Here is an 871,351-nt window from a genome sequence, read left to right as displayed (position 1 = left end):
TGAACAAAAAATAAATTATATTTTAAAAAACTATTATTTTAAGTTTTTATTTACTTGACAAGAAATTGTGTAGTAAAATGCTATCAAAACCTTTTGTGGTTTACATTTCATTTTGAGATTAAAACATAATAGGCACACCCTGACACCTGCAATGCTACTTCCATTGATACACCTTTCCAGGTAGTTCAACACTTTTGGTCACAACATTTAAAGTTTTGCTTATGAAAAGAAACAAAGATTTACCCCTGCTTTTGTTTAACCTTCTAAATTCTACAAGTAATTTGTCATTATATACTGTAGACATTCACAATATCCCCAGCTTCACATCAGGGATCCAAGCAAAACAGGCACATTCAGTACCAACATTAAAGGAGTATGTGATAGAACATGATGGTGTCAAAATCAAAAAGTACATTATACTGAAAAGACTGCAAGAAAAGACAGTTAAAGTTATTACATTTCAGTGGTAAAACTTTTATTTGTGAAGTGGTGCCTCCTAGTGTCCTTAGCTATACCAGCAGTTATTACCATAAACTCTATGCAAATGAAACCAGGCTACTGAATTTCATAACTTAGTAAAATCTACTAACAAAAAGCTTTCAAGGAAATGAATGAACACACTATACAGAGCACACAATGCAGAACAAAAATGCAATCTAACAATATTAGAAAATTTACAACTAAAAACCATAGAGATAAGTGAAATGAGCAATCCACATAAAACTAAAATGGTGACAGAGCAACCAAAAATTAACTGAACATGAAACAAATAGTAAAGAGACAGAATTTAGTGACTTAATACTAAAATCAATATCGTGCTAATAATTTATCCATCCATTTGCTTGTTCTGATTCAGGGTCATGGGGAAGCTGGAGCCTATCTGAAAAGCAACAGGAACAAGATAGGGGACATCCATTGTGAAAATAATATGCAAAACAACATGCAGTAGTAATGTGACATTTAAATACAACTCATATAGTTCCAAATGAAATAACTTTAAAAAGACAAAGCATTTGCTTTTAAAGCTTGACACAGTTTTTTATTCTTGATACAAAAATAAAACAGTGATGGATTTTTTGGTTTATTAAAACTGTATGTCCACAGCACAGACCCGATTCAATTATCTCACCATTGCTCAATCCAATATAAACCCAGCAATATGAAGATAAATATGGCTATATGTCTGTTTTGTTCTTCACATCTCCAGAAAGCCGGGGTTTCACTACTTTTCCCTACAAGGTACTTATGGTGAATGGGGGCTGCTCATAGTTTATAATTAGATAAATAATGGATTATTTACATTCCCTGGGGATGAGGTGTTAAGTCCCACAATCCCAAGTTATTTCCTTGTTTAAAGGTTGTGGAAAGCTGAGCTCCTCTCGGTCTTCAGAATCAGTGATGCTATGTGCCATAAACAGAATGAAGTATACCATGAACAAGGCTTGGTCTTTGAAGTCACAGGTACTTAATGAAAACCCATACTGTACAACTATGCTTGCAAACTGTTAATGTCCAATGTTGCCATCTTGTGGCGATTTCAACAGGTGTAACCATATAAATAAGCCAAATAAAAAACTATCTGAAACGTGTTTCAGAAATTTATTTCAATATATTTTGATGCTAGACAGTTAGGTATACATGAAACAGCTGCTTATAGTTTTTCTGTTCTTTAAAAATGTGAAGATAAATCATCTTTAAATCTTTTTCTAAACTATGTTTATTAACTTTACATCTTTCATAACAACAGATATACAAAATAAAATTGACAAAAACAAACAGAGAAATAGTTTTTTACAGATCCATGTAAGATGCATTTTACAGAATACATGGCCACAGGAGAATTACACATAATAAATACTGGTGAACATATTACATTTTGTAAATCCTCTCATCAGTATTGCTAAGGGGTCTGGACCATTATTTGCTGAAGTAAGTTTCCCACATGTTACAAAAGACTAAGTTTTGAGTGTAATAGTCAATTTAAGTGATCTAAAGGGACACACTCCAGTATAATCCTATGCCAACTTGCTATATTAGACATCTTATCTAAGATCCATAGAAGGTTTGGATAATGTAGAGTCTTTGGCTAGTTGGAAGGACAAGTAAGAGAGACACAGAGTCCATTTCAACCTCAATTGCTGAAATGTTCTGAATTTCCTGGAGGAGATATCAAACAAGTACGTTTGCAGCCTGACACAGGACTGTAGGTGATGACGAAGACTGCCTACAGTATGTCTTTTTTGCATAAAGGACACAGTGGAGAGAAACCTGTTCTGAATTTGCTTTGATGACTGGGAAATACAGTATATGTACTCTTTGTAGTATCTTAAGTTATATAGCTTATGTTCTGTTACAAACAAGAATTTTTTTTGGCATTCTCCCAGACCTCTTCCTCCTCTGTATTCCCTACATTCAACTCATTCTACCAGACTCTCCTCAGGGCCTGAGTACTGGTATTAGAGTAGTGCTTGAGTATATAATAAAAACACTAATAGATCTGTTCCCTTTTGTAAGAAAAAAATCTCTCTAAACAGATTTATTAGTATATATTATATTATTTTTCTTTTATATATTATCTTTTCTTGAAGTCCCTTATCTACAAGTACTGAAAAAATCTTGTCTGTACTTCTCGATAATCTGATTAAAGGAAATTAGTGTGAAATTTTCAGACAAATCAATAAGATTAACAATCTCTCCTGACACATACTGTATAGTGTAAAATAAGAATCCATAATGCTTGGTAAGAAGTCAGGGTTTTCAGCAACCGGAGGAAATACAGAAGATCACCCTAATCTCACCTCAATGGACCAAACAGCTCTCCACGCCTTGAGTGTATTGATGGATTCACAATGCTTTCTGCTTGATTTTAAATTCCTAAGAAGCAAAAAACATTGCATTGACACATCATGTTTTGGTAGAAGTAATAGAACATTTGATTGTGAGTTTACAATATCAATCCAAATTGAGGAAGGATCACTGAGTACCCAATCAGCCAAAGATCATAGGTGGACACTTAACTGGAATTTTTTAACATCTAGGAGATGTCAGCCCCCCTTTTCCTTTGGTAGGCACAACACTGCATCTTATGTTGGGGTCTCCACTTACACCATATAAAAGAACTGAACTAGCCAATTTTTTCAATATTTTGTGGGAAAATATAACAGGTATAATTTTAATATGATAAAGTAACCATTAGAGGGTATTCACTTTCAGAAGAGAAATATTGCCCAGCCAGGATTTGGGGAGTGTGTTTCACTATTCAGGGCCCTGCCTAGTACTGTCAAAGAGAGGAATTAAATTAACCTTAAACATCTGTCTAAATCTGGGTATGAAAAGTATATCTACTTTAAGTAAACAAATATTGAAGGTGACCAAGTAAAAGGGAATGGAGAGAGATTATTAAGGACACATTGCAGGCTACCTAGTGGCATTTATCTTTTAACCAAAGAAAGCATTACACAAAGAAATTAATTAAATTGGAAATTGACACAGCAGGTTTTGATAGAAACAGTAGAACATCATTCTGTGAATAATGTGATTCAAATGCTATTTCGGTTTATGTATAAACCAGATATACATGTAGTAGAGTCCCTCATGATTGCTTCAACTAATGGCTGTATTGGTGATGTAGATGAGAGTGGTCATAACTGAGAGTCCTGTCTTGTACCTCTCTGAGTGCCAAAACTGTCCAAACATAATTCATTGGTTGGAACTGCTGGTTGGAAGTGGATTATTTTATAAGACCTTGAAGGATGTTGTCACCCAAACCAAATTTGTGTAGAATACCGAAAAGGTAAGATTATTCAACACGGTCAAATGCCGTCTCGGCATCCAAAGAGAGCACATCACCATCTATTGCTCCTTTCTATATTACCTCAACAACATATAAATCCTTTGGGTATTGTTAGTTGAGTTTAATGAATTAACAGCCTGTTTGATCTTCCTTGATGTATAATGGCAGCAGCCCCTCAAGGTGTGTCACAAGTATTTTTGACTGAAGCTTGAGGTTCACATTTAACAATGTGAGTAAAACTGCCAGTTTTCAATAGGTGTGCTTGCACCTTGTTAAATCTTTTGCACTTCTGCAGTGGTGAACCTCAAAAGACCTGAAAAGTCATTACTTTCAAGCCCTCATACAATACAGATTTCCCATTTGCCCCACTGATCCTCAAAGCGTCTAGTGCTCTCAGCTTGTTATGTAACATAATAAGAACAGGTCGAGCCGTTGGTCCTGGCTTGGGGACCAACATGCAGTGGGCCCTCTCAATCTTAATGCAACCTGATTCGGTTTCAATGTTCAGCAACCTACAGATCCAATAATTCAGAATACTGGAAGCATAATGCACTATACCGTGAATAGCATATTTCATTACACATCCTTGTAAAGCAAAACACCTTTTTTTTCAAATCATCGAATGAAGGACTGCACTTCTTTGTAAAGCCACTAGGTGAAGCAGTTCATGCTTAAAATGGCGTTCAGAAGAATTCTGGGCTGTCACTTGATATACCGGGGTTCAAATCCCATGTAATGCCTAACATTCAAATGTGGGGGGAATCTTTGTCCTATCATAAAATTTAATTTATATACTATATTGACATTTTTTATTTATTTTATATATCAGGCTATGTTAAATATTAGATTCATATTTAACATTAAAGTAGGGCTGTTTCAAGAAGAAACATATTAAAATAATCTATATTTATATGCTAATTTAAGTAAAAAGTAATTAGGAAACAGATAATTTGATTTTAGAAATATACTATACATATATTGGCTTCAAAACCATACAGTAACAGACTATATTTAAGGATGAATTAACACAAACAGTACATCAAAAAACAAAACAGAGATTGGTTCTCCTGCAATGTTGTAGAGGAGCTGAAAAAAGTTACTTTATCTCAGGAACCAATGCTGTACAAATGTTACTTTCTACAGGATAAACAGAGCACATTTATACTTAGTTAAATAAAGTACTTATTTAGCTTAGAAGTACTTCTATAGCTGTTTATCATTTCCTGCATCAGTTTTGACTAGCTTTAGCCCACTATTCTTTACAAAACTGCTTTAACTTGGTGAAGGACAGTAAATTGGGGTCCTGTGCTGGACTGTCCCCATGAATGCTTGTGGCCTCATTGCTGATAAATTAACTCCCAAAGCAAAACTCAGCATTATAAATTAAACAAGAAACTTCTGTTGATAAATTTGGCCAATTAACTATCAGTCTAGTTACAGCAATAACCTAATGCACTCATGGATTTATAATCGTTTACTGGAAAAAAAATTCAAATTAAAGCTTGCTATTACTTTCCATTGCTTTCTATAGTGGTTTGGTCAAAGCTCGACTAACTTAGCAACAGTATCTAAGGAAGGGCGAGGTCCGGTTTAGGTCAATAGCAATTTTCTCATTTTCGTGGTTTACAATATATTGCACTCAAAACAGAGAGTGTGAAATCTTTCAGTTTCAAATTCTTCTCAATTGTAGCAAAGGTGTAAAAACTGTCATAAGGGGGTTAAAGAAACTTTAACCTGTCATTTGTTAAGAAACTTTAACCTGTCATGTGACCACCAGAGAATAATCTAGCAACTATATCACTCTTTCAACCTATTGTACATCTAGCAACCCACTGTGAAGCTAAGTGGGTGTGAGCCTGGTCAGTACAAAAGATTTTCAAATCACCACAAGTGACCAAGTTAAAGAATTAGATGCACTGTAGGTGTTTATGTAGGTGTTTATGTTTATTCTTGCTCAGTTTGTTTGTACCCCTACACATAACTAAGGAGACACCCGAGATTTAATCATTGCCAATGACTTTTGTCTCCCACTGCTCTTCCCTTGATCTAGGCCTCTCTGACCACTTAGCTATTCTTTTCAATCTGGAATTACCTGTTTCAAACACTTCCACCTTACGCTCTGTAAATTTCCGCAACTGGCGATCAATTGATCACCCAAGGTTTGCAAATTCTGTTCTGTCCTCCTTATCTTGTTTCTCTACCTCTGACCTTCTAGAGGACAAAATACAGTTACTTGACAGTGCTCTTTTATCTACCCTCGACACCTTTGCTCCTTTAAAAACTTGAACCAACTCCTTCTCTTGCCCTGCCCCCTGGAACGACCATCTGTGAGCTATGAAGACAGCCTCTCGCAAACTTGAGCATAGGTGGTGTATTTTTATCCTAAATGTACATTATCAGGCTTGGTGAGATTACTTGTCTGAATATAAGGTTACAATAGACCCTGCTAGATCCACCTACTTCTCTCACATAATTGAAAATCACCATAACAACCCCAGACATCTTTTCTCCCCCATCAAAAGCTTGCTAAAGCCAAACTGCCCCACCACATTACCTGCCTCATCGCAACTTTGCAACACATTCTTAGATTTCTTTAGCTCCAAGATCGACAACATCCGGCATCACATTCTCCCCACTACGCATATCATTTCCATACCTCTTCCCTCCTTATCCAACTTTTCTGGTTCCCTTCTCTCCAGCTTCTCTCTTCTTGACTCAGCATCCCTTAATATACTAGTTAAACACATGAAACCCACCACATCTATTTTAGATCCCATTCCCACCACTTTATTTCAGTCCTGTTTCTCTTCTCTCTGTCCCATTGTCCTCAATATTATAAATGAATCCTTGAGCACTGGCATTGTACCAGCTGTCCTCAAAACTGCTACTATTACTCCCATGCCAAAAAAGCCTAACATGGCTCTCGATAATCTTAACAATTTTTGCCCCATCTCCAACTTACCCTTTCTTGCAAAAATGCTGTCACATTTCAGTTACATAACCACATCATGACAAATAACCTTTTCGAACCCCTCCAATCTGGCTTCCGTCCACTTCACAGCACAGAAACTGCCCTGATAAAAGTCACTAATGACCTTCTAATAGCTTCTGATTCTGGTTCTCTTTCTATACTCATCCTTCTTGATCTCAGTGCTGCTTTTGACACTGTTGACCATGACATCTTACTTTCTCGTCTTGAGACTGTGTTTGGAGTTCTGACACTGCTCTAAATTGGTTCAAGTCTTACCTCACTGATCCCTGTCACTTTGTCTCTCTTAATGGATATAGGTCTGAAATTGGTTTCAGATTGGAAATCTTGTTAATGTTAGGAATCCCTGATGGAGAGAAATGAGGATCCTGTGCAGACGCAGGAGTGGGTAGTTGATAAGGCAGGCGAACAATCCAATACGATAGGCGAGTTCGTGGTCCAAAGTAAAAGGGTGTATCAGAATCCAGGAAGTACGATAGAAGTGAACAGTCCAAAGCGAGAGGCAAGATTGTGGTCAAAAGGAGTAAGGTAGGTCGGAATCCGGGGAGAACACAGGAGGCAAACAATCCGAGATGAGAGGCGAGGTCCAAAGTCGAAAAGGCAAAAGGGGAGTTCAGAATCCAGATAATACGAGGTACTGAAAAACGCCAGGTAGAGCTCTCAACTAGTAGACTCAATACCGAGCAGAGGGAAGCGGGTTAGGATGGTATAAATAGCGCAGCGTGCCCCACGGTAGAGTGTGTGAAGGTGGGTTAACACGTGCGGCAGCGCTTGTTATTATTAACCCACTGCTGGTGCTGATTAGTCCGCTTATGATCTCCGCTGGCTGGCGGTCTTGACAGTTAAGTCTGGTGTTCCTCAGGGCTCAATACTGGGCCCCTTGCTCTTCAGCGTTTTACATGTTTCCACTTGGTCAGCTTTTAGGATCACAGCCTCAGCTATCATTTCTATGTTGATGATACTCGAATATACATCCATACCAAACCTGACACTGATGTGGCTGTCTCTATTCTAATTGCACCTCTGACGTAAAACCTTGGATGACTCAAAATTTCCTTCAGCTTAATTGTGACAAGACTGAAGTCATGCTTATTGACACCCCCCATCAACTTCGTAAGGCCAATCCCGTAACCCTATTTGTAGATGGTTCTGTACTTGAGCTTCAGTCTAAATTGAAAAACCATGGGGTTATATTCGATTCTGGCTTAACATTCAACCCACATGTGAAGCACATTGTCAAAACATCTTTTTTTCACCTCAGAAATATCGCTAGACTACGCCCTATGCTATCACTAACTGTGGCTGAAAAGATGATCAACACATTTGTGTTCTCTTGTATTGACTACTGTAATGCTCTACTCACTGGGGTATCTAAATCTACTTTGAACAAACTGCAGTATGTCCAAAATTTAGCAGCCAGGATCCTGACCAGGTCTAGTGCAAGTGATCACATTACTCCTATCCTGGAGTCCTTGCACTGGCTTCCTGTCAAATTCCGTGTGGACTTTAAAATCCTCATGCTCACCTATAAGGCTCTGCATGGCATGGAACCTCAGTACCTGTCTGAACTATTATCGCCTTACTCCCCACCTCGCAACCTTCGCTCTTCTAATTCTGGTCTCCTAACTGCCCCCCAGGCCTGTCTACATTGAATGGGGTCCAGGACCTTCTCCTGTTATGCCCCCAAGCTCTGGAACTCTCTGCCCAAGGATATCAGAGAGTTATCTTCTCTAGACTCCTTCAAATCCAGATTCATAACCTTCTTATTTAGAAGAGCCTTTACTTACATTCCATTCTTCACCCCTCTGCTTTCCTAGTACCACCATCCACAGTCTCCTCTGTATATTGTAATTGTGTTTTATCTTGTGTATTATTTTTATTTATTGTTGTTCTCATTCTGTAAAGCGCTTTGAGAAGCCACCTTTAAAGGCGCTATATAAAATAAAGTTTTTTATTATCATTATTATTATTATTATTATGAAGAAAGCGGAATACCCTACCACAACCAGCTAAATAAATATGTTTTTGCTATTTTTAAAATTTCCTTTTAGTAACATGATTCCATATTAATATTCCATATTAAGTGGATTATCTATATACCTATTTGAAGATACTACATTTTGTTGTAAGAAACTCATGTTTTCTCTAACATCTAATGCATCACACATGGCACCTATTGATCGCCTTTGGTAAGTGAATCACCTAGCTGAACTAAACTGAGGTATAGTGAAGCAAAGCACAGCACATAGAAAGTTTCAATTCGTTTTAACATACATTCTGAGTGGCTCCGTCTGAATGGAGCCAGGTCTGGAAAAACTTCATTGGATGGTTTCCCTTTTTGTTCTCTGGGACCCGTTTTAACATGCGGTCCATGTGGGTCCTAATGCCCCAGTATAGTGACGGGGATACTATACTGTAAAACAGGCGCCGTCCTTCGGATGAGACGTAAAACCGAGGTCCTGACTCTCTGTGGTCATTAAAAATCCCAGGGCGTTTCTCGAAAAGAGTAGGGGTGTAACCCCGGCATCCTGGCCAAATTTCCCATTGGCCCTTACCAATCATGGCCTCCTAATAATCCCCCTCTATGAATTGGCTACATCACTCTGCTCTCCTCCCCACTGATAGCTGATGTGTGGTGAGCGTTCTGGCGCACTATGGCTGCCGTCGCATCATCCAGGTGGATGCTGCACATTGGTGGTGGTGAAGGGGAGTCCCCATTACCTGTAAAGCGCTTTGAGTGGAGTGTCCAGAAAAAGCGCTATAAAAGTGTAAGCAATTATTATTATTATTATTATTATTATTATTATTATTATTATTATTATTATTATTATTATTATATTCTTTCTTCTCCCCCTATTTTCCAGATTGTCAATATGATTGGCTATGTCCTGCATCTGTTTTTCCAGTGCTTGTAGCTGAGCTTCAGTTGATTCAGCAGCTTCTACCACACTATGTGCTCTGCTTCCATAGCCCACTTTTCATATATTTCAAGTTTTTCCACATTGGGTTAAAACACTTGTGATAACAGACTGAGATTTTCATCAATCACCTGGTATTATTGTCTTTAATCTCTCTAATTGCTTGAAGAAGCACAGGGTCAATCAGGCTGGTGCTTTCAGCATTGCTGGAAGTTGTTAGTTGAACAGCAGGCTGCCTGGCTAGGCTTTAAGCAGAGTTAGACTTGATCAACTTTTTTGCTTTTCTTTGCAACTGTAGCTGCAAGGCTTATTAAAATACAGGAATTAAGTTTGCTTCTCCCTTGCCAGTCCCTCTCCCCTTCATCTCAGTGGTGCTGGATACAAAGAGGCCATTCCATTTGGTTCACAATTAAGGTGTTTTTCTAGCTAATAGAGTGTCCTGATAAGGAACAACTCCCAAAGCTGAGACACATCAGCCACCCTAATGAATGGTCATCTCTGGCGCCTTACTGTCTGGGAGATTCCAAGGGAGAGTCTCATCCCAAGTTGTTTACAACCCTAAGGTCAGAGTGCATTGTTACTCATCCTCAGCCAATCAGGAACTGGTAGGGCAGGGTAACCCCACGTGGGTCTCGGATGCCCATGAAACTTTCAACCAATGAACGACCGTAGTTCCTCCAGGTAAAACAGGGAGCACAGGGCTCCCTCGGGGCTCCTCCTGGACTTTATTTGACTCAGCTCTGACCATCACGTAATGGCCAGTGTTTCCGAGTGCCAGGACTTTCCTTTGTTCTAAGAGTTGAGAACAGAGGTCGCCAGCACGTAACCAAAGGATCCACCCGAGGTTAGCCCAGCAACAAGCCTCGTGAACCCACTGCTAAAGCTCACCTGATCAACAAGTGAACTACGGTCAGAACTGTGGACAGCTGAATCTCAGGATTCAGGACTCACGCTACATCAGGAACAAACCGGTCTTCTTCCTGTCTAAAGAGTGTGACCTGCTTGGACCCACAATCATTTTTCTCATGTGCACAAACTCTGCTAGTAAGTCAGAACTAACTAGCCGGTTTTCAGAGAGCCCACTGCTAGAGCATCGAAGCAGAAATCTCTCCCACTCCTCTCCACTGCTTGGCACCTGGCCAGAGAGCGCAGATTGGACACAGCAACAAGCCTGCCACTGCTTCTTTGTGTCCTCAGGAGATCTGAATCCCCACAGATCAGATGACTATTCAACATTCTGCATCACAGCTCGAGAATTCAATTGTTACCTCAACCCTTGTTGATATCAATTTAATTCCTATGAGTGAGGTACTTGCTTTTGACTATCTGGTGTAGAAGTTGTAATCCAAGTTCATTCACGAAATGGTATAAATGAGTGGTATACTGAATGTATTTCCCTCTTGTTATTTGTAACTCTGTATTCTGCTAACCCTCACTATAATATCTGTTATGTTTATATGCACATTTTATGCATTAATAAATGTATTGTCATGTATTAGTATCCGTGTGTGTGTGTTGTTTGAGTTATCCCACAAGGTTGGTCTTCTAATAGCCATCAAAGAATCATTTTGTGACTTACTGCTACAATTAATAATTGTCCCAGTAAATGCACAAAACCCCTACATTTATTGGTGCCTCGTGAGAGGATGCCTACACAACATACTGTCACATACTGTATTTTTCAAGGCTCGTATCAATGTACCTCACATAAAAAATGGTGTAGAGCTTTATAGGAATTGATCATTCCCTAAGCTGCCATCTCGGATTCCCAGCTGCATCTTTCAATCTTAAATATGTAAGAGGTATACTGCTGAATACATAACATTTTTATTGGAAAAAAGCAGATCTGTAGTTTCCATGTATGCTTTTCATTTTTGTTCCAGCTTTTAAACTACAAAAAGCTTACAGCTGCAAACACACAAGACCAAGAAGATAACAAAATTTTAAAAACAATTTATTCTACTGCAAAGAAAAAAATACTGGTGCAAAACATGTTATTATCATGGAAAGCTGTTTTTTGAAGCAAATAGAAATAATAGACAAGACCAAAAGACATCGATATCAGTATTGTCATGCTGGTGCTGCACATACCATTCTGTGTGCTCATTTAGAACAATCCTTTCGAGCATGTCTAATGTTGTTTTAGTAAAGGACACTTTAGAGATGTAATTTTACATGTTGTTATTTTGCAGGGAAAAAAGTGAAGAAAACGAAAATGGTTTCTTGATCATTCAGACCAGGTAGTATTAGCCATGGTGAAATAAATGTTTTTAATTAGAAAGAATATTATGATATGATATTATGAATGTTATGATCATCTGTTACCATCGAGAACAGTATATGTTCCTCCATAATGTGTGGTTTACAAATAAAAACATTTGAAGTATTGGGAAGTTTTCATTACCTTATTTCCCATCATTTCCCAATAATTAACTTTTAAAGTGATATGCTTTACTTTTTTTAACATAGGGATATGAGCAAATAAGGATTTCCAGGATATGATACTAATAATCTTCTAATTGTCAATACTTGTAATTGTAGCCGTGTTATTACTACCAGATGTCTATCAGGAATATACTCAGAAACTCAAAATAAAATATCAAGGTGTGTGAAAATTACATACATAGTCAATTACATCTAAATATCATTATTCCTCCACTGGTGTTTTTTTTCCCAATCACATCAGAAACATTGATTAGCTGTTCACTTAGTCAGACCCATCTTGGGAAAAGCAAAACAGCTGATGCAATTGTCAGAGTAAGAACATTTGGGTGTGAAAGAACAGGGACTATGTTGACTGTAAGTTTGCATTGAATGGCTTGTGTGCACCTAAGGATTGAACTCTTTTTGTGGGGTAAGTATAATCTTGATAGGAAACCTAATCTTTATGTGTCCAGAAGAAAGTGTTTAACCAGTGCATGCTCACTGTGCAAACATGGATTTTATTATTTTTCTATTCCATTGTTTTTATGCAAAAAAAATGATGAAACCTATTTTGTTGCATCTTTAAACAGGTAAACACTAGTGATAATAAAGTGGGGCAAATAAACAGCCCAGTTGCTTTATTTATTTTACAGTTTTTCAAAACATGATTACAACAAAATAAATCCTATTCAGACTCAGCAGGTTTAGTGGAACTTCTTTGTTTGAAACTACAAGCTCTGAACAATATCCAAGTATGATAAAAGACTACTTGATAGAAGCGATTTAACCTGGTCGTGGGCCCTGGTGCTATGGGTCTACTTGTGGCACTTTTCCAAATCCGTAAAATCACCACAATTCAGTTCTCTCCCGACTGACATGACCAAATTACACAGGTTGAAAACCAAAGGGGTAGGCACTCCCAACATGGACTTGCGAGATAAACAATCAGCATAACGAATGGCTAAATGCATATTGAGTAAAACCAATGAACTTCACCAAAACAGCATATCCAGGTCTACATCAAGCTATAGCCTATCAACTGATTATTTCTCATTAACAATGCATGGGGAAAACACACTGCACTACTGTTCCAACATAGGCGACAATAAAGAATAGTAAAATGTCTTACCTTTAGAAATCTTTTTCTTCTACTTTTCTTGGCTGAAAAGTCTTTAATAATGTCCTTAAAATCCAAGCTTCTTAAAATGTCACTCGTAAGGTGGCTCACTCTTTCCTGAGTAGATTGCAGTCTATTTTTCACAATAGAGAATTTAGAAAAAGGCTGCTCTTCACTAGCATTGATCACTGGCAAAGTGGAGAAAAGACATAGCGCAACATTGAAGTGTCAACATTGGGGAAAACAGTCTGAAGTTGTCTTCCCCTTATATGTTTGAGGTGTTCAGTTGCAGATGGGTTCAGGCCCTCCTTAATGATTAAACACTTCCATCAGAGGGAAAGTAACAGAGCCACTCTCTGGTTTGATATTCACTGTTGTCTAGTTTGTGACTGAAGAAAGTTTTAGATAAAAATCGCCTCTGTTGCTTGTACTGGTGCTCTGAGGCACAGAAGTCAGCTTCTTTATTTTGACAGGATTCGGGTCCTTTTTTGGCCCAGTGCACACGCACGCTGTCGTCAGTCTTACTTCCCTACCGATCTGGGTCAGTGCTGTAAGGATCATCAGTGTTGATGCTGCCATCGGGGTGTTCAGCATTTAGTGGCTCCAGGGCGATGCCAATGCTGTCTTCTGTTGACCACATCACTGGGGCAGATGCAGCATTGGTGGATAGAAGCCTCATCGTAGTTGTTACTCCATCTCTGGTCTCATCAGATGCCACAGTATTAGTTGCTGACGAAGATATTAGCGGTTGGTCTAAGGCTAACAATACGTCTTGGTTAGAGCTAACTGGTGGGCTAACTGATGTGGCTAATAAATCAGACACTCACCCTTGTCTTGGTTAGATGGTGGTAGAGTTAAAAATCCTATTTTGGGGGGATCTTTTTTATCAACACCTGCTCTAGTATCTCTCTTTCTCCTTGCGATTTCCATTGTTGTGCACCGCTCTCATACCTCCAAAACTCTTATATCTTGCTAAATACCTCTATGGTAACGTTTCATAAACAGTCCAGAGTGTATCTAATACAGCGGCCAATTGGCATTAGGGTGGATCTTTTGAAGACAATCAATAGCCACGGATATGTGACATAAAAAAAGGTGTAAAGAAAAATTTGGTGGATTTTTTTTTAAATTTTAAACCTGGCCAATGAGTGGCCCTGGATCATTTGGGATACTTTATTATTATTATTATTATTATTATTATTATTATTATTATTATTATTATTACCTTGTAGCTTGATTTTGTCAGATCTCAGAAGCTTAATACTGAAAGCCTGTGCCTGGTTAGCTGCTGAAGTGGTACTAGTGAAACACTAGGTGACACTCTTCCTCAGGATCAGAATTTCCTGACTGAGCTTAAGACTGAAAGAACTAAGGTTCTTATTACTCTTTCATTAAAGATCTTATGGCACCGTTTATAAGACTTTATCCTGGCATCCTGGATATATTCCAATCTGGGACATAGTTATGCCTACCAAAATTTCCTCCTCTGTACAGTATATTACATCTGCTAGTTAATAATGGATACTGTGTCATCTAGATGGGTGCTGTACTTCAGTGCTGAATAAAGTGTATAGGAAGTATTCTGTATATAGTGTGCTTTGTTTTCCCTTTTGATAAAAAGCACTATATTTATGTTGTTTATTTATTGTTATCAGTTAATATTGCTGACAATAGTACTTACAGTTGTGAGTATTATATTTAAACCAATGTAGAAGGATAAAAAATATCAACATCTGTTAACATGCAAAAGATTAATTATGCAATACTTTAATTTCATGACATTCCTCATTCTGTGACTAGGCTATTTGATTATACTGACTATAAGTAGGTGCAAGAAAATGCTATCTAGTGTATTCTCTATGTAAGGTTCTGGCCTGTGTTAAACACTTAATAATACAACGTTTCTTCAATGTGTGAATGTTAAAGTGGTTTATTAGCTAGGTTAGTGCTTTTCAGTTATGTTTATCACAGGCCATTACCAGACAGATTTTGCCATTAAGTTTTCAATAGTGCATTTGCATGACTGCCAATGTTGATTAGGAATTAGAATGGACAGGAAGAGGTTGAAGTCCAATCTGTACAGTGTTTTCAAACAGCTGGGCCCACTAATGAAATAAGTGTAACAATGGCTGGAGAAGGATGGGATAGATCTACCAAAAATGACAGGCAAGTAATTCCCATGACCTCTTTCATTTCACTGGAATTCCACATTCATTCCAGTCTACTTTCTAACATCTACATGGAAAGTCACAACTCACCCCCACCTCTCCCTAGAGTCAACATTGCTCCCTTCCTAATATCACATTGAAAATGAATAATAATTAGCAGTGTGCATAAATGAGTTTAAATGCAATAAAATGATCTGCACATGCCAAATCATGCTCCTTGCACATTTTAATGGATTTTGGCTCATCACAACATATTTAAAATGCATACAGGAGAATCAAAATGTGTAAATGAGCTTGAATGTTAGGTTAAACTAATCCACCCATGATAGTAGAAAATACTCAATATAAGAAACTGACAAAGCTGAGGTATTTTGAATGTCAGGTGGTTTTACTTGATTGTTCTCCACTACAGAAATACAATTTTAACATTCAAATTGCATTTAAATTTAACAGATTATTGTACTTCAATTAAAATATGGTTCTATTTAAGCATTGAACATTTTGCTATATACAGTACTGTATTTTAGTAGAATAACATTTAGAACAAATTTCATTAAGCATTTTTAGTAAACAACGTGCATGAAGCTAAGAAAACTACTCAACCTAGTGTAGCAAAAAATGGATTTAAATAAGCATTTCAATACAGTTTAAATAATCTTAGAAAATGAGCAGATATTCCCATTTTTTCACATAAAGTTAAAAAGCTGCACAGTAGATTCACTTTTTAAATTGTTACGAGATACATAATTATACTTCAGTGTATTTTGAGTGAACATTTGAAGAATAATGCTGAGGTGGTACAGTAATACTGTGGTACTGTAGAGAGCTTAAAAAACACCATAAAGTTGGCAAATTGTATGACATGCCTCCACAGAAACAAAACATAATAATAATAATAATAATAATAATAATAAGAAGAAGAAGAAGAAGAAGAAGAAGAAGAAGAAGAAGAAGAAGAATGAAAGGTTTGTGTAATAGACATCTGGAATGAAAAATGAACAATATTTCTCAGAGAATAGCAAGAATTGAATCATAGACATCCACTTGCTATGGATAGCTATGATTATAAAGTGTAATTGACATTTTATGCAGTCACAGCTGGGTGGATCAGAGAATGTAGTGGCAACAGTGCTGCTACAAAATGACTGAAATCTCTGATAAAATTGATTGTGGATGATCAAATGGGAAGAAATAATGTAATTCATGTTCAGATATCAGCATGGCTTTGGGATTAATGGATAGATTCATATGTATATTGTCTGACAGCTGTGTCCCTGTTTATAGTAGTAGTTACCTGCTGTGCTGTAGGCCAAAAGGAATAGACTGCAGGGGTATGTACAGTATGTGTGGCAGAGAACAGGGTCTTGTTTACAACTTGACTTGATTGCTTTGTCTTGATCTTAAATGCACAATCATTGGTATTTTTAAGGTGATTGTGAAAATCAATGTGCATATTCAGATTCAGATTAATTTTTATCGAAACCCCAAAGAACTTGCAGGTATTATTAAGAAAACGCTATAGTATATCACAAAAAGATTGTCTATGCTGTATGGCTATTCAGAGAATACAGTATTTGGTGATGAATTTTGATTCTGAATTATTCTGAACTGAATGAATAATACTAAAATGTAATTAATGAGAATTTTTTGTTTTTCTTTTTGTTTTTATTCTGATTTGCAAAATCAATTAATTTGACAGTGATACCATTTTGGCCACACAATAATAAGTGATACTAAGGGTGCAAGGTATGATTTTTATATATGAAATGAAAGATTTAATATACCGAATTTCCAACACCTCATTATAAGTCCATCCATCCATTTTCATTAAATAATTCATTAAAAATGTAATGTCTAAAATATTTTTACACATTTTAGCCTGCATAAAATGAAAACAGTTCAAGTAGGTAGCTGTGTCAGCATGCGTAGGCTGCAAAGGAAGAAGTTAAAGGTTTGTTCAATGCTGAGAAGAGAAGAAAGGAAACACAACGTTTTGGCTGTGGAGCCTTCTTCGGGTGTGAGAAAGACAGGGAAGTCAGCAGAGATTATATAGCATGGGAGCACAAAAACTGGGGTATGGAGGAGACAGGAGTAGGGGGGAGACAGAGTGGGCACTCAGAAGGTGCAAAATCGAGAAAGTTGAAGAGAGGTGTGAAGACGAAACCTGCAAATGAATAGAGAGGATTAGAAGGAAACGAGTCTGTCGTTGAGAGAAGGGGGAAGGTGTGAACCATGTTTCAGGATAATTTTGGTCTTAGATGTCTTTTTGCTATAGCAGTTAAGAAAATATTCTTTGTGAACGCAGATGAAGATCAGAGTGTGATCATGGCCATTGGAAGTAAAATGAGAACCTATAGGCTTGGAGAAATCTTTGATTTTCACAGCCCTAACATGTTCTCTGAAGTGTCCCCGAGTCTCCTTCCTGTTTCCCCAATGGAGATATCTGGGCATTTTTTGCAAGAGATGTGGTCAATAAGGTTGCTCAAGGTACAAGATGTCATCTGAGTGATCTGGAATTGTCCTGAGGGGGCTTTAATGAGCGTGGTGTTAGATATGTATTTGGAGGTGATGTAGTGAGTTCTGTTACAGGGGAAAGTGCCTGGTGTGGATGATTGCTGAGGGCATTCAAGGGAGCTGATCCTAAGGTGTCTGTTGATGCCCATCCACTTTGTTTTCTTAGTGTTGACCTGGAATCCAATTTTCTCTGTGGCAGTGTTTAAACGGTTAGTCTTTAGTTTTGTTTGTTAAAACGTACATGATAGTAAACAGAGGTTATCAGCATGTGCAAGGTTGTGAGTGAAATCTGCACCCTTCATCTAGTCCCCACAGTTGCCACTGCCATTGCTCATCCTCCTGAGCTTTCCCTGAGCTCAGCGGATGGCTTGTAAATCTGCAAGTGGTTGGTCTTGTCACACAGACCTCTGTTTGTCCCTATCTTAAACACACCAATCTGCTAGCATCTCTCCCTGCACTCAAATTAATTTTTACTGCTGCACCTTTTCTCCAAACTAGATACACTTTTCACATGTCATGGGAAACAACCTGCTCACCAGAGTTCTCATGTCACCCATCCTGATGTGCCTCTCCACAGAGATCCAGCAAAATCAAAGCAAAATCAGGTGTGGGTATCTAGTTCACAGTTGGTACTGTCCCCTGTGCACACAGCGCATTTACCGCATTCTTGCAGGCATATCTTATCATTATCAGCTGTCCTGCAGTGACTCCAATTGAGATAACATCTCATCTGTATTTTTCAATCCGTATAGTTGCTTTTGTGGAGACTTTTTTTGGAGCCAGACTTCACATTACTCAAAACAATATTCTTCAAGCTAACCATCCCAAGCTCTCCACTATCACTGCTCAGCCCAGAAATGTTTCTTACCTCTTTTTAATTTGCTCTTCAATATGTATTCTCTTTCATATTCTATTTGAACTTCATAACCTTAGAATTCTGCTTTGGTTTTATGGGGTCACATTTGCTTATTCTCAGAGTTTTCTAGCCAGGCAAATTAAACCAATAAAATGAGCTAATTCCAATTACTCCTCTACTCTGCCTCAGTCAGGGTTTGTTCGAATTACTGAAACATGGTGGAGGCTAGTATTGGCTTGTTTTTCTTCTTGAAGTACTGTCACCTTGTTGTGTTTGCCAGTATTTTGTAAGGATTAAAGACTTCTGCAAAATATGAAGAAATGTGCCACTCTTATACATCATGTACAATAAACACTTTTAACTTATACATAAATTCACATAAAACGCTAGTCTACTGTATTTCCCCATTTTTGTATGACTTAAAAGACTCAACAAAATTGACAAAAGTGTTTAAGAAAAAAAGGTGAAAGGAATCTTCTAGTTTTCGTCCAAACACTCAGATACCCTCGAGACAACGATGTAAACTTATGTAAAGTCTTATGTAGACTTATGTAAAGGGCACTGTTGCAAGACATACAGTATATATCTTGCTTTTCTTTTAAACTAAACAGAAAAGGTTGACATCTGTAATTCAGAGAATGCAACATATGGCAAATCCACTTTATTGTAAACCAGATCAGCACCATGCACAGATATTATAATTCAACCATGTTTTTATTTCTCACAGACAGCTTCACCATAAGAATGGTAATTGTTTCTTTGAAGGAAGATGGTCTCCCTGAAGACAAGTGAACAAGTGGCTCATCACAGCACACACAGATGGTTGGGTTTATATCATCTGCTGAAGAGAATATATAAAAGGAAGTCTGGCCCCTTCAGAGGCCTAAGGGTTAGATTGGCACAAGTAGCCTATTGTCATGGCGGCCGACTACCATTGCTCATTGTAGGACAGAGAAAAGAGAGAAGTGTGCCTTGGGCCACAAACAGCCTCAGTGTGACATATTGAGCACCCCCATGGATACACTCAAACACAAGGCACAGAGAATACTGTAGGTCTCTGGATCTCACTTAGTCTCAGCAGTATCATCTTGATGTACCTTTGTGCCTTTGTTTTTAAACTGTGGTTGTTACAGCAATAGCATTATGGATACTAACCTGTTTGGATACTGATTCTAACTTCTTGCTTTCACATTCTTTGAGCCTTGTTTTGAGAAAGGATTGAATAAAAACATATTGATGACAAGGAGTGAGTATTTTCTCATATTCTTCTAATGTCTGTTTTGTCTTAAGGTTTTAATTAGAACCAATATACTGTATTGTTAAAGCTATTTACTTCAGACAAACCGAATTCTCTTGAAATGGAGTGCTAATGTTTAATTAGACAATGCAAGAGTTTTTTGTTTAAATAAATTTAACTTTAATTAACTTGAAATTTGATAAATCACTGTTGTTTTTACGGTTACAACATATTTAATATGTACATGTTACAGTATATACAGTATAATACAGACACAATGTCTCTTAATTTTACAACTACTTAACATACTGAATTAAAACAAAAGGTTTTCAGCTAAAAAAGCATAATGGATAAAAATGGATTATTACTTTTTAAAAGAAAATATTTACATTTATTTATACTGAAATTATAATATTTAAAATGACACCTGAAGAGGGTTCCACAGACGTGGCATGGAAAAAAACCTTTACTTGGTCCTTATTTACATTTATGACAGCTAAGGTTTACTCTTAGTACAAGTTCAAATATACAGGAATAGCAGAAGTCAATAGAACCCCATTCGGCAGTTTCAAATTGACGGTTGTAGGCAGAATAGCACTGCTAAAGTATTTATTGTTTCGGACTCCAACTTTGGACTATCATAATTCTACTTGTGATTCTACTTGTGACTTTAAAAACTAATTGAACAACAAATATTAAACTAATTAAACAACAAATATTAAACTTGGTCCCATGCCTGTTTCAATATGGATTTTTTAAAATATAAGATTCATAACTCTTTCCTTCTAGCATAATTAATAAATCACTTTTTTAATTGATCTAACTCAAGAATAGGTAGCTTGCTGCAGCGTTTTCTGGTCCTATTCTAGCTTTTAACTGCTTAATTTAACTTTTGGGATTATAAATCAAATCACCTGTTAATACTTCTTCCTTAATCAAATCCTAATTGACAACTACTTGTAAAACTTATAGGATTCTGAAGGTTGTTCTGATGTTTTGATAGAACACCAGAGTGGCCCATCCTTGCTCTACGTTTCTTGACAAGACTTCTTTCTAGGTTTGAAAGTCAGGTGGAGCTGCTAAACATTAGCTTAAGTTTTGTAAATCAACAACAGTTAGAAAACTGAATCTGTATTATACAATTTTATTTCTAGTCAAGCTTACGGTTCATTTATGTTAGCTGAATGTTTAAACTGGAATAAAAAAGCAGATTCTGCGATTGTGCAAGGATAACTGAAGAAATAATTTTTTAAGCTTTACTGGTACTACATCATGTAATTATATTAAACTTCTACTGTATGTCATCACTGGCACTCACCCTGTCCTTTGAGACATTCTTCCCTGTTGAGAATACCTTCCATGTTATGATACTGAAATTATAAAAGAGGCAATTATTGGGCAAAGACATTGTGTGCTGTAATTGTCCCACTTTAAACTGAGCTACAGTAGGAAAGCAGATGAAAGCTGGGGAAGAACATGAGAACATAAAAAACGTGACAGTTGAAAGTCAGTCATTTGGACTGGCATCCCATCCAGGGTGTTCCCTGCCTTTCCTCCAGTGCTTGCCAGGATAGGCTCTGGCTCCCCTGTGACTCTTTGATTTTTACTGTTAAGTGTTTTGATAATAACAAAACCAACAAGAAACAACAATGTTAACTATGTTTGTATTATTGAATAGCTTTGAATTGTTTGAAATATGGGAGGGGTATGAGTGTAAAGCTTCTTTCTCTGTAAACACTATGCAATACTTTGCTTCTTTTTGTATATTTTTCTCCTTATTGTGACATTTACTTAAAATAAAGGTGGATTTCTTCAAATTAAATCTATTTCCTCTCTGTACTGATTTATTCTCTGAAATATTGACAACCCCCTTAAACATGCATTGACCACTGGCAATTTAACACAAATATGTTAGCTTTCCAACACTACACAACACTCCTAGAAAGTTTGGTTCTGGAAAGGTGCAATTGCCTGTGCAAAAAGCAAGTTATTGAAAACTAAAAAAATATTTTTAAACCTTGTAATATAGCAACAACTTAACTTGAACTGTGATATGAGTATACAGAACTGAGACATAGCAAAAGAGGAAGTTTAAAGTGAAAAAAACAACATCTCTGTGACTAAAGTTTCCTAATGCTTTGTTTCTCAGAATCATGGGTTTATAAACTGAGACATGCTACGCTCCTTATTTTTAGCTCATATAAATCGAATCAGAGACAGTAGATTATTGTCCAGCTTTGACGGACATCCATTCTTTATAGCTGTGTCTGATGGATTAAGTAAGGAAAGCAAAAATGAGAGCTGTTTCATTTCACTAGAACGCAAATCATGTCTTGTGCTGAGGAGGTGCTTTTTGTTAATTCAGTCGTACACAGATCTTTGTTAAGATTACACACATTCAGCTCCACATGGATTAAAAGAGATTGAACAGAAACCAGGCCAAGTAAGTTACTTCTACAGAATCTATTTTCCTTTTGGTATGTAATGCATTTGAGAATGCTAGGACGTCACTGTAAACTATAACAGTGTAACTGTTACTGTAAGTGGTGTTAATTTGTACGTGTGGATTTGTTTGCTCTCAAATGTTTGAAGGGGAAGATTTGTCTTTGTTAAAAAAAATCTCTTCATTATTCATGCAAGTCAGATCATTTGGTAATGGTTTAATCTGATGAGTCCTTTATATTAGTATGTTTATTTAAGATTGGTCACTAAAGTACTAGGTGATGGATGAAAACATATCATTTGGTGCTATAGTAATTGATTCTCAAAATTAGCAAATTAAATCAAGTGTAAGGGTAGGACTAGAGACTAATAAATTACAATATATTCCTTATGGTTTCTGAATTTGTATTTACAGTAACAAGAAATATATCAGTAATGATTTTAAACAGTATGGATCTTCTTCTTATGTTATATAAAATGGCTTTTTAAAAAGTGCATTGCAAAATGCTTCTGAATAAAATGACTGTGTTGTTGTCTGGTATTAAACAATAGCACTTCTGTTTTACCAATGGCCTTATAAGGAAAATACCGTACTTTCTATTTTGTTGCTATCTGGCATTTAAGGATGTTGGCTTTTATATTTTTGTGCATATTTGGCCAGATGGTCAATTACATATTTGCTTATTTTAAACAATGCAGCACTTGTTCCTAAAACATAAATGTTTTCATCTACTGTAGCTGCTTTGCACCTGTGGCTCATAGTTTTAAAATCAGTTAAGTTGTTTTCATTCTTCTCTTGAAACCACAACTGTTCTTTGTTTTTGCTGTGCACGATCAGGTGTATCGCTTAAATTCAGCTAAATCTATTTCTACAGGGGTAGCCTGATATTTTCCTGGCTCTTTATTTCCCTGAGGAAATTTGAATTTCAAATGCATGCATTTGTAAACTTCCCAGGACATCAGCTGTCTAAGATGTTGGCAATTAATGGCTTTAAAGAGATTTCACTGACAGTCTCGCCAATGCTTGCCACCATTAATGCCCAAGGTGGGCATAGACAGAAAGTTAATTAGCTTGGGCTATGGCTAGCTTGCTGCATTCTTCCACATGTCATGAATTTAACAACCTCAAGCATCTGGGTGATTTGTGGTAGAATACCATCTGGTTTTCCCCAGTGACATTTATTTAGTTTCTGGAATAAAAAACAATAATAATTTGAATCTTTCTTATTGACATCCCATCCTTCCTTGTGCCCATTGCTTGCATTGTTAGCCTCCAGCTCCTTCACGACTCTGTACTGGATAAAGCAGTTTAGAAAATGGATGGATGAATCTTCCTTTCACACTTGAGAGTTCCGGTCTTCCAAACTGAAACTAATGTTTCTAATGTCTAAACTAGTGTCACAATAGTCACATTTTAGTCACAATAGTCACAATAGTCACATTTACTTTATACAACCAAACACCCTATGCATTGTTGTTACCACTATGAACACCAACAGACACCTTACAAGACTATTGTGACGCATTTTCAGTGTTGGATTCCAGCATATTCATTGCTAAGACATTTCATTGCCAGCAACTACTGCTGCATGCCGTATTGTTGTGCATTTGATAAATAAACTTTGACTTGACTTGATATTACAGTAGATTGCCTGATTAAGAAAATAGCACCAGAATCAATAATAAATCTCATTTAGTTTAATTTATTTTCAACAATGATATTTTAGATACTGCAGTTATAACTTTATAATTATTTAGTTCTAGAGTGTTTGCTACTGTACTGTATGTCCAGGTTTTCTAGCCTCAAAACCCAAAAATGTTTCCAGATATCACTGTATTGTATAGATATCATTAAAGCAGTCTTACTTTTAAGAAGCCTAGGTTTGGCTGCCGTTGTTGTTGCTCAGGACAAAGTTTTAGAAGGGAATGTTATCTCAGTCAGTTGGTTGATTCATAGGATGACCACCACCATGAATTTTAGGAGGTACATCAGATGAAAGAAGTTTGATAAAAGAAAATTAGAAATTAGAGAACATAAATGTACTACTCATTAATGGAATGCAAAACTTGAAATTGTAAGAACACTTAGTTAGTTAGTAGTTTATTAGTTTGTCCTTTTTATGTAATATTGTACTATTTACTTTAACATTGCACTATTTTACCTTCATGGGTTTTTCAGAAATCATTTCCATAAATGGCCAGTAGGGGCCAGTGTGATGCTATTCCTGCAGCAAATCCCAGTCACTGCAGTCTGGCAAGAGTGTTCAGTCTCTCCCAGACTCTGCAGATATTTTATACCGCACTGTGCAGGGATCTCCTTGCACATCCTGCGAATAATGATCTCAAACTACACTGCAGCCTTGTCATCGCATTCTCACAAAGCCTGTGCACATCACACCCTTTCCAGTGTGCTGAATTTTAATTTTATCATGCTCAGAAGATGGCTCTTGTGCTGCACTTTCTATCTGCAAGTCCTTTTTTTCTTCCCAAATAGACACCTTCAAATTCAGTCTGCCTTTATGGGATAAAAACAATTTAAAGATGAAGACATCCATAAACTTCAGACGTGTTGGATTCCAGCATATTCATATTTTCTACTTCTAAAAATAATGGTGTAATATATTTTAAAAACAAGTGATGGATGTGGTTTAAATGTACTGATTTATTAAAAATATAATGACTTAATTTCTCAGATTCAACTATGAACAGCCTTTCTGTGCTAAAGGGTCTTTATAAGGTTACCTGTTGGTTTGTTTACAAAGCTTTTCTGACAAGACACAATTCTGTCATTTAAAGTTGAACTGGATAGTGAAAGATACTTTATTTTCCCTGAAGGAAGAATAATAATATATTATTCACTTATGTGTGTTATAGTGTTTTCACATTTCTTACTGGGGTTATACCAATTTATTGCAATGATTTACTGTAATTTTTACATGCCTTCACTGTATTTGACTATGCTTGACCTTTAGCAAACCATGACTTACAATTGTGAACATTTCTTAGAAATATTCATTATTACTGCATTTATCATGGTATTCCCATGCATGCATTAAAGCACAGGAAAGGTATGTTAACATCATGGGAACCAATATAAACATCCATCCATTTCTAACTGCTTTATTCAATCTAGGGATTTTTCCCAGAATCCACTTAACCTACCGCTGTATCTTTTGGGTTTGGGATACTATACTGTAGTGAGAACATATAACTTCCACATAGGTAGGCCACAGGAATTGAACCCTGGGTCCCAGAACTAAAAGACAGTATTGCTGGCTACTGCACCACCATGCCACCCCATTGTAAACATATGGTTAACTCATTATGACAAAGATTCATAATGGTAAACTCCAAGCTGACAAAACAAGGCATACTCCTAGTGAGTAATCTCACTCTGAGCACTCTGGTCCTTATTTAATAAAGACGCCAATGTGTGTGGTCTATGTCATGTAGATCTTTATGTTGACACTACATAAGGTGTAATGTGTTTTGGTTATGCCCCACAGTGTCTGGAAAATAGGTTTTGACATCTTACGGTTGCCTCAGCAAGGTATTGCTGTAAGATGAAATTGGAATTGAAGAAGTTTCTGGAAGCTTCCTTTCTGAAATCAGCACACAAGCAGAGACTATTGTCATGCACATGAATATATAACATCTTTATCAACTCAGACCTTTAAAACAGGCTTTTCAGCTATAGTTTTTTTTTACTCAAACTAACATGCTTGGACATATTTTTCATTGCTTGTGAGTAATAACTGATCATGGTAGCACAAAAGTGAATAAATTCTGGTGGGTTAAGTGGCCGTGCAGTACATATTTTTTTATATTCACACATGCTAGTCAATAATGACATCAGTGATAAAATGACAACATTTCTACAACTAAAGATAGAATTATAGTTTTTAATGTTTAATTAGATGTTTATTTTAACATTTTACTCTGTATTTTAGTTTTATTTTTATTATGTGTTTTGTTATTATATTTTATAGAGCTGTTGTGTTTTTTTGAAAATTGTCAATAAATATATACAGTACTTATCAATTTTAAAACAACAAACATGTTTTAAAGCTAGTCTTAAAGGAATCTGAAAAAGAAATTGCCAGGTATCAAAGCTATTCACTGAACAGCAGACTTTACTTCTGTGCTTTAGTTAGTTTCTTGCTAATGCCCTAATTGTTTAAGCCAGAGCTCTAAAAATACCCTGTAGAGCTTTCTTGGGGTCATGGATCCCTGTATCTGTAGCAAACTCTTCCTCATTGCTCTCTTCCCCATTATTACAGTCATTTTAATTACTGCTCATTGCATCCATTTCCTCTCTTCCTTTCTCCTTAAGTCACAAGTACAAATACAGCTGTATGTCTGTAATTAGCTCTTGTAACAATTATTAAAACCCTTTCATTCTCATCTCTGGCATAGTACACTATGGTGACACACACTTATTTAGTTCATTTATTTGTACTTATCACGGATCATTTGTTTAACTTTCACCTTTATTTAAGTAGACATTGTATTTCTGGCTGCATAAAACAATGGGCTAAACCTATTCCTTTTATGTATTTAATAATAAATGCTAACAGATATAGCAAGTATCATAGAAAAACTGCTAAATGGTGTGGTGGAAGTTCCTTTGTTGACATACAGTACAAAGCACTGGATCTTAGCTTCATTTTATCTGACCAAATAAAGTGCTGCCTTTGACTTACACTCTGAGGCAAAAGGACATTCCAGCATTTCCAGTATTCACCTGAAAAGTTCTCAAGCTCTCCTTGGAAATCCTTCCCAATTCCCAAATTGGCATTAGTGCCATTATAACTCCAACCTTATCTCTTTGAGCTGGAATTTTCATTGTCATGATGTGTCTTGAAGTCAGTTCTTTTCCAAAGATTCTATATACTGAATGTAAACACATTCATCCATTTTCCAAACGCCTTTATCTAGTGCAGGGTCTTGAGGGAACAGGAGCCCAAACTGACAACAGTATGCACCCTGAATAGGACACAAGTCCATCTCAAGTCACACACAGACACAAATGCGCACACACCCACACCATAACCATTTTTTCCAGAAGCCAATTAATCGACAGTACCTGAATATTTCTGGACTATGGCAAGAAATCAGAGCACCCAAAGGAAACACATGCAAACACAAGGAGAACATATGAGCTCCCCAGGAATTGAACCTCCGGTGCTGCAAGGTAGTAATGCTATCCACTGCAGCACCATGCCACCCTACTGTGTAAATATACTAAATAAATATGTAATCAGTTGTAAATCTCTGTCCTGTTATAGCTTACATGACATAACCCATGACCTGGCACAAATATAACTCTAAACATCTTGAAGTAGACTATTCCAAAAGTTATTTACTTTAGATTTTTCATCTTTTTGTCTTTCATCTTTTCGATTGTCATTCACTACGTCTGAAGACATCCAAATATCTGATAAAAAAATACCTACAGGAACAAGGCAGTAATGAAAACTAAACAAGTAGTATATGTGACCTGGATACAGTTTGATTTTTAACACCAAGGGAAGATAGATAAGATAAAATCAGAGTCTTAAACCTGTTGACTTGGTTGCATGATTGTGTGTGAACTTGGCTACAATAAGCACCTTTGAAAAAGACACTGAGGATGTCAGATTGAGAAGCGCTTGGACATATTTTTCCTGCTAATGGCTCAGGTGTCCTAAAGTGTGACTAATGGCACATAATAGTTCTGCACTGTACTATGTGAGCCAGCAAGCCCCTTCCAGGCAGACAGAGATGATGTGTGAATAGACTGCGGCAGTAGAAGCAACGCAGAAGCTGAATGGATAACACAGAGGCAGAGCGGTCATACTTCCTCAGACAATTCTTCTATGTGTCAAAGTGGGAGAATTTTGCATTTGTCATGGTAAAAATCAATGATTTTGTTGTTTTTGTTGCTTTTGTGAGAATGTGGTTTCTGGTGAAGCAAGCATCATGGTGGTTGTGCTGAGTGCCTGCACATAAGTTCAGAACAAACCAGAGCGTAGAGGCTGCATTCCATATTACCATCTAATTTGCTGGTCTCAGCATTATTTATGATGCACCATTCAATACAGCACTTTAAAAGAACCTGAGCATGTGTCTAGTTTTAATAACCTACAGGCTAGCATTTTTTATTAATTTAGAAATATATGAAAAGTAAATTATGTGAAGGATCATTGATTATTTATTGACTTCTTCACTTCATCAGCTGTTTGTTTGTTTATGTATGTGGTTTGTTTCTTTTCCTTTATAAAGAGTATAAAATATATTATTCTTTTGCTGGAGGCTTGAGAAATAGCCTAGTTCATACCAGGCAAATTGGTTAAACTAAGAAGGGCCACTGACAGGAATCAGGATAGATAAAAAGAGTTTGTAAGACTGTGTGATCCATCTTTGTGTGTCTTCCTGTTTAAATTCCTTGTGAGAATTATCTTAAACTAAATATGAGACAGGTGCATGTATAGGTCTTAACTGTAAAGAGGACAAGCCATAAAAAGATGTTGTTAAACAATCAAGCCAGGGACAACTGAAATAGAAATGTATTATTCTTGTATTTTAAATTTTGAGGCTGAAAACAAGGACAATAACTTTTAGAAAGGCATGCAATCTGTTCTGTTTGCCAATTATTTTTAACAATTATTTTTCTTAGTTTACAGTAGACTTTTTTAGAGTTGAAGCCATAAGCTTCTCCTGCTTTTATCTCTTATGAGACCTCCAACAGTAGCCTTTAGGTGCTGCAGGTTTGGTCAAAAGGTTTAGGTGCTGTGCTCTGATGTTTCCTCACCACAATCAAACATATAGTACAGGCCATGTTTTCTGTGTACATGCTACTGAATCATGTATACTATTGTTTTATGCATTTACAAATAAAAGCTAGCTCTATACTGAAAAGTGGAAAGAAATTAAACACAGCTGTTTGTTCTAAATACTATATACTGTATGTTGCCTTGATACATACAGTACAATCCCTTTCTGCACCCAATGAGATATCAGAAATCCAACTTTTTGTCTGGTCTTATTTGGTTCTTTTTTAAATAGACAATGTGATACTGTGCAGCATGTAGTTTTGAGTCCAGTGGCTTTCCCTGCACCCTAACAGTGCCTCTGTCTGAGCGAAGATGTACACCTTCCTAAAGCAATTCCCTTTTGGGGCAAAAGGAAAAATTGTAAGCCTTTGTTTGCAGTAAGAAAAAAAAAGAAACCAAAACTGCTGACAACATGTTCAACTTTAAATGCAAAAAAGCTGCCTTACTTTATGACAGAGTGAGTGCAGTCTAATAATACATAATGATAACCTCTCAAAAATCCACTGATGGAGAGAGAAAGTAAACCATTTAGGAAAATCATGAGGTAATTTCGGGACCATCTGGAATTGACATTTCTCTAAGGGATGTCACGCTGCAGTCCTGTGATGTCTCCTCACAAGAAGGGGTGGGCTAATGGGGGTAAAAAAAAAACAGGAACATGCACAAAGAGAAAAAAGGACAAGGGTTGTCCAAGAGCTTGTCAGATTCAGCTGGGTATCATGTGGAGATCATGTGTGATGCCAACAAAAGAAAGGGAGCTAGTGTAAGCCACGGTACATTATCCTGTAGAACTAATTCTCTAATAAGCTGTCTGGCTCCGTGCTGATTTCAGCTCATTTAGGACTGTGAGTATAGAGAGGGCTGCTTGGTGTGAGAAAGCAATATTTGGTCATTTTTCTATTTTACTTAATGACTAAATAATGATTTTGCAGGATGAACAGTATGAACAGCACACAAAACCAACTGGCAGTAAACTGAAATAAAAAGGACATCACCTCAGTGGTCTACCTAGACTTGAAGACCTTTGTGAAGATGTTAGCATAAATTTTAATAAATTTAATGTTTAACCATAAAATAAAACAACAATAATGTTTTAATACTATTTGCGGTTCTTAGGTCTATACTAAAGCTACATTTTTTTCCGTAGTTCCTTTGCAGAATTAAAATATATAGTTTAGAACTATCCATTCAACCATTTTGTAACCGCTTCTTGGATTCTGGGGGAGCCAGAGCTAACAATATGTAAGAAAGGGTACTCCCTGACACCCTGACACAAACATACACACACTCAACAAGGCTAATTTTCCCAGAAACCACCACATCCCAGTGGAAAAACACACAAAAACAGGGAGAACATACAAATCCATACAGACATCAGGTCCAGTATTGAATCCCTAGCAGTGCAAGGCAGCAATACTACTATGCCATTGTGGATGCTGCACATTAGTGGTGGTGGAGGGGAGTCCCCATTACCTGTAAAGCGCTTTGAGTGGAGTGTCCAGAAAAGCGCTATATAAGTGTAAGCAATTATTATTATAATTATTATTGTGCCAAATTTCAGACCTAGATAAACAAAACTCTATTTTCACTGTGCAAATGTCTAAAACTGTTCTGTAGCCAGTGGAATTGGAATATACAGCACATTTTAAACAGGAAAACACAAAACACTACACCTTCAAGCACTAGTTGTAATGGTAAGATAAGAGCTTGAAAGAGACAATAATTTTAAATTTAAAATACATTAATAATAATAATAATAATAATAATAAACTTTATTTTATATAGTGCCTTTAAAGGTGGCTTCTCAAAGCGCTTTACAGGATGACAATAACAATAAATAAGAAGACTACAACAATAAATAAGAAAATTTCACAAGACAGGACACAATTATAATTACAACAATAAACAATAACAATAGAGGAGACCGTGGAAGATGGTATTAAGAAGAGCAGAGGGGTGAAGAATGGAACCAGTTAAGTAAAGGCTTTTCTGAAGAAGAAGGTTTTGAGTCTGGATTTGAAGGAGTTTAGAGAAGGTGACTCTCTAATATCCTTGGGCAAAGAGTTCCAGAGCTTGGGGGCATAGCAGGAGAAGGCCCTGTCACCCATACAATCTAGACGGGCTTGGGGGACAGTAAGGAGGGCAGAATTTGAAGAGCGGAGGTTGCGAGGTGGGGAGTAGGGCGATAAAAGTTCAGACAGGTATTGAGGTGCCAAGCCATGTAAAGCCTTGTAGGTGAGCATGAGGATTTTAAAGTCTACGCGGAATTTGACCGGAAGCCAGTGCAAGGACTCAAGTATAGGAGTAATGTGAACACTTGCACTAGACCTGGTCAGGATTCTGGCTGCTGAATTTTGGACATACTGCAGCTTGTTCAGAGTAGATTTAGATACCCCAGGGAGTAGAGCATTGCAGTAGTCAATTCGAGAGAATACAAATATGTTGATCAGCTTTTCAGCCACAGTTAATGATAGCATAGGGCGTAGTCTTGCGATATTTCTAAGGTGAAAAAAAGATGTTTTGACAGTATGCTGTACATGTGGGTCGAATGTTAAGCCAGAATCGAATATAACCCCAAGGTTTTTCAATTTTGATTGAAGCTCAAGTACAGAGCCATCTACAGACAGGGTTACAGGACTGGCTTTACGAAGTTGATGGGGAGTACCAATAAGCATGACTTCAGTCTTGTCACAGTTAAGATGAAGGAAGTTTTGAGTCATCCAAATTTTTATGTCAGAGATGCAATTAGATAGAATAGAGACAGCCACATCAGTGTCGGGTTTGGTATGGATGTATATTTGAGTATCGTCAGCGTAAAAATGAAAGCTGAGCCCATGTGATCTTAAAAGCTGACCAAGTGGGAACATGTAAATGCTGAAGAGCAAGGGGCCCAGTATTGAGCCCTGGGGGACACCAGACTTGACAAGACCAATTTCAGACCTGTACCCATTGAGAGAGACAAAGTGACAGCGATCAGTGAGGTAAGACTTAAACCATTTGAGGGCAGTGTCAGAGACTCCAAACACAGTCTCGAGACGAGAAAGCAAGATGTTATGGTCAACAGTGTCAAAGGCAGCACTGAGATCAAGAAGGATGAGTATGGAAAGAGAACCAGAATCAGAAGCTATTAGGAGATCGTTGGTGACTTTGACTAGGGCGGTTTCTGTGCTGTGAAGTTGACGGAAGCCAGATTGGAGGGGTTCGAAAAGGTTGTTTGTCATGAGGTGGTTATGTAACTGAAGTGTGACAGCACGTTCTAGAATTTTAGAGAGAAAGGGTAAGTTGGAGATGGGGCGAAAGTTGTTAAGATTGTCGAGAGCCATGTTAGGCTTCTTTGGCACTGGGGTAATAGCAGCAGTTTTGAGGACCGTTGGTACAATGCCAGTGCTCAAGGATTCATGTATTATATTGAGGACAATGGGACAGAGAGAAGAGAAACAGGACTGGAATAAAGTGGTGGGAATGGGATCTAAAATAGATGTGGTGGGTTTCATGCGCGGAACTAGTTTGTTTAGGGATGCTGAGTCAAGAAGAGAGAAGCTGGAGAGACGGGAACCAGAGAAGTTGGATGAGGAGGGAGGAGGTGTGGAAATTATATCCGTAGTGGAGAGAATGTGATGCCGGATGTTGTCAATCTTAGAACTAAAGAAATCTAAGAATGTGTTGCAAAGTTGTGATGAGGCAGGTAATGTGGTGGGGCAGTTTGGCTTGAGCAGTCTGTTGATGGTGGAGAAAAGATGTCTGTGTGACAATCTGTGTGACATATTACAATATGTGATCACAGAAGCTTACAGAAGAAGAATGTTTAAGCATACTTTATGTTTTTAAAGACAATTGGATAGATAGTACACACTGTGTGAGCTGTGAACTCCGAATATGTGTACAATTCTTGCTTCTCAGCTTGTTATACTTGTAGCTCATCAGAAGGTGTCACTCTAAAACAGATGTGAAATCATAAAACTCACCAAATGTCTTTGTTTATCAATGCTGTAACACATTACCGAAATACAAAATAATGAGTCCGAATTTCAAAACACTCCTCACCAGTTATTGTGAAAGCACCACTTAAGGGTAGCAGCACATGTACAGTACACTTATTCCAAAAGTATTCACACCCTTGCACAGTTTTCACTTTTTGTTTCTTTAAAGCTTGCAGTCATGACACATTGATATAGCGATTAATATCTCTTACATGCACAACCTACTGGACACATTCAACACACAAAAGAAAAAGAAAGGTAATAGATATTTAATGTAAGAGAGAAATGGAAAATTATGATTGCATAAATGCTCTATCCCTTTGCTGTGTCAAACCTAAATTAATTTACTGTAGGTGACCAAAATTAACTTAATTAGCCACACAATTACTTGATTGCCCTCTGTCTGTGTGTAATAATAGCGGATATATACTGTATTAATAGTGGTAATAATAGTAGACAGTGAATATAAACACCTGTCCCAGTAAGGTTCCTTGGTTATGCAGTGAATGTCAAGCAAAGACTCAATCATGATGACTAAGGGGCTTTCAAAGTAGGTAAGAGATAAAGTCTTAGAAAAGCACAGAAAAGGAGAACAATACAAAAAATATCAGTTTCAGAATATCTCTGTGAGCATAGTCTACTCAATCATCAAAGAATGGAAGATGCTTTGTACCACCTAAATCATGCTGCCCTTCCAAACTGAGGACTCTTTGCTGAGATAGGTCAAGATTTGCATCAGTCATAAATATCCAGAACACCTCACAAAACTCTCTTGTAAGGCAGGGTGTTAAGAACAAAGTCAATACTAAAAATAAACCATGTTAATATGGAGCTTGCAACTGCCAAGAGTCCTGTTTGGTTCAGACCCAACACACACATTCTCCACTCAACACTATCCCTACAGTTCAGTATGGTGGTGGCAGCATCATGCTTTGGAGATGTTTGTCTCGGCAGGGACTGGAAAGCTTGTTACAGTAAGACTGAATAAAAAATTGACAGAGCAATGTGTAGGCAAATACTAGAGGAAAACCTGTTTCAGTTTGCTAAAGACTACAATCTGTGGTGAAAATGAACAATTCAGTAGTGGTTTAACAATAAGAAAGGTAATATCGTTTAGTAGCTCAGTCAAAGACCTGGCTTGAATCCTATTGAGATTCTGTGGAAAGACTTGAACACGGCTGTACAGTACATAAGCAATGTACTGTAAGAGCCTGAGGAAACCTGTAAAGAAGATTGGGCACATATTTCAGCCAGATATTCCATCCAATATTGTGATCACAGGTCTGCATAATTGTACATTAAACATATTTCAGTTTTTTTCTCTTTAGTTTTTTTTCTGAAATTGTCTTATCTTACCCTTAGATATCTTCAGATGGAGCTTTCAGGTTTTATTTAAAATATTAAGTTTAGAATGTGTATGCATCATTGTACAATTTTACAAAATGGGATTCCATAGGGATGGTCTGAATACATTTGAAAAGCACTGTCTCTTGTCAGTCTCAATTTTGAATGTTGAGATTAATTACACAAATGATAATTGTTTTTTTAATATTACTAAGGTTCAGGATTGTAAGAAAAATCGGTTCAGGGACGCCAAATATGTAATGTAGTGGCTCTCTGAAGGCACCAGTTCTGTAGGGTTTGGGCATTTACTGAGACAATTATTAATTGTAGCAGTAAATCACAAAGTTGATTCTTTTGATGGCTTTAGAGTCCAACCATGCGACATAACTCATCCAATCTTTGGGGATTCAGATCTCCTGCGGGCACAAAGAAACTGTTGCAGGCTTGTTGCTGTCCAATCCGCGCTCTCTGGCTAGGTGCCAGGCTGTGCTGTGCGGCTTGCGACGGTGCGCTGCAGATGCTCACTGGCCTGCTAGTTAGTGTTGGTTTTAACTAGCACAGTTTGTGCACAGGAGAAAAGATGACTGTGGGTCCCAGCAAGTCAGGAAGAGGACCGGTTCGTTCCTGATGAAGAGCTAGTTCTGAATAGTGATTCAGCTGTCCACAGTTCCGACCTGTTCACCAGGCCTGCTGCTGGTTACTCTCTAGCAACCTCCACTCTAGACTCTTAGAACAAAGGAAAGTTCTGGCACTCGGACACACTGGCCATTCCGTGGTTGTCCGGGCTGAGTCTCAGGATGGTCAGGAGGCGCGCTGCGAGAATGTCCTGCCCTTGGGAGCCTTCTGCTCCTGGGCCGTCCTGCCCTTGAATTCTCCTTTGAATTCCCTTTAGAATTGTCCACAGAATTCTCCTGAATCCCTTCTGAATCTTACTGAATCTTGTTGAATCTCTCAGGCTCTCTGTGTTGCCTGTTTTTACCTGGAGGAACTTCAGCTCGTTGATTGGCTGAAAGTTCCATGGGCATCAGAGTCCCACGTGGGTTACTCGGCCCTACCAGTCCCTGATTGGTTGATCAAGGTGAGATATGAGTCACTTACTCCTGACACTTAGGAATGCAGTCCAGATGTCCATCTGGCACTCCCTAGACAGATAGGCGCCAATGGATGACCATTGATCATGATAGCCAGGCTTAGCTAAGTGCATCCCCCTTTGGGAGCTGTCCTTATCAAACCTTAAATCAGCTTGCATGAATAGTTTCTCTGTGGCTGCACCACAGAGATGAACAGAGAAATGGGGCCTCATTTGGGAAGGCTCAGAACACTTAATTCTTTCTTATTAATAAGCCTCACCACTACAGGATGAAGATTGTAAAAAATGATAAATCAAGTTTAACATAAATTGTGTTATGTCTTTCAATTATTTAAAACGTTTAGTTGCAGAAAAAAAAACTTGAATAACTGTGTTTAACAATTAAATGTATTACAGTGATTGGTAGTGGGAAAGAACACTAGTGTAGCATGTGGTAGTTTTTGTGTATATAATTAAAAACAGAGGTGGATTTTCTCCATTGTTTTTTTTAAAGGAATCCCTTACCTAAGAATTGTTTTAAGATTGTAGATAAGATTGCTACAAAATGTGAAATATTTATGTGCATTTTATAAGACATGTCTGGAAAATTTATTTAAACAACCCAGAAGGTTTGCATTTTTTTAATGACGTCTGATTATATGTTGTGTTGACAAAAATAGGAAACAGTGGCAGAAAGTCAACATGGTGGCTAAAATTACTGATTCACTTACTTTTAAAATATACGACCATTCTGGTTAGAGATTTCTTGGTGGTAGCCAAAAGAGAGATGATTCCACGTCTTGTATGATGCTAGTTTGCTTTTCTTCCAAAGAAGTCTGCATTTCATTATTTTAGAAAAAAGGCATGTTTAAGGGAAAAGTAGGATGGATAAAATACAATAAACCTTTTCCCCTGACATTTCTTAGAATTTACCATCTTAATGTAATATTAACCATAACATTGCTGCTAATGAGGAGTCACAAATACCTGGTAAATATTTGTAAATGACACCTTTTTGGTATACTTGTGTAAAAACACAGGTTTCTTCATACCCTGCTAAAACAAATGTAATCTTACCATACTTGTCTGATCACTGTATTCTTTTATCATATGGAAGTTAATGAAAACTATATATACTGTACATGGAAACATGGAAAACATGTTTACTATATAAACATGAAAAAATGAACATATCAGCCTTAATGTCTATTTCCTTTTGCATGTAAAAATTAATAACAGATTGTAGGAGAATGAAGTAGTAATACTTATTCATTCAAGAATACACTGAATTCCTGACCTTTTCCTTTATTCTCCTCTTATCACAGAATGTTTTTTTACCCATTCAAAAGTGACATTTCTGTTAGAAGTTGTTATTGTACTAGTAAGTTTGGTATGACAAAAGCAGCTCTTTCTCAACATGCCATCCCAACCATTTTTGTCCACATAGGTCAATAAATACATACTGTAGGTGTTCTTGGATTTATGCTGTGATTGTCTACTACTGCATTAAAACTTTGTTTTATATACTGAAGATAGTCAACAAAGTGTTTTGAAAAATGTATAATGGATCTTACAAGACTTGTTTCTCCTGTGTTGAATATTCACCCTTCTGATTACATATTCTTTACAGCTTATTATATAAGATATAAGTATACAATTTCTAACAAACATACAGTGTCCTTGGTGTCCTAATAATAAACTAATTAAAATCCTGAGCTGCAGTCTAGAAGTTGGAAAGACATTTTTTGTTTGTGGTCATAGTGTTTCATACATGTTCAGCAGCTTTGAAGGGACACCAAACTAATTGGTTATGTGGTAGCTTAGGCTAGCTAATTTGGTGTTTGGGAAAAAACCCAGAAATGAAAACCAGTAATTTTTTCTCATGTGAAAGCTAATTAAACACTGTGGCCAAGAACATTGAGTAATAATGGATTGTATATGCCCAAGCCTTAAATTATAATGTCCTTATCATTTTTCCTGTTGGAAAGGCATCCTGCAGTTCTATTAATAGTGGCTTCCACCATTATTCACCACAATGAAACTGTTAATATATGATATTAATTAATCCAATGCTATAAGAACAGACTATTAGACTCCATTACAGTATTATACTAGGGTGACCATATTTTGGTTCTAAAAAAGAGGACTGGGGGGGATAATCGACACTGGACACATGCCTCCAAAGTAATGAATCTTTATTACGTTTTCTAATTAAAAAAATCAATTTAAACTCTCTAGTTTTTACTTAACTTCTTAGTAAACTTTTAAATAGTTGTAGGTTTTGCTATTTCTCTTCTATAATGGCAAACAAGGAAAAAAATAAATATAGCCCTATTTTAAAGGTTTTTTTTTTTCATTTTAACACAACAAAAGTCTTAACATCTGAGGAAAAAATTAAGACATCATAACTTAGGAGAAGTCCTCATTGGTTGCAAAAATGATCAATTTTAATGGAACATTTTGAAACATAATGAAACAAGTTAAACATTTGTATTTCTCATGGCCATAAAAACAGCCACACACACACAAAACCCTTTTCAAGCGACACCGTGTACATTGCGTGTAACTTCAAAACATCTACCGGTAATGCATGTAACGAATGAAAATATATAGGCCTATGTTTGTTTACACAGTCTGAGTAATGAACAAAACAAAATCCTCGACAATTTTTGGAATTGTATAAATCGACCGATATTTTAGGTCTAGGAAAAATAGGATGTCTGGTCACCCTAATTATACTGTAGTATGTCAGAGAAAGACATGTAATTCCTGTTTTAGAAGTGTAATATTTATATCAGAAATTTGGAATTGCCAATTGCTTCCTAATCCAACTGTCTACTGCACAGCTGTGATTACATTGGAAAAAAAGCTACCATTTTCATTAATGTGTTTCATATAATTACTATATTTTTGTTATGTAAACTGTTACGTCCCAGTGTGTGTTCTGTGTGTGTTTTTTCTGTTATGTCCACACTGCTGACCCTTGAGTGTTCTCCCTCCCCCATTGGCCCACCATCACACCACTGTTTCAGTTGATGTCATCATCAATTAGCTCTCAGCCAATCAGAACACATCTTATTCAGCATATAACATGGAGGTTTTCAGCAAGGAGAGGCCTTTCATTTGACTTCGGTCCCGTTTGGTTCTGGTTATCGCTTCTGGTTATCGCTTCTGGTTATCGCTTCTGGTTATCGCTTCTGGTTATCGCTTCTGGTTATCGCTTCTGGTTATCGCTTCTGGTTATCGGTTTGGTTTGGTTTGCATCGTGTGTGTGTATTTTCGTATAGCTTCAGCTTTGTTGTTTTGTTGGTTTTCTGTTAGTTTCTTTGTACTTTCGTTTGTTTGTGTGTTTATCCTTGTTTTGCCATTTCCTGAACTTGCATGTTCAACCTTTGTGTTCTTTTGTACCCTGTTCCTGTTGATTACTCTTGTTTTCCCTTATTTGTATTCCTGGTTCACTTGTGTTTTTGTGTGAACTTTTGTATATAAGGTTAGTTTAGGTTGTTGGGCACACTTTACACACTTAGGTGACTTTGTATTAGTAATACTAGTTAGTACGGGTGACTGCCATTTGTCTTGTATGGTTTTGGGTAGTCGGTGGAGGTTAGTTAGGGTGTTGAAGACGCCAAAGACTGTGTGTTTCAGGTTTTCTTTTGCAGTCAGGTTAGCTTTCCCTCACCTTCCTATCCAGCTCCATTTTGTTTGTTATTGTCTTTTCTTTGGTACCACTTTAGTTCCTTACCCTTGTTATCACGCTTCCTAGTCCCTCACCAAAACCCACCTGCTTCCGAAAGAATTATCCTAAATGTTACACCCCGATACCCCTAGACATTTGGGGTCGTAACATAAACAAAGCAATGATACTAGACCAATCTAATCTTTCATTTAATATGAAATATCAAAGGTCGTTGCTTTTGTCACATAACACAGATATAGATTAATGAAGAGGGTATCTGAATTCACAATCAGATGAGACTGTGCCTTTTTGTGAAATAAGAATACTTTCCAGCTTCAACTTTGCACTTTGTAAGATAATTACAGTAGATCCCAATTGTAGGTCTCTATGAAAGATTAACATACAGTACATCATATTACATAAGCCATTTAGATTTTGTGTTTTCAGCAAGACAGCTTCTTTAAACAATTAAAGTTATGGCAATTTAATGTCACTTGCATATGGTAATAAATGCTTTTAAACCAAACCAAACCATAACTAAATCTATACAGATTTCTTTAAAATAATTCCCAACCCAAGACTGGGAAATATTGTATTCAGACTGCAATCCCAAGAAAAAAAATATTTGTTATGAGTATAGAGACAATGAAGCTCACCGTTTCCAAACCACTGTTTGTGGTTACACATGTATTATATTAGATATTGGCACTGCATAGGTGAATGTTGCTTTTTCATCTCCTGCTCTTGCAGTTATACGCCTTGGCTTTTTATATTATGTCCAATGGTTCTTAAGAACACCTGGTCTTTGTCAGCTTCTGCTGTCAATTGGTGAGATTCAAGTTTCACACTCTCTTGCGGGGCAAAGTTTAATCTCAGTTTGGTGAAAGTCATTTGCATTAAGCGCCTTGGGGCAACCTTGTGAAAGGTGCTATATAAAAATAAATTGAATTGAACTGAATTGAAAGTAGAATACAGCACATGGAATGAAACAACCTGTGAGAAATTACAGAGGAGTACAGTATGTAATTTCTATTAGAATGTTGGGGGAACTGATAATGCTTTGCAAATCGTAAAGACAAAATTGACAACAATTACTGTATGTTAACCGGAGAGTTTTATCTAGTCTGAACCAAGATGCTTCATAATGAGCTATTTCATTAACTTCTATTTATCCCTCTTCAGTTTGTTCTCTGGCAGTATTTTTCACCAATATGTTGTTGTTTTAAATACCACAAGTTTGTGTTTTGGCCAAGGCCAGAGCAATCAAATGCCATATTGTGGTAAACTCTAAACACTTTATAGTAAATTGCAGACTAAACAGCATTATGCGTTTGATTTATCTTGTTTGCTATGGGAATATAATAAGATGTTACCATAAAAATAGTGAACAGAAAATTATACTGTGGTGGACACCCTGTGACATATGGTAGAGAGACAATCTGGGCAGAAGTGGCTAAATCTGGAAGGGAGAAAAGGGCAACTGATCAATGAGCTGGGCATTTGCCTGTTAGTCTCTGGGTGCCCCCTCTCAGAGGCCTTTAAGGCAAGCAGTACAGCATTCATGCCAGATTGTCTCTGGACATTAGACTGTTTAACTTGCATTTGAGTCCTCAGTTCAGTTTGTTGCTTAGCCCTCTCTGAAAATAGATAAAGACATTAAAGTTCAGGTCTCTGATTAATGGTGTGTTGGTTAATGGTAAGTTTTTCAAATACCTCACACTACAATCCCGTCATTTTTCCACACAGTGTTGGAACTGGAGGGAATTAATTCATACAGTATATCACCCTTAGCTCAATGGATCCCTCACATCTAGAATCACATTGTGATCCTAACACTTCAACACTCAGTTACTTTCATGGATGTAATCCATGAATCAATTAGCTGCTAGTAACTAAATTCACAAAGTGGGCCAAATGGTCTTCTTGTACATGTAACATTTCTTATGTTCATAAACAGATTTTGTGATGTATAAGATTATGGAAAAGACATACAGTATAATTCTGAGTAAATATAATGAGAGATGAAAAATAAATGAATGGTACCTAATTTAGACAATGTATTGTACAGTATGACTTTTGATGGTGGCTCAAAAATACACGAGAATATAATCTCAGCCCATGTCAGAATGATACCAGAGTTCATAATCTTGTTTTGGAACATAACACAAGAAAATGCAGTTCTTCAATTGTTTATTTAGTGCTAAAATTAAGCTGTAGAAGTAAAAACAACAGTTGGGCAGTTTAGTTGTTGTACAGTATTTAACATTTCAAAGACTATCTCTATAACACATTTCTTCCTTAACCCAGTCTTGGAGTGTCCAAGTCCAGCAGAGCTTATACAGTAGGTTAGGGTTAATGTAAGGGTTAGGGTTTGGTTTACTACTTAAATCATAAATTCAGAATAATTTAACTGTGATTAGCTAAACCGGTTACTTGTTGTATGAAATAATTCAAAATAAACTCCATTCAGACATGAACAATCAGAATGCTTTTCAGTCTTTCCTGTTACTTTCTTAATACTTGCTTAATTGATTAAAAACTTCCAAGTTTTTCTAATTATTTAAAAATCTGGTGATCTGGAGACTTCTAATATTTGATGGACTTGGACAAGAACTTGTACTTGAGGAAGACATCTTCTGTGGCTCAGCAACCAGAAACAAAGGATTATTTTTTCTAGATTGGCATTGTAGCATTATATAGCTGTTTTAGACTGTACAAATACAGTACAGTATCTTACAATGATAAATTAGTTTTTGAACTGCAGTCTGGTATATTTCAAGTTTGATTATTTTATCTTAGATGAGCACTCTTTTCTCTTTGCTCAAAACAAATTGACCCACTGCCATGCTGTGGTATGCTGGAGCAAAACCAAAGACAATTTTGCTGTATGTATTGAGTTCATGATAAAACAGCACTGTGTAATTTACTCTTATGCAATTTTTAGAAAAGCATGGCAATGATTGTCTCAATGGCCTCTTTTTTTGGACTCTAGATCAAACCAAATGACAATACAATATTCTTTACAGCCTCTAGGCCACCAATTAAGGAACGCTACTGTTTTTAACAATAGTTAACAACACACTCTTAGTTTGGGTTCAAGGCACCATTTAACTTGAATCACTATTTCATTTCTCTACCTGATGGGTTGTGTAGTGGGGCTGCTGCCCAGGTGTGGTGGAACTTAAATGAGGGAAGAAGTGGTATCATCCTATTTGTGAGACATTTTGGGGTCTTTTGGGATGAAAAGCACTATATAAATGCAGCTGCTATTATTGTTATTTTTATTTTTACGAACACAAATCTTTATAAACTAAATTGCTCAAGTGGAAAAATAAATCATTTGTGTCAAAAAAAATATTTCTCAAGAGGATGTACCATAGCATACACTAAAAGGTACTGAAAGATAAAGAAACAAAGAAAGTAGTTCATTTGGGGATCAGTTTTATAGCTTGTACTGATAGTTAATTAGGTGAAAATAAACACAGGCTTAAGATAATAAATTGCCCTTTTACCCTTAATGCAGTTAAACATTTCCTATACAGCCAACCAAACCACAAACCTTGCCTGCTGTCACCATGAAAACAAGGCATATGCCACTTTAGTTTGGGGGACATTAACATATTGTAGTGGGGTTTAACAGACATTTATCCTTCTGTTCCAGTGGTGAAATGCCAATATCCAAGTTTAATGAAATTTAATATCAACCATACAGCATATTATTGTTGTTACCTGTTTTTGTGTCTGGAAATCTAAGTCTCTCAAAAAAATAAAAGACAGTAATACACAATTCTCTGTATTACACATAACAGAGATCATGTTAAGGTAGTCTGCTATTCTTAGATTTTTTAATAACAAAGTTAGTGATATAGATATAGTTTTTTTGGAGTTCAACTCCATATATGATTAAGATTATTCAGAAGCTCCACAGAAAGTTGCAATTCTGTACCATAAAATAGTATATCCATTCAAAACACGTAGGCATTAAATCTTTGTTGGAATTAACTGAAATTTAAAATTCGCAAGTGCTCTGAATGAATATAGCATTGTATCCTGCAGTGCTAGAGGATAAATAGTGTATTGTATACTGTACATACTGAAAACACTGCATATTTGTTTTTATCATTATTATTTTATTAAAGACATATACAGTATATTATAGAAATTAAAACGTTACGTTTTGATGCACAAAACAAAAAATGTTTTGTAGAAACATAGTAGTAGTTAAATCACCATGTTACAATGATTAAAGCACAAGAAGCTCTGCCAGTAAAATTGAAATGATAACCTTGGATTAAACTGAAAGAGAATGATCTGCAAAAGAAGACTGCCACATGGCAAAATGTTTATCTCTCTGACCAGGACACATTTGTCTGTATTTTGGTCAAATACATATTCCTCCATTTTAATACTACATCTTTGCAGACATATACTGTGTTTATTCACAAAAAACATACTGATTCAGTCAGCAGAGATTCAGTTACTTGAAATAAAGAATTGCTTTCAGATGTCATAAAGACAAACTGTCTCTGTCCATGAAATGTCCAGTCAGAAAGGTTAAAAGGTTAAGGCTTTGAATTCTTTTTTAGATTTTATATTCTTCATAGGAACAAAACCAATCATTATAGATCTCCTCTAATCTCATTTTTCTTTTTCTGTGGTTATATTGTCTTTTTCTTATGTTGCACTTACCATGAGGTTAAAATGATTCAAAAACTATTTTAATCAAAAATATTTTTTAAATTATTTTATGACTGACAGACCTCCTCCAGAAAAACAGATGATTTTGTCATGTGTACTGCAAAATATTTTTTTACAGACACAAATCCTGGTTTTCATAGTTTTTTTAAGTGTTCTGTGGGTTTTGTACAGTTTTGTGAAAGGAACATTTAATTATTTTAATTCTACAGACATGATATTTATGGGATGAATGTGGGCTTTTGAAACTGCTGAACTGAGTTTCTTAAGCAGGGCCAACTACATTTTGACTCAAAGCACTGAAGAAATAGGAGACCCAGTGAATTAATGCTGATATAGCCCAGGGTGAGAGTATAGTCAATTGTAAAACAGGTACATTTTATTGAGCAGATGTTTGTTTTAGAGACTGCAAAGGGAAAAATAAAGAGCTGGAAAATTGTCTCTAAGAGATAAGATCTAAGATCACTTTATTAGCCCTATAGAATTTCTTGCACTAGGAATGTGTCTTTTCTCTATTACCTACAGTACTGTATGTCCCATTCATTCATAAATAAAAAGTGCTCATTGAAAAGTAAATTAAGTAAATTATTAAAACACAGGGGGTGGCACAGTACTGCAGTGGTTTGCATTAGTGCTTCACAGCACTGGGGTGCTATCTGCATGGAGTTTGTGTAGGTTTCCTATGGGTGATTCAGTTTCCTCCAAAGATACTGATGTAGGTTAATTGGCTTCTGGGAAAATTGTCCCTGGTGTGTGTGTCTGTGTGTGCTCTGCGATGGACTGGTGTATACTGCATTGTGCCTGTTGGTTCCTGTGACCCTGCATTTCATAAAGCTGTTTGAATATATTCAAATGGATATATTCATTTTTACTGTTATAATTGTCTGATTAATAAAAAAAATGTTTATGAAGCTACTTTTAAAGGTGTCCTCTTGAACAAATGTATAGTATTGATAATATGTTGTTTAATCAAGAATTGGGAGCAATATATTAGTATCAATATTGTTGAAGTAATTAAGAACAAATTATTATTTTTAAATTCTTAAAATCTTACAATCCTTTAATGTCTCATTGTATCTTATTGTATGTATTGTATTTACAATGCAGCCATATAACCACCTATAGCTCCAATTTCAGCATCTATTGCTATGTTTTACTACAGGTTTTACTAAATTATTTAATAAATCCTACATCTACATCATATTCTCACAGATAAAAAAAAGACATGCTGGTAGATTAATTAGCTTCTGTGCTGGTGGGTTTTAATTTACCTTGCACCCATTTCTTGCCGGACTGGGCTCTGGTTCCCCTGTGATAAAGTGGTGAGAAGATGGATGGATGGATTAAAATACATTCACATAAATTCACGTAAGTACATGTGAATGTAGCAACCAAAATATATATATATATGTAAAAGACCCGCAAAAGTAAATGTGCAACACTCCTCATTTGAACCATGACACATTACAGAAATAATACATTTACATTTCACAAGAATATCCTGCTACAATGTAAGACCGAAAGTGTGTGGGAGCACATTATTCCAATCCCCTCATGCAGAAATCTCTATATTTCCCACCTTTCCAAACTCCCTGTTTATGCAAACCTGGCTTGATTATTGTTTTTTACCATGCTGTCTTTGCAGTAAAATGTTAAAGACACAGGCATTCCTTTCTGCAGAGAGCTGTGACTATAATTGTATTAGAATGTGTGGCGGATAGAAAAGGCTGTCTAGATTGTCCTAATGAATGGACCAACAATTAGATTAAGAGCTGCTGGCTCTGGGAAAGTAATTTCAACTCAGTTCTTCTCAGCACTTCTGCCAAAATTGCTTATCTGAATCAACCACCCCCATAAACCCATAGCTGATTTCAGCTGTTTCAAGGGGAGACCTCCAGATACACATTATTTCCACAGCAAATATTCAATCTTCTTTCTTAAAATCTTAGGTTAACATGACACAAATATTTCACATAAGATAGTGACTTATGTTATTGAGGTGCTAAAACTGCACCCCAATTACATTGCAACTGTTTTTTCAACCACTGCTACATGATGAAAGATAAAATCTAAAGAAAGAGATTAATACATGTCATCATGTAAATATTAAAATATATTTCTAAGGATTTGATTTATTATTTTGTTCAAGTTCAAGTTCACATTTATTGTAGTTATTATACTCATACACAGGTATATAATATAACAAAATGCTATTTAGCTAGCTCTCAGACGGTAATTAGTACAAGAAAAACAACAATAAAATTGTATAAGAAAAGAAAGACAGAGAAAACAGGCAATGTGCAAAACAACAACAGGTAACAGGTAATGTACAAAACAACATCAGTTGTGCAAAATCGTACTGTACATCAACAGAATTAAATAAACAATAGAAAATTATGAGGAGTGAACTTCTTGACATGTGAGGAGATTTCAATGTGTGTTTGAGTTTTGATAAAGAGAGAAGGCACTTGAGGGTTCAGATCGTAGGTGAGAGAGGCTGGAAGTTTAATAGTTTGATAGTGCAGGGGTAAAAACTGTCTCTGAGTCTGGTAGTCCGGGCCCGAATGCTCCGGTACCGTTTTCCAGATGGTAGAGGGTCAAACAGTCTATAGCTGGGGTGTGTGGGGTCTTTGATAATGCTTATTTCCTCAAGCACCGTCAGTCATAAATGTCCTGGATAGATGGGAGAGCGACCCCAGTGATGGACTGGGCAGTTTTCACCACCCGCTGAAGGGCTTTGCGGTTAGCAATACTGCAGTTGCCATACTGTGATGCAACCTGTCAGTGTGCTTTCTGAAGTGCATCTGTAAAGATTAGTGAGGAGATACCTTAGCCTTCTTCAACTGTCTTAGGAAGTACAGGTGCTGTTGCACTTTCTTAAATCTCAACTGGCGTTGAGAGACCATGTGAGGTCCTCTGTGATATGCATGCAAAGGAATTTGAAGTTACTGACCCTTCCCACTTCAGTCCTGTTGATGTGGATAGTGGCATGACCGTTTTGCAGTTTTCTGAAATCAACGATCAGCTCCTTGATTTTGCTGACATGGAGGGTGATGTTGTTGTCTTCACACATTCACCCGTTGTAAGGAGATTAACCTCCTCCCTGTAGGCCCTCTCATCCTTGTCTGTGATCAGACTTACAACTGTGGTGTCATCTGCAAACTTGATGATGGAGTTGGTGTTATGTTTGGCCTTACAGTCGTGGGTGTAATGGGAGTAAAGCATTGGACTAAGCACTCAACCCTGGGGAACCCCAGTGTCCAGAATTAGTGTGCCGAAGGTGTGGTTTCCAAGCCTGACAGCCAAGGGTCTGCCTGTCAGGATGTCCAGAATCCCATTGCAGAGGATGGTGTGAAGACCCAGTGCACTGAGTTTCTGAGTCTTGCGTATGTGTTTTTTTTATCCAGATGGGATAGGGCAGTGTTTATGGCAATGGAGATTGCATCATCTATGAATCTGTTTGGCCAGTATGCGAAATGGTACAGGTCCAGTGTGTTTGGAATGGTGTCCTTAATGTGCCCCATGAACATCCAATCGAAGCACTTCATGATAACATGGGTTAGTGCCACCGGGCGGTAGTCATTAAGGCATGACGCTTTGGTTTTCTTCGGTATTAGGATGATTTGGTGGATTTAGGATGTTATGTTTAAATTATGGACTAAGGAGTTTGAAGTTACATTTTCAGGAATTTCTTCGCAAAGTATTGGGCTCTCCTAAATTTTAAATACATTGGAAATTAGCTTTCAGTTAATCTTTGTAGGGGCAGTTTTACAATTATCAGGATGCATTTTTGTAACAGCATAGAGCATGCTGTGAGATACAGTTTGTATAAATTTTTGCTAGTGTATAAAGCACTTTCTCCTCAATAGGAATTAAAAAGAACTTGTTACCCTTTTTGGAATGAATTGTTGTTTAATGGCCAATGTTTTCTTCAGCAAAGTTTCACATAATTTCTATGTGTTTTCATGTCACACTACTGCTAAAAAAGATACATTTGAAAAAAAATGATGAGCACAATGTATACAGTGAGATTAAAAAAGTCACTCACTGGCTTGATGAAAAAGTAAGGCTTTGTGGTCCAAAATGATAGAAATGTTATTCTGGTTTTATATTCATGTAACTCCAGTTTTTTAACCAGTCATACCTGCTAACAGTCATATTTCAGAGCAAAGGCACCTTGGTGGTTAACTTCCAGGATCTCCAGATATGGTCTTTATAAAACATTGAAGCTTCAATTAACAGGCCAAAATCAAAGCCTTAACTATAAGGCAGGACCATACCTGTCTTCAGTGAACATTATGATAAACATTTAGTTTCAGAAACAGAATATGTCCTTATATCCCAAAGAAAAACAATATTTAATCTGGATCAAACAGAAGAATACGATCTTGAGAAATCACTGGACTTTAAAGTAAACACATTTAGTGTGATGTCATCTAAAAGATTAAGTTGTGGATTATATTTTCATTTAATAGAACAGTATAGGGCACTTGTGTCTTACCCATAGTTATCTGCATTAAAAATAAAAATAAATATATTTTTGCATGAGAATCTTATTTAGGCATAATTTAGTGGCAATAAAGCTAGTTACACTAATAGTGTTGAGAGGTGGCACACTTCCTAGTTTCTCATGTTTTCTATTATTCACACTTTGTTTGCAAATGATAAGAAATACAAAACAGGGGAGTTAAAGTTAATTACTATAGAGTCAGCTTGAAATATTCTATCATATAATTGTTTTTTTAAGGAAGCAGTGCAGACGACTGTAGTGTTAGCTTCATTTTATTTTAAAAGTAATTTCTATGGGAAGAAAAAAATAATTAGACTTAAAAGTGATTTTAGAATGAACTGGTCTAATCCAGTATTGTGTGGGCTTAAAATAATTTAATACATAAAATAAATCTCTAAAAGGAAAGGCTAAGAACAAGTCTGCTCCACTTCACAGTACACATTTTGTGTTGAGGAGTATTTTTTCTCTTTTTTATGTGAGACTCTCCCCACAGGCTGACTCACTCGCTCAATGACTTATCCTCCATGACCCTTCTTTAGTGCCCTGCACAATCTGAAAGCAGCACGTGGCTCTTAGAAATTGTATTAAATTGCATTATTGGTATTATCCCACTGCCATAGATAGCAGCTGGCACTACTAGCGCACAGACATGCACTGTACTGCTCAGCTAGGAACTCCCCCATTGTGCAGCGTTAAAATCCAGAAAGAGACTCCATTGACGGTGAGAATAACTACCTTTTGTTATCTTTCTTGTAAACCGTTGGTTAGTGATGATCACAACTTCCCCTTCTCAATAACCCTGCCTCCATCTCGGCATTTCAGACCACATAATCTAGGATTTCACTGTAAGCTTCTGTCTCTTTATGTGCAATAACAACTGCTAGTCATGTACAACTGTTTCTTATTGCTTGCTTGTGCTTTTTTGTTTTCAGTTCAGCAATGCACTTTATTTGCTAAGTCATCATGGCTAACAAGCAGCAGTGAAATAGGCCGTGAGAAGTCATCAATATCAGGTATGCCTGGAGATTTTAAAATTTAGCCATAAAATCAAGATTGTGACAGATTAGAACATCGTTTGGGTCCGTACCTTATATTTTGTTTAGCTGGTTATTCTCACTCACCAGATTTTTGTAATCTACACAGTTTCTCCAGTAGTATTTTTTGTATAGTATTTTAAAATATTTCTGTGGGCTTTCATAAATCAAAATGAATGTGGTATGTTCCTGCAATTATATTGAAAACTAAAAGAAGCTTCAAAGGTATTACTTGTAACATTATATAAGCAAGGAAAACGTAAGCGGTACATTTTAAATGAAATGCAGTTTAGTTTTTGTTAGCTTTTTTAATCAACAGCAGTATTTCTGAAAATCTCAATTGTTCTTTAATGATTTTCTATACAAATTGGGGGATCTCAATGTGATAAATTTCTGGAAAAGCCAGAAAATGTCGCAAGCCCTTGCTATGCAACAGGATACGAAGCATTATAGCAAGAACAATAGCTGCAGTTCAGTAAAAGTGCCAGCAAAGGGCAGAGACTACAGGAGATCAGAATTGTGGCAAATGGCCAGATATCATTTGTATAATTAGACTCTAAAACCCTTTTACTTAAATAAATGAACATGTTCTTTTTGTATTATTAAAGTATTGAATTAGAAATAGCTGCTGTATATACCAGTATATATTTGTTCAACTTTATATTATCTATTTGAAATAAATCTTGTGTCGCACAGGTAATATTAACATGTATAAATTAAAGAATGGGGAGCTGCATTAAAGTACAAAGCACAAAGAAACCTGAAAATATTAATTCCACACTGAAATGTAGAAATAATTAGGAAAAAAATCACAATGTTTCAGCTGTTGTTGCTTCTTCAGGTGTATGTATAAATTAATTGTACAAATAAAAAAAAATTACATAGTTTGAAATGAAACATTTAAAAATAGTATTATCATCAAGCAAAAAGGAGATATAATTTATTTCTAATTCAATTATTCAACTAGCTTCATATTGAAGTAATACTTAATATTGAAGTATTATAGGTTGAAGTATACTAAATTATGTTAATAAATTATTAATATCTATCAAGATAAATAAAACCTCAGCCGTGAATTGGCATTTTCAATATTGAAATATTATACAAATTCTGACCTTCAACTTATAGTTGAGTAATACAGAGAAAATCCCACAAATGATGACAAAATACCTTCATACATTTTTTTAGTATTGTTAGTATCAATAAAAGCATTATAAACATATTAAGACATTAACATGTTAGCAGGGAAGTAGGTTTTGTAGTTGTAGTTTTTTACTATAAGAACAGGAAACCTAACGGATTCAGAATATCAATTGTTAATTCAGCATCAAATTACAGTGTTGAAATGCAAAAGGGGAACTGTGGCTCTTCCCAATTAATAACAATAACCTAAAATCTGGTAGAGTTATCCTCCATTTCCACTACTGCCTGGCATGGAAGGAGTCCTGCGGGCTTTAGAAGGTGGCTTTACAACTATCAATCACACTCATAGCCATGCTAGTAGGCCAGCCAGGGAACATAGGAACTTCCTGCACTACCTTTACAGGAAAGAGTATACGTGAACACTAAACTGACATGAGAAGAGAGGAAATGGAATGGAAAATTATTGCTTAAGCTTTTAGGTTTTTAAATGTGAATGAAAAGGCACAAGCTAAAATTTAAATAAACTCAACCGTAGAACTGTAGTGAATGAAATCACTTTTGCTGTTGGCCCCAGAAAATACTGGTTACAAATGTACTGTATAGCTACAGTTTTTTTCTTTAATTCATAAATTGTTTACTTAATTATTTTAATTTTGGAGGGTACTTTTCATGTCTGCTGGCTGAATTGGGTGTTGAGTTAGATGTTTTGGTGTATTGGCATCAGGTCATGACAGTGTTAATGCTCATGTGAATTCTCCTCACAAAAGTCTCCCAGGGAGGCTTCCATAGGTAATGGCCATTTTGGCTCTTATGGAAATCAGGAGTAGTCATTCACTGACAGCCCTTAATTAAAGGGCAACGTTGATTAGTCTAGACTGATTTAAACTGGATGAAAATAGTGCAGGAGTGTTTCTTTGAACAGTTGAGATACAGAAAAGAAACAGAAAAAGCTACACGAGTAAAGGATTTGTATGTAAGCATTTTCTATTGTTTTGAGGTTAGGAATCAATCCTACTTGTTAGTGAGGATATTTATTACAAGTACAGGACTTCCATTAGGAATTAGGTTTTGATAGTAAAAATAAACAAGGACATTTTAGGAGACAGATACCGTGGGTTAAGAAAAGAAGGCATTGTCTAACTAATGGTAGATTACATATAAATTGTCACAGGACAAAAACCTTCAACTTTGGCCATGCTTGTAAAAAACTCTTATTTTGTAGCATGTCATTTTATTTTTTATTCATTTGGTTTGGACCAAAAACAGAAAAGAACACATATTTCCCTTCAACCACAGAATAAAATCATTTGTTCCAACAGTATCATTGGTTCAGTATCACCTCATATAGTTATTGATGAATCAAGGTTTTTTGTAGACTAACTTGATGGGTGTTAGCAAGGTTGGCAAGTGTTCTATAGATTATAGATTGAAACATTAATTATTATGTACAGTACAACAGACCAATTGATGGGGAAGTTCAGTGTGATGGTCTGAGCAGAAGTGATGGACAGCAGCCTGACTGCACAGTGCTACACTAATCAAGTCCTGGAATCTCATTTGCTGCCTTTCCCCAGGCTGATGTGACAATATTTCAGCAGGACAATGTACATGGTAGTGATGTCCATCTAAACAACAATTTTCTTTCAAGATCTTAATATGATAGTTATGATATACTGTAGATGCCCTACTCACCGGACTTGGGTCCCATATAACCTGAGGTGAGCAAGGATGACATGGGGCATCTATGGATCATAAACCAGTTAACAGACATATGCTTATCCAGGGTCTATGAGAGGAATAGGACAGAATCCAACAAGACTTCATAAGCCAGCATATACAAAATGTTCATAACAGATCTACAGTTCGTAGTGCTTCATATCGATTGCAAATATTAATCAGCGTGATTAATTTATTCTTCAACAAATGAAAGCAACATTGGAAATAATTACCTCTACAATATTCCCCAGAAAACACTGGGTTATGGCTTATTGCCTGTCATCACCTGACAAGTTGTAGGAAGACAAGGCACTGTAACAATATTAGAAAGGACGCAAATGCAGTCAGAACAAGAGGGTAGATCCCTTGAAATACACAGGATATTGAGAGAAAGGAAGCCATGGACTGACCTATAAAGGAAGAGAATTAGAGAAAGAGGATGGGATTAAACTTTTACTTTGGATAAAGGGAGCAAAACCTCCTTCAAGGGGAATGCACAATATGGGAGACCATAAGGAAGCTTGAGGTCAAGCCAGTGTAAGATGGCAGGCTACATCCTCAAATCGAAAGACATTTTGTTTACACTGTCAGAAAGCAGTTTAGCTGCCAAGTTCTTTGGTTAGAAAGAAATAACTGAATGAGTAGTTAGTTAAGCTCAGGAGGAGAGGTTATTTCTGTTCGAATTATTTCCAAGCACATTGAAAATAAAAGGCATATTTCTTGCACAAAATCACTCTCTCTGTGCATTTGTTGCCCACCTACTTTAAATAATTTGGTACCACGCCACACCAGCAATGTTACTTTTACCTACTGTATATATGTTCAGTAGAAAGTTAGTGCACTTGCGTTTTCCTGTTAGCTTTGTGAATTTGTGGCAGTTATAAGTGATAAGTTTCTTTTGAAGCTCAGTATACAGCACATATGTCTGAAAGTAATTTATATCTAAAGTAGCTAAAGGCTAAAAAAAATAAATTAAGCCATACCCTGACATGAAAACAGTGAAATGTGATATCATAATCCTCAAACAATTCTGGTACTACAAGGGTAAAGACATGCTCAACATAATGGCTCACAAACCTTAAAGTACCTCCTGAACTTAATAAATAAGTATTGAACTTAATAAATTGCCAAGCCCATATGGCTCTTAAAAAACAAACATATACTGTACATTAAGTGGAAATATATTTATCTGAAGTTAAAAAACTGGAGATTATAGCTGCATGACATGAGCTACTAACAGCCTAAACAAAAAGCCACTATTTTAAATCATGTAGATTTTACTCATTAAGATGCTGGCTTGATCCTACTTCAAGATGATAAACAGCAAGATAAATGATCCAGACAACTCAAGATATGACATTTCCAACTCAATATTTCTTTGGAAGTTTTTGTCAAAGTTGATCCAAGTGAAGGTCAGTGTCACAGCCGAAAATGATTGGTTGAATTATAACCAGCGCCAATTTTTCAAAATTATACTAAAATATGTTTGAAATATAGAGGAACGAGTAATAGGTTTATTCCATGCTGAAAAAAAGAAGAAAGAAAATACAATGTTTTGGCTGTGGAGCCTTCTTCAGGTGTGAGAAAGACAAGGCAGTAAGCAAAGGCTGGGAGAGAGGAGGAGCGAGAGGTGGGAGCAGGGGACAGAAAGAGAGGCAGATCAAGAGGTGTGAAGTCAGAATAGCTGTAGAGAGGTGTGAAATTAAACCTTCAATGAATGGAGAAAATTTAGAAGAAAAGTAGTCTGTCGTTATGAGAAGGGGGAAGGTGTGATCCTAGCTGCAGGATAATTTTGGTTTCTGTAGTCTTTCTGATGTTCAGAAAACCATCTTTGAGGACACAGACTGAGAAATTAGAGTGGTCATGACCGTCAGAGGTGAAATGAGAAACAATGGGCTTGGAAAGATCTTTAATCTTCACTGCCCTAACATGTTCTCTGAAGCGGTCTTCAAGTCTCCTTCCTGTTTCTCCAATGTAGATGGCTGGGCATTTACTGCAAAAGACACAGTAAATAAGGTTGCTGGAGGCACAAGGTGCCATCTGGGTGATCCGGAATTGTGCTGAGGGGCCTTGAATGAGTGTGGTGTTAGATGTGTACTTGCAGGTGGATACAGCAAACTCTGTTGCAAGGGAAAGTGCCTGGTGTGGATGGTCAAGGGAGCTGTTAACAAGGTTACGCAGATTAGGTGGTCAGCGATATGAGATGATGGGGCAGTCAGAAAAGAGGGCCCCAATGGAGGGATCATCCTGTAGGATGGAAAAGTTGTCGTTAATAGTCCTAGGGATAGGAAGTGTGTTAGGGTGGTAGGGAAGCACCAAAGGAATGTGGTTGTTACGACGGGAGTTCCTGATTGAGTTGATGGTCCGAGGGGTGTTTTTGGCTCGGGCAAGGGCCCTGTCAATAACATTGCTAGGGTATCCTCTGTTGGTGAAAAAGGAGTACATTTTGAGGGCTTCTGGAAATCGTCGTCGCTGCATAATTGTCGTAGCCAAAGGAACTGTGAAAAAGGGAGAGTTTTTAGTGTGTTTGTGGTGAAATGAGCTATACAGGAGATAGCTATGTGAATCCATGGGTTTGTAATAGACCGAAGTAGAGAGTTGGGGGTAGTTAATGGAGAAGTTGATATCTAGAAACAGAAGAGTAGCTGAAGAAATGTTAACTGTATATTTGAGGGATGGGTGAAAATCTAGGAATTACATCTAGGAAATACATCCAGGATTTGTATTTGTGTTTTATTTGTATCATGTTGTTCAGTATGTGTTCTAAACTGAGTACCATCTTCAAAAAACAATAAGATTGGTCGCGAAACTAGAAATCAAGCATTTGATGAATAACTAAGCATTGTTTCTTTCAGCATACACAAAAAATAGACTGAAAAAAAATAAAGAGGATTAACTTTTCATTACACTGAATTTTATTTCACTTTAGTGGGATGGCATTAAAACAATGTGGGATTCTACATACAGGGACAGGTCATTCAGATCCCTCTTCTGACACATTTCTATCTTTACTTTTTTTCTTTTCTAGGTTGCAGGGTTGGTGTGTTTCTGCCTTAGTTCAAAAGCTTAATCATCTGGGGGCTACTACAACCATACTGTATGTTGTAAGTATCTTGTGTGGATAAATAAGTTTTTATGATGTGAGAATTAGATTCATCTTGAATCTTTTGTTTAAACTTTTCATCACAAGAAAGATGGCACTGAATGTTTCAACAAAGGTATAGTTTTTCCCACTTGAGCAAGTTTTGACCCTTTTTTTGTCTTTTATAATTTACATAGGAACATAGGTAAGCTATCACACAACAGAAGATCAGTTGGCCCATCTATTTTGGATCCTAGTAGATTTTTATTTCAAGGATATCAGATGATGCCTCTGAGATCAATACCAGACATGGGTTGCTACTTCATCTACATGGAGTTTGTATCATGTCCCTGTGTTCACATGGGTTTTCTCCATGTGCTCTAGTTTCCTTCCACAGTCCAAAACATGCTGGTATGTTATCTGGCTTCTGGGAACACTGACCCTGGTAGGAGTGTGTTTATCTGTGTCTGTGCGTGCCCTGTGATGAACTGGCGCCCCGACGAAGGCATACCCTCCTTTCACCTGTTGCTTGCTGGGATGGGCTACAGGTTCCCTGTGACCCTGAACTGGATGAAGTGGTTAGAAAATACGTACATTTCAGTAGCTTGCAATAATTCTCATTTGACCATGCAGTCAATGAAAATCAGGTCCTGCACAGGTAACACTTTAAAAGGCTCCAGTGAAATCTGAGGAAGGAACTTCACTTGCTGATTGCTGTTCTGAGCCCAGTGCTACTACTGACTGTGACCAGGAACTCCTAATGAGTAGCACAGATCTGGCCAAACATTGCAAGAGGAATGAACTTGACTGGGGGGCCCTCATTGGACCTTGAACATTGCGACACTGTGGCATTTTTTGTGAATCAAGCTATTACATGAGGTGTACTTTTTGTCTGGGGCTGCATTAATCCTCCAATAAGCACTAAAAACCTGCTGGATTAGCTTCATTTTACCTGAATACTTTTCTAGTTCTACAGTGTACTGTATGTCGTTTTGAACACGTTGCATTTGACTAATCTTGGGCTTTGGCTATTGATTAAAGATAAATTCCCTTCCAACTAGACTTTAACTGCTGGATTGAATGAGTTCTAGTCAGTGAATAGTGAATAGTGCCATACAAGTGTACAGTATATGTTGAAAAACTAATAAATTGCTTCTGTACTATAGGAAAGCTATCAGTGGAGAGGAGAGCAGAGTAATGAAGCCAATTCATAGATGGGGATTATTAGGAGGCCATGACTGGTAAGGGCCAATGGGAAATTTGGCCAGGACGCCAGGGTTACACCCCTACTCTTTTCAAGAGACGCCCTGGGATTTTTAATGACCACAGAGAGTTAGGACCTCTGTTTTATATTTCATCCAAAGGACAGCGCCTTTTTACAGTATAGTGTCCCAGTCACTATACTGGGGCATTAGGACCCACATGGACCACAGGGTGAGCACCCCCTGCTGGCCCCACTACTACCTCTTCCAGCAGCAACCTTAGTTTTTCCCAGGAGGTCCCCCATCCAGGTACTGACCAGGCTCATACCTGCTTAGCTTCAGTTGTAGGGTGATATGGCTGCTGGGATTAGCTGTCCAAACTGGTTATTAAAGTGAACTAAATACTGGAGACTTTTAATATAAAATTATTAAATTAAGGTAAGAGAATACTGTATCAGAAAGTGGTAAAAAAACAGGTACAGTATGTTTAATTGCATTGAGCAGCAGAAATCAGCTTAGATGGGATATTTATGTCTGTGCAAAATAAACTAAAGTTGAAATTTTCACTCTCCTCTCCATGTTAGTATTCATCCCTAGTCTGCTATCACAGCCTAGTAAACATTATGCAAAACTCCCTGGTCTACTATTCCAGAATACAGATAAAAGTCTGCAAAGAGGGTCATTGTTTTTTTTCCTAGTGTTGTTTTATGCATTTTGAAGCCAGACAGTAGTAGTTAAGATATTCATTCAGTCCCACAATGTGCCAAGGTCCAAGGAAGTACTAATATATTAGCTGGCTGGCCATTTTGCTGCATGAAAAGTGCAAGTTGAGGTAATCTTTCAATGGCCACTTGGCTAAATGTGTGTGTTTTAACTTGGGAAAGTGGGGCTTCCTCCTGCATAATGCTAATGAGTCCTCATGTTGTCTATATGAAAAGGTGCTTGTTTTCTGTGACTTGTACTTGTGTTTGTAGTAAGAGCTTTGGGTTTCGTTTATTTTAAAAAACAATAAAAAACTTGAGAAATAAAGTATTCGATATTAAGAAATATAAGTTCAGGCGGGTAGCTGCGTCAGCATGCGTAGGCTGCAAAGGAACAAGTAATAGGTTTATTCCATGCTGAAAAAAAGAAGAAAGAGAACACAACGTTTCGGCCGTGGAGCCTTCTTCAGGTGTGAGGTGTGAAGAAATATAAGGCTACTGTTAAAAAAGCAACACTGTTAGGAAGAGGATGTTTATCTTCCTACCACAGGCTGTGAGATGTGATTTAGGAGGTAAACTTAAATCCAAAGGCTACAGTAGAAGATGTTTTACCTTTACTGGAATCTTTAGGATACAAATTGTATCTTGGATTTTTGATGTGAATAGATTTCTACCCTGCCCCTGCTGGGATACAGCTCTGCTGTGCCCTCTAAACACCTAGTCCTTAACCGCAAGTTCAGCAGCTGACTGAAAATGGGCGACAATGCTACATGACAACACCCAGTGTTCAATGATAAGATAGTCAAGAGAATTTGCCACAATATTTTCCAAGGCAGGAGAGGCAAAGCCTTTCTATTCCTCCAGTCTGTTACCTACCCATATACTTCATACAGGCTCCACCCCCCATAAGAGGCTGAAGATGGTTTCTTACGGATAAAACATATTTTTAAGCAAGTGACACAGTGGCTTTCTTGTTCCTCCGGGGCCCATTTTCTCTTTCGTTCTTGCATGAACAAAGAATGGGAAAGACACTGGATTGTAATGATTTATAAAGTTAGACATGTTAGTGATTAGGCAAAGGCATATAGTAGTTCTGTATTTATTTTAATAATAACAAAATCATTTTTGATTTTGTGATTATTGTCAAGAGGCATGCTGCCATGGCTGGGGGAACAGATGATTGTGCTGTAGACCAACTGTTGAAGATTATTTATGGATTTCAGAGACAGAGGACAAATTAAAATAGAGGCAAGATCTTCACTCAATCAAAATTAACAAGAACTGAAAAGATTGGACAGAGAAACAATGATTTACTGCTGATATGAAAGGGTACAGTAGTTATCAGGGAATAGTACTGCTAACTGCCTGTGTTGTTGGTCTTGCCTAGCGTTCAGACTGCAATCTGAAAAACATTAAAATGCCTTGGATTATAACCTTTGCTTGGATATTATTAAGCATTTTGCAACACAGGAGTGAAGGGCTGACTTTATGTTTCAAGTACATATACTTCTAATCAGGAGCTGAAGTATTTATCTGTAGCAAATATTTTCAATATGTTCAAAGATTCATCTGCTAATTTGAATGTTGTTAATCTGTAGGCAGTTTAAACTTGAATAAGATCAAAACTTTATTATAGTAAAAATGTGCAGACATAGACTTATTTTTTTTCTTGTTGGTTAACCAGAAAACAAAATAGACTTCTTACATACAGTAGATGATGATATTAACTGGCATTACCACTTTAAATGATTTCTTGTAAATTTATTTCAATTTGTTTATTGTGGTAGATTATAAAATGCAAGATAGAGGGAGACAGAAGACAGGTAGTCACATGCGAGAGTGGTATAAGGGATAGATGGAAAAGATGGAAAGAATAGGTTGTAGACAAGCACACACCAAATCTGAACACCCCTGTGAAGTCCATTTAAGCTTTGTCTACAGCCATGAAGCCCTGTGCATTCCAGTGGACTGGAAACAAAGACCTGTGAAGTAGATCACTGAGTCTTACCTGTCACTGTCACTTTGTCTCTCTTGGCAGATTTAGGACTGAAATTGGTTAAGTCTGGTGTTCCTCAGGGTTCAATACAGCATTTACTGTACATGCTTCCACTTGGTCAGCTTTTAAGATCACATGGTCTCAACTATCATTTCTATGCTGACAATACTCACATCGACATCCATACCAAACCTGACACCAATGTGGCTGTGTTTATTCTTTCTAATTGCATCTCTGACATAAAAACATGGATGATTCAAACTTTCCTTAATCTAAACTGTGACAAGACTGAAGTCATGCTTATTGGCACCGCCCATCAACTTTGTAAAGCCAATCCTGTAACCCTATCTGTGCATGGCACTGTACTTGAACTTCAGTTTAAATTGAAAAATGTGGGGGTGATATTTGATTCAGGCTTGACATTCAACCCACATGTGCAGCACATTGTCAAAACATCTTTCTTTCACCTCAGAAATATCGCTAGACTACACCCCATGTTTTCACTGTGGCTGAAAAGCTGATCAACACATTTTTCTTCTCCCAAATTGACTACTGTAACACTCTACTTGCTGGGATTTCTAAATCCACATTGAAAAAACTCCAGTATGTCCAAAATTCGGCAGGCAGAATCCTGACCAGGTCTAGTGCAAGTGATAATGTTAGTCCTATCCTGGAGTCCCTGTACTGGCTTCCTATCAAGTTTCGTGTCAACTTCAAAATCCTCATGCTCACCTATAAGGCTCTGCATGGCTTGGCACCTCAGTTCCTGTCTGAGCTACTATCGCTCTATTCACCACCTCGCAACCTTTGCTCTTCTGGTCTCCTATCTGTCCCCCAAGCCTGTCTTCACTCTGTGGGTGACAGGGCCTTCTCCTGTTATGCCCCAAAGCTCTGAAACTCTATCCCCAAGGATATCAGAAAGTCACCTTCTCTAAACTCTAAACTTCTTCTTTAGAAGAGCCTTTACTTAACTGGTTCTGTTCTTTACCCCTCTGCTCCTACTGTATTTAGTACTACCATCTACTGTCTCCTTTAAATGTGTATTGTCATTATTCATATGTTGTATATTTTTTATTGTTGTTGTCTATCTGTAGAGCACTGTGAGAAGCCACCTTTAAAGGTGCTATATAAAATAAAGTTTATTATTATTAATAATAATTATAGCTATTTTTGCAATACAGGAAAAAAACAGAAATAATCACACCTCAGAGAAAGGGGAATGCAGGTGGTGGGAGGAGTCAGAATAACTTCCTTCCAAACCTGTAAGTCTATTGTAACATCACCCTTCTGACCCACTGTATGACACAGCATGACATTTCTACAGTTATGCTGTGCCTGCCTTTTTACCTCTGATGAAGGGGCAGTTGTTAAGTAGTTTAGAAAATCTTTTTTTTTTAATTACTGATTTTTTACTGAGTTTTTAAAAGACATGAGAGAATAAATTGTATTCTTTATAATCTTATTGCTCACATAGATTAAGACTCTCCTTCAATGCATTAACGTCCACCCTCTTTGCACCTATGTAGTGTCAGAGGTCACCAACTGCCACTACAGTACATAGCAATCAATGCAAACCTTGGAGGCTCTGTGGCTAAGGATCTGCGCCTGTGGCTGGGAGGTTGCCAGTTTGTATCCCGTGGTTGGAGGAGGAATCCTACTACACTGTTGGGCCCCTGAGCAAGGTCCTTAACCCCAGGGGTACTGTGTAAATGGTTGACCCTGTGCTCTGACCCCAAGTTTCTCTCCCTGTCTGTGTGTCTCATTTGAAGCAAGTTGGGGTATGTGAAAAGACAAATTCCTAATACAAGAAATTGTATATGGAAAATAAAGAGATCTTTACACATCTTCTGAGTGGCTACACACTTCTTTCTAATTCCATTTGAGTATTCTTCATTTAATAACATTCCCACATGAAATGCCACAGTGCTACCTGAGCTTCCTGATTCTTAGCAAAGTGTTGGTGCTTCTTTTTCTTCTTTACATGGAGTTTCATGTAGCCAATCTTTGATAGTGGCAATTCCAAACTTAGCCACATCTAAAATAAAAATATTTTTGATGGTGGAATTTTATATAAAAAACATTTCCAAACTCCACACTCCCAGTTGAAAATCCCAGACGCAGAATCTATGGCAGACAGGAAGCTGAGCAAGAGCCCACAAATAAAAGCGAGAAAGGAGCATAGCGCTGGTGATGGTTACTAAATGATAGTGTCATCTGTAGTAAAGTCAATCTTAAAATAAGAAATAATTACTGAGTGAGATAAAGATAGATACTTTATTGATCCCGTGAGGGAAATTGCAGTGCAACAGCAGCTTAACACAGACAACTCAGACACAGTGTAACGAATTATATAATAATAGTACAATACATACAATACAATACAAGAGTTACTCACAGTCCGGACACACAAAGAACAAACTAGAACAGAACAGTACACAGAAAAATCGTATCACACATATGAATATAAATATAGATAGAATATAAAGATGCTACTGAAGGAACAACAGAGAAAGGGAAGAGTGAGAATTCACATTTCACAGGAGATCCCCACTGTACCAGCTGGACCTTCTGTCCTTGGCCTGACATCACACGGGAGGAACAGTGGATGGGCAGACAGGACAGCTACTTTCCCGTGAATAGCCAAGGTCATCAAAGTTGTCTACTGAATAAATGATGTCAGCACCATATGATAACAACATAGAAGTACACCCAGGCATGCTACTGACACATACTGTGAACTTTTCACAGTATAGATAGATAGATAAGACTTTATTAATCCCATAGGGAAATTGATGAAATTTGTATGTCACAGACTAAACAAAACAAAGCATTACATATTTACATGGAATAAGGTAAATACTTCATGTTATACAGGAAACAAAAGAAAGGCTATAGAGTAGCCAAGAGAGTAATACAATTCTAAGATTCTGGAACATAGTCATGCATAGAGTCAGTATCAGTAAATCTGTATATAGTGATTTCCACTAATGATTGATAAGATTAACAAGAAGTTATTAAAACAGATTAAATATAGTTTAACATTTAACCCGAACTCCAAAATTTCAATTTTGAACCACTGGGTCACTAAACAGGGACAGTTTTCAGTTCTTTTATTCACTTTCTTTATGAAGCACTCTCATGTTCTGCCCAGACAATATTTTAGAGAGTTTAACTCATAATAAGAAAACTGCACTTACTGAAAAAATACAATCAGTGATCGTCCTTAAAAGCAATCCTAAACCAATTTACCTACCATCTACAACTCACCATGAGTCAAATTTAGGTGGTCAAGTGAGCTTCATCATGGTGAGAGCTATCCTTTCTATGGTTGGAGTAATTTATATTTATTAAGCCCAGAGACTTCAAAGAGTGTAACCAAACCTGGGCATAATCTACGCATAAAAGCTGCTAAATGATTAAATATGTTATATTGTTTCTTCTCATCACATAAAGAAGCTGTGAATGTTTCCTGTGAATTTACTGTTTTGAAGTGATTTTAAAACTTCAAAATCTCTTTTAATCCAATTTTTTATTTTTACTTGTGATTTTATCAAATCAATGTTGACAGTTCTGTGCTGTACAGTAAATATGTGTATGAATACAATATATTAAGAGGGGCCTATTAAAATAAATTGAAGAAATCTGTTGAAGAAGGGGATGTGGATGTGGTACCTTCTCCCAGAGCATAGGAGAATATATTCTATGTTAGAGTGGATGAGACAGGTCATCTAAGATTTTATGTGAGAGATTAATAAAGATGTTGCTCCATTAGACATGTTATTAAATCCAAGAATGCGCCAGTTATTTTGCCGCCAATCCTGATCACTTTGTTCAACTTATTTTTGTTCTGCAAGGACAAGTACCTCTGAATACAAAAGGTTAGAATGCACTGAATAAAATCCTTATAAAAAAGTGTCAGCATTATGTTTTGTACATTAAAACTACTTAACTTCCTTAAGAAGCACGACCTTTGATCTGCCTTTCTCATCCTAGCATTAATCCTGCATCAGCAGGGTCCGCTTGTCGGCCTGCCGTCGGGGGGGAGGAGAACAAAGCAATGTAGCCAATTCGTAGAGGGGGATTATTAGGAGGCATAGGAAATTTGGCCAGGATGCTGGGGTTACACCCCTACTCTTTTCGAGAAACACCCTGGGATTTTTAATGACCACAGAGAGTCAGGTCCTCAGTTTTACGTCGCATCAGAAAGAGGGCGCTTGTTTACAGTATAGTGTCCCCGTTACTATACTGGGGCATTAGGACCCACATGGACAGCAAGGTGAGTGCCCCCTGCTGGCCCCACTAACACCTCTTCCAGCAGCAACCTTAGTTTTTCCCAGGAGGTCTGACCAGGCTCCCACCTGCTTAGCTTCTTAAGTAGCCATATCACCCTGCAACTCACAACTGGCAACCCACTGAAGCTAAGCAGGTGTGAGCCTGGTCAGTACCTGGATGGGAGACCTCCTGGGAAAAACTAAGGTTGCTGCTGGAAGAGGTGTTAGTGGGGCCAGCAGGGGGCGCTCACCCTGTGGTCCATGTGGGTCCTAATGCCCCAGTATAGTGATGGGGACACTATACTGTAAACAGGCGCCGTCCTTCGGATGAGACGTAAAACCGAGGTCCTGACTCTCTGTGGTCATTAAAAATCCCAGGGCGCTTCTCGAAAAGAGTAGGGGTGTAACCCCGGTGTCCTGGCCAAATTTCCAATTGGCCCTTACCAATCATGGCCTCCTAATAATCCCCTTCTATGAATTGGCTACATTACTCTGCTCTCCTCCCCACTGATAGCTGATGTGTGGTGAGCGTTCTGGCGCACTATGGCTGCCGTCGCATCATCCAGGTGGATGCTGCACATTGGTAGTGGTGGAGGGGAGTCCCCATTACCTGTAAAGCGCTTTGAGTGGAGTGTCCAGAAAAGCGCTATATAAGTGTAAGCAATTATTATTATTTTTATTATTATTATTAGCTTCAGTGGGCTGCCAATTGTAAGTTGCAGGGTGACATGGCTGCTGGCAACCTTTGATCTGCCTATTGAAGTCAATTTACAATTGATAATAGTGGTAAGGTGCTCATTTAGTGTATCAATTAGCTGGAGGGGTCTCAGGAATAGAACTGTTTTTCTAAAATCAATAATTAATTTATTTTGTTTTATGTTTAAAAACAACAAATTATCCTGACACCAATTAAAAAAATACATATATCTAAAAGACTTGTGTTTTTCTGAAATAAACATATACATCTTTACATATCATTAAGTCAGAGAAAGCAATGATAAGCAAATTAATTAGCTCCTTTAAAAAATGATTTCTTTGAACATGCAGTAGTAAGGTATGACTGTTAAGAGTGCACGTTTGTACATTTCTAATTATAATATCTATTCAGTGCAATTCCTCTCTTGATTGAGAACATTGTGTATAGCCAAAGACAACTTCATTCTGAAAACAAATGGTGTTGCATGGAAGAGTCACAGTGATTGACTCAGTCTTCCATTGACTAGCACAACAAAAAAGGCCTGGTGTAGTACAGCATCACAACATGATACAATCCACAGTAAGAGGTACCCTCCTTTGGTAGAGAGTAATAAAAAAGAATGTCAGTTTTTACCATCTCTTCACTCACATGCTATGTTAAACATATTATACTGACAGGGTTGAAGTCCTTATTAGGTCCTAAAAAGGCTTTCTAGTCTAAAGAAAAAAATCTCAACCAACAGGAGTGATTTGAAATCGTGTTAGAACATCATGTACTGTATGATTCTTGTGACCCTCAAGAAACGCACCTTAATGTGAAACAAATCAGCAGACACAGTGAGGATATGTTTTTCTCAGAACTTGCTGAATGTATTGCTACCTGTCTTAATGGATGATAAGTCCTTCAATTGATATGTAAGAAATGTATTTATTTTTTATTTTCCAATGAAAACTAGTAATTGCTTCTTTTCTGTCCTATCTCTCATTTCCGGTTCTTTGCTGTCCTTCCAGTGTTTCTCTCTCTCTGGGGCTATATATTTCCGGGTCTTTCATTCTGCCTTCGCTCAGCATTGACGTTCAGATGTCCTGTAACCCGCATAGCACATGGGTTGCCCCACATCCGCTACCTGAGGGCATATGTTTCTATACGGCATTTCCTGAACAGCTGAGCCCGGGCTAACCCCCGTCTCGTCGCCACGCATAGGGTCTTCGCTCTCCTGTCATCCCATGGTTCATCCCTTCCAACATCTGTGACAGTAATATGATGTTTTGTCTTACAGTAATCTACATTTGAACTCACTATGCTATACTATAGTTCCTCATGTGTCATCAAGAGTGTAGCAAAGAAGCATTGTTACAATTCTAGAATTTTAAAAATTATTTACATTAATGTGTTTCACACTGTATATATTTCACTCAAGTTTATGAAATTTTTCAAATATAAATTTTGAACTTTATTCCTCCTTCCTCCCACAACAACCCAACACTATTTCTAAGGAGCAAGTTTTTTGTTCAGATATGAATATTTATTTATTCCCCCAGTAAGATATGGAAATGTCTGAAGGTATTTTAATATTTTATTTTTTTTAAGATGCTGCAGTTGAGGTATTCTTAAGGAGAATTGAACTGGATATGTCTAATCTGGTTACCTCCTAATTACTGGGGTGATGCTGGCATTTCAATGTTTCTGTGAAAATAATCCATGTGATATATAAGATATACAAGTATATTTTATTAAATATAAGATTTACATTTAAGAAGTACTGTAATTTAAGGTGTCCTGACAACTTATTAAATAGAAACTAGATTAACCTGAAAAGTAGATTATTTGACACATTGAGAACAGCTGCAAACAAGAGAAGGCCTTTCAGTCCATCTAGCCATTTATGTGGAACATTGTTCCAATTGTTGTTTCTTAATCCACTTCTTTAGCACTGCGGCCCTGCCAACAACCTTCTCCACTATCTAAATCCCATGCATTCCACTTCTGTGCTTTTCCCCAAAAGCTACTATTGTTAAATAGCCATAATGCCCAAATTAATCTTCATGAAATCTGTTTGACATTTCAATCACAGGGTAACACATGCCCCCTAACACAAGACTAGTATGAGACATTACAGATTACCCCCAACACTAATGCAAAGCGGAAAATCCTATTTATATCCCCACTTTTAAAGATGGTTTGAGATCTGCCTGCAGTTACCTAAGCTTGTGTAATGCCTGGTTATGCCAAACTCAGGGGTCTGTCACTTCATATAGAAATTTTCATTACCTTTAATGTAATTTGAAATGCCTGAATAAGGGATAAAACTTGTCTTATCTTTGCTATAACTGCAGATGATAAAATAATATTTCAATTGATTGCCTGATGTTTTTTCCTAGTAACAACATCCTGTATTTCTTTAATGAACCAACATATTTAGGTAAAGTTTGCTAAGGCCATTCAGCTATTTTTGTCTATCAGATTTAGAAGGCTGCAGACAGGTGATTTATAAGAAAATCAATTTATTATTATAATGTTAGATCTTATTCATATTTATCTGTTTCTCACATGTCCTTTGAAAAATACTGTTGTCACGGAATCAATACGTGGAATAGGAGGATTCTTATGCGTGACCGGAATCCCACAGGACGCAGAGTAGCAAAGGGACAATCCAAAAGACAAAATCCAAAGGCTGGGTCGATTAGGGAGGCAGAGGGTCCGGTGACGGGAGATATTCAAAAAGAATTCAAAAAACAAAATCCAGAAGGCGAGGTCAAGAGGCGGAAGCAGAAGATTCATAACAGGAGATCAGTCAAAGGGGACGGACACACACACACACACACACACACACACACACACACACACACACACACACACACACACACACACACAAAAAAACATTTGTGCTCACAGCAGCCAAGCTTGACTTAAGTGATGTGTTTGAGTTTAAACTTTTTAACTGCAACATGATTAGAGCTGATTGTGGTGACCACTAACAGACGTCATCTTGTTCCTGCTCCCCTGCAAAATCTCTGGAATCCTCCAAGAGTTAAATGCTTTGATATGGAAGGGTGTTTAACACCGAAACTGTGTTTGGTAGCACACTCAAGAGACAAATGTAAATATTTTCAGGGTGTCTTCTCATGTATTTTTGTCCATTATTTAACAGATCTTTTCTGTTATGAATGTCTTTATGTTTGTGATTATTTCATTAAAGTGAGAAAAGATTTCAAAAATCATTCTTTGTGCTTAAACCAAATTATTTGCATATATAAAATTAAAATACTGTACATCTGTGCTTTGAGTTTCATGAAAAGTAAACATAACTAAAATTGTATTTTTTTTGCAGAATCAGTTGTTTTTGGTATTATTTTTGTGTGAGAGACTCAAGTAAAGTTATGGATATACTTTCTGATCCTGTTTTTCTAAAACAAATGCACTTGGACATGAGTTTTCTGAATGTCTCCTTTAGAAACATCTTGCCAGGACCTGAAGTCCGCAACCATGAGTGGAAGTGTCAACCTAAAGATTGCTCCAAGGACACAGCAGGGCTCAGGTATTCCTCTGCCTCAGAGCTTAATTACCTCATCCAAGCCGGTGGACAAAAACCAAGGGACTGGAGGGACAAGGCAAATGAAACAGTTGCCAGTGAGTGCCAAGGGTACAACATCCTCCAAAGAATTGCTAAGAGGAAGTACTCTCAGATCCTGGGAAAGGAATCAGCTTCTGTTCCAGAACACTGGCATGTCCAGAGCTTGTAGTTCATCTAAGGCTTCCTATGCTTCTGAAAGAGACAATGGGACGAGATCTGCATTCAGCAGCCCTCGGATCTCAAGAAAGGAGGCCCCCAGGTCAAAAGACACATTGGACGTCAACAAGAGCTCCCTAGCTTTTGGTGCTTTCAGGGATCAGAAGCAGAACAGAAACAAAGTCACACAACAGGGCAATTCAGGATTTTTGCAAAATGCCAATGAGGATTTGCAAGAGAACAAAAGCTGCACCAGGGAAGACAGTGCTCTTTCCCCATGCACAGCCAAAGAGAGGGTGCCTGCCACATTCAGCAATGACAATTTGCTGCCCAATTTAGCTCCTACTAGAACGAACAGCATTAGGACAGATAAAGGCCATCTAGATTTCAGCGTCCCTGGTGGGTTGGGGAGTTTCTCTGATGAAGAAATGGGCACTCCAGAAGACTCTTCTCCGACTAAACAAGAGCAACCTGTATCCCCTTCCGTGAGTGTTCAGGGAGACAGTGCTATAATGTTACCCAAAGGGAACCAGCCATCACAAGTCAATATGGCTGCAGTGGCACCTTTCAGGTACAGGTAAGTGCTCAGCTTTCTATTTCCTAAAACAACACTAAATGGTATTTTTCAGACATTGAGACTGCCTTCAAAAGCCATTTGTGGGTCACCTGTGCATGTTTACAAGTGGTCACTTGAGCAAGCAGTAGTAAGACCCTAGTCAGACACTAAATGCATCTCATCTGGCTTATATATACTGTAGCATAATGTGCCTGCTTTTGAAGTGTTATGAGTTTATGGAATTTATGGAATTAACTCATATCTTTGTCCCTAATGGCCTGTCATATCCATGTGTTTTTCATAAATCTGTCTATAGACAGTAGTAATTCTGCATCTCCATTACTGAAGGCACTTCAAAATCCTTAGTAACATATGTTTCACACATTTTCTCTTCTTTCTTTCAGTGGTTTCCCTCTTTATTGCTACTCTTAAAGAGGAACTGAAACACTATATTTATATTTTGTCCTTCGAAAGAATCAGCATTGATTCATGCATTTCATACCACAATAAAAGTAAAATGTATACAGTAACTTGTAAAACCTCCATGTTACATCACAAAACAGACAAAAGTTCCATACCACACAGCTCCATTTTCTGCAATTCAGAAAGAGGCAACAAAACAGTGAAGTGAAGCTGGCTTATTAAATTGTAACAAAGCAAGTTTGTAAATACATCTCTTTTACAGGTAAACCAATAGTAATACTGCTCTGGATTTCCAAATGGTTTTGCTAATAAATACTACTTATTTGTTAACTGTGCATGCAGATCACGTTTTAACATCTATGGTAAAATGTCTATTGCACAGCCTGTACTTATTCACTCATATATCACATTAGTCATTACAGTGACTAGTGAGCAGGAAGGGCCGCTTCACGTTGCAATTTGTGGGAGCTCTCGCTCTTCCTCACTCCCATGGCAAGACCAGGGGTTTGCAACAACATGGTGACTTACAGTACTTTCACAAAGTTCATGATTTTGTGCTTGATTTGGAATTGGTAAAATATTTCTATACCATCAATTAATTTATTTTATTACCGAGATTTAATAACTGGTCTGAGGAAATGGGACTGGAGTTCCCCTTTAATGCTTCTGTACTGTCTCTTGATTTCTCTTTTACTTCAGACTCTCTTCTGTTTCTCTACAGCATTTTTTTCAATTGCTTGCCTCCTTTTATTTTGATAGAGATAGTATAAATTAAACTGTATTTGTGCAAACACCTGGTTTCCTGCCATCTCAGTGTCATTAATCTGCTCTGATGGCTAAATGAATTAGGCTCACTGAATGAATCATTGGACTGGCTTTGGAAGAGTGCCTTGACATGGCTAGAGAGAAAAGCTGTATTTTTTCTCTTATTCTCATTTATTACGCAGTAAATAATTTGAAAAATTCCTGTTTCTACAAGAAAAACAAGTTCGAGGCCATATGTCAAGGAACATTATCAGAGATGTTATTCATAGACACGTAGCTAGAATACTTAAACTCTACTTAAAAGAAGAAGATTGGTAGATTGTCCTACATTTCTTAAATGATACTGTACAGTAGATGGAGCTAACTAAATACTTGGAAAACACTGAGATTTTAAGAGACAGACAACATGGATTTAAGAAAGTAAGGGTGTTTTCTAATGAACTTGCTAGAATTCTTCAAAAAGGAAAATGCTCGGGTATATAGTAAAAAGTTTGGAATTTAAATCCAGGGAAGTTATGCTTAAGATCTCAAATGTACAGTACTTGTAAGACCTCATTCAGAATCCTGTGTTCACTTTTGAATCACCATATCATCTAAAAGATATTACAGATATAGAAGAGCAACAGAAATGATTCCTGATTTCAGGTGGCATGAATAGATTGAGGGAACTGAATCATTTTATTCTAGAACAGAAGAGATTGAGATACTCAATATATTATAACATAGATATTATACTGCATACATTTTAATATGCTGTACATATATATTAACTTGACATCATAATATAACCAGATAATATGAGGGTATAGATTTGAACAACCCAGGGGATTGTCCACACCTAACCACACCTAGGGTACTAGTAGCTTATCGATCTGGGAATCTCTTCCAGTTGTTTGTTGAAGTGAGTAGGGAATCATCTTTGACAACTACAGTATATACGGTAGCTCTAGACTCCCACACCTCTTGAGCTAAGTTGTTTAAAAATCTAGTAAACCTACCTCAAAAAGTTATACTGTATGTAAAACTCTAACTTATGTAATTATAATGATCAGAATCTTTCCTTTATATTTAATTAAAATTCAATAAAATGAAAAGGTTAAATTAAGAAAAAACACACAGAGAAGAAATGTTTTGATAGTGACATACTGTACTATACAGTAAGATCACAAAAAGATCTCTTGTTGAACACAGGATAAGAATTCTGTATAGGAACTGTGTACATAACTAAGACAGAACTGGTATTATTGACTTAATTATTTTAGGCTCCAGATTGAGGACAATGATGTTTCTTCACTAGAGGACTTTAGTGACTGTTCCTCAGACTCCATGGAGCTGTCCTGCCCGAGCATAGGTGAGTGTTATTTTCCATTAGTGAACTTTGCATGTCCTTCTTTTGATTTATTTCTTATTCTCCCATGTTTTCATAAGTCAATGAACTGTTTTATGAACTTTAATGGAATCTGAGTAAATGCATGCATGAAAACCAATTTTCCTGTTCAAGAAAATACATCTTGTAAGAAAAATACTTAAATACAAAGTGAGAAATGACCTAGTAAAAGTAATAAAAAGTGTCATAAAAATATCTGCATATGCAAGTAGGCATTAGAGCAGCTTCAACTAATAATATAAATAAGACACTTTATGTCTTTCATGAGACATGAAGTATCCTTTGAGACTGATGTATTACAGGCATTATGTTAAGAGATAATTTTGTCCTTCAGTAAATTACTCAAATTAGTCAGTTCATCACTACACACTTGTTCAATTGATCTCTGCTGAAAAAAACTACTAAAGTTATAAGTAATAGGTTTATTCCATGCTGAAAAGAGAAGAAAGAAAACACAACGTTTTGGCCATGGAGCCTTCTTCAGGTGTGAGTGAATAAACCTATTACTTGTTCCTTTGCATCCTACGCATGCTGATGCTGCTACAGTACCCACATGAACTACTATAAAGTTATATACCAACAATATAAATGAGGTTCTGTAGGATCTTCTTTTATACATTTTCTTTACAATGCTGGAAAAAAAACATACAGTATAAAGACATTTCAAGCAGATTAGAATGTGGTTTTCATTGAAGAGCCAGTAAAACAGCAGGACACTAAAATATTCAGGACACCCAACAAAGAAATATATATCTAAAAAAGACAAAACATTCAAGAATTTCTAGCAGAATATTAAATAAGTAAGTTTTAATTTGTAGAGCTCCAATTTGATGCCACACGTTATTATAATGTTAAATGTCTGTGAATCCTGTTGTGACCATAAACATGCTTGTGGTCAAAAGATTTACTGTAGAAATAAAAGCACAGAACAGAATGCTAGATTAAGGCAGACGAGAGGCAAGCATACTAGCCAATCTTTTCAATCTCTTCCTTGGCTGCCGCAAAAGTGGGAAACCTCCTCCTATTTAAATTAAGCTCCTATTTTCTCTTATTTCTCCATGTGGGAGCTACAATTGTCCATGTGCCTGTGTTCAGAGAGTAATGTAAACCAGTTATAATAAGTCTTCAGATTCTGGGAACATTACACATTACACTACCTGCTTGCAATAACAGCTGGCCCCAGCTGAACTTACCCATCTGGAGTTGGCTTACAGCATGGAGCTCAGTCCAGTCTCAGATCTTGGTCTTGCACCTAAGTATAAGTTTTGTACTGCGGCGTCCTATGCCTTAGTCACATCTGCCAAGCCTGCACACAAAGTCCTAGTGCAAGTATCAAAGTTTCAGGCATGCAAGACTCAAATACCATCTCAGGATAGTAGACTGCAGGAGATGATATGCCTCCTCTTTTCCCCCCTGCTTGCCTATCTCCCCAGAACTTTCAGCGTCTCAGTCACTCACACAACACCTGTAACCATTCTCTCACAGTTTTTGCAGTCATTGGATTGAGGTAGGTATTTAGGCTTTTCTCCTTGGCTCTGGAGCCTGGTCATCACAGTTGCAGCTGAGTACAGTAGTTAGTTTATCTCCCTGGCCATTTTTCTGCATTCAGACCCCAGTGATTACGGCTTAGTTATGCTCAACTAAATAAAAGAATGCTAAGATTTCTAACATTATTTTTAAGTCTTTACTGCTAGCACTTTTTATTGTACCAGGAAAGACAGAAGAAATTGCACATTTGCATTATGGACAAAATCTTTAGAAAGTGCTTATCTATTAGGAGTTTTCATCACACCACCTGAATTTAAATTGCAAACTGTGTACTGTACGTCTTGGTTAACAGCTACGAATCTCAAAACCACACATAATGTATAGTAGGAGAGAAGGGGAAATCTTTGCTGAAGCCTCTGACCCACCCACCTTCAAATAATTTGACTTTTGACATTTTAGAGGCTAGAAGTCGGGGTTGGGGTGGGTTTCAGACATTGATTTTCAGCTTGCTATGTAATAGCATCCCCTGGACTTGTTGGGTGCCTATGAACTTGTAGTATTATGAGTGAGATCTGCATTACTCCTCTAATTGAGCACTAACTCTGCTTAAGTGCTGCAAGTCTCATAGTATGAAAATGCACATTTCATAGAAAAGCACTAAGCAGCCTTGGGCTGCTACAAGCAGTATATCCAAGGTAATAAACAATTTGGCATTACCTAATTAGGAGGAAATAAAAATATCCACTAATTGTAATTCTCATTTTTAAACAAATCCAGCTTGAATGGATGAGAATTTACTTTTTTTTACCACACTACATAAACGCTAGTTCTCACATTTATGAGCAGTGCATTTGCAAATTTAAGTTAAAAATGTCAATATTACTTTGTATAGCAGCAAAATAAAAAGAGTTATACTGTTATATGTGACAGGACAAATCAGCTGAGAAAGATTAATTTAGAATGAAAACCTGGCCAAAAAGGCTTAACCGATGTTACTCAGAAGACAACAATAAAAGAGCAGTTAAAATAACAATAGAGCATAACAGGATGTGTAAGTGTTAACATGTGCAAGGGTCAAGCAGAAAAATCTTCAGCTTTGTCTGCAGTGTGTTCAACTGTATGTGTTCAACTTTATGAGGTGTATCCCTCACATGATTCACCTCAGGATGTTGACTTTTCCTTGTGAAACCTGTTGAAGAAGGGTTAGAGAGCCATGTCACTGTTTTAAAGAGGTGTGCATTCACCCATCTGTATTTCTGAGTATGGGAATGTTAAGTGGAAATGGGTATTATGGTACACGTCAATTAGCAGGACTGGACTAGGGTGGAATAATTGCTTTAGTCTGGGATATAATTGATCACGTCTGTGTGATTGGGGAGAGGCTACATCCTCACATGTGACTTCCTTATTAAACTTAGTTGGTTTGTTAAAAAAAGGGTCTATCTGTTGACAGTGTGATTTTGTTGAAGTTTCTTTATTAGTTTTGTACTTTTCTCGCACTTGTCTCATATTGGCAAAAAAGCAATGCCTTTGAAGAAAATCTTTTAATAATTTTTATCTTTTGTTTCTGGGTTGGAAATCATTTTTATTCTTTAGCTGAACAGAATGAGTCCCATTTAACCTTGGCCATTACATGACATTCAATGATTTTTCTAAAGTTTGTAGCTGCTCATGGGAGGTCCTGTTTAATAAGTTCAATAAACCATATTATTGTTGTCCAAGACAAGCAGGATAAACATCTGAAGTAGTGTATGTGTAGAAAACATTTTGAATTTAAATACAAGCCAAGATCTACCCCATGAATGTAAAATAAATTGTCAATTTTAATGTGAACAGTATATATGTGTGTGTGTAACTCATGGCTATACAATAACTGTCAGTGCCTTGAAATCTGACAAGTTACGGCTGCTATTGGTAGATGGGTAACTGTGAATCATGTGCTATACAGTACTTTGACTATCGTTTGAGAGAATGCTGTGTCACCAAGGAATGTGGAACTAAAGTAAGCTTTCACCTTTAAAACACAGAATTATAGAAGTGGGTCCATTGATTTACCTTTCATCTCTTTATAATTCTTGCACAGTAATTATTTCAGTATCAGCTTCAGTGATTTGTAAATCGAACACCAGATGGAATTTAGTAGCCAACCCACAGATGTCTACTCAAGGAATGAATTTCCAGATTCCACAGTTAATTTGTCCAGGTGTGTACGTATTTTGGGTTGCAACTCTTTTTCTTTGATTTTTTCACTATTTTTTTCCGATCCCTTAATCACTTTAAATCCATCATCAGTCTGAATGCATCCACAGTACTGTCTATACAGTACAGTATGTGAAAAGTTTCTGTCCTTTCCCTGCAGTTCACAGATCATATTTAATGATATGCCGTAAGGAAGCTGAAGTCTTGCCACCACACATTTTCTGACAACTCACTGCAGAGCTCATTCCTAATTTTAGAAAGATGACAATTTTAAGCAATAGATCTAGAATTCTTTGTAGCACCCTTACTTCACTTAACCACCTCACATCAGCCTGGAGAGATATTTCACTCTTGGCAGGTTCAATGTGCTTGAATACGGATTTAAACACATAGTGCTAAAGGCCTCTTTCTCAAATCAATTTTACAATTTTTACAATTTTCCTCACGTGGGAGAAACCCATCTTTAACAATTTAATTCGCTGGTGGAATATATAGTGGCAATGTTTTTTAAAGAGATGAAATTGGGAAATTATTTCTGCAAAACCCAACAGCACCCATATTTGCACAAAGCATAACAGTTGCACAATCAGTTATGAAAGAAACTATTTTGATGACTGTGTTTTTTTCCCCAGCTAATACATTGTGAATTAGTTGTACATATCCTCACCACCTTTACTTTCTTTGAAGTGTGAGTGGATGAGAATACCCTATCTTATTAACGCCTAATAAACAATGTGCACTTAAACAATCAGCTGGGCTACAGTATGTCAGTCATGTTAACTGATTTATTGAATTGTAACAAGAGGTATTTGTAGTCCTTCAAGAGTTTCTGTAGTTGTTTTTTCACTCATCTTGCTACCAACAAAAAAGCAATCATGCTTTTTGAAAAACCTTTTGAATAAATCATCCAGTAACCAGAGACATTGTTTTTATTTTTTTTTGTTTTAACAAAAGTTGATAAAAATAAATGACGCTTTAGTACAGGATCCAACTGAGATCATGCCTTGGGGTAACAGATGTGTGCTACATTTGATAACCAATGCAAGTGATAACCAAAGGTAAAGATTTTAACAACAAAGACTTGCTGGCACAGACCGGTCACAAGGAATGAGGCACTTTCTATAATTTTACCTGTTGACATTGTCATCAGATAGATTAAAATCTGATATAAACTAATTCTAATTGGTATCATTAGGTGAGCACTAATGATATATCAAAGTTTTGTTGCCTTAAACTGATTGTACAAAATTGTAATTTTTTTTTTGCAACCGAGCATCAGTGCTGTCTTAAATGTACCTGTGTTTTAGAGAAAAATGTTTTATTTTTTTAAAAGGCTATTTTCCTTTGAATAATTTTACCTAACTGAGGTTAGATTTCTCTCCTATTTTCAGTGTAAGATCAAGCTGATAAACAACAAAGACGTGTTTTCATAACCTTTTTTGCTCATCTTTATCAAGGATGCCAATAACTGGAGGGCGCTGTATATGGATTAGCAGCATGTGGTTCATTGTTGTAGAGGTATGAATCTGTATGAGAATTGCCTAGTGCCTAAGCAATAGTAATATAGCTAGAAAAAAGCCCAGGATAAAATATCCTCCTATCACATTGTGCTTCTTTAGGAAGTGGAAGAGGTTAGAAATCATTCTTATACATCTTTTACAGTATTGTAAGATAAACTTAATTGTTTGTTAACATTCTATGATCTTAAAAGTAAAATAAAATTGATGTACTGTACTGTAGGTCAACAGCAGTCAGGATCTAACTTATCAGCCCTTCTTTCTTGGACAGAAGCAGAACAAGGTAGGCTTCAAGTCTGCTGGAATTGTAGTGCTTTTGGAGGAAAATGAGGAAAAGACTGGAAAGCGCAGTGCTTAGCATTGCTGCCTTGCAGCGCTGGGGTCTTCGGTTCAATGCCTAGTATGCTATCTGTGTACAGTTTGTATGTTCTCCCTGTATTCATGTGGGTTTCATCCAGGTGCTTTGGACAAAGTAGTAGGTTTGTGTCTGTGCGTGTCCTGTCAGGACCTGTTGCTTGTCAGGATTGGCTCTGCAACCTTGGATAAAGCAGTTATAAAATGGATGGCTGTATTAAAGAGATTAAATAAGTGGGTCAGAGGAGATTATATGAGATGAGTAGATATGTTTTTAAAAAATAGTTCAATATCATTATGGACATTATTAATTTTACAAAGCTCACTAGTACTCTTGATTCAGTTACTAGATGTGAAGGAACTCACCACCAGCAAAGGAAAGCACCAGACCAAATAAACATAGTTAAGCATCAAGCTATCAAACATAACCAAGATTTAAGACATTTTCATTGAATGAGTTTACCATTTTTTGTCAAATGTTTCATGAATAACTAAAACTGTTAAATGAAAAAAAATGATTTTTTCTTTTTAGTATTTTATCACGTTCAAGAATGTCAAAAATTAGGTTTGTGAATTGAAGGTTGTGGATCCTATCCCATTTTGAACTAATGGGTTTGGGTGCTTTAATTTCTAATTTACCAGATTCGAATCTGTGGGATTCTTAAAGGTCCTACGTTCATCAAATAGTACTCTTTTGCTTGGCTAAAACTGAAAGCACAAGGCTCAACCATGGGCTATTGTAATGTTTGACTCTTTCATGATCGCAACTTCTCCTCTTAAGGGCACTCCATGCTTTCCTTGTTAGTTTCATCTCCCGCACCTGTTCCCTGTTCCTGCCCCTTTTTAGTTCCCCCTTAGAAGCCAGACTCTGACGATATTCCGGGCTCTGCATTGGTTCCCACATCAAGCAAGCCTGGGACCTGGATGGGCCTGGCCCCGATAAGCTTTTAGTTTCTGTTCCTGTTCCCGTTCCCGTTTCCCCTGCCAGTTTCAACCCGGTTCTGTTTTTTTAAATAGTTTGTCTCGGATGGATCGCCTAGCCTTGGACTTTTGCTCTGTTTTGGATTTCTCTTTTGACTCATCCCTTTACTGCGAAACCATTTTTGAATGGAATCAAGGCTAGCCCAAAGGCTCTGACTGGACTTCATTGAAAAGGAGATACAGATGCAGCCATTCAAAATGCGCGGGCGATACCGCATTATTTTCCGGTGCGCTGTAAGCAGTCTACCGCGAGTTACCGGTAAATACCGCTAGTTACCGTAAATTCTCCTATAATACCGCAAGCAAAATAATAGTATCCGGAATTTCCGCATGGTAGAGCTAATAAAGCTCAACCTCTCATGTTTGAGCTGTCGCCATCAAAGTCTTTAACGAAGATATTACTAATAGTATTAATAATGAATGACCTTGGACAAGCTGTAAGTGTAAACTCAAAGTATTGCCCTGGTCCACATTCTTTTTTTCATTGACCGTCTTTGTAAAAGTAACACCACAGCATTTCGCAATCACGCGTTTGTTTCCAATCATGCAAAGTACAGTAATTTTTGAGAATCGATTCACCATGCCTTTCACATGCTCATAAAATAGATTGATTTAGGAACATAAACATATTACCGTATGCAAACTGTACTGTATACAGTATGTATATGTATATTTAATGTCTTAACTGTGCCCGTTTAAGTATTGAATATTTATATGGAATTTTACCACTGAAGGGAAATCTTAGTGCCTGAGCATAAAAAGAATAGGAGCATACTGCAACGCGTGTGAAGGCCATAAACAATATTAATTTTGGAACTTAAACATACAGTATATGGCTGGTCTCGGTACTTTAAAGAAAACATACACACCAGTATTCCATTTCTCCCTAAACATTTTAAGCATCGAAGTCTTTAACTAACGTGATACCGGAGTCAACAAGCATACTTTTAGAATTTGATTAAAAGGGAATATAATATGGAATCGCGTATCTAAAGAAATTAATAACGATATAATTATATTCATGTACCGCAACACAAGAATAGTACACGCTGTACATTGTCTGTTGATAATGTTTCTGTAGTGCTTTTTCAGCCCTCTGCATGTGACCTTGCCGGTGGCGCTGTGGGTTAGGTTCCTGACTCCCATGTCACATGGTCTGTGATCAAATCCCACTGTGAAACCATGACTTTTTTTTTAACAAACATTTCTTTGAAAAAATGAAACGTTTCCCTTGGTCAGAGATTAAATAAAACCTCACTCGCACCAAACAAATTTATATTTCTAAATATCACAACATGATCGAATTTAAGTCATTTTAATAACAATGAATAGTCACCTAGGCGTTACAATATAAACATTTATATTGATTTAAATCGCGTTTTGATTTAAATCGCAAACGCGTGTTTAAATATGTTTTTTGATTCACAATCAGACAAATGCAACATAAATTGATATCTTTGTCTTCTAAGTATCTTAATAAACTTTCAGCATAGCTTTCTCCCCGTTTAGATTTATTTTTCTTGGGATCTTGGGATCAAACGTGGAAAGATTAGATTGTAATCATTTTTATTTTTTAAATACATTGCGGAGTTAAAGCAAGTTAAAGCCTTGATTTTATAAATCACCTTTAAAAGTGGAATCTCAAAGCAAAGTAAATACCCCACACCGATTGTACCCATCTGTCATGCTAATAAAGCACCTTGAATTGAATTGAGGGAGAGAGGGGGGAGGGCGAGCGAGAGAGCCAGGACAGACATGCAAATAAGATACACTCCACAAACATTCACAACAGTGACATATCATAAAACGTTTGCACATATAGTTAAGTTAGTACTTGGTTTTCAAAGTGCAATGAAATATAATGTTGTTGTTGCTGTTATTGTTGTTTTTATCCTGTAAAGCATTTTGAGAAGCCACCTTTAAAGGCGATATATAAAAGCGCTGAATCTTATGGAATGTGTTCCGCCGGGGATCTAACCCCAGCGTCTAACCCCTCTGATTGGAGAAAAAAGACGTGCTGGTTTGCTATACTGTACATACTGTACCAGGAAGATGATTTCTTTCTATTCGAAACGTGTATTTTAAAAGTTTAAAAAAGTTTAAGAAGTAAAAACTTTACAGCGTACACAGATTTCTAAACTGATCAGGATCGTTATCTTTGTCTTATCCATAATAATGTTCACCGCTCTGTCCAGCAAATTAATAATAAACTTTATTTTATATAGCATTTTAAACAAATAAGTAATTAGATTACTCATAAACCTAATCGCTTTTTCTACATAAACACAGCGTTATTGCTCTCTGAAAATTATTTTTCTTTATATTTAAGCTCAGATTTCAACTATAGATCGTATTATTATAAACTTTTTTTTTAAAGGGGGTGAGAAGAGTGACAAACTAGTATACAGTACTTTAAAACATTAATAAAATAATAATAATAAAAACAATAATAAAAAACATTGCCACACCCGGATTGTTAAACCAACGCATTAGCACGTCAAAGCCCATTGAGGAGCCGGGCGCAATAACTGTTTTGTCCCTTGATTTACTGATCTGCATTAATTACAGAAATCGAGTTCCTGCTCTTTGCAGACGACCTGGTCCTGCTGTCGCCCACAAAACAGAGGCTGCGGCAGAAACTGGCACTGCTGGAGCAGCACTGTCAGACCTGAGCGCTGACAGTCAATCTGGACAAGACCAGAGTTATGGTTTTCCAGAAAAAAGGCCAGACCTCCAGTAGTCTTCCTGAAATTGTCGGATTATGAACGAATAAAAGCATCTTATTAAAAACACGTTTGCGTTTGTTTGGGAGCTATATTATGTATTTTTCATATGTAAGATATAATGATGTGTTCCCGCTTACACATCGCACGACTTTAAAAGCTAGAAAAACAGGTTTCAATTCACATTATCTGGTGAGCCTTGTTTTGTCAAAGGACAGCAAAAAACAAAACAGACATTGTGTGGTACAGAACGTAGCTCAGTCAATTCAAACAAGTTCAGTTTAAAAAAAACTGCAACGGACATAAAAACTCCCTTGCTTTTAACAGAGCGTTTCATAATTGCCAACTACGAAATTTATTTAAACTGCGACACTTATCATTCAACCAGAGCTCGAAATATCACAAGGATCCTCTAGAGCACAGCAAAGACTGTATTAAAAGTATACTAGTGACAAACTAGTACTTTAGATATTTTTTTCTGAACCGGGGAAAATCTGATCATGTTTCTCTATAACAATAATAAAAACATTATTTTACATATCACCTTTATGTGATATCACCTTAAGGACAGCACATACAAGGGTCAATTGCACAATGGACAAAATAGTCTTCTTTAGGTGTGAGGGTAGGAGTGGATCGCAGCAGGCATAATCGGCAAATTAGGAAAACAAAGAACAGGACAGGCGAGACGTTTATCCAGAGAGCGAGTGATCAGAAAAAGGAACAGCTGTTACGCCCAGGTTTTACGCTCTCTCTCTGCTGAATGAATAAAAGCATTTTATTAAAAACGCGTTTGCTTTTGTCTGGGTATTTATTTTGTAATCTGTGGTTTACATCTACTTTATTGTTTTGAGATGCCACTTTTAAAGGTGATATGTAAAATAAAGTTTTTATTATTGTTATAGAGAAACATGATCAGATTTTCCCTGGTTCAGAAAAACGACGATTAAAATCTGTTATCTTTCCACTTGTATGTCATCGGAAAATATAAGAAGTTTCTGCTTTGTGTAAGGATGGTATCAAAAAGTAATCTTAGTGGTGAGAAAGCTGTGCTCCCCAAAGCGCTTTACAGGATAAAAACTCTAACAGCAATAGTGGCTGGGCAAACGATTTTTTTAAAGAAATACAAAATGAGATATAATGATGTGTTCCGGCTAAGACATTAACGAGTACAACCCCCCTCTCTGCGGGAGTGCTGGCTGTGACGAATTAAACCAGTTTCACAGGTATTTTCAAAGTAGAAGGGGGCGAGATTTCCAGCTTAATTTTCGTGTTAAATAATTTTTTTAAATTAAAATTAATTCTATACAGCAATCGCACATTTGGGTACCGTTTCATAAAACTTTCATGCTTAAAATGTTTAGGGAGAAATGGAAGACTGATAATGGAATGGAATGGAATGAATGATAAGTGTCGCAGTTTAAATAATTTTCGTAGTTAGAAATTATGAAACGCTCTGTTAAAAGCAAGAGAGTTTTTATGTCTGTTGCAGTAAAAGAAAATGCCTGACAAAGTAGGGCTTGGACAGATTCCAAGTGCATTTTTGCAATTTACGTTGCATTGTCCAATGTGCTGCTGTAATGCAGTTTAAAATACAGTAAGTCTAAACTGTATCAGCTTTATTTATGGGTTGCAATTTAGAAAAAGTCAAAAACCGCACTCAAAATGCAATTTAGAGCTTTCTGGCAAGAGGAGACACCCAAATTAATAATGTTACATGCCACTGTTTGTGCATGAACAAAGTTATACTGCTATTTTCCTTAGATACGCGATTAAAAAAATATTTTTTTTGAATCCCCGGCGGAACACATTCCATAAGAATCAGCGCTTTTTTATATCGCCTTTAAAGGTGGCTTCTCAAAATGCTTTACAGGATAAAAACAACAATAACAGCAACAACAACAATATTGTATTTCATTGCACTTTGAAAACCAAGTAATAACTTAACTATATGTGCAAACGTTTTATGATATGTCGCTGTTGTGAATGTCTGTGGAGTGTATCTTATTTGCATGTCTGTCCTGGCTCTCTCTCTCGCTCGCCCTCCCCCCTCTCTCCCTCAATTCAATTCAATTCAAGGTGCTTTATTAGCATGACAATCAGTGTGGGGTATTTACTTTGCTTGAGATTCCACTTTTAAAGGTGATTTATAAAATCAAGGCTTTAACTTGCTTTAACTCCGCAAGTCTGAGTTCTCGTGTCTGTCCTATCCGAACCGAAAGTATTACAATATTTATCTTTATAGCAGGTGGTGTACAACTTTTTAGCATAGATTACACTTTTATAAAATGTGTTTAAAAAATAAAAATGATTACAATCTAATCTTTCCACGTTTGATCCCAAGATCCCAAGAAAAATAAATCTAAACGGGGAGAAAGCTATGCTGAAAGTTTATTAAGATACTTAGAAGACAAAGATATCAATTTATGTTGAATTTGTCTGATTGTGAATCAAAAAACATATATTTAAACACGCGTTTGCGATTTAAATCAAAACGCGATTTAAATCAATATAAATGTTTATTTTGTAACGCAAAGGTGACTATTCATTGTTATTAAAATGACTTAAATACGATCATGTTGTGATATTTAGAAATATAAATTTGTTTGGTGTGAGTGAGGTTTTATTTAATCTCTGACCAAGGGAAACGTTTCATTTTTTCAAAGAAATGTTTGTTAAAAAAAAGTTATGGCTCCACAGTGGGATTTGATCACAGACCATGTGACATGGGAGTCAGGAACCTAACCCACAGCGCCACCGGCAAGGTCACATGCAGAGGGCTGAAAAAGCACTACAGAAACATTATCAACAGACAATGTACAGCGTGTACTATTCTTGTGTTCCGGTACATGAATATTATTATATCGTTATTAATTTCTTTAGATACGCGATTCCATATTATATTCCCTTTTAATCAAATTCTAAAAGTATGCTTGTTGACTCCGGTATCACGTTAGTTAAGGACTTCGATGCTTAAAATGTTTAGGGAGAAATGGAATACTGGTGTGAATGTTTTCTTTAAAGTACCGAGACCAGCCATATACTGTATGTTTAAGTTCCAAAATTAATATCGTTTATGGCCTTCACATGCGTTACAATATGCTCCTATTCTTTTTATGCTCAGGTACTAAGATTTCCCTTCAATGGTAATATTCCATATAAATATTCAATACTACAACAGGCACAGTAAAGACGTTTACTGTAAATCTTTCTACGACAGACCAATGGACCATGAGTGCCCCTGTCGATCAACAAATCACGTACCGAGGTACTGCGCGTCATCGTGCGTCACAATGCGCGACGCCGTAGCCAATTACCTCCGGTACGTGTGTGTACCGCGCACTTTGAATGGCTGCATCTGTATACTCTTTAAAAAGCAGTCCATGGGGCAACAGGCAGAAATGGAGCTGCTGCAAACATGCATTTCTCCTAGTGCTCAGTGCTTTGTGCTGTGGGTGGCTGAAGTTATGAATTTAATTTTCAGATGAGGTGGGGGGGGAGGCAGGTCACTTAAATGAATAAACTCTGAGGAGCAGTATTGGTTGCCAAATGGGACTCTTAACTGTGGAGTTGTAGACTTTGTTGAGTCTGTGGTCTGGCAAGTCCCTAAATTTCCCAGGTCACTGATTACTCTTACCATTTATGATAGAATTTCAATCCAACTATCTAACCGACACCCTAATGTTTTCAAATTGGGGCAGGCACACCAGCTTAGCTGGATAGATCATGAGAGTATGCATACCTCACACACCACTTTGAGCTCTGTGGTCCATGGCTTGTTCTGTCAAGTTTGGGGATTTCTAATCTTTCCAGTTGCTTTCTGCAGAGTAGAAAAAATCTCACATGAATTAAATGTTCCTAAAATGTGCTGGGAGAGTGAGTGATTTGTTCAATGTGGCTGTGAAGATAAGCATGCAGTTTGTCTGTCTTTCTCAAGCAAAAATAATATATTAATCAAATTTCTTCATGATAAAGCAGAAAAAATATAATTTATATTAAATACATTTTCAAGTACTGTACGTTATACATTAAGTAAAATATTGTCAATAAAGAAGTCTCATCTATCGCTTTTCAATATTTTTTTCTTTTCATACCAGAACCAAAGTATAAAAATCTGCATTTTAGAATAATCCTGAATGTGTGCACAATACATTCAAAATTTGAGGCAGGGAAATTAGCAGCATTTAATATACTCAGGGAGATCAAAAAGTGGATTAATTGATTATTTAAAATATGTATTTATGATCTTGGAAAAATTCCCTTCACCCCTGCGTCTCCAAGTCTTTCTCTTGCTTTCTTACATTCCTGCTCTACAGCATATTCACAAGTCATTTACATGACTCTGACCACTATTCAATATCTGTTAGAACAATGTAAGAAAATAAATTAAAATTAAAAAGGATGTTGGAGTTCTTAACACAGACTGGTCTTCATCCTGCAGTTTTATAAAGCAAAAGGGTCTTTTATATACAGTATAACATAATGGTTATATTGTGCTTGCAGCACAAATACCTTGGGTGGAGACTGAGTCAAGCAATTCAATCCCATGTACACTATGTTTTTGAAAAGTAGTGCAATCGGTATGTTGAAATAAGCATTGTGAGTGTTGGGGGTCATAGGATTCTGTCATGCAGTTTAAACTTTTAAATATGTTTTTTTTTAGTGAGCTATATAAAATGAAACTGGAATGGTTCTTAGATCAATCTAAAACTTTTAATGAAAACTGAGATTTAATTTTAAGAGAGTTATTGAAAGTGCACAGTATTTATTTCATATCATCTAATAGTCTGAAGAGAATGGAAACAGATGTATATGACTGTTTCAGTAACCTGATCCACAAATCAACATCCACCTTCTGTCTGCATAAGTGGAGGTCAAGGGGTTATATTATGAGACAATAGGTCTGCTCAAAATTTAACAAATTTTCATTTCGGATTTTAATCTGTATCTGTTGCAAATTTTGCATTTTGCAGTTTTACTATGTGCCTGTTGTTAAGCTTTGAATAAATATTACCCTTAAGTAAATCTAACATTTAAAGGCAAAAAGAAAAGGAGGAGCATAATGAGATAACATTTGAGGGTTCTGAAAATAGCAGAATTGGATGTCTGAGAAGGCATACCATACAACAGTGCTGTCCAAATGTGATTCCAGAAAAAAAACATCACATTTATGAAGTCTCTGATGAGCTCTCCTCCACCTCTACAAAGTATACTCTCCTATAGTAGAGATTCAGCCATCCAGTCCATTTCTGGAAGAAAATAATATGGTGAAAAACAATTCAAAAAGTGAGAAATGTGTGATGCTGTTGTCTTAGCAAGATGACTCTTGAAAACATTGAATATAATGTAGAACATTAAATATAATCAATGCTTTTCTTTAATAGTTGCCACCCTTGAATAAACACCATAGCTATTAAAGGTAATTAAAAAGGTGCGGCATTAATACGTGATAAAACAATATTTAATAGCCTGTACTAGCATTCAAAAAACAATCTTAAGTACGCATTTTCTGGGTCATATCACTATATCTTTAAACATTACAAGAGTTGTGGACATATTTTTTTGCTAAACACCTCTTGTTCTTTTAAAAATACCAAATTTATTGTTATATTCATGCCAATGTTTTGGAAGTTTTGTGAAAATATACATAAATATACGATTTATACATTGTAATTGAATAAATTGTGATGAACAGACACTGTTTTTTTAATATAATGAATATTCATGAATATTTAAGAAATAGTTTGTTATAATGTCTTTATATAACACATTGGGAGCTACGGTACACTTGTGCCACATGATGTCAATTACCTTGTGTTCGAATTTATGCAAGTGGTGTGGGTACTTGTGGGAATAGACAATTTTCTATTTTGCTATAGTCTCTGTTTAAAAATCAAATTGGCAATGTCACAATAAGATGTAGCGCTTACACTAATACTTTGTAGTGAGCACAAAAATATGATAATTTAGGTCTCAAGCAAAACATCTTGAAGAATGTCCTTTCAGTTTACTGTCATTGTTTAGGAAATAACTTGAAACCATAGATTACATAGAGCAGTGGTTCTCAAACTTTTTGGACCAAGTACCACCCCTGATCAAACCAAAGCATCCAAGTACCACCTACAAGTCATCTTCTCATAGGAACCAGAGAAAATCTCAATGACCAATATGAGAGCACGTGTGTGCACACACTCACATAAACATATAATACATATTATAATAATAAACTTTATTTGATATAGCGCCTTTAAAGGTGGCTTCTCAAAGCGCTTTACAGAAAAAAAACAGGAACAACAACAAATAAAAATAAACAATAAAAAAGCACAATTTCAGTGAGAGAGGTGAGCCTGTTTAGTCGAGCAAAGCAGATGTGAAGTCATTTTTCGAGCCTTGATACAATTCACAACATAGTCTAACAGATTTTAAATCGTTAGGCTTTTTCTTGACAGCAAAGGTCTCGCGGTGGATATTGCAATGCGTCCATTCATTTCTGGAGCAACCTCTCTAATTCGTGCAAATACACCGCATATTCGACACGTCTTAAAATAGAAAATATGAAAACCTGTCCCAATTTTTCAGCGCACACAACAAAGTTCCAGGGTCATATGACGTACCAGCTGGCGGCGCTCCGTGTACCACTCCTGGTACGCATACCACAGTTTGAGAACCACTGAATAGAGTATATTTTCTGTATTTCTTTTATGAGTGACCACATAGTCCTTACCCAAGTGTCTAGCTTCTTTTAACAAGACTGAATCTGAAATCTGCTAGAGGACAGTTGCAATGGGATTTGACAGCTGTTCTGAACTGCCTAACAATGGACTGATGATTACTGCCATTGACCTGTCAGTAATTAAAGCCCCAACTTGAAAGATTCTCCACAATGTCAGAGGCTAGATGTCCTCTTCTGTGCCCTGTAAAGGGCCAATCTGAAACCAGCCAATGCTTGTAAGAAAAGTTCATCATCTCAAAAACACTCAACATTTTTGGGAAAATGTGTTAGAAAGAAAAGTTTAAAATGAAATAGAACTACAAATAAATGCAGTAAATGCAATAAATGCAAGTAATGTCAAAACACCTCTGGGTTTAATGTAGTTTTCATTTTTCCTTTTCAAAAGGAAAAAAACGGAAAGAGAGCAATTTAATTAGTTATATGCTTTCTGCTTATATTTATATATATATATTTACATATATTTGTCTATATATATTGTTAATTCTAAGAATAAAATCACAGATATTCCTATTCATCGGGTGATTAACAAAACACTTCCAGCAGGCTCTCAAGATAGGGATAAATTGCTAATGAAGCACATATCTAGAAAAAGGGTAACAAAATTAAACCAATAAATAACACACAAGCAAGTCTTACTTCTATTACATGTACAATTATAGAGACAATAAATAGAATTAAACTGGAGGATTGTCTTAATTGGGCATCATGGTAGTGCATAGTTTAGGATTGCTGTCTCACAGCATTGGGGCCCAGAGTTTAGTTTAGTACAGAGTTTAGTACAGTCCAAAAACAAACTAGTAAGTTAATTGGCTTCTTGGAAAATTGGGCCGCGTGTGCCCTGCAATAGACTGGCATCCTGTCCAATATATGTCCTGCCTTGCACCTATTGCTTTCCTGGGATAGGCAATTATTATTAGTCAGTAAAGAAGTCAATTTAACCCCTAATACCAAAATAGGAGGATTAGCATAAACAACCCCAAAAAGAATGCACAAGTGGTAATTTTTAAAGACACCTGGCAGATGACACATAATGTTAACAGGTGCAGAATATTATATGCAGGAAGTAGAAATCTAAGTTATAAATATGAGAAACACTGATCTTGGATTTACTTATGAAAAGGATTTATGTGTTTATGTTCATAGATCTTTATCATTTTCTAGATGTGGGGAAACTATAAAATGCTAACCTCTCTGCTCTCCTCCCCACTGATAGCTGATGTGTGGTGAGCATTCTAGCACACTATGGCTGCCGTCGCATCATCCAGGTGGTGGTGGAGGGAGTCCCCATTACCTGTAAAGCCCTTTGAGTGGAGTGTCCAGAAAAGTGCTATATAAGTGTAAGCAATTATTATTATTATATTATTATTATTATTATATATGTCACGACCACTAACCGGCTCAGACCAGCTCCTAAGAGGTCTAATCAGTCCCAGCAGCAGGGTGATAATTACAAACGCTGCCGCACGTGTTAATTCTCATCAGACGCCTTACCGTGCGGCAGGCTGCATTATTTAAGCCTCCCTTACCCGCATATCACTGCTCGGTATTGAGTTCACTACGTGTTGCTCTACCTAGCGTTTCTTTCCCTTTTGCCTTACTGGATTTTCTGACTTCACCTTTTGCCTTCGGACTTCGGTTCTTGTCTCGCCCCTTGGATTGTTTGCTACCAGTGACTATTTTTCGGTATTGACCCTGCAGCTCTTGTTTTGACCACGAACCTGTCTCTCGTTCTGGATTGTTCGCCACCAGTGCCTTTACCGGATCTTGACCTACCTTACGCCTTCGGACTACGACTCAGCTCCTGGATTTGCTCTGTCCGCCTACTCACCGCCCAAGGTTTCCTGCATCTGCATCGGATCCTTTTCACCACAACCTAACTTCGTTACAATATAGTTATATGTTTTCCATTTAAATCAAGAGATGTTATGTTAAAAATATACAAGGTACTAATAAGACCTCATTTAGAATACTGTGTACCATAGATGAACATACAAGCTCCCTGTCACGCCCAGTATACCTAGAGGGCACTCTACTTTTCTCCTGTTCCTAGTTTCCTGTTATTATTCATGTCTTTCTGGTGTGTCTTGTTGTGTAGCCTATTTACTTCCTGCTTCTGCTCTGCTACTCACTCAGCATTGAGGTTCAGATGTCCTGAGACCCGCCTAGCACCAGGTCACTCCTGTCCATGGCCTGAGGGCATATGTTTCTATTCGGCATTTCCTGAACTGCTGAGCCCAGGCTAACCCCCGTCACGCCGCTACGCATAGGGTCTATTTTCACTTTCCTGCCATTCTACAGTTCGTCCTTTCTGACATTTGTGACACTCCCCTGTCATATTGTTGGAGAAAAAACTAGGGTTTCTTTCAAGAAAAAGTTGGATGAGATCCTTGGATCAATTTGCTACTAGGAATTCAATTGGCTAGATGGCTCATTGGCCTCCTCTTTACAGAGCAGGCCAGTAGCCTTTCTATATTTTCTTAAATGAGAAAACGCAGAACACATTGGAAAAGTATAGACCTCAAGTATAAACCTTGTAGAGGCAATGAGAGAAAAGCTTTCAAGGGTGTGTTTGTGCTCCATAGATAAAGCAATTTAGCTTCCAGCATACTCTAAACACGCCAAAGCCTACATCAGTAACTGGAAACAGTTAAATAAATGAATATTTATTTATTTATTTTGGGCAATCAAACTAGAAAAAACAGGGAATTGCAAAGGCTAAAGCATCTGCCCTTGTTTACAGGTTTTCAGCAGATTATAACTGGCAGGATTAGACTAATATTAAGCATATGGTGGAGAAATGTGCAAAACGACGTCACTGTTAATGCTTTACAATGTTTTAAATCCTCTTTGTTTTTGGCATTTTGTCAGCTTAGTGAAATGGTTATGCTTTATTATTTTCCATTTTGCAATCAGATCTGCTGATTTCTCAGCATCCTGTCTTTCCCAAAGTCTACTCTCATGGTTGTCTCAAAAGTCAACCCACTCACCAATAAGACCATGAAATTGGTGCCCTGCATCTTCACATTTTCAGTGCTGCAATTTGCAGCAGCTGGTCATTCTCTATCTCAACAGGCACAGACATTATTTACCCTGCTGATATTCTGGGGGATTATCCTGAAATATTTTCTGCAGACAGCTGTTGGATCCCCACGAGCACTTAGTGGAAGGGGCTAGCAGTTAATTCCAGATGTGTGGGAAAAAGAAAGCGAATGGAATCAATTTCCCTCATAACATATCTGTTATCCATGTGAGAAAGGGTAAATATTTTTGTAATTCATTAATTTTAAATATTTGTCTTGTGTATGGCCATGTCTTCTCTTTTTAGAGAGTAAGGGTTTCTTACATGTTTAATCCAGATTCTGAAGCTGTATAGTGGTATAGGTACTGTACTTCTGCTGTGAGCTAGCAGACGTCTTGGTACTTTATCGCTTTTGGCGGGTGTAATTCATGTGACATTGTGTTTAATTTTCTGGACTTTTCTACAGTCACAGGGCACAGCTGCTCATACATTCCATAGGCCCACACATCAGTCCTATGCGAAACAAGTTTAAGTTTGTCCGATGCCAGTGGGAGAGGATGAATCCAGGCAGGAAGATAGTGTTTTGTCAAGGTGACTCTCAGAAATTTGGGAAACTGTACGTTGAAAACTTTCTTTGTAAGGAATATGACATTGGACAGGTTAATAGAAACACTGGCAATTAACTGTCACAAAGGCGTTCTTTCCGAACCCTATGCAGATGACACAATCCGGGGTAGAGTGAGGAAAACACAGGGAAAAAAGCATGCAGGAGTCGGGAATGTAAACAGGGGGCGTTTCCATAGTGTACAGGTGTTCAGGGGGGTGAGTCAGGGGCAAACAATCCAAACCAGAGTCCAAAGGGAAATCCAAGAGGGAGGCAAAAGGTCCAGAGCTGGGCGGTCCATCCGAGACGAGGACAAACAGGATTAAAAACCGGACCAGGATCCGGTGGAGGGTCGGGGGGAAAAGGGGGAACGGGACCAGATGCTCAGATCCCGGACTCGCTTGGTACGGGAACCAATGCAGAGCCCGGAACAGAGTGGGCGTCTGGCTTTTAAGGTGGGCTGGAAGGAGGCTGGAACAGGGGGCAAGTGCACAAAATCAAGTCCTAAGTGAAAGAGCCGGAGCGCCCTTAAGGGGGAGGGACTACAATCGTGACACTTAACAATGAATCTTAGGTCTAGTTATTTGGTCTAGGTCTTCAGTCACCCTACTCCTCTGTTAAATTTTCTTCCAGGTTTGGCCACCAAGCAATGCTCTTTACATCAGGGTTTTCATAGAGTGAGAAAGTATGCCATATACCACCATCTCCTGCCACTTTGCTGTTACCTATTGCTACCTGAGCTTTATTGCTCTATAGAGAAGGGGTGTTTTTCCAACCCTGGTCTTGCAGTAACAGTTGTTTTATGGTTTTCACTCCATGTACATTCTTGATCACATGCTAATTTTAGTTTCTGTTGGGGGTATATTGGTAAATTTCATTTTCAGTTCTTAAAAGGTCAAATGGGATTTGCATTTGGTATCACTCCTGTACCAATTTCTACGTTTCAGAAGCGCCCTCATTCAGGGGTTCTGCCTGAAATGCAATTAATTGGACATCTGCATAAGGAAAAGTTCCCACTGTGGGTGTGGGACACAGTGTTTTTCCCTCCAGTGTCTGGTCATTATTAATTGATCAACTAGTAAAGGCTATAAGGCCTAGTAATGATCAATTATGGCAAGTTTATTGAGATGAGGGTGTGAATGTTGTTGGAAACACTACCTAAAAATAGAGTAAATAATAGGATATGTTAGGGTAGGGAAGGAACACTCAGGAGTGACCAAAGATACAAGTAAAGTAAAAGATTAAAACAACCATGCATAATAATTAAGATGTAAATTAGTATTTTGAGTTTCAGAGCTCAGATGGAATGAAAACCAGCAGACAAAATATACTTCCAGGATGTGGGTTGAAAACAGCTTGTGTAGGGCATAGACAAATGGACAGAATGTTAAGCTATTACTTCTCAATTTTTCATTTGTGTTTAGGGTTTATTTTTTTACATCTACAAGAGGTGTTTTGTAGAGAAATCATTAGGGCAGTGGAATTGGTAATACTGATTCCAGGTTCTCTGAGTAATTACTGTGTTTTTTAACTGCTGTGTGTAAATGCAGTTGATTAGACAATCTTCTGCATTGCTTCAGGTGTTCAGGGTTGAGAGACTGTTACTGACAAGGTACCAACAAGCTTCGCAATGCAGTTACTGTGTGCTCCCTAAGAAAGGAGGTCGATGTGATTTACAAAAGTTCTTGTGTTTATTGAAAAAATAACCTGTACAGAGTGGTGAATGCCATTTGTAGGACTAAACAGTACAGTACCTTAGGTGACTCAAGTAATTTGAACACACAAGGAATCTCACAATAGACATCAAAGCAGGTACAGGAGGCCTTATTGCAAAGATCTGCCTATTCTGTTGAAAGGAAAACTCCAGAACTGCATCCCCAGACTGCAACCAAACACCCAAACACCAACTAGCACTGTGAGGCCCTCAACATACCAAATATTCCTATAATTTCACTATGAGAGTGTGACTTCTAAACCCTTCACCAATTATCTAGTTAATTTACTAATTACCACCCCTGAATTTATTTTAATAGATGCCCTTAACAGCCTCTAGTGGCAGGTCAGCTGTTAAGACTCCCCTCAAAGACTGGCCACAGATTGTTTTAGAAAATCATGAAATCAACTTTTTCTCCTCTTGTGTTTCTCATTTTGTCTAGGATTAAAATTGTTGATTGTTAAAGAGATAACATTGTGTTAGTGATGCAAACACAGAGTTGTGGATTCCACTGTCCCCAACTCACTAGCCTGCTTGAGCAGCCTGCTGAGTCACTGCTACATGTATTTACCTCTTTGAGGAGATCTTCACTGATATTATTATTGAAATAATTATTATTATTGAAATAATTAATTTCTTATATAATGTATTTAGATTAATTCTTGGTAATTCTTACACCATTAACTCAGACCAAAGCATGAAATGATTAAATATGTTGAACATAAACCACAGCAAACCACAGCCATTTAACCTTTAAACACCTACCAGATCTGTTGCAATATTAGGAGGTGATAGTTTTCATCAGAAAATAGCTTGTCCCAGATATTTCACTGGGTTAATGATATAGTGTTGATTTAAGAATGAGCACTATGACTCTCAAAAATAGAGGAATTATGATGGCAGTGGTGCTTCTGTGATAGTGAGTTGGTAGGTTAATTGGCTTCTAAGGAAGCTGATCCTGGGGTGAGTATGTGTCTGTATCTGTCTGCCATGGGATGGACTGGCATCCCATCCAGTGTGTTCCTCACCTTGAGCCATCTTTGGCATCTGTTTGCCAGGATAGGCTTCAGCTCCCCTGAGACCCTGAATTGCATGAAGCAGTTAGAAAATGGATGGATGTAGCGTGCACAGTAGTATGTTTATCTACTGTACATGTAAAACACCTGGTTTATGATAGCCATTAAAATATTATTTTACCTTGCATTATTATGCACTAAAATAAGAAGATGAAAAGAAAAAGAAAAAGTTGCATATTTAGACAATAAAATTATTATTACAACAGAAAAATTATAAGATAATAATAATAATAGCTTACACTTATATAGCGCTTTTCTGGACACTCCACTCAAAGCGCTTTACAGGTAATGGAGACTCCGCTACACCACCACCAATTTGCAGGATCCACCTGGATGATGCGACAGCAGCCATAGTGTGCCAGAATGCTCACCACACATCAGCTATCAGTGGGGAGGAGAACAGAGTTATGAAGCCAATTCATAGAGGGGGATTATTAGGAGGCCATGATTGGTAAGGGCCAATGGAAAATCTGGCCAGGACGCCAAGGTTATACCCCTACTCTTTTCCAGAAACACCCTGGGATTTGTAATGATGACAGGGAGTCAGGACCTCGGTTTTACATCTCATACGTAGGACGGCGCCTTTTTACAGTATAGTGTCCCAGTCACTATACTGGGGCATTACGACCCACACGGACTGCAGGGTGAGCGCCCCCGGCTGGCCCCACTAACACCTTTTCCAGCAGCAACCTTAGTTTTCCCTAGAAGGTCTCCCATTCAGGTACTGACCAGGCTCACACCTGCTTAGCTTCAGTGGGTTGCCAGTTGTGAATTGAAGGGTGATATGGCTGCTGGCATTAGATTGTAAGAACTTCTTATCCAACAGCTTTACTGAATTGTGAAAAAAAGTTTTTATTCTAAGTGTCTTTCCTTATGGATCTTCTGTGATCTGTGTTTATAATGTCATGTTTTTTAATACACACGTTCAGTACATTGTTTCACAGGACCTTTCACAGGTGTGATCTATTGTTTAAACTGATGGTATTTTTAAAGATATTAAGCTACAGATGATAAATGTTTCCAAATACCCGCAAATTATACAGACAGTTGTGCTAATACACATGCAGTATTTACCTATCTATATAATTGTATATTTTTTAGATACTATTGTGTGTCATACACTATTGCATACACTGGTGTATGGCTCTTGTAATAACACTGAAATTACTTTCTCATAATATAGATTATGACTGCTAAAAACACAAACTGTTCTGACTGACTCATCGGAGGTACGAGATAGGAGGTGGTGAACTATTTTCTGCCTGGAGCAGAAATTGACCATTCCCTGTCTTGCCTTGTATAACAAAAAGGAAGACAAGACAAACCATGTAATGCCCATTTCAGTCAAGATATATTGCTTAATTGGCTTCTGCAGAGCCAAACATCCATATCACATAAAGATCAACCCAACTGACTGTTAGTGCATGCTGAGATAGGGCGAGTGCAGACTAAGCTCTGTTGTCAGAAACTGTTCAGCCAGACCAAATAACTATGTATGTAAGAGTTTGACAAGAGATCCATAAACCTAATTGAATTATAGTCTAATATGATGCAGCAGACAGTATAGCTTCCATCTTTCACACACCAGTCTGCATGGAGATACAATTACATACACACCCTGAAATCACCATGCCAACCTTCTGAAATGGTATAATCCCCTTCTTACTAATCAAGCCTACCTTGAATTATACTGCAGAGATAGGATTGACCTATTTTTACATTACATATTGTAGGATTTTACCTCACATTTCATAATAAGATCACACATTCTTTAATAAAACACATAATTGATTATTTTATATTGTACTGAGAGACTCAGCTTTGGTGTTTAATTTTAACTCTTCAGCACTGCCAGCCAGGCTGTGCCGTTTCCATGCAACATGCTACTGCAGTGGAGGATTGTGGGATACTCCTGGGAGATGTGTGCAAGGAATATAAAAAGAGATGCTATGTTAAGGGGGCATCTATAAAAAACAAAGCCACACTTGATTAACTGCATTCAGTGAAGAGGCATCTTGTTATTTTGAGAAATATAGAATGAACAATTGTCAGCACATAGCCGTGTTTGCCTAATGATGATATAAAAATCAACAGTGCATTTGTTTCTTGTCCCATGAATTTAGATTATACAGAACTCTTCCTTTGCAGTTTAATACTGCAGAGAAATCCTTAGCTCAGGGTTTCACTAAATCAGCATCTCTCCTGCCCAAGTACTGTATGTGCATCAGAGATTGAAAAGCAATGAATTTTGTAGATCTTCCCTGTTTTTTTTTTCTTTTGCAACAAGTTCTGGAGCTTAGCAATTCTCCTCTAGGGTTACAAGGTTGCACAAACCCTTTTAAGAGATTCATTTTTTCCCTGCTTCTCCTTAAAATTCACATTTTGTCTTTAGGGACTGTCAACTTTTTACTCGATCATTTTTGAAAACTGAAAACAGAAAACTACTGGTGGACAGTTTATGCTAAATTAAATCATCCTTTAAAAGCATAAAATTATGGATAGTATAAAGTATTGAATTATTAGAGAGAATTAAAGCATGAATGTGCGTGTTAGTAATTATTGTATGGAGATCATTTTATTGTTACAATTTATAAAGGAAACCAGCCAACATTAAGTCATGAGAAAGTTTAATTAGATTCCTGATTCATTTATGTTGATGAATTATTTACAACATTATTTATGCTCTTATTTTCTAGAAACATTTAGTACTGTGCATTTCCTTTTAAGTCTATTTATTCTGTTGTACTCCTCATAGCAGTCAAAGAAGGGATTATGTCTAAAGGACACTAAAAAACTTTTGGATTCAAATTAGAAATGTAGCTATGAACTTTCATATTAAAGAATAATAACTGTTTGGGGTACTTTTTTCATTTAGCCAAGGCAGTATATTTGAAACCATAGAATATTCCAAACTGGTAACCATATTCTCACTGTATTTCAATTATGTTTTTTGCAAGTTAATATAATGTCAGATGTTTTGATATTGACAGTTTTTTCAGCATCAGCAGACATCAGTTCCATGTGCTTCCTTTTGTATCAAAGCATAGACACATTTCAAAGACAGAGTAGCAGCAGGAAGTCCGCTTTCGTACATCTATCCCAGTTATTCCCTCTCAAGGGCTAGTGTATTAATAGCTGGTAGAAAAGGGATGTGAGGCCAAATTTGATTTATACCAGGATATCCTGAAAATATAAAAGCAGTTTCCTTCTATTTTTCTGTGTTATATCCTATGTTTCTGCATGAATGTATGCTTTAGTTAATTATAGGAGCCATGCTTGTGTGTACTAGGTCTTACAAATAATCAGCATACTGTATGTGTTAGACTTCTGTTCAACCAAAAAAATGTTGAAAATGTTCAGAGGAGACCCAAAAAAATGTTAAAAGTGATGAAATGTGCAATGAGTATCATACAATTTGTCTTTCATTTTTGTTTATTTTTTTCACATTACAGTAAACAGGGTGGACAGGGTGGCATATTGGTTATAACTGCTGCCTCACAGCTGGGTTCTGGGTACAATTCTGACCAGGGTCTTCGGTCTGTATGGGATTTGCACATTCTTTTTTTTGTGCTCCTGTGGGTTTTTGTAAGGTGCTCTAGTTTCCTCCCAAAGACAGGCACATTATGTTTGATAGGTTATGCTGGTGTTTCTTCTACATGAGGAAATCTAATCTCCTTTGTTTATTATTTTCAGCCTTGTACAGAGCTGCCTCAGTGCCTGTCTCCCTTACACCCTGTGTATTCAGTAAAAGTTTTGATTCAGAATATACCTCAAGAAGTAGTAAAAAATACTTATTGATTTGACCAAGCTTAAAAATCAAGTAATACCGAAAATATTTCCAGAGAAGCTCTAGGCCTAATGAGCCAAAATAGTTATGGATATTTTTTTTTGTTTGTATGGGTGATATGTGATGTACTGATCTTTCTGTTTTTAGCTACACACAATGTAATTTCGCCATTTATTTTTATTATCATTTAGTATCATGATATTACATGAAAACAATGAGCTAAGAAAGTGTTTAAAATCATTTTTTTCAAGATTTTTTTAATTGAAGGATTATGAAAATGAACACACTTTTGAATGCTTTCCAACCTGTGACCGTTAAGATCAGTTCTGCTTTACAGTCTTGTCAATGCCATAAGTCATGAAAGTTTCCACTGTGATTATTGTGAGGCTCATAGTCTCCACTCTGCAGCCTGAAGTTCATATACTGTAGTTTGTGAATATTCAGTCTCCAAAGTTTAGACTCTAATCTTGTGAATAAACAAGCAACTGTTTACAGTAAGCAACCGAGTGAGAAGGTTGTTTTTGAAACAAATATGTCTTTGTATTTCCTGAAGTCACTAAAAAATGAATGTCTTTATGATAAAGTACACTGGCTCAACACATTTCCAGCCTCCTGGAGCCTTCAATCGTCTTGTCAATGTCTGAAAATTGCTGTATACTATAACTAGGAGGAGACAGGAGAAAGTGGCTCTGAAAGGATGCCCTGTTTGACTACAGCTGACTGAGCATATAGTTCATACACTATTCCACAATGTATTTAGTGACGTTCATTCAAATCCTGTCTGTATGACTATAGACTCGCCTCTCATGTGTATTTTTCAGTGTTATTATATTTGTATAAAGAGGGTCTTTTTAGAAGAGTGTACAGTGGCTTTCACACTATATATATCACAATTATAATGTTCATGTATCAAGAGTTATTCATAGCGATCCTGTCATTCAATTGGTTTTGTACAACCTTTTAAAAATAAGCTTGAAATAGATTTAATGGGAATATATTAAACACTAAGATGTTTTTGACAGTGAGATTTGAATTTTACATTGTAGTTATGTAAGATTTTGTTATACACCTTATGTGATATGCCTTGTCAATCACCTGCTAAAAAATGAATATATGATTTACAGTATAAGTATCATTCCAGAATGACAATTTTTGCATTCCTAAATAGGGGGGTTGCTTATATATAACCATTTTAGATTGAAAACACATAGACACTGATAAATTACCATTATAATTCTGTAACTGCAGAATATTGGAAGCAATTTTAATTCAATTTTGAACTAAAATATCAACCACAGTGTTTCTGGTCAATGTTAACAATGCAAAAGATAACAAATTCTGTTACAGAAATTTCCTGTACATTTCTGTACAAGTGTATAAAAATACATATTTGTGTCAAGGTGTTGTAGCACTTGTTTACATTCAGTTTTTAACTTGTTTGTTAATTTTCATTTTAGATTCTTTCTTTCATGTATCCAGTGATATCACAGACAAATACCCTCATTATCTGTCATTATCTGTCTTTCACTGTTAAACAGATGTGGTTAGCTGTGTTTAGGACTTAGGGAGATTTATGCAAATATACTCATTGAATGGCAAATTGTAACGTTCCACCAAGTACTGGTCATAACGTCTTTTCTCTTATACAGAAAAACAGTTGGAGAGCAACTTTCTCTACTAGAGGAGGTGGTTGCATTTTCATACAAAAAATAAATTAAGTTATTTAACAAAGACAATTGTGTTGGTAGGTCAGCTTGTGTGTGGCTTCTTTCTGTGTCTCTACGGAAAAAAAGGAACATCATCAGGGTCTGGTTTAAATTTTCAGTTCCCCAAATAATGAAGGGTAGCGTTTTGTAAAATATTTATATTGTTTTTTACTCGCTAGAATAGTCTAACTGCAATAAGCAACAGAGGAAAATTACTGCAGAGCTCTGAGATTAAGTATAAATTTGGGGTATGTTGAAGCCAGACTCATTTTATCTGTTTAAGCTTGTTGAGACTTATAGAAAATTATATACCAGTGCCTCCAAAGACAAAAAAAAGAAAAAGGCGAGAATATGGTTTTGGATTTATTTAGTTGTGTATTTTAGATTTGCATTCTTGTTTCCTCTTTTACTTTTTATCTTATAGACAATCAACATAGCTAAATTAAAAAAAATAACTACTAGCATAACAGCAGATTCAGTGAGAAGAATTTGTGCATTTACTTTAAGTTTCTGAGAACATGTGTTGATGAGTGTTAATGGTGTTTGGGATAATGTAGTATTTGTTTTTCAACTTATATAACAAACAAATATTATAATTCAGAGTTCAACAGTGTGCTGCTTCAAAAGCACTTGATGTCCATAATACAGTGCTCATATTCAATCAAACGTGTTGTTTTATAAATGGGAATATAATGTACTGTATGCACATTTGACTCTGAGCTCCTAATGCACTTACAGTACAAGAAAACAATAGTATCGATTGACTATGCCTTGGCACTGGGAGAACAGGGTACAATAATCTAAGCACCTCAGTTTATTTTCTGCTCTGTCTAAGAAATTTTATCTGTAATCTCTACATTTTTCTTTGTTGTGCTTCTATTATGCTCTTTTGATTTTTGTGATTGATATCTCATATTCATTTTATTTCTTATAGAAATGTAGTGTGGCAACATGTAGTGTGGAAAAGCAAACATCACTTCAGTCTTTAATGTTTATCACTTGTGCCAATAACAGCACTAATTCCTTTTCTTGCCAATATAACTAAGATTAAAATGATTTTCTTTTTAAAAATGAAGAATGTTGTATTATATTTATTTCCTGGAATTATGTTAGGTTTATTTCTTAAATATTTTTTTAATTAAAAAAGGCTTCCACATAAATTTTTGCTAAACTGTATTCAGGTAGACATGTGACTTCTTGAAAGATGAGTTTTTCTGATCAAATTGCAGACTTTTGAAGTTGTTTAAGATAAATTAAGAATTTAAAGTCTGCAGCTTAAAGCAGAATACAAATGTGAAATTTTAACTGACTGTCACAATACAACGATTGATAGAGTGCCCTAGATTTTTATTTTTTTTAGATCACATGGTTCCGAACCAAAATGAGTTTGAGGAGCAAAGTGGTATTATCATCACTGTCAGATTAATGTGACTTTTCCCTTTAAACATTGCAGGAATAGCAGCAGGGGGCATAGAGAGAACTGTCACCATTTTCACTCGCTCCTCTTTCTTCTCCTCATCACTGGGCCAGTACAAAACTGTGTTAAATTCACTTGTCCATAAAGTAGCTGATTTTTAATTGCCTATTCATTTGTCACATCAATTGAGAAATGCTGCAGTGTATTAATCTGAATGTCAGCCAAGGCAGATGTGAAGGGGTAAAGAAAGAGAAATTGATAGGAAATGCAAGCAAGGAGTGGAAAGTATTTATTTAGTCATTTATTAAATTTAAAATCACATATATATATACATATATTCATGTATGTGTATACTTTATATAATATGCATGATGTCAATTACATACTATACTATATTTGTATTATATATTATAATGTAGTATTTATTTTTTTCTCTTGTATTGTGTTAATAGTCTAGTTCACATTCTCACTGACCTCTTGTAGATCAGAAAGTGTATATTCCTCTTGCAATGTCTTGCTTATTTGACTACTGGATTTTGTAGTTCTACAAAATTTTGAATTTGAATATGAAATGGAAGGAAGTTTGAAGAGCCTTTTTTCCACCCTGAGCTGACTGCTATGGCCTCATTGGAAGTTTAGTGAATATGAATTGAAGTGGGGGAGGGACAGGAGGAGAAAAAGACAAAGGGATTAAAAAGACTGAAAGAGAATGGAAGAGCAGGAGACAGTAGGAAAGCAAGGGAAGCATTCACTTTTTTACAAAGCTTAGTAATTTATCTCTAGCCCCTTAGGTTTCACACTTTCTGCTGAGACACAGTGAAGAATCTTTAAAAGCGAGAGAGGGAGAGAGAGAGAGAACAGAGAGGTGTGGGTAGGGGAGAGAAAGGGGAGGGATCGTCTTTGCGTCTGTCTCCACTGTCATTCGACTGCTGTGCAATTCAGCAGCAGGAGGGTGTGCTGCTGAAAGGAGGGGAGAAAGGGAGAGAGAGGGAGAGAGAAAGAGAGTGACTGGTCACCACTGAAGCTGCAGCAGCAGCAAGCCAAAGACGGAGGGAGAGGGAGAGAGAGGAAGAAAGGACTGGATTTACAAACGGAGCAAATAAAATAAACGGATTAATTCAGCCTGAGTGGACTTCTTCTATCCCTCTTTTTTTGGGATATTTGCTCCCTGACAAGACAGGGATCACTGGTGGTGGATTTTGTTTTCTCCCTCACTGATGCTTTTAAATGGTTCCATGCAGGAGGGATGCTTGGGGCTAGTGTGAAAGGCAACGAAGTAGATATCAAGACAGACCTAGAGGAAAGTGCCAAGGCATACGTCCAACCAGAGGGAAAGGGGACAAGCATGGCATCCAAAAGGGGCAAAACTGGTGCCCCACAAGGTTCTTCCAGGGCAGAACTGAGGGTCTTTCGGGCAGGCAGCTCTGAAGGGCGCTTGCCTGTGTCATCTAACCTCCGCAAACAGAAATCCCTCACCAACCTCTCCGTCCTGACGGACACAGAGAAGAAGATGCATCTTTATGAGCCCAAGTGGTGTGATGACATGGCCAAGCCTGGAGCAGGGTATGTCAAAGGGAGTAAGTCCAAGGAAGGGAGTGGGGGTGCGCCTCTGACCCGCAACCTCTCCAAATCGGAACACTCACTCTTCCAGGGGAAACTGGCTCCTGGAACACCAACGGGTCCGCCAAAACCTTTCAGTCCTCTAGCAGCACCCTCCAATCTTGGCAAGCCCAGCCGTATACCCAGGGGTCCATATGCAGAAGTGAAGCCCATCAGCAAGGCCCCAGAGGCGGCAGAAGATAGCAAATCAGATGATGAGATTCTCTCCAGCAAAGCTAAGGCTAACAATAAGAAGCAGGCAGGCACCCCAGGTGCACCCACTGGCAAGGGGCACGGCGATGAGGAAAATAAACCTTACTTGAAGGTGGACCCTGAGTTGGTTGTGACAGTACTGGGAGATCTGGAGCAGCTGTTGTTCAGCCAAATGCTGGGTGAGTTGTCCTCTCATCTCTCCCCTGTTCTTCCAGCCTTTCTCAGCTACAGTATACTTGATCAGTGCTGGGTGCAGCCAAACAAACTGTATCTGGCTTGCAAACAGATTGAATCTTGCATGCATTGGATTTTCCATCACTAGAAGGAAATGTGCATAAACATCATCTGTTTTTTTAGCCATTATTAGAGCCAGCATGACATTGCATGCCATAAATCTTTTTCAGTGGATTTCTCTGATTCAGCTTTGGATTGGTAGAGGAAAACAGTTAATGTATTATTACTTATTCTAAAGTAGTTCTAAACCAATGGAAATTTAGAATACTGTCACAGCATTATGCTTGTTATTTTAATATGATATAGTCTACATATATTGTATGTATAGAAATTTGTGTATAATATCGACACATAAACATTTTTTATTTCAGGGAACTGGTCTAAACAAAGCTATGTATGAATCATTTGTGAAATAATTTGGAGATGTCCATTACATTTGGCTGAATTTAACAACCCAAAAGGACCATTAACCACCACATTCATTCATGTTCATTTCAATACAAAAATGACATATTTAGCTTTCCCTCCACCTATTCATCAATACTTTTAACAGATGGTGTATTCCCTGTTTATAACTGGAGATTTTTCACTAAACACATATTTAAGGAGGGGTTATTATGGTTTTGAGAATCTGACTGTTTTCATGTACTGTATTAAGGAAAAAGGTGACAAGAAACATGACAGATAAGATTATCAGTAGCACTCAGCAATGCTAAATGTCTCCTCAGGCCTTTTTACTAATCTTAATATAGCAAATGTGCTGCTATTTTTTAAATCATTTTCTGACTCCCTATGATTCCTTTTTCTTTACAAATGTAAAAAGCAGGAACATCAGGCAGAGAACAGTCCTTTCTTCATTTGAACAGATTAGCATTCATTTCCTATAAATCCAAATCATATCAAAATAATGAATAATGATTTTTTAGACTATTAAGTGAATATTAATATTGTAATTGTGATTAAGTGTTTCTTTAAGGTGCTGAGTTGGTAATAGTATGAGTATGTAGAACAACTTTTTTCAATTTGAATTGCGTTCAACGTCTAACTATTGAAATTGTCCAAATACTGTATATCCAGACACATCATTTTTAAGTGGAATCAACATCATTCTTGACCTACTAAATTACGTCACCATTTTTTTTTTCAAAACTACTAAGGCAAATGCGTCTCGTCAGTTATTGATGCTGAATGCAGGAAGCTCTTTCTGTTACAGATAATTTATTGCTGTTGCCTGGATTTGCTGAGGAGTCTGCATCCTAAATGTTCGCAGGTTAAGGGGTTAATGATGTTTTCACTGTCGGATTCTCTCCACAAAATGGACTACCAAACCAGGCTACCCACATCAGTACCACTGAAAGGAGGATGTTGATTATATAGTGCTCTTTGAATGCATGATTGTTTACCCAGCAGTTTGCCTGTGTCTGAACACATGAAAACCTTTACACTTTCTTACTTTTGCATCATATGTTGTATTAATGATCTTTTTTAACTTCTTTGACACATTCTTCGTTTCTATCATTGAGATCAAATCTTTGTAAGGAGGTTGTTATCCATGCGAATCAGATGAAAATCAAATACCACAGCCTAATAAATATTTATAAATGAAATGCATAAAATGTAGCTTAGTCATATGCTTTACAGCAGCTGTATTGGCACAAAGGGATGTAAAACATAACTAATTTCTAATTTTCTAATAGATACTGTATATGTTGATAAAAAAGAAATTAAACATGAAACACAATTAAATATGTACCCGGAAATTTTTAGAATGCTTTTCTGAAATGTTATAATAATTAAATTGTAAAGTAGAAGGAGAATCAATCTTATAATACTGTACTATTTGATACTACACATTTAGAGCTCCTCTTTTTATTCTTACAAAATTACTTCAAAAAAAGAATAGAAAGAACTGATAGATGGACTGAAGGAAGCATGCATATAATGCAATATTGCCAAGTCTTCTTTTGGACAGAAGCCCATAGTGCTTCATCTTCTCATAGTTTTAGAAAGGTATACTACTCTGCTGCAGGTACCCCCCTCAACTAAACAACCCCTGGATCTGTTCAGTCTCTTTAATTTGGGCCACCCAGTTGTCATTCACTTTTGTGAGAACCAAAGGAACAATTGCTCAGTCATTTAGATATCGGTCCTGTATTGTTGATCTTTAACTCCTTTCAGACCTCTATGCAATGTCTTGTATCATTAGTGTCTTGGGATATGGGATATTTCTTAATCATCTGATTTTGGATAATGTTTCATAACCTACAAGTACAGACCTTTGACACCAATAACTCCCCAAAATCTATTATAAGTTGTCCAGCTTTCTGTAACATTTCCAAACCCATCATAAGCCCCCTTATTATTTATTAAGACAAAATATACGAGATAATGTTTTCTTTGTGTGTCCTCTATTTTGTGCTCAATGTTGTGTACAGCTCATAATACCTTGATGTCAAACCATGCTTATTTTAATGTGACGAGACTCTAAGCATTAGGTATTGTCCCATCATCACCTCAAGTATCAATCATAGGAAATCTTTTCCAAAAGTTCTTTTTAGGATGAAAGTTAGCCTGAAGGAGGCTGTGTATTCCACAGAGGTCAACTGTATTGCATTTCTGACCAAGGTATTTAGCCAGTGTGGGCTGTAATGTTGTAGGAATAAGAGCCATGACAAATGAAGTGGTAGTAAAGTTGGACATGACTTTTACTTTAGTCATTCTGATGACATTTGTAGTTTGGGAGAATCAGAAGTCATAAAATGTAGGCGTATTGTGTCTATTCATTAATTTAATGGGAAATATATATTACTGGGAAGTAATGTGAAAAAAAACTAAAGACTAATCTCTTTCATCATTATTTAACATTTTTAGTTTTAAATGTTGTCAAATATTAATATTAGTTTGTATCATTTAAGCTCCATATAAAAATACAATTGTGTCAAAGAAAATGTATGAAATAATATAACCTTTCAAATTATTTTTAAAATATAATTTTCACTTCATTTTAAATACTTTTCCTGATTTTCAAAATATAAAATGGTTGCCTTATTGTCAGAAATTATATTCACTTAGACAAGTCCTGAAAGGTTTCTATCATACAGTACTGTATATATCTGTTGTATTTTTTATTGATGTCTGGTGCAGTATGTTCTATGTATTTCACCATCTTTGTGTTTATACTGAATTTTGTCAAGATATACTGTATATGGATCTAACAAATTCTAGGTCCTGAATGAACTTGCCTCATTCTCAATACTTTTCCTTACATTAACTTTGCAAGATTTTCAAAGTCATTAAACTTGTTCTTATCCCAAGTCAATGCTACTGTAGTGTGGTATGCACCATTGTATTCTTCTCAGTAATTGCCTGAGATTTTTCATTTCAACATGCTTTAATCATCACATGAAATACCAGAAATAAATAAATAATTTAGCTAAAAGCAAACAGCTGTTTGAACCAGTGTGAATGATGAAGTGGTGAAGTTTTTAAACATTGTATCTGTATTTTTATTGTGTGGCTAATAACTGCATTCAAAAAGAAAAATAATAAAATATTTCATAAAATAACCTGTGCTATTTAATTGATGCCATTTTGAAACAATTCATTCCATTAAGTCGTAGATTGGAGATATCTAAATAAAAGGAGAAAGTTTATGGTTTTGTATTGTAATATTAAGAAAATCAAACTGGTGTCTTTACTCCAGCCTCATAAGTGCAAAATTACTGTATTTACTGGGTTTTTGTGTCTTGTCAGCTCATATAAAGGCAACCTCCGCAAAACAAATTAACTTCTCATATACTGTAAGTAGGCAAGAAAGCAATGCATCAATAAATAATTACTAGTTGTGTATCGTCAAATCCATGAAACATATTCATAATCCTATAGCTTTTGTGTATGTGCATGTTTATACAGTATGTCTACATTTGCTTCCACTTTAATTATGAGGAATCAAAGACTGTTTTTTGTTGTTTTTTCTAAACTTACGTATGAGGAGTGGTTTATTTTACTTTTTTAAAATAAATAACGGAGGCCTGCTTTCACATGTTGTTGTTCTTAGCACATATTAAATCTCAGTTTACATACAAACTGGCATGGTAGTGTATTGTGTTTTTAGAACAGTTCCTAACCAGTTGATTACAATCTTGCAAGGTGGTCCTCATTTTTTGGCAACATAATATGAAGTTTTGCTTTCGTGTTAGGGGTCAAAATTAGATTGTCTTTCCTGATTACCCTCCCCTCCATTGCTTTGTTGGGTCCATAAGTGAGATGGACAGCATTCTTTTGCATGTTTGTATAGTGTATTTCAGGATTGTACAGTGGGGGACTGTAATATGCATGCTATCTGGTATAAGTTCAAGGAGTAGGAATCAAATAGCCAGGAGATCCAGGGATTTTGGAGTTGTAGTAATCATTTGCTTTGGATTCAGACACCTGCCTGCATCTCCAATGTCACAAAGCATTTATCTCGCTTTCTTAAACTGATGAGAAGAATATTTTCTAGTAGTTGATAAACAGTTGCAGAAAACAAAAGCACAAGGACACATATTTATGAAGATGTATGCAGCTGACAGAATCTAATGTCATACATTTGTATTTATAGATCATTTTTTTCCCTGCACATCATTCATTTCTGAGTGACTGTGTAATGCAATTAGGATCTTAACTAATGACATTGGGCTTGTGCATGAAATGCTAATGTAATTTAGGTTTCAATCTAATTCTGTGTGTACTATTTTAAAAAGGGTGGGGGATTCCCTTTCAATGACTGTAACATTCTGTTCAGGAGTAAGTTACTACAGGCTGAATGCACATGGAATATAATCATTTTTATGCAAATCAAGGGGCTTTGGCGGGACTGCTTGCAAACAGTATTGCCTTTTTAAAATATCAGATATTAATCTTCTTTGAATATATCAGCTATTATCTGTTTTGTAACTGTATTTCATACATTTTACTGGCTTGTTTAGAGATGTACAAACATATGCAAATGAATGCTAATAGAACTGAAGAAAATATTTTGTCAAAACAATTACACAATTAGTTTCAGACAATGCTGATTGAAACAGCCAAATTGATCATTCGGATTCTACTGTGATGTGTTCATCATTTTTGAATGAGGAGACTTTTCTATGTGGTAGCTGTCAAATTATTTGATTCTTGTAGTCAAGTAAAATCAACTATTTTAATTTCTAAAGGTTTTGTACATTATTAGTACAACTAAAAATGGTTAAAAAAATCCATTCTACTCTCATTTGATGTGTACAATTCTGTTATTTCCTCTCACTTCAGTGCTTAATTGAGGCAGACCTCTGCAGATGTTCTAACCCCCATTCAGAAAATAATAACAGAAAAATTGATTTTGTTGTTTCAAATGTTCACAAGGTGTACTTCCTTTGTAGTACAACTGTAGAAACAGGGATAATTTTTGTCTCTTGCTTGTCACAATATACTGATGGTTCCATTGGCTTGATTTCCAAGATACACATTGTGTTGTTTCACATGGTGGTTTTGCATAGACTTTGCTATTCCAAGAATGCAAGAGGCTGTCTTGAAGTACATTTTCCAACACCATACAGCCCCTGCTCTGGGAGAGAAGTTAGTTGCTAATTTTCATGCTCATTGCACAGTTTTGTTTCCCATAGCTATTGTTGAACAGTTGCACAAAATCTGTGTGCACTGAAACAGGTATAAAATGCAGTAAGTATAGCAAATAACATGTTCTATGTTTATATCTTCATGGTGGAGTGCTGATTAGGCTGCATAACATGACAACAGTATACAAAGTTGAATACAAACAAGGACATTTTCTCAAGTCATTGAAGCAGTGAGCTTACAAAAGGCAAAAGTTAAGTTACTAAAAATTTAAACATTACTCAGCTTGTGGTTTTCTTCAAGACGCCACCCAAAAACCTGAAAACCTTGAGTTTTGGAAACATCTGTGTAAATCAATGGGCTGATTTAAGATCAGATTGAGAAAACAGTCTGGAAACTTGGCAAAACTCCTGGGAATTTAAGGATACAAACTCCAAGTATGTTAAATAATTAAATAAACTGAAAGAGGCATGAAGGCTTCGACTGCTGACCTCTGACTTCAGTCTTTCAGGTCAGCAGATAAAGCACTTCTTTAACTAGGTTTAGTTAGGCTTATTTTGTTTCCTTTTTATACTGTATATTGTTTCTGTATTGTAAAAGAAAAATATGTTCTTCATTGTACGCAGTCCTCACACATGTTCAAGGAAATGTTCCATTTTTTTCTCACATGGTCTGCTTTCCAAAAAACTTAATGTAGCTGATGAGGCAACACTATGAATGAATACCCTCTGGTAAAGATCCATCTAGTCATATAATAGACAGCTTTGTTGGATATCAAGTTTATTCACTTGAGGAGTTTACATAATGAAACTCCCCACTAATTCAAAAGCTCCAGGCACTCCCTGAGATCATAAGATGGACTGAATGAGCAACCCACAGAGCCTGCTTGTTGTTCATTACTATACAAGCTCTATTGTGTAGCTTAAGCTCAAATTTAACACTGTTCATCTATCGCTCACACTGATCGCAGGCATGTGTGATGCCACTAAAGATGACTTACACAGCCTGGAATTAATGGCATAGAGTGTTTAGGACCTGCAGATGGTTTTTATAAGAGTCCATGGGGGTTTAACATCCCCAAGTAGAGTGATACATAAACAGTGCTGTGACAAAGTATGGGGTAAGATTGGTGAGGGGTGGAGTGTCTCGTTAGAGAGACATTTTCCTTAGTGAATATGGAAGGTCTTATTATCTACTGCGTACTAGCCTGAGTACCAAAATTCTGAGTGACATAACAGTCCAAGGGAAGCTGACAGATCATAGCTTTAAGTAGACAACACAGATGTTGGTACATCTGCCCTTCCACTTAATAAAAAGTGTTGCAAGCATTTGAAGTGTCTCCTGTTTGTAGATATGTGTGAAAGGGAAGTAGATTTAGAGCTGCTTAACCACACAGTTATGTTTATAGTGAGAATATGAAGAAGTCTAACTAGAATTTGAATGATTTTATTTATTTTGTTTCATTGCTTTTAATTGCAAAAGTTTACATTTAGAATGATTTTTACATCCATGTTGAAGTTACATGTTTTAATGTGTAAAGATCTCTGAGGTATGCTTTCAGAATCAAGGATTTACCACAATATATAATAATGAGAATTACTGATTAATTAACTGCCTCTTGTACATTGCTCCAACACTGGAGAGAAAAGGTCATTTGTATACATTCTCTGTCTCAAGCTCTGTTGTTTTCATACTGAAGCCCCAAAGAACAACAGCAAAGCTAAATCTTCAATCTGAGGATTAATGCAGCACTCACTAATAACACCACTTCCAGGTTCCTGGAAGGCCAAAAGAGTCATTGTTTCAGAGGAAATTGAAATCCAGACAGTTGCATGCCATCCTTTCGATTCCAGCCAGTCAAACAATAATAGCCATATAGCTGTTGCTCTGCTCAGATGCCAGGAAACATAGAAGTCTAAATTTTATGAAACACAGAAAAATAAAAAAGCCACATGATACTAGTTAGATACCCAAACTGACACCTTCAATGGAAGAAGCACTGTTTTATTCAGTGCACTGCCGTCTGTTGTTCTTTCTCAGCACAGCAGCAAAATCCAGTAAAATTATATACTGTGACCATAATGCCAAATAAAAGCATATGTACCCATATCTTAGAAGGATGAAAGAGAAAAAGAGTGCTTTTCTTTATCCATTTTTGATGACAAGGCAGATGTCCTCTGGCCTTCATTTATTGCAAATGAAGTTTTCTGTGGTAATCTGGATTAACATCCCAACTCAGTGTAATATGGCATTCCCCTTTGATCTCCAATTCCCCCAAAATAGCCTAGTCATCCAAGTGTGGAAGAAAAGGACTGGGTTTCTAAAACATCAGTACACCACATTGATGATTGACATAGGACCTTACTTCCACTAAGTAACAGTAAATTCCAGTTAGTTACAGTATGGGAATTGCTGTACGTCTTACACTAATATAAACCTTTTAATGTACTTCAAGTTCAAATATTCTTTTGTTCTTTTTGATGGAAAAATCTATTATTCATCCACATCCTTTTGCTTAGTAGGCTCCATCCTACAGTCTTTGGCCACAACTGTCTCAAACATTTTTCATGTACAAACATTTACAGGCAACAGGACTGAGTTTAAGATCATGTTACTTCAAGCATGAGACCCATTTCTTCAAAATGTGGTCATTGATCAATGAGTTTCATTACCTGTGTAAAACATCTCATGAAGTGGTGCAATAAGCAGTAAAACAAAAATGTAATGAAAGCTGTGGATGAAAGCTCTGATGTGTATTTCCTGGTGTTTGTCTTTTGTGGATTAGAAAATGTAGAGGTTGTAAACATTTAATTTCTAGCTTCATTATCTAACAATTTATATGACAACACTCAGATGGGGACATTCACAAAAGCTTAGCCATCCTAGGCGTACTGTGAGCTTATAAGCAGCAACTTGTCTCATTTGATGCATCCAGGTACTTACAGTATGTTGAACATGTAGGGAGACAATTAGGAGGCTTTTTTCAGCCTTCATCAGGTTGAGAGGAGTTTCTGTCATCCTCACCCCCTTTGTTTTTAAATACATTTTATCAGATTAATTAAAAGTTCTGTGATTTTCTGTTGAGCAGCCTGATGAGCTTTCTTTTTTAATGATTCTTCATCAACCTTCTTCATTTACTGTATTAAATATTTCAGAAATTAATTTGTAAATTAATTCATTTATTTAGTCTGATATTTTGAAATTATTATCAGATGGTGATTATATTTTATAAAACACTTATTTCCCTTACCACATATCAATATTAAATGCCTCATATTTAGAAATATACAGTTACTGTATTTTTTTTCCAAAATTAACAAATGTACTAAGTAGGCTTAGGAAGAACCAAACCTTAAATAAAGGTAGCAGTGGGCCTTCACACAAATACTTTCTGTTTTTATGCAGACTCTGATATCATCATACATATACTGTATGCACCTCAGAGAAAAATAATATTTTCAGAAAAAAAGTAATTTTGTTAAAAAATACCGTAACGTTATATTTCAGAGCTGTGGTTGTGCATAAATTTAGGTTGGTGTACATTTTAGCTATTAAATTTAATAGTGTAATGCCTACTGATATAAAATGATTTAAGTGCCACATAGTTCCATAATTGCAGAGAGGTTTTCTGCTCATTTCAGTATTGACTGTCTGCCTGAGCCTGTGTATAAAGAGCAAAGGTTGTTTATGTGATACATTACCTTTCTGTGTTATATTTTCAGTTTTCCAATTAATTCTACTTGCTTTCACACACCATTTTTGTTACATTTTAACAGAGATTAAATTTTGGCTGTTCTGTTTGCATTGTCTACCAGTTTCATAAGAAAACTAAGAAGAGTAGATACAGTATATCTGAGCATATTGTAATGACAACACCTTAAAACTGTAATCCAAATCCCAAGGCAATTATTTGAATTACCAAAAATGTACTTGTTGTTGAATGTAACACAATGAAACACATACTAGATTATTTTCCTCTTGTATTTTGCTGTCTGTATTACAGTATTTAGAAGGATGTTGACTACAGTATGTGTGATATCTATATATACAGCATGTGAACTGGATGCAAGGAGGTATGGTATACTGTGGGAGAATATTACAATCAACCAATGTTCATGTAAAATGTAAACATTTACCAAATTTACCAAAGGGAAGCCTGTACAATAGACACATGCTTGCTCCACATCATGTGCTGAATGTCAGCCTTGATGATTCTCTGAAGTAACACATTTTATTGGAATAGATTAATCTAGCAATAATATAAAAAGAAAAACATACTGTACAATCAAGAACACACAAAAGCCTGACAAATAATGAATAATAGTAATAGCAACTACTGTATATTGTTCTGATTCAGAGGACAAATAAAACTGTTTTTGGAAATTTATCATCATGTAGAACTTAATCCTCACAGAAGCAAGAAATATTATTCATAGTGCTGTACCCACAGACCAAATAACTGCAAATTAAATCTAACTCAAAAAGAGGATTACGAAATGGAACCAGGAAACTATAGACCAATGAGTCTTACTTCTGTTGCTTGTAAAGTTATGGAAACAACTGATAGAGTTCAACCAGAAGACTGTTTAAAACACAGTTGCATTTTAAAAGTAACAAGTTAAGCAAAACCTTCTATAGACAACATTGAAGGTTTTGTTAAACTTACTTGTTGAAATTTAAATCAAGAAGAGTTATGTTCAAGCTTTACAATGCACTACTAAGGCCCCATGTAGAATATTATGCTCATTTTGAATGATGCCTATTTTAGGAATTGTCAGATACAAGTTATGGATGCTAAATGTCTTCAGTCTAAAACAAAAGAGATAGGGTCAACTCAGGGGACCAATTCAAGCTAAGTATTGGAACTTATACAGAGTCACAATAGGAAACTACAAGAAAATTCATTTAAGATGAAGAATAGGAAATGCTTCCTTACATACCCCCAGCTGGGTGGATTAGGCCATTCTGAGTCATTTAGCTACTAAACTACCAAAAAATGGTCTGAATGAGAGAAACATTTCTTATGTTCATATTTATAGTGAGGCCATAGCTGTTTCCAGTTTTATTTTAATTTAAGCAAGTAAGAGGAGTGAAATTATCATTAATTACAGCTATCTGAGTGTTTAGGTAATCTGAGGAAGGTTTCTCTGTTTTGTGCCACAACAGGAGTAAAGAATCACTGAGTTCACAATAAATCTCAAATAGTTCTATAATCTCACTCTTACATAAGACTAACTCAGGCCACAGCTCTTTTTAGTTAAAACTGTACTCTGTATTGTAATAACATCTTTGTAGGAGGTGGAATTTTATAGCACTTTCTGTCTTACATTTGACTGCTGGCATTATGTGTATAAAATGGCCATTACAGGCAATGGGCTTACTTGCCTTGGACTTTCTCCAGAAGTAGTTGCAGCTGTAGCACTGCCGGCTTTTCAGAGCTACAATGAGTAATAAAGCCTCCAGTTGTCTGGGCTCCCTTCCCACTGCTTACAGGGGTATCAAAGTCATTCACTCCTTAATTCGCATTGTGAGGAGAATTAGATAGTGAAGCAAAGAGGTTTTAGAGTTTCAGAAACACAGACAAGGCGCATTTTAGGTCATCTTTCTTTTGGTTTTCAAAATTAGGCTTAGAGAACTTGAGAATACTGATTTGACCTCAGTGCCAGAGTCCCTTGGGATAGCACACAATCTAAAATTATTGAGCAAACTTGTCTGCCAGTTTTAATGCTCAGCTTTTTCTTTTTTCTTTTGCTTTCACAATAAGTTATGTTCTTTTCATTTACCCTTTTCTCATTTTTTCACTTCTCTCTCGAGCCAGTCCAGTAAAGTTGAATGATACAGTATCAATAAAAAATAGCAAAAAAAAAACCTCACTGAACAACATCTACTGTAAACATGATTTTTCCCAAAATGTCAATTACAGCTTTGGGCAAAAAAGCAATGAAAAACTCCATGTCAATGTCTGAAAATTGTGAAAACAGTATATTAATTGAGAGAATAGGAACAGTTACCCGTCTTATTTTCCCAAAAAAAAACATTTAATTTCCAATCTTTTGGTTTCACGTATAAGGAAACCAATTTTTAATAATACCATTACCAAGAAGGATCTTGATTGAAAAAAAACTTACACTGTAACTCTTTGTTGCAATATAATTCCTTTAAGCCCTATTTTTTTGCATTGTCTGTAAGCATGTTTATGCCTGCATTTATATTCCCTAGAAAAATATTTTTTTTAGAATAAGATTGTCATTGTTTTAGATTACATATTGCTGGATCAAAAAACATTTAATGTTATACCATTTCACACACTAAAATAAAGATGGATACAATGTAATTTAAAGTTGTTGATATTTGTCAAGTAAGACTCTGGGATGAGGACAGTTTGTCCCTCATAGGGATTGATTGACTGCCAGGATCAGTTATAAAGGTATAAAGATGGTGATTATAATCATGACTGGAGACATTGTAAATTACGCTTTGTGTCCTGAATTTTTATCTGCTGTTGTTTAATTTATAGGTATGCATATGTTTAAATATTAGGAAAGAAAACAAGTCTCATATTTGTTAATTTTTTCTGCCCTTTTTGTTTGTAAAAAAATGCTATCAATGGGTATTTTTGGTGGGTCACAAGAACACAAATAAAATTACAAAAATGAGGAGGCCATTGTATGGAGCCTGGGAGGAGCCATCAGTAGGAAAATTTACAATTTGTTCCTACGATTTACAGTCCATGCGCACGAAAATAACTAAATCGTTCCCTCGTTTTCTTTAATTCGTGAGCACAAAACAACGTTTTCCAACTCTTTCCTTTGTTTTCTTTGTGTCGCGGAAGTCTCATGCACATAAAATGCCAGCGTTTTCTTCGGCTCAAAGACCTACTGTCCTGGAAGTATCTTAATTTTATCAAACGCTAAATAACACATTGTTGCATCTTTATAGGCTATTATATGTATATCAAGATGTGGTAACGTGTTTACTAGAGTTTGATAGCTTTTGCTCAGAGCTGGGGATAATGCTGGCGTTTTAAAAACTTTCTTTGTGCCTGTGACTTCCATGACACAAAGAAAACTAAGGAAAACGTAGTTTCATGCTCACGAATTAAAGAAAATGAGACAACGGTTTAGTTATTTCATGCGTACGAACTGTAAATCGTAGGAACGGATTCATTATCTTGTGGGGACGATTTGTAAATCGTTCCCTTGATATAACTTATTTTTCCTACTGATGCCCCCTCCCGGGCTTCGTACCACTGCACCCATCTAAACAATATCGTACTTTGTAGTTAATTGATTCAAGAATCTAATCTAACCATTTTTGTGAATGAAGGCAGGGTATCATTTCAACTCATGTACATCATGGATGGAACATGGTTTAGTAGCTTCTTCTATACTGCCATTAAGGTAAAGAAGTGCCTCCTCTTCTCATTTTGAAATGCACTTCCAATATCAAATTAAAGGAAATTAAATTATGGAATAGGACTTACTGTAAACAAATGGTTCTTGTACGCATATAGTACTGTATATAAACATATAAATAATGACAAAAAGGCATTATTGAATATAAAGATACATGCATATAATTATGGATCCTGTTCTTTTCAAACAGTGAAGGTCACAAGTTCTTCCTAGCATCCGGGAAAAAGACAAAATTATTATGCAAATCTGAACTATGTTCCCTGATGACACAGCCTCTGAAGGTATTATTTCAGACTTACTTAAATATCAACTGCACTTGATTTTTTAACTCCATAATATATTGTCTTGCTTTTAGTGTTCAGTAATTTGCTCAATATTTGAATAGTTGCTTTAATGTTTAGTGCCCCCATTTCTAAAACTCTTCAACAAAATATGTTGGATATCTCGTAATTGTATTTTTGCATAGTTATAATTATAATGTATACCTTGTAATTTTGCTAATGTAAAATATATAGGTCATAGAGAAAAACATGTTTCCAAAGCACTGTGGTACCTTGTGTCACTTCCTGCCTCAGTATGAATGGAATCGTGTACCTAGGTTCATTATTCAATCATCTAGCACCAAATTCAGACAGCATCCTTTCATGTAGTTCTGGGAGTTGCAAACATGATGAGATGCCTAGAACTGCCATGAAAACAAATAAGACCACTAAGGCCTAAGAAGACTCCTAGTCTCTCGTCCTTTTGAACCTGTCTATGAGACATTTAGCACCTACTGTACTAGTGGATACATCAGATAAAAAAAATATATAATTGTTGCTACAGTTACAATTCTAAATATGGAAAATGGAGTTCAATAATTTGACACAGAACAAAAGAGAGATTGTGTCACTTGCTATGACAAATTATAACTATTGGAGAGAAACTTCAGCAAAGTTTGCCTTCAACAAAGGATCATCAGTTCATCATTTATACTTGTTCCATTTTATTTTGTTGTTTGCTATACTTGGAAAAGTTGAAAGTTCTAAAGTTTATCTCAATATCTTCTCAAACACTTCTCAGAGCATTCTTCATGTATTGATTTCTATAAATTAAATGATACCACGGACACGAGGGCCCTGTAAATAAAAAAATGGGTCATGGGTTTAAAATACCATCCTCTTCCAAAATGCAAAAAAATAATTTCCTTTCACCATTACTGCCATGTTGTTCTGCAAAATAAAATATCTTAAGTATTTTTTTCATTGAAAACACAGTATTTTTGTCTTGTGCATATTCAAAAATGTTGCATTTAGTATCTACAGGTACAACGTTTAATCAGTCTTTCCAGTCTTTCAATCCGATTTAAAGAACACTTTCTTAGTATCAGATCTTAGAAGGTAAGCAAGGCTGGGTCTGATTAGTGCTGGTATGGGAGACCTCTGAGGAGACACTATTTCTTCTGGTTCAGAATTCGCAGTCCAATGTGCCAGCATGGTGATTAGAGACACTGTGCTATAGTAGGTACTATTTTTTAGATGAGACATTAAACCCAGGTCCAGGTCCCAGGAATAATTTTTCATTAAAAATACATGTTTTAAGAGTGAGGTTATTAACCACGATTTACTCAGTGAATTCCATTTTGGGCATGCACAACCTTGCCTCCCTTAATTTCTCTCTTATTTCAATTTGGGAAGTGATGTATCAGTTCTTCATCTTACTGTTGCTTGTCACCTAGGTCGGGAGTGAAGTGAAAAAAATTGCTTCACAAATTGAAATAAGCTGAAAATGTACGGTGCACTTTTCAAGTCTAACTGCTCGTTATCTAATTTTAGCCCACATGAGGTCACTGGAATGATACAAGTATACAGTATACTGTTCGGGAAACCAGTTTACTGAAGAATGAGTGGTAGTTTTCAGGCAGCTAAAAGATTTTTCAGCCACTACTGGATGGTTTCAATACCAGTTAACCACTGACATAACCTATGGTATCTTATACCATCAACATCCAGTCAATGGGAGATTTTTGGTCTAGGTTCATCTTTAAATTTAGCTAACTCTTGACATTTTATAGTTTTTTTTTTTTTTCAAAACACTACTAAATTTAAAAACAAAGCTTGGAGAAATTTCCATTTTAAAACCTTGAAACAATTTTTATGCTTTGTTTTAATGACTCATATTTGCCATTAGATGGAATCTGTGTATGCCTTCAAAACTCAATAGGATTGCCGGCTGTCAGATCAAAGACTGCAAAACTTGCACTCCCCAAGGGACTGGATGAATTGAGTCCCTCCTTATATGTTAATTGCATGAGATCTATATAAAAATCTTCAAAATGTAAGGAATTATATTTTTTTTTCAAAGTTCATCAGCTACTTTAACATAATAAATTAGTCTGTCATATTTATTTATTAAGTACAGTGTTCCACACATTGCTTCCTGATTTAGTTAGAATGCTCTTTTATATTATTATAGTGTAATTACTATATTAAATATAATATTATGGTATTGTATCATATTATATTAAATGATATTATTTAAGTCCAGTAATATCAGCCAAAACCAATTGGGAGGGTTGAGGCTAAACATAAAAGTGTAATTTTATACAGATACCTTGGTCTTCCTTTCAAAAATAAGGAAGCCAGGTTTTCTTTAGCAGATAGTCCTCAAGACATCAGAGGTCCACTGAGTCTTTTTGCTCCACTTCACCATTCACAATTGAAATTCTAATGCTCAACTGATGCTCAGAGGTCCACTGAGTCTTTTTGCTCCACTTCACTATTCCCAATTGAGATCCTAATGCTTTACTCTTGTTTTCGAACATGCAAAAATGAATGAAATCATGCCACAGATATTGTAGTCATGGATAAGAGTACACCTTCTAAATTGCATTACTTCTCTCCAACTCTGTAAAAACAAACCCATTAACATTCAAAGCAGGGCAGCAGAATGCAGCAGGCTTTAAACAAATAGGAATACTTCTGAATAGGATAATGAGCATAACAAATTATTTGTTTGATATCTTTAACTCCCCCTGCTTGTTCGCTCACTTGATCCTAGCCCATCCTATCTCAGCTTAGTCCTTCTGATTAACTGGTTAATGTTAATTTTCAGTCTCTACAGGGAATCAGTTGTGGATGACAGGAAAATTTGCATCTAAAATTCAACATCTTTATTGCAGCTGGGTTTCACAGCCCCCAGAGATCAGAGGAATAAGGAAGCTTCTTATGGACTGAGGATGTAGAATTGACATCCCACCTGACTGAACTATGCTTCTTTCAATGTGGGAAACCCATGCAGTGCCATAAATAATTGTACAGAGTCGGGTCAGCTCCACATGTGCATTAGTTAAATCATAAAAAAGCTGCACAAAATATATTCAGTGTCTTGCAAAAGTAGTTACCCTTTCCAATAATGTCCTGTTTTGTTGAGTTATATATGATGTATAAATATTTTTAAATTAAGAATAGTAATCAAAATTTGAATGTTCAAACTAAACACTTTATACAGTAGGTGAAAAATGTTAAATATCAGCAAAAACTGCAAAAGAACACCCATCCCTCTTTGCTGTGATAAATATAAATTAGTTAAGATGCACAAAATGATTTTGACAAGTGACATAATTAGTGAAAATTACCTCTTTCACCAATTCTGTATTCTTTCCTTTCTCAATCTTTATCCTTGACAGCATTGTTAAGGAGGGAAAATGGTCAGCAAAGACCTAGGCATTATCCCTATTGTGCTGACTTGAGATTGCTCAAGTTTTGTTTGACAAAGTAGTTATTATTGAAAAATCAAAACAGCAAAAATAACATAAAAGACAAGCACAGTGATTATGATTGTTACAAGCCTGCAGACATTAAACAGTAGGTTTCTTTGAGCTTTTATTTTAACAAGATCTTTGGAGCTTTGACCTAGTAAAGTCAATGATTAAGACAATAACATAAGTGAAACCTTAGGTACGGAGAGACAGGTAAGGATCTGAGGTGGCTAGCTCTGATCAAAACAGTGGTACAGAACCCTTAGGAAAAGATAGCATTTTTACTATTTATGATTGGAATTCAACTCCCATTGATTATACTGTAAGTGACTAATTTATGTTAATGATGTTAATATTAGCACTGCTTTTCAGAGTTGGAAAGGTATGGCTATGTGGCAATGGTTTATGGTGAAGAGCATAAAATGGTTAATGGAATAACGATGTAGGACCAAAGACAAAAAAAACGTATTTATGCATCTGAAGGCTAGCTAAGATGCCTGTTACAGAACATATATTACACATATGAAAATAAAAAAGTAAAGGCAAACTAGAAAAACGCAATAGGATTTGAAGGCTTCCAGTGCCAAAGCACATACTTTAATAAGGTGATTGAAAATTTGAGTAAACTAAAGGGAATCTCGAATGATATCTTTCATATATACCGAGCAATTAATGACCCATTGTGGAAATAAAATGTGTTACTGCTACATGTGAGGTGCAAGTCAGAAGCAGTTTTTACTTTGTTTTTAGCGTGTTTAGTCCTGTCAAGTTGAATTTTCATCATTATAGCAATTCCTAAAACAGCAGCAGATTTAGCATTCAGAAGAAAATGGCGGTTAGGCAGCCATCTTGATTTAAATGGGAGCCCCATTTCTACATACAGTACATTAATCATATTGTCAGAAAAATTATACTAAGATTGGAGGTAATTGGCCAAATAGTTTTAAGCTCTTTATAATTATCTAATTGTTTAATCTAACCATTTAAGTTAACCCATAATTTAACCTTAGGGAAAACCTTGTTATTACATGTGAGGTGTAATTCTTAACAAGGTTTTATTGTCATGAATCAAATGGTGTAGCATATTCTCCTATTGGTTTCTAGAATTATACCAATAACGTTTAGAGTTAAGAAACCATACATTTTTTGAGACTGAGCAATGTTTGTATTGAGACCCTTTTCGCAAAATCCATATGACAAATAAAAATTATCATTTTTGATTAAATCAGCCATGTTTCAATTCAATTAATGTCCTTACAGCAGTTCATTCAGAACAAAATTTTGTATTGGTTAACAAATATTTGGATCTGATTTTTATGTAAGACCTCAGTTTTTGTTACAAATATAATGGCTTCTGTGTCCCGGTAAACCTGTCTAGTATGAGCTTGTGTTTTGCAGAAAAAGCCCAGGTTTTGAATTTGAGCAGTTTTATACAGTAATTCATCTTTACAATCTCTGCCTGATGGCCCTGGAAATGTTAATATTCCTTTAAAAAGTAAACTAAGGCAATTGTGCTGTTACTGGTATCGTTACTGGACACTTCCAGTAACATTTTTCCAAAATGTATAGGCAGAGACAATTCTGCCACCTAGTGTCTTGTGGCAACAAAGATGACCACCCTGGGCAAGACTCAGAATTTTGTAAGACATTAAAGTACAAAACAGTAAAAATCATGTGTCACCCAAAGTATGATGAAGTCAGACCTGACTTTTTAAAATGTTTCTCAAAGTTCCAACTGACTTTTCTTGATATTACTTTAGAGAAGGTCTTATTAGGTTTACATCTGGTTTGAAATTTTTTTTATAATTAAGTTTTATAGTATGCACTATAACTCATTTTGTCCATGTGAAAATCCTACTACATGTTAGTACATATAACACATCATATTTTTTGATTGGCATTGACAAATACCTAAAGTGACATCATCCTCTTATTAATATTTCTCAATCACCCAGCAACTCAACATAATAAATCTCTCATGACCATAAACTCTAGCATGAAGTATAAAAAAGCCAGCGCATTTGCTTTAGTTCTTATCTAGCAGACTGCAGCTGGTGGTGAGTGTGATATCACTAAAGGTCATGGCCTCACCTCAACAGAGCAGCTCATGTCTCCCTGGCCAGCTGGAGAGAGACTCATGGCCGGCAGGACAGGATTTTCTGAAACTCTGGTGTTCCGCCTGTCAGCATGCATTCGCCACACTCTTGCACAGCTGGGGCCAAGCACTGGGGCGCAGGGCACATTCTGTTCAGCTGCTAGTTGCAGCTTATCACATCAGGATCCGGCTGTGCACACTGACAACACAAGAAGGGCAAGGGAGGAGACTCCATTCTGCATGTCAAGGCCCATCTTCTTTTCTTCTGCAATGCTGTGAGCTGCATCTCCTGAAGACCCTTCAGAAAGAATCATTCTGACACCAAAAAGCAAAGAGAACATAAAATGCAGCCATGTTCTGAGGATTAGATTCATAGGTTTCATAGGATGCAGTGTGATATATCTACTGGCTATTGTAAATTAAAGAAGTAATACATAACATTAAGCTAAAAGAAAACACAAATGCTCTAAAGGATGACATACATCTGATGTGCTTGCACATAATGGATGTTCTTTCTCTAAACATAAAGAAGGAAACAGGTGATGGATTAAATTAGACTTTTATGGATTACCACTAGTGAAATGAAATGTAATTTGCCAGGCCTTACAATTAACCTTATTGTAATAGAAAATGTTGCCATATCCTTTAATCAATAGTTATATGCAATTGTTCATATTCATAAAGTTTCCAGTGAGGTTTTCTGGTTTTGGTTTAAATTCTGTGAGATTCAATCCTATGTACTTAGTGCTTGCAGATTTCATTTTTTAGCTTTTTTATGTTATCAATTGTTTTTACAGGGAGCTCATAATTTGTATGAGAATCAAGGACTAAGAATGTCTGCCTAGCGCAATAAAATGTTGCACAAAAAACATACTGTAAGAGCTTTTACCCACTGTTCACACTCTCCTTTGATTTACTGTAATTCTGGACTACACAGGAGGATATAGGACATTATTTAATATCAAATCACAGAGCAGTTCTATTAGCAATGCATTTTGATCTCCAATGGCATTAATTTCTCTTTAGTTTGGTATCTGAATTTGGTTCATTCTATTTTGCTGTTAAGCAGTGAAAAAAATCACTATCTAGAGCAAGCTCAGGATTGTAAAATTATTAGCTCAAGCAGCTCTGTGTCAAAGATGCTCCCATTCATGTTTATTCATCCCCAAATAGCTTATATGACTGTGTAGATTCTAAAAAATGTCCATCTGTATGAACTATGCAAGGAATTACAAATTATAATACAATTTATTAAATATATGAAAACCTTCCAGAGAAAGACCTAAGCTGGTTTAACATCTTGCTATATATTTTTTAATATTAAAAGTTGCTTTGCAGAAAATGTTAGCTGTGGTGCAAGGAATTGTATTTTTATGACTAGCAATAAAACAAAATCTGGGCTCCTGAGTGGATCTGCCAGTCTTGACCTAGCTTGAGCTCTGTGATCCAGACATTGTGAGTTCATGTCTTGGTTAAGTCACTACTAGCCAAGTGTACCCAAGAGTTCCATAGGATTACTGTAGCTGTCCAAGGTTTTCTAGGTTCCCAGACACCTGCAGGCTGCAAAGATATCAGTGAGAGATGTACTGCTTCTCCTCCTGATGCTAACTCTCCTTAGGCACTGTGAAAGTTATTGCATAGCAATACATTAATTATTTTGATTTGAGTCACTGGTGTGAGCCACATTTCTCAGAAAATGAAAAAATAGGGTCCTATTTCATAGTTGGAGTTCCACTTTGGTGGAATATAAAAATGGGAAAAAATAGAGACTGATCTGCATAGCAAAATCAAACAAAAGAAAGAGCATTGTTTATTCAAAAAATACAATGAAATTATTTAAGAAAAAAGTACAACTCTAGCCTTTCACTGTATAATTAATCATTGTTGCTGCCTGTCAATAAGGAACCATGTCATTTTTAAAAAAAATTACTTTCTCATAAAAGAAAATGTCATAAATGTCCACCACATAAGAAGAAGCATTTATTATCCTGTCTACAAATTACAAAATGACTATAGCTGGTGATATCTTTTCTCCTTTATGCACAGATTTTAAGTTAGTGTCAGTGGGTGATCCAGTTCCTTTAAAAGTGTAAACATAACTCACTCTTACTAAAATAATAATTAATCATTTAAATTAGATAGAAAATTTCTCAATTGGCACAGTGTTGATGGATTTTCACATAACCAAACTAATATATTTTGAGTAATGGTAACATTAAGTCAAGAGCCTCATTGTTACTGTTTATATTAAAAAAAAACATTTAAATTTTGTGATGGTTAATTGGGAATCACTTGAAAGTTGGGATATGATGAATATGTTACCAGCAAAGTATGAAATTAAGTTTTTTGTACAATTAATAGGCCTTCTATAAAATGTCTACAAATCCAGGCAAAGTATGAAAAAAAAATCTATAGATTACCTAGGCGTTTCATATAAAATGCATTTTTGGATGTGTGTGGAATGAGAGCTGTTTCTTGAGGAAGCACAGCATGACGCTTACCCATGTACTGTATGTACAGAGACAATGTTTTCACTACCCTTCAGTCAGTAACGTTAGAAATGGAGAAACATCGATGGTGTTGTCACAATGAAAGAACAGTTTCATACCAAATTATCAGAAAAAAATGTATCGTTGAGTCTAAGTACAGTGTTTTCCTTAAGGAAAAAAGTCATCAGTATTTAACTGCTGAAGTGGCAAACGCTAAAAGCACACTGAAGAAGGAACCCCTGCACTACTGATTGCTTAAAAGGGTTTGATGTAATAGTTGTACAACAGAAAAATATAATCTCATAAAGCCGATCGAGGAAAGAAGCAGTACTTTCCAGTATCATGTTTCCGACAGTGAATTGTTTGATGTACTTCAGATGACACATTTCCACATGGGCATGGTGTACATACCAATATGATCAATGAGCTCTCAGTTACTGTAGGTATAAAAATATTACTCCTCATGATATTGAACTGTTTATTCAGCTGTGCGAGTCTCGTCAGCAAAAGCAAGAAAAGGCTATAAAAAGGTTTTGTTGTTCTGAATTAAATTTTTGGTATCAAAACGATCTAATTGATTTTCAAACCCATCCAGATGGTGAATTCAAGTTTTTTTGTACTTTACCAGGACCACCTTACTCATTGAATGATTTCCCTTGGTCTTGCAGTCTGACAAAGGAAAAGAGTTTGCTAATATTGAAAATATGATCATGACATGGAAGCAGGAGGGGAAAAATGGACATTGAACTGAAGGTCTAAGATCTGTCTACTTAAGCAAATATAGTGCCTACCATGCTGCTATAAAGAGGTCAACTTATGAAGTTCTTTTTGGCTGTAAAATGAAAGTAGGTTTAATCTTGAATCTCCCACAAGAAATTTTATAAAATATTGAGAAGCAAGAAGAATTAGAAGAGATTGTTTACTCAACCGATAAATATATTAGTAACAATTTCCCAAGCTCATCTTAAGTTCAACATGACAACTGAAAAAACATTCTCAAAATGGCTTACATCATGGAAGTATGGAAGGAAGTATGTCATGTGATTTCATGTATCAGGTGTGTTCCAGACAAACTAGTGGAGGTTATCAGTGTCTTTACTGTGGGCGTCATACTCATGTTATCTGTGGAGATCATTTTAGTGAGGATGAGAAGGAAGAAGGATTTGGCTCACATGTTTTGTGCCCTCTTACTGTAAACAAACGAACGCTTTTAATGTATGCCAAAGTAAAACTTGAGGGACAAGCAAAGAAAATGAAAAGACAATCTGACATTCCCACCAATTCAGTGAGGTGCAACAGTTTGAATGTTCCTGAGGTTGATAGAGGAAGAGGAGATGCTAACAATGTTTTGCTGTCGTCGTGGATGTGAGAAATCAGTTTTATCAGCTAAGTACAAGACAAGAAAGTTTAAAACAATTGTATGCAAGATCACATTTTATAGAATTACAGAAAGGATACATAGGATTAGAAGACATTCCAGTAGAAATATCTCTCAAATCAGCTATCTACAGGAACTGGATTTGTTAAGTACGTGTGCAAAAGAAAGTACCAATGCATGACATTTTTTTTGTGTGAAAAAGTAGGTACTTTGCAGTTTCAAATGCCATTCTATTTCTGCTGGCTGCAATAAGTAAACTTTTTAAATGTTATAACATACTTTTGTAATCATTTAAATGTTTTAATACAGTTGAGTAAAATATCAGTTTATTTATATACTGACAGCAAATATATATTTTACATCCATCTTTTTTTATTATGAAAAAGTTGCACACTTTGTTTACTACAACTTTGCCTAAATTAATTTCAGTTTCATGGCCTGTACTGCTAAGTATCAGTTCTTTAATACGATGACAACAAACAGGATTATGTACATGTTTTTCATTCATACATGTCTTTAAATATGAATGTTATACATTTTGCTTACGTTAAGTATTTTATTTAATACCAAGTTCTCAATATAATATGAAAATACATTTTTTTCATACTTTACCAAAAACATCAGGATTGTATAGAATGCTTAGAAATTTCAGACATTGCTAGGATGTTATAGCTTACCCGTAACAAATATATTCAAATATGAAAGGGGTAAAAAATTAAATGCTACTACTGCTGGTACAGAAGCCCGAGTCACTATTACATTTCTGTGCAACTGCTAATTACAGCCGTGTCTGGAATTCCAGGCCCAGCTTGCTAATGGTAATGTACATTTCAAGCAGGCTTGTCCTTAGTAGGGGGAAACAACAGGCAGTGCCATTAATATGCTAGAAGTGAAGGGTGTAAATGTTGCTTTAGTGCTCATGATAAAAAAAATTGCCATGGAAAGGCATCAGGGTCTGCAGAGCTGTGTTTTTCAGCTAATGACCACTTGTGTGCACATCCCATTGATTTCCTTTACAACAGATGGTCTCCTGAAGTGGTCTTAGATACTGTGAGAATATGGTGGCTGACAGTCTCACATACAGTATGTACTGTATCTGGCTATTAAACTACTACACTATACCCTGCTACTAAAGATGATAATGCTTATTCATGAGGCTTAGGCCAGCAGCCATATCACCCTGCAACTCACAACTGGCAACCCACTGAAGCTAAGCAGGTGTGAGCCTGGTCAGTACCTGGATGGGAGACCTCCTGGGAAAAACTAAGGTTGCTGCTGGAAGAGGTGTTAGTGGGGCCAGCGGGGGGCGCTCACCCTGCGGTCCATGTGGGTCCTAATGCCCCAGTATAGTGACGGGGACACTATACTGTAAACAGGCGCCGTCCTTCGGATGAGACGTAAAACCGAGGTCCTGACTCTCTGTGGTCATTAAAAATCCCAGGGCGCTTCTCGAAAAGAGTAGGGGTGTAACCCCGGTGTCCTGGCCAAATTTCCAATTGGCCCTTACTAATCATGGCCTCCTAATAATCCCCCTCTATGAATTGGCTACATTACTCTGCTCTCCTCCCCACTGATAGCTGATGTGTGGTGAGTGTTCTGGCGCACTATGGCTGCCGTCGCATCATCCAGGTGGATGCTGCACATTGGTGGTGGTGGAGGGGAGTCCCCATTACCTGTAAAGCGCTTTGAGTGGAGTGTCCAGAAAAAGCGCTATATAAGTGTAAGCAATTATTATTATTATTATTAATAATTAATTATAGTCTAGTTGTAAGTGAACTGTGTTATGTGCTATGTTATTGGGGAATTCTAAGCTTACAGATCATCACTTCCCTTTCTGTTAATTTTTAAAATTATATTTATTTCCTATAATATCAAATACTGCTATGATGTGATTTTATTAGTAACAATGATGTTTACGGAGTTTCCATGCATACACTAAAAACATGCCAGTCCACAAACCAGTTCCTATATTCCATAATTATTAAAGATCCACACTAAGTATTATTCAGTTTTACTCTAGTGTTGGTGGCAGAGAGACCTCTCCAGTCACTAATACATTGTCGGACCTAGTTGGAAATTGGACCACATAGTGTGATTTTCATTACTCATGGTAGAGTCAAGTAGAGGGACAACATTTCAAACATTGCATGAAACTCTCTGTGAAAGAATAGTGATATTTAGAATTAGTCCAACAGCTATTCTTTCACCATGAAAATAAATACAAGAACTTCAAGATAAAGGGAAAATGTAGCCTTTTGTATTAATCACCTCTGCATATGCCCACTTGTTGTACTATTTTGAGATGAATTTGAGATGAAATTCTTGTGTTCATTTGGATTTTTTTGTAATATTTTGTAAATGTTTTTATCTTTGGTTAAAAAGAGGTGAATTGTTGTTTTTTGCATCAGAATTAAGTAATTTATTCAACTAAAATGTTATGTTGTTTATCATCCCTAATAAATCTGGAAAAAATACAACCATCAAAACCTAGAAAGTGAATATATTTCAGCCTTGTCATCAGTAAGGAAGGGATCCTTTTATTGTGGACTTTGAGTATCTGTGTAGAATTGTACAGAAACTATATTGTCATATCAACACTACAATTTTAGTCATCTAAATTTTTATTGTTTTGTTTTTTAAATGAAGAACAATTATATTTATGCAGAAAGGAACATTTCCATCACATAGTTTCAAGTCGTTTTTGGTGGCTGAGAGTGGGGGGCAAATTTGTTTCTCAATTTTCTTCTAATGCAAATGTATTTTGCGATTAGGGTGAACAAGTATCTGTAAGAACCTTTACCCAGCTGGCATAGTGATGCCTCCTTTAAAATCAATACAGTTAGTTACAGTACCATGCTGTTAAATTATTTGCTTCTTGACCATAAAGAGTAATAGCTTTCTTGGTAGTTCTACTATTTAACTTGACCAAGTTGTCTCCAAGTGGAGATTCCTCCTTTACCTTCTATTTGATGTTTTTTTTCTTTTACAAACTTTGCCATACCACAAAAGCCTGCACGGCTGAAAATGCTGGAGCTGTTATAATATAATTTCATGAACAATAGGTATGAGACTCCTCCTGGATGAAGTGCTGTATCAGTATAGGCTCACCCCTCAGCATTGCTTGTATACAGCAAATTATAGCATACAGTATGTACTGTATGTATTACCCAATGGGGTAAAGGTTCATAATGAAGGATAAAACAGGGGTGTCCACATTGGAAACATCTGTAAAATGTACTGTAATAAGGGGTCCAAGACCCCAGTTACTACAAATTACTCCCCCCTTCATTCCAGGCATCTCTTCAAAAATTACATCTTCAACTTGAAAGTTGTAATTTATTATATGAGGATTATCTTTATCTGTAATACCTTACAACATTGCTCCCAAGTCTTATTAGATGTGAAACTAATCTCAATAACATTGTTTTTTTGTAAGTACAGTTTATGATAGAAATCAAGTTATACTACAGAAATATTATTGATAAATAGTGTATTACAGTGTACAGTTTAATTAATATCTTTTATGGGATTTTATTGCACACATTCTTAACTCTCATGACATTACAGAAGCATCCATATGGAATTATAAAATCTTAAGAAGGATTTTTAACAGTTGGAATCATTAAACAAGTCTGAATTGTTTTTTACCATTAACTGTAAATGAGCTATAATACATATTTGACCCCACTAAGCAAACTTTCACTATTTGGTAATTCAAGATCTAGATATGATTAAATTCTATTCCCTTCACACTATCTGGCTGTGTGCTTCACTCGGATGGGTAGTAAAACGTTGGTATCCTCCGACATGCAAGTGGGGGATCATTTGAAAAACTATAGGAACATATTGGGACAGTGCGGGTTGGGAGTAGCTCAATGCCCCTTGTGAGGGGTGGAGGTACTGGTGCAGGGTTAGCAGGAACTAAAAAATAACACAAAAAGGGTGAAAAAATAAACAAAAAGCAAAAAGAAAAGTGTAATGCTGTGTTTTGTGACCTCCAGTCTTGGCTTACCCTATTTAACGGGGTACAACCAGGGAAAAAGAAGAACTGCTAGCACAGCGGTGACCAGACTGAACTTACCCTATGTAACTGGGCCCAGTCTGGTAGAGCAGGGAGCGTAAGGCAAAAATATGTATGAAAAAGGTGCGCCTGCCGTGGTGAGAATACTTGATAAAGAAAAAGAAAAGAACGCCTTACACAGGTGCAATCTCCTCCAGGACTGCCGGTATAAAAACTCCTCATTCCAGAGGTGTCCCTGCTGGTTCCTTCATGGAATTAAGTGGGTGAGAGTGTAACGCATATGGAGGACATTACAGGTTGTGCGAGATGGCTTGCTAGTGTGGTGACATCACCTCCCTTCCCTGTGAACAGCAGGGACCTCAGCTGCTGGGCTGAAGGGAGATCTCCCTTTAGCTCAACTGGCTTGTTCCCTCTTGAGTGATGCCAGAGGCCCAGGTTCGAGTTCCCAGCAGTGGGGGGCTGACCTGAGGCAGCACCAGTGAGGGCGCATACCCACGTGAGCCCAAAAGCGCTATAATATAAATCATTCTTTAAATGAAAGGGAATTGTTATTGTTATTATTATTAATTATTAATAATAATAATAATAATTATCAGTAAATTGTCTACGTTTAACCATGAAAATGTGCCCCACTCTTTTCATCTTCTGTCTGGTTTCTCCCACAGACCCGGAGTCCCAGAGGAAACGCACTGTACAGAATGTTCTGGATCTGAGACAAAACCTGGAAGATACCATGTCCAGTTTGCGGGGATCACAGCTAAGTCACAGGTTAGCAGAGAATTTTTACATTCCCTGTCAATTTGAGAAACTTGAAAATTTTCCTGAGCCTCCTTTTACAAGACCGTGTACTGTTTACAAAATGAAGGCTTTTTATTGCAATGCTTTGCTACAGTACATGTAGTAAAAAAGAAAGGAAAGTTTTGGCAGCTTGTATTTTTTAATAAATACAAATGAAAACAAGCAACTCAGGAACCATGGTGTTTGGTGAACGTCATTTTGTTTGCACTGAAAACAAACTTTTATTTTTTGGCCTGAACATGAGAGAGACTACATAGCGAATATAGCAGGGGTTACTCACACCTTTTGGTTTTCACTGCAGCTTGGCCTTTTACTTACAGTAAATGATCCAAAAGATTGCTTGGTTGGAGTTTTTGCTATTGTCTTTTTACTTAAAATTTGGTGAGTTTAAGCTAGTTAAGAAATGCAATAGTCACAATGCTACCTCCTACACCTTTAGGAAATGAAAACAATTAAAGCGTTCAAATTAAACCTATCAGTAGTTCTATCAAAGGTTCGATTATTTAGTTGGGTGCTCAGATGGAAGTTACAGCATGTGGGTCTCCAGGAAATAGCATAGGGAACCCCTGGACTGTTGGCATTGCTTTCTCTCAGCACTGGGACCCTGGGTTCTGTTCCAGACCTGGGGTTCCATCTGCATTAAGCTCTGGATGCATATGTTCACCCCATTTTAAGACATGTTTTCCGCCAGGTGCCCCCACATTCCAAAAACATACAGGTAGGTTAATTGACTTTTGTGAAAATTTGCCCTTAGTGAGTGTGTTTGTCTGTTCTGCAAAGTGACTAGTGTCCCATGCAGGGTGTACCTGCTTTGTGCCCAGTGCTTGTTGATATAGGTTCTGGCTCCCCTATGACCCTGAATTGGGAGAAGAGGATAGAAACTGGATGGATGGATACACAACACATACTATACATATCCTCTTCTTCATTTAACCTTGTTGGATATAGCCATATTTTTCATTTTCATCCAGGGGTTCCCTATGCTATTTCCTGGAGACCCACATTCCTCGGGGAAGCCAGATTGAAATAAATCTTACATTAAAAATGTATATTTAAGCAAAAATAAAAAAAAGATGAAAAGGCCTTATAGATCACATCACTTTCTTGATTTTAATTCCTTTCCTTTGGGAATTGTGCTTTCAACCACAACCAAATTGAATTTCTTGGTTGACAAAATTTCAGTAAAGTTTGAGTTGTACTGTATATTTCTGAAGATGCAATAGAGAGAGGACATGTTGAACACTCCATCATTTGTGTTCGATTAAGAATTTGAATGCTATCTTTCGGTTAGCTTTGTATCAGTAAGGATACAAAAGCTACAGTACAATAAAATGTCTGGTGCATAGGCTCCAACAAAGCAGGATCTAACAAAGTCAGAGGAAATTTTTAGCTCACTCATCACAGCTTTCAGTGGCAAAGTTTACACTGAAACCATATCACATTAATAAAGTCCTTCAGCAGTTAAGTGTTACTTCATGAGAATGAGGCAGCAATGTACACACCGTGACGGCTCCTTTTAACAGCCTGTTGCAGGGCCCCAGGCAAAGCCGAGAGAGAACTTAATGCTTTAGCTGGTCATTAGCTGAGTCATAAAGAACAGATCTAGTATACATCACTCACTAACTGCTTACATTTTATTGTGGTATTCTTCTGCAAATGATTTTCATGATAAATTACCCCCCTTCTTTTTTATTTGCTCCAAAATCCCAGTTGTAAAATGTTAAATAGGAACTTTACAAGTAAGACTTTATTTTACTTTTTTTTGGAAAATCCTTTAAGAAATAAATTAGTGCTTAGAAATGTACAACTGAAGTAAGGATTCTGTATGCTGAACCAAAATTGTCCCTACAAAGTTTTGTCTAAGATGGCAGTGTTATGTCTGGATCAGCATGTACAGTACAGTAATCAAAGCAGTGATTTACTGCCTTAATTTTCTTATTAGCATCGATACAGATAGCAGAATGCAGGATATATTGAGATAAATGTAATTTGATTTGTAAAGCCATTATAAATTGTTCATGGCCCAATTATGCTGTCTTCCCTGCTACACATTTCATGCACAGCCTAGAAATGCTTTCAGGGATGGCTGTTAACATTAAAATCTGTCCTGGAAGTCATCGGAGTCATCGTCTAGAGAGTTTCAAATTTGGAATATACATATTTAAAACATGTTCACCGGTGCCCTGCACATCCTCAGGCAGTGTATATCCAGGGGTTTAGGAACTAGCTTCATCTGATACTGGCAATGAGGGGTCAGACACTCTGAGAAGAAATTATAAATGTATCATTATATCATTTTATTAGATAATTTGGAGGCTGAATTTATATTATATCAAATGTTGTCCTAGAAATAGCTTCAGCAGCATGCCCATCTTCCAAACTAACTACTAATTAACAGCTTCCTATGAAGCATTTTTTTTAAAAAAAAATAAAGTGAGTAAGACAATTTTCTTTGTTGATCATTAGATTTCAAACATATTATGTATTGGGTCAACAACCTTGCTCCAATGATTCCACAGATCTTACTGCATTGCAGAACAGAGAATGACAAAAGAAAGATGTCCCAGGAAGCTCATATTGTGATTGGAAAATATTAGCTATTAAAGATATCTGCTACGATATTACTGTAGTTCATTTGTTACTACAATGGCAAAAACTGAAAGAATTACCTGTAAGAAGGATATGTTTACAGAAAATAAGAAAATAGGAATCACATGTTTTCTGTAAATATGTGAACTTTTCTTCTAACTGGCATATCATGATTACTTAACTGGCAGTAGGAATAATACTAATACTAAAACTTTACATGTCTGCTCTTGTAGCAACTGTTGTTGGGGAAATTCAATTCTCTTCTTCTGCTTAACCTTTGCCGAATCAAGTGATAAACTACATTCTAGTGATGAAATCATTCTGGAGCTGGAAGCATCACGTAGTAGATGAGAGTTGTCAATTTCATTTGTTTTATTTCAATTAGTTTGCCATTCTGGGTCAGTGCTCGGCTTCAGATTGAGTCACATCAATTTAAGTCCTGAATGATTTTGGCAAATTGCCTTCCTCAACATTCACAGTCTCCTTCACTTCACAAGCAAACTCTTCTTTCTTGGTTTGTGAGCCCATCTTAAGGCAATTTTCCCAGTTAAATTTAACCATTTCTTTCAGTATGTTGAAGACGTCAACTTTGCGGACGTTTTACATATTCAATGTATAGGAGATTTTATAACACTTTTTTGTCCTTTTGTTTAAAACAAAAATAGAATAAGCAAAATTTTTAATTAAAAAACGAATGCTTGCCAAACCATTTTCCAAAACTGAAAATAGCCTTCACATGCTGCGCAAAAGTATTAAAACAGAAATCTTGTTTAGCCCTAATAGCTCATGTGGATGTGTAGTGACATGGACGTCATTAAATAATCTGTGAGTGGTTTGAATTAATTTCATTGCAGGAAAGAAATCTCAGATTTCTCATTTACATCCTACAGTACATACCTAAAAACTGCCAAGTTATATGAAGTTATATTGCTAGAAATGATTGCTTTGAAGGGAAAAAGTTTGTTTCTACATTAAGCCTACTTTAGACAGAGTTAATGTTCCCTAATGGACAGGCCAAGTAATTCATTCACATGATTATTTTTTGTTTAGCAAAAAATGATACGGCATAGATTGCCATTTTAAATATTAAACTGAATTAAATCCATAAAGAAAGTCTTATATAGCCCTTGTTTAGAAATGTTCATCTATCCATTTTCTAAGCACTTCATCCAATTCATGGTTGCAGGGGAACAGATACAGACAAATACAGTACCAACATGTTTTTTTATAATATAATATATACACATTTTTTGGACTGTGGGAAGAAGCAGGGGCATCTGAAGGAAACCACTGCAGACAAAGGGAGAATATGGAAACTCCAAGCAGGTAGCATTCCAGGCCTGGAATTGAATCCAGAGCCCCAGGGCTCAATGCAAACCACTGCAACATTTACCAAAAATTCGATTAGAAATAACTTTTGATAAAATAATAGGATTTTAGTGACAATGATTACGTTTTTCTCGGAAATCAGTTTTACGATATAATGAAATAATTAAAATATTGAATGATGGTTTGTTTTACTAAAATTATTTAATTAGTTAGTGTTATCAAATCTACAGTAAATGTATTTTTAAAGATGTGCACTCAACAATCGTTTTCTTCCAAGTATGGAAAGCAGTTCTTAATGAGATCTGTAATTCTCACTGATAACATTGTAAGCTCACAGATGTGAAGAAAGCCACAAAGATTGTTCTTGCATGGTATGTCACACTTACTCTGCCCAATTTCACATCAACTCACTTCTTGGCTAAGTGTGTCCTACCCCAAGGACAATCCGAGACACATTTGGCTAATAACGCAGTCCATGTCTGAAACAACTATTCATTATTAAAAAAACAGAATAAAAGTATTTGAAGTTTAGGAAAAATCTTAAGATCTTGAATATGAAAACAGAACAAAATTACTGCCTGTTAAATATAAAGCCAAAAGGATATTACTACATGCAGATGTTTTAGACACAGGAGTAAAGCAGATGGACAGATGCAGTCCAAGGTTATTGGACTCCACAGCCAATTTCCTGCAGTGAGTTTGAAGTAAAGCATGAGGCAGTTCAGGGATGTCTTTGCTGTGCGACCTTGTTCGTATCCTGAAGCCAGTTTTTTTAAGCTATTTTCAGATGCATTTCATGGGAAAGCTTAACGGCAAAAGGAAATGAAACATTCATACATCCTGGTGATAAGCAGCAATCTTACACCTGCCAGCTCCCATTGAGCTCTGGAATCATTCATCTTGTCTGACAGCGGAACGGCTTACATGGAAGCCACATCATGTTAAACTTACTCCAGTGTTCACAATATTGTGTATACTGGAGCAGAACTGTGACAAATAACTAATAGCCGGATGCAATAGTCACTGTGCCTGAAGCGAAGCCAGCTAGTTCCAGCTAGTTCGGATACGGTGTCGTCAGCGCCCTCACTGTGCATAGCAGGGACCTCAGCTGCCTGGGCTGGGGGAGGTCTCCTTTCGCTTATGCGGCTGGTTCCCTGTTGCGTTACGCCGGAGACCCGGGTTCGCGCCCCAGGTGCTGCTGGATGGAATGGGTGGCGGAGAGCACGAGCCTGTGCGGAACCATGACGATCATACCAGGAGAACATAACAGTGTAGCTGTTCACTGATCAAGACATTCAGGACCTGTCTGGTACATAATGTTATACAAAACTGACCAAACTGATGGTAATGACCTAGAATTTAGCCTCATGTAGAACAAATTTACCATGCTAATGCTCTATATAGCATTCTTAGCCACTCTGGAATACACATCTGGATTATGGTTGTTCTCCAAAATTCAATAACAGCCTTCACTTTTTATGATGATATGCGTACAGTAATCTATAATGGATCGATTAGAAGGGCTTTTGTAATCCAGATGTAAATTAAACAAGATTATGTCATCACTCCTGCTCTATTTTCAATATTTTTGAGTGTCATAATATATTGCAGATAAGCTCCCTGCTGGAGTACAACTGACTTGCATGTTAAATCTACAAGACTCCTGACCAAAACTTAAACCATCCTGGCAGTTATTCTACCTTGCAGTTATTCGTTTATGCATAAATTGAAAGGACAGACACACCAACTTCAGTGTTGTAGCCTGGGCAGCCCAAACCACAAGAACTGGAGCTATAATCATCTGCCAGCAAATGTTGAAAATTTCAACAGCACACTTTCCAAAACAACTTGCAAACAAATTGAAGAACATTACCTTATACTGTATGTGTATATGACTTATCTTCTTTGCATTTTGCATTAGAATAAAGAGTAAAGGTTGTATTAACACCACAACCACAAATTAACAGTTAATGATCATAAAATGTATTTGATAGATAAAGATGGCATTTTTAAGATGATAAAGGCAAATAGCTGATATTAGAAATGTTCATGTCATTCATGTTGTTAACGAAGGTAGGAGCACAAGGCATGCCTCAGGCTGTGGCACGAGAAAGATCACTCTTCAATAATCTTCACTTAAGAGGTAGAACTGCTTCTTATACTAGAAATACTACCAAAAACACAAAAAGAACCAAGTAATTATAGTCTACTGTACCAAGTGATACCTTATACTACATGTTTTTGCTTTTACGGTCTTGTTTTGCTGGCTTATTGATTACCTTATCAACGCATTTTGGAAGTTTGGAAGGACATCATCAGATAAAAAGTGACTTTGGGATCGATTGTCTTGTTTTGTTTTTTTTTTAAGTTTTTTTAAAGCTCCGGTTGTCCTTTTTCGATTGATAACATGTTTTTTTTTTGTTGTTTTGTTGGTAAAAAACAATTAAATATGATGGAGGAATCAAAAGTAAATATTGATTTACACCGTGGACGCTTGCGACTACACAAAGCATGGGAGACGTTTGATTAAATTAATGTTTTTTTTTTCAGTGAAGCTTTAATTGAACCTTTTTTGATTGATAAAAGGTTTTCTGTAAAGGTTTTGTGGTTTTGGCGATGTAAAATGATGAAGTGAGATGCTCCTTTTAAGTCAAGTTTCTTAGACAGTAGCCACATGCAGCCACATTTGCACTAAAAGGTTAAAGCAGGCTGTTGCATGTAAAAAGTAAAACAAACTGGAAATATAAACAGGAAAAACATCAAAATTGAAGAAGCTACTAATGAGAAAGAAATAAACAGAAAGTTAGGTTATATAGTTGAAAGTATAAATTTTAAATTAAGAGTTGGCATGTTACCTAAACAATGTTAGAAATCATTTACAATTCTGTGTTCAGCTTTAGTCACCAAAATACAAGGAAGATATTGTTGCCCTGGATTTTTTAAGAGAAAAGCAATCACATTCCTGTGCTCAAAGTAATGCCCTAAAAGAATTCAAACTTTTTAAAAACTTAAACAAAGAAAACTACAAGACGACCTGATTCAAGTATTCAAAATCCTAAGAATAGCAACGTAATACAAAGGGTTGTATAAGGGAGTATGGAATATGGAATAAAGTCATGTTATTGAAGCTTATAACCAAAAGCCCCAAATGACATATTCTTGTTTATAATCTTTCTCATGTTCTAATATTGGGTGAGTTATGTCATCTAAATGTCAGACTCCAGGTTCCTAAGGTCCTTTTTATCTTGTTGAACCAAAGTCGTAAAATTGGTCAAAGCAAACATAAAGCAATATTAATTTCAATTCCTAGGAAATTATGGATCTCAATTAAACCTGGTGTAGAAAACAATATCAATACAATAAAATACGAGCAGAGTCTGGCACTTTGAGACTCAAAGTTATGGGATACATAAATCAAGGAAAGAGTAATGAAGAGAATTCACCATGGCTAGATTATGCAGTGCATTACCAGACAACACCCACTCAAACAACCAGAATGCGCAGATACTGTGCTGTTTTTATCACCTTGGATTCATTTTTGACAGTAGTAATTAGCAAATGTAGTACACCAAGAAAAATGTGTTTATATTTTAAATATCATAGAGTCCAGTGGCTTTAGATTTTTGACGTGGTTGATTTATGTTTCTTGCACTGGTTTTTAGTTTTCCAAAGTAAAATAAAAACATAAATAAAAATAATAACTCCCAAAACATTAACAAATAGGAAAAATAAGTTTCATTATAAATTGAACTGGAGAAACATTTTCTTGCTTCAGTAAATTCCCCTGTTGATGAAAGACCTTTGTCTCGATATAAAAATAGCTTTAACATCTACATACGATCACTTGGGATTATTAATTGGAGTTTATGCATCTGCTTATGTAATATTCAGACTGCACTTTAGCAAGAAGCCTAATGTAAGGAACAGGTTTGCTAACATTGGCAGATTGACTTTTCTACAAAAACGAACTCTTGTTAATCTGCTCTATCACACTAAAATTTGAAAGTCTCAATATTCTTTTTATAGCATCTAGCAGCCATATCACCCTGCAACTCACAACTGGCAACCCACAGAAGCTAAGCAGGTGTGAGCCTGGTCAGTACCTTGATGGGAGACCTCCTGGGAAAAACTAAGGTTGCTGCTGGAAGAGGCGTTAGTGGGGCCAGCAGGGGGCGCTCACCCTGCGGCTCATGTGGGTCCTAATGCCCCAGTGTAGTGATGGGGACACTATACTCACTATACTGTAAACGGGCGCCGTCCTTTGGATGAGACGTAAAACCGAGGTCCTGACTCTCTGTGGTCATTAAAAATCCCAGGGTGTTTCTCGAAAAGAGTAGGGGTGTAACCCCGGCATCCTGGCCAAATTTCCCCATCGGCTGTTATCAATCATGGCCTCCTAACAATCCCCCTCTGTGAATTGGCTTCATTACTCTGCTCTCCTCCCCACTGATAGCTGATGTGTGGTGAGTGTTCTGGCGCACTATGGCTGCCGTCGCATCATCCAGGTGGATGCTGCACATTGGTGGTGGTGGAGGGGAGTCCCCATTACCTGTAAAGCGCTTTGAGTGGAGTGTCCAGAAAAAAGCGCTATATAAGTGTAAGCAATTATTATCATATAGTTCGTGTAGAAAAGCAGAAAGAAGCAAAGTTAACTGAAGTTGGGTATATTGTACCTTTCAACTACACACTTGAACTATAAACAACACATAAATTCATTATACTGTTACGTGATGGGTTCAGCGAGGATGGAGACTCGAACTCAAGCTTTTTTAGTGCACACAGTCGGCACTTTATTAGTTGGATGGGTGTTCGGCTCAGCACCAACCACACAAGAACGAAGACCAGCCAAGCAGGTTACAACACACTAGGGTCATTTCAAGTACAGGTATGTGGGCATAGGGCGGTAAGTGGGCACAGGTATTAAAGGGGTGCAAAACTGGGGGATACATATTTTATAGTTATCGACCCCTTTTAAAAAGAATTTGCCCTTATCTTTCAAAAACAGTATTGTACAAATGCACCATTGTCTGAAACGTTCCCCCCCAAAAGACCTGTGCAGAATATGAACCTTTAACTTCTAGGTCAGCATGTATAACTATTAGCTGGTCTTCACGTGTAAGCAAATGACTTCATGCTGTACAGAGTAATAGTTCAACAGCACAATATTGAAGACATTTATTTAGCTTTTCTCACTAGTCATACAAAAGTTTTATTATTTGCACATTATTTAATTTAACATATTGACAAGCAGTGAAATGTCTTGGGTAAAGATAATTTGATTACAGTATCTTAGCTTTGGGGTTTGTTAGGTACAGGGCCATCTGGAATGATGGTTATCCGTTTTTCTTTAACCACTGCAGATTAACAATAAGAGCCATGAAGTATTTTTTCTATTTCTGATTTTTCCTGATTGACCTTGTCTTTGACATATGGGGACTTCTTATTCCTTTTAATGATATGAAAACCATTAAACCAAATGTATTATCATACAACAATGCCTCCAAACACAAAATCTATACATCTATAAATGTCTCTCAATTCAGGCTAGATATGACTGTTCATTCACCTGTTGAACAAACTTCAGAAAAACATCATATAGTGCATCTACTTATTGTAACGCTGCTCTGTAGAGGTGAAAAGGATCCGATGCAGATGCAGGAGTCGAAGGGAGGTAAGTAAGTGTACAGAGCACAACCAGGAGCTGAGTCGTAGTCCGAAGGCGAAGGTAGGTCGAGATCCGGTAAAGGCACTGGTGGCGAACAATCCAAAATGTGAGACAGAATCGTGGTCGAAAAGAGAGCTGCAGGGTCAAATCCGAAATAGGCACAGATAGCAAATTGATCTCTGCTGGCTGGTGGTCGTGACACTTATGTGCACAGATTGGTAATGTGTTGCTGTGGTTCTCATTGAATTGTTTACAATTGTATTGGTCATCATTAACAGAAACACAGTATTTCATATGCCAAAAACCTATTGTGGCATTGTGTTATAAATATCAAAATTGCAACTCAGGCAAGCTATACTTGCTTTAATTTTAGCAAGGAAGAAGCGACATCAGAAAGTTCTACTCTTTGTTTATAGTATATGCAGACTGAATACAAAATCTTAAGTTAAATGTATTTTTAGGCTGATATTAGTTATTAGTCATTTAAAATGCACAAGTTTGATTATGTTGGTATATTGGTAGCTGTTTCATATTGTGTTTCATAGTGTAACACTTCGCTTTGCCTTCAATTTCTTCATGATGCTTCGATGCTACACAGCAACCAGAGGAGTAGAATGCTGCAGCTATTTTCAACCAGCTTACCACATAACAGAGAGACCCTGGCAACTACCTTAAAGACAGGAAATGGAGTTTAGAATGATCAATCAGGACAGCAATACAATTGAACAGACCCCATTTGACTAGATTTGATTATATTTGGCCATATTACCTACAGGATGATAGAATGTTCATTCTGAATGAATATCACAGGATCTTTAACAGTCAAGACCAAGTTTTAGTATTTTTTGTATTAGCCCCACAGCAGAGAGCAAGAATAATCAGTAATCAGGTCTACCACTTTTGATTTTACTGGCCCTGAAGGAAGATAGTTCTTTCATTTAGCAATACCAGCCTGAAAGCAATACATTTCTTTAATAGTACTATGGTTAACTTGGGAACTTGGATCAAAGCTTTTTACCTTTTTGAGGCGATGAGTTATGATAAAATGCAGGCATGATCCCAGAGTTAACACTCCTGCAAATGGACAGCATAGAAGGACAGAATAGGGCAGAATGAAAGTTTACAAATGAAGCAACCATTCATATCATTTAGTTTTGAATAAGTAATCATTCCAAGCATTTCTACAAGGAAGCTAGGATATCAGCTTCAAGAGCATGGCTGGGTATATTTTATTGCAGTCTCCCACAAACCTTTGTCTAAAGAAGTGCCTCTTAGATGTCAATTTTAAAAACTCTCTCAGTTGACTCTGAAGAAATGCAATGAGCTGACTGTCTATGTTTTTGAGGGCTATGAATGCTTGATTCAGGTCTGTACAAGGCTGGTATATTCCTTTCATTGTCCATGTCCATGTCACTGAGGGACATTCCTTTAAGCTCAAGAATGCTTCTAATCTGTGTTCTCTGGACTGATTCTTGAGCAAATTCATTGTGCACTTTAAATATAACATCCCTTGATTTAATTTCATTCTTGCCATACTTTTGTTTTGTTGCCCAGCTGCCTGGAGAACAGCGTCTGCTATGACAGCGATGAGACCAACCCCCGCAGTGTGTCCAGTATGTCTAACCGGTCATCACCACTGTCATGGCGCTATGGTCAGTCCAGTCCGCGACTGCAAGCTGGGGATGCCCCCTCCTCAGCTGGGGGCTACCACAGTCAGAGCACACAGTATGCCTCACATACCATGCCCATGAGGAGCCCCAGTCGGCTGAGTCACATCTCCCGCATTGAGCTAATCGAAAGCCTAGACCCTGATGACTCAGACCTGAAATCTGGATACATGAGTGACAGTGACATCTTGAGCAAAAGTCTTCATGACGATGATGATGACGATGACCTCGCCAATGGGTAAGAGCAACAATCCCATCTTAAAAGTGTTCTGCTTTTAAAAAAAATGTGTAGACATTTCAGGAGCAGATTTTATAAAACTAAGAAATTCTATGCCACAGTATATAGGTAATCCCTGTATTTAACCTTTGAATATTTTACCTCATGATGCAGGTGACTAAGCAATGTGTCATTAATCAGTTCCTGTTAAAGGACATTCATCAATCCTTCCAAAATACAATAACTGTAGGGATATAGTTTCCCCTTCTAAAGTGAGTCCTAAACTGAGTATTTCCAATGCACAAAGTCCAGTAGTATTTTAAGTTCCATGGTTTAGTTTCATTAAGACAGAGACCAGTAATGTTGTCAGGTGTACTAAGGTTATCTTGCTCTTGTAGAGTTTTGGAGTTAGTAACTTTTTTGTAATTCCTGAAAAGTTCAAGGTACTGACATTTGAATATAAATCTTTCTGTTTGGTATTATTTGATTTGATTTGATTTGATTAGGAAGGCACAATTAACATTGCTGCTTATTTTAAATGCATCTCCTTATTCAAAATGTTTGTGCCAATAGTGCTCTGTTTAATGCTATGGTCATTTATCTGGCTGGTAGACAAACGTCTTCTTAAGTGTCAATGTAAAAAAGACAGATGTTGTGTTAGATTACTGGGCAGAAATTGATGGTTTCTGCTTGTTTCTGGATACACTGCTGTTACTGTGTTGGTCGAGATTAATGCTCCTCTTTAGAAACGTATATAAAATGAAGGGATATCACAGAATTAAGAGTAGAAAGAATGCCTCATAATGGGAAATTTTTCACATATTTACTGTCCTCAGGGCATGAGTTCAGAAAGTTGTTTGGTAAGCAGTTTCAGGGAAGAAGAAAGCAGAGCATGGTCTATCTGGATCTCCTTGAGATGTTTATGCTAGACTCACCCAGCAGTCTTCTCTTTCTTCTTCTGTACAGAACATTTTGGTATATTGGTTTTTGGGGTTTTTTCTTCACAAGAACGTTTGTAGGTCCTAATGCACTGATACCATTCCTCATTTTTCTCATTTTGCATTTTAAATGTGACCTTCTTTGGATGTCCACTGTTTATGTTTGATCCTTAGGTTTTCAGAATTGGAAATGTGTGTAATGCAGGTTGGTTAAACTACAGTAGATGTATTACATCAACATTTCAGTGGCCAGGACAATCTCTTCTGCCTTGGTGAAGAAGATTGAGGATAAAACTAAAACATGTTTTGTTTTATATACTGTATGTATGCTTTTCTGTACCATTGTACATTAAACCAGGTATTACCTAAGCCAAAAAGTATTTTAAAGACTTACCATTTACAGGTTAATGTGTGACAAGGAGTTTTTGTCTGTTAGGCATACTATTACATATAGTAGTTCAGGTGGGTAGCTGCGTCAGCATGCGTAGGCTGCAAAGGAACAAGTAATAGATTTATTCCATGCTGAAAAGAGAAGAAAGAAAACACAATGTTTTGGCTGTGAAGCCTTCTACAGGTGTGAGAAAGACAGGGCAGTAAGCAAAGGTAATGTAGCAGAGGAGAACAAAAGCTCTGAGAGAGGAGGAGCGGGAGGCAGGAGCAGGGGACAGAGTGGCCAATCAGGTAGTGTGAAGTCAGGATAGGTGAAGAGAGTTGTGAAATGAAACCTACAATGAATAGAGAGAATTTAGAAGAAAATTAGTCTGTCATTGAGAGAAGGGGGAAGGTGTGATCCTAGTATAACTGCAGGATAATTTTAGTTTTTGTAGTCTTTCTGATGTAGGAGTTAGGAAAACCATCTTTGAGAACATAGACGGAGATATCAGTGTGATCATGGCCATCAGAGGTGAAATGAGAAATGTTAGGCTTGGAGAAATCTTTAATATTTACAGCCCTCACACATTCTCTGAAGTGGTCTCCGAGTCTCAGTCCTGTTTCCCCAATGTAGATGGCTGGGCATTTACTGCAAGAGATACAGTTAATAAGGTTGCTGGAGGTACAAGATGTCATCTGAGTGATCCGGAATTGTCTTAAGGGGCCTTGAATGAGTGTGGTGTTAGATATGTACTTGCAGGTGATACAGTGAGCTCTGTTGCAAGGGAAAGTGCCTGGTGTGGATGGCTGCTGAGGGCGGTCAAGGGAGCTGTGAACAAGAAGGTTACGTGGATTAGGTGGTCGGCGATATGAGATGATGGGGTGGTCAGAAAAGAGGGCCCCAATGTAGGGATCATCATGTAGTGCCCTTAATAGTCCTGGGGATAGAAAGTGTGTTGGGTTGGTAGGGAAGCACCAAAGGAATGCGGTTGTTACGGCGGGAGTTCCTGATCAAGTTGATGGTCCGAGGGGTGTTTTTGGCACGGGCAAGGGACATGTCAATAACATTGACGACATAGATTTCCAGAACCAAGCCCTCAGAATGTACTCTTTTTTATCAACAGAGGATACCCTAGCAGTGTTATTGACAGGGTCCTTGCCCGAGCCAAAAACACCCCTTGGACCATCAACTCAATTAGGAACTCCCGCCATAACAACCACATTCCTTTGGTGCTGTTTTCTGTGCAAAATTATTAACCATCCAATGATGTCCCATTTTACTGAATTACAAATAATATGTGCCCATTTTAAAATTAAAATCAACATTTTAATCAAAGTAAAAAAAAGGTCACACTGAACTCTTTTATGAGTGACAGATGCTAAATGTCAGCAGAAACTGCTAAATGTCAGCAAAAACAAAGATCAAAACCTTAAATATGTTTATGCATAAGTAAAGTATTTACCCCTTTTGCTATGGCAAACGTAAAATAGTTCAGGTGTATATAATTACTTTGATAAGTCTTACAGTTAGTTGAATGGCCTATGTCTGTGTGCAATAATAGTGATTTACAAATTTATGGTAAATAAACTGTCTCTGCAGGGTACCTCAGTTAGGTAGTGAATTTCAAGTACCTCTGAGCATGGTGCAGTAGATAATTAAGGAATCAGAGGTATCTTGACTAAAGTCTTATTCTGATCTCTAATTTCTTCCAGCGGTACCTCCACCAAGTATTGATTAAGGGGTGAAAACTTATAGTATCAGTCATTTACCTTTTGATTTTGATTTGCTGGAATTTAATTTCTTATTTTTATCCATAAAAGTCTTTGAGCATTCAAGATTTCATTAAAATATTGACTTTCAAAAACGAAATACACATTAAGAATTCAACGGTCATTGGAAGGCGTGAAAGCTTGTAAGAAGTCTATTTTCTTTTGCTAGGCACTATATATAATAATAAACACACACACTTTTCAGCAACCACAAATTTTTTCGTTTGTTTCAGTTATCTTCCAAAAATGTACATTCCAAGGACATTTTGTCTTCCTCTTCCTGAAAGATTAAAGATATCATACTGTAGCACTCAGCCTTGTGACCTCTAGCACACATGCTCCCAATCTAAACGGCTGTTTGGAAAATATGTACGTTGAATGAACAAAACAATCAAGAACAACAAAGTCCCAGTCTGTACACATAACTAAATAGATTATATTAAAGATGTTGAAGATTTCTGATGTTTGGTTGACTGCTAAAGAGTTAAGAACAAAAACATATCTACATTTATATCATTTATAATTGTCAAGAAGTATGTATTTTTAGTCTTCATTTCACCGAATCATTTGGGGATCCTGACAAGTAAGAAAAGGTGTTATCTATATATATATAGTATACACAAGTTTATATAAGAAGGACCTTTTTAGAGGGACATCTTTTTGCCTTATCGAAGCACTTGGCACAAACCTTTTGTGACGATGTGTAGGTCAGGAACCTATGCAGGCGGTAAAATCCGGAAGAGACTGAAAAGGGGCAACAGGTAAACACGACAGGATCAGGATGGGATGACTGACAGGGGGGCAGTGACGGCAGTGCGCGGAGGGGCGTGGCACAGGCGAACAAGTCCAAAACTATCCAGAAGGGGAAATCAGGAAGCAGTCCAAATGTCCATAGCCGGGAGATCCTTCCAAAACAAAACAAAAAGGATAAAAACCGGAACGGGATCCGGTGCAACGAGAGGGATGACGGGGCCAGGCGCTCTGAGCTCCGGACTCAGCTCGGTCAAGCCCCAGACGTAGGGCGACTTGATGGTAGGCCAGCTTCCGGGTGTCCATCTTCCAATGCAGAGCCAGGAGTAGCGAGAGCGCCTGCCTTAAATGAAGTGTGGCAGGATTGGCGGCCTGTTCACATGATCAACTAAAATGTGAAAGAGCCGGAGCGCCCTTAAGAGGACGGATTACAATCGTGACACCTTTAAAGAGAATAGTTTTCTTACTGTGTTTGAAGAAGTATAGAAAATTTTGAAATCTGTAAGACAGGAAAGAATGAAAACCTTCCCTTTGTGTTACCTTGTAAGTGTTTCTATTGATCAGTGTTTCTGTTGTGCATGACATGAGAATTTCTATCTGTGATTATGCCCAAGGTGTATATATAGAGGACATTTTCCATGCATTTCATGCAGGAGCATGATCTTCTTACACAAGAAAGCTTACACCAAACACCATGGTCATCTGATGACAGGTATACAACACTAAATCATCGGAAATTCATAAATGTTCTGTTTTTTGGCAATAATGAAGATACATTTAAGTTTTATAGCTGCAGATTTTGTTTCAGAGTTATACATAACACCTGCTTATTTTTAAAATATATATTGTAGAATTGAATTTGGATATAGAGGAAAATGCTTACTTTCAAAGCCAAGCCATTTGTTTGCAATTATGCATTTTATGAAATAGTTGGGTCGTCTTTCATCTACATTTTCAGAAGTGCAGCCAAAGCACTTAAAATTTTGAAAACCATGAATCAGAAAATAAAATTAACTTTTGTCTACACCTGGATAAGAATAGTAACTTGGATCTGCACACATACCTGTATTGTATTTTATTTCTTGAGAACAATATTTTCAGTTTTGAATAACAAGTAGTGTATTAAATCATTCTGCAAGGCTATTTAAGAATTAGATTACAGATATTTCTGGATTACTGCATTTATGCTGTTTATTTATTTATTTCCTTTTGAAGCAATGCACTCCACTCAGGCACAGTATAAGCTTATATGTCATATCCTGCATGCTGCATTTATATGGCATTTACCTACTTTAAATGGTTGCTTTTTATGTGGGATGAAAGTGATGCCAAAGTTTCTTATTTTTCACATAGACACATAAGATGTATCAGACACTCAAAAATAATGACCAAGTGCTAAACCATGAAACTGGGTTTCTTGTATATTTGGAAACACAAAAGTATAACTTCAAAAACTTAAATACCTATTTCTGTTTTCTGATAATTAATATTATTTGCTCCCCTAAGGCTTTTGCTTTATCAAAGACAGCTGTCTCCCCCCCGGTGCTGAGCGGCTGTGGGTACTGTGGTATTAATTTGGCATCATTGAGAGTTGTCTGGCAGTGATTTCAGTGTTCAACATACAGTTACCCAGCAAGGGGTTTCCTCTGGAGAGTTCACAACCAATAAACCAGTTAAAGGAAAAACATCCATCATTCAGAGGAACGGCTGTGGGATGCTATTTTTAGAGCAGACCCTGTTTGTCAGACCCTCAGTCAGTGAATTTTATGCCCTAGAAAACTATGAGTTCTCCCCCAGCTTTGAAGGTTGCAGACATGACACCTGACAGTTTCCCTTTTATTCTCTTCTGTTTTTTAGTATATTAAGTCACAAGTCTCTTTCCTATGACATCCACAGAGGGACCCTTGCCTCTAAAGTGTCGGATCTGATGTCCTTTATCCATCATAAGAACATAAGGAGACCATTAGGACCTCTGTATCTTATTTGGTTCTTCTAGCTAATTGATCAGAGGATCCCATCTGGCTATTTCTTAAAAGGAGGAATTCATTTCAGCAAGTCGCTGGGTGGCTTGCTATCAAATTCTACAAACCTTTGGGTGCAGAAATACCTCCTCTTCTTCTGTTTTTGGTTTAAAATGCTCTTCCGTGTGGTTGTCCCTTGTGTACTCTGGTTGTTGTTTCATTAATGATTCTAAAGAAATTGTCAATGTCTTTAAGGATTTTAAATACTTAACTTTGGATCCCCTCAAAGTCATCTCCATTAAAGACTAAAAAGATTCTGTTCTTTTAGCCTGCCATAAAATATAAAAATATATACATACTGTACTGTATGTTTTGAGTCCAGAAAATGTACCAACTGTAACTAATTAATAGTGATTGAAATTGTTAGCAATATTCTAAAGGTCTTTTGAGGTCATACTACTGTACAATTTTAACATAACATCCCTTGATTTAAATGTAAATTCAATTAGGCTAACATTCAGTTTGCCTTTTTTTTTTGGTTCCCCACATTGTATACAAGAATAAAATGGTATCCTACACATCTACAGTACAGTATGTCTTTATCATAGATAGCTTCATCATGCTTAGTGTTTTCCATTTTATATTTTGTAGTTAATAGTTATGCTATCAACATTTAACACTTTGATCTTGTCTACTTTAAATGCTATGTGCAAGGTATTTGCCTAATCATTAACTTTAATTAAACCTTTGTGAATACCTTTTGTAGCTTATACAATGTTTGCTAATCCTCTGCACAGAACTATTTCCAGGATTTAAATAATTGTTTACAGGTAGGAAGACTGCTGGTCCTAATACAGATCCCTGTGGGACTACTCTAAATGCATCACCCCAGCTGGACCCCTTATGCACATTCTGTTTTCCATTAACCAATTCTTAATCCAAATACATGAATTTCTTTAACTGCCTACTACCTGCAATTTAGGAACTAATATTTTATGAAGAATGTTATTAAAACATCATCAGAAATTGTAAATAAAACATATCATATTCTATTTTCATACATTACTGGCTGTACAGTGTCAGTTAAGCTAGACATACCTTTTCGAGATTCCTCTAGTTTAGATCTTCTTGTTATTTCCATAAACATACATGTAATAGACATAAAACTTACAGTATTAGCCTATAATTAATTGGTTCGGTTTATCGATGGACACTGCATTGGAAATGTTTTAAGTCAGGGGATATACAGTATAATACCCATCTTAAATGTCTGTTTGAATAGTTTCATCAATGGCCTGTGAATAACATCTCTTGTTTCCTCAAGTACAATTGGAAGAATACCACTGGGCCCTGAAGATTTACTTGTTTCAGTAACCTGTACCATTTCTGCTTTTTCTATACTTAAAATAGACCTTTTTTAAAGCAAAATATTAATTTAGCACATCAACCATTTTACTTTCAATATCTAAATACTTTCATTAAAGTATGTCATAAGAAGCTCCATGTCTTTAACCAACATTATTTATTCTAATTTCATGATACAAAAAAATCCAGGCCAGTCCTCCAGAGGTGCAGGCATTCCTTTATCAACGCCCTGCATGTAATGAGGATTTAGATAAGGTACAAGGGATGCCAGGCCCCATTTGATAAGCTGTGTAGTCCTGTTCCATTTTAACAAAGCATTTGCAGCAGCAAGTGCCTTTCTGTACTTGTTGAACACTGATGGTGGAATGTGTTTGCTATTTATGCCACCTCAATTAACACATGGAGGGAAACAATTAAGGATTAAGTGGGACGAGCAGAAATGTTGGACTTAATCCAGGTTCATATGTGTTGAAATAACAATTCTACTAAATGTTTTGCTAAAACATTTTTTCAATCAGCTGTACATTCATGTTGCTCTTGGGATAGTTTTATTTTACTGTTCTTTCACACATTTTTCAACTAGAGTTGCATATTTGCTAACCCCAGGCAAGTCTACATTGCGTATTGATTGTGTCTGTATACAGTATACTGTAAATTGTGTATGGATCACAGCTAAAATAATTTGATGACCAATTTAATTTTCACACGTGGTCTGGAAAACATCTCTGATACTGGCCAAAGTTTCCCTAAATTTTCCTCAAAAAGCTTTTGATTTTGATGAAAACAGGCCTTTTTTTGCATCTGACAGGGCTACTACATTTTGGAAAGTTGTCAAACTAACACAGGAGTCTGACAGCAACAATGCCATCCTTCAGGAAGAGGCCAATTGGTCAGACTAAAGGCAGCAGTTTAAATGCCAGTTCACACTGGAGAATAATAGGGGTGATCAGGTCATGTGTCATCCATATATTGTATCTATATGGCAAGGTATCAGCTTTCTCCTTGATTTCATTTTTGAGCAGAAATCCCTGTCAGCAAGTATTTCCCTGAACATTGTGCCAAGAGAACTTGCTTTAAGACATTATCCCCAACACTATACCACAAGTACAGCATTGTCACTATGCAACAACATGAAGGAGCTATATTCTGACATTATATATATATATTTTATCTTTTTTAGACATTTCCATCTCTCTATAGAATAGGGATATATCACAGACAGAGGGATTATAATAATAATAATAATAATAAACTTTATTTTATATAGCGCCTTTAAAGGTGGCTTCTCAAAGCGCTTTACAGGATGACAATAACAATAAATAAGAAGATTTCACAAGATAAGACACAATTACAATTACAACAAAGAAGAATGGAACCAGTTAAGTAAAGGCTTTTTTGAAGAAGAAGGTTTTGAGTCTGGATTTGAAGGAGTTTAGAGAAGGTGACTCTCGGATATCCTTGGGCAAAGAGTTCCAGAGCTTGGGGGCATAGCAGGAGAAGGCCCTGTCACCCATACAATGTAGACGGGTTTGGGGGACAGTAAGGAGGGCAGAATTTGAAGAGCGGAGGTTGCGAGGTGGGGAGTAGGGCGATAAAAGTTCAGACAGGTATTGAGGTGCCAAGCCATGTAAAGCCTTATAGGTGAGCATGAGGATTTTAAAGTCTACGCGGAATTTGACCGGAAGCCAGTGCAAGGTATTATAGTGGTTAGTACAGTAGTAAGTTCTACTATGTTCTACTTGGTTAAACACATGAACTGATAGGTTTGACACAGTAATCTTTGCAATCATAATTTAACCCACAGAGCACACCTTTCACCTCTTTGGGATCATTAAAATGTAGCGATCCTTGGAAACAGAATCTATTCCTTACTGCTGTCTCCAAGCTTCTCTTGGGTTGCTATGGAAACATTTATTTCCTGAGGAGTTGGGAAAGGGAAGGATTCCATTTTCAAAGGTGTAAAATGCAAACATTTTCTTTTGTTCAGCCTTTGGCTGTCATTACTGGTCAGCTTGTAACAGATAAATGGAATTTAGATTAATCATATTTTTCTTAGAATAAGAAGGAATAAAGAACAAAATCAAGAGCATGTGTTATTCATGAACAGGTGGATTTGTCCTAGAAAAGGGTTGAAAAGCCATTTTCATTTTCTTTTTATCCAGCTAATGAATATAAAATATATTTTACAATATATTCAACTTAACTAGCATCCAAGGCAACAAACATATACACTGCTCATCACAGAGATAATTGTATTGCCACAAGTTGAGAGGGTGTGAATGTAACGAACAGTTCTTTCCGGACCCTATGCGGACGACACAATCCGAAGAAGTGGGGAAACACTAGGGAAACGTCATGCAGGAATACGAGGCTGAAGACAGGGGGGGGCGTGTCCAAGGTGCGCTGGTGCACGGGGGAGGTGTGGCCGAGGCGATCAATCCAAAAGAGTAGTCCTTAGAGAGTATCCAAAACACAAAGGTAAGTCCAAAACCAGGAGATCCATCAAAACACGGAATTAAAACCAGAGGCTGGGCCGGAACCGGCGGATAGGGAACAGGAACGGGAAGAGAGATTAAAACCTTAACGGGACCAGGCGCTTCCAGGTCCCGGACTCGCAAGATACGGAAATCAGATGCAGAGCCCAGATGAGTGTCAGCGCCTGGCTTTTAAGGTGGGCTGGGAATAGGAAACAGGTGCACAGAATAAAGTCTCAAGTGGAAGGGCTGGAGCACCCTTAAGGAGGGTGGACTATAATCGTGACAGTACGCCCCTCCTTTTCAGGGCGGCTCCGAAGCCCTAAGAAAAAAAAGGGGGAGAAAAAAACACCCGATGGAATCCAGGCTGCCAGGGTGCCGTCCGCGGGGTCCAGGTTTTGGCTCTGCATTCTGTAACGAACAGTTCTTTCCAGACTCTATGCGGACGACACAATCCGAAGAAGTGGGGAAACACTAGGAAAACGTCATGCAGGAATACTGGGCTGAAAACAGGGGGGGCGTGTCCAAGGTGCGCTAGTGCACGGGGAAGGTGTGGCCGAGGCAAACAATCCAAAAGAGTAATCCAAAGAGGATATCCAAAAACACAAGAGGAAGTCCATAGCCAGGAGATCCATCCAAACAGGGAATTAAAACCATGAACCGGGTCGGAACAGGAACAGGAACAGGAACAGGAACAGGAACAGGAACAGGAACAGGAACAGGAACGGAGGTTAAAACCTTAACGGGACCAGACGGTTCCAGGTCCCGGACTCGCATGGTACGGAAACCAGATGCAGAGCCAGGATGAGCGTCAGCGCCTGGCTTTTAAGGTGGGCTGGGTAAAAGGGATCAGGTGCACAGAATGAAGTCTAAAGTGAAAGGGCTGGAGCACCCTTAAGGAGGGGGGGAACTATAATCGTGACAGTGAATAATTGAATAAAGAAGGTCAGAATTATAAAGTAGAATGTAAAGTCCTGATTCTAGTTTGCTTGTCAAATTCTAAAAAATGCACGCCCCTTATTGTCAAGGAATTTACAAACACCAACTGTCAAGATCTAAGACTATTTTTACAGCTATTTACAAAATTGTGAGTACAAGGGTGGTGTATTTTACAGACAGATGTGACACAAATTAGGAAGAAGAGAGAACCTGTTTCTTAAAGATTCTACTGAAGACTAAGTTGCTCCCTAAACAGACGTTAAATAAGTGAGAACCCTTTTCACTAATCCAAACAGTGCATCATTAAGCAAATGAGAGGCTACTTTAGCCAGGTGGAGAACACAAATAGAAAAGAAATATTAAATATATATACAAATATATACTGTCTATATTTTCTTCATAAACACTTCATGATACAATATAACAATATCTTCCACAGCCATTTGTGCAAATGACACAATTATTGTTCATAATATATATTTTCAGCCCAAAACTAAAACAAAACTAGGACTTAAGGGCTGACAAGAAGAGTTTACAGCTTTTTGTAGCTTTTTGTAGCTGTAAATCAGTAACAGTGGTTATTGGTATGTTTGTGTGTAATAAAATTTGACTTTATTTCTGTTTTTTACAGCATGTATGTTTTATTGTTTTGTATAGTGGCTATGAAGGCATTATGACAGAGTTTTTAGTTTCATTCAAGTAAAGCATTAACTAAATTCTAGCTTTGTGCCATTTCAGGATTGTTTTCTAAGACTAACGTAATTGCTCTTCTTTCTCAATTAAAAAACATATTAGTCAATTTTCAAGGTTAGGGTTTCACTTAACTACCACCTAAGAGCATCCTCACTTTTCTATTCTTACCAAAGTTATATCATATTCATATACTGTATATGCATAATATACAGAAAAAATGTTTAAAACAAAAGAAAACTGGAAATAGAATCTTATTTCAGCTTATATCTTTTATTTATATTGCAAAATTCTACTTTTGTTTCCCACAGGAATTTTACACATAATAGAAAATATATCATTATGAGTATCGATAGGATTCCTATTTTTTTATAAGAGAAAATGGCTATTGTTCACAGCCCACATGACAAGCAACAAGACCACACAATCAAGTATAGAGATACATTGATTTCAGGTTGTCTCTCCACAAGGACTACTCTGGTACTTCTTAAGACACAGCAGGCTTGTCTTGATTAGTGTTTATCAATGTAAGACTTATCAGGATTTATTTGTGAGTGGCCTTTTGCAGATTAAGTTAAAAGTTACTGCAGAAAGCCAAAAATAAACAGTTTAATACATACAGATTTTATTATTGGGTAACATTCAGTGCTTGCAGTACCTATTTGGATATGTGATTCAAAGAACAAGATTTTAAACATTAATGTCAAGAAGTTCACTTGAACCACCAGTGCCATTGTACTTTTTCCATGATGGTTTCATATTTGACTTCCAGATTACTTTTAACGAACTTTTGAAACATTAGATATATTAGTATATGTCATTCTTTCTTGGATAAAAGCTAAAATGTTGATAATAATAGACAAACATACTTTTGTTTATGGTCTTTCTCAGCAATTTGAGCATTGTTTTAGCTTTTTAAATTCTTTATCTTTTATTTGTAGTTCACCAATCTGGCACCTAATCTTGTAGAATAATCTATTATTTGGACACCTTTCTCTATAACAGCCAGAAAGCAGGGTGTATTCTTTTCATTTGTCACTGCATACTGACTGACATGGCATGACATGTGAAGGTAGTGACTGGAAGGTACCCTTTGGAAGTACTTGACAGTAACCCCCACTCATCCATTGTTATAGTAGTTAGTAACAGATTTGTAATGCTTTTTCAATCTGCCATCACTACTCTGTTTGTCATATTTACCAGTTTTGTTGATTATATTTGGATAATTTCTTGCTTTCAAAGAATCAAACAGTATTAAAAAGCTAGGGTTTATAATTGTTGAGTTGGCTTTTTTTTAGCACACTTTCTTGACAATTGGGCACTTAGAAATACAGTTTGGGTTTCTTTGATGTATTCTGAGAAATCATCATGTGAAATACTGTATAATATGGTGAACTAACATAATGTATGTAATAAAAAGCTGTCTTATTAATTCTTACATATTTTCTGCCTTATTAATTCATGTATATTTTTCTCTTTTATAGAAAAAAACAATTTTATTTGTGTGAGATGTGTAGTAACTGTAGTTGTAAGGTTCTCATCAGGTGCTGCAAGAGCACGTGCAGACAGCCGTGCTCACTAGAGCAGAGGGGAGAATGCTGGCCAATTTACAGACATGGGGTTTGTTGTTATGGCAACACCATCCTCTGTATGATGTTAAGGCCGTGTGGAGCTTTCAAATCAGGCAGTGCTTTGTTTATAAATGGGGACTGTTCACTGAGTTATGTTTATTAATATTTACTTATGTGGTACAGTATGTGTAATGTATGTATTTTGACAATTGAAATACATGGAGTTGTACATTGAAGTGTTATTAGTGTTGTTCTCCATACTACTAAATGTAAAATATGTCTTTGTTCTATGGTTCCTTCTTCAGGAAATGGTTCAGAGTACAATCTCAGGTCTATTTCTTCACAATAATCAAAGTATGTAATAGTGAAATTATTTTTTAAGCTTTCACCCATATACTTCAGTACAAATATTATAATGCTTAGGATTCTATTTTAGATAATTTCTTAATCATTTTTTATTTTTTATAAAAAACTTTAACAAATGTCTCTTTGATGACTCTTTGATGACTTTTGGCAGCAAAACAACACATTTGAAATACGGTGATAAAGAAAATTAATTATGAATAATTCAGTGCTAAAATGGCAAATTGAGTATCTATTAATTAAGCCAAAGGCTCTGAAAGTTTGTGGTATTGAAATTGTAAGTAGTGTTTGAAATGAGAGTAAAGACTAATGTTTAGCACATAAGAATGCATTTTACTACAAAGCCTGTGTAAAGAAATATTGCAGAAAATAATGAAAGCTGTCTGCAATTAGTACTAGCTTTACCTTTTATTAAATTGGTAAATGTACAATAATATATTCTCATAAAGATTTCATAAATAGGGAATCTTTACATTCTTGGCACAAATAAACCATATAAACAGAAAATTATTTTTTGTATGTAAACCTCATTTAGTTTTCTTACTTCGGCTAATCAGTCATCATGTTCAGGCAATGTGACGGTTTGATGTACTGAGTATGTAAAGCTGTTTTAATCCTCACATCCACAATAAAGGACAAAAAAAACAGCTTAATATGTTCAGCTGGTTCCAGCCATGCCGTTTCTATGGCGACCACAACAAAACCTCCTCACTTGGAAATCAATCTGTTTCAAATCAAACCCCTGGGGACTTTCAGGGACAGAATATAATTAGACTGCACATTCTTTCAGTGTATGTAGGTGCTGGTGGTTGCTCTTCTTTACTATAATAGAGGGGTCAGTGTGTTACTGGATGGATTACATATACTGTACTCATGCCTTGTCTATTCTAGGCCCAAGTTCATCCCCAGTTTCAGTAGTGTAAAGGAAACTGTGAGAACATGACTCCACACTGGATGAGATGCTAGTCATCCCCTGCAATGCTGGTACCCATTCTAACAATTGAGTGGACTACAAAAACTGGGTAAAACACCTTGAACACAGATACATAGATATATATGTCTATAATTAAAAATTGATAGCCCAGATGCTTCACTACTACACTACCTTGGCCATATATTTATTATTCACTCTCATTTATATTGCATCCAATGTAATCTGTGTAAAATATCTTATTATCTTTTGTATCGATTCATGTACAACACCTCTTCTTCATTGTTCATTGAAAGTCCTGGCAAGTATTTGGGTAATTCAAAAATCAATATGATTTATAACTGTGAGTCATGCCTGTTGAGGTCTATATTTTAATGCAGTGCAGTGCTACGTATCTCTGGTATTGTCTGAGCTTTATGGATGGACCAAAACAATAATCAATCCTTTCATTTTCTAACTGCTTCATACAATTTAGGGTCATGGGAGACACAGAGCCTATCATGGAAAGCTGCAGGTACAGGAGTGCAGAATGCACCAAGCATGGGGCACCAAAGCACCCAAAGGAAACCCATATGAACACATTGAGAATACACAAGATAGAGCACCCCAGATCCACAATTGAACCCAGAACCCCAGTACTGCAAGGCAACAATGCTAACCATTGTAAAACCGTGACACCCTCAAAAACATGAATGCAATGCAAACGTTTTATCTAACATTTCCCCCCAGATATGATCACTCTAACTTTGTGTAGTTTATGGGAAATGTTCACAAACATTTTTCCTTCCAAAAGTCATTTCATCAGTCAGAAGCATGAACTGCATTTCTAGCCACTTGTAGACATAAGTTTGACTAGTCGTATTTCTAACAGATAGCATTCATCTCACTCCACCTCATTCTGCAACAAGATCACTGAAACACCTAGGTGATACAGTATATTTATACCTTTATACCTGCACCATTTTAAACCTTAATGCTTAAACCTGATACCATCATGAGAAAATATTTTCAAAATGATATGGAAGTAGACCAAATTAATCTAAGTACATCATTAGAAGTCAGAGTGTGTTGAAATCCTTTTGATCTGTACAACACAAACACTTTGCTGTGCCAGTTAGATGGTGTGAAGAAATAACTGATTGTTAATTGGCATTGTGCAGACTTCCATGGTGTCTTTACATCCTCAATCAAGAAACAGAGATGTTATAACTGTTTTGGCACTCTCTGCCCTTTGTTTTTTATTCATCAAAGAGCAACACTTTATCGTAGGAAACCTCTGTTTTCCACATTTGGTTCAAGTAACGATAAATAACTGGAATAGAAACAATTACAAAAGAAGGACACACACTCTTAACTCTATTATGATTTATTTGACTATTGTTAATATTTTGGCACAGAAGGGCTTTCATCAATACTTGAGTCAAGCTATATAACCTTAACTCCAAACTGACTGTTATACAAATAACTAGAAGGAAGTATCCTTGGGTTTACTTGGTGTGTGTTAAACACCCTCAATGTGTTCAACCATCTTTGAGCTTGAGGGTCTCCAATAAAGGGTATTGCATAACTAGCGGCCTACATATTAATTAGGAAACTCTCTTTTGGGAACAACCTACTGTATTAAAATCCCTATTAGCAAAAGGCTCTAGTGCCCTGAGGCAAGGAAGTCAACATGTGAGAGTTCAGTGATTTTTCCTTCTTAATAAAAACCATGTGTGTTAAAGTTGGTGTAGGGCCTTTGTGGTATGTTACTGCATAGAATGACATTAACCTTGAGGAGTATGTAGAAGCTAATTGACTAATACGATTCAGCATAATTTACATGACGTTTTGTCTACATTTAACAAATAAATACATCTGGCCTTTCTTTTCTATTTTAAATTAAAAGTTTAACCATTAAAAATGTTTTTGTGACAGATTTTTATTCACTTTTTTTAAAACTTCTGAAGAGTTAGAAAGATTTATTATTTAGGTACATAATGTTGCATTTTTTTGTTTTCATTTTATTTTGCTTTTTTTAACATAGTAATAACAGATCATTCAAGCCACTAATGAGAAATTTATCAAGAAACAAACACTGACGTTTATATAAGAGACAATTTAATGAGTGCAGTAGGGACCTTTGTTTCATGTATCAATCAGAATTAATTTTCAGATTGCACTGTAGCATGCTGATTTTGTTCATTTATTATATATTCCTGGTGTTTTTCTTTGGAAACAAGCCAAGAAACAGGAAAGGATTCCTTTTAAAATTTTGTTCGAAGTACAGTATACTGAATGGCAATGAGAAGCAATTCTGTGCACAAACTCGTTTTTTTTTTAATTCAGTGAAGGTTCATATAGCAAATGTATTGCTTGTTTCAGTGTATCAGTGCTCTGCCGTCTTTCGGATGAGACGTAAAACCGAGGACCTGACTCTCTGTGGTCATTAAAAATCCCAGGGTATTCTCGAAAAGAGTAGGGGTGTAACCCTGGCGTCCTGGCCAAATTTTCCATGCCTCCTAATAATCCCCCTCTATGAATTGGCTACATTACTTTGTTCTCCTCCCCCCCCCCCACCCCGACGGCAGGTTGAGAGACACGCCGGTTGGAAGAATTCTCGGTCACATTTAATGGCAACGTCAGCTCAAAGATTTGGTTCAAACCACCAAATAGAGACGGGAGTGCTGACGAGCAGACCCTGCTGATGCGGGATTACCGCTAGGAAAGAGAAAGAGAGTGTATCAGTGCTCTAAACTGAGTTCTTACAGGTGTGGATTTGCTGCGATGTAACTAATATGCTGGGGTCACTTAACAACAACTGAAAACACCTTGTGCCCATTGACTGACACAGATGTCTCTTATGTGTTAGTGCAATGATGTTACAAGGCAAGCAACAATCCTGCAAGGGTCTGTGGTTAAGGATCTTGCTGTCAAATGTGCTAAACAATCTCATTCCACAAGTGTTCATTTAGTTTCATATCATGTGATCATAAGAACATAAGAAATGTTACAAAGAAAGAGGATGTTTTTTGGACCAACTAGCCAATTTGGTACAGTAGTTATTAGCTCTTTGATCCAAGGATTTAATCCAGCTCTTTCTTGAAATACATTAGTGTATCAGCTTCAAAAACATTGCTGGATAACTTCTTTCATGCTTCCACAACCCTCTGAGTTAAAAGGTGCCTCCTGTTCTTGGTTCAAATGGCCTATTATGAAGTATCTACTTATGTTCCCTGCTTCATGTTTCACTGTTGATTGTGAAGAATCAGCACTGACTTTATTAACACTTTGAGGATTTCGATTACTTGTATTAGGTCCCTTTGTAGTCTTGTCTGTTCAGGACTAAAAAGGTTAAAAGTTTTTTAGATCTGTCAATGCAGGATAGTGCCTTTAGCCCAGTGAAGCCATTTAAACATTACATGCAAAAAGGACTACTAGTGTGACACCGCTGGGGCAAACATTGTCATGTTGCAACATAAGCTGTCTGTGTCTGCCAGGCTCCACTAAAACGGAAGGAAGATTGTTCTCAAAAATTTTGTTCACGTAGCATATGACAGAGGGATTACCCTAATAACAATAGGTTCTAGTTGGATGTAAATAGTGTGTTCTACACTTTCACTCCGCTAGCAACTAAATCTTGTTCAACAATTCAGTTCTGAACAAACAATTCTACCTAGCATTAATAGTCGGCTTCTGCAGCTGACTATCAGCAAAAATCTGATAGAACCTTGATTCATCACAGAACATGACAAAATTCAATTTTCTGCTAAAAGTTACTGTTGCTGTGGTTGTTGATGGGTAAGGATTTGGCCATGATAAGGTTTACAGCAGCACATACAGTACCTGTTTCAATGGCACACCTGAGCTAAGCTAGTGCTTAAGCTGTATGTGATCATGGTTGACCAGCATGAGTCCTGTACTAGCTTCTCAGAGAAAGACAATTTGAATCTTATGAGAAATATATTTAGTCCTAAATATAAATATACTTAGTCATAGTTCTTTTAATCTTGCTTTACTTTTTTCATAGCACTACTTCGGATTTTGGCTTATGGATATTTCTGTTAGTTCCATGTTAATTGAAAAGAAATGTGGAAATCTTCAGGCCATCTATATTTTATTAACTTCTGAACTTCTTCAACAAACCAAAAAGAAGAAAGCAGTGCTCATTCTTCTTCAATGAAAATGTGATCCTTACACAATGCAACCTGCTGGCAAATTTATCACTTACAGTCATACAGTATCAGCCATGTATCGCCCCTTCTGTAACAACCTTTATAAAGTTAATGGAACATTGCACTACTTCAATTGAACTGTTGAAACCAAGTACTGAGAGAACAAAGAGGTAAAGAAAACTAAAGTCTAACACATACAGTTGCAAGAAAAAGTTTGTGAACTTTCCAGATTTCTGCATTAATTACTCATACAAATGTGGTCTGATCTTCAACTAAGTCACAATAATAGACAAACACAATCTGCTTAAACTAATAACACAGAAACACAGACAATTGTACTTCTTGTCAGTACTGAACACATCGTTTAAACATTCACAGTCTAGGTTGGAAAAAGTATGTGAACCTCTAGGCTATTGAATTCCACCAAAGCTAATTGGAGTCAGGTGTTCCAATCAATAAGATGAGATGAGATTGGAGGTGTGGGTTGGAGGTGCCCTGCCCTATAAAAAAGGCACAAAAAGGTTGACTACTGACAGAGTCTGTTCTAGAAAGAACTGTTCATGTGAACCATGCCCTGATCAAAAGAAATATCACCATAGGACCATAGAAGAAGAATTGTAAAGATGCATAAAGCTGGAAAAGGCTACAAAAACATTACTAAAGGCCTGGGTGTTCATCAATCCACAGTTAGACAAATTGTCTACAAATGGAAGAAATTCAGTACTGCTGCTACTCTCCCTAGGAGTGGGTGTCCTGCAAAAATCACAGCAAGAGCGCAGCATGCAATGCTGAAGGAGGTGAAAAAAAACCCTAGGGTAACAGCAAAGGACCTGCAGAAATCTCTTGAATTTGAACATGTGTCCACTATAAGAAAAAACACTGAACAAGAATGGTGTTAATGGAAGGATACCACAGAGGAAACCACTGCTCTCCAAAAAAAACATTGCTGCATGTCTCAAGTTTGCAAAAGACCACCTGGATGCTCCACGACACTTCTGGGACAATGCTTTGTGGACAGATGAGACAAAAGTTGAACTCTTTGGCAGAAAGCGCAATGCTATTTGGGGCTTCTTTGCTGCCTCAGGGCCTGGACAACTTGCTATCATAGAGGAAACAATGAATTCAATATTGTATCAAGAAATTTTACAGGAGAATGTCAGGGTAGCAGTCTGTCACCTAAAGCTTAATAGAAGTTGGGTGATGCAACAAGACAATGACCTAAAACACAGGAGTAAATTAACAACAGAATAGCTTAAATGGAAGAAAATTCGTGCCAAGTCAGAGTCCAGACCTCACCCCAATTGAGATGCTGTGGCATGATCTGAAGAAAGCTGTTCACACAAGGAATCCCAGAAATCATTTAACTGAAACAGTTTTGTTAGGAGGAATGGTATAAAATTCCTCCTAACTGTTGTGCAAGTCTTATTAGCAGCTACAGGAAATGTTTGGTGGAGGTTATTGCTGCTAAAGGAGGTTCTACCAGTTTCTAGATACAAGGGTTCACATACTTTTTCCAGCCTGGATAGTGAATGTTTAAATGATGTGTTCAATATTGACAAGAAGTACAATTGTGGTTGTGTTATTAGTTTAAGCGGATTGTGTTTGTCTATTATGATGACTTAGTTGAAGATCAGACTACATTTCTATGAGTAATTAATGTAGAAATCCAGGTAATTCCAAAGGGTTTACAAACTTTTTCTTGCGTAGATCAGGCATCAATTAGTACCAGTAATTACTAGCATGAAAACTGTGACACCAGATTTCCTCAGGACCAGGGTTAGGAATTCTGTCTAGCAATTATCTGGCAAAGCAATCTAGCAGAGCAATCCTATTCCATGAAACAGATTCCAGGAAATGTCCAATGAAAGCAATGGTATGTTACATGACTATCAGCTCTTGAACATAAAGAGTTAAAAATGGAGCCTGGACTCCAAGATAAGTAATGCTGGAAGAAGTTTATGTATGTTACTGCTCAATTAAGTGTTTTCTGATTTGGTACTGAATTATAGTAGCAATTATTAAATTGTGACTTCCTTTTGAACATATAAATCTCTGGTCTAACTAGCTTATACATTTTTGGTACATATGTAAATTGGTAAGCAATAATTATTATGACTTCTAAAAATAATTAATTACATGGACATAGACCCAACTCAATCACTGAACTCTGTAAACCTTTTAAAGTTGAAGTTGACCTCACAATGGCATTCCTAAGCTGTTCCCTCCCTGCTCAGCTACTCAGTTTAGAGTGATAGACTGCTCTAGGCACAGTCTGAGTGCCTTCCATTTCAAAATGATTGACTTCACTATGGTCAAAAAGATATTAAGGGGCTTTGAAATGCTATATACACTGTTGTGCCTTTATTACAGGTTTGTTTTGATCTTCATGGTTGAATCCTTGATTAATTTTTGAATCTACCTGACTAAGGACCTTGTCTTTATTTCAAAATCATGTGAGCCACTATTATTGCAGTCAAACAGAGACTATTCAGCTAATTGTATGGCTCATTAAGGTAATTTTGTGGAGCAAATTAATTTAGTTATGCCACTGCAATGAGTTTGAAAATTTATGCAATCGTGCCTTTTTGATTTTGTCTTTTTTGTTTTTTTGCTTTAAATGGGCAGAGTTGTTTTTTTACAAACATTAATTCCCACTTAACTGCCATAACTGCAAGTTTTAAAGTAACAAAATGTGAAAACTCTGCAAGGATCTGAATACTTTTGGAAGGTAATGTAATTCTGTCTAAGGAAGCTAGAACAGGTGATATACACTTATGAATTTTAGTTGTGATAAAGATCTGAGCAACTGACAAGAACAGGAGAATTCTAGTTTCCCCAGAGATTTTCTTATACAGTATATTGTTATGGCTCTTAAAATCTGATTGTCCATTGTTTAGTTTAAAAAGAATTTGTATCAAATATGAGTTATCTGTTTATGGTGTAACTGCTGAAAACCCACACAATTACATCAACTCAACAGAAACAGATTTCTATTATTTATATTGCCAGCTAATTGACTCATGTAACAAGGACTGTAAGCGAGCTTCTTTCTCTTTTATGTGTTGACTAAAGCGTTAAGTGATAACTGAATTCATGGACCCCACTCCAGCCTGTTTACTACCAAGCCTGTATCTGTTGAAACTTCATAGGTTGGCTTTCACAAGGTTGACTAGAACCATACCATAGAGAGTCCTAATAAGTCTGGTGCACCATAAGACATTTAATTTAATGTGGAAAAGGAGTATAATTGATCTGTTTCACATTCCAGATACAGTACTAGCTCTGACCGTTTGAAACCAGTAGTAAAGAAGCTGAAGAAATTGCTGTTTATCCTATCTTGTAATAACATGAGGTACAGGAATGAAGATGATGACCCTACTATGTGCAGTAAATAGTGTTACAGTGCTTCTCAAAATCTATAATAATGCAGCACATTGGTGTTGGTAAAAGGATGCGGGTGAATAAAAAAAGTTTGTATGTAAAAAGTTTGGGTGAGGAGCTTTGTGTAGCTCTTTCTAACATTAAGCAAATATTCAACAGTTCTGTTCATTGAAACAAGTTCATTTCACATTCAAAATTCTAGTAAAAAAGTAAAGTTGAATATTTCTTGTTACAATTTTGTTCTATATTTCAGTTTGAAATAAATGTTATTTTATTGCAATATTAGTACACATTATTTTACCTTTTCTTTTTAAAGGAACAGGTAAAGGTTTTCTTTTCCTTTCAGCATGGAATAAAGAGACACAACGTTTTGGCTGTAGAGACTTCTTCAGGTGTTTCTTTTTCTTTCATCATGGGGAAAAAAAAAACTTTACCTTTTCCTTTGCAACTTCTACAGATTATTTTAAGATTATTGTGCTGCGAAAACATCTGGACATCAAATATATGCTGCTTGCTCAAAGATCTTAAGAAGCACTGTTCTCACAGGTCAGAAATGCTGCTGAGTGGACATAAAATCGATCTGCAGCCACCTGCTGCAACATTTAAGCATTTACCACCATCATTTAACTTCATTCATTAGTGATGTTATCTTTCAGGTGACTTGGAAATATCCTTAATGCATTGTCTGCATAGTGCTGGTTTTCACAGTGCACAATGCACATTTGTCATGACATCCTCACAACAAATGGCATTTCAGAAAATTCAGGCTCTGTTGCATTTTTTTGTTTCCAATGCCAAAACATCCCATTAGACTTTAGTTTCTCTGGAAAAGAGATCTAATCATTCATTGGGTCATTTTCTTTAAGAAGATGTCATTTTGTTTTTATTACCACTCTACAGTATATTTATATAGGCTACAAAGCAATTGACGTGTGGCACTCAACACAAATGTCTCACCACTTATCTTGTTTTACAGATTGTACAATGTACAGTACAGATTAAATTACTTTGTGTGCCTTATACAGTATACTGTATATTTAAAATTCTAGAACTATAAATCTCACCTTTTCTTGTCAGCACATTGCCTTTTTAAAACTCTCCCCATTGTATTTATTCTTTCCTCTTCACAGTTTTTTATGTTTGCTTTAACTGTAATTTGCATGCATTGGTTCATTTCATGTCCTATTTTGTGAGTGTTTTACTTTTAATCCTTTACTATACTTCTGTTTTTCAATATTGAATGATATGAAATATATTTAATGCATACATTCAAAATAATTTATTTAGGGTTATTAATTGAAGGGGTTACAGTACTTCTTGTAGAGTATGATATTTTCTGTCTGAGTGGGGGGTGTTATGTTCATTGGAGTTTCAGCTATGGGTCATCAGACAGCTGCACACAGCTATAGCATCACGTAGGGATACCTTACAGAACTCATGTGGAGAGCAGTGAGTCACACTGATAAACATTTAGAATAGGAGACTCAAAGTGTGTGTAAGAGGGAAGTTATGTCCTATTTCTGCTGTAACCTGAAAATATGAGTCAGTCTCTTCAAGGGGGTATTTTATGTCTTGTGGCTTATTCATTTAGCTCATCTCTTACTTGATTTCCTCTGAATTTGTATGTTCTGCTTCCCATGGAGCTTTTCATAGTCATTTTTTAGTGGTCTTGAAATTAAGCTCTTCCTTCGTATTTAGATATTGCAAAGGTTTCTCAGATCTTCAGGCTTTACAAGTTAGGGAATTAGTCTAGCACTTACATGCTTCCTCCTTGTCATGTCCTGCCATTCTACATTGACATCGCTATAATAATTATTCGGAACTTCACAAAAACACACAGAACCATATTTGTACAGCAATTGAATAAGGACAATAATGAAACATTTTGAAGAAATGTTTTACTAAACATAAAGAAAGTTTAATTCATTCTCATCCATAACTTTCATAAACCAGTTCTCCTGAACTTGGTGAAGCTGTTTGATTCATGGTTAACGAGTGCTTTAATGCTGAATAAAATCTTAGTGTGCAAGATAATGACTTTGAGAACAGGCCAAGGTGTCTGTATTAATCAAATGCAGTGATTGGAGGGGTGCTAAATTGGTTTATGTAATCCTTTGTCACCTCAAAAAAGCTTTAAATTATTAGATTTTACTTTACACTAGGAACACATTAATTTAACCGATTAATAAATTCAAAGTGAGATTGCTGTATTTCACTGAGATATGTCAATTTCATTTCAAACAGTGTTTTGCTGTCAATTATTGATAATGTGAAAACTGTGAAAAAGGAAATTATATATAATCTACAGATTATTTACATGATAATACTTTTTTTTCAAAACATGCCATCAAATTAATTCAACTATGCATTTATATTCTAAAGGAGATTAACTACAACTACAAGAAATGAATGAAGCTGTTAGAAAATGGATAGATGGATAGATTAACTACAGACAGAGATATTGCAACCCCACAAATATATGTGATCACACAACAGAATTTGTAGATTGCAAATTAAAGGTGTAAATATTTGAGATATCTTCTTGGAAGTAATGTTTTTTTTTTTTACATGATTCATCCATGTCATTTGATTTTTATTGGTGGAATGCTTTTTTTAATGAGAACAATAATCAGGACTCTTGATCTTAAGGATTAAAGGATTCTAAAATGACCCAAGCCTCCTCGTCTTCTAAAAAAGAACATTTTACTGTAAGTATTCTACTAAGTTTGAATAGCTCATTGGCATTGAATCTTGCCTTTTCACTTCTCTAAAGCACACCTATGTACTGAATCAGTGGCCTGAAACACATTTACTGGAGAAATACATTTTGGTTGATTGACTACATGGACTCATTTTCCGGCTCAATGGCAAGAGACGGTCTATTTACTGAGGAAGAGAGAGGCCACAGCCTGAGAGATACTCTCCAATGGCTTTTAATAATGTTAAAGTGTGGCCTTGTTGCCAGGACAATTGCATTTGTATTAGAATCATCAAGGTCAAAGAAATTGATAAAAAAATGCCTTTAGATGTTGTTTATCGAATCAGTGAGTTAAGGTGATGTGGCATTTTGAAAAGGTATGAAGCATTAATTGTGCTCTTTTCTATTCAGACAATGGTCCTAAAAGGCTATCATACTTGAATGATTTGATTTATAATGTCGTTCTATGCAGTCTTCCTTTTATATTTGCCCACTGTTATCTATAGGGCTTTAATAGTGCTTAACTTTGTCTAGACAGACAGAAAGACTGAGGCATTTGTTATGAGTGCATTAGTTATACTGTACTGTAATGTTTTGTGTATTTTTGCTTTTATTTTTCTTGATAATTACTGAAGATCCTTAAAACGTCATATTTTCTGATATGCTGATATGCATGGGTTGCATATTTCAGATGTAATATTTTCTTTTGATTTGAACTAAGAAGCTGTGCTTCTCTGACTATTTTTCCACTAAAGCTTCACCTACCCACTTTAACTCTGTTAATAAGACAGGTACGGCACCAGTCAGAACAGTGCCAGTGCACTCTTGAACCTTGAACTTTAAATACACAGTTCATATGGCAGTCTTGTTTGTGTGCCGTATTAGATTTGAGAAGGGTATCTATTTTCTTTCATGAAAGCTCTTATGGCCTGGATATCCTGAATCTCCAGACGATTTGTGTAAACTTTGGAACATGTGGAAGGCATCCAAAGTTCATGTCCATGTGTTACTGACACCCCCAAACACACAAAGCTTCAACCCTCCAGCCCCTGCACTCCTGAGAATGCTGTGTCAGACTGAGTTTAATAGATGACTTTGGGGAAGAATTTAGACTTAAAGAGAAGCCAGAGTAGGATCTAGATTGACCTGAATTTCTATTGAACATTTAAATATGAAAATCAAAAGTGTAAGAACTCTCTAAAAAAATCAAATCTTGTATGACACCATTTCAAAGTATTTGTTACTTTTTTAATATGATGTTTACTAGATCATATTTTTACACCATACCCTAATTCCTTTTTATGAATTTATTACATGAGTAGAGAAATGATAAAAAAAGATAGTTGTAATGACTAATGACATTCTGTCCAATCTGCTATTTATTTTTTTCAACATTTTATCCAAATCCATTTTCAGTATGAAAATTAACATATGCCTAGAAAATTTAAAAAATGTTATAATAGCCTTGTTTTCAAAGCACACTTCCAATACCCTGTATTAATGCAGCAAAGCCCTTTATAGTTAACAGCCATTTTTAGTAATGCAGTTCTATCAGTCCCTTTAAGCTGTAAGTGATGGTTACCTTTATGAAGGATCACAAAAGGTTCTTAGCTCTGCACACCACCTGCTGGACATATATTGCAACTACATTATTGTCTTCAGTAGATTGCTGAATGACCTTGCATCCTTCTGTCTCTATAGTATGTGTGTATCTGGTTATTTTTGTCAGAATTGATGTCTGGTGGCTAACTGATCCAAGGATCTTATCCAGCCTCTTCTTCAAAGAATTCTGTTTATACCTTCTATAACATTTCTGGGTAGCTTTTTACGCACTCCCATATATACTGTAGCATCAACATACTGTATATTTCACACTTATCCTCAAAGGCAACACATTTATAATATATGTATAATATAATGAGAATATTAAGGTCTTGGAATTTGTCAAACTGTTCTGATGGAAAAAAATAGGAGACCCTCAGGGAACAGGACATGTTCACCAATTATTTCTGAATAGAAATCTCAAGAAAACCTCACAGCACTGAATAAAAAGTTTAAAAAAGATACAAAGCAGTGGGAATTGCTTGTGTACATTTTAAATCAGGCACTGAGGTTGTCTTCAAGTCTCTTAGATTCTTGACAGCACTACTACCATGTACCCAGATACAGTACATGTACAGTTTACTATATTTACATATCCCAGCTCCAGTCCAAGCCTAAACACAATCAAACTGTACATATATTTTAAAATGAACCCACCACAAGTGTTTTTCAGTCTGCCGTTTTTATGTAAATCACAAGGTGGTCACCTCCTGTTGTGAAGATGATTGCAGAGTTGGTGATCAGTCCTGACCTAAGATTGTTTGTACTGATTCCTCCCCTTTTTTGCTCTTGCATTTTGGCTGGGACTGAAATTGTGAAAGGTTGTTTGTTATATTTCTGGCTCATTGAAGCATCACTAGTGTGTGTACAGTATACGCCAGGCACCTCTGATAGCTGCAAGCTGGGAGAGCTCTATGGAGGAGAGCCTCACTGGGAGGCATGACTAACATACTCCAGCATGTTTTAATGATTAACACATACGTACTGTACAAAAGCTTATATAGACCCAGGACCAGCAAAAAAACTAGCCTGACCTGGTCTTTGCTCTTCCTCTCTTTGCTTCGTCAAGCACCCCTCTTGCCTGGCAGCTGCATGCGTGGGTTTTTGTGTGGTGTCGTTGAAGTGGTTAAAAAAAAACATGGTTTTTCCAAGTTTGCCTTTTTCACTAAAAAGGACGATGAAAAACTAGGCCAGGTTTTGGCCTTTGCAGTCCAATGCAAATATCTGCGGATTTCTTGGGAGCTATCTGCTGTTAGCATGTTGTTCAAGTAAAAATGAATTTGAGTTAAATTGAGAAACCTTTCACGACAAAGGGTACACAGGATCCCACAAGATAGAGATAAATGTGAAATAGACTAACCTATGTCCACAGAGCTTTGAACATACATTTGCTATTACCAATGTCTTCTCTAAATAGAATAAAACACAAAAGTTAAATAAAATAGAATATAAGAGTTACAATGAAGAAGGCAACTGTGCATAAAGTTCATTTTCTAATACCATATGTAACTGTGCATTAATGTTAAAGCATACTGTATGTGGACATCTGTATATACCCTTAAAATAATGCTAACAATGAATGTAACATTATTTGGTATGAATTTAGTGGAAAATGTTTTGTGAATATAGGCCTCCACATGTTACATCATCTTTGAGTTCAAGCCCCATCTGAGATGATGGAGATGGGCCACTTATTTACATTGATGAACTGGATTCTGGTATAGTGATTAAATTAGTCAAGTTTGGGGATGATACAAAATTAGGAGGATCAGCAAACACTATAGAAGTGAAATTTAAAAAGATTTAGAACATGTGGGTAGGCAATAAGATTAAATTGAACAGATAATTTATTGAAATTGTCTAATGTACAAGTTACACCTTAGTCGAGTTATACTGTGTACAATTTTGATCACCAGAATATAAAAATGATTTTGTTGCTCTGGAATCAGTCAAGACAAGAGCAGCTAATAGTAATTCTTTAACTCAAATGAGTATCCGAGTCTGACAGGATATAAGACCTTAATATGTTTAAAAGCTAAATATATTTAATATGCAGAAATATGAACAAAGAAGACTCAAAGGAAACCTGACTCAAGTATTAAAAATCTTCAAAGGCATTGATAAAGTTAAACTTAGTGTATGTTCTTTTTCAAGATCAACAGTAAAATATTCTGATGGAAAAAAGAAATATCTAGGAGGTGTGAGAAGAGGACCTATGAAAGGTGTCTTGCTCTAAGGCCAGCAGCATGGAGCCTCAATGTCCTGTCACTGATGTGGGCATTGTGTCTGCCGGCAGTTTCAGCAGCAGTATGGGTGGCAAATCTGAAACGATCTTTCAGATGGACCAGTCTGATGTATCGGTCCTGCTCTGGTGTGGTCACTCGAGGGCAACCAGATCTTGGATGGTCATCTGTCCTGCCGGTTTGCCGAAACCTTCAGGACACTGTGGAGCAGCTTACTCCATAGTGTCTGGCAACGCTGGCACATGACATGCCTGCCTGCAGCATGCCAATGACCCTCTCCTTCTGGTGACATGCGTGGCGTTATGGATTGCACAGAAAACTGACGAAAAGTGTGGCCTTTTTCTTGCAGTGATGTAACCTTTGAATTAAGGCCTTTTTAAAGATGACCTGATCAGGCATTGTTCCACCTGGACCTCATTGGGTAAAAGTGCACCTAACAAGTTTTCGTATAATTGGCAAGTTGCAATGCCTCACTGCACAAGCTGTATTGCTGGTCAGAGGGCTTTAAACAAATTGACAACTTTTTGTGAAAGTACATATATTGTAACTATAGTATTCTCAATGTTGCGCTTTTTTTTTCCATCAGTATACAAACCAGAGGACACAAATGGAAACTAAAGAGGTTTTAAATTAGAAAACATGAGCAGCAATTGGACTTCAATGAAACATATACAAACATGTACAAATGGAAACTCAAAATGTCAACAGGGGGCACTTTGTATACAAAGTGTTGTGAGTGTCTGGAACAAGTACCCAACTATGTTCTGAAGCTATTGATACTTGAAGATAGCCATTACTTCTTTCAAGAAATGACTGTACTGCAATCATAGGTTAGATTAACCAAATTACCTCCTTACTCCCATGACCTTGTAGTGGCAGAAGTATGGACCACCTTTCTTTTGCAGACTTTCTTATATGTGTTTCTGATGTTTCATCTGATATCAGTATAGATAGCATTGAATTACTCATCAGTAAGAATTTTAAAACTATTTTAGAAAACTGGAGCACATTTGAAGACTGGTTACTTTAATCTTAGTTAAGTAGACTAGTTTACTTTAATCCTAATTTAAAAATAAAGGGAATAGATCATTGAGTTTATTTTTTCAGTCTTTCCTAGAATGCATTAAAATGGTACTGAAAACAAGTTCTTCTTCATACCTTAGTTTTTCAGTTGAGACAGCAAATTTCTTTTTTATCTGTAAAATATTTTGCACATGAGTATTTATTACTTGTTATAGGGTCATAGAAACATCAGAATCAAAATTTTAAGAGTCGCTATGTATGCGCATATGGCATTTCTTGCCCCAGAGATCTGTGGGGTTATCAAGTAAGCATTTGCAAAAGAATTACAGTAGATTTTTATGTCTTCTCTGGCCCATTCAGAGCCTGTCTTTGATTAAAATGTCAAACTAAATTATACTAAATCAACCATGCACTCAATAGTTTGGTTTAGCACTGAAGATTATGATTTTTCATGAATCATGAAAAGGGGCTTTTTATCTTCATTGCTGAACTATGCTTCATCAAATAAACCTACTGTAATTGCTAAAAAGTTTTCAGAAAATGTCTTACAAGAGGTAGAAAATAAATTTCAAAATAATGAAATGTAGGAATGAAACACAATGAAATTATGAACCTTTCATCAAATATGTTCTCAATCTCTTGCATGAAGTAATGACACGTGAAAAAATGCATTACCTTTTGAGACAAACGGGCTTCACCTGCAGTACCATCATTATACAACGTCTCCATTAAATAACCTGTATCACTATAATCCTGTTCTTTATCTGAAGTATATTTGGTAAAGTCTTTCTTATGTTTTCTCCTATGAAGATACAGGCCAACTTAGTTTTTCATCTTTTTTTATTCAGATTCTTAAGAATCGGGTCTCCAGTGTTAACTGCCCAATCTTTGTTTTTGTCCTGTGAAGGAATCAACATAAATTCTTAAGAACACCAGGGCATCAATTGCTTTCTTTTACCTTATTGACATGCAAATACCAAGTGGAAGAGAGGACACTTTTTTCCTGTTTTTTATTCAATCTACAAAGATCTCTTGAGAACATGAAACCAAACAGCTATATCTTCTTCTAATCTTGTCACGTACTGTAGAGCTTGCTTTTAATTCTCCCTTCAACCTGTGATTGAGAAGACTTGCCAAAAAGTGAAATAATTTAAATAATGAAGCTTCTAAGGATATGAGACCAGAAGCTCATCCACCCAAGGTAAAGGTGGTTATAATTAGCCATAAAATATAAAATCACATTCTCGGTTTTCACAACAGCTCAACACCAGCAGGCAAATTGAGTCATTTTAGTTGTCTGTTTTGATTAAGTCAAAGCCTAAGATTCTAATCTTCAATTCTAAAATAATCTGGTGATTCATTACTTTTACTTCCACTGTTCCATTGTGCAGCTATATTTTTGAATAGACGAGACAAAGTAATGTGTCTCGCTTAATACACAAGAATGGTTATATATTTTCATTCATACCATACAAAAACTTCATACAGTTATATAATAAATTCTGAGGAATTTACTCGCCTTCTGAGGAAAAAAATCATCATAGTGACAGACGCATTAACCTCTCTGAAATGACACCAAAATAGAAATGCCATTTCACCTAGTCAACATTCTGCCACTGTTTCCATTTAGAAGTTACCCTTGGTAAGGAAACCATCTCTGACATTTTGTTTTCTTAGGAGAACACACCCTAGTATTGAATAATTCCTCCACCACATGCATGTCAGAGAACATTTATATTAGTATTAGTATGGATGATAACATAGTAAAAAAAGTCAACCTTGCCAAACAAATTTTGCAGACAGCATTAGGTAAGTATTTTTTTATTAAATGTACATAACAATAAACCTGGAAATTGTGTATTCAAAAGTTAATAATTTCCTTTAAAGCTATATAAAGATGTGGCCAGGGCTAAAGAGAAGTATTTGCTCACCTTTGTAAGCAAAGGTCACCCCATCAAATAGAAGGCTTAATGGACTACAGGCATTTTTCAGACATTCATCCCAGACTGTCTAAAGCTCAGCTCAGTGGATACATCAGGCACTTATTAATATTTCAGTCCTGATTTCTGCTGAACTGCCTCATTGATTCTAATTAGGTGCAAGAGAAGGTTTAAATATTTAAATCTCATTGTCAGGAAGATTGTCAAAAGCTTTTCCCTCCTTTTTTCTATTTCAAGATACTCTGACATTTTCTCACATGCCACTGGCATGCATAAAGACTTCAAAATGGAAGTCAAATCTATAGCATCATTGTTGCTATGAAGTGAATATTCTTTAAACATCACCAGAGCGTTTGGGAAACAGCCTACAAAAATGATAAATGTCAGAATGTGTGCTGTATTTTATAGATGTAGAAAAATAAAGTCTGTATTTTTCCTGAAACTATAAATAAATTTTCTGATCATAGAAAATTATTAATATTATTAGGAAGTTATATATAAAAAAGCTGGCACATGATTAAATGCTATTTTTATAACATTGTACGGGTATGGAATTCAGGAACATTAAAATAAATACAGTACATGACTAAAGGCCCATCATGCATGTAAGACACAAGAACTCTGAAGTTCTTATACTCATTTACCCACCTTTCTTGTAACAAGACAGGCATGTTTACTTTGAAAATGCTAAAGGACAATAAAACAGGAACAACCAGTTCTTAAAAAGGAGAGGTATATTTGTCAGTCTTGTCATCTCACATTGTCTCTGTCGTGCCCTGACCTGTGTTAGGTAGCACAGCTTGAAGACTTGTGTCCACAAGCAATCATTAGACAAAGACTTGTGCAAAAGAAAACCTGTGGTAGAAAGCTTTAGCAGATTGAGAAGTGATGTCTTCCTGCCTTGGTACAGTATTTCCAAAACAGATTGCATTAATTTCCTAAAGTAAAAGAAAAATCTACACTGTGTGAAGTTTTAAATTTATAGCCATTTCATCTTCATTCAAGAATTTGTTTGTATTATTTTCACTACTCCCGCAGCTGTGCTCTACTAGCTGCATGATGACAGCTGGTATATACTTAAAACTCTGAACATTGGAAATTCTGTGTAATAACTAGAATATCATTTTATATTCTATCCTGTTGTTAACATTGTTCAGGCTCTGACATACTATAACTATAATTTACTGTCACTCAGCAGATCTATTCATTCTATATATACCACATACTGTAAAGAGTGTATGTTTTTTTCTTCTAAGTTGTCATACAGTACCAAGGAAATTAAGTGAAAGGGGTTGGAATTAGAAAATCAAACAATGACTGGTGATAGTGTCCTTCTTTTTATTAAATAAAACCTAAAGTTGTGAAAATTCTTTCTTTAGAGTTTAACTTTCAGTAACTCCCCAAATTCTTTTTCAGAAATGTGTTTTTTTTCTAGGTAAGAACAGGCAATCAAATTTGTAGGTTCAGCTTTTAAAGAAAGTCTCTGCACTGAGTGATTACTGTGACAAAGCCAAAATGTAGCATTTTCATTTTCATTTTCTAATAGCAGTGAGTAGTAGTTAAGATCCAAAGGAAATCCAAACTTAGAGTAGTGGAATGTAATTCATAGCATTTTAACAAGACACACTAAACCAGGCCAGGCCATCCTGCTATAAAAGCTGTTGATCTTCAAGAAGAATTAAATGTTGCCATGCTTAGCTTACCATAGCTGGATAAATGGTACAGCTTTTTTAATGTCTATTTTAAAATACCAGTGCTTAAATTAGAAACTTTGACCCTACTGACAATCAAAAATTGCAAAGCACAGCTAGAGAGGAAGCTCCCATTAAGTAGTGGATTTAGAATTTTGTAATTGGTGGGTACAGTAAAACCTATTTATTCTGGGCCCAAATTATGTTAAGGCTTGGTTGTGTTTCATAGGTGAAGTACTGTACTGTATATACGAGAAATTAGCAGAGATAATAATAAGACGAAGATAAAATAAGAAGGAGTCTTCGTGTAGACTTAAAGTTTAGTAATGCTGTTGCTGTTGGTACTCAAAAGTTTAAGGATTATAAATTAATTAATAAATGTATTATATATATTGAATCATATATTGAAGTTACTACTTTTCTCAAGACTTAACAGGCTTTTTCTTCAGTATTTTTTTTATCATATTTTAAAATATGTTTACAACATTGTCCATCTTTGAATGGAAGCATTGAGTTTTTAAAATTTGCATATTAATCTGAATTTTCGTCCTTTTTCTACTACAGACACATACTTCTTTGGAAAAAATACTTTAAAGAGTCCTGTGATTATCTTCAGTACACATTAACACCAGTATCCCAAGTTAATCTCCAGGGAGTTCCTTAACTCCCTCCTCAAATCTGAAGGTCAGATTGGGGGCACACAGCACTACTTTTGGTGTTGTTTTGAATGCTTCCATGGCTTCCAAAAGCCATGTAAATAAAATGTACTTATGGAAAGTAGGCCCAAAAATTGCATGCCAGCTTTCAACATTGCATGCCAGCACTGTACAACCAAAATGATGTTCCACTTAAGATTTTGCTTCAAAAGGCATAGGTCTGAATCTTGCAGCTGACTTTCTGGTAGTTCAATATGTCCTCCCATGTTTCATCAAAGGGCCCATATGGGTCAAGGGCCTGTTCTCATTTATAACTCTGCTTATGTTATTAGGATTATATTATTTCTTATTTTTTTTAGCATACAATGCATTTCAGTATACCTTACATAAAAAGCCTTGCTCTCTTTAATATTCAGTATGTTTTCTTCTTTCACAGATTCTTTGTACACTTTGAATTGTCTTCTTAAGGTTTGGGGCAGATATACAAGATTATAAGAAAGTACATAGCCAGCCTCTACAAGCACACTGTACAATGATGGTAAATTATGAAAGCATTATAACATCTAAAAAGGACTTTTTAGAAATCCAGTTAAGAATCGCATGTCTTTTTCCTTCTGTTCTCCTTGAATGCCAAGACACGCCTCACATTTTTACCTGTTTTTTTTGGTTTATGAGCCACCAAAGCTAAAACACAGCAGAGAAGTAAAAACCTTGATTCATCATCTTGGGTTTCACATGAAGTGTAGCTGAGCCAAGCTTACGAAAAAAGACTATGACTCTATAGATCTTGTGTAGCCAGATGATTTAAAGAACCCAAAGAATTTGCATAGAGGCTCGCATGTCAGTCAAAATTAGGGCTAGTTCCTAATAAGAGCATTGTAAAAGCACAAATTTCCCAAAATACAAAGATAAATTTGTATTTTGTATGTTTTTTTTCTTTTTCTTTAAATGGATGTTTTTAAATGGTAGAGTCAAGTATAATTGTGAGTGGATCACATTTTTTCTGAAAAGAATGAAATACAATCTGAGTAAATCATCCAAAAGATGCAGTTTGTTTTATAGTTGTTAATTATGAGTAGGGCATTCTTTATTCATTTTACATTTCTTGTACATTTATAGTTGAGCAAAACAATAATGCTAATAAAGAATTATGTGTAAATCTCTTGATTTGTGGTATTTGATATTAAGCTCAGCACTTTTTTATTCCAATTAAACATAACATACAATAGACTCTAATGCAATACAGTCTACATTTTCACAATTGCACCATCAAGTTGTCAAGACTAAATTATGAGATAATTACCAGAAAGGGAGACAAACATTTTTTTTTTAATGAAAAGTAGAATTACATAGTTTGCTTTATTTATATGAGATGTTTTGCTATTTTAGTCATTTTTTATGGAAAGGATTCATAAAGTTTTTAAAAAATAATAATTTTTAATATGAGGAGTGGAGTGTGCTGGTGGAGTTAAACATAGTATTGAAATGCCAAAAAACTGTTGATTTTTAAGCCAACAGCCTCTCCCTACTGGAGTGATGTGTGTGCATGTTATTCTTTATATAGTTCCTTTTGTATGTGCTGTGCTTCAAACGAGCAATATTTTTTACATATGAAACCTCAAACTGTAATGACTGTAACTGCTGATAGACCAGAAGAAACTAAAGCAAATGAAGAAGCTTCCTGATTTTACCGTTTATCTGAATCAGGGAATCACTAGTGTTGGACAGTAAATTGATGAAACACTCTACTTCAGTATGCGGTGTGAGTAGTCTACTGTCTTGAAGTGCTTTCTGGTTTCACAGTCTGAATTAAATCATGGTCACTTTATAAATGTAATATTTGTACAGTGTGCTAAATAGTTATTTTGGTTGGCATAAAATATTGTGTATCAGAATGATTCATGGTATTCCTTGTATTTCCTGAAATTTACTTTTTATATTTTTATTCTCCTCTTGCAATAATAGAAGTTGGGCACTGTTTTACTTTTGCAGGAGTGTCTCAGTGTGTCAGTGTAAAAATATGCATGGGAATATGGACGTATTTCTGTTTTTCTGTCCTTTCTACAATGGGATACTTTGTGTGCATTTGGAGACTGTTTGCCAGTAAGAAAAAGGTTAGCTCTCTCATTTTAAGGGTGGGGTGGCTGGTAGCAGGGACACATTGTATCAATTAACTAAGCAGCAGAATCTGAGTCTGCTCAGGAACCATCTTGCACCAGAGTGTCGCGGCATGGGATAGGGGCACCAACTCGTTTGATGTGAGCTGAGAAGAGCAAAGTAGCTTAATTTAAAAGTTGAAGGAGTATTGCAACAGATAAGACAGATATTTCCCAGCTTTTGTCAGAGACAAACCTTTCCCTTTCCTCATTAGTTCTTTTCAAGAGGTTAGATATAAGTCAAGTCTTAATTATCCCTGTTTTTAAAACTCGAGTTCATGAAAGTTCATAAATATACTGAGAGGCAATGAAACCACAAGTAGGGAGAATTGGAATTGACAGCACTTTTTGCATTTAGAAAGCGTCTGAGTATAGTGGTCCTTTAGCAAACATTGGGTCATAAAATATAAGAAAGCCTACAAAGGAAAGGAGGTGATTCAGCTCATCTAGCTCCTTTGGTTTGAATTCTTACCAGCGTGGCAGGGCAAAAACAACTTTCTTTTTTTAGTCTAAAGAAAAGCAGGAATTGGAAAGTAAATACAGTCAAGGCTGATAGTCTTCAATCCAGAAAAGTTAGTTTGAACGTAGGTAGGTATCAGACCTCCCACAAAAGTGGAGGACAGAAGTCCTGTGCTTTTAGTTACCAGTACAATATGCTGTTGTGTTTGTGTGGGTGCTGTGCACTGGAAGAGGTGGAAGTGTTTTGATTGATGTGGTTGTGAAGAGGTTAATGAATTCAAGGCTCCATCCTCAGCCCTACATCTCGATCTGCCCTTGAGGGTTTTGGTCTCTTAAGGTCATCGCAAAGACATACACTCCTGTGCTGAACAAGGGAGGAAAATGAGGACAGAGGGGAGGGCATTCTGCACTTACTGCAGCTCCACTGCTTTCAGCAGGGGAGCTAAGCGTTTTCACGCACAAAGAGGAAAGAATGGAAAGTCAGTGATTAAAACGAGAATTGCTCATTAACACTGTTATTGTATGTGCATAAGCCATCCAAAGAACAACATCCCTTTATCTTGATGGGGCCTCTTCAAATTGAATTGCCACTGAGGTGAGCATTCATATCCGAGCTGTCCTCTTCAGTTGTCCAAAGGCAGAATAGAAGCATACGTGCAGTGTACAGAAGCATTTCTAAAAGGAGATTGCAGAAGAACCTCTTGGTCAACAGGTCTCAGGATCACAGTACCAAGTTTAAATTAATTGTATCTGCACATTTTAAAAAGTTTAAATGTTTTAGTAGGCCTTTCATTTGAAAAAAGCCATTAATCTAAATTTCAGAACCCCAATGTTAGTCATGCAGTTGCAGTATGTTTGTTGTATCCAAGCATATTTACCTAGCCATGTTGTCATGTTATCAGAACTAATATACTGGCTCTTTTAATGAAACAGCTGGATGAGATCTTTGAATCAATTGGCAACTATCAATTCTAACCTTTATTAGTCATTAACAGTTCAAATATCACTGTTTTCTCTGAGATAAAGATCACACTTTCAGTATATGACTAATATTTGTATTCCTTTAGTTGTATTTTCCTGATCCCTGTTTATTTTTTTGTATTTTGAGTAATTGAAACCTAACAATTTTAAACTTTTTGTTTTGGCACTTCACCTTCGCCTGTATATAGACAGTTATGTATGAGAACAAATCACTTTGGCATGATTTAATTTTTACTGTCCAGGACAGAAAAACAGTAAAAAAAAAAGAATACTGGAGTTCTTCTTTTTCCTGAACAGTGAAATAATTAATTGAATGAACATAAACACCCCCATTTATACTGATAATAAACCTGGATGGTTAATTTTTAAAAGTAAAATATTTTAAAACGGTACATACACATTTGAAAGCCCCTGTCGGACATAGTTATGAATACGGGACAGTCTTCTTTTTATTAATTGAAGATTTCTTTCTGTTACTCTGGTTGAAAATATGATGACTCCGCGGTTGTATTTTGCGGGTTAGTTGCGGCAGCTTAGGGAGGTTGGAGAAGCACAGCTGGTTGCGATCAGAAAGAAGAAAAAGGGGGAGTGAATTTGGGGGGTGTTGCCTAACCCTGCCTTGTCTCTCCATGTGGGAAAAGGGGCTGCGGCTTTTTTCAGCCAGAAGCTTTGAATTTAAATGGATACTCGTTGCCTCGGCGCCTGTGTAGTATAATTTACTAACAAAACGAGAAACGTGGGATTGCAATTTTTATTATGAATTTTCAGTAATAAAGCGGCAAAAGGATGAGTGGTCGTGTTCTCAATGGCAAAATGCTGCAGCTGCCGGCGCAGCGAGTTGGGAGGACAATGCACTTTCATTCAAGGTAAGAGGAAATGATCAGCCACACTAGCCCGCTCGCTTCTGCCATCTGGGAAAGCATTTTCTGTTCCAAGGCATTGTTGTCCATTGCACCTATGTTTTCTGAGAGCCACCCAAACAAAAAGAGAAAAACGAGCAAAGACAAATTCAAGGACACCGCTTAAAATGAACAAAGCTTCGGTACAGCGTGAACTCTTTATAACCGTTAGAGCGTTCTTGCAAAGCAGCAATTTGGAATGTGTTCTAAAGAATGGTCTGTCAATTTTGTCAAACGCAACTCGAAGCTGACAATTCAAATAAATGAAATCGATTTACAGTGTTGCATATTAAAATATTTTTCGGCCCCGTGTTATTAGTTACATTCATATGGATTATACAACACTTGAATCATTGTAAGTAAATTTCATTTGAGAGGATTTTTTTTTTGTCTAATTCTGTAATATTTTGAGGAGTAAGCGAGTTGGAGTACTATCTTCTGTCGTGAGATTATTTTAATTTTATAACGTTTTAATTGTATTTCAGTTTATTGTTAATTTGATTGTTTCTGAATGTATAATCGAACATACGCGCTGGCGATTTTTTCTTTCGTTTTTACGTATATTAGTTTGAACGCATATTTTCCCTTGTTCTTAGAATGGATAACGTTCATTCTACAGCACGTTTAAGATTAACTGGTATTTTAATTATTTATACGTGTCAAATCTTCCGAATATTTACATAATTTGCTAGACCTTAAATCGGTGCATACCTGTAGGTAAAATAAGACTTTGCACTGAGAAGAAATCATTTCCATTGAAGGGCCAAGTGGATGTCTCCCATGCTGGCATTTGATTGCTTGACTGGTGTACAGTTTTTACAAGCACCTCCATAAAACTGCAAATCCAGTTATTTGTAGATCTATTAGATATGCCTTAAACTTTCAGTCATGAAGTACTTTCTTTTTTTGTCTTCTTTGGACATGCCTGAAATAAAATGTCCAGCTCACCTTTGCCCAAATGTGAAAGGAACAATTGATAGTTTCTTCTCATGTGGATCGGACATCATAAATTTAGCTTTTCTTTTCTTTCACATGCTGATACACTAGAATGTTGCCATAAATTGTTAGGCGATATGATAATTAGTCACATAAGCATCTTGTACTTGTGATTGTTCAGAAACAATGATGTATGACTGGATCGGCAAAGGCTAAGAAGTAACTTTAAAAATATATATATATACATATTAGTATGAAGACATATTAAATATTTAGTTGACTAAATGAAGTTCCACAATGGGCACAGTTTACATAATTGAAATGAGTAGGATTTTGTAATTGGAAATAATTTATGTATACAGTAGTAAGTATACAAACACTCAAGTCATCTGATAACCGATAAAGCGCAGAGCAGGATGAACTCATGTAGTCTGTGGTAGCTAAATTCTGTGCTGTACAGCCTGGATTGAATAAAGTGCCTAACCCCAAAATGTCTACTTCAACCCAATTTCTGCAGTTTTGTATGTTCCATTACATCTAATTATATCTTATGGATGACTTGTAAGGTCATCACAAAGAAAGACAGAGCCCACACACTTGGAGGAAGTTTGATTTTGACCTTGGAGTATGTGTATTTTTTTTATTCGGTGGATGGCTGACCTGAGACCGACCTTTATATACAAAATTAACATGGAGAGACTCAACCAAGCTATTAGCCACATAAAGAATAAGAATAAGGGTAGAAGGCAATACTAGAGGTGGCAGGGTTGATAGGCCAGCAGATAAATGGTCTTAAAGAAACTCTAAAAGCCAGCGCTGTTGCTCTTGATTATTTGGGAACCTAGCTTAAACAGTAAATAACTCAAATTATATTTTAGATTGTGGATAGGTGGAAAAACAAGTTCTGCGATCAAAATATTGGGGCCATTAATTAAAAATATTTTGTGTGTCTACTAGAAGCAAGCACTGCTTGAACAGGATGTCATATAAACTGTATTCCACAAGGTTCTGATATATTGGTAACTCTCTTTCAACCCATTCCTTTGGCAGAATTGCAGTTGTTGTTGTGAAAGTGTGAGACTGAACTAGACAATGCACCTGTCTAACTCAAACAGTTTATAGCAGGATTGAGATCTGGTAGTTATTTTGGCCAGAAAGATGATGAATGCTTGCTCTAAACTTGCCAGCCATGCTTGTCACTAAACAATTCAAGATTGAATTGACTAGGGACTTCTAATATTTATATATATATACACTGTATATTAGTGTAGTTAATGTCTGAATAGCTTTCATTGATAGTTCAATTTATTCAGTTTTGTCTTGTGTGTTTTTATCTCTCTGAGACCATTGACATACTGTAGGGGAGCACAGTTGCATTTTAAACCATAGAATTTATAGTGGGCTTTCTTGAGAATAAATTTAGAAGTGCAGCTGTGGAATAATGGAAGTGTAATTATGTTTAATTGGCAGTGAGAGATTCCTTCATTTCATAAGGTTTTATCAGGTTCATTTGAAAAGATGCTTTGTATTAATGTTGATAAAACCAAAGAACTGGCTACTTGTGACAGTAATGTTAGATTTTCAACCTCTGACCTTCATTAATAGTTGTTCAGTGTTTCAATTACCTAGGAACCAAGAGGGCTAGTTAGTGTATATTTTTGATCAGGAAGTTGAAAGTGTTTGGAGTGAGTCAAAATCTTTTAGAGGCTTTATAGAATGTTGGTCTTACTAATGGTATCATGGTGTGGTATGGTAGCCTGAGCAGTAAGAGTGAAGGGAAATGGACAGAACTGTTAATATTGCTCGTAAAATAATTGACAAAAGAAACAGATTAAAGAATTGTCATATTTCGGTTCAAAGGGCAGCTCAGTTTATCACTGACAACCTCTCCCACACTCTGCATTGCCATTTTCAATTGCTACCTTCAGGGAGGCATTTTAGAATTAATTTGACCAAGAAATCTTTTGTTCCCTGCGCGATTGGTATATTAAACACAGCCACCTGACTGTTTCCTGAATTAAGCTATAGGATTAGTGTTATGATAGGCACATCTCCATATTACACTATATGTATTGTAGAATGGTTAGGACTACTGTTTGTTTTTAACTTGTATTTATTTTATGTTGAGTGTGATTTTTTTGTAGTTTAGTATTGTGATGCCAAAGACACATTTCCACCCTTTTGGATGGACGATAAAGTTATATATGTTACATATTTTATATATACAGAGTATTTTTATATATACTGTAACCCCAGTAAAGCCTTCAGGTCCTTTTACAAATGTGTTTTAAGAGTGATGTGCAAATCCTGTGATAAAATAGAATTTGTCAGGGGAAATCCTAAAACACTTCAATCTTGTTGGTGGAGTGATGGTGAAGCATTTGAAATGAAGTTTTGTGTCAAGGTCTGCAGATGAAGAGTAGAAGATACATTTAGGGAGGCATATTACTAGGTTGTCCAAGGTGCATTGTTTTGTTTTTTATTCTGCCCAGGCTAAATAGAAGTGTCCCTTCTTCAAGGTCATTTGAAAGTTTAAGTGCAACCCCAGCTGCTAATTAAATACTTTTTATTACCCACAGAGAAGTATTTCTGTTAACTAAGGAAGTCTATATTTTTATTAGGTGACATCTCCTGCTGTTTATTAAACCCCTGTTTTGTCTTCAAAAGTCAGCTACCAGTTAAGGCAAAAAACTTCAAAGACTGAAACAACATTCCTCTAGCCATAAAGTGTTATATGTAAAAATATTATTCTTTGTTCCTTGGGAATTTAAACTTTTTTCTTTGATTCTCCAGAATACAAATATTGTTTCCTAATAAAACTCCATTGTATCACTAATGTCAATTTTTATTCCTAAATCATTTTAATCCTGACCTGTGATTAGCATGTATAAATTAGGGAGCCTCGGGTATTTGATTTTTTTGCTAAAGTATAAGACCCTTCATTTGTCATAAAAATCATAAAAATACCAGTCAAATGTTTTCTGTTCAGTGTATATATTTTGAATCAATATTTCATAACCGGAATTTGATTAAAGGCCTGAATACAGCAAGCCCTTTTCTACACACAAATAGAGAAGCAAACATTATACTATTTGAGGTTGAATAATTAAATATGGATTTTCACCTTTAGTATATACAATAAATAACATTTGTTGATGGGCTTTATCATGTGTGTATTATAACCTCACACTTTATGCACTATTAATAAACAAAATGTGATGTTAAGCAGGTTAATGTGTTAATTTATTTCCAACTTAGAAACAAATGTGGTGCTGTTTTTTTTCACTACTGAAGAAAGATAAAGTTAGACTGGTTTGATTTCTCCAATTCTGCTAGACTGTGACATTTGTAATTTATAAACGGAAGAGGTGGTATTTGTTCAGTACCTTATATGAGAGGCTTTTAATAGAATATTAAGTAAGGTGTTAAATGTAATGTGTTTAGTCATGGTGTAATGAGATATGTGTTTGTTGAAAGAAATATGGGCATGTCTAATTTGACATTTCCCTTTTTTGAATAATATAAACATCAGATCCGCCTTGTCACTGGCTATTTCTAATTTCCTAATTTAAAATTAGGATGGTAAATAACCCATTACAGATATCTGTGTGAGAGGTCTAAAATGTCCTGACTAATAACAATAAAATGGTATATGAACCAGAAACAAGTCATAGGTGATCTGATATTGCAGGAAGTAATGATTTCTCTAGATAAATAATCAAAATAGTACTACTCTTAAAAGTATAACTAGGATTTTATCCTGCTTTTACTCTTACTTTTTAAATAAATGAACCAATTACTTATGTAAATTGCACTGTGAAGCGTATCCCTCAATGTTCTTCAGTTCTGAGCTTTAAATGTTGAAAGACTTATTTAGTTAATGACACTTGAATTGAGTGACTTGTATTGTGATGAGCTAAAAGATAGAATCTCCTGAATGAGTTCAATTTGAAAATAATCTTTGGAATCAGCAGAACGTTCCATGTTACTATTTTATAGCATAAACAAAGTTTCAAAACAAGGACAACCTCCTTCAAGTAATATTCTATATTTTTCAAGTAAGAAGTTACATTCGGAATCCACAATGATGTACTGACCACTTGATCAGTGAAATCAATTTCAGTTGACCAATGTGAAAAGCTTCTGGGTGAATATAACATGTTTCATAGAGTAGTCATAACTGCTTTGTGACTCTAATTATAACAATTTTGACATCTTCTACTGATAGGTCTGTCATCCTTCCAGCAGGAAAAATTGAGTCTTTTAATATTGTGTGCATCTTGCTTTTCTCAAAAGAAAATGGATAGTTATCTATCTGTTATTAGTATTACCTGAATGTGGGTTCAAATGCACCATTACTACAGTAGGTTTATAGTGGAAATGCAAGAATATTCAGTTTATGGCCACTCTTGGCAACTTTACTAAGATTACTTTTTCATTTCACTGAGTACATTTACTACATATACCCCAGTAACAACAGATTCCTCTCCTGAAAATGATGATGACAGCATGAATGCATTCATCTCTTGATAAGAGAGAATATTGGTTGCTTTCTGAGTTTGTTGAAAGTCAAGCCTGTGGTTGATTTACACCAGGCATGACTTTCATCAGGTTACTTCACTTTAGTACTTCTGCTCAATTTTCTCACTAATAAGGTGAGAAAAGCACTGATGTAACACAACCACTTAAATGTATCATAGTCTGTCATGAGTGACTGTCTAAAATGTGCTTAAAATGATGTCAAAACCTTTTAATCAGTATTTCATTTTTTTAAAATTCTTTAAAAACTTACATTCAGAAATAATAAGTTGCTTTTGATGCTCAGTATATTAAAATGTGTAGCATACAATACACGCTAATTATTATCCAGACCTAATTAAACTTTTTTGTTTATTATTAATAAATATTCAAATATCACTAATTCAAAATCACTACATCCTCTTAAAAAGTCATCATAATCATGGAAAAAGCTCCTTGTAAGATTTGTTATATATATATAACCAAGTGTTTCAATAATCACAGTTAACTGTTATGCTGATGAGACATAGTAAGGAACAGTCATGCACACCTACCTACAGTAGCTCTGACTTTATACTGTAAATGGACAGAGTAAAATGATTTCCTAAATGTTTTAATTTAGCAAGAGCTAGTTAATAGTCTTGCATAATATTTTTATCTACACATAAAAGAAATATATATATATATTTTAACATAATAAAATCTATTAATTGACTGGAGTAATTGAGAATACATTTATACTGTTAAGCAATATATTTGTTTGAACTGAAGCCACTCTTTCCACATATGTAAAGTTTAATCTTTCAAGATTTTATTTCTAGATTTGTGCAAGGGAACATCATTTCATTTCTTATTCGTTGCACATAAACTTGTATCGTGTGTTTCTGTAGTGTTACTTCTGCCTAACTGATCTTGTGTGTTATGTAATACTTCTATCTAATTTCTAACCGCTAAATTCAATGCAGGGTTGTGGGGGAGCCAGAAACTATTCCAGCATGCAATGGGCACACGGCAGGGCACAACCTCTTGAGAGTGCCAGTCCATGGCAGGGCACCCAAAGGCACAAACATGCACATACTCACACCTGGCTAATTGTCCCTGAAGCCAGTTACCCTAGCAGTATATATTTGGACTGTGGGAGGAAACCCATGCGAACGTGGGATGAACATATGAACTCCATACAGATAGTACCCCAAGAATTGAACTCAGGGTCCTAGTGCTTCCACAGTGCTAACCACTGTGGAAGTAAATTTGTGTATACTACACCTTTTTGCCTGCTGATAAAGCATTGTGGTGTAAATGTGGTTTACTTTGTCAGATTGTTCTCATTCATTATTTTAGAAACATATTTTTCCAGTTGCAGTCATAGCCAATATCAGACTGTAGGAGCAGTAATGTGTATGAAGAGCACTGGAAAAGTACAAGACGATAGGAAAGTGATAATTAAATTATTTCCAATTAGCACACAAAAGAAAGGCTAAGTTACTATCCTCTCATCCTTAGGTGCTTTTGGAGAATTTGTTCCATTGTATTTTTTCAATTAGACTTTAAACATTGTAACCTGTTGTCTTCATAAATTAACATAATTAAGCATATTCTAAATTTCATCTGTAGTATTGGTGTGCTTTGAAGGTTATATTTTTTAATTGAACACAGTTCTTCTATATCTTTTAAAGCAATGTAAGCAATGCAATATGCTCACTTATACCAAAAGAATCAAGCTCTGGCTCTCTTGCAACCCTGAATTTGATGAAGCGATTAGAAAATTGAAGGATGAATGTGTTTGCGTACACTATCCTCAGGTTTAATAAAATTTAAAAATAAAGAATGAAAAATTGTGATTAGAAGAATATAGATTAGGATTCAATCTGAATCTCTTACCTGTTTGCCCTTTTGTTTGCTTCAGAATTTTTCCATAATTGATTTCTACTAATTCTTACTTTGTTCCCAGTGCTAATTTACTAGTACAGGAATGAAAAATGAAAAAAAACTGCCTGTCCTTTTAGGCATTTTATTCCTTCTTGACTAGTCTGTGCTGCTGATTGAGGCACCCAGCTGTTTGAAACAGCTGTAATGGGAGGCAGACGCTGGGAAAGGCCAGGGTAGAGGTAGAAAAGAGGCCAGAGATGGCTTACGGCACAGCTGCTTTCAGTTTAGTGAACTGGGGAGGTATTTAAAGATTTAAAGATTTATTTCCTTCTATATTTTTCAAACAAAAATATTCTCTCAATGTCAGAAATTCAAAATAATGCTGACGCATAAATCAACTGCCAGGCTTGGCTATTAGCCATGAAAAACAGGAACTATGCATTAGCTGAACTTGGTGGTAGGGTTTCTTTCAGTATTGTATGGCATAGTTCATAGTTAATGAAAAATGAGCTTGTCTTAAGACTAAAGACATAGCTAGACTGATGTCTGATGCTTACCCCACAAACTTTGTTCTGACATGCATATGTATTTAAATGGTGGGTAGCTGCGTCAGCATGCATAGGCTGCAAAGGAACAGGTAATATGTTTATTCCATGCTGAAAAAAAGAAGAAAGAGAACACAATGTTTCAGCCGTAGAGCCTTCTTCAGGTGTGAGAGAGACAGGAAAGTAGGCAAAGGTAAAGTAGTGGGAGAACAAAGGTTGGGAGGGAGGAGGAGTGAGAGGTGGGAGCAGGGGACAGAAAGAGAGGCCAATAAAGAGGTGTGAAGTCAGAATGAGTGCAGAGAGGTGTGAAATGAAACTTCCAATGAATGGAGAAAAGTTAAGAGAACAGTAGTCTGACGTTAAGAGAAGGGAGAATGTGTGATCCTAGCTGCAGAATAATTTTGGTTTCGGTGGTCTTTCTGATGTATGAGTTCGGAAAACTGTATTTGAGAACACAGACGGAGAGATTAGAGTGGTCGTGGTCGTCAGAGGTGAAATGAGAAACAATGGGCTTGGAGAGATCTTTAATCTCCACAGCCCTGATGTGTTCTCTGAAGCGGTCTCCGAGTCTCCTTCCTGTTTCTCCAATGTAGATGGCTGGGCATTTACTGCAAGAGATACAGTAAATAATGTTGCTGGAGGTACAAGATGCTGTCTGGGTGATCTGGAACTGTCCTGAGGGGCCTTGAATGAGTGTGGTGGTGGATGTGTACTTGCAGGTGATACAGCGAGCTCTGTTGCAAGGGAAAGTGCCTGGTGTGGATGGTTGTTGAGGGCGGTCAAGGGAGCTGTGAACAAGGAGGTTACGCAGATTAAGTGGTCGGTGATATGAGATGATAGGGCGATCAGAAAAGAGGGCCCTAATGGAGGGATCATCCTGTAGGATGGAAAAGTTGTGGTTAATGGTCCTGGGGATAGGAAGTGTGTTAGGGTGGTAAGGAAGCACCAAAGGAATGCGGTTGTTACGGCGGGAGTTCCTGATCGGATTGATGGTCTGGGGGGTGTTTTTTGGCTTGGGCAAGGGCCCTGTCAATCACACTGCTGGGGCATCCTCTGTTGATAGAAAAAGGAGTACATTTCGAGGGCTTGGTTCTCGAAGTCGATGTCGTCGCTGCATAATCGTCGTAGCCTAAGGAACTGTGAAAAAGGAAGAGAGTTTTTAGTGTGGTTGGGGTGAAATGAGCTCTACAGTAGGTAGCTGTGTGAATCTGTGGGTTTGTAATAAACTGAAGTGGACAGTCGGGGGTAGTTGATGGAGAAGTTGATATCTAGAAACGGAAGAGTAGTGGAAGATATGTTAACCATATATTTTAGGGACGGGTGGAAGTTGGTGAAATGGTGCAGGAAGAACTCAAGCTGATCGTTGGAGCATGTGGCGGCACCGACGCAGTCATCAATATATTGTTTGTAGAGGTCAGGGACATAGCCAGTGTAGGAAGCGAAGAAGCGTATTTAAATATTAACTTTCTATTAGTTTACAATTTGGAATACAGTTTTCTTTTACTGAGTCCTTGGCTCAAGATGAAAGCATGTTTAAGGCATAGGAGAGAGGCAAAGCCAGGGGACACTGAAAGAGCTAACCAGGTAAGACACTTGCTTACAGCTCAGGTTGAGGCCAGTGGTCCAGAAATCAACAGTTCAAGCCTGGACCACATCATTAGCTGACTGTTTCCTCTCAGACTGGTGCACAATTAATGGAGAGTCACTGGAATTGGGAGGGTACTATTGAGCCAAGCTTGTCTTTGCATATGGTACAACAGTGACTCCTGGGACCTACTGGCCATGTGCAAGCTTAGAATGATGTTAATGAGAGATGTACCAATTGGTGATTTTTTTAGTGCTTATAGTGTATACCTTCTCCACCTAAGAAAAAGATCTGTTAGGTGGACATGTTGGAGTAACCTGTTCATAGGTCCTCTTTCTTGCAATGCGGCACATGGTTTGTAAACGGTAAAGTTTGTGATTCCTAATTCATTACGAGAATGTGTGGTGAGCGTTCTGGCGCACTATAGCTGCCGTTGCATCATCCAGGTGGATGCTGCACATTGGTGGTAGTGGAAGGGAGTCCCCATTATCTGTAAAGCGCTTTGAGTGGAGTGTCCAGAAAAGCACTATATAGTAAGTGTAAAGAATAATTATCATCCTACATAATATTCTGTTTCCTCTTTCCAAGTCACAATGCAGAACTCCATTTTCCTAGACTCCCGAACACTCCTATGAGCTTTGCCACCAAAAAAACAACAATTTACATTCTAGGTACATTATTTCAGTCTTTTTTTCAGTCTAAAGGAAGGTTAAACCGTGCATGAAAAGTAAAAATGTTCCCCATTTTGTATAGACAATTCAGTAATGGTGATACTCTAATTATAAAAACAGTTGTCTTTTATCTGTTCAAGTGGTTGCTAAGGACAATTGTAATTATTCAGTAATGGATGTTTAATGAAGAAAACTGACCTTTGGATAGATATTGCTTTTACTTCTGTGTACATTACTTTTTTTTGCTGTATTCACTGTATCACTTTTATGATACTCTGAAGTTAAAGAAAAAAAATAGTAGACACTTGGTTACTGCTGAGCAAGAACCTGGTCACATTTCATTGCCTTTTTTGTAAGACTTTCCATAAGAAAAACATCTCAAGAATGTACCTCAGTGCTTAGGACAGAAAGCTTATGGAAATAACTGCTTCACTCTACTCTAAGGCCAGGCTATCATATGCCATATGCTGGTATTTTGGGGGAAAGGAAATAATTTTGACTGGAAAAAAAAATCTCACTTTAGTGGGCTTAAGTCATCTACAAAAATAAAATGAGATCCATAAAGAATAATACTTTGTCCCTCTTAAAGGATGAAGAATTATCCTTTGAAAAATCCTTGCATTGAGCTCCTTGCATTTGTGAATGTAAGGGTCTGTTATTATCCCAAATTTGACTAATTTATTATGCATCATGTTACATGTAACTGTAAAGAGACTAATGGAAATACCATACAACTTAAATTTACAAAGATGATTTATTAAAAAAATCTAATTGTAGATAATATTGCTGTTATTCCCACACCAATCCAATGTTTGTATTGATATGCATGTCTCTGCGTGTGGTTTTCTTAATACAATATCCATGTCATCTTGTTAATAACACCATAGTCTGGTCCGTAGAGAAAGAATATTAACTTTCTAACTATAGAAAGTTAGGAAAACCATTAACTGCACAAAGAGGAATTCAAAACTGTCTTGGCAGATGGTACCTATCAAAGGCCACAAAAGACTGAATGCTTGAAAAGATGAACACCAAGAAAAGGACCCTTAGTGGAACACATTGTAGATAAAAGGAAAGACATTTACCTGTGGCTTGTGGCTGAGTGACAGCAGCTGGCTGGAATGAGATCATTGCTATATACTGTAATAACTTGGGTGTGTCCCAGGTGGCTCAACCAAATGCACTCTCCCAAGCAGGGTGGAGACCTATGATTCAGACATCACAGGTTCGTGTTTGCGTTATCTTCTCATTAGCTGACTGTGAGTGGGATTTGCTAAGCAGTGGTACACTGACCACCGTTGAGGGTAGAGTGGTGATTTAACTTGGCAGAGCTGTCTAGGCTATCATCAACATGGTAGCTCCTGTCTCCCAGGTGCTTGCAGGTGTGCTGGGCTTCAGGTGAGGACTGTGCCTTTCCTTCAGTCAACATTGACGTTTTATGATATTGCCTGTGACATTTGAACCACTTGTGTTTTAAAAGATGGTCAGAGGAGTCTGCCTACACTTCGTGTGAATCTGATGGGTGTGACTAAAAATTTTTAAATACAAAAAAACACCTAAAGTTAATGAGGTCCTGTCCAATGAAAATCACTCAGAAAGTTGAAAATGCAGAACACTTACTCTAAATTCTGAAAGCAAACAAAAAGCTTTTATAGGAATGATTGAAACATTGGCAGTCATTAATGAAATAATGGAGTTGAGTCTGTGCGTTCTGATCTAACTTTCCATTTCTTAATTTATAAAAAAAATACCTATTGCCCTTTTCTGTTACATAGCTATTGTTCTCCCTTGTTTACTGTTTATGGTAATTGGCAGAGATTGGTTGTCACAAATACATTCTTGTAGACAGTCATCCCTTTGTGTTTTATGTGAAAAATAAACATTTTCATTAACTATTATTACTTAAAATTCATTGTAAGGACCATTAACCACGATTGTACTTTTTTGTAAATATTCAGTGGGTTTTTTGTTTGGTTTTCTTTCATCACTTAGTTTTCATTTGTGGCTGTGCTAATTTTTAAAAGGAAGTACACAAGATAGCTTTGTAACAACATAATGTTAAAACAGGTGCTTAATGTATAGGAATGTAAGAGTGTTTTAATCTCAAACTCCACTAAGATTCTTAGGGCACATCAAACTAAATACACCTGCTATGCAAAAATAATTCATCTGATCTTAATTCTGAGGAAGACCATGCTGAAATTCCTGGTAAGGGTATAGTTCCTGTGGTGACAAATGCCATGAGAGTAGTGCTTGCCATCAGGTTGCTCGTGCTTTATAAGAAATGTTTTATCAAGTTGTATTTTTCATTCTTTCCTTTGCCAGCTATAATCCTTCAAACAGATGGAATTACTAGCAATTACAGAGCCATTACTCCAAATTGGTCTATAATCCTTCATAATTCCCATTGTTCAGGATTACGTTGCACTGCAACAGGCTTGGAGGACAGGGATTTTTTTGAAACACCATCACTTATCTACAGAGCCAATTAATGATGAAAAGATAAAACAATATAAAGCTGAAATTTATATAAGAACATCAAAATAAGTCTACCATGGGTCAGCTCAAGTGTCATTGTAAATACAATGCTACAACTGTTCTTATTCAATCAACTTTTTGTTTTCAAGAATTTGAAAAAAAACAAAACAAAAAATGAAACAAGGATTTCAATGACAAACTGCTTCCAACCTCCAAATTTAGAGTGGTATAAATATTAAAGTCTGGGTTAACTAGAAAATTATTTTAGGGAATGTTCATCCTTAATGAAAAAGTGGTTCCCTTACCATCAGAAAAAAACTACTGTAGATTCTTCTATTTGTCTCTTTATAATAATTGTGTTTTAAGCAGATTTTGCCTTTTTATTACAATATAAGTACCATTTTAGAACCACACCTTTTACATATCCTAGAATCCCATGTGTGTTCTAAAGTTCCTAGATTTCTAAAATCTCAGATGTATGGACAAGCTGTTCACCAAAGATTAGCTTGTGAAGCTGTCTAGCACCACATATTGCTTCCCATCTGTGCTTTCAACCATTGTTTTTGCTTGTCTTTTGTATTGAACTGGTGGATTTGTAGGACTGTGATCACAAAAAAATAAGTGCTTTGAGTTTGTTGAAAAGTGCTAATATATTATTATTATTGTTGTTGTTAATAATAATGCAATTTTATATTAGCGTTATTATATTTGTTTTTTTATATTTAATTTATAGTTATATAAGTGTTATGAACTGCCTAAATAAATGTGAAAACTAACCTCAAAGCCTTTAGAAGGCTCTAGCGTCTAAGCCCTCTACATCTCCATTGGGCAATAAAAAATGTTTTGGTGATTTTCATGGTTCACAAATAAAAGGACTATGCTGTACTGTGGAAAAGAAAGAAAGAGTTTGGCTTGGCAAGGAATGAAGGGTGGAGGTATCCAGCTCATTCAGGCACATGTTGCTTTTTTGTGTTGTTTATATTCTGAGTAATTAGGTTTACAATTAAACAGGGAGCAAAAACTTTTTAAATTAATCGTTTTTGCTGAAATGCATATTTCAAAATCATTTAGACTTGGATGTCTGAAATTGAGGTTAGTTTGAAATTATTTGTGTTTTTGCATGCTGGATTTAGTTTATCTTGGAATAAGTTATCTTTACACAAAGATTTTGCATGTTCTTTGTTTTCACAGAAGCTTCACAATGATAGTCAGATTGTTCGTGCTTTTAAGACTATTGCAGGACACTGTACATCAAATCCATTCTTGATATGCAGGTTCCATCTTTGAAGAAGAATTTCTTAAGAGCCTACATTTTGTATTTTGGAATTAAGTGGTTTCTCTAGGATTACTATACACACCATATAATAAAAACATACAGCCTGCTCTCTGCAGAACTAAAAACAAAGTACGCTCAAAGTCATTTAAAAAAGTAACTAATCCTGTGTTTAAATTGGTGTGTATTAGGAAGAAAATAAAAAAAATCACATGGCAGCTGTTTCACATTTGGAAACTGTTTTCCATACTGTAAATAGATCTCGGCTTCTTTACTGTTTTTAGATGAGGCACCTGGAATATGTTCGTTGAGCCATCAGTAAGTAATCAGACCAGTTAATTAACTTAAATGAAATGAGGGCCAGATCTGAATCAGTTGAGGTTTTGTGATAATCTGAGCTTTCTGAGCCCAAAAGCAGATTTGCACTATAGTGAATTGTGTGTATGATGGATAGATTTAACTCTTAAATTGTCTAATCTTTGAAGACTTTTTTTTTATTCATGAGACTGTTGAAATACAAAATTAAGTATCTGTTTTGTTTGAATTGTAATAAAAAGGGCATAATTCTACAATTCATCATTGGTATTTTGAGCAATATTAACATATATAGGTTTCTGAAATTCAGTGCTGCTTTTTACATTACAAACAAAACATAAAATGGTTCTAGTTCATAGTGTTCTACTGATATGAATGGAATGCAGAACTAACATGTTTTGAAATACAAATAAAAAATGGAATGAGGGATTATCCATATGAAAAATATACAACATCAAATGCTATATACAGATCTTGCTCGACACTACAGATTTTCCAGTTGTATTTACTCCATAATTCATTATAAACATAACATAATTCATTATGGGTTTTTATAGCCACTTCAAAGGTATGCATGAAATCAGCTCGTGATATAGTGATACAGGCTTGACATAGGGGCTTCCAGTCCTGCAGAGCCACAATAGCTGGTTTCATATGATGCTCATTTTATAGGTCTTATAATAGCACAGTGACTAATTTACCCAGTTAAGTGTTGAGGTACATTACTAGTGGAGACCTTTTACTGATCCTGTAAAGCTTCATGGTATTTATACTATAATTGATTCCTAACAAAATTACCTTCTTGATTTCTAAATCACTAAATTCCAAAATTTAAAAAACTGAGCATTTGTGTGAGGGTGCCCTATAGAACCTGCTGAACAGTAGGTTTTTCCTAAACTGTACTTGAGATGGGGATTAAAAGGATTTTAGTCAGCCACCTGCTTTTAACATGACTTTGCACCTCTTGTTTGTGTTTTATGCAAGTTTGTCACTAATGCAATTTCCCTGTTGACATATGATCAGTTCATAAAATTAAACAATTTCTGTAAACTGTTAGAAAAGATATAGAACTGCATGAAAACACAGAGACCATGTTGCTGTCTTTTCCTAACCATCTGTAGTAAAAGAAAGCATTTGGAGGCTTTTTTAGGAAAACAATATACACGTCTTCTAGAGCTGTCATTTTAGTAGACCCAGAATCCTTAAGATATTGGAATTATTGTGACTAAAACATTTGTCCAGCTTTCTGAATCCTTTACTGTAAGACTTCTTCTGGACCTGTATCTGCTTCAGTCACCTCCAGAAGTTTATACTCTGTAGCCATTGCAGCTATTCAGAAGAGTATTATGAGTGTACTATTTTGTGTGTGTGTTGCAGTCTGCATTACCTGTATAAAAAGCTCGTGCTTTGTTATGCAAGAAAACATTCTTCTCCAATACAGGTTATTGAGAATTGTACTAAATGTGTTTTTCTGTTTTGATTAATCTTTGTCATTTAATAGATTATTTATTCAGTGTCAATTATCATCATAAGAATTTTTATTAAACAGCTTGTTTGAGACTGTTATGCCATGGGCTATGGTATAATCATGAATGCAGTTCATGCCGTGAATAAATGACTAGTCTTCTTTGATTTTTTTTTCTCCCATTAATGCATTGTTCCTCTTAAGTAGCTAATGCTCCTTTTTTCGAAAAGCTAAACTCTGCACCTTTTCTACCCCTCATCCCATATTATAAACTCTATTAGTATCTGAGGGCCATTTGGATTCAAAATCTCCTAAAATGTTTATTCTGTTATCGGATTCACGACTTCTTGGTTTGTATTTAAATTAGTCTTACCAGCTGTTGTTCTTGGGCAGATTTGGTTATTGCTTGTCTGTGCCAGGCAAAGCAAAGACTAGGTTCCAAAGCAAGAGGAGACTTATTCAATGCTCAGTGCCACACTTAGCCTTTTAACCTGTTTTAGGTGGTTCTCTGCTGAGCAATGAGCGGAAGCACTGGGCTCTGTAACAAGCGTGTGGCTGTAAAATACCCAGAGGCCTGCCTGCCATGTCCCGTGGTTGCAGTCCCAGTTGGAGAGCCTTCTGGGAGAGAGTCTGTTCCATATGTCTCCCCAAAGGTCTGGGATTACACACCCGACATCACAGAAGACCACATCTATCTTTTTCTCATTCTGAACTTCCTTTTTGCTTTTTCCACACTTGAGAGGGCTTCCTGAGGTCAGCATGCTTATTCTTTCATTACAAATTTACGAATGTTGTACCACCTTGCTGCATAACTGATGTCTATTACTTTGTAGTCCACAAAAGATCTCCCCACTGAATTAAAATATAGAGAGTATTACAGCTTGTAAAAACAAATTAATTAGAAGAGCTTCTTGGTGGTAACAATGTGTAAAATAAAACTGGCTCTGCATGGCACATTTATATTGGTAAAATATAGAGTCCTTCCAGATGAAATCATTCTTTTTAAGAGGCCCTTCACAGTAAAATGTACTCCTTTGCCTTAACAGAATTTTTCTGACACTTGCAAGACTTAATATCCAGCATACAGTATACTCCAAGAAAATATCTGTAGACAAACATTTCCCTAAAGATAAGAGAGAAAAAGTGAAACAAAAGGTACTAATTAGAAATCAGCACACTTAGAGTGACGGCAGAGTATGCTGCTTTACATCCAATACAATACTGGGTTCTACTTTCAGAAAAGGTCTTAGCTTTCAAGGCAATTCAAGGTTTAATCCTGAAATGTCTCAACTAGTTACAAATTGGCTTGTTGGTGTATATGTGCTGGGACACGTGTTCTCAAATGGGTAAACTCTCTCGTAAAATAAAACATAAGAACTTTACAAACAATTGGAGGCTGTTCAGCACATCTAGCCCATTTAGTAGTTAGCAGTTAATTGATCCAAGGATTCAGCTGCTTCTTGAAGGAAGATAGGGTTTCAGGGTAGCTTGTTCCATACTCCCACAACAAGAGGAAATTAATGTACACACTGACATTGACTGATATAAAAGTAGGGTAGTATTACTATGTTATTATGCAGACAAACCTCCTTTAAAAGAGTTAAATTTCCCTGATCCAAAAACAGAAGAGGGTGGTGTTTAACATGAGCTAAATTAACAGCTTCTCATGAATGGTTTGCTCTAAGGTCTGTGGTATGTTATAGACCACCAGAGTTGCTATACCTCTGGCGTCTATAGTGAACTCTTATTAGGTAACGCAACAGGGAGTCTGTTTATTCTGTGTCCTAAAAGACACATTAATCCCATGTGTGCTGAGATTAAAGCATTAGATGTTTCTGATTTCTCTTTAAGGTTATCTTTTCTTTTCTCCTTCACTGTCAGCTTTCCCCACTATACTTTGAAATAGATTATATCTCTCTTAACCTGTCCTGTGTTCTTCTTTCACGACCTGACTGTCTGGTAGGCTTTCTGAAGGAACATTACTAAGTGCCTGTAATGTTGGCTTCTCTCCTTCAAACTGAGGTTTGGGTTATGAGGATGTGTAATGTAGCATAACGCAATGCAAAAAAAAAAAGAAAATTATGCAAAAAATCAGTTTCCTCTTTAGCATTATGAGGTACTTCCTTATGTTGCCATTTTAATCCTTGTCTTTCACAAAGCTCTACATCCAAAATTTTTACAACTACAGTATTCTGCTGCATGGCAACACCATCTGTTCTCTACTCATTTTGTAGTTTTATAGTACAAATGACCCTATATTTTTTTTAATTGTCTAATTGCAGTGATTTTATTTTTTTCTCAAAAATTCACATCCTAGACAAGCATCACAAGCATAGACAAAAGGAGCATTTTAGGACCCTTTTTGCCAAAACATCCATTTGTCCATTTTCTAATCCACTTATCCAGTATTTGGTTGTGGGAAGAGCCTAATCCAGCAAGCAACAGGCACAAGGCAGGAAACACTGTGGACAGGATGTCAGTCCATTGCATTGCAAACACATAAGCATGCACACACTCAGACCAGGGCCAGTTTTACAGAAGCCAATTAACCTACCAGCTTGTCTTTAGATTATGGGAGGAAACCGAAGAACCCCATACAAACATGGGGAGACTATACAAGCTCCACACAGATGGTACCCCAGGAATTGAACCCAGGGCTCCAACACTCTTCCCCATTTCCCTATTAAATGCCTTATATTTAATAAGATTATATGTTCTTACACGAAATCTGCATTTCAAACATTCTTATAATGTTGCATATATAGTTCAGGTGGGTTGCATATATGAACATCTTTGCAAGGACAATGTTTTAATATGTAATCACTTGTACTATAAGTGATTGGGTTGAACATATTTTTTTAGGATTTGGCTGATAATTGTGTTGAATTCAGAATGTTGTATACATGTAATATGTGTGTGTGTAGAAAAACATAACAAATAGTGTCTGCCCTGTCTCATCAAAGCTAGAATTTTAATTTTATTTCATGTGTCTGTGTAGAGTTGTACACTATTTAAAATGTATTATTTTCAAATGGGCTAATGACTTAATAAAATAGGCTTTTCTATTATCCCTTCTTATCTCCTTCACCTTTTTATGCCCCTTCACATGTGCATAGATAATGGTAGAGAAACCATGAAAAAATTAAGATTCTGGCTTTAGTTCCCAAACTAAAATCACAAGGGTTTGACCAGTTTGATTCTTAGCATAATAGCTCTATTATTTGCTTGCCTGGTATCTACATAATTAAAGCTAATGTTTGGTGTTCAGAGTACACTTAATCTTTAAATGGATTCTTGAATTGTCAGGCTTTTCTAACAACAACTATACTGTTGGAAGGGACTAGCTACTGTAATTACAGAACACCAGTGGTACTGAAAAGGCACTGTATGACGTGTTCTAGGGAGGTAGTGGGGAGATCCTTTGTTATGGTGAAATGGGTGGACATGTAAAACAATTCAAGCTTAGCAGGGTGCACCACTCTTTTTTACAGTGTAAAGGGGATAAAGCAATTAGCCGAACTGCATGTTTTATTTTAATTGTAGTATAAAGCAAAATTAATGCAAGTTCCTGTGGTTTGGCTCCTTTGTCCTTTATTAGTCTCAAGTAAGCTGCCACTGGTGGCAGAATGGATGACCTAAATGGACTCTTTCTAAAGATTTGTACTATTAAAATAAAACTGAAAAACTTTCACATCCTGTGGCTGAAAGGTAAATTTGTCATGCAATTCACATGTAATGCCAACTGAGTTTGTATGTGAACTTTGTGACATCCAATTTATTGCTGTTTAAATCATTCCAAGTCATTCACAAAATCGATCAGTCACAAGCCAACTCTCTTAATGCCGGTGTCACACTACATGACTTTTCCTAGGGTTTTCAGTAGTAGTCCTGATTTACATAATGGTAAGAAAATCACAGCGAGATGTAGAGTTGAAGTGCACACCCGTTACCGTCAGTTGTGTAGTGTGACACCCCCAGTGACTCAGTCATAGCACTGTTAACTGCCCCCACAAGTTTCTCTTGATTTTCTCGTAGGGGTGGGCAGTGAGCCAGATGTGTACTTGTGAGATAATGTGCCCATTATATTACACGTTATAGTGCACAACTAATTTGTTTACAATATTAGTTTTAAAGGTGTTTTATATTTGTACATTTGTTCAATATTGATAAAGAAGAATTATATTTTAAGATGTTTATTTGTGGAAACCTGTGAATACCTGTGTACATTTTCCAAGATGTTTACATGCTTGTTCTCCATATTGGTTTACTTTCGTACGGTGCTCCTCTTATGCTCCACATTGATTGGCTGCCAAAATGAGGCGACCTCATGGTACTATCACTTTGTAATACGAGATTTGGAACCATGATGAAAAGTCAGGAGGGAATCTTGTAATTAGTCACCCCCTGTGATTCCTAGTTATAAAAGACAATTCCTTATTTTGCTAAGCCACCTAATTTTGCTGAGTGGCACTTAAAATATCCCACATATGAGACTGTACTGTGCTACTACTTAATATTCTCCAAATTAGTTTAGTAATTTCTGGGATATTAATGTTTCTGGGATATTACTGTTACTGGGATATTATGTAGTTACTCTGTAATTTTACAGTATTTACAGTATAAATCTAGCTAAGAATGCAATTACATTAACATTTGCATTAACAATGTGATTGTTCTCAGAATTGAGCCTAAATGTACTGCTGTATTCTCCTTTTGGAAACATGATTGTGATTGCCCCTCCTTGCATTGATGTGTTACCTGTCAAACTATGATTACAGAAATTGGACAATTATCCACTATTGACAGAATAGTGGAGCATACACTGATTATATTGATGTGGTAAAACACTTAAAAGCGTGCCTTACACATTTTATATTATTAGCTTTCTGAACCATCGTTATCAAACAAAGGTAGAAGGCATTAAAACATCCCGTCATGTGTCAGAATAATAACCAATGAATACTTTCACTATCAATTTCAGTGGGCAATTAGTGTGGCAAAAATAATAAAAACAGTGTTGATAAACTTGATAAAAATACTGAGCACATTTTCAAACGTTTTGGGCAAAAGCTTAAAAGCTACCTCTACTATATATAGCGGTGTCAAGAACGACTGTCTCTATATACTCCGATGAAGTAGATATTGGAGATGACCCTCGTATATTACATATAACATGTTAACAGATCACAGCTAATCAATGGAATTTAAAAGTAATCCTGTGGAATTATTTAAAACACCTCACTAAAGGGTGACCTTTTCAGACCTGTTTTTTTAATGCAGAACTAATACATTTATGGTCAGAATGACCAGTGGAAACTGAAAATCTGAGTGTACTAAATAGTAAGCAGTACATAATTTTCTAACATCCTGTATTAAATACCTTGTCTATGCAATATTTGAGCAAAGAGCACCCTTCTGTTTTTCACTAACCAGGTTGATCCTCCAGTAGTATTGTCTCAAATTAAGCAGTTCTATTTATTCGGAATTGGCCTATTCTTGATACCGTTCTGATAAGATACATTAGAATTCTTATATTGCATAGTTTTAGGCATTCTGTCAAATAGTGTTTTAACAAGTTATGAAGTGATTGATCAAATGTATGCTGTGTGAGAGTATTAATGATAATCCCCATTCTTGTAGTTAATCCCCTTTCTGTTTTTGTCTATACCATCATCAGACTTGAGGAGTTGTTAATTCTAGACAGCAGTGGTCATTTAGGAGACTTCCTTATAATGAGTTTAGTTATATATTTAATGATCTGCCCAGGGCATGCACTATCTTTAAGTATTTCTAATTTTCTGTGAAAATATGTGAAGGGAAAAGGGGGAGGTCCATATATAGGAATCTAATATGGACCTAATTGTGGCACTATTCGTTGACATAAGCCATAATTACATGAGCAATTCAATGGGCTTGCCTGATTAAGTTAATATTGTGTCCAAGTATTAAATTTAATCAAGACTTTAAAACAACCTTTCAGTCATGAATTCCAAAATAAATGCATTATGGCAGCTTTCCTTCTGGCAAAAAGTGAACTACTATCAAGTGAGACATTTCTATCTTACTATCGGGTGGTGGGATAAATTTTCTTTTAAATCCCGGCCTTGTCTGGAACATTGTGCAGGGAATAACACAAATTGTTGGTTCAAGCAGCTGCACGACTCATGGTTCTACAATGTCTCACTTGTCCCAGAACTCAATTACTTTTCTTTTTATTTTGGTTTATTTGCCTGCAATTTTTATCCAAAGCACTTTACATTTGTCCCCATTTATCCAGTTGGTTATTTTGCTGGAACAATTTGAGTGTGGTACCTTGTTGAAGAGTACAACAGCAGTGCCCTGGCTGAAACATCACCCCATATTTTTCCAGTTAAGATGTCCAGAGCTCGAACCACACTGCTGTCTGATCTCATTTGTTTTCATTTGTTTGCAGTTACTAATGGGCCAACTTCAAAGTATCAAGTTACCTAAGGGTCATGCTTGATTTTATACTGCCCAATTTAGTCATTTCTATTAGCTTGGAATAGTAAAAAAAAATGATTGTAGAGTTTGTTACTTTTAGTCACAGTTGAAATAAGGGCCTTATATAAACAAATACCTGTAACACCAGCCATTTCAGATTTTAGATCAGATTTCCAATATGATTTATGTCTCTTGTATCATACGTGACCCAGCCATTAAATGGATTCCCTGTTGTCATAAACTGAGCAGGCAGCCTGTGAAGGGTAAACATGGTGCAGTCTTATTGCAAAATAATTACATCTGCTTGTCATTCTTTTGTATATTAAAAATGTCAATGTCATGTTTTTTTTTTTAACAAGTAAGGTTTCACAAGCAAATTATTAAAAATATATGCAGGCAGTTATACTTATGTGTAATTTAGTATCTCAGTTTTCAAGTTCCTGTTACAACAGTTTTTTGTGCTTGAATTTCTACCACTTGATTTACATGGGCAATTTAATCAATTTCATGACAATTTAGCTAAATAACCTCCTTCACTCAGGTCTAGTCACTGCTTTGTTCTTCCTTTTTCTAAAGAACAACTAAAAAGTGTCTTGTGTTATCTTTTGAGTTTATTACATTCAAAAAGAGTAGGGGTGTTAACCCTGTTGTCCTGACCTTTACACTTATGGCCTCCCAATGGATTGGCTTCATTACTCTGTTCTTGTCCTCTTGTCCCTACTGATAGCTGATGTGTGGTGAGCATACTGTGCACACTTTGGATGCTTTTACATCCAGGTAGTTGATACACATTGTTGGCGTTGTCCCTATTACCTGTTGATCTCTTTGAGTGGATTCTTCCGAGAAGCACTATATAACTTAAGTATATAAGGATTATTGTTGTTGTTGTTGTTGTTGTTTTTCCTTCATATGGTCTTGGCTAATTTGTCCGTTCTTGATCATTGAGAAATAGTCGTTTTTCCTGTTAATCTAGGCAATAATCATGGCTAACCCCCAGGATATGTCTAAAGGCCACCAGAATAAAAGTCCTTATTCTGGCAAAATTGAGAGCTGTCAATCAGCATGAATGACAATTCTTATCGGAATGGGCCAGCAATGCGCAAAGATAAGAACGGTTAAATATCACATTGTGGACTGGGATTCTATCTTTTTCCCCAATAGACAATGTTTCTTTTTCTGATGCAGGATATCATCAGTTTACAAGATGAATTGGGTCACTTATAAAGCAGTTTACCATTGCAGTTTGATTTTAAAATCTAGCTCCTGACTCACATTTGTTACCACATTTGTTATTTGTAAGAAGCATATTTGCTGTTAAAATGAGAGTTCTTTACGTTGAGTTATGAAAGATATTTACTCATTCATTTTCTATCTATTTGTTCTCTTGAGAATCATGATACATATACACAATAATAATAATAATTGCTTACAATCTGGACACTCCACTCAAAGCACTTTACAGGTAATGGGGACTCCACCAATGTGCAGCATCCACCTGGATGATGCGACAGCAGCCATAGTGCGCCAGAACGCTCACCACACATCAGCTATCAGTGGGGAGGAGAGCAGAGTAATGTAGTCAATTCATAGAGGGGGATTATAAGGAGGCCATGATTGGTAAGGGCCAATGGGAAATTTGGCCAGGACGCCGGGGTTACACCCCTACTCTTTTCGAGAAACGCCCTGGGATTTTTAATGACCACAGAGGGTCAGGACCTCGGTTTTCCGTCTCATCCGAAGAACGGCGCCTGTTTACAGTATAGTGTCCCCGTCACTATACTGGGGCATTAGGACCCACATGGACCACAGGGTGAGCACCCCCTGCTGGCCCCACTAACACCTCTTCCAGCAGCAACCTTAGTTTTTCCCAGGAGGTCTCCCATCCAGGTACTGACCAGGCTCACACCTGCTTAGCTTCAGTAGGTTGCCAGTTGCGAGTTGCAGGGTGATATGGCTGCTGACAATGACAAAAACAAAGTTTGTGCGAGAGTCCAAAGAAGACAATCATGCAAGCACAATAAAATAATTTCATAAAAATACAATAAGGCCTTTTCAAAAGCTGGGAGTACACTGCGTGTGTCATGCAAACTAAAATGTCATTGTAAGAATTAAAAGAGAATATAGTTAGTGTGGTGATACAAACCCCCTATATTTATTCCTTACCCACAATTAATTAATTGAACTTTGTCATTATACTTACACGGGTGCATAATATAGTGAAAAGTGTTTCTCATTAGTCTCTCAGGTGCGGTATATAAATAGAACAGCAGACAAGACAATAGACAGAAATACAATAACAGTGTAAAAAACAGTATGATGCCAGTGCAGAATTGTCAAAAACTGTGCAAATCTGCAAACAGAGAAAAGTATACAAACAGGACAAAAACAGTGCAACGGTAATATGACGATTAATAAATAGTACAACTAGTACAGTTTTCGGCTTACATACAGTTGTGTATGTTGTGGTGTAGGAGTATAGTCATTGTGGGTACAGGAAGAAGTGAGGAGAGATCATAGTATAATGGGAGGAAGTGGGGGCTTCATCAGCTTGATGGCTCTGGGGAAGAAGCTATTTTGGAGTCTTGTTGTGTGCCACTGGAGCATCCGGAACCTTCTACCAGATGGTAGGGGAACAAACAAGTTATGACTGGGGTGAATGGGGTCAGACATAATTTTGGTGGCTTTTTTCAGACTCCTGGTGTTGTAGATTTCCTGGATGGATGGTAAGGCACTGCCGATGATGTGTTGAGCGGTTTTGACCACCTGCTGCAGTGCCTTACAGTCGGATGCGGTGCAGTTGCCGTACCAGATTGTGATGCAGCTGGTCAGTATGCTCTCCACCGTATATCTGTAGAAGTTGGTGAGGATCTGTGGATGCAGGTGTATTTTCTTCAGCCTTCTCAGAAAGTACAGCTGGTGTTGTGTCTTCTTGATGAGACTGGAGGTGTTGAGTGCCCATGTGAGGTCCTTAGAGATGTGAACATCTAGGAATTTGTTATTCACCATCTCCACCGCAGAACCTTCAGTGTAAATGGAGGAGTGGACTTTTCCTTGTCACCTGAAGTCAACGATCAGCTCTTTGGTTTTGCTGATGTTGAGACATAGGTTGATGGTTCGGTACCAGTGCAAGTTCTTTTATCTCCTCCCTGTAGGCAGTCTCATCGTTGTCAGTGATAAGACCCACAGCTGTTGTATGGTCAGCATACTTGATGATGGTGTTTGGGCTGAACTTGGCAGTACAGTCATGGGTGAACGGGGAGTAAACCAGTGGGCTGAGCACACAGCCTTGAGGGGCACTGGTGTAAAGGGTGAGCGTGTTGGAGGTGAGGTTGCCAATCCTGACAGTCTGGGGTCTGCTGGTGAGGAAGTCTAGGATCCAGCTACAGAGGGTGGTATTTAGACCCAGAGCCCTAAGTTTGGTAGCATGTTTTATGGATATGATGGTGTTAAATGCTGAACTGAAGTCAGCATTCTTGTATAGGTGTTCTTTTTATCCAGGTGGGTTAGTGTGGTATGTAAAACTATAGAGATTGCATCCTCCATGGAGTGGTTTGTGTAATAGGCAAACTGGAGAGGATCAAGTGCTTTTGGAATGCTGGTTTTAATGTGTGGTGTTAAGTAGTTTTTCAAAGCACTTTATTATGATGGGGGTGAATGCAATTGGGCGGTAGTCATTCAGGCATGTGGGTACTGATTTTTTTTGGTATTGGCACGATGGTGGTTGTCTTTAAACAGCTAGGTACAGTAGCCTGGGCCTAGGACAGGTTGAAGACATCAGCTATCTGCCAGGCACATGTTCTGAGTACCAGGCCAGTACTGGTAATTAAGGTAAACCAGTAATTAAGTGTAACACTTCGGATCCATACTGTCACATGTGGAGAGGCTTGAGTTATGGAATTACATTAAAACCGCAAGGAGGATGAATGATGAGGTGAACCAGCAGAAACCTGAAGTAGTTCAGGTGGGTAGCTGTGTTGGCATGCGTAGGCTGCAAAGGAACAATCATAGTCTTCAAGCTGAAAAGAGAAGAAAGGAAATGCAACGTTTCGGCTGTGGAGCCTTCTTCGGGTGTAAGAGAGATAGGGCAGTTAGCAAAGATAATATAGAATGGTATTTTGAGGTGAGGAGAGGTGTGAAACGAAACCTACAAATGAATAGAGAGAATTGGAAGAAAACGAGTCTGTAGTTAAGAGAAGGGGGAAGGTGTGAACCAGGTTTCAGGATAATTTTAATTTATGATGTCTTTCTGCTATAGGAGTTAAGAAACTCTGCTTTGAGAATGCAGTCGGAGAGATCAGTGTGATCATGGCTGTCAGAAGTGAAATGTGAAATTATGGGCTTGGAGAAATCTTCACAGCCCTAACAAGTTCTATGATGCAGTCTCTGAGTCTATACATTATAGTTTTTAACAGTGTCTTAATTTGAAAAACCCTGTTATTTGTAATGTTACTTTTTCTATGGTAATTTGCAATTATGGCTTTAAAAAAAATCTACAACCTTTTGTATTGGATTTTGGTGGATTTTGATTGAGTAAATTGGTATGAAAATGATCTATTACCCCAGGCATTTGGAATGTAGTTGAGAGATTGTTGCAGATAAGCATTTTATGTATTATGAAGCATTTTAGAAATACTCCTTAAGATTTAAGATAAGCATTACCTGCCGTAAAGTTAGGTTTATGTTTCGAGCTTTGGGTGTGCTATTATCTGTTAAAACAATTGATGAGAATGTTGTTAAAAAATGTGGGTAGGGCCTGGAGTTTTTCATTCCAGCACATGACCCTTGGGACTCCTAACCTGTAGTTCAATCAATATCCTCCAGGCATCCCTGTAGGCACCCTAAACTCAGGAATCATTTTTTAATCAGCATAGGAACTGGGTATAATTATAAAGTTAATATGATTTACGCTTATAAAAAAATGATGCAGTTAAACAAAAAAAAAATAGAAATGGACATCAACAAGCATATTATTGAGTGAATGAGTGTCACAATGTTAACCTGGTATATGTACATTGCTAGATCTACCTTATTTTCCAAAATCTACATTTTCTCATTGAACCATGTTTAAAAGATTACAATAGACTGATATTTAAATTAAACAAACAAATTGAAATAATAAGATTTACACTAATCAAAGGTGATTCACTGCAAGACTTGGAAAGCTAGGGTTACATTCCCCTAAAATAGTCTTAAGATATGTACATTTATTAACAAATGTAATTACATGTGATGCAATTCCTACATCAAGTCAACCGAGAAGTGAGTATTTATCACTGATTAAGTTAAAAATTATTCAATTAAATCTGAAGTGGACTAATACAAAAACAACCGCAGGATATGTTTGGATGAGTTTTGGAATTATTTATTTCTTAACAACCACAACAAGACGTACCAAAGACAAATGGATATGAAATGTATGCTGGAGTTTACAGGAGTGGTTGATGATGAAAAAACACAGACATGAAGTGCACATCAGGCTGCAAGAAACCAGTGAATTGGAGGAACAGATGGTAGATTTATGCCTTGTGAGAAAATCCCATATCTCCACAAACATCTGTGAACATCAAGGGAATTGATGCCACAATTTGTTGCATCCGTGATCATCACTGTAGTTGAACTCACCAACTATTAGTGTATCCTCTAATATTTTGGCAGGGTCATACAAATATGTGAGTATATACTGTATACTTTATATTAAGGAACAAGTAATATTTAGGTTTATTCCATGCTGAAAAGAGAAGAGAGAAAACACAATGTTTTGGCTGTGAAGCCTTCTTCAGGTGTCATGTTGGGGGAAAAAGGCCTCCTCCAAAGTTTTTTTACAAACACCTTTGTCTATTTTCATTCATCCTGCTTCTAAAAACATTGATATATTCAGATCCATACATATGGTCTTGAGTTTTCAGGTTATGTCTATCTGAATGTTGTTTTCCCTGGTAAAATGGTCTCTCTGCCTTAAAATCTGTAAGGAGTTTATGTGAGCAGCCTGATTGAGATGAGCTCTGACAGGCAAGCTGGTTGCCTACAGCCCTGCTACTTGCAGCACATCAAGGAAATGTGACTGGGTTGTTGAATCTTTCAGGGAAAATAAATTCTCTGTAGATTTACGCAAGAACTTTCAGTGTATTTTCTCAAGGAGACCCCTGACTACAGTGAAGAAAAAAAACTTCAGTAGCTACACTTCCCTTGTCTAACAGAGGGCTAGCCATTTCAGCTACTAACCCTCCCTTTATACGACATGTTTTGAGAGCTTGACATCTTGGCTGTATGTTTCAGTTTCAAAGCCATTTTCTCTGAAGTGAACATCTAATGCTATAATTTAATCTTTATTACATTCATAAAACTAACTTATTTTGTCACCATTGAAGTATACAGTGGCTATAAAAGGTCTATGTGTGCACACTTATGCAACCAGGGTATTGTAGGTTTTTTAATTTCAATTATTTTTCCTAATAATTATCTATTTGTTTTTCTCTTGAATTTTGTTTGGTTGCAAGGTTTCATTAAAGATGGAAAAATTTCTGACATGATTTAGCTTGAATCCTGGCTTCGTCACAAAAACCTGCAATTTCAATAAGGGTGTGTAGACTTTTTCATTGAAGTCTGAGCAATGCCAAAAATATCTTGTTGTCTTGAGGATATACAGTACCTAATGAAAAAAACATCACTTTATCTATTATAAGTGGAAAGGTGAACATTAAAGATGGCTAATGGAAGGTTGTGTAAGGTTAACACAACTAGCATATTTATATTACAATGCCCTGTAATACAGCAGGTGGAAAAGAAAAATGTATTGCAATGTAACACAATATTGAATCAGGATCTTAATCCAAGGAAAATATATAGCAATTGTACAGTATATTTGTCTTACAGTGGTATGCTTTTTATTAAACTGAAGAATGTATGTACTGTAGGCCCCACTTTTACATTTTAGTAATCAAAATTCTAAGAATTCTAAGAATTCCTTTAACGTTGATCTCATGTAGTTTTATTTTTGCTTTAAAGTAGATGTTAAAATGTGTGTAATTTAAATTTGAAAAAGTGTTCTGAAAACTGACTTAAAACAAGTCACAATTAATAATGCCCTTCCCCTATATTTTAATTCTAATTCTCCACACTCCAGGGACTTTTTCACATCCCTCTAAAATCTCCTTAGGCAGCGGTTTGACCTATACAACCAATTAATTGAAAACCTTCCTCATGTCCTTGGTCATGAGGCTGTACAGTAGCCTCTGTACTGGGAAAACACAGACTGGCTCAGAGGTGAACTGAGACCAGTCTGCCTTCAGTATAGTTGTGTGCTGTCGCCGTGATTTCCTTATACTTCCTGAAATCACAGTCCTACTTCCAGAATAGACAGTTTTCCCATACAACTGGCTATTTGTCAAGCATGACAAGCACCAATTTTAGCAAAAACAACTTGCGTTGATATTCTCAAAGGTGGTGAAAAACTTCAAGTTGGGAACTTGGGAATTGTGTAAGTGAATATAAGTCCTGTAGCTTAAACAATATATCAAAGTTACAGAAACACAGCAAAAGTTTTTCTTTTTTTGCCTTGATTTATCTGTGTATTTTAACATTAACTTTGAATGTCAGGAATTGTATTATTATTATTTTCCCCTGTACTGTCCCTTAAAAAATCTGCTAAACCCCACACTCAGCTTCTCCATCTTTTAAATACCAACAGTAAACTTATGTTTTTGATTTGAAATTGTAACAAGCCTGGGTGAAAGACCTGTAAGGCAACCAAGAATGAAGACAGAAATGTTTTAACTGATTTCACATTGGCTCCTGTATGGAAGCCCGTTTCCGCCAGGGAGTAAAAAAAACGCACAATGGAATCTCGCAATTGCGACTTAAAAACTCAGAATTCCGACTTTTTATCTCACATTTGCGACTTTGAGATAGCCCACATTTCATTGTTTGTCCTTTTGTTATTGTAACGGATTTGGGTTCTAGGGCTTGTGCTCTCGCCACTCCCACCCCAGTTTGTGCCTCACTGCATTGGCTTGAACCCAGGTCTTGCCAGCTGAGCTAAAGAAGACTTTCTTTAGCCCCGGCGGCCAGCATCCCTGTTATGCGCAGGGGAGGGCGGTGCCGTCACTACACTGCAACAAGATCGTGCAACCTGTATGTCGGCCGTTCCGTTACACTATATTCATAAGTCGTACAGGATCATAGGATCTATAGGCCTAAAGACTTCTCTTGTACACTGCCCTAATAAAAATCAATGACACTAGTTTTTATGGAATCCCATTTCCGCCAGGGAGGCTTCCATAGTACCTGGATGGAATAGTGGACATTGGGCTTTTTAAAAAAGTTTTTTATTTAAACACCAGAAATACAAAAAAGGAGACACAATATGAAAAAAGATACAGAAATATACACTTCACATCCAGAGGAATTCACAATTATAAAAGCTGAAACTTATACTTTTTACATATTTCCATTGTATGTCTTGCCTTTTGATTCTTTACATTTCTAATAGAAGTTAAGTAAAAAAGGAATTGTACTTTAAAAGCATTAATAGAGGGAGCAGTATTAGACCATTTACTTTTGTGGATGAAGTATTTCGCCAACATAATGAACAGATTAATAATAAGAACATATCCTTTATCCAAATCGGATCTAAATATAAAAATATCAAAATCTTTAAATTTAACATTTACCTTTAAATGTTTAACAATAACATTTTGGAAATCTATCCAAAACAATTTTAGTACAATTCCTTTTTTACTTAAAAAAAGAAGGTTTTAAGCTCAGCTGGCAAGACCTGGGTTCGAGCCAATGCATTTAGGCACGAACTAGGGTGGGAGCTGCGAGGGCACAAGCCCTAGAACCCGAATCCATTACACAAACAAAAGGACAGACAATGAAATGTGGACCATTTCGAAGTCGCAAATGTGAGATATAAAGTCGCAATTCTGAATTTTTAAGTCGGAATTCTGAGATCTAAAATCGCAATTGCGAGATACCATAGCGCATTTTTTTTTTTACTCCCTGGTGGAAACGGGCTTCCATACTCCTGAGAGTTAGATGGTTTGTGCTTGCAAAGTTGAAATAGTGAAGTTGGTAGAAAGACAGCCTACTACTCCTCATCTAACACAATTACTGTAAGTATTTTGAGACATGTATGTCTGTCAAGCTTTTGATTGTTATTAGTATTTACTTTTTTCTCATTACCTTAATTCCTTAAAAAATATTCAAATGCAATAATGCCTTATGGAACAGAAGTCAGAAATCACTCTTAAGTATAGCTTTAGAAAACGACCTATTATAACCATGTAGCTTCCCAAACACCCTCTGGTACGTGTGAATATGAGAAAAGTAAGAAATGAGAGGATGTTTTTTTTGTAGTGTGTAGTGTGTTCTGGTTTTAGTCTCAGTGATCAAAATCCACTTATAGTTGCTGGACAATTCCAGCTTTTATGAGAATCGGAGCTGTTGCTTGAAACTGAGGTCTTTACTTAATCTCAATTTAAGACGGGTCAGCAACAAATGTTTTCTCTAGGGAGATGTACATCTATAATCTACTACTTCTTTTTAGGCAAACATTTAGGGTCTGTTCTTTTATGATCTGGAGTCTGCTACATCAAATATTAAATATGATACCATTGCCACAGAAATAAAGCCTTTACTATTTGTGATTGAGCAATGATAATATGCTATGTTGTGTGCAAATTATATGAAGGAATAACCCTCAAAGCCTTTCCTGAGTGCATTCTTTGCCAACAGGGCTTTTCACTCAACAATTTCTCCTTCTGGCAGACATTCCAATCTGTTTTGGTGTTCAAACAGTACATATCGGGACTATATAATAGCTCAGCATCTTTGATGTTAGTATTTTAATGTATGAAAGTAAGGCTAGACGAGACTAAAAAATGTCAAGGCTGCCAGATCATATAGTCTTTGAGGAGTTTCAGACCACTTTTCCTCTTTTGTGAAAGCACTGCCAGTATGTCGTGTGATGGCATTTATATGACGGATCACACATGGTATTTTGTGACTTCTTAAAAATGTTATCTAAAAAAATATGTACTTTGTGTTTTACTTAAGTAAATATGCTGTAGTAATACTATACAGTACTGGAAAAGATAAAACGGACTATAGAGATTTGATCACAGTACAGAATATACAAAAACAAACCAGAATGTACAGTACACAGGAAGATATATTGCACATTATCCACAAGCTTATATCGCACACCAGTTGTAAACGGAAAACCACCTGTAAACAGAGAATTCATGTTTAGTCCTAAAACAGGTCAATGTTGCCCCTGCCCAGACACACAGTGGATGAGCTATAAAGTCTTATGGCAGAAGGCAAGAATTACCTTTGTAGCTCTCCCTGTCACACCGTGGTTGGATCAGCCTATTGCTGAAAGTTCTTATACAGATGCAGCCATTCAAAATGCATGGTACAACCCCGTACCGCGTGACATTACCCAGAGTTCACTACGTTGTACCGTGGTATGTGATGGGCTGGACAAAATGACAGACGGGGGCACTCGTTGTGCATTGGTCGTTAATGAAACTATTTAATAATTTAATCTCTTTACTGTGCATGTTTAATCAGCTTAGTATTGAATATTTATATTGAATTTTATAACTAAAGGGTAGCTGAGCATAAAAAAAGAAGAGGAGCATAACGTGTCTGAATGTCATAAATGATATTAATTTAGGAACATAAACATATTATGTAAACCGTATATGGCTGGTATTGGTAATTTTAAATAAAAAATACACACCAGTATTCCACTTTCTTCCTAAACATTTTAGGCATCAAAGTCTTCCATTTGGTTACATACTGTAGTTATTTTGGAAATGTTTTAATGTGCTCCTTCTGACTACAGTATATTAAGTTTATATACTTTTGTAAAAAGTTATAATGTTTCAACCTTTTCTGCGAATACCTACACTCATTATCGCAGTAAAAAAACGCATACTTTTTAGAACCTGATTAATAGGGAATATAATATGGAATCGCGTATGTAAAGAAATTAATAACGATATAATTATATTAATATACTGTAGCTCAAATTATGACCGTAGTACACTTTCTTTGGAAATGTCTAATCAGTTTCACTCCTTCCCATGCGATTACGTCTGTGGCGTAATGGGTTAGGCATGTGCTTTCCATGCTGGAAGTCGGGGCTTCAAACCTAGCTGTTGCCATGAGTTTTCTTTTAACAAATACAAATTTCTTTGAAAAACTAAAAAAGCAAATATTATGGACACTATATTGACATTTTTTATATTTCTAATTATCACAGCATGTTCGAAGCTAAGCGATTTATTAATAACTAATAATTTCAAACTTCCACTGCCACTACTGTCGTTATTACTGATGATAAATATTATCGATGCTATATTTGAATTTGTTGGAATTTCTAAATATCTCAAAAAGTTCACATCCTTGCGAAACAATCATGATGTTCTCATCTAATCTAAGGTTTGATGTTTTTTTTTATTTAGAACCGTGATCTTGACAAACTCGTTCAGCGTGTCCTACATTACAAACTTTCTTTGCAAAATTCTTTAAGTTAAACAAATGAACAAAGAAGGGTTATTTTTACAGTTGGCACTCTGAGATTCTGACTGATTTAATTCCCTTCATTTAGCTGAAACGGATAAAGAAATCATGCAGTAGTTACAGTAAGAGAACCAGTAATAGGTTTATTCCATGCTGAAAAGAGAAGAGATAAAACAACGTTTCGGCTTTGAAACCTTCTTCAGATATTAGCTCGTCAGTATAGTACACGAACAGGAAGTCACCAAGAGACAGCTTGTGAAAACTCCAGCTGAATCCCCAGATTTAAATCAAATAGAGATGGTATGGCATTCCCGACTCAAACAAGTGTTGTACTGTGATATAGACGTGGGTAATGTCACCCCCATTAAACAATGTGCTTATTGCGCAAATCCTGCTAAACTATCAGCAGCCATATCACCCTGCAACTCACAACTGGCAACCCACTGAAGCTAAGCAGGTGTGAGCCTGGTCAGTACCTGGATGGGAGACCTCCTGGGAAAAACTAAGGTTGCTGCTGGAAGAGGTGTTAGTGGGGCCAGCAGGGGGTGCTCACCCTGTGGTCCATGTGGGTCCTAATGCCCCAGTATAGTGACGGGGACACTATACTGTAAACAGGCGCCGTCCTTCGGATGAGACGTAAAACCGAGGTCCTGACTCTCTGTGGTCATTAAAAATCCCAGGGCGCTTCTCGAAAAGAGTAGGGGTGTAACCCCGGTGTCCTGGCCAAATTTCCAATTGGCCCTTACCAATCATGGCCTCCTAATACTCCCCCTCTATGAATTGGCTACATTACTCTGCTCTCCTCCCCACTGATAGCTGATGTGTGGTGAGCGTTCTGGCGCACTATGGCTGCCGTCGCATCATCCAGGTGGATGCTGCACATTGGTGGTGGTGGAGGGGAGTCCCCATTACCTGTAAAGCGCTTTGAGTGGAGTGTCCAGAAAAAGCGCTATATAAGTGTAAGCAATTATTATTATTATAAACTAAAAATTAGACACAAGAAGAGTATTATTGGACAATGTTGTGAGGCTCTGGCGGAATTTCTCTGTAAACTGAAGAGTTATAGAGGAGACACGATGTGTATCGCCTCTTTTTGCACTTGTAAAAAATAACATTCCAATGTTAATGCAACACGGCTCGCGCAATCTGTAATGTCGACCATATGCGTCTGTAACCTTTTAAATCTCAAGCTATTAAGTCTACTTCACACCTGCATGTCAAGATCACGGTTTCAAAATAAAAAAAATCAAACCTTGATTGGATGAGAACGTCATGATTGTTTCTGGTTAGAAAACCCGGGTGTTGTGATGTGCCACACCTACCATGTTTTACCGCAGCATACTCCATTCATTTTGAACAGATGGCTGCATCTGTAGATTGCTGAATGTATAAAAAAGCAAACAAGGAAATCAGGGTTGGTTAGTTGCATCTCTTTCTTTTGCAGTTTTGGGCTTTAATTTTGATAAATCTCACCAATAAAAAATTGTCATCTCATCTTAATAGCTCTCTAAAAGGAGATATGCAGCATTAAAATGTGAAAAAGCATTTTGGGAGGTTAATGTATTATTCACAACTGTGGTGTCACAAATGACCTGGCAGTTTTCTTAACTACGCATGTAATATGAGATTTAAAGGACATTACCTGAAAATAGTCTATTTTTGTTTCAAAGTCAAGAGATAATTTTCTTTCAAAAGTTTCATATAGATTGAGCTTTTTCATATTGTAACGCATACGGCTACCATTGGTTGTGAGAGCTGGCTTGCCTGCGCGGTGACTTTACCGCCCTTCCCTGTGAATAGCAGGGACCGCAGCTGCCGGGCTGACGGAACATTTCCCTTCTGCTCAAGTGGCTGGGTCCCTGTTCAGTGACGCTGGAGGCCCGGGTTCGAGTCCCTGATGGTGGAGGGCTGACCTGAGGCGGCAGCGGCGAGGGCGCATACCCATGTGAACCCCGGAGAGTTACAATATTCTCTGTTCTTTCTATTCTGGTTTTTCGGTTTCTCCTACTTATTCTTGGTGTCATGTGCTTGTATAAATAAGACAACCTCTTCTGTCTCTGCCTTTTTTCAGCTGGGATGAGAGCAGCTCTATAAGCAGTGGTCTCAGCGATGCATCAGATAACCTCAGCTCTGAAGAGTTCAATGCCAGCTCCTCTCTCAATTCCCTCCCAACCACTCCCATTGGTTCACGAAGAAACTCTGCCATTGTGGTGAGTACTCTGTGACATTGTTGCTATCTCAGGTCTGAATGTAGGCTCTTCACCCTCTTAATAGAATATTGGCTACCTACTATATGAACAGAACATCCTGGAGTTCTAGACTTTAAAAAATGTTTTCAGGCAACAATAAACATTATACTGTCTTGCCTTGATTTAGGAACTGATACAGATTTTTTTTTAAATCCTCTATTTTGTATTAATCCATGTTAACAGGTGTGGTGTCTCCGGGGGAATAGTTTATGTGAACGAAGGTCGTACTTACACCACACTTTACTGTCCTCCGATCCGTGGCGTTTCTTCCAACAACTGTCTTCCTAATACAGTCCGTAATCCGTTCCCTTAGTCCTGATTCGTTCCGAGTTCCAAAAGTTCGTAATAAAGACAATCCGCGATGTATCCTAAACCAGTGTCCGTAATCCAAAATCATAAACCTTTCTCCTTGCAGTCGTTCGTTAGCCCGATCTTTAACATCCACTTCTTTCAACTCTTTTCCTCCAAAACGCATTCACCTTACCGGCTTCCGCGCTGTTCACTGCCTCCGGGCCACTTATATCCCGGTTCCTGATGCGTCTCAGCTGTGTCTCGTTGTCTCTTAAGGTAGACCCTTTCCATCTACTGGTCAGCTGATTCTTTTTGTCCGCCATCTCGCTAAGGTCCATCTCTAGCATTTTCAGCGTTTCGTTTCGGAAGTACCTGTTAGAGATGACCCTTCCCCGTGTCCTCTTACATTCCCTCCCCCTGAGATCAGCCCCGACCCCGGGCGATCTAGAAAAAAATAAACAGTGCATTCGGGAGAGGGCGTCTACATTTCCTTGTTTCCTTCCGGGTCTATAGACCGTCTGAAATTGAAATCTTTGCAGACTAAGACCCCACCGCGTAATTCTATCGTTTTTATCCATATTTTGTAACATCCATGTTAATGGCGCATGATCTGTGTATAATATAAATTGTCTTCCCAATAAATAATACTTCAAATAGTCTAGGGCCCATTTGATTGCTAGACATTCTTTCTCTATCGTGGAATAGTGTTTTTCGGCCGGATTCAACTTACGGCTGATATACAGAATAGGATGCTCCAGTCCTTCAATCTCCTGCGACAGAATGGCTCCAATCCCAGTGTCTGAAGCATCAGTTTGTACCATGAAAGGCTTACTGAAGTCTGGTACCTGTAAGACGGGTTGAGAAGTGAGAGCTGCTTTTAAGTCTTGGAAAGCCCTCTCTTCCACGTCGGTCCATTTTATTTTCTCCGGACAGCTCATCTTCGTCAGATCGTGTAGAGGGGCGGCCATGGCTGCAAACCCTGGGATGAAACGCCGATAGTAACTTGCCAGTCCCACAAACGTTCGAATTTGCTTCTTGGTAGCTGGTTTGGGCCAGTTCTTGATTAATTGTACTTTCTGATCTTGGGGCATGATCAATCCTCTCCCGATCGTATAACCCAGGTAATTGGCTTCCCTAGCCCCCAGACAACATTTATTTGGGTTAGCCGTTAATCCTGCTGCTCGCAACGCTCCAGTCACTGCTTCCAGGTGATATAGATGTTGTTCCCAGGTCATGCTATGGATTACAACGTCATCCAAGTAGGCGGCTGCAAAATCCCGATACGGTCTCAGAATTCGGTCCATCAATCTTTGGAATGTTGCGGGAGCGCCATGCAAACCGAAGGGTAGGACCCTATACTGATATAGTCCTTCAGGTGTGGCAAAAGCGGTTTTGGCTTTATCTTCTTTGGCCAGCGGCACTTGCCAATATCCCTTTGTGAGATCAAGGGTGCTGATGTATCGAGCGTTACCTAATCGCTCGATTAGTTCATCTATACGGGGCATGGGGTATGCATCAAACCGCGAGATCTCATTTAACCTTTTGAAATTGTTGCAAAATCGAATAGTTCCATCCGGCTTGGGGATCAGAACTATCGGGCTAGCCCACTCACTATGGGATTCCTCGATTATTCCCATCTTCAGCATTTTACCCACCTCTTCTTTAATCAGTTTCCTTTTGGCTTCTGGTACTCGATACGGGGGTAGCCTTACCTTTTTCCCCGGTTCCGTGACGATCTTATGTTGTATAAGGTGGGTTCGACCAGGTGTCCGGGAAAAAACATCTTTGTTTTGGGACAGGAATTCTTGTAGTTCCTGTTTTTGTGCCGGAGCCAGGTCTCCCACGGCTACCGCACCTGTTTCTTCTTCCAGAGGGTCTGGGGAAAAGTGGGTGAGCAGAACTTCGGAGCCATGCCATTTTTTTAGCAAATTGACGTGGTAGATTTGATGCTGCCGTCTTCTGTCATGTTGCTTGACCTTATAGTTGACTGGCCCCACCTTTTCCACCACTTCATAAGGTCCCTGCCAGGATGCCAAGAATTTACACTCTGGGGTTGGAACTAGCACCAGTACTCTGTCCCCAATCTGAAATTCCCTCGCAACTGCTCCCCTATTATAAATTTGTTGTTGTTGAGCCTGTGCTTTCTCCAGGTTTTCTTTCACTAAGGGAACAATAACATTTATTCTTTCTCTCATCTGTTCCACATGCTCAATGATAGTTTGTAGAGGGGAAGGTTGATGTTCCCACGATTCTTTGACCACGTCCAATAGGCCCCGTGGTTTCCGAGAGTATAATAATTCAAAGGGGGAAAATCCAGTCGAAGCCTGCGGTACTTCTCGAACCGCAAACATGAGATACGGGAGCAGCTGATCCCAATTTTTTCCATCCTTTTGCATCGTCTTCCTAAGCATGCTTTTCAGGGTCTTATTAAAACGTTCTACTAGACCATCGGTTTGAGGGTGATAAACAGAGGTTCGGATCTGCTGTATACCCAGCAGCTTACATAAGTCTCGCATGACTTTCGACATAAAAGGTGTTCCTTGATCAGTTAGGATCTCTTTAGGAATTCCGACTCGAGCAAACAGTTGTACTAGCTCCCTAGCTATGTTTTTGGCGGTGGCAGCTCTCAACGGAATGGCTTCGGGGTACCTGGTAGAGATGACCCTTCCCCGTGTCCTCTTACACAGGGTACAGATGTCTTCAATGCTGTGACACATTTTGTTACCCTAAATGTTTTGTAATGTTTCTAATTCAAGAGCTAACCTAGGCAAACTACAATACCAAGCTACCATGCTTAATTGGTAATATTTTTCTGTGGGATAAATGGAAGGCAGTAAAAACAAAGAACTGGAGATTTAGATGAATACAGCACTATATCATTTCAATTACTGCAAAGGGAGTTGGCAGGTATTGTTTTTACTGGTAATCAATAGTTGACAGGGTCTAAAACTGAAATACAACATGAAGAAGATAATTCCCTACCACAGCAGATTATACCAAGAACTACAATCATTTGACTTAAAGCAGACCAGACTGAATGACCCATCATCATTGTTACAGTTCGGGCATGACCTGTAGATGCCTCCCACTGAGTGCTCACATAGTAAAGATGCTCTGTGCTGGTTAGGCTTTTTGAATTGAACATTTCGTTTCAAACCTGGGTCATGACACTAGCGCACTGTAATAATTCCTTACACTATATACTTTTCTGTACACTCCACTTCAAGTGAGTTCTGATTGTCCAAGAAGCTGATTGATGATGATGTATTATGGAAACAATGGTGTTATGATGGACCAATGGGGGAGGGAGAACAATCAAGGTCAGGAAGTGTAGAACATAGCAACAAAACACACATGGACCACACACTGGGACGTAACACCAATTCATAGATGTGAATCGTTAAGAGGCCATGACTGGTAAAGGCCAATGGGGTTACACCCCTACTCTTTTCGAGAAATGCCCTGGGATTTTTAATGACCACAGAGAGTCAGGACTTTGGTTTTATGTCTCATCTGAAGCAAGGTGCCTTTTTACAGTATAGAGTCTCCGTCACTATGCTGGGGCATTAAGACCCAGACAGACCGCAGTGTGAGTGCCCCCTGCTGTCCCTTCCTGCAGTAACCTTACTTTTTCCCAGGAGGTCTTCCATTCAGGTACTGACCAGTCTCACACCTGCTTAGCTTCAGTGGGTTGCCAGTTGTGAAATAGCTGCTGGCAACAATGTACAGTATATAATGTTGGGATTCCTGATACAGCGGCATACAATTGGCTGGATTAGGGCTGGGATTCGTCAGCTGGAGCCCTGCAGCTCCTCAGGAAACAGTGATCACGAAGTCATGATGATAATGTTAAGGGCGTTCGTCAGGGTCTCTCCTTCAGTTGGTGCAGAACCTGTTATGTTGCTGCAGGGCTGAGCCTGTGGTGTTTTAAAAAGATGGCTTGATGTGTAGGCAAATTGAAGGAATTGGTCACCACTTTTTCTCTCCAGTATGAGTTGAGACATACCTGCTAATTGGCAATTCCAAATTGGGTGGGGATATTATATAACATACCCATGGTTTTTAGGAATGTTTTTTTTCTAACAATTATATTGTGCAATGTGTAGATAAAATAGTTGTGTAATGCACCACGAGATTTTTACAATATTCATTAGTGGCTCCTTTAGTAGTGCTACACACAGTTGAAAACTGCAAAAATAGATATTGCCTTACATCAGTTCTATACAGTTATAGACATGTTCAAATTTTATTCTGTATAATATGTAATGGTGTACCTCTGTAGTTTGCAGTTGTTGCATGTAGATTTGTTGTCATGGAAACTTTCCATTTGGGTTTACCGGCAGCAAGGCAATGGTGTATTCAATCTAATATTCCTCTTTTATGTTTTTAGTAGTTTGTGGGATGTTGAAAACAGAATTCCATATTCTTTAGCCGAGACTTAATCGGAAAGTGTCAAACTGCATGATAATTAGAAGAAACAGGTGATCTTCCATCTTAAAACCAAAAGGAAATTACAGACAACAGGAAAAAAAGTTGATACTTGATATTCCTTGATTATAGTTTTAGAACTGTGGAGATTACAATGTGTAATCAGTCTGAAAAGGGTATTTTTGTAAAAGCAGCTCCTGGTTTTAAGACTTGTGCTGAGCCTTCTATTGTAAAAAAAGAGATTCTGGGTATTTGCAACTGGGTAGTTGAGTTGTTTTCTTTGGGATATTGTGCAATTTGGCCTCCTTTCCCTTGAAAGCCTGGGGCACTTTAAATGTATTTTATTAGGAAGCAGTAGTCCTATCTTTGCAAAATTAAAAATAATTATTGGGTCACTTAACTATAGTAACTCCACAAAGACATTACAACTGCCTATCTGGGTTGGAAAAAAACAGACATTCCTCATATGCCACATCTCTTCCTGTGATCTGTTGATTTTAAAAAGTATGTTTTTGCAGATAATGCATTGGTCCAGCTCTTTGAAAATAAACAGTAAAACTGAAAAGAAACAGAGTTCATTACACAATTTATACAAAACCGGTCTGTCATGCCCCTAGGGAAGGAGTACATCTTTTGCTATATTGTGCTGAACCCAAGACCAAGCCTGAAAGGACACATGGCTTTTTACATTTCTGTTTACTTATTGTTTGACTTCCTGCTCAAGTTGACTTTTATAATTTCATTACCTATTCTCTCTGGTGTATTTGTTTTGTTTTGAAAATATACAAGAGAACGGAATGTTATATTTTATTTTTCTGTTTTGTTTTTAGTTTATTGGATCTTAAAAATAGAATTCCATATTCTTTAGATGAGATGAGATCAGAAAAAAAATTATAGACAACAGATAAAGATGGTTCTTGATATTCCTTATAGTTTTATAACTGTGGAGGTTACAACGTGTTTATGAATATAATCAATCTAGAAGGTATTCCTGGTTTGAAGAAAATGTTATAGGTTCGATTTTTTTCCTTAGAAATACCCAGTTCTTGTAAACTGGGTAAAGTATACAAGCCATTGCCATTTGTAACACTTTTGAAACACATAGTGCTAATAAAACATTTGACTATAAAGTATTTTCCAAAGTCCATCTCCAAAGTAAGCTCCAAAGTCTTATGGAAAAACATGAGGAATATACAGTAACAGATGTTTGAAGTCATCGTGTAGCAACAGTTATACACTAAAAATTAGGTAAATACTGTCACAATTAGTGGGTTATGAAAATGGTGAAAATCAGGATTATTTTAATAAATAATTATTCATAACCCCCAACTTCTAAGTGATATCTAGCAACATACCCTAGCGGCTGGTATAATTAGAGGCACTTTAGTTCTTTGTTCTCCGGCACATCTCTGTTTAGAGGAGTAACAATCCAGGCACACTTGGTTAAACAAATATTTATTACTATGACTAGACACAAACTACGATACACACAACATAACCTACATTACACAAGTTACTCTATGTACAGTGTTTACAAACAAGACGTTTCAGAGGCCTAGCATTCTGGTCATCCAGAAAACCCCAGAGAGCCCAGGGAGGCAATATAAGAGATGAGCTGCCTTCTAACTAAATACAATGGAACCTGCAGTTAATAATAACAATTGCTTACACTTATATAGCACTTTTCTGGACACTCCACTCAAAGTGCTTTTACAGGTAATGGGATAATGCAACAGCAACCATAGTGCGCAGAACACTCACCACACATCAGCTATCAGTGGGGAGGAGAGCAGAGTAATGAAGCCAATTCATAGTCGGGGATTATTAGGAAGCCATGATTGGGAAGGGCCAATGGGAAATTTGGGCAGGATGCCGGGGTTACACCCCTACTCTTTTCGAGAAACACCCTGGGATTTTTAATGACCACAGAGAGTCAGGACCTCGATTTTACATCTCGCCTGAAGGACAGCGTCTGTTTACAGTATAGTGTCCCCGTCACTATACTGGGGCATTAGGACCCACATGGACCGCAGGGTGAGTGCCCCCTGCTGGCCCCACTAACACCTCTTCCAGCAGCAGCTCACACCTGCTTAGCTTCAGTGGATTGCCAGTTGTGAGTTGCAGAGTGATATGGCTGCTGGCCAGTTGAATCTCTCTGCACCCCAGTTACCACAAAATAAATGGGAGCCTATATCCCAATCCATAAAAATGTAAGAGACATTTCTCAGTCACCTAAAGCTGTAACAATACATATTTATCTATTAAGGAATGAGTAATAGGTTTATTCCATGCTGAAAAGAGAAGAGAGAAAAATGTTCTGACTACGCATGCTGACCCAGCTACCCACCTGAACACATTTATCTATTGCTGCCTTTACATTTTTCGATACTATAATTCATTGTGTTTTTTTTTCTGGTTTTAGCAGCAGAGGTAGAAATACAGATTCAGTTAATTCTGAATCATGCTTATTGAAAGCTATTATTTCTGAGGTGCAACTGTGAAAGATCAAATGTTAATTTCCACCTGTGAGTTAGGCATGTTGGGTTTTATATTAATGTGCATTTCTAATTGGTAAAATGAATTGTCATGTAGTACTTGAATATAAAAATGGAATGTAGCTATTTAAATTAGGTCATTAGTGTCCAGCTTTGAGAGGTGGACGCAAATGGAAATCCAGTTTCTTGTTCTATCTATCTTGGAGGGTCATAGACAACTTCTTTTTGAGCTGTTCATAACATCAATCACTTGCAAAAGAAACAAGTATTTTTCCAGCTTTTATGCAAGAACTGTGCAAATATCGATATAAACTACAACCACCGTTTTCACTATTTCACTTTGTTACGGACTCCTGATGTCTGATCTGACATGGGTGTTTTCTTTTTTTGTTCTTATTTTTTCTTTCACTTGAACAGCTGCGTACAGATGCTGAGAAGAGGTCCCTGGTGGAAAGTGGGCTGTCGTGGTATAGCGAGGATGGTAAACCACACCGGAAGATAGACAGTAGTGGTGGGTACGATACTGGCAGCCTCAAGACGGAATCATCCAGCAAGTGGAGGAAGGTGCGGCCAGAGACAAGCAGTGAGGAGATGGCCAAAGGGGAGCTGAAGAAGCCTCAGAGCTTGGGGCAGCCAAATGTCCTTAGGAAGGGCAAGAACCCTCCTGTGGGTGTCACCTCCCCTATCACACACACCTCACAGAGCATGCTCAAAGTGGCTGGTAAGTTTCAATACATAACAATACAATTCAATACATAACAATTCATACAAATGCTGCTTCTCAATTTGAAAACCAGGTCATTTTTACCTTGGTTGATCAAGGATGTCTGATAGACCTGGTTGAAAGTGTTTCAGAAAGTAATCCGTCAGCTGAAATTGTCTGTTTCATTGTGTAAAAGATTAACCTCTTTTCTGAAAGGAAAAAAAACAACACCAACGAACCTCTCTTTGTACAGACCTCTGCAGGTTCTGAAACTCCCAAATTTTGCAGAGGCATGACACAGTTACTGTACCAGGAAGGCCCCTGTAACACGTTCCTTCAGAGACAGCCAGAAAGACTATTTTTAGGACTTCTTCAGTGCCCTAGATATGTGCTTACAAATTTGTAATCTCTGCAGGCATTGGAGGGCAGTACCTTATTCTTCTTAAAGCAGATATAACTACGTAAAAATTCACACTAAGTATTTTGCTTTAAGCAGAAGTTCTATTCTTATTAAACTGGAAGGTGCCTTGCTGGGCAGAATAATTGCGTTCAGTTTTTGAATTGTGGTTGAAGCAGCTTTCCCATTTCTTTAGTTTTTGATAAGCAATGTGTGAGTGAAGTTAAAGGTGAGCTTTTGATCCTGTCACAGTTGGTAAATGATCTATGTTGGATTGGAACCTACAAACTGTAAACTTTAGGACCCATCTTGCACTCAGATTGGAAGCTTGTAGTAGCTCTCATAAGCTCCTTGAAAAACAAAAAACAAAATGAAGTGCTTTTAACAATGTTCTTTCAAACATTTCCAACGTTACCAATGTTTCCTTCAAATCTTTATAGTTGCCTCGCCTGGTGTCTCTGATGTCATAGAATATTCTGAGTATTTTGTCAGCCTTTTCAAACACTGACTTTAAAATGCCATTTAAATGTCATATGCATTCAAATACTCTTCAAGAGCAGTGAGTGATAGAAAGTGGTGTTTAATGGGCTTTTACCTTATGGCTAAGAATCCCATGAATGCAACCTGGTTTCAGGTTTGATTGCAGTTTCAATCAATAATGCAATATATAAAAATTAAACCAGCATCAGATTTCTGGGGAGCAATTTTTTATCTTTTTCTTTAAAGATAATTGCACAAATAGTGAAGCAGTAGAAGGCTGCTTTAGATAACATTCTCTCTGAAACATACATTGTTATTGCATAAAATGCTTAATATTGAGTTAGAAGGGTATAATATTAATGTAAGATTCCTAGCTTTAAATTCCCATTGAATGTTTGAAACATGAAATTATCAAAAACATGATAATTTAGTAACGTTTGCTTTTAGTTCAGTAATGTCTGAAATTAAGGTAAAATTTAGGTGAAACCTTCTGGATTATTCAACTATAGAGTTCGGTATCCTTGGAAACAAGTCTTCAAAAGCACATTTCTAGAACCAAAAAGGGCACAGTTAGATTTTTAATATGCTGGAAAACAACAGGAAACCAAAATTTAAAAGACACTGCAATTGTGCCTTTGGCAAAGACTGCAGAAACCTCAACTGTGCTTAAATAGGAACAAATAACTTAATTCCACCCTGGAAACAGCAGTGGCAGCAGGAGTTGTACATCTAGTCTAAGTGGCAGGCCCGGTTCCAATAGGGACGGATGCTGTGTCCCATTTTCCAGATACTTTGCTGCTAAAGCTTTGATTCTGATGAAGAAACCAGAAGGCTGGAAACTGCAGATGCCATGTGGAAAGGGAGACAACTAGAATATGGAACACTTTCAACTCAGTCAGTAAAACCAGAGCAGCAATGTTGCAAAACCAAAACTCCCTAAGATAACCTCTTTTTAAATATATATTTTATTAAATAGTATAAGGTTAATAATTCAGTATTACAATAGATAATAATAATAATAATAATTGCTTACACTTATATAGCGCTTTTTCTGGACACTCCACTCAGAGCGCTTTACAGGTAATGGGGACTCCCCTCCACCACCACCAATGTGCAGCATCCACCTGGATGATGCGACGGCAGCCATAGTGCGCCAGAACGCTCACCACACATCAGTTATCAGTGGGGAGGAGAGCAGAGTAATGAAGCCAATTCACAGAGGCCATGATTGATAACAGCCGATGGGGAAATTTGGCCACGATGCCGGGGTTACACCCCTACTCTTTTCGAGAAACACCCTGGGATTTTTAATGACCACAGAGAGTCAGGACCTCGGTTTTACGTCTCATCCGAAGGACGGCGCCTGTTTACAGTATAGTGTCCCCGTCACTACACTGGGGCATTAGGACCCACATGAGCCGCAGGGTGAGCGCCCCCTGCTGGCCCCACTAACGCCTCTTCCACCAGCAACCTTAGTTTTTCCCAGGAGGTCTCCCATCCAGGTAATGACCAGGCTCACACCTGCTTAGCTTCTGTGGGTTGCCAGTTGTGAGTTGCAGGGTGATATGGCTGCTGGCTAGATAAATTCTTGTGCAGCACATGGTCAAAATTGATCAGTTGTGGTACTTGGCACAGTGGTTGGCATTGCTGCCTTGTAGTGCTGGAGCCCTGGGTTCAATTCCAGACCTGGGCTGATATCTGTGTGGGGTCTGTATCTTCTTCATCTCTTCACATGGGTTACCTGTGGGTGCTCTGGTTTCCTACAGTCCAAAGACAGTGGTAGGTTAATTGACTTCTTTAAAAACTGACCCTGTTGTGAGTGTGTGTGTATGTGTTTGTGTCTGTCCTGAGATAGACTGGTACAGTAGGTATCACCTTTATTTGTACAATCCTGTGGATCTGCAAGGTTATTTACAGCACAGAAAATCCCAAGGCTTTACAGATAAGAAATTTCTTTTCTGTTCAGTAATATTTTACATAGATTAGAGTAGAAGATGAACAAGGAAGGAAAAAAAATCTTACTTTAGCAATCAACCTTACATGATCTGTGGTACAGTACTTGCGCTAAAATATTGTAATATTGTAAAAGCCTTGAAAAAGATTATCCAGTTTTCATTTGAAGTGTCTGTCTTCTATAATGCATCTTTAATATTTATAAATATTAATAATGCAGTTGTCATTTATTAAGTGATATCCAGTATTATTAAATATTGCTTATATATTAGAAAATATATTTGGAAACTTTGTCAGCAGTTTTACTGGAAAAGTGATCATGGTCTTATGCATAGAAGGGAATCCCTGTCAAATTTGCCATGTGGATATTGAGTCACCCTTGAAGAAAACACATCTGGGGCTCCTGAAAAGTAAAGGCACTTGAACAGAGCACAAAATTGTATGTATTCCCATACAATACTGAAACACTATTCCTTTAATTTTCCACATATTGGATATCTTGGCTCTGTCATGTCCTTGTCTAGATTTTATACTCAGCACTGGATTTTCAATAATTTAAGGTGCTGTCCAGCAGAGTCAAATACTGTAAAACGTCCGTGTTCATCAGTAAAACAATACGATTTTTTTGTCATTACAGTACTACTACAGTGTGCCACTTTACATTAAGATGCCGATTCTGTTTTTGTGCATTTTTCATATAGTGCTCCAAACCAGGAACATCATACATCCACAAGAAATACATATGTACTAATACGTTCCCAAAGAAACAGAACTATGCACACAGAAAATAAGTGTTCCTATTATCTTTGAGTATTATTTAAATTCAATTAAAAGAAAACTACTAAAACTAATCAAAGAAAATCATTATTATGTTTAAAATCATTACCATGCGTCACTAACAATTGTGTAATATGTGCTTATGAATAAGAAAATGTTTTATTGAATCAATATAATTTATTAATATTCTACATGAATTACTGATGGACAAAGCATATTAGCTGAATTGGATTGGGAATGAAACTGTGAAATTTACAATGACAGTCAAAAGTAGTTGCCCCCCTTGGAATTTCTTAAATTTAAATGTTACTATATGGTACCGTAATGTTTTTGCAATTGATTGACAGAAAACACTCTTTGATATCAAAGTGAAAACAAAATTCTACAGATCCTCTAAAACTCATTATACATTTAAAATGGAAAATAATTGACTGCATCATTAATCAAATCCTTTATTTATATTTGATAGAGGCACGTTTGGCAGAAATTACAGCTAAATTACATATGCCTTCTTGAATATGTTTGTACCAGATTTGCACATTTGGACACTGCATATTTCCCCTTGTTTACAAAATTGCTCAAACTGCCTAAGGTTGGATGGGAAAAGTTGGTGAACAGTAATTTTCAACTCCAGCCACAGGATTGGGTTGAGGTTGGCTTTGACTGGGCCACTACAGGACATTGGCTTCTTTTTTTAAAAAGAATTCCAGCATGGCTTTGGCTGTATGATTTGGGTCCTGCTGGAAGATGAATCTTCTCCCAAGTTCCATGTCTCTTGCAGACTGCAGCAGGTTTTCCTCCAGGATTACTCTGTACTTTGCTGCATCCTTTTTTTCCTTCTATCTTCACACTATTTAAAGCATTTTTGCTCATTATTATTTGTCTGACACTTGTTATGGATTTTCTACTCTTTATATTGCTTTTTGTTTTTCTTTATCCCTTTTTTTAAATAAAAAGTTTCAAGGAAGTCTTTAAAGGACATGGTAAAGCAACTGAAAAGACACAGAGGATGTGAGAGGATCACACTAATCTGCTCAAACCTAACAGCTTCTTCATGTCATGACCTGTTTTAAATGACACCATTGTTTTATTGAGTCGTTCACTGAAGTTAAAATGAGTTTTGACAGCAAAAGAGAATCATTGAATGCCATTTCTGACCATTTTTGCTCAAGTCCTTGGCTGAAGGACAGGAATTCATCTTTTATTTTGTAAAAAGCCCTGACATTCCAAGATATCAGACTGCTGTGCTCCTCAGCTTCCATTTTGTGCTTGTTGTTGTGTCACACTGGTATAACCTCTGTAAAGGATACTTATTATAATGGTCTGGTCTTCTGCTTTTTGTTTATTTTCACCCTGTCCTTAGCACCGGACCTGTTCACCAGCCGAATCTCTGTTACAGTGGTCTTTGTTACAAGATCCTTGAAAACGGCAGCATGCTGTTTTTTCTGGCATGCAGCCTGGTATAATCCTTGGCACAGTGATAGATATGACAATGTCTGTAGTAAAATGTGACAATGTGTCTTTTTGTTTCCTTCTCATGTGTAGAATGGATTTTTTTAGTGTGATTTTATAGGCGAGGTTGACATTAATAGTAACAGGTGCCAGCAGTAGTGGCACAATCATTTAAATATTCTGACAGTTTAGCAAATGATTCATGCTGTGTACCAGTGAAAGGAAATTGTTAGCTGGATGAAGCAAAATGGGCTCAAACTCATTAAGAGTTTAAAAATTAGTGTTTAACAGGAGTTTTTATCATAAATCTTAACTAAACACTGCAATGTTCTAATGAAGCCCAATAATGAAAGGCAAGAAGTTCGTACACTGACAGTTTTCTTTGGGATTAACTGAAATTAGACTTTTTCCCACATACTGTAAGTGTACTCTCTTGGCTTTTAGACATATTTATAAATCAGATATAAATCAGATGACTTCCTGGCTGCAGTTGGTCTACTTTGATTTAGTGTCACATAAAGTAACATTTATTATAACATAATTCTATAGTGAGTTTACAGTAAGCAAGTAAATCTTATAATTCTGCCCTGTCTGGTCAAACACACCCCAAGCTATTTAGCAATGGTTAATTGCTAATACCTTTAGCAAAGGTCTACCATGCTTGTTTATCCTAAAAGTCTGTCTCATTTAGTTAAATATTAGTTATTATAGATGTTTGACATCTCAAGTTCAGTCTCTTCTGATCATGTCCTTTCTTTTTATCTGTATAGGTAAGATTTGTTTTGCCATTCTCATGAAGCAAATCAATTACGAAAAATGATCAGGGGTTCCGCTTACAGTCATCACTATTTTTTCAACTTTCTGACCAAACAAATATCAGGCCTATGAATCTGTAAACGTAAAGACATGCCAGTCAGGTAATGAATATAGGGGTTTATGATAGAAAAAGCTCCCACTATAATAACCTTCCATCGTTTTTGAATTTGAAGAGTAGTATCTTTAAGGATACTTTTTTTTAGGTGTGTTACATTCTGATTTTTTTCCCATTTATTTTAAGAAAAAAGTATACATTAGTGTTGCAGAAAATGCTTAATGGATAAAGCCTGCATTTGCTTTAGGTTATGACTTAACTATGTTTTGTTTTGTGTTTCATTTTTGTAGCACCTAAGAGTGACCAGAAGGCAGTGGACAAGGCCAAGATGGCGGTGAAAGCTTCTGGCTTGCAAAGATCTTGCTCAGATGCAGGGAAAGATCGTGGTGAATCCCGAAAACCACCTTCAGGACTTGCCCGTCCCTCTGCAGGGACCTCATTTGGCTACAAAAAACCTCCTCTGGCCACAGGCACAGCTACTGTGATGACGGCTGGAGGAACTACCATCTCCAGTGGCTCAGCTACTGTTGGGAAGACGCCCAAGACCTCTGGTATCCCAGTGAAGCCAATGAGTGGTGGTGGTGGAGGAGGAGGGAGTGGGGGACGCAAGACTAGCCTCGATGTGTCAAACTGCACTGAAGGGTTTCTGTCTCCTAATGCCCGCACTAACATCCAGTATCGCAGCTTGCCTCGGCCTGCCAAGTCCAGTGCCATGAGCCTTACTGGCAGAGCTAGTTCACGCCCTGTCAGTAGCAGCATTGACTCCAGTTTGTTGAGCTTAAAGCCAAGTGGGGGCTCCTCTAGGCTGAAGGAGCCAGGCATCACCAAATCAAGTGGACGTGCCAGCATGGGGCCCGTCAACCAAACAGACAGGGAGAAAGAGAAGGCGAAGGCTAAGGCAGTGGCTTCAGACTCAGAATGTGGACCCATGAAATCGGGCCCCCCTGCCCCTCAGACTCCCCAGGAGCCCAGCTCCAAGCTTCAGGGCCTCCGTCAATCCAGTGGAAGCAAGTTCTCTGAGCTTTCTTCTCCTACCACACACAGGTACCATGAACGGCAGCCTGTTGTTCGTTTTCTGTGTTGAATCATTAAATGGGTCAGAGCTGAATTATAGCTTTTAAAAGTAGATTTATTACATAATGGTTCCTACATTTATGTCCTAAAAACCGTTATTTACAAAATGCATGGATTAATGTAAACTGAACATTCAAAGTGCAAAATGTACTATATAATATTTCCCATAATTAAATACAAGTATGTTAGATGAAATTGGTCTCTTCAGATGATTAAGTATATGTGGCTAATTCATGTCTTGAGGTTAAATTGCGCCTCTGATGCTTAAAGAATTATACATTTATTTTAAATCTAGGTTTTAGTTCTATTTAAGGGTTCCTGTTAAGTATATCTTAAGATAAGGAAAACTGGTTTATATTGTCAGGTTTATAGGATGCTATTCACATTAAAATAGCTGTCATTTCACTGGAATACTATTGCATATCTGGATGAGACTGGGAAATTGTTGTATCGTTATTTTATCATCACCCTGCTGAACTATTTCCACTCTTATAATATTTTTGCATTGATGAATTTTCCATTGATCTGCAAACTACTTCTGCATTATGAAAGCCATTCCTGTAGTATTCATGGAAAGACATAAAAGAACCACCATTTTGATGATTCAGTGCTTTGATTACTTTTGTATCACTTTCAAGATGTATGAAATTGTGAGTAGACCTTTGGCTGGAATACCAAATCAAATGATGCTAGATTTGATTCAGAAGTTTGTGAGGACATGCACATAGTAAAACAAAGCCTGCTTAATATATAGCCCTCAAGAGCATTGTGTTATTGCCTTTTCAGAGTTCCCCTGCTTCACAGGGGAATGCACACATTTTATGTCTGACTGGTTGTTTTATATCTGTCCCTCCTGGGAATACAATAAAAATGAAACAGTACTATATGTACGTTATTCAGCTGGTATTTCTTCTTCCACATGGTAAGGTAGCCTTTATCACAAAGGTCTGCATGTAGTCTTTTGCTTAAATGTATCACTGTTCTAGAATTTCCAAATTCTGGTTAGAATTTCCATATTCTGAGAATAAGGGAAGGGGCAGTTTATATAGGAGATTTGAAGTCCAGGCCATTGGTCTATCAGTATTCTGCAGTGTGTTGGTAGGATTGAACCTCCATAATGATGTAGTGAAAGGTTTCCTCTGAGACTTGAGACGTGTGCTGACTTGGCACTGCAGAGCAGGACGTGTGGTATTAACCCTCTAGCCCTAACTCGGGAGCTCTTGCTGTAAGTGAATAAATTGCTGCATTCAAGTGCTTAGCCTGGATTTTCAATATTGCTGTGCTGTCTCCTAAATAACACTACTGCACTGCTTTATTCTAGCAGCAGTGAGCTCTCGAGCAAGAGGTATGAATTCAGCTGTTGAAAATGAAGTTCTGAACAAAATAGGTCCTCAGCTATGGAACTTTAGGAATTCTGGGTTGAATTTAATAATTTCTCCAGCATTCACAATTACTTTATGAGATTGACTCAACTAGCATTCTGTTAGCCAAATAATTGCTCTTAATTCTTGTTAATCTAATGTCTAATATCTTAACAGCGCTAAAATGCATAGCATACTATAGTATAATACATAATACATAGCACAGTATAATATACTTTGGTGTGAACAGAAGATTATCATCATTGTTATTGTGACTAACACCATATAGTTTAATGATAAAAACAACACAGGCTCAAAATGATTAAAATACTAGGTTTTCAAGGTATAGCCTAGTATGAATTATAATTCATATCTAAAGGATAGGTCAATGTACAAGTTACTGATGTAGTAAGATCCTGTAGGTGTTGTGGTTAAAGATGTAATGATTTAAGGAGTCACACAAAACCTGCTGATAGAGCTGAGGAATCTTGTTTTTTTTCTCTTAAAATCTACAGTCTCAATGTTTTTGATTGTAACTCATGTACTAATGTCTTATTCATTGAACCTTCTGTTCTGCTTTTAAAGGCCAGTGAATATAGCATTTCATTTCTGATTGAACTGCCTTCAGTTTTTTTTTTAGTTTTGTGTGAACATTTCTTGATCTTTTTACTACTTTAGTATTTAAGCACATGTTGTTTTTTTCAAAATAATCAGTACTGTTTCTCTTATGTATATTATGGCCAGTATCAAAAAGTGGGTTCATCAGCAGAATTCTAATAGTTGTTTTTTATAAAGATATAGGGTAACACTTCTAAACTTCTAAACACTAAACATGTAATTGAGGCAGAAAGCAAATCCAAAAAATGAAGGAGAAAAACTATCTGTATTATTAATTATTTATATCCTGTCATTAATTGTAATTATGGATGTGTATTATTCACAGGGTGCTGAGCTCCAAGTCTCTTGGTAAGCCACCCTGCCTGGCTCATTTGGATAAGGTGAACTCCAACAGTCTGGATTCAGGGATGAGTGCCCAGGACCACCCTCCAACTGTGACCACTTTCTCCAAGATGCAGGAGAAACAGGGATCCAGGAGTCCCTGTCTTACTCCCAGCCCTGCTCCAGTCCTCAACATCAACTCTACTAGCTGTTTCTCTGACCAGGCCTTGAGCCTGAGTTCCTCGCCCCTGCTCTACCCCAAACTCTCAGGCCTACATCGTAGCATGGAGTCCTTGCCCCTGCACATGAGTGTTCCCTCTGGCACCAGCTTCAGTGAAACAGATTCCCGAGACAAGGAAGAGGACCGCAGTGCCACGGGCTGGAGTGGGAGCACAAGGGCCTCTCTCACAGAAAGGTGAGGCCCAATTCATATTTTTAATGTTTTTTTTATTTTCTGCCATAAATAAATAAATTTTTTTGATTAACTTCTCCTAACAGTGCAGATGTACTAACCTGCCAAAAAAAAAAACCAGTCAAATTAATAGACTGTTATTAGCAGGTATTGTGTGGCTGGTCGTGAAAACAGACTTGTATCACCTTCCCTGGTCAGAATTCTGATGAAAATGTGTGGAAGGTGCAGTGCAGTCCCATATACCATCCATCCATTTCCTAAAGACTTCATCCATTCAGGGTCATGAGGGAGCCAGAGCCTATTCCCCTAGACAGTGGGCACAAGACGGGAATACACACTGGAAGTTCCATCCTGTTCCAAAGCCTGATTAAGCAGCCCTACATAGAAACATCTGTCTGTTTGGGTTTAGTATTTGAAAAACCTGATGTCCCATGAGGCTTGGGTGGGACTGCTCTACTTTAGATGAAGCCTGTGACCGAGAGGATTGCTGCTTCTTTTAGCATAATTTATCTGATGTAGGCCCTGGTGGAGTTTCCATTACGGGCCTTCAAATGAAAGGCCTATCTGAAGCTCTGCCCTCTCTCTAGGGCTTGCTGCAGTCAGAACTGAAAGTGATCTTTTTCTACCAACTCCCAGTGAGAAATGACTCTGCTCTTTCCACACTGACTAGCCATTGTTCACAAACTGTGATAAATTAGTTTTTAATTATTTTTTCACTATTCCTTATGAAGTTTATCCATTTATTACTGAGTCCATGAACAGACTCAGTAATTTGTCATATAAACCACACCCATCCCTCAGTGATATAAACATAATACCATGGAGTTTTCTTGGACAGTTTCCCAGAAGTTAGGATGTAAGTTTGAGGGGGCAGTGAGAATTTGGTCTGATGTTAAAAGTGCTTATGGTGCCATCTAGAGGCTGGAGTAGAGGAAAACGGCAAATGATCATTTTAGAAAAGCAGGTCTTCTTAATCTCCCTTGTCGCAATCATGTGATTTTACAATGTCTTGTTGGATAGTACTCTTAATACAAGTAGCTCACACCTTTGCCCCAGACTGAGTGCTTCATTCAATCACTTATCTAATATATAGTTGTATAAAGCATGCATGTAATTGGCTATTATTCACATATATCTGTTTCAAATACACCTCACCTTCAAATCATTGCAAAACGTAGGTAATGAAAATGGCATTTCATTGCTCAATCCAAAGCCTTTAGTCCTTTTTTGACTGAATCAGCTAAAATGCAAACACACTGGAAAAGAAGAACAACATAATGGTTGCAGCCATTATATTATTGATCCAAGAATCACATCCATCTGTTCCTTGACAGCTGTGTTACATGTTTCCACAACACAGTATGTAAAGAACAGCCTGCTTTTCTCAGTTTTTAATGTACTGTACTTCTACTTAGTTTCCATTTGTGTCTTACAGTATGTTTTTCACTGTGTTGGCTTTGTCAGTACACGAATCAGGCCCTTCATAGTCTTCTCTGGTCATGAATAAAAGATTTGTTTTTTAGACGCTCCCAAACTAATATTGTTACGTAGATGTATTTTTAAGGTTATAACAATATGATATCCTACTCTTCTTTTCTTGTAATGTGGTGAACAAAATTGTACACTTTTACTGTATGTACACCATCTTACCTATATTGTCTAGAAAATGTCACCCCAAAAACATAGGTTATTTCTTCAAGCACAAAGTTTCCTGTCAGATTTTGTATTTTATGTTTTTGCTACATGTGTATAACACTTTTCATTTCTGTCAGATATTGCCCATTGTTGAATTGTATTGACTTTTTTCCATTTCCTTTGCACCTTCTACAGTGTTAGCTAATCCAATTACTATAATTTGGTGTCACTGCAAACATGTCTAGTTGACTGTATCACAACTTAAATATTTAATAGAAATTAAAAGACCAGTGGTCCCAATTTATTTCTTCTCATACAACTAGTGAAGTATCACCTTAATTAACCCCTATCTGTAATTTGTTCTATTAATCAGTTCTCCATCTCAATACATGCATTTACTTGAATGCCTAATTTTTAGAAAATAAGAATGAGTAGATTACTATAATCAATGCCTTGAATTGGACTGTTGATTTGTTTGCTGTTATTTGTTAGATATCATACTGTGTGTTCATATTTCAGAAAAAAAAATAGATTATCATTGCATTGTAGTTTTATGTATATTATTACAGTATATGTATAACAACAGGTAAAGGTTTATTCATTGTGAAAGAAAAAGAAAAGAGATGCAATGTTTCTTCTTCAGGTGTGCGAATCCACACACTTCCACACAGACTACACAAACGTCCACAAGAAGGCTCCACAATCAAAACCATTCATACAGTGTGGAAACATGTGAATGGTATGCAGAGGAGGCATTATTTCTTGCCCTGGACTGGTGTCTTATGGAGTAATGTCATTGTCTATAGAGGCAAGACATTTCCACAAGACAAGAAAAGAATCAGAACTGTCAGAGTGGCAGAAATGACTCTTGGAGGGGAAAACAGTTTGTTCTTGACAATTGATCGTGAGAGGTGGCATCTTTGTAACAGTTCTCTGTAATCCTGTCCTGTCTGTGAAGCATAGTGGGTGAGACTCTGCTACAGCAAAAGCTAGAGAGATGAATCATAGCGTGTGGAGTTTGGTATAGCATCAACAGTTCTGAAGAGGGGAGATGGCCTTCATTTTTATCCTAAATCCCTTCTTCGCCTTTGCATTCAAGCCAGGCTGATCCATAAACAGCTTTCCCATCATTACTGTAGTCAAGGTCATTTCAAGGGTATCTTAGTAAAGGTGTATATGGAGAGTGTATTGCTTTTCTTACATTAAGAATAATCTTCTGATTGGATTACTTAGCCCCCATGTGTGTTTTTTTATCATTTTCTGATCATGTTTTACATTTTATTAATCGGCAGACAATATTTCATATGAAGGTTCTGGATTGGTTTGATTTGGACAAGCATGTGCACAGCACACCAAGGCAAAAAATAAGAACAGTGGTCATAATCTTTTCATAGAAAAAACAACACAATTGTAATAGGACCTGAAAGATTTGGAGTTTTAAATGTGATGTTTTTATATTACACAGGAAAACGTATATATTATATTTATATATTTATGCTCTCCCCATGTTTGCATGGTTTTCCTCCTGGTGCTCCAGCTTTCTCCCACAGACCAATGGCGTCCTCTCCAGGGTATATCATGCCTTTCACCCGTTGCTATCTGGGATAGGCTATGGTTCTGGCTCCCCCACAAACCTGTACTGGGAATCGGTGTAAAATGTAGATGTAGATTTAACCTAGATTTTTGTTCTAAAGCTAGATTTATAGTGATCTTCTTGTTTAAATACCATTGCGTACCAACTGGACAACCTAATGCAGATTTACTAGAAAAAAGCATATATACTCAGTTTTGGACTCATGCTGTTTATGGGCTGTGAGGGCTGTAAAAACACTGAGAGCAATCACACGGTATGGAGGTGGTACACATTCACATGGAACAGATTCATGACAGTTTGTGAAACTCTTGAAAGGTACCTCTGGAGTCATTTTGTTAGGTGTTATGTCCCAGTGTGGTCCGTGTGTTCCCCATTGGTTCATTAATTCATCCATCTTTGCCGTTGTGACATCATCTTCAAACAACTCTTGACCAATCAGAACTCAGCTCATTCAGTATTTAACTTGGAGGTTTTCAGAATGAAGGGGCCTTTCTCTTGACTTTGTTTCTGCTCAGCTCAGCTTCTTTTTGCTTTCGTTTAGCTATAGCTTTGTTTCTCTCGTTCGTTTTGCTTCGTTTTGTGTATTGGGTTAGTTAAGGTTGTCGAGTACATTGTACACACGTAGTTGATCTTTGTATAAGTAACACTAGTTTAGAACGGGTGAGTGCCTTTTGTCTTGTATGTGCCTTTTGGGTAGTTAGTGAAGGTTAGCCAGGGTGTTAGAGGATGTCGAAGACCGAGTGTTTCGGGTTTTGTTTTTATAGTTAGGTCAGCTTCCCCTCGCTTTATTAGCCAGCTCCATTTTGCTTATTTTCTTTTCTTTGGCACTTCTCTAGTTCGCATTCCCTGTGAGTTATTGTATCCTTTATACGTACCAGTCAATTATTCACTTTAAAATAAATCCCTTTTGCACCAAAACTTGTCAGGCTTCCTAGGTCCCTTACCAGAAGCCCCTCTGCATCCAAAACCATTCTAAATATTACACCCCTTTACCCCTAGACGCCTGGGGTCGTAACACAATATAAGGTTTTATATTGCTTAAAAGCATGGGAAGCACTGAGTATACTGTATACAATTTAAAAAACCATTCGTTAGCACAAATAACTCACTTTTCCTCTGTCTTTATTTTTAAAAATAAATTTAGCTGATTTTAAATGCTTATGGCTAAAATAAATGTTATTCTGCTTAATTTGTCTTTGCTGATCTAATCATGCTTTTATGTGGTTGTTTCTATTTTAGCTCTCAACGGGATAGGAACACTCTGCCCAAGAAGGGCTTAAGGTAATTTTTTTTCTTAATCAAAAGATTTGGGTTCCCAGTGTGTCAGCACTCTGCTTTCAAAGTGACTTTCTAAAGAGAGTTGTTTCATGGTGTTTGATCTTCCACTTATGAATGTTGATATTTTTACCTGTGGACAAGATAGCAATGAGTTTGATTGTTGTCAGTAGTGTCACCTTCTTCCCACTGTGCCTCAGTAGCCGGTACAACTCGTGCCAACCCGAGGAAGATAGCAAAGAGCGTCGGCACTCACACACCATTGTGAGTCTGACCGAGTCCGAGTGCGCTCTGCAGCTGCCATCACCATCCTCTGTATCCCTGTCCTCTACTGGCAAAGCTTCCTTCACCAACGTTGGTGAGTGCCTGGCAATATCTGTGGTAGGGCCCCATTTGTTTCGTGTTTATGTTGAAGCTGATGGTAACTAGTTTGATATCATGCCAGTTTTACTACAGTGCAGAAGCATGACCAATAAGTCTCTATTTGTTTTTCTTTTAATGGAGTTGGTTAAATACTATTATAATAATGTTAAAATAGTATAGTTTTATAATATATCATTAATAATATATTTAACAGTAGATTATTTTTGGACAGTAACTCTTCACTTGAGCATAAATATTACAAAAGTAGATTAAACTGTATCACCAAAACTGAGAATTAAGTTAATTATATACTTATAAATATAAGCACTGCTTTTGAAGTCAAGACATAATATTTTTTTAGTTTTTTTGTCATTAACAATTTGTATTGATATTTACTAATATCCAAAACATTGGAACAAAATGAAATGTATTTTTACTTTTAATATAGTTTCATCATTTACTGTAAGATGTTTCGGATGTGATGACAACACAAGAAAAGGTGCAAATATGAGAAGAGGCCATTTGGTCAGTCTGTCCATTATCTTAACAATTCAAGGATCCCACAGACTTTGCTCCCAGGGGTGCATTAGGAAACTGCTAAATGAAAGTTCACAGTAAGATGCAAGTCATTAGATTCATGATTAGAGCACCTTGGTCATGATTCTGTAGCAATACTGATGTATCTGTCCTGTGTTGGCAGTGAGCCCCAGTCCTACAAGTGCACCTCGAATGACCCGCTCCAACAGCATCCCAACGCATGACGCTGCCTTCGAGCTGTATGGAGGCTCACAGATGGGCAGCACCCTCTCCCTGGCAGACAGACCCAAGGGCATGATCCGCTCTGGCTCCTTTCGGGACCCTGTGGATGACGGTGAGAGGAACTCATTGCAGTTCTGTTTCGCTTGTCTCCTGCACATCCATAATCTGTTTTTGTCCTTTTTGACCAGATCATTTGACATGCTAAAGATCATTTGACATGCTTATTAATGATTCTTAACACTTTGTAAAATACAGCTTGTTTGCTGTCAAATATGTAATATGTACAGAACAAGAATTATTTTTCAATTTATAAACTGAATATCATCAGATCATCATTGCAGAATCTACCATTCATTCCTATGTTTTTTTGATACACTTTCAAATGGCACTTGAATTATCTTAGTGTTGACTACCAATCACGTACAAGCAAAGTTATGACACTGATCTGAAATCTCTCATTACATGGAATTCAAACCTAAAAGACGCTCCTTTTCAAATTTGTAAATATGCAGAAAAGTACTGACTTGAATACCCTGTATTGTATGCTGTTTTTTTTAACTCAAAGCTATCTTCTCTCCTAAGTCCATGGTTCAGTTCTGTCTCTGGCATCCAGTGCTTCATCAAACTATTCTTCGGTGAGTTGTGCAGTATATGCAGCGTCATGCAGAGTTTCACTAGGAACATTTTCACATGTCATCATAAATGTGGGCAGTGTTATTGCTATAACTGCAAAGACTCAATAATGCTGTGCTGTGCAATTTGCATAGATGGAAATGCTGATCATGGATATGTAGTGTCCTTGAATTAATTAATACATTTACTGCAGTAATCTCCGAGTTACATTGGTAAACACAGTATTCACTTTGATCTTGCACTAAATGCCTGTAAATATCTGTGTGAGTGTTTTATTTTTTTTAGCTTAATTGTTTTGATAGCTCGGAAAAGTCATATCATAATATTTAAAGGGGGATTTTTGAACAAACTAATCCAATTAATATCTGAAATTTGGATTAGGACTAATTTAAACCAAATAATTGCTTTTTTGTGGCTGGTGTATCTACAGCTAAGACAGCTATTTTAAGTCTTTTTTTATATCTTAATTTTTCTGCATGATTCAGTTTTTTACCCTGTAAACAAGATAGTTTGCACTGTCTTTACTGTCTGTGATGTCACAAACTATACTAGAGCTATGCTTGATTTTGTCCTTTAGTTCTAGGACAACTGTTGGTTTTGGCACTATTGGTTCTTTAATCTCATTACTGTTCCCTGGAGACTGTCACGTCTTACTCTAGATCCTTATCCTTCCTTTCCTTTCTCAATCCTGCTTTTTCAGGCTGAAGAAAGGATGCAGGGGGAGGTATGTTTTCTCTTTCTGTCCATTCTGTCTGTCTTCTACTGTCTTTTTCACTCATTACTCATTCTCTAGAAATTCCTTGACATTTAATGTGAACCCTCCACTTGAAATGGAAAATAAGTTCTTAACACAAAGGTTTTCTAAAGGTTCCGATTTATATAAATGCAAAACCTTTAGAGGAGCTTTCCTGTGCTTTGTACAGTGCTTGTTCTTGGTAAGTTATTCATTTATTTTAACATGCTTGAACCCATGCATTAAGGGTATTCTTCCTCTTGTTTTATGTGTTTTTAATCATTCGTCAACATCTCATTTTTACTACTCTACAGCTAGTACTTAACCAGTGTTTATGCATTACATCTTCATGATGTTTATGTATCATTTTGTCAAAACATTTTATGACACATTTTTGAATCGTAGTTCATGAATTTAGATATTTTAGTTTGAGCGTTCCTTTTTCACCAATAACTTCATAAATGATACCTGAACACACCTTACCTTTCATGAGTTTGATTGAGTAGCTACAAAGTGCATAAGGCCTGTCAGATCTGAACAGAAGGTAGTTTCTGCCTTCACTTTTCGAATGGAATTCCCTCTTCTCAGTTTTTATACGCTATGTAACAACAAAAGTTTACTTTTTTGCAGTGGACCACACCATTTTGTAAATACAAAATATTTTTTAATTATCGTAATTATTTATTCTTTTCTGAAGCAAATCCGTAAGCTGCGAAGGGAGCTGGAGTCCTCTCAAGAGAAAGTGGCCAATTTGACTACTCAGTTATCAGCCAATGTGAGTATATCCACTGTGATCAATGTCTCATGATACAGTAGGAATATCTTTATCCAGGTTTGGGTTTTTTCTTTTTTCATGTCCTCCCCATTTGAGGCTTTAAAACTGCTGTTGGCTGTGTTTGTAAATGCATTTTTGAATAAGCTAAAATACTGAAATTGCTACTAAACATATTAGACATTGCTGCTTTTTTCTTAAAATGCATAGGATCATTTGAAGTTAAAAATAATCAACTCAAATAATTGTCTTAATTTAGTAAAATCCCACTCTATAATATAAATCTATTGACTTTTGGGTACAGTTTACATGATTCACTGTGATGAATGAAAGCTTTTTTAAGTTTGGCTAAAATCAAATGTCCACGCCTTATAGTTAATGGGTTCATTTTCTGTCAAGTATAATCTTCAGAATGATTAAAGTCACTACCCAGTCCATTATTGCAAAAATGTTTAGTTGCATAGAGAGGCAAACAAATATAACTGAGGTGAAAAAATCCTGAACTATGTACTGTACACTTTCTATGAAAGAAAAACATCTCGCTCCTAGTCATGAATAAAAAAACAAAAGTGCTTTTGATTGGGTGCACCAAAAAGTGATACGTTACAAGTATAACTTTGATTTTTGGCACTGAAACATTTTTTTATGTAGTATGTAGCTGTCATATGCTCTTGCCAGCTCTCTAAGCTTTATATAGTAAAAACGTAGAGATACTGTATAGTTAGAAGTATACAGTCCTCCCACCTTGTTTCAATTTGTCACTGTCATTATTTTAAACATTTTCAATTAAACCTTTAATTTTATTTATTTTTTGTGATTGTTTGCAATAGGTAAAGTTGCTATCTTTTTGCGTTCCTTATTTTTACAAAGAAAACATCATAAAGTAGCTGTTTTTTATATATGTATATACTGTAATATTACAAATCCAAAAATCATACCCTTGGGGAGGCAGGGATGACATTTTGGGGAAAAAAACTCATATTCAAAACAAATCCTACATAGCAGTAGTTACGTGTTTTGCTTTAAGAACCTAGCTGATTTCTTTTTTATAGTGGATTTCTTTTTCAGGGCTTTAGCCTACAATCATGGCTAAAAAGGATTTGGTATCACTCATGGGTGGAATGGAATAAATCATTTTATTTTGTTATTATATTTATTTCTGTAAGATTTTTTTGTTTTATTTATTTGCATCTTTATTATTGGGTAGGATGGAGGATTTAGGAGACAATGAAACTGACTGCTATCATTTTCTGCTATTCCTTTGAAATGAAAAAAAACAAAACAAACAAATGCAGCAGATTACGGTTTATTATGCCATCCCAACATTCCTTCATTATACATTCCTCCTCTCTCCTCTGGCCTAGTAACCTCACTTGCCTTCTCTTGTAGAAAACACATTTCTTTGAACATGGATGGGCAGCTTGGACCAAACTGCTGTCTTAACTAAGAGATGTTGCTAATTGATTTGAGCAGCTTAATTGAGAATGTTTGCCCGTCATCAACCCAGAGTACTATATAATGCCAAAATGGGGAAAAAATACAGACATTTTACTAAGTTAATTAAAAATTAATTAAAAATAAATGAATGCATTAGTATTCACCCCCACCCCGGAGTTAATGCACGGTAGGACCACCTTTGGCAATTATAGCTGTGAGTCTCTTTGGGAAAGTCTCTATCAGCGTTCCACATCCTGACAGTGGAATTTGTGTCCATTCTTCTTGGCAAAATTGCTCAAGTTCCATCAAGTTGGATGGGGACCGTTTGTGAACAGCAATTTTTAAGTCATTCCACAAGATGCTCAATTGGATTGAGGTCTGGGCTTTGACCGGGCCACTCCAGGACATTTACCTTTTGGGTTTTTAGCCACTCCAGTGTGGCTTTTGCTGTATGTTTCTGTATCAAGAGTCCCAGTGCTCTTGTGGATTTGCAGCTTGTTTTCCATCCAGGATTTTTCTGTACTATCTTTATGAGTTTTCCAGTCCCTGACACAGAGAAGTATCCCCAAAGCATGATGCTACCACCATAATGCTTCGCTGTAGGGATGGTGTTCTCAGTGTGATGTGCCGTGTTAGGTTTGCACCAAACTTAGTTAAATTTTGGTCTCATCAGACAATAGAATCTTTCTCCAAATTGTTGAGTCTCTCACATGCCTTTTTTGCAAACTCCAGCCGAGAGGTGATATAAGTTTTTTTTCAACAAAGGCTTTCTTCTTGCCACCCTTCCGTACAAGCCAGATTTATAAAGTCTGTGTGCTATTGTTGTCTCATGCACAGTTTCTCCCATCTCTGTCATGGAGGACTGTAACTCCTTTAGAGTTGCCGGTGGCCTCCTTTACTATGGCTTTTCTTGCCCTGACACTCAGTTTTGGAGGATGGCCAGTTCAGGGCAGATTCACAGTTGTTCTGTATTTTCTCACCTTTTTAATTATGGAAATTTTCTTATATCCTTGCCCTGACTGGTAGTTTTCAAAAACCGTGTCTCGGATCTGCTTGGAATGTTCCTTGGTCTTCATGGTGTAGTGTTTCCTTGGAAATGCACTAAGTGGGGAAGCTCCCAGACACAAGAGTATTTATTCTGAATGAGTGTTTATTGTGAAACACCTCAACTGCACACAGGTGGACTCCAGTCAAGTAATTATGTGACTTGCAGAAGAGAGTTGGTTACTTCAGAGGTAATTTAAATGTGTCAAAGCAAGGGGGTGAATTCTTATGCTTTCAATTATTTTCTGTTTTTTTATTTTTAATTAATTTAGTAAAATGTCTGGATTTTTTTCACTTTGACTTTATAGAGTACTTTGTGTTGATGAGTGGCACAAATTCTCAGTTAAATACATAATGGTTCCATGCTGTAACACAATAAAATGTGAAGAGGTCCAAGGGGGTGAATATTTTTGCGAGGCGCTGTAGTTCATTAAAATATTCATTATTATTCATGGTTTATCCTGCTCAGTTAATGAATGTATTTTGTTTGATTTTATATATATATTTCTTTAAAAATAGATATCCAAAGTGAGCTAGGATAAGTAACATACAGTAGACCATTGTGTTTTGTTTAAAAAAATGAAAAACGTTCATTTGAAGTAGAACATAAATTAAAACAATAAACATTATTGAATTTCAACATTATTTAAGCCACTGTACTAAGCTGAATTCTAGTTAAAGATGTTAACAAAACAATACTGTCTACACACTCAGTAGTGTAAGCTTTTTAATATCAATCATGCAGGACCTCTTTTCTATGTGGAATGAAGCCTCTTTTATATGTTAATTCTACTGCTTTTGTTAACATTCTGTGGGAAAGTCTTGGTTCAAGTTTAGTGGTTAGAAGTCTCGAAGTCTGCCGGCATGTTAACTAAGTCTCCCTACAGTCAATTCATGTCAATATTTATTTTATGGTCAAACGTTCACAGTCTTGTAGTCTTGCTCTGCTGATATAAATTAAGTTGTTCAAAACTGCATAATTAAAATCTTTTATCTAAGAGACATTTGTAATCATGGGCATTACTGATCTGTAATATTGTTATTGTGTGGAATCTTAGCTTCAGGATTTTTTTTTCTGCTGTCTTTCTTTGTTTTGCGTATTGTGCTTGAAGTTACTGGCCTCAAGCTCTGCTCTGAAGGGCCTCTGAAGGATACATAGATATAGCATACTGTATATATAGCAGTCAGATTTTTTGCATCTTACACAAAATAAAATTTCAGCAGATTCAGTGGGTCACTTAGAATTCAGAGTACTGTTGCATCAGGTCTTTAGTGTAAGTATCCACAAAATATGGTTTAATGGAAAACCATTAAAATGTCATTGTAATCACTTTTGCTTAATTAATATAATTATGTGCATATAATATGGTGTATTTTCTGGGTTGATTTCACTCTGTAGAATTATTTTTTTAATGCTTAATTGAAATAGAGGGTGTTTACTTCAGCTTCTTCTGAGGTAGATCCTTTTAGAATTTAAGGGAATGCTTTTGTTGAATTTCAGTCATCTGTATAGCACTGGATGTGCCCATTTCATATTTGAGACAACACATTAGCCAATTGACATTGACAGGTCCTCTGTTATCCACATCTCGAAAAAAGCCTTACATTTGTTTGAGAATTTGTTGAAGCTGGGTTTTCAAATGCTGGCAGAGGTCAGATAATTTCTTCCTGACCTACATAGAAATACTCAAGTGATAATTAAGACACAAACCAAGACTGACTTATTTTTCAGTTGAGCAGTTCTTTATACTATATTTAGATCTGACACTTCTTAAAATGTAGCGTATCTGATGTTTGAAATGGGGAGTTAAATCATATTATGAAACAGTTATAATGACAACATCAGTTATTTAAAAATGCTACAAAGGACGTCTGAACACTTGGGATATGAAATTGTAAAAAGCATTTTAGGAAGTCCAATAGATGTAGCCTAATGGAAATGTTCATGCTATCAATACATAACTCTCTATAAGGTTCTGATTCCAGTTCCATTACTGTTTAAAGAATAGAATTGAAGCCAATCATTTTAATGAAGACAATGAGATCCAAAAGCTCAGATTTAGTGGGTGAAATTTCTATGGAAACCAGTTAATACTTCAGTTGCACCTGATTTAGCAACTCAAGTCAAAACGTCTAAACTGAATCAGTAAAAACACACTTGAAAACCAAGAAAAATAATTATAATTCATGTGTTAATCTGAACTGTGTGGCTGGTAGGACTAAGCCATGCCAGAGGTGTAAAAGTGTAATATCACCATATTGGCAGCCTCCAAGAGATCAGTCTCTGCTAACAAGTTGCACTCCCCAAAAGAAAACGGCCATTCACAGCATCAGTCAACGACACAGGCAGCATGCCTCTTCATGCAGTCACTTCGGAAGCATGTGAAGTAATTGCTGTACTCAGAGGTTTATAGCTCCCTGTGGTGTGACACAGGAGTACATTACTCATTTCCAAGTAGAGTCTCCTTATAGCTGCCACTTGTCAGACACTTCATTAACACTTTGGTGTAATGTAGACAGTGCTAAGTAAGACTAGAAGACCCAGGTAAGGGAGACCCATGTATGTTATTTTTGGTTGATAAGAAATACCAATTCTGTTCTCTTTAATGTTTCTAACAGATTAATAATCATTCTTTTGTATTTGGTAAAATTTATAGGGGGTGTCAAATTATAGTGTTAATTAAAAATTGTTATATATCACTGATTTTAGTTTTTTCAGTGAGACGCTATGACAGTTTCATTGCAGTATTAAGAAATAATGCAAATCTATGCTGTAAATGATTGACATATATAATGCATCAATGATCAGGGACATTTTGGTTTGTTGTCATGAGTGTTTAAAAGGAAGATGTATGATAATTTGATCTTAGAACATGGTAATTGTCATTATTGTCATGAAAAAATACTCTTTATACTGTTATTGGGGTGCAAAAGTATTTTTTATCTTGAAGGACACACCAACAAAAACAACAATGGCAGAGAGAGGGTTTTATGGCTTTATGTCAGTTTTTAGATATACCAGATCTATCATCTATCTGTCCATCATCTAACCACAATATGGCTAAAGATTGTGACCCATTACATCAGAATTCAAATTAATCAACAATTGAAAAACATAAGAGAAGTCAGTTTTATGATTGTGGCCAGCCATCTGTAGAAAAGTCTGTAACTGCAGATGACCTGCCACTAGGGGCCGCCACATAGCCTCTAAAATGCTTATGCATTGTCGCAGTGAGGGTGATGTTGGGTATCTTTTTAAAAGATCTGATGTTTCACAGGGTCTTCTGGTTTTCATTATACTTGGGATCTTAATCACTTAAATTAGAAATTTAATTAATAGATCATAATTGGTCACATAGCTTTAGTAATTAAGACATTTGAATTGTATATAAAACATCACTTGTGTAGGGAATAAACATGTTTCAGGGTCCATTCTCTGAAATTCCATAATCTCCCCAGTGCCAAAATTACTACTCTACGAGCCATTCAGGATTTTAAATCTATGGAACTCTCATCATCTCCACAATTGGGTCTAATTGCCCTGTCTTCCCACCTTTTCAGCAACTAAAATGATCAGATTAGTAAAAGACATTATCTGGTACTTTTTATTTTAATGATTGATTATGGTTTCTCTCTCAGGCTAATCTGGTTGCTGCATTTGAGCAGAGCCTGGCGTTTATGACATCACGGCTGCAAAGCTTGTCTGTCAGTGCAGAACAGAAGGTGAGAAATTTGTGAAACACTGTGTATGGGGTTGATGCTAGCTAACGTATAGGAGAAAAGTGTGCACAATGTGTCCAAAAAGATGCCGGCTACATAAATGTGCACAAATAGCACATAACAGCATTCTTAAAATGCCATCCCCAATATCTTGCAAAGAATCAATAAAAAAAGCTTTTTTTTTCCTTTCTCACATTTTAAAGAGACTTCACCCAAAAATATGCAGCCAAGTCGTTTTTTCTGTGCATGAAAAACATTTTGCTAAATATTGTTGTGATTAAATTGATAATTATAAATAATGATTTATTGTACCATACTATGCTCCAAATATGGAAAATAAAATAAACTAGGAAATCTAGAATATAAAATCAAAGCACTGATAAAACACCATATCTCATGTCAATTAAAAATTTGTCAGATTGAGGCAGTGTTCCGTTTGACAGAGGTTTCTTAATTTTACCCATGGAACGAAAGTAACAACTATTGGTTTGAGAATTTTCCAATGGCAGATGTAATGTTTTGATTTAATCCACACTGTAGATAATCAATGTGTGATTAATCTCGCATTTTCTGGCAAGTGTTCAGTAATCTCTTAAAAGTAGAGACAAACCAAAACTACCCTTTAAGTATTGGATATTTCCTTTAAATTCCTTTGAAATAAAAAAGGAATTATGACAGGCTGCCCTATAAGAGTAAAGGGATATTACTGTTTCCTTCAGGGCAGAAGATTGTGGAGACTTAAGATACTTTACTTTTAACCTGTCGTCATTTGGGTTAACTGGCCTGGGGTCCCCTCTGATTGTTAACGCCTTAGGACGTTGCATCTCAGGAAAGGTCTGACAATTGTAGAAATCAGCCTCTGTGGTTGCAACTCGTATGTGGCAACCAGCAAACAATCAGCTACAGTAGCAAGGACACAGTATTTCCTGTCAATGTAGACAGGGCAAATGAGAATAAGTACATTAAAAACTACAATAAAGTTGTCATTTGGTTTGCATGATGTTTTGTTTTTCCTGCAGCTACATTTGCCTTTTAAATAAATGCATAGCAAATATGGCTGACCTGTGCCTTTTGACAAAGTGAATCATGACATTAGTGATTACAACACTATAAGATAGGAGATATTTCTCAACAGACTGCAAAGGTCACTGATATTTCCTTTTAAAATATGCTCTCTTTTCTTAAAAAATTAATAGTAACTGGATATATTTGACATACATGCACACCATTCATCCTTTGAAAAAGAAATCCCAATGTTGTCTCCTTAGGACACTGAACTCGTGGACTTGCGTGAGACAATTGAGATGTTAAAGACCAAAAACTCAGAGGCGCAAGCAGTAATCCATGGAGCCTTGAACAACCCAGACATCACACCAAAAGGTAACTTCTGCTGCTGATGATTCCAGAGGCTATTTGCCTCATTAGGTGGCCACCAAAAAACTACAGTATTTTCAGTTTGCCACCAGTAAATGCTACAATAGCCTCAAAGAAGTAATGCTATTTTTGCCATGATCAGCTTGTATAAACTGATCACAAATTAAAAGATGACTGGTTCTGCAAAAATCCTACTATTATACCAAAGCAAATCACTCTACTCCTAGGGTGAGCCCTTTGTAATGTGTTCCCAGGATACAGCATTTTCTTGTGTTGCTGCAGGGAATAGTAAAGGATGTACTTCTGTTTTTTTTCCCCCTAGAGCTGCGAATAAAGCGTCAAAACTCATCTGAAAGCATCTCCAGCCTCAACAGCATCACCAGCCACTCCAGCATTGGTAGCTGCAAGGATGCGGATGCCAAGAAGAAGAAGAAGAAAAGCTGGGTAAGCAAGAGCACACCTCACTGGCTGGCTGTGGGACGAAGGACAGGAAGTGATCATATACACTGAGAGCAAAACCCCATGCCATTCAAAACATTTTTATAGTTCTCTCTGAAAGTAGAAGTTAATATAAGCTTCCAGAACCTGTGATGTGTATATACTGTATATTGTTATGAGGATAAATGATAACCTGGGAATTGGAATTACTCTTGAGTATTTTCAATCACCTACTGTGGGAAGGAATCTCTCAGGCAGTGGTCAGGTAGTGAGTTCTGCCAGGATAACATGTGTTATCCTAACATAACATAACATAATGTTTGAGAACTTAAATGCTCAGATGATGAACGTTCACTAATTGTTTTCAAATCTGAAGCTTGTTTTTAGCCAACAGTGAAAAAAAAACAATGTAAATTTCACAGTCAAGGCTCATGTTAACTCAGAAGACTGTGCTGTACAGTCTAGTGACAACACAGATGAAGTTGAAGATCTAGTCCTTCCTGTTGTACCCCATTGTGTTTAAGATCTTCCTTGGCAGCAGACAGGATCAGTCCAGGAAGTGGAAAAGTTTGACAGATCTGAAGGGATTTTCTCACTTACATGGAAATATTGTTTTCTTACAAACATTTTTTTTTCCTCTCCCCTAGACCATTCTGATTTTTTTTTATTTTTTTTTCTCCCTTTTCTTTTTTTTCTTAAAGTTGTTGATTATTCCATCCTGTATATATATATATTATTCATTTTTATTGTATAGAAATCTTTTGATGTCTAAGGGCTGGATTGTGGGCTGGGAGTAATGATGTTGTGACATTGAATCATAACATCCTCAGTATCATAACAAAAACCTTCAAACCGTTCAGGGGTGAGTTTCCCAAAAACTATGAATCTTAGAGATTAACGAGCAACTTTACGATGTACGTAACGTATGTGCTACTTTTTACTGCGTTTCCCAAAACCCCTCTTTATCGGTCGTTTTACGAGCAAGTATAAAGTACTTCTTTGTTAACCCCGCCCCTGAATTAGATTAGCAAAAAGCATTAGAAGTCGATTGAAAAAAAATCAATTGACTACTGTCATTATATGGTGTCGGTTTTGGTCCTTCAGTGAGATTAAATAAAGTTGTGAAAAGGAATATGAGGTAAACATGACATCATAATTTAACAACCAATTAAGCGAAAGCCTATAGATAAGCACAAAACGGGACACCTATTGTTTCTAAGAGAAAATAATATAAATGACTGACATGCCGTAAAAGAAAACCAAGATTGACTGCATGGAAGCTGTATGTGTCCTGCAAGGCATCTTTGATTTAAAGCAATAATTTTTTGGCACGCTGCCATTGTTAAGAATCACAGTGTTTCATGAGAAAATACTGTTGTTATTTATAGGTATTGGGTGTATTGGAACTACATTTTAATTGGTCTTATTATCATGACATCTGGAAAAATTAACTTGCCATGTGTCACTCAACAAATACAGGACCTATAATCAAATTTAAAAACAAGTAGGTCTATGCTTTACCATCAACAATCACGACAGAACATAAAATGATATTTGAACTTTATAAATAAATATTTGGCCCAATGATTTAACTTTAAAAATGCATTACTGCATTTCATCATGAAAATCATATCATCTAGCCAAGTATAAAACTTGGCATTTTTTAAAAAATTAAACGTATTAGGGTTCTCTGGGCATGTGCCCTCGACCCTCCCACCCCAGTTCGTCCTGCCACCGCATGGGATCAAACCCAGCGTCACACAGCAGGGAACTTGCCAGCTCGGCAGGGGCGTATTCGTTACAATATAACAAATTTACAAATACAAGTAGAGGAGAAAATACAGATAAAAGAAAGAAAACATAAATGGGACAAAAAAACAATTAACTGCCAGGTAAATATTTATGTAACCAAGTTATATTTTTACATATATCAAATGTTTTCCTTACTTATTTTTCATGTTCTTTATGGAATTTAAATAACATTTCAACTCCACATTAGATTTACTAAAAGAGAGAGTATTATTGGACCATTTGACTTATGTATATGAAATTTACCCAGGATGACTAATAAATTAATTACTGTATAAATAAATGTTATTTTTCCACATTTCCTCTTACATAGTACAACAAAATATCAAAATCCTTAATATAAAATCTTAGTATTCTAAATTTCCAGAGAATTTTCATGACAAGAATTTAATGTGCTCTGTCTGGCGATCTCTGTCACTAAGGTTGGCGCAAGAGGTAGCCAGTTTAAGAAGCACTTATTGATTAACGAGTGTGTCGGGGAGCACATAGATTACGAAGGATTTAACGTGCTACTTTAGTTATGATGGATTTTGGGAAACACTCGTAAATTAACGATGGATCTTAAGATCGAGTTTACTATGTTCTTAGCGCTACGATGCTTTCAGGAAACTCACCCCAGATCATCATAATCCCTCAGATGTTCAAATGGTCATAATCCCTCAGATGATACCTTCCTACCATTGGCTCCTCCCACGGCTGCCAAATATTTCAACTATGATAGGGAATGAGATGGTGAAGGGCTCCACACTGGGGTTTAATTCTGTCACTTCCGTATTTGCACTTAGTCTGGTTTCACAACATAGACTTAAAAATACAATTTATGTTGAGTTTCTTCGTTTTCCTCTTTGTCCGTTATTCTAAACGTGAACAATTCTGGTTGATTTGTTTGCTGCTAAAAATAACCTGGCACTACACTGGAAACCTCTAATGGCTTTCCTCCTCTTGTTTCATCTTGGCCTGACCTGTTTTGATGTTCTATATAAGGAGTTTTCTACTGCTTGGGTCCATGGTGCTGATGAGAGAATGGTAGAGATTTTGAGCACTATTTCTAGAAGTATTGTAAACTGACTAATTTTCTTGATTAGAAACTCCACTGGGGAGTATTGTTGAAGATGATTGGGGAGTTTGTGGGGTGTTGAAAATATTTTTTATAATGTCATGTAATAAAACTTTGTTGATCAAAATGCAAAATGTAGGATCTAAAAATGTATTAAACTATAGCTACCTGAATATTATAGTGGAGATTTCCAAGTAGATATTGAAAGTGGCTATCTGTAAAAAGTTCTCTGAAGACTTATTCTGCTTTAGCAAGCTGCAATCTTCCAAAGAAACCAGGACAGTTTTGGTGAGGGACCAGCTCTCTGAAGGCACCAGTTCTGTAGGGTTTGGGCATTTACGGGGACAATTATTAATTGTAGCAGTAAATTACAAAATGATTCTTTTAATGGCTTTAGAATCCAACCTTGCGATATAACTCAAACAACGCGCACACACAGGTACTAATGCACAAGAATACATTTATTAATACATAAAATATGCATATAAACCTAACAGATCTTATCAAGAGGGTTATCAGAATACAAAAGGTATATATTCAATCAGTCATGAAGAGTTACCTATATCAAGAGGACATACGTTCAGTATATCATTCATTTAGACCGTTTCGTAAACAAACTTGGTTATAACTTCTACATTAGATACTCAAAACAATCTACATAACTCTTAGGAATTAAATTGATATCAACTGGGTGGGATAACAATTGAATTCTTAAGCTGTAATGCAGTGAAGTTGAATACTCATCCAATCTCTGGGGATTCAGATCTCCTGCGGGCACAGTTGCAGGCTTGTTGCTGTCCAATCCGCGCTCTCTGGCTCCGTGCCAGGCTGTGCTGTGCGGCTTGCGACGGTGCGCTGCTGATGCTCTCTGAAGACCGGCTAGTTAATTTTGGCCGAAACTAGCAAGAGTTTGTGCACAGGAGAAAAGATGACTGTGGGTCCCAGCAGGTCAGGAAGAGGACCGGTTCGTTCCTGATGAAGCGCTAGTTCTGAATACTGATTCAGCTGTCCACAGTTCCGACCTGTTCACGAGGCCTGCTGCTGATGCTAACCTCGGGTGGATCTTTTGGTTACTCGTGGCAACCTCTGCTCTCGACTCTTAGAACAAAGCAAAGTTCTGGCACTTGGACACACTGGCCGTTCTGTGGTTGTCCGGGGTGAGTCTCAGGATGGTCAGGAGGCGCGCTGGGAGAATGTCCTGCCCTTGGGAGCCTTTCTGCTCCTGGGTCGTCCTGCCCTGGAATTCTTTAGAATAGTCTCGCACCCCTGGAATTCTCCCTAGAATTTCTCCTACTGGAATAGTCCACCGGGAGCTCTGTGTTGTCTGTTTTTACCTTGAGGAACTTCAGCTCGTTCATTGGCTGAAAGTTTCATGGGCATCAGAGACCCACGTGGGTTACTCGGCCCTACCAGTCCCTGATTGGTTGATCAAGGTGAGATATGAGTCACTTACTCCTGACACTTAGGAATGCAGTTGAGATGTCCATCTGTCACTCCCTAGACAGATAGGCGCCAATGGATGACCATTGATCATGATAGCCAGGCTTAGCTAAGTGCAGCCCCATTTGGGAGCTGTCCCTTATCAAAAGAAAAACATCTTTAAATCAGCCTGCATGAATAGCTTCTCTGTGGCTGCACCACAGAGATGAAGAGAGAGATGGGGCCTCATTTAGGAAAGCACAGCAACACTTAATTCTGTCTTATTAACAAGCATTGCCGCTACACCTGTAAACTTTTAAACTGTTAATGTCTCAAGAAGAGGGAGTTCTTTTACAAGTAAATTTTTCTATTGACCTTTAAAATGTTCCAAAATGTTGATAGTCCTCTCATTGCCATATCCTTTCTGTTGCGGAACATTATTCCTCATTCAGTCTTTATTTCATTTGAAAAACTTTTGGACACCATTAACTCTTGTTCATTCATACCTGTTTTAAAGAGATTGATGTTAATGCATTGCATTTGACAAACATTCATATGCATAACCTTTCTGAGTATTTTTAGACTTTATAGATCGCTTTTGTTTCATTTGGCTTGTAGAATAACCCTTAATTCTTCAAATGTTTTCTTTCACTATGCCTAAATATTCAACACTCACGGCATTCTGTATATTGATCTAGCCCTGAATACTACCTCTGTTTATTGTAGATTTATCATTGTATATGTGCTTTTGGAAGCTAGTGAGTGTTAATATGGTTTGTATTTCAAGCAATATGCTATGTATAAAACCTGTAATTTAAACTATATCAATTTCTCCTATTACCTGGCCTTATACTATAGAATTTTACTATTTCACTAATAAAGTGCTGTTAGTATAATTCACAGTTAATGTCACATGTAAAAGAAAAAGCTTACTATTCTGCTTAAAAAGTCAAGTGGGCTACAGAAAATGGCAAATATTGCAATTGACTTTCAGCTTTAGTTTTAGAAGACAATAAGTGTGCTGAATCAGACTTTGATAGTTAAGCTCTTTTTCCCCATTTCGTGTTTAATGATTGTCTTGTTAAACAACATCTTTCAAAAGAAGTTGCTTTAATACCTAGTCTATTTTTAACCTTTAAATCTTTTTAATAGAATACATATTAAAAATTAAATATTTAAATACAAAAATAAATTATTAAAAATTATTATCCTAGCTTGCAGTAAAGAAAAACACTCCAATCAGCTCTCCAATTATGGTATTTTACTTTTTTTCTGCTGAATAACTTATATCAGAAATTCATTAATACTTCAATATGAGATTTCAGTTCACTTCAGTGCAGCTCTTTGGTAAATCTAGCTCCTTGATAATTGTAATTAGTAATTTTATAATTGTGTTGATCAACAATTAATCAAAAACAGCTGGGTGTGTTAAAACCTTGTAATGGACATTGAGTGACATACTGTAAATCTAGACAAATCATACTGGAAATGAAAGCTCTGGGATGGTGTTAATCATATAATAAATATATTTTGCTCAAAGTTAGTTTCTGCTTTGAGCAATGTAAGAACTAAAAACAAAATGAAAAAAATAGATATTTTTGATATTTTAGATATGCTCTAATGTGAATTCAACAGGGTTAATATTTATTACAGACAATAATGCAAGCCTCTAAGCTCCATAGAGGTTCGACTTGCACTATTGTTCATTACAAAAAATGACATTTTTCCAAAAACATAGTTTAATTGATGAGCCACTGTCTGTCTGCCTCTCCAATTGCAGCTGAGGACCTCCTTCAACAAGGCCTTCAGCATCAAGAAGGGACCCAAATCAGCCACATCATATTCAGACATAGAGGAAATTGCCACACCAGACTCTTCTGCCCCATCTTCCCCAAAACTGGTCCATGAAGGGGCAGAGAATACAGCCTTGTCCCACACATCATCCACATCCACTTCCTCCTCAGTGTAAGTTTGATTATACTTTTTGACCTTTTTGAATAGGTCATTATTTTCACTTAGAGTGTAGATAAAATAATTTATGCTCGCTGGACTTAAGTTCATCATTACCTGTTTTTATAGCACAACTTGTGATTGTTTGCAGTTAAATTGAAAACATTTTTTATGTTGTGTGATGATGGTATATACATATTTAAAAAACGAAAAGGTAGTGCATAATACAGTATATTTATTTAATACTCATTTAAATATTCCCACAGCTATAGCCCAACTATGCCTTTCCTACGTTCTAGGATCTGTTGCTTCAAAGCACAGATTAGTGTTAAACCAAGGGCAAACACAAGGCAATGGCAGTCTGGCATGTAAAAGATGTAAACCTACTCAACATGTTGCTTATTTGTCAAGTAGAGAGAGAAGACGTGGGATTGTCTTTATACTATATTAAGGGCCTGTAATGTTGTTCACAACAAGACTTGAGATTTTGAGATTTCTTTCAAATCTCTCAAAAGAAGAAGATTTAAAATTGTTTATGTACTACAAATAGGGTGGCATGGTGGTGCAAGGATTCTGGGTGAGTGCTGGGTTAAATTCTGGACACGGGGTGCTATCTGCATGGAGTTTGTATGTTCTCCCTGCGTTTGTGTGGGTTTAGTCTGAGCACTCCAGTTTCCTCTCATAGTCCCAAAACACACAGTTGCAAGAAAAAGTTTGTGAACCCTTTGGAATTACCTTGATTTCTGCATTAATTACTTATAAGTAATTAATTAACTAAAGTAACTAAATTTCCAATTGGCCCTTACCAATCATGGCCTCCTAATAATCCCCTTCTATGAATTGGCTACATTACTCTGCTCTCCTCCCCACTGATAGCTGATGTGTGGTGAGCGTTCTGGCGCACTATGGCTGCCGTCGCATCATCCAGGTGGATGCTGCACATTGGTGGTGGTGGAGGGGAGTCCCCATTACCTGTAAACCGCTTTGAGTGGAGTGTCCAGAAAAGCGCTATATAAGTGTAAGCAATTATTATTATTATTATTATTATTATTATAAGTATAAATTACCTGGATTTCTGCATTAATTACTTATAAGAGTAATTACTTATAATGCAGAAATCCAGGTAATTTATACTTATAAGTAATTAATGCAGAAATCAAGGTAATTCCAAAGGGTTCACAAACTTTTTCTTGCAACTGTGTGTTTTGGGACTATGAGAGGAAACTGGAGTGCTGAAATGTGGTCTGATCTTTAAGTCACCATGATAGACAAACACAATCTGCTTAACCTAATAACACAAACAATTGTACTTCTTCTTGTCAATATTGAACACATTGTTTAAACATTCACAGTCCACGCTGGACAAAGTATGTGAACCCTTGTATTTAGTAACGGGTAGAACCTCCAGCAATAACCTCCACCCAATGTTTCCTGTAGCTGCTGATGAGATTTGCACAACAGTTAGGAGGAATTGTAGACCATTCCTCCTTCCAAAACTGTTTCAGTTCATTGATTATTTCTGGGATTCCTTGCGTGAACAGCTCTCTTCAGTCATGCCACAGCATCTAAATTGGGTTGAGGTTTGTACTCTTAGCCATGACTTAGCCATTCCAGAACACGATTTTCTTCTGTTTAAGCCATTCTGTTGTTGATTTACACCTGTGTTTCGGGTCATTGTCTTGTTGCATCACCCAACTTCTATTAAGCTTCAGGTGACGGACCGCCACCCTGACATTCTCCTGTAAAATTTCTTGATACACTTTTGAATTCATTGGTCCCTCTATGATAGCAAGTTGCCCAGGCCTTGCGGCAGCAAAGCAACCCCAAACCATGATGCTCCCTCCACCATGCTACACGGTTGGGATGAGGTTTTGGTTTTGGTGTTGGTGTGCAGTGTTTTTTTCCCTCCAAGCAACGTTTCTGCCGAAGAGTTCAGCTTTTGTCTCATCCATCCAAAGAACATTGTCCCATTCGCATTGTGGAACATCCAGGTGGTCTTTTGAACACTTGAGATGTACAGCAAAGGTTTTTTTTGGAGAGCAGTGGTTTGCTCTGTGGTGTCCTTCCATTAACATCATTCTTGTTCAGTGTTTTTCTTATAATGTAGACATGAACAGAGACTTTGGCAAGTTCAAGGGATTTCTGCAGGTCCTTTGCTGTTACCCTAGGGTTCTTTTTCACCTCCTTCAGCATTGTATGCTGCGCTCTTGCTGTGATCTTTGCAGGACGCCCACTCCTAGGGAGAGTAGCAACAGTACTGAATATCCTCCATTTGTAGACAGTTTGTCTTACTGTGGATTGATGAACACCCAGGCCTTTAGAAATGCTTTTGTAGCTTTTTCCAGCTTTATGCATCTCTACAGTTCTTCTTCTAAGGTCCTCTGATATTTCTTTTTATCGGGGCATGGTTCACATGAACAGTTCTTTATAGAGCAGACTCTGTCAGTAGCCAAGCTTTGTGTGCCTTTTTTCATAGGACAGGGCACCTCCAACCCACATCTCCAATCTCATCTCATTGATTGGAACACCTGACTCCAATTAGTTTCGGGAGAAGTCAATAGCCTAGCGGTTCACATACTTTTTCCAACCAAGACTGTGAATGTTTAAACGATGTGTTCAGTACTGACAAGAAGAAGTACAATTGTTTGTGTGTTATTAGTTTAAGCAGATTGTGTTTGTCTATTGTTGTGACTTGAAGTTGAAGATCAGACCACATTTTTATGAGTAATTATTGCAGAAATCCAGGTGATTCCAAAGGGTTCACAAACTTCTTGCAACTGTATTTAATTGGCTTCAGGTAATTGCACCTGTTGATTGCTGGAATAGGCTTCAGCTCCTCTGCAAGCCTGAATTGGAAGAAGCGCTTCGAAAATGGATGAAGGAACTTACTAGAAATAAGTGGAAACATATCCTCTGTTTAGAAAAAAAGTAAAGGTTCTACTATGCAACCATAGTCATTAAGTAGTATTATGGATTGTTCATGAGAAAAATGCTTTTCATTTATTACCTGATTTCAATTTGTCTGTGAGGTCAAATCTGGAATTTTATGATGGTACTCGTAAAGGCAATTATTAATTGTAAACCCCCTCTTTTTTGTGATCAGAATTTTTGAGGGGAATGAGGAACCAGAGAATGAGGAGAAGGTGGTATCAGAGCTGCGCTCGGAATTATGGGAGAAGGAAATGAAACTGACCGATATCCGACTGGAGGCCCTTAGCTCTGCCCACCAGCTGGAGCAGCTCCGGGAAGCAATGAACAATATGCAGGTACCGTAAACTTTAAATTGGGTCATCATACTGTCTGTATTTCACCTTCTCACCTAAGCTGTCTCAAGTTCCTTTAAATACCTGTACCTCCATTTTGGATGGTACAGGCAATTTACAGTTTTTACTGTGCTACAGCACCCTCCTGTTTTTTTTAAATCTATACATCTTAAGTTTTGATGGAGAGAAAGCATTCCTCTTTCTAACTATAAGACTTACATGGATCTAATAGATTCAGGAGAAAACCTCATATTTTTCCATGCAGTTCATGATACGATATACAGTATATAATCAATGTCAGTTATCTTAGGTCACACTTGGAAGTGGAAAGACAAGTGGTTCTTTTAACAAAGGTTATTTTAGAAAGACAGACATTTCTGATGCAGATTTTGTTCGTAATGAAAGAAATTAAATCTGGGATTGAGAAAACTTGAGAAATTTAACTTGAAAGTAAGCTGAAAGTCTGATCTTGTTGCCTTGGTTGACTGCTGTGCTGTCATAGAGATAACTTCCTTTTTTGGCTTAGAAACCTGCGAATCTTGCTCCATAAGAGATACTACATATTTTGTCAAGATGTTTTTAGATGTGTAGTGAATGAGTAGGTACTACTAAACAGTTCTTATTAGCATTCCCTATAGTTTTACTTTACATTGTAAACTTACTGCTTGAAAGGAGGTATGAAAAGCTGTTTTAACTGCACAACCTGTCATTTACAAATCAGTGAAGGTCACGTAACACGATGTAAAGGTCTTTAATTTAAAAAAGTGTTGTGTCCAACAAAGGAGACGCGATTCGTGTGTGTATGAAGCAGGCATTACCTTTATTATGTGTGCACACAGGAGCCAAAACCGATGAAGCACTGACTCAACTTATTGGTACAAAAGGACGCTTTTTATACGACATCACAAACAGAAAACCCACCCAGAACAGTTTCAGTACAATTCCATGCCATATATGGTGTAAAGCCAAGGCTGCTAGCCTTGGTGCGTAATAAACTGTAAGAATATTCTTGGGTTTCTTTATTTATTTTTTAAGCAGACACTATGTACTTCTAGATTTTGTTAATTGTGTCTTAAAGCAGATATCAGGCGCTCTCAGTTCTGGTCAGGCTGCCCGAAGCTGGCTCTGCCCTTCACGTTCCAGGCGCGTAGCCAGCTCACACTTAAGTTGCAGTTAGTAATTTTCTGTTATTCTAGCAGGATAATTAGTAAATGATGTTAGTAAATTATTTACACAGTAAAAGCAAACTAGTGAAATAAGATATAAATAAATGTTTGATCCCTCAAAAGAGAATAAACATTGTATTTCTAACAATGTATCTGACATTTTATAAGACAAATTCTCTCACTAGTGACCATAATAAATATATCAATATTAAAAAACGTGTGAAATAAATCCCTAAGAATTGTATAATAATTGTAAGATGCTATACATTGCATGCAGAAAAAGATTTTTTAAATGTAATCTGTGTTAAATATAGAAGTATAAAGAGTTACTTTTTAGTATGGTTGGCAAGCACTGCCTTATAAATAGTTATTCTTTTGGGCTAGCACAGTAATGTGTGATATTTTGTTAGCTGTGTCAGTGTCCTTTAATGTCCCATTAATTTAGTGTTCTGCTTTGTGGTAGAATTTTGTTAGCATTTCTGTGCTGAGTTTGTATGTTCTCCCGTGTTTGTGTGCGTTTCCTTCAAGTGTGGTTTCTTCCCACAGGCCAAAGATAAATTTGATTCTGGGAGAACTGTCCCTGGTGTGAGTGTGTGCATGTTTGTGTTTGTGAGTACCCTGCCATAAACTGGTGTCCCATTCAGGATGTATTCTACCTTTTGCCCATTGCTTACTGGAATAGGCTTCAGGTCTCCCACGAGCCTGTATTGGAAAAAGCAGTTAGAAAATGGATGAATGGAACCCTTGGAGTATGTATTTTATCATGCATTTCTTGAAATGTGAACAAATTAAAGGTCACTATCATACAAATAAGTTTTCTGTTTTCTCATAGATGACAGTGGAGAATCTGAAGGCAGAGAATGATCAGCTAAAGACAGGGACAACTGCTCCCAGTTCTGCCCCTCCCTCATCCATCTCCCAACCACAGAGTTTGACCGCACTGCTTACCTCATCATCACCACGGCAATCTATGGCCATGTCCCTCACCCAGTCCTACAGCCTGAGCCTAAGCGAGTGCAATGAACCAGGTATGGTGGTTAATATCAACTCATACAATTGAGAAACTTTATATGCTATTTGAGTTACATTCCCCCAATAGTTTGGAAAAAAAATGATTCACAGGTACTGTAGGAGAGGTTCCTGAAAGGTTAAGCAGTTTGTATATTTGTGCATAGTGCATTTTGGATAACACCAATTTGATTCTGGGATTTGTCAAAAGTCTCCAACCTGGCACAAAGTTGGCCAAGTGCTGCCCATTTTAAATGTTCGTGATTCAGCCAGACATACTTGGCTTGCTGTGCCTCAAAAAATCATGTCATCTTACAGTGGCACTTGTGAGTTTGCAGTTTATATCTGTTTGCAGACAGAAGATGTGAAAGAAGATTAATAGCGTATGCATCCCTGCATACACTGTATATTACAAAGTGTTATGATCTTGCAGTTCTGTAATAAATCTGAAGTTACCTCTTTCAATGAATCATATTTACCCTGACCTATTCCACATTTAAAATTTACTGGAGTGGAGCCTGTCACTCATGGGCCTGAAAACCACAGTAGAGCAGGTTTTACAGATTAATCCTTAAATAGATGGGGAATAATTTCATTTTTATCTGTTGTACTAATCATTGCTCAATTCAGTAAGAGCATGAAATATTAGTCCTCTACACCCTTACAAGGCTGCTCCATGCTGTACTGAACAAATTATACTACTAGATAACATAATTAAAAACTGTTATCAGAAACTGTGTAGAATTAACCTTGATTGGGGCACTCTAGGGCAAGTCAGGACTATCCCTGTAGAAAAAGTATAATAAAAACCACAGAGATGACAGTACCTTTAGAAACAAAATCTGGACAGCTTTGATAGTTCAGAAGTGTAGTAAGGATTTAAGATGTTTCTCCTCAGAGACAAGACTATTTCTCAATCCCTCAAACTTCCTTTTCTCTTCAGATTTGTCTCCAATGGACGCGATGAGTACTTCCTCCCAGAAGGATGAGCATCGTCTTCGTGTGGTGGTCTGTGTGCCAGATCTGCAGATTTTCAAAGATGTATGTGCCTCTATTCAGCCCTGACTTCAGATAACGTTAAAAATGGATGGCGTTTATGTAGCACTTTTCTGCTCAAAGGATCCCAAAGCTGCCCTCATGCATAAGCTGGTTCAAGTCATGCTGAAGGTTGATGCAATTACCATGTGTGCAGAAGTATCTTGGCAGGGCTCTGTAATAAGACAGTTAAAACTAATGAAGAAGGTTTAGATTTTTTATTTTTGCATCTTTGCTCTCGAAGTTACTGCCATAATGCTGCTTTCCTATGAAGTTATAATATATTCTCTGTTTATAAAATAGATTTTGTAATCTAGTTTTGAAAATGAAATGAAAGTTAACCACAACAAATTGACATGACTGGCTGCTCTGCTCTTGTCCAGGATGTTAAACAGCAGGATTTCTTCATTGGCTCAGTGAAAATCAATGCAAAGACAGACTGGACCATGCTTGACAAAGCAGTCATTCAGGCCTTCAAGGTGACTTCTTAATGTGTTTTTATCGAACTTTAACACCCAATCACCATTTGTTATTTATTCACTTTTCAGATATTCTTTTAAAATTGTTTATTTAAGTTTGCATGAAAATGATGAATTAAGTGCAGTACATTCTAGTTCTTGTTGTAAAAAGCTGCTATTCTTAAAATAGGTATCTATTTCATAGCTATCTTTGAGTAGTGGCTACAAGTCTGAGTGACTGGAAAAATTCAATCATTTAATCAAATTTAAATAATTTTAAATTAAATAAAAATAATAGGATTAAACAAAAAGAAAAAAAAACTAACAGAATTCTGTCAATTTAAAGTTAACCTTTTAATGGGCTTACTGTGGTTCACAAAGTTTTAGACTATAAGTGTTTCAGTTGAAATCTACTTTCTATGTACAGTAATTTCTTCTTTCAGTTAAGCTCCTATTAAGCTTCTTGGGACCTATGGTTCATTGCCAAAGCCTAGGAGAATTGTAATCTTTGGTCTCCCAATATTTGGATATTTGGTCCCCTGATCCAAGTATTACTGTAGGCCTACTGATCTGACCGTGTGTTTTACAGCTTTTAATACTGACGTCCTTTTATGTGTAATTCTGTTTTATAAACAAAATTGAAATCAATTCTAACATATTAGAATTCAACACAAGATCCCGATCACAATAAAATGAAGAAAAACCGCAAAAAAGTGGAATAGTAAAGAAAGGGGACTGTTTAAATGTATTTACTGAACTGTGTGTACAGCCACAGCTTATTATAGGGAGTATTTCACAAATTCTCAACAACAAAAATGAAGGGTTATGGTTTAAAAGTGAGAAATAAAACTGCTGTATGAGGAGACAGGCTGATTAGATTGTGTGCACAGAGCTTCAAAACTTAGTTTAAACCAGACCCATTGTCACTCTTCCTCCCATCAGGACTACATTACAGTTGTGGACCCTGCCTCCAGTCTAGGATTATCTGTTGACTCCATCTTTAGCTACAGCATCAACAATGGCAAAAGGATCCTGGGTACAGAGACACCTGAAGTATTGCCATGCAGATGTATGAGCAAAGGAGTCAACAACATCTCTGTGACATTGAAAGGTCAGTTGTGTGAAGGGCACATGAGATATATGTATTTTTTGTGGTAAAGGTCAGTGATTGTTCCCTATTATGATGGTTTAAATGAGGAGTTATGTTAGCATGCAGTGGCATGTCCTTTTCAGATGTATCTTTCAATATCAAACTGCACTTCCCCTGCTTTGACATATTAAGGAACAGTAGGCTAGATGACTAATTTTATCATGTCTCTAACATCACGGATAATAACCTATTTGTTATCACTAGTGTTGGAAAACACAGCTAAAATAAGTCTCGTGGTCCTAAGGTTTAAAGTACACTTTGAACCTCATGAAAGAGAAATGCACTTGAAAACATTGTGTTTTATAAAAGCAAATCATCCAGAATCTTTTGTAGCCTGAGTGAAAATTAGAATCTTGAAAGTGTATGTTAGACTGTTGGGCTGTTAGACTGGTTACTGTTGTCAGACACAGCAGGGGGTCTTCAGAGTAAGACCTTGGGCACAAGTAAAGTCAAAACATTCTAAAAGTAAATGTCAAAATAAATTACTTTTAAGTCAGTACATTAAAGTGTTTTAGAACTAAGTGGTACTGATTTTTGGTCTCCCAAATCCTGCTAAGTTTATTTTCCACAGACTTTAAATTAACCACTGTGTTCCTAGGAACAGTGGAAATCTTATGAATTATAAGTTAAGAAGGATAATTTTCTTCAGTACTCAGAGCCATGTTCTTAAATCATTTTGCACCATTCCAAGTCTGCAGCTGTTCATTAAATCAAAGGAGCATAATGAAGTTATAGGGTGAGACATAAGTTTGTGGCTTCTCACATATAAGCATCTTAAATGTTTAGGTTTTAAAGCAGTAAGTAGTTTTTTTCTTTTCCAACACCAGACAATAACCTGACTATGAAAGAATAAAGCTTGGTTTTAGTGATTATAATGCTTTTGATGTCTACTCAGTTATAAGCAAATAAGAAAGGTTAGGAATGATAAATGATCAGAAACTGTTTGGTGCCTTTAACCTGTTTGGTAAATACCGTCCTCCTCATTCCTGCATGAAAAAGAACACCATACAGTACGTGAGTGTCCCCACAAATGTACTCCTTTTTCTTACTTTCACAGTGAACAGGGCCACAGAGCCCATTAATTGGTGGAAAGCCATGATTAGTCAAAGGATTGCTATTGTATGGCATATGAGAATTCCCTAACCTGCTCAAGCTCAGCAAACTTTGTCACTTGCCCATTTGTTGATAGCTGCTTGAAGAACCACAGTTTTAGTCAGTTCATGACAGCTCAGATTTCAACTGTTGAAGTCTGAAGTATACAATATAACAGTGAATGAGACATTCGGGAGACCCCATTAACTGTATTTTGTGACATGTCTTTCTTAAATTATTATAATTGGTTTTGCATTTAAAAAATATTTTGAATTTCATGATGACTGAGTATTCTCAAATTGGATAAAGATACTGCTCTAAAATAATTAATTAGTCATTAAACAAGGGCTTATATCTAAAGTGACTTAAAAAGACTGTTGAGAGAATGTTGTTCCGTTGCTGTTGTTGAGTTATTTATAAAAAAAAGACTCCATTTAAGAATGTTGTAACTTAGAATGTGTTCCTTTGTCATTTAGCTGGGTCTTTAACATCTTTACATTAAAAACAGAAACATGAAGCCTGATGTCAAGAGGTCTTGTTTCCCCCCAACCCCGCTTCCTTTCTATAGGTTTGAAGGAGAAGTGTGTGGACAGTCTGGTGTTTGAGACTCTGATTCCCAAGCCCATGATGCAACACTACATCAGCCTACTGCTAAAACATCGACGACTGATACTCTCGGGGCCCAGCGGTACAGGCAAGACCTACCTCACTTCACGTCTAGCGGAGTACTTGGTGGATCGCTCTGGGCGGGAAGTCACAGAAGGCATCACGGTCACATATAACATGCACCAGCAGTCCTGCAAGGTGAGCTCCATTGAGTGGCCTACAACAGCTCAAAATTACTATTGCAATACATTTTCTCAAGTTTTGTCATAACATGTTTTTATTTTCTCAAAATACTTAGTTACAAAATGTTAAACCCAATAATCAGTTAACACGTGTTTTATTCTTGTTACACTGAGTTATAGCTACCAATTTAATATGATTTTTTATTGTAAAAAAAATTCTCCTCAATCATTTCACATTTTTTACACATCTAAGTAAACAAAAAATAAACAATTAGAAAGGCTTGCCATTTTAAATTGAGAAACCCTCAATATAGCAAAATTATCTACTTTTCCCCCAATACTTTCAAGGCAGAATTGTGAAATAAATAAGAATTTGCTCATTAGATATGGCTGTAATTTGAACACATTTGTGTTATTTGTGTAACAGTACCACGTTGTAATATGGCATAACCCTGTATAAATGGTTCTTTATATTATAAAAGGACACAAACAAAATATCTTATATCTTATCTTATGTTATCTTAATATAATATAATATAATATAATATAATATAATATACACAGTATCTTGAACTACAGATATTTTCAATTGTAACAACAAAATTACAAAGTTACACTTGTAACCTTTCTTGAGTTCTAAAGTGATGTTAAGGAATGCAACACAACATCATGTAAATCTGTATAAGAGATATTAAATTATTAAAGCAGTGTATTAAGGCAAAGTATTTATCATCTTTCCATTTTGGTTTTCAGGACCTGCAGCTGTATCTTTCCAATCTGGCAAATCAAATTGATCGGGAGACTAGCATTGGAGATGTCCCATTGGTTATTATCCTGGATGACCTTAGTGATGCATGTTCTATCAGTGAGCTTGTTAATGGTGCTCTGACCTGCAAATATCACAAATGGTGAGTCAGGATTTTTGTAAGGCCTTCACTCTATTTCCTATCTTGTATTTATAATCTGTTTTTTCCTAACTGCATACAATATCCTGTACTTGTCTACATAAAACATCTTCTGACAAGTGTTTGCCCAGCCTAAACTTTTATCTTTTTGATTTCATTTGCTGCTTCTATAATACTATTGTCCATTCCTTTTGTCCAGGGCGACTTACAAAATGTATATATGTATATAAAAAGCAATTCACATGTAGCACTAATTTCCATTGGAATTCCATATGATTTGGATGGTTAAGTATAAAGTTAAGAGAAATTATCTTACATGTTTCTTCTTGTTTGCAGCCCCTATATTATTGGTACAACTAATCAGCCAGTCAAGATGACTCCAAATCACGGTTTGCATCTGAGCTTTAGGTATGTGCTGGAAAACTTTGTAGCTCTCCTAATTAGGGTGTGTGTATATATATAATAAGATTAAACTGTAATATACTGTGGAATGTACAGTAGCATATTTTTCCTGAGGGACTGCAGTGAAAACCCTGGGTCCAGAAATATGACATTGGGTCCTTCACTGTTCACTTTTATTACTGAACCTGAAAGCTCATGTACTTTGTATACCTCAAATCAGATGTTTGTTTGATTTTCTTTATCATAAAATAATTTTAAAATATGCACTTTCTAGTAGATCTTTTGAAACCTTTAAAACCTGCTTTTATGTTGCTGGGAACTTTTCAGGTTGTGTTTTCTTCAGAGATGCTATATCTCTATGCTGAATCTAAGTAAATTAAATGACCAATACAAAGCAGATCAAATTTACCTTTTCTTTTAAATACTCTGAGATGCAGCAGTTTAAAATTATTAGCAAAATATGAACAACCAAACAAACGTATTAAAAACACTTAAAACCACATGCTACAATTCATGAAAATAGTGTAAACTGCATTTCACCATCAATTTAAATATACTGCCATCAGTCACAAGCAGAAGTCTCTTCTTTCATATGATTTTTTGAATGATGATTGAGCCCAACCTCTGTCAGGTAACTCGTGATTCCTATCATCTGCAGAATGGTGACTTTTTCTAACAACGTGGAGCCAGCTAATGGCTTTTTAGTGCGTTACCTGCACAGGAAGCTGATGGAGTCGGAGAATGAGAGCAGCATTTGCAGTGAGGAGCTCATGCAGGTGCTGGACTGGGTGCCCAAGCTCTGGTACCACCTGCACACCTTCTTGGAGAAGCACAGCACCTCTGACTTTCTCATTGGTAGGACTGACACAGAATCCTGGGCAGAATTACTACAAATACCTGCTTTACAGATCCACTATATGAATAGGATTCTTTTCTCATAGGTTATTTCTTGCCAGGTTACCTGATATTAAAACTGAAATAAGCTGCCACTAGGCAACCTGCCCTAACAGTGTTTTTGACAGAAGGAGTTTAATTATTTTTGCAGTGGAACTTAGGCATGATATTTTATTCTTTCCATATTGCTTTTATTTAAAACTAATTAATTTTAATTAAAATTGTAGAATAGAATTGTAGAATTTAATTTTGTAATAGAAAATAACATCTAAATTAAATCAAATAAAATTAATTTAATTATTTTAATAGATTTTGTTTAATATGGTTAATATAATCTCTGTACACCTGGAACAGGTCTCTATTTTTGTGTACCTTTACACCTCTGATCTTAATAGATGTCAACCCTTATAGTATGTACACAAGAGTGGGCTTCATGAAATGCTTTTTTTTTTGTTTTTATTAAACTGAATAAAGTATTATTGAATACTGACTTAGCTTAACTGGCTAAGTCACAACCCAGAAATTCTGAAGTAAACGAATTTCCTCTAGAACGCACGTTCAAACAGTGTGGTTATTTGTCCGTTGTCCAGACATCCAACCGTTATAAACCTTGCCAATGAATAATCTTGAAATCAAATTCATGTAAAACTAAATTTTTTTAGACTGTAAAGTGATCATTGAAACAAATTTTAAGACAATCTTCCTATCAGTTCGGAAGTAAAAGGAGGGATGTGAGGTACTTTATCCTGGATTTTTTAGAAATGTTCCTATATATGGACTGTTGACATTAAACAGAAAGGTTTCTTCCCCATACTTAATTGAGGTGTTGTAATTACTGGTTGTTGGATGGACAAGTATGGAGTTAAGATTTTTGCTAAAGAGGAAGGCTGCTTATGAAGGTTGCATATGTCCCTTTGCTGAAAGACATCTGTCTCCTCAGGGCCCTGTTTCTTCCTGTCCTGCCCAGTCACAGTGGAGGAGTTCCGTTCATGGTTCATCGACCTTTGGAACCATTCCATCATACCCTACCTGCAAGAAGGTGCCAAGGATGGTATCAAGGTACAGTATCCTACCAAGCATCCTCTTTATAGAGGAATAAATTACCATTTCAATGTCTGTTATAGTTTAAGATTTAGCTGTGGACGTGAATCTTTAATTGCTTTGGATACAGATTGTAATAGTTTGATTGTACTCAGTAGTTTGTAGATCTTTGTTCTAAATTAATTTTCCACATCTTCACTCTCAAAATATTATGACTTAGTATTAGTATATGATACTTATCATTAGTATATTGAGCATTATGTAGAAGGGGAAATGGAACAGGTTTTGCTTTAAAATTTCAGTTTTCAACTTAAACTCTTTGTATACTCATATCTGTAAAGAACTTCTGCTATTTTAATAATGTCACTAAAATTCACATATGTTCCTGAAGGTAACTGAATGTGGAAATAGTGACCAATGTGACTGAACAATTCTGCCTATGTTGTTGCTAGTCATTTAAAAAAAGGACTTCTATTTGTTTCTTAAGGGATTCTTCACTGTCAACTTCAAGAAAGTGGTCAAAGAGTTCATCCCATTACACTGTATTTAAAGCAGTGTCTTGTGTTTTCTGTCTGAATATCTCTTGATTTAATTTTCATTCATGTTCAGTGGCTATTGATGTTGAAGTAGTACCCTGGGTGACTTGTTCACAGCCTTTCAAATACCTGCATCAAAATCCCCGACATAACCTTCTGTGTTCCAGACTAAGAATATCCTGTTCCTTTTGTCTTATATCCATTTCAGACCACAGATTAGTCTGTTTTCTTTCCTTGGTACTCTCTCTTTCCTGCAGCATGGTGACCAAAACTGAAACATGTTCTAAATGAAGTCTAATGGTCATATAATTTTAACATCTATCCTTTTGATTTAAATTCAGTACTTTTAACTACAATTTCATCATGACTGCATTCTGCTGACCATTATCAATGTTTTCCTACATTGACTATTGACTAGACTGTTGAAATCGCCATAAACCCATGTTGTCTGCATGCAATATGGTTATTTTACCTGTTAATTTTACATTTTTGTCTTTATTTTTTATCTGTACTGTTAGGTTTACATTCTCTTTTGTGGTGTTTTTAAGTTCTGGGCCCTAATATTTTAAGCGTGGTGACAGTTTTTCTTCTTTTTTCAGGTGCATGGCCATAAGGCTGTTTGGGAGGACCCAGTGGAGTGGGTGAGGGGTACTCTGCCCTGGCCCTCTGCTCAACAGGACCAGGCTAAGCTTTTCCACCTACCCCCCCCCAGCGTGGGGCCAGTTAGCACAGGGCAGGTTGCCGAAGAGCGGGTATCCAAGGAGACAACCCCCAGTTCCCTCGAATCAGACCCACTAGTGAGTAGGCACTAGAGATGCCATTTCTCTTTTTTTCTCAGTATCCTACTGTTTAAACCCTAGACAAATACTTAATTATCATCCAATCAAGCTTTGGTTGATGGATAATAATCCAACTGCTGACTTTCACATTCTGGTCGTCTTAAAGGAATCCCCATCATAATTGAAGCCCATCAGTTCAATAAATTGGTTAAGCACTTCCTTACACTGATCTGCCGTTTACTGAGGCTGTTGGTGGGAAACAGCTGCCATGCCTCACCCAGGTGGGGCTGCACTTCAGTGTTGGATTCTTTGCATAAAATTAAGTGTTAAATCCTTGGCACGTTTGTCTAATTTGTTGTCATACAAATGACAAAGTTCATGTGTCTGTGAAGCAGAAGTCTCTTTATTTCATATGCATATAAAAAAGTCTGGCTTGCAACCACCAGACTTAAAAAATAAGTAGCTGAAGATGGTCCTTTATACCTTAAAACACAAAGAGTTACTGTGACACATTCTAAACAAATGATAAGACAGCAACACATGCCAATTAATTATATCTACTGTAAGTTGCAGACTGGACAACAGTTAGTTTTTCATGTTCTGGGCATACAGCCAGCTTACCAAATACATGCCCTTTATCTTACTGACCAAAGACAGGCAGCATCTTTATATATTTGAGCGCACTGGACCGCATAGTTTGCAAAAATACAAAAACAAGAAATTATATTATCATCTCACTTCCCAGGTAGCTCTCTTATCTCTTCAAATCTTTCAAGAGTGTTCCTTTAAGAACTATCTTGGTTTACAGTACTAACTATATATAACCTCTATAAAATATTCGATTTTATATACATAAATCAATACAAATTGCTTCCAAAATGAAAAGGCAATCGAATAGAAAGAGAATACGCATAAATAAATTTAATTACATTACTAGTCAGAGGTACAGCAAAATATATTTTGATGGGCTAAAAACTAAAATAAGCCATTTTATTTCTAAAACCAGGTATTTTATATTTTTCCCCTTTCAAAAGCCTATTATTAGTAGTAGCAGTATAATATTTTGCATCTGCTGAAGTATATTCCTCACTTTAATTAAAGCAAAATCAAAATTATCTCAATGTTCAGGCCATGTTCCACATTATAAATATGTGCCTGTGTAATGTTACTGGATGACCTTTAAGCTTTTCACTCTGGTGATGGGATTACCTTAAAATGGCTGAAAAATTATGCTGAAACTACATAGCTAAGTGATAAAAAAGATCAAAAGAACTGTTGGAATAAGAAATGGGGGAACTATGGAAGAAAGAAGTGCCTCTGTTGGACCATCCTTGATATAAATGCACCATCGCATGATGTGAATCTGACATTCTTTCCTTTCCAGATGGCCATGCTGTTAAAACTTCAGGAGGCAGCCAATTACATTGAATCTCCTGATCATGAGACAGCAGTCGAGCCCAATCTCCAATCTACTCTTTGAAAACTACAAGGAGACTAAAGACTGAATACCTTTGGATGGCTAGTGCTGTTAAGAAGCTTTCTGCCATGTTTTTGATTCATCGGTGGGCCTGCAGGCTTTTAGAGTGTCTTTGTCTTGGTTGTGCTGAGTTACAGAAGGAACCTGCAGACACAGCATGTTCTATATCTAGTAGAACTAAAAACTAATACTATTAAAAAGAATTCAGTTGGATTTCACCTTTAATGTTAAGAGAAAATAACTGTTCGTACCGTACTTTTTTGTTTAAACTACAACTGCATGGCAATCATTGCAACAGGTTAAAAACAGAAATTACATTTTAGATTTTTTTAGTTATTTAGTTTTTCTCAAAGAAAAATAATCTTAACCTGTTATTAGAGGTTATATTTATTTTTACTCTAAAAAAACTCTCATTGGGAGGCATTACTGTTCCACTGCTGCCCCTTCACATCACTCAAGGAAACAGGTGCTCACTGGGAACATAACAGTATTTTCACACCTCTCTGGTCCTCACAGCTTGTGGGCAGAAATTGAAGCTCACAGAAAAGAAACAGAAACCATATCTTTGAATGCTTGGCATTATTTTGATATGTCTAGAGCATGTCAAAGTTGAACAGCTGGTTTATTGTCATGGAATTATCCACGCACATGGAAAAGATTTTAGTCTGTGCTTTGAAATTCTCTGATCCACGAACAACAGGTTTGTGCAGTAATTTTCTAAACGACAGTGTCTGTTTCCCCAGCCTCACATTTATTTTCTGGAAGAAACTTAAATTAAAATTTAACAATCAAAACTGAAACACTAACATAGTGTATTTTAAAAAGTCATCTGGTGTTCTCGATGAATATTCAACATGCAAGTAGGTAATTACATTCCTTTCCCTTATAATAAATAGTAATCGCATTTCCCTTATCTCTGTAGCTTGAAGAGCATTTTCCCGTGTTTCCATTCTGAACCTGGAAAACACACAGAAATGGACTGTCTTACAGGTGTATAGTTCTACATTTTGATTTCATTACTCCTAACCAATATAAATTATTGTGAGAACAGTTTAACTTTAGCTATAGTGTAACTGTGTTGATTCACAGAAAAGCAGCATCAAAATCAATACTTTTGTTGACATATTTGAAAGTGAACAAAGTTTCCATTAAAGTAAATCAATTCAATGGTCAATTTAATGTTCTTTGCTCATAGTGAAAACACCAGCATTCTTCAGCTACCATATATGTTGGTCCCTATTACAAGCAGATGGTTTTGGCAGGATGGACAAAACAATGGTTTCTTTAAATCTTGATCTCATTCAGCTGCCAACATCTTGTATTTGATGCTTTGTTAGAAGAAAAAACAACCTATGTTCTTGGATCATGGAATTCAGGTTTCAGTAAGGCAAGCTGTGACGACTAAGCCTCAGACACATATGCAATTTTCAATTAAAATAGATGTTAAAAATGGTGCTTAAAAGAACGCCTTAATATATGAACCTCCTTTAGTTATTACTAAGTCATCAAAAAATAATATGTTTCTTTCGTTAGTATCTAAACAAGATATATACCTGTACATACCATCAAAAAGTATAGTGTAGCATGCAGGGAGTCCACATTACCTTCTGTAGAATTCAGGATAGATCAGTTGGTGCTCTTCTCCAGTGTGCTATCTTATTAAAGAGACTACAGATTATAAATTCGGTCAGGAGTTTGAGTATCATGTCAGCAATGAAAGCAGTACTGCATAATCTGAGCCAGAGAAAATGTTGCAACAAGCTTGCAACTAGAGTTGCCCAGATTTGGAAATAGTAGCACCTGAATTTTTTTTTTTAATAAGCAGGGAATTTGAGAGAAACATTTGAGAGGAAACCTGCCTTGTGTTTGCACATATACCTAATTTATAATCTTTTGTTCAAAGAAAAAATAAATCTGCTTTTAATAGATCCTGATGTTCAGATTTTTTTTAACTCTAGGATCAATGATAATACAATAAAGTTAACCTTCAAGATGTTTTGGACTGAGGTTGTTGAAACAACCTACGATAAAAAATTGCACATGTTGCCCAACCTAAATGGCCTGATCTACGTTTATGTATTTAATCTTATGTCTCGGTTAAATTTGTCTATTGATTTAATCCTTGATGCACTTTGTTTATTTTACTTTTGAGGTAAACGTGTATCAGTAAGTATTGTTTTAGAATAGAAAGTACAATTATTGTCAGATCCCTTATCCATGTTGGAGGCTGGATTTTAAAGTGCAGTTCAAATGTGAAACTACAGGAGATTGTGGGCTCCCATAACTATATTTCTTAACTTATACATAGGTTATCCTGAAGTGCTTATTCTTACAGTAATGTAGTTTATGGATTCACTTGAATGATGGAAATGGCCATGAACAAAGCTGCCATGAACAAAGAGCTTTTTCGATAGAATGCTTTAGGCTCCATTCACTTTTGGTTAGGATTAGCTGTTGAGAAAATGCTGTTTTTTTCTGTTTTTTGTGTTGTAGATGGTCATTTTTATTTCCTGCTTTTAATTTCAAAGTCATATCTGTGATGAGAGAATGTTATTTCTTAATGAATATTATGCAGATGTAAGTTGTAGCACCAAAGATTTTTTCCTTCTACAGGATGAACATCTTTTTTAGCATTGTGGAAGATACAGTTCTAAAGCAGAGACATATCTTCAGTTAATCTGAAAGATAATGGTCAAAATGGTCTGCCAGTTTGACTCCCGCTGCAAATATTTTTTGCAGTTTTATCATTTTAAAGATGAAATAGGATATAGGACTGTATTGTTCTAATTGTCATTGACACTGGTTTTTGTACGTGTAATGTTTTTATTGTCTGGCTTTTAATTTGACAAACAGATTTCTGAGTCACATTTTTCTTTTGATTTTTTTTCAAAATTAATGTTAGGCTTAAGAATCTTTCAGCACCTGCAAAATGTTAAGGTACTTTAACTTCAAAGAAATAGAAAATAGATTTGGCAGTTATCTGAGATTTGTAACAATTATGGTCTGAATATAGGCATTGGAAAAAGATATTGCAGCAATGGCCACTGACCATCCAAGTGAACTTCTATACTTTACATTACTTCTACATAAACACCATTTGGCATTGATGGTTAGTACTTTAGTAATACGGTGCGAATATATTTGTATACTTAACCAAATACTTGAATTGTTTTCTAGAATAGTGACTGTAATGTTCACAGATGGAGTAGCTGAGAATTACAAGGAATGTAAGCTTAGTACCTGTTATAGTTCTGTGCTCTTATATTCGATGCATAGATGTGTCAGCCATAGAACAACGTAATGATATTGGTGCTATTATAACTGTCCCTTAGTTATGCTTTTAATTGCTTCTGAAAAGCTACAACCTTACCTTTTGGATGGCAGTTTATTTTTGATGATTGCCAGCATTTCTATGTTCATAGCATCAGGTTTAAAGTGGTGTTATAGATCACATTGTTTGGGAATAATATTGGCAGAGTCATTTTATTTGTTGGTTGGTATGCAGTGACAGAATGAGTGATTTATACAAAAACCTCAATAGATGTGGTGCTTTGGCATATCCTATCAAAGTATCAACCTGGTCAATGTCTTTCAGAGAGTTATATTTTAAAAGAATTATGCCAGTACATTTTAAGGAAAAACGTAAGGATCAAATTAAATGGTAAAATCTGAATGTCTTTTTCTGTTAGAGCAAAAGTGACTGCAACACTGTGTGTTTGAGTCTCCTTGGATTTGGTTTACCATCGAATTACATTAGCCAAGAGACAAAAGGCAGAGAAGTACCTGAAAATAAAACTTTAAAAAATGGAATGAAAAAAAAGGACTGCCCATAATTTCTGGAATATCAACATATACAATATCTAAGGATATTATCATTTGTGATTGCATGAGTGAATACTAAAAACAAACACCTCAAAATAGTTGACTAAGTGCCTTTGGAAATTTGGTGGTACAATGAATGCAGACTTCATAAACAGGAACTCTGCACTGGAGATGCCCTTGAGTTTTTTCATCGTTAAATACAAACATTGTGGTCTGAATGCATTATGCAAATTATGGCTATTTCTACATCTGCATTAGTACATTAGTAGCAGGGATGGTCCTTAAACATTCTTAGCCAAGTAGTGGTATGAATGAGAAGTAGCAACACCTGATTTGTTCTTGTCCAATTAAACACAAAAATGAAATCCACTCCAACAGCACTGGCTACCGGAGTGTCAAGGATCACTCCCCCACCCAATACTATTACCCTCTATGAAATCCAGCAAATCAAGGAGAATAAACATCTCTCTATCCACCAGAACCTCACAATGTTCCCTGCCATTGTTTGAAGTTGCACAAGACCTTCTGGAAACCTTTTACCTCTCTGAAGCTTGTCTAGCCAAATGGAACTCAGAATGTTGCAAACGTTGTGAAAGATCCAACTAATTAGGTCCCTGGCTTGATGTTCCATATAGGTCATGGGTATATCTGAACCTCATCTTTACAAATCATTGCAGATGGCAGATATGGATTCATGAACCATGAATGGAAAAGAAAAACTTGAGTGACTATGGTCACCAGAAATAGACTATAGAATACATCGTTCAGTGTCCAATCTGCAAACATTAAGGAACTTTTATAGTGATGCACTTTGTCACTCCTTATCTAATTATGTGGCTTATACACCCAAATCTAAATTTGTAGTTGCTGCTCTACAGCTACACATTATAACCATATGAAACAAGAAGAACTGGTTCCAATGCTGTTGTACTGGTTCCCTGTTGTCGAACTACTCCGCCTGAGCACTTCTTCTAAGCGTTAGGGAAAATAAAGTGAATTGGAGAGTTACCCAATGATCCTTACTTTTTGTCAAGGCAACAGCTGTTGAACCTAGGCTCCAGTTAACTAATGGTATAAGCTTTAGTGTTTCAGAGTGTGAAGAAGCAGTAATGAGTCTGCTATCTTCTATCCCTGGAGGACAGATGCATGTATCTTTGATTCTGGTATTAATTCAGGAATATGGCTCTGGGGGCAAAAATGAAAAGAGGGAGCCTTGGAACTGAGGTATTTAAAATGGGAAAAATAAATTGCCATTCCTGAATTCAGAACAAATAAACATGAAACGTGACCAACCGGCATAGAGGGAGACAGCTAGAAATTGATATGGTTGTGGTTTTTCAGAATGCAGAGTGTAGATTTACACTTATTCATCTCAGCATCTTGATCCTAATGGAATTGATGGAATCTTAATTGCATATCTCAGCATTAAGTGTTGTAGGGCACAAATGCACTTAATGTAACAAAGTACAAAAAGCTTTAGGCTTTAGCAGTTGTGGACCAGTAACTTCCCATTATGGATACGGAAAATGTTAAATTATGTCAAACTTAAACTGAAACTGCATGTTAGTTTTGTACAGTGGGAGGGTGGGAAACTATGTAACACAAGGTAAAAACCCATCTTGGTATTTTAAATGCATTTCTTATGAAAAGCTTGTTAGTTTTTTTATTGTTCTGAATTAGGTTATAAACTTGTGCAAAATTGAATACTATTCTTTTTTAGCAGTTATTGAAATGATAAGTTGTCTTTTTTCCTTAGGACTTTTAACTCAATGCATTCAGGTACCAGAAATCTCATAAATAAGTGAATACAACAGTGTTACTGAAAAACCTCAAATTAAGCCTTATAAAAGATGTATTTAAAAGAGGCTGTCCTATCCTGAATCTATCTTAATTTTAGCAGGGACAAAGTGTTAACTAAGTCATGTTCTTTACTTTCTATCATGTGTGACTCTGATCATTTCCTGTTTTAAAAGTAAGGTATGATTAACAATTTGTCCCAAAAAAAGTAGACTTGGGGCTTTTGCATAGTTAAGTAATTTTCAATCAACAAGACCATAATAATGATAATATTATTAATAATGATTTTTACAAACTAGATTTTTTTATTACTTGGGATTTTTGTGCATTGCTTTTTATTAAGCTGTGGAAAATAAGGTTTATTTTTTAATTGGTTTATTTTTTAAGAAAGGACAAAGCATTCATGGTTTCTATTGGCATGCTCAGAAAGTAGGCATTTTTGGAATGTAATTTATTTAAGACATTGGAGTATTACAAATGTATTCAGCGTTGGAAAATTTGAAAAAATAATTAAACTTTTAATTTTTGTATGTTTCTTATTCATAGCTCTGTAGGATTTTTATTATTTTTATTTTATCATCAAAACCTAAAAAAGTCTGGCACTTAAACAACTGAAAATGAAGGCTAATACAAAACAAAACACACAAATGAGGAAACACCTTTACTCTGCAAAGGGGCATATTCTTAGTACTGTCACACTAAAACATTTCAGTCTGTATGTATCTCTATCTTAAGTATGTTAACAGGGTATTGATAAAATGAAAATGTACTTAATAAAGGTTAATAATGCATGAAAATTGATTCTCCATCTGCAAAACAAAGCACCTGTATATATGTTGTCGGATTTAAAATAGATATAACCAACCTATGTAAAAACATTTAATAGTTCCAGATGTATAAGTTCTCTACTTTTAACATTCAAATCTCATTTGAAGATCACAAAAATAGGGAACATTTTCTTGCATAATAAAGATACGCTTCAAGATGTCTTCGTACAACTCGCTTAAAAATGACTTCAAAAAGCACTGTACTTTAAATAATACCCAGTTTTTGGGATAGTATTTACATCACCTTAGATATAAATAAATGCCTTCCAGACTTATTGTTGTTGGAATAAATAAGGATTAGAAAATTGGCTTCTGAACATCAAGGCCAACATATAAGATGCTGAAAAGAGAAGAAAGGAAACCAAACGTTTTGGCTATGGAGCCTTTTTCGGGTGTGACGTTTCCTTTCTTCTCTTTTCAGTATGGATTAACCTATTACTTGTTCCTTTGCAGCCTATGCATGCTGATGCAACTACCCACCTGAACAACATATAGTAAGATTGCACATTAGTATTTTTCTTACCTTTAAAACAAAGTGCAAGAATACAAATTTAATTTACAATCTATTGAGAAACCTACCTGAGCATGCCATACAACACCATTGTGATTCTGTCTTTCTAATTTTTTTTTACCCTGCCTTCTGTAAACTTCCTCTAATTGTTGTAACTGTTTCTCTTTGTGGGTTCATGTGCTGTGCTGAAGCAGTTATCCTGTGTAAGAGGACTATACAGCAACTTATACTGGCTTTGCCAAAGAATACGCATACAGGTTTGCGCCAAATAACAACAAAAAAAACAATAATAAATTGTCTTTATGCCAGTAAGGATGTATCAGTTTGTTTTAATCAAATTTGAGAAAGTTCACATGAAAAAGGAATTGAAATTTGTTCTCTCTTCAAATAGTGTGACTAGAACTACTTATTTAAGGCCTTATTCTATACAGTTTTAAATTCAGAGCTTGTGTGTGTGTGTAATTTTAGGACCTGCTGTGGCCTTTTTAGTTTTTTGAGGCCTTTTAGAATGTTTCAAAAGCTATTTCTTTGGAGTGGTGGTGTTTCACACTCATTTACTACAAATGTTGACTTCAAAAAATGGCCTTTGAATGGTTTTACCTGACAAGCCAAAGACATTAGTCCCTAAAGATACAGATAGGTAAGATTTTGTTGATACCCCAAATAATTAGTGATATTATGAATGTTATATTTGTAAGCTGATTTGGTTTCAAAAATATTTCAAGTGTCCAGTCAAGGAGCTCAACACTAACTTTTTATTTGTGTAAAGTATCCCATTCCCAGTTCTGATTGTTTCACCTGGATCTTTTTGTGCAAGTGACCAGTTTATAAAATCCAGGTATAATTAAAAATCCACTTTTTGAATTTATAATTTACCTGGCATAGTGCAGGTTAGGAATCAGAGGTGGTTTGGAGGAGAATTAAAAAAAAAAATTTAAGTCCTTGGCATAAGCTATCTGGCCTGGTTGAAAATATAGGTAATCAAGTTGTATTAATACTACAGTCTTTAAGGCACAATTAAATTCAATCTATATCTGGTTCGTTTATTACACAAACTAGACTAGAGCACATTCTGAATCATAGTAGGGAGTTTGATACTCTCTACAATATACATAGCCTGATGAGAAATGAGGAATGTATTTTTGCTGCTAGACAAAAGAAACTGGCATAATTATTGGCAAAAATCAAAATTACTGTTTGGTTTTTAGAGGTCATTTGACTTTAAAAAAAAAATCAACCTTTCCAAGATTCTTAAAGAATACAACTCAGTTTCCACCATGGGATTGTCCACTGCTATACAAGTTTTTCATTTTGAGGCCAATACAGGTTGCTGAATAGTCACACTTAAGTCTTAATCTTGCAAAGTTAGTTAATGACTTTTTTTTTTAAAAAAGGTGTTATGATGGTATCTTATGTAACTGACGTGCAACTTCGATGGATTCCTAAGTGTTGTAAATGCATGTCACCTTGGTGTGTTTGCAAAGCCTTTGAAAGGACCTGAGTTTGTTGAATTTTTTATATATTTGATTTAACTTTTTTTTTTTAAGAAACAGACATTTGTTTTTCCTAAGCAATCCTTTGTAAAACTTTCTCTCTATTTTGTACAGGATGTTATAATTGTAAACAGTGTAAATAAGTAGCGCATCCGCGACAACAATCATTTATCGAAAAATAAAATAAGAATAATTTGGCCATTGGAATCTAAGAGAAAAACTACCTTTTTTATTACTTAAGTGTCAAGGAACCTTGCAGAAATGGGTACATAAAAGGCATGTTTTTAAAAATACAAAACTATCCATCTGTCTAACATTGTCCGTTTGTTTCAATAAAGTCATGCCATATAGAATGTTGTAATCTTACTTCTTTTTTCTCCCCATTAATGAGCATTCTAAGTTCAAGTTTACAAATTGTGACAAAGCATCTTTTAATGCTCAGGACTATCTCAGGGCTGTTTACAATTAACTGCAGTTCAGTCAGCCAAGATTAAAGAAGAAGATCTGAACATTATACAAGAAATTAAGTTTACCTGTGGTATTTAATTCCATTGCAGGAATCGGCATAGCATCTGACACAGAAAATGAATTCCCAACATTTAAAATATGAATATAATAATAATAATAATTGCTTACACTTATATAGCGCTTTTCTGGACACTCCACTCCACTCCAAAAGCGCTTTACAGGTAATGGGGACTCCCCTCCACCACTACGATGTGCAGCATCCACCTGGATGATGCGATGGCAGCCATAGTACGCCAGAACGCTCACCACACATCAGCTATCAGTGGGGAGGAGAGCAGAGTAATGTAGCCCATTCATAGAGGGGGATTATTAGGAGGCCATGATTGGTAAGGGCCAATGGGAAATTTGGCCAGGACGCTGGGGTTACACCCCTAGTCTTTTCGAGAAACGCCCTGGGATTTTTAATGACCACAGAGAGTCAGGACCTCGGTTTTACGTCTCATCCGCAGGACGGCGCCTGTTTTACGGTATAGTGTCCCTGTCACTATACTGGGGCATTAGGAGCTACATGGACCGCAGGGTGAGTGCCCCCTGCTGGTCTCACTAATACCTCTTCCAGCAGCAACCTTAGTTTTTTTTTTCCCAGGAGGTCTCCCATCCAGATACTGACCAGGCTCACACCTGCTTAGCTTCAGTGGGTTGCCAGTTGTGAGTTGCAGGGTGATATGAAAAATAAGTGAAACATTTCACCTAAATCATTTTATTCAGTTGGAATTCAGTTAATTTCTGTGTTTTATTGTACCTGCTTGGAGCTCACTGCACTACCAGCAGTGGTAATATAAAAAAATGAGGAAGTGTTAGAGTAAATGGGTGGTAGCCCATGTTTAAAGGGAAATAGAATTTTGTAATACACTCTAAATGTCAGCATTAGAAATGGGTCCTGAGGGTTTCCGGTGATGTCATGTAAGCAATGGCTGCTTAATTTTTTCGCACTCTCGGTTCTTTAAAAAAAAAACCAACAACTTTGTTAAACTCGTGTTTTTAAATAATATAAAACAAACACTAAGTTTGGTTGACAATGGAAAAACAAGGAAGAGGACGTCAAAACACTCAAAACTACTCAAAAGGATTTTAAAAAAGGAACGGGGAGACTGAAGTGGGGCTCAAGGAGCCAGTCCAAAGATGCTGAAGATCGCGAATCCCCTGTGAGCATCGAAAAATGTTTTAACAAACTGAGAGATTTTAGAAGGGATATTAAGAAAACATTAATGCGGGGCAGAGCAGTGGCACTGTGGCTAAGGATCTGTGCCTGTGGCCTGAAGGTTGCCAGTTCAAAGCCCATGGCCGGCAGAAGAATCCTACTCCGTTGGGCCCCTGAGCAAGGCCCTATACCCAAACTGCTCCAGGGGCGCTGTACAATGGCTAACCTTGCGCTCTTACCCCAAGTTTCTCTCCCTGTCTGTGTGTCTGTTTCTCTTGGAGAAAAAGCTGGGATATGTGAAAAGACTAATTCCTAATGCAAGAAATTGTATATGGCTAATAAAGTGATCTTGTCTTATCTTAGATATTGAAAGAGCTCACAGAACTCTTGCCCCTAAACCAGTGAACCCCCAGTCCAGATCAAGATCTATTGTCCTCAGATTTCTAAGATTTAGAACCAAAGAGGTTTTAACGAAAGCCTGGGGGGAAAAAGGAGCTGTTCTATGAAAACAAAAAGGTGTACTTCGATCACGATTATGCACTTGATGTTTTTCAGAAATGGCTGGAGTACAAAGAAATTAAAGACACTGAAAGAAAAGAACATAAAATTTAAAACTTTTCCAGCCAAACTAAAGGATTTTTTCAACTCGGGTTTCCAAATGTATAACTGTGCCACGGAAGCTACTAAGGACTTGATACGCCGAGGTCTGATTACGACTGCGGGTGGAGCGATGGCTGCAGCGAGCGTCACGGAGGAACAAGTTAGACAGGGATCACGGCAGCGGGCACACAGCCGCAGGGGGAGACGCAAGGAGGAGGCACTGACAGAGGAGCAGTACAAGACACTCCAGGCTTTCCGCAGCCGAACTTCACCAGATGACTGAGACTGTATTATAATCCTCAGAACTAAAGCGCATGTTTATCTACTGGATTAGTGCTATAATTTACTGTAAGGTTACTCTTTCGATACCTTCCAGTTGTGAAGTAACTAAGATATTTATGGAGTTATTTGTGTTTTGTAATATAAATTTGGTTGATGTAGATAACTTAATCTTGCAAATTAAAATTCAATATAATGTTTTTTTTTAACGATAAAAATGTCCTCGTTAAATAAGGTAAAATAGATTAGAGACCAAGAGAAGTGAAGAAACATAGTAGTATATTTATTTAGGGTCCTCTTAGAAAATAAGAAGTTTTAAATTTTATTCTCGTTCCCTAATTCCCCGAAATTTTTACTGGGGCATAAAGGGTGGGGTTGTATTCTTGACCCCCCACATGAAGTAAAAAAAAAAGTTGTGGGTTTTTTTGTTTGTTTTTGTACAATAGTTTAGAATGCCAGCATGGTTGAGAGACTGGGAGGTTTCTATGCAAAATTCTTAATCTATATGATGTCTTCATAGAATCTAAAGTAATTTCTTTAAATGTTAATTGTCTACATAATCTGATAAAAGAAGTAGAACACTAATAAAAGTTAAACATGATAAGGTCCAGGTAGTGTTTCTCCAGGAGACTTATCTGACATAGAACATGCTAAATTGAAAAGTATGGCTTTTGATAATGTTCTATTCATCTCATAAAATGGGACGTAAAAGGGGAGTAACTATACTCATTCCATCAACAGTTAACTTTAAGTATTTATCATAGATCAAAGACAATGATGGTAGATTCACCGTTGTAAGAGGGAAGATAGAAGACTTTGTAATTACAATGTTTAATATCTATGCACCACCAGGAAGTGATAGGTCTTTTTTTTAAATGTTTGATTTAATAGCTGCAGAAACGGAGGGAGTGCTGATATTCGGAAGAGATTTTAATCTCAATTTAAATCCAAAATTACAAGAATTGTAAAAGGAAACTTACTACTTTAGAGAAGTACAGTATATGAATAGATCTATAGAAGATGTAGGCCTAGTTGAAGTATGGAGGGATCTTTACCCTACAGGAAGGGAAAAGACATTTTTCTGCACCTCATAATTCATACAGTAGAATAGACTACTTTTTAATGTATAAATTAAACAGATCAAGAACATTGGATTTGTCTGGCCCTGCACCAGGTTATCTAAATTTAGACTTAAATCTGGTCAAAAAGAATACTGCTTTGAAGATGAACTGTAGGGTATTGAATGATAATAATGTTAAAGAGCAAATTACGCATGAGTTTGAACAGTTTGAACAGACTAATGATATGGGAGAGGTTTCCCCAGCAATATTATGGGATACAGTTAAAGCTGTACTTAGAAGGAAATGTATTTCCATTTGTTTATGTAAAAAGAAAATAAAACAAGCCAAATTAAAATAATTACAATCTGAATTCAAAATTATAGAACAAAAACATAAAAAAACACCCACTTGTACAATACATAAGCAATTACTGAAAATTAGGAAAGAAATTACAAATTATAGAGTTAGAAACAAAACTAAAATTTCTAAAACAGTGTGAATCAGGAGCCATATCAATTAAAATATTAGCAAGAAGGTTATGCAAAAAAACATCTTAATCAATAATCTCCAAAATCGTTAATCCAATAACCAATCAAATACAATCCAAATTAAAATAAATACAATCAATCTTCACAGAATTACTATAAAAATGTATATTCCAGTTCTGAAACTCAAAATAAAAAAGATATAGTCCTTTTATTAGATTCACTTAACCTGCCAATTTTAAGTGAGGAACAAAATAACATTAACTAGAGTAATAAATTAGATGGAAATGAATAATATTATTTCAGATCTTAAATCTAAAAAAGCACCAGGGACAGATGGCTTTCCAAGTGAATTTTCAAAAAACAGTTGGCTCCCCTGCTCCTGTCTACTTGCAACTGGATAAAAGGTGGAGGGAATTTACCACCCTCTTGGAAAGTAGCTATAATTTCTGTTATCCCAAAAGAAATAAAAGATCAAACTAGATGTGGGTCTTTTAGCCCAATTTCCGTACTTAATGTAGACTATAAGATTTATGCTTCAATAATGGCTAAAAGATTAGAGAAAATATTACCACAAAAAATGTTAACAAATCAAACTGGTTTCATTCAGAACAGAGAAACACAAGACAATATCAGACGTACCCTTCATATTATGAAGCATATTAATGATCAAAGGAGGGAAGCACTTTTTGTCAGCCTAGATGCAGAAAAGGCCTTTGATCGATATCAGATTTATATTTTATATTATATATTGGAGAGATTTGGATTTTCTGATGAATTTATCAACATAATAAAAACAATTTATTGAAATCCTATAGTAAAAATCTATATCAACGGACATCTGTCTAAGAGATTTTGTTTAAAAAGAGTTACAGGACAGGTGTTCTCTGTCACCTCTTTTGTTTTCTCTATATATTTCTTAGCAGAGTGGATTAGACATGACCCAAAAATTAAAGATATAGAAATTAAAGGTGTAGTGTGCTCTCTGAAGGCACCAGTTCTGTAGGGTTTGGGCATTTACTGGGACAATTATTAATTGTAGCAGTAAATCACAAAATTGATTCTTTTGATGGCTTTAGAATCCAACCATGCGACATAACTCAAACAACGCACACACACAGGTACTAATACACGAGGATACATTTATTAATACATAGAATATGCATATAGACCTAACAGATCTTATCGAGAGGGTTATCAGAATACAAAAGGTATATATTCAGTCAGTTACAAAGAGTTACATATATCAAGAGGACATACGTTCAGTATATCATTCATTTAGACCGTTTCGTAAATGAACTTGGTTATAACTTCTACATTAGATACTCAAAACAAGTACATAACTCTTAGGAATTAAATTGATATCAACTAGTTGGGCTAACAATTGAATTCTCGAGCTGTAATGCATTGAAGTTGAATACTCATCCAATCTCTGGGGATTCAGATCTCCTGCGGGCACAAAGAAACAGTTGCAGGCTGTTGCTGTCCAATCCGCGCTCTCTGGCTAGGTGCCAGGCTGTGCTGTGCGGTTTGCGATGGTGCGCTGCAGATGCTCACTGACCGGCTAGTTAGTGTTGGCTTTAACTAGCAAAGTTTGCGCACAGGAGAAAAGATGACTGTGGGTCCCAGCAAGTCAGGAAGAGGACCGGTTCGTTCCTGATGAAGAGCTAGTTCTGAATAGTGATTCAGCTGTCCACAGTTCTGACCTGTTCACAAGGCCTGCTGCTGGTGCTAACCTCGGGTGGATCCTCTGGTTACTCTCTGGCAACCTCCGCTCTAGACTCTTAGAACAAAGGAAAGTTCTGGCACTCGGACACACTGGCCGTTCCGTGGTTGTCCGGGCTGAGTCTCAAGATGGTCAGGAGGCGTGCTGCGAGAATGTCCTGCCCTTGGGAGCCTTCTGCTCCTGGGCCGTCCTGCCCTGGAATTCTCCTTTGAATTCCCTTTAGAGAAGTCCACAGAATTCCCTCTGAATCTCACTACAGGCTCTCTGTGTTGCCTGTTTTTACCTGGAGGAACTTCAGCTCGTTGATTGGCTGAAAGTTCCATGGGCATCAGAGTCCCACGTGGGTTACTCGGCTCTACAAGTCCCTGATTGGTTGATCAAGGTGAGATATGAGTCACTTACTCCTGACACTTAGGAATGCAGTCCAGATGTCCATCTGGCACTCCCTAGACAGATAGGCGCCAATGGATGACCATTGATCATGATAGCCAGGCTTAGCTAAGTGCATTCCCCTTTGGGAGCTGTCCTAGGAAACCTTATCAAAGGAAACCTTAAATCAGCCTGCATGAATAGTTTCTCTGTGGCTGCACCACAGAGATGAACAGAGAGATGGGGCCTCCTTTGGGAAAGCTCAGAACACTTAATTCTTTCTTATTATTAAGCCTCGCCGCTACAAAGGTAAAGAACATAAGATTGCATTGTATGCAGATGATGTTCTGCTATATTTGGATGAACCCAATGAATCATTTATCAGAGTGATGGATCTTTTGGAAAAATTTGGTCAGCTATCAGAATACAAATGAAATATAGAAAAAACAGATGTTCCATGTTATAATTATAACCCTATAGATAATTTATCTATAGATATTGATATTTATCAAAATAATTCAATTCAAATTTCAGTCCTCTAATATGTTAAATAAAAGATGATCTGGCTGGCTGGAGTCTGCTACCTCTTTCATTGGGATCAAGAGTTAAAATTAAAACGGAATATTCTGCCGTGATTACTTTCAGTCTCTTCCAGTGGAAATTTCATCAGAACAGTTTAATGAATGAGATAAAATGATTTCAAAATTCATATGGAATGGAAAGAAATCAAGAATTATGTTTAAAACACTACAATCGTCCAGGGAGAAGGATGGATTAGCCCTACCATGTCTAAAGTCATACTACCAAGCAGCTCATCTTAGAACACTAATATGTTGATGCGATGGATATTATACTGCAAACTGGAAAGAGATGGAGTCTTTGATTATAGGTGAATTCCCAATACAGATGGTCCTGGGAGATAGATCTTTGGCAAAAATTATATATAAAATGGCTATACCTTGGATAACTTTACCAATTAAAATTTGGTTTAAGATAATAAAAACCTGTGACTTGGAGAAAGACGTAAAACTACTGTATTAAGATGGATAGTTTCTGATTCAGATTTCCTCTCTGGGAAATTTGACACACGGTTTAAGATGTGGGCTACAAAAGGGATTACGGCAATATGTACTATGATGAAACAAGACCATCTGAAAAACTTTGAAGATCTATCACAACAATATAATCTGGAAAAAGAAGATTTTTATAGATATCTTCAAATTAGACATGATATAAATAGCTGGAGAAAGCAGCCACGTATAAAGAAAAATAATAAATTGCTTGATAATTTTGTAGCTGCATATCAGCAAGGTAATTTGGAAAAAAAAATAATAATAACGCTGTACAGTAGTATTGAATATATAAAAAAAGAATCAACGGAATATATTAAAATAAAATGGGAAAAAGAAACCAACACAACAATTTCTATGGAGCAGTGGAATTATGTGTAGATTTCAACAGGGCTCTACAAATTCACAGACTTGGTGAGAGTTTTGTTGGAAGAATTTGACCCAGTTTTTATCAGCCCTAAAATTCAAGCCAAACAAAAAGGCACAATGTTGGAGATTATGTGGAGAGCAAGATGCGACTCATTCACAGAAATTTGGTCATGCCCAAAAATACAGCAATACTGGAAATCTATACATATAACTCTTAATAATTTAGCAAATGTGAACATACCATTTGAATTTTCTGTTATATTCTTGGGCAATTTTGACTGATGATATTGAAGTAAAGGATAGATATATATGAAGTATTCCTCTAGCAGCTAGTAAAAAAAGTAATTAAACAAAAACGGCTTATAAAAGAACCTCCAACACATCTATCTAATGGAAAAAATAACTTTTTCTCTCAGATTGCAGGCAGAGAGGTTTAGCAAATACTAGGTAACATGGATTCAATTTATTTCCCTACAGGGACCTGATTTTAGTTTATGAGAAAATATACAGTGATATCTGAGTGTTGACTTTTTTGTTGTTTTTTATGTTTCATATCAGACAACTGTATTTTTTTTGTATTGCCCTCCATACCAGCTAGCATAGTGTAAATAGTTTATTTTATATACTGTATATAAAATGTGGCAAAAATGTAAGATGAAGGCAAATGTTTATTCTGCTGTTTTGGTTATATTGTTTGTTAACCCTTTCATCACTAAATAAAAAGTTTTAAAAAAAGAAATGGGCCTTCAATAAATCGAAAAATAAAATGGATTTAAGACGCTGTAATGTTTGCTTCATAGAATGCTTGCTGTGTTTCTATTTTATGAAAAATGGCATAGAGGTATTACTGAAACCAAAGCTCAAGATGGAAATTCTTGGCTTTGAACATACCAGATGGCAGCAGTGGGTTGACTTAGTCCAGAATCCAGCATGTCAATGGCACAAATGCATTGTTCTGTTGATAAATGGATAATAGAAAAATATAGAATCATACCAGAAATCAAGACACAAAACACCTTAAAAGGAAGAGGGACGCTATTAAGCAAAAGAATCCTGCACAGTACTAATCTTCAGTCTAAAAGCTGATGCTAACAAAACAATGGGAACCAATTTTACTCTTCCAAGCAATGTATCACTAACCAAGGAGAAATGTCTTGTACCATATGGATTCCACAACAGAATTTCCACAGCAACTCTTTTTGTGAAGAGTAAGGTTATCTTCCATTCTTCAGATGACCATAACAGAATCTAACTTCTAGCCTACTTTGAAGGAGGACAGTTCTCTCACAGTTCAGTCTTTTTCTCTTCTTCTAATGAAGGTTCTTTCTTCTTCTGCTCTCCGCTCTTGTGCTTAAAATCTGTGCTTGTTCTATTTACTCCTGGAGGCCTTCTTTGTCCTGTGATCCATTCCCATGGTTCTATTAATGAAATATTTATACTGTATGTTCTAAGAAGGTTGACCTAAGAGTATTACTTAGGAGTGGATCACAAGTGGAGTACTGCAGAGATTAACAGTATACTAGGACAACAACTCTCCCTAAATTATACCAATGATCTACTCTATTAGTAAACTAGTCAGGGGTGAGTTTCCCGAAAACGATGAATCTTAGAGACTAACGAGCAACTTTACGATGTACGTACGTAACGTACGAGCTACTTTTTCATGGGTTTCCCCAAACCCCTCTTAATCGATCATTTAACGAGTGAGTACAAAGTACTTCTTTGTTAACCCCTCCCCTGAAGTCGCTTAGCAAAAAGCATCACAAGTCGATTGAAAAACAATCGATTGACAATACTTTCATTATATGGTGTCGGTTTTGGTCCTTCAGTGGGATGAAAGTTGTGAAAAGGAATATGAAGCAAACATGACATCATAATTTAACAACAATTTAAGCGAAAGCGTATAGATAGGCACAAAATGGGACCCTTATTGTTTCTAAGAGAAAAGAAAATAAATGACCGTAAAAGAAAATCGTGTGGACAGTGGATGCGTCCTGCACGACGTCTTTGATTTAAAGCCATATTTTTTGCTGCCATTGTTAAGAATCACAGTGTTTCATGAGAAAAAAATGTTGTTATTTTTTAACATAAAACGGTATTCGAACTTTAAATATTGTATCGACCGCGGGTTTCGGTACGGAATGGAGCAGGCGTGGGACTCAGGGAATGGGGCTGAACAACACATTAACTCGAATCGGGAAAGGTACACACACAGGGACAGGGGTTACAGCGCTGCACCTACACTAACACACACACACGAAGGGAAGAGACTGTATCCCAGACTCCGTCCCACTATATAGTCCGGTAGTCCCCAGGTGCTGTTCTCAGCCCGCCCTGCGTGGCGCTACATTGTAATACGTTACATGTTTCACGTTCTTTATGGAATTTAAATACATGTTAAACCCCACCCCAAAAGTACTAAAAGAGGGAGTATTATTAAAACATTAAACTTATGAATATGAAATTAACCCAAGATTACTAATAAATTCATTACTGTAGAAATAAATGTTATTTTTTCGAATTTCCTCTTACATAGTACAACAAAATATCAAAATCCTTAATATAAACTCTTAGTATTCTATATTTCCAGAGAATTCACATGACGTGAATTGAATGTGCTCTGTCTGGCGATCTCTGTCACTAAGGTTGGCGCAAGAGGTAGCCAGTTTATGAAGCACTTAGTAATTAACGAGTGGGTCGGGGAGCACGTAGATTACGAAGGATTTAACGTTCTACTTTAGTTACGATAGGTTTTGGGAAACACTCGTTAATTAACGATCTATCTTAAGAGCAAGTTTACGATGTTCTAAGCGCTACCATGCTTTCGGGAAACTCACCCCAGGTTTGCAGATAATATCAAATAAGGAGGGTTAGAAAATACTGTAGAAGCAGCAAATGAAATTATAATCAAATGCTGAGATGTGTTGCAAATGTATTCCATTGATATGAATGTCCTGATTTGTTTTACATGTTAGGGCTGTTAGGAATTGGATCCATCTTTGACACATCCAGCGATAAAATGGTGAATATTCAGTTCATCTAAACTACCTGCCACCCCAAGGGAATTCTCCCATGAACTGGTACCACAAGATGGAAATAGCAAGTTAGTCATACAGTTGTGACTAAATAGGGTGGGGAAGACCTCGACAGCTGATGACATCTCAACCAATCACCAACTGTGATTACCAGACTTTATATTGTAAGCCCAAAAACTTTACTCATACTCTGTCTCTCTCTCTCACACTTGAGACCTGATATACTGTACTCTAAAACAATCACATGATTGCTGCCACCATAGTCAGAACTTCAAGAAACACCAGTCTAATAATCTGTATCTTCTGACTTGCAATCCAATTACAATTTTTCCTGATGAATGAAATTAATATAGATAAAAAAAAAATTCCCTGCACCACAGGACATCCTTGGCACAGACAGCACAAGAACATTGGACATAGCTATGATAAACTCATGCAATCTGTCTCCATGCAATATTTTGAAATATTTTCTTAATACTAGGACACACCTGGCTAGTGTGTTGTTTGGATTATTATTATATGTTCACAGTAAAAATCCTAAGAATTAAACTATGTATTATAATAAACTTAGTTTATTACCATAACTCAATCTTTATATCTTTAACAATATGAATGTGATTCATTATATACTTTACATTACGATTGACAACAACAAATGTTGGAGTTGATATATTTTAACAATGATTTTGTTAATATATTTGTAATATATTGGATATTTGGAATTTCTGAGCTCATATTATTTTTGTGTCAAATTGATTCCTATTAGTTCTTTTATGGCTATCACAAGTTATTGTTCCAACTTCTAATTGTTCCAATATATTCAAACCTTAACATCACTCAATTGCTTCCTTTTCTGAGTTTTAAATGCACTTCCCTGTGTGCTCTAGTTCGTGTTTAACTGTTGAACCATTCCTTTACATCCCTTTTGTTCTTGTAATACTGATGAGCCTTTAATTATAATTATAGACCAGTCAGGGAAATGGGGATTCTCTTGTATATCCCTTGCAGAAATAGAAATTAATACTTTTTTAGTTTTTTTTTTCCCTCTGACAAATTACTTTGCTGAATAGCCTTCATCTGAGTAGCACTGTGATCCAAGATAAAGATAATTATTTTTGTTTTGTTTTCTTTAGAGTGCCATGGTGGCACAGTGGTTAACATTGTTGCCTTAGAATGGTAGGGCCCTAGGTTCAATTCTGGTCCTGGGGAACTATCTGTGTGGAGTTTGTATGTCCTGTGTTTGCATGGTTTTCCTCCTGTTGCTCTGGTTTCCTCTCACTGTTCAAAGACTGACTGGTAGATACAGTAAATTGGCCCTGGTGTGAGTATGTGGGTGTCTGTGTGTGCCCAGCAGAGGACTGGTCATATCCTCCCTTGAGCCTGTTGCTTGTCAACATGGGCACAAGCTCCCCTCTGAGCCTGTATTGGATTAAGCTGTTAGAAGATGGATGGTTTACATTTTTTTGTGCTTGCTTTTAGCTCTGCAAAGCAATCCCTGTACAGTATGTTTGTCTTCACTTCATCTCCAAGCTGTTTGTTTTGATCTTGTTTGAATTGAAGGTGATCAGTGTGTGTTATCTGTTTATATTATAATTGGTGAATTGCTAGTAATCTCCATGATATTGAGATAAATTGTATGGATTTAATTTTCTCTGGTTTTTAGCAGGGACGTGCAGAGTGTGGTGGCTACAGTGGCCCCTTTGCCCTCATTGGCCCAAGTGCCCTTTTTAGCTTGTAGAAAAAATGTCAAACCAAGTTCATTTTTTTCACCACTTGACGATTATGCTTCTGTATTTAGTACAGCTCTCCTGTTAGGAAAAAAAAATGTTGGACCTAATTGATCTCATCCAAGCACAAGTGCCCACCTCCTGTTCATTGTAAAAAAGCAGAGAAAAAAGCAGCGATAAGCAACTTAGACTACTACACCTGTGGAAGTCGTGTTAAACCTTTCTGAACAGTGAGAGGATACACAGATTTTTCAGAAGGACTGTACAAAAGTAACATGCCTAGGGTGTCGTATTGAGCACTTTTTATTTAAGAAAGACTATTTTCATTCACCTATTCTAGGTTTGCAAACTGACGAACTCACCACGTTACTGTCTGCATGGCTACTTAGCGAGCTAAATTAAAGATTTTCTTAAGAAACTTTAGTTCAACTGAGTAGACAAACCAGTCTTTCTATATTTAATATAAGCAGCTCACATGCATATTCTTTGTTGTATATATATGGTTCACTCACAAAAAACAGGAGAGCATGCCTTCAGAAAAAAGAAGAAAAAATAGAAAAATAATTTAGGGAAGCAGCTAAAGGGATTACAATAATAATAGAGATATCATGCTTTATAAGACAAATAAATGGTCTGTATCTTTTTATTTAGCTGACAGATGATCATTTCTAGCATCTTACTGAATCTTTGATTTGATGTGCTATCATGTGAACGTGTGCTCTTAAGATGGGAAGAGATTGCATTTGCTATTGCATGTAATTAGATTGTAATTCTTTTATTTGCTCTGTCCTCTTGTTAAGATGTGTTATATCAGGAAAATGAAGCATATGCTCAGTAGAGGGTGTGTAATATCTTGTCTGTTAATCATACAAAATCAGCAATTATGGACAACCATTTTTTGTGCCAAGGTTGTGAATATTATAATGCCTCTGAAGTCACATCCAAACTTCCTGTAAAATTAAAAAACACAGAAATACAAGCGGACACCGATTTGTCCAGGATACTCTAATGAAACAAATCCTGCCCCGAAAAGTGCCTTTTGAGCCACAGCCCACTAAAAGGTCTCTGCACGTCTCTGGGTTTTAGGGAAATCTTCTGTACTGTTGAAAATAAATAATGAGAAATGTTTAAATTAACAACAGCAACAAAAACCCGTTGTACTATGGAAACTTCTCTCAGATTATGAAACTGAGAGATTCGAGTCCTTTATAATACTAAGTGGCGCAGTCAGAATCATTCTATACATTTTATTACTTAAAAGCCATAGTGCAACCGTTACATTTGTCTTGTGTTATATACTCTTGTTCATATTGTATTTTTAATAATAATAATAATAATAATAATAATAATAATAATAATAATAATAATAATAAACGTTAGAAAATTATTGCGTTATTTCGTTTCAAATGTCCTCTAATTGGCTCATTTACAGCAATTATTGATGTTTTTAATATAATGATAAAATGTGCACACAATTTTTTTTGCTGTTTGCTAATTTGCTCATTTTACATATATATCTAAAAAGTATTTGTTCACAAACAAGAGTTCATATAATTTAATACGTATAGTATCATGCCAGTAAAAGATATTTTAAAGAAAACAGCGAGCGATGAAAAACTCATCAGTATGAGTTGTGACATTTTTTCAGACACAATCACTGTAGCCTGAAAGTAGATTATTTAAAATGTTTTTCATTGAGATACAGCTGTATCGCGACAGTTTGCACTGTCGTCTGGTTCCAAGAGTTTGCTGAAGCAAATTAAAGTCACACTTCATGCAAACCTATACGACTGCAACTATCCATAAAAGGCTGTAAACCAGACAGTCTTAGAATCCGGGTGGAATGTGGTAGAAGGAATGCAAACTACCAGGCTGGATACACGGATACAACAATTAAGCATTTTTTAGGTTTTGTTTTAGAGCAACCTGGTAACGATTTCAACTCCCCGATTCTATACCTGTTAGAATAGTCTTCTTCTGGGATTTCAATATATTTTATGCATAGATTATTTGATGTATTGATATTACTAACAGAAATAACTTGATATTTAAATATGACATAAATCCATTAATGCGGACAAAGTGATCATAGAGAAAAGGGTTGAAAATTACATTCTATAATGTTCTGTGTAATGTTCTCCTGCATCTACACCTTAGTTTCTATAAAATAACGTGGTGTGATACTGGTCAATATCAGCAGGTGGCGTACTAATGATAATTATACAGGGGGTAAAATCGCCAGACTAAAAATCCAAGAAGGGCAAAATAGTGTATTTCTATTGTATTGCTTATTTATCTTTAAGTGGCTTCTCACTCTAATTGAATTTTGTACAAATAAAATGAACATACCAATATAATGCAGCATTGCACCTCTTTATGAACTTTGAATGTTGTGATCTATAAACATCTACCTTCGTTTTCGCCATTTGAAATACTCTGAACGTAATATAAACATATGTAATGACACATCAATGTTTGTGAAATATTTAGAGAAAAATTAAATTGTATACAGTACCAATATTAAACCAAGTATACCAAGCTAAAAGTACAAGTACAGTTATAATTTATCCATATGTGTCTCAATTTATGCGCACCATTACTAGTCATCTCTGTCCAAAACGTAGCGTTCCGTGTAATGAAATTTGCCATTCTAGTGTACTTGGTCAAAGAGAGGTTAAGGATTGTGTCCTGCTATATATAGGCTAAAGCTGGCAAGGGGCGGAGTTAAGTAAAATCGTTTTCTTTAAAGTCACCTCCTATATAAAGATGACAAGCCCTCTAGGAGACTTTTATCCAAAGGACTGGCTGTCCCACAGGCTGCTCAAGCACCATGCCAGCCAAACCTGCCCCCATCAAGAAAGCACCCGCCAAGAAGGCAGCTCCAAAGGCAGCGGAGAAACCGGCGGCGCCTGCCCCTGCCCCCGCTCCTGCTCCTGAACCCGCCCCTGCTCCTGAACCCACACCTGCACCCGCAGAGCCCGCACCTGCGCCGGCTGCGGAAGCTCCAGCTGAAGCAGCCCCTCCTGCAGAAGGAGCTCCGGCCCCACCAGCGGAGGGCGAGGCAGCACCCGCTCCCCCGGCAGAGAAAAAGCCTGCAGAAGAACTCGCAGCTCCACCACCCCCACCTCCTGAGCAAGAAAAGCCAAAAGATGGTAAAAGCAGCCAGACCCCTCAGAAAAAAAAAAGTTTCACCCGCTGACTTGCAGCTCAAACTTTGCGTTAAAAGTTCAGCATTAAAGTGTAACGACACAATTTTTAACGGTTTCATAAATATTAAACTCACATTTTGCTGCTAGTCAAGAAAATGGATGTCTTTGTAAGGTAATATTATGAAATAAGGTATATTCTAATATTTTTTGTTGTTGTTGCTGGAAAACTAGAGCCCACCTCTGAGCCTCTAGGTTTGACTGTGGAGGATGTCAACGATACTTCCGCGACAATCAAATGGAGACCCCCGGAGAATATTGGTGCCTCGGGGCTTGATGGATATACAGTGGAATATTGCAAAGATGGAAGTAAGTTCAGATGTGCTATCTATTCTTTATATAACGTATTTACATCTGGAGTCACCAATACAACAACGATCACAAACCCTCGGATACGCAAATACAAGAAACAATACCCGCAATGACTTGACTATTCAATTTAATTTAATTAACATGTATATCATATAAGGAGGCCCACGTCTAAAGGATGTCTGTAGCTATTTACTATGTACATTTTGATTGGAGCTCACAGCAGTTAATTGCAGCAAACTGGAATGTTAAAACTTGCACAATTTAATGGTAATATCTTAATAGAAACTATTCTATTAAAATATTATTCATACCAGAATTAAAGTGTTGCCAGGGAGAAAATGTACCTAACATTCAACTTGAGATATTTTAATGACAATTAAAAATGTGACGTGTTGCATGAGTTAATACGGTTAGAAGTGGGAAGACCGTAGCGCAGCTTTTTGAGAACATTAAAAGATCGATTCACGGTGTACAATGAATACATGCCATATCTTGGCAGAGCAATGTTATTTGTTTTAGAAGGACTCTGCAGACTAATTAATTGCGCTACTATGAGGAAGTTATGTAAAGATTTTCCTTAAGGTTACTAGATAAACTAAAATTAGACTCGGGAAACGAATTCCAGAACCACCCACTCCATACCAAGACATTTTTAAACTGAAAGGCACTCAGCAGATTCTTTAGATGCACTGTAAGCACCTGTTAAGATTGTGGATACTGCACTTCAAACTTTGCAGCTCTCTGGACTCATTAAATTCCGTAATGTAGCGTGTTACAGTAGGTACTCTGCTCTCAATGAATGAATTTAAGACACCGAATAATGATAGGAATTTATTTTTTTTAAGTTTACTTAACGCTTTTAAAAAATTTATTTGGGAAATAAATTAGACGTTAATTGCAATCATAACAGTTAAGAATGTTCATACTAAAGTTTCACGTTTAATAGCAATATTATTTCATGTGTTAATTAATATCCAACCCAGAGCAAGGGCAAAATTTCGAAAGCCTTCAGATTTCAATGTATAGGCTCAATGAAAATAGCTGACTTAACACGTGTCGTTTCACTAAACCTTTTTTTAGATGTTAGCTAGCTTGACCAATGACCCCTCTGAATGCAGTTGTAAAATTAATGAAAAAATATAATTTTCTTAGCAGCGCAGCTTTATCGGTTGCACCTGTCTTGAATGTGTCACCAGCAGCTTGATTCCCGGCCGGATTTTTGTCCCTATTTGGAAGACTGTCTTAGAGCCGCTGTCACTGTATCTGAGAGACACGCACGCATTTAGAACTCAGAATAAACGCCAATAGAATAAGTAAAGTCTGAAATTGAACTAAATAAAATACACGAAAAACAAATCCATATAATAAGCTTTGACTTATGATTATTAAAGGGGAAAGTGATCATTTCTAAATTTTAAAACCATTTGATATATGATTCAAATCAATAACGCAAGTGCATCAGCAATAAGAACAAGTATAATACTGGGAAGTTAACTGCATGAGAGGAAGTAATTATTAAATGTAACCTGCATATACTGTACTTAGGGCATGTGTTTTTAACTCAAATATGTGATTTAATACATAGCCAAGTATATATAGGCAAAACCTTGTATTTATTGTAAATTTTGTTAAACCTCCAAAAAACAAGAAAAAAAGTTAAAACCCAAGCCTTGTGTTTTTTATATTTGTTTTAGAAAATAAAAGATGCCATACGCATGTATCATATATACAGTATGTTCTCTGTCTCCTAGTAGTGCCCTGAGTGAGTTAACCACTTTCTGATTTGAAAACTCTCATAATCAGTCCTCTAATATAAACTCTTATCTCATTCTCTAGCTCAAGACTGGGTGGTAGCTAACCAAGAAGTCATTGTTTCCAACCGCTATGTCATCAAAAACCTGACCGCTGGTGATAAACTGCACATCCGCGTAAAGGCTGTCAACCCCGGAGGAGCCAGCGCCCCTGCTGTCCTCGAACAGCCTGTTGTAATTCGGGAGATCATTGGTGAGTGTTGATTACAGCCCCAAGAGCTGTAAGGAGCACCTTCAGGTGCTTCAAGCTTCAAGCCTCCACGTTCCAGATTCATGCAAGTTTCATGCATACTGTATTTCACATAAGTTTATGCTTGTAGTTTCATGTAATGGGTGACTGCTAAAAAATTTGTATCTGCAGAATTGTGCTCAATTCTTACTCTTCTTATGTTAATGTATTGACTTTCACCCATTTTAAATATTTCTCTCTGCTGATGAGCTGTTCTTGCAAAAAGAGTTTTTGAAAAGATAAAAAGCTAAGTGTGAGAGATTGGCAAAGGAACAAATTTTAATAGTGTAGCAATACTTGATCTTGAGGCTATGCCATGATATTTTGGTTTCCTATCACATTGCTTAGTGTTTGAGAAAAAAGTGTTGTGTTTTTTAAGAAAAAACTTCTAGTGAAGTTTGCAAACAACAATCTAAAGCACATTTTTGGCACAGAATAACACTATGCTAAAACAGTAGTGTATGTTTCTCCAGGCATGGGAACAAAGTATGTTTCCTTAGGCATTTTGTCTAGGGGAACTGGTGTTTTAGTTGTCCATGTGACTGCATATGTTGTGTTAGATATGTACTATATTCAGGCTGCAATTTTGTCTCGACCTTTAATCGGTCATTTTGGCAGGGCCATGTTCTGGGCTCCTATATCATGCCAAATGCTCATTCACTTCCTAATCCATCTTCTTGCCTGACCTGTATGACCATTAGGAAGTTGTGACAAACCAAACACACAAACACACCCACTTGCTTCATACAAACATGTTATCTCCATACACAGTAATTCATAATAATAATAATAATAATAATAATAATAATAATAATAATAATAATTGCTTACACTTATATAGCGCTTTTCTGGACACTCCACTCAAAGCGCTTTACAGGTAATGGGGACTCCCCTCCACCACCATAAATGTGCAGCATCCACCTACATCCACAGTGAGTAATTTCCTTATATTTGTACAGTACAAACACCTCTACCCATATGCTACAACAGCGAATGTTAAAACAGTTAATATTAGTTGCATGTGATTTAAACAGCAAGAACATGTCACAATTTAAACATTAAAGAAGTAATTCAAGGAACATCAAGAAACATCAAGAAAGTAATTAAAAGCTGATGGTTATATGAAAATAAAAAAACTTGAAGTTTTAGTTTTGAAGAATATAAACGTAGTGGTTAGCATTCCTGACTTGCAGTGCTGGGTCCCTAAGCTCAGTTCCTGGGGTTCTATCTATATGGAGTCTGCATGTTCTCTCCAAGTTTGTGTGTTGCTTTATTTGCTCTGGTTTCCATGGTCCAGAGACATGCGGGTAGGTTAGTTGGCTTCTATGAAATTGTCCCTGGTGTGTGTGTCTGTGTGTTCCTTGCAATGGACTGAGTCCATTGAGTCCATCAAGAGTGTATCCCATCCTGTGTACAATAGTTCCCATTGGACAGCACTAAAGGAGACAGACAGAAGCATTAGAACAGGTGCACAATACTGTGATCTTTGAGTGCTACAATACATTTATTTCTGGTTCTCATTTCATGTCAGACCTCATTGATTTAATTGAACTACTTAACTGCTACATCAAGTCTAGAAATATTAAATAACTGATTTTTCCCAATGAAGAGCAGGTCTATCCAATTTTCAGTCCTTTCCAGTGTGCTTCATTTTAGAACATGTAAATCATTTATTTGCTATAACCAGATCCTTGATTATGCAACTAATATTCAGCAGAATATACATAGCTATTAAGGAGCTGGTTATATTAAAGTTCTGGAATGGAGTTGATTGGAATTAAATAAAATAAATTATACTGTTTTTTAAATTGTCCTCCAACTAGGAGTAGATTAAGACAATATCATTCTCACCCTGTTCCTGCAATTATACGCTCTCTATCTCCTCCACAAATCTCACTGAACCCTGAATTGCATTTGCCTTATTTAAATATATTTATTGCTGGGCCTACCTCCCTGAAAGGCACTGTTGAGCATGCAGCATGTTAATAGTTGAGATTTGTATTTAAGGGGCTAAAACTAAACCAGAAAAAATAAAAAAGATCACTAAGAAATTACACGAGTTGCTACAGTCCAGTAATGGGTAGAGCCCTTCCAAACGTTTGTGTAGTGCATGGCTGTGTGCAAACTTTTTTGCCTGGGCTAGTCTGAACATAGACACATTATGAATTGTTTCCCTGAAAAAAACAACTCTGAAAAGAATTTTACCAGAATTCTTGGAAGATAACTAGGAAGCATGGCTATTAACAAGGCTTAAGAAATAAAAGGTCTGCAAAACACCATATCCTTTGATGGAATGCACACTTAAGTGGGTTGGGTTTCAGTATTCCCATAAGAGTGATAGTGACAAGTGTTTGTAGGGGGTGAAATTCCAGGGGACTCCATATAGAGCAAATAGCGGACATGCAACCTCATGTATCACATAAGCCTCTTGAGCCTCCCTAGGATTTGCTGTTTATCTTTAAACATGCCAAGGTCTCTGCTCTACTTAAACTAGACACTAGAAACCATTCATACCTAAGGTGGAAAATTGTAAAACCTGTTATATATAGTATGTTCATCATAAATTTGCCAAGCAACCTCTCAAGTTTACCACAGTCTTCTTCTTTTACCTCATATTTTACCTTGCGTTCACAATGTTCTTTTGCAAACAACCTGTTTACAAGACCTTTGGGTAATAACAGTAAATGCAGCTTTATTTGGTTTGCACTTGTTTGTGGTTGGTTGATTAGCATGACAGGAACATTTATAGTTATAACAGATTTGCTTAATCACACAGTCCTCAAGCCACATTGTGCACAACTGTCACTAGGGCCTATAGTGATTTGATAGGTAGAACTACCTTTTCCATCAGATTGAAAATAGAGCCCTGTGTCTATGAGTAGAATGTTTGTCCTGTCCTGTATTTGTATTCTTTATTACTTTCGTGCTTGGAAGTTCTTTGGATCAATGGAAAGGTTTCAGATAACACATTTTATCAGACACATTTATCCGTTACATCACATAACATTTTAAATTAAATATTTTAAAATTTCATTATGTGACATTTATGTATTGATTTGGTATACTATACTTAGTAACACACTGTTTTATTTAAGCTAAGCAATAAATGAGGATGCATATCTGGATAATCGGTCTTCCTATATACACAAAATAATTTTAAAAATATATTCTCTTCCCCAAATCCACAGTTTTGTGTTTTAAATAAATTCAATATAACTCATGTTCCCCTGTGACGCTCTATTGAATAAATGGGTTAGAAAATGGATGGATAATATAACTCACTTTTTGTACCTTATTAAATATTAAAAAGTGGTCAGTGTCTTTTCTATAAGATGTATATGACTGCTAAATTTAATTTTAGTTTTTCAGCATGTGTTGCAAAGGGAACTGTCCAGTTATTTGTAGTATATATGACCTCTTAATATAGATATTGAACTTTCAAGATTTATATTCCTGTTTATACTGTAATTTTAAGGATCTTGGAAATGACTGTGTTGGGAGTCACAGGGTGTTGAACCCGTACTGATTGCACACTGAGTTGTGTCGAAGATCAATGGTTTGGATATATGTGTGTCTCTAGCTGTGGCTTGGATTCCCTTCCGACTGTGCAGAATTGTCTCAGTGCTGCTGGAGGGAGTGTTGGAACTCATTGAGCAGACTCTCTCACAACGCCATTGTTGAGAGATGCACCTCTCCTCTGTTCTCCACCTGTAAGAACAGGGGCCATAATTCAGATGTATAGAGACAGTTGGTGATTCCAAATTAGGTAGATGTATTTATTAAAAAAAACAGGTGGTTATTTTTAGACACAGAAGTGTCAGAAGACAGTGCCTGAATCACTATAGCAATTACATCTTCAATTTCTGCCAGGAAATAAGATTTAGCTATGTGATAAAAATAATAATTTAGTCACTGTATTTCAGTGGGTAATGACTTAATATTGCATTTTGTGCCATGTGCATCTTTAATACATTTCTTTTGTTTTCTGATTATGGTTTATGTTTGTTTAATTGAAATCATAACACTAAGAACCAGCTCCAGACAAATATGCTGTATCTTCTTGCAAGGTCCAGGAGAAGAGAAGGTGCAGAAGACAGAGAAGTGTGGGTTTAATTAACACCAGTGAAAACTGGCATCTGTTTAGCCTGAGTTTTTACTGAGTTTTCCTTTTAATTTAACTAACAGAGCTCTTAATATGTTCCATTGGCTGCTTAAAAGTTGTTTTTCTAGTCAATTTAATGTATTACTATTGCAAATAGTACAATTACTGTATGTCAATCAGATCTTAAAATGACAACAATCAAGATGAATTATTGTTGTCAGGGACCATTGTTCCTGCCCTCTCTGATAAGATAAGATGGTTTATTTTTAGATCATGTAAAGGTTAAATTAAAATAACCTTTGATTTGTAAACTATTTGTTTGGTTACCTTCCTTTTCTGATCTCAGATCGTCCCAAACTTCGCCTTCCACGCAACCTGAGAACGACCTTTGTCAAGAAAGTGGGCGAGCAGGTCAATCTTGTCATCCCTTTCCATGTAAGAATCTTGCTTAAGATCCACTTGGTTTCCATGCATAGAAACATCTGTAATATGTGTGCTATGAGGTCTCTGCTAAAAGCCACTGTACAAAGGGGCTTGCCTGCTCTTAGACTGTGCCAGTCTCCAGTTCTGGCTATGCATTCTTTGTGACAATACAGTGGTGCTCCATGATCATGACAAGGAACGTCTTTGCATACAGTAGTAACCCTGCCCATGTCTGTCTTTTGTTTGTGATACTAAATGTCATCGGTGGGAGGTGTATCTCTCCCAGGTGGTACTAAGATACTGTCATTGCACTGTTTGAGTTCCAAATTTGAGTCAGAGATGAAAAACAATTACATCTTACAAATACATTACTTTTATAAGATGGAATATTTTCATATTTACCTAATATGCACTTAAGTACAAGACCACTTAATTGAACTAAACAGTGGTATTCTGTGATATCAACCTGGTACATTTTATGTTCTTTATGAGTTCACAGACCTAGGTGATCAGCTTGCTGAGTGGAATCAGAGTCTTGAACCTTGCTGCTGTACCTACAGGGCAAACCAAAACCTCAGGTGATCTGGACAAAGGATGGCCAGCCCTTGGATCCTAAAAGGGCCAGTGTGCGCAACAGTGACACAGACACCATCTTGTTCATCCGTAAGAGTGAGAGGAAGGACTCTGGCAAGTACGAAGTAACAGTGAAGATTGAAAGCCTGGAGGACAAGGCTACCATTGCCATTCAGATTGTAGGTGAGTGACTCGGATCAGCCTGTTTCAGCAAACATATGATGGTAATGAAACCTAATAGGAATAGGAATAATAAATAAATAATAGGAAATCAAATAGGGGTCCTCTATAGCAGGACCAGTGTCCACAGAGCCAAATCAAGAAAATATGTTAATCGTACACATATTATTTGTTTCCATTATTCCAATGAACCTTGATTTGTTTAGTCTTGGAGTAAATATTTAAGAACATGCCTTACTATGGTCACGGATCCCTAATAGTTTTTTTGCCTGTTTGGAAGACTGGGTTAATATAGGCTTGCTCTCTTATAAGGAAGAATAGAGAATAAAGGCTGAATAAAGAAAGAATAAACTCTGTCCCTTATAGAGTCTGAGACACTTGATTTGTCTGAGACACTTGATTTATCTAGCATACATTCATATGCTTGAATGCTTTTGATGCTGCTACATCTCCACCTCTTCCACGTTTATTGTCTTTTCAGACTAGTATTGCATTCATTACATTGCATTGTGTTTCAGTGACTGCAATTACATTGTAACCCCCTGGTAATGTAGTAGATTATTTTTCTTGTATTGTGTTCCTAATATTCTTGGCATTTACTGTAGGTATAAAACATTCAGTTAACTGGTATATCAAGGTTTTGTCTTTCCCCGAGATTCTTTTTTGGCTCTACTTTCATTCCTTTCATGGACTCTGGACAACCATATGCCAGTTCATTTTCTGACTCTTCAGTGCCACGTATCATCCCAGCTTATCCTGTAGATGTTCAGTGGGAATCAAGTGTAACGATTGAGGCTTACACAGTATTCCTGTTAGAGAATGCCATTGTTACACACATTGTCCTGCTGGCATGTCAAGATGAATCCACTGAAAGGCCAGCTAGTGAGGTCCCAAAACATGATAAGTATTGCACTATGCAGTCAGTTTGAAATTAAGCATTAAAGGTCTGTAGCAATCAGACACTCCTACCCAGACAATCAACACCTCAACCTTCCCATCCAGTGGTCTCTTCTGCACAATCACATATTCTGTACCACACTCGCTGACATCCATCAAACTGGTGTAGTGTCGCCGGGGGAAAAGCAGGTGTAAAAGGGATATAACTCACACCACACTGATCATCTTTGTTCTTTGTCAGTACGTTTCCCAATTCCGTTCCATAATCTGTTGCCAGTATCCTTAAACGATCCAAAGTTCCAAGTCCGTATGTCCCTACCAATCCGCACCGTATCCAAGTCGTAATCCGTAAATCTTCGTCATAACCCATATCCCGTAGTCCGTTATTCTTTATTTCTTTCCAGCACAATCCTAAACCTCTCCTTCCTCCAAAACGCATTCACCTTATCAGCTTCCGCGCCGGCTTACTGTTTCTGGGGCATTTATATTCTGTTTCCTGACGCAGCTCACCTGTGTCTTATTGTTTTGCCGCATGGATCTTTTCCAACAGCGGGTCAGCTGTTTATCCTTGGCGGCCATCATGCTTAGGTCTATATCGAGTATATCCAGTGTTTCGTTACGGAAATACCGGTTATAAATGACCCTTCCCCTGGTATTCTTACACTGGGCAAAACAAAATCTTGATTTATTGCTGAACAGGAGTCCATCTTTGGTGTTCCAACATTCCAATGACACAAAGGCAGTATTCTCTTGATAAGTAGGGTATATTTAGTTTCCTCCTGTGTTCTTCTCTCTTGTTTTTCACTAGGCTTAAAATAAAAAAGTACTATATACTCATTACATCTACCCCCCTTTCTACTCAGATTATTTAGTGCTCGTGGTCAATTAATAATCAATCAATCAAAATGTACAAAATTTAATTTAATCAATATCCAAAATATTTTTACGGAAGCACACGTCATAAGTTGCTGCTCAGTATATATGCTCACATATTTGTCTATATAAACACAAATTTGTGTTAGTGGGTGATGAGATGTTCAAAGTACTTTTCTGTGCCTTTTTTTTCTATTAGTGTTCTTTGCTATACTGGGGAGTAACTTAAGTACTGAAATCTTGTCAGTCTCAATTATAAATCCACCTCTTGTTTTATTGTACATGTCATATTTAAGCAACTTTAAGCTTGAAAAAAGCAACTGACTCTACCTCACACTGTCCATACAACACACTTCTCTTTTAGCAAAAGGAATATGTGTGACATTTGTGCGCTACAGTATGTACACAAAGTACCTACTGTAGAGGTATGTACTGTAGAGGCATATAAAAGTATTTAGTTAACATGTACTAAGATATTTACAGCAGTAAATGTCATATTCTTCTAAACTACTGTTTTTTAACACTTTAAGCAAATATATTGAGACAAAGCTAATCTATCTCATTAAAAAATGAAAGGGAACCATGAGATAAGACTATACATATGGAAAATACTAGTTAAAAATATTTTCTCTTCTCAGTCGTTGAAAATTTTATGGGTTCTTCGGGAGCGAACAAAATATATAAAAATATCAGGATATCAAAAGCGAACAAAAGTTTGTCATCTTCAGAAAGTATTTGGAGCAGACTTTTTGGTCAGAAACAGAAAGCTGTAAAAAATCTCTGTGAATACCAACATAGTGGTTGCCTGTCATTCTGCAGAGAAGCCAGGTCCTCCCCAGAGCATCAAGCTGGTGGATGTGTGGGGCTTCAATGCCGCCCTGGAGTGGACCCCACCCAGGGATGATGGAAACACAGAAATCACTGGCTACACAGTCCAGAAAGCTGACAAAAAGACCGGAGTGAGTACTTTTTCTGTCCATACCCATTAAAAGATGATCCAAAGACCTAATTCAAAGCTTGAATTTAACAAGGACCTTTAAACAATAAGTAGCTTAGACTCTCTTTTAACAACAGTTTCATTCATTTCTGGTTTATGAGCTCCATGTCCTTGTGTAATCTGACAACAAGTTTAAAGTGAGTAATAAAGGTTATTACCCTTTTTTAAATATACATAGTTTATATATACAAAAGTTCTAATATCACCAGGACTAATTGTTAAAATTGTTAACATTGTTAAAATAATTCAAGTAGATAGCTGTGTCAGCATGTGTAGGCTACAAAGGAACAAGTAAAAGTTTATTCCATGCTGAAAGGAAAAGAAATACAACATTTCGGCTTTGGAGAAGAAGGCTCCACAGCCAAAATGTGTGTTTCTCAACAGCTGAAACACAGCCGAAAGTGTTTCTTTTCTTCTCTTTTCAGCATGGAATAATCTTTTATATTGTTAAAATAGGTGGAAAGAACAGAATGTATTTCCTTCTATTTTGAAGGAAAAAAAGGTTACTGTAAATTTATTACTGGGCACCTCTGAGACACTTTGAGAGAAGTGCAGTTTTACAATGCACATACAGTGAACAATGTGTAATGTGTAAAATCACTATATTTTTAATGATGTTTAATTTCTATTACATACTATTTTATTAAATGTAAAAAATAGTATTATCTACTATAATATTATCTAAATAGTAATATATATTTTAATATTCTCTTAAAGAATTGTATGTTAATTGCACTAAGTTGAGGACTAAGTCATAGGACTCCACGCACTTGTATGTAGACATCACTTTGAGTCCAAAAATAGATATTTCTGCACTACTTCCATTTAGTCTCAATTTACCTTAAATCTTTTCAGAAGATATTTTTAATAGAACAGTTATGAGAAACAACTTTATGAGCCATATGAAAATGCCCAAGAAATATTGATATGTTGTTTATTAACATTAATTAAAATGTAGTACTGAGGAATGCAGAGTCATTTACAGCAGTGAAATATAGATTTTCTCAGGGCTGTGACAGAGACCTGGCATGAAGGGTAGGAAAGCTTGGCAGGATTTACAGTGAATACCTCTCATGGTGGGGAGCAGGCAGCTGGCAGATAGGAAATGACATTAAGTGGACACCTTTTTACCTTTTAAGAGAGTGGGTTTTGAAATAAGGTACTGTAAAAACAAATTTGTTGTGAACCAAATCTGACATGAAATGAATCCTCGCCCTCTATATAAAGCAATTAAAGCCTTCACTGAGTTCATAGTGGCTGTTGTACTGTATGCTACTGCAGTAAAAACAGTGCTGACTGCTTCAGCTGGTAACAACACACAGAGTGAGAAAGTGAGAAAGACACTGGGAACAATTCACTTAACAAAATTTGTACGAGTAGCAGGAAAATTATCAAGAAAATCCAAATGTAAATAACATACTTTATTTTTTTGCTTTGGAATACTTAAATAGGAGGATCCTAAATTCTTTCTTGATGTCTAAGAAAACAAATATTGCATAGAAAATTGCACAAGAAATTTGCATATATTGTCTTTTTATATATAAAAGTGGCCCCTATATATGAATTTACTTATGAAGTGTGTAGTTTATTAATGTACAGTAATGTTTGTAGTTCATTACTTAATATACAATCTGATTGTGTATGTCAGATTACACAATCTGATTGATAAATGCATTTGTTCAAGACAGTTCTTCAAGGAATTCCAGAAATTAATATTTGTATTTATAGTCTGTATATCTTTGACATCTATATTTAGAATTACCAGGCTCAGGAGCTCATAATGTTTTTTTTCTGGTTTCAGGACTGGTTTACTGTCCTGGAGCACTATCACAGGCTAAACTGTACAGTTTCAGACCTCATCATGGGCAATTCCTACTCCTTCAGAGTCTTCTCCGAAAACCAGTGTGGCCTGAGTGAGGACGCAGCTGTAACAAAGACTCTGGCTTATGTTCAGAAAACAGGTGAGACAGGGCCTAGTACTAGTCTATCTATAGAACTGGTTTTTAGAGCTCTCAACATAATAATAATAATAATTGCTTACACTTATATAGCGCTTTTTCTGGACACTCCACTCAAAGCGCTTTACAGGTAATGGGGACTCCCCTCCACCACCACCAATGTGCAGCATCCACCTGGATGATGCGACGGCAGCCATAGTGCGCCAGAACGCTCACCACACATCAGCTATCAGTGGGGAGGAGAGCAGAGTAATGTAGCCAATTCATAGAAGGGGATTATTAGGAGGCCATGATTGGTAAGGGCCAATTGGAAATTTGGCCAGGACACCGGGGTTACACCCCTACTCTTTTCGAGAAGCGCCCTGGGATTTTTAATGACCACAGAGAGTCAGGACCTCGGTTTTACGTCTCATCCGAAGGACGGCGCCTGTTTACAGTATAGTGTCCCCATCACTATACTGGGGCATTAGGACCCACATGGACCACAGGGTGAGCACCCCCTGCTGGCCCCACTAACACCTCTTCCAGCAGCAACCTTAGTTTTTCCCAGGAGGTCTCCCATCCAGGTACTGACCAGGCTCACACCTGCTTAGCTTCAGTGGGTTGCCAGTTGTGAGTTGCAGGGTGATATGGCTGCTGGCTTTGGCATGGCAGCCTAGAAACTACTACAGGTACAGTGTTGAGGTATGATACTAGACATTCATGGAATTCCACAAGACGTTACCAGCAAATGGAGCCCCAGATCCCCCATTAGTGATTTTTTTTAGATTTAGTTTTTTACAGATGGGCTGTCATCTATGCATTTAAAACTGATAAGGAATATTTGGGAAAAAAAGTATTGCTACCATATATGATCTTGATTATAACATTGTTAGCTTACATTGCATTTACAGAAAAAACAAGCAATTTTAAAAACTTTCCAGGACTATGCACAAATGTCAATTAAAATAAATTTATGCTAGTGCAATGTATAACATGTAGATTGTAAGAATATGCATTATAAACATAAAATATATAGCAGTTAGCTTAGAGAAGGTGCTTTTTTTAAAAGGTGTTTATGTGGACTTCTCATTGTCCTCATTCTGATGTAAAGACCGTGTTATTGATTGTGAAAAGTGTTTAATTTAATTCTGCACTTGAAAGTTTGAAATTTTGTAGAATCCATGCCATTTGGATTTGGTCAACATATGACATAAAGGATACTATAGCTTCAACAATGCTTCATAGAAAAGAAACAGAAGTTATTTCTAGTCTCAGGGGATTGTCTAATAAAGACAAAGGAGATAAACTGTCATATACAGGCAAGGGAGTTAGGAGCATAATGGAATATGTTTGCCTCTCAGTGAAAACAGTAAGTGTGAAACTAATTATGAGAAAATTAATCTTCACTTTTAAAACTCTACACATTACGTTGACATTTGGCTATGAACTGTCTTTTATGAAGATGACAAGAAAAATGAAAATAAGTTAAATTATATGATAAGAAATGGCCATTGTACCCATCAGTGCTTTTCCACTCACAGCTCCAAGCTCACATCTGAAAGACATACTACAGACTGTTTTATACAGGACCTTTTCAATAGCTTCTTAGTTTCCTTTTGAATGAAAAAATGCAGCTAAATTTAACACACTGCTTGATATACCTCTACGTACACCATTCCTGTCTTCAGTCACAATGCTGCCTGTTGTATATTTTCTGCAGGCATTCTTTACAAACCATCAGAGCACAAGGAACATGACTTCAATGAACCTCCTAAGTTCACACAGCCACTGAATAACAGGTGTGCTACAATTGGCTACACCACCAAGCTGCTGTGTGCTGTGAGGGGAAATCCAAAGGTAAGGCTTTACACACTTAATTTTTCCTTTTTTAAAGAGGCACATTAGCCTTGGAATGCGACCAACAATTTGTGAAGTGTGGCTACAGAACAATATGACTATAAAACTCAAATAAGACTCAAATATGAAATAGAAAAATAAATACAATAAGATTGAAGCTTTTGAAGAAATAATAAATGCATTTCAAGAACTCAAAGTACTTTACTGTCAACAACAACACTGAAGTCATCAACTGTGAAGTGAAGGTTGCTCAGTCTTGGTTTATCTTAAAGTTGAATTTGAATTTGGTCCACATCTCAGCACCTAAAAGGCAACCGTAAAGTGCAGAACTCAATTGCAATTGAGTGTCATCTGCAGAGCAGTGAAACCAAAGCAAAATCTAGTCAATATTAAGTAAATTGATAAATCAATTCTTTGAGCTAAGGTCTGCTGGTCACAAATAAACGTTTCTAGGATTTCAGTAGTTTATCTGTAAAGAGCTAGACTTATTGAGCACTTCCCATATAGTCAGGGAAGGTAAAATGTAAGAAGAGATCAGAGTGTGCTGTTTAAAATGGTAGAAAGTAAAACTGATGGGAGCTGACACGTTATTAAAGCAAAACTAAACCATTCTATACAAGTATTTATGTACAAAGGCAAATTCATAAAATATACACAGCATTTCTATCTCATCCTCTGAGAATTATCATTCTTAAATAGCAGCATTGTGAATTACAGTACTTGAAATTCTTTTACATTTTTTGTGGGATTGTTTTTCTGTGCTTTTTGTAATTAAACAACTTTCAAAGATGTATAGCCATGCCTTTAAGAATACAGACACCCAACCAATTGCAAAAGTTTTTTTTTTAAAATAATTTCTTCTTTTTTATTTGGTTATATTGATCTACTACATTAACATCAGTCTATTCCAAGAAAAGGATGGTAAGTAAGAATAACCATGTTATTCAATTTTCAAGCTGGAACATATTCTAAAGCAACTGTGCGTTATTACATTTCATATTCCAGGGAACATAGGAGTCAGGTTTTCAGGCGGCTGAAGAGATACATTTGTTGCAGGCCGAATAAGTGTGATGACTTTACAGATAAAAAAAATAGCACTGCACAGATGAGCCATTTTCCATCCCTCGGTTCAGTAGAGCTTTATTAGGACCAATAGCTTTGCACATGTCGAATTACTCATACAGTTGTACTAGTTGCATAAGCAAACAAAGGTAACTGCCTCCAAAGACAAGCCAAGACAAGAAAGTTAGTTTGCCAGTTATAAATGTATCTATATCTGAAAAAAGCAGCAATTTGGATTTATTTAATTCCATTACTAATAACAGGAGACAATATTGTATATAATGAGACAATATTGTTTCTTTGTAAAAAAGAGATCCCAATGTATTTGCATTGAAACTAAAGTGGATCTACAAGTGCAAACAAATGCTTAAGTGAGTTTTTTTCCCTTTTTTATTTTTGTATCATTGGAAGTCAGGAAAAGAAGGCTAGAGGATTGGCATGCAGTCAGGAAGTTAGTACAGTTAGTACCAGAAATGTGAACTCTATGGATAAATGATTGTGCATTAACTTCCTAAAATATGAGATAAAATATAAACTGGCATTGCGAAGTGCAGTCCTTCATCTTCACCATGGAACCTAGGAAATGAGTAATTTCGGGTCAACATGGACAGCATGAAATGCAGAAGGATTCCTTCAGTAATGCACAGGCATCTGCCATTCCCAAGTTTTTCAAGTACTTTGGTTACCAAAAGCTGGACATGTAGACTACTTGAGATGTTAACTAATTCATGTTTCCTACAAATGCCGTGTGGGTCACCTGGCTAAACATCTGACCTGTAGCCCTTCGGATTGCAGTTACTCTCCCAGTTAAATTGGCAGGAGCAAAGAGAAGTTTTTCAAAACTCAAGCTGATTAAAACATACCTAAGGTCAACCATGGCACAAGACTGCCTCAGAGGACTGGCCATCCTGACCATCAGTCATGCATTGGGTCAACTACTATCGAATGAAGATGTAATTGATGATTTTCCTTCTCAAAATTCTATGTGAATTGTTTTATAGAATGTTTTTATAAACTTTATAAAAGTTTTCCATCGGCTCAGCCTTACTGATCTCACCTCCCTTGTTATTGGTTGCATGTATGATTTAATTACGTTAATATTGGATCAATTCCTTTCTACAAAGGTTTCAGTGCAATCATTTATAGGTTATAATTTGCTCTGATTTTGAAGTAACAGAGATCTTGTTAATTTATTGTTTTAAATGTTCTTATTTATTACTTGTTATTACATGTTACCTTACATGTAAAAAAATGTGCTTCTTGTTCTTGTTTGTGCAAATTGTGGACTGGAGGGGCCCCTTTTCAAGATCTTGCCTAGAGACCCCAAAAAGCTAGGAGTGGCCCTAAGTATAGTAATGCCTGGACACTGCAAGTCATGATCTGGATTGAATGTGGCTGTTACTGTAGGGTGTTCAAGAGCTTGGGTTAAGGCAGAAGTTCATTTCAGAGGCTGTAAATGACTGAGAAGCCCTTTGTAGGAACCACTCCTCTCACCCTTTTTAGTGAGGGGGCTAAAAACAAGTTTACAGTGGAAAGCTGTCTCCAGTGGAATCACATCTAGAATGACAAAGTAGTGTACCGGGGAATTCTTTTTGTGAGGATAAACAACATATGGGAAATTAGGAGTTTAAAGAAGAAACCTATTTAGATTTAATTTTATACACATTATTAAAAATGAAATGTATTGATTGGTATATCACACAACTGACTCTACATCATTCTTCCATAGTATTTTTATTAAAAGAGTATTCCGTGTATAATATCAGGAGAACCACTCTAACATAAATGGAATGCTTTGTTTATTATTCAAAACATTTATTAATACCATTTATTGTTTATATTTTAAAACATAAGAAAAATTACAAACTATTATAGGCTACTTCTAGTCCATTAGTTAGTAAATATTTCATCCAGAGATCTCATCTAGCTGTTTCTTGAAAGAAGCAAGGGTACTGGCTTTAACAAGGCTGGGTAGATTGTTCCCTTTTAATATGGTTTCAACCCTAAACTCCAGACAGTTCTATGTTTCTTGGAACGCATGTTGACACTTCTCTTGAGCTTCCCTTGTTAACTTATCGCAAAATTATAAACTAAAAATGTAAGTGTGAGGAATGTAAAGGATAAAAGCTTGAAATCAATGCATCTATCCCCGTTCTCTGATTCTTGTGTTATATTCCTGCTAATTGTCTACTGTATCCTTACTGTTGTCTTGTCTTTTTTACCATCATTAGCCCAAGATTGAGTGGATGAAAAACCAGATGGTGATTGGAGATGATCCCAAATACAGGCAGTTAACCACCCAGGGCCTGTGCACCTTGGAGATCCGAAAGCCCTCCACCTTTGATGGGGGTGTCTACACTTGCAAAGCTACCAATGCACTGGGGGAGGCTACTGTTGACTGCAAGCTTGATGTCAAAGGTAAAGTCAAATGAAAAGTCTTTTACAAATTAGTGGTTGTTGCCCGTGTTTCACAACAACTGTGACAATTAAAACAATTCACAATGGCTGAACTTCACAGTTTGTAGTAATTACATTTTAAATCTCATGGTGTTATGTCATATCATGGACATGAAATTAAAAATTGCAAAATATATTGGCCATCGTTGAACAGTGTCGCATTGTGTTGTGGTGACACACAACATTTGGAAGCAGTGTTTGAAAACACTGTTTACTAATAAATTAAAATCTTTGCTTTCTGAAATCAGTGAGCATTAAATGTAGAGTAGTGAGCAATCTGCCATAATGACATTCATCATTCCCTAGCTGTGCGTCGCAAATACCAGTCCATATTTAGACACAGCTCTCTCCGTATCTTCTAGTTAGCTAGACAGTTCCAAGCTAGCGTTGTGAGGTTTGGATTTTGCGCAGTTCTGACTTCCAAAACTATAGTATGTTTGACTGGCAAATCTATTTTTAGTAGTGTTTTACTAAAAACATAATCCTAATCATAATCATAATCATAATACAATACAATTTCTTTGAAAGAGTCTGACACCAGCAACGTGTAACAGGGTTTCTGAATTGATACAGTGTCCTCTAAATAAATAGGTTTAATTAGTAATTTTAGATTTGGTTTGGACACTTTAGAATTATTTTCACTCAAAATTACATACAAATTTAAATCCCTACATTATAGCCTCTACACTAGTCTTTGGTCAATCAAAAAACCCTCTTATGATGCTCAACAATGAGCTTTTGTAAAGTAAATAAACTTATGATCTTATAAAAATGGACTGGATTTCAACTCACCAGCAAAAACTAACTTCTTGGAGATGGTGAGAGTCCGTTTGTGCCACATTTCTCCTAGCAGTGAAATTGGTTGGACCTTGGCTATACAACAATCAGGAACACAAAGGTCAAAGGTCTGCATCAACCAGCTACAATGGTCCATCTCCAGTAACTGAAAGTATGAAAGTATATTTTTATGCCAACTAAAAGGTTGGCACTTAATATTTCCTGTGGTCAGACACACCTTATACATTTACCTGGTGAAATACCATGTTAAGAACATAAGAATGGTTACAAATGAGAGGAGAAGCCCATTTGAAGTGTTTACATTAATTAATCAATCTTGCATATTAGGAGTTTAAATGCCTACATTGAACAATGACAAATGTTTCTAATGGACCCTGTGTTGCACACATACAAATACATAAGCAGGTGGTTATTATTGACAGGTACAAGAATCAGATACACTTTAATTGGTATTACAACAAAACACATCTTTAGATTATGATTCTGAATCTCACATATTAGATTTTTAAAGAATTTAACTTCTACTGCAATACTACCTTAGACTAAAGATGAATCCTGAAGATGCTCTCTTTAAAGATGTTGCTTGTGTAAAAATACATCCAAAATTATACACATCTTAAAAAGGCTGCATAAAATGTGCACTTAGCATGTAATTCTGTTCATTGCATGTAAAGATATATAAATGAGCAATCTGACAATGCAAATAAAAATATTTTTCTTCCTATGAGGTGCTGGATTACTGGATTAATATTGTGTAATGTAGAATATAGTTCTGGGCTGAGACATTGATCTAATCCAGTTAACAGATATACTTTATCCCTGCTCACATTTCCTAAAAATAACTTAGATTTGATTTCTCATTGATTTATTGTTCTAAATATATTTAAACCTATCATACCAGGGTGACCTGAGATATTTTCCCCCAAATATCTCTAATTTATGTGCACTTGACTGTATTTGGAAATTTCTTAACAGCCCTCATTCATTCCTAATGTGTATTATTGTGCATGTTTGACCTTTTCTTAATGCTTATCGTGTCTAAGTTATAACTTTTATTGTGTTGAAGCCTAATAATCTGTGAATTTAATCCACTTTCCTCTACTAGCAGTCCAGCCGCCTGCAAGCAAATAGACTCCCATCGGAACATACACTATAAAGGTCAGTGAAAGAAACAGAGTGTGTCTCAAATGGTAAAGCAGATTGTCATGCTTGGAACGTGTTGTGCTATCCCACATACCTTTTACCCTCATCACTAATTCAGATGAACACAATCCCATGAGAGTATGGGTCTGGACTGGCTTTCACATTTTTCTACAACTTTTTTACCTCAAAAAGAATACAAACCATGTCCAGTTCAAGCTGGTAAATTATAAACATAAGGTACCTTCTTGTTTGTTTGGTAAAGCCAAAAACTGTGCAGAACCTCATTGGACCAGCCTTCACATAAAATAATTTTGTACAGTAGGTTTTCTCTTTCTGCTCCATACCAAAAAGAGCTACCTTTGGATTAATTAATATGCTTAGAAATTGTGGAATTGAATAGCGGGTCTAATGTATCTGCTAGTGTACGCAGGGTTACATTCGCCTAATAAGAATAATTAAAAATTAAAAATTGATCAGAATAGATTTCGGGTTTTTACATGGTCCTATAGTTCCAGGACCATCTTAGTGTTTTTAAAGTTGTCACTAAATCATCCATCATTCATACTGTACTTCATATGCTTCACATGTGTTGAGAAGTATACGTCTAGGGGCATTTTCTCTCCATTTGCTTGATCAGAAAATGTCAGGGAACTAAGTACAAAGATAGGAAGACACGTCGTGATGCATGCTTAGTGTTTAATGGTGTGAATGTGTGAAGCTATATTTGAATTCAGACCTTCACAAATGAAAGAAATGTTTCAGCTGCTTAACCTTTAACTTCCCTCCCCTTTAAGAGATAAGCAAATCAGTTTGATTAATATTGCTTTGATTTACATGCCACAACAACTTTAAAATTTCCATCACTGCTACATTGGAAAGCAACAAGTGAGAGTAACAGATTAGAAATATAGAAATATTTGAACTTCATAAAAGATGCTTACCAAAAATGAGTCAAATTAATTTGGCTACATGTATTTTTAAAAAGTTTAATACAAATGTATTAAATTTTTCAGCGTTCAACACTTATAAAATGCTTTTTCTCATCGTCTGTGCTGTGTTTTTTTTTTCATTTTTAACCTTTAAATAGCACTGTTTAGACTGTAGTATATAATTTATTTAATTTCTACAAGTCTCTGTGTGTAAAGAGAAGCAAGAATGCCCCCTGACTGGAAATTGTACATGATCATACACTAAATTGGAGAAAATGTGGCCTCTCCCATTGACAGGCCTGTGGCTTGAGTTATACTTGTAACTCTGCTCTGTATGATCTGTTGGGCAACTTCATCACATTTCCCTGACTCAGCAGCACTGGTCCTGTTATTTCTACAGCAGCAAGTCAGCAGTTTATTTCTGGGCTCCAAGTGTGGATGTAATAAAACTTTCCATTCACAGATGATTTAGTGATTAAGGATCTATGTCAAATCTTAATGTTTGATCAGAAAAGAACAGGTAAATCAAAGTAAGACCAGGAACTGAAATCTTTTATTTTTGTAAACTATAATTTTTCAATTCTTGATATGATGCTTTTGTTCAAAGCAAGTTACATTTTATACAGCAACAGTGCTCTACTCAGGTAAATCATCATTCCCAGTTACAAGGCCAAAGCTCTAACTACTATTCATAGTGCATAGTGCAGTTAGATATACAGTATTAGATATACAGTATTAGATGTTTTGGTTTGTTTTTGGTTTAATATCTCTTTTTGTTAGCTCTCTTTTTGTTAGCTGAAATTCATTTTGTTAGTGAAATTAGCTGACTGCATTTTATGTGGCTTACAAATACACAGACAGAAGTGAACAATTTTGAATGTAGTATACTGGTGACTTGAAGGCCACCTGAATTATTTAATTTGTCAGTGTTGTTTTGAGTTCCAAATTAAGACCAGTAGGAACATAAACCTGGAAAATACAGGATTTGAGGTACTATTATTATTTCCAGGCCAGTAGACAGGTAATGGATCAACAAAGTACTATATGAGCAATCAGACAAGGAAATAGGACCCAAATTACCATATTCCCTTTTTATATTCTGTATTTAAATACTAAAGGTAAGATAACATAATTTTTACATCAGTTAAAATTTCAGATTAGAATCTAGGGAAACAGGAAAAGCCCCTGAAGGATATTCAAGAGTTCAAAAGAAAAATCTGCAAGATTGAAATTGAATGCTTTTGCCTATATTGCCATTCAGCTACTGTATATGTTCACTGATATCTTAGAGGTCTTCATTTTAACCAGCACCTACAGTCATCTCTAAAGTAAACTTTAATGTAGATTTATTTCAGACTCATTTCAAACTTAAGTTCTGTCCTTAGTTTTTGCTGTGAAAAGGCTCTGTAAATAATACAAAAGAAAACTTACCGTAAATCTGTTGTACATATTCCTGTAAGCACTGTGCATGAAATGCATGAAAGGTACTATAAGAAAGATTGATTTGACAAGGTTGTACCCATGACAATGTTAAGTTGTCCTGTATAATCATAAAGCTAAAACAAAAACTATGTGTGTATACAGTATATCATGAAAGAAAAATATATTTTTAAGTTTGGTACATACTGTATAGGGAAGTTAGTCACAACTGATCTTTCCCTTTTTATCTTTTGGAAAGACTGTGAAGGTGTTTGAAAGCGGTTGCAGAAAGAAATAACAGAAGGACTGGATGGTCTACATTTATATCACATCTGTTTTGCATATTGATTAATAATCTCTGAAGTTCTGTTTTCTGAAGACTTGTCACTTCACTTAATAAACCACTTTACGATGGAATTTATTTTGAAAAGACACTTGTGAAGTAAAAAAAAAGAAATGGAAGTGAATTAAAATATAATTCCTGGCTGTGTCCTACATTCTCTGAGTGAATCTGTAAGCAATAAATGAATTTCAAAAGGAAATTATATTGCAGTGATTATAGTGAGAAAGTGTTGATCTTTTATGATTTATTAAAAATAATTTTTCTTTGCAGACTGGTTTAGGTGTTTATATATTTTTTGTTTTCTAAAACAGCATATTCTCCAAGTATTTACACAATTTACATAACACTTGGACTAATTTCTATACATCTTGCTTCTTGTTTTGTCAAACAATATGATACATATTTGCCTTATGCTCTCATCCCTAAAATAGCCACAATACATAAGCGACATTAGTCCAACACAGATACTGTTTTCTTTTAAAACTAAAACCCCCAACATAAAACGAAAACACATTTTTTTTAATAGATACTGTATCAAGATGTAAACATCTTAAGCATATTTTAACAGACCAGGGTTAGACAGCATAGGCTAATGTGCGATACAAATCAAAACAACTTTAAAAGTGACAAGCTTGTGATTTCACTTGGTGTAAATCTGAAGCACATCAGCATTGAAGTGCACTGATCGTGATACAAAGTTATTGTTACACAGACACTTAAATCAGTAAACTTCAAGATCTACAGGTATCCACTCTCTAGGTTGTATTAATATTTTTCAAACTAAAAATTCACTACAGACTTCAGATGATGCACATATAATAGATAAAGCACTGCTAATGTTATGGACTGTCATGGAATTAGAAAATGGACAAGAGGGAAGAACAAAACTTTTTGTTCTCCTTCTTTGGCCTACAACCATCTGAACAGTAATATGTTTTAACAGATAAACCAATCCAATATGTTTAATTCACCTTGAAGTGTTGTCATATATTTTTGTGCAGCATGATGGCATGAAAGCTATTGCCTCTGCCTCACCGTGTTTAAATCCTGGGTTTGATTCTGGACTAGGGCACCTTCCATGTGGAGTTTGCATGTTCTACCTGTGGCCTTGAGGATTTTATTTAGTTTCCTCACAGATCTAGATCTTAATGGGGAGATCTGCAAATCAAGAACTTGACTCAGATGTGCCCTAAATTCTTAATCTTACCCCCAGGAAATTTCAATTTGTGCATCAATGCTAAACAGCCAAGGAAATTTGTGCATGCTGCTGATACTGCCCTAGCTGCTGACAGTGAAGGAAAGTTGTAATTATTTAAATACTAATCCATTGCAGTGATTAAGTAACAATTTAAAAAAGATGTTAGAAAGGGCATTAGTTACAGTGGTCAACACTGCCCTCCAAATATAATAATACAGCAAATTAACCAAATAGGATTTTTTTGATTTTACAAAAATGCAATTTAAAATTATGATAATAAAATTAGTATGTACCCTACAATATAAAAGTACAATTTGTTTTATTTTTGAGTAATGATATCCCTATAATCACATGACAAAAAATTATATATTTAAAGTGACCAATATTATATGGGGACATTCATTTTAAGTAACATTCAAAGTGTTAAACTGTTTTTGATTTCATATCTCTTTTAGATGCACTGTTAAATTAGAAAATATATTCACTTAATGAACATTGCCTTCAGAAAGTATTCATCCCCTCAAATGACTGCAAATATTGTTACACTCAGAATACAGCCAGAGTGTATAATGCATTAAAATTATTTTCCCTTCATTTATACAACAGTATCCACAGAGAACAGACACTGTATTGTATCACAAAACATACAAAAATTGAAAAATCTTGTTTACTGAAGTATTTATCCCACTGAGTCACTTTGTAGAATCACCTTTATAGCAATTACAGCTTTTAGTCTTCTTGGGTAAATCTGTTTCAGTGCTGCACAGTAGGAATTTTGCCCATTCTTTTCTGCAGATTTGCTCAAACTCTGCCAAGTTTGTTGGGGGCTTCGGTATACTGCAATCCTCAATTCCTTCTCCAGATTCTCAGTGGGATTCAGGTCTGAGCTTTGGCTGGGTCACTCAAGAACATTCATATTCTTATTCTGAAACCATTGGAACATGAATCTCTTGCTTCAGTCTAGCCTTTTACTGAGAGGAACCGGTTCTGCTCAAACATTTCATTTTTGTTTCATCAGACCAGGGACTCTTCTGCCACACAGTCTAACATGCCTTCTTGCAAACTCCAGGTGTAAGATAAGATAAACTTTTATTGAATGTGAAAAGGATCTGATATTTTTTTTCCACCGGTCTAATAGTGGATTATTCAAAAATTGATTGAAGGAAGAGTGCTGCTCCACTCCAACACTCTTCATTGTTGTTTGGACAAGATGGGTTATTGTTTTTATCTTAATTAAACTGATTAAATACCAAACCACACTGATATATCAGATATCAATATCTACTGCAATAATGCTTTGAATTACAGAATGGTAAAAGAGGAGCATTTTTTCTGTCCAGCACCAAACACTCTTGATCTTTGTAAAAAATACAAAAGCTTCTGAACTCTGGAGCAAATACTGAGACTGAACAGTCCATTTCATGTAGCTATCTGCATTATGTACTGTATATTCCTAAATTTCTACATGAATTAACCTTGGTAATAGGTTCCTTATGAATCACCACATATGAATAGTCACCAACAGCTTTGGGATCGAACACCATTTCAATTCCAAGTTAGGTGTTGTTTGTTACGCCAATGCACAAACCTATGAATTTCTAACATATGCGTTGATAAAGTGCTTTCTCCATACATTAGGACATGCACATCTTTATCAGAAAATGTAACAACCTAGTAGTCGAGGCTATTGTTTATACCCCTGCGGGGTACCTCTGTTAGAAAATTATAACTCAGAGAGGCTTACTGGCTCTGATATACTGTGTGGAGTTTGTTAAAAATGAATGATACCATCTGATAATAATAGGTTTAACAGACATCTGCTTCAGCTTGCTAATCTGAAAATGGAGCTGCAGTTAAAATTCAGAGCTTAAGTCAGCAAACAGCAGTTGTACATAGACATTGAGGTCCTCTATGTGTCAGACCTCTAGGTGTTTCACAACCAAATGCACATGTCTTAATTGCATCACCGCTGCCCCCCTCTGTATTTATATTCAAACTAATATGGACCAAGCAGAGTATTCTGAGCAGAGTAATTCAAAGCATTCTATTATGATGGAAGTCAGTGCTAAAGGTACAGTATACAATCATTATTCTCTGAAGAACAGGCCTTTTAGGCACTGGTATAATGATTGCCTTTTCCTACAGCATTGGAACAGTGTATGAATCAATAGACTTCTGCAAGATATGGTTCCACACTGGTGTTATTTCCTCAGCACAATTTTTTTAAATAACAGTTGAGATGCTATTGGGATCAGTTGCCTTTTTTGGACATATGTGCTTCAAATATCATGTGATTGTCCACGGTCTAATTTCTGCTATTAGCTGTAATAGTATCCAATACACCTCTGTATGCATCAGACAAGTCCTGTGTCTCAAACCTCAGATAAAAATCATCCTTTGTATGCAAACATTTCCTTAAAGTATTAATGTTTTTGACTGCACTTGATCCCGTTTTCTTTGCTTGGATACACTGTTATGCTTTTTGGGGTATGGCACTGTCCACATAGCATTGAATATAGTTTATAACAGTCTCAGTTGCTTCATTAATGTCCAGCTGAAGGAATTTCCCAACCTGTGCAGAGAAAACAACCTTTCGGCATCTTTATACTATCGTCAGCCCATAAATTTAGTCTTGATGATGGGTTTTCTACTCTTGAGAGCTGTCTAGTAGGTAGGGTGAACAGTACGATGATCAGAGTTAGATATACCTGTAGGTGGTTTGACTCTCATACTGTTCAAACGCAGGCATGACATCTTTGACATCCGCTGAAGTTGCTCATGGACACAATTAGCAATCTGAGAAGTGGCAATTACTGCATTTCTACTGGGAAGTATTTAAATAGCAAAGAATATTTCCAAATTCTCTTGTAAGATAAAAAGGCTTGAGACTCAAGTATAAAAGGTCAACGTTTTGTTTTTGCAGATTGTCTCCTGCACTGTATAATTCCAGCACCATTTATTATTCACAAAATCACAGATGCCACCTCCTCTGGTTGTCACAGACATTTAATTTCTGTATGAATGTACAGGGGAAAAACCCTCATCTTCAACACGGGAGTTGGGGAAGTCTTGTTGGAACCAGGTCTTATTAAAGATCATCATGCATGACTCAAAGTACTCAAAGCATGCTTTTGTATTGATACAAAGCACGTCCATCTTATTCCTGCGTGTTGCTTAGGATCTTGGAGTCAACATGGTTTACTCCCTCTTCTTCTGAGTCGCCATCGATCACCTCCTCTCTTTCCTTACATGAACAGGAAATCGGAGATGGAGGAAACCATGATGCTCCTCCAGGTGGCCACAATGACATAAACACACACATATATATATAAAGCACTGTATGATGGTTTCCTATATGAGCTGGAGCAGATAGGCATGTTGTAAAAAACTCAGACAGGATCAGCATCGTATACAGAGGTACTGTGCAGTTAACTGTCATAGACATGCAGCTGTAACTTTGCTACAAAAAACATTCTCTCAGTAACACTTAAAAAAACTCCTTGGTTCTCATTCATGGTATAGTTTTAGCGCTGACACACATTAACTGATAAACCTTCTATAGACAGGTTTAGTTCTTTTGAAATCCATCCATCCATTCTCTAACCACTTCATCCAATACAGGGTTAAGGGGCAGCAATAACCTATTCTGACAAGAATGCAGGATACCAGTCCATCACAGAGCACAAACACAAACACACATATACCTCAGCCAGTTTTCTCAGAAGCCAATTAACCTACCAGTTTGTTTTTAGACTGTGGAAGGAAACTGGAGCACCCAGCAAAAGCCCACAAAAAACAGGGAAATAACATACATTCTATGCAGACACCCCACCACGTCTGGAATTGAACCGAGCAAAAGGGGTGAATATTTATAAAATCAACACATCTCCGTATTTTCATTTAAATTACATATATAATTCTAGAGCTTTTATTCCACTTTGACATTCTAAAATGATTTGTGTGGATCAGTGATATAGATCACACACATATTTCTATGTGTATGCAATATAAACTGCGCAAAAAAATGCAAGGAGGGTGAATACCTTCTGAAGGCACTAATGTATATGGCTTTAATCATTTATGGACTCAAGGCATTGAGTACTAATGGAATTAACAATTTAGTTTTATTTGATTAACTCTGCTGATATATATCCATGACCTTGAGTATTCAAATTCAAACATAATATTCACTTAAAAAACATTTACATAATTTGTAATTCAACATAATGGAATGTCTTTGGAAGGGAGTGAATACATTTGCAAGGGACTATAACTACAACGCATTGAGCTCACCAAACTTAAGTGTATAATTGCTATAACAGAGATGCTTTCTCAATCTTTTTAATTTTTTAAAAAGAAATTTAAATTTAAAAAGGTTTCAGCTTGCAAAATTCATGCTTAAGTGGATTGGATGTCATTTACAGAAACATTGTGACTGCCCATTAGAAGAAATTACTTCCATACTTAGAGCACAACAAACATCCAAAGCAACCAATGAGCTCATTGGAAGAATCTAAAAAGTAAGATCTTAGATTGGCTTTATCTATCTCCAAATTTCTATCCGAAGAAGATCGCATTTCAAATGCTGAAATAACATTTAGTTACTATATAAACTATATATAAACCAAAAATACTTTCATTCTTAAAAGCAAGTGACCACCTAAAATAATTATATACAGTATTAATGCAAGTTGGAGAACTCGAAACCTAAAGATGGACTATACAATTCTCCCCTTTTTCGCAGCAAAGAATTAACCTAATTATCCTTCAAGCACTGGTACATTTTCAGGTTTGATTATGGATGTTAACTATGGATGTGGATTATAATAAGTTTGTAGCTGTATAAACCCTCACCATAATCTCACAGGATGTAATGTCAGTCCTGGTACCTTTAAAATATCCATTGCACAACCTATGCCACACACTACCACATCTACACTGAGCAGTCATTACAATGTACTGCAGATTATAAGAAGAGTTACAAGTGACAGGAGGCCATTCACATAATCTAGCCCATTATGTAGTGAGATCAAAGTGTCCTCTAGATTTCCATTACATCTGAACTGTAACTGCTTTATCGTATGCTCATAGTTGATTGGTTTATATTAAAATGTATATCCTTGCTAGTTTGGGCTCAATTATTACATGTGGTTCTCCATTTCCATAGAACAGTACCAACAAGGGAGACAAACAATTCTATTAATAGAAAATTCGCCATAAAATCAATCACGAACAGCCATTACTATATATGATTACACTGACAAACTCCTATTAGTAACACTGTTATGGTTAAATCTTTATTGTTTTGACATTATATTTGCTCCTCCTTCATACATTACACAAACAATGGATACAAAGATTTACTTATACTTTCAATAACAGCAAGAGATAACATTTCTGAACATTTTCCTAAATGCAATCACACAAACTAGTACAAACTAATGCGGAATGTCATGCCTGTTGTAATTAACATTTACTTCTGGGCATCAGTATTATCTGGTGTTCATCTGGTATTGGAAAAAGGTGATTTCATCAGACACTGGAGCAAAACATTTGGGGCATCATCAGGTCCATATATATACCAGCTTTTGAAAATAGTACTTAAAAAGTGTTAATATTTTAACACTACAATTTGAATAGCATTAAAAATAGATATCAATAAAACCAGTGCACATTAATTCAAAAACACTTCAGGTGAACCAAAAATTCACAGGACCATCTTTTCAATTAGTAAAACTGTTGTGAATATACAGTATACTGATGGAAAAAAAACGCAACACCTCTTCTTCCACACTCTGGCCCTCCCTTCTGCCTGGAAAAGAGTGACTCGTCTGTGAAGAGGACCTGATGCCACTGCTGCCGAGTCCATCGCAGCCTCTGTCTGGCCCAAGCCAGTCAGGTGTGACGTCTAGGAGGTGTGAGCAGAGAGCCTCTGACAGGTCGCCTTGATCTAAGGTCAGCAGCATGGAGCCTTACTGTCCTGTTACTGATGTGGGCATTGTGTCTGTAGGCGGTTTCAGCAGCAGTATGGGTGGCAGATCTGAAACGATCTCTCAGATGGACTAGTCTGATGTGCTGGTCCCGCTCTGGTGTGGTCACTCGAGGGTGACCAGATCCTGGACAGTCATCTGTCCTGCCGGTCTGCTGAAACCTTCTCTGCAGTCGGGACACAGTGGAGCGGCTTACTCCATAGTGTCTGGCAACCCTGGCACATGATATGCCTGCCTGCAGCATGCCAATGACCCTCTCCCTTCTTCCTGGTGACATTTGAGGCATTATGGAATGCACAGAAAACTGACGAAAAGTGTGGCCTTTTTCTTGCAGTGACCAAAGCTTTCAATTAAGGCCTTTTTAAAGGTGACTTGATCAGGCATTGTTCCATCTGGACCCCGTTGGGTAAAAGTGCATCTAACATGCTTTCGTGTGATTGGCCAGTTGCAATGGCTCATTGCACAAACTGTATTGCTGGTCAGAAGACTTAAAATAAATTGACAACTTTTTGTGAAAGTACATAAACTATTACTATAGTATTTTGATTCCAGAAAATGTTGCACTTTTTCCATCAGCATATATTACTAGCATAGGGTAAAGGAAGAGAAAGTACAAATATGTCTGTTACTTTGACTGAGCTACTGATAATAATAGTAAACTCTGAACAATTCCACTTTAACATACATTTTTATGACAATTTCAAGTATATGTTGGCTCAGCCTGCTACTTAATTTAGTACAAAAGGTCTCCCAAGATACCTAAAATAACACAAAAAAGGTTAGTTTTGCATATTTGCAAACTTGACTGTATCGCACTGCATCACCTAAAGCTCATCAACTCTTCCAAGGCTAACAACTCAAGTTAACAATGTGACGGTAGTTAGCCAGAGCACGTGCTGTTTCTAAGATCAAGAGGAGCTAGAAACATTCAAATCGCATCTCTTAAACTCTCCTTTATTCCAAGGGATTCTTACAGGCTTAGTTTTTAATGGTTCTAATGTCACCGTCTCCACAGAATGGTAATCCTATTACACATGCTGGCAATCGTCCGTGCAACCCTGGCGACTAACAGAATTATTTTGTTCACTGAAATTGAAATTACTTATGGGTTCAAACATAGTCATTTTAACAATCTAAAACCCTTAATAACTCTTTTTAGAGGTCTTTTATTGAAGCTGAAAGGATTCAAGTTCTTTCAAAATGTCTCCATATCTCCAATAGCCTTGGAATCATCCTTGCTTCTCTTTTGTTAACTTCATTTTTTACCTTTTGTAATGTGAAGTAACCAAGTTTGGTAGTTTAGAAAAGACACTGCACAATCCCAGTCTACCCTTATACTTCTTGTAATCTATACTCTGCAATGTTGCAATGTATCCAAACATTGTATTTGTGCTTTATATTGCTTCTGTGCATTATTTACTGTAGATGCTGAGAGTGACGAATCAACTGTTATTCCAAAAGCCTTTTCCTCATTCTTCAGGATGAGAGAATAATACTTTGAAACAATAAGCACTAAAGAATAAGGGAATTCAACAATTTAAATTGATCCGTGTGAATAATAGCGTTCTTAAGCAATTTCAAGACTGTCCAGAGACAAATGCGAATACTGAAAAAAAACATACAACACTAAGAAGATAAATCTCACATTTCAGCAATAACTGAATACAAATCAGTCCTGCTAGATATTTAAATCCAGTTGGCACCATTCTAGCTGTTCAACCCTTCAAGACAGTGGTATAGTGGTCATTCTTTTCATTGAAATAAAATGGGCAGCACACACTAGACCATTTGTGGTACAGTAAGTCCAAATGAAAAGTTTTAAAGACAAAAGGCCTGTCCTGTAAACTATACGAGGATCTACCCCAGAGAAGGAACTGTTCACCACCGCCTTTGGAAATAACACGTCAGGACTGCTTTCAGGAGTCAGGGCTATCAGACACCCTTCTGGGCATATGTGGATGGAATAATGGGCGGCCCTGTAAGCACTCCTGCAGTCCTCCCATTGCCAGCCTCATCTGGTCCTCTGCTCCTTGCAGGGCTTTCACCTCTGTGGTGTAGAAGATGTACATCAACAGGGAGATCAGCAGCGTGGTAAAACACAGCGCCCCCAGGAGGTAGAAGGAGGCCCTGGGGAACGGGTGCTCCATACTGAGGGTCAGCCAAGGCACCAGTGCGATGGCTAACTCCAGCAGCAACAGCACTAGCCCCATAAACCCCACACGAGCAGTCGAGTACCGCATCCTCTCAGCGCAGTGCAGTCCCACCTTCACCTCCGTCCGCGCCTCCGTCATCATGTCCACCAGTGCACCCATCACGTCTGTTACTGGAGGAGGCAGGGGGGGAGAGACATGTCAGCTGTGATTATAAACGCCAAATTAAAGCCTGCCAAAAATTCCAGGTGTTGTACAGAAGGAACTGGTAACCTTCTTGTACAAAATAAAAAAATAAAATCTGGTCAGATGGTTTAGATGGACAAGACTGTGAATACATTATGGAAGTGAAGTGGTTACGGATCGAATCTCAGCTTCACACAATTTTTTCAGACAGAAAAGTCAAAGAGTTCCATATGATTCACGCATGACCATCTAAATTTTTCCTGAAATTCAGCACATACATTTCTGTAAAAGGATAACTATATTAATAGCTTAAACAGATATAGAAAGTTAACACATCCTTTCCAAAGTAACACATTTGGTGTCCCAGAAGCAAGACACATTAAATAAGATTTTTATTACCTTTGCTTACAAATTGTAACACAACCTCCAAGTGAAAAACAAATGCTCAAAAATTAAAATGTATGACATTTGGTTTTAACTAACTGATTGGGATTGAGAACTACATTCTAGATGTTTCATTTTGCTCAATGAGGACCCCACTCATACAGTATAACCGTTCATAACTGAAACAACTGGATGCCTCAGTGATTTTCTATTCACAGTTTACAGTAAATCATTCCAAAAACTGGTCTTTGAAAGATTCATTTTATTTATTTTTTAAATAAAAGGACAAAAAATTCACATTCCAAATTATCGACTAGGGCTTGTAAAGTGTTTTAAAAGTCACCAGAGCATATGTAAATCAGATGTTACCAATGTCCTCAAGTAAGTCTTGGTAGGAACAAAAATAACTTAAAATGACCATATTGCAAAAACTATATTAGTTTTTAATACTTTGAAATATTGCAGTTTAATTCTGCCTCAAGTCTTTCCTCTACAGTGCAAAGCCATGTGCCAAATGTTAAACAGACCACTCTGTATCAGAGTATTTTGAAAAAATTAAATTAAAATGCAAATATATAAAAACAGACAAAATGTCAGTTCTTGAATTTTTAAAGATTTGAATCAGGTGTCCTAGGTCTTCTCTGTTCCAAAAATTTCAGTTATTTTGGCCTGTTAGTGTAAGATATTCTTGTAAGCCCAAAGATTTATCTGGCAGCTCTTAGCCACGCAAATTCCAGAGCAGCATATATATTTTTAAAATGTGGTGATCTAAATTGTTATTCTAAAAAAGATATCAACAAATTGCACAATTCTAACAGTGTTCCTTGATTTACAGTCTACACTTAACTGTATTTCTTCACATTGTTTTTTACAATACTTCCATACACTGGCTAGAGGAAGAACAAATAATCACTTCATTCTTTTTTTAATTTTAATCTTTTTCATTAGTAGATTCTTCAAGCTCAAGTGTTCCATTTTATAGTTTAAGCTCATCTTGGTAGCTGCATATAACACTGTGCATATATGCTGTTATGGCCCTGGAGAGCCCTTATGTCTAAAGTTTTAAATTCTCACACAGCTCCTAATGATCTTAATCAGTTCATTATTGCTTTAATGGGAGCAATTTAACAACTTTTTCAATCTCATCAGGTGCTGGTGCAATGAAGACACCTAGAACACAGACACACCAAGCTTCCAGCCCTCCAGGATGAAAATTGCACATCCTGATCTAGAACACTGATATAAATTAGTAAGAAGAGTGATCCTAGTATGAATACATACAATACTTCTCTAATTACATTTCCTCCTTTGTCTGTAATAGATATTCTATCCATATTGAAAACCTTTCAATACCTTAAATGCCTACAGCCTGCAATTTACGAATTGATCTTTGTTACTGAACTTCATCAAAAGCCTTATGAAAATTTAAACACATTATATGCTCTGATCTCAAAAACACAACATACTCAATATAATTCTCATTCTTTCATGTCACTTAGCTGACACAGGAATTTGCTGTGGTCATGCAGTTTTATCCCCTTCGCAGGGTGCAGGTAAGGTCCCCAAGAACACTAATTTTTTTCCTGCTCTTTAGAGTGATAAGTATAAAATAAATTCCAATTACAAATACCTAAAAAGTTATGGTGGCAGATGTTACAGTATATCTGTTTTTTTACCTGATGTTATACTGGTTGGGATGAAAGTGAACTCATTCATTACCCACTTACCATTAGACCTTCAGCTCCTAGACTGCCCTACCACCATCTTTTTAAATTTCCATCTTGCTGTGCAAAGTTATTTCTCAAGTTAATCTTTTTTTATATCTTTCGGACAGGTATTTCTAATTGAACATGGGTAAAGTCTTTAATAAATAGCTCTTTATATATAGTAACTATGTAAATATATAAAGTATGTTTTACATATATTATAATCATATTTTAGCATAGTCATTCTAAAATTTAAGTCTTATGCCATGTCTCAATATGCACACTTGCGTTCTTGTGCACTTGGTATGCTCGTTCTCATCCAAATATGCAAGGGCTGAGGCTATCCCATTTCTAAATTTGTGGTCACAAGGGTGCTCACGAGCACCCCCAATGCACCGTTCTCTGAAGTCTGGATCTGAGCAGACTTTGCTCAAGGAATTTACCCCCACTTCTTTGCAGAATTGTGAAATTTCACTTTCTAACCTATCAAAGCAGAGAGTAGTTGCTGTGGATAATAATATATTCATGTATTAGTCAAATTTAACTAATGCTTTTTCCAATATTAAAACTCATTTTATGTAAATATAATATTATGAGGCTGCAGTACTTTAGATTCATACTGTATGTCTTTTGTCACCCCATTTCCCCCAAAAGTGCTTATGTAATCATCAAGAATAATAGTAAAAATAAGCTAAATAAGAAAAGGAATTTATTTGGTTGAAATCACCAATTCTGAGCAAATACCTGTTTTAGGGGGAGTATTAAATATATTAAAATTAACTATGCCGATTCCTGAGTTTCTTTCACTTCCTCCCTAAATGAATGATCTACCAACTCTCAGCACTAGTTCCACAAAAAATGAACAGCTCAGTTATCGTTTAAACATCAGGTCATGTAAAGGGTTCAAAAAGTTTCCACTTCCAGGCAAGAGGAGGAGAGACACAGTATCAATACTCAGGTGTCTCTCTACTGCTGGTTTCCCTTCTCCTGCACACCTTAAGAAGGGTCCACAGCCATAACACTGTGTCTCTATTCTTTTCAGCATGGAATAAACCCTACAATGTATTACTGGACTTTTACTTAAAACAAGGAAAAGGAAATATAACCATAGCATAACTGTTCCATCAAAAATCAGCAGTTGCATTAGCTCTTAAAGTAATGTTTTTTCACCTAGTTAATAATGTTCTTTCAACTAGTACACTGCCTCGCAATGAATGCCACGAGAAGGGACCCAGGGAGCCTTCTCCAAACGTTACCTTCTGAGCACCTGTCAGGCTCCCCAGGAGCCTCCTCCGTTTTCTGCAGGAGCAGCACAGCACTCAGGGCCTCATGGTCAGAGTATGGGAATGACTTTCCTGGGACAGAGCCCTTTGTGGTGGTGAGGGATTCGCACTTCACATGCACCCCCGGTGAGCCCTGAGAGACAGAACAGTATACAGGTCAACTCTGTGTTGCACCAGAATCATCACATCGGCATGAATATAAAGCATTTTTTAAGAAAATAAGATTGAAAAAAAGACTCATCCCATATTGGTGGATTATGTCAAGTCAAGGCTGTTAACCTTACTTGAATAAAAATGAATAAACCTACCTGAAATAATTATTTTAAAAAGTGAAGTAAGTTCAAAAGTAAGATCATGGGTATCATTGAAACTGAAGAAACAACTGTTGTGTTGGTGAAACATTGGCATTGCTTCCAGTGACTTCAAGACAATGGTATGTGCAAAAACAAATGCTTGTTGAGCACTGACTTTCATAGCATATGCTTTCATGAACAAACTCATTTGTGATTGACTTTGTCTTGTATGAATGATTTCCAATTATCTGACTAATAATTTTGTTTAGCGTATGAAGTACTGTAGCTATGAAGTAAAATATACCAACTGATTTTCCTCATGAGGTTTCTTTATGCAAAAAAAACAATGATATTATGAATCAAACAGCCAATGCTGATAGATGCCAGCTCTGATTTGTCTGTAAGAGTGAACAAAAAAGAGAGAAATATGTAACATTTAAGTCTACTGGAAATTGTGACGTGTTGACTGTATTGGCAGATGGAACTATGTTTCTATTAATTTACAACAAATTCAGAATGCAGCAGCTAGAATTGTTACTAGGAGCAGAAAGTACGACCATATAACCTCCATACTTATCTCTCTTCATTGGCTTCATGTCAGGTACAGGGCGGACTTCAAAATCCTTCTACTTACTTACAAGGCCCTCAGAGGTCAGGCACCTGTCTATCTAATGGAACTTATTAATAATAACCAGTTGCCTGCTTAGATCACAGAATGCAGGTCTTCTTCATATTCCACATATTAATAAAATAACAGTTGGCGGTAAAGCCTTTAGTTACAGGGCCCCTATCTTATGGAACAGTCTCCCACCCCATATTCAGGATGCTGAGTCATTCTCAGTATTCAAATCCAGACTGAAGACCTATTACTTCAGCCTAGCCTACTTACACCTTACATTATAGCCTGCTGCAACCATGGCTGCTGGTTCTGCTGTACATGCCATTGTGTGTCTCTATGTTGGCCCACCAGGTAGATAAATCTGTTTTGACCAAACTATCCTATTCTCCTCCCCAAATATCTGGATGGTGCCCAGGCTGGGCACCGTCTGAGTTGGATGCTGCATCATTGCCACGGATCCAAGAGGAACATCGTGGATATAGCTGTAATTAAGGAGGATTTTGCTGGTCTACAGAGATCTGCATGGAGAACTAACACATAGAAGACATGATGGATGGATGGATTAATAACTTCATTCATTTATTTCCTTTTTAATTACATTATGTAAGCATGCCCACAGGGGTTGGGCAACCAGTTGACCTTGGACCCCTAGAGGGTTTTTGGTTCCTCTCCTGTGTTGTCTTCTGGTCTTCTGTTCCGTATTGACAAAATGTATGGTCACTTGCATTGTTAAGTGCCTTGGGGCAACCTTGTTGTGAAAGGCACTATTTAAAAATAAACTGAATTGAATTTAAAGCACAGGACAGTACCCCAAAAAAACATTGTGATTGTGCAAGCTCAACTAGTGGGATGGATTGAGTTGGAACCTCTTTCATATTGGTTGAAAACTGTATGAGAAAGTAGGCAAAGAGTTCTTTTAAAAAAGGAGCATGTGACCTGAAAATGTATTTTAAAAGACATTTTATTAATTTGTTTTATTAAATTGTTTGGGACTTACATTTTTACCCTTTACTCACTAAAAAGCTTATGCTCTAAATAGCAAAATTGAGAAACCCCCCAATGATTTTACAGGATGGGCTCTTCTGATGATATCACTATCAGCTGCTTCAGGAACATCCTAGGTGTATGTGTAATTTTGCTTGAGAATCCCAGAGATCTCGTAGACTGCAATAATTACTTCATGCTATATTGTGCTGTGAAATTTCATAGTTATCTGCTGTCCTAGACAAACATCTTAATGTAAGGATTTGCATGCAGAATATTTGTCGCTCACCTTGAACAGAATGTAGTCAATTCTAATCCCTTTTTCAAAAGGGACCATTTCTTTCTTATTGACGAAAGGGTTCTGTGGAATGAGTGTCATGCCTTCTTCACAGCCCTATTGAAAAAATACCATAGCTTTTACCATCAGATCAATGAGGAAAGCATTCAAAAAGGTTTTCTTTATCAGAGGCTCTGACTACTTCAAGCACCCTGCTGAAACACTTATTGATCCTACAACCTATCCCTGCTTAGGGTCTTTAATCCATAATTCTAATAGATTTTCTCAACTGTACTGCATTATTATCCTTTGCCTCATTTGCTACAATCCCTGTATTGCATTGCTTTCCTTACTTTGAAACAACACTTTTCTGTGTATGTAAGTGAATTGTTGTATAGTAAAATGCCTTAGCCACTATATCACTTTACACTACTTATATTCTTATAATTCAGTAACTGATTGTAAGCTACATCAGATAAAGACCACGGACTTGAAAGAGGCAGAATTATTTTAAGTCATTGAATTAAACTACTTGTTCCTCAGCAGCTTGCATCCTGACACAGCTGCCTACTGTAACTTCTTTAGATAACATTATCTGTTAAATTAGTGTCTACTATACTATCCTATCCTTTAGTGCTCAAACATACTATAACTAATGTACATGTACAGTATGAATAAATCAGACACCCTGTTGAGGACTCACATCAAAAGTCTTGGCTTCAATGTAGCTGTCCCTGAGCCCCGTGTAGCTACAGAGCAGACGGCTGCCCAGGTCCTGGGGGTGTGTATTCAGATCCCCTCCCAAAATCACCACATCTGCATGGCCTGAAGTGTGCCTGCAGGGAAAGAAATCAGTTTTATTGTTTGCTCTCTTAAGTTGACTTTGGTATAATACACTTTGGACAGCAATGAAAAGCTTATTCCAGCTTCATTCTGAATCATGTATTCATTAAGAGTCATTCCAAATCACAAATAACAAGATAACTCTTAACAGTTAGAAATCTTAATATCTTAAAGGGAAAATGCATCACTATTTTTACATTTCAGGGTTAGAAAGCATCAACATTGATGAGCACATTCAAAACATAAAAAAAAACAAAAGCAAAATATACACATCTCCTAGGATACACAGTGCGATATTCTGCAATTCAGAATGAGGCAACCAAACTTCCGATGATGTGTGCAGCCCTATTATATTGTAAAAAAGCAAGCTTGTGAATACATCTGTTTTAATGCAACAGAAATATTGCTCTCAACTTCAAGACAGCTTTGGTGATTCAACTTACTTGTTAACTCTGCATGCAGATCATGTTGGAACATTTCTGTGGTGAAATGTCTGCTGCACAACCTGTACTTATTCACTCATACTTCGCATTGCATTACAGTGACAAGTGAGCAGGAAGGGCTACTCCACGTCACAATTCTGGGAAACTCTCGCTTTTGTCCGTGTCGAGACCAGGGATTTGCAAAAGATGGCGACTATACCGTACGTTCACGATTTTGTGCTTAATTCAGAATTAGTACAATTTTGATTGACGGTGTCACAATTAATTTTGTTACCGAGATTTAAGAACCAGTATGAGAAATTGGGACTGCAGCTGCTCTTTAATTAAATGCACATCAACAATTGCACAGCATCACACTTTGTAATGCTGTTTAAAGCATTGTTCTAAGATGGCATCACTCTTCAGCAAACAGCTTAAACTAATAATTGATTCTGAGTGTTACCTAAAAAATCAGGCAAATATTCAGCATGTGTTTTTCATGTGACTTGCTGATGAGTTAATGCATTTGGCCAATATTTAAAACTGGTTGTGCTGGGCCTACAATGACACACAATCTCTCTCCTACCTGATAAACTGAAGCAGCTCCCATGCCTGGACCACACGGTGAGGCAGGTAGGCATCTTTCTCCCTGCTGTATTCTGCATGCAGCTATAGCAGAGAAAGATCATGGCTGTAAGACCAACCAGTTACTTTATCTCCCCCTCCCCTCTATTAACTGCAAGTGTGATACCTTTGAGGGTAAGTGCAGTTTTCAGCATTAAGTTACTGACCTACAAATATAGTGCACTTCACAAGAGAATTAGAAAATGCTTTCCCCCTAATCTACCATCCAAATACCCTAGTAAGTTTATCCCAGCTGTGAATGATTATACAACTATGCCTCATAAGCAGTGATTCTCACATCCATGGAAATGTACCATCTTTATAAATTGATAAATGATGTAAATTTAAAGAAATTACATTTTAGTTTAAAACAAAGCTTGTGTAAAATATTTCCACTAAAACATTTCTTGACTAAATCATATTTAAAGGTCCAATATAAGTGGAAGACACTGTAAATTAACCTTGTTAAGAATACTAATACCTCCTAAAACACTTCTGTGCCACTGGGAAACTCAGGAAAAAAAAACACTTAACATTAACATTTTGTTTGGGAAAATTTAAATTCACACAAAACATGAAAAACTACTCAACAATTTAGGTAAGTCATACAGGAAATAACATTTTTGTGAACACTTCCATTTCAAAACTGAAAACATGTCAGGGACACTTTTCTTAGATAAATTACACCAGCGCATGCATTTTTCTTTCTCAAAATATGCCTTTTGATGTTTTCTCAGATGGGTTAAATACCTAGATTTAAAGTTTTGACAACTCTTCAGTTCCTGACTGATTTATATTTCAAGAGTACTCTTTTATGCATAATTCTTAAAAATAATTATTGTTAACAATGACTTAAATATTTACAAATACTTATTAAATACATATATAACATACTAAAGATATACGTACACTATAGATTGACCCTTTTGTCACCACAGTGAGCGGTCATATTTTTAGACATTTTGAAATTGACCACCCTAAGAATCTAACTTTGAAATAACAGTGTCAAAAGTATCCAAAATATAGGTGTCACTACAAACTTTTATTTAGGACAAATGTTATAAAAAGAAACAACTGTAATTTAAATGAAAGTGTTACTTCAATTTACACACAAAAACTTCAAGTCATCAAATAATTATTTAAATGTTTACGTAAAAACTTTAAACCTAAATCTTTATATGAAAAAGCTATAGCTCTATAAATGCAATTCACTTATCATTTATTCATAAAACATTTAAAAAAATATAATAAAAGTTCTCTTTCCATACCTAAAACTTTGTTACATGCCATCACAAGTCTGAGCACAGTCTACATTTCAGTATAAGGTCATTTGCCCTTTTAAATTTCCCTTTCAAACACATTAATTATCTATGAATCTTAAAACCCAGTTTTAAAAGTAATTAGGTGATAATGAATACAGTAATCCTGTTTAGTGTTGGTTTTAGTTAAACCATGCAAAGAGAAACCATTAAATTAAATTAATACAGTGACATGATATAATGTTGTACCATCTTAAATATGGGGGCAATTTACAGTATGGTACTTTCAACTACTGATAAACTTGATGCTGAGTACATGAGATTTAAACACATTTAATATCTATATAATAGGATGGACATACATGCAGGGCAAAAGCCCGGTAAAACAGTTGTATTTAAAATAAACACAATCAGAGATCGCTACTGTGTAATTATTAATTTCCCTAATGTAATGTCTATCAGATTCATTCATTTTCTGCACTTCCTGGCTGCTCTGGCACAATATACCTGATAGGGCAACACACACAGTAAGTCAAGTGTATTGCTCTCAAGCACAATGTTTCAAGTTAACCAATCAGGTGATCTTCAAAGAATTGAGCCTCCCCCTACCAATCACACATTCTTTATACTATACATGCAACATAAAACAAAGTTTCAACACAATAACCTACAGTTTACTTATCAAATTGTAAAATATCAATTAAACTATTAATTTAACGTCTGCCACATCCATCAGGATATCCAGAATCACTATTATTTTATGTCAAAACACCTGCCTTTGTGTCTTAATTCATATAACATAACTTATGCTTTATTTTCATTTATAAAAAAAAATCATTAACGGTATACAGACCAGATAGTGACTAGATAAATTTGTTCATGTCAACAACAGAGAGAACTGTAGATCACATTAAAACATGGGCTGTATCCAGGCAGAATTAACAGTTACACATGTAACAATTCACTAATGCTGCAGAATGCAGGTTACTGAGACTTGCCACTGAACTCTATTATAACACTCTCTTGACAGCATATCACAGCTAATTCTGTTAGCAAAACCTGAAAGGAAAGAAAAAAATATATCTAAATTCTCAAAAATGCTACACTTTTGAATAAATGTATAGATTGATAACCTTGATAATGGACCTTTAAAGACTGACAGGCAGACAACATATGCTCTGACTCACATGTGTCACGTAGACATGGATAGTCATTCCACAGATGTTTAAGATGACCATTCCCACAGCCTTCCCCCCAAACCAATCACCATGGTGTGCCTGACAGATGAAAAGATGATTAACAGACAACAACTCATACCTTAACATAAAACTTTTAAAACAAATGAACACTGAATAGAAAGACTAAGACTAAGGAGAAATGAATCTTTTAAAAACAAAACACAGATAAAAAATTCATATATTCATAGTATTGAAAGGAATTGAACATTTGAACCCAGGGAACATGATCAAAGTGAATTGGCCAAGAAGCAAGACGGAAAACAGGTGGCCCTTCTTTAAACAGAGTTGCTGGAGTGTGGATCAACCTCCGTAACCACACTGTTGATGCAGACATTTAGATACTGTTTCTAAACTTAACCCTCTGTGAACCATGTCTGTCCATACACTTAATAAAAGCAGAACCTGCAACTGCAAGTATCTGTTTAAGATTCTGATGTCCCTTTAAAAGGTTAGTAAAACATAGCCATGATATTATATATTTTAACCATTATATACATAAAACAAAAGAAACTTTACATAAGTTGACTATCCTTGCTTAGATATGTAAAGTTGTTCACCATCATCTGAATATCAAAATGTATGCAGGGTAGGCAACAAGTCAGTCTTCTCGAGCACATTCAGTTGTGTGATCGTGTACTCTCAAGTTGAGCTCCCATTTCGAATGTGAAAGTCAATAATTCTTTAAATGCACTATCAAATCAAATCGATATTCATTAACCTAAACAATCTAGTATGTAGATGATGGACACAATCCCTCCCACCAAAAATTTCAAGATGAACATTCTGCTAGAAAACATCTATATTACTGACTATAGGAGAGGTTCTATTAGAGGATAGTACCTGTACACATACTACCTATTCCACTACAAAAACTATAAAACACTTCTTTCAGCTACTACAAAAATATCTGGATGGTCAACAATTCATCATAAATGAAGATGGTAATATGTGCTTTAAAATGATTCAGGTGGGGTTTCATATTTGATAGGGTTTTTCAAATTTGAACAAGTCTATTTGATGTTGGTAAGGAAAAGTCCAGGAATGACATGAACAAATCACTAACCTTGTACAAATCATTAATCAAAGTGATTGTCCTGTTGCAAGGTTTAGGCAAACCAGTCTTAAATATACTGTTAATCATGATGTAGATGGTAATGTCAGGTGACAAACAAAAGGAAGTAAATGGAAGACACTGATCAGCTGCTAGATTCTAAAAAGATAATTTGCGCATTGTTAAGTTTACCAAGATTTGAAACGTCTAACTTTTCTAATACCTGATTCTTAAACTTTACTAATATTCCAATATCTATTCTAATGTCCTACAATAATTAAAGCATTAAAAGTGCCAGATCAAAGTGTAGGGTGTCAAAGTGGGTCATCTGCGACAGAGGCTCCGGCGGAGGAGGAATAAGCTCCTGCTGCCCACCGTCATCCTATTGAACGTGCGCTCATTGAGGAGTAACCTAGATGAACTGCATGCCAGCGTGCAGTTCCTGCACGGCTGGACAGAGATCCTGAAAGCACAGGTAAAAATCACGGCAAATCACTGCTTGATGATAAACAATCGCTGGTGCCAGAACATTACTGTCCAGGAGAGAGTGTGCACGCCTGACATTGAACTGCTCAGTGTTTCTCTGTGCCCCTTCTATCTCCCTTGAGAATTTCCACAGCTTTTTATTACACTTGTCTATATCAACCCTAAAGAGAATGCAGTAAAGATTTCCAATATAATTTCCCAATATAAAATTCCTATTCCTAAAACTGCCAAGCCTAGTGGCCTCAACAGCTACAGGCCAGTTGCTCTCATATCTCTCCCAGTGAAAAGTCTTGAGAGAATAGTGAAGCAACACATCACAAAGAGCATACAAGCCCTCAATGACCTCCTGCAGTTTGCATACAGGGAAAGGAGGGAAGTAGACGGTGCAATTCACACATTGTTATATCTGGTCTATCAACATCTGGACCAACCTGGGACCTTTGTAAGGATTTTATTTGTTGACTTCTCCTCCGCTTTCAATACAATACAACCACTGTTGCTTGCACAGAAACTCTCAAAGCACTTCAATCGGAATGGTAACTTGATAAGGTGAGAACCAGACTTCCTAACTAACAAGTTAAATTGGGGAAGTGCTACATTATCTACACATCAATTGGATCACCACACGGCTGTGTCTTGTCCCCTCTGCTGGACATTTTGTACACTAATGATTGCACAAGCAAACAAACCGACAGATATCTCATTAAGTTTGCTGATGACACAGCCCTGGTTAGTTTATTAAAGGACACATTTTAAATGATTTTACTAACTGGTGCAATGAGTTCTCCCTAAAGTTAAACGTTTCAAAAACAGAGGAACTGGTTATTGATTTTATGAAAAATACCACACCCCCTCAACCAACTATAATTGATGGTCAGCCTGTTGAAATTGTCGATGACTATAAGCACTTGGGACTGGTCATTGATACCTAAAATGGGACAAAATGGGACAAATGTTGTGACACTATAAAAAAGGCCAACAGAGACTCTTCTTTCTTAGGAAACTCAGCTACTTTAAGGTAGATAAAACTATTCTTACACTTTCCTAAAAATCATTCACTGAAAGTGTCTTAACACACTGCTTCAATTGCTGGTTTGGCAGCAGAAGTACCAGTAATTGTAATAGGCTGGGTAAATTAGTGAATATAAGTGGCAAAATAATTGGGAATAATCAAATCAACCTAAGTATCCTTTACAGAGGGTGACAAAGAAAGCCAAAAGCATCATGGAGTGTGTGCCCACCCCCTCCACAGTGAATTCACACTTCTCCCATCTGGGAGACACCTCTGTGCCCCCAGGTGTAAAACCAACAGACTCAGGAAATCTTTCATTCCCACTGTAATTACACTCTTAAACAATGCAAAGTAACTACCTGGTCTCTTGTTTCTTATCTCCTGTAACACTACTGTATTCTCTTCCCTTTTCGTGATGTTTATTTGTCAGTGTTGTGTTTGACTGTGCCCAACTTTTTTTTTTACCCTAGGGGACAATAAAGCTTGAGTTTAATTGAATAGCCCAGAGGTGGCAGGTTCAAAATTGGGCAATTGGTGAGTATTTTTCCCCAAGAAGCAGCACAAACCTGATCACAAATCTCAGTGGGCTACCTCCAAAGATGCTGCAGATATCTTCAAAATGTCACAGAACTACAATGGTTTGCCACTTTAAATATTTAGTGTTCACAAGAAGCTGCATCACAGCTTCTGCCAACATTTGTTTAGTGTATTTTAGTGTTTTAACTCTGCCAGTGATGCTACTAGCTTGCAGATTGAAAAAAAAAAATGATGCGAGTGAGATGAGAGATACACAGGCTTCCCCTCTTTCACACTATTACAAGAGTTGAGGAGACATGCGATTAAGAATTGATACCAAAATGGGAAGCATTATAAGAAAAAACAAAATTATGAAAAAATAAGTTTCTTGACTTGGTAAAACATTCGCAAAAACTCACCATGTAGGGATAACCATTCAAAGAATAGCGGTAGAGAAATGTGTCATGGATTTTATGCCTGGAGAACACAGCAAGCCCACTTCCTATTACTCCACTGAAATAAAAACGAACCAATCAATTATTATTGCTGTTCCTGCACGAAAACATGGATTTCTCAGATGACAGTTACACAATATTATTCTTTACTTCACTCTAGTACTGATTGAAAGAAAGCAATCTAGAAGTTTTTCTAAGAGTGTGTTCTGATGGTTGTCTGGCACTATTGTAGAATGCAATACCACAACAGAGTGCCAGAATACCAGAGTTCCTTATGTATACAATTAAAAAAAACATTAACTGTGTCATTATTACCATGGTTGTGTGTTTTTTATTTTAATTTTGTAATACAGTCCTGAAACCACAGATGTTTGTATAAGCATCAAGGTTCTACCTACCCAAATAATCTAATCGATTCATTAAATTGTTTGTCTGGATGATATCAACCTAATTACAAGGACAAATGACAGTTACAATCCCATAAAACTAAACATTTTCAACATTTAGTCATATCATGTGTGTTATTATTGATATGTCTTTTACATGAGAGTAGATCTGGAACTGACATTTATTGGTAATTTTTAGCATAAACCCGTTAGTGAAAATTTAACGGTTGGGAAAGGTGGATTCTTACAGTTTTGTCATTAAATACAACCACTGATTAAAAGGTTCAAAGAAATGCTGGCTTTTACCCAAACCCTCACTTTAGCCTGCTAGTAAGAAAATGCAGGGTCTGATACAGTAAGCTTGTTAAGCTGTACTTGTAAGCTGTGTCCTCCATACCTATAAGAATATTTCAGATAAAGAAATACTGATCACTGACACAATGCCTACACACTGCAGATCCCACAATAAGCACAGTTTGCTAAAACTTACCATGAAGTTTCTGAAAAATAACACATTAAATGCAAAAGATCCACACTGACAAATATTGGATTAATCAGCTTATAATACTTCAAATTAACAGCCAAGTACACTATGTATAGTTCTTAATTAAACATAATTAAGACAGGTTCCTAATGATCCTTTATATTTTTATCAGCTCACAACTTTCAGGATATTCAACACAAAATAAGTGTGCAGGTTGAATACAAATATGCTCCCATTTCTATTGTAGCTTTGTGGACAAATACAAATACTATGAAAAAGAAAATGGCAGTGTAATGAATGTAGGTTAATTATTTGAAAAAATATTTCCAAGCTTAAAGCAAACAGTTAAATGATATTGTCACCCATAGTCAATTGCATGGATGCTGTATTTTTTTTTTTCGGCACTGAAACACAGATCCACAAAAGAAGAATGGGTAAGACAATTCCATTTTACAGAAAAATGCAACAATAGACACTTTCTTTCACTGAACTGCACTGTTTACTGTATTTGCTCCTCGATACTTTTTTTCATTTCCCAGTTTTGTTTAATTTTCCAACATATATTTATTTGATGAATCTCGGCAAGTATAAATGTATATAATTTGTTAAAATAAGCAGAGAAATGTAGTATTATTTGAGTATTATTATAAACAGGTTTACAGTTCCTGGCTTTGTTCCTGAACAGAACATTTCAGAAAATAAAAAAATGCAACTGGGGCAATAGATAATTCTTAACACACAACATATGACTTTTGTCAGATTTATGGAATTATTCTGCAGCAGGACACCAATAGCCCCATCATGTTATACAGGTCTCAGAAAGCAGCTTAATAGGTAAGGTACAGTCTTTCTGTCTCTAAGATGCTCTCTAAAATATATATTTAATGTCATGTGATGTTTAAAACAAGCTTGTTTGCTTTTAGGATCTTACTTGTCCATACAGTGTGTTACTCACAAGGGCTACAATACGGGCATTACTTGTCACATACTAAATTTGAAAACAAGATGTAAAGCATGTCAATGAATTGTCCATTGATGCCTCGATTATATAATTAGCCTTAGATGGTTATTGGCATTGAGACACACTCAGTCACACTTTTTAAATCAAGGTCAAATGTCTTTAAACATTCCACAATGCCCTGTGCTACTGTAATCTGTAACCAACTGCATGCATGCTTTTGCAGAGAAACAGTTTCTGTTAGAATAACAGTTAGTCCACTGGTATATTATTGTCCTTGTAAAGCACACAACATGAGCAAAACAGTTATTTTTAACATCTGTAGATTTGCCAAAAGCTATGGATACGCTGTCTGATGTTTTGATAATGTCTTTGTTTTCATGAAAATCTGTAGCTTGCAGTAAATATTCCTGTGTTAGCTGACTTGCTGTTGGAAAGGCCCTCCGGTTTATCATGTTTGAAGAGAAATGCACATACAGTATCCTGGAATGATCATTGTGTTCAAGCAAATTTTAGTGCAATGTCTCTGTCAAATCATAAATTACAGCCTGTCAGATTTCCAAGTGCTCTTTAGCTTTGTATTTTTCTACAAAGAGCTCCCTCTCTGTTTCTGTCTTTCATTTAGTGCATTTGTTTTTTTGCTTCATTTTACATGTCAGCCTCATGTTATCTTTTAAGTATGGTTCAATGATAAATTACAGGTTACACAAATTAAGTTACCTGCTTCAATCAGGTGGATATTTTTGAACATATTCATACACCCAATTAATTTCTTCTTGATGTAATTTGTATGTGTGTGTTCATATGTTTCTTTACTTACGTAAATTAATTAATTGATAAACATACATTTAGTACTGCACTGCATCACAGATCCTGTGCTATTTACCTAACAATTTCTGAAATTAAACTGCCTAAGTTCTAAGCCTAATGCCTAAATTACAAATTAGGAGCACTAAAGGTCATGTGGGTAGGATAAACTCTAGGTCCTACCTATGGCACATGTGATTAGTACTATCTGTGGCATATGTATGTGGTTGTAATTATTCTGGGCTTCTGACTGGCACAGCTGGGAAAGTGGGCAGGCCTCTTTGACAGCCCTGCAATTAATAGGGGAGCAGGCTGCTAGATAAGAGGAGCCTGGGAATCTTTACTATTTATACCCAGCCTGTCAATGTCATTGAATCCCACTTTCAGTTTGGTCTCTTCTTCACCTTGCTTTACTCTGACACTAAAACTGTGGCCTTCCACGGTACATGAGCAAACCATTTCTTTTTTAACCCGAGATAAAGTAACACTGCTTTTAAACACTTTCCGGATTCAGCAGTATAAGGTTAAAAAAGCTCCTAGAGTATGTTGTATATGCTATAATATTTCACATGACTTATGGCTAGTCAGCCACTTACAGAATATGTATATGGTACCCTAAAAACCATAATACTTCAGCAACAGTTGTCACTATTAGTAGCAGTATGTCTGAGACTGAAATGGACTCTGAGGAAACATTTTTTTACATAAATCTAATGTTTCCAAAGCAAATTATTGGTTCTTAGGGGTGAGTAAAATTAAGTCATAAAATTGCATATGAGTTATTCATTAAGTTTCCTATTCCGTATATAGATTTACACTAATAATTAGTGATTTTTTAAAAAGAGGATAGAACCTTTTTTATGACCTCGCTGAATATTGTTAGCCCTGCTTTATGAAGCTTTGAATTATTCAAAAACAAATATGCTGTATTTAATATTTATACAGTATTTATGGGAATTCGTTCAGGTGGGTAGCTGCATCAGCATGCGTAGTCTGCAAAGGAACAAGTAATAGGTTTATTTCATGCTGAAAAGAGAAGAAAGAAAACACAACGTTTCGGCCATGGAGCAGTGTTTTCTTTCTTCTCTTTTCAGCATGGAATAAACCTATTACTTGTGTATTTATGGGAATGTTGGGTGAGTAGAAAAAGTTGTAGTGAGACTAGAAAAATGTCTTTTAATGATCTTTTTAATCATTACTTAATGACTCAATGGTATCACCCCTGAGAACCAATAATGTGCTTTGGAAACATTAGATTGCCGTCAATCAACAGCATATGCAACATTAAATCCATGATTTAACACTGGTACACAATGTCTCTGTACACATTTGGATGAAGGTCTTTAAAATATTTAAAAAACCCTGTTATCTTCCTGAAGGATTTGGACTGGGTTTTTCCTCCATGAGGAAGGCTTTGGGCATGGATAAATAATCCTTGGCTTGCACAGGCTCCAGTTACTTCTAGTTTCTCAAAATAACCAAGGTGCACCCTTGCTATGACAAGCGTGCTGAGCCTTGTTCAGTCACAGCAGTTCTAAAGTGTAATGAACTCAACATATTGTGTTGAAAGTATCTTCTTACAAACATCTCTAAAAGTAAAGAACCAACGTGGGTGTTAGGCCTTATTTTTTTCCCTGTAAGACTCTCCCTCCAAACTGTAACCTGCACTGTGTGATCCTCAAATGTATAGGTCTAACAACATAAGAACAGTATGGAATGAAAAAAGACCGTTTAGCCCTTTGGATCCTGTATTCTAACAGATTCTGGTAGTATGTGTTTCGACAAAATTTAACTACAGTTAATTAACAAATTAAAGTTTTCACAAATACATTTTAAAATGTTTCCATGCATTTTCATACCATCTAAATTAATCAAGTGAAGTAAACCATTTACAATTTCCATATAAAACATCAGTAGTTACAATTGCAGGTGTAGTGTACTGCATACACAGTCTATACACATTTATTCATATAAAATGTATATAGCTGTTTTACAACGAATGTTTGTTCATTTTTAACAATTTCATGTAAAATGGGTGGAGTTGTCTGCCCAAAGGTGCATTTAGACTGCACCGCTATCTTTAGCCCTCTTACTCAGAGAGCCTTTTAAAAACCACTTAAAGTTTTTAAAGCATTTTTAGCTGATTAATTGCATAATTATTTATAATAATTTTAATTTTTGAATGAAATGCTTGACAATTGTCATTGTTAAAAAAAAATAAGTTGAATTAAGTTTTATTTACAAATTCTTTGCAGTGAGGTTTGATTTTAAGTCAACTGTAGCTTACTTTGTTTTGGGTTTTTATTGATTTTACACCATATGAACAATGGACAAACTAAGACAAATATATTTTATAGATTTAATTAGTGTGAACCGTGGAAATGGAGACAGTTGGTGGCTGGAAGGACACCGGGACAAAGACTGTCCAGCAGCATATGTGTCACCCAAGCAAAGCAATTTTAATCCTGGGGCGTGGCAGGGGATACACAGAGTACCTTCATCAAGAGACTGTTACTGGCCGCACGCAAGCGTGTTAAATTGAGAACTTATATGTCCTAAATTAAGAAGTGGTACACATATATTTTAAGGCAAGTAAAACCAGAAACGTGCAAATTTAGAGGACTGGAAATTGAGAAATTTGTGCGAGCACAAAGCACACTAATAACACAAAGCTTTCTAGAGCAAGCTGAGAAAATTAGACTTAGCTGAAACAACCACAATCAATGAAAAGCAATACAAAACCTAATATTCAGCAAGTAAGAATTTCGAAATCCTTTAACAACTTTTTCAGTTGTATAAATTCAATAAACATATTTAAAAATAAAGCCTGGGCTGTAATTCTGAATTTCATAATCACCGATTATGAAATAACGGGTACATTTCGCCATCTAGTGGACATACACTGCAACTGTGGCTTTCTATTGCATCTGTGGTGATGCACAATACAATTGAATGAAAAACACTCAGAAGTGAACAACTCCAGGTTATTTACTGTAGTTACTGCTACTGTAGTTACAGTCTAGAGGTGTTTATTTGTCCATGTGGACGTTGTAGCAGATTACTTATTTAAAGTATTGAATTATAGTGTTCTTATTGAATTAAGAAGGAGCTTTGGGTAGCCCAGTACAAGGGCTACCCTCCAGGATATCAGGGATAAGACCTCTAATTTTATGGACAATGCCCTGGTAGTAGTAGTAGTAATAATAATAATAATAATAATAATAATAATAATAATAATAATAATAATAATAATAATTGCTTTCACTTATAAAGTGCTTTTCTGGACACTCTACTCAAAACGCATTAGAGGTAATGGGGACTCCGCTCCACCACCACCAATGTGCAGCATCCACCTGGATGATGCGACGGCAGCCATAGTGCGCCAGAACGCTCACCACACATCAGCTATCAGTGGGGAGGAGAGCAGAGTAATGAAGCCAATTCATAGGTGGGTATAATTGGTATGGGCCAATGGGAAATTTGGCCAGGATGCCGGGGTTACACCCCTACTCTTTTCGAGAAACACCCTGGAATTTTTAATGACCACAGAGAGTCAGGACCTCGGTTTTACATCTCATCCGAAGGACGGTGCCTGTTTACAGTATAGTGTCCCCAGAAGGTCTCCTATCCAGGTACTAACTAGGCTCACACCTGCTTAGCTTCAGTGGGTTGCCAGTTGTGAGTTGCAGGGTGATATGGCTGCTGGCTGTACTAGTGACTGTACTCAGGACCAGGTTTAATGGCTCTTCCAATGGATGGCAACTTCTACAACACGATGTCTCCTTTTTTGGAAATTCGTCCAGGAGGGTAGAGACCACCAACTGGTCCAATAATGCCACGTCCTGTAGCAACCTGGTCTTTCATAGAGTTCTCCCATCCCAATACTAACTAGACTAAGTGTTGCCAAACTTCTAAGATTGACAAGATCAGGCTTGTAGCTGGTAACACTTCTGTCATAGTTCACCTCACACTTAAAATCATAAAAAAATATCAGACTTCACTATAATACAGGTATGAGGTGTAAATACAAGAGGAGAATTACAGTGCTCCGGAATGCAGACTTTAAGAAGAACCAATATGTTGTATCTATATGTTATATTTTAATGACAGTTTTGTGTAAAGACAACAAAAACAGGTGAAGAAGAAAGGTTAAAAAATAAAGTAAACAGTGCTGGTGTAAGTGGGAAAGCTTTCATTCACCTTTTGAAGTAATGGGAGTGGGGATTGCTACATGTTAGTTTCTTTTTCAGGAACATATAGTCTTTCTCACTCCAGACCTAAGAAAACAGAGAAATTCCAAGTTAACGGTTCTTAACATCTAAATACACAATCCATCTCTAGTGGGTTTAGAACATTCTCCTGTTTAAACACGTGGCATCATTCAGATACTGAAAAGGGAGTTGGCAAAAGTTAGCCTTTGTTCTCATTCTTCAATAATAAAATTCTACATAAGATTATAATTACTGGTACACTTGTACAACAAGATCCTAGACAGACTAAATGTTGATATTGATTTACACTCAGTAAATCATACAGAGAGAGCAGCTATAAGGTGCTATAAAATTTACATCTTCAGACAATTTCCATTCTTCTGCCTTTATAATTCATATTGTTGAGCTAGGTGTACAACAAAAAAAATCTATATATCACTCAATAAAGACTTATGTATTAGATATTTACATAAATACATAAAGGAAGAGAAGGGGAACTTTTTAGTTTACTAAAAATGGCTACCTACAATGTTTATTCCCTTATAAATTTCAGTAATCTCAAAACTTAAACCAGATCCGAAATGCATCATCATAACTGAGAAGACGACATAACTGACATAAGTTTAGCTTTTCACAGAAATTAATAATAAGGCATAATTTTCTGTACAGATTATCAATATTATATGATGGCTACACACTGATGTGCTGTGCATGGATGGTCAAAGCACAAATGATAAAAAAAAAATGTTGAATATGCACATGAAATGGTGACTGAATAAATAAGAAAGCAGAAGCTAGGATTGGAAAAGCAGAATTAATGTCATTTTTTTTAACCAGCTTCCGTTTTGGATATCCAGGCATTTCACAGTGCATTTACTGAGATTTAAATATGGCTGAATCTACACTTTAACTTTGTGATAAGTGAGCATTTCCAACTTAGTCATTTACTAAATAACCCTGACATATTAACAGTAATGGTTTATTAATTTATTGCTGCGGGACTATCCTTAAATCATCCCCTTCTCTTCCATCAAGAGATTCACTTTAATACAAGTCCGTTTTAACTTAATACCACACTTTTAAACTAACAAAGGTACAATAAACTGCAGCTAATAAACAGATCCTGTTAGCAAGAAGCTTCTGTATATCAATATTTTAGTAACAACTGAAAGCGTATATGTATAACATTCACTGTAACACGAAACAATACAAATAAGAATGGCAAAGCTTGTAGCTCTTGGGACGAAAATATAATTTGCGCAATTCTGGTGCATTTCACATTCTGTCAAAGGTTATTTCTTTATAAAGCAACATGTAAATGGCAACCAATTACAAAAGCTGCCCAGTCAGTTTGCAAAGCGCAGTCACAAGTCTGCAGCAGGTGGTGACAGCTACAAGTGAGGTATGGACGGTGCAAGCTTTTAGAGAGCTGTCCCACCTTCGACAAATTCTAACCATGTAAACAGCTCAAGGGGCTTCTGCCTCCTACCCACCTCCTGCAGCAATGCAATGTCATACTCCTCCTTATTCAGTAACTCCCCTATCATTTCATAGCGCGCTGAGCAGTGCCGGCTGAGGTAACGGAGACCCCTGGAAGACAAACAAAGACAGCTGAGCTTTATCCGAATGTCGTCATGAATAACCCTTTGATTATCCGTAGAGATCTCACATAATGAGGGCAGGATGGCAAGGATATAATTAATTACACAGGCTGAAGCTGGTCTCCCAAAGAATTTCTCACTATTATCTGCAGCATGTAAAATATCCATGAGTATCAATCAGTAACTGCTAGATGTCGAGAAACTTCAATTGCTAGTAAATGAGAAAGAAGAACCGCACCGCAAAGCAGGAGAAAAGAGGACACAAGCAGCACTCTTGGATTTAGCAAAGAGAACAGGGATTGAATGCAAAAGTTACACAGTATTGTAGAGGAATTTGGAATGGTGTTAACTGTAGGCAAGGCTTGCACACCTTTTGAAAAAAACATTATATATGCAAAGATTTCACAGCACTGTAGCAAAAAGTAATATGATTACAAGGACTTACAAGTAAGCAGGTATTCTTTAATTTCACCTTATTGTACATTTCACATTTTATCATAAATCATCCATGTGACAGATTTATTCACACAATAATGTACTAACCACTTCCCTGAACTTGAGGAAGTTGGACTGCAGTGGGATGACTCATAAAATATGGTCTAGCAATTAACAGCAATAGCTTCACTTGAATGGTGCTGACTGAGCACGTTAAGAAAGGCTGTCCACAAACAATGTGATTTAAACACACAATGAGAGGTACGCTATCCTCATCTTCTGATTATGGTTTTCATCTTACAGATTTATCCACATGATTGTCAGCATGGTGAATGGAATCTGAAACTACCTTGTATGCCATAAAGTAGAGAAGTTAATGTAAGAAAAGTTTTTAAGAGTTTCAAATACTGTTTTGACTTACTAAAAATCCTTTTTCTGAGAAGTTGTCTTTAATCTATTCCTAAAGCAAAAAGAAATACTGAAAGAAATGCCACACCACTCCAACAGGATAATAGAAGAAAACAGACTGAATTAAATCAGTATCACTAATACAAATCCAAAATATTGTATTACTAGAAATAGTTTTTTTGTTTGCTCTTGTTCTCTGTAGCAAATCTAGACCAGTGATCTCAAACCCATTTCCGGGATGGCCTTGTCTGTACTAGTTTTGAGTCCAACCTCAGTATTCAATTAAACAACTAACTTAATTAGACATATATAGGACTTTCGTTAAGGTCTTTTACAGTTGAACTTCACAAGAAATTCATTTAATTAAAGGTACATTTAACTATACAGTACATAGCTTTGGAGCTTGGTGAAAACGTATTACAATTATGCAGCTTATTAAATATTTAGACTAATAACATAACTTAGAATGTGATTAGAACAAGAAACAGAAGGCACTAGGCCCCTTTAGGAACTGAATTTGATATCTCTGGTCTAGACTGAAGAGATACTTGATCCAAGTACTGAAACCACTGGCTGTGCCAGTACTGAACCAGAAATTACATATTCAGCAATGCAGAAACTTGACTGAGTTAAGTTGCTACTTAGGTTACCTAATAGTTATAATACCATTGCAAGCATAATATGTATTAAATACATATTCAAAAGAAATCTGATCGTACCAGCAGTTGAGGGAGAATACGCGTAGTCTAAGAGTTGGTCCAGTCGATGACATGGCAACAGCACAGGCAATGTGGCACTGAAAGCATGAAAAGATGTGATCGTGGTGTCAAAGTGCCAGCCCTTCCGCTTCAGACTGCTGACAAAGGTCAATGGGGGCACAGTCTACCAAGAAAGAATGAGAAACACAGCCCCTTTCATTAAATGCATAATTTTACTGCATTTAAAGATAAAACTGCTTATTCTTAAGAACCATGAAGTAGTGGGGAGGCTGGTGCAGAACGAATTCTTCACGGATGGTAGGTGGTGTAGATAGGTGCTACACTTCAGTGGCCCCCTCACAGATAAAGCAGATTGGTATGCTTTAGGACAGTAATTCCCTGGTCCTGGTGACCCACACACCTGCTGGTCTACATTTCAATCCATCTTAAATCGATAATTGAAGCTTTATTTCATCTAAGAAGTTGCCTCAATTTAATATTTATATTTTATTTCTAGTCACAAAGTTTTATTTCACTTTTTGTTTCACACATTTGTGAGCTGGGAACAAATAGTTAATAATAAGGAGATTAACTTGAAGTCAATGAAGAGTTTGATTGCGTAAGTGAAACAGTATCCAGAAAGTCCTGGAATGTAAACAACTACAGAAATATTTAAATTGTAACCGTTACTAATGGGGCGTACAGAAAATACTTCCATACCACCTTCCCAGACCTTGCTGTTCATGTAAATATAAATACCATCATTTTCACGTTTCAGAACTGCTTCAGAATTCTACATTCACATACACTTAACATCAACTGTCTTTTCAACATTTTTTGCAACTACTTTGAATAATTGCACAGTCTCTTTAAAGCACATTCCATGAGAGCCGCTGAAAATACAAAATAGTCAGCTAGTAAGCTTCAAATCACACGGCATTTGATCAATGTTTCAGCTGTACCTATAGCTGCTTTTACAGTCAGAACACTAAAAATGCATAATGGCACATGGGATTTTGCCTTCAGATATTCCAAACATTTTAATTAACATGTGAGGATTATAGATCTCTCAATTAAAACAATACATTTTTGTGTCACTATAAATAAGAAAATAGGGCCAAAGGGGAAAAAACACTTCTTGCAGCAAAATAGCTCAAAATTTAGATATGAATGGCTCCTCAAGGCCAGACCATTAGTAACCCCCAGTCAAAGCAAAAGACTGCCAGTGGTAGGCAATGTGCCACTGCCTTGAGGAGCAGAATAATGATTTTCCTGTCTAGAACAGCTCCCTGGTGCCAATCCTACCAAAAACCAGTAAAACAAGTAGAATTTGCTGTTCAATTCCACACAAGTGATCCAGCAAGAAGAATGTGATGGGATTGGGCTATAAATATTTCAAAACCTTCCAGAACACCTGCAGTGCTAGTTAAAGCTTACTGCTCACAGAGGCCCAATTTTATGCAGTGGGTTCCTAAAATTTTGGCTAATGAGTAAAGCAAGTATAATCAAACCAACAGAATGCACATTTTTAACACAATGCAGTAATTATAATCACTTGTTTTTCCAACAGTAAAACTAAAATGCAAACAAAGTTTAAAAACTCCACAAGCATATGTATTCACTAAATTACATATTATTCTTAAACCAGATATCTCTGGGTGCATGAGAAATGGGAGTATATACTGTATAAAACAGTTCACAAACATGCTTCACTCCTCCTTAATTATAAACTGTAAAACCCCTCTCTAGAAATAAGAACAATTGTTTCACAAGGTTTCCAACACTGGACATAAGTAAGGGCAAGATAGACAGCTGGCCCATGTAGAGTTTGAAGAGGAAATAAAATACAGAGGCTACTATGATATTTGAAAACTGCAATTAAAGAGGTAAAATGACAGGCTTAGATGATGCACTGCACATAATGCATTGCTGTTGGGCAAAAGTTGGAAACCTTAAATCTGAAAACATAATTTAATAATCAAAAGAATTGTTCTCTCCAGTTAATACCGATTCACGGTTGTGACAAAAAAAAAACACACCTTAAAATATGAAGCTTCTTCATTCCCGTCAACGGATCAGGGTTATTATAAAATACCATCCAAAAGAACTGAGATCCTGCTTAACACAGTCACGGGCGTTTCTTAGTGTTCAGGTATTTAATTCTCTCGTAAAGCATTGGTACTGCTTTTACCGTGAAATTAATGGTGGGTCAGGTACATCAACGAATACATCAGCAAGAAAACTAAGAAATAATAACACTTTTTAAAAAATCACTTAAGGATTAACGCCTTGGCTATGGAAAACATACTGTCGGGTGAGACGGGTACTTGTGAATCCTAACAATGGCAAACCATTGTTTTCTTTCTAGGACGCTACAGACCTTTCAACTATCTTCAATATGCGAATACTTAGGCAACTACCTTTCGTGTATATATAAGCAAAGTTTTGCAAAAGTGTCCTTCATGTCATTTGTATTATAATGATTAATTATAAAATATATGCGAAATGATTTTGTTTACAAAGCTTATGTCTAAAAAGATTGGATCTTTTCCCACCAGTCTGAATTCTGGTGCTTTTAAAAATACATAAGATTTCTGCAATATTATTATCTTTACGTACTTACCTTAGCTTTTTCCACAACATCACCTGCATTGCTAGACACAAACATTTAAGTTTACTTTAACATCCGCGTTGCATAAGTGAACTAAAACAAAAAACGCAAGTAAAATGTACATTAAATGTTAGGAAACTATACAGAGATAGCTACAGATTTACAATACGGAAGTACATCACCGTTACAATCGGGGAGCAATACCGGATTTTAATTAGCTTGTCTGCGAAGTCTGCCACTTTGGGACAACCTCATATCTACAATAAATTATACACCGCAAAGAGTCCGAACAACTTCTTTAAACGCGTTTACCGTAGGACTTCTCAGAACCAGACGATGTCAGTTGAATTCAGATGCCACTAACAGCCGTTTGATGGCTGTATTTTCGTCTTTATAAGACTATTCCATTCCGTTTCCTCTTTCTACAAAGGCCGGTTTTCCCATTTAACCTGCTGAACAGCTTGTACTACTGTATAAACCGAAACAGTTCTCATTAAAACTGTCGCGCTCAGCATGTTGGGACTTGCAGTATCATTCACAATGGAAGCTGCATTGCTTACACTTCAATATCCAGAATTCCCTGTACCACAGGCTCCTAGTAACAAATCGTTTTGGGAAATGTAGGCGGTAAATAGGCTTCATCTATTCAGGTGCAGCCTCACCTAATGGCTATACTTTTTTACAGAAAGCCCGTTGCTCAAGACGTGGAGCTGGTCTAGCATCCATCTTCAGCGAGTCTCTAAAAATTGAATTAAAAACTAAAAATGACTTTAACACATTTGAGGCAATGCTTCTTAAAATAGCATTCGAATCATCCACATAAATTCTTTAAGTATACAGACCCCCCAGGACCATGTAAATCGTTTCTAGCTGAATTTGGTTAACTGCTCTCTGACTTGGTTATTAATTTAAATTAAATTGTAATATTAGGCGACTTTAACATACACATTGACATAGAGACAGATTATTTCAGTAAAAACTTATTGTCCCTGCTTGACTCTGTAGGTTGTAATTAGCATATTACAGGACCAACACCTGTGTATAATCATACACTAGACTGTATTATCACTCAAAGAGCTGATATTCATCATATAGTAGACCATCCCATGGAGAACTCTTTTTCTGACCACTTTTTAATTACTTTTGAGATTCAGCTACCCTCTGTAGTTGCCAAGGAGATTATTACGACATGGCACATCAGTAGGGGTATGTCTTTAAAATTTTATGAACGCAATGAATAATGCTAACTTCACGTCCAGTTCTAATGTTGACTAAATCACACACAACTATAATACAGTGGTCAGACAGGCGCTCGATGAAATAGGCCTGTTAAAGACTAAGGTAGTCAGAACCATTAGACACTCTCCATGGTTTAATGATCACACACGATCTCTTAAATAGGAGTGCCACGAACAAGAGCACAAATGGAGGTCTATGGGTTTGCAGTATTCCAATGTATGTGAATATGGACTGACAGCCTGCAACAATATAAGAAAGCTCTATATAGAGCTCGTTTAGCCTACTACTCTGAACTTATAGAAAGCAATAAAAATAACCCTCGCTACCTATTTAGGACAATAGTGTAACGCTTCAGGGTTCTGGCAGGCGCCCTTGCCGTTGCTGCTTACAGTCGGTTCCGCACTATCAGGGACACGAACCCAGGCCTCCGGCGTCACTCAACAGGGACCCAGCTTGGTGAGCTAAAGAGAGATCTCTCCCCAGCCCAGTGGCTGTGGTCCTGCTATTACAGGGAAGGGCGGTGACGTCACTGCTCTGGTAAGCCGGCTCTTATGCGTTACAATTGTTAATCTAACAAATAAGGCCGATTCAACAGTACCAGTTAACTTCAGTAGTGACATTTTCATGGACCTCTTTAACAATACAATTAACAACATCAGACTTCAAATACAATCAAATAGGCCGCAAAGAAGTCTAGTAAAAAAACAATGTTTGCACCTTTTCAGTGTTTTTCAATTAGGTAATGAACATGAACTAAATAAATTAATTATTAAGACAAAATCAACCACCTGTCCGCTAGATCCTATCCCCACCCAACTATTTAAAGATTCCCTCGAAGTACTGGCGGGGCCTATAATTAGTTTGATGAACACATCCCTTGCATCAGGCGTTGTACCTGACCAATTTAAGGTAGCGGTTGTTAGACAGTTGCTTAAGAAACCAAATTTGGATCCACAAGTTCTTAACAACTATAGACCTATCTCAAATGTTCCATTTTTATCTACAATTCTTGAGAGAATAGTTGCGGCCCTACTTCAGTCTTATCTGAATTCAAAGAATATACTTGAGAAATTCCAGTCTGGTTTCCACCAAGGCCACAGCACTGAAACTGCATTAACAATTCAATTCAATTCAATTCAAGGTCAACTGGCTGCCCAACCCCTTTGGGCATGCTAACATTATACAATTAAAAAAAGGAATAAACGAATAAGGGTATTAATCCATCCATCATGTCTTGTGTATGTCAGTACTCCATGCAGATCTCTGTAGACCAGCAAAATCCTCCTAAACGATAGCTTTCCCCGCCGAACTAGTTAAAGATTCCCTCAAAGTACTGGCAGGGCCTATAATATCCACGATGGATCCATGGCAGTGATGCAGCAACCAACTCAGAGGGTGCCCAGCCCGGGTGCCATCCGGACATGTGGGGAGGAGAATAGGATAGTTTGGTCAAAACAGATATATATACCTGATGGGCCAACACAGGGACACCCAATGGCATGTACAGCAGCACCAGCAGCAATGGTTACAGCAGGCTATGATGTAAGGTGTGAGTAGGCTAGGCTGAAGTAATAGGTTTTCAGTCTGGATTTGAAAACTGAGATTGACGGCATCCCAAACATGGGGTGGGAAACTGTTCCGTAAACTAGAGGCCCTGTTACTAAAGGTTTTACTGTCAACTGTTTTTTTTAATAATGCGTGGAATATGAAGAAGACCTCCATTCTGTGATCTAAGGGGGTGACTTGGATTGTATAAAGGGCTGGGAGATATGGCCAAAAATATTATCACGATAAAAATTTTCATATCAGTTGATATCGATAATTATCACGATAAATGTCAAATCATTATTTCTTTCAAGTTTAAAGGCAGATTTTTTCTCCTGAGTGAAAGTTGAAGAAACCAGACAGTTAATTGGTAAATTAAACAACTCTTTATTTTAAGAACACAACAAACACTTGCCAAACAGCAGAAACATTATACAAATCTGAGCTAGAGAGTATTCAAGTATTTTTTATGTCAAAATTTGCATGAGTAAAATTTACAAAATAAATATCTTAATAGAAAAATTAAATACTGAAGTGTGATAAAACACACATAGAAGATTTTTTCTCCTTACAGAGGAGGTTTTTTGTTCCTCTCCTCCGTTGTCTTCTGTTTTTTTTTCTTTCTGTGTTGTAATGTCATGTATTGTCAGAGAAATGTTACTTTAGTAGAAATTAAAGTAAACAACTAATATACTGTATAAAGTATAAGCCAGCAAACATACACCATTAAACTTTCAGAGTTGGAGCTTGGTAATTGCTTCAATTGAAGCTTGGGGAGCTGAACACCAATAAGGTGTCTCTGCAACAGCTGCAATAAAAAGTTGAAGATCTTCCAGAGTCCTTTGCCCGAAGAGTCATTTCCACCACATCATACATCGACTGCTAATCCTCCTGTTTTGGCATTGTATGCAAACTTGACTACTTTAATAACTAGTCCAGAATCATTCATTGATATTAATTAGGAAAATCAGTGCTCTTGTCACAGAGTGACAAAAGTGGGTATAGGGTAGGAAGTTTAGGGAGTCACAGTATGTTGAGTTTAAGTATACAATAATTACTAGTTAACTCCGTCAGGGTTGGTGCATTTTTGTTTGTCCTTATGTCATCCTCCTCTCTTTAATCAAGGTCTCCAAGGCTTGAAATAGAGGATAGAGGCAAAATGAGTAAAATTTTCTTTTAATTACTACAGACTATTTATAGTAACAATAATTCCATACAAAAAGGAGACCATATTATTCTTTTTCCAATGTCTCATGCACAACTATTCCTTGATGTTATTTCTTATATCATTACATCATCCCTCCTTTGAGTCTTGTGAAGACTAAGCATAATTAAGTCAAACTACTCAATGGGCAAATTATGACTTTAGAAAGAACTTTCTATAAAGACTTTGTGCAGAAGATCATGGAGTTATGACAAATCAGAGTGGAACCACTTCCTTTCTATTTAACTTCCAAAGAGAAAATATTCTAAAATAAACTAAACTTGCTGGGTAGACTACTGGTTCAACTGGTTCAATTTCTGCCTCTTGTAGCTATTAATACTGCATGTTATAATTGTTTAAATGTCATAGTCTCTGTAGTTCACTTTTTTATTGCAGCCGTCTATAAAATTTAACAACTGCACTACAATTTCTGATGATTGACCTAGTGTTTTCAGTGGGTTCTGCACAGATCCTGATCCAGAAATAATTCATATGGTTAAAGACACATCACAGTTTTCATATCAAAATCCTTTAAATTTGGATTCAGTCCCATGTTATCTGATCCTGCAGAACATACCATATTTTGTTTGGATGTGATAGCCCAGTAGAGTAGTTATGGTTGAGCACTTGTACTTTTCATCCAGTTTCACTGCATGCCCATCTCTTTTCCAGCAGTGATGGCAATTTCTTAGCTAAATCATGTTAAATTGCCTTACTGAAATAAAAAGGTTAGACCTTTTTTAGACACAGACTAGTCTTCTTTGTAGGGTCCTGTACTGTCGGCCTAGTATGGGCTGCCCTGGGCTAATTCCTCTAGCTTCCGATGGAGTAGCTCTGACTTAACAAGGGCAAGAAAAGGTCATTTTGGCAGAGAATTTGCTTGGTCATATGCATCATTTGTTCTGCATCCCCATGAGATGAGAACATGTTGTTATATGCTGAAAATTGTACTGTCAGGGGGGAGTTCCTTCCAGACCCTATGCAGATGACACAATCTGGGGTAGAGTGAGGAAACATGGGGAAAAAGGCATGCAGGAGACGGGAATGAAAACAGGGGGGCGTGTCCATGGAGTGCTGGTGGTCAGGGTGTGGCCGAGGCAAACAATCCAGAGATGAGTCAACAAGGGAAATCCAAAACAGCGCGAAAGTCCAAAGCCAGGCGATCCATCAAAGATAGACGATTAAAACCAGATACGGGTCAGGACCGGCAGGGGAGCGGGAGCTGGAACAGGAACTAAAACCTTAACGGGGCCAGGCGCATCCAGGTCCTGGACTCACTTGGTAAGAGAACAAATGCAGAGCCTGGAATAGCGTCAGCTTTTAAGGGGGAACTGAAAAAGGGCTGGAACAGGGAGTAGGTGCGGGAGATGAATAACATTAAGAGGAGGGGTTTGCGATTGTGACATGTACTATCTTTCAAATGCTGCAAATACCTTTCCTTTAGTATAAGGCCCAGTTTTCTAGAGAGAAAATATATTTTTCAATCTGTTCAGTATTCACTTTCTTCCAATAATGTTCTGTTTTGCTGATTTTACAAAAGAAAGTAACGTAGTATATGCTTAGGTTGGGAGCTGCTTGTGTTCTGCCATTGCCAGGAGCAACCCGAATCTCTTACATCTAACCCTGTGCAAATGAGATTGGGATGTGTCTCTATTAGATCAGCTGCCTTCCAATTAGGCAGCTAATCTTCTTCTCAATTAACTCATTAAGCTGGCTATTTAAGGCAGCTTTCTTTAAAAGATCAGAGCTCCGACTAGACTAGACAGCGCTCTAGACTTGCCTATACTCCTGCAAGCTACTGTCAACCTTCTGAAGACATAATCCACTGATCCCCACCCTTTTCCAGCTGGTTCAGCTATCTCCCCGAGGTGCCTCCACTCCAGCATCTCCGCTGCCACTAGCCAGGCTAAACTTCCTGCCTTTTTTCCAGACAGTTCTCACACAGCTTTCTCATCACTCTGTTCCCCTTCAAACATTCAGCTTGCCTGTTTTGTCTCTCACAAACTGCAGCCATACTTCAATTGAGTCTCTCTAGAAAAACATAAAGAGCTTCTTAATCCTGCGCGTGGGCTTTGGCTTTGGCTTGTTACCCTGCTGCAGTACTGTTCTACAACATGGTTGCTATATACCACTGTATACATGACTTTTTAAGCAAAATCTTTAATCAAAACTTCAAAGCTCAAACCGAACAATTTTGTGAAAAAGCCAAATGTCAGCAAAAACTGCAAAGACAAAAAAACTAAAATGTATTGATTGCATAAATATTCACTCACTCAGCTATGGCAAATCTACATTAGTTCAGATGCATAAAAGTACTTTGACTAATCACACTATTTGTGGAATAATAGTGATTCACAAGATTTCAGAATAAATACACTTTTCTTTGTAAGGCCACGTAGGAACTCTGTAAGGAGCAAAAATTCAATTATGAAGACAAATGAGCTTTCAAAACAAGTCATGAGACACTGAATATCCTTTTGAGAAGAGGAAAGTGTATCGTGTGGCCCAGGCATTGCCTACATCAGAAGTGAACAATATCATGGTCACTTCACAAAGGTAGCCAGCAAGCCAGAATTGTAAATATATTTTATTCCAGCATGGAGTTTGCAACAAAGCATTTAAATGATAATTTACAACATGTGGCAAAATGTTTTGTGTTCAAACAATACTGGAACACTTTAATCTAAATACAAAGCATTGTGTCTGGTGCACCCAACACAACACATCATCCATTCAACCACATCCCTACTGTCTAATATGGTGGTGGCATCATTATTTTATTAGTAACTTTCCATCAGAAGGGATATGGAAACTTGTAAAGATTAGAAAATGTATGGTGTACAGGATAATCTTATAACTAAAACTAGATCAGAAACTCACCTTTCAACAAGGACAATGATCAACAGCTATACTGGAGTGGACGAATAAAAAGAAAGTGAATATCTTTGAATTACCTACAGTAGTTAAAGTCCTGATAGTAATTGCATCCAATAGTAAATTTGTGGTTAGACTTGAACATTGCTGATCCCCGTACAGCTTGAGATAGCTTATGCTAATTGAAGCAAATCTGCTAAGAAAACAGGCAACAATTGCACCAAGATAGTATAAAAAGGTGGTAGAGGCAAACCCATAAATATTTACTGCTGTAATTGTTACTCCAGTTAGACCATTCAGGTTCTGAATAAAATATTAAGTTTACTAAATGTCTATGCATCATTTTATAGTTTCACAACAGCATGGTAAGATTCTGAATGTATCTTTATTTTTTATTACTTTTGACAGTTCTGCAGTACTTGCATCATCTACAGAAGGGGTAGGGAACTCTGGCGTTTGAGAATTGATTTCCTCTAGGTTAGAAGCAACTTTCAATTAGTGCAAGTAGGTAGCTGTGTCAGCATGTGTAGGCTGCAAAGGATCAATTAAAGGTTTATTCCTTGCTAAAAAGAGAAGAAAAGAAACATGTTTGGCTGTGGAGCCTTCTTCATGTGTGGAGACACTTTTGCAACTTTCAATTAGTACCTGATTAAGACTTGGAAAACAGCTAATCTGACTTGACTTTTAACCACTCAGGTTTGAGATTAAATGAAAACCAGAAACAAGCACAGCACCCCAGGACCAGTGTTACCTTCCCCTTATTATATTTGTATCTGTTAATGTCGGGCATAACACATATGTTGATGTTAAGTCCCTCTTATCTTCTTAACAATGCTTTTAGATCACTGAATCCTGGATGAAGTAAACTTGTGTGAATATGATGGATACAGAGATAGCATGGTGGCAAAGTGGTTAATACTGTTTTTGGCCAGCAGCCATATCACTCTGCACTCACAACTGAAGATAAGCAGGTGTGAGCCTGGTCAGTATCTGGATGGGAGACCTCCTGGAAAAACTAAGGTTGCTGCTGGAAGAGGTGTTTGTGGGGCCAGCAGGGGGCGCTCACCCTGTGTTCCATGTGGGTCCTAATGCCCCAGTATAGTGACAAGGACACTATACTGTAAACAGGCACCGTCCTTCAGATGAGACGTAAAACCAAGGTCCTGACTCTCTGTGGTCATTAAAAATCCCAGGGCGTTTCTCAAAAAGAGTAAGGGTGTAACCCTGGCATCCTGGCCAAATTTCCCATTGGCCCATACCAATCATACCTACCTATGAATTGGCTTCATTACTCTGCTCTCCTCCCCACTGATAGCTGACGTGTGGTGAGCGTTCTGGCGCACTATGGCTGCCATCGCATCATCCAGGTGGATGCTGCACATTGGTGGTGGTGGAGGGGAGTCCCCATTACCTGTAAAGTGCTTTGAGTGGAGTGTCCAGAAAAGCGCAATATAAGTGTAAGCAATTATTATTATTTATGCTGCCTCACAGCATTGGGCGCTGGAATTCAATTCCAGACCTAAAGTGCTATCTGCATGGAGTTTGAATGTTCTCCCTGTATTTGCATGGTTTTCCTCCAACAGTCCAAAGACATACTGGCAGGTTAATAGACTTCTAGGAAAATTGTCTCTGGTCTGAGTGTGTGTTTGTGTGTGGATGGGTGTCCCATCCAAGGTGTATCCTGCCATGTACCCATTGCATGCCGGGTTAGGATCAGCTCCCCCATGACCCTGTATTGGACAGAAAATTAATGGATGAAAGATACATAAAATAACATGAACTTTGAACTTTCTGCTCTGTACCTTAAAAGATTAGGCATGTGGCAATTCACTCAATCTCCACTGCAGGAAAGCATAAACAATTAAAATAGTTCGAGTAGGTAGCTGCGTCAGCATGCGTAGGTTGCAAAGGAACAAGTAAAGGTTTATTCCATGCTGAAAAGAGAAGAAAAGAAACACAATGTTTTGGCTTTGGAGCCTTCTTCAGGTGTGTCAGAAAGAGTAATCGGTTGTTTGAGGGAGAAAATGGCAGGAAGCATTAGTTTCCTCGAAAAATTGTTGTAGAAGTCTCAGAGTGTTACTCTGGGTGGTGTCAGAGTCAAAGGAAAAAGTGTTAAATTTCAGACTAAATCTTCTAGGAATTATATTATAATGACATCTGTAAAGGAATAGGAAGTGGTTAGAAAGCCTGGTCTTGGAACAGATCGCTGTGAAGAGACGGAAGGGGGCAAGTAGCCCAGGGAGGAGGAGAAGGAATGATGAAGAGATCTAGAAAAAGATTTAGCGGAAGACATAGTGGGTCACAGCAGAAGTGGGCTGAAGTAATTCAAGTAGGTAGCTGTTTCAGCATGCGTAGGCTGCAAAGGAACAAGTAAAGGTTTATTCAATGCTAAAAAGAAGAAACAAAATCTGCAGAGCCTTCTTTGGGTGTCACACATATGTACAAATATGTGCTAACAGTAATTATCATCCAATATATAATTTATTATTAAAGTGTGCAAGGTTGCAGGAGAACTTCAAACATTTTTTGGGTTATTTAAAGTGCATGGAAAGAAAAAGGTTAATTCATTAGACCAGTGGTTCTTAAACTTTTTGGACCAAGTACCACCCCTAATCCAACCAAAGCATCCAAGTACCACCTACAATTCATCTTCTCATAGGAACCCCAGAAATTCTCAATGACCAACATGAGCGCGCGTGCACATACTCACACATACATATGATAAATATTATAATAATAAACTTTATTTGATATAGCGCCTTTAAAGGTGGCTTCTCAAAGTGTTTTACAGAAAAAAAAACATTAACAACAACTAATAAAAAAGCACCATTTCAGTTAGAGCGGTGAGCCTGTTTAGTTGAGCAAACCAGATGTGAATTAATTTTTCGAGCCTTGATACAATTCACAACCGAGTCTAACAGATATTAAATCGTCAGGCATTTTCTTGACGGCAAAGGTCTCGCGGTGGATGTTGTAATGCGTACATTAATTTCTGGAGCAACCTCTCTAATTCGTGCAACTACACCGTTATGTCGGCTTGTCATTGCTCTAGCACCGTCTGTACAAACTTTATCCATTTTATCCAGTCGAGGCCATTCTCTTCGATAAATTCATTTAGAAGCTGAAATATTTGCTCTCCTGTAGTTCCTGTTGGTAGCGGTTTACAGAACAGAAAGTCTTCATGGGACATGCCCTCAAACTCGTATCTAACGTAAACGAGCAAATTGGCCAAATCGACTACAGACTCATCTAATTGCAGTGAAAAACATCTGCTCATCTTAACGCGCTCTGTCAGCGTACTTTTGATATAATCCTTCATTTCAATAATTCTATGAATGACTGTGTCTTTCAGGGGGTAGCAGGTCGAGCTGTTTAGCAGCTTTTTCTCTACACATAATACGTGTCAGCTCTTTTGCCAACGGTAAATAAGGTTCTTCAAACATAGTGTAGCTTACCTGCTTTAGCAATCCGCAAGCTTGCATTTTTCCGCATTTCCGTTTTTATTTCCATATTTATTTAAAGTTTTTATTTCATGCGCATGGGAGCGAAACACAGAGACGCTCGGTGTATTTTTCTCAAATTAGAACAGTTCTTAAATATTTTTCTGTTATCACGCTTTCGTGTGCTCACAAGATTATCTGCGTTCGTAGCACATATTTCTATGCATTCCTGTGTTTACAACATTAGCATTGTTCCAAAATCACGCACATTCTCCTTTCTCCTTTGCTGGAGATACAGTAGCTTTTTTTAAATAAAATTGGTCACTTGCACATAGTACGCATTCCTATAGAGTGGTATAGAATTACAGAGTATCTCTTGTGTCCGCTGAAGTATTAGCGCGCACTGTATCGTAGTACGTAGGCTGCGTATTTGACACGTATTAAAATACAAAATATGAAAACCCTTCCCGATTTTTTCAGCGCACACGACACAGTTCCAGGGTCATTTGGCGTACCACTTGGCGGCACTCCACGTACCACTGCCGGTACGCGTACCACAGTTTGAGAACCACTGCATTAGACAAAGCTGTATTTTCGTAAATTGTAAATCAAACTTCATCTGACTAAAATATTATATTATGGTTTACATATACAGTATGGTTAAGTTCATACCTTTAACATATTAATATAAACCACATCTCACAAAAGTGTTTATTCAATCAAAAATTGTAACACTAAAATAATGTTACATGATAATGTGCCAATTCATGGTGAATTGACACTGAATGAGTTGATTGGTTTTCAGAAAACAAAAGAGTCATATTTATTCAAACCTGCCAGGAAGAGGACACAAGTTTATCTTTCCAGCAAGGGTTGTGAAGCAAGTAATTCTGGAGGCAATTGTTGGCGATCCTTCAATAACCCAGAATTTTTACGGTTCAAAAACTACCATTCACCTTTGTCAGCATGAATGTGTCATTTATGAACATATTTCTGAAAATAGCCTTTTCTGAGAGTGAGCCATAAAAAAGCAAATCAAATTTGCCAGGCAGCTGAATGATAATTAGTACCATGTCTTATGGTCAGATAACATGAAAACTGAATCTTTTTAACACGCTGATCAATGTTATTTTAGACATGTTACATGTTGTTGCTTGCGGTGGTGTAAGCAGCAGTCTGTTTTCATAAGGTGAACCCACACCCTGGCAGATACAGTTGAGAGAACCAGGGAAACAGTAGGAAGCACAATTACAGGGAGTCTCAGCAGTCAGTGCTCACACAGATGGCATGGTCCTGTAGTCTGTGGTCAGAAGCTACCAAGGATCAAAGCCACGAAGAAACTGTAGAAAAGCAGAATGGAATGTCCAAGAGACAAGGTCCAGAAACTGCCCAAGCAAGACCATAACTAGGTCCAGGAATCAAGGATGGGACAAAGTTTGGGTCTTGAGAATCCAAGAGATCTCTGAGCCAAGAATACAAAGCTAGAAAGCTAAGATTCAGACCACATGCTAGAGAGCAGACTCTATACCAGAGCCCCATGTACTCTGAGAGCATCCCTTAAATCTTCTACACCTGCGGAGAGTGAGGTGTGATTACCAACAGGGGATACAGGTTTCATGATGGAAAGAGTTGAAAGAGTGGTAATGAGCACTGAGTGGCAACTGAGTGGATGTACTGTATGCCTGGCTACCATAGAAAACCCTAGCATTCCAGCAAGAATGAGCTTGACAAGACATAAAGAAGTTAAAGTTGCCCACTTTCTGTGATGTTTTTTTGTTGTTTCAGATCTATGGAAGCCCTAGTTCAGATAAGGGGAATCATGAATTGTAATGTTTTTTGGCCACAAACACCTGGTTCCCTCTGGCAAGAAATTCAAACTTGGCTGAAAAGGGACATCCTTGCTTGACAGTAATCCAAGCACATGTGCAAATCAACCAAAACAGGTTTAACTGTTCATAAAATAAATGTTCTCATTTGGCCACCTCAATTTTCATGCTTCAATCAAATATTTGGAGTTGAATATTTTAGCTTATATTGGCTTGAATTCAATATGCCAGTTTACTAAAGGATCTGAAGGACCTAGAGTAACTTTGTTTGGAGGAATGGTGAACCGCCAGCAGCCATATCACCCTGCAACTCTCAAGTGGCAACCCACTGAAGTTAAGCAGGTGTGAGCCTGGTCAGTACCTGGATGAGAGACCGCCTGGGAAAAACTAAGGTTGCTGCTGGAAGAGGTGTTAGTGGGGCCAGCGGGGGGCGCTCACCCTGCGGTCTATGTGGGTCCTAATGCCCCAGTATAGTGACGGGGACACTATACTGTAAACAGGCGCTGTCCTTCGGATGAGACGTAAAACCGAGGTCCTGACTCTCTGTGGTCATAAAAAATCCCAGGGCGCTTCTCGAAAAGAGTAGGGGTGTAACCCCGGTGTCCTGGCCAAATTTCCAATTGGCCCTTACTAATCATGGCCTCCTAATAATCCCCCTCTATGAATTGGCTACATTACTCTGCTCTCCTCCCCACTGATAGCTGATGTGTGGTGAGCGTTCTGGCGCACTATGGCTGCCGTCGCATCAGCCAGGTGGATGCTGCACATTGGTGGTGGTGGAGCGGAGTCCCCATTACCTGTAAAGCGCTTTGAGTGGAGTGTCCAGAAAAGCGCTATATAAGTGTAAGCAATTATTATTATATTATAATGGTGAATACATCTGAAAGATACTGTAAGGGTTTAAGGTAATAGATAGGGGTAAGACTGGGCACTTCACACTGAGTAGCAAAACATGGATACAACTGGAAATTAATTTAGGATGCAAAATAGGAAATGTTTATTAAAACAAGTTGTATGTTTGTAAAACTACAAACCTGTTTTTTATGTAGTGAGTACCTGGAACAGGCCCTGCAATGTGGCTGAAGCCCAACACTGCACTTTTAAGAAATGTTCAGACTATATCCTGGTACTATCCTGGTGTTGAATAAGTAGTTCCAAGGGCAGAATGTTGCCAAATCTCAGGTAATCTATTGTCCAGAACAGGTATGCAGGCTTGTCTGGATTCATTACAACCTAGTGCAGTCAAAAGGCTGAAAGGACAGCTGGCTTGTTCAAATAAATTTCTTTGTTCCAAAGACTGGGCATCAGTGAATCCATGACAGGCTCATGGCGATACAGACATAATGTTTCGCTTTGTAAATGGCAATAAAAAAGACAGACTTTAAAGCTACAAGTCACACAACTATGAAAGCCAGTGGCTCAAGGTAGCTGTATTAAGGCTTATTGGTTGTGGGGTTTCTCTTATGAAGAGGTAAGCAGTGAGAGCCTATGGTTTTGTTGTTGATCCTGTCAAGGCAGGTTGATATTGGCACCTGGAAGACTTTTAGCAGTTTTTGGCATGTGGTTTTCCCTCATCAAGGTGCTGGATCTTCCATAGTTGCTGCGTGCACATCAGTACTAGTGCAGAAAACCATAAGTATTTAAAATGTTTTTTTTTTCAGTTAAACCCCTTTTGAGGGGATTCAAAGACCGTCGGGAGACAGAGGAGGGAGGGAGAGGTGAATGAATGTGGCAGAGGAAGTTTTATTTGCCAAGGTCACTATGAAACACAGCGGTAGCAGATGCACATCTAGAATTGTTCCTGTTATTTACTCATCCATCTAGGTATTCCATATACAGTATGCAATGGCATAAGACTATTGAAAATAAAAGAAAATAATACTGCAAATTGCAGAGACACCACACTACAGTGTTTTTGTACCTTTAGCAAGAAAAATTGCACACAGAATATTTCCTAAAGGTCTCAGATGTAGCACATATGCATCCAGAATAAAAATTACACACCCCTGGCCACTCTAAGCGTGATCTCTCTTTTTTCATCTTCACCCATTTTGATAAGCAGTGTGTTGAGACAAAGCCCTAGAATTATAGGGACATCCTGCAATTTCTTACTGTGCACATCGAGCCTAGCTGTCTTGCTGTTCCAATGCTCTGAACAGACCATAGGCTCAATGGTGGGGGTAGGGGAGTCATGTGCTTTACTGCAAGCAGAGTGCAAGGTCCTTAAGCAGAGACTAATTGTGCCAGTAGCGGGTGTCTGTGACCTGAGACTTGAAGGTGATTGTTATGTTTTGTTGGGCTACAGTACCAGTGTAATGCCATAGAGCTAGATAGTTTATAAGTGAGTTGATAGTTAAATTGGTTAATACCATCTTTATTTTTTTATTAATGTATGAAATGCATTACCAGGACTGGCAGTGGAGACATTAGATACTTGGAATCAAGGTTACAGGGATTCACTGAATGTATAAGAAAATAGCTGCTTTGGACAACTGAAATACATACTGTACATCATATCATCACTTTCAATAACTGCTTATCCCATTCATGATCATTATGGCCCAGAGCCTTTCCTGAGAAGCTCTGGGTACAAGTGGGGATACCCTGAATGGGAGGCCTGACCACAACAGGGCACACACACTCACATCATGGCTAATTTTCCCAGAAAACAATTAACCTACAGTACAAGCCTGTCTTTGGACTATTGGAAGAAACTGGTGCATCCAGGGAAAAAATCATGTTTTCTCTGGGGAGAAGGGAGAACTTCATAGAGGGGAGAACTCCATGCAGAAAGTACCCAAAGTCCAGAAGTTAAACCAGACCCGTAGTGCTGCGAGACAGCAATGTTAACTACTACGCCACTATGCTGCTCTCAAATACATGCAGTGCTGTACAGACGTATTCAAAACCATGCACAGTTGTTGTTTTAAACTTGAATTCATCACACTTTAAAATTGCAATTAATATTATTTGCACACCCTACTTCAACCATTCAAAGTAAAAAAAATGAATGGAGTTTGTTATGGACAACATTTGCAGCTGACATCTTCAGTGCACTCCTTAAAGCCTTGCTAAAAAAGCCTAAAACAAAAGGTATTGTTTGATGTTTCTGCCTTCCTGTAGGTGGACTAAGAGGCAAGTAATCTTAAATGATAAGAGGGGGTTTCTGGTGACTTTGGTTACTTAATTGACAATCATCAGTACCTTAGTACAGCCATAGAACAGCATACAGAGAAAGACGACACAGGGACAGTAAAATAGGAGAACACAGAAAGAAGAAGTAACATCATTAACACACTCCCTTTCCTTTAAAATTGTGTAATATGAGAAGATCTAGTTCTGATCAGTCTTGCAAACCAGATTTTGTCTAAGTAAACTGAACATTATTATTGACATCTTGCAGAACTTTTGAGGAATTTCTGATTACAGGGGTAGAATTCTGAATCAGCAGGACTTAGACCTCTGAAATGCATAGATTTGTACATACAGTGGTGTGAAAAAGTGTTTGCCCCCTTCCTGATTTCTTATTTTTTTGCGTGTTTGTCACACTGAAATGTTTCAGATTATCAAACAAATTGAAATATTAGACAAAGATAACACAAGTAAACACAAAAAGTTTTTAAATGAAGGTTTTTATTATTAAGGGAAAAAAGAAATCCAAACCTACATGGCCCTGTGTGAAGAAGTGATTGCCCCCTAAACCTAATAACTGGTTGGGCCACCCTTAGCAGCAACAACTGCAATCAAGCGTTTGCGATAACTGGCAATGAGTCTTTTACAGCGCTGTGGAGGAATTTGGCCCACTCATCTTTGCAGAATTGTTGTAATTCAGCCACATTGGAGGGTTTTCGAGCCTTAACCGCTTTTTTAAGGTCATGCCACAACATCTCAATCGGATTCAGGTCAGGACTTTGACTAGGCCACTCCAAAGTCTTCATTTTGTTTTTCTTAAGCCATTCAGAGGTGGACTTGCTGGTGTGTTTTGGATCATTGTCCTGCTGCAGAACCCAAGTGCGCTTCAGCTCGAGGTCACGAACAGATGGCCGGACATTCTCCTTCAGGATTTTTTGGTAGACAGCAGAATTCATGGTTCCATTTACCACAGCAAGTCTTCCAGGTCCTGAAGCAGCAAAACAGCCCCAGACCATCACACTACCAAAACCATATTTTACTGTTGGGATTATGTTCCTTTTCTGAAATGCTGTGTTACTTTTACACCAGATGTAATGGGACACACACCTTCCTAAAAGGTCAACTTTTGTCTCGTCAGTCCACAGAGTATTTTCCCAAAAGACGAGCCTTTATGTTCTTTTTGCTCAGCAGTGGTTTTCGTCTTGGAACTCTGCCATGCAGGCCATTTTTGCCCAGTCTCTTTCTTATGGTGGAGTCGTGAACACTGACCTTAACTGAGGCAAGTGAAGCCTGCAGTTCTTTGGATGTTGTTGTGGGGTTTTTTGTGACCTCTTGGATGAGTCGTCGCTGCGCTCTTGGGGTAATTTTGGTCAGCCGGCCACTCCTGGGAAGGTTCACCACTGTTCTATGTTTTCGCCATTTGTGGATAATGGCTCTCACTGTGGTTCGCTGGAGTCCCAAAGCTTTAGAAATGGCTTTATAACCTTTTCCAGACTGATAAATCTCAATTACTCTGTTTCTCATTTGTTCCTGCATTTCTTTGGATCGCAGCATGATGTCTAGCTTTTGAGGATCTTTTGGTCTACTTCACTTTGTCAGGCAGGTCCTATTTAAGTGATTTCTTGATTGAGAACAGGTGTGGCAGTAATCAGGCCTGGGTGTGGCTAGAAAAATTGAACTCAGCTTTCCAAAGATGTAATAAACCACAGTTGATTTATGTTTTAACAGGGGGGGCAATCACTTTTTCACACAGGGCCATGTAGGTTTGGATTTTTTTTTCCCTTAATAATAAAAACCTTCATTTAAAATCTGCATTTTGTGTTTACTTGTGTTATCTTTGTCTAATATTTCAATTTGTTTGATGATCTGAAACATTTCAGTGTGACAAACATGCAAAAAAATAAGAAATTAGGAAGGGGGCAAACACTTTTTCACACCACTGTATGTGTTATTATATAAATTTGTGTGGGGTGTAGTTGTGCTGTTACTAGGGGCCACAGTTAGCTTTGCCGCCTTGCACTGTTGCGCCCTGGGCTCAATTCCTGACCTGATATGCTGTTTGTAGTTTATACTGTATGTTCTCACCTTGTACACATGGGTCTCTTCTGGTTGCTCTGGATTCCACCCACAGTCAAAAGATATACTGGTAGGTTAATTGGCTTCTGCGTATATTGGGCCAGATGTGAATATGTGCATGTCTGTCTATTTGCCCTGGGATGGACTGGCATCCCATGCAGGGCATATCCTGCCTTGTGCCCTTTACTTGCCAGGATAGACTATGGCTCCCCTGTTAGAAAGGGTTAGAAAATGGATAGATAATAGTACATAATTACCTTATGTTAAATTCTGTTTTACAATCTGGAGTAATCATGGAGGCACTTGAAGTACTTAATAATTGATTCCACAGTCATGCTATTATTATTGATAAATGAAACATTTATAACATCTTCTTTTGAGTTTTCCATTTTCACTTCTCTTCAGAGGCCACCTTCTGAATCAGGTCACTTTTTTCATATGAATATACAGTATAAAGGGTTAGACAGCATAGATGCGAAAAAGACTCAACTTCACCAACCACTCAAACATGAGCACTCCTTCAAAAGAAAAGTACTGTAGGTGCAAAAATGTCCTCAGTCTGATCTAAAGGCAATAAATGTGCAATTAACAAATGCTTCCTGTGCTTCTAGAAGAAAATGGCTCCAGAGGCACCATGCGTTTTTATTGGTAGATTATACATAATACACTGATTATATGATACAACCCCTCACATTGTAGACAACAGAATATACAAGAATACACTGCACAATTGGGAACCAAGGCCAGACTGCATCACCACATTAGAAAAAGTTCCCCTCCTCCCCCATTTAAAATACATTAAACATACCTCATTTAATATCAAAAACATCAGCACACACCATTTCCAAAGGAAGCTTTAGCTTGTCAATACAGAAGCTCCCACTGAAAGTCTCCAAAAAAGGCTAAAAAAAATCAAATACAAAAAAGCCATCCAAGAAAGGCACTGCATCAGTAGGCACATGAAAATAAAAGTCCTAAGAACTGTGTTTCACAGACATTGTCAGTTATGTTCCCAGGCCCTTCAGATTGACTAGTGTCGTTATCATTCCAGCATCAGATCTTCAGTCCTCTGCTCAGGTCTTCCTCCACTATTTACGCAACACATGCAGGAAATGTAGTTTCCCTCTCTCACCAACTGCTGCTCAAAAAAGGTAACCTTATTCACCTCCCCCAATCTAACACCCACAACCCACCCCCTTAAATAACAATTAACAGTCACAATACAGCACAGTGACAACAGCGGAGACCAAAACAGGTAGCTAAGAGTTACAATTAATATTGCTACTTGACAACATCAGAAACTAAGGAAAGGAAAAGTACTGTGGTTTTAGGACACTCACAGTCTGGGCAATTCTAAGTCGTGTTTGATGCATTTTGTATTTCATTTACTTCACTACAAAGCACATTTACTTGCACCTAAATACAGATGTACTACAGAGACGCCAACTGTGATCCCATTTCTTTCTTTTATTGTGTGCATGGTCACAGTAAGCTTTCATTGCACACTTGTCCACTGTTAGGAAGAAAAAATCTATTTGGTCAAGGCAAAGGGCACCAAATGTTATATGAGCTGCTATAATTTACACACAGAAATTTAATTTAAATTACTTTTTTGGTTTACCAAACACTGGACACTGAACCTGGCACCACGTAATTCACAGATTCTCATTCAGAATGCACACATAATGTGTACAGATATTTTTACAGAAGCAAACACAGGAAACTTTCCCAGTTATGAGTTTTCAGTTCCTGAGTTGTACATTGTTGTTTGAATTGACTTAAGGAAAAGCCCAACTTACAATAAAGCAATGTATAAAACCTGGAAATCACTGACACTGTGAATCTAAAGATAGGATTTTCCACAGAAGCATCTACTACAGAACAATCTGTAAGAGTTGTATGTATTTAAAAAAATAAAGATCAAGTGAAGCCCAAAATGCTCTCTTATGCATTATATCACATTTTTGCACTGAAATAGCATCATATAGGGCTTTTTTAAATGCTATTTCTCAATGATGTCATTTTCTAAAATATAAATATATCTTAGAAACTGAAAAAGATTGATAAACATCAGTGCTTCTCCATGTACAAGCACTGATATTCCCACACACAAAAAAACAAACAAAAGCCATTGTCTCTGTGCTGTCTAGGCAATTTTGAGCATTTGATAAAAGATACAAAGATACCCACAGACTATTCCTATGTAACATGTCCTCCCACAGCTTACAAGCTTTATATTAAATTGATACGTCCATGTAATGGCAGCTTAAAAATATTTTACTTTAGTCTGGGTTGAAATATACAGTACCCCCTTCTATAAAGATAGAATTAAAAAAAAAACTTAATGTTTGAAAGTAAAAAATACACAAGGTAATGGTAACTGTGTTACAGTCTAAATGAAACCAATAAGTGCTGGGACTCTCTGGGTCAGAGGTTACAAATTCTACCCAATCCTAACTTTCCAAACTGCTCTCTAGCCTTTTTGAAAAAAGAATGCACCAGGAGGTAGAAATATTAGGCACAAATTTAATCTGCATTGTACTCATTAAAAAGAAATACAGCAAACAAACAATAATTAAAACCATATTGTAATGTTCTACAGCCAATTCCCAAAAAGGAAAGGCTGAACTATGTACAGAAGCCCATTTGCTTTACTGTGTTTCAGTTAAATTTGACAAAGGCTCATAATCTTCAGCTCCTGCTTTGTTTAAATGATGTGGCAGAAGAGAGCATTCAGAAATCCAGAATCTTAATACTAGGCAATTACTTGTATTAATCAAATTTCTGTTGTTTTGTTTTCTAAAACTAAATTTTAGCAGAGAAGAGGTAGTCATCAGTGTTGAAAGGTGCTCCAAAATGAGCATTCACAGAATATTTAGAAAAGGGTACTACTATACTGCTTCACCTATCCACATACCATTCCACACTTAAATTTGTGAGCCTTCTCTACTGAAGCTGAAGGCAAACAACATATATATCCCCTCTTTACATGCTCTTTTGAAGGCCATTCACTTTGCTTGAGCCTCTTCAACTTCTGCACCTGTTCTGTTTAACCACAGGCCTCTTGACTTGAGTGGCACTAGGTCCAATTTGTAAGGAAGGCTTTTGAAACTCCAACACATTCTTTAATTCTTATACCACCTTATTCTATCTTCCCTCAGCACAGAAAAAAAGATTAACAACATCCCTGAAAATATATATATTTTAAGGAAAATTACTGATGCAACCTGCTTATTAAAAAAAACAAACATTTAAATATAAAAAACAATTTGCCCTTACACAAAGTAGTGCATAGTTTTGTTTTTTTAAACTTCATAAATTCCTATTTTACAAAATTTGTTATGGTAATAGAAAATACCCACCGTGCTATAAAAGATTTTTTGTAAGTTTCACTTTTCTGTATTTTTTTTCTTTTTGGCTTTATAAATTTTTTGTCAGGCAGCACAAGAACAGCACCCATTTCTCACAAGGACCTCTTAGTCCTTGACAAGCCGGTAGACATGATATTGAGCCCCATGTTCGCTCGTTGAGACCTCAAACACAAATGCTATGCAAAGCAATGTTTCTTGGGTGTCCCTGTTTGTCACAACCTGAAGGAAAGAAAAACAATGAGGTTTGTAATTAAATGGCTTTATTTTGAGTCGTAATCCTTAAAGTGCAAAAAACTAAGCATCATTCTATAACCAAAATCAAAAAAAATATTCTTTGGTGTTCATTCTTTTACTTTTACATCTTCAAAGCAAACTACAGTACTGCAGTAAAGAATAAATATCTTTCACTTGCCACTTAAAAAGAAAGTGGTAAGTAAAAGACAAGTACTACAAAAGGCAAAAAAGGTTACGCAGGCTAAAAGTTGGCCGAGACCACTGCTGTGAATATATTTCCTGTATGGTACTGCTTTTTTCTTTTGAATTCAATTTCCAAGTCTGCCCTCCTCCTTTTTAATTTTTAATTAAAAGGCCAAAATCCCAGTGTCTACTCACAGCTGCAACCCACTCATAAATAAATAAGACTACTCAGTATAAGCAAATGATTTTCCTTCTATCTACAAAATTGAAGCCTACAGAGAGACTTCAGAACTAATGCCCCTGGGTTTACCTAAAAAATAATCTAATTTAAGTACACTTAAGGGGAATATTTTAAAAGAGCAGTATTTTCTGCTGAAATGGCAACCTAGTTTTCTTAGAATTACCTGTAAAATAGTGAAGTTTTCCAGCACACTGTTCATCATGTACTTTTCTGGCAGATGCTTGAGTTTGTGGATGAAGTTGATCATATATTCGCACATGGGAGAGCGATGAATTCGGTACACATATCTCCCACCTTCCATGCGGGCATACTCCGTCTGTAAGAAACATGCAAAGCCATTGTACACATATCATTTAATTTCTAAAGTGCCCAAAACTAAGTAACTATAAAATGGAGCTATGGTTCTATGAGTACAGAAAACAGTGAAGTTATATTTCAGAAAACTAAATCTTATTAATGGCTAGTGGGGTGAAAGGTTTATTATGTGTGATTAAACCTGATGCATTAATTTGTTACAGCTCTCTGCGCAAAGTGTGTTTTTTTACTAATGTCAATTATCACCTCATGACAATTAAGAAAATAACAGGCATGCAATATTTTTTTAAGTTGTCAGTTGTCTCAGTCATCTTCTTTAAATGTGGAATTTGTTGTGGGCTTTGATTAACTTCTGCCTTTTCATGAGTAGAGAAACCTCTGATTTGTTAACACCTTTGCTCAGACTTAGGTCTAAAGGAATTTAAAAAGAAGGGTGGTAACAAATGCAATGGACAGGTATAGTACAGGGGGAACAAAGAGTTTTCCTCAAGGACAAGCAGACTTACCTCGACCTTCTCAACGACCTGCTTGCCGAAGGAACAGACCTTAGTAGAGACGGTGATGGTCATGTTCTCTGCACTGCTGTACTGGCTGCTGACGCCATAGAAGGAGCCAGGGCCATCCTGCACACTGCTGTTCAAGTCCGCCTGCAGGAAACACACTCCGTCAGAACACCTGCTTTCCGGGTGTAATTCAATCTTCAACTTTACAATCCACTTCTGTCAATGTGTGAGAGCTGAGGACTGAACCGAAGTGCCCATCACTTTCAAAGCAAAAGGAGGTCCTGTGTTCACCGAGATAAGTGGTGGCCCTGCTGGACTGACTTCGGTTGGGCGCCCTGATGAGTTGGAACTACCATTGTGCAGTGAGTCAGCTTAAAATAGATTTCCAGAAAAGACCTCCTTCTCCTACATACTGTACATGGCTCACTTTAACTGATTTAGGAACAAGTAACAGGTTTATTCCTGAGAAAACACAACGTTTTGGCCGTGGAGCCTTCCACCTTTCACCATCCTTGACACCTGAAGAAGGCTCCACGGCTGAAACGGTGTGTCAGAGGTATTTGTATCATACAATGGTTCAAGAAAAGTCATTTTCCAAGGACTGCTCCTGGGACCAAGATGGGGTAAGGATTTTCAGTAGATGTATGATGTATGATGGTAATATACCAACTAACATTAAAGAAATAATCCATAGGTCATTAGCAAAACTCTTCCAGCAATATCTTAAGACAGGGGTAATACTCAATGACCCGAAAGTTGATAATGTAGCACCCATCCATTAAAGGGTTACAGAACTGTACAATATTATAGACAAACATGTCTTACTTATCATATGTTAGGGTATAGATAATTAGAACAAAACTAGATCATCTGCATGGCAATAGTATTCTAGGAGATAGTTAAAAGATTAAGAAAAGGAATGTCCTGTTTAAGTAACATACTATAGACAAAGCAAGTAGTGACAGATATAGCTCAGGTGTTGTGATATACTTTTCAGCAATTAGAACAATGATCACATTTTGTTGCTTTAAAGCTTGCAGTCATGACACTTTGAAGCAGCAATTAAAATCTGTTATTTATACTACCTACTCCACACATTCAAAGCAAAAACAAATACAAAATTACCTTAATGAGCCAATTATTTAAGTGGTCTATGTCTGTGAGTAATAACAATTGGTCACATGATTTCAGAATAAATACATCCGTCTCTGTAAGGTTCCTTACAGGTGTATTTACAGACTCTTTGTGAATTTCAAGCAAAGAGTCAACCACAAAGACCAAAAAGCTTTCAAAACAATTCAAGGATAAGGTTGTATAAAGGCACAGATCAGAATAAGGCTATGAAAAACATTCTAGATTCAGTGTGGTGAATCCAATGATTAAGATGTAGAAGGCACCCAGAAATTGCCTGGATCTGGCTGTCAATACAAACGGAGAAGCCAGGCAAGGAGGAATCTGGTTAAGGATGCCATCATGAAGCCAATGGCATATTTGAAAGTTACAGAGTTCTTTGGCTGAGAAAGAAGAAAATGTCCATAGATCAACAATATCCCAGCCACTTCTAAAGGTGACTTGTATAAACTGAAAATAAAGCATCTTACTTTTTTTGGTACAGTGTTACATCTAACACAAACTCAACATAGTGCATTACTCAGTCACCACCATCCCTGCTCAAAAATGATAGAAGGAGCAGTACTGCTGACCATTTGAAAATATTATCAATTTTCTAATCACTTCTACCAATTCAGGAAAACAGGGAGCCAGGGACTATCCCTGCAAATAACAGGCAAGATAAACCTTGGATGGGACGCCAGTCCATTCCAGGACAGACACACAGACACAGATTGAACACACACCTAGGGTCAATTTTCCCAGAAGCCAATTAACCTACCAGCATGTTTTTGGATTGTAGGAGGAAACCAGAGCACCAGGAGGAAACCCACACAAACAAGGGGACAATGTACAAACTACACGCAGGTAGCATCCCGGAGGTAGCATCCCGGGTCAGGAATTTAATTTGGGGCTCCAGCACTGCGAGGCAGCAATGCTAACCACTGCACCACCGTGTCACCTGAAAATATTATTTAGACTGAAATTGTTTTATATAACACAATGGCAACATTAGATTAAAGATTAAAAGATTAAAACTATAATATTATAATAAGAATGATAAATTAAAATTATATTGTTTTTAATGTGTCATGGTATTGCAAAATAAATGTGTTGGGAAGAGTTTTAAAATTATACAATTTGGACAAGGCAGCATACACCCTGGATGGGATGCCAGTCCACTGCAGGGCAAACACAGAGACAAATTCACACGCTCACACCAGAACCTATTTCTCCACAGCCAATTAACCTACCAATATGTCTTTGGACTGTGGGAAGAAGCTGGAGCACGCAGAGAAAACCCACAAGAACACAGGTTGTACGTACAAACTCCATGCAGATAGCAACCCAGGAAACGAACCCAGAGCCTCAGCACTGCAAGGCAGCAGGGCAAGCCACTAACCACAGCACGACCATGCTGCCCACATAAATTCCTGGATCTCAAATGAATTACAATGAATACTTTCACAACATGCAATTCTTCAATAAAAATAAAAAAAATACTTTGAATAAGCATTTAAAATGCTGAAAGACAAAATCAGAACCAAACATGGACTAATTCAGAATCCATTTTGAAATAGTGACTCGAGGACAAAAGTGGAAATTAAATTTAAATTTAATATGTAAGATGTAAAATAAGAGAAGTACTTTTCAACAGTAAGGATGTTATTCCTTCTGTAATCCACAAGGAAAAATAGAAGTTCCAAATAATCAGAAGACCATGATATATACAGAATGTTCTCACATTTGTATATGTTTATCTGATTCCTCTTACCCAGAACTTGACAAGGAAGAAGGCATTTTGTGGGCCTTTGTCATACAGCTCCTTCAGTCCTCCTTTCTTCTCGGGGAACTTGTCGTATATCTGTCGGATATCCACTGCCTCCAGCAGTGGATCGCTGTATGAGGGGTTAGTCTGCCCGATATGGACAAACAGGTGTTTGCTGTACTATAATGTGCAAAGAAAACACAATTGCATATAATTGGTTCAGCTTCTCCAACTGAATCCCACAAAAAAATAAAGGAACTAGTACATAATTGTGCCATAACAGAAAATATTAAAAGCAAGAAAGGGTACTGGTATCATAAGGTGGCTGGATTCCCTTCTGCCTATGGGGAAATGTGAAAGCTCAGATCTTGGGGTGTCCATTAGACCAGATTCAAACTAAGTACTGTATCTTGGTAATGTATTAATAGCAAGATCCTGTCTAAGAATATAAGAGATGACTGAATTCTAATAGTGTGTGGGAAGGCAATAGGCAGATGCAGCAAGACATGAATGACAATAATTAAGTTCTTGTCTAGCAAGGTTTATTCAAATTATATGCACGCTTTGTAACTCAATTTCAACCTTACTACAAGATAGTAGTTCAGGTGGATAGCTGCGTCAGCATGCGTAGGCTGCAAAGGAACAAGTAATAGGTTTATTCCATGCTGAAAAAAAGAAGAAAGAGAACACAACGTTTCGGCCGTGGAGGTGACACACCTGAAGAAGGCTCCACGGCCGAAACGTTGTGTTCTCTTTCTTCTTTTTTTCAGCATGGAATAAACCTATTACTTGTTCCTTTGCTTACTACAGGATTGCCTCTTACAAGTATCACAGATGTTTTGCAGACAACAGCCACATTAACTACTATTTGCTACCTAGGCTCATGACCTGACAGCTTGAAATTTGACTACGTTCATGAAACAGCTGCATCAGATACTTGGGATCAATGTAACTAGCCAAACCACTGTGTACTAGGAACGGGACACAGGGGGAAGAGCATGACCGAGGGAAGTTACCGTGTCAGGGTCTCTCTGCACCTCCATGAAAGCAGAGTACTCCAGCATACGCAGTTTGGAGGAGGCGATGGTGCGGTCCTGCCACACTGGCACCGCCGTGGCCGCGGGGGGAAGCGGAGGGGCCAGGGGCTCATAGGCTGGGGAGAAGGAAGACATGCACAGACATTCAAGAATCCACTGTAGTCTAAATGTCACAGTGTCAGCATCTCATTTTGCACACAAATGTGGAACTCATCTAGGAAGGACAGCAGGACTGACTTTAAATCTTAAATCTAAAGTGCTTATGTGGATATGGTAATTTACTGGAATATACAGTACCTGTAAACCTACCTAGGATTCCATCACTCAGAGACCAGAGTCCAATTCCTACAGTAGTATCTTACTTCTACTAATATAAATGTAGAAGTATTCATGCTGGTGCAACTCAAAGTGCTTAAATACAAATAAAAACGTGTAATATATAAAAAGCAACAAAACCGAAAACAACAATACAAATTAAAGATTAAAACTACTGGACTAAAAACTAATTTGATTAATAAATGTATTTATTCTAAAAAATTACTGTTTTCCAATGGGATTTAAACTGGCTAAAAGATGATAGGGAGTCAAAAACTCCACAATTTGATGACACTGTAACATGGGTAACAAAACCTCTCTTTTCCTTTTGCCATTCACCTCTGCTGTACAAAGCATGCTCCAATAAGCATATCTTACTGTATTTTCAGGCAGTAAGAAAGTGAAACGTTTGTGCCACCTGGCCAAACAAATACATAAATACTAATAAAATATATACACAAGAATCCATAGTGAAATACTGTTTAGTCGTTTAGGGACAAGGCCTATTTTTTTAGAATTAAGTTATATTAAGTATTTCTAGTGGTCCAGGCACAGTATGTGTGCCTGGACCAGCCTGTTGCCTGTCTCAGGAATGTACCCAAAGAGGCCTCTCTCTGTGATCTCAGCCACAGGCTGACCAAGTGGTCTTTGCATGTGAGCAAGTGAGGGAGATGAGCTTATCTTTTGCATAGAATCTTTTCCAGGACAGTCCAGACATCTGTGGGCTGTTCCCCCATTGTGCAAATTTACAGTCGTGGATTAGTGTAATTCAATATTTACCCACTCAAGAATAAAACTGTTATAATAATGTGTTAATATCTATTTAATTGATTTAAATACCCATAGTTAGAGCTCCTGAATGTTGATTATTTTAATGAGACTAATTAGGAATATCATTGTTTTTATGTATATTTTTTGTATACTCGCTACAAGCTTGATATTTTTAATGTTTTTATGTACACATTTATTTTATGTATCAATAAATGTATTCTGTGTGTCATAAATCCTTGTAAAGACTCCTTGTTGTTCTACTAACTGATTCCTAATAGGCAAAGTAAACTCATACAATCTACTGTTACAACTAAATATTGTGTCAGTAAATTCACACAAACTCCTACAATAGTAATAGACCGCAATATCTTTTATGTAATTGTATCTAACAAGCCTTGTACTATCAAGCCTCAAGCATTCTGACCAAATCTCATGGACTAACACCTCAGTCTGAAAATCTCATGCATTTCCATCAAGTCTAGGTTGATCAAAAAAATAATGAATGTAAAATTTTGAAATTGTTGTAGAGACGCACAATTCTATGAAATGTGTTTTTTGTATGCGACTAAAATAAACTATCAATACAAACAGCATGCAATCTCAATTTTTGGTTGAAATCTCATACATTAGGGTTCTGTACTCTTGAGTGCTATGTTAGTAATCAACATAGAAAAAAACAGTTTTCTTGCAGCTGAATCATCAGGTCACAGACAAATACTTTGTTCCTTCATTGCTTGCAAAAGTTTGTGAGAAACAATTTTGAAAGAATAAGAAGAATAACTTGACAGTCAGCTTTATATCAAGAAGATCATATGTTTGGAAAGCCGTGTCATTTCTACTTGTCATAGAAATGATGGAAATAACGTGTTTAACCTAGGAATGCTCACTTTCATGGTGTTGTACTTCATGTATATGAAAAACAGAACACATGCTCCTTTTTTTATCAAGTGTGACGATATTCTACTGTTGTTAAAGTCAATGCTACTTTGCACAGGACAATATTATTTAATATACAGTACAATGCAATATACAGTATTAAGATAGTGGGCAACATTGTTCACAAATTAACTATTGTGTTTAAATGGAATAATTTCCTCATATAAATGATATACTTTTCCCGTATAAAAATGATATAATCTCATATAAATTCATTTTTTTTCTCCGTGGCGCTAATAAACTTCTGTACAACTAAGTCTATAAGAAACATTTTAAATATTTTCAAAAGCTCATTTTCCTGAATCAATACAGTATTTGTACTTACTATTTTACTATTAACTGAACTATTTTATGAAAAGCAAATACATAAACATAGAAAAGTACCAGGAAATTTGATTATATGTTTTGTTACCAGCAATATGTACTAAGTAGTTAAAGAACTTTGGAAACACTACCATATCACACATACAGAGTGTAGTAATATTTGAAAACATTTGTATGTGTTAAGTAAACTAATTTTCAGGACAATATCTTGCATATTGTATTCTAATTGGAACATTTTTATAATGATAAATACACAAATCCATTTTCTAACTGCTTTTGAGCTGGAGCCTATCCAGGCAAGCAATGAACGCAAGGCAGGATACACCTTAGACACCAGTCAATTGCAAGGCACACACAGACACAAACACAAACAAGCTCACACTCACACAAGGTCTTTTCCCAGTAGCCAGTTAACCTACTGGAATGATTTTAGACTGTGGGATAAAAGCCACGCGAACACAGGGAGAACACCCAAACTCCACACAGATCGCAACCCAGGAATTGAGCTCCGTAAAGTTACCTTTTTTGGGATGTGACATCACTCTGTGACGTTTTTATACTATGAATGCGATATTATCATTATATTTTAAAGATAAAGTAATTAAAAAATATTTTAATGTAATAATAAACTTTATTTTATATAGTGATATAATTTGAATTTTAATTTAAATAGATTCTCCTATGTTCTAACTAGGAGAAAAAGAGTTTAATGTTTTCCCTGCACAGCCCTTGCCTTCTCTTGCAAATGCACTCATCTTTGCGACACTGCACCCTTTGTAATGACTGCATAATTAACGCCTCCAAATTGCTTTCTCGGTCTGACCGGGAGGTGGGAAGTGGGGCTGAAGTTACTGTCTCTTGCCCTTCTTCCTCAGTCTAATAACTGATATGTCCGAAGTACCTAGTAGCGTCTACGGGCTTAAGAGATCATGAATGTAAAGCGAATAGAATGTAACTTGCTCAGGAGCCCAATGGAGCAGGATTCCTCTGCCAGCTGTGGGATTTGAACCGGCAACCTTCCAGCCACAGGCGTAGATCCTTAACCACAGAGCCACCGCTCCGCCCCCTTTAAATTTTTCACATATAATTTATGAGATTTTATTAATAGAGAGTTTAAGATAATTAAAAAAAACATTAGACATGGTGGCTTTATAAAAACATGTAATAAAATTAACATGTACTGGAAAAAACAAAAAAGAGGCCAGATTAAAACAAAACTTTTGAGTAGTCATTTGAATTAATTTGTTGTGTACTGTAAAGTAACCAGGACATGTAGATGCCACTAGGAAGTCACCCAGTGGCTTTTATGGGAATTGGAATTCCTAAGCTAATGCAACATTAGAGAGTACTTAATACTGTACTAGTTGCACTGTTTAATAATCGCTGTATTATTTTGTACTGTTTTTGCCATGTTTGTATACAATTTCTGTGTATTTGTGCAGTTTTTTACAATTTTGCACTGACACCATACTGTTGTTTACACTGTTATTGTTATTGTATTTCTGTCTATTGTCTTGTCTGCTGTTCTATATATATATACTGCACTTGAGAAACTAATGAGAAATACTTTTCACTTGAATTGTGAAAGTTGAATTGAATTGAGTATATTGGGAATGTGTATTGGGGACATGTCAGATTAAAAAACAGTTATTTTCAGTTTATTAAATTTAACCTTTATAGCAGATCGTTTTATTGAACATTCGTTTCATGTTCTGTTATATTACTGCAAATTGATATACATGTAACTGGCTTTACAGCATAAAGACCTTTTCATATGTACTGCAAGGGAAGAAAGTGTGCAAATAAGAGTGCAGCCCACACCCAGTTTCCCCCACTGTGAGGAGACAATGCAACCACCAATGCATGCAACACCCCCTCCATTGTTACATGATTAAAGTTAAGTTGAAATTGGTGCTACAGGAGAAAGCTCTCTAACAACTTTGGTAAATGCAAATTATTATAAAAACCATAATTATATCAAGTACTAAAAAGAAAAAAGGGCAGTAGAAAACGTTACAGATTGTAAATTTTAAATTTTATCATTTAAAAATAAAGGACAATTTGTTGAAAGAACAACGTTTGTATTGACTAGGATTGAACCCTGCCACACAAAAAGGTGAAAAACAGTGTAACACTGTGTTGCGCCACATTGTTTCATTTTCCATTACAAGAAAAAAACCTAAAATACCCACAGCAAGGGACCAAGTTGAAGACTTTGCTGAAAAAAATGTTTTAAGCAGAGGGTGCAATACTATTGTGTACCTTATTTTTAGCTATCATTATCAGCTATATATGCAGATCATAATTTTCACTATTTATAATTCATAAAAAGAATAGCATTATTGACATTTAAAAATGTTATTATACTTCAGTTATATTTTTTTAGCAAAAAACTGTTTGTTTAGTTCCATCCATATCCATATTTAGTGGATTTAAAGAAATACAGAATTAAAACAGATTAAAGTATGCAATCAGTTCACTTACAGTGCTTTGTAAAACTATTCACTTCCCTTGGATGTTTTCACATTGTGTTCCAGCATGGAACCATGTTATATTTAACTGAGACTTTTTGCCACTCATCAACACAAAGTGTTCAGACATTTTACTAAGTAAAAATAAAAAACAGAAAATAATTGAATGCTCAAGCTTTCAGCCCCCCCCCCCCCAGTTAATACTTGGTAGGACAACCTTTGGCAACAATTACAGCTGTGTGTCACTTTGGGTAAGTCTCTATCAGTGTTGCACATCTTGACTGTGGAATTTATGCCCATTCTTCTTGGCAAAATTGCTTAAGCTCCATCAAGTTGGATGGGGATCGTTTGTCAATAGCAATTTTTAAGTCATTCCGTAGATGCACAATTGGATTGAGGTCTGAGTTTTGACTGGGCCACTCCAGGACATTAACATTTAGGGTTTTAAGCCATTCCAGTGTGGCTTTTGCTGTATGTTTTAGGTAATTGTCCTGTTGGAAGATGAATCGTCTTTCAAGTCCTAGTGCTCTTGCGGAAGTCAGCACATTTTCCTCCAGGATTTTTCAGTACTTAGCTCCATCCATTTTTCTTCTATCTTTATGAGTTTTCCAGTCCCTGCCGCAGAGAACCATCCCCAAAGCATGATGCTGACACCACCATGATTCACTGTAGGGATGGTGTTCTCAGTGTGACGTGCTGTGTTAGGTTTGGGCCAAACATAAAGTTCAATTTTGGTCTCATCAGACCATAGAATCTTTCTTCAAATTGTTGAGTCTCTCACATGTCTTTGGGCAAACTCCAGCTGAGATGTGATAAGAGTTTTTTTCAACAGCTTTCTTCTTGTCCCCCTTCCGTAAAAGCCAGATTTATAAAGTGTGCGTGTTATTGTTGTCTCCGCACCGTTTCTCCCATCTTCGTCAAGGTGGACTGTAACTCCTTTAGAGTTGCTGTAGGTCTCTTGGTGGCCTCCCTTACTATGGCCGGACACTCAGTTTTGGAGGACGGACAGTTCTGGGCAGATTCACAGTTGTTCCATATTTTCTCACTTTTTTAAGGATGGACTTCACTGGGCTTTGAGGTATATTCAATGCCTTGGAATTTTTCTTATATCCTTGCCCTGACTGGTATTTTTCAAGAACCTTGTCTCAGATCTGCTTAGAATGTTCCTTGGTCTTCATGGTGTAGTGTTTCCTTGGAAATGCACTAAGTGGACACAGGTGTACTCCAAGTAATTATGTGACTTGGAGGAGAGAGTTGGTTACTTCAGAGTTAATTTAGGTTTGTCAAAGCAAGGGGGCGAATACTTATGCATTCAACTATTTTCTGTTTTTATTTTTAATAATTTAGTAAAATGTCTGGATCTTTTTGTCACTTTTTATAGAGTACTCTGTGTTGATCAGTGGCCAAAATTCTCAGTTAAATACATCAAGTGCCACCTATTGGGCTATTCTTTGGTTAGTGAAAAGTTAAATTTGGTATGCTGAATGATATTTCGCTTGCACATCAGTAAGTTGTATGTTTGTGTTGTGGCATTATGAATAAATATTTGTTTAACCCAGCATGCCTTATTTTTTACTCTTTTCACCAAAACTGTGCCTGAGAACAAAGAACACAGGTACCTCTAATTATACCAACCACTGGGGTATGTTCTTGGCGAGATCTTTATAAGTTGGGGGTTATGATAATTTATTTTAATTACTGATTATCCTACTCTATTTATGGTATACTCTGTTTTAGCAACCAGCTATTTGTAACAATATTAGCATATATTAGTTTTAATTAATGCGGATCTGGATCACAATTAACCGTCCGCCAGTGACAGATTTTATCTTCCAAAAGGTCCTGGAGTTTCTCTTTCAGGAACCCAGGCTAATTGCTTGCTCTGACTCTAGTGGTGGTCTTTGCCACAAGTAATGCGTGGTTAAAGACTGAAAGAGTAAGTTCAGTGTTGGGTTATGGCTTTTTGAAGGAAAAAAAGGCTGTTATCCGTGTTCACAATGGACTTTAATAAATGTTTATGTTTGCTGTTTAAATAGTTACTTTGTGATTATTTTTTCTCCCGCAACAAACAACCCCTATTGCAAACCCCTATGTACACTTTCATGCCATGCCACTTTATGTCATTTGTGGGAGGTTACTGCAAGGCCTAAGCTAATTTCTTGCAGTTAACTCCTCTACTGATTTATGTGAAAGCATCATTCTGTGTTCAGATTTATAGTGAATATTTCAGATTTAGTGCACACAGGAGTAAAGCACAAATTGTCATCTCAGCCAAGGTGTAATGTTAAAGTTCAGCATCAAAGTCATTCTAATTTAAGGTATTTTTTTACCATCCGGTCTCAAAATGTCAAAATGTAATATGAGTCACATGATCTCATTATTATTTTCATTATGCTACTGTATAATGTCAACTGAAATCAAATGTGTTTTGTGTTTCTTATTTACTTACTTGATATAGGAGGTGGCACTGAGCTTTGAATAGGATATCCAGGCTGTGCAAATGGCTTGATGCTGAAAAAGAAGAATATTAATGGAATGATCATATCCTTTATCTCTTAACTATAGCTTATAACTTATAACCCAAAAATTAATGAGCTGAGAGAACGATGAGACCCAAGTTTTCCTCTGCTCAGTTGTGAAGGGGATTCTGTTTATTGTTTAACCACACCATGTTATTTACATTTATATTATCTTTAGCTTAAATGAAACATTTTAGATTTACAGCCCTAAGTCTATTTTTTTCAGAATAACTGAATCAAGAAAACACGTTAACTGTAAACACCGCTTGTCTCAGAATGTTTATGGTATCAACTGGGTTTGACAGTTAAAAGTATTGCTTCTGATAATGCTGCATGGCCAAAATGTTGTGTTTCCTTTCTTTTGGCATGGAATAAACCTGTTACCCATTCCTTTACAGCCTACGCATGCTGAGGCATCTACCTACTTGAACTTGTTTTATTATGATTAGAATCCTTTAATGTTTTCATTAAGAAAATACAGCAAAACAAATAAAGTACATATATAATCAAAATACTGTGTATTTGTTCACCCCATTATTATCTATTCCAGTACAGGAATGTGGGGGAGCCAGAACCTATGCCAGGAAGCAATGGGAGCAAGGTAGAATGCACACTAGATGTGATACTAGTCCATCACAGTATCACAATAAAATAATTTTAAAAATGCTTAAAAGATTAAGAGTCCTTAAAAGAGGACTCTTTTCTAAAGCACTAACTAAAACAAAAACTTGGAAAAAATATAGTGGATTTTAGAACTTAGTACTTTCACACACAGTATAAACCATAATACTAGATAAAAAGTAAAACATGAATTGAAACATTTTTGTTTTGCTTTTTTTTTCTGTCCATATATACATTTATGATGCAATAAAAGTCCACCCTGTACAGTAGAACCTTCACCAACATGGGATTGTCCAATGTGGATTTGATTGTACATCAATGGGAACAAATACCTACTGAACGTGATAACTTTTTGACTATGTATGGTACTGAAGTCTACAGTCAACAAACAAAGTTTTCAACATTCCAGCACTACAACACATCCTCTTCGCTTTGTATTTAATGTACTCTGTTATCTTAAGAAGTTAAGTGAAATCAAGATTTCATTTTTTGATGTCTTTTGTCAAATTAATACCCTTACAAAACACAATGTACCTGGAACTAGACGTGTGAAATAAAAAAAAACCCAAACGTTGTGATATAAGCATAAAATCTAAGAACAATTAGTCCCAAGCATCCTGAAGACACTATCCGATGCCTTTTGCTCTTCATCGTCACCATTCATTTAAGTTTAATCATTTACCACATGCAAATGATTTGTATTGCATAACACATTTATTATTATTTATATTTACAAACAGTTCAGTAAAGGCAGAGCTGTTTATTTGTAACACTATATGTATATAGGTAATTATGAGTGACTTTACACATCCATCCACGTTCATTTATCTTTATTTATTACATATATAAGTTTTAAGATTAAGATTTCACTCACTCCTGAGAAGGTCCCGGTTGTCCTGGGATTGGGGAAGGCCAGAACTATAGGGAAAAGATATAGAATATCAACTTGACTTCTGACAAAATCATTTTTAAACCTGAACTTAATTTAAACCTGAACTTAAATAACAAGAATTATTGAAATAGATTTAGAAATGTTTATATTTGACCTTAAATAAATAGCATTTTCTCAGTAATACCCGTGACTGTAATGTTAGAGACAATGCACAATGCCTAGCTTGTGTCAACATTTCCATCTTCAAAGCAAAGGGGATATTTGCTGAGATGCATGGGGTCCAGATTCAGTGATCAAAGCAATTGTAAAGTTAACCTTGGTTTACCTTACTTAATTAAGTTCTGGGTAAATGATTAAGTGACAACCAACAGTCCAGTAGTCACATTCCTACATCCAGTAATTAAAAGTATGTTGGTATCTTTAAACTTCCTTGAAGACAGTCACTTGATTACCCCCAAAAAATAGGCGCTATATCTCGGTAATGAACGCAGCACAAAAACTACTTTCAATGGCACAAATGGAGCACTAACGAATATGGTGGGTTTCCTGGGACATTACATTTCATATTGCAAAAGACACTATTTCAGCTGGGAGAAATATGACACCTTAACAAAGGCACTCATATCTTTGTCTTCAGAAATCACAGTGTGCCTTCACGCTGTATTCTACAGCGAGGATTCACCAGGAATACACAAATAAAAGGACTTTAACCCAATAAATAAATAATAATATTAATAATAATAATTGCTTACACTTATATAGTGCTTTTCTGGACACTTCACTCAAAGCGCTTTACAGGTAATGGGGACTCCCCTCCACCACCACCAATGTGCAGTATCCACCTGGATGATGTGATGGCAGCCATAGTGCGCCAGAACGCTCACCACACATCAGCTATCAGTGGGGAGGAGAGCAGAGTAATGAAGCCAATTCATACATGGGGATTATTAGGAGGCCATGATTGATAAGGACCAATGGGAAATTTGGCCAGGACGCCAGGGTTATACCCCTACTCTTTTCGAGAAACACCCCAGGATTATTAATCCACAGAGACCACAGAGAGTCAGGACCTCGGTTTTACGTCTCATAAGAAAAGTGGCGCCTGTTTACAGTATAGTGTCCCCGTCACTATACTGGGGCATTAGGACCCACATGGACAGCAGGGTGAGCACCTCCTGCTGGCCCCAGTAACACCTCTTCCAGCAGCTATGTTTGCACGTAAGTGCACTGTACATATAAAGACGTGGATAATCACTGATTTTAAGACCTTAGATATACAGTTATTTTACCTGAAAATAAAAATATTTTCCAATATTTCCGCCGTCTGCATGTGTTAGACGGCAGATTTTCCAATGTTGTTTTGCAGTTGAGTTATGAACTACCTGGGTCAACTTAGTACATAGGTCACCTTTCCAAAATCCTGGTACTTGTTCACATTTACAATTATGTATTACAAAATACATAATAATGGTATTATAATACAGGAAGTTGCAAATCCTAACCTTTTTAAATATGTGGCTTGAAATATGAGTTAAATCTGTAAACAGCCTTTGATTTGCATGTTATTAATAATAATAATAATAATAATAATAATAATAATAATAATAATAATAATAGCTTACACTTATATAGTGCTTTTCTGAACACTCCACTCAAAGCACTTTACAGGTAACGGGGACTCCCCTCCACCACCACCAATATGCAGCATCCACCTGGATGATGCGACGGCAGCCATAGTGCACCAGAACGCTCACCACACATCAGCTATCAGTGGGGAGGAGAGCAGAGTGATGAAGCCAATTCATAGACGGGGACTATTAGGAGGCCATGATTGGTAAGGGCCAATGGGAAATTTGGCCAGGATGCCGGGGTAACACCCCTACTCTTTTCAAGAAATGCCCTGGGATTTTTAATGACCACAGAGAGTCAGGACCTCGCTTTTACGTCTCATCCAAAGGACGGCGCCTGTTTACAGTTTAGTGTCCCTGTCACTATACTGGGGCATTAGGACCCACATGGAGCGCAGGGTGAGTGCCCCCTGCTGGCCCCAGTAACACCTCTTCCAGCAGCAACCTTAGTTTTTCCCAGGAGGTCTCTCATCCAGGTACTTACCAGGCTCACAGTTGTGACCAGTTGTGAGTTGCAGGGTGATATGGCTGCTGGCAGTAAATATTAATTTAAAAAGGACACAATGAGAAACTGAGTACTTCTTCAGATTTTAAAAAAGGGCACAGCTACTAAGTATTATGACGTGCTAATTAAAGCCCCTTTGTAGGAACATGCAGTTGGTTGCTAATGTTCACTTTTTAACATTGGGGCAGAGCAGTAGCACTGTGGCTAAGGATCTGCGCCTGTGGCTGGAAGGTTGCTGGTTCAAATCCCACGGCCAGCAGAGGAATCCTACTCCGCTGGGCCCCTGAGCAAGGCCCTTAACCCCAGCTGCTCCAGGGGTGCTGTATAAATGGCTGACCCCACTGGACTTCTCTCTCCCCATCTGTGTGCCTGTGTGTCTCATGGAGAGCAAGCTGGGGTATGTGAAAAGACAAATTCCTAATGCAAGAAATTGTATAGGGCTAATAAAGTGATCTTATCTTATGTCTATATTGGCGTTTTTATTAATTTTCTATTTAGTGATCTTTTTAGGGCTACATCTGGAATACTTCGGATTACTGTATTGATATTGGTGATAAATGTATCTGTTCATACAAACGCACGGAAGATACTGGTATTAAATACTAAATCAACTGCTACCCCCCATCTGGCAAACAGAGAACCAAAATTGTAGATATTGTTATCCTCGCACCCATCATAGAGTCCTTGAACTCAACACATGGGGTTACTGATGGTCATGTGATCACCTGAAAAAGAATGTGCTATATCTCAGGAACGAAAGAAGCTGGGAAGCTACTTTCAACTGTACAAATAGGCACAAATGCAGCACTAACGAATGAGACCGGTTCAGTTCACCTACACCATTGTAGGGGGGCTGGGTAAGGTCACCCCCTGAAAAAGAAGGCGTAATATCTCGGGAACAAAAGCACCCTGGGAAGCTACTTTCAACGGCACAGACTTAGCACTACAGAATGAGACCAGTTTGGTTCTCTAACAGGGGGGCTGAGTGACGTCACGACCCCGAAAAAACAAGGCGCTACATCTCGGAAACGAGTGATGAATGAGGTGGGCTTTATCGTTTGTGCTTTTTGTAGGGGGGCCAACTTCACAGAGCTCGTATTCATTCTGGTTTATTAGGCATTGAGAATTGAATACTATTATTCAGAGTCTGGAATTTTTCTTCGTAGTTAGGACATTAGACCCCTGGGATGCCTTGTCTGTAAACTTGTGACGCATATAGAGAAACTTGTGTGCTGTATGTTTATGTTGTGTGTAGTGTAGTGTGTGTCACTGTCTTTGTTAATACTGTAAATATTTGCTTAACCATGTGTGTCTGGATTATTACTCTTTTCAACAAAGCTTTGCCAGAGAACAAAGAATCCATGTGCCTCTAACTATACCAATTTAGTATTAATATAATTTAATATTATTTGAAACATAATTAAAAAGTTGGGGGTTATGATAATTCATTTTACTTATTTGCTAATCTGCTTGATCATTTCCTGTTATTCACCTTTTTTGTAACCCCTTATTTGTAACAGTGATATGTACTATAATTAATTTCCTTTATGTTTGTACCTACATTAGGCAAAACAGAGCATGAAAACTACTTCAAAATATTACACAAACTGCTATTTTGCTGCAAACTATCTTGGCCATAACAGGCATCCTAAACGTATCTAGTGTGAACACGTTTCTGTGATAATGTCCTGCATAGTAACTGTGTCACTGGTTACTGGCTGACTGTACTTATAATGCTGTGATGCCACCTTCCCTAACCTCCCAAGATTCATTAGAAAAAAAAAGATCCAGGACCTAATTAACAAGTCCCTGCTTGTTTTATCCTCACTTAAAAATGGCTGTGATTCATTGTTACCATAGGAGCTTCACACCTCAATGTTGCATCTTTTCCACAAAGGAAGAGTCAAGAAAAGCAAGCCTAACCTTTGACCTGAAACCTTTGACACTGTTTGCTCCTAAAGGGATTCAACCAACTCTAGGTAACAGAATGTAACCGAGTAAAACCATTTGTGAACTTAATACTTTTGGTATTATATATTAATACAGCTGGGGGTTTGACTTTTTAGCTTTAATCAGCTATGTGTTTCACCCTCAACCCAAAGACCACTTAAGGCAGAAACAAAGGGAAACTGTAAGGCAGTTGTGCAAATTAAAATTAGCCAACTACCCTCGAAGGTATACAGTTTAAGGGGGTTAAACAGCTCTCTCATCTGAACCCAGCTGTGGAGCAACATCCCCCTCAGTAAAGGTTTAGGTACTCCGGACACACAACGCAATGCTCACCCTGGTAGGCGGGGGGTAGGGAGGCTGTGGTAGAGGAGGAAGCTGGCTCTTCATCACGCTTGCTGACACAATCTGTGCAGAAGAAAGTGCAGCCATGTTCTGAAGGGCCTTGTCTTTCGATGCCTGATCCTGCAAAAAGACAGCTCAGCACAGTCACAACACAGAACGTCTCGAGGTACAAATGGTAAAAACCCTGCAAAACAAAATGAGTGCACTGTTCTGACTGTTTTTTACTCACAGCTTAATTCTTAACCATAATGCAAATCTGCATTTTTGCCTTTCGAAATCTGAAAGGACTTGTAAAAATCTCACCCAGAATGTGCTAAATGTTAAATTGGAAATTGTATGGTATTTTAACATCACAATTTGCAATACCTAAAGTACACTTTTGGTCTTTGTAATTAGGATTGAGGGTTAGTTGGACATTAAATCCTGATAAAGACATAAGAAAATGTATTTCAGGAAACACCAGGAAAAGAAAGAAAAAAGGTAATCAGGCATTTTCTTTAAAAGAACATTCCAGGACTTTTTTTTGTCTTGTTACTCTATTTATTAAAATTGAATTCATGTACACAGAAAAATAATTAAAAAATAAAATGCTGCTTAATTTTCTTTACCAGGATATGTTAAGTATCAATATGATTTGTAATATTAGTCTGCAATATTTAAGATAAGCCATTTATAAGACTGCATTTTTTCAGCCTGGAGTTTTCTTTCAGAAAATATGATGCAATGAAGTATGAGAAGTTACTTTTTACAGAAATAAATGAGCAGCTTAACACATGAGTGTTAGCTATGCTGGTACAGTGACAACAACTATAGACAGAAGAAGAAAGATGGAGCAGGTGCCATTTTGAAATGTATTATTTTTTACCACCATTAAAGATGCAGCAAAGAATCTGCTGAAGCACTTCCACTGATGCCCACCAGTTGATGGGCATTTACTAGAATCCAAATTAAAGAGCATGTGCATTTTTCAGAATGAAAATGGGGCATTTGTGCTTTACATCTGAGAGTCAACTATGACACATTACACCATAAAACCACTAAGTGTCATGGTTCTCAAACTCAAGCTCTGTCTTCATTCGTGTAGAACAGGTACACAAATGTTATCATAATTCCAAGAGAATTATGAAGCTTGTTCCATTCACTGACAGATCGATAAGATTTTAAAATCTAATTCCCACAATGTTCAAGTATTTTTTTAAAGCACTGCACACATTTATGTGAAGTGTTTCTCACAAAAATTCCTAAAATAATGATAATCAGAATTCCTAAAGATAGAGATTAGACCTAAGACAGGACGGGAGAGGTGAATATAACACACGAAACCGTAATTAATGGAAACGTATAATGAATGTATATGCCCATATGAATGTCTCCATGCACATGTTCTGAAGTGCAGCTGGGTGAAGTTGCAAAAGAGTTTTGCAGGATGTTTGTGGACAGCTAAATAAAACATAATATCACTCCAATAAAGGTACCTCTTCTAGTATATTAAGAAATGTATTTTCAGTTTGGTCTGTCTGCACTAAACAGATTTAAAACTGATCAGTGATAGTAATGCATGTTGCATTCACAGGGCAACATGCTGCATATAGAAACTAACTTATTGTACATATGAACATAGGCCTGAAATAACAAAAGGATTATTATTACTTGGCATATATACAAAGTATATGATGATCACTGAATGAAACATCCATGTACACAAAGACATCACAAAGATTGACATAAGCATGTATGGCCAGTGATAAATGAGCATAACTGCAGAAGAAGGCCAGAGGGACAGAAACCTGCTGTCACTCCAGAGATGAGCTGAAAAAAAAAGCACCAAGACACAGCAAGCAACTAGAAGCATGAACAGCCTGAGGGCTCCGGTTATCAAAGCAAACTGCAAAGTTCTGGATTCACACACAAGCATCAAAAAGCAGATTTTGTCTATTGAAAAGTTCAATCCCATTCCCATTTTAACCCATCAATTGCCTTAAGATAATGTTCAAACAGAATAACATACATCATACCTAAAGGGAACAATAAATTAAAAATGTATTTTGTAAAAACTGAAAACTCTTTACTTTTCTCTTTGAAGCAGGTATTAAAGTCAATACATATTTTCAGTCTTCGTTTTTGAAATATTTACACCTATGGCTAACTAGGTTGGTTAATTGGGACATATACTATGGTTTCTAAACATATGGAAAACCAAAAAGTCATAGAAAGCTGGGTGAAAGAGATATTCCTGAAGTCAAGGTTCACAAGGCTGAACATTTTGTATTTTATTTTTACATTTTTAATTAAAAACATTACCTATTCAAAATGAATGCTTCAAGATAATGCCATATCCGAGTACTATTAGGAGCCTATTTTGCATATGTATATGCACAATGTTGTATATTAACGTCTTAATGTAAGTCTCTTTTTTATTAGAATTTTTGGAACAGAGTACAATGCAAAGACTCACCCATTATCTTTTATTTTTAGACTAGAGTATAGCAGCTCTTTCTGTTCTTTTAATACCAGTTCCCAAATGTGTAGACTTCATGGTCTAACACAAAATTTGTACTGAAGCATTGCAGTTCATAAAAAAACTAAATTAACTAAAATACAAAGATGTCTCCCTTGATTCTCCACATCCCAACAACCTTGCCTTCTCCTTTTAAAGTTAAACTACAGGTTAGTGTGTATCCTGTATGTTTTTAGAGATTAAAATTAATCTCACTTGATGAAAGACTGAACAAAACAGCCTGCCCCAAGGGCAGCAGAAGAAATAATAACCTCCACAAACTCGGTAATTCCCAGTGTCACTTGAAATTTGTAACTCTTATAATAATTTCTTTTTTAATCAATGAAGTTGAAAATAAACTAAAATCTTTAATTACTTTAGTCTAAGGAGCTAAATTTGTACAAAGCTCTAAAACGTGTTGGAGATTCAAAGAGTAATGAATTATATGTATACAAAAATACTTGTTAACTTAGAACTCTGGTCACCTTGATTCAACTAAAAGGGCAGGCACAGTACTTCTTTTTGCTTAAGTGAAGATATTCAAAGACGATAATATAAGTAACAGTCTCAATCTCAGTGTATTATCTTTGAGATCTTTGTTCATACCTTATATACAGATGTTCATAACACTGAGTTAAAAAATTCGCGATATGTTTAGTCCATAGTTCCAATATCTGACGTAAGGAAACTATTGGCTATCAATTAAATGTTTCTCTGTAGCATATTAATGACAAACCTAGGACCACAATCATGTGTGTTCTGGTACAACTTAAAAAAAGAAAATAAAAACAACCTACTATAATCCACTATAAATAATCAACTCAAACTAAAAAAAATATAATAATTATCAAATCATTATAATAATTATTATAGTTATTAAAATAATAATGATAAGAACTTGAACTCAGAAATTATGATAATGAGTAATATTAAGCATTTTGTGAATCAAGAGCCTGAACTGCTGTAGAATTAGGCATTTGCACTGCAGAAGAAGCATATAATCACAAGAGGTCTAAGACATCTCCAAAGATGTTGAGGTTACAGGAAGCAAGCTGCTTTGTGATTCACCAATCCACATTAAATAAGCAAGCTATTATTGCCAAGTTGATCTCTGACTAGAAAGTGCTGAAATATATGTGGCTTAAGTGCATGAAAGACAGTGTAGCTTAACTTCAACTATAAGCAGCTGCAAGAATATTAGTGCACCTGCCAGAAAGGAACTTTGCCATGCTAAAACTGGTAAATTGCACAGTGGGACAGCTGTAATTCATTGCCATAGCTGAGCAGATATAGTATATTACAAGAGGGACAAATCAACACTTACCAAGTTCATGGCCTAAATAAAAAAAAGAAAACATTAGTTTTTTTATGATGCAAGAAATCGTAAATTAGTTATTCACAGCTACTTTTCTTTAAGTAAAGCCACAACTGACTATAGTCACTTAAGCATTAGAATATACTTTGAAATCCTATGCATGAGCATCAGTTTCAGTAAAACACCTCTGTATACTGACATCTCTCTAATCATATTGGAAAAATCTAAATTGACATTGAATGACATTTTGACAATTGACATTGTCACACAGAAGACAAATTAGCAGGAACTTCCTGTTTTCCTTTTGTCACATTGCAATACAAAATAAGACAGGACTGATTTTCTAAGTAGATGACTAAGTAGTTGACTGCAAAGAGCATTTATACTACAACACATAATTTGGGTTTCCAGTTTTCAGCATTTATTTGTGATCATGTTACCCCCTTTGAATTTATTGTGAACTAACAGTTTGTAAAGTGTGTGGTTGATTCATTTTACCTGTAAATCAGACATGGATCACATGACATGGATCAACCCCATTATCTATTCTTACTGAGTTCAGCCACCAGTGTATGCATTGTTTTATGTTCAAACTTTTATTTTCGCCACTCAATGAACAGGAGATCTGGTGTCAAATAATTCAATAAAAAATAGCTAAGGCACTTGCATAAACAATTACAACTGTAATCTCTAAAACCTTCAGTTTTACAAGGAATCCAAAACCCAGATAGAGCTGATAACTTTATTCTTAATAAAGAAGCAGATAGAATGCACTGCAGTTTAAAGGGTGGTAAGTAGTTGAAAAATAAAGGAGAACAACCAGAAACCTTAATTATGATCCAGTAAATGAAACTGTAAACATTAGTTTTAATTTGAATATTTTAAGATAAAAGTGTTGCTTCCTCCACATAAAATGTCGTATACATGTGCAACACCAATATGTATGCTCTAAATGAATGTTGTTTACAATTACTTTTACAATCAGTATTTCATTACATTACAGCAATAAACCTGCTCACAATATTTGTCCCATGGGAAAGTTTATTAAAAATATACTTATATATTTTAAAATATAGTTATAAAATATATAACTAAACCTGCTCCTTTGAAGAAGTATCAGAGTTTTAACAAAAAACAGATAATATTTCTACAGTGGATATAAAAAGTCTACACACCCTTATTGAAATTGCAGGCTCCTGTGATGTAAAGCCAGAAATCAAGATAAATCATGTCAAGACATTTTACTACCTTTAATGTGACCTTGCAACCAACAAAATTCAAGAGAAAAACAAATAGATAATTATTAGGAAAAATACTTGAAATTAAAAAACCTATAACATTCTGGTTGCATAAGTGTTTACACCATTTTATTATGGGGGCTGTGTTCAGAGTTAACCAATCACATTCAAAATCATGTCCAAAGGTAAGCAGCATACACCTGCCATCAATGAAAGTGATTCTGATTAACCCCAAATAAAAATCAGCTGTTCCTGTAGGATTTCCTTGGAATTTTCGTGGTTGCATCCTACTGGGATAGCCATGGTCTGCAAGGAGCTGACAAAACATCTATGGGATCTTATTGTTCAAAGGTACAGATCAGGAGAGGGGTATAAAAGAATATCAAAGGCATTGAATGTACCATGGGGCACTGTAAAGACTATTATCAATAAGTGGAGAAAATGTGGCACCACAAAGTTGATGACAGGACAAGGAGAAAACATTTCAGGGAGGCTACCAAGAGGCCTACAGCAACATTAAAGGAGCTGCAGGAATTTCTGGCAGGTACTGGTCACTCCTTGCATGTAACAACAGTCTCCCGTATTCTGCAAATGTCTGGGCAATGGGGTAGGGTGGCAAGACAAAGGACCAATTCTCACATAAAAGTTCATCCAAGCCCGTCTAAATTTTGCAAAAAAATACATTCGATCATCCTAAATCATGTAGGAAAATGTCTTATGGTCTGATGAGATAAAGGTTGAACTTTTTGGCCTTAATTCTAAAAGATATGTTTGGCGCAAAGACAACACAGCTCATCATCCAAAGAACGCCATACCTACTGTGAAGCATGGCAGCATCATGCTTTGAGGCTGCTTCTCTTCAGCTGGGACAGGGGCTCTAGTCAAGATAGATGGGATAATGACTAGCTCCAAATATCAAGATATTTTGGCACACAACCTGCAGGCCTCTGTCAGAAAGCTGAAGATGAAGAGGAATTTCACCTTCCAACATGATAACGACCCAAAGCACACACCCAAGTCAACCAGGGAAGATCAAAGTCTTGGAATGGCCCAGTCAGAGCCCAGACCTCAATCCCATAGAAAAAGTGTGGAATGACCTGAAGAGGGCTGGGCAAAGGAGATCCCCTGGCAATTTGAAGGTCTAGGTGTGCAAAGGTGATAGAGACTTATTCACAAAGACTTACTGCTGTAATAAATGCAAAAGGTGCTTCCACAATGTATTAGTTGGGGGGTGCTACTTATGCAAACAGGGTGTTGTAGGTTTTTTAATTTCAATTATTTTTCCTAATAATTATCTATTTGTTTTTCTCTTGAATTTTGTTGGTTGTAAGGTCACATTAAAGATGGAAAAATGTCTGATATGATTTATCTTGATTTCTGGCTTTACATCACAAAAGCCTGATATATCAATAAGGGTGTGTAGTCTTTTTTCCAGGCTACAAGCAGTTCAGCTTGATTTCCAAGATCAAACAGCTCAAAATGAGATGATCTTTATGAAATTTCTTTTATCATTTTATTATGATTTGTAATTAAGTGGTTCTTAGAAAACAGATCTAGACACAACACTCTATTGAAAAATAAAATAGATGATATACAAACAGGTACCCTTTAACTTCTGTATTCATGTAAGGAAGTGCCCAAATTATCCACACAAGAATCACTTAACTACAAATATACAAGAGCATTTACAAATATCATAAATAGCCAGGATTAGATCATAAGACTGCAACATAATTAAATGGTATTTGATGTGACAGTACTAAGATTTCAATTCTCAATTAATGTTGATCCTCTACCACACCAAAAAGATTTGCAGCCTGTTAAACTGGTGACTGAAACAGCACTGTCCGAAATGAGTCTCACTGCACAAATAATCTCAGTGTTTGGAAAGCACAGTATGAATAGAATGTACTGTTGCTAACTGGACAAGGATTTTAACCTATGAAACGTGTGAGGACCACACTGTTGGCAATAACTTATTTAATATCCCTATTACCAGATATCATACTTAATATAACACAAAATATTTAAATGTCTTTTACAAATATAACACGGTAAAAAAACTTTTTGCCCCCATCATATGTCATGAGTGTTAATTTAGCTTAATAAGCCTTAATGTAGTCTTTGTACTTATTACATTTTTTGTCACTGTTTATATGACTCATTTGATATGAATATTATTTATAGGACTATTATTTACACAATTAAGGTTAGTAAAAACCTAGAGTAACTTTACAAACACTTCCATAATTTATGGCACCCTAATTCATTATAGTAGATCAAATGTACTATAATCTATTTTGTATGCAAAAGTACAGTATAGTCTTGAGGCTACATTTTTTATCAATTGAAAATGTGCTGGAAACCAAAATATCAAACCTCAAAACTTATGTAGATTTGTGTGATAGCTTTGCCTAGTTTTACATCTACCAAATGCAGTATCTACATACTGTAATATTGTAAACTGCTCTCTGCTAAAATAGATTGTCTGCAGAAAAATGTGCTTCTCAGTTCAAACGTAGGTACAAGAATAACATCAGTAGTTATTGGAATTTATCCAAAGTTTATCTCTGCAAAGTGATAAGTTAAAACAAAAAAAGGTTTCTCTTATTTTAAAAGAACAAATTACAAAATGGACAATGAAAGTACTTTCATCTCTCTCTAAGCAAAAAAACAGCAACTGGCATGTTACTGAAATGTTTTTTGCTCTGGGCCAGATTTGGTATTTCATTTCTAAACCCCATAAAATTAAAAGGGAATTGCAGTTCTAATTTCTCACACTGGTTATTAAACTTCAGTAATAAAATAAACTCATTGATGGCATAGAAAACTTTCAAACTAAGCACAAACTTGTGAACTTTGTGAAAGTACTCTAAGTCGACATGTTGTTGCAAACCCACAGGTGTCACCAGGGGTGAGAGTGAGAGTATCCATGAATTATGACGTGATACAGACCTTCCTTCTCACTTAGTCACTGTAATGACTAATGTAATGCGATGTACGAGCGAATTAAGTAGAGGTTGTGCAGCAGATATTTTAGCACAGAAAGTTTCCTTCAGCAAAACTGTCTCAAAGTTGAGGGCAATATTTCTATTGGATTCAAATAGATGTATTTACAAGCCTGCTTGTTTACAATGTAATACAATGTAAGTTTGCCCTCACCAGAAGTTTTGTTGCCTCGTTCCAAATCACAGAATATGGCGCCACACATACCTGGATATTGTGATGTAAATTGGAAGTTTTACTGTTAATATGTACATTGTACTTTAAGTGTGGTTTGAAATACACTCATCAGTCCTGATTCTTCATAACCCCAAAAAATAAAAACAGCATTGCAGTTCCCCTTTAAGATATAGAGATAAACTTTGTTCTGTGTTACGCTGTTTTTTACCTCATCGCGGCCAGTCTAAGATTACCATTCCAATTAACACAGATAAAGGCTGGCAATTAGAATTGCCATTAGAACAGATAAAGGCTGGGAATGAGGTCGACAAATAATTAATGTCACAGAACATTACAGGAAATAATCTAATCTGAACAATAAACATCTACAAATAAGAACCCTTATATAGAGTGCCTTCCAACATTATTCAACTCCTTCTAAGTTTCTACATTTATTGTGGTATGATTGTATTAATAACGTTATTCAGACAGAATTTTATGTAAAAGAGGAATTTAAGGAAAATTAAGAAACTGTTAACTGCGTTAGTATTCAACCCCTTGCCTATAGTAAGATTAAATCGGTCACAAATTCAGTGTAATGGTTTCAGTATGTCTATAATCAAAGTGGTTTCATTTTACTTTTCAAAGTCAATGCATGTGTCTATGTTCCATTAGACAGATATTTAATTTTAAACTCGCACTCCTAGTTATCTAACGAATCAACCATAAGACCAAGAATTTTTGTAATCAAATCCAAGGAGTGGTTAAGAAAAGGTTATTTATCCCTTTGAGCGCAGTAAAGTATTTTAAAAAGTCAAAAGTGTACCCATACAATCCAGACACTACCTGGATCTGTCTCTCCTTCCAAACTGAGCAACAGGCAAATTAAATTAATTAGGGATGTCACTTTGTAGCCACTGTGTAGCAATGACTTTAAAACATCTGCAATGTTCTATGAGATTAGAGTCACTGTTCATAGAATCAATGACATCCCAGTTCTTATACAAAGTGGGCCTATATAGAAAAGCATCGGTTTACTTTAAGATGCTTACTTCAAAAATCATCTTAAATTTCAAATAAAATATACTGCAGACACATTGAAAACATTTTAGTTATCATGTTATGCATGTTGCAAACTGTAGGTCCCTAGAGCAAAAACATCTTCCAATTTTCCAAAACTGGGTAAAAAATTCACATTTCAGAAGGACAAGAACAGCAGGAGTTTTGATCCAAAGCTACAACCAAGTGGTCTGACAAGAAGAGAGTGAATGTCTTTGAGCAGCCCAGTAAAGAACCTGACTTGAATCCAAGAGAACATTTGCAGCAAGACTTCAAGATTGCAATCCATCAGATGTTTTAAACAGGCATGTCAGAACTGGAGCAGTTTTGCCAAGAGGAACATATTTGTACCTCCCCACTGTAAAAACCTGTTAGCGACCTATCCAGAACTAGTGACGGAAGTATTGCTGCCAAAGGATTCCACCAAGTGCTGACTTAGTGGGCTGAACACTTATGCAATCAGTACATTTTATATAAGTTTCTTTATTTTAGGTTTTGCTGACATTCAAGTTATTTCATATATGACATTATTCAGTTTGATCATTATAATTTTGACAAAATAAATTATTTAAAAAATATATATACAGTACTTGACTTATTTGTGAATATACAAAGTGATCTTATTGGCAGGGGTTGAATACTGTTGCTGTATAAATAATCAATATAAATAACAAAATTATGAATATAAAGTATTACTTTAGATTCATATATAAAGCAAGTGCTGGAATCAGGTTTTTCTTTCAATTTAAACTTATTTCATTACTTAAATACTCTGCAACAATTACCAATTTTCACCATTAATGCAAGTACCCATTTATTACTTATTATCACTGGGACAGAAGTACACAATCTTCAATAACCAAATAGTTTAATAAATTAATCCAATTTTTAATAGTTTAAGTGGCTAATGTTCCAAGCAATCAGACAAAATATAGATGTAAATGGTTTACATCACTTTTATATGAACACTTTTAAACACATTTAAAAACTTATCAGGAGACTGAATGGGACTGAAAACTACTAAACATCCAAAGTCCAATAACAGGTAAAAGGACTTTTAATGTCACATCAGAAGTACTACAAATTATGGTTCCAGATTATTTTTGTTATTGCCGCACTCAAGATGTAGCAGGTATCTACTACATCTACACACAATCTAGGAATGTTCTGTAATACCGCACTATTGTGTTATGTGCCTAATCTGCTTTTAGATTTGACTGGTGTGACTGAGCCAACTGCTCCTTTGCAATAACTACTCTCAAGATACTGTCAATCTTCAGGAACAATATGTTCACCTGCTGGCTTCTAACTGCAGCCAAAACCTTTTTTCTGCAAGACTGGTTGAACACTGAGATTACATTAAATTGCATTTGCTAGAATTCATTGACAAAAAATGTCATGGAAATAAGATAAAATTTACATTTTGTTAGAGCACAAATTGTGACAGTATGGTGACATTTTACCCATCTGCATAACATGTTTTATGAGCCGCTTCTCCTTTGTTTTGGTCTGTGAGTGCAGATATTCATGTAGGTTGCTTGCTTATGTTGATAACAGATTCAGAACAATGTTTTCGGTGAATACAGTCCAAAATGAGTAAGAGAAGTATCCAGACCAGCTGTACATTGAATGTTTCAGTCACCAATTTGAATAGACAGAATGGAAAATCCCACACACATGGGGAGAAAAGAGGAAAGGTGGATGTCAAAGCAGAGCACAGGAAAGCCTTCTTGCAGCAGCACTAGCGGGTTAGTCACAGCACCAGTGGTAAACCTGCTCGAATGTAGCATTAAGCAGCCCCAAGATCATAACTGGAAAGAATCTAAGTGCTATACAAATACAATACAGCCCACATAAGCTAAAGCATGCAAAAAGCACAAAATACACATTCTATAGGCTCCTAAATAACAGCAGTGTTTGTGATGTATTCTTCATTCAACTGTCTAGCAATTCTCTAGATTCTAAATTGAATTTGCTTTCATCAGATTTGTTTTTGAAGTAACGACGGATTTTGTATGTTACCTTTTTGGTTAAATTTTGAATTGAAATTTCACTTTTTCACTGTCAGGCCTACTTTTTAATGCCTGGCCAGATCATAACTAAGCTCCAGGGAATATATCTGTCAGTGCCAGACCTCATAGGTGACAGAAAAACATCAGCAAATATGCTGATATAGTTATTTTCTAGTCCTGTATGTTGTTCATGGTCTTTTGCAGCCTTTATTTCACTGATAATCCAGACCCACAGCAAATCATACAAAAATCCATCAGTGATCTTTGTTAAACAACTAAAGAAACCTTCACCAGTAAAGACAAATAAGAGTTCAAAAATGCTCACCAACTGCAATAATCATGGGTAAGCATGGGTATAATGTTCTCTAACTCTTAAGTCTTAAGTTTTCTTTATAGAAGACTATTTACAGAACAGCTAAGCCTCATACACAATTACATTATTGGAAGACCAGTACCTTCCAGGCCATTTAATGTCAAAAGTGAACATAAGATTTCTATAAATGCATTTTGGTATTTTAACTGAATTACAAAAATAAATAATACATAACCATTACCCTCTGCATGTAACACCTAACAAATTCTCCTCTGCATGTCACGCCTAAAAATATACAATTGTAATTCTTAACCTTAACAATACAAAAGCTATAGCTATTCCCAGGAATTAAAAAATTAAAAACTGTTTTCCAAAAACAGTTAGTTTTTTTTTCAGTTACATGCGGATCTTACTACTGTCTACTTTTTACTTTTATGTCTATATAATGACTCTGCAAGCCTAGACTAATGTCTGCAAAATATTTTAGGCCAAAGATGAAATCCCTACTTCTTTCAGTCGTTCTCTTGAGGAATACACCTTCATCAATTTGCACCTTAAATGTCAAAACATCACTTCGACACTATCTCCTAATTAACCATGCATCAAATTTAAACTAAAGGCATCTTTTGTCTGACTTTCCCTGAATCTGATCCAGACTTTATCATTTTAAAGGCTTCTTACATAACTGATTTCTTAGCAATACTGACAATCATAAACTATTCTCTGAACTGTTTGATTTGTCAACTTTGTGTTAATTCATAAGCAAAAGCTTCAAAATTAAAAAAACAAATACAATTAAGTGATTTTATTTTATACATAATCCATAGCTTATGCTACTTATGCTCCATGTAATACAATTCTATACTACTTCATTACCATACACCTTCTTATAATCCATCTTTTACTAAGGCACTTTAGTGCGGAGAGAACTGTCAGTGCTCACTGTGCATATTATATTCAATTTACAAAAAAATGTCTTAATATATAATTTAAATTTTTGAAATACTAAAAATGTCAACAGAAAAGTTGAATGTCAACAGAGAAGTTGAATGTCAATAGAAAAGTTTTCAAATCATTTTCAATATTCTCCAACATCTATTTCAAGATGGTCAACAAGATTTCAGTGAATCGTGTGCAGCTGATAATTTTTTTGAGACTCATAATTGTAGGTTAAAGGTTGCTTTATGAAGGTGCAAGAAAGCTGGCTTTGTTATCTAAACATTTTTGGATTTGATCTAAAATTGCATGCTTTATGATTCTCTCTCTCTATTGTCTTAAGGTATAATCCTCCAACTCAATAAAAATCTACTGCGATTTGACTCTTTCCCCTTTTGGTGCCACTGCTCAGGTGTTCTGCTGGAGCTCTGGTTGGTTAGCTCAAAGCCAAGCTTTTAGAAGCCCCGCCCAGCCCGCAAAAAAGCGCATACCTTCAGCTTTGACTGTATCTCGCGAGATTTTCTCCGGGCAAGAACCTGCAAATGGCTAGAAACCTGCAGAAAGAAGAGCAAAAGGGGAAGAAAACAAAAAGAAAGAAAAACAAAACAAAAAGAAAGAAAGAAAAGAGAAGCCGTAACCAAGGAGGAAAGAGACGCCCAACCACACCCTACCCATGGAACCGCGGGCGGAACCTACCTTGATGCCCGCTTGATATTCCCGAACTTTCTTCCGTGCTAACACCTGTATGTGACTAGACACCTGGGGGGCGTGAAACAATTTTAAACAAACACACTCACAGTGGCAAAGTGTTGCAGTACAGTTCTCCAGAGATTATCAGTTCTGCTGCAGAAGCCACTCATTGCCTAATGCTATTGTAGTCATGTATACATAGTGGGAGCTCACAGGGGAATATAAAATGTTGCACAGGGCAGAAACATCAGGAGCCACTGGTCTCTGTAAATACTGTGAGCTACAAAAAATAAGCACTCATTTAAAACTATACCTGGTAAAGAAAAAAATAATATTTTTTGGTATTTGTAGTGTGGGGATTCATGTAGAACAGCAGCTGTTATGCAGTATTTGACCAAAGTTAATTCTATTCTGATTAATCAGACCACAAAACAATAAAACTTAAAAACATTAAGATAAAATACATATGACGGTGTGAAAAAGCTGAACATATTAGAAATAAAACAACTTAACGTAAGATGTTATTGCCTTGATAATCACAATATGGCCTGCAATTTTTCCCAGCTCGCTCGGAAAGTATGATGCCAAAAACACAAAAAGCTACTGAATAATTTTATTTTCCCAATATATATACTTATTAATGAAATTACATTCTATGAAAAATGGCATAATTGCACATGGTTAAGATATTTGACTTGCAGGGACAGTTCTTTTTATCTTCATGAAGTGTTACGTTTAAGGTATTCCTCAATTCTCAGTTATAAGCATTGAAAGACCAGTGTTCAACACCAATACTATAATTGAAAGTCAGATATTATTCCACTGTGCATTTATTATTCACACTGTTTACAGCACCTTCTGTCATGACTGGCTCATTTAAAATAATTTTGTTTTTAATAAATTATTTTATATTTTATATTCTACTTAAAATATAAATATATATTTAGAATATTATAATACTACTTATTTTTATTTTAAAGACAGTAGATTAAAAGCATGTTTTAAAATTATTTTAGTATAAAGAATAAAGGTATAAATTAAAGCCTTAAAGTCTACAACCTGGTTTACATAATAATGGAACATACATAGCTTGTTTTATATAAAGCAAACTAATGATTCTGAGGTGTTTGATGTATAACTATTCACAACCCACCATGTGTATTTAGAGGCTGAATTGTAAACATAAGAAAAAAAAATAGAAATATGCTACCATATACACCAAACTGTCCCTGAGCCCTTGTAAGATGTCTTATACCATTTTACCATTACCTTTTTCAATTACAAATATATGCAATGTTTCTTGCAGACAACATAAGCTATACAAAAATGTAATAGGCTTTTCTTAGAGAGGAAGAGTTTGAAGAGTTGTGACAGACAAAAGGTAGGGACTTTCCAGTGAAAAACTACATTCCCAGAAGGCATTTTTCAAATGTTGACCTTTTCTGCTTTGCAGTTCAGCCTCATATCTTCGTAAGTAATGACAATAATATTCTAATAGCCTTCATATTGTATCTTAGACACTGAAGCTTTCTATATACATTTACAGTTATTGCAAAGTTCTTATTAAACAGAAAATGCTTCCCTGACTGCAAAATATTGCAGATTGGATCCTCAGATCCTCACTAGGTGGCACTATGCATCAAATCAGAGCACTATAACCAAAGTCAGCTAATTTTCCTTTGTGGGTAATATATATTTTTTTGCTATGAATCTGCTGGCTGTTACATGCTTAATCATGTGTGTATAATGTGATGGACTGACATTCCATACAGGATGTAGTGTCATTTTCTGCCCTGTGCTTCTGGGTTAGATCTCTGTCTCTTACCAGGGCTAGACAAACTTCTGATAAGGAATGGACAGGTATAAACTGCAGTTTATTGATTTGTGTATGTTTTTGAAAGAATTTACTTATAAAAAATATCCCCACTTATTCTTCTCAGAATCTTCGGTGTTAGCATTACAGTAGAAATTAAATATGTTATACTGTTTTATAAGTCTATATGTCAATTGTGGAAGACTAGGGCAGATGTATACTGATAAGCCAGGTAGGAAATGTTATTCTCTTTACCAAAAAGGGGTAGAGTAACAAAAAATTGCAAGTTAAGATCAATCCCTTGCTGCAAAGTAGATAGAAGAAATGCAATTTTTTGGCTGTTGAGCACTTTTCAGGTGAAACCTCCAGAAGACACCTCAGTCAAGACATGGCTGCTCTTTCTACTTTGCATCGTGGACTTAAGCTTTACTTGTTCCTTTGCAGCCAACGCACGCTTATGCAGCTCCCCCCTCAAATCCCCCCCAAAAGAGTTGTGGTTTTACCTGTTTTCTTGTGCGGGTTTTTCCTGTCCGCAACTTGATATACCTCGCTATCAACTCATTGCGACCTATACAACAGAAAGGAAAAGAAGTTTTGTTGTTTAGCATGAAAATTTCTTCCCACGTATTAACTGACCAACAGCATGTCTGTGGGATTTACTAGAAGAAATGCTATCAAATGTATTATTATATTTACTGATCATTAAGATGTAGTTTGAAAGAGTAAAGATCCTAACAAGTGAACAACAAAGAGCTTGTTTTTTGTGCTGAGAATAGGGAGAAAATCATCTGGCACTCATTAGCTGCACAATGACTTCTAAGAAGCCAAACTAAGGTCAACTGGGTTGAAATCCATTGAAAAAGCTTTATAGTTAAATTTTACTTCATGTAATCATTTAATTGACTTTTCCAAATTAGATAAATCAGGATTAGTTAGAATAACATTAAGTTATAAGACTTATAAGACTCAGGAAAAAACATTCAGGAAAATGCACACTATCTAAACATCTTTTAAAATGTTCTACAAAATAACCACAAGGTAGAACCCATAATGTACATACTTCACTTTTAGTTACTTAGCCCTCAGCGAGAAAACAAGACATGTTGAACTTAAGAGAAGGAAAACATGGATGGTGTGTTTTATTCTGAACTATGAATTTAAAAATGTCAATTAACACGTATATTCTACATAATCAGTAATAAAGGTAAAGCCCTATCATATTGCAGATATGCTTTTCAGAGGGAACTACTAGGAAGAGCCCTGAAACCTTCCAAGATTTACTATGTTTTAAGGCAGACAGAAAGTGTCAGTGAACTCAAAAGCTTTTTATGCATCATGTATGTAAGGTCAATTGTATATTTAGCAGCATTTAAGTACTCTGTCACTTCTTACACTTGTAAACAAAACAAAAAAAACATTACTGCATTATACAACTGATAAAAGACAAATTATCTCTTCAGGAGGAAACTTCCACATGCACAAATTCCAACAAATCAGTTTGAAATGTCAGCACCAAGAAGGAGGGGCTTTAGAAAAAAGCTTCAAAATGAAACTCATTCTTCTGGCATTCAAAGGAAAAAAAACTGCCTAAACTGGAAATACCAACTCCAGCACACAATACTTAGAAAATAAGTTAGAATCCTCTGGAACTAGTTCTATCAAACATTAATGAGGTTATGCTGCATTTGAAAATATTCAAAAAAGGCAGCTCTTAATCATCTGCATTTCAACAGATTGTGAAAGCAACTACACCTCCTTTGGTTAGATATGAGGTCAAATTGGGCTTAATGTATCTAAAGTCATAGTTTATTGCATATATGATCTTTTTATCATTATAACACATAACTCAATTTTGCATACTGGACTTCTTCAGTTTTTAAGCCCAGTACTAGATACTAGCACCATGGTACAAAAATTAATCCTTTATTTGTTCCCATGAATCTGACTATGTTGAAATATAATTTATAACTTCAACTTACTGTCCAATGTGTTCTCTGCCAGGTTTCCACATTATGAATATATATCTTATAATAAACTGTTAAGAAAAAGATTAAATACCACTGGGCTTGGAGAAATCACCAGCAGTCCAACTGCTGCTCTTTCAGTTCATACACACAATGCTGCAGGTGAAACAGCAGGCACAGATGCAAAGCAGCCAGTAGTAATAGAGGAGAAAAAGGACCTTTGGAAGCTAATATCATTAATCCCCTGGCTTTTACAAAGGAATAAGCAGTGAGACACAACCAGCTGAAAAAATAATGTAGAAAGTGGTTCAGGACCTCTATATAGATGGTGTTCATGAGATGTCAATGGAGTCTGGATGAGAATGAGAAACAAACTTGGGAGTGAATAGTAATAATAATAATTGCTTACATTTATATAGCCCTTTTCTAGACACTCCACTTAATCCCTGTTATAAGTAACAGGGACTCCCCTCCACCACCACCAATGTACAGCATCCACCTGGATAATGTGACGGCAGCCATAGTGCGCCAGAATGCTCACCACACATCAGCTATAAGCGGGGAGGAGAACAGAGTAATGAAGCCAGGTCATAGATGGGGATTATTAGGAGGCCATGATTGGTAAGGGTCAATGGGAAATTTGGCCAGGACACCGTGGTAACATCCCTACTCTTTTCGAGAAACACCCTGGGATTTTTAATGACCACAGAGAGTCAGGACCTCAGTTTTACATCTCATCCGAAGGATGGCGCCTTTTAACAGTATAGTGTCCCCGTCACTATACTGGGGCATTAGGACCCACAGACCGCAGGGTGAGTGCCCTCTGCTAGCCCCACTAAAGTACTAAAAGCGTACTTGGTTTTAAAGTGCCTGTGATTAGGGATGTTAAACGTGTTCAAGTAGCTTTATTAGAAAACTTTATATAAAATTAAACAAAGACACAACACTATGAAAACTTAATGTCATGGCAATAAGTTGGTTGGTTGGACTGCTGCTGCCCTTCCTACATGTAATTACTACTGACATACTATTACCTCTTCCCATCCTAGCGCTTATGGACCATGTTATGTTATGGACATGTTCATGTCCCTGCCACATTTCATGTTACTGATCTGCCCCTTTGTGGATTAACGTGCATGCCCCAATCCCTCAACATTCTTTACATTCCACAGAGCCCATCACATCTGTACAAACCAGTCTGATTGGTCGGAAAACCACAACTACTGTATGTACACAAAGTCACTCTCAATCACACACCTTCATGGAGAAACAGCAGCTGGAGCTTTAACTCTTTACAGACAAAGCACTCACTGTCTTTTCCAACTGCATTTGGGCATCACTGTAGCTACACTCCCTGCATGTTTCTCAGACAGCATTTTTTCCTCCCCACCTTATCAACCGTGAAGGAACACCTGCTGCAGTCCGTTCCAGAAACAGAAGATATTAATAAACATATCAAAAACACTCCAGAAAAAGAGAAGCTGAAGGGAAACCTTTGCATTGTCATTTTGACTGTCATTCAGCTTTAAAGATATTTCTTATTTCAGATGTTTAAACTATAGAATATCCCACATACAGCAACATGGTAGCTTAGAAGGATATTTTTCTTTACCAGATGTCACAACAAATCAAATATTGACAAGATTGCGTTTCTACTGCTAAAAGTTTTGTACAACTTTTATAAAGTTGAACCGATCTAAAATGCTCCTACAACATTTTCCAGTCTTTATAGCGGGAAGTTGGACGGCGAAGAGTTACTTGTCAAGTAATCCTACTTTACTACATTTAGACTGCTTAAAATATCAGTGACTATTGCTGTTTGGCTTAAGAAGAATAGACTGTTTCAAGTGGTCACAGGCTCTCATGCAGACCTTTACATGTCAAGTCTTATTTACTTTCCACTTCCATGACAAAAACAGGATTACTGCCGGACTGCTGATGCTAAAAAACAAGAAGAAACTATACAGCTAGACAGAACTTGTACACCAACATGTACAGTTATACACCCTTGTACACCAAGGGTAGACATTGCAACAGGCTGTTTGAATAAACAGTAAACACCCAATAAACCTGGGTTTCAAACATCCCTGTATTAAAAGCATGAAATCAGCATTGTTGGAAGTGCTTATTTTATCACAGGTTCTTATTAGGTTATTGGGCAGTATTCCCATTTCATTTTTGTGTTCAAAATCAGATGATCTGTTTGAAAATGGAACTGGAAGGTCATCCAAATTATTTTTTATTGTAATAGGTTATGGCTTCAAGAGGAAATACTCTCCCTGTCTCTTAAAGACAAATTAACTGCTGTTAACCACATTGTTAAAGAATAAGCACGTGAAGTTCAAACAATCCATGCCTGGAAAAGAAAAGGAGGAGCTGGTCACTGCTGAGACAGTGGACTTCGCAGAATGGAAAAGAAAGGAGGAAGGCCAATTTGAGTAAATCATATGAGCTCTGCTTTTCTGGTTTACAAGTCAGACAAAATAGTGTCTGTCGATGGACCAGCTTTAATTTAAAAAACTCACAACTCTTCCACTGCTTTACCGCTAATTTGAGATTGTGTGTCAGTGAACTCTGGCTCCACCGTTTTAACTGATGGCATGGATTGCCCATGTCTACTTTAGGTTATGAAAGAGGATGTGCTACTAAAGGAAGGTATGCTTCCTACAAGGTAAATTTCACTCATGAGAATTGAGAAGACAGATTTGAGAAAATCTACAATTCTGATGAAATAGGACCTTTTTGGAACAAATGCCCAAAAACATTCTTGGCAAAGGATGATGGTGCCTTTATTCAAACTTAGTGAAGTTTATATTTCCCTTTTGCTGCATGCCAATGCAACAAAGAAAAAACAGTTGATGCTGCTGGTTATTGCTGCAGCAAAACTTCACTTTTTAAAGAACACAAAGATAGCAAATCTTCCTGTTCAAAGGCCAGGATGGCTGTTGGATAATATGATAATTGGTTTCAGTGCTACTCAGGTAAATTCAGACATGAAAATGAAGAATTTGCAAGAACACACATTGTTACTACAATATTGCCACAGTGTAGAGTAAGATTAGACAAACTACTTCAATAGGGCACTTATGTGAAAATGTGGAGATCTCGAATGACGCTCTGGTTCAAAATGAGGATTAAGTTGCTGTTGAAAATGCAGACCTTGGTTTGTATGGGTTAAATCACAGTATGTTACTGAGCACTTAGAGGAATACCAATATGAGCTTACAACTCTATAGTGTTTTGAGCTTGTTAGTGAAAACCACGGATTGGATTTAAGCAACAACAATGTAGAATAATAACATATACAGCAGTGATTCTACACTTAGTGCCAGAAGTGACTTATTTAGGTGGTTTGGCAACTTGTTATAAACGTGTAAGAAGCAAGCAAACCTACAATACCATAGGAGTCTGAAAATGAGGTGTAGTTTAGGAACACTCAAGAACTATGTCAGTGACTTTCTTAAACCACCTGAAACAGGAACTCTAAATTCTGAATTATGTACAAGTTATGTATACGTTTATAACAATTGTTTTTTACTTACATGTAAGAAACAAAAATTACTTCTGTGATAATTTCTATTCCCGTTTTCTACTCCTGTACAGATTGATAAGGTTCAACTCTCACATATATTTTTTATTGATTAATGAAAATCAGTTTGAAATTTCAGTTTCACAAAATTAAAACCTGAAAAACTATTCTCTTAACACTAAAAGTATTTGTTTACACACTGTAAGAGGACACGGGGAAGGGTAATCTCTAACAGGTATTTCCGAAACGAAACGCTGAAAATGCTAGAGATTGACCTTAGCAAGATGGCGGACAAAAAGAATCAGCTGACCAGTAGATGGAAAGGGTCTACCTTAAGAAACAACGAGACACAGCTGAGACGCATCAGGAACCGGAATATAAGTGGCCCGGAGGCAGTGAACAGGGCGGAAGCCGGTAAGGTGAATGCGTTTTGGAGGAAAAGAGTGGAAAGAGGTGCTTGTTAAGGATCGGGCTAAGGAACAACGAACGACTGCAAGGAGAAAGGTTTATGATTTTGGATTACGGACACTGGTTTAGGATACATCGCGGATTGTCTTTATTACGAACTTTTGGAACTCGGAACGAATCAGGACTAAGGGAACGGATTACGGACTGTATTAGGAAGACAGTTGTTGGAAGAAACGCCACGGATCTGAGGACAGTAAAGTGTGGTGTAAGTACTACCTTCGTTTACATAAACTATCCCCCGGAGACACCACAATTGGTGGAGGATGCGGGCAGCTCCCGCTCGGGTTTGAGAATCAAAGAGAGCAAGTTTTTTTTTGTGTGTGTGCGGGTTCCGCTTTGCGCGTGTGAAGAAACGCTATGGAAGAATTAATACAGCAATTGTCCCAGGCCACCCTCGCCCAATTCCAGGCATTACAAGGACAACGAGAAGCTAACGAAGCACAACTGGAGGCGAACCAAATCCAAAAAGAAACCAACGAACGAATTATAGAGGAGCAAAAATTAATACGCGCAGAGTTGTGCAGGTTAAGGGAAGAAATCCGGCAGGCCCCGGTAGCGGGGAGAGGCACCGCTCAGGAAGAACGCATTACGCTAGAAAAGATGACTGAGCTTGATGATGTGGAAGCGTATTTAACCACCTTTGAAAGAACTGCAGCTCGAAATGCATGGCCCAAAGAGCAATGGGCTGGGAGAGTAGCCCCTTATTTAATTGGAGAAGCCCAAAAGGCATATTATGATTTAAAAGAAGAAGATGCAGAGAATTATGAGACTCTGAAAAATGAAATATTGGCAAGACTAGGGGTAACCATGGCGATACGAGCAGTCCGGTTCCACAATTGGAGCTACCAGATGAACAAGCCTACGAGGTCTCAGATGTTTGACCTGGTACATCTGGCAAAGAAATGGCTTCAGCCAGAAGAATTAAACCCAGGACAGGTGGTGTTGGATCATTTTGTGAGGAGTCTGCCTGTGCACCTGAAAAGGAAAGTAAGTGAAGGGGATCCCCAGACCCTAGATCAAGCCGTGGACTGGGTGGACAGACACCATGCCACAAAGGCCCTGATTAGGGAGAGAAAAGGGGACTTTCGGAGGGAGGAGAGAAGAAGCCCCAAGAGTCTGGAAACCGAAATAAAGTATCGGCCAATAAAGTATAGTGATTATCGGGAACCTATACAGTTAAAAAAAAACCTTTCGGGGGAAGTCTGACTCAAGGCCCCGGCCATGGGAAGAAACCCGGCGATGTTTTAATTGTCAGGAAGAAGGGCATTTAGCCAGCTATTGCCCCGGCCTGCCCGAACCCATGCAGGTAGACCCCAGAGATGAAGCCCTATGCAACTACCTTACAGCGGGGGTCCCGACCCGCGAGGATCCCCATCTTACGAAAATCGAGATAGAGGGAGAACCCATCGAGGCCTTATTGGACTCTGGCAGTGCGGTGACCCTGGTGACCCCTACAATACTTCCGGGAGGACTAGAGATTCCAAGAACAAAGGGAATACTTATTACTTGCATTCACGGGGACACCAAAGACTATCCGACGGTCGAATTGAGCATCTCTACAGAACAGGGGACCTACCGCTCAACGGTAGGAGTGGTTGAGCAGTTGCCATACCCTGTCATACTGGGACGAGACTGTCCCCATTTCCTCCAGATTTGGAACACGATCCAATCAGCTAGGCCAAGACCAATCCCCTGGCCGGAAGACAGTGGTGACGCCCCTACCGACGACCCTGATGAGACGGACCCACAAGAAAGCGGAACTGAACTTGGAGTTGAGTTTGGAAATATGGAACTACCGAACTGGGAACCCCCAGAACGTCAGGTAAGTTTGGGACGGCCCAACTAGAAGATGGGAACTTGAGACATGCGTGGGGACATGTCAGGAAAATTGATGGGGAGTGGTGTACTGATCCTAACACAGTGAGTTACCCATATTTTATGACAAAGAATAATCTCCTTTATCAAGTGCAGCAGAAGGGACAGGAAGAAGTGGAACAACTCCTTATTCCCCGGCCTTACCAGATGAAGCTCCTCAACTTGGCCCATAGCCACCTCCTGGGTGGGCACCTGGGGGTAAAGAAGACATCCGAGAGACTCCTCTCTAGGTTCTTTTGGCCAGGAATCTATAAGGCCATCGAGAAGTACTGTCGGGAATGCCCCGAGTGTCCGAAAAGTGCACCACAACCTTATTATAGGAACCCTTTGATTCCCCTCCCAATTATTGAAACCCCTTTCGAACGGATTGGGATGGATTTGGTGGGGCCCCTGATCAGAACCACCAAGGGTCACCAATATATTCTAGTAATAGTAGACTATGCTACCAGGTACCCCGAAGCCATTCCGTTGAGAGCTGCCACCGCCAAAAACATAGCTAGGGAGCTAGTACAACTGTTCGCTCGAGTCGGAATTCCTAAAGAGATCCTAACTGATCAAGGAACACCTTTTATGTCGAAAGTCATGCGACACTTATGTAAGCTGCTGGGTATACAGCAGATCCGAACCTCTGTTTATCACCCTCAAACCGATGGTCTAGTAGAACGTTTTAATAAGACCCTGAAAAGCATGCTTAGGAAGACGATGCAAAAGGATGGAAAAAATTGGGATCAGCTGCTCCCGTATCTCATGTTTGCGGTTCGAGAAGTACCGCAGGCTTCGACTGGATTTTCCCCCTTTGAATTATTATACTCTCGGAAACCACGGGGCCTATTGGACGTGGTCAAAGAATCGTGGGAACATCAACCTTCCCCTTTATAAACTATCATTGAGCATGTGGAACAGATGAGAGAAAGAATAAATGTTATTGTTCCCTTAGTGAAAGAAAACCTGGAGAAAGCCCAGGCTCAACAACAACAAATTTATATTAGGGGAGCAGTTGCGAGGGAATTTCAGATTGGGGACAGAGTACTGGTGCTAGTTCCAACCCCAGAGTGTAAATTCTTGGCATCCTGGCAGGGACCTTATGAAGTGGTGGAAAAGGTGGGGCCAGTCAACTATAAGGTCAAGCAACATGACAGAAGACGGCAGCATCAAATCTACCACGTCAATTTGCTGAAAAAATGGCATGGCTCCGAAGTTCTGCTCACCCACTTTTCCCCAGACCCTCTGGAAGAAGAAACGGGTGCGGTAGCCGTGGGAGACCTGGCTCCTGCACAAAAACAGGAACTACAAGAATTCCTGTCCCAAAACAAAGATGTTTTTTCCCGGACACCTGGTCGAACCCACCTTATACAACATAAGATCGTCACGGAACCGGGGAAAAAGGTAAGGCTACCCCCGTATCGAGTACCAGAAGCCAAAAGGAAACTGATTAAAGAAGAGGTGGGTAAAATGTTGGAGATGGGAATAATCGAGGAATCCCATAGTGAGTGGGCTAACCCGATAGTTCTGATCCCCAAGCCGGATGGAACTATCCGATTTTGCAACAATTTCAAAAGGTTAAATGAGATCTCGCGGTTTGATGCATACCCCATGCCCCGTATAGATGAACTAATCGAGCAATTAGGTAACGCTCGATACATCAGCACCCTTGATCTTACGAAGGGATATTGGCAAGTGCCGCTGGCCAAAGAAGATAAAGCCAAAACCGCTTTTGCCACACCTGAAGGACTATATCAGTATAGGGTCCTACCCTTCGGTTTGCATGGCGCTCCCGCAACATTCCAAAGATTGATGGACCGAATTCTGAGACAGTATCGGGATTTTGCAGCCGCCTACTTGGATGACGTTGTAATCCACAGCATGACCTGGGAACAACATCTACAACACCTGGAAGCAGTAACTGGAGCGTTGCGAGCAGCAGGATTAACGGCCAACCCAAATAAATGTTGTCTGGGGGCTAGGGAAGCCAATTACCTGGGTTATACGATCGGGAGAGGATTGATCATGCCCCAAGATCAGAAAGTACAATTAATCAAGAACTGGCCCAAACCAGCTACCAAGAAGCAAATTCGAACGTTTGTGGGACTGGCAAGTTACTATCGGCGTTTCATCCCAGGGTTTGCAGCCATGGCCGCCCCTCTACACGATCTGACGAAGATGAGCTGTCCGGAGAAAATAAAATGGACCGACTTGGAAGAGAGGGCTTTCCAAGACTTAAAAGCAGCTCTCACTTCTCAACCCGTCTTACAGGTACCAGACTTCAGTAAGCCTTTCATGGTACAAACTGATGCTTCAGACACTGTGATTGGAGCCATACTGTCGCAGGATATTGAAGGACTGGAGCATCCTATTCTGTATATCAGCCGTAAGTTGAGTCCGGCCGAAAAACACTATTCCACGATAGAAAAAGAATGTCTAGCAATCAAATGGGCCCTAGACTATTTGAAGTATTATTTATTGGGAAGACAATTTATATTATACACAGATCATGGGCCATTAACATGGATGTTACAAAATATGGATAAAAACGATAGAATTACACGGTGGGGTCTTAGTCTGCAAAGATTTCAATTTCAGACGGTCTATAGACCCGGAAGGAAACAAGGAAATGTAGACGCCCTCTCCCGAATGCACTGTTTGTTTTTTTCTAGATCGCCCGAGGTCGGGGCTGATCTCAGGGGGAGGGAATGTAAGAGGACACGGGGAAGGGTCATCTCTAACAGGTATTTCCGAAACGAAACACTGAAAATGCTAGAGATTGACCTTAGCAAGATGGCGGACAAAAAGAATCAGCTGACCAGTAGATGGAAAGGGTCTACCTTAAGAAACAACGAGACACAGCTGAGACGCATCAGGAACCGGAATATAAGTGGCCCGGAGGCAGTGAACAGGGCGGAAGCCGGTAAGGTGAATGTGTTTTGGAGGAAAAGAGTGGAAAGAGGTGCTTGTTAAGGATCGGGCTAAGGAACAACGAACGACTGCAAGGAGAAAGGCTTATGACTTTGGATTACGGACACTGGTTTAGGATACATCGCGGATTGTCTTTATTACGAACTTTTGGAACTCGGAACGAATCAGGACTAAGGGAACGGATTACGGACTGTATTAGGAAGACAATTGTTGGAAGAAACGCCACGGATCTGAGGACAGTAAAGTGTGGTGTAAGTACTACCTTCGTTTACATAAACTATCCCCCGGAGACACCACAACATACACAATTAAGATTCACAGAAAGTATGGTATTTTAAATTCAAAAACATTTCATGAGGAATTACACCTAAACAGAAAATGAGTTTTGAATGTTTATTTGAAAAGTTAAGCATAAGGTGTCTTGGATTAACCTACTTGGTTAAGGGCCACCACCTAGCCTTATGACAAGTTAGAGCCCTCTAAAGAAAAAAGTTGGACTCCAAATCACCAATGCAAAATTAAACAAATAAACCCCAGAGAACAACAGCACAAAGCTATTGTGAGATGGTTAATCTCTTAAATGCAGTTAGAAAGTTGGTGGTATGCCCCTTCTCAGGATCTCAGTATTGGTTTTAAGATGTCTCTGAAGAGCAATGGAAGTTGTTTGATGAGGTGATCAGGGATTCCTTGTTGGGCTGCTTAGGAGGGTGTGTCTATTTGAAAACAATGCCCAAAACATTGTTCAGGGGAGAAGCCAGATTTTATTAGAATTTCATTGTTAGATCATCAATAAATGAGGGAAAACCAACAACACATTTTTCATTAATAAAACAGGGTCAAGGAAAGAATGAAGCTAGCAGTAACTTAAGAGTGGTTCCTAGGACCTGATATGGTGAGAGTGCACTCAAAATGATATATACAGGAGCCTGGGCTGAATTGGTCAGTTCTGTTTTCTTGAGGCAGAATATTATAAATTTGAACATAACTATTTTGGAATATAGTTATATTTTTGAGAGACAAGATGCTTATATCAGATAGGAAGATGTGAGATGAAGTGAAGTGAATTCTCATAAATCCAAAGAAGGGATTCAATAAATGGTTTTAGAGTCCGAAGGAGCATGGTAACCAGATCCAATGGTATATTTATACAGGTAGAAAAGTTATTTTTTTTAAATAATTAAAAATAATTTTAAAAATAACATTGGGAGATAAAGGAAAGATTGGAAACACTTTCAGGCAATCCAGAATGAACTTGAGACAACTGCTCATGGCCAGCAGCCATATCACCCTGCAACTCACAACTGGCAACCCACTGAAACTAAGCAGGTGTGAGCCTCGTCAGTACCTGGATGGGAGACCTCCTGGGAAAACTAAGGTTGCTGCTGGAAGAGGTGTTTGTGGGGCCAGCAGGGGGCGCTCACCCTGTGTTCCATGTGGGTCCTAATGCCCCAGTATAGTGACAGGGACACTATACTGTAAACAGGCGCCGTCCTGCGGATGAGACGTAAAACCGAGGTCCTTAAAAAACCCAGGGCGTTTCTCGAAAAGAGTAGGGGTGTTACCCTGGCGTCCTGGCCAAATTTCCCATTGGCCCTTATGAATCATGGCCTCCTAATAATCCCCACCTATGAATTGGCTTCATTACTCTGCTCTCCTCCCCACTGATAGCTGATGTGGGGTGAGTGTTATGGCGCACTATGGCTGCCGTCGCATCATCCAGGTGGATGCTGCACATTGGTGGTGGTGGAGAGGAGTCCCCATTACCTGTAAAGCGCTTTGAGTGGAGTGTCCAGAAAAGCGCTTTATAAGTGTAAGCAATTATTATTATTATTATTATTATTTTGGGCAAATGGGAAGTATTGTCAGGATAATTTAGGGGAATATGAGCTCAGAATAAGGAGGTATAGGGCAAGGATCCAGACTGGCATATGGAGCCAAAATCTTGAAGTTCTGAAACTAGAAAAGTGAAAGAGATTGTTTAAGGCATCCTAGAATGTGAACAATTAGAACTAATTAAAGTTAAAGTGTGATTTGAAATTTCAGATTAATTTGATAATAAGATGGGAGGAATCTCTTCCTTTATTTATATGGATGATTGTTAAGATAATCTGAACAAATAAAAATTAATTTGATTTGTACTGTAGCCCTGAAAAAGGCCGTCACAGCAACTGGAAATCAGGGCTTTAATTGTGTGGAATAGAGAACTTGGAAATTGATGGACAGAGATGCATCAGGGAAAAGCTGAAGGGCTTTGGGAGATGGCTGAAACTCTTCATACAAGGTCAGCCTATTCATGTTTTCCCACAAAAAAGTGCAACAGTCAAAGCTCTGTTTTGCGTCTGAATTCATGGTTATGTGGTAATTCAAGGAAGAGATGAATAACGTGAGATATATAGGATATGCGATAAATGCCTGGCCCTGAGGGCTAATTATTAGCATGGCATAGTTGAGGTGGCCCACATGGCTAGTAAGATCCCCTTTAGTACAATAATTAGCTGACAAGTAAGTGGAGATATAACTGCCTCATCAGTCTAAAGTTTGTATCAATGCAAGAAGGCTACAATATCTTCCTAACTGAGAAAGATTACAAGAAGTTCTAGGGTTATAAAAAAACAAGAAGTCTTATTCTGGCAAGAAGGATGTCTAGTTTTTTTTTTTAATTGAGAACAACGCAGACAGGGCTCTTGCTGGGAGAAGGAGTGTTTGGAAAATCTATTGCAAGGAGTTCATTGAGGAGATTAAAAAAATGGAAGGTAAATTTACGATTTCAGATAGGGTGCTGAATATCTGTGGGCTGCTTCTGCGGTTCAAAGCTAAGCACCGTGCAAAGTTCAGTTTACCTGGTCAGTATACACCAAAGAGATGCCAAAGACTGGACTTAAAAAGGATGGTTTTGAAAGCCAAAGATGCTAGCTTTAGAAATCCAGAAGCCTGATCCTGCTAATGAGAAAAGAGTAGTGTGATAGATGGTGACTTTGTGGAGAGAAGAACCCTGTCCGGGAATCACAAAGTTAATGACTAGAATCGAAGAAATGGGGACTTATAAATCAATCATCAAACCTTTTTTTTCTGCTATAAATTAAACATATTATAGCTACTCCAGTAGATCTAATGTGGTACAAAGAGAAAAGAAAAAGGGACCAATCATAAAGCTGCTATGGACTTCAGCCATGAGTAAGAAGTATATTGACTCAGGTTTGGAAGAAGCAGATTGAAGAGTTTTACAGATGACATGAGAGGACAAGAGTGTAAACAACGAAGCAGAAAAACCAAAAGAAAGACCACCCAGCATAGTGAATAACGCTGGATCAAAATAGCAAAGTAATTCAGCAGCAAGTTCAGGACTATCACTTGTAGCAGAAAGATAAATCAACAGTCACTTAAGATCATGTGAAGCTGGAGAGCAGTGGTGGGACCACATAGAGCAGGCATTAGTTTTACCACAGTAGCTTCAGATGTTGAGACAAAGGCAGGAGGAGGTAAGGCAGGAAGAGGGACTTGAAGTTGCAAATGTTTGCTGTCTCATAGGGCAAGATACACCCTGGATGGGATGCCAGTCAATTGAAGAGTAAACACAGACATAAAACACAGGTGCACATACCAATTAACCTAGCAGTATGTCTCTGGACAGAGAGAGGAAATCGAAACTTCTGGTAAAAACCTATACAAACATGGGGAGGACATGAACTCCATGCAGATAGCACCCCTAGACCACAATTAAACCTAGTGCTCCAGCACTGAGGGTAGCAATGCCAACCAATCTGGCAGATGCAATAAATCGCCCCTAAAATGCTACACTAATTTCAATAACCATTGAAACATACACAATACAATCTCTCTAGGCGTGAATTGCTTGCTTTCAATAAATGCTACCTAGCTGTCTGTAATATGAATTTTGAAGGATTAGAGTTCAGAACTTGAGAATACATATAAGTTTAGTTTTGCCAGAGAAACCATCATCTTTGATATTAGTCTGATTTGGAGATTTAGTTGTTGCAAGAAAAGATATGGGCATGAGTAAAAAAACAAATTGTGTACTTATTGGTGACATCTCACCTCTTCTCATGAGAACCATTTCTTTATCAAGGACAGGTGCACACTGGTGAAGAGATTAGCAGATGAAAATACACCCACTCTTTCTGGCCCTGTCTTTCGGCTTACATTGAAACTGCACATTGCACAACTCCCACTCTGTATAATTTCCGGGAGCCTGCAGGCTTGGTCTGATTTTCAGCAATGGCTTGTTAACTCTTTTCTTTCTTTACAGCATGGTCAGTGGAATTTTCCACTCCCTTACACTATAATGCTGAGCAACTCAGCTTCTGTTAAAGGTGGACTGACATAAAAATAATAGTTTTTATTAAAATAACTTTTGTGTGAGTAAAAGCCACTCTTTAGGCACATAAAACAGAAAAATCTAGACTTTATTTATACCTAGGATTAAGAAGAAATCTTAGATTTTATTTTGATAAATGTTTTATGCCAACTACTTTCTTCAGACATTTTTTAACCAACTACAAAACTTTATTTGAAATCTGACAGTGCTCTGTCAGAAAGTTGTGTATAAATGACATGGGAGGATAAGTATTGTGGTAACAGCAGGGTCACATGGTCCAATTCACAAATGATTACAAAAGTATTTTATAAAATTATGGCCAGTATATTGATATTCTGAAATTAACAAAAAAGTGTAGTAATGCTTTTCAAATCTGGCTAAATAGTTTCACTGTTCAGTGTACATCAAAACCAGTAGCCCTGTTTGCTACTAACAAGACAACAACCCTACAAAACGACATTAGCAGCAAGATACATTTAAGGTCCCATTTAATTAAAGTTCAAATGTAAATAGTCAGCAAGTGATATTAAGTTGAAAGCAAGATAATGATAACTGATAATGTACCTTATCCTGTCACTATTAGGAACACTTCTGTGTTCACACATATGGGAATCATCAAATCCAAATACCAAACAGTCATCTTCACAACTGCATCAGATTGGCAGTTTCAAACAACAACCCAAAACTTCAAGAATCTGGCAGAGACTGGGCAGGAATGTTTTTACTTATAAATATTTTTACTTTAGAAATATGCAAAAATATTAAAAACACATGTATACAAACTTAGTTTTTTCAATTTTTAACAGTAGATATTTGGGTTTGGAAAACTAGAAATGATTGTGCTCTTTTACAGGTTGGAGATCAAAGCTCTACAAGACGTTTGACAAGTTGTAAGGATCAATAAGGATACTAGCAACTGGATGAGCAAGATGGGCTGGAAGGCCTTGTCTCGTTACCTTCCTTGTTCTGCTTTTGCAATATCTAGAGCATTCATTACATCATAATATAAAGCTGCAAAATTTAATATCAGACGCACATTTTTAAACAATGTGATTCCAACATTTTCCCCACTTTCACCTTGTGTTACTACACTTATTCTAACTGTAGTTGAAATTTTGGGGTAATGATTCCCCTCACATGACAAGCCTTTCTTGACAAGCTTAGATACCAGCACATCAGGCAAACATTTCAGACGCACCACCACAGAACTAGTCCAGTTGCATTTCTGTCAAGCTGGAATCTGCAAAACATCTCACAGCCACTGGGATAACTTTTACCTCTGTCACTGAGTCACCGTGCTATTGGGTGTAACGCAGCAGGATGCCCCGAAGACCATAAGGTTAATAAATGCCATTAAGCAGTTGATTTTTTTGCAGTTGTTCTTTTAATCACTTCTAACCCAAACTCCCTCTGAAATGCAAGAAAAAAAATGTTTTAATTTTTTTAAGGTAAAAAAAATGTTACTTTAGTCTGTACTTTTATTCCATCCAAATTTAAACTTTGCAAGATTGATGGGGAAAGTATTCCAACCACTGTTACGGAAAACTGTTAAACAACTTTTTAATCATTATGTAGAAATTAACCTTGCACATTTCAAGTAATTTTAACTCATAGTGGCATTTCATTCAACATCAGTTATCAGAAACCATATTTAGCACAGTTCTGTTTCTTATAGCATATAAATTTGGCTCAGACACCAGATTAATGTGAATGATACTGTGCAGCAGACACTAAAAAAAGTAACAGTTTTTTGCAGTGTGCTATGTCTATCCCTGCAGAAACACTGTGACACGATATTCAGAGCTTAATATATTTTTATGTGCCTTCTACAAACTATTTGTGCTTTCCTAAATATGTAATGCAGTGACAACAAAAAAAAGGAAAATCTTTGGACCTTGAAAAAAATGTAATTGTGTATAAAATGTAGAATAGCAAAGTAGTGCTCTTTTTGGAGACCTTAATTGTACTGGTAGCATTGGTACACTGTATAAAACTGTAGAAAATTAAAATACTGTTGTTGGAGCTATTTTGTTTGAGTTATTAATGCTCTTTTCAAAATAGCAAACATTTTATACCTCAACATCCACCTACCACATTTTTGAGGTAGCTAGTATGAGTTTGAACAATTGTTCCTGTGACCTGACCGTTGTGTTATGGATAGTTGGCTATTCATGAAAAATCCCCTTGGCAAGACTGGATTACCATTTCACACTTAGCAAATTCCTTAAAAAATAAAATATAAAATTAGTGTACATAAACAATTTAGAAATATTAATTAACTATAGACATTAGATTTTATTAAGTCTATGCTATATTGGTTTTGCCAGTGATAACACTGCATTACTTGTATGTACAGGAGGTCTGTGATGAGACAATACTTTCAATTCAGCTACCTCTGTGGAAGTGAGCAATACCTGGTGTGCCCACCACAAGCTCAAGTACGCAATCATAGACTGACATAGAATTCGTATACAGGCCATAGAGATGTTCTTAATTTCAATCTGTAATAAACAACCAGATCAGCAAATGGCAGTTAGCAATGGTTAAAGTGTATACATCTACCCAACATGTCTAACAAGTGACCAGTTGAACTGAGTGCAAGAAATAAAGATGCACTGTGATATTAAGCCAGGTTTTATTATGTCTATCTCACAGTCTGAGAGAGAGCACTATCCTGTCAAAAGATTAAGGAACTATCATTTTTTTTATAATTGCTTCAACTCCATTTGGATGTTGAACACTGTGATGGTAAAATCCCAAGAGACTAAAAATTCAGTTCATTCTTCATGGAAGAAAGACAATTCAAAAGGGTTGTCCACAAAAATTGCTCTCATTAAAACTTTACCACCAAGACAACCAAGTGCAGGAGAAGCTCCTATTGTTTGTAGCCCATTTCATTGCACACTCTTCTTAAAATTCAGTGGGTGATCTTTAATTAATGTAACTATTTTCAAGGAAACGTTCAGTACTGACAGGGGTTCTCCTGGCATACTTTTAGAGGTAAGGGCCTTTCTATGAATGCTACAGTGTTCATTCAGGATTCCAGTTGGACAATCTTCTTGATGGGAGCTACAACTCCTTTATGTTCCCTGCCATTAACATAGCCCCATCACTGCAAATTCCCACAAAGCACACCCTGTCAATTCCTCTGACTTTTGTGAAAATGTTTTTTTCCCGTTGTATGGGTGGGAACGGGAGGACAAAACAAAAACTCCACTCATACTGTACGCTCAAATAAGTAATGAAGATTAACCAAAAGATATGCTGGACTTGCTGTCAACTTGTAAATTGGCAGTAAGTAAAATTCACTTTTTTATGTCAATTTGTTAATTGTTAATTGCCATAGAATGTTTTCTGAAATGATGCAAATCTCCTGGGGCACAGTATTGTCACACATCAGTGGTGGTACAATTGGTGCTACAGTGTGTCAACAATTACTACACATTGGTGGTGGGGTAGGGGAGTCCCCATTACCCGTAAAGCACGTTCAACAAAGCTCTACATAAGTATAAGGATTATTTATTATTGTCAGAAAGAGGGATCATATCCAATTTTTTAGCTGCCCTTTTGCCAATAAGACAATTTACCATATCTTTTGCAACTGGTAAACAAAGATTTAATAATAGCTCTCACACCTGAAGAAGGCTCCACGGCCGAAACGTTGTTTTCTTTCTTCTTTTTTTCAGCATGGAATAAACCTATTAAAGATTTAATAATAATAATAATAATAATAATAATAATAATTGCTTACACTTATATAGCGCTTTTCTGGACACTCCATTCAAAGTGCTGTACAGGTAATGGGGACTCCCCTCCACCACCACCAATGTGCAGCATGCACCTGGATGATGCGACGGCAGCCATAGTGCGCCAGAACGCTCACCACACATCAGCTATCAGTGGGGAGGAGAGCAGAGTAATGAAGCCAATTCATACATGGGAATTATTAGGAGGCCATGATTGGTAAGGGCCAATGGGAAATTTGGCCAGGACGCCGGGGTAACATCCCTACTCTTTTCGAGAAACACCTGGGATTTTTAATGACCACGGAGTGTCAGGACCTCGGTTTTAAGCACACACAGCTCCTACGCCAAAGCTCAGCCAGGGCAAAGCACATGCAGGCAGAGCCTCAGACATGATGTGAATGAGAGAGATAAAAAAAAACTCTGACTCCACTGCCTGATTCATATCAGTTCATATTGCCGAGACAATCAGTATAAAGGCTGGGTTAGCCCAAAAACGATCCTCTGCCAAGAAGAAAAAGGAGACATGCAGAGGATACTGATGGTGCTTGCAGTTCACTTGTTCTTCTACATGAAGAATTGGCAATAAGAAAGATCAGACATTGGACCCAGCTGAGTGGAATGGACTAAATCAAGATAGAGTCAATAAATTCAGAAGGGCATTCAGCCACCAGGAAACCTTTAGCCAGAGGCCCCTAATAAATCATGTAGCTCCTGTAGACTCACCATGGCACGTCAACCAAATACAGTTGTCAAGTAATGTCCTATTTCTAAGGATATTATTGTACAGTAAAAAACACGTTCTAATAAGGCTTCTTAAGAATAAGAAAAGAAAGATACCAGAGATATGTCTGCTGTGAAAGAAGCAACTAAAAAGAAAACTACATGCAATGACTAAATAACTACCCTACTGATGAATTAGGTTGAAGAAGACGCATACTGTGTTCAGTAAAGTGGTGCTTTACTGAAGATAAATAATTTTATTTATGTTGTATTTCATGGTTAAATAACCACTGCGCCTGTAGCCGTAGACAGTTGACTTTTGCGGTGTGTGATCTAATGAGTAATCCACCTCATATGGAACAGCACAGAAGCAGAATGCTAGTTAACAATATTGTTAAACAGGCAATAGCAAAACCTTTTACATGTATGCTACTAAATGTATTTGTTGCACTGTTGTAAATTAAAAGATTAATAGTTCTAAAGAATATTCAAAACTTCTGTAGTTCTATTAAAAACACTAAACTGTGACTAAAACCAGCAGAAACAGGGTGAGGGATAGCTTGTTGCAAACTCTTTCCAAAACTGTTTAAACACGACACTGCTTTAAATGTGGTAAAGCTGGAAATATTTCTGTTGCCCAATTATCTTCTCCATCAAGCAGGACAGAGAGCATCAGAACTTTCCAGCACAAATAAATCAACACAGACAGCTGAAGCACAGCTGTTCACAACAGGCCTCTTAACCGTTGAGAACAAGTTGCTCTGTTTCCAAAGCAGCTGACATAAAGAACAGTGCACTTCTCACCCTCTTCCACCCCTAAGTCTCACACACACAAGATTTATGGCTATACAGGAAATCAAATAGCAAACATATACTCCAGCTATGTTATGTGTTACAGTATAACTAACCATTGTCCTTCAAACACTATAGCCCAGTGGTTCTCAAACTGTGATACGCATACCGTAACGCCCCCAGGTGGTATGCCAGATGACCCTGGAAATTAGTTGCGTGCACTGAAAAATTGGGAATTAAAAATTATGTAAATTTTTAATCTGTGATTTACTTTCAGAAAGCTTGAGACGGGTTTTCATATTTTCTATTTTAATCAAATTAGTTTGTGTCAAATACACAGCCTACATACTTCGTTTCATCGATACAGCACGCGCTAATGCTCGAGTATTCGTACTCCTCTCGAGCTTTCAGAGACACAGTTTAGTGCCACATTCGCCAACAGAACAAGTGATCAAAAATGAATACCTCGCAAAAATCAAGCATTATGTCATGGCTCAAAGGAATAGACGCCAAGAGTACTGAAGCCAGCTCCTGTAGATCACGCACACCCGAGGAGAATTATACATCGGCCACTAGGGTTACCATATTTGAACATCATAAAGAGAGGACACCCTGAGGAACTTTCCTATCGCCTTATCTGGGAAGGAGGGTCGGGATGGAGAGGGTTTTCAAAATATCCCACGTTTCTGTATGTTCATTAGTAAAGTAATTGTGATGATGTTTAACTGTGTGAAATGCATAACTCCCCTCTGCTGCAATAACAGCATCCTCTGTTTTGCTGCCAGATTTAACAAAATAATCTGTTAATCAGGTTGACAAATTCTCTCTTTGAAATGCCTTTTTGTGTTTATCAGAGTCATTCAGCATCCCAGTCTTTTCTGCCACTTTGAAAGCACAGAAATTTATTTTTTAGTTCTGCTGTGAATTTACACTTTCGCTTTGGCACTGAGTTTGAGGGTAGGAAAACGACAAAACAAAAAAGGGAGCCTTTCGAGGGAATGCTTCTGCACTGCACAGACTGAGTAAAGACACTGATATTGGCACCGGATTTCACACTTTCATGACATAATACATTTATATTTATGTTGTGCAATACAACTTTTTTATGGACTGTTCTGTTCTGGTTTGTTCTTTGTGTGTTCTGGACTATGAGTAACTCTTCTTAGTGCACTTCTCACTGTACTGATTGTATTGTATGTATTGTATTATTATTATTGTATCGTTTATTACACTGTTGCTGTGTTTTCTGTGTTAAGCTGCTGTTGCACTGCAATTTCCCTCACGAGATCAATAAAGTATCTATCTATAATCATACACGTACAGGATGAAAACTGAATGAAGACATAGATAGCGAAGCAAACTAGAGAAGTTAAAAAATTATCTCGCTCTCTTTCTAACCTCCTCATCTACTATCTTTAAAACTTTTGTTAATTATTCTTCACGGTGAAAATAAAGCAGTCAAAATCTCAGACATTTCTGGATATTTGAAAATTCCCCCCGGACGGAGATATAAGGATCAAAATAGAGGACATGTCCGCGAATATCCAGACGTATGGTAACCCTATCGGCCACCAAAACTAGCTCTGCTGATGAACCTGACACAGACAGCACTGCTAGTGTTAGCAAGCATTGGAAAATGGCTACAAGGTGGTACAATGCAAATTATCTAAGTGCTCAGTGCTGTTTTTATTACATGCGCGTGCGTTCATGTTGATCATTGACATTTTCTGTGGTTCCTATGAGAAGATGACTTGTAAGGTGTACTTGGATGCTTTGGTTTGATCAGGGGTGATACTTTGTCCAAAAAGTTTGAGAACCACTGCTATAAACAATACAGCCAATTCTGTACTCTTAATAGCTCAGCTGGTGTAGCTCAGGTTTAATAATACTGCTACCTCAGCACAGGGTATTCTATCGCCAGCAGCCATATCACCCTGCAACTCACACCTGGCAACCCACTGAAGCTAAGCAGGTGTGAGCCTGGTCAGTACCTGGATGGGAGACCTCCTGGGAAAAACTAAGGTTGCTGCTGGAAGAGGTGTTAGTGGGGCCAGCAGGGGGCGCTCACCCTGTGGTCCATGTGGGTCCTAATGCCCCAGTATAGTGATGGGGACACTATACTGTAAAACAGGCGCTGTCCTTCGGATGAGACGTAAAACCGAGGTCCTGACTCTCTGTGGTCATTAAAAATCCCAGGGCGCTTCTCGAAAAGAGTAGGGGTGTAACCCCGGTGTCCTGGCCAAATTTCCAATTGGCCCTTACCAATCATGGCCTCCTAATAATCCCCTTCTATGAATTGGCTACATTACTCTGCTCTCCTCCCCACTGATAGCTGATGTGTGGTGAGCGTTCTGGCGCACTATGGCTGCCGTCGCATCATCCAGGTGGATGCTGCACATTGGTGGTGGTGGAGGGGAGTCCCCATTACCTGTAAAGTGCTTTGAGTGGAGTGTCCAGAAAAGCGCTATATAAGTGTAAGCAATTATTATTATTATTATATTATTCTGTCACAAGTAAAAATTCTTAAACTGTCACCCTAATATGTAGGTCTACACAGTATCTCTCTTTAAGATTTAAGATGAGTTTCAGTCACAAGAATAACACTGATCCCTTGTCAATTCGCTGAAACAATAGCTTGCGTGCTAATTTTTTTCTCAAGTTTTCTGGGATTTCTATGTCTGAAATCCATTTTAAAAATATGTTCCATTGATGACCCCATACCATTATGAGAAAGCTTTCCATTTTCAATTTTCAGGGTTTTATTTGAAAATATATATATATATTTTGCCCCTTAAACCACCCAACCCACAAATCAATTCCCTGAATTCAGCCTGAATGTAAAGCAATATAAGCGTCTGTCTTTCTGCACAGCACACTGGCAAAATTCAGGATCCACAAAACAGATCCCCCATTTCCTTGAATCAGGCATTTCATAAAATGCAAAAAAAAACTTTTCCATCTAAAACTGCTGACTTGCTTCCGCAACTTTTCTATTCTCAAGCCAATGAGGGAAAAAAGTCACAAGGCTAAACCACTGGATTCAATTTCCTATGCAGTACATCCAAAAGAAAAAACAGAGAAAAACATTTCCTGTACCACTTCATACCAGTAAAGTTGCTCTCTTGTCCAATACATATAATAATGGAATAATAGTAAAGCTGTGAGGATAATTTCATACGATTCCCTTATTGTTAGTTTTTGCAATTCACTTTGTGATTATTTAAAAAAAATCCCAAACAGTAACCACCAAGCTTCCAATATAATAGACTGGATAGGCCATATGGGCTCAGTCAATATGTCTCTTGCCAAAACATTTTTCTGTGGCATCAAACCCAAACTAAGCTGGTATTATATCTGACTTGGGTTGTTGCCTCAACAAATCTGTACTGAATGAACCATGACAGAATGGCCCCAAACACCGGGTAGCATATGACTTAGCAACTTCAGGGATTATAGCCCTATGTACACATAAAGGTACAGTTTGCGTGGTGGAGAAAACAAAAAATGGAATATTTCCTCCTACAAAGATCTTGTTAGTGAACTGTGATTTTCTTCCATTAGCAACAACCTGTAACTTGCAAAAGAGGCTTATGTTTAGATAGTAATACTAAAAATATCCAAAAGAAAATTTACAACTTTTCTCTATGTTCTTTGAACATGACCTAAGTTACACATTAAACTGTGTGTGAGTGTTTACCTTCCCAATACACAGTTTGTTATTTTTACTGCTTTAATCAAGTTGATTGTTGACTTCATATTCATAAATGTCATATTTATTTTATATTGATATTCTCTTACTATTAATTACAGTATATGTTGGAGCTTCATGAAATGCCAATGCATACTGCAATGTTTTCAAATTATCTGAAAAGAAATTCCTGAAGCTTCTTCTATGTAATTACTTTATTACTTCGGTCCTCCTACCCTACACAGACCCACTTGCTACCTTGATTATTTTCAGTATGTGCACAACAAGGGTTATTTTGGAAGGGTTAAAAAGGAGATCCTTGATTTACTAATGTTTAAGAAACAGCACACTTGAACAAAACAGAGCATAAGTATACAGAAGGGGAAAAAAACATTAGAAATCAGCACAGGAATATTTTTCTCCATGATATAGGCTAGTTCACCAAAGAAAATAGATGACAACTTAGAGCAATTCTAAACCTTAACACAAATATAAAAAATTATGTAGTTCAGGTGGGTAGCTGCGTCAGCATGCGTAGGCTGCAAAGGAACAAGTAACAGGTTGATTCCATGCTGAAAAAAAGAAGAAAGAAAACACAACGTTTCGGCCATGGAGCCTTCTTCAGGTGTGTCTGATTTATAAATACCTATAACTACTTATTTCTAGGACATAAACATTAAATGTATTATGTTCAAGGAATTGAAAAGGAAATAAAGAATGTTTTGAAACCACAAAGCCCAATTGTGAAAACATTTTTTGTTAAATTCTCAACAGTCTCTCTCAAACTCGTATACTAAAATGGATGACAAAATTCAATATGGGGTGCTACCAGGACATTATATACAACATAACCTAAAAATAACCACTCCAGAATATTGTTAAGCAGTTTCCTATTTTTTTTCTTTTATAGGACAAAATCTGTTTTACATTTACAGAAAATTTGCCATTGTAATTCAAAACAGTACTTACTGTTCCTGGTATAATCAAAAGCTTTTATAAACTGGGGCCTGTACTGTTTTACTTTTAAAACTACTTTGGACAATTCTGAAATAAAATTTTTCTTAGTGATAATTCACATGGAAAAAATAAGTAAAAAAATAAGTATTGTTTTACAAAATGTAAACAGATCACAAGAACTAAGCTGTCTAAGGCAGCTACAGCTTAAAACTCTTAACTTTTAAAACCTTTGTGTAACTCTCTTTTTAAAAATACACCTAACTGAGAATTAGTATCACATAGATATTTGTTTCAAAGTTAGGGTGTCTGACATCATGGATGAACTTCAGAACAAAGACTTGTCTGTTTGCACACACTACAAAGAAAACCACACAAAGAGAAACAACTGCATTGATTTACCTAAGTAAAAATAAAAGTGTTTCACAACCTTCCCTGAATAAAACACAATTCATGTTTTAGAAGATCAATAAGCTGAGAGAAAGACTTAAGCCTAACAGTTTGAGATAACAGGTAAGAAAAGACTTGTTCTGAAACAAATAACACTGGAAGAATTGCAGGTTTCTGTCTGGTTTAAAGGGGATTCTCAAATATCTACTTCTAGGCAAAACAAAGTAACCATCTAAAAGGCCACTACACATATGTACATAATTCATATATATTTTATTCTATACATTCAGTAACACATTTAATATAAATTAAGAAAAAAGAGATTTAAGTCAATGTACTTAATAGAGCAACAACACCACACCTGTTTTCCTGTTTTCTCCCCAAGGAAATAGGTTTATGGCAAATTTTCTTGTATTTGAATAACAAGTAAAATGTTTCCAAAATTTGTACATTAAAGTTCTGTTTTTATTTAATTGTATCTAAAGCAACTTACTCATATACTGATTAATATGGCTGGTTTGTAGATTTGTAGATTTACTCTACAATCTTAGCAAAGTACCTTTCTTAAGGATATAAGAGGCCTCACTCACAACATTGCAGTTATTTTCCAAAACCAATTATCCACACAACAAAATACAGTACTAAGTAAAAAACGTCAAAATCATGTTAAATGTTTCAAATGTGACCATGACTATTTGATCAATCCTATTAAAAAAACTAAGTTTGCCAGAGAAGCACAGTTTTTTACTGTTATACCAGAAAAATATAACACTGTAAGAAAGGGAAACCATACAAAGGAAAAATATTTTTTGATTCCTGGGATAACCCTGATTTACATACAGCAAACCCAGCCAGAAGGTTTCTTCCCTCACAAAAAAAAGAGTTCTTTGCTTGGGGTGTGATGCAAATAATTTTGATTGCTTTGTTAACATAAACCAAAGCACACTATCAGCCAAGAGAAGTTGAAAGCACACATCCTGAGGCCCTCTCTTTGCCTTAGCACACAATCATGTGTGTTTGTATTTCTGAAGATCCTGTCTTGTGCTGGTTCAGGCACAAACCGGTAATCACTCTGACAGGCATGGGCTTGTTTGGAGACTCATCATGAAAAACAAGCACAGCTAAGTCTTAAAGAAAGAGGGGACTCTTTAACCAAGTGGTGGCCAGTTGTCACATTGACTACTGAAACACCAGCTTCATTTAAGCTTTGATTTTTAAAATTTAGCTCTTAATTACCTTAATTACCTTCCAACATGATTTTAACCAGAGATTTTAATAATAGATCTAATTATTTAATTAATAGAGAATTATTTCAAATACCCGAATGCTGGACTACAAGCATTTCATTCCTCACTTTATTGGTATTATAAAATAATCTCCATTTTCATAGATGAACTTCAACTGAAGCTTTTGTTGTCTCCACTGCAAAGGACCCCCTTTCAACACACTGTCCACATGTGAGAATTTAATGTGTAATTTTCAAATAGGTATAAATAGGTACTGGTGATGTATAACTTTGTTAAAATGCATCTAAAATCCCTTCACTATTAAGTCATTGCAACTGGTGGTGGGTTACCCCTACACTAAAGAATTCTATCTATAGACAAATTGAATATCCACTGCTATTAGCATAAGATAATAATACCTTTAAGGTGGGGTAGGCCAGTTCATGGCCTCCAAAAATATCTTGGCCTATTTAAATCAGAAATATTTCTCATCTTGCTAAAAAGGTTTTCTGTGCTCTAAAACCATGCCAACTTAAAACTTCTCTTCCCAGACTGCTCCTGAAGCAGAGTGCAAAAGGACTAAATTATATTAAATTACACTAAACAGAAGGAAAAAACATGCTTTTACCACATTGTTAAAAAACACCTAACTAAAGTCTTAGCAATTTGTATAAACCTGCAATCCAAATTTCTCCAGAATCTGTATTTTTTGTCTTTGAAGAAAAATAAATATAAATATTTTAGACTATCAACCCTTGCATTTAAAGTGTTCATTTATTTGGTTTATGTTTGCTGAATTCAGGAAACACAGCATGAGAAAAATGTAATAAATCTTAATGAATTTTGTAATATGCCAATAAGATGAGATAAGATCACTTTATTGGCCATATACAACTTCTTGTATTAGGATTTTGTCTTTTCACGTACCCCAACTTGCTCTCCATAAGTCACACAGACAGGGAGAGAAGCTTGGGGCCATGTTGGGGGCTTTTGCTTCTAAACACCGTGTCTTTTACAAAACCATTCTCGATGCATCAAACATTCAGCTGTACAACTGCCTGTTTAAAAATAAAGACTACTTTTTATACTAAAAGGTGTGTCAACACTTCTGCTCAAGCATAGATGACAAAATGCTTTTATAGCATTTTCATTTTCAACAGAGTGGTGGTGCTTTTTTATGCCAAAAACTGGTTTTCAATAAAACACTCAAAATCTACAATAGAAGACTTTGACAAAGCATGCTATATTACTCTTAAGACTTTTTTAATACAGACACATTTTAAACCGAAGTTAATTTAAAGTAAATTAAAAAAAAACTAGAAAACTCATAATCATGTACACAACTAAAGAAATTATGGTGGTGTACACAATAACAATAGCATGACGGATTGAATTGAATACGCTATGAAAGAAAAAATGTGGAGGCAGCAGGTGCTGGCTAGTGAGCCGACTGTGTCACGCTAGTTCCAGAGAGGTTAATGCCTCTGAACACTTGCCTGAACTCTTGGCAAGCTCCTGAGGCCTAGTGCTGCCTCACGCCACACCATCAGACCAGATGCCCCTTTCTGTCAGTCTGTTAAACATTTTGAACTGATGTTCCCCTGCTGCCCCAACTCCCCCCTTCTCTCCTACAGTGAAAGAAGATAAGTGAAAGAGACAGTGTTGAGTTTAAGGAGAGCACAGACTTCTCCCTGACAACACATTTTGAAAGAGTGCAGCTTCATGTCCTGCTCTCCCTAAGAAAACAACCCCAATGGCTGCCTACTGTAGCTATCACATACTGTACAACTACCTATATGTTACCAAATCAGGTGCTGACAAAGGTGGACAGGCAGCACAGCACACAATAAGGTCATACATGTCTTTTAGCATTTCCAGAATGCCTGTTTTTAAGCAGCATTTATTAAAATAATACAAAATGTTGCAGTGACTAAAGTACAAATTTGTTTTTTCTATAAAGCTATACAGAACTAAACTGAGGTAACTAATTTGCAATCTGCCTGAAACTCTTTATTTGGTATAACATTCAAGCTTGTGTCTTTCCTGCATCATCTGCCCCCTTCACCATAACCAATCAAAGTACCCACACTGGCAACTCATTCTATTCAGTTACACCTTCAAAAGCACACATGGTATCAAAGTTAAGACCAGTACAGGAATTGCCACGGTTGTAAAATGGCTGCAAATTAGTATAGCCATTTTAGTAATTTATTAGTTAAGTTACTGAGTGAATCTAAAATTTCTTCCAGCCACTTTTCAAAACAAGCCTCATCCACTTGACTGGGAATCATGTTCCAGATACTGCTAACTTTATGCAATGAAGTATTTCATATTTTTTAACTTATCTAAATTCACTTTTAGTTTTCATTTGTATTCCTGTGTCCTTGTTATATTTCTGAGTATGAACAAGTCCCCTGGATTGACCCTGTATATACCCTTTAGGATTGTATTTACTTAGAGGAGATCTAGACAGAAGAGATTTATCACTGTTAACCTACTCATACAGTATATGCTAAACCTCTGAGACCAAGAATCACTCCACATGCTCTTATTTGAAATCTTTCTGGGGTTGTAACATCCTTTTTTACGTGGTATAATGAACAAAACTGGAAGTAAAATTATAAAAGAAGTCTTATTTTTTACAGTAATGCTGCAAGTAAAGTGCCACCAATTTTACTTTACAACCAAGCATTCAGTTACCATTTTCTACATCTACAGTGCAGCTTCCTACAGCTCAGAACCACCCATGCAATATGGATAATTTTCCACTTGTAAATTTTAAATTTCAAATGCTTATCCAAAGAATCCGAAGAATTGCTTTTATAAATTTCAATTAAGTAAAAATGTTTTATACCGCATCCTAAAATTCTATAAATTTTAAGTATTCTTCTAGATTAAAGGAATTAATGTTTCCATAGCTTTGCCTAATAGTACCAGACTTAGACTGAAATGGTTATATATTTTCCTGGATCAGTTTTTTACCCCTTTTATAGACAGGTGTTACAGTTTCCCCTATAATCTGTTGGTATAGTCGCTAAAGGTCCCATTCTTTGTGAGAGTTGAAATAAGGGTCAATGAATTATCCTTCTCATTTTCTTTAGTACAACCAGGAAAGTACCATTCGCCTGCAGTGATCTCTTTGTTTTAAAGGGGAACTGCAATGCTATTCTTATATTTTGGGGTTATAAAGAATCGCCATTGATAGGTGCATTTCAAACCACAATGAAAGTAAAACGCACAGAGTTACGTGTAAAACCTCCAATTTACACCACAAAAAAAGATGAAATTTCCAGGTAAACATACCACCATATTGCCATAATTTTCTGTGGTTCAGAATAAGACAACAAAACACCCAGTGATCTGGCACTATTACATTGTAAGCAAGCACATCTTTGTGAATACATTCCTTTTAATGTGATAGGACTATTGCTCTTAGTTGTAAAATCATATGTATTGCACATCTTAACCTATTATGATAAAATTATTATTAAAAAATCAAAGTGATAAAAAATATAACTTACGTCAAGAAGATTTTTTTCTATTTTTCTAACAAGCACCGATATCAACCTCTCACTGTGTTCACTTTTCATCGGTTGCTTTTTAAGAGAAAAAATGGTAGGAATGGCACCTGATTTGAGGACAGGTTTTGGTATCTGAAATTCAGTACCCATGTTTGGTGCCCATCTCTTGGCAGCTCAATATTCCTTGAAAAATGAAACGGTATGACTTTCTGCTGATCCGATCTTCCGTTTTAAGTGAAATCACTATATTCTGAAAAGCCAAATACTCAACAGTGGGGCATTGTTTAAAATATATATGTGAGTTGAGAAAGGCAAAAAAGATTAATGTTGTTTTGGGACCATGTTTCCACTTTTGCTTATAGGAACTACTGAGCAGGCGGTTTTACATCATAATTTGTGCAAACCCCCAGTTTGCAACAACATGGCGATCATAAAGTACTTTCACAAACTTTTCTGTTTTATTTGAAATTTGTAAAATTTTTCTATACCGTCAATTAATTTATTTTGTTACCAAGATTTCATACCAAGTATGAGAAAGTTGGAACTGAAATTCCCCTTTAAGGCACCTTAGATCCTGTGGATTTGGTATACTAAAAATACCCAATACTGAAGGAGATCCTTGTAGAGCATGAAATATGTTACTGATTTAAGCTTTTGTCTCTTACGCACCTAAAGATTGACATTAATAATTTCACAATTTCCATTTTGCCTATAAGTGAGAAGACAACATGTAATAATCTAACATTCCTCAAATTGATAGCCATAGCGCTTCTGCAAGGTTTTACTGTGGTAGAAAATAGGAAGAATTAAAATTAAGGGATTTATGATTGAAAGGGAGCATGCCATTGTATTAGGCATGAATAGAGTAGATGAACTTTTAGCAGCTTAAATTATAAAAACATGGACTTCCATCTATATTGCTGAGTAGTTTTGCTCTCCTAAACAATATGCCATTCCCAGTATTAATATTTGTTATAAAAAACTACTAAAAGAATCTTGTGTTACTTGTAGCATTTTCATACTGCTCCTGACTTCACAGTGCACTGTGCTCCTTAATATTCTCATTAGTGATGCACACACTTAATACCAAGACTGAAAAGCATCACCACATTGGACCACATTCGATAGAGGAGGAGCATGTCCGGGTTTTAGCAAGGATTTTCTCAGCACTGAAAGCAGCACACAGATGAAAGAGGATAGTCGTTGTGGAGGCAAGGACGGGTGACGGCCTTGCTGGGAAGTACTTCCACAAAAGGAGAAAATGCCTGGCTGTTGAAACAAACCTTCCCTTTCTGTCACATCAGGATCATATTTCCTGTCACAGGGCTGCAGGCTGGGCCTGAGCGGCTGAGGAATGCCTGTCCCTTGCAAGCAGGAGAAAAATGACTGGAATGTGGGCCTCAGTCCAGGCCTATTCTACAGGAGGAGGAAAGGGTCAAAATACCACCCAGTGCAGTGGGAGCACTTGCATTCTCCAGCCTACACACTGGCAATTCTCTTACCATGACCAAAACAATGGTGTTATCTTTGGGATCACACTACACAATCTGACACAGCTTACTAAAAAAAAAAGACATCTGTCATATTTAAATTATACTAGTTAACTGAAGATATTATTACAGTTACAAATGTATGCTTATTGTTCTTAAGGTATCAATTCAGCAAATTCATACAGATATTCATAAAGATTTAAAATAAAAATTTTAATCTTAAAATTTTAAGGTTTTAGTTTAGCAATAAGCTTATACTGCTAGGAAGCTTTCAGAAGAAACTCCATTTTTTATTTTCCTGACAACTAAAATAAAGATACTTGCCATTTAAAAAAATGTCTTTCAAATAAATTCCATTGGAATTAATGCAATCTTGCTACTCCAGTGTGAAACTCAATCAGGTGAATTTTGTTATATGGATATACTTTAGCCTTGTGTTTATTTAATTACAGGGATTTGATAAAACATTCAGAACGTTATTCATTTCATTTGGAAATCGTCTCACCAGAGAACAAAGTTTACAACATCCATTCATCATCTGAGTCAGCATTGTTACATTTGTATTACAAATCAGAAAAAAATCTAAATAATGGTTAAATTCATAATGTGGGGGTGTGCCTAATATGACTTTTAAATGCTGTTTTACTTATTGCTAGGTTGGTGTTGGGAAAAAGAACCCAAATGTTCTCACCCCAGATAAACAGGTTAGGTTCCAAAGCACGGTGGATTAATCTATTCCAGGCCTTAGGCTTGCATGTGGCCATTTCAATATTAACACTATTTTTGAGTAAGTACAGACAAACTAAGATGCAGTTAAAATATTAAAATGTACTGCTTTTCTGAGTTACCAGACCATTATTGTGCAAAAACCTAGTTGGTCATAAGTCACAAAATGGATCAATGTGCCATATAAAATAAGCCTTATCCAATTGCTTACACTACATTTAGCAATCTCAGTAGTTTATACAGGAATACAAATGTTTGTTTCTAACTTTGAAGAGCCTCATCTGAACTTTACTATGTAATTTTATTTTTGTCCTTTGAAAGTTAAGCACTGTGCCACAATGTTTTTTCTGGTCTATTGTTGGTATTTAAGTAGCTATGAGGATTTTGGACAGATTAAATGCCTTCACCACATTTGTATGATTTAGATGTCATTTTCAGTTTCCTAATTTCTTCTATTGAGTTTTACCTGATAAAATCACCAAGACGTTAATTTATCAATCATGAAAATGCATACAATCCATGACACAGGTACACAAAGCTGGAAAATATGCCACACAGGGGCCAAAATATTGCTTTAAACAGGAAAATACCTATTTACTTTAGTACACACACCTTAGTCCTGATCATGGAGGATTAGATTGCCTACATCAGTGGTTCTCAAACTTTTTGGACCAAGTACCACCCCGGATCAAACCAAAGCATCCAAGTACCACCTACAAGTCATCTTCTCATAGGAACCCCAGAAAATCTCAATGACCAACATGAGCGTGCGTGCGCGCACACACACACTCACATACACGTATAATAAATATTATCATAATAAGCTTAATTTGATATAGCGCCTTTAAAGGTGGGTTCTCAAAGCATTGAACAGAATGACAAAAGGAACAACAACAACAACACTTTAAAATAAACAATAAAGAAGCTCCATTTCAGTGAGAGGGGTGAGTTTGTCTAGTCAAGCAAAGAAGATGTGAATTCATTAGTCGAGCCTTGATACAATTCACAACAGTCTAACAGATTTTAAATCGTCAGGTATTTTCTTGACGGCTAAGGCCTCGCGGTGGATGCTGCAGTGTGTCCACTTCTTTTCTGGAGCAACCTCTCTAATTCGTGCAACTACACCGCTGTGTTGGCTTGTCATCGCTCTAGCACCGTCTGTACAAACTCTGACGTATTTTATCCAGTCAATGTCATTCTCTTCGATAAATTAATTCATAAGCTCATATATCGTACCCTCAAACACATATATAACATAAATGAGCAAATTGGCCAAATTAACGATATCTACAGACTCATCTAATTGCAGTGAAAGGCATCTGCTCATCTGAACGCACTCTATCAGTGCACTTTTGATATCATCCGCCATTTCAATAATTCTATGAAAACTATGTGTTTCGGAGGGGGCAGCATGTCGAGCTGTTCAGTAGCTTTTTCTCCACACATAATACGTGTCAGCTCTTTTGTCAATGGTAAACAAAGTTCTTCAAAAATAGTATGGGGCTTACCTGCTTTAGCAATCTGCAAGCTTGCATTTTTTCCCGTTTCCGTTTCAGGAGTCTGTCTCAGAAGTTAAAAGGTTTTTATTTCATGTGCATGGGAGCGAAACACAGAGACGCTTGGTGTATTTTTCTCAAATTAACCAAGAACAGTTCTTAAATATTTTTCTGTTATCTATCATGCTTTCCTATGCTCACAAGATTGCCAACGTTCGTAGCACACATTTGTATGCATTCCTGTGCATTGTTCCAAAATCACACACATTCTCCTACCTCCCTATTTGCTGGAGATTGGTCACTTGAGTTCCTAGCACGCATTTCTATAGAATGGTATAGAATTACATAATAGCTCTTGTGTCCACTCAAGTATTAGTGCGCGCTGTATCGTAGTACACAGGCTGCATATTCGACACAAACTAATTTGATTAAAATTGAAAATATGAAAACCGGTCCCATATTTTCAGTGCACACAACAAAGTTCCAGGGTCATATGGCGTACCACCTGGCAGTGCTCTGTGTACCACAAGTGGTAAGTGTACTATAGTTTGAGAACCACAGGTCTACATCTTTTCCTGGTCTCTTAAAACCAGCAGCACCTGAAGACCTCGGAGAAACAGTTAAATTGGTCCTGTTAAGACAGTAACCAACTGGTTTATCTTGTTAAAAGCTGAGTTGGAAAGAACACCTGCAGACACACCAGCCCTCCAGGACAACTATTGGATACTTGTGCTTTAGGGGATCTAACTATTTTTAAGATGAAAAGTTAAGCAGATAACCTCATGATTCACTGAATGCAGCTCACTCACATGAGTCACTGTGAAGTTAAGTCTAACTATTTTAGTATCTCTGTCAAAGCTCACCTGACACCCTGCTTGACAACACACAAAACTTATATGTGGACAATCCAGCTTCCTGGGGTTCATAACCATCCATCATTTCAGTGTGGTGATGATTTTGTTTCTTTGATTCAATTGTTCTGTTATAAATTATTAGACAATCTGCAATATATACATGACCCATTATTTTCACAATAAATGTGTCAGATATTCTGTCGATGTTATTTAGCACTTCAGATGTTTTCTCTATATTTTGCAACTTGCTCTTTTCTGCATTGTATTTTAAGCACATTAGTTACTATATTTTTTAAAAAACATTGACTTCTGTTGGAATGTGGAATATTGCATCTTGTTCATTTGGCCAATTTTGGACTTTGCAGTGTGAAGATCCTTTTATATAGGCATAATGTAGATATTCAACAGACATTGAGGATCTGCACATCAGTAAGTGTTGCCTGCTGTACTTTGTCTCTAAAGAACAATAAAAACAATTCAACCAAAGAAATAATGATGTCTCTGTGTAGCAACACACAGCCAACTCCTCAGGCACCCTGTTGTTGCACAAGGATACTCCTTCCAGCTAAATCTCCACTGCCAAGACCAACCCACATCAGTACTCAGAGCCTTCACAATGAAGACAGCCTTCACAATGAAGACAGTTGGTTTCTATTCAACTAGGTCCAGAGGACACAAATTAAAATATAAGGTGTGGTCACAAACAAAATTTTGAGATGCTGACCAAGACCAAGCCTAGATCTTTCAGATATGAAACGAAAAACCTTAAAAAGGCAGCAATAAACAACATGTAAACAGCAATAAACTAGCCAAATGTATAAAATTAGGACTATTGTCTTTCTTCTGAGCACTAACTCTACTTTGAGAAGGTGTACAAAATCCATACAAAATTCATGTTGCACATTTTTCATAATAAAGGAGACAGACTGCAGTGACCAACTCCCTTTAAGGTTTTTATGTGTTCTTATGTAAGGCACTGTGTTAAAGGAACGCATTATCTTGAAATTTAAAAGCAAAGGTTTACCCAAAATCAACAAAAAGGATGAGACCAGATTTCTGTAGACTAATTTTCTTGCATAGTATGTATGCAGTTTCTTTACTAAATTATGAGAAACTGTCTTGCACATGCATGCATTATTTGATGCCTTAAAAAAAACAGACTAAAAGCAAAAAGCAATAAATTCTCACCAGATATACAGTACCAGTAAATAAGCATATCACTAGGCTGTTATATAAAAAGCATATAAACATTATTTTAATTAGCAAAGTTTTATTAATATATATTTTATTAATATTAATATTATTAATATTTTGAGCAGTTTCATTCTGCAAGCTGTGCTTAGCAATATCCATTAAATTCACAAGAATACTGACATTTGTTTCCAATGAATTGTGATTAAAAATTTACCTACCAGTCTTCAGTACTTGAAGTATTATTCTTTAGTTGTCACAATCAAAGTTATACACACTGTCATTGGATTTTACTATGTCTTTAATGGTAGTTTCAAAATGCTGTACATTAGTTCTTGTATATATGCATTTCTGAAAGCTTTGCAATGTACACAAGTTTGTGATCTACTTAAGAGATACAGGATAGGACTTTCTGATAACATTTACTTAACATTCTTAGTTTGTTAGTGAATGCTCACATTAGGGGGATTTTGGACTACTCTTTCCAAAACATTTTAACATGATGGAATAAAAACAGGAATTTACAATAGAAAAAGTGTATTGTATGCTCAATACACTGCAACAAGGGAACTGATTACAGAATGACATTCCCCATATTTCTTTTATTTTGAACCTAGGAGTTGTTTCAGTATTACTGGTAAAATGACAATCCAAAGAAATGTGATGACAAAGGAGTATCAGATTTATTTGCACTATGCCATACAGTGAACATTATAACATAACATGCTCAGAATAAAAAAATAAACAAATCAATCATAATGGCAACAAGTTAACAAAAGTGTATTTTTAGTAGGTGCACTGAAATTTCATTGAATAGACAATGGTATATTCATCATGCTGATTAAAACTTGTGATCAACAGTTTCTACACCTCGTAGCTTGTGTGACAACTGTGCATTGTTGTAAGCAATACACGTACTTCAGCAATGCATGCTTTGTACAAGGTAGCAGATGCAGTTGTGGAATTTTCTGTAATTCGTATTGTAAAGCCTGGACAAGTATGTGCTTCTTCACTTGGTCTCTGATCCCCAGATGCCACACATTATCCCAGCTCATTCCTCAGCTATTTAATGGGGTTTACATCTGGCAAGTACAGTGCCTTGCGAAAGTATTCGGCCCCCTTGAACTTTTCAACCTTTTGCCACATTTCAGGCTTCAAACATAAAGATATAAATTTTTTATTTTATGTGAAGAATCACCAACAAGTGGGACACAATTGTGAAGTGGAACGAAATCTATTGGATTTTTGAAACTTTTTTAACTAATAAAAAAATGAAAAGTGGGGCGTGCAAAATTATTCGGCCCCTTTACTTTCAGTGCAGCAAACTCACTCCAGAAGTTCAGCGAGGATCTCTGAATGATCCAATGTTGTCCTGACTGATGGTGATAAATAGAATCCACCTGTGTGTAATCAAGTCTCTGTATAAATGCACCTGCTCTGTGATAGTCTCAAGGTTCTGTTGAAAGCGCAGAGAGCATCATGAAGACCAAGGAACACACCAGGCAGGTCCGTAATACTGTTGTGGAGAAGTTTAAAGCCGGATTTGGATACAAAAAGATTTCCCAAGCTTCAAACATCCCAAGGAGCACTGTGCAAGCGATCATCTTGAAATGGAAGGAGTATCAGACCACTGCAAATCTACCAAGACCTGGCCGTCCCTCTAAACTTTCAGCTCAGACAAGGAGAAGACTGATCAGAGATGCAGCCAAGAGGCCCATGATCACTCTGGATGAACTGCAGAGAACTACAGCTGAGGTGGGAGAGTCTGTCCATAGGACAACAATCAGTCTTACACTGCACAAATCTGGCCTTTATGGAAGAGTGGCAAGAAGAAAGCCATTTCTCAAAGATATCCATAAAAAGTCTCGTCTAAAGTTTGCCACAAGCCACCTGGGAGACACCCCAAACATGTGGAAGAAGGTGCTCTGGTCAGATGAAACCAAAATCGAACTTTTTGGCCACAATGCAAAACGATATGTTTGGCGTAAAAGCAACACAGCTCATCACCCTCAACACACCATCCCCACTGTCAAACATGGTGGTGGCAGCATCATGGTTTGGGCCTGCTTTTCTTCAGCAGGGACAGGGAAGATGGTTAAAATTGAGGGGAAGATGGATGCAGCCAAATACAGGACCATTCTGGATGAAAACCTGTTGGAGTCTGCAAAAGACCTGAAACTGGGACGGAGATTTATCTTCCAACAAGACAATGATCCCAAACATACAGCAAAATCTACAAAGGAATGGTTCACAAATAAACGTATCCAGGTGTTTGAATGGCCAAGTCAAAGTCCAGACCTGAATCCAATCGAGAATCTGTGGAAAGAGCTGAAAACTGCTGTTCACAAACGCCCTCCATCCAACCTCACTGAGCTCGAGCTGTTTTGCAAGGAAGAATGGGCAAGAATTTCAGTCTCTCGATGTGCAAAACTGATAGAGACATACCCCAAGCGACTTGCAGCTGTAATCGCAGCAAAAGGTGGCTCTACAAAGTATTAACGCAAGGGGGCCGAATAATTTTGCACGCCCCACTTTTCATTTTTTTATTAGTTAAAAAAGTTTCAAAAATCCAATAGATTTCGTTCCACTTCACAATTGTGTCCCACTTGTTGGTGATTCTTCACATAAAATAAAAAATTTATATCTTTATGTTTGAAGCCTGAAATGTGGCAAAAGGTTGAAAAGTTCAAGGGGGCCGAATACTTTCGCAAGGCACTGTAGGGCATCTATGTCATAACTGCTCTCAGAGAAATCTGTTCTTACACGAATTACAGGAGCACGTGAGTCGTACTGCTGCGGTGTGGTCATATCAGGATGAAGGCCAGTAAATGAGGCAGAATTTGATCATGTAGTGAGGTTGTCGGTCAATAAATAACTACAAGTTCTGTAGCAACTGAACCCTCCTTTCTGTCTCTAAGGAGCCAGGAAGGAGACTTGGATCTCCCCAGTGACTGGTCTTTTGTATACACCAATTAGCATATCACTGTGCATGCTCTAGTCAAAACCTTGTGTGCACCCAAGGTGTTGTTCAAAATTACTGATGTCATAAAGATGTTCTTTTAATAATCATGATGTTTGGGTTCCTTTCTGTGTTTTTCCTTTATTTTTCTAAAAACACACATCATATATCAAAGAACATTTAATTCATGGCAGGTGTGAGTCAGTATATTGTGAAAGCTATTGCAATAATTTTATACTCGAGTCAGCACCTTGAAGCCAGATGACATCTTACAAATTTATGTTAAGTTTGTGTTAGGAAAGTTTGTTAGGAAAGTTAAGTTTGTGTTACTGTGAAAATAAGAATAAGTCAAGTGTGAATGTCTATGTAAGAAAGAAAACGGGGCACGTGAAAAAAAGAACTGGATGTTTGAAGCATGTTGCCGATGTTATCCTGAAACAAGAAAACCTTAAAATCATCTTCGGAACAAAGAGTTACTAGCAACCAAACAAGCAAAATGAATAATTCACAATAATTCATAATCTTGCAAGAACCCACGATTACAGAGATCTGCTGTATTAAAAGGAGCACTCCCCAAATACAATGGGCTGATTTACATTTCCCACAACAATCCACTATATGAATACCTGCACCAAACCTGCATGATGCACAAGCCCAGCTATAAAATGTGGGTGTCTACTCTGCTTTGTATTTGAGCTGTCATACATTTTCAGTCAATGCTGCCTATAGTCAATTGACCTGCATATGTGCAAACTCCAAAGACATGTATTTGAAAGAAATCAAGAGTACAATGTTAGATAGATAACTTATTCTCGGCCAGGGCCACTCACCATACATTTTTCCTTCGTCTGAGAGGATGATTTTACGGCGCCCACATGGGGGGTAGATGGCCAGAGCCTCCTGGAAGCTCTGCTCAATATCAGGGCTCCACACACCCTCTGCGTCACCGTCCATTGTTTTGTCCAGCCCATCACCACCATCCTCCCGCCCCTCCTCTGGGCTGCCGTTCGCGCTCCACTCGTTAGACGCAATGGTGGCGGCTCCTCCTGGGCCCAGTACTGAGCCCTGGACAGAGGACTGCAGAAAGAGAGAGAAAAATTGTTTGCTAGAGGAAAGATTCCACCTGGCTCCTTGATCTCAAAGGAACCTAGAAGCAAAGCAAGTCTGGGTGTGGGAGACCTCCAAGGACAATCAGTTTACAGCTGTAAGTGGACCCACTTAAGGAGCACTGTTCTTTCTGTACTATAATTTCCAAACCAATGCATTGGTCAGGTGACCTAAACTGTGGTGTAAAGTTTATAAAGGTGCCTTCTTCCAGATGAGAGGGTAAAAAGGGATTTTCAAAATTGGAAGATGTAAAGTGAAAGATTCCAAGCCATTGTCCATGCAGAGGTGTGGACATGTCACTTTAGACTTGGACAATCACGATACCATAAATTACTTAATTTAAGGTACTGTTTAATACTCTTTAATTCAACTGGTGAAGTACAGTCGACTTGTAACTTATATGCTCTCGACTTAAGCGGTCGCAGCTTTACGCTGTCAGCTCCGGAAAACAAAAAAAATATATATTTAAAAAATGCTTTATTCTCTGATAAATTCGGTAAGCACGCCTGCGTTAGGTAGGTAGTTAGCCCATGTGGTCGTCTTATACTTACATTTAATATCTTGAATAACTATAAGAGGTTAGTAGGAGGATTTTATCAGGCTTATAGGGTAAAATTTGACTATATGCAAATTTGGCTTTACGCGTTACTCAGAATCCCTACCCCCTGCAAGTAATGAGTTGACTGCAATTATCTTACTTCTTAAGCTCACCAGAAACATAATACCTGTCACACAGGTGGGGGCTACAGGAACCTTTGAGAATACACACATTATATAAATCAAACCATTATAATTATTATTAGCATGAGTTCTAAGGCCATTCCTATAACACTAAACAACTTATAAAATCTTTAATGATTTGTGACAAATAGAATTAATTTTTCATTAAGTCTAAGAAAGCTCATCTTAAAACAACCTCAAAGAGCACACTTCACTTAATGCTAAAAAATGCTGTAAAAAATGGATGTTGGGGTATTTACTGTACTTAATGCCCAAAGAAATCCAACAGGGAATAAAACTGATTTTCTTTCCAAAACGGTTTGGGTTAAAATTATTAAAACAACATGGACATTGGATGTATGAAGTGAAACATTAAAATTGCAAATATACTAAGAGGTATTAACTATACAACAAATTTATATTGGATTAATATTATAGTACTATAGTAGTATAGTATTTGTATTGTAAATCCACTCTTTATACATCCAAAATTGTTTTTTTGGTTGGTTTGGCTGACTTTAATCCCCTTTTCCCTCCTCATGATTACTTTTCTACAATACAGAAATAAAAATGAATATCTCTGTGTGGAGAACAAGTAACTATAAAGCTGATCTTCTGCAAATTTACAAGAAATGACCAATTAAATTAAACATTCCAGGTCAAAGGGGACTTAGTAAGTTGTGACTCACCGAGTTGGAGGAGTATGATACTGCCATTTGTGGTGATAACCATTGTGGCTGTGAACTATGATTCATTTCTCTAGAACTATGATGAAAATATTTGTTTCCACATGGGATTTGGAAGTACAAGTGTGTCTTCCTTTTAAATCACTTTTTGCATTACAAGCCTCATTCTTCTCAGCCACAACATCCACAGACCCCTATACACTTTACTTGGAAAATGTAAATCGAAGGTGTCAGGTTTGTGAACTGCAAGATATTAAAAAAGAGGTGGTCCCTGAAACAAATACTAATTGAACCCCCATTTGTCTCCAGCATACTTCCCGGCTGCATTAATAACAGACCAAAATGAGACTCCCTCTATCCTTTTAAACATCACTCTCAACTAAATAAGTTTGATAAAGTAGAACAAAATACATTTGGTTGTAATAACAGAAAGGATGCACAGTGTGGAAGAATTTTTTAATAAAGTATTCTTTTTCAAATTATTATATTTTCCAAACAGAATTCAACAAGTATTTAAACTTTTCCAGTATGCACAGAAGTAAATTTAGAGATAACTTTTTTTTTCATTATTTTGCTTTAACGCAGAGCTGGTACTCTTGAATTTAAATCTAAGCCTTTTCTTCGATCTTTCCCAAGAATAATTTCACACAAATTAAAGACAATAAGGCTCTGCATAAGAATGAAAATCTTGAACTCTTGTTTCATTTTATTTTTTTAAGTCCCTGAACTTGCCAGATGACAAATGAATCTTAAACATAATAAAATAAAGTTAAAAGAGCCAGCTAATGGGCACACACCACAGTGAATTTTTGTGGCTGTGGAAATTCTTCCCACTGTGGTTTTGTTACTGCACAGTCTAGTTAAGTTCTTAAACGTATTTTTCAAACTGCTTTATTGACATGGAGAAGTCTGAGTTACTTCCGAAATTAGAAGTTCAACCATAATCAGTGTTATGGGATATATAAAAACTTTTCCTTTACTTAAATTCAGTCAGTGCTAACCAATTTAAACAGAGAAGCTCTTAATTTGAATGTCTGTTGGTGCAACTGTAGCAGTTACTATGAAACCTCTGTTTCATAACGGAAGCAGAAAATGTGAAAACATTGAATTAATCCCAATAATAATTAATTCAATTTTACATTTGAAAGCCCTAATAACAGCCTTAAGAGATTGTACATTAATTCGTACTGTGATATATTATAGGCATTTGTTTTTTAGAGCTTGGTTTAAAGTGTAAAAAACAAGATGAAACCTATGAATAATTTAGCAAACATCCAATTAACATGCATACAGAAATAAGGTAAAAACCTGATAAATCTGTTAGTGGTACATAGTTTGTAGTGACTTCAGTCAAAGAAGCCTTTAATCTGGAACAAAACGTTGGATTTACTTTCGACCTTAATCTTCCATGAAAACAACAATAAACAATCAAATAATAACATTTTACAGCTATACTAGCACAGAAATTATCTGAAAAAATCTTAACATGGGAGCAGAATCTAAAAATTCAGAATGCATGTTAGTACAGAGTGATAATATTGGGATCTGCAACAAATCCACAGCAAATTAAGGGATCTTCCAAAGAGTCTGTTGTTAGGCATAGCAGAGCTGGGATTAGGAGGCTTCCAAACACCACTAGCTGTCTGGTTTACCGCTCGGCCTTATCAAAGCCAGCTACACTGGTGTTTGTGGCACATGGAAACTCACACCCAACACAGCCAAAGCCACAGAACATCGGAAGAGAAAGAGCATCCCACTGCAGCATCACCTATCTCTGACATACTGCTCCTAGGGACACCCAGAAAATGAGGCCTCATTCTCTGACAGTTTGGGGATCATTTTAGCAACATGTACATACTACAGCTTTACAATGCCTCCTACAATTACTTGTTAAACTGGATGAACATAGCTCAGACATTACAAGAAATTAAATAATGATATGACATATTTTACACTTATTAAGATGGTATTTAAACAGTGATGACACTGCACACGTTTTGACTGTTATTTGAATCATTTGCACTGCACAACATCTACTTTTGTAAATGCATATAACAGACAAAGCTTTGTTTTGCTTTTTGTCTTTACTTTACTTTCAACCTATATTTAGTGTGGAGAAAAAAAGGTTACATCGCTTCACTTGGATTTAGATACTAACCTGAAAGGTGCCCAGAAGAAACAGACTCGTTACCTGGCACATCTAAATGGACAATTCAAGTTTAGTCTTAAATGTTCAAAATTAAAAAAAAATGCATTTTAGCAAGGCATATTGGGCTTTGAAATCAAAAAAATAACAACAGTCAAGAGCTGCAATAAATCAACAACACTGAGAACAAGACTAAATTTCCAGACATCTCCTTATTAAGAAACTGTGGTGAGATTGCCTTTTCTCCTCTAGCCTCTGGGAGCTCCATAATGTCACCCAGACAGCCTCCTCCACTTCTCCCTCTCCTACTCCCCTCCCCCCTTCGTACAGAAAGCCTCTGCCCAAATAAGGACAGGAGTCCAGGGAAGTTGTATGGAGGGGGGGAGAAGGGGGTGGCTTGACCAATTTTGGAGTCCACCAGAAAACACTGGGCTTGTTCCTGGAGGAATGCAACGTCTGCTTCTAAAGCCAGACACGGCCATCCACACAACATACAAGAAAGGACAGACTGATCCACTTTTAGGAATTCACTTCACAATTAATCAAAGACATATTAATGAAAGCTTTTCCTGTTTCTTTAAAGTATGGACTCAATTTACTTTACTTCTTTATACCATGTAATACAATGTTATAAACCACTGATGATATTTCTTTATACCTTAATCACTTTATCACAGAGGTTTTATCAAACATATACAAACCAACAACACAAGGTGAAGAAATTTCTTCATTTAAAGAGATATTTTGGAATTATTTTTTATTTTTTAAAAAAAGAAGAGACATACAGCTAAATTAAACAGAACAGTTCTCACTGTTTTGTAAGCATGGCCCATTATTTGGACTTTTGCTGAAAGGGCAACATCAATTTTGAATATGGATAAGTTGATAACATTCACTACACAGTTCAAAACACACATCTAGCAGAAACCTCCTTCTAAATGTGTAAGCTAATGCTTGTAATAGAAGATGTACAGTGGTGTAGAAAAAGCCATGAGTATTCTATGATGAATATGATGCCATTAGGACAATTTTAAAAACGTAAAACCCTACAACTTGTATGTTAACAAAAAGCCAAAGTTCTACACTTAAAGCTTCCAAATACAGGTATCAACAGTGTTTCTGAATTGAAGTAGATCTTTATTTCCACTTATTTACAACTGTAGTTATTTACTCTAGTATGTTATCTGCTAGCTACTTGCACACATTTCTCTTATGCATCCTGTTCTATTCTCAAAATGGGAAGCTCCATTTCAGCAATCTGATGAGACTACATTATTAAATGCGCAGTCTTTATTATGTTTCTTTGCATTTACAAATCAAAGCCAGGATCCTTATTGTTTCAAGGAAACAAAGGGTAAAATTATTAAAACACCAACAAATCATGTTGACAGTCCAGTTTGCTAAACTCAACAGTGTACAACAGCCCTGTTTAATTTTACACTACAACAGACACCCTGGGTGTCTGTTTACGCTGCACTTCCTCCTTTCAGTCTTCACTGTCACCCAACCCAAGACAAACCCGCTCTTTATTTATGGCCTGACTTGTTGACATTTCCCAAAGGCTGTACTTGCCGGTTGGTACAGGGATCCTCCCCCACAACACAACACCTGAGAGTTTATACAAAGAGAATGAGTGCCAAATACTTGGTGGAAATAAACAAAAAATCAAATGTATCTTGTATGAAACTATACAGAAAGCACAGATGTGCAAGATGCTCTGCCATGACTCCATTCATTGCTGTCCAGTTTCACAAAACTCAATGTAACACAAAACATTTTCACATCACCTTTTTGTACTATGAAAGTGCAAGATTACAGGCTTAGAAAGAGTATATTTTTTCAGTTGTGATAAAATCATACACTTCAGTTTGAAATTGTGTGTAAAGACAATGGCAAGGGGACTCCATGAGCAATGATCAAGTGGACAGCCAACTGTAAACTTTAGTTTTTACGTACTTTTCTACCGTAAGGAGCTAAAAACTATTCAGTGTTTCAGATTGTACAGTGTGGTAAGTGTGCTTGCTAAATTGACCTGCTACATATTCAAGGGATGACATTCAGGTTTTACTGATCCTGTCAATGTTTTTTCTTAAGAAACAGAGATACTGCTACTAAGTAGCAGAGCCAGAAGAGTGGAATGTTCCTTAACACAGGACCCCCAAGCCTCATTAAAGAACAGGATATTCACTTGTGATCAGTATGAAATATGAAAAGCTTTACATGTTGTTAGCTCTTTAGAAGAAAAAACAATGCTAAGAGATCATTACTCATTGTATGCCTATAACCACTAACACAATATGGCACATTTTGTTGTTCTACCTTCTTTTCATTCAAAATGATAAAATAACACTTCTCTTATTTAAAGGGCGAAAATATTAATGTTTGAAAAGCTGACACACAAGTACCACAGTATAGGTCTGTTCCAGTAATTTTTATAGACAGAAAACTTTTACAAATGAAAGGGGGAGAGGGAAATAAAAAAAAAAGCTTCAGGAAAGCTCAGAAAGCCACCCATCAGCAAATGCCAAACAGAACTTTTCCTGGAGCCCAGTGTGCCAGTGGGTGTACTATTCTCTTTTCAAAGTTTTCTGCCTCTCAATCGGAAAGGGGTACACTCACTGGGCTGCCGGCCAGGAAGCTCTTCGCAAACTGCCCACTGGCAGTGCATTTACTGAACAGTTTCAGTTTACAAGACAAAAAAAAGTAGAAAACCAAAACTCAAAGTAAATAAGCAGAAAGAGATAGGGGCCACAACTCCAGGCCAGAACAGACTTAAACCACAGTTCTTTGTGAAATACGAGTACAGTAGTAGTGTATATCTTAAATAAAATTTACTCAGGTCTTATATAACTGTTCTGATCTATATACTGTACATATATCCAGCTACACCAACATTTTTCTTTCACAGAAAAAGCTTCAGTGTAAAACACTCAAATCAAAAGGTTATGACAACAGGAATATTTGCATAATGTATAGTAAATCTGTAGTGCAAAACAAAGATGTATAAGAGCCCATAAAGGCTGACACTAACCAACATTACAGGCTTTAAAGACAGTTTTTCCCTACAAAGACCTATGTATATGTACTGTACATATATTTGACACATATTTAAGTAATCTTAATCTTGTGTAATTAACAAGGCACAAATAATAATATGTTAATGTAAAACCATCATCATTGGTCAGTTATAAATACATGGGGTATAGAGACTTTAATTCATGAGAAATGTTTTGCTTTATTTTTTTAAGGTATTTAGAAGTAGTCGCTAGGCTTCAGGATTGGAGCTGGTCTAGTTTTATCACTGGCTGGTAGGAGACTAAGAATATTCCCTTGAGGTAGAACCCCCCACCCCACCCCCATGCAGACAAATGTGCACCCCCTAGAAAAAAAAAGAACAACAGACCACTAACTGGAGAGGCAGCTGCTGGCTTAGGTCAGATTACAGATAAGAAGGACATTTTAGGCCCAGTTGCCGTGACGGCACCACAGGGAAGGGTGTTCCCACCCTGCACTGACAGCTACAACAAGAACAGTAAAACTATGTCTCTACCAATCACTTTCAGAAAGATGTGTTAGCATCAGTATGAGTCACACTTGCACTACTGTTAAAGGTGAACCAAGGGAATTATAATATCTTTCTGCTGGCAGAAAAAAAAAATTTCCTTATTAAAGAGCTAAATGGTTCCCAACCCTTGTGTTATTCTTTCTCTCAAACATTTCTTTTAATCACTTTAGAACAACAAAAATTAGAAGAATGTGAAGTTTGGTGCTAAAGGATTATTTATGAATCTTGAAAAAAACCTGCGTATTCAACCTCACATATAATATTGGCATACTGAACACGGGTTTGGGAAAACAATGTCTGATTTTTTAAACTAAGCGGCCGACATATGGCTTCAGTTCAGATCGACTAGAAACCTCTTGACATGTTGCCCAAGAAGTCTGAGAACTGGGCCAAATGCCTTTCAGACTTGTTGGATAAAGACCGAAGATGTGATACAATTGTAAAGACATAGATTATTCCACATGACACCCTTAAAAAAACTCAAATTTGAAATTCAAAGATGATTTCACATTTTCAATCAGCATTAACTTACAACAGACTTGGCTGAGTTCTTTTGAAACATTTTCATAGCCTATGCAAAATGATAAATCACAGTTTTCACCTAAGTCTTTGGTCACTAAATATCTATGCAACTTCATGCAACAATCAGACAAATGTGAGAATGCATTCTTTGAGTTCAGAGAAGCTTCAACCAGCAATGAACAGCTTTTCTAATATCCATGTTATTATAAGGCTTTGCAATCTCTATTACAATCTGTACTGTAGTCATTTGTGATAAAGGCACCTTTTGCACACACTCCCCCCTTTAACTTGAAGAACCAGCCACTGAGATACAGCATTTGCCACACCTGAAAGCCGCATCTTCTGAAAGTTGCACTGCTACCTCCACTTCAAATTTCCTACCCTTGTAATCCTTCAGTAAAAAGGTTCGGAAGCCAGGCAAACTCCAAACACCTTATAGTTCAATTTAATTTTATATGGTTTCCAAACATAAATCATAAATCAACTACAAACATCAATTCCAAACATAATCAAAATTATGCAATTTATATGAAACAATTGGGAATTATACAATTCTGACAAAAAAATAATGTCCACTTTTCTACATACAGCTAATTTGAAGTTGTTACTAATTTCTATTAGATTGTTGAAATGAAAACAGTGAAAAAAACAAAGGCAGGATTTTACAGATTGCTTACTGTCAAATGCAAAGAAAATACAGAAAAAAAGTAGTACATTCTTGATGTTAAAGTGACTTAATCCTTGTGTTCTCTTCTCTTGGCATTGGAATGGCTTAACGTTTTACTTGTTAAATGAAACACGTTTTCAAGAAGCTGTTTAATACTAGTTCTGTAAATGCATTATATAGGAAGTACAGACAAGACTTATTTCTCTTAACTACAGAAATGTTCAACATTTTATGCATGTTTCCCTTAAGAATTCTTCATTATACATTTTTTAGTGTGTATGCACAAGCTTTTAAAGATTAAAGGTGAAACTTTACTGATGTTGAAAGGTGAAAGTGTGATGTTGCCTAGTGTTCTAAATATTTAGTATTGTTTAACTGTCAACCAAGGAGATGGCACTCCAGAATGTACTTAACTACCCCTGCGGTTCAAGGAAATAAAATCACACTGTATTTTGGCTCCATAGAACTGTAAGATCCTGGCAGTATTGCTTAAGCAAGCCCGTATCAGTCTCAAGTGCTCTATGCCTCCACCCCCTTCTACTCACATCCCTCCCAACTCATGTGCCCCCCCACCCACCCCACAAAAACACACCATTGCATACATCTCCCTTCCTGAGTCTGTGCTTGACTATAATAAATTCTCTCCAGCTCTTCCAATAACTTCCTCCTACTTCCGTTTTGGCACAGTGCTCAGGAAACAATCAAAGTCGAGAGCGAGTGCGCAGCCAGACAGCTGCACAAAGAGGCGCTCACATTCGGATGGGTTACTCCAGGCAGAGACTCAGGCACGGGCACGGTGTGTCTGTACACACAGACATATACAAATTAATAACAATAATAAACTTCTTAAAAAAAAACTTAAAATATTGTACAACCCAGATTGAAAACTCAGATTTCCCAATTTTATAAAAATATGAGTATTTCACAATAACTGCATAGGAGCAGAAGGCCTTGTCACCCAAAGTCCATAGCCATATTCAGGGAACAAATAAGAGACTGGCTTCAGAAGACACCAGGGCATAGCCAGTGTAATTTATCTGGAGGCCAGGTTTAGAGAGATATTCCTTTAAGTCTCAAAAAAAGAGAAATATCTTGAAGTCTAAGCAGAAAGTCAAGGAAAGTCAGCGCAGGGATTTCAAAGCACAGGTTACATGTTCTTCAGCATACAGGAGTTTTTGTAAGGTGTTCTTTGACAACTCAGCATATATGGTATTGCATTAGTGGCTATTATGGTCACCTTGTAATAAAATGGATATTGCTGCTCTGGGATCAATCCAAAGAAAACTAACCTGACAAATTATTGGGTAGAAAGGAATTACACTGACAAACTCAAGGAACCAATATTTTTTTAACCTGATGCAGCTATTGAAAAGCCTCAAAGGTACTGACAAAGTCAACAGATTTGAAAAGTTGATACCACACGGAGAACACAAATGAAAACAATGGGTAAATGCATTTAAAACTTATAACAGGAGATAATTCTTTATACAAAGGGTTGTGGAAGTCTGCAACAAGCTTACCCAGATCTTCTGCCAGAGAGATTAGGTATTTTGATCATTCTCCTACTATTAATTTAAAAAGCAGTCTTTGGTGAGGATGAATAAAAAGCATACAGTAGTTCATTTGCAGAGGGCATTTACTGAACAGAAAATTACTAAGAACACTAGACATTTTTAATTTTAGCACAAGACAAAGTGCATAATGTCAGTATAGATATGTGAAATGCAACAAGCACGTGACTGTGCAAGACTTACTCAAAGGCTTAGGTGTGACTTAGATATGATCCAGTTAAAAACAAAAATAATGCTTTCAATCACAGCAGATCAAAACAGAACATTTTTCCAGTACATTTTGTCCTACTGGACTGCATGCTATATAACCAAACACAATGCAGGATTAATCTATCCAAATGTATGATGGCTCCCATGGCCTTTAACCAAATTCAAGAATAATCCCCCCAAGGTTCTCAAACCTACAGCAAATCTTGGTAGGGCCATGTTCTGTACCACGACACAACTAAAACACAGATTTCATGTGAGTAAAAAACTGATATAATCAATGCCTTTAAAACATTTTTCACAGACTGAAAATGTCAGGGACTTGTTTAATTCATTTATTGGAATACCTGAAAGATTTAATTTACGTGATCGAATATAAGGCATGTATTCGTTCTTTTCTAATAACTGGCAAACGATTCATCACAAAATACTAGCACCAAATAGAAGCTCAACATAAAAAGCGTGTATTAATAACCCTGCAAATGCACACACTGATTATTCTTCAGCATTATCCAGGAAATCAACCTTTTGCTTTGCCATTTAAGTGCTCACCACACAGGAAAAACAACTGCATGTGTGCATGTGTGAATTCAGGTAACTAGTTAACTACAGAAGTGCTATGCTCAAATGAAAGCAGAGCAACACAAACCAATAAAAAAAACGATTTACTTTCAACATCTTCCCCTTTCCTCCTTTTAACTTTGCACATATAAATTGTCCACAACTGAACAACCTCATGCCCCAATACAGTATATTTATGATAGAAATCATCGTGATCTGTTGTGGGAGGCTAGAAAAACAAATGACATCACAAAACCAGGGCCCATCTGTTGGTCTACCTATCACTGACCAGGGCAGAAAAATATACAAATGTTTTCCCTGCCTTTAAGAACAAGAACCAGCCAGACACACCAGTATCAGCAATACACCAACATAAATTTCAACAAAATCCATTAAGTCTTGGAGAAACTCAGAAGCCTTAGAGAGGTGAGACAATAATCAATAATAAACAATAATCTTCTTAACAGCTACACACACACCATAAAATTGTACATTTGTTTGGTTAAGCTCCTTATGCTACCCGCACACTCATTTGCCCAGCCCAGTCTGTTCTGTCAAGGATAAACACTGCTGTTAGGGCAGTGGGTGAAAAGGGGTGGAATTTGGCTGAACACTGTTTCTACAGAGAGGAATCGGCCACACACATTCTCAGAAACAGAACCTCAGAGCCAATGTTATTCAACGCTTAAGTAGGCCTTTTTGAATGTTTCTAATTTCTTAAACTATATTAAGCCAATATTTCTTAATCTCGTCATTCATCTTTCCTGGGGAAATCTTACTGATGCACTTTTAAATTGTAGCCATATTACAAAAATAAAGAACAACTCAGTCTTCATAGTTAATATTTTTATTTGTTACAAAGTACTTTTCACAATTAGAGAGATTGTTTATAATGTTTCTCCTGATCTCTCTCCAACCATGAAGCTATTTCAAGGGGATTTCTTAACTAAGAACCACCAAGCAATAAAGTTTTGTAAATGTTGTAGTTGCACTCCAAGCATCCAGCACTACAAACCTGACCACTAGAGAGCTCCACGTAGATGATATTAAGATGGGCCAAAATCCAAAGATCACAGAGGAGGGAATGTGGAAGCACCCTGCTGTGATTAGAACAGCCAACCAGATACATTTCTCTTGCTCTGAGAGACCCAAATTCTAGTCATCATCTAACAGGAGTACCCAGTGAGTGTTGGGAACACCCATCTGGAATAATGAATAAAGAAAATTCTGTACAAGGGACTACATTGAAATGATACTGTCTACAATTCTGTGATCATGGATCATTCAATAATTAGTAATTTTGGAGGCAGGCAATTGACTTTACATTTTGAAAAATTTCCCAGGAAAAAGCTTCATCAGAACCATTCATAGTCACCACTGCTAAGATATGGTATGAAAAGCTGTAATAAAAAACATAAGAGAAAGGCAGTCTCATTTTGTCCCTAGTGGAAAAAAAAAGATTAGGCATTTGTTACATAGACAGCCTTGTAGTAGTGACACGTGCAGAAAGAGCATAGTATATCTCATACTGAGAACTGCAAGTTCTGGAACCAGTGAAGATCATCCTTATTAAAAATAGTTCAAATAGGTAGCCATGTCAGCTTGTGTATAAAAAGGAACAAGTTTAGATCACTTTATTAGCCCTATACAATTTCTTGCATTAGGAATTTGTCTTTTCACATACCCCAGCTTGCTCTCTATGAGACACACAGCCACAGATAAGGAGAGAGAAGCCTGGGGTCAGAGCGCAGGATCAGCCATTTATACGGTGCCCCTGGAGCAGTCAGGGTTAAGGGCCTTGCTGAGTAGCCCAACGGAGTAGGATTCCTCTCCCGGCCGCGGGATTTGAACCGGCAACCTTCCAGCCACAGGCGCAGATCCTTAGCCACAGAGCCACCGCTCTGCCCAAGTAAGGGTTTATTCCATGCTGAAAACAGAAGAAAATAAACTTCTGTTTCTTTTCTTCTGTTTTCAGCATCGAATAAACCTTTTTAATTGTTCCTCATTAAAAATATGTTGGAATGTGAATCCCTTTGTCACACCATTGTAAAAAAAGGAACTGCCTGTAAGGCATCGAGGGAAAACAGCTGAATGGACATGCAATGTCTTCTACAAAATCATAGATCTTTTTTTAATGAATGCCAGTTCTTAATTTTGTAATTAATGAGTTGAAAACAACCTAAAATCTCTAAGAGATAAATAACACAATGAACATGAAACTGCAGAAATACAAATTAATACTTGGCTTAGTCAGCTCTCACAGACATTTCCCAATGTAGAATGGAGAATTTAATATGCGATGGCTTCCTTTTCCATATACAATAAATTCCAAAATTCTAGAATGCAATCTATCAAAATACTCTAAGAGGTATGGGAAAGGAATCACAGAACCAAAAAAGCAGGGAAGATGATTAATTTTTAAGCTACAACTACCTTCAAGTTAGTTTGAAATAACATAAAGGCCTTCAAGGGTCAAAACCATTATAACTTCAGGAGCCTCTCAACGAAATTCTCTCAAATTACTCAACGAAACTGTTGGAAAAACACAAATTTACTGGTTGTTTCTATATAATATCTTCAGCTAAATGCCTCCCGTTTCTAGGAGTCCCTCCAAAATAACATCAGGAATGTTGTAGAGTCTTTTAAAATTGAATAACTTATTTTTTTAATGTAGTTTTGTATAACATCATTTAATTGGATTTCTATTTTTTATATTATGATTAAAGGTATTTAAAATTTTGTAGAGCTCCCTGGGATGCCTTGATATTAATGACGTTATATACAAATACAGTTGTAACATATTTACAGATTAAAAAAATCCAAATGCAAACTGAATTTAACGTTTCTTTTGAAGTCACATGTTAGCTGAAGGTGGCCACTAATGAAGCAACTCAATCTGTTCTTCTATGATCCATACTTTCTACCAGGTAGCAGATGTTTTCTTCTGTAACTCTCATTTCTCTTGTATAGCTGTGTATATATGTGCTGGTTTCTTGACCTCTGAGCCCTAGATGTCATGTTGTCACATCTCATCCAACAAATGTTCAGAGTTTCATACGCAGGTTATCTACAGCATAACTATCACATTGCCATATCATCAAAAAAAAATGTTGATACACAAGTTGAATAAGGATGCATACTATCCTGCTGCTATGTTGTCATGAAGTATGAACCTGCAGGAAAGGCAGCAAGTGACATTCCAGGATGTGATCAATTTAGATGTAGTCTGACTGCAAACAATTACCACAAGCAGAGTTCTAAAACTACAGACTCCCACCAAGACCACAACAGCTAGACCTACCCTCAATCTCAGCAATATGTTGACTTGTTCCATTGTATATTAAATTTAGTCTATTATTGAAATGGAAAGAATAATAACAGTTCCCTTCTAGAAATAATAAATAATAAATATATTTGTGGAAACTATGTAAAGATGATATAGAAACAAGTTCAATGGAAGCTCTGGGACTACTGCAGTACAGTAGTGTTATAGACTCCAAAATGTAGGTACTCCTCTGATAGGGAAGACCAATCATATTAATTTGTCTTGTTTATTCATTCCAATCCATTAGCTAGCTGTGAGACATCTTTAAATGTTTAACACCACAGTAGTTGCATGCTTTGATACTGTACTTTATAGTGCAGTCTTTTAAGTGAAAAATGAAATGTTTGTGAACCCAATAGGTTTGTCTGTATTCTCGTAATTGTTAGACCTAAAACATCTTAGACATAAATAGGTATTTAAATAAATCTAAAAAATTGGATAACAATTAAATACTGTATATAACCCAATACATATAAAAAGATACATTTGGATTAATTAACAAAATGATCCAACAGAAAATGTATTTCCATGAATACATATGTGAAGACTTAGGTTCAGTATCTGGTGGTACCTCCTTGAGCAACAATGACTTCAACTAGATGTTTCCTGTTGCTCCTGTTTCACTGTAGTATCAGTTTCTTGTATCACATTATTTGAATTTTGGCCTATTACAGAACTGCTTCAAGACTGTGACATTTATTCCCTGCTCCTGTTTTACTGTAATATCAGTTTCTTGTATCACATTGAGTTTTGGCCTATTGCAGAACTGCTTAGAGACTGTGACATATTCATTGCCTGAACAACTCACTTCAGGGCCTGCCACAACCTTTCAATGGGGTTTTGGTCCAGAATTTTAATTGTCAATCAATTCAGCCATTCTGTTGTACGTCTGAACCATTGTTTAGTTGCATGGCAAACTTTTGGCTCAGCTGACAAATGGATGTCCTTACATACTTTTCCAGAATTCGCAAAAACAAGCAAGCTGTCCAGGTCCTGAGCCAGCAAGGAGCCCCAAACAATGATACTCCCACCACTAGATACATTTCTAATAATGGCCAAAAAGTTTAACTGTCCAGAGGACATTCTTCCAGTAGTCTTGGGGATCATCCAGGTACTCTTTGGTGAACATGAGAGGATTGGCAATGATCTTTTTAGAAAGCAATGGTTGTTTCCTGGTTATTTTCCATGAAATCCATTCCTGTTTCATTTTTTCCTGACTTAGTGGTAATGTTACTCTTGGCTTTTTTCTGACATTCTGAATGATTTCCCATGTTACTCTTTGGGAGACCTTTGTAGAATTTCCTTAGTAAATTCACCATGGTCTTGAATATTTTTCATGTATAGACTGTCAGATGGTGGATGCAAGCCAAACATGCATAAAAATGCGTAAAACATTTAACCAACTCTCTTCTCCAAGTCACATAATTACTTGATTGGAGTCCACCCGTGTGCAGTTGAGGTGTTTCACATGATTTCAGAATAAATACGCCTGTGTCTGGGAGCTTCCCCACTTAGTGCATTTCCAAGGAAACATTACACCATGAAGACCAAGGAACATTCCAAGCAGATTCGAGACAAGGTTCTTGAAAAATACCAGCCACGGCAAGGATATAAGAAAATTTCCAAGGCACTGAATATACCCTGAAGCACAGTGAAGTCCATCATTAAAAAGGTCAGAAAACATGGAACAACTGTGAATCTGCTCAGAACTGGCTGTTCTCCAAAACTGACTGTCCAGGCAAGAAGAGCCGTAGTAACAGAGCCCACCTAGAGGCCTACTGCAACTCTAAAAGAGTTACAGTCAACCATGACAGAGATGGGAGAAACAGTGCATGAGACAACAAGAGCACGCACACTTCATAAATCTGGCTTGTACGGAAGGGTGGCAAGAAGAAACCCGTTGTTGAAAAAAACTCATATCTCACCTCGGCTGGAGTTTGATTAAGCTTTGGGCCTCAATGCTAAGAGCTATGTTTGGCACAAACCTAACACAGCACATCACACTGAGAACACTATCCCTGCAGTGAAGCATGGTGGTGGCAGCATCATGCTTTGGGGATGGTTCTCTGCTGCAGGGACTGGAAAACTCAAAGGTAGAAGGAAATTAATGGATGGAGCTAAGTACAGAAAAATCCTGGAGGAAAATGTGCTGCAATCCACAAGAGCACTGGGACTTGGAAGACGATTAATCTTCCAACAAGACAATGACCTGAAACATACAGCAAAAACCACACTGGAGTGGCTTTAAACCAAAAAGGTTAATGTCCTGGAGTGGCCCAGTCAAAGTCCGGACCTCAATCCAATTGAGCATTTGTGGAATGACTTAAAAATTTCTGTTCACAAACGGTCCCCATCCAACTTGATGGATAGCAAAACGCAAGCTGGGAAAGTTTGGAAACAAGCATCCAAATCCCTGTAGATATTAGTGTTCATGATATAACATACATTGTTTTTTGCTTATCAATGCAATGGAACCTTTAAAGTTTCTCTTTATGACAATTATTTTATTGTAATTCTTCAAACAGTAACAGTGGCTTCCCTATCTGTATCCAGCATACCAGATGTAAGTCACAATGCTTAAATCTTTAAATTTAGAATGCTTAATATTTGATTCAAGTAGCATTTTGGTTCTTTGAAAATATGCAATCTTCTTTTATTCCAAGCTTGTAATAGAACTTAAAAGATATTTCAAGTTATCCGCAAAATTCTTCATACCCAGGTATTAAAAAATAAATAAAACATCCAGTATTAAAGATGGGAAAATATTTCATCACTCAGTTTTAATCTGATTCATAAATACCGATTCCAATCCTGTGCTACACAGCAAAGCAAAAGTCTGTCTACATTGCTGTGGATCAAAGATGTTTTCTTTAAAACAATATAAGAAAAGATATCAACACCATGTTCAATGCTTAAGTTAAACATAAAATATCAAGAGGGAAATTGAATTTTGAATAAATAAAGTGGTCAGACAATGTGGGCATATTAAAAGTCATGCTACATCACAGGACTAGTATCCTGCAGAAACAAACATCACACAAATAACTTGCAACTATATAAAGCAATGACATCACAGGATATTGCAGCCATACTGGCAGTCTTCTTCAACGGTACACAGCCAAACCTTAGATATCTCAGTCCCTGACCAATTAATTCTACAAATATAAAAGCAAAAGTCAATGATGTTGTGCGATATCAAGAAGGCAAAAGTTTTAAAAACTTCTAGTGGCCTTGAAAAGCAGAAATTAAATTACTGAAAACTGATGCAATTTTGGAGGACTGCAGAAAATTTAAGTTTCTTTCAAGAAAGTTATTGTACTTTATAATGCATTTGAGAAGATGCCTTAAAATTATGTTATCACATAGATTCCTTACAGAGATTCCAGAGAAGAGCAGCAATACTCATTCCAGGGTTAAAGAAACTTTCAGTTTCAGTAAAATATGTCTAAGAGGAGATCTGATAGGTCTTTACAGTATCAAAGCTGTTTATGTTAAGTGTGGGCACATAACTGAAATCTTGTAAAAGCTAATTTCATACCATTACTCTAAACACCTTTCACACATACAATCATATATACAAAATTCTGATGTTTGTACAGTGAAATAACGTGTACTCATGGGCTGAATGGCCTGTTCCTATCATTAGCTTTCTTGTATTCTCATGTCATGTTTATTTGTGTCAATAATTATAATTTAGATGACAGAGGAAAGAGGAAAATTCAGTTGTGAAAAGCAAAATTCACCCAAGCAAAATTTCCTTAATAATTTTTTGGGATAAAGTGAACTGCTTTTCATCACTGAAACTCAAACATAAATCAGTCTGAACCAAAAAACCATGAAGAAATAATTTGCTTTGATTTTATGTTGTTTACTTTTGGAAGAATTGGCAGGCTAAAAAAATGAAAAGAAGTCCACAACCACAAGAAGGAGAATGTGATTGCTTAATTACACACTGCTGAGCTGCTGTGCACTATGTCTTCAGAAAAGCAGCAATGCAGATACACCATCAAGGTTGGAGTGGGTGGTAATCAACGAAACCGGAGCAGTCGATAAATAAATAACACTAATAAAAGAAGCAAAATCCCTGAGAAGCAGACAAACCACTCCAGGCTGTACAGTGAGTTTAGTAATCCATTTTCAGCTCAATCCAACATACCCTTGAGCTCACAAACCAAGGCCAGAACTAACAGTGGTCCTACTTCAGCTTTAAAGTGTTGGAATGGATATCTTAGCATAAAAACCTACCTTTATTTTATGTCCTTAGAAAAACGTGCTTACATCACAACATGCCTTCAGCCATCCCATACAAACAAATAGCTTTAATTAAATTAAGGTCCCCAGACCCCAACCTACCCCCTCTGTAAACAGTGGAGATTTCTTCATTCTTATTACTTAGTTGTCACAAACCTTCTTTTATTTAAAGATGAAGATGATAACTGCTGACTAATGTGCAAGCAGTGTTTATATTTTAACCCAATGAACAGATGTAGGCTTTCATGAATAACTGGTGAGTATTTTTTATTTTGATTTTTTCAACTAGAATTATCTGGTTTGCTTTCTAATTAATCAATCAAATATTGTCCAATTCAATGTCTAACATTTTTCTTTAGCAGTAGCATAATATGCAATTTTTCCATTTTTGTTAGTATACTGTTAAACCTTTTGTCAGAGACTGACAAAAAACAGGCAAGGTGAGAATTCCCATTTTACTGCTTGGTCTCTAAGAAGCATACATATATTAATAGACTTAAAGGTATCCTCACGAGTTTTATATAATACAGGCTTCTATAGTACAGCCTGTTCCCAAAATCATTAACAGTTTTTCAATTGTGATACAGTATTTTACAAAACCACAAGGCATTGCCTTTAAGTTTTCAAGGTAATGCAAATTACAAGGAGACAAACAATTTCTTTTCACTGTTAGAAACCTATTTGGAAACTGGAAATTCCTGTCTACTCTCGCTCAACACGTTTAACCAACAAGGCAGTTTTAATCTTAAAAAGCAAAGATGTGCTATTAAAATAAGAAGTATTTAGTGATTTATACATTATAAAGGAATGAAAAAAACATCTGAGTTTTTTTCCAGTTTGAGTTCATACATTCTGTTAGCAATTACTTCTGTACCCTTCTCAGAGTATCAGGAACAACTGGAGGGACATTGACTTAAAGGACTGTCAAAGACATATCTATCTTTTATAACAGACTATTACTCTTTTACATATGGTATACACAACTTAAACTCAGTGTAGAGGTCAGCAGTGAGATGGGCAGGCGGACACAGAATCAGGGTTATACACCAACTAAAACGCAATTCTAAGGGACAGCAGAAGCACACAGCTATGATGATGAAAGAGAAACTACAGTAGGAAAGCCATCAAATTACATACCTATCTAACTACAGGCCACAGCGCTTAAACCTAGAGCATAAGACATATTTTGTAATTCTCTGGACAAAAGAATAACAGTTATTCACATTTTAAGTTTTAAGAAAAATATGACAATTGTCTCAAAAGCATACAAAATCAGGAATAACCGTATTACAGTCCCCTGTGCTAACAGTCTAAGCAAGGTGTTTTTAAATTTCTAGATTATGCATTTGGTCAAATTTTAGCCATAATTGATATGAATAGATGGAACTCCTTAGTAATTTTTAACTTATCTATTAACATAACCAAAGATTGTTTATCTTATCCAACAGCAGTGCATAAAAGTTAAGGATAGACATTTTAATATCAGAATACTTCATAACTTAAAAAGAAATTAGTAATGTTGTATCTAATATACTGGGCATTGCTTTACAAGCTACAGCAATAGCTGGCAACTACACATTTATGAACATATGAATATCTGGTTTACAAAAACTATCATTGTTACAATATTATAATGTAATTTCAAAACATATTGATGTATCAATTTGAATATAATTGTAGAAATACAAATACTTCAGTTTCTATCAAGACAATTTCTTTCAGGTTTTATGATGTAAGAACATTTAACAGAAGGTTTGTGTTGTTTAAGAAGCTGTACTGCAAACTTGCTTATCTGAGCAGAAAGTAACTTTCACCACAAACTCCCTGAAACATCTTGTTCTGGAACTGAATAAAGCTGCTCTTTGTGAGCTGACAGTGTTTTACAGCTGCAATGTAGGACACTGCATTTGTGCGTTTGGAGAGATCAGTCACTGTGTTTATACTACACAGTGCCAAAGTTGGACAACACAAAGTTGTTGGATGCAATTCAGACAGAATAATTTGTATCTTATGAAAGCTTCTCCCTTACCCTGAAATAAAACTAAAAACCATCACTGGTTATCTTCACCTGTGAGATACAGCATTGCATGAATCCCTAAACTGTTTTAAAATCTATATTTTTCTGATATTGTCATTCTGACTGAATATCAGAATAACATTTACCCAGCATCCATCCATGTTTGAACCGCTTCGTCCCGTACAGGTCTCAGAGGAGTCAAAGCCTTACCTAGCTAGCAACAAGCACAAGAATAAGCCAAGCCAGTCTATCGCAGGGCACACACAAACACACACACTCACACTAGGACTTATTTTTCCAGAAGCCAATTAACCTACCAATATGTTTTTGGATTATGGGAGAAAACCCACACGAACACGGGAATAACATGCAAACTTCATATAGATAGCTCCCCAGGAATTTAACCCAGGGACCCAGCTTTGCAAGGCAGCAATGCTGACCAGTAAGCCAACATACCTGTTTTTCATGATTATTAACTTAAAATTTCACAGCACTAATTAAAAACATGGACAGAATAAAGAACAATTTTCAACCCATAACTCTCCTAAAAAAATATGTTTCATACACACCCACTATGTTGACCGCCCATTAAAAAAATAGACGTTTTAACCTGATTAACACTTTTGTATGAAATGGAACGACACCAAATAACAATCTGCATATTTATGTCATCGGAATATAGAACTGCTGACCTTTCAGTCTGTACTTATTGCTAAAACCTTTATTTGACATACCACTGTTTTACATAATTAATAAAAACACAAAGTAATACCAATAATACAGCAGGACAAATACAAAAAAGTTCTATCAAATGTATTCTCTCCACTACAGAACTCATATATAGCTCTGGTTGACTTTTCTGATAGTATGCTTTGTGTTATACAGTGAGATTTATTACAGCATTTTAAATAACCTTCTCAATTTTTTGTTGATTAGATATATTGATCATTACAAAACACGAGGAAGTTGTATCATGTAGTGACATAATAGGGGTGTAAAGGAGTTCTGTAATGGAGATACCACCGCACAAGAAACGACTGCCTATTGTTCAAAATAGACCTCCCTCTCACTCGAAGCTAGCTTCACAAATCCATACCGGGCACTTCCAAGATATTCTGTCAACATGACCAAATCATCTGGGATAATAATATCTTGGCTCTTTGTGTTACAATATACTAATACCATGGCATACAACACCACTACGCCTCAGCATCGGGGTGGCCCTGACTATTACTTTTATTCAAATTAAGACTTTTTTATCCCATCCTCGTCTTAAACATGTTGAATAGGCCCACGTATTTTTTCTATTTTAAGATACAGTTTCTCATGTGCAAGACTTTTTTTCCCCCTCAACAATACCCAGTTATCAGTATTAAGAAAGCTGCATCTGAAGTAGATATAAATCATGTGTGAGAGTGAACGGACTTCCAAGCGGAAAAAAGTCGCGTCCAACACGAAAAACCTATTGACTGATCCGGAGATTTGTATCTCTTTTTTCTGCAGAAAAGCTGGGCAAAAAAAAAAACGACAGCCTGAACGAGAGTTCTGTTTAACAAAGTTTCTTGAAAGAACCCGTTTTAACTTTGTTTATGAAACGTTTGAGGTTAATCAAATTCTGACCACATTATTATTATTATTATTACAATGTCACTGAAAACTTTTATTGCTTGTTACAATAAAAAACCTAGGCAGCAGAACAATGAGTCATCACAGATGCTGCGTTCAAAACAAGACTTCGGTCAACATGATTTTTAGTGCATATAAAACATCAAAGATTTATTTTGAAAGTATATCTGATAATGTAAGCTATTAGTTTATTGCAGGTATTTCTACATTTTCTTAACTTTGTGGTTTAGTATGAAGAAATGTGCTCTACTTAAACGCACGTTCTAATAAGGTGTCCTTACCTATAAAACAAACTGCAATTAAAATATTAGGTTTAGTGAAGTAATCCTCCTGCTGACTTCTTATTTTACGTTCTCCCTTTAGTCAATCCCGGGGTAAAAAAAATCAGATCCCCCACAAAAAGAAAGTTTGGAGAAGTCTGAAGAAAGTATGGATGCGCGTCCTGGAAGCTGCGCGAAAAAAGAAAGAAACATCATGTTCAACTTCTTAGCGGTTTCGACAAAGGAGGAAAAAATAAAACAAAGCACACGTAGAACCAAAGTTTATTTTAGAAGACTGCTAAGATGATTTCCTGCACACACTCAAACAGAAAGAGGCACACAAAAAATCAATCCTATTTATTTTCTTCCCTCCCCAACTTAGGGAGTTCCACGGAAAAATGCAAAAAATGACAAAGATCTGAAAACTTCACCAAGCGAGCAGCAACTCTGCGTGAAAACTTCAGTAAAACACTACGACAAAGGAAACATTTAATAAACTCACCTTGAAGGACTTTGCTTCTCCTAACTCCAACGTGAGTTTAAAGTTTATGAATATCGATTGTTTATTTTTCAGCCGCTTTTTGTTTTCAATAAATATTTCTCCGGGTTTGACAGTAAAGGTGGAATGTGAAGTATGACTTTGGTATGAAATCAACGCAGGACACTGGAAAACGAAGAAAAAAAACTTTTAGGGAGGAGCGATCTGTGAACGTCAATCAACAAAGTTGGGGGCAGATACTTTCTTGAAAACTCCACCCCTACAAGTTTCAAAATTATTCACAGGTATGGGCATAATTCTGTGTGTACGAAGTTAAAATATTACAGTAACAGGGTGTAAAGGCTTTTAAATGCGGCGTGTGGTGTACTTGCATTTCCATTAGAATCGATTTAATTACACATGGTTTTTCACATGATTATTTGCATGATTCACGCAGCTCCTTTGTTCCTCAAGACTTTGCTAGCCTACACTTAAGCCTGGATTGACCCCTTTTCGATATTGCTAAAAATTAAAGCAGAAACATCATAGTAAGGTTATCGACCTCTGATTATCCCTAACTAAATTATTTAATTTACCCTGGAAAACAACGATCTTGAGGCTTAACATGAATTCCAAAAGCTCCCAATAAAATAGTGGCAGCATTTAATGCAGGAACGACAGTACAAACTGAAAATAACTTCTCATTTGTAAATTAGTTTTTCCTCTTCCATTGAAACATTTTGAAGTGCTCTGAAGTTCTTAAACTGCACGAATAGACATGTATATATATTTTAACTTTGCTGAAAGGAAAGAAAAAGTTGCAAACCAGAGGACATTCGGCCCATCAAACGTCACATCCTTAACCTCATATATATCTATAGACTTTAGTCTTTATTGTCAAGCAAAACTGATTTTATTTCCCTTTCGTATAATTAGTTTTTGTCAGGTAGTATATATTATATAATGTCATATATACCACGTGAACAATTATCTATTGTAAGCGAAATACTACTTTTCTCCTAAGATTTCCTACACTTTTCCTTAATACAACTTATTGAAAATATCTCTCAATACACTGTGTGGCTTCATCTATTTTATTTTAACATATTTGCTGAAATTGAATAACTCAGTAACAGTCTTTTGTGTCTATTATATGCTTTCCTTGTATTTCAGAAAAGATAAGTAAACGCATTCATATTTTAAAATGCAATTTTTGCACCTGATTCTGATGGGTTATGGTTTGGTGTGTGACTGGAAGAACTATCTACCATATTATCAAAACATTTATTCAAATAGCTTGTCAAATTCAACAGATGGAAAACTGAATCAAAGAGTCCAATATTGTGGATTCTCTGTGTCTTTAGAAAAATTAGTAGTTATCAGTTGCCGTTAACCTGCTCTGCATTCCAATCGTTTCCAAAGTATCCCGGGTGTAAATGTCTGAGATTCTGAACTGTCAAAAACGTGCACAACTACTTTTTTAAATAAAGATCTGTCTGCTTCAAAGAACGCTTATATATAACGATATCCTCTTAGTGCGGAAATATATATCCTTGCTGACAACAGCTGTCGTAAAATATTGAAAACCTGGCACTAAATTTGGCGCAAAAAAAAACGTTGGGTCAAACGTGCTCAAATAAAAAGACACTTAATCTAGAATGCATACTGTATCTTTGAACTTACTTTATAGTTGTTGTTTTTTCCATTACACTTTCCGTATTGATATATTTTCCAATTCCACCGTTAGGGGAACAGTTTTATTTACTTTAAAATCACAGTGTATTTACATTTATTATTATTATTATTATTATTATTATTATTATTATTATTATTATTATTATTATATCCTCACTATTACTTAACGTGAACAGAACTGTGCTACAGGGATTCCACTGGCATAGAGTGCTTAAGGAATTGTGTTGAATTTCACAATGACGCGCAAAAGGTTAAACTGCCTTCCATTTGCAGAATCTCCAATGACCATAAAATCAAATACGATGATGTAAGACTTTGGAAACATGCCCAAGAGTTAGCGATCGTTCTGGAAAGTAAGCTAGTGTTCTTCACTCTCCTTAAATACGCCTTTAGCTCCAGCAACAGCTCCGTCTGGAGGGCAATGACTTTCACTGCAAATTGGGGCTGAATGAAGGAAACTCAATGAAAGGCAATTTTGCTAATTCTATGTTTAGAACTAGATATTAATTATTAATTCTAAATCAATTGGTACAATATAGATTTATATAATAATTTCATACAATGCTAATTTACTCTAAACTGAATTTGGTTTTTTTTTATCATTTTTGAACATTGTGTATACGTATAGTGTTTTACATGTTTTTTCATACCCCAATGACATAGGAACAAAAAGACATCATGTATTACAAATATTTCTGTATTGGATAATGTATTTTACTTTAAAAAATGTTAAATGCTAAATATGTTACACTGTCATCTTTATAATTTAGCATAGGACAAAGTGTTATTTATCCTATGTAATTTAAGCCCAGAAAACACAAGGGTCCCATTCATTTTTATCCCTGTAGTAAATATTTTAAAAATATTAATCTGCCATGGTCTACAGGTGACAGAGACACAGAGCCTTTAGTGTGCTATGATATTCTGGTACTTCTAGAGGGAAATTTTGGCCATTCTTCCAAACAGAATTTCTCCTTCAAATCCTTTTTATTTTTGTGTTCTTCAGCTCAAATCAATTGGATTGAGGTCTGGAAGTTGAGGTGGTCAGTGAAAACCATTTGCTTTGAGTGCAGTTAATAATTTCTGTATCAGTTTGGGTTTATGATATTGATAATTGTCGTGCTCAAATGTCCATATTTGGACAAGTGTCAGCTTGTTGGTAGGGGGAACCAGCAGTTTGGCCAAAAAGTTCAGATCACCCCCTATCTTAACAATGGCTCCAGGACCCAATTGGAGGTGGCAAAAAAACAACAACACCCCACCATATTTCTCAGAGGATATTCTCAACATAAAAGTTCAGTTTATTTCTTTTTATTGTTTAACCTTAAAAGAGGTTAAACAATTCTTCCCAACTCAGTCATGAATGCAACATTGTTGAATGGTAGCTTTTGACAATTTGTATCCTAAAAATCCCAGTTTGTATTTCAGATGTCCAACTGATGCATTTGGATTTACTTTTGTCTTCCTTTGCATACATACAATAAAAGTAAAATACCAATACTAATATGCATAAAGCCCCTTTACCCACACAAATACCTACCAAATGTTTTTGTACTATACATTTAGCTAAAAATAGTTATTTACACAAATATTTTGATTTATTGATAAATGATTAGTGACATCCAGAGGGTGCTGTGTAAGCAGACTGTTTGTGGCTGATCACCAAATTGTATATATTTCTGGTATTGACCGTGAACATAGGTTTACTTTATAGTGTATCTCTGAGTAAATTAACTGCAGCTTGTCATGATCATGCCGATATAGTGTCTCTTGGCTAGTGGTTGCCTTGGGAAACCATCATGTTCTCACGAGGGCTCACGGTATTCCGTGATTTGCTGCATAACCGAATCCTCTTCAGGATATCTGCACATAATTATCAATTATTCCATTCCCCAATTAATTACTCCATTACTCTATTTAAAGATGGAGCCCCGCTTTAACGGTGTTCTGTAATTGTTCTTTTCACCCCCTTTCAGTTATACGTCTGCACTTCTTCTCTGTTCCATTTTTATTTTTATTCTGCCCAGTCTTCTCGTCTGATCTCTGGTTCCCCAGGCAGATGCCTCAGCAGCCTCTCTGGGTGGTCAACTCACCCTGGATTCCGAAGCCTGTTTGCACCCCTGTCTGTAGTTCTCGATGCCAAGTTTCCACTCTGAAATCAAAATCCCCTTCTCCCTTGGGGCTTGGCATCTGGATCCTGTTCCAAGACCAAGAGACCTGAGTGTTCTCCTTTTTTCCCTAGGAACTTTGCACAGGATCTCGCTCTGTAGCTGAGGCTGCCCAATTACGTTGACGGACTGATTTGCCAGGGATGAGATCTCTGGGCTGGACCACTTACCTCTTGCTGCTGATGCAGTCTACTCAGACACCAGTCTAGATCCCTCCACTCATCACCGCATCTTCTGAACCAGACTGTAGAGAGGCTCCTGGACTCCTCCCTGGGATTCCTGGACTCTTCTCTACTGGCCTCCTTTCCCCGTGGTTCCGTCCCACATCAGGAGGCAGCTTATGTCAATCAGGACTCCAGGGTTCTCTGTAACAAATCCCAGTGATGAGGTATGAGGATCCTATGCAGACGAAGGAGAGGGAAGATAGTGAAACAGCCGTACAATCCAAAATGCTAGGCAAGTTCGTGGTCAAAAGGCAAAAGGAAGTTCAGTAGCTGGGAGAAGTATCGCAAGAGGCGTTCAAACAAAGGCAAGGTAAGAGCTCTCTAGGAGAGGAATGAATACCAAGGAGCGGGAAACAAGTTTAGATGGTTTAAACTGCCTGCCGCTCGGTAGAGCGTGTGCTGATGGATTAACACGTGCGGCGGTGGCACTTGTTATTATAAATCCGCTGCTGGCACTGGTTAGCTCATTTGTGGGTTGATCACTGCTGGCTGGCGGTCGTTACATTCTCCTGGTGTAGCTCTGCCTTTTGCTTTCCCCTTCCACTTCACTCCACACCTGGATGTCACTGCTCATCACAGCCTCTAACCTGCATGACCTGTGTCTCCTGGCCTCCGCCCTGGGATCCCTGGACATTTCCCTTCTGGCCTCCTTCTCCAGCAGTTCCATCCTGCATTCAGGAGGCAGCTTCCGTTGTCCAGGACTCTAGTGCTCTGTCCGTGCAGTTCCCTCACCTCTTGGCCTACAGCTCAATTTTGATCCTGTTTAGCCCTGTCCTTTGCACTCTTTCTTTTCTCTGTCTCCTTTCCGGGCCACCCTTCTAGCTCCTCTTTGGAGCGGCTTCCTCTATGGGTTCAGGGCTCTTTTCCCCTCACTCCTGTTTCTCAGGCTTTCTGGGTTTAGGGCTCTTTCTCCTTTTTTCTCAAGTCTCCTTTTAGTGTCCCAGCAGAGACTTCTGTTTCATCCTGGGGATCCAAGCATCCTTGTCCGCTCTGTCTGGAAAGCATTTCCTTGTTAGCCTGGTCACCCTGAGGATTCTTGGGGGCAAACACATCTGTGCTCTGAGGAGACTTCTTTTTCTGTCCCGCACATTGGTCTGTGGATTTGCTGGCCTGCACCCCTGGCTACTTGGAGTGTTGCCTCCCAGATCTGTGCGGCCCCCTTTCCTTCTGGGGACTTGGTAGCCAGTTGCGTCCCCAAGCCGAGAGTCCAAGATTCCGGTCGGTGGACTGGGATGAGCGGTCTAATTTGGGGCCTCTCTGTTTGGTCGCCAGGGATGCAGACAGCTAGTATCTCTCAGATCGTTGTGATACACTTCGTTTCTTTTCTTGCTGGCAGGCAGGGGTCTTCCATGCTCCTCCAGCCAGTTCTGTTCTTTCCCTTCTCATTACTGACTGACCTTGGCTGTTTAAGCCTTGCCAGCCAGTAATTAATTATTCTATTACTACCTGTGTGGTTAGGTCTGCTTAAGTGTTTACCTCTGCTGCATCACCACCCTTGCATCAGTAAATGACTGCGACATTGCACAGCATTGATAAACCAAAGAGAACTATCCTCTTTGCAAGTCCTGGCATACTGCTACAATGCATTAATGGATTATGCTTGGGGTCACCAACCTACAGCATATGTGCCACTATTGGCACACAAAATAATTTTTAATGGGACCTGTAATACAAGTCTAATATGCCACAAAGAAATTAAGTTAAAAATGTAAAGTCAAAACCTTTTAGACAAAATGGTCCAAATGGTTGCTAAGAAAGCAAAGTTAGATTTTTGCTCATTTTAGTCCATTCAGAGAGATGAATATGCCACCAACACAATGGTGTTTGTGCTCTATTTTGAGAGAGCGTCATTTGTTGCTTATCAAGTGAATTACACTTTCATATTAAACATAACAAACACTTCAAGGTTCCGATCAAACTGTTAGGGGTCTTTTCGAAAAATGGAAGGTATTTCTTGCAAACCTTTCTCTTGGGACATTGACACCTCAACGTACTGCAACTTCCAACATCTTAAAAAAAAAACCATAATGCAATCCCTGTTGCTGAGTTTGGAGTGTGCATAAGTGAACTGGCACATAATTGTCTGTCACATATCAGGATTTCTAACATGTTGGCCCAATAATTTATGTTCTGCTTTAACAGACAGCTTTGCTACCAACAACATGGATTTTCCAGTGTTTGAGTGAATGGGTGTTAAGGATTTTTAATTGCAGCTACAGTAATTGAATTACAGTGCTCATACATCTTAAACTCAAATTTCCAGTATCTGCAAAACACACTTGAGGCTACTGAAAGTGAACACAGTGTCTCTGTCTTTTAGAAGTCCCTGCCAGTGAAATGTGACTGTTTGAAGAAAGTGGCATTTTCACTCCACTCAGTATTTGATCATCCTACATCTGTTAATAGGTATGTTCACACATAAAGTCAGTTTATTGTCCCTAGAGTCCCTACAAAACACCAATGATTAAGTCAACAAGTGCTAGGATGCTGTTGATTAAATATTTGAACCACAATTTGCTCTGCAGTGGATGACCAGTTTCTGTGTAGATGCCCAATTACTGATTAGGATGTATATGTGAAACACTGTAATAATTTCTGAAATTCAGGAAAAAATGTCCTTGTCACTAGCTTCTACCAGAAACCAAACAAGATGCATTGAAATCAAATAGCGACTGCCCAGCTCACAGAAGCATTTCAAACTAATGTGCATCACCATTTGTATTGGAAATGTATCAGATCTTAAACTGATAAGAACATATTTTTTATTATACTTTATCAGATATCTTAAGTAAAATGCATTGCATGGAATGAACTGGTTTTAAAAAGACAGCAGAACATCCTAATTTGTGGCACAGCACACATGCACTCATACCAAGAAGCCAGAAAATTCAATTCAATTCATTTCAGTTCAATTCAATTCAATTCAATTTTATTTGTCATTATACTTAAACAGATGCATAATGGCGGAGGGGCGGAGCAGTGGCTCTGTGGCTAAGGATCTGCGTCTGTGACTGGAAGGTTCCCGGTTCAAATCTTGTGGCTGGCAGAGGAATCCTACTCCGTTGGGCCCCTGAGCAAGGCCCTTAACCCCAACTGCTCCAGGGGCGCCGTACAATGGCAGACCCTGCACTCTGACCCCAAGCTTCTCTCCCTGTCTGTGTCTCCTTGGAGAAAAGCTGGGGTATGCAAAAAGACGAATTCCTAATGCAAGAAATTGTATAGGGCTAATAAAGAAACATTATTATTATTAGTATAGTGAAAAGTGTTTCTCATTAGTCACTCAGGTGCAGTATATAAATAGAACAGAAGATAAGACAATAGACAGTAACACAATAACAATAACAGTGTAATAACATAACAGTGTAATCAAAACTGTGCAAATATGCAAACAGAGAAAAGAATACAACAGGACAAAAACAGTGCAAAAGTAATTTGGGGAACAGTGCAAAAATACTACGGTGATTAATAAATATTACAACTAATACAGTTTTAAGTACAATTTCAGCTTGCATTCAGTTGTTGTGTATGTAGTGGTGTTGGAGTAAAGTCATTGTGGGTACAGGAAGAAGTTAGGAGAGATCATAGTATGATGGGAGGGAATGGGGGCGTCACCAGCTTGACAGCTCTTGGGTCTGCTGGTGAGGAAGTCTAGGATCCAGCTACAGAGGGTGGTATCTAAACCTATCTAATTCGTATACGTATATTCATGGCGAAAATACGGCTATACGTTTATATACTGTACGTCGCCGCAACGTATAATCAACGTCGAATTGCAACCGTAAAATCGACGACATTAATAAACGCATATATAACGTCGGAAACACATCTAACACAGTGCCTGAGGCTTTTTACTGTATATATCGTGTGTGCCGCAACTAGGAGTATACGGCACTCTGCACAGTATACAAAGTAAATTATTTTCGCAGTAATTAATTTATTTATTATATTTATTACTATATTTATTATACACGTGTAAATAAATTAATAATAAATAAATTACGTTTTATTGACAATTAGTTTCATTTTCCAGCCGGCGTCACACTACACAACTCAACACGACTTCTAGTTGGAGAGCATGTCAAATTTATGACTGCAGTTGTTGAACCTCACTGCCTTTTCTGTCTTGGAGGGTGTCAAATTATACGACTAGGAATCGCAGGGGTATACACGATTACACGATTACACATATACACGATTCCCCTAACGACTTTTCATCATGGTTCCAAATCTCGTATTGTGCCACAAAAGTACCATGAGGTCGCCTCATTTTGGCAGCCAATCAACATGGAGCACACCTGGATAAGAGTTGGAGCACCGCATGAAGTAAACAAACAACATGGAGAAAAACCACGTAAACATCTTGAAAAATGTAACACTGACATTGTTTTACACAAATAAACATCTTCAAAAATATAATTCATCTTTATAAATATAGAACAAATTTACAAAAATAAAACAGTTAAAAATATAAACCACCTTTAAAACTAATATTGTAAGCCACTTAATATTGCGCTGTAATGTGTAACATAATGGGCACATTAAATCACAAGTACACATCTGGCTCACTTCCCGCCCCTACAACTTGAAAATCTACTACACTACAAGAAAATCAAACCAGTTTGATTTTATCGTAGCTAGTCGCAGAGAGTCATAGGGGTTGTTAAGAGTGCTATGACTGAGTCGCTGAGGGTGTCACACTACACAACTGATGGTAACGGGCGCGTGCTCTCTACAACTTGCTGTGATTTTCTTACAATTATGTAAATGAAGGCTACGACTGAAAATCCTAGGAAATGTTGTGTAGTGTGACGCCAACATTACCACTCAAAGTGGCATTATAAAGACAATGAACATGATATCAAACTGCTCCAAAGCCATAAAGCTGACTTTACAGAGAAAAAAACTGTGCTTCTTCACGCTTCAAGGATTCTAAAAGGGATGTAGACACCTGTAGAACCCCCCACTGCGAGGAGACAATGCAACCATCAAGGTGCAAGACACTCCTTTTTGCACTTTGTTGATGGTGATTTTTTGTTTGTTTTTTACAGCCTTAACTGAATGATTTTTAAACCTATTTATTTTTGAGACACTGTACACTGTACACTGCACTGTACTATCAATAACGTTGAAAGGAAAACACAGAACCTTCAAACCACTGATGTTTAAAATGTGTGTGAATTTTTACATTTTGGAATATTATTTAAATAATATCTATTATCTGATTGCATTTAAGAAACCCTTTTGTTTATGTATTACCCACAGGCTAGGATACCTGTGGCTAGTGGAACCACTGTGTACATAGCTTCATACTGCGAGAATTCCTGTTTAATAGGTATTTATGTGAAATACCTGCATATGAACTCATCGAGCAGACACTCAATACCACAAACTCAAAATAGGTTACAAGTATGCATCTTGTGTGAGTATTGGATTCAAAATTTCTATGATTAAAGAAAAACCCTTGATTTACTGTTTTAATTAAGAGATAAGATTCTTGTATTTCAAGTACATATGCTGTGGACAGTGGGATAGAAACAAGAGCTTTAAGCCTATCCTTAGAGAGCACCTCATTCTGCTAGACTCTGCTCTAGGGTTGATATTTAGCACCCTACCATGTACTAAATAAACACTTATCACCTATAAAATGGTAAATATAAGTATACATTATATATTACTGCATAAACATAAATATTTGAATATATAGATATTTTTATTTATTGTATATTGTTCTGTAGGCATATGCAGGCTGATTATTGTTTGTCATCTTTGAGAGCCACTCTGGCTGTGAATGGTGATATATTTGTTGAAGTGTGTTTGGACAGCCAAAGTCATTTAATTAGACAAACAGCACACAAACTCGGGGATATCTAACTAGATAACAGCTCCAGTGGAGTGGATAGTGGATTTTCCCTGGAAACTCCACAGTAGCTCAAACAGCAATGAACCAAGATAACATGGCAGGGGAGGAAAAACTCTACAGTATAGATAAAGATCATCTACTGTACATGTTCATCTTCAACACTGGGTTTCTTCTTGAAAAATAAAAATCTCAGGTTTGCACTGGGGCGCTGTAATGACTCAGACTAAATTTAGTTATTAGTCGAATAGGATTAGTTTTATATGAAAACAGTTTTACTCTTATAAACAGTTATATCTAGTGGATGCAAGGTGGTATGCAATATATTTGTAGTTTTGTGCAATGTTTTTTTTCCTTTAAATTATTGTCTATTTCTACTCTACTTAGTTGTTTATGAAAACAGTGGGGTAATTTTGGTCGGCCGGCCACTCCTGGGAAGGTTCACCACTGTTCCATGTTTTCGCCATTTGTGGATAATGGCTCTCACTGTGGTTCGCTGGAGTCCCAAAGCTTTAGAAATGGCTTTATAACCTTTTCCAGACTGATAAATCTCAATTACTCTGTTTCTCATTTGTTCCTGAATTTGTTTGGATTGCAGCATGATGTCTAGGTTTTGATGATCTTTTGGTCTACTTTACTTTGTCAGGCAGGTCCTATTTAAGTGTTTTCTTGATTGAGAACAGGTGTGGCAGTAATCAGGCCTGGGTGTGGCTAGAGAAATTGAACTCAGCTTTCCAAAGATGTGATAAACCACAGTTGATTTATGTTTTAACAGGGGGGGCAATCACTTTTTCACACAGGGCCATGTTTGGATTTTTTTTCCCCTTAATAATAAAAACCTTCATTTAAAAACTGCATTTTGTGTTTACTTGTGTTATCTTTGTCTAATATTTCAATTTGTTTGATGATCTGAAACATTTCAATGTGACAAACATGCAAAAAAAAAAAGAAATCAGGAAGGGGGCAAACACTTTTTCACACCACTTTATGTGCAGCACCTACCTGGATGATGTGATGGCATCCATAGTGTGCCAGTATGCTCACCACACATCAGCTTTCAGTGGAGAACAGTAGATGGGGATTATTAGGAGGCCATGATTGGTAAAGGCCAATGGGAAATCCAGGATTAATGGGCCTTCAAATTGAAAAGTATTCAGAGGGTCATAGATGGCAGGTTGCTGTGTGTGGATGTTGAATGGGGGACCGTTAACCTGCGTCTAATCAATGTGTATTGTCCAATTGACATGGGAGGAAGGGTGGAGCTACTCAAGGAACTCTCTCCCCTATTGTTATGTAGTACAGACATGATAGTTGGATGGAATTTTAATTATATCTTAAAGCACACAGACAAACAGTCTAGCTCTCTGAAAAAAATGGATTCCAGCTCAATGGCTCTGCAAAACTTAGTTAAAGACTTTAAATGCTCAGAGAAACATAAGAAGGTATCGTATGCATCTGTATGTATGTATGCATCTGCTATTATGTTATTACTGTTATTATGCTATAATGTATGCATCTGCTCACACCTGAAGAAGGCTCCACGGCCGAAACGTTGTGTTTTCTTTCTTCTTTTTTTTCAGCATGGAATAAACCTATTACTTGTTCCCTTGTTGAGGGATGTCTGTCTGTACTCAGAGTACCGCTCCCTCCCTCATGCATTTAAGGTGTAGACCTAGAAAAGACCTTTGATCGCCTAAACCGGCAGCACTTAACATCAGTACTTGAGCACATGAAGTTTGACCTCATCATGAGAAAATGGATTAACCTGCTGTACACAGGTAGCAACAGCAGAATAATGGTTAATGGCTATAGATCATGCCCCTTTGAAGTCTGTTCTGGTGGGTCAGGCAGGGCTGCCCATTATCCCCCTTGTTTTTCATTTTGGCTATGGAGCCCTTAGCCTGTGCCTTGCCTGGAAGTGGGGGAGGAGAGGTAAAGACATCTCTATACATGCATGACGTCACCCTGTTAATCAATGCCTAAGTTAGCAGAGCTTTGCAGTGCTGTGATCGGTTCTCTTTGCTTCCTCTGCATTAACAAATCCAAGAGTGAGATTTTTTATCAGAACTGGAGGGAGCCAAAAGAAGAACATGATCTCAGGCTGCAAGAGAAGAGAATTAAGGTCCTTGGGGTGTATTTTGGAGAAGAGATGGAAACAGTGAATTGGCAGAACAAACTGCCAATCTTAAATAAAAAACTGATGCAATGGAAGAACCGAGACCTCACCATGACAGGAAAGGTGCTGGTTATCAAAGTTGAGCTCTTCTAGCCTCTACCTTCCCAATCCCACACAGTGTTGCGGCAGTGCTGAGGAGATTGATGTTTCAATTTCTATGGGGTGGGAAGCAGGAAAGACTCAGGAGGGAATTAATGTACAGGCCGCCACCCTTATGGGGGAAGTCTGTCCCAGATATTGCTACGAAGCTGCTGTGCATTTTCCTGGCCGCTGTTCTGAGAGGCTTTGCGACAGCACCTGAAGCGCGTACCTGGACTTATTTTGCCAGGTTTTGGGTAGGTAGGGAGGTGTTCAGAGTGTCGGGTATCAGACCCAAGCTGGATGTTCCACTCTCTGACACATGCCCTGCAATTTATGGGACAGTTAAAAATGTTCTAAGATCTCACCCAATTGGCCATATTCTCTTCCGAGATGTCAGCATCCAAAAACTGGAAGACTCCGTTGCACCTCAGAATAATAGGCAGACCCCTGTGGGCATTTTAACATCAGCCCAAACAAGGAAGGTGTGGAAACACACATCCTCTAAGTTTCTGTGCAACATTGTCACAGAGACTTAGCCTGGAATGTTGTCCACCTGTGCTTACCGATGTGAACCTTCTTGTACTGCAGGGGTCTCACCTCCAGCCCTCGCTGTGTTAGGGTGGGCTGCGGTGAGGATGGGACTGTGACCCATCTCCTGTGGTCCTGCTTTTTTGCTGAGGGTTTCTGGGCCCAGTTTGAAGACTGGTTGCAAGCCCTTTCACCCCACTTTTCCCTGACCGCTGATTTCGTTATATACGGCATCACTCCTGTCAAACTTCCTTCTGACGTGTTTGACAGGATTCAGGCCATGGTGAACAGTGGGAAAGACGCCCTGTGGAGAGTGAGGAACATGGGGGTGTTCAAAGGGTTCAAGGTCCTAGTCAAGGTAGCAAGTAGCAGGTATCTGTGGAGAGAAGGGAGGGAGGAAGCAGAAAATCTGTGGAAAATAGAGGGCATAGGACTGTACCTTAAGAATCTGTGAAAAACATTATATATAAAAAAGTAAAAGTAAAGAATGGGATTTGCACCAGAACAAGATAAATTGTTGCTATGTAACTGTTACCGTGTCAAAACTTAATGAAATATGTTCATATATACTGTTTTAAGTATGTATATTAATGTAAAGCTTTCTATTTTGTGATTCTCTGTATTTATTTGTGAAAAGAAAAGAAAATTCTTAAAAAATCAGAAATCCGCAAGGGAGGTCAGAGTAACCAAGCAACACAGGATACACCCTGGACTGGAAGCACACACAGACACAAACATACACACTCACATGAGGACCAATTTTACAGAACATTTTTGAGTAGATAGCTGTATTAGTAGGAGGAGGCTACAAAGGAACAGATGAAAGTTAAAGATAAAGAAAAGAAACACAATGTTTCTGCTGCAGAGCCTTACTGCTATGCTTGAGACCTGAAGAAGGCTCCACAGCTGAAACATTTGTGTTTTTTCCTTTACCTTTCAGCATGGAATGAAAGTTTATCTGTTCCTTCAATTTTACAGAAGTCAGTTAACCTACCAGCATGGTTTTGGACTATGGGAGGAAATTGGAGTACCCAGAGGAAATCCACACAAATATAGGGAGAACATCCACAAGATAAGACCACAGGAATTGAATCCAGGGTCACATATATAAAATGAAAAATAAAACCAAAAATAGAGCATCAATTGTGAAAAACTGTATGTTTCATATTATTTTATTATAAACATTGTTTATTTTTAATACAGACTGTACTAGTATTTCTGTCTTAGATAGATAAATGTTAATAAATCAATATTGACAAAAGTAACTAGCAATACATATGAAAGACTTCAATTACACTAAATTATTTGAGAAGCATAGCAGGTATGCACACTTACCGATCCAACAAATTTTCCAAAAAGCTATCCAGATATCTTCATTAATGTATATGATGAATCAGAAATAAAGACTTATAACTACTGTATAAGATCCTTAATTGAAAATCAGTTATATAAGCACAGCTATAATATGCTTTACAGAGCTGATGAAAATGATGTGGGTTTTACTGCAATATTTCTATCATGGATTTATAATTTATATATGGTGAAATAGTGTGATGACTTTAAGAGTGTCAGCCTAGAGGGATGGTAAATTCCCTGACAAGTCTTAGAATTTTTAGATTCCTTTGCCTATACCAAGTTGACAGTGAGAGAAATCCAACACCTAAGATGGTGTATACGCATAGATACTGGAACAAGGAACAGCCCACCCTGCTCCAGACTATACTATGAGACATTAGGAGCACCTGCCATGGAGGAAGCTCTACATCTTCACGTAACAAGTGCTTTACTTTACAGTGGTCGCCAACCAGTCAATCGCAATTGACTAGTTGATCTTCCAGACACTGCCAGTCGATTGTGAAAAATCAGTCTACCGTTATGCTGCTTTTTTCATCATAGCTACTTCACTCTGAATCAGTGGTTTTTGGCTAGCTAAACAGGTAGCTATAAAAAAAGCTGTAACATTACACACTTCTAGCTAGATTATTATTTTTCCCAAACTCAGTGAAAAACAATGGCTGAGGAAGAGCCATCAAAAAAGGAGGCCAAGACTTTCAACTTTCACTTGGAATGGGAGGATGAGTTTTTATTCACCATGGTTAAGGACAAAAGTATATGCCTGATATTTCAAAAGAGGTAACTTGGAGCGCCATTACTCCACTATGGATCCAAAGTTTAAGGACACATATTCTCTGAAAAGTTCAATTCATTCAAAGAAAGTTGAGGAGATGAAAGCTTTGTTGAAGGCTCAGCAATTGTTTCTTACCAAACCGCAGGAACAGGGAAAAGCCAACGCCGAGGCATCCTTTCGTATTAGTTACCTTCTAGCAAAGCACCAAAAAAACATTTACGGATGGAGACTTGTTCAAAGAGGCGATGATGGTCACCGCCGATTCCTTATTCAGAGACTTTAAAAACAAAGATGAAATCAGAACAGCTATAAGTAATCACTCTGACACTCTGAGCTACAAATGTAGCAAGAAGAGTGGAGTCATTGTCGGAAGACATATCACAGCCGGTATTGAGAGATTTATCTCTTTGTGAATTCTTTTCTCTGCAATTTGACGAATCTGTGGATATGACTGACACGGCTCAACTTGTCTTGTTTGTTCGCATGGCGTTTATGGATGCGACTATTAATGAGGACTTTCTTACTCTTCTGCCTTTAAAGGAGAGGACAGGAGCTCTATACCGTGCATTCAAAACACAGAAAAATATCCCACTTCAGAAACTAGTGTCGATCACAACAGATGGAGCACTGGCAATGCGCAGTCTGAATGCTGGTTTCATTGCGCTTTGTAGGAAAGATCCAGCTTTCCCCTCTTTTGTCAATTATCACTGTGTCATTCATCAGAAAGTGCTAGCCAGCAAAGTACTGGATTTCTCACATGTGATGACTGTTGTAGTCAAAATTGTAAATTCGATTCGTGCAAAAGCTTTTCAGCACCGCCTGTTGAAGTCATTACTTGATGAGATTGACGCTGAATATGGAGATGTGATTCTAAATGCTGATGTGCACTGGTTAAGTCACGGGAAGGTGCTCCAGTGATTCATTGATTTGCTGCCGGAGATGATGACTTTTCAGAAGTCAAGGAATGAAAAATACAGGGAGTTGTCAGATGACACATGGCTGCTCGAGTTGGGATTTCTAACAGACTTAATTTCCAAACTGAATGTACTGAATTGTGAATTGCAGGGATAGGATAAGAGACGTGTTACACATGATCAGTGCTGTGAATACCTTCAAAGTAAAACTTGCACTGTGGACATCCCAGATAAACTGCCGGAATCTATCTCACTTCCAGAAATTTGCCAACATGCTGAGCAACATCTCAGACAAAGACTCGTTCCATCCTAAAGAATTCTGTATCCACCTGGACAGACTGGCAAAGGAGTTTAACAGGCGGTTTCAGGAGCTAAACCAGATAGAAGACATTGTCACGTTCATCTCAAACCCCTTTCTTGCCACTGAGATTGAGTATCTGTCAACAAAATTTAAACAGTGGAGTTGACATGGAAATAATTGACCTACAAAATGACCTTGAGATGAAAGCCAGGTCAAGAGACAAGGACTTTTGGGGGCTTGTGAGCAGTGAGAGGTATCCACTCCTTTCATCCTATGCACCTAAGGTAAAGGCCTTCTTCGGATCCAAAAATCTTTGTGAGATGCATCAAGTATCGCATTCGCCTAACTTGCCACTCGCACTCGCGTAACAGTTGATCACCTGACCGACTGCATTAGAATTGCTGTATCAAACTATACTCTGGACTACAAAGCACACTTGCGGATAGTGTACAGCTACAGGCATCTCACTGACTGTTAGTGCCATGATTGTCAGCACTTTGCAGCACCTTAATGAAGTAAGTAAACAGTGATATTTCATGTAATTGTAGCTATAATAAGGTGGGAATAAGCTAAATGCACTTTTTTATTCTGGATAGCCTAGGTCCGGCATATATGATGGTAGATCTTTTGATTTCAAAAGGTGATCTTATGCCTAAAAAGGTTGGTGACCGCTGCTTTAAAGCAGAAGCAACAAGTGGAGATAAGTTTCACATAACAAGCACTTTAAGTAAAAGGCTTTTACTTAAACTTTATTTTATATAGCGCCTTTAAAGGTGGCTTCTTGAAGCGCTTAATAAGAATAGGAAGAATAAGAAGCAGCTGAATCACAGAAGCACCTGAGCTAAGGAAATAGTATTGCGTGAGAGAAAGCTGATACATATTAAACACTGTGCTATTTAAAGCTTAAAGAAGGAAATGAACCGCTGCAAGATCTGAAGTTCTGAGATCAGAGAAACTAAGAACAGATCTGAGTTGGAAACAGTGGTGTATCTGAGAGCTTAAAATGGAGTCTTATTGTATTTTTGTTGTAAATTGCAAGACCACGAAAGGATTGAAACTAAATGCCAACATTTAACTGAAGGAGGATCCTGAGTATTAAACAAACCTGGAAAGGAATGCTAGAATGTTATTTTTCTTTCTGACTTTTGTTTGAAACAGCATTTTTGGAGAAAGAATCATACTGGTAGCTGCCTCTAGTATGTAAGTATGGAAATAAAGTCAGAAGCTCACACCAAGAGCTAGGTTTACTAGCTTATTTTATTTTTGCACATTTGATTATTCACTATAAACCATATGACTGTGTTTGGTGTGTCTATCGTGCCCTGTCTATAACTGGTGCCATTTAGATGTCCGCATCCCCCTGTGGCATCACAATAGATAGCCCAAAGTGTTGTAATTTACCAACACAACTCATTCATTTGATTTTCCATGCAATAATTTCTGTATCATGTATGATGAAAGGTCTGACAACAATATGTTTTCCATCACATATAGTAATATTCAGCTAGTTGCAGTAATGATCTTTTATTTTTTATTATGATTTCTCCATATTACTTTTTTGTAATAGAAGTAGAAAGGTATTTGTTTCTTTCTGTTACAACATCACCCCTTAAAGTCAGTAAATGTCCTAGGCTCACATTTATCAGAAACAAAGTTAGCTAAAGTATAAAAAGCAAATAAAATATTGTTTTAAACAATGGCAAATTTTAAAATTGTAACAAATTAATGCCAAAGTTGACATTTTCGAAAACATCTGACACAAAATTGAAGCATGTGAGGGTTTGCCATCATGGCTGGGAAGAGTGAACTCTGGATAATGGAATGCTTGTAATTTTTCTGCATCTACCTGCAGTTCTTTGTGATTTCACAGCACGGTGGAAAACCATTTTGTTTCTTGCAACCTTGCATTTTAATCTTCTGTTACTCACAGGCGAGTTTGCCATCAAAGCTAGACAAAGCAATGGCGAAGGCCTGTACAGCACACATGGGGTAGTTATAGTCCAGTGTAAAAGCATCATCTGCCACTCGTCCAAATTGCATCACTATATAGTCAACTGTTTCGAGAGAGGGAGACAGAGAAAATACTGGTTAAGCATCAGTCATCTTATTATTCTCCATCTTCAGTAACTTAAAAAAGAGAAACTAAATTATAACTTATTGCAAACTCAAGAAAAGCAAACATTTACAACCACAACATTAAACAACTACTCATTTGTAAAACAAAAAGTGTTTTTCCCCAAGGCCTAGGACAACATTAAGTTAAAAATTCTATATTGCTACTAATTCCATCTGAACCCTGTCTTTTGTGACATTTTTTCCTCTGGGAATTGGAAAAGAGGGGAGGGGAGATAAATTCTTGCCTTAGGTTTAATTAAGAAATATTTTTTTTTTCTTAAGATTTTCTTTCCAGACTTTCTAAATTCATACTATTATACCAAAGCATTAAACAAATATTGTTGATTTGGACATTCTCAACAAAAGCAAACTTGAGGTGAAGAACAGGGAGAGACAACTCACCATCCTTGCTGTGGACAATTTGGAAGTTCTTGACGGAGGCATGGGTTACTCGTCCAGAGAAATTGAGCACGTAGGACTGTGTCTCATCATTCCACACCGGTGTTTTGTTGTGAAGCTCAATCAGGTTGTCCATGTTCTTATTTTGGTAGCGAATGAGCAGTCCATCATTTTCCTATGTGCATATTCGAAAGAGAAGATTAGTTACAATTGCAGCCAAGATAGCACAGAGTCACTAATGCCATGGTCATGAAAACTCATCTGAATTTATTTCCTTTACCTTCTGTACAGGCTACACTGTAAATTTGGAACAACTGTATTACAATTAGCATTTACCTGAATATGCATTATGACATTGCATTTCTATATTTGCATATAGAGAAAAGCTTGTTTCACTGAAAAATTAACATCACTGCCCGCTATACTCCAGTCTTGCCACAAGGGGACAATATGTCCAAGAATATGCAGTGTATATATGCTTTATATTACTAAGTTCAAAAGCATTAAGAGAAACACTTAATTAGAACAATTAGAAAATATTCTAAAATTAATAAATTAACAAAAATATCAGATCAGGAATTAGGAAATTAAATTCCTGAACGAATATTTTTATTTATGAATTTGAGAATACTATATGTGTAATCAAAAACAATTATTAAATATTAAATATTTTTGCCTTTTCTAAGGTTGCTTGATACTCATAGATTTTACCCCCTTTTCTTTTAGAAATGATTTCATCATATGAAAGCATAGTTAAACAGTAGTTAAAGCAGGGGTTTAGGGTTTCTTACATTTCGTGGTCGAATTGGTACTCGCTCGCTGTCCTCATTCATTCCAGGGATTATAACTGTCATCTTTCTGGGGCCTTTAAATCCCAGTACATTTGTCTCCTGAAATGTTAGAAACAAGATATTTTTATTACTAAATGCCTGATTTTCTTCAGTTCTTTAAAAATGGCTATTGAAAGAATTATTTAATTTCAGTTCTTATCAATTATTTTCTTCACATATATTAAATTCAGACATTTTAAAGCTTCTTGTACAACAAAGATTTACATGTTTCAAAGCAGTTGTGAATTCCTACTTACATAAATGATGGCAGCAAGTTCCTGACGGGCATTGGATAAATCAGAGCTGGCTCTCTCAGGGTTTACTCCATTATCGAACACTGTAAATTTGGTTCCCATTAAATTGGACCTGGGAAATAAAGTAGAAAATGTAAATCTAAGTAAATGGAATATTGAGTTCTGCTAGAAACATATTGGGAAATGTCTGGAACTTCTTAATTTATTGTACTATATATTGAATATTTAGTTATATGCATAGATCAGAACAACACAGAGCCCTCTAAGCTTGAGCTTCTTGGCAAAGGGAAACAACTGTTTATTCAAAATGTCCTGGCACATGTTGGAGTTTGATTCCTCCTACCTTAACTAGGCTTCCAGGACTAGTAGAGACAAAACATCTCCAGAAAGCTTATCAACTATCATATTAACTCAGTGGGACTAAATGTTTCTCAACACGAGCTTCACCTCTTTATGCCAAACATAATATTCATGATAGTTTGCAAAACTGCTTAATTTTCATATAATATAAGGAAGATTTTTTTTTATTTGGATGTAGTGTAACAAAATATAGTTGTCTCTTTGTGGTGCTTCAGTAGTGGCTTCCTCCTTGCAAACACCTATAAATATCATATTTGTGCAGGGAATGTCAAATAGTAGGTTTCTGACACTTCCTTAAGATGTCAATTGGAACATGAGAAAGTTCATCTGTCTGGCATCATATTATCATGGCTTTGTCTCCAGACTCACAGCTGTTGCTTCCCTGTACTCGCCTCCCTTGCAAAAAAGCCCCATTGTAGTGAGATGAGAATGGCTAATTTGCATTCAAACAACTGTGTGCTGCCCTGTTGGTGTTATTCTACCTGGACCCAGAATATCCTTTCATCCTACTTGAGCCATGCTCTTACTTGTGCTGAGAAAGACTATTCATAACACAGTGCAAGTTCCAAACTGTCCTCCACTTTTGTCCCTGTCCCTAAAGCCTTTCACCTTATGCTTCCTTATGCTGGCTGCTTAACTTAAGGAAGGCTAAGGGTCAGATGGCTAGAGTTGCAGCAGAGTTTTGTCTTCACTCAGGGGTACTGTTCTGGGAAGTGAAAGCCGAATGTAGATGCCCTTTCCTACCTGCCGTATGCACAGAAGCTATGCCAATATAGCCCTTTTTTTGAGGAACAGGACAATAATGGTACTCAGCAGGAGCAGGCTCAGCAATGCCACCTGGACTGCCAGGGTTGGGCTGACAGCTGTGTCACTAAAGAACTGGAGGAAACGTACACAGAACTCTGAGGGGGGACAGTTCTCTACTGGAGGGTAGACAGGTGATCTGATTGACAATGAACTGTCCTGCCATGCCAAAGTCCTCTGGAGCCAATGGGGCACGATGATGTTGTTGGTAGCTCCTGTACTAGAGTTTGCGGATCCAGCTGGGAACCTCCAGAGCTTGGATGTACAACCAGCGCACAGCCTGCCTAGGACTGGTTTTAGGGAGGTGAAGATTCTTGTGTGCCTCTGAGAGTGGTTGTACTAGGGCCAGGACTGAAGGCATGTGGAATAGAAGAACAGATCATTGACCAGAATCCAAAACTTGAGTAGCCTGTCTGTGGGGAAGTGTGCCAGTGTCTGTGTATCCATAAGGTGGAGTTCTTCAAACAGAAGCTTGCTATGTAGCTCAACACTCTCACTGCCACTGACCAGAAAGACTGGGACAGACATATGTCCCTGGTACTTTGTGCCTAGTGGACTGTATCTAGGAATCCAGAGGAATTGGATGTCACTTCAGTGACATTCATGCTGCAGGGACCTGGTGAGGGTCTACAGGCCAGCTACAATTGTCACTCTCCAAAACTCTCACCATCCTGGGAGTGCCTCTGAACTGAGTGAAACTGAGTATGGTCTGCTATTAGACATAGTTCATGGGCGTGGCTCAGGCATCAAGACCTAGTGGTGGTGCTGCACAGGTTATTGGCTAGCTCTTTGATATGTGACAGCCAACTCTCTGGATTTGTACATGCCAGATGAGGTGTCAGGTGTCAGGTCCAAAGGCTCTCAGATTTAGGTTCCCCCAGTCAGTATATTTAAGCCTGTCATAAGTGGAGCCATGAGGAAGTTAGCTGGGACTTCAGTGCTTTATGGGTTAGTCTTGGAGTGAGTGGATGTGTCAGTGAAATAGGGACCTCAATTTTCCAATGAAATTTTCTCCATCACGAGACATGTCTGTAGGGTCTACAGATATCAGGTAGTTGGATGTTTTGCTTTTCTTGCGTTTTCGCCCAGCCAGGAGGAAGACCTGTGGAGAAGGAACAGACCCCTGGTGAAAATGAAAAAAATTCAGCTTAAAGACATATGTGTCATTGATATACTGTTGTCACATTAAACATAACTGCTTCATGCAAGTTCTCAAATCCAATCCATTATATTTCACTATTAATTAATTTAATGTAATCAATAAATTACTGGTTTTAAATACAATATTAAGAAGCAGCAGAACAGATAAACTGAGAACCATTGTAAGGAAAAATAATGTAAACATATCAATTAAAGTGTTTTTAACACACACACACACATTCTAGTTTCCTTTTAGATCACCTTTCTGAAAACATACCCCAACTTCATACAATATGTTAATTACCCTGCAGTTACATGTTCTTCTTGTAAACACAATCAGCCTTCATTGTAGGATTTCTTAAAAAATAATTGTATTCAAATCCAGCTTTCCCTGCTCCTGTCTGCAGTGGATCCCAGTTGTTCATCTACAATTGAGATACATATGCTGTACCTCATTATAGCCGCTCGATGTTCTTGCAAACACCTGAATGGTTTAAAGGGTTTAATGTGTCATCTGGCCAGGATCATACACCCTTCAATTGCAATTGAGAGATTTTAAATATGAGTAGAAATGTGAAGGACACAGAGCCTAGTTCTAAAGTGAAACAGAAACACAAATAGAGAAAGTATAGCGACAGTTTCTTGAATTTTGGTTTCACATGCACAATTGTGGACACTGAAAAATGTCCTCAGTGTGTTGTCTGCCTTAAAGTATTGGCTGCTGAGAGCATGCTTCCCAATAAATTGAAACGTCATTTGGAAACCGTTCACAGCAGTTTGATAAGTAAGCCTTGTGAGTATTTTTCGCGCAAGTTAAATGAATGAACAGAAAGCTGCTTTTTGTAACCAAATTACAGTCCACAGCAAAGTTCTTCTTTCATACAAAGTTGCATACCGAGTGGCACAATGCAAAAAAACTCATACTATTGGAGTACCAAGGAATAAGCAACAGAGTTCTGTGAATTCTCCCTCCCTTTGCAATTCCCTGCCTTTGTGAGGCTGGGTTTTCAGCACTTGCGGTTATCAAATCCAAGTTCAGATCAAGAGTCAATGTGGAGAAGGAGATGCACGTTGGCATTTCGAAAATACTACCCAGTATTTTTGGTGAATTATGTTAACATAATTTATTAAACAAGCCCACCTACCCATTAAGAGGCACAAACAAAAAGACATTGTATTTCTCCCCCTTCTAAAAAACATTTATGTTAAAATTTTACTTTTTCTAAGTCATTTTTTTTGCATTTTACAAAGATGTTGACTATTTTTTATTTTTTTTCCAAATTGTTTTCACATTCAAATAATTTCAATAAAATGTGTTGTCAAGTATTTTTACTATTTTGATCAAGCCTTCTGGTTTTGAAAATGATTAAAAATAATAAAAATTGGATCAACTTTGTTTATATTTTGACCCATCATTTCTTTTCAAATTTACCATCTTTTGTAAAATATCACATTGCCATCGAACTTATTTTTGACACATGGGAGGCATGTGGAAAATTTGACAGGTCAAGGGAGGCATGGACGCAAAAAGTTTGGGAAGCCCTGCTTTACCAATTTGATTCACCAGTTAGAGTGGGTCCATCGTACTGTGAGGGAACCTGCGCCAAAATGAGTGGATTGAAGAAGCAGAAAGTTGACAGTGAATGCAGAGTGTTCAGCAAAGAATGGTCTGCAAAATACTTTTTCACAGAGGTTGGAACAAAGGCTATATGTTTAATTTGTAAGGAAAGTGTCACAGTGTTCAAAGCATACAATCTCAGTTAGCATTTTACTCCCAAACATGCTAACTATGCTAGCAATCTGCCATGCGAGCAGTGGGCTGATAGAGCTTCTAAACTAGCCACTAGTTTACAGGCTCAGCAAAATGTATTTTTCCGCCCTTCTACTATCCAAGAGGCAAGCACAAAGGCAAGCTACCTGCCTGCATATAAAATTGCTCAACAAAGCAAGCCACTCTCTGAAGGGGAGATTTTGAATGAGTGTATGATAGAAACCACAGATATTCTTTCTCCAGAGAGCAAGAGAAAATTTGAGAAAATAAGTTTATCACACAGAACAGTTACCAGTTGGGTTGAGGTAATCGGTGAAGACTGGACTTGCGAGTGGAACTTAAAGTTTTATTTGTTAATATTTAAATTATTATTTTTATTTATTATTTATTGATAATCTTGAATTTATAAGCCCATGTTGGATTTTAAACTTAAATAGGGCATCTGTAACAGCAGCCTGAAGTGGCCCGCTATACAATTTCAAACTTTTATGTGGCCCTTGTTTGCCCGCCCTTGATCTAGTTAATCAAATAATTACCACCCAGTGTGTCTGGTCCTTTACTGGTTTCTAGAGGCAGATGGGCTGTTAGGACAGTCTCCTCAATGACTAGCCTGACACATATCCCTTCTTGTTTCTATTTTGAGCTATACCATACCTTCTTTTCATTGTCGAGATGCAGATAGTAGGTTGGGTACAGGCCCCTGTCCATGCCCTTTTTGTCACGGGTGACTCTACACTTGATAGTGACGCCCTGGGGTGCAGGCTGTAGCACAAACTGTTCTAGGTTCTCCACCTCGATTTCTGGTGATGGAGGCCTCTCCTCCTCCTAATAACATATTACACCAGAGTGAATGTCATGTCAAGGAATAATATCCTGCTCTTTCCATATTACAGCTTAACAAGCTAGACTATTGGAAGGTTTCATAATAAATAAAAATACAAAAAGTAACATTAAATTTTACATGCAATACAGTATAGAGTAGGGGCAAATTTAACATCTGCAAACTGACTTATTTGCGATTCAGTTTGCCCATCAGAGTCTTGCATGAAAGAAGAGCGGAGCAGGATGAAACCTAGCTGAAGATTGTTAACTGCAACTTTCAAATGAGCAGTGCAGCAGACAAGAATCATGAGATAGCCAGCAGCTATATCACCCTGCAACTTGCAACTGGAAACCCACTGAAGCTAAGCAGGTGTGAGCCTGGTCAGTACCGGAATGAGAGACCTCCTGGAAAGAAACGGAGGTTGCTGCTGGAAGAGGTGTTAGTGGGGCCAGCAGGGGGTGCTCACCCTGCGGTCCATATGGGTCCTAATGCCCCTGTATAGGGAAGGGGACACTATACTTTAAAAAGGCGATGTCCTTTGGGTGAGACGTAAAACCCAAGTCCTGACTCTCTGTGGTCATTAAAAATCCCAGGGCATTTCTAGAAAAGAGTAGGGGTGTAATTTCCCATTGGCCTTTACCAATCATGGCCTCCTAATAATCACCATCTATAATAAACTTCATTTTATATAACGCCTTTAAAGGTGACTTCTCAAAGCGCTTTACAGGATGAAAATAACAATAAATAAGAAGAATACAGCAATAAATAAGATACACAATAAATACACAAGATAAGACACAATTACAATATATAGAGGAGACCGTGGATGGAGGTATTAAGAAGAGCAGAGGGGTGAAGAATGGAACCAGTTAAGTAAAGGCTTTTCTGAAGAAGAGGGTTTTGAGTCTGGATTTGAAGGAGTTTAGAGAACGTGACTCTCTGATATCCTTGGACAAAGAGTTCCGGAGCTTGGGGGCATAACAGGAGAAGGCCCTTTCACCCATACAATGTAGACGGGCTTGGGGGACAGTAAGGAGGGCAGAATTTGAAGAGTGGAGGTTGCGAGGTAGGGAGTAGGGCGATAATAGTTCAGACAGGTACTGAGGTGCCAAGCCATGCAGAGCCTTATAGGTGAGTATAATTGGCTTCATTACTCTGTTCTCCTCCCCACTGATGGATGCATTACCTGTAAAGCGCTTTGAGTGGAGTGCCAAGAAAAGCACTATATAAGTGTAAGCAATTATTATTATTATTATTATAAGTAAGCCTCACACTGCCCCCTGTCCAAGTACCCTCTATCCAACATCAGCATCTCATTATATCCATCATATCCATCATCATAACATCAGCATGTTGTTTATTTCTACTGATAACTATAAATTAGTGTTTACTGTTGTTTCTTTAAGTTAATCAATGTTATTTAATTTAAAGCCAATGTATTATTATTTTAATTATTTTATTAGAGAAGGTTACTTGTATCTTGTAACTGTGCATACTATACATATATAGTACATTATTGAACAGTATAGGAGTGGACTAGCTTATATGTGAATTTGGCCGTTCACAGAGTTTCTCTGTAGAGAACTCTCACAAATGTCGAGACTCAACTGTATTTACTTTTTATTGTATGTTTTGCTTGTTATTTATATTTGTGTTTCCTTCACTGATACCATGCTACTGGTAATATTTATGTTTAGACCATAATTTTCTAATGTTAAATAACTATTGGTTATTTAAGATATAATATAATTAAGATATAATTGTAATGATTTTTTTTGGATAAAATACTTATTTTGATTGGCAAATGATTTTATCAGAATCAGAACAGAAATACTTAATGTATGTAAAACAACAGTCAGCAAGGAAGATATAAATAACAGAGATGCTGTCTGCTGGTACACTGTCACAGCCCATGAACCTGCCTTCTTTTTTTTGCCTTTGCCCTTCTTTTTGGTCTTCCGGGTCACCTCTGAGCTCTCTTCTTCACTCTTGTCCTCCTCTTTTGCAGAACCTGTTCGGACAGAGTGCAAGAAACGAATTATCTGAACATTGTGAAGAAATCAATACAGGAATTTACAAAGAAAACTTCCTAAAATTCAAATGGATAAATGGAAAACATCATAACAGATATCAGAATATTTCAGTGAACTAAGAAGTTTGTTATAAAAATGACATTTTTATTCTCGTGACTTCCACCACAGTCAAGCAGCCTGCAGTAGTAATAATAATTAATAATTGCTTACACTTTTATAGCACTTTTCTGGACACTCCACTCAAAGCGCTTTACAGGTAATGGGGATTCCCATCCACCACCACCAATGTGCAGCATCCACCTGTCACGCCCGACATCCCTCCCTAGAGGGCGCTCCACTGCTCTCATTATTGTTCGTGTCATTTAGTTCTCCAGGTGTACCCTTTTAGTGTTATTATTTAAAGACCAGCTCCTCCAGTCCTCGGGGCTCATCACTAGGGTAAGATGTCACGAGGCCCGCCTAGCACCAGGAAACCCTACGTCCGTCTCCTGAGGGCATAGGCCTCATCCCCGACACCTCCCGCTTCCTGAGCCCGGGGTCTGGAGGATTTCGCCCCGTCACCCTTGGACCTCCATGTTTCGTTTGTCCGTGTGCTCCCCCCTCCCGGGGATTTTAACTTTGTCGCGCTCCAGGATGGATTTCCAGTGTATGGACTTTCGGACCGTGCTTTGACCTGCCCTTGGACCCGTTTGGATTTGGATGCCGTTTTGTCTTCCCTGTACACTGTCTCACAGACTGTCACTATTATTTTGTGCACTATTAAACCCCTGTGTGTTCCTTTTTACCACGCCTCCTGTTTACTCCAGCTCTTACCGCATCGCATAGGGTCTTCTACAAGATCTGAAACGGATTCCAGTCCGTGTCCGTTACACCACCTGGATGTAGGGTGTTTCAATTGCTTGCCATGTGCCTGCAAGCCGTGAACTTGTGTTGACAATGAGAGCCACATCACTCCTACAGTCTATTTAGTTTCAAATTGCTTAGAAGCCAATTTTCTGTGAAACACATAAAATAAAAAAAACCTACATTATTTTTAATTGAGAGACACATAACTCACCTTTCTTTTTTCCTTTCTTGTCCTTGGGATCTCCTCCTGCCTGGAACATAGAGGCTGGATTGGCAGTGGCTTTCTTCTTCATTTTGCTTGGTTTGCTTTCAGACTCGCTGTCATCATCATCTGATTTGGTCTCTGCTGTAGAATAAAGACATTCACTTCATAATTCACTTATTCACTTGATTATGAAACCCTCCACACCAAAAAACAGATTGCTACAGTAGGTGGCACTTATGGTGCATTAGATGTTATTGAAAAGGTAGCGAGAACTGCGGTAATAATTGATGTATGGGTATTTGTATTACTCCATGGAATTCTCTGTAACGTTCATCTTACTCATTTTTTTTACTTTGTTCGATCTAACTGATACTGTACAGTAAGTGATAAATGGTAATGTTATGTGTGTGGGAATCAGGATACCACTTCCTTTTGGTAGTTAGTGCTAGGATTCTATGGAAGAGGTTAATAGGAAGAGGCGCTGGTAAGGTGTCTGGAAGATTGGTTGATACAGTATATAAGTTGTTTTGCCACACTTCAACAGCACTGCCTTTTTCTTCTGGTTTGATAACAATATTGTCTCTGTTTCAGAGAGACTGGAGTGCCTGAACTTCTCCTTGGGTCAGGTTAGACCCGTGTTGTGTTCCCTGAGTGTGGAAAGAGTTTGGGAGCTTGATAGTTACATTAATTAAGAAATAATTAATACTACTGACTGAAAATGGCCAGAGTGGGCAATCCAACAGCTTTCTTTTGGATTAATTTTGATTAATCCATTACCTGCAAGGGTGACATTTTGTAATCTATACATACCACAAGCCGTTATTGGGTCTTTTCTGTTATGCTAAAGCCGACGCCGCAAATATTGTCTCCTCGGATGCTGCGATGGAGTTTGATGTTAGGAGCATATGATTATGAGCTGTGCTACAGACCTGACAGACATCTGACTAATGCTGATGCTTTGAGTCGTCTTCCCTTGAAAAATGGGTCATCAGCAACACCCCCACCATCGGGGGTTCTTTTGTTGTAAATGGTGTCAGATGCACTACTGCAGGGAAGACAAATTGCTGACATGACAGCAAAAGATCCATTCTTTTCACATGTGTTCCATTGGGTTCTGCATGGTTGGTCGGCTGCAATTAATGATCACCTGTTCACACTGTTGTTTCTGGAGGCAGTGGGAACTCACTGCTCACAAGAATTGTGTTTTGAGGGGTTGCCGTGTGTTGGCTCTTCAGTTGGCAGGAGATGGATTTCTTAGGTTGCTATATAAGGCACATCCAGGGATAGTGCACATGAAAGTGGCAAGAAGTCAGGTGCGGTGGCCTGGTCTGGACATTCAAGTAGAGTAAGTGGTAAGGGGGTGTACAAAATGTATGCAAACACGCCATGCACCACCAAAGGCACCTCTGCATCCCTGGGAGTAGCCTGCAAAACCATGGCCACGCCTACACTTGGACTTTGCAGAACCAGTGATGAGCAAGATGCTGTTGGTCATAGTGGATGCCTAATCGAAGTGGCTAGAAGTCATTATAACAGTCATTGTAACACATGGAGTATCTTAAACAATTGTGTCAGACAACGCCATATCTTTCGCATCAGTGGAGTTGGAGGAATTTATATGTTGTGATGCAATACATCATGTAACAGTAAAGAAACAAGTAAAGGGTCATTCCATGCTGAAAAAAGAAAAGAAACACATCATTTCGGTTGTGGAGCCTTCTTCAGGTGTGAACGTTGTGTTGCTTTTTTTCTCTTTTCAGCATGGAGTAAATCTTTACTTGTTCCTTTGCAGCCTATGCATGCTGACACAGCTATCTACTTGAACATCGTGTTAAAGTTGCTCCTTACCACCCTGCATCAAATGGGCAGGCAGAGAATGGTTTAGACTACAATGGAAGCCCTGTCCAGGCTGACAGAGGGAGACTTGGTTACCAAGGTGGCCTGGTTCTTGATCTCTCAGCATACCACTCCAAACCCAGCTACAGGGCAGCCCAGCTGAGCTGCTAATGAACCACAAACTGCAAACAGTGCTGGATCGACTACACCCAGTCTTGGTAGCAGAGATGTCAGAAAAGCAAGCAAAGAGAGGGCAAAAGAGTATGCGTGTAGTTCGTAGATTCGAACCACAGCATGGAGTGCATATCCATAGTTATGCTGGAGGCCCAAAGTGGGTACCTGCTACAGTGGTAGAGGCAACAGGACCACTGTCATGCAGGGCAGTGAAGGCGGATGATAGCATTTATTGCCACCATGTGGATCAGATGCAGGGATGATTGCCAGTTAAGCCTGATAGCTCACAGATTCTAGTGCTGGGAGGCCCAGAGGTTGCCTCGAACCTGACCACTGCTGCAGGAACATCTTCATGCATCTTAATTTTACCTTCGTCCAATTATCCACAAACCCAAAACCCCTGGACATCAACCTGCTTACAAAACTATATGTAAGCTAGAAAGACTCAAAGCAATTTGAGCCTCACTTGCTATCCCGCTAAGTGTTTGCTACTTGTTTACACAATATTGACTCCTTTCTCTGACCACATCTGAGTTAGTTTATGATTCAACAAATGCCTTCTTGTTCAGTAACGTTTTTTAAAATCACAAGATCACTGGAGTTGCCTTGGGCACTAGGATGGGATCCAGCTTGCAAATATTTTTGTCTGCTTGGTAGAAGAATACTTCTTTGCTTCCAATACCCACTTTGTACCAGACCTCTACAGGTCATACATCGATGACTGCGTCAGTGCTGCCACATGCTCTAATGATCATCAAGAGCATTTCCTGCATCATTTCACCAACTTTGACCCATCTCTCAAACATACAGTTAACATACTGCATCTTCTACTACTCTTCCATTTCTGGACATTAACCATCCAAGACTCTCAGCTTCTGTCTGTTATAAACCCACTGATTCACAAAGCTATCTCCTGCACAGTTCTGTTAGGGGTTCGGTAAGAGGGACCGAACCAGTGAGTGAACCCACTTGCAGGAGCGAACAAAGCCAAGCCGTAATCCAAAAGCAAACCGTAATCGTAGGAACGAGCCGAGAGTCCAGGGGAAGCCAGATATCCGAAAGGGAACGAGTACCGAAGCCGAAGCGTGATCCGAAGTCGTAGTCAGTAGAGCAATCCGATAATCCAGGGGTAGCCAGTGATCCGAAACAGAACGAAAGTAACCAATCCAAGCCGAGATCCGAAAAGCCAAAGTCCAAAGGGAAAAACCGTAAACCGAAAGCCAAGACGAACACAGAGTAGAAGTAGTGCAATCAGGAAGCTCGAACGGAAAAACCAATACTGAGCAACGAGGTAGGGAAGGACAGGTGTTTAAGTAGGATGAGACGGGGGTGTGGAGGTGAATGGGAAAACTGATAGGTGAACTGATGGATAGGGGCTACGCCTACTTCTGCCTCCTCCGTTGCCGGGAGGCAGGGATCGTAACATTACCCCCCCCTCTACGGGCATCTCCTGACGCCCTAACAGGACGATCCGGGAAGTTAAGGTGGAAGTCTTGGATGAGGTTGGGGTCCAGAATATCCTTCTCCGAAACCCACGAGCGCTCCTCCGGACCGTAGCCTTCCCAATCGACGAGATATTGTAGGGATCCACGAGACCATCGGGAATCCAGGATTTTATTGACCGTGTAAGCAGGGAGTCCATCAATTACTCGAGGCGGTGAGGGTTTTTGTTGAGGTTTAGACAGGGTGGATCTGTGAAAGGGTTTAAGGAGGGAAACATGGAAAGTAGGGTGGATCCGAAGGGTAGGAGGCAAGGCCAGCCGGTAAGTTACAGGGGTAATCTGGGCGAGGACACGAAAAGGACCAATGTACCTGGGAGCAAGCTTGCCAGAAGGTTGCTTAAGAGGAAGGTTACGAGTAGATAACCAAACAAACTGACCACGTCGAAGTCTGGGTGGGATACGATGGCGCCGATCAGTCACCTTCTTCTGCTGAGCTGAGGTGCGAAGAAGGGTGGCTTTGGCCTTCCTCCAGAAGGTCTTCAGGTTAGAGATGTATTCCTGAACCGAAGGTACCTCTGTGTTGGGATGGGAGTCAGGGATAAGAGGAGGCTGATAACCTAAAGCACACTTAAAGGGAGACATGCCAGTAGATGTGGTATACAATGAATTGTGTGCATACTCTGCCCATGGGAGCAAGGACACCCAATTATCATGGGTAGAGGAGATATAAGTCCGTAAATAGGTCAGCAGTTCCTGATTCATTCGTTCTGTCTGACCGTTGGCCTGAGGGTGATAAGCTGAGGTAAGTGAGACTGAGGCGCCCAGTGACTTACAGAAGGCCCTCCAAAATCGGGAGACAAACTGAGGGCCCCTATCAGAAACAATATCCTTGGGGATGCCATGCAGTCTGAAGATATGCTGTACAAACAATTCTGCTAGTTCTCGAGCTGTAGGTAAAGATGGTAGGGGAATAAAATGAGCAGATTTGGAAAAACGGTCTACCACTACCATAATAGTCGTGTGTCCATGGCTGGGTGGAAGGTCAGTAATAAAATCTACTGAGAGGTGGGTCCAAGGACGGTCCGGGATGGGTAAGGGTTGAAGAAGGCCCGCTGCCCTCATCCGGGAAGACTTCATTTGGGAGCCGATAGAGCAGGCCTGGACATATTCCTTGACATCCTTGGCCATAGTTGGCCACCAGAAGTCTCTGGAGATGAAATCCAAGGTACGGTGGAATCCAGGGTGTCCAGCGAAGTGGGAGTCGTGTCCCCATTGTAAAACTGCCGATCTGACGGAATTAGAGACAAATAACTTGTCCTGAGGGCACTGAGGAGGTACCGTCTGCCCTACCAAGGCTCGTCGGACAATTACCTCAATGTCCCATCTTACAGCTGCCAGGAACTTACCAGACGGGATGATGGGTTCTGGAATCAATTCGGCCTCAGGGGGGTCGTGGATCCGTGAAAGGGCGTCTGCCTTGATGTTCTTGGAACCTGGAGTGTAGGTGATCAAGAAATTAAATCTGGAAAAAAAAGGGACCACCTAGCCTGGCGAGGACAAAGACGTTTGGCCGACTGCAGATACTCCAGGTTTTTATGATCAGTGTAAATTAAAAAAGGGTGATGAGCACCCTCTAACCAGTGCCTCCATTCCTCCAATGCCAGCTTAATGGCCAAGAGCTCACGGTTACCGACGTCGTAGTTCATTTGGGCAGGGGATAACTTCTTAGAGAAGAAGGCACAGGGATGAAGAATCTGTTTTTCTCCATGACGTTGGGAGAGAACAGCACCCACACCATGGCCAGAAGCATCCACTTCGACCACAAAGGGCAAAGTTGGATCAGGGTGTTTTAGGATGGGGGCTGTAGTGAACAGGTGTTTCAGACGCTGAAATGCTTCTTCGGCTTGAGGGGTCCATTTGCCTTGTTTTGGTCCTTTACGGGTCAAAGAGGTTATGGGAGTGACCACCGAGCTGAAGTTTCGAATAAACTTCCTGTAAAAGTTAGCAAAGCCGAGAAATCGTTGAATGTGTTTGAGATTCTTGGGAGTGGGCCAATCAGTAATCGCCAAGACTTTACTCGAATCCATTTCCACCCCCTCCGGTGAGATGACGTACCCTAAAAAGTGAATCCTCGAAGCATGGAAGGTACACTTCTCTAGTTTGACATATAGTTTATTCTTAATGAGCCGGGAGAGTACTTCTCTGACATGGAGAACATGATCCTGGAAGGAATCAGAAAAAAATAATATGTCATCTAGATAAACCAAGACAAATCTTTGTAGGAGATCACAAAAGATGTCATTAATAAAAGACTGAAACACTGCTGGAGCATTAACCAAACCAAAGGGCATGACCAAATATTCGTAATGTCCATGGGTTGTCATGAATGCCGTCTTCCACTCATCCCCCTCCCGAATGCGGATTAGGTTATATGCCCCTCGTAAATCCAGTTTGGTAAAGATCTTGGCTCCATGCACAGACTCAAGTGCTGCTGGAATTAGAGGCAAAGGGTACCGATTCTTGATTGTGATCTCATTGAGGCCACGATAGTCGATGCAGGGACGGAGCCCACCATCCTTCTTTTCCACAAAAAAAAAACTGGCACATGCTGGTGAAGTGGATGGACGTATAAGCCCAGCCTTCAGAGAGTCTTGTATATAGACTTTCAGGGCCTCAGACTCAGAATTGGAGAGTGGAAAAATACGACCTTTCGGAGGGATAGTACCTGGCAAGAGGTCAATGGCACAATCATATGGTCGATGAGGGGGGAGGGCCAAGGCCTCCTGCTCATTAAAGGCTTCCTGTAGATCAGAATATTGAGGGGGTATGGTAGGAACCCCTGAAGGGGACGTCGCCATGAGTGCAATCTTCACTGGGAGGCGACAGCAATTTCTAATACATCTGGGTCCCCAAGCTACAATCTCTTTACGTGACCAAGAAATATGTGGGTCATGCTGCTGTAGCCAAGGAAAGCCTAGCACCAGAGGATGTGTTGGGGTCTCAAGGAGATAAAACCAGATGTCTTCCACATGGGTGGCGCCTATCTGCAGGCTTATAATTTCCGTTTGGCACCTAATAAGTCCTGGAGATACGGGGGAGCCATCAATAGACTGGTCACGAAGAGGGGTAGTCACCAGGGTCAAGGGTAGTTTCCAAGCTCGAGCGACGGAGGCGTCTATAAAGTTTCCTGCCACCCCTGAGTCTATAAAAGCAAGAAGAGGTCTCTTTTCATTACCCCAGAATAGTGTAGAACAAATAAAAAATCCTGAGGAAAGCTGAGGGAATTGAGTATTCTCACTCACCTTAGGATTCTGAGAAGGTGGGCGGCGCCTCAAGGATGAGTATGCTGCAGGGCAGGCCGCTTTAAAGTGTCCAAATTTCCCACAGTACAGGCAGCGACCCTCTCGTTGGCGCCTCTCTCGTTCTTCAGGGGTTAACCGGGTGCGGGCTATTTCCATAGGTTGTTCTGAGTCGGCAGATCTGAAAGGTGATAGCCAAGGAGCCTCTAGTATAGGGGACCGAGATCTCTCAGCACTCCTATGACGAATTCTGAGTTCTAATTGCAATACCTGTGAAATAACTTCCTCCAAGGTATTGCCCAATTGCGGCATATTAACCAGATGGTCCTTAATTTCTTCACTGAGTCCTTGACAGAAAAGAAAAATAAGGACCTCATCGTCCCAGTGAGTTTCTGCTGCTGCTACTCGAAAATCTATAGCATAATCATGTACAGACCGGCGGCCTTGGTGGATGGAGGAGAGGCGGAAGGCAGAGTCTTGGCCAACTACGGGACGACAAAAAACCCCCTTAAATTTTCCTAAATAAGATCATAATCCTGAATTTCAGGAGCCCCGCGATCAAGCAGAGCAGTAGCCCATTCCAAAGCGCGGCCGGTTAGCAGTGAAACTATGAAGGCGATCTTGTCCTGAGGAGAAAAAAAAGTTTCCGGATGGAGCCTGAAAACCAGCGCACACTGTGCTAAGAAGCCCCGACATTTCGTAGGGTTGCCGTCAAACCTGTCAGGTGGCGTTAGTGGAAGAGGTCGAGGGGCAGGTGTAGGAGCTGGCAGGGGCGGAGCCGAAGGGCGATGGGCGGCATTGCAGACAGGTGCGCAGAGATCTGTTGGACAGAAGCCTGGAGCTGAAGTAAGGCTTGTCCGTGCTGATCCAAAGCCGAGCGAATCTCCTCTTGCTCCGCTGGGTCCATGTTAAATGGCTCAGTATTCTGTTAGGGGTTCGGTAAGAGGGACCGAACCAGTGAGTGAACCCACTTGCAGGAGCGAACAAAGCCAAGCCGTAATCCAAAAGCAAACCGTAATCGTAGGAACGAGCCGAGAGTCCAGGGGAAGCCAGATATCCGAAAGGGAACGAGTACCGAAGCCGAAGCGTGATCCGAAGTCGTAGTCAGTAGAGCAATCCGATAATCCAGGGGTAGCCAGTGATCCGAAACAGAACGAAAGTAACCAATCCAAGCCGAGATCCGAAAAGCCAAAGTCCAAAGGGAAAAACCGTAAACCGAAAGCCAAGACGAACACAGAGTAGAAGTAGTGCAACCAGGAAGCTCGAACGGAAAAACCAATACTGAGCAACGAGGTAGGGAAGGACAGGTGTTTAAGTAGGATGAGACGGGGGTGTGGTGGTGAATGGGAAAACTGATAGGTGAACTGATGGATAGGGGCTACGCCTACTTCTGCCTCCTCCGTTGCCGGGAGGCAGGGATCGTAACAAGTTCTTTCCACCCCAGACATACTTAAAACATTCACCCCTTTTCACAGTTCTTCAGGCTCTGATGACTATGCAGTGATGACACGGACTTCCATAACCAAACCGTCAAAATGCACTCTTTTTTCATTAACAGAGGATACCCTACCCATATTATTGACAGGGCCCTCTTCCGAGCCAAAAAAGCCCTTAGACTATCAACCCAAATAGGAACTCTCAGACTCACGATCACACTCACCCTAACAACCTTTCTATTTAGTGCTAGTGCTATTTCTTTTCCCAGGACCATAAATGTCCTCATCTTACAGGATGACACCCCAACTGGTACCCTCTTTCCTGCCCTATCATCTCATATTACTGACCACCTAATCCACACAATTTTCTTGTTCACAGTTTCCATGACTTCCCACAGTAATCCACACCAAGCACTTTCCCCTGCCACAGAACCTGCTACATCACCTGTAAATACATATACTGTATCCAATACCATGCACATTCAAGACTCCTCTGGACAATTCTGGATCACCCAGATGACATTGTATTTCCAATAACTTAATTTACTGCATCTCTTGCAGAAAATTCCTGTACATTGGTGAGACAGGGAGGAGTCTACTAAAACTTTCTAAGTTAATATATGCCTCTGACAGCATTGTTATACTTTCCTTTTTCATATCAGCTAATCTTCTGACTCACTATCCTATCTCTCTATTTTCAAACCTTCATATGCCCCCTGACAGAAATGCACCTGCTCATTCTGGTGCAATACTCTAAATCTCTAAAAAGAGAGAAATACTCTAAAAAGAATTTCCTTTTGTAATACAAAGTTTTGTTTCATTTTTTGCTTTATCTGTTTTTCCTATTGTTCCTGTATTTCGTCATTATTCTTCTCTAGTTGTACCTTGTCCTTGTCAAAGCTACTTTTCTGCTTTTCATTTAGAAGTACTGACTGCTTGCATTCAATGGTTTTCTGCTCAAGCGTCTCAATTTTATCATCTCTGCATCTAAACCTTTAGTTCACATTCTTAACACTTTAATGTCCTAACTTTTCAATTTCCTGTACTTACTTTTTAAGAGAGATTGAATTCTAGCTTTAGCCTTATAAAGTGTAAGTCCTCTCTTTTTTCCCTTGCCTAACTTAGTTCTTTTATCATCAAGTCTCCTGCATTGTTCCACTAACCTAGTTTATGCACATTTTTAAACTGTGCTCCTAATTCACAGAATTCCTCATTAGTACGCTTTACATCACTTAATTCAGTCTTTCCTGCATCCTTCCCAAAGATGCACAGGAGACGTAGCTGATAGTTGTCTCCTGTGCATGTTCTACAGCTGAAATTGCAGTGCTTTCTTTTCTTACTTGGGGCAGACTAAAGATGTGGCAGTCAAAATTTTCCCTGTCACTTTTGCTGAAACAGGATTTTTCTTTGTACATACAAACTAATCACACTTTGAAAAAATATATATATATTATTTTTCACTTTGGGGACCTTTCTGTCTGTAATTGTGATTCAAGATATCAAAAAGCATTTTTTCCTATTTTTTGGCTCAAGAAAATTTGTAGATGTTCATCATTTGTCTGTTTGTCAAGATATTTACATGTAACTTTTTGCTTTGTTCGATTTAAGTCAAGAATGATCCACATGATCCATGAATAAAAATATTAAAATTTTACTAAAATCTCTATTTGTGATATGGTAGCATTTACAATGTTGTGTTGCAAATCTGTTATTAACAATTTCGACATCATAAATAGTGCCCCATGAACAAATAATCAAATTTTCATAAATGTTTATGTATTAACATTGTGTAAAAATATATAATACTGGTCCTTTAATGCAGGAAGTTGCTCATTCTACCCTTTGTAAATACATACTGTAGTTTAAAGGACAGATAAAACTTTAAATGTCTTTTTGATTTAGGTTTTTATTTAAAAATGATACAATATGAAACTTAGATTATTCAGTTTTAAAAAGTATTGGCACAGCTAAGAAATAATATGACATGCTAGTTAATTTTAAAATGCAATTGTTTCCTAATGTTACCTTTAAGGCTAAGACAGAAAACTCTTGAGGTTTCATTTGTATAAAAAAACATTAGCAATAAAAAGGGTGAACTGAACCCAGAGCCTCAGGGCTTCAAGGCAGCAATGCTTACTATTATGCCAATCGTGCTACTATTTATGGAATCAACACATTTTATTTAGATTTTTCTTTCAGTTTATCTGACATTTAGCTTTTTTAATCGTTAAATAATGTGGTCCTCATTTTTAATTCAACAAAATGGGACATCATTACAAATTGTGAAAATATTTGCATGGCACTGTAGCTGGGTTGTTTCTCATTGGTGACCAGGCTGAATGACAGTCAATTTACATTACAGAATAGGACGTTTATTGTATAGAAACAAATTAAAAAATTTGGTAAGTCAAGGAAAAGTATTTTTGTATTTGATTCATTATACTGTAGAAAGTAAAATGATTACACAGTATTAAAGAACTACTACAGAAGGTAGAAAGTGTACAAATATATTGTATTTTTGTAGAATTAATGAAGTTTGATCAACTGAAAAGAGAATGATACTTAATAGGTTTAATACAATTATTTAATTGTTTTCAGGGTTTAAAAGTACTATATGATCTGCATGTAAGGCAATCACTGCTGAGCATAGTTAAACAGCAACACAAACAGCCAACACACCCTTTTTCTTGGTTTTCTCCTCAGGCTTCTCTCCATTTATCTGGAACATGGAAGCTGGCTCTTTCTTTTTGGATTTTGTCACTTTTCCTTTGGCTTCTGAGTCATTATTTTCTTCTAAAAGGATGACAGAAAATAATGAAAAGAACATTTAAATTGAGATGAAGGAACAAATTAGTTTCAACCCTTTCAACGTTATTTTTATGTATATTTCGAGGCTTAGAAGAAATTGGCATCCAACAATCAAATGAGTGCACTTCAAACCACAGTAAAAGTAAATTGTACACAGTACACATTTTCCGGTATGCGCATTGCCATATTCTGCAACGATTATTTGCAGTATGGTGAAGTGGCTCTATTACATTGTAAACAAGCAGACTTGTGAATACATCTCTTTCAATCCTATAGAAATATTGCTCTCGACTTTGAGGTGGTTTTGTCGACAAATACTACTTACTTGTTAACTCTTCATGCAGATCACAGTGGAACATTTCAGTGGTGAAATGTCTGATGTAAAACCTGTACTTTTTTCGCTCATACATCGCATTCTTCGTATTATATTAGTCATTACAATGACTTGTGAACAGGAAAGATCGCTTCACATCCCAATTCTTGCAAACTCTTGACAACATGGCAACCATACAGTACTTTCACAAAGTTCACGATTATGTTAAATTCAGAATTAAAAAAAACAACAAATTCAATTCTGACAATTCATTTATTTTGCTGCCAAGATTTAATAAATTGGAAACTGCAGTTTCCCTTTAACGAGTGTAATTTTAAAGAATTACCTAATTTTCCAAACACAAAGCTTCTTAAAATTATATATGTACAGCATTTGTTTCTTTCCTGCACACCAGTTTCAAATAATAATACATGTATTTGCATAATTTTTGTCATTGAGGACCTATTTCATCCACTGCCTAAGCCAGGGGTGGGCAAACTTTTTTGTCCCAAGGGCCACATAAAATTTTTAAACTGTATAGCGGGCCACTTCAGGCTGCTGTTACAGATAGCCTATGCCCTATATAAGTTTAAAATCCAACATAGGCTTATTAGTTCAAGGTTAATGATAATTGAATAAAACTTGATGTTTAACTCGCATGCCATTACCTCGACCCAACGGGTAACTGTTCTGCGTGATAAACTTATTTTCTCAAATTTTCTCTTACTTTCTGGACAAAGAATATCTGCAGTTTCTATCATACACTTATTCAAAATCTCCCTTTCAGAGAGTGGCTTGCTTTGTTTAGCAATTTTATATGCAGGCAGGTAGCTTGCCTTTGAGCTGGCCTCTTGGATAGTAGAAGGGCGGAAAAATACATTTTGCTGAGCCTGTAAACTAGCGGCTAGTTTGGAAGCTCTATTATCCCACTCTTCACGTGTCAGATTGCTAGCATACTGTAGATAGCATGTTTGGTAGAATAATGCCAACTGAGATCATATTCTTTGAGACTTTCCTTACAAATTAAACATATAGCCTTTGTTCCAACCTATGTGAAAAAGTATTTTGCAGTCCATTCTTTGTTGAACACTCTGCATTTACTGTCAACTTTCTGCTTCTTCAATCCACTCATTTTGGCACAGGTTCCCTCACAGTGAACACACTCTAACTGGTGAATCAAATTGGTAAAGCAGGGCTTTCCCAAACTTTTTGGGTCCATGCCTCACTTGATCTGTCAATTTTCCACATGCCTCCCATATGTCAAAAATACGTTCTATGGCAGTGCGATATTTTACAAAAGATTATAAATTTGAAAAGGAAATGATGGGTCAAATACAAACAATGTTGATCCAATTTTTATCAAAACCAAAAAGCTTGATCAAAATAGTAAAAACACATTTTATTATTTGAATGTGAAAACAATTTGAAAAAATTAAAAAAATAGTCAACATCTTTGTAAAATGCAAATAATATGACTTAGAAAAAGTACAAATTTAACATAAATGTTTTTTTAAAAAGGGGGAGAAATACAATGTCTTTTTGTTTGTGCCTCTTAATGGGTAGGTGGGCTTGTTTAATAAATTATGTTAACATAATTCACCAAAAATACTGGGTAGTATTTTCGAAATGCCAACGTGCATCTCCTTCTCCACATTGACTCTTGATCTGAACTTGGATTTGATAACCGCAAGTGCTGAAAACCCAGCCTCACAAAGGCAGGGAATTGCAAAGGGAGGGAGAATTCACAGAACTCTGTTGCTTACTCTTGGTACTCCAATAGTATGAGGTTTTTTGCATTGTGCCACTCGGTATGCAACTTTGTATGAAAGAAGAACTTTGCTTCGGACTGTAATTTGGTTACAAAAAGCAGCTTTCTGTTCATTCATTTAACTTGCGCGAAAAATACTCACAAGGCTTACATATCAAATTGCTGTGAACAGTTTCCAAATGACATTTCAATTTATTGGGAAGCATGCTCTCAGCATCCAATACTTTAAGGTAGACAACACACTGAGGACATTTTTCAGTGTCCACAATTGTCCACGTGAAACCGAAATTCAAGAACCTGTCGTCATACTTTCTCTATTTGCATTTCTGTTTCACTCTAGAACTAGGCTCCTTCATGTTTTTTATTCATATTTAAAACCTCTCAATTGCGATCGTGTTACAAAAAACTCACAAAATGACCACTCATAGAAACGTGAAACACCGAAGCTGCGGCCAACTGGTACGCTGCTTACAGAGTCTTACAGACTGCCGACAATTTAGTACCTGGTACCAGGTGGCCTAAGCGATGCATAGTATCCATTTTGCACCATCATCCCTACATGGTAAATTAGGTGGATATATCCATTTTTTTACCAATTGAATTAAGAGAGATATTTAGAAAGTCTAGATTGTGCAAGCCCATAGAAGAATTTAAGGTTACATCTTCACAAATAGAGTCATATGATCTTTAATGGTCACTAGTAGTCAGAAACCTCATTTCATGTTTCAGTCTAAAGGACGGAATCTCCTTAAGCAGTGTTTGGAGTCACCATAGTGGTGTACTGGTTTGGAATTTCTTATCGAATGGGAACTGTACCATTTACTGGTCTGGTAACATCACTTACAGAAACAAATTGATTTTGCTTGAAAGTTTGCCTGTGCTATTACTTCTAAGATTAGAAAAGATTAAGATTAAAGGTCATAAAGCAACTATTTAAATTTCTGAGGAAAAAGACAATTACATTCATTATAGAAAATATAAATGAATCACTTTTGTTTTGAGCTTTTGTGATGCCATAAGTAAAAGCCAGTAATAATTTATAAACCAGTGCAAATCAGTTCTTCTCTCATAAGTGAGGTTCTGATAGACAATGAAGAAGGAGGATTCTAACCTTTGGCTCTAGCTTTCTTGTCCTTGCTTTCTCCAGATGCATTGGCAATGTCTTTTGTTTTTTTCTTTGTCCTTTTTGAGGGGGCTTCTTCAGGAGCTTCATCTGCATCCTCCTCATCTTCCTCATCATCTGAACCTGATAAAGAGAAAACCAAGATAAAGATTACTTTTGACTGCAGTAATGTTTGGTTACTGGTTCCTAAAGGTTGAAAGTTTTTAATAAACCACTAATTGGCACCTTCCCTGATATGAAAGCCTATCTGTTTTGGATTATGGAAATTCACTTTTTCTTATTAAGCTAGTCCAGTGTAGATTTGGTTTTGTGCTTTAGGTCATTGTCCCAGTGACACTTAAGTTTCTGTTGCAGTTTATTTAATTATATCACAAGTTTTAATAGAAAATTGGGAGGAAGGTTAGATCCTAATCTAAACCAAAACTTCCACTTGCCTACATATATCGCCTACTTCCACCTGGGACTTCCTTTCGTATATCTGTTTTGCATTTTGGCATGTACAGCATTCAGAGACAAATGACTCGCACTCGGTGCTGATAAAGTGCACTTCTCCACTGCAGCTTGCCCGGCTCAGTTTCAGCCTCTGTATGTTATCCACCTTTCCTAGCATGGCAGGTTTCAGAGATCCGACCATACAAACTAGGATGGGATGAGTTAACTTGCCAGCTTGATAAAGTAGCTTTCCAGACTCATCCTTTCTGCAAACAACAGTCAGCTCCTTGCACCTGCTTTCCTCTTTTCCCACCTCTTTTGATGCCACTTCTCCTTGCAGTCCCAGATCAACCAGGCAGAGACAAGGCTTATTATTTCACTTAGAATTAAATTATATTAAAGTTATGTCAATTTTGATACCCTTTTAGGACATTAAAAATATTAACTCCATCATGTGCCCCACCCAAATTGAGTTCCCAGTTCAGAAAGAACATTTTCAATTTATACAAATCTATTGGGATGATTAGCAGCTTCAACCTGATTCCTGCTTCTTACCACAACCCAGTTCAATTGCAGCACAAAGTTCTTACCATCTTTTTGCTCTTGTCCTCCTAGAAGTGTGAGGTTTTGCTCTTTTCAGTCACTTCTGATACAATACAAGTATCATCTTAACCCTTAACCCCCATCCTAGTTATTTCATCTCCCATCTACACATTATGAAATTAATATGCCTCTCCAGGGTACTCAGTTCAGAAGTTATGCTGTGCATATCCCAATACTGAATGCTGACAACTTTAAAACAGGTACAAGTAATCATTCAAGGCATTTTGTTCATTATGAGCTTAATTCTGTCATCCACCCTCAGGAAGTTTTTGTACATACATTATTCCCTCAACTAGGTGAGCCTCACCAAATACTTTATATTATTAATATATTAATTTCTATCTAACATCTGTTAGTATCTGACCAAACTACTAAAATGGAATTATAACAAATTATAATAGAAATTCAGGTGAAAAGTTAAATCATAATCTCACACTTGCCGATGTATACAGTGCCTTCAGAAATGAGTCAGACCCCTCCACTTTTTCCACACTTTGTTGCGTTGTAGACTTATTTCAAAATGGATTTAATTGGTTTTTTTTTTTGCTATCAATCGACACACAATACCCCAAAATTACAAAGTAAAAACCCATTTTTAGGAATTTTTGCTAATTTATTAAAAATAAACTGAAATCTCCCATTTACATAAATATTCAGACCCTTTATTCAGTACTTTGTAGGACCACCTTTAGCAGTGATTACAGCTGCAAGGTTGTGTGTGCTCTGGAGCAGGTTTTCTTCAAGGACCTCTCTGTATTTGGCTCTGTTCATCTTTCCCTCAATCCTGACCAGTTTCCCAGTCCCTGCCACTGAGAAGTATCCCCACATCATGATGCTGCCACCAACATGCTTCACCGTAGTGATGATATTAGCCAGGTGATGAGTGGTACCTGGTTTTCGTCAGATATGATGTTCAATTTTTGTCTCATCAGACCAGAGAATCTTTTTCCTCATGCTCTCAGAGTCCTTTAAGTGCCTTTTGGCAAACTCCAGGCGGGCTGTCATATGCCTTTTACTCAGGAGTGGCTTCCGTTTAGCCACTCTACCATAGAGACCTGATTGATGGAGTGCTGCAGAGATGGTTGTCCTTCCTGCAGGGTCTCCCATCTTTACACAGGACCTCTAAAGCGCTGTTAGAGTGACCATTGGGATCTTGGTCACCTCCCTGACCAAGGTCTTTCTTGCCTAAATACCCAATTTGGCCAGATGGCCAGCCCAAGGAAGAGTCTTGGTGGTTCCAAATTTCTTCCATTTGACAATGATGGAGGCCACTGTGCTCCTGGGAATCTTCAATGCATTACCAATTTTTTTATACCCTTTTCCAGATCTATGCATCCTTTCTCGGAGGTCTACGGAGTGTTCCTGGACTTCGTGGCTTGATTTTTACTCCGCCATGCACTGTGAACTTTGGGACCTTATAAAGACAGGTGTATGCCTTTCTAAATCATGTCCAATCAAGTGAATTTGTCACAGGTGGATTACAATCAAGTTCTAGAGACATCTCAAAGATGATCAAAAGAAATAAGATGCATCTGAGCTCAATTTGGAGTGCCATAGTAAAGGGCTTGAACAGTTATGTAAATGGGAGATTTCAGTTTTTTATTTTTAATAAATTTGCAAAAACTCACTTTTTCATTTTCAGGTGTTGTGTATTGATTGATGGCAAAAAAGAATTAATTCAATCAATTTTGAAATAAGTCTACAACACAACAAAGTGTGGAAAAAGTTGTCTGAATACTTTCTGAAGGCACTGTATGTCTCGCACCCAGGACTTCCTTTTGTGTCTCATTCTTGCATCCAACATGCCTTCCATTCCACACCCTTGCGACAAAGTCCCTAACTTACTCAATTTATACAAATCTATTGGGATGATTAGCAGCTTCAACCTGATTCCTGCTTCTTACCACAACCCAGTTCAATTGCAGCACAAAGTTCTTACCATCTTTTTGCTCTTGTCCTCCTAGAAGTGTGAGGTTTTGCTCTTTTCAGTCACTTCTGATACAATACAAGTATCATCTTAACCCTTAACCCCCATCCTAGTTATTTCATCTCCCATCTACACATTATGAAATTAATATGCCTCTCCAGGGTACTCAGTTCAGAAGTTATGCTGTGCATATCCCAATACTGAATGCTGACAACTTTAAAACAGGTACAAGTAATCATTCAAGGCATTTTGTTCATTATGAGCTTAATTCTGTCATCCACCCTCAGGAAGTTTTTGTACATACATTATTCCCTCAACTAGGTGAGCCTCACCAAATACTTTATATTATTAATATATTAATTTCTATCTAACATCTGTTAGTATCTGACCAAACTACTAAAATGGAATTATAACAAATTATAATAGAAATTCAGGTGAAAAGTTAAATCATAATCTCACACTTGCCGATGTATACAGTGCCTTCAGAAATGAGTCAGACCCCTCCACTTTTTCCACACTTTGTTGCGTTGTAGACTTATTTCAAAATGGATTTAATTGGTTTTTTTTTTTGCTATCAATCGACACACAATACCCCAAAATTACAAAGTAAAAACCCATTTTTAGGAATTTTTGCTAATTTATTAAAAATAAACTGAAATCTCCCATTTACATAAATATTCAGACCCTTTATTCAGTACTTTGTAGGACCACCTTTAGCAGTGATTACAGCTGCAAGGTTGTGTGTGCTCTGGAGCAGGTTTTCTTCAAGGACCTCTCTGTATTTGGCTCTGTTCATCTTTCCCTCAATCCTGACCAGTTTCCCAGTCCCTGCCACTGAGAAGTATCCCCACATCATGATGCTGCCACCAACATGCTTCACCGTAGTGATGATATTAGCCAGGTGATGAGTGGTACCTGGTTTTCGTCAGATATGATGTTCAATTTTTGTCTCATCAGACCAGAGAATCTTTTTCCTCATGCTCTCAGAGTCCTTTAAGTGCCTTTTGGCAAACTCCAGGCAGGCTGTCATATGCCTTTTACTCAGGAGTGGCTTCCGTTTAGCCACTCTACCATAGAGACCTGATTGATGGAGTGCTGCAGAGATGGTTGTCCTTCCTGCAGGGTCTCCCATCTTTACACAGGACCTCTAAAGCGCTGTTAGAGTGACCATTGGGATCTTGGTCACCTCCCTGACCAAGGTCTTTCTTGCCTAAATACCCAATTTGGCCAGATGGCCAGCCCAAGGAAGAGTCTTGGTGGTTCCAAATTTCTTCCATTTGACAATGATGGAGGCCACTGTGCTCCTGGGAATCTTCAATGCATTACCAATTTTTTTATACCCTTTTCCAGATCTATGCATCCTTTCTCGGAGGTCTACGGAGTGTTCCTGGACTTCGTGGCTTGATTTTTACTCCGCCATGCACTGTGAACTTTGGGACCTTATAAAGACAGGTGTATGCCTTTCTAAATCATGTCCAATCAAGTGAATTTGTCACAGGTGGATTACAATCAAGTTCTAGAGACATCTCAAAGATGATCAAAAGAAATAAGATGCATCTGAGCTCAATTTGGAGTGTCATAGTAAAGGGCTTGAACAGTTATGTAAATGGGAGATTTCAGTTTTTTATTTTTAATAAATTTGCAAAAACTCACTTTTTCATTTTCAGGTGTTGTGTATTGATTGATGGCAAAAAAGAATTAATTCAATCAATTTTGAAATAAGTCTACAACACAACAAAGTGTGGAAAAAGTTGTCTGAATATTTTCTGAAGGCACTGTATGTCTCGCACCCAGGACTTCCTTTTGTGTCTCATTCTTGCATCCAACATGCCTTCCATTCCACACCCTTGCGACAAAGTCCCTAACTTACTCCTCACAGTAAGTAAGGGAGGATCTGGTCAGCCTAGAAAAGGCCACCATTCTCTTAGCGAGGCGAGCCTCACTAAATACTTTTTACATATTTGTCTCTCTTGCATTCATTATGATCTAACCAAATTTCTGAATAGGTCTTTAGTAGACTGAGGCATATATTATAAAATTTGCCTTTAATTTTCTCCACACATTCCCCTCAGTCTTGACAAGCTTCCTAGTCCATTCTGATGAGAAGCACCACTATAATTTAATACTGCTACCATGCTTGAAAGTAGGGATGATGTAGACTAGGTGATGCAGTGTGATGGATTTGTACCAGATGTAACACTTTGTATGTTTACCAGAAGATTTATTTTTTTTCTTGTTTGATCACAAACCCCTTTGCTACATGCTTGCCATGTTACTTAAAAGCTTTGTCACTTTAAACACCATGTATGACTTTGATTGTTATACAGGGAGCCTTTGTAGAGTGACTGGGATATTGTTGACTCAGATATTTTTTTCATCTCAGCCATTGCAGATCTTTCAAAGCTACCATTGAGGTGGATGCTTAATTTGGAGGGACAGCCTGATTTAGACAGTATCTGGGTGACTTCCACTTCTTAATGATCAACTTAACCATGCCCAAATAGATAACTGTATTAAGGGTGTTTGACATGTTTACCTTTCTTCTAATCTGTACCTTCATACAACTTTATCAATTAGTTGTTTTGAAAAGGCCTTGATTTTCATGGTTGAATCTTAACATTCCTACTTGACTGAAGGACTTTACTAAGATAAATGTATTTATTCTCACTTCATGTGAACCAATGTTATTTCATACAGATGAGACCAACTAATCATGACTTTTCCATTTTTCATCCACATTTCTTAAGTATTTACTTCTTTCTTTTTGTTTTATCCCTTTGTTGGAGTAAATGGTGGCATGGGGGCACAATGAATAGCATTTCTGCCTCTAAAAGCTGGGTCCCTGGGTTCGATACTGGTCCTTGACTGCTATCTGTGTGGAGTTTGTATGTTCATGTGGGTTTAATCTGTTTTTTTTATGTCCAAAAGCATATTGGGAGGTTAATTGGCTTTTGGGATAATTGGCCCTAGGTGTGAATGTGTGACTGTGCGTGCCATGTGAGGGACTGGTGTCCCACCCAGGATGTATCTTGATATGTGCTCATTGCTTGCCAGGATAGGCTCTAGCGACCCCACGACCCTGTACTAGATAAAGTGGTTGTAAAATGCATGGATGTTTGGACTAGGTTATGTCTATAAAAATATTAATTTCTAACATGCCATGACCGCAAAGTGTAAAATGACAAAACATAAAAAATTTGCACGAGTCCAAATACTTTTGCAAGGCTAGGTACCCACTTTGTCTTGCTCACGAATCATCTCACCTTTTTTCTTTTTGGGGGCCATTTTTGTCTTCTTCTTAGACTCAGTTTCTTTGTCTGGTTTCTTTTTCTTCACTTTCTTTCCATCTTATTTGAACAACAAAGGTGAAAAAACAAGAATAAGGTGTGAATTGACATTCAAATTGAACCTACAGTACATTTATGTATAACCAGGTTAGCTTCATAAATACATTAATCAATCAAGCTAGAGTAGGAGTAAGGTGAGGGAGAACGTGTCTGTATTTTCCTGAACTTTATAAATAAATTTGATTAGATAGGAGTTACCCAATTAGCAGGCAGTTATGATCAGGCAGTAATGTTACTCTAAAACATAGCTAACAAAATGGAGATTAATGTAACATTAGTGGATATACACTGTTCAAAAGTCTTGGAAAAGAAAGAAAAGGGAGAGATTCAGCACCGTACATCAAAAAGCATATTCAGGTTCAGGAACTAAAGCTAGAGGAATCAGGAATTTCTAAATCTTTATGGGTCAAGACCATCAAAAACATTCTAAAGATATAGTGTAGTTTGTATAGAACTTGCAAACAATGAAGACTGAATGAGCAAATAGAGGTGTTTTGAAGTATATTATGAAACTGCATTGAGATTGACAATGATTCTTCAGAATAGTGAAACACGAACCAGAGGACACAAGTGGAAACCATGTACAGTACATTTATAGTGCATTTAAAGAAGAGAACAGATTGCAATTACATGAAAAAAACTTCCAAAACATTTTGTTGAAGGCAATACCTTGGCTTCTTTCAAGAAACTGCTAGATGAGATGCTTGGATGAGTTAGATACTAATTACCAAATTGCCTCCTTGCATTTGTAATCAAAATAGATCCCTGTGAAACACCACATGTATTATTAGTCATTTCTGATGAGGTTCTCCCAAGGAAACAAAATAGTCTTTGTAAAATGTGATCTAAATCGACTAGAATAGTTGGCAATGAACAATCCTTTCTCTAAAGGATTACATTACTACCATTAATGAAACAAATATTTAATTCCTGTCTTTTCAAGAACTCTTGCTAAAGTGCTAGAATTGATATAGATCGAAAGTTATCTTGAATATCAAGCTGGAGAGCCCACACGGCCATCCTGAATTGGGAATTCTCCACAATTTAAAAAAAAGTTAAAGACTAGTCTTACTTGCAGTCTTACTTACTTAAAATGTGGTAACACATTGTGGAGAATTCCCTGTCTTTTTAAACAAGTGTTGTATACAACAAGTTTGGTACTTGGCCAGATCATATTCAAATTAAATACTACAAAAGACTTTTTTCAAATAGTTTCCAATAAGCAACAGTGAGATACATCTGTACTAATTGTTTCAATGCTGTCACTGTTAGTGCAGTATAGACCTTACTTTTTGTTGGGGTGCTCTCCTCTCCACCAGACAGGTCTTCACTCTTCTTTGACTTAGTTTTCTTGGGTTTTGCATCAGTGCCATTATACTGCACCATGACAGGCTCCTGTCTCTTCTTTTTTGCTTTCTGATTTGAGAGAGCACCCTGTGTAAGAAGTGCAAAAAGAAAGCATTAAATACTGAGCTAATGAAGGAAATATTCACAACAAGTGAAAACGTAGGCCAAGAGTCTAGGTATTCTTTTCTTTTAAATATCTTTTTTCTTTAAGTCTCTTTTAAAAGTCGGTCTCATTAGCATAAAACCATTCTCATTGATATCCTTGGTATCTGAATTTTGTTATGCAGACCATGCCAATTTCCAGATTAAATGAAATAATTGTTCACATTTTTTTCTGAATGTTCCATTCATTATGTGAATAGGTCTGAAATTCAGTTGGCCAGAAATTTTTTTGAAGATTTTACTGAATTTTTAATCTATAAAAGCAGAGAAATTATTAAATCCAATCTGCTGTGAATTCAGATCTATGCAAAATCAAATGGATTATCAATCTAAAGTTATTAAAAGCAAGAACAATAATGACAGTGAAGAAATGCTCAGAACAAATGTGAGATGTACATTACAAAATACAGAGGATAAAAATGAAAACATCTCACCATCAGGAGTCATGTGGCAGAGAAAGCAACAGAAAGGAAAAAGGGTGAAAAGCACACAAAAAAGATTCAACAATATAACATGACATTTCTAGTACAAATTAAAGGCAGTCAAAATTTCATAACAGACATTTAAATGATAGAAAATCTATGTGCAAGCAACAAATAACAATAGTAAAGCACCCAACTGGAAATTAAGCTTGATGTAAATCTAATCATTACAAATGTGTGTGAACTTTGTTATTTTTAAATGAAATGTTTAACATATATGTACAAAACATCTACATAAATATTTCCATTATTTTTCTATTTTGAGGTTATAAATAAAGCTTTCACCACATTCTTTGATGAAATTTAATGTCTATGATTAAGAATGTTTTCATGTAATGTTTTCTTGCTGAAATGAGAGACAAAACATTTCAAAAACATATGATTCAGTTTTCCATTTAGCACTTTTTATTACATTTATTCATGTGTTCATTTAAAACACATAGTAAACAAAATGTATTTTTAAATAATTTGTGAAATATAAATCAATTTGTTATTCTGTTAAATACATTTGTGTTTTTCACATAATTTCCCCATGACATTTTGTTTTTCTTAAACTACACTGCAATAAAACACTAACTAAAATGCAGGTAAGAAACTGAAAAACATCAATGTCTGGAAGATTGTCTAACTCAATTTTACAAAATGGAAAAAAAAAAACAAAAACAAAAAAATGGAAGATCAGATGCCCCCCCCCCCAAAAAAAAACAAACAAAAAATCTGAAGCTACAAAAAGATCAGAAATGTATTTGCCACCAAAAATAAAAACTATTTTAGAATGATCTTCCCAGTTTTGTCAAGTTAAACATTCTGCAGACACTCCACTTGTCTATTTCAGGTTTCACTGAACAAATAAGCAGGATTCTTTGTCAAAGAATTAACAGGGCTTACAGGAAGCAAAATGTCAGGTTTAATCAACACAGCTTACTTCTAGAAGTTAACCTAAAAGGCTCTGTGAATTATCAACATAAACTCCTTATGCAACTTGCCCTCCTAGTCTAGAATGTAAGACAAACAAAATTTTCCATGTGTCAATTTTGTTCTGGCAAAAACTGCATTGAGCACATCAGAATGTTAAGCAAAGGTTGAGAAGTGACAATATATGTACAGTATGTCATTAATAAATATTTGAATAGAATGAAATGTGAAAATAACCAACCTCTGCTCTTGAGGTCTATGTTAAGGCTAAACACCATAATTAAAGCAGGACCCTATACGGCATGTGCCAATGTCCAGGTAGCAAACAAATCCAAAAAGAGAGAAATCCAAAAGTCAAAGAATAAGGTCAAAAGGCCAGAAGACTAGGGGAAGTGAAAACACATGGTGAGTGCAACTGAGCAAGCAGCAAACTGTTAAACGAGAGACTCCAATACCAAGCAAGGTGTTGTGGGAACTGAGGGTTTAAATGGTGAATGGAACAGATGAGTAGAATTAATGAGGTAATGAAGAGGAATTAGTGACAGGTGTGGTGCATGGTTGTAACAGACTATGGATATATATAAAGTGCCTTGCAAAAATATTCAGCTGTGAGTGTTTTTGGATAAGTATAAACTTTCACAGCAGAATGGTGCAATTTTTACCCAATTTTCTTCTATAGTTTGTGTCAAGTTATAATAATAATAATAATAAACTTTATTTTATATAGCGCCTTTAAAGGTGGCTTCTCAAAGCGCTTTACAGGATGACAATAACAATAAATAAGAAGACTACAACAATAAATAAGAAAATTTCACAAGACAGGACACAATTATAATTACAACAATACAACAATAACAATAGAGGAGACCGTGGAAGATGGTATTAAGAAGAGCAGAGGGGTGAAGAATGGAACCAGTTAAGTAAAGGCTTTTCTGAAAAGGAGGGTTTTGAGTCTGGATTTGAAGGAGTTTAGAGAAGGTGACTCTCTAATATCCTTGGGCAAGGAGTTCCAGAGCTTGGGGGCATAGCAGGAGAAGGCCCTGTCGCCCATACAATGTAGACGGGCTTGGGGGACAGTAAGGAGGGCAGAATTTGAAGAGCGGAGGTTGCGAGGTGGGGAGTAGGGCGATAAAAGTTCAGACAGGTATTGAGGTGCCAAGCCATGTAAAGCCTTGTAGGTGAGCATGAGGATTTTAAAGTCTACGCGGAATTTGACCGGAAGCCAGTGCAAGGACTCCAGGATAGGAGTAATGTGAACACTTGCACTAGATCTGGTCAGGATTCTGGCTGCTGAATTTTGGACATACTGCAGCTTGTTCAGAGTAGATTTAGATACCCCAGGGAGCAGAGCATTGCAGTAGTCAATTCGAGAGAATACAAATATGTTGATCAGCTTTTCAGCCACAGTTAATGATAGCATAGGGCGTAGTCTTGCGATATTTCTAAGGTGAAAAAAAGATGTTTTGACAGTATGCTGTACATGTGGGTCGAATGTTAAGCCAGAATCGAATATAACCCCAAGGTTTTTCAATTTTGATTGGAGCTCAAGTACAGAGCCAACTACAGACAGGGTTACAGGACTGGCTTTACGAAGTTGATGGGGGGTACCAATAAGCATGACTTCAGTCTTGTCACAGTTAAGATGAAGGAAGTTTTGAGTCATCCAAATTTTTATGTCAGAGATGCAATTAGATAGAATAGAGACAGCCACATCAGTGTCGGGTTTGGTATGGATGTATATTTGAGTATCGTCAGCGTAAAAATGAAAGCTGAGGCCATGTGATCTTAAAAGCTGACCAAGTGGGAACATGTAAATGCTGAAGAGCAAGGGGCCCAGTATTGAGCCCTGAGGGACACCAGACTTGACAAGACCAATTTCAGACCTGTACCCATTGAGAGAGACAAAGTGACAGCGATCAGTGAGGTAAGACTTAAACCATTTGAGGGCAGTGTCAGAGACTCCAAACACAGTCTCGAGACGAGAAAGCAAGATGTTATGGTCAACAGTGTCAAAGGCAGCACTGAGATCAAGAAGGATGAGTATGGAAAGAGAACCAGAATCAGAAGCTATTAGGAGATCGTTGGTGACTTTGACTAGGGCGGTTTCTGTGCTGTGAAGTTGACGGAAGCCAGATTGGAGGGGTTCGAAAAGGTTGTTTGTCATGAGGTGGTTATGTAACTGAAGTGTGACAGCACGTTCTAGAATTTTAGAGAGAAAGGGTAAGTTGGAGATGGGGCGAAAGTTGTTAAGATTGTCGAGAGCCATGTTAGGCTTCTTTGGCACTGGGGTAATAGCAGCAGTTTTGAGGACCGTTGGTACAATGCCGGTGCTCAAGGATTCATGTATTATATTGAGGACAATGGGACAGAGAGAAGAGAAACAGGACTGGAATAAAGTGGTGGGAATGGGATCTAAAATAGATGTGGTGGGTTTCATGCGCGTAACTAGTTTGTTTAGGGATGCTGAGTCAAGAAGAGAGAAGCTGGAGAGACGGGAACCAGAGAAGTTGGATGAGGAGGGAGGAGGTGTGGAAATTATATCCGTAGTGGAGAGAATGTGATGCCGGATGTTGTCAATCTTAGAACTAAAGAAATCTAAGAATGTGTTGCAAAGTTGTGATGAGGCAGGTTATGTGGTGGGGCAGTTTGGCTTGAGCAGTCTGTTGATGGTGGAGAAAAGATGTCTGGGATTGTTTTGGTGATTTTCAATGATGTGAGAGAAGTAGGTGGATCTAACAGTTGATTGGTTATCATTGACAAACAACAATTTACAAATCTTGCCATAGATATTTTATTGGGTTCAAATCAGTACTTTGACTGTGACTAAAGGAGATTCGCTTTATTCTTGTTAAACCACAAGTAAAGCTTACGTAATGAAGTGTTTGTTCTATGGAACAGTGAAATTTTGGCCCAGTTTTAGGTCTTGAGCAGACTGAAGGATTTTCTTCTTTATTTGCCTGTACGTTGCTCCATACACATTTCCACTCAGTTTTGTGTTAATGAGAAGCATCCTCATAACATAATACTGCTACCACAACACCAGTAGGGATGGCTTTTACTCAGTGATGTACTGTGATGGGTTTGCACTAGATGTACAATTTTTAATTTAGACCAAAATGATTCAATTTTGTTTTGTGTGATCACAAAACCTTTGTTACATGTTGGCAGTTTCATTTAAATTCCTGTAGAGCATTAATTATTATTTTCCCTTTTCATACAGGCTGACTTTTTGCAGTGATCAGGACATTGTAAACTCAGGGACATTCATTTTCCTTCATTGAATAATTGAATCATTGAACGTTGAAGCTTTGACCTTAAGATGACATCCTTGCATAACCTCTCAGTTTGGATGGACACCACATATCCAGATCAGAAACTGTGGGTAAATGTCGAGATACGTGCCAAACTTAAAGCTAGGACTGCTGCTTTCAATTCTGGCGATAAGGATAAATGCAAAAAATCGAGATACGACCTCAGGAAAGCTATCAAAATAGCTAAATACAACTACAGAGTAAAATTAGAGTCATATCATCACGGTTGCAACACATGGAACATGAAGTGGTATGTGCACCATTACAGACTACAAAACGCAACCCAGCTGTATCGCACAAGAGTCTGCCTCTCTTCCTGATGAGCTAAATTCATTCTACGCTCAGTTTGAGGTCAGTAACGCAGATCCAGTCAGGAAGATTCCAGAAATCTAAGACGGAAACCCACCGGTCATATCCAGAGCGGATGTGTGTAAAGTTTTTAAAAAGACCAATCCTCGCAAGGCTCCTGGCCCTGATGCTATCCCTGGCCGAGTTCTGAAGGCATGCGTAGCCCAGCTGGTACATGTCTTCTTGGACATATTCACTCTCTCTCTAGCTCAGTCTATAGTTCCCTCCTGCTTTAAGATAACCACCATTGTCCACCATTGCCTGAATGACTACCGCCCTGTTGCACTCACATCAGTTATCATGAAGTGCTTCGAGCGGTTGGTCAAAGCATACATCACCTCCTCACTGCCTGACACCCTAGACCCACTGCAATTTGCGTATCACCAGAACAGGTCAACAGGAAATGCTATTGCCACTGCCCTCCATACTGCCCTCTCACACCTGAATAAGAAAGGAACATATTTGAGAATGCTGTTTGTTGATTACAGCTCAGCATTCAATACCATAGTGCCCTCAAAGCTTGTCATCAAGCTCCAGGACCTGGGACTGAACACCTCCCTCTGTAATTGGATCCTGGACTTCTTGACGGAACGTCAGCAGGTGGTGAGGGTGGGCACCAACATATCCTCTACACTGGCTCTAAACACTGGAGCCCCCCAAGGCTGTGTGCTTAGCCCTGTCGCCTACTCCTTATTTACGCATGATTGTGTCAGCAGGCATAACTCAAACTCCATCATTAAGTTTGCGGACGATACAATAATCATCGGCCTGATCACAGATGGTGAAGAGTCTGTGTACAGGGAGGAGGTCGAAACTCTGGCACCATGGTGCCAGGAGGACAACCTCTCTCTGAACATCAGTAAGACTAAGGAGATAATTGTGGACTATAGGAAACACCAGGGAGGAGATCATACACCTATCTATATCAATGGGACTGCAGTGGAGAGGGTCAGCAGTTTTAAGTTCCTGGGAGTTAACATCTCAGAGGGCTTAACCTGGACCCACTACACCAACACCGTGGTCAAAACAGCACGGCAGCGCCTATTATTTCTCCGTAGGCTAAAGACATTTGGCATGCCATCACATATCCAGGCCAACTTCTACAGGTGCATTATTGAGAGCATCCTGACTGGTTGCATCACTGCCTGGCATGGGAGCTGCTCTGCCCGGGATCGCAAAATACTGCAGAGGGTGGTGAAGTCAGCGCAGCTCATTACCGGCTGTGAGCTACCAAACATCCAGGATATCTACTCAGCTAGATGTCTTAAGAAGGCCACGTCCATTCTCAAGGACCCCAGTTATCCCAGTCACAAACTGTTTTCTCTCCTACCGTCTGGTAAATGGGACCGAAGCATTTGGTCAAAGTCCAACAGATTACAGAACAGCTTCTACCTCCAGGCAATGAGACTGCTAAACAGCCAACCTGCAGCTCCTTAAGCAAATCACCTGTAATGGCTACATGGACATACAGTGTTAATTGTATTCACCATACTACACTACTTGGACATAATATACTGCATACACCATGGACACATAGCAACTCTATTCATATTGAGTTTTATTCAATTTCTATTACATTATTATATCTATTATTATGTAACCTTATTTTCATAACCTTAATTTTGTGATTTTTGTGAGCTTGCAGAAAAGACATTTCATTGCCAGCAACTACTGCTGCATGCTGTATTATTGTGCATTTGATAAATAAACTTCGATTTGATTTGACAGCTTTATTTAGGCAGTATCTGGCTGGTACAATACACCTTCCATTTCTTAATTATCAACTACTGTGCTCAAAGGGATATTCAATGACTTAAAAATTTTAATAATCTTTTCCTGTTTTGTACCATTCTACAAATTTATTCATAGAATAAATTAAAACTTAGTTGTTTTGAAAGCTGATTGGTCATCATGGTTAAAGGAGAACTGCAGTCCCAATTTCTCAGACTGGTTATTAAATCTTGGTAACAAAATAAATTTTGTTTGCAAATTTTGTCTCACCATGGGCAACAGCGAGTTTGTGAGAATTGTAATATAACATCTGCCCTGCTTGCTCAAAACTTAATCTCCAAATGACATTAATCCTTTTTTGGCTTTCTCAACTCACATACAGTATGTATTTTAGCCAATGCCTCATTGACAAGCCTTTGGCTGTGCAGAACATAGTCATCACACAAAAAACAGAGGATCAGATCAGGGTCAAACTACTTGCTTTTTGAGGGATATTCAACAAGCTAAGAGGTGGGTAATAAACAAAAGCACTGATGTTGGTCTAATCGACAAGTTTCTGGACAAGATTCATGAGTGATGTATAAATATAGATTGTGCTGCAGACATTTCACTCCAGAAATGTTCCAATGTGATCTGCATGCAGAGTTAACAAGTAAGTAGTATTTGTTAGCAAAACTGTCTTGAAGTCTATGTTGAATTCAATTCAATTGTGTTAATTCAAATCGGCAGTCTACATGAAGTATCTTAAATAAAAAAAACGTTGTTAATGTGTTAGTTTCATAAAATAACAGGGCCGTTTCATATTTCCGGATGTTTTGTTGCCTCGGTCTGAAATGCAGACAATGACGGCAATACATGCTATGCAGGTTTGTCTATTTTGTGATGTTAATTGGAGGTTTTACACATTACCATGTACTTTGTGCATTCACTGTGTTTTGAAATGAACTAATCAATGACGATGTTTTATAACCCTGAAATGTAAAAATAGTGTTGCAGTTTCCCTTTAAAACTTTGCTTGAAATTCACTACTTTTCAAGCAAAGATTTAAAGGGGAACTGCTCAGGAGTCAGTCAAACACAAACTGCTACATGAAACAGCTGGCTCCTTCCAGTACAGGGCTTGCATTGGATATAACAGTATATAAATATTAAATAGTAGTTGGCTACTTGGTCTCTGAAATCCAATGTGAATGTTCTATAGAAGCTGTAGAGTAGAACCTGGATCACAACAGCAACCTAAATAGAAGAGTTTAAGAGTGAGATTAGAATTTGACCTCCTCCTGGATGTCTGTTAACTGACAGATTTTAAAGAGTTTCATCTAATTATAATAAAGATGAAAGGAGCTGATGAATATAAGAGGCATAGTTAATGCTTGTTTTCTGTGGAGAATTTGAGGTTGAAGAACTGCTTATTCAAGAAGAGGTTGGAATGTGACTTCAGTCCTGGCTTGTAAACAGGAGGTAAACAGAATAAAGTTAAGGTCTTAGTAACAGTCAAGATAAGACTGAAACACAGAGTGCTAGAAACAATGCACACAGAGTTGATAGTAGCTGGCAATTGTTTATACAGTATGTTGGAAAGCATAAGTGTGAAATTAGAATTTGACCTCCTCCTGAACTTATGTTAAATAACACCATATATTGTGATATAGTTCTGTAAGATGAACAGTGAAATGTGCAGCAAATTCTGCTATAAAATGTTCTGTTCATAGCAGAACATCCCAAACTCAAAGTAGAAAAAGATTTCACACCAACTACTAAAGGTGAAAGAAAAATAATCAATTGAAAGCAGCATTTTGAATATTTCCTGAATCAAAAATCACCATTAACAGTATATTCATTTCCATCGTACAACACCAAAATATGGTTGAGTTGGAACTCATCACTCAAGATAAAGAAATTCATTACACAAACGAAGAACAAACCAGCAGGTGATAATTGAATGCCTGCTGAACTTTTTAGGTAAGGTGGACAGCAATTAGCAGAATGAATCCAAATAATTGTCAACATACAGTATGTACTGATGCATTTGTGAAGGACTTAAAAATGAATATTTACTGTATACATATTCTATTGTTAAAAATGCCCAATCAAACACTGAATTTTTCCAGCTAACATTCAAACCTTTCATTGACTTAATAATAAGAGTAATTTGAACTGTTTTTCCCAACTCTTAAACATGTTGGAGTTTTAACCATTGTAATTTGTAAGTGGAATAAATGACCTAATTTGTGAATAGAAACAAAATGCACATATTCAATTGAAGCAACTTCTTAGACCAAGTAAGGCCTTTCTTAAGAAGGTGGGATGGAATTAAAGCCAACAGGTGGGAACCACTGTCTGAAAAAAAGAGACCCAGTTTTCAACTAGTGATTTTGACAGCTCTCAAGAGGAAGGATCAGTTCACTCTGATCTCCTCACTATTTGAACACTTCAGGTTTAGTGGCGGCATGGTTAATCTTATTAAGAGTAAATCTTGTCTTTCTATTTATATTACCATCTCAAACAGTCACTGCTTACTACAGACCTAAACTGTTGGTGTATTGATTCGTTCTGGCTTACTGTATGTATCCCAAAAAATGTTTTTAAAAATTGTGATTGATGACAGTATAAATTCAACTGGGCATACCAGGCGGAAATGAATGGTATTGACTGGATACCAAATAATGTTTTGCACTTTTCTTTAACTTTAACTGTAACTTATTTAAAAAAAAAAATAAGTATGCTCTATTGTGTCTGTTATTTGAAAATCCATATTACCTGAAATACTGTTTTGTGTTTAAATACAGCAAAAACATTTGCTAAAATTCAAGATCTCAAGAGCATTACTGCTGTTTGGCACAATACTGCCTTGGTTTCATATATTATAAAATTGGAAATTTCCAAAATTTTATGTTTATGTTATGCATGTTATCACATTTTTCAGTGCACCCTAGTTCCAGCTTTCTTTAATTCGAAAGTAATGGAGTGTTCTCTTTCTCAAATTAAAAAGAAAATATAGAAACAATAAATAGGACCTTTTTAACTGCCAAATTTACATAAATAAAAAATAAAAATAAAATTTTACTGAGAAACACATGCATTTAATTTTACATTATATCAGTCAAAAAAGTTACGAAAAGTGTTCTGACATAACAAAAATGTGTATAGTGTTAGTACAAATTCTCAATGTAATGCACCAAAATATGATTAAAATCTCTAAAATAAATTAATACATAAAATATCAATAAAAGGCTGTGCTGGGCTCAGTATTTCTGAATCATATTCAGTCTATACATACCATGCAAAAACTTAAAACTATTTTTGTTTCCCTTTCCTCAGGAATAGATATACAGTAATAGATAAACCCGTGGCACAGACAACCACATTGCATCTCTATAGACTGTGGCAAAACAGAAGACTTTTAAAATGTGCTTTTATATCAGCTTATATACATTGCACTCCTATGTTAAGTATTTCTCAAATATTGTCTCATAAAGTTCTCAATTATTTTCTTTATCATATCGACAAAATGTGGAATCATTACGTTTTTATTAATTCAGCTTCTTCCTTCACCACCTGTACTTGCACAGGCATAATAAAGACTCACACAAACACTTTTCTACTAGGTCCACTTATCAATTCATACATTATGACACCTGTAGCACCTTAGGAGCATTAGCATCAATTAAATGAGTGAATTGTCTTTCACTGACGTCACAACAAGCCAGCATTCACCCAGCAGATCTCAGGGATTTTCTATTTTGCAGTAAACTGAGAAGATCCTGGCTCTATCTATGACCAAACAACCCTCTCAGTACCCAGCCTATTGCATTCCATGTACTTTGGAATTACAAGGTACAGCCAGCTAATTACATACTGTAGCTCAGACTGGAAGCATTATATGGATTTCAAAGACTCTTCAAACATTTATAGAGATTGTTTGTAATTGCTTTGCAAATCTTTTTCATATACAATCTGTAAACCACAAGACAAATGTAGTAAATAAGCATTAAATGCTATTTCAATTATTACAAACCTGTAATTATATAATTATATTTGGATTTCTTTACAACAATCAACCTCAAGTGAAGGAACATGCAACTTGATCACACTTATAAGTCAACTTACAACATTAAACAACATGTCCAGCAAATCTAAGTTTCCTGAAAATTAACATTAAAATTAACATTATTTTTTACTGTATATACCATAATCAGAAAGTCATAACCAGGTTAGTGTGGTTGAAACCTGTAGATAGCTGTAACATGGTGAAAGAATTTACAGCAATTTAAATCACAAAATCTCTTAAATCTCTAGTTATAGTGGGCAAATGACAAAATCACACATACACTCTGAACTGTTAAATATTTTAGTTAGGGTTTTAAAGTATTGGGTGTTAAGTTATGAAACAACTTCAAGACATAAACTCAGTCTTGGAATATTTTTTATGGGATTGAGCTTGAAAAAATCTTTTACAATTTAATGGAAAAAAGTCCTCTGGGAAAGAATGAAAGACTAACAAAAATGCTAGTCTTGTCAATTAATTTTGTAAACAGTTTAAGAAATATACAGTATCAGCAAGTTTTCAAAAGTCTGGAACCCTGTATTTGATAATATGGTTTCAAAATGGATGAAATTTTCCAAAGGAGCTACTGTACAACTTTAAGGAGAAAGAGGCTGCACAAATATCAATAAACTGAATAGAAAACAATATGGCCACTATAAAGACATATGTAGCGTGATTTATACAATTTAGGAACCTCATATTGTCTCAAAAGAAATATAAGCAGATTTCCTAGTTGTAGCATTGATTAAACTGAAATCAAATGTGTTAACTAACCATTTACACAAGCATGGACCAAAACTACTAAATTGTAACACAGGCAAATAAAATTGGGTGCATGAAAATTCTCTTCACATGAAGTGATTCTGATAAAATAGTTGGACCTTCAATTAACTCTAGGAACTTCCCTTGTTTTGCTGTTTCCTTGTACAAAATAATTATAACAATACAGTCATAGAACCATTTTGGGACATTTGAACTGCTTGGACCATTGGTTGGACTACAGGGACAGTACGCAGAAAGGCTTTATTGCATACATTCTATTCATGTTGTAGCCAACTGTTAGTACATTAAGTACATTTCATTCTTTGAATCATTTTATGAATACATGCAAAATTAAATAAATTTGGTACTTTATGTTTTTACTATATGCTTGTGACTGTAACTCACTCTTGTCCTGCTCCTGATATACCGTAATAAACAACGTTATTGCAACTCATATATATATATATGTTGTTCAATTAGAATAAATAATCGTCAGGAGTTTTCCTGATATTTTAAAACTGACCAAAAAACTATAATGATATGATCAACTTCATATTTGGTGACATTTTTAATTTTACTCACTTTTTTTATTAACTCTCTTCTAAGTCCAATTTCTATGACATTTATTAAACTAAATCCTTTTGTACTAGTCATATTGTATTAATTCGTCAGTTGCCTTTTATCTCATTAACTAAAACTATTATGCTTGCAGTTTTACTCTGTAAGATTTAGCTGTTTAAGAAAGCAAGTTTACTCATCACAACTAACATCTATATCTAAAAGAAATAGTTTGTATATTGTATATGTGTTACTATTAGGAGATCAGCATAGAAAAAAAATTGTATTACTGTAAGTATATTTTTTAAAACATTGCTTATTAACAAAATACAGTGTATTAATAAATATAACATATTCATGTGCCAGAAACAAATTCACTTTAGTAGCTAAACAAAAAATGTAATCTTATCGACTATTAGAAAATACAAACACAATCAAATCACTGCTTAATTAGTTGTACCAGCGTGAGTTAATCTCTTACAACTTTACCTTATCTGAAGACATATTCATATACAGTACGTCTGATTAGAAGTCAGTTCTGTTCTCCTTAAAAATAAGCACCAATAAACCAAAAAAGAATAAAAAGAATCTCTGTTCAGAAAGTGTGCAGAAAGCTTTGTTCAATGAACCATCATCAGCAGAAATTAAAGTTGATAATAGGATTTATTGGCAGCCCATCTGGCAGTAACAGTGTACTGTCAGAACAAACCAATCTGTTAGGGGTGAACCAGGAAGAATCTATTTACCTGCTCTAAAAAGAAATTACACATAACATTGCTAAATACAAGCATGAAATACAATTTAAAAAATCTGATAAAAAATTCTGTACAAAGAATGTGCAAAAGTCTGCAGTAACTAGCAAAATGTCAGGATTATGACTTTTTAAACATGTAAAATACAACATGTAATAACTGAACTGAGTTCAGATAACAAAGAATGTAATTTCTATGACCAATTTGGTCTGTTCCAAGCACCAATCCTAGTTTCTGTCTAATGGATTAGATTGGAGATTAACTGAGCAAATATAACCTCCTCTTAACGTTGTAAAAAGCATTTATAGATGTACAACCATAGATAATGCAAAACTGTAAGGATGTTTTTAATCAGATTAACTTATTAATACAAATTTGTATTAATTTATTATTGTTATATTAAAACTCAAAGTCATGTAGCGCATGCGCACTTGAGGTTCACATTCCTAACCTCTATGTGTCACGATCAGAAACCCCTCCTCTTAAGGATGCTCCAGGCCTTCCTTGTTTATTCTTTATCTCCTGCACCTGCCTCCGGTTCCTGCCCCCGTCGTATAAAAACCAGACGTTCCTGCCAATCTGGGCTCAGCTTTGGAAGATGGATGCCCGGAAACCCACCTACCAGTGAGTCCAGGAGTGACTTGACGGCATAGGATTCAAAACGGCATCCTGACCACCTGGGTCTGGGACTGGGAGCGCCTGGCCCCATCACCCCCTTCTATTCCCCCGACCCTTCGCCGGAATCCGCTCCGGCTTTTAACTTCGTTCGTCTGTGTCAGGATGGATCACCTGGCTTTGGACTTTGGGTTATTCAGGTTATTTTCACGGATTCTCTTTGGACTTGTTTGCATTGGACACCCCCCCAACACCAGCACACCCTGGACATGCCCCCAGTTCTTCTTCCAGCCCCTATCCTAGTCTTTTTTCCACGTGTTTTCTCACTCCCTCCCAGATTGTGCTGTCTGCATAGGGTCCTGAAAGACGCTTCGTGACACTATGCGAAAATACAACCATCTGAACAGTCTATGAGAACAAAATAGAAGATAATAACATAATTAAACATACATTTATTCATTTAACTGGATTCTCTTGATTACTTCACAAAAGCTAAGGGTACATGTACTTAACTCTTACCAGCTGTTGCTTCGGCAGAGTGGAATCTTCACTGTGAAGGCTGAAATAAAAATAATTGTACACTTTAAGCTCATTTTACAACATCCAGTACAATGAAATGAATGGATTAGTACATTCTCTAGGGGATGAATGAAGTCAATAATATTTCTGTCAATAGTACAGTATCTTCCAGGACTCTCAAAGCAGAAAAAAGATCCTAACTGAAGGAATACAATGTTCCTTGTAATGTGCATCAGCTGTCGGTTAAAATTATATTGTGTTTTAGGTACATGTGTGAATATGGAAGCAACAACAATATAGATAAAGTAAACTCAGGAAACAAATCAATAACATTCTACAGCTTTATTTCATATAATTTTTTATTCAGGGAATTGTATTGATATGGCTTTTACATAAGAGAATGTTTTCAACATTCAGATGGTAACTTTGCATTGCATCTTGGAGGGAGGCAAGAAGACAAGACAAGAATTGAAAAAAAAATGTCTGTAAAATGTTGTACCTGTAAAATTCCTGTAAAATTTAATTTTTGTTCACAATATTTATTTTTGTTAAAATGCTTATTTATTTGTAAGAATTACTTGGATAGGAAACATTCCACAAAAACCTCCCAAGAGAGGCCTTTTCTTAATACCGCTTTTTTTTAAAATGATATATTTTTTTAAATTAAAAAGTATATTTTAAAAGCTGCCTTTAAAAATATATTTATACCATAAAATAAAAACCTCATTTACACAGAACAACATAGTATATATTTATAGAGGAACAAGTAATAGGTTTATTCCATGCTGAAAAAAAGAAGAAAGAGAACACAACTCCACGGCTGAAACATTGTGTTCTCTTTCTTCTTTTTTTCAGCATGGAATAAACCTATTACTTGTTCCTTTGCAGCCTACGCATGCTGACGCAGCTACCCACCTGAACTATATTTATAGAGCACATTTATACTCACAAACTGTTTGCAAGGCACTTTAAAGAACAGAAAAATAACAGGTAAATAATATACATAAGCAGAAAATATTTTTAAATTAAGATTATCATTTACTGCATGTACAGTTTTTAGTTTAGATTTACAAATAGAAAATGAAGGACAGGACCAAGAAGATAATTCTAAAGCCAAGGTGTGAAATGTGCAATACTAAAGGTTGCTTCTCAATTTCACCCTTAAAGTTATGATAAGTACTGTATCTGATTGGCAGACCTAAAGACACACTATAACTCATAGGGATAAAGCAGTTCTGTAATGTATTCTGAAGCCAATTTATTTAATGTCTTACAGATTATTAATAACGTCTTAAAGTCAATCCTATATTTGACTGTGAGCCAATGTAAGGAATCCAGTGTTGGAGTGATATGAAATATTAGTTTTGTCTTTGTAATGATTCTAACTTCAGCATTTCACACGAAACCTAAAAACTTAATGAAACATAAAAAGAACATTTCTCAGCATAGAAATGACCAACAATTATAAAGTTATAAAGTTATGAAATTGTACTCCTGCGATATTTATTATCTGTGACTTGGGTACCATTTATTAGGTTACTTTAGACTTCATATTAGCTTAGCTTCTTATAAACCTAATAAGCCTTCTAAGTCAAATCAGTTTTGTCAATTTGTTGTCTAGACCCTACTAATAAGATGTCAGTTTTATCTGTGATTAATTTCAAGAAAGTTTTAAATGCTCATAATCTAGTGCTGGTAATACAATTTGTATATACTGAAAGTAATCATTGTACAAAACAAATAAATACTGTATAGAGAGTTCATAATTAATCACAAAATTAATATTGGTTCATGAATAAAGCCTTGTGGGGCACTACAGGTAATATTTGCTAAATCTGAAACAGGCTCACATAAAGAAACAAAATGTGATTTATGTTAAAAATTCCCCAGAAAGCCTAACACAGTTTTTAAGATATTAAATGTAGTAAAGATATCCAATAATACAACACAGAAATCAAATTTCAAACTGTATTAAACTGTATTATCATTGATGTAATTATAATATTTGAACTTGGAAAAGAGGTGAGATTGAAACTTAGACATTTATTAAATGGAATTAAATGTAAATAATTTAATAAGTTTCAGTATTTTGTTCTTTGACAGAATTACTAACCTATTTTATAAATAGAAGAAATTTTAATATTTGATTTTGACATAAACTTAATTGTATAAATTGTGGCACTTTGATATACTTTACCTTTCTTTGTAGCTGTAGTTGTTCTGATGTTGTGCAGGTTGCTATATGTCTGTTGTTTCAAAGGACTCAATTCTGGGCATTTTGCTATTTATACTGTATGTTTCCTCATTTTCAAATACTAAAATAATGCATTCTGAACGATCATGTTTATGTAGGTTATTCTTAAATCTATCGCCATACTACCTGGACATTAAGTAACTCTGACTGTAATTGTAACTATTTCAGTACTTGCTGATTGCTTTTCTGATCTACTGTAAATGCTTGGATGACAGAATTGTTCACATCTTAGTTGAAATACATCTTGTTCTACAATGCAAAGACATGCTATCTAGGTTAACTGGGCTCTCTATTGTTTTCTGTTTGAATGTGTATCTGCCCTGTGGCGGACTGGAATCTAAAGTGTTTACTTCTTTGCACATACTGTTTTATGGATTTAGGCTCCAGCTTACCATTAACCTGTAAAGAGGTTATTGAAAATAGATGGATTGTACATATTATTATAACCACATTACTGAAATTGTATGTTTTAATATTTCAATTGTGTATGTGCATTATGATGTTCAGAATTACTCACAGTCACAAAAATAAATGGAAAGACTTACTTGTTTGTTGTCCAGACTTCCCTCAAAATTTCTTTCTGAAGAGGCATGAAGGCACTGATAAGGAGTTATTTGACACCGGAATTCAACCAGAACTCAAAATGGTCAAAGCTTAGGACACCCTCAATGGGTTATACAAAACTGAGATTAACTTCCTGTAAACAACACTAGACCTTTGTCAACACCTGAGCCAGAACAACTGAAACCTTACCATAGACAACCGATCTATCTGGAACCAACCTGAATTAAATAACAATGGTGTAACAAACAGCTATTCACTGAACAGCAAACTTTTAAAAATAAAACACCATCAAGAGACTAAAAATGTAAAACAACTGCAATACAATGCTGTGCAGCATGACTCACAATATCATGCAGGCACTACAAAAATGTGTTGTAGAAGATAAAAAAATCTAAAATAAATCAAAACATACATACAGATGTTTTCCAGAAAAATATGAATTCTTGGTTATTAAGAGCTCCAATGTCTTCTGAAATTCAATACCAAACCCAGAATTACTGGAACTCAGTAAAGAAACCAAGATTTCCACAAATGCTAAGTGAAAACATTAGTGGAAAACTATGGAAAAAATTAACTTAAAACAAATATGCAACAAACTAGGCAAGGACAATATAAAATTATGTGTCTGAAAAACGTCTGTCAGTTTACATGATTTCACAATATTATATGATTTCTCCAGTTTATTTTGCCGTGCATATATTTTCCAGTTACTCCATATATTGTAAACAGGTCCTACAAGCAGAAAGCTTCTAAATGAAGAGAAAGACTGCCTCCTGACTACAGTAGTGTAATACAACAAAGTTGTTAATTCCTGTGAAGTTTCTCCATGTTTGCAAAAAAAGAATGATGCCCCACAAAAAAAGACAAATGAGGATTAGCTCCAACAGCAGACGTTCAGAATATTTATTGCATTCCCTAAAAAAAGTCTTCTTTGTGCACAAAAGCTGTTTAACCAGATTCAAGCTGGTATTGCTCACACACTGAGAAACTGAGAAAGCAGACAAAGTCTGATGTGCAGTCACTGAGGCTAGGTCTTGTAAGAGAGAGGTATTGTCAGGCTACAATGTTTTTTTTTCTAGAAAGGCTATTTCTTCCCTGCAGCTTTTGGAGCTGCTTATCGTACCTAAGCTCCATTCTTAAAAGGATTTTAGAAAGTGTAATAGACTGCCAATTTTTTTTTCAGGGGAAGCAGGATTCTCAGTCAACATCTGCTATCAGGCGATTAACTAATGGAAGGCTGGTGGCTAGCATTCACCATCTGAGAAAATTTACCATATAATTCAAGTGCTTTACATTTAAAAGAACAAGAGATGTCTGCCAATTAACTTGTAAAAAATAACTGCTCTTGTATGGACATTTTATTGTGCTTCAAAGCTATTGGCCATAAAAGAAAAAAATTAAATTACTATTGTTTTTTTACCAAAAATCACAAAAAATAAACAGACGGCAATTGAACATGAACATGTCCAGATTATATGCCAGGTCAAAACGGATTACTGGATATATATTTTAAAGTGCTTGTCAGAGTAAGTTTTCACTTACTGAACACTATTCATGTTTTGTGTACAGTTATGCTTTCTTGTTTATAGTTATACTTTCTCCTTTTCCTTAAGAGATGAAAAAAGAAAACAGTTGGTCTTTGTCTTAAAACAGATTACAGAAATACCAGAAAAAATAAATTGTGTGGTGGAGTTCTGAGTGTGGAGTGAATAAAGACAATTTGTATACTTTCCTTTAGACTGCATTTGATTACAAAATTGCTCCAGAATCAAAGAAAAGCCTTAGTTGTATTTGTAAAAAACATTGCTGTGACGTTGTGTTAATAGAATTCACAGTCACATGTTTAGAAAAATATGTTTGCACATACTATATGGTAACATGTCAAAACCAACCAATAGTGAATCCTTTCCACCTTGTTTTGGTCTTCATCTCCACTAACCATATCTCGATTCGGTTATCTTTACAAAAAGTCTCCAAACTCCTTCTTTCTCCGCTACTACTCACCACAACTAACATGGCACTCAGACAACACTTGAACTGAATGACCATCCTACTTGATTCAAGATGGTGCCAGAGACAGGTCCTCACATATTGTACTCTATGTCATGTTGTGTGTTATTTGTGTTACCTTTATACATACAAACTATTCCTGCAGTACTCTTATAAGACTGATATGCTATTTTGAACATTAGATCAAGAGATTCAGACATAAGTTTTAGTATTTTGGACCTAGAACAGCTATCCAGACTACCTTCTTTTGTCTATTGCCACGTGATTCACCTGACTCTTCAAGAAAGCACCGAACAAGTACTTAACAACGTAGAATGCAGAAGCATGGTAGAAATGGAGGCCTCCAAGCAAGAATGAAATTCTGTAAGCTCTCAAGCATTCTTCTGGTGAACATTGCTGGAAAATAAACTAGATGAACTCAGTGTGAGGTTGATCAATCAACCAGAGATGAGGGACTTCTGTAATTTGTTTCACAGAGACATGGCCACTCCAAACTCACCTGATCCTGCCCTCCAGCCTGATGGTTTTCCAGACCTTGTATCGATCGCACAGAATTCTCCGGTAAGGGGAAGGAGGTACAGTATACTGTCTGAAAATCACTTCATGCTGTTTAGATGTGACAATCTTGCTTCACTTCTGCTTCACCTGTCTGAAATATCTAATGGTGAAATGCCACCCTTTCTACCTACTGAGGGAGTTTTCTTCAGTCATCATGACTGCAGTTTACATATCACCTCAAGCAGACAACAAACTTGCACTCAACAAGCCAAACATTGTAATTAACAAACATGAAACTGCAAACCCTGACGCTATATTCATTTTAGCTGGGGATTTTAATCCTGCCAATTTTTAAGAAAATACATCCAAAATACTACCAACATGTTTTCTGTCTCATAAGGCGCTAACACTCTCGACCACTGTTACACTATCATCAAGGATGCCTGTCACTCTTTTTCTCAACTGCATTTTGGTAATCAGGTCACCTGTCTGTGCTTATCCTTCCTGTTTACAAGCAGAAACAGAAGCATGAGAACCTGGTAGTGAAAATGGTACAATGCTGGTCCGAGGAGACAGCGTAAGTACTTCAAGAGTGCTTTGAGTCTGTGGACTGGACCAACCAACAAATACACAACAGTTGTTACAGACTTTATCAAGAAATGTGTGGTTAACTGTGTACCTATGAAAAATGTGGACTTTTCCCAACTGGTAACCATGGATTAACCGAGAAATTCATTGCATGCTAACAACCCTATCCTGGGCTTTTATATGCAGTGACTTAAAATTATACAAGAAACCAGGTACAGGTAAGACCTTCAAAAAAGTAATCAAAAGTATTAAAAAACTATACAAGATTTAGAAATTTTGTCTAACACCTCTAATGCTTGGCGCATTACAATCCTTGGAAGCATTACAAGCCATCACCAACTTTAAAGTGAAACCAAGTGGAATCACTGATACAAACACCTCTCTCCTCCATGAGCTTAATGCCTTATACGCCTGTTTTAAACACATGAACACAGAATCGCCTGTGCAAGCCCATACAGCCCCTGACACTCTGGCTGATGTGAGATCAACCTTTAAAGTGGGTTAACACTCCCAAAGCAGCTAATTCGGATGGAATACCTACACAGGCTGGAGTATTTATAGACCTCTCAGTCTGCTGTTTGCAGCTGTTTCAAGAGGACCACCATTATTCCAGTACCCAAGGAAAATAAGGTAATGTGTCTTAATAATTATCCCGCAGTAGCACTCACATCTATCATAATGAAGAGTTTTGCGATATTGGTAATGGCACACATTAAGTCTGGATTCACAGACAATCTTGATCCACTTCAGTTTGCATACAGACATAATAGGTTCACAGCTGATGCCATGTCCCTTGCACTACACAGTGCTTTGGCTCATCTAGACAATATAAACACCTAAACCAGATTACTATTCATAATTCATAGATTATTGTGCAGCTTTTAATACCATAATCTCATCCAAGATGGTCACCAAAATCTTGGATCTGGGCCTTAGTGCTTCTCTCTTTCAGGCAGGCAGGCCTCAATCTGTGAGAATAAGCAACAACATCTCCTTCACTCTGATCCTCATCTCAGGAGCCTCCCAGGGCTGTGTGCTCAGGCCCCAGCTCTACTCCCAAAGTTGTGTGGCTAGACGCAGCTCCAACTCCATCTTTAAGTTCACTAATGACACCACTATTGTAGGATTGATCACAAATAATGATGAAACAGAGTAAGGGAAAGAGGTTAAGGACCTGGTGTTATGTTGCCAGGACAACAACCTCTCCCTCAAAACTAAGGTTATTGACTTCAGGAAGCACGGAGGAGGCCACATCCCAGTCAGTAGCATTAGATGGTCAGGAGCTTCAGGTTCTTGGGCATTCACATCACCAAAAATGTGACCTGGTCCCATCATGTAAATGAAGTAATCACGAGAGCACACCAGCGAATCTACTTTCTCAGGAACTTTCTCAGGAGATCCAGGTGATTTGGTATGTCTTCACAAACACTCACAAATATCTACATTACAGTCTGGCATGGCAATTGTCCAGCTCATCCCCATAAAAAAATACAGGAGATAGCTGAGGCCATGGTACCGAACGTCCTTCCATCCAGACCATCTTCACCATGTGCTGCCTCAGAACTGCAAATAATATAACCAATAACTAAATCCACTCTGGGAATGCACTCTTCTCATTTCTTCCTTCTAGCAGAAGATTTAGGAGTATAAAATCGCAAACTTCTAGGTTCAAAGGAAGTTTCTACCCCTCAGCCATAAGACTCCTAAACTCTACCTCTTAAATCCTCCAATCCACGCTTATACTCCTCTGTTTTTGCACTGAACTTAAAATACTGCCACTACTTGACAGTAAAAAATACTGTCACTTTTTGACGTGCAAAACATAGCTGCTATCTAAATGCTGGTTAAAATTATAGCTGCTATAATGTTCCCGTCTTCTTGATTGTAATATCATTTGTATGTCATTTTCTATGTCAATGTTACCATATGTCTTCTGTTATGTCATTCATCATGTGAGGATACCATGCAAGTAAGCATTTCATTGTTCTCAGGTACACATGACAATAAACTCAAACTTAAACCTATTCATTTCCAACCAAACAGATTGGTTTGTTACACTTCGAATCTTAAAAAAGTGGAAGTCCTTAACATTGACAGTACAGGACACAAACTTGTGATCACTTTTTTATCTGTAAGACAAATATTGGATGGGGCTATGTTTGTGTAAGAACGTATGTGTTATTTTGGGTTATGTGTTATTGATTATGTTTCCCCTGCTTTATCCACATCTGTTTTGCTGGCAATTTCTCATGTGACTACAATATGTACTTGGGAAATGTATGTATTTATATTTGTAGTCTCTGTGACTTAATCATCCTACAGTAATCATCCTCTGTCACAATCATCTATACTCTCTACAAAGGTGTGTTTAAGATACAATTTAGACCCATTTATATTAAGATATTCACATAAAAAATATACACAATGTATTCATTTTCTCCTTTCCATTTTAAAGCTAATGTTTATCCCTGGAAGTGGGTCCTTTCTCTGAAGAGTGAGTGGATCTTGTACTTAAAACCTCTGTAAGCTCTCCTTTATTTTGATAACTCTTAAAAGCATTACACAACAGTCATCTAATAAGGCAGAGTTACATGTTGCCTCACTCCCTATTAATCAATCAAGCTCTTAAGCTATTCTGGTTCAATGTTTAATTACTCTGGGAGAGCACTCACTCACTTGCTCTGTGATTAACCTGGTTATTATCCAGTGTAATTTCTGCAACTGAAAGAGGGTGACTTAGGGTGACTTTCATATGTATAGATTCCAACAGTAAAACTGAAAATTTGCAACATGGGGTTGATGTTGCCAGCTAGATATCCAATAATAATAATGACCACTAGATGGGGTTCTAACTTAAGACCAGACTGTCTAATCACTGCAAAGCACTTAATGTACAAGAGGAAATGAAGTTAGTAAGAAGTTTTACATTCTAAAACACCGGGACACCCTTTGAGGTATAATGCAAAAGTTATGATTTTGATTTAAAAGAAAGGAGACACATGCTCCACTATTCATGACGGAAATTATTTTTGGATACACAATGCAAAATGGAATATAATCTCCATTTGTAAACGATGTTATTGTTACATTAGTGAAAAATGCATGGGGTGAGTTCAGTATTTTTGTGTAATGTAGTTTTGCACATGGTTTTATGGTTTATTTTAGACTTACAATTAAACGTTTATGTCAGCAAGGTTTGACCTTATCAATACAGGAACAGGAAACTTCCCCCCCAAATCTATGTGATACTGCCTGGAGAATGAACAGCTAGTAGTGGGTCTTTTAATAGGTATGTCTGAGTGACAATGACACATGTACGCAGACTTATGGTAAAACAACACAGTTCTTTATTTACAGTGTATAAAAACTGCAAAGCACAAACACATACTCTGTTATTTCTTTGAGCTCTCAGTACACTTTTTCAGAAATACTCTTGCTATAAATAGCCAGGCGGTTAAGCTGCTTACCAGCTCCCAAAAATCTCCATAACTCCAAATCTCCATAGGTTCCATGGTCAGTTGGACATTTCCTTCCCTCTCTCCTTCTGGTGCAGTGCATAGTAGAGGGGGATCAGCTGTCTTCCACAGACAGCAGATGCAGATCAAAAATTGAAAGCCTTTGATTTTGGGTTTTTAACTGTCACCTGCTCAATTGTCTTCCATCAATTATTCAGGAGATGGAGGACTGCAAGTCATTCCCCAAAGCTTTCTGTGCCATCCTGTCACAACCTACCCTCTTATACCAGGATGGTGCTGAAAGTAAAGTTGGTTGGTCAGTAGGTACAGTAGCAAGACATTTTTTTTTTACTCTAAGAAATTGCCAGGCCTGAATAGCATTCAAGATGTCATGACACTTTATGCCACTTACTGTACCAATTCTCACTCACCCATCTGTAATAAGTAATAATTTCCCATCTGATCTGCTGTGTAGTGGGACTGCTGGTGCAACATCCAGATATTGGATGAAATGTGTCTCATCTAACACCTTAAGTACTTTAAGATAATAATACAAATAATTGCTTATACTTTTATAGCACTTTTCTGGACACACCACACAAACACTTAACAGGTAATGGGGATTCCCCTCCACCACCACCAATGTGCAGCATTCACCTGGATGATGTGATGGCAGCAATAGTTCACCAGTACATTCACCACACACCAACTATCAGTGGTGAGGAGAACAGACTGAAGAAGGCAATTCATAGATGGGGATTATTAGAAGGCCATGATTAATAAAGGTCAATGGGAAATTTTGCCAGGATGCTGGATTTATAATGACCACAGAGTGTCAGGACCTCAGTTTTACAGATGCAGCCATTCAAAATGCGCGGTACAAACCCGCGGTACAGTAACCTACCCACAAGCCAGTGCCGGTGCCCCGCGGTAAGTGGTTGGCTGGCCAAAATGACCGACAGGGGCACTCGTGGTGCATTGGTTGGTAGTGAAAAGATTTAATCATTTAATGTCTTTACTGTGCACATTAATCCACTTAGTTTTGAATATTTATATGGAATTTTACCACTAAAGGGAAATTTTAGTAGCTGAGCATAAAAAGAAGAGGAACATAACGCATCTGAAGGTCATAAACAATATTAATTTAGGAACATTTAGGAACATAAACATTACTGTATGTACGTAAACTGTACTGTGTATGGCTGGTCTTGGTAGTTTAAAGAAAAAATACACACCAGTCTTCCATTTCTCCCTAAACATTTTAAGCATGAAAGTTTTATGAAACGGTACCCAAATATGCAATTGCTGTATAGAATGAATTTTAATTTAAAAAAAATTATTTAACACAAAAATTAAGCTGTTTACATCTTCCGCCTGAGAACAGTCACCCGTTGCTACCCAACGCAGAAACACAGCCACTTAGCTAGCCAATATGATAAAGAAATAAATGATTATTTAGTTTATTTCTTGCACATTTATTTGAACATTTCCATCGATTGTACAAGCACTTGGAAACTGTCCAATCCCTAGTTCATCAGGCATTTTCTTTTACGCTGCGGGCATTCTCCTGGTCTTGCGCCGGTCTGTGTCTTCTAGGATATAATGCCAGTGAACTCTTGTTTGAACTCTTGTTTTCCACTATAACAGACAATCTCCTTTGCTTTTAACTGAGCGTTTAATAATTTCCTAAAATGAAAATGATTTACTTTATTTCCCTCACGGGATCAATAAAAGTATCTATCATTTGTCTAAACTATGGGACAGAATTCTGGGGTCTCCCCATACCAGAGATTATGCTAGGGCTTCAGAATGGTGATTGGCTGACACCATCTGACACCCCTCTGATTGGAGAAAAAAGACGTGCTGGTTTGCTATACATACAGTACTGTACCAGGAAGAGGATTTCTTTCTATTCGAAACGTGTATTTTAAAAGTTTAAGAAGTAAAAACCTTACAGCGTACACATATTTCTAAACTGATCAGGATCGTTATCTTTGTCTTATGCATAATAATGTTCACCGCTCTGTCCAGCAATTAATAATAAACTTTATTTTATATAGCGTTTTAAACGAATAAGTAATTAGATTGCTCATAAACCTAATCACTTATTCTACATAAAGACAGCGTAATTGCTCTCTGAAAATGCTTTTTCTTTTTATTTAGGCTCAGATTTCAACTATAGATCGTATTATTATAAACTTTCTTGGAAAAATGTATTTTATGTAAACCATGTTTGCTATTAATTCATTTAGGGCTAGAATACAGATGCAGCCATTCAAAGTGCGCGGTACAGACACCGCAGTACAGATACCGCAGGTATGATGACACGCGATACCGCGGTGCGTGATTGGTTGACCGACAGGGGCACTCGTGGTCCGTTGGTCTGTCGTAGAAAGACTTACTGTAAACGTCTTTACTGTGCCCGTTGTAGATATTGAATTTTACCACTGAAGGGAAATCTTAGTAGCTGAGCATAAAAAGAATAGGAGCATACTGTAACGCGTGTGAAGGCCATAAACGATATTAATTTTGGAACGTAAACATACAGTATATGGCTGGTCTTGGTACTTTAAAGAAAAAATACACACCAGTATTCCATTTCTCCCTAAACATTGTAAGCTTCGAAGTCTTTAACTAACGTGATACCGGAGTCAACAAGCATACTTTTAGAATTTGATTAAAAGGGAATATAATATGGAATCGCGTATCTAAAGAATTTAATAACGGTATGATTATATCCGTGTACTGCGGCAGGACTGTGTAGGGCTGTTTCGCCTACCTGATCATGCGAGCTGTCTTGTAGCCTACTGGTCTAGGTGCGTGACTACCAACTGGCAGGTTGTGTGTTCGAATCCAGCTGGTGCTGGACTTTTCATTTTTATTTATTTATTTTTTAATCGCGTAACATAAACATATTACCGTATGCAAACTGTACTGTATACAGTATGTATATGTATATTTAATGTCTTAACTGTGCCCATTTAAGTATTGAATATTCATATCTAATTTTACCACTGAAGGGAAATCTTAACATAAACATACAGTATATGGCTGGTCTCGGTACTTTAAAGAAAAAAATACACACCGGTATTCCATTTCTCCCTAAACATTGTAAGCTTCGAAGTCTTTAACTAACGTGATACCGGAGTCAACAAGCATACTTTTAGAATTTGATTAAAAGGGAATATAATATGGAATCGCGTATCTCAAGAAATTAATAACGATATAATTATATTCATGTTGCAAAAGAACTGCAACGGACATTAAAACTCCCTTGCATGGTTTCATTACGACCAGAATCGGTCTTGAGATATTTTTAACTTGATTTACAGTATTTGAGAGGTATGTCTTAACACCGATACTACAGTGCTTAAGTACTGCTCACGTATATGTTTCTAGGTTTATATTATGCATTTCATACGGTCAAATTACTTTTGAGCAATAAGAAGCGTGAAACGGTATGCGTTTTACTTTCGTTTTGTGCTGGGACCCGTGGATTGATTAGAGATATCAAGTACATACAAGTCATTTTTTAAATGTTGTAGTTCGTCTTGAAAAAATGTTACGAGTACATCATCTATCAACAATCACACAGGTTCTGTTTCCATATTGCGGATTTTGGTTAGGTATTATTACAGTACCTAGGAGTTGACTTCAGTGATGTCACTGATGGGATGTTTCTAAAAATCCATCCTCTGTAAAACGTCTTCTCTAGTTGTCCTGCATATGTATTCGCTAATGAAGCTGTGTGTTCTGAGCCTAGATCTCTACATTTCTGTATGAACCAGCTTAGAGGGCTAAAGACAGCTTGTGTTTAAATTGAGTGTAAGGCAATTTATGCTTCTAAAGTCATGGTCAGCATTTATCTTTGTACTGTGCTGTAAACTTGTTCTGTGCCAAGTCACATTATTTTATAGCGTTTTTAAAGCGTTATCAAATACGGTGTTACTGTAGTTTACTGAGTCCCATGTCACATGGTCTGTGATTGAAACCTGTAAAACCGGTTTAATTCGTCACAGCCAGCACTCTTCAGGTGTGAGGGTCTTCTGCTCAGAATGAAACGCTAAAATGTTTGTGTATATTCTAATGGTAGTGGGGGCGGGGTGTGTGGGAACAGGTTTGGTTGAAACATTTTCTCTGAAAGCATTTTCTTCGCAGTTTAACCGATCTTGTTACAGCATGTTACAGTTTACTATTATTAACCATATTAATTTTAAGTGCTTAATGTAAAATCTTGTAAAAATATATTTTCATTGTTCAAATATACATTAAGTCTGACTATCATATAATAAGTTAAATACAAAACTAAAGAAAAAATAGGGTTAAATATGTAGTGGTTTTGATGGGTTTACTGAGACAATTATTAATTGTAGCAGTAATCACGAGGTTGTTCGTCGGGGCTTTTAGAAAATCAATCGTCAGAACAACTAACAACGCACACACACGGGTTCAATACACGGGATACATTTATTAATATAACTGTGCAACAAACATATACTAGTCTGCCTGGATACGAGCGGCAGACCTTACGGTGAGGGTTATCAATATACAAGGTATATAATCTCGAAGAGATGCAAACACAAAGAGATACACAACAGAGAATATATGTCAATATATATCGTTCGGTTACCAAATCGCTAATCAGTGTTATTACCCACTGTTACTCTAAACTCGGAAGTAAATACATTACTCATGAATTAAATTGATAACAACTTGTGTTGAGGTACAATTGAATTCTCGAGACGCAATGTAGAACATGGGGTTTACTTATCCACTGTGTTTGGATTTGGAGTTTCCCGGCACGAACACCAAACCAGCTGACAGGCTCTGTTGCAGCCTCTGTTGCAGCGGTTGTCCAATGGGCGTTGTGACGGCGTCCTCTGGCTACCGGCCAACCAGTCGAGGTGCAGCTCGGAGTAGGACGGGCGGAGGAATCTGACTGCGGCGCGCAGGGCAGTCGTTGATCCGAGGGGATCTACCAGCAGTCCGGCTGGCTAGTAGAAAGTCTCTATGCACAGAGTGTGACCGCAAGTCCTCACAAGTCACTCTTTTGCCTGGGAAGAAACTGGTTCGTTCCCGGTCCAGCGCTGCTTCTGAATAAGCTATTCAGGTTGTCGACGAGGGTCCAACTGTAGGCTGCCGTTGATCAAGCGGAGCATTCACGTTGGTACAATTCTGAGTACGTACGGGTTCCTCGGCCTCGCGCTTAGAACAAAGTTCAAGTCCTTTTGCAGACAACAGCAGTTGTCACGTGATTGTCTCTGAGGATGCGCGAAAATGGCCAAGGAGAGCCCAGAACTGAGCTTGCGCTCCCTTTTTGATCAAGACCCAGATGTGTGCTGATTGGTTGAGAGTTTGGCGGGCATTGTAGACCCACGTGGTATTACCACGCCCTGCCAGTCCCTGATTGGTTGGTCAAGGTGAGATATGAGTCACTTAGTCCTGACACTTAGGAATGCAATCCAGATGTCCAACTCGCACTCCCTAGACAGATAGGCGCCAATGGCTGACCATTGATCATGATAGCCAGGCTTAGCTAAGTGCATCCCCCTTTGGGAGCTGGTTTCTTATCACAAGAAAACATCTTAAATCAGCTTGCATGAATTCTTTCTCTGTGGCTGCACCACAGAGATGGAGGGTGAGATGGGGCCTCTTTTAGGAGCATACCAACGCTTAATTCTGTCTTATTAACAAGCATTGCCGCTACAAATATAATTCAAAATATTTTGCTAACAATGTTAACTGTTTATGAATAATAAAATGTATTAACTAAGGAGTAGGATGGCACAGTTGTTAGTATGTTTTTTGTTTTTTTTTTAACCCAATCTCCGGGAAACCATTAGTACGATGGTGAATCGGAGATTCTCAACCCTTGCTGCGTACGACTGGAAAAGAATTCATGATCGGATCAACTAAATGCTTCGTAGGAGGAGGCGGTCTTTTCCTCTTGTCTAACAGTCTGTCCACAAACAAAACATTCCTGTTAGACAAGAGGAATTGAAAAAAAAACAATGTTGTCAATGAAAACCGATGTGTGTGTCTCTCCCTGCTGGATGTCCCTCTCACAAACTGCTGAATGAATAAAATAATTTTATTGAAAACGAGTTTGCGATTGTCTGGTCTTTAAATTCTGGAGATACGCGATTCCATATTATATTCCCTTTTAATCAAATTCTAAAAGTATGCTTGTTGACTCCGGTATCGCTTTAGTTAAAGACTTCGATGCTTAAAATGTTTAGGGAGAAATGGAATACTGGTGTGTATGTTTTCTTTAAAGTACCGAGACCAGCCATATACTGTATGTTTAAGTTCCAAAATTAATATCGTTTATGGGCTTCACACGCGTTGCAGTATGCTCAGGCACTAAGTAAAAGGAGATGCTTCGTATTGCTTGACTAATTTTAAAAACTAAGTTATAAATATAAAAATTGCAGGCGTTGCTCTGGTGCGTCGGCTCCTACACAGTGCCTGTCTGCCGTAAGCGTTACAATATACATACAGTACCCAACACTACTTGTACCCATCTGTCATGCAAATAAAACACCTTGAATTGAATTGAATTGAGGGGAGAAGGGGGGGATACTAAAGCCAATACTGGCTCAATGGGCTTTGACGTGCTAATGCGTTGGTTTAACGGTCCGGGTGTGGCAGGCTTCCAATGTCAACTCGACTCGATTAGAAGACAATGAACGTATTTTAGCCCTAAATGAATTAATAGCAAACATGGTTTACATAAAATACATTTTTCCAAGAAAGTTTATAATAATACGATCTATAGTTGAAATCTGAGCCTACTTTAAAAAATAAAGGAAAAGCATTTTCAGAGAGCAATCACGCTGTGTTTATGTAGAAAAAGTGATTAGGTTTATGAGCAATCTAATTACCTATTCGCTTAAAACGCTATATAAAATAAAGTTTATTTAGAGATGAATGATCAGTGTCACAGTTTAAATAATGTGAGTCAGGAAACTAACTAGCGCCACCGGATTTAATAACGCAATAAAAACGCTATAAAATAATGTGACACAGTACAGCACAGTACAACAATACTGACCATGACTTTAGAAGCATAAATTACCTTACACTCAATTTAAACACAAGCTGTCTTTCTGTATGAACCTCTAAGCTGGTTCATACAGAAAATGTAGAAATGCATTAGCCTGATCATGATTAAAAAACACATAATTAAACACGCGTTTGCGATTTAAATCAGAACACGATTTAAATCAATATAAATGTTTATATTGTAACGCATACTGTCCAGCCTCCATTTCTCTATAAAAATTTACTGTTGCACACACACACACAATAGAAGCAGGAAACGCTGTCAGAAGGGAAGATATGTTCAAAATATCGCAAATATCGATCATTTTGCGATATTTTGAAATATAAAAGTCAATTGATTGTCCATAATATCGCTATTCTATTTTTTCGAAGAAATGTTTGTTAACAGAAAAGTCCAGCACCAGCTGGATTCGAACACACAACCTGCTAGTTGGCAGTCACACACCTAGACCAGTCGACTACAAGACAGCTCGCATGAACAGGCAGGCGAAACAGCCCTACACAGCCCTGTCGCAGCACACGATTACCGTTATTAAATTCTTTAGATACGCGATTCCATATTATATTCCCTTTTAATCAAATTCTAAAAGTATGCTTGTTGACTCCGGTATCACGTTAGTTAAAGACTTCGAAGCTTACAATGTTTAGGGAGAAATGGAATACCGGTGTGTATTTTTCCTTGTGATATTTTAAGCTCTAGTTGAATGATAGGTGTTGCATTTTAAATCATTTTCGTAGCTAGAAATTATGAAACGCCCTGTTAAAAGCAAGGAAGTTTTTATGCCCCGTTGAAGTAAAACAAAATGCCTGACAAAGTATGGCTTGGACAGATTCCAAGTGCTTGTACAAATGTGCTAAAGAAATTATACTTTGAGTATACAGCTTGTCCAAAGTCATCCATTATTAATACTATTAGTAATATCTTCAGTAAAGGCTTTGATGCATAAATATTTCTGATAAAGGTAGGTTGTGTACTTTTGTCCAACTGAGCAATCTTGCTTTCATAAAATATACCAACATTTTAATGACTGATGATTAACATGCTGTAATACACAGTTCAAAATTAAAGGCTCAAATGCTGTACATGAGAGGTTAAGCTCCCCCTGGCGGTTTTACAAGGCGACGCCGGATAGTTAGTCACGTGACACACGTGAAATGCGTGATACCGCGTGATACTGTGACACGCCCACCGGGGTATGCCGCGAAATACCTCACCCATTTTGAATGGCTGCATCTGTATGTTCATTGTCTTCCAATCGAGTCGAGTTGACATTAGAAGCTTGCCACGCCCGGACTGTTACACCAATGCATTAGCATGTTAAAGCGATTTCATTGAGGAGCCTAGCTTTCTTAACTAGTAAGTACTGTACTACCTTGGTTTTGGAGGGGGGAGGTGTCTTTCGCTGGAAATCTCGCCCCCTTCTACTTTGAAAATACCTGTGAAACCGGTTTAATTCGTCACAGCCAGCACTCCCTCAGAGAGGGGGGTTGTACTCATTAATGTCTTAGCCGGAACACATCATTATATCTCATTTTGTATTTCTATAAAAAAATCGTTTGCCCAGCCACTATTGTTGTTATTGTTTTTATCCTGTAAAGCGCTTTGAGGAGCACAGCTTTCTCACCACTTAGATTACTTTTTGATACCATTGTAGCGGCGAGGCTTATTAATAAGAAAGAATTAAGTGTTCTGAGCCTTCCCAAATGAGGCCCCATTTCTCTGTTCATCTCTGTGGTGCAGCCACAGAGAAACTATTCATGCAGGCTGATTTAAGGTTCCTTTGATAAAAGACAGCTCCCAAAGGGGGATGCACTTAGCTAAGCCTGGCTATCATGATCAATGGTCATCCATTGGCACCTATCTGTTTAGGGAGTGCCAGATGGACATCTGGACTGCATTCCTAAGTGTCAGGAGTAAGTGACTCATATCTCACCTTGATCAACCAATCAGGGACTGGTAGGGCCGAGTAACCCACGTGGGACTCTGATGCCCATGGAACTTTCAGCCAATCAGCGAGCTGAAGTTCCTCCAGGTAAAAACAGGCAACACAGAGAGCCTGGGAGATTCAGAAGGGATTCAGGAGAATTCAGTGGACTTTTCTAAAGGGAATTCAAAGGAGAATTCCAGGGCAGGACGGCCCAGGAGCAGAAGGCTCCCAAGGGCAGGACATTCTCGCAGCGCACCTCCTGACCATCCTGAGACTCAGCCCGGACAACCACGGAACGGCCAGTGTGTCCGAGTGCCAGAACTTTCCTTTGTTCTAAGAGTCGAGAGCGGGGGTTGCCAGAGAGTAACCAGAGGATCCACCCGAGGTTAGCACCAGCAGCAAGCCTCGTGAACAGGTCGGAACTGTGGACAGCTGAATCACTATTCAAAACTAGCTCTTCATCAGGAACAAACCGGTCCTCTTCCTGACTTGCTGGGACCCACAGTCATCTTTTCTCCTGTGCACAAACTTTTCTAGTTAAAGCCAACACTAACTAGCCGGTCAGTGAGCATCAGCAGCGCACCGTTGCAAGCCACACAGCACAGCCTGGCACGCAGCCAGAGAGCGCGGATTGGACAGCAACAGCCTGCAACTGTTTCTTTGTGCCCGCAGGAGATCTGAATCCCCAAAGATTGGATGAGTATTCAACTTCAATGCATTACAGCTCGAGAATTCAATTGTTATCCCAACCAGTTGATATCAATTTAATTCCTAAGAGTTATGTACTTGTTTTGAGTATCTAATGTAGAAGTTATAACCAAGTTCATTTACGAAACGGTCTAAATGAATGATATACTGAACGTATGTCCTCTTGATATGTGTAACACTTTGTAACTGATTGAATATATACCTTTTGTATTCTGATAACCCTCTCGATAAGATCTGTTAGGTTTACATGCATATTCTATGTATTAATAAATGTATCCTCGTGTATTAGTACCTGTGTGTGCGCGTTGTTTGAGTTATGTCGCATGGTTGGATTCTAAAGCCATCAAAAGAATCAACTTTGTGATTTACTGCTACAATTAATAATTGTCTCAGTAAATGCCCAAACCCTACAGAACTGGTGCCTTCAGAGAGCCACTACAGTTACATTTTGGCTATGGCAACGTTACACCATCCTTACACAAAGCAGAAACTTCTTGTATTTTCCGATGACATACAAGTGGAAAGATTACAGATTTTAATCGTCTTTTTTCAGAACCAGGAAAAATCTGATCATGTTTCTCCAGAACAATAATAAAAAACTTTATTTTACATATCATCTTAAAGTGGCATCTCAAAGCAATACAGTGGATGTAAACCACAGATTACAAAGTAAAGACAAACACAAACGCGTTTTTAATAAAATGCTTTTATTCATTCAGCAGAGAGAGAGCGTAAAACCTGGGCGTAACAGCTGTTCCTTGTTCTGATCACTCGCTCTCTGGATAAATGTCTCACCTGTCCTGTTCTTTGTTTTCCTAATTTGCTGATTATGCCTTCTGCGATCCACTCCTGCCCTCACACCTAAAGAAGACTATTTTAATTTTTTTTGCGTGGTCCATTGTGCAATTAACCCTTGTATGTGCAGTCCTTAAGGTGATATCACATAAAGGTGATATGTAAAATAATGTTTTTTATTATTGTTATAGAGAAACATGATCAGATTTTCCCCAGTTCAGAAAAAAAGATCTAAAGGATACTAGTTAAGAAAAATAAATCTAAACGGGGAGAAAGCTATGCTGAAAGTTTATTAGAAGACAAAGATATCAATTTATGTTGCATTTGTCTGATTGTGAATCAAAAAACACATATATTTAAACCCGCGTTTGCGATTTAAATCAAAATTTGATTTAAATCAATATAAATGTTTATATTGTAACGCCTAGGTGACTATTCATTGTTATTAAAATGACTTAAATTCGATCATGTTGTGATATTTAGAAATATACATTTGTTTGGTGCGAGTGAAGTTTTATTTAATCTCTGAGCCATACTGATTCTTATGGAAGCCAGTTTCTGCCAGGGAGTAAAAAAAAACACACTATGGTATTTTCTCTGATGCAGTGCAGTTAAAAACATATCTCTGATGCTGTTCCTAAATAAATATCGTTTATGACCATCAGACACTTTATGCTCCTTTTCTTTTTTCCAGTGGATTGAACAGGGAGACGCATTTCATGATGTACTTTCCAGTGATGAAACAACAGTGGCTCTGGAACAGTTTTCAACCATGTCGTTTTATAAAAAGGGGAGATATGTACGCGTTACTGAAGCTAAAAGTTTAGCCTTTGTCACTAACGTAACCACTAAATAAAGACATATAGAAATCCCTACGTTACAGACTGTATATGGCTGGTATTGGTAGTTCAAAGAAAAAATACACACCAATATTCCACTTTCTCCCTAAACATTTTAAGCATCAGAGTCTTACATGTGGTTATTTCGGAAACGTTTGTATGTGCTCCTTCTGACCATGTTACTGTTTACCATTACTGACCATATTAAGTTTAAGTGCCTGTGGGCACTTTTCCTGTCCATGGGGGGTGGAATGTCTTTCATTAGAAGGTTAGTCTGTTCTACTCTGAGAATGTAGAGGGGATGGAAAGTAATTCCGTGTCGCATTAACTAACCTCTTCAGTTTATTCCGCCAGACAGTACATGAATATAATTAATCAAATTCTAAAAGTATGCATTTGTTCCCCGGCGGAACACATTCCATAAGAATCAGCGCTTGTATATATCGCCTTTAAAGGTGGCTTCTCAAAACGCTTTACAGGATAAAAACAACAAAAACAGCAACAACAACAATATTGTATTTCATTGAACTTTGACAGATCGTCCTTAAATCAATTGTTGACTTTTCTCTGTTTACTACTGTACTTGTCTGGATTGACTGAGCTCCGCTCTGTACCACACAATGATCCCCCCAGAGTCTCTGCCCCGGGTGATTTGGTTTTTTTTGACAGAGGGTAAAAAACTCTCCTCTCGCTTGCCCTCCCCCCCCCCCCCCACCGTGTGTTGTCTGTTTTTTTTTGTGCTGTCCTTTGACAAAACAAGGCTCGCCAGATAGTGTGAATCGAAACCTGTTTTTCTAGCTTTTAAAGTCGTGCGATTTGTAAGCGGGAACACATCATTATATCTTACATATGAAAAATACATAATATAGCTCCCAAACAAACGCAAACATGTTTTTAATAAGATGCTTTTATTCACTCATAATCCGACAATTTCAGGAAGACTAAGGAAGGACTAAGGGAATTGTCATCTGTTGTTGAAGCTCTGTGAGCTTGGTGACTTTGAGACCACTTGTTATCCCAGGTTGTTTGAATCGCCACAATTCAAATAGAGAAAAAAGAGCTGACTGACAAGATTAAAGATGTGGCTGTCAATGTTGGATAAAAAAAAAACACATTGCCCGACGTTTGTTGCATTGCTTGAAAAATAACTTTATTTCGAGAGACTGGATAAGTAATTCAAGTGTTTTTTTTACTTCCTGAAAAACAACTAATAATTTAAATAATAGGGAATATAATATAAAAATATAGTACTAAAAATAAGATACACTCTACAGACATTCACAACAGCGACTGTCAAAAGATAAGACACAGCGGCTCAGACACCCGCTGAATGGAAAGGGGCACTTTAATGTTCTGTATGGCTAATACTAAAGCCAATACTTTAATATTCTTTTCTGTATGTTTAACAGTAGTGGGTACTGGCCTAATTCGGCCCTGCTCCCGTTGTTAGGTGTTAATGTGTTGTTGTTAAGTGTGAATTTGTACCTGTTTCCCTGAGGTTTGGCTTTTTTTCTGGAAAACCATAACTCTGGTCTTGTCTAGATTGACTGTCAGCACCCAGGTCTGACAGTGCTGCTCCAGCAGTGCCAGGTTCTGCCGCAGCCTCTGTTCTGTGGGCGACAGCAGGACCAGGTCGTCTGCAAAGAGCAGGAACTCGATTTCTGTCATTAATGCAGATCAGTAAATCAAGGGACAAAACAATTATTGCGCCCGGCTCCTCAATGGGGTTTGACGTGCTAATGCGTTGGTTTAACAGTCCGGGTGTGGCAAGCCTCTAATGTTTCCCAACTTCGGCAAAAGGAACCTGCCTTTCATTGGACGGCAAAGCAAGAGCCGACCGCTACGCAGCCCCCGTGTTTTGAAATCCTGTGACTTTTGAAATTTACTGGGGGTGGACCACGTCTGTAAATTTCAATGGGTCCAGAGGCAAAAGTGCCTTGCCTTGCAATCTCCGGGAAACCATTAGTAGCATGGTGAATCGGAGATTCTCAACCCTTACTTCGTGCGACTGGAAAAGAATTTGTGATCGGAAAAACAATTACTTTTTGTCAATGAAAACCGGTGTGTGTGTCTCTCTCTGCTGGATGTCCCTCTCACTCTCTGCTGAATGAATAAAAGCATTTTATTAAAAACGCGTTTGCGTTTGTTAGGTATTTACTTTGGTCCTTTTAACTGTTTTTCCATCTACTGTATTGCTTTGAGATGCCACTTTTAAAGGTGATATGTAAAATAATGTTTTTTATCATTGTTATAGAGAAACATGATCAGATTTTCCCCAGTTCAGAAAAAAAGATCTAAAGTATACTAGTTTGTCACTCTTCTTATCCCCTCTTTGCTAAATGGCTTTTGAATAGAGTCACATGAAGAGAGAGGTGAAACAGCCCTACACAGCCCTGTCGCAGTACACGAATATAATTATATCTTATTAATTTCTTTAGATACGCGATTCTTTTAATACAGTCTTTCCTGTGCTCTAGAGGATCCTTGTGATATTTCGAGCTCTGGTTGAATGATAAGTGTCGCAGTTTAAATAATTTTTGTAGTTAGAAATTATGAAACGCTCTGTTAAAAGCAAGGGAGTTTTTATATCCGTTGCAGTAAAAGAAAATGCCTGACAAAGTAGGGCTTGGACAGATTCCAAGTGCTTGTACAAATGTGCTAAAGAAATTATACTTTGAGTTTACAGCTTGTCCAAAGTCATTCATTATTAATACTATTAGTAATATCTTCGGTAAAGGCTTTGATGCATAAATATTTCTGATAAAGGTGTGTACTTGTACTTGTGTACTTTTGTCCAACTGAGCAATCTTGCTTTCATAAAATATACCAACTTTTTATTGACTGATGATTAACATGCTGTAATACACAATTTAAATTTAAAAGCTCAAATGCTGTACATGAGAGGTTAAGCTTTATTCCTCCTGGCGGTTTTACAAGGTGATGTCGGATACTTTCCGGCATGTCGTCAAATGACGCGATTTACCCCGTGATACTGCGTGATACTGCAACATGCCCAACGGGGTATACCGCGAAATACCCCACCCATTTTGAATGGCTGCATCTGTATGTGTCATTTGATGGACAGCACCTTTTTACAGTATAAGGTCCCCATCACTATACTGGGGCATTAGGTCCCACAGAGACCGCATCCCTAGTTTTTCCCAGGAGGTCTCTCATCCAAGTTCTGACCAGGCTAACACCATCATAGCTTCAGTGGGCTGCTGGCTAAAGATACTCTGAATTGAAACCTGTTATAAAAATCTAAGCAATGACATCAGTAGTATTAATACATACAGTGCCTTGCAAAAGTATTCACCCCCCTTCGACTTTATCACATTTTATTGTGTTAGAACATGGAACCATGATGTATTTAACTGAGAATTTGTGCCACTCATCAACACAAAGTACTCTATAATGTCAAAGTGAAACAAAATCCAGACATTTTACTCAATTGATTAAAAATACAAAACAGAAAATAATTGAATGCTTTAACACACCTACATTACCTCTGAAGTAACCAACTCTCTTCTCCAAGTCACATAATTACTTGACTGGAGTCCACCTGTGTGCAGTTGATGTGTTTTACATGATTTCAGAATAAATACAACAGTGTCTGGGAACCTCCCCACTTAGTTAGATCAAATTACAAAAGGAGGTGTTCAGTCCCACGTCCTGGAGCTTGATGACAAGATTTGAGGGCACCATGGTAGTGAATGCTGAGCTGTAATCAACAAACAGCATTCTCACATATGTTCCTTTCTTATCCAGGTGTGAAAGGGCAGTATGGAGGGTAGTGGCAATAGCAAATAGTGGGTAGTGGGTCTAGGGTGTTAGGCAGTGAGGAGGTGAAGTATGCTTTGATCAGCTGCTCAATACAATGTAGATGAGCTTGGGGGACAGTTAGGAGACCAGAATTAAAATAGTGAAGGTTGCGAGGTGGGGAGCAGGGCGATAATAGTTCAGACAGGTACTGAGGTGCCAAGCCATGCAGAGCCTTATAGGTGAGCATGATGATTTTAAAGTCCACACAGAATTTCTCAGGAAGCCAGTGCAAGGACTCCAGGATAGGAGTAACGTGATCACTTGCACTAGACCTGGTCAGGATTCTGGCTGCCAAATTTTGGACATATTGCAGTTTGTTCAAAGTAGATTTAGATACCCCAGTGAGTAGAGCATAACAGTATTAATGGATGCTGAGTCAAGAAGAGAGAGGTTGGAGAGAAGGGAACCAGAAAAGTTGGATAAGGAGGGAGGAGGTATGGAAATTACATGCGTAGTGGAGAGAATGTGATGCTGTCGATCTTACAGCTAAAGAAATCTAAGAATGTGTTGCAAAGTTGTGATGAGGCAGGTAATGTGGTGGGGCAGTTTGGCTTTAGCAAGCTGTTGATGGTGGAGAAAAGATGTCTGGGGTTGTTAGTAATTTTCAATGATGTGAGAAAAGTATGTGGATCTAGGAAACTCTATTGTAACCTTATATTCAGACAAGTAATCTCTCCAAGCCTGATAATGTACATTTAGGCCCGAAAGACGCCACCTATGCTCAAGATTGCGGGAGGCTGCCTTCATAGAGCGCAGATTGTTGTTGTACCAGGCCGTGGGGGAGAGAAGGAGATGGTTCTAAGGGAGCAAAGGTGTCAAAGGAAGATAAAAGAGCACTGTCAAGTAACTGTATTTTGTCCTTTAGAGGGTCAGAGGAAGTGAAACAAGATAAGGAGGACAGAACAGAATTTGCAAACCTTGGGTGATCAATTAATCGCCAGTTGCAGATATTTACAGAGTGTGAGGGGGAAGTGTTAGAGACAGGTAATTCCAGATTGAAAAGAGTAGCTAAGTGGTCAGAGAGGCCTAGATAAAGGGAAGAGCAGTGGGAGAGAAAAGAGTTATTTACCATGATTAAATCTAAGGTGTGTCCTTTATTATGTGTAGGGGTACAAACAAACTGAGTAAGATCAAAACATCCTAATAGAGAAAGGAAGTATTTAGCCAGACTGGAAGACTTTGAGTCAATGTGTATATTAAAGTCCCCTAGGACAAGGATCCTTTTAAACTTAAGGCATAAACATTAGAGTAAATCAGCAAGCTCACCTAAGAAGGCTTCGCTGGATTTTGGATGTCTATAAACTGTTGCAATGATAGTAGATTGGGGGATAGAGACATTTAAAACAAGGCACTCAAAAGAAGAGGGAGGAGGTATAGTAATAGGACTTAAATTGTAAAAAAGGTTGTAAATAACAATGATGCCCCCGCCTCTGCCTGAGAGACGCGGAAGGTCAAACAAACCTTTTTGTTTGACCTTGCAATTTCACAATGCAAGTTGGTTAAACAGCAGTCCATCGTTTTGTCAGTGCCACGTTTCGGTTAAGCACAGAAGGTCCATTTTTTTTCTCTGATAATGTCTCGGGATGCAAGGGGAAGGGGAGTGTGCTCCCGGTGTGGTAGTAAGAGAAGATTTTTTAGGTCGGCACCAATACGGGATGGATTTACATTCGTGCGCTGAAAGAGATAGAGATAGAGACTCCGTTGGCAAACAAATGAAAGAAGCGGCGTCCTGTGCTGCGATGGATGTAGCGACCCTAAAATCGGTGCTAAAATCCCAGTAATACGGCAATAATCAAATGTGTTTTTTACCAGGAAGTAGTTTTGTTTTAGTTGCAGTGCAGTTGCAGTGCGGTGTACCTCAGAGACATGTTCGATGAATCCAAGATGGTGCAACAAGACGGGAAGGCAGTAGCAGGTGGTGAAAGTCTTCAGTTGAGCAATTTCACAATGCAAGTGGAAGTACCTCTCCCGGTACCCAATGACCTTGGGAGTTCATATCTATAGACTTTATTACCGGAGCCTTCCAAGAGCCTGGGGACAATCAGTCATACTAACTGTTGCTGACAGATTCTCCAAGGCAGCTCATTTCATCCCGCTCCCCCATCTACCATCAGCAACACAGATGGCTGATATTTTCATCAAGGAGATCTTTCGACGGCACGGCTTCCCCAGGAGCATTGTCTTCAACAGGGGACCGCAGTTCATCTCCAAATTTTAGTGGGCCTCCTGTAGGAGACTGGGTATAAAGACTGACTTGTCCTCCAGTTACCAACTGCAGACAAATGGGTAGACTGAGCAGGTAAATCAGGATCTGGAAACCTACCTCAGGTGTCATGTCTCCACTTTCCAGGATGACTGGGTAACACATCTACCTTGGGCTCAGTTCTCCCCTAACATCCCAATGAACTTAGCCCCAGGCATGTCACCGTTTGATTGTCAATATGAATTTAAACCCCCTTTTCTCCAGGTCTCTTCCAATAGCTCCAGTGTTCTGGCTGCAGACCAAACATTTCAGAATTTAGAGGGAGTGTGGAGACTGGTGTGAGCAAACCTAGAGAGGACAGCACAATGCCAAGAGACCACCACTAACCATCATGCTGTCCCCTACTGTCTTACTCTTCCTAGCTCTCTCAGCAGGAAAATCTCGACAGCATTTTACGTGTCACTGCTGAAGCTCGCACCAGGACATCTGCCACCTGAAAGGTCACCCACTCTCCATCTGGAGGATTCGGAAGAACCTCGCCCTCAGAGGATTCTTGACTCCAGATGGGTACAGAACATATTTGAATATCTGGTTCATTGGAGGGGGCATGGAGCTGAAGACAGGTCTTGGGTCCCGCGAGGGACTTATTTGCACCCTGGCTTTCCATGCGAGGTTCCCAAAGAAGTCTGATCCTAGTGCCTGCAGGTCACGTTTTCATGGGGTGGGGGGGGGGGCACACTGTGATGCCCTGATGAGCTCCAGTGCTCCTGCATCAGCACCAGGGCACGTTCCACATCTGCAAGGAGCTCATCAGGGCCATCTCTAAGGAGATGAGACCGGGCTTTTCAACCTCGTTAAGAACCTTGCACACTATTTAAACCCTGAGGAACCATTTCTCAGGGCTCTGACATTGAGTCGACCAACAAGAGTGTGTGGTTTGTTCTTTGTGTCAGATTACTTTACAGTTTTACCCATTTATAGCCTTCCGGTTCCTCTTTGCAATGCTACTACTAACTTTCATAAAAGTTAAAAAAAAACTGTACTGAATTGTCATTTAAATGGCAAATAATTATAACATTTCTCATAATTAAACTAACTTATGTTTTATATTTATATACAGATAATATAGTGTAGTTGTGACATTGTATGTAACTCAAATCTACTGTCATGAGTTTTGATATACAGTGAAAACAAGTAGATATGATGTGTTATGATTCAATAGCATGCAAAAACAAATACCAGTGTTACCACTAAATAACATTAACTAACCATTAAATAGCTCTCTGAGTACCTCTACAATAAATCTCAACAACTTCTTCTTTCTCTTGCTTCAACACTTTCTCTCTGTATTTTCCCCAACTTCTCTTGTTTTCTCTTTTCCATAGACATGCACTTAAACACAAGACTCCTCCCACCTGTTCAGGTCCAAACAATCATGGATTTTCTGTTTAGTTTCTGTTTTGAACCAAAAACAAGTGGAGGAATCCAACACAGACAACAGGAGACCCACATACTCCTGATCAAGATATTATTAATTAAGCAAAATAAAATGTTGGATGGATATGTTAGTATATGAATTTACTGTATATATTAATGTTGATTATGTTTTAATGTATACTCTGCTTTTATTCACATGCTGCTGGCAATAAATCATGTGATGACTGTTATGTCTGCCCTGTGATGAAGCTGCGGGGCATGTTGCAACTGTAGGAGCCGTGGGTCACACATCCACCATCCTGCCTGCTTTGCACCGGTTGACAAGGAGACAGTAGGATAGTTGTAGCACTTGAACATCAGGTGGTCTGTCTTATTTGAGCCCTGTTTAGTTTCACCTCAGCAGTCCAGCATCATGTCACTTACAAACCACCAGTTAGTGTTTCCCAGTGAAGTCCTCCCTTTTTTTCCCTGTTCCCTGTCTGCCTAAATTCTTCCTGTAGCCAATCTGATTCTGGATTTTCCCCTTCACTTACCTGCTTCCCGACCTGCCTGGACTTCACTTGGAACCCTTTCTGATGCTATCCTGTCCTGATCCAATCCTTACTGTGGCATGTGGCTGTGCTGTCAATTGGAACACTTATGTACCTTTGATGTTCACATTGCACTTGATTTTCCCTGTGGTGGGCATGAAGCACTTCTGTTCACCTGGTGTTCATGCTAGCAGTGATGTCTGCTACTGTGTAGTTCTTGCAGCACTGGTGCTTCTGCTGGCTGAGGGGCCTGGTAGTTTAACCCTTAAACCTTGCACCCTAGATTACAGCACAGCTTCTGGCCCTGGTGTTTTTTTCACTCCCTCAACACTTCTGCACTACAGCCCTGTTACCATCCCGACAACTATAGACTCTGCCTCAGCATTTCAGCTTCTCCTCTGCCTTGACTTATTCCCTGGACCTTTCCACTGTTCCTGAACCTATTTGAGGGAACCAGTGTTAATTTCTTTGACAAAAATGAGCCGAAAATGTTTGTCAATTACCTGTTTTTTATTTTGGTTAATGAAGAAGAAACACTCAGGAAAATAATCCACAATAACAATAATGAAAATTAAACTGCTTTGCATTTTTGTTTGAGTGAATTATGACAAAAAAAACCTGTTTGATTAACACTCAAACTGAAATTACTTTTGTCATGAGGTTCACCATTTGCACATATACTTTCCCTCTGGCAAATAGCAGGCTGGCTGTAATGGTTATAATACTAGGACTGTGGCTGTATGTGGACTACTTGATACCTGGGGATTACCACTGTCATGGACGTCCAAAGGGACTAACCGTGGGGAGCAGGAGAGCGGAAAAAGACCCATATGCGTAGCGGCGAGACAGGAAAAAGACCCGGGCTCATTAGTGCAAAGAGTTCAGGAATGCCGTATAGAAACCTATGCCCTCAGGGAGCGGACGTGGGGCGCCCTGGTGCTAGGCGGGTCTCAGGACATCTGAACGTCAATGCTGAGCGAGAACAGAGTGCAAGACCCGGAAATATATAGCCCAAGGGAAAGAGAGGGACCGGAAGGACAGCAGCCCGGAAACTAGGGACAGGACAGAGAAGGAGCGCCCTCTGGCTGCAGAGGGCGTGACAACCACTGCGCAAGAATTGCAAGTATTGGGGTGTGCCATTTTCTTTCCTCCTTTCTTTTGTTTTGTAACTGTCCCTCATTTCCAGCTGGTCTAATGTCATGAATTCCTATTGTTTGTTAATGGATTAGTGCCCAGATAGACAATGAGATGTGTACAATGTACTAATTAGATTAAATATTAAAACTAGAGCATCTCGCTTAGAAAAAGAATAGCCATGGAGACACAAGAAATGCATCTCCACGCTTTCATCTGAAAAAGATCTAGAGTCTGGCAGTACTTCATATAGGATAAGCAAACCAGGAAATGCTATTGTAAAAAATTACTGAACATAAACAGAACGTGGCAGTATGAATGGAAACACTACAACAAATTTGAAGCGCCATAAGAGTCACAGCACCCAGACACTTTTGCACAAAAAAGATGTTTGTTTTTTACATTGTAACTGGTCAACAAATTAAATAGAAAACTAAGCAAGAAAAAAACATATTGTACAGTTTGTGTATTAGGAAATTTTCAGTTGTTTGTCTTGGCTACAGAGTAATGTGTAAGAAGAAGTTACTGTTTTAAAATGTGAGAGTTGGTGTTACGTCGGTGTAAGCCAGAGTAGATGGTAATGAGGACCCTATGTGGTAGTTTGTCAGGGTTCGGGGAACAAGGGTCAAGAAACCAGGTGTACTTAGCCATAACATGAGATCTGAAAACTGTGATCGAGAAGAAGCGAAGTTCAGGAACCGGTAACACACAAGTGAGTTTGCTTCAAAAGGCATACAGTGCCTTGCGAAAGTATTCGGCCCCCTTGAACTTTTCAACCTTTTGCCACATTTCAGGCTTCAAACATAAAGATATAAATTTTTTATTTTATGTGAAGAATCACCAACAAGTGGGACACAATTGTGAAGTGGAACGAAATCTATTGGATTTTTGAAACTTTTTTAACTAATAAAAAAATGAAAAGTGGGGCGTGCAAAAGTATTCGGCCCCTTTACTTTCAGTGCAGCAAACTCACTCCAGAAGTTCAGCGAGGATCTCTGAATGATCCAATGTTGTCCTAAATGACTGATGGTGATAAATAGAATCCACCTGAGTGTAATCAAGTCTCTGTATAAATGCACCTGCTCTGTGATAGTCTCAAGGTTCTGTTGAAAGCGCAGAGAGCATCATGAAGACCAAGGAACACACCAGGCAGGTCCGTAATACTGTTGTAGAGAAGTTTAAAGCCGGATTTGGATACAAAAAGATTTCCCAAGCTTCAAACATCCCAAGGAGCACTGTGCAAGCGATCATCTTGAAATGGAAGGAGTATCAGACCACTGCAAATCTACCAAGACCTGGCCGTCCCTCTAAACTTTCAGCTCAGACAAGGAGAAGACTGATCAGAGATGCAGCCAAGAGGCCCATGGTCACTCTGGATGAACTGCAGAGAACTACAGCTGAGGTGGGAGAGTCTGTCCATAGGACAACAATCAGTCTTACACTGCACAAATCTGGCCTTTATGGAAGAGTGGCAAGAAGAAAGCCATTTCTCAAAGATATCCATAAAAAGTCTCGTCTAAAGTTTGCCACAAGCCACCTGGGAGACACCCCAAACATGTGGAAGAAGGTGCTCTGGTCAGATGAAACCAAAATCGAACTTTTTGGCCACAATGCAAAACGATATGTTTGGCGTAAAAGCAACACAGCTCATCACCCTCAACACACCATCCCCACTGTCAAACATGGTGGTGGCAGCATCATGGTTTGGGCCTGCTTTTCTTCAGCAGGGACAGGGAAGATGGTTAAAATTGAGGGGAAGATGGATGCAGCCAAATACAGGACCATTCTGGATGAAAACCTGTTGGAGTCTGCAAAAGACCTGAAACTGGGACGGAGATTTATCTTCCAACAAGACAATGATCCCAAACATACAGCAAAATCTACAAAGGAATGGTTCACAAATAAACGTATCCAGGTGTTTGAATGGCCAAGTCAAAGTCCAGACCTGAATCCAATCGAGAATCTGTGGAAAGAGCTGAAAACTGCTGTTCACAAACGCTCTCCATCCAACCTCACTGAGCTCGAGCTGTTTTGCAAGGAAGAATGGGCAAGAATTTCAGTCTCTCGATGTGCAAAACTGATAGAGACATACCCCAAGCGACTTGCAGCTGTAATCGCAGCAAAAGGTGGCTCTACAAAGTATTAACGCAAGGGGGCCAAATACTTTTGCACGCCCCACTTTTCATTTTTTTATTAGTTAAAAAAGTTTCAAAAATCCAATAGATTTCGTTCCACTTCACAATTGTGTCCCACTTGTTGGTGATTCTTCACATAAAATAAAAAAATTATATCTTTATGTTTGAAGCCTGAAATGTGGCAAAAGGTTGAAAAGTTCAAGGGGGACGAATACTTTCGCAAGGCACTGTAGACATGAGGCTCGACAGGGAAACCCAATACTGAACACCAAAGTAACAGTGGACAACTCTTAAGTAGTCTAAGGCTGGAAGTTGTGGAGGTAAGCAAGAGAACCGATTGGATAATAAGACCTGAGGTCTACATCTTCTCGAACTGGAAGTTAGAGGCCTGTCTCTAATTGTGAGAGACTGTGACAGTATGTCAAACATGCTATGTGTGCTACATTTCATAATGGCACTCTGTCAGAACTTACAGGTAAGAAGACTTTTTCTAAAATTTGCAATTGCAAATTTGATATCACATCAGTATTAGAACTGCTTGATATACTGTTGCAAGGCATGGGTAATGTCTGGCCATTCTGGAGGATCTTCACAGAGCTGACAGTTCAGAAATATAAGAAATATAACATTATTGGTCACATGAGTGAGTTCAAAGGTTCAGATGGTTCCCTGTATAAATAAAAGTTTTTTTAAAAAACATTTTCAACATTTCTTTGAATGGACTCATTGACAGTTTAGAATAAATACTTAATTTGCTTTTAGCTTTAAGTTTCTTCACATTTGCTTTTGTTGTCTTTTTCTTCCAATTATAATCTTCAGAGTTTTCCTTCTTATATTTATATATCCTTGTGTGTCAGTGTAAAGCAGTAACTAATTTGTTTTTATGTACTTGCTACCAATAGCAGAAGCCTAGATTCATCAAGCTAATCGTACAATTAAAACAGACTCTCTTCCCTCAACAACTGGATGTGTCAAAATGACTTAGCAAGAACTAAAGTTGCTTACTGGAAATCTAACCTAAAGATGTTGAAAAAGAAATAAAAATGTTATGAGGCCACTGAAGAAGATACAGTAAAGGACACCTCAAAATACCAAATAGAGAGGTGTTGTAACCAAGTGTGTTTAGAAGCTTTAATGGTGTAAAATAATTTTTAGTTCTATGAAGTGCTTTAAGTAAAGAGAAAAAAGTACTGAACATCATAAACTGTCTAGTGTCTAGTGCAAAAAGTGTTCTGTGGTTAGATCTGTAAAGAGAGATGAACATTGTGCATTTGAAAAATGTCCTAATTAAAAAAACCTTTAAATATAAAAAAGAGGGATCATAAGTGACTCTTATTACACAAAACACAAAACAATCAGTGTAAACTTGGCTAGCAAACAACACGGAACAGTTTTCTAAATAGAACCAGTTGAAACCATATTGTTTATTTTATGATAATTTTTCAGTTAGCACAAAAATATATTTTTTGAACATATCTGTTTATCACTGTTCCAATTTATCAGCTTATCATATTTCCTACAAACTGTTTCTTGTAACTTGCAACAGCTTGATATCTATACACTGGGGTCTTCTGCTAGTTGACCATTTTTAACATTTTTTACCTGTATTATATTTACAGAAAAGTATAAAATAGTATTTTATTAGGCCTGTAACATGGAATGGAGCATATTGGTGTCATAAACTATTTAAGGTAAAATAAAAAATATATAAAATTTGTAAGGGTTATTGCCACTAAATGTTTGAATACAAAAATACATTTTAAAAACAGAAAAGCCTATTTATTCTGTACACAGATATAAATTGTATTTATAACATACTTAGTGATAAAAAGTATGTGTTTTCCAGGAATTAATTTATTATTTAATTTAATATTTATTTTTTTATCTATCATGTACATAAAGCAAACAGTCTACCTACCTCTTAAAGCTGCTACAACAGATGTCTTCAAATAAGTAAGACATGACTGTATTACTGTAAGAAGTGTCCTATCACGTTCTTTTTTTTTTGCTTTTTATTATAAAAACAACATATAATGCTCTTTCACATAAATACATTAACAAACCTATGCATCTAAAAAAAAACATCAGCAACAACCTCCTCCCACTATGGGACAGAACACGACACCTTTCTTGAGCAAATTATCCTGGCACAATGCCAGTCAACATTAGACTTCTTAGTTTCTGCAATCTTTTGGCTGTTGAAGCAGCACTCTGCACAGCACCTCTCCGAGAGCAGGCACACCTCCGTGAAGCACATGTAGTAGATCTTAATGTCCAGGTGCTGCTGGGAGGTGCAGTTCAGGAACTGGGAGGTCTGGTTGTGAAAGCAATGGTAGTGCATGGATGTGCAGTGTGGAATTGTGGTCTTAGTCTAGAAGATTACAGCAGCATTTATAGAACACCATCCAGACAGCTTTCTGATTGGAATATTCTGGTTATGAGTCTATAGCTGTAGCTGCTGTGTCTGACTAGGGTCTCCATCTCAGCCAGGTACAGTAGGTCGAGGTCTCCCTCACTGTAATGACATGGGTCTCATTACAGTGGGTCTGCCATCTCACTGTGATTTGAAAATGGTATGATTTATTCATGTCCCCTATTAACAAAGATGGCTGTAAATTATTATGTGTTGTATTAATTGTGAATTTAATTACTGATTTTAGCTGGTAGTATTCAAGATATTGTTCTCTCCCCGTTACCTTTATAACATTTAAGGACTCAGTCCAGAAGTGTTATTCTGAAAGATGTGGCTGAGATGTGTAACACCTTTCTGTTTCCAAATTTTTTAAAAAAGTGTTTGTTAAATTGAAAGTTAGGATTATGCCAGATTGGAATATGTACAAGGTGTCAGTGTGAACTTTGTCCTATCACATGTTCAATTTTCTATTACTCCACCCTTTTAACTCTTCTTTAAATGACACCACATTTCTATTTCTAAAATATATTTCTTTACTTTTGTTGAAGAATAGATATAGTCAGAACATTTTTCTTCATAAACATCATTTGCATTATGCAGACAGCTATATGTTTTACTCTGTGGTCAGAACACATCGTTCAATGTTGTGGGTATATCTTTAAAAAATGCATGCTAATGTTATTCTAACTATGAAAAAACCTTATGAAAACAGCACAATAATGATCGAATATTTCTCTAGTCAGGTTGTATTATGTTGTTACAGTAATAAATGACTACAAAAGTGTCTCTAAGAATCTAAGTAAAATGTGTAACACCTGACATCACAATAACACACTGTATTTTTTATAGAGATCGTCAATTAAGAAAGATTTTTCAAAAAACAGGACTAAAGCAAAGAAGTAAAGACTGTTAAGGTATAGTAGTTGAGGAAGAATGTGGTAAATATTGCTGTTGGGAAATTAAATTATGTATGTGATATTTATTTCAGAATAAACTTCAGAACTGGTCCTCAAACAAAGGAGTCAGAGTAATGCATAAACATTTAAGGGATGTGCAAAGTACTCAAGGTCTCAGTTTTTTTCTTAAGAACTGCTATGCGGTCATACACATTTACAACCTTTTTAAAAATGAATACCTAAAATCAACCCTGTTTGATCTTTATGAGTAGGAATGATGTGCATGAGGTAATGAGGGAGCTGGACAGGAGTGGTATTCTGAGACATTAGTAGTTCAGGTGGGTAGCTGCGTCAGCATGCGTAGGCTGTGTGGTGTCTCCGGGGGATAGTTTATGTAAACGAAGGTAGTACTTACACCACACTTTACTGTCCTCAGATCCATGGCGTTTCTTCCAACAACTGTCTTCCTAATACAGTCCGTAATCCGTTCCCTTAGTCCTGATTCGTTCCGAGTTCCAAAAGTTCGTAATAAAGACAATCCGCGATGTATCCTAAACCAGCGTCCGTAATCCAAAATCATAAACCTTTCTCCTTGTAGTCGTTCGTTGTTCCTTAGCCCGATCCTTAACAAGCACCTCTTTCCACTCTTTTCCTCCAAAACGCATTCACCTTACCGGCTTCCGCCCTGTTCACTGCCTCCGGGCCACTTATATTCCGGTTCCTGATGCGTCTCAGCTGTGTCTCGTTGTTTCTTAAGGTAGACCCTTTCCATCTACTGGTCAGCTGATTATTTTTGTCCGCCATCTTGCTAAGGTCAATCTCTAGCATTTTCAGCGTTTCGTTTCGGAAATACCTGTTAGAGATGACCCTTCCCCGTGTCCTCTTACATTCCCTCCCCCTGAGATCAGCCCCGACCTCGGGCGATCTAGAAAAAAACAAACAGTGCATTCGGGAGAGGGCGTCTACATTTCCTTGTTTCCTTCCGGGTCTATAGACCGTCTGAAATTGAAATCTTTGCAGACTAAGACCCCACCGCGTAATTCTATCGTTTTTATCCATATTTTGTAACATCCATGTTAATGGCGCATGATCTGTGTATAATATAAATTGTCTTCCCAATAAATAATACTTCAAATAGTCTAGGGCCCATTTGATTGCTAGACATTCTTTCTCTATCGTGGAATAGTGTTTTTCGGCCAGATTCAACTTACGGCTGATATACAGAATAGGATGCTCCAGTCCTTCAATCTCCTGCGACAGTATGGCTCCAATCCCAGTGTCTGAAGCATCAGTTTGTACCATGAAAGGCTTACTGAAGTCTGGTACCTGTAAGACGGGTTGAGAAGTGAGAGCTGCTTTTAAGTTTTGGAAAGCCCTCTCTTCCAAGTCGGTCCATTTTATTTTCTCCGGACAGCTCATCTTCGTCAGATCATGTAGAGGGGCGGCCATGGCTGCAAACCCTGGGATGAAAAGCCGATAGTAACTTGCCAGTCCCACAAACGTTCGAATTTGCTTCTTGGTAGCTGGTTTGGGACAGTTCTTGATTAATTGTACTTTCTGATCTTGGGGCATGATCAATCCTCTCCCGATCGTATAACCCATGTAATTGGCTTCCCTAGCCCCCAGACAACATTTATTTGGGTTGGCCGTTAATCCTGCTGCTCGCAATGCTCCAGTTACTGCTTCCAGGTGTAGTAGATGTTGTTCCCAGGTCATGCTGTGGATTACAACGTCATCCAAGTAGGCGGCTGCAAAATCCCGATACGGTCTCAGAATTCGGTCAGTATTCGATGGACCCAAATGTTGTCTGGCACATAGATGGCAAGTCATTTGTGTTTTAACATTTCCATATTATCACACTGGTGTAAAAGTATATTTTGTGAAAAATGTGGTCTAAATATTTGGATCATTGACAGCCATTATTCTTCTGTTACACGTATGTTACATGAACTAGACCCCCTGCACACGTCACCAATCTAACTCAGCAACAGGTTCTCTTCTTTAGGCAGGGCATCTGTCGATGCGGATAAGGTGTTCATAATTGGCAACAGGATAATCAGGAATGTTAGAATTCCTAACCATCAGAAAGCTGCAGTCTCTTTAAAATGCCTCCCTGGGGCCAGAGTTTCTGATATTGAGGCGAAACTAGACACATTTTCCAGCAATGAAGTCTCCACCTTGATTGATCACGCTGGAACTAATGATATAAAGTACCAACAATTCGAGGTTTTAAAGAGCAACTTTATTTCTATGTGCAAAAGAGCACAAAGAAAATGTTGGAATTTAATTGTGTCTGGTCTCTTACCAATCCTATACAGAGGGGACATATCTTATAGTAGGCTAAACTCGCTGGTTAGAGATTTGGTGTGCATCCAATAGAATAACCTTTATTAATAATTGGGACATTTTTTGGGAATGGCCTGGATTTTATAAACACCATGGTCTCCACCTTAACCAGAGGGGATCATTAATTCTATCCCAAATTATAGCAGACAAATTGCTTGCTTGTCTACTAAGAGCACCACCCAGGCCTCAGCTATGTGATCTTAAATCGTATGCTGTCTGTACTCCCACCTCTAGTTCACCCCCTGAACCGACCCAGGTTCTCTACCACATGACATCCCAGCAATCACATTACTATTCAGAACCAAACAGGAGTGTGAATAGAATAGACAGAGTACTGCAACTATCACTAGATCTAGACTAGATTTCAGACATTCCTTTAGGGGCTCTTGTGTTGACAATTTAATCTCCATTCCCCTGGTAAGCCTAAATCAGTTAAAGCATAAAACTACCATATAATGCTCACTGTTAAATGTTCACTCACTAGGCAACAAATCAGTTCTGGTTAATGATATGGTGCTTGACACCAACTCTGACCTGTGTCTGCTAGCAGAAACCTGGCTTAGACCCACTGACACTATTCCTTTAGTTAAAGCCTCACCTAATGGCTATACTTTTTTATAGAAAGCTCGTCACTCAGGGCTTGGAGGTGGCCTAGCAGCCATCTTCAGAGAGTCTATGAGAATTGAATTAAAAACTATTAGTGACTTTCACACATTTGAAGCAATGGCTTTTAAAATGACACACAAATCATCTACATACATTCTATTAGTGTACAGACCCCCAGGACCATATGCATTGTTTCTTTGACGAATCTGGTGAACTGCTCTCTGATTTAGTTATTAATTTAGACAAAGTTGTAATATTACGTGACTTTAACATACATATGGACATACAGACAGACACCTTCCGTACAAATGTCTTGTCTCTCCTTGACTGTAGGTTGTAGTCAGCATATAACAGGTCCAACACACATATACAATCATACACTAGACTTAATTATCACTCATAGAGCTGATATTCATCATGTACTAGTCCATCCCATCAATAACTCTTTTTCTGAACACTCTTTAATTACTTTTGAGATTTGATTGCACTTGATAGCTTCCAAAGAGAAGACTATTACAACATGACACATTAACTTTAATACAGTGGTTGTTAGACCGCTCCTTAAGAAGTCACATTTTGATCCTTAACAACTACAGGCCTGTCTAAAATGTCCCATTTCTATTTAAAATTCTTGAGAGAATAGATCTGGCTGAACTTCGATAGTATCTGGACTCAAATAATATACTTGAGAAATTCCAGTCTGGTTTCTGCCCAGGCCACAGCACTGAAACTGCATTAATAAGTGTCATAAATGATATTCTGTTAGCCACTGACGCAGTGCTTGTGCTTCTAGATCTTAGTGCTGCCTTGGACACAGTTGACCACTCTGTTTTGTTACACTTTTTGTGGAACTTGTACTAAACAGTCAACACTCTGAGCACAAACTTTGTTCAAGTTCATCTCAATGCTATCATAGACTCCCCACTTGAAAGAATTGACTGTCATTGGAAGGCTACAGCAGGATCCTTTGATGCAGCAGAAAACAGATTGACCAGTGCTGCGATGGACCCGGTTGCTGTTCCCCCATCCTTCTGCACAGGAGTTATGAATCCATGGTTGTGGATGAGTACAATTCAATATTCACCACTTTATACTGCTCTTGAGAATTCAATTGTGATGTTAACACGTTGATATTAATTTAATTCAAGTAATGGTGGATACAGCTAGACCTGCAGAGGCAATTTCAGTCTGGAATGATATCCTCTCAAACACTCTGTAATATCTCTGGAAGTATGGACAGTACAGGCCAAGCTTAGGGCTTGAATTGGATTTTTCCTGTCTTCAAAGATCAATTTTTCAAGTAGTCCTGACAATTAACTGAAAATTATTGTAGACTCATTATATTTGTCTCCCTGCTTCGATAAAAATTGGACAAATACAAAAAAATACATAACTCTACATTTTGTGAAGACTGGACCTAGAATAATATTACTCACATATCCAGAAAATGTATATTTTCTTACTGGCTAAAGTTGCTAGCTAAGCTCAAGGTGTGAATTATTGACCACTGATAAGAACTGATTGGTGTACTGATGTAAACAAAGAGCCTATGTTTTTTTTCTTTTTTGTGTCATCTTACAAAAGATGTCCCTTATCCCATGGCTCTGAAAGGTTAAAAACACAAAGAATGGCAGCAATTTGAGCTAATTAGACCAGCTTTTTCAGAGGTGGTCGGTTTATAGCCATAGAAATTGAGATTTTCAGTTTCTTCTGACCCAGGTGTTAGTAGACATGTAGAGTTAATTGACACAAACTGAAATCAGCATACTAACTAGAGATCAATCTGTCGTTAGCTTGGAGCTTTGTGTTAAACTAGTGTGCCAACTTAAGATCAACTGCAATGAACTGCAATAAAATCAGACCACATCACTGTATTAAACCTCTTCTCAATTGCAAAGTACACAACATTACAGCTGCTACCCTCTACAAGTTACTGAATTAGGGGAATAACTTAACCACCTCTTCACATGGTTTAAGCAATTTAGTAGCAGACCAAGCAGATCACATAATCAATATTGAAAGTTCCCAAATATAGTGGAAATAATATGATTACTACGTAATAAATGTATGCATCCATTGCTTGAAAATAATATTAATATTTAAATAAAATAGTTTTCCAGTCAAACAACATTTATTAATAATAAACTTTATTAACACATTTATTAAAGAAAGTGTTTATAATTCATAAAAAAAGTTTAGTGTCTGTCTTTATTAGTAGCTGTATGTAGGCATTTATTTCAGGGTTTCTATTGAAAACATTTTACACAGTGAAGCATCGATTGATACTGGGGCTGAAATTTGTTTGATGTCTTTGGGGTGTAGTGGCAAGGCTTATTAAAATACAGGAATTAAGTTTGCTGCTCCCTTGCCAGTCCCTATCTCCTTCATCTCAAGTGGTGCTGGATACAGGGATCCATTCCATTTGGTTCACATTTAAGGTGTTTTTCTAGCTGATAGTGTCCTGATAAGGAACAACTCCCAAGGCTAAGACATATCAGCCACCCTAATAAATGGTCATCTCCAGCACCTTACTGTCTGGGAGATTTCAAGGGAGAGTCTCATCCCAAGTTGTTTACAACCCTAAGGTCAGAGTGCATTGTTACTCATCCTCAGCCAATCAGGAACTGGTAGGGCAGGGTAACCCCACGTGGGTCTCGAATGCCCATGGAACTTTCAACCAATGAACGACCGTAGTTCCTCAAGGTAAAACAGGCAGCACAGGGCTCTTCCGGTGCTCCTCCTGGACATTCTCAGACTCAGCTCAGACAACCAAGTAACGCCCAGTGTGTCCGAGTGCCAGGACTTTACTTTGTTCTAAGAGTCGAGAACGGAGGTTGCCAGCGCATAACCAAAGGATCCACCCGAGGTTAGCCCAGCAGCAAGCCTCATGAACCCACCTGATGCTCACCTGATCAACAAGTGAACTACGGTCGGAACTTTGGACGGCTGAATATCAGTATTCAGGACTAGCGCTACATCAGGAACGAACCGGTCTTCTTCCTGTCTAAAAAGTGTGACCTGCTTGGACCCGCAGTCACTTTTCTCATGTGCACAAACTCTGCTAGTTTCAGCCAACACTAACTAGCCAGTCTTCAGAGAAGATCAGCAGCGCATCGCAGCAGAAATCTCTCTCCTTCTCTCACGTTGGACCAGCACAGGCTGGCACCAGGGCCAGAGAACGCCGATTGGACGCAGCAACAGCCTGCCACTGCTCCTTTGTGTCCGCGGGAGATCTAAATCCCCACAGATTGGATGAGTATTCAACATTCTGCATTGCAGCTCGAGAATTCAATTGTTACCTCAACTCTAGTTGATATCAATTTAATTCCTATGAGTGATGTACTTGCTTTTGAGTATCTAGTGTAGATGTTGTAATCCAAGTTCATTTACGAAACGGTATAAATGAATGATATACTGAATGTATGTCATGTCCCTCTTGGTTTATAACTCTTCGTGATTGAATATATACCTTTTGAATTCTGCTAACCCTCACTGATAAGATCTGTTATGTTTATATGCACATTTTATGTATTAATAAGTGTATTATCGTGTATTAGTACACTGTGTGTGTGTGCTGAGTTATTCCACAAGGTTGGTCTTCTAATAGCCATCAAACAATCATTATGTGACTTACTGCTACAATTAATAATTGTCCCAGTAAATGCACAAAACCCCTACATTTATTGGTGCCTCGTGAGAGGATGCCTACAGGGGTTATCCAGCAATCTCAAACGTACAGCAAAGAAAAGGGCCTAAGACTTGGGGTGGAACCTTGTGCATTAAACACCACCAGCCAAGTGCAAGACCATTCCAGAATAACACACAGAATATGGGTAGAACTGAATTGCAGAGCAATGAAAGTGTTGCACCCCATTTACAGTATATTGCTAGATTTAATCGCTAGATTATTTAGACAATAATATTACTTATTGGATAGAACTAGCTTGATAGGCTGCCCCCCCTTGGTGGATTTCAAAACCCCTAAACCAGTTGTACAGAGTGCAAAGGGGGTGAATGGGTATACTGTAATTAGAAGGGGCCCGAAACTGGACAAAACTGTAGCTGAGGTGGACAAGAAATAAATGTTGTTTTCTTTTTTGGAGATATGCGGGGAACTTCCTGGTTAATGCCCCTATGATCAACCCAACATAGAAACAGTGCTCAGAGCAGGTGCCTAATCCACCAGGTAAAGCACACCCTTCTATGTATAATGAAAGGGAATCCTTCTTGTGTACCTCAGCACCTCAGGAGGATAAGGACTACAAACCTCCAAATAGTGGAAGGTGTTTAGATGATGAGGTAATTAGTTCTGGGAAGTCTATTATTAGTAAGGATTTATTTGAACAACTGTCACAGAGCTGCACACAGGTGAACCTGGTATGACAGTCACTGAACCTGGTATGACAGTCACTGAACCTGTGGTGGAACCATTCCACACAGCCCTGTACAGAGCAGTGGAAGCCATGAAGGAAGAGTAAATGCAAGAGGAACATTTGTCCATATTTTTCTCACACAAACATGGGCCTGGTGATTTCAAAATAGCTATCACAGTGCTGGAGCAGTCTCCCAGTCCCCTGGTGAGAGAAGGGGGTAGAGAGCAGTTATGCCTGTTGTGGAATTAACCAGGAGGTGTGCAGAGTGGACCTGAGCAATAACAGTGAGATAGTTCTGTATAAAGTCCACTGAAATCAGGACACTCTATCGGCTAGAAAAACACCTTCATTGTGAACCAAATGGAATGGCCTCTCTGTATCAAGCACCACTGAGATGAAGGAGAGAGGGACTGGCAAGGGAGCAGCAAACTTCATTCTTGTACTTTACTAACCTTGCCGCTACACATCTTTAGAACATTTTAGAGACGCCTCATCTTGGTGATACTTTCAAAAATTGGCACTTGCTATGCATAGTGGAACAGGATCTTCTTCAACACACTGCTTCTTTAGCTTGGGAATAGGGAGCACTGCACATTGTTGCAAATAATGCATTCATCTATTCTTACACAAGATGCAGTTGACCTCTGTCTAAGAAGCTGAGGCAGCATATCTGTCATTAATTACTGTGATACAACCATGAAAGAGATGGAGATATGTAAACCACAAAACTTTGCACAGCCAACGTGACATCTATAGCAATATTTATGCTTTTGTATCTTGAAAATTAAAACAAATCCATTTTCCAGCTCCAATACAAGTTTAAATAAAAGCTTGTCAAATTACACTTCAGTATTTCTACGTATTTTCTGTTGACAGACCACTTTTGGTGTTCAAATAAATATGCGCAAAATACAACATAGTGGCAAGTACGAATAAGATATTTATAACAAACACACAAAACAAAAAATAAAGTAGGTAAACTCCAAAATACTACATTAGAAAGAATAACATGTTCAAAAAATATTTACATTTCATAACGGTGTCCTTGAAAACAATAACAGTACATGTTTTTCCAAGTACAAATATACAAAATTGAAAAAAGAAACAATGCACAAAGTTAAAGAGGTGCTTCAACAAAAATCAACCTGAAACACTTAAAACGGCAGAATACACACTCCCCACTCACAAATTTGTATAATGCTAATAACAAACACTGGGGCAGCATGGTGGTGCTGTGGTTAGCAAAGCTGCCTTGCAGTGTTGGGGCCCTGGGTTCAGTTCTGGATTGGGAGATCTGCATGAGCTAGTTGTTCTTCCTGTGTTTGTGTGGGTTTTGCCAGGGTGCTCTGCTTTCCTCCCAAAGTCCAAAGACATGGTTGTAGTATAATCAGCCCTAGTGTGAGTGGTTTAGGTGGGTAGCTGCATCAGCATGCATAGGTTTCAAAGCAACAAGAAAATAGGTTTATTCTATGCTGAAAAGAGAAGAAAGAAAGCACCATGTTTTGGCTGTGGAGCATTTTTCAGGTTTAATAGACTGCCCTATGTTTCTTATACCCGAAGAAGGCTCCATGGCCAAAACGTGTGAGTGTACGTATTTGTGTCTGTGTATGCCCTGTGATGGTTTTCAGGGAACTGATAGGTAGAATAGGAGGATCCTTATGCGTAACCGTGAATCCTGCAGAATGTGGAGTAGCACAGGGACAATCCAAAACACTTAATCCAGGGGCTTGGTCATTTGGAGAAGCAATGAGTCAGGTAACCAGGGAAATCCAAAAAACGAAATCCAAAGAGTGTGGCCAAAACGGCAGGAGCAATGATTAGAAACCAGGAGATCAGTCAAAAAAGTTTAGAAACGCACACAAGAAAATTCTTCAGGAGGCTTCTCAATAGTGACCATGGGTTTGGTGTGTGAGGGAACTTTAAATACTGAAAGGATGGGGACGTGGTTGGATAATTGGTCCGGGAGTGAGAATTTGTGGAATCTGGTGCATATGGGAATGTGATGGGTTCAATTAGGAATGAGATTGTGAAACAGTGGGTTTGGGAATGTAACGGCATTTGTAAGGGAGAATTAGGGGCATGACAATGGTCTTGTGTTCCATCCATTGTTAAAACTGGCACTGTGTGTGTCCTGTGATGGCCTTGGGCCTGTACACCTTGCACCAATGCCACAGGGCAAACAGTGCCATCCAAGCAAGCAAAGGGTACAAGGCGAGATACATACTGCCATCACAAGGTACACACAGACAAACATATACAAACGCATACCAGGGCCATCTTTCTGTGCTCTTGTGGGAGTGATTCCCCGTGCTACAGACATCCTTCCTACACAAACCACAACTGCAAAACAATTGATAAATGATTATTATTTACATACAGGAAAAAAAATGTCAAACATAATCCATATGAACATCAACATTAACAATTACTTTTCATATTTCCAATGACTGAATCTCTAACCTCCAATAAACAGTACTGTGTTTTTTTTAACAATACTCCCTGACAGTTTATTTTACAATGATGATGTTATGATTTTTACTCAGGTAAAAAGGACTGTACACAATTTGATTTTAAGCAAAGAAATTCACTATTAATTGTGTTTCCAACTATAAAACATGCTGTTATTGATGAGGCAGTGTTTTATATGTAAAACAATACTACATGCAGCAGTACTTTTAGTCTGTTTAACTGGGCCTGCTCAAATAGTGGTCGGAAATGTCAAATTTACAGAAAAGTGGGAGATTAAGTAAAGAATTCATTTTCACAAGGGATACTAATACTCTACATAATGTCAGCATGTCTTTGCTAAACCTTTCTTGATTTTAACAAGTTCAAAATATGTTACTTATTCATAGAAAGATAGAGTTTTCTAAAGATATTCACTTTAAAATCCATAAATAGTTAAAAGGTGCATTATGTAAAAAGTCTGAGACTTAGAATTCAGTAGTATTAAATGTCATGAAAACATAATGTCAACATTTTACTTAAAATAAAATTCCCCCTTTAAACAAGACTTTGAATGTCACTGCATTGGATATGATCCATTGGATTTGATGCAATTTAGGATTTGTTACACAGTTTTAAGTACATTTAAAAAATGTCACTCATCGTCTTCTTTTGCACTTGTGCAACAGAAATAATGGTAGAGAAGAAATTGGTCCAGTGAAAACACAGATTGGGCAGAGACTTTTGTGATTGTGTCACCAGTAACGGTCCAGAGTGTAGGGCACAGGGCACATAGAGTTTTACAGGAGGGAGGAGGGCATTTTGGAGCAGGGAGAAGGGTGCGCAGAGTTTTGTAGGACAGAGGAGGGTATCCTAATATGGACACTGTATCAGAGGAAGTCCAACAGATCTGAAGGTGAGGAAAAAAAGGTTTCCATGATTCTAAGATGTAGCAGTTCATTTTCCAGGCTCAATGGGCTTGAAGGATGCTGCTGAGTTGGGGATTAAGCAGAATGGCATTGGCACCTGGAGAAGTAAGGCATCACCAGCAAGGTAGTGGCATACCATCTTACTACAGAATAAAGGTTAGGAGTCTAGATGGCACAGCTGGAGTTTTGAGTACTCTGGTCCCTACTGCTAGCAGACAGGTGTGCTGAGAGAGTGCAAGAAATGTGTGACAGAAAGAAGAACTAACTGCCTGCATCTGTGCCAGGAGCTCTAGCATGGATGGTTGTGCAATGTCCTTCCCAAACACCATCAGTTGGTTTAATTAGGATTGATATGAGTGAATGACTGTTTGTGAAGAGTATGCACTTGGGGAAGACAACAGATGAAGAGAGGAAGTAGCAGAGCTGATTGAGGTAATGCAAAGGATGCAGTGAACAGTGATTACTGAGCTGAGAGTGATTGGGCAATGCCGAGTGAGACAGGTAGAACACTGCAGTGCCTGATTACATTGATGTGCAATGATTGATGTGAGGATTGTGATTGGGTGACACAGACTGAATGAGATTGAATAATCCAGTGCATGATTGTGTTGACGTAATTAAAGGAACACCAGCTAAGGAGAAACCTAAACATAAGGCCATGCATACTTTGCTCAGAGGGGACTAACAAAATAAGAGCTAGGATTCCAGAGGGAGTCTGAAAGGACAAATGACACAACGCCAGCATTGCCACAGAGACTAAAGGATTTACAGAATTCCAGAAACAATTCTCCATAGATGCTATAAAATATTTGGAAGCATTTTTTTATAACAGCAGTCAGTTAGCAGTGTATAACTCTGATTAGCCACAATGTCAAGCTATGTTTGAAATGCACAAAATGATGCACATGCAGGTAAACATGTCTCTTAATTTAGGCAACAATAATGATTACAGTCACTTACTTTACAGCTGCAGTTGAATTATCTTTTTTCTAGCTTGAAGTGAAAAAAACATTGCACTTTATGCTTATTTCTTAGATCAGCAAATGCTTCTCAGTTTTAGCCCTAAAATTAATTGAGAATAGACTGTTGAGTACTCCGCACCACCAGTTTAAGTACCACAATTCAGTCACTGAGAACTTTGTGAAAAATGCAGATGCTAAAGATGGAGATCCTCACGATTAAACAATAGGGTAGTTTAGTTTGAGCATGTAAACGCTCATTATTAAAAAAAGAATCAGTTATAATATGCATTAACATATGTAGTGTGCTCTCTGAAGGCACCAGTTGTGTAGGGTTTGGGCATTTACTGGGACAATTCTACTCCTGTCTACATCCATGGGAGTGGCGTGGAGATGGTGGACTCGTACAAGTACCTGGGAGTGCACATCGACGATAGACTGGAATGGTCTAAGAACATCGAGGCCATCTATAAGAACGGACAGAGCCGACTTTACTTCTTGAGGAGGCTCAGGTCCTTCAATGTGTGTAGTAAGATGCTACACATGTTTTATCAGTCGGTGGTAGCGAGTGCCATTTTCTACGCAGTGGTGTGCTGGGGCTCTGGGATTAGAGCAGTAGATTCCAAAAGGCTGAACAAGCTCATCAGGAGAGCGAGCTCTGTCATTGGGTCTGACCTGGACCCCTTGGAGGTAGTGGCTGAGAGGAGAATGATGTCCAAACTGGAGGCCATCATGGACAACTTCTCCCATCCCCTCTATGACAGGCTTGCAGGAATGAAGAGCACGTTCAGCAATAGACTGATTCACCCACGGTGCGACAGGGAGCGCTACAGGAGGTCATTCTTGCCGTCTGCCATAAGACTGTACAACGCATCCACCTTGCGTCTTGGCAGAGGCAACAGCGACAGTGACCTGTTTCTGGACTAAACGCATATACACATATACTGCTACATCTGTTCTCTTTCTTTTTCTTTTTCTTTTTCTTTTTCCCGTTTACAACCACTTTTGTGCAATATATGCCAGGGACCTGTGCAATACATTTATATTTATATTTATATCTATGGTTACATCTATATTTATATTCATACGTGTGATACGATTTTCTGTGTACTGTTCTGTTCTAGTTTCCTCTTGTGTGTCCGGACTGTGAGTAACTCTTGTATTGTATTGTATGTATTGTACTATTAGTATATAATTCGTTACACTGTGGCTGTGTTGTGTGTGTTAAGCTGCTGTTGCACTGCAATTTCCCTCACGGGATCAATAAAGTATCTATCTATCTATCTATCTATCTATCTATCTATCTATCTATCTAATTATTAATTGTAGCAGTAAATCACAAAGTTGATTCTTTTGATGGCTTTAGAATCCAACCATGCGACATAACTCAAACAACGCACACACACACGTACTAATACACGAGGATACATTTATTTATACATAGAATATGCATATAAACTAACAGATCTTATTGAGAGGGTTATCAGAATACAAAAGGTATATATTCAGTCAGTTACGAAGTGTTACACATCAAGAGGACATACGTTCAGTATATCATTCATTTAGACCGTTTCATAAATGAACTTGGTTATAACTTCTACATTAGATACTCAAAACAAGTACATAACTCTTAGGAATTAAATTGATATCAACTGGTTGGGATAACAATTGAATTCTCGAGCTGTAATGCATTGAAGTTGAATACTCATCCAATCTCTGGGGATTCAGATCTCCTGCGGGCTCAAAGAAACAGTTGCAGGCTGTTGCTGTCCAATCCGCGCTCTCTGGCTCCGTGCCAGGCTGTGCTGTGCGGTTTGCGACGGTGCGCTGCTGATGCTCACTGACCGGCTAGTTAGTGTTGACTTTAACTAGCAAAGGTTGTGTACAGGAGAAAAGATGACTGTGGGTCCCAGGATGTCAGGAAGAGGACAAGTTCGTTCCTGATGAAGCGCTAGTTCTGAATAGTGATTCAGCTGTCCACAGTTCCGACCTGTTCACGAGGCTTGCTGCTGGTGCTAACCTCAGGTGGATCCTCTGGTTACTCTCTGGCAACCTCCGCTCTAGACTCTTAGAACAAAGGAAAGTTCTGGCACTCGGACACACTGGCCGTTCCGTGGTTGTCCGGGCTGAGTCTCAGGATGGTCAGGAGGCGCGCTGCGAGAATGTCCTGCCCTTGGGAGCCTTCTGCTCCTGGGCCGTCCTGCCCTGGAATTCTCCTTTGAATTCCCTTTAGAATTGTCCACAGAATCCTCCACTGAATCTTACTGCATCTCTCAGGCTCTCTGTGTTGCCTGTTTTTACCTGGAGGAACTTCAGCTCGTTGATTGGCTGAAAGTTCCATGGGCATCAGAGTCCCACGTGGGTTACTCGGCCCTACCAGTCCCTGATTGGTTGATCAAGGTGAGATATGAGTCACTTACTCCTGACACTTAGGAATGCAGTCCAGATGTCCATCTGGCACTCCCTAAACAGATAGGCACCAATGGATGACCATTGATCATGATAGCCAGGCTTATCTAAGTGCATCCCCATTTGGGAGCTGTCCCTTATCAAAAGAAAACATCTTTAAATCAGCCTGCATGAATAGTTTCTCTGTGGCTGCACCACAGAGATGAACAGAGAAATGGGGCCTCATTTGGGAAGGCTCAGAACACTTAATTCTTTCTTACTAATAAGCCTCGCCACTACACTGTACTCCTCCCAATGGATCAAGACAAATATTCTTGATCTGCCACATACTGGTTGCTACTTTAGGGGATCTTGACCATTACAGCCCCCCTGAAATGCCAAAACCTTCCCCGATCCATGCAGTTTAATATTATTATTTTCTACAAGTACCTAATTTCCTAAGGATTAGTTAAATTTAAGTAACAATATACCTAATCTGGAGACTACAGTAAATAAAAGGGAAATGAATTCAAAACTGAACATTGGGTTGGAAAGCTGACTTGCAAACTTAATCTGGGTCCTTGCAAGAAAAAAGAGCCCCTGGCCTACAATTACAGTATTGAGCTTGTTGATTATGAATTAATATTCTTCTTACAAGTGGGTGGATATCTTGTGTCTAAATTTTCTCAGAGCCAGGTGTAATACTCACCATTCTCCTAGACCTTAGGGGTTTCCATTGTAATTTTACTTTCAAGACCTGGTTTATAGTACAGCAGAATTATGCACCTCAGCCATGCTGAGGGGATGGGTTTGATCTCGATGAAATATGACCAGTGGAAAATGAACAGAGCTGGGAATGCAAGTAATACATTTGCAATGTCTTGGGCATGTACATGGGGGTGATGTCACGGATGTCTGAAGGGACAAACCGTGGAGAGACAGGAGAGCGGAAAAAGACCCATATGCGTAGCGGCGGAACGGAGAAAAGGCCCGGGCTCAGCAGTTCAGGAGTAGTATAGAAACCAATGCCCTCAGGCAGTGGACGTGGGGTGACCTGGATGCTGGGCGGGTCTCAGGACATCTGAACGTCATTGCTGAGTGCAGGAGAATAAGTGACCTGGAAATATATAGCCCCATAGAGAGAGAGACAGGAAGGACAGCAGGCAGGAAACTAGGGACAAGACAGAGTAGGTGCTCCCTCTGGCTGCAGAGGGCGTGACAGGTGCCAGTTTGTTAAAATATATTTATTAGTTTATTAATTGCTAGTACACAATAGTTTTACGGAAGTATAATAATTAGAAAACCAGTACAAATCTAAAATAGTTCATTATATTAATGAGACTCTTCACTTTGCACAAGATCGAAAGTTGTTCAATCTGTGGTCATGTATTTATAAGGCTGCATCTTAAGTCATACGCTGGTTGCAGTCAACTTCATAACTTAATTTTTGTGATGGTTGAAAATCCTGTTTCACACAAGTAATTTATACAATAGGATAATAAAAGTTTCAGACCCTCATTAATTAGCATAGCTTTTTTAGCTACTACATTTTAATGAATTTAAGGACACACACCTCTCTCAAATGCAATGTGAAAAGCAAGGCATCTCTGTAACTACTTGACTTGTCTAATTTAACTGTTTCACAATGAATGAATTTACATTTTTGAAATGAATAAGTGGGCAACTTTAATTTACCTGTAATACAAATGGTGGATTGTATTGTATTGGTATTTTGCAACTTTATGAACAATATGGAATACAGTAGCTTCTTTTTTCTTTTTCTGTCTGTGCAAACCATCAGCCTCTTCTCCCTTCACTTTATATCCTTCTACTAGAAGTCCTAGGAATATGTCATAATGTTACATGTGTTTTTGAGGAGTACTTTTTCTGGGAGTTAAACATGAAATCTAACCATAGATGTATTAAATGTTTTCCTTTATACTAATTACTTTTCACAAAAGGGGGTGTGGCGTTATTGTTTTATTCTTCTGAAAATACTTTCATGATTATGGTATTCTCATTCTCAAACAGTTGCAAAACATTTTTTCATTTTTTCAGGTTTTTCAAAATATTGCAAAATAATGCAGTTAACTCTTAAAAACGCAATATTTTTCTGTCCGTGGCACATAAATACAGACTTCAAATTAAATTCAATTTACTAAAGAGGGACATGGCAACCCTAAATGGCATGGTGACCCATTATTGGACCGCAATCCATAGGTTAAAAACTTCTACTGTAGGTACATGAAAACTGCAGGCAGAACTCCTAACCACATTCTACCTGGTCCCATCATTGTCTTTGCCAAATAACTTTTATGCAGTCTTTTCATTTTCTCCTCCAACACCTGGGTGTCCCATTCTTATATTTATACCTCCAGTTATTACAGGTAATGCATCTATGACAGTACTTTGCTACATCCCTTCCTATTCCAAATCAACACCAACTTTCTTCTAAATATCTCAAAATTAAAAATTAAAAACCTAACAGACTTGTCAAATACATGCTTGTGCTGTTTTCTTAACTGTTACATGCTTTCACATTCCATCTTTGAAATTCAGATTCAAACAGTTTTATTGGAATGACCTATGAATTACAGTGTTGCCAAACCATATACAATCAACACAACATCTACAGATATTTTCAATACAAATACAACACACAACACATACTACATTATTGAGTGACAGGCTCTCTCTCCGTTCTTCAGGCTGTGACAGATCACATACTGGGTTGCCAGCTCTCTGTAGTTCCCTCCCCCCTATCCCACTAAAATTGGATTGGGACTATTCTAATTCTGGCAGATTTGGGAATTCTGAGATTAAAATGGTTATTTTAGGGAAGAATGTTTGTCTAATCCCAGAATATTTCTAACAGTGCATCATAAGGTGCATCTGTCTCTTTTTCAATAATATATTTAGTGTAATCCTGATCTGTAAGTGGACCCCACACATCACAGCCATTTAGGGCAATGGGTTGGATTACATTTTCACATATTCACAGACAGATTTTTATTGGAGGGGTTGATGTTGCAGAGTCTCCTTCTAATGACATAGAAAGCCCTGCATGCCTTTCTTTTCAGTGCCTTCACTGCCAGGTCAAAACTCCCAGATAAACTGATTGTCAGTCTGAAGTATTGTATGTGTAGCTGGTTGTGGGTTCCAATGTGTTGTTGTTCAATATGAAGTAGTACCCGTTTCTCTGAGATCTAGGTTCCTTCTGGAAAACCATTACTCTGGTCTTGTCAATTGACTGTCGGGACCCAAGTCTGACAGTACTACTCCAGCAGTACTGGCTCTGCTGCGGTTTCTGTTCTGTGGGAAACAGAAGAACCAGGTCATCAGCATAGAACAGGAACTTGATTTGTGTGTCGTGTAGTGTGGTGTCTGGCTCTTCAGGCTGTTCCAGGTTCAAGCCTATTTCAAATCTTATAGATAGGCATGATCAGTTCTTGATTCGAGGTTTTAGGGAAACATCCATCTCTCAGTACAAGGTATAAGACTTTGAGCATCTATTCATACACATGTTCAAAATAGGCTTTCCTCTGGTTTTGGTTTGTTCAAATTACTCAATTTTTTACCCAAACTGTTTTGATTTATTGACTGTTTTATTGCAGTCTTGCTGTGCTTTTATGTTTGTATCTCTCAAGTTTGTATCAAACCATTCTTCTTTTGCTTATGTTTAGACTGTTTTCTACTTTTTTATTTTAATTTTGATTTTAAGGATAGTGTCACAAATATGTAATTTAGATCTTTTATAGACAGATTTTTGCCTTATTTGTAGGTATTTTGTATTTTTGTATTTTGGAACATAGTTAATAATGTGTGAAATTCCTGGTTATCTATTGCTTTTTGGTATTCATCCAGTCTCTTTGTATCCCATCTGTACAACTGGATTTGTCCATATATATGAGTTATTTCCTCGTATATTTTTCCTGCTTGAGTTATTGCTACCAATTCCGCAATCTAAACTTATAACCTTTGTCAAATTTACACTTGTCTATTATAGTCCCCTTAATGTCCAGCACAGTTTAGCTGGTCTGAGTTGTGAATTCCACATATCTGCAATACCTATATACTGTACAAATAATACCTTCAAAACTTATTTTTTGGCTCCAGTGTTAGATAGAATACAGCTGTGATTCAACCCTTCTCTAAGCTTACTGGTAGCAGGATGAACTCCTGTGTCTCAGAATATTAGGACAGACTGATCATCTGGAATCAAAAGAACCTTCCATCAGGCTTGTACTATTTTTAAGTACATGGCATTCAAGAGTTATACTATTGTTTGTGGAATCTGTAACACTAAATCACAGGATTTAGTCCACTGCTCCCATGCTACTAGTACAACTAGTCAATTCTGTACTATAAAAGTCTCCAACATTACAGTGATATGAGTGAAAGGATTTACGATGGATTGTCAGATCAAATGCTGGAACATTTTCTGAGACAACGAGGGTAGAAAGTTATTGTGTCAATCGCTGGGTGGCCTCTTTTTGAGCATTGAATTGACTCAGTAAATTCTGTGGTAACCAGTCAGGTACTTGCTGGACATCAAATTGTGCTTAAACTGTGGCATGAGGCCTGCTGCATTTTACTGGTGTCCTGTTACACTGTTACTGCTTATATCATGGTTCTTATTTGGTCTTCCATTTTAGGTCCAAAATAACAGGAAATGAAAATAAATATTTAAATAAATGATTTCACATTGGGGCACTTCTGGATACTATTCCATTCCACAACCATATGTGAAAGACCCCCATATGTGGTAGCATTGCTCAGAATCCTCAACTCTTATTGTTTATTGTTTACTTGAATTGTAAACTTGAACAGTTTATAAATTAGTATCATATACTGTAGTTCAGAGGTTGACCACCTTTCAGAAGTGGTGTGCAAACAGTTAGCTCATGCACTTATTTTTAATCACATGCCATTACTTTTTACATGCCATACCTTTTTAATGTCCATAATAGCACTACTTACATTTGATTAATACAATTTTGATATTTAAATATAATAATATCTAAAATTAAGAAATTAATATGCATGTCCTATCGAAACCCTTAGTTTGATGTGTGCTGAAAAAAATGTTGGGGAAAAACCCATGTCACTGGTATCATAGCTGTCTGGTTTAATCAGAAAAGAAAACCATCAGGCCAAAATGTTGGAAATCCTAAAATCTGACCGAAAATTCTGATTACATTTCTTGCATGTGAACTCCAAACTCAGGAACACAGAGTGTGCAATGTTTTGAATGTACTTCAAAATGTTTATTATTTGGTAATGTAAAATAAAACCAAACTTAACATCTGTTTTCCAGAACTCAACATACTATCACAAGAGTTTCACAACAACCTTTATATATCTAGTTCCTAATTGTACTTAATTTTTGTCTTCTTTACCCTGTTAATATAGCACTTATTTTACATTTTGCATCCAAAATATATCTGTGTGAATGTGCTGTCTGTATAAATTGTTATTAACCAAATGTGACTAAAACTACAAAAAATAAACATATATGAATTTATTAATAAAAAGAATAAGAATTTCTGTGAAAATATATTTGAGTACTAAGTTTGTGTCACGCCCTCTGTAGCCAGAGGGCGCTCCTTCTCTGTGCTGTCCCTAGTTTCCTGCCTGCTGTCCTTCCGGTCCCTCTCTTTCCCTTGGGCTATATATTTCCAGGTCTTGCACTCTGCCAGGGGCTCAGCATTGACGTCCGGATGTCCTGAGTCCCGCCTAGCACCAGGTCGGCCCACGTCCGCTACCTGAGGGCATAGGTTTCTATACGGCATTACTGAACTCTTTGCACTACGAGCCTGGGCCTTTTTTCCCGTCTCACCGCTACGCATATGGGTCTTTTTCCGCTCTCCTGCTGCCCTCGGGTAGTCCCTTTGGACGTCCGTGACAGTTTGGTTAAGATGTACAGAACACCTTACCATTCTTGTTTACATAATACAATTGTCATGACCACCCCGCAGTGAAGTTGTGGGGCATGTGCAGCTGCAGTAGCTACAGGCAATGCCTCCTCCCTCCTGCCTTCCATGCACCTGTTCCTGAGGAGACAACGTACCGGCTGCACCTGAATGCAATGAGAAATCAGTCTGCATTGGGTACTGTGGGTTATTTAAGTCCTCTTCGGCTTGCCGTCAGCAATCCCTTTTCAGTTCTTGCCCTGCACTGCACTTACAGACCACCTGCCAGTGGAGCAGAGCTCTCCATCATTTTCTCCCATTCCCAGTCTACCCACATATGCCTCCTGTATTCTGTTTTCTCATGTTCCTCTCTTGTCTGGACTTTCCATGTTGCCTGCCCGTATCCTTGCTGCTGGGATTCCTCCTTGGAAACCTGTCCTTTGCCGTGCTCTCACCTTGGGCAGCTGGCTGTTTGGCAGTTAGCAGTGCCAAGTGGGGCTGTGGGTTTAGGGAAGTGGCTACCTGCTTTCAGCATGCACACTTCTGTTCCTCCTGCAACCCCCATCTCAGTGGAATTGTCCTGCAGTGGGTGTGAGTTGTTTCTTGCCCGCCCCCTATGGTGTGCGCTCCTGCAATGAGGATTGCTGCTGCACCGGGGTCACATTTCTCTTGGACTGCTGTGTCTGGCTGAGGGCATTTAGTTCCTCCCTGCACCTCGCAGCTCTGCACAGCTGCCAGTTCTGGTAGTCCTCCACTTCCTGCACTCCAGCCCTGTCTCCAGCCCTTTAGATTCAGGTTCACAGGTTCACCCTGCCAGCTTTTCTGCCTCTCCTGTCCTGCCCGAAGACTCTGCATTGGACCTAGACTTTACTGGGCACATCATTTGGCCAAGTCTATGGTGTTCCTTGTCTCTAGAGGAGATCCCCTGTGAAGAGCACATGCTCTGATCAGCCTGGTACCTGGTGGGCCAGCTGGTGTTAGGAATCCCTAATGAAGAGATGTGGATCCTGTGCAGACGCAGGAGTAGGCAGAAGACACGGCAGGTGTACAATTCAATGCGAAAGGTGAGTTCGTGGTCCAAAGGAAAAGGTGATTCAGTATCCAGGAAGTCCAACAGAAACAAACAATCCTAAACAAGAGGCGAGGTCGTGGTCGAAAGGAGTAAGGTAGGTCAAAATCCGGGAAGTACACTGGTGGCAAACAATCCGAGTCTGAAGTCAAAAGAAAAAAGGGAATTCCAAAATCCAAAGTCATACGAGGTATAGTAATCGCCAGGTAGAGCTCTCAGGGAGTACACTCAATACCGAGTGAAGCGGGTTGGAATGGCTTAAATACTGCAGCCTGCAGCACCTATGGGGCGCCTGTTAACGAGTTAACACGCGGCAGCGCTTGTAATTATCACCCCACTGCTGGCACTGATTAGCTCTCTTGGGGGCTGGTCTGGGCAGGTTGGTGGTCGTGACACCTGGTAGACCTCACCTGTCCTACCTGGCTCTAGGTGCAGAATGACTAGCTCAGCTCCCTGGTTTCCCTAAGTACAGTTGGTTTAAAGAAATTGAGTCCTTTCTGGAGCACGTTGGCCACTACCCCTGGACTGTGCTGCCCTTGCTAATGGGTCTGGAACACCTCCTGGCTTACCCCTGTCATTCTAATGGATGGCATGGCATGAAAACAAGATAAAAAAACAGTTTCACTTATGTGTTCATTATATGTTAGTGTTAATTAATCCTGTAGCCAGAATCTAGAAATGCATTAAAATTATATTATACAGTATAAGTAATATATACAGCATATGTAATTTATCACAGTTGTACTGCAGGTATTTTACATAACAAAGACTTTAAAGTAAGCAGATTAAACCATATAACTTTTGATACCAGCCTTTTCATCAATATAGTTATTTTTTAATGTAATGCCTCTATATTTTTAGAACATAAGAAAGGTCTGCAAATCGCAGGCAGCCATTTGGTCCCACTTGCTCATTTGGTAGTTTATTGGATAAGTGAAACTAAAATATAATCCAGGCAGAATTTGGGTCCACACCATCTGGCTAGAAAGCTTATTCTATATAGTCACAACTCGTTGAATAACTCTGTCCTAAATTAATTCCCTTTTAGTTTCCAGCTGTGACCTTGTGTCCTTGTTTCACTAATTTGAATCTTAATTATTATAAATCTTACAGTATATATTTGAATCAAATCTCTTCTCACTTTGTTTTTTTTAAACTGATGAGATTTCCCTTAACCTCTTCATATGTGACAATTTCTTGACACCAAAAACTATACTATTCTTAATTATCGTCTTTAAACTCTTTCTATGGCTATAATATCTGTTTTGTTTGATTTTATAATATTTTTGTCTGATTTTATAATATCAATTTTTGTGGTATAGTGACAAAAATTAAAAATCTAAAAAGTCTAACTAGTGCATTGTAAAGCTTCAGCATAGTTTCCGTGGATTTAAATAGTTATTTACTATGTGATTGAACACATTTTTTTTTCTAAGGAACTAAGGAAAATGTACATAAACATCCATATCCCTTTCTCATATATATTTCTTCTGCTCAGAATCACCCATGCAATATTCATAATGTGTGTTCCTTGTACAATTGAGCATCACTTTGAGCTTTACAATGTTAATTTTAATTTACTACTGTATGTCTGTTCATTGCATGATTTTTTCAAAGTGTCCTTACAATTATCTTGCCACACTGCCTATTTTTTGTATTTATTTTTGTATTTTGTATTTTTATTATAGATGAGGCTGAAAAACAGGCCAAAAAAGGATCCTTCCAGCATACCACTGCTTACATACAGTATACCCAAGTAAATGTTTTGCCCTTTATGACACACTGCTTCTTCTTAATGGGTTCTCAATCAATATGCATACACTGACATTGATTTTTATAGCATTTAATTTGAACATCAGCATTTAATGGGTGATTTTATTTTTGATTTCTTACTGTATTATGCTGTATGACTTAGTTTCACTTACTGTATTTTTAGTTACTTAAACAAGACCTTCCTTTTCTAAATTAATATTGACTTTCTCTTAAGAGGCCTTTGGTTTCTAACTATTCTTCTAATTTAGCTCTATCCTGTGACTGAAGCAAGTAGAAATCTGATTTTTAATGTAATCTGAGTTGTAATTACATGTAATTAATACCTTTACAAGTCTTTAGTTACAGAACAACTGCTTTGTTTATTTAATCTCATATGTTATGTAATGTTATGTTCGTATGCTGTTATGTTGAAGGTATTTACATCTATTATGTGTTGCAAATTTCATGCCACAGAAAAGGTTAGTGTGGTACAAATCTATGGGAAATAGTAAAACATGTCTGCAGTGGTCCAGGTGTAAATTGAACTGAATGCAGTCAGAACAAACAGTAACATTATGCCAAATGTTTTTTTTCTGTTGCACTCAGTAGTTCATAAGCTATTATTGTTTCTGAAATGGATTTAACCCAGTATCTTAAACTTCGTCTCAATTTTGTTAAGTTCTATGAAACAAAGTTGTGCAGAATGAGGTCGAAGCGTCTAATTGGGTTACCTCACATGGAGGTCAAATTTTAACCTTGCACTTCCACTTTCCTATGCATAAGAACTCCTTGGCTGTATATATCATTATAGCACTTGCACTTGCAGGTGCAGACAGTCGTTCTTCACACTTGGGATTGCTGGGACCTTACTTTCATCGTATTCATCCTAGACTGGAGTTGCTTTTTAGCATCTTCAGCCTTAACCCTCCACCAAAGACAAGTGGGTCGACTCCCATCATGCCGTTTGCATGTTTCTTTTAGTTCTGCTGATGTCATCAAGGCTTCCAGACAACTGCAGCACTTTTGACTCCCCCCTCCTTTATCTCTCTTACTAATCCCATTTAGTCTATTCTCCCTCTTTTCCTCTCTTTTATCTCTGTTTCTGGTCAAGTGTCCAATCACTCCACCTACAGCCCCAGCCTACGTAACTATTTTTTTTTTGTCTCCCCTCACCCCTTCATTTTGCTGTCCCTGCTGGAATCCCTGATTACTGTCTTCAACTCCACCCTACATATGCAAGCGCACAGTGACAGCCTATGCCAAATCTGGGCATTTTACCTCTTTCTTCAGTTGGTGTCCAACTAGTTGATGTTGGCCCTTGACTCTCCATCCTCCCATAATTCTAACCACATAAGCTGATATGTAATCTTTTTGGGGGGTTCATCTAGCGATCTTCAGCAAGTGGCAGTTCTCTTCTGGTTTTTGCATCAGACTACTTTTCTGGGCCACCACAGTGTTTTCTGCTCCCCCCACAGAGTTCCAATCTCAAACTAGTGAGTGTTGATACTGTTGAAAGCTAGTGCTGCCACCTGTTCATATACTTACATTATTTTACCCATAGCATAGTGCTTCTTATGCACTGCATAGCTGAATCTACTCATAATTTGTGGTTATTCAAAGTATCTAACATGTCTCAGTTTGGACTCATGGTTCAAAGTGATACGTTGCTTTATTCTGTGTATTTATACATTGCAGCACTAAGGTGTTTGGAAAAAAAACATAACATGGCTTGGTCTTAAACAGCTCAACAACGAAAGGTTCTAGCACAATAATTTAACATGTGGCAATTCTTTTTTCACTCCACAACTTTTAATCGGCCTGAAACCGGGGAAGACTTAGACCACATTCTGAGAGAAGCTTCAGGTGAAGAACCTCAAAGAATCCAAGTCCAAGTCCCAAAGCCAAGAGTTACATGCAATGTCAGACTGATACTTTTCATGAATGCTAAACATGTCTCCAATGTTTAAGCAAAAAATATCATGATAGTTTACATAAAAGCCAAGCATTTGTTTCTCATACCTTCTCACTGTTAGTAATGTAAATACAGGTTTTGAAAAAGGAAGCAACTTTGTAAAGTACAATAAAAACTGTTAAATGAAAACATCAAAAATAGCGCAGAATCGTGCAGTCACCTATGAATAAGGAATAATAGCAAGACTTTAACAGAATCACTGGAAAATACTCCTCACATGTTTACAGACTACAGTAGCAATGTAAGCTTGTTTTTAGTACACATCTCATATTTCAAAACAATAAGCTAGACTCTAAAAAAAAGTATAAATATCTAGACTAAATCTGCCCCCTGGAAACAAAACCATTTTAAATCATGTATGTGTCCTTTGTACTTGAAATCTGTTTGGATAATGGATTGAGAGCAACAATAACAGAATAACTCACAAATCAATTCAAAACTAGCATGTACTGACACAAAGCATTAAAGTTGGATACAGAAAATCAAATTAGCTTAGCTTAAAATTATGTGTATTTTTTCAAAACAATGTTGACTATTTTTATAATAATATTTCAATCATCCACAAAAGTATTGGTAGTAATTAACATTTTTCAATGAAAAATAACATAAATTTGCTGTGTTTGATTTTCTCAAAAAATACAATGTTAGGCTGCTTATGAAACCAAAACATGTTTCTGACAATGCTCAGCATGACAAGCTATTTAGAGATAGAGGAGTCAGAAAAGGTAAAGATTAATGACTCTGAAACAATTAAAAATGGAGAAAATGCAGAACCAGAAAAGGTGTTGATGAAATTTCCTTGAAAATCAGAGCTTTTTCATGAACTCCATATAAAAAACAGATCCTGATATTTGAGATACATTTAAATTATGGCTATTAATAACCTTACAAAATAAATGAAGTAGTTTACAACTATTTTTTTTAATAGGTACATAATCAGAGGGGACTCATGTTGGCCAGATGTTAAGAAGACACCATCTGACCTAGTTTCTGTTATAGTTGCTGTAAAGATCTGTATTATAAGAATACGAAGTCTGATATTAAAGCTATTGTGTGCAGCAGTCTTATAGTGGGCACTGCCCTTGACTCTCACAATGGGGGCGGAGTGCAGCATGGTTCTTTTAAATTTGCCCAGCTCTTTGAAACAGGCAGAGAGTTTTTTGAACCGCTGCCAGAGAGGCTGGCCTAGCAGTCACAGCTGAAACTTTTACAAGCTCCCTGCCTGCAAGCAGGAAGAAACAGAGAGAGATTTGTAAAGAACTTGCAGTTTACCGTTTGCTGCTCTCTTACAATATTTGCATTGAAGCAAACTATTCAATTTAATCGGACTCAATTTTAAAGAAAAACCAAATCTAGAAGCTTACTTGGGGGGTGGAAAATAAAATAATAAATAACAAAAGGTGTGACGTCAGTCAGAATGCTGCCCGGGACAATGCCTGAAAGAAGATAAGGATGAGAAAATGAGACTGAAGCATTATGTATTTAAGCAGTACTGCCTTTTACAAACCTCTGCATGATGTTAAGGACTGAATTTGCCATAGAAAGGCTGGATTATTTTGGTCACTTCCCCTTCTTGTTAAGGAGTCTCAGGGATCTACACGTCCTCAGCAATGCAGAGGAATAATTTTGCCAGGTATTGGTTGTCCCAGAATTTGAAACATTTTTAACTATTAACATGTCTTAATACAGCATTAAAAAATGTGATTTAACCAAAAAAAAGAAAACTCTCAAGGGCTTTTCAGCACCTATTTTTTAAAGTATTAGTAACATTGAGGACTACACAGAGAAGGACAGGGCTGGAAAATAGTGAGAACTGAAGGCCAAACTCACTTCTTTGTTTTTTATTTATTATTATTCAGGTTTTTTTGTCCTGGGTACAGCGGGATAACAAGAATGCAGTGACGTCATGCACAATTTTCATTTTTGTTGTTGTTTTTAGAAGCTTAATAATGAAGCAAATCAAAACAGAAATGCAGGCAGATGCAGAACAGCCAAAGAGCCGTTTAATGATTACCCTGGATGGGATCTCTAAGGCTGTACTACCTGGGATTGGTGCCAACTGCTGACAAAAGCCTCCACAGCATGCTTGGGAAGAACATTTTAACTCCCTGTTTTGTTTTGGTTTTTGTTATTTTCTCTTCCATGAAGCATCCAAAATCTCTAATCACAGCGTATGTTCTTATTGAATTCATGGGTCTTGGCAAAAAAAGCATGAGAATAATGTAAGTATCCCTTTCTTTTCTTATTTTTCACTCTCTTAAGCACAACACAACCATTAGAGATGCATCCACAGTTTTTTTTAATTAATTTGGAAGTAATCCATTATCCTTTATATGTCTGTTAAATTATGTATAGCCAGTAGGACAGTGTGTATGTATGCATATGTGTATGTGGGGGAGTGGGAGGGCTCTAGTGAAACAGTGTCCCTAAAATAATTAACATGCAAAAGATGTGACTTGTCACTCTGTTGCATGACATCGTCTATTCAGAGCAAATAGGTAGAATCATTTTATTGCAGGATCTGTGCAAACTCTTTCTCTGGCCTTTCTCTCTTTCTGTCTCTTGCACACTCACACCCTCACTCTGTCTCTCCCACTTGGCAGCAGGGCCAAAATGGGCAGGGAAAAAGCAAAGAGAGAACAGTTTACAGGGTAAAGCACAGGCCGCTAAGCTGGCTGAGCCTTGAGCCACAGCCCCTGTTTGAGTGTGGTTGATTGTCAGCGCGCCCCTCAGTCTTTCTCTCCCCATGCAGCCTAACAAGGGGACACAAATGTGTTCTCCAGCCCGCGTGTTGCTACCTCCATGGCCTGTTCGCCTTCGGCTTGCAAGAGATCCTCGCACTCCCTTTACAAGCGAGTCCAGGTATTTAATTTCTTTAATATTACTTGAACATCAAGTCCCTTTTTTTAAAAAAGAGCTCTTTTCTATTTTACTTCTTAGCGTTTCTTCTTCTTGATCATCACTTCCTTTTTGTAACGTGTCCTCCTCGTCCCACTATCGCAATGCAATTGCCGCCATTACCTTCAGAAAAACAACCAAGCAAGCAACAAAAAATAGTTTCACTATGAGAGAAAATCATAATGTTATAAGGCTTAACAGTACAATTTTCTTCATTGTTTCCCTAACTGCAAAACATTCAGTTTCTTCTAGAGTAGTCGTTCTGATTTGACACAATGCATAGACATCATTTAGCATTTTTTCTGAAGGACATTTAAAAACAAATCATCAACTGCCACCAATGCTTAAAAAGTGAGGCTTTTTGTGTTCTGCTCTTGTAATTTTGGAAACCAAAAGCACAGTGAGGTTTGTGTGAAAAAGAATCTCTTAATCTGTGGTTAGCATGGCCTAAACATGAAGCTGTAAAACCAAATAGATTATACATTAAAAAGAATTTCTCTTGACAGGTCTGTTTAACAGGTAACATTGTTGAAATTTGGAGAGAAAAAAATTGCTTCCAGCCAAAATTAGACATTACTTGATTTTTTGACAGAATAAGTTGGATCAGTTCTACTTTAAAAAAAAAATTAAGGTAATTTCTTCACATAAATAACAAGATGAAAACAAAAGCACCTCTGAATAGGTCATAATAAAAACAGTGGAATTTCTTGAGAATGAAAAAGGGAATGTGCTCCTACTGTATATTAACTGTGCACAATAGTTAACCTTTGTGTCAGTTAATAAGCTAACATATCTATATAAAGATACTATATTATATTTTTGTTGTTATTGTAGTCATTTATTTGCATTCACAACATTAAGTCATTGGCTCTAGTAACTTTGAAAGCAGAATGTACATTGCTGAGATGCTAAACAAGTAATATACAGTACAGCAGAATATATTTTTTTCTTTTAATTATGATTTGAAAAATAAGATGAATATATATACTTTCACATACAGTACAGGTATATATATATAATATTCATTATCAGATTTTAGATAAAAATAAATTAAACTTAAATCAAGAGCAGATAATGGGAGGAAATGTTGCATTTTTGTGTAGTGGTGGAATTTGTACACGTATGTTGCGAGTATTATGAAATGCCTTAAATCCAGTAGAAACCAGTTTGGCAATTCTGATGCAAGCAGGATTTTGCGTAGTAGGGCTTGGTCTCAATCATTTTTTGCCGCTCTTACCTTCCACCAATCATAAGAGTTTAAATGTTGTTTATTGTTTTCTTTTTAATGATTGTTGCTGATATGGACAACTGCATTTTGTATGGAAGATTGTGCACTGATTAAAACTCAAACATGAAATTATAAAGTTTTGAAAACTTTAGAAAACAGGGTGGGTAAGACATATTTAAAAATAAAAATTTAAAATGTATTCCATTTTAAAATGGTTGTGTAAGAGATTACAAGTGTAAACGCTAATTGAAATTATTGCTGAAGATAATAGTGTTTAGCACTCGGAAAGCATTGCTTTTTGAGAAAAAATGTGTTTTTGGTGTTTTCGCCATTCGCTTCTAAGACCCTAATGGTGAAGCCAAAGTATTAATACTCTATGGTTAACCAGCTCTCTGCTGCAGTGGTTTGGAATTTTATTAAAAAATGGAATGTAACTTCTGTATTTTATTTTGAACATTATGTACGCATTTCAATTTGAATAGCTCGTCTGTGTTTAGAGCAATCAATAGCCCACACTGACTATGTGATTCAGCAGTTCTCTAGAGTTCTTACCGAGGAAAAAAAAAGTTTTAATCGGTACATGTAAATGCAATCATAGCTTGAAGAATAGTTTCCTATTGCACTACTTAAGCTATTGATTTATATGGTAAGTGTAATTAATTATAAGTTGATATAAAAAAAACAAAACAAGTGATTTGTTAGATCATAACTTACTGGCATAAATATTTTTTAAATCTGTTGAAATTTATTCCCAATATATATAATTATTTGAAAATCTAGGTTCATACTTTTAATTGTTCAATCAGTAAGGTGTGTGATTTTCAACTAAAAGTTCAGTTCAAACTAATATGGTAGAAGCTTGTGTGTGTGTGGTGAGGGGGGTAGGGGAGCCAAGATGAATAAACAGCAGTGGGTTGTTTTTCTGAGTTAGAATGTATCATCCACTTCCTCTTCCCCTTTGCTCTCCTCAGATGAACTTGTCATGTTGCTTCATGATTTTTTTCATGTGGCTGTGACCCAGCTTCCTCCCTTTTACAGTATTTCTCACAATTGTCTGTTCAGTTCAGCCTGCAGTGATACTGTAGGGCAAGGAGCAAAGTCTTTATGTTTTATAAAGTAAGACTTTAAACATTTAAATAATTTTAGAACACAATCTTGCCTCCAAAACAATGTGCAGTCTGTTTAAATCAAGTAAGAACATTGGCTGTTTAACAGATGTGCAACAGTTGCAGCCATGTGAAACATTTATTTAAAAAAACAATTTCAAACTACTGTATTAACATCCTTCCCAAAAATATGATTGAACTTCTTTTTTAGTTGAGGAGTAAATAAGAAATAAAACAAAATGGTTTATTTTTACAAAGTTGTTTTAGCTATGATACAAAATGGTTTTAAAAGTTTAATTTTCTATTTTGTTATAACAAATAAAATAATTCATTTTAAAGCCTGTAAATAGTTAAAGTACTGCAGTAGTTACATAAAGGATTCTTAAAAATGTTTGGTCACTTTTAGACCTAGTAAACATCTCTTTTTTCCTTTTTTAGCCTTCTATTATTATAAAGTTTTACCATCATAATAAAGTAGTTCCTTATTTGATTTCGAAACCATAGTTTATATGAACGTTGACTACTTTTCCTTCACAATATGTAGAATAACTATTACCTTCAGGATGACAGGGTAAGATAAAGCGTCTTTCCCCAAAAATAAAGAGTCAACACCCCAAAAAATATTTGTTATTAGGCTCAGAAATAATTAAGCTGTGACAGATGTATCTGTCATTGTACATCAAGCAAAACTTCATGCAAAGTATAAAAACATCAATTCTGTTTTGGAAAGGTGTCAAAAGCGCATTGCATCGATTGTTGTATTAGGCATAAAACATTTGTCTTATTTACTTACATTTCAGAAAAAGATAAAACAGAATGAGAAGGACATATTGTAAATAGCTGATAAAAATTATTAAGCTGAGAAATAGTGGCTCAAAACTTGAACTTTTTCTTAAACACTGAAAGGACTTATAACTTTATAATAAAACCTTTAAAAAATCTTTTCACTAGTTTTCACGGTTTTCTCAAAATTATCACATATGTTTTTTTGTATTCTACATCTTTATAAATTCAAATCAAAACAAGGGTGTTTGACAAAGAGAATGAAGTGTTGTGGAGTAAAGGGAATCTGTTCCTTTTCTGCTCTATTTAGATAAAGGAACAAGTAATGCTTTTTTCCATGCTGAAAAGATAAGAAAAACACAACGTTTCAGCTGTGGAGCCTTCTTTGGGTGTGAAGGCTTGAACTGTGATAAAGGGCTAACCTTCTCAGAGTGCAGATTAAATTTCGTATCCTCATTAGGCCAGCTGTAAAGGCACCCTAAACATAGTTTGTAACATTTGTATGTATGTTACAGGTCAATTTTTATTAAAACTTATTGCTTCTTTATTTTATCATTTGCATTATTTTTAATATATTGAGTTATTTTCATCAAAATTAATGTTTCCTAATTTGCAGTTGTTGGCTTTCAAAAACTATTGACTCATAATCAATTGAATGAAATCTACCTATTTATTTTCAATTTAAGTAGTTTCTTTTCTGTTCATTCTAATGTATTTTTTGGGATTGATATGCTTCTTAGTTCGATGTACCTGTCTAAACACATGTTGGTGAATTTAAAATATGCAGTCTAGTAGGATTCACTTTGTCAAAGTTTGCAAAAATTATAGGGATTCAAAATATTTAGTCCCTTTTTTAAAAACATTCCTTATTAAATATAATTGTCAGAAAGTCATTTTGTGATTAAAAATCTAAACCAGTAAGCAAGAATTTGAAATAATCTACTTCAATCTACTTTTTAATCTTTTTTTTTTCATAAATGACATGTCACTGTTAAAGCTATCTTTGTGGCTTCCTGTTGCAATTCTGCTGTTTTTGCAAGTAAGGCATTCAGTAAATGGAACTTTAGGCACTGAGGAATAAACAAACAGCTTGTTGCAATTTCCTCCGACGCGGAGGAAATCATTTGGAAGAATTAATTAACTAACCCCTCTCTTCTTCAGAAAAGCAGCTGTCCTGTGAAGGGACGTCTTATGCTGTAAGAGTACAGAAAAAAAGCTTAATGGCAAATAGCAGGCATGAAATGTAAGAAGGGCCTTTTTAAATGAAAATAAAGTGAACAAAATTAAATATTCAGGGGCCTGATATTCAATTTGCCTTCACAACTGAGTGAAAATTGATCATGAAAACAATTATGTCATACAGTATGTGACCGATGCTTTATGTAATATCCGTAAATGTAATTATATATTTTAGTATCATTATATTTTTGTATAAACTCACGTTTTCAATCATATTATAGTAAAATCAACTAGTTTGTACAGCAGAATGTTTTCTAAATTACAGAGCAAGTTTTTATTACTAATGTTTTTTTAATCACTATTATGATTGCATCTTTCACAGAAATTAGTATCATTTATGAAACTGCCACTACACAGCAATTGCACATTCCTTTAAACCATGCATATGTGTGTATTTATGAGCACACCAAAAGCTGTTGTAAAGATATCATAATATCTTCAGAGGGTGTCATCTGTATGATGGAACCACGTCTAAAGTATAAGTAAATTTCAGCAATAGTTTGTGGTTAGTACATGCTAACATTTTTAATTTTGTATGGGGTTTTTCAACTGCATTAATTTAAAAATAATTGAATATATAATTAAATTGATGGAGCAGTATGGCGATGCAGTGGTTACCATTGCTGTCTTTCAGTGCTGGGGCCTGGGTTCCATTCTGGACCTGACCTGCTATCTGTATGGAGTTTGTATGTTCACCCTGTTTGTGCATAGGTTTCCCCCCACAGTCCAAAGGTTAATTGGCTGCTGGGAAGAGTTGCCCTAGTAAGAGTGTGTACATAGTATGTGTCTGTGTTTAGGTGTGTGTCCTGCGATAGACTGTCCGGGGTGTGGCCTGCATTGTGTCTATTGCATGCCAGGATAGACTCCAGAGACCCCACAATGCAAAATTGGATGAAGCACATAGAAAATTAATGGATTTCTTTCTCTTTATAAGGGTTGTCACTTTCTCTCTTTTATCTTTTTTTTGCTTTTGTCAGCCAAGCACCCCTTAAATGCAGTAGTCTCTTGCGAAATGTGAAGGTTACATTCTTGAAAACCTTCAAAACAGGTAAACTTACGGGTTGGTAAACTTAAGACCTTAGGGGAAAGAGTTAGGGAAACTGAAGTCACCATTGAACCTATTAAAATCTTTCAAAGAAAGTAAAAAAATCTATTTTAAAATAATAACTTATAGTTTTAAAATCAGTTTCTCACATAATTCTTACCTTTATTGCTGTGATGACACCCATCTAGATTGGATCAACATGAGCAAATCAAATGGTGTTGCTATTTTCATTAAAAGAAATATATGTGTAAAAATTGCTAGCTTCTTTGATATTACACAAAGAAAGAAAGAGACAGTGGATGGGTAGTGAATCAAAAAATTATCTACTCAAGAGGACCTGCTTTTGGTCATTGATGTCTCAAAGCAACACTATCTACAGTATGATAGTGCAAATACTGTTTGAAGCTATAGGCCCACTTGAACTGCATTAAGTTAACAGAGATACTGTACTAATCACCAAAAAATTTAAGCACAAGATAAACAATCTGTAGGCCAGATTTGGTAGCTCGCCTGCCTGAAGGATTAGAAATTGAGAATCCTTATAATAGGATAGAGAGGATGCTTACTTTCTTTTTTACTTTCTCTTATCCTTCTCCTCATTTTTGGTGTCTCTCTGGCTGGATCTGGAAAATCTTGCACTGTGAACTTTTTGTTTCTCTTACAACATAACTCATAAGACACCTCTATGCTTTTTAACAAATGCATGTTCATTTTCTATGTGGATTGTTCTCATGTTTTTCTGTGATTAAAGCCAGACTCTGCCAATAAGAACAAGGTCATTTTCTGATTTACACTGGTTAGGTGTACTAATTGTACACATTCTTAATGTTTTTCTTGTGCAAAACTGAAATACAGGAAACTTACATTAAATATCTGGATGTCTCCAGCTGTGCTACAGATACTGTATTACTATATAATTATTTGCTTTTTGTTTCACAATAAAGCACTGAGTGCTTTTTAACTGTAGTCTGACAAAGAACACACCATACTACAATGAATTTAAATGGGGATTTTCTTAATTCTGGATCTGCATGAAATCATATAAATAAATGGTTGTATTATTTTCTATTACAGAACTTAGATTAGATGCAGTATAACCTTTAACCCAAAAGCTTCATATAGATATACATGGAGATATATACACACTAGGATGCACAAAGCGCTACTAAAATAACAAAGACAAAGAAAAAATATGGTAGTGTCAATTGCCCTAAGGAAAGAAATACTCCACATTAGTCTGATGCCACATTCTTCATTGGTCCCATTACATCACAGAAATATAAAAAAACTACTCACTCTTTGATCTCGTCTAATCCAAGACGCACAGAATATCACAGTCTTCTTTTAACACGCTATGAACAAGTTAAACAGAATAAGGTCATTATCAAAGAACAAAACAAATCATTTCCTCCACAAACAATGGTTAAAGTAACACAAACATCTAACACAAATATAAGACCATTCAACGTTGTGGATATTATTCCCGCAAACTCACCCATACAGCACTGGAACCTCATGGGGGTCGGGATCACTTCATCCCTAAACATCCACCAATTTTCTCTAACTAATATGTCACCCTCCACTCATATATCAGAAATATACGTCTCTTTCAAGGATTACCAAACTTCATTTTCGATAGCTACACAATCAACTGAATTCTGAACATTTACCTCTGCATTCACATCACACGTAGTCACACACCACGTGCAACTTTACGATGTCCACTCCCACAATTACTGGCGCGCTGCCGTCACTCATACATGCACGTCTTAAAGCGCCAGCTACCAATTTCAGTGTTAGATTTCAAATATCCCCTTCTTAACCACCTGGTAACACTCTCCCCTGCTGTCAATGTCCTCGGTGACACCATACATCATTTTAATCTCCTTTAAAGCTTTTAAAAAAAAACCCTCGCCCAAATGAGCCAGTATTTATGAAACAACTGCTGAACTCATTTCCATAGACCCTAAGACTGACCTCGGCTCATGGTGTGGGTTTGAATGCACCCCTGCTTTCTGTCTTTTACTTCGACGCAATGCTGGTATCAAGCTCTCCGGTGCGGCTTCCCAGACAGGATCGTCGTCTTCTGCTCCTGCAGTCTGCACCACGTCAACAGTCTCCACTAGATCCCTACAATCAGGACTCATCTTTGGCTCATCTACTTCCCTGTCAGGATCTAAGCCCGGATTCTTCTCCTCCATCAACAGTACCCCTTCAGTTCCATGCTCTGAATTTTCGGAGTCAGACTCCGAGTGCGAAATCACCCTAGATCCAAGGTCGGTAGTCTTGACCACCTTACAAGGAGTAGGGACGGAGGCTGCTCTCTCATGCACACAAGGCCTAAAATCAACATTTACCCTCTTAACTAGTCCACCCTCAATAGGTTCCACAGTGTAAGTTGTCCCTCATACCTCAAGCACACAGTAAACAGTAGGTCCCCAAGCATCTTGGATTTTATTACGACCTAGAAGCCTATTTCTAAGATACACCAACTGACCTACACTGATCAGTGGACAGTAAACCTTGTCTCTCCGTGCGGCAATCCTTTCCGCTGCTCGCTGCTCAGAATATTCTCTAGCTCTGTTGTGAGCATCCCTCAACCTTTCCTGGTGCACAACTAACCAGTCCATCTTCGGATTCACAACCTGCTCCTGCCCAAGTAGAGCATCAGCTGGAAGATACGGCATTACCCCAAAAAGGAGGTAGTAAGGTAAATACCCTGTAGTCGAATGGGGTGTCACATTATAGGTATAAACCAACTATTGGCATTCTAATGTATTCAAATAGCCCAAAAGGTGTTGTAAAGGCAGTCTTATGCCAGTCTCGCTCATCTACTGCTACCTGATGGTAACCACTGGACAGATCAATAGTCGAGAAAAATTTTGCACCCTGCAACGCACCAAACTTTCAGCAATATGAGGTAAAGGGAATGCGGCTCTTCTTATCTTCTAATTTAATTTCCAGTAGTCTATACACATGTGGATATCACCATCTGCTTTCTTCACTATGACAACAGGAGAAGCATATGAGTTACTACTCTCCTGTAAGACCCCTTTTTTCAAGAGCTTCGAGATGTGCTCCCTAACATCCCTGTATTGCATCGGAGGAAAATGATGATAGGACTGTGTCACTGGAACATCATCCACTAGATGGATTTCATGCTTAACCTTATCCGTACACCCAAAATCTTCCTCCTCCAGGTCAAAGACGTCGATTTCTCCCCCAATACTGTATCAAATTCAGAATGGACCAACTGTTTACACCAACTTATTATATTCATACCAATTATTCCTGGAACAGACTTCTGATTATTGTGGGGATCCTTCACCACTAAGAACCCACATTCAGGGATTGTCAGGCCTAATGCTTCCATGTCTAACTCCAAATATCCCAAATATGGAATTTCTAATCCATTGGCTACAGTTAACCTAAGCCAGCCAGCAGTTTTCAACATATCCTCATCCTGCCCACACAACTGCTTTCTGAAAAACACCTCTGTTACAGTGCTTACTTGACTTCCGGTATCCAACAAACAGGGTGTAGAAACTCCTTCTATCTTTATGTCAACCACTGGACAAACCCCAATAGCATGTTCTATTACTTGATCTCGAGATAGCTTCAATTTGTTGGAGTCTACTGCTTGCCCCTCGATTGTCCGACTCACCACAACCAAGGGGCTCTAGTTTCCCTGCTGACTAGGAGCAGCTGACCCCTCCACATTTTCAGCCATCCTCACTGGACAATTTCGTGCTACTGTAAGTGTCTTTCCATCTGACATTTAAAACATATAGGCTTTCCATAATCTGTGAACTTCATCTGAATGTTTTGTTTACCTCTAACCCTGCTAGGCCTTTGGACGGCAAGATCTTTTACCGCTTGTGATAGCTCTCTAATGGCTTTCCCTTGCTCTGCTACCATTTTCAGGACATCCTCCAGCGTGACTGACTTTGTTTCATAAGCGTTAACCAAAGTACATTGTGCCCCCTCTACAAATCTATCAGGCCCTTTGCTCGTAGTTTTAGAGGCCTTTACATTCACCGACCTCTCCTCCATACTCCACATATATGCTTCATCATGCACTTCTATCAGGGTAGATTCTGGTTTGTCCCTCACATATTTCCGGAGCTCCCTCCCAAGTACAGGATCTTGACTCCCTCTATGAACTGATCTCTAAGCATCTCTCTCTCTTTGGCCACAACCCCAGGAGCTTGTTTCAAGATAAAACTCCAAGCTTGAGACAGAGCATGTGAAAAATCACAAAAGCTCACCCTTTTGCTTTCAGCCATAGAAATCATTCAGCAACTGAGAAGTATTTTGCTTATCTCTGAATGCATCTCTGAGTTAAGAGAGCCAAATATATCACTGATTTGCTCTGTTTCAACTACACCACACAGCTGAACCTCTTCTAAGGCTAGCCCTCCATATATTTGGTTACCTGGTTACATAACATTATTGTGCCATTTTGTTATTATTTTATTCTGTGTATGTGGTGTGATGATAAATAGAGAAATATATATTTTGAAAAGTTTATGGGGTTAATTTTATAGTTTATAGGGTTATAGGTTTTTCATTGTCGTTTGTTTCTTGACCGCATTTGACCCAGAATTCTTTATTTCACTAGCCAGCTGTGATCAGACAACTCTTAAAATAGTTTTATTATTGCTTCTGATATGAATGTAGTTTTTAATCCAGCTCTTGATGGATCATATTCACAGCAGGGCCTCTCACAAAATGCTGCATCTGTTGCTCAGCATGAATTTATATCTAAACTAATTGAATTGGCAAATGTTTAACCCATCTGCTAAGTATTTTATGTAATTATCACATTGGAATTCATTTTTCTCAGTTTATTAATGTGGACATTCTATCGATAATTCCCTCAGAAAACAATTCATTTCAGCCCATACTACACAAATTTATTTCTGTTAACTGAGGCTCAGTATTTTATAGGATGCAGTAAATGCCTTCATAAGGAGGGCTAGTCAGCCTTGTAGGACATCAGCCTTGTATCTTGAATCTGAATTAACACTCCTTGAGCTCACACTAAAAATCTATTTTTCTGTAATTTTGTATTTGAATTTAATATAAGAGAGAACTCAATATTTTGCGATGACCATGTGCAGAGTTACTTTGTAGCTTGTTATTATTATTATTATTTTCTTGGTAGAAGGCTGAACCATCTCTGAGCATTAATTCTCTGCAACAATGAAAGCTTCTTATTTAAATATATTTAAATATTAAGACTTTCAGAGGCAACATCATTTTTTTACTTGATCCTAATAATTTCTAAATTCTACTTATTGGATTAAAAAGTACATAGCTCAAATATTCTGTATGATACTGACAAATCTTGATGTTTCCTCAGAAAGTAAATCAATTGGTGGTCTTAAAAGAGGCACTACAGATGATAAATAAAAACAAGTTCCATAGGTTTGCTAACATTAGTGCAAAGTTTTTTCTTGACTTTTTGGGATCAGCGATGACCCTTACGATTTGAGATAACACCGACTGCTATAGAAAGGGGCTTTGTTACTACTTCTTTACTATCATTGGTGTTTAGTCCATCATTGGAGTTTTGTCCATCATTGGAGTACAATGCTTCTCTATTGTGGTCATTTTTACAACTTTCTGTCTCAGGAAGGCTGGAAGTATCACTAAGGATACCAGTCATCCTTGTTTCTCACTTTTCTCCCCTCTTTACTCTGGTAAGTGTTATAGGAGCATAAAGGCATGAACTACCAGATTCAGAGAGAGTTTCTTCCCACAAGCTGTCAGATTACTGAACTCTACCCTTACCACTGACTCACACTGAGTTTTTTTTTTTAAGTTGTATGTTATTTGAACTTGTAAGGAAGTTGTATGTTATTTGAACTTGTAAGGAAATTTCATAAATTTCCCTATGGGATCCATAAAGTCTTGTCTATCTATCTATTTAACTTATTGTTGTGCTGCTGCTGTTCTGTGTTTATGTTTTTGGTGATTTCTTTAATGTTTTTTATTGGTGCATATGTACAAATAAGTATTTTAATTGCACTTGTGCATATGACAATAAACTGAACGGAACTCAGTATTGCAAAAAGAAAAGGACCTTTCTCTATGTGTTAGCTATTACCCGATGTCTATAATAAATCCACATTCTACAAAGCACTTAGAGACTTCAGACTTAATTAATTCATCATGATCAAAGGGGGTTTATTGGAATCTGACAGATAATATTTGTTGTCTACCTAATACAATTTATAATGTGAGTGATACCAAATTTCCAAGTACACTATAATGATTTCTTTAGATTTTGAAATCTAAAGGCCTGGTTGGTGTTAGAACATATGGAAATAACAAAAAAAACTGTCAGTTTTTCGAATTGTCAAACCTACTGGCAATTGTGCTCTCAGGCAGCAATTGTTCTCTAAAGTTTTCGGTCTCCTGAGAGATACGCAGCAAGAGTCTCCTCTCCCTAACTGCTGTTTGCCATTTTGTTAAAATTTCTTGCATAAACACTCCACTGATCAGACACTTCTATCCATATTAGTATTTCACTAGGAATGACAACACCCAAGATTAAAGCATCATGAAAGGATTATGGAGTGAAATTTTGTCTTACCCTGCTTGGCTGAGAGCTGACCTCCTGCCCAAGGGGTAGCTGCAGAGGTGGAGATGGGGTGGAGGTTAGATGCAAGAAACATGCAAGAGAGAGAGAGAGTGAACTCAGTTGATCTGGCAGCCCAGTATGTGATCTCCTGTCACAGCCTGAGGAACAGTGAGTCTGTCTCCCAATAATGCTCCAGCCGCCTACAGTATATGTCAATATTTTATAATATGTCTTTGTTGTAAATGTCTGTAACATGTCTGTAGATTTATTTTACTTCTATTTTTTGTCTTGTTCCATGTTAATTTTATTATTTTTATTTGCTTTGGCAACACTGATTGTACCCATCGGTCATGCTAATAAAGCACCTTGAATTGAATTGAATTGAGAGATAGTGATCTTATCTTATCTAGGTATTTATAGTGTTTTGGTAGAGGAATGGATGTTAATGATTGCTAATTACTGACAGCTGAGTCTGATTGAACTTGGTTGTTGTCAATCCTCCCAAACATTTCTAAATTCCATTTTACTTGGAATGACAACACCCAAGATTAAAGCATCATGAAAGGATTATGGAGTGAAATTTTGGCTTAACCCACTTGGCTGAGGGCTGACCTCATGGCCATAGGACAAGGAGGCCAGGACCCCCAAAAGAACCAAGCGTTGGCCCAAACCACCAAAGCAGAATTATGAAAGCATGGAGGAGGTGAGAAGAATTCGGGGTGTCATGACTATGGGTCATCACAGAAGTTGGATAGCAACTGAGGGAGTGTCTAGGGTTACTGTATGTAAAGAAGGAAGGCTTCTGATAACCAAGGCAAGTTACTTATTTAAATAAATACACATTGAGCAGCAAGGAGGCAGCCTTGAGTTGGAAGAAGCATCCACAATAGCTCCGGACTTGTGAGAACTTGGTAAATGGGAAAGGCGTGTAAACCTGTTGATGTGTAACCCCTGGGTGTCCGAGGCAGAGTTAAGTATAAGGGACTCTGGAACGGAACTGAAAGTGCTGATGACCACTCAACAAATCCATGTTGGGACTGTGGAGAGGAAAACAAAAACTCCCGTTGGGAGAAAATAAACCTCTTTGTGTCCCGCCCCCCTCCAGGCAGCTAATCATTTGAGCATGGGTCGGCCCTGTAGTACTGTAATTGAGAAGATGCTGGACTGACCCAGAAGCAGATGTGGCTTGGAAAGTGAAGTAAGAGCAGAACGGGAGCTGAGAAGTTGACAGTGCAGAATGAGAGGAATTAACCCTTCCGAATTGGATGACGGGGATAGACACACAAATGAGTCAGTGACACAAGTAGGACTTACCTGTACGAATTTCAGGCTTTGGTAGCAGCAGAGAACGAGAGAGATGAACCTGAGGCTGAACTGGACACCGGGGATTAAGATGCAAAAAGACGAGGACACGAAACATATGGGCTGAGTTGGACACGAAGCACAGAAACACGAATGAGACAGGGACACGAGACATGGGACAACTGCTGACTGAAGCAGAGGTAGGACGTCGGACAGACCAGGGGGCGAGGAAATGGCCTCAGTAGCAGTGGAGACAGGAACTCGGGGATAAATTGAATGCCGGGGATGGTTAACACGAGCCACGGGACAACTGCTGACTGGGCCGGAGGTAGGACGCCAGACAGACCCGGGGCTGAGGAGATGACCTCAGTAGCAGCAGAGACGGGAGGAATGAACACGGGGTTGAATTGAACGTTTGGGATAGGTACACAAGATGCAGTTAAATGCACAGGAGAAAAGTGAGATCAAAAGGACATGGAGGAAGAACAGAGGGGGCTTGAGATTCAGAGGGGTGAGTTTAGACATGATAAGGAAAACAAATACAGACTGCTAAATGAAGAAGCGCAGGGAGATTGCAGAATGGATGATAGTGGGATTGGACTGATGGTAGCTCAGAGGTTTCATCCTGCTGTGAGCTGAGCAGAAGTGTGCTGAAGAGCCATAATTATTTATTTCTCTCTCCGATGTTCAAAGCTTTTTTTTGCTTTACGGTTAAACAGGTTTGTGGGAAGCTGGGGGAAATTGCATGTTTGTTGCACTTTTCTCTTCCCTGCTCGTGGCTGAAAGCACAGCCCACACATAGAGAATGAATGGGACTAACGTTAGTAATGCAGGTGGCAAATGCAAAATAAGCAGCATTTAAAAAAAAGATCCAGAGCATGGGTCTATGGATGCGAGGGTAGGTTCAGCAGGCCGTCTGCAATGGCAGCTCAGGGTTTGCACCGGACTGGAGTGTAGCATCGTTGATGATGTCATCGCGAGATGTGGATGTTTACTGGGAGTGCAGGATACGTTAAGTATATCTTTTATAGGAAAATTAGTAATGTTCCTAGATGTACGCCCTGAACGAAAGCTTAATGCTGGACGTTCGTGTATATGCCACTTTCTAAGAAAAACTTGCCTCAAAAGTTCCTTCTCACTTCATTATTTTACATCACCAAAACCACAAAACCTTTACAGAAAACCTTTTATCAATCGAAAAGTGTTTAACTAGGGGTTCACAAAACCGTTTTAAGAAATTGTAGAAAAACTTTCATATAGTCACGTGTGCTATCCTTAGCGTGGTTGTAAATGTCCACAGTGTAAATCAATATCTACCTTTGATTCCTTCGTATTTTTTAATAGTTTTTTACCAACAAAACCACAAAACCATGTCATCAATCGAAAAAGGACAACCAGAGCTTTAAAAAAAACTTAAAAAAAAACAAGACGATCGATCACAAAGTAAATTTTTATCTGATGATGCACTTCCAAACTTCCAATATGCATCGATAAGGTAATCAATAAGCCAGCAAAAGAAGACTGCATAAGCAAAAACCAGCAAAAAATATATATATCCCATGTTTTTAACCTTATTCTGAAGCACGATATATATCCACAGGAGACTAGACTAGCCTATCTCCAGACCTGGAGGCTATTGAACATTATTGTCTTTGTAGTAAATGTTTGAAGCAGGACCGCCAAAAATAAGGTGATCTGATTGGTAAAAAGCACTGTCATTCATTGTATTTTCAGCCATTCAGAGCCCTTAGGGGGTAAGACTTCCTCTAGAAGCCTCAGGCTGCATTCCGCCTGCCTTTTAGCTGACAATCATTGACTCAGAAGGGGTAATCAATCAGTTTTTTATCAGTTTCTTATCAGTGCTCCTTTTTTCACACCAGATGGCAACTCTGAGGGTTTTTTTCATTGCATAACAGCAGATAAAGGCTCCCTAGCAGTGTCCAGCAGCCATATCACTCTGCAACTCACAACTGGCAACCCACTGAAGCTAAGCAGGTGTGAGCCTGGTCAGTACCTGGATGGGAGACCTCCTGGGAAAAGGTTGCTGCTGGAAGAGGTGTTAGTGGGGCCAGCAGGGGCGCTCACCCTGGGGTCCATGTGGGTTCTACATACCCCAGTATAGTGACGGAGACACTATATTGTAAACAGGCGCCGTCCTTCGGATGAGATGTAAAACCGAGGTCCTGACTCTCTGTGGTCATTAAAAATCCCAGGGCATTTCTCGAAAAGAGTAGGGGTGTTACCCTGGCGTCCTGGCCAAATTTCCCATTGGCTCTTACCAATGATGGCCTCCTAATAATCCCCATCTATGAATTGGCTTCATTACTCTGCTCTCCTCCCCACTGATAGCTGATGTGTGGTGAGCGTTCTGGCGCACTATGGCTGTCGTCGCATCATCCAGGTGGATGCTGCACATTGGTGGTGGTGGAGGGGAGTCCCCATTACCTGTAAAGCGCTTTGAGTGGATTCCAGGTACAGTCTTCACAAAACATTATGTTGAATTTTTTCTAATTGATCAATTTGTCCCAGATTTTTATCCAAGCTAGAACAAGGTTTTCAAATCATTCCCGGGCCTTTGACATGCATATAGTTGAAAATTCTGACCTCTGAAGACCAAAACAACATTTCCGCCTGCTGTTTGGAGTTTTTTCATGTTTGTCTGCTGAGTGGACACATTAAGACATATAGGAAATTTGACTGTTAACACTCAAAGCCAAGGGGGTTAGCTTCAATTTAAGACCTGAACCAGGCTCCTGTTATGTTCTGCTGCAGAGATATAACAAATTGTTTAAAGGGTGGAAATTCCAGGCTGACATTGGCTAAATGGGTCCCTGCCACTAAGAGGTTAAATAGATTAAATAAAGTAACTGGAACATTAAATGGTTTTGATTCAGGTTACCAGAATTTGTATTGTGCTAGATATTGTTCCTTAAAATGACTTTATCTGGAAAATTACTTTTCCAGATAAAAACCATTTCCAATGGCTTATATAAACTCAGAAACAAAAACACATACTATGAATAGAAAAAAACTCAATCTATTTGGTTTAAAATGTAAAAATAGGTAGTTTAGACCCCCAGGGGATTCCCCCAATAAATCCCCAGGGGATAAATATTGATTAATGAAGATTTAAGAATTCAAAAAAGAAGAGCCCAAGAGAATTAACTGTAATTGCAAGTTTTGACATTTTAATGCACACAGGGCCATCCTAATTCAATATAACTTTAGAAGGCAAATTCCATTGTCACACCAATGTAAAAAAGAGAAAAGAGCTGTTAAGAGCTTTCATTGTGAAAAGAGGACAAGAGGGATTGACAAGTATTGCGTGTGAATCTTTCTTCTGAATACCAATTCACAATTAATTGTGTAATTATGGGGCTGAAAAGTTTACAATATGTAAGAAGTGCTCTTATATATTGATTTTCATAGTGTAAATCCCTGATTGTGGGTTGTGGTATCAAGACCCTACTGCAAACTCTGATGTTGAGCAAGGTACTTTATACAAAGTGATCCACCTACCATCTGTATAAGTAGAGACCAGTGCTGGGCTAATCCCGTGAAGGTTTGGAGGGGGGACCTGGTTTATTTATCTGGAAAAATCCAGGTTAAACTATGGTGTAATGGCCTGATGTGGCTTGGATATAGATTTTATCAGTGTAATTACTGTAGATGTTGAAACCTACAAATGCACCCATTCAGAATATTCAAGGCATAATGCTCCGTACATCAAAGTACAGGTCAGGTTACATCTACATCCACCAGTTTTTTATTTTTAAAAAAAATCTGATGCAAGAATGAACTACTTTGTAAAACCGCCAGGTGGTGCAGTAAATGCTTAAAGTTGCATGTGTCTAACATAATGTACAGTAAATCTTATTTTATTCCTAAAAATTAAATGTATATTAATGCATTAGTTCCGTCCTGCACTAATCATACTGTACTGTAACACTAACAGATTTGTTCAGTTTTTTAAATCATATAGAGTATACAGAATTATTACTGTGTATAAATAGTGAAAAGAATGCATAATTTTATTTTAGATTTTTACTTCTAATAGCATATTATATGTAGTTTCTTTAAAAACATATCATATATAATATAAATAAGCATTTTGAAAACAAGAAGTTAGTTGTGAATTACTTGAATGACTTATTCCTGTATACAGATGCATACTATAAGTTGTGTTGGAGCTGATACTGTACAAGTCTGCACTATATAAATTATTTTACTTTACCTTTCACCACAACAATGCCACAATTATTATGATAAAATGTTTTTGACATTTTAATGTTTTCATTTCAAAATCACATCCCTTTGGTTTGTCTTCTTCTGTAAACAATTATAATATTGGCAATTTCAATTATTTGCTGTTTATGTACATTTTGTACTGTATGATGTTCTTTGTTTGCAGTATAATGTAGAAAGCGGTGCTTGGAGTTTTTATATAGTTGATCCAGGCAATGGTAGAATTAGTGGTAGAATTTGTGCTTGCCATTTGGAAAATCAGGATTCGATTCCAGTCAATCTGCAAGTTGAACCTTTTTTCATTTCAAAGTAACGAATATGGGTGAAAGCAGGTGGATCACACTATACTAAACTAAGTACTTGAAACATTATTTTATTGAAAATGTCAATATTATAATTGTTAGGAATATTAGCAATTGTGTTTGTATGTGAAATTGGAAAGTAGCCTCTTGCAACAGCAACAAAGGTTTATGCTACTTACAAACACTGTATGTGATTAATCTTGCCCTATACAAGAATAGTATCAAAAGTCCTATATAATGTAGGAGTTTAGGAAGTTTAGGAGATAAAAGATCCTGATTGGGAGAAACATGTCCTGCATTTGATTTGTTTTCCTCATTGCAGAATATAGTCAAACAATATAGCTTAAGAATATGTAGGAAAATTATGCCATGAATAAATAAAATGTATATTTGATCTATTATTAAACATCAACAGAGCACATGCATATTCATTTTCATTTAAAAACCCTAAGACTGCACCAGTGAGTAATAGTGTAGACTCCCAACAACTACATCAATGGTACTACAGTGCATGACTCTCAAAATTAGGTGATAAACAGTAGAATCGCAATTATATTTGCCCTTGCATTAACAGTTACAATAACAGCAGATATCAACCCTACTGTTTTCACATTTACATGTGAGATCATCGGGTGCCCAGCAGATGTTCTGTTTTGAATATTGATGGTGTAAAGAGGGGACTGATTTAGTTAATATGTTGACAAAAGTTTGAATTTTAGGTTTCACGAAGCAGGATCAAATTTTATCATTTGAGAATCAGCTACATGAAGCTACAACCAGCACAAACAATGAAACCCACCACATTTGTTTGAGCTCTTTTTGTGCCAGTTTGTGCCTTTAAAGGTTGTGTTTTGTTTCCAAAATATAGAGGCCGATTTGTTTCCGATTATTTTTTGGCCTTATTTCACTTGACCACGTACTGTACAAGGAACTTGATCCTTAGTAACACAGTCTAGACATCTCTCACACTGAATTACTGGATGAGAGGATAACAGCGCAAGAACATTTGCATTTGAACAGTAAAATAAAAACCACAAGAGTTGCCTTTTTTATTCTTAATATTAGCAAGCAATTACATCTTCTTAAAAAAATAGAACGTATTAATTATAAATCCACTAATCCATCCATTTTCTAAAATCCTTATCCAAATATTATTTTAATTATGACATCACAATTTCATCTTTAAATTGAATACATCAATGACCCTACAATTTCATTTTAAATCTTATTTTAATAAAAAATGAAATGTCATGATTGTTACACAAGAGAGTGAAACTTGATAGAATTTGTTACAATTGTGAATTTTAATAAAATTATTTCTGTGTCCTAATTAGGAGAAAAAGAAAGAGAAAAAGTTTATTTTTATTTTTTCCTTTTGGCACTAAGACTCATGCTGTAGTTCATACTCTTCCATTCTCTTGCAAATGTTCTCATCTTTGCAACATTGCACCCTTTGTAATGACTGAATAGTTTACACCTCCAATTTGCTTTCTCACTCTATACTTTGTATTTAAATATACTTTGTATTTAAAGTAAATTTAAACAAAAAAAAAAACAGATTAAACCAAAACATTTTTGTTGCATACTGTACATGTAAAAATCTCATTTGCAATTTCTGTTTAAGGGCATCTTTCTGAGTATCCTGGAGATTGTTGCTCTGGAAGTTAATTTATGTTAATACTTTATTATTAATATTATTTTAATATTTAATGTACTGTGATATATAAAATGATCAGAAATGTGAGTATAGTTTACATATTATTTTAGTATTAGAGGAAGTGTTATTTGTACCCAAGGGAAAATTTGTTAACAGTACAACTTGCGTTTTGGCTGGGATCCAACCTGGAACCTTTCGCATGAAAGATGAGAAGTCTGCCAATGCATCAGTCTGATTCACTTTTCATTTTCGATTACAACAGATGCAATTAAAAGAGCTCCCAAAATAATCAAAGCAAGTGACAAGTGAGAGTTAAAGACTTGAAAAATTGATGGTGAAAATGTTTATGAAAAAGGTGGAAAACTGTTGTGTATCTTATTTTTATGTTTGTTGTTTTGTTTTTGCCACTACCAGCTATATATGTTGAATATTTTTCTTTATTTATTAATCATAAATTAATATGACATCATAGACATTACTATACTTTAGTTTTTTTATTTAAACTAAATTTTAAAAACTAAATTTCCCTTTAGTTCGAGGATTCCAAATTAATATTCCCTATTAAGTGGTTTCAAAGAAGTACAGTAGTGAAACAGGTTGCTGTAAATGAAGCAATTGTTTTACTAACATCTAACACACCACAAATGCCAACTATCGATCTTCTTCAGCCAGTGAAATGTTGAGTTTGGTGCCCCGACTGATATTGCAGTATTCTGTGTTGAGTTTGCATTATGAATGGCTCCATCTGTATATGTCAAGACCACATTTTGCTATCCTAAATGCCAAAATATGGTAGTGACAGGTTCCAACATTGTAGATGCAATATTGCATTTTAATAGGCACCTTTTTTTCTTTTCATCTAAATTTTAAATACATTTATCCAAATAGCTTAAGTGAAGATATGGAAATTATAGAACTAAATACTGTTCTACAACTAAATGAAAAAGAACATTCATTTGTAATCATGGATATATGAGGTTGAAGACATATGGGGTAAGCAAATTAAGTAATCTTTTCAAAATAACATTTACCTGTTTAGAAATTTAATTAATATTGTTTACAGTGATACAGAGTAAAGAAGAGTAAAATCTCAACACTAAGTGTATGTAAAATATTTGGTGGTATCTATAAAGGTAGGCAGGCTTTCCCCACTGAGATGTAGAATGTTGACCTTGATCAATTAAGTTTATACCAAGATAAAATATAGTAATCAGAAATGCATAGCATAGCAGAGGTGGAGAAGGAAAAATATTATCTGCATATAACAATAATCTGCATAAAGTGGTATACAAGAGTTTTGAGTTATGAGTTTTATTAATGAAGTTTGTGTTTAATGAAATACTGTTACAATAGCCAGGGAATTTAGGTAGGATCTTATGCAGAGAAGTAAGCCAAGTCCGAGAATAGAAATCCAAAGTCCAAGCCAAAAGTTCCAAAAGCCAAATAATCCACTTGTGTGCCATAACCGAAATCACTAAGCCAAAGTCGTAAACCAAAACTCTGAAAATCCAGAAAGACTGAAACCCGAAAGAAGCAATACCAAAGACAACAGCCAGAAGTGAAATCCAAAAATGAGGTCAGGTAGAAAAGCAGTCAAAAACCAGAATCAAAAACATTAAAAAGTAGCACCAAGTACCAGGAGAAAAACTACCAGAATACTGAGCAGCAAAAGAATGAAGAGAGCTTCCTGAAATACTGAAGTGCCAGGGGTCTGGTGATGAGATGGAAAAAGTGAATGGTTAAGTGTTCCAGAAAGGTCTATGCCTTCTTAAAGGGATAGTGCGTTATGTAACATTCACAAAGTAGGTTTTGTTCTAACATTATCAAATGTATGCATGAAATTACTCCAAAATAAAAAAAATAATAAATAATTATTGATTGTTATATATATAAAATATAATATTTTTTACTTTGCTGTCTTAATACATTTGGAGGGAACTGAATAAGCCAGAATCAACCAGGTAATCATACTCAGGATGATCAAATGTATGTACAGGTATAATTGAAGACTGACACAGTTGTCTGTATAATAGAAGATGGTGGAACACAAACACATTGGAGGCCAGATTCTTTTAAGAAAGTCTAATCATAGTGAACTAGTTTATTCTAGTTTATACTTCCAGCTGGCATGAGGCCACCTTAGCTTACAGCTCTCCATCTGAGCAAGTTAGTGAGACGGGCTGATAAGATAAGACATCACTCAAAGGGTGTGTCTTTTTTATTTTATTTCTATATTTTTATTCTTAATTGGCCTTACACATGTCAAACAAAAGAAGGCCTAACTGGGACTAAACATCACATAAAATTCAAGAGAGATGCCATTAATATAGATTTACACTTTGACATGTACTGAACTGCTACCTTTAATTTACAGAGTTTAAATGCCTTCGGCACAGCTGCTCCTGCAAAACAAAAAATCTGGAGAAATTAAAGATTTAAGTATTTATTTTGTTCATTTAATTAATTGTACAATGTGATTTTAAAAGAAGAAATGCAGAGTTTTTACAGGAGTTTGTATATTCTCCATGTACTGATCCATGTACAGGGTCACCCGTTGTCATAATAATTAATTTGCCTAGAATTACACCTTAACTTTAGTAGAAGATTGATTTAACATCACACAGTTACTCTAAACAGTTTGATATTAAAGCAATCTTCTGCTAAAGTTAATTTCCAGTGCATTGACATGAGAAAAAAATGAGTTATTGAGCATGCTCTACAAAAGCTGACATAAGTTCCAGTTCAGTAAATTTAGTAACACAACATTTATGTAATTGTAATCTTGTAGAACTATAGAATTACAATACTAGTGGGATTCACACACAGATTAAGCTTGCTTTCCTTCAAAAATAGCTGTCAGTATTGTGTACTGGATACATTGGAAAATAAAAACATGGGCTTGTCACTGCCCCTGAAAGAGTACACCCTCTCAATAAAAACACTCACTGTATTCTTCAATAAAGAAATTCTCATGTGGTTCCCTGGCCTGGAACACTCAGGCTGTTATGTTTTGATCTGTCTGGCAATCCCACAGATAGTATATTTTTTCAACTTAATATATAATATAGTTTGGTTACTTTCTGTTACAGACTTTCTGGTTTAGTAGATTATAGTCCAGTTCTAACTTAATCCAATTTAAAAATGAGTTGCTGAATAGTAGTTTTCTTAGCATTAATTGGAACAGTTTGAGAGTTCACCTGCTTTTCAGTCTCTTCTTGCTTGGAGAGGAAGCAATAAACAAATTCAGTTTCATCTGTTCCTCAACAAAAGATTCTCCAGAAAGATGACCCAGTTAAAAACTCACTTAGGTGAGCAACAGGAAAATGAAAAGAAAGAAAATTTGGTAGCAGGAGCTTTAGAATTGGGTTGTCATACTGGTCTCCTGGTCTATATATCTCCTGTACGTTTTGTTGCACAGTTTTAGCACACTTTGGGGTATAAACTGAACTGATGTATGTCTTCTGCTTTTTTTAATATTCTAGGTGCATTTTTCTTAACAATGGTTTTTCAACTGGATGCTTCCCCCTTCCTCCTTCTCTGTACTGGACTAAATTGCACTCAGTAATCTATACATTTTTTGTAGAAGAAAAGATCGGATATCTAATCCTGCATATTGTACCGTGAGAAATCCTTTGGTGCATTTTTGCAAAACTTCAAACTCTTCATTGTTTAATGGAAATAACGAGAAACATAAATCTTTCTATACAGATGTACATACAGATATACTTTCAACATATACTTTGCTCTGGAATTTCCCTTGACCAATGTAAATTATAATTTGGTCATGTTATTCTTTATCTCTACACAATATGGTAATTACTGGAAAAACATAAAATTGAACAAAGTATTCTTTCATCTGGTGATAATCTCTTAATTTTTGCTTAGTGGTCTCAACTGTCATTTAATACTCTTTAAATTTCAGAATCCCCAATAATGGTACATTTTGTCAAATATTTCATCTAGTTCACTAGATGTTTTCAACTATGTTTTATTTCAGCAATGTGTGCTTATGGAGTCGATCAGGGGTGACAGCAATTTACCTTTTACATAAATGGCCAAGCTTTTGCTTGTCCTGTATACAGTATACAGTGTCTATAGAAAGTCTATGACTATTTTACCATGAAAATGGGGATATTTTTCTTTCGATTTACACACTGTTAAAAATGTTTGTATGTTTGAAAAATCCTAATTGATGAGTCTCCACACCCCTGAGTTAATACTTGGTGGAAGCACCTTGTTCTGCAATTACAGCTACGGAATGTGTCTTTTGGGATAGGTTGGCATATGTAAGCACTCTAATTTACAAATTATTAGAGTTCCATCAAGTTCTTTGGTGGTGGTGAGTGGGGGGGGGGGGTAATGGATAGCAATCTTTGAGACATGCCATAAATTGGATTTAGAGTGAGACTCTTATTGGGCCACTCTAGGACTTTTACCTTTTTATTCCTTAGCCACTGCAGTGTAGATTTTTTGCTGTGTGCTCTGGCTATTTTCATATTCAAAGGTGAACTTTGGTCCCAGTTCCAGTTGTTGTTCAGAAGGCAGTAGGTTTTCCTATAGGACATTCTGTACCTGTACATTACATCTTCTATCTTGACAAATGCCCCAATTCCTGCATGAGAAAAATCCACATGACATAGTGCTGCCACCACAATGCTTCACAGTAGGGATGGTATTAATTGGTTGATGTGCTGTCAGGGTACAATCCTTTTTGCCACATGTTAGCAGTATCACTTAAATGCTTTGTTGCAGTTTTTCTTAGTAATTCCTTCCTTGTGTCATACAAGTGTGTGGAATATTATTTTCACACACACTGACAAGTCTTGGTCTTAAAAGCCTAAATCTGCCATTTGCCTCTTGGTAGCCTCTATGATCAGTTTACTTCTTACTTGTTCAGTTTAGTTTGGAGGGGTGGCCTGATGGTCTTGGTGGTGCCATAAACCTTCCACTTCTTAATAATCTTGACCATACTTCCTTTAAAGGCCATGAGACCAAATTTCTTTCCATTCCTTTTTGCAAAAATGTAAACATGCAACGTGTCAGAGGTGGAGCAGCTATTGTAAAGAACTTTGAAGCCACTGAGGTGCAGGGAATCATTTTTGTTTGTGGCTGTGTGCATCTGTGATGATGTCAATCTGTGAATGCAGTGGAGATAGAAATTATAGAGCTGTAAGTCCATACAGAGTCCCGCACAGTACACCAGACGAGTGACAGCAGATTTTTATACAGCAGATGCTTGTTGTCTGCTATCATATGTTGCTATCATATGTTGTCTGCGATATTGCAGGGATGGGTAGTTGGGAAGTGGATCAGATATGGGCTGCAGAAACCTGTGAAACATGTATAAGAATGAACAGCTAGCAGGAAGAACAAACAATATATGGGATTTAGGAACCCAGACGGTTGGTATACCTGAGAATATTAGAAAAGCAGAGTGTTTTGGAGGTGTTGTGATGGAATAGGGCCTTTGGACTTGTAACGTTGCCATAGCCAAAATGTAAATGTAGTGGCTCTCTGAAGGCACCAGTTCTGTAGGGTTTGGGCATTTACTGAGACAATTATTAATTGTAGCAGTAAATCACAAAGTTGATTCTTTTGATGGCTTTAGAGTCCAACCATGCGACATAACTCAAACAACGCACACACACAGGTGCTAATACACGAGGATACATTTATTAATACATAAAATATGCATATAAACCTAACAGATCTTATCGAGAGGGTTAGCAGAATACAAAAGGTATATATTCAATCAGTTACAAAGAGTTACACATATCAAGAGGACATACGTTCAGTATATCATTCATTAAGACCGTTTCGTAAATGAACTTGGTTATAACTTCTACATTAGATACTCAAAACAAGTACATAACTCTTAGGAATTAAATTGATATCAACTGGTTGGGATAACAATTGAATTCTCGAGCTGTAATGCATTGAAGTTGAATACTCATCCAATCTCTGGGGATTCAGATCTCCTGCAGGCACAAAGAAACAGTTGCAGGCTGTTGCTGTCCAATCCGCGCTCTCTGGCTCGGAGCCAGGCTGTGCTGTGCGGCTTGCGACGGTGCACTGCAGATGTTCACTGACTGGCTAGTTAGTGTTGGCTTTAACTAGCAAAGTTTGTGCACAGGAGAAAAGATGACTGTGGGTCCCAGCAAGTCAGGAAGAGGACCGGTTCGTTCCTGATGAAGAGCTAGTTCTGAATAGTTATTCAGCTGTCCACAGTTCCGACCTGTTCACGAGGCCTGCTGCTGGTTACTCTCTGGCAACCTCCACTCTAGACTCTTAGAACAAAGGAAAGTTCTGGCACTCGGACACACTGGCTGTTCCGTGGTTGTCCGGGCTGAGTCTCAGGATGGTCAGGAGGCGCGCTGCGAGAATGTCCTGCCCTTGGGAGCCTTCTGGTCCTGGGCCGTCCTGCCCTGGAATTCTCCTTTGAATTCCCTTTTGAATTGTCCACAGAATCCTCTCCAGAATCTTACTGAATCTTACTGAATCTCTCAGGCTCTCTGTGTTGCCTGTTTTTACCTGGAGGAACTTCAGCTCGTTGATTGGCTGAAAGTTCCATGGGCATCAGAGTCCCACGTGGGTTACTCGGCCCTACCAGTCCCTGATTGGTTGATCAAGGTGAGATATGAGTCACTTACTCCTGACACTTAGGAATGTAGTCCAGATGTCCATCTGGCACTCCCTAGACAGATAGGCGCCAATGGATGACCATTGATCATGATAGCCAGGCTTAGCTAAGTGCATCCCCCTTTGGGAGCTGTCTTTTATCAAAGGAACCTTAAATCAGCCTGCATGAATAGTTTCTCTGTGGCTGCACCACAGAGATGAACAGAGAAATGAGGCCTAATTTGGGAAGGCTCAGAACACTTAATTCTGCCTTATTAATAAGCCTCACCGCTACAGACTGTATTAGGACCCCTCCTCTTACTTGAAGTATGATAGAGGGCACATGTCCTGTTCCTGTTGGTGGCTCTCTAGCAGTGAGTATTGTTTGGCTTGGCTACACACCCAGAACAGAAATGTGACCTAGCAGGGATAACAACAAGCCAGACTTTGTGAAAAAGTATGGGGTGTGAACAAGGTGGTGATTCAGCTATAAGGACAATCCACCCAGACTGAGGAACCTGTGGCTGTTGGATCAGAGAGCAGGAAATGTGACTGAAAGGACCTCCAACTCTGTACCATAAGAGTAGCAGGTATTGCATGTCTGTTCCTGGCTGTATGACAGTACAGCATGTCTGAGACACAGGCTGGTTGGATGTGAAAGAGAAATGTCACCAGCTGTGGTTGTGTGTTGGTGTGTGGTGATAGTGTTGTGATTTAGTATGTTGGAAAACTAGTGAATATTGTAAACTGTAAAGGTGTTGTGAAGAAGTGATGAAAGTGATGGTGTGACTGAAAAAGGAAAAATAAATTAACTCTGTGGGATGAGCTGTGGGAGTGTTTTATAGGTCATGTACAGACAGACCTGCAATGAGCTCACCCAATTGGCCTGTGTCTGTTACAATCAAATACATCAAAATTATATTTTAAAAACAAAATGACCAAAACTTATTATTGGATTATTGGATTGTCTGAACCTGCCTTGGTAACACATTTTAAGGACCCACCTCTTATGGTTTTTAGATATTGTCGTAATTTTTGTGATCAGTCGACCATGCAGTCGTAATAGTAAACAATGAACATTAAATCCCATACCAAATGGGAATTACAGTTGTGGGTATTGTACTTAATGTACAGTAATAAAAGTGAAAACTAGTGAAGAAGAACAACTGACGGGAATTTTTTTTGTTATTATTCGACTAGTGAAAAACTAGTGAAAAATGATTAGTGAACACAAGTCTGATTTATAGAAACGATAGAGACTATCCAAATTCTGTTAATTTCAGTAATGAACATCACACTATTTCTACAATTTATGGGACATGATCCCTTTTTGATTAGTAATGATGATCCTCCATTACAGATAAACTTGCAAACGTTATCTTCAAGCTCTGAAACCTCAGATTTTAAAAGAAGAATGTGATTTATGGACTATACTTTAAATTCAATGTTTTGCATATTTTTATACTATTCATTATTCTGACTATACATGCAAATTTGATTTTTTATACCGTAAAATATACTTTGTTTATTTTACATTTGTAGTTTATTGGACTATATGATGTGTGGCTTGATTAGCTGGAAGTGTGATCATGTTATATTCTCAAACACTGATTAGCTAATTATGACCATAATAACCAGTAATATTAAATAGCTGAAACCCTTTTTATACCTAAATGTCAGCATTTCTTGGTATCTCCTATTAAATTGTGAGTTTTGCATTTTTTGGTGTGCGGGTGTTTTTTTTTCTTCATTTTTTGTGTTTTAATCTTTCTCCTTTGCGTCTACAGTGAAAAGCAAAGTGTGAAGGTATTTTAAGTTTAACTTTTAAAATAAAGCTAGATAAAATTTTACATTTACTTAACTACAAAACTACTGATTGCAGGATGAGCCCAGTAGTCTCCTCTCATATACAGTCTTTCATATGTTCTTATGTAAAATTTTCTTCTCAAAACAACTGATTAATAGACATCAGAAATAATAAACACTTTTTTGTGTAGTTAACATAAATACTTGTGTAGTTAATAATCTATTAATAGTCCAGGAGGGTCATAAAACAGAGCTATGGGATCTGAGTGTTGAAAGAAGAGTGTACTGTTCTAAGGAGAAAGTGGGAGAATACTGACCAGGGTTGCATATCCAGGATATCACAGTTACTGTTAATTTGTCATGGATAGACTATAGGCTGATATCAACTGCACTAAACTAAATTAGTTCACTTTTCAAATTTTATTTTAAATGTTTTATTCAAACAGTTCTCATTTTAACTAAATTCCTAAGATAAACAAAGTTGACCAATTAATGGCCACACACCAAATGCACACAGCCATCATTAAAGAAATTAAGGACTGTCAGCTTTTTTCAGCAAAAAGGAAAAGGAAATCTGTTCAGAAAAACATTTCCTGTTTTCCAGACATGCTATAAGGTGGAGACAAATTAGAAGATGCTATTTACTGAGGCCATTTATAAAGTCTGCAGATTTGGCTTGAACAGGAGATAAACAGTAATTTATTTAATCTCTTTAAGATTTCATCTTAGGAGTTTCAGTTAAGGCTGTAAATAAACTAAATTGCTGTCAAATTGATTTTTATGTTAAGATTGTAAGGAGGTGTATCATCTTGTAAGCAAATAAGTGATAATATTTCAATACTTTCTTAAATTGGGTAAATACATTATTAGAAAAAAATACACAATCAACAAACACACTCCTTACTTCTTAATTTCTTAAATATAATAATTAAGTTCAATAAAGGTAAGTTTAATAATTTCTTAAACTTTGCTTTCACTAAAGCTTTTGTCAGAAATTACAAACTTCACTCAACCAAGATCTTTGATTAATGTTTTATTATTAGTTGATATTAGCTAATGATAATAAGCTAGAAGCTAACCATTTGAGAATACAGACATTAAAATGATATAAATTTAAACAATTACAAAATACACATAAAACATTAGTTTTAACATCTATACAAATCAGCTAAGATGTTCTCAAACCTTAACAGATACAACAACCATTAATGACTAAAAACAATCATTACCAAATTCTATTAGTCTGTTTTAAACTGTGTACAACCTTTGTTTGCTTTATAATGTTTTATATAAACTCAAAAGTTGAGTAAGTATGTCTATAAGTACATAAGCATTGTTGTTAACAATCAACAGGAAGGAAAATTTATTAAAATGATACCACTCGGTATCTGCATAGTCAAATGGAAAATCCAAAGTGGTTTCTCTTTAAAAGAACAGAAATATCATGTCCTCCTCTAGATAAGTGGAGTTTCAGAATACCAACACATCTTGGAGAGGAAATTGCATAATTCACTTCAACAGAATGAGAGACTGTTAGATAGAAACTATATACTGTAGCACAGAGAAGTTGACCTTTTAATTTTACTAATATATTATGTCTTTCCTTATGGACATATAATTATATAAACAGAACCCTGTTTAGTATGTACGATAAACATTTACATGATTTTTTTACCTGTATGAGGATGTGTAAAGTTATCACATTTCACTGTGGTTTTACACTGAGCACATAAATCACATCTATTACCATCAGGAAAGGATGCTAGAAGTGTTTGATTAGATGAAAAAAAAACAATCCGTGTTAACCAAATGGTGTCTAAAATTATGATTTTGTGTAAAAAAGGGACTGGCATGTGAGTGTAACGAACCAGAGGTGTGAGGTTTGCTGAGCTCAGATTACTGTGAGTGATTAGCAATGTGAACCTTAAGCTGACCTTGGAGGAGGTCGTGGAAGGACAAAGACATACTGTATACTGTATGTGAATGAGAAATTATGTGATAACAACTGGGATATCACAAACAAAGGGCATAGTATGAAAATTAGGTTAGAAGGGAGTAAGGGAATAATAGAAAAATTATGCTTCATGCCCTAGGTACCCCCAGTGAGGGGGCACTGTTATACACTACTCTTGCAGGACAAGGGGAAAACATAGTGAAAAAGTTCCCCAACAAGCATGTCAGTCAACGTGGACCCGCCTGGATCATACCCTTAAGTGATTGCCGACCTACAGATGCAGCCATTCAAAGTTATTAATTTATTTAAATACGCAAATCCATATGATATTCCCTATTTATCCAATTCTAAAAATATGCTTTTGTTTAATCCGATAAAGAGCGTATTTGCAGAGAAGGTTAAAATGATCAATTTTCACAAAGTATATAAAGGTACAGTAATAAATGGTCAGAAAGATCACGTAAAAATGTTTCCGAAATAACCACATGTATAAGATGCTTAAAATGTTTAGGGAGAAATGGAATACTGGTGTGTATTTTTTCTTTAAACTACCAAGACCAGCCATATACAGTAGTTTACATTAAGTAATATGTTTATGTTCCTAAATTAATATCTTTTATGAGTATGTGAAAGGCATACGTTTTATGATTGGAAACGAATGCGTGATCGGATCAACGAAATGCTGTGTTGTTACTTTTTGTCAATGAAAAAATAAAGTATTTTCATTTACAAAGATGGTTACAAAGAATGTGGACCAGGGTAATACTTTGAGTTTACAGCCTGTCCAAGGTCATTCATTATTAATACTATTAGTAATATCTTTGGTTAAGACTTTGATGCATAAAATATTTCTGCATAATTAAAATATTTATGATAAAGGTGGTAGGCTGTGTACTTTTGTCCAACTGAGCAATCTTGCTTTCATAAAATATACCAGCTTTTTAATGTATAAGGATTAACATGCTGTAATACACAGTTTAAATTTAAAAGTCTAAAGAGTATACAACTTTAATCCTAATTGAATAAAGATTGTCCCTCAGCAGTGATCGGGATTCGAAACTGGATGTTTTCTGGTGACAGCTCAAATGCTGTACAGGAGAGGTTAAGCTTTATGAGCTCCACCTGCCAGTTTTACAAGGTGATTCCAGATACTATTAACATAATCTAATTTGCATACGGTACAGCGTGGTTTACTGCAACACGCCCACCGCGTTCTACCACAGCATACCCCACTTGTTTTGAATGGCTGCATCTGTATATGGTGTCACAATATTATGTCAAGTAAAAGATGAGTGAGCTCTAATTGAGACCAAAAGATCAGATTCAATCCAACAGGGATATCATCAATTTGACATGTCCTGCAATGCATCTTGTAGTTCAGATGGGGACAAAGGCATCTGACTCTACAGAAGAAAGACTAGGCAACTGAAGAGACTGTAGAAACCTTGCACATTTTCCATGATCAAATTAATTTTCCAAACTACATATAGTAATTACAGCAAATCAAGCAGACTTTGGAGTATCTCCAAAACGAGATCGGATGATCCCCACTCTAGTCCGAATTGACTCCCAAACACAGAATCCAGTTAACAAGTATGAATAATTGCCCCATCTCCATAAGAAAAATAACAAATACATTGCATATATACAGTACAAGTAAATTCTTCAGCTAGGTGCTAATACATGTGAGTGAGAGACAAAATATTCAACGTGTATTTGGCAGAACTCACTTGACTGAAGGATTGTCAGCTTAACCAGAAGGACAAGTCAGCCCAGGCCTCCCCTGTGAGTGATTTGTGGATTGAGCCAAGCAGTTGCTGTGGTGTAGATGGAAGGTGGGAGAAGGGAGAAGTATGAGTGAGATGCACTATGGGAAGTCCCAGATGTGAGACTTAAATGCACAGGTGTGCAGAATTGTGTGAGTTAGGATCTAGACTTCCTTCTGAATTTCTCATATAAACTACTTAATTGACAACAATTAGAAAAATAAAATAAAAAATATATAAATTACTACTTAACGGTAACAAGGTATGGGGTAGGTGCCAGTGAAAAAAGTCGATATACATTAAATTCAATAGAATTTCAGTTCTCAATAATTGCTGCAACCAATGAATATTTAAGCTGACATCCCCCACACAACCAAATGTCAATTATTGACATATATGTGAGCCTCATGAAAAAAAAAAATATATTTCTTTACTTCATTCAAGTCAGTGGGAGCAATCCCTTCCAAATTAGCAATCTCATCTGTCTCCTGCCAATGTTAAAAGCATTTTCTGCCTGCATGAAGGACCCTAAGCACAGCAGGGTATGTGAGAAAGGACTGCCCTGCCTCAACAATATCCTCATTTCTGGAAAGCCCATCTCTGTCACTAGACTGTAATCCACGTAAAAATGCAACAACAATCCCCCAACAGACTGAACTTTTCCTTTCTTCTGTATGCCAGAGAAACTTGGAAATAAGCACCTATAACTTGTTCTTTCCTCCAGAAGAGTATCCATATCTTCTCTGAATTTGGAGCTACTAAAGAATAATTTATTATATATATATTATATATATATATTATATATTCATTTACTTTGAGACACAGAGACACAGCCCGATTTACAAACTACTTGCTGAATACTTGCCATCTAAGAATTTAAGTTATCCTCATTTCCACAGAAGGGAGGTCACCATTGACATTACCATTTTTACCCTCTGTATTTGCTGATCCACAGATGGCAGCAGCAGAGCTGCCATTTTTGCCAATTTTGAAGTATCAGACTCTTTCAGTTTCTCCCAAAATGGGGAGGAAATAGGAGAAAAGTTCAGCTGGTTATGGTCTCTCACCATTTAGACCTTCTTGGGAAAAAATGAAGCAGAAAATATCTGTGGAGAATAGTAAAACAGCAAAAAAGTGGGGGCCAGTAACAGGAGATCTAGTATCAGGCTGCAAATGCAGTATACCAGTGATATGTTCTATCTGTTTTCTAGGTTCTTATATTTCAAACCATAATACTTTCACTCTCAGTAGTCTTATCAATTTACAGTAAGATACTCCCTTTAAAAAAGGTTCTTATGTATTTAATTTCTATGGAAGATGCTGTAGTTTAGAACGCTATGACACTTACCAGGAGATCAGGAAATGTTTGTTTCTGCATTCTAAACAACTGTGATTTCAAGTAACTCTACATTGAAGCCCCTATAGTGAATCAAGGTTATTTGCTCTTTGTTCAGCTTGAAGCACAGTTTTGCTGTTTATCTCCATTGAACTTAATGAGTATGTCTAAACCAATTACTTGTGTTTTGTTTGTCAAATATACTGTGACATTGCACATTTGAGTTTAATCAAACTAAGAACAGAAGGCCCTATCCCATTTTAAGTATACAAGGGGTGGTAAATTAATATTACTTAGCAAATCAAAATTGTTTAGCAGTTATGATTGTGGGTTTTAAGTATTTTAAAGAAATAAACAAGAAAAATATTAATTTGAATTAATATTTAATCTTTAAAAAATAGATGTTAAGAAATATACATAAAATCATATTTGTACATGAAAATGGATGTTAAAACTATAATAAGTAAAATGTAAAAGATTTTGATTGTGCAACTTTGATTAATCAATATTTCCAAAATAATGCTTTGGACTGCGGAAGGAGCATACAGTACCCAGAATTTGCAAAAAGCAAATCCAAATTGTTAAAAAATGAATAATTACATTTAGTAACTTCTATTTCAAACCAAAAGGGAGTTTCAGAAGATACAAAAGATATTAATTTAATTAATCAATATAATGGTGTAACCACTTGGATGTGAATATTTATTACACTATTTGAACACTCTTGCTTACACATTATTTGAATGAAAGTTAAAACTATTTCTACCATCACCTATCTCTTTGTTATTCAGTTCCCACTTGCAAATGTTTGTTACCATTCAGTAAGTAATTAATTCAACATCTCAATTAACTGCCCCCACCCTCCTGCCTTTTCATTCCACTCCAGTGAACATGGACCTGTTCTAATGTAGGCTAATTTCTTGCCAAAACATTTCAATCAGTGTCTGTGCTAATTAGGCCAAAGGGGAATGCTGAATGTTAATGAGTTACTCTGATGCCTTTCTGCGTCCTTGATTTTCATGCTAATTTATGTAAAGCAGTTCCTCTACCATTCCATTCTCCTTTATGTTAACATTAGTGGTCCCGATTTTAACCCTTTATCCCATAATATTCCTGGAAATACTATAAGCATCATATAAATCATAAGCTTTGGTTTGTAAATATCTCTCGTAGTATGTTCCTCCATCTGGTATAAAAATATAGTATGTCCAAACTTAAACAGTCCTTAGAAGTGGCACAACACTGTATAACAAATTAAAACCTAAGAATTTTTTTTCTATATGTGTTTTAACTAGATTATTTTAACTAGATTTGAAGAGTGGGGTAATGTTATATATACAGAGACCTAGATTCTATACAAGCATGGCATTTCACTAAATTATGCAACAATGCAGTAAAGCACATTGTGGACTGGCTAAAAAAAAATTAGTAAAAGCAAAGTGTATAGAAATTCCACATGAACATTTGTAAGTATAAGAGCAATAATGTGTCTTTTCAGAGCTGATATGTGATGCAGTTTAAACCTTTGGCATGTAATCTGTTGAACCTGGTCAGATCATTGTTTCATGACAGAACACAAAAGAAACAATTATTATTTTAAAAATGATTACATGCAGTAAGTGATAGAAAAGGTTGATTTACATTTTTTTATCGCTACCCATAAAACTTTAAAACTACAAATATGTACTAAGTCAAACATTTCTGTTTATTTTTATTATGCTGTAGTTTTGTGCTTTACAAGATGTGTTGCTTCAAAAATTAAGTGAGAAGAACTGAAAAATAAAATACATTTCCTGAAATAATTTAAAGTAGAAAATTTAAGTGTTTAGATATTAAACACTATTCATATATAAAAAGAAATTCCCTAATTTTTCAAATACAAATCCACACTTTCACTCCTGTCCAAATTACATTGAATTCAAATGTTTGCTAAAATCAGTTATACTCACCTAATATTGCCATTCTGGTTAGATATACCCATCCATTCTGTTTTGTCCTCTTGGCCCAAGTTACTTCACACATATTTTGCAGCTATATTATCCAATGGTTAATTGCTAGTAAATCACCTTGGATAAAAACAAATGTATTAAGAATTGTTCACTTATGTGAGAATAAATGCAACTAAATTTCTTAATGAAGACATGGATTTTCAAAGGAGCTAAAAACAGATGCTACTTTATACATCTCAACAGTACATGTGTAGAGTGGTCTAATATAAAACCATCTTTTGAAGGGTCTGAAATACAGTACAGTATGTAGTTCTGACTTATAAACCTAAACTAATGATCCACTCAATGAAAAAGTGTAAATTACTGTATATGTCAAATTCCCAATTTATATTTAAGATTCTCTCAGTAAATGGCAGGTCATGTTTTAAAAAGTTATGCTTCTGTATTTGTTTCTGAGTAAAGTTCCACAGAGTGGTAGAAATGTGGAACAAAGTATAATCCCAATTTTGTGATTTTTAATTCATGTAGTTAAAGTTCTCTAAATTAAATGTGGTCCTAGGAATTCTTTTAATTTAATGTTCAAATTTCAGAATATATACTCCTTTCACCTGTATACAACAAAAAATCAATTTGGAATCAGGGCCAGTTGACAAGAATAACTCCTCAGATGTTGTCATTTTAGATTGCTGAACCTAAGTACCATAAAATGGCTGCAGTGCAGCCATTTTGTTTTCGGAGAGCAGAAAACACTGCTTTGTGCAGGCTTTGGGGAGGCAGCTGGGGGAAGCCATGTTTAAATTCAGCTGTTTACTTCTGCCTGTTAAACAACAAGCTTCCGCAGGGTCGTCAGGTTGGAATCAACCCAGTTTTTGATGAAATGGGCATTAATTCCTGGCAAGAGTCATGCAGCTTTCTGTATCATATGCCAGCCTTTCTGGATGCCAGTGAGTTACGCTGTGGGCTTTCACAAATTAGGGTATTTTCTGTGGTGGCTGTGGTTTGTTGTTTTTTTTTTATTCCGTTACCGTGAACAATGCAATATTTGTCATCTTTTTGTACTTATGTTGTACCTGTGTTATGTCATCTTAAATATATTTTTTCCTTGGTTTTAATTCGTTCCTCAGGTCTGAATGTTTTTAGGGATCTTCTGCAGTCTAGAACAATGCAATAGCTAGAACACTTGCAGCTTTTGTCCCTGAGTTCTGGTTTTGAACCAGGCCCAAGCTTACAGGACTTAAACTTGTCTTATCCTACATGAATATTCTAAACTTGTTCTTTTACCACCCTGTATTTGGGGATTTATCAGTGAGATGCACTGCACTTACACTCAGGTTTGAGAGATACCTAAATAGATTCCAAAAGAGTAAAGATCTTACTTTTTTCTCAAGAGCATATGGTCCTCACTGTCTGAAACTCTGTCCATATTTCTAAGAAGACAAGATTGTATGTTTTTGTATTGTAAGTGCACTTACATGTGAATGGTACCTATAATTTAAAAAAATCTTTAAACTAAATGTATCAATTAATTCACTTATTTACTGAATATGAATTCAATCCTAGTAAGTAGTTGTAAAGTTTCTAGATGAATGAACGGATGACAAAAAATGCTGTCCTGTGCTATATATGGGTTTGTTTTGATGTAATTTGTGTGAGTTTGTATACACAAAGTGTCTATAAATTCATACACAGATACAATACTGTACTTTACAACTACAGCTTGGTATTTTGTGACAGGAGTAGAACTGTATCAATGTGTACAACAGTGCATTCCCATTGCGTAGAACAATGAAACAATGCTTATTGCCATTTATGAAGGAAACAAACTATTGGTTTAGTCCTCATTATGGGCTCTGCAGTCATTTAGTTATTTTGGGGACAGAGACAGGTCAACATCTATGTCTTTTCAAGATAATATAAGAAAATATGCAGAAAAATAGAAATACTGTAGTATGAAACTACAAGACTTTTTAGTGCTATTCATAACTGCATAATGCCTCAAAGTGACAAGGTGCGGGATCAGAATTCAACTATTTTTTTCTTTTTCTTTAGATATGGTGAACTGCCAGCCTTGTTTCTGCAAATGTAATGCTGTCCTTGGGGCTGAGGTAGTAGATTGAATAGTTGTGGGGTTTTTGTACTCCCTCTGAGATAACTATACAATCTACTGTCTTTCCTAAGGAGACAGTCAAGTCATCTACCATTGAGGAAGTACCAACCGATGAAGCTGTGAAACATGTCGACCATAAGTTTTACTGCATACAAACTTTAGGTTGTAAACTCACTCTGTTTGGATTTTTTTACTTTTTATTTTTTAAATAAAAAACACTGTACTGTATACTTTTTACATTTCTGTTTCAAATACATTTTTGCTAGGATTTATACACAAATTGTTCAAGAACAATATTCATAATTCTTTTTTAAAAAGTGACTCCTATTTCATGTCCAAGAGTCAGGACTTTCAAGGTTTAAGAAGGAGGTATTCCGTGTCTCTGCGAGGTGAGGTAGTAGGTTGTATAGTTTGGTGGGAGGAATTACATCCTATTCAGGTGATAACTATACAGTCTATTGCCTTCCTCGACGGTCATGCATGCAGCAAGAGAGATGTTTCCACTTTTGAGGAAAAACGCAGAAACACAAAGATGCATTTGGAAGATACACTTATTAAAATGCATATTATTCCCTGAATTATGTGGTCCATTACTTTATACACAATTGCATTTGATGTTGTTTTGTACAGTATGTTGTTTCCCAGAAGATCTGTAATTTTATTTGAAGTGTACTATATAACCTTGTGAACAAATAGCAGTGTTAGTAATACAATTACTATTATATGTACTGCAATTCCAATTGGTATTACTATTTAGAACCAACAATCATATCATAATATTGTTACAGCTTTGGGGGACTAGGAAGTGTCTCTAAGAGTTTAGATAAAGTGTTAAACACCTGGCAGTGTAAACATTACCAGCTTCAATGCAGAGGGGGTGTTTTCCTGATACGTAGGGGAGCTCCTGATCAAAAACATTGGAAAGTTTACCTTAGCTTACTTAGTTAATTAAGTTGTGGATAAATTATTGACAATGAGCAGTCCAGAAACACGCCATGTAAGATCATATTAACACAACAGAAGGAAGAGAAACAGAGAAGAGAGAAAAAGAGGAGAAAGAAGGTCAGACCACCAGAAAGAGGAGGAGTTGGAAACTTGAAGGGTGTGCCAGCCTATATCCCCTACTTCATGATCATCTAAACAAAACCTGATTTGCTTGTTATTCTGTATTTGTAGGGAACGTGGGTTTCCTGGGTAAAAGATACCTCGTTAGAGAAGTCTTTCCTGTTTGTGGGTGCATCTTTAAAGATTAACTCCCATTCATTTTTTGTCATCTGGGTTTGCAGAGAGAGAAATATAACTTCTGGTTGTGTTAAATTTAATTAGAAAGCTGCTTATCTCTTATTTGGCCTCTGCAGGCATTATTTAAGAGTTCAATATTTAGTAGCGGTCTGTAGTTTTCTCAGTGATTGTGATGTTAGGCCTCTGAAACACCTTGTTTTTATATACTGTAAATATGGCACCATTTTCATAACCCCCCATTTGTAACAATATCTTTATTATCAATGTTTCTGTATAACTGGCCGATATTTGTGTTCAGGTAAAATATACAATGTGTTTTCTGTGAACAAAAACAAATAAAGTTTGATTATTTGATAAAGTCGCAACTCTTCTTTTAATTATTGCTTAAATAAAAAAGTAATCAGAGTAGAGATTGAATTCCAAGTCAATCAATCAAAGTTTATTTATCAAATGCACAACAATACAGCGTGCAACAGTAGTTGCTGGCAATGAAATGTTTTTTCTGCAAGCTCACCGGGGGGTAAAAATCACAAAATTAAAGTTACAAGATAAGGTTTCATAATAATACATAATAATGTACATAGTAATGCACTTCATGATAACTGATGTGAGTGCAAAGGGGCAGTAGTCATTCAGGCAACTGACTGGGATTCTTAGGGACAGGGAAAATGGTGGTTTCTTAAAGCAGGAAGGAACTATAGACTTAGCTAGATAAAGATCGAATATCTCTGAAAAGAAATGTGCCAGCTGGTCTGCACACGCCTTCAGAACACAGCCAGGGATAGCATCAGGGCCAGGAGCCTTGTGTGGATTGGTCTTTTTAGAAACTTTACACACATCCGCTCTGGACATGATCAGTGAGTTTTCATCTTGGATTTCTGGAGTCCTGGCTGGATCTGCGTTACTGACCTCAAACCGAGCATAGAATGAATTTAGCTCATCAGGAAGAGAGGCAGACTGTTGGATGATACAGCTGGTTTGCGTTTTATAGTCTGTAATGGTGCGTATACAACTCCACATGTTCCGTGTGTTGCAGCCATGATAATATGACTCTAATTTAACTCTATAGTTGTATTTTGCTATTTTGACGGCTTTCCTGAGGTCGTTTATGGATTTTTTGTATTCATCCATATTGCCAGAATTGAAAGCAGCTGTCCTAGCTTTAAGTTTGGCGCGTATCTCGCCATTTACCCACGGTTTCTGATTTGGGTATGTGCGAACAGTAATCCTGGGAACCACGTCTTCAATGCATTTACTGATGTAGCCAGTAACATAGTCTGCATACATATTGATATTATTTCTGGCAGCTTCGGGGAAGATCTGCCAGTCAATGGTAGCAGAACAGTGACTTAATATAAAATCCGATTCATCCGACCAACGTTGAATGGTTCTTAACACTAGCCTTTACTGTTTAAGCTTATGGTTGTAAACGGGAATTAGCAGAATGGAGGCATGATCGGATTTGCCGAAAGGAGGTCCGGGGAGGGCTTTGTAACCATCCCGGAAGGGAGTGTAAACATTGTCCAATGTGTTTGTTCCGCATGTCAGGCAGTTGATGTGTTGATGTAGATTAGGCACTGTTTTCTTCAAGTTCGCACCGTTGAAATCACCAGCTATGATGAATGCCCCCTCAGGATGTGTATTCTCATGTCTGTGAAGGAGGCGATGTATTTCATCCAGTGCCCTTGTGAAATTTGCCTATGGCGGAATATACACCACTACCGATGTGAACTCACTCGGGAGATAGAAAGGTCGACATTTTATTGTCAGATGTTCAAGATATGTAGAGCATGATGTTGAAATAGTCTACATCAGTGGTTCTCAAACTGTGGTACGCGTGCCAGGAGTGGTACACCATATGACTCTTGAACTTTGTTGTGTGCGCTGAAAAATCGGGACGGGTTTTCATATTTTCTATTTTAATATGTGTCTAATACGCAGCCTACATACTACGATACAGTGTATGCTAATACTTGAGTGGACACAGAGCCACAATGTAATTCTATACCACTCTATAGAATTGCGTGTTACGAACGTAAGTGACCAATTTTATTTAAAAAAGCTATCTCCAGCAAATAAGGAGGTAGGAGAATGTGTGTGATTTTGGAACAATGCCAATGGAAATGGGGAAAAAATGCAAGCTTGAGGATTGCTAAAGCAGGTAAGCCCCACACTATTTTTGAAGAACCTTATTTACCTTTTGCAAAAGTGCTGACGTGTTATGTGTGGAGAAAAAGCTGCTAAATGGCTTGACCTGCTGCCCACTCTGAAAGACACAGTCACTCATAGAATTATTGAAATGGCAGATGATATCAAAAGTACGCTGATAGAGCGCGTTAAGATGAGCAGATACTTTTCACTGCAATTAAATGAGTCTGTAGTTGATTTGGCCATTTTGCCTGTTTACGTTAGATACGAGTTTGAGGGTACATCCCATGAGGACTTTCTGTTCTGTAAGCCGCTACCAACAGGAACCATAGGAGAGCACATATTTCAGCTTCTGAATGAATTTATCGAAGAGAATGGCATCGACTGGATAAAATGCATTGGGGTTTGTACAGACGGTGCTAGAGCAATGACAAGCCGACACAGCGGTGTAGTTGCACGGATTAGAGAGGTTGCTCCAGAAATGAATGGACGCATTGCAACATCCGCCGCAAGGGCTTGGCCGTCAAGAAAATGCCTGATGATTTAAAATCTGTTAGACTCTGTTGTGAATTGTATCAAGGCTCAAAAAATGAATTCACATCTGCTTTGCTCGACTAAACAGACTCACTCCTCTCACTGAAATGGTGCTTTTTTATTGTTTATTTTTATTTGTTGTTGTTCCTGTTTTTTTCTGTAAAGCACTTTGAGATGCCACCTTTAAAGGTGCTATATCAAATAAAGTTTATTATTATAATATTTATTATATGTGTATGTGAGTGTGTGACATGTGTGCTGGTTGGTCATTGTTGGTCATTGAGAATTTCTGGGGTTCCTATGAGAAGATGACTTGTATGTGGTACTTGGTTGCTTTGGTTTGATCAGAGGTGGTACTTGGTCCAAAAAGTTTGAGAACGACTGGTCTACATAAATGATCTACATCTGTGCAACAGGAATTGTTTACCATGAAGCATACCCCACTACCTTTGCTCTTACCCAAATCTGTTGTTCTGTCCTGAGGGTGAATAGAAACTCCTCCCAGAAGGATACCAGAGTCCGGAACAGATGGGTCAAGCCAGGTTTTCGTTAGTGCCAGCACATTGCAGTTTTTGATGTCCCACTGAAAAGAAAGCCTTGCTCTCAGTTCATCCATCTTATTTTTTGGTGACTGAACATTAGCAAGAAGTATACTCGGGAGCAGGGCACGATTGCTGCGCTGCCTCAATATTACCAGAACACCTGCTCGTTTACCCCTCTTCCTATGATGCAGTCTTCTTCCAAGTACAGGTACAGGTGAGACACCACAGTCAAGATAGTCGCATTAATCATTGGTGTAAGTTTAACTGTGCCAATATTTGACCTTATATCCATAAGTAATTGTTGGTCATATCTAATCACCAAGCAAACAATATGTGCAGTAAGCAGTACAAAAAACAACAAAAAATAAAGAAATAAACAAGAACGGATGGGAGTTCGCAGGAAGGCAGCCGTCCCTGTCAGCGCCATCTAGTGGACAAAAATATACAGCATGTATTCTCTTCCAATATCTGAAATCAGAAAAATACTTCGGTTCGGATGAGGGCCCTGACACTAATATGGGTGGGGTATCCTCTGTTTATGAAAAAGGAATGTATTTTGAGTGCTTGGTTCTGGAAATCCATGTCATCACTGCTGAGTTGTCGTAGCTGAAGGAACTGTGAAAAAGGAAGAGAGTTTTTAGTGTGTTTGGGGTGAAATGAGCTGTACAGGATACAGGAGATAGCTGTGTGAATCCATGGGTTTGTAATAGACTGAAATAGAGAGTCGGGGATGGTTAATGGATAGGAACGGAAGAGTAGTGGAAGATATATTAACTTTATATTTGAGGGACGGGTGGAAGTTGGTGAAGTGATGCATGAAGTCCTCTAACTGGTCATTAGAGAATGTGGCAACACCAATGCAGTCATCGATGTATCGCTTGTAGAGGTCAGGGACAAAGCCAGTGTAAGAAGTGAAGAAGCATTCTTCTACCCAACCAACAAAAATATTAGCATATAGCTGGGTCCCATTTAACCTGCTGGTAAAAAAGGTTATTGAATGAGAAGGCATTGAGTATCAGTACCAATTCTGCAAGACGTACAAGGGTCTGGGTGGGTGTATCAAGCATGTGCTTGAGTGCTGTAAGACTGTCATTGTGGGGAATGACAGTTTAGAGAGATGTGATATCCATTGTGAAAATGTAACATTCTGGACCCAGAAACTGGAAATTGTTAAAAAGTTCGGCATGGTTAGTGTCCTTGATATATGAAGGGAGCCTTTCAACCAGGGGTCTCATCAGGCTTTCGAGAAAGGCCGAGATGTGAGTAGTTTTGTGAGGTGTCCAGAGGTGTCGCTTTGTGAAATTTGGGGAAGAGGTAAAATTGGGATACCTGGGATGTTCAACAGTGAGCCAGTTCGCCTCCTGGGGGAGTTTCTTGCTGCTGATCAGATGACTTCCATTTTACTGTATCATCGATGACTTCCATTTCTTTGGTGCTTCCCTTCCACCCTAACACACTTTCTATCCCCAGGACCATTAACAACACTTTTTCCATTTGTTGGGAAAGCAGACATCACTTGTGTTGGTTTTATTAACAGAAAGCTGCAGCTTTTTCTTCATAGCAGTGATCTCATCAGACGTGTCAAAAATTGTTAAAGAGAGCCCCAGCAGTCCCATATTCAGCTCATTCAAACGTGAGAATCACGTTTCAGTCAGGTAGGTGTAGCGGCAATGCTTATTAATAATACAGGAATTAAGTTTGCTGCTCCCTTGCCAGTCTCTCTCTCCCTCATCTCAGTGGTGCTGGACACAGAGAGGCCATTTCATATGGTTTGGATTTAAGGTGTTTTTCGTTCTGATAGAGTTTCCTGATAAGAAACAAAATGTGATTCTAGGGACCTGATCTTAAAGAGGGGAATTATGTTTGATAAAGAAGGTCAGTGAGGTAGACAGGACCATTTCCTTTTAGAGACATAAAAACCAGGTGCAAAACTTTAAAATCCACTCTCTGGTGAATGTGGAGCCAATGGAGCTTTACTATAATAGAGATGATGTAATCTGATTTAATTGCTCTAGTGAGTTCCTTGGCAATGTTTTTCTGGAGAAGCTGTAATTTAATTAATGTGCTTGAGGAGAGTGTTACTCTAGAAATTAAATGAAATCATGAATTAACTTTTCAGTGTCTGCAAAATTGAGAGAAGACCTTAACTGGGGGATAATTTTCAAATGGAAATATGAGGACTTACAAATGTTTTTTATATGATCTGAAAAATTGAGAGAAGCATCAAACTTCACATCCAAATTGCTGACAACTGAAGATGGTGATAACGTTTTAATCAATAATGGGACTTCAGTAATTAGTGGTGGCAATATGGGTAGGTGTTCCAATCAGCATGAGTTCCATCTCGGCACTATTAAACATGAGAAAATTGTGGCTCATCCATATCCTAATCTCCCTCAGTCAGATGTGTACTTTTTCCAAGGTGGTTGACAAATCAGGTTTAGTATTAATATACAGCTGCATGTCAGCTGCATAGCTGTGTAAGTTAATTCCCCAATGCTGCATAATCTGACCCAGAGAGAGTATGTAAACTAGGAACAAGATACTGTACTGGGCCCCAATACTGACCCCTGGGGGACACGACAAGTCACTGGCTTGCTGATCTCTCGTCTTTGATCTTGTTTCTCCAGCAGAGACAAAATGTCGGCTGTTGGAAATATAGAAGGAAAACCATTTCAAAGCTGTGCCTTGCATTCCAGCATAGTCCTTCAATCTGCGCCAAACAATATCATGGCCAACTGTGTCTAAGGTTGCAAAGAGATCAGGTAGAACAAGAATGAGCAGAGACCCAGAGTCAGAGGTCATTTGTAGATTGTTAGAAACTCAAGTAATATATCCTCTTTCTGGGCCTGGAGGTGGCAAAGGTGTTGGTGGGCACTACACTACAGTGTTGTCCCAGGGTGCATCCAAACCTGTTCTGCGGGCATCAGTTTTTCCAGGGCCTGCAACATAGAGTCTCTGAGGGCATACACTTTCTTTGGACCTGATGGGGAAAAAGGCATTATCACAGGTAATGCATGGCTATGAAGAGAGATATAAGATGTGAAGAAGGGGTTAACTGATTCCTTTCTGCACAAGGACTGGACCTCTTGTGACACAACACATTTCAGGCTTAGAGTTAAGGATTCCAGATACCAGTGTAATGTTGTAGCCAAAATGTAAATGTAGTGGCTCTCTGAAGGCACCAGTTCTGTAGGGTTTGGGCATTTACTGAGACAATTATTAATTGTAGCAGTAAATCACAAAGTTGATTCTTTTGATGGCTTTAGAGTCCAACCATGCGACATAACTCAAACAACGCACACACACAGGTACTAATACACGAGGATACATTTATTAATACATAGAATATGCATATAAACCTAACAGATCTTATCGAGAGGGTTAGCAGAATACAAAAGGTATATATTCAATCAGTTACAAAGTGTTACACATATCAAGAGGACATACGTTCAGTATATCATTCATTAAGACCGTTTCATAAATGAACTTGGTTATAACTTCTACATTAGATACTCAAAACAAGTACATAACTCTTAGTAATTAAATTGATATCAACTGGTTGGGATAACAATTGAATTCTCGAGCTGTAATGCATTGAAGTTGAATACTCATCCAATTTCTGGGGATTCAGATCTCCTGCGGGCACAAAGAAACAGTTGCAGGCTTGTTGCTGTCCAATCCGCGCTCTCTGGCTGTGTGCCAGGCTGTGCTGTGCGGCTTGCGACGGTGCGCTGCTGATGCTCACTGTTGGCTTTAACTAGCAAAGTTTGTGCACAGGAGAAAAGATGACTGTGGGTCCCAGCAAGTCAGGAAGAGGACCAGTTCGTTCCTGATGAAGAGCTAGTTCTGAATAGTGATTCAGCTGTCCACAGTTCCGACCTGTTCACGAGGCCTGCTGCTGGTTACTCTCTGGCAACCTCCACTCTAGACTCTTAGAACAAAGGAAAGTTCTGACGGCCCTGTTCCGTGGTTGTCCGGGCTGAGTCTCAGGATGGTCAGGAGGCGCGCTGCGAGAATGTCCTGCCCATGGGAGCCTTCTGCTCCTGGGCCGTCCTGCCCTGGAATTCTCCTTTGAATTCCCTTTAGAAAAGTCCACAGAATTCTCCTGAATCTACTGAATCTTACTGAATCTCTCTGAATCTCTCAGGCTCTCTGTGTTGCCTGTTTTTACCTGGAGGAACTTCCGCTCGTTGATTGGCTGAAAGTTCCATGGGCATCAGAGTCCCACGTACAACATTTTTTTAGGGTGCAGGTTAAGTGAGAGAAAGTGTTCAAAAATCCTTTTACCAAGAACTGAGGGGGCGACACTCCTCCCTCCCCCCGTAACGCTAGGCCTGTCCCCATTCTATTCCATAATGTCATTATATATAATACCTTACAACAGTGACCATTTCCTTACTAACTGCATGCATTAAAGTTGCACATCAGCACACAGCAGGGGGCACATTGCCGCGATGTATTATCAATGTTAAACTGCAACTGTAATATCGACAACATTAATAAACGCATATATTATTGACATTGAAAACATATCTAACACAGTAGCTTTTCTGGTTATATACCACAATGCATTGCTGATATTCGTTAGTAGCCATTTTGGTTAAATACTGTCACATTTTTCAAGGAAGAAGAAATCGGCAAAAATCTCAGCAATCCTCTTTTGACGAGTAAGTATAAATAATAATAGTGTTTTCTTTCTTCTTTTTTTCACCATGGAATAAACCTATTACTTGTTCCTTTGCAGCCTACGCATGCTGACGCAGCTACTCACCTGAACTAAATAATAATACTATTTGAATACATACAGGTCTTGCTTAATATTATTTTGATTAAAAATAGTATGTTAAAAAGCAATAAATGGCACATAAAATAGTGTGAAGGTGAAGATCACATAAAATCAACTACAAATGTGGGAATTCTAAATTTTTTAGATTATAAATTGCATGTAGCACATTAGCAACACTACAGTAATATAACAATAGTGTAAGAAAATCCTGACCTAATTCCTTTCAAATGCTGATATAAAATGTGAATGATTTCAGAGTTTCAGAAGCGGGTATTGAGTCTCCTGATAGAGATCAGAGATGAATTGAGGAGTGTGGGAAGGTGTACAGAACCGTTGGACTCCCAATTCCACATCAAGAGGCTGAGCACAATGGAAGAGTTCTGTACACACGAGCGAGTCCTTGCTGCTGGTATGATATTATATTCTCTCTGTGGTGTAGAAAATATTCACTACTAGTATTCTAGGTTACCGAGGTCATAATTTGACAGCCTACATCTGATTTATAGGATCATCTCTGGCATACTTTCTTATTTTTAGTTTATAATGTATAATATTGCTTATCTTTTAATTCTGAGTATATACGGGATCCTCGGCCTCGCGCTTAGAAGAAAGTCCAAGTCCCAGTGCAGACAACAGCGGTTGTCACGTGATTGTCTCTGAGGGTGCACAAAAATGGCCAAGGAGAGCCCCGACCTGAGCGTGTGCTACCTTTTTGACCAAGACACAGATGTGTGCTGATTGGTTGAGAGTTTGGAGGGCATTGGAGACCCACGTGGTGTTACCACACCCTACCAGTTCCTGATTGGTTGATCAAGGTGAGATATGAGTCACTTACTCCTGACACTTAGGAATGCAGTCCAGATGTCCTTCTGGCACTCCCTAGACAGATAGGTGCCAGGGATGACCATTGATCATGATAGCCAGGCTTAGCTAAGTGCATCCTCATTTGGGAGATGTTTGGGAGATCAAAAGAAACCTTAAATCAGCCTGCATGAATAGCTTCTCTGTGGCTGCACCACAGAGATGAAGAGAGAGATGGGGCCTCATTTGGGAAAGCACAGCAACACTTAATTCTGTCTTATTAACAAGCATTGCCACTACATTTCTAATATAATATTATTTCCACATAAACCAACTTCTGAGAGTAGGTGGCAGTGATGTCAAAGGTATTGCTTATTGATTTTTTAAAATGTTTTTACATTACATTTTTAATTTGATCAAGTTAAAATATCCACAATATTTAACTGATAGATACCTATGTGTTAACCACTGAATTTGCAAGGTGTAAGACTGCAAAACTGTTTTTTAAAATATGAGGATTACAGTTGTACATTCGATCCTAAATATTTGAGTAAATAAACATTGAGTGGAAACTCGCTTGAAAAAGATCAACGACAAAAGAGGGGCCTGCAAGGCACAAATCTTTCTAGAGCAATTAAAGGTACTCTTATTCTATGTTGTACTTTCAAACTTTGGGTACTCTTTAATTAGGACAGACTTTATTGCTCAATTTCTATGATGCAAGCTAAACTTAATAAATTGATTAAGCTTTGTGCTTAGTAAACCTTAATGGATCTTTTTTTAGATTATATTCAAGAAGAGATTAATCATCATTTATCTGAGTACTAATATTACAAAATTTTCTCCTAGCTGCGGTGCTAAAGTCCCACCCAACAGCAAAAGAAAAAGAAATAAAGGAGCACACAATGCATTATTTGAAGAATGCCTATGCAAGGCAGGGGGCCTGGAAGTCTAGACTCTGAAAATGATACGTTGCTGGTTCTAACTGTTAGGACAATTAGACAGGGCTTTGCAAATGAAGTGTTCATTTTGAAACTTATATTTGAATCGAAATGTGTTTTTGAGTTAAATATTACCATGTTCATGTAATTAGTTTGTGTTTGTCTTTATATATATTGCCATGTTACTAGAATTTGTAGCTGAAGTTTACTAGTTGTGTTTTTTTAGGATGATTAGCCATATGCTGATTACAATATTGTATATAATGTATAATTTGAACTACATATTTTTCAGGTGTTAATGATTGTAAATTTTCAGAATAAATTTCTAAACCAAATCATTGGCTTGATTTACTAGTTTCTACACCTGTTAAAGCTATCTTTGATGCTTAATAGACCTTTAACCATATATGTATAATAGTCATCTAAATGTATCCGTATAATAGAACTCCAACCATTTATGTACAATGAACATATAATCATAGATGTATAACTGACGTATAACGATATGTGTATATTAGAATTTCATTCTAGACCAATTACGGACCACATTTATACATCTAAGGTATGCGTTTAATAGACGTATATTCTACATCTTTTTCCCACTGGGTATGTTCTGACAGTGCCATACAATAATCTTTGTCTTCTCTTGATGTATCTGGCACTTCTTCTGGCCTGCTGACAACACTTTTTAAATTTTCAACAGCTGTTCTAGACTAAGCCTTTTCCCCTCCTTTGAAAAACTGAAAACTTCATTTTCATTTTTCATTTCTAGCACAAATCTCCTAAACTTCAACTTTCTATCTTTTTTTCCTTCTTCTCTCTAAGTGTCTGCAACCTGGCATCTCTTATCCTTTGGATAAACTTTGAGCACTCCAATGTAACTGCTGGGGAAGAAAAAGCACATTTTTCAAAACGTGTTTTTCAGCCTAGATAAACGCATTTTTGCAAACTTTGAAATCCCCCCAATGTAACTGCTTGGCTCAGAAGAGCACACTGAGTCAGCTCTAAGCCCCACTGTGCAGAAACCTTGCCCGAGCCAAAAACACCCCTCGGACCATCAACCCAATCAGGAACTCCCGCCGTAACAACCGCATTCCTTTGGTGCTTCCCCACCACCCTAACACACTTCCTATCCCCAGGACTATTAACAACAACTTTTCCATCCTACAGGATGATCCCTCCATTGGGGCCCTCTTTTCTGACCGCCCCATCATCTCATATCGCCAATCACCTAATCTGCGCAACCTTCTTGTTCACAGCTCCCTTGACCGCCCTCAGCAACCATCCAAACCAGGTACTTCCCCTTGCAACAGAGCTTGCTGTATCACCTGCAAGTACACATCCAACAACACACTCATTCAAAGCCCCTCAGGTAATTCCAGATCATCCAGATGGCATCTTGTACCTCCAGCAACCTTATTTACTGTATCTCTTGCAGTAAATGCCCAGTTTCTCTCTACATTGGAGAAACAGGAAGGAGACTTGGAGACCGCTTCGGAGAACACGTCAGGGCTGTGAAGATAAAAGATTTCTCCGAGCCCATTGTTTCTCATTTCACCTCTGATGGCCATGACCACTCTAATCTCTCTGTCTGTGTTCTCAAAGATGGTTTTCCGAACTCATACATCAGAAAGACTACCGAAACCAAACTTATCCTGCAGCTAGGATCACACCTTCCCCCTTCTCTTAACGACAGACTACTATTCTACTAAATTTTCTCCATTCATTGGAAGTTTCATTTCACACCTTTACACACCTATCCCGACTTCACACCTCTTGATTGGCCTCTCTTTCTGTCCCCTGCTCCCGTGTCTAACCCCTCCTCCCTCCCAGCCTTTGTTCTCCCACTACATTACTGTCACGACCACCAGCCAGCGGAGATCAACACGTAAGCGAGCCAATCAGCACCAGCAGCGGATTACTACTAACAAGCGCCGCCGCACGAGTTAACACACCTGCAATTGCTCTACCGTGCGGCACGCCGGGTTATTTATACCATTCGTACCTGATTCCCGTTGCTCGGTATTGAGTTCTCTACTTGTTGCTCAGCCTAGCGTTCTTACCCCTCTTTTGCCTTCCTGGTATTCTGCCTGCTCCTTTTGCCTTTGGACTTCGGATCTCGTCTTGCCCCTTGGATTGTTTGCTATCATTGCCTGTTTTGGATTTGACCCTGTAGCTCTCTTTTCGACTACGATTCTGTCTCACGTTTTGGATTGTTCGCCACCAGTGCCTTTACCGGATCTCGACTTACCTTCGCCTTCGGACTACGACTCCTGGATTTGCTCGGTACGTTTACTTACCTCCCTGCGACTCCTGCATCTGCATCGGATCCTTTTCACCTCTACAGAGCAGCGTTACAATTACCTTTGCCTACTTCCTCGTCTCTCTCACACCTGAAGAAGGCTCCACGGCCGAAACGTTGTGTTTTGTCTCTCTTCTTTTTTTCAGCATGGAATAAACCTATGACTTGTTCCTTTGCAGCCTACACATGCTGATGCAGCTACCCATCTGACGGTGGCTCTGTGGCTGAGGATCTGCGCCTGTGACTGGAAGGTTGCCGGTTCAAATCCCGTGGCCGGCAGAGGAATCCTACTCCATTGGGCCCCTGAGCAAGGCCCTTAACCCCAACTGCTCCAGGGGCGCCGTACAATGGCAGACCCTGCGCTCTGACCCCAGACTCTCTCCCTGTCTGTGTGTCTCATGGAGAGCAAGCTGGGGTATGCGAAAAGACAAATTCCTAATGCAAGAAATTGTAAAGGGTTAATAAAGTGATGTTGATGATCTCTTATCCTAGCCATCCTCTCACAAAACACAGCCCTCTGCTCTTTAACTGATACTCTAGCTTGAGATAAAACTTCTGCCTTCCTTTCAGAATCTAGTTTTTCAAGCCACTGCCAAGAACTGTTCTCCTCAAACATAATCATATCCTCAACAGCTATTGCTGTTGCTCTGGCCTTAACTTTAAGTAAATTGTCAAAGATTCCAAAATCCCTCTCACAGATTACATTTGTCTTAGGTGCTGATTCAAGCTGTTTATACACCTCCTCTGAAACCTCATGATATTTTCCATATTCTAAATGATCTGCTACCATCCTGCAATACACCTTTACAAAACTAGCAAGGATAAGTTCCTGGCCTGTCTAGTCATGTCCTCAAATTCAAGCCTCTCTGTTCTGTTAGCTTCTGCAGTTAACAAGCGTACCTCACCTCTAACATTACTCCTATCAGCCTGACATTCTTTCCGTTTGCATGCTACCTCCCTGTATCTTGTATTCATTTCTAAAACATACTCTTTTTTTTCCAGAACTTTCCACAAAGGCTCTGTTAATAATTTAGAAGTAATTCCCAGTAATTCTGCAGTAAAGTGACCTACACTCAAATCCTCAAACACTGCTTCTATTAATTTGTTTTCATTACATATATCATGCATTAATTCCAGCAATTCAGCATGCAAAAAATAAACTCCTGCTGCGTTGTGGAACATTGCATTAATTCAGTTTACTTTAAAGGGACATGATCAGATTTCCCTTGACTCAACAAAAAAGATCTAAACTGTACAGATTTGCCACTTTTCTCACAACCTCTTTCATGGACGGCTTTGCACACTGATCTAATCAATCTAACTGTACCAGTCTCCCCTACTGTTCTATGCATCCAATCTAAACTAACACTGCTAACCTTTTCACCACCAAAATTTTTCCTTCCCAGACAGAAAGTGTAACATTTGCCTGATGTGATATCAATTAAATGCAATCCACAGAACAACCCATTTATAACTCTGATCCTAACCTTGTCTGTCTCACTGAGGTCATAAAATCTCAGCCTCGCCAGGATTTCATTTAATTTTTTTCTGTACTTGCCCTGTGTAGCTGCCTTATTAATAAGGCAGAATTAAGTGTTTCTGAGCTTTCCCAAATTAGGCCTCATATCTCTGTTCATCTCTGTGGTGCAGCCACAGAGAAACTATTCATGCAGGCTGATTTAAGGTTCCTTTGATAAGGTTTCCTAGGACAGCTCCCAAAGGGGGATGCACTTAGCTAAGCCTGACTATCATGATCAATGGTCATCCATAGGCGCCTATCTGTCTAGGGAGTGCCAGATGGACATCTGGACTACATTCCTAAGTGTCAGGAGTAAGTGACTCATATCTCACCTTGATCAACCAATCAGGGACTGGTAGGGCCGAGTAAACCACGTGGGACTCTGATGCCCATGGAACTTTCAGCCAAACAACGAGCTGAAGTTCCTCCAGGTAAAAACAGGCAACACAGAGAGCCTGAGAGATTCAGTGAGATTCTGGAGAGAATTCTGTGGACTTTTCTAAAGGGAATTCAAAGGAGAATTCCAGGGCAGGACGGCCCAGGAGCAGAAGGCTCCCAAGGGCAGGACATACTCGCAGCGCGCCTCCTGACCATCCTGAGACTCAGCCAGGACAACCACGGAACGGCCAGTGTGTCCGAGTGCCAGAACTTTCCTTTGTTCTAAGAGTCTAGAGCGGAGGTTGCCAGAGAGTAACCAGAGGATCCACCCGAGGTTAGCACCAGCAGCAGGCCTCGTGAACAGGTCGGAACTGTGGATAGCTGAATCACTATTCAGAACTAGCTCTTCATCAGGAACGAACCGGTCCTCTTCCTGACTTGCTGGGACCCACAGTCATCTTTTCTCCTGTGCATAAACAGTGCTAGTTAAAGCCAACACTAACTAGCCGGTCAGTGAGCATCAGCAGCGCACCGTCGCAAGCCGCACAGCACAGCCTGGCACACAGCCAGAGAGCGCGGATTGGACAGCAACAAGCCTGCAACTGGTCCTTTGAGCCCGCAGGAGATCTGAATCCCCAGAGATTGGATGAGTATTCAACTTCAATGCATTACAGCTCGAGAATTCAATTGTTATCCCAACCAGTTGATATCAATTTAATTCCTAAGAGTTATGTACTTGTTTGAGTATCTAATGTAGAAGTTATAACCAAGTGCATTTACGAAACGGTCTAAAAACGCCAGCAGCCATATCACCCTGCAACTCACAACTGGCAACCCACTGAAGCTAAGCAGGTGTGAGCCTGGTCAGTACCTGGATGGGAGACCTCCTGGGAAAAACTAAGGTTGCTGCTGGAAGAGGTGTTAGTGGGGCCAGCAGGGGGCGCTCACCCTGCAGTCCACGTGGGTCCTAATGCCCCAGTATAGTGACGGGGACACTATACTGTAAACAGGCGCCGTCCTTCGGATGAGACGTAAAACCGAGGTCCTGACTCTCTGTGGTCATTAAAAATCCCAGGGCGCTTCTCGAAAAGAGTAGGGGTGTAACCCCGGTGTCCTGGCCAAATTTCCAATTGGCCCTTACTAATCATGGCCTCCTAATAATCCCCCTCTATGAATTGGCTACATTACTCTGCTCTCCTCCCCACTGATAGCTGATGTGTGGTGAGCGTTCTGGCGCACTATGGCTGCCGTCGCATCATCCAGGTGGATGCTGCACATTGGTGGTGGTGGAGGGGAGTCCCCATTACCTGTAAAGCGCTTTGAGTGGAGTGTCCAGAAAAGCGCTATATAAGTGTAAGCAATTATTAATTATTATTATTATAAATGAATGATATACTGAACGTATGTCCTCTTGATGTGTAACACTTCGTAACTGACTGAATATATACCTTTTGTATTCTGATAACCCTCTCGATAAGATCTGTTAGGTTTATATGCATATTCTATGTATTAAGAAATGTATCCTCGTGTATTAGTACCTGTGTGTGTGCGTTGAGTTATGTCGCATGGTTGGATTCTAAAGCCATCAAAAGAATCAACTTTGTGATTTACTGCTACAATTAATAATTGTCCCAGTAAATGCCCAAACCCTACAGAACTGGTTCAGAGAGCACACTACATTACATTTTGGCTATGGCAACGTTACACCTGTCACCATTTAGATTTGTAATTTTACAGAAAATGTCCTTCTCAGAACTGTTGCATCCGAATCCCTGCTTCAACTATTAACAACATCTTGCACCATCTCTCTAACTGTGTCAAATATGCACTGAGCTGAACCTGATGCCTGAGTCCTATATGCATTCCGCTACCATCCTGAAAAGAAATCCCTGCAGTTCCATATTTATGACCATATTTAGTGGTCCCATCTGTGTCAAGGGTTAAATTACTTTCTTGCAACAGTTTTCCTTTCAGATGTTGCAAAGAAAGTTGCCTTGCTTCTAACACAAGATTTTTACAAAAACTTTCCCGTGGCAATCTATCTACCTGAATACCTACCAATTTATCCAAAACTATTCTGACTATCTGAGAAGCCTTTCGTGCACTAACACCCATGTTTGCTACTAAATCCATATAAGCCTCTCTTACAGCATCACTATACTTTCCTTTTTCATAATAATAATAATAATAATAATAATAATAATTGCTTACACTTATATAGTGCTTTTCTGGACACTCCACTCAAAGCGCTTTACACGTAATGGGGACTCCCCTCCACCACCACCAATGTGCAGCATCCACCTGGATGATGCGACGGCAGCCATAGTGCGCCAGAACGCTCACCACACATCAGCTATCAGTGGGGAGGAGAGCAGAGTGATGAAGCCAATTCATAGATGGGGATTATTAGGAGGCTATGATTGGTAAGGGCCAATGGGAAATTTGGCCAGGACGCCAGGGTTACACCCCTACTCTTTTCGAGAAACACCCTGGGATTTTTAATGACCACAGAGAGTCAGGACCTCGGTTTTACGTCTCATCCGAAGGACGGCGCCTGTTTACAGTATAGTGTCCCCGTCATTATACTGGGGCATTAGGACCCACATGGACCGCAGGTTGAGCGCCCCCTGCTGGCCCCACTAACACCTCTTCCAGCAGCAACCTTAGTTTTTCCCAGGAGGTCTCACATCCAGGTACTGACCAGGCTCACACCTGCTTAGCTTCAGTGGGTTCGAGTCATGAGTTGCAGGATGATATGGCTGCTGGCTATGTGCTAATATTGTGACTCACTATTCTGTCTATCTCTGTTTTCAAGCCTTCATATTCTCCCTGCCAGAACTGTACCTCCTCATTCAGGTCCCTCACCCTATGTGCTAAATCTGCTTCAGAATCGCATTTCCTTTTGTAATACGCAACCTTCTGCAGTTTCTTTTTTTTGTATATCTTTTGTATATTTGCAACTGTTCCTGCATTTCATCAATACTATTCTCTAGATGTGCCTTTTCCTTCTATGACTCACTTTTGTCCTGTTCATTCAAAATGACTACCTGCTCACACTCCACAACTTTTTGGTTAAGTGTATTCTGTTATCTTGTGACAGGCTGTGGGTCTCTGCTCTTGGCCACTGGCCAGGGTGCCAGTCTGTAAAAAGAGCAAGAGCGCCTGTGTGGATACTTTTCGCCAGCAGCAGGAGCAGTACGACTCATTGTTGGGAAGGACTTGGAGGTTGGAGACACTCCTAAAGATGCAGAAGCCGGAGACAACATGTTCCAACAGTCAAACGCTAGGTCAGCTGTCTCCGATCAGACCTTAGTCTCCCGAAAAGTGCCTCTCCCCACCGCATAGGTTGCTGTACCTGGCTGAATGCATATCTCCACACAGCCCTCTGCCCCCAGCAGAGCACACACTTCCTACTTGCACACCGCCTCAGGACACTCCGTTCCGGCCTCTCTGCTCACCACCGCCCAGGAATTGGCTGGTGCTGTCCCCACTGTCTCTGTCATCTCAGGAAGCACCATCTACACAGTCACAACAGAATTCACAGATGCCAAAGCTACGTACAGTTCTCCCAGATATCCAACTTTTGCCCATCAGTCAGGAGAAGGAGAAGAGATGGTACATGCAGTGCATCGGCGCAGGCGTGAGAGCCAACTGTTACGCCGCTCTTTTGTTTAGTAAGTTTGTGACTTTTGAAATTTACTAGGGGTGGACCATATCCGTAAATTTTGATGGGTCCAGAGGCAAAAGGATTTGCCTTGCAACCTCCGGGAAAACATTATAAGCATGGTGAATCGGAGATTCTTAAAACTTTCTTTGTATGATTGGAAATGAATACATGATCGGATAAGCGAATGCTTCGAAGAAAGAGATGCTGTTTTCCTCTGGTTTAACAGTCTGTGCAGCAACAAAAGAATCAGATTAAAGAGAGTGTGATGTTACTTTTTGTCAATGAAAAAAATAAAGTCTTCGTGTTGATTTAAGTGTCCTTCTTTAATTTTGATTGCATGATTAGCATGAAAAAACTTGGGGTTATTATTATGATTTCTCTATTATTATCGAATCCCTCAACTCATTCACTTGTGGTTATTTTGGAAACATTTTGACATGTTCGTTTTAACTATGTTGCTGTTGATACTATTGCAATAGACAATGAAACACTCAGAGTTTGTAATGTAGGGCGTTCTGAACGAGTTAAACTTTGATGCAGGACAAATAAATGTATTTCCCACAAGCTATACTGTAGTGGCTTTAAAACTGTACAACATCGCGCTGTATGTCTTTGTTCAAGTTTTAAGAAAAAACAGGACATTTGATTGCTGGTTGCCTTATGTTAGAGAGCAATAATGACACCAGAGCATGCTACTGAAAATTCCTTCCCCTCCCCGAGCAGAACTGTCTAATCTACATAAACACAGCGGGGTGTAACGCTTAGCCTTTGTGAGAGGTACGGAGCTGCATTACATAAAGTAGCTGCAATGGAATATACTGTACAGTAGTAGGTAAAAGTTAATTTCAAGTTGAAAAGAAAAGACTCAACGTGTCTCCTCTATAAATCTTCAGTTTACAGACCATCCAATGTCATTTTATTATTAATAATATCTTCCATATCGCATTAAAATCGGAACGTTTCTTACAAGTGTAAATCCAACTATTTCCTAATCTCTTTATCCAGGAAAGGTAACAGTTTCATCAATACTATTTGGTAACATTTTTTACGATTTTGTCAGACTTCAGAATGCTTCGACTGATGCTTAAAGATGTAACATAATGCGTACTGTGGTAAAAGAGCTATTGAGCAAAGAGCATCTTTCTGCCTGTGAAAAGATTTGCATATGTAGTTTATTCTTATCTGTGTGAAAGCAGGAAACACCAAGGGAGTTTCAGAAATTAAACAGAGGTCTGGAACACCCTGTCTCAAACATAGACATTTAATAAATTGAAGTTTGTGAAAACAGTGACAAATCACCCCGAACAAAATTCAATTTAAGAATAAAAGCAGTTTGAAATTATTAGTTGTTATTAATAAATCACTTAACTTTGAACATGTTGTGATATTTATGTTGTGAAATAGCAACTAATTCAGTATAGTGTCGATAATACTTACTGTTTTAGTTTTTCAAAGAAATGTTTATTTGTTAAAGGAAAACTCATGCCGGGAGCTGAGTTTAAACCACCAACCTCCAACATGCGTGTCACACGTCAAAGCCATTACACCAATGCGCCGCTTGACAAATTAAGTTATAGCTGAAAAGGGTAGGCAAAATGTTTTCAAGTAATCATGGGTGAATGAGTCAAATTGATGCAGATGTTTACAAAGAAAGTGGACTACGGTAATACTTTGAGCTTACAGCCCGTCCAGAGTCATTCATTATTCATAATATTAATAATATCTTCTGTATCGCATTAAAATTGGAACGTTTTTACAAGTGTAAGAGGCGATACACAATGTGTCTCCTCTATAACTCTTCAGTGTACTTTTTAATCAGTTTAAATGATGTAATGTATACTTGACATGATGTAATACAAAGCTTAAAATTATTAAAAGTCTAAACAGAATACAACTTAAATTATGTAATTGGCAAAAGACTGTCCCTCAGCATTGATGGGGATTCAAAACTGAGCGTTTCCTGGCGACGGCCTAAATGCTGCACATGAGACGTTAAGCTTTCATACAGATGCACTCATTCAAAGTTCGCGTTACAAACCCGTGCCACACGCATCTACTCACAAACCACCGCGACGTACCGCGGTACGTAGTTGACTGGCCAAAAAATGAGTGACAGGGACACTCGTGTTACATTGGTCGGTAGATTTAATAATTTAATCTATTTACTGTGCACATTTTAATCAGTTTAGTATTGAATATTGTAATACCCTTGCCCGGTGGTGAGGAGGAAGCACACCTAGGCGCTCATAGTACCGCAGAGCAGGCTGGGAGTTGTCTGAGGGTCAGCTCGATGACCAGCAGCTGACCCTGCATATATAAATAGTGTCATAGTAGTTTTAGTGTCCTGTGTAGCCTTATAAGTGTATAGCCTGTTGTTAAGTAATTACCACCCTAACGATGTGTACATGTTCTGGCAGTCTCCTCACGTGTGTATATCTTTTGTGTGGTTTCGATAAAAGAATAAACAGTCGCTTGGTTAAGTTATCGCGTCTCCACTAGTCCTTTGTCCTGAAAGAACCTGAGTATGTTATAATATTTATATGGAATTTTACCACTAATGGGAAATTGTAGTAGTTGAGCATAAAAAGAATAGGAGCATAACGCAAGGTCATAAACAATATTAATTTAGGTACATAAACATATTATGTAAACTGTTTATTACTGGTATTGGTATTTTAAAGATAAATACACACCAGTATTCCATTTCTCCCTCAAGATTTTAAGCATCAAAGTCTTCCATGTGGTTATTTCAGAAATGTTTTTACGTGCTCCTTCTGACCATATTACTGTACGTTTATATACTGTGCTTTGTGAAAGTTGATCATTTTAACCTTTTCTGCAAATTCACTCGTTATCGGATTAAACAAAAGCATAAAGCACAAAGCACTGAAATCTTTAGAGTAGATGATCAGGTGTTTACCGGAGTAAAGTTAGCTTGAAGTTTGAAAATGATTTTGGCACGTCTAGCTTTTTCGCGAAACCTCCTAGAGTTACGAAAACACTTGCTATGTGTACAAAGTACATTGTTACTGTTTTCACAGCCTGTTAAATAAACTCAGCCAAAATGAAATGCTTGGAGTTTGTAATGTAGGGCGCTCTGAACGAGTTAAACTTTAATAAAGGAAAAATGTATTTCCCAGAACTGATTCTTATGGAAGCCCGATTCCGCCAGGGAGTAAAAAAAAAAAACATGCTAGGGAGTAAAAAAAAACGCACTATGATATTCTCTACGATGCAGTGCAGTTAAAAAAATATCTCTGATGCTGTTCCTAAATTAATATCGTTAATGACCATCAGACGCTTTATGCTCCTTTTCTTTTTTCTAATGGATTGAACAGGGAGAGGCATTTCATGATGTACTTTTCACTGATGAAACAACAGTGGCTCTGGAACAGTTTTCAACCATGACGTTTTATAAAAAGGGGAGATATGTGAACAAGCATAACCAAAAACATCCACCGAAGGTTAGCCTCTTCTACTCCGAGAACAGTAGAGGGGGTCGAATGTGCCCGCGGTCATTTATCAGTATTAAAATTCGCACTGATTCCCTTGCGAAGATATGGACATAAGAAAATTCGTGTGTGGTAAACAAAATGGCATAAAAACGACAAAGTGAAGGCTGTGAAAACATTCACAATTTACTTTATACACAAAGGAAGTGTTCTCACAACTCTAGGAGGTTTCGTAAAAATGCTACAGGCGTGCCAAAATTGTTTTTGAACTTCAAGCTAACTTTACCCCGGTACCTGTCCCCACACACCCTGCCCTTGTCTTCTAAGTATCTTAATAAACTTTCAGCATAGCTTTCTCCCCATTTAGATTTATTTTTCTTGGGATCTTGGGATCAAACGTGGAAAGATTAGATTGTAATCGTTTTTTTAAAATACATTTTAGAAAAGTGTAATCTATACTAAAAAGCTGTATTTATTTAATACCACTTGATAGTAATATTAACAGAGGTAAGAATTCAAGTTGATACTGTTTAGACTTTTAATTGTTTTAAATTGTATTACAGCATCATACACATTAAACAAGGCAGTATATTTTATAAAAGCAAGATTGTTCAGTTGGACAGTATAAAGCTAGTATGGTTTTAATGTTTGTAATTACCATTCTCTAACATTCCAAAGTTAATGCAACACTGAAGATGAGATCTAAAGGGATCCACACGGTACAGGTTCGTGCTACTGCAGCGATTCAGAGGGAAAGATGGTGATGTCACCGCGCAGGCGAGCAGACACCCTCTAATGTCAGGCGTATGCGTTAAATATATTGTAACGCATATGGCCTCCATTGCTCGTGAGAGCTGAGCTGGCTTACCAGAGTGGTGACGTCACCACCCTCCCCCTAACAGGGGCCACAGCCGCTGGGATGAGGGGAGATCTCTCTTTAGCTCAACTGGCTGGGTCCCTGTTGAGTGACGCCGGAGACCTGGGTGTGAGTCCCCAATGGTGGGAGGCTGACCTGATGCGGCACTGGCAAAGGGCGCCCACCGGAACCCTGTAGCGTTACAATATTTAGATCTTTGAATTAATATTGTTATTGATTTCTTTAGCCTCACAGCATTGTCCAATAATACTCTTCTTGTGTCTAATTTTTAGTTAAGCAGGATTTGAGCTACAGACCATAACAAAAAACAGAATCCATTTTTTTCTCTCTCTTCCTCTGCAATTCAGGTGTTAACAAAATGTGTTTACAAAGAAAGTGGAATACAGTAATACTACCAGCTAAATAGATACATAGATTTAGATATTTAGATCCTTAAATTAATATCATTATTAATTTCTTTAGATACGTGATTCCATATTATATTTCCGATTATAGAACAGATAATTCCGGTCCTGAAATCTGATTGGCTGACACCCTTCTGAAGCCGTGCCATATTCTCTGGTATACATACACCCCAGGATTTTGACTTTTTTACTGTTTGATAAAGAATTTTTAAAGACTACTTCTCAGTGTAGATAAGAAAGCGTAGATAAAAAAGCTTGGATTCTCAAGTATCTGATACACTTATCTTTTTCTGCTGTCTTTGTTGCGCTCTTGAGCATCTTTGTGATATTTTGAGCTCTCGTTGAATGATAAGTGTCGCATGGTTTAAATCATTTTCATTGTTAGAAATTATGAAACGCTCTGTTAAAAGCAAGGGAGTTTTTATGTCTGTTATAGTAAAAGAAAATGCCTGACAAACTAGGGATTGGACAGTTTTTCAGTGCTTGTACAATCGATGGAAATGTTCAATTAAATGTGCTAAAGAAATAAACAAAAAAAGTCATTTATTCCTTTATCATATTGGCTAGCTTAATGTCCTCTCTTTGCTAGTTACTTGTGGCTGTGTTTCTGCATTGCGTAGTAACGAGGGTCTATATTCTCAGGCAGAGGAATGTAAACAGCTTAATTTTCGTGTTAAATCAATTTTTTAAATTAAAATTCATTCTATACAGCAATCACATATTTGGGGACCGTTTTATAAAACTTTGATGCTTAAAATGTTTAAGGAGAAATGGAAGACTGGTGTGTATTTTTTTCTTTAAACTACCAAGACCAGCCATACACAGTACAGTTTACATACAGTAATGTTTATGTTCCTAAATTAATATCGTTTATGACCAAGTTGTAAAATTCCATATAAATATTCAATACTAAGTGGATTAAAATGTGCACAGTAAAGACATTAAATGATTAAATCTTTCCAGGACTGACCAACGCACCACGAGTGCCCCTGTAGGTCATTTTGGCCAGCCAATCACTTACTACAGTATGACGTAGTGAGTTGCCTGCGGTACGGGTTTGTATGAATGGCTGCATCTGTAGTTTAAATAATTTTCGTTCTTAGAAATTCTGAAATGCTCCTGCAGCGAAAAAGAAAATGCCTGACGAACTAGGGATTGGACAGTTTTTCAGTGCTTGTACGATCCATGGAAATGTTCAAATAAATATGATAAAGAAATAAACAAAAAACAAGTACTTTATTCATTTATCATATTGGCTAACTAATGTCCTGTCCTTGTTAGTTAGTTACTTGTGGCTGTGTTTATGTGTTGCGTAGCAACAAGGGACTATATTCGCAGGCGGAGGAATGTAAACAGCTTAATTTTTGTGTTAAATAAATTTTTTAAATTAAAATTCATTCTCTACAGCAATCGCATATTTGGGGACCATTTTACAAAAGCAATAAGGCACTCGAGGCCTGTGCTATATCATGGATATTTTCACAGTTAAAAGGGTTGCCGGCCCTCTGCATCGCTTTGGGCCTAACAACACCTTTTAACTGTGACTATATCTACAATATACAGTAGCATGGCCTCTCGTGCCTTATTGCTTAAATAATTAGATTCTGAAAAGTATGAGTTTCTTTTACTGTGATAACGGGCACAAATATTCATGGAAATGGTAATCACTTAACTCACTTTGAACGTTTTGTGATATTTAGAAAAACCAACAAATTCAATATAGTGTCGATAATATTTAGTCAGTAATAATATCAGTAGCAGCTTGAAATTATTTGTTGTTATTAATAAATGACAGCTTCGAACTTGTTGTGATATTTAGAAATATAAAAAATGTCAATATACAGTAGTGTCCGTAATATTTGCTATTTTAGTTTTTCAAAGAAATAATAAAATATTTCTGCATAATTAAAATATTTATGATAAAGGTGGTAGGTTGTGTACTTTTGTCCAACTGAGCAATCTTGCTTTCATAAAATATACCAACTTTTTAATGTATAATGATTAACATGCTGTAATACACACTTTAAATTTAAAAGTCTAAAGAGTATGCAACTTAAATTCTTAATTGAATAAAGATTGTCGCTCAGCAGTGATCAGAATTCGAAACCAGGTGTTTTGTGGTGACAGATCAAATGCTGTACAGGAGAGGTTAAGCTTTATTAGCTCCACCTGCCGGTTTTACAAGGTAATTCCGGATACTATTAACATAATCTAATTTGCATACGGTACACGCCCACCACGTTGTACCGCAGCATACCCCGCTTGTTTTGAATGGCTGCATCTGTAGCTCCACCTGGCGGTTTTAAAAGATATTTATCCCTACTTGGTTACATCATGCGGTATCTTGCGGTATCCTACAGTTCTTTGTAGAACGAACACTGCGATTTACTGCAGCATACCTTTCATATTTTGAATGGCTGGATCTGTATATCCATAATAATTCAAAGAGAAGAATTAATAATGATCCCTGTTTTGAACAGATGGTTATTTACAGGCATGTTATTTGTTGTGTTGTTTGAGTTAAATCCATATATACCTTAAGTCTAGAACAAAGGAGATTAAGAGGTTTTTAGAATCCTTAGATTTTTATTTATATAATTATATATAATTTCACATAGGCTAGAATACAGCAGAATCACTGTGCACCTTTCTAGAATTTCTGTTCAACAGGTATTTATGCAAAATACCTGCATATCACCAAATAAAGCAGAATTCCACAAACTCAAAATAGATCACATGCATCTTGTGTGAGTATTGGATTCAATTCAATATTTATTTGATTAAAGAAAAAACATTTATTTTCTGTTTTCAACTTCATGTCAACTACATGTGCTGTGGTGAAAAATCTATTGACTAGAATAGCAACAAGCCTAGAGAGTGGCTCATTCTGCCGGACTCTGCCCCAGGAGTGATATTCAGCACCCCATCATGTATAAAGACCTATTACCTATCTGGTATAAAATAGCAAACTTTAATATATATATATAATATATTATTACATAAACACAAATTTTTAAATATGTAGATGTTTTTATTTCTTGTATTTATATCATTGTGTGTTGGATCAAGTATGTATGTGCAGGCTGGTTATTTTTATTGTCACTCTGGGTGCTGGTGGTAACTATATTTGTTGAAGTGTGTTTGGACAGCTGAAGCAATTTGATTAGATAACCAGCCCACAAACACAGCAACATCTAGCTAGATAACAGCTCCAGAGGAGAGGGGACTTGATTTTCTCTGGAAACTTTACATTTCAGTTCAGACAGTCTGAGTTCATTAAACTGTTTCTGTTTTTTGCTCAGTCCTTCTTTGGAGATTCTACCTCTGCCTCTTTGGACTGTAGCAGCAAGACATATTATTAAACTAAGAACAAAGTATTATTGAAGATTTGCAATAATTATTATCATTTAACAATCAACACCTTAGCAGCTTAGGTCTCTTCATAAAGCATTAGAAATACAGCAGAAAGGGCCTCTCTGAAAAGCAGGTTATCCTGCATTTGTGACACAAGCCAGGACATCAATACATTGATACTTTTATTAATAGATCTCTTATTTCAGCATCTCTTAGTCTCCCAGTCTAAATAAGAGAGAAAATGTGGGTTGCAGTCTTGGGTCAGAGGTAAATCACCCAACATGCTGTTGGTGGGTGGGGAAAGACACTACACTTGATGACATCACAATCAATAACCAGCCATGATTACTGGGCTTTTCAATGTATTGTAAAGCTATAACTTTGCTCACTTTCTCTGGTCTGGTCTCTCAATCTAAACCTGGATGAAGAATTAACAATATGACTGCAATCACCATTGTCTAATGTAGTTCAAGATCCCCGGCTGAAAAAAGCTAGTTTGTACAGGTATGTAAACAGAATTCTTCCCAAGATTCTAAGTCCAGTTTGAGAAATCTTGTATCTAGCTAGCCAACTGTTATTTTTCTTGATTACCAGAATTAATATTGATTGCATTTTCAATAATACAGCTGAGTATACTGTACATTGCCAGAGGAACAGAACATATCTGTATTTTTGTACAGGTGGGTGTTAGGAAAATGGAGGCACTAACACAGTCATATAATACCCCATTATGTGGGCCAGTTTTGTGAGGAAAGAGAGAGCTATCCAGGGTTCAATTAGTATATGGCTGTACATGTAGTTCCCCTGAAAAGGGAAATTATTAAATAATCAGTCACTCAACTCGTTGTTTCCTCATCAGTGGCTCCTAATGCGAATGAGGAAAGGGAACAAGATCTCCTTCTCACTGTGTTTCACAGACATTTCTTACCCTTGTCCAACCTATATTCAACCATTAGAAATAAGGTGTAATTAACAGTAAGAACAGTCAAAAAGCACCAATACAGACTCCTCAGTGACGATCTCTTTTGACAAGAGTTCATAACAACCAGGGCTGTGCTGCTTCGAACAGTCCATCTTTCCCTGCCATAGTTTCCTGCGAGTGCTCTGCTGTAACAGTCAAAGAGCACTTGAGTGGACTCGACTGTAGCAACAGTTCATCCACTATACAGTCCATGTTTCAAACAATCCATTCTGTTTAAGAGACATAAGAAGACTGGTGTAAATAGTGAGGCACAGGTATCCAAGGGTTAACAGGCAGTGTACAACTGTAGACCAAAGACTGGTACTAGGGCACAAGACTACGCCCTATGCTATCATTAACTGTGGCTGAAAAGCTGATCAACATATTTGTATTCTCTTGAATTGACTACTACAATGCTCTACTCGCTGGGGTATCTAAATCTACTCTGAACAAACTGCAATATGTCCAAAATTCAGCAGCCAGAATCCTGACCAAGACTAGTGCAAGAGTTCACATTACTACTATCCTGGAGTCCTTGCACTGGCTTCCGGTCAAATTCTGCGTAGACTTTAAAATCCTCATGCTCACCTATAAGGCTTTACATGGCTTGGCACCTCAATACCTGTCTGAACTTTTATCACCCTACTCCCCACCTTGCAACCTCAACCAAATTCTGCCCTCTTTACTGTCCCCCAAGCCCGTCTTGGGTGACAGGGCCTTCTCCTGCTATGCCCCCAAGCTCTAGAACTCTTTGCCCAAGGATATCAGAGAGTCACCTTCTCTAAACTCCTTCAAATCCAGACTCAAAACCTTCTTCTTCAGAAAAGCCTTTACTTAACTGGTTCCATTCTTCACCCCTCTGCTCTTTTTAGTACCACCTTCCACGGTCTCCTCTATTGTTATTGTTGTATTGTTGTAATTGTAATTGTGTCTTATCTTGTGAAATCTTCTTATTTATTGTTGTAGTCTTCTTATTTATTGTTATTGTCATCCTGTAAAGTGCTTTGAGAAGCCACCCTTAAAGGCGCTATATAAAATAAAGTTTATTATTATCATTATAGTGAGGTGATACATGCACTCTATAGCATGTAGGATTTCCTAAGTTGTCATAAGTAAAATGCCATGGCGGTCTTTTGATCTCTCATGGGAAACTGCAAATGCCCTTGTCTCTGAGGAACCCTTTCCTTATGGTTTTGTACTGGTATGGCATCTGGTTCACAGGTAGGTACATCTTGCTCGCTGCTCAGTTGGGAAGCAGGAACAGGACTGGATTCACACACAGGTAAGTCTGGCTTATCTTTTGAAGAAGGTAAAGCAGCTGGATTTACAGTAGGTCAGACAGAGGGAAGTCTGGAACATTGTTTGGTAAACGTCCTGGTAAGCTTGGTCATGGTGCCTGATCAGGTATCTGTTTTGGAAGAAATACAGGGTCTTTAACATCTTTCAGCTGCTTAGCAGGGCGGTGAGACAGTGACTAGAAGCTATTGTTGTAGTAGTAGTAGTACTCATTTTCACTCTCCTCAGTTGGTTCAATTTCTCTTGATGACTGGTTTCTATTCCTTTTCCTTTTTGAAGGTCACTGCGCTGGATTAGTGATTGGTTCTGTTTCAGTTTCTAAAGGGAGGTATTCACACTGTAGTAGAACATTACGATGAAGTATTCTGGATCCTCCCTTGCCATTTTTAGGTTTTAATTAATAAAACATCTTTCCCAACTTGGCATACGACAACATGGATACTATCCTCCCAGTAGTTCTGCAGCTTTCCCGGACTTCCACGTGGAGACAAGTTCTATAACAGTACACGATTTCCAGGTTGTAATTCAGTGTATCTCACTTTGCTGTCATAGTTCCTCTTATTTCTGTCTAAAGTCTTTTGGGCATGATCTTTTGCAATTTTATAAGCCTCTTGCATTCTTTTTTTCCATCTTTCCAGATATTTACTTTGATTGGCAGAATCCATCTCAGTGTTGAGACCAAAGAGTATGTCGATGGGCAGTCTGGGAGACCTGTGAAACAAGAGATAAAAGGGAGAATATTCTGTCACTTCACACCTCATGCAATTGTAAGCGTACAGTAGATCAGTTTGTTGAGAGACTCTTTCCAGTTCGATTTCTGCTTTTCTGTCAGTGCTTTCAACAGTGCAGCTGACAATGCAGCAATGTATGATTAAACCTTTCCACCTGCCCATTCCCTTGCGGGTGGGTGTCACGGATGTCTGAAGGGACAAACCGTGGAATGGCAGAAGAGCGATAAAGACCCTATGCATAGTGGCGAGACGGGGGTTAGCCGGGGCTAGGCTGTTCAGGAAATGCCAAATACAGATGCAGCCATTAAAAATGGGTGGGGTATTTCGCAGTATACCCCGGTGGGCGTGTCGCGGTATCATGCAGTATCACGGGGTTAATTGCGTCATTTGACGTCATGCCGGAAAGTATCCAGCATCACCTTGTAAAACCGCCAGGGGGAGTTTAACCTCTCATGTACAGCATTTGAGCTTTTAAATTTGAACTGTGTATTATAGCATGTTAATCATCAGTCATTAAAATGTTGGTATATTTTATGAAAGCAAGATTGCTCAGCTGGACAAAAGTACACAACCTTTATCAGAAATATTTATGCATCAAAGCCTTTACCGAAGATATTACTACTAGTATTAATAATGAATGACTTTGGACAAGCTGTATACTCAAAGTATAATTTCTTTAGCACATTTGTACAAGCACTTGGAATCTGTCCAAGCCCTACTTTTTCAGGCATTTTCTTTTACTTCAATGGAAATAAAAACTCCCTTGCTTTTAACAGGGCGTTTAATAATTTCTAACTACGACAATTATTTAAAATGCGACACTTATCATTCAACTAGAGCTAAAAATATCACAATGATCCTCAAGAGCACAGCAAAGACTGTATTAAAAGATACTTGTATCAGATACATGAGAATCCAGGCTTTTTATCAACGCTTTCTTTTCCGTATACCAGATATTATGGAACCACTTCAGAAGGGTGTCAGCCAGTCAGATTCCAGGAATCGGTACTTTAAAGAAAAAATACACACCAGTATTCCATTTCTCCCTAAACATTTTAAGCATCGAAGTCTTTAACTAACATGTGAAATAGCGTGTGAAAAAGTGGTAGTTTTAAGCTTTTCTGCTAATATAATGTGGAATCGCATATCTAAAGAAATTAATAACAATATGATTATATTCATGTACTGCGACAGGGCTGTGTAGGGCTGTTTCGCCTCTTTCTTTATGCGACTTCCCTTGTAGCCCACTGGTCTACGTGCCTGATTACCAATTCATGGATCGTGTGTTCAAACCCAGCTGGCGCTGTGACTTTTCTTTTAACAAACATTTCTTCGAAAAAATAGAATAGCAATATTATGGACAATCAATTGACTTTTATATTTCAAAATATCACAACATGATCGAATCTAAGTCATTTTTGATAACAATGAATAGTCACCTTCTTCCCTTCTGACGACGGTCCCTGCTTCTGCTTCCTGCTTCTATTGTGTGTGTGTGTGGGGGGGATCCCTTCAGATCTCCCTTCAGATTGAAAAGGTTATTAATCATATCTTCGTTGTCGCATCTTACCAGTGCAGCTGATCTAACATTTCTATTATCAACAAATTGTAAATTTGTAATAGAGTACATTTTTATAGAGAAATGGAGACTGGACAGTATGCGTTACAATATAAACATTTATATTGATTTAAATCGTGCAAACGCGTGTTTAATTATATGTGTTTTTTTAATCATAATCAGACTTATGCAACATAAATTGATACAGTATCTTTGTCTTCTAAGTATCTTAAAAAACTTTCAGCATAGCTTTCTCCCCGTTTAGATTTATTTTTCTGGGGATTTTGGGATCAAACGTGGAAGGATTAGATTGTAATCGTTTTTTTATTTTTCAAATACGTTTTAGAAAAGTGTAATCTATACCTGCCCAGACTGTACGCCTTCCTAAACCCCGCCCTGACCACTTTCACTCCTGTCCTGCTCTTCCCCGCGCACCCCAGCTGGGCGCTCTTCGGCCTCTGCCCGGGACGAATGTATATTTAGATATTTACACCCGGCGCGGCACCGAGGGAGCGTCTGCATTTATAACTTCGTTTTTAAAATTAGTCAAGCAATATGAAGCATCTCCTTTTACTTTTAAGTCCCTTAAATACATTGAGCACAGCTTTCTCACCACTTAGATTACTTTTTGATACCATCCTTACACAAAGCAGAAACTTCTTGTATTTTCCGATGACATACAGTACAAGTGGAAAGAGTACAGATTTTAATCGTCTTTAATTTTGTTACGTTATACGTTTTAGGAACGTTTCATCTATACAAACACCACAAAACTATTCTCGATTGTATTTCTGAATGTTATGTTACACCTACAGTAGTTCACTGCTTTAAATACATCGAATTAAGAAAGTTAGGTGTAAAACTTTAGATCTTTTTTTTCTGAACAGGGAAAATCTGATCATGTTTCTCTATGACAATAATAAAAAAACTTTATTTTACATATCACCTTTAAAAGTGGCATCACAAAGCAATACAGTAGATGGAAAAACAGTTAAAAGGGACCAAAGTAAATACCAGACAAACGCAAACACATTTTTAATAAAATGCTTTTATTCATTCAGCAGAGAGAGAGGGAGACATCCAGCAGAGAGAGAGGGAGACATCCAGCAGAGAGAGACACACACACAGGTTTTCATTGACAAAAAGTAATTGTTTTTTTTTACATTCCTCTTGTTTAACAGGAATGTTTTGTTTGTGGACAGACTGTCCACAAACGTGAGACTGTCTTTCTCAGACTCACATTCCCGAATGTCCCCAGCCCCGGTCAACAATCCTAGGAAGAACACGAAACAGCCTGTTAATAAAATTGGTCAGTTCTTCCTCCCAGAATTTATAGATCGCATCGGTCAGTTCCTGCTTTGTGACAGGCTTAGCAGTTTTCCGAACGTAGTCTTTCAACGAATGCCAAACCATCTCTATTGGATTTAGATCTGGGGATTCGGCTGGAGTTTTCACCCAATTCACTTCTGCTACAAGCCTCGCCCTTGCTGCTGTGTGTTTCGGATCGTTGTCTTGAAAGAGACTGTGCCTTGATCCAAACTGCTCCCTGATATATGGGGTGGCATGCTGTGTGACCACGACTTCCTCAAAGAATTCACGGTCCATAATTCCTTCGAAAATAAGAAGTGGTCCCGGGCCTCTTCTAGTTATACCCCCCCAGACGTGAACCTTCAGTGGATGTTTGGGCTTTGGCTTGTCCAAATATCTCCCCTTTTTGCAAAACGACATTGTTGAAAACTGTTCCAGAGCCACTGTTGTTTCGTCGGTGAAAAGTACAAATTCTGAAATGCCTCCCCCTGTTCAATCCATTGGAGCGCTTGTTTGAGTCTTTCCTCTTTGTTTTTTAGTCTTATCATGGGGCATGTGTTAGTTTTTCTGTATCTCCATCCAAGCCTCCTGCGTACTCTTCTTATCGATGTCGGGCTAACGGTTGCACCGAGGTCAGCCCATTGCCGTCTTTGGACTTGCATCGCCAGTACCTCATCATTTTCATCAGTCAGTTTGTCGATAGCTCGCACAATAGGACTTGAAAAAAAAGAGATCAACAGTTAGTTTTAAAAATAATGTGCGTAGTTGTATTTACATGCAAGAAAGGTATTTTTAGAAATTTATTTACCTTTGAATCGTCCTAGGTTTAGATTCTCTTTGCCTCCTCTCCCCTTTATAATGTCGTCTCACTGTGCTTTCAGAAACGAAGATGTCCATCGAAGCCAAATGCTGTACAATGTCATGTGTTTACTTCCTGTTTCTTTTCATCTTCATTATTTGGTGTGAGAGAGTCTTCGTGATTTTGGCCATTGTCCGTCTCCTTACCAAAGCGATACAGTGGTGCAGCTTGAATTCTGTACCTATATACTGTATGGTATGGTACAGATAAAACTTACACCATACCGATGAGCTAATACCAGGGAAAGACACTCCTATTTTATTTAAAGCACAATACGCCAGGAAATGTGTCTGATGCATTAGCAAGTTAAAACAATTGCGTCGAAAACCTGGGCGTAACACCATTTCCTTTTTCTGATCACTCGCTTTCTGGATACACGTCTCACCTGTCCTGTTCTTTGTTTTCCTGGTTTGGTGATTATGCCTGCTGCGATCCACTCCTACCCTCACACCTAAAGAAGACTATTTTACATTTCTTGGCGTGGTTCATTGTGCAATTAACCCTTGTATGTGCTGTCCTTAAGGTGATATCACATAAAGGTGATATGTAAAATAGTTTTTTATTATTGTTATAGAGAAACATGATCAGATTTTCCTCAGTTCAGAAAAAAAGATCTAAATTATACTAGTTTGTCACTAGTATACTTTTAATACAGTCTTTGCTGTGCTCTTGGGGATCCTTGTGATATTTCGAGCTCTGGTTGGATGATAAGTGTCGCAGTTTAAATAATTTTCGGTGTTGGAAATTATGAAACACTCTGTTAAAAGCAAGGGAGTTTTTGTGTCCGTTACAGTAAAAGAAAATGCCTGACAGAGTAGGGCTTGGACAGATTCCAAGTGCATTTTTGCTAGTCTAAACTGTATCAGCTTTATTTATGGGTTGCAATTTAGAAAAAGTCAAAAACCGCGCTCAAAATGCAATTTAGAGCTTTCTGGCAAGAGGAGACACCCAAATTAATAATGTAACATGCCACTGTTTGTGCATGAACAGGGTTATACTGCTATTCTCTTAGATACCCGATTAAAAAAAATATAAAAACATTTTTGAATCCCCGGCGGAACCGGGCATCCATATGAATCAAGTAACAGGTTTATTCCATGCTGAAAAAAGGAAGAAAGAAAACGCATTCCATAAGAATTGACTGAGCTCCGCTCTGTACCATGCAATGATCCCCCCAGAGTCTTTGCCCCGGGTAATTTGGGTTTTTTGACAGAGGGTAAAAAACTCTTTCTCTCGCTTGCCCTCCCCCTCCCTGTGTATTGTCTGTTTTTTTGTGCTGTCCTTTGACAAAACAAGGCTCGCCAGCTAATGTGAATCAAAACCTGTTTTTCTAGCTTTTAAAGTCGTGCGATGTGTAAGCCACAATTCAAATAGAGAAAAAAGAGCTGACTGACAAGATTTAAGATGTGGCTGTCAATGTTGGATTAAAAAAAAAACACATTGCCCCACGTTTGTTGCATTGCTTGAAAAATAACTTTATTTTGAGAGACTGGATAAGTAATTCAAGTGTTTTTTTTAACTTCCTGAAAAACAACTAATAATTTAACTATATGTGCAAACGTTTTATGATATGTCGCTGTTGTGAATGTCTGTGGACATGTGCTGGCTGGACAGGAGGCTCTACTGTACACAGAGAGGGGCGAGAGGAGGGGACAAGCCGATACATACTCTTAGAGTTTGATTAATAGGGAATATAATACAAAAATATAGTACTAAAAATAAGATACACTCTACAGACATTCACAACGGCAACTGTCAGAAGATAGGACACAGCAGCTCAGGCACCCGCTGAATGGAAAAGGGGTACTTTAATGTTCTCTATGGCTAATACTAAAGCCAATACTTCAATACTTTAATATTCTTTTCTGTATGTTTAACAATAGTGGGTACTGGCCTAATTCGTCCCTGCTCCCGTTGTTAGGTGTTAATGTGTTGTTAAGTGTGAATTTGTACCTGTTTCCCTGAGGTCTGTCCAGATTGACTGTCAGCGCCCAGGTCTGACAGTGCTGCTTCAGCAGTGCCAGGTTCTGGTGCAGCCTCTGTTCTGTGGGCGACAGCAGGACCAAGTCGTCTGCAAAGAGCAGGAACTCGATTTCCATAATTAATGCAGATGAGTAAATCAAGGGACAAAACAATTATTGCGCCCGGCTCCTCAATGGGCTTTGACGTGCTAATGCGTTGGTTTAACAGTCCGGGTGTGGCAAGCCTCTAATGTCTCCCGACTTCGGCAAAAGGAACCCGCCTTTCAGTGGAAGACAATGAACACATTCTAGCCGTACATGTGAATATAGCATAAATACACCAAGGGATTGGGTGAGCTCCCATCACAAAAAAAACTGCGAACCTGCACTACAGCGACCACAGTACAGTATTGAGACCAAGACCTTTTACGGGAAGAGACGGGGTGCTTCTTCCGCCCCAGCTTCCAAAGAGCGAAGGGTAAGCAAATACAGCAAACTTCATCTGAAATACGCGATTACAGCGCATATTACAAGGTATTATTGCCGTTTTGAATTTTAAATTCAATTATAATTATTTCTTCGTAGCCTGTTCTTCAAGAAAACACCGCACGGGCGAAACGATCTTCGAAATCTACCACCAGGACAGTAAAAAAGAAAGCGGTAAGACGGAAAAAAAGAAAAGTTTATTTTGACGTCTGTTCCGCGACTGATGAATACTACTGTGTGACTTTATTTCTTACATGAATTATGTTATTTTGCCACAGGCCGTGGGTCTCTGCTCTCGGCCACTGGCCAGGGTGCCAACCTGTAGAAGCACCACCTGTGTGGAGACTTTTTGGCAGCAGCGGGAGCAGTACGACGCATTACTGGGGAGGATTGGGAGGCTAGAGACACTCCTGAAAATGCAGAGGAAGGAGACAGTATGTTCCAGCAGTCAAACAGTTGAGCAGCTGTCTCCCAATAAGTGCCTCTCCACGCCGCACAGGTTGCAATGCCTGCCGGAAGCTCTGCCCCCCGCAGAGCACACACCGCCTCAGGACACTCCATCCCGGCCTCTCCGCTCACCACCGCGCAGGAATTGGTTGATGCTGTCCCCGCCGTCTATCTCCCCTCAGGAAGCACCGTTTACAGAGCGGAATTCACAGACGCCAGTGGGACGAATAATTCTCCCAGATATCCAACTGTTACCCATCACTCAAGAGATGGAGGGGGGGTTGTACTTGCAGTGCATCGGCATAGACGGGAAAGCAAGAGCTGACCGCTACGCCGCCCTCGTGTTTCGAAATCTTGTGACTTTTGAAATTTACTGGGGGTGGACCACGTCTGTAAATTTCGATGGGTCCAGAGGCAAAAGTGCCTTACCTTGCAATCTCCGGGAAACCATTAGTAGCATGATGAATCGGAGATTCTCAACCCTTACTTCGTGCGACTGGAAAAGAATTTGTGATCGGATCAACGAAATGCTTCGTAGAAGGAGGCGCTCTTTTCCTCTAATCTAACAGTCTGTCCACAAACAAAACATTCCTGTTTTGGAGGAATGTAAAAAAACAATTACTTTTGTCAAAGGAAACTGGTGTGTGTGTCTCTCTCTGCTGGATGTCCCTCTCACTCTCTGCTGAATGAATAAAAGCATTTTTTTAAAAACGCTTTCGCGTTTGTCTGGTATTTACTTTGGTCCCTTTTAACTGTTTTTCCATCTTCTTTATTGCTTTGAGATGCCACTTTTAAAGGTGATATGTAAAATAATGTTTTTTTTATTATTGTTTTAGAGAAAAATGATCAGATTTTCCCTGGTTCAGAAAAAAGACGATTAAAATCTGTAATCTTTCCACTTGTATGTCATTGGAAAATAGTGGCTGGGCAAATAATTTTTTTTAATAGAAATACAAAATGAGATATAATGATGTGTTCCGGCTAAGACATTAACGAGTACAACCCCCCTCTCTGCGGGAGTGCTGTCTGTGACGAATTAAACCGATTTCACAGGTATTTTCAAAGTAGAAGGGGGTGAGAATTCCAGCTTAATTATCGTGGTAAACATTTTTTTAAAATTAAAATTCATTCTATACAGCAATCGCATATTTGGGTACCGTTTCATAAAACTTTCATGCTTAAAATATTTAGGGAGAAATGGAAGACTGATAATGGAATGGAATGAATGATAAGTGTCGCAGTTTAAATAATTTTCGTAGTTAAAAATTCTGAAACGCTCTGTTAAAAGCAAGGGAGTTTTTATGTCCGTTGCAGTAAAAGAAAATGCCTGACAAAGTAGGGCTTGGACAGATTCCAAGTGCATTTTTGCAATTTACGTTGCATTGTCCGTTGTGCTGCTGTAATACAGTTTAAAATAAGTCTAAACTGTATCAGCTTTATTTATGGGTTGCAATTTAGAAAAAGTTAAAAACCGCACTCAAAATGCAATTTAGAGCTTTCTGGCAAGAGGAGACACCCAAATTAATAATGTAACATGCCACTGTTTGTGCATGAACAAAGTTATACTGCTATTTTCCTTAGATACGCGATTAAAAAAAATTTTTTAGATTCCCCGGCGGAACACATTCCATAAGAATCAGCGCTTTTATATACCGCCTTTAAACACATATATTTAAACACGCATTTCCGATTTAAATCAAAACGCGATTCAAATCAATATAAATGTTTATTTTGTATAGCATAGGTGACTATTCAATGTTATTAAAATGACTTAAATTCGATCATGTTGTGATATTTAGAAATATAAATTTGTTTGGTGCGAGTGAGGTTTTATTTAATCTCTGACCAAGGGAAACGTTTCATTTTTTCAAAGAAATGTTGGTAAAAAAAAAGTCATGGTTCCAGTGGGATTCAATCACAGACCGTGTGACATGGGGAGTCAGGAACCTAACCCACAGCACCACCGGCAAGGTCACATGCAGAGTGCTGAAAAAGCACTACAGAAACATTATCAACAGACAATGTACAGCGTGTACTATTCTTGTGTTTCGGTACATGAATATAATTATATCGTTATTGATTTCTTTAGATACGCGATTCCATATTATATTAATCAAATTCTAAAAGTATGCTTGTTGACTCCGGTATCTCGTTAGTTAAAGACTTTGATGCTTAAAATGTTTAGGGAGAAATGGAATACTGGTGTGTATTTTTTCTTTAAAGTACCAAGACCAGCCATATACTGTATGTTTATGTTCCAAAATGAATATCGTTTATGGCCTTCACACGCGTTATAGTATGCTCCTATTCTTTTTATGCTCAGCTACTAAGATTTCCCTTCAGTGGTAAAATTCCATATGAATATTCAATACTACAATGGGCACAGTAAAGACTTTTACTGTAAATCTTTCTATGACAGACCAACGGACCACGAGTGCCCCTGTCGGTCAACCAATCACGTACTGCGGTACCGCGCGTCATTGTGCATCACAATGCGCGACGCCGTAGCCAATTACCTCCGGTACGTGTCTGTACCGCGCACTTTGAATGGCTGCATCTGTAGAAACCTATGCCCTCAGGCCACAGACAGGAGCGACCTGGTGCTAGTCGGGTCTCAGGACATCCGAACATCAATGCTGAGCGAGGAGCAGAGCAGAAACATGAAGTAAATAGGCTACACAACAAGACACACCAGAAAGACATGAATAATCACAGGGAACTAGGAACAGGACAGAAGTAGAGCGCCCTCTAGGTGTGCTGGGCGTGACAGTGGTAGGGTGTGGTTCTTGATCCTGCAGTGCGGCTTTATTTCCTAAGTCGCGTAAAGAGCTGTTTATCAAATTCACCCCCTTGGTCGTGTTGAATTTTAGATGGAAATCCAAACTTCATAGCAAAGTCATTGAGGAGACGGTCAGAGACAGTTTTTCCTGACTTAGAGGTTGTAGCATAAGCCTGAGCAAACCATGGAAAATGGTCAACAATTACAAGAATGTATTCGTATCCACCCTTGCGTTTGTCTACGTGGAGGAAATCCAAATGGCTGTGATGTTACAAAACTCTTAAGTGGTGCTCTTGGCTCGGCTTCTTTTGTTTAAGATAGCTGCAAGTTCTGAGCATATGGTGTTCAATATCTCTCTGCATATAAGGCCAGAAAAAGTGGTCTTTTATCAGGTTTGCTGTTCTGTCGACACCTTGGTGCCCCACTTTATCATGGAGCTCTTTCAGAACTATGCTCTTAAACTTCTCGGGTAACACCAACTGTGTTCTCTGAGTGGTTTTTCTACAAAGGATACCATCCTCATCTTATCCCAGCTTATCCCATTCCCATTCTCTCAAGAGTCACTTGGTTAAGAGACTTTCTGTCTGTAACTCACTGTCAGGTGTACGCTTCAACAGGTCATACAGAGGACTGGCAATTTGAGAGAAATCTTTAATATGCTGCAAGTGTATTTAAGAGCCCAAATGGGATCCTGATCCATTCATATAAGCCCCAGGGAGTTATGAAAGCTGTCAGTGGCCTGCTGTCTTTGGCCATAAAGCCCTGGTGGTAGGCCTTTCCTTGTTCGAGCTGCAAGAACCAGGTTTTACCTCCCAGGCTGTCCATAATGTCCTGCACTCTTGGGATCAGTTGACAGTCAGGCAGTGTCTTTCTATTTAGGTCGCAATAGTAAATGCATAGACGCAAGCTACCATCTTTTTTCTGACACATACTATTGGCGGGGCGTAAGAGGAGGTGGACTTCTCCACCCAACCTTGAGCTATTAAGTCATGCAAGTAATCTTTCATTTCTTCATGAAATGGTTTTGGAACTGAGATGTAAGTGTGAGCAATAGGTTCACAGTCCTTTAAAGTTATGCTCAGTTGTAGGTTCGTGATACACTCAATGTCATCTTCCATTTTTGAAAATGCATGGCACTCTTCACGTAGCATCTGCTTGACTATTTGTTGCTGGTGTATATCTAGATGGCTCACATCAACAGGAGGGTCCCATGCATAATCAGTGATGTTTTCTTCTCTACCTTCCCCGGTTTGAAGCTGTGCCATGCAAGCTGGCCTAGTGCCTTCTTATGCAGAGACTGGAAACAGACCTAACTGGCTGTACTGTCCCAAGAGTGGTTTTCCCTGCCAGAATGATGTCATGGTCTGTTCTATTCTGCACATCTATAGTGATGTAGGGACGGGTACCTCTCCTAAGAGTCAGAAGAGCTTCAGAAAATTCAGGTCCTTCAGTCCACTGTGGGTTAACATCTGGTTCGAAGTGCAGCATCTTGTCTTCCCTCAATGTTGGAATTTGTACATGGCACTGGATCTGCATAATGGTCCGTTTCAGAATGTTCATGCTCGCTTTTGTTGTCCTCACCCGGTACTCACAGGGATTCTCAGAATTAACTAGATAAATGAAAGCTTGAATTTTATTTTTCATGAGGCTTGGAAATGCCAACCTTACTGTATTGTATAGGTGTCCTTTACTTCTATCGTGAGGTCTTTCCTTGTCAGTCTGCTTTATAATGTGCTCAATAACGCTAAACCCGATTACTGGATGGAATAAGTGGCTACCTCGTAGAACAAGAACGGGAATGACTAGTTCTCTTGTTTTATTATCCAGTGACGCCAACTTGAATGAAATCTCAACCCATCCCAGATATGGCATATTCCTACCATTGGCAGCCACCAGCTGAAGTGTGTCAGGGGACTCCATTATCTCAGAAACATCTCTCAAAGAAATCTCGGGTAGGTATGTATTTTTCCACTGCTCATCTATAATACAGAGTAGAGAACTTGTGTTCTATAATGCTTCACTCTGGCGTCCTTGTAAATAGCACTTCACGAGGCACTGTCTGCCTACCAGTGAGGTCACAGAGGAATGCTGATTAACTCAGCATTGAGCGACCGCAACTGTACTGGAAGGACCCAAGTCTGTTTGTAGCTGAGCTTTACAACTGTTCCGGTGCTCTTTCCAGTGATCTGTCTGGCATTACTTTGAGCAATAGTACACAACTTTACGTCTGGAACATCTAGCAGTCGTTCTCTCTCTACTGCATCTAGCACATTGGTGGGACACTTTAACAGCGTTAGTTACTCCCTGTCCTGTGGGGGTAACCTGTTCTCGTTTAAAGGAGCCTCTCTGTGTGGTTTAGTTCATCTGACCCTATGACCTGCTGAAAAGTGTTCACTACTGCTGTAGCTGTAACAGTGTGAACAAGGATCTGCTGCCCTTGTCTGCTGACAAAGGAAGCATTGTCTCGCTCGTACCGGGCGAGGCTGTCTTAGCAGATCTAAATAATTCCATGGTACAGCATAGTGTGATGGTTGCCGTGACGGTGCGTACTGCTGAGGTGGCACTGTATATCATTGTGATCCGACTGAGTGCTGCCGTATTTGATTTTGTGCCGAGTATGGCTGTTCTACTGTGTATCGCTGTGGTTTCCCTGGGAAGTACTGTGGTGGCGGACACTGCTAGAGCTGTGCTGAATGCAGCTGTTACTGAATTTGTTGATGCAAACCGCTGTCAATTATGTGACTTCTCAGCACAGTTTGTTGCTCTTGTTCTCTGCTAGGTCCCCTTTGCCACTCATATCTCTCTGTGCACGGACTCCACAAATGTTCCTGCATTGGCTGGTAACCAGGTTTTGGATATTGTGACTGCTGCTGGGCTGCTGCAATTGTATGTTTTTCACTAGAAACTTTACAGCATTTGTGAGGCGCTGACCCAGACTGCTTTGTCTCTTTGATCTGTGCGATGTCTTTCCCAAGGTTTTTCAGTTGTGACCAAAGGTCTTGTTTTGTCTGTTTAATTTGGTATTTATGTTCAACTGGATGTTCATCTAATTGTGCTGAGTTGACCGTGACAATCAGGCCCAACTGATTTTCGTTTATTTGTTTCTTTGCATCATTTAAACATGCAATGTTTAATTTCTCTAGAAGTACTTCATCATCCAGGTTGATGCTGCACATTGGTGGTGGTGGAAGGGAGACCCCATTACCTGTAAAGCGCTTCAAGTGGAGTGTCCAGAAAAGCGCTATATAAGTGTAAGCATTTATTATTATTATTATTATTATTATTATTATTATTATTATTATTATTATTATTATCAGTTACATTGGTATCTAAGAGGTAGCGCTGAAGAACATGTTGTGAATGCAGTCACTCTGCAGATCAGTGAGGACTGTGTGCAGGATCATACTTCAGGCCAGACTCTGAGACTTTCTGTCTCAGATCAAGAGCATGAATAAGAAAACTTTGTAGGGTCTCTTTATTATGTTGTATTTCTGTGGTAAGTTGCAGGTACAATTCTGTTGCCCCCTTTTCTTGGTAATGACACCAAAGAATTCATCTTAGTGTAGGTAAGGTCAAATCCGTTTTGCTCTCAAGGTAACTGCGCAACTGGAGCCAAGGTGTGATGGCCCTAATTACAGCATCAATTATTTCCTGCTCTGGATAGCCCTTATTTAATCCACTTTCTTTCTGGCAAGCAAAGCTGGAGAATGACAAACTGTCTTTCTGAGCAGGTTCCCCAATCTGACCGGAAATCTTAAAATCTTTGTGCCATGGCGAGATTGTTTGCCTCTGCACTGAGTACTGGGAGCTACCAGAATTCATGTAATCAAATAGTGGGTAGCATGTTGTACCTGGGGGTACTGTAGGGCTACCACTCACACTGGAGAATAGTACCATTTTGTCTTGTTTTTCTCTTATTAATGGTCGTAGTGCATTTATTTCTCGTTTCAATTTTTATCTTTCTCCATTTATTTGCTCTGTTTCAGTCATATCATTGGCAGGGGCAAGTAATAACTCACTCAATTTATCTTTGACACTTAACAGTTCAGCCATATCACAGTCCTCCAAGTCCTCTAATTCACCTCTTACAATATGGGTACTGATCAGAGATATGAGGGATAAGCATGTTTTATTAGTTATGTTCTCCCAAGGAATACTAAGAAAGCGGCTGAGATCTTCCAGCTTCTCTCTGGATAGTGTGCATAGTATTACACCAACTTCCTCTTGAAGTTCTCGGAGTACATCCATTACTGCAGCAAGAGTGGACTGTGCTAGGGTGGCTGGGTGGTTACCTGGTGCTGACTGGACTGCTGCCTCTGGTAGTCACTTTACCTCAAGATGGAGATGACCTGCCCTGTACCCAATCCCAGCGGTGCCTCAGAAATTTTAGTGCCCCTGAAAAGGGAAATGATTAAATAATCAGTCGCTCAACTTGTTGTTTCCTCATCAGTGGCTTTTACTGCGAATGAGGAAAGGCAACAGGAGCTCCCTCTTGCTGTGTTTCACAGACATAAGCAGTAAATTACCTATTGAAACTGAATGTAGACTCTATGGGTAGATAACAGAAACAGATCGAACAAAATAACATCCCAGTGAAACGATGTAAAATAACAGCGTCCATTACAACCCATTACATACACAGATGGCCAGGTATAATGATGTATTTTTCCATTGTATCCTGTTTTTAGGCCTCCCTCTCAGTCACAGGTGCAGTCAAACATGTTTGCAACATACACATGACCCCTGAGCAATGCCCAGGGGTCATGCAATGGGTCTTTGATCAGGGCAGGAAGCAGATAGGATAAGGCATGAGACGTCATCATCACTAGGGTGTTACTGGCCAATCAATGCAATTTATCCGACAGCCCTTGACAGTTGGTATCCAAACACATGAAACTTCATCAACACTAGGCTATACTGTCCCATAAATGCAATTTAACATCCATACAGCCCTTGACACTTGGCAACCGAACACTGTAACAGTCTTCTCAAAACTTATGTCAAAAAGACACAGTTCCACACTGGATTCTTCTTTGATCAGACACAAAGTCTGTTCTTTCCTGCTCTTTTCTCAAACAAGGATTTCTCCTACACTTTTCTTCCTCACTTCTCTATCTTGAAGCTACAACTAACTTATCACCTGGTCAATTGTCTTTCTCAAAGATGGTCAGGCAACTGAAGGCAGTATGACATTTCCCATAGGTTTCTAAGAAATATAGAACAGGAAATAGTTGCCATCTGGCCTGAACCTCACACATAACAAAGTATTCTGACTTTCTAGAAAATGCTGGGGGTGGACATGGTGTTCAGTGTTTTACATGCTTAATTTATTAATATATTAACAAAAGCCTTCATTTATTTAGTATGTACTGTATGTTGAAAATGTATAATACAAGTATAAAAATTAACAAGTAGTTCAGCATGTCTAGGCTACAAAGGAACAAGTAATAGGTTTTTTCCATGCTGAAAAGAGAAGAAAGAAAACACTTTTCGGCTGTGGAGCCTTCATCAGATGTAAGAAAGATAGAGCATTCAGCAAAGATAATATAGCATGGAAAAACAAAAATGAACAAACATAAAATATTAAACTTTCACATTTGCACTGTGAAACATATTACTGAATTACTGATTGAATTCCAGTTCATCCATTCATCTATTTTTGGTCAAATGTTAATAACAATGAAATAAGACAACTAATATAAAGGGATAGTGCATTTAAAATGGTATTATCTTGTCTGGCTGAGGAAATGACAGTGTTGTGTGTAGAATGGAATGAATGAGAAGTATGTGCAGTATGATACAAGCCTGAGCTTGTTTGATTGGTTAGATGCAGATAGGAAATGTTTCAGAGAAAAACCAATTGTGAACCAAATGAATGAAAAGGACATATTATTTGGGTGATGAATGCAAGTTAGTTTACAAATACAGGAAAAATTCAGTTTTGTGTTTAGTTAGAATGTACCAACAAACTTTCAACGCATAAAATGCATGAACACTATAAATTACTGTAGGTCCCCAGTTTCTACATAAAACTTGTTTTGTTCCCCCTTCACTAGGAAAATAAACAGACATGATTAAAAATTACTTCATTTTTATTGTATAAGTTTCCATTTTATTTGCTTGTAGTGTTTTTTAACTCTCTCTTACAGATGCAGCCATTCAAAGTGCGCGGTACAGACACCGCAGTACAGATACCGCAGGTAAGATGACACGCGATACCGCGGTGCGTGATTGGTTGACCGACAGGGGCACTCGTGGTCCGTTGGTCTGTCGTAGAAAGACTTACTGTAAACGCCTTTACTGTGCCCATTGTAGATATTGAATTTTACCACTGAAGGGAAATCTTAGTAGCTGAGCATAAAAAGAATAGGAGCATACTGTAACGTGTGTGAAGGCCATAAACGATATTAATTTTGGAACGTAAACATACAGTATATGGCTGGTCTCGGTACTTTAAAGAAAAAAATACACACCAGTATTCCATTTCTCCCTAAACTTTGTAAGCTTCGAAGTCTTTAACGTGATACCGGAGTCAACAAGCATACTTTTAGAATTTGATTAAAAGGGAATATAATATGGAATCGCGTATCTAAAGAATTTAATAACGGTATGATTATATCCGTGTACTGCGGCAGGACTGTGTAAGGCTGTTTCGCCTACCTGGTCATGCGAGCTGTCTTGTAGCCTACTGGTCTAGGTGCGTGACTACCAACTGGCTGGTTGTGTGTTCGAATCCAGCTGGTGTTGGACTTTTCATTTTTATTTATTTATTTTTTAATCGCGTAACATAGACATATTACCGTATGCAAACTGTACTGTAAACAGTATGTATATGTATATTTGATGTCTTAACTGTGCCCGTTTAATTGAATTAAAAAAAATTATTTAACACGAACATTAAGCTGTTTACATCTTCCGCCTGAGAACAGTCACCCGTTGCTACCCAACGCAGAATGGTGATTGGCTGACACTATCTGACACCCCTCTGATTGGAGAAAAAAGACGTGCTGGCGTGCTATACACACTACCAGGAAGAGGATTTCTTTCTATTCAAAACGTGTATTTTAAAAGTTTAAGAAGTAAAAACCTTACAGCGTACACAGATTTCTAAACTGATCAGGATCGTTATCTTTGTCTTATGCATAATAATGTTCACCGCTCTGTCCAGCAAATTAATAATAAACTTTATTTTATATAGCGTTTTAAACGAATAAGTAATTAGATTGCTCATAAACCTAATCACTTGCTTTTTCTTTTTATTTAGGCTCAGATTTCAACTATAGATCGTATTATTAATAACCATAATAACAACCAACCAACAAAAACAACCATATAAACATAATGGTGGTGCTGGACCTTCCAGTTTTATTTATTTATTTTTTAATCGCGTAACATAAACATATTACCGTATGCAAACTGTACTGTATACAGTATGTATATGTATATTTAATGTCTTAAATGTGCCCGTTTAAGTATTGAATATTCATATCTAATTTTACCACTGAAGGGAAATCTTAACATAAACATACAGTATATGGCTGGTCTCGGTACTTTAAAGAAAAAAATACACACCAGTATTCCATTTCTCCCTAAACATTGTAAGCTACGAAGTCTTTAACTAACGTGATACCGGAGTCAACAAGCATACTTTTAGAATTTAATTAAAAGGGAATATAATATGGAATCGCGTATCTGAAGAATTTAATAACGGTATGATTATATCCGTGTACTGCGGCAGGACTGTGTAAGGCTGTTTCGCCTGCCTGATCATGCGAGCTGTCTTGTAGCCTACTGGTCTAGGTGCGTGACTACCAACGGGCTGGATGGGTGTTTGAATCCAGCTGGTGTTGGACTTTTCATTTTTATTTATTTATTTTTTAATCGCGTAACATAAACATATTAGCGTATGCAAACTGTACTGTATACAGTATGTATATGTATATTTGATGTCTTAACTGTGCCCATTTAATTGAATTAAAAAAAAAATATTTAACACGAACATTAAGCTGTTTACATCTTCCGCCTGAGAACAGTCACCCGTTGCTACCCAACGCAGAATGGTGATTGGCTGACACTATCTGACACCCCTCTGATTGGAGAAAAAAGACGTGCTGGCGTGCTATACACACTACCAGGAAGAGGATTTCTTTCTATTCAAAACGTGTATTTTAAAAGTTTAAGAAGTAAAAACCTTACAGCGTACACAGATTTCTAAACTGATCAGGATCGTTATCTTTGTCTTATGCATAATAATGTTCACCGCTCTGTCCAGCAAATTAATAATAAACTTTATTTTATATAGCGTTTTAAACGAATAAGTAATTAGATTGCTCATAAACCTAATCACTTGCTTTTTCTTTTTATTTAGGCTCAGATTTCAACTATAGATCGTATTATTAACCATAATAACAACCAACCAACAAAAACAACCATATAAACATAATGGTGGTGCTGGACCTTCCAGTTTTATTTATTTATTTTTTAATCGCGTAACATAAACATATTACCGTATGCAAACTGTACTGTATACAATATGTATATGTATATTTAATGTCTTAACTGTGCCCGTTTAAGTATTGAATATTCATATCTAATTTTACCACTGAAGGGAAATCTTAACATAAACATACAGTATATGGCTGGTCTCGGTACTTTAAAGAAAAAAATACACACTGGTATTCCATTTCTCCCTAAACATTGTAAGCTTCGAAGTCTTTAACATGATACCGGAGTCAACAAGCATACTTTTAGAATTTGATTAAAAGGGAATATAATATGGAATCGCGTATCTCAAGAAATTAATAACGATATAATTATATTCATGTTGCAAAAGAACTGCAACGGACATAAAAACTCCCTTGCATGGTTTCATTACGACCAGAATCGGTCTTGAGATATTTTTAACTTGATTTACAGTATTTGAGAGGTATGTCTTAACACCGATACTACAGTGCTTAAGTACTGCTCACATATATGTTTCTAGGTTTATATTATGCATTTCATACGGTCAAATTACTTTTGAGCAATAAGAAGCGAGAAACGGTATGCGTTTTACTTTCGTTTTGTGCTGGGACCCGTGGATTGATTAGAGATATCAAGTACATACAAGTCATTTTTTAAATGTTGTAGTTCGTCTTGAAAAAATGTTACGAGTACATCATCTATCAACAATTACACAGGTTCTGTTTCCATATTGCGGATTTTGGTTACGTAATATTATTTTCTAGATTTCACGTTGTGAATATGATGGGATGTCTGATGGGATGTTTCTAAAAATCCATCCTCTGTAAAACGTCTTCTCTAGTTGTCCTGCATATGTATTCGCTAATGAAGCTGTGTGTTCTGAGCCTAGATCTCTACATTTCTGTATGAACCAGCTTAGAGGGCTAAAGACAGCTTGTGTTTAAATTGAGTGTAAAGCAATTTATGCTTCTAAAGTCATGGTCAGCATTTATCTTTGTACTGTGTTGTAAACTTGTTCTGTGCCAAGTCACATTATTTTATAGCGTTTTTAAAGCGTTATCAAATACGGTGTTACTGTAGTTTACTGAGTCCCATGTCACATGGTCTGTGATTGAAACCTGTAAAACCGGTTTAATTCGTCACAGCCAGCACTCTTCAGGTGTGAGGGTCTTCTGCTCAGAATGAAACGCTAAAATGTTTGTGTATATTCTAATGGTAGTGGGGGCGGGGTGTGTGGGAACAGGTTTGGTTGAAACATTTTCTCTGAAAGCATTTTCCTCTTGTAACCGATCTTGTAACAGCATGTTACAGTTTACTATTATTAACCATATTAATTTTAAGTGCTTAATGTAAAATCTTGTAAAAATATATTTTCATTGTTCAAATATACATTAAGTCTGACTATCATATAATAAGTTAAATACAAAACTAAAGAAAAAATAGGGTTAAATATAATTCAAAATATTTTGCTAACAATGTTAACTGTTTATGAATAATAAAATGTATTAACTAAGGAGTAGGATGGCACAGTTGTTAGTATGTTTTTTGTTTTTTTTTAACCCAATCTCCGGGAAACCATTAGTATGATGGTGAATCGGAGATTCTAAACCCTTGCTGCGTACAACTGGAAAAGAATTTGTGATCGGATCAACGAAATGCTTCGTAGGAGGAGGCGGTCTTTTCCTCTTGTCTAACAGTCTGTCCACAAACAAAACATTCCTGTTAGACAAGAGGAATTGAAAAAAAAACAATGTTGTCAATGAAAACCGGTGTGTGTGTCTCTCCCTGCTGGATGTCCCTCTCACAAACTGCTGAATGAATAAAATAATTTTATTGAAAACGAGTTTGCGATTGTCTGGTCTTTAAATTCTGGAGATACGCGATTCCATATTATATTCCCTTTTAATCAAATTCTAAAAGTATGCTTGTTGACTCCGGTATCGCGTTAGTTAAAGACTTCGATGCTTAAAATGTTTAGGGAGAAATGGAATACTGGTGTGTATGTTTTCTTTAAAGTACCGAGACCAGCCATATACTGTATGTTTAAGTTCCAAAATTAATATCGTTTATGGGCTTCACACGCGTTGCAGAATGCTCAGGCACTAAGTAAAAGGAGATGCTTCGTATTGCTTGACTAATTTTAAAAACTAAGTTATAAATATAAAAATTGCAGGCGCTGCTCTGGTGCGTCGGCTCCTACACAGTGCCTGTCTGCCGTAAGCGTTACAATATACATACATACCCAACACTGCTTGTACCCATCTGTCATGCAAATAAAACACCTTGAATTGAATTGAATTGAGGGGAGAAGGGGGGGATACTAAAGCCAATACTGGCTCAATGGGCTTTGACGTGCTAATGCGTTGGTTTAACGGTCCGGGTGTGGCAGGCTTCCAATGTCAACTCGACTCGATTAGAAGACAATGAACGTATTTTAGCCCTAAATGAATTAATAGCAAACATGGTTTACATAAAATACATTTTTCCAAGAAAGTTTATAATAATACGATCTATAGTTGAAATCTGAGCCTACTTTAAAAATAAAGGAAAAGCATTTTCAGAGAGGAATCACGCTGTGTTTATGTAGAAAAAGTGATTAGGTTTATGAGCAATCTAATTACCTATTCGCTTAAAACGCTATATAAAATAAAGTTGATTTAGAGATGAATGATCAGTGTCGCAGTTTAAATAATGTGAGTCAGGAAACTAACACAGCGCCACCGGATTTAATAACGCAATAAAAACGCTATAAAATAATGTGACACAGTACAGCACAGTACAACAATACTGACCATGACTTTAGAAGCATAAATTACCTTACACTCAATTTAAACACAAGCTGTCTTTCTGTATGAACCTCTAAGCTGGTTCATACAGAAAATGTAGAAATGCATTAGCCTGATCATGATTAAAAAACACATAATTAAACACGCGTTTGCGATTTAAATCAGAACACGATTTAAATCAATATAAATGTTTATATTGTAACGCATACTGTCCAGCCTCCATTTCTCTATAAAAATTTACTGTTGCACACACACACACAATAGAAGCAGGAACCGCTGTAAGAAGGGAAGATATATTCAAAATATCGCAAATATCGATCATGTTGCGATATTTTGACATATAAAAGTCAATTGATTGTCCATAATATCGCTTACCTATTTTTTCGAAGAAATGTTTGTTAAAATAAAAGTCCAGCACCAGCTGGATTCGAACACACAACCTGCCAGTTGGTAGTCACGCACCTAGACCAGTAGGCTACAAGACAGCTCGCATGATCAGGTAGGCGAAACAGCCTTACACAGTCCTGCCGCAGTACACGGATATAATCATACCGTTATTAAATTCTTTAGATACGCGATTCCATATTATATTCCCTTTTAATCAAATTCTAAAAGTATGCTTGTTGACTCCGGTATCACGTTAGTTAAAGACTTCGAAGCTTACAATGTTTAGGGAGAAATGGAATACCAGTGTGTATTTTTCCTTGTGATATTTTAAGCTCTAGTTGAATGATAGGTGTCGCATTTTAAATCATTTTCGTAGCTAGAAATTATGAAACGCCCTGTTAAAAGCAAGAAAGTTTTTATGCCCCGTTGAAGTAAAACAAAATGCCTGACAAAGTATGGCTTGGACAGATTCCAAGTGCTTGTACAAATGTGCTAAAGAAATTATACTTTGAGTATACAGCTTGTCCAAAGCCATCCATTATTAATACTATTAGTAATATCTTCAGTAAAGGCTTTGATGCATAAATATTTCTGATAAAGGTAGGTTGTGTACTTCTGTCCAACTGAGCAATCTTGCTTTCATAATATATACCAACATTTTAATGACTGATGATTAACATGCTGTAATACACAGTTCAAAATTAAAGGCTCAAATGCTGTACATGAGAGGTTAAGCTCCCCCTGGCGGTTTTACAAGGCGACGCCGGATAGTTAGTCACGTGACACCGCGTGATACTGTGACACGCCCACCGGGGTATGCCGCGAAATACCTCACCCATTTTGAATGGCTGCATCTGTATAAGTAGTCAAAATAATCATCATTGAAGGCCTTGAAAAAATATAAGGATACACATTTGTAACACCTTTAAAATCTTCAGGTGGGTAGCTTTACTTAATGCATCCATCCATTTTATAACAATTTTATCCAATTTAGGGTGATGGGGGAGTTAGAGCCTATCTTGGCAAGCAACAATCATAACGCTGGGTACATGCTGGATGAGACACCAGTCCATAGCAGTGCACACAAACACACCAGAGTTAATTTTTCCAGATGCCAATGTAGCGGCAAGGCTTATTAAAGTACAGGAATGAAGGTTTCTGCTCTCTTGCCAGTCCCTCTCCTTCATCTCAGTGGAGCCTGATACAGAGAGACCATTCCATTTGGTTCACAATTAAGGTGTGTTTCTAGCTGATAGAATGTCCTGATAAGGAACAACTCCCAATTTCTGAGATTCGCCAGCAGCCTTAATAAATGGTTATCTCTGGTGCCTTAAAGTCTGAGATTCCAAGGGAAAGTTGGTTTACAACCCTAAGGCCAGAGTGCATGGTTACTCATCATCAGTCAATCAGGAACTGGTAGGGCAGGTTAACACCACATGGGTCTCTGATGCCCATGAAACTTTCAACCAATGAATGACCTGCAGTTCCCAGAACAGTTCCCAGGAGCAGGACATTGCTCGCAGCGCGCCTGCTGGACATTCAGCCTCAGGGCTCCTCCTGAACATCCTCAGACTCAGCCCGGACCACCACGTAACGGCCAGTGTGTCAGAGTGCAGGACTTTCCTTTGTTCTAAGAGTCGAGGACGGAGGTTGCCAGCGCGTAACCAAAAGATCCACCCGAGGTTAGCATCAGCAGCAAGCCTCGTGAACAGGTCGGAAGTGTGGACAGCTGAATCAGTATTGAGGACTAGCGCTTCATCAGGAATGAACCAGTCTTCTTCCTGACCTGCTGGGACCCGCAGTCACTTTTCTCCTGTGGAGAAACTTTGCTAAGTTCAGCCAACACTAACTAGCCGGTCTTCAGATAGCATCAGCAGCGCATCGGAGCAGGAATCTCTCCCTCCATGTCGCAAGCTGCACCGAGCACTGCCTGGAACCGAGACAGAGAGTGCCAATGGACAGCAACAAGCCTGCCACTGCTTCTTTGTCTGCGGGAGATCTGAATCCACAGAGATTGGGTGAGTATTCAACATTCTGCATTACAGCTCGAGAATTAAATTGTTACCACAACCCCAGTTGATATCAATTTAATTCCTATGAGTGATGTACAGTACTTGTTTTGAGTATTTAGTGTAGAAGTTGTAACCAAGTTCATTTACAAAACTGTCTAAATGAATGATATACTGAACGTATGTCCCTCTTTGTAACTCTTCGTGACTGAATATATACTGTATGTGTTGTGTTGTGTTGTGTTCTGTGTTGTATTCTGCTAAACCTTTCATATGTAACATTTTCCACACATTTTTCATTCTTTTCTTACTTTACTGTTAAGCTCTAGTTAAGAAAACATTTCTTTTTTAAGAGACTTTAGAACAAGGCACAAATCAAGATGTTGTAATTTCTGTATATCTGTAAGCAGATATTGTATTTTAGCAAAAGTAATTGTCTGAAATCACAACCAAATTGTTTTTCGCTCTGCCTGTATTCTTAATAAATAATACAAACTTCATATTAATGTTTAAAATGTATATTTAAAATATTAACAAACTTCATATTTATTTCACGCATAGACTTACTGTGTGAGGACCTCCAGGAATGTCCTGATTATTGATTTAGCCGGTTTTACTCTGATGGACAGTGGTGGCATTACAAGCCACTCTTTCCCCTGGAAGATATCTGGGAACATTGTGTGGAGTCCTTCAGAAGAGATATTAAACTAGGTTTTGTATTTTGAATTTGCAAGAATGGTTTTTGGCCAATTTCAGTAGTAAATTTAGCAATCTGGTCTCCCTAAAGTGCCCCTTTAATTCCACAGACAAAGCAATTTTTGACTTCTACTGATATAACGGGACAGCTGATGCATTATGGCAATCCTGCATCACCCATGTAGATGCTACACTTCAGAGGTGAAGTCATCCAAAAAAGCTTTTCAGGATGTCAATTAATCTATAATTGAGTGAATTTTTATATTTCTTAAAATATATAAAAGCCCTTATTTTTCCATTGCATCAGATTTTGCTTGTTGCGTGATTTATTTTTAATTAAAAATATGTAATTAGAGTAACAGTTCAAAATATTTTCTCAAACCAGCAAAAATATTTTGAAGCTGAGTTCAAAATACTTGGAAGCATGTGTGCAAAAACCATGGAGTACTTTAGAGTTTTCAAAATAAATTATATAATCATAAAGTTGCATTACAGGAAAGTGATAAATATTTATTTACTTGTTATAATAGATTCAATTACATTTAGCATGGTACTCCATGAAAGGACTATGCAACAATCACTAGAGTTATATTGGTAGATAGTTAGCCTGGTATCACAGGAGGGCACACATTGTTGGTGTGGAATGTGAGAATTTTCACATGGGATTTATTTGTATAAAAAGGTATATCAAAGCTAGAATGGGAGACTGGGGAGTGGATTTCTCTTGGTACTTTTGGACCTACTAGCAAGGTTTTCTTGAGAAACCATTTTGTGCTTTTTAAGCAATGTGTGAATAAATCTGGGATCTTTAATTTACATATCTGTTGAAGTGAAGCCTTCACGTCAATCCAAGTTACCACTCAGGTGGTGTGAAGTCAAGAGAGATGTGAAGTCAAAACCTACAAGTGAATAGAGAGGATTAGAAGGAAAAGAGTCTGTCGTTGAGAGAAGGGGGAAGGTTTAATCCTAGTTTCAGGATAATTTTGGTTACTGATGTCTTTCTGCAATAGGAGTTGAGAAACCCCTCTTTGAGAACACAGACAGAGAGATCAATATGATCATGGCTATTTGAGGTGAACGTTTGTGGAAGAGATGCAGTAAATAAGGTTCCTGAAGTCACAAGATCATCTGAGTGATCTAGAATTGTCAAAATCTTGAATGAGCATGGTGCAGTTCTAAAATATCACTTTTGTACAGTTCTAATAGAAAGGCTGATGTACTGTAGTATTCTCTTAATTCTTAATTACACCACCCTTGATAGTTACTCGTACATAGTCAATGATTATTTAAAAAAACGGTCTAAATACTAAATAGAGGGACACTATTACAGTACTTTATCTTAGACATTCTTAAACAGAAAATATTGTAACGCTTACAGCCGACAGGCACTGTGTAAGAGCCGGTTTACCAGAGCGGTGACGTCGCCGCCCTTCCCTGTGATAGCAGGACTACAGCTACTGGGCTGTAGAGAGATCTCTCTTTAGCTCACCGGGCTGGGTCCTGTTGAGTGACGCGGGAGACCCGGGTTCGAGCCCCCGACGGTGGGGGCCGACCTAATGCGGCAAGGGCGCCCGCCTGAGCCCCCGGTGCATTACATTGGTGTCAGAAGCGGGGTGGGATAGCCCTTCACCAGGGACGGCGATTTAAGCGGGGGAGAGTGTAACGCTTACGGCCGACAGGCACTGTGTAAGAGCCGGCTTACAATATATACTGTCACGATTGTAGTCCCTCCTCCTTAAGGGCGCTCCGGCTCTTTTAACTTTGGATATAATTCTGTGTCTTTGCCCCTTGTTCCAGCCTCCTTCCCGTCCCCCTTAAAAGACAGACACTCAGTCAGTTCCGGGCTCTGCATCTGATTTCCATATCATGTGAGCCTGGGTCCTGATGCGTCTAGCTCCGTCATGTTTTTAAGTCTCGGTTCCTGTTCCCCTTGCTGGTTCCGACCCGGTTCCTGTTTTTAATCCTTCGTCGTAGATGGATCACCTGGCTATGGACTTTTGCCCGTTTCTTGGATTTGCCTATGGATTTATTTTTTGGATTGTTTACATCGGCCACACCTTCCCCGTACACCTGCGCACCATGGACTCCAGTCCCGTCTCCTGCATGACTTTTTCCCTAGTGTTTCCTCACTACTTCGGATTGTGTCGTCCGGATAGGGTCCGGAAAGAACGCTTTCATGACCATATACAGTATGTTGTTTATATTTACAGTCTTTATGATCAGATACACTGGTTGTTGCTTTGCAATTTAAGCCTAATTTTAAATATAAAATAATATTGGTGGTAAAGACCAATGCGTTTCATTAGGCTTTGTGAAATCCGAAATACTGTAAACATTTTTAGGCATTTATACAGTAAAGTGGCTGTAACAGGGTAGCCAGATTTGGTTGATGAAAAGAGGGTTCAACCACTAGAGGGTGGCAATGTGACATTCCATATCCTGAATCTCTTGAGGAAGTTAAGGACAAATCAAATTGGCTGCACCTGTAAACCACCTGTGTGCCAAGGACATGCAGACCGCATGACATATAGGAGCTCTGTAGGCACAATGTCTTTTATCATGTGTAGCTTAGGAGCCATTTTTCTTATGTGAATTTGTTTTGCGTAATAGTGTTTACAGGTTGTGTATAGTCTTTTTACAGTTTGTGTATATAGTGTGCTGCACATAGTCTGTGTGTTTACCCTTTTGTTTTTATGTTTTCTGACTGAGAGAAACAGTGTAAGTTTCCAATGCACTGTTTCTGCAAATTGTAATAAAGGTACTTGAACTTGAAAGAAGATGGTTATTTGGCAAACTGGCCAAGCAAGTTCGATAAACTGAGGAGATTTTCAGGCATCATAACATTGGGGTGGTCCATTTGCTGTCTACTCTCCATTATAATATGGATTCCCTGCTATGCTGCCAATCAGAGTGGATCTATTACAGTGATCTCTGTGTAATTGTGCAAAAACACTCTTTAACAACATTAAACAACATTAACAAACATTAAAATAACCTTAAATTATAATTAAAACATTTTTAGGAGGTGAATTATCAATAGCTCATTATTGACTTACAGAAAATGAGTTTACATACAAACATATATGATTTATTTTGTAGCCCCTTCCTTTAAACTATTTAATACAGACTATTGTATTTTTTATTATTTTATGTCAGCAGCAATGTCTTCAAAATGATAAACCAAATCCTAGATACACTTTTAGAAATATCATGGAACTTTGTTTTTTTTAAACTAGCTAACAAAATATTTTAACATTTACAAAAGTTACTGGAAAGGATGTGATTTTGTTATGTTAGACAAAAGTGTTATGGCAGCATTCTAGAATACCAGATTGAGACAGCAATATTGTGAAAAATGTTTTGGCAACGTCTCAGAATTGCACTGTCATAATATTTTAAAATGTTAAATGTTATTTTGTTATTTTTTTAAATTCATGTGTAATCTTGTTACATGTAAAGATAAGGGAAAGGTGAAATAAGAACTTGAAATACTGTAAATCTGAATTATGCTGTTTGCTTTTATGATCTAATGTGTTCTTATGCATGGGCAATATTAATTAATAATAATTGCTTACACTTATATAGCGCTTTTCTGGACACTCCACTCAAAGCGCTTTACAGGTTATGGGGACTCCCCTCCACCACCACCAATGTGCAGCATCCACCTGGATGACAATATTGTTAATGCAAACTGCTTACACTTAAAAAAGCAGCCAAAAAAGCAATGTAAATGCATGATTTACATTTGTCTCAGACAACTGAAAAAGAAACTACAGCGCAGATGTGAAATTGACAAAACCACAGGGCACTTCCTTAGCCATAAGCTAGACAGCATGCAAAGTTGCATGACAGACAAATATTTTACTCTTTTACTTTAAGTGAACAAAAACACAACAATATAAAATGGTATCCATGCATACTTTATGTAAAACAGAATACTGTACATGAACACCAATAGCAACATACATAATACGAAGGTAAATGTGTATGGAAAACCTTTGTTTCTTTATCATAAGAAGGTCAAGTGTTCCTTTATGTTGAAACATTCTGAAAAAATAACCTTTTTTTAAAAGACCATTTTTAAAAGCATGGTTTTATATATTAAACTCTGCAGAAAGAAAACTGAAGTGATAATATAATTGATAGCAAAGCATTATTGCAGTTTTATAGATTTTTAAACTATTACTTAAACTAATTAGGTAGTAATGTCTGTGGATTAATTTTAATACTTGTTCAAAAGTACTACTTGTAGTAGTGTAAAAATGTACTACTCCTACCACTTCAGTTTGTTGTAAAAGTAAACAAAACTGCTTTTGGCCTATCAATTATAGTGACAGTTACAAAAATAAGCAAAGTTCACAAAAAATAAATTATTGTAATTTAAAATGTTAAAAGTTATTTTTTCCCAGAAAAACACATTCAATTTGTTGTCTTTAATTTAGGGGGTACATTACATTTTATATGTACGTAAGAGACAATGAAGTATGTATTAAGTAGTTATAAAAGAAAATAATCTTACCTCTATTAAAAAAAAAACACACACAGTTAATTGTTAATAACAGTCACTTACTACCATGTATTACAACTATTTAATGTTCATGTTATGCATTATAGGCTATAGGGAGTTTAGACATGAACTGCACTTCCTAAACAGGGGTTCCAAATACTGGTCCTAAAGGATCACACTTATTCCAGCCATGTTTAATTATTGGAGGTTTAACTGAACTAACGAGGTGTTTGACGGGAATATTTACAGGCATTTTTGCATTTTTGTGCAAATCTTTGAAATTTTATGTTACTTATTAAATACAATTATTAAAAGACAGTCTGTAACATGTTTAAGAGATTAAACCAATCAAGTAGTTCAATTTAATCCTAATTTTGTAAGTGAGATCTTGGTTGGAACTGAAAGTATTAGAAAGTGTGTGGGCCTCCAGGACCAGGATTGGGAACCTTTTACATTTTCTGAAATGACACAAATAATGACAAAAAGACACAAATACTGTAAGTACCATTAGGTGATGAACACGACTGTTGGAGTCATACTTCTGTATTGTTAAATTTTAAGCATTTAATAGACATTATTACCACTTAACAAATGCAAAGCAAGGAAGTTTAATATTAAAAAAATAAAAAGTCTGTCTCTTCACTGAGAGTCTATCTGCCATTTCTGTTTCCTACTGATATGAAATGGTGCTTTATCATTTTTGTGCTTTAATAGTATCTTTTAGTTTCTATACATAATGCTACCAGTACCAGTACATAATGCTGTACTACTATATGGAGCTGAATGCTTGGCAGTTGGAAAGAGGGAAGAGAACTTGATGAGAAGAACTGAAATGAGGATGTTGAGATGGATTCTGCAGATTTCAATGAAGGATAAGATCAGAAATGAAGAAATCCGTAGACGATGTAGGGTGGTGGATGTGGTTGAGAAGATGCGAGAGGCGAGGTTACGGTGGTATGGACATATCATGAGGAGGGACGTTGAGGAAGTAACAAAGAGGGTAATGGAATTTGAGGTGGAAGGTAACAGAGGAAGAGGCAGGCCTAGAAAGAGATGGATAGATTGTGTGAGAAAAGACATGGAGGTATGTGAAGTGAGTGAGGAAGATGTGCTCGACAGAGACAAATGGAGAAGAGCAACCAAAGCAGCTGACCCCAGGACAGTCTGGGACTAAGGCTGTGAAAAAGAAGAAGAAGAAGAAGAAGAAGACATAATGCTACCAGTCTACACGAAACATGCAAAAGCCTTTATGGTAAGATGGTTAGCAAAAAAGGTCTGTAACCTCTGCTATAATTCATGGGTGACCATTCTGACACACTAGTGTGCCTGGTCCTTAACCTTTTAGTTGCATTTCTTCTGTTCAGGTTTTCCTTTACCCAGGGGAGAAAATCACTTCACTTCTCCTGGTGTAGTGGCCAGGTAGAGTATGGGAAATGCCTGTTTCATTCTTCTGTCTGGCTTCTTGTATAACATCTGTATGGAACTCTTTCAACTTACTGAAACTTATATAGAGCTTTTAGTAAAGCTTTCTTCTAGTAGCCCCTTTTTCTGTGTCAGAGCCCTAATATATTCGTTCTGTACTACCACAGGGCCTCTCTCTTTCATGTAGAAGGCAGTTGCACACTCTTCTATATTGTAGCACTATAGAATGGCAGGGTACACTCCTCTTTTATTGCTCTGACCAGTTTGTGTGATGCTATCAGTATGGTACTCTCAATTCCCATTTATTTTTCATGGCCTTTTACTAGCCACCATTGACCACAGCTCTTTGTGAGACACTCCTAAACACAAACACTTTTCTAGCTGTATTGGTTGAACTACAGATGCAGCCATTCAAAGTGTGCGGTACACACACGTACCAGAGGTAATTGGCTACGGCGTCACGCATTGTGACGCACGATGACGCACGATACCGTGGTACGTGATTGGTTGACCGACAGGGGCACTCGTGGTCCGTTGGTCTGTCGTAGAAAGATTTACAGTAAACGTCTTTACTGTGCCCGTTGTAGTATTGAATATTTATATGGAATTTTACCACTGAAGGGAAATCTTAGTACCTGAGCATAAAAAGAATAGGAGCATATTGTAACGCGTGTGAAGGCCATAAACGATATTAATTTTGGAACTTAAACATACAGTATACTGGTCTCGATACTTTAAAGAAAACATAAACACCAGTATTCCATTTCTCCCTAAACATTTTAAGCATCGAAGTCTTTAACTAACGAGATACCTGTCAACAAGCATACTTTTAGAATTTGATTAAAAGGGAATATAATATGGAATCGCATATCTAAAGAAATTAATAACGATATAATTATATTCATGTACCGCAACACAAGAATAGTACACGCTGTACTTTGTCTGTTGATAATGTTTCTGTAGTGCTTAGTGCACTCTGCATGCGACCTTGCCGGTGGCGCTGTGGGTTAGGTTCCTGACTCCCATGTCACATGGTCTGTGATTGAATCCCACTGGAACCATGACTTTTTTTTTAACAAACATTTCAAACAAAATGAAACGTTTCCCTTGGTCAGAGATTAAATAAAACCTCACTCGCACCAAACAAATTTATATTTCTAAATGTCACAACATGATCGAATTTAAGTCATTTTAATAACAATGAATAGTCACCTATGCGTTACAAAATAAACATTTATATTGATTTGAATCGCGTTTTGATTTAAATCGTTGTAGTGTGCTCTCTGAAGGCACCAGTTCTGTAGGGTTTGGGCATTTACTGGGACAATTATTAATTGTAGCAGTAAATCACAAAATGATTCTTTTGATGGCTTTAGAATCCAACCATGCGATATAACTCAAACAACGCACACACACAGGTACTAAGACACAAGGATACATTTATTAATAAATAAAATATGCATATAAACCTAACAGATCTTATCGAGAGGGTTATCAGAATACAAAAGGTATATATTCAGTAAGTTACGAAGTGTTACACATATCAAGAGGACATACGTTCAGTATATCATTCATTTAGACCGTTTCATAAATGCACTTGGTTATAACTTCTACATTAGATACTCAAAACAAGTACATAACTCTTAGGAATTAAATTGATATCAACTGGTTGGGATAACAATTGAATTCTCGAGCAGTAATGCAGTGAAGTTGAATACTCATCCAATCTCTGGGGATTCAGATCTCCTGCGGGCACAAAGAAACAGTTTCAGGCTGTTGCTGTCCAATCCGCGCTCTCTGGCTCGGTGCCAGGCTGTGCTGTGCGGCTTGCGACGGTTCGCTGCTGATGCTCACTGACCGGCTAGTTAGTGTTGGCTTTAACTAGCAAAGTTTGCGCACAGGAGAAAAGATGACTGTGGGTCCCAGCAAGTCAGGAAGAGGACCGGTTCGTTCCTGATGAAGAGCTAGTTCTGAATAGTGATTCAGCTGTCCACAATTCTGACCTGTTCACGAGGCCTGCTGCTGGTGCTAACCTCTGGTGGATCCTCTGGTTACTCTCTGGCAACCTCCGCTCTAGACTCTTAGAACAAAGGAAAGTTCTGGCACTCGGACACACTGGCCGTTCCGTGGTTGTCCGGGCTGAGTCTCAGGATGGTCAGGAGGCGTGCTGCGAGAATGTCCTGCCCTTGGGAGCCTTCTGCTCCTGGGCCGTCCTGCCCTGGAATTCTCCTTTGAATTCCCTTTAGAAAAGTCCACAGAATTCTCAGAAATCCACTGAATCCTCCTGAATCTCTCAGGCTCTCTGTGTTGCCTGTTTTTACCTGAAGGAACTTCAGCTCGTTGATTGGCTGAAAGTTCCATGGGCATCAGAGTGGGCATATGAGTCACTTACTCCTGACACTTAGGAATGCAGTCCAGATGTCCATCTGGCACTCCCTAGACAGATAGGCGCCAATGGATGACCATGATAGCCAGGCTTAGCTAAGTGCATCCCCCTTTGGGAGCTGTCCCTTATCAAAAGAAAACATCTTTAAATCAGCCTGCATGAATAGTTTCTCTGTGGCTGCACCACAGAGATGAACAGAGAGATGAAGCCTCATTTGGGAAAGCACAACAACACTTAATTCTGTCTTATTAACAAGCATCGCCGCTACATCGTAAATGCGTGTTTAAATATATGTGTTTAAAGGCGATATATAAAAGCGCTGATTCTTATGGAATGTGTTCAGCCGGGGATTCCCAAAAAAATTTTTTTTAATCGCATATCTAAGGAAAATAGCAGTATAACTTTGTTCATGCACAAACAGTGGCATGTTACATTATTAATTTTGGTGTCTCCTCTTGCCAGAAAGCTCTAAATTGCATTTTGAGTGCGGTTTTTGACTTTTTCTAAATTGTAACCCATAAATAAAGCTGATACAGTTTAGACTTACTGTATTTTAAACTGTATTACAGCAGCACATTGGACAATGCAACGTAAATTGCAAAAATGTACTTGGAATCTGTCCAAGCCCTACTTTGTCAGGCATTTTCTTTTACTGCAACTGACATAAAAACTCTCTTGCTTTTAACAGAGCGTTTCATAATTGCCAACTACGAAATTTATTTAAACTGTTTAGGGAGAAATGGTATGTATGTTTTCTTTAAATTACCGAGACCAGCCATATACTGTATGTTTAAGTTCCAAAATCAATATTGTTTATGGCCTTCACACGCGTTGCAGTATGCTCCTATTCTTTTTATGCTCAGGCACTAAGATTTTCCTTCAGTGGTAAAATTCCATATAAATATTCAATACTTAAACGGGCACAGTTAAGACATTAGATATACATATACATACTGTATACAGTACAGTTTGCATACGGTAATATGTTTAGGTTCCTAAATCAATCTCTTTTATGGGCATGTGAAAGGCATTGTGAATCGATTCTCAAGAATTACTGTACTTTGCATGATTGGAAACCAATGCGTGATTGCAAAATGCTGTGGTGTTACTTTTACAAAGACGGTCAATGAAAAAAAGAATGTGGACCAGGGCAATACTTTGAGTTTACACTTACAGCTTGTCCAAGGTCATTCATTATTAATACTATTAGTAATATCTTCGTTAAAGACTTTGATGGCGACAGCTCAAACATGAGAGGTTGAGCTTTATTAGCTCCACCTTGCGGAAATTCCAGATACTATTATTTTGCTTGCGGTATTATAGGAGAATTTACGGTAACTAGCGGTATTTACGGGTAACTCGCGGTAGACTGCATACAGCGCACCAGAAAATAATGCGGTATCGCCCGCTCATTTATGGCAGAGTTTCCTGTTGAATTCATACTTCCTTTATTATGCCATCCAAATATAGGGACAAGCCCCAGGATTCCTGATATCAGCCAGCACACTGCAACCCCTAACCCCTAATTGCTGTTTCTGTGCAGCAATCCTTCTGTATCTCCAGAAAAACAACACAATATAAAACCTAAAAAAATCAATGGCTGGAAATATGACAAAGCCATCTTGATCTTGTTTCTATCTTGGTGTCTGAAATATTACATTTCCTTTGTCTCCCACCCTATGATTTTTTTATGCACTGTATTTTAGTAATAGATGCCAGGAGACACCTCAATGGTTCAGCTCAGAATAATGGCCAAACTATATGGAATTTATTGATTTGTCCAAAAATGGTATATAATCTTTCTGATGTAATTTTTGTTATATACATTTACATTATATCATAAATCTGTTTACCTGTAGTTAAACAGAAATGACATATATCTTACCTGAAGGGCATCTTAATGCGCAGATATCTGTCTACTGCAATGGCCAAAAGAGAAAGAATGGAACTTTCAGTCAGTATCATCACAATGCAGCAGATGAAGAGACAACCATGGAAAGAGGTCTCCACTTCAGAATTCACAAAGATGGCTGATGGAATAGCCACAGCTCCAACCAAGAAGTCTGCTACTGCCAAGGAGACAATGAAGCAGAACGTGGGCTCTCTGAGTGAGTGATTGAGTTTTACTGCCCAGATGACTAATGCATTGCCCAAACAGCATGTAAATGCAATCAAAATTTCAAAAGACATACAAATGAAATCCATGTAGTCAGCCATTGCAAGTGGAATCTTGATAGCCTTGGTGACCTTTTTTAATCTGTTGCAGTATAATTTTCAAGTCATTTGATGGAAGAATAATTTCTCCCCAAAACTCCATTGAAATGTTCTTTCAACACTGGTCCTTCACTTTCAATTTTTCCATGGCAGGAACTTTCTAAACTTTAGTGGCCTCAGCATTCATTCTGGTGATCACATGCATTGTTTTTTTTTTCCTGAGAAGCATATTTGCCATTTTTAAATGAAAGATTAGTTGGTTAAGTATATCCAAATTGAGAGCAGTGCAGTCCACAAGCTGGATTTGCTGTCACAGATGACTGAATCATTCTGTCAGAAATACCTTTCATTCATTAGGCTAATTTTAGCTTTGCTGGTGTTGATTTTTCTCTGTTCCACGTCTACAACAAATACATTGCACACATATGCATAATCAGATATACTGTATAAGCAATGTCACCACGTGGGAGGAGCCTCAGTGTAAAACATCCCTGTTGATTGTTTGATTTATACAGCTTTCACATAACATATTAATAAAATGTTTATTAAATCATAAGGACACATCTTTCATTTTCAGTAACAATGCAATTACTTGAAGTAGTTCAAGTAGGTAGCTGTGTCAGCATGTCTAGGCTGCAAAGGAACAAGTAAAGGTTTATTCCACGTTGAAAAGAGATGTGTGTAAAGAAGCTGAAGAAGGCTCCACAGACAAAATGTTGTGCTTTTATCTTCTGTTTTCAGCATGGAATAAAACTTTACTTGTTCCTATGTAATTACTAGGCAAACTGTAAGCTTTGTAGACTTAAACATTTACTAATTCTGTGGATATTTTTCAAATTTTTAGATGTACTGTATGAATATTTTGTTAGAACCTTTTCATATCTATGAAAGCAAAAATATATATTATTTTATACAGTATATATACTTATAAATATAAGTTCATAAACCTTACAAAATAATTCCAGAATGTTATGTTCTACTTTTGGTAATATAAACTTGAAAAGCATAAGTCTACTCAGTAGTTTTAAACAAAGATATTGTTAGTCATAGAACCAGCTCTTAGGTTTCCTACTTGATTAGTAACATTGACCATTTTATAGGTCAGTTTATAAAATGTTTCCTATATATTGCCTAAAAGCTTGCACATGAGAATAATTTTAAAATACTGCAGACTTAAATTACTAAATAATAGAAATAAGTACTTATTATTTCTGAATAATACTTATGATAATTTTTTCAATTATATTCAACTCTCTATATTATCATACATAGTACATAATGATGTTATATAAACATTTTGAGCTACTAAAACTGTAAACGTTTCTTAAATGCTAGGTATCAGTAGTAAACAGGGTAAAATATACTTGTCTGTGTTACAAGTAGTGTGGCAAGTACTCATCCATTCATCTATCTTTTTCTTCTTCATCCTAAGGATCATCTCAGTGAGGGAAAGTATTCTTCTCTAAAAATCATATACATTTCCTCATTTTTTAATTATTTTTGTCATTTGTTTTTGTATGCCCTAAATCTTAATATACCAATATAAGTTTGCTATTTAAATCAAGCTCATCTTACCGCACATTCGGAAATATGAGATTGAAATCAACAGGAAATAACACTATTGCCTTGTTGGTCGCCTCTTTTTATGTTCCATTCTGTTGAACCAAGATGCCCCCTTGTGGTATTGCATTAGGACATCAGACACTTCATTATAAATGATTACGACACGCTGCTATAAACAAATATTAAACTTTGGTCCCTGAGTTAACAGCAAATCGTATACTAAATATACCTTCAATTATAAACAACAATTTATTTTTATATGCTGTGTTAATTGTGCTAATATACATATGACAAAACCAATACATTTGACCACAATAATGAAATTGACTTGATGAGTACATTTTGGAAATATTTCCATGGTACATTACTTTTTTAAAATTGCATTTATTTTTATATTTTTAGCAAATCTAATGTACTTTGAAGTGAAAGAGCACTCTTGAAATATAGATATATTTATAAAGAGCTAAATTGAATTGGTTCTTGAAATGGCAATTACTTTTAGAAATCACCTATTTGGTAATTATTTACAGCAGAGTCACTATAGTGATTTATATTGAATGTCTTGTTTTTATTGCAAATCTATTGCCCCACTATGGTAATGCTGAAGATCCAATGGATGTTAACCCTGGTATCCTAGCTTATTTCTACCCTGGGCTTGCACAATATGTTCTCCCAGATGTTTACCCTTAACTCAACAAATAAAGCAATTTTTCTTACTCAAACTGATTTAATTTCTCAAGGATTTGTGGGTCATTAAAAGGTCTAGATTAAGTGTCCCCCCTCTCATGTTTGTGCTCTGGGATTCTTTGGGATAAAAACACCATACAATTGTAAGGAGTTGCTTACTATATGTTACTATGTTACATTTCCAAGCTACTGTTAAGCTAACACTGCTCAGAATGAAAAAAAAGACTCATATTGTAATTTTATACAAGAGCTTACTATGATATTGAGAATCGCTGTAATAGCATCTGGGATGGGGAAAAAAGAACTATGAAATTATACATAAGGATAGATTTAAATTCACTAAAAAATTAATTGCAAAATCCCCAAGAAACACTATTTTCCATAGCACTTTCAGGTTTGGGGTCACACAGTCATCCCTGCAAAATTCTGCTTCTTGAATCTTGACAGTCTACTGCCTGTTTAAACTTATAGTCATGTTATGATGATGGTTCCTGTTGACTTGCCTTGTCAGTATTTTTTAAATACTTCACAGGAATCTTTACAGTTTTTATTTACTTTCAAACAAATATTTTAAGTGGGTCAAAATGTTATTTCATAAGAAAATTAAAATATAATTATTTGCTACCTTCTACAAATCACAAGATGTTGGCATGCTACAATTTAGTTTCTGATATTAATAATACATACAGTATGTAAATATGTATTAAATGTAATACAATATGTGAAATTTTCTTTTATTTCAATACAAAACGTGAGCAAAAAATAGAAATATCACTTAAAAAACAGCTACCAACAAAAGATTTAAAGACCAAAATCTACGTTTCTATTAAATGATTACATTACAAAAATCTTTATAAATACAAAATCCTGTACATTTCTGTACTAACTTGAACTTATCCTCTACTTATAAAGTAGATTTTTGAAAGTTTTTATAATCCTCAGATTTACACAAAAGTTTAAAGCCCATCAGCTTTCCTGTGTTTTTGTCTTCCTTTTTTTCTGATTGTTAAGATTGTTAACATTAAGATGCATTTAAATATTAAACTGCAGTATCAAACTAAATTTTCTATGCAATACACAAAATATATCATACAACAAATTATCATAATTTGAACTGAATTGCGATTGATTTTCAAAGCACATTTTCAAATTAAACAAACAAAAGCATTTTACATTGCAAATCAACATTGTGCAAATACTTAGTATTTATGTGTCTGGGTTCCAGTGTTGATTATCATCCAATGGATCAACACTAACATTCCTCAGTTCTCTTGTTGTTGCTCTGTAATCCTTTCAAGACCCCTTCGTTGAACTGATAGGTGAGCTTCCTCTTAACCTTACAAATCTCCCCCGTGCGAGAATAATTCCTCAAAGCACGAGCCATCTTCTGGTAGGTCATGGTTTTGCGATTCCCTTTTCTCCGGCCCCACATCTCTGCCAGTTTCTCTTTGTTCTGGGAAGAGAACTGAAAGGTCCCACTACCAGACTGTACCCACCATATACAGCTCCGCATTGCAGGGTTCTGCAGCATTTCATACAAAAACTGGAAAAGACGCTCTTTCTTTTTACCTGCAAAAAGGCAAAAGGAAAGATTGGGTTAACTAAATAACTGTGCCCTGACAATCAATTACTTTTTAAAAATTAGACTTGCATATAACAGAATCAAACTAAAGAATCTATGGAATTGTTCACTTTGTAAATTCTGATGAAAATATGAAAACCCAGAAACAATGTGGAATTAGTCATCAAATCCCAATAAATAATCAGTAACTAAACAGGTAACTAGTGCATGTACACATAGGAACACTTTGACTTGACATCTTAAAAATAATGGCAATTTAATGAAGCATACCGGCTTGGAAGAAGTACCAAATTAGATATTTCTCTCATTGCTCCATGTCTGTATTCATTATATGTTACCTCTAAAGGGCAGTATTCTACCTGTGGTTGATGTCAGAGGCAAACTGGAGTTCTTCTTTGTTCTTCTCTCCGCAGTTGGTGAAGGGGGAAAGTCATAGGAAACTGAGCCTGTGGATTGTGAGTCTGAGTCACTGCTTGGATTGGTATCACAAAGACACTGGTAGTGCACCTGAAATGCAGGATCTTGTTAGGGGACTTTGGACAGATCCAAGAGCTCTTAAAGAAAAGGTAAAGAAATGACTGAATGTCTTTACATGAAAAACTGAAATATTGCAATTTAATTTAATGTTTTAGCTAGGCAAATGTCTGTATTAGGGAATTTCAGTGCATTATTTGACAAGCTCTTTTTGCTGATGGCAAAGGAAGAAGTCCTAACGTATTATACTTTAATCCTCATGAGTGTCAAGTGTTGGTCAGTCCTTGATACCCATTAAGAAATGGTTTAATGGATTTTTATCATTAAATCTGATCTGAAACTGAGCTAGATAATCCGCGTGGCCTCCTTCTGTTGTAACCTTTTCTTATAAAAAGATATGAGTCAATATCATTCAAGAGAACTTCAGAATTCTTTCATGACCTGTTGGTATTCATGTTCATGATGCATCCACAATTGCCCAACATGTGTGATTGGTTTTCTACTTCATATAGCAATATACATTATTACCTTATGTGTCTAAGTTGGAAACTGCATAGTTAAAATATTCATGGTAAATTTACCCATTCACTGTTGGAAGATCCAAACCACAGAGGCTGGAGCTGCGGGCAATATTCTGAATCATTTTTTGGTGCTATGTTGTAGTGGTGCCACTGGTAAGGAAACCTTCCAGACCAACTGTTTTCTAGAAAAAAAAACATCAAAGACATTTCTCACTTCAGGGGTCTCAACTGCATTCGGCACTCACTGCTCACTGTTTTTCTCAGATTCCATTCTTAACTAGGAATAACTATTGAGCAACAAAACAAAACTATAAATATCACAAAGGTACAGAATACTTAAACCTGAAGTGATCCTAATTTACAGTCTGTTGTTAAAGGTTTTAATGTGTCCTTTTTTGTCTTTAAGTACTTGACAAGATGTTTTTATGATAAATGTATTTTCAATTTGACATCCAATGTGTTGATTATCTTACATGGCTACTTTCTTCCTCAGTCTGATAGATAACCTGCCAGAAGCTATCATGGTTGCATTGATTTTGTTTTTTTAATCAATCAAGCGAGCATGAGGAAAAAAGCTAAGAGATTGGGGAAATGTGACATTGCATAATTTGAATGTATAGAGGTTGAGTCAAAAAGCAAAGGTTTATAATTTTAGAACAAATACCAGAACTGAGGTAAAACGGAACAGGGTAGAAATAGAATCAGTACAAAATGAATGGCAGCAGTTTAAAGATATTTCCTTGAATCACAAGTTTTCTAAATTGATCATTATTCTATAGAAAATGCAATGCAGATGTTCTTGTTTATTCAACTGTAGTTGTGGATTCAAACATCATCAAATATGGAATATTTAGATGATAAAAAAGCTGTCAATTAATGTCTTCATAGATGGTTAATTATCTTGGAAGTGCTAGACATTCAAAGTAAACTAATGCTTGCACCTGGATTAAAAATTAGTAAATAGACATGAAACCTAGGATGTAGACAAGATTTAAACGTTGTTTTTTTTAAAGTGGGGTGACATAATTAATATCATACATCAGGATTTTAGATTAAAAACACCTAATCATACCAATTTATATTACTGATCTAGATTTCACAGATGATTAACTAGGTCAATTAAATAATACTCTGGATGAAATAATTTTTAAAAATACAATGATTGAATACCTGGCAGATTTAATTGAATGAATAAACATTTAATTTTGACAAATGCAGGTGATATACACAGGTAGCAAAAAGATAAACTACACATATAAAATGTGAAACTCCAAGCTTGAAGAAGCAACTAAAATTTAGGTGTTTATCTAGGCACATCATTTTCATTTTCCAAAGACAGATGGGAAGCAATAAAAAAGCAAGCAATGTTAATTAATGTTAAATTAACTAATAACTAATAAAATAATTAACTAATTAATATGCTAAAATAAAGTAAAATTAATGTATCTATTAATGGTTAAAAGCATAGAGGTCAAGCAAAGGGATGTTATGTTAACATTGAACAATGTATTTAGTAAGTATGATCTGATTTTGAATACTGTGTATAATTCACATATAAAGATATTAATGCTGCTTGCCTGCAAATAGAGCAGTTAGAAAATGGGTGGATGGATGATGCTGCTCTGGATTCACTTTGATACGAGTAACCAGATAACATTCCAGGTTTAAAGAAAAGTTCTATACTGATTGGCTATGTTCTTATGTTCTTGAGAGTGTTTTGTTTGTGAGTATAGACACTGCTGATTGGAATGGTCTGAGACAAGCTCTGTTGCATTATTGGTTTGTGTTTCTGAATCAAATTAAAGGTCCTGGGTTCTCATCAGTCCATGGAGTTCTATTTATGCTGCTTCCTCTTTTCTGCCTCCTGAACTCCTGAAGATTTACTTTGGCAATCTGGAGTTAGACCTATGACAACACAGCTGGCCACCTAAAGTCTATGTAACATTACATGTTTTGTGTTGTTCATGCTAGTTTGCTAGTGAGAGAACACTAATACTGGCTCATTTTTCTTTTAGCTGTATTCTCACAGGCAGCAATAGTGGCACTTCTCCAGCCCATTGAGATGTCACACAAAACAGTACATTAGAGAATAGTCTGGAGATTATCAGCTACTTGATTAGACCATTTATTTGTATTTGGATCTTGCACTTGCAGGTGACATTGGATTCCTTCACTAATGTCAACCAACGGTGTACAATGACTCCAAGGGTACAGGAAATGCTCAATATTCTCTAAAGTGTCCCCATGAATCCTACATTTAACAGACCTGGACACTTCACCTGGTCTTGTTTGAACTACCATCCTCAAAAAACTGTAATACAATGCACACCGCACCTCCATCAGTGTCACAGCACTTGTTGAATGTGTGTAAAGAACATTTGGAAGAAATAATATCCACGTTTGCCTAGCCACAAAATATGTAAAAATATAAGTTACATGTTTCTATAATTTATCTTTGATTTCTACATAATAGACACTAAATCAATAGAAGCCAACATTTGATCAATATGTGCCTGACCTAAAGCAAAAAGGGATCAGATGCCTCACACACAATAAGTTAACAGTAGTATCAATCTTAATTGTGGTAGAATTTTCTTGTAGTACAAGAAGTTTCCAGAAATCTGAAAGGGTACTGTAGAAATCACTGACAAATTCTTTTGTAACCTCTGAATTTACTGAATTAATTTCTTCTTGGAAAAAAGAAGAAACAGAGAACATAAACTGTATTTTATATTTGGATGACAGATGTATTAATTTATCAGAAATAGACTGTAAAGCTGTTAAAATCTCTTTAATGAGTTAATATGTAACACGCTGGGAAACATTGAATCTTAAATGAAACTAATAAAAAAGATTAGCAGGCTTAACATAGACATCAACAAATCCAGTAAAGTAAATGCAGAAACAAAAGTCGAAAGTGTTTTGATTGTACGCACATGATTGGAATCATGCCATTCAGGAAATTCCCTTACCTATAATACTTGTTTCTTCCTCATTCTTAAACATTTTCCCTGTGTTTTGTTCAACCTCTGCTGAGTGTTCATTTAGATATTCTTCAATTACATCCAGATCCACCTCGGCAGGGTATAAGCTCCAGTCACGGGAACCGCAGTCTTGCAGGAAACGGATCTGAAAATGTACAAAATCCACCTCGAAATGTCATGGAATTGGAAAGACAATTCTACAGGAAATACCTTTTTTTTAATGTTAGAGTACAAACAGGTGTCAAGAGAACAAAGTCAAGTATGTGCTTAGATAACAGTGAACCTTTCCAGGGTTTTTCATATCGTAGTAAATTTAGAAAAGGCTTACCATTGATTATCATTTTGGCAACTGCATGAACTAACTTTACTATACAGTACAATCCATAGTTACTTTGTCATAGGCAGTAGTATATACAGTATGTCACTATCCACTAAAGTTTAACATTTTACAGAAAAATAATAAAAAATGACTCACTGTTTCAAGTGTTGCCAACATATTAGATGATGATCTGTAAAAAAATCAGACACAAAGGCAATAAAATCTATAAGTATCCAGTCTCTTTTGAATAAACAATTGCTAGCCATTATTTTACCTACAGTTCTATTTATATAGCTACATATATAGAGACCTTCACATTCTCCATATAAACTTAAAAATAATTTCGTTAAAAACTAAAATAACACTGAAAGCAAGATTTTTGCTAATTGAAAATAAATACCTTAAGCAGGCACAAGAGGTAGAATCAGGTGTGGAGTCACAAGTACTATTAAAATAGCACAATAGCAGTTATATAAACATGTAACAGCTGTCAGGTGCTAAGCAAAGTGATCCAAAAGAGGGCTGTCTCACCTGTACTGAACTGCCTTTGTCAAGCACTGCCTTTTATATACAACACCCCCTGCTCTAAAATTCCCTCATGGGCTTGCCAATCTTTTAACTATCTTATTCTTATCATGTTATGCAAAGTTTCTCACAATGAAACTGTCACACAGAAGCTGAACAAGCAGAGTAACAGCTTTGCTTATCAGTACTTTTAAAATGTGTAAGGTTTCATTTTTCAAGTCAACTACTTTTCACTTATTATATTGTGTATATACTGCATACAGTATACCATTGGTTCTTATACAAATTGCATTATTCTAGCAAGCTAATTGTGACCATTTCAGTATCATCTTATAAAGCTTTACTGTGTGAAAGGTTTTTAGATGCATTATTAAAGGCTTTTAAAGTTGTTTCTCATTGACAAATACATAAATCCTTCTCTGACACATTTATCCCTTGATGAATAATTTGTCTCCTGTAATAATGTAACTATATTATTATGATGGGACAATTAAATTATGTCATTTAAAAGCTACAGCTAAAGTGATTAAATGAAAGTAGATTTACAACATTTTTACAAGAGGTACTGTTGATTCTGTTCACACACGTGGTCATTGAAAAGACTAAGGACATTTAACATCATGCCCCAACTTGTATGCTGACTGAAACACAAATGCCACTTAAAAAAAAGAATAATGTTGTATAAAGTATAAGGCATATATTCTAAGTTGCATGTTGTGTTTTTGCATAAATGCTGTTTACATTTTTCCTGCAACAGTCAGCTGCTTTTAGGAGCATGGTTTATGTATGTAAATAGACGAAGACTGTATCACAAGCACCCATACCTTAAAATAAAGCACCAAAACTCATCACTGTTGCACATTCATTATGTATACAAGAATGGATAAGTAGGTTAAAACATAAAGCAATATGTTTAAATACAACACATCATTTTGTTTCATAAATCTTTTCAAACTTTGCTTCTTGTTATAAACCCTTGTTGACTGAAAGATCTTCTTTTCTTCTTAGGGGATAAACGTATTAGTGGATATATACAGAACACTAACCTTTTGAGTATAATGTTAATTATTTGTAATGCAGTGGGTTGTACAATAATCCCACAACCCTTCATTCAGAACAGTGTCATATAGTATGTAAATGGACTTCCACAGAATAGGCACTGGCCATTTTCATACCCCAATTTATATAGATTTGATTGGCAGGCTTAAAGCTGAATTTACACTGCTTCTGATGTGTGCAAGGTCTTCCCAAATATATTTTTATTTTTGGAGCTGGTTATCTATCCTGATTACATCTCAAAAGTAAATTCTGATATGGAATAGCATTACAGAAAGAATGTACCCTTGAAAACAAACACAGATTGAATTTATATGTTAAATGTTTAGAAATAAAAACCAAAGTCTACAGTTAGTTACTGTTGTTTAAACATTTTTGCCTATACCTGACAATAAATATTGAAATGATTACTTTTGATATCATCCACTGCTTCTCTTGAAAATTCTGTTTTGAAAAATATTTTTGTGAGATAATGTTATCAGTTTTCTATCTCTTTTAGGGTTAAACCTGCTAGCTGGGCACAGTTGCTAAATTGCTTGTTAAGAGCAGTAACGTGGGGAAGCATCTCCTAAAGTGGCATCCATTGTATAGGACATGGTGCAGACATAAAAATTCACCAAAAAATTCAGTTACATTTAAACTACAGTAAAACAGAAGAAATGAAAGACCAAGAGAGATCCAAAGGAAAAAGCAAAACAAATAGTAAATAAATAAGTAAATAAATCAAGTAAATACGTTCTTATATTGTACCTAAATGCTACTATAGGTATATCAGACATACAGTTACTGTATTTAGAGGTAGAATCTACAAAATTACCAGATGATTATGATGTTATTGGAATCACAGAAACCTGGCTATCTGAAAATAACAGAGATTAATGTAACATAGCAAATACATACTTTACTCGAGTACTGTACTACAACTGTTCTGTACGAGAGAGACAGAAAACAGTGTAAGGGAGGATGTTTCTATATACTGTATGTAAAAAAAGAGTATTCGGGTATAATAATGAAATTAAGAAATTATGTGCAATATAACACATGATTTCAATGTTCACAACATAAACTGGTAAAAGTTAATTTCATTGTTAATTATAGCTTTTAACCAAGTTTTTTAGAGTATCCACAACAGAAAATTGTTGTATTTAATCTTGTCTTTTCAAACAATCAAGACACAGTGATACAAAGGGAGGTGAGAGAACCATTAGGGAACTCTGATCATAATATGATGTATTTGGAAGTTTTAAAATTGTTTAGGATGAGTACATGGACTGAGATCCGTGTCAGATCTTGTAGTAGACCCTATGCGATGCGGTCAGAGCTGGAGAAAACAGGAGGCGTGGTAAAAAGGAAACACACAGGGGTTTAATAGTGCACAAAATAATAGTGACAATCCGTGAGACAGTGAACAGGGAAGACATAGAACGGCATCCAAATCCAAACGGGTCCAAAGACAGGTCAGGGTACAGTCCGAGAGTCCATCAATGAGAAATCCATCCTGGGACGCAACAAAGTTAAAATCCCCGGGAGGGGGAACACATGGAGAGACAAGACATGGAGGTCCAAGGGTGATGGGATGAGATCATCCAGACCCCGGGCTCAGGAAGCGGGAGGTGTCGGGAATGAGGTCTATGCCCTCACGAGACGGACGTAGGGTTTTCTGGTGCTAGGCCGGCCTTGCGACATCTTTACCCTAATGATGAGCCCCGAGGACTGGAGGAGCTATTTTTTAAATAATACACCTAAGAGGGTACACCTGGGGAGCTTAATCACAAGGACAATAACGGGAGCAGTGGAGCACCCTCTAGGGAGGGATGTCGGGCGTGACATTGAGTTTAAAACAAAAGTTTACAATTTCCAGAAAGACATTCTGAAGGAATTAAACGCAGTATAAGATAAATAAAATGGGATAGGACAAACAGAAATCAGTGGAAAATGGCAACAGTTGAAACTAATTTTACTTGAAGAAAAAACAAATTAACTCTAAAAGTGAGTAAATCAAATAATTTAACACATTCTTAAGGAAAACTATAACAGAAAAGAGAGTGCTTTAAGGAATTATATTAAAAAAACAATAGTCCAAATTTTTACAAAGTAACAAAAGTAAAATCTATTGCAAATGCAGGTATAAAAAAGATTATTAGAAAGACCAAAAGAGAAAATGAAAGTAATATCACAGTAGAGGTAGTAATAAATAATAAAAAATGATTTCAATGCTGCAACAGCAAAACAACTATCAAGGACGAAATAAAAGATATCAAATATGAGAAAAAATGGTAATCTTCTAAAAGTATACTGTACTTCTTGAAGCTCTTTGCTCGGGCACTCACTAAGGAAGAAGTCAGCAACTTGCCACACGCAGCAGATAGAAAGTATTAGCACAGAAGAGGGAGAAGTGTTTCAAATACTAGAAGCAGCCAAGATTAACAAATTCCCAGGTCCTGATGAAATCTTACCAATTTTACTCAATAAAGTGAGAAACGTTATTCAGAAGCCATTGACACAACACTCCCAACAGTCCCTTAAGACATGGGTTATGCCCATTGACTGGAGAATTGCCAATGCAGTCTCCATCCATAAAAAAAGTGTGAGAAAACTGAACCTAGTAATTACAGACAAATAAGTCTTCTGTTACATGTAAGGTAACTAGAGTTGCACTTATATGAAAATAATATCCCCAGAAAGAGTTTAGAATAGATTTAGAAGCTGGAGTTGCAAAACAAACTTGTTAGGGTTTTGTGAACAGTAATGGACACATGTAGGGCATATGATACGGTGGATTTAGATATTCAGAAGGCTTTTGATAACGTTTTACATACTGTAAAAAGACTAATTCTTAAATTGCATGAAGTAGTCATTCAAGGAAATACAAGTGTTTTGATTGAGGATTGGTTATTACATAGAAAACAGAATTTTCAGAATTTACACTACTAATTCCCATACAGTTAATAAACTAATTAAATTTTCAGAATATACCAAATTAGGAGGATTAACAAAAATTTTAATAGCAGGAAATGAAATTCAAACAAATTTAAATAAAACTCATGAATGGTCAAACACATGATAGATATGATAGTTAACATTTAATGCAGACAAGTCCAAGGTATTGTTAAAACATTCAAGATGGCTTCATTTAGAATACTTTGTCCAATTTCTGTGTACACCTCATTATAGAAAATATATGGAAGCTTGCAGTCCATCAAGAGAGGAGAAACCAGATCCATTCTCGGGGTCCTATACTGAGAGACTAAAGGAAATTAACAGTTCTAGTCTTGAATAAAGAAGATTATGAAGTGATGTGATACACATATTCAAAAGCCTTGAAGACTCCAACAAAGTCAACCCTGCAGATATCTTCAGAATGAACAGTGAAACAGTAGCAGCAGGGCAGAAGTGGAAGTATGTGGAAATAATTTAAAACCTAGATTATGAGGTACATCTTAATGTAAAGGTTTGTTGGAGTATGGAACCAGCCACCCAGCTAATACCCTAGTTTATTTCATGAAATGGCTCAATAAGATCCATGTGTCATGTAACTGCCAAACAGGCTAGATGGGGCTGTTTGGCAGTTAGTAGTTAAAATGGCCTAATTGCACTTCTGTTGTTTGCAACCTTTCCTTTGTTCTTATTTCCTTATATCTGGTCTGAAAAAACACTAACTTTTGTATTTCTACAGGTTTTTGTAACTGTGAGTTGGGGGGAGCAGATGATCACATACGATGTCAATCACGTCGTTGTAAAAGAGTACATTTAATTAATTTCTGTAGGATTTATTGCACTAAAAGTTGTTAAAAATAAAAAATAATTTGTTAAATAGTGTTTTGCTCAAAACTAATAATGTCCCTATATATTTAGGATTTTTTTTCTGTATGATATTGATTGATATAAAAACACCTGTACAAATCCCTGCACATAAAAAATAATTATGCCATTCCTTTTACAACCAATCAAATGCCCTTCATTCAAAATACAGATCTGCCTTTTTTATCTGATAATATGATTGACAAAGAATGCATTCAGTTACATTCTACTGATTGTTTTTATTACAGTCTTTATTTTTTATTATATTATCATATTTTGGTCAATTTGCTGAAGTTACATTCCATTTAGCCAGATTGATAACTTCACTATCAAGAAGACAATCACAGAGGTGTTTAAAACTTCTGCAAAAATACTAAACGAGAAGGGGATTTCACTTTGGTGTATTAACCTCAACTTAACTACATTAAGATAAACAGTAGGAAATGTTTAACAGAATATTTTGTCAAAGAAACTAAAGATAAATGCACCTGGAAAATAGTATTTTCACATCCTGTTTCATCCTGACTAGAAACAGAGGGTTCCTGGTCAGAGTTTTTAGCAAATCAGGCCAGTAAACTTCACTAGGTTTCACATCAGTTTTAAAACAAAATTAAGTTTGTTCTTTTTCTCTGATTTTTTTCTTTTAACTGCCTTAGTGATTTATAAAAGACAATAATTTTAATTTTATATCAAAACAGTCAAAAGCAAAACATAGCAAAACACAACAATTGAGAAAAGGGAACAGTGCTCAATTTCAGAATGCACAGGCATAAATCTAAAAGCCTTTATAAACATGACATTTAAGTAATTATAAATAATAAAATAATAAAATAATGTGTAGATTTAGCCAGTTATTTGGTGCTGGACTTTATTGCCAAATTACATAGCATTTTACATGAGTTACAGTAACTTCTATTATTGGCATGGAGTATGCTCTTCAGATACAGTACAAATGTTCTAGAATCACATTTTAGGTATGCTCTGTTAGAACCTACATACACCTGTCGCACCAAAGAGAAGCATAGTACAAGGCACGAAGGCAAAGATCTAACTCTAAATCCTGGTTATTATCAGCACCAAGCTGTAGCAACCTGAGCCACCTATCTAGTCTCATTCACATTATTTGTAAGCAGTTATTATTCCACTTATCCTAGTATGTTCTGTATATTTTAGGCTATACAAATAAACCCTCAAAATATATCTTGAAACAAATAATAAATTTGCATCAGCAAAATATATTTTTTATACAACTTTTTTGTTGTGTTTTGGTTTTATGATTTGTTTTTCTACTTGCATATCTGCTGTATATATTGTGTGTATTTGTGTCATTATTACTTTCTGTATTAAGTGAAAAAAACTGCATTGTTCCCACTCATATTTCAATTTGTGTGTTGTTTTGTAAACATGAACATTTAAAACCATATTTTCCCCCAAAGTCTTCAAATGCCCTTAGCGTATATTCTACAGTTCTCAAAAATAAAAAAAATGCCAGGATTTTCCCTGAAGCGCTGAACTCTGAATAACCTGTTTAACTGCTTGTCACTGGAACCGGGGATGAAGTGACCATATTGCTAAGTATAGTAGTTCTTCACTGAAATGAATATTGGCAATTTAATTTTGTTACCTAACAAATTGACAAGTTTTTTTCACCAGTATGAAAAACACATATATCAATATATAAACTTATTTTATTGATCTATTTAATGAATTAATTATTCTTTGTAAATCCTGTAATTTTAATTAACAGTTCTTTAATGTTAATTTTTTACATTCATTGTTTACATTAAAACAAATAGTATATTTTAAATTGTAAACTGCCCTCAGGATGAATAAAGTATTTTGAATTGAACTGAAATAAACTCCTAACCCTAACTGGTTACCTCCTTTACGTCTCCCCATGTGTACTCCTAATATAAAGCTGCATCAGAAACCCCATGTAGCAAGGCCTTGACTTGACTTGACAGCAGCAGCAACATAATCTGCCACCAAGACAGAGCAGAAGAGTGAAGGTTTCCAATGCAGTACGAGAATTGCTTAAGTGCCCAAACAAGTATGTTTTTGGTCAGCTTAGAACAGTCATAATCAAGCAAGAATACCAAGTGAGGTAGAAACCTGTTTCGTAAACCTACTTGGAGATAACAAAATATAAGATTTTAATATATTGAAATCATAGTTGTTCAAAGCGCACAAATACAAAATTAAAGAATACAATGATTAATGTTATGACACCATCCCAATGCGAGATTTGAAATAAAATATCTACTAGATTTTTATTATATCCTTGTGCCAGGCGGTCATCCCCATGTGCTTCAAATTCACCGCTATTATACCAGTGCCAAAGATGTCAGCCGTGTCCTGCCTCAATGATTATCGCCCCGTGGAACTCACACCAATTATCATGAAGTGTTTCAAGAGACTAGTCATGAGCCACATAAAGTCCAGACTCCCTACCTCTCTGGACCCCCTTCAGTTTGCATACAGCCCCAACCAATCTATTGATGATGCTATATCTCTTGCCCTTCACCCGGTCCTGTCCCACCTGGATAAGAATGACTCTTATGTAAGAATGATTTTCACTGACTTCAGTTCAACATTCAATACAATCATCCCCCAGAAGCTAACAGAAAAATTAAGCTTGCTGAACCTTAACATTTCCCTTTGTAACTGGATTCTGGACTTTCAGACTGAGAGACCTCAGACAGTCCAGATCGGTAATAACATCTCCAGCACCATCACAATGAGCACTGGAACCCCCCAGGGCTGTGTGCACAGCCACTGCTGTTCACATTGATGACTCATGACTGTACTGCTAAGCAATGTTCAAACTACATCATCAAGTTTGCCGATGACACGACAGTGGTGGGCCTCATTAGCAACAACGATGAGTCACAAACAAAAATCTCTCTTAATGTAAACAAAACAAAAGAGACCATTGACAGTGGAGACAGTTAGAAGCACCAAGTTTCTTGGTGTACAGATTACACATGACTTCACTTGGTCCCTCAATACCACCTCCCTAGCCAAGAAAGCACAGCAGTGTCTCTATTTCCTGCGGCAACTGAGGAGGGCAAACCTTCCCCCACCCATTCTTACCACTTTCTACAGAAGCACCACTGGGAGCACCTTGACCAGCTGTATCACTGTTTGGGAATTGCTAAACTTCAGACTGCAAGACTCTGCAACGATTTGTGGAAACAGCCGAAAAGATCATTGGAGCCTCCCTCCCTTCCATTTCTGTCACCTATCACAAACACTGCTTACACAGAGCCTCCAGAATAGTGGTTGACCTCTCCCATAAACTCTTCGCCCTCCTACCATCTGGGAAAAGATATCGCAGTGTACGGGCTAGCTCCACCAGACTCTGTAACAGCTTCTTTCCACAGGCTGTCAGGCTCCTCAACACCTTGCACCCACTCCAATTCCAGAAACAGGGTTTAAATCCCCCCAGTGTGTTGTGTATATTTTATTATGTGTTGCCTTGTAATTTGCACTCTCTGCACTTTGCACTATGTGTATTCTGTCTACAATATGTATGTCAGTGTCCTGTCTGTATTTGCACCATGGACCAGGAGGAACGATCTTTTGTTCCACTGTATACTTGTACAGTATATGGCTAAAATGACAAATAAATATAACTTGAACTTGAACTAATAATGGTGGAAACACATGATTTGCATTAATCAGGGCTCATATTTGAATTAAACTGATGCCTATTCTTTGGTTCCAAAGTCAGTTATAACAGGCTGTGAGTTCACACCCCTTGTGTTCTACTGTGGTTATACCCTTAAGCAGGGTATACAATAATACAATACATACAATACAATCAGTATAGTGAGGGGTGCACTAAAAGAGTTACTCACAGTCCAGGACACACAAAGAACAAACTAGAACAGAAAAGTACGCAGAAAAATTGTATTGCACATATGAATATAAATATAGATGTAAATATAGATATACTGTAAATATAAATATAAATGTACTGCACGGGTCCCTGGCATATATTGCACAAAAAATGGTTGTAAACGGGAAAAGAAAAAGAACAGATGTAGCAGTAGATGTGTTCAGTCCAGAAACAGGTCCCTGTCAATGTTGCCTCTGCCCAGACACAAGGTGGATGCATTGTACAGTCTTATGGCAGAAGGCAAGAATGACCTCCTGTAGCGCTCCCTGTCACACCGTGGATGAATCATTCTATTGCTGAACGTGCTGTTCATTTCTACAAGCCTGTCATAGAGAGGGTGGGAGATGTTATCCATGATGGCCTCTAGTTTGGACACCATTCTCCTCTCAGCCACTACCTCCAAGGGGTCCAGGTCAGACCCAGTGACAGAGCTTGCTCTCCTGATGAGCTTGTTCAGCCTTTTAGAATCCAAACTATTCATTTGTATAGTCTGTACATAGATAGAATGGCTCAATGACATCCTTGGGTAATATGAATTAGTCTGGATACAAACAAACAGTATAATTCTATCTATGTATACACAGTTAAAGGTTCAATTGTGATGGCAATCAAAAACATGACAAAGGACAGTCCCACCTGGTGTAACTACAGAGCAAGAAATACTTGAATAGCATATTAGTAGTAGAAATTGAAGCTAGACAGCTGGATAAAAGCAATCATATCTTAAATATAAAATTAGAGCCACAGCCAGACTTCTTTGGTATAATGGAAAGTGTACTCCCACTCAGCAGAATAAAAGCCTTTTCTGTATTAAGGAAAATCAGAATTGCAAGAAGACCCAGCATGGAGGCAATAAACTCCCTTTTTGCGAGAACTGAACTCCTGTCTCCTCAGCCAACTCTGTGCTGCCATCCAGCTGCTGAACCAGAGTATAGGTCTGTTTGCTGCAATGTATTTAATTAACAACTTCTAAGGCCTAATTACAAGAATGAGAAATTAAGAACTTAAGACTGGAAATGTAATGAAATCCAGAGGACACTAAAGCAATCAAACATTTAAAAGTCCACCCTGAGAACTCCAAACTAGTGTTTAACTATGTTGGAGAAACAGTCAGAAACCACAATCTATAACATATAGAGCGCAAACTTGTTGTTCTTACCATAGAACCAAATGTTCTATACCATTATAGACTTATGTGAATAGGGTAGGCAAGGAAGTTATTTTTACATTTTGGGGTTATAAAAAATTGGTATTGATGAGTGTATTTCAAACCACAATGAAACTAACAAGTACACGGTAATGTGTAAAACCTACAAATACATAACAAAATAGATTAAATTTCCAGGGTTGCATAGTACCATATTGCTATCATTGTCTGTGTTTCTGAACAAAGCAACAAAACTGATGATGTGAAGTGGTTCTATTTCAAGAATCATTTCAAAGATTAATTACATAAAACTTGTAAAAGAAGTACAAAGAGCTTAACGCCACAAGCAGTCATTCATACAACACTATCACAACGATATTATGGCCTGTATATATATATAAATATATATATATAAATTTCATCTGCTTCCGGTGCAGATTGTATAATTTTAATAAAGTATGTGACAGGAATATAATGGAATTGAAATGTAATTGCATTAATTAAAGGGTATAATAGGATTCAAAATGACTAAATACAGGATGTTGTTTAGATATTATTTTTTTTGGTATCTGTGCTATATTGTTTACAAAAAAGATACAATAACAAAGAAGTTAAGGAGCTTGTGTTATTTGCGCATTAGACAACAAATCAGAATACTGTATGCTTTGGAGATGCAATCAATGTATATTGTCAGCTACATTAAAAATGCTACGAGAGTGGAATGCAGACATGTTGAAAGTAGGGTAGCTTTGGCTTATGCCTGGTCATACAGTAAATTAAGATGTGAAAATAGCTACTGCCTACAGTATGCAACCTCTGACTTCACTGCACATTACTGGTCACATTTTTGGTCACGTAAAACTATATTGATTCATCTTGTTACTGTTCTTCATACATTTGCTTCAGCCACATGAATTTTAATCAATGTGAAAACACCAAACACATTAACTACCCTACCCTACTAAACTATGCAATACCATTCTACACATTGCACAATCAAATGCAAATAAAAAACTAGAAAAATTGAAAGAGGTGAAAAAGTATATACTCTATACTGTACATGTTTTGCTGCATTATATAATGAAATACATGTACTGTATGTGTGTGTTCACTCTAAAATCAAGATGAAATCATTCAGGCTTTATTTGCTAATCTGGTTGAGATGTTTCTACAGCTGTTCACATGGTATAAAGTTTTATTGCGGGTAATATATGTTTTGATTTATAAATCCCTACAATAAATGGTAAAGCTGTTGGAAATTTGCTGAGAAATATCAACAAGAACATTAATTATTCTCCTACTGTAATTGTGACTTTTGTCTTCTTTTGTCAGAATAGTGTATAGTTATGTGCGAATGACACCAATTGCGTCTGCGATTATAATTTAGTGTTTAAAATTAAACAACGTAAATAATTTTCTTTGCTTTCTACTGTAAGTCCCTTAATTATCATTAAGCACAGCTTTCTCACCACTTAGATTATTTTTTATACCATCGTTAGACAAAGCAGGAACTTATTGTACTTTCTAATGACATTACACGTGGAAAGATTACAGATTTTAATCGTCTTTAATTTTGTTATACATTTTAGAAAAGTTTAATCTATACAAACACCACAAAACTATTCTTGACTGTATTTCTGAATCACAATTAGTTCATTGTTTTAAATCCATCTAAATAAGAAAGTTGGGTGTTAGCATAAACTTTTAGTAATCAATAATATAATATTAAATTTAGAACTGTAATAAATTGTTGCATTTTTCCCCACATCTCGTAAAAATATATTTTCATTGTTCAAATATACATTAAATCTGACTATCAGAAAATAAGTGGAATATAAAATTAAAGAAAAATTGGGTAAAATATGATTAAAAAAATGTTGCTAACAATGTTAACTGTTTATAAAAATAAAATGTATTAACTAAGGATGGCACAGCTGTTAGCATGCTTTTTGTATGTTTTTTCATAAATATAACAGCAGTACCAGATGTGGCTTTCAAAATTAAATTATGCATACAAATCTGTTAACTAGAAAGATAACTAAGCTATCCATTCATTTGTTATGGTGGCAAAGTGGTTAGCATTGCTATCTTGCAGCACTGGGGCCCTAATTTCAATTCCTGCCATCCTGTGTGTGTGGAGTTTGAATGTTCTTTCTGAGTTCTGTGGGTTTTCTCCAAATGATTTCCGGGCCCTGGTGTGTGTGTGTGTGTTTGTGTGTATTTGTCTGCCCTGTGATGCACTGGCACTATGTCCAGGGTGTATTCTGCCTTGCATCCGTTACTTGCAGGGATAGGCTCCAAATCCTCTGTACTGGATAAAGAGATTAGAAAATGGATGGAAGTAAAAGTACTGTCTGGATGGAGATGGCAGCATCTCACTGAGGATAAATTATTTTATAGTGCTGGCATAAAGAAACAGCCTTTCCACCTCTCTTACACATCAGTATCCATACCTAGTTAGTTATTTAAACAAATTGCCTCTAAATATAAACATCTTAAGATGCTGGCTCTGTGGATCAGCATCAGCTATGTTTGCCCAATCCTTCAATTCATGTGCAAACAATCCTCATTTCAGTATCTATGTAAACATATAATCTGTTAACTTCATCATCTTCCTCTGCAGTCTATAACATCTCCTGTCCATTTGTCGAAAGTATGCCTAACCCTTTTAGGAAGTGTTCTTGTTATCAGTGTATTCCTCAACTTTCCCAAAATTATCTTTTTCCTACCTACATCTCTAGTCTTACACCCTGCAATAATTCAGCCTGCACTTAAATCCTCAATAACTGCTTGTGTTAATTTGTTTAAATCACAAATATCATATGTACTGTAAATACCGACCACGTACTGTAGTACTCTGCATTGTGGAATATCACACTGATTTAGTTTCTTTTAAAGGGAACTAGAGAAATCAAGAAAGGTTTTTTTTCTAGAATTAATAAATGCACATCCTGTTCACTGGGGTAATTAAATCCACACTGAGCAATATGTTCAGAATTTGACAGCCAGAATCCTGATCGGGTTGCATTACACCTGTCTTCGAGTCCTTGCACTGGCTTCCTATCAGGTTTTGAGTCAACTTCAAAATCCTCATCCTCATTTAGTACCTATCTGGCTTATTATCTTTCTGCTCCCCACTTTGTAACCGTTGTCCTTCTGATTAGGGTCTTCCTCAAGAACATCTACATTCTCTTGGTGACAGGACCTTCTCTAGCTGCACCCCAGAGCTCTGGAGTTGTATCCCCAGTGATATCACAGTCACCTACCCTGAGTGCATTTAAATCTAACCTCAAACCTTCCTTTTCAGAAGACTTATTTAGTCTCTGTATCAGCTTCATTTTCTAATTTCAATAGCACTTCTAACTGCTTGTCTTTCTTATATGTATTTACTTTGTAATCAGTGTTTTTTGTAACTTTGTAACTTTGTGGTAGGTGGTTACACCTACTGTATTGCTTTGAGATGCTACTTTTAAAGGTGCTATATAAAATAAAGTTTTTTATTATTGTTATAGAGAAAGTTGATCAGATTTTCCCTGGTTCAGAAAAAAAGATCTAAAGTATACTGGTTCGTCTTTGCTTAATGGCTTTGCATACTAATCTGATCAATCTAACTACCTATTTTCTGTGCTTTCGCTATCCTGCTAGATGTTTAATTATTCTGAAAATCTTTTTGAGATGAGTCATCTATAAATACCTGTTTTCACTTTTAACATCTTGCAGCAACTCTGCAACAAAATATACACATAGCTCAATCTGACAGTTCATTATGCTACCAACATTGAATAAAAAATCTTTAGATTTCTATATTTATGTCTTTATTTAGTGATTTCATTAGTGAAAAAGGCTAAATTGCTTTCTTGGAAAAATGTATTTTATGTGTTGCAAAGACTGACTTGATTTAACAAAATATATTTAAAAATTCTTTTGCCTTGCAATCTACCTGAATACCCAACTATTTGAGAAGCCCTCCATGAAACCATGTTTGCTATTAATTCATATAAGGCTCTCTGACAGAACTGTGTTCCTGCATCCCTCTTCTGCACTATGTCACAGATGGATATGTAGCAATAACCAGAGGTGGAGTGGTGGCTCTGTGGCTCAGGATCTGTGCCTGTGGCTAGAAGGTTGCTGGTTCAAATCCCATGGCTGGCAGACCAGTCCTACTCCCTTGGGCTCCTGAGCAAGGTCCTTAACCTAGCTGCTCAAGAGGTGCTGTATAATTGCCAACCCTGTTCTCTAATCCCAAGCTGTGTGTCTCATTAAGAGCAAGCTGGGGTATGTGAAAAGACAGATTCCTAATACAAGAAATGGTATATGGCTAATAAAGTGATCTTATCTTATGTCTAGTCATGGCTTTTTTCTGTTTGCTTATTTCAAAGTAACACCTGCTCCATTTCTATTTGCTCAGGGGCATTTTTGTATTTTTACATTTTTTACATCTTTAATGTCCTAAAAAATCTTTAACGTCCTAAATTTTCATTTGCCTTAATTTGTAGCCTGAATTTTAGTTTTAGCCTAAAAAAGCTTAAGTTTTCTCTATCATTTGTTCCTACAGACAACTGCTATTAAACTGTTATTATTGGTCACCGAATTATTGCACTTGACATGACTTCTTCCATTCACCCTTTCCTGAACATCTATGACAAGCAGAGATAGTGCTGTTTAAATGAATAAGAAATTAGATTGCTCATAAATCTAATCACTTATTCTACATAAATACAACATAATTGCTCTCTGAAAATGTTATTTTTCTTGTTCGTTTTGGAGACCTTGATCAAAACTGATTTGAGATGTCAAAAAGGATTTATTTTCTAGGTGTATTTCTGTTGCAGAAAAAGTGCACATTTCCTACGTTCCTTTGTTTGTCGAGATTTTAACTTTATATTTAGGCTCAGATTTCTATTAATACTACACTAATTACTAGTAGTAAATACTGATGTTTTGCTCCCCCTTACAACAAAAATACAGTTGTATTGTAGCTGGTATTAACTTTTTTAACTTTCTCTTCCTACTGCTATTTAGACATGGAACAGTTAAAGATGGCGACAAGTCAAGCACCCAGAGGGAAGGGGAGAGGTTGTCTTCCCACCTCCATAACTAAAAAGCCAAACAGGAGTGGTTTAAGCAACATACACAGTCATGTAACTAACAGTTTGAGGTAGCCTATCATGTAAATTTCGCTTTGTTGCTGAAAGGTTAAGTTTTTTAAACTCAGCTCCAAAGTCATGTCACTGATTTTTCAGCGTTTTTGTTGGTTAAATGCAAGGATCACAAGAACCGCCATGTTAACTAGGATGTGTAGTTTTTGATTCAATTTGAATTTTAACCGTACATTTTAACTGTTTTCATATCTGGCCAGGGCTTTAAAGAAAGGGGGCGCCAAAAATTTTCGGTTCAGTCATCTCCGCTTTAAAAGTACCCCCCTTGTGGAAGAATTTGACCTTGAACGTTTGCCTAACGTATGAGATTAAAAAATGTTGTAATCACATCTCGTTATCTAATCTATAACACATTCTGTTATATGACAGTTTTTGTTATAATTGTTTGGGGTTGTGAATAAATCTGGAGAGTGCTATATGTATCCAAGCATTCAGCTAGTATTTGATAATTATTTCCCCACACTGTATTGATGGGGACTGTTACGGTTGGTTCAATCCACTAGGTATTGAGAGAACCTCGGTGCAAGCGAGAATCCAAAATCTTGTTAACAGTGTACGCGTGTAGTCCATCTATAAGTCTTTGAGGAGGAGGTCTAGGCTGAGGACATGAAAGAGCTGATCAGTGAAAAGGTTTGATTAAAGAGATGTGGAAAGTGGGATGGACTCTGAGCGTGGGTGGCAGGACCAGGTGGTAAGAGACTATAGTAATTTGATAATTTGTGATACTGAAAGATCTGATATAACGAGGTCCCAGTTTGTGACTGTCTAAGAGGGATGTTACGTGTAGACAGCCAAAAGAGTTGATCTCATCTCAGTTGAGGGAAAGCACGGTGTTGTCTATCTGCAGCTTTCTTCTGTCTGTCGGCAGTGAGTGTGAGAGATCTCCTGGCCTTTTCCCAGATCTTCTGAAGACTAGATATATATTCGTTGACTGCAGGTACAGATGCAGCCATTCAAAATGTGCGGGCGATACCGCATTCTTTTCCGGTGCGCTGTACGCAGTCTACCGTGAGTTACCGGTAAATACCGCTAGTTACCGTAAATTCTCCTATAATACTGCAAGCAAAATAATAGTATCCGGAATTTCCGCAAGGTGGAGCTAATAAAGCTCAACCTCTCATGTTTGAGCTGTCGCCATCAAAGTCTTTAACGAAGATATTACTAATAGTATTAATAATGAATGACCTTGGACAAGCTGTAAGTGTAAACTCAAAGTATTGCCCTGGTCAACATTCTTTTTTTCATTGACCATCTTTGTAAAAGTAACACCACAGCATTTCGCAATCACGCATTTGTTTCCAATAATGCAAAGTACAGTAATTTTTGAGAATCGATTCACCATGCCTTTCACATGCTCATAAAAGAGATTGATTTAGGAACATAAACATATTACCGTATGCAAACTGTACTGTATACAGTATGTATATGTATATTTAATGTCTTAACTGTGCCCGTTTAAGTATTGAATATTTATATGGAATTTTACCACTGAAGGAAAATCTTAGTACCTGAGCATAAAAAGAATAAGAGCATACTGTAACGCATGTGAAGGCCATAAACAATATTAATTTTGGAACTTAAACATACAGTATATGGCTGGTCTCGGTACTTTAAAGAAAACATACACACCAGTATTCCATTTCTCCCTAAACATTTTAAGCATTGAAGTCTTTAACTAATGTGATACTGGAGTCAACAAGCATACTTTTAGAATTTGATTAAAAGGGAATATAATATGGAATTGCGTATCTAAAGAAATTAATAACGATATAATTATATTCATGTACCGCAACACAAGAATAGTACACGCTGTACATTGTCTGTTGATAATGTTTCTGTAGTGCTTTTTCAGCACCCTGCATGTGACCTTGCTGGTGGTGCTGTGGGTTAGGTTCCTGACTCCCATGGCACATGGTCTGTGATCAAATCCCACTGTGGAACCATGACTTTCTTTTTTAACAAACATTTCTTTGAAAAAATGAAACGTTTCCCTTGGTCAGAGATTAAATAAAACCTCACTCGCACCAAACAAATTTATATTTCTAAATATCACAACATGATCGAATTTAAGTCATTTTAATAACAATGAATAGTCACCTAGGCATTACAATATAAACATTTATATTGATTTAAATCGTGTTTTGATTTAAATCGCAAACGCAGGTTTAAATATATGTTTTTTGATTCACAATCAGACAAATGCAACATAAATTGATATATTTGTATATATTTATATATCACCTTTAAAAGTGGAATCTCAAAGCAAAGTAAATATCCAACACTGATTGTACCCATCTGTCATGCTAATAAAGCACCTTGAATTGAATTGATTTGAGGGAGAGAGGGGGAGGGCGAGCGAGAGAGCCAGGACAGACAGGCAAATAAGATACACTCCACAGACATTCACAACAGCGACATATCATAAAACGTTTGCACATATAGTTAAGTTATTACTTGGTTTAAATAACCAAAGAAATACAATATTGTTGTTGTTGCTGTTATTGTTGTTTTTATCCTGTAAAGCTTTTTGAGAAGCCACCTTTAAAGGCGATATATAAAAGCGCTGATTCTTATGGAATGTGTTCTGCCGGGGATTCAAAAAAAATATATTTTTTAATCGCGTATCTAAGGAAATAGCAGTATAACTTTGATCATGCACAAACAGTGGCATGTTACATTATTAATTTGGGTGTCTCCTCTTGCCAGAAAGCTCTAAATTGCATTTTGAGTGCGTTTTTTGACTTTTTCTAAATTGCAACCCATAAATAAAGCTGATACAGTTTAGACTTATTTTAAACTGTATTACAGCAGCACAATGGACAATGCAACGTAAATTGCAAAAATGCACTTGGAATCTGTCCAAGCCCTACTTTGGCAGGCATTTTCTTTTACTGGAACGGACATAAAAACTCCCTTGCTTTTAACAGGGCGTTTCATAATTTCTAACTACGAAAATTATTTAAATTGCGACACTTAGCATTCATTCCATTCCATTATCAGTCTTCCATTTCTCCCTAAATACTAATACACGACAATACTAATACACGACAATACATTTATTAATACATAAAATGTGCATATAAACATAACAGATCTTATAGTGAGGGTTAGCAGAATACAATATATATATATTGTAGCGGCAATGCTTATTAATAAGACAGAATTAAGTGTTGCTGTGCTTTCCCAAATGAGGCCCCATCTCCCTCTTCATCTCTGTGGTGCAGCCACAGAGAAACTATTCATGCAGGCTGATTTAAAGATGTTTTCTTTTGATAACGGACAGCTCCCAAATGGGGATGCACTTAGCTAAGCCTGGCTATCATGATCAATGGTCATCCATTGGCGCCTATCTGTCTAGGGAGTGCCAGTTGGACATCTGGACTGCATTCCTAGGTGTCAGGAGTAAGTGACTCATATCTCACCTTGATCAACCAACCAGGGACTGGTAGGGCCGAGTAACCCACGTGGGACTCTGATGCCCATGGAACTTTCAGCCAATCAACGAGCTGAAATTCCTACAGGTAAAAACAGGCAACACAGAGGGCCTGAGAGGATTTTTCGGACAATTCTAAAGGGAATTCAAAGGAGAATTCCAGGGCAGGACGGCCCAGGAGCAAAAGGCTCCCAAGGGCAGGACATTCTCGCAGCGCGCCTCCTGACCATCCTGAGACTCAGCCCGGACAACCACGGAACAGCCAGTGTGTCCGAGTGCCAGAACTTTCCTTTGTTCTAAGAGTCTAGAGCGGAGGTTGCCAGAGAGTAACCAGAGGATCCACCCGAGGTTAGCATCAGCAGCAAGCCTCGTGAACAGGTTGGAACTGTGGACAGCTGCATCACTATTCAGAACTAGCACTTCATCAGGAACGAACCAGTCCTCTTCCTGACTTGCTGGGACCCACAGTCATCTTTTCTCCTGAGCACAACTTTGCTAGTTAAAGCCAACACTAACTAGCCGGTCTTCAGTGAGCATCAGCAGTGCACCGTCGCTAGCAGCTCAGCACAGCCTGGCACGGAGCCAGAGAGCCAGCAGGAGATCTGAATCCCCAGAGATTGGATGAGTATTCAACTGTAATGCATTACAGCTCGAGAATTCAATTGTTATCCCAACCAGTTGATATCAATTTAATTCCTAAGAGTTATGTACTTGTTTTTAGTATCTAATGTAGAAGTTATAACCAAGTTCATTTACGAAACGGTCTAAATGAATGATATACCGAAGTATGTCCTCTTGATATGTGTAACACTTTGTAACTGACTGAATATATACCTTTTGTATTCTGATAACCCTCTCGATAAGATCTGTTAGGCTTACATGCATATTCTATGTATTAATAAATGTATCCTCGTGTATTAGTATCTGTGTGTGTGCGTTGTTTGAGTTATATCGCATGGTTGGATTCTAAAGCCATCAAAAGAATTAATTTTGTGATTTACTGCTATAATTAACAATTGTCCCAGTAAATGCCCAAACCCTACAGAACTGGTGCCTTCAGAGAGCACACTACAATATTAAATCATGAAGAGTTACAAACCAAGAGGGACATTCAGTATACCATTCATTTAGACTGTTTCGTAAATTAACTTAGATTTATTTATTCGTATGAGCTTAACATGCAGAGGTTACATAGTTATATTTTCATAGTCAGTTGCATCAGCCAGTCGCAGCTGGCATCATCCAAATAGGTAAAGTTGCCGGGGCATCTGAAGTGAGGGCAGGAGTATAGGATGTGGTCGGCCATCTGCTCCTTGTCATCGCCACATTCGCAAGTTGGGTCATCAGTGAGACCCCACTTGTGTAGGGTGGCCCGGAAACGGCCATGTCAGGTTCATAGTCGGTTCAGCTTGACCCAGGCTTGTCTAGGTAGGTCATTTCCAGCAGGTTTGTTGGATACTTTGTCAATAAATTGTTTCAGTCTGTGGTTGTTATTATTCCATGAGTCTTGCCACTTTTTGATAGCCCAATTGGTGCCATTGTCGTTGATTACTTCTTTCATAAGGAGCCTCATTGTGTTAGAAGGTGAGTGCCGGTTTTCTAGTCGGAGGATCATAGTGTTCCGGTTGCAGATGGCATTGTGCAGCAGGTGGTTGGATTCATCCGAGGCTTTCAGTGCAAGGTTGATGCAACATGCTTCTCTGCGAAGATTAGGTGGAGAGATGCCGCTGAGAATCAGTAGCAATTCAGTGGGCGTAGGTCTAATGTACCCGGTTATAATGCGAATGCTGTTGTTCAGGGCTGTGTCTACCTTCTTCGTGTGGCTGCTGTTGTGTCAGGCAGGAGAGCAGTACTCAGCTACCGAGAAGGCTAGAGAAAGCACAGAGGTGCGTAAGATGGTGAAATTTGCACCCCAGCTAGTGCCAGCTAGTCTTCGCAGGAGGTTGTTCCTTGCTTGGATTTTTGCTGCTGTTTGTTCGAGATGTTGTTTGAAGGTCAGTGAGCGGTCAAGGACAACTCCTAGATATTTCTGGCTTTTCTCAAATGGAATAGTTTAGTCTTCGCACTTGACGTTGATTGTTATGTTAGCAAGGCGATTGGCGAGGTGGAAAATGCTGCTCACTGTCTTGGTGATGCTAAGTTTTAACCTCCAGTCTTTGAAGTAGCAGTTCAGCTTGTTCAGGTCATTCAATAGTGTAGTTTCTATTGCTTTGATGTCTGTGGAGCAATGCATAATAGCGATGTCATCTGCGTATATGTACTTTTTGGCAGTTGTACATGGGGGTCAAGAAGAGCTACTTCCTCGTAGTGACCTCTGGGGAATCTCTCTGACGGCAAAAAGCTCTTCATATCGAACTTACCATGTAATGAACTTAGATTACAACTTCTACACTAGATACTCAAAAGCAAGTACATCACCCATAGGAATTAAATTGATATCAACTGGGGTTGAGGTAACAATTGAATTCTCGAGCTGCAATGCAGAATGTTGAATACTCAACCAATCGGCATCCTCTGGCCCGGTGCCAGGCTGTACTGGTTCGGCTGAGGTGGGAGAGAAGGAGGGAAAGATTTCTGCTGTGGCGTGCTAGCAGTGAGCTCTCTGAAGACCGGCTAGTTAGTTCTAGCTGAAACTAGCAAGAGTTTGTGCTATCTGAGTTTTAAACTATGTTCTGCTAATAACAGACGCCATCTGGGAAATAGCATCATTTATTACCCTTATTCCAGCTTCTGTACAGTAACTAAATTGTTTTTCTTCAAAGATATAAAGGCGAAGAAAGTTTAAGTTTTCATCTTGAAATTAAATGCTTAAACAATAGAAATATTATAGTCAATTCCTCAATTGAATATAATAAAGAACAGCCAAAATCTTATCTTCCTTTGTCCTGAGCTTTAGCTTAAGATCAAGAGTCTTCTTTAGGATCATGCAAAAGGCCTTATTAAAGCAAACCTGTTCTTCAAGATTATTATCAAAAGACTTCCCTGAAATGATTAAGAGCCTTTCTGGAACTGTGCACATGTTTTCTCCTTTTTTATTACTGGTAAAGTAATTCCTGCTCTATTAAACACCTTTTCTTTATCTGCCAGAAAACATATAGCATAAGAAAAATGAGTAATCTGTAATATTGAAACCAAATCCCTGTTTTACCTAAAACATTTTAACATGTTCTTAATAAATCAGGTGTGTAAGGAATTTTTAAACTATGCTTGTATGCCTGCTACATTTATTACACCATAAAACTGCATGTTACACATTTTACATAAAAAATTAGATATAACCAATTTTTTGATGATGAAAACATTTCCATTTTACTAATGATATACTTTTTAGGCTTTGGGAATTTAAATTTAAAATAACAGATTTTTGCAAAATCACATTGTCTGGAATTAAATTTCTCTCTCAACATACATTTTTCATTATGAAGCAAAGACACAAAATCAAAATTCCATTTTATAAACATGCAAGGACAAAGAAAAATTCTAACTTTCTAAAATACTAGACACTGTGACCAAAGGGTTTTCCCCTTTTGACAGAGTTTGACAGAGACAGACAAACTTTGACAGAGAGGACCATGCCATTCAATCCGTCTTTAAATGTGATAGTGGAAAGTACCTTCTGCTTGTTTTGCAATTAAGGATTTTAAATTTGGAAGCTCCTGGGTACTCTTAGTTGAAATACAATAAAGAACACCTGTTACAAAGTCACCTGCCCCGACTATTATGAAAACAGTTCATGCTTTGGACTGAACTCTAACAGAGGGAAATCCCAGGAGTGACATTGTTGTTTGGAAAATAAACCCATTTAAGAAAGATTCTGCATCTACCACTCTCAACCATTCAATTTGGCAACTTCGGATGCTTAGGTTTAGAACTCCAAGAGTGAACTGTATTTTGAAGAAAATATTCATGGTGTTAAATGTTGACAGTGCAAAATCTAAAAACATTGAAGAAATAATATTTATTGGAAAAACACCAGATATACATTTCTCCCCTTTTCTCCTCAACAATACTGCACTACTGTATTAAATAAGTAGTATTTGTAGCATGTAGTTATCATAATGTAATTGCTATTATTTAATTACTCTCATTGATCAAGCTTTTATCATAATTTCTGTTTCTTACTGGAAAAAAAAAAACATTTTTTGTATGACACAGGCACTTCTTTGTTAGAATATTTTAGGAAGCAATTCCTTAGCAGGAGACCAGACAAACGTGTTTGGAAATACCCTACATCCAGCCAGATTCTGACGGTTTGTATTACAATTTAACTGCACCTGTATGCACAGTATTAATACTGGAAATTGCTTAACAATAAAGCAAAGTACTTTTTACACTTCACAAAAATCCCATTATCTGAGTTAAGACCATTTTTGTAATATTGCAATTTCCCCGTTCTCTTATCTAAATCTAAAATTTCTGGTAAGGATATATTTTAAATCAAAGAAAAGAGATAATAATGAAAAGGTATTATTTCACCTTCAGTGCTCCTTCTGTAAAGAGTTGAATGAAAGTTTTTTTTTACTTAACTGAATTAATTGCATTTTTTCTACTGTATGTTGACTCTATGTTTAAATTGATCACTGCAATGTCTCTTTAGATAACTAATGGTCACAGGTTAACAATATAGCCATAAGCTATCAATAGCCAATTATTTATTAAAATTTACTAAAACAATTGATTAATTTACTTAAATAATTAAAAATATTTATAAAAATAGAACATGTAGTTTATGTGAACAATATTACCTCTCAAAATTCTTAATTAACCATGTTATTGTTATCCACGATACGCATGGAAATAAAATGTGTTATTGTTTATCATTAATATATTCATAAAGATGCAATCAAATCATGCCTTCACTCAGTTATTGTTATAATTTTACAGTTTTAAGAAATTCCCCTGGAGAGACCAAAACCAACCACAGGCAAATCAGATAAATGATTCAGGAAAGGGGATTTCCCTGTTACCATATGTACAATATAATAATAAATTTACCTGGAGATTATGCCAGAAATAACACAGGTTGACCAATCCAAACCCTAAATTCATGAATACTTCAAAATATTTTATCCCTTATCTAATTTATACTGAAGTAAAAGGTAAAGAGAAACTACTAATAGGAAATTTAACTAAAGAAACAGTGAACTTATGGTAAAAAGCATAATCAGTGATATAGCACTTAAAAAACAAAAGTACCTTTCAATACTTAAATAAAAAAAAGTTTACTCAGATTTCAGAGTCCACAGTTATAAATTAGAGCTAACAAATTTATTAGCCTATGACCTGATATATTGTAGATATACTGTTGGTTTTGAAGTTAATTCTTGGTGAAAATGGGAGTGCTATATATTGTTTTTTTTCTAAAAATTATTATTTCCCTTATTTTAGCAGGATCATGCATGAGTGCTGACTTTCATCACTGTATACGATTTGCTGAGCTTGCTTTGCTTTGACCCTTCCTGTGCTTCAACTTTAATCTCCGCTTTCCTGGAGGAACACTTTTGGGCTTTCGTAATCCACTTCTTTTCTGCCTCTAGTTTTGTTATTTGTGGCGTTTTCCACCATGGTGGTTTTAGGAATGCTTCCTGCATCCAGAACACCATTACTATAAATGCTGTAAGGCCTGGTACAGTCCTCAACACTGGTAGTAACAACAGTGATGACCCAAAATGCACCAACAGAATCAACAGCAATTACTATCACAATTACTATACTAATGCTCATTACACAATTGTAATTACTCAGTAATAATAGGATGTGGAAGACAACAAAGTAAACTGGACTAGAAGACTCAAAACTCATCAAAAGATTTTGATTAAAGGAAATGTTGTACAAGGACAAACGGGCATAAAAAAACTTTCAAATAACCACGTTTTTAGATTCCCATATCTAAATACCAGGAACAAGAAACAAGATAATGTGCTGAAGCAAAAGTATTACAGAGAATCATGATACCTTACATATGTAACCTGGCATACAAGGGGTGATTTAAAATTACTTGATGCACGATGTTCAGAAAGGAGGGGAAAACTCTGGGATAGCAATTTACATTAAAATCACAATAAAAAATATTATTCTTATTCTCAATCTTTTTAGAATTATTGAGCAAACACAAAAATAAAGCTTTGGTAAGATCCTCAGGTGCCAAGACTTCTGACTAAGCTAGCACTTTTGATTTACTTCAAATTATCTCTCTTGGATTCCTAATCATAATACGATTTAGACATAATTAGACAACTACACCATTACTCCAACCTTAAAAATTACATTGTATTGCAGTTGTGTGCAGAGCTCTTAGTAACACCATTAGTTCCCTAATCAACCAACACTCTAGTGAACAAACACATACCCATTTATACTATATTTCGATGCACATTTAATCTCAGTGTATTTGTGAGTTATCCTTTGGTCATCATAGATGAATCACAAACATATGCTTACTTTAAAGTATTAACTTGCATGTTTTACTGTATTAAAAAACGTATTAAACCTTTAAGTACCAAATACAAATACTGTATGCATTCATCATTAAATGAGGAACATAAATACATCATTATATTTGTATAACTCCTCCCTGAAAGATGTGCAATGATGAATGGCAGATAAGCACTTAGAAAGCAATCATCCACTACCTTAGATACCTTTGTCTGATTAAATTGCAACTCATATTACAAAAAATGTGAAATAGCTTCAATAACTTTATAACTAATTTGACCTATATTTTGAGTGTGAATTAATGGCAACACATATTGCAATATAACATGTATAACATGAGTTGTGGCACTGAGGGAAAAGCATAATGCATATAATAATTAAGGTGTGGTAATCACCACCGGCTATACAGTAAGCACAGGTGCATGCAATTAGACAATATACATTTTTTTTAGAAATGAACGGTCTCATTTGTTAAAACAGGCTTTAATTGTAAAACGAGCAATACAGAATATGTTGTCTAGCACAATCTTAGGATGCTGATAGCCTGGGACAGCCTGGAAAAGTCTGGCACAGCCCAAATTCAGATCAATCTGCTAAACGTCCCAGTGTCATGCATTTCAAGTTGTAAGTCTAGTTTATTAATGTGTTTATTTCCTGCTGTTTGGGTTAGTGTTAGGGTTAGGTTAACACACAAACAGGCTATGCACTAGTATTTGTGGTGACTAGAAAATTAAGAATGTAAAAAAGGTTACAAATAAAAGGAGGTCATTCAATCATCCGAACACCCACAACCTTTTGACTAAAGAAGTTCTTTGTATCCCTGGTCCAAAATCCACAAACTCAGAATTTCAATTTCTACCACCATATTCTAGTGTCATTATTAATCCACCACTACTGCAAAATTAAGACAATTTGTTAAACATCTAAAATTATTTTAGAAGTGGTAGTTTACTACTCTTCTTTCTGAATGTTTGATCAGTATTAAAAGGAAAAAAAAATATTCCTATTGCTACTTCTCCTCACAGCACGTTTCTTGAACATCCAAAGATACCTATGAAATTTACCATGACAGTATGTCAAATATGTTTGCCATAATATTACAATATACAGATTTACAGAAAAACAGGAGCTGAAGTAACTGTTCACAGTATTACATTTGAGTTACAATATTGAGTTTCATGCTAAAGAAAAACAGATCTTTTTTGTCTTTTCTTTCTCAGATTTATCAGTTGTATTAAAGGATTAGCTTTCTTTTGCTTTTGCAATTTTAAAATATTATTTTCAGACAATTAACAAAGCATAAATGATAAGATGAGGAAAGTGTAATGTCTCTTGTCTGTAAAGAATACCCAAGCTACAATTTCTTGAATTCTAATTTTTAAGCAATTCTTTAATGATTTAACAAACCATTCACATTGATTGTATGCAGCTGGTGACTTCTTTAAGTAAATTGGTTGTGCTTTTGTCCACACAACACCAATGTCCGGTGCTTAAGATGACTAGATCATTAACAAGTCACTGAGAGCAGAAAACAGCTCAGTGTGTTTGGAGTGTCTGTTTTTAGAGCAAACTATGGAAGATCGTGATATAAGACCAGTTACTAGCATGTCAGGGTGCTTTTTGTGTGAAACAGTTTTTTGAAGAAGTGGCACGCCCAAATTAAAGGGATTTTTTTTTCACGGCAGGTATAACCCTGCTTTTCTGCTTCAGTTAAAACAGAGTTCCTGGAAATTGACAATCTGCCAAGACTAACAATTTGTGCTGGCAAGACGAAAGGTTTAACCACAAAACTGCTGCCAGCCATACATAAACAAGTTGGTGTTTCTAAATGGTTATTAGAAACTAAGATGACTGTTACTTGCTTTTACAATCATTTAGCTATGGATTTGGAAGATGCAATTTAAGGGAAGATGATATTCTGTAATGCACAACTAAATAAACTAAATAGGTGTGTCCCGAAGAAGGCTGCACAGCTGAAATGTTGTGTTTCTTTTCTTCTCTTTTCAGCATTGAATAAACTTTTACTTGTTCCTTTGCAGCCTATGCATGCTGACATAGCTACCTACATGAACTACTACAACATAATTGAGATAATATTAATCCCTTGTTTTAGGAATGCTCATAAATTAATATGATTAAGGCTTAATTTTCTATTTAAAATATTTTAGAAATAACAGGTTACAATGATAAAAATATTGTTGTTGCTCTTTAGTATTTTATGAATACTAAACAGTCATTTTCATTTAATTTTAGCAACTTTTTATATGGTATTTTTGTTTTTTTTTATTTTCCAGATGCATTTGACTTTTGTTTGTTAATAATTGATTCTAATTACATTAAATACTGTATTTGGAAATTATTGTAATAATTATTTCCAATTGAGAGTATGTAGGTGAGGAATTTCATTTTACAGATGCACCCATTCAAAGTGCACGGCACAGACACGTGGCACTGTGGGTTAGCTTCCTGACTCACACATCATATGTTGGGTGTTCAAATCCAGCCGGAGCCACGACTTTTTTTTTTAACAAACATTTCTTTGAAAAAATAAAATGTTAAAATGTTTATTAAATAAAACTTCACTCGCACCAAACAAATTTATATTTCTAAATATCACAACATGATCAAATTTAATAACAATGAATAGTCACCTATGCATTACAATATAAACATTTATATTGATTTAAATTGCGATTTGATTTAAATCGCAAACGAGTGTTTAAATATATGTGTTTTTTGATTCACAATCAGACAAATGAAACATTAATTGATATCGTTGTCTTCTAAGTATCTTAATAAACTTTCAGCATAGCTTTCTCCCCGTTTAGATTTATTTTTCTTGGGATCTTGGGATCAAACGTGGAAAGATTAGATTGTAATCATTTTTATTTTTTAAATACATTTTAGAAAAGTGTAATCTATACTAAAAAGCTGTACACCACCTGCTATAAAGATACATATTGTAATACTTTCGGGTTCGGATAGGACGGACAAAAGAACTCAGACTTGCGGAGTTAAAGCAAGTTAAAGCCTTGGTTTTATATATCACCTTTAAAAGTGGCATCTCAAAGCAATACAGTAGATGTAAAAACAGTTAAAAGGACCACAGATTACAAAGTAAATACCCAACACTGATTGTACCCATCTGTCATGCTAATAAAGCACCTTGAATTGAATTGAATTGAATTGAGAGAGGGGGCGAGCGAGAGAGAAATAAGATACACTCCACAGACATTCACAACAGCGACATATCATAAAACATTTGCACATATTGTTAAATTATTACTTGTTTTTCAGGAAGTTAAAAAAACACTGGAGTTACTTATCCAGTCTCTCGAAATAAAATTATTTTTCAAGCAATGCAACTAATGTCGGGCAACGTGTTTTTTTTAATCCAACATTGACAGCCACATCTTAAATCTTGTCAGTCAGCTCTTTTTTCTCTATTTGAATTGTGGCGATTCAAACAACGGGATAACAAGTGGTCTCACAGTCACTGAGCTCACAGAGCTTCAACAACAGATGACAATTTCCTTAGTCCTTCCTTAGTCTTCCTGAAATAGTCAGATTATGAGTGAATAAAAGCATTTTATTAAAAACACGTTTGTGTTTGTTTGGGAGCTATATTATGTTTTTTTCATATGTAAGATATAATGATGTGTTCCTGCTTACACATCGCACGACTTTAAAAGCTAGAAAAACAGGTTTCGATTCACATTATCTGGCGAGCCTTGTTTTGTCAAAGGACAGCACACTCTCTCTCGCTTGCCCTAAACAGACAATACACAGGAGGGAGGGCAAGCGAGAGAGAGAGAGAGGGGGGGTGATATGTGAATATGATAATGTGAATTCCATCAAGTCAGGCACCTGTGAATTTGCAGTATTCCCAGAAAGAGCCACATCCCATCCACTGTTCCTCCAGAAAGCTTATGCAGAAGTGAAGGAATTAAATAATAATATAATAACATTACTTTATTAACCCTTTAGATAGATAGATACTTTATTGATCCCGTGAGGGAAATTGCAGTGCAACAGCAGCTTAACACACACAACACAGCCACAGTGTAACGAATTATATTATAATAGTACAATACATACAATACAATACAAGAGTTACTCACAGTCCGGACACACAAAGAACAAACTAGAACAGAACAGTACACAGAAAAATCGTATCACACATATGAATATAAATATAGATGTAAATATAGATATAAATATAAATGTATTGCACAGGTCCCTGGCATATATTGCACAAAAAATGGTTGTAAATGGGAAAAAGAAAAAGAAAAAGAAAGAGAACAGATGTAGCAGTAGATGTGTAGATGCGTTTAGTCCAGAAACAGGTCACTGTCGATGTTGCCTCTGCCAAGACGAAGTTGTCCATGATGGCCTCTAGTTTGGAAAGCATTCTCCTCTCAGCCACTACCTCCAAGGGGTCCAGGTCAGACCCAATGACAGAGCTTGCTCTCCTGATGAGCTTGTTCAGCTTTTTAGAATCCACTGCTCTAATCCCAGAGCCCAAGCACACCACTGTGTAGAAAATGGCACTCGCTACCACCGACTGAAAGAACATGTGTAGCATCTTACTACACACATTGAAGGACCTGAGCCTCCTCAAGAAGTAAAGTCGGCTCTGTCCCTTCTTATAGATGGCCTCGATGTTCTTAGACCATTCCAGTCTATCGTCGATGTGCACTCCCAGGTACTTGTATGAGTCCACCACCTCCACGCCACTCCCATGGATGTAGACAGGAGTAGGTTTGACCTTTTTCCTCCTGAAATCTACCACCAGTTCCTTTGTCTTTGTTACATTCAAGTATTGTGAGACATATTTGGGTTAACATGTTCAGTGTTCAGTGTGTGGTAATTTGTTTGGTGCGAGTGAAGTTTTATTTAATCTCTGACCCAGGGAAAAGTGTGGTGTGGACGGCTGAGGAGAGAATGCAGGCTCGCGCTGTGTCCGTTATTCTTTTTGTCTTCTTCTGGCTGATAATCGGCCAGTGAAAGCTCTGTTGTCCTTCACATGAATGCCTGAAACATTTTACCGAACCCAGGATTTTACAATATTTTTTCTTTAAAATACCAATAACAGCAATATACAGTTTACATAATATGTTGATGTTCCAAAATTAATATTGTAGCGTTTGCAGGTTCTTTTCAGAACTAAAGAACAGTGGAGACGCGATTAACCAACCAAGCACTAGCTTTATTTGTTAACAACCACACAAAACCAAACCCAGGATCTACACACACATGAGGAGACTGACGGAACACGTACACATCTTTAGGGTGGTAATTACCTAATAACACACTATACTTTTACAGGACTACACAGGGCACTAGAACTACTAGGACATTATTTACACAGGTAGGGTCAGTCGCTGGTCATCGTGCTGACCCTCAGACTCTCCCCGGCTACCACTCCCAGCATGTCCAGCAGTACTACGAGCGCCTAGGGGCGCTTCCTCCTCACCACCAGGCGAGAGCGTTACAATATCGTTTATGACCTTTATGACCTTCGTTATGCTCTTCATTAATGTCCAAGCTGGCACACATCATTATATCTCATTTTGTATTTCTTAAAAAAAAAAATAAAGATCGTTTGCCCAGCCTAACAGTATTGTTGTTAAAGTTCATTATTATTACTATTGTTAATTTGCTGGACAGAGAGGTGAACATTATTACGCAGAAGATAGCGATTTACGTTGCATTGTGCATTGTGCTGCTGTAATACAGTTTTAAATAATTAAAAGTCTAAACAGTAAAACCCACAGTTATTTATAGGTTGTAATTTAAAAAAGTAAAAAACCGCACTCAAAATGCAATTTAGAGCTTCTGGCAAGAGACACCCAAATTAATAATGTAACATGCCACTGTTTGTGCATGAATAAGGTTATACTGCTATTTCCTTAGATACGCGATTCCATGTTTTTTTTTTTTTAATCCCCGGCAGAACCGGGCATCCATAAGAATCAAGTAATAGGTTTATTCCATGCTGAAAAAGAAGAAAGCAAACACATTCCATAAGAATCAGAGCTTTTATATGTACCGCCTTTAAAGGTGGCTTCTCAAAACGCTTTACAGGATAAAAACAACAATAACAACAACAACAACAACAATATTGTATTTCATTCACTTTGACAGATCGTCCTTAAATCAATTGTTGATTTAGTTTGACAGTAACCCTAACACTAACCCTATTTTATTTTTTCAAAGAAATGTTTGTTAAAAAAAAAGTCATGGTTCTGGCTGGATTCAAACACCCAACGTGTGATGTATGAGTCAGGAAGCTACCCCACAGCGCCACTGGCAAGGTCACATGTGGAGTGTTGAAAAAGCCCTACAGAAACATTATCAACAGACATCATACAGCGTGTACTATTCTTGTGTTGTGGTACATGAATATAATTATATCGTTATAAATTTCTTTAGATACGCGATTCCATATTATATTCCCTTTTAATCAAATTCTAAAAGTATGCTTGTTGACTTTATGTTCCAAAATTAATATCGTTTATGGCCTTCACACGCATTACAGTATGATACAGTATGAAGATTTCCCTTCAGTGGTAAAATTCCATATAAATATTCAATACTTAAACGGGCACAGTAAAGACATTAAATATACATATACATACTGTATACAGTACAGTTTGCATACAGTAATATGTTTATGTTCCTAAATCAATCTCTTTTATGAGCATGTGAAAGGCATGGTGAATCACTGTACTTTGCATGATTGGAAACCAATGCGTGATTGCGAAATGCTGTGGTGTTACTTTTACAAAGACGGTCAATGAAAAAAAGAATGTGGACCAGGGCAATACTTTGAGTTTACACTTACAGCTTGTCCAAGGTCATTCATTATTAATACTATTAGTAATATCTTCGTTAAAGACTTTGATGGCGACAGCTCAAACATGAGAGGTTGAGCTTTATTAGCTCCACCTTGCGGAAATTCCGGATACTATTATTTTGCTTGAGGTACCACGTGGTATTATGAGGTACTATACGAGAATTTACGGTAACTCGATAATTTACGGGTATCGCCCGCTTGTTTTGAATGGCTGCATCTGTACCTCATAAAACTGATGTAGGGTAGAATGTATGTATACTAATGAGTATGTTTTATAGTACTAATAAACATTAGTAGACATCTTTAAAATGAATGTAAAAAACAAATATTTTGTTAACAAAATAATGTAACTAAAATAAAAAAACGAATAAATGGAAATATTTAAAATTCAGCTATCTTGTAACTTGTATTTGTATTTATAAATCTACACATAAAACTTCAAAGTCAATTAAAAAGTGGAGTATACTATGAACATGAATTGTGACGATCTACAATTTAAAAAACTAAGTGTATACTACCTTCTATTATGTATTGATTTGTTTTTTTGTAAATGTGTACCTTATCTAGTGTGGATCTATGATTAAAGCAATAATCCCCTTTCCCATGTGGATTACATGATTATCATTATAATACAATCCTATAATTCTTTAATTATCTGTATCTTTCTTGTCAGACCTATCAACAAAAGATTTCCAGTAATGCATGTATGCAGAGAGTTGTAATTTGATTTATTAGTTTTTTGGTCCATAAAAGCTTAGAGTAGGGAATGTTGCAGATAAAGAGTCCAAATAACAGCCTTGTAAAACAGATATCCCATGGGACCGACCTGCTTGACAGGGTATGGGCTCAATAAAGCTTTTTATTTTCCTTTATACAAACAAAAACTTTTTATCTCATCTACATAACACTTGGACAAGTAATATAAATCATTTGTTTTCCTAGTACAATCCGATAAGATAAATGAGCCTCTAAATAAAGTCACTTACACAGAAGACTGTTATCAATTATGCAGAAAGTTTTGCAAACATGCAAGGTGTTTCTGAAATATGCCAAACCGATCATCACAAAAGTAACTTAAGCTTTGGTGTTTTTATATGCGTTTTGATTTATAGAGAATGCCATCTACATCTAGAAAATAAAATTGAATAGAAAAGACAGGAGAAGTCAATTTTGTACCACTGTTTCACTGAGTTACAAATCTGATGTCGCAAGGCATACGTCTAATAGTATTATAGTGAACAGCTGCTCACAGAGCTTCGCTCCCTATTCTCTCGACACAAATTATGATTGCAGTGATAAGTTCAAGGATATCCCAGTTTTGATAAGAGTCCAAAAGGTATCACCAGCTAGTTTTTACAAGGTTTTCTAAGTGTATATTTTTAAAGTACAATAACAGTGCCTTGCAAAAGCTTTCACTCCCTTCCAATGTCCCATTGTGTTGAACTACAAGTTATATATCAATTTTTAAACAGAATATTTTTATTCAAAACTTGAATCCTGAAACTTAGCACTTGAATAAAAGTTGTTTTGTCAACACAAACTGTAGAAAAATAGAACATTTTTACAATGAACTATATGCTAGTTTCAGAATGTGTTTATCATTGGTCAAATAAAAATATATATTTCCCACCTTGATAGCAACGTATCTGATTCAGAATGTTAAAGTGTAAACAACATACTCTACCTACATTTTCCACAAATCTAAAATATAATGAAATCTCTGCACCTACAGAAAATCATCTAGTCCATGGGTCTGCCTGATTCTTTTCTGGTAGACCCATATATATTTTGATATATATTCTGAGGACATACAACATATATGCACTTTCTGAAAGGCTTTTGTAACTCACAATTCACTTTTAACATATTTGTTTTTCTGCTCCTTATTTTTCTGATACTTCTCCTATAATTAGTAGTACTTACGTATCCAGATACATTTTATTATTAATAGTTATATGTCATGCAAAGTTTTTGTTTACATCTCTTTAAAAAAATACAAACTGATTATTTAAAAAACTATATTGTACATAGATGGTTATTGAGCAGTTCCTCACCCATGCGAGATTTCTCAGCTTTGACTCAGTATTACCTGTGCTTTGTTGTGATGACCTATTCTATTCATCTATGTTTCTCAGAGTACAGAAATGTTATTTTTTATTAATTGTCAATTAATAAAGAAGCAAGCTGAACTCAGAAGTGTGTTTAATGAGTTATTTCTCTTACATTTTTAAATCTTCTTAGCATCATTATAGTTCACACACAAAAAAATAATTAAACAACTCAAGATAAATTGGTGGTATACTTATTTTCTCCCACTCAGCTGCGTTAGAACAGACTAAAAAGCCAGGACAGTTTTGTCAGCTAAACCCTGTAAACAATCGTATGGAAAGTATTAATTTTTGGTAATGAAGCCCGTATATTCTAAGTTGATTCTGTCGGTGAGAAATGTGCTAACATCCAAATCAGTGTTGAATCCCTGACACATGCCTGTGTTGCATGTTAAGTGACAAGATGCGTGACAGTGGATAGATCTTAGTAATTTGCCTAGACGTCTTCATTCTCTAATGTGCTTTGGCTTAAAGGTCATAACAATGAGTCAAGGTATGAAAAAAACATATAATCACTGATTTTAAATAGGGGTTGGTATGTAGAAACATAACTGGCAATTCTAAATTTAAGCCAAGAACACCAACAAAGGAAGCATAAGAGCTGACTTGGATTACTTTAATATATAGCTTGTCCAAACAAATCAGTTGGGGTGATAGTTCACACAAACTGTATTGGTGTGTCATAAACAGGATTGTTTATAGGCAGGTCTAGCTAAAACATACAAGACAGCTGTAAGGTAAAAATATAGTACTCTTTTATTTACTGTACAGATGCAACCACGCAGCCATACAGATTACACTGTAATTACTGCATTAAACTCATTACTGCATTAAAATTACTTCGCCATACCACGTCACACTGCCCAAGAATGTTCACTGGCCAAAAAAGATTGATAAGTGGCACTTACGTAGTGCATTAGATGCTAGTGAAAACATTAGCTTCATTTAATCCTACTTATAAGTCCTACTTCTTTAAATCCATTTAATGTGGAGTATTAATATGGAATTGTTTAACTAAAGGGAAATTTGGTAGCTGAAAATAAAAATAATTTTCTGAAGGTCATTTAAATATAAAATATTGATATACAGGTCCAGTCATTCAGAATACACAACAAATTACGTTTCATAATTCACCATACAAGTGGTGTTACACCACATTTTTTAAAAAATAAGCAGGAATGCACTACTTTGTAAAAACACCAGATGGAGCAGTGAATGGTTAACATAGAGTGTGGAAGTATTCTGGGTGTCACCTGAAATATCTGGTTTCAAATCCCGGTCAATGCTCAGCCCCATAGGGACAATCTTTATCCAGTTATAGAATTTCACTAGGAATAACAACACCAAATAATTACGTGTCCTAAATGGATTATGGAGTATTTAGTCAAAATTTGGCGTAACCCACTTGGCTGTGGTCTAACCTCCTTGCCACAGGATGAGGAAGCTAGGACCCCAAAAAAGAATGAAGCAGCACCCCAAACCACCCATGCATAATTAAGGGAACAATAAAGAAGGTGAGAGCAATGCATGGCTTGAATTGTGGGTCATTGCATCAATTGGATAGAAAGCTGGAGGAATCTTGTTTAAGGATAACAGTAAGTTTATGTACAGATGCAGCCATTCAAAACGCGTGGGGTACGCCACAGTACAACGCGGCGGTCCTGTCGCACCAAATGCGGTATGGTGCAGTATAACGCGGTATAACGCAATATTTGGCTACATATGAAATTTCCATATGCAAATGAGATTATGTTAATAGTATCCGGAATCACCTTGTTAAACCGCCAGGAGAAGCCAATAAAGCTTAACCTTTCATGTACAGCATTTGAGCTTTTAAATTTAAACTGTGTATGACAGCAAGTTAATCATCATTCATAAAAAGTTGGTATATTTTATGAAAGCAAGATTGCTCAGGTGGGCAAAAGTACACAACCTACAGTACCTTTATCATAAATATTTTAATTTTGCAGAAATATTTTATGCATCAAAGCCTTTACTGAAGATATTACTAATAGTATTAATAATGAATGACCTTGGACAACCTGTAAACTCAAAGTATTATGCTGGTCCACATTTGTAACAATATGATAAAGGAATAAATGACTTTTTTTGTTTATTTCTTTAGCACATTTATTTATATTTCCTTTTACTATAACAGACATAAAATCTTGCTTTTAACAGAGCTTTTAACAGAGCATTTCATAATTTCTAACAATGAAAATGATTTAAATTGCGACACTTATAATTCAACGAGAGCTCAAAATATATTGAGGATCCTCAAGAGCGCAACAAAGACAAAAGAAAAAGATATGTGTATCAGATACATGAGAATCCAAGCTTTTTTATCTACGCTTTCTTATCTACGCTAAGAAGTAGTCTTTAAAATTACGTTATCACACAGTAAAAAGTCAAAATTATGGGGTGTGCGTATTATGGCATGGCTTCAGAAGGGTGTCAGCCAATCAGATTCCAGGACCGGAATTATCTGTTTTATAATAGGGAATATAATATGGAATCACGTATCTAAAGAAATTAATAATTATATTAATCTAAGAATCTAAATATCTAAATCTATATAGCTGGTAGTATTAGTGTATTTCACTTTCTTTGTAAACACGTTTTGTTAACACCTGAATCGCAGGTGGATTCTGTTTTTTGTTATGGTCTGTAGCTCAAATCCTGCTTAACTTAAAATTAGACACAAGAAGAGTATTATTGGACAATGTTGTGAGGCTCTGGTGGAATTTCTCTGTAAACTGAAGAGTTATAGAGGAGACATGTTGTGTATCGCTTCTTTTTACACTTGTAAAAAAAACATTCCAATGTTAATGCGACACGGAAGATATTAATAATGTTGTACTTTCGGGCTTGTGGTGTATTGGTGCACATTTAAATCCTCTTAGTATTAAATATTTATATGGAATTTTACCACTAAAGGGAAATTTTAGTAGCTGAGCATAAAAAGCAGAGGAGCATAATGCATCTGAAGGTCATAAACGATATTAATTTAGGAACATAAACATATTATGTAAACTGTATGTTGCCAGTATTGGTATTTTGAAGAAAAAAATATACACCAATACTCAATTTCTCCCTAAACATTTTAAGCATCAAAGTCTTACATGTGGTTGACCTTCTGACCATATTACTCTATCTGTGTTGCTGTTTCAAAGCATGTCACATGACTTGCCTTGGTGGCGTGACAGCTTAAGTGACCGATTTACAGTGTAAGCGTGAGGTCGGGTGCACAAATCCAGCAATCGCTATGAGTTTTCTTTTAACAAAAGCATTTCTTTGAAAAACTAAAATAGAACATATTATGGACACTACAGTATATTGACAATTTTTATATTTCAAAATAACACAACATGTTCGTACTGTATGTACACAGCGGTACCGCAGGTTGAACTGTAGGGCGCAAATCCACCTCAGCCCAAAAGCCCAACATAAATTGTGCATTCACCTGGCGCTGCGCTCTCTGTGGGAGTGCTGGCTGTGAGGAATTAAACCGGTTTCACCTGTATTTTCAAAGTAGAAGGGGGGCGAGTCTTCCAGCAAAAGACACCTCCCCCCCGGAAACATGTTTTATTAGAAAAAGAGATTCACATCGCGAAGCTGTGTCAGTCTTCTGTGTAAAAAAATTGGTTTAAACACCATTGGTGCTGTTTTTAATAAGCTACTGAGTATAAGCATGGGAATCTTCCTGCTGTCAAAAGTATTGTGTATATAAAATTAAAAAAAAACTTGCAGCTTACTCAAAGATTCTAACATGAAGTGTATTGCATGTCTAATGGTCTAACAAAACTACTGTATGCTTAAGAGTTGTTAAACCAGTTTTTATTTTTCGGCACAGACAACTTTACCTGCTATAGCGCCAGAATTCACACTCAACCACATCATAGATCAGTCCCTGTGTATGAGATTTTTCTGTTTGATCTTTTATCTGAGCTTTAATAGAGAGCTTATCTCTATTAATATAACTATCGAGTGGTATTAAATGCAACTTTCTTTGTATAAATGACACTTTTCTCAAATTTATTTAAGAAATAAAAATGATTACTTTAACCTTTCCACGTTTGATCCCACGAGGAAGGAGTATATGCTCCTGCTTTGTTCAACGATGGTGATGGCTAAATAGTGAGGAAGCTATGCTTAAAGTGAATTAAGGGACTTAAAATGCAAAGATAATGATTTACATTGCGTTGTCAGATTGTGAACCAATACAGATGCAGCCATTCAAAATGCACGGTACAAACCCGTACCGCGGGAAACTACCCACAAGCCACCGCAGTCTACCGCTGTAAGTGATTGGCTGGTCAAAATTACCGACAGCGGCACTCGTGGTTAATTAGTCAGCAATGAAAAGATTTAATCATTTAATCTCTTTACTGTGCACGTTTTAATCCACTTAGTATTGAATATTTATATGGAATTTTACCACTAAAGGGAAATTTTAGTAGCTGAGCATAAAAAGAAGAGGAGCATAACGCATCTGAAGGTCATAAACAATATTAATTTAGGAACATAAACATATTACTGTATGTAAACTGTACTGTATATGGCTGGTCTTGGTAGTTCAAAGAAAAAATACGCAACGCAGAAACACAGCCAGGGGTAACTAGCAAAGAGAGGACATTAGCTAGCCAATATGATAAAGGAATAAATGATTTTTTTATTTCCGGACATTCTCCCAGTCTGTGTCTTCTAGGATATAATGCCAGCAAATTGTGTTAAAATTGGGTTTCCAATAATGCAGCAGCAAACTCTTGTTTTAATGACCACTATAACGGACAATCTCCCTTGCTTTTAACCGAGTGTTTCAAAATTTCATAAAATGAAAATGCGACAGAATTCTGGGGTGTCCCTATACCAGAGATTACGGTAGGCTTCAGAATGGTGATTGGCTGACACCATCTGACACTCCTCTGATTGGAGAAAAAAAACTTGCTGATCTGTTCTACATAGCAGGAAGAAAACAGTGTAGCGGCAATGCTTGTTAATAAGACAGAATTAAGTGTTGCAGTGCTTTCCCAAATGAGGCCCCATCTCTGTTCATCTCTGTGGTGCAGCCACAGAGAAACTATTCATGCAGGCTGATTTAAGGTTTCTTTTGATAAGGGACAGCTCCCAAAGGGGGATGCACTTAGCTAAGCCTGGCTACCATGATCAATGGTCATCCATTGGCGCCTATCTGTCTAGGGAGTGCCAGATGGACATCTGGACTGCATTCCTAAGTGTCAGGAGTAAGTGACTCATATCTCACCTTGATCAACCAATCAGGGACTGGTAGGGCCGAGTAACCCACGTGGGACTCTGATGCCCATGGAACTTTCAGCCAATGAACAAGCTGAAGTTCCTCCAGGTAAAACCAGGCAACACAGAGAGCCTGAGAGATTCAGTGGAGAATTCTGTGGACTTTTCTAAAGGGAATTCAAAGGAGAATTCCAGGGCAGGACGGCCCAGGAGCAGAAGGCTCCCAAGGGCAGGACATTCTCGCACCGCGCCTCCTGACCATCCTTAGACTCAGCCCGGACAACCACGGAACGGCCAGTGTGTCCGAGTGCCAGAACTTTCCTTTGTTCTAAGAGTCTAGAGCGGGGGTTGCCAGAGAGTAACTAGAGGATCCACCCGAGGTTAGCACCAGCAGCAGGCCTCGTGAACAGGTCGGAACTGTGGACAGCTGAATCACTATTCAAAACTAGCTCTTCACCAGGAACGGACCGGTCCTCTTCCTGACCTGCTGGGATCCACAGTCATCTTTTCTCCTGTGCGCAAACTTTGCTAGTTAAAGCCAACACTAACTAGCCGGTCTTCAGTGAGCATCTGCAGCGCACCGTCGCAAGCCGCACAGCACAGCCTGTCACCGAGCCAGAGAGCGCGGATTGGACAGCAACAGCCTGCAACTGTTTCTTTGTGCCCGCAGGAGATCTGAATCCCCTACCAGTCCCTGATTGGTTGATCAAGGTGAGATATGAGTCACTTACTCCTGACACTTTGTAATGCAGTCCAGATGTCCATCTGGCACTCCCTAGACAGATAGGCGCCAATGGATGACCATTGATCATGATAGCCAGGCTTAGCTAAGTGCATCCCCCTTTGGGAGCTGTCTTTTATCAAAGGAATCCTAAATCAGCCTGCATGGTTTCTCTGTGGCTGCACCACAGAGATGAACAGAGAAATGAGGCCTCATTTGGGAAGGCTCAGAACACTTAATTCTTTCTTATTAATAAGCCTCGCCGCTACACTGACAACAATTGATTGAAAGACAATCTGGCAAAGTGCAATGAAATACAATATTACGCTGGGCAAATTCTTCCGTGACGGGGGTACCTTTAAAGTGGAGACGACGAAAATAGAGTTTATTATTAATTTGCTGGACAGAGAGGTGAACATTATTATGCAGAAGACAAAGATAACGATTTATGTTGCATTGCCAGATTGTGAATCAATAAAAATATTTAATTAAACATGGGTTTGCGATTTAAATGGAAATGGGGGTGACGGGAACTCTTAATCTAAATAAAAATAAAATAAATAAAACAGGTTTCGATAGTTAATAACCACTTTTTATGTGCGAAACACGGTTGATTTTTCTTCCTCCTGATCAGTTTTGAAATCTGTGTACGCTGTAAGGTTTTTACTTCATAATTAAACTTTTAAATACGCGTTTCGAATAGAAGCAGCATATGCTGTTGTAGTGTGCTCTCTGAAGGCCAATTCTGTAGGGTTTGGGCATTTACTGGGACAATTATTAATTGTAGCAGTAAATCACAAAATGATTCTTTTGATGGCTTTAGAATCCAACCATGCGATATAACTCAAACAACTCACACACACACAGGTGCTAATACACGAGGATACATTTATTAATACATAGAATATGCATATAAACCTAACAGATCTTAACGAGAGGGTTTTCAGAATACAAAAGGTATATATTCAGTCAGTTACAAAGTGTTACATATATCAAGAGGACATACGTTCAGTATATCATTCATTTAGACCGTTTCGTAAATGCAATTGGTTATAACTTCTACATTGGATACTCAAAACAAGTACATAACTCTTAGGAATTAAATTGATATCAACTGGTTGGGATAACAATTGAACTCTCGAGCAGTAATGCAGTGAAGTTGAATACTCATCCAATCTCTGGTGATTCAGATCTCCTGTGGACTCAAAGAAGCAGTTGCAGGATTGTTGCTGTCCAATCCGCGCTCTCTGGCTCCGTGCCAGGCTGTGCTGTGCGGCTTGCGATGGTGCGCTGCTGATGCTCACTGTTGGCTTTAACTAGCAAAGTTTGTGCACAGGAGAAAAGATGACTGTGGATCCCAGCAAGTCAGGAAGAGGACCGGTTCGTTCCTGATGAAGAGCTAGTTCTGAATAGTAATTCAGCTGTCCACAGTTCCGACCGGTTCACGAGGCCTGCTGCTGGTTACTCTCTGGCAACCTCCACTCTAGACTCTTAGAACAAAGGAAAGTTCTGGCACTCGGACACACTGGCCGTTCCGTGGTTGTCCGGGCTGAGTCTCAGGATGGTCAGAAGGTTTGCTGCGAGAATGTCCTGCCCTTGGGAGCCTTCTGCTCCTGGGCCGTCCTGCCCTGGAATTCTCCTTTGAATTCCCTTTAGAACAGTCCACAGAATCTTGTTGAATCTGAATCTGAATCTGAATCTCCCCTGAATCTCTCAGGCTCTCTGTGCTGCCTGTTTTTACCTGGAGGAACTTCAGCTCATTGATTGGCTGAAAGTTCCATGGGCATCAGAGTCCCACGTGGGTTACTCGGCCCTACCAGTCCCTGATTGGTTGATCAAGGTGAGATATGAGTCACTTAGTCCTGACACTTAGTAATGCAGTCCAGATGTCCAACTGGCACTCCCTAGACAGATAGGCACCAATGGATGACCATTGATCATGATAGCCAGGCTTAGCTAAGTGCATCCCCCTTTGGGAGCTGTCCTTATCAAAAGAAAACATCTTGCATGAATGGTTTCTCTGTGGCTGCACCACAGAGATGAACAGAGAAATGGGGCCTCATTTGGGAAGCTCAGAAACACTTAATTCTGCCTTATTAATAAGCCTCGCCGCTACAATGTAAATGTTTTAAGATATGTTTATGTTGTGAATGTCTGTAGATTGTATCTTATTTTTAGTTTTTGTTTTGTTTCACATTAATTTTATAAGGGAATCTTGATTAAAATACTTTTCACAATCTGGCAATTCACTTTCGCTGCAGCCAAATGCCCTTGCAGATCAGAAAATCAAGGAACAAAACAATTATCGTGCCCGGCTCCTCAATGGAATTGCTTTAACATGCTAATGCATTGGTGTAACACTCTGTGTCTACAGTACAGATGTAGCCATTCAAAATGGGTGAGGTATTTCGCGGCATACCCCGATGGGCATGTCGCAGTATCACGCGGTATCACGGTGTCACGTGGTTAAGTATCCGGCGTCGCCTTGTAAAACCGCCAGGGGGAGCTTAACCTCTCATGTACAGCATTTGAGCCTTTAATTTTGAACTGTGTATTACAGCATGTTAATCATCAGTCATTAAAATGTTGGTATATTTTATGAAAGCAAGATTGCTCAGTTGGACAGAAGTACACAACCTACCTTTATCAGAAATATTTATGCATCAAAGCCTTTACTGAAGATATTACTAATAGTATTAATAATGGATGACTTTGGACAAGCTGTATACTCAAAGTATAATTTCTTTAGCACATTTGTACAAGCACTTGGAATCTGTCCAAGCCATACTTTGTCAGGCATTTTGTTTTACTTCAACGGGCATAAAAACTTCCTTGCTTTTAACAGGGCTTTTCATAATTTCTAACTACGAAAATGATTTAAAATGCGACACCTATCATTCAACTAGAGCTTAAAATATCACAAGGATCCTCAAGAGCACAGCAAAGAGTGTATTAAAAGACACTTGTATTTATCAACGCTTTCTTTTCTGTATACCAGATTTTATGGAACCACTTAAGAGGGGTGTCAGCCAGTCAGATTCCAGGAATCGGCACTTTAAAGGAAAAATACACACCGGTATTCCATTTCTCCCTAACGATTTTAAGAATCGAAGTATTTAACTAGCATGTGAAATAGCTTGTGAAAAAGTGGTAGTTTTAAGCTTTTCTGCTAATATAATATGGAATCACGTATCTAAAGAATTTAATAACGGTATTCATGTGCTGCGACAGGGCTGTGTAGGGCTGTTTCGCCTGCCTGTTCATGCGAGCTGTCTTGTAGCCGACTGGTCTAGGTGCGTGACTACCAACTAGCAGGTTGTTTGTTCGAATCCAGCTGGTGCTGGACTTTTCCTTTAACAAATATTTCTTCGAAAAAATAGAATAGCGATATTATGGACAATCAATTGACTTTTATATTTCAAAATATCGCAACATGATCGATATTTGCGATATTTTGAACATATCTTCCCTTCTGACAGCGGTTCCTGCTTCTATTGTGTGTGTGTGTGCAACAGAGTAAATTTTTATAGAGAAATGGAGGCTGGACAGTATGCGTTACAATATAAACATTTATATCGATTTAAATCGTGTTCTGATTTAAATCGCAAACGCGTGTTTAATTATGTGTTTTTTAATCATAATCAGGCTAATGCATTTCTACATTTTCTGTATGAACCAGCTTAGAGGTTCATACAGAAAGACAGCTTGTGTTTAAATTGAGTGTAAGGTAATTTATGCTTCTAAAGTCATGGTCAGCATTTATTATTGTACTGTGCTGTAAACTTTTTCTGTGCCTAGTCACATTATTTTATAGCGTTTTTATTGCGTTATTAAATCCGGTGGCGCTGTGTGTTAGTTTCCTGACTCCCATTATTTAAACTGCGACACTGATCATTCATCTCTAAATCAACTTTATTTTATATAGCGTTTTATGCGAATAGGTAATTAGATTGCTCATAAACCTAATCGCTTTTTCTACATAAACACAGCGTGATTGCTCTCTGAAAATGCTTTTCCTTTTTTTTTAAAGTAGGCTCAGATTTCAACTGTAGATCGTATTATTATAAACTTTCTTGGAAAAATGTATTTTATGTAAACCATGTTTGCTATTAATTCATTTAGGGCTAAAATACGTTCATTGTCTTCCAATCGAGTCGAGTTGACATTGGAAGCCTGCCACACCCGGACTGTTAAACCAACGCATTAGCACGTCAAAGCCCATTGAGGGTATTAAGCCAGTATTGGCTTTAGTATTCCCCCCCTCTCCCCTCAATTCAATTCAATTCAAGGTGTTTTATTTGCATGACAGATGGGTACAAGCAGTGTTGGGTATGTATATTGTAACGCTTACGGCAGACAGGCACTGTGTAAGAGCCGGCGCACCAGAGCAGCGCACCGAGGGAGCGTCTGCATTTATAACTTAGTTTTTAAAATTAGTCAAGCAATATGAAGCATCTCCTTTTACTTAGTGCATGAGCATAAAAAGAATAGGAGCATACTGCAACGCGTGTGAAGTCCATAAACGATATTAATTTTGGAACTTAAACATACAGTATATGGCTGGTCTCGGTACTTTAAAGAAAACATACACACCAGTATTCCATTTCTCCCTAAACATTTTAAGCATCGAAGTCTTTAACTAACGCGATACCGGAGTCAACAAGCATACTTTTAGAATTTGATTAAAAGGGAATATAATATGGAATCGCGTATCTCAAGAAATTAATGACGATATAATTATATTCATGTTGCAAAAGAACTGCAACGGACATAAAAACTCCCTTGCTTTTAACAGAGCGTTCCATAATTTCGAACTACGAAAATGCCAGGTGAAAGGATTTGTAAACGTATTTTGTTAAAGCTAGTCAGTTTTTTCCGCAACACATAAAAGACATTTTTCCAAGAAAGTTTAGCCTTTGTCACTAATGAAACCACTAAATAAAGACATAAATATAGAAATCTTAAGATTTGTTTTATTTAATGTTGGTAGCAGGATGAACTGTCAGAGTGTATATTTTGTCGCAGAGTTGCTGCAAGATGTTAACAGTGAAAAAGGTATTTAGAAATGAGTTATTTCAAGATGAACATTTTCAGAATAATTGCAAATCTAGCAGGATAGAGAAAGCACAGAAAACTGGCAGTTAGATTGATCAGATTAGTATGAAAAGTCATTTAGCAAAGGGAATGAGAAGAGTGACAAACTAGTATACTTTAGATCTTTTTTTCTGAACCAGGGAAAATCTGATCATGTTTCCCTATAACAATAATAAAAAACTTTATTTGATATATCACCATTAAAGGTGGGATCTCAAAGCAATACAGTAGATGTAAAAACAGATAAAAGGACCCCAGATTACAAAGTAAATGCATATAAGAAAGACAAGCAGTTAGAGCTGCTACCAAAATTAGAAAATGAAGCAGATACAGACACTAAGTCTTCTGAAAAGAAAGGTTCTGAGGTTAGATTTAAACTGGCCCTGGTGTGTGTGTTTGTGTCTGTCTGTCCTGTGATGGACTGGCGCTGTGTCCAGGGTGTATTCTGCCTTGTGTCCGTCGCTTACTGGGATAGGCTCTAAATCCTCTGTACTGGATAAAGAGATTAGAAATGGATGGAAGTAAAGGCACTGTGTGGATGGAACTATACACAGTGTTAGAAACCCACTATGAAATGGCAGCATCTCACTGAGAATAAAACATTTTATAGTGCTGGCTTAAGGAAACAGCCTTTCCACCTCTCTTGCACATCAGTATCCATACCTAGTTATTTAAACAAATTGCCTCTAATTATAAACATCTTAATATGCTGGCTCTGTGGATCCGCATCAGCTATGTTTGCCCATTCCTTCAATTCATGTGCATCCAACACACAGTTCAACGCTAGCAACTACACAAAATCTAAAATATGAGCTCTACTTGCCACTTACAATACCAACAGTACAGCTAACTTTAGTAATGACATTTTCATGGATCTTTTTAACAATAAAATTTACAACATCAAACTTCAGACACAATTAAACAGGCCTCAAAAAAGTCTGGTACAAACATTTTCAGCATGGAATAAACCTTTACTTTAATGGTATAAACCTTAAATGGATTCATATTCTCAATACGATTTGGTGCTCAGTAACATGACTTAGAAAATGACAGAAGACATACGTATCATGCTTATCCTTCTATTTTTCATAATCGTAAACTCCTTAAAGCAGTTACATTTTCTCTGTTCTGACCTGGAGTTACAGAGAAATTTAAATTCTAATAAGAGATTTGTAATGAGGAAAGTCATACCAATCACTCATACCAGGATTTGCAATTACAATACAAATACTTTCTTTCTGTATGTGTTTATTTTGCAGTTTGAGTCTATGGCATTCCTTTGGGGGTCTATACTCCAAGGCATGACTTTTTATGGGAACATGACATTTTTTTAAAGTCTTTTAATGCAAGCTTCATATAAACCCTTAGCAGTGGTTACTGTCTGGAGTAGGTACTTGAATGGCACAGATTCATTGAAATGATTCAATTTCTTTTGAAAATATTTGGGATAATACATATTCCAGAAATCACAGCCGTTGAATTATCCAGAAATTAATTTCTCTCAGGGTGTATTTAACCCCTCATGGATGGCATTGTATGAAATGAGTTTGTAGTTCCCCATTTGCCTCTATTATGAGATGCTGTGGACACTATTTTATACATTTTAGGAGTGTCCATAGGAAGGTATGTTCTAGAAAGAGTGAACTTCATTTTTGCCATTATTTTTAATAGGGGCGTTACGTTTACACTTGGTGCTCCTACTAGAGGAGAGGATATGATTAATCTAGGCTTATCACAGAAACTGAAACACATCTGGTTGGTGAGTCTACTGTGGGTAAAATGTTACTGGTACCGCATGTTGTAAAGCTCGGTATTTTCTCTCTTGACCTGACTTTTTTTAATGTCTGAGTGTTAGAATCCATGTTGTTGCTGGTAAGGGAACGGTAGGTGCTGTGATTGACACAGTCAAAGCCTTGTACAGAGATACCATTGTCGCTGTTTGACAGTATTTTAGATGCCCTTAGTTAAAAGCATGGGAGGAAGTACTGCCAAGGGGAGGGGGGGGAGCAAGAATTTTTTCTTTGAGTTTGTGAGGTTATTTTTTGTTATATTGTGTTTCAGAAAGCAAGAAAATAAAATTTACTGTATGATAAAAAGAGAAAGAGCTGGAGTAGATCCTCAGATCAGTTTGCTACCAGCAATCAAACAAAAAAAAAATGGAAAGAATTGTCTCCTCCTGATTGGAACCTTTCTTACTGTCTTATAATTTATCAGGCTACCTTTTAATTTCCACTGAGAGAAGGAAGTCACTTGTCATGCAGCTATTTTATTCTTCATTGCACAATATGCTCTAAGTTAGCAAATGAAACATGAACACTTATTGAAATAAATCAAGAATACGATTAACATGAATGTATAAACATCCAAACTATATTTATCACATTTAATTATTGGGTTAGCTTTTTATTGAGCCAAAATGTTATAAATGTGTGAACGTCTGTAAAATGGAAATATTTATATTTTTCTCTTTTCTGTTACCTGCCTGACAGCATTTTGTATCCCATTCTGTATACTACTGGAAAATATTAGACCCAACCTAAAGAATTGATGATGTGCAAGAGAGGTGGAAAGGCTGTTTCGTTAAGCCAGCACTATAAAATGTTTTATTCTCAGTGAGATGCTGCCATTTCATAGTGGGTTTCTAACACTGTGTATAGTTCCATCCACACAGTGCCTTTACTTCCATCCATTTCTAATCTCTTTATCCAGTACAGAGGATTTAGAGCCTATCCCAGTAAGCGACGGACACAAGGCAGAATACACCCTGGACATAGCGCCAGTCCATCACAGGACAGACAGACACAAACACACACACACACACCAGGGCCAGTTTAAATCTAACCTCAGAACCTTTCTTTTCAGAAGACTTAGTGTCTGTATCTGCTTCATTTTCTAATTTTGGTAGCACCTCTAACTGCTTGTCTTTCTTATATGCATTTACTTTGTAATCTGTGGTCCTTTTATCTGTTTTTACATCTACTGTATTGCTTTGATATGCCACCTTTAATGGTGATATATCAAATAAAGTTTTTTATTATTGTTATAGGGAAACATGATCAGATTTTCCCTGGTTCAGAAAAAAAGATCTAAAGTATACTAGTTTGTCACTCTTCTCATTCCCTTTGCTAAATGACTTTTCATACTAATCTGATCAATCTAACTGCCAGTTTTCTGTGCTTTCTCTATCCTGCTAGATTTGCAATTATTCTGAAAATGTTCATCTTGAAATAACTCATTTCTAAATACCTTTTTCACTGTTAACATCTTGCAGCAACTCTGCGACAAAATATACACTCTGACAGTTCATCCTGCTACCAACATTAAATAAAACAAATCTTAAGATTTCTATATTTATGTCTTTATTTAGTGGTTTCATTAGTGACAAAGGCTAAACTTTCTTGGAAAAATGTCTTTTATGTGTTGCGGAAAAAACTGACTTGCTTTAACAAAATACGTTTACAAATCCTTTCACCTGGCATTTTCGTAGTTCGAAATTATGGAACGCTCTGTTAAAAGCAAGGGAGTGTTTATGTCCGTTGCAGTTCTTTTGCAACATGAATATAATTATATCGTTATTAATTTCTTGAGATACGCGATTCCATATTATATTCCCTTTTAATCAAATTCTAAAAGTATGCTTGTTGACTCCGGTATCACGTTAGTTAAAGACTTCGATGCTTAAAATGTTTAGGGAGAAATGGAATACTGGTGTGTATGTTTTCTTTAAAGTACCGAGACCAGCCATATACTGTATGTTTAAGTTCCAAAATTAATATCGTTTATGGACTTCACACGCGTTGCAGTATGCTCCTATTCTTTTTATGCTCAGGCACTAAGTAAAAGGAGATGCTTCATATTGCTTGACTAATTTTAAAAACTAAGTTATAAATGCAGACGCTCCCTCGGTGCGCTGCTCTGGTGCGCCGGCTCTTACACAGTGCCTGTCTGCCATAAGCGTTACAATATACATACCCAACACTGCTTGTACCCATCTGTCATGCAAATAAAACACCTTGAATTGAATTGAATTGAGGGGAGAGGGGGGGAATACTAAAGCCAATACTGGCTTAATACCCTCAATGGGCTTTGACGTGCTAATGCGTTGGTTTAACAGTCCGGGTGTGGCAGGCTTCCAATGTCAACTCGACTCGATTGGAAGACAATGAACGTATTTTAGCCCTAAATGAATTAATAGCAAACATGGTTTACATAAAATACATTTTTCCAAGGAAGTTTATAATAATACGATCTACAGTTGAAATCTGAGCCTACTTTAAAAATAAAGGAAAAGCATTTTCAGAGAGCAATCACGCTGTGTTTATGTAGAAAAAGCGATTAGGTTTATGAGCAATCTAATTACCTATTCGCTTAAAACGCTATATAAAATAAAGTTGATTTAGAGATGAATGATCAGTGTCGCAGTTTAAATAATGGGAGTCAGGAAACTAACACACAGCGCCACCGGATTTAATAACACAATAAAAACGCTATAAAATAATGTGACTAGGCACAGAAAAAGTTTACAGCACAGTACAATAATAAATGCTGACCATGACTTTAGAAGCATAAATTACCTTACACTCAATTTAAACACAAGCTGTCTTTCTGTATGAACCTCTAAGCTGGTTCATACAGAAAATGTAGAAATGCATTAGCCTGATTATGATTAAAAAACACATAATTAAACACGCGTTTGCGATTTAAATCAGAACACGATTTAAATCGATATAAATGTTTATATTGTAACGCATACTGTCCAGCCTCCATTTCTCTATAAAAATTTACTCTGTTGCACACACACACACAATAGAAGCAGGAACCGCTGTCAGAAGGGAAGATATGTTCAAAATATCGCAAATATCGATCATGTTGCGATATTTTGAAATATAAAAGTCAATTGATTGTCCATAATATCGCTATTCTATTTTTTCGAAGAAATATTTGTTAAAGGAAAAGTCCAGCACCAGCTGGATTCGAACACACAACCTGCTAGTTGGTAGTCACGCACCTAGACCAGTCGGCTACAAGACAGCTCGCATGAACAGGCGGGCGAAACAGCCCTACACAGCCCTGTCGCAGCACACGAATACCGTTATTAAATTCTTTAGATACGCGATTCCATATTATATTCCCTTTTAATCAAATTCTAAAAGTATGCTTGTTGACTCCGGTATCACGTTAGTTAAAGACTTCGAAGCTTACAATGTTTAGGGAGAAATGGAATACTGGTGTGTATTTTTTTCTTTAAAGTACCGAGACCAGCTATATACTGTATGTTTACGTTCCAAAATTAATATCGTTTATGGCCTTCACACGTGTTACAGTATGCTCCTATTCTTTTTATGCTCAGCTACTAAGATTTCCCTTCAGTGGTAAAATTCAATATCTACAACGGGCACAGTAAAGACGTTTACAGTAAGTCTTTCTACGACAGACCAACGGACCACGAGTGCCCCTGTCGGTCAACCAATCATGCACCGCGGTACCCCGCGTCATCTTACCTGCGGTACGTGTCTGTACCGCTCACTTTGAATGGCTGCATCTGTATATTGTGAACAAACCGGTTTCACAGGTATTTTCAACCCCCAGTCATTGTTTCATCAGTTGTTATCCAGTAAAGCGCCTTGAGGAGCCACCTGTAAAGGCGCTATATAAAATAAAGTTTATTATTATTAATATTGATCATATTTTTCCTCCCAGAACTTGTAAATTGTTGTTGTTATTGTTGTTGTTATCCTGTAAAGCGCTTTGAGTTCCATACTGTCCAGTTTGTCAGGTGCATTCTCTTGTAAAATAATAAGTAGAGTTTTGGGGTTATTAGACTCTACTTACAGCAACCCAATGTAAATACATTTTGTCTCCAAATCCACCACCACTTGTATGAATCATAGCCCTGCCAAACGATGCAAATTCTGTTGCAATGGTTGTGTGCAGGAATTATTCAGTATGGCATCTCCATGTTCACGTAAACACTGCTCTGTGTGCAAATGCATTTAAAAAAAGTTTTTTTTAAAAAAAAAAAGCTAGCTATAAAGCCAGCTATATAAAATAAAGTTTATTATTATTATTAGTATTGATGATATTCTTCCTCCCAGGACTTGTAAAATTGTTGTTGTTGTTGTTGTTGTTATCCTGTAAAGCATGAAGCAAGAAGCATACTGTCCAGCATCTTGTATTTCATTGTACTTTGACAGATCGTCTTAAAATCACTTGTTGTTAGAATATCCCCCAAGAGGATATAGAGGATATCCCCCAAGAGGTATCCAGGTAACAGTGAAGCTGGCGTACAGTCTGGGGAGATCACCCGTTTTCCATGTAAATAGTTCCCTGGTTCCCTGGTCGGTCTGTCTGTCTGTCTGTCTCTCTCCCTCTCTCTCTCTCTCGGGCCTGCGCTCTTGGAGGGCAGGAAGGAGACGCCAGACAAGCAGGGTACAGCCCGCCACCCCTGCTCCAGGTGAGACCGAGCCGTTATAATGGGGAGCTCCCATGGCAAATGTTTGAGGCCCAGTTCCAGATAGCGGTCTTGGCAAACGGCTGGTCTCAGGTGGAGATGGCGGGCCACCTCACCACCGTCCTGGAGGGGAACGCTTGCTGGGCGTTACTGGATGTACCTGGGGACCAGCGGTACAACTATGCGGCGTTGGCGTCGGCCCTCCGGAGGCGTTTTGGCAGGAGAGGGGAGGCGCCGGGACTGCTGCGGGCAAGGTTGGCCCAACGCTGCTGCCTAGTGGGAGAGCCACTGGGTCCAGTCGCCGCAGACATGACCTACTCTCCAGGCGTTCCTCTGGGCCCTGGCGCCAACTGAGGTGCAGCACCACATGATGCTGGCTGCGCCAGTCCTCTTGGAACAGGCCCTGGCTCTGGCTGAGCAGGTTGATGCCGTATTCGACGAGACCAGTGGGCACCAATCAGATGGGGAGGAGGCGCTGGAGCCCCGGGGACTCCGGAGGCCATCGGGAAACGGAAGCGGGGAGGCCTAAAGGTGGGAAGGCTGCCCTTGAGCAACGCTACCCCCGCTCCGGAAACCCAGAAGGAGCACTTCACCCCGCCTGCTGTGGGAAGGGATGGCCACAGCCGGGTCTTATTACTTCCCTTCCTCATCGAGGGCAGACCCTGCCAGGCCCTCGTCGACACTGGTTCGACCATCACCCTGCTGCAGCCTGGTGTCCTGCCGGGCACCGAGGCAGCCGAACCCCCAGGGCGCTCACCGTGCACTTTAGGGCTGCGAGGGTGAAACACCGCTTCTACCTTGCCCTAGTGTATCCTGGAGTTGGACTGGTTGCAGCAGGTGGGTGGTTGCCTTGACTTGGGCCGGCAAGAGTTGGTGGGGCAGGGGGAACGAATCAGTCCCGCAGTGGGCGGGGCGGGAGGTGTCCGAGGTGTGTGGGTTGACCGGAGCGGGAAGCGGAGGTGGCAGCGGCGGGCGTCGCCTGGGCCTGTCGGAGCCACGGGTGTCGGGGCGAGCGTGCCAGAGCTGACTCCCAGAACGGTGAGATAAGCTTGCCCCTACCTGAAGTTTGTAAGGCACTCTGTGCACTGTGGCAGGCCTTGGAGGTGAGGGACAAGGTGTTGCGCCGGGGGTGGCAGGTGTCCTCCAGCGGCGAGGTCACTGCTCGGTGGCCTCCGGCTGGCCGTATAATACTTGGAGAACTGCCCCACGGAGCGAACCGCGACACCACAAACTGCCACCTGACCTCGCTGCATGAGGGCACCCGCCACCCTCGCCGCAGCACCCTGTCCCTCATGCCCAAGTCAAGGCAACCACCCACCTGCTGCAACCAGTCCAACCACAGGATACAGTCCTCGCAGACTGGTGCAAGGTAGAAGGGGTGTTTCACTCTTCCAGCCCTAAAGTGCATGGTGAGCGCCCTGGGGTCCGGCTGCCTCGGTGCCCAGCAGGACACCAGGCTGCAGCAGGGTGATGGTCGAACCGGTGTCGACGAGGGCCTAGCAGGGTCTGCCCTCGGCGAGGCAGGGAAGGAATAAGTCCCAGCTGTGGCCAACCCTTCCCACAGCAGGCGGGGTGAAGCGCTCCTTCTGGCTTTCCGGAGCGGGGGTAGCATCGCTCAAGGGCGGCCTTCCCCCCTTTAGGCTGCCCCGGTACCGTTTCCCGACAGCCTCCGGAGTCCCCGGAGCTGGGGGAACCGGCGGTTCTCCGAGTCCGACATCATCGGCCGTTCACTGTCCATCCTCCAGGTTCTGACACCAATGTAACGAATTTGGGTTCGTTGAGGACGAACACAGAGACTCAGACTTGTGGAGTTAAAAACTGCACTTTATTTCTTCTCCGTCACCACCCACCAGCAGCACTCCCCCACCCAGACGAGAGAGAGACACAAGACAAGCCCACCAAGAGTGCCGGCCCGAGAGAGAGAGAGAGACCAAGGGGTGCGGAAGCAGGGAACTATTTATATGGAAAACGGGCAATTTCCCCAGACTGTACGCCCGTTTCACTGTTACCTGGATACCTCTTGGGGGATATCCTCTATATCCTCTTGGGGGGAATATCCTCTTGGGGGATATTCTAACAACAAGTGATTATAAGAAGATCTGTCAAAGTGCCATGAAATACAATATGCTGGACAGTATGCTTCTCAAAGTGCTTTACGGGATAACAACAATAACAACAATTTTACAAGTCCTGGGAGGAAGAATATCATCAATACTAATAATAATAATAAACTTTATTTTATATAGCTGGCTATATAGCTAGCTTTTTTTAAAAAAAAAACTTTTTTTAAATGCATTTGCATTTGCACACAGAGCAGTGTTTACGTGAACATGGAGATGCCATACTGAATAATTCCTGCACACAACCATTGCAGCGGAATTTGCATCGTTTGGCAGGGCTATGATTCATACAAGTGGTGGTGGATTTGGAGACAAAATGTATTTACATTGGGTTGCTGTAAGTAGAGCCTAATAACCCCAAAACTCTACTTATTATTTTACAAGAGAATGCACCTGACAAGCTGGACAGTATGCTTCTCAAAGCGCTTTACAGGATGTAGGGAAAACCGGTTCAGGGACGCCAAATATGTAATCATAGTGGCTCTCTGAAGGCACCAGTTCTGTAGGGTTTGGGCATTTACTGAGACAATTATTAATTGTAGCAGTAAATCACAAAGTTGATTCTTTTGATGGCTTTAGAATCCAACCATGCGACATAACTCAAACAACGCGCACACACAGGTACTAATACACGAGGATACATTTATTAATACATAGAATATGCATATAAAACTAACAGATCTTATCGAGAGGGTTATCAGAATACAAAAGGTATATATTCAGTCAGTTACAAAGTGTTACACATATCAAGAGGACATACGTTCAGTATATCATTCATTAAGACCGTTTCGTAAAGTGAACTTGGTTACAACTTCTACATTAGATACTCAAAACAAGTACGTAACTCTTAGGAATTAAATTGATATCAACTGGTTGGGATAACAATTGAATTCTCGAGCTGTAATGCATTGAAGTTGAATACTCATCCAATCTTTGGGGATTCAGATCTCCTGCGGGCACAAAGAAACAGTTGCAGGCTGTTGCTCTCCAATCCGCGCTCTCTGGCTTGGTGCCAGGCTGTGCTGTGCGGCTTGCGACGGTGTGCTGCTGATGCTCACTGTTGGCTTTAACTAGCAAAGTTTGTGCACAGGAGAAAAGATGACTGTGGGTCCCAGCAAGTCAGGAAGAGGACCGGTTCGTTCCTGATGAAGAGCTAGTTCTGAATAGTGATTCAGCTTTCCACAGTTCCGACCTGTTCACGAGGCCTGCTGCTGGTTACTCTCTGGCAACCTCCACTCTAGACTCTTAGAACAAAGGAAAGTTCTGGCACTCGGACACACTGGCCGTTCCGTGGTTGTCCGGGCTGAGTCTCAGGATGGTCAGGAGGCGCGCTGCGAGAATGTCCTGCCCTTGGGAGCCTTCTGCTCCTGGGCCGTCCTGCCCTGGAATTCTCCTTTGAATTCCCTTTAGAATTGTTGAATCTGAATCTTGTTGAATCTCTGTGTTGCCTGTTTTTACCTGGAGGAACTTCAGCTCATTGATTGGCTGAAAGTTCCATGGGCATCAGAGTCCCACGTGGGTTACTCGGCCCTACCAGTCCCTGATTGGTTGATCAAGGTGAGATATGAGTCACTTACTCCTGACACTTAGGAATGCAATCCAGATGTCCAACTCGCACTCCCTAGACAGATAGGCGCCAATGGATGACCATTGATCATGATAGCCAGGCTTAGCTAAGTGCATCCCCCTTTGGGAGCTGGTTTCTTATCACAAGAAAACATCTTAAATCAGCTTGCATGAATTCTTTCTCTGTGGCTGCACCACAGAGATGAACAGAGAAATTAGGCCTAACTTGGGAAAGCTCAGAAACACTTAATTCTGCCTTATTAATAAGCCTCACCGCTACATATCCCCCTTTTTGAAGGCCACGAGGTCCCGAGGCATTGTTGCCTTCAAAACAAAACAGAGTTAAGTGATGTCCCTTGCCATTAGAACATTAATCTTAAATGTCTACATTACTCCTCGAGAATTCATACCGGAACCAGCATTGGATACAAACAGGATGAATAACATCTGGAGTATGTATAAACACGGTAGGAGACATTATCTAAGTCTAGGAATTACACATCAGGAAGTTCACTGTCAATATCTGATACCTCTGTAGTAGATATTTGGGGAGAAGTCACTTCCTTTCTTTTGACATGCTACCTTTGACTCATTCATGCTACCCAGAGTACATCTTGATGCGAGAGTACAGCATTCAGAGTACACTGTCAGTCATGATCCAACTACCCGGCAGTAGTGTTACAATAACAACGGTTCCTGTTCCCAGCCCTCCGATAAACCACAACACCTGTGTTGGGTATCTGCTAGGGTGGTTTGGAGGTTTGTTCCATTAAAGCAAACTCACTACCTGTACCTCTTCAGGGCTTACTGTTTCTTGGATTTCTATCCAATTCAATAGTGTGGCACCTGAAGGCATCCAAGACCTCAATTTTGGTCTTATATCGTCTGGTTCCAGACCGTACAGTGTTAAGTTACCATGCTGTACTATGGCCTCCTCGGGAACTTACAGGAAAACTGTTTGATTAGGTAGCTGCATTGCGGTAGCTGTATCATGCCCGTCACAAGTCATAGTGTCAGTTAAATGTGGTGTGCTGACCAGCCATTTACTTCCCACCTGCTCTTCATGGGGTCCATTAACCTCCCTCTGCTCGTTAGTAGCTTTACACCCTTCATTGGTGAATCGTTTAGACACAGCCAATGGATAGCTTTGGTAGCCATACCCATCTCAAGACTTGGAACCGAATTCAATCTTGGATTGCCTTCTGGGTGAGCTATGAGCGATGGGGTTAATGTCACATACTCCTCTACTGAGAAGAGTGGAATCAAGTGGGTTGGGAATTGTGCCATGGCTAGACTGGCCACAGTGGCACTAAACTCCCTTAACAGGTCTTGTGTCAACATTCTGGCCTGTTGCACACAAGCATAAACCCACTGTATAACACCAACAATCATGTCCACTGTTTGGGGAATAAGGTTTAACCCTGTTGCATAGGAAGTTGCCTGTAGGGTTTTCCCTAAGCTTTCCAACTTTTGCTGCTGTCGATACAGTCTGTCACTACCCTCTGGCCTCTCTGACACCTGCCTTCTTGGGGCAGTCAGGGTGAGAGTGCCAGTAGCACACAAACCTACCAGAAAAAGCAAACGTGCAACAGTGGCGGCAGCAATCAGTCCTCCCAAAAGTCTTTTCGGGTGGCTGATCCCAGTCATCTCCTTCTGAGTGACTGTTGCCTTTCTAAGCTGGTGCAGCGTGTACATGGTGTCTTTCTCAGTATGCCATGTGGCATCTTGGGCACCAACATCCTGGAAATCTGGGGAGATCTGACGCAGCTGCTGATGCTGCTCCTCCTTTTCCAGGGCATTTGCTTTTTCGATTTGTTCATGCCTGTGCTCTAGGAACCCTGCAGGGGGTGGTGCAGTGGTGGAGCATGCCTGACCCTCGGCTGAGTGGTCATCTGGAGCACCTGAGTGATCTGGGATTGTTATCCTATTCTCACTGTTCAGGTCCACCCTGCACACTTCCTGATTGAGGAATCCCTCTATCGGCATGTTTCCAATCGTTTGCTGGGGGTAGGTGTAGGACACCTGCTCGCTCCCCCCTTCCCTCGCTAGGGGTTCAGGGAGCTGCCCCAGCACTGGGATAGCTAGTTCACTGTCTTTGAACTTACTATCACTCACCAGGCCCATGTCAGTGCAGGCGGGGATTCTGACACCTCTCTTTGCGATGTCCTGCACTGGCAGGCGGGTGACTTGACCATCCAGCTCCAGTCTGGCTGAACCACTGTTGGTCAGACTCAGACTGACAGACTGAGCTGGTGGCTGTAAGAAAACCGGCTCGGCTTTCATTCCCTGTCCCTTCTGGGGGACTGGGTGTGTTGGAAACCCTGCCGTTGAGGCAGGAACAATCAGGTCAGTCTCACTCACTACCTGGTAGTTGTGAGAAATAATGTTACCTGACTGCAGGTTCCCTGGGTCAAAGCAGAGGGAATCAGCATCTGTGATCAGGTGTGTCCACAGCGCAGTAGTCTCAGCGTCCAGCTGGACCTCCTGTCTAACCTGTGAATGTTGCACCAGGGGCACCTGGCGGTGGCCCTGTGACAGCTGCTCAAGCAGATCCTCACTAATAGAGGACCTCTCAGGGCTAAGGGTGGGGGCTACATCACCAACCTGCTCTCCTGCCATCTGGATCCTTTCCACCACTGCGGGGTGGTGGTCCTGACCCCTCTTGGGTGCCAGGGTGCACAGGGAAAGCTCCTTTTCATCGCCAGGTGGGGAGATCTGCTCCTCTTTAGGGATGTAAAAGGTGTGTGCTTTACCTGGTGGATCAGGCGGCTGCTTGGAGCACCGCTCCTGTGGCAGGGAGGCTGTTGAGACCTCGGCCGGGACACGACTTCCCTGTATATTCGGGGAACAAGAAAATATTTTTATTTCTTGTCCAGAGGGAACAGAAGGAATCTCCGCATGGGCTTCTGTGTTCGGTGGGCACTGTGTGAGCACAGTCTGCCTCTTGGCCCCCCTTTCCTTCTGTACAGAAGACTTAGGAGCCTTGACCTGTTTCCACACTTTGCCTTTCTGGTGATCCACCAAAGGTTCCTCTCTGAGTCGCATGCCCTTTTCTTTTTCTACCCGTTTGAGCTTGCCGTGTGACATCAAACACCTTTCAACCTCAGTGTCAATCAGTGTCTCACTGGGTAAGACATCTCCCATGGCAGCCTTGAGGTAAAAGCTTCCTGCTTTTCCTCTCTGTTTTACTGCCTGCTCTGTGACTTCAGGGGTGGAGTCAGCACTCGCTTGGGAGTGGCTGACCTTATCCAGGCAGGAACTCTTCCGCTCAATCAGATAGACTGAGGGAGGGAGAGGGGGCGGGTCTCCGCCTCCTCCAGTGGAGAGTATCAGCTCATTCACGTTTCCAGGAGACTTGGGGAGCGGTTGTCCCTGTCTTAATAAAGCTTGTTCAAGCCTGGCCAGGCGGGCGGCTACTGAATCCTTTTGTTCAGCTTTATCTAGCCCTTTCCCTCCCCCGGTGTTCTCATGGCACTTAGGACGCTGGGTGCGGTCCTGTGTGAGTGCTTTGGAACGGGGCTTAGCCAGCTCAGGAACCTGTGCTCCTTCGAGCAGGAGGGAGTTAACCCTGCTGGCTCTGACGGCGAACACAGTCGCTTTAACAGCTTTTTTCTCAGAGCGACTTTGGACATCATACTCCCAGGCTTTCTGCACGAATCTCTTAATATCAGTCATTTTCATGGTCTGTGCATCTGTATGCATTAAGATCATCTTTCTGACTGACGGGTGGAGATTCGCAATGAATAAACCCTTGAAATCTGTGTTCTCTTCGCAACCCTCATCATTTCGCCCTGCAAAATAAGTTCGTCTAAGTCTCTCGTAATATTCGCGAGGGGACTCTGCTCTCTCGTGCTTAATGTTAAGAGCACCGGCTATCGCAGCAGTCGGGTCAATAAACGCACTGTATTCTTCGATAAGTGCTTGACATAGCTGCTCAAAGTCATTACAGACTTCTTTCATCTGCCTAGCCATCCACTCATGTACAGCTCTGCTGGTAGTTTTCCTGACCAGAAACACTTTCTCCTGTTCTGTGGCGTTTGGCAGGTACTGCAGGGTATACCTGAGGTCTTGAATATAACTCTCGATATTATTCTCTGACACTGCGGGGTCAAATCTCTCTATGTCCTTCGCTAGCTCTCTCAGAGAATGGAGATTTATTCTAGCTTCTCCGCTGACGGAGATATGGAAGAGATCGTGGTCAGACCTGTCGCTGCTAGAGAGAGTGCTTAATAGCGACTCGAATTCAGACCTTTTAGCAACCATCGTTAAACTTAAAGAGTATTACTTTTAAGTACGAAATTACAGTTTTACCACAGAAAACCACAAGATCAAGTATGCAATCAACCCGGTAGATCGCAAAAGATCACAAAACAATCAAGCACTGCTTAAAGAGCAAGGGGAACTTTTTTTTTTTCGGCTTTCAGCACACTGTATTGTCGTGTATGAAACCCGCGGCGTTTTATATGAATTATTCGCTTGGTTGACTCATTTCAGTCTTGCCACGCCCACCCAGGGACGCCAAATAAATGTAGGGAAAACCGGTTCAGGGACGCCAAATATGTAATCATAGTGGCTCTCTGAAGGCACCAGTTCTGTAGGGTTTGGGCATTTACTGAGACAATTATTAATTGTAGCAGTAAATCACAAAGTTGATTCTTTTGATGGCTTTAGAATCCAACCATGCGACATAACTCAAACAACGCGCACACACAGGTACTAATACACGAGGATACATTTATTAATACATAGAATATGCATATAAAACTAACAGATCTTATCGAGAGGGTTATCAGAATACAAAAGGTATATATTCAGTCAGTTACAAAGTGTTACACATATCAAGAGGACATACGTTCAGTATATCATTCATTAAGACCGTTTCGTAAAGTGAACTTGGTTACAACTTCTACATTAGATACTCAAAACAAGTACATAACTCTTAGGAATTAAATTGATATCAACTGGTTGGGATAACAATTGAATTCTCGAGCTGTAATGCATTGAAGTTGAATACTCATCCAATCTTTGGGGATTCAGATCTCCTGCGGGCACAAAGAAACAGTTGCAGGCTGTTGCTGTCCAATCCGCGCTCTCTGGCTTGGTGCCAGGCTGTGCTGTGCGGCTTGCGACGGTGTGCTGCTGATGCTCACTGTTGGCTTTAACTAGCAAAGTTTGTGCACAGGAGAAAAGATGACTGTGGGTCCCAGCAAGTCAGGAAGAGGACCGGTTCGTTCCTGATGAAGAGCTAGTTCTGAATAGTGATTCAGCTTTCCACAGTTCCGACCTGTTCACGAGGCCTGCTGCTGGTTACTCTCTGGCAACCTCCACTCTAGACTCTTAGAACAAAGGAAAGTTCTGGCACTCGGACACACTGGCCGTTCCGTGGTTGTCCGGGCTGAGTCTCAGGATGGTCAGGAGGCGCGCTGCGAGAATGTCCTGCCCTTGGGAGCCTTCTGCTCCTGGGCCGTCCTGCCCTGGAATTCTCCTTTGAATTCCCTTTAGAATTGTTGAATCTGAATCTTGTTGAATCTCTGTGTTGCCTGTTTTTACCTGGAGGAACTTCAGCTCATTGATTGGCTGAAAGTTCCATGGGCATCAGAGTCCCACGTGGGTTACTCGGCCCTACCAGTCCCTGATTGGTTGATCAAGGTGAGATATGAGTCACTTACTCCTGACACTTAGGAATGCAATCCAGATGTCCAACTCGCACTCCCTAGACAGATAGGCGCCAATGGATGACCATTGATCATGATAGCCAGGCTTAGCTAAGTGCATCCCCCTTTGGGAGCTGGTTTCTTATCACAAGAAAACATCTTAAATCAGCTTGCATGAATTCTTTCTCTGTGGCTGCACCACAGAGATGAACAGAGAAATTAGGCCTAACTTGGGAAAGCTCAGAAACACTTAATTCTGCCTTATTAATAAGCCTCACCGCTACATATCCCCCTTTTTGAAGGCCACGAGGTCCCGAGGCATTGTTGCCTTCAAAACAAAACAGAGTTAAGTGATGTCCCTTGCCATTAGAACATTAATCTTAAATGTCTACATTACTCCTCGAGAATTCATACCGGAACCAGCATTGGATACAAACAGGATGAATAACATCTGGAGTATGTATAAACACGGTAGGAGACATTATCTAAGTCTAGGAATTACACATCAGGAAGTTCACTGTCAATATCTGATACCTCTGTAGTAGATATTTGGGGAGAAGTCACTTCCTTTCTTTTGACATGCTACCTTTGACTCATTCATGCTACCCAGAGTACATCTTGATGCGAGAGTACAGCATTCAGAGTACACTGTCAGTCATGATCCAACTACCCGGCAGTAGTGTTACAATAACAACGGTTCCTGTTCCCAGCCCTCCGATAAACCACAACACCTGTGTTGGGTATCTGCTAGGGTGGTTTGGAGGTTTGTTCCATTAAAGCAAACTCACTACCTGTACCTCTTCAGGGCTTACTGTTTCTTGGATTTCTATCCAATTCAATAGTGTGGCACCTGAAGGCATCCAAGACCTCAATTTTGGTCTTATATCGTCTGGTTCCAGACCGTACAGTGTTAAGTTACCATGCTGTACTATGGCCTCCTCGGGAACTTACAGGAAAACTGTTTGATTAGGTAGCTGCATTGCGGTAGCTGTATCATGCCCGTCACAAGTCATAGTGTCAGTTAAATGTGGTGTGCTGACCAGCCATTTACTTCCCACCTGCTCTTCATGGGGTCCATTAACCTCCCTCTGCTCGTTAGTAGCTTTACACCCTTCATTGGTGAATCGTTTAGACACAGCCAATGGATAGCTTTGGTAGCCATACCCATCTCAAGACTTGGAACCGAATTCAATCTTGGATTGCCTTCTGGGTGAGCTATGAGCGATGGGGTTAATGTCACATACTCCTCTACTGAGAAGAGTGGAATCAAGTGGGTTGGGAATTGTGCCATGGCTAGACTGGCCACAGTGGCACTAAACTCCCTTAACAGGTCTTGTGTCAACATTCTGGCCTGTTGCACACAAGCATAAACCCACTGTATAACACCAACAATCATGTCCACTGTTTGGGGAATAAGGTTTAACCCTGTTGCATAGGAAGTTGCCTGTAGGGTTTTCCCTAAGCTTTCCAACTTTTGCTGCTGTCGATACAGTCTGTCACTACCCTCTGGCCTCTCTGACACCTGCCTTCTTGGGGCAGTCAGGGTGAGAGTGCCAGTAGCACACAAACCTACCAGAAAAAGCAAACGTGCAACAGTGGCGGCAGCAATCAGTCCTCCCAAAAGTCTTTTCGGGTGGCTGATCCCAGTCATCTCCTTCTGAGTGACTGTTGCCTTTCTAAGCTGGTGCAGCGTGTACATGGTGTCTTTCTCAGTATGCCATGTGGCATCTTGGGCACCAACATCCTGGAAATCTGGGGAGATCTGACGCAGCTGCTGATGCTGCTCCTCCTTTTCCAGGGCATTTGCTTTTTCGATTTGTTCATGCCTGTGCTCTAGGAACCCTGCAGGGGGTGGTGCAGTGGTGGAGCATGCCTGACCCTCGGCTGAGTGGTCATCTGGAGCACCTGAGTGATCTGGGATTGTTATCCTATTCTCACTGTTCAGGTCCACCCTGCACACTTCCTGATTGAGGAATCCCTCTATCGGCATGTTTCCAATCGTTTGCTGGGGGTAGGTGTAGGACACCTGCTCGCTCCCCCCTTCCCTCGCTAGGGGTTCAGGGAGCTGCCCCAGCACTGGGATAGCTAGTTCACTGTCTTTGAACTTACTATCACTCACCAGGCCCATGTCAGTGCAGGCGGGGATTCTGACACCTCTCTTTGCGATGTCCTGCACTGGCAGGCGGGTGACTTGACCATCCAGCTCCAGTCTGGCTGAACCACTGTTGGTCAGACTCAGACTGACAGACTGAGCTGGTGGCTGTAAGAAAACCGGCTCGGCTTTCATTCCCTGTCCCTTCTGGGGGACTGGGTGTGTTGGAAACCCTGCCGTTGAGGCAGGAACAATCAGGTCAGTCTCACTCACTACCTGGTAGTTGTGAGAAATAATGTTACCTGACTGCAGGTTCCCTGGGTCAAAGCAGAGGGAATCAGCATCTGTGATCAGGTGTGTCCACAGCGCAGTAGTCTCAGCGTCCAGCTGGACCTCCTGTCTAACCTGTGAATGTTGCACCAGGGGCACCTGGCGGTGGCCCTGTGACAGCTGCTCAAGCAGATCCTCACTAATAGAGGACCTCTCAGGGCTAAGGGTGGGGGCTACATCACCAACCTGCTCTCCTGCCATCTGGATCCTTTCCACCACTGCGGGGTGGTGGTCCTGACCCCTCTTGGGTGCCAGGGTGCACAGGGAAAGCTCCTTTTCATCGCCAGGTGGGGAGATCTGCTCCTCTTTAGGGATGTAAAAGGTGTGTGCTTTACCTGGTGGATCAGGCGGCTGCTTGGAGCACCGCTCCTGTGGCAGGGAGGCTGTTGAGACCTCGGCCGGGACACGACTTCCCTGTATATTCGGGGAACAAGAAAATATTTTTATTTCTTGTCCAGAGGGAACAGAAGGAATCTCCGCATGGGCTTCTGTGTTCGGTGGGCACTGTGTGAGCCCAGTCTGCCTCTTGGCCCCCCTTTCCTTCTGTACAGAAGACTTAGGAGCCTTGACCTGTTTCCACACTTTGCCTTTCTGGTGATCCACCAAAGGTTCCTCTCTGAGTCGCATGCCCTTTTCTTTTTCTACCCGTTTGAGCTTGCCGTGTGACATCAAACACCTTTCAACCTCAGTGTCAATCAGTGTCTCACTGGGTAAGACATCTCCCATGGCAGCCTTGAGGTAAAAGCTTCCTGCTTTTCCTCTCTGTTTTACTGCCTGCTCTGTGACTTCAGGGGTGGAGTCAGCACTCGCTTGGGAGTGGCTGACCTTATCCAGGCAGGAACTCTTCCGCTCAATCAGATAGACTGAGGGAGGGAGAGGGGGCGGGTCTCCGCCTCCTCCAGTGGAGAGTATCAGCTCATTCACGTTTCCAGGAGACTTGGGGAGCGGTTGTCCCTGTCTTAATAAAGCTTGTTCAAGCCTGGCCAGGCGGGCGGCTACTGAATCCTTTTGTTCAGCTTTATCTAGCCCTTTCCCTCCCCCGGTGTTCTCATGGCACTTAGGACGCTGGGTGCGGTCCTGTGTGAGTGCTTTGGAACGGGGCTTAGCCAGCTCAGGAACCTGTGCTCCTTCGAGCAGGAGGGAGTTAACCCTGCTGGCTCTGACGGCGAACACAGTCGCTTTAACAGCTTTTTTCTCAGAGCGACTTTGGACATCATACTCCCAGGCTTTCTGCACGAATCTCTTAATATCAGTCATTTTCATGGTCTGTGCATCTGTATGCATTAAGATCATCTTTCTGACTGACGGGTGGAGATTCGCAATGAATAAACCCTTGAAATCTGTGTTCTCTTCGCAACCCTCATCATTTCGCCCTGCAAAATAAGTTCGTCTAAGTCTCTCGTAATATTCGCGAGGGGACTCTGCTCTCTCGTGCTTAATGTTAAGAGCGCCGGCTATCGCAGCAGTCGGGTCAATAAACGCACTGTATTCTTCGATAAGTGCTTGACATAGCTGCTCAAAGTCATTACAGACTTCTTTCATCTGCCTAGCCATCCACTCATGTACAGCTCTGCTGGTAGTTTTCCTGACCAGAAACACTTTCTCCTGTTCTGTGGCGTTTGGCAGGTACTGCAGGGTATACCTGAGGTCTTGAATATAACTCTCGATATTATTCTCTGACACTGCGGGGTCAAATCTCTCTATGTCCTTCGCTAGCTCTCTCAGAGAATGGAGATTTATTCTAGCTTCTCCGCTGACGGAGATATGGAAGAGATCGTGGTCAGACCTGTCGCTGCTAGAGAGAGTGCTTAATAGCGACTCGAATTCAGACCTTTTAGCAACCATCGTTAAACTTAAAGAGTATTACTTTTAAGTACGAAATTACAGTTTTACCACAGAAAACCACAAGATCAAGTATGCAATCAACCCGGTAGATCGCAAAAGATCACAAAACAATCAAGCACTGCTTAAAGAGCAAGGGGAACTTTTTTTTTTTCGGCTTTCAGCACACTGTATTGTCGTGTATGAAACCCGCGGCGTTTTATATGAATTATTCGCTTGGTTGACTCATTTCAGTCTTGCCACGCCCACCCAGGGACGCCAAATAAATGTAGGGAAAACCGGTTCAGGGACGCCAAATATGTAATCATAGTGGCTCTCTGAAGGCACCAGTTCTGTAGGGTTTGGGCATTTACTGAGACAATTATTAATTGTAGCAGTAAATCACAAAGTTGATTCTTTTGATGGCTTTAGAATCCAACCATGCGACATAACTCAAACAACGCGCACACACAGGTACTAATACACGAGGATACATTTATTAATACATAGAATATGCATATAAAACTAACAGATCTTATCGAGAGGGTTATCAGAATACAAAAGGTATATATTCAGTCAGTTACAAAGTGTTACACATATCAAGAGGACATACGTTCAGTATATCATTCATTAAGACCGTTTCGTAAAGTGAACTTGGTTACAACTTCTACATTAGATACTCAAAACAAGTACATAACTCTTAGGAATTAAATTGATATCAACTGGTTGGGATAACAATTGAATTCTCGAGCTGTAATGCATTGAAGTTGAATACTCATCCAATCTTTGGGGATTCAGATCTCCTGCGGGCACAAAGAAACAGTTGCAGGCTGTTGCTGTCCAATCCGCGCTCTCTGGCTTGGTGCCAGGCTGTGCTGTGCGGCTTGCGACGGTGTGCTGCTGATGCTCACTGTTGGCTTTAACTAGCAAAGTTTGTGCACAGGAGAAAAGATGACTGTGGGTCCCAGCAAGTCAGGAAGAGGACCGGTTCGTTCCTGATGAAGAGCTAGTTCTGAATAGTGATTCAGCTTTCCACAGTTCCGACCTGTTCACGAGGCCTGCTGCTGGTTACTCTCTGGCAACCTCCACTCTAGACTCTTAGAACAAAGGAAAGTTCTGGCACTCGGACACACTGGCCGTTCCGTGGTTGTCCGGGCTGAGTCTCAGGATGGTCAGGAGGCGCGCTGCGAGAATGTCCTGCCCTTGGGAGCCTTCTGCTCCTGGGCCGTCCTGCCCTGGAATTCTCCTTTGAATTCCCTTTAGAATTGTTGAATCTGAATCTTGTTGAATCTCTGTGTTGCCTGTTTTTACCTGGAGGAACTTCAGCTCATTGATTGGCTGAAAGTTCCATGGGCATCAGAGTCCCACGTGGGTTACTCGGCCCTACCAGTCCCTGATTGGTTGATCAAGGTGAGATATGAGTCACTTACTCCTGACACTTAGGAATGCAATCCAGATGTCCAACTCGCACTCCCTAGACAGATAGGCGCCAATGGATGACCATTGATCATGATAGCCAGGCTTAGCTAAGTGCATCCCCCTTTGGGAGCTGGTTTCTTATCACAAGAAAACATCTTAAATCAGCTTGCATGAATTCTTTCTCTGTGGCTGCACCACAGAGATGAACAGAGAAATTAGGCCTAACTTGGGAAAGCTCAGAAACACTTAATTCTGCCTTATTAATAAGCCTCACCGCTACAAGGATAACAACAACAATAACAACAACAATTCACAAGTTCTGGGAGGAAAAATATGATCAATATCAATAATAATAATAAACTTTATTTTATATAGCACCTTTAAAGGTGGCTCCTCAAAGTGTTTTACGGGATAACAACCGCTGAAACAACACTGGCTGGGGGTTGAAAATACCTGTGAAACCGGTTTGTTCACAAACAATGTACTGTAGACACAGACACTCAGTAGCAATAGCAATTAGCAATATCAAAATAGCAATATTATGGACACACAATTAACTTAAAAAAAAAACTTTTTTTGACCACGGGCATTCTTCCTCCGCCCTACATTCTCAGAGTAGAATAGAATGTATTATTAGCACAATTTATTACAGTGCTAAATTTAATATTATTGATTACTAATAGTTTATGCTAACACCTAGCTTTCTTAACACGAGAAGTACTACCATAAGTAAGTACTCTACAGTAAGTACTTACTGTACTTACTGTACTGTACTTAAGTACTACTACTGTAAGCAAAACAAAAGGGGTTTTGGTGGGGGGGGGAGGTGTCTTTCACTGGAAGAGTCACCCCCTTCTACTTTGAAAATACCTGTGAAACCGGTTTAATTCATCACAGCCAGCACTCCCGCAGAGAGTGAACAAAACCACGCAGCGCCAGGCGAATGCACATTACTATGTTGGGCTTTTGGGTTCGGGTGGATTTGCGCCCTACAGTTCAACCTGCGGTACCGCTGTGCACTGTACATACAGTACGAACATGTGTTATTTTGAAATATAAAAAATGTCAATATACTTTAGGAGAAATTGAGTATTGGTGTGTATTTTTTCTTTAAAAGCAACATACAGTTTACATAATATGTTTATGTTCCTAAATTAATATCGTTTATGACCTTTATGACCTTCATTATGCTCCTCTGCGTTTTATGCTTAGCTACTAAAATTTCCCTTTAGTGGTAAAATTCCATATAAATATTCAATACTAAGCGGATTAAAATGTGCACAGTAAAGAGATTAAATGATTAAATCTTTCCACTAACGACTAATACACCACATTATCTTCCATGTCGCATTAACATTGGAATTTTTTCTTGTGTCAAAAGAAGCGATACACAACCGGATTTGAGCTACAGACCATAACAGACCAAAAAACAGAATCCACCTGCGATTCGGGTGTTAACAAAACATGTTTACAAAGAAAGTGAAATACAGTAATACTCCAGCTATATAGATACATAGATTAAGATATTTAGATCCTTAAATTAATATCATTATTAATTTCTTTAGATACGTGATTACATATTCTCAATTATATAACAGATAATTCCGGTCCTGGAATCTGACTGGCTGACACCCTTCTGAAGTGGTACCATAATCCCTGGTATACTTTTTACTGTGTGATAAATTTTAAAGACTACTTCTTAGAGTAGATAAGAAAGCGTAGATAAAAAAGCTTGGATTCTCATGTATCTGATACAAGTATCTTTTAATACAGTCTTTGTACAGTCTGAGGATCCTTGTGATATTTTGAGCTCTGGTTGAATGATAAGTGTCGCAGTTTAAATAATTTTCGTTGTTAGAAATTATGAAATGCTCTGTTAAAAGCAAGGGAGTTTTTATGTCTGTTATACTAAAAGAAAATGCCAGACGAACTAGGGATTGGACAGTTTTTCAGTGCTTGTACAATCGATGGAAGTGTTCAAATAAATGTGCTAAAGAAATAAACAATAAAAGTAATTTATTCCTTTATCCTATTGGCTAGCTAATGTCCCGCCCTTGTTAGTTAGATCAACGAAATGCTGTGGTGTTACTTTCTGTCAATGAAAAAATTGTCTTTTCGTTTAAAATGACAGTTACAAAGAATGTGGACCAGCATAATACTTTGAGTTTACAGCTTATCCAAGGTCATTCATTATTAATACTACTAGTAATATCTTCGGTAAAGGCTTTGATGCATAAAATATTTCTGCATAATTAAAATATTGATAAAGGTAGGTTGTGTACTTTTGCAATCTGAGCAATCTTGCTTTCATAAAATATACCAACTTTTTAATGACTGATGATTAACATGCTGTAATACACAGTTTAAATTTAAAAGCTTAAATGCTGTACATGAGAGGTTAAGCTTTAAATACAGGATAACACAAACAAACAAAAGTACAAGAAGACAAACATAAACCAACAAAGCCAAAACTATATGGAAACACACACGAAGCGAAACGAACAAAAACAGAGAAGCGTAGCTGAAGCAACACAAAAGCTAAATGAAGCTGAGCCGAGCAGAACTGAATTTAAGCAAAAGCCCCCTTCATTCTGAAAACTTCCAAGTTAAATACTGAAGAAGTTGAGTTCTGATTGGTCAAGAGCTGATTGATGACATAATAAGGCAAGTTAGATGAATTAATGAACCAATGGGGAGGGAGAACAACCAAAGTCAGGAAGTGTGGTACATTACAACAAAAACACACATGGACCACACACTGGGACCACACACTGGGACGAGTCTGAATTTTTCAGGATAATTTAGCCCAAGGAAGAAGCCGAGATGCCCAGTCATCATGAAATGCTGGCACATGGCATCACTGGTATGCCTGTAAGTCCTGTTAGGGTGGTATCCTTAAGAGATACAAATTCCTAATTTCTAACAGAAAACCCACCAGAACCTGGAGATAAATTAAGGATCTCTGTTAAAGACTCTGTTGGGAAACCGTGAAACCAGAACACTTCTTTAGTAAAAAGATCTGTCAGGATCACTGATTGGCCGTGAAAGCAGGGAAGGCAAGTTTTAAAATTGACTGAGAGGTGTTGCCACAGATGGTCAGGAATCAGCAGGAACTGGAGTAAAATGTTTGGTGCTATGCGGGAATTGAGAAAAACAGATACAGACTGAGAAAAATACTGTTACAACTTTAGGTGACTTTGAAGTGTCTCTTATATTTTAGATAAAGTTTGTGACACTGGGAAAAGTAAACACTTCAAACTTCAAAGTAGAGAGGATGTTTGCTGAGATCTGGGGGGTCCCTTGAGCAAAAACAATTGTAAAGTTTATCTTGGTAAGTTGTGGATTAATGATTGGCAGAGAGAAGTACAGAAACACAATATAAGATCACATGAGGAGAAGGGAGGAAGAAGAAAGAAGAAGAGGAGAAGCAGGGAGAAAAGAAACAAGTCCAGAGGAGTTGGGACTTGAAGCTTGTGCTAGGCAAGATCCCTACTTCATGATTATCCAAACAAAAGCCAGCAGCCATATCACTCTGCAACTCACAACTGGTAACCCACTAAGGTTGCTGCTGGAAGAGGTGTTAGTGGGGCCAGCAGGGGGCGCTCACCCTGCGGTCCATGTGGGTCCTAATGCCCCAGTATAGTGATGGGGACACTATAATGTAAACAGGTGCTATCCTTCAGATGAGACGTAAAACCGAGGTCCTGACTCTCTGTGGTCATTAAAAATCCCAGGGTGTTTCTCGAAAAGAGTAGGGGTGTCCTGGCCAAATTTCCCATTGGTCCTTACCAGTCATGGCCTCCTAATAATCCCCATCTATGAATTGGCTTCATTACTCTGCTCTCCTCCCCACTGATAGCTGATGTGTGGTGAGCGTTCTGGCACACTATGGCTGCTGTCGCATCATCCAGGTGGATGCTGCACATTGGTGGTGGTGGGAGGGGAGTCCCCATTACCTGTAAAGAGCTTTGAGTGGAGTGTCCAGAAAAGCACTATATAAGTGTAAGCTACTATTATTATTATTATAAAACCTGAGTGACGCTAAGCATTTGAACCTTGTTAGAGAGTCTGTGCTTTTTTTGTTTTTAGGGAACTTGGGTTTCCTGGTAAAACATACCCGAGTTAGAAACATCTTTCCTGCTTAGGGTGCATTTTTATGGATAAGGATATAGGCTCCCATTTATTTTTTGTCATCCGTGGTGCAGAGAGAGAGAGATTTAACTGCAGGTTGCTTTGTATTTAGTTAGAAGGCAGTTAATTTATTGTGTGGCCTCTGCAGGCATATTAAGAGTTTAATTTTTAGTAGCAGTTTGTGGTTTCTGGGTGACCAGAATGTTGGGCCTCAAATGCCTTGTTTGTAAATACTGTACACAAAGTAACTTGTGTGTTCTATGTTGTGTGTAGTGTAGGTCCATGCAAAATTACATATGCAACAAGAGAGAGAAGGGGATCACATACAGTATTTCTACTGTTCTAGATGTCGAAAGTGAGAAGCTGAGTCTGATTGAACTTGGCTGTTGTCATCCCTCCTGAATTCTGTTATAAACTCCATTTAAGTTGTATACTATTTCAACTTTTATTAATTTTATACTGAAAATTCCATAATGTTAAAGATCAAACAAATGTTAAATATGAAAGTAGGGCTGTTTTACAAAGCATAATATATAAAAATTGTTTATTATTATTGCTTGTTGTGAATGCAATGTGCTTTTTTCAAGATTACATCCATGTTAAAATAATCTATATTTTGTCTTAATGCTGATGTCAGCAACAAGTACTTAGGAAGTAATTTTACTTTAGATTTTGATAATGAAAAATATATTTCACACATACTGTACTGTCGTACAGATGCAGCCATTCAAAATGCACTGTACAAACCCGCGGTATGGTAAACTACCCACAAGCCGCCGCAGGGCACTGCGGTAAGTGATTGGCTGGCCAAAATGACCGACAGGGGCACTCATGGTGCATTGGTCGGTACTGAAAAGATTTAATTAATTTCTTTAGATACGTTATTCCATATTATATTCCCTATTAATCAAATTCTAAAAGTATGCTTTTGTTTACTCCGATAACGAGCATATTTGCAGAAAAGGTTAAAACGATCAATTTTCACAAATTATATAAACGTACAGTAATATGGTCAGAAGGAGCAAATAAAAATGTTTCTGAAATAACCACATGTAAGACTTTGATGCTTAAAATGTTTAGGGAGAAATGGAATACTGGTGTGTAATTTTTCTTTAAACTACCAAGAACAGCCATATACAGTACAGTTTACATACAGTCATATGTTTATGTTCCTAAATTTATATCTTATATGAGCATGTGAAAGGCATATGATTGGAAACGAATGCATGATCGGATCAACGAAATGCTGCGGTGTTACTTTTTGTCAATGAAAAAATAAAGTATTTCGTTTACAAAGACAGTTACAAGGAATGTGGACCAGGGTAATACTTTGAGTTTACAGCTTGTCCAAGGTCATTCATTATTAATACTGTTAGTAATATCTTCGGTAAAGACTTTAATGCATAAAATATTTAGGCATAATTAAATTAATTATTAAGAAGGTGGAAGGTTTTGTACATTTGTCCAACTGAGCAATCTAGCTTTTATAAAACTTTTTAATGTTTAATGATTAACATGTTGTAATGCACAGTTTAAAATGATTAAAAATCTAGAGTATACAATTTATATTCTTAATTGTAAAAAGATTGTCCCTCAGCAGTGACCTGGATTTGAAACAGTACATGAGACATTGAGCTTGAAAAAAATGTTAATTAATTCAGGCAGTTAACTATTAGTCTATTAACTAAAACAAATCTAATCCATTCATGGATTTATGACAGATTACAGAAAAAAAGTCGATTTGACTAAGATAGCACATGGACTGTTATTAAAATATTCTGTATTGCGATTTGAGACTCCAGCCTCATTGTTCCAGCTTTGGATATTAAGTGTTGTAAATCTGTGCATCTAGAAATGAGTTAAGTCTTGTTAATGCATTTTGTGTAAAAAATTCCATCTCAATCTCCAAAATCAAACAGAATATGAAATGTGAGATTTTTTAATATAAAAACATATGAAAATATGATGTTTTCGTAATTAAGAAACTTTTATTAACTTTATTCATTACCTGATATTGTGTAAAATGTTTGTTTTATGTCAATGATTCCAGTGCTTAAAGTTCGTAGGAAAAAAAAGGATTGGTGTCTGCATAATTGTAAAAACTTTCCAATTCAAACACAACATGGAAGACTATCTTCAAATGCTTTTTAAAAGTGTAGCCCACACCCAGTTTCCTATCCCTGCAATGTGAAGATATAGCTATGAAAGCACTTTATCATGTTGGTGAAGCCAAATGATTACACATTTTAAATGATATAAAATGATTATATTGCTTAAAGAATTAAAAAAAATGTCTTCTGCCTGTCTGAGTATGGTAACTTATCTGAATAAGCAAAAAGAGCATTTTGAGGTTTATTTAGGTTCAAGTCTTCTGCCATTGGTTGTTTATACCGATCACAATCCTTTCACTTTCTCCATGATATTGTAAAACATTCGCCTGGCACTGCAGCTGAAGAGTGCCTGGCTGGGGTACGCAGCAAGGGGCAAGGCGGGAGTCGCAGTGGTCATCACGGGGACTAGGGAAGTTGCTGACCAGTACAGCTGACCCATTTCAAAATGGGCGCACAGTTTGGTGAGATCACCCGGATTCTTGTACATAGTTCCCTAGTTTGGCACCAGGTTAGTGTTGGCTTGCATCTGGCCGGGTTGAGGCTCAACCCTGGAAAATGCAAGCTCCTGCAGCAGGAGGCCACTTTCCTGGGGCATGTGGTTGGGCCGCGAGGGGTGGCCACGGACCCGGGGAAAATCACCACGATGCAGGGGTTCTGCATTTTCCTGGGGTTTTTTGTGTGAGACGCGGACTGTGAGGTGGCCTTCCGGGGGCTGCGGGAGGCACTGGTGAGGGCTCCCGTCCTGGCCTTCCCAGATCCGACACTGCCCTATGTGCTAGATCCATAGCCAGTAATACGGGAGTGGGTGCAGTGCTAGTACAGGAGGGGCCAGACGAGGAAATGTCGCGTACTTCAGCCGGGCGCTCAATAAGGCCGACAGAAACTATTGCTTCACGGAGGGAGTTGCTGGCTGTAGTCTTGGCGGTCCGCCACATCAAGCCCCATCTGTTCGGGACCCAGTTTAAACTGCGGATGGACCATGCATCCCTCACCTGGCTGCTCAATTTCAAGGAGCCGGAGGGTCAAATGCTGAGGAGGATTGAGATCCTACAGGAGTACGACTTCATGGTCGTGCACCGTGGAGGGTCTCGCCACCGAAACACAGATGCTCTCTCACGGAGGCCCTGCGAGGCAGCGGACTGCCGGTATTGTGCCCGACTGGAGCAGCGTGAGGAGGCTGCCCGCGGCGAGGGGGAAGTGAGCACTGCGGCCATCTCCCCGAGTGGACCATTTGTTGTTGGCCTGGTGGACCTGGTGCAGCAGCAGGAGGCAGACATCGGGCCGGTGCTCCGCTGGAAGGCAGCGGGGAACTGGCCTGCGCGGGAGGAGCTCGCCCCTCACCCCAAGTCCGTGCAGGCTCTCTGCGCACTGTGGGAGCCCTTGGAGGTGAGGAACGGAGTGCTGCGCCGGGGGTGGCGGGTATCCTCCAGCATGAGGCCAGGTGGAAGCTTGTGGTGCCGTGGGGCGGTTCTCCAAGCAGTGCATGGCCAGCCAGGTGCTCACGGGGACCCCTCCAACAACATCAGGTGGGGGCACCCGTGGAGCGTGTGGGGGTGGACGTGCTGGGCCCGTTTCCGTGCACCAAGGCAGGCAGATTTCATTGGGCCAGGGGGATCTGAGGGGGCGGACCGCCAGACTCCACCTCGATGCAGCAGGAAAACGCGACGGGTGCCGCAGAGGCTGCAGGATTGTGTGCTGGACCTAGTCAGGCTATACGATGCTGGCGGGACGCCAGACGTCTCAGGTGGGGGCAGTGTAGTGCATTCGCCTGGTGCTGTGGCTGAAGAGCGCCCAGCTAGGGTACGCGGCGATGGGCAGAGCAGGAGTCAAAGTGGCCAGGGCGGGGACTAGGAAAGCCGCTGATTAGTGCAGCTGACCCATTGCAAAATGGGCATACAGTTTGGTGAGATCGCACGGTTTCTTGTACATAGTTCCCTGGTTTCGCACCCCTGTTATACTTGTACCAAATTGTCACAACTTTCTCCCTGTGTAACTACCCGAATAGACCCCAGTGTGTTGCTCTCTCTCTCTTGCTCTCTCTGGCACTTGTTTGTTCTTTCTCTCACTCTCACTCTTTCTCTCTCTCTGCTGGCACGGGCACGGGGGTGCTGTGCTGGCTGTGCCAAAAAATAGAGCGCCAATGAGTCAACGAGTGTCTGAGTCACTGTGTCCGTCCTTGCTGAACCCGAAAATACTACAATATGTATAACCATAATCAATAACTTGTGCACTGGTCACTTACATTACAGAGTTACTCCCTGGAAAGAAGACACAAGAAGGGCACAAAGAATGTTGTAACTGATGCATTATCACGTGCTTAGCTTTGGGGGAATGTTTCTGTAAGATGAAGAGTTTATAGTGGAGTTTATCTTGTGAACTGCTTACTTTGTTTTGACAGACATTGTTATTAAGGGTGGGGTTGTTATATCCCATGTTTGTTAATTGGAATAGGCAGTCTTGTACAGGTTGTAGGTGTTTTTCCTCTGTAGACCTGTCTGTGAGCAGTGTGGTGACTAGGTCATTGCTTTGTAACATTGCGTTGTGATGTCAAACAACTAGAGATTGTTGGTCTGATCTGGCCGGTAGAACTGTATTCACACTTTGCTCATTCACGCCTGAAGAAGGCTCCACAGCCTCTTTTTCTTTCAGCATGGAATAAACCTTTCCTTCTTCCTTTGTAGCCTACACATGCTGATGCAACTCCCTACTCAAACTTTGTTTGCTCATTCCTATTCATTCATGTATAATTAATGTTATTTTTGTATTTACATATAAGTATTGTGATATACTGTAAATATAATTTATAAAGTTGGCAAAAAAAATCTATGCATATTTTTCTATTTAAATATACAGAAAGTATTTATTTCTTCAAAGTAAATTAGAACATTGGCAGGGAAGCAAACCCAGAACCTTCTAGCTCAGATGCGACAATGATACCACTGAACCTAATTGTCACACTGTTTGAACGACTCCATTGGAAATTGATTCCTTTAATGTCTTTTTCTTGGAGTATACATGCAAATAAGCACTTCATTGCACTTGTGCATATGACAAATAAACTGAAATGAACTGGACAAACTTTTCATTTTGTATTACAACAATCACAACCAAAAATGTGATAAATACATCAAAACATTTCCAAAATAACCATCAGTAACTGAGTTCAAGAATTAGATGTAGGTGTTTATGACAAAACTAGAATTACCTACCACAGTCAACTAAATAAATGTATTCATAATCATAAATTAATATTGCTAATAATGTTCATTAACCTTAGAATTAACCTTAATTCTTAGCTATTATCAACATTTCCCTTTAGTTATGTAATATGGACTAATAGTCCATATTAAATGGATTTAAAAAAGTAGTACTTGGATGATATGACAGCAGCCATAGTGTACACAGTATGCTAACCACACATCAGCTATCAGTGGGGAGGAGAACAAAGTGATGAAGTCAATTCATAGGTGGGGAATTACACCAGGGTTACACCCCTCCTCTTTTTGAGAATCACCCTGGGATTGTAAATGACCACAGAGAGTAGGAACTCATTTTTACATCTCATCCAATGGTAGGCACCCTTTTGCAGTAGAGTGTCCCTGTCAGTATACTGCTGCATTAGGATCCAAACAGACCACAGTGTGAGTGCCCCCTACTGGCCCCACTAACACCTCTTCCAGCAGCAACCTCAGTTTTTCCCAGAAGGTCTCCCATCCAGGTACTGACCAGGCTCACACCTGCTTAGCTTCAGTGGGTTGCCCATTGTGAGCTGCTCCGGTGATAATATTTAATAGCCAATTTGATGAGATGTATATGATTGAATATGACTGTGGTTGGTTCAGCATTTGTGAACCTTTCTGCACTGTTGATGTGGACATCATTGTGATTACAGTCAGAGACAATGAAAAAGTTCAATTAGGTGCCAGCATTTGAATGATGATGTATAGGTACAGTGCCTACCAGAATTAGTGGCACCCTTGGTAAAAATTAGCAAAAAAGGCTATGAAACCTTTTGTCATTTCATTTTTGTATTCTCTGTTCTTCCCCATGTTGATGGATGACTAAGGGTGTTTAGCCTGCATTGTCACCTCATATTTATACCCCAGTGAAACAGGAAGTCATCGGTGACCACTTAAGAGTTCGTAAAGACTCAGGTGTGCTTAAAAAGGGTAAAATATGAATGGGAATATATGTCAATTAGATTTTGTTCATAGGAATTTCTAGGGTTACCAATAATTGTGACACCTATGTTTTTGAGAAAAATATATATTTTTTATAAGGATTTTTTTTCTTTTAATAATTTTACCTCACTGAAAGGTTAGATTTCTCTCCTATTTTCAGTGTAAGATCAAGCTTTAAACAACAAATACATTTTTTTTGCTCATCTTTACCAAGGGTGCCAATAAATCTGGAGGGCACTGTAGGTGTAAAATGTATTGCTAAGTATGGTCTTATATTCTATGCATTTGGTAAGATGCTTTTGCAATGGTTCTACTCTAGCTCTAGCACTGAGCTCTAGGCTCAAAGTAAACAAAGACTGTTCTCATTCTGTTGTTTTATTTGAAATGGAAAGTCATGATTCAAGGAAAACTTGAGGGAAGCCCAGGTACAGATCTCAGGGCACTTCTTCAGCAATGGGGAGAGAGAGCCATAGGGTGTTACAGGAGAGAGAAGGGAAAAAAGAAAAGGGAATGCAGTTTCTATATCAATAAACTTGCCGTCCACACTGGTGTCTATGAAGTCCTCTTCCTGCCAGTCTCCTGATCCCCAGTAGAGCTTTGCTGTAAGATGATAAGCATGTTGATAAGATTTGGTTGCCAGACACAGAAGACATTCCTCCCCATCTACTGATTGGGGACATTTTCATGGGAGATTAGGGCAGCTGGTTATCTTATCTTAGATTATCTGGTTATCTTCCTGACCACAGTTGGCACAGAGGCCTTCTCATTTGCTTTTTGTCCTGCAATGGGCAGCCCTGTCCTGCCAAGCTGCACAGGCTCACCAGTTTTGCATATATTATGTTACATAATATTATTTTGTTACTGAACAAACCTAGGCTCCTTGCTTAGAGGAGTTGGCACTGGTAGGAGAGTTTGAGAGCTTTTTGTCTGTGTTTTCCTCTACACCTCTCCAGACAGTGTTCCTACTCACAAGTCATCCATATGAGGGGAGGTCCTGATCCCTGTTGTGAGTGCATCAGTAAAATAATACACTCAGTTTCCCTGTCTGGTTTAACAAAGGCCCACCACAAAGCTTCCATAAAGTAGGCACTGTTTGTGCAATGGGGTCCGTCTGTCTCTGGAGCACCAATGCCCACACCAGTGCTTCAAAAACTGGAGGCTCTGTATGAGTGGTCTCCAAGTCGGAGGTGGAAGAGAGGATGTCTGGAGTCAATGGAGCAGACAGGGCAATATTTGCATGCATCATTTCCCTCAACTAAATGAAATGAACTCAGTATCAAGCATCATATTACTCAAATGTTTTTTATTGGCTCTGTCATTCTATTATGTTATTCTGTTATTCTCCCCTAGGAAAAGGGCAACACTGAAGGGTACAGACTCAAGAATGTAAGTGTGACAGACCATGGGAAATGGCCCACTCACTGTATCTTGGGCAAGACGGGTTGACAAACTGTCCTTTAAGTCCACAGACCAGAGGCTGGGAGCAACCTCAGCCTGGGTGTCAATCTCTTCTACCTAGGAGTGGATTCCTTTGGCCAGGCTCCTGGGGAGAGGAGGCCGCATGGTAGTGTGAGACAGCCTGTTAGAGTTGCCAGTGGTGTAGGCAGGAGGATTGGCAGGCTGAAGCAAAGGAAGGGGTACTGCAGGGAAAACAAGTGGAGGATGGGTATTCGCCACTGAAGTCCAGAGCTGTGCTTATTCCAGAGGGAATCACAGCACTGAGGCATCTGACTGTGTCTGGCTGTTCAAGAAACTCCAGTTCAGGGCAGTCCAAAAAAAGGGAACCAAGAGCTGGACATGTTTGGTTTCAGGTCAGTAATGTTGATATTTCTGGAGTTATCAGGCCATAAAGCATTGCATCATGTTCTGGCCAATCATTGTTTCGACTATCCAAGAATTTTCCAACATTTCAGATCATTAATATTTTTACTGTCTTCTGTGTCTTTTGAGTACAGAAGGTGATCACTTTGGATGTGATTATACATTCCAGAGTGAATTAACTAACTATCCAAAAGGGGAAAGCATAGCAAAGCCTTACAAGGATTGCTCAGTTGCACTTGACAGCAGTCAAAATGCACTTGACAATTCTCCTATACTAGCCACATCTGTGCCAGGCCAGAGCTAGAAGCTTTCAAATATCACAGCCCTGCTACTATGTAAATGGAAATTTATTATTTCAATTGGCATTTTGGAATTTTTCCTAAAGTAGCTGTTTAATTATAAAATCAAGATGTACACAAAACTGAGAAAATAAATAAAAATGAATGATCTGTTCTTTAACCAGAAAATCTTTATGATCTAAGATATTTTCTGTTTCAAATCAACACAAAGCTCATAGTGTTGTAGTAGATGTTTTTTCTGTGATCCTTTCCTGGGACAAGGCTCAGGAGTCTCTTTCTGCTTTTGTTGCGCCGAGGAAAACTTCTTAGATTCTGGACTCTCCACCTCCTGAAACATTCACCCTAGATGGCTCCCCTTTGTCTCCTGGCCTGGTTGAATGGAAGACTATACCCTTCACTCTCCGCGTCAGCACCACCCACCTGGAGGTTATTAAATTCCTACTAATCCAATCACCTTCTCACCCATTAGTTCTTGGTTATCCCTGGTTACAGAAGCATGATCCATGCATTTCCTGGCCTAAGAATGAATTCAGTGCTTGGGGATCTCGCTGCCTCGCTCGTTTTTGCCAATCCCTCCACAGACTCACAGTTGCTTCAATTTCTCAAGACGACTTCTCTGCAATTCCCCCACTGTACTCCGATCGTCTTCCAAGCAGAAGGTTCTCTCCCTCCCTCCATATCACCCTTACAATTGTGCCATTGTACCCCCCACAGTACTGCTTTCCAATTTGGACTTCGGTAATAGAACACGCACTCTCTCTCACTCCTACCCTGCACAGGGTCCTAAACTACGCATTGTGACAATAACGCTGTGTTTGTGAACAGAAGACTTCTTCTATTTCAGTAAGAATGTATCAGACAGAATTCTATACTTTACTTATTCACTCTCTCGGCTTGGTGTCTTGAAGAAAATTTAAAGTCCTGACTTGGACTGCTTGCAGTCACTTGGTTGTAAAAGTCAGTTTACCAGTATATGTGGAGATAAATTTCATGTCAGTGGTAAACTGGTGAAAAATGACTTTAGTTTATGGTTTTATAGTTTGGTGATTGAATGAAATGCCATCATATACAGTTAATTGCACTCGTTACCTCATTATCCAATCATGTCCCTTTTTTCACTATTTAAGCTCCATATCCCTACACTTCAATCCCTAACAATCCCCCAACAATCAACTAACAATCCCCCTCTGTGAATTGGCTTCATTACTCTGCTCTCCTCCCCACTGATAGCTGATGTGTGGTGAGCGTTCTGGCGCACTATGGCTGCCGTCGCATCATCCAGGTGGATGCTGCACATTGGTGGTGGTGGAGGGGAGTCCCCATTACCTGTAAAGCGCTTTGAGTGGAGTGTCCAGAAAAAGCGCTATATAAGTGTAAGCAATTATTATTATTAATTATTATTATTATTACTTCCTTGTTTGGTATTTTGAGTCACAGGCTATACAGTTTGCTGCTTGCTTTCTTTCTCTCACCGCATGCTTTTCCTGAATGATTTCACAGATTTTGACCTCTCCTTTCAACCCTTGGATTTTGCTCTTTTGGACTATGCCTCACAGACTTGTTTGCCATTTAGGACACTCGCTACACTTGGGGTTCAGCTCGTTTATTGATGCTCCAACGTAACAAAGACAAACTCAGCTACCTTACTTTCTCACATGCAAAGGCCACTTTGTCGTTCTGCTGCTGGGATCACAAAGAGGTGAGCTCTTAAGCTACATTCCTGCGGCATCCACAGACTTTACCAGGCTACGTTTAAGGCACACAAAAGTATTAGAAAGTTTAATAACACATAATTCTAAGTTAAATAATAGGCCTTGTCACTACAATGTTTCATTCTTCACAGAACCATATTTTAGACCCAGCTTTATTTTCTTGCCCGACACTAAGTATGTTGCCAGATTTATCATAAAATTATTATTATAATTTTAAGACATCAGATAATTGTTGCTTAATCAGGTTCATGTTTATTTGTCATTTCAGCCATATAGAAGAAATATCATTCCTCCTGGTCCATGGTGCAAATACAGACAGGACAGACAGGACACTGATACAGACATTGCATACAGGATACACAAAGTGCAGATAGTGCAACTTACAAGGCAAATACATAATACAATATACACAACACACAGGGGGGATTTAAATCCTGTTTCTGGAATTGGAAAGGGTACAAGTAGATTCCAGGGTGTTGAGGAGCCTGTGGGAAGAGTCTAGTGGAGCTAGCCCGTACACTGCAATATCTTTTCCCAGATGGTAGGAGGGCAAAGAGTTTATGGGAGGGGTGGGAGGACTCATCTACTATACTGGATGCTCTGTGTAAGGTTAATGTTAATATTCTTAGAATATCATATAAATATTAATAATGGTGATTGTATATTATTAATCGAAAAGTCCTGTTCAGCTGCTGAAGTGCTATAATCAGTTTTGAGGCAACTGTTTTGATGGCTTCATTTAGAATTTACAGAACATTCAAAGAAGCACAGGGTTATAAAATGCTTATTTTGCAAAGAGAACCATACAAATACAACCTTGCTTACATAACCAGGGAATTACAGTTTCAAAAGCCCACATGTGCCAGGGCCAATTAACTGAGGTTCAGAAGCTAGTTGACTGAGGCACTTGTACTTAATTGGGAAAACTGTGTAAGAATATATCAATTAAACCTGTGAGCTGGAGGAAATGAATGAGGTTCTACAAAGTAAAAGAACAACAGAACCCAACAACCTTGGGTCCAATGTGGTCACCTGTGAGAAACAAATCAGCCAGCTGTCAGGCTGAGAGAAAACACTCACCTCTAAATCAAATAAAGGAGGTGGGTAATGTAGGGGTTTTATGAATTTACTGGGACAATTTATTAATTGTAGCAGCAATCATGGGGTGGTTCGTTATGGCTTTTAGAAAAGCAATCGGTCAGCGATTCACACGTACACACAGATTCAATAAACGAGATACATTTATTAATACATAAATTGTGCATAAACATTTAACAGTCTGCCTGGATACAGGTGGCAGATCTTACTGTGAGGGTTATCAAAGTGCAAGGTATATAATCACGATGAGATGCAAAACACAAAGAAATAAAAAGAATATGCTTCAGTATACTGTTCGGCTATACTATTGTAGGGGTTTTGTGCATTTACTGGGACAATTATTAACTATAGCAGTAAGTCACAAAATGATTCTTTGATGGCTATTAGAAAACCGACCTTGTGGAATAACTCAGTAACACACACACACAGATACTATGTCATGGAAACTTTTACGGTTAGAATAAAGGAGCCACAGAAAGTATACTCGATTACTTAGTTAGGTCTTTATTCATATTGCAATATGGGAAAAAGCCATCACCCATCTGTGCAGAGAAGTGAAAGCTGACTCAAAAGCAAGCAGGGAGAGCCCTTGTTTTATAGAGATGCAGCCATTCAAAATGCGCGGGCGATACCGCATTATTTTCCGGTATGCTGTACGCAGTCTACCGCAAGCTACCGGTAAATACCGCAAGTTACCGGTAAATACCGCTAGTTACCGTAAATTCTCCTATAATACGACAAGCAAAATAATAGTATCCGGAATTTCCGCAAGGTGGAGCTAATAAAGCTCAACCTCTCATGTTTGAGCTGTGGCCATCAGTCTTTAACGAAGATATTACTAATAGTATTAATAATGAATGACCTTGGACAAGCTGTAAGTGTAAACTCAAAGTATTGCCCTGGTCAACATTCTTTTTTTCATTGACCGTCTTTGTAAAAGTAACACCACAGCATTTCGCACTCACGCATTTGTTTCCAATCATGCAAAGTACAATGATTCACCACGCCTTTCACATGCTCATAAAAGAGATTGATTTAGGAACATAAACATATTACCGTATGCAAACTGTACTGTATACAGTATGTATATGTATATTTAATGTCTTAACTGTGCCCGTTTAAGTATTGAATATTCATATCTAATTTTACCACTGAAGGGAAATCTTAGTAGCTGAGCATAAAAAGAATAGGAGCATACTGCAACGCGTGTGACGGCCATAAACGATATTAATTTTGGAACATAAACATACAGTATATAGCTGGTCTTGGTACTTTAAAGAAAAAAATACACACCAGTATTCCATTTCTCCCTAAACATTTTAAGCTTCGAAGTCTTTAACTAACGTAATACCGGAGTCAACAAGCATACTTTTAGAATTTGATTAAAAGGGAATATAATATGGAATCGCGTATCTAAAGAATTTAATAACGGTATGATTATATTCGTGTACTGCGACAGGGCTGTGTAAGGCTGTTTCGCCTCCCTGTGAATGCGAGTTGTCTTGTAGCCTACTGGTCTAGGTGCGTGACTAACAACGCACAGGTTGTGTGTTTGAATCCAGCTGGTGCTGGACTCTTCTTTTAACAAACATTTCTTCGAAAAAATAGAATAGCGATATTATGGACAATCAATTGACTTTTATATTTCAAAATATCGCAACATGATCGATTCTAAGTCATTTTTGATAACAATGAATAGTCACCTTCTTCCTTTCTGACAGCGGTTCCTGCTTCTATTGTGTGTGTGTGTGCAACAGAGTAAATTTTTATAGAGAAATGGAGGCTGGACAGTATGCGTTACAATATAAACATTTATATTGATTTAAATCGTGTTCTGATTTAAATCGCAAACGCGTGTTTAATTATGTGTTTTTTAATCATAATCAGGCTAATGCATTTCTACATTTTCTGTATGAACCAGCTTAGAGGTTCATACAGAAAGACAGCTTGTGTTTAAATTGAGTGTAAGGTAATTTTACTTACACTCAATTCCCTTATACAAAGCAGAAGGGAAATCTTCTGCCCCTTATGCAAAACCCTTATGCAAAACCAAACCCTCTTCCCATCCCAGTTTACCCTCTTTATCATCCTCAAAATCTACCTCGATTTTCAACTTAAAGCATTACTGCTTACTGGGTTTTTGAGGGGGAGGTGTCTTTCGCTGGAAATCTCGCCTGCCTCCACTACTCAACCCCTCTCTCCCGGAGTGCTGGCTGTGACGAATTAAACCGGTCTCATAGGTATTCAAAGTAGGAAATACAGTGTTAAGTGGTAGCTGGGCTACTCCCTCAATAGAATCGCTTTAACATGCTAATGCATGTTACAACATGCTTACATGCTTACAGTACGCTGGGCAAACGTTCCGAGGTCAAATTCTTCCAGCACGGGGGTACCTTTAAAGCGGAGACGACGGCACCGAAATTTTTTGGCGCGCCTTCTCTTTAAAGCCCTGGCCAAATATGAAGACAGTACGTACAGTTATAATTCAAACGGAATTAAAAACTACACATCCCAGTTACCATGGTGGTGCTTGTGATCATTGCGTTTAACCAACGAAACAGGGCAAAAAATCAGTCACATGACTTTGGGGCAGAGTTTCGAAAGTCCCTTAAATACATTGAGCACAGCTTTCTCACCACTTAAGATTGCTTTTGATACCATCCTTACACAAAGCAGAAGGGAAATCTTAGTGCCTGAGCATAAAAAGAATAGGAGCATACTACAACGCGTGTGAAGTCCATAAACAATATTAATTTTGGAACTTAAACATACAGTATATGGCTGGTCTCGGTACTTTAAAGAAAACATACACACCAGTATTCCATTTCTCCCTAAACATTTTAAGCATCGAAGTCTTTAACTAACGCGATACCGGAGTCAACAAGCATACTTTTAGAATTTGATTAAAAGGGAATATAATATGGAATCGCGTATCTCAAGAAATTAATAACGATATAATTATATTCATGTTGCAAAAGAACTGCAACGGACATAAAAACTCCCTTGCTTTTAACAGAGCGTTCCATAATTTCGAACTACGAAAATGCCAGGTGAAAGGATTTGTAAACATATTTTGTTAAAGCAAGTCAGTTTTTTCCGCAACACATAAAATACATTTTTCCAAGAAAGTTTAGCCTTTGTCACTAATGAAACCACTAAATAAAGACATAAATATAGAAATCTTAAGATTTGTTTTATTTAATGTTGGTAGCAGGATGAACTGTCAGAGAGTATATTTTGTTGCAGAGTTGCTGCAAGATGTTAACAGTGAAAAAGGTATTTAGAAATGAGTTATTTCAAAATGAAAAAGAAAACATACACGAAACATGGTTTCATTATGACCAGAATCGGTCTTGAGATATTTTTAACTTGATTTACAGTATTTGAGAGGTATGTCTTAACACCGATACTACAGTGCTTAAGTACTGCTCACGTATATGTTTCTAGGTTTATATTATGCATTTCATACGGTCAAATTACTTTTGAGCAACTAATAAGAAGCGCGAAACGGTATGCGTTTTAGTTTCGTTTTTGTGCTGGGACCCGTGGATTGATTAGAGATATCAAGTACATACAAGTCATTTTTTAAATGTTGTAGTCGTCTTGAAAAAATGTTACGAGTACATCATCTATCAACAATTACACAGGTTCTGTTTCCATATTGCGGATTTTGGTTACGTAATATTATTTTCTAGATTTCACGTTGTGAATATGATGGGATGTCTGATGGGATGTTTCTAAAAATCCATCCTCTGTAAAACGTCTTCTCTAGTTGTCCTGCATATGTATTCGCTAATGAAGCTGTGTGTTCTGAGCCTGGATCTCTACATTTCTGTATGAACCAGCTTAGAGGGCTAAAGACAGCTTGTGTTTAAATTGAGTGTAAGGCAATTTATGCTTCTAAAGTCATGGTCAGCATTTATTTTTGTACTGTGCTGTAAACTTGTTCTGTGCCAAGTCACATTATTTTATAGCGTTTTATAGCGTTATCAAATCCGGTGGCGCTGTGTGTTACTGTAGTTTCCTGACTCCCATGTCACATGGTCTGTGATTGAAACCTGTAAAACCGGTTTACAGATGCAGCCATTCAAAGTGTGCGGTACAGACACGTACCGCAGGTAAGATGACACGGGGTACCGCGGTGCGTGATTGGTTGACCGACAGGGGCACTCGTGATCCGTTGGTCTGTCGTAGAAAGACTTACTGTAAACGTCTTTACTGTGCCCGTTGTAGATATTGAATTTTACCACTGAAGGGAAATCTTAGTAGCTGAGCATAAAAAGAATAGGAGCATACTGTAACGCATGTGAAGGCCATAAACGATATTAATTTTGGAACGTAAACATACAGTATATAGCTGGTCTCGGTACTTTAAAGAAAAAAATACACACCAGTATTCCATTTCTCCCTAAACATTGTAAGCTTCGAAGTCTTTAACTAACGTGATACCAGAGTCAACAAGCATACTTTTAGAATTTGATTAAAAGGGAATATAATATGGAATCCCGTATCTCAAGAATTTAATAATGGTATGATTATATCCGTGTACTGCGGCAGGGCTGTGTAGGGCTGTTTCGCCTGCCTGTTCATGTGAGCTGTCTTGTAGCCTACTGGTCTAGGTGCGTGACTACCAACGGGCAGGTTGTGTGTTCAAATCCAGCTGGTGCTGGACTTTTCATTTTTATTTATTTATTTTTTAATCGCGTAACATAAACATATTACCGTATGCAAACTGTACTGTATACAGTATGTATATGTATATTTAATGTCTTAACTGTGCCCGTTTAATTGAATTTAAAAAAAATATTTAAAACACGAACATTAAGCTGTTTACATCTTCCGCCTGAGAACAGTCACCCGTTGCTACCCAACGCAGAATGGTGATTGGCTGACACCATCTGACACCCCTCTGATTGGAGAAAAAAGACGTGCTGGTTTGCTATACATACTGTACCAGGAAGAGGATTTCTTTCTATTCAAAACGTGTATTTTAAAAGTTTAAGAAGTAAAAACCTTACAGCGTACACAGATTTCTAAACTGATCAGGATCGTTATCTTTGTCTTATGCATAATAATGTTCACCGCTCTGTCCAGCAAATTAATAATAAACTTTATTTTATATAGTGTTTTAAACGAATAAGTAATTAGATTGCTCATAAACCTAATCACTTGCTTTTTCTTTTTATTTAGGCTCAGATTTCAACTATAGATCGTATTATTAATAACCATAATAACAACCAGCCAACAAAAACAACCATATAAACATAATACCAACCAAAAACATAGATAACAACCACAATACAAAATCAAATAATCAAACCATTTTACTCTTGCAAAGTCCTCCAATTATCATAATCCCGCCCCTTATGCAAAACCAAACCTTCCTCCCATCCCAGTTTATCCTGTTTATCATAAACAAAATCCACCTCAATTTTCAACATAAAGCATTACACAAAATCAATACCTCAACACTCCATACTCAACAACGATAATTCACAAACAGCCAGAACATGTAACTACACATTCCCAAACAGACCTAATTTCCATAGCCCCGCCCCTTATGCAAAACCAACATCCCTCCCCTGTTCTCTCTCTCCCCTGGCGGTTGTAATTGTTTTTATTTTCAAATAAATTTTAGCAAAGTCATGTCTTTTAAAAATCTTAAGATTTTTATATTTATGTCTTTATTTAGTGGTTTCATTAGTGACAAAGGCTAAACTTTCTTGGAAAAATGTATTTTATGTAAACCATGTTTGCTATTAATTCATTCAGGGCTAAAATATGTTCATTGTCTTCTAATGAAAGAAGGGTTCCTTTCGCCGTAGTCGGGAGCCTAGCCTTTAACTAGTAAGTACTGTACTTACTGGGTTTTTGAGGGGGGTGTCTTTCGCTGGAAATCTCGCCTTCTACTTTGAAAATACCTGTGAAACCGGTTCAATTCGTCACAGCCAGCACTCCTGCAGAGAGGGGGGTTGTACTTGCAATGTATACAGTACACGCGTTATGCTCTTCGTTAATGTCTAAGCCGGAACATATCATTATATCTCATTTTGTATTTCTTAAAAAAAAATCGTTTTCCCAGCCTAACAGTATTGTTTTTAACCTGTAAAGCGCTTTGAGGAGCCACCTTTAAAAGCGCCATATACAATAAAGTTCATTATTATTACTATTGTAAATTTGCTGGACAGAGAGGTGAACATTATTACACAGAAGACAAAGATAGCGATTTACCTTGCATTGTGTATCGTGCTGCTTTAATACAGTTTTAAATAATTGAAAGTCTAAACAGTATCAGCTTTATTTATGGGTTTTAAATAAAGGTGATTTAAACGCAATTTAAATCAATATAAATGTTTATCTTGTAACGCATAGGTGACTATTCATTGTTATTAAAATGACTTAAATTCGATCATGTTGTGATATTTCGAAATATACATTTGTTTGGTGCGAGTGAAGTTTTATTTAATCTCTGAGCCATACTGATTCGTCTGGAAGCCAGTTTCCGCCAGGGAGTAAAAAAAGAAACACACTATGGTATTCTCTCCAATGCAGTGGAGTTAAAAACATACCTCTGATGCTGCTCCTAAATGAATATCGTTTATGACCATCAGAAGCTTTATGCTCCTTTTCTTTTTTCCAGTGGATTGAACAGGGAGAGGCATTTCATGATGTACTTTTCACTGATGAAACAACAGTGGCTCTGGAACAGTTTTCAACCATGTCGTTTTATAAAAAGGGGAGATATGTACACGTTACTGAAGCTAAAAGTTTAGCCTTTGTCACTAATGTAACCACTAAATAAAGACATATAGAAATCCCTACGTTACAGACTGTATATGGCTGGTATTGGTAGTTTAAAGAAAAAATACACACCAGTATTCCACTTTCTCCCTAAACATTTTAAGCATCAGAGTCTTACATGTGGTTATTTATTGCATAATTTAATTTGGAAAGCCACTGAGACATCAGGTACTACTGTTGTATTTATGAAAAAGAAACAAAACAAAAAACATACTAACAACTGTGCCATCCTACTCCTTAGTTAATACATTTTATTATTCATAAACAGTTAACATTGTTAGCAAAATATTTTGAATTATATTTAACCCTATTTTTTCTTTAGTTTTGTATTTAACTTATTATATGATAGTCAGACTAAATGTATATTTGAACAATGAAAATATATTTTTACAAGATTTTACATTAAGCACTTAAAATTAATATGGTTAATAATAGTAAACTGTAACATGCTGTAACAAGATCGGTTAAACTGCGAAGAAAATGCTTTCAGAGAAAATGTTTCAGGTGTGAAGAACATAGATCTCCAATGCAATTTCAACCAAACCTGTTCCCACACACCCTGCCCCCACTACCATTAGAATACACACAAACATTTTAGCGTTTCATTCTGAGCAGAAGACCCTCACACCTGAAGAGTGCTGGCTGTGTCGAATTAAACCGGTTTTACAGGTTTCAATCACAGACCATGTGACATGGGACTCAGTAAACTAACAGTGCCACTGAATTTGATAATACCTAACCAAAATCCGCAATATGGAAACAGAACCTGTGTGATTGTTGATAGATGATGTATTCGTAACATTTTTTCAAGACGAACTACAACATTTAAAAAATGACTTGTATGTACTTGATATCTCTAATCAATCCACGGGTCCCAGCACAAAACGAAAGTAAAACGCATACCGTTTCGCGGTTCTTATTAGTTGCTCAAAAGTAATTTGACCGTATGAAATGCATAATATAAAACTAGAAACATATACGTGAGCAGTACTTAAGCACTGTAGTATCGGTGTTAAGACATACCTCTCAAATACTGTAAATCAAGTTAAAAATATCTTAAGACCGATTCTGGTCGTAATGAAACCATGTTTCGTGTATGTTTTCTTTTTCATCTTGAAATAACTCATTTCTAAGCCCGTTGTTTATTTATTTATCCCGTATTAATAAATAATAAATTTATTTTATTATAAATATAATAAATATAATAAATGTAATATAACGTTTATGTTTATTTATTTATCCCCTGCCAGGGGAGAGAGAGAACAGGGGAGGGATGTTGGTTTTGCATAAGGGGCGGGGCTATGGAAATTAGGTATGTTTGGGAATGTGTAGTTACATGTTCTGGCTATTTGTGAATTATCGTTGTTGAGTATGGAGTGTTGAGGTATTGATTTTGTGTAATGCTTTATGTTGAAAATTGAGGTGGATTTTGTTTATGATAAACAGGATAAACTGGGATGGGAGGAAGGTTTGGTTTTGCATAAGGGGCGGGATTATGATAATTGGAGGACTTTGCGAGAGTAAAATGGTTTGATTATTTGATTTTGTATTGTGGTTGTTATCTATGTTTTTGGTTGGTATTATGTTTATATGGTTGTTTTTGTTGGTTGGTTGTTATTATGGTTATTAATAATACGATCTATAGTTGAAATCTGAGCCTAAATAAAAAGAAAAAGCAAGTGATTAGGTTTATGAGCAATCTAATTACTTATTCGTTTAAAACGCTATATAAAATAAAGTTTATTATTAATTTGCTGGACAGAGCGGTGAATATTATTATGCATAAGACAAAGATAACGATCCTGATCAGTTTAGAAATCTGTGTACGCTGTAAGGTTTTTACTTCTTAAACTTTTAAAATACACGTTTTGAATAGAAAGAAATCCTCTTCCTGGTACAGTATGTATAGCAAACCAGCACGTCTTTTTTCTCCAATCAGAGGGGTGTCAGATGGTGTCAGCCAATCACCATTCTGCATTGGGTAGCAACGGGTGACTGTTCTCAGGCGGAAGATTTAAACAGCTTAATGTTCGTGTTTTAAATATTTTTTTTAAATTCAATTAAACGGGCACAGTTAAGACATTAAATATACATATACATACTGTATACAGTACAGTTTGCATACGGTAATATGTTTATGTTACGCGATTAAAAAATAAATAAATAAAAATGAAAAGTCCAGCACCAGCTGGATTTGAACACACAACCTGCCAGTTGATAGTCATGCACCTAGACCAGTAGGCTACAAGACAGCTCGCATAAACAGGCAGGCGAAACAGCCCTACACAGCCCTGCCGCATTACACGGATATAATCATACCGTTATTAAATTCTTGAGATACGCGATTCCATATTATATTCCCTTTTAATCAAATTCTAAAAGTATGCTTGTTGACTCCGGTATCACGTTAAAGACTTCGAAGCTTACAATGTTTAGGGAGAAATGGAATACTGGTGTGTATTTTTTTCTTTTCATGATAGGTGTCGCATTTTAAATCATTTTCGTAGTTAGAAATTATGAAACGCCCTGTTAAAAGCAAGGAAGTTTTTATGCCCGTTGAAGTAAAACAAAATGCCTGACAAAGTATGGCTTGGACAGATTCCAAGTGCTTGTACAAATGTGCTAAAGAAATTATACTTTGAGTATACAGCTTGTCCAAAGTCATCCATTATTAATACTATTAGTAATATCTTCAGTAAAGTCTTTGATGCATAAATATTTCTGATAAAGGTAGGTTGTGTACTTTTGTCCAACTGAGCAATCTTGCTTTCATAAAATATACCAACATTTTAATGACTGATGATTAACATGCTGTAATACACAGTTCAAAATTAAAGGCTCAAATGCTGTACATGAGAGGTTAATCTCCCCCTGGCAGTTTTACAAGGCGACACCGGATAGTTAGTCACGTGACACACGTGAACTGCGTGATACCGCGTGATACCGCGACACGCCCACCGGGGTATGCCGCGAAATACCTCACCCATTTTGAATGGCTGCATCTGTAATTCGTCACAGCCAGCACTCTTCAGGTGTGAGGGTCTTCTGCTCAGAATGAAACGCTAAAATGTTTGTGTATATTCTAATGGTAGTGGGGGCAGGGTGTGTGGGAACAGGTTTGGTTGAAATTGCATTGGAGATCTATGTTCTTCACACCTGAAACATTTTCTCTGAAAGCATTTTCTTCGCAGTTTAACCGATCTTGTTACAGCATGTTACAGTTTACTATTATTAACCATATTAATTTTAAGTGCTTAATGTAAAATCTTGTAAAAATATATTTTCATTGTTCAAATATACATTAAGTCTGACTATCATATAATAAGTTAAATACAAAACTAAAGAAAAAATAGGGTTAAATATAATTCAAAATATTTTGCTAACAATGTTAACTGTTTATGAATAATAAAATGTATTAACTAAGGAGTAGGATGGCACAGTTGTTAGTATGTTTTTTGTTTTGTTTCTTTTTCATAAATACAACAGTAGTACCTGATGTCTCAGTGGCTTTCAAAATTAAATTATGCATGCAAACCTGTGAACTAGAAAGATAACTAAGATATCCATCCATTATATTCCATAATATCCATGAAATATATGGCGCTGAAATATGTGTGACGCAGTGGTGGCCTGACACGGTGAGGTGCCCTGGCAGCTGTATGATGCAGTGGTGGCCTGGCACTGTGAGGTGCGCTTGCAGCTATGTGACGCAGTGGTGGCCTGGCACGGTGAGGTGCGCTGGCAGCTGTGTGATGCAGTGGTGGTCGGGTATGTAGAGGTGCACTGGCAGCTGTGTGTTGTGACGCAGTGGTGGCCTGGCACGGTGAGGTGCGCTGGCAGCTGTGTGATGCAGTGGTGGCCTGGCACGGTGAGGTGCGCTGACAGCTGTGTGGTGTGACGCAGTGGTGGCCTACCACGGTGAAGTGCGCTGGCAGCTGTGTGGTGTGACGCAGTGGTGGCCTGGTACGGTGAGGTGCGCTGGCAGCTGTGTGGTGTGACGCTGTGGTGGCCTGGCACGGTGAGGTGCGCTGGCAGCTGTGTGATGCAGTGGTGGCCGGGCACGGTGAGGTGCGCTGACAGCTGTGTGGTGTGGCGCAGTTGTGGCCTGGCACGGTGAAGTGCGTGGTCGGTACACAGACCATGTGACATGGGAGTCAGGAAACTACAGTAACACACAGCGCCACCGGATTTGATAATGCTATAAAAACGCTATACAATAATGTGACTTGGCACAGAACAAGTTTACAGCACAGTACAAAAATAAATGCTGACCATGACTTTAGAAGCATAAATTGCCTTACACTCAATTTAAACACAAGCTGTCTTTAGCCCTCTAAGCTGGTTCATACAGAAATGTAGAGATCCAGGCTCAGAACACACAGCTTCATTAGCGAATACATATGCAGGACAACTAGAGAAGACGTTTTACAGAGGATGGATTTTTAGAAACATCCCATCAGACATCCCATCATATTCACAACGTGAAATCTAGAAAATAATATTACGTTACCAAAATCCGCAATATGGAAACAGAACCTGTGTAATTGTTGATAGATGATGTACTCGTAACATTTTTTCAAGACGAACTACAACATTTAAAAAATGACTTGTATGTACTTGATATCTCTAATCAATCCACGGGTCCCAGCACAAAACGAAACTAAAACGCATACCGTTTCGCGCCTCTTATTAGTTGCTCAAAAGTAATTTGACCGTATGAAATGCATAATATAAACCTAGAAACATATACGTGAGCAGTACTTAAGCACTGTAGTATCGGTGTTAAGACATACCTCTCAAATACTGTAAATCAAGTTAAAAATATCTCAAGACCGATTCTGGTCATAATGAAACCATGTTTCGTGTATGTTTTCTTTTTCATCTTGAAATAACTCATTTCTAAATACCTTTTTCACTGTTAACATCTTGCAGCAAATCTGCAACAAAATATACTCTCGTACAGTTCATCCTGCTACCAACATTAAATAAAACAAATCTTAAGATTTCTATATTTATGTCTTTATTTAGTGGTTTCATTAGTGACAAAGGCTAAACTTTCTTGGAAAAATGTCTTTTATGTGTTGCGGAAAAAACTGACTTGCTCTAACAAAATATGTTTACAAATCCTTTCACCTGGCATTTTCGTAGTTAGAAATTATGGAACGCTCTGTTAAAAGCAAGGGAGTTTTTATGTCCGTTGCAGTTCTTTTGCAACATGAATATAATTATATCGTTATTAATTTCTTGAGATACGCGATTCCATATTATATTTCCCTTTTAATCAAATTCTAAAAGTATGCTTGTTGACTCCGGTATCACGTTAGTTAAAGACTTCGAAGCTTACAATGTTTAGGGAGAAATGAAAAACTGGTGTGTATTTTTTTCTTTAAAGTACCGAGACCAGCCATATACTGTATGTTTATGTTCCAAAATTAATATCGTTTATGGCCTTCACACGCGTTACAGTATGCTCCTATTTTTTTATGCTCAGCTACTAAGATTTCCCTTCAGTGGTAAAATTAGATATGAATATTCAATACTTAAACGGGCACAGTTAAGACATTAAATATACATATACATACTGTATACAGTACAGTTTGCATACGGTAATATGTTTATGTTACGCGATTAAAAAATAAATAAATAAAAATGAAAAGTCCACCACTAGCTGGATTCGAACACACAACTTGCCAGTTGGTAGTCATGCACCTAGACCAGTAGGCTACAAGACAGCTCGCATGAACAGGCAGGCGAAACAGCCCTACACAGCCCTGCCGCAGTACACGGATATAATCATACCGTTATTAAATTCTTAAGATACGCGATTCCATATTATATTCCCTTTTAATCAAATTCTATAAGTATGCTTGTTGACTCCGGTATCACGTTAGTTAAAGACTTCGAAGCTTACAATGTTTAGGGAGAAATGGAATACTGGTGTGTATTTTTTTCTTTAAAGTACCAAGACCAGCTATATACTGTATGTTTACGTTCCAAAATTAATATCGTTTATGGCCTTCACACGCGTTACAGTATGCTCCTATTCTTTTTATGCTCAGCTACTAAGATTTCCCTTCAGTGGTAAAATTCAATATCTACAACGGGCACAGTAAAGACGTTTACAGTAAGTCTTTCTAGGACAGACAACGGACCACGAGTGCCCCTGTCGGTCAACCAATCACGAACCGCGTCATCTTGCGTCATGATACGCGATACCGCAGCCAATTACCTGCGGTACGTGTCTGTACCACGCACTTTGAATGGCTGCATCTGTATCTTTTTTAAGCTAATGCAACACTTCAAGGACAGGCAAAGCAGTAATTTTCCATTACTTATAGGTTTTTGCTTTAAGCTAAGAAGAACAGTTATTCAAATAGTTTCTCATACTCCCTTCTTCAAGCAGCAGAGATAAACATTATTAAAACATCCCGTGCCCTTGATGAGTTGGGTACTATCACACTTTGTTTTAAGTATCCAGCTGCTTCTACACCACAGCTCTGTCCATAAACAATATTTTTAGGATAAAACACCTTTTCTCAGTAACTTTCCATTACAACTAATACGCGACAATACATTTATTAATTTCATGAAATGTGCATATAAACATAACAGATCTTATAGTTAGGGTTAGCAGAATACAAAAGGCATATATTCAATCATGAAGAGTTACAAATACCCAGAGACACATACATTCAGTATACCATTCATTTATACCGTTTCATTAATGAGCTTTGATTACAACTTCTACCCTAGATACTCAAAAGCAAGTACATCACCCATAGGAATTAAATTGATATCAACAGGGGTTGAGGTAACAATTAAATTCTCGAGCTGTAATGCAGAATGTTGAATACCCAACCAATTTATGTGGATTCAGATCTCCCGTGGACACAAAGAAACAGCAACAGGCTGTTGCTGCATCCAATTGGCGTCCTGTGGCTTGGTGCCAGGCTGTCCTGGTGTAGCGTGAGGTGTGGGAGAAGGAGGGAGATTCCTGCTGCGGCGCACTGGCAGTGGGCTGTCTGAAGACCAACTAGTTAGTCCTGGCTGAACTAGCAGTTTATGCACATGAAAAGTGACTGCAGGTCCAAGCAAGTCACAATCTTTAGACAGGAAGAAGACCAGTTCATTCCAGATGCAGCGCTAGTCCTGAATACTGAGGTTCAGCTGTCGATAGTTCCAACCGTAGTTCACTCATTGATCAGGTGAGCATTCACGGTGGGTTACCGGCAGTTCATGAGGCTTGCTGCTGGGCTAACCTTGGGTGGATTCTTTGGTTACACCTGGGCGACCTCCGGTCTTGACTCTTAGAACAAAGTAAAGTCCTGGGACTCGGACACACTGGCCGTCACGTGATTGTCCGAGCTGAGTCTGAGAATGTCCTGGAGGGGCACCTTCTGGGCCCTGTCCTGCCTCTTTTATCTGGAGGAACTACGTTGTTCATTGGTTGAATGTTTCACAGGCATTTGAGACCCAAGTGGAGTTGTCCTGCCCTACCATTTCCCGATTGGCTGATTGAGGTGGAGGATGAGTAACAATACACTCTGACCTTAAGGTTGTAAACCTTGAGATGAGACTCTCTCTTAGAATCTCCCAGACAGTAAGGTGCCAGAGATGATCAATTATTAGGGTGGCTGGAGAATCTCAGCCTTGGGAGTTGTTCCTTATCAGGAAACTCTATCAGAAAGAAAAACACCTTAAATCTGAACCAAATGGAATGGTCTCTCTGTGTCCAGCACCACTGAGATGAGGGAGAGAGGGACTGGCAAGGGAGCAGCAAACTTAATACCTGTATTATTAATAAGCCTTGCCACTACACTATTGTTAATCAGTCTACATTAGCTACTCAAAAGTAAATAAATTACTCATACAGATGCAGCCATTCAAAATGCGCGGTAAAAACCCGCGGTACGGTAACCTACCCACAAACCACCGCGGGGCACCGGAGGGTACCGCAGGGCAAGTGATTGGCTGGCCAAAATGACCGACAGGGGCACTCGACAGGGCAACTATTGGTTGGTAGTGCAAAGATTTAATCATTTAATGTCTTTACTGTGCAGATTTTAATCCGCTTAGTTTTGAATATTTATATGGATTTTACCACTAAAGGGAAATTTTAGTAGCTGAGCATAAAAAGAAGAGGAGCATAACGCATCTGAAGGTCATAAACGATATTAATTTAGGAACATAAACATTACTGTATGTATGTAAACTGTACTGTGTATGGCTGGTCTTGGTAGTTTAAAGAAAAAATACACACCAGTCTTCCATTTCTCCCTAAACATTTTAAGCATGAAAGTTTTATGAAACGGTACCCAAATATGCGATTGCCGTATAGAATGAATTTTAATTTTAAAAAATTATTTAACACGAACATTAAGCTGTTTACATCTTCCGCCTGAGAACAGTCACCCGTTGCTACCCAACGCAGAATGGTGATTGGCTGACACCATCTGACACCCCTCTGATTGGAGAAAAAAGACGTGCTGGTTTGCTATACCAGGAAGAGGATTTCTTTCTATTCAAAACGTGTATTTTAAAAGTTTAAGAAGTAAAAACCTTACAGCGTACACAGATTTCTAAACTGATCAGGATCGTTATCTTTGTCTTATGCATAATAATGTTCACCGCTCTGTCCAGCAAATTAATAATAAACTTTATTTTATATAGCTTTTTAAACGAATAAGTAATTAGATTGCTCATAAACCTAATCACTTGCTTTTTCTTTTTATTTAGGCTCAGATTTCAACTATAGATCGTATTATTAATAACCATAATAACAACCAACCAACAAAAACAACCATATAAACATAATACCAACCAAAAACATAGATAACAACCACAATACAAAATCAAATAATCAAACCATTTTACACTCGCAAAGTCCTCCAATTATCATAATCCCGCCCCTTATGCAAAACCAAACCTTCCTCCCATCCCAGTTTATCCTGTTTATCATAAACAAAATCCACCTCAATTTTCAACATAAAGCATTACACAAAATCAATACCTCAACACTCCATACTCAACAACGATAATTCACAAACAGCCAGAACATGTAACTACACATTCCCAAACAGACCTAATTTCCAACATCCCTCCCCTGTTCTCTCTCTCCCCTGGCGGTTGTAATTGTTTTTATTTTCAAATAAATTTTAGCAAAGTCATGTATTTTAAAAATCTTAAGATTTTTATATTTATGTCTTTATTTAGTGGTTTCATTAGTGACAAAGGCTAAACTTTCTTGGAAAAATGTCTTTTATGTAAACCATGTTTGCTATTAATTCATTCAGGGCTAAAATATGTTCATTGTCTTCTAATGAAAGAAGGGTTCCTTTCGCCGTAGTCGGGATCCTAGCCTTTAACTAGTAAGTACTGTATTTACTGGGTTTTTGAGGGGGGGGGGGGTGTCTTTCGCTGGAAATCTCGCCTCCTACTTTGAAAATACCCGTGAAACCGGTTCAATTCATCACAGCCAGCACTCCTGCAGAGAGTTGGGTTGTACTTGCAGTGTATACAGTACACGCGTTATGCTCTTCGTTAATGTCTGTGAAGTTTTATTTAATCTCTGAGCCATACTGATTCTTCTGGAAGCCAGTTTCCGCCAGGGAGTAAAAAAAAAAACACACTATGGTATTCTCTCCAATGCAGTGCAGTTAAAAACATACCTCTGATGCTGCTCCTAAATGAATATCGTTTATGACCATCAGAAGCTTTATGCTCCTTTTCTTTTTTCCAGTGGATTGAACAGGGAGAGGCATTTCATGATGTACTTTTCACTGATGAAACAACAGTGGCTCTGGAACAGTTTTCAACCAAGTCGTTTTATAAAAAGGGGAGATATGTACACGTTACTGAAGCTAGAAGTTTAGCCTTTGTCACTAATGTAAACACTAAATAAAGACATATAGAAATCCCTACGTTACAGACTGTATATGGCTGGTATTGGTAGTTTAAAGAAAAAATACACACCAGTATTCCACTTTCTCCCTAAACATTTTAAGCATCAGAGTCTTACATGTGGTTATTTCGAAAACGTTTGTATGTGCTCCTTCTTACCATGTTACTGTTTACTGTTACTGACCATATTAAGTTTAAGTGCCTGTGGGCACTTTTCCTGTCCGTGGGGGGTGGACCGTCTTTCATTAGAAGGTTAGTCTGTTCTACTCTGAGAATGTAGAGGGGGTGGAAAGTGCCCGCGGTCATTTAATTAGTATTAAAATCTTAGTTATCTTTCTAGTTCACAGGTTTGCATGCATAATTTAATTTTGAAAGCCACTGAGACATCAGGTACTAATGTTGTATTTATGAAAAAGAAACAAAACAAAAAACATACTAACAACTGTGCCATCCTACTCCTTAGTTAATACATTTTATTATTCATAAACAGTTAACATTGTTAGCAAAATATTTTGAATTATATTTAACCCTATTTTTTCTTTAGTTTTGTATTTAACTTATTATATGATAGTCAGACTTAATGTATATTAACGTATATTTGAACAATGAAAATATATTTTTACAAGATTTTACATTAAGCACTTAAAATTAATATGGTTAATAATAGTAAACTGTAACATGCTGTAACAAGATCGGTTAAACTGCGAAGAAAATCCTTTCAGAGAAAATGTTTCAGGTGTGAAGAACAAACCTGTTCCCACACACCCTGCCCCCACTACCATTAGAATATACACAAACATTTTAGCGTTTCATTCTGAGCAGAAGACCCTCACACCTGAAGAGTGCTGGCTGTGACGAATTAAACCGGTTTTACAGGTTTCAATCACAGATTGGGACTAAAGTAACACACAGCGCCACTGGATTTGATAATACTGTACCTAACCAAAATCCGCAATATGGAAACAGAACCTGTGTAATTGTTGATAGATGATGTACTCGTAACATTTTTTCAAGACGAACTACAACATTTAAAAAATGACTTGTATGTACTTGATATCTCTAATCAATCCACGGGTTCCAGCACAAAATGTAACTAAAACGCATACCGTTTCGCGCTTCTTATTAGTTGCTCAAAAGTAATTTGACCGTATGAAATGCATAATATAAACCTAGAAACATATACGTGAGCAGTACTTAAGCACTGTAGTATCGGTGTTAAGACATACCTCTCAAATACTAGTTAAAAATATCTCAAGATCGATTCTGGTCGTAATGAAACCATGTTTCGTGTATGTTTTCTTTTTCATCTTGAAATAACTCATTTCTAAATACCTTTTTCACTGTTAACATCTTGTAGCAACTTTGCGACAAAATATACACTCTGACAGTTCATCCTGCTACCAACATTAAATAAAACAAATCTTAAGATTTCTATGTTTATGTCTTTATTTAGTGGTTTCATTCGACGCTTACAATGTTTAGGGAGAAATGGAATACTGGTGTGTATTTTTTTCTTTAAAGTACCGAGACCAGCCATATACTGTATGTTTATGTTAAGATTTCCCTTCAGTGGTAAAATTAGATATGAATATTCAATACTTAAACGGGCACAGTTAAGACATTAAATATACATATACATATTGTATACAGTACAGTTTGCATACGGTAATATGTTTATGTTACGCGATTAAAAATAAATAAATAAAACTGAACGGTCCAGCACCAGCTGGATTCGAACACACAACCTGCCAGTTGGTAGTCACGCACCTAGACCAGTAGGCTACAAGACAGCTCGCATAAGCAGGCAGGCGAAACAGCCCTACACAGCCCTGGCGCAGTACACGGATATAATCATACCGTTATTAAATTCTTGAGATACGCGATTCCATATTATATTCCCTTTTAATCAAATTCTAAAAGTATGCTTTTTGACTCCGGTATCACGTTAGTTAAAGACTTCGAAGCTTACAATGTTTAGGGAGAAATGGAATACTGGTGTGTATTTTTTTCTTTTCATGATAGGTGTCGCATTTTAAATCATTTTCGTAGTTAGAAATTATGAAACGTCCTGTTAAAAGCAAGGAAGTTTTTATGCCCGTTGAAGTAAAACAAAATGCCTGACAAAGTATGGCTTGGACAGATTCCAAGTGCTTGTACAAATGTGCTAAAGAAATTATACTTTGAGTATACAGCTTGTCCAAAGTCATCCATTATTAATACTATTAGTAATATCTTCAGTAAAGGCTTTGATGCATAAATATTTCTGATAAAGGTAGGTTGTGTACTTTTGTCCAACTGAGCAATCTTGCTTTCATAAAATATACCAACATTTGAATGACTGATGATTAACATGCTGTAATACACAGTTCAAAATTAAAGGCTCGAATGCTGTACATGAGAGGTTAAGCTCCCCCTGGCGGTTTTACAAGGCGACGCCGGATAGTTAGTCACGTGACACACGTGATACCGCGTGATACCCCGGTGGGCGTGTCGCGGTATGCCGCGAAATACCTCACCCATTTTGAATGGCTGCATCTGTATGAATTGAAATGATATCAACTTGTGTTGAGTTAACAAATAAATTCTCGAGATGTAATGTAGAACATTGTGTTTACTTATCCAGATACGGATTTGTATTTCCTGGCACGGACACCAAAACCAGCTAGCTGCTGTGTCCAATCGCTGCAGCGTTCAATAGGTGTTGTCCGGGCGTCTTTTGGCTCCTAGCCAAACTGTCGCGGTGCAGCTCGGATTCTGACTAATTAGGAGAAGAGATTTCTGATGTGGCGACATGCAGAGAGTGCTCCGGCTGTCAACTGAGGGTGGGTATGCAGAGGATGGTGCTTGCTCAAAAAGAATATTAATGGAGACTGTTCCCTCCTGCCTGCCCTGGGTTGTATACTCCAAATGATATTTTGCTGCTGTAAAGACTCCTTTCAGATACGTATTCAAGTCATCTCGTGTTTTTACTATATGTGTGCAGGCCCTCTGAGCCACATTATTAGCATTATAGAGTGTTCATATTCATAGACCTTTTTTGGGGGTAAAATTATGTAAGGGGTGTTTTCTGGTAGGAAGCAAATGCAAAACCTGAGACAAAGTAGTGTACCTCTATTTTACACATGGCCTGGATGGATGACTGTTATACTACTTGCAGCTGGTACTTGAAGATTTTAATTGGGCAGCCCTGGCTATCCTACAGAACAATAGATCATTAGGCAGCCAGATGCTGGGTGTCAGTGGATTCACATGCCCAATCATGGACAGAGCTCTTGAAAGATCAGAGGTCTAAATCTTAGTCTTCTAAACCTGGTAAGCATTGGATCTCCTCTATCTAGCAGTCAATCTTTTCTTAAAATAGTACGTCTGGCACAGTAGGAAGGATAACAGGACATCTTCACACAGATGTTCAATAAGTGCTTAAGGTGCCTGAAACTGGCTGCCAGATCCAATCTCCACTGTTTTAATAATATAGACTGAGCAAATGCAAGGTGGCTGTCTCAGAGAATTCTTTTTCATCCACAGCATCCTCATGCTGCTGTGTTTAATCAAAAGGGCCATGTCACAGGGCATCTGAAACAGCACATCAGCATTGTATGTTAGATTGTTAAGTTGTACTCCAGCAGGGCCTTAGTCCATATACAGTAGACAAGTATCCCTTTAGTTCCAAGTTAGGCGAAAGATGCAGGTAAATTCAAACAGTAATGTATGTCCTAAATTATAGTTGTTAAAGTGCTTTATAGCCTTCACTTCTGTAAGCAGCCTTTTGATTTAATATTTCCAAACATTGTCCAGAAGACATAAATTATTATTTTTTGATGATTATACTGTAATTATTTTTTTATAAACAGCATCTTCAAGTTCAGTGTTTTCCATCCTTTGTTTATAGTTTATATTTTGCTGCCTGCCTTTTGCACTTGTATACATTACATTTTTGAAAATGCATATCATAGATGTAAATTATGAAAAACAGTGGTCTTAATAAAGATGCCTGTGGTACAACACAAATTACATTACCCAATTGGGAAACACCGGAATACAGATTAAACAGCCCGTGTAAATTTATTTGGAGTACAAGTAACTGCCAAATGTATACTGAACCTGTTAATCAAACATATATTATCTGTAGGTTGTTTTTCAAAATTCTGGATATCACATTTTTGTCATTTCTATATGTTTTTTGTCAAAGAACCTTAGAAAGTGTTTCTCAGTTTTCTGTCTCTTATCTTCAATGTGAAAGAAATAAATTAAAAGACTAGAGTTAAAAAACAGACTTAATTTAAGTCCCTTTATTTGATTTATTAGAAACAAGATAAAAATATGTTAAGGATTAAAAACACAGATATATATTTTATAATAATGGTGCTTTCTCAATGAAGAGCAGGATCTCTATGATAATTTAACATTTTAAATAGCACCTTTAAAGGTGGCTTCTCAAAGTGCTTTACAGAACGACAACAGCAACAACAACAATTAAAATAAACAATAAAAAATAAAGAATAAAAAATACACCAGATAAACACAATGAGAATAAAAAGAGACAAAGCAGGAACTTATTGTACTTTCTAATAACATTACACGTGGAAAGATGACAGATTACAGATTTTAATCATCTTAAATTTTGTTATACATTTTAGAAAAGTTTCATCTATGCATACACCACAAAACTATTTTCGATTGTATTTCTGAATGCTATGTATAAAAAAAAACTTGCAGCGAGGGTGTATTGCATGTCTTAAAAAGTACAATAAGTTCCTGCTTTGTCTAACGATGGTATCAAAAAAGAAACCTGTGCTTAATGATAATTAAGGGTCAAAGAAAATTATGCACGTTGTATAATCGTAAACACTAAGTTATGAACGAAATTGGTGCTTTACAGCCATTGTACATTACTGAGCTCTGCGCTTCCTCCTTCCCAGTGCTACCTCCCCCTCTGACACAGCACAGTGGGCAGCACACTGTTTTCAGAGCCTCTGATTGGGGAAAAAAGACCTGCTGATCTGTTCTACATACCAGGAAGACAACAGAATGTGATTTTTTTCTATTCGAAATGTGTTGTTTTTATGAAATTCGTGTATTTTAAATGTTTAATTAAGAAGTAAAAACCTTACAGCTTAGACAGAGATTCTAAGCTGATCACGAGGAAGAAAAATCACCTGTTTTTTGCACATAAAAAGTGGTTATTCACTATCGAAACCTGTTTTTATAGCTTTTAAAGTTGTGCAATGTCTAAGTAGTGTAAGGGGACCAGAGGAAGGGTCATCCAGGACAGGTATTTTAGGAAAGATCTGCTCACTATACTTGACTTAGACCTGACCAAGATGGCCGCAAAGAGAAACGAGCTGACCCGCAGATGGAAAGGGCTCAGTCTGAAAGACAACGAGATGCAGGTGAGTCTCATCAGGAAACAAAATATATATGCCCCGGAAACAGTGAACCGGCGTGGAAGCCAGTAGGTGAATGCGTTTTGGAGGAGATAGTGGAGTTTGGTTGGTGTGGATAAAGATTTAAGGACAACGGATTTGCGGAATAAATAAAGGATAACGGCATACGGTTCGTGATTTGGACTCGGCGCGGATTTGTGGGATTTTACGGACTTTTGGAACACGGACTGAATAAGGATAGAGAAAACGGATTGCGGACTGGTTTGGAAGACGGACGGACGAACGAAAGAAAAGGCGAAAACTTCACGAAAATAAAAGAAGAGTGTGTGGTGTGAGTACTTTCGTACTTATTACATAAACCTATTCCCCCAGAGGCACCACAATTGGTGGAATTGAGGGAAACCGGCTGATCGGGACTAAGACTTGTGGAAATAAAAAGTTTTCTTTCTCTCTCTCTCAGTTTGGGTGTGAACTCTCGCTAAGAACAATGGAACAATTGATACAACAATTGTCCCAAGCCACCCTAACCCAGTTCCAGGCTTTAAAGGGACAACAAGAAGCCATACAGGCACAGCAGGAGGCTAATAAAATTCAAATGGAGACGAATCAACGAATTATAGAAGAGCAGAATTTGGTGAGAGAGGAATTGCAAAGATTAAAAGAAGAAATTAGACGGTCCTCAGAAACAGGGAGAGAACCCAGTAAGATGGAAGAAATTTGGCTTCAAAAGATGACAGAGCTCGATGATTTGGAAGCATATTTAACCACTTTTGAGAGAACAGCTGCCAGGAATGCATGGCCCAGAGAGCAATGGGCAGGGAGAGTAGTGCCTTATTTAATTGGGGAAGCCCAAAAGGCTTATTATGATTTAAAAGAAGAGGATGCTGAGAACTATGAAACTCTAAAAAAGGAGATTTTGGCGAGATTAGGTGTAACCACGGCGATACAAGCAGTCAGGTTCCATAGCTGGAAGTATCAAATAGACAAGCCCACTAGATCTCAGATGTTTGACCTGGTACATCTGGCGAAGAAATGGCTTCAGCCAGAAGAACTAAACTCGGGGTAAGTGGTAGAAAGAGTAGTATTGGACCACTTTGTGAGGTGTCCGCCTGTTCACTTAAAAAGAAAAGTGAGTGATGGGGATCCCCAGACCTTAGACCAGGTGGTTGAGTTAGTGGACCAACATCATGCCACGGAAGCCTTGATTAAGGAAGAGAGAGGGGAATTTCGAAAAGAGGAGAGGAGGAAACCTGAGAGTTCAGGGAGTGGAATGAAGTTTCAGTCACTAAAGTACAGGGACCATCGAGGTCCTCCACAATTTAAGACATCTTTTCAGGAAAGTTCGGTTCAAAGGCCCCGACCATGGAATGAGTACCGTTGATGTTTTAAGTGTCATGAACAGGGACATTTGACCAGTAATTGTCCCAACTGGGGTGAACCTATGCAAGAGGACACCAGAGAGGAAGCCAAGTGCAACTACCTCAGGGCAAGCGTCCCATCCTGTGAGGCTCCCCACATTGCTAAAATCAAGATAGGGGAAAAGCCTGTCGAGGCCCTGTTAGACTCTGGAAGTATGGTGACCCTGGTGACCTCTACAGCACTACCTGAAGGAACCAAGGTCAGGCAAGCGGAGGGGATACCTATTATGTGCATTCATGGGGAAACTAAGGTGTATCCATCTGTGAAAGTTTCCATTACTACAGAAATGGGAATGTATAGTTCGACTGTAGGGGTAGTTGAACAATTGCCTTACCCTGTGGTATGGGACGTGACTGTCCCCACTTTCTCCAAATTTTGAATACTGTCCAGTTGGCTAGGCAAGATCCACTCCCCTGTCCAGGAGATTCGGACAATAACACAGATTCCCCTGGAGAGGCGGACCAACCAGGAGAAGGCGCGGAACTTAGAGATGAGTTCTTAAATATAGATTTACCGGACTGGGAGCCACCCGAACATCGAGGTAGGTTCGGAATGGCCCAGTAGGAAGATGGGAATTTAAGACATGCATGGGGACATGTGAGAAAAATTAAGGGGGAGTTGTGTAATAATAATAGTACCCTGAATTACCCTTATTTTATGGTAAAAGAAAATCTCCTCTATCAGGTGCAGCAGAGGGGACAAGAAGAAGTGGAACAACTCCTCATTCCCCGAGCCTACCAGTCGAAACTCCTCAACTTGGCCCATAGCCACCTCTTGGGAGGACACCTGGGCGTGAAGAAAACTGCTGAAAGACTACTTTCTTGATTTTTCTGGCCTGGAATATACAAGGCCATCAAGAGATATTTTCGGGAATGCCCAGCATGTCAGAAAACTGCCCCACAACCTTATTATAAAAACCCTCTGATTCCCCTCCCAATAATAGATACTCCTTTTGAGCGGATTGGGATGGACTTAGTGGGACCCCTGATTAAAACTACAAAGGGACATCAGTATATACTGGTAATAGTGGACTATGCCACGAGGTACCCCGAAGCCATTCCTCTGAGGGCAGCCACGGCCAAAAACATAGCTAGAGAGCTAGTGCACATTTTCTCTAGACTGGGAATCCCTAAGGAGATCTTAACCGATCAAGGTACTCCTTTTATGTCAAAGGTCATGCAAGACCTAAATAACCTTTTGGGTATTCATCAAATCAGAACCTCTGTTTATCACCCGCAAACAGACGGACTAGTGGAGCGCTTTAATAAAACCCTGAAAAGCATGCTGAGGAAGGCCATGCAAAAGGACGGCAAAAATTGGGATCAATTGCTCCCTTATCTAATGTTTGCTATCCGAGAAGTACCGCAGGCCTCGACTGGGTTCTCTCCTTTTAAGTTATTATACGCTTGGAGACCACGGGGATTATTAGACCTGGTCAAAGAGTCCTGGGAGCATCAACCTTCACCATTACAGACTGTCATTGAACATGTGGAACAAATGAGGGAAAGAATAAACATTGTTGTTCCCATTGTGAAGGAAAATCTGCAGAAGGCCCAAGCGCAGCAACAGCAGATTTATGATAGGGGAGCTATAGTGCGAGAATTTCAGCCAGGGGCAAAGTATTGCTATTGGTTCTGACCCCGGAATGTAAATTCCTGGCCTCCTGGCAGGGGCCTTATGAGGTGGTGGGAAAAAATGGGTCCGGTCACTTATAAAGTTAAGCAACCTGACAAATGACGACAGCATCAAATCTACCATGTGAATTTACTAAAGAGATGGCATGGTGCAGAAGTTCTGCTCACCCACTTCTCCCCTGACCCTTTGGAAGAAGAAACGGGTGCCGTCGCTGTGGGGGACCTGGCTCCGGCACAGAAGCAAGAATTACAAGAGTTCCTGTCGCAAAACAAATATGTTTTTTTCCAAAGTCCTGGACGAACCCACCTTGTTCAACATAAGATTATCACAGAACCAGGAAAAAGGGTAAGGCTGGCCCCCTATCGAGTACCTGAAGCCAAAAGGAAACTAATTAAGGGGTAGAAAAAATGTTAAGAATGGGAATAATAGAAGAATCCCATAATGAGTGTGCTAGTACCATAGTACTGACACCCAAGGCAGATGGAACTATTAGGTTCTGTAATAATTTCAAAAGATTAAAAGATCTCGCTGTTTTACGCATACCCTATGCCTCGTATAGATGAGCTAATCGAGCGATTAGGTAACGCCCAATATATCAGTACGCTAGACCTTACGAAGGGATATTGACAAGTACCCCTAGCAGAAGCTAAAGCCAAAACCGCGTTTGCCACCCCGGAGGGGCTATACCAGTATCGGGTCCTTCCGTTTGGTTTACACTGCGCTCCTGCTACGTTTCAGAGATTAATGGACTGAATACTCAGACCTCATCGAGATTTTGCGGCTGCCTACCTAGATGATGTCGTAATTCATAGCACGACTTGGGAATAACACCTACTACACTTGGGAGCGGTAACGGGAGCTTTGTGAGAAGCAGGATTAACCGCTAATCCAAACAAAGGATCCAACCAAGGAAGCCAATTATCTCGGTTGTACGATTGGGGGGGGGGGGGAATGATCTTGCCACAAGAACAGAAGGTGCAGTTAATTAGAAACTGGCCTAAACCTTCTACAAAGAAGCAAATAAGAACGTTTTCGGGATCAGCAAGTTACTATCGTCGGTTCATTTCAGGATTTGTCTCCATTGCCGCCCCTTTGCACGACCTAACAAAGATGAGTTGCCCTGAAAAAATAAAATGGAAAGATAGGGAAGAGAGGGCCTTTCAAGAACTAAAAAGGACTTTATCATCTCAACTGGTTTTACAGGTACCTAATTTTAACAAAACATTCATGGTACAGACTGATGCATCTGACACTGGGATTGGAGCCATACTGTCTCAAGAAGTTGAAGGATTGGAGCACCCCATTTTGTATATTAGCCGTAAATTAAGCCCTGCAGAGAAACATTATTCCACAATCGAAAAAGAATGTCTTGCGATAAAATGGGCCCTGGATTATTTAAGATATTATTTATTGGGAAGACGATTTATCTTGCATACTGACCATGCGCCACTAGCCTGGTTGTTAAGGAACATGGACAAAAATGATCGGATTACGCGATGGGGCCTTAGTCTCCAGAGGTTTCGGTTCCAAACGGTTTATAGACCGGGAAGAAAACAAGGTAATGTCGATGCCCTCTCACGAATGCATTGTTTCTTTTCCAGACAGCCCGAGGACAGGCTGATCTCAGGGGGAAGGTATGTAAGAGGACCAGAGGAAGGGTCATCCAGGACAGGTATTTTAGGAAAGATCTGCTCACTAGACTTGACTTAGACCTGACCATGATGGCGGCTAAGAGAAACCAGCTGACCCGCAGATGGAAAGGGCTCAGTCTGAAAGACAATGAGACGCAGGTGGGTCTCATCAGGAAACAAAATATATATGTCCCGGAAACATTGAACCAGCGCAGAAACCAGTAGGTGAATGCGTTTTGGAAGAGATAGTGGAGTTTGGTCGGTGTGGATAAAGATTTAAGGACAACGGATTTATGGAATAAATAAAGGATAACAGCATACGGTTTGTGATTTGGACTCGGCGCGGATTTGTGGGATTTTCCAGACTTTTGGAACACGGACTGAGTAAGGATAGAGAAAACGGATTGCGGACTGGTTTGGAAGATGGACAAATGAAAGAAAAGGCGAAAACTTCACAAAAATAAAAGAAGAGTGTGTGGTGTGAGTACTTTCGTACTTATTACATAAACATATTCCCCCGGAGGCACCACAGTAGGAACACAGCACATCCAGGTGGATGCTGCACATTTGGTGGTGGTGGAGGGGAGCACCCATTACCTGTAAAGTGCTTTGAGTGGAGTGTCCAGACAAGCGCTATATCAGTGTAAGTTATTATTATTATTGTTATTATTATTATTATTATTATTATTATTATTATTATTATATCTCGTTTTTTATTTATTTTTTAAGAATTAATATAATCGTTTGCCCAGCCTAATTTTAAAGACCTCTACTTCTGAAACTTTTCACAGCCTGTACATAAAGCTATATACATGATATTGCTGACAGTATCATGTATATAATTCCTATAGTTCCTATAAAATTCCTATTCTTTACTCAGAAGCTTATTATAAACAGCCCCCAAGGAGTTCAAACTGATTTTTTTTACACAGAAGACTGACACAGCTTCACGTTGTGAATCTGTTTTTCTAAGAAAACATGTGTCCGTGGAGGAAGGTGCTTTGAAAATACCTGTGAAACTGGTTTAATTTGGCACAGCCAGCACTCCCGCAGAGAGAGATGAAAACCGTGCAGCACCAGGCGAATGCACAATATTAATGAAGGGCTTTCGGGCTCATGTGGATTTACGCCCTACAACCTGCGGTACCGCTGTGTACATACAGTACATACAGTTGTGATATTTAGAAATATAAAAAATGTCAATATACTGTAGTGTCCATAATATGTGCTAATTTCGTTTTTCAAATAAATGTTTATTTGTTAAAAGAAAACTCATAATGATTGCTGGATTTGAACACCCGATCTCACGCTTATAAATCAGTCACTTTAACTGTCACGCCACCAAGACAAGTCATGTGACATGTACTGAAACAGCAATACATATATCAATATAGAAATATAGTTATACCGTTATTAATTTATTTAGATAAGCGAATCCATATTATATTCCCTATTAATCCAATTCTAAAAGTATGCTTTTGTTTAATCCGATAACGAGCGTATTCGCTGTAGTGTGCTCTCACGAGGCACCAGTTCTGTAGGGTTTGGGCATTTACAGGGACAATTATTAATTGTAGTAGTAAATCACAAAATTGATTCTTTTGATGGCTTTAGAATCCAACCATGCGATATAACTCAAACAACGCACACACACAGGTACTAATACACGAGGATACATTTATTAATACATAAAATATGCATGTAAACATAATAGATCTTATCGAGATGGTTATCAGAATACAAAAGGTATATATTCAATCAGTTACGAAGAGTTACATATATCAAGAGGACATACGTTCAGTATATCATTCATTTACTGTTTCGTAAATGAACTTGGTTACAACTTCTACATTAGACACTCAAAACAAGTACATAACTCTTAGGAATTAAATTGATATCAACTGGTTGGGATAACAATTTAATTCTCGAGCTGTAATGCAGTGAAGTTGAATACTCATCCAATCTCTGGGGATTCAGATCTCCTGCGGGCTCTCTGGCTCCGTGCCAGGCTGTGCTGTGCGGCTTGCGACGGTGCGCTGCTGATGTTCACTGACTGGCTAGTTAGTGTTGGCTTTAACTAGCACAGTTTGTGCACAGGAGAAAAGATAACTGTGGGTCCCAGCAAGTCAGGAAGAGGACCGGTTCGTTCCTGATGAAGAGCTAGTTCTGAATAGTGATTCAGCTGTCCACAGTTCCAACCTGTTCATGAGGCTTGCTGCTGGTGCTAACCTCGGGTGGATCCTCGGGTTACTCTCTGGCAACCTCCGCTCTAGACTCTTAGAACAGAGGAAAGTTCTGGCACTCGGACACACTGGCCGTTCCGTGGTTGTCCGGGCTGAGTCTCAGGATGGTCAGGAGGCGTGCTGTGAGAATGTGAGAACCAAACAGCCATATCACCCTGCAACTCACAACTGGCAACCCACTGAAGCTAAGCAGGTGTGAGCCTGGTCAGTACCTGGATGGGAGACCTCCTGGGAAAAACTAAGGTTGCTGCTGGAAGAGGTGTTAGTGGGGCCAGCGGGGGGCGCTCACCCTGCGGTCCATGTGGGTCCTAATGCCCCAGTATAGTGACGGGGACACTATACTGCAAACAGGCGCCGTCCTTCGGATGAGACGTAAAACCGAGGTCCTGACTCTCTGTGGTCATTAAAAATCCCAGGGCGCTTCTCGAAAAGAGTAGGGGTGTAACCCCGGCATCCTGGCCAAATTTCCAATTGGCCCTTACTAATCATGGCCTCCTAATAATCCCCCTCTATGAATTGGCTACATTACTCTGCTCTCCTCCCCACTGATAGCTGATGTGTGGTGAGCGTTCTGGCGCACTATGGCTGCCGTCGCATCATCCAGGTGGATGCTGCACATTGGTGGTGGTGGAGGGGAGTCCCCATTACCTGTAAAGCGCTTTGAGTGGAGTGTCCAGAAAAGCGCTATATAAGTGTAAGCAATTATTAATTATTATTATTATTAATGTCCTGCCCTTGGGAGCCTTTCTGCTCCTGGGCCGTCCTGTCCTGGAATTGTCCTTTGAGATTCTCCCTTTCAGAAAAGTCCACTACAGGCTCTCTGTGTTGCCTGTTTTTACCTGGAGGAACTTCAGCTCGTTGATTGGCTGAAAGTTTCCTGGGCATCAGAGTCCCACGTGGGTTACTCGGCCCTACCAGTCCCTGATTGGTTGATCAAGGTGAGATATGAGTCACTTACTCCTGACACTTAGGAATCCAGTCCAGATGTCCATCTGGCACTCCCTAGACAGATAGGCGCCAATGGATGACCATTGATCATGATAGCCAGGCTTAGCTAAGTGCATCCTCATTTGTGAGCTGTCCTTTATCAAAAGAAAACATCTTTAAATCAGCCTGCATGAATAGCTTCTCTGTGGTGCAGCCACAGAGATGAAGAGAGAGATGGGGCTTCATTTGGGAAAGCACAGCAACACTTAATTCTGTCTTAACAAGCATTGCCGCTACAATGCAAAAAAGGTTAAAACGATTAATTTTTCACAAAGTATATAAACGTACAGTAATATGGTCAGGAGGAGCACGTAAAAATGTTTCAAAATAACCACATGTACTGTAAGACTTTGATGCTTAAAACGTTTAGGGAGAAATGGAATACTGGTGTGTATTTTTTCGTTAAAATACAAAGACCAGCCATATACAGTACAGTTTACATACAGTAATATGTTTATGTTCCTAAATTAATATAGTCTATGACCTTCATATGCATTATGCTCCTATTCTTTTTATGCTCAGCTACTAAAATTTCCCTTTAGTGGTAAAATTCCATATACAGATGCAGCCATTCAAAATGGGTGAGGTATTTCGCGGCATACCCCGGTGGGCATGTCACAGTATCACGCAGTATCACGCGTGTCACGTGTGTCACGTGACTAACTATCCGGCGTCGCCTTGTAAAACCGCCAGGGGGAGCTTAACCTCTCATGTACAGCATTTGAGCCTTTAATTTTGAACTGTGTATTACAGCATGTTAATCATCAGTCATTAAAATGTTGGTATATATTATGAAAGCAAGATTGCTCAGTTGGACAGAAGTACACAACCTACCTTTATCAGAAATATTTATGCATCAAAGCCTTTACTGAAGATATTACTAATAGTATTAATAATGGATGACTTTGGACAAGCTGTATACTCAAAGTATAATTTCTTTAGCACATTTGTACAAGCACTTGGAATCTGTCCAAGCCGTATTTGTCAGGCATTTTGTTTTACTTCAACGGGCATAAAAACTTCCTTGCTTTTAACAGGGCGTTTCATAATTTCTAACTACGAAAATGATTTAAAATGTGACACCTATCATGAAAAGAAAAAAATACACACCAGTATTCCATTTCTCCCTAAACATTGTAAGCTTCGAAGTCTTTAACTAACGTGATACCGGAGTCAACAAGCATACTTTTAGAATTTGATTAAAAGGGAATATAATATGGAATCGCGTATCTCAAGAAATTAATAACGATATAATTATATTCATGTTGCAAAAGAACTGCAACGGACATAAAAACTCCCTTGCTTTTAACAGAGCGTTCCATAATTTCTAACTACGAAAATGCCAGGTGAAAGGATTTCCTAAAAATGTTTAGGGAGAAAGTGGAATACTGGTGTGCTTCCAGAAGAATCAGTATGGCTCAGAGATTAAATAAAACTTCACAGACATTAACGAAGAGCATAACGCGTGTACTGTATACACTGCAAGTACAACCCAACTCTCTGCAGGAGTGCTGGCTGTGACGAATTGAACCGGTTTCACGGGTATTTTCAAAGTAGGAGGCGAGATTTCCAGCGAAAGACACCCCCCCTCCCTCAAAAACCCAGTAAATACAGTACTTACAAGTTAAAGGCTAGGCTCTCGACTACGGCGAAAGGAACCCTTCTTTCATTAGAAGACAATGAACATATTTTAGCCCTGAATGAATTAATAGCAAACATGGTTTACATAAAAGACATTTTTCCAAGAAAGTTTAGCCTTTGTCACTAATGAAACCACTAAATAAAGACATAAATAGAAAAATCTTAAGATTTTTAAAATACATGACTTTGCTAAAATTTATTTGAAAATAAAAACAATTACAACCGCCAGGGGAGAGAGAGAACAGGGGAGGGATGTTGGTTTTGCATAAGGGGCGGGGCTATGGAAATGTTTGGGAATGTGTAGTTACATGTTCTGGCTGTTTGTGAATTATCGTTGTTGAGTATGGAGTGTTGAGGTATTGATTTTGTGTAATGCTTTATGTTGAAAATTGAGGTGGATTTTGTTTATGATAAACAGGATAAACTGGGATGGGAGGAAGGTTTGGTTTTGCATAAGGGGCGGGATTATGATAATTGGAGGACTTACACTTTTTTGAGTGTAAAATGGTTTGATTATTTGATTTTGTATTGTGGTTGTTATCTATGTTTTTGGTTGGTATTATGTTTATATGGTTGTTTTTGTTGGTTGGTTGTGATTATGGTTATTAATAATACGATCTATAGTTGAAATCTGAGCCTAAATAAAAAGAAAAAGCAAGTGATTAGGTTTATGAGCAATCTAATTACTTATTCGTTTAAAAAGCTATATAAAATAAAGTTTATTATTAATTTGCTGGACAGAGCGGTGAACATTATTATGCATGAGACAAAGATAACGATCCTGATCAGTTTAGAAATCTGTGTACGCTGTAAGGTTTTTACTTCTTAAACTTTTAAAATACACGTTTAGAATTGAAAGAAATCCTCTTCCTGGTATAGCACACCAGCACGTCTTTTTTCTCCAATCAGAGGGGTGTCAGATGGTGTCAGCCAATCACCATTCTGCGTTGGGTAGCAACGGGTGACTGTTCTCAGGCGGAAGATGTAAGCAGCTTAATGTTCGTGTTAAATATTTTTTTTTAATTCAATTAAACGGGCACAGTTAAGACATTAAATATACATATACATACTGTATACAGTACAGTTTGCATACGGTAATATGTTTATGTTACGCGATTAAAGAATAAATAAATAAAAATGAAAAGTCCAGCACCAGCTGGATTCGAACACACAATCTGCCAGCTGGTAGTCACGCACCTAGACCAGTAGGCTACAAGACAGCTCGAATCACAGGCAGGCGAAACAGCCCTACATAGCTCTGCCGCAGTACACGGATATTATCATACCGTTATTAAATTCTTTAGATACGCGATTCCATATTATATTCCCTTTTAATCAAATTCTAAAAGTATGCTTGTTGACTCCGGTATCACGTTAGTTAAAGACTTCGAAGCTTACAATGTTTAGGGAGAAATGCGTATTTTGGTGCGTATTTTTTTCTTTAAAGTACCAAGACCAGCCATATACTGTATGTTTACGTTCCAAAATTAATATCGTTTATGGCCTTCACACGCGTTACAGTATGCTCCTATTCTTTTTATGCTCAGCTACTAAGATTTCCCTTCAGTGGTAAAATTCAATATCTACAACGGGCACAGTAAAGACGTTTACAGTACAGTAAGTCTTTCTACGACAGACCAACGGACCACGAGTGCCCCTGTCGGTCAACCAATCACCCACCGCGGTATCGCGTGTCATCTTACCTGCGGTATCTGTACTGCGGTGTCTGTACCGCGCACTTGATTGGCTGCATCTGTAAATATTCAATACTAAGTGGATTAAAATGTGCACAGTAAAGAGATTAAATGATTAAATGTTTTTACTACTGACCAATGCACCACTAGTGCCCCTGTCAGTCATTCTGGCCAGCCAATCACGTAGTGCGGTACGGTGCGGTGGCGCACGTGTAGATGCCCGCGGTACGGGTTTGTACCGTGCATTTTGAATGGCTGTATCTGTACTAAATACAGTAGGAGCAGAGGGGTAAAGAATTAAACCAGTTTCACTAGGAATGACAACGCCCAAGATCGAAGTGTAATGAACTATTATGAAGCTGATATTTGGCTTAACCCACTTGGCTGAGGGCCAACCTCCTGGCCATAGGATGAGGAGGCCAGAACCTCTAAAGGACCAAGCAGGACACCAAGCCAATTCAGAATTTGGAGGAACCTGAAGAAGGTGTGGTTTGTGACGCATGGATTGTTGCGGCAGTAGGGCGGTTGGAGTGCCTGTCTGCGTTTTGTATAGGTTTACTGTAGGGAAGTCAGCTTCTGTTGGCGTAGGTGAGCTGCTTATTATAGGTTCGTGTTGAGGTGTTGATGGAAGGGAATTCAAACGAACACGGGGTCTAAATGATGAGAAGCCATTTAGGCTCTTTGTATGTGGGAAAGTAAACTGCTGCTATTATTCGATTGGGTTAGTGGTGCCAGTGTTATCTGGATGGATATGGGCCCATGTTTGCGACTGAGTCCCCCAAAAGCAGCAATGGAAATTGGAGACTCCTGCACTTGATTCGCATGGTGATATGGAGGAGAGATGGAGGTAGACAGTAGTGACTTGGCCTTTCATAGCTTTTATAACTTTGATTAGGGTTTCCTGGACAGATGGAATGGCCGGCTCGAAGGAAATGTGGAGGCTTGTAGACCTTATGGCAGGTAACACCTTTGCTATCTGACAATAAATTAAGTGTGAGGAACTAACTGCTGGGACTCTTATGGACTCTGGAACTGGATAGTGAGCATTCATGGTCTAATGACAGATCCATGTGGGCACTGTGGAGAGGAAAACAAAAACTCCCATTGGGAGAAAATAAACCTCTGGGGGTCCCAGCCCAATGGATGCCCCCCCTCCGGGCAGCTAGGCATTTTTTGGATAGTTCCAGACTCTGGGTGTAGTACTGTAGCTCATGGAATTTACATGTGTGGATATTATGTGAAGTGAGAGCAGTATTGGATCCAAGGAGTGGGTGTAAAAGGGCCTGCGAGGCCTGCGGGGACGGCGGGGACGGCAGAGATGGCGGAGACGGCAGAGACGCGGCACGGCGGTACTAGAGTTTAGAGGGAAGGCTGGGTATAGAGTGCAGGCCCAGTTGGCATTCTCCCAGTGTTCGCCCTGGAGAAGGGAATGGTGGTGGCTGTCGAGAATGACAAGCAGGGCTCCCTGGAGAAGCTGTGTAAGATGGAGGCCAAGGGCGGCAGCAAGGCAGGAGACAATGAGCTGGAGAGCCTCTCCCTGGATTTGAATGCTTCTGACGACAGACCCGAAGAGGATGGCTATCCCAGGGTGGGCTTGGATTTGGGCACCGTTGACGGCGAGTTTGCTGGATCAGACTGCCGTTGCTGTGCGGATGACATCAGCAGAGGGAACCGTAAAAATTGGAAGCGTATCTTTAAAATGGACTGTGGCAAGCCTTCGGATCACAGCATGAGGTCTGTAATCGTGGGAGACGATCCAGGGAAAGGAGGAGCGGATATGCACGACTGCGGTGGGGACGTTTACGTGTGAGGCAGGGACTACTTGGAGAATTCACTGCCGAGGAAGGAGAGCTGGATTCGAGGTGAGGTGGGGATGATAATTGGGGATGATAAAAGAATTTGAACTTCAGCGAGGAGTTGAATCTTGAGAGAGCTGGCCAGAGATGAGCGCTGCTGGTAGGAAGGCAAGGGATGGAGGTGACAGGGTGCTGGAATGAAAAGCAGGAGGAACGGGCTTGTCAAGGAGTGTAGGGGAATCCTCTGTGCTGCAAAAGGTTCTTTGCCGAAGCATAAAATTTAGAGGTCCAAAGGCGAAATACAAGAGGAAATAGCACAGGCTTGTGCAAAGCGAAAGACTCACTCGAACATGGAAAAGTCGCATGCGAAGGAGAGAGGTATCGCGTTGGTATTTTAGCGTTTGGTGGAGGAAGGGTGAAGGGAGTGATTGCTGATTACTGACAGCTGGGAACAATTGAGCGTGGTTGTTGTCATCCCTCCCGAACTTTTGTCATATAAACTCCATTAAGTAAAAGCTCTTCTAAAGAAGAAGGTTTTGAGCCTGAATTTGAAGGAGTATAAAGGTGAGTCTCTGATATCCTTGGGGAGAGAGTTCCAGAGCATAGGGGCATAACAGGAGAATGCCCTGTCACCCATAGAGTGAAGGGCTTGGAGGACAGTTAGGAGACTGCACTTAGAGGAGCAAGGGTTGCGAGATGGGGAGTAGGGCGATAATAGATCATACAGGTACTGAGGTGCGAAGCCATGCAGAGCCTTATAGATGAGCATGAGGATTTTGAAGTCAACACGAAACTTGACAGGAAACCATTGCAAGGACTCCAGGATAAGAGTAATGTGATCACTTGCACTAGACCTGGTCAGGATTCTGAGTCCCGAGTATTGGACATACTGGAGTTTGTTAAATGTGGATTTAGATACCCTAGTGAGTAGTGCATTATAGTAGTCAATTCGGGAGCAGACAAATGTGTTGGTCAGCTTTTCAGCAACAGTTAGTGATAACAAAGGGCGTAGTCTAGCAATGTTTCTGAGGTCAAAGAAAGATATTTTAACAATATGCTGCACATGTGGGTCGAATGGTAAGCCTGAATCAAATATCACCACAATGTTTTTCAATTTAGACTGAAGCTCAAGTACACTACCATCCACAGACAGGGTTACAGGACTGGCTTTACAAAGTTGATAGAGGGTGCTAATAAGCATGACTTCAGTCTTGTCACAGTTAAGATGAAGGAAACTTTGAGTCATCCATATTTTTATGTCAGAGATGCAATTAGTTAGAATAGAGACAGCCACATCAGTGTCAAGTTTGGTATGGATGTATATTTGAGTATCATCAGCATAGAAATGATAGTAGAGGCCATGTGATCTTAAAACCTGACCAAGTGGAAACATGTTAATGCTGAAAAGTAGGGGACCCAGTATCAAACCCTGAGGAACACCTGGCTTAACTAACCGTTTTCAGACCTATAAGAGAGACAAAGTGACAGGGATAAGTGAGGTAAGACTTGAACCATTTGAGAGCAGTGTCAGGAACTCCAAACATTGTCTCAAGATGAGAAAGTAAGATGTCATGGTTAACAGTGTTGAAAGCAGCACTGAGATCAAGAAGAACGAAGATAGAGAGAAAACCAGAATCAAAAGCTATTAAAAGATCATTAGTAACTGACCGGGGCAGTTTCTGTGCTGTGAAGTGTACTGAAGCCAGATTGGAGGGGTTTGAAAAGGTTATTTAAAATAAGGTGGTTATGCAATTGCATGTTCTAGAATTTTTGCATGAAAGGGTAGGTTGGAGATGAGGCGAAAATTGTTTGGACTGTCCAGAGCCATGTTAGGCTTTTTTGGCATGGGGGAATGGCAGCAGTTTTGAGGACCATTGGTACAAAACCAGTGCTCAAGGATTAATTTATTATATCGAGCACAATGGGGCAGAGAGAAGTGAAACAGGACTGAAATAAAGTGGTGGAAATGGTATCTAATATAGAGATGGTGGATTTCATGTGTGAAACTAGTTTACTGAGGGATGCAGAGTCAAGAAGAGAGAAGTTGGAGAGAAGGGAATTAGAAAAGTCTGAAAAGCAGGGAGGAGGTGTGGGAATGATGTGAGTTGTGGAGAGAATGTGATGCCGGATGTTGCTGAACTTGGAGCTAAAGAAATAAAAAAATAGGTAGTTCAAATATTCCAAAAGGGACAAATCCCAAGATTTTCGATGTAGAATTCCAGAGAAAATAAAGAGGTAATTCTTATTAAATTGACAATGTTATTTAAATATAAAGCACATTTTACAAGATAACTTCATGTGAACCCATTCTCAGCCATACAGCCTGGACATGTCATTACTCACTTAGTATCTGAATATAAATTAAGATCAGGCATTTCAACCTGAAGTTTAATCATGTGCAAAAGCCTTATCAACAATAATATTGATTTCCTGCAAGTAGCAAGTTCTATTAAGAGATTCCCTGCTTGTGTAATCAAGTAAAACAAACAAAATCTGCTAATATGTCTTTTTTTGACCATGAAAAATCGAAGACCACACTTCCATAATCAAAATTTACAGCTTTAGAAAGCCAGAAAATGAACTACCTATTTGATGATGTTACATCATAAAAAAGATATCTTTGTGCCAATTTTATTTCTGAGCAGTACACATCAGTCTGATGTAGCAGACATTCCTCTCAAAGGATGCACATGCTAAGCAATAAACAGCTCCAGCTACTTTATTAAAGCAGCACAGCCTGTTTAAGTTTTAACATTTTCTGAACCTAAGAAACAGCTAGATGTATTGCTCTTTGGATATTTGCAGTAAGCTGTATGCTCCTCCTATTCAAATAGGAGACTTTTTTTTCTTCACTGGGAGCTAACTGAGAGCGAGAGCAAGCAACCAACTTATATAAGCTAACTCCACACTCCACACGAGGATGCGACAGACAGAAGTGGATTAAAAATTCTCTCTCATATCAACGCATCAATGTTCAGAGATAATCCAAGCATTTCATTGAGTGGGAATTTAGAGACTTCAGCAGTACTGAATCAAAGGCAATACATTCATACAAGGGTGCAACTTGAGAAATTGAATGGTTTCAACTGCAGGAGTAAGAAAAAATATGAAGTAAAGGAAACTGCATTTCTTAAGTGTGGGAGAGGAAAACGACTGGGAGATTTTAGAGGTGATTTAGGTGGTGGTTAAAATCTGTCGACTTTCTACCATGCCAGGAATCACTATAAGGGAACATGTGGATGTTTTATACATTTCCATCGAGATGGCGATTGCATTGGCATCAGTGCTGGGTAATGTTTTAGTGGTCATTGTGGTGAGAATAAACCGGGCTCTGAGGGACACAACTTTTTGCTTCATTGTGTCGCTAGCATTGGCTGATATTGCTGTAGGTGCCCTGGTAATCCCTTTGGCCATCATTATAAGCCTGGGGATGAAAACGCAGTTCTACACCTGCTTGTTTTTAGCCTGCTTGTTGCTTATCATCACCCAGAGCTCTATTCTTTCTCTCCTGGCTATAGCCTTTGACAGATATTTGAGAGTTAAAATTCCAACAAGGTAAGATGATCTCAACAACTAAATGTCTGTGCAGCTGACCTCACTATTTATTTTCCATGGTTATAAATATTTAGTTATTCACTTTATTTGTCAACTGGTTTTCTTTGGCAAGAGATATATTAATTCTATAAAGATGTTTCATTAAAAGTGTTTTATTCTGGTTAGCATTTTGTGCAACATATGATGTTCTGGAGAAACATTTGATTAATAGTGTTCCTCTTCTTTACCTAGCAAGGAAAAAGACAGATGATTACTCTTCAACTTATGATTATGTAAAATTAACAGAAAAATATTAGAAAATATATGAACAAAAAAGAAATTCCAGTTATTTTACAACTAAATGATGATGATAATAATAAGAATAATATAATAAAGTAGGTTAAAATATGTAGACACATAGTTCTGTAAATACTACTGGTATGGTATAATTACTAAGCCCATCTCTTCCATTTGTCTTGCAGCTAGCAAACCACATATTTCTTCCTAGTTTAAAGTAAATCAATGCACTTGACAGCAAAAGCTCTTAAGAAAATTAAAATGCTCCTGTCTCCTTTCAGAAGTCACTTAGAAAAAGTGGTTTATGTTGCATTTTTGGCACAACCATCTTCATGCCTGTTATATTCTTTGTGTTAGCTAATTGAAAGACATTGGGACAGTAAAAGCCTATTCATTTCAAGAAATGTAAAACCAAACTTTTTCACAAAATCTCAAATATATGTATAGTACATTACATTGTAAATCTGTATTGGATTAAGTGGTAATGGAAAATTGATTTATGAAGTTTAATACATTTCTGTAATTGCTTTAGTGAATCTGCTTTTGACTCACACTTCCTGACATGGCAAACACTATTTTTGATGTTAAAGATGAAAATCTGTTAATGCTTTTAGAAATGTCTTCATAAAATCAGAAGTCAAACTTAAATGTTTTCATATATTGTTTCTTTTAAAAATTGAATATCATCAAAAATATGCTTAAAACATTTAAAATATGTATTTGTTGTTTTCAGAGGATCTCTGTGAATTTACCTCCATAACATATTTAACATAATTAGTCAGTTCCAAACACATATACTTCTTTTCCTGAGAACACATCTCCTATTTTCAGTCCTCAGTACATCTACACTAAAATGCATAGGCATATCTATACAGATCAGTATAAAGATTGCTGTTCTTCCTAAGTTAAATCAGTGAACTACAGTGAAAATAAATACTGAAATGGTATTATTTACCAAATGTGCAGATCATTGATGATATATAACATAACATAGCATCTAGAATGTAGTTTATGTTTGAAATTCGCTGGCTTCTCATAATTCTAACGTTTTAGCACAATCTACAATGCTTAATCTCTTACAATTTATTACAGATTGAATCTGTAATAAAGTAATACGATTAAAGACCAGTGTTTCCCGGTCCTGGCCCTGGAGTACCCTTGTGTCTTCTGGTTTTCATACCAACTGAACTATGATAATTTGGCTCAATAGGACCTAAAATGTAATGGTTGGATTGTAGTTTTAAAACCTTTTCAGTACCTAAATAGTAGAATCAGTTTAGAAATTAGCATGAAACTTGTGTGAGATGTCCATATTTAATTGTGTGAGCTAAAACATAAACAACATTATTAAAGCAGAAGGCACAACACTGACTCACTGAGGGAGGGTCTGATACAATGTAATTTCCACCTCTGTATATTCATCCATTGGTCTCCTTTTAAGAGGTTTTTAGTCAGAAATAAAGGGACACATTCTTAATAAGCATTTTAAGAATTAACTGCTTAAAGCACTGCATATAGAGTTTATTAAATATAATGCACATGAATTCAAGCATTTTTTAAACCAAGGTCTTAGTGCAGAAGAACGTCTAAAGCAGCAAGCATATAGAGTAAGTTCAAAATAGCACTGGTGATGAAGGGTCATATGGGAACAAAAATCACCAGACGCAGGGTTATTCAAGGACTAAGACTAAGACCCACTGTCCTGTGTTTATTGTTTCAATTGGTTGAATTTTATCAACACAGCACTAAGAATGTTTATTATAAGACTATTTGACTGTGTCATTCTGATGTTCACTTGCATATCATCAACTGATAAAATTTAAAAGCTGTCAACTAATTTGAAACACATCCTTTTTTGCATAAGGCATATACAGTATAATTATGGAAGTGCATTGCTACCATCAAAGAAAAAATATTTATCTTGTAATTATGAGTACACTCTCATGTACTTTATTAGATTATCATGAGGTAGCACAATCGTCATACAATAATTATCTAGAATTATCATTAGTTAACATTCAGTTTTAAACAGAGGAATTATTAAAATTATTTGCACGGCACACTTGTTTTTGTATAAGGATACATGTGAGTGTCCTTTTGGTTATGATTATGTTTACATTAAGTACAAATTGTAACATTTCATTATTTTACAGTTTGGCAGCTCTGTCACAAACACTAAACCAGAGTTTCAACTTGCACAATGCAATAGGTTGTTCATACACTAAAAATGATCATTGCTATTTCATAACTACAAGATAATATTCTCGTAATTACAGGATAACACTTGATTTTATTTTCTTGTTGGCAGAATAATGCTTCCATACATAACAAAAGTCATTTGGGAAACTTTGTCCCGGAAGCACAGAATAAAACAAAAATCAATCAATTGGGTCATTTTTTGGTGGTGATAAGCTTCATTGATTAAGTACTCAGTTGCGATGAAAACTACAAAACATAGGTGTACTGTACTTCAGGACCAAAACTCGGACAATCTGTCCTGGTTATTATTTCAATACTATTTTAATCAAGTGATTGCTATTCAATATATACTGTTAAAACGAAATTGATCACTTCTGCAGCTATCAATAGAAGAACCTTGCAATAATCTGGGCTGTGATGAAGCTTTACATTTACTTGTATACAGTATAATGTATTCTTACACCATAACATTTATCACTGTAATTATACCATATGCATAACAGCATAACTGCAGAAATGTACAGTGATTTTGTATTAATTTTATCCATATACTGTATAAATAGAAGTTTAAATCTAAAATAAAACATAATTCTTTAAATTAAATATTGAATTAAACTTATATAAGTATAACTACCAGAATCAATCTTCCTCTGTGTCCTTCTAATATTTGTAAAATGTGATGTCACCCTGCTATATACAGTACAAAATCACACACACAGTACATAATCAGCTTCAGAGGCTCACAGAAATGGAGTTCCGGAGAAGAGTACTCAGATACTAACAGGAACTGAATTCTTGGTGTTGAACAGAAAAGATTAAGAAGGGGCTTAATATAAGTATTCAAAATCCTCAAAGGCATTCACAAAGCTAACTCGGCAAACATATTGAAATGAACAGTAAAACAAGTGGAAACAAGAGGATACAAGTGGAAACTGTAGAATTGCATTTAAAACCAAAAACAGGGGATATTTCATTACTCAAATGCTGCTGGAAATATGAAACAGCCTTTTTACTTTTATGTTGTTAAAGCTAATACAGCACTTATTTCAAGAAAGAGCCAATTCAGTACTAAATACCAAACTTGCTATATGAGCTGAATAGCCTTGTCTTGTTTGTAATCTTTCTTATGTTCTTATATTTTTATGTTCTTGACCTGGTATCTGTGTCATGAATTATACAGGTTGCAAATAAGATGAGTCCATTCTGCTTCTTTAGTAGATCAATAGCTAAGCAATCCTAAACAAAATAATTAAAAATTAATTTACCTCTCATAACGTTAGAATTATTTTGCCGTATTTCTGCTATGATACTTTCTAAGTATCTTTGTATTTCCCTTTATTTTTTCCTCTGTTTTTCTATCAACTGCATATTTAACTATTTTTTTAAATATATCAGAACATACTTTATTGCTATAGAAAGAGCTACAGGCCAAAAAGAGATCATTCCAGTACTCTTTTATGCCCTTTAACATGAAGAGCTGTTTTCTGTTTGTTACCCAGCTGCTGATTCATGTGCATACATTACCTTGGAATCCTGTGGTGTTTAATTTAAGAATCTACTTGCTATCAAAAGCTTCTTTGAAGTTTAAATATATTATGTTTTATGCTTTACTTTTACAGTACATCCTGTCCTTGATTTATGAATATTTCTAGCAAGCTGGTTTAATCTGAGTATTAATATGATACTATCAATGTGACATTGCAATGAGAAATACTAAATTTCATTTGCTACATGTTATATTAAATTAGAAACAGATCCAAAATGCATCCCTGTGCACACCACGTCTTCCTACTGCCCAATTAGAGGTTGAGCCCATTAAGATGATTCACAGGTCCCTGCTTATTAATTTGCTCTTTATTCATATAATGTATTACCTTAGATTCTGATGGCTTTCAATTTCAAAATCAACCTTTTATGAGGGTCCTTATTAAATGCTTTCCAAGAAAAATATATCTTGGTTGATAAACTCTAGGAAGTTGATGAAACAGGATCTTCACTTTCTAAATCCATATGTACTGCCTCTTGAAATGCTAGTGTTTTCTAAATATTCTAGTTTATCTCTAGTTTATTCTTTACGCATTTAAATTTAGGGTAAATAATTGCAATTACATACAGGTAGTAAGAATGCATTAATAAATAATGTAATGTAATATATTACATTATGAACAGAAAGTGAGTGGAACTGAACTTGGAAAAATATATTATAATAAAATAGTGATTTTAAGAACTCTAAGATCACATCCAGACAATATGGTGAAGTTATAGAAAGGGTGAAGCAATCTTATGATGCATTGTAAAATGTACAGAATTCAAACCAAAAGAAGTTAAAGTAATTGTTAAGACCTCATTTAGAATATTCTGTATTATTTTGTTCATTATATTATTTTGGTGCTCTTTGAATTCAATCCAAAGAATGAATAAGAGTTAAAATTCCTGCCCTTGCAGCTATGCCTGACACTGATAGTATTTAGTTCCTTAAGGATACTAACAAAATCAAATAATATACGTTCTTAAAGATAAACAGTGAAACACAAACCTATTAATTGTATTGTTGAAAATGATATCTAGGCTCCCTTCAATAAATGGCTAGCATTTAATTATATATGGGCAACATGGCCTCTTAATTCTCATCTTTTTTGTTCTAACTTTTAGTTCAGTATTTAACTTTGACTTGAAAATCCTTTTTGACTGCTTCTAATTTTAATTGTCTTTTTACTTTGTTCCCCAGGTACAGTATAATAGTCACTCAGCAGAGGGCCTGGGTAGCTGTCTGCATGTGCTGGCTTGTGTCTACATTAACTGGTCTAGTGCCAATGTTTGGATGGCATAACAGGGACAAGCTACAGGAGTCTGATAGAAACTCAACATCAGAGAACATTGTGTGCCAGTTCACTGCTGTCATGAGAATGGATTACATGGTATACTTCAACTTCTTTGGGTGGGTTGTACTACCTTTGACCATTATGATTGGACTGTATGCTGAAATCTTCTACGTGATTCGAAAACAGCTGAACAAGCGAGCGGAAGCCACTAGCAACTCCAGCAAATACTATGACAAGGAGCTGAAGCTGGCAAAATCCTTAGCCCTCGTGGTCTTCCTATTTGCCTTGTGTTGGCTGCCCCTCCATATAATGAACTGTGTTAGTTACTTCTGTCCAAAATGTCACGTGCCCAAGGAGGCCATGTACATTGGTATATTCATGTCGCATGTAAATTCTGCTGTTAACCCACTGGTGTATGCTTTCCGGATCAACCGTTTTCGAGCCACTCTCATTCAGATCTGGAGAGGCTGGATTTTGTGCAAAGGCAGTGAGCAAAGTCCTTGCAATGCTAGCCCCCCAGCTTGTACTGGAAAGTAAAAAAAAAACAGTAGCGTTTTATTATACATGCATATAGGAACTGTTTTTAACACACACAGACATATGTTTCTAATAGTCAACATACAATTTCAGGCAAAGTTCAGCTAGAATTTTCAAATCTATTGAATCCAGATTGGTATTGGGAAAAATGTGTGTGGCCCATACTCAGACAATGAAAAGGACAAAACTATGAACTATGGAACTAAACAGGTGTATTAATAAATCCAAAAATATTTTTTATTATTATTATGTATACTGTAGCTATTTTCATCCCAGTGATCATAAGCACTTTACAGCTAGGAGGAGAGTCATTTACCAGCGACCCCTGACACCATATAATCGGGGGGATTGATGAGCCGATCAATCAGATGAACTATGCGGGAAAATGGGAGAGCATTTAGGCAGGCCAAGCATGTGTTCAAATTTGTTTTCAGCTGTTAAAAAGTGGTACCACCTGGGATCAGGATTGGGAGCACTGCATTAGAGGTCTCTATTTCAGGGCTGTCCAAGGTTAGCTTCCTATATCTGGAGATGTAAGATTTTGAGGTAATGTTACAGCTGAAAATGATTCAATTTACTTTTTGTGCCTCATACATAGCTCTGTGCCAGGAAGTCTTACTCATACATACATTTCCAGATTTAAAGCTTTGAGCATGCCTGTACAAATAGTTTTAGAAAATTTGACTGCCAAGAGCAATATTCTACAGATGAGAATGTTAACATACATACTGTATGTACAGTACCTTGCAGAAGTATTAACCCTCTTCCAATGATGTCTCATTTTGTTGAATTACAAATGATGTATATACATGTGAATATTATTAATCAAAATTTCAATGTTCAAACCAAACACTTTTATTAGAGAAAAAAGTTAAATTATAGCAAAAACAGCAAAGAAAAAATAAAAACTAAAATGTGCTGAATACATACAGTGTCTATAAAAAGTGAACTCTCCCTTTTATAATTGTCACCTCTGTTGCCTGGTAGCCTGGAATTAAAATGCATTAAAATTATTATTATCATTTACCTACACGCCCTACCCCAATAACTTCCAAGTGAAAAATATTTGAGAATTTTTTTTTTAAAAAAATAACTAAAATTAATAATGAAATAGCTTGGCTGGATAAGTCTTTCCCTGTAAAACCAATTCTAAATTAGCTTAGGTATAGCCAATCACCTTCAAAATCACACACCACATTAACAGGTCACCACCTGTTTTAAATAGTAGTGATTCATATGATTTTGGGATACATTCCACAGTTCCTACCTTATCGTTCTGTAATTATTTCATTTCAAAGCAAAGACACAACCATTAGTACAAAATAACTTTTAAAAGAAACCTGGGACAAAATTATAGAAAGACACAGATCTGGGAATGTGACACAGTAACATGTACATGAGTGATTAAATTACTCACATTCGTCTGGGAATCTCAGAACACACTCAGGTCATTTATCAATTCATTCCTTGTTTTTCCCATCAATCATCCAATCAAATCCCTGATTAAACACCCCTTTATAATTCACGAGCTGCTGCTGGGACAGTGCAATGACATTGAGATACTTCTGAGTAGTACAGTACAAGTCCAGGACCATCCTTAGAAACACATCAGCCTAAAACCAGAAACACAAATCCTGACCAGGAACCAGACTACCTGAACCCGGACTTCTCCCAGGAGCACCAAAGCGACTCCAGCATTAGAATCTCCTTTTCCTATTCCCCTGTCTGCAGGTAGCAGATACAATACCTTCTACAGAGCCTGAACCACTTCTGCCATTTCTCCAGCTGATCTCTGCTCTCACTCAGTCAATTAAAAAAAAACTTTTGCAAAACATGTCTGGGCTGGACAGGTATGATTAAAAACATATCTCACAATCCATTAAAAACTCTAACCTACAGAATGATGCTTTGTACCTAGAACATTATTTTGACACTACTTCCTGACTGCATAAAAAGACTTCATTATGTGTTTCAATAGTTTCATAAACTGTGGAACCATTTAGCCACTTGATATAGTTGGACCTCACCACTACAGTGCAGCCACATCCAGAGTGAGCTCTTTTTGCCATATTATCCTTCATTTGTACTGGAAGCTCCAATCATTGTTAAGGATTGCCATACACAAAATCTACAACAAACAAGATTGCATTAAGGCAATTTAATGGTGATTTTATTATTTTTTAATAATAAATTAATCTTCAGTTATTTTCTTTTTTTAATAGAATTGGTGTTTAAAACCAATATTTTGTGCTTCTGCTTACTTCATCTATGTTTTTTTTCTTCATTTTGGTCTGATCATAATCTTTTTCACAAGCAAGTGTACTCCCCATCAAACACTGCCCATATTGTGTTCATGTAAATTCCTTCTCAGTCACTTGTTGGCTTTAGTATTTAAGAATTTTCCTCTTAAAATTTCCCTGTTTGATTTCCTGTGAATATACCTTGTTCTCTGATTCAGTCTTTCCCAATTTCATCTTACTCTCGAGTCACTTTAAGTTAACAGAACTTTCAAGTCTTCATTTACTACTGCACTTTATTATAGTTTTTTAGATGAAAACTTCAAATGAAGAAAAAAAAAAATCTTATTAAACCAGAATGAGTAAAAATCCCTGATCTATTTATTGTTGTTCTGTACTTATCAACATAAAGTACTGTAAATGACTATTTGAGATATCCTGTTTATGTACTTTTTATAAACTCTGTAAATTATACTTAATTGGGTGCTTTTATTTACTTTATATAGTTACAAAGGGGGGGTTACGAAACTGGTGAAAATCAGGAATTGGCCAAGAGGTTTAGTCAATAAGTAAAATAATTATTCATAACGCCCAACTTGTAAGTGATTTATTGCAATATACCCTAGAAGTTGTTATAATCGGAGGCACATTAATTCTTTGTTCTCTGGCACAGCTTTTTTGAGAGGAGTAACAATCCAGGCAGACTTGGTTAAACAAATATTTATTACAATGACAAGACTCAAACTACACTACACACAACATACAACACACAAGTTACTTTATGTACTTTACTTTATGTACAGAGGCCCAACATTCTGGTCACCCAGAAAACCCCAGACCGCTACTAAGCATTAAACTCTTAATACAGTATGCCTATAGAGGCCACACAAGAGATTAGCTGCCTTCTAACTAAATACAATGCAACCTACAGTTAAGAAAAGATAAGATTACTTTGTTGGCCATATACAATTTATTGTACTAGGAATTTGTCTTTTCACATACCCCAACTTGCTCTCCATGACAGACAGGGAAAGAAGCTTGAGGTCAGAGTGCAGGGTCAGGTTTATACAGCACCCCTAGAGCAGTTGGGGCTAAGGGCTTTGCTCAGGGGCCCAGCAGAGTACGATTCCTCTGCCAGCCACGGGTTATGTACCGACGGGTTACGTACAGCCTTCCAGCCCCAGCTGCAGATCCTTAGCCACAGAGCCACAGCACCACCCCTAAATCTCTGTCTCTGCACCCCATATGCCACAAAATAAATGGGAGCCTATATCCTTATCCTTAAAAAGTCACCCTAAGCAGGAAAGATGTTTCTAACTCAGTTATTTTTTACCCAGGAAACCCAAGTTCCTTAAAAACACAGAAAAGCATGGACTCTCTAACAAGGTTAAAATGCTTAGCTCCAGTCAGGTTTTGTTTGGATAATCATGAAGTATGGGGTTTTTGCCTGGCACAAGTTTCAAGTCCCAACCCCTCCAGACTTCTCTCTCTTCTTCCTGCTTCTCCTCTTCTTGTTTCCTCTTCTTTTTTCTTCCTCCCTTCTCCTCATGTGATCTTATATTGTGTGTCTGTGCTGCTCCTTGCCAATCATTAATCCACAACTTACCTAGGTACTGTATACTAAGGTAAACTTTACAATTGTTCCTGCTCAAGGGATCCCCCACACCTCAGCAAAGGTGAAGTGTTTACTCTTTCTAATCTGATCTAATCTCCAACTTTAGTCTTGTGATTAGTATGCATTTATTGTCCCAAACTTACATTGAAAGTCACAATTCAGACAGAAAACAGTAAGGCTTCAAATGGCTTACATCTCATTTACATTAGATATTGTGACAGTGGTGCACACCTCCAACTGCACTCCCTATTCCGTGACACGTGGGAATGTGCAGCCACCACACCTGACGCTAATCAGGTCTGTGCTTAAAGATCCCTACGAGTTCGCGGATGGTGTTCAACCTTAGAACCAGGGTATTTGCAAGCCGGCTACAAAAGATTATTTCCCTCTTGCATACACGATCCTCTTGTATACCAGAAAACGATTGCCTTTACAGAAGACTACACAAAGTCGTAAAATCAATTAGCTTCACTCGCTGATGAAGAACTAGAAACACTCTGCCGGTGCTCAGGCAGTACCTCTTTGAACCTGACATTATTACATTATCATACAATTTGTACATCACAGAATGAACAAAACACAATCTCAATCACAGTCTATGCATTTGACATAAAAAAGCATAAAACAAAATGGCAAAAAGCATACAAAAATGTCTGAATCCCTGCTACAAGGTTTGTGCAATGCTACAAATGTACAAGTAACACCACATTATTTTCATACAATCCATGCCACAGTACACATGCAAACATTAACAGCTCTTACTAACAGACTTTGAAGTATCACCAGCTTAACAGGTCAATTCTATAATGTCCCTAAGATTGTACTTAATTGGAACATACTGGTTATCTTTGAAAGTAGGTGCGTGGTAAGCTGTAAAATCAATTAGCTTCACAGCATCAACCACCTCTGTGTGTTGTGCAAGAGTAGGAATGTCTACTTCATATTAATGCTGGGCGATAATTCGATAACAATAATTATCGCGATATAATTTTCCTCAATATAATTTAACAAAAGTTCGATAAATGTTCGATACATATGTTTATGCTTTGCGCATGAAAATACTGCGCGAGTGCGCGTGCGTGTTGCAGACCGGGCAGCTAACGTGGTGTTGTTTACCCACACGGTGGTGGCTGACAGGATTGTAGTTAGAGTGGAGAAATGAGCGACACTGAAGCAAATGTAGTGCTGCCAACGACCAGCTCGAAGGATGATGACATCGTCGACAGAAAAGGTCATTCAACTTAGTTAATTTGGAGATATTTTGGCTTTTTACGATCAGACATAAAACAGAGCAGCGTGCACTGCAAACTGTGCAACACCACGTACCTATTTCACCATTTAAAACAACATCACCCGTTAGAACACGCAGAAAGTAAAAAATTACAGTCACGAACTAGTGTTGTTAGTGGAAGGGGACCACCTATAAGCACCAGGCCAGTATTCAGTGAGACTACACAGCAGCAAACCATAGTAGCATCATTTTTGAGCACCGTGCCTTACGACAAAAAAACGAAAAGACATCACAAATGCAGTTGCATATTGCATTGCAAAAGACATGCTTCCCATTAGCACTGTCGAAAATGAGGGATTCAAGAAGCTTATCAGAGTCCTTGACCCCAGATACGAGCTACCTGGTCAGAAAGATTTTGCACTGACTGCACTTCCTCGGCTGTATGCAGAGTGTAGGGAGATGGTAGAGCGGCAGCTGCAAATGGTGCCATTCTTCGTCACTACTTCTGATATGATCCTTTAAAGCACTTTAAACTTTGCAGTCTGTCTGAGCCATCTTCTATGTGTGTTTTATCACACTGCAGTATTTAATTTTTCTATTAAGATTTATTTTGTAAATTTTACTCATGCATATTTTGACATAAAAAAGATTTGAATACTCTCTACCTCAAATTTGTTTAATGTTTCTGCTGTTTTGCAAGTGTTTGTTGTGTTCTTAAAATAAAGAGTTGTTTAATTTACCAATTAACTGTCTGGTTTCTTCAACTTTCACTCAGGAGAAAAGATCTGCCTTTAAACTTGAAAGAAATAATGATTTGACATTTATCGTGATAATTATCGATATCGACTGATATGAAATTTTTTATCGTGATAATATTTTTGGCCATATCGCCCAGCCCTACTTCATATGCAAGCAAATCTTTGTTAAAAGCCACAGTGTCATAGGATTGACAATCAAAGCAATTGAAAGAATTGTTTACCAGCCAGATATCTTTGATCAGTCCAAATACTGGTAGATGCTGGTCTATACACTGCTGATAATCAATGACTTATGACATGTTTACTTGTTTCCATTAAGAATAAGCTATTTGAGTGATATCACAGTTTGTATGTCACTAGTACCAAAGTAGTCTTGAAGTTTTGACAGAATGTATTTTAAGTTTACTACCTCTGATGTTGGGCCCAGTTCCTTCTAATTTGAAAAAAAATGGGTGCTGCCTTCCATTTACATTGTGAGAGTATTCAAACCGTTGATGGTGCTGCACTAATGTTTTACAAATGTTTTTAAAATTCAATTTTGAAGCCCAGCTTTTAAAAAATCTGTTTTGATTCAAACCTCATACACATATGCTTAATTATGTGACCCACAGACTTAATTTGTGAAGGAAGATGTAACAAATAATGTTGTTTGAGTATAATACTGTTTTCTGGGAAAAGTTGTTTGAATGTTTTCAAATACTTTAAGCATTTTAATTGTTTGAAGGGAGAGGACTGGTGCAAACAGAATTTGTGTTATCTCAATTCAATAATGAACTGTACAAACACACTCTCTTTCACATCATTCAGCAAAAATGGTAGCATTTTCAAAGGGATAAGCATTTGCCCTGAAGACTGTTTTACTTTCTTATAATTTGCGGTTAACTTAGAAACAGTGATGGGACATGGTCTGTCTATTAAATCAAGAGACAAGTGAGGGAAAGTGTACATTGCTGAATTAAATGCTTCCAATTCTATCTGCCCACTAAAATTAGATGTTTTATGAGACACTTGATTTCCATAGGGGCAACCCCTTCCAGAATAATATGCATAATATCATATGGAGTCTGTTCAATAAGATTGAAGCCAGGAAAATCAACTAACCTGCTTCTTCTGTTGATCCCATATGTGGTTTTTAGATTGTTCTTGACAAAATCTGTGCTGGCTCTCTCTATATCAAGACACTGTCCCAAATGGCGCTCTATTGTTTTGTTAAAACAATTTAAATCAGAATTAGTCTGCATATCATCTGATGTACACTCACAATGACTACATTTACAAAGAGCAAAACCTGCATAACCTCCTTAAAACCTGCAAATTCATGTTGAGCCAATGTGTCCCCACAAAGAGAAACCACTGCCCCTATACATAATAATTTCACCAACCACTGTTTGGATTTTAACACCATGGTACAAGATATCTAAATCTTTTTGGATTCTATTTAAAATGACATCCACACCATGCTGAGACAGCTGCAATGGCTAGAAATCTAATTGCTGACAGCTTTGACATTCAGTTTACTTTGGATCTGTATTTCCTGAAGTGTAATAAACCATTAACAGTTTGTTCTTAGTTGCATATGATCCAAGAGGATTACATATTTGAATTTCATCTGTGTACACAATCAACTGCAAAGCAGAATGTCTGATGGAGAAGAGTGGGTGGGATCTAAGTCTGCCATCAACAATGTCATACAAAAATCCCTCTTTACACCTCTTAGGTATGGAGCTGATCATTGTAAATATCCTGGTATCAGAAAATAGCTCCTCAATGATCTTGAATAATGGCACATAAAATATTCTAGTATTAATTGTAAGAGCTCTTGAGTTGCCACTCTTAACCCTACATGCAGTACATGATATGAATACCTCCTTAGGCTCAATTGGGTTAAAACATTTCTGAATACTACTGCTCTGTAGATGTGTAGATGAGACTTTCAAGAAGGGGTCTTTAAAATAATCAAATACTGCTAGGGATGCCATTTGTAGGTCCTCCTTACTTCCAGCACGAGTGTCAAAAACATTCTTGATCTGTTCCCTTAGGTAATCTAGAAGGTAGGCTTAGTACTGTTTCACATCTGCCACAACATTATTGACATTCCCCTGAAAGCAAAAGACAAGTGTATGTGTAAGAAAATGCATTATCCATCTACTTCTTGGGCAAAAGTTACATCTTTCAGTAAGGGTTTTATAGTTGACCTTAAAAAGTGCATTTACATGGAGTATACAGTATATTAAAAGAGAATAAGAATTGTTTTGTGTAATACCCGATATAGGTAACATCTCTCACAGATATTAATGACAACTGAATGCTGGAGCATTCTGTGTCAGAATACCAACAGGAGCCTCTCCCTAGTGACATGGGTATGTCCAGTACATCCTGCACTGATGGTGCCACCTGCTCATCATCCAAGATAACGTTAACATAGCTGAAAAAGATCGGGATGTCGTCATTTTCTTTCCCAAGCCTAGTTGGATCCCCATATGGAAAGGTAAAGTGTCTTGGTGGGTGACCACTGGCAAAAAAAAATTATGTTTGCATTTTAGATGGTAGAAAAAAGAGTTGTAAACTCTATAATCTGTGGTACAGCCATCTATCCTACAGGTAATGTGAAAATTCGGGCTTCGACCATGTACACAACTAATGTGTCCCAGAAGTGTTCTCAAAGTCAAAGCCACAAATACTAGGCATATAACACAAGGCCAACCCATAAGTCTTACCAATTATGTCAGTAGATGACTGGCAGGCTAACAGAAAGTGTAGATGATTATCCTATGTAGGTAATTTGGCACCTGAAGTTAGAGAAAATTGTTAACGGGCAATACCATTACATCACACAGTTGCACTTGCATAATATGCTTATTATCATTATTATTATTATATTATAATATAAAACACTAACATAAAATAATATCAGCCCTGTTGAAAATGTATTACATATGTATTAACAGTATTATCAGTATTCAATATGACATTTTATGTTTTGTTTTCAAACGCAAATTGTGTGGAGTAGAAATTTTTACTTCCTTCCCCTAGCTTGTTTGCATTTTCCGTTGCAAGCGCGAACCACTAAAATAACATTTTAGGCAGGTTTTGGTGGAGCCTGTTAGCTAGCCTACCATAGAATTAACCTTCGGCAGCAATTGAGAGGACTGAACAACTTAAGGTCATTTATCACAGTAGTTTAAATGTTATTTACATGGGATAGATGCCGGGTAAAAAAAAATTAATTGGCTTTATAAAATATATCTCATTCATTACAACCTAACACGTTTTGTTAACTGGTCAGTAAGTTACAGTAGCTAACATTACCATTCAAATGGGGTAGGATAAAACATGCCTCGGGTAAATTTGCTGGCCGTGGGACTATGATACACAACAACTGATGTTAACATTAGACGTTTTTTTGGTATTTGGCAGTTTTATTGGTTAAAAGCTAGCTAGCTAACAGGGTTCTTCCAGCCATGTTGCGCTGATGAGCAGTAGTGCAGGTGGGGGAAAAGGACACAATAGCTAGCTAGTGATGTACAGTAGTTGCAGCATTCAACAATTTTCTGTCAGGTCTGTTTTTTGTTAATGTGACTATTTTGAGTTAGTTTTGAAAACATTGGTCATCTTTTACACTCCAGATTGCTTTGTCCTGGTAAAATGGGGAAATTAGATTAGACTGTGTCAATTTTAGAAGGTAGGTAAATCAAGTGAATATCTTTTGACATCATTGATGATTCACCAGTGTGAGCTCCTTACGAATGAAATTTTGATTAGAGCTTTCTTTACTAGTTGCACTAACATTAATTTAATTTACAATAATAAAAAATGATCAGGGCAACACAATATCACTGATTTTAGAAACATGCTTTTGGTAAATGCTCCGCTCTCTTACATTACAGCTGAAAATATTACTGATGAGCTGTTATGAAGATTTGAGGGACCTTCTCCCAGGGCCAGAGAACTTCCTGAGATGAAAGTCCATTTTGGAAGCAGTGTATCCAGAGTCAGAGGTAATAATTTGTTTCTGAATTAATGAATGAGGTGTATTGGGAGGAAAAAACTCAAAGTCAATGATAACTTCATCTGAAAATGCATACTTTAAGAGTAGCAATAATGAAAATGCACTTGGATAGCCAAATTGTTCTAACAATTTAATAAATTCTATAAAATTGTAAATAATATTGTGGTGACATGAATCATATTGAAGCTTGCATAATGCTGTGAAAATGTTTGTACACTTAGTTTTTTGTACAATTGTTGTGGTTCAAAATGATTTTAAAATTACATTATTTTAATGTTTAGTCCTGTGCAATGCTATCTATTATGCTAAAGTAATAAGACAGTTATTTATTTTTATGAAATCATAAAATCCAAATAAATGAAAAATCAGTTTTGCAAAAGTACATGTTTCATCAGGGATTGACACTGACAAATACTCAATCAACATTTCTTATGCTGCTCATATCACATATTCAGATTGCACAGGTTGTTGAACATTATTTACTGTTCAGATATTTAGAAATTACTAGTAAAAACGATATCAAAATGATTCTTGGACATGGCATTCTTGCTGTTTTTGTGCAGGAGCTGTCCTCAACTTCAGAAGTTGCTGTAAAGCCTGCAGGGAAATGGATAAGCCAGCCCTGGACATCTACACCACAAAATAAGACTCCACGGAAAAAAATAAAAATAAGCAGTCCAGACTATGTTGTTTATACTGATACAGAGCTGGAGCAAGTCAGCAAATATTGTTTTGAGCTGCAACGTTGTGGCAGGGAACACGAGTGTAGTATGTCCAAAGAGCTCAGATGCCACTTAGTCAGAAACACCATGACAAGCATGATTTCAATCCTTCGAGCTAATGAAATGCAGGAAAGGGGAGAGTCAAAGTATCCCACTCGTGAAAAGCTGTCTGCTATGGCCAAAAGGTTGATTGATTACTATCAATGCTGAGGTTTGGGTAATTGGTTCATCTCTTGACATTGACTTTACATATGTGCAATACAATTGTATGTAATGTCAGAACTTTTTGCTCAGGTACTGTAAATGAAGTTGCTCTATTTAAAATTGTGAATATACACGTCTTTGACATCTAGAACTAATCAGTCCTAATGTTCATTTTATGCCACAGGAAACAACCCTCCCAGTCAAAAGACTGCAGAATGTCAAGACACCGCAGAAGTCGAAGAGCCCATCGGCAGAGACTGTTCGTCCAAGGAACCGTCATCTAGAGTTTAAACCAAGTGACCAAGAATCTGTGGTGACTCAAGTGCATCGGCTATGATCTATGATCCCTCAGAGGAAACCACCCCAGAGCAGGATAGTGATAGCAGCACAAGTAAGTTGGGAAGTTCTCCCTGCTTTTGTGTGAATGTTTCTGTTGTTTATCCAGTGCCTGGTCATGACTCCTGGAAAGTGCAAGCCAGGCACTATAAAACCCTTAAGGAGATGTGGAAGAAACCTAGACCAAACCAGGATGACTTGGCTGATCTCTTGGATCTCAAGTTTGAGTCAAGGAGAGCTTTTATACACTCACGTTCACTCAAAGAAGAAGAAAAAAAAAAGATTGTGAAGATTGTTGAAGCATATCCCTACTTCAGAGACCAGGAGCATGTGTTACTAATTCTTACATTGACTTTATAATTGATGTCTGCTCATTCTGTCAGAGTAATTGAACAACATTTCAGAACAATCTAGCTTTTTGGCCAGTATTAAAGCAACTCTGCCACTGAGCAAAACAGGTCCCCTAAATAGATATATCAAGTGTTTCCCCTCACGCACACAAGGACACACGAGTAAGTGTAAGAGCACAGAAGTACACTGGGATCAGAGCATTCACCAGCTTCTGATTAGTCCATACTGCACTTTTTGCCTGCTTGTCCAGACTTTAAGTCAAATTGGTGTTTGAAAGTGTTTGCAGGTTTCATTGTATTAAAAGATCTCTTGATTTTTAACACTCAGATTATGGATGAACTGCGACGAATACTAGAGGCAGACAATAAGAACTTCTTTGACCAAATCAAAGTCAGATGGGAAAGCTTTCGCCAAAATACCCTGTTCTATGGACTGTGGAACAAGTCTCTGAAGCCACCATTGATTCTGGATTAAGGTAAACATAATGCACATTTAGAGTTTGGACTAAACTGAAATTTTAAGTTTCACTTTTGTTTGTTTTTTTTTTTCATTTTCAAAATGGCAGTCCATGAGTCACTGGTGCAGAGCTACCACTACAACATAAGGTTGATGTGACAGAGGGATCTCTGTCACCGTCCGCAGACAGTACAGTACACGACACTTATTATCCATCTTAAGTTACACATGTTCTTACTTACACTTTCCTGTCAGCTAGCTAGCTCATGAGGGTGCACACTCGGGGCTTGGCTAGCAGTTTCCTATTTCGTACACGCAATACATTACCACCTCTTATTTCAAATTCAATTCCTGTTTTGCATCCATATCCCTCCAAGATATACAATAAGCTACTCCCATTACCTTATGGTATTGCAAACAAAGACTGCATAACGGTTCCAGTCAATGTTAACTCTCCTGTATAGGCAGTAAGGTACTGTGAGACTTGGCCTTCATGGCCTTCACTACCCCATACTCTGGGTTTTAAAGCAGATATTACAATTTGTAATAAGAAATTGAAAAAAAATCGTTATAAAGGGTGCAAACCTTTGCCATGAGCTGGATGTTTCTTTTGTGTTACAACTCATGACCTGGGGTGATATCTGCTTTAGGTTTTGTATGTTCTCCCCAGGTTTGCGTGGTTTTCCTTCAAGTGTTCCAATATTTTCCCACTGTCCAAAGACATACTAGTAAGTTAATTGGTTTCTGCAAAAATCAGGCCTAGTGTGAGTGTATGTAATATAACAGAATGAACTTCTAATTGGATAATGTCTTGAAAAATCTTTAAATGTTTTACAGTAATTGTCACAAGGTCACTTTATTCACAGCTCTGAGTATTCCTTATAATGGAAGCCTTTGAAACCTCTGAAGGTTTTCTGTTTCCCTGGTGTTAAAAGAAAGTAATACATTGAAAACATGAAGTAGTATTATGCATCATCTTGATTAAGACCAGAAAGCAGCTTGATGATTGCAGGCAAATGATCATTATCCTCCATAAGAAAAAAAAAGATACAACTCCAATTTACCACAGTGTTTGAATAATATTGGGAATTGTCATATGAAATGAAAATGGATGTGCAATATTGCTTGAAGCTCATGTTGAGAACATTTTTAGCTCACTGTTGTCATTGATTCAGCTTGTATAACAAATGTTTTGGGGTTGTTTTGCATCTACAGTTGAAGATGCTTATCCAGAACTGCATTTTAAGAGACATTGATAATATTTATACTATACAGTATTTGGGATTTTTTATCATCTCCTGTCCAACAGAATAGAATTGGGTGGAAACAAGGAGGGAAACATCTGCCACTAAGTTTCCCACATTTACGTATTATCCCTCAATGACTGCTGACAGAGTTTTGTTAAAGATTTAGGAATAACATATTGTTTCCTGAAGCACAATCATAACAACACCCTCAGGACCTAATTTTTTTGTCTTTCTGGTACCTGTATGACTTTTAAATGCTAATATTCATTAATACATACAGAACCACAGATCTTTGTCTTTACTTAGTCTGAGACACATTGGCTGTTACTTTCTTCATACAAAAATTAGTGAAATATTAATTTAATTACATGTGTATTCATCCAGAGTCATTATATATCTAAGGTTTGCATCTAAGTTTGTATCTGAAAGCCCCAATATGTGTAACAATGGCAGTGAGATCTCTGCTGGACAGCTTTTCTTTAAATCCACTGTACTAATGTTGTGTTCACGCTCAATCATAGCACATGCAAATATTTTTTTCAATAATGACGAGATATAAAATCCAAGAGAATGTATTGATGGGATCAACAATGTTATCCTTTAAGAGAATAATAGTTCAGCAGTGACCTATTCATGAAGAGAGAGAGGCTCTGTCCGCAGATGATAAATGGTGGTTCAATTAGCGCCAATTGAGATCTGTGCACAGAACAAATGCACCCTACTCTGTCAGACAACACAGAAGATACTTTATGCATTGCCAGTAGGTTATGATCTTTAGAGTATTTGTGTAACAGGAATCTGACAATCAGAAGTTTAAACTATGAATACTGAAAACCTGTACGTAAAACAGTAAAATATTAAAGTGTAAAAAGGAAAAATGAATTTACAAGACCAAAAAAGGTTTCCTTTTTATTTACACCTTTATATTAATTTGTGAGTCTAACTCTACTGGTGTTTTACTGCTGTTAGATATGGCATATTAAAGCTACTGAATGTGAGGGACTACAAAAATGACATGTTTTGCATGTATGTTCAACAAAAGCTTACATTTTGGTAAATAATTAAAAATCTGATTACAATTGACTACTAACCTGCTGTATGTGCACCTATTTTTTTCTTTTCAGATAAAAAGAAGGGGAAAAATCTTGAGTAAAAATCATTCCTTCCTCCTGCAGAAAAAACACGAACCCAATATATTTTAATTAATGATTAACACTCTTCACTTCCAAATATTTTTCTTAATACCAGAAATACACCATGGCCATGAAACACAAAAGCAATAATAAAATAATAGAAGCTTTCCACTGTTTTTTTATTATGCTCTCCTTTTCCTTAGAGATGTGTATTTTAGTGATCAAACAAAACAATTATACAACATCTCCCTCTAGTGGTAGATTAAATATGGTGAATGCCTTAACTTTTTCTTTGGCTCCACTACTACCTGTCCAATTTGATTTCTTTCAAATGTTCTGTAATAGTTATTGACACACTATCAGTAGTATTATTACAGTGTTTTTAACTTTGCAAATTAATTTTTGGAGGGTCTGTAAAAACAACAACTACTACTACTACTACTACTAATAATAATAATAATAATAATAATAATAATAATAATACATTTTATACAGTACCGTATGTAAACAAATAGCACAGAAACCTTAAAGAAATGAAAACTTATAAACATCTAGAAATGTTTGTATTAAATACTTTTAAAAACATTAGATTTTTCTTGTTAATCAGAAATTGTTTTTTATACTTTGTATTTAGTTTTTTACAAAATAATTGAACTTTGTGTGACTGCTGTGATAAAAAATACTGTCCATAATGTATACAAAATATATATATATTGATATTCATATTGAAATCTTTAAAATTGAAGCCAGTTTGAAGGTGTATGTTTTCTGAGTAATCAAAATATTTGGAATACTGTTAAACATTGAAACACATTCCAATTACAACTATTTTTGTTATGAAAAATTCAAGGTCATCTTGCCCATTAGCAACAACATCTAAATAATGAGTAGCAATTAACGATTGTCTAGAGAGTCAGGAGAATAGTCTCTGTTCCATCAGGCTGAATGGAATGTCCCTTGTTTGGAGCCATGAACAAATGCCAGGTCATTTCTTGATGTCCAGCCTACAAGAACCTCACCATCGCTTTCTGGTGCTGACTATCCCCAGTTTGGATCTTGACATTTAAAGTCTCCCACCTAGATAGCTGGGACACCTGCTGTTCCTATATTGTACCAAGAGGTTTATAGATTTTATCTAAGCTGAATCAACCAACCTGTCAGGATACTGTATATGGTTGTTGCCAGATTGTTTGCTTGAGAAATGTTGGTTCAGGAATTAGTGGTGCTGCTATGTTTTGCATGTGAGTAATAGCATAAGTGGTCATAACCTTTCATAGAGACTTGGCTTGCCTCCTCTGTTCCAATATGGGTTTCCTGCAGGCAGATAGTATCAGTGGTGTGTTGTGCTGCAAGAACTTTGATGAGGCTCTGCTTGGCTGCTAACAGGCCCTCAAGTTTAGTTGAAGTATTAAGAGAGCTTGTCAGGCTCTGATGTACTTTTCATTTATCTTGTTGGCTTTGGGATTCTTTTAGGCTCCTCTCCTGCAGCTTTTCTTCAAATTCAGTCTTCTAGTCAGATTATTAGCTTTCCCAGGTATACCGGTAACTGATTGTGGAATCACTTGAAAACTGATCCATTGCTCCCCTTGCACCAGCTTAAGTAATATAGGGTTGATTGGTACAGTGGGTATAGAAAGTCACCACCACCTTTCAAAATGTTCACCTTTTGTTGCCCTAAAGCCCCCCAAAAAAGACAAATAAAATCAGACTTTTTCCAGTTTTATTTACAAAGTGTACCTTCCAACATCCAAGTGAAAAAAGAAAGCAACACTTCTGAAAAAAAATAATTAAAAAGTAGAATAAATGTATTGGATAAGAGAACACACCCCTGAGTAAATACTTGGTGGAAGCACCTTTTTGTTGAATTATAGCCTTGAATCTGTTTGGATACATCTCTACCAACTTTTCACACCAAGAGGGAGGAATATTTGCCCATTCCTTCTTAAAGAATTGTTCAAGCTCAGTCAAACTGTGTAGTGACCGTTGATGGACTACCCTCTTCAAGTCATTCCAAAGATTTTTCAATGGGATATAGATTGGGGCTCTGACTAGGCCACTCAAGGACATTCACCTTCCTGTCCTACAGCCACTGTACAGTTTCTTTGGCTGTGTGCTTTGGGTCATTGTTATGTTGAAAGGTGAACCATCTTCCCATTTTCAATTTCCTGGCTTAGGGCTGCAGGTTGTCTTCAAGAATTTGCCAGTATTTTGCACCATCCATCTTCCCTTCTATCCTGACAAATGCCCCTATTCCAGCTGAAGAGAACACAAAGCAGGATGCAGCCATCACCGTGTTTTACTGTAGGAATGGTGTTCTTTGGATGGTAAGATGTATTGGGTTTTCGCCAGAAGAAACCGTTTTGCATTCTGTCCAAAAAGTTCTATTTTGTTCTCCTCTGACCACAGCAGCTTTAAGGGTGCTTTTAAGCAAAACATAAATGAGACTTGATGTGGCTTTTTTTAAAGAGTGACTTTTTCTTGCCACCTTCCCATACAGGCCAGGGTTGTGGAGTGCTTGTGATATTGTTGTCATATGCACACAACGACCAAATCTTTGCCATAAAGACCTGTAGCTCGTTTAAGGTTGCCATCGGCCTCTTGGTAGCCTCTCTGATCTCCTTCTTGCTCAGCCTTCCAGTTTGGAGGGACGACCTGATGTAGGCATGGTCTGGGTGCTACCATATACCTTCCACTTCTTAATGATGGTCTTAACTGTGCTGGGATACTTAAAGCCTTTGAAATCTTTTTATACTCATCTCCTGACTTGTACCTTTCCACAACTTTATCTCAAAGTTCTTTTGAAAGCACCTTTCCACCTATAGTGGTTTCTTTGCTATGAAATGCACTTCCAAGCAGTGGAGTCCTTTAGAAACAGGTTTTATTTTAAACTAATCAAAATCACCACAGTTGATCACAGGTGGGAGCCAATACGTTTCTTATGTGAACTGTAAGGTGATTGGTTATACCTGAGAAAGTTTACAAATGCAATTGTATGGAGAGTGTTCACTTATCTAATAAGGTATTTTACTGTTGTAATATTAATTAATTTTCAGATTGTTTTAGAATTTTATTTTCACTTGGCTAATATGGGTTACTGTGTGTAAATAAAAATGGAACAAGCCTAATTTAATTTGTTTTTATTTTCATCGAGTCATATAATAAAAGGTACCAATATTGAAAGGGGGTGGTGACTTTACCCACTGTATTGACTAAAGCATAATATTACATCAAAAGGAAGTCTTTCACTCATTAGTTGCCTGTCTGAGGGAACTGCATAAAACTGCATTTATAACATAATAAAGCGTGTAATTAATTTTCCAATGTCATGTAATAAATATGAAAAATGGAAAAAGACACAGAAACACATCTATGCAAATTTACTGTAAATTATGATCATCCCCCTATAAACATATACAATAAATAGCAGCTGTTATATCATGTAAACTCCATTATTTAATGATTTTCATATATACCCTAATACAAAAATACAACGATTTAATTTAATTATGCAAAAATATTTTCTTCTCATTTTTCTTTACTTTCTACAAGATAGCTTTCCAGAGACTATGTATTTTTCTCTTGTAGCTTATAAGAATTAATATAATAGGTGTTATAATATTAATTTTACTTATAGTTAATAAGTAATTTCATTTAGTATAATACCACACACCTTAAGTACTAAGAACTCCAACTTCAAAATCAAACCTTTTGTGGTAGCACTTTAGAATGTGATATTAAGTGTTTATAAATGTTCTAATAATAATGAACTAACAGAGATTCATAGTTTATTGAAAATGAACAAAGTATTAATTAAGGGTTAACAAAGGTATTGTTAGACCTGTATTAACTGTAATTTTCATACTTGTACTTTGTAAATGTTTTCTTAAAATGGATTTAACACAAATTCATAGTTTATAGAGCGTGAACAACACATTAACAGAAACATGAATTCTATGCTCTGTAGAAGAGCAACACAAGCTGTCTCTGGTGCACCTAAGTGCTTCATAGAACAGCCTTTGAAGAGATTCACTGCGTACTCATCTACAAAATCACAATTGAAGGTATACTAGATATATTTTCAAACAAATGTCAAAATGTTTCCAATCCATCCACTTGTGATACTTTAGCTGCTTAGTTACAGGATTCCATAATAAAATAATTATCAACTGATGTTATTTACAATAAAAGCAAGTGGTGTTCTTACTATGTATTCTTAGAAAAGGATAAAACGTTATAACCTTTTATGAAGTACAGAATATAAGATTAATAATGTTAGAACAAGCACGTTAAAACCAGAACCCATGTAAGTTACCAAGTTAATGACTTTGATGCATAAAATATTTATGCATAATTAAAACATTTATGATAAAGCTGGAAGGTTGTGTACTTTTGTCCAACTTTATTAGCTCAACCTGATGGTTTTACAAGGTGCTTCTGGATACTTTTATCATATTTCACCTAACTGTACCTCAATATACTGCACCACGTCCACCACGTTTTAACACAGTGTACCTCGCTCTTTTTGAATGGCTGGATCTGTAAATGCAAAGTTTTTTAAAGCCACTACTATATTTTTTATGATTAAAATCTTAAATTAATAAACTCATTTCTAACAATAAAACCGAATTAATATGTATACTATATTGATGTTTTTATTAATTTTATCACAGTATGTTAAAAATTCACTTTATATTTATGATCTATCAAGGTCATAGCGGCTACTACTGTAGGTTCTAGTGACATCAGATAAAAAAACTAATGAAGATCGTTTACCCCCTGGAGAGACCGATAAAACAATTTGGCGTTAGCTATGCAGTCATTGAAAAGGGTGCAGTGTTGCAGAGATAGGCATATTTGCTAGATTATGCAAGGGTATAAAATATGTAAGTATTTTAGGCTACGCCTAAACGTCCTGGTGTTACAAGAAAAAAATTAAAATTTTAACTCCTAATTAGGACAAAGGAATAATTATTTTTATTAAATGTCATAACAAACAACAAATAACATAACTGTAACAAATTATGTCAAGTTTCACTCTGAAATAACTTTTCTCAAAAATTAAGCTTCATAACTTTTGAAGTATTCATTGTCACATTAATATATTTTTCTTAAATTACTTTAGTTTTAAACCAAATTCATGGGGCTCATAATATAATAATTTAGGAATGTCACACACACACCTAAAAAATGCACAGGAACATATATAAAGCTAACAGTATATACAAAGTTATAACTAAATTTTACTAAAGTTACAAACATTTTACAAAAAGTTACTTTGGTCCTCATTGAATGTTTCCACCGTCAGTAATCAAAACACAACACCTGCTGTGCACACCACAATCTCACAAGCAGGTGTGAAATACAGTAGGATTAATAACTTCTGTTTTAAAAGATTTCAGATTTGCTTCAAAGTTTTTATCTGTTGTAACTGTTAATATTGTTAACTTAATGATGAATAATGGTGATTGTTTCTCACCTAATATTCTGAGTCATGCACCTATGTTGTTGGTTCAGTGTACACTATTACTCAGAGGGTCGGTCTTCAGTTGAAAAAAATATACATATGCTGTGTTGATATTAGTGGTTTTATAATAGAATTCACATTTGTATTCATTCATGGCAGAATTTGTCTTACATCATGTTAAATCACATGTAGGACTTTTTTCTCCCAATCAGGATTTTGTCTCCTAATTAGAACTTCATAAACTGCAGTATGTAGGACTTTTGATACTACTCTCGTATTGGATAGGCTTCATCAAGCACATATTTGTAAGTAGCATAAACCTTTGTGTGGCAAACGGTTACTTTCCAAAGTATTTTGCATACAAACACAAAATAACAACAATTTCAATGAATAACTGTATGTCAAGCATATAGTTTGGTATAGTCTAATCCGCATGAATTTTGTCATATCAGGCTCCAAATGAAAAAAGGCAGTATATTTGTTAGAAGTAGAACTTGCACATTGAGTGGAATTGAACTGTAAATTTTCCAAATGGCAGACCGAGAATTCTACCACTGAACCACCAATCTGTCATTCTGCTTGAATGAACTAAATCCACATGCTGCTTTTTCCATTACACTACAAAGAAGTATAAGTATATAAAAATGACAAATAATTAAAACTACCAAATAAATAATTGCTTACAGAGGAAGTCAAACCAAAGGGACATATTTCGAAAAGAAACAATATGACTAAACAACTGAATTACTGTGATAAACACTAAAAACATCCTCTTATCAATCAAAATTTTGTCATAATTATTGCAGTGTTATTGTGGCAAACGTGTAGTTTCCCTAAAGAAAAAACATTTATATAGTGCAGATTTGTACAGTATCAGCTGCAGCACAAGCGGTACTGTATATAATAGGTAAGTCATTCTATCCCCACTATAAATTCTTCTTTTTAAAATGCTTTTAGATATGATATGTTTTGACACTATTATAATATATATATTTTAATATATTTTATTATCAAAACATAAAAATGTTTTCTAATTTATACACAAATACTAATATTTGTTAATTTCCCTAATTAAAAAATTCTGTTGTGTTACTGTACAGTATAATTAGCTCAGATAAGCACTAATGGGTTAATCCACATTTCATTTGTATTGTTAAAATAAGATTAACTGTACATTGTAGACCATGTTAAGCATTCACTGTGCCACCTGGCAGTTTTACAAAGTAGTGCAGTCAGATTATTTAAAAAAATAAAAAGGTGTTACATGTTACCATGCAGTAAAAAGCGGTGTGGCGCATTATGCCTCGAGCATTCCGAATGTCTGCATCTGTATGTACAAGTCAGGGGTAGAATAAATAAATAATAAATTGGTGCTTCCAAGTCTACTGGACAGCCTCTGGGACAACTTATCTAGTTTCTCCACACCCACTATGGAAAACATTGGTCCTAAAACAGCCATGCAGTGTGGCTCAGGATCTCCACATACTTTGTTTAGGCATAAAATCCATCCAGTAAACACTGTGTGCCCCAACTCCCATACAGGGACAGTCCACAACACATTGGTTCTGAGGATTAATGCTGTCCCCCTCCCAAAAAGGAAGTTGACAGAACTCTGCCAAGACACATGGATCTGTTACCTTCTGGGGTACTGAAAGGGAGAAGATCATGACCGGATATTAGCACATAAACACATGTAAAATGGACACTTGTCAGAATCAACCAAATTTACATTTGTGTTGTTTCAGGGGATTAAAGCTTTGAAAACTGATAACAAAGTAAGACATTCTCAACTCCTTGCCTTTTGGTAACAATCACTTTGATATATATGAAACTTTCTAATTTTTCAATATACATGTGTCATTAAAGATATTGGTGGGAAGATGGGTAGTGTCTGTAAAAACAGTGCCATTTAATCCAAAAATGTATTTCCTTCAAATGTTTCAAACTACAGTGCCTTCTGAAAGTAATTCAGACCCCTCCACTTTTTCCACATTTTGTCTTTTTTGCCATCAATGAACAACCAATACCCAATAATGACAAAGTGAAAACAAGTTTTTAGATTTTTTGCAAATTTATTAAAAATAAAAAACTGAAATCTCCCATTTACAAAAGTATTCAGACCCTTTATTATGACACTCTAATTTGAGCTCAGATGCATCCTATTTCTTTTGATCATCTTTGAGATGTCTCTAGAATTTGATTGTAATCCACCTGTGGCAAATTCACTTGATTAGACATGATTTAGAAAGGCATATTCCTGTCTTAAAAGGTCCCACAGTTTACAGTACATGGCAGAGTAAAAACCAAGCCATGAAATCCAAGGTGTCATGGGTGACCCGCTGAGCAGACTGGAAGATTAACCCTATGTGGTACCTTAGGAGGGGTAGAGATGAGGGTATAGTTCCTGGAGGGAATGAGGGCTAGGCTAGAGGTGAGGTCCGAGTTGAGTTCCAAGTTGAGTACCGAGTTTAGTAACAAAAGGTAGGTGAGTAGGTTTCCAATCCAGAAGAGGGCAAGGCAGAAGTTGTAGTCAAAAGGCAGTTCCGAGATTCAAAAGGTGTAGGTCAACGAGAAGGCTTCCAATCCAAAAGGGCAAGATAGTAGACATGGTTGAAGGAAGGTTCCGAGGTTCGTTATGAAGAGATGAGGATGCAGAAACAAAGGCGAGGTAGAAAGTCTGAAGAACGACCAATACTGGGTGAAGAACAGAGGCTTCTGGAGGGTTTAAGTGTTGTGCGAGGGAGAAAGTGCACTGATTGATGGAGTGTCGTGGTTGGCTGATTGGCAGGAGCAGTGTTGTTTACCAGAATTTCTCTAGGCTGGAGTGTGGTTAGCGCGAGTGTGGTTAGTGCGAGTGCGCTTTCATGTGAGAATGTGGTGGGATGAAGGCGTGACACACAGAACTCTCCGTAGACCTCCGAGATAGGAATGTGTCAATGTGTCAATCTGGAAAAGGGTATAAGAAAATTGGCAATGCATTGAAGGTTCCCAGGAGCACAGTGGCCTCCATCATTGTCAAATGGAAGAAGTTTGGAACCACAAAGACTCTTACTAGAGCGGGCCGTCCGGCCAAATTGGGTATTTGGGCAAGTAGGAACTTGGTCAGGGAGTTGACCAAGAACCCAATGGCCACTCTAACAGAGCTTCAGAGTTCCAGCGTAAAGATGGGCGAACCCGCCGGAAGGACAACCATTTCTGCAGCACTCCATCAATAAGGTCTCCATGGTAGAGTTTGGACAAGGATGAAGATTCACCTTTCAGCAAGACAACGATCCAAAACGCACCGCCAAGTCAACGCTGGAGTGGCTTCAGAACAAGTATCTGAATGTCCTTGAGTGGCCCAGCCAAGCCCGAACTTGAATCTCATAGAAAATCTGTGGAGAGACCTGAAGATTGCAGTTCACCGACATTCTGCATCCAATCTGACAGAGTCTGAGAGGATCTGCAAGGAAGAATGGAACTGCCCAAATCCAAGTGTGCAAAGCTGGTAGAAGCATACCCAAAAAGACTCACAGCTATAATCACTGCTAAAGGTGGTTCTACAAAGTACTGAATAAGGGGTCTGAATACTTATGAAAATGGTATATTTCAGTTTGTAATTTTTAATAAATTTGCAAAATTCCTAAAAATGTGTTTTCACTTTGTCATTATGGGGTATTGTGTGTCGATTGATGGTAAAAAAGAATCAATTCATCCATTTTGAAATAAGTCTACAACACAACAAAGTTTGGAAAAAGCGGAGGGGTCTGAATACTTTCTGAAGGCATTGTATGTGTGAGGCAGTTAAAGATCATTATAAATAGATGTACAGTGGTAATATAGATGATTATTTTGAGAGCTGCATTCATAATCTGAAATTAAATGAAATTATATTTTCTTCCATATACAGTATCTTCCATATATCTTAACTATCTGATGGCTATTTGACATAAGTCATCAGATAGTAAAGACAAAAATAACAATTATTCAAACTATTGTTAATTAACGTACTGTACATGACATTTAGCACCTCATTTAAAACCAAAATATCAAAGCTTTTTTTAGTTTTAGTGACTTTCTCAAGCTAAACCCCTTGTACAATTTAAAGCATACCATTTTAAAACCTTTGTGCAAAGCATACCATTTTAAAATTGTTTGTAACTATAAGATTAGAATTTTGAACAGTTTTAAAATGGTATGCTTTGCGAGATGTACAGCTTGAGAAACCCCATAGGATAATATAACAGTTGTCTAAACAAGTGTTTGGGCACCAAGAAACCAGCTCAAAACCTTCACTTTACCACTTGAATATTTTTCTCTAAGTATTGCATGAAATTTTTTTAATCACTTTCCTGTTCAGCAAATCATATGTTGAATAGTTTTGGAGCTGAAATATTCAAAAACTTGTTTCATTGTATTTATGTCTTTAAGTCTCTTTGTCTTTTTGACTGTAAGTTTTATAGTCTTATTAGGTAAATTCTCAGTTTAGTAGGTCTTTCATTTAATTTCAGATTTTCCCTATTTCAGCAAAGATTTTTTAACTTGAAATCTCCACATCATGCCAGATTTTCAATCTTTAAAGTTTCTATGGGTGTGGAGATCTGTTATGAAGCTGAACATCAAACTAAGTGCAAGTCATAAAACAATCAGACTTGCACATCCAAACATTTAGTAAGTTTTCTAGTTGGTTTCCTCATGGTTCACACACTTTTGTTTTTATGCTTTTAAGATTTTTTTAAGCATTTAATTATCTGAATTTCAAGATGTACAGTGTCTATGAAAGACTATTCCCCGTGGACTTTTTCACATTTTATTGTGTTACAGTATGGAACCATGATGTATTTACTGTAACTGATCATTTTTGCCACTCATCAACACAAAGTACTCTATAATGTCAAAGTGAAAAAAATCCAGGCATTTTACTTAATTAAAAATAAAAAACAGAAAATAATCGAATGCATAAATATTCATCCTACCCAGAGTTAATACTTGGTAGGATCACGTTTGGTAGCAATTATCTCTTTGGGTAAGTCTCTATCAGGGTTGCACATCTTGACACTGGAATGTTTGCCCATTCTTCTTGGCAAAATTGCTCAAGCTCCATGAAGTTGGTTGGGGACCTTTTGTGAACAGCAATTTTTCAGTCATTCCACAGATGCTTAATTGGATTGAGGTCTGGGCTTTGACGGGGCCATTCAAAGACATTAACCTTTTTGGTTTTAAGCCACTCCAGTGTGGCTTTGCTTTATTTTTTGGGTCACTGTCCTGTTGGAAGATTAACTGACTTCCAAGTCCCAGTGCTCTTGCGGATAGCAGCACGTTTTCCTCCAGAATTTTTATGCACTTAGCTCCATACATTTTTCCTTCTACCTTTGAGTTTTCCCTTTCCTGCCCCAGAGAAGCATCCCCAAAGCATGATGCTGCCACCACCATGCTTCACTGTAGTGATGGTGTTCTAAGTGTGATGTGCTGTTAGGTTTGCACCAAACACAAAGTTCAATTTTGGTCTCATCAGACCATAGAATCTTCCTCCAAATTGTTGAGTCTCTCACATGCCTTTGGGCAAACTCCAGCTGAGATGTGATATGAGTTTTTTTCAACAAAGGCTTTCATCTTGCCCTCTTTACGTAGAAGCCAGATTTATGAAGTGTGCTTGCTTTTGTTGTCTCATGCAGAGTTTCTCCCATCTCTGTCATGGAGGGCTGTAAATCCTTTAGAGTTGCTGTAGGCCTCTTGGTGGCCTCCCTTACTACGGTTCCTCTTGCCCAGACACTCAGAGGATGACCAGTTCTGGGGAGATTCACAGTTTTTCCATATTTTCTTACCTTTTTAATGATGGATTTAGTATAGTGATTAGACATCGCAAGACAACAGAACGAGAGAGTAGAAGGCGGGAATATATGGCGTAAGGGTGTAGTTCATAAAACAGCCAAAAGAATATAAGAATGGCTCTTTATTAAGATACACAACATTTATGGAGATGAGAGATGAGTACTTGAACTCAAAACGAGCAGAACACTGCAGATTTTAGTTCTCTTGCTGGTGGAACTGAACTTTTAAATTTTCGGACTGTTCGTTTAGCTTGCGCCATTGCCCAGCTTTCTACACCGCTTCCACTGAACTTCGGAGCTCCGGATTTGTATATGGAATACAAGATACAGTATGAATTGAGTCCTACAGATTTTTTTAAATAGCCAGTGGATCTACAGAAGCTCTGGATGCCGTGAGACGTGCTACATTACTGCACTGTATGCAGCGGCTGTGCATCAGATTTCTGCCAACCTCCCTGGAGAAAAAGGTACATATGAACATACTGTAGCTGCCTTAGACACTTACTTTACACCACGGAGAAACGTGGTTTTGGAACGGCATAAATTTAGACAGAGATCTCAGTCTCAGGACGAATCTGTTGACGCTTTCGTGAATGCACTAAGAGAACTGGCTAAATCGTGTGGCTTTGAAGTATTGGAAGCTGACATATTAAGAGATCAACTTGTGAAAAAATGTGCACATAAGAGACTGCGTGATAAATTGTTGCAGGAGGAAGGACTGACTTTAGAAAGATCCCTTATAGTTGCTAGAATTTATGAAGCAGCTCAAGCAGAATCAGAAATGCTTTCTGAACACAGTGACAAAGCGAGAGAGAATCATGTTTACTTCACAAGAAACACTGAAAGGGTCGCTCGCTCAAACTTTAGAAACAAAAGACGAGCAGCAGGACACAGTCAAGCTACAGACATGGAAGAACAGGGGACTGCTGACATTAGATGTTACAAGTGCAGACTAACAACGCACAAAGCAGACAAATGCGGAGAGTGAACAGCAAAATGTCTATGCTGTAAGAAAACAGGGCATTATGCACGAGTGTGTAGAAAGAAAGACAGGAAAAGAAAGTTAATACAAATAAGGAAGGGACAAAGCTTAAAACAACTGATAAACCAGTGAAAGCATTAAACCTTCTTCAAACTTAGATGAATTTGTTTATTCCATTGACCCTGAAAGTAAAGAAACTGTTCAAATAAATGGCCAAGAGATAAAAATGGTGATAGATACAGGAAGTGGAAGAAACTTCATTGGAGTAGAACTTTTCACACAGAACTAAACTTAAGCAGACTACTAAGAGATTGTATGCCTATGCACAAATTAGTCCACTTCAGTGTACTGGCTACTTTAAGGCACAGCTGAAATGGCAGAAAAATGTAATAAAGGACAAAGTCTATGTAATTGAAGGAAATGTAGAAGCATTGTTGGGAAGAAAACCATGTTTTGATCTGAAGATTCTGAATGTAGGAGACACTGTCATTGCGGGTGACCAGTCTTCAGAGAGGTTTAAGCGTTTAGCACAGAATATGTGTCACTCTTTAAAGGTTTATGACAGATCAGGGGTTACAGTCACAAGGTTACAGTAGATAAGAAAGTTTTGTCAGTAGCTCAAAGTCTGAGACGAGTACCCTATCCGATGATAGAAGCTGTTAATCAGGAGTTAGATAAAATGCTGGATGATGGAATTATTGAAGACGTGGTGCAGAATGTATCTCAAATATTCTGATAATACCTAAAAAAGACACCAAGGATGTGAGACTGTGTGTTGATCTGCAAGAAGTGAATAAAGCAGTTATCAGAGAGAGACATACAGTACCAACGGTTGACAGCATATTGCAAGCTGTGCAAGAAGCCAAAGTTTTTGCAAAGTTAGATGCTCAAAAAAGGTTCTGGCAAGTTGAGTTGACCCCAGAATCAAGACACCTGACTACCTTCATCACACAAAGGGGTTGTTACCATTTCAGAAAAGTTCCTTTTGGCTTGTTTAGTGCCCCAGAGACCTATCAGAAGGCTATGGACTTGATGTTGTGAGCAATGCCAGGTGTTGTATGGTATATGGATGATGTTTTAATACATGTACATGTAGTACATGTGGAAGTGTACATGTGGTAAATAAAGAACAACTAGAACAGAGGCTCAGGCAAGTATTCCAAAGATTCCAAGACAGAGGTTTAACTTTAAATAAAGATAAGTGTATTTTTGGCCTAAAAGAGATTGAGATACTGGGATATTTGGTCACTGCAGAAGGAATACAATTGCTGAAATAAAACTTCACCGAGACCTGAGAATGTTGCACTTTTGCGCTCGTTCTTAGGCACTGTAGATTCTTGATTAAATTAATTCCTAATTATGCAGATATATCAGAACCCCTTAGAAAACTAATGAGGAAAGGACAGAAGCCTTTGTTGAGTTGAAAAGAGTACTTTTAACTGAACCATGTCTGGCAAACTTCAAACTAGATGCGCCAACAGTAGTGATCAGTGACACGAGTCCTGTAGAACTTGGACCAGAACTGCTACTAAGTCAAGAAGATGGACAGAACAAGCCAGTGGGATAGGCAAGTCACTCACTTAGCCCAACAGAAAGGCGTTACTCTCAAATAGTGTGAAGCCTTGGGTTGTGTTTGGGCAGTGGATAATTTTAGGACATGGGGAGGCAAGTTCACACTTCAAGTGGATCATAAACCATCCCCAATTCCAAAAAGGCAACATTTTTACCACCCAGGATACAAAGACTTGGATTGAGATTACAGCCGTATGATTACAAAATTGAACACATAATAGGGAAAACCAATATTGCAGACTCATTGTCACATCTTCCTTTACCAGACACAGTAGACAATGGTTATGTAGAAACCTAATGTATGTTGATAGAGTGCTTTCAATCAGCATTTATGAACTGCATGCACTGACACTTGAGGAATTTAAGCAATCAACAAATGAAGATGACACATTGAAATTGTTGATGTCTATAGTGGAAAAAGGACTCTGGCCTAATCCAATTCTAGAAGAACTGCAGCCAGTTGGAGTTATCTACATATGATGAACTGCTTTTGAGAGGATAGAGGATTGTGTAACTGAAAACAAAAGCTGAAAATAGCACATGAGACACATCAATTTGTGTTCTTACAAAACAGTACCTGAGAAGCAACTTTTACTGGCCCAACATGAACAGTGATGTTGAAAGACTAGTCAGGAATTGTTCCACTTGTTTGTTGAATCAGCCATTGCAGGAGGATCAACCTCTCCAACCATTTGAATTACCACCAAGGCCTTGGATACAATTGGGCATTGACCTGGTAGGTCCCATTCAGAATGAGTATATATTGACTGTCATAGACTATTATACTTCATATCCTGAGGCTATTGCTGTATCAGACATATCTTCAGCCACAGTTATTAGAGAGCTGATGAACATCTTCGTACAATTTGGTTATCCACACACTAGAGGTAGTAACAGATAATGGCAGACAATTCGTAGGACAGTAGTTTGAATAATTTCTGACTAATTGTGGAACTAAACACATTCATGCATCACCTTACTATTTGAGAAGTAATGGCAAAATTGAAAGATTTCACAGATACCTGAAAAAGGCCTTAAGAGCAACTGCAACGGAAGGAAAAAAAATGGAGAAAGGGGCTCCCTAAGATTCGTCTGGCATATCGATCAACACCTCACAGGACATTTGGTGAAATCCCAGCTAATCTTATCTTTGGACATGATATCCAAACTAAACTACCAAATGTGGAAAAGAAAGAAGAAGGGCCGATGGACATTCAAAAGTCAAAAGATATAGACATCATGAGGAGTACACACACAAAATGAAATTGTGTGCAGACCAGACACATCGAGCAAGGGATCACAACTTCAAGGTTGGTGATGTAGTGTTTTTGGCTGGCCTAGACAATGGTAAATTAGATATAAGACACAGACACAGAGAGAAGCTTGGGGTCAGAGTGTAGGGTCAACCATTGTATAGCACCCCTAGTGCAGCTGGGGTTAAGGGCCTTGCTCAGGTGCCCAACAGACTATCCTCTGCTGGCCGTGGGATTTGAACCGGCAACTTTCCAGCCACAGGTGCAGATCCTTAGCCACAGTGCCACAACTCTGCCCCTTGGCTGCCAAGTTCAAAGACACTTGCTATATGTTATTGAGGAACACCTCTTGTAACTCTTTTGAGTTAGTGAGTGTGGAAGATGGCTCAAAAATAATGAGAAATGTGAAACATCTTCGACACGCTCCTCCAATGGATCTTGATGTTGAATCTACAGGAACGGAAAATGCTGAGAATACTGGACTTTCTGACGTGCAGGAAATGCAGAATCCTCAGACAGTGGAGAGTACATCCTTAGGAGAGCCAATAACGTAACCCAGAAGTGAAGTACTGTAACAACCAGAAGTGGCAGGGTTATCAGGAAACTGGCTCGTTACAGAGACACTTACAAATATAAGACTTGCATATCTCTCCAAATGTTAATGTTGCCCTTTTTTGTTTTTGTTATCTATTTTGAAGTTACCTAGACTTTTAGAAATGAGTTGATATTTAGAAGTGATTTAAGTAGAAATTGAACTAAAATTTGAGTTGTTACCCATAGAAATTGTTGTAAAAAAAGAGGGTTGAATGTGTTGAATAGAAATGGAAGGATTTACAAACATTTTGTTGTAATAGATAATAATGGTTTCCTGTGTGTTGATATAGAATTGTTACAATTGTATGGTAGAGTAATGGACTTTAAAAATAACAAAGGAGGGGATGTACTGTAGTATAGTGAGTAGACATCGTGAGATAACTATGGAAGCCCGTTTCCACCAGGGAGTAAAAAAAAAACACGCTATGGTAACTCAGAATTCCGACTAAGTATCTCAGAATTGCGACTTAGCAACTCAGAATTCCGACTTAGTAAGTCAGAATTCCGACATAGTATCTCAGAATTGCGACTTAGGAACTCAGAATTCCAACTTAGTATCTCAGAATTGCAACTTAGTAAGTCAGAATTCCGACTTAGTATCTCAGAATTCCGACTTAGCAACTCAGAATTGCGACTTAGTATCTCAGAATTGCGACTTAAAATCATTCATAAATCGTACAAGATCTAAAGCCATGAAGACTTGTATTGTCAAGTGCCCTGATAAAAATCAAATTAATGCAGGTCTACAATAGTTTTGCTCATTATAATCCCTACACGGTTTGCAAGATGGACACCATTATAGATGACTTATTTTGTCGTGGTTACACAAACCATTTAATTTTGGTGTTATTGGAGGAATCACACAATGTAAAACTGAGTCTTCGGACCTCGGAAAGAATGCTGTGTAAGAATCAGCTCTGGCAAAGGCGAAACAAGACAGATGAAGCGGAGGTCGCCTCATTAATACACCAACAGCTACAGACTTCTGGCAGACATCATGGCTATCAGTGGATGCACCAGAAATGCTAGATGGCAGGGATAATAACGGATAGAGAGACTGTCCGTCAGTTACTGCGCCTTATGGACGGGCAAGGAGTAGATCTGCGTGCGCAAAATCACCTGAGACGCCGGTAGTATTACAGCCGCGGACCAAACTATGTGTGGCATATTGATGGGTATGACAAATTAAAACCTTACGGGATATGCATCAACGGGTGCATTGATGGCTTCTCGAGAAAAATGATCTGGTTAGAAGCATACAAAACCAATAATGACCCACTAATTATTGCGGGTTATTTTATAGACGCTGTCTATAAAAACAACGGTCTTCCACAAAGAGTATGACTTGATCATGGAACCGAAAACACCCACGTTGCTGTAATGCAAAGGTTTTTGCGCGAAATGAATGAGGATAGCACAGAATCTGTCACTCTTGGCCCAAGCACTGGGAATCAGAGAATTGAACGCTGGTGGGCTACACTAAGAGCACAGTGCAGTCAGTTTTGGATGGACCATTTTGAACAGCTAAGAGAAGATGGGCATTTTGTTGACACCTTCATCGACAAATCACTCATTCAGTTTTGCTTCCAAAACACCATACAGGTAAATGTAACATACCTGTCATTACAGATTTTGATATGAATAGTAAAACATAAAATTCTACTATGTTTTATACTATTATATTTATTAAAGATCTCTTCTTTGAGTTCCATAAAGTGATTTAACAAACCTTATTTTAAAACAATTGATTTCTATTGTGTAGGAGGAGCTCAATGAAGTGCTGACTGCCTGGAATAATCACAGAATAAGGCCAACCCACAACCCTCGCGCTCCCAGTGGACGACCTTCAGTGATGTATGCTGCCCCCAGTTTATATGGTGCACAGAACTATTTGCAGGCAGTTGACCAAATCAAAGTTGATATCTGTCGAGAAGACTGCTGTGTAAAGGACTACCCCTGTGATGAGGATGTCTTCCATCTTTGTGTTGAACTTATGGCTCAACAGAACTTTGCAATGCCAGATGATGTGTTTGAAATCACTGACCTTTACTTAAGACTATGTGAAATGGTCCTCAGTGGGCTGGACCTTGAGTAGGAATAGGAGAATAGGGGACTTTGCACTCTCTGGATAAGATGAACTGCTTACAAATGTGGGATCTAGGTATAAGGGTGTTTTGTTTTTCTCAAATGCCACAGCATTTGATGTTACACATTAAAAGTGGTAAAGATGTTACCACTTTTAATGTGTTGTCTTTAGATCTGATTTAACATTGAGTGTGAAATAGGATGAAACAAGGAACAAATGAAAGTAAATGTGCCAAAAGATGCAAACAGTGAAAACAATCTTTAATGGACTATAGATAATGTTCACACATAAAAGCAACCCAACTTTGATTTGACAATAACATTATCTAACATTATATGAAATGTTTGACAATAACATTACCTCATCTCTCTCATTTTCTTTCACCAAATGCAATGAAAATATAGTACAAATAATATTCACTAGACGCAAGGCATTTGAACTCATTGAATTTGAACTCATCTGCAATCTTGACGTTTCATAAAAATGTCGGACAAAATCCACAAATAGCCAAACTAGTCAAAATCAGATTCTGCAAAGTTACCGCTACCCCAAGAAACATCTAACCGAAGAGTTATTGACAAAGATTCATTCTAAATCAAGTGCTGACCAAAGTGAGCACTTAGAATTCATCTTTGCCATGAACTGTCCAGTTGTTGTGCAAATAAACTCTGCTGCCATATTGTGACTAAATTACATACAACGCAAAAGTTGTAACATTATTAGACACTACATAGCAGCAGAGTTCATTGGCACAAAAGTGCTTGGTAGCTTAGAGAATGCACATGGCTCAAAAAAGAACTTTTATTAAACTGCATCACCATATTTTTTTAAGGTGAAAAAACATCCATTCATTTCTCACTCAATATACTGTATGAACCATCAGTCTAAAATAAATTCTTGTACCAAAATGACAAAAATAAAAGTGCAATTTAACCTGAGACTCTTTAATTTCTTAAGTGAAATTATGAACATTTTATCATAAGTACACTCAAAACTCAGTATATCTTATATGCTTATGTGTAAAGGTGTAAAGGTACAAACTTGGTCAGATGGCCTTTAAATGCATACTGTGAATAAGTATACTTTACCAAAAGTTTTGAATGGTGAAAGATGCACATATTTCTAATCTGTGTAGTCTGTAGGTCGACAGACTAAAATACTAAACTATGTCCATTACCCATATATTACTTTCCAAAATTTTGTTCATTTCACACCTGAAGTCAGGATAGCTATCATAATGAATAGACACTCACAAATAACAGCCACATGTATGTGCCATAGGTCTTCTCTCAAATCCTTGCAAATCCTTATCCGTGAAGTCAACAGTTACAGTCTTGCCAAGAAAAAGATCTGAGCCTGTGCAGAACCTCAGGAACAGGGACTGTTTCCTTCCATCACACTCTCGCAGGTATGTTGTAATATGCTTTGATATTTCCTTTTCCTGTGCATTCATTGTGCAGGGAAACTTCAGTGACCGTATGATTTTCCTTGCCGTTGGCTGCAAGTTTTCATACACAGTTTCAATTTCCTCAAGGGCTTTGCTGAGGGAAGCGAGTACATTTTCCCACTGTTCGATAACATAAGCAGGCTCTTGAATAAGGGTTTTGTGAGCCAGTTCTTGCAGAATTTGTTCAATGTTGTCCAAGATTTCCAGTAATTCATCTTGGTCAGAACTGTTGAAGTCTCTGTGACAACATTCCAAGGTATAACGGTCAGATTCTGAGACATACTTTAGAAAATTGTCAACAAGATCACTCTTCACATATCCAAGAGCTGCCTGTTCCAAGATTACAGGAGCAAGCTTGATGGGCAAATACTTCTCTTTCTGCCAACCAAAAGAAATAATTTTACCTATACTCTGCCACTTTTTTTTGCCATAGTCATGTCGGAGAAATGGTATCTTGAAAGTGTTGACTGTTGTACATTGTTCATGCCAGAATTCAGAGAGGCAATCTCTGAGAACGCCTCCATCATCATATCCATTCTCATACTGCCCATTTGGTAGTAGAAGCTTTACTTGAATTTCTGATTGAGTATATGAAAGGCGTTCATCAGTGAAATGTTCAATAAGCTCAGATAGTATCTGGCTGCGATGGACAACAAGGATTTTTTTGTCTGGTTCCCTGAGTTCTTGTGCCAGAGGCAAAGTGTCTTCTAGACTTTGTTCTCCCACCTCAGAGAGGTCTCCATTGAAAATTGTAATGATATTGCTATCCTCCACATTTTCCCCAGTAAACATGGTAGAACTTTGCTGAGCTAAACTGTAATTGTCTGTGACATCTGCAGGATAAAATTGTGCCATGTCATCACTGCCTAAGTTCAAATCATTTCCAGTATTTCCAACATAGATGACATCTAATGTTTCTAATTCCAATGGTGGATCAATTTGTGAGTCTGTAGAGGGAAAATCCTGTGTGTTTTCCTGTGAGTGATCTGCAGTGTTTGATTCTTGCTGTGTCTCCACACCACTACTGTCATGTTTCTTTTTGGTTGACAGATAGAACCTCATGATTGTTAACTTTGAGGCTTCATATAGAGCTCCCACTGTACTGTCCTCATCTAAGGAAACTTCTTGATAATTTGTCAGATCCACCTCAAACTCAGAAATATTTCCATGTGCGTTCTTTCCATCTGGGAAAAACAAACGTATTGCCTCCGTTATGAGGTCTTTTTTTTTCCAGTCCTTTGAAACACTTAACTTTCGTGTTCCACCACCCTTTTTGGTTCTCACCTGGATAAAGCCTCCTTTTCCTTCATCATACAGCGTCCAGCCCAACTCCACTTTCCTTACTTTCCTCTGTGTGTTCACCTCTTGATGATGAGTGATATTTTCTGGATGCTTACACTTTTTTCTTTTATTCAGTTTTGACTTCAGTTTTGGACTTCAAATCAAAAAGCTTTGATTTCCTACTGTTGGGCTCTTTTCCGTGTCTCCTACAATATCCCATCACTGCCAATCTGTTCATCTGTCATTAACATCAGGACACTGGCATCAATCTAAAAATGAATAGTGTATTATCAATTTTCAGTTTCAAAATACCATACTTAAAGCATCATTTTATGTGGATCAATGTGCTGATACTGGTTTAAGGAAAAAGTCCATTCGGGATTGTGGAGGTATTGTATGAAGTGAAAATATCTACTATACGTGAAAATATCAATATACTGTACAGTACTGTGCAGAAGTCAGAGACCACCCTTGCATTTATTTAATTTCCAGTTCAAACAGCCATTCAGTGCAAATTATTTAGTTTTTGTTGTCAAAAACTGAGATACTAAGTCAGAATTCTGACTTATTAAGTCGCAATTCTGAGATACTAAGTCAGAATTCTGAGTTGCTAAGTCGCAATTCTGAGTTGCTAAGTCGCAATTCTGAGATACCATAGCGCATTTTTTTTTACTCCCTGGCGGAAACGGGGTTCCATAGATAACAGAACGAGAGAGTAGAATGCAGGAATATATGGCCTAAGGGTGTGATTTTTGTAGTTAATAAAACAGTCAAAAGAATATAAGAATGGCTCTAAGATACACAACCATGGACTTCACTGTGCTTCAATGTATATTCTGTACCTTGGACATTTTCTTATATTCTTGCCCTGACTGGTATTTTTCAAGACCCTTGTCTCAGATCCTTGGTCTTCATGGTGTAGTGTTTCCTTGGAAATGCACTAGCTAAGTGGGGAAGTGCCCAGACACAGGTGTATTTAGTCTGAAATCATGTGAAACATCTCAACTGCACACAGGTGGACACCAGTCAAGTAATTACTGTATGTGACTTGGGAAAGAGAGTTGGTTACTTTAGAGGTAATTTAGGTGTATCAAAGCAAGGGGATGAATACTTATGCATTCATTTTTTTTCTGTTTTTTATTTTGAATTAATTTAGTAAAATGTCTGGATTTTTGTTTTACTTTGGCATTATAGAGTACTTTGTGTTGATGAGTGGCAAAAATTCTCAGTTAAATACATCATGATTCCATGCTGTAACACAATAAAATGTGAAAAAGTCCAAGGGGGGTGTAGACTTTCTATAAGCACTGTAAATAATAATAATAATAATAATTGCTTACACTTATATAGCGCTTTTCTGGACACTCCACTCAAAGCGCTTTACAGGCAATGGGGACAACCCTCCACCAATGTGCAGCACCCACCTGGATGATGCGACGGCAGCCATAGTGCACCAGAACAATCACCACACATCAGCTATCAGTGGGGAGGAGAACTGAGTAATGAAGCCAATTCATACAAGGGTATTATTAGGAGCCTTAAAATGATTAGTAAGGGCTAATGGGAAATTTGCCCAGGATGCTGGAGTTACACCCCTACTCTTTTCAAGAATGACCACAGAGAGTCAGGACCTGGTTTTACTGCACCTTTTTACAGTATAGTGTCCCCATCACTATACTGGGGGATTAGGACCCACATAGACTGCAGGGTGAGCACCCCCTGTTGGCCTCACTAACACCACTTCCAGCAGCAACCTTAGTTTAGGTCTCCCATACAGGTACTGACCAGGCTCACACCTGCTTAACTTCAGTGGGTTGCTAGTTGTTAGTTGCAGGGTGATATGGCTGCTGGCAAAGCTATGAAATCATTAGATGTTTCACATTTTACCCTTGTAAATACAGCTCTGTGTGAAGAAACTTTGGATACACAAAATAATTATATAACATCCTTGGTGATATGTCATTTACCAAGTATTTCTGCTCAATTATCTTCCATTTGATGGGAATCAGCAAAGGACTAACCAGTCTAAGCTTATTCAGTTTTGTATAATTAATTCTGTGTCTCCAGCCTACTCAACTGAAAGGGAAAATGTTTGCTCCATTCACAGCAGTAACTTATATAAAGTTCCAATTAAACATACTGTAACTATCATAACATATTTCCTTTACATAGCTTGTTTAGACTTTTTATAACATTTGTAGACAATTTGTTTACCTTTCTGGAGTTAAGTATGATTTCAGAATTACTGATGAAGTTTACTTTTATACCTATATTAAATTTGTCTGAAACTGTACGTATACTGTATATTCTTGTTCTTTTCTTTCCTCTGTCTCAAAGCCATAGTCTCACTGCTGAATGGTGAATGCTTTTTGGGCCCAATGAACTGGTGTACTGTACACTGCCAAGAAAAGTATTACTGTAGATATTCATAATCAGGTGGATGGTGAGGCTTCACAGTTCTGAAGAATTAAAATAGAAAAAACTTTTCTTTCACATTTATAATAAAATCTTTCATCCTAGTGTCTGTCCTGATAAAGTCCTGCCAGCAGTTCTTCTGACTTTAAGGTAATTCATTTATCAGTGGTCCTGGTTGGTTACATCTAAATGGAGACAGTAAAATATTATCAGTCTGTGTTAACATTCCACCTAATCAAGGTTTGCATGCTAGATATAATCACATTCAACTATACATTATTACAGATGCTGTGAGTACAAGGAGAAGCCCAGAGAGTTTCAAAAGCAAGACTGATTTTATACTGAAATGCAGAAGGCTTATAAAAGGAAGTTTCAAGAAAGCATTTCCTGCTTGCATCTGTTGGGGTAAAACAGTTTTAAATACACTATAAAATAAAACACTATAAAAATACACTAATAATTATTTAGTCATTAAAGATCCCATTGGCATTCTTTGTTGGAGTAGTGGTATTAATCCTGCTTACAAAATTCTGCTCTAAACTTGAACAATCAGGCCCCCATAAAATTCCCTCCTAATTCACTTGGTGAAGTACAGTAATTTGTCACTTTGCCACTTGATCTGCTGAATAGTGCAGTGGCTGGTACAGAATGGCTGCTGTACATCACAACAATGATGACTAAAGTTGCCCTCTAAATATACTCTAAAGTGCATCTAAAGTTCTATATAAATGTATCCATCCATCTATTTTAACCACTTCTTCCAATTTGGCTTGTGGGGGAGTCAGATCCAGTCCCAGTAAACAAGAGGTGTACAGCAAAGTAGACTCTGGATGGGACACCAGTCCATCACATGGCAGACAGACATAAACACTGACATGCACACCAGAGCCAATTTTCCCTGAAGGCAATTAACATATCAGTATAGCCTTTGGACTGTGGGAGTGTAACAGAGCACTGAAAGGAAATTTAGTTCTAGTGCTGGGAAGCTGCATTGCTAACCACTCTTTCTTTTCTTTAGCGTTTGCACTGTGTTTCAAGCCAGCATCATCATCAGCTAGGTGTAAGGCCAGCGGTCCACCATTGAAGCATGTCAGCGGGCAGTCGTTCACAATGTGTGACATAGTCTGTAGTACACCACAGCTGCATTTTGGATCAGTTGCCTGACACCATCAGACAAGATTGATTGCACAGTGACCCTGACCTGCCTGGATTCAGTTCAATGTTGTCCACAGCTGTCACAGTAGGTCAAAGCTAGGAG

The 871,351-nt window shown here is 37.6% G+C and overlaps 8 protein-coding genes, 4 long non-coding RNA genes and 2 pseudogenes across 43 annotated transcripts; 7 read left to right on the top strand and 7 right to left on the bottom strand.

Moving 5' to 3' along the window:
* Positions 1-18,355: 18,355 nt before the first annotated feature.
* On the top strand, positions 18,356-20,022 carry LOC148658512 (uncharacterized). Its single transcript, XR_015940561.1, has 2 exons — positions 18,356-18,530; positions 19,507-20,022. It is a non-coding gene; the product is annotated as an uncharacterized LOC148658512 (long non-coding RNA).
* A 2,154-nt stretch (positions 20,023-22,176) lies between these two features.
* On the top strand, positions 22,177-279,955 carry nav1a (neuron navigator 1a). 8 transcript variants are annotated; one of them, XM_088639812.1, is made up of 33 exons: positions 22,177-22,459; positions 55,469-55,544; positions 67,844-68,696; positions 71,126-71,214; positions 101,810-102,559; positions 130,009-130,111; positions 141,279-141,629; positions 215,336-215,474; positions 223,145-223,448; positions 229,651-230,404; positions 232,739-233,149; positions 237,615-237,656; positions 237,851-238,008; positions 238,714-238,884; positions 239,355-239,407; positions 240,106-240,129; positions 240,836-240,913; positions 247,031-247,114; positions 248,380-248,491; positions 248,808-248,929; positions 254,989-255,173; positions 258,262-258,424; positions 260,420-260,615; positions 261,539-261,636; positions 262,014-262,109; positions 263,031-263,199; positions 264,899-265,134; positions 265,872-266,026; positions 266,360-266,431; positions 267,084-267,280; positions 268,260-268,378; positions 269,496-269,693; positions 271,060-279,955. In XM_088639812.1, the coding sequence occupies exons 3-33, from the start codon at positions 67,876-67,878 to the stop codon at positions 271,153-271,155; spliced, it is 6,546 nt and encodes a 2,181-aa protein (XP_088495938.1). In that variant the 5' UTR covers positions 22,177-22,459; positions 55,469-55,544; positions 67,844-67,875; the 3' UTR covers positions 271,156-279,955. The 8 variants fall into 8 exon arrangements, with proteins under 8 accessions (XP_088495938.1, XP_088495932.1, XP_088495930.1 ...); XM_088639806.1 differs by lacking the exon at positions 101,810-102,559 and having other exon boundaries at positions 237,854-238,008; XM_088639804.1 differs by lacking the exon at positions 101,810-102,559.
* Positions 187,774-188,935, bottom strand: LOC148658511 (uncharacterized; annotated as a pseudogene).
* Positions 279,956-280,362: 407 nt separating the features above from the next.
* On the top strand, positions 280,363-621,159 carry LOC148658504 (uncharacterized). Its single transcript, XR_015940092.1, has 2 exons — positions 280,363-280,414; positions 621,078-621,159. It is a non-coding gene; the product is annotated as an uncharacterized LOC148658504 (long non-coding RNA).
* mybpha (myosin binding protein Ha) lies at positions 294,763-317,812 on the top strand. 4 transcript variants are annotated; one of them, XM_088639791.1, is made up of 11 exons: positions 294,763-295,144; positions 295,373-295,507; positions 297,347-297,514; positions 301,999-302,087; positions 302,636-302,831; positions 305,418-305,557; positions 307,397-307,556; positions 309,256-309,392; positions 312,686-312,872; positions 314,818-314,867; positions 317,456-317,812. In XM_088639791.1, exons 1-10 carry the CDS (start codon positions 294,823-294,825, stop codon positions 314,838-314,840), a joined length of 1,557 nt encoding a protein of 518 aa, XP_088495917.1. In that variant the 5' UTR covers positions 294,763-294,822; the 3' UTR covers positions 314,841-314,867; positions 317,456-317,812. The 4 variants fall into 4 exon arrangements, with proteins under 4 accessions (XP_088495917.1, XP_088495916.1, XP_088495915.1 ...); XM_088639790.1 differs by having other exon boundaries at positions 314,818-314,871; positions 317,460-317,812; XM_088639789.1 differs by having other exon boundaries at positions 314,815-314,867.
* smpd2a (sphingomyelin phosphodiesterase 2a) lies at positions 324,960-353,616 on the bottom strand. Of its 5 annotated transcripts, XM_088639793.1 has the most exons (11): positions 353,431-353,616; positions 350,529-350,691; positions 348,859-348,955; positions 347,355-347,431; positions 340,484-340,577; positions 336,949-337,038; positions 334,465-334,547; positions 333,317-333,449; positions 332,626-332,730; positions 330,414-330,573; positions 324,960-327,054 (listed from the first exon to the last, which is right to left on the bottom strand). In XM_088639793.1, exons 2-11 carry the CDS (start codon positions 350,579-350,581, stop codon positions 326,648-326,650), a joined length of 1,299 nt encoding a protein of 432 aa, XP_088495919.1. In that variant the 5' UTR covers positions 350,582-350,691; positions 353,431-353,616; the 3' UTR covers positions 324,960-326,647. The 5 variants fall into 5 exon arrangements, with proteins under 5 accessions (XP_088495919.1, XP_088495920.1, XP_088495921.1 ...); XM_088639794.1 differs by lacking the exon at positions 350,529-350,691; XM_088639795.1 differs by lacking the exons at positions 340,484-340,577; positions 347,355-347,431.
* Positions 371,051-470,273, bottom strand: tead3a (TEA domain family member 3 a). 11 transcript variants are annotated; one of them, XM_088639768.1, is made up of 15 exons: positions 470,097-470,255; positions 469,616-469,783; positions 447,194-447,440; positions 408,029-408,093; positions 405,719-405,781; positions 405,514-405,576; positions 396,312-396,323; positions 392,482-392,610; positions 388,048-388,091; positions 386,483-386,544; positions 379,196-379,332; positions 378,186-378,359; positions 375,305-375,445; positions 374,647-374,799; positions 371,051-374,044 (listed from the first exon to the last, which is right to left on the bottom strand). In XM_088639768.1, the coding sequence occupies exons 3-15, from the start codon at positions 447,315-447,317 to the stop codon at positions 373,931-373,933; spliced, it is 1,281 nt and encodes a 426-aa protein (XP_088495894.1). In that variant the 5' UTR covers positions 447,318-447,440; positions 469,616-469,783; positions 470,097-470,255; the 3' UTR covers positions 371,051-373,930. The 11 variants fall into 11 exon arrangements, with proteins under 11 accessions (XP_088495894.1, XP_088495895.1, XP_088495896.1 ...); XM_088639769.1 differs by lacking the exon at positions 469,616-469,783 and having other exon boundaries at positions 470,097-470,256; XM_088639770.1 differs by lacking the exon at positions 396,312-396,323.
* tulp1a (TUB like protein 1a) lies at positions 483,958-537,617 on the bottom strand. 7 transcript variants are annotated; one of them, XM_088639782.1, is made up of 14 exons: positions 536,581-537,617; positions 533,782-533,821; positions 519,522-519,666; positions 518,149-518,232; positions 511,912-512,046; positions 508,591-508,704; positions 497,731-497,862; positions 496,563-496,651; positions 494,472-494,642; positions 491,896-492,008; positions 489,746-489,854; positions 489,450-489,548; positions 488,662-488,833; positions 483,958-488,198 (listed from the first exon to the last, which is right to left on the bottom strand). In XM_088639782.1, the coding sequence occupies exons 1-14, from the start codon at positions 536,625-536,627 to the stop codon at positions 488,065-488,067; spliced, it is 1,584 nt and encodes a 527-aa protein (XP_088495908.1). In that variant the 5' UTR covers positions 536,628-537,617; the 3' UTR covers positions 483,958-488,064. The 7 variants fall into 7 exon arrangements, with proteins under 7 accessions (XP_088495908.1, XP_088495906.1, XP_088495909.1 ...); XM_088639780.1 differs by having other exon boundaries at positions 497,731-497,865; positions 536,581-537,616; XM_088639783.1 differs by having other exon boundaries at positions 497,731-497,865; positions 519,522-519,648; positions 536,581-537,616.
* LOC148658505 (uncharacterized) lies at positions 594,847-603,741 on the top strand. 2 transcript variants are annotated; one of them, XR_015940090.1, is made up of 5 exons: positions 594,853-595,439; positions 595,666-596,028; positions 596,559-596,668; positions 601,858-603,467; positions 603,609-603,741. It is a non-coding gene; the product is annotated as an uncharacterized LOC148658505 (long non-coding RNA). The 2 variants fall into 2 exon arrangements; XR_015940089.1 differs by having other exon boundaries at positions 594,847-596,028.
* Positions 621,160-663,197: 42,038 nt separating the features above from the next.
* On the bottom strand, positions 663,198-698,545 carry LOC148658503 (uncharacterized). The gene is made up of 2 exons (XR_015940560.1): positions 697,614-698,545; positions 663,198-663,654 (listed from the first exon to the last, which is right to left on the bottom strand). It is a non-coding gene; the product is annotated as an uncharacterized LOC148658503 (long non-coding RNA).
* Positions 698,546-700,049: 1,504 nt separating this feature from the next.
* On the bottom strand, positions 700,050-706,603 carry LOC148658502 (transcription factor Spi-B). The gene is made up of 6 exons (XM_088639767.1): positions 706,473-706,603; positions 706,229-706,262; positions 705,742-705,898; positions 702,830-702,951; positions 702,134-702,281; positions 700,050-701,761 (listed from the first exon to the last, which is right to left on the bottom strand). The coding sequence occupies exons 2-6, from the start codon at positions 706,247-706,249 to the stop codon at positions 701,445-701,447; spliced, it is 765 nt and encodes a 254-aa protein (XP_088495893.1). The 5' UTR covers positions 706,250-706,262; positions 706,473-706,603; the 3' UTR covers positions 700,050-701,444.
* A 120,082-nt stretch (positions 706,604-826,685) lies between these two features.
* Positions 826,686-833,730, top strand: LOC148658501 (adenosine receptor A1-like). The gene is made up of 2 exons (XM_088641950.1): positions 826,686-827,056; positions 832,260-833,730. Exons 1-2 carry the CDS (start codon positions 826,710-826,712, stop codon positions 832,888-832,890), a joined length of 978 nt encoding a protein of 325 aa, XP_088498076.1. The 5' UTR covers positions 826,686-826,709; the 3' UTR covers positions 832,891-833,730.
* A 4,567-nt stretch (positions 833,731-838,297) lies between these two features.
* Positions 838,298-844,827, top strand: LOC148658500 (uncharacterized). Its single transcript, XM_088641839.1, has 4 exons — positions 838,298-838,435; positions 843,851-843,979; positions 844,021-844,332; positions 844,681-844,827. The coding sequence occupies exons 1-4, from the start codon at positions 838,298-838,300 to the stop codon at positions 844,825-844,827; spliced, it is 726 nt and encodes a 241-aa protein (XP_088497965.1).
* Positions 844,828-865,984: 21,157 nt separating this feature from the next.
* Positions 865,985-867,916, bottom strand: LOC148658499 (uncharacterized; annotated as a pseudogene).
* Positions 867,917-871,351: the final 3,435 nt, after the last annotated feature.

This window comes from Lepisosteus platostomus, chromosome 7 (assembly GCF_059453375.1).
Source record: "Lepisosteus platostomus isolate fLepPlt1 chromosome 7, fLepPlt1.hap1, whole genome shotgun sequence".
Lineage (NCBI taxonomy): Eukaryota > Metazoa > Chordata > Actinopteri > Semionotiformes > Lepisosteidae > Lepisosteus > Lepisosteus platostomus.
This window is presented reverse-complemented; position numbering and strand designations above follow the sequence as displayed.

Coding starts and splice junctions, on each gene's coding strand:
- tulp1a (XM_088639780.1), bottom strand. CDS start 536,627: ATGCCTCTTCAGAAAGAAATTTTGAGGGAAGTCTGGACAACAAACAA. Junction 489,855..491,895: donor AATTTCATTGGAAAATTGAG/GTCCCTATTTCA, acceptor TTTATTTCCCAG/GTCCAATTTAATGGGAACCA. Junction 488,834..489,449: donor TACCAATTCGACCACGAAAT/GTAAGAAACCCT, acceptor ATATGCACATAG/GAAAATGATGGACTGCTCAT.
- nav1a (XM_088639812.1), top strand. CDS start 67,876: ATGAGTGGAAGTGTCAACCTAAAGATTGCTCCAAGGACACAGCAGGGC. Junction 240,130..240,835: donor AAGAAAGGATGCAGGGGGAG/GTATGTTTTCTC, acceptor TCTTTTCTGAAG/CAAATCCGTAAGCTGCGAAG. Junction 262,110..263,030: donor CAGTCATTCAGGCCTTCAAG/GTGACTTCTTAA, acceptor TCCTCCCATCAG/GACTACATTACAGTTGTGGA.
- LOC148658502 (XM_088639767.1), bottom strand. CDS start 706,249: ATGTTGGCAACACTTGAAACA. Junction 702,952..705,741: donor GGAAGAAACAAGTATTATAG/GTAAGGGAATTT, acceptor TTTTTTTTCTAG/AAAACAGTTGGTCTGGAAGG. Junction 701,762..702,133: donor GCCTCTGACATCAACCACAG/GTAGAATACTGC, acceptor GCCTTTTTGCAG/GTAAAAAGAAAGAGCGTCTT.
- smpd2a (XM_088639793.1), bottom strand. CDS start 350,581: ATGTCATCGACTGGACCAACTCTTAGACTACGCGTATTCTCCCTCAAC. Junction 340,578..347,354: donor CACTCCCATTACTTCAAAAG/GTGAATGAAAGC, acceptor TTTTTATTTCAG/TGGAGTAATAGGAAGTGGGC. Junction 330,574..332,625: donor TTGACTACATTCTGTTCAAG/GTGAGCGACAAA, acceptor TCTGTCTCTCAG/GGCTCACCGGGGGTGCATGT.
- tead3a (XM_088639769.1), bottom strand. CDS start 447,317: ATGGACGGTGACGCAGAGGGTGTGTGGAGCCCTGATATTGAGCAGAGC. Junction 405,577..405,718: donor AATATCAAGCGGGCATCAAG/GTAGGTTCCGCC, acceptor TTCTTTCTGCAG/GTTTCTAGCCATTTGCAGGT. Junction 374,800..375,304: donor AGGTCGTTGAGAAGGTCGAG/GTAAGTCTGCTT, acceptor TGTTTCTTACAG/ACGGAGTATGCCCGCATGGA.
- LOC148658501 (XM_088641950.1), top strand. CDS start 826,710: ATGCCAGGAATCACTATAAGGGAACATGTGGATGTTTTATACATTTCC. Junction 827,057..832,259: donor AGAGTTAAAATTCCAACAAG/GTAAGATGATCT, acceptor TTTGTTCCCCAG/GTACAGTATAATAGTCACTC.
- mybpha (XM_088639789.1), top strand. CDS start 294,823: ATGCCAGCCAAACCTGCCCCCATCAAGAAAGCACCCGCCAAGAAGGCA. Junction 295,508..297,346: donor GGAATATTGCAAAGATGGAA/GTAAGTTCAGAT, acceptor CTCATTCTCTAG/CTCAAGACTGGGTGGTAGCT. Junction 307,557..309,255: donor GGCTTATGTTCAGAAAACAG/GTGAGACAGGGC, acceptor TATTTTCTGCAG/GCATTCTTTACAAACCATCA.
- LOC148658500 (XM_088641839.1), top strand. CDS start 838,298: ATGCTTCCCATTAGCACTGTCGAAAATGAGGGATTCAAGAAGCTTATC. Junction 838,436..843,850: donor ATGCAGAGTGTAGGGAGATG/GTAGAGCGGCAG, acceptor TTTATGCCACAG/GAAACAACCCTCCCAGTCAA. Junction 844,333..844,680: donor ACTTCAGAGACCAGGAGCAT/GTGTTACTAATT, acceptor TTTAACACTCAG/ATTATGGATGAACTGCGACG.